Source organism: Dendrobates tinctorius, unplaced genomic scaffold, assembly GCF_039654945.1.
Source record: "Dendrobates tinctorius isolate UK_male_01 unplaced genomic scaffold, ASM3965494v1 ptg000019l, whole genome shotgun sequence".
Classification (NCBI taxonomy): domain Eukaryota; kingdom Metazoa; phylum Chordata; class Amphibia; order Anura; family Dendrobatidae; genus Dendrobates; species Dendrobates tinctorius.
In genome coordinates, this window is record NW_027361687.1 from 92,879,032 (window position 1) to 94,032,464 (window position 1,153,433).

Below are 1,153,433 nucleotides of genomic sequence, written 5' to 3' on the forward strand. Positions count from 1 at the left end.
TTGAGTGTGAGTGAGTGTATGAGTGTGTGAGTCTGAATGTGTGAGTGTGAGTGTGTGAATGTGAGAGTGAGTGTGTGGTGCGTACGGCGTATATAGTGTGTGTGTGTGTGTGTGTGGTGTGAAGGTGTTCCACTAGTGGTACCGCGCAATAGGTTGGTACCAGCAGCAGTTTCCATATTGAGACACCCATTACTTGGATGTGCCAATATGGCGGTTTGTGAACTTCATCCGCTTGGAATTCTGGGATACGGTGACATCTGGACAAAACAGGAAAAGAAAACATTACAAGGCAATTATATAAATAGTTTGTTTGAATTTATGACTTATTTTTGGCTGTGTTGTTAGATTTTCCTCTCAGGTCCAATGCAAACAGTAATTTGATAAAGTCACCATCGATGATTTTTAGATTTAATTTCCTTATATAAATAATGTATTATTAAATATTTTTAAAGCACCAATAATTCCATGGTGCTCTACATGTTGAGGTAGTTCGGCTTACTCGGCTGCAGCTAGGTAGTCACAGAAACACTGCACCTTTAACCCATTCCTGACATGTGACGTACTATCCAGTCCACGGGACCCGGGCCCCTATGCCCATGGACAGGATAGTACGTCATAGCGATCAGCGGCGCTCACGGGGGGAGCGCCGCTGATCGCGGCCGGGTGTCAGCTGATTATCACAGCGGACACCTGGCACTATGTGTCAGGGGCGGTCATGGACCGCCCCGAGCATGTTAACCCCTGGCACACTGCGATTAAACATGATCGCAGTGTACCAGGGGGATTAGGGAAGCATCGGAAAGGAGGAGGCTCCCTACGTGCTTCCCTGAGACCCCCAGCGCAGCGCAATGTGCTGTGCTGCTCTGGGGGCCTCCTTCTCTGCAGGTCCCCGGATCCAATATGGCCGCGGGGGCCTTCGGGGGTCTGCAGGGAGGAGGCTTCATCAGTGCGTGCAGAGCGCAGGCATGAGGAAGCCTGCTGCAGTGCCTGTGTCAGATCGCTAATCTGTCACAGAGCTGTGTGATGTGTCAGATCAGCGAACTGACACATGACAGTGATGTTCCCCCCGGGACAATGTAATAAAGTAAAAAAAAGTGTAAAAATAATTTATAAATATCGCTAAATAAATTAAAAAAATATTCCCTAATAAATTCATTTTTTGTAAATAAAAAAAATAAATAAAAGTATACATATTTAGTATCGCCGCGTCCGTAACGACCCGCCTTATAAAACTGTCCCATTAGTTAACCCCGTTAGCGAGCCCCTTAAAAAATAAAAATAAAAATAAAGCAAAAAACAATGCTTTATTATCATACCACCAAACAAAAAGTGCAATAACGCATGATCAAAAAGACAAATATAAATAACCATGATACCGCTGAAAATATCATCTTGCCCCGCAAAAAATGAGCTTGGGATACAGCATCATCAGTGAAAAAATAAAAAAAGTTATAGCTCGCAGAATAAAGCGATGCAAAAATAATTATTTTTTATATAAAATTGCTTTCGCTGCATAAAAGCGCCAAAACATAAAAAAAAAATAAATAAGGTATCGCTCTAACCGTACTGACCTGAAGAATAAAACCGCTTTATCAATTTTACCACACGTGGAATGGTGTAAAAGCACCTCCCCAAAAGAAATTCATGAAATGCTGGTTTTTGTTCATTCTGCGTCCCAAAAATCGGAATAAAAAGAGATAAAAAAAGTCACATGCCCGATAATGGTTCCAATAAAAACGTCAACTCATCCCGCAAATAAGACCTCACTTGACTCGGTGGGTCAAAATATGGAAAAATTATAGCTCTCAAAATGTGGTGATGTAAAAACTATTTTTACAATAAAAAGCGTCTTTTAGCGTATGACAACTGCCAAACATAAAAACCCGCTATAAATAGTAAATCAAACCCCCCCTTTACCACCCCCTTAGTTAGGGAAAAATAATAAAATTAAAAAAAAAATTATTTATTTCCATTTTCCCATTAGGGCTAGGGTTAGGGCTGAGATTAGGGTTAGGGGTGTGTTGGGATTAGGGTTGGAGTTAGAATTGGGGGGTTTCCACTGTTTAGGCACATAAGGGGCTCTCCAAACGCAACATGGCGTCTGATCTCAATTCCAGCCAATTCTGTGTTGAAAAAGTCAAATGGTGCTCCTTCACTTCCAAGCTCTGCCATGCGCCCAAGCAGTGGTTTATCCCTACATATGGGATTTCAACCTATTCAGGACAATTTGCAAAACAACTTTTGGGGTCCAATTTCTCCTGTTACCATTAGGAAAATAAAAAATTGGGGGCAAAAATATCATGTTTGTGGAAAAAAAATATGATTTTTTTATTTTCACGCCCGGGTGTTATAAACTTCTGTGAAGCACATGGGGGTTCAAAGTGCTCATCACACATCTAGATAAATTCCTTAGGGGGTTTAGTTTCCAAAATGGGGTCACTTGTGGGGGGTTTCCACTGTTTAGGTACATCAGGGGCTCTCCAACGGCAACATGACACCCGCAGACCATTCCATCAAAGTCTGCATTCCAAAACGTCACTACTTCCCTTCTGAACCCCGACATGGGCCCATACAGTAGTTTTCTCCCACATATGGGGTATCAGCGTACTCAGGACAAATTGGACAACAACGTTTGGGGTCCATTTTCTCCTGGTACCCTTGGGAAAATAAAAAAATGGGGACTAAATGATCATGTTTGTGGAAAAAATATGATTTTGTTCTTTTCACGCCAGGGCGTTATAAACTTCTGTGAAGCACTGGGGGGTTCAAAGTGCTAACCACTAGAGTTGAGCGAAAGGGGTCGGTCAAATTCATAAGTCACTGACTTTCGCTGAAGTCGGGTTTCATGAAACAAAACCCGACCATAGCGTGAGGTCGGCCATGAGGTCGGCGACCAGAGCACCAAAGTCGCGTTTCAAATGATGTTTCCAGCGCCCTTTTTCAGCCAATGATGGAGGACGCACACTGTGGGCATCGCGATGACATGGGCAGCGGTCACCACCATCTTTGAGAAGGGCATGCAAGTGATTGACTTGCTTTGTGTGGCGTCACAGGGGCTATAAAAGGGCGTGCACGCCGACCTCCATCTTACTTCTGCCGATCTTAGCATAGGGAGGGAGAGGTTGCTGCTGCTGATTCTGAATAAGGGAGAGGGTTAGGCAGGGAAGAAGAACAAAAAACTGCTTCCGCTGGTAGCGATTTTCACTGTACAACACAACAGTTTGTGTGCAGTGACAGGGGAGGCTATATTTTTGTACATCAGCTCTGTTGGTTATTAGGCTGCCGTATAAGGCTCCCTGATAGCGGCATTGCTGTTTGCACACTGCTGTGCAAACTGCTTTTTAAAAGCAAAAATAATTTTCTTCCTCTTTTCTGCACAGTTACCAAGCGTTCATTTTTCCACACTTTTGTGTGCAGCAGTCCTGCTTATTAGGCTGCCTGCTGCCATACTTGGACTGAGAGCATCATTGTTCAGCCTCCTAAAATCTCTAGGGAGATTCAAATTCTCCCCAATACTATATACACCTTGTACCTTGTCATACACCTGCCTATTTCAGCCTGTTAAATTGAGGTGTAATCTATAGTGGGCCTCCTAAAATCTCTAGAGAGATTCAAATTCTCCCCAATACTATTGTCACGTGGACCCATCCTGTGTGACGCGGCCAGCAGGCAGGTAACTAAAACAACAGGACGTTGCATGTGATACTGTCCTGTGTGACAAGGCTCGCAGACAGGTACTAAAACGACAAGAAACAGTTACAACGGTGGGCCCTGCGATAGGGAAAGGGGGCGTGGAGACCTCCTGCACTCCCCTGAGTCAATGTCTCTAACGCACCTAACGTTCCCTATGCCGGTTCTGCACCGGGCGCCGCTCAGGATACCTGTCGCCCTAGCACACCCTACACCTATCCCTTGCTAGGGAGCTGGGTGGCGCAGGCACTGGCCCCTCCACTGTACTAATACACACGAAGGAAAAACAAACAGGGAAACACCACTTAGCTTTACTCTGTTGCACTTACTCCTGGCAACAGAGTCCACCACCAGAATGCAGCTCTCCTCCTGAATCGCTACACCAAGCTCTGTCAGAGCTACAAGGAAATCCCCTGACTCCTTCCACACCAGGGCTAAGACAGTGCTGCAAGGAAAGCTCTCCAGCTCCTTCCTCCACCAAGGATGGTTGAAATGAACACTATCACCAACGCTGATTGCAACACCTGTTTCTCTTTTATAGCAGAGCCAGCAATCACACCTGCATTATAAACATGTGCACATAACTAAAGAAACAGAGTGCAATGATGCTTACCACCACCGGGGCAAACTTAAAACAAACGACACCACAGTGCAATAATCCTAATGGCCACTGGGGGCAAAAACCACACTTAAGCACAGAAAAAAAAGGTTACCTGTGCTTTTTATCAGTCATGATCCAGCATGGATCATGAAGGTACCCTCCCCTTAATGAGGGGCATCTGGACCCTCAAAAACCGCTCCCCATCAGGGAACCACCTACAGCAGGAACGCCCAGACCCAGAGTTCACCCCAGCAACTACCTGCATGTCAGGTTGATGACAAACGAGCCTGCTGGTATTGGCAACGTATGTTCTGGAGGCAACACACATCTCCGAAGCGCTGACCTGGGGAACGGGTTGTGTATGTGTATGTTTGGTATGGGCTGGTAACACTCCACAACACACTTCCACTGGATGTTTTTTGGTGGCCACCCATACACGCTCGTTCACACACAGGTCCGGACCTGAGCATTTATTGCCACTCGTTCATTTGTCACCATTTGGAGAACTCTTTCTGGGATTGACAACAGAGGCGTCCCCCTGTGTCACCACACTCACACCCCTGCATTTCACCAAGGGGTACAACAACCTCCAACCCCTTCCACCACGAGGTCTGTGCCTCCCAGGGTTGGCCAATGGCGAGGGTTGAGACTTGCCTCTACTCTCCTGCAGCACATCTGCTGCCCTCACCGGAGAGGAAGGGGTCCGTTACAGAGAGACGGAAGAGACAGTAGTTCCTAGGCAGCAGCCTTCACACGAGTGCCCCCAGCTGACCACTTCCTTCGCCCGCCAATCTATTACTGGGTTGTGTCTCTTCAGCCAAGGGAGGCCCAAAACAATAGGCACTGGCATTCCCTCTAAGACGTAGCATGACAAGGACTCCTCATGATGTCCTATACGCAGATGGATATTCTCTACGACCTTGGTCAAGCTCCCTTGGCTCAGTGGAACAGAGTTTATAGCCTGGACGCTTATAGGCTGGACTAGTGTCCTACACCTTAGACCATGAGTCTGGACAAAGCGAGCATCCACCAGACTGACTCCTGCTCCACTGTCCACAAACACCGGTATCACCTCCAGTACCCCGCCAGCCAAGACCTCTGCTGACATGGTACTTTGGGAGGGCAAAATGGAGGAAATGTATACTCCCTGGTCGCCTCCCTCCAAGCGACCAGGGGAATGCGGCTTCTCAGATGGCACAATTTGGCGTGCAATGGGCAAGCCTTCAGGACATGACCAGTCTGCCTGCCCACAGTACAAACATGCTGATACCACTCCCCAAACCGTAGGCAGCTCCGAATACAAACTAGCTACTCCTACTTCCATAGGTTCGACAGGAGACTTGGCATGAACTGGGCAGGCTCTCATAAAATGGCCAGGCTTCCCACAGGAAAAGCCTACCCCCACTACGACGAGCCGCAGACACCCCCTTTTTTGAATCAACAACACCGGGCTTTCTGGGTTCCTCCGTCCGCACTGGTGGGTCCTCCTCCCTAGTGAGGACATCAGGGGGCACTTTTTGTATATGTATTTCCCTAAGGCGTCTATCCACCCAGATGGCAAGGGACATGACGGCCTCCAGAGACCTAGGGGCGGCGTACTGCACCAGAGTATCCTGCAACTTTGGAGACAAACCCTGCACAAATTGACTCCTAAGTGCAGGGTCATTCCACTGAGTATTAGTGGCCCATCTCCTAAACTCTGAGCAGTAGGACACAGCGACCTGGACTCCCTGTTTACACCTACGGATTCGGGATTCCGCCAGGGCGACGCCATCAGGATCCCCATACAGAAGCGCCATAGCCGCAAAGAACTCGTCCACGGACTCTAAAGATGGAGAATCATCCGTAAGGGAGAAGGCCCAGGATTGGGGATTCCCTTTAAGAAGGGACATAATGATTCCCACCCGTTGCTCTTCACTCCCTGAGGAACGAGGGCGCAGCCTGAAATATAATTTGCAGGCTTGTTGAAACACCAAGAATTGATCTCTCCCTCCAGAAAATCTGTCAGGGAGGGATATCTTGGGTTCTGGCTGAGCCTGCTCCTGAATCAAGCCCCCAGAGCCCACCAACAGCCGCAGCTGCCGCACCAACCCTCCGCGCAGCCCCCTAATCTCAAAAGTAAGGGTCTGCAGCATTTGGGCAAAGGTCTGAACTGGGTGCATGGCTCAGCAGGAAAAAAAAGTTGCAGTTGGTGATAATGTTATGTGGACCCGTCCTGTGTGACACGACCCGCAGGCCGGTAACTAAAACGACAGGACGCGGCACGTGATACTGTCCTGTGTGACACGGTTCGCAGACCGGTACTAAAATGACAAGACAAGGGGTAGGGAAACAGTTACAATGGTGGGCCCTGCGATAGGGAAAGGGGGCGTGGAGACCTTCTGCACTCCCCTGAGTCAATGTCCCTAACGCTCCTAACGTTCCCTATGCCGGTTCTGCACCGGGCGCCGCTCAGGATACCTGTCGCCCTAGCACACCCTATACCTATCCCTTGCCAGGGAGCTGGGTGGCGCAGGCACTGGCCCCACTGCTGTACTAATACACACGAAGAAAAAACACAAACAGGGAAACACCACTTAGCTTTACTATGTAGCACATTCTCCTGGCAACAGAGTCCACCACCAGAATGCAGCTCTCCTCCTGAATCGCTGCACCAAGCTCTGTCAGAGCTACAAGGAAATCCCCTATGACTCCTTCCACACCAGGGCTAAAACAGTGCTGCAAGGAAAGCTCTCCAGCTCCTTCCTCGTCCAAGGATGGTTGAAATGAACACTATCACCAACGCTGATTGCAACACCTGTGACTCTTTTATAGCAGAGCCAGCAATCACACCTGCATTATAAACATGTGCACATAACTAAAGAAACCGAGTACAATGACGCTTACCACCACCGGGGCAAACTTAGAACAAACAACACCACAGTGCAATAATCCTAATGGCCACCGGGGGCAAAAACCACACTTAAGCACAAAATCAAAAGGTTACCTGTGCTTTTTATCAGTCATGATCCAGCATGGATCATGACAACTATATACACTTTGTACCTTGTCATACACCTGCCTATTTTAGCCTGTTAGATTGAGGTGTAATCTATAGTGGGCCTGAGATAATTGTTCAGCCTCCTAAAATCTCTAGGGAGATTCAAATTCTCCCCCAATACTATATACATCTTGTACCTTGTCATACACCTGCCTATTTCAGCCTGTTAAATTGAGGTGTAATCTATAGTGGGAATGAGATAATTGTTCAGCCTCCGAAAATCTCTAGGGAGATTCAAATTCTCCCCAATACTATATAAACCTTGTACCTTGTTTTACAGTACTATATAGCTGGTGGTATTTTGGGTACATTTTCCCAAAAATGAGGAAGTATGGTGGAAGAGGCCGTGGAAATGGGCGGGGGTTGCCAGCTGGTACTGATGGTGGTGGTGGTGCATCTGCTGGTAGTGGCAAAAGCACAATAGCACCTAAGGCAGGAGGTGTGGAGCCTGCATTATCATCTTGCTCCACAAGGCCTCGAAGGTCCCTTTTCTGGGAGTAGGTAAACCGCTTTTAAAGCCGGAGCTTCAGGAACAAGTTTTGGCTTACATTGCTGACACAGCCTCCAGCTCTATCGCCTCCTCTTCTGAAGTTTAAAAAAATAAAAACACCTTTCCTTGTGTCCTTCACCCCTAAAGTGAAGGATGCGGCAGGCCACACTACAGATTACTTCATGGAGCTCTTTTCACATACCATGCCTGAGTTATCAAGTTAAATCGTGAATTCCCCAGTCCAAGATGAATATGACATGGAGTGCACTGATGCACAGCCACTGATAGATGATTCTGCTGGTACATTCACTCAGAGCACTACATTGTCCTCGCAGTGTACTGAGCCCGAATCTGACCCTGATGAAACTCAGCTGCCCCTTCCCGCATACGATATCACCTTAAACGGTGACACAGAGGAAGGTGCACATGAAATTGAAGAGGAGGTGATGGCTGACCCAGTTGTTGACCCAGATTGGCATCCATTGGGGGAAGAGGGTGCCGCTGCCAATAGCTCAGAAGATGAGGAGGAGGATCCGCAGCAGGCATCGATATCGCAACAGCTGTTATCTGCCAGGCCCGTAGCAGTCCAAAAACAGGTTACAAAAACCAAAAGAGTTGCAGGACAGCTTGGCAAGACGGTCAAATTAGCACAGCGTGCAAGGCCTCAAAATGTCTTCCATTGTAGGAAGAGTGCAGTGTGGCACTTTTTTGAACAAAATCCTAATGATCAGGGAAAGGTTATCTGTAAGAAGTGTGCAAAGACCTTTAGCCGAGGGAAAAATCTGAGAAATTTGAATACCAGTTGCATGCTTAGACATTTAACCACCATGCAGTTGCAAGTGTGGACGGACTACCAAACCTCACGTACCACATGTGCACCTGCTCATGAAGAATGAAGGTAGTCAGCAACGCTACATCGTTTCCCCCACTGTAAGCCCACCGGTTAGCACACCACCAGCAACAAATGTTGAGGTGTCGTTGCAAGGCCAAAGCAGTCAGGGAATCACAATGTTATTGCTACGAAAGACTGAATCTAGGCCATCAGCAAGACCACCAACACGATCACCATCACCATCACCAACCCTCTCTCAGTCCGCCATGCCACCGCTAGTTCCACCATATGCAGCTCTCAAGTCCAGCTCACCCTACCAGAGACTCTGAGTTGGACAAGAAAGTACTCATCCTCTCATCCGCGTACACTGTGTTTGAACGCCCACATTGCCAAACTAATCTCGCTAGAGATGATGCCCTACCGATTGGATGAAAACGAAGCTTTCCACTAGCTCATGGCCTACACAGTACCATGCTATGACCTACCCAGTCGGCACTTCTTTTCTCGAAAAGCCTTCCCAGCTCTCCACCTGCATGTGAATGACCGCATTGTCCATGCACTCAAGCAATCAGTGAGTGGAAAGGTGCACCTCACAACAAATGCATGGTCCAGTAGGCATGGCCAGGGCCATTACGTGTCCATGACTGCGCACTGGGTTAATGTGGTGGATGCAAGGTCCACAGGTATAGGAAACAGTTGGCTGTAGGCGTTCGGCCCTCCTCCTCTTCCTCCTCCAGAAGCGAAAGCTTGTCCACAGAGCGTAGTCGCATGAGCACTCCATCCGCAGCCGCCAGTGATGCACATGAGGTGTCCCACTATCGAACAGCTAGTGGTAAGCTTCAGCAGGCTGTGTTGAAGATGATGAGTTTGGGTGACAACAGACACACTGTGGAGTTACTGGCTGACTACTTGCAGCGACAAACTGAGTCATGGCTGGGCAGTCTACATCTTGAGACAGGCAAGGTAGTTAGTGATAACGGCTGGAATTTTGTGGCAGCCATAGCCCCTTCAAAACTCAGACACATACCTTGCCTGGCTCACACCTTGAACCTGGCGGTGCAGTGCTTCCTCAATAATTATCCAGAGTTAACAGCACTGCTCGCACATCCGCCGGTCGCCCGTACACTCCAGTCGTATGCAGAAGCTGCAGCGATTGCTCCACCTTCCCAAGCACCGCCTAATTATCGACGTGCAACAAGGTGGAACTCCACCCTGCACATGGTTGAGAGGCTGTGTGAACAGAGGCAGGCTGTAATGCATTTGTGGGAGGATACACGGGCAGGTAGTTTGAGGGCAGACATGGAGTTGTCTGGTGTGCAGTGGTCGAAGGTGAAAGACCTCTGTAAAGTCCTTCAGTGTTTTGAGGAATGCACATGGTTGGTAAGCGCAGACGACACCATCATAAGCATGAGCATCCCACTTATGCTTCTGCTCATGCAAACTTTGATGCACATTAAGGAGCAGGCGTCTGCAGCCAAGGAGGAAGAGGAAGAGGAGGATGGAAGTCATTCCCCTTTGACTATTGGGCCTGTAAACTGGACACCTGGCCTGAATTGGCACAATATGCCTTACTGGAGTTCGCTTGCCCTGCTGCTAGTGTGCTATCCGAAAGAGTCTTCAGTGCTGCTGGATCAATCCTGACAGAACAAAAGGACCCGTCTGTCGACCCAAAATGTTGATGATCTAACCTTCATTAAAATGAACCATGCATGGGTTTCAAAGGATTTTGTCCCACCTTCCCCTGCTGACACATAGGTTGCCATAAAAATGGCTCGCTTTTGTCCTCCTCTGCCTCGGACTTCTCCAATTCCTCCATTTGCAGCTGCTGAATGTCCAACATCAACATATGACATTTTTTCAACCTCCCTAACTGGGCTGCCTCCCACCCCAGGGCCGGGGTCACCACCTGGCGCACGCACCCGTGCAAGTGCCTTGCCCTGGACAGGTGGGTGGGCCTACTCTTGGGCGACGGCACTGGCACAGGGTTCCTCATAGTATAATCAAGTGTCTCTGACGGCGGGGGTGCACACCCACCGTCAGACACACCGGCGTACTATGAGGGGCCCTGTGCCAGTACCGCTGCCCACGAGTGGGCCCCCCTGCTTGCTCAGGGCCCCAGCACTTGCAATACTTACCTCTCCCTGCTCCACCGCTGTGTAGTCTGGGCTGTTAAATCCTTCACTGGGACTGCCCCTACAAATTTGGTGAACTGATAGATGATGTTTAAGAAGTAGCTATGCCCTGTCCTGCTGGGCTCTATCTTTAGATGATCAATGGCTTCCATTTGTATGGACGTCGACTCACAGTGAGATGCAGTGGTGGATTATCATCAGCTTTCACGGTTTTCCTACTCACAGACGTGTGACATTCCTGCCCACATTTTTAAATGTGTCCTCTCATGCTAATCCGATAGAATCGCCTGCGGCCTGTGACTTCTGTCTTTTGCACTCCAAAGTTACCTGACAGATCATGATAGGCAGTGAGGACCATGTCTACATCTCTCCCTGTGATCACAATTTGATGGAGATGAGTAACGGTGATGGGATCCACGGTACTGCAATACAGTAACCCTTTCTTCACAAAGAACTGTTTTCGCTGTCTCCACAGACAAAGTAATTGAGGGTCAGCATCGCCTCTGAGAATTCTCCCGGGAGTTTTTCCCATGATTAGTAATTCCAAAATTTCTGCAATCACTTAACTTTCCGTCTGTACTTGTATCCATCTCGCTTCCTCTTGCAGAGAGTCTGGACTGTCTTACTGAGACAGAAATATATATGAAGATTTAAAAATACCCCAACAGTGTATACTGGTGTACGCTTCGAATACATTACCCTTTTTCTACTTTTTAGATTCTTGTCTAATCCATACTGAGGCTGTGAGTTTCTTTGTCGGACTCCGGAAATATACACGGAGATTTTTAATGTTTAAACTATGCTATATATACCTGTTGTAAAGGGTTAAAACTAAAATCAGAGCTGAAGTTTCACTTCTCCATTTCTCTGAAGGTTTCGTTTCTTCATTTTTGTTGCTGTAAGATACATTTTTGTAATTGGCATGTGCTGTCATGAAACCAGACTGTTCTCATCAAGTGCAAAGATAAGGGGCTGGGGGGGTGTATTGCTCTGAATATGCCATTATACTACATTCTACGCTATCTAGGTACGGACATATATGTAGTTTCCGGTTTTCTTGCAATATTATTGGCTTATAAAGTGAAATGATTTTATTGGTAGTTGAGAACCTTGCATAATTAAGCAAAATATTATAAAAGAAGTGACTACAATAAACGGTTACGGATCTTTTTGGATCGTCCCATACAGAGACACATCTCCGTTTGGTCATTTGAGTTGCTAGCAACACTCTGCGGAATAATTTGGACATCACTGACTCAACCGTGAAGGGTTAATTTAACTCTCTCCCTATCACTGTTATCCAGTGATACTGTACCCTTTCTCAACTTTCTACAATCTTGTCAAATCCATATTGGGCCTGAGACCGTCTGAGCCTGCCTCCTGATATATAGACATAGATTTTTAAAGTGTAAACTATGCTATATATACCTGTTATCTGGTGATACTGTACCCTTTCTCAACTTTCTACAATCTTGTCGAATCCATACTGGGCCTGAGACCATCTGAGTCTGCCTCCTGATATATAGACATAGATTTTTAATGTGCAAACTATGCTATATATACCTGTTATCCGGTGATACTGTACCCTTTCTCAACTTTTTTTCACAAATAAACGCAAATTATATCAATGAAATTTTAATTTTACCACTAACATGAAGTACAATATGTCTCGAGAAAACAGTGTCAGAATCACCAGGATCCATGGAAGCGTTTCAGAGTTATTACCTCATAAAGGGACAGTGGTCAGAATTGTATAAATTGATCCGGTCATGAATGTACAAACCACCCTTGGGGGTAAACGAGTTAAGGGTGCACTTGACTTATTAGCACAGCATAAACCAAGTTTTAAGCACAAAACTAAATACAGCACTCTGAGCAAAACAGAAAAACAAAAGAAAAAGGTAGCACTTCCTGCTGTCCTTGCACTAGTGGGGCTCAGCCCACTCAGGGTTAACAATGTCCTTGAGAAAGCACCATGTGCACAGACACTTTCCTGTAATTTTCCTCTCCTGGCCCTCAGTAGCCCAGACTCTCCCTGGAGTTCAGCTTTTTAAGTCCAGACCATGTGACACCTAACCCATGTGACTGATCGCATGACTGTGACATCACCAAAGTCCAGTCAGCACATGGAGGTGTCAGATCAGTGGGTGAAGATATGGGGGACATTCTCCCAATTGCTCTATGAATGTCCCCCTAAAAAACAGGCCATAACATACGTTAACTTAACCCTCGCAACACTTACTGTGCTGGAGGAAATAAAACTTTGAATTTTATATCACTAACCCCACTAGGCATTGTGAAACATATCTCCCCTCCCTCACTTCAACAGTGAATTTCTCACAATATGAAGAGGGTTTACATGGCACCATAATAACACCCCGGCAGCAGGCACGCTGTCTGAGTGTTATGTTTGACACCAATCTCTCCTTCACCTCTCATATACAATCTCTTGCCAGCTCTTTCCCCTTACACCTAAAGAAGATCTCTTGAATCTGCCCTTTTCTTACCATGGAAACAAAAACCCTCACTGTCGCCCTGATCCACACCCAACTGTACTACTGCAATGCTCTATTAATTGGCCTCCCCCTCACTTGACTTTCCCCTCTCCAGTTCATATTTAATGCTGCAACCAGGGTCATCCATTTGGCTAAACTCAGATGCATCCGCTCTTTGCCAGTCGTTACACTGGCTGCTAGAGTTGAGCGACTTTGGTCGGATCAGGTTTCATGAAACGAAATTTGTTTCAGATGAAACTGGTCTGACTAGGTCAAAAAAAGTCAGTGTTTCGTCCGAAACCCGACCCCAATGCAAGTCAATGGGGAATAAAAGTCGGCATTGAGTGGATGAATGTCATCCGCTCAATGCCAACTTTTAGTTCAGATTGACTTGCATTGGGGTCGGGTTTCGGATGAAACTCTGACTTTTTTTGCCAAGCATGGAGAAAAGAAAGAAGACCAAAGAACTGTCTGAGGACTTGAGAAACCAAATTGTGAGGAAGCATGAGCAATCTCAAGGCTACAAGTCCATCTCCAAAGACCAGAATATTCCTGTGTCTACCGTGCGCAGTGTCATCAAGAAGTTTAAAGCCCATGGCACTGTGGCTAACCTCCCTAGATGTGGACGGAAAAGAAAAATTGACAAGAGATTTCAACACAAGATTGTGCAGATGTTGGATAAAGAACCTCGACGAACATCCAAACAAGTTCAAGCTGCCCTGCAGTCCGAGGGTACAACAGTGTCAACCCGCACTATCCATCAGCATCTGACTGAAAAGGGACTGTATGGTAGGAGACCCATGAAGACCCCACTTCTTACCCCGAGACATAAAAAAGCCAGGCTGGAGTTTGCTAAAACCTACCTGAAAAAGCCTAAAACGTTTTGGAAGAATGAGACAAAAGTAGAGCTTTTTGGGCAAAGGCATCAACAAAGAGTTTACAGGAGAAAAAAAGAGGCATTCAAAGAAAAAAACACGGTCCCTACAGTCAAACATGGCGGAGGCTCCCTGATGTTTTGCAGTTGCTTTGCTGCCTCTGGCACTGGACTGCTTTACCGTGTGCATGGCATTATGAAGTCTGAAGACTACCAACAAATTTTGCAGCATAATGTAGGGCCCAGTGTGAGAAAGCTGGGTCTCCCTCAGAGGTCATGTGTCTTCCAGCAGGAAAATGACCCAAAACACACTTCAAAAAGCACTAGAAAATGGTTTGAGAGAAAGCACGGGAGACTTCTAAGGTGGCCAGCAATGAGTCCAGACCTGAGTCCCATAGAACACCTGTGGAGAGATCTAAAAATGGCAGTTTGGAGAAGGCACCCTTCTAATATCAGGGACCTGGAGCAGTTTGCCAAAGAAGAATGGTCTAAAATTCCAGCAGAGCATTGTAAGAAACTCATTGATGGTTACCGGAAGGGGTTGGTCGCAGTTATTTTGGCTAAAGGTTGTGCAACCAAGTATTAGGCTGAGGGTGCCAATACTTTTGTCTGGCCCATTTTTGTAGTTTTGTGTGAAATGATCAATGTTTTGCTTTTTGCTTCATTCTCTTTTGTGTTTTTTCATTTAAGACAAAATAAATGAAGATAATAATACCAAAGAATTTGTGATTGCAATCATTTTCAGGAAGAAACTGAGTATTATCTGACAAAATTGCAGGGGTGTCAATACTTTTGGCCACAACTGTAAGTGTGTGTAGCCCATTCACTATCTCTATCTATCCCCCACTCCCTCAAGATAGCTGGTCCATCATTGTAAATACATCATTGTAAATACACACTCGTACTTTGTATCTCCCCCACCTCATTGTAGATTCTAAGCTCTCATGAGAAAGGTTGCTTTATTTTGCTTTAATCATTATATTATTGTTAGCGTTGTTACTTATGACTTGTGTTTGAAACTGTTTAACTATAAAGTGCTGCAGAATATGTTGGCGCTATATAAATAAAGATTATTATTATTACATGCAAATGATACATATATAACAAAGTAAACTAGCAGTGACAGACTGGTTCAGAGGGCGAAATGACATAGTCTTTTAGTTTACAGGGTAGAGGGAAAGGGTACAGTAGGTTGGGGGGTTGGAAAGCTCAGGTGGTAGTGAGGTGGCAGTGGGGTTATTGCAGACTGTTGACTTTCCTGAAATGATTAGTTGTCAAGTTGTGCCTCAATTGTGGTAGACAATTGGATGTGTTTAGGCACTGATTTTCAGAGGATGGGCAATGATCTGGAAAAGTTTTGGAGATGGTTGGTCAAGGAACGTATAAGGGCAGAGGAGAGAAGAAGATTTTGTGGAGACCAGAGAGCATGTGTTGGAATGTGTCAGGAGATTGATTTGACAGTTGTTTCTAACATTGAGGGTAATGTGGAGAAAGTTTTGGTTCTTCTCGAGGAGACTATCTGAATATGAATCATTTTTGCCATTGTCAATCCTTTTGGCAATTACAGAACAATAGAAGCTAACTTGCAAACATCTCCTAAGCAAAGATACATTTACTTTTATGTTGCTTTTACACATCATTTATTTTATTGATGCAATATAATTTACTGATGACAGTTCTCAACGCATTGTCCAAGTCCCGATTTCCTTTGATTAAACTCCAGCAGCCCGCAGCTTTAGTTAAGCTAAAGAAAGGATGTATAATGTACATCCATACTGTTGTAGTTGATATTAAAGTTGAAGATATTATAATGAGTAAAACTAAAGTAATCGTATAAGTTATGAGAAAAATTATTACTGTCTTCATGGCTTGAACGTGGGCTTTCATGTCGGGACCTCTAAAACCATCAAAGTTTTTTTGGACCTGATTCATATGATTGAAAAGAGAGAAGATGATGGCTAAGGATGAGATGGAGAATATCAACAGTGCAGTTAGAGAGAAAATCATAAAGTAGAAAATATCATTGAACTTTAAAGGTAAAAATATTATTCTTTGCTGTATATTTGCATCAGACGTGTTGATTCTTGAAAGTGATGATATTTCTTCTGAAACTTTACTAAGCAATGGAGCACTTACAATTACTGACCCCACTATAACTGAAATAAAAAGCCACGGCAAAAGCTTATGGAAGTTCTTCCGCAGTGAGATGTATAAAGTGAGTTTCACATTCACAATCTTCAGACAGAAGTAGACACAGAGCAAGGCAGACAACCAGAAATTGCAAGAATCGACAATATGAAACAAAGCAATATTGATCTTTGCCATTAATAAACTTTTATAAATTATATTAAGAAATCTTAATGACTTGATCATCTCGTGCACAAGGTTGCATACGCTTATGCTGGTAATAATATGGTCACCCTGTGGAGCATTTTTGTGTTTTGCCCAGTTCAGAATATTAACAATGAAGATAAACATGTTCATTGGTACCAAAAATAAAAAAGTGATAAAATCAAAAATATAAAAATAGTTTTCTAATAGAATTTTCATCTTTAGCGTAGACTAAAATAACCTTAACCAACCACAACCTGTGCTGTTCTAATTGCTTTTTTTCCACCCATCTTTCAATTTAACCATAACATGATGCAAATATAACTAACATTTGCTTGTAACTGATAGCGATAGACAAAAATATATTCCATTTTTTAAATACAGAACTGAAGTCATTTGCCTTTGATATTTTAAATGGCACAAGACAAGTTTGCCCTCAACCCTATTTACATTAGCATCTGTTTTTAAAAAAAAAAAACTTTTATTTTACTTAATATAACATTTATGGAATACATCTAGTTATAAAAAAAATGCCCTTCCTTTATGTAGCCAGCTAAAAGTGCCAATAGGGTGGCAATAAATGACATACAAATAGAGATGGCCGAACTCAAACAGTAAAATTCCGGGTCCTTATTGAACACCGAGTTTTCTGAAGCGGACCCCGAACACGGACTTCGCCACTAACTCCGAGTTACTGTTTGTATTCGACACCTTGACATTAATTATTTTCCACACTATCCTCTGCATGATAGTGCAAGAAACACTGGCATCTCTGATGTACAGTAAGATCATTACTACCAGTCAGAGAGCTGCGGTTCCCATGTTGTCAGATGACTGCATGAGCCAGCAGCTGGGACCACTGGTAAAAAGGTTACCTGTGGTCTCACGTGTTGGCTGATGAGAGAGTACTACTCCCATCAGCCTACACCTGATGTCTCTAAAAACTGCAAGAGTAGGTGCCGCTGATGGTAGTATTCATCACCTGGCACCTGGCTATAAATACATTTAAAAAATATGCAGTATATACGGGTCTCTTCTGTTTTTGATAGCCAGCACAGACAAAACTGACAGGCTGGGAACTAAAACAGACAGCTGGGACTGGTATTCTCAGGCTGGTAAAAGGCCGTGAATATTTTCCTCCCCAGCCTAAAAATAGCAGCCACCAGCAGCACCAGAAAAGGCACATCTATTAGATGGACAAATTCTGGTTCTTTGCCTGGCTCTTCCCACTTGTGCTGGTGTGGTGGTGTCAAGTGGGTTAATAGTTGTGGGGTTGAGGTCAGCTGTTTTATGGTGACATCAAGCCCACAGCTTATAAAAAAAATTAAATGAAAACAACAGCGTGGGGTCCCCCATCATTTTCATATACAGCAAAGGGACAGTCGACGACTGAGGGCTGATCTTAATATTCTTGAAAGGAGGGCAATATCCATAAAGAGTCCCAGGCTATTAATATCAGCTCGCAGCCGTTTGGTTAGCCTTTACTGGTTATTTTATGGGGGAAACCACAGGAAAAAAAGACGCAGGGTCCCCCCCATAATTTCAAACCAGCAAAGGCTTAACTGACAACTGTGGACTAAAATCAATAGCAAGGGAAGGAGCCAGGGAAATTGGCTTTCCTCCCAGGCTAAGAACATCAGCCCTCAGCTGACAAAAAAAGATGCATGAATAATATGCACAAAATCTGACGTTTGGCAGTGGCAAGTGCAGAAATATTTGAGGGGTTGATGTCACCTTTATATTGTAGGTTGACATCAAGCCCAAGGGTTATTAATGGGGGGCATCTATAATAATAGTCCCATCAGCGATGCCTGCTCTCACAGTTTTCAGCGACAGCAGGTGTAGGTTGATGGGAGTAATACTCTCTCATCAGCAGATGAGTGTGACCTGAGGTAATAGTTTTAACGCCAGTCACAGCTGCTGGCTCACTTTGTCAAATGACCATGTGGGAATGGCTGCTTTCAGACCAGAGGTATTGATCTTATCACAAATCAGAGCCCGTGTTTGCTGCACTGTCATACAGATGTTCAGGCCCCTCATTTATCTGAATGGGTTCCGGGTTCAGGATTGGGTTTGTGTACTTATCTGGTACCTGAACCAACCTTTTTTTAACGTTTGTACGACCTAATATCCATGGTTTCGCCCATCACTACATATCAATGTCAGTGATTGTGTGACTAAGTGATATTGGTTGTGAAAAGACGTAGTGATCTACCCCCTAAAAACTTCACCATAATCAAAATCAATATGATCAAAATCAATATGGACCAAATACAATGGGACACTCACACTGAAAAGTATCATTCACTCGACTGCAAGAGAAAAAACTTACATGGAGGCCCAACTGTTGATGTTTTCTGTCTTGAAATTTTCTAACTAAACTCCAAAGAATAATACACCTTTGGAAAATGGAAAATAAGAGGGACGAGCATTTGAAATTTGGACACTACAAAGGGTTAAATGTAAATAACAATTTTGAGAGTCAGTGAACTACAGTGCTTTGGATCTAGGACAATTGCTTAGACAATTGCGCAATTTATTTATTTTGAAATGAGACAGAAATAGAAAAGGGAGTTTGCATTTTGGCCAATAAAAGGATCACAAGGTGCATATAGAGCCACCAGTATCTTATTGATAAGGTTATGTCCATCTCATCAATGTCAAATCTCTGAGTACGATCATCATAACATCATAAAAGCCAATACATCAGGGCAGGATATTGAGGTCTTCTACACACAGGTCCAAAACACACTCAACAGAATTCCGAGAAAGGACATTATCTACATTATGGGCAACTTCAAGGGCAAAAAATTGAAAAGGAATGGATGTGGGATTGGTGAACAGCTATAATCATCAAAAAAATTTTGGCACTCAACTCGTTGCAAAGATGAAGAATTTTTATTTGCAGCAGTCACAAATATAGACATTTCGGCTGTATTAACTAGCCTTCATCAGTAAACAAGACTGCTCCTATCTCTATAATTTTCTGGACATTATATTGTATGACCAATAGTAAATTAGGTGCTATTGGAGGTGATACCATCCACCATGTAAGAACTGGTATATAAACTATTAGATCTGTGACTTTGAAAAGCTCCAAAGGTTGCACCAACCAGAAGTTGGCATAAACATCCTATGGCTCTGTCATTGGTGGGTGGCAGCAGGACCTGTGTGAACACGGCATCCACCGCTGGTGTGGCAGGTGCCGTGTTCACACAGGTCCTGCTGCCACCCACCAATGACAGACATTTGAAACTACAGCCAGCTGCTGTTCTTACAGCGCAAAATTGGGATTTTCTATGAGTCACAGGATTTAACAATCCCACAAGTAATCCCCTTTGGGACAATACCCATCAGGCATAGCCATAGGATGTTTATGCCAACTTCTGGTTGGTGCAACCTTTGGAGCTTTTCAAAGTCACAGATCTAATAGTTTATATACCAGTTCTTACATGGTGGATGGTATCACCTCCAATAGCACCTAATTTACTATTGGTCATACAATATAATGTCCAGAAAATTATAGAGATAGGAGCAGTCTTGTTTACTGATGAAGGCTAGTTGATACAGCCGAAACGTCTATATTTGTGACTGCAAATAAAAATTCTTCATCTTTGCGACGAGTTGAGTGCCAAAAATTTTTTGATTATTCTATACTGGTGTGGGAACCTTCTTTTGTGCACCGACACAGCTGTGCCACGTTATACTATTGGTGAACAGATATGACCTAGGGTAGAGAAATTAAGTTGGGAACCACCTTGTGCAGTTCTGAGATGAGAACAACCTTAGAGTCACCAAAACCTTCTTCACCCAACTGAAGTGGCACCTCTTCACTTGGACATCCGAAAATGGACAGTCTCAGCCAAATTGACTACATCTGCTGTAAGGAAAAATGAAAAGATTAATGTCCTTTGCAAAAACACTACCAGGCACAGACTGTGACTTTTATTACTAACTCCACTTATCCAAAGTCAGGTTCAGAGTATTTAACCCCTTAACCCCCAAGGGTGGTTTGCACATTCATGACCGGGCCAATTTTTACAATTCTGACCACTGTCCCTTTATGAGGTAATAACTCTGGAATGCTTCCATGGATCTCGGTGATTCTGACAATGTTTTCTCGAGACATATTGTGCTACATGTTAGTGGTAAAATTTCATTCAAATAACTTGCGTTTAATTGTGAAAAAAATGGAAATTTGGCAAAAATTTTGAAAATTTCGCAATTTTCCAACTTTGAATTTTTATGCCCTTAAATAACAGAGATACGGCACACAAAAAACTTAATAAGTAACATTTCACATATATTTCCTTTACATCAGCACAATTTTGGAACCAAAATTTTTTTTTGTCAGGAAGTTATATGGGTTAAAAGTTGACCAGCGATTTCTCATTTTTGCAACATCATTTTATTTTTAACGGACCACATCACATTTGAAGCCACTTTGAGGGATCTATATGATAGGAAATACCCAAAAGTGACACCATTCTAAAAACTGCACCCCTTAAGGTGCTCAAAACCACATTCAAGAAGTTTATTAACCCTTCAGGTGCTTCACAGGAATTTTTTGAATATTTAAAAAAAAATGAACATTTAACTTTTTTTCACAAAAAAAAAACTTCTGGTCCAATTTTTTCTATTTTACCATGGGTAAAAGGAGAAATTGAACTGCAAAAGTTATTGTGCAATTTGTCCAGAGTACACTGATACCTGATATGTGGGGGGGAACCACTGTGTCATGCCGCTCCTCACACCTCCGCGGCCGCCGCCGGCTTCACCGCCGCTCCCCGCTCTCTGGCACACTTACTTGTCCTCGGCATCCCTGCGTGCTTCCCGCTCTGCCTCCTGCCTCTGCTCCCCGATGGGCGCACGCTCTCGTCCTGCTTTCTGCTCCCCGATGGGCGTGCGCCCGCACTGTGTTTAGGAGCGCACGCGCACTCCGTCCTTCCTGAGGGCGGCCGCTCCTGTCACTCTGCCTTGTGAGGACCCTTACCTGGAAGTCCTCAGCACATTCTCCATATCAGGCCGCCTCTTCCTCCTGGCGGTGCCTGATTGTCATTTGTGCCTAACAAGTGATTCTGGCCCCACGTCCCGCTGCGTGTGTCCCTGCCTGCCACTTCTGCTTCCCGTGCCTGTATCTTATCCTCTTTCTCCGTTCTCTCTCCTAGTGCCTGCCTGCCCGTGGTTCCGTCCTGTCCTGTTCCGGTGCCTCAGCCATGTCCTCCAGTCCATGCCTCTACCCTGCCCGCCATCCGTGTTCCTGTCCTGTTGGTCCTCCACCAGCCTCTCCGGTCTCCCGCTGTGACTCCTGAGTCCTTCCCCTGGGTACCATCTGCCGTGGTGATAGTCTCCCTTGGGTCTGCCCCTAACGCTCCCTGTATAGGGGGTGGTCCACCTGGTCAGCTCGCCCGTGGGAGGTTCGTTGCCATGGTCCAGCGGGTCCACTCCAGGAGTACCTCCAAAAATCTCACATACTGTTTTGGCGCAAGGCAGAGCTCAGAAGGGAAGGAGCGCCGTTTGACTTTTTCAATGCAAAATTGGCAGGAATTCAGATTGGACGCCAAGTCACGTTTGGAGAGCCCCTGATGTAAACAGTGGAAACCCCCCACAAATGATCCCATTTTGGAAACTAGACCCCACAAGGAACTTATCTAGACATGTGGTGAGAACTTTGAACCCACAAGGGCTTCACAGAAGTTTATAACGTACAGCCATACAATTAAAAAATCATATCTTTTCCACAAAAATGATCTTTTCACCCCCAATTTTTATTTTCCTAAGGGTAACAGGACCTTAAAAGTTATTGTGCAATTTGTCCTGAGTACGCTGATATGTGGGTGTAAAACGACTATTTGGGCGCATGGCAGAGCTCGGAAGTGAAGCAGCGCCATTTGACTTTTTTGGCTGAAATTGAGATCGGACACCATGTCGCGTTTGGAAAGCCCCTGATGTACCAAAACAGTGTAAACCCCGCACAAATGACACCATTTTGGAAACTAGACCCCCCAAGGAACTTATCACAGAAGTTTATAATGCCCAGGTGTGAAAATAAAAACATCGTATTTTTTCCACAAACATGGTCTTTTAGTCCCCAATTTTTTTATTTTCCCAAGGGTACCAGGAGAAATTGGACCCCAAAAGTTGTTGTCCAATTTGTCCTGAGTACACTGATACCCCATATGTGGGAGAATACTACTGTATGGGCACACGTCAGGGCTCGGAAGGGAAGTAGTGACGTTTTGGAATGCAGACTTTGATGGAATGGTCTGCGAGTCTCATGTTGCCTTTGGAGAGTCCCTGATGTACCTAAAGAGTGGAAAACCCCCACAATTAACCGCATTTTGGAAACTAGACCCCCTAAGGAACTTATCTAGATGTGTGGTGAGCACTTTGAACCCCCCAGTGCTTCACAGAAGTTTATAACGCCCGGGCGTGAAAATAAAAAAAATCATATTTTTTCCACAAACATGACCATTTAGTCCCAATTTTTTATTTTCCCAAGGGTACCAGGAGAAATTGGACCCCAAAAGTTGTTGTCCAATTTGTCCAGAGTACGCTGATACCCCATATGTGGGAGAAAACTACTGTATGGGCACATGTCAGGGCTCGGAAGGGAAATAGTGACGTCTTCGAATAAAGACTTTGATGGAATGATCTGCTGGTGTCATGTCGCATTTGGAGAGCCTCTGATGTGCCTAAACTATGGATACTCCCCACAAGTGACCCCATTTTGGAAACTAGACCCCCCACGGAACTTATCTAGATGTGTGATGAGTAGTGTTGAGCAACTTTTGTTTTTTTAGGGTCGAGTTTCGTTTCATGAAACCCGACTTTTCCAAAAGTCGGGTCGAGCAAAATCGGCCGACTATAGGGAAAAGTCGGGGTCGCCCCGAAACACGAAACCCAATGTAAGTCAATGGAGAATTAAAGTCGGCAGTGAGAGGAGGACAGGAAACACACCAACAGTGCCCATTTGAATGCAAAAAGCATAAATTCTTGTTACTGAAGCTTGTCAACCTTAATTAACTTCATAATACTAGTTACGCACTGAAAAATGGGGGTTATTTGGCTACAGTTGTGGGGAGGGAGGGCTGGCTCCAGGTTTTCGTGGGCCCAGGGACAAAGAGCGCCCCTTTAACACATACCACAACTCATGATGCTCCGATACGGCAGAGAAATAGCAGTATAGTACAATGAAAAATACTTCACTTCTTACATCTCATGACCGATATCCATTTTAAATTCTCCAAAACCTCCAAAAACGGACAGTATATAACTCCATACAGTATTATGACCAGCACTTAGTGCGCTATACTGAGTAATGAGGCCCATATATTTCTCCATACGGAATCATTATTCCCATATAATGTTTCAAACCATACTGTATATGATGAGCTCCACATAATGCTACAGTATATGTTGGTCCCAATGGATGAAGCTCCACTGTCTTATGGGCCCAAATAATGCTCCATATATAATGGGCCCCATTTCTACTGCTCTAGTGTCTGATGTCCAACTTTGGAATGCTCCAGTGTATGGTGGGCCCCATATATCATTCACCAGATTATAGTGCTCCCCAAAAATTGCTGTCCCAACATTGAAAACAATTACATAAGTCTCCTTGCTAGGGAATCCCTGCACTACTCTGAACTCCTTGTCGTCCCCATCTTCCATCTCACTGCACTTGGCTGTTTAGGCCCTCCCACCGGCAGAGACACTTTTGCGTACTATGCGGTGCCCTGTGCCAGTGCCATCGCCCATGAGTATGCCCCCCACCTGCTCAAGGAACCTGCACTTTCATCTGCACCTTCCTCTTTGTCACCGTGTAAGGTGGTATTGTATGCGGGAAGGGGAACCTGAGTTTCCTCTGGGTCAGATTCTGGCTGTGTAGAGTGCGAGGGGAATGTAGTGGACTGGGTCAATGTACCAGCAGCATCATCCAGCAGTGGCTGGGCCTCAGTGCACTTGTGGCGTCCCCAAGAGTACGGTCACCACTGTGGCATTGCCTTCCTCCAAGGGAGTGTGTTGTCAAGCTTGGGAGCAACGAAGGATCTCTCTAGCAGTGAAACCAACACACAACACATTTCCCACTCCAGGCCAGCAGGGAGACCTCTGAACCTGACTGCTGAGGAGCTGCTCTCTGTGGTCGGGAGGAGATAAGTTAGGGCACTCTGTGCATGGAAGGGGAAATATGTGGACGTGAGAAAGGGAGCTGGAGGATGAGCAGAGTTAAGGCTCACTCCTATCTGGAGCGCATGGTCCAGATTCCGGTCTCCGAGTTTGTAGGGACACTGACGTTCCTGCAGCAGAAACCGGGGGAAGTAGCAGCTATAAATGCTCTGTACCCAACTAAGGCTCGGAGGCCCCAGCATCCACGTGTGCGAGGCAGAAGGAAAAGGCTACAGCTGTCTGCTATACAAGTAAAGTCTGAGGAACATCTGTTAGACAGGAGGCGTTTCAGTGAACCACGGTCCTGTGAGTGCTTCCCCCACAAGCGCTAGAAAGGAGACGTTCAGGAAGGTACATGTTGGTGGAGTGTTGGAAGGGAGCGTTCCATTCTGGTCCCGGAGGTTGGCAGAGGTCCTGACCCGGAGGACACAGCACGGTGGCAGGCATCTGTGTAACCTGCAGACTGTGAGTAAAGCTTTGGAACTGCACGCTCTGGTGTCCTACAGTTATTCCAGCACCGCTACATCTGGGTACCAGCACCTACACCGCCTGTGCCTTTCCCCCATCACTACATCTACACTTCCCTGGGACTCCAGCTCCACCTGTGGGGAGCTTCACCATCTTTGCTGCACAACACCATCAGTCCCAGAGGATCTGCATGCAGCGTCGGCCTAACATCTATGTTGCCGAACACCACAGGTGGCATCAAACTATCTATATAAACTCTTTACCATTATACCACGCCATTTACATGGGCACCCAGGGCCACCGTCCGGGTCACCGCTGCTGTGACACATCCCACTGACACTGGCCCAGTACCGAGTACCCCACAGCCCTGGGAGGGCGACCCATATGCCGACTGCTGATCGGGCGGCGTTATTCCCATGAACCTCCAAACAGCGTCCCTGAAGGCAAAGTTTTTGGTTTCCAGGGGCAGTATGATTGCAAAGCTGAACCTTGAAGGAATGTCCAAAAGGGCACCACCAGGAGTGGAGCCTGTGGCTTAATTGGACTGCACCCGGGAAACCACTACCATACAAGCTACAGAAAAGATGGACAGATTGCAAGCTTTGTCGATTCTGTGTGTGATGTGGTATGTCCGTTTGTAGTTGTGCTAGCGATTTCTCAGCTTTATTCCGTTAACGACCGAGACTACGGCATGGCCCCGTGGTACGCGTCAAGCTTACTAGAGGGATGCGCGAGGCTGTGGCACGTGAGATCGAGCAATAACAGGTCTAGCATTCCAGTACATGTCCGGGGCTGCATGCACGCTACACTGAAAGGACCAGCTTTTGTCGCTTACAGGTGCAGATAACCTGCTGAACTCCGTTACTGATGGGGATCTGTGATTCAGATTATTCCCCGCGAACGATGATTTTCCAGTAAGTTCAGGTCAACCGCAATTCCGGAGTTTGGCCTAACCGTCATTCCTGAAAATATTACGTCTCCAAACCACAAGTGCTGTAGCTTGCTTAACAGCTCGGCAGCCGTTCTCAGGCCCAGTATGGATTCAACAACATTGTAGAAAGTTAATAAAGGGTACAGTTTCACTGGATAACACGTATATATGTAGCCTAGTTTACACATTAAAAATATATGTCTATAGATCAGGAGGCAGACTCAGATGTTCTCAGGCCCAGTATGGATTTGACCAGATTGTACAAAGTTGATAAAGGGTACTTTATCACTGGATAGCAGGTATATATAGCATAGTTTAAACATGTAAAATCTCCGTGTTCTCAGTATGGATTACACAGCAATTTAAAAAGTGGAAAAAAGGAAATGCATTTGAGGCGTACACAACTATATACTTTTGGTGTTATTTTTAAATCTTCATATATATTTCTGTCTCAGTAATACAGTCCAGCCTCTCCGCAATAGGAAATGAGATGCATACAATTAGTGACATAAAGGCTATTGATTGCAGAAATCTAGGAATTATTATTCACGGGAAAAACTTCCGTCACAATTCTCATAGGCAATGCTGACCCTCAATTAATTTGTGTGTTGAGACAGTGAAAACATTTTTTTGTGAATAAAGTCTTGCTGTATCGCACTTCCGTGGATTCCATCACTGTTACTCATCTCAATCCAATTTTTATCACAGGGAGCGATGTAAACATGGTGCTCACTGGCTATCATGATCTGTCACGTAACTTTGGAGTGCAAAAGACAGAAGCCACAGGCCGTAGGCGATTCTATTTGATTGGCATGAGAGGGCAAGCTGAGGGCAAGCTGATGATAAACCACCACTGCATGTAATTGTGAGTCGACGTCCATAAGAAATGGAAGCCACTGATCATCTGGAGCTAGAGCCCGGCCAGCAGGACAGGGCATAGCTACATCTTAACCATCATCTTTCAGTTCAATCAATTTGTAGTGGCAGTCCCAGTGAAGGATTTGACAGCCCAGACTACACAGCGGAGGAGCAGGGAGAGGTAAACATTGCAAATGCTGGGGCCCTGCCCAAGCAAGGGGGGCACACTCGTGGGCGTCGGTACTGGCACTGGGCCCCTCATAGTACGGCGGTGTGTCTGACGGTGGGTTTGCACCACCACTGTCAGAGACACTTGATTGCACTATGAGGGACCCTATGCCAGTGCCCGCCCCCAAGAGTCAGCCTACCCAGCTGTCCAGGGCAACGGCACTCGCACGGCTTTGTGCGCTAGGTGGTGATCCCGGCCATGGGGGGGGCCGCCCACTTAGGGAGGTTTACAAAGTGGCATATGTAGATGTGGGTCATTCAGCTGCTGCAAAAGGCGAAATAGGTCAAGGTCGCGGAATAGGAGGACCAAAGCAAGCCATTTTTCTGGCAACCTATGTGTCCTCAAGGGAAGGTGGGACAAAATCCTTGGAAACCCATGCATGGTTCATTTTAATGAAGGTTAGATCATCCACATTTTGAGTTGACAGACGGGTCCTTTTTTCTGTCAGGATTGATCCAGCTGCACTGAAGACTCTTTCCGATAGCACACTTGCAGCTGGGCAAGCGAGCTCCTGTAAGGCATATTGTGCCAATTCAGGCCAGGTGTCCAGCCTAGCAGCCCAATAGTCAAAGGGGAATGACCTGTGCGGGAGAGCATCGATATGGGAGGAAAAGTAGTTGTTAACCGTAGTTGACAACTGCTGTTTCCTGTCACTTTCCATCGATGCAGTATTACCAGTTGTGTGAGCGGTCCGTGAAAAATCAGTCCACAACATTGTCATGAAACCCCTGTCTCCAACGCCACTTCTGCTGTGTACACCACGAACACCTCTGCCAAGCTGCCCCCGGCCCGTACGGCTCGTGTGAGAACCATCAACGCTGCTGTGTGCTGGGAATGCCTCAACCAACCGGTTAACCAGAGTTGCTTGTTTAGTAGCCAATATTAGGTCAAGGTTCTCCTGTGGCATGATGTTTTGTAATTTGCCTTTATAGCGTGGATCCAGGATGCTAGCCAACCAGTAGTCGTCATCGTTCATCATTTGGGCAATGCGTGGGTCCCTTTTTAGGATCTGCAAGGCATAATCTGACATGTGGGACAATGTTCCCGGTGTCAATGATGCACTGTGAGTGCTGGGTGGAGGAGCACTTTCTGGCAAATCCACATCCCTCCAGTCACGCACAAACCCTGTACCAGACCTTGCCACGCCAACATTTTCACTTGCCCCACGAGATGCATCCTCCTCCCCTAAGTAATCATCCCCATCATCATCCTCCTCCTCCTCTTCTTCCTCCACCTCGTCCAGGAGAGGTCCCTGAGCAGACAATGGCTGAATGTCATCAAGGATTGCCTCCACCTCTTCCTCCTCGTCAACATTGGCTGCAGACGCCTGCTCCTTAAGGTGCGTCAAAGTTTGCATGAGCAGACGCATAAGTGGGATGCTCATGCTTAGGATGGCGTCGTCTGCGCTTACCAGCCGTGTGCATTCCTCGAAACACTGAAGGACTTTACAGAGGTCTTTCAGCTTCGACCACTGCATACCTGTCAACTCCATGCCTGCTCTCAAAGTGCTTGGCCGTGTATCCTCCCACAAATGCATTATGGCCTGCCTCTGCACCCACAGCCGCTCAACCATGTGCAGGGTGGAGTTCTACCTTGTTGCAATGTCGATAATGAGGCGGTGGTTGGGAAGGTGGAGCAATCGCTGCAGCTTCTGCATACGAATGGAGTGTACAGGCGACCGGCGGATGTGCGCGCACAGTCTTCGCACCTTCTGGAGCAGGGCTGTTAACTCCGGATAATTATTGAGGAAGCACTGCACCACCAGGTTCAAGGTGTGAGCCAAGCAAGGTATGTGGCTGAGTTTTGAAAGGGCTATGGCTGCCACAAAATTATGGCCGTTATCACTAACTACCTTGCCTGCCTCAAGATGTACACTGCCCAGCCATGACTCAGTTTGTCGCTGAAAGTACTCGGCCAGCACCTCGGCGGTGTGTCTGTCACCCAAACACATCATCTGCAACACAGCCTGCTGACGCTTTCCACTAGCTGCTCGATAGGGGGACACCTTGTGTGCAACAGTGGCAGCTGCAGATGGAGTGCTCATACGACTGCGCTCTGTGGACGAGCTTTCGCTTCTGGAGGAGGAGGTGGAGGAGGGTCGAACGCCTACAGCCAACTGTTTCCTATACCGTGGGCTAGGCAGCACTGTCCCACCACCACTGTCCCCTGTGGACCCTGCATCCACCACATTAACCCAGTGCGCAGTGATGGACACGTAAAGGCCCTGGCCATGCCGTCTGGACCATGCATCAGTTGTGAGGTGCACCTTTCCACTCACTGACTGCTTGAGTGCATGGACAATGCGGTCTTTTACATGATGGTGGAGGGCTGGGATGGCTTTGCGAGAGAAGTGGTGACTGGGTAGGTCATAGCGTGGTACTGCATAGGCCATGAGTTCGCGGAAAGCTGCGCTTTCCACCAACCGATAGGGCATCATCTCTAACGAGATTAGTTTGGCAATGTTGGCGTTCAAACCCAGTGTACGCGGATGAGAGACTGAGTACTTTCTTGACCTACTCATAGTGTCTGGGAGGGTGAGCTGGACTTGAGAGCTGCATATGGTGGAAGTAGCTGTGAACAGGGCGGACTGAGAGAGGGTTGATGATGGTGATGGAGTTGGTGTTCTTTCTGATGGCCTAGATTCAGTCTTTCATTGATATAACAGTGGGATTCCCTGACTGCTGTGGCCTTGCAACGACACCTCAATATTTGCTGCTGTGCTAACCGGTGGGCTTACAGTGGGGGAAACAATGTAGCGTTGCTGACTACCTTCTTTGTGATCAGTTGCACATGTGGTACTTGAGGTTTGGTGTTGTGTCCACGCTTGCAAGTGTATGCTGGTTAAATGTCTAAGAATGCAACTGGTATTCAAATTTTTCAGATTTTTCCCTCGGCTAAAGGTCTTTGCGCACTTCTTACAGATAACCTTGGCCTGATCATGAGGATTTTGTTCAAAAAAGTGCCACACTGCACTCTTCCTACTTTGGCAGACATTTTGCGGCCTAGCACGCTGTGATATTTTGACCCTCTGGACAAGCTGTCCAGCAACTCTTTTGATTTTTGGAACCTGTCTTTGGAGTGCTCCGGGCCTGCCAGATAACAGCTGTTGCGATGTCGATGTCTGCTGTGGATGCTCCTCCTCATCTGAGCTATTGGAAGCAGCACCCTCTTCCCCCAATGGATGCCAATCTGGGTCAACAACTGGGTCATCCATCACCTCCTCTTCAATGTCATGTGCACCTTCCTCTTTGTCACCGTGTATGGTGGTATAGTGTGCGGGAAGGGGCACCTGAGTCTCATCAGGGTCAGATTCTGGCTCAGTACACTGCGAGGGCAATGTAGTGCTCTGGGTCAATGTACCAGCAGAATCATCTAGCAGTGGCTGTGCATCAGGTTTTTTCTGGAAACCAAAAGGTGTTCAGGGTCTTCATGGAGAGGTACAAACTTTTTTTTAATTTGAGACCACGTTCCTCTGGGGACGAAAGTCAGAAGGTCGGGGTTGTTATGTCTCTATTAAGAGGGTCCCGACAAGCTTGGGCTTTCTCCCTTCCTCCCACTGCCCCTGAGAGAGTGTCTGTGAATGCATTTTTTGAGGCCCTCGGGCACATTTATGATGAGCCTGACCGAGTGCGATTGGCAGAGGACATGGTGATGAGTGTCTGGCAGGGGAAACAATCAGCTGAGTGGTTTTGTACTGAGTTACGCCGCTGGGCCGCAGAGGTCTCGTGGAACGACGCCGCACTCCGAGGATTCTTTCACAGAGGCTTGTCCGAGCGGCTGCAGGATGCCTTGGCGTTACATCCCCCACCTAACTCTCTCGAGGACGCCATGACCCAGGCCGTCCGGATGGACCGCAGGCTGCGGGCCAGAGGGGTGATGCAGGTGGAAACTCCATTGTTCCCCAGTGGAAAAGAGACTGCCCCTGAGCTCATGGATGTAGGTGCCCTCTCCCTGAAGGATACGGAGAGGATACGCCGGAAGGACAAGCAGTTATGCTTTTACTGCGGTAAAACGGGACATTGGAAAAGGGAGTGTCCTGATTGCCCGTCTTCAAACCCGGTCGGCGGGAAACGACTAGGTCTGGGTAGTCAACGGGGAGACTGCTCAGACCCTCAGGTACCCTTTTCTTCGTTTTCTAAAGTGTTACTGCCTGTGGAACTGTTTGTGGACGGTAGTTCTTTTTCCTCTACAGCCTTTGTGGACTGCGGGTCATCGATTAATCTCATTGACTCCCAATTGGTCACACACTGCAAGATAGGGACAGTTAGGCTCAAGGTTCCGATTAAGGTGATGGCCATTGACTCCTCTCCCCTCACTAAGGAGGGAATTCGCTTTATGTCTGACTTGTTTTCGCTCAGAGTGGGCGCTTCTCATGTGGAAAACCTAAGTTGTTTTGTGCTGGACAATCTACCTGCAGGGTTGGTGTTGGGCATGCCCTGGTTACAACGCCATAACCCAGTTATTAACTGGAAAACGGGGGAGATTGTTCAATGGGGGTTTAATGATTTTGAGTTATGTGATAAATCCGCACTGCTGGTTGAACCTGTTAAATCTGTGTCTGTATCATCTGGGGGTCTAGGGCATCGTAGGAACCCCCCACGGCTACTGTTAGTTGTTGTGGATAGGATCAGGGGTCTGCAATCCGATAGCTACCAACCTCTCCGGTTTTCTGGACTTAGCTTGCATTTTTGTTTTTTCCTCCTTCGGTGACTCATTCATAACAGAATCACCAGCCATACCGCAGATTCTAGGGTACTCAATAGAAGGAAAGAATTGTAAAAAAAAAAAAAAAAAAAAGTGTCAGAATTTTTTTTTTTGTGTATATTTTTTCCTCTATTTCTCTGAGGCCGTAGGAGGAGTTTTTTCTCAGTGGAGATTAAGCAATTGTCTGATCATGTGGAGCAGCTCACTGCTGAAGTGCGGGGAATTTCCGCCTATCTTGCTCATTCACATGCTGCTGAACCAAAGATCCCTACTCCTGATGTGTTTTTTGGGGAACGGTCTAAATTTTTGAATTTTAAGAATAATTGTAAATTATTTTTTGCCTTGAAGCCTAACTCATCGGGGAGCTCTGCGCAGCAGGTTAAAATTGTCATCTCTTTGCTGCGCGGCGATCCCCAGGATTGGGCGTTTTCTTTGAAACCTGATGATCCTATTCTGACTGATGTGAATGCATTTTTTCAGGCCTTGGGGTTGTTGTATGATGAACCTAATGCTATTGATCAGGCTGAAAAGGCCCTGTTGGCATTGAGCCAGGGTCGGGATTCTGCAGAGTTGTACTGTCAAAAATTCCGAAAGTGGGCGGTCCTTACTACCTGGAATGATGGTGCCTTGGCAGCTCTCTTTCGGAAGGGTTTGTCAGAAACCGTAAAAGATACTATGGTGGGATTTCCTGTTCCCTCTGGTCTTGACGATTCTATGTCATTAGCCATTCAGGTTGATCGGCGTTTGCGTGAACGCAAAACCGCACAAGAGGTGTTGCCACCTGTTGAACAAATGTCTGAACCTATGCAATGTGATAGTTTTGTCTAGGGCGCAACGTCAGGAGTTCAGAAGGCGTAATAAGCTGTGTTTCTTCTGTGGTGATGCCTCGCATATTATTTCTGTCTGCCCTAAACGAGGGAAACGTTTTGCACACACATTTGCTGTGGGTGGTGTTCAACCTAAGTTTCTTCTGGCAATTACTCTGATCTGCTTCCTGTCCACATTTTCCGCTAAGGCTTTTGTGGATTCAGGAGCAGCTCTGAACCTGATGGACTTGGATTTTGCTAAACGTTGTGGGTTTCCTATGACACCTCTGCGGACGCCTATCCCTTTGAGGGGTATTGATGCTACTCCTTTGGCGAAGAATAAACCTCAGTTTTGGACCCAGGTGGTAATGCGGGTCGCCCCAGACCATCAAGAGAATTGCAGATTTTTGATGTTGCATAATTTGCATGATACCATCGTTCTGGGGTTTCCCTGGTTGCAAATCCATTATCCAGTTTTGGATTGGAAATCTGTGTTTGTGGTGAGTTGGGGTTGTCGGTGTGCCCTTAGTGATGCTCCTGTTTTCTCCACCTCTCCCCAGTCGCATGATGTTCCTGACTATTTGGCTGATTATTATGATGTATTTAGTGAGAATGAGTCTGCGTCTTTGCCTCCTCATAGGAGTTATGACTGTGCAATTGAGCTGAGCCCTGGGTGTAAATTTCCCAAGGGTCGACTTTTCAATTTATCTGTACCCGAACACGAGGCTATGCGATCCTATATTAAGGAGTCATTGGAGAAGGGTCATATCAGACCATCCTCTTCACCCTTAGGTGCTGGGTTTTTTTTCGTGGCTAAGAAAGATGGGTCATTAAGGCCTTGTATTGACTATCCTTCCCTCAACAAAATTACTGTTAAATATCAGTATCCGTTACCCCTGATTTCGGATCTATTCTCCAGAGTTAAAGGTGCTTGCTGGTTTACAAAGCTTGACCTCAGGGGGGCGTATAATCTTATTCGCATTAAGCATGGGGATGAATGGAAGACGGCGTTTAATACTTCGGAGGGACATTTTGAGTACCTGGTGATGCCTTTTGGGCTCACTAATGCCCCTTCTGTCTTCCAGTGCTTCATTAATGATATTTTCCGAGACTTGGTGGATAAATTTTTGATCATCTATCTGGATGATATTTTGATCTTTTCCAAGGATTGGAACTCTCATGTGGAACATGTATGGACTGTGTTCCGGATTTTGAGGGAGAATTCCCTGTATGTCAAGGGATCGAAATGCCTTTTTGGTGTACAGAGGATTTCATTTTTGGGATTTATTTTGTCTCCGTCAACTATTGAAATGGACCCGGCCAAGGTACAGGCCATTTATGATTGGGTTCAGCCCACTTCTTTGAAGGCCCTCCAGAAATTTTTGGGTTTTGCTAATTTTTATCGTAAATTTATAGCTATTTTTTCTGGTATTGCCAAACCACTGACTGATTTGACTAAGAAGGGTGCTGATGTGATGAATTGGTCTCCGGAGGCTGCTTCTTCCTTTCAGGAGCTGAAGCGAAGATTCACTTCTGCTCCGGTTTTGCGGCAACCTGATGTCTCACTCCCGTTTCAGGTAGAGGTGGACACTTCTGAGATTGGTGCAGGAGCTGTTTTGTCCCAAAAAGATCCTGTAACATCTAAAATGAATCCCTGTGCTTTCTTTTCCCGAAAGTTCTCCCCATCCGAACGTAGCTATGATGTGGGGAATCGGGAACTGTTAGCCATGAAATGGGCATTTGAGGAGTGGAGACATTGGTTGGAGGGAGCTAAACATCAAGTCGTGGTCCTTACTGACCACAAGAATTTGATTTACCTAGAGTCGGCCAAACCCTTGAATCTTAAGACAGGCTAGGTGGGCCTTGTTTTTCACACGTTTTGATTTTGTGGTCTCTTTTCTTCCGGGCACTAAGAATGTCAAGGCAGACGCCCTCTCTAGGAGTTTCTTTGCTGATTCTCCTGTTGTGACCAAGCCTGCTACCATCTTAGCTGAGGGGGTAGTTCTTTCTGCCATCTCGCCCGATTTGAGACGTGCTCTGGAAGAGTTTCAGGAGGGCAAACCTGAGCGTTGTCCCATTGGAAAATTGTATGTTCCTGACCAGTGGAGGAAGAGAGTGATGTCTGAAGTTCATTGCTCTGCATTGGCTGGTCATCCAGGTATTTTTGGTACTAGAGATTTGGTGAGTCGGTCCTTTTGGTGGCCCGCCTTGTCTCGTGATCTCAGGAATTTTGTGCAGTCCTGTGGAACTTGCTCTCGGTCTAAACCTTGTTCTCGCTCTAGTGGGTTGTTGATGCCTTTGCCGGTGCCCAGGAGGCCATGGACCCATATTTCAATGGATTTTATCTCTGATATGCCTGTCTCTCAGAGAATGACTGTTATTTGGGTGATTTGTGATAGATTCTCTAAGATGGTCCATCTTGTACCACTCCCTAAGTTGCCATCTTCCTCAGAGTTGGTGCCCTTGTTTTTGCAACAGGTGGTTCGCTTGCACGGGATTGCTGAGAACATTGTATCTGACAGAGGAGTTCAGTTTGTGTCTCGATTTTGGAGGACTTTCTCTTCCAAGCTGGGAATTCAGTTTTCCTTCTCCTCTGCGTTTCACCCTCAGACCAATGGGCAGATGGAGAGAACAAACCAGACTTTGGAGTCGTATTTGAGATATTTTATTTCTGCTGATCAGGATGATTGGGTTTCATTTTTGCCCTTGGCCGAATTTGCTTTAAATAATAGAGCTAGTTCTGCCACTTTGATGTCACCTTTTTTTTGTAACTTTGGGTTTCATCCTCGATTCTCTTCAGGGCAGGTGGAGCCTTCTGCCTGCCCAGGTGTTGACACTGTGGTGGAGAGAATGCACCAGATCTGGGACCAAGTGGTGGATAAGTTGTCTCTCTCCCAGGAAGAGGCCCAGAGGTTTTCCAACCGGCATAGGACCATTGGTCCCCAGTTTAAGGTGGGTGATATGGTTTGGTTGTCATCATAGAATATCGCTATGAAGGTGGCTTCTCCAAAGTTTAAACCTAGATTTATTGGACCTTACAAGATTTTGGAGATTCTTAATCCAGTCTCTTTTCGATTGGCTCTTCCTGTTACATTTAAGATTCATAACGTGTTTTATAAGTCTCTGTTAAAGAGGTTTGTTGAGCCAGTATTTCCTGTATTGGTTGAAGGTAATGTGGAATATGAGGTTGAGAAGATACTGGATTCTCGCCTGGCTAGACGGAGACTCTAGTATTTGGTTAAATGGAAGGGTTATGGCCAGGAGGATAATTCTTGGGTCCCTGCATCCGATATTCATGCTGAAAGATTGATTCATGCCTTTCATCGGGCCCATCCTGATCGCCCTGGTGGCGTGGATGAGGGTTCGGTGACCCCTCCTCAAGGGGGAGGTACTGTTGTGAGTTCATTTTCCCCTTCACCGTCGATGTCTGATGAACTCCCTCTTCTGGTGAAGGAAGGTAGTGAGGCTGATTACCAAACACCTGATCTGGTAGATGATGACTGGGTATCAGGAAATTCTGACTGGATATAAGGCAGCCGACGCCCTTCTGAGTCGCTGGTGATTTCTCTGCTGGATTCTTGGAGACCAGTCTGATTCCTGCTTCCCAAAGATAAGTTTTTGCTCTGCTATTGAACTTATTAGTTTTGTTTTGTTTACCTTGTTTTTTGGAGTTCAGCCATCCCCAGTCGGGGGTGTGCTGAGTTCCATTTTTGTCTCTGATCAGTTTGTCTCTTTGCTCTGTCTTCAGAATTTACCTGAGTGCTGATATAGTCTTTTTGAAGTCCTAGCGACTTCAGGGCCTGTTTTTCCTATCAGACGGTTGGGACATTTTTTGGTAGGGTTTGTTACGAATTGCAGACAGCAGCTTTCCTGTCCTGTCCTTTTTAGTTAACTTGGGCCCCATCGTTTGCTCAACCTATCTTTCTATCTGTGTTAGTGTTTTCATCTTGCTTCACCGTCATTATATGTTGGGGGCTGCCTATTGCTTTGGGGTCTGCTCAGTTTAAATTTCCCCTTTCTTTCTTTAGGCCTATTTAGTTCTCCGACTGTGATCGAGGGATCTAGGGCATCGTAGGAACCCCCCACGGCTACTGTTAGTTGTTGTGGATAGGATCAGGGGTCTGCAATCCGACAGCTACCAACCTCTCCGGTTTTCTGGACTTAGATTGTATTTTTGTTTTTTCCTCCTTCGGTGACTCATTTATAACAGTTAACTTTGTAACAAGCAACATATGTTGAACTTTGAACAGTGATAGACAACTTTGACAAGTTGACCAGAGGCAAACAGAGCCTGGGTTATAATCAGTAGCAAAACATTGTGCTATTGTTAAGAGACATGCTAATGGCAAACGAATCTCTGGTTGGTGCAAACAAACTAAGATTGTAGTAGTCTATAACAAACAGACCTTGAAGTCTTGTGCTGTTATCAAGACAACAACGTACTGTGCAGATTCAAGATTCTGATGCAGACTAAACATACTGCACAGTTGTAATGTGGGAGTGTTGTGTATAAAAAGGTGGACCCTATGTCAGTGAGGAGAGGGGACATTTCCAGGAAGGGACATTTCCAGAAGCTATCATGGGTGCACAGTTTCTGTGATGACAAGACCAGAGTATTTTCCTTCTCACTGACACTGTGGGGTCCCTCCAGTAGAGAAGTGATTCTACAATGCTTGGTAATGTATAGTATGGATACTTATTTCTCTATGCACTATAATTCATAATAATTGTATGATTCACATGAAATTAATTAACAAGACAGGGTAATATTATATCTGCCATTCCATTAATTTGTTGTATTATAATCATTGTATAATAAATTTGTGTTATATCCAAGTAGTAGCCTTCTTTAAAGCCGTATCCGAACCTTATTGCTGAGCAGTTGGCAATACAATGACCCTTGGCTTTGTCTGACCTTCCGTCTATTTATCCCTCCTGTACCTCGCTTGCCTGTATTGTGCCTGACCTCTGCTTTGCCCGACTCTGTGTTTTCTTCCTCCTCTGAAAGCAGGACACTAAGCCCCGCCCCCTTGCAGTCACATGACCGTTCACATGACTGTTGGTCCTGTGCCTGCTTTCTAAACTTATACATTCAGGTCCCGTGTATCTTTATTGTCCGGCTGTTCCTGTCCCAAGGGATCCCTACGGTGCGGGTGAGTCCCTGCTTAGCGGAGGCTGTACGCCGGCGCTGTCAGGACCCTGACAGGAAGGTCCCGGAAGGCCATGTGTGAGAGCAGCATCTGTGACAGACTGCGTTTGGGGAGCCACTGTTTGGCTGTGGTTCTGGAACCGTGAGGCGGCCTAGTGAATAAGGCACTGTCCGGAACGGTGAGCCCAGTGCGGCCACTCCCCTGAGAGAAAGGGCTAACAGAGAGTTGGCATCTGGAGCGGGAGCTCCAATACACTCAGTGAGCGCTACCTTACACCAAATACTTATTTTCCACCATAATTTGCAAAATAAATCTTGCCAAATCAGACAAGGTGATTTTCTGGATTTGTTTTCTCATTTTGACTCTCATAGTTGTGATCTACCTATGATGTCAATTACAGGCCTCTCATCCTTTTAAGTGGGAGAACTTGCACAATTGGTGACTGACTAAATTATTTTTTCCTCACTGTACAACCACCTGTTTAAGTAGCTGAAATGAGGATACAGCAGGCTTTTTCACATTTAGCTTGTGAAAAAAATATTATTTAGAATGCTACACTTGTGCATGGAGCACTATAGAAGCAGTGCTCAACACACTTGTACGACATGGCTAGTGTTGCTGCTGAAAGTGAACTTGTCAGTTAGCTAAATAGGATCCTGTCCTGTGTGAAATCGATTTTCCAGCATCGAAGTAGATTGTGCAAATACTGTGTGGCAGTCTCTGGTAGCCTCATTTACTGCTCCAAATCATTTGTGATAAAACTTTGTTTCTCTGGCAAATCAGAAGGCCAGATTTCCACTTAAAAATCATTAGACCTACTATAGAGGTGCAGCCACAAGGCCCAATTAGCTATTTCAAATCATTTGTGTTTCAACAGTGTTTCAGTGGCAAATCAGAAGGACATATTTGAAAATGTAACTTTTTGTGCTAATACCGTTGTCCTGAAACAATGCCACATTTTGGCAGAATAATATGTTGTGATAGGAATATTTTGGCCTAGGCAGGAGTCCACATTTGAACCTAAAAATTGTTAGTGCTAATAGGATGTTCCTGAAACAATGCCACATTTAAGTATTAAGTTGAACAAAATGGGTCGGTCAAATTCAAAGATAGCCGACTTTTGATAAAGTCGGGTTTCACCGATCGAAACCCGACCATAGGCTGAAGTCGGCCATGAGGTCACCGAGCTGAGCGCCAAAGGTGCATTTCAAAAATGCTTCCAGCGCCTTTTCTCAGCCAATGATGGAGGACACACACTGTGGGCAACGCGATGACATGCACAGCGGCCACCACCATCTTAGAGAAGGGCATTGAAGTGATTGGCTAGCTTTGTGTGGCGTCACAGTGGGTATAAAAGGCCATCTTACTTCTGCCGATCTTAGAATAGGGAGAGATGTTGCTGCTGATGATGATGACGATGATTCTGAATAGGGAGAGCGTTAGGTAGGGAAGAAGAAAAAAAAATTTTGCTGTGTGCAGCAGCGCTGGTGGTGATTAGGCTACCTGATAGCTGCATTGGTGTGTGCACACTGCTGTTCAAACTGTTTTTTTCAAAGCACTCCAACTTTTATTATTTTGTTCTGGTGAGTTAATGAGCATTCATTTTTTCACACACCGTATAGCGGTGTACGCTCCTCACACACTACCGTGTACCGGCTGTTATCACGGACAAATAGAAGCTATCTGGGTGTGACTCTGGAAAAACAAGCCGAGGAGATTTTCCATTTTTCCAGACGTACACCTTATATAGCTGTCCACTTTTCAAACAGTGAAGCTATCTGTGGGTGTGACTCTGGAAAAACAAACCGAGGAGATTTTCCATTTTTCCAGACCTACACAGTATAGAGTGGTCCGCTTTTCAAACAATGAAGCTATCTGTGTGTGACTCTGGAAAAACAAGCCGAGGAGATTTTCCATTTTTCCAGACCTACATCTTATAGAGCTGTCCGCTTTTCAAAGAGTTTCGTATATCTGCTGTTTGATAACGGTCAAAACTAGACAGAGACAGCGTGTGTCAATCCGTATAAAAAAAGAGAGAGATTGACAATTTTCCATACACACACCGTATAGCAGTGTACGCTCCTCACACACTACCGTGTACCGGCTGGTATCACAGACAAATAGAAGATATCTGGGTGTGACTCTGGAAAAACAAGCCGAGGAGATTTTCCATTTTTCCAGACTTACACCTTATAGAGCTGTCTGCTTTTCAAACAGTTTCCTATATCTGCTGTTTGATAATGGTCAAAACTAGACAGAGACAGCATGTGTCAGTCCATATAAAAATAGACGGAGATTGACAATTTTCCATACACACACCATATAGCGGTATACGCTCCTCACACAATACCGTGTACTGGCTGATATCACGGACAAATAGAAGCTATCTGTGTGTGACTCTGGAAAAGCAAGCTGAGGAGATTTTCTATTTTTCCAGACCAACACCTTAGAGAGCTGTCCGCTTTTCAAACAGTTTCCTATATCTGCTGTTTGATTCCTTTTCAAACTAGACAGAGACAGCATGTGTCAGTCCGTATAAAAAAAGAAGGAGATTGACAATTTTCCATACACACACCGTATAGCGGTGTATGCTCCTCACACACTACCGTGTACTGACTGATATCACGGACAAATAGAAGCTGTCTGGGTGTGACTCTGGAAAAACAAGCCGAGGAGATTTTCCATTTTTCCAGACCTACACCTTAGACAGCTGTCCACTTTTCAAACAGTTTCCAATATCTGCAGTTTGATAACGGTCAAAACTAGACAGAGACAGCATGTGTCAGTCCGTATAAAAATATACGGAGATTGACAATTTTCCATACACACAACCTATAGATCTGTCTGATTCTCAAACAGTATTGTATATCTGGCATTCGCATTGCAGTCACATCTATACAGAGTCAGCGTGTGTGTGTGACACTCAGTAAATACATATACGGAGATTGTTAGTTACTCAAAAAACGTATACAGCTCTACACTTCTGATACAGTTCCATGTATCTGCTTGTTGCATTACTGTCAAATACATACTGTGAGAGCGTCTGTTACTATCAAAATATATCCATAGATTTAATTTTTTGAATACACCTTACACAGGTGGACATTCCTCATACAGTACCATCTTTCTGCTGGTATTTTGGTACATTTTCCCAAACATGAGGAAGTATGGTGGAAGAGGCCGTGGACGTGGGCGGGGGGGAGCAGCTGGTACTGATGGTGGTGGTGCATCTGCTGGTTCTGGCATAAGCACAATAGCAGCTAAGGCAGGAGGTATTGAGCCTGCGTCATCATCTGGCCCAAGAAGGCCTGTAAGGTTCCCTTTTCTTGGAGTAGGAAAACCACTTTTAAAGCCAGAGTATCAGGAACAGGTTTTGGCATACATTGCCAAAACAGCCACCAGCTCTATTGACGCCTCTTCTGAACGTTCGAAACCTACAAGCACAGAGTCGTCAGTGCAGGGTTCTGGTCAGGAAAAACACCTTTCCTTGTGTCCTTCACCTCCACCAAAAGTTAAGGATGCGGCAGCCCACACTTCAGATTACTCTATGGAGCTCTTTTCACATACCATGCCTGGGTTATCCAGTCAAATCCTGAATTCCCCAGTCCAAGATGAATCTGACATGGAGTGCACTGATGCACAGCCACTGCTAGATGATTCTGCTGGTACATTGACCCAGAGCACTACATTGACCTCACAGTCTATTGAGCCAGAATCTGACCCTGATGAAACTCAGGTGCCCCTTCCCGCATACTATACTACCTTACACGGTGACACAGAGGAAGGTAAAGAGGAAGGTGCAGATGACTTTGAAGAGCAGGTGATGGATGTTCCAGTTCTTGACCCAGATTGGCATCCTTTGGGGGAGGAGGGTGATGCTGGCAATAGTTCAGATAAGGAGAAGGATCCGCAGCAGGCATTGACATTGTGGCAGCGGTTATCTGGCAGGCCGGTAGCTGTCCAAAAACGTGGAGCAAAAACTAAAAGAGTTGCAGGACAGCTTGGCCAGATGGTCAACTTAGCACAGCGTGCAAGGCCAGAAAATGTATACCATAGTAGAAAGAGTGCAGTGTGGCACTTCTTTGTCCAAGATCCTACTGATGAGGGAAAGGTTACCTGTAAGAAGTGCGGAAGGACCTTTAGCCGAGGTAAACAACTCAGAAATTTGAAAACCAGTTGCATGCTTAGACATTTAATCAACATGCACTTGCAAGCGTGGACGGACTACAAAACCTCAGGTAGCACATGTGCACATGCTCCGACTGAAGGTAGCCAGCAACACTCCATCGCTTCCTCCACTGTAAGACCACAGCCGCCATTAAGCACACCACCAGCACTAAATATGGAGGTGTCGTCGCAAGGCCAAAGCACTCAGTGAATCTCAATGGTTTTGCAACACAGCACTGAATCTAGGCCATCACCACCAATACCATCACCAACCCCCCCTCACTCCATCCGGTCCACCACTACTTCCCCCATATGCAGCTCTCCAGTCCAGCTCACCCTACCAGACACTCTGAGTAGGACAAGAAAGTACTCATCCTCTCATCCATGTACACTGTGTTTGAATGCCTACATTGCCAAACTAATCTCATTAGAGATGATGCCCTACCGTTTGGTTGAAAGCAAAGCTTTCCGGGAGCTCATGACCTACGCTGTCCCACGCTATGACATACCCAGTCAGCACTTCTTTTCTCGAAAAGCCATCCCTGCCCTCCACCGGCATGTGAAAGACCGCATTGTCCATGCACTAAAACAGTCAGTGAGTGGAAAGATGCACCTCACAACAGATGCATGGACCAGTAGGCATGGCCAGGGCCGTTACGTGTCCATCACTGCACACTGGGTTAATGTGGTGGATGCAGGCTCCACAGGGGATAGCGGCGGTGGAACAGTGCTGCCTAGCCCACGGTATAGGAAACAGTTGGCTGTAGGTTTTCGACCCTCATCCTCCTCCTCCATCAGTGAAAGCTCGTCCACAGACCGCAGTCGCACGAGCACTTCATCCGCAGCTGGCAGTGTTGTACACGAGGAGTCCCACTATCGAACAGCTAGTGGTAAGCGTCAGCAGGCTGTGTTAAAGATGATGTCTTTGGGCGACAACAGACACACCGCGGAGGCACTGGCCGACTACTTGCAGCGATAAACTGAGTCATGGCTGGGCAGTCTACATCTTGAGGCAGGCAAGGTAGTCAGTGATAATGGCCGTAATATTGAGGCAGCCATAGCCCATGCAAAACTCACACACATACCTTGCCTGGCTCACATTTTGAACCTGGTGGTGCAGTGCTTCGTTAATAATTATCCGGAGTTAACATCCCTGCTACATAAGGTGCGAAGACTGTGCTCACACATCCGTCGCTCAAACATCCACTCCACTCATATGCAGAAGCTGCAGCGATTGCTCCACCTCCCCAAGCACCGCCTAATCATAGATGTTGCAACAAGGTGGAACTCCACCCTGCACATGGTTGAGCGGCTGTGCGAACAGAGGCAGGGTGTAAAGCATTTGTGGGAGGATACATGGGCAGGCAGTTTGAGGGAAGACATGGAATTGTCGGGTGTGCAGTGGTCAAAGCTGAAAGACCTCTGTAAAGTCCTTCGGTGTGTTGAGGAATGCACACGGCTGGTAAGTACAGATGATGCCATCATAAGCATGAGCATCCCACTTATGCGTCTGCTCATGCAAAGTTTGAAGCACATTAAGGATCAGGCATCTGCAGCGGAGGAGGAGGAGGAGGGAAGCCTTGATGACAGTCAGCCATTGTCTGGTCAGGGAACTGTCCTGGACGAGGTGGAGGAAGAAGAGGAGGAGGAGGAGGATGAGGGGGATGATTATTTTGGGCAGGAGGATGCTTCTCAGGGGGCAAGAGAAAATGTTGGCGTTTCAAGGTCAGGTACAGTGTTTGCACGTGACTTTAGGGATGTGGATTTGCCAGATAGTGCTCCTCCACCCTGCAGTGGCAGTGCAGCATTGACACCTGGAACATTGGCCCACATGTGCGATTATGCCTTGCGGGTCCTAAAAAGGAACCCCCGCATAGCCAAAATGATGAGGGATGATGACTACTGGCTGGCCAGCATCCTCGATCCACGCTACAAAGGCAAATTACACAACATCATGCCACAGGAGAGCCTAGAGATAATATTGGCTAAGAAACAAGCAACTCTGGTAAACCGTTTGTTTGAGGCTTTCCCAGCACACAGCAGTGGTGCTGGTTCTCCCACGAGCCGTAGTGGCCACAATGGAAGAGGTGTTCGTGGTGCACACAGCCAAAGTGGCATTGGAGACTGGGGTTTAATGACCATGTTGTGGAATGATTTCTCAAGTACCGCTCACACGACTGTTAATACTGCATCGATTAAAAGTGACAGGAGACAGCAGTTGTCAACTATGGTTACAAACTACTTCTCCTCCCATATCGATGTTCTCCCTCACAGGTCATTCCCCTTTGACTATTTGGCCTCTAAACTGGACACCTGGCCTGAATTGGCACAATATGCCTTACAGGAGCTCGCTTGCCCTGCTGCTAGTGTGCTATCTGAAAGAGTCTTCAGTGCTGCTGGATCAATCCTGACCGAAAAAAGGACACATCTGTTAACCCAAAATGTTGATGATCTAACCTTCATTAAAATGAACCATGCATGGGTTTCAAAGGATTTTGTCCCACCTTCCCCTGATGACACATAGGTTGCCAGAAAACTGCCTCGCTTTTGTCCTCCTCTTCCTCGACCTTGCCTCAGCCTACTACCTGATTTTCCCTGGGCTCCGACACCGCCAGTTGGTGCTCAGAAGTGCTGTATGCACAGACAAAACACTCGCTCATGTGTAAGTGGGGTTCAGTAACATCAGCTGATCCCCTGCTGTGTGTATGGCAAAGTGTCCTGCTCCCTCCAAACTCAAAGTACCTCAGATTTACACCTGGCTCCAAGTAGGCCTCGGCCTACTACCTGATTTTTCCTGGGCTCCGACGCCAGTTGGTGCTCAGAAGTGCTGTACGCACAGACAAAACACTCGCTCATGTGTAAGTGGGGTTCGGTAACATCAGCTGATCCCCTGCTGTGTGTATGGCAAAGTGTCCTGCTCCCTCCAAACTCAAAGTACCTCAGATTTACACCTGGCTCCAAGTAGGCCTCGGCCTACTACCTGATTTTCCCTGGACTCCGACGCCAGTTGGTGCTCAGAAGTGCTGTACGCACAGACAAAACACTCGCTCATGTGTAAGTGGGGTTCGGTAACGTAAGCTGATCCCCTGCTGTGTGTATGGCAAACTCTCCTGCTGCCTCCAAATTCAAATAACGTCTTATCTTAAACTGCCTCCAAGTAGGCCTCAGCCTACAAAATGACTATCCCTGGGCTCCAACATCGTCAGTTATTGCTCGGAAGTGCTGTCCACACAGAAAAAAACACTCGTTCATGTGAAAGTGGGGGTCAGTAACGTCAGCTGATCCCCTGCTGTGTGGAGGGCAAACTGCTGCTGCCTCCAAATTGTAACTACTTCAGATTTAAACATTCTCTGATTTGGCCTCTGTCTCCACTCTGTCTCTAGTATTTCCCCTGACCTCCAACACCGCCAGTTCCTGCTCACAGTTGCCGTCCACGCATTCCACACTTGTTCCTGTGTTCCTGGTGTTCTGTTTCGTGAGCTGATCCCCCAATGTGTGTCCGGCACTGTCTCCTGCGCTGTCCACCTTCCCACTGCAAGTGGTGGGAATGTGGACAGAGCAGGAGACATTGGCAAACACACATCAGGGGATCTGCTGACATTACAGAACCCCAGTAACACAGGAACACGTGTGGATTGGGCAGATGGCTACTGTACGCATAAACTGGCGGTGTTGGTGGTCACGTGAAATCCTGGAAACAGAGTGGAGACAGATGCCTAATTGGAGCACGTTGACAGTCTGTTGTAGCCTACAAACAATCTAAAACTGCCACCAAGAAGGCCTCGGCCTACACCATGATAGTCCCTGGGCTCCAACAACGCCAGTTGGTGCTCGAAAGTGCTGTCCACACAGAAAAAAAAACTCGTTCATGTGAAAGTGGGGGTCGGTAACGTCAGCTGATCCCCTGCTGTGTGGAGGGCAAACTGCTGCTGCCTCCAAATTGTAACTACTTCAGATTTAAACATTCTCTGATTTGGCCTCTGTCTCCACTCTGTCTCTAGTATTTCCCCTGGGCAAATCAGAGAACATATTAAATCAGAGGTAGTCAGAAGTTGTAGGCAGCAGGAGAGTTTGCCGTACACACAGCAGGGGATCAGCTGACGTTACCGAACCCCATGGCAAAACACCGTATTCTGCAATGTTTCTTTTGGCCAGGTCTAGTGGGAGACGTGACCCAGTACTGTCGGTCTTGTCCTACGTGTCAGTTGACCGCACCTATGCCACATTTTAGAAACCCCTTAGTGCCCTTGCCAATAATAGAGGTGCCCTTCGAGAGGATAGCAATGGATATAGTCGGTCCATTAGTTAAATCTGCCAGGGGTCATCAGTACATTTTGGTAGTACAAGATTATGCCACTCACTATCCTGAAGCAGTACCCTTGCGGAATGCCAATGTGATTTCAATTTCAAAGGAGCAGGTTAATATGTTTTCTCGCACCGGCTTTCCGAAAGAGATACTTACGGATCAAGGGACCACCTTTATGTCTCGTATGCTTAAGGACTTATGTAAACTACTAAATATCTCCCACTTGCGTACCTCAGTATATCACCCTCAGACTGATGGATTGGTGGAGCGCTTTAATAAAACCCTAAAGGGAATGTTGAAAAGGGTGGTGGATAAGGACGGGAGAGATTGGGATGTGTCATGATCACGTGTGTCAGGACGCAGATGTTTCCGCAAGGCGGACCCATAACACACGTGACCCTGGATACACCGCCTCCAGTGGGGCGCATTTAAATAATAAAACGTGCAGGTGGATACGCCGCCTCCACCTGGCGAATTTAGGTATTACACGTTATACAATAAATCAAATGATAAAGGGGGAACCTGGGAAACTTTAACAATGGTGGGCCTTGCGATAGGGAATGGGGACATGGAGACCTCCTAAGCTCCCCTGAGCCAGTGTCCCTGCACTCCTTACATTCCCTAAACAGGCTCCGCACCTGTCGCCGCACGCGTACCTTAACGCCCTTGCTCACCCTGACCCTAAACCCTCACTAGGGAATGGGTCGGTGCGGAGACTAATCCCACCACTGCACTAATAACACACATGAGGAAAGAGACAATACAGGGGAAAACACCACTTAGCTTTGCTCTGTTGCGTGCGCTCCTAGCAACAGAGCCCTCCACCTGAGTGCATCTTCTCCTCCACCTGGATCCATCACCATAACAGGATCCTTCACCTTAGTGCAGCCTTGGAGCAGAGTCCAACACCAGTTGCAGCTGCTTAGTACCAGAGTCCCAAGGAAGTGTTCAGCTTCTGCCACGAAGTCAAGCATGCTTGAGTCCAGCTCAGCGGCCAAGTCCCACATGGTGAGTGCCACTCTCCATAGTAGCCACTCCACCAGACCATGCAGACACTTCCCGCTGACTCCATCACTGCGACCCCACCACGCCATGCCAGCCCTTCGTCCAGACATCATAGCTGCAACACGTCCCCCCTGGCTAAGCTGCGCAGGACTCCTCACCAGCTCCATCCTTCCTCCAGGCTCTCCACTTCAAAGTGAAAGCAATCTCACAATATCACAGGCAGTGAGTGAACACCCTGAGCACACCTTTATAGGGTGACACACCTGATCCAAATTAAGTGCACAAAAACCTAAAGTGCAATACCACAACCACCACCGGGGACAGTCAAAACACCTTTGAACTTAACCAAAGTAAAAAAAGTTCACTTTGTGCTTTTAATACCACCAGATCCATCACTGGATCATGACAGTACCCCCTCCTTAATGAGGGGCCTCTGGACCCTCAAGACCACCCCTCATTAGGGAAACACCTACAGCGGGGACGCCCAGATCCTGAGTTCACCCCACCATTACCTGACACTTCAGGTTCATGACAAACACCGCTGGTATTGGAAATACATGTTCATTTTGGAGGCACCGCTCATCTCCACAGCGCCGACCTGGGGAACGAGATTATGTATGTGTATGTATGCTAAGAGCTGATCAGACTCCACAACACATTTCCAAGATGTTTTTTGGTGGCACCCATACATGCTCGTTCACACACAGGTCCGGACCCGAACGTTTATTGCACACATACATTTGTCATAACTTGGTGAACTCACTCTGGACTTGACAACAGAGGCGTCCCCCTGTGTCACCACACTCACACCCCCACTATTCACCAAGGGACACCACCCTCCAACCCTTTCACCATGAGGACTGCGCCTCCTAGGGTTGATTAATGGTGAGGGTAGAGATTTGTCCCTACTCCCCCGCAGCACACCTGCTGCACACACCAGGAGGAGAAGGGGACCGGGAAATGGAGGAAATATACTCTCGCTGGTCGCCTCCACACGACCAGGAGGGCGGATTCTTCGATGGTATGAAGATTCGGCGTAAAACCCCGCGGACTATCACACCAGTCAGCTCACCACAGGGGCGTACCCCTTCACCTCGGGGAATACCAGGCAGCTACGTGGGGCACCATTCCTCCCACCTGCCTGGGTGCGCCCGCCTGCATGAACCAGTCCTGCTCTACCAGCAGCGACTCTAGGAGGTTTTAGTACCATAGCCGCAGGAATATGGAGGAAAATATATACACTCGCTGGTCGCCTCCACACGACCAGGAGGAGCGGCATCGAAGATTTGGCATGAGCCCCGCGGACTATACACCAATCTGCTCCCTACAGGGACGTACCCCTTCACCTCGGGGAATACCAGGCAGCTCCGTGGGGCACCATTCCTCCCACCTGCCTGGGTGCGTCCCCTGTATGAGCAAGTCCAGCTCCCCAGCAGCGACTATACACCTAGTCTGCTCACCACAGGGATGTACCCCTTCACCTCGGGGAATACCAGGCAGCTCCGTGGGGCACCATTCCTCCCACCTGCCTGGGTACCTCCCTGGTCATGAGCAAGTCCCGCTCCCCAGCAGCGACTCTAGGGGCTTTTGCCAGACCGCAGCCGCCAATTTTGATTTCCTGGTTACCTGAGCAGAGGCCCCAGACCGTGATAACTGCTGCTGCAGCGGCTCTAAACACCTTGCCGCTCCCCACTCACATCAGTGAGGCCCGGCAGCAATTACTCAGCGGTCTCCACATGGCCAAAGCTCACCAGAAAAAAAAACTGTATGGCCTGTGATAATGTCATGATCACGTGTGTCAGGACGCAGATGTTTCCGCAAGGCGGACCCATAACACACGTGACCCTGGATACACCGCCTCCAGTGGGGCGCATTTAAATAATAAAACGTGCAAGTGGATACGCCGCCTCCACCTGGCGAATTTAGGTATTACACGTTATACAATAAATCAAATGATAAAGGGGGAACCTGGGAAACTTTAGCAATGGTGGGCCCTGCGATAGGGAATGGGGACATGGAGACCTCCTAAGCTCCCCTGAGCCAGTGTCCCTGCACTCCTTACATTCCCTAAACAGGCTCCGCACCTGTCGCCGCACGCGTACCTTAACGCCCTTGCTCACCCTGACCCTAAACCCTCACTAGGGAATGGGTCGGTGCGGAGACTAATCCCACCACTGCACTAATAACACACATGAGGAAAGAGACAATACAGGGGAAAACACCACTTAGCTTTGCTCTGTTGCGTGCGCTCCTAGCAACAGAGCCCTCCACCTGAGTGCATCTTCTCCTCCACCTGGATCCATCACCATAACAGGATCCTTCACCTTAGTGCAGCCTTGGAGCAGAGTCCAACACCAGTTGCAGCTGCTTAGTACCAGAGTCCCAAGGAAGTGTTCAGCTTCTGCCACGAAGTCAAGCATGCTTGAGTCCAGCTCAGCGGCCAAGTCCCACATGGTGAGTGCCACTCTCCATAGTAGCCACTCCACCAGACCATGCAGACACTTCCCGCTGACTCCATCACTGCGACCCCACCACGCCATGCCAGCCCTTCGTCCAGACATCATAGCTGCAACATGTCCCCCCTGGCTAAGCTGCGCAGGACTCCTCACCAGCTCCATCCTTCCTCCAGGCTCTCCACTTCAAAGTGAAAGCAATCTCACAATATCACAGGCAGTGAGTGAACACCCTGAGCACACCTTTATAGGGTGACACACCTGATCCAAATTAAGTGCACAAAAACCTAAAGTGCAATACCACAACCACCACCGGGGACAGTCAAAACACCTTTGAACTTAACCAAAGTAAAAAAAGTTCACTTTGTGCTTTTAATACCGCCAGATCCATCACTGGATCATGACAGGATGCCCTCCTACCATATCTCCTGTTTGCTATACGTGAAGTACCCCAATCCTCCACAGGCTTTTCGCCTTTTGAGTTGGTTTATGGGCGGTGTCCCAGAGGCCTGTTAGATATTACCAATGAGACTTGGGAACAGGAGGTGAATCCTTATTGCAGTGTAATTGAACACATAACACTTATGCAGGACAGAATTGAGGTAATTATGCCAATAGTTAAAGAATGTTTAGAGCACGCACAACATGCCCAAAGCACGGTATACAACCGAGCAGCTAAAACTCGAGTCTTTCAACCCGGAGACAGGGTGTTAGTATTGGTACTTACCGTAGAAAATAAATTTCTTGCGAAATGGCAGGGCCCATACGAAGTGCTGGACAGAATAGGTGAAGTAAATTATAAGATACATCAACCAGACAAGAGAAAACCCGAACAAATATACCACATAAACTTACTTAAGGCCTGTCGGGACAGGGAGAGTCTGGTGGCAGGAGCTGCCCTTGAGGATGGGCCCCGAGGGGCACCACCATCTAAAGTAAATGACCCCCAGGTAGCTCCACAAGAGACCAGGGAGTTCATACAGAGGAACGCAGATGTTTTCTCAGAACTTCCTGGCCGTACTCACCTAATTAAACATGACACAGGCGTTTTTAACTAAAAGAGCCACCGAGATACCGCCCCGCAGTGTGAATAAATCAGAAGAGACTGCGGGGTGGGATCTCGGGCCGTGCGTCCACGCAGGCGCGATAAGGAAGACATCATGTGATGTCAGTGGACGGGCAGCGTTAACTGCACATGCCCAAGAAGAAAAAATAACAGCGCAGGTGCCAGGAAAATAAATGAATGCTGCGGGGCCAGCGCCAAGAGGAAATGACTGATGGATGTGAGGAATCTGTGTCTGGGGGGAAAGACTTGTCCCCCCGGACAAACTTCAGGTATGAGTGACAAATTTTAAAAATGCTTCTTTCTGCGATGGAAGGGACGCCATATAAAAGAGCCACCTTGACAGAATGCAGCATTAGTGCTGCACAAGGTGGCACTTTTAGTTAAAAATGCCTGGAAGAGGTGACAGGTTCTCTTTAACGTGTTCTGTGCTGCTACAGCCAGTCCAATTTTTGGCAAGGGTGTCTATGATGCCCATAAAATATTTTTAACAATTTTACTCCCCCAGGGGGAAATGTTTGTCAGCCCATGCACTTGGTGTATGGGCATTATGAGTCTAGTAGACCCACTCCTTTAAATTGGGCCTAGTTTTTAATGAGGCCTTCCTGAACATCTCATCATTCACTGCCACTATATCACCAGGGTTAACGTGTTCCATGCTGCTACAGTCACTCCAATTTTTGGAAAGGGTGTCTATGATCCCCATAAAATATTTTTTTAAATTGTACCCCCATGGGGAAATGTTTGTCAGCCCATACACTTAGTGTATGGGCATTACGAGTCTAGGAGACCCACTCCTTTGTGATGGGACTTTTTTTTAGGAGGCCTTCCTCCATGTTTCTTCCAAGGGGGGATTAGGGTGTGTGCAAATTTGGGTCAAGGCGGCCCTTGCATTCAATGCATAAGGAAACTGTATGACACGACCAACTGAAGACTGTGAAGTGGGTTTTCATGTGGCCTTCCAGTATCTGGGTTCAAAGGCATATTGGGGTGCATATGACTTGAGAGGAGGGCAGGCCTTGCAATCAGTGCAACATTTTTTCAGGAGGTCCTCCTGTACCTCTCGACATAGGGGTATTGGGGTTCATTGTAATTCTTGGCAGCCCAAGCATTCACTGCATAGGCAATAACAGCATAGGAGACCCACTGTTTAATAATGGATCTTTAAGAATATTAATGCCGCCTGATGCCCCTGTAAAAATAGGCTTTGTGACTTTAAGAGTCCCTCCTTCAGAAATGAAACAAGGTGTGTCTCCTTATGTGTCACACACCACATGGCCAGCTAGGGTTGTTAAATGTTACAATGACACTTACCAGTGAACACATTAATATTGGTTGAAAGCAATGTTAAAGTTGAAAAACGCATCAAAAAGCTGCGTGTGAACAAAGCAAAAGTGGTGGAGGATCATTCGGTCTAGGGTTAATTATTTTGCCTTATATACAAGTCATTAACCTGGAAAGGATGTATTTTAACATATTTCCCAGCAAAATCTGTTTTGGTTTCGTTTTGGTATGTTTTTTGGTGCACTGGTAAAAATGGCATGAAACTCTGACAACATTGTTTAAAGCTGTGAGCTAGGAGTCAGGAATGCTTCCAGGGCCAATTCCCATGATGTTCCTTTGTCATTTGAGCAGTGTTTCCATAATTTTCTGACTGACGTTTTTAGACCTTAAAAGGACCCCCAGGGGGATCGCGTTAAAAATGCTCAGGCTCGTTGTTCTGTCCGAGTACCCGAGTATTCCAAATTGCTCGACCAGAGCAACGAGCACCCGAGCATTTTAGTGCACGCTCATCACTAATAACTCATTGGCACATCTGGAGAATGCCAAGCTAGGGGCCTTGGAACAAAGCTGGGTGGCCCGGATGGCAAAGCTCCGAATCGCCTATAGGAGGGGCAGAGAACATGTACGTTGACTCCCTGTCAAGAGCAAGACATGTACCACTGGGAAAAAGTAGGGATGAATTGCTAGAGGGAGAAGAGGATCCTCAATTCCGAAGGACCGCTGGGACGATGGGGGCCATGCTGGACCAAATACAGACCTCCCGTCATGAAGGAGTATTCGGAATATCTCGGGATGAGTGGGTTCAGATGCAGCAGGAAGATCGCAAACTTGCTCTGTTCAGACACTGGGTAACATTGGAGAAGCTGCCTAACCCAGAACAGCAGAATGCTCTGACTCCAGAAGCATTGAAGATGAGAAATGGACTGCTATACCGGAAGGTTCAACTTCAGGGAGAACTGGGGGCTTCCTGGCAGGTGGTGATACTGGAGACAGTGCTGTCTACTCTAAACAACAAAGAGCAGCTGACAGCACAACGGAGGAGTAGATGCAGTTTCAAAGGTTCATGGACCCAAATGAACAATAGTCCAAATAAGGAAGAGGAACAGCATCCGGTCTAGGTGAAAAATTGTATCAAAAATTTATTCTGCCAGTACAAAATACAACGTTTCGGCCATATTCGGCCAAATGTCACCTGGCTTGACATTTGTGTACCTTGCCACTGTTGGTACATGAACCGAAACTCCAAGATGTGTGGTTGCCTAGCCTGATAATGCTGTGAATGCTCCCTGTTGCTCCTCCTCTTCCACCTGTGCTACCATCTCATTCATCATCGCCTTAAGCTTTGTTTTTACAGGAGACATAAAAGAGGGATAATAATGCTAAAGATGATGGCATCATGTGCACTGGCCATGTTGGTGGAGTAGTCCATGCAGCACAAAATGGCACACATGTCCTGCATTGAAGGACACTCATTGGTCATGAAATGGTGTTGCTCCACAGAGTGACTCACCCTTGCGTGCTGCGTCTCAAACTCCAGTATCACCTGCTGCTGCATGCACAGTCTTTCCAGAATGTGCAAGGTGGAGTATCACCTTATTGGTAAGTGACATATGATGGGAAGGCAGAAGTGCCACACCCCATATTTGATACTCTGCTCATTGTTTTCAACTTAAAAAAGTGCTGGTCATTACATGGCCTGTATGCACACAGTGGCCAGCAGGTTATTACACTGCCTGTTTTCAGAGTGTAAGCAGGTTGCAGGATGCAGTGACAGACAGAAGGCAGAGCAAGGGTTAACAAAATGTAATAATTTAATGGAACAATGTGTTCACTCCTCACAGGGAGGTTAATGGTTAAAGGGGGATTAATAGAGAAAACAAATGTAAGCAATAACAGTGCAATGGAGGAACTTATTGTGTCCTGTATGTTATGTGCACGCTGCTTGGTTCAGATAGGGGCGGAACAGGTCTTATGAATTCTTTTGAACTCTGAGGGAACCATTACTCAGTCAGGGTGACCATGTACTACAGCTTCCTCAGCCTGCCGCTCACTGAATGTTCACACCAAAACACCTGTGGCTGTGCGTGCTTTGCTCTTTAAGCTGCCCATTCCTACCCAGTTCATGAGGTCTGTCCGCCTACTCATTCCTTCCCCCAGGCGACAAGGGAGGCCGCCTCAACAATTCTGGATCCGGCTCGGTACAGATACCCACGGCCCGGTCTTTCTCCTTACACTCTCCCTCTCCTTTAGCTCGCCATTCCATGGGCGAGAGTTCTTGCAGCAGGCATTGACACTCTTCTATCTCTCAAATGATCCCCTGGCAAATAAATTGGTCTTGTTCATAACAGTTGGGAGGTATTCCAGCTGTCGTTCGTTCTGTGTGGTGTAAGTCAGGTTGGGTAGTCGAGTCAGGTTGGGCAGTTGAGGACAGTGATGCATCCGGGTTTGGTGGAGCAGCCATATTGGGAGTTTAGGGTCTCAAACTTCCCCTGTGCCAGTGGGTAATGGACAGTCCAGATCAGAGGGTAAGGCAAGTTCTTCTTCATCAAAATCGTAGGTTGCTAAAGTGGACACTTCGGGAACACTTGGTGCTCTTTCTTCTCTTACTGGATCTTGTGACAGGCAAGGAAGTAGAATGCTTCAGTTTACAACTCGGGTAGGGGCCCCTTCTTCTCCTTCAGGCTGGACTTCATAGATGAGTCCATCAGTTCCAACTTGGCATTTCACCAGGTAAAAAGTTTTTTCCATCGATGCTCTAACTTGTCTCAAGGCTGCTTGTCTCGGACTAATATTCGGTCCCCAGCCTTGACAGCTGTCAATCGCAGAGGCGTCGTCTCATGGTGTTCAAGTTCCCAAAACCTGGTCTGTACTAGTCGATGCAGAATCTGCAAGCGATGTCGATGTTCACGGACCCAGGTGGACACCCCAGTCCATGGGAAGTCCTCCTCTGGGTCCAACTCCAGCTCGGTAATCTCTCACCCTTTTCGTCAGCAGGGTGTATGGCGTGTATCTGGTTGTACTGTGCACTTGTTTGTTGTACACCCAGACCAACTAAGCTATATACTCGGGCCAATGGACTTTTCTGTCTTACTCCAACCTTCTCAACATCTGAATCAATGTCCGGTTGAAACGCTCACAGACTCCATTCCCCTGCAAGTGGTAAGGGGTCATCCTGGACGTTTCAATCCGATACAGGCGGTGAAGCTCCTCCAGCACTCAACCCTGAAAGCAGGTGCCTTGATCAGAATGGATCCTTTTTGGTCATCCATACACCCGGATAAAATCTCAACAGATGGCCTGTGCAGCTGACTCAGCCGTCTGATCCCGGGTTAAAGTCACCACAGCGAACTTAGTGAAATGATTGGTCATCACAAGACAATGTTCGAGATGGGCAGGACCCATGGTTAAGTAGTTCATCATTAGCAGTTCCAAGGGAGCAGAGGTCACAATGGTCTGCATAGGAGCTCTCTGTTCTAGGGGTTTAGCCAATTCACTGCTTCGACATTGTCGACAGGCCTCTTCCCCTGCAGTCTTCAACCGGGGATGATAGACCAGCTTCTGCAACCACTGAAATGCCTTTATCGGACCAAAGTGAGCCCCTCTTACATTAGCTTCCATGGCCACCTCATTGATCACTTTTTCTGGGAGCACCACTTGCCAAGTGACGCCCAATTCTCAGACCAACTGCACCTTCCTATACAGCAAACTGTCTTCCAGTTGAAGCCTCTCCCATTGTTGGAGGATCTGCAGCCTCCCTGAGGACAGGGCATCTCTCTCACTCTGGCTAGGTAGTTGTTTTAGGACCACCTATTGTTTTATCTGAGCTAGTTCCCTGTCTTCCTGCTGAAGCCGCACCCAGTCATCTCAAGGTTGTTCCAACAGGTGTTTTCCCGATGCCTCCTCGACCTTTTCCCGCGTCGTTGCCAACGTCCTGGCGAGGTTCTGCAACCCAGGGATCTGTTCTGCATCCAACTCTTCATCTCGGTCCCGACCAGGTCGCTCGTGAGTCACTCTGGACAGGGCTTTAGCATATGTTTTCTCAGCTCCTTTTCTGCATGTGATATTGTATTGGTATTTTGTCATACAGGCCACCTGTCTTTGTGCCAAGGCCCCCAGTTTTGCATTTTCTAGGTGGGCTAAAGGATTGTTGTTAGTGCATACCAAGACTTTAGATCCTGAAAGGTACTCGGCAAGCTTCTCGGTCATCACCCAGACTAATGCCAGTAACTCTTGCTTAAAGGAACTATATTTGTTTGGGCTTCATTCTGAGTCATGGAGAGATCAGCTTGCATAGGCAATTACTCATTCCTTTCCGTCCTGTACCTGGCACAATACAGCCCATAATCCCTGGAGACTTCCATCGGTATGAAGGATGAAAGGTTGAGAGAAGTCTGCATAAGCCAGTATAGATGTTTTAGTCAGGGCTATCTTCAGGGCTTGAAAGGCTTCTTCCTGGCTATTCCCCCACTGGATGGTCTGCTTTTCTCCACCAGACTGCACTCCTTTCAGTAACTCCAGCAGTGGATTGATGATGCGAATGAAGTATTTCACAAACCGTCGATAGTACACCGTAAGCCCCAGAAAATTCCGCACGTCCTTCACTGTTTTCGGAGTGGGCCAATCCTGTACTGTTGCTATCTTTTCACACGCAGGTCTAACTCCCTCTGAAAATACAACATGTCCAAGGTATTGAATTTGCTGACGGAAAAGATGGCACTTCTGAGGCTTCACTTTCAGGCTGTGCTTCTGTAGCAGACTCAACACCTGCTCCAGCCACCAAATATGTTCCTCAAAAGTGGCTGTATAGACAATGATGACAGCCAGGTAAATGAGGGTAGCTTCAAAGTTCAGGTCTCCCAAACACCATTACATCAGCTGCTGAAAGGTTCCAGGCGTGTTGGTAAGACCGAAGGGCATCCGGTTGAATTTGAATAACCCCAAGGGCAGTATGAAAGCTGTTTTCGGCCTGTCTTGCTTAGCCATGGGCACTTGCCAATATCCAATGGCCAGTTCTAATGACGAGTACTTAGCTTTTCCCAGGGCAGACAACAACTCCTCGATTCTCGGTAGGGGATAAGAGTCCAGAATTCTACAGGCCTTTACTCACCAGTAGTCGACACAAAAATGCAGGGTTTCATCCTTTTTCCAAACTAGAGCAATAGGGGCTGCCCACGGGCTCTGACTCTCCCGTATGACCCCTGTTAGGCATCGGGTTCCTGCCTCTGCACGGGAGGAAGCCCGAGCCTTGCCTTCTGTGGTCTCCCATTCTATTCCAGCCACAGAGGAGGCTGCTCAGCAAACGCATCGATCCCAGCATCTTGCTCAGGCAAGTGCCGTCAGGTTGGTTGCTGCTGCCACCTCTGGTTCAGCTTTAGCAATCCACGCTAGCTAGCCGCGAGCAGCTCCGGAGACAAAGTCCTTTTTGCAGATTACTGTGCATTCCCGTGGGACGACCTCTCATTGGAGGTCCGAGGTCACATGCTCAGGTCCTCAAGGAGCTCGGATTGGACCATCAGGAAGGTCCCAGAAGAACGCTGTTTTAAAAGGTTCGCATGGCCGCTCGGCCATGCACTAGTATAGACTCTATTTGCTATTTGTGTGTGTCATGATGGATGCTTGAGACTGGTGACTGACTCATTATGACTCCCTTCGTCTGGTTGTGCTTGTTCGTAGGGTTTAGGGTTTAGAGTCAGTGCCCACTAGTGGCATGGTATTGCGCCACTGAAACTACCTAGTCACAGTACCTCAGGTAGCACCATATGGTGCCGTTCTGTTCAAGGCACCTCTGTACCGAGTTAAGTAACTGCATCTGCCAGTGCAGCACCGTGCGCAAGTCTAGCTCTTTCCTCCCTAGTCCGGGTGGTTAGTGGCGTCTGCTGTGTGCGCGTAGTGCGCTTTATCTATTTATTAGTCTCTTTCGGGCACCGCAGTTGTGGTGCAGAGCACTAGTGTGTCTAGAGGGACTCTAACCCAGTGTCTCAGGGGCAGAGTCCTGTGACTTTACACTAGCGCTCACATTGCCAAGCTCTGTGAGCATAAACAGGCTATGGCATTTATATTTGGTGGTCATGCGGCTCTGTGAGGTAATAGAGTCCGCCTCTGTAGACACTGGGTGAAGTTAACCCCGTGTGTTCCTCTATTATACCGCCATATAACGTCCACCATTACAGAGCAGCAGTTTACATCTCTGCACGGTGGACCCCAGGCTGCAAACGCACCTAAATACCTTCTTTATTATTTGGTGCGTTCCACCAGCCCCATAACAACCCCACTCTGCAGCATGTGTGCCAACATTTCTTTCACCTCCTGTACATTTGTGGCAGGATCTGTCGATAGCGCTCCCGAACCGATGCGGCATTTCCTGTGGGGATCTCATGGGTTATGGCTGTGGTGCACCCGAAATCATAGTCTTGAAGGGAAAAGACATCTTGGTACCGCCCCAGCATAGCTTCCATTTTTTTCACATGTTGTGAAGAGAGTCCCATCATTTCAGACCGCATCTGTTCCAGGATCCGGCGTCCTCTCATGATACTGATGAAGGCTCTGAGGACATGGTGAGGGCTACAGTCCAGGGATCTCCTTGTTTCGCAGCTAACTGAATGGCCTCTGGTGGTGTCAGTTCCTCCAGCATATCCAGTACTTGGGCCATTTCACTCTTGGGTGAGAGCATGAGATCATCCTCCCCTAAGTTAATACATCGCACCACTATATTACCGTCATGGACAGTGGTTAATGTCTGAGCAATGAGGAGTCCTGAAGGCAGCTGATCTAGTAGTGTGGGCTCTATCTGAACTTCCATTCCTTCGCAAGGTCAGCGCAGTCTGGCCAGGTGGTAAAACGAGCTTGGCAGTGGCCAGAACAACCACCTTCCCCAGGAATTTTCCTTCTCTCAATGTTTCTTGAGCCTGGGCTACCCGTATCAGTTGCTGTAACATCTTTTTTGGGGGCTGCGGGGGCTCCATTGATTGAGAAAAGCATCTGGTCACTCATTGACTAGGATGGTCCCGAGTTCCTTCAGCACATTCATCCCTAGCGTCACTGTAGTGCCATTGCCAGGGTCTCCGGCGGACAACACTACTCCTTTTCGGCCCACATCTTTGCCACACACAGTAATTTGCATCCAGACCACCCCTGCGACCGGGATGGGTAATTGGTTGGCCAACTTGATCACTGAGCCCCATTCAGGCTGCATTGCTTCAGAAATGTGACGTCTGAAATAAATTTCTGGCATGGTAGTCACTTGGGAACTGGTATCACCTAAGCAACGGATGGCTCGGCCATCCATTTCAGCCCATACAAGGGGGCTGTTAGCGTTCCGCTAGATGAGGCAGGACTCCAGGAGTGGACCCTCTGGACTGTGGCACCGAGGGGTCCCCGCGTGCGTAACCAAGTGGAGCCGACCCCTATACAGGGACCATTAGGAGCAGGCCCAGGGGTTCAAATGCCACGGCAGCCGGTACCAAGAGGTGCAGCTCGGAATGGACTGGAGTAGAACAGAGTACCTGGTACCACAAGCACAAAGACAGCATAGGGCTTGGGTGGCGAGACTGGAGTTGGACAGCAGGAGATAGAGAGGGACAGCGGGACAGAGCCAGGGCACAGGGTCAGAGTAGGGTGACAGGAATCAGACAAGGGCAGCAGAGTGGAGCAAGGGCAGAGGACTAAAGTAGAAGACCAGGAATCAGACACGAGCAGGCAGGCTGGAGTAGGACAACAGGAATCAGCACGGGCAGGCAGGTCAGAGCAAGGGCTCAGGACCGGAGTATGACAGCAGGAATCAGGCACGGGCAGGCAGGACAGAGCAAGGCTGTAGGAAGAAGCACAGGGAGAAGTGAGAACCGGGCACAGGGCAAGGGCACAGGGGCCTAGCGTGTGGGTGTGAACACGACGATCAGGTGCCTCCATTACAGGAGGGCGGCCCCATTGGTCCATCAGTGCTTCCGGGTCAGGGCACCGCCGGAGCACAAGAAGCAGAGGGAAGACATGGCCTACGGGGCATGTGCAAAGCATGCAGTGACATCGCGGGCCGGTCACAGGAGGACGCCGCGGCTGACGGGGAGAGGCAGGTTGCGGAGCGAAAGCGGGCAGGTAAGTACAGCGGGGCATGACGAAAGCCGTGACAGGGGCACAGGGAAACTAAACTTGCGGGACTTCCTTCTCTCCTTCTTGGCTACTCAGGCTCCGGGCGGCATCCCCCAGCCATGGAGCCCACTGTCGGAGAAGGGATTTCTATGTCTCCTAGGGTATAGCTCAGGAGGAGCTTTTGCCTAGGTACCTAGGATTGGCAGAAATAAAACGAGAGACACAGATTGCTTGTCTATCAAGTAAATCTCCTTTATTGGGAGGGTCAGGGTAGATCTTTTATAGCTCATCAGAAAAGCAAATGAACAAATATGGACAATTCCGTAATATTGTGTAGCAATTAACAAAATGGCGTAGAGCTGACACAATAATTGGCAAGAACGATAGTTATATAACAGAAATGTCAAAGTATATCATGTGTTATAATATATATTTAATTGAGTGTGAAGGGAGTACGTGGGATTTATGGCATTTCCCTTATGTCAATTTAACAATTCGTGGAACCATATCCGTTAGTACTTTTTGGCCAGATAAATATTTGGCCTTGACATTCTGAGAATGAGAGGGGAATTTAGAACTGACCACTGGCAGAATTATCTAACCACGTAGACAGATGATAACAATTAAAATAGTGTCATGGGTAGTGTTGAGCGATACCATCCGATACCCTAAAATATCGGATCGGATGGTATCGGCCCGATACGAAAAAAGTATCGGGTATCGCCGATTCCGATACCGGAATTCCCATTCAAGTCTAAGGGACTTCCGGTATCGGAATAAGAAAAACCTTTTTCTGTCCTTGTACAGCCTCTCGGGGGTGTGTACGGACTGCCGGGGGCTGTACCGGCCTGCCGGGGGTCTGAGCGGACTGCCGGGGGTCTGTACCGGCCTGCCGGTGGTCTGTGCCGACTGTCTGGGGGTCTGTGCAGGCTGTGGGGGTCTGTGCCAACTGCCCGGGGGTCTGTGCAGGCTGCGGGGGTCTGTGCTGACTGCCCGGGGGTCTGTGCGGACTGCCCGGGGGTCTGTACCGGCCTGCCGGGGGGCTGTGCCGGCCTGCCGGTGGTCTGTACCGACTGTCCGGGGGTCTGTGCAGGCTGCGGGGGTCTGTGCAGGCATCGTCCGATGGGACTACAAGTCCCATCGGGCGATGCCTGCTACCATGACGGTGATTGACACATTAGCCAATGATGGGACAGTAGTAGTCCCATCATCCGGTCTATGTGTTGAATGTACAAAAAAAAAAACATACTACATACATACTACATACATGCTACATACATACTACATACATACTACATGCTACATACATACTACATACATGCTACATACATGCAACATACATACTACATACATGCTACATGCTACATACATGCTACATACATGCAACATACATACTACATACATGCTACATACATACTACATACATGGTACATACTACATACATGCAACATACATACTACATACATGCTACATACATGCAACATACATACTACATGCATGCAACATGCATACTACATATATACCACATATATACTACATGCATACTACATATATACCCCATGCATGCAACATACATATATACTACATATATACTACATGCAACATACATACTACATATATACCACATATATACTACATGCATACTACATATATACCACATGCATGCAACATACATATATACTACATGCATGCAACATGCAAACTACATATATACCACATATATACTACATGCATGCAACATACATATATACTACATGTATACTACATGCAACATACATACTACTTATATACTACATATATACTACATGCATACTACATATATTCTACATGCATGCAACATACATACATACTACACATATACTACACATATACTACATGCATGCAACATGCATACTACATATATACTACATATATACTACATGCATGCAACATACATATATACAACATATATACTACATGCATGCAACATGCATACTACATATATACCACATATATATACTACATGCATGCAACATACATATATACTACATATATACTACATGCATGCAACATGCATACTACAAATATACTACATATATACCACATGCATGCAACATACATATATACTACACATATACTACATGCAACATGCATACTACATATATACCACATACACTCACTGGCCACTTTATTAGGTACACCATGCTAGTAACGGGTTGGACCCCCTTTTGCCTTCAGAACTGCCTCAATTCTTCGTGGCAGAGATTCAACAAGGTGCTGGAAGCATTCCTCAGAGATTTTGGACCATATTGACATGATGGCATCACACAGTTGGCGCAGATTTGTCGGCTGCACATCCCTGATGCGAATCTCCCGTTCCACCACATCCCAAAGATGCTCTATTGGATTGAGATCTGGTGACTGAGGAGGCCATTTGAGTACAGTGAACTCATTGTCATGTTCAAGAAACCAATCTGAGATGATTCGAGCTTTATGACATGGCGCATTATCCTGCTGAAAGTAGCCATCAGATGCCTGTTCTTAGCTGAGAGGAGTGGTACCCAGTGTGGTCTTCTGCTGCTGTAGCCCATCTGCCTCAAAGTTCGACGCACTGTGCGTTCAGAGATGCTCTTCTGCCTACCTTGGTTGTAACGGGTGGCAATTTGAGTCACTGTTGCCTTTCTATCAGCTCGAACCAGTCTGCCCATTCTCCTCTGACCTCTGGCATCAACAAGGCATTTCCGGCCACAGAACTGCCGCTCACTGGATTTTTTTTCTTTTTCGGACCATTCTCTGTAAACCCTAGAGATGGTTGTGCGTGAAAATCCCAGTAGATCAGCAGTTTCTGAAATACTCAGACCAGCCCTTCTGGCACCAACAATCATGCCACGTTCAAAGGCACTCAAATCACCTTTCTTCCCCATACTGATGCTCGGTTTGAACTGCAGGAGATTGTCTTGACCATGTCTACATGCCTAAATGCACTGAGTTGCCGCCATGTGATTGGCTGATTAGAAATTAAGTCTTAACACACAGTTGGACAGGTGTACCTAATAAAGTGGCCAGTGAGTGTATATACTACATGCATGCAACATACATATATACAACATATATATTACATGCATGCAACATGCATACTACATATATACCACATATATACTACATGCATGCAACATACATATATACAACATATATACTACATGCATGCAACATATATACCACATGCATGCAACATACATACATACTACATATATACCACATGCATGCCACATGCATACTACATATATACTACATGCATGCAACATACATACTACATATATACCACATATATACTACATGCATACTACATATATACCACATGCATGCAACATACATACATACTACATATATACCACATGCATGCCACATGCATACTACATATATACTACATGCATGCAACATACATATATACTACATACAATACATTCATACAATACATACATAAAGACATACAGTACATATAACATAGAGTACATACTCACCATCACTTGTCACTTTGTTCCCCGAAGCCATTGTCATCTATGGAATAAATATTAAAATAACAAACCACCAATATGCTTACCCCTGATCCACAGAAGTCCACGAGTGTCCCACGACAATCTTGCATGGAGAACAGCAGCATCAGCTGATGCTACCGTTCTCTACGGGCTCCAGGAATCCAATGACGGGAGGTAGATATCCTTCCGCACTGTATTCCTCTGCCACTGTAAAAAAAAGTCCCTAGTCTCACTTTATGGCATTGCTGTGTGAGAAATTTCCCATGCAGCTTTTTTCGTGGACTTCTGCGGATCAGTGGTAAGTATATTGGTGGTTTGTTATTTTAATATTTATTCCATAGATGACAATGGCTTCGGGGAACAAAGTGACAAGTGATGGTGAGTATGTACTCTATGTTATATGTACTGTATGTCTATATATATGTATGTATTGTATGAATGTATTGTATGTAGTATATATGTATGTTGCATGCATGTAGTATATATGTAGTATGCATGTGGCATGCATGTGGTATATATGTAGTATGCATGCTGCATGCATGTGGTATATATGTAGTATGTATGTAGTATGTATGTTGCATGTAGCATATATGTAATATATACGTATGTTGCATGCATGTAGTATATATGTGGTATATATGTAGTATGCATGTTGCATGTAGTATATATGTAGTATATATGTATGTTGCATGCATGTAGTATATATGTAGTATGCATGCTGCATGCATGTGGTATATATGTAGTATGTATGTAGTATGTATGTTGCATGTAGTATATATGTAGTATATATGTATGTTGCATGCATGTGGTATATATGTAGTATGCATGTAGTATATATGTGGTATATATGTAGTATGCATGTTGCATGCATGTAGTATATATGTAGTATGTATGTTGCATGTAGTATATATGTAGTATATAAGTATGTTGCATGCATGTGGTATATATGTAGTATGCATGTAGTATATATGTGGTATATATGTAGTATGCATGTAGTATATATGTAGTATATATGTAGTATGTATGTTGCATGTAGTATATATGTAGTATATATGTATGTTGCATGCATGTAGTATATATGTGGTATATATGTAATATGCATGTTGAATGCATGTAGTATATATTTGTATATATGTATGTTGCATGCATGTGGTATATATGTAGTATGCATGTAGTATATATGTAGTATGTATGTAGTATGCATGTATGTTGCATGCATGTAGTATATATGTAGTATGTATGTTGCATGTAGTATATATGTATGTTGTATGTATGTAGTATATATGCAGTATATATGTAGTATGTATGTTGCATGTAGTATATATGTTGTATATATGTATGTTGCATGCATGTAGTATATATGTTGTATATATGTATGTTGCATGCATGTGGTATATATCTAGCATACATGTAGTATATATGTGGTATATATGTAGTATGCATGTTGCATGCATGTGGTATATATGAAGTATGTATGTATGTTGCATGCATGTAGTATATATGTGGAATATATGTAGTATGCATGTAGCATATATGTTGTATGTATGTTGCATGCATGTAGTATATATGTTTTATATATGTAGTATGCATGTTGCATGCATGTGGTATATATGTAGCATGCATGATGCATGTATGTAGCATGTATGTAGTATGTATGTAGCATGTATGTTGCATGTATGTAGTATATATGTAGTATGTATGTTGCATGTAGTATATATGTATGTTGCATGCATGTAGTATATGTGTAGTATGTATGTTGCATGTAGTATATATGTAATATATATGTATGTTGCATGCATGTAGTATATATGTGGTATATATGTAGTATGCATGTTGCATGTAGTATATATGTATTATATATGTATGTTGCATGCATGTAGTATATATGTAGTATGCATGCTGCATGCATGTGGTATATATGTAGTATGTATGTAGTATGTATGTTGCATGTAGTATATATGTAGTATATATGTATGTTGCATGCATGTGGTATATATGTGGTATATATGTAGTATGCATGTTGCATGCATGTAGTATATATGTAGTATATATGTAGTATGTATGTTGCATGTAGTATATATGTAGTATATAAGTATGTTGCATGCATGTGGTATATATGTAGTATGCATGTAGTATATATGTGGTATATATGTAGTATGCATGTAGTATATATGTAGTATATATGTAGTATGTATGTTGCATGTAGTATATATGTAGTATATATGTATGTTGCATGCATGTAGTATATATGTGGTATATATGTAATATGCATGTTGAATGCATGTAGTATATATTTGTATATATGTATGTTGCATGCATGTGGTATATATGTAGTATGCATGTAGTATATATGTAGTATGTATGTAGTATGCATGTATGTTGCATGCATGTAGTATATATGTAGTATGTATGTTGCATGTAGTATATATGTATGTTGTATGTATGTAGTATATATGCAATATATATGTAGTATGTATGTTGCATGTAGTATATATGTTGTATATATGTATGTTGCATGCATGTAGTATATATGTTGTATATATGTATTTTGCATGCATGTGGTATATATCTAGCATGCATGTAGTATATATGTGGTATATATGTAGTATGCATGTTGCATGCATGTGGTATATATGTAGCATGCATGATGCATGTATGTAGCATGTATGTAGTATGTATGTAGCATGTATGTAGTATATATGTAGTATGTATGTTGCATGTAGTATATATGTATGTTGCATGCATGTAGTATATGTGTAGTATGTATGTTGCATGTAGTATATATGTAATATATATGTATGTTGCATGCATGTAGTATATATGTGGTATATATGTAGTATGCATGTTGCATGTAGTATATATGTATGTTGCATGCATGTAGTATATATGTAGTATGCATGCTGCATGCATGTGGTATATATGTAGTATGTATGTAGAATGTATGTTGCATGTAGTATATATGTAGTATATATGTATGTTGCATGCATGTGGTATATATGTAGTATGCATGTAGTATATATGTGGTATATATGTAGTATGCATGTTGCATGCATGTAGTATATATGTAGTATATATGTAGTATGTATGTTGCATGTAGTATATATGTAGTATATAAGTATGTTGCATGCATGTGGTATATATGTAGTATGCATGTAGTATATATGTGGTATATATGTAGTATGCATGTAGTATATATGTAGTATATATGTAGTATGTATGTTGCATGTAGTATATATGTAGTATATATGTATGTTGCATGCATGTAGTATATATGTGGTATATATGTAATATGCATGTTGAATGCATGTAGTATATATTTGTATATATGTATGTTGCATGCATGTGGTATATATGTAGTATGCATGTAGTATATATGTAGTATGTATGTAGTATGCATGTATGTTGCATGCATGTAGTATATATGTAGTATGTATGTTGCATGTAGTATATATGTATGTTGTATGTACAGTCATGGCCAAATGTATTGACACCCCTGCAATTCTGTCAGATAATACTCAGTTTCTTCCTGAAAATGATTGCAAACACAAATTCTTTGGTATTATTATCTTCATTTAATTTGTCTTAAATGAAAAAACACAAAAAGAATTGTCCTAAAGCCAAATTGGATATAATTCCACACCAAACATAACAAAGAGGGTGGACAAAAGTATTGGCACTGTTCAAAAAATCATGTGATGCTTCTCTAATTTGTGTAATTAACAGCACCTATAACTTATCTGTGGAACTTAACAGATGTTGGCAATAACTAAATCACACTTGCAGCCAGTTGACATGGATTAAAGTTGACTCAACCTCTGTCCCGTGTCCTTGTGTGTACCACATTGAGCATGGAGAAAAGAAAGAAGACCAAAGAACTGTCTGAGGACTTGAGAAACCAAATTGTGAGGAAGCATGAGCAATCTCAAGGCTACAAGTCCATCTCCAAAGACCAGAATGTTCCTGTGTCTACCGTGCGCAGTGTCATCAAGAAGTTTAAAGCCCATGGCACTGTGGCTAACCTCCCTAGATGTGGACGGAAAAGAAAAATTGACAAGAGATTTCAACGCAAGATTGTGCGGATGTTGGATAAAGAACCTCCACTAACATCCAAACAAGTTCAAGCTGCCCTGCAGTCCGAGAGTACAACGGTGTCAACCCGTACTATCTGTCGGCATCTGAATGAAAAGGGACTGTATGGTAGGAGACCCAGGAAGACTTCACTTCTTACCCCGAGACATAAAAAAGCCAGGCTGGAGTTTGCCAAAACTTACCTGAAAAAGCCTAAAACATTTTGGAAGAATTTTCTCTGGTCAGATGAGACAAAAGTAGAGCTTTTAGGGCAAAAGCATCAACATAGAGTTTACAGGAGAAAAAAGAGGCATTCAAAGAAAAGTACACGGTCCCTACAGTCAAACATGGCGGAGGTTCCCTGATGTTTTGGGGTTGCTTTGCTGCCTCTGGCACTGGACTGCTTGACCGTGTGCATGGCATTATGAAGTCAGAAGACTACCAACAAATTTTGCAGCATAATTTAGGGCCCAGTGTGAGAAAGCTGGGTCTACCTCAGAGGTCATGGGTCTTCCAGCAGGACAATAACCCAAAACACACTTCAAAAAGCACTAGAAAATGGTTTGAGAGAAAGCACTGGAGACTTCTAAGGTGGCCAGCAATGAGTCCAGACCTGAATCCCATAGAACACCTGTGGAGAGATCTAAAAATGGCAGTTTGGAGAAGGCACCCTTCAATTATCAGGGATCTGGAGCAGTTTGCCAAAGAAGAATGGTCTAAAATTCCAGCAGAGCATTGTAAGAAACTCATTGATGGTTACCGGAAGCGGTTGGTCGCAGTTATTTTGGCTAAAGGTTGTGCAACCAAGTATTAGGCTGAGGGTGCCAATACTTTTGTCCGGCCCATTTTTTGAGTTTTGTGTGAAATGATCAATGTTTTGCTTTTTGCTTCATTCTCTTTTGTGTTTTTTCATTTAAGACAAATTAATTGAAGATAATAATACCAAAGAATTTGTGTTTGCAATCATTTTCAGGAAGAAACTGAATATTATTTGACAGAATTGCAGGGGTGTCAATACTTTTGGCCATGACTGTATGTAGTATATACGCAGTATATATGTAGTATGTATGTTGCATGTAGTATATATGTTGTATATATGTATGTTGCATGCATGTAGTATATATGTTGTATATATGTATGTTGCATGCATGTGGTATATATCTAGCATGCATGTAGTATATATGTGGTATATATGTAGTATGCATGTTGCATGCATGTGGTATATATGTAGTATGTATGTATGTTGCATGCATGTAGTATATATGTGGAATATATGTAGTATGCATGTAGCATATATGTTGTATGTATGTTGCATGCATGTAGTATATATGTGGTATATATGTAGTATGCATGTTGCATGCATGTGGTATATATGTAGCATGCATGATGCATGTATGTAGCATGTATGTAGTATGTATGTAGCATGTATGTTGCATGTATGTAGTATATATGTAGTATGTATGTTGCATGTAGTATATATGTATGTTGCATGCATGTAGTATATGTGTAGTATGCATGTTGTATGTGCATGTACAAGGCTACAAGTCCATCTCCAAAGACCTGAATGTTCCTGTGTCTACCGTGCGCAGTGTCATCAAGAAGTTTAAAGCCCATGGCACTGTGGCTAACCTCTCTAGATGTGGCCGGAAAAGAAAAATTGACAAGAGATTTCAATGCAAGATTGTGCGGATGTTGGATAAAGAACCTCCACTAACATCCAAACAAATTCAAGCTGCCCTGCAGTCCGAGGGTACAACGGTGTCAACCCGTACTATCCATCGGCATCTGAATGAAAAGGGACTGTATGGTAGGAGACCCAGGAAGACTCCACTTCTTACCCCGAGACATAAAAAAGCCAGGCTGGAGTTTGCCAAAACTTACCTGAAAAAGCCTAAAACATTTTGGAAGAATGTTCTCTGGTCAGATGAGACAAAAGTAGAGCTTTTAGGGCAAAAGCATCAACATAGAGTTTACAGGAGAAAAAAGAGGCATTCAAAGAAAAGTACACGGTCCCTACAGTCAAACATGGCGGAGGTTCCCTGATGTTTTGGGGTTGCTTTGCTGCCTCTGGCACTGGACTGCTTGACCGTGTGCTTGGCTTATGAAGTCAGAAGACTACCAACAAATTTTGCAGCATAATATAGGGCCCAGTGTGAGAAAGCTGGGTCTACCTCAGAGTCATGGGTCTTCCAGCAGGACAATAACCCAAAACACACTTCAAAAAGCACTAGAAAATGGTTTGAGAGAAAGCACTGGAGACTTCTAAGGTGGCCAGCAATGAGTCCAGACCTGAATCCCATAGAACACCTGTGGAGAAATCTAAAAATGGCAGTTTGGAGAAGGCACCCTTCAAATATCAGGGACCTGGAGCAGTTTGACAAAGAAGAATGGTCTAAAATTCCAGCAGAGCATTGTAAGAAACTCATTGATGGTTACCGGAAGCAGTTGGTCGCAGTTATTTTGGCTAAAGGTTGTGCAACCAAGTATTAGGCTGAGGGTGCCAATACTTTTGTCCGGCCCATTTTTGGAGTTTTGTGTGAAATGATCAATGTTTTGCTTTTTGCTTCATTCTCTTTTGTGTTTTTTCATTTAAGACAAATTAAATGAAGATAATAATACCAAAGAATTTGTGTTTGCAATCATTTTCAGGAAGAAACTGAATATTATCTGACAGAATTGCAGGGGTGTCAATACTTTTGGCCATGACTGTATGTTGCATGCATGTGGTATATATGTAGTGTGCATGTAGTATATATGTGGTATATATGTAGTATGCATGTTGCATGCATGTGGTATATATGTAGTATGTATGTTGCATGCATGTAGTATATATGTAGTATGCATGTTGCATGTAGTATATGTAGTATATATGTATGTTGCATGCATGTAGTATATATGTGGTATATATGTAGTATGCATGTTGCATGCATGTGGTATATATGTAGTATGCATGTTGCATGTATGTATCATGTATGTAGTGTGTATGTTGCATGTATGTAGCATGTATGCAGTATGTATGTAGCATGTATGTAGTATGTATGTAGCATGTAGCATGTATGTAGTATGTTTTTTTTGTTTTTTTTACATTCAACACATTAGCCGGATGATGGGACTACTACTGTCCCATCATTGGCTAATGTGTCAATCACTGTCATTGTAGTAGGCATCGCCCGATGGGACTTGTAGTCCCATCGGACGATGCCTGCACAGACCCCCGCAGCCTGCACAGACCCCTGAAAGTCGGCACAGACCACCGGCAGGCTGGCACAGCCCCCCGGCAGGCCGGTACAGACCCCGGCAGTCCGCATAGACCCCCGGGCAGTCGGCACAGACCCCCGGGCAGTCGGCACAGACCCCGGCAGGCCGGCACAGACCCCCGGGTAGTCGGCACAGACCCCCGGGCAGTTGGCACAGACCCCCGGCAGGCCAGTACAGACCCCCGGGCAGGCCGGTACAGACCCCTGGGCAGTCGGCACAGACCCCCCGGAAGGCGCGAAATGATGGCGCATCATGATGCGCACAGACCGCACATCATAATGAAGTCATTTCGGCAGCCAATCAGAGCCACAACAGTGGCTCATTGCATTATGGGAACTTCCGATTCCGATATCCGATATTGAAAAAATATCGGTACTCGGTATCGGAATTCCGATACAGCGAATATCGGCCGATACCCGATATTTGCAGTATCGGAATGCTCAACACTAGTCATGGGTTATAAGTTGTTTTTCAGTTATTTTCTGAATTTTAGAGAACTAAGATTAACCATTTCTTTGACACCCACTAGTTTAATGGCCGATGGGCAAGTGTTCTCCCTCGCCGTGTGCATTCTCGAGCAATATGTCCAGCATCTCCACATCTAAAACAAATTGGCTGTCTCTCTGCAAGAGATTGTCCCATTTCCTGACTGAGCTCAGGGTCGGTTCTGCCTCCAGAAGAGCTCGTGATCACTAGGGCTTTTTTTCTTAAATCGGACGACATTCTTCCCACATGTCTTGAATATCATTCTGGATTTCTCTCACCCAACCTGGTTCAGCAGTGGGTGGAGCGGATCCCCACTCCGGACTTTCCCTGCCAAGGCTGCCATCCCCTGCTCTTGCTCACGTGCATGCGCTTCCACCCCAACTTCTAGAAAAGACATAAACTAATTAACTTGCAAGCGCTCCCGCAGGGCTTGTTTGAGCAGCGCATGACTGAGATCTGCCACTAGTTGGTCCCTCAACATTACATCAGGGGGCCCCACACCCACACCATCCTGCTTAGCGCTTGTGGCGCGGATCTCCTGCAGTGTGTTCATGAATTGAGTCATAGACTCAATTCATAGACCCCCTCCCTTTGGATGCGGCCAAAAAGCGCATCCACAATTCACCGATATTCGTAGGGTCTCCATGCATCTCCTCCAAGATCTGTAACACTTTGGTGAAAGTTTTCCACTCATGTGGGGACCGGAACATGACAGAACATCTGGCTTTCCTGTCTAGGGTCATCACAGCAATCTCCTCCTGCATAGTGGGGGTCATGGGATGCATTCTTAGCATGCCTTTAACCTGCTTGGACCAGTCCTGTAACAGTGAATTGCTCCCTGTAAACTTTGGGAGATTGCTGAGCATGGCCCCCAGTGGTAAGCTGGCCCTTGGTACCCCAACATCTGCTTGGTATGCCAGCTCTGTTCTTGTGGCCTGCATGCTGCCGACTACGCCAAGTGTAAGCAGGTTGCAGGATGCAGTGACAGACAGAAGGCAGAGCAAGGGTTAACAAAATGTAACAATTTAATGGAACAAGGTGTTCACTCCTCACAGGGAGGTTAATGGTTAAAGGGGGGTTTAATAGGGATAACAGATGTAAGCAATAACAGTCCAAAGGAAGAATTCTGCAGGTTAATCAATACAGAAGAGGACAATTTTATATTACAGGAGGATTTATGAAAACTAGAAGCTTGGGCTGATAAATGGCAAATGAGCTTTAATGGGGATAAATGTAAGGTCATGCAATTGGGTAGAACGAACAAGATGTATAATTATGTGCTTAATTGTAAAACACTGGGCAAAACTGTCACTGAAAAAGACCTGGGTGTATGGGTGGGCGACAAACTCACATTTAGTGGCCAGTGTCAGGCAGCTGCTGCAAAGGCAAATAAAATAATGGGATGCATTAAAAGAGGCATAGATGCTCATGAGGAGAACATAATTTTACCTCTATAAGTCACTAGTGCGACCACACTTAGAATACTGTGTACAGTTCTGGTCTCCGGTGTATAAGAAAGATATAGCTGAACTGGAGCGGGTGTAGAGAAGAGCGACCAAGGTTATTAGGGAACTAGGGGGTCTGCAATACCAAGACAGGTTACAACTAGTGTTGAGCTTTCTGATACCGCAAGTATCAGGTATCGGCCGATGTTAGCTGTATCGGAATTCCGATACTGACTTCCGATACTTTTTTCATATTGGATACCAGAATCAGAAGTTCCCATCATGCTATCAGCCCGCTCGCTTTGATTCAGCCAATGGGAATCCTCAGAAGTGTGGGCACATCCTGTTAGGCATGTAGGCATGTTAACTACTGGCATGGCTGTGATTGGCTGCTGAAATGATGTCATGATGCGCTATAAAAGCCACTGCCGCTGCCATTTCTGGTCACTCTGCTGTGAATTCAGTTAGGGACAGGCTGCTGTTGAAGACTGTGAGGGACAGTTAGAAATAGCGATTCTCAAAACAATATTGTGCTTTACCCAGGCTACATAAACCACCAGTGTAGCTTTCTTTTCCCTAGCAGCAGTGTTCACAGCTGTCTGCAAGGGCTGTGTGAGTGCAGCTCATGCTGTGGAGTGGGTCCTGCATCCACGTCTGGTTGTAGGCCGCCCAGCGTGCCTCACTGCTGCCTCATACATATTTTTCTTTTTGAGCTCCTTATTTTTAAAAAATTCTATCTAGTGTGCTTCCATCCGTATCCATATACGTTGGTTGCAAACACTAGTAGTAGACAGCGGAGCCTTTCTGCAGCCTTTCAGTGCTAGTGCCCACTTAGCTGCACTGTTCACGGCTGTCTGAGAGGTCTCTGACTGTGTGTGAGTGGAGCTCATGCTGAGTAGTGTGTCCTGCAGCTACGTCTGGTTGTAGGCCGCTCAGCGTGTCACTGCCTCACACATTTTTCTTTTATTGCAGCTCATTTTTTCTCCTATTAGTGTGCATCCATCCGTATCCGTATACAGTGGTTGCAAACACTAGTAGTACACAGCGGAGCCTTTCTGCAGCCTGTCAGTGCTAGTGCCCACTTAGCTGCACTTTTCACGGCTGTCTGAGAGGTCTCTGACTGTGTGTGAGTGCAGCTCATGCTGAGTAGAGTATCCTGCAGCTACGTCTGGTTGTAGGCCGCTCAGCGTGCGTCACTGCCTCACACATATTTTTCTTTAATTGCAGCTCATTTTTTCTTCTCCTATTAGTGTGCATCCATCCATATCCATCTACTTTGGTTAGGTTGCAAACACTATATAGGAGTAGATAGAAGAGCCTTTTTTCTGGCTTGTGCCCTTCAGCTGCAGCCAGATTAGTATTACCCAATTTTTTTGGAGCCTCATCTTTTGCATTGTATGTTACCAGCCTGCATTGTAATAGCTCCAGAAAGTTGGTGATACTCTCACTTTCAAATCTTTGGTCACATCATTTTAGTTTTTTTTCCCAAAAAAAAAACAACAAAGTTCACCAAACACTACATTTGATAGTTGTGTAGGCCACATTAGCTCCCATTAAAGTGTAGTCGACACACACACTTCATAAAATTAGTGTTTCTTATACCTGTAACCAGCTGTTCAGGAATAAGCACACTAAGGCCCCCCTTTGTACTTTTCTGCCTATCTTTCTCAGTCTAGCAAGATGAAGAAGGCAGGGAGTAAGGCACGTGGGCGTGGGCGTGGAGTTTCAGCAAGGAGAGGACGTGGGGATTCTGCAGGGAGAGGACGTGGGGATTCTGCAGGGAGAGGACGTGGGGATTCTGTGCCTGCTGTTGGCACCAGTAAGCCAGCATCCCCCAGTTTTAGCAGGCAATAGTCCTTTATGTGCAGCTTTGTAGGATCTCACCGTACCCTACTGCTGCGGGAGGAACAAATTGAAGCCGTTGTGGGATGGATGGCAGCTAATGCATCGACTTCAATTACTTCTCCTCTCAGGGCCAGAGCACAGAAGAGCAACCATCTGTCTCTTCACCACCTGCCAAAGTGCCCAGGCAGTCAGAGAGCACAGGACAGGAGCCATCACAGTCTCTACTTCTGTTCTCTGAATCTGTTGGTTTGGAAAGAGGGGGCCAGCCAAGCAGCATTCCAGAATGTGAAGAAGAGGAAGTATGCAGTGAAGCGCAACTTCTTTGTCCCTCTGAATCTGGAGAGGCGGGTGGGCTAGTGCCTATGGTCAGCACACCTCAGTACGCATCAGATGATGACGAGAAACAGTTGCCACTTTCTGTTGCGTATGGTGCTGGCGAGACAACCCAGGAGAAGCAGGTGTTTGAAGAGGGGAGTGTAGATGATGAGGTCCTTGACCCATCATTGCGTGAGGAACAGGAAGGTGGTGGGAGCAGCTCTGAGGATTCCCCGAATGGTCAAAACCGGAGGGAGAGGGAGGGGGCAGACTTGGTTGCCTGTAGCCTCCACTTGGCACCCGTTAGGAGCATTCCACTTTCAAAAGGCAAAACGGGCGCTCCCAAGACTTGCAGTGCGTGGTCCTTTTTTGACACAGTTGCAGATGACATTTGCTTTGTCAAATGCAAGCTGTGTCATCAAAGAGTCAAAAGAGGGAAAAATGTCAGCAACCACAATACCATTAATATGTGGAAACATGTGCGGACCAAGCACGAGGTGGAGTTGCACAGACACACTGAAGACGTAGGCCAACGTACAGCACCACCTACCACCTCTTCAGCTCGTGTTGGGGCCTCTTCCTCCAGCTCACACACAGCTGGTTAGGCTTTCTCACAGGATCGCCAAGGAAGAACCTCTGGCACTGTTGCCTGGAGACCCTGTGACATTCCACCCACAGCACCACGTTCCAAGTCATCCTCACACTCCCAGGCCACTCGACAGCCATCGGTAGCACAGGCATGGGAGAAAAGGCGGCCATACTCATCAAACCATCCCCGAGCACAGGCTCTGAATGCTGGCATTGCCAAACTACTGGCACTTGAAATGCTGTCATTCAGGCTGGTGGAGACTGACACCTTCCGGGACTTCATGGCATTGGCAGTCCCACAATACACAGTTCCCAGACGCTTTTATTTCAGCAGGCGAGCCATCCCTGCCCTGCAGAAACATGTGGAGGCAAACATTAAACATGCGCTACTAAACGCCGTCAGTAGCAAGGTCCACCTGACCACCGATGCGTGGACCAGTAACCATGGACAGGGACGATACCTTTCCCTCACTGCCCATTGGGTCAATGTTGTGGAGCCGGGTACAGATCTGGAGAGTGGCGCTCTACGTGTTCTGCCAACTCCACAGATTGCAGGAATCCAGTCTGTACACATTGACTCCTCCTCCTACTCAAGTTCCTCTGAAACAGCGCAGCAGGAGCCTGTTATGACCGATATGAGCACAGCCGTGGTCAAACGTCAACAGGCCGCACTGAAATTAATTTCTTTGGGGAATCGAAGCCACACAGCGCAGGAGCTCTGGAATGCCATCATGCAGGAGAGCGACGTGTGGTTTCTGCCAGCGAATCTCCAGCCGGGCTTGGTAGTGTGTGACAATGGCTGAAATCTGGTGCCAGCTCTTGGCCTTGGCAACCTCACTCACATCCCATGTCTGGCACATGTGCTCAACTTGGTTGTGCAGAGCTTTCTGAGGGACTATCCGGATCTTGATGCACTGCTGCACAAGGTCCGCATAGAGTGCGCTCACTTGCGGAGTTCCAGCACGGCAAGGTCGCGCCATGCTGCTCTGCAGCACCGATTACGCCTTCTGGAACATCGCATCATATGTGACCTACCCACCAGGTGGAATTCTACGTTACATATGTTGGAGCGGTTGTGTGAGCAGCAGGCAGCAGTCATGGAGTACCAGCTGCATCAGGCGCAAACAAGTCGCACTGTGCGCCGATCAAACTTCAGCACCACTAAGTGGGCCTCTATGAAGGACATCTGCCTCGTTTTGCATGCCTTCGATGATTCCATGCAGATGGCGAGTGCAGATGATGCACTAGTCAGCATGACTGTCCCCCTTATCTGCCTGCTTCAAAAACCACTGCAAGCACTAAGGGATGAGGTTTTGGAAGAGGTGGAGGATGAGGAGTCCCAAATGCCACCTGTTTCTGGACAGTCTGCGCTACGTGCTTCCTCACAAAGGCCTAGTCAGGGGACACTTTGTGAGGAGGATGAGGAGGAGTCGATGGAGGAGGAAGACATCTCTCCAGAGGAGGGAGGTACACAAAGCTCTAGTCAGTATGTACAGCGAGGGTGGGGTGATGCAGAGCAGGGAGAGATGACGACTCAAGCAGGGGACAGCGGTTCTTTGGCAGTTGGGAGTCTGCAGCACATGGTTGACTTCATGCTGCAGTGCCTGAGAAATGACCGCCGCATCGCCCACATTCTCTATACGGCTGATTATTGGGTGTACACCCTCCTAGAACCTCGCTACCGGGACAACTTGCAAACCCTCATACCAACGTTGAACCGGGAGCGTAAACTGCGGGAGTACCAAGACACACTGGTGCAGTCCATCATGTTTTCCATTCCACCCGACAGCAGTGGTGCTAGTGCTTTACAAAGCACCTCTGTGCGTCGAGCCAGTGGAGGAAACGCGGCACAAAGAGGGAGCAGAGGCAACGCCTCAGCACAAGGCAAGACCACTATGGCCCAAATGTGGCAAAGTTTTGTGTGTCCGCCACAGTTGTCTACACCATCACTGACGGCTCCAGTCAGCAGGAGGCAACGTTTCCGTCAGATGGTGACAGACTACATGTCTTGCCCTGTGACTGTACTCCCAGATGGCTCTTCCCCCTTCAAGTTTTGGGTCTCTAAGTTGGATACATGGCCAGAGCTTAGCCAGTATGCATTGGAGGTGCTGACTCGCCCTGCTGCCAGTGTATTATCGGAACGCGTCTGTAGTGCCGCAGGTGGTGTAGTAACAGACCGTCGCACGCGACTTTCTTCCGATAACGTTGACCGGCTTACTTTTCTGAAAATGAACAAGGCCTGGATCTATCCAGAATTTGCCAGTCCTCTTCCCGACTAAATAATTGGTTGGCAACTGTATCCAGGTCTCCTGTTGTGTTCATGTTTCTACCACCTGAACTATAATCCCTGGGCTTCAACACAGCCAGTTGTCACTCAGATGTGTCGTCTGCACAGAGAAAAACACTATCTCCTGTGTTATTGGAGTTCAGTAATGCCAGCTGCTCCCCTGCTGTGTGGACTGCAAAGTCTCCTGCTCCATCCACATTCAAACTACTACTGATTTTTAACCGTGCTCCACTTAGACCTCTGGCTCCACTGTCTCTAGTATTTCCCCTGGCCTCCAACCCCGCCAGTTGCTGCTCTGAAGTGGCGTCTGCACAATCCACACTTGTTCCTGAGTTACTGGGGCTCAGTCACGTCAGTTGATCCCCTGATGTGTCCGGCAAGGTCTCCTGGTCTGTCCACATTCCCATTACTAGTAGTGTGAATGAGGACAGAGCAGGAGACCTTGCCGGACACACATCAGGGGATCAACTGACAGGACTGAGCCCAAGTAACACAGGAACTAGTGTGGATTGTGCTGACGCCACTTCAGAGCTGTCACTGGCGGGGTTGGAGGCCAGGGGAAATACTAGAGACAGTGGAGCCTGAGGCCATAGTGGAGCACGGTTACAATCAGTAGTAGTCTACAACCTCTATAAAACGTGCTGCAAGTTGGCCTCAGCCTGCTCCATGCTTCATCCTGGGCTCCAACAATGCCAGTTGGTGTTGAGAAGTGCCGTCTTCGCAGAGACAAACACACACTAGCTCCTGTGTTAGTGGGGTTCAGTAATGCCAGCTGTTCCCCTGCTGTGTAGACAACAAGGTCTCCTGCTCCATCCACATGCCAACAACATCAGACCTCAGCCTGCTCCATGCCTCAACCTGGGCTCCAACAACGCCAGTTTGTGTTGAGAAATTCCGCCTTCGCAGAGACAAACACACACTAGCTCCTGTGTTAGTGGGGTTCAGTAATGCCAGCTGTTCCCCTGCTGTGTAGACGGCAAAGTCTCCTGCTTCATTCACATGCCAACAACATCAGACCTCAGCCTGCTCCATGCCTCAACCTGGGCTCCAACAACGCTAGTTGGTGTTCAGAAGTGCCGTCTTCGCAGAGAAAAACACACACTAGCTCCTGTGTTAGTGGGGTACAGTAATGCCAGCTGTTCCCCTGCTGTGTAGATGGCAAAGTCTCCTGCTCCATCCACATGCCAACAACATCAGACCTCAGCCTGCTCCATGCCTCAACCTGGGCTCCAACAACGCCAGTTGGTGTTCAGAAGTGCCGTCTTCACAGAGCAAAACACACTAGCTCCTGTGTTAGTGGGGTTCAGTAATGCCAGCAGTTCCCCTGCTGTGTAGACGGCAAAGTCTAGTGCTGCCTCCACATGCCAACAACATCAGGCCTGAGCCTGCTCCATGCCTCATCCTGGGCTCCAACAACGCCAGTTGGTGTTCAGAAGTGCCGTCTTCACAGAGCCAAACACATTAGCTCCTGTGTTAGTGGGGTTCAGTAATGCCAGCTGTTCCCCTGCTGTGTAGATGGCAAAGTCTCCTGCTCATCCACATGCCAACAACATCAGACCTCAGCCTGCTCCATGCCTCAACCTGGGTTCCCACAACGCCAGTTGGTGTTCAGAAGTGCCATCTTCGCAGAGACAAACACACACTAGCTCCTGTGTTAGTGGGGTACAGTAATGCCAGCTGTTCCCCTGCTGTGTAGACGGCAATGTCTCCTGCTGCCTCCACATGCCAAAACAATCAGGCCTCAGCCTGCTCCATGCTTCATCCTGGGCTCCAACATCGCCAGTTGGTGTTCAGAAGTGCCATCTTCGCAGAGACAAACACACACTAGCTCCTGTGTTAGTGGGGTTCAGTAATGCCAGCTGTTCCCCTGCTGCGTAGACGGCAAAGTCTAGTGCTGCCTCCACATGCCAACAACATCAGGCCTGAGCCTGCTCCATGCTTCATCCTGGGCTCCAACAACGCCAGTTGGTGTTCAGAAGTGTCGTCTTTGCAGAGACAAACACACACAAGCTCCTGTGTTAGTGGGGTTCAGTAATGCCAGCAGTTCCCCTGCTGTGTAGATGGCAAAGTCTAGTGCTGCCTCCACATGCCAACAACATCAGGCCTGAGCCTGCTCCATGCCTCATCCTGGGCTCCAACAACGCCAGTTGGTGTTCAGAAGTGCCGTCTTCACAGAGCCAAACACATTAGCTCCTGTGTTAGTGGGGTTCAGTAATGCCAGCTGTTCCCCTGCTGTGTAGATGGCAAAGTCTCCTGCTCATCCACATGCCAACAACATCAGACCTCAGCCTGCTCCATGCCTCAATCTGGGCTCCAACAACGCCAGTTGGTGTTCAGAAGTGCCGTCTTCACAGAGCAAAACACACTAGCTCCTGTGTTAGTGGGGTTCAGTAATGCCAGCTGTTCCCCTGCTGTGTAGATGGCAAAGTCTAGTGCTGCCTCCACATGCCAACAACATCAGGCCTGAGCCTGCTCCATGCCTCATCCTGGGCTCCAACAACGCCAGTTGGTGTTCAGAAGTGCCGTCTTCACAGAGCAAAACACACTAGCTCCTGTGTTAGTGGGGCTCAGTAATGCCAGCTGTTCCCCTGCTGTGTAGACGGCAATGTCTCCTGCTGCCTCCACATGCAAACTACTACTGATTTTTAACTGTGCTCCACTTAGGCCTCCGGCTCGACTGTCTCTAGTTTCTCCCCTGGCCTCCAACCCCACCAGTTGCTCTGTAGTGGTGCCTACACAATCCACACTTGTTCCTGAGTTACTGTGGCTCAGTCACGTCAGTTGATCCCCTGATGTGTGTCTGGCAAGGTCTCCTGCTCTGTCCACATTCCCATTACTAGTAGTGTGAATGAGGCAGAGCAGGAGACCTTGCCAGACACAAATCAGGGGATCAACTGACGTGACTGAGCCACAGTTACACAGGAACAAGTGTGGATTGTGCAGACGCCACTTCAGAGCAGCAACTGGCGGGGTTGGAGGCCGGGGAAATACTAGAGACAGTGGAGCCGGAGGCCATAGAGGAGCACGGTTACAATCAGTAGTAGTCTACAACCTCTATAAACCCAGCTGCAAGTTGGCCTCCGCCTGCTGCATGCTTCATCCTGGGCAACAACACAGCCAGTTGTAGCCTGGAAGTGCCGTCCGCACAGATTGAAACACTCGCTCTGGTGTCTGTGGGGTTCAGTAACGCCAGCTGTTCCCCAGCTGTGTGGATGGCAAAGTCTCCTGCTGCCTCCAAACTCACACTACATCGTATTTTCTCCTCGCTCCAAGTAGGCCTCAGCCTGCTCGGAGCATTGATCCTGGGCTACAACACAGCCAGTTGTAGCCTGGAAGTGCCGTCCGCACAGATTGAAACACTCGCTCCGGTGTCTGTGGGGTTCAGTAACGCCAGCTGTTCCCCTGCTGTGTGGATGGCAAAGCCTCCTGCTGCCTCCAAACTCACACTACATCGTATTTTCTCCTCGCTCCAAGTAGGCCTCAGCCTGCTCGGAGCATTGATCCTGGGCTACAACACAGCCAGTTGTAGCCTGGAAGTGCCGTCCGCACAGATTGAAACACTTGCTCCGGTGTCTGTGGGGTTCAGTAACGCCAGCTGTTCCCCTGCTGTGTGGATGGCAAAGTCTACTGCTGCCTCCAAACTCATACTACTACTGATTTTTAACCGTGCTCCACTTAGGCCTCTGGCTCCACTGTCTCTAGTTTTTCCCCTGGCCTCCAACACCGCCAATCACTGCTCTGAAGTGGCGTCTGCACAATCCACACTTGTTCCTGAGTTACTGTGGCTCAGTCACGTCTGTTGATTCCCTGATGTGTGTCCGGCAAGGTCTCCCGCTCTGTCCCCATTCCCATTACTAGTAGTGGGAATGTGGACAGAGCAGGAGACCTTGCCGGACACACATCAGTGGATCAACTGACGTAAATGAGCCCCAGTCACACAGGAACAAGTGTGGATTGTGCACACGCCACTTCAGAGCCCAGCTTGGTTCCAGCACACCTGCTGTTTCCGGGTAGTGTCAACGTCACTTTGCCACCGATACGTTGTCCTGTCGTGTTGCGGTTGGGTTAGCCGAGTCTATGGTGCCTGAAGTTTCGGTGCTTCCTATGTGGCCTGCGGGTTCTGGTAATAAAGGCTGGTTCCGTAGTGCCAATAGGACAAGCACCCCCTGTAGGACTGTGGGTTTCGGTAACTGTGGCCGGCTCACGGCCTTGCAACTTTGTTTTTTTCCAGGGTACCTTCTGCTACCCATCCGGGTTCCAGCACCGTCAGCTGGTTCTCGGCAGAGCCTTTGGCCTAGGTGCCTCCTTCTTGGTATCCGAGTTCCAGCAACGTCTGCTGGTCCTTGGTAGTGCTTTTTAGCACAGGTACCTCCTGCTTAGAAACTTTGTTACAGCACCGTCAGCTGGTCCACGGTTCTCCCATTGGCTCTTGTTCCTCCTGCTGCCCCACCGGGTTCCAGCACCGTCAGCTGTTCCTCGCTAGTGTCATTTGCCCTTGCAGCTTCTGCTACCCATCCGGGTTCCAGCACCGTCAGCTGGTTCTCGGCAGTGCCTTTGGCCTAGGTGCCTCCTTCTTGGTATCCGAGTTCCAGCAACGTCTGCTGGTCCTTGGTAGTGCTTTGGAGCACAGGTACCTCCTGCTTAGTAACCGTGTTCCAGCAACGTCAGCTGGTCCACGGTTGTGCCATTGGCTCTTGTTCCTTCTGCTGCCACTCTGGGTTCCAGCACCGTCAGCTGGTTCTCGGTAGTTCCATTGACTCTTGTAGCTAATTCTACCCATCCGGGTTCCAGCACCGTCAGCTGGTTCTCGGAAGTGTCTTTGGCACGGGCACTCCCTCCTGCCCAGCCTGGTTCCAGCACGCCTGCTGTTTCCGGGTAGTGTCAACATCACTTTGCCACCGATACTTTGTCCTGTCGTGTTGCGGTCAGGTTAGCCGAGTCTATGGTGCCTGCAGTTTCGGTGCTTCCTATGTGGGCTGCGGGTTCTGGTAATAAAGGCTGGTTCCGTAGTGCCAATAAGACAAGCACCCCCTGTAGGACTGTGGGTTTCGGTAACTGCGGCCTTGCAACTTTGTTTTTTTCCAGGGTACCTTCTGCTACCAATCCTGGCATACATGGTCCCCTCACCCCCCTATCCTGGTATACATGGTCCTCTCACCCCCATTCATGGTATGCATGGTCCCCTCACCCCCCTTACCTGGTGATATAGAAGGGTTAATGATTTGCCTTTAAATGCCTAACTGCCTTTAATTCTTCATTTGCCTGTTGCCTTTCATTTATTCTTATGACACTGCAGTTTTGGCTATCTCCTCTTCAGGGGAACTATGCTTCTTATCATATATGTTCTCAATAGTCAGCCACAACGTGTTCTGGGTACATTGTAAACAAGGTATGACCCTGAAGTGATAATGGGGGCCACATGAGCTCCATAGAATTACATATTGTTGTAAATGGTATAAAAGATTGCCTTGTGTTTCATTACGTCAGATAAAGTGATTTGCCCATGTGGGCAGCCTCTTTTGTCTCCAAGAGCTTGTAAATTAAGGGTGTAAAACTCCTAATTCGGCCTCATTGGTGATCTGGCATATCTGACTTTGGTCAGAACGAAAACAGCTACAACACTGGTATGCATGGTCTCCTCACCCCCTATCCTGGTATGCATGGCCCTCTCACCCCCCTATCCTGATATGCATGGTCCCCTCACCCCCCTTTCCTAGTATGCGTGGTCCCCTCACCCCTCTTTCCTGGTATGCGTGGTCCCCTCACCCCCCTTTCCTGGTATGCGTGATCCCCTCACCCCCCTATCCTGTTATGCATCATCCCCTCACCCCCCTTTCCTGGTATGCGTCGTCCCCTCACCCCCCTTTCTGGTATGCGTGATCCCCTCACCCCCCTTTCCTCGTATGCATGGTCCTCTCACCCCCCTTTCCTGGTATGCGTGGTCCCCTCACCCCCTATCCTGGTATGCATCGTCCCCTCGCCCCCCTTATCCTGATATGTATGGTCCCTCTCACCCCTATTAAACTACACACATACAAAAAAAAACATTTATACTCACCCTTCTTTCCTGTGTTCCAGCGCTGTCACGTTCTGCTGGAGGTCGGGGGAGGAGTCTGGCGCCGGAGTATGTGCATGCCCATAGCGCTGTCCGGCGCTATTTTGCTGAAGACACACAGTGCCCCGGTCTATGGCCGAAGAGAAGCATCGCGGCAACTCTCCTCCCGGTCAGGTAAGTAAGTATGGCGCCGGAGATAGCGGTATGCAGTGTGTACGTGTCCCGCCATTTCCGGCACCATACACACTCCTCACCACTGAATGCCTCATTCAGTCTGGAGCCAGACTGCGCAGGCGCTTGCTCAGTCTATAAAGGCTTCGGACAGAGTGACGCTTAGCGCGTTATATTATAGATTCTTTTAAGTTTGTTCCCTTACTAAAAGAAAACAACTAAACCCACTAAAACTCCTTCCCTTCCTCTTCCACCTAAACCACCAAGTCCAACTCCTCTACCTTCTCCACTTGGACATCTGCCTCCTGGTTCAAGATTATTATTTTTTCTTTTTTATACTCTGTCTTCTTTTAAATCATTTTCCTATCCACATTATCCACATTTGTTTGCAGGGCAGTTGTCCTGCTCTTACCCACAATTAGCTTCCAATTGTAGCCCCCCTAGTCCTGACTATGATCATTTTGAAGCCATTTTAAAGCAATAAAAATTGGGGTGCTGATTAACTTCTATTGAGCTGAAGTTCGGGTCTGTTAAATATTAATCGGTTGTTAATTTATATTTCTTATTACACTCAGTTCTGTACTGAACGCATTGCCTTCTGCTGACACTACATATGTTATTTCTGTAAGTTTAGCTCATGGTAAATGTCAACCCCATATATATAGACCACGTGCTCTGAGAGACGTATATATATGGTGGGGGCTTACTCTAGAGGGCGCTCTCTTCTTCATCACCATGAGACACACTCGAGAGGACATCTCTGTTCGGCCACTATGTTAAATGAACAGCTGGTATGTAACTTAATCACCATGTGTTGCTTCAAGAGAAGTCTATGACAGAGACAGAATTAACAGTTCCTTGCAGAATTCCAGGAAAGAAGGATACAAGCTTTGCTATGAACAAATGGACAATCTCTTTATAATCATTTCACCTATTTTTATGTTTTTCTGTAATAATCTTTTTTGATGGTAGAATCCAAATAAACCACTACATTTTTTTTATGAGGAGCTTTGTGAAATTTCCTTTAGAGAATCACATCTGGTAATAAGTCCTGAATAGATAAATATACAAGAATATGTATATTTAACAGGGTCCAAACCAAACTTTTTACTGTATGTTTGTCAAACCCAGCAAACCCAAACATAGGGTTCGCTCATTTCTATTCTGTTTCTATTTGTAACCCCTAAGGTTTTTGAAAAGATATCAGTGGTGTTATCTTATTACCATGTTAACAGCAAGTTCTCTCAGTGTTAAAGAGCTGAGTTTTTATGTGCATGTAAAGACATGTCTGGTCATGCAACATACATGGTAGTGGCAAGATAAAATATGCAGCACAGTGCGGCTCTACAAAGAAAGTAAGGGATTTAGAGCTTTGCTCCATTATTATATTCTTTACAATGGAAGAAAAAAAGTCAAAGAAATCCATGAAAGGATGATTTCTTCATATTGTGATGATGCACCTCCTACTACCAAGTAAAGTTTTGGATTAAGCAGTTTAAATGGGGTTGGAAACAATTGAAGACTAACCCTGTTTGGGGTATCCTGTTGACTCGTAAAAGCCAACCGGCATTGCAATGCAAAATAGACTAAGGAAAATAACACTTATTTAAATGGCAATAATCTCTATATATAAAACTGAATGTATGTATGTATGTGTGTATCACCACCCAATATATAAAGTGCTCTCAGTGAGAGAAACAAAATAGGAATCTTGTGGGTATGATACCTTTTAATGGCTAACAAATAATAGTGAATGTTGTTACAAAGCAAGCTTTTGGGACTGCTTACGTCCCTTCATCAGGCTGATGTGACCAAATATTTGAAGAAACCTTATTTATATACAGTTTTAAAGCACAACATTTCAATAAACAAACAATGAGCTTGGAGAGAGAATCCTTAATTAGGTAAGATTAGATAGGTAGTGTGAAAAGTTCTGTGAGATCAAAGGGCTACTTGGAGGAGATAGCTCAGATATGGTAAAAAAACCTTCAGACAAATTGAGTCCTTTGTGAATAGAATCAATGATTGTAATGAATTTGTGTTCCCACACTCTCCAATGTTTCTGTGATTTAAAATTGCCTTTTAAAATGACAACTTTCATATTGCCTATGCTGTGCCTGGATCACAGAAATGTTTAGCCACAGGTAAATGGGTTTTTTGTCTGTAATTGTATGATGATGAGACCTCATCCTTGCTCTCAGTCTCTGACCTGTTTCTCCAACATAGAGGCTACCCACAGGACATATATTGCATAGAATTAAATACACCACATTGAAAGAGGAACATGTGAATGTCCCTGGGATCTTATAGTCCTGCTGTGTGTTGGGAATTTGGATTTTGTCTTTGGTCTCTATATGAATGCAGGTTTTGCATCTTAATAATAATAATAATAATAATTTTTATTTATATAGCGCCAACTTATTCCGCAGCACTTTACAATTAAGCGGGGACATGTACAGACAATAAATTCAATACAAGTTAAGACAATTCAAACAGTGACATTAGGAGTGAGGTCCCTGCTCGCAAGCTTACAATCTACAAGGAAATGGGGGGACACAGTAGGTGAGAAATGCTTGTTAATTCAGGTCTGGCAATTATAATAGGGATTTCATATAAAGCTGCATGATCCGGTCATCAGCCCGTGTGTTTAAGTGCAATAGACAAGTATCAAGTGCAGTTATCATGTGCATGAAGGGTGTGGAGACAGATAAATAGTAGGGTGCAGATTCAGAATAATATTTGGAAGGAGGGAACAGGGCAAAGTTAGCTTGCTGAGTAGTTGATGTGGTAGGCTTGTTTGAAGAGATGGGTTTTCAAAGCGCGCTTGAATAGGTCAGGGCTAGGTATTAGTCTGATCGTCTGGGGAAGTGCATTCCAGAGAGCTGGAGCAGCACGAGAGAAGTCTTGGAGACGGAGGTGCGAGGTTCGGATTACGGGGGATGTTAGTCTTAGGTCATTTGTAGAACGGAGGGCACGTGTAGGGTGATAGACAGAGATGAGAGAGGAGATATAAGGCGGTGCAGAACAGTGGAGAGCTTTGTGGGTGAGAGAGATGAGTTTATACTGGACCCTGTAGCGAATAGGTAGCCAGTGTAATGACTGGCACAAGATGGAGGCATCGGTGAAGCGGCTGGACAGAAATATGACCCTGGCTGCTGCATTCAAGATGGATTGGAGAGGAGAAAGTTTGGTAAGAGGGAGACCGATCAGAAGAGAGTTGCAGTAGTCCAGACGAGAATGAATAAGAGCGACAGTAAGAGTCTTAGCAGTTTCAAAGGTGAGAAAAGGTCAGATTCTGGAGATGTTTTTAAGATGCAGGTGACAAGAGCGACTGAGTGATCGGATGTACGGAGTAAAGGAAAGTTCAGTGTCGAATATGACCCCAAGACAGCGGGCATGCTGCTTGGGAGTTATGGTTGAACCCTCCAGGGTTATTTCGATGTTAGGTAGAGTGAGGTTAGTAGAGGGGAGAAACACAAGAAGTTCAGTTTTAGAGAGATTTAGTTTCAGATAGAGGGAGGACATGATGCTAGAGACAGCAGAAAGACAATCCTTGGTATTTTGAATTAGGGTAGGGGTGATGTCAGGGGAAGAAGTGTATAATTGGGTGTCATCAGCATAGAGATGATACTGAAACCCAAATCTGCTGATTGTTTGTCCAATAGGGGCAGTGTATAAAGAGAAGAGGAGGGGGCCTAGGACTGAGCCCTGCGGGACCCCGATAGTAAGGGGACGAGAAGAGGAAGAGGAGCCGGAAAAAGATACAGTGAAGGAGCGGTCAGAGAGGTAGGAGGAGAACCAGGAGAGGACTGTGTCCTTGAGGCCTATAGAGCGGAGCATAGTGAGGAGGAGCTGGTGATCCACAGTGTCAAATGCGGCAGAGAGATCCAGGAGAATCAGCAGCGAGCAATGACCTTTCAATTTAGCTGTTATTAAATCATTAGAGACTTTAGTGAGGGCAGTTTCAGTAGAGTGTAAAGAGCGGAAACCAGATTGTAAGGGGTCGAGAAGAGAGTTATCCGAGAGATAGCGGATTAGACGGGAGTGGACCAGGCGTTCCAGGAGTTTAGAGATGAAGGGAAGGTTAGAGACAGGTCTGTAGTTAGCAGTGCAGTTCTGGTCCAGGGATGGCTTTTTAAGTAAAGGGGTTATGATGGCATGTTTAAATGAGGAGGGAAATATACCTGAAGAAAGAGAGAGGTTAAATATTTTAGTCAGGTGAGTGGTGACCACTGGTGAGAGAGACTGCAGGAGCTGTGAAGGAATAGGGTCACTGTTGCAGGTTGTAGGCCGAGCAGAAGCGAGGAGCTTGGAAACTTCTTCTTCTGAAACAGGCTCAAAGATGTCTAGTGAGCTTGAGGTGCGGCAGGGAAGGGGATCCAGGCACTGAGGAGATAGGGCTGAGATATCCTGATGGATGTGGTTGATTTTTTTCTAGGAAATAAGTGGCCAGATCCTCACCGCTGAGGTTGGTGATGGGGGCCTGTACTTTAGGTTTCAGGAGGGAGTTTAAGGTTTCAAAAAGTCGTCTTGGGTTGTTGGATAGTGAGGTGATGAGGGTGGTGAAGTAGGATTGTTTGGCCAGATGAAGGGCAGAGTTATAGGTTTTGAGCATGAACTTATAGTGGATGAAGTCTTCTGCTAAGAGAGATTTTCTCCACTGCCGCTCTGCACACCTTGAGCAGCGCTGAAGAAAGCGTGTTTGCATTGTGTGCCAGGGCTGCCGTTGTCTGTGTCGGGTCTTTCTGCGTATAGAAGGTGCTGCTTCATCTAGGGCATTCTTCAGTGTATTATTGAAGTGTGACAATGCTATGTCTGGACAGGAGAGGGTGGAGATGGGGGCTAAAGATGTGTGGAGATTGTCCCTAAGCTGTTGGGTATTAATGGTACGTGTATTCCGATAAGTGTGGTAAGTGGGGGTGTCCCGGGTGAGGAGACAATTCTTGACAGAGAAGGAAAGAAGGTTGTGGTCCGAGAGCGGGAGAGGTGAATTAGTAAAGTCGTGCAGCGAGCCGGGACGGGAGAAAACCAGGTCCAGAGTATTCCCGTCCTCATGTGTAGGAGAATTAGTAAACTGTGAGAGGCCGAATGAAGAAGTTAGAGAAAGAAGATGAGAGGCAGACTGGGAGAGCGGATCATTGATGGGGATGCTAAAGTCTCCCATGATGAGGGTGGGGATGTCACAGGATAGAAAGTGAGTAAGCCAGGTGGTGAAGTGGTCTAGAAACTGGCGGGAGGAGCCTGGAGGGCGATAAACGACCGCCACTCGTAAGGAGAATGGCTTAAAGAGTCTGACGGCGTGGACTTCAAAGGAAGGAAATGTAAGTGAGGGAACCGGGGGGATGACCTGGAAAGCACATTGTGATGAAAGGAGCAAACCAACACCTCCACCCTGTCTGTTCTCAGGTCTGGGGGTATGTGAAAATTTCAGCCCACCAAACGAGAGAGCGGCAGCAGCGGTGGTGTCTGAATGCTGGATCCAGGTTTCTGTAATAGCCAGAAGGTTAAGGGTCATCTTCTCCCATTGCAAGGATATGTTCCTCTTGGTGAATCTGAGGGCATTGAACTTCGGATAATGATGTTTCTTAGATTGGGAGGTTGTCTGTAACATAGCAAGGGGGTCTTTGAATAGTGTTTTTAACCGGTCATCCTTGTGTAGGATATGGTGAAGTTTCTTAGCCATTTTTCTGAGTATTTGAAGCTGTGGGCTGTAGGTCACTACCAGAGGTACACGATGATTTTCCTCTTTTTTTTCTGTATTGAAGTACTTGACTTCTAGGGATTTTTGTGGCCCTAACGATCTGATCATCAATGGAGGTGGGATGGTAACCTTGATTTAAAAATGACATTTTAAGCTGGGTTAGGTGTTCGTCCCTGTCCTTGGGACTGGAACAGATATGGTTATATCTGAGGGCCTGGCTGTAGACAATGGTCTGTCCCATTTGAGGTATGTGGAATGGTCAATTGGTTTCCGATATACTGATGTTTGGAATGAACCATTTTGGATTTTGATGGTGGTGTCTAGGAAGTTGATTTTTGCTTTTGAATGGCCTAATGTCAAGTTTATGGTTGGATGAAATTTGTTGAATTTGTCATGGAAATTTAGAAGTTCTTGTTCAGGCTCAGTCCAGATTATTAATATGTCATCCATCGAAGACATAACGGAAATAGGCAAAGGGTTTGATGGAGCAGGATGTTAAAAAGTCATTTTCTAGTTTAGCCATGAAGAGGTTAGCGTACTGGGGTGCCATTTTACTTCCCATAGCGGTGCCGGTGTGTTGTAGGTATAGCTCCTCACTGAAAGAGAAAAAGTTGTGTGAGGATGAATCTGGTAAGTGCTATTACAGACTCGGAGGGGATCCCATTGGCCTCAAGAAACATTCGGCAGGCGGCTAGTCCATCTTCGTGTGGGATGTTGGAATATAAGGATTCGACGTCCATGGTGGCTAAGATGGTGGCTCTATATGTGCAAACAGTGCAAAAAGTGCTTTGTGCTCAATACAATCTTTATACTTTGCCTTAATCTTCATCTTATTAGTATTTTTGTGATTGCACATTTAGTCATACAGTATTACAGTGTCTCATAATCCCTTTGGTTTACATACCACCACATGGAGGACGCCATGAACATTGAAAACACTATATCTGGCATTCCTGTAGCTCAACTGAGCATGTGCTATGAGTCATCAGCTCTGTCATGTGCAGCCAGCCAATAGAAAGCATGTGTGGCATTTCCTCTCTCTGCATCACCTCAAAGACGCCATATTGTGTGTGGCAGAAGGTCATATAACACTATGCACATATAGAGCCTATTGACTATAATGAAAGAAATTGTATGCACTGAATTGCAATTTCTTGTATTGTAAAATGATTGACAATTGAGAGATTGTTATATGGTCTATAAAAAGACACTTTTTTGTAACACCCACTGCTTGAGAAAGGCTCAGTTGAGCTGAAACGTTGCCCTGATATGTGGGCTGAATAAAACTCACCTACCACTTGAAAAAAGTTACTATGGAGTGCTGCCTTTATTTGGAATGAATATATATATATATATATATATATATATATATAATCATTATAGTTTTTTATAATTAACTGTAGTTAGTTACTATGCCTGGGCAGCGCCGGGCTCTTCAGCTAGTACATAAAATATTGATGGTTTCTCAACCTTTTCCATGGTGCAGTAAAACAAATTTGTAAACCTAACAGAGTTCCAATAATCTAGTTCAATGGCTGCAGGTCTTTTATTTGACCATTGATGGAAGAAAAGAAACATAAGTGGCACTTGAGTATTATTTTGTGCTATTTTATTTCAAGGGCATATGAGAATACAGAGTGAAGACTCTAATATTGGGCTTCAGCTGTTTCACAACTAATTACGCTTCATCTGACATTCTTTTATAAAAAGCAATGCAGACTCCAGTGGTGTATACTTGTGGCAGTGCAAGTCTGCTGGTCTTTTGAAATGAACGACTCACCATAATATATTTAAAGCTATAGTGTTTTCATAGTTTAGTATGCCTTGGTTTCCTTTATAAATTGAGTTCCCAGAGATACTTTTACATTCTTTGTTCTGTATCATTACATTTATTGGTGCATTGTAATTCAGCAAGAAGCTTATTCAAAGCCTTATTCAGGTTCCGGTTTCCTTTTATTAAATTCCAGCAACTCACGGCCTTACTTATATTAAATGAAGGGTATATCACATAAATCCACATGTTATCAGATGGCAATAAACTTACTGTAGCCATAAACAAAAAAGTAATAATATAAGTAAAGAGAAAAGATATCACAGTCCTTGAGGCTCGGATGTGGGCTTTCATGTTGGGACCTCGAAAGCCACCAAAAGTTTCTTGGACCTCATTCATATGTTTGAAAAGAGAGATGAAGATGGTCAAGGCAGAGATTGAGAAGATCAACATTGCAGCCAGGGAGAGAATCATAAAAAATAAGATATCATTGACCTTAAAACTAATTAATACGGGACTATCTTGCATATTTAAGGCAGAGGCATTGAATCTTGAACTTGTTCAGGTTTCTCCTGTGATTTGAAGAAACAATGGGATGCTAACTACTATAAACCCCAAAATATTTGAAAGATAAAGCCATGGAAAAACTTTATGGAAGTTCTTTTGCAAATAAAAGTATAAAGTGTGCTTCACATTTGCAATCTTCAGACAGAAGTAGACACAGAGCAAGGTGGAAAACCAAATATTGCAAGAAGTGATCATAAAACATAAGGCAATGTGGATCTTTGCTATAAATATATTTTCATAAAATATAATACAAAATCTTATAGTCTTGATCATCTCTTCTACAAGGTTACATGCGCTTATGATGGTTATGAGCTGGTCACCTTTTGGAACATTCTTGTCTTTAGCCCAGCACAGAATATTGGAGACAAAAATAAACATGTTCATTGGTATCAGAAATAAGAAACTCATACAATCAAAAATGTAAAAATATAATTCTACAAACATCTTCATAATTAGACCAAAAAATACAGCTCAACCGACTACAACTTGGGCTGTTCTAATTATTTTCTTCCATTCAGCCCTCAGTTTCGCCAGAACGTGATCCAAATGCAAATAGCATTTGCTTGTAATTGATAGCCTCAGATGTCACGGGTATATTTCTTTTTCAAATGCAGAATTAAATAATGAAAATGATGCAAAAAAAGCATGTCATTAAACATATAGAATCATCTGATTGCTAGCGCTTAATGTTTTCTTTTTTTTTGTATTGCCTATTAGGTGATCATAGAGCAACTCCAGTCGTCAAGAGCCACCAAGAGATCAATAATTTTTATTACCTGGACAATACTAAGGAAATCCTGAAAACATGACCTGTTGGTGCCTTTTGTGGACTGGAGTTGGGAAACATTGTCATAAAAGCAGTAGTTTTTGGCACAACTGGTGAAATATTTGCAGTCCAGCTGAGAAGCAAAAAGTCAGCACTAAAGGTAATTAATCTGTCCTCTCATAATCTTAAGGTACTGTCACACTAAGCGATATCGCTAGCAATATCGCTATAACTTGTGACGTTATAGCGATATTGCTAGCGACATTGCTGTGTCTGATACTTACCTACGACCCGCTCCCCCGCTGGTTATCGCTGATCGCGTGAGAACGTCCAGGACTGTTTCTCGTCGTCAGCTTCCTGCGGCGCTTCCTGTGAAGAGACAAGCGACGAGCATGGACGCGGGCGGGAGGACGCAGGATCGCCTAGTGTGACAGGTAAGAAGCGACCCCCGTTCCTAGCGATGTCGCTGGTGAGATGTGCCTGTGTGGCAGCTCACTAGCGACCACTTAGCAATGTACCAGCGATCCTGACCGCTTCATATTGCTGGTCGGGATCGCTGGTACATCGCTAAGTGTGACAGTACCTTTAGTCCCTTGGGAGTCATGATTTTCTCATTTTATTACACTATCTCTTCAAAGACTACAATGGCACAAAACTTGCCTCGGAAAAGTGGATGGATAAGAGCAATGAGCCCTGTAGGGGGGAAACATACACTGATTTATATTACGAATAAGAAAAAAACGAATACACGTACATTAATTTAATAGTAAAATTGTGTGGGCCCTTACTTTTTTTTTTCATTTTTTTAAGTATATATTGGGGTGTGTGGCCCCTTTCAGGGCTTAGAACCCTTATCTACAGATTGTTCCCACACAAGGTTTTAATTATAAGCAATACCTGGTTTCTAGTGATGAGCGAGCTTAGGTGCTCGTTGCTCAGGTCAAGCAAATTGGGATACTCGGGTACTTGGACAGAACAACGAGTCTAATGTAAGTCTATGAGAGACTGGAGCATTTTTACCGCGATCCCCCCCGGGGGTCCTTTTAAGGTCTAAAAACATCAGAAAATGATGAAAACACTGCTCAAATGACACGGGGACATCATGGGGATCGCCGCTGGAAGCATTCCTGACTCCTAGTTCACAGCTTTAAACAATGTTGTCAATTTCATGCCATTTTACCAAAAAACATACCAAAACGAAACCAAAACAGATTTTGCTGGGAAATATGCTAGGATTGAAAGAACGCTTTTAAGATAGTATCAGAATCAACTTCAGCTGGAGGATTTTAAGCAACACTGGAGGAGGAGGAGTTTGTGCTTTTTTGACATTAATCTTCTTTGATGGGGTGTCACTTAAACTTAGAAGAATGGGATGGTCTGATGCTATAACACTACCATTCAAAGGAAGATTGCATTTCATTGGTTGTCCATCTAGCTATCTGTTGTTGTATTTTTTGTAGGCACCAAATGCATCTTCCTTTCTTACAAACACAATCTCTGCAACTCTGGAACTCAACAAGCAGGTGTGCTTCAAGGCACCACATACACAGAAATGCTCCACGATATCTTACTCTGTGACTCTTGGATGCAAATTAATAATGGTCATTTTTGTGCCTTCTAAAGAGCTAAAGACACTCTTTATGAGTGGGCCCTACTAATGAAGTGGCCTTTAGTGATGGTCGAGCACTAAAATGTTTGGGTGCTCGTTGCTAGGGTTGAGCAAATTGGAATGCTTGGGTATTCGGACAGAACAACAAGCCCAATGTTAGTCTATGGGAGACTTGAGCATTTTTACTGAGATTCCCCGGGGGTACTTTAAAAGGGAATCTGTCACCTATTTTTTCGACTATCAGCTGCCGGCACTGCCATCAGGGGCTTATCTACAGCATTTTGTAATACTGTAGATAAGCCCCCGATGTAACCAGAAAGAGAAGAAAAACAAGTTAGATTATACTCACCAGGGGCGGTCTGGGTCCGGTTTTGGTCCGATGGGTGTCACGGTCCGGTCCAGCGCCTCCCATCGCAGGTGCCAGGAAAGGTCAGAGAGGTCCAGTGCCTGCACAGGAGCCACGACGGGAAGCAAAGAAGAGGACGTCATCGTTAGAAGATGGGAGGCGCCGGACCAGACAATGACACCCATCGGATCAAACCCGGACCTGGACCGCCGCTGGGTGAGTATAATCTAACTCGTTTTTCTTCTCTTTCTAGTTACAGAATGCTGTAGATAAGCCCCTGATGGCTTTGCCGGCAGCTGATTGTCAAAAAAATAGGTGACAGATTCCCTTTAAGGTCTAAAAATGTCTGAAAATGATGGAAAACACTGCTCAAATGACACAGGGACATCATGGGGATCACCCCTGGAAGCATTCCGTACTCCTAGTTCACAGCTTTAAACAATGTTGTCAGAGTTTCATGCCATTTTTGCCGATGTACCAAAAAACATACCAAAACAAAACCAAAATGGATTTTGCTTGGAAATATATTATGGTACATCTGTTAGGGACGGCGGAACGCACTAAATATAAATAATAAGAAGTGCGTTCGCCGCCCGGGGTCCACCGTGCAGTAGGTGTAACAACCGCTGCTGAGTAATGGCAGACTTGCTATATGGCGGTATACTGCGATCGGGTTAAACGTCACCCGAGGTACACAGAGCGGACTCTGTTAAACACACAGAGGCGCTTTAGTACAAATATAGCATAAACGCTGAGCCTGTTAGCTTCACAGGTCTCAGCTGGCGTGCACACACGGTATATGGTCACAGGACACGGCCCAAGGCAGAGGTCGGTGTCCGTCTTGACCTACCGTGCGTGCGGCATCGTTACTGTGGACACCAGTAAGTGCTGCTAACTGCAGCACGGCGGTAACTACTGCCGCTGTACGACAGTGCCGTGAGGCATCACACTATCGGACGCTAGTGTTGCGGTGCGTTATGCACTGTGGCGTATGGCTTGCCATTGACTGGCGCTGACTCTAATTCCCTATCCACATGCGTAATATCAGAGGGAAGGGGTTTCATAATGAGTCAGTCACCAGAATCATGCATCCATCACCATTCACACATAGCAAATATAGTCTATACTAGCGCATGGGCGAGCGGCCATTCAGGCCTTTTATAGCCATGCGCTTCCGGGACGTTCCAGACCTCTGGGATGGGCCAATCAGATCAGGACAAGGACCTGAGCATGTGACCCCCGATCTCCACTGGGAGATCATCTCGTAGGCATGCCCAGTAGCGCTTCGAGAGGACTTAGCCTCTGGAGTGGTTTCCTGCAAAGCAGGTTGCGCTACCATTGCTGGTCCAGAGGTGGCAGCAACATCCAGAACCAGAGAGCTGGTCTGAGCAGGGCACCTGGATCACCGAGATTGCTGTGCAGGTCCCAGAGCAGTTGGAAAGGAATGGGAGACTGCTGGATGTATGGCTCTTGATTCCTGCAACATCCTTTCCAGGTTAATGACTTGTATATGAGGCAAAATAATTAACCCCAGACCAAAATGTTCCTCCACCACTTGGGTTATGTTCAGACGCAGCGTTTTTCAACTTTAGCATTGCTTTCAACCAATACAAATGCATTCCCTGGGAAACATCATTGTAACATTTAAAGGGAACTTGTCACCCCCCCGCAGGCGTTTTTAAGTAAATGAGCCACCTTGTGCAGCACTAATGCTGCATTCTGTCAAGGTGGCTCTTTTATTTAACGTCCCTTCGACCGCCGAAATAATCGTTTTTAAAATAGGTCAGATATACCTGATATTTGTCAGGGGGGCAGGGCTTTCCCCCTGGACACATAGCCTCACAAATGTCAGTCATGTCCATCTTTTGAATTTGGCGCTGCCTCCTCAGCGTTCATTTCTTCTAGTGCCTGCTGCACCGCTGCCCTGCTTAGCTCCGCCCCTACTGGTCACATGGTGCTGACGTCATCACAGGTCCTGCTTGCACCCACTGCTCTTCTGAGCTCTGCCCCTACTGGTCACATGGTGCTGACGTCATCACAGGCCCTGCTGGCGCCACTGCTTGCTGAGCTCTGCCCCTACTGGTCACATGGTGCTGACATCATCACAGGTCCTGCTGCACCACTGAATATTACAGCGCAGGTGCGAGAAAAAGAAATGAACGCTGAGGAGGTGGCGCCAAATTCAAAAGCTGGACATGACTCATGTATATGAGGCTATGTGTCCAGGGGGGAAAGCCCTGCCCCCCTGACAAATATCAGGTATGTCTGACAAATTTTAAAAACGATTATTTTGGCGGTGGAAGGGACGCTAAATAAAAGAGCCACCTTGACAGAATGCAGCATTAGTGCTGCACAAGGTGGCTCTTTTACTTAAAAATACCTGCAGGGGGTGACAGGTTCCCTTTAACAACCCTAGCTGGCCATGTGATGTGTGACACATAAGCAGACACATCTTGTTTCATTTATGAAGGAGGGACTCTTAAAGTCACAGACCTATTTTTACTTGGGCATCAGTCGCCATTAATCTTCTTAAAGGGCCATTATTAACTCCTTAACCCCCAAGGGTGGTTTGCATGTAAAGGCCCCTTTACATTTAGCGATGCACCAGCGATCCCGACCACGATATGACCCAGTCAGGATCGCTGGGGCATCGCTAAATGGTCACTAGTGAGCTGTCAAACAGACAGATCTCACCAGCGACGTAGCGACGCAGCAGCGGTCGCTACTTACCTTTTAGACGCGGCGATGATGACATCCACGCGTCGCTTGTTGCCACGGCAGGAAGCCCAGCAGGAAGCGACCAATGAGAAATGGACCCGGCCGATCTTACGCGATCACCGATAACCAGCGGGGGAGCCGGTCGGAGGTAAGTATCACACAACTAACAGAACTAACGGCTTAAGAATCTGGTTAGCCCATCTGTTTTTATGCGAAAATGTATTTAACATAAAAACCAAGCCTTGGTTGTTAGAACGAAATAATATACGCTTATTGCAAAGGCTAGATCCCCACAAAAGAATGGCTACATATATGGCGAAAAGGTCTAAAATTGCTCCCTTCTTAATAATATTACTGTAAGACCAAGAACTAGGCCATCTGTTTGACGACCAGTGCGATTTAAAAGATAAACCAAAACCTTCTGATTCGTCCGTAAAAATATACAAATCTAAATCTTCGGCAAATACAAACTGGGTCTGCCACATTGTCTTGCCATTAAATTTAGATAGGAAATGACAACCAAGTTTTGAAATCCTCCTTAAGCTCACTACCTAATCTCAGGTGTGAATTAGGCGCAAGGTTATCTGCTGTGGCATCGTATAGCCTTCTCGAAAAAACCCTACCCATAGGTATGATTTTTAAGACAGAGCTCAAGGAACCTAATAACGACTGCAAATTTTTTCAATAAAACTTTTTCCTTCGACAAAAACAGATTAATCATATAACAAATTTTGTCAATCTTTTCAGCAGGGAGAGAGCATGTCAAAGATTCAGAATCTATCAGAATACCCAAAAATTCCAAAGAAGTACAAGGACACACAGTTTCTTTTATTTTTTTTTTTTTGCCATAGGTATTCCAAAATGCTCGCAAACTTTAACAAACTTATCCATCAAAGCAAAACAAATGTCAGAATCTCTGGGACCAATAAACAAGAAATCATTAAGATAATGCACTACTCCGCCGCCTTTTGATTTTGGACTCAAATACCCATTGAAGAAAAGTTGAAAACGTCTCAAAATAATAACAAGATAATGAAAAAACCCCATAGGGAGATGTTATGAATGAGTCACCAAGGAGAAAAACAAAAACAAGCTAAGCCACAGAAAACCAGAGAGGTTGGTAACTAAGCGGATTGCAGACCCCTGATCCTAACCACACAACTAGCAGTAGCCGTGGAGCGTACCTACGATGATCCTAGACGCCTCGTCACAGCCGGAAAACTAAATAAGCCTAAAGCAAGAAAAAGGGAAATCTAAACTGCCCCCAGAGCAGACCCCAAAGCAATAGACAGCCCCCAAACATGTATTGTCGGTGAGACAAGATGAAAACACAAACACAGATAGAAAACTAGGCTGAGCAAACGATGGGGCCCACACTAACTAGAAAGGACAGGAAAGGAAAGATGCTGAGTGCAATCATGCACAAAACCCTGCCAAAAAATGTCCAACACTTTCTGATAACAGAAACCCTGAAATCGCTAGACTTCAATTCCCTATATCAGCACTCTGGTATATTCTGAAGACAGAGCAAAAAGAGACCAATCTGATCAGGGACAAAAAGCAAACTGGCATAAACAGAGACATAAGAATGGAAATTCAGCACAGCCCCAGTAGGGGCTGGCTGACCACAAAAACTGAGTTAACCAGACCAAATCTCATGTGAAAAAATAGCAGAGCACACTTAGCTTGAGAAGGCAGGAACAGAACTGGAAACCAGAACCTCAGGGCAGGAAAAAATCACCAGCACAAAATTAGGGAGTCGGCTGTCTTAAATCCAGTCAGAGACTCCCTGATGTCCACTCACAGTCCTCCTCCTCAGGTGGCAGGTCTCTGCCATTTAGATCAGCTTCATTACCTACTGTCACCGCTAGAGGGAGCCCGGATGGAGAACTCACGACTCCTCTGTCAACACAGCCAGCTCCACCACCCTCACCAGAAGCCAGAGGTAAACCAGAAAATGAGTTCACAACAGGGAGACATTTATCAAAAAAAAAATTATCTTTAAAACAAAAACCAAGGGAATTGAAACCTCTCGGATCAACTGGTAACAACCTGAACGCAGCTTTTATGTCAGATTTTGCTAGCAATAACTTGTGACCAAAACTTTGCAGAAACTCCACTGCAACATCAAGCAATGTGTACTTCAATGAACAAATTTCCGCATCCACTTCATCATTTAGGGAACTTCCTATGGGATACGATAAGTGATGAATCAATCTAAACGAACACACCTCTTTTTTAGGAACTAAACCCAAGGGAGAGACCCTGAAATTATCAAACGGAGGAGAGTCAAATGGGCCCTCTACCTGCTTCAATCTCTTTTAATATTTTTTCCTCGACTATCATTGGATAATCTAACGCTGATCGCAAATTGTTCCATTGCTTACAACCAGTACCTGAAAATATTGGAACAAAAAATCCGTTACAGAAACCATTTTTTTGAATGTAACTACTCTCCGTGTCTGGGTACATTTCTAACCATGGGACCATATTTTGTAACTTCACTGGAGTCAGCGCTCTTTGAAAGTGCATCTTTATTGGGTCCTTGTTGACCATTTTGTGACTGACGTTTGAAGCATCTAAAAACATTGCATGTGTACCCCCGCAAAACAAGCATTCATGGTGAAAACGACAGTTTGCAGCCCACTTACAGCTTGATTCGTTGAATGCAAAACACACCCCCTTTTTTTACTAGGTGTAGACATATTCTGCTTATATGATGGGAACTTCTGGGGCAACATCAAAATTAGCCATAATCCCAGGTCTTTTTTAGTCCATGATAGGTTAGGGTGCATGGCTAATTTTTGACAAAATGCTTTGTCATATTGTAACCATGACATGCCCCCAAAGTTCCGATATGCATCCAAAATTGAATCTAAATGTTGAAACAGCCCTGAACATAATGAAGGGTGTTTTTCACCTAGTACAGCAGCATAGATAGCAAAAGCTTGAAGCCAATTATTAAATGACCTCTGAATAACCACCCGTTTCTTTTCTTCCGGTTCATCTTTTCTTTCATATCTATGATATTGTTCTTTAATTGACTGCAAAAGGGAGAAAATACCAATGTATTCCCCTTGCCAAATTTGTTCTTTTACTGACATATTAATATGGAAACCAAGTGGGGACATCTCACATGACCAAGATTCTTTTAACAGGACTTCTAGCAGCCCTGTTTTTACAACTACTCTGCTGCTGGCTGCAACCTCATGAGGGCGTAACACTGGGGCTCTTCCTGCAGACATACATTCACTTAACACTTTTTTTACCAAACACTTCAAATTAGCATACAATGGGGTAGATAAAGGGACATTAAAAATCTCACCCCTCTGATCCTGTATGTCGACCAGGTCCAAGGAAGCTTCAGCACTCAAGCCTGTCACGGCAGGCGAATGCTGCTGAGGAGATGATTCCTGGCATACTTAGGTATCCATTGCCGTCGAGACTGCTCTCCATGATAAATCAGCAGCCACAGCCTCGCTGTCTTCATTTGCACAGACCGCTGCTGAACGCTGCCTGGCTTGAACTGGGGTTCCCTGGGCCGCTGCAGCTCTTTACCGGTAAGTTCAAATTCACCGCTGTTTCCCCGGGTGCTCCTCCCCGTCGCCTCACTGATGTGCCGGCGTCTGTGTCTGATGACGTGGACCGGCTTCACTGGAGTTCTTGCGTTGCCTCATAAGTAAAGGGCCTGTCACACTAAGCGATATCGCTAGCAATATCGCTATAACTTGTGACGTTATAGCGATATTGCTAGCGATATCGCTTTGTCTGATACTTACCTCCGACCACTCCCCCGCTGGTTATCGCTGATCGCGCGAGAACGTCCAGGACTGTTTCTTGTCATCAGCTTACGCGGACGGGAGGACGCAGGATCGCCTGGTGTGACAGGTAAGTAGCGACCCCCGTCCCCAGCGATGTCGCTGGTGAGATCTGCCTGTGTGGCAGCTCACTAGTGACCACTTAGCGATGTACCAGCGATCCTGACAGCGTCATATCGCTGGTCGGGATAGCTGGTACATCGCTAAGTGTGACAGTACATTAACTGCTGAAGTAGTGAATCCATCTCCATCCTGCTTATCTTGAAATCTTCTTGACGTAAACTGAGGTAACTGTCACAAACAGCTGATTATATACCACAAATTCTTCCCGCTCTTACTCTGTCAGCCAATCAAACAGGTTCAAAAAAGAGCAGGAAGCCAATCTGCCTAACAACAGGGAACCTGCTCGTGAAATATCACAGCTTACTGAAACATTAACTCTTTATAAACCAGAGCTTAAAAAAACAACTGAACACCATCAAATTACTAGTTATGGGAGCCGCGTTATCATGCGACCCCCCTTGTATTCACTAAGGGAAGGGCGTTCATGAGAATTGGTTACTAAATTGAAAGACCAATGTTACAGGGTTAACAAGGTTCTGAATTATATTGTGTCATTTTTTAAAACGAGGTTTTTTAGCCACAATTTTTTCAGCCCTATCTAAGCTCCATTGATTGTAGCCTCTTCTACTTAAACGCTGTTTTATGCTACAAACTTCTTTTTTATAATCCTCATGCCGGCTACAGTTTCTTTTCGCACGTGTCATTTCACCCACAGGTATACTTTTAATTGTATGCTTCGGGTGATGGCTTTTAGCATGGAGTATCGTGTTTCCAGCTGTTTCTTTTCTATAAGTGCGTGTTACAACAGATTCATTAGGTGTACCTGTTAAATTTAAATCTAAAAAATCGATGTTAGAATTTTCATGTCGCACCAGGAATTTTAGGTTCAAAGGATTACAATTTAGATACAAATTAAATTCATACAGTAGGTACATCAGATTTCCAAATTATGACAATATCGTCTGTATATCTCCCATAAAATTGAATACAGTTGATGAAAGGATTGTCAGCATTATAGATGTACAACTCCTCCCACCAGCTCATGACTAAATTTGCCAATGAGGGGGAGTATTTAGCCCCCATAGAAACACCATTTGTTTGCATATAATATTTTTCATTAAATAAAAAATAATTGTTCGAAATTAACAAACGTGTAACATCCAATATGTAGTTTTGAAAATCAGGAAGAAAATTGCTGTATTTTTGCAAGTGAAACTGTAGCGCATAAATTGCTACTTTATGGGGTATTGATGTATACAGAGAAATGACATCTGTGGTTATCCAAGAAAAATTAGTGTACCATATTACACCATCCATCATATTCAATGCCTCAGTACTATCTCTAATAAATCCAGGGACCCTTTGGGCTAGGTTGTAAGAGAAGATCCAACCATTCACCTAATCTTTCCCCCACCGATCACATTCCTGACACAATTGGTCTCATAGGAGGGGAGAAAGTTTTTTTGTGGGTTTTCGGTTGTGCATAGAGTGTGGGTGTAACTGGATTGAGAACCTTCAAATAGTCCTTTTCTTTCATGCTCAAAAAACCCATACTAAATCCTTCATCTATAATTTAAAAAATTCAATCTTTAATTTTCAAAGAAGGATTTTCATGTAACCGTTTATAAATCATGGGATCATCTAACATTTTCTCAACCCAGTTAATATAAACCCATTTATTCATTAGAACGATCAATCCACCTTTATCTGAATTTTTAATTCCAAGATTGTCATTTTCCTTTAATTCACGCAGTGCTTTTCTTAGGGGTGGTTTCAGATTGCTGTTGACTGCATCTATACTGTGCGTTTTTTCAGATGCATTTCTCAGTTCATTTTCAACAACATTCTGAAATCTATGCATTACTATCAGTAATGGATAGATTTCAGAATGTTGTTGAAAATGAATCAGAAACCACCCCTAAGAAAAGCACAGCGTGAAATTAAAGGAAAATGACAATCTTGTAATTAAAAATTCAGATAAAGGTGGATCGATCATTCTAATGAATAAAGGGGATTATATTAACTGGGTTGACAAAATGTCAGATGATCCCATGATTTATAAACGGTTATCTGAAAATCCTTCTTTGAAAAAGCGTAATTTTGAGTCAGTATGATGAAAAAGCAACATTTTTGGTATGTTCTTATATATTTTTTTACGGCGTTCTCCAAAGGGAATAAATAACATACTGGTTTTATGGAGTGGGTCATTCCAGATGCGGCGATATCAATTATGTGCACTTTTTTGTTTATTTTTGTTTTATCAAACGCTGCATTTTTAGTGACAATATGGATTTTAGTGATTTATGCGCACTTTTTTTGCGCTTTTTTACTTTTTTTACATGTTTTATTTGACTTTTTTTCACTTTTTTACTTAATCCCACTGTGGGACATGTATAATGTTTGTTTTGATCACTTGTCTCATACACTGCAATACTCATGTACAGCACTGTATGAGATCGTCATTATTTCACTGACTGTGTCTGTGAGACTCAGCTTATTGTTGGATCTCACAGGCCACCCTACACATGACATCTGGGTACCATGGTAACCACTGAGACCTGCAAATCTCATCTTGTGACCCTGTTGGAATATGTTTGGTGCAACAACTCCTTTCTTGTCTGAGTGTTTAGTTGCTAGATTTGTATGCTGTTTATAAAGTTAGAACAAAAAACCTTCCAGAGGTTCACTCAGGGAGAGCATGTGACTGTATTTCCTGTTTTTCCTGTGTCTGTGTATGAGAGAAGCAGCCTGCTGTAGATGCTGCAAAGATAGAGACACACAAATGATTTATTCCTGATCTATTAAGCTTATCATATATTGTTCCTGATTGTTCCTGAATAAAGAAGCTCTGTTGTCACATGCTTGGAAAGTATCCTGAATAATCCGCTGCTAACAGACCCCCTTGCATAAACTTAAATACTGCTTTTGCAATTGACAGTACCCCAATCAGTCGCAAAACCGTCCGGGTCTGAAACTGCAGGGTGTCAGCTGTCATGTACCATCACCTCACTGACTGGCAGCTTCCTGTGTACACTATGATTTGTCAGCAATTTGTCAATCAGTGAAGGGGGTGGATTTACACAGATTAGCTGGACAGGCTGGCATGAGAGGTGTAGTCCTGTAGTGTTAATATCCTGCTGAAAAAATACTAATTGTATTGAAACTACAGCACACAGTCTAATAAGTGACACATCCCTGGAATAATAATAATAATCTTTATTTATATAGCACCAACATATTCCTCAGTGCTTTACAGTTTAAATCAGGATCTTGTGCCCTATATTATGCTGCTCTTAAGATAAATATCAAAAACCTGCTGACATATTCTCTTTATGGCACACCTTGATGAGGTTTGATGACTTTTATACTTTTTGATGGAAAAAATGTTCAATTAACCCTTTAACCCCCAGAGCTTCTTTCGGTTTTGCGTTTTCGTTTTTCGCTCCCCTTCTTCTCAGAGCCATAACTTTTTCTATTTTTCTGTCAATATGGCCATGTGAGGGCTTGTTTTTTGTGGGACGAGTTGTACTTTTGAACAACACCATTGGTTTTACCATGTCATGTATTAGAAAACAGGAAAAAAAAACTTCAAGTGCGGTGAAATTGCTTTTTGTTTGAATTTTTCACTAGGTTCACTAAGTGCTAAAACTGACTGGCCACTATGATTCTCCAGGTCATTACAAGTTCATAGACACCAAACATGCCTAAGTTCAATTTTATCTAAGTGTTGAAAAAAATTCCAAACTTTGTTTAAAAAAAAAAAAAAAATTGAGCCATTTTCCGATACCTGTAGCATCTCCATTTTTTGTGATCTTGGGTTGGGTGAGGGCTTATTTTTTGCGTGCCAAGATGACATTTTTAATGATACCATTTTGGTGCAGATATAATCTTTTGATTGCCGTTAATGCAATATCACGGCGACCAAAAATCATGTAATTCTGGCATTTTTACTTTTTTTCTCACTACACTGTTTAGCGATCAGGTTAATCCTTTTTTTATTGATAGATCGGGCGATTCTGAACCCGGCGATATCAAATATGTATATGTTTGATTTTTTTTATTGTTTTATTTTGAATGGGGCTAAAGGGGGGTGATTTGAACTTTTATAATTTTTTTTTTTTTATATTTTCAAAACCTTTTTTTTTACTTTTGGCATGCTTCAATAGTCTCCATAGGAGACTAGAATCTGCAACAACCCGATCATCTCTGCTACATAGAGGCAATCACAGCAAGCCGGCACTGACAACCATAGAGGTCTCCAGGAGACCTCCGGTTGTCATACCAACACACTGGTGACCCGCAGTCATGTGACAGGAGTCACTGGTGGGTGTATTTCCGGTGTTATTGTTGGAAATGCTTGTTAAATGCTGCTGTGGATCGCGATTCCACCCGTGGCTATTGCGGGCACATGTCAGCTGTTCAAAACAGCTGACATGTCTCGGGAAAGAGGTGGGCTTTCCGCCGGAGCCCATATTAAAAGGAGGGTACTCCGACATCGTCGTAAATGTACGCCCGATGTCAGAAAGGGGTTAAGTACTTAAGATTTTTGCTCTTTACAGCAGTAGTTGAGTTCACGTAATGTTTCTTTGCAGTGTGCTGATGCATTGTGTATGTATATATTTGTATAATAGCCACAGAACATATTTAGACACTTTTTTTTACATTTTTATAAAAAAATTCACATTCACAATACTAACAGTATTAAATTCATCAACAATACTGACACTACTGACTACAATAACAATAATAATAATGACAGTAAGGACTATTGCAACAATTATAACAGTACTGAATATACCAACTATACTGAAAACACTGACTTTACCAATTATACCAATAATTGCCTATGTGCCTGATTTAATCTTGTTACAGGAAACAAAAAAGCCAGCAACCTTCTAAGTGCCCTCTATTAGAGTTTTCTGGTGGCTTTGAAAATTAACATAATAACATGGAATGTGAATAGAAAATAACCATTACTCACCTATGAAATCCCCCGCTACACCAGCACCGATACTCTTGGTTTTCACATGGTACAAAACAACTGATGCTAATAATTATCAAAGGTGGTAATTGTCAACATAAGGGTGCAGTTTGACCGCCATACAACATGGACAATGAATGCATCGCAATTCTCTGACTGGCAGGTGCTCTCCTGACCAGAGTATGTTAGCATGTGTTTCTATGCATCTGTGATGCTTCTGACCAGAAGAGCCGCTGGCCAGTCAGAGCATTGTAAAGCAGTCCTCGTACTGTTATACGGTTGTCTAACTGCACCCTTAGTACGATATAATGTGGAAATAATCTCAGACTAAATGCTTGTAATATGCTATACCTATTGCCGCACCCCAACCTAGACAATTTGCAGATAAGTGCAGTATTATTGTAGAATATAGAAGGGATTTGAACTGGCCCTGAAAATATATTTTCTGGTACATGGCAGCAACAAACTCTAGAGGAATGCAAGAACCACTGCCAGCTTTGATGAATTTCTGAGTATAGATCACCATAAAAACATGACTCTGTTAATGACTGAGTGGAAAAAACCTTCCGCAAGGATTATAATTTATAAGGCAATAATCCCCGACTAGATGCCTGTATTACGCTATCCCTACTGCCACATCTCATCCTAAATTTATTGCAGATAAGAGTGATATTATTATAGAATATAGAAGGGATTTGAACCAGCCCAGAAAATATAGTTTCTTGTACGTGGCAGCAACAAACTCTGGAGCAATGGAAGCAACATTGCCAGCTTTGATGAATTTGAGTGCATGGAAAAAACCTGCAATAATCCCTGACTAGATTCCTGTAATACACTATCTCTACTGCACACCTCACCATAGACAAAGTGCAGATAAGAACGTTATTATTAGAGAACATAATCTATTAGAATTAGCCATCAAAAAAAGCTATTAGTTTGATGTAGCAATATCAAGGACTGTTATTTCATCAATCCTGCTGGGGAATATAGTGGAGTGCTTCACATCTACTCGGCTGGATATGGAGGAGACCAGGATTTTGTGTACCTACTATACAAACTCTCCAGTCTCGGCTGTGAAATCCTGTATGCAGTGTGAAAACTGACCACCAGACAGCCCACAACAAGATACTGGATCATATACTAATAGAACCCACTGACTCTTTTGGTTTCTAAAAATGTTCCCTCAACAGGAAAGTGGAGCCTCAGAAAAGCATTTTTTCCCATTACTAAGGAGTGGGTCTCCTGCACTAGTGAAGTGTATGCACTAAGTGCAAAGGATGCCAAAAATTAGAAGGAGACAATATAATACCCCTTTGAAGAGATGTCATGGAGGGACTCAGATATCATTTTTTTTCCCATTATTAAGGAGTGGGTATCCTAGACTGGTAATGCACATGCATTAAGTGCATGGGTTGAAAAACATTTTCTCATGGGAGTATACATACAGTGCCTTGCGAAAGTATTCGGTCCCCTGGAACTTTTCAAACTTTTCCCACACATCATGCTTCAAATATAAAGATACCAAATGTAAATTTTTGGGACACAATTGTGAAGTCGAACAAAATTTATTGGTTATTTTAAATTTTTGTGGAAATTCAAAAACTGAAAAGTGGGGTGTGCAATATTATTCGGCCCCTTTAACTCAATACTTTGTTGTGCCACCTTTTGCTGCGATTACAGCTGCAAGTCACTTGGGGTATGTCTCTATCAGTTTTGTACATCGAGAGACTGAAATTCTTGTCCATTCTTCCTTGGCAAAAAGCTTGAGCTCAGTGAGGTTTGATGGAGATCGTTTGTGAACAGCAGTTTTCAGCTCTTTCCACAGATTCTCGATTGGATTCAGGTCGGTACTTTGACTTGTCCATTCTAACACCTGGATACGTTTGTGAATCATTCCATTGTAGATTTTGCTTTATGTTTGGGATTATTGCCTTGTTGGAAGACAAATCTCCATCCAGTCTCAGGCCTTTTGCAGACTCCAACAGGTTTTCTTCAAGAATGGTCCTGTATTTGGCTCCATCCATCTTCCCATCAATTTTAACCACCTTCCCTGTCCCTGCTGAAGAAAAGCAGGCCCAAACCATGATACTGCCACCACCATGTTTGACAGTGGGGATGGTGTATTCAGGGTGATGAGCTGTGTTGCCTTTACGCCAATCATATCGTTTGGCATTGTTGCCAAAAAGTTCAATTTTCATTTCATCTGACCAGAGCACCTTCTTCCACATGTTTGGTGTGTCTCCTCTGTCGAGCAGCTTGGTCTCTGTCTAGTAGTAGGGGTTCCCTTATTTTGCATTGGGTAGAAGGGACCACTAGTGGCGGTAGGACTTATCAGGGCCCCTAGGGACAGCCATTGTTGAGCGGGGGCGCCATAACGTTCCCCCCTAGGGTGCCAACCTCCGCGGCCAGGCAGGATACAGCTCAGTTACATATGAGGGATTCCAAGGTGTCACCTTAGTATGGGCTTTGCTTGAACACTTTATTTTATTACTTTTTTCTCATCTTTAGTCACGTTTTCTCTGGTGTATACCACATTTGTGGTTTTTAAACAATAAAGTACCATTTTTAAGGGATATATATATATATGATTTATCCTAGGTGGCTTGTTGCAAACTTTAAACCACACTTTTAATGGATATCTTTGAGAAATGGCTTTCTTCTTGCCATTCTTCCATAAAGAGTACTTGGGGGTTCAGAGTGCTCACAACACAATTAGATAAGCTTCCTTGAAGGGTCTAGTTTCCAAAATGGGGTCACTTGTGAGGGGTTTCTACTGTTTGGGCACAACAGGGGCCCTGCAAATGCAACATGACGCCCACAGAACATTCTATCAAAGTCTGTATAACAAAATGGCGCTCCTTCCCTTCCAAGCTCTCCCATGTGCCCAAACAGTGGTTCCCCCCAAATATGGGGTATCAGCGTACTCAGGACAAATTGCACAACAACTTTTGTGGTCCAATTTCTCCTGTTACCCTTGGGGAAATAAAACAAGTGGGGGCTTCCACTTTTGTGGAAAAAAAAATGATTTTTATTTTCACGGCTCTGCATTATAAACTTCTGTGAAGCACTTGGGGGTTCAAAGTGCTCACCACACATCTAGATAAGCTCCCTCGGGGGCATGGTTTCCAAAATGGGTTCACTTGTGGGGGGTTTCTACTGTTTAGGCACATCAGGGGCGCTGCAAATGCAACATGATGCCCGCAGAACATTCCATCAAAGTCCTCACATCGGAGGAGAGAAAAAGTAATAGGAAAATTGCAGATTTTTTTGCTGTCGCCGTTAAACCGTTAATAACGGCGATCAAAAAAGCGGGGTTTGTAAAAACCGGCCCGAATCATGTTCTCTGGGGTCTCGGCTACCCCCAGCAGCTGAGACCCCGGAGAAGATTCGACTCTGGGGGGAGCTATACACTTTCTCCACAATGCCGTTAATTAAAGGGAGAAGATACAGATTAGATATTGGAAAAAAAAATTTGACAGTGAGGGTGATTAATGAGTGGGGCAGGCTGCCACGAGAGGTGGTGAGTTCTCCTTCAATAGAAGTCTTCAAACAGAGGCTGGACAGACATCTGTCTGAGATGGTTTAGTGACTCCCGCATTGAGCAGGGGGTTGGACACGATAACCCCGGAGGTTCCTTCCAACTCTCACATTCTAGGATTCTATGATGATGTCTGTTAAGTGACGTGGAACTAATAGTGCTATATAAGCAAAGCATAAGAAATAAATAAATCATTAAATTAGCAGCACGTTACAAGAGTGCACAAGAAGAAAGTTCTAGCAAGCCAGAACACGGCATGGAGGTTTACACTTGGGTTCTACATGTTGCGGCTCACTGGAATGGAGATGTGCACACCAGGATCAATATTTAAGCTTTTACCATTTGGGTTTCATTGTTCGGTCTACATAGAATAATCATGGTGAGTAGGACCACCACCACGTCAAAAAGGCACCTCATTGTACGCTCTAAGTTCAGTAATGGAGATTTTCTGCTTTGAGAATAAACATGAGGACATGTAATGAGTTTATGTTTCTTTAATGTGGCTTAATACAGAAAAAAATATGGAACACAATATGAAATGACAAATGATCACGTGATACACCAGAGTGATACAAAGACACAGATGCAACATATTAATATAGATTGTATATCATTTATAACCTGCTCACATTATCAGTCCTAGGTGTGCAGGAACAGGGAAGTCATGACACCACACACATAAATGAGGGAGAAAAACGGAGGAAAATTGCTGCTCCTAAAATTCCAAAATTTGTTTCCAAAATGTAAAACTTGAATCCACATAGGCGATTGAGGCAACGCATTTCAAACGCTCTAAGACCAGGTGTTCTTTGTAGGAGCTGGAATGTTCCTCCTTTTCTCCCTCAGGATACATGCCCCACCAGCTGTCCCCCTTTCTATGTCCCTACTGCGCTAGCGGTATTAGTTCCAACAGCAGAGGGAACATTATGAAAACAGACCATGATTTCTAGTTTAGGGGATTTTCTAACTATAAGAAATGAGGAAAGATCTGAACAAGGGATCTGATATATGAGACAGTCACAAATGCACAGAGTTAAGCAAATTTAACACTAGAGCTGATCCTTTAAAAATTCACCAGGTTTGGCCAAGCTATAGAATAAAAAAAATCGATATTTGGTAATTTTATTCGAGCACTTGGCCACACTCATCGTCATTAGAGCACTCTGTGACTCTTTAGCAGTGTCTGAAATTACCACTCATTGTTTTTGGGGCATTTATCTGTGCTTATCCAGGATCTGCGAATCCTGGGAAATTTAACTCAAATTTTATTTGCTTTGGATCAATCATTCCTATGCCACACTCACTTTGGGTTCAAATGCAGAAGAAATGTCAAAGATACCTCTATTTCTTCATCTCTGTACCTGGCAGTGTCTCCGATGTCAGTATGTCTCCAATCAGTAAGTTTTTTTTCACATCCTACTAATAAATCATAACATTTTTGGGTGAAAATACTCGTGAATCTATAATATTCAAGAGGTGTTGCTTATCTTCTGTATTCAAGAGTACACCACTGCCTCCTGGCTTCCTGCCTGTGGGAGGCAGCATGCTTCTAAAGATCAACAGTTTGGTCTGGCAGCATGATTTATCTGCCAGTCTGAACTGTTCACTCTCTGTTACTGCGAGCAGAGTCAGCTTTGCCATTGCAGCAAAGAGACACTAAATTTGGCTGGAGACTGTGATCTGGCCAACTTCAGAGCAGTGTTTGCAGGCTCTTTAGGAAGAACCTTGTAGGCACCTGCTCCTTTCCTCCACCTCTGATGATGCAGGGATGGCCAGTATCCTTGACATCGAGTTGTACACCATAGAATTACAAATTCCGTTATCCATAAGAATAGAAAGTGTTTTTTTAATCAAGTAAATTACAAAGTGCTTTGATTTTACACACACCTTTCAATTCTATTCTTTTAAGAAAATGAACCAAAGAAATCAACAGGAGCATATGTTGGTATTTGTGAAATGTATAGGAGCATGTTCACACTGTGGCCATTACTTAATATAGAAACAAAATGTGTGTGTATATACTGTATATATATATATATATATATATATATATATATATATATATATGTATACAGTCATGGCCAAAAGTATTGACACCCCTGCAATTCTGTCAGATAATACTCAGTTTCTTCCTGAAAATGATTGCAAACACAAATTCTTTGGTATTATTATCTTCATTTAATTTGTCTTAAATGAAAAAAACACAAAAAGAATTGTCCTAAAGCCAAATTGGATATAATTCCACACCAAACATAACAAAGAGGGTGGACAAAAGTATTGGCACTGTTCGAAAAATCATGTGATGCTTCTCTAATTTGTGTAATTAACAGCACCTATAACTTACCTGTGGCACCTAACAGGTGTTGGCAATAACTAAATCACACTTGCAGCCAGTTGACATGGATTAAAGTTGACTCAACCTCTGTCCTGTGTCCTTGTGTGTACCACATTGAGCATGGAGAAAAGAAAGAAGACCAAAGAACTGTCTGAGGACTTGAGAAACCAAATTGTGAGGAAGCATGAGCAATATCAAGGCTACAAGTCCATCTCCAAAGACCTGAATGTTCCTGTGTCTACCGTGCACAGTGTCATCAAGAAGTTTAAAGCCCATGGCACTGTGGCTAACCTCTCTAGATGTGGCCGGAAAAGAAAAATTGACAAGAGATTTCAATGCAAGATTGTGCGGATGTTGGATAAAGAACCTCCACTAACATCCAAACAAGTTCAAGCTGCCCTGCAGTCCGAGGGTACAACGGTGTCAACCCGTACTATCCGTCGGCATCTGAATGAAAAGGGACTGTATGGTAGGAGACCCAGGAAGACTCCACTTCTTACCCCGAGACATAAAAAAGCCAGGCTGGAGTTTGCCAAAACTTACCTGAAAAAGCCTAAAACATTTTGGAAGAATGTTCTCTGGTCAGATGAGACAAAAGTAGAGCTTTTAGGGCAAAAGCATCAACATAGAGTTTACAGGAGAAAAAAGAGGCATTCAAAGAAGAGTACACGGTCCCTACAATCAAACATGGCGGAGGTTCCCTGATGTTTTGGGGTTGCTTTGCTGCCTCTGGCACTGGACTGCTTGACCGTGTGCTTGGCATTATGAAGTCAGAAGACTACCAACAAATTTTGCAGCATAATATAGGGCCCAGTGTGAGAAAGCTGGGTCTACCTCAGAGGTCATGGGTCTTCCAGCAGGACAATAACCCAAAACACACTTCAAAAAGCACTAGAAAATAGTTTGAGAGAAAGCACTGGAGACTTCTAAGGTGGCCAGCAATGAGTCCAGACCTGAATCCCATAGAAAACCTGTGGAGAGATCTAAAAATGGCAGTTTGGAGAAGGCACCCTTCAAATATCAGGGACCTGGAGCGGTTTGCCAAAGAAGAATGGTCTAAAATTCCAGCAGAGCATTGTAAGAAACTCATTGATGGTTACCGGAAGCAGTTGGTCGCAGTTATTTTGGCTAAAGGTTGTGCAACCAAGTATTAGGCTGAGGGTGCCAATACTTTTGTCCGGCCCATTTTTGGAGTTTTGTGTGAAATGATCAATGTTTTGCTTTTTGCTTCATTCTCTTTTGTGTTTTTTCATTTAAGACAAATTAAATGAAGATAATAATACCAAAGAATTTGTGTTTGCAATCATTTTCAGGAAGAAACTGAATATTATCTGACAGAATTGCAGGGGTGTCAATACTTTTGGCCATGACTGTATATATATATATGTCAGTAAGTACATAGTCACAGCTTTTGATCAAATAAGTTATAACTGTCATGCTTTTTGGATCAAAAACAGTGTTTACTAAATACCCTACCTTTATTTGTACTACTGCTATTTACTTACACACATGTGTGTATGTATATATATATTATATATAGAGAGACAGAGACACAGAGAGAGAGAGTACAGACCAAAAGTTTGGACACACCTTCTCATTCAAAGAGTTTTCTTTATTTTCATAACTATGAAAATTGTAGATTCACTCTGAAGGCATCAAAACTATGAATTAACATATGTGGAATTATATAATTAAGAAAAAGTGTGAAACAACTGAAAATATGTCATATATTCTAGGTTCTTCAAAGTAGCCACCTTTCGCTTTGATTACTGCTTTGCACACTCTTGGCATTCTCTTGATGAGCTTCAAGAGGTAGCCACCGGAAATGGTTTTCACTTCACAGGTGTGCCCTGTCAGGTTTAATAAGTGGGATTTCTTGCCTTATAAATGGGGTTGGGACCATCAGTTGTGTTGTGCAGAAGTCTGGTGGATACACAGCTGATAGTCCTACTGAATAGAATGTCAGAATTTGTATTATGGCAAGAAAAAATCAGCCAAGTAAAGAAAAATGAGTGGCCATCAAGAAGTGAAGGTCAGTCAGTCCGTAAAATTGGGAAAACTTTGAAAGTGTCCCCAAGTGCAGTGGCAAAAACCATCAAGCGCTACAAAGAAACTGACTCACATGAGGAACGCCCCAGGAAAGGAAGACCAAGAGTCACCTCTGCTGCGGAGGATAAGTTCATCCGGGTCACAAGCCTCAGAAATCGCAGGTTAACAGCAGCTTAGATTAGAGACCAGGTCAATGCCACACAGAGTTCTAGCATCAGACAAAACTCTACAACAACTTTGTGCAGCAGGCCTCCATGGTAAAATAGCTGCTAGGAAACCATTGCCAAAGACAGGTAACAAGCAGAAGAGACTTGTTTGAGCTAAAGAACACAAGGAATCGACACTAGACCAGTGGAAATCTGTGCTTTGGTCTGATGAGTCCAAATTTGAGATCTTTGGTTCCAACCATTGTGTCTTTGTGCGACGCAGAAAAGGTGAACGGATGGACTCTACATGCCTGGTTCCCACCATGAAGCATGGAGGAGGTGTGATGGTGTGGGGGTGTTTTTCTGGTGACACTCTTGGGAATTTATTCAAAATTGAAGGCATACTGAACCAGCATGGCTACCACAGCATCTTGCAGCGGCATGCTATTCCATCCGGTTTGCGTTTAGTTGGACCATCATTTATTTTTAAACAGGACAATGACTCCAAACACACCTTCAGGCTGTGTAAGGGCTTTTTGACTAAGAAGGAGAGTGATGGGGTGCTACACCAGATGACATGGCCTCCACAGTCACCAGACCTGAACCCAATCGAGATGGTTTGGGGTGAGCTGGACCGCAGAGTGAAGGCAAAAGGGCCAACAAGTGCTAAGCATCTCTGGGAACTCCTTGAAGACTGTTGGAAGACCATTTCTGGTGACTACCTCTTGAAGCTCATCAAGAGAATGCCCAGAGTGTGCAATGCAGTAATCAAAGCAAAAGGTGGCTACTTTGAAGAACCTAGAATATAAGACATATTTTCAGTTGTTTCACACTATTGTGTTAATTATATAATTCCACATGTGTTAATTCATAGTTTTGATGCCTTCAGAGTGAATCTACAATTTTCATAGTCATGAAAATAAAGAAAACTCTTTGAATGAGAAAGTGAGTCCAAACTTTTGGTCTGTACTGAATATAATTATCTATCTATCTATCTATCTATCTATCTATCTCTCTATCTATCTATCTATCTATCTATCTATCTATCTATATAGTCCTCAAGATGAAAGAAGCACACCAAAAGAATTCCAGTCAAAGTGCTATTTATTAGCCCATCTGGCTAGTTGCCCATACAGCGACGTTTCGGTCCTGGGAGTTGTGGACCTTTCTCAAGCTTGAGAAAGGTCCACAACTCCCAGGACCAAAATGTTGCTGTATGGGCAACTAGCCAGATGGGCTAATAAATAGCACTTTGACTAGAATTCTTTTGGTGTGCTGATTTCATCTTGAGGACTATTTTTGAGGTTTGGTATATGCCTGGAAGGCTTGCACCCGCATTGTCTGTTTATGTTTTGTGCTGCTTTTTCTCTTTTTCACACATATATATATATATATATTCATTTTGTTTCTATCTTAAATTATGTCTTTTAAATGCCCACAGTGATACCATTCTTTTACACGTTGCATGAATACCAACTTATGCTGCAGCTCATTTCTTTTGCTTTGCTGTACTTTCTTTTACTTTGTACGAACATGGGTGAGGCTCCCCCTTTTTTGAGCTAGGCGTTTCACTTATATAGCTTTCTATGGGCTGATATCTGAAAGAGTCTACACTGAGATCGTCTGACACACGGTAAGGTTTCAATATTGTAGGATAGGACCACCCTGATTAGGTACACCTTGTCGTGGTGGGATGGCTTTTTCATTTTTTTGGTCAAAAACAGTGTTTACTAAGTACCTATGTTATTTCCATGTACTGTCACTATTTACTCGCTTATTGTATACTCATTTTGTTTCTATCTTAGGTTCTGTCCATTTATCAAGTTGAGAAAACCTCTTTTAAGTGAATGCCCTTCTATGTTTTTGGCAATAGTTAAGTATATCACTTAGTACTTTGTTAAATTTGCGGTTTCCTTTTATCAACCACCAGTAGAAAAAAATTCCCAATAGATTATTGAAAGCAAATATAATTTGTGATAATATGGAATCGCTTATTTTTAGAAATGACAAGATACAATTGATGACGAATGTGAAACTAATTAAGAAAAGAGCGATTACCAATTTGGATGCATGGGTGTGAGCTTCCGCACCAGAACTTCTGAAACTCTCGGAATTGTTTTGAACAGTTTGAACATGTCTACAAAGAGTATAGACAATGGTGAAAGATGAGCCGGCACTTATGACAACTGCAATTGAAGATAGTATAATACTTAGGATTTGGCTAGTTTTCATAGACAAGAACATGTTTTGTGATGAAGTAGAACTGTTAGTCGGAGAAGTCAGTGGTATCTCATCCAATGTATCAAACACAAAGAGAAGACTCACAAGCACAGACACAGTAGCAGTTGTTATTAGGATAAATATTATATTCTTATGAAAAATCCTCTGAAGATGGATATAAAATCTTTGGTTGACTTTCACAATCTTCAGACAGAAATGAACACAGAGCCAGGTAGAGAACCAAACATTGCACAAAGTCACTGTAATATTAACTGATGCAAAGACGAAGTACATTTCAAAACCACCTTCTGAATTTTTCACGAACCATCTAATTTTACACATCCCTTTAATGAAGTTGCACACACTGATGCCAATTATAATCATCTCGCTTTCCTGGAGCGCTCCGTTCTTCTTCCACTCTAGAATACAAACTGTAAGGATAAAACTGGTGTTTGGAAGTAAGAAAAAACAATCTAGAATGACAAAAATAATGAAAAATATAGTAGAAAGCAACATCTTTCCTCTGTTAGATTGGCACCAAAATTACAAACTCAACGTCAATCTTTTTATGTTATCTAGAGCTACATGCAAATAACATTTGTATGAAATTACATAGTGCTAACATCACTCAAAACCAAGGAGAAAAATAGCCAAAGTAGTAGAGGAAGAAAGAGATTATTGTAAGGAACAAATGCAGAACTTGAATAAAGATTTTTGTTATAAAAAAGAGCAATATTTTGGGGGGGTTGTAGAGCTGCATGAGGGCTTACTTTTGTGGCCTAAGCTGTAATTTTTATTAGTACCATTTTCTGATCCATTTTATTACATTTATTTATGAGATGATGTGGCCAAAAACAGCAATTCTGCCATTTTGATTTTATTTTTCTATTTTTGTATTTGGGAAAAATAGCTTATTAGTTCTAGAAATTATGAACTAATCAGTACTAAATATGTTCATTTATTTGTTTTTTTAATTTCATTATTTATGTTTTGGAAAAAGTGAGGAATTAAAATTTAAATATGATGGCTGTTATGATTATAATGTTCTAACTCTTAATAATTATCAATAATCAAATAGCATAGGTGTGCTATAGATATACACTATTGAAATAGCCAAATCAAGAAGTTGGTGACTATTACATTTGTTAGGCACCAGAATAGAGAGAATAACATTAAATGGGGTGTACTGTTGGAAATGAGGAGCTATGGAGCTTCAAATATGGTCTTTATTTGTACCAACGCATTTCAGCGCCAGGGCAGCAGAAATAGATATTTAAACTTAAATAGATGCGATGCATTCACACACCACCAGGTGAGCGGAGCAACCCCCTCAATGGTTCAATGGTGTTCTTTTTACATGATACAGCTCTATTGTGTGCACTTTGAGTTCTTCAAACTGTTAGGTACCAGCACACATGGGGACATAGACATGAAAGAGAATATACCGTATTTTGTGGTTTATGAGATGCACCACATATTTTGGGGAGAAACATAGGAAAAAAACTTTTTTCTTAAATGGCAGTGCAGTTAAACACCGTGTGTCTTATTGCTTACCGGGGATGGCAGCTGCGGGCTCCCGAGATCTTGACGCTGAGATCTCCATCTGCTCATTCGCTGCCCCCTGTGGTCATTTTTAGTGATGAGCGAGCAGTAAAATGCTCGTGTGCTCGTTGCTCGGGTCGAGCAAATTGGAGTGCTCGGGTACTCGACTTGAGCAACGAGCCCAATGTAAGTCTATGGTAAATCTGAGCATTTTTACCACGACCCCCCCGGGAGTCCTTTTAGGGTCTAAAAACATCTGAAATCAATGGGAACAGTGTTCAAATGACATGGGAACATCATAGGGAAGTCTGCTGGAAGCATTTCTGACTCCCAGGTCACAGATGTGAACAATGTTGTCAGTCTCATGCCACTGTGATAGCCGCACAATAAAACATCCAAAAACGAAACAAAAATGGATTTTCCCGGGAAATATGTTAAGGAACATCCTTTCCAGGGTAATGATTTGTATGTAAGGCAAAATAAATAACCCAAAACAAAAATATTCCTCCACCACTTGGGCTATGTTCACACGTAGCTTTTTTGATGCATTTTTCAACTTTAGCATTGCTTTCAATCAAGAGAAATGCATTCACTGGGAAATGTCATGTGAACATTTTACAACTTTATCTGGTCACTAGCTGAAGAGCCCGGCGCTGCCCCGGTATAGTAACTAACTGTGGTTAGTTATAGCAAATTATAATTATCCTCCATCCCATAGTCCCATCCCCATATACCCATCATACATATCCACCATCCCATAGGCCCGTGCCCATATACCCATCATACATATCCTCCATCCCATAGTCGAGTGCCCATATACCCATCACACATCCTCCATCCCATAGTCCCATGCCCATATACCCATCACACATCCACCATCCCATAGTCCCATGCCCATATACCCATTATACATATTCGCCATCCCATAGTCGAGTGCCTATATACCCATCACACATCCTTCATCTCATAGTCCCATGCCCATATAAGGACCATATACCCATCATACATATCCTCCATCCCATAGTCCCATGCCCATATACCCATCATACATATCTGCCATCCCATAGTCCCGTGCCCATATACCAGTCATACATATCCTCCATCCCATAGTCCATTGCCCATATACCCGTCATACATATCCTCCATCCCATAGTCCAGTGCCCATATACCCATCACACATCCTCCATCCCGTAGTCAACCATTATGACATCATAATGAGGGGCGGGGCTTGATACGCACACTTTTTCCCCATTATGTAGATAGGGGCAAAATTGTTTGGTGAATTGGAACGTGCGGGGTTAAAATTTCGCCTCACAACATAGCCTAGGACACTCTCGGGGTCCAGACGTGTGACTGTGCCAAATTTTGTGGCTGTAGCTGCGACTGTGCGGATGCCAATCCTGGACATACACTCATACATACATACATACATACATACATACACACACTTGAGCTTTATATATTAGCCTACAGCCTGCAATGACCCCGCTACCTCCTTCTCTCTCACCACTACCGGTGATATCACCTCAACCAACACCGGAACTGCTGCAACCCACCAACCTACTGTCTCCTTCCCCGCCATCCTGTAGCATGTAAGCCCGAAAGGGCAGGGTCCTCTCTCCCCTCTGTATCAGGCTGTCATTGTTAGTTTGTTTACTGTAAGTGATATCTAATTTGTATGTAACCCCTTCTCATGTACAGCACCATGGAATCAATGGTGCTATATAAATAATAATAATATTAATAATAATAAAATTAAATGTGGTGTGTGACACATCAACAGACACAACCTGTTTCATTTATGAAAGAGGGACTCTGCAGTTATAAAGCCTATTTTTATAGGGCCAACGGTCAGCCCTCAGTATTCTTAGAGAGCCATCAGCTGGCTATGCTTTGTTGTTCCCATTATTAAACATTGGGTCTCTTATACTGTTATTGTGTATGTAGTGAGTGGCAGGGCTGCCCAAAATTTGGACGCACCCCAATATCCCATTGAACAGATATCCTGGATGGCCACATGAAACCAAATTGCCATTATTAGTCATTTTTTTACTCCCATAATGTTTGCTCATGAAGTGAATGCAAAGTCTGCTCCAAATTTGGACACACTCCAATAACCCAATGAACAGATATCCTCGATGGCCACATGAAAACAAAGTTCCCATTAGTCATTTGGTACTCCCATACTGCTTGCCTATGCATTGAATGCAAGGTCTGCCTGCACAAAAGTTACACGTACCCTAATAAGCCTTTGAACCGACATCCTGGATGTTCACATGAAACCAAAGTTACCATTATTCATTTGGTACTCCCATACTGTTTGTCTATGCATTGAATGCAAGGCCTGCCCTAGCTAAAGTTACACACCCCCAATAGCCCTTTGAAACGGCATCCTGGATGTCGACATTAAAACAAAGTTCCCATTATTCCTTTCACGCTCACACACTGTTTGTGTCAGGAACACCGCACTGCACTTGCTCACTGAGCCAGTGCACGAGTCCTGAGTAAACAAACTGTGCCCAAAGATACCTGTGCAGCAGCGGTGTAGATGCGTGCTTCAGACAAACAGGACCTGAAGCACGTGGCTGCTGGGGGCATGGCTTAATCTCCAGAGAGCTAGGAGATGAAGGAAAACTCCTAGAAGGGTAACTACGGGACAAAGTTACCAAGGGGCATAGACAGGGGCAAAAACTAGATCAGGCCGGGGTCAAAGCACGAGATAGCATGACAGTACCAAAGGATTAGACAGAACAGATAGTCAGGACGTAGCCAATGGGTCATTCACAGAGAGGGCAGTGCAGTACAAGAGAAGCAGGCAGAGTGTAGTTAGGACATAGCCAGGGGGTCTACACAGAGAGGGCAGCACAGTACAAAAGGGGCATGCAAAACTCGTAACAGGGACACAACCAAATCAGATCCAGACAGACAGGGTCAAACATACTCGGCCAAGGGTCAGAGTATAAACGACAGGGAATGACCTCATAATGAGGCTATAAGAAGCCTGCCAGAATCCCAGAGTGAGGCCATAATGGTGCTGTATCAGAATAATAGAGTAATAGGAACACAGAAATTCTTTATGCAATAACCCAACTGCCCCACAATGAAGGTGAACTGCACTACAATTACACGAACAGGATTGATTGTCCAATGTCTGATGCCAGACTCCTTCAAACATCAACTACCTGGTGGTGATCAGCGCTAAACAAAACCCAAGAATCAAAATGAAGGATTTTGTTTTAAGGTGTCTCTGGGCCCATATGTGAATTGGGAATCTCTCTTATTACAGTCTCCAATTTGTGGTGGTCTCATCAGAGCTTAATCTTAGATGCAGGTGGTTGGATGACTGCTGTTGACCCTGAGGATTTAAAGAGTGCTTTTAAGATAGTATCAGGATCAACTTCAACCTGAGGATTTTAAGCAACACTGGAGGAGGATAAGTTTGTTTCTTTGACATTATCCTTCCTTGTTTGATGGGTTGTCACTTAATCTTGGAAGTATGGGCTGGTCTGATGTTATCACACTACCATTCAAAGGAAGATTGCATTTCATTGGTTGTCCATTTATGTATCTGTTGTTGTATTTTTGTAGGCACCAACTGCATCTTCCTTTCTTACAAGCACAACCTCTTTAACTCTGGAACTCAACAAGCAGGTGCGCTTCAATGCACCGCATACACAGAAAAGCTACACGATATCTTCCTCTGTGACTCTTGGAACAAATTATTAACAGTCATTTTTGTGCCTCCTAAAGGGCTAAAGACAGACTCTTTAGGAGTCGACCCAACTGAAGAACTGTCCTCCTTTGTGACAAGTATCCATGACACGTTGGTTTGAGCCTTTGTGTGCAATAAAGGTGGCAAATTCTCATGCTGAGTAGACATGGGAGCTGTGTATGCATCATTCTGTACCATTTTAGTAAGAGGTAAACTTTGTTTTATATGAGCATCCATCAGTTTGACTGGTTTTCCTCCAACACTGATATGCTGCTTTCTAGAATTCAGCATCTCACTAGCATCCTGCACTTTACCCTTTATACGGAAATGTGCATCTTTGGCCGGCAATTTCTCATGGGCATCTTTTATGCCTAGCTTCAGACGCGCATCTGTTACATCTATCTTCTGATGGGCATCAAACGCATTATGGCAATTGGTGGTGGGTAAACGACTAATCATTGTAGGCTGGATCCTGGATCTCAGACCTCCCATAGCCCCCCTGTTATTAATCTGGAAAATCGCCATCACCTTTTCCAGATCACTTCATCCAACAACACATCCGCCATATTTCTGCTACAAAGCTGCACCTTCCCAACAGCAACTGTGTAGGAAACCATGTTATTGTTTTCAAGGGTGTTTATGATGCCCATAAAAAAAAAAATGTTTACACAGTATGTTGATGTGTACCCCCGGGGAAATGTTCGTCGGCCCATACACTTACTGCATGGGCATTACAAGTATAGGAGACTGGCTCCTTTACACTGGGAAAACATTTTTTGTAGGCCATCATCCACATTTATTCCAAGGGGGATTGGGGTATGTGCAAATTTGGTGCAGGCCTTGCATTCACATTAGCAAACTTTATGGGAGTATCAAATGACTAATTTGACTATTTGGGAACTTGGTTTTCATGTGGCCATTCAAGACGTAGGTTCAAAGGGTTATTGGGATACATGTAACTTTGGTGCAAGGTAGGCCTTGCATTTAATGCATAAGCAAACAGTATAGGAGTACCAAATGAATAATGTAAAATTTGTGTTCATGTGGCCATCCAGAACCTCAGATCAAAGGCTTATTGGGATGCATGTAACTTTTGTGCAGGCAGGCCTTGCATTCAATGCATAAGCAAACAGTATAGGAGTACCAAATGAATAATGGGAATTTTTGTTTCATGTGGCTATCCAGTACCTCAGTTCAAAGGCTTATTGGGGTGCATGTAACTTTTGTGCAGGTCAGGCCTTCAATTCAATGCATAGGCAAATTGTCATGGTCTGCTGAGCTTCTGGGATTAGGTGGATTTAGGGTTAACATGAATGGTTTGACTGTTATGTCAAGGGAGGCTAAATGTTGAATAACTTGTTTAAATTTCTTCAATAATCTGTTTCTACTTAAAAGATAATCTTTGTTGTTTTGTAGTTTTAACATCTGGATTCCTACTAATGGATATGAAGACCTGCATATTCCAGTAAATGGGGAGGGGAATTACTAAGTGTCCACCGACTATGATGTAGGCCAATAAAGTTTTTATGCCTAATTAATGTTTCACACTGTGAAAATGTCATCCATAACTCTATAATCATAGGCAATATTTATTGCCCTGTGGCTGAAGCATGTTGTGCAATCTGTGATCGGAATAAAGAGTAATGCTGAAGGAAAAAAGATCATGCTAATAGTGATCTAAATACTGAGATGTGTAGAGAGGAATGCTCGGAGAACACAGATTGTGGTTTTCTATCAACTTCATCTGCATTTAAAAATTTGTATTTAATATTGGTTATAAAAAAAAATTACTCGAGTGTAGGCAGGGCACAGTGCCATACCATGACTATCTATTTTCTCTTCCTGTACAACCCTATAATTTTTTTTAATTGATATTCATTTGGACTCCTCATTGGGAGGGAGGGTCCACAAGAAATGATAGGTTAACTCTGCTGACACTAAAAACACCCCTTTGAAAACAATTATGTGGCTGAGAGATGTGGATGATGGCGTACTAAAAATCTTTTCCCAATTTAAAGGAGCGGGTCTCCTATGGTTGTAATGCCCATATACTAAGTGTATGTGCTGCCAAACATTTCCCCCTGAGGGGTACATCTCAATGTACTGTGTAAATATTTTTTGTACGGGCATCATAAACACCCTTGAAAAAATAACTTGGCTGTTGCATCACGAAATACGTTCACCCAGGTGATCTAGTGGTGGTGTCGGAAGATACGAGGAGGATGGCCTCCTAAAAATGTTTTCCCAGTTGCCCGGGCATAGTAACTAACTACGGTTAGTTATAACAAATTATGATTTTATATATATATATCCAACAATGTAGACCAGCTCACTCCTGTGAACCACCTGGAACCTCAGCTGACCTGGTTAACTCCGTTGTGCCCGGATCTGGATGTAGGAGTCCATCCATACAAATGTGAACAACGACAAAGCAAAGTCCAGCAATAACGTGAGCAATCCAGCATGCTGTTAAAAATTTTTTTCTTTTTATTCATAAATCCATTAAAATGCAATGGTCCAAGCAGTTCAAAACAGCAATAACGCAGGAAAGTCGTGCAGATAGGACTACGCGTTTCAGTGGTAGAACCCGCCTTCTTCACGGTCCAAAATCCAGAAATCCAGAAATTCTGGACCGTGAAGAAGGCGGGTTCTACCGCTGAAACGCGTAGTCCTATCTGCACGACTTTCCTGCGTTATTGCTGTTTTATATATATATAAAAAGCTGAGTGTGGAGCCCCGCCCACTCCGCATAGCCACATTCACTATAATATCCCACACCATCCCATCAGCCAGAGCTACCGGACTACTACCCCTAAAATCCCACATCATCCCGTCAAAGCCACCTGACTACTACCCTTAATATCCCACTTCATCCCGTCAGCCAGAGCCACCAGACAACTATCACTAATATCCCACATCATACCATCACAGCCACCGGACTACTACCCCTAATATCCCACATCATCCAGTCAGAGCCACCGGACTACTACCCTTAATATCGCACATCATCCCATCAGCCAGAACCACCGGACTACTACCCCTAATATCCCGCATCATCCCGTCAGCCAGAGCCACTGGACTACTCCCTCTAATATCCTGCATCATCCCGTCAGCCAGAGCCAACGGACTACTACCCCTAATATCCCACATCATCCCGTCAGCCTGGGGTCAGAACCAGAGCACTGAGTGGAACGGTCCTAACTTCCATACTGGGGATCCCTTTAAGAGAGGCATGGCGGCAGAACCAGAGTGCTGAGTGGATTTGCCCTGACTCCATACAATGAGCCCTTTTATAGAAGTCTGGGGTGAGAATCAGAGCAGTGAGGGATTTACCCTAACTTCCATACCAGAGATCCCTTTAAGAAAGCCTGGGATCAGAACAAGAGTGCTGGATGGACTTGCCCTGACTTGCATACCAATGATCCCTTTAATAGAACCCTGGGGTCAGAATCAGAGCACTGAGGGATTTGCCCTAACTTCCATACAGGAGATCCCTTTAAGAGAGCCTGGGGTCAGTACAAGAACATTTGAAGGCAATTGCCCTGCCTTCCATACCGGAGATCCCTTTAATAAAGGCCTGGGGTCAGTACCAAAACGCTGTGGATTTGCCCTAACTTGAATACCAATGATCCCTTTAAGAGATCCTGGGGTCAGAACCACAGAGCTGAGTGGAACGGTCCTAACTTCCATACCGGGATCCCTTTAAGAGAGGCCTGGGGTCAAAACTAAAGCTCTGGATAAATTTGCTCTGACTTCCATACCGGAGATCACTTTAAGAGGGAAGATGTGCCTATGGGATGGAGGATGTGTGATGTGTATATGGGTATGGGAGGGGGGTTCATTTCTGTCTGCTCTGCTCCTTTCTGGGGGGCAGACAATGGCTGGGAGCTTATGTTCCCGGGGATGCTAGATTTCACCCACCATGTCAGTGTCTGCTGAGGTGGTGTCAAGTGGGAAAACTTGCTCATAGCAGCCAATCACAGCTCAGCATCTTTTGAACAGTTCTGGTGAAATGAAAGATGCTTCGTGATTGGTTGTGATACACACACATACATACATACATTCAGTTTTATATATATATATATATACACACATGTCAGTGACAAATACAATTAGTATAGTTTTTATGCAAAATTATGGACATGTATTTAATTAATAAATGATTATTTCAAGGAAACAAGGAAAAAAATAACGTGGGGTCCCCCTATAATTTATAGCCAGCAATAGCTATGCAGACAGCTGAGAGCTGATATTTATAGCCTAGGAAGGGGCCATGGATAGTGGCCTCCCATGGCTACAAACACCAGCTCTCAGCCTTCCCAGAAAAGGCGCATCTTTAAGATGCGCCAATTCTGGCATGCAGCCTTGCTCATCCCACTGCCATGTAGAGGTAGCACATGGTGTAATAGTTGGGGTGTTGATGTCACCTTTGTGACATCAAGCCCGAAGGTTAGTAATGAAGTTGCGTCAATTTGATGCGCCCATTACTAAACCCATATAGTCAAATAGTAAATAAAATGCAGACACTCATTAAAAAATCCTTTATATGAAATAAACACAGACTCCTTAAATGTTCTAAATTAAACCTTATTTACTACCTCTGCTAATTCCCCAAAGCCCTTGTTCTCATGTAAAAAACAAAAAATATTAAACCAACAATGTACCATACCTGTTCGTTGTTCTGTCCCACATCGTAATCCGTATCTGGGGGATATACACTTTGCAACCAGGACGGTGCTAAGATGCGACCGTTCTGGCTGCAAACTACTGAGGAATGAATGAAATCCTGCCAGTGCAGACTCAGTGACTAGCGGTGACGTCACTGAGTCACCGTTCCCTCACTGCCTGAAATGAGATGAACTCTTGAGCGTAGGAAAATGCCACTTGATTTTCCCACGCTCAAGAGTTCAGCGCGAGTCAGGCTGTAAGGGTGCGCAGCATCAGTGACATCACCTCTATTCACTGAAGCTTTTCTCGCAGCTGCCCTGAACTGCTGTAATCTCAGGACCGTGGGAAAATGTGGAGTGTTTTAAATGTTTTAAAATATAAATAAGTTAGCCCATCTGGTCCCGGAGATTTGCCATTAGGAAGTAATTTAAGTACTTAATCTAATTGTTCCTGGGTAATTGCTTTATTAAGAAAAGCTATGGCCTCAGTGGAAAGTTTAGGGAGATTACATTCCTGCTGGAAGACCTAGACAACCATCTTCCTCTTTTCTGGGCTTGGAGGAAGAATATCCTAAAGAGAGTATAATTTGGATAAATAATCATGGAAAATCTTAGCAATTTGAACAGGATCATAAACAATTGTACCTTTGTTATTCCTAAGTGCAGAGATAGACGACTTCTCCCTATCCCACCTAAGTTGATTTGCTAGTAGAGTATGGGACTTGTTCCCTTTATCATAATATCTGTCTGCAATAAAGAAATAGTTTCTCTATTTTGTAAAAAGTACAGTAATATCTTTTAATTTCCAGCTAAATAAAACTATACCTCTAAGTATTCCCTTGGAAGAGGCTATAGCTAGTTTAGCCTCAAGAGTCTTTAGTTGGTCCGTCAGAAGGTCTATCTGGTGCAATCTATCTTTTTTCATGCGGGCGCCTAATGCTTTGCAGTTTCCCCTAAATACGGCCTTATGGGATTCCCAGATAGTAAAATAATTAGAGACCGAGCCCATGTTAACCTCAAAATAGTCAACAATTGCTTTTTCCAACTCATCCCTGTATGTTGCCTTTTAAGTAGGGATTCATTAATTAATCCTCCAATGGCATACAACAGTCTGAGTTGAACCTTGTTTAACCCCTTAAGGACCAATGCACTTTGTAGGTTAATGACCAGTGTTATGAATGGGTCACCGAGGAGAAAAAAACAAAACAAGCTAAGTCACAGAAAACCAGAGAGGTTGGTAACTATGCAGATTGCAGATCCCTGATCCTAACCACACAACTAGCAGCAGCCGTGGAGCGTACCTACGATGGTCCTAGACGCTTCGTCACAGCCGGAGGACTAAATAAGCCTGGTGCAAGAAAAGGGGAAAACTAACTGCCGCAGAGCAGAACCCAAAGGAAAGACAGCCCCCACACATGTATTGATGGTGAAACAAGATGAAAGCACAAACACAGGCAGGAAAATAGGCTGAGCAAACGACGGGGCCCAAACTAACTAGAAAGGATAGGAAAGGAAAGACACTGTCTGCAATCTGCAAAAAACCCTACAAAAATAAAGTCCAACACTTCTGATAGTAAAATTAACCCTGAAGTCACTAGACTTCTCCCACTATATCAGCACTCTGAAATATTCTGAGACAGAGCAAAAAGAGGCCAATCTAATAAGGGACAAAAAGCAAATTGGCAAATACAGATAAATAAGAGTGGAAATTTAGCGCAGCCCCAGCCGGGGCTGGCTGACCACACAGAAAACTGAATAGACCAACAAAATCAAGTGTGAACTTTAGTAGAAAAATTTAGCTTTAGATGACTGGAACAGAGCTGAAAACAAAGACCTGACAAGCCAGAAGGAATCACCAGCTCCAGACTAGGGCGTCGGCTGTCTTAAATCCAGTCTGAGATTCCTGAGGCCCAATCGTCATCCTCATTATCAGGTGGCAGATTTCTACTGATTAAATCAGCCTCACTACCTCCAGTTACCACCAGAGGGAGCCTGGAAGGAGAACTCACAACTGGTGGACCGAAAAATGAACTCACAACAGACCAGGCATTAATGTTGAAATCTGACCACTGTCACTTCATGTGGTTATAACTCTGGAACGCTTAAGTATCCCACTGATTCTGAGAATGTTTTTTGTAACATATTGTACTTTATGATAGTAGTAAAATTTCTTCAAAATCTCTTTGTTTATTTGTGAAAAAATTTACATTTGGCAAAAATTTTGAAAATGTCACAATTTTCAAACTTAATTTTTATGCCCCTAAATCAGAGTGCTATGTCACACAAAATAGTTAATAAATAACATTTCCCACATGTCTACTTTACATCAGCACAATTTTTGAAACATAATTTTTTTGGTTAGGAAGTTATAAGGCCGGAGTCACGTTAACCGACGCGAAATACGGTCAGTATTTTACATGCGTAATACGGATGAATGGCCCCTAAACAGTGCTCCGTATGTCATCCGTAATCAAGGTGTGGTCGCGTATTTTGTGCATGTAAGCATCCGTATGTAATCCGTATGGCATCCGTAAGGCGAGATTTTCTCGCAGGCTTGCAAAATGGACATATAATGGAGCCCTATGACAGGGTTTATAACACAAACCAAAGAATAGATATAGACACATAGAATGCATATATATATATATATATATTCTATGTGTATATATCCTTTCGTTTCTTTATTAAACCTGTCAGTGTGAGCTTACTGTATAGCGCACTAAATTGCCGGCTTTGCTAATAGACACCGGGTGCGTATTTCTCGCAAGTCACATGTGTGGTCCGTGTGTAATCCGTATTTTTTGCGCACCCATAGACTTGCACTGGCATACTACGGCCGTAGTACGCTGACAATCGCAGCATGCTGCGATTGGCACGGAGCGTAGAATATGGATGAGAAATATACGGCTGGTGCGAGGGACCCCATAGAGAATCATTTGTCCGTGTCTAATGCGTGCTTTTAGCGCCTCTCACTCGGCCGTATTCCTAGCCAGTGTGACCCTGGCCTAAGGGTTAAAATTTGACCAGCGATTTCTCATTTTTGTCAACAAAATTTATAAAACCATTTTTTTTAGGGACCACCTCACATTTGAAGTCACTTTGAGGAGTCAATATGACAGAAAATATCCAAAAGTGACACCATTCTCAAAACCACATTTAAAAAGTTTATTTACCTTTCAGGTGCTTTGCAAGAATTGAAGCAATGTGGAAAGAAAAAATGAACATTTAACTTTTTCACAAAAATGTTACTTCGGATACAATATTTTTTTTGTCAAGGGTATCAGGAGAAAATGAACCACAATATTTGTTGTGCAATTTCTCCTGAGTATACCGATACCCTATGTGTGGAGGAAGACAACTCTTTAGGCGCACGTCAGGGCTCGGATGAGAAGGAGCACCATTTGAGGCTTTGAATGTAAAGTTGGATGGAAACGAGAGCGTTTGGAGAGCCCCTGATATACCTAAACAGTGGAAACACCCCAAAAGTGACACCATTTTGGAAACTAGACCTCCTAAGGAACTTATCTAGATGTGAGGTGAGCACCTTTGAACCCTCAAGTGCTTCACAGAAGTTAATAACGTAGAGCTGTGAAAATAAAAAATCATATTTTTTACACAAGAAAGATCTTTTTGCCCCCAATTTTTTTTTTTTAGAAAAGACGCTTTTTTGTAAGAATGAACAGCAATTCAGGAATTGTCTTTTTTTTGTTTCTCCGTTCCGCTTTTGGTAAAATTAGTAAGGTAGATTAATTCTTCGGGTCACTATGATTACAGCAATACAAAATTTATATTGTTATTTTTTGTTTTGCCGTTTTTACACAATAACAACTTTTATAGAAAAAAATATTATTTTAGCATTGTTTTATTCTGAGAGAGATAACTTTTTTATTTTTCCGTTGATGGAGCTGTATTGCAGCTTGTTTTTTGCGGGACAAGATGGCGTTTTCAGTTATACTATTTTTATTTACATTAGTCTTTTTGATCGCATTTTATTCCATGTTTTCCAATTGGTATGATGATAAAGCTTAATTTTCTACTTTTTTGTGTTTTTTCTTCACTTAACGGGTTAACTAGTGTGACACTTTTATAGATCAGACCTTTTGCGGATGTGGCGATACAAAACATGTGTACTTTTTTGTTTATTTAATTTTTTTTACAAACAAATGAGTATTTATTAGTGGATTGTTGTTATTATTATTATTTAAAATTTTTTTACATATTTTTTAAAAAATGTTTTCTTTTTTACCTAGTCCCTTTATGGGACTTTCACTTTTTTTTACTTTGATTGCAGGTATAATACATTGCAATGCTCCAGCATTGAAAGCTTCTGACACCATGCTGTGAGCTTGGTCTCAGATGCTTTCCATAGCTTGATGACCCTGGGTCATCATGGCAATGGTCGAGCCCCTCGATGACGTAGCGGGGACGCCAATCTGAAGGCAGAGGGAGCTCCCGTCCCTCTACCTCCCTCCTGAACACTGCGATCACACTCAGTCACAGCAATTAGGGGGTTAACAGCCAGGGGCAGCGCGGATGCCGCTCCTGGCTGTTAGTGCAGAAGCTCGGCCACTGGCAGCGCTGAGCTCCTGCACTGACTGGGCGGGAGGTGCTGTTATTTCAGCATCTCCTACGCAGTCATGCTGTGATCAGTCAGAAAGATTGAGTGATCGATCACAGCGTTTGGGTGCGGGGACCAACAGCATGAGTTCCTGCACCTCTTCCCATGCTGTCAGTGACAGCTGTCGGCACTGAACTACCACTGCGTGTTTACACGCAGCGGTAGTTTAAATGCTTGACGAACACTGTCCGTCATGTTGCGGGAGCTTACACCTGGCAGGCCCTGATTGGCAATGCAACCTACCGGGCATTTTCCCACTGGGCCGCGATGTTTTTCATCGTAGTGGGCCACGGGCCGGTGATGCCCGCTGATCCGACTACAGGCCCGTTTTTCTGTCCGCCGGACCTTTAAATCTGCCGGCACGAGGGTTGCAACTAGAATGGAGTGGATTGTATGAGGTAATGATGTCACCGGAAGGGGCGGGACTAGCATCGTCTAAATTGGAGTTGATTGATCCTCATCATTTTAGCCACTCCGATCTAGACAGCGCTATTCCCACCCCTTCCAGTGACATCATTACCTCATACAGTCAACTCCATTCTAGTTGCTACTGTCCCGGAACTAGAGGAGCTGCTGCTGCCTGAGAGATCTCTGTGCCGGCAGCTCTGTGACTGTCTGCTGGTGATCTGTGCCCCTCAGCTAAGTGCCTCCCTGTGATATATATGTCCCCCTGTGATCTCTGTGGCCCCCAACTATGTGCCTCCCAGCTATGTGCCCCCCGTGACCTCTATGGCCCCAGCTATGTGACCCCCCTTTAATCTCTATGGCCCCAGCTATGAGCCCCCCCTGTAATCTGTGCTTCATAGCTATATGTCCCCCCATGATCTCTGCTCCCCCTGTGATTTCTGTGCCCTCCAGTTATGTGCCCCCCATGTGATCTCTCTGGCACCAGCTATGTGACCCCCTGTGATCTCTGTGACCCCAGCTATGTGACCCCTGTGATCTCTGGCTCCAGCTAAGTGCCCCCCGTGACCTCTATGGCCCAAGCTATGCACCCCCTGTGACCTCTATGGCCCCAGCTATGTGCCACCTATGATTTATGTGACCCCAGCTATGTTACCCCCTGTGATCTCTGTGACCCTAGCTATGTGACCCCCTGTGATCTCTGTGGCTCCAGCTATGTTCCCCCTGTGACCTCTATGGCCCAAGCTATGTGCCCCCCTGTGATCTCTCTGGCCCCAGCTATGTGCCCCCCATGATCTGTGTGGTTCCAGCCATGTGCCCACAACCCCTGTGATCTCTCTGGCCCCAGCTACATGCCCCCCCGTGATCTCTCTGGCTCCAGCTATGTGCCTCCCGTGATCTCTATGGCTCCAGCTATGTGCCCCCCGTGATCTCTCTGGCCTCAGCTGTTGTGAACTCATTTTCTGGTTTACCTCTGGCTTCGGGTGAGGGTGGTGGAGCTGGATGTGTTGACAGAGGAGTCGTGAGTTCTCCATCCGGGCTCCTTCTAGTGGTAACAGTAGGTAATGAAGCAGATCTAAATGGCATAGACCTGCCACCTGAGGAGGAGGACTGTGATTGGACATCAGGAGTCTCTGACTGGATTTAAGACTGCCGACTCCCTAATTTTGTGCTGGTGATTTTCCTGCCCTGAGGTTCTGGCTTCCAGTTCTGTTCCTGCCTTCTCAAGCTAAGTGTGCTCTGCTGTGTTTTCACTTGAGATTTGGTCTGATTTAATCAGTTTTTGTGGTCACCCAGCCCCTGCTGGGGCTGTGCTGAATTTCCATTCTTATGTCTCTGTTTATGCCAGTTTGCTTTTTGTCCCTGATCAGATTGGTCTCTTTTTGCTCTGTCTTCAGAATATACCAGAGTGCTGATATAGGGAATTGAAATCTAGTGATTTCAGGGTTTTTTGTTATCAGAAAGTGTTGGGCATTTTTTGGCAGGGTTTTGTGCATGATTGCAGACAGCATCTTTCCTTTCCTGTCTTTTCTAGGTAGTGTGGGCCCCATCATTTGCTCAGCCTATTTTTCTATCTGTGTTTGTGTTTTCATCTTGTCTCACCGACAATACATGTTTGGGGGCTGTCTATTGCTTTGGGGTCTGCTCTGGGGGCAGTTTAGATTTCCCCTTTTCTTGCTTTAGGTTTATTTAGTTCTCCGGCTGTGACGAGGTGTCTAGAATCATCGTAGGTACGCTCCACGGCTACTGCTAGTTGTGTGGATAGGATCAGGGGTCTTCAATCCGCTTAGTTACCAACCTCTCTGGTTTTCTGTGGCTTAGCTTGTTTTTGTTTTTCCTCCTTTGTGACTCATTCATAACAGAATTACCAGCCACACCGCAGATACTAGGGTACTCAAAAGCAGGGGAAAAAAAAGTGTCAGATTTTTTTTTTTATATGCATTTTTTCCTTTTTTTCTCTGAGGCCGTTGGAGGATTTTTTCCATAATGGCGATTAAGCAATTGTCTGATCGTTTGGAGCAGCTTGCTGCTGAAGTGCGGGGAATTTTGACCTATCTCGCTCAATCACATGCTATTGAACCCAAAATCCCTACTCCTGATGTGTTTTCTGGGGATCGGTCTAAATTTTTGAATTTTAAGAATAATTGTAAATTATTTCTTGCTTTGAAGCCTAACTCAACGGGGAGCTCTGCGCAGCAGGTTAAAATTGTCATCTCCTTGCTGCGCTGTGATCCCCAAGATTGGGCGCTTTCTTTGACACCTGAAATTCCTATTCTGACAAATGTGGATGCATTTTTTCAGGCCTTGGGGTGGTTGTATGATGAACCTAATGCTATTGATCAAGCTGAGAAAGCCCTATTGGCATTGAACTAGGGTCAGGATTCTGCAGAGTTATACTGTCAAAAATTCCGAAAGTGGGCAGTCCTTACTACATGGAATGATGGTGCCTTGGCAGCTCTCTTTCGCAAGGGTTTATCCGAAACCGTAAAAGATATTATGGTGGGATTTCCTGTTCCCTCTGGTCTTGATGATTCTATGTCATTAGCCATTCAAGTTGATCAGCGTTTATGTGGACGTAAAACTACACGAGAGGTGTTGCCACCTTTTGAACAAATGTCTGAACCTATGAAGTGTGATAGAGTTTTGTCTAGGGTGCAACGTCAGGAGTATAGATTGCGTAATAAGCTGTGTTTTTTCTGTGACGATGCCTCTCATATTATTTCTGTCTGCCCTCAACGAGAGAAACATTTTGCACACACATTTGCTATGGGTGGCGTACAACCTAAGTTTCTTTTGGCAATTAATCTGATCTGCTCCTTATCCACATTTTCCGCCAAGGCTTTTGTGGATTCAGGAGCTTCTTTGAATCTGATGGATTTGGATTTTGCTAAACATTGTGGTTTTCCCATGATACCTCTGTGGACGCCTATTCCTTTGAGGGGTATTGATGCTACTCCTTTGGCGGAGAATAAACCTCAGTTTTGGACCCAGGTGATAATGCGGGTCGCCCCTGACCACCAAGAAAATTGTAGATTTTTGGTACTGCATAATTTGCATGATACTATTGTTCTGGGTTTTCCTTGGTTGCAAATCCATAATCCAGTTTTGGATTGGAAATCTTTGTCTGTGGTGAGTTGGGGCTGTCGGTGTGCTCTTGGTGACACTCCAGTTTTCTCCACCTCTCCCCAGTCTCATGATGTTCCTGACTATTTGGCTGATTTTTCTGATGTATTTAGTGAGAGTAAGTCTGCGTCCCTGCCTCCTCATAGGAGTTATGACTGTGCAATTGAGTTGAGGCCTGGGTGTAAATTTCCTAAGGGTCGGCTTTTCAACTTATCTGTACCTGAACACGAGGCTATGCGATCTTATATTAAGGAGTCATTGGAGAAGGGTCATATTAGACCATCCTCTTCGCCCTTAGGTGCTGGGTTTTTTTTCTTGGCGAAGAAAGATGGTTCATTAAGGCCTTGTATTGACTATCGTTCCCTTAACAATATTACGGTTAAATATCAGTATCCGTTACCCCTGATTTCGGATTTATTCTCCAGAGTTAAAGGTGCTTGCTGGTTTACTAAGCTTGACCTCAGGGGGGCGTATAATCTTATTCGCATCAAGCATGGGGATGAATGGAAGACGGCGTTTAATACTCCGGAGGGACATTTTGAGTACCTGGTGATGCCTTTTGGGCTCACTAATACCTCTTCTGTCTTCCAATCCATCATGAACGATATTTTCCGGGACTTTGTGGATAAGTTTTTGATCATCTATTTGGATGATATTCTGATCTTTTCTAGTGATTGGGATTCTCATGTGGAACATGTTCGGACTGTGTTCCGGATTTTGAGGGAGAATTCCCTGTATGTTAAGGGATCGAAATGCCTTTTTGGTGTACAGATGATTTCATTTTTGGGATTTATTTTGTCTCCGTCAGCTATTGAAATGGACCCGGCCAAGGTACAGGCCATTTATGATTGGGTTCAGCCCACTTCTTTGAATGCTCTCCAGAAGTTTTTGGGTTTTGCTAATTTTTATCGTAAATTTATAGCTAATTTTTCCGGTATTGCCAAACCTCTGACTGATCTGACCAAGAAGGGCGCTGATGTGCTGAATTGATCTCCAGAGGCTGTTTTGGCATTTCAGGAGCTGAAGCGGAGGTTCACTTCTGCTCCGGTTTTACGGCAACCTGATGTCTCACTTCCATTTCAGGTAGAGGTAGATGCTTCGGAGATTGGTGCAGGAACTGTTTTGTCCCAAAAAGATCCTGTGACTTCTAAAATGAATCCCTGTGCCTTATTTTCCTGAAAGTTCTCCCCATCTGAATGCAACTATGATGTGGGGAATCGGGAATTGTTGGCCATGAAGTGGGAATTCGAGGAGTGGAGACATTGGTTGGAGGGAGCTAGACATCAAGTTGTGGTCCTTACTGACCACAAGAATTTGATTTACCTGGAGTCGGCCAAACGCCTGAATCCTAGACAGGCTAGGTGTGCCTTTTTTTCACGCATTTTGATTTTGTGGTCTCCTTTCTTCCGGGCACTAAGAATGTTAAGGCAGACGCCTTTTCTAGGAGTTTCTTTGCTGATTCTCCTATTGTGACCGAACCTACTACCATCCTAGGTGAGGGGGTAGTTCTTTCTGCCATCTCGCCTGATTTGAGATGTGCCCTGGAAGAATTTCAGGAGGACAAACCTGAGCGTTGTCCTATGGGAAAATTGTATGTTCCTGACAAGTGGAGGAAGAGAGTGATGTCTGAAGTTCATTTCCCCACGTTGGCTGGTCATCCAGGTATTTTTGGTACCAGAGATTTACTCCGCCGCTTTACTCGGTATGGTGTTTTTTTCCATCGATAGTCAAGTTTATCTCGAGGGTGCTTCTCTCTTAACCACACCCGGTCTCTGGCCTGCAGAGCTGTCCCTCGTAGAGGAGTTTTCTCAGAATGCTCCAACTCTTAAAACCAGGTCTGTACCAGGCGATGTAGTGTTTGCAGGCGATGGCGATGTTCTTGTACCCAGCTGGACACCCCCGTCCGTGGGTAGTCCTCCTCTGGGTACAGTTCCAGCTATGTGATCTCTTTGCCTTGTGTGCCGAAGAGCAGGGTGTAAGGGGTGTACCCTGTGGTGCGATGTACTCGGTTGTTGTATACCCACACCAATTCTGCTATGAATTCAGGCCAGCGTATCTTACGATCTTCCTCCAGCGTTCTCAACATCTGAATGAGGGTCCAGTTGAATCGTTCACATGCTCCATTACCCTGTGGATGATAGGGCGTCATTCGAGACTTCCCAATTTGATACATACGATGTAGTTCCTCCATCAATCGCCCTAGAAAACAGGACCTCTGGTCTGAGTGTATTCTCTTCGGACAGCTGTACACCGGGAAAAAGTTTTAACAGATGGCATAGGCCGCAGACTCCACAGTTTGGTCTTGGGTAGGAGTCACAATGGCAAATTTGGTGAAATGATCCACCATTACCAAGCAGTGATAATACCCTTGATGGGCTGGCCCAATTGTCAAATAGTTGATCATCAAGACCTCCAATGGTGGCGAGGTCACAATAGTTTGGGGGCCCTCTGTGTTAGGCTGGCGGAATGCACCACATAATAAAAGGATAATGAGGCGCATTCGCAGCCTGGGGTCCACCGTGCAGACATGGAATACTGCTGCTAAGTAATGGCAGAGACTGTACAGCAAATAATAAATGAACACACGTGGGTTAGCGTCACACGGTGTGTACAGGAGTGAGTTCTGTTAATTCACAGAACCACGGTGCCGCACAATGTAGATGCCGAAGCCTGTTAAATTCACAGAGCTCGGCCGGATGAGCTCTAGTATACAGACTCAGGACTCCGCCCCAAGGACATGAGTTAGAGTCCCTCTAGTCCACTAGCGCTCTGCGACACTGCTGCGGAACCAGCAAGAGACCAAGCGAGAGATAACGCACCAGTGTGCACTGCACCTCTCTGGCAGACACCACTAACCACCCAGAGTGGGGAGGAAAGCACTAAAGTTGCACACAGCGCCGTACTAGCGGCTACTGCTACCTGGTGCGGTACGACAGTGCCCTGAGTGGGGAGGCACAGTCAGACGCTAGCAAGTGCAGAGGACTGAGATGCACTGTGGCATATAGCCTAGCCACTGACAGGCGCTGACTCTAACCACTAGACCCTAACAACATACACAACCAAGGGTAGGGGTTTCATAATGAGTCATTAGTGGTAACAAGCATCCGTCATCATACACACCATAAGCCACAAGAGTCTATACTAGCGCATGGCCGAGCGACCATGTGACTCTTTCATAGCGGCGTCCTTCTGGGACCTTCCCTGTAGTGGACCAATCAGAGCAGGAACGGGACCTGCGCATGTGACCTCCGACCTCCAATGAGACGTTGTCCCACGGGCATGCTGAGTAGGCAAAATACAGGACTTAGTCCCTGGAGTGTTTGCTTGCTGCTGACTCAAGCATGGTGTTACAGCAGAGCCTGAAGTAGCAACCAGACACCTAGCATTAGCCTGGGCAAGACGCCTGGACCGACGTCTCTGCTGAGCACGAATCTCTGTGGCTGCAGAGGAATGGGAGAGGACATGGCTTGAGATTCCCCCTGTGCAGTAGGGGAAACTCGATGCCTAGCATTACCCCCCCAGGCCCCCCTGCCCCCTGAGCCCAAAGGCCGCAATGAGTAGTGGAGTGCGGATGTTCTCCACTGGCTCCCAGGTCCGATTCTCTGGGCCATGACCCCTCCAATCCACCAGATAATACTTTTTTCCATAAACTACCTTGCAGCCCACAATGGCGTTCACCTCAAACTCATCCGAAGACGATCTTGATGTCCCGGCATATGACTCAGAGAACCGGGACATGTGAACTAACTTAAGGAGAGAAACGTGGAAGATATCAGTGATACCAGGCGGTAGGGCCAGCCGGTAGACTACAAGGTTTACCTATTCGAGGACCTTGAAAGGACCAATGTAGCGGGGTGCGAACTTACTGGACTTGTCCCGCAGCCTGATATTATGAGCAGAGAGCCACACTAAGTCGCCAGGGGAGAAGGTCGGAGCGGGGTTACGGTGTGCGTTGGCAGAGACCCTCATTCTCTCCTTAGAGGCCCGGATGGCATCCTGAGTGCAGTCTCAAACGTCACGTGCCTCCACCGCCCAGTCTGCTACCCTAGAATCGGTGGAAGACATGGGCATGGGAACAGGGACGCGAGGATGCTGGCCGTAATTGAGGAGGAATGGGGTCTGACCGGTGGAATCAGCCAAAGCGTTTTTCAACGCAAACTCCGCCCATGGTAGCAGTCATTCTGCCTTGCCGAGACAAAGTGTCGTAGATATGTGACCAGGGTCTGGTTGGCCCTCTCTACCAACCCGTTCGTCTCAGAATGATTGGCCGAGGATAGATTCAGCTCAATGCTGAGGAGACTACAGAGTTCTCTCCAGAACCGAGACGCAAACTGGGAGCCCCGGTCACTGACTACCTTATCTGGCATACCATGAAGGCGAAAGACAAGTTTAATAAACAGCGCTGCCAGACCCCGTGCAGAAGGTAACCACGCAAGAGGCACCAGATGCACCATTTTGGAGAAATGGTCGGTGACAACCCAGATAACCGTGCTGCCACTGGACTTGGGCAGACCCACCACAATGTCCATGTCGACCATCTCCCAGGGCCTGTCCACCACCGGAAGGGGGTGAAGTAGCCCAGTGGTCTGTTGCCAAGGGGACGTATTCTGGGCGCAGGAGACACAGGCCTGGATATAGTCCCTGACGTGCGGCCACCAGTACGTCCTCGCCAGAAGCTCAGAGGTCCGTTTTGTCCAGAAATGTCCACCCACCCTGGACTAGTGAGCCTAAGAGAGGACCTCCAATCGCAGATGGGCAGGGACAAATGTCTTGCCTGGAGGTATAGACTCAAGAGCAACTGGAGCCACGGTCCTCAGGCTTTCGGAAGGGACAAGCAGCCGAGGCTCTTCCTCCTCCGATGACACCACGGAGCGGGAGAGAGCATTGGCTCGGACGTTCTTCTCCCTGGAGAGAAAATGTAGGGTAAAGTGGAACCGGGAGAAGAACAGGGACCATCTGGCCTGGCGAGAGTTCAGCCGCTGGGCTGCCTGCAAATATACCAAGTTCTTATGGTCAGTGAACACCTGGAAAGGGTGGCAAGCCCCCTCCAGGAGGTGTCTCCACTCTGAAAAGGCCAACTTCATCACTAGCAACTCCCTGTCCCAGATGGAATAATTCCTCTCCGCCGGTGTGAAGGTCTTGGAGAAAAAGAAGCATGGGTGCTTCCGAGCTTGTGTGTCCTTCTGGAACAGGACCGCTCCAGCACTGACGGAAGAGGCATCCACCTCCTGAATGAAGGGTTTATCTACATCGGGGTGATGTAGAATGGGACTTAATGGAGGAGAAGGCCTTGGAGACAGGTTCTGACCATAACTTGGGATTTTCTCCCATCTTGGTGAGGACCACCAAGGGAGCTACCAAAGTCGAGAAGTGAGGGATAAGTTGTCGATAATAATTTATGAACCCCATAAAGCGCTGCACCGCTTTAAGAGTGTGGGGCTCCTGCCAATCCATCAATGCCTGTAGTTTGGCAGGATCCATGACCAATCCTTGGCCGGAGATGATATAGCCCAGGAAAGGCAAGGACTCCTGCTTAAACACACACTTCTATAACTTTACGTAGAGGGAATTTGCACGCAGGAAGTCGAAAACTTTGCAAACATCTCTCGGGTGGGAGTCAATATCTGGAGAGTAGATGAGTATATTGTGACGAGCCTCAGCTTACGCTGAGTCATTTTCCTTTTTAGAGTGGACCCTCTGGGCGGTGGCACCCACCCACCTAGGGCGAGCTGACCTAGTGAGAACCCACCCCTTGTACAGGGAGTGTCAGGGACAAGACCAAGGGGGTGAGCCACCACGGCAGCTGGACCAGACGGCCGGCTCAGGGAGACACTATTGAGTGTCTGGCAACAGGACGGACAGGATACGAAACATAAAGCGAAGTCACAGGGTTTCTTCAGCAAACGTGGTTACACACTTGACGTTGGTATTGTCAAGTGTTTACCTCGTGGGGAGATCAAGCGTCTTGACTTTCCCCCGATACCCCTGCGTGACCATGAAAAAAAAAACCCCACCACCTCCCCGGCGCCAACTAATATACAGACACCGGTATTTTCTTTGGAATTTTTATGGCCACAGCAGCCTTTTATTATATCAACAAAACAAACAGTAAACACTGTATCATAAATAACATAAGTACAATGACTTTAACACTGGAAGGAGAAGTCCTTGAAGCCACAAGATCATGGTGAAGTAGTCCAAAATATTGTGAACAAACCCGTCCATTTGCTCCCAGCCGTTACCCCACAGGCTCGGGAGCACCAGCACACCAATAGATATTGTCCACAAACTACTTGGAGATCCGCCCTCTTCCGACGGAAAACTCTGCATCCACCTTTCACCAGATCACGACCAGCATACCTTTTAACGACGGAAACCCTACACACCGAGTCTCCAAAATCAATTTCCACCGACTTCAAGGACTCCCCCCTCCCTCAAAACTGCCACAATGAGGGGGCCTTGAACACCTCAATGACCCGAGACCCCCACAACCTGCCATGTGACGGCCTTCTCTATACCCTCCTGAAAGGCGAGGGCCCAAATATCGGAACCCACTGCATTTAAATGGATCCCGTCCGCCAACCAAAAATCGCCCTCGCCCTTTTCCAAATCGAAATGCCGCACGGCCACACCCCCATTTCTAACTATAAACGCAGACACCGCTCTGTTAACCTTAATCCTGGCCCAATTGACCTTCTCCAATGATCTCATAGACCGCCAACGCCTGCGCGACCCAATCTCAGACCACACAATCGTGATCCCCCGATACATCAACCACAACCGTATGCAATCTTGCTTAATGTCCTTGATCAACTCCCGAAAGGGCCGGACAGCCAGATCGTTACCCCTAGCATGAATAACGAGAATATCTGGTGCCCGGTCCAACCGGACGCACTCGTGGATAACCGGCAACACCCGACGCCACACCAGGCCCCTAAAACCGAGCCACCGCACCACCGCCACAGTCCTGGGAATCCCCAACTGTCTGCCTTCGTTCCTGATATTGGCTCGCAATGCTCCCCAATAAATGAAGGAGTGACCAAAAATCCAGACCAGCAGCGGTTCCGCACCTGAAACACAAAACGACACTAACAAGAAAAACATACTTACAGCATAAATTTAACGCCAACCCCCTCAAACATTTATTCGACCCCATGTACACCACCAACCAAACCCCCCCTCTCAACTTAAGGCCGAACATAACTGTGATACCGATTAGACCTCCACCCGCCAATGAGCTGTATGAAAGAGGGACCCAAACCACGCTCTGCCGCCTCGGTCGCCACTCCTATCCTAAATGAATGAGAGGCAAATCGGGAATCATCTATCCCCAAACACCGAATGGATTGTTTAAAAACCGCACCAAACTGATACCGAGACAAACTACCCCCATCTGCGTGGCACAAGGATCCGCTCAAACTGGGACGAAGCTCCCAAAAATTACGCAAACACTGAACCGGGCACATTCCAGAACCAGACATGCCATCCAACACAACTCGACGGCCTTTACCAGACTGGTCCGTTTTAGACTGACGTAGCCAGAATTCGACCCCCTGGGAGGTCAATACCACATCCCTGGCTAACAAGCCAACCATCGACTATTTATTGGGAGACACAAGCTCCCCAATCCGCAAAGCCCCAAAAAATGCAAACGAAAAGGCCAGGCGAAACAACTCAACCTCATATCGATCCGCACAGATCGATCCCAGAACCAGCCCCAATTGCTCCAGCATATTAAACGACACAGGCCATCTTAAATCATCCCCCTCGGAAACGGTGGAAACCTTTTACCGCCTGTCTTACCAGAAATGTTTTCGTCAAATCCCTGCACCCACGCAACCGAAAACCAAAAGACAAACCTGCCAACAAGCGTGTCACCTTCGCACCGGACCAACCTTTGCTCGCACCCCGCCCCAACCAAGACAACAACATTCCCTCTTGCTCGAGCACAACCCCACTGGTGGGGCTGGCCGTAAGGACCTCTTCCCACATGTGCCACACAGCCCGGTAGGCCTCCCATGTTCTCGGTGCCAATGATGATTCGATCAGTGATTCTGCGGCTCGTAAGCCACCCTCCACAGCTCCTCCGGACAAATTAGACCCTCGAACTCTGCTTCCGGAGCCAAGGAACGAAAACGATCCCACTGCGAACGAGAGAGAGAGTCAGCTATCTCATTCTTCATGCCGGGTACGTGCGTCGCGGTCACATGTGCATTCAAAGACAAACACAATAGCACCAACTGCTGCAAAATCCGAACAACTGAAGGGGACGATGCAGTAAGACCATTAATCGCGCTCACAACACCAATGTTGTCACAATTAAAACGAACACGCCGATTCCGAAAATCCTGCCCCCACAAATGTACCACCACCAGAATCGGAAAAATCTCCAACAACAAGATTTTACGCACCAAGCCGGCCGAAACCCACGCGTCGGGCCATTGAGCTGCGCACCATTGCCCTCTGAAATAGGCACCAAAACTGAATCCGCCAGCTGCGTCTGTAAACAAATCCAATGCATCGTTACCAACCACATCTGCCACTACCAACGAGCGACCATTGTACTCCTCCAAAAAGGACTCCCAGACCGCCAAATCAGCCCTGAGCTCCGCCGACAACCTAACAAAATGATGGGGAGCCCAAATCCCCGAAGTAGCGCTAGCCAGCCTACGTGAAAAAACTCGACCCATCGGCATCACCCGACAAGCGAAGTTAAGCTTCCCCAACAGCGACTGAAGATCCCACAACAATATTTTCCGCAACCGACACGCTCGGACCACTTCAGACCTCAAATCTTCTAGCTTGTCCTCAGGCAACCTAAATTCCCATTCAACTGTATCGATGACGATCCCCAAAAAAGGCAAACACATGCTGGGGCCCTCAGTTTTTTCGGGCGCCAACGGGACCCCGAACCGATCCGCCACCCACTCAATGGCTTTCAAAATCCTGAAACAACGTGGAGAATCCGCCGGGCCAACACACAAGAAGTCGTCTAAATAATGAATAACCGAGACAAAACCAGAAACGTCGCACACGACCCACTCAAGAAAGGAACTAAACGCCTCGAAATACGCACAGGACAACGAACAACCCATAGGTAAACACCTATCCACAAAAAACCTGCCTTCCCAAAAACAGCCCAGCAGCTTCACGCTTTCAGGGTGAACCGGAAGTAGACGAAAAGCAGATTCAACATCAGTCTTAGCCATAAGGGCACCACGACCACATTTTCGCACCCAATGCGCCGCCTCGTCAAATGAAGAGTATACCACCTGTGAGTATCATGTGGGAATAGTGGATGAGGGCAGGTATATCTCGCCCAGATACCTTTCCTATGTGGCCTAGTCTGGTCAGTATCGCACCTGGTGACTAATGAATAATGGGAGGCGGATATAAAAGGATGCCAGGTGGTTGTGTGAGTGTCTCAGCCTGAGAACACAGAGAGCCTGTCTGTGTGAGAGACACACGCGAGTGAAAGCAGTGCCCACTGCAACTGTGGTTTGGCTGTACGGGAGAAGCCCGCCAGTTGGTAGTTAGGTTGTACCTTGTTTAGTTAGTGCCAGACAGGCAAGTATTTGTTTTATGTTTTTTTTTCTTTATGCATTGCTTTCGCCTTTAATAAACCTGACCCAGTGTCAGTTATACCCGGACCCCCGCTGTGCGCCTGAGTTTCATGCTGAACGCACGTGACCTTTGACCCCAGCAAAGGCGATCCCGGAGTGTTTTATCACACACCGAACAAATCTCTGGATCAACACTGTCATTAACCGACCTCCCCCGTGGGTAAGACAAATGTTGAATGAGCCGAAACTTATTCGGCTCCTTCTTCGGAGCCACCCCCAACGGGTAAACCACCAAATCTGGAAAAGGAGGGGACACGAAAGGGCCCGCCAAGCGACCCAACGAAACTTCTTTCCTGAATTTCTCCGAAACAACTGAAGAATGCTCCAAGGCTGAGTGCAAATTTTTCAAAACAAACGGGATTTCAAACGGAGGACTCGGAATGCGAAAACCCTCCTTAAAACCTGAATACAACAGCCCCGCTCTTTCCCTATCCGGGTACGTATTTAGATAGGGAACCATCCTTTCCAGATTCACCGGAGTCTCCCCCTTGTGAATTACCGCCCCCAGCTCTGGACTTTCCTTTCTTGAAACACTTTGACGCCCCGTGTGAGGCGCCATTGCAATTTGAGCAGAGGTGTTTAAATTTACAGTTGGCCCCGAATTTACACTGGCTGTCATTAAACTGCCAGCACACCCCCGCCTTGTGCGTTTCTGACTGCCCTTGACCCCGCCACCCGTAGAGCTGGAGGTGCCGCTACTCTGGCTGGTGCTTCCAGCCCCCCATGAAAGGAACTCCCAAACTTATTTTGCGCTATCACACCCATCCACAGACCAATATCTTTTTGGTCCCAGCGAATAGCCGGACGCACAGCTTTCCTCTTACGAAATTGCTCGTCATACCTCAGCCACGCCTGACCACCATATACTCTGTAAGCCTCCCCAATAGCGTCCAAATAACAAAACAGCGCGGCGCAATTGTCAGGGGCCTTTTCCCCAATAACACTTGCTAAAATGGCAAAAGCTTGCTGCCAATTTACAAATATCTGAGGAATCAATCGCCACCTCCGCTTTTCTTCCTCTTCCTTTTTGCTATCCTCTTTCTTACTTTTATCCAAATTAAACTTTTCAAGAGGCAATAACGAAAATATTTCCACACATTCATCCTTCCAAATCCGCTCTTTCACCTCCTTTTTTAAATGAGCCCCCAACGAACCTTCGAAGCACACGTACACCTCGCCATGCGCCCGATCGTCCAGATTCACACGACACTCCTTTTCTCTGTTGGTTTGCACCGACACCGACACCGACACTGGCTCGTCAGCGCGAGGGCCCGGCACTGCCACGCACTGACCTGACAACCCTCCACCCTGTGGCCTGACCCACGCTGCTACCGGTGACGACCCAACAAAACCCCGCTCCAAGCGCGACAGCAAGCTACGCACATCCGCCAGCATATCACACACGCCCCCGGCCGACCCTGAACTGCTCAACCAAGCCTCAAACCCGACGCCACTGGATTCTGCTGAGGGCCCCCCTACCACCACTGACAAAGATAAAAGTGGGTGACAAACAGGGGACATAGATACATACTCACCGGGCTGCGAGGGGGCTGTGTGCCCTCCAGCCGGAAAGCCTGGATCCCCCGAGGCCTCGTGGACCTCGCGACTCCCGGTGGCGGACTCGCTGCAGCGTTGTTGTACCCCGAACAGCCCCGCAGCAAGGGCTGGGATGGGAGGCCTGAACCCCTGGACTGAACCAGGTGGCGGTACCCCCAAGTCGAAAGCTTCCTGGCACCCCCCGCCAAGAGTTCCTGCCTATGTGCCATCACGTTGCACCTGGGTGTCTAGGACCCCCCACGACAGCTGGGAGCCCGAAACCGTCCTCCTTCGCCCAAATCTTCCTGCAGCCGGTGCCGACCCCACCAGGCTGCCCGCCGGTCCCGCTGCAGCCACAGGGCTAAAAGGCGTTGTCCCCTCATCTGAAGCAGGCGCAGCTGCGGGGCCAGTGCAGCGGCGCCCCCGCCGTGGCCGGTTCCCCCACACTGCTGAGGGGCGAAGAAGAACCCGGCCCTGCCACCCGGCAGGCCGCCACTCTGCCGGCGGCCGAAATACATGAGGCTGATGAGGCAGGCCACGCGGCACGTCCATAACCGCCGCGGCCCCCCAAAGGAGCTGGTGCTGCTTGAAGCTGGGCGCGCACTGACTCCGCCCCCCTCCTGGCCCATGACGAAGGTCCGGACACCGCAGCAGGGCCTCGCCGCACATGAGGATTCCTCCCAGGCCGCGACGCCCTGGACGGGGGGTGAGCGTCGGGCGGCCTGGAGGGTCCCGGGAGGGGCTCCGGCGGCGACACGAGGCCCGGGGAACGGTATAGCGATATACCGTATTTTTCGCTTTATAAGACGCACTTTTGTTCCCCCAAATTTTGGGGGAAAGTGGGGGGTGCATCTTATAAAGCGAATCTGTGTGCTGCTGTGCTATAGAGTGGGGGGGGCGGCTCTCGCCCGCCTGGATCTCCGCTCTCTCACCTTGGCCTGCGCTGGTGCCCCGTGAAGCAGGCCAGCTACTTGAGCCTCCAACCATCCCGGAGGCTGCCCCGCCGCTGCCGCCCGCAGTCTGTCCAGGGCCTGATCCACTCCAGACATCCCGGTAAACGTGTGGGACTGTTCTGGAGCTGGGAAAGCGGAAATAGATGGCGGGAACCCCCCAGCCCCTGGCTTAAATACCCCCTAGCTCCCCCTCCCCATTAACCCTTCCCTCCACTAAACCTTCCAACCCCCCCGTCATGATGGCCTCCGCCCACACCTCCTACAGGGGGCCGGGAGGCTCTCTCCGGCCATTTCTTTATTCAGGTACAAGGCATAAACAGGGAATCAGGTGCAGGGCACAAACGGTGAAACATGGCAAGGTGCGTGCAATGGCACGCCAAATGTTTGAGACATAACACGTGCAGAAAACATACCAGGGTCCAGGGCAGGGTACGTGTTAGGGGTCACACCAGAGTTCCTAGGAAGGATGCGTGCTAGGACACGCTGGAGTCCAAGACAAGGTGCGTGCTGGGAGACACACCAGAGTCCAAGGCAGAGTGCGTGCAAGGAGACACGCCAAGGTCCAAGGCAGGGTGCGATGGCATCAGACTCCGGACATCTGGCAATGACCGACAGAATCCAGGCATCAGGCTGCACACGATCGGCAAGCTTCGAGAATCCGGCAGGCAAACCAGGATACAAGGCAGGGTGCGTGCTAGGAGACATGCCAGGGTCAGATTCAAGGACGGGGGCTTGCGCGTGTAGAGGGCACGCCAGGGACAGGTACAAGGATGGAGGCCTGTGCGTGTAGAGAGACACGCCAGGGACAAGGTTCAAGACAGAGTCCTGCGCGTGCAGAGAGACATGCCAGGGACAAGGTTCAAGACAGAGTCCTGCGCATGCAGAGAGGCACGCCAGGGTCAGGTGAGGCAGAGTCCTGCACGTGCAGAGAGGCACACCAGGGTCAGGCAAGGCAGAGTCCTGCGCATGCAGAGAGGCATGCCAGGGTCAGGCGAGGCAGAGCCTGCGCGTGCAGAGAGGCACGCCAGGATCAGGGTTCAAGGACAGGGTTAGGACCTGTGCGTGCAAGAGGGCACGACAGGGTACATGGTAAGACCTGCGCGTACTTTTACAGAAGCACGGGGAGGTATGCCAAGGAGCAGGCGAGGGCCTGCGCGTGCTTTAGAGAGCACGTAGAGCACAGTGCAGAAACAGCATGAGGTGCAAGGGAGCACAGAGAGCACGGCTGGGGCACTGGCTAGCTGATCGGGCTGCAGCACTGACAGACGGGCAAGACTCCAGCGAACCCGGCTGAGGCATGGCAGGCGACAAAGCTGTCACTGACCGACGAGCACGGCTGAGGCACAAACAGGAGGCTAGGAAGGCCAGGCGCATGCAAAGAGCACACAAAGCAACAAGGCAAGATGAGAAACAAGACAGAGCTTAGCCAGAGTACGGAACCAGAAACGGAAGCATAGGCAGAAACACGGAATCAGGTTAGAGCAGGAACAGAGCTAGCAGCGGAGCGTAGGCCGAAGCCCAGAGCCGGGCCAAGGCAGAGCCTTGGGACTAGCCTAGAAACATGCAAGAGAGCACAATAGGAAAGAGTCTAGCAGCGGAGCGTAGGCCGAAGCCCAGAGCCGGGCCAAGGCAGAGCCTTGGGACTAGACATGGAAAAGAGCACCAAAAGTAAGAGAAGAGGAATGGTGTGTGTGCCAGGGAGCACTACAGCGCACCATAGGAGAGAGCGAGGCAGAGCAAGCAAAGACAGAGACCATAGGGAGGAACAAGGCAGAGCAAGGCAAGGTACGGAACAAGGAACGGAAGCTAGACTGAAGCACAGAATGGAATCAGAGCAAGGAAGGACTACATGGCAAAGCAGAGCAGAGACAAAACATGGCGCGAAGGACAAACACTAGACAAGGCACGGGACAAGAGATGGAATATGAGCAGGGAGCGTGTGCAGAGACGCACGACAGGGCAGAGTGCAAGGGCACAGAATAGAGGGAGCGACCCAGCAGACCAAGCAGCTATGCAGGGAAGCAACACAATACTCAGGCCCTGAGCATAGGGAGGGGCGGTCTGATATAGGGCATTAGCACCTCCACTTCCGGGTCAGGACCAGGGGAGAACTTCCAGTTCAGCCTCCAGGATCACAGAGAGCAGTCACATGACCAGGGATTCCAGACATGCAGAGATGATTGCCGAACCAGACAATGCTGGAACCTAGGAAATGTCACATGATCAGGGGTTTCAGACATGCAGAGATGATTGCAGAACCAGACAATGCTGGAACCCAGGAAAGGTCACATGATCAGGGGTTTCAGACATGCAGAGACAATCACAGAAGGCAGAGCAGAAACGCAGGCATCTTGCAGCCCAACAGTCATGAGGTGAGTGTGCACACTGCTCTAGGGAACATGCAGGATAGCAGACATGAGATGCGCGTGCACACCGCTCCAGGGGTCATGAGGAAAAACAGACATGGCGGACATAACAGACATGGTGAGCATGACATATATCATCCAGATAGACTACTACCGAGGTGATAAGCATATCCCGGAAGATATCGTTCACAAAGTCTTGGAAGACGGCCGGGGCATTACAGAGCCTGAAGGGCATCACCAGATATTCATAGTGCCCATCCTTGGTGTTAAATGCAGTCTTCCATTCGTCCCCATCATGGATGCGTATCAGGTTATAGGCCCCCGAAGATCTAATTTGGTGAAAACTTTCGCTCCCCGTAATCTATCGAACAGTTCCAATATCAGGGGCAGAGGATATTTGTTCTTAACGGTGATGGCGTTAAGACTAGAGTTGAGCGACTTTTGTTTTTTTAGGGTCGAGTTTCGTTTCATGAAACCCGACTTTTCCAAAAGTCGGGTCGAGCAAAATCGGCCGACTATAGGGAAAAGTCGGGAGTCCAACCGAAACACGAAACCCAATGTAAGTCAATGGGTAATTAAAGTCGGCAGTGAGAGGAGGACAGGAAACACACCTACAGTGCCCATTTGAATGCCAAAAGCATCAATTCTTATTACTTAAGCTTGTCAACCTTAATTTACTTCATAATACTAGTTACGCACTGAAAAATGGGGGTTATTTGGCTACAGTTGTTGGGGGGTAGGGCTGGCTCCAGGTTTTCTTGGGCCCAGGGCCAAAGAGCGCCCCTTTAACACATACCACAACTCATGATGCTCTGATACGTCAGAGAAATAGCAGTAAAGTACAATGAAAAATACTTCATTTCTTACATCTCATGACTGATATCCATTTTAAATTCTCCAATACCTCCAAAAACGGACAGTATATAACTCCATACAGTATTATGGCCAGCGCTTAGTGCGCTATACAGAGTAATGAGGCCCATATATTTCTCCATATGGAATCATTGATCCCATATAATGTTTCAAACCGTATATGATGAGCTCCACATAATGCTATAGTATATGTTGGTCCCAATGGATGAAGCTCCACTGTCTTATGGGCCCAAATAATGCTCCATATATAATGGGCCCCTTTCTACTGCTCTAGTGTATAATGGGCCCTGTAAATGCTGCTCCAGTGTCTGATGTCCACCTTTGGAATGCTCCAGTGTATGGTGGGCCCCATATATCATTCACCAGAGTATAGTGCTCCCCAAAAATTGCTGTCCCAACATTGAAAACAATTACATAAGTCTCCTTGCTAGGCAATCCCTGCACTACTCTGAACTCCTTGTCGTCCCCATCTTCCATCTCACTGCACTTGGCTGTTTAGGCCCTCCCACCGGCAGAGACACTTTTGCGTACTATGCGGTGCCATGTGCCAGTGCCATCGCCCATGAGTATGCCCCCCCACCTGCTCAAGGAACCTGCACTTTCATCTGCTCCTTCCTCTTTGTCACCGTGTAAGGTGGTATAGTATGTGGGAAGGGGAACCTGAGTTTCCTCTGGGTCAGATTCCGGCAGTGTAGAGTGCGAGGGGAATGTAGTGGTCTGGGTCAATGTACCAGCAGCATCATCCAGCAGTGGCTGGGCCTCAGTGCACTTGTGGCATCCCCAAGAGTACGGTCGCCACTGTGGCATTACCTTCCTCCTAGGGAGTGTGTTGTCAAGCTTGGGAGCAACGAAGGATCTCTCTAGCAGTGAAACCAACACACAACACATTTCCCACTCCAGGCTAGCAGGGAGACCTCTGAACCTGACTGCTGAGGAGTTGCTCTCTGTGGTCGGGAGGAGGTAAGTTAGGGCACTCTGTGCATGGAAGGGGAAGTGTGTGGACGTGAGAAGGGGAGCTGGAGGATGAGCAGAGTTAAGGCTCACTCCTAGCTGGAGCGCATGGTCCCGATTCCGGTCTCCGAGTTTGTAGGGACACTGACGTTCCTGCAGCAGAAACCGGAGGAAGTAGCAGCTATAAATGCTCTGTACCCAACTAAGGCTCGGAGGCCCCAGCATCGACGTGTGGGAGCCAGAAGGAAAAGGCTACAGCTGTCTGCCATACAAGTAAAGTCTGAGGAACATCTGTTAGACAGGAGGCGCTTCAGTGAACCACGGTCCTGTGAGTGCTTCCCCCACAAGCGCTAGAAAGGAGACGTTCAGGAAGGTACATGTTGGCGGAGTGTTGGAAGGGAGCTTTCCATTTTAGTCCCAGAGGTTGGCTGAGGTCCTGACCCGGAGGACACAGCACGGAGGCAGGCATCTGTGTAACCTGCAGACTGTGAGTAAAGCTTTGGAACTGCACGCTCTGGTGTCCTACAGTTATTCCAGCACCGCTACATCTGGGTACCAGCACCTACACCGCCTGTGTCTTTCCCCCATCACTACATCTACACTTCCCTGGGACTCCAGCTCCACCTGTGGGGAGCTTCAACATCTTTGCTGCACAACACCATCAGTCCCAGAGGATCTGCATGCAGCGTCGGCCTAACATCTATGTTGCCGAACACCACAGGTGGCGTCAAACTATCTATATAAACTCTTTACCATTATACCACACCATTTACATGGGTGCCCAGGGCCACCCTCCGGGTCACCGCTGCTGTGACACATCCCACTGACACCGGCCCGGTACCGAGTACCCCACAGCCCTGGGAGGGCGACCCATATGCCGACTGCTGATCAGGCGGCGTTATTCCCACGAACCTCCAAACAGCGTCCATGAAGGCAAAGTTTTTGGTTTCCGGGGGCAGTATGATTGCAAAGCTGAACCTTAAAGGAATGTCCAAAAAGGCACCACCAGGAGTGGAGCCTGTGGCTTAAGTGGACTCCACCCGGGAAACCACAACCATGCCACCTAAAGAAAAGATGCACACTTTGAAAGCTTTGTCGATTCTGTGTGTGGTGTGGTAGGTGTGTTTGTAGTTGTGCTAGCGATTTCTCAGCTTTATTCCGTTAACAACCGAGACTCCGGCATGCCCCCGCAGTACGCGTCAAGCTTACTTGAGGGATAAGCAAGGCTCTGGCACGTGAGATCGAGCAATAACAGGTCTAGCATTCCCGTACATGTCCAGGGCTGCATGCATGCTACACTGAAAAGACCAGCTTTTGTCGCTTACAGGTGCAGATAACGTGCTGAACTCCGTTAGTGATGGGGATCTGGGATTCAGATTATTCCCCGCGAACGATGATTTCCCAGTAAGTTCAGGTCAACCGCAATTCCGGAGTTAGGCCTAACCGTCATTCCTGAAAAAATTACGTGTCCAAACCACAGGTGCTGTAGCTTGCTTAACAGCTCGGCAGCCGTTCTCAGGCCCAGTATGGATTCAACAACATTGTGGAAAGTTGATAAAGGGTACAGTTTCACCGGATAACACGTATATATGTAGCCTAGTTTACACATATATATGTCTATAGATCAGGAGGCAGACTCAGATGTTCTCAGGCCCAGTATGGATTTGACCAGATTGTACAAAGTTGAGAAAGGGTACTTTATCACTGGATAGCAGGTATATATAGCATAGTTTAAACATGTAAAATCTCCCGTGTTCTCAGTATGGATTACACAGCAGTCTAAAAAGTGGAAAAAAGGAAATGCATTTGAGGCGTACACAACTATATACATTTGGTGTTATTTTTAAATCTTCATATATATTTCTGTCTCAGTAACACCGTCCAGCCTCTCCGCAATAGGAAATGAGATGCATACAATTACTGACATAAAGGCTAGTGATTGCAGAAATCTAGGAATTACTATTCACGGGAAAAACTTCCATCACAATTCTCATAGGCGATGCTGACCCTCAATTAATTTGTGTGTTGAGACAGTGAAAACATTTTTTTGTGAATAAAGTCTTGCTGTATCGCACTTCCGTTGATTCCATCACTCTTACTCATCTCAATCAAATTTTTATCACAGGGAGCGATGTAAACATGGTGCTCACTGGCTATCATGATCTGTCACGTAACTTTGGAGTGCAAAAGACAGAAGCCACAGGCCGTAGGCGATTCTATTTGATTGGCATGAGAGGGCACATTTTAAAATGTGCGCCGGAATGTCACACGTTTGTGAGTAGGAAAACTGTGAAAGCTGATGATAAACCACCACTGCATGTCATTGTGAGTCGACGTCCATAAGAAATGGAAGCCATTGATCATCTGGAGCTAGAGCCCGGCCAGCAGGACAGGGCATAGCTACATCTTAACCATCATCTTTCAGTTCAATCAATTTGTAGTGGCACTCCCAGTGAAGGATTTGACAGCCCAGACTACACAGCGGAGGAGCAGGGAGAGGTAAACATTGCAAATGCTGGGGCCCTGCCCAAGCAAGGGGGGCACACTCGTGGGCGTCGGTACTGGCACTGGGCCCCTCATAGTACGGCGGTGTGTCTGACGGTGGGTGTACACCACCACCGTCAGAGACACTTGATTGCACTATGAGGGACCCTGTGCCAGTGCCCGCGCCCAAGAGTCGGCCTATGCAACGGCACTCGCACGGTTTCGTGCGCTAGGTGGTGACCCCGGCCATGGGGGGGCAGCCCAGTTAGGGTGGTTTACAAAGTGGCATATGTTGATATGGGACATTCAGCTGCTGCAAAAGGCGAAATAGGTCAAGTTCCCGGAATAGGAGGAGGACCAAAGCAAGCCATTTTTCTGGCAACCTATGTGTCATCAAGGGAAGGTGGGACAAAATCCTTGGAAACCCATGCATGGTTGATTTTAATGAAGGTTAGATCATCCCCATTTTGGGTTGACAGACGGGTCCTTTTTTCTGTCAGGATTGATCCAGCTGCACTGAAGACTCTTTCCGATAGCACATTTGCAGCTGGGCAAGCGAGCTCCTGTAAGGCATATTGTGCCAATTCAGGCCAGGTGTCCAGTTTAGCGGCCCAATAGTCAAAGGGGAATGACCTGTGCGGGAGAACATCGATATGGGAGGAAAAGTAGTTTGTAACCATAGTTGACAACTGCTGTCTCCTGTCACTTTCCATCAATGCAGTATTACCAGTTGTGTGAGCGGTACTTGAAAAATCAGTCCACAACATTGTCATGAAACCCCTGTCTCCAATGCCACTTCTGCTGTGTGCACCACGAACACGTCGGCCAAGCTGCCCCCGGCCTGTATGGCTCGTGTGAGAACCATCACCGCTGCTGTGTGCTGGGAATGCCTCAACCAACCGGTTTACCAGAGTTAATAATAAATAATAATAATAATAATCTTTATTTATATAGCGCTGACATATTCCGCAGCGCTTTACAGTTTAACAGTTTATAAACACAAGTCATAACAGAGTTGCTTGTTTATTAGCCAATATTAGGTCAAGGTTCTCCTGTGGCATGATGTTTTGTAATTTGCCTTTATAGCGTGGATCCAGGATGCTGGCCAACCAGTAGTCGTCATCGTTCATCATTTTGGCAATGCGGGGGTCCCTTTTTAGGATCTGCAAGGCATAATCTGACATGTGGGCCAATGTTCGCGGTGTCAATGATGCACTGCGAGTGCTGGTTGGAGGAGCACTTTCTGGCAAATCCACATCCCTCCAGTCACGCACAAACCCTGTACCAGACCTTGCCACGCCAACATTTTCACTTGCCCCACGAGATGCATCCTCCTCCCCTAAGTAATCATCCCCATCATCATCCTCCTCCTCCTCTTCTTCCTCCACCTCGCCCAGGAGAGGTCCCTGAGCAGACAATGGCTGAATGTCATCAAGGATTCCCTCCTCCTCTTCCTCCTTGTCAACATTGGCTGCAGACGCCTGCTCCTTAAGGTGCGTCAAAGTTTACATGAGCAGACGTATAAGTGGGATGCTCATGCTTAGGATGGCGTCGTCTACGCTTACCAGCCGTGTGCATTCCTCAAAACACTGAAGGACTTTACAGAGGTCTTTCAGCTTCGACCACTGCACACCTGTCAACTCCATGTCTGCTCTCAAAGTGCCTGGCCGTGTATCCTCCCACAAATGCCTTATGGCCTGCCTCTGTTCGCACAGCCGCTCAACCATGTGCAGGGTGGAGTTCCACCTTTTTGCAATGTCGATAATGAGGCGGTGGTTGGGAAGGTGGAGCAATCGCTGCAGCTTCTGAATACGAATGGAGTGTACAGGCGACCGGCGGATGTGCGAGCACAGTCTTCGCACCTTCTGGAGCAGGGCTGTTAACTACGGATAATTGTTGAGGAAGCACTGCACCACCAGGTTCAAGGTGTGAGCCAAGCAAGGTATGTGGCTGAGTTTTGAAAGGGCTATGGCTGCCACAAAATTACGGCCGTTATCACTAACTACCTTGCCTGCCTCAAGATGTATACTGCCCAGCCATGACTCAGTTTGTCGCTGAAAGTACTCGGCCAGCACCTCCGCGGTGTGTCTGTCGCCCAAACACATCATCTGCCACACAGCCTGCTGACGCTTTCCATTAGCTGTTCAATAGGGGGACACCTCGTGTGCAACAGTGGCAGCTGCAGATGGAGTGCTCGTACGACTGCGCTCTGTGGACGAGCTTTCGCTTCTGGAGGAGGAGGAGGGTCGAACGCCTACAGCCAACTGTTTCCTATACCGTGGGCTAGGCAGCACTGTCCCACCAACGCTGTCCCCTGTGGACCCTGCATCCACCACATTAACCCAGTGCGCAGTGATGGACACGTAACGGCCCTGGCCATGCCGACTGGACCATGCATCTGTTGTGAGGTGCACCTTTCCACTCACTGACTGCTTGAGTGCACGGACAATGCAGTCTTTCACATGATGGTGGGATGACTTTGCGAGAGAAGAAGTGGCGACTGGGTAGGTCATAGCGTGGTACTGCATAGGCCATGAGTTCGCGGAAAGCTGCGCTTTCCACCAACCGATAGGGCATCATCTCAAACGAGATTAGTTTGGCAATGTGGGTGTTCAAACCCAGTGTAGGCGGATGAGAGACTGAGTACTTTCTTGACCTACTCATAGTCTCTGGGAGGGTGAGCTGGACTTGAGAGCTGCATATGGTGGAACTAGCGGTGGACAGGGCAGACTGAGAGAGGGTTGATGATGGTGATGGAGTTGGTGTTCTTTCTGATGGCCTATATTCAGTCTTTCGTTGATATAACAGTGGGATTCCCTGACTGCTTTGGCCTTGCAACGACACCTCAACATTTGCTGCTGTGCTAACAGGTGGGCTTACAGTGGGGGAAACAATGTAGCGTTGCTGACTACCTTCTTTGTGATCAGTTGCACATGTGGTACTTGAGGTTTGGTGTTGTGTCCACGCTTGCAAGTGCATGCTGGTTAAATGTCTAAGCATGCAACTGGTATTCAAATTTTTCAGATTTTTCCTTCGGCTAAAGGTCTTTGCGCACTTCTTACAGATAACCTTGGCCTGATCATGAGGATTTTGTTCAAAAAAGTGCCACACTGCACTCTTCCTACTTTGGAAGACATTTTGCGGCCTAGCACGCTGTGCTATTTTGACCGTCTGGACAAGCTGTCCGGCAACTCTTTTGATTTTTGGAACCTGTCTTTGGAGTGCTCCGGGCCTGCCAGATAACAGCTGTTGCGATGTCGATGTCTGCTGTGGATGCTCCTCCTCCTCATCTGAGCTATTGGAAGCAGCACCCTCTTCCCCCAATGGATGCCAATCTGGGTCAACAACTGGGTCATCCATCACCTCCTCTTCAATGTCATGTGCACCTTCCTCTGTGTCACCGTGTATGGTGGTATAGTATGCGGGAAGGGGCACCTGAGTCTCATCAGGGTCAGAATCTGGCTCATTACACTGCGAGGACAATGTAGTGCTCTGAGTGAATGTACCAGCAGAATCATCTATCAGTGGCTGTGCATCAGTGCACTCCATGTCAGGTGTGGTTCATGAACATGAGCCTCCAATGACGACTCACTGCTTTTATTTTTTACAACTTCAGAAGAGGAGGCGTTAGAGCTGGAGGCTGAGTCAGCAATGTAAGCCAAAACTTTTTCCTGAAGCTCTGGCTTTAAAAGCGGTTTGCCAACTCCTAGAAAACTAAGCCTTCGAGGCCTTGTGGAGCCAGGCGATGATGCAGACTCAACACCTCCTGCATTCGGTCCTATTTTGCTTTTGCCACTACCATCAGATCCACCACCAACACCATCATTACCAGCTGGCAACCCCCGCCCAATTCCATGCCCTCTTCCACCAGCCTTCCTCATTTTTGGTAAAAATGTACACAAAATCCCACAAACTATATAGTAATGTAAAACAAGGTACAAGGTGTATATAGGACAGGGGAGATGTAGAATTTCTGAACACACTTGTGGACACTGTTGGATTGTGTGAGGCCCAGTGAATATCACACCGCTATGTCACAGGCTCAATGTCGCAGGTGTGAAAAATGTCACTATAGGACAGGGGAGATGTAGAATTTCTGAACACACTTGTGGACACTGTTGGATTGTGTGAGGCCCAGTGAATATCACACCGCTATGTCACAGGCTCAATGTCGCAGGTGTGAAAAATGTCACTATAGGACAGGGGAGATGTAGAATTTCTGAACACACTTGTGGACACTGTTGGATTGTGTGAGGCTCAGTGAATATCACACGGCTATGTCTCAGGCTCAATGTCGCAGGTGTAAAAAATGTCACTATAGGACAGGGGAGATGTAGAATTTCTGAACACACTTGTGGACACTGTTGGATTGTGTGAGGCCCAGTTAATATCACACCGCTATGTCACAGGCTCAATGTCGCAGGTGTGAAAAATGTCACTATAGGACAGGGGAGATGTAGAGTTTCTGAACACGCTTGTGGACACTGTTGGATTGTGTGAGGCCCAGTGCATATCACACCGCTATGTCACAGGCTCAATGTCGCAGGTGTGAAAAATGTCACTATATGACAGGGGAGATGTAGAATTTCTGAACACACTTGTGGACACTGTTGGATTGTGTGAGGCCCAGTGAATATCACACCGCTATGTCACAGGCTCAATGTTGTAGGTGTGAAAAATGTCACTATAGGACAGGGGAGATGTAGAATTTCTGAACACACTTGTGGACACTGTTGGATTGTGTGAGGCCCAGTGAATATCACACCGCTATGTCACAGGCAGAAATTGGCTAGTGTATGACAAACTACAAGGTGTTTATAGAATTGGGCAGAATAGGAATCTCCCTAGAGTGTAGGTCTGTAAGAACGGAACAAGCCCTCGACTTATCCTTACAGAGTCACACACAGATAGCTTCACTGTGGACGTGATAACAGCCGTTACACGGTACTGAAAGAGGAGCGTGCACGTACACCGCTGTCCGGTGTCCGTAAAATTGTCAAGCTCCGTGTTTTTTAAGTATACGGACTGACACACGCTGTCTCTCTATACAGTTGTGGCCAAAAGTATTGACACCCCTGCAATTCTGTCAGATAATACTCAGTTTCTTCCTGAAAATGATTGCAAACACAAATTCTTTGGTATTATTATCTTCATTTAATTTGTCTTAAATGAAAAAACACAAAAGAGAATGAAGCACAAAGCAAAACATTGATCATTTCACACAAAACTCCAAAAATGGGCTGGACAAAAGTATTGGCACCCTCAGCCTAATACTTGGTTGCACAACCTTTAGCCAAAATAACTGCGACCAACCGCTTCCGGTAACCATCAATGAGTTTCTTACAATGCTCTGCTGGAATTTTAGACCATTCTTCTTTGGCAAACCGCTCCAGGTCCCTGATATTTGAAGGGTGCCTTCTCCAAACTGCCATTTTTAGATCTCTCCACAGGTGTTCTATGGGATTCAGGTCTGGACTCATTGCTGGCCACCTTAGAAGTCTCCAGTGCTTTCTCTCAAACCATTTTCTAGTGCTTTTTGAAGTGTGTTTTGGGTCATTGTCCTGCTGGAAGACCCATGACCTCTGAGGGAGACCCAGCTTTCTCACACTGGGCCCTACATTATGCTGCAAAATTTGTTGGTAGTCTTCTGACTTCAAAATGCCATGCACACAGTCAAGCAGTCCAGTGCCAGAGGCAGCAAAGCAACTCCAAAACATCAGGGTACCTCCGCCATGTTTGACTGTAGGGACCGTGTTCTTTTCTTTGAATGCCTCTTTTTTTCTCCTGTAAACTCTATGTTGATGCCTTTGCCCAAAAAGCTCTACTTTTGTCTCATCTGACCAGAGAACATTCTTCTAAAATGTTTTAGGTTTTTTCAGGTAAGTTTTGGCAAACTCCAGCCTGGCTTTTTTATGTCTCGGGGTAAGAAGTGGGGTCTTCCGGGGTCTCCTACCATACAGTCCCTTTTCATTCAGATGCCGACGGATAGTACAGGTTGACACTGTTGTACCCTTGGACTGCAGGGCAGCTTGAACTTGCTTGGATGTTAGTCGAGGTTCTTTATCCAACATCTGCACAATCTTGCGTTGAAATCTCTTGTCAATTTTTCTTTTCCGTCCACATCTAGGGAGGTTAGCCACAGTGCCATGGGCTTTAAACTTCTTGATGACACTGCACACGGTAGACACAGGAACATTCAGGTCTTTGGAGATGGACTTGTAGCCTTGAGATTGCTCATGCTTCCTCACAATTTGGTTTTTCAAGTCCTCAGACAGTTCTTTGGTCTTCTTTCTTTTCTCCATGCTCAATGTTGTACACACAAGGACACAGGACAGAGGTTGAGTCAACTTTAATCCATGTCAACTGGCTGCAAGTGTGATTTAGTTATTGCCAACACCTGTTAGGTGCCACAGGTAAGTTGCAGGTGCTGTTAATTACACAAATTAGAGAAGCATCACATGATTTTTCAAACAGTGCCAATACTTTTGTCCACCCTCTTTTTTATGTTTGGTGTGGAATTATATCCAATTTGGCTTTAGGACAATTCTTTTTGTGTTTTTTCATTTAAGACAAATTAAATGAAGATAATAATACCAAAGAATTTGTGTTTGCAATCATTTTCAGGAAGAAACTGAGTATTATCTGACAGAATTGCAGGGGTGTCAATACTTTTGGCCACAACTGTAGTTTTGAATGTGATCAAACAGCAAATATACTTAACTGTTTGAAAACCAGACAAAACTAGAAGGTGGAGGTCTGTAAGAACGGAACAGGTCCTTGACTTATCCTTACAGAGTCACACACAGATAGCTTCACTGTGGCCGTGATAACAGCCGTTACACGGTACTGTGTGAGGAGCGTACACCGCTGTATGGTGTGAAAAAATGCACGCTCAGTACCTCACCAGGACAAAGAAAAAAAATTTGGATTGCTTTTAAAAAAGCAGTTTGCAGCGCAGTGGGAAAACAGCAATGCAGCTATTAGGAAGCCGTATAAGGCAGCCTAACAACCAACACAGCTGATCTAGCAAAATATAGCCTCCACTTGCACAGCACACACAGTGACTAGTGTGTTGTACAGGCAAAATCGCTAGCAGCAGAAGCAGTTTTTGGTGTCTTCTTCCCTGCCTAACGCTCTCCCTACAGAATCAGCAGCAGGAGCAGCTCTCCCTATTCTGAGATCAGCATGAGTAACATGGCGGTCGGCGTGCACGCCCTTTTATGCCCCCTGTGACGCCCCCCAAAGCAAGCCAATCACTTGCATGCCCTTCTCAAAGATGGTGGTGACCCCTGCCTATGTCATCACGTTGCCCACAGTGTCCGTGGATCCTGATTGGCTGAAAAAGGGTGAAAAACAAACTTTTGAAATGCGATTTTGGTGCTAAAGTCACTGAGCTCGTGGCCGACCTCACCCTAGGGTCGGATTTCGTTTCATGAAACCCGACTTTACCAAAAGTCGGCGACTTTTGAAATTTTTCAACCCGTTTCGCTCAACTCTATTTAAGACCCCTGTTATCGATGCCGGGACGCAGTTCTACATTCTTCTTCTGGACGAAGAAGAATCCCGCCCCCGCTGGTGATACTGACTTCCTAATGAATCCTCTTGCCAGATTCTCCCTGATGTATTGAGACATGGCCTCTGTCTCTGGGAGAGCCAAGGGGTAGACTCGACACCGGGGAGGCTCAGCACCCGGCAAGAGATCAATAGGACAGTCATAGGGGCGATGCGGTGGAAGGGTCTCCACCGCCTTTTTGGAGAACACGTCTGCATACTGACGATAGTGTGTGGGGAGCAAGGAGAGATCTGCAGGGACCTCGGTGGAGGCAACCTGAACTCACTCCCTCATACATCTACCCTCACGTTATTTACTCCACCCAAATATCCTCCCCGAGGACCACTCTATATGGGGAGAGTGATACCGCAACCGGGGGACCCCTAGAAGAACCTGGTCGATACCCTCGGGCATAACGAGGAGGGATATCATCTCCTGATGAGATGGAGACATCGAGAGTAACAAGGGGGCAGTCTGGTGGGTAATCTGTGAGGGTAGAGTTGCGCCGTTCACCACTCTGACGGTGACTGGTTTAGATATCATAACCAGGGGTATTGCGTGCCGTTGAGCGAAGGCAGACGACATAAAATTGCCCTCCGCTCTGGAATCCACGCAAACCTCCACCGCCAGAGTGGAAGAACCAAATTCAAGTGTCCCCTTAAAGGACAGTTTGGAGGAAAATGCCACTGATTCTAGTGAGCCGCCTCCTACGGCCACTAGGCACGATCGTTTTTCCAGCCAGTGTGGGCACCGGTTGGCAATGTGACCGGACTACCGGCAAACATGACAGATCACAGGAGCTCGAGCGGACCGGGGCCTATTACCCTCACGGGAAGCCCCTTGATGCTCGGATGCCAGATCGGGAGATTCCAGAGGTTTAGCAAAACTGGATGCCAACCTAAACCTCTGCCTACACTGGGACCGCTCCAACCTTCGCCCGGCAAAGCGAAGATCAATACGGGTGGAGACGGTGATAAGCTCCTCCAGTGTGGCGGGAATCTCCCTGGTGGCCAGGGCGTCCTTCACATGGTCAGCCAAACCTCTCCAGAATGCCGGAATGAGGACCTTATCTGGCCACTCCAACTCAGAGGTTAGCGTCCGGAACAGGATTGCAAAGTGGCTGACCATGGACGAACCCTTTGACAATGCCAGCAGCCGGAGCGCGGTGTCATGGGTGACTCGCGGTCCCAGGAAGACCTGCTTCAGAGTGCCCAAGAACTGCGAGGCACTCTGTTCCACATGATCACCACGCTCCCACAGCGGTGTGGCCAACTCCAAAGCCCTGACCAACAAGAGGGAAATAATAAATCCCACCTTAGCCCGCTCGGAGGGGAATCGTGCAGCCAGCAGCTCCAGCTGTATAGTGCACTGGCTCACGAAACCCCTACAAGAGGCACTATCGCCCAAGAACTTCTCGGGCCGTGGGAGGCGGGATAAAGTCGGGGCAGGAATGGCAGTGGGCACATGGGAGACAGCCTCCGTGGCTGCATGAACGGCGACTGCGTTAAGATCCACAGCTGAGGTTGTGCGCTCAAGAGTTGCCAACCTGCCCTCCAGCTGCTGGATGTACCTGTGGAGTTGTTGTTCGTCCACCATTACTAGCCAGACCCTGGCGCTAGTATACTGTTAAGCTGGCGGAACGCACCAAATAATAAAAGGATAATGAGGCGTGTTCGCAGCCTGGGATCCACCGTGCAGTGATGGAATACTGCTGCTAAGTAATGGCGGAGACTGTACAGCAAATAATAAACGAACACACGTGGGTTAGCGTCACACGGTGTGTACAGGAGCGAGCTCTGTTAATTCACAGAACCACGGTGCCGCACAATGTAGATGCTGAAGCCTGTTAAATTCACAGAGCTCAGCCGGATAAGCGATAGTATACAGACACAGGACTCCGCCGCAAGGACACGGGGTTAGAGTCCCTCTAGTCCACTAGTGTTCGGCGCCGCTGCAGCGGTGCCAGCAAGAGACCAAATGAGAGATAATGCACCAGAGTGCACGGCACCGCTCTGGCAGACGCCACTAACCACCCAGAGTGGGGGGGAAAGCGCTAGAGTTGCGCACGACGCAGCAATGGTGGCTACTGCTACCTGGCACGGTGCGACAGTGCCCTGAGCGGGGAGGCACGGTCGGACGCTAGCAAGTGCAGAGGACTGAGATGCACTGTGGTATATAGCCTAGCCACTGACAGGCACTGACTCTAACCACTAGACCCTAACAACATACACAACCAAGGGTAGGGGTTTCATAATGAGTCATTAGCGGTAACAAGCATCCGTCTTCATACACACCATAAGCCCCAAGAGTCTATACTAGCGCATTGCCGGAGCGGCCATGTGACTCTTTTATAGCAGCGTCCTTCCGGGACCTTTCCAGTAGTGGACCAATCAGAGCAGGAACGGGCCCTGCGCATGTGACCTCCGACCTCCAAGGAGAGGTCATCCCACGGGCATGCTCAGTAAGCAAAATACATGACTTAGTCCCTGGAGCATCTGCTTGCTGCTGACTCAAGCATGGTGTTACAGCAGAGCCTGAAAGAGCAACCAGATGCCTATCATTAGCCTGGGCAAGATGCCTGGACTGATGTCTCTGCTGAGCAGGAATCTCTGCAGCCACAGAGGAATGGGAGACCGCAGAGGTCATGGCTTGAGATTTCTCCTGTGCAGTGGGGGAAACGACGCCTAACACTCTGTTCTGGGGGTTTAGACAATTCACAGTTTCTATAATGTCGACACACTTCTTCTACCTTCGTCCTCAGTAAGGGATGAAAAACTAATTTCTGTAGCCATTAACACGTCTCCTCTTGGCTGAAATGTGCTCCTTTTTCGTGTTCCTCCACAGCCACTATGTGCAACAGGGCCTCGGGAACCACCACTTGCGAAGTGATGGATAGGGCTCGCTGTAGTTGAATTTTCCTGTGCATTAGTTCATTCTTTAGGTGTAATCTCTCCCATTGTCAACGAAATTGTAGAGTCCCAGGAGACAGGGCCTCCCTCTCATTCTTGCTAGGCAGATGTTTGCAGGCCACCCACTGCCATATTTGTGCACGCTCTCCATCTTCCTGTTGAATCTGCACCCACTAATCCCGAGGCTGTCCCAATACATTTTCCTGGGGCTCTGCTTGTACCTGTTCCTGCATGGCTGCCAACGTCCTGGCAGGACTCCGGAACCCAGGAACCTCTTCAGCTTCAAGTTCTTTGTCTTGGCTAGGACCAGGTTTCTCATGTGTCACTCTGGACAACGCATCCGCCTGAGTGTTTTCAGCCCCCCTTCTGTAGGCGTTCTTATACCGGTATTTAGCCATTCTTGCCACTCACCATTTTTCCAGGGCCCCTAGCTTGGCATTCTCCAGGTGGGCCATGGGTTTTTGTCGGCGCGCACCAGAACTTCAGACCCCGACAGTTATTCCACAAACTTCTCCATCTTAGCTCACACTAACGCCAGCAGCAAAAACTTGAATGAACTGTAGTTGTCCGGTTTCTGTTCGGATTCATGAAGAGAAGCACTCGCGTAAGCAATCACTCGCTCCCTCCCGTCCTGAACCTGCAACAACACAGCTCCTAGTCCATGCAAGCTTCCATCAATAAGTAGAATGAAGGGCCGAGAGAAGTCAGTGTAGGCCTAGACGGGTGCTTCTGTTAAAGCCACTTTGAAGGCTTGAAATGCTTTCTCCTGCCATTCTCCCCACTGGATTTGCCTGTTTTTGGCTGCAGACGAAAATCCTCTCAGCAGATCTAATAACGGATTCATGATGTGAGAGAAGTCTTTCATGAAACGGCGATAGCACCTGGGTATTCCCAGAAAAGCTCGGACATCCTTGACAGTCTTCCGGGTGGGCCAATCTTGCACTGCTGCAATCTTTCCATGGGACGGAAAGAGGCCACATGTCCTAGGTATTCGATCTGGATGCGGAACAAATGGCACTTGGACGGTTTTACTTTCATTCCATGTCTCTGGAGTGGCTCAGTACTTTCTCCAAACACTGCAGGTTTTCTTCGAACGTGGCGGCATAGACAATTGTATCATCTAGATAGATCAAAGTGGCTTTGAAATTCAGTCACCCAAGCACCTCTCAACCAGTTGCTGAAAAGTTCCAAGAGCATTGGCCAGCCCGAACGACATTCTATTAAACTCAAACAGACCCATAAGTAGTATGAAGGCCGTCTTCGCTCAATCGTGTTTGGACATCGGCACTTGCCAATAACCACTGGCCAGATCTAGGGTAGAGAAATATCTACACAAAATCTCAGAGTGCCGTCTTTTTTTTGTACTAGAACTATAGAAGCAGCCCATGGGCTTTGACTTTCTTGGATGACACTGTTGTGTAACATCTGTGAGAGCGTTCCTTTCACCTCCTGGTATAGCTGTGGAGGATTTTGATGGTAGCGTTCTCTTATGGGCACAGCATTACCCGTTGGGATCTCATGAGCAATTGTAGTGGTACAGACAAAATCGTCCTCATGACGAGCAAATATGTCTTGATATGCTGCAGTATCTGTTGCGGTGTGAGCTCTGTTAGTTCAGCCCGCATTTGTTCTAAGATTCTTTGTCCTTTTCTATGCCGTGGGGGTTCCAACATTGAATGAGTTTCTACTGCTACAGTCCAAGAGTCTCCTTTTTTTGCCGTCATCTGTACGATCTGTGATGGTATCAGCTCCTCTGACATGCCGACTATTTGAGCTATTTCATGCCTGGGGAAACGTGTCAGTGTGTCCTCTCTCAAATTTACACATCTCACGGGCACCTTCCTATCTCGGACGGTAACCAATGTTTGGGAAATTAGGAGTCCGGGTGGTAGGTTCTCTATAGCAGCTGATTCTAGTTGTACTTCCACTCCTTCCAGAGGGGTGCATGCCCGAATGGAGATGGAGAGCATGGTCTGCCCCGGAGGTATTTCAAGATTGTTCACAGCTGGAATGACCACTCTGCCCAGCACTTTTCCATTGCAGGAGACTTCTTGTGCCTGAGCTGTCAGAATCAACTATTGAAATAATTTCCTTTGAGGCGTTTGGGGGCTCCATTGTCTCAGAAACAGATCTGGGGACTCATTGATAAGCCAACTTCCGAACTCCTTAAGCACATTCATCCCCAGGGTAACAGTATATCCATGCTCGGTGTAACCCGTAGTCAGTACCACACCTCTGCAGCCCAAGTCTTTGCCGCAGACTTTAATTTGCATCCATGCCACCTCTGTGACCGGGATGAAGAGCTGATTGGCGGCCGTCAACGTTATCACTTGTCCTTACTCAGGCCTCATCGCTTCAGGGAAACATTTTCTGAAATACTTCTCAGGCATCGTGGTTACTTGGGAGCTGGTATCTACCAGACAGCGTATGGCCCGTCCATCTATTTTTGCCCAGATGAACAGACACATTGAAACTAAATTGATGGGATTTCTGGTTCCTCTTACTGGCTGTTCTGGCTCCTGGTGACGTCCCCCAGCCTCGGAGCCTCCTATTTTAACAGATGACCCTGGAGAGGCCGCCCCCATTGTGGGTACATCCGGGCCATGTGCCCCAGCTCTCCACAGAGGAAGCAGGTTGGAAGTTCCTCCCATATAGACACTCTTCTGCCCTTCATGGTTCTGAGAAAGCTCTGCTACCAGATGAGCTCAGCGAGGTCACCTTCTTTTTAGATTCTGTCCATCTTCCCTCATCTCTTGGAATTCTCTCCACAAATCTTCCACCCAACTGGGCGCAGCCACTGCATTCATGGCCATCTCTCCGCTTCGGACCTTTGCCACTGGAACTGTCACCCCCTGTTCTTGCTCACTCGCACACGCCTCCCTTCCAACTTCTGCAAAAGTCATGTGCGGGTTCACACGAAAGAGCTCCCGCTTTCCCTGTTTCAGCAGAGCATCTCTCAACCCGGTCACTAGCTGATCAAGCAGCATCACGCCAATCGACTCTACCCACACCGTCTATATGGCAGTGTGTATTTCCTGCAATACGTTCATAAACTGTGTCACCGTCTCCCCCTTTTTTTGAATCCGGGTAAACAGTCACATGCGCAGGTCTCCTACATCATGTGTTTCTTCCAGTATACATAACACTTTGTCACGCTTATCCCGCTGTCTGGGGGGCCGTAGTATCAATGAATCCCTCGCCTCCCCTTCCAGGACTATCATGGCGACCTCCACCTGTAGGTCGGGTATCATAGAGTGCATTCTCATCATCCCTTTAATACGTTCAGTCCGGCTCCACAACATGGTGTTATTCCCATTAAATTTAGGTAGGTTGTTTAACATTGTATAACCTGTCTCCTCCATATGTCTCTCAACTAATTTCCCGATACCTTCCCTCACGTAATCTCCGGTCATCCCAAGACCTCCTTCTCTCCTCCACACTTATTCGTTCCTCACCCAACCGCCTCCAAGACTTCTCCCGAATAGCCCCCATCCTCTGGAATTCTTTACCCCAACATGTCCGACTATCAACCACATTTAGATCCTTCAGATGGAACCTGAAAACCCACCTCTTCAAGAAAGCCTACAGCCTGCAATGACCCCGCTGCCTCCTCACCACTACCGGAGATTTCACCTCAACCAACACCGGAAGTGCTGCAACCCATCAACCTACTGTCTCCTTCCTCACCATCCTGTAGCATGTAAGCCTGAAAGGGCAGGGTCCTCTCCCCTCTGTTTCAGTCTGTCATTGTAAGTTTGTTTACTGTAAGTGATATCTGTAATTTGTATGTAACCCCTTCTTATGTACAGCATCATGGAATCAATGGTGCTATACAAATAAATAATAATAATAATAACATTGAGCCCAGAAAAATGCTGTACCTAAGGCCCTCCCCAGACACTTGATCTGCCCCTTCATGCCAGTAGACTGCATCCTGCTGACTACACCAAGTGTGAGCAGGTTGCAAGATGCAATAATGGGTCGGAGGCAGAACAAGGGTTAATGTGGGGTTTAATTTAACAGGTATACTCCAACAGGGAAAACAGTATAAAGTAACACAGGGTACGTAACTTAGGGGAAACGAGTGCGAAGAATAGGTTAGGAAGTTCAAGAATAGAAAACCTATCAGTCTGATGACGCCAGAATGTGGTTTGTTCAGGATTTGGACATTGTTGCCAAAGCTGTGAAGCGTAAGGGATCCGATATGGTCCTGGAAAAGATGGTGTCCTGGATCCTGGCAGCTGTGATTCCTCGTGGTCTGGTGGAGTCCTGGAAAAGATGACATCTTGGCTCCTGAAGGCGACAGTGATTCCTCGTGGTCCAGTCGGTGTACCGTGTGTCAGGAAACGACGAGCCGGACAGAGTCCAGTCTTTCCCCCTGTCAGCGTACAGGGACAATGAGTGACTCAATTAAGGTACAAAGGGAAACCTCTCCACAACAGGTGTCCAAATTCTCCCGTCGGTGCGTGCGCGTGCTTATGTCCTAACTGGACGTCCTGTCATTCACAGTCAGCGATGTCAGCGTGGACCAGATACATCGTTGTCGGCAATCTCTGATAGCAGCTTTTAGCTTCTGCTGTTTTACGCCTGCTCTGGCAGTTGGCTTTTTTGCAGGATCCCTAAGACTGCTATCCTGCGCGCTGCACGTTCCCATGGCCACTAACTGATATCGCACGCGCTGTGGCCTTTTTATCTTAGCCACGCCACCTACTCCTATGTGCAGAGGTCGGTCTGGGGCCTTAAGCTCTCCTCCGTGAAACCTGGGTGGCACTCCCAACAGTTCTGGATCCATAACGTAGTAAGTAGGCCTGATCTGGGTCTTCTCCTTACATCTCTGCCATTCTTCCTTGCAGATCATCTCCAGTTCCATCAGGTTGGATGGTGAATGTTGGTGGACAGTAATTTTCAGGTCTCTCCAGAGATGTTCAATTGGGTTTAGGTCAGGGCTCTGGCTGGGCCACTCAAAAATTGTCACAGAGTTATTTTGAAGCCACTCCTTTGTTATTTTATCTGTGTGCTTAGGCTCATTGTCTTGTTGGAAGGTGAACCTTTCGTCCAAGTCTGAGGTCCAGAGCACTCTGGAGGATGTTTTCATCCGGGATATCTCTGTACTTGGCGGCATTCATGTTTCCTTTACTGGCAACCAGTCTTCCTGTCCCTGCAGCTGGAAAACACCCCCATAGCATGATCCTGCCACCACCATGTTTCACTGTTGGGATTGTATTGGGCAGGTAATGAGCAGTGCCTGGTTTTCTCCACACATATCGCTTAGCATTACACCAAAAGGTCTATCTTCGTCTCATCAGACCAGAGAATATTATTTCTCATAGTCTGTGAGTCCTTCATGTGTTTTTTAGCAAACTCTATGCAGGCTTTCATGTGTCTTGCACTGAGGAGAGGCTTCCGTCGGACCACTCTGCCATAAAAGCCCAACTGGTGGAGGGCTGCAGTGATAGTTGACTTTGTGGAACTTTCTCCCATCTCCCTACTGCATCAGCCACAGTAATCTTGGGGTTATTCTTTACCTCTCTCACCAAGGCTCTTCTTTTACGATTGCTCAGTTTGGCTGGACGGCCAGGTCTAGGAAGACTTCTGGTGGTCCCAAACTTCTTCCATTTAAGGATTATGGAGGCCACTGTGTTAAGGCTTGCGGAATGCACCTAATAATATAAAGTAGAGGCTAGGTGCGTTCGCAGCCCGGGTTCCACCGTGCAGAGATGGTAAACTGCTGCTTAGTAATGGCGGAATACAAAACACACATCGGCGGGTTAACCGCTGACCCAGTGTGCTCAGGAGCGAACTCTGTTACCTCACAGAGCCACTAAAACAAACGCTGGAGCCTGTGGAACTCACAGAGCTCATCTGGGTGAGTGCTAATTAAAGGCCACAGAACTCTGTCCCAGAGGCACAGGGCAAGAGTTCCTCTAGACAATCAGCGCTCTGCGCCGCGGCTGCGGTGCCAGCAAAAGAAAAAGTAAATATAATCGCGCCAAGTGCACACTGTACCGCTTCGGTGGATGCCACTAACCACTCAGAGTGGGGAGGAAAGCGCTAGAGATGAGCACGGCGCCGCACTTGCGGCTACTGCTACCTGGCGCAGTACGACAGTGTCCTGATCAGAGAGGCATAATCAGACGCTAGCAAGTGCAGAGGACTGAAATGCACTGTGGCATGTAGCCTAGCCACTGACAGTTGCTGACTCTAATGACTAGACCCTAACAACAGACACAATCAAGGGTAGGAGTTTTATAATGAGTCAGTCACCAGATACATGCATCCATCATCATACACACCATATGCATTTGAGTCTATACTAGTGCATGGCTGAGCGGCCATGCGACTCTTTTATAGCGGCGTCCTTCCGGGACCTTCCCAGTGGACCAATCTGAGCAGGAACGGTACTTGCACATGTGACCTCCGACTTCCAATGAGAGGTCGTCCCATGGGCATTCTCAGTAATCAAAAGACAGGACTTAGTCCCAAGAGCATCTGCTTGCTGCTGACTCAAGCATGGTGTTATAGAACAGCCAGACGGAGCAACCAGACGCCTAGCATCAGCCTAGGCAAGACACCGGGACCGATGTTTCTGCCGAGCAGGAATCTCTGCGGCTGCAGAGAAATGGGAGACTGCAGAGGACGTGGCTTGATATTCCCCCTGTGCAGTGGGGGAAGCTCGACGCCTAACATTAACCCCCTAGGGTCCCCTCCCCCTGAGCCTCACTACGCTCAAAGGCCGCAACAAGTAGCGGAGCGTGGATGTTCTCCACAGGCTCCCAAGTCTGATCCTCTGGGCCATGACCCTTCCAATCCACAAGATAATTCTTTGTTCCACATATCATCCTGCACCCCACAATGGCATTCACCTCAAGGTCCTCGAACCACAGGGCTAACTTGTTCGAGGACCTTGAAAGGACCTATGTAGCGAGGAGCGAACTTAGTGGATTCAACCCGCAGCCTGATGTTACGAGCGGAGAGTCAGATTAAGTCGCCAGGGGCGAAGGTTGGGGCAGGGCGCCGGTGTGCATACATGGAGACCTTCATTCACTCCTTGGAGGCCCAGATGGCATCCTCGGTCACGTGCCTCCAACACCCAGTCTGTGGATAACACGGGGCATGGGCACCGGAATGTGCGGATGCTGGCCGTAATTAAGGAGGAATGGGGTCTGGCCAGTGGAATCGGCCACAGTGTTGATCAAGGCAAATTCCGCCCTCGGTAGCAAGGATGCCCAGTCATCCTGCCTGGCCGAGACAAAATGTCGTAGGTATGTGACCAAGGTCTGGTTGGCCCTCTACTACCAACCCATTCATCTCAGGATGATAAGCCGAGGAGAGATTTAGCTCAATGCTGAGCAAATGACAGAGCTCTCTCCAGAACCGAGATGGAAACTGGGGACCCCGGTCACTAATAGAGTTGAGCGACTTTTGGTTTTTTAGGGTCGCGTTTCGTTTCGTGAAACCCGACTTTTCCAAAAGTCGGGTCGAGCAAGATCGTCCGATTATAGGGAAAAGTCGGGGTCGTCCCGAAACACGAAACCCAATGTAAGTCAATGGGGAATAAAAGTCGGCAGTGAGAGGACAGGAAACACACCTACAGTGCCCATTTGAATGCCAAAAGCATCAATTCTTCTTTCTTAAGCTTGTCAACCTTAATTAACTTTATATTACAAGTTACGCACTGAAAAATGGGGGTTATTTGGCTACAAACTGTGGGGGGGGAGGGCTGGCTCCAGGTTTTCATGTGCCCTGGGCGAAAGAGCGCCCCTTTAACACATACCACAACTCATCATGCTCCGATACGGCAGAGAAATAGCGGTATAGTCCAATGAAAAATACCTCACTTTTTACATCTCATGACGAGGCCCATCTATTTCTCCATACAGAATCATTGGTCCCATATAATGTTTGAAACAGTATATGATGAGCTCCACATAATGCTACAGTATATGTTGGTCCCCATGGATGAAGCTCCACTGTCTTATGGGCCCAAATAATGCTCCAAACATAATGGGCCCCATTTCTAATGCTCTAGTGTATAATGGGCCCTGTAAATGCTGCTCCAGTGTCTGATGTCCACCTTTGGAATGTTCCAGTGTATGGTGGGCCCCATCTATCATTCTCCAGAGTATAGTGCTCCCCAAAAATTGCTGTCCCAACATTGAAAACAATCAAATAAGTCTCCTCGCTAGGGAATCCCTGTACTTGTCTGGACAGGTGCTGTAGCTTGCTTAACAGCTCGCCAGCCGTTCTCACGCCCAGTATGGATTGCACGTGATTGCACAAAGGTTAGAAAGGGTACCGTATCCCTGGATAACATGTATGGATAGCGTACACATTCAAAATATATGTCTCAGGAGGCAGGCTCAGACGGTGTCAGGCCCAGTATGGATTGCACGTGATTGCACAAAGGTTAGAAAGGGTACCGAATCCCTGGATAACATGTATGGATAGCGTACACATTCAAAATATATGTCTCAGGAGGCAGGCTCAGACGGTGTCAGGCACAGTATGGATTGCACGTGATTGCACAAAGGTTAGAAAGGGTACCGTATCCCCGGATAACATGTATGGATAGCGTACACATTCAAAATATATGTCTATACAGCATGAGGCAGGCTCAGACGGTGTTAGGCCCAGTATGGATTGCACGTCATTGCACAAAGGTTAGAAAGGGTACCATTATCCCCGGATAACATGTATGGATAGCGTACACATTCAAAATATATGTCTATACAGCATGAGGCAGGCTCAGACGGTGTTAGGCCCAGTATGGATTGCACGTCATTGCACAAAGGTTAGAAAGGGTACCGTATCCCCGGATAACATGTATGGATAGCGTACACATTCAAAATATATGTCTATACAGCATGAGGCAGGCTCAGACGGTGTTAGGCCCAGTATGGATTGCACGTCATTGCACAAAGGTTAGAAAGGGTACCGTATCCCCGGATAACATGTATGGATAGCGTACACATTCAAAATATATGTCTATACAGCATGAGGCAGGCTCAGACGGTGTTAGGCCCAGTATGGATTGCACGTCATTGCACAAAGGTTAGAAAGGGTACCGTATCCCCGGATAACATGTATGGATAGCGTACACATTCAAAATATATGTCTATACAGCATGAGGCAGGCTCAGACGGTGTTAGGCCCAGTATGGATTGCACATCATTGCACAAAGTTTAGAAAGGGTACCGTATCCCCGGATAACATGTATGGATAGCGTACACATTCAAAATATATGTCTCAGGAGGCAGGCTCAGACGGTGTCAGGCACAGTATGGATTTGACGGCCCAGATTACACAGAGGAGGAGCAGGGAGAGGTAAAGATTGCAAATGCTGGGGCCCTGCCCAAGCAAGGGGGGCCCACTCGTGGGCGTCGGTACTGGCACTGGGCCCTTCATAGTACAGCGGTGAGTCTGACGGCGGGTGTGCACCACCGCCGTCAGAGACACTTGATTGCACTATGAGGGACCCTGTGCCAGTGCCCGCGCCCAAGAGTCGGCCTACCCACCTGTCCAGGGCAACGGCACTCGCACGGTGTCGTGCGGTAGGTGGTGACCCCGGCCATGGGGGGGGGGGAGGCAGCACAGTTAGGGAGTTTTAGTAAGTGGCATATGTTGATGTTGGACATTCAGCTGATGCAAAAGGCGAAATAGGTGAAGTACCAGGAAGAGGTGGACCAAAGCAAGCCATTTTTCTGTCACCCTATGTGTCATCAGGGGAAGGTGGGACAAAATCCTTGGAAACCCATGCGTGGTTCATTTTAATGAAGGTTAGATCATCCACATTTTGGGTTGACAGACGGGTCCTTTTTTCTGTCAGGATTGATCCAGCTGCACTGAAGACTCTTTCCGATAGCACACTTGCAGCTGGGCAAGCGAGCTCCTGTAAGGCATATTGGGCCAATTCAGGCCAGGTGTCCAGTTTAGCGGCCCAATAGTCAAAGGGGAATGACCTGTGTGGGAGAACATCGATATGGGAGGAAAAGTAGTTTGTAACCATAGTTGACAACTGCTGTCTCCTGTCACTTTCCATCGATGCAGTATTACCAGTTGTGTGAGCGGTATTTGAAAAATCAGTCCACAACATTGTCATGAAACCCCTGTCTCCAACGCCACTTCTGCTGTGTGCACCACGAACACCTCTGCCAAGCTGCCCCCGGCCCGTACGGCTCGTGTGAGAACCATCACCGCTGCTGTTTGCTGGGAATGCCTCAAGCAACCGATTTACCAGAGTTGCTTGTTTATTAGCCAATATTAGGTCAAGGTTCTCCTGTGGCATGATGTTTTGTAATTTGCCTTTATAGCGTGGATCCAGGATGCTGGCCAACCAGTAGTCGTCATCGTTCATCATTTTGGCAATGCGGGGGTCCCTTTTTAGGATCCGCAAGGCATAATCTGACATGTGGGCCAATGTTCCCGGTGTCAATGATGCACTGCGAGTGCTGGGTGGAGGAGCACTTTCTGGCAAATCCACATCCCTCCAGTCACGCACAAACCCTGTACCAGACCTTGCCACGCCAACATTTTCACTTGCCCCACGAGATGCATCCTCCTCCCCTAAGTAATCATCCCCATCATCCTCCTCCTCCTCTTCTTCCTCCACTTCGTCCAGGAGAGGTCCCTGAGCAGACAATTGCTGAATGTCATCAAGGATTCCCTCCTCCTCTTCCTCCTCATCAACATTGGCTGCAGACGCCTGCTCCTTAAGGTGCGTCAAAGTTTGCATGAGCAGACGCATAAGTGGGATGCTCATGCTTAGGATGGCGTCGTCTGCGCTTACCAGCCGTGTGCATTCCTCAAAACACTGAAGGACTTTACAAAGGTCTTTCAGCTTCGACCACTGCACGCCTGTCAACTCCATGTCTGCTCTCAAAGTGCCTGGCCGTGTATCCTCCCACAAATGCATTATGGCCTGCCTCTGCTCGCACAGCCGCTCCACCATGTGCAGGGTGGAGTTCCACCTTGTTGCAATGTCGATAATGAGGCGGTGGTTGGGAAGGTGGAGCAATCGCTGCAGCTTCTGCATACGAACGGAGTGTACAGGCGACCGGCGGATGTGCGCGCACAGTCTTCGCACCTTCTGGAGCAGGGCTGTTAACTCCGGATAATTTTTGAGGAAGCACTGCACCACCAGGTTCAATGTGTGAGCCAAGCAAGGTATGTGGCTGAGTTTTGAAAGGGCTATGGCTGCCACACAATTACGGCCGTTATCACTAACTACCTTGCCTGCCTCAAGATGTACACTGCCCAGCCATGACTCAGTTTGTCGCTTCAAGTACTCGGCCAGCACCTCGGCGGTGTGTCTGTCGCCCAAACACATCATCTGCAACACAGCCTGCTGACGCTTTCCACTAGCTGCTCGATAGGGGGACACCTCGTGTGCAACAGTGGCAGCTACAGATGGAGTGCTCGTACGACTGCGCTCTGTGGATGAGCTTTCGCTTCTGGAGGAGGAGGAGGAGGAGGGTCGAACGCCTACAGCCAACTGTTTCCTATACCGTGGGCTAGGCAGCACTGTCCCACCACCGCTGTCCCCTGTGGACCCTGCATCCACCACATTAACCCAGTGCGCAGTGATGGACACGTAACGGCCCTGGCCATGCTGACTGGACCATGCATCAGTTGTGAGGTGCACCTTTCCGCTCACTGACTGCTTGAGTGCATGGACAATGCGGTCTTTCACATGATGGTGGAGGGCTGGGATGGCTTTGCGAGAGAAGTGGTGACTGGGTAGGTCATAGCGTGGTACTGCATAGGCCATGAGTTCGCGGAAAGCTGTGCTTTCCACCAACCGAAAGGGCATCATCTCAAACGAGATTAGTTTGGCAATGTGGGCGTTCAAACCCAGTGTACGCGGATGAGAGACTGAGTACTTTCTTGACCTACTCATAGTGTCTGGGAGGGTGAGCTGGACTTGAGAGCTGCATATGGTGGAAGTAGCGGTGGACAGGGCGGACTGAGAGAGGGTTGATGATGGTGATGGAGTTGGTGTTCTTTCTGATGGCCTAGAATCAGTCTTTCGTTGATATAACAGTGGGATTCCCTGACTGCTGTGGCCTTGCAACGACACCTCAACATTTGCTGCTGTGCTAACCGGTGGGCTTACAGTGGGGGAAACAATGTAGCGTTGCTGACTACCTTCGTTGTGATCAGTTGCACATGTGGCACTTGAGGTTTGGTGTTGTGTCCACGCTTGCAAGTGCATGCTGGTTAAATGTCTAAGCATGCAACTGGTATTCAAATTTTTCAGATTTTTCCCTCGGCTAAAGGTCTTTGCGCACTTCTTACAGATAACCTTGGCCTGATCATGAGGATTTTGTTCAAAAAAGTGCCACACTGCACTCTTCCTACTTTGGCAGACATTTTGCGGCCTAGCACGCTGTGATCTTTTGACCCTCTGGACAAGCTGTCCAGCAACTCTTTTGATGTTTGGAACCTGTCTTTGGAGTGCTCCGGGCCTGCCAGATAACAGCTGTTGCGATGTCGATGTCTGCTGTGGATGCTCCTCATCTGAGCTATTGGAAGCAGCACCCTCTTCCCCCAATGGATGCCAATCTGGGTCAACAACTGGGTCATCCATCACCTCCTCTTCTATGTCATGTGCACCTTCCTCTGTGTCACCGTGTATGGTGGTATAGTGTGCGGGAAGGGGCACCTGAGTCTCATCAGGGTCAAAATCTGGCTCTGTACACTGCGAGGACAATGTAGTGCTCTGAGTGAATGTACCAGCAGAATCATCCATCAGCGGCTGTGCATCAGTGCACTCCATGTCAGATTCATCTTGGCCTGGGTAATTCACCATTTGACTTGATAATCCAGGCATGGTATGTGAAAACAGCTCCATGGAGTAATCAGTAGGATGGCCTGCGTCATCCTTCAATCTTGGTTGGGGTGAAGGACACAAGGAAAGGTGTGGTTCATGAACATGAGCCTCCAATGACGACTCAGTGCTTTTACTTTTTACAACTGAAGAAGAGGAGGCGATAGAGCTGGAGGCTGAGTCAGCAATGTAAGACAAAACTTTTTCCTGATGCTCTGCCTTTAAAAGCGGTTTGCCAACTCCTAGAAAACTAAGCGTTCGAGGCCTTATGTAGCCAGACGATGACGCAGGGTCAGCACCTCCTGCATTCGGTCCTATTTTGCTCTTGCCACTACCATCAGATCCACCACCAACACCATCATTACCAGCTGCCAACCCCCGCCCAATTCCACGGCCTCTTCCACCAGCCTTCCTCATTTTTGGTAGAAATGTAGACAAAATCCAACAAACTATATAGTAATGTAAAACAAGGTAAAAGGTGTCTATAGGACAGGGGAGATTTAGAATTTCTGCACACACTTGTGGACAGTGGACACTTTTGGATTGTGTGAGGCCCACTGATATCTGAGCGCTATGTGACACGCTCGATGGCACAGCTGCCTGTGACCAAAGTGACGAGAGGATAATGGAGATTTTGAATCTCTGCGTACACTTTTGGACACTGGACACTTGTAGATTGTGTGAGGCCTACTGATATCTGAGCGCTATGTGACACGCTCGATGGCACAGCTGCCTGTGACCAAAGTGACGAGAGGATAATGGAGATTTTGATTCTCTGCGTACACTTTTGGACACTGGACACTTGTAGATTGTGTGAGGCCTACTGATATCTGAGCGCTATGTGACACGCTCGATGGCACAGCTGCCTGTGACCAAAGTGACGAGAGGATAATGGAGATTTTGATTCTCTGCGTACACTTTTGGACACTGGACACTTGTAGATTGTGTGAGGCCCACTGATATCTGAGCGCTATGTGACACGCTCGATGGCACAGCTGCCTGTGACCAAAGTGACGAGAGGATAATGGAGATTTTGATTCTCTGCGTACACTTTTGGACACTGGACACTTGTAGATTGTGTGAGGCCCACTGATATCTGAGCGCTATGTGACACGCTCGATGGCACAGCTGCCTGTGACCAAAGTGACGAGAGGATAATGGAGATTTTGAATCTCTGCGTACACTTTTGGACACTGGACACTTGTAGATTGTGTGAGGCCCACTGATATCTGAGCGCTATGTGACACGCTCGATGGCACAGCTGCCTGTGACCAAAGTGACGAGAGGATAATGGAGATTTTGAATCTCTGCGTACACTTTTGGACACTGGACACTTGTAGATTGTGTGAGGCCTACTGATATCTGAGCGCTATGTGACACGCTCGATGACACAGCTGCCTGTGACCAAAGTGACGAGAGGATAATGGAGATTTTGAATCTCTGCGTACACTTTTGGACACTGGACACTTGTAGATTGTGTGAGGCCCACTGATATCTGAGCGCTATGTGACACGCTCGATGGCACAGCTGCCTGTGACCAAAGTGACGAGAGGATAATGGAGATTTTGAATCTCTGCGTACACTTTTGGACACTGGACACTTGTAGATTGTGTGAGGCCCACTGATATCTGAGCGCTATGTGACACGCTCGATGGCACAGCTGTGACAAAAGTGACTAGAGGATAAGGGAGATTGGATTGCTTTTAAAAAAGCAGTTTGCGGAGCAGTGGGTAAACAGCAATGCCAGCGTGTCAGGAAGCCTTAGAAGGCAGCCCAACAACCAACACCACTGATACACCACAATATAGCCTCCCCTTGCACTGCACACACAGTGACTTGTGTGTTGTGCAGGCCAAATCGCTAGCAGCAGAAGCAGTTCTTTTGTCTTCTTCCCTGCCTAACGCTCTCCCTACAGAATCAGCAGCAACCTCTCCCTATACTAAGATCGGCAGAAGTAAGATGGCGGTCGGCGTGCACGCCCTTTTATACCCCCTGTGACGCCCACCAAAGCAAGCCAATCACTTGCATGCCCTTCTGAAAGATGGTTGTGACCCGTGCCTATGTCATCACGTTGCCCACAGTGTCCGTGGATCCTGATTGGCTGAAAAAGAGCGCAAAACAAACTTTTGAAACGCGACTTTGGCGCGTAAGTCGCCGACCTCGTGGCCGACCTCATCCTAGGGTCGGGTTTCGTTTCATGAAACCCGACTTTGCCAAAAGTCGGCGACTTTTGAATTTTTTCGACCCGTTTCGCTCAACTCTAGTCACTAACAATCTTGTCCGGCATGCCATGTACACGAAAGACATGTTTGATGAACAACACTGCCAGGCCCCATGCGGAAGGTAGCCGAGAAAGGGGCACCAGGTGCACCATCTTAGAGAAATGGTCGGTGACAACCCAAATCACCGTGCTGCCACTGGACTTGGGCAGGCCCACCACGAAGTCCATGCCAACCATTTCCCAGGGCCTGTCTGCCACCGGAAGGGGGTAAAGTAGCCCAGCGGGCCGTTGTCGGGGAGACCTATCCTGGACCCGTAGAAGCGAGTAATCGCGAAACGGCCGTTGTCCGGCACCACCCTCCCCTAGCATTCCTCTAATGTCCTGCATGTCCACACATCTATTGTTGGAATTTGTGTGAAATAAAGACGCACAGTTTTTCAGCTATATCGGTGAGTGCTGCATATTTCTTCTTTTTTCGCTTCACATTGACACTTAAGGATAGTCTATAGCTGGAGTCACACATAGCGACTTACCAGCAATCCCGACAACGATATCAACCTGTCAGGATCGCTGGTAAGTCGCTATTTGATCGCTGGTGAGCTGTTACACAGACAGCTTCACCAGCGATTAGCACGGCGATGCCACGCGCGCGGCATCGCTGTGTTCGTTAGCGCTGATGCCATCCCTGTAAAAAATAGAATTAAAATAAAAAATATTGTTATTCTCACCTTCCGACATCCCGCGCATCCATCCCGCCTCTCTCCACGCTCCCGGTCCCAGTGATCCTTTGCGAGAATGACCGCAAGAATGTCACGGTCTTGCGGGAGCGCGACGTCTCGCGGTCATTCGTGCAAAGGATCACTGGACCGGGAGCGTGGAGAGAGGCGGGATGGCTGCGCGGGACGTCGGAAGGTGAGAATAACAATATTTTTAATTTTTTTATTATTTTTTACAGCTGATCGCTGGTCTCCCGCCTGTCACACGCAGCGATGCGTGCTGGCCAGCAGGAGACCAGCGACAAAAAAAAAGTCCAGAGGTTTCTTGCAGCAATCAGTGATACCGGCAGAGGGGGCGGTCGCTGATCGCTGTCACACACAGCGATCTCGCTGGTGACATCACTGTTGTGTCACAAAAGTTGTGACTCAGCAGCGATCTTGCTAGTGAGATTGCTATGTGTGACTCCAGCATATCCCATTACTGAACAAGGTCAACATTTCACCAAAACGTTTACTTTCGTACTACAATAGATTGACTTCTGCTTACACTTAAGTTGAGTTCTAGGTTTATATCTATTATCTATACGGCCTGGGAACCTAACCTTAGCACCACCCTTAGTTGTGCACACAGTGTTTTGCTTTAGTCCCTGGAGCGTCTGCTTGATGCTCACTCAAGCATGGTGTTATAGCAAAGCCAGAAGGAGCAACCAGATGCCTAGCCTCAGCCTGGGCAAGATGCTGGGACTTACATCTCTGCTAGGCAGGAATCTCTGTGGCTGCAGAGAAATGGGAGACTGCAGAGGAACATGGCTTGAGATTCCCCCTGTGCAGTGGGGGGAAACTGGATGCCTAACACACTGTGTTCTTAGGAACCTTGAGTACTGCAGAAAATCTTTTGTAACCTTGGCCAGATGTGTGCCTTGCCACAATTCTGTATCTGAGCTTCTTGGCCAGTTCCTTTGACTTCATGATTTTCAGTTTGCCTGACATGCACTGTGAGATGTGAGGTCTTACAGTGGGGAAAAAAAGTATTTAGTCAGTCAGCAATAGTGCAAGTTCCACCACTTAAAAAGATGAGAGGCGTCTGTAATTTACATCATAGGTAGACCTCAACTATGGGAGACAAACTGAGAAAAAAAACTCCAGAAAATCACATTGTCTGTTTTTTTTTCATTTTATTTGCATATTATGGTGGAAAATAAGTATTTGGTCAGAAACAAGCAATCAAGATTTCTGGCTCTCACAGACCTGTAACTTCTTCTTTAAGAGTCTCCTCTTTCCTCCACTCATTACCTGTAGTAATGGCACCTGTTTAAACTTGTTATCAGTATAAAAAGACACCTGTGCACACCCTCAAACAGTCTGACTCCAAACTCCACTATGGTGAAGACCAAAGAGCTGTCAAAGGACACCAGAAACAAAATTGTAGCCCTGCACCAGGCTGGGAAGACTGAATCTGCAATAGCCAACCAGCTTGGAGTGAAGAAATCAACTGTGGGAGCAATAATTAGAAAATGGAAGACATACAAGACCACTGATAATCTCCCTCGATCTGGTGCTCCACGCAAAATCCCACCCCGTGGGGTCAGAATGATCACAAGAACGGTGAGCAAAAATCCCAGAACCACGCGGGGGGACCTAGTGAATGAACTGCAGAGAGCTGGGACCAATGTAACAAGGCCTACCATAAGTAACACACTACGCCACCATGGACTCAGATCCTGCAGTGCCAGACGTGTCCCACTGCTTAAGCCTGTACATGTCCGGGCCCGTCTGAAGTTTGCTAGAGAGCATTTGGATGATCCAGAGGAGTTTTGGGAGAATGTCCTATGGTCTGATGAAACCAAACTGGAACTGTTTGGTAGAAACACAACTTGTCGTGTTTGGAGGAAAAAGAATACTGAGTTGCATCCATCAAACACCATACCTACTGTAAAGCATGGTGGTGGAAACATCATGCTTTGGGGCTGTTTCTCTGCAAAGGGGCCAGGACGACTGATCCGGGTACATGAAAGAATGAATGGGGCCATGTATCGTGAGATTTTGAGTGCAAACCTCCTTCCATCAGCAAGGGCATTGAAGATGAAACGTGGCTGGGTCTTTCAACATGACAATGATCCAAAGCACACCACCAGGGCAACGAAAGAGTGGCTTCGTAAGAAGCATTTCAAGGTCCTGGAGTGGCCTAGCCAATCTCCAGATCTCAACCCTATAGAAAACCTTTGGAGGGAGTTGAAAGTCCGTGTTGTCAAGCGAAAAGCCAAAACATCACTGCTCTAGAGGAGATCTGCATGGAGGAATGGGCCAACATACCAACAACAGTGTGTGGCAACCTTGTGAAGACTTACAGAAAACGTTTGACCTCTGTCATTGCCAACAAAGGATATATCACAAAGTATTGAGATGAAATTTTGTTTCTGACCAAATACTTATTTTCCACCATAATATGCAAATAAAATGAAAAAAAAAAACAGACAATGTGATTTTCTGGATTTTTTTTTCTCAGTTTGTCTCCCATAGTTGAGGTCTACCTATGATTGTAAATTACAGATGCCTCTCATCTTTTTAAGTGGTGGAACTTACACTATTGCTGACTGACTAAATACTTTTTTTCCCCACTGTATATAGACAGGTGTGTGCCTTTCCAAATCAAGTCCTCTCAGTTTAATTAAACACAGCTGGACTCCAATTAAGGAGTAGAACCATCTCAAGGAGGATCACAAGGAAATGCACAGCATGTGACTTAAATATGAGTGTCTGAGCAAAGGGTCTGAATACTTATGACCATGTGATATTTCCGTTTTTCTTTTTTAATAAATTTGTAAAAATTTCTACATTTCTGTTTTTTCAGTCAAGATGGGGTGCAGAGTGTACATTAATGAGAAAAAATAACTTTTTTGAATTTACCAAATAGCTGCAATGAAACAAAGAGTGAAAAAATAAAGGGGTCAGAATACGTTATACACGTTATACCATTGTCTCGAGTGTAGTAGTGTGAAGTATATGAAGTTTTACCTAGATATTGAACTTTGAGCCACAGATTATTCGGGTCCTCTTTTGGATTCAGGAGATAGTAGAACAGTGACAGCTGATAATTTTTTAACCTACTGATTAACACACAAGAGGGATTGGGGGAGACAAAGACCCAACAAAAATTCAAAAAAGAATAAGTACATATCAATGATGTTACTATTATAGATGAAGAGAAGAGCAGAACTTAGTCAGCTCTCAAACTCCTCCTCCTCTGTTAGGTGTTAAATCAAAGTTTTAGAAAATCAATGGTGTAGAGATAGTAGATCTCCCTAACCTCCCCTGAGGCACTTACAAGGGAGGAACCAGGGAAAGACAAACCCTTGTGAGGGTGTAGTTGCACTAGGCATCTTGCAACAGCACTTAACAGAGCACTAAAGAAAAGTCGGGTGAGCTATTCCCAGCTCACTGTCCAGATATATAACAAGCAAATACAATGATAAATAAGAGAAAATAGGCAAACATTAACATTAAACATCCTATAAAAAATATCAAGTTAAAGGCATCTTCCATGGCATAGAGGTAAAATAATCTCTCAGGTTGGATTCCATTGTGGTGTTTCTCTGGATGGAGGTCTGCTTCTCCTGGGCCTCTTGCTCTGCCAAATTGGTAATGGACAAGTAGTTGTAAGTTCCAGATCTCAAACCGCCAGGTTAAGTAGTGGGATCTCCAAGTCAGAGCGGAAGGCTGAAAGGTCTTTGAGGGATCGTAAAAAAGTAGAGTGTCTATCTTTCATCACTATAAGTGCAAATGGAAAACCCCAATGGTACTTAAGATCTTTGTTTTTCAAGGACAGAAGGAAAGGTTTTAAGTGTTTTTTTCTTTGAAGGGTAATCCAGGAGAGATCAGGATATCATTGACTGGGAGTCCCTTCGAAGTCAATTCTGCGATGAGTGTGGGCTTTAAACACTACACTGTGTTCCAAATTATTATGCAAAAAGTATTTCCTCGTATTTTCTCTAAATTACCTATATGAATTGCAGTCATTGTTATTTTCCAGTCATCTAATATTCTACTATAATTGCAATGTTTTTGAACAAACTGCCTATGAAAACAGTATATTTTTAAAAATAATAAACACTCAAAATGCATGTTCCAAATTATTATGCAGAGCAGAGTTTTCAACCTTTTTATTTTTATTTTGAACAAAAAAATGGTCAATTGTGAAATTATAAGCATTATCAGCTTATTGCAAAATGAACAGTTTTCAAGTAAAAACTTTATTCTAGGTGATGTTACATTTGTACATAGGACCCCTTGTTCGAAAGAAGCTTCTGAACTCTCTCATCCATTGAATTTGTCAGTTTTTGGATGGTTTGTGCTTCAATTGTTTTGCATGTGGACAGAATACCCTCCCAGAGCTGTTGCTTAGATGTGAACTGCCTCCTGCCATCATAGACACTCCTTTTGATGATGCTCCAGAGGTTCTCAATGGGGTTTGGGTCAGGGGAAGATGGTGGCCACACCATAAGTTTGTCCTCCCATAGCAGCCAGAGATGCAGATGTGTTATTTGCAGCATGAGACGGTGCATTATCATGCATGAAAATGATCTTGCTGCGGAAAGCACGGTTCTTCCTCTTGAACCATGGCAGGAAGTGCTGTTTTAGAAACTCCACATAGATTATGGAGTTCATCTTTACCCCTTCAGGGATCCTAAAGGGGCCGACAATCTCTCTCCCCATGATTCCAGCCCAAAACATTACTCCACCTCCTCCTTGTTGGCGCCTTAGCCGTGTTTTCATGGGGTGTCCATCAAACAGCCATCCTCCACTCCATCCATCTGGACCATCGAGCGTTGCACGGCACTCATCGGTGAACAAAACAGTTTGGAAGTCAGTCTTCATGTATCGTTTGGCCCACAGGAGCCGTTTCTGCTTGTGTGCAGTGGATAGAGGTAGTCGACAGGATGGCTAACGCACAGCTGTAAACCTCTGAAGGACCCTGCATCTTGTTGTTCGGGGGGCGTTGGAGGCACCAGCAGCTTCTCAAACTTGTCTGCTGCTATGACAAGGCATTTTTGCAGCTGTTCTTTTAACCTGACGCAATTGCCTGTTGGAAAGAGTCCTCGATTTTTCCTTATCAGCACGCACACGTGTGTGCTGGGAATCAGCTACATACTTCTTGATTGTGCGATGATCACGATGAAGTGTCTTGGCAATGTTGATTGTAGTCATACCTTGACCTAAATACTCCACAATTTGTTGCTTCTCAGCAGCTGATGCATCCTTTTTCTTTCCCACTTTGTCAAAACATGTAGGCTGCTTAACCCCTTCACGACCTGAGGAAAAAACAAAAAACAAGCTAAGCCCAGAAAACCGGAGAGGTTGGTAACTAGCGGATTGCAGACCCCTGATCCTATCCACAACAACTAGCAGGAGCCGTGGAGCGTGCCAATGGCGGTCCTAGATGCCTCGTCATGGCCGGAGAACTAAATAAGCCTAAAGAAAGAAAGGGAAAATCTAAGCTGCCCCAGAGCAAACCCCAAAGCAATAGATAGCCCTCAACATGTATTGTCGGTGAAACAAGATGAAAACACAAACACAGATAGAAAGATAGGCTGAGCAAACGATGGGGCCCTCATTAACTAGAAAGGACAGGAAAGAAAAGCTGCTGTCTGCAATCACGCAAAAAACCCTACCAAAAAATGTCCAACACGTCTGATAGAAAAAGGCCCTGAAGTCGCTAGACTTCAATTCCCTATATCAGCACTCAGGTATATTCTGAAGACAGCACAAAAGAGATCAACTGATCAGAGACAAAATGGGGATTCAGCCCAGTCCCAGCCAGGGCTGGCTGAACATAAAAACTAAGTAAACCAGACGAAAACTCATATGAACAATAGCAGAGAAAACTTAGCTTTAAGAAGGTAGGAACCAAACTGGAAACCAGAAGCCACAGTCAGGAGAAACCACCAGCAAGAAACTAGGGAGTCGGCTGACTTAAATCCAATCGGAAATTCCTTATGTCCAATCACAGTCCTCTTCCTCAGGTGGCCGGTCTCTGCCATTTAGATCAGCTTCATTACCTCCCTTCACCAACAGAGGGAGTCCAGATAGAGAACTCACTACTCCTCTGTCAGCACAGTCAGCTCCATAACCCTCACCAGAAGCCAGAGGCAAACCCGAAAATGAGCTCACAACAGTGTGCATCATGAAAGTCGGTGCCAATCCGACCCATGACGCATACCCTGTGTCATGACTTCAAAGCCCCCCTGCGGGTCGGGTGACCGGGGTCAATGAAAGGTCACCTGACCTGCAGATACAGGGGGCTTTGCAATTCACCACAGGGGGCGTGGCTTCAACCCCACGTGGCTACGATCGCTCTGATTGGCTGTTAAAAGTGAAACAGCCAATCAGAGCGATAGTAATATTTCATCAATGAAAATTGAAGAAATATTACAATCCAGCCATGGCCGATGCTGCAGTAGCATCGGACATGGCTGCTGACACCGATCCGACCCGCCTCACCGGCGATTGCCCCCCCGCCACTGAATGACAGCGGCGATCTGCCGCCGCTGTCATCATCTGCCCCCCCTCCCCTTCCCTCCGCTCACAGCCAGCTTCCGATCCCCCCCTCAGCCCCCCCGGTACCTTCTGAGTCCCCCTGTCGCTCCCGGTGTCCCATGGGTCCGGATCATGGGCACCGCCATCTTGGAAAATGGCGGGTGCATGCGCAGTGCGCCCACGCGAATCTGCCGGCTGCAGATTCCATTCTTTCATTTTGATCACTCTCATAGTGATCAAAATAAAATAAAAAGTAAATAAACCCCCCCGATTATCACCCTCATAGGTAGGCACAACTAATAAAATAAAGAAAATATTTTTATTTTTCCATGAGGGTTAGGGTTGGAACTAGGGTTAGGGTTGGAACTAGGGTTAAGGTTGGAATTAGGGTTAGGGTTGGAATTAGGGTTAGGGTTAGGGTTGAATTAGGGTTAGGGTTGCAATTAGGGTTAGGGTGGAATTAGGGTTAGGATTGCAATTAGGGTTAGGGTGAAATTAGGGTTAGGGTTAGAATTAGGGTTAGGGTTAGAATTTGGGTTAAGATTAGGGTTAGAGGTGTGTTAGGGTTGGTATTAGGGTTAGGCTTGTGGTTAGGGTTGGAATTAGGGTTAGGGGTGTGTTGGGGTTAGGGTTATGGCTAGGGTTGGGATTAGAGTTAGAGATGTGTTGGGGTTAGGGTTGTGGTTAAGGGTGTGTTTGTGTTAGGGTTGGAGATAGAATTGAGGGGTTTCCACTGTTTAGGCACATCAGGGGGTCTCCAAACGCGACATGGTGCCACCATTGATTCCAGCCAATTTTGCGTTCAAAAAGTCAAATGGTGCTCCCTCCCTTCCAAGCCCCAACATGTGCCCAAACAGTGGTTTACCCCAACATATGGGGTATCAGCGTACTCAGGAAAAATTGCACAACAACTTTTGGGGACTAATTTCTCCTGTTACCCTTGGGAAAATAAAAAATTGGGGGCTAAAAATTATTTTTGAGAAAAAAAATGATCTTTTAATTTTCACGTCTCTGCATTATAAACTTCTGTCAAGCACTTGGGGGTTCAAAGTGCTCATAACACATCTAGATAAGTTCCTTGGAAGGTCTTGTTTCCAAAATGGGGTCACTTGTGGGGGGTTTCCACTGTTTAGGCACATCAGGGGCTCTGCAAACGTAACGATGACCGCAGACTATTCCATCAAAGTCTGCATTTCAAAACGTCACTACTTCCATTCCGAGCCCTGACGTGTGCCCAAACAATGGTTCCCCCCCACATATGGGGTACCAGCGTACTCAGGACAAACTGTACAACAACTTTTGGGGTCCAACTTCTCCTGTTACCCTTGTGAAAAAAAATTGAGGGCTAAAAATCATTTTTTTTGAGGAAAAAAAATGATTTTTCATTTTCACAGCTCTGCGTTACAAACTTCTGTGAAGTACTTGGGGGTTCAAGGTGCTCATCACACATCTAGATATGTTCCTTGGGGGGCCTAGTTTCCAAAATGAGGTCACATGTGGGGGGGTTTCTACTGTTTAGGCACACAGGGGCTCTGCAAATGTAACATGACGCCCGCAGAACATGCCATCAAAGTCAGCATTTCAAAATGTCACTACTTCCCTTCCGAGCCCCGACGTGTGCCCAAACAGTGGTTCCCCCCACATATGGGGTACCAGCGTACTCAGGACAAACTGTACAACAACTTTTGGGGTTCAATTTCTCCTGTTACCCTTGTGAAAATAAAAAATTGCGGACTAAAAATTATTTTTTTTGGAAAAAAAATTTTTTTATTTTCACGGCTCTGTGTTATAAACTTCTGTGAAGCACCTGGGGGTTCAAAGTGCTCACTATGTATCTAGATAAGTTCCATAAGGGGGTCTAGTTTCCAAAATGGGGTCATTTGTGGGGGAGCGCCAAAGTTTAGGCACACAGGGGCTCTCCAAACACGACATGGTGTCCGCTAACGATTGGAGCTAATTTTTATTTCAAAAAGTCAAATGGCACTCCTTCCCTTCTGAGCCCTGCCGTGCGCCCAAACAGTGGTTCCCCCCCACATATGGGGTACCGGCGTACTCAGGAGAAATTGGACCACAAAAGTTGTTGTCCAGTTTGTCCTGTTAGCCATGTGAAAATAAAAAATAGCGTGCTAAAAAATCAATTTTGAGGAAAAAAATGATTTTTTATTTTCACTGGTCTACATTATAAACTTTTGTGACGCACTTGGGGATTCAAAGTGCTCACTACACATCTAGATAAGTTCCATAAGGGGTATAGTTTCCAAAATGGTTTCACTTGTAGGGGGTTTTCACTGTTTATGCACACAGGGGCTCTCCAAACGTGACATGGTGTCCGATAACGATTGGAGCTAATTTTTCATTCAAAAAGTTAAAGGGCGCTCCTTCCCTTCCGGGCCCTGCCGTGCGCCCAAACAGTGGTTTATGACCACATATGAGGTATCGGTGTACTCAGGAGAAATTGCCAACAAATTTTAGGATCCATTTTATCCTGTTGCCCATGTGAAAATGAAAAAAATGATGCTAAAAGAAAATTTGTGTTGGAAAAATTAAAATGTCCATTTTTTCCTTCCACGTTGCTTTAGTTCCTGTGAAGCACCTGAAGGGTTAATAATCTTCTAGAATGTAGTTTTGAGTAGCTTGAGGGGTGCAGTTTTTAGAATGGTGTCACTTTTAGGTATTTTCTGCCATATAGACCCCTCAAAGTGACTTCAAATGTGAGGTGGTCCCTAAAAAAAATGGTTTTGTAAATTTTGTTGTAAAAATGAGAAATCGCTGGTCATCTTTTAACCCTTATAACTTCCTACCAAAAAAAAATTGTTTCCAAAATTGTGCTGATGTAAAGTAGACATGTGGTAAATGTTATTTAGTAAATATTTTGTGTCACATAACTCTCTGGTTTAACAGAATAAAAATTCAAAATTTGAAAATTGCAAAGTTATTACCTCATCTTTATGAGGACACTGGTCAGAATTGCAAAAAATGGCCAGGTCATTAAGGTCAAAATAGGCTGGGTCATGAAGGGGTTAATAATGTGGAACAGCCTTCTTAAGTAGTCTTGCCTTTATTTGGACACACCTGCCAAACTAATTTGCACAGGTATCTGCAATTGCTTTCAGTGATATAAAGAGCCCTGACACACATCACATCAATGAGTTTAAATGACAAACAAAAAAATTCTAACCTTATCACTCCTAAACTCTTTTTGCATAATAATTTGGAACACAGTTTATGTCTTCCTCTAACTGAAAGTCATGTGTAATGCTGCTGCAGCGCAGTATCGCGCCATCTTCACCAGGGGGTGCTGGTGAGGGAAGAAAGGTTGCACTCACAGCGTAACACCACCATGCGGCAGCACAGTTGCCACTAGGTGGTGTGAGAGAGGTCAAACAAGCTGGGCCAGGAACGGACAGGAAATGCAGTACCAGAGGAAACAGCAATAAACGTGGTCAGATACAAGCCAGAGAAGTCGAAGCCAGTCGGGAGCAGAGATGCCAGAGACATGAGACAGTAAAACAGGTCAGAGGGCAAGCCAAGTTAGATACCAAGGTTACAACACGGGTAGATAACAACAAAACAATCGGAGTAGAAGGAATGGGAAGACACAGGAACTGAGTAAACAGGCAGAGGACAAATCAGGGCGTAACGGGGTCAGTAACTCAAGCCAGGTGCAGGAACTATAGCTGACGCTGCCTGCATGCAACTGCAGGCAGAAATAGCCACACAGATCCCAAAAGGAGGCAGAAGAAATTAACCCCCGCATGACCAACCCGGGGAGAGAATAGCAAGAAACAATCCCCGGCCTGGATCATGACATCATGTATACAGCAGATCACATCACCCGGTTGAGCTTTAGAGCCTTTAGGGCAGAGTGGTCTGTGTGCTCTGAGTGCGTTTTATTTTATGGGATGCAGGTTGGCCCAGGACAGAGTTGAACACCGATTCAAGGGTTATATGAAGATCTTCTGGTCCTGCAGCCTCAGAAATGCCTCTCACCCCTATGTTTTTCAGCCAACACCTATTGTCAAAGTCTTCAAGATGTTTGTTTTTTCATCCAAAGCTTTAGTGTATGTGGTGACTCAGCTCTGCATTTTAGAAAGATATCCCCAGGTAATATCATGTTCAGTTTCCATAGAGTCCATTCTGTCCACGAGAAGCTCAACATCTTGGTGTATAGAGTTTATCTGTACTCCTCAGGCATACTTAACTTCTGAGACAAGGGATTTGAAGTCTTCTTTGATGGGGAGATGACTGATATACTTTTCCAGAAATTTATGTCTGTGGTGAAATTCATATCTACTGATTGAGCATCTGATGGTGGGTCCTGGGAGCATCCTTCAGCATCCTGGGGAAACTAAGGCAGAGAGTGATGGTGTTGCTTCTAAGTCCATATTAGAAGGGTCTGACCAAGTGTAATTTTTACCGATCCTTCATTGTGAATTGGTTGTCTTTGCGACTTTGGTGGCATAACGACTTCATGACTCCTCTTTCATTTTGACAAACATGCTTAACTAGAGTGTCAGACCATTCTTTCTCTGTGGATAGTGAGGTCTGGAACATCACTTTTATGTATCCATCAGGAATTTTTTTTCCTTTTCTTGACCTCTGTCTAAACAAGATAAATAGTGATGAGCAAGCACTAAAATGCTTGGGTGCTCTTTGTTCGTGTCAAGCAAATTGGAGTACTCGGGTATTCGGACAGAACAAAGAGCCCAATGTAAGTCTATGGGAGACTCGAGCATTTTTGCCACGATCCCCCCCAGGGGTCCTTTTAAGGTCTAAAAATGTCTGAAAATGATGGAAACATTGCTCAAATGACACAGGGACATCATGAGGATCGCCCCTGGAAGTATTCCTGACTCCTTGTTCACAGCTTTAAACAATGCTGTCAGAGTTTCATGCCATTTTTACCGGTGCACCAAAAAACATACCAAGGCGAAACCAAAACAGATTTTGCTGGGAAATATGTTAAGGTACATCCTTTCCAGGATAATGACTTGTATATAAGGCAAAATACTTAACCCCAGACCAAAATGTTCTTCCACCACTTGGGCTATGTTCAGACGCAGCGTTTTTGAAGCGTTTTTCAACTTTTACATAGGCTTTCAACCAAACAAATGAATTCACTGGGAAATGTCATTGTAACATTTACCAACCCTAGCTGGCCATGTGGTGTGTGACACATAAGCAGACATATCTTGTTTCATTTATGAAGGAGGGACTCTTAAAGTCACAGAGCCTATTTGTACAGGGGTATCAGGCAGCATTAATCTGCTTAAAGGGCCATTATTAAACAGTGGGTCTCCAAAACTGTTATAGCCTATGCAGTAAGTGGATGGGCTGCCAAGAATTACGACGCACCCCAATACCCCTTTCACGAGATGTCCAGGGTGGCTTCCATAAAAAATATTGCATTGAATGCAAGGCCTGCCATGCTACCAAGTCATGTGCACCGCAATAAGTCTTTGAACCCACATACTAGATGGGGCCAGGAAAATCCACTTCACATTTTTCATTTTTTACTCCCATTCCATTTTTTTATGCATTGACTGCAAGGCCTGCCCTGCTACCAAATCATATGCACCCCAATAAGCCTTTGAACCCACATACTGGATGGGGCCAGGAAAATCCAGTTCACATTATTAATTTTGTACTCCCATTCTGTTTTCTTATGCATTGACTGCAAGGCCTGCCTTGCTACCAAATCATATGCACCCCACTAAGCCTTTGAACCCACATACTGGATGGGCCCAGGAAAATCCAGTTCGCATTAATTTTGTACTCCCATTCTGTTTTCTTATGCATTGACTGCAAGGCCTGCCCTGCTACCAAATCATGTGCACCCCAATAAGACTTTGAACCCACATACTGGATGGGCCCAGGAAAGTCCAGTTCACATTATTCATTTTTTACTCCCATTCTGTTTTCTTATGCATTGACTGCAAGGCCTGCCCTGCTACCGAGTCATATGCACCCCGATAAGCCTTTGAACCCACATACTGGATGAGCACAGGAGAATCCACTTCACATTATTCATTTTTTACTCCCATTCTGTTTTCTTATGTATTGACTGCAAGGCCTGCCCTGCTACCAAGTCATATGCACCCCGATAAGCCTTTGAACCCACATACTGGATGGACCCATGAAAATCCAGTTCACATTATTCATTTTGTACTCCTATTCTGTTTTCTTATGCATTGACTGCAAGGCCTGCCCTGCTACCAAGTCATATGCACCCCAGTAGCCCCAATCCCCCTTGGAAGAAACATGGAGGAGGGCCTCTTAACAAAAAATGTCTCATTAAAAAGGAGCATGTCTCCTAGACTTGTAATGCCCATACACTAATTGTGTTGACTGGCAAACATGTTCCCCTGTAGGGTACAACTCAACTTTTTCCATAACAAGTATTTTACGCCCAGCAAAACCACCCACCCTTGTACATGTGACAACTCCTGGAGTGGACCCTCTGGGCCATGATAATAACCCACCCCGGGCGAGCTGACCTAGAGAGGACCACCCCCTATACAAGGAGCGTCAGGGGCACGCCCAGGGGAATAAAGTACCACGACTGCTGGAACCAGGTGGCTGGCTCGAAGGAGGCACGAGAGACCTGTTTAGCAGGGTGAAGACGGGGGCACACAGGGTACAATAATATGCAAAGTGTGTACTCGCCGCACGCTCGGTAAAGAAGTGCATACAGCGTGTACACGGGGGCACGCAGGGTACAGGATGTGCAGGACGTGTACTAGTAAGCACGCCTGGGTACAAGACAGAGCAGAGTGCGTGTTGGGAAGCACGCCAGAGTACAAGGTAGTGGACCTGAGTACAGAGAGCCGCCATGCAGGCACCAAGAAGACCTAGCAAGGAAGCAAAAGTGATTAGCAGGTGCCACCTACAGAAGAGGCATCCTGATATAGGGAATGCGCGCCGGGACTTCCGGATCAGGTCCTCCAGGACCATAGAGACTTCAGAGTCAGTGCAGGCACAGTCAGAGCTGCGAGTAAATAGAGGGTGGCACGTGCGCGCACCCTTTGGGCATCAGCGCCGGACGTGAGACCGGAAGTGAAGAAGTCGGGCGGTGTGCACCAGCTGCCGAGGTACATGGAGAGAGATGCGTAACAGTTCAGAATTTGACACTGGCTGTAGCAGCACGGAACACGTTAACACTGTTGATCTAGTGGAGGTGAATGATGAGACGTGGAGGAAGGCCTGATTTAAAAACTATGCCCAATTTAAAGGAGCCGGTCTCCTAGACTTGGAATGCCCATACACTAAGTGTATGGGCTGGCAAACATTTCCCCCTGGGGGGTACATATCAACATAGTGTGGCCTTTTTTTGTGGGGGCATCATAAACACCTTGCAAAACTGTAACGTGGTTTCATACACAGTTGCTGCTGGGAAGGTGCTGGTCTTTAGTAAAAATATGGCAGACGAATAGTTGGATGAAGTGATCTGGAAAAGGGGCATGGTGATGACAGGAATGTGAAAGTACATGATTAATAACAGCACTGACTATGGGAGGAATGACATCCAGGATACAGCCAACAATGATTTGTCGTTTAGCCACCATCAATTACCAGAATCGGTTTCATGCCCGTCAGAAGATCAGTGTACCAGATGCGCACGTGAGACTTTCCCTAAGAAATGCCCATCCAAAATATGTTGCCAAACACACACATGTCTGTATAAAGGAAAACCAAACAAACTGATGGATGCTCGTAAAAAACTAAGTTTAAAGAGGAGTGCACGATCCCTAACTATAAACACACCTGTGGCACAAGCTTCTTCATCTTTACCCACATATGTTACCAATAATATACAAATGTCACAGTCTAAAATTAATTGTCTGAGTGTAACCAACATTGTTAAAGGAATGCCGCAAAACCTACATAACCCCGACCCTTTGAAAAACCTGATTTCCTCTTTACAACATATGGACGATGATGGTATTGATGACGACATAGAAAATTTACACATCCACACCAAGAAGATGAAGATCACAGCTGCAAAACATTTTCAAAAAAGGCAGTGAATGTCTGGAAAATCATTTTCTCTAGGGCAAAGTTTACCTCTTACTAAATTGGTACCGAAAGAGGCATACACAACTCTCAGGTGTACTCAGCGTGAGATGCTTGAAAGATGATGTATTCTGATTTGTCCATGTCCACTTTTTGAAAGCGAGCAGAGAAGAAGGATGATTAGGTGGGAAGATGTGTGATTTTGGTCAGTAAGGAAGGGATGCCAGGTACAGATAGGTAGATCTGCGTGTCATCGGCGTAGTGATGATATTGCAAACCGTTCCATTGCATCATCTGACCGAGGCCGAAGGTGTAGGCGGAGAAGAGTAGGGGTCCTAGAACAGAGCCTTGGGGACCAACGAAAGACAGGTGTCGAGTTGAGGAGGTGGTGTGGTAGAGGAAGACAATGAATGTTTCCTTACCAGTCTTCTTGTTTTTTAAAGACTGCCAATAGCCCCAAAAAGGACATTTGCACCAGCAGCCATGGCCGATTCAGCATCCTTACCACCACCAGCATGATCAGGCATATGGCAGCAAAGCAACAGACTTTGTTGGTTGAACACCAGGCTCCATGAACAGTGTCTGCGGGTGATACCACTGCTTCTTCCGCTGTTGTGCGTGCAAGCCAATCCCATGTCCACAGTGCATGAGAAGATGCCTCCTTCCCTGCATCTGCCGCTGACCACAGTGAAATAGCACCATCATCAAGCACGTCCACGTCCTTGTCCCAGCACAGCCTTCAGCGGTACATAACCTAGTCATTGGACCGTAAGCGGAAAGATGCAGCCAACGCCCCACAGGCCACGGTACGAAATTCACAAATTTCTCATCTGCTTGCACTCGAAATGTGGCATTTTAGGCTCATGGGAAACGGACGCTTTCCGCAACCTGATGGTGGTGACCGTAAAAAGGTACTCTGTCCCCACCCGACACTATTTCTCCTGGTCTGTCGTCACAACATTAGACAAGCAAGCACGTGTCCCACAACATTACCCGGGCCATCAACAATGTTGGCACAGGGAGAGTGCACCTAACCATGGACCCATGGACAAGTGCTTGTGGGTACGGACGGTACATCTTGCTGACGGCACACTGGGATTGCGTACACGAAGTCATGAGCCAGTCAAACATTGGATGACCATGTCACAGATGTATGGAGGAGATAAATTGTGGAAGACTTTGTATGTCATATTTAGGGTTTTGAACTGTAGCATATGGGCAATAGAAAGGCAGTGAAGGGCATGGCAGAGAGGATAGGCTGGAGAATAATGGAGGGACAGTTGGATTACTCTGGCAGCAGAGTTTTTAGATTTTGTTATACTGTTATGCCAGCGGCTGCGAGTACCAAGAGTGCACCCACTGTACCATGATACCGAAACTCCCCCAAGCGAGCACACCAGATTGGACCAACCCCTATACAGGAATCTTTAGGGGGCAGGCTCAGGGACCTCTAGTACCAGGACCAGGGGTCAGCTCAGGGAAAAATACAAAAACGGAAACGAGACAGGGGTGGTAGGGAGGGAACAATAGACTGAGCAGGGAAGGTACAGGAGAGGCACGGAGATTGGAAACCACGAGGTGGAGAGGTTATGAACGCTGGGAAGAACAGAGTTGGAGATGGGAAGAAACAGCAGGATGACAGAGGACTGAAGCAGACTCTGGAAGAGATGGAAGGAGAGAAATAGGATTAGGTCAAAAGCTTAGCACAGCAATAGCTAGCGGCAGCAAGACAGGGCCTAAGTATAGAAATAGAACTCAATAATCAGGCACCTCTACTATGGGAGAGTGGCCTGAAATACCCAGTGCCTGCTGTCCATTGGCCAGACAGTGCTGTCGGCTCAGGTCATGCAGGGGGATAAAGGCGACAGCAGAGAAGCGCGCCGGAGAGTTGGTGCAGGCGCATGCCGGGGAGCCGGAAGAAGGGAAGCCTGTAGCAGCGTGGGAGCGGGGGTGGACATGGAACCAGGAGCCGTGAGTATGGCGCTGGAGGGAGCAGATCTGGGCCCGATGGCGGTGAGAACAGTGCTAGTGGTAACGGTGCTAACAGATTTGAGTGGGGCAAGAGTGCTGGAGGGGAGGCTAGAGAGTATAAGGTTGCAATAGTCGAGGAGGGAGATCATGAGGGCGTGGACAAACATTTTTGAATTTTCTTGGAATGTACAGATCCAGGCAATGTTTCTGAGTTGTAATGGGCAGGAGGAGGCAAGGGCTTGGGTCTTAGCTTGAAAGAGAGGGCAGAGTCGAGTATCACCCCGAGGGCACGAACATGCGGGAATATTTGTCCCGGCATTACACAGGCACGTGTCCCACAACATTACCTGTGCCCTCCACAATGCTATTGCTGAAGCTAATATGCTTCTGTAACCAACCCCAAAATGCTGAAGAGTTTTGGACAGCTCTGAAAGAGCAGGCAGATCAGTGGCTGATAAGGCAGAATCCACAGCCAAGCATGGATTTTGGAACCTGGTGGCTGCTCTGTGGTGAGGCAAGCTCACAAACGTGCAATGCCTGGCTCATGTGACTCGCCCCCAGAGGCTGTGGGGTACTCAGTGCCGGGCCCGTTGATTTCAATGGGAGATGTCACAGTAGCAGTGACCCGGTCCGTGGCCTAAGGCGGTCAATGTAAAAGGGGGGTAGAGTGATGGGGATAAAGTTATTGTGATGATTCGTGATGCCACCTGTGGTTTCTGGTCAGTTTGACCAGCGCTGCAGGGTTGCTTCTCTGAGACAGATGGTGTGGTGCAGTAATGATGTGGTAGCCCTCCACAGGTAGGGCTGTAGTCCCAGGGCAGAGTAGATGAGGTTGGTAAATGTGGAGATAGTGTGAAGAAGTAGATGTAGCAGAGCCATGTGCAAGGCGCAGGAATAAGTGGAGGACACAAGGGCATGTAGTTCCAAGGCTTTACTCACAGTCTGGTGCACACAGGTGCCTGCTTCGGTGCCGTGTCCTCCAGGTCAGGGGCTCAGCCAACTCCCAAGCAAGATAAAGTACACCGTTCCAACACTCCGCCAACATGTGCCTTCACTGAACGTCTCCTCACTAGCGCTTAAACTGAAGTACTTGTAGTTGTGTATTAAACTCAAGTTCCTCCTTCTAGATGTTACTTGGAACTCCACTCGTACGGCAGACAGCTGTAACCCGCTTCAGGGACCTCTTACTATCAGGTCCCGGCTCACACACGTTGCTATTGTGCCCCTGAGTCTTAAGTGGGAATAAAGTGGTGACAACTTCTATTTCTCCGGTTTCTGCTGCAGGAATATCAGTATCCATACAACCTGGGAGACCGGACTCCGGACCATGCGCTGTAACTTAAGGAAGGGCTCTGCTCTCACCCTTGTCCTCAGTTCTCTTCTCCCCACGTTCTGTACTAAACTATCTTCATTCTGAAGAATTAGGCTTTCTTGTTCCTTCTGCTGCAGCACTTACTTTCACTCCATCCCTCTCTGGGGATCTTCTCTCTCCAACTGCTCCTTTCCTAACATTCCATTGTAAAGAGAAAGAAAAAATAGGATGGCATTCACCGTTCATGTGAATCAAATCACTTTATTTGACATACGCAAGGCATCGGCATAGGCACGGGAGCAATGTGCTGGAAGACGGACAACAGCCGTTTCGCGCTCAATACGCTTCAACAGGTCCTATCAGGCAGGGGAACAATGGCAAAGTTCTGGGACAGTTTTTCCAGACCCTCCCATCGTGCCGGCACAGAGGCAAGGGGCTCTCTACACCTTGGAGATCCTAGCCTGCCCTGCTGCTAGCGTTCTGTCAGAGTGGGTTTTTAGTGCCGCCGCTGGTGGAATTATAACAGATAAGCGCATTTGCCTGTCAACTGACAATGCTGACAGACTGACTCTTATAAAAATGAACAAGGGCTGGATTGGGCAAGACTTCTGTACACCAATGAATGAAAACAGCGAAACATAACCTCAAATACATTGTCTTTTTTGTGGAGGTGTATTCTCATGCACCTCTTCACAACCACACATGGGTTTCCGCTTCCTGATTTGGTCTGTTTGATGTTAACCTCCTCCTTATCCTCATCCTCATCATCCACAACCAGTAGAACTTCAGGGTGTTCCGTGATGCAAAAGTCACTCAATTTTTGTGCTGGTGTGTTTTTATGATACCAGTTACTAATTTGAAACCAAAGCAAATGTTACTCCCCCAGGGGGAACTGTCATAAAGATGAGATGTACGTATATTCTTCCCATTTATTGCTATATTTTCCAGTTTTACTATCTCTGGATCATTCTCTTAGGATGTATACCTCTACAATAGAAAAATATTGAAATACTATTATATTATATTTTAATTTATATCCCTGTCTCTGAGCTGTTCCTAGGGACAAACATATCTCGTAGGACACATTCTGGCTTCATATCTATGAACCTGTGTTCACCCCTCCCTTTTGTTATTTTCTTTCATAGGTGGATTCACATTTTTTATTTATTTGTTTGATTTCAGTATGATTATCTTCCACTAAATCACCAGGGTTAACGTGTTTTGTGTTGCTACAGGCAGTCCAATTTTTGGCAAGGGTGTCTATAATGCCCATAGTATATTTTTAAAAAAATGTACCCCCCCATGGGGAAATGTTTGTCAGCCCAGGCACTGCGTGTATATAGCGAGAGTGACAGACTGCCCAAAAAAGGGAATTTAGGCCTAAAGTGCCTCAATTTATGGCACATGGATGTATGAGGTGTGTCAGAGATAGACCCCATGTTAGGAGTCAGGTTCCTGCCTCTACACGGGAGGCATCTACACTGTGTTCCAAATTATTATGCAAAAAATATTTCCTCATATTTTCTCTAAATTACCTATATGAATTGCAGTCATTGTTATTTTCCAGTCATCTAATATTCTACTATAATTGCAATGTTTTTGAACAAACTGTCTATGAAAACAGTATATTTTTAAAAATAAGAAACACTCAAAATGCATGTTCCAAATTATTATGCACAGCAGAGTTTTTAACCTTTTTATTTTTATTTTGAACAAAAAAAATGGTCAATTGTTAAATTATAAGCATTATCAGCTTATTACAAAATGAAATCAAACAGTTTTCAAGTAAAAACTTTATTCTAGGTGATGTTACATTTGCACATAGGACCCCTTGTTCGAAAGAAGCTTCTGAACTCTCTCGTCCATTGAATTTGTCAGTTTTTGGATGGTTTGTGCTTCAATTGTTTTGCATGTGGACAGAATACCCTCCCAGAGCTGTTGCTTAGATGTGAACTGCCTCCCGCCATCATAGACACTCATTTTGATGATGCTCCAGAGGTTCTCAATGGGGTTGAGGTCAGGGGAAGATGGTGGTCACACCATAAGTTTGTCCTCTTTTATGCCCATAGCAGCAAGAGAGGCAGATGTGTTATTTGCAGCATGAGACGGTGCATTATCATGCATGAAAATGATCTTGCTGCGGAAAGCACGGTTCTTCCTCTTGAACCATGGCAGGAAGTGCTGTTTTAGAAACTCCACATAGATTATGGAGTTCATCTTTACCTCTTCAGGGATCCTAAAGGGGTCGACAATCTCTCTCCCCATGATTCCAGCCCAAAACATTACTCCATCTCCTCCTTGTTGGCGCCTTAGCCGTGTTTTCATGGGGTGTCCATCAAACAGCCATCCTCCACTCCATCCATCTGGACCATCGAGCGTTGCATGGCACTCATCGGTGAACAAAACAGTTTGGAAGACAGTCTTCATGCATCGTTTGGCCCACTGGAGCCGTTTCTGCTTGTGTGCAGTGGATAGAGGTGGTCAACAGGATGGCTTACACACAGCTGTAAACCTCTGAAGGACCCTGCATCTTGTTGTTCGGGGGACATTGGAGGCACCAGCAGCTTCAAAAACTTGTCTGCTGCTATGACAAGGCATTTTTGCAGCTGCTCTTTTAACCTGACGCAATTGCCTGTTGGAAAGAGTCCTCAATTTTTCCTTATCAGCACGCACACGTGTGTGCTGGGAATCAGCTACATACTTCTTGATTGTGCGATGATCACGATGAAGTGTCTTGGCAATGTTGATTGTAGTCATGCCTTGACCTAAATACTCCACAATTTGTTGCTTCTCAGCAGTCGACAAATCCTTTTTCTTTCCCATTTTGGCAAAAAATGTTGGCTGCTTAATAATGTGGAACAGCCTTCTTAAGTAGTCTTGCCTTTATTTGGACACACCTGCCAAACTAATTTGCACAGGTATCTGCAATTGCTTTCAGTGATATAAAGAGCCCTGACACACATCACCATCAATGAGTTTAAATGACAAACAAAAAAATTCTAACCTTATCACTCGTAAACTCTTTTTGCATAATAATTTGGAACACAGTGTAGAGCCTTGCCCTCTGCGGTCTCCCATTCCTCTCAAGCCGCAGAGGAGCCTGCTCAGCCAAGACATCATTCCCGGTGTCTTGCTCAGTCTACTGCTGTTGACTTGGTTACTGCTACCAATCGGGGTTCAGCTATAGGAATCTGCAATAGCCGGCAGCAAGCAGCTCTTGGGACTAAGTCCTTCTTTCGGCCCAATGAGCATGCCTGTGGGAAGTCCTCTCATTGGAGGTCTGAGGTCACATGCTCAGGTCCTATTGCTGCTCCCATTGGACCACTAGGAAGGTCCCGGAAGGATGCTGCTATTAAAGAGTCATAGACTCTTATTGTATGAGTGATGATGGATGCATGTATCTGGTGACTGACTCATTAGAACTACCCTCCCTTGGTGACGTACGTTATAGGGCTATAGAATTAGAGTCAGCACCTACTAGTGGCTTGGTCTGCGCCACAGTGCTTCCACTTCTCAGCACCTCACTCAGTGCCATATGGTGCCATCCAGAGCTGGGCACCTTCAGTACCGCATCAAGTCGGCTGCATTCGCCAGTGCGACGCCGTGCCCAAGTCTAGTGCTTTCCACCCTTGTCCGGGAGGTTAGTGGCATCTGCCAGAGCGGTGCAGTTCGAATGTAGTGTGCTTTAGTTATTTAATTTGTTTCTTCCTAGCACTACTGTTGCAGTGCTGAGCACTAGTGTGACTAGAGGGACACCCAGTGTCTCAGGGGTAGAGTCCTGTGTCTATACACCAGTGCTCACATTGCCGAGCTCTGTGAGCATAAACAGGCGCGGCATTTGTGTTTAGCGGTCAGGCGGCTCTGTGAGGTAGCAGAGTCCGCCTCTGTACACACTAGGTGGAGTTAACCCCGTATGTTCCTCTATTGTACCGCCATATAACGTCCGCCATTACCGAGCAGCAGTTACCATCTCTGCACGGTGGACCCCAAGCTGCGAACACACTAATTATCTTCCTTATTATTTGGGGTGTTCCACCAGCCCGTAACATTATACTAACGCCAGGGTCGGGCTTGTAATGGCGGTCGAACAGCGACTGCAGAGGTACATCCAGCAGCTGGAGGGCAGGTTGGGGGCTCTCGAGTGCTCAGCCTCAGCTGTGGATGTTACCACGGTCACTGTTAAGGCAGCCATGGAGGCTGTCTCCCGTGTGTCCCCTACCATCCCTGCCCCGACTTTGTCCCGCCTCCCATTGCCCGAGAAGTTCTTGGGCGATAGTGCTTCTTGTAGGGGTTTCGTGAGCCAGTGTTCCATTCACCTGGAGCTGCTGGCTGCACAATTCCCCTCTGAGTGGGCTAAAGTGGGATTTGTTATTTCCCTCTTGTCGGGCTGGGCTCTGGAGTGGGCCACACTGCTGTGGGAGCGTGGTGTGGTATGAGCTCATTTTCTGCTCCACCAGTTGAGAGTTCTCCTTCCGTTCTCCCTCTGGTGGTGACAGGAGGTAGTGAGGTTGGTTTAATTGGTAGTGATCTGCCACCTGAGGAGGAGGATAACGATTGGATCTCTGGAGTATCAGACTGGATATAAGACAGCCGACACCCTATCCTGGTGCTGGTGATTCAGTCTGCTTCTCAGGTCTTGGACTCAGCTCTGTTCCAGTCTTCTCAAGTTAAGTTTGTTTTTCCTAATGTTCACACTTGCTCTTGTTGGTCAATTCAGTTTTTTGTGTGGTCAGCCGGTTGGGCTGTGCTGAATTTCCACTCTTATTTATCTGTATTTGCCAATTTGCTCTTTTTTGTCCCTTATTAGATTGGCCTCTTTTTGCTCTGTCTCAGAATATTTCAGAGTGCTGATATAGTGGGAGAAGTCTAGTGACTTCAGGGTTAATTTTGCTATCAGATGTGTTGGACATTATTTTTGGTAGGGTTTTTGGCAGATTGCAGACAGTGTCTTTCCTTTCCTGTCCTTTCTAGTTAGTTTTGCCCCATCATTTGCTAAGCCTATTTTCCTGCCTTTGTATGTGATTTCATCTTGTTTCACATGTGGGAGGCTGTCTTTCCTTTGGGGTCTGCTCTGGAGCAGTTAGTTTTCCTCTTTTCCTGCTTTAGGCTTATTTAGCTCTCCGGTTGTGACGAGGCATCTAGGACCAACGTAGGAACGCTCCACGACTGCTGCTAGTTGCGTGGTTAGAATCAGGGATCTGCAGTCTGCATAGTTACCAACCTCTCTGGTTTTCTGAGATTTAGCTTGTGTTGTTTTTTTTCCTCGGCGACCCATTCATAACAGTGGTGATCATGTGGTGCAGAGTGCCTCGCAGTTCTTGGGCACTCTGAAGCAGGTCTTTCTGGGACCGCGAGTCACCCATGACAGAGAGAGTATTTACCAAACTCGATCTGCGGGGGGCTTACAACTTGATTCGCATCCGTATGGGGGACGAATGGAAGACAGCATTTAACACCAGGGGTGGGCATTATGAATACCTGATGATGCCCTTGGGCTCTGTAATGCCCCGGCCATCTTCCAAGACTTTGTGAATGATATCTTCTGGGATATGCTTACCACCTCGGTAGTAGTCTATCTGGAAGATATTCTCATCTACTATCCAGATATTGCCTCCCACCGTAGAGATGTTTGCAAAGTCTTCGACCTCCTGCGGGCAAACTCCCTGTATGCCCAGTTGGAGAAGTGTGTGTTTGAGCAGGAGTCCTTACCTTTCCTGGGCTATATAATCTCCGCCCAGGGACTGGCCAAGGATCCTACGAAACTACAGGCAGTGATGGATTGGCAGGAGCCCCATTCTCTCAAAGCCATTCAGCGCTTTATGGGGTTCATAAACTACTACTGCCAATTCATCCCCCACTTCTCAACTTTGGTAGCCCCCTTGGTGCAAAGGGTGCAAATCTCAAGTTGTGGTCGGAACCTGTCTCCAAGGCCTTCTCCTCCATTAAGTCCCATTTCGCTAGCGCTCCCATTCTACATCGCCCTGATGTAGATAAACCCTTCATTCTGGAGGTGGATGCTTCGTCCATCGGTGCTGGAGTGGTCTGTTCCAGAAGGACACGCAAGGTCGGAAGCACCCATGCTTCGTTTTCTCTAAGACCTTTGTAAAAGCGGGCAGGAATGGCAATATGTCACCACGGAACAGACGGACCACCAGTTAAAGGGGAGGTTTATTTACAGGGGTTAATACTCGTAAAATAAACAGTATCAGAAAGAATATGATATGAACAGGTTAAACCAGCAGCAGAAAAGCATAAACGGAATTCAAACAGTATAAAAGTTATTTTCCTATTTGGGATTTTATCAGTCCTCGGGGATCTTGCTTGAAGGGATGACTTGTCCAACGATGGCACCGAGGCACCAGCAGCGCTTGCTGTCCTCTGTCTCATGGGCCCTGGACGTTGTCCAGCTGGGGTATGAGGGGTTAACGCGGGAGCCAGGGGTTATGAGACTAACGATATTCCCCTTAGCTCCAAGTTTTTCTCTCTCGCTCCGCTGCGGGGGCTCTACGTAAGCACACAGGTCACCGCAACCAGGTACGGGGCTCAGTCTCTCTGTAGCGGTCACAGCCCCGTTACTGAATGCCACTTCGCTACAGGGGAGCATCTCATCACATAACACGGTCACAGTCTCTCTGTGGGGCAGCGTCTTATCGCAGAGGGGAGTCAGCAACTTTCCTGACAGTGCAGTAGCAGGCTTCATGTACTCACTGTCCGCAGTCCCTGTCCGCGGTCTCTCTGGCGTCTGTGCCCTAGTTCTCTCCCCTCTAGAGTCAGCGTCCTCCCCTGCCAGCACTCTGCGCTGCTCTGCAGAAAGCAGGCGCAGTTTTCCCGCTCTGAGTCTTCCCCTCTTCCTATTCCTGGAAGAACAGGCTCCTAAAGTGTCCCCCAGGGAACCTAACGAACTGCACAATGGTTCCGGGCACGGAGCTGGGAAGGCAACCCCCCCCTCGGCTCCTTCGGTGCTTCACCCCCTTACATTCCCCCTCTCTGTGAGCTCGCCATTCCACGGGTGAGAGTTTCTGGAGCTCCTGTTGACAATCTTCCAGACCTTGTACAATTTTCTGCCAGATGAATTCGTCCTTGTTGTAGCGTCTGGGGGGTACACCTGCCGTTGACCATTTAGAACATCTCAGGTCAGTAGAGGTTGCGGAATCAGCCACTGGGAAAATGGGAGTTGAGGTTTCCTCGGTTACTTCCGAGGTTTCAGGCACCAGCCCTGTCTCCGGGTTACCTTGAAGGGGTCTTCCTCATCTTCATCCTCAGCGGTCACTGGGGCAGGCAGCACAACTGGAGGGTCTCGAGGCAAGCAGGGACGCAGCATATTCCGATGTAGTGTGCGGCTGGGGAGTTCTTCACCAATTTCAGGTTGAACTTCATAGACTGGTCCCCGTCCACCGAGCCGTCACTTCACCCCATACGGGCTCTTCTCCCACCGAAATTCCAACTTGTTGTGAGGGTGCTTCTCCCTCACTAAGACTCTATCCCCTGGTCGTAGGGCTGTTCCCTTCTGGGGAGTGACCTGAGGGTGTTCCAATCCATGGAGTCGGTTGCGTTTGGCGCTGGTCGGCGCACCGTGAAAAGGACGCATGCGCCGCCAAACGCAAACTGCGCACGGCCTGCGCCCCTAGTAATAAAGATAGGGGACGCAGGACGCATGCAGTGTCATGCACCAGTAGGCGGAGCTACCGGCAGAGGCGCGGCAGGGGGCAGGGCTTAGCGGTAGCCGTGCGCAGTCCGTCGCTGCGCTCAAAAGCGCAAATGTGAAACTAGCCTTAGCTGTTTCAAGGTGAGCCAACAGATTGTTATCCGTACGCACGTGGACTTCCGAGCCGGCCAAATATTCTGCAAACTTCTCAGTCATTGCCCACACCAGCGCCAACAACTCTAACTTGAAAGAGCTGTAATTATCCAGATTTCTTTCCGAGTCATGCGATGACACACTCCTTTCCATCCTGCATCTGCGAGAGTGCTGCCCAGAGTCCTTGGAGACTTCCATCAGGATGCAAGATAAACGGCTGCGTGAAGTCGGCATAGGCCAACACAGGGGCCTCGGTCATGGCTTTCTTCAGGGCCTGAAATGCTTTTTCCTGTTGCTCTCCCCAGTGTATGTTCATGTTCTTCGCGCATGAGGGTATTCCTTTCAACAATTCCAGGAGGAGGTTGGCGATGCGAGTAAAATCTTTCACAAAGCGCCAGAAGTATCCCGTGAGTCCCAGGAATGCCAGCACATCTTTCACGGTTTTTGGGGTCGGCCACTCCTGCATCGCAGCGATTTTCTCCTGCGAGAGCATCACTCCCTCGGCTGAGACAACATGCCCTAGATAATCGATTCACTTTCAACCCGTACTTTTGTAGCCGACTCAGAACTTGCTCCAGTTTTTCGGAGATGTTCTTCAACGGTGGGAGCAAAGATGATGATATCGTCTAGGTAGATCAGAGTGGCTTCGAAGTTCAAGTCTCCCAGGCATCTCTCCATGAGACGCTGAAGTGTTCCCGGGGCATTGGCTAGCCTAAAAGGCATGCAGTCGAATTCGTATAATCCCATCAGAAAAATGAAGGCTGTCTTGGCCCAATCTTGTTCAGGCATGGGTACTTGCCAATACCCGCTGGCCAGGTCCAGTGTAGAAAAATACCAGCATTTCCCAATGCCGACAGGGACTCCTCTATCCGTGGCAGTGGATATGAATCTCACACCGTACAAGCGTTGAGCCGGCGGTAATCCACACAGAAGCGTAAAGTTCCATCCTTCTTCCACACCAAGACAATGGGGGCAGCCCACGGGCTCTGGCTCCCACGGATCACTCCCTTCTTTAGCATCTGCGACAGCATTCCTTTTACTTGTTGATATATTTGTGGGGGTATTTGGCGATATCTCTCCCGTATCGGTGCCGCATCCCCCGTGGGTATCTGGTCGGTGATGGCCGTCGTGCGCCCAAAATCGTCTTCATCTTTTGTGAACACCTCCTGGTACTTTCCTAACAAGGCCTCCACCTGGGAAACCTGCTGAGAAGGCAGTTCTGAGAATTCTGCCCACATTTGTTCTAGAATTCGTCGGCCTTCTTGTAGCAGCCTGGGATCTGGGATGGCCTCTGCCTTTACAGTCACCAACCATGGGTCTTCTAGCTTTGCAGTCAACTGAACTGTTTTGGAGGGCACCAGCTCATCTGGTACACCTAGGATGTGGGCCACTTCTCCTCTGGGGGCAAAGGTCATGTCAGTCTCTCCCAAATTCACACAGCGCATGAGTACGGTGCCATTCTGCACAGTGGCCAAGGTCCGTGCGACCAGTATCCCGGACGACAATTGATCAGCTGGGCTGGGCTCCACTTGTAACTCCACTCCTTCTGAGGGACACCCGCTCGCACAGGTAGAGGAAGCATGGTCTGCCCCGGGGGCAGCACTCGATTCAAAGAAGCGGGCACAATGATCTTCCCTAGTTCTTTTCCGCTACTGCATATTTCCCAGACCTGGGCTGTCCGAATCAGCTGTTGAAAGACCCTCTTCTGTGGGGTCTGGTCACTCCACTGTAGTAGGAATTGGTCTGAGGTCTCATTGAGAAGTATACTTCCGAGGTCCTTAAGCACGTTCATGCCCAGGGTTACGGTATGATCCCTAGCGGCTTCTCCATCTGCCAACACTACTCCTTTTCTCCCCATATCTTTTCCACAGACTTCTATGTTCAGCCATACCACCCCTGCGACCGGGATTGGTAGGTGATTGGCCACCGTAAGCCTAATGACTGGGCCCCATTCAGGCCGCAGCACCTCCGTGAAGTGTCTGGGAAAAAATTTTTCGGGCATGTTGGTCACTTGAGAACCGGTGTCTACCAGGCACCACACAGCTCTCCCGTTGATTTCGGCCCAGACCAGGGGGCACATGGAAACAAGGCTGGTGGGACTCTTTTCACTCCTCCTCTGCTCTTCACGCTCCGGGTGGTGTCCCTCGTGCTTGGAGCCACCTAGTTTTAATGGGAGCCACGGGGATGGTCAGCTCCATTGGGGACACCACCGGGCAATATGGCCGGGCTCTCCACAAGTATAGCAAGTGAGGAGACGTCTTCTCTGGGTAGCTGCAACTTCTGTTTGGGGAATAGCTCCTCTTCCTTGCCACAGTGAACCGGGCTTCTCTGTCTGGGTCCTCCTGGAAGTTGCCATTTCTTCGCAGAACTGACTGATCTCCTATCTCAGGTCTTCTACCCATCGGGGGACTCTTTCTTCAGTGGTAGTTGCCTCCCCGCTCCGCACCTTTCCCACTGACCCTGTCACATCCTGTTCTTGCTCGTGCGTGCGCGCCTCACTACCCACTACCTACTTCAGAGAAGGTCATATCTGGCTTTACCCGCAGGCGCTCTCGCATAGCCTGCTTCATTATTCCGTCACGTAGCCCAGTCACCATCTGATCTCTGAGCACCACATCTACTGAACCTACGCCTACCCCGTCCTTCCATTTAATAGCAGTGTGGAGCTCTTGTAGGGCATTCATAAACCCCCTCTCTTTGCACCCGAAGGAACAGACGCATGCGGAGTTCCCCTACGTCAGTGGGGTCCCCATGTGTCTCCTCTAGAATACGCAGCACCGGGGGGTCTATGCATGACAGAGTCCCGTGCCTCCCCCTCTAAGGCCATCAATGCTATCTCTACCTCCAGTGCTGGTGCCAAGGGGTGCATCCGCAGTAACACCTGAATTCGCTCAGTCTAGTTCCACAACATCACATTGTTCCCCATAAACCTCGGCAGATTATTCAACATGGCTCCCAGGGAAATGCTAGTCTGACTGACTGCTTGGTCCGCTCCGTCCGCGTATTCTTGTGACATCCTGCCGACTACGCCAAATGTAAAAGCGTGCAGGAATGGCAATATGTCACCACGCAACAGATGGACCAACAGTTAAAGGGGAGTTTTATTTACAAGGGATAATACTGGTAATATAAACAGTATCTGAAAGAATATGATATGAACAGGTTAAACCAGCGGCAGAAAAGCATAAACGAATTCAAACAGTATAAAAGTTATTTTCCTATGGGGGCACTTATCAGTCCTCAGGGATCTTGCTTGAAGGGATCACTCTTGTCCAATGATGGCACCAAGGTACCAGCGGCGCTTGCTGTCCTCTGTCTCGTGGGCCCTTGATGTCGTCCAGCCAGGGTATGAGGGGTTAACGCAGGAGCTAGGGGGGTATGAAACTAACGACATTCCCTTTAGCTCCAAGTCTTTCTCTCTCGCTCCGCTGCGGTGTACTTCCACCGGAATCAGGGGCTCTACGTAAGCACACAGGTCACCGCAACCAGGGCTCAGTCTCTCTGTAGCGGTCACAACCCCGTTACTGAATGCCACTTTGCTACAGGGGAGCGTCTCATCACATAACAAGGTCACAGTCTCTCTGTGGGGCAGCGCAGCGCAGCATCTTATCGCAGAGGGGAGTCAGCAACTTTCCTGACAGTGCAAGTAGCAGGCTTCACGTACTCACTGTCCACAGTCCCTGTCCGTGGTCTCTCTGGCTCTGGCATCTGTGTCCGAGTTCTCTTCCCTCTAGAGTCAGCATCCTCCCCTGTCAGCACTCTGCGCTGCTCTGCAGATAGCGCACGCAGTTTTCCCGCTCGGAGTCTTTCCCTCTTCCTGTTCCTGGCTGCAGAACAGGCTCCTAAAGTGTCCCCCGGGGAACCTAACGCCCTGCACAATGGTTCCGGGCATGGAGCTGGGAAGGTAACCCCCCATTGGCTCCTTCGGTGCTTCATCCCCTTTCACCTTCACACCGGCGGAGAGGAATTATTTCATCGGGGACAGGGAATTGCTAGCTATGAAGTTGGCCTTCTCGAAGTGGAGACACCTTCTGGAGGGGGCTCGCCACCCTTTCCAGGTGTTCACCGACCACAAGTACTTGGTGTATTTGCAGACAGCCCAGCAGCTAAATTCTCGCCAGGCCAGGTGGTCCTTGTTCTTCTCCCGGTTCCACTTCACCCTCCATTTTCTCTACAGTGAGAAGAACGTCCGGCCCGATGCTCTCTCCCGCTCCGTGGTGTCATCGGAGGAGGAGGAGCCTCGGCTGATCACCCCATCCGAGAGCCTGAGGACCATGGCTCCGGTCGCCCTTGAGTCAGTACCTCCGGGCAAGACATTTGTCCCTGCTCGTCTGCAACCGGAGGTCCTCTCTTGGGCTCACTCATCCAGGGTGGGTGGACATTTCAAGACAAAACGGACCTCTGAGCTTCTGGCGAGGACGTACTGGTGGCCGCATATGGCCCGTGACGTCGGAGACTATATTCGGGTGTGCGTCTCCTGCGCCAAGAATAGGTCTCCTCGGCAATGGCCTGCTGGGCTGCTTTACCCCCTGCCGGTGGCGGACAGGCTCTGGGAGATGGTTGGTATGGATTTCGTGGTGGCCTACCCAAGTCCAGTGGCAGCACCGTTATCTGGGTCATCACCGACCATTTCTATAAAATGGTGCACCTGGTGCCGGACAAGATCATCAGTGACGGGGGCCCCCAGTTTGCATATCGGTTTAAAGGTACTGTCACACTTAGCGATGTACCAGCGATCCCGATCAGCGATATGACGCGGTCAGGATCGCTGGTACATCGCTAAGTGGTCACTAGTGAGCTGCCACATAGGCAGATCTCACTAGCGACAGCGCTGGGGACGGGGATCGCTACTTACCTGTCACACCAGGCGATCCTGCGTCCTCCCGCCCGGCTCCACGCGTCGCTCGTCCTCACAGCAGGAAGCGCCACAGGAAGCTGACGACGAGAAACAGTCCTGAACGTTCTCGCGCGATCAGCGGTCACCAGCGGGGGAGCCGGTCGGAGGTAAGTATCAGACACAGAGATATCGCTAGCAATATCGCTATAACGTCACTAGTTATAGCGATATTGCTAGCGATATCTCTTAGTGTGACAGGCCCTTTAGAGAGAACTCTGTCACTTGCTCAGCATTGAGCTGAATCTCTCCTCGGCCTATGGGTCAGTAGAGAGGGCAAACCAGACCCTTGTCACATACTTACAACATTTTGTCTTGGCCAGGCAGGATGACTGGGCATCCTTGCTGCCGTGGGCGAAGTTTGCCTTGAACAACGCTGTGGCCGATTCCACCAGTCAGACCCCATTCCTCCAGCATCCGTACCTGTGCCCTTGCCCGTGTCATCCACAGACTCTAGGGTGGCAGACAGGGCGGTGGAGGCACATGATATTTGGGACCGCACCAAGGATGCCAGCCAGGCCTCCAAGGAAAGAATGAGAGTCTCTGCCGGCGCACACCGGCCCCCTGCCCTGACCTTCGCCCCGGCGACTTAGTGTGGCTCTCCGCCCGTAATATCAGGCTGTGGGTCGAGTCCACTAAGTTTGCACCCTGCTACATTGGTCCTTTCAAGGTCCTCGAACAGGTTAACCCTGTGGTCTACCATCTGGCTCTTCCTCCACACCTGGGTATCACTGACACCTTCCACGTGTCCCTCCTTAAGCCCGTTCACATGTTCCAGTTTTCGGAGTCACCTACCGGGACATCAAGCTTGTCCTCGGACGTGTACGAGGTGAATGCCATCGTGGGGTGTAAGGTGGTACAGAGCAATAAATATTATCTAGCGGACTGGAAGGGTCATGGCCCAGAAGATAGGACCTGGGAACCTGTGGAGAATATTCATGCTCCCTTGCTCATTACAGCCTTTGATCAGTGAGGCAAAGGGAGGAAGGGGCCCTAGGAGGGTGGGTAATGTTAGGCGTCGGGTTCCTGCCTCTGCACAAGAGGAATCCGAAGCCTTGCCCTCTGCAGTCTCCCATTCCTCTCCGGCCACAGAGGAGACTGCTCAGCAAAGACGTCGTTCCCAGCGTCTTGCTCAGTCTACTGCTGTTGGCTTGGTTACTGCTGCCAATCGGGGTTCAGCTATAGGAACCTGCAATAGAGAGCAGCAAGCAGCTCTTGGGACTGTCCTTCTTTCGGCCCACTGAGCATACCCATGGGAAGTCCTCTCATTGGACGTCTGAGGTCACATGCTCAGGTCCTATTGCTGCTCCCATTGGACCACTAGGAAGGTCCCGGAAGGACGCTGCTGTAGACTCTTATAATATATTGTGTGAGTGATGATGGATGCATGTATCTGGTGACTGACTCATTATAACTCCCCTCCCTTGGATACGTACGTTATAGGGCTATAGAGTTACAGTCACCGCCTACTAGTGGCTTGTTCTGCGCCACTCTGCTTCCACATCTCAGCACCTCACTCAGCGCCATATGGTGCCGTCCAGAGCTGTGCACCTTCAGTACCGCATTAAGCAGCTGCATCCGCCAGTGCGTCACCATGCGCAAGTCTAGCGCTTTCCTCCCTTGTCCAGGTGGTTAGTGGCATCTGCCAGAGCGGTGCAGTTCACATGTAGTGCGCTTTAGCTATTTAATTTGTTTCTTCCTGGCACTACTGTTGCGGTGCCGAGCACTAGTGTGACTAGAGGGACTCTAACCCAGTGTCTCAGGGGTAGAGTCCTGCGTATACATGGGTCGCCCTCCCCAGGCTGCGGGGTATTCGGTACCGGGCCGGTGTCAGGGGGATGTGTCACAGCAGCGGTGGTGGTGACCCGGTCCGTGGCCCTGGGCGCCCAATATCAATGTTGTTGGTTTTTGGTGGTTAATGGGATAATAGTTTGTGACGCCACCTGTGGTGTTTAGCAAGTAGGATGTTAAGCTAACGCTGCTTACAGATCCGCTGGGACTGATGGTGTGATGCAGCAAAGATGGTGTAGCTCCCCACAGGGGGAGCTGTAGTCCCAGGGCAGTGTAGGTGCAAAGGATCTGGAGAAGTGCAGGATGGTGTGGATGCTGATACCCAGATGTAGGAGTGCTGAAGGTGTTAGCGACGAATGAATGGAGGACACCAGGGCTTGCAGTTTCAAAGCTTTACTCACAGTTCGTGGTACCCACTGGTGCCTGCCTCCATGCCGTGTCCTCCGGGGTAGAGACTCAATCAACCTCCCGGGCAAGTCAGGGCTCTCCTCTCCAACACTCCGCCAACATGTACTTTCCTGAACGACTCCGCCAATGCGCCTTGTGGTGTGAAGCACTCCAGTACTTAGTTACCCTGGAATATCTTCTGTCTAGATGTTCCTAGAATGCTACTTGTATGACAGACAGCTGTAGCCTGCTCAGGGATACTCCTGGATCCCGGCTCTTTATCCGTGTTGCTGTTGTGTCCCAAGTCTTGGATGGGAGTAGTGCATTTACAGCCAACTACTCCAGCGGTGTCTGCTGCAGAACCATAAGTGTCCATACAACCTCGGGGACCGGGCCCCGGCCTTGCGCTGAGAACCTATAGGCAGGGTTCCTATCCAACCCACTCCTCCTCTCTGTTCTCTTTACTCCTTCATTCCGTACTTGTCTCTCCTTCTGATGGATGCTTAGGTTACTGGTCTACGTCTATCTCCTTCTCCTCAGACCCGTCCTCAGTCTCTCCTGACTGACTGTCCTCCCCTCCTCTGGGACTCACCCCAGACTGCCCCTCTCAGGGACTGACCTGTAATTCTAAACCTTCCCAACCTTTTATATGGATTTAAACTCCACCCACCTCCCAGTACATCTCGTGTTATGAAGCAAGGACCCACGAAAGGTGCTCTGCTACCCCCTAAGCATGGAGCTGCAATCTGGTCCTTTACTGAACTATCCTGTGTGCGGGTGTAGGTGTTGGAGTGTGGAAAGGAGTTCGCAACTTACCAGGATGGTGGGGCACCACACCTTAGGAGAAGGTGCAGTACCTCTGTGGCGACTGAACCTCAGGGGTGCCACATATACACGAGTGCTCACATTGCCGAGCTCTGTGAGCATAAACAGGCTGCGGCATTTGTGTTTAGCGGTCGGGCGGCTCTTTGAGGTAACAGAGTCTGTACACACTAGGTGGAGTTAACCCCGTGTGTTCCTCCATTCTACCGCCATATAACGTCCGCCATTACCGAGCAGCAGTTACCATCTCTGCACGGTGGACCCCGGGCTGCGAACGCACCTAATTACCATCCTTATTATTTTGTGCGTTCCGCCAGCCTGTAACAACCCACTGTAAAATGTGGCCTGTTTTTTTAAAAAAAAATCCAACATAGTGCTGTATATAACTTGAGTATCAGACAGGAAAACAATGGAGTACCGGCCTAAAATCCTCAAATTTTTATCACACGGACATATGAGGCATGTCATAGATATACCACACTGTAAAATATGCTTCTTTGTTTTTTGGTGGATGCAAAAGACTGCTGGATATAACGAGAGTGACAAACTACCCAAAAATGGAAATTTAGGCCTAAAATGTCTCCATTTTTGGTACACAGATGTATTAGGCGTGTCAGAGATAGACCTCAATGTAAAATGTGGCATGTTTTTTTAAAAATAATGCAACATACAGTAGTGTTGTATATAACTTGAGTAACACACAGGAAAACAATGGAGTACCAGCCTAAAATCCACAAATTTGTATCACACAGACAAATGAGACGTGTCACAGATATACCACACTGTAAAATATGTTTCTGTTTTGGTGGATTCAAAAGACTGATGGATATAACGAGAGAGACAGACTGCCCAAAAAACAGAATTAAGGCCTAAAATGCCTCAATTTTTGACACACGGAAGTATGAAGTGTGTCAGAGATAGACCCCACTGTACATCGTGACCTGTTTTTTAAAAAAAATGCAACATAGTGCTGTATACAAGTACAGTTTCACCCAGGACAAAAAAAAGAAAACTGCCATAAACTGGCAAAATTTTGAGCACACACAGATATGAGCTGCACGGAGATACCAGTACGACAAATGTGTCACCTGTTTTTAAATTTTTGGTCTAACTAGTGCTGTATTTAACCAAAAGTGACAGCCATACAAAAAAAGAAAACAGCCATAAACTGGCCAAACTTTGAGCACACACAGATATGAGCTGACACAGAGATACTACACCAAAAAATGTGTGGCCTGTATTCCAATTACACCTGCGGCTAGCTATATATGGCTCATATATCCCACAGGTAGCAGTGGCACCAGAACACAGGAAGGGAATGGACCCTCTTGATGTATGCAATGATCTATATACACACATACAGTGCCTGTAGGCCTTGCACTGATGTGTATAGAGCGACGTACACTACCCTGCCTACCTAACACTGGAACCTATATACTCCGGAATTAGTCCTTATAAGGACTGTTGATTTAGCTGGATTTGATTATTTAGGATGGTAGACCCTACACTAACTAAGAAATGCCCAATTCTGACCCTATCAAGGCAGCCACTCTCCCTACACTCTCTCAATCCGGAGCTGAATGCACTGAGCAGGGCGGCTTCTGGTCTCTTATACCCCTGAGGATGCTTGTGCGGCCATCCAATCATTGCATGACCACTACAAAGATGGCTGAAGGCATTTCGTAGCCTGGCAGACAATCCCTGCATTGTGATTGGGTCTCTAAAGTCCGCCAAAATTGCTGGGTGGAGACACGAGTTCCTGCCGAGTAATCCCGGAAATGCTCGGATTTCACCGAGTACAGCGAGTACAGACAGTTATACTCAGGCGAGTAACGAGTAGTGGCGAGCAGGGTCACTCACCACTAAAGATAAACTTTATGTGAGTACTTCAAGAGGGGTCCAAGTTTTGGTAAAATGAGAGAGGAGAGTCCTTTGGACTGAAATTTTAGAGTCAATAGTGTAAATATTAAATATGCCACTTGATGGCAGCAGGGTGCAGCAAATAGTAGGTTTTATTATGTATCTGATACTGTTATTAATGAAGTCTTATGTACTTCTCTCAACTGCCACTAGATGTCAGGAACGGATTATGAATTCAGTGGCTAGTTATACGACCTGTGCAACTCTCCTTTTCACTTTTCAGCCCTTATAGTGGTTCTTTAGAGGTGCTTGGTCTGGCAGTCTATGTGATAGGTGCTCTCAAGATTTGAATAGATGAGGCACAGGTGCCTTCTCACGGGGATCACCCCACCAGACTTTAACCCCTTAATGTCCAATGACGGACACAATTCGTCATCAGACATCTCCCCTGCTTTGATGAGGGCTCCGGCGCTGAGCCCGCATCAAAGCCGGGACATGTCAGCTGTTATGAACAGCTGATGTGCCCGCAATAGGCTCGAGCGGAATCGCCGTCCGCCCGCGCCTAATAACTAGTTAAATCCCGCTGTCAAAGCTGACAGCGGGCATTTAAATAGCATTTCCGGCCGCCGGGCCGGATATGACCTCATCGCCGACCCCGTCACGTGATCGGGGGTCAGCATCATGTTGCCTGGACCACCAGAGGTCTCTCTGAGACCTCTATGGTTGTTCCAGGCATATAGCTTTCAGCGCCACCCGGGGGTCGGCGCTGAAAGCACACCAGTAAATCTGCTACATATGGGCGATCTGCTCATTGCCCATATGTAGCAGAGCTGATCAGGTTGTGCATGCTTCTAACCTCCTATGGAGGCTATTGAAGCATGCCAAAAGTAAAAAAAAAAAGTTTAAAAATAAAAAAATTAAAAAAACCTAAAAGTTCAAATCGCCCCAATCAAGATAAAACAGTAAAAAAAAAAATCCCACATACACATATTAGGTATTGCCGTGTTCAGAATCGCCCGATCTATCAATAAAAAAAAGCATTAACCCGATCACTAAACGGCGTAGCGAGAAAAAAATTCAAAACGCCAGAATTACATTTTTTTGGTTGCCAAGACAATGCATTAAAATGCAATAACGGGCGATCAAAAGAACATATCTGCACAAGAGTGGTATCATTAAAAATGTCAGCCCAGCACGGAAAAAATAAGCCCTCACCCGACCCCAAATCTTGAAAAATGGAGACGCTACGGGTCTCGGAAAATTTTTTTTTTTTAGCAAACTTTGGAATTTTTTTTCACCACTTAGATAAAAGAGGACATAGACATGTTTGGTATCTATGAACTCATAATGACCTGGAGAATCATAATGGTGGTCAGATTTAGCATCTAGTGAACCTAGCAAAAAAGCCAAGCAAAAAACAAGTGTGGGATTGCACTTTTTTTTGCAATTTCACCGCACTTGGAATTTTTTTCCCATTTCGAGTACATGACATGGTAAAACCAATGGTGTCATTTAAAAGTACAACTCGTCCCACAAAAAATAAGCCCTCAAATGGCCATATTAATGGAAAAATAAAAAAGTTATGGCTCTGGAAAGAAGAGGAGGGAAAAATGAAAATGCAAAACCAAAAATACCCCTGGTCGTTAAGGGGTTATGCCTGCTGTATTAAACTGTCTGAGAGGGACTAGTACATCACCTGTGTGTTCCATGTGTTGCTGAGTCCACTGACCTCCAAGATGGCCAATTTGGCGCCAAAAGCAGTGCACAAGTACTTGCTTCAGGGCTCTAAATCACAGTGAGCAGGCTTAAGGATTTCAAAGTAGTGGCTCTTATTTTTGGGAGTCCTGGATAGTTCTCCCCCTGTCTCAGCTTGTGCTGATTACTGTGTCTCCTCACCTCCTTAGGCTGCTGTATGTTAACTCTTCAGAAGGTAAGTCCCTGTTCAGTGCTTCAGCTGGAGGGGGGAGAACACCTAGGCTCTTTCTTTCTGTGAAACTCGCTCATCAAGAGCAGGAATATATATATCTTTGTACCGTGTTAGCCAGTAGATAGAAAAATATTTAGAATTGAGAGTCCTCAGTGGTTGATACCTTTTATTGACTCTCTGAAAAGATGGTAACAAATTGCAAGCTTTTGAGACTACTCAGGTCTCTTCTTCAGGCTAAACTAATACAACATCTGAAGAATCACATATTTATGCACAACACAGCACAGAAAAAATGCAATAGATAAGACAAGTGACGTGAAGCAGAATTATCACTACGGGAGAGGGAGAAACAGTTGTGGCCGTAAATATTGGAACAGTTCATAGATAAGGAAGATGAAACTGTCATTGTCCGGTGATTGAGGTCTTGTCCATGGTCCTGATGCCTCCACAAGGTCAGAGGAGAAAATTCCTTAACTAATGTAAAAAGACATAAACCCATGCGACACATTCATTCCTACTCTGAGTGTGTCAAAGGTTGTCATAAGTTTATACTCCCAGATTCTTCTGTCTCTCTGAGCCTTGAAGTTACCTTTCAATACAAGTAATTTCATGTCCATGATGCTGTGATCTGGGATACAAAAATATTTGGCCACAGGTAGATCTACTCTTTTTTCTCTTATTGTGTGGCGGTGAGAATTCATCCTTGTTCTAAGCTTTTGCCCTGTCTCCCCTAACTACATACAGACCCCCAGTTGGACATTTAATACAAATGATTAAGTACACCACATTAGATGTGATGCAGCTGAAAGTACCTGGGATCTTGTAGTCCTGATGTGAGTTGGGGATCTTTATCTTGTCCGTGGTCATTATAGATGGACAGGTTTTAAATTTTTTCTGGATGCAAGGAAAGGTTCCTCCAGCTATTGGAGAGGACAGGGAGCTTCTGATGACAATGATGCTTCTTAGATTTGGGGGCTGCCTAAAGCACAGTAGTGGGGGGTCTGAAAATATGGATTGTAATCGGGCATCTTTTTGAAGTAAAGGTTGTAATTTCCATGCAGCTCCCCTTAGCACTTCCAGATTTGGGTTGTAGGTGACCACTAGAGGCACCCGGTTATTGTCATCTTTAGCTTTGTAATGTAGCAGGTGATTCCTTGATATTCTGGTGGCTCTTGTAATTTGGTTTTGATTGTTCTTGGATGGTAGCCCTGATTTAAAAAGGTCTTTCTGAGGTGACCAAGGTGTTTGTCTCTATCCATGGGGTTGGAACATATACGATTGTATCTGATGGCTTAGCTGCAGACAATAGAAAAATGTTTTGGATGGAAACTGTCCCATTTAAGGTATATTGGACCGTCGATTGGCTTCTGATACAGAGATGTCTCTATTTCATTGTTCTGTAGCTTAATGATGGTGTCCAAAAAGTTAATTTGAGTGCTGGAGTTGTTGAGTGTTAAGTTGATGGTGGGATGAAAGTGATTAAACTGTTCATGGTGTTGGCAGATATGCAACAGATACAGACTTATGTGCAGGAGGAGTTTACACTTTTCTGTCAGTAGATGGTGATGTTGTTACTGTTATGAGCTTAGTTGAATATAATGCATACAGCTCTGGCAAAAATTAAGAGACCACCACAAATTTTTCAGCTTGTGTGACTTTTGTCTTTATAGGTATATTTTTGAGCAAAATGTAAATTGCTCTTTTATTCTATGAACTACTGACAACATGTCTTCAAATGTATTTTCAGAAAATGAGAAATGGTGAATATAACAAAAAAAAAATGCTGTGCTTTCAGACCTCAAATAATGCTAAGAAAGCTCATAACCATTTGGAAACAACAATACTAATGTTTTAACTCAGGAAGAGTTCAGAAATCAATAATAACCATGATTTTAAATCACAGCGTTCATGCGTCTTGACATGCTTTCCACTAGTCTTTCACACTGTTTTTGGGTGACGTTATGCCACTCCTGGTACAAACATTTAAGCAGTTCTTCTTTGTTTGATGGCTTGTGACTATTAGTGATGGGCGAGCACTAAAATGCTCGGGTGCTCATTTTTCGGGTCGAGCACACTGGAATACTCGGGAACTCGGACAGAACAACGAGCCCAATGTAAGTCAATGGGAGACCCGAGCATTTTTGCCGCGATCCCCCCAGGTGGCCATTTAAGGTCTAAAAACGTCTGAAAATGATGAAAACACTGCTCAAATGACACAGGGACATCATGGGGATCACCCCTGGAAGCATTCCTGACTCCTAGTTCACAGCTTTAAACAATTTTTTTCCGAGATTCATGCCATTTTTACCGGTGCACCAAAAAACACACCAAAACGAAACCGAAACAGATTTTGCTGGGAAATATGTTAAGGTACATCCTTTGCAGGTTTCTGACTTGCCTGTAAGGCAAAATAATTAACCCCAGACCGAAATGTTCCTCCCCCTTGGGCTTAGGTCAGATGCAGCGTTTTTTAAGCGTTTTTCAAATTTAACATTGTCACAGAGCCTAGTTTTACTGGTGCATCAGGCCGCATTAATCTTCTTAAATGGCCAGTTGGTCTCTTAAACTGTTGTAGCCTATGCTTCGAGTGAATGGGCTGCCAAGAATTATGATGCACCCCAATACCCCTTTCATAAGATGTCCAGGAGGGCGTCCATAAAAAAGGTAGCATTGATTGAAAGTCCTGCAATGCTACCAATTCATATGCACACCAATAAGCCTTTGAACCCACATGCTGGATGGGCCCAGGAAAATCCACTTCACCATATTCATTTGGTACTCCCACACTCTTTTGTTTTACACATTGGCAGCAAGGCCAGCCTTGCTGCATAGTCATATGCACTCCATTACACCTTAGTACCCACATACAGTGTAGGTACCAGCAGGTTCTCAGGATGCAGTGACGAGACTGAGTGTTGTTTTGAAAAGCAACGTTTATGAACTGGAGCCGCTAGGGCTAATGCTGAGCAACAAAAAAGGTATAACACCAATTGTCCACGCAGGGACTCAACAACAATAAAACACTTTTCTTTTCGAGAATGCAACTAACCTGGCAAGGCCGGCTATGATGGGCCACGTAACGGCCAACTATGGGTCCTTATTTCCTAAAGTCAACTTATCCTTCCAGGCGTCCTTCGGTGTCGCTGGTGTGTCTGCTTCGAGGTCGCTGATGCGGCTGTTTTGGCGTCGCAACCGCTGGGCACAGCTGCTGAAGACCGGTCGTGACCTTTGGGCGTCTCAGCACCCGGGAGAAGCTGGGGCACAACAGGCCCTGAAGGATCTTTGCCGTTGGGGCGCAACAGGCCCTGGAGTATTCCTGAAGCTGGGGGCACAACAGACCCTGGAGTAATCCTGAAGCTGGGTGCTCAACAGGCCCTGAAGGATCTTTCCCGTTGAGACGCAACAGGCCCTGGGGCAATCCTCTGTGGAGATGACCCCCTGCAAACACAGCGGGGTTTGGCCTTCCCGAAAGTATTATCAAACTCCCGTCTCAAAGTGGAGTAGTGTCGCAGTCCTTTAGAGTGACGGTTGGCAGGCTCGTGAGCGGATTGGACCTATGCTCAGGGTTTCCCTGTAGGCGGGGAGTAGGCCTCAACTGCCGACTGTCGCAAGATGGTGTCCACTGTGGCCGGTGATGAAGAGGCCGCAGCCAGGGGCTGAGGCGGGGAGGCAATGTCCAGGCCGCCACAGCGGGCTGGAGTGAAGTGACAGCGGCGGCTAGGGGTAGCGGACCAGCCGCAACAGAGCGAGGGACAGCGGTACTAGCTGCGGCCCTCCGTGGGAGGCGAGCAGCCCCGGATTGGAATAAAGAGCAAGTTTCTTGTCGGGGAATGCATCGCTTACCCTTCACAGACCCCTCAAGGCCTCCCCGCTGATTAACGTCTGATAAGCTGGCTCTCTCTTCCACAGTCTCTTGTGTGATGTCTGCCTTTCTGCCAACTGAACTCTCTGCGCGTTCCCTGCTCCTTTTATCCTCACCCCGCCCCCTGCTGCACTGTCACCTTCATTCGTCCACTCTCCTTCATTGCCCCCGGTATCGTTCCTTCAGGAACCCAGATGGCGGTCCCCTTGGTTCCGGCTCAGACACTCTATGGGAGTCCTCCTCCCTACACTCCCCCATCCTGTAAGCTCTCCAGGCGAGGGTCTCAGTCTATTGGGATTAGTCTGTGGGGGTATCAATTTTTGCTGCCATATGATCTGGTCTTGTTCATATCGTTCGGGGGGTTTGCTGGCTGTTGACCGCTCGGAGCGTCTTAGTTCGACTGGGGTGAGGTCTTCTGGGGTGGTGGACGGTGGTGGGTTAAATGGTCCGGGCAGGCTAATTGTGTCAGTTGGCTCATTATTGAGTGGAGGGCCTCGGGATATTGGAGGAAAATCTTCATCGTCGCCCGGGTCCCAATACACGGACGACGAAGGGTCGAAGGGGCAGGTTCCGGTTGCTTCGGGTCAGTGGAAATACACAGGCGTAACATATTACGATGCACAATGCGGGTAGGCAGCGTTTCATCTTCCTCAGGTCGTATTTTGTACTTCAGGGTCCTTCAGGGTTGATACTGCGTAGGACCCGATAGGGATTCTCTTCCCAGCGCGGCTCCAGTTTGCTCTGGGGGCATTGATCTAGTACAAGTACACCGTCCCCGCTTTGGAGGTGGGGAGGTGGAGTTATATTCTTTCCTGGGTGTTCCAAGTCTCTGAGTTTGGTATGTACGATCCGATGAAGAGTTTGCAGCCGATGACGGTGATTTCGGACCCAGGACGACACTCCAGTCCAGGGCTGAGGCTCTTCGGGGTCTAACTCCACCTCTGTGATCCCTTTACCCTCTCGTCCGAACAATAGAGTGTAGGGGGTATAGCCGGTAACTCGGTGCACCCGGTTGTTATAGACCCATACTAATTCAGGAACATAAAATAAATACCAGGAGAAAACACAGAGCATGCAATAAAAATTGTAAAATTGCGGTCTAAACATGGGGAAATGAAGTCCCAGGGGCACTTACCGGGAGTGGAGGCAAAGAGGAACCAGGCTATACCAATTTTACACTGCGGTTTATTTTCTCACACTTATGCCCTTGAGTGATGTTCACTTTATTGTAATTACATTTAGGCCACTGTGCCTGGGTACTATGTATTAACATTGCTTGTGGGGTTGAAGTATTCCCCGGGGACATAGTCCGGGATTATTTTCCATCAACATGGAGGTGTGGGGTTTTTTGTCCATAAATGCATACTATTATATACATGTCTTTTGTAGTACTTGAATAAAATTTGTTACAATTTTTATTGCATGCTCTGTGTTTTCTCCTGATATTTATTGAATTGTTTGAGTTTATGCTTTTTTTGGCGTTGGAGGATAGACTTGCTGTTCCTTCATACGCCATATGATGATTAAAGGGTTTTTGATTTCATTAATTCAGGAACATATTCGGGCCAACGGGCCTTCTTGTCAATCTCCAGAGTACGCAACATTTGAATCAATGTCCGATTAAATCGTTCACAGGCCCCATTTCCTTGTGGGTGATATGGTGTGGTCCGGGATTTGTCAATCCCATAGAGATGGTGTAATTCCTCCATAACTTCTCCCAAAAAAACATGCTCCCTGATCAGAATGTATTCGTTGGGGGCAGCCGTATACTTGTATGAAGTTTCTGCAAATTGCGGAGGCGGCCGACTCCGCGGTCTGGTCTCGGGTGGGGGTGACCACAGCGAACTTAGTGAAATGATCCACCATGACGGAGGCACTGTTCATATCCCTGGAATGCGGGACCAATGGTCAGGTAATCTATCGTCAGGAGCTCGAGGGGTGCTGAGGTCACAATTGTCTGTATTGAGGCTCTCTGAGCGGGCGGTTTGGCTAATTCGCATAAGCGGCAGGCCCGGCAAATTTCGTCCACGACAGCTGGTAAGCGTGGGTGGTAAGCCTTCTGTTGCAACCATTGCAAGGTCTTTTTAGCTCCAAAGTGAGCCCCTTTTTCGTGAGCCTCACGAGCCAGTTCATGGAGTTGGGCTCCGGGCGTAACCACCTGCCAAACCGTCATTAAGGTTGTCTGCGATGTTATTTTACAGTACAATAGTCCCTTTCGGATAACCAGTCTCTCCCATTGGGAATCAGTGGGTAATTGGCCAGCGGCGACCCACGTCCGGAGAATCCAACTTCTTCATTTTCTTGTTGTTGTTGTTGTATCCACTTATCCCAAGATTGTTCCAGTATGCCCCTTGGGGTATCTGGGGAATATACTTTTTAATTTGCAGCTGTGAGCACGGCAGCGGTTAGGGCGAACAGTATCTCCTCCCCTTCTAATTCTTCGTCTCGATTCCTTCCTGGAGTTGTATGTCGAATCCTGGAGAGGGCGTCAGTATGGACATTCCTCGGCCCCTCTTTGGTAGATGATTTTATAGTTGAACTTTGCCATCCGGGCCACCCATCGTTGTTCCAGAGCGCCCAATTTGGCATTTTCCAAATGAGTCAGCGGGTTGTTGTCGGTCCGCACCACTACCTCGGAGCCCGCTAGGTACTCTGCGAACCTCTCCGTCATAGCCCACACCACCGCAAGGAGCTCGAGCTTGAAGGAGCTGTAACTGTCAGGGTTGCTGTTGGAATAATGCATATTGATCTGTATGTATTGCAACAACTACTACTGTACTGTTTTATATATTGTGAGATTGTTAACAAAGTTCAGTGAAAAAAAAAAACAGACAAGATGCCCCCTCCTTCTCTTCCCTTCTTGCTGTTGTAATGCTCCCATGCTGCAAGCCACAGCAGATACCAGACTGATCACATTTCATGCTGTAAGCTGTTCAACCTGGATATGAATAAATCTACATTCTGTGTTGCTGACTCTGGATGTTACGCTGATTAATCCGCTGCTAACAGGTTATGGGCCCAGAGTCCTAGAGTCCCAGATCCCCAGAGCACAGAGAAAAGAAAAGAAAGGAAGACAGCAAAGATGGCCACCAGCAGCAGCAACTCCATGAAGTTTACAGTACCAAGTCTCACTAACCAGAATTATCAATCCTGGAAATTCAAAGTGAAAATGCTGCTGATAAGAGAAGGTACGTGGAAATACACACAGGAGCCTAAACCTGACCCAGTATCACAGGAGTGGATAGAGATGGATCAGAAAGCACAAAGTACCATATCACTCAGTGTAAATGATGATCAGATTGTGCATGTGTGTAAAAGTGAAACTGCAAGAGAAATGTGGGAGCAGCTGCAAAAGGAGCATGAGAGGATAAATTTAAGCAATAAACTTTATCTCATGAGAAAATTGTACCAGTCTAAACTACAGAATGGCCAGGATATGCAGGACTACATAACAAGCATTCTAGAGATTGTAGAACGCCTGAGAGGCATTGGGAAAGATTTGAAGGACTTTCATGTAGCCGCATTACTGCTTAGTGGTCTTCCAGAAAACTATGACATGCTTGTAACCGCACTAGATGCGCGCCCAGATGATGAGCTTACATTGGAGTATGTCAGAGGGAAGCTCATAGATGAATATAAGCGGAAAGCAGAAGGTGTAAACATAGAATCATAGAATCATAGAATCATAGAATCGTAGAGTTGGAAGGGACCTCCTGGGCCATCTGGTCCAACCCCCTGCTCAAAGCAGGATTCGCTAAATCATCCCAGTCAGATGTCTGTCCAGCCTCTGTTTGAAGACATCCATTGAAGGAGAACTCACCACTACTCGTGGCAGCTTGTTCCACTCATTGATCACTCTAACTGTCAAAAAGTTTTTTCTAATATCTAATCTGTGTCTCCTCCCATTCAGTTTCATCCCATTGCTTCTAGTCTTTCCTTGTGCAAATGAGAATAAAGATGATCCTTCTACAATGTGACAGCCCTTGAGATATTTGTAGACAGCTATTAAGTCTCCTCTCAGTCTTCTCTTTTGCAAACTAAACAATCCCAAATCCTGCAACCTTTCCTCATAAGACAGGGTTTGCAGACCGGTCACCATTCTGGTTGCTCTTTTCTGAACTTGCTCCAGTTTGTTGATGTCTTTTTTAAAATGTGGTGCCCAAAACTGGACACAATATTCCAGATGAGGTCTGACCAAAGAGGAGTAGAGGGAAATAATGACTTCACGTGATCTAGACTGTATGCTTCTGTTAATACATCCTAGAATTGCATTTGCTTTTTTTGCTGCTGCATCACACTGTTGACTCATATTCAGTTTGTGATCTATTAGTATACCCAAGTCTTTTTCACATGTGCTGTTGCTTAGGCCTATTCCTCCCATTCTATATATGCTTTTTTCATTTTTATTGCCCAGATGTAATACTTTGGATTTTTCCCTGTTAAAAACCATTCTGTTAGTTGCTGCCCACTTCTCCAGTTTATTTATATCTTTTTGAATCCTCTCTCTCTCTTCTCTAGTATTAGCTATCCCTCCTAGCTTTGTGTCATCAGCAAATTTAATCAGTTTACCCTCAATTCCTTCATCTAAATCGTTGATAAAGATGTTGAACAATACAGGGCCCAGGACAGAGCCCTGTGGTACCCCACTTGAGACATTCTTCCAACTGGATGTGCAGCCATTTACGACCACTCTTTGGGTCCGATCACTAAGCCAATTATGAATCCACCTAACAGTTGCCTTGTCCATTCCATACTTAGTCATTTTTTCAATAAGGATTGTATGAGATACTTTGTCAAATGCCTTGCTGAAGTCAAGATATACTATATCTACAGCATTTCCTTGATCCACCCAATCAGTGATTCCGTCATAGAAGGAAATTAAGTTAGTCTGACATGACTTATTAGTTACAAACCCATGCTGACTCTGTTTAATCACTTCATTCTTATCCAGGTACTGACATACATGTTGTTTAATAATTTGTTCAAAGATCTTTCCTGGTATAGAAGTCAGACTCACCGGCCTATAGTTGCCTGGGTCCACCTTCTTCCCCTTTTTGAAGATAGGAACAACATTTGCTCTTCTCCAGTCTTCTGGGACTTCTCCTGTTCTCCAAGAATTTTCAAATATTATGGAGAGGGGTTCAAAAATTTCTTCTGCTATCTCCTTCAGTACTCTGGGGTGTAATTCATCTGGACCTGGAGACTTGAATTCATTTAGGTTAGCTAAGTGTTTCCTCACTATCTTTCTGTTTATAGATATCAGTAGGACATGCGATGCAGAATCTGCTTTACAGACACAAAATCTAAATGATAACAGAAAGCACCTAAAAGAAACACCTGAATGTTTTGTTTGCAAGAAATCAGGACATTTGAAAGCCAACTGCAGAGTCTGGAAAGCTAGAAGGAATCAGCTGAAAAAGCAATGCAGTCTTCAAAGGGTTAAAAGTGCTGTGTCTGCAGAAAATGATTCTGTGAATACTGAAACTGCATTTACTGTCAGTGTAAATACATCAAAGCATGCATGGTGTATAGACTCCGGAGCAACTAGTCACATGACTAATAACAGGGACTTCTTTTCTAAGCTTAACCAAAGTAAGTCAGAGAAAGTGATTATGGCTAATGGTCAGTACATGACTTCACAAGGTATAGGAGATGGTTATATTGATTGTCAAATCTCACCAACACAAAGCAAGAAGATCCCAGTAAAAGATGTGCTCTATGTGCCTAGTCTTGAGAGTAATTTACTATCTGTGAAGAAACTCACAAAACAAGGAAATGAAGTTACATTTAAGCATGATAGCTGCATCATCTCAAAAGAGGGCCACACACTAGCAGAAGGAAAAATCACAAATGAACTTTACCAGCTTAAATGCAAAGAGTGTGTGTATACTGCTCAGGAAGAAAGGCACAATAACTGCATTCATGTATGGCATAGGCGCCTAGCACACAGAGACCCAGAAGCAATAAGGAAGATAGTTCAAAAGCAACTAGCTGAGGACATTACAATTGATCTATGTAACCAGATAATGAAATGTACTAGCTGCATCAAAGGGAAAATGTCTAGAAAAGCTTTTCCTAAGAGAAGTACTACAAGAACAGAACAGACACTAGATTTAATACATACAGATGTCTGTGGTCCAATGAGCACTCAGACTCCTGGGAAGAAGAGATATTTTCTCACATTTATTGATGATCATTCAAGATATACAGTTGTCCATCTGCTTCACAGCAAGAAAGAAGTTCAAGAGAAACTTGAAGTATATCTAGCTGAGGTATATAATAAATTTGGCAGAATGCCAAAGATTCTACGTGCAGATAATGGGACTGAATACATAAGTAATGAGACACAGAGCATTTTAAAGAAAAATGGAATCCTATTTCAGACCACTGTACCGTACAATCCTGAGCAAAATGGTGTTACGGAAAGAAGGAACCGAACACTCTGTGAAAGTGGAAGAAGTGTGTTGTTTGATGCAAATCTGCCCACAGCATATTGGGGTGAAGCAATCATGACAGCTTGCTGTCTTCAGAACAGACTACCAGGTAAAGCTACAGAGAAAACTCCGTTTGAGCAATGGAACAGCAGAAAGCCAAAACTACATCATATAGGAATATTCGGAAGTAAAGCGCTTGTACATGTTCCCAAAGAAAGGCGAACTAAGTGGGAATCTCACGCTAAGGAAGGGATCCTGGTAGGCTACAGTGAAACCCAGAAAGGTTATAGGATTCTACACCCAGAAACAAACAAGGTCACGATAAGTAGAGATGTAGTGATTGATGAGAACTTTGTGTCCCCCAAGTTTTGTGACATCATGCCAGTAGTCCAGCTGAAGTCACAATTACAAGACAATAACAAGGAGGATGTAGAGGTCTGACTGGATTCTTCAACCACTGAAGGAACAACAGAAAAATCAGGTGAATCTGAAATCAAGAGATCTTCAAGATTAAACAGAGGTGTACCAGCTAAACATCTATCCTACATAAAGTTGAGCGACTTTTGGTTTTTTAGAGTCGCGTTTCGTTTCGTGAAACCCGACTTTTCCAAAAGTCGGGTCGAGCAAGATCGTCCGATTATAGGGAAAAGTCGGGGTCGTCCCGAAACACGAAACCCAATGTAAGTCAATGGGGAATAAAAGTCGGCAGTGAGAGGAGGACAGGAAACACACCTACAGTGCCCATTTGAATGCCAAAAGCATCAATTCTTCTTACTTAAGCTTGTCAACCTTAATTAACTTCATAATACAAGTTACGCACTGAAAAATGGGGGTTATTTGGCTAAATTTATGGGGGGGAGGGCTGGCTGCAGGTTTTCATGTGCCCTGGACGAAAGAGCGCCCCTTTAACACATACCACAACTCATCATGGTCCGATACGGCAGAGAAATAGCGGTATAGTACAATGAAAAATACCTCACTTTTTACATCTCATGACGAGGCCCATCTATTTCTCCATACAAAATCATTGGTCCCATATAATGTTTGAAACAGTATATGATGAGCTCCACATAATGCTACAGTATATGTTGGTCCCCATGGATGAAGCTCCACTGTCTTATGGGCCCAAATAATGCTCCAAACATAATGGGCCCCATTTCTAATGCTCTAGTGTATAATGGGCCCTGTAAATGCTGCTCCAGTGTCTGATGTCCACCTTTGGAATGTTCCAGTGTATGGTGGGCCCCATCTATCATTCTCCAGAGTATAGTGCTCCCCAAAAATTGCTGTCCCAACATTGAAAACAATCAAATAAGTCTCCTCGCTAGGGAATCCCTGTACTTGTCTGGACAGGTGCTGTAGCTTGCTTAACAGCTCGCCAGCCATTCTCACGCCCAGTATGGATTGCACGTGATTGCACAAAGGTTAGAAAGGGTACCGTATCCCTGGATAACATGTATGGATAGCGTACACATTCAAAATATATGTCTATACAGCATGAGGCAGGCTCAGACGGTGTTAGGCCCAGTATGGATTGCACGTCATTGCACAAAGGTTAGAAAGGGTACCGTATCCCCGGATAACATGTATGGATAGCGTACACATTCAAAATATATGTCTATACAGCATGAGGCAGGCTCAGACGGTGTTAGGCCCAGTATGGATTGCACGTCATTGCACAAAGGTTAGAAAGGGTACCGTATCCCCGGATAACATGTATGGATAGCGTACACATTCAAAATATATGTCTATACAGCATGAGGCAGGCTCAGACGGTGTTAGGCCCAGTATGGATTGCACGTCATTGCACAAAGGTTAGAAAGGGTACCGTATCCCCGGATAACATGTATGGATAGCGTACACATTCAAAATATATGTCTATACAGCATGAGGCAGGCTCAGACGGTGTTAGGCCCAGTATGGATTGCACGTCATTGCACAAAGGTTAGAAAGGGTACCGTATCCCCGGATAACATGTATGGATAGCGTACACATTCAAAATATATGTCTATACAGCATGAGGCAGGCTCAGACGGTGTTAGGCCCAGTATGGATTGCATGTCATTGCACAAAGGTTAGAAAGGGTACCGTATCCCCGGATAACATGTATGGATAGCGTACACATTCAAAATATATGTCTATACAGCATGAGGCAGGCTCAGACGGTTTTAGGCCCAGTATGGATTGCACGTCATTGCACAAAGGTTAGAAAGGGTACCGTATCCCCGGATAACATGTATGGATAGCGTACACATTCAAAATATATGTCTATACAGCATGAGGCAGGCTCAGACGGTGTTAGGCCCAGTATGGATTGCACGTCATTGCACAAAGGTTAGAAAGGGTACCGTATCCCCGGATAACATGTATGGATAGCGTACACATTCAAAATATATGTCTATACAGCATGAGGCAGGCTCAGACGGTGTTAGGCCCAGTATGGATTGCACGTCATTGCACAAAGGTTAGAAGGGGTACCGTATCCCCGGATAACATGTATGGATAGCGTACACATTCAAAATATATGTCTATACAGCATGAGGCAGGCTCAGACGGTGTTAGGCCCAGTATGGATTGCACGTCATTACACAAAGGTTAGAAAGGGTACCGTATCCCTGGATAACATGTATGGATAGCGTACACATTCAAAATATATGTCTCAGGAGGCAGGCTCAGACGGTGTCAGGCACAGTATGGATTTGACGGCCCAGATTACACAGCGGAGGAGCAGGGAGAGGTAAAGATTGCAAATGCTGGGGCCCTGGCCAAGCAAGGGGGGCCCACTCATGGGCGTCGGTACTGGCACTGGGCCCCTCATAGTACAGCGGTGTGTCTGACGGCGGGTGTGCACCACCACCGTCAGAGACACTTGATTGCACTATGAGGGACCCTGTGCCAGTGCCCGCGCCCAAGAGTCGGCCTACCCACCTGTCCAGGGCAACGGCACTCGCACGGTGTCGTGCGGTAGGTGGTGACCCCGGCCATGGGGGGGGGAGGCAGCACAGTTATGGAGTTTTAGAAAGTGGCATATGTTGATGTTGGACATTCAGCTGATGCAAAAGGCGAAATAGGTGAAGTACCAGGAAGAGGTGGACCAAAGCAAGCCATTTTTCTGTCACCCTATGTGTCATCAGGGGAAGGTGGGACAAAATCCTTGGAAACCCATGCGTGGTTCATTTTAATGAAGGTTAGATCATCCACATTTTGGGTTGACAGACGGGTCCTTTTTTCTGTCAGGATTGATCCAGCTGCACTGAAGACTCTTTCCGATAGCACACTTGCAGCTGGGCAAGCGAGCTCCTGTAAGGCATATTGGGCCAATTCAGGCCAGGTATCCAGTTTAGCGGCCCAATAGTCAAAGGGGAATGACCTGTGTGGGAGAACATCGATATGGGAGGAAAAGTAGTTTGTAACCATAGTTGACAACTGCTGTCTCCTGTCACTTTCCATCGATGCAGTATTACCAGTTGTGTGAGCGGTATTTGAAAAATCAGTCCACAACATTGTCATGAAACCCCTGTCTCCAACGCCACTTCTGCTGTGTGCACCACGAACACCTCTGCCAAGCTGCCCCCGGCCCGTACGGCTCTTGTGAGAACCATCACCGCTGCTGTGTGCTGGGAATGCCTCAAGCAACCGATTTACCAGAGTTGCTTGTTTATTAGCCAATATTAGGTCAAGGTTCTCCTGTGGCATGATGTTTTGTAATTTGCCTTTATAGCGTGGATCCAGGATGCTGGCCAACCAGTAGTCGTCATCGTTCATCATTTTGGCAATGCGTGGGTCCCTTTTTAGGATCTGCAAGGCATAATCTGACATGTGGGCCAATGTTCCCGGTGTCAATGATGCACTGCGAGTGCTGGTTGGAGGAGCACTTTCTGGCAAATCCACATCCCTCCAGTCACGCACAAACCCTGTACCAGACCTTGCCACGCCAACATTTTCACTTGCCCCACGAGATGCATCCTCCTCCCCTAAGTAATCATCCCCATCATCCTCCTCCTCCTCCTCTTCTTCCTCCACCTCGTCCAGGAGAGGTCCCTGAGCAGACAATGGCTGAATGTCATCAAGGATTCCCTCCTCCTCTTCCTCCTCATCAACATTGGCTGCAGACGCCTGCTCCTTAAGGTGCGTCAAAGTTTGCATGAGCAGACGCATAAGTGGGATGCTCATGCTTAGGATGGCGTCATCTGCGCTTACCAGCCGTGTGCATTCCTCAAAACACTGAAGGACTTTACAAAGGTCTTTCAGCTTCGACCACTGCACGCCTGTCAACTCCATGTCTGCTCTCAAAGTGCCTGGCCGTGTATCCTCCCACAAATGCATTATGGCCTGCCTCTGCTCGCACAGCCGCTCCACCATGTGCAGGGTGGAGTTCCACCTTGTTGCAATGTCGATAATGAGGCAGTGGTTGGGAAGGTGGAGCAATCGCTGCAGCTTCTGCATACGAACGGAGTGTACAGGCGACCGGCGGATGTGCGCGCACAGTCTTCGCACCTTCTGGAGCAGGGCTGTTAACTCCGGTTCATTTTTGAGGAAGCACTGCACCACCAGGTTCAAGGTGTGAGCCAAGCAAGGTATGTGGCTGAGTTTTGAAAGGGCTATGGCTGCCACAAAATTACGGCCGTTATCACTAACTACCTTGCCTGCCTCAAGATGTACACTGCCCAGCCATGACTCAGTTTGTCGCTTCAAGTACTCGGCCAGCACCTCGGCGGTGTGTCTGTCGCCCAAACACATCATCTGCAACACAGCCTGCTGACGCTTTCCACTAGCTGCTTGATAGGGGGACACATCGTGTGCAACAGTGGCAGCTGCAGATGGAGTGCTCGTACGACTGCGCTCTGTGGACGAGCTTTCGCTTCTGGAGGAGGAGGAGGGTCGAACGCCTACAGCCAACTGTTTCCTATACCGTGGGCTAGGCAGCACTGTCCCACCACCGATGTCCCCTGTGGACCCTGCATCCACCACATTAACCCAGTGCGCAGTGATGGACACGTAATGGCCCTGGCCATGCCGACTGGACCATGCATCAGTTGTGAGGTGCACCTTTCCGCTCACTGACTGCTTGAGTGCATGGACAATGCGGTCTTTCACATGATGGTGGAGGGCTGGGATGGCTTTGCGAGAGAAGAAGTGGCGACTGGGTAGGTCATAGCGTGGTACTGCATAGGCCATGAGTTCGCGGAAAGCTGTGCTTTCCACCAACCGTAAGGGCATCATCTCAAACGAGATTAGTTTGGCAATGTGGGCGTTCAAACCCAGTGTACGCGGATGAGAGACTGAGTACTTTCTTGACCTACTCATAGTGTCTGGGAGGGTGAGCTGGACTTGAGAGCTGCATATGGTGGAAGTAGCGGTGGACAGGGCGGACTGAGAGAGGGTTGATGATGGTGATGGAGTTGGTGTTCTTTCTGATGGCCTAGAATCAGTCTTTCGTTGATATAACAGTGGGATTCCCTGACTGCTGTGGCCTTGCAACGACACCTCAACATTTGCTGCTGTGCTAACCGGTGGGCTTACAGTGGGGGAAACAATGTAGCGTTGCTGACTACCTTCGTTGTGATCAGTTGCACATGTGGCACTTGAGGTTTGGTGTTGTGTCCATGCTTGCAAGTGCATGCTGGTTAAATGTCTAAGCATGCAACTGGTATTCAAATTTTTCAGATTTTTCCCTCGGCTAAAGGTCTTTGCGCACTTCTTACAGATAACCTTGGCCTGATCATGAGGATTTTGTTCAAAAAAGTGCCACACTGCACTCTTCCTACTTTGGCAGACATTTTGCGGCCTAGCACGCTGTGATCTTTTGACCCTCTGGACAAGCTGTCCAGCAACTCTTTTGATGTTTGGAACCTGTCTTTGGAGTGCTCCGGGCCTGCCAGATAACAGCTGTTGCGATGTCGATGTCTGCTGTGGATGCTCCTCATCTGAGCTATTGGAAGCAGCACCCTCTTCCCCCAATGGATGCCAATCTGGGTCAACAACTGGGTCATCCATCACCTCCTCTTCTATGTCATGTGCACCTTCCTCTGGGTCACTGTGTATGGTGGTATAGTGTGCGGGAAGGGGCACCTGAGTCTCATCAGGGTCAGAATCTGGCTCTGTACACTGCGAGGACAATGTAGTGCTCTGAGTGAATGTACCAGCAGAATCATCCATCAGCGGCTGTGCATCAGTGCACTCCATGTCAGATTCATCTTGGCCTGGGTAATTCACCATTTCACTTGATAATCCAGGCATGGTATGTGAAAACAGCTCCATGGAGTAATCAGTAGTATGGCCTGCGTCATCCTTCAATCTTGGTTGGGGTGAAGGACACAAGGAAAGGTGTGGTTCATGAACATGAGCCTCCAATGACGACTCAGTGCTTTTACTTTTTACAACTGAAGAAGAGGAGGCGATAGAGCTGGAGGCTGAGTCAGCAATGTAAGACAAAACTTTTTCCTGATGCTCTGCCTTTAAAAGCGGTTTGCCAACTCCTAGAAAACTAAGCGTTCGAGGCCTTATGTAGCCAGACGATGACGCAGGGTCAGCACCTCCTGCATTCGGTCCTATTTTGCTCTTGCCACTACCATCAGATCCACCACCAACACCATCATTACCAGCTGCCAACCCCCGCCCAATTCCACGGCCTCTTCCACCAGCCTTCCTCATTTTTGGTAGAAATGTAGACAAAATCCAACAAACTATATAGTAATGTAAAACAAGGTACAAGGTGTCTATAGGACAGGGGAGTTTTAGAATTTCTGCACACACTTGTGGACAGTGGACACTTGTGGATTGTGTGAGGCCCACTGATATCTGAGCGCTATGTGACACGCTCGATGGCACAGCTGCCTGTGACCAAAGTGACGAGAGGATAATGGAGATTTTGAATCTCTGCGTACACTTTTGGACACTGGACACTTGTGGATTGTGTGAGGCCCACTGATATCTGAGCGCTATGTGACACGCTCGATGGCACAGCTGCCTGTGACCAAAGTGACGAGAGGATAATGGAGATTTTGAATCTCTGCGTACACTTTTGGACACTGGACACTTGTGGATTGTGTGAGGCCCACTGATATCTGAGCGCTATGTGACACGCTCGATGGCACAGCTGCCTGTGACCAAAGTGACGAGAGGATAATGGAGATTTTTAATCTCTGCGTACACTTTTGGACACTGGACACTTGTGGATGGTGTGAGGCCCACTGATATCTGAGCGCTATGTGACACGCTCGATGGCACAGCTGCCTGTGACCAAAGTGACGAGAGGATAATGGAGATTTTGAATCTCTGCGTACACTTTTGGACACTGGACACTTGTGGATGGTGTGAGGCCCACTGATATCTGAGCGCTATGTGACACGCTCGATGGCACAGCTGCCTGTGACCAAAGTGACGAGAGGATAATGGAGATTTTGAATCTCTGCGTACACTTTTGGACACTGGACACTTGTGGATGGTGTGAGGCCCACTGATATCTGAGCGCTATGTGACACGCTCGATGGCACAGCTGCCTGTGACCAAAGTGACGAGAGGATAATGGAGATTTTGAATCTCTGCGTACACTTTTGGACACTGGACACTTGTGGATGGTGTGAGGCCCACTGATATCTGAGCGCTATGTGACACGCTCGATGGCACAGCTGCCTGTGACCAAAGTGACGAGAGGATAATGGAGATTTTGAATCTCTGCGTACACTTTTGGACACTGGACACTTGTGGATGGTGTGAGGCCCACTGATATCTGAGCGCTATGTGACACGCTCGATGGCACAGCTGCCTGTGACCAAAGTGACGAGAGGATAATGGAGATTTTGAATCTCTGCGTACACTTTTGGACACTGGACACTTGTGGATGGTGTGAGGCCCACTGATATCTGAGCGCTATGTGACACGCTCGATGGCACAGCTGCCTGTGACCAAAGTGACGAGAGGATAATGGAGATTTTGAATCTCTGCGTACACTTTTGGACACTGGACACTTGTGGATGGTGTGAGGCCCACTGATATCTGAGCGCTATGTGACACGCTCGATGGCACAGCTGCCTGTGACCAAAGTGACGAGAGGATAAGGGAGATTGGATTGCTTTTAAAAAAGCAGTTTGCGGAGCAGTGGGTAAACAGCAATGCCAGCGTGTCAGGAAGCCTTAAAAGGCAGCCCAACAACCAACACCACTGATACACCACAATATAGCCTCCCCTTGCACTGCACACACAGTGACTTGTGTGTTGTGCAGGCCAAATCGCTAGCAGCAGAAGCAGTTTTTTTGTCTTCTTCCCTGCCTAACGCTCTCCCTACAGAATCAGCAGCAACCTTTCCCTATACTAAGATCGGCAGAAGTAAGATGGCGGTCGGCGTGCACGCCCTTTTATACCCCCTGTGATGCCCACCAAAGCAAGCCAATCACTTGCATGCCCTTCTGAAAGATGGTGGTGACCCGTGCCTATGTCATCACGTTGCCCACAGTGTCCGTGGATCCTGATTGGCTGAAAAAGAGCGCAAAACAAACTTTTGAAACGCGACTTTGGCGCGTAAGTCGCCGACCTCGTGGCCGACCTCATCCTAGGGTCGGGTTTCGTTTCATGAAACCCGACTTTGCCAAAAGTCGGCGACTTTTGAATTTTTTCGACCCGTTTCGCTCAACTCTAATCCTACATAGTCAAGACACTACCTGAATCAGAGCCGCAGTCATGGGATGAAATGCAAGAACTACCTGTCCATGAAAGAACAAAGTGGATCAATGCTGCTAATGAGGAAATCAAATCGCTTCATCAACTTTAAACTTGGAAACTCACCAAGCTGCCACAGGGCAAAAAGGCAATCAACTGTAAGTGGGTCTTCAAAACCAAATATGACTCTGAAGGTAAAGTCCACAGATTTAAAGCAAGGTTGGTGGCAAAAGGATATTCTCAAAAGTATAGCGAAGATTACGATGCTACGTTTGCTCCAGTCGCTAAACAGACCACGTTCAGAGCTTTGTTAGCTGTAGCTGCTGTACAAAGATGAATGTCAGACATTTGGATATAAAAACTGCCTTTTTAAATGGTGACATTGAGGAGGACTTATACATGACTCAACCTGAAGGTTATGTAAAAGGGGGTGAAGAGAATCTTGTTTGCAAACTACAGAAATCCCTTTATGGTCTTAAGCAATCAGCAAGAGCATGGAATACCAAGATGAAAAAGGTCTTGTTGGAGAAGATCCACTTGACCTCTTTTAAAACAAAAGAGGTCAAGCGGATCCATGCTTATACACAAAATATACAGATGGAAAGTGGATGTATATTCTCTTATATGTGGACGATGTGATTGTAGTTCATCAGGAAGACGCAGTAATTGGAAAAATGGCTGAAATTCTGAACCAGCATTTTGAAACGAAAGACCTTGGAAATGTGACATATTATCTAGGAATCCAAATCCAGAGAGAGGGAGATGGAAGTTTTCTTCTAAACCAAAGTGTAAAAATTAATTCGATTCTGAATCAGTTTGGAATGTCAGAAGCCAAAGGTATATCAACCCCAATGGAACCATCCTACCTGAAGCTGGAAGGAGAAGATGACCTGTTGCCAAACAATGAGAAATATTGTCAGGCAGTGGGGGCACTTCTATACATATCAACCATGACTCAACCGGATATCACAACAACAGTTGGAATTCTTTGCAGATATGTGGAAAAACCACGCCAAAGAGACTGGAATGCTGTTAAGAGACTTCTCCGATATTTAAAAGAAACGCAAGATGTAAATTTAAAGCTGTCTGCAACGGGAGATCTAGAACTCACCGGCTATGTAGATGCAGATTGGGCTGGTGATTCGCATGATCGTAAATCCACAAGTGGATACTTGTTTAAAGTTGGAGAAAGTTTAATCTCCTGGTCTAGTAGGAAACCAGTGTCTGTTGCCTTGTCATCTACAGAAGCGGAGTATGTGTCCGCAGTCTATGCAAGCCAGGAGGTCATTTGGCTAAGACAATTGATGGATGATCTTGGCACACCGTCAACTCAGCCGACAGTGATTTTTGAGGACAACCAAGGATGTATTAAACTTACATGCAGTGAAAAGATCAGTGCTAGAATCAAGCACATTGATGTCAGACATCATCATTTACGTGATTTGATAGATCGTGGCATAATTCAGTTCGTCTATTGTGAAACTGATAAGATGGCAGCTGACATTATGACAAAGCCATTGCCACGAGCCAGGTTCCAAGAATTGAGGCCCACAGTGGGACTAAGAGGAGAAGTAGTTGTTGAGTGGGGGTGTTGGAATAATGCATATTGATCTGTATGTATTGCAACAACCACTACTGTACTGTTTTATATATTGTGCATATTGTGAGATTGTTAACAAAGTTCAGTGAAAAAAAAAACAGACAGGATGCCCCCTCCTTCTCTTCCCTTCTTGCTGTTGTAATGCTCCCATGCTGCAAGCCACAGCAGATACCAGACTGATCGCATTTCATGCTGTAAGCTGATCAACCTGCATATGAATAAATCTACATTCTGTGTTGCTGACTCTGGATGTTACGCTGATTAATCCGCTGCTAAGGCTAGTTTCACACTTGCTTTTTTTTGCAGCGCGTTTTTCCCGCAAAAAAACGCATTAAAAAAACGCATACAAATGCATACAAACGCTGCGTTTTTTTCCAGCATTTTAATGCGCATGCAGGAAAAAAACGCAGCGTTTTTGCGCGTTTGTATGCGTTTTTTGTGCGTTTGCGTTTTTTTACAGATTTTTGAAAAACCCCACAAAAAAGAAAAAACAACCATTCAACAACACACAAGACCAATGGGACTTCATTGTGGGTGTGGTATGTTAATATATATAGACCCTGTCTACAGTATTCTTCACATTTGCTTGATTCTTCTCGTGACCATGGATCTGCGCTGGAAGAGTTTTCACTTCAACTTGGATTTGGACATCGCGATGGCTCAGGCGTATGCAGTTGCTTGCCATGAACAAAGGAAGAGAGAGAGGCAGCGAAGACGGCGGCGTATGTGGATACATCCGATTGTTGAACTCCGGGAGAGCCGTGGGGCATACCATACCCTCTACAGCGAGCTCCAGTCAAACCCGGAGAAATTTACAGATTATATCCGGATGTCCCACGAAAGTTTCATGGATTTGCTTGCTCGTGTCCAACAATCCATCCGGAGACAGGACACACAGCTCCGTCGTGCGATTCCTCCTGAGGAACGGCTACTGGTGACATTACGGTATGTTTTAAAAACAAAGGGGTGTGGTCTGATGTTTTTTTTTGTAAATTTAGTATTCAAAACCTTGGGTAATTAGTTTTCGTGAATGTACTAATATTTTTTTTATAGTTTTTAAAAATAATATACATAAATATTAATTTTACTTCTTTGTCTGTTCACAGATTCCTGGCGACTGGAGAAACCCTATCCTCACTACACTTCCAGTACCGTATTGGAATCTCTACCTTGTCTGGAATTGTTGCTGACACCTGCCGGGCTCTCTGGAATGTTCTTTGCCCAGAATTTATGCCCCTGCCCACCGCTGAAAAGTGGATGGAAATTGCTGACAAATTCTGGACAGTATGCAATTTTCCCAACTGTTTGGGAGCTGTTGATGGGAAACACATACGGATCATCAAACCCCAAAGAACGGGATCTGAGTACTATAATTACAAAAAGTACTTTTCAATAGTACTCATTGCAATTGCGGATGCCGGATGTATGTTTGTAGCAGTGGACATTGGAGCATTTGGCCGTGGTAATGACTCGCAGGCTTTTAAAAACTCAGACATGGGCCGGAGGTTGTATGGCAACCAATTTAATTTCCCTATGCCACGGCCTCTTCCTCACACCGAAGCTCCGCCACTGCCCTTTGTAATGGTTGGCGATGAGGCTTTTCAAATGTGCGGAAACTTACTGAAACCCTACTCCAGCCGGGACTTGGACCACACCAAAAAAATTTTTAATTACAGGCTGACCAGGGCCAGAAGAACTGTCGAGTGTGCTTTTGGGATTCTTGTTTCCAGATGGCGAATTCTGGGCACGGCCATTAATCTTAAACTTGAAACAGTCGATGAGGTGGTGAAGGCCTGTGTGGTTCTACATAACTTTGTGATGGCTAAAGAGCACCCGACCTTTGAACTGGACGATGATGCTCCTAACCCATTGCCTGAATTCACTCAGCACACTCTCAGGTCATCCGTTGAAGTTGGCCAAATGAGGGACAAATTTGCGGCCTACTTTATTTCTGATGTAGGACGGGTGCACTGGCAAGATGAAATGGTGTAATGTTGTTGTTTATGGTAATAAAAATCCTTATTTGATACCATTACTGAGTGCACTATATTTTTTAAACTCCGATTAATTAAAAAACTTCCCATGTATAACTGAATTTTGTTATGTTCACACACCTGGGCAGGTAAATACACATACGAGTTAAAATGCAGCATTGCTAGTCTGCGTGAAATATATTGGAATGAGCAAAGCTGCAGGCCATGAATCAGGAAACCATTTTTTTTCAAGATAAAATTGTGCAAATAGTTTAAAACAAAGTATGTGATTTTCTCAAAACACAACACTCAAAACCCAACCCCAATGAAAGTCCATGGGGAATACAAGTCAGCATTGAGTGGATGAATGTAATCTGCTCCATTAAAAGTTATTACACTAGGCCTTTGAATGACTATACTAGGCCGTGGTATTTCAAATATGAGTATACTAGGCCTTGGGGCTAGTAGTATAGTAATATGTGAAATACCACGGCCTAGTATAGTCATACCAAGGCCTACTGTAATAACTCGATTTTTAACAACTAGCATCTTGTTTCAACAAAAACAAACTGGTGAAACTAGAAAGAAACTTATTTTTTAGACAAGTTTCAACAGTTTGTTTTTCATGAAACCAGATTCTATTTGGTAAAACTAGAGTTATTACACTAGGCCTTGGAATGACTATACTAGGCCGTGGTATTTCAAATATGAGTATACTAGGCCTTGGGGCTAGTAGTATATGTGAAATACCACGGCCTAGTATAGTCATACCAAGGCCTACTGTAATAACTCGATTTTTAACAACTAGCATCTTGTTTCAACAAAAACAAACTGGTGAAACTAGAAAGAAACTTATTTTTTAGACAAGTTTCAACAGTTTGTTTTTCATGAAACCAGATTCTATTTGGTAAAACTAGAGTTATTACACTAGGCCTTGGAATGACTATACTAGGCCGTGGTATTTCAAATATGAGTATAGTAGGCCTTGGGGCTAGTAGTATAGTAATATGTGAAATACCACGGCCTAGTATAGTCATACCAAGGCCTACTGTAATAACTCGATTTTTAACAACTAGCATCTTGTTTCAACAAAAACAAACTGGTGAAACTAGAAAGAAACTTATTTTTTAGACAAGTTTCAACAGTTTGTTTTTCATGAAACCAGATTCTATTTGGTAAAACTAGAGTTATTACACTAGGCCTTTGAATGACTATACTAGTCCATGTTATTTCACATATGACTATACTAGCCCTTGGGTTGGTTTTTAACATGTATTTACCCATCAGTGTGTGTGAGCGGCGCAAACAACATTAATGAAACTTATTAATGGTGAACCACAAATGTAAATTTATTTTTTATCACAAAAAAAAAATTTAAAAATTATTTTTTACGGCGTTTGGGGGCAGATGGTTTCAATTTGGGGGTGTGCAGGGAATATGCAACACTTGCAGTTGAAGACGGTGTTTGAGGGGAAGGGGCAACAAAACTTGTGGGGGAAGGTAGTCCAGTTAAGGGAATTAAACTTGGAACACTTGTAGGAGAGGAAATCTGTTCAGTTACATTAGTTGTAATGGCATGTCGCCGTAGGCTTGTGTGCCTGGACCGACTTTGGCCCAATGCCCGCCTTGATTGATTTCGCCTTGAAGTAGGGGCAAATATGGAATGTAGGTCCCCCGTCTGCTGGTATGGCTGCTGCTGCTGAGGTGGCGGCTGCTGCTGCAGAGGTTGCGGCTGCTGCTGAGGTGGCGGCTGCTGCTGAGGTGGCGGCTGCTGCTGAGGTGGCAGCTGCTGCTGAGGTGGTTGCTGCTGCTGCTGAGGTGGCGGCTGCTGCTGAGGTGGTTGCTGCTGCTGCTGAGGTGGCGGCTGCTGCTGAGGTGGCTGCTGCTGCTGAGGTGGCGTCTGCTGAGTTGGCTGCTGCTGCTGAGGTGGCTGATGCTGCTCTTCTTGTTCAGTGCTCGTCCTTGCAGGAGGACTGGTGGCGGCAGTGATGGCCCAGGTTTGCAGAGTGGTGGTGGCAGGGCTACTACATGTTGTTGTAGCGGCAGGGCTGTTCCATGTTTGCCTAGTGGTGGCTGAGCTCCACGCATGCATGGGATTGGCGGTGGTGCTCCAGACAGGAGCAGCGCTTGCCATGGTGGTGTCGGTGAAGTGACCAGCTGCACTCAGACTTGTGGTGGTGTAACGGTGGGTGTCCAGCCTTTGAAGAGAGGTGTCCGTGCAGTGGTATGCAGCACAAGTCGGTAGTGAGGTGAAGCGAGTCAATGGTGGCACAGGTGGAAAGGACACCACTGACTGCTGACCGTACCGATTATGCTGCATAGCCTGCAAGAAAGCATTGTTGCAGGCCTGCAGCACATTCAGCTGTTGATCAGGACTAAGGTGTTCCGCCATGCCCTTTTCAATCTTACTAAAAAAATGGTGTGCTGGTCTGTTGAGGTCGGCCTCCAGACGGTCAAGGCGCTGTTCTACAGAATTGAAGCGGTGTTCAAAGTGGTTAAAACCACGTTCCATCAGTGCAAAACCGCTTTCAACTCTGTCGGACAGTGACTTGAGGCTGGAATTAAATGTCTCGCTCAAATGCATAAACTCGGGCAAGACATTCCTGTCCAAGGCCCTCTGCCGCTGGCGGGTAGTGCCCGCATAACCAGTGGCAGAGACCTGGGACAGGGGAACACCTGATGGCCCAGCTTCCTGGTCACCAGCTGTGTGTGTGTGGGACCTGCAAGGTGCTTCCTGGCTGTCGGATGGCTGGGACGGGTCAGAGGACGTCCGACGAAGGACCGCTCCAGGGCCAGGTTGCAGGGTGCTGCTCCAGGTGCTGTGGAAGAAAGGAAAATCATTACTACCATGCCTTTACAAGAAGCATCAGCTGTGGATTAGAAAAACACAGATTAATAAAAATAAAAACCCAAAATGTATAATACTTACGATCTTGTGGCAAGGACCGGTCGTAGGAACTGCAACGCGTGATAGTGACGGTATCTAGTTCTGGTCCTTGACGCAGATCCACTGCGAACCTGGCCCTCAGCACGAACATCACTGTTGAAGCGGTCCTTGATCGAACGCCAACGTGTTCGGACTTTGTCCACTGTTGATAAAAAAAAACAGTGCCGTCAAGTACAACAGTCACTGCTTCACAATTTAGCAATACAATACTCAAAGCAGTCACTGTACACCCCGATGACACTGTTGGGTTTCCTGCTAGAATACACCTAGCACGAAACCCAACAGTGCCGTCAAGGACAACAGTCACTGCGGCACAATGTAGCAATACAATACTCAAAGCAGTCACTGTAGACCACGATGACACTGTTGGGTTTCCTGCTAGAATACGCCTAGCACGAAACCCAACAGTGCCGTCAAGGACAACAGTCACTGCGGCACAATGTAGCAATACAATACTCAAAGCAGTCACTGTAGACCACGATGACACTGTTGGGTTTCCTGCTAGAATACGCCTAGCACGAAACCCAACAGTGCCGTCAAGGACAACAGTCACTGCGGCACAATGTAGCAATACAATACTCAAAGCAGTCACTGTAGACCCCGATGACACTGTTGGGTTTCCTGCTAGAATACGCCTAGCACGAAACCCAACAGTGCCGTCAAGGACAACAGTCACTGCGGCACAATGTAGCAATACAATACTCAAAGCAGTCACTGTAGACCACGATGACACTGTTGGGTTTCCTGCTAGAATACGCCTAGCACGAAACCCAACAGTGCCGTCAAGGACAACAGTCACTGCGGCACAATGTAGCAATACAATACTCAAAGCAGTCACTGTAGACCACGATGACACTGTTGGGTTTCCTGCTAGAATACGCCTAGCACGAAACCCAACAGTGCCGTCAAGGACAACAGTCACTGCGGCACAATACAGAGCAGGGAAATACTCACTAAACGCCTTTTTGGCGGATGCTGTGGCGCTGTCCCAGCCATCCATCAACGCTGCGGCCACCTCATTCCATAGCCGCCGTGTCACCACATTGTCCTTGTACAGCCGGTCACGGCTGTCCCACAACGGCGAACGCTCCTGGACCAGGCTGATGAGCTGCTCATTATCCAGGTAGACGTCTTCATCCCGTTGTGGAACCTAGACAAAACACATTCATTAGAATAATCAAATTTAAATTGACTAAAAAGTTACAAAAAAAGAAAAAAAAAAAAGAGTAAAAATAGAAGATAAAAAAAAAAAAAAAACATTACAAATCATTTGATACTTACATTACGTATCACCACCGGGACTTGGCTTCGCTGCTCCTGCTGTTCGCCCTCACTATTCCCGTCCGCAGATGATGATGACGATGTCTGAAAGTTGAAAAAAACGTAAGAGATTTGGAGAAGCAGCAGATATACTTACCAGATGCACGAAAATAATCACCTCACGGTCTGCTTGCGCCAATTCCTGCCGCGATGGGGAATACTCCGATTCTGAAGACATACTGCATGTAAAAATAATAAAAATCATTAGTACATACATAATTTAAAAGGACAGGCATATAATGTAATATACTCACATTCTTCGCTGATATAATGTGTTCTTGGTTGAATGTCTGCTCTTCAATCTGTCTAGTGTAGTAGTGGCAGAGTTTTGGCAGGCACCTCCTTTATATAGCCTTTTTTTTTTGGACTTTAGAAGATTCTAACTAGGATAAAAAGTGGACACCACCCAAAAAACGCTGCGCTAAAAAAGCGCATACCTGCGCATGCCAGTGCGCACGTATGCGCATCCATAGGCTATAATGGCCATTTTTAGCGCAAAACGTGCGCATACGTGCGCATGCGATTTTTTCAAGGGCCAAAAAATGCAACATGCAGCGTCTGGAAAATACCATCGCACACCCCAAAAAAACGCAGCGCATGAAAATCGCATACATGCGCTTACAAGTGCGCAGGTATGCGCACCCATGTTAAATATAGGGGAAAAATCGCATGCGCACGTATGCGTTTTTTTCCAGCGCTAAAAAACGCAAATGTGAAACCAGCCTAACAGTTGCGCTCGGAGTCATGGCGTGAGCGGCTTCCATATGCGATCACTCTCTCCTGGCCGTCTTGAACTTGTGACAACACAGCCCCCAGCCCGTGAAGACTCCCGTCAGTGTGTAAGATGAACGGTTGTGAGAAATCCGCATAGGCCAACACCGGGGCATCCGAGAGCGCAGCCTTGATGTCTTGGAAGGCCTCATCCTGAGGTTGTTGTCACTGGATGTTTCGTCCATTTGCCCCAGCGGGAGCCCCCTTCAGCAGGTCATGCAGGGCTCGAGCCCGACGTGCAAAATTCTTTACAAAACAATGGTAATATCCGGCCAACCCCAGAAAAGACAGCACGTCTTTTACCGTCTCAGGGGTAGGCCATCCCTGAAAAACAGCAACCTTCTCCCGGGATGGCCTCACACCCTCTGCCGAAACAACATGACCCAGATATTCAATCTGGGAGCGAAATAGGTGGCATTTCTGAGGTTTTACCTTCAACCCGTACTTTTGCAACCGGCCGAGCACCTGCCCCAACCGCTTTAGGTGGTCCTTGAATGTGGCAGCATAGACGATGATATCGTCCAGGTAGATCAACGTGGCCTCAAAATTGAGATCTCCAAGACACCGCTCCATCAACCGCTGAAAGGTCCCTGGGGCGTTGGCCAGTCCAAACGGCATTCGATTGAACTCAAATAGTCCCATAGGTATCATGAAGGCCGTCTTGGCCCTATCTTCTTCTGACATGGGCACCTGCCAGTATCCACTGGCCAAGTCCAGAGTCGAAAAATACGTCGCCTTTCCCAAGGCGGACAAGGATTCTTTTATGCGGGGCAGTGGGTATGAGTCTTTAATAGTGCAAGCATTCAGCTTCCGATAGTCCACATAGAATCGTAATGTACCATCTTTCTTCGGACCAACGCGATAGGGGCTGCCCAGGGGCTTTGGCTTTCCCGTATCACCCCTTTTCGCAACATCAGGGCCAACAAAGTTTTCACCTCTTGGTAGAGTTGTGGAGGAATCTGTCAATATCGTTCCCGGATGGGGGCCGCTCCTGCCGTGGGAATTTCATGGGTGATAGCGGTGGTACACCCAAAATCTTCCTCATGACTAGCAAATACTTCATGGTACTGTCCGAGCAATGTTTTTATCTGTGAGAGCTGAGCTGAAGTTATCCCGGAGAGCTCGTCCCGCATCTGCTCCAGGATATTTCGACCCTTCTCCTGAGACGAGACTTCGGTGGCCTGTAGAGTTCGAATCGTTACTTCCCAGGGATCCTCAGATTGTACTATCAATTGAACCACAGGAGCTGGCAGCACTTCCTCTAAAGGCCTTACTAGCTTGGCCAGTTCGGTCCGTGCTTTCAGAACAATGTCTCGGTCTTCGAGGTTGATGCAGTGCACCAGGACGGTCTCTTTTTGCACGGTAGCCAGGGAGCGGGCCACCAATATGCCAGGGGGTAAGCGCTCCGAGTGGCACCGCTCCACCTGCATCTCCACGCCCTCCAAGGGTATCGAAGCTCGAATTGGCAGGGTCATCACAGTCTGCCCAGGAGGTAGTACAAGCGGAGGAGCCGCTGGCGCGATGACCTTGCCCAGAGCCTCGCTTTCCTGACAGTCCTGATGTACCCGCGCTTCCCGCACCAACTGCTGGAATAACTGTCTCTGAGCCATGCGAGAACCCCACTGCTTCAGCATCTTATGCGTAGGATCATTGAGAAGTAAGTTGCCGAATTCCCGTAGTATGTTCATGCCTAGGGTGACTGGATGCTGCTTATCAGTTCCTCCTTGAGTCAGTACCACCCCTCTGACACCAAGGGATTAACTGCACAACGTCACCTGCACCCACACCACCCTGGCAACCGGGACCGGTAGTTGGTGGCGGCTATTAGTCTGATCATGGACCCCCACTGAGATCTTGCTGCCTCCGGGAAATGTTGTCGAAAATAAGTTGCAGGCATAGTGGTTACTTGTGACCCTGTGTCCACCAGGCACCGGACGGCCCGGCCCTCCACTTCTGCCCAAACCACCGGACATTTTGCGACCAAATCTTCGGGACTTCCACCACCCCTAGTTGTGGTTTTCGGGTCCGAGCGGCATTCCCCCAGCCCGGAGCCCTCTAGTTTAATGGCCGCCGGGGTGTGGATGTAACCGCGGTCGCTGTTCAGGCAGCTACGGAGGCTGCCTCCCGTGTGACCACTGCCATCCCTGCCCTGACTATGTCCCGTCTTCCACTCAAAAAAGTTCTCGGGTGATGGTGTTTCTTGTAGGTGTTTCATCAGCCAGTGTGCTATTCAGCTTGAGCTGCTGACTGCTCGATTCCCCTCTGAGCGGGCTAAGGTGGGACTTGTAGTTTCCCTCTTGTCGGGTAAGGATTTGGAGTGGGCCACACCGCTGTGGGAGCGTGGTGATCATGTGATGCAGAGTGCCTCGCAGTTCTTGGCTTCTCTGAAGCAGGTCTTCCTGGGACCGCGAGTCACCTATGACACGCTCCAGCTGCTGGCACTGTCACAGGGCTCGTCCTTGGTCAGCCACTATGCCATCCAGTTCCGAACCCTGGTCACTGAGCTGGAGTGGCCAGACAAGGTCCTCATCCCAGTTTTCTGGAGTGGTCTGGCTGACCTCGTGAAGGACGCCCTGTCCACCAGGGAGATTCCCACCACACTGGAGGAGCTTATTACCATCTCTACCTGTATAGACCTTCAAATCATCGAGCGAGGGTTGGAGCGGGCCCAGTGTAGGCAGAGGTTTAGTTTGGCACCTAGTTTTACTAAACCTCTGGAATCTCCCGATCGGGCGTCCGAGCCTCAGGTCCCGGTCCGCTCGAGCACCTGTGGTCTGTCAAGTTTGCTGGCAGTCTGGTCACCTTGCCAACTGGTGCCCACAGTGGTAGGGGAAACGCTCGCTTCTAGTGGTCATAGGAGGGGGCTCACTAGAATCAGCGGCAGTTTCCTCCAAGCTGACCTTTAAGGGAACGCTTGAGGTTGTTTCATCCACTCTGGCAGTGGAGGTTTGCATGGAGTCCGGAGCTGAGGGCAATTTCATATCTTCTGCCTTCACTCAATGGCATGCAATACCCCTGATTATGATGGCCAAGTCAGTCACCGTCAGGGTGGTGAATGGTGCAACTCTACCCTCACAAATTACCCACCAGACCACCCCGTTGGTACTCGCCGTGTCTCCGTCTCATCAGGAGATGATATCCCTCCTCGTCATGCCCGAGGGTATCGACCAGGTCCTTTTAGGGGTTCTCTGGTTACAGCTCAACTCTCCCCATATAGAGTGGTCCTCGGGGAGGATTCATAGAATCATAGAATCGTAGAGTTGGAAGGGACCTCCTGGGCCATCTGGTCCAACCCCCTGCTGAAAGCAGGATTCGCTAAATCAATCCAGTCAGATGTCTGTCCAGCCTCTGTTTAAAGACTTCCATTGAAGGAGAACTCACCACTTCTCGTGGCAGGCTGTTCCACTCATTGATCACTCTAACTGTCAAAAAGTTTTTTCTAATATCTAATCTGTGTCTCCTCCCATTCAGTTTCATCCCATTGCTTCTAGTCTTTCCTTGTGCAAATGAGAATAAAGATGATCCTTCTACAATGTGACAGCCCTTTAGATATTTGTAGACAGCTATTAAGTCTCCTCTCAGTCTTCTCTTTTGCAAACTAAACATTCCCAAATCCTGCAACCTTTCCTCATAAGACAGGGTTTGCAGACCGGTCACCATTCCGGTCGCTCTTTTCTGAACTTGCTCCAGTTTGTTGATGTCTTTTTTAAAATGTGGTGCCCAAAACTGGACACAATATTCCAGATGAGGTCTGACCAAAGAGGAGTAGAGGGAAATAATGACTTCACGTGATCTAGACTGTATGCTTCTGTTAATACATCCTAGAATTGCATTTGCCTTTTTTGCTGCTGCATCACACTGTTGACTCATATTCAGTCTGTGATCTATTAGTATACCCAAGTCTTTTTCACATGTGCTGTTGCTTAGCCCTATTCCTCCCATTCTGTATATGCTTTTTTCATTTTTATTGCCCAGATGTAGTACTTTGCATTTTTCCCTGTTAAAAACCATTTGTTAGTTGCTGCCCACTGCTCCAGTTTATTTATATCTTTTTGAATCCTCTCTCTCTCTTCTCTAGTATTAGCTATCCCTCCTAGCTTTGTGTCATCAGCAAATTTAATCAGTTTTCCCTCAATTCCTTCATCTAAATCGTTGATAAAGATGTTGAACAATACAGGGCCCAGGACAGAGCCCTGTGGTACCCTGTTATGAATGAGTCACCGTAGGATGCAAAAACAGAAATACTAGCTAAGTCCAGAAAACCAGAGAAGTTGGCAGCTATCGGATTACAGACCCCTGAACCTATCAACAACAACTAGCAGTAGCCGTGGGGGGTTCCTACGGTGCCCTAGACCCCTCGATCACAGCCAGAGAACTACATAGCCTAAAGACAGAAAGGGAAATCTAAACTGCCCCAGAGCAGACCCCAAAGCAATAGGCAGCCCCCAACATATAATGACGGTGAAGCAAGATGAAAAAACACTCACACAGATAAAGATAGGCTGAGCAAAAGATGGGGCCCAAGCTAACTACATAGGACAGGATAGAAAAGCTGTTATCTGTAATCCACCAAAACCCTATCAAAACAAGAGCCAAAAGCTGACAGGGAAAAAAGCCCTGAAGATGCTAGGCTTCAAAAAGACCATATCAGCACTCAGGTATCTTCTGAAGACAGAGCAAAAAGGAATTCAGCACACTCCAGCAGGGAATGGCAGAAATCCAGAAAAACAAGGAAAAACAAAACCAAAACACAAATGCAAAAGGCAGAGCAGAAAACTTAGCTTTTGAGGAGCAGGAATCAGACTGGTCTCCTAGAATCCCTCAGAGAGATCACCAGCAAGGCAGAAGGGCGTTGGCTGCCTTATATCCAGTCAGCAATTCCTGTCACCCAGTCCTCATCATCCTGCCCAGATGCTTGGTAATCAGCCTCACTACCTTCCTTCACCAGAAGAGGGAGTTCATCAGACCTCAATGGTGAAGGGGAAAATGAACTCACAACAGTACCTCCCCCTTGAGGAGGGGTCACCGAACCCTCATCCACGCCACCAGGGCGATCAGGGTGAGCCCGATGAAAGGCACGCACCAATCTTTTGGCATGAATATCAGAAGCAGAGACCCAGGAATTATCCTCCTGACCATAACTCTTCCACTTAACCAAATACTGGAGTCTCCGTCTAGCTAGACTGGAATCCAGTATCTTCTCTACCTCATATTCCATGTTACCTTCAACCAATACAGGGTCCGGAGGTGCCACCCCAGGAACTACTGGTTCAACAAACCTCTTCAACAAGGACTTATGAAACACATTATGGATTTTAAATGTGACAGGAAGAGCCAAACGAAAAGAGACCGGATTAATAATCTCCAAAATCTTGTAAGGTCCAATAAATCTAGGCTTAAACTTAGGAGAAGCCACCTTCATAGCGATATTTTTTGATGATAACCAAACCATATCACCAACCTGGGGACCAATGGTCCTATGTCGGTTGGAAAACCGCTGGGCCTTTTCCTGGGAGAGAGATAACTTATCCACCACTTGGTCCCAGATCTGGTGCATTCTCTCCACCACAGTGTCAACACCTGGGCAGGCAGAAGGCTCCACCTGCCCTGAAGAAAATCGAGGATGAAACCCAAAGTTACAAAAAAAAGGTGATATCAAAGTGGCAGAACTAGCTCTATTATTTAAAGCAAATTCGGCCAAGGGCAAAAATGAAAACCAATCATCCTGATCAGCGGAAATAAAACATCTCAAATACGACTCCAAAGTCTGGTTTGTTCTCTCCGTCTGCCCATTGGTCTGAGGGTAAAAAGCAGAGGAGAAGGACAACTGAATTCCCAGCTTGGAACAGAAAGTCCTCCAAAATCTAGACACAAACTGAACTCTTCTGTCAGATACAATGTTCTCAGGAATCCCGTGCAAGCGAACCACCTGTTGCAAAAACAGGGGCACCAACTCAGAGGAAGATGGCAACTTAGGGAGTGGTACAAGATGAGCCATCTTAGAGAACCTATCACAAATCACCCAAATAACAGTCATTCTCTGAGAGACAGGCATATCAGAGATGAAATCCATTGAAATATGGGTCCATGGTCTCCTGGGGACCGGCAAAGGCATGAACAACCCACTAGAGCGAGAACAAGGTTTAGACCGGGAGCAAGTCCCACAGGACTGCACAAAATTCCTGACATCACGAGACAAGGTGGGCCACCAAAAAGACTGACTCACCAGATCTCTAGTACCAAAAATACCTGGATGACCAGCCAATGCAGAGCAATGAACTTCAGACATCACTCTCTTCTTCCACTGGTCAGGAACATACAACTTTCCACTGGGACAACGCTCAGGTTTGTCCTCCTGGAACTCTTCCAGAGCACGTCTCAAATCGGGCGAGATGGCAGAAAGAACTACCCCTTCACCTAAGATGGTAGCAGGCTTGGTCACCACAGGAGAATCAGCAAAGAAGCTCCTAGAGAGAGCGTCAGCCTTGACATTCTTAGTGCTAGGAAGAAAAGAGACCACAAAATCAAAACGTGTAAAAAACAAGGCCCACCTAGCCTGTCTAGGGTTCAAGCGTTTGGCTGACTCCAGGTAAATCAAATTCTTGTGGTCAGTGAGGACCATGACTTGATGTTTAGCTCCCTCCAACCAATGTCTCCACTCCTCAAATGACCATTTCATGGCTAACAGTTCCCGATTCCCCACATCATAGTTACGTTCAGATGGAGAGAACTTTCTGGAAAAGAAAGCACAGGGATTCATTTTAGATGTTACAGGATCCTTTTGGGACAAAACAGCTCCTGCACCAATCTCAGAAGCGTCCACCTCTACCTGGAACGGGAGTGAGACATCAGGTTGCCGCAAAACCGGGGCAGAAGTGAATCTTCGCTTCAGCTCCTGAAAGGAAGAAACAGCCTCCGGAGACCAATTCAACACATCAGCACCCTTCATAGTCAGATCAGTCAATGGCTTGGCAATACTAGAAAATTTTGCTATAAATTTCCGATAAAAATTAGCAAAACCCAAAAACTTCTGGAGGGCCTTCAAAGAAGTGGGCTGAACCCAATCATAAATGGCCTGTACCTTGGCCGGGTCCATTTCAATAGTTGACGGAGACAAAATAAATCCCAAAAACGAAATCCTCTGTACCCCAAAAAGGCATTTCGATCCTTTGACATACAGGGAATTCTCCCTCAAGATCCGGAACACAGTCCGAACATGTTCCACATGAGAATCCCAATCCTTGGAGAAGATCAAAATATCATCCAGATAAATAATCAAAAATTTATCCACAAAGTCTCGGAAAATGTCGCTCTTGAAGCACTGACAGAAGGGGCATTAGTGAGCCCAAAAGGCATCAAAGGTACTCAAAATGTCCCTCCGGAGTATTAAACGCCATCTTCCATTCATCCCCATGCTTAATGCGGATAAGATTATATGCCCCCCTGAGGTCAAGCTTGGTAAACCAGCAAGCACCTTTAACTCTGGAGAATAGATCCGAAATCAGGGGTAACGGATACTGATATTTAATAGTAATTTTGTTGAGGGCACGATAATCAATACAAGGCCTTAATGAGCCATCCTTTTTGGCCACGAAAAAAAACGCCTCCTTAATATAGGATCGCATAGCCTCATGCTCGGGTACAGATAAATTGAAGAGCCGACCCTTGGGAAATTTACACCCCGGGCTCAGTTCAATTGCACAGTCATAACTCCTATGAGGAGGCAAAGACGCAGACTCATTCTCACTAAATACATCATAAAAATCCACCAAATAGTCAGGAACATCATGCGACTGAGGTGAGGTGGAAAAAACCGGAGCCTCACTAAGGGCATACCGACAACCCCAACTCACCACAGACACAGATTTCCAATCCAAAACTGGATTATGAATTTGCAACCAGGGAAACCCCAGCAAGGCAGAAGGGCGTTGGCTGCCTTATATCCAGTCAGCAATTCCCGTCACCCAGTCCTCATCATCCTGCCCAGATGCTTGGTAATCAGCCTCACTACCTTCCTTCACCAGAAGAGGGAGTTCATCAGACCTCAATGGTGAAGGGGAAAATGGACTCACAACAGTACCCCACTTGAGACATTCTTCCAACTGGATGTGCAGCCATTTACGACCACTCTTTGGGTCCGATCACTAAGCCAGTTATGAATCCACCTAACAGTTGCCTTGACCATGCCATACTTAGTCATTTTTTCAATAAGGATTGTATGAGATACTTTGTCAAATGCTTTGCTGAAGTCAAGATATACTATATCTACAGCATTTCTTTGATCCACCCAATCAGTGACTCCGTCATAGAAGGAAATTAAGTTAGTCTGACATGACTTATTAGTTACAAACCCATGCTGACTCTGTTTAATCACTTCATTCTTATCCAGGTACTGACATATATGTTGTTTAATAATTTGTTCAAAGATCTTTCCTGGTATAGAAGTCAGACTCAAGCCTGGGTCCACCTTCTTCCCCTTTTTGAAGATAGGAACAACATTTGCTCTTCTCCAGTCTTCTGGGACTTCTCCTGTTCTCCAAGAATTTTCAAAAATTATGGAGAGGGGTTCAAAAATTTCTTCTGCTATCTCCTTCAGTACTCTGGGGTGTAATTCATCTGGACCTGGAGACTTGAATTCATTTAGGTTAACTAAGTGTTTCCTCACTATCTTTCTGTTTATATATATCCTGGATTCTTCTATTCCCTTAATAGGACAGTGAAGAACAGTTGATGTTACATTTCCTTTCTGAGAGAAAACAGATGCAAAATAGGAATTTAAAAGTTCGGCCTTCTCAACATCCTGTCTCACCATTTCATCATTTTCATCCTGTAAAAATCCTATAGCATCTTTGACTTTTCTTTTACTTTTGACATATCCCCAAAATCCTTTATTATTGCTTTTGACATCTCTTGCAAGCCTCAATTCATTTTCAGCTTTAGTTAATCTGATTTGTGCCCTGCAGGTTCTGCAGACAGCATTATATTCTTCTTTAGATATGCCTCCCTCTTTCCATTTTATAAACATTTTTTTCTGTGCTTAAGTTCTGTGTTCATCCATCCTGGTTTCCTTAAATGCTTCCTATTCTTCCCTCTTTTCGGAATTGTTAACAATTGTGCTTTGAGAATTTCATTTTTCAAGATTTCCCATCCTTCCTGGACATTTTTGTCTTTAAGGATATCCAGCCATTGGATCCCTCCAATTCTCTTTCTTCGCCTTCGCCTTAAAATCTGCATTTTCTGAAATCTAACCTTGACGTCTGAGTCTTCACAGGTCTTCCTCCTCTAGTTATCCAAAATTCTAAAATAGCATGGTCGCTACCTCCTAGGGTCCCAGCCACTTTTACCTCCTCAACCATTTCCTCCCTGTTTATAAGGATTAGATCCAAGGTAGCAGTTCCCCTTGTTTTCTCCCCTACCTTTTGGAAGATAAAGTTGTCAGCAAGATAAGAATTTCCTTGACCTGTTAGTTTTGCCTGAGAAAGATTCCCAACAAATGTCTGGATAGTTGAAATCTCCCATGACAACTATGTCATATTTTTTGGAGAACTTGGCCATTTGATGCATAAAGAGTTCATCTATATCTTCAGCTTGCACAGGTGGCCTGTAGTAAATGCATACAATGGTGTCCTTTCCATTGTTCTGTCCTTGTATTCTTACCCAAACAGTTTCCACAGAACTCTCGGTTGGGTTAAAGCCTTTGAGGGTAGATGCCAGAGGGAGTGCGGTCAGGTTGCTTCCACCGAAGTCCTCGCAGATCTTTCCTCTCTCCCCACACACTATCAACAGTATGCACATGTGTTCTCCAAGCGGGCGTCAGAGACTCTTCCACCTCATTGCTCCTACGGCTGTCCTATTGACCTCTTTCCTACTGCTGAGCCTCCTCGGGGTCGAGTATATCCCCTTTCTCTGCCGGAGATAGAGGCCATGTCTCAGCATATCAGGGAGAATCTGGCAAGGGGATTCATTAGGAAGTTGGTGTCACCAGCAGGGGTGGGATTCTTCTTTGTCCAGAAGAAGAACGGAGAACTGCATCTCTGCATCGATTACAGGGGTCTTAACGCCATCACCATTAAGAATAACTACCCTCTGCCCCTGATATCGGAGCTGTTTGACAGACTACGGGGAGCGAGAGTGTTTACCAAACTCGATCTGCGGGGAGCTTACAACCTGATTCGCATCCGTATGGGGGACGAATGGAAGATGGCACTTAACACCAGGGATGGGCACTATGAATACCTGGTGATGCCCTTTGGGCACTATAATGCCCCAACCGTCTTCCAAGACTTTGTGAATGATATCTTCCGGGATATGCTTACCACCTCGGTAGTAGCCTATCTAGATAATATTCTCATCTACTCTCCAGATATTGACTCCCACTGGAGAGATATTTGCAAAGTTTTCGACCTACTGCAGGCAAACTCCCTCTATGCCAAGTTGGAGAAGTGTGTGTTTGAGCAGGAGTCCTTGCCTTTCCTGGGCTATATCTCTGCCCAGGGATTGGCCATGGATCCTGCCAAACTACAGGCGGTGATGGATTGGCAGAAGCCCCATTCTCTCAAAGCTGTGCAGCCCTTTATGGGGTTCATAAATTACTATCGCCAATTCATCCCACACTTCTCGACTTTGGTAGCCCCTTTGGTGGCCCTCACCAAGAAGGCTGCAAATCCCAAGTTGTGGTCGGAATCTGTCTCCAAGGCCTTCTCCTCCATTAAGTCCCATTTTGCTAATGATCACATTCTACATCGCCCTGATGTGGATACACCCTTCATTCTGGAGGTGGATGCCTCGTTCGTCGGTGCTGGAGCGGTCCTGTTCCAGAAGGACGTGCAAAGTCGGAAGCACCCATGCTTCATTTTCCCTAAGACCTTCACACCAGCAGAGAGGATTTATTTCATCGGGGACAGGGAGTTGCTAGCGATGAAGTTGGCCTTCTCGGAGTGGAGACACCTCCTGGAGTGGGCTCGCCACCCTTTCCAGGTGTTCACCGACCACAAGAACTTGGTGTATTTGCAGACAGCACAGCGTTTAAACTCTCGCCAGGCCAGATGGTCCTTGTTCTTCTCCCGGTTCCACTTCACCCTCCATTTTCTCTCCGGTGAGAAGAACATCTGGGCAGATGCTCTCTCCAGCTCCGTGGTGTCATCAGAGGAGGAGCCTCTGCTGATCATCCCGTCCAAGAGCCTGAGGACCGTGGCTCCGGTCGCCGTTGAGTCAGTACCTCCGGGCAAGGCATTTGTCCCTGCCCTTCTGTGACCAGAGGTCCTCTCTTGGGCTCAATCGTCCAGGGTGGGTTTACATTTCGGGACAAAACAGACCTCTGAGCTTCTGGCGAGGACGTACTGGTGGCCGCATATGGCTCATGACGTCAGGGGCTATATTTGGATGTGCGTCTCTTGCGCCCAGAATAGGTCCTCTCGGCAGCGGCCAGCTTGGCTACTTTACCCCCTGCCGGTAGCGGACAGACCCTGGAAGATGGTCAGTATGAACTTCATGGTGGGACTGCCCAAGTCCAGTGGCAGCACGGTCATTTGGGTTGTCACTGACCATTTCTCCAAGATGGTGCACCTGGTATCTCTCTCCCAGTGACCTTCTGCACGGGGCCTGGCAGCGTTGTTCATTAAACATGTTTTCTGGCTGCACGGCATGCCGGACAAGATTGTCAGTGACCAGGGTCCCCAGCTTGCATCTCGGTTCTGGAGAGAGCTCTGTAGTCTGCTCAGCATTGAGCTAAATCTCTCCTCGGCCTATCATCCCGAGACGAACGGGTTGGTGGAGAGTGCCAACCAGGCCCTGGTCACATATCTACGACATTTTGTCTCAGCCAGGCAGGATGACTGGGCATCCTTGCTGCCGTGGGCAGAGTTCACTTTGAACAACGCTGTGGCCGACTCCACCGGTCAGATCCCATTCCTCCTTAATTACGGCCAGCATCCACGCATTCTTGTGGCCGTGCCCATGTCATCCACCGATTCTAGGGTGGCAGACTGGGCGGTGGAGGCACGTGACATTTGGGACCGCACTCAGGATGCCATCCAGGCCTCCAAGGAGAGAATGAGGTCCTCCGCTGATGCACACCGGTGCCCTTCTCCCACCTTAGCTCCCGGCAACTTGGTGTGGCTCTCCGCTCGTAAATCAGGCTGAGGGTTGAGTCCACTAAGTTTGCGCCTCACTTTGACTCCCTTCAAGGTCCTTGAGTAAGTTAACCCTGTGGTCTACCCTCCGGCTCTTACTCCACACCTGGGTATCACTGACACCTTCCACGTGTCCCTCCTTATGCCCGTTCACATGTCCCGGTTTTCAGAGTCACCTACCGGGACATCAAGCTTGTTCTTGGATGAGTACAAGGTGAACGCCATCGTGGGGTGTAAGGTGGTACAGGGCAAAAAATATTATCTAGTGGACTGGAAGGGTCATGACCCAGAGTATAGGACTTGGGAACCTGTGGAGAATATGCGTGCTCCCTTGCTCATTGCGGCCTTTGAGCATAGCGAGGCACAGGGGGCCCTAGGAGAGGGGGTTATTTTAGGCATCGGGTTCCAGCCTCTGCACAGGAGGAATCCCGACCCTTGCCTTCTGCGGTCTCCCATACCTTTCCGGCTGCAGAGGAGCCTGCTCAGCAAAGACGTCGTTCCCGGTGTCTTGCTCAGTCTACTACTGTTGGCTTGGTTACTGCTGCCAATCAGGGTTCAGCTATAGTAATAAATTTATAATAATAAATTTTATTTTTATAGCGCCGACATATTCCGCAGCACTTTACATTTCAGAGGGGATTTGTACAGACAATAGACATTACAGCATAACAATAATCACATACAGTAGATTATAACAAATACCAAGAGGAGTGAGGGCGTAATGGTGACCATTCTCTGCTCATTCTTCTCGACCTTTCTGCAGCTTTCGACACTGTTGACCATCCTCTCCTACTCTCTAGGCTCCAGTCACTAGGCATTAAGGACACTGCTCTTTCCTGGTTCTCCTCCTATCTTTCCGACCGCTCCTTCAGTGTTCTGTTTTCTGGCTCCACTTCATCTCCTCTTCCTCTCACTGTTGGGGTACCTCAGGGCTCAGTCCTTGGCCCCCTTCTCTTCTCTCTCTATACAGCACCAATTGGACAGACCATCAGCAGATTTGGCTTTCAGTACCATCTTTATGCTGATGACACACAACTGTACACATCATCCCCTGACCTTACCTCCGCTGTACTACAGAACGCCACTGACTGTCTGTCTGCAGTCTCCAACATCATGTCTGCTCTCTATCTGAAACTCAACCTCTCCAAAACTGAACTTCTTCTGCTCCCACGATCTACTAACCTCCCTAAATCTGACATTTCCCTCTCTGTGGGTGGCACCATAATAACACCCCGACAGCAGGTGCGCTGTCTGGGTGTTATGTTCGACTCCGATCTCTCCTTCACCTCCCATATACAATCTCTTGCCCGCTCATGCCGCTTACACCTAAAGAACATCTCTAGAATCCGCCCTTTTCTCACCATGGAAACAACAAAAACTCTCACTGTCGCCCTGATCCACTCCCGCCTAGACTACTGTAATGCTCTATTAATTGGCCTCCCTCTCACTCGACTCTCCCCTCTCCAGTCTATCCTTAATGCAGCAGCCAGGGTTGTCCATCTGGCTAATCGTTTCTCAGACGCGTCCGCTCTTCGCCAGTCGTTACACTGGCTGCCAATTCATTACAGGGTACAATTCAAAGTACTTGTTCTCACCCACAAAGCTCTCCACAGTGCGGCACCCCCTTACATCTCCTCCCTCATTTCTGTCTATCGGCCTAACCGACCACTGCGCTCTGCAAATGACTTTCGACTAACCTCTGCCCTAATCCGTACCTCCCACTCCCGACTCCAAGACTTCTCCCGTGCTGCGCCAATCCTCTGGAATGCTCTACCCCAAAATATTAGGACCATCCACAATTTGCATAGTTTTAGGCGCTCGCTCAAAACACATTTGTTCAGAGCGGCCTATCACATTCAGTAATCAAAGTCATGTTTGTGTGTGTGTAGCCCATTCACTATCTCCATCTAACCCCCACCCCCTGAAGATGGCTGGACCGTCATTGTAAATACATCATTGTAAATACAAACCTGTGCTTTGTATCCCCCCCACCTCATTGTAGATTGTAAGCTCCACGAGCAGGGTCGTCTTATTTCGCTTTAATTATTGTATTGTTAACGTTGTTACTTATGACTGTTGTGTTTGAAACTGTTCAACTGTAAAGCGCTGCGGAATATGTTGGCGCTATATAAATAAAGATTATTATTATTATTATTTGATGGTTTTTTACTCCTATCAACAGCCCAAACAAGTTTCTAAAAGGATGAGTTTGCAACTACTTTACTTTTGGAGAATATTCAAAACATTCATTATTCAATAGGGCCCAAACTATCCAAAACCAGCGGTTTCAATGAACACACATTTCTTGGTAGAATCATGCAGGACTGAAATTTTTGATGTTTTTCTACTCCTCTCATGAGCCCAAACAAGTCTCTAAAAGGATGAGTTTGCAACTACTTTACTTTTGGAGAAAATTCAAAACATTCATTATTCAATAGAGCCCAATAGCAAAAATCAGGTTTTGAATGAAGAATCACATTTCTTGGTAGAATCATGCAGGATTGAAATTTTTGATGGTTTTTTATTCCTCTCAACAGCCCAAACAAGTTTCTAAAAGGATGAGTTTGCAACTACTTTACTTTTGGAGAAAATTCAAAACATTCATTATTCAATAGGGCCCAAAATATCAAAAACCAGCGGTTTGAATGAACACACATTTCTTGGTAGAATCGTGCAGGACTGAAATTTTTGATGTTTTTCTACTCCTCTCATGAGCCCAAACAAGTCTCTAAAAGGATGAGTTTGCAACTACTTTACTTTTGGAGAAAATTCAAAACAGTCATTATTCAATAGAGCCCAATAGCAAAAACCAGCGTTTTGAATGAAGAATCACATTTCTTGGTAGTATCATGCAGGATTGAAATTTTTGATGGTTTTTTACTCCTCTCAACAGCCCAAACAAGTTTCTAAAAGGATGAGTTTGCAACTACTTTACTTTTGGAGAAAATTCAAAACATTCATTATTCAATAGGGCCCAAAATATCAAAAACCAGCGGTTTGAATGAACACACATTTCTTGGTAGAATCGTGCAGGACTGAAATTTTTGATGTTTTTCTACTCCTCTCATGAGCCCAAACAAGTCTCTAAAAGGATGAGTTTGCAACTACTTTACTTTTGGAGAAAATTCAAAACATTCATTATTCAATAGAGCCCAATAGCAAAAACCAGCGTTTTGAATGAAGAATCACATTTCTTGGTAGAATCATGCGGGATTGAAATTTTTGATGGTTTTTTACTCCTCTCAACAGCCCAAACAAGTTTCTAAAAGGATGAGTTTGCAACTACTTTACTTTTGGAGAAAATTCAAAACATTCATTATTCAATAGGGCCCAAACTATCAAAAACCAGCGGTTTCAATGAACACACATTTCTTGGTAGAATCATGCAGGACTGAAATTTTTGATGTTTTTCTACTCCTCTCATGAGCCCAAACAAGTCTCTAAAAGCATGAGTTTGCAACTACTTTACTTTTGGAGAAAATTCAAAACATTCATTATTCAATAGAGCCCAATAGCAAAAATCAGGTTTTGAATGAAGAATCACATTTCTTGGTAGAATCATGCAGGATTGAAATTTTTGATGGTTTTTTACTCCTCTCAACAGCCCAAACAAGTTTCTAAAAGGATGAGTTTGCAACTACTTTACTTTTGGAGAAAATTCAAAACATTCAATATTCAATAGGGCCCAAAATATCAAAAACCAGCGGTATGAATGAACACACATTTCTTGGTAGAATCGTGCTGGACTGAAATTTTTGATGTTTTTCTACTCCTCTCATGAGCCCAAACAAGTCTCTAAAAGGATGAGTTTGCAACTACTTTACTTTTGGAGAAAATTCAAAACATTCATTATTCAATAGAGCCCAATAGCAAAAACCAGCGTTTTGAATGAAGAATCACATTTCTTGGTAGAATCATGCAGGATTGAAATTTTTGATGGTTTTTTACTCCTCTCAACAGCCCAAACAAGTTTCTAAAAGGATGAGTTTGCAACTACTTTACTTTTGGAGAAAATTCAAAACATTCATTATTCAATAGGGCCCAAAATATCAAAAACCAGCGGTTTGAATGAACACACATTTCTTGATAGAATCGTGCAGGACTGAAATTTTTGATGTTTTTCTACTCCTCTCATGAGCCCAAACAAGTCTCTAAAAGGATGAGTTTGCAACTACTTTACTTTTGGAGAAAATTCAAAACATTCATTATTCAATAGAGCCCAATAGCAAAAACCAGCGTTTTGAATGAAGAATCACATTTCTTGGTAGAATCATGCAGGATTGAAATTTTTGATGGTTTTTTACTCCTCTCAACAGCCCAAACAAGTTTCTAAAAGGATGAGTTTGCAACTACTTTACTTTTGGAGAAAATTCAAAACATTCATTATTCAATAGGGCCCAAACTATAAAAAAACAGCAGTTTCAATGAACACACATTTCTTGGTAGAATCATGAAGGACTGAAATTTTTGATGTTTTTCTACTCCTCTCATGAGCCCAAACAAGTCTCTAAAAGCATGAGTTTGCAACTACTTTACTTTTGGAGAAAATTCAAAACATTCATTATTCGATAGAGCCCAATAGCAAAAATCAGGTTTTGAATGAAGAATCACATTTCTTGGTAGAATCATGAAGGATTGAAATTTTTGATGGTTTTTTACTCCTCTCAACAGCCCAAACAAGTTTCTAAAAGGATGAGTTTGCAACTACTTTACTTTTGGAGAAAATTCAAAACATTCATTATTCAATAGGGCCCAAACTATCAAAAACCAGCGGTTTCAATGAACACACATTTCTTGGTAGAATCATGCAGGACTGAAATTTTTGATGTTTTTCTACTCCTCTCATGAGCCCAAACAAGTCTCTAAAAGCATGAGTTTGCAACTACTTTACTTTTGGAGAAAATTCAAAACATTCATTATTCAATAGAGCCAAATCAGGTAGCAAAAATAAGGTTTTGAATGAAGAATCACATTTCATGGTAGAATCATGCAGGATTGAAATTTTTGATGGTTTTTTACTCCTCTCATGAGCCCAAACAAGTCTCTGAAAGGATGAGTTTGCAACTACTTTACTTTTGGAGAAAATTCAAAACATTCATTATTCAATAGAGCCCAATAGCAAAAATCAGGTTTTGAATGAAGAATCACATTTCTTGGTAGAATCATGCAGGATTGAAATTTTTGATGGTTTTTTACTCCTCTCAACAGCCCAAACAAGTTTCTAAAAGGATGAGTTTGCAACTACTTTACTTTTGGAGAAAATTCAAAACATTCAATATTCAATAGGGCCCAAAATATCAAAAACCAGTGGTATGAATGAACACACATTTCTTGGTAGAATCGTGCTGGACTGAAATTTTTGATGTTTTTCTACTCCTCTCATGAGCCCAAACAAGTCTCTAAAAGGATGAGTTTGCAACTACTTTACTTTTGGAGAAAATTCAAAACATTCATTATTCAATAGAGCCCAATAGCAAAAACCAGCGTTTTGAATGAAGAATCACATTTCTTGGTAGAATCATGCAGGATTGAAATTTTTGATGGTTTTTTACTCCTCTCAACAGCCCAAACAAGTTTCTAAAAGGATGAGTTTGCAACTACTTTACTTTTGGAGAAAATTCAAAACATTCATTATTCAATAGAGCCCAATAGCAAAAACCAGCGTTTTGAATGAAGAATCACATTTCTTGGTAGAATCATGCGGGATTGAAATTTTTGATGGTTTTTTACTCCTCTCAACAGCCCAAACACGTTTCTAAAAGGATGAGTTTGCAACTACTTTACTTTTGGAGAAAATTCAAAACATTCATTATTCAATAGGGCCCAAACTATCAAAAACCAGCGGTTTCAATGAACACACATTTCTTGGTAGAATCATGCAGGACTGAAATTTTTGATGTTTTTCTACTCCTCTCATGAGCCCAAACAAGTCTCTAAAAGCATGAGTTTGCAACTACTTTACTTTTGGAGAAAATTCAAAACATTCATTATTCGATAGAGCCCAATAGCAAAAATCAGGTTTTGAATGAAGAATCACATTTCTTGGTAGAATCATGAAGGATTGAAATTTTTGATGGTTTTTTACTCCTCTCAACAGCCCAAACAAGTTTCTAAAAGGATGAGTTTGCAACTACTTTACTTTTGGAGAAAATTCAAAACATTCATTATTCAATAGGGCCCAAACTATCAAAAACCAGCGGTTTCAATGAACACACATTTCTTGGTAGAATCATGCAGGACTGAAATTTTTGATGTTTTTCTACTCCTCTCATGAGCCCAAACAAGTCTCTAAAAGCATGAGTTTGCAACTACTTTACTTTTGGAGAAAATTCAAAACATTCATTATTCAATAGAGCCAAATCAGGTAGCAAAAATAAGGTTTTGAATGAAGAATCACATTTCATGGTAGAATCATGCAGGATTGAAATTTTTGATGGTTTTTTACTCCTCTCATGAGCCCAAACAAGTCTCTAAAAGGATGAGTTTGCAACTACTTTACGAGAAAATTCAAAACATTCATTATTCAATAGAGCCCAATAGCAAAAACCAGCGTTTTGAATGAAGAATCACATTTCTTGGTAGAATCATGCAGGATTGAAATTTTTGATGGTTTTTTACTCGTCTCAACAGCCCAAACAAGTTTCTAAAAGGATGAGTTTGCAACTACTTTACTTTTGGAGAAAATTCAAAACATTCATTATTCAATAGGGCCCAAACTATCAAAAAACAGCAGTTTCAATGAACACACATTTCTTGGTAGAATCATGAAGGACTGAAATTTTTGATGTTTTTCTACTCCTCTCATGAGCCCAAACAAGTCTCTAAAAGCATGAGTTTGCAACTACTTTACTTTTGGAGAAAATTCAAAACATTCATTATTCGATAGAGCCCAATAGCAAAAATCAGGTTTTGAATGAAGAATCACATTTCTTGGTAGAATCATGAAGGATTGAAATTTTTGATGGTTTTTTACTCCTCTCAACAGCCCAAACAAGTTTCTAAAAGGATGAGTTTGCAACTACTTTACTTTTGGAGAAAATTCAAAACATTCATTATTCAATAGGGCCCAAACTATCAAAAACCAGAGGTTTCAATGAACACACATTTCTTGGTAGAATCATGCAGGACTGAAATTTTTGATGTTTTTCTACTCCTCTCATGAGCCCAAACAAGTCTCTAAAAGCATGAGTTTGCAACTACTTTACTTTTGGAGAAAATTCAAAACATTCATTATTCAATAGAGCCAAATCAGGTAGCAAAAATAAGGTTTTGAATGAAGAATCACATTTCATGGTAGAATCATGCAGGATTGAAATTTTTGATGGTTTTTTACTCCTCTCATGAGCCCAAACAAGTCTCTAAAAGGATGAGTTTGCAACTACTTTACTTTTGGAGAAAATTCAAAACATTCATTATTCAATAGAGCCCAATAGCAAAAATCAGGTTTTGAATGAAGAATCACATTTCTTGGTAGAATCATGCAGGATTGAAATTTTTGATGGTTTTTTACTCCTCTCAACAGCCCAAACAAGTTTCTAAAAGGATGAGTTTGCAACTACTTTACTTTTGGAGAAAATTCAAAACATTCATTATTCAATAGGGCCCAAAATATCAAAAACCAACGGTTTGAATGAACACACATTTCTTGGTAGAATCGTGCAGGACTGAAATTTTTGATGTTTTTCTCCTCCTCTCATGAGCCCAAACAAGTCTCTAAAAGGATGAGTTTGCAACTACTTTACTTTTGGAGAAAATTCAAAACATTCATTATTCAATAGAGCCCAATAGCAAAAACCAGCGTTTTGAATGAAGAATCACATTTCTTGGTAGAAGCATGCAGGATTGAAATTTTTGATGGTTTTTTACTCCTCTCAACAGCCCAAACAAGTTTCTAAAAGGATGAGTTTGCAACTACTTTACTTTTGGAGAAAATTCAAAACATTCATTATTCAATAGGGCCCAAACTATCAAAAACCAGCGGTTTCAATGAACACACATTTCTTGGTAGAATCATGCAGGACTGAAATTTTTGATGTTTTTCTACTCCTCTCATGAGCCCAAACAAGTCTCTAAAAGCATGAGTTTGCAACTACTTTACTTTTGGAGAAAATTCAAAACATTCATTATTCAATAGAGCCCAATAGCAAAAATCAGGTTTTGAATGAAGAATCACATTTCTTGGTAGAATCATGCAGGATTGAAATTTTTGATGGTTTTTTACTCCTCTCAACAGCCCAAACAAGTTTCTAAAAGGATGAGTTTGCAACTACTTTACTTTTGGAGAAAATTCAAAACATTCATTATTCAATAGGGCCCAAACTATCAAAAACCAGCGGTTTCAATGAACACACATTTCTTGGTAGAATCATGCAGGACTGAAATTTTTGATGTTTTTCTACTCCTCTCATGAGCCCAAACAAGTCTCTAAAAGCATGAGTTTGCAACTTCTTTACTTTTGGAGAAAATTCAAAACATTCATTATTCAATAGAGCCCAATAGCAAAAATCAGGTTTTGAATGAAGAATCACATTTCTTGGTAGAATCATGCAGGATTGAAATTTTTGATAGTTTTTTACTCCTGTCAACAGCCCAAACAAGTTTCTAAAAGGATGAGTTTGCAACTACTTTACTTTTGGAGAAAATTCAAAACATTCAATATTCAATAGGGCCCAAAATATCAAAAACCAGCGGTTTGAATGAACACACATTTCTTGGTAGAATCGTGCAGGACTGAAATTTTTGATGTTTTTCTACTCCTCTCATGAGCCCAAACAAGTCTCTAAAAGGATGAGTTTGCAACTACTTTACTTTTGGAGAAAATTCAAAACATTCATTATTCAATAGAGCCCAATAGCAAAAACCAGCGTTTTGAATGAAGAATCACATTTCTTGGTAGAATCATGCAGGATTGAAATTTTTGATGGTTTTTTACTCCTCTCAACAGCCCAAACAAGTTTCTAAAAGGATGAGTTTGAAACTACTTTACTTTTGGAGAAAATTCAAAACATTCATTATTCAATAGGGCCCAAACTATCAAAAACCAGCGGTTTCAATGAACACACATTTCTTGGTAGAATCATGCAGGACTGAAATTTTTGATGTTTTTCTACTCCTCTCATGAGCCCAAACAAGTCTCTAAAAGCATGAGTTTGCAACTACTTTACTTTTGGAGAAAATTCAAAACATTCATTATTCAATAGAGCCCAATAGCAAAAATCAGGTTTTGAATGAAGAATCACATTTCTTGGTAGAATCATGCAGGATTGAAATTTTTGATGGTTTTTTACTCCTCTCAACAGCCCAAACAAGTTTCTAAAAGGATGAGTTTGCAACTACTTTACTTTTGGAGAAAATTCAAAACATTCATTATTCAATAGGGCCCAAACTATCAAAAACCAGTGGTTTCAATGAACACACATTTCTTGGTAGAATCATGCAGGACTGACATTTTTGATGTTTTTCTACTCCTCTCATGAGCCCAAACAAGTCTCTAAAAGCATGAGTTTGCAACTACTTTACTTTTGGAGAAAATTCAAAACATTCATTATTCAATAGAGCCAAATCAGGTAGCAAAAATAAGGTTTTGAATGAAGAATCACATTTCATGGTAGAATCATGCATGATTTAAATTTTTGATGGTTTTTTACTCCTCTCAACAGCCCAAACAAGTTTCTAAAAGGATGAGTTTGCAACTACTTTAATTTTGGAGAAAATTCAAAACATTCATTATTCAATAGAGCCCAATAGCAAAAATCAGGTTTTGAATGAAGAATCACATTTCTTGGTAGAATCATGCAGGATTGAAATTTTTGATGGTTTTTTACTCCTCTCAACAGCCCAAACAAGTTTCTAAAAGGATGAGTTTGCAACTACTTTACTTTTGGAGAAAATTCAAAACATTCAATATTCAATAGGGCCCAAAATATCAAAAACCAGCGGTTTGAATGAACACACATTTCTTGGTAGAATCGTGCAGGACTGAAATTTTTGATGTTTTTCTACTCCTCTCATGAGCCCAAACAAGTCTCTAAAAGGATGAGTTTGCAACTACTTTACTTTTGGAGAAAATTCAAAACATTCATTATTCAATAGAGCCCAATAGCAAAAACCAGCGTTTTGAATGAAGAATCACATTTCTTGGTAGAATCATGCAGGATTGAAATTTTTGATGTTTTTTTACTCCTCTCAACAGCCCAAACAAGTTTCTAAAAGGATGAGTTTGCAACTACTTTACTTTTGGAGAAAATTCAAAACATTCATTATTCAATAGGGCCCAAACTATCAAAAACCAGCGGTTTGAATGAACACACATTTCTTGGTAGAATCATGCAGGACTGAAATTTTTGATGTTTTTCTACTCCTCTCATGAGCCCAAACAAGTCTCTAAAAGCATGAGTTTGCAACTACTTTACTTTTGGAGAAAATTCAAAACATTCAGTATTCAATAGAGCCCAATAGCAAAAATCAGGTTTTGAATGAACACACATTTCTTGGTAGAATCATGCAGGACTGAAATTTTTGATGTTTTTCTACTCCTCTCATGAGCCCAAACAAGTCTCTAAAAGCATGAGTTTGCAACTACTTTACTTTTGGAGAAAATTTAAAACATTCTTTATTCAATAGAGCCCAATAGCAAAAATCAGGTTTTGAATGAAGAATCACATTTCTTGGTAGAATCATGCAGGATTGAAATTTTTGATGGTTTTTTACTCCTCTCAACAGCCCAAACAAGTTTCTAAAAGGATGAGTTTGCAACTACTTTACTTTTGGAGAAAATTCAAAACATTCATTATTCAATAGGGCCCAAAATATCAAAAACCAGCGGTTTGAATGAACACACATTTCTTGATAGAATCGTGCAGGACTGAAATTTTTGATGTTTTTCTACTCCTCTCATGAGCCCAAACAAGTCTCTAAAAGGATGAGTTTGCAACTACTTTACTTTTGGAGAAAATTCAAAACATTCATTATTCAATAGAGCCCAATAGCAAAAACCAGCGTTTTGAATGAAGAATCACATTTCTTGGTAGAATCATGCAGGATTGAAATTTTTGATGGTTTTTTACTCCTCTCAACAGCCCAAACAAGTTTCTAAAAGGATGAGTTTGCAACTACTTTACTTTTGGAGAAAATTCAAAACATTCATTATTCAATAGGGCCCAAACTATCAAAAACCAGCGGTTTCAATGAACACACATTTCTTGGTAGAATCGTGCAGGACTGAAATTTTTGATGTTTTTCTACTCCTCTCATGAGCCCAAACAAGTCTCTAAAAGCATGAGTTTGCAACTACTTTACTTTTGGAGAAAATTCAAAACATTCATTATTCAATAGAGCCCAATAGCAAAAATCAGGTTTTGAATGAAGAATCACATTTCTTGGTAGAATCATGCAGGATTGAAATTTTTGATGGTTTTTTACTCCTCTCAACAGCCCAAACAAGTTTCTAAAAGGATGAGTTTGCAACTACTTTACTTTTGGAGAAAATTCAAAACATTCATTATTCAATAGGGCCCAAACTATCAAAAACCAGCGGTTTCAATGAACACACATTTCTTGGTAGAATCATGCAGGACTGAAATTTTTGATGTTTTTCTACTCCTCTCATGAGCCCAAACAAGTCTCTAAAAGCATGAGTTTGCAACTACTTTACTTTTGGAGAAAATTCAAAACATTCATTATTCAATAGAGCCCAATAGCAAAAATCAGGTTTTGAATGAAGAATCACATTTCTTGGTAGAATCATGCAGGATTGAAATTTTTGATGGTTTTTTACTCCTCTCAACAGCCCAAACAAGTTTCTAAAAGGATGAGTTTGCAACTACTTTACTTTTGGAGAAAATTCAAAACATTCAATATTCAATAGGGCCCAAAATATCAAAAACCAGCGGTTTGAATGAACACACATTTCTTGATAGAATCGTGCAGGACTGAAATTTTTGATGTTTTTCTACTCCTCTCATGAGCCCAAACAAGTCTCTAAAAGGATGAGTTTGCAACTACTTTACTTTTGGAGAAAAATCAAAACATTCATTATTCAATAGAGCCCAATAGCAAAAACCAGCGTTTTGAATGAAGAATCACATTTCTTGGTAGAATCATGCAGGATTGAAATTTTTGATGGTTTTTTACTCCTCTCAACAGCCCAAACAAGTTTCTAAAAGGATGAGTTTGCAACTACTTTACTTTTGGAGAAAATTCAAAACATTCATTATTCAATAGGGCCCAAACTATCAAAAACCAGCGGTTTCAATGAACACACATTTCTTGGTAGAATCATGCAGGACTGAAATTTTTGATGTTTTTCTACTCCTCTCATGAGCCCAAACAAGTCTCTAAAAGCATGAGTTTGCAACTACTTTACTTTTGGAGAAAATTCAAAACATTCATTATTCAATAGAGCCCAATAGCAAAAATCAGGTTTTGAATGAAGAATCACATTTCTTGGTAGAATCATGCAGGATTGAAATTTTTGATGGTTTTTTACTCCTCTCAACAGCCCAAACAAGTTTCTAAAAGGATGAGTTTGCAACTACTTTACTTTTGGAGAAAATTCAAAACATTCATTATTCAATAGAGCCCAATAGCAAAAACCAGCGTTTTGAATGAAGAATCACATTTCTTGGTAGAATCATGCGGGATTGAAATTTTTGATGGTTTTTTACTCCTCTCAACAGCCCAAACACGTTTCTAAAAGGATGAGTTTGCAACTACTTTACTTTTGGAGAAAATTCAAAACATTCATTATTCAATAGGGCCCAAACTATCAAAAACCAGCGGTTTCAATGAACACACATTTCTTGGTAGAATCATGCAGGACTGAAATTTTTGATGTTTTTCTACTCCTCTCATGAGCCCAAACAAGTCTCTAAAAGCATGAGTTTGCAACTACTTTACTTTTGGAGAAAATTCAAAACATTCATTATTCGATAGAGCCCAATAGCAAAAATCAGGTTTTGAATGAAGAATCACATTTCTTGGTAGAATCATGAAGGATTGAAATTTTTGATGGTTTTTTACTCCTCTCAACAGCCCAAACAAGTTTCTAAAAGGATGAGTTTGCAACTACTTTACTTTTGGAGAAAATTCAAAACATTCATTATTCAATAGGGCCCAAACTATCAAAAACCAGCGGTTTCAATGAACACACATTTCTTGGTAGAATCATGCAGGACTGAAATTTTTGATGTTTTTCTACTCCTCTCATGAGCCCAAACAAGTCTCTAAAAGCATGAGTTTGCAACTACTTTACTTTTGGAGAAAATTCAAAACATTCATTATTCAATAGAGCCAAATCAGGTAGCAAAAATAAGGTTTTGAATGAAGAATCACATTTCATGGTAGAATCATGCAGGATTGAAATTTTTGATGGTTTTTTACTCCTCTCATGAGCCCAAACAAGTCTCTAAAAGGATGAGTTTGCAACTACTTTACGAGAAAATTCAAAACATTCATTATTCAATAGAGCCCAATAGCAAAAACCAGCGTTTTGAATGAAGAATCACATTTCTTGGTAGAATCATGCAGGATTGAAATTTTTGATGGTTTTTTACTCGTCTCAACAGCCCAAACAAGTTTCTAAAAGGATGAGTTTGCAACTACTTTACTTTTGGAGAAAATTCAAAACATTCATTATTCAATAGGGCCCAAACTATCAAAAAACAGCAGTTTCAATGAACACACATTTCTTGGTAGAATCATGAAGGACTGAAATTTTTGATGTTTTTCTACTCCTCTCATGAGCCCAAACAAGTCTCTAAAAGCATGAGTTTGCAACTACTTTACTTTTGGAGAAAATTCAAAACATTCATTATTCGATAGAGCCCAATAGCAAAAATCAGGTTTTGAATGAAGAATCACATTTCTTGGTAGAATCATGAAGGATTGAAATTTTTGATGGTTTTTTACTCCTCTCAACAGCCCAAACAAGTTTCTAAAAGGATGAGTTTGCAACTACTTTACTTTTGGAGAAAATTCAAAACATTCATTATTCAATAGGGCCCAAACTATCAAAAACCAGAGGTTTCAATGAACACACATTTCTTGGTAGAATCATGCAGGACTGAAATTTTTGATGTTTTTCTACTCCTCTCATGAGCCCAAACAAGTCTCTAAAAGCATGAGTTTGCAACTACTTTACTTTTGGAGAAAATTCAAAACATTCATTATTCAATAGAGCCAAATCAGGTAGCAAAAATAAGGTTTTGAATGAAGAATCACATTTCATGGTAGAATCATGCAGGATTGAAATTTTTGATGGTTTTTTACTCCTCTCATGAGCCCAAACAAGTCTCTAAAAGGATGAGTTTGCAACTACTTTACTTTTGGAGAAAATTCAAAACATTCATTATTCAATAGAGCCCAATAGCAAAAATCAGGTTTTGAATGAAGAATCACATTTCTTGGTAGAATCATGCAGGATTGAAATTTTTGATGGTTTTTTACTCCTCTCAACAGCCCAAACAAGTTTCTAAAAGGATGAGTTTGCAACTACTTTACTTTTGGAGAAAATTCAAAACATTCATTATTCAATAGGGCCCAAAATATCAAAAACCAACGGTTTGAATGAACACACATTTCTTGGTAGAATCGTGCAGGACTGAAATTTTTGATGTTTTTCTCCTCCTCTCATGAGCCCAAACAAGTCTCTAAAAGGATGAGTTTGCAACTACTTTACTTTTGGAGAAAATTCAAAACATTCATTATTCAATAGAGCCCAATAGCAAAAACCAGCGTTTTGAATGAAGAATCACATTTCTTGGTAGAAGCATGCAGGATTGAAATTTTTGATGGTTTTTTACTCCTCTCAACAGCCCAAACAAGTTTCTAAAAGGATGAGTTTGCAACTACTTTACTTTTGGAGAAAATTCAAAACATTCATTATTCAATAGGGCCCAAACTATCAAAAACCAGCGGTTTCAATGAACACACATTTCTTGGTAGAATCATGCAGGACTGAAATTTTTGATGTTTTTCTACTCCTCTCATGAGCCCAAACAAGTCTCTAAAAGCATGAGTTTGCAACTACTTTACTTTTGGAGAAAATTCAAAACATTCATTATTCAATAGAGCCCAATAGCAAAAATCAGGTTTTGAATGAAGAATCACATTTCTTGGTAGAATCATGCAGGATTGAAATTTTTGATGGTTTTTTACTCCTCTCAACAGCCCAAACAAGTTTCTAAAAGGATGAGTTTGCAACTACTTTACTTTTGGAGAAAATTCAAAACATTCATTATTCAATAGGGCCCAAACTATCAAAAACCAGCGGTTTCAATGAACACACATTTCTTGGTAGAATCATGCAGGACTGAAATTTTTGATGTTTTTCTACTCCTCTCATGAGCCCAAACAAGTCTCTAAAAGCATGAGTTTGCAACTTCTTTACTTTTGGAGAAAATTCAAAACATTCATTATTCAATAGAGCCCAATAGCAAAAATCAGGTTTTGAATGAAGAATCACATTTCTTGGTAGAATCATGCAGGATTGAAATTTTTGATAGTTTTTTACTCCTGTCAACAGCCCAAACAAGTTTCTAAAAGGATGAGTTTGCAACTACTTTACTTTTGGAGAAAATTCAAAACATTCAATATTCAATAGGGCCCAAAATATCAAAAACCAGCGGTTTGAATGAACACACATTTCTTGGTAGAATCGTGCAGGACTGAAATTTTTGATGTTTTTCTACTCCTCTCATGAGCCCAAACAAGTCTCTAAAAGGATGAGTTTGCAACTACTTTACTTTTGGAGAAAATTCAAAACATTCATTATTCAATAGAGCCCAATAGCAAAAACCAGCGTTTTGAATGAAGAATCACATTTCTTGGTAGAATCATGCAGGATTGAAATTTTTGATGGTTTTTTACTCCTCTCAACAGCCCAAACAAGTTTCTAAAAGGATGAGTTTGAAACTACTTTACTTTTGGAGAAAATTCAAAACATTCATTATTCAATAGGGCCCAAACTATCAAAAACCAGCGGTTTCAATGAACACACATTTCTTGGTAGAATCATGCAGGACTGAAATTTTTGATGTTTTTCTACTCCTCTCATGAGCCCAAACAAGTCTCTAAAAGCATGAGTTTGCAACTACTTTACTTTTGGAGAAAATTCAAAACATTCATTATTCAATAGAGCCCAATAGCAAAAATCAGGTTTTGAATGAAGAATCACATTTCTTGGTAGAATCATGCAGGATTGAAATTTTTGATGGTTTTTTACTCCTCTCAACAGCCCAAACAAGTTTCTAAAAGGATGAGTTTGCAACTACTTTACTTTTGGAGAAAATTCAAAACATTCATTATTCAATAGGGCCCAAACTATCAAAAACCAGTGGTTTCAATGAACACACATTTCTTGGTAGAATCATGCAGGACTGACATTTTTGATGTTTTTCTACTCCTCTCATGAGCCCAAACAAGTCTCTAAAAGCATGAGTTTGCAACTACTTTACTTTTGGAGAAAATTCAAAACATTCATTATTCAATAGAGCCAAATCAGGTAGCAAAAATAAGGTTTTGAATGAAGAATCACATTTCATGGTAGAATCATGCATGATTTAAATTTTTGATGGTTTTTTACTCCTCTCAACAGCCCAAACAAGTTTCTAAAAGGATGAGTTTGCAACTACTTTAATTTTGGAGAAAATTCAAAACATTCATTATTCAATAGAGCCCAATAGCAAAAATCAGGTTTTGAATGAAGAATCACATTTCTTGGTAGAATCATGCAGGATTGAAATTTTTGATGGTTTTTTACTCCTCTCAACAGCCCAAACAAGTTTCTAAAAGGATGAGTTTGCAACTACTTTACTTTTGGAGAAAATTCAAAACATTCAATATTCAATAGGGCCCAAAATATCAAAAACCAGCGGTTTGAATGAACACACATTTCTTGGTAGAATCGTGCAGGACTGAAATTTTTGATGTTTTTCTACTCCTCTCATGAGCCCAAACAAGTCTCTAAAAGGATGAGTTTGCAACTACTTTACTTTTGGAGAAAATTCAAAACATTCATTATTCAATAGAGCCCAATAGCAAAAACCAGCGTTTTGAATGAAGAATCACATTTCTTGGTAGAATCATGCAGGATTGAAATTTTTGATGTTTTTTTACTCCTCTCAACAGCCCAAACAAGTTTCTAAAAGGATGAGTTTGCAACTACTTTACTTTTGGAGAAAATTCAAAACATTCATTATTCAATAGGGCCCAAACTATCAAAAACCAGCGGTTTGAATGAACACACATTTCTTGGTAGAATCATGCAGGACTGAAATTTTTGATGTTTTTCTACTCCTCTCATGAGCCCAAACAAGTCTCTAAAAGCATGAGTTTGCAACTACTTTACTTTTGGAGAAAATTCAAAACATTCAGTATTCAATAGAGCCCAATAGCAAAAATCAGGTTTTGAATGAACACACATTTCTTGGTAGAATCATGCAGGACTGAAATTTTTGATGTTTTTCTACTCCTCTCATGAGCCCAAACAAGTCTCTAAAAGCATGAGTTTGCAACTACTTTACTTTTGGAGAAAATTTAAAACATTCTTTATTCAATAGAGCCCAATAGCAAAAATCAGGTTTTGAATGAAGAATCACATTTCTTGGTAGAATCATGCAGGATTGAAATTTTTGATGGTTTTTTACTCCTCTCAACAGCCCAAACAAGTTTCTAAAAGGATGAGTTTGCAACTACTTTACTTTTGGAGAAAATTCAAAACATTCATTATTCAATAGGGCCCAAAATATCAAAAACCAGCGGTTTGAATGAACACACATTTCTTGATAGAATCGTGCAGGACTGAAATTTTTGATGTTTTTCTACTCCTCTCATGAGCCCAAACAAGTCTCTAAAAGGATGAGTTTGCAACTACTTTACTTTTGGAGAAAATTCAAAACATTCATTATTCAATAGAGCCCAATAGCAAAAACCAGCGTTTTGAATGAAGAATCACATTTCTTGGTAGAATCATGCAGGATTGAAATTTTTGATGGTTTTTTACTCCTCTCAACAGCCCAAACAAGTTTCTAAAAGGATGAGTTTGCAACTACTTTACTTTTGGAGAAAATTCAAAACATTCATTATTCAATAGGGCCCAAACTATCAAAAACCAGCGGTTTCAATGAACACACATTTCTTGGTAGAATCGTGCAGGACTGAAATTTTTGATGTTTTTCTACTCCTCTCATGAGCCCAAACAAGTCTCTAAAAGCATGAGTTTGCAACTACTTTACTTTTGGAGAAAATTCAAAACATTCATTATTCAATAGAGCCCAATAGCAAAAATCAGGTTTTGAATGAAGAATCACATTTCTTGGTAGAATCATGCAGGATTGAAATTTTTGATGGTTTTTTACTCCTCTCAACAGCCCAAACAAGTTTCTAAAAGGATGAGTTTGCAACTACTTTACTTTTGGAGAAAATTCAAAACATTCATTATTCAATAGGGCCCAAACTATCAAAAACCAGCGGTTTCAATGAACACACATTTCTTGGTAGAATCATGCAGGACTGAAATTTTTGATGTTTTTCTACTCCTCTCATGAGCCCAAACAAGTCTCTAAAAGCATGAGTTTGCAACTACTTTACTTTTGGAGAAAATTCAAAACATTCATTATTCAATAGAGCCCAATAGCAAAAATCAGGTTTTGAATGAAGAATCACATTTCTTGGTAGAATCATGCAGGATTGAAATTTTTGATGGTTTTTTACTCCTCTCAACAGCCCAAACAAGTTTCTAAAAGGATGAGTTTGCAACTACTTTACTTTTGGAGAAAATTCAAAACATTCAATATTCAATAGGGCCCAAAATATCAAAAACCAGCGGTTTGAATGAACACACATTTCTTGATAGAATCGTGCAGGACTGAAATTTTTGATGTTTTTCTACTCCTCTCATGAGCCCAAACAAGTCTCTAAAAGGATGAGTTTGCAACTACTTTACTTTTGGAGAAAAATCAAAACATTCATTATTCAATAGAGCCCAATAGCAAAAACCAGCGTTTTGAATGAAGAATCACATTTCTTGGTAGAATCATGCAGGATTGAAATTTTTGATGGTTTTTTACTCCTCTCAACAGCCCAAACAAGTTTCTAAAAGGATGAGTTTGCAACTACTTTACTTTTGGAGAAAATTCAAAACATTCATTATTCAATAGGGCCCAAACTATCAAAAACCAGCGGTTTCAATGAACACACATTTCTTGGTAGAATCATGCAGGACTGAAATTTTTGATGTTTTTCTACTCCTCTCATGAGCCCAAACAAGTCTCTAAAAGCATGAGTTTGCAACTACTTTACTTTTGGAGAAAATTCAAAACATTCATTATTCAATAGAGCCCAATAGCAAAAATCAGGTTTTGAATGAAGAATCACATTTCTTGGTAGAATCATGCAGGATTGAAATTTTTGATGGTTTTTTACTCCTCTCAACAGCCCAAACAAGTTTCTAAAAGGATGAGTTTGCAACTACTTTACTTTTGGAGAAAATTCAAAACATTCATTATTCAATAGAGCCCAATAGCAAAAACCAGCGTTTTGAATGAAGAATCACATTTCTTGGTAAAATCATGCAGGATTGAAATTTTTGAAGGTTTTTTACTCCTCTCAACAGCCCAAACAAGTTTCTAAAAGGATGAGTTTGCAACTACTTTACTTTTGGAGAAAATTCAAAACATTCAATATTCAATAGGGCCCAAAATATCAAAAACCAGCGGTTTGAATGAACACACATTTCTTGGTAGAATCATGCAGGACTGAAATTTTTGATGTTTTTCTACTCCTCTCATGAGCCCAAACAAGTCTCTAAAAGCATGAGTTTGCAACTACTTTACTTTTGGAGAAAATTCAAAACATTCATTATTCAATAGAGCCCAATAGCAAAAACCAGCGTTTTGAATGAAGAATCACATTTCTTGGTAGAATCATGCAGGACTGAAATTTTTGATGTATTTCTACTCCTCTCATGAGCCCAAACAAGTCTCTAAAAGCATGAGTTTGCAACTACTTTACTTTTGGAGAAAATTCAAAACATTCATTATTCAATAGAGCCCAATAGCAAAAATCAGGTTTTGAATGAACACACATTTCTTGGTAGAATCATGCAGGACTGAAATTTTTGATGTTTTTCTACTCCTCTCATGAGCCCAAGCAAGTCTCTAAAAGCATGAGTTTGCAACTACTTTACTTTTGGAGAAAATTTAAAACATTCTTTATTCAATAGAGCCCAATAGCAAAAATCAGGTTTTGAATGAAGAATCACATTTCTTGGTAGAATCATGCAGTATTGAAATTTTTGATGGTTTTTTACTCCTCTCAACAGCCCAAACAAGTTTCTAAAAGGATGAGTTTGCAACTACTTTACTTTTGGAGAAAATTCAAAACATTCATTATTCAATAGGGCCCAAAATATCAAAAACCAGCGGTTTGAATGAACACACATTTCTTGATAGAATCGTGCAGGACTGAAATTTTTGATGTTTTTCTACTCCTCTCATGAGCCCAAACAAGTCTCTAAAAGCATGAGTTTGCAACTACTTTACTTTTGGAGAAAATTCAAAACATTCATTATTCAATAGAGCCCAATAGCAAAAATCAGGTTTTGAATGAAGAATCACATTTCTTGGTAGAATCATGCAGGATTGAAATTTTTGATGGTTTTTTACTCCTGTCAACAGCCCAAACAAGTTTCTAAAAGGATGAGTTTGCAACTACTTTACTTTTGGAGAAAATTCAAAACATTCATTATTCAATAGGGCCCAAAATATCAAAAACCAGCGGTTTCAATGAACACACATTTCTTGGTAGAATCATGCATGACTAAAATTTTTGATGTTTTTCTACTCCTCTCATGAGCCCAAACAAGTCTCTAAAAGCATGAGTTTGCAACTACTTTACTTTTGGAGAAAATTCAAAACATTCATTATTCAATAGAGCCCAATAGCAAAAATCAGGTTTTGAATGAAGAATCACATTTCTTGGTAGAATCATGCAGGATTGAAATTTTTGATGGTTTTTTACTCCTCTCAACAGCCCAAACAAGTTTCTAAAAGGATGAGTTTGCAACTACTTTACTTTTGGAGAAAATTCAAAACATTCATTATTCAATAGGGCCCAAACTATCAAAAACCAGCGGTTTCAATGAACACACATTTCTTGGTAGAATCATGCAGGACTGAAATTTTTGATGTTTTTCTACTCCTCTCATGAGCCCAAACAAGTCTCTAAAAGCATGAGTTTGCAACTACTTTACTTTTGGAGAAAATTCAAAACATTCATTATTCAATAGAGCCCAATAGCAAAAATCAGGTTTTGAATGAAGAATCACATTTCTTGGTAGAATCATGCAGGATTGAAATTTTTGATGGTTTTTTACTCCTCTCAACAGCCCAAACAAGTTTCTAAAAGGATGAGTTTGCAACTACTTTACTTTTGGAGAAAATTCAAAACATTCATTATTCAATAGGGCCCAAAATATCAAAAACCAGCGGTTTGAATGAACACACATTTCTTGATAGAATCGTGCAGGACTGAAATTTTTGATGTTTTTCTACTCCTCTCATGAGCCCAAACAAGTCTCTAAAAGGATGAGTTTGCAACTACTTTACTTTTGGAGAAAAATCAAAACATTCATTATTCAATAGAGCCCAATAGCAAAAACCAGCGTTTTGAATGAAGAATCACATTTCTTGGTAGAATCATGCAGGATTGAAATTTTTGATGGTTTTTTACTCCTCTCAACAGCCCAAACAAGTTTCTAAAAGGATGAGTTTGCAACTACTTTACTTTTGGAGAAAATTCAAAACATTCATTATTCAATAGGGCCCAAACTATCAAAAACCAGCGGTTTCAATGAACACACATTTCTTGGTAGAATCATGCAGGACTGAAATTTTTGATGTTTTTCTACTCCTCTCATGAGCCCAAACAAGTCTCTAAAAGCATGAGTTTGCAACTACTTTACTTTTGGAGAAAATTCAAAACATTCATTATTCAATAGAGCCCAATAGCAAAAATCAGGTTTTGAATGAAGAATCACATTTCTTGGTAGAATCATGCAGGATTGAAATTTTTGATGGTTTTTTACTCCTCTCAACAGCCCAAACAAGTTTCTAAAAGGATGAGTTTGCAACTACTTTACTTTTGGAGAAAATTCAAAACATTCATTATTCAATAGAGCCCAATAGCAAAAATCAGGTTTTGAATGAAGAATCACATTTCTTGGTAGAATCATGCAGGATTGAAATTTTTGATGGTTTTTTACTCCTCTCAACAGCCCAAACAAGTTTCTAAAAGGATGAGTTTGCAACTACTTTACTTCTGGAGAAAATTCAAAACATTCATTATTCAATAGGGCCCAAACTATCAAAAACCAGCGGTTTCAATGAACACACATTTCTTGGTAGAATCATGCAGGACTGAAATTTTTGATGTTTTTCTACTCCTCTCATGAGCCCAAACAAGTCTCTAAAAGCATGAGTTTGCAACTACTTTACTTTTGGAGAAAATTCAAAACATTCATTATTCAATAGAGCCCAATAGCAAAAACCAGCGTTTTGAATGAAGAATCACATTTCTTGGTAAAATCATGCAGGATTGAAATTTTTGAAGGTTTTTTACTCCTCTCAACAGCCCAAACAAGTTTCTAAAAGGATGAGTTTGCAACTACTTTACTTTTGGAGAAAATTCAAAACATTCAATATTCAATAGGGCCCAAAATATCAAAAACCAGCGGTTTGAATGAACACACATTTCTTGGTAGAATCATGCAGGACTGAAATTTTTGATGTATTTCTACTCCTCTCATGAGCCCAAACAAGTCTCTAAAAGCATGAGTTTGCAACTACTTTACTTTTGGAGAAAATTCAAAACATTCATTATTCAATAGAGCCCAATAGCAAAAATCAGGTTTTGAATGAACACACATTTCTTGGTAGAATCATGCAGGACTGAAATTTTTGATGTTTTTCTACTCCTCTCATGAGCCCAAGCAAGTCTCTAAAAGCATGAGTTTGCAACTACTTTACTTTTGGAGAAAATTTAAAACATTCTTTATTCAATAGAGCCCAATAGCAAAAATCAGGTTTTGAATGAAGAATCACATTTCTTGGTAGAATCATGCAGTATTGAAATTTTTGATGGTTTTTTACTCCTCTCAACAGCCCAAACAAGTTTCTAAAAGGATGAGTTTGCAACTACTTTACTTTTGGAGAAAATTCAAAACATTCATTATTCAATAGGGCCCAAAATATCAAAAACCAGCTGTTTGAATGAACACACATTTCTTGATAGAATCGTGCAGGACTGAAATTTTTGATGTTTTTCTACTCCTCTCATGAGCCGAAACAAGTCTCTAAAAGCATGAGTTTGCAACTACTTTACTTTTGGAGAAAATTCAAAACATTCATTATTCAATAGAGCCCAATAGCAAAAATCAGGTTTTGAATGAAGAATCACATTTCTTGGTAGAATCATGCAGGATTGAAATTTTTGATGGTTTTTTACTCCTCTCAACAGCCCAAACAAGTTTCTAAAAGGATGAGTTTGCAACTACTTTACTTTTGGAGAAAATTCAAAACATTCATTATTCAATAGGGCTCAAACTATCAAAAACCAGCGGTTTCAATGAACACACATTTCTTGGTAGAATCATGCATGACTAAAATTTTTGATGTTTTTCTACTCCACTCATGAGCCCAAACAAGTCTCTAAAAGCATGAGTTTGCAACTACTTTACTTTTGGAGAAAATTCAAAACATTCATTATTCAATAGATCCCAATAGCAAACATCAGGTTTTGAATGAAGAATCACATTTCTTGGTAGAATCATGCAGGATTGAAATTTTTGATGGTTTTTTACTCCTCTCAACAGCCCAAACAAGTTTCTAAAAGGATGAGTTTGCAACTACTTTACTTTTGGAGAAAATTCAAAACATTCATTATTCAATAGGGCCCAAACTATCAAAAACCAGCGGTTTCAATGAACACACATTTCTTGGTAGAATCATGCAGGACTGAAATTTTTGATGTTTTTCTACTCCTCTCATGAGCCCAAACAAGTCTCTAAAAGCATGAGTTTGCAACTACTTTACTTTTGGAGAAAATTCAAAACATTCATTATTCAATAGAGCCCAATAGCAAAAATCAGGTTTTGAATGAAGAATCACATTTCTTGGTAGAATCATGCAGGATTGAAATTTTTGATGGTTTTTTACTCCTCTCAACAGCCCAAACAAGTTTCTAAAAGGATGAGTTTGCAACTACTTTACTTTTGGAGAAAATTCAAAACATTCATTATTCAATAGGGCCCAAAATATCAAAAACCAGCGGTTTGAATGAACACACATTTCTTGATAGAATCGTGCAGGACTGAAATTTTTGATGTTTTTCTACTCCTCTCATGAGCCCAAACAAGTCTCTAAAAGGATGAGTTTGCAACTACTTTACTTTTGGAGAAAAATCAAAACATTCATTATTCAATAGAGCCCAATAGCAAAAACCAGCGTTTTGAATGAAGAATCACATTTCTTGGTAGAATCATGCAGGATTGAAATTTTTGATGGTTTTTTACTCCTCTCAACAGCCCAAACAAGTTTCTAAAAGGATGAGTTTGCAACTACTTTACTTTTGGAGAAAATTCAAAACATTCATTATTCAATAGGGCCCAAACTATCAAAAAACAGCGGTTTCAATGAACACACATTTCTTGGTAGAATCATGCAGGACTGAAATTTTTGATGTTTTTCTACTCCTCTCATGAGCCCAAACAAGTCTCTAAAAGCATGAGTTTGCAACTACTTTACTTTTGGAGAAAATTCAAAACATTCATTATTCAATAGAGCCCAATAGCAAAAATCAGGTTTTGAATGAAGAATCACATTTCTTGGTAGAATCATGCAGGATTGAAATTTTTGATGGTTTTTTACTCCTCTCAACAGCCCAAACAAGTTCCTAAAAGGATGAGTTTGCAACTACTTTACTTTTGGAGAAAATTCAAAACATTCATTATTCAATAGAGCCCAATAGCAAAAATCAGGTTTTGAATGAAGAATCACATTTCTTGGTAGAATCATGCAGGATTGAAATTTTTGATGGTTTTTTACTCCTCTCAACAGCCCAAACAAGTTTCTAAAAGGATGAGTTTGCAACTACTTTACTTTTGGAGAAAATTCAAAACATTCATTATTCAATAGGGCCCAAACTATCAAAAACCAGCGGTTTCAATGAACACACATTTCTTGGTAGAATCATGCAGGACTGAAATTTTTGATGTTTTTCTACTCCTCTCATGAGCCCAAACAAGTCTCTAAAAGCATGAGTTTGCAACTACTTTACTTTTGGAGAAAATTCAAAACATTCATTATTCAATAGAGCCCAATAGCAAAAACCAGCGTTTTGAATGAAGAATCACATTTCTTGGTAAAATCATGCAGGATTGAAATTTTTGAAGGATTTTTACTCCTCTCAACAGCCCAAACAAGTTTCTAAAAGGATGAGTTTGCAACTACTTTACTTTTGGAGAAAATTCAAAACATTCAATATTCAATAGGGCCCAAAATTTCAAAAACCAGCGGTTTGAATGAACACACATTTCTTGGTAGAATCATGCAGGACTGAAATTTTTGATGTATTTCTACTCCTCTCATGAGCCCAAACAAGTCTCTAAAAGCATGAGTTTGCAACTACTTTACTTTTGGAGAAAATTCAAAACATTCATTATTCAATAGAGCCCAATAGCAAAAATCAGGTTTTGAATGAACACACATTTCTTGGTAGAATCATGCAGGACTGAAATTTTTGATGTTTTTCTACTCCTCTCATGAGCCCAAGCAAGTCTCTAAAAGCATGAGTTTGCAACTACTTTACTTTTGGAGAAAATTTAAAACATTCTTTATTCAATAGAGCCCAATAGCAAAAATCAGGTTTTGAATGAAGAATCACATTTCTTGGTAGAATCATGCAGTATTGAAATTTTTGATGGTTTTTTACTCCTCTCAACAGCCCAAACAAGTTTCTAAAAGGATGAGTTTGCAACTACTTTACTTTTGGAGAAAATTCAAAACATTCATTATTCAATAGGGCCCAAAATATCAAAAACCAGCGGTTTGAATGAACACACATTTCTTGATAGAATCGTGCAGGACTGAAATTTTTGATGTTTTTCTACTCCTCTCATGAGCCCAAACAAGTCTCTAAAAGCATGAGTTTGCAACTACTTTACTTTTGGAGAAAATTCAAAACATTCATTATTCAATAGAGCCCAATAGCAAAAATCAGGTTTTGAATGAAGAATCACATTTCTTGGTAGAATCATGCAGGATTGAAATTTTTGATGGTTTTTTACTCCTCTCAACAGCCCAAACAAGTTTCTAAAAGGATGAGTTTGCAACTACTTTACTTTTGGAGAAAATTCAAAACATTCATTATTCAATAGGGCTCAAACTATCAAAAACCAGCGGTTTCAATGAACACACATTTCTTGGTAGAATCATGCAGGACTAAAATTTTTGATGTTTTTCTACTCCTCTCATGAGCCCAAACAAGTCTCTAAAAGCATGAGTTTGCAACTACTTTACTTTTGGAGAAAATTCAAAACATTCATTATTCAATAGAGCCCAATAGCAAAAATCAGGTTTTGAATGAAGAATCACATTTCTTGGTAGAATCATGCAGGATTGAAATTTTTGATGGTTTTTTACTCCTCTCAACAGCCCAAACAAGTTTCTAAAAGGATGAGTTTGCAACTACTTTACTTTTGGAGAAAATTCAAAACATTCATTATTCAATAGGGCCCAAAATATCAAAAACCAGCGGTTTGAATGAACACACATTTCTTGATAGAATCGTGCAGGACTGAAATTTTTGATGTTTTCTACTCCTCTCATGAGCCCAAACAAGTCTCTAAAAGGATGAGTTTGCAACTACTTTACTTTTGGAGAAAAATCAAAACATTCATTATTCAATAGAGCCCAATAGCAAAAACCAGCGTTTTGAATGAAGAATCACATTTCTTGGTAGAATCATGCAGGATTGAAATTTTTGATGGTTTTTTACTCCTCTCAACAGCCCAAACAAGTTTCTAAAAGGATGAGTTTGCAACTACTTTACTTTTGGAGAAAATTCAAAACATTCATTATTCAATAGGGCCCAAACTATCAAAAACCAGCGGTTTCAATGAACACACATTTCTTGGTAGAATCATGCAGGACTGAAATTTTTGATGTTTTTCTACTCCTCTCATGAGCCCAAACAAGTCTCTAAAAGCATGAGTTTGCAACTACTTTACTTTTGGAGAAAATTCAAAACATTCATTATTCAATAGAGCCCAATAGCAAAAATCAGGTTTTGACTGAAGAATCACATTTCTTGGTAGAATCATGCAGGATTGAAATTTTTGATGGTTTTTTACTCCTCTCAACAGCCCAAACAAGTTTCTAAAAGGATGAGTTTTCAACTACTTTACTTTTGGAGAAAATTCAAAACATTCATTATTCAATAGAGCCCAATAGCAAAAATCAGGTTTTGAATGAAGAATGACATTTCTTGGTAGAATCATGCAGGATTGAAATTTTTGATGGTTTTTTACTCCTCTCAACAGCCCAAACAAGTTTCCAAAAGGATGAGTTTGCAACTACTTTACTTTTGGAGAAAATTCAAAACATTCATTATTCAATAGGGCCCAAAATATCAAAAACCAGCAGTTTGAATGAACACACATTTCTTGGTTGAATCGTGCAGGACTGAAATTTTTGATGTTTTTCTACTCCTCTCATGAGCCCAAACAAGTCTCTAAAAGGATGAGTTTGCAACTACTTTACTTTTGGAGAAAATTCAAAACATTCATTATTCAATAGAGCCCAATAGCAAAAATCAGGTTTTGAATGAAGAATCACATTTCTTGGTAGAATCATGCAGGATTGAAATTTTTGATGGTTTTTTACTCCTCTCAACAGCCCAAACAAGTTTCTAAAAGGATGAGTTTGCAACTACTTTACTTTTGGAGAAAATTCAAAACATTCATTATTCAATAGGGCCCAAAATATCAAAAACCAGCGGTTTGAATGAACACACATTTCTTGGTAGAATCGTGCAGGACTGAAATTTTTGATGTTTTTCTACTCCTCTCATGAGCCCAAACAAGTCTCTAAAAGGATGAGTTTGCAACTACTTTACTTTTGGAGAAAATTCAAAACATTCATTATTCAATAGAGCCCAATAGCAAAAACCAGCGTTTTGAATGAAGAATCACATTTCTTGGTAGAAGCATGCAGGATTGAAATTTTTGATGGTTTTTTACTCCTCTCAACAGCCCAAACAAGTTTCTAAAAGGATGAGTTTGCAACTACTTTACTTTTGGAGAAAATTCAAAACATTCATTATTCAATAGGGCCCAAACTATCAAAAACCAGCGGTTTCAATGAACACACATTTCTTGGTAGAATCATGCAGGACTGAAATTTTTGATGTTTTTCTACTCCTCTCATGAGCCCAAACAAGTCTCTAAAAGCATGAGTTTGCAACTACTTTACTTTTGGAGAAAATTCAAAACATTCATTATTCAATAGAGCCCAATAGCAAAAACCAGCGTTTTGAATGAAGAATCACATTTCTTGGTAGAATCATGCAGGATTGAAATTTTTGATGGTTTTTTACTCCTCTCAACAGCCCAAACAAGTTTCTAAAAGGATGAGTTTGCAACTACTTTACTTTTGGAGAAAATTCAAAACATTCATTATTCAATAGGGCCCAAACTATCAAAAACCAGCGGTTTCAATGAACACACATTTCTTGGTAGAATCATGCAGGACTGAAATTTTTGATGTTTTTCTACTCCTCTCATGAGCCCAAACAAGTCTCTAAAAGCATGAGTTTGCAACTACTTTACTTTTGGAGAAAATTCAAAACATTCATTATTCAATAGAGCCCAATAGCAAAAATCAGGTTTTGAATGAAGAATCACATTTCTTGGTAGAATCATGCAGGATTGAAATTTTTGATGGTTTTTTACTCCTCTCAACAGCCCAAACAAGTTTCTAAAAGGATGAGTTTGCAACTACTTTACTTTTGGAGAAAATTCAAAACATTCAATATTCAATAGGGCCCAAAATATCAAAAACCAGCGGTTTGAATGAACACACATTTCTTGGTAGAATCATGCATGACTAAAATTTTTGATGTTTTTCTACTCCACTCATGAGCCCAAACAAGTCTCTAAAAGCATGAGTTTGCAACTACTTTACTTTTGGAGAAAATTCAAAACATTCATTATTCAATAGAGCCCAATAGCAAACATCAGGTTTTGAATGAAGAATCACATTTCTTGGTAGAATCATGCAGGATTGAAATTTTTGATGGTTTTTTACTCCTCTCAACAGCCCAAACAAGTTTCTAAAAGGATGAGTTTGCAACTACTTTACTTTTGGAGAAAATTCAAAACATTCATTATTCAATAGGGCCCAAACTATCAAAAACCAGCGGTTTCAATGAACACACATTTCTTGGTAGAATCATGCAGGACTGAAATTTTTGATGTTTTTCTACTCCTCTCATGAGCCCAAACAAGTCTCTAAAAGCATGAGTTTGCAACTACTTTACTTTTGGAGAAAATTCAAAACATTCATTATTCAATAGAGCCCAATAGCAAAAATCAGGTTTTGAATGAAGAATCACATTTCTTGGTAGAATCATGCAGGATTGAAATTTTTGATGGTTTTTTACTCCTCTCAACAGCCCAAACAAGTTTCTAAAAGGATGAGTTTGCAACTACTTTACTTTTGGAGAAAATTCAAAACATTCATTATTCAATAGGGCCCAAAATATCAAAAACCAGCGGTTTGAATGAACACACATTTCTTGATAGAATCGTGCAGGACTGAAATTTTTGATGTTTTTCTACTCCTCTCATGAGCCCAAACAAGTCTCTAAAAGGATGAGTTTGCAACTACTTTACTTTTGGAGAAAAATCAAAACATTCATTATTCAATAGAGCCCAATAGCAAAAACCAGCGTTTTGAATGAAGAATCACATTTCTTGGTAGAATCATGCAGGATTGAAATTTTTGATGGTTTTTTACTCCTCTCAACAGCCCAAACAAGTTTCTAAAAGGATGAGTTTGCAACTACTTTACTTTTGGAGAAAATTCAAAACATTCATTATTCAATAGGGCCCAAACTATCAAAAAACAGCGGTTTCAATGAACACACATTTCTTGGTAGAATCATGCAGGACTGAAATTTTTGATGTTTTTCTACTCCTCTCATGAGCCCAAACAAGTCTCTAAAAGCATGAGTTTGCAACTACTTTACTTTTGGAGAAAATTCAAAACATTCATTATTCAATAGAGCCCAATAGCAAAAATCAGGTTTTGAATGAAGAATCACATTTCTTGGTAGAATCATGCAGGATTGAAATTTTTGATGGTTTTTTACTCCTCTCAACAGCCCAAACAAGTTCCTAAAAGGATGAGTTTGCAACTACTTTACTTTTGGAGAAAATTCAAAACATTCATTATTCAATAGAGCCCAATAGCAAAAATCAGGTTTTGAATGAAGAATCACATTTCTTGGTAGAATCATGCAGGATTGAAATTTTTGATGGTTTTTTACTCCTCTCAACAGCCCAAACAAGTTTCTAAAAGGATGAGTTTGCAACTACTTTACTTTTGGAGAAAATTCAAAACATTCATTATTCAATAGGGCCCAAACTATCAAAAACCAGCGGTTTCAATGAACACACATTTCTTGGTAGAATCATGCAGGACTGAAATTTTTGATGTTTTTCTACTCCTCTCATGAGCCCAAACAAGTCTCTAAAAGCATGAGTTTGCAACTACTTTACTTTTGGAGAAAATTCAAAACATTCATTATTCAATAGAGCCCAATAGCAAAAACCAGCGTTTTGAATGAAGAATCACATTTCTTGGTAAAATCATGCAGGATTGAAATTTTTGAAGGATTTTTACTCCTCTCAACAGCCCAAACAAGTTTCTAAAAGGATGAGTTTGCAACTACTTTACTTTTGGAGAAAATTCAAAACATTCAATATTCAATAGGGCCCAAAATTTCAAAAACCAGCGGTTTGAATGAACACACATTTCTTGGTAGAATCATGCAGGACTGAAATTTTTGATGTATTTCTACTCCTCTCATGAGCCCAAACAAGTCTCTAAAAGCATGAGTTTGCAACTACTTTACTTTTGGAGAAAATTCAAAACATTCATTATTCAATAGAGCCCAATAGCAAAAATCAGGTTTTGAATGAACACACATTTCTTGGTAGAATCATGCAGGACTGAAATTTTTGATGTTTTTCTACTCCTCTCATGAGCCCAAGCAAGTCTCTAAAAGCATGAGTTTGCAACTACTTTACTTTTGGAGAAAATTTAAAACATTCTTTATTCAATAGAGCCCAATAGCAAAAATCAGGTTTTGAATGAAGAATCACATTTCTTGGTAGAATCATGCAGTATTGAAATTTTTGATGGTTTTTTACTCCTCTCAACAGCCCAAACAAGTTTCTAAAAGGATGAGTTTGCAACTACTTTACTTTTGGAGAAAATTCAAAACATTCATTATTCAATAGGGCCCAAAATATCAAAAACCAGCGGTTTGAATGAACACACATTTCTTGATAGAATCGTGCAGGACTGAAATTTTTGATGTTTTTCTACTCCTCTCATGAGCCCAAACAAGTCTCTAAAAGCATGAGTTTGCAACTACTTTACTTTTGGAGAAAATTCAAAACATTCATTATTCAATAGAGCCCAATAGCAAAAATCAGGTTTTGAATGAAGAATCACATTTCTTGGTAGAATCATGCAGGATTGAAATTTTTGATGGTTTTTTACTCCTCTCAACAGCCCAAACAAGTTTCTAAAAGGATGAGTTTGCAACTACTTTACTTTTGGAGAAAATTCAAAACATTCATTATTCAATAGGGCTCAAACTATCAAAAACCAGCGGTTTCAATGAACACACATTTCTTGGTAGAATCATGCAGGACTAAAATTTTTGATGTTTTTCTACTCCTCTCATGAGCCCAAACAAGTCTCTAAAAGCATGAGTTTGCAACTACTTTACTTTTGGAGAAAATTCAAAACATTCATTATTCAATAGAGCCCAATAGCAAAAATCAGGTTTTGAATGAAGAATCACATTTCTTGGTAGAATCATGCAGGATTGAAATTTTTGATGGTTTTTTACTCCTCTCAACAGCCCAAACAAGTTTCTAAAAGGATGAGTTTGCAACTACTTTACTTTTGGAGAAAATTCAAAACATTCATTATTCAATAGGGCCCAAAATATCAAAAACCAGCGGTTTGAATGAACACACATTTCTTGATAGAATCGTGCAGGACTGAAATTTTTGATGTTTTCTACTCCTCTCATGAGCCCAAACAAGTCTCTAAAAGGATGAGTTTGCAACTACTTTACTTTTGGAGAAAAATCAAAACATTCATTATTCAATAGAGCCCAATAGCAAAAACCAGCGTTTTGAATGAAGAATCACATTTCTTGGTAGAATCATGCAGGATTGAAATTTTTGATGGTTTTTTACTCCTCTCAACAGCCCAAACAAGTTTCTAAAAGGATGAGTTTGCAACTACTTTACTTTTGGAGAAAATTCAAAACATTCATTATTCAATAGGGCCCAAACTATCAAAAACCAGCGGTTTCAATGAACACACATTTCTTGGTAGAATCATGCAGGACTGAAATTTTTGATGTTTTTCTACTCCTCTCATGAGCCCAAACAAGTCTCTAAAAGCATGAGTTTGCAACTACTTTACTTTTGGAGAAAATTCAAAACATTCATTATTCAATAGAGCCCAATAGCAAAAATCAGGTTTTGACTGAAGAATCACATTTCTTGGTAGAATCATGCAGGATTGAAATTTTTGATGGTTTTTTACTCCTCTCAACAGCCCAAACAAGTTTCTAAAAGGATGAGTTTTCAACTACTTTACTTTTGGAGAAAATTCAAAACATTCATTATTCAATAGAGCCCAATAGCAAAAATCAGGTTTTGAATGAAGAATGACATTTCTTGGTAGAATCATGCAGGATTGAAATTTTTGATGGTTTTTTACTCCTCTCAACAGCCCAAACAAGTTTCCAAAAGGATGAGTTTGCAACTACTTTACTTTTGGAGAAAATTCAAAACATTCATTATTCAATAGGGCCCAAAATATCAAAAACCAGCAGTTTGAATGAACACACATTTCTTGGTTGAATCGTGCAGGACTGAAATTTTTGATGTTTTTCTACTCCTCTCATGAGCCCAAACAAGTCTCTAAAAGGATGAGTTTGCAACTACTTTACTTTTGGAGAAAATTCAAAACATTCATTATTCAATAGAGCCCAATAGCAAAAATCAGGTTTTGAATGAAGAATCACATTTCTTGGTAGAATCATGCAGGATTGAAATTTTTGATGGTTTTTTACTCCTCTCAACAGCCCAAACAAGTTTCTAAAAGGATGAGTTTGCAACTACTTTACTTTTGGAGAAAATTCAAAACATTCATTATTCAATAGGGCCCAAAATATCAAAAACCAGCGGTTTGAATGAACACACATTTCTTGGTAGAATCGTGCAGGACTGAAATTTTTGATGTTTTTCTACTCCTCTCATGAGCCCAAACAAGTCTCTAAAAGGATGAGTTTGCAACTACTTTACTTTTGGAGAAAATTCAAAACATTCATTATTCAATAGAGCCCAATAGCAAAAACCAGCGTTTTGAATGAAGAATCACATTTCTTGGTAGAAGCATGCAGGATTGAAATTTTTGATGGTTTTTTACTCCTCTCAACAGCCCAAACAAGTTTCTAAAAGGATGAGTTTGCAACTACTTTACTTTTGGAGAAAATTCAAAACATTCATTATTCAATAGGGCCCAAACTATCAAAAACCAGCGGTTTCAATGAACACACATTTCTTGGTAGAATCATGCAGGACTGAAATTTTTGATGTTTTTCTACTCCTCTCATGAGCCCAAACAAGTCTCTAAAAGCATGAGTTTGCAACTACTTTACTTTTGGAGAAAATTCAAAACATTCATTATTCAATAGAGCCCAATAGCAAAAATCAGGTTTTGAATGAAGAATCACATTTCTTGGTAGAATCATGCAGGATTGAAATTTTTGATGGTTTTTTACTCCTCTCAACAGCCCAAACAAGTTTCTAAAAGGATGAGTTTGCAACTACTTTACTTTTGGAGAAAATTCAAAACATTCAATATTCAATAGGGCCCAAAATATCAAAAACCAGCGGTTTGAATGAACACACATTTCTTGGTAGAATCGTGCAGGACTGAAATTTTTGATGTTTTTCTACTCCTCTCATGAGCCCAAACAAGTCTCTAAAAGGATGAGTTTGCAACTACTTTACTTTTGGAGAAAATTCAAAACATTCATTATTCAATAGAGCCCAATAGCAAAAACCAGCGTTTTGAATGAAGAATTACATTTCTTGGTAGAATCATGCAGGATTGAAATTTTTGATGTTTTTTTACTCCTCTCAACAGCCCAAACAAGTTTCTAAAAGGATGAGTTTGCAACTACTTTACTTTTGGAGAAAATTCAAAACATTCATTATTCAATAGGGCCCAAACTATCAAAAACCAGTGGTTTCAATGAACACACATTTCTTGGTAGAATCATGCAGGACTGACATTTTTGATGTTTTTCTACTCCTCTCATGAGCCCAAACAAGTCTCTAAAATCATGAGTTTGCAACTACTTTACTTTTGGAGAAAATTCAAAACATTCATTATTCAATAGAGCCAAATCAGGTAGCAAAAATAAGGTTTTGAATGAAGAATGACATTTCATGGTAGAATCATGCAGGATTGAAATTTTTGATGGTTTTTTACTCCTCTCAACAGCCCAAACAAGTTTCTAAAAGGATGAGTTTGCAACTACTTTACTTTTGGAGAAAATTCAAAACATTCATTATTCAATAGGGCTCAAACTATCAAAAACCAGCGGTTTCAATGAACACACATTTCTTGGTAGAATCATGCAGGACTAAAATTTTTGATGTTTTTCTACTCCTCTCATGAGCCCAAACAAGTCTCTAAAAGCATGAGTTTGCAACTACTTTACTTTTGGAGAAAATTCAAAACATTCATTATTCAATAGAGCCCAATAGCAAAAATCAGGTTTTGAATGAAGAATCACATTTCTTGGTAGAATCATGCAGGATTGAAATTTTTGATGGTTTTTTACTCCTCTCAACAGCCCAAACAAGTTTCTAAAAGGATGAGTTTGCAACTACTTTACTTTTGGAGAAAATTCAAAACGTTCATTATTCAATAGGGCCCAAAATATCAAAAACCAGCGGTTTGAATGAACACACATTTCTTGATAGAATCGTGCAGGACTGAAATTTTTGATGTTTTCTACTCCTCTCATGAGCCCAAACAAGTCTCTAAAAGGATGAGTTTGCAACTACTTTACTTTTGGAGAAAAATCAAAACATTCATTATTCAATAGAGCCCAATAGCAAAAACCAGCGTTTTGAATGAAGAATCACATTTCTTGGTAGAATCATGCAGGATTGAAATTTTTGATGGTTTTTTACTCCTCTCAACAGCCCAAACAAGTTTCTAAAAGGATGAGTTTGCAACTACTTTACTTTTGGAGAAAATTCAAAACATTCATTATTCAATAGGGCCCAAACTATCAAAAACCAGCGGTTTCAATGAACACACATTTCTTGGTAGAATCATGCAGGACTGAAATTTTTGATGTTTTTCTACTCCTCTCATGAGCCCAAACAAGTCTCTAAAAGCATGAGTTTGCAACTACTTTACTTTTGGAGAAAATTCAAAACATTCATTATTCAATAGAGCCCAATAGCAAAAATCAGGTTTTGACTGAAGAATCACATTTCTTGGTAGAATCATGCAGGATTGAATTTTTTGATGGTTTTTTACTCCTCTCAACAGCCCAAACAAGTTTCTAAAAGGATGAGTTTTCAACTACTTTACTTTTGGAGAAAATTCAAAACATTCATTATTCAATAGAGCCCAATAGCAAAAATCAGGTTTTGAATGAAGAATGACATTTCTTGGTAGAATCATGCAGGATTGAAATTTTTGATGGTTTTTTACTCCTCTCAACAGCCCAAACAAGTTTCCAAAAGGATGAGTTTGCAACTACTTTACTTTTGGAGAAAATTCAAAACATTCATTATTCAATAGGGCCCAAAATATCAAAAACCAGCAGTTTGAATGAACACACATTTCTTGGTTGAATCGTGCAGGACTGAAATTTTTGATGTTTTTCTACTCCTCTCATGAGCCCAAACAAGTCTCTAAAAGGATGAGTTTGCAACTACTTTACTTTTGGAGAAAATTCAAAACATTCATTATTCAATAGAGCCCAATAGCAAAAATCAGGTTTTGAATGAAGAATCACATTTCTTGGTAGAATCATGCAGGATTGAAATTTTTGATGGTTTTTTACTCCTCTCAACAGCCCAAACAAGTTTCTAAAAGGATGAGTTTGCAACTACTTTACTTTTGGAGAAAATTCAAAACATTCATTATTCAATAGGGCCCAAAATATCAAAAACCAGCGGTTTGAATGAACACACATTTCTTGGTAGAATCGTGCAGGACTGAAATTTTTGATGTTTTTCTACTCCTCTCATGAGCCCAAACAAGTCTCTAAAAGGATGAGTTTGCAACTACTTTACTTTTGGAGAAAATTCAAAACATTCATTATTCAATAGAGCCCAATAGCAAAAACCAGCGTTTTGAATGAAGAATCACATTTCTTGGTAGAAGCATGCAGGATTGAAATTTTTGATGGTTTTTTACTCCTCTCAACAGCCCAAACAAGTTTCTAAAAGGATGAGTTTGCAACTACTTTACTTTTGGAGAAAATTCAAAACATTCATTATTCAATAGGGCCCAAACTATCAAAAACCAGCGGTTTCAATGAACACACATTTCTTGGTAGAATCATGCAGGACTGAAATTTTTGATGTTTTTCTACTCCTCTCATGAGCCCAAACAAGTCTCTAAAAGCATGAGTTTGCAACTACTTTACTTTTGGAGAAAATTCAAAACATTCATTATTCAATAGAGCCCAATAGCAAAAACCAGCGTTTTGAATGAAGAATCACATTTCTTGGTAGAATCATGCAGGATTGAAATTTTTGATGGTTTTTTACTCCTCTCAACAGCCCAAACAAGTTTCTAAAAGGATGAGTTTGCAACTACTTTACTTTTGGAGAAAATTCAAAACATTCATTATTCAATAGGGCCCAAACTATCAAAAACCAGCGGTTTCAATGAACACACATTTCTTGGTAGAATCATGCAGGACTGAAATTTTTGATGTTTTTCTACTCCTCTCATGAGCCCAAACAAGTCTCTAAAAGCATGAGTTTGCAACTACTTTACTTTTGGAGAAAATTCAAAACATTCATTATTCAATAGAGCCCAATAGCAAAAATCAGGTTTTGAATGAAGAATCACATTTCTTGGTAGAATCATGCAGGATTGAAATTTTTGATGGTTTTTTACTCCTCTCAACAGCCCAAACAAGTTTCTAAAAGGATGAGTTTGCAACTACTTTACTTTTGGAGAAAATTCAAAACATTCAATATTCAATAGGGCCCAAAATATCAAAAACCAGCGGTTTGAATGAACACACATTTCTTGGTAGAATCGTGCAGGACTGAAATTTTTGATGTTTTTCTACTCCTCTCATGAGCCCAAACAAGTCTCTAAAAGGATGAGTTTGCAACTACTTTACTTTTGGAGAAAATTCAAAACATTCATTATTCAATAGAGCCCAATAGCAAAAACCAGCGTTTTGAATGAAGAATTACATTTCTTGGTAGAATCATGCAGGATTGAAATTTTTGATGGTTTTTTACTCCTCTCAACAGCCCAAACAAGTTTCTAAAAGGATGAGTTTGCAACTACTTTACTTTTGGAGAAAATTCAAAACATTCATTATTCAATAGGGCCCAAACTATCAAAAACCAGTGGTTTCAATGAACACACATTTCTTGGTAGAATCATGCAGGACTGACATTTTTGATGTTTTTCTACTCCTCTCATGAGCCCAAACAAGTCTCTAAAATCATGAGTTTGCAACTACTTTACTTTTGGAGAAAATTCAAAACATTCATTATTCAATAGAGCCAAATCAGGTAGCAAAAATAAGGTTTTGAATGAAGAATGACATTTCATGGTAGAATCATGCAGGATTGAAATTTTTGATGGTTTTTTACTCCTCTCAACAGCCCAAACAAGTTTCTAAAAGGATGAGTTTGCAACTACTTTACTTTTGGAGAAAATTCAAAACATTCATTATTCAATAGAGCCCAATAGCAAAAATCAGGTTTTGAATGAAGAATCACATTTCTTGGTAGAATCATGCAGGATTGAAATTTTTGATGGTTTTTTACTCCTCTCAACAGCCCAAACAAGTTTCTAAAAGGATGAGTTTGCAACTACTTTACTTTTGGAGAAAATTCAAAACATTCATTATTCAATAGAGCCCAATAGCAAAAATCAGGTTTTGAATGAAGAATCACATTTCTTGGTAGAATCATGCAGGATTGAAATTTTTGATGGTTTTTTACTCCTCTCAACAGCCCAAACAAGTTTCTAAAAGGATGAGTTTGCAACTACTTTACTTTTGGAGAAAATTCAAAACATTCATTATTCAATAGAGCCCAATAGCAAAAATCAGGTTTTGAATGAAGAATCACATTTCTTGGTAGAATCGTGCAGGACTGAAATTTTTGATGTTTTTCTACTCCTCTCATGAGCCCAAACAAGTCTCTAAAAGGATGAGTTTGCAACTACTTTACTTTTGGAGAAAATTCAAAACATTCATTATTCAATAGAGCCCAATAGCAAAAACCAGCGTTTTGAATGAAGAATCACATTTCTTGGTAGAATCATGCAGGATTGAAATTTTTGATGGTTTTTTACTCCTCTCAACAGCCCAAACAAGTTTCTAAAAGGATGAGTTTGCAACTACTTTACTTTTGGAGAAAATTCAAAACATTCATTATTCAATAGGGCCCAAACTATCAAAAACCAGCGGTTTGAATGAACACACATTTCTTGGTAGAATCATGCAGGACTGAAATTTTTGATGTTTTTCTACTCCTCTCATGAGCCCAAACAAGTCTCTAAAAGCATGAGTTTGCAACTACTTTACTTTTGGAGAAAATTCAAAACATTCATTATTCAATAGAGCCCAATAGCAAAAATCAGGTTTTGAATGAAGAATCACATTTCTTGGTAGAATCATGCAGGATTGAAATTTTTGATGGTTTTTTACTCCTCTCAACAGCCCAAACAAGTTTCTAAAAGGATGAGTTTGCAACTACTTTACTTTTGGAGAAAATTCAAAACATTCATTATTCAATAGGGCCCAAAATATCAAAAACCAGCGGTTTGAATGAACACACATTTCTTGGTAGAATCGTGCAGGACTGAAATTTTTGATGTTTTTCTACTCCTCTCATGAGCCCAAACAAGTCTCTAAAAGGATGAGTTTGCAACTACTTTACTTTTGGAGAAAATTCAAAACATTCATTATTCATTAGAGCCCAATAGCAAAAACCAGCGTTTTGAATGAAGAATCACATTTCTTGGTAGAAGCATGCAGGATTGAAATTTTTGATGGTTTTTTACTCCTCTCAACAGCCCAAACAAGTTTCTAAAAGGATGAGTTTGCAACTACTTTACTTTTGGAGAAAATTCAAAACATTCATTATTCAATAGGGCCCAAACTATCAAAAACCAGCGGTTTCAATGAACACACATTTCTTGGTAGAATCATGCAGGACTGAAATTTTTGATGTTTTTCTACTCCTCTCATGAGCCCAAACAAGTCTCTAAAAGCATGAGTTTGCAACTACTTTACTTTTGGAGAAAATTCAAAACATTCATTATTCAATAGAGCCCAATAGCAAAAATCAGGTTTTGAATGAAGAATCACATTTCTTGGTAGAATCATGCAGGATTGAAATTTTTGATGGTTTTTTACTCCTCTCAACAGCCCAAACAAGTTTCTAAAACGATGAGTTTGCAACTACTTTACTTTTGGAGAAAATTCAAAACATTCATTATTCAATAGGGCCGAAAATATCAAAAACCAGCGGTTTGAATGAACACACATTTCTTGGTAGAATCGTGCAGGACTGAAATTTTTTATGTTCTTCTACTCCTCTCATGAGCCCAAACAAGTCTCTAAAAGGATGAGTTTGCAACTACTTTACTTTTGGAGAAAATTCAAAACATTCATTATTCAATAGAGCCCAATAGCAAAAATCAGGTTTTGAATGAAGAATCACATTTCTTGGTAGAATCATGCAGGATTGAAATTTTTGATGGTTTTTTACTCTTCTCAACAGCCCAAACAAGTTTCTAAAAGGATGAGTTTGCAACTACTTTACTTTTGGAGAAAATTCAAAACATTCAATATTCAATAGGGCCCAAAATATCAAAAACCAGCGGTTTGAATGAACACACATTTCTTGGTAGAATCGTGCAGGACTGAAATTTTTGATGTTTTTCTACTCCTCTCATGAGCCCAAACAAGTCTCTAAAAGGATGAGTTTGCAACTACTTTACTTTTGGAGAAAATTCAAAACATTCATTATTCAATAGAGCCCAATAGCAAAAATCAGGTTTTGAATGAAGAATTACATTTCTTGGTAGAATCATGCAGGATTGAAATTTTTGATGGTTTTTTACTCCTCTCAACAGCCCAAACAAGTTTCTAAAAGGATGAGTTTGCAACTACTTTACTTTTGGAGAAAATTCAAAACATTCATTATTCAATAGGGCCCAAACTATCAAAAACCAGTGGTTTCAATGAACACACATTTCTTGGTAGAATCATGCAGGACTGACATTTTTGATGTTTTTCTACTCCTCTCATGAGCCCAAACAAGTCTCTAAAATCATGAGTTTGCAACTACTTTACTTTTGGAGAAAATTAAAAACATTCATTATTCAATAGAGCCAAATCAGGTAGCAAAAATAAGGTTTTGAATGAAGAATGACATTTCATGGTAGAATCATGCAGGATTGAAATTTTTGATGGTTTTTTACTCCTCTCAACAGCCCAAACAAGTTTCTAAAAGGATGAGTTTGCAACTACTTTACTTTTGGAGAAAATTCAAAACATTCATTATTCAATAGAGCCCAATAGCAAAAATCAGGTTTTGAATGAAGAATCACATTTCTTGGTAGAATCATGCAGGATTGAAATTTTTGATGGTTTTTTACTCCTCTCAACAGCCCAAACAAGTTTCTAAAAGGATGAGTTTGCAACTACTTTACTTTTGGAGAAAATTCAAAACATTCATTATTCAATAGAGCCCAATAGCAAAAATCAGGTTTTGAATGAAGAATCACATTTCTTGGTAGAATCATGCAGGATTGAAATTTGTGATGGTTTTTTACTCCTCTCAACAGCCCAAACAAGTTTCTAAAAGGATGAGTTTGCAACTACTTTACTTTTGGAGAAAATTCAAAACATTCATTATTCAATAGGGCCCAAACTATCAAAAACCAGCGGTTTCAATGAACACACATTTCTTGGTAGAATCATGCAGGACTGAAATTTTTGATGTTTTTCTACTCCTCTCATGAGCCCAAACAAGTCTCTAAAAGCATGAGTTTGCAACTACTTTACTTTTGGAGAAAATTCAAAACATTCATTATTCAATAGAGCCCAATAGCAAAAATCAGGTTTTGAATGAAGAATCACATTTCTTGGTAGAATCATGCAGGATTGAAATTTTTGATGGTTTTTTACTCCTCTCAACAGCCCAAACAAGTTTCTAAAAGGATGAGTTTGCAACTACTTTACTTTTGGAGAAAATTCAAAACATTCAATATTCAATAGGGCCCAAAATATCAAAAACCAGCGGTTTGAATGAACACACATTTCTTGGTAGAATCGTGCAGGACTGAAATTTTTGATGTTTTTCTACTCCTCTCATGAGCCCAAACAAGTCTCTAAAAGGATGAGTTTGCAACTACTTTACTTTTGGAGAAAATTCAAAACATTCATTATTCAATAGAGCCCAATAGCAAAAATCAGGTTTAGAATGAAGAATTACATTTCTTGGTAGAATCATGCAGGATTGAAATTTTTGATGGTTTTTTACTCCTCTCAACAGCCCAAACAAGTTTCTAAAAGGATGAGTTTGCAACTACTTTACTTTTGGAGAAAATTCAAAACATTCATTATTCAATAGGGCCCAAAATATCAAAAACCAGCGGTTTGAATGAACACACATTTCTTGGTAGAATCGTGCAGGACTGAAATTTTTGATGTTTTTCTACTCCTCTCATGAGCCCAAACAAGTCTCTAAAAGGATGAGTTTGCAACTACTTTACTTTTGGAGAAAATTCAAAACATTCATTATTCAATAGAGCCCAATAGCAAAAACCAGCGTTTTGAATGAAGAATCACATTTCTTGGTAGAATCATGCAGGATTGAAATTTTTGATGCTTTTTTACTCCTCTCAACAGCCCAAACAAGTTTCTAAAAGGATGAGTTTGCAACTACTTTACTTTTGGAGAAAATTCAAAACATTCATTATTCAATAGGGCCCAAACTATCAAAAACCAGCGGTTTCAATGAACACACATTTCTTGGTAGAATCATGCAGGACTGACATTTTTGATGTTTTTCTACTCCTCTCATGAGCCCAAACAAGTCTCTAAAAGCATGAGTTTGCAACTACTTTACTTTTGGAGAAAATTCAAAACATTCATTATTCAATAGAGCCAAATCAGGTAGCAAAAATAAGGTTTTGAATGAAGAATCACATTTCATGGTAGAATCATGCAGGATTGAAATTTTTGATGGTTTTTTACTCCTCTCAACAGCCCAAACAAGTTTCTAAAAGGATGAGTTTGCAACTACTTTACTTTTGGAGAAAATTCAAAACATTCATTATTCAATAGAGCCCAATAGCAAAAATCAGGTTTTGAATGAAGAATCACATTTCTTGGTAGAATCATGCAGGATTGAAATTTTTGATGGTTTTTTACTCCTCTCAACAGCCCAAACAAGTTTCTAAAAGGATGAGTTTGCAACTACTTTACTTTTGGAGAAAATTCAAAACATTCATTATTCAATAGGGCCCAAAATATCAAAAACCAGCGGTTTGAATGAACACACATTTCTTGGTTGAATCGTGCAGGACTGAAATTTTTGATGTTTTTCTACTCCTCTCATGAGCCCAAACAAGTCTCTAAAAGGATGAGTTTGCAACTACTTTACTTTTGGAGAAAATTCAAAACATTCATTATTCAATAGAGCCCAATAGCAAAAATCAGGTTTTGAATGAAGAATCACATTTCTTGGTAGAATCATGCAGGATTGAAATTTTTGATGGTTTTTTACTCCTCTCAACAGCCCAAACAAGTTTCTAAAAGGATGAGTTTGCAACTACTTTACTTTTGGAGAAAATTCAAAACATTCATTATTCAATAGGGCCCAAAATATCAAAAACCATCGGTTTGAATGAACACACATTTCTTGGTAGAATCGTGCAGGACTGAAATTTTTGATGTTTTTCTACTCCTCTCATGAGCCCAAACAAGTCTCTAAAAGGATGAGTTTGCAACTACTTTACTTTTGGAGAAAATTCAAAACATTCATTATTCAATAGAGCCCAATAGCAAAAACCAGCGTTTTGAATGAAGAATCACATTTCTAGGTAGAAGCATGCAGGATTGAAATTTTTGATGGTTTTTTACTCCTCTCAACAGCCCAAACAAGTTTCTAAAAGGATGAGTTTGCAACTACTTTACTTTTTGAGAAAATTCAAAACATTCATTATTCAATAGGGCCCAAACTGTCAAAAACCAGCGGTTTCAATGAACACACATTTCTTGGTAGAATCATGCAGGACTGAAATTTTTGATGTTTTTCTACTCCTCTCATGAGCCCAAACAAGTCTCTAAAAGCATGAGTTTGCAACTACTTTACTTTTGGAGAAAATTCAAAACATTCATTATTCAATAGAGCCAAATCAGGTAGCAAAAATAAGGTTTTGAATGAAGAATCACATTTCATGGTAGAATCATGCAGGATTGAAATTTTTGATGGTTTTTTACTCCTCTCAACAGCCCAAACAAGGTTCTAAAAGGATGAGTTTGCAACTACTTTACTTTTGGAGAAAATTCAAAACATTCATTATTCAATAGGGCCCAAAATATCAAAAACCAGCGGTTTGAATGGACACACATTTCTTGGTAGAATCGTGCAGGACTGAAATTTTTGATGTTTTTCTACTCCTCTCATGAGCCCAAACAAGTCTCTAAAAGGATGAGTTTGCAACTACTTTACTTTTGGAGAAAATTCAAAACATTCATTATTCAATAGAGCCCAATAGCAAAAACCAGCGTTTTGAATGAAGAATCACATTTCTTGGTAAAATCATGCAGGATTGAAATTTTTGATGGTTTTTTACTCCTCTCAACAGCCCAAACAAGTTTCTAAAAGGATGAGTTTGCAACTACTTTACTTTTGGAGAAAATTCAAAACATTCAATATTCAATAGGGCCCAAAATATCAAAAACCAGCGGTTTGAATGAACACACATTTCTTGGTAGAATCATGCAGGACTGAAATTTTTGATGTATTTCTACTCCTCTCATGAGCCCAAACAAGTCTCTAAAAGCATGAGTTTGCAACTACTTTACTTTTGGAGAAAATTCAAAACATTCATTATTCAATAGAGCCCAATAGCAAAAATCAGGTTTTGAATGAACACACATTTCTTGGTAGAATCATGCAGGACTGAAATTTTTGATGTTTTTCTACTCCTCTCATGAGCCCAAGCAAGTCTCTAAAAGCATGAGTTTGCAACTACTTTACTTTTGGAGAAAATTCAAAACATTCATTATTCAATAGAGCCAAATCAGGTAGCAAAAATAAGGTTTTGAATGAAGAATCACATTTCATGGTAGAATCATGCAGGATTGAAATTTTTGATGGTTTTTTACTCCTCTCAACAGCCCAAACAAGTTTCTAAAAGGATGAGTTTGCAACTACTTTACTTTTGGAGAAAATTCAAAACATTCATTATTCAATAGAGCCCAATAGCAAAAATCAGGTTTTGAATGAAGAATCACATTTCTTGGTAGAATCATGCAGGATTGAAATTTTTGATGGTTTTTTACTCCTCTCAACAGCCCAAACAAGTTTCTAAAAGGATGAGTTTGCAACTACTTTACTTTTGGAGAAAATTCAAAACATTCATTATTCAATAGAGCCCAATAGCAAAAATCAGGTTTTGAATGAAGAATCACATTTCTTGGTAGAATCATGCAGGATTGAAATTTTTGATGGTTTTTTACTCCTCTCAACAGCCCAAACAAATTTCTAAAAGGATGAGTTTGCAACTACTTTACTTTTGGAGAAAATTCAAAACATTCATTATTCAATAGGGCCCAAAATATCAAAAACCAGCGGTTTGAATGAACACACATTTCTTGGTTGAATCGTGCAGGACTGAAATTTTTGATGTTTTTCTACTCCTCTCATGAGCCCAAACAAGTCTCTAAAAGGATGAGTTTGCAACTACTTTACTTTTGGAGAAAATTCAAAACATTCATTATTCAATAGAGCCCAATAGCAAAAATCAGGTTTTGAATGAAGAATCACATTTCTTGGTAGAATCATGCAGGATTGAAATTTTTGATTGTTTTTTACTCCTCTCAACAGCCCAAACAAGTTTCTAAAAGGATGAGTTTGCAACTACTTTACTTTTGGAGAAAATTCAAAACATTCATTATTCAATAGGGCCCAAAATATCAAAAACCATCGGTTTGAATGAACACACATTTCTTGGTAGAATCGTGCAGGACTGAAATTTTTGATGTTTTTCTACTCCTCTCATGAGCCCAAACAAGTCTCTAAAAGGATGAGTTTGCAACTACTTTACTTTTGGAGAAAATTCAAAACATTCATTATTCAATAGAGCCCAATAGCAAAAACCAGCGTTTTGAATGAAGAATCACATTTCTAGGTAGAAGCATGCAGGATTGAAATTTTTGATGGTTTTTTACTCCTCTCAACAGCCCAAACAAGTTTCTAAAAGGATGAGTTTGCAACTACTTTACTTTTTGAGAAAATTCAAAACATTCATTATTCAATAGGGCCCAAACTGTCAAAAACCAGCGGTTTCAATGAACACACATTTCTTGGTAGAATCATGCAGGACTGAAATTTTTGATGTTTTTCTACTCCTCTCATGAGCCCAAACAAGTCTCTAAAAGCATGAGTTTGCAACTACTTTACTTTTGGAGAAAATTCAAAACATTCATTATTCAATAGAGCCAAATCAGGTAGCAAAAATAAGGTTTTGAATGAAGAATCACATTTCATGGTAGAATCATGCAGGATTGAAATTTTTGATGGTTTTTTACTCCTCTCAACAGCCCAAACAAGGTTCTAAAAGGATGAGTTTGCAACTACTTTACTTTTGGAGAAAATTCAAAACATTCATTATTCAATAGGGCCCAAAATATCAAAAAACAGCGGTTTGAATGGACACACATTTCTTGGTAGAATCGTGCAGGACTGAAATTTTTGATGTTTTTCTACTCCTCTCATGAGCCCAAACAAGTCTCTAAAAGGATGAGTTTGCAACTACTTTACTTTTGGAGAAAATTCAAAACATTCATTATTCAATAGAGCCCAATAGCAAAAACCAGCGTTTTGAATGAAGAATCACATTTCTTGGTAAAATCATGCAGGATTGACATTTTTGATGGTTTTTTACTCCTCTCAACAGCCCAAACAAGTTTCTAAAAGGATGAGTTTGCAACTACTTTACTTTTGGAGAAAATTCAAAACATTCAATATTCAATAGGGCCCAAAATATCAAAAACCAGCGGTTTGAATGAACACACATTTCTTGGTAGAATCATGCAGGACTGAAATTTTTGATGTATTTCTACTCCTCTCATGAGCCCAAACAAGTCTCTAAAAGCATGAGTTTGCAACTACTTTACTTTTGGAGAAAATTCAAAACATTCATTATTCAATAGAGCCCAATAGCAAAAATCAGGTTTTGAATGAACACACATTTCTTGGTAGAATCATGCAGGACTGAAATTTTTGATGTTTTTCTACTCCTCTCATGAGCCCAAGCAAGTCTCTAAAAGCATGAGTTTGCAACTACTTTACTTTTGGAGAAAATTCAAAACATTCATTATTCAATAGAGCCAAATCAGGTAGCAAAAATAAGGTTTTGAATGAAGAATCACATTTCATGGTAGAATCATGCAGGATTGAAATTTTTGATGGTTTTTTACTCCTCTCAACAGCCCAAACAAGTTTCTAAAAGGATGAGTTTGCAACTACTTTACTTTTGGAGAAAATTCAAAACATTCATTATTCAATAGAGCCCAATAGCAAAAATCAGGTTTTGAATGAAGAATCACATTTCTTGGTAGAATCATGCAGGATTGAAATTTTTGATGGTTTTTTACTCCTCTCAACAGCCCAAACAAGTTTCTAAAAGGATGAGTTTGCAACTACTTTACTTTTGGAGAAAATTCAAAACATTCATTATTCAATAGAGCCCAATAGCAAAAATCAGGTTTTGAATGAAGAATCACATTTCTTGGTAGAATCATGCAGGATTGAAATTTTTGATGGTTTTTTACTCCTCTCAACAGCCCAAACAAGTTTCTAAAAGGATGAGTTTGCAACTACTTTACTTTTGAAGAAAATTCAAAACATTCATTATTCAATAGGGCCCAAAATATCAAAAACCAGCGGTTTGAATGAACACACATTTCTTGGTTGAATCGTGCAGGACTGAAATTTTTGATGTTTTTCTACTCCTCTCATGAGCCCAAACAAGTCTCTAAAAGGATGAGTTTGCAACTACTTTACTTTTGGAGAAAATTCAAAACATTCATTATTCAATAGAGCCCAATAGCAAAAATCAGGTTTTGAATGAAGAATCACATTTCTTGGTAGAATCATGCAGGATTGAAATTTTTGATGGTTTTTTACTCCTCTCAACAGCCCAAACAAGTTTCTAAAAGGATGAGTTTGCAACTACTTTACTTTTGGAGAAAATTCAAAACATTCATTATTCAATAGGGCCCAAAATATCAAAAACCATCGGTTTGAATGAACACACATTTCTTGGTAGAATCGTGCAGGACTGAAATTTTTGATGTTTTTCTACTCCTCTCATGAGCCCAAACAAGTCTCTAAAAGGATGAGTTTGCAACTACTTTACTTTTGGAGAAAATTCAAAACATTCATTATTCAATAGAGCCCAATAGCAAAAACCAGCATTTTGAATGAAGAATCACATTTCTAGGTAGAAGCATGCAGGATTGAAATTTTTGATGGTTTTTTACTCCTCTCAACAGCCCAAACAAGTTTCTAAAAGGATGAGTTTGCAACTACTTTACTTTTGGAGAAAATTCAAAACATTCATTATTCAATAGAGCCCAATAGCAAAAACCAGCGTTTTGAATGAAGAATCACATTTCTTGGTAGAATCATGCAGGATTGAAATTTTTGATGGTTTTTTACTCCTCTCAACAGCCCAAACAAGTTTCTAAAAGGATGAGTTTGCAACTACTTTACTTTTGGAGAAAATTCAAAACATTCATTATTCAATAGGGCCCAAACTATCAAAAACCAGCGGTTTCAATGAACACACATTTCTTGGTAGAATCATGCAGGACTGAAATTTTTGATGTTTTTCTACTCCTCTCATGAGCCCAAACAAGTCTCTAAAAGCATGAGTTTGCAACTACTTTACTTTTGGAGAAAATTCAAAACATTCATTATTCAATAGAGCCCAATAGCAAAAATCAGGTTTTGAATGAAGAATCACATTTCTTGGTAGAATCATGCAGGATTGAAATTTTTGATGGTTTTTTACTCCTCTCAACAGCCCAAACAAGTTTCTAAAAGGATGAGTTTGCAACTACTTTACTTTTGGAGAAAATTCAAAACATTCAATATTCAATAGGGCCCAAAATATCAAAAACCAGCGGTTTGAATGAACACACATTTCTTGGTAGAATCGTGCAGGACTGAAATTTTTGATGTTTTTCTACTCCTCTCATGAGCCCAAACAAGTCTCTAAAAGGATGAGTTTGCAACTACTTTACTTTTGGAGAAAATTCAAAACATTCATTATTCAATAGAGCCCAATAGCAAAAATCAGGTTTAGAATGAAGAATTACATTTCTTGGTAGAATCATGCAGGATTGAAATTTTTGATGGTTTTTTACTCCTCTCAACAGCCCAAACAAGTTTCTAAAAGGATGAGTTTGCAACTACTTTACTTTTGGAGAAAATTCAAAACATTCATTATTCAATAGGGCCCAAAATATCAAAAACCAGCGGTTTGAATGAACACACATTTCTTGGTAGAATCGTGCAGGACTGAAATTTTTGATGTTTTTCTACTCCTCTCATGAGCCCAAACAAGTCTCTAAAAGGATGAGTTTGCAACTACTTTACTTTTGGAGAAAATTCAAAACATTCATTATTCAATAGAGCCCAATAGCAAAAACCAGCGTTTTGAATGAAGAATCACATTTCTTGGTAGAATCATGCAGGATTGAAATTTTTGATGCTTTTTTACTCCTCTCAACAGCCCAAACAAGTTTCTAAAAGGATGAGTTTGCAACTACTTTACTTTTGGAGAAAATTCAAAACATTCATTATTCAATAGGGCCCAAACTATCAAAAACCAGCGGTTTCAATGAACACACATTTCTTGGTAGAATCATGCAGGACTGAAATTTTTGATGTTTTTCTACTCCTCTCATGAGCCCAAACAAGTCTCTAAAAGCATGAGTTTGCAACTACTTTACTTTTGGAGAAAATTCAAAACATTCATTATTCAATAGAGCCCAATAGCAAAAATCAGGTTTTGAATGAAGAATCACATTTCTTGGTAGAATCATGCAGGATTGAAATTTTTGATGGTTTTTTACTCCTCTCAACAGCCCAAACAAGTTTCTAAAAGGATGAGTTTGCAACTACTTTACTTTTGGAGAAAATTCAAAACATTCAATATTCAATAGGGCCCAAAATATCAAAAACCAGCGGTTTGAATGAACACACATTTCTTGGTAGAATCGTGCAGGACAGAAATTTTTGATGTTTTTCTACTCCTCTCATGAGCTCAAACAAGTCTCTAAAAGGATGAGTTTGCAACTACTTTACTTTTGGAGAAAATTCAAAACATTCATTATTCAATAGAGCCCAATAGCAAAAATCAGGTTTTGAATGAAGAATTACATTTCTTGGTAGAATCATGCAGGATTGAAATTTTTGATGGTTTTTTACTCCTCTCAACAGCCCAAACAAGTTTCTAAAACGATGAGTTTGCAACTACTTTACTTTTGGAGAAAATTCAAAACATTCATTATTCAATAGGGCCCAAACTATCAAAAACCAGTGGTTTCAATGAACACACATTTCTTGGTAGAATCATGCAGGACTGACATTTTTGATGTTTTTCTACTCCTCTCATGAGCCCAAACAAGTCTCTAAAAGCATGAGTTTGCAACTACTTTACATTTGGAGAAAATTCAAAACATTCATTATTCAATAGAGCCAAATCAGGTAGCAAAAATAAGGTTTTGAATGAAGAATCACATTTCATGGTAGAATCATGCAGGATTGAAATTTTTGATGGTTTTTTACTCCTCTCAACAGCCCAAACAAGTTTCTAAAAGGATGAGTTTGCAACTACTTTACTTTTGGAGAAAATTCAAAACATTCATTATTCAATAGAGCCCAATAGCAAAAATCAGGTTTTGAATGAAGAATCACATTTCTTGGTAGAATCATGCAGGATTGAAATTTTTGATGGTTTTTTACTCCTCTCAACAGCCCAAACAAGTTTCTAAAAGGATGAGTTTGCAACTACTTTACTTTTGGAGAAAATTCAAAACATTCATTATTCAATAGAGCCCAATAGCAAAAATCAGGTTTTGAATGAAGAATCACATTTCTTGGTAGAATCATGCAGGATTGAAATTTTTGATGGTTTTTTACTCCTCTCAACAGCCCAAACAAGTTTCTAAAAGGATGAGTTTGCAACTACTTTACTTTTGGAGAAAATTCAAAACATTCATTATTCAATATGGCCCAAAATATCAAAAACCAGCGGTTTGAATGAACACACATTTCTTGGTTGAATCGTGCAGGACTGAAATTTTTGATGTTTTTCTACTCCTCTCATGAGCCCAAACAAGTCTCTAAAAGGATGAGTTTGCAACTACTTTACTTTTGGAGAAAATTCAAAACATTCATTATTCAATAGAGCCCAATAGCAAAAATCAGGTTTTGAATGAAGAATCACATTTCTTGGTAGAATCATGCAGGATTGAAATTTTTGATGGTTTTTTACTCCTCTCAACAGCCCAAACAAGTTTCTAAAAGGATGAGTTTGCAACTACTTTACTTTTGGAGAAAATTCAAAACATTCATTATTCAATAGGGCCCAAACTATCAAAAACCAGCGGTTTGAATGAACACACATTTCTTGGTAGAATCATGCAGGACTGAAATTTTTGATGTTTTTCTACTCCTCTCATGAGCCCAAACAAGTCTCTAAAAGCATGAGTTTGCAAATACTTTACTTTTGGAGAAAATTCAAAACATTCATTATTCAATAGAGCCCAATAGCAAAAATCAGGTTTTGAATGAAGAATCACATTTCTTGGTAGAATCATGCAGGATTGAAATTTTTGATGCTTTTTTACTCCTCTCAACAGCCCAAACAAGTTTCTAAAAGGATGAGTTTGCAACTACTTTACTTTTGGAGAAAATTCAAAACATTCATTATTCAATAGGGCCCAAACTATCAAAAACCAGCGGTTTCAATGAACACACATTTCTTGGTAGAATCATGCAGGACTGAAATTTTTGATGTTTTTCTACTCCTCTCATGAGCCCAAACAAGTCTCTAAAAGCATGAGTTTGCAACTACTTTACTTTTGGAGAAAATTCAAAACATTCATTATTCAATAGAGCCCAATAGCAAAAATCAGGTTTTGAATGAAGAATCACATTTCTTGGTAGAATCATGCAGGATTGAAATTTTTGATGGTTTTTTACTCCTCTCAACAGCCCAAACAAGTTTCTAAAAGGATGAGTTTGCAACTACTTTACTTTTGGAGAAAATTCAAAACATTCAATATTCAATAGGGCCCAAAATATCAAAAACCAGCGGTTTGAATGAACACACATTTCTTGGTAGAATCGTGCAGGACAGAAATTTTTGATGTTTTTCTACTCCTCTCATGAGCTCAAACAAGTCTCTAAAAGGATGAGTTTGCAACTACTTTACTTTTGGAGAAAATTCAAAACATTCATTATTCAATAGAGCCCAATAGCAAAAATCAGGTTTTGAATGAAGAATTACATTTCTTGGTAGAATCAAGCAGGATTGAAATTTTTGATGGTTTTTTACTCCTCTCAACAGCCCAAACAAGTTTCTAAAAGGATGAGTTTGCAACTACTTTACTTTTGGAGAAAATTCAAAACATTCATTATTCAATAGGGCCCAAACTATCAAAAACCAGTGGTTTCAATGAACACACATTTCTTGGTAGAATCATGCAGGACTGACATTTTTGATGTTTTTCTACTCCTCTCATGAGCCCAAACAAGTCTCTAAAAGCATGAGTTTGCAACTACTTTACTTTTGGAGAAAATTCAAAACATTCATTATTCAATAGAGCCAAATCAGGTAGCAAAAATAAGGTTTTGAATGAAGAATCACATTTCATGGTAGAATCATGCAGGATTGAAATTTTTGATGGTTTTTTACTCCTCTCAACAGCCCAAACAAGTTTCTAAAAGGATGAGTTTGCAACTACTTTACTTTTGGAGAAAATTCAAAACATTCATTATTCAATAGAGCCCAATAGCAAAAATCAGGTTTTGAATGAAGAATCACATTTCTTGGTAGAATCATGCAGGATTGAAATTTTTGATGGTTTTTTACTCCTCTCAACAGCCCAAACAAGTTTCTAAAAGGATGAGTTTGCAACTACTTTACTTTTGGAGAAAATTCAAAACATTCATTATTCAATAGAGCCCAATAGCAAAAATCAGGTTTTGAATGAAGAATCACATTTCTTGGTAGAATCATGCAGGATTGAAATTTTTGATGGTTTTTTACTCCTCTCAACAGCCCAAACAAGTTTCTAAAAGGATGAGTTTGCAACTACTTTACTTTTGGAGAAAATTCAAAACATTCATTATTCAATATGGCCCAAAATATCAAAAACCAGCGGTTTGAATGAACACACATTTCTTGGTTGAATCGTGCAGGACTGAAATTTTTGATGTTTTTCTACTCCTCTCATGAGCCCAAACAAGTCTCTAAAAGGATGAGTTTGCAACTACTTTACTTTTGGAGAAAATTCAAAACATTCATTATTCAATAGAGCCCAATAGCAAAAATCAGGTTTTGAATGAAGAATCACATTTCTTGGTAGAATCATGCAGGATTGAAATTTTTGATGGTTTTTTACTCCTCTCAACAGCCCAAACAAGTTTCTAAAAGGATGAGTTTGCAACTACTTTACTTTTGGAGAAAATTCAAAACATTCATTATTCAATAGGGCCCAAAATATCAAAAACCATCGGTTTGAATGAACACACATTTCTTGGTAGAATCGTGCAGGACTGAAATTTTTGATGTTTTTCTACTCCTCTCATGAGCCCAAACAAGTCTCTAAAAGGATGAGTTTGCAACTACTTTACTTTTGGAGAAAATTCAAAACATTCATTATTCAATAGAGCCCAATAGCAAAAACCAGCGTTTTGAATGAAGAATCACATTTCTAGGTAGAAGCATGCAGGATTGAAATTTTTGATGGTTTTTTACTCCTCTCAACAGCCCAAACAAGTTTCTAAAAGGATGAGTTTGCAACTACTTTACTTTTTGAGAAAATTCAAAACATTCATTATTCAATAGGGCCCAAACTGTCAAAAACCAGCGGTTTCAATGAACACACATTTCTTGGTAGAATCATGCAGGACTGAAATTTTTGATGTTTTTCTACTCCTCTCATGAGCCCAAACAAGTCTCTAAAAGCATGAGTTTGCAACTACTTTACTTTTGGAGAAAATTCAAAACATTCATTATTCAATAGAGCCAAATCAGGTAGCAAAAATAAGGTTTTGAATGAAGAATCACATTTCATGGTAGAATCATGCAGGATTGAAATTTTTGATGGTTTTTTACTCCTCTCAACAGCCCAAACAAGGTTCTAAAAGGATGAGTTTGCAACTACTTTACTTTTGGAGAAAATTCAAAACATTCATTATTCAATAGGGCCCAAAATATCAAAAACCAGCGGTTTGAATGGACACACATTTCTTGGTAGAATCGTGCAGGACTGAAATTTTTGATGTTTTTCTACTCCTCTCATGAGCCCAAAAAAGTCTCTAAAAGGATGAGTTTGCAACTACTTTACTTTTGGAGAAAATTCAAAACATTCATTATTCAATAGAGCCCAATAGCAAAAACCAGCGTTTTGAATGAAGAATCACATTTCTTGGTAAAATCATGCAGGATTGAAATTTTTGATGGTTTTTTACTCCTCTCAACAGCCCAAACAAGTTTCTAAAAGGATGAGTTTGCAACTACTTTACTTTTGGAGAAAATTCAAAACATTCAATATTCAATAGGGCGCAAAATATCAAAAACCAGCGGTTTGAATGAACACACATTTCTTGGTAGAATCATGCAGGACTGAAATTTTTGATGTATTTCTACTCCTCTCATGAGCCCAAACAAGTCTCTAAAAGCATGAGTTTGCAACTACTTTACTTTTGGAGAAAATTCAAAACATTCATTATTCAATAGAGCCCAATAGCAAAAATCAGGTTTTGAATGAACACACATTTCTTGGTAGAATCATGCAGGACTGAAATTTTTGATGTTTTTCTACTCCTCTCATGAGCCCAAGCAAGTCTCTAAAAGCATGAGTTTGCAACTACTTTACTTTTGGAGAAAATTCAAAACATTCATTATTCAATAGAGCCAAATCAGGTAGCAAAAATAAGGTTTTGAATGAAGAATCACATTTCATGGTAGAATCATGCAGGATTGAAATTTTTGATGGTTTTTTACTCCTCTCAACAGCCCAAACAAGTTTCTAAAAGGATGAGTTTGCAACTACTTTACTTTTGGAGAAAATTCAAAACATTCATTATTCAATAGAGCCCAATAGCAAAAATCAGGTTTTGAATGAAGAATCACATTTCTTGGTAGAATCATGCAGGATTGAAATTTTTGATGGTTTTTTACTCCTCTCAACAGCCCAAACAAGTTTCTAAAAGGATGAGTTTGCAACTACTTTACTTTTGGAGAAAATTCAAAACATTCATTATTCAATAGGGCCCAAAATATCAAAAACCAGCGGTTTGAATGAACACACATTTCTTGGTTGAATCGTGCAGGACTGAAATTTTTGATGTTTTTCTACTCCTCTCATGAGCCCAAACAAGTATCTAAAAGGATGAGTTTGCAACTACTTTACTTTTGGAGAAAATTCAAAACATTCATTATTCAATAGAGCCCAATAGCAAAAATCAGGTTTTGAATGAAGAATCACATTTCTTGGTAGAATCATGCAGGATTGAAATTTTTGATGGTTTTTTACTCCTCTCAACAGCCCAAACAAGTTTCTAAAAGGATGAGTTTGCAACTACTTTACTTTTGGAGAAAATTCAAAACATTCATTATTCAATAGGGCCCAAAATATCAAAAACCATCGGTTTGAATGAACACACATTTCTTGGTAGAATCGTGCAGGACTGAAATTTTTGATGTTTTTCTACTCCTCTCATGAGCCCAAACAAGTCTCTAAAAGGATGAGTTTGCAACTACTTTACTTTTGGAGAAAATTCAAAACATTCATTATTCAATAGAGCCCAATAGCAAAAACCAGCATTTTGAATGAAGAATCACATTTCTAGGTAGAAGCATGCAGGATTGAAATTTTTGATGGTTTTTTACTCCTCTCAACAGCCCAAACAAGTTTCTAAAAGGATGAGTTTGCAACTACTTTACTTTTTGAGAAAATTCAAAACATTCATTATTCAATAGGGCCCAAACTATCAAAAACCAGCGGTTTCAATGAACACACATTTCTTGGTAGAATCATGCAGGACTGAAATTTTTGATGTTTTTCTACTCCTCTCATGAGCCCAAACAAGTCTCTAAAAGCATGAGTTTGCAACTACTTTACTTTTGGAGAAAATTCAAAACATTCATTATTCAATAGAGCCAAATCAGGTAGCAAAAATAAGGTTTTGAATGAAGAATCACATTTCATGGTAGAATCATGCAGGATTGAAATTTTTGATGGTTTTTTACTCCTCTCAACAGCCCAAACAAGGTTCTAAAAGGATGAGTTTGCAACTACTTTACTTTTGGAGAAAATTCAAAACATTCATTATTCAATAGGGCCCAAAATATCAAAAACCAGCGGTTTGAATGGACACACATTTCTTGGTAGAATCGTGCAGGACTGAAATTTTTGATGTTTTTCTACTCCTCTCATGAGCCCAAACAAGTCTCTAAAAGGATGAGTTTGCAACTACTTTACTTTTGGAGAAAATTCAAAACATTCATTATTCAATAGAGCCCAATAGCAAAAATCAGGTTTTGAATGAAGAATCACATTTCTTGGTAGAATCATGCAGGATTGAAATTTTTGATTGTTTTTTACTCCTCTCAACAGCCCAAACAAGTTTCTAAAAGGATGAGTTTGCAACTACTTTACTTTTGGAGAAAATTCAAAACATTCAATATTCAATAGGGCCCAAAATATCAAAAACCAGCGGTTTGAATGAACACACATTTCTTGGTAGAATCATGCAGGACTGAAATTTTTGATGTATTTCTACTCCTCTCATGAGCCCAAACAAGTCTCTAAAAGCATGAGTTTGCAACTACTTTACTTTTGGAGAAAATTCAAAACATTCATTATTCAATAGAGCCCAATAGCAAAAACCAGCGTTTTGAATGAAGAATCACATTTCTTGGTAGAATCATGCAGGATTGAAATTTTTGATGGTTTTTTACTCCTCTCAACAGCCCAAACAAGTTTCTAAAAGGATGAGTTTGCAACTACTTTACTTTTGGAGAAAATTCAAAACATTCATTATTCAATAGGGCCCAAACTATCAAAAACCAGCGGTTTCAATGAACACACATTTCTTGGTAGAATCGTGCAGGACTGAAATTTTTGATGTTTTTCTACTCCTCTCATGAGCCCAAACAAGTCTCTAAAAGCATGAGTTTGCAACTACTTTACTTTTGGAGAAAATTCAAAACATTCATTATTCAATAGAGCCCAATAGCAAAAATCAGGTTTTGAATGAAGAATCACATTTCTTGGTAGAATCATGCAGGATTGAAATTTTTGATGGTTTTTTACTCCTCTCAACAGCCCAAACAAGTTTCTAAAAGGATGAGTTTGCAACTACTTTACTTTTGGAGAAAATTCAAAACATTCATTATTCAATAGGGCCCAAACTATCAAAAACCAGTGGTTTCAATGAACACACATTTCTTGGTAGAATCATGCAGGACTGACATTTTTGATGTTTTTCTACTCCTCTCATGAGCCCAAACAAGTCTCTAAAAGCATGAGTTTGCAACTACTTTACTTTTGGAGAAAATTCAAAACATTCATTATTCAATAGAGCCAAATCAGGTAGCAAAAATAAGGTTTTGAATGAAGAATCACATTTCATGGTAGAATCATGCAAGATTGAAATTTTTGATGGTTTTTTACTCCTCTCAACAGCCCAAACAAGTTTCTAAAAGGATGAGTTTGCAACTACTTTACTTTTGGAGAAAATTCAAAACATTCATTATTCAATAGAGCCCAATAGCAAAAATCAGGTTTTGAATGAAGAATCACATTTCTTGGTAGAATCATGCAGGATTGAAATTTTTGATGGTTTTTTACTCCTCTCAACAGCCCAAACAAGTTTCTAAAAGGATGAGTTTGCAACTACTTTACTTTTGGAGAAAATTCAAAACATTCATTAATCAATAGAGCCCAATAGCAAAAATCAGGTTTGGAATGAAGAATCACATTTCTTGGTAGAATCATGCAGGATTGAAATTTTTGATGGTTTTTTACTCCTCTCAACAGCCCAAACAAGTTTCTAAAAGGATGAGTTTGCAACTACTTTACTTTTGGAGAAAATTCAAAACATTCATTATTCAATAGGGCCCAAAATATCAAAAACCAGCGGTTTGAATGAACACACATTTCTTGGTTGAATCGTGCAGGACTGAAATTTTTGATGTTTTTCTACTCCTCTCATGAGCCCAAACAAGTCTCTAAAAGGATGAGTTTGCAACTACTTTACTTTTGGAGAAAATTCAAAACATTCATTATTCAATAGAGCCCAATAGCAAAAATCAGGTTTTGAATGAAGAATCACATTTCTTGGTAGAATCATGCAGGATTGAAATTTTTGATGGTTTTTTACTCCTCTCAACAGCCCAAACAAGTTTCTAAAAGGATGAGTTTGCAACTACTTTACTTTTGGAGAAAATTCAAAACATTCATTATTCAATAGGGCCCAAAATATCAAAAACCATCGGTTTGAATGAACACACATTTCTTGGTAGAATCGTGCAGGACTGAAATTTTTGATGTTTTTCTACTCCTCTCATGAGCCCAAACAAGTCTCTAAAAGGATGAGTTTGCAACTACTTTACTTTTGGAGAAAATTCAAAACATTCATTATTCAATAGAGCCCAATAGCAAAAACCAGCGTTTTGAATGAAGAATCACATTTCTAGGTAGAAGCATGCAGGATTGAAATTTTTGATGGTTTTTTACTCCTCTCAACAGCCCAAACAAGTTTCTAAAAGGATGAGTTTGCAACTACTTTACTTTTGGAGAAAATTCAAAACATTCATTATTCAATAGGGCCCAAACTATCAAAAACCAGCGGTTTCAATGAACACACATTTCTTGGTAGAATCATGCAGGACTGAAATTTTTGATGTTTTTCTACTCCTCTCATGAGCCCAAACAAGTCTCTAAAAGCATGAGTTTGCAACTACTTTACCTTTGGAGAAAATTCAAAACATTCATTATTCAATAGAGCCCAATAGCAAAAACCAGCGTTTTGAATGAAGAATCACATTTCTTGATAAAATCATGCAGGATTGAAATTTTTGATGGTTTTTTACTCCTCTCAACAGCCCAAACAAGTTTCTAAAAGGATGAGTTTGCAACTACTTTACTTTTGGAGAAAATTCAAAACATTCAATATTCAATAGGGCCCAAAATATCAAAAATCAGCGGTTTGAATGAACACACATTTCTTGGTAGAATCATGCAGGACTGAAATTTTTGATGTATTTCTACTCCTCTCATGAGCCCAAACAAGTCTCTAAAAGCATGAGTTTGCAACTACTTTACTTTTGGAGAAAATTCAAAACATTCATTATTCAATAGAGCCCAATAGCAAAAATCAGGTTTTGAATGAACACACATTTCTTGGTAGAATCATGCAGGACTGAAATTTTTGATGTTTTTCTACTCCTCTCATGAGCCCAAGCAAGTCTCTAAAAGCATGAGTTTGCAACTACTTTACTTTTGGAGAAAATTTAAAACATTCTTTATTCAATAGAGCCCAATAGCAAAAATCAGGTTTTGAATGAAGAATCACATTTCTTGGTAGAATCATGCAGTATTGAAATTTTTGATGGCTTTTTACTCCTCTCAACAGCCCAAACAAGTTTCTAAAAGGATGAGTTTGCAACTACTTTACTTTTGGAGAAAATTCAAAACATTCATTATTCAATAGGGCCCAAAATATCAAAAACCAGCGGTTTGAATGAACACACATTTCTTGATAGAATCGTGCAGGACTGAAATTTTTGATGTTTTTCTACTCCTCTCATGAGCCCAAACAAGTCTCTAAAAGGATGAGTTTGCAACTACTTTACTTTTGGAGAAAATTCAAAACATTCATTATTCAATAGAGCCAAATCAGGTAGCAAAAATAAGGTTTTGAATGAAGAATCACATTTCATGGTAGAATCATGCAAGATTGAAATTTTTGATGGTTTTTTACTCCTCTCAACAGCCCAAACAAGTTTCTAAAAGGATGAGTTTGCAACTACTTTACTTTTGGAGAAAATTCAAAACATTCATTATTCAATAGAGCCCAATAGCAAAAATCAGGTTTTGAATGAAGAATCACATTTCTTGGTAGAATCATGCAGGATTGAAATTTTTGATGGTTTTTTACTCCTCTCAACAGCCCAAACAAGTTTCTAAAAGGATGAGTTTGCAACTACTTTACTTTTGGAGAAAATTCAAAACATTCATTAATCAATAGAGCCCAATAGCAAAAATCAGGTTTGGAATGAAGAATCACATTTCTTGGTAGAATCATGCAGGATTGAAATTTTTGATGGTTTTTTACTCCTCTCAACAGCCCAAACAAGTTTCTAAAAGGATGAGTTTGCAACTACTTTACTTTTGGAGAAAATTCAAAACATTCATTATTCAATAGGGCCCAAAATATCAAAAACCAGCGGTTTGAATGAACACACATTTCTTGGTTGAATCGTGCAGGACTGAAATTTTTGATGTTTTTCTACTCCTCTCATGAGCCCAAACAAGTCTCTAAAAGGATGAGTTTGCAACTACTTTACTTTTGGAGAAAATTCAAAACATTCATTATTCAATAGAGCCCAATAGCAAAAATCAGGTTTTGAATGAAGAATCACATTTCTTGGTAGAATCATGCAGGATTGAAATTTTTGATGGTTTTTTACTCCTCTCAACAGCCCAAACAAGTTTCTAAAAGGATGAGTTTGCAACTACTTTACTTTTGGAGAAAATTCAAAACATTCATTATTCAATAGGGCCCAAAATATCAAAAACCATCGGTTTGAATGAACACACATTTCTTGGTAGAATCGTGCAGGACTGAAATTTTTGATGTTTTTCTACTCCTCTCATGAGCCCAAACAAGTCTCTAAAAGGATGAGTTTGCAACTACTTTACTTTTGGAGAAAATTCAAAACATTCATTATTCAATAGAGCCCAATAGCAAAAACCAGCGTTTTGAATGAAGAATCACATTTCTAGGTAGAAGCATGCAGGATTGAAATTTTTGATGGTTTTTTACTCCTCTCAACAGCCCAAACAAGTTTCTAAAAGGATGAGTTTGCAACTACTTTACTTTTGGAGAAAATTCAAAACATTCATTATTCAATAGGGCCCAAACTATCAAAAACCAGCGGTTTCAATGAACACACATTTCTTGGTAGAATCATGCAGGACTGAAATTTTTGATGTTTTTCTACTCCTCTCATGAGCCCAAACAAGTCTCTAAAAGCATGAGTTTGCAACTACTTTACCTTTGGAGAAAATTCAAAACATTCATTATTCAATAGAGCCCAATAGCAAAAACCAGCGTTTTGAATGAAGAATCACATTTCTTGGTAAAATCATGCAGGATTGAAATTTTTGATGGTTTTTTACTCCTCTCAACAGCCCAAACAAGTTTCTAAAAGGATGAGTTTGCAACTACTTTACTTTTGGAGAAAATTCAAAACATTCAATATTCAATAGGGCCCAAAATATCAAAAATCAGCGGTTTGAATGAACACACATTTCTTGGTAGAATCATGCAGGACTGAAATTTTTGATGTATTTCTACTCCTCTCATGAGCCCAAACAAGTCTCTAAAAGCATGAGTTTGCAACTACTTTACTTTTGGAGAAAATTCAAAACATTCATTATTCAATAGAGCCCAATAGCAAAAATCAGGTTTTGAATGAACACACATTTCTTGGTAGAATCATGCAGGACTGAAATTTTTGATGTTTTTCTACTCCTCTCATGAGCCCAAGCAAGTCTCTAAAAGCATGAGTTTGCAACTACTTTACTTTTGGAGAAAATTTAAAACATTCTTTATTCAATAGAGCCCAATAGCAAAAATCAGGTTTTGAATGAAGAATCACATTTCTTGGTAGAATCATGCAGTATTGAAATTTTTGATGGCTTTTTACTCCTCTCAACAGCCCAAACAAGTTTCTAAAAGGATGAGTTTGCAACTACTTTACTTTTGGAGAAAATTCAAAACATTCATTATTCAATAGGGCCCAAAATATCAAAAACCAGCGGTTTGAATGAACACACATTTCTTGATAGAATCGTGCAGGACTGAAATTTTTGATGTTTTTCTACTCCTCTCATGAGCCCAAACAAGTCTCTAAAAGGATGAGTTTGCAACTACTTTACTTTTGGAGAAAATTCAAAACATTCATTATTCAATAGAGCCCAATAGCAAAAACCAGCGTTTTGAATGAAGAATCACATTTCTTGGTAGAATCATGCAGGATTGAAATTTTTGATGGTTTTTTACTCCTCTCAACAGCCCAAACAAGTTTCTAAAAGGATGAGTTTGCAACTACTTTACTTTTGGAGAAAATTCAAAACATTCATTATTCAATAGGGCCCAAACTATCAAAAACCAGCGGTTTCAATGAACACACATTTCTTGGTAGAATCATGCAGGACTGAAATTTTTGATGTTTTTCTACTCCTCTCATGAGCCCAAACAAGTCTCTAAAAGCATGAGTTTGCAACTACTTTACTTTTGGAGAAAATTCAAAACATTCATTATTCAATAGAGCCCAATAGCAAAAATCAGGTTTTGAATGAAGAATCACATTTCTTGGTAGAATCATGCAGGATTGAAATTTTTGATGGTTTTTTACTCCTCTCAACAGCCCAAACAAGTTTCTAAAAGGATGAGTTTGCAACTACTTTACTTTTGGAGAAAATTCAAAACATTCATTATTCAATAGGGCCCAAACTATCAAAAACCAGCGGTTTCAATGAACACACATTTCTTGGTAGAATCATGCAGGACTGAAATTTTTGATGTTTTTCTACTCCTCTCATGAGCCCAAACAAGTCTCTAAAAGGATGAGTTTGCAACTACTTTACTTTTGGAGAAAATTCAAAACATTCATTATTCAATAGAGCCCAATAGCAAAAATCAGGTTTTGAATGAAGAATCACATTTCTTGGTAGAATCATGCAGGATTGAAATTTTTGATGGTTTTTTACTCCTCTCAACAGCCCAAACAAGTTTCTAAAAGGATGAGTTTGCAACTACTTTACTTTTGGAGAAAATTCAAAACATTCATTATTCAATAGGGCCCAAAATATCAAAAACCAGCGGTTTGAATGAACACACATTTCTTGATAGAATCGTGCAGGACTGAAATTTTTGATGTTTTTCTACTCCTCTCATGAGCCCAAACAAGTCTCTAAAAGGATGAGTTTGCAACTACTTTACTTTTGGAGAAAAATCAAAACATTCATTATTCAATAGAGCCCAATAGCAAAAACCAGCGTTTTGAATGAAGAATCACATTTCTTGGTAGAATCATGCAGGATTGAAATTTTTGATGGTTTTTTACTCCTCTCAACAGCCCAAACAAGTTTCTAAAAGGATGAGTTTGCAACTACTTTACTTTTGGAGAAAATTCAAAACATTCATTATTCAATAGGGCCCAAACTATCAAAAACCAGCGGTTTCAATGAACACACATTTCTTGGTAGACTCATGCAGGACTGAAATTTTTGATGTTTTTCTACTCCTCTCATGAGCCCAAACAAGTCTCTAAAAGCATGAGTTTGCAACTACTTTACTTTTGGAGAAAATTCAAAACATTCATTATTCAATAGAGCCAAATCAGGTAGCAAAAATAAGGTTTTGAATGAAGAATCACATTTCATGGTAGAATCATGCAGGATTGAAATTTTTGATGGTTTTTTACTCCTCTCAACAGCCCAAACAAGTTTCTAAAAGGATGAGTTTGCAACTACTTTACTTTTGGAGAAAATTCAAAACATTCATTATTCAATAGGGCCCAAACTATCAAAAACCAGCGGTTTCAATGAACACACATTTCTTGGTAGACTCATGCAGGACTGAAATTTTTGATGTTTTTCTACTCCTCTCATGAGCCCAAACAAGTCTCTAAAAGCATGAGTTTGCAACTACTTTACTTTTGGAGAAAATTCAAAACATTCATTATTCAATAGAGCCAAATCAGGTAGCAAAAATAAGGTTTTGAATGAAGAATCACATTTCATGGTAGAATCATGCAGGATTTAAATTTTTGATGGTTTTTTACTCCTCTCAACAGCCCAAACAAGTTTCTAAAAGGATGAGTTTTCAACTACTTTACTTTTGGAGAAAATTCAAAACATTCATTATTCAATAGAGCCCAATAGCAAAAATCAGGTTTTGAATGAAGAATGACATTTCTTGGTAGAATCATGCAGGATTGAAATTTTTGATGGTTTTTTACTCCTCTCAACAGCCCAAACAAGTTTCCAAAAGGATGAGTTTGCAACTACTTTACTTTTGGAGAAAATTCAAAACATTCATTATTCAATAGGGCCCAAAATATCAAAAACCAGCAGTTTGAATGAACACACATTTCTTGGTTGAATCGTGCAGGACTGAAATTTTTGATGTTTTTCTACTCCTCTCATGAGCCCAAACAAGTCTCTAAAAGGATGAGTTTGCAACTACTTTACTTTTGGAGAAAATTCAAAACATTCATTATTCAATAGAGCCCAATAGCAAAAATCAGGTTTTGAATGAAGAATCACATTTCTTGGTAGAATCATGCAGGATTGAAATTTTTGATGGTTTTTTACTCCTCTCAACAGCCCAAACAAGTTTCCAAAAGGATGAGTTTGCAACTACTTTACTTTTGGAGAAAATTCAAAACATTCATTATTCAATAGGGCCCAAAATATCAAAAACCAGCGGTTTGAATGAACACACATTTCTTGGTAGAATCGTGCAGGACTGAAATTTTTGATGTTTTTCTACTCCTCTCATGAGCCCAAACAAGTCTCTAAAAGGATGAGTTTGCAACTACTTTACTTTTGGAGAAAATTCAAAACATTCATTATTCAATAGAGCCCAATAGCAAAAACCAGCGTTTTGAATGAAGAATCACATTTCTTGGTAAAAGCATGCAGGATTGAAATTTTTGATGGTTTTTTACTCCTCTCAACAGCCCAAACAAGTTTCTAAAAGGATGAGTTTGCAACTACTTTACTTTTGGAGAAAATTCAAAACATTCATTATTCAATAGGGCCCAAACTATCAAAAACCAGCGGTTTCAATGAACACACATTTCTTGGTAGAATCATGCAGGACTGAAATTTTTGATGTTTTTCTACTCCTCTCATGAGCCCAAACAAGTCTCTAAAAGCATGAGTTTGCAACTACTTTACTTTTGGAGAAAATTCAAAACATTCATTATTCAATAGAGCCCAATAGCAAAAATCAGGTTTTGAATGAAGAATCACATTTCTTGGTAGAATCATGCAGGATTGAAATTTTTGATGGTTTTTTACTCCTCTCAACAGCCCAAACAAGTTTCTAAAAGGATGAGTTTGCAACTACTTTACTTTTGGAGAAAATTCAAAACATTCATTATTCAATAGGGCCCAAAATATCAAAAACCAGCGGTTTGAATGAACACACATTTCTTGGTAGAATCGTGCAGGACTGAAATTTTTGATGTTTTTCTACTCCTCTCATGAGCCCAAACAAGTCTCTAAAAGGATGAGTTTGCAACTACTTTACTTTTGGAGAAAATTCAAAACATTCATTATTCAATAGAGCCCAATAGCAAAAACCAGCGTTTTGAATGAAGAATCACATTTCTTGGTAGAATCATGCAGGATTGAAATTTTTGATGGTTTTTTACTCCTCTCAACAGCCCAAACAAGTTTCTAAAAGGATGAGTTTGCAACTACTTTACTTTTGGAGAAAATTCAAAACATTCATTATTCAATAGGGCCCAAACTATCAAAAACCAGCGGTTTCAATGAACACACATTTCTTGGTAGAATCATGCAGGACTGAAATTTTTGATGTTTTTCTACTCCTCTCATGAGCCCAAACAAGTCTCTAAAAGCATGAGTTTGCAACTACTTTACTTTTGGAGAAAATTCAAAACATTCATTATTCAATAGAGCCCAATAGCAAAAATCAGGTTTTGAATGAAGAATCACATTTCTTGGTAGAATCATGCAGGATTGAAATTTTTGATGGTTTTTTACTCCTCTCAACAGCCCAAACAAGTTTCTAAAAGGATGAGTTTGCAACTACTTTACTTTTGGAGAAAATTCAAAACATTCAATATTCAATAGGGCCCAAAATATCAAAAACCAGCGGTTTGAATGAACACACATTTCTTGGTAGAATCGTGCAGGACTGAAATTTTTGATGTTTTTCTACTCCTCTCATGAGCCCAAACAAGTCTCTAAAAGGATGAGTTTGCAACTACTTTACTTTTGGAGAAAATTCAAAACATTCATTATTCAATAGAGCCCAATAGCAAAAATCAGGTTTTGAATGAAGAATTACATTTCTTGGTAGAATCATGCAGGATTGAAATTTTTGATGGTTTTTTACTCCTCTCAACAGCCCAAACAAGTTTCTAAAAGGATGAGTTTGCAACTACTTTACTTTTGGAGAAAATTCAAAACATTCATTATTCAATAGGGCCCAAACTATCAAAAACCAGTGGTTTCAATGAACACACATTTCTTGGTAGAATCATGCAGGACTGACATTTTTGATGTTTTTCTACTCCTCTCATGAGCCCAAACAAGTCTCTAAAATCATGAGTTTGCAACTACTTTACTTTTGGAGAAAATTCAAAACATTCATTATTCAATAGAGCCAAATCAGGTAGCAAAAATAAGGTTTTGAATGAAGAATGACATTTCATGGTAGAATCATGCAGGATTGAAATTTTTGATGGTTTTTTACTCCTCTCAACAGCCCAAACAAGTTTCTAAAAGGATGAGTTTGCAACTACTTTACTTTTGGAGAAAATTCAAAACATTCATTATTCAATAGAGCCCAATAGCAAAAATCAGGTTTTGAATGAAGAATCACATTTCTTGGTAGAATCATGCAGGATTGAAATTTTTGATGGTTTTTTACTCCTCTCAACAGCCCAAACAAGTTTCTAAAAGGATGAGTTTGCAACTACTTTACTTTTGGAGAAAATTCAAAACATTCATTATTCAATAGAGCCCAATAGCAAAAATCAGGTTTTGAATGAAGAATCACATTTCTTGGTAGAATCATGCAGGATTGAAATTTTTGATGGTTTTTTACTCCTCTCAACAGCCCAAACAAGTTTCTAAAAGGATGAGTTTGCAACTACTTTACTTTTGGAGAAAATTCAAAACATTCATTATTCAATAGGGCCCAAAATATCAAAAACCAGCGGTTTGAATGAACACACATTTCTTGGTAGAATCGTGCAGGACTGAAATTTTTGATGTTTTTCTACTCCTCTCATGAGCCCAAACAAGTCTCTAAAAGGATGAGTTTGCAACTACTTTACTTTTGGAGAAAATCCAAAACATTCATTATTCAATAGAGCCCAATAGCAAAAACCAGCGTTTTGAATGAAGAATCACATTTCTAGGTAGAAGCATGCAGGATTGAAATTTTTGATGGTTTTTTACTCCTCTCAACAGCCCAAACAAGTTTCTAAAAGGATGAGTTTGCAACTACTTTACTTTTTGAGAAAATTCAAAACATTCATTATTCAATAGGGCCCAAACTATCAAAAACCAGCGGTTTCAATGAACACACATTTCTTGGTAGAATCATGCAGGACTGAAATTTTTGATGTTTTTCTACTCCTCTCATGAGCCCAAACAAGTCTCTAAAAGCATGAGTTTGCAACTACTTTACTTTTGGAGAAAATTCAAAACATTCATTATTCAATAGAGCCAAATCAGGTAGCAAAAATAAGGTTTTGAATGAAGAATCACATTTCATGGTAGAATCATGCAGGATTGAAATTTTTGATGGTTTTTTACTCCTCTCAACAGCCCAAACAAGGTTCTAAAAGGATGAGTTTGCAACTACTTTACTTTTGGAGAAAATTCAAAACATTCATTATTCAATAGGGCCCAAAATATCAAAAACCAGCGGTTTGAATGGACACACATTTCTTGGTAGAATCGTGCAGGACTGAAATTTTTGATGTTTTTCTACTCCTCTCATGAGCCCAAACAAGTCTCTAAAAGGATGAGTTTGCAACTACTTTACTTTTGGAGAAAATTCAAAACATTCATTATTCAATAGAGCCCAATAGCAAAAATCAGGTTTTGAATGAAGAATCACATTTCTTGGTAGAATCATGCAGGATTGAAATTTTTGATTGTTTTTTACTCCTCTCAACAGCCCAAACAAGTTTCTAAAAGGATGAGTTTGCAACTACTTTACTTTTGGAGAAAATTCAAAACATTCATTATTCAATAGGGCCCAAAATATCAAAAACCATCGGTTTGAATGAACACACATTTCTTGGTAGAATCGTGCAGGACTGAAATTTTTGATGTTTTTCTACTCCTCTCATGAGCCCAAACAAGTCTCTAAAAGGATGAGTTTGCAACTACTTTACTTTTGGAGAAAATTCAAAACATTCATTATTCAATAGAGCCCAATAGCAAAAACCAGCGTTTTGAATGAAGAATCACATTTCTTGGTAAAATCATGCAGGATTGAAATTTTTGATGGTTTTTTACTCCTCTCAACAGCCCAAACAAGTTTCTAAAAGGATGAGTTTGCAACTACTTTACTTTTGGAGAAAATTCAAAACATTCAATATTCAATAGGGCCCAAAATATCAAAAACCAGCGGTTTGAATGAACACACATTTCTTGGTAGAATCATGCAGGACTGAAATTTTTGATGTATTTCTACTCCTCTCATGAGCCCAAACAAGTCTCTAAAAGCATGAGTTTGCAACTACTTTACTTTTGGAGAAAATTCAAAACATTCATTATTCAATAGAGCCCAATAGCAAAAATCAGGTTTTGAATGAACACACATTTCTTGGTAGAATCATGCAGGACTGAAATTTTTGATGTTTTTCTACTCCTCTCATGAGCCCAAGCAAGTCTCTAAAAGCATGAGTTTGCAACTACTTTACTTTTGGAGAAAATTTAAAACATTCTTTATTCAATAGAGCCCAATAGCAAAAATCAGGTTTTGAATGAAGAATCACATTTCTTGGTAGAATCATGCAGGATTGAAATTTTTGATGGTTTTTTACTCCTCTCAACAGCCCAAACAAGTTTCTAAAAGGATGAGTTTGCAACTACTTTACTTTTGGAGAAAATTCAAAACATTCATTATTCAATAGGGCCCAAAATATCAAAAACCAGCGGTTTGAATGAACACACATTTCTTGATAGAATCGTGCAGGACTGAAATTTTTGATGTTTTTCTACTCCTCTCATGAGCCCAAACAAGTCTCTAAAAGGATGAGTTTGCAACTACTTTACTTTTGGAGAAAAATCAAAACATTCATTATTCAATAGAGCCCAATAGCAAAAACCAGCGTTTTGAATGAAGAATCACATTTCTTGGTAGAATCATGCAGGATTGAAATTTTTGATGGTTTTTTACTCCTCTCAACAGCCCAAACAAGTTTCTAAAAGGATGAGTTTGCAACTACTTTACTTTTGGAGAAAATTCAAAACATTCATTATTCAATAGGGCCCAAACTATCAAAAACCAGCGGTTTCAATGAACACACATTTCTTGGTAGACTCATGCAGGACTGAAATTTTTGATGTTTTTCTACTCCTCTCATGAGCCCAAACAAGTCTCTAAAAGCATGAGTTTGCAACTACTTTACTTTTGGAGAAAATTCAAAACATTCATTATTCAATAGAGCCAAATCAGGTAGCAAAAATAAGGTTTTGAATGAAGAATCACATTTCATGGTAGAATCATGCAGGATTTAAATTTTTGATGGTTTTTTACTCCTCTCAACAGCCCAAACAAGTTTCTAAAAGGATGAGTTTTCAACTACTTTACTTTTGGAGAAAATTCAAAACATTCATTATTCAATAGAGCCCAATAGCAAAAATCAGGTTTTGAATGAAGAATGACATTTCTTGGTAGAATCATGCAGGATTGAAATTTTTGATGGTTTTTTACTCCTCTCAACAGCCCAAACAAGTTTCCAAAAGGATGAGTTTGCAACTACTTTACTTTTGGAGAAAATTCAAAACATTCATTATTCAATAGGGCCCAAAATATCAAAAACCAGCAGTTTGAATGAACACACATTTCTTGGTTGAATCGAGCAGGACTGAAATTTTTGATGTTTTTCTACTCCTCTCATGAGCCCAAACAAGTCTCTAAAAGGATGAGTTTGCAACTACTTTACTTTTGGAGAAAATTCAAAACATTCATTATTCAATAGAGCCCAATAGCAAAAATCAGGTTTTGAATGAAGAATCACATTTCTTGGTAGAATCATGCAGGATTGAAATTTTTGATGGTTTTTTACTCCTCTCAACAGCCCAAACAAGTTTCCAAAAGGATGAGTTTGCAACTACTTTACTTTTGGAGAAAATTCAAAACATTCATTATTCAATAGGGCCCAAAATATCAAAAACCAGCGGTTTGAATGAACACACATTTCTTGGTAGAATCGTGCAGGACTGAAATTTTTGATGTTTTTCTACTCCTCTCATGAGCCCAAACAAGTCTCTAAAAGGATGAGTTTGCAACTACTTTACTTTTGGAGAAAATTCAAAACATTCATTATTCAATAGAGCCCAATAGCAAAAACCAGCGTTTTGAATGAAGAATCACATTTCTTGGTAAAAGCATGCAGGATTGAAATTTTTGATGGTTTTTTACTCCTCTCAACAGCCCAAACAAGTTTCTAAAAGGATGAGTTTGCAACTACTTTACTTTTGGAGAAAATTCAAAACATTCATTATTCAATAGGGCCCAAACTATCAAAAACCAGCGGTTTCAATGAACACACATTTCTTGGTAGAATCATGCAGGACTGAAATTTTTGATGTTTTTCTACTCCTCTCATGAGCCCAAACAAGTCTCTAAAAGCATGAGTTTGCAACTACTTTACTTTTGGAGAAAATTCAAAACATTCATTATTCAATAGAGCCCAATAGCAAAAATCAGGTTTTGAATGAAGAATCACATTTCTTGGTAGAATCATGCAGGATTGAAATTTTTGATGGTTTTTTACTCCTCTCAACAGCCCAAACAAGTTTCTAAAAGGATGAGTTTGCAACTACTTTACTTTTGGAGAAAATTCAAAACATTCATTATTCAATAGGGCCCAAAATATCAAAAACCAGCGGTTTGAATGAACACACATTTCTTGGTAGAATCGTGCAGGACTGAAATTTTTGATGTTTTTCTACTCCTCTCATGAGCCCAAACAAGTCTCTAAAAGGATGAGTTTGCAACTACTTTACTTTTGGAGAAAATTCAAAACATTCATTATTCAATAGAGCCCAATAGCAAAAACCAGCGTTTTGAATGAAGAATCACATTTCTTGGTAGAATCATGCAGGATTGAAATTTTTGATGGTTTTTTACTCCTCTCAACAGCCCAAACAAGTTTCTAAAAGGATGAGTTTGCAACTACTTTACTTTTGGAGAAAATTCAAAACATTCATTATTCAATAGGGCCCAAACTATCAAAAACCAGCGGTTTCAATGAACACACATTTCTTGGTAGAATCATGCAGGACTGAAATTTTTGATGTTTTTCTACTCCTCTCATGAGCCCAAACAAGTCTCTAAAAGCATGAGTTTGCAACTACTTTACTTTTGGAGAAAATTCAAAACATTCATTATTCAATAGAGCCCAATAGCAAAAATCAGGTTTTGAATGAAGAATCACATTTCTTGGTAGAATCATGCAGGATTGAAATTTTTGATGGTTTTTTACTCCTCTCAACAGCCCAAACAAGTTTCTAAAAGGATGAGTTTGCAACTACTTTACTTTTGGAGAAAATTCAAAACATTCAATATTCAATAGGGCCCAAAATATCAAAAACCAGCGGTTTGAATGAACACACATTTCTTGGTAGAATCGTGCAGGACTGAAATTTTTGATGTTTTTCTACTCCTCTCATGAGCCCAAACAAGTCTCTAAAAGGATGAGTTTGCAACTACTTTACTTTTGGAGAAAATCCAAAACATTCATTATTCAATAGAGCCCAATAGCAAAAACCAGCGTTTTGAATGAAGAATCACATTTCTAGGTAGAAGCATGCAGGATTGAAATTTTTGATGGTTTTTTACTCCTCTCAACAGCCCAAACAAGTTTCTAAAAGGATGAGTTTGCAACTACTTTACTTTTTGAGAAAATTCAAAACATTCATTATTCAATAGGGCCCAAACTATCAAAAACCAGCGGTTTCAATGAACACACATTTCTTGGTAGAATCATGCAGGACTGAAATTTTTGATGTTTTTCTACTCCTCTCATGAGCCCAAACAAGTCTCTAAAAGCATGAGTTTGCAACTACTTTACTTTTGGAGAAAATTCAAAACATTCATTATTCAATAGAGCCAAATCAGGTAGCAAAAATAAGGTTTTGAATGAAGAATCACATTTCATGGTAGAATCATGCAGGATTGAAATTTTTGATGGTTTTTTACTCCTCTCAACAGCCCAAACAAGGTTCTAAAAGGATGAGTTTGCAACTACTTTACTTTTGGAGAAAATTCAAAACATTCATTATTCAATAGGGCCCAAAATATCAAAAACCAGCGGTTTGAATGGACACACATTTCTTGGTAGAATCGTGCAGGACTGAAATTTTTGATGTTTTTCTACTCCTCTCATGAGCCCAAACAAGTCTCTAAAAGGATGAGTTTGCAACTACTTTACTTTTGGAGAAAATTCAAAACATTCATTATTCAATAGAGCCCAATAGCAAAAATCAGGTTTTGAATGAAGAATCACATTTCTTGGTAGAATCATGCAGGATTGAAATTTTTGATTGTTTTTTACTCCTCTCAACAGCCCAAACAAGTTTCTAAAAGGATGAGTTTGCAACTACTTTACTTTTGGAGAAAATTCAAAACATTCATTATTCAATAGGGCCCAAAATATCAAAAACCATCGGTTTGAATGAACACACATTTCTTGGTAGAATCGTGCAGGACTGAAATTTTTGATGTTTTTCTACTCCTCTCATGAGCCCAAACAAGTCTCTAAAAGGATGAGTTTGCAACTACTTTACTTTTGGAGAAAATTCAAAACATTCATTATTCAATAGAGCCCAATAGCAAAAACCAGCGTTTTGAATGAAGAATCACATTTCTTGGTAAAATCATGCAGGATTGAAATTTTTGATGGTTTTTTACTCCTCTCAACAGCCCAAACAAGTTTCTAAAAGGATGAGTTTGCAACTACTTTACTTTTGGAGAAAATTCAAAACATTCAATATTCAATAGGGCCCAAAATATCAAAAACCAGCGGTTTGAATGAACACACATTTCTTGGTAGAATCATGCAGGACTGAAATTTTTGATGTATTTCTACTCCTCTCATGAGCCCAAACAAGTCTCTAAAAGCATGAGTTTGCAACTACTTTACTTTTGTAGAAAATTCAAAACATTCATTATTCAATAGAGCCCAATAGCAAAAATCAGGTTTTGAATGAACACACATTTCTTGGTAGAATCATGCAGGACTGAAATTTTTGATGTTTTTCTACTCCTCTCATGAGCCCAAGCAAGTCTCTAAAAGCATGAGTTTGCAACTACTTTACTTTTGGAGAAAATTTAAAACATTCTTTATTCAATAGAGCCCAATAGCAAAAATCAGGTTTTGAATGAAGAATCACATTTCTTGGTAGAATCATGCAGTATTGAAATTTTTGATGGTTTTTTACTCCTCTCAACAGCCCAAACAAGTTTCTAAAAGGATGAGTTTGCAACTACTTTACTTTTGGAGAAAATTCAAAACATTCATTATTCAATAGGGCCCAAAATATCAAAAACCAGCGGTTTGAATGAACACACATTTCTTGATAGAATCGTGCAGGACTGAAATTTTTGATGTTTTTCTACTCCTCTCATGAGCCCAAACAAGTCTCTAAAAGGATGAGTTTGCAACTACTTTACTTTTGGAGAAAATTCAAAACATTCATTATTCAATAGAGCCCAATAGCAAAAACCAGCGTTTTGAATGAAGAATCACATTTCTTGGTAGAATCATGCAGGATTGAAATTTTTGATGGTTTTTTACTCCTCTCAACAGCCCAAACAAGTTTCTAAAAGGATGAGTTTGCAACTACTTTACTTTTGGAGAAAATTCAAAACATTCATTATTCAATAGGGCCCAAACTATCAAAAACCAGCGGTTTCAATGAACACACATTTCTTGGTAGAATCGTGCAGGACTGAAATTTTTGATGTTTTTCTACTCCTCTCATGAGCCCAAACAAGTCTCTAAAAGCATGAGTTTGCAACTACTTTACTTTTGGAGAAAATTCAAAACATTCATTATTCAATAGAGCCCAATAGCAAAAATCAGGTTTTGAATGAAGAATCACATTTCTAGGTAGAAGCATGCAGGATTGAAATTTTTGATGGTTTTTTACTCCTCTCAACAGCCCAAACAAGTTTCTAAAAGGATGAGTTTGCAACTACTTTACTTTTGGAGAAAATTCAAAACATTCATTATTCAATAGGGCCCAAAATATCAAAAACCAGCGGTTTGAATGAACACACATTTCTTGGTAGAATCGTGCAGGACTGAAATTTTTGATGTTTTTCTACTCCTCTCATGAGCCCAAACAAGTCTCTAAAAGGATGAGTTTGCAACTACTTTACTTTTGGAGAAAATCCAAAACATTCATTATTCAATAGAGCCCTATAGCAAAAACCAGCGTTTTGAATGAAGAATCACATTTCTAGGTAGAAGCATGCAGGATTGAAATTTTTGATGGTTTTTTACTCCTCTCAACAGCCCAAACAAGTTTCTAAAAGGATGAGTTTGCAACTACTTTACTTTTTGAGAAAATTCAAAACATTCATTATTCAATAGGGCCCAAACTATCAAAAACCAGCGGTTTCAATGAACACACATTTCTTGGTAGAATCATGCAGGACTGAAATTTTTGATGTTTTTCTACTCCTCTCATGAGCCCAAACAAGTCTCTAAAAGCATGAGTTTGCAACTACTTTACTTTTGGAGAAAATTCAAAACATTCATTATTCAATAGAGCCAAATCAGGTAGCAAAAATAAGGTTTTGAATGAAGAATCACATTTCATGGTAGAATCATGCAGGATTGAAATTTTTGATGGTTTTTTACTCCTCTCAACAGCCCAAACAAGGTTCTAAAAGGATGAGTTTGCAACTACTTTACTTTTGGAGAAAATTCAAAACATTCATTATTCAATAGGGCCCAAAATATCAAAAACCAGCGGTTTGAATGGACACACATTTCTTGGTAGAATCGTGCAGGACTGAAATTTTTGATGTTTTTCTACTCCTCTCATGAGCCCAAACAAGTCTCTAAAAGGATGAGTTTGCAACTACTTTACTTTTGGAGAAAATTCAAAACATTCATTATTCAATAGAGCCCAATAGCAAAAATCAGGTTTTGAATGAAGAATCACATTTCTTGGTAGAATCATGCAGGATTGAAATTTTTGATTGTTTTTTACTCCTCTCAACAGCCCAAACAAGTTTCTAAAAGGATGAGTTTGCAACTACTTTACTTTTGGAGAAAATTCAAAACATTCATTATTCAATAGGGCCCAAAATATCAAAAACCATCGGTTTGAATGAACACACATTTCTTGGTAGAATCGTGCAGGACTGAAATTTTTGATGTTTTTCTACTCCTCTCATGAGCCCAAACAAGTCTCTAAAAGGATGAGTTTGCAACTACTTTACTTTTGGAGAAAATTCAAAACATTCATTATTCAATAGAGCCCAATAGCAAAAACCAGCGTTTTGAATGAAGAATCACATTTCTTGGTAAAATCATGCAGGATTGAAATTTTTGATGGTTTTTTACTCCTCTCAACAGCCCAAACAAGTTTCTAAAAGGATGAGTTTGCAACTACTTTACTTTTGGAGAAAATTCAAAACATTCAATATTCAATAGGGCCCAAAATATCAAAAACCAGCGGTTTGAATGAACACACATTTCTTGGTAGAATCATGCAGGGCTGAAATTTTTGATGTATTTCTACTCCTCTCATGAGCCCAAACAAGTCTCTAAAAGCATGAGTTTGCAACTACTTTACTTTTGGAGAAAATTCAAAACATTCATTATTCAATAGAGCCCATTAGCAAAAATCAGGTTTTGAATGAACACACATTTCTTGGTAGAATCATGCAGGACTGAAATTTTTGATGTTTTTCTACTCCTCTCATGAGCCCAAGCAAGTCTCTAAAAGCATGAGTTTGCAACTACTTTACTTTTGGAGAAAATTCAAAACATTCATTATTCAATAGAGTCCAATAGCAAAAATCAGGTTTTGAATGAAGAATCACATTTCTAGGTAGAAGCATGCAGGATTGAAATTTTTGATGGTTTTTTACTCCTCTCAACAGCCCAAACAAGTTTCTAAAAGGATGAGTTTGCAACTACTTTACTTTTGGAGAAAATTCAAAACATTCATTATTCAATAGGGCCCAAAATATCAAAAACCAGCGGTTTGAATGAACACACATTTCTTGGTAGAATCGTGCAGGACTGAAATTTTTGATGTTTTTCTACTCCTCTCATGAGCCCAAACAAGTCTCTAAAAGGATGAGTTTGCAACTACTTTACTTTTGGGGAAAATCCAAAACATTCATTATTCAATAGAGCCCTATAGCAAAAACCAGCGTTTTGAATGAAGAATCACATTTCTAGGTAGAAGCATGCAGGATTGAAATTTTTGATGGTTTTTTACTCCTCTCAACAGCCCAAACAAGTTTCTAAAAGGATGAGTTTGCAACTACTTTACTTTTTGAGAAAATTCAAAACATTCATTATTCAATAGGGCCCAAACTATTAAAAACCAGCGGTTTCAATGAACACACATTTCTTGGTAGAATCATGCAGGACTGAAATTTTTGATGTTTTTCTACTCCTCTCATGAGCCCAAACAAGTCTCTAAAAGCATGAGTTTGCAACTACTTTACTTTTGGAGAAAATTCAAAACATTCATTATTCAATAGAGCCAAATCAGGTAGCAAAAATAAGGTTTTGAATGAAGAATCACATTTCATGGTAGAATCATGCAGGATTGAAATTTTTGATGGTTTTTTACTCCTCTCAACAGCCCAAACAAGGTTCTAAAAGGATGAGTTTGCAACTACTTTACTTTTGGAGAAAATTCAAAACATTCATTATTCAATAGGGCCCAAAATATCAAAAACCAGCGGTTTGAATGGACACACATTTCTTGGTAGAATCGTGCAGGACTGAAATTTTTGATGTTTTTCTACTCCTCTCATGAGCCCAAACAAGTCTCTAAAAGGATGAGTTTGCAACTACTTTACTTTTGGAGAAAATTCAAAACATTCATTATTCAATAGAGCCCAATAGCAAAAATCAGGTTTTGAATGAAGAATCACATTTCTTGGTAGAATCATGCAGGATTGAAATTTTTGATTGTTTTTTACTCCTCTCAACAGCCCAAACAAGTTTCTAAAAGGATGAGTTTGCAACTACTTTACTTTTGGAGAAAATTCAAAACATTCATTATTCAATAGGGCCCAAAATATCAAAAACGATCGGTTTGAATGAACACACATTTCTTGGTAGAATCGTGCAGGACTGAAATTTTTGATGTTTTTCTACTCCTCTCATGAGCCCAAACAAGTCTCTAAAAGGATGAGTTTGCAACTACTTTACTTTTGGAGAAAATTCAAAACATTCATTATTCAATAGAGCCCAATAGCAAAAACCAGCGTTTTGAATGAAGAATCACATTTCTTGGTAAAATCATGCAGGATTGAAATTTTTGATGGTTTTTTACTCCTCTCAACAGCCCAAACAAGTTTCTAAAAGGATGAGTTTGCAACTACTTTACTTTTGGAGAAAATTCAAAACATTCAATATTCAATAGGGCCCAAAATATCAAAAACCAGCGGTTTGAATGAACACACATTTCTTGGTAGAATCATGCAGGACTGAAATTTTTGATGTATTTCTACTCCTCTCATGAGCCCAAACAAGTCTCTAAAAGCATGAGTTTGCAACTACTTTACTTTTGGAGAAAATTCAAAACATTCATTATTCAATAGAGCCCAATAGCAAAAATCAGGTTTTGAATGAACACACATTTCTTGGTAGAATCATGCAGGACTGAAATTTTTGATGTTTTTCTACTCCTCTCATGAGCCCAAGCAAGTCTCTAAAAGCATGAGTTTGCAACTACTTTACTTTTGGAGAAAATTTAAAACATTCTTTATTCAATAGAGCCCAATAGCAAAAATCAGGTTTTGAATGAAGAATCACATTTCTTGGTAGAATCATGCAGTATTGAAATTTTTGATGGTTTGTTACTCCTCTCAACAGCCCAAACAAGTTTCTAAAAGGATGAGTTTGCAACTACTTTACTTTTGGAGAAAATTCAAAACATTCATTATTCAATAGGGCCCAAAATATCAAAAACCAGCGGTTTGAATGAACACACATTTCTTGATAGAATCGTGCAGGACTGAAATTTTTGATGTTTTTCTACTCCTCTCATGAGCCCAAACAAGTCTCTAAAAGGATGAGTTTGCAACTACTTTACTTTTGGAGAAAATTCAAAACATTCATTATTCAATAGAGCCCAATAGCAAAAACCAGCGTTTTGAATGAAGAATCACATTTCTTGGTAGAATCATGCAGGATTGAAATTTTTGATGGTTTGTTACTCCTCTCAACAGCCCAAACAAGTTTCTAAAAGGATGAGTTTGCAACTACTTTACTTTTGGAGAAAATTCAAAACATTCATTATTCAATAGGGCCCAAACTATCAAAAACCAGCGGTTTCAATGAACACACATTTCTTGGTAGAATCGTGCAGGACTGAAATTTTTGATGTTTTTCTACTCCTCTCATGAGCCCAAACAAGTCTCTAAAAGCATGAGTTTGCAACTACTTTACTTTTGGAGAAAATTCAAAACATTCATTATTCAATAGAGCCCAATAGCAAAAATCAGGTTTTGAATGAAGAATCACATTTCTTGGTAGAATCATGCAGGATTGAAATTTTTGATGGTTTTTTACTCCTCTCAACAGCCCAAACAAGTTTCTAAAAGGATGAGTTTGCAACTACTTTACTTTTGGAGAAAATTCAAAACATTCATTATTCAATAGGGCCCAAACTATCAAAAACCAGCGGTTTCAATGAACACACATTTCTTGGTAGAATCATGCAGGACTGAAATTTTTGATGTTTTTCTACTCCTCTCATGAGCCCAAACAAGTCTCTAAAAGCATGAGTTTGCAATTACTTTACTTTTGGAGAAAATTCAAAACATTCATTATTCAATAGAGCCCAATAGCAAAAACCAGCGTTTTGAATGAAGAATCACATTTCTTGGTAGAATCATGCAGGATTGAAATTTTTGATGGTTTTTTACTCCTCTCAACAGCCCAAACAAGTTTCTAAAAGGATGAGTTTGCAACTACTTTACTTTTGGAGAAAATTCAAAACATTCATTATTCAATAGGGCCCAAACTATCAAAAACCAGCGGTTTCAATGAACACACATTTCTTGGTAGACTCATGCAGGACTGAAATTTTTGATGTTTTTCTACTCCTCTCATGAGCCCAAACAAGTCTCTAAAAGCATGAGTTTGCAACTACTTTACTTTTGGAGAAAATTCAAAACATTCATTATTCAATAGAGCCAAATCAGGTAGCAAAAATAAGGTTTTGAATGAAGAATCACATTTCATGGTAGAATCAAGCAGGATTGAAATTTTTGATGGTTTTTTACTCCTCTCAACAGCCCAAACAAGTTTCTAAAAGGATGAGTTTTCAACTACTTTACTTTTGGAGAAAATTCAAAACATTCATTATTCAATAGAGCCCAATAGCAAAAATCAGGTTTTGAATGAAGAATGACATTTCTTGGTAGAATCATGCAGGATTGAAATTTTTGATGGTTTTTTACTCCTCTCAACAGCCCAAACAAGTTTCCAAAAGGATGAGTTTGCAACTACTTTACTTTTGGAGAAAATTCAAAACATTCATTATTCAATAGGGCCCAAAATATCAAAAACCAGCAGTTTGAATGAACACACATTTCTTGGTTGAATCGTGCAGGACTGAAATTTTTGATGTTTTTCTACTCCTCTCATGAGCCCAAACAAGACTCTAAAAGGATGAGTTTGCAACTACTTTACTTTTGGAGAAAATTCAAAACATTCATTATTCAATAGAGCCCAATAGCAAAAATCAGGTTTTGAATGAATAATCACATTTCTTGGTAGAATCATGCAGGATTGAAATTTTTGATGGTTTTTTACTCCTCTCAACAGCCCAAACAAGTTTCTAAAAGGATGAGTTTGCAACTACTTTACTTTTGGAGAAAATTCAAAACATTCATTATTCAATAGGGCCCAAAATATCAAAAACCAGCGGTTTGAATGAACACACATTTCTTGGTAGAATCGTGCAGGACTGAAATTTTTGATGTTTTTCTACTCCTCTCATGAGCCCAAACAAGTCTCTAAAAGGATGAGTTTGCAACTACTTTACTTTTGGAGAAAATTCAAAACATTCATTATTCAATAGAGCCCAATAGCAAAAACCAGCGTTTTGAATGAAGAATCACATTTCTTGGTAGAAGCATGCAGGATTGAAATTTTTGATGGTTTTTTACTCCTCTCAACAGCCCAAACAAGTTTCTAAAAGGATGAGTTTGCAACTACTTTACTTTTGGAGAAAATTCAAAACATTCATTATTCAATAGGGCCCAAACTATCAAAAACCAGCGGTTTCAATGAACACACATTTCTTGGTAGAATCGTGCAGGACTGAAATTTTTGATGTTTTTCTACTCCTCTCATGAGCCCAAACAAGTCTCTAAAAGCATGAGTTTGCAACTACTTTACTTTTGGAGAAAATTCAAAACATTCATTATTCAATAGAGCCCAATAGCAAAAATCAGGTTTTGAATGAAGAATCACATTTCTTGGTAGAATCATGCAGGATTGAAATTTTTGATGGTTTTTTACTCCTCTCAACAGCCCAAACAAGTTTCTAAAAGGATGAGTTTGCAACTACTTTACTTTTGGAGAAAATTCAAAACATTCATTATTCAATAGGGCCCAAAATATCAAAAACCAGCGGTTTGAATGAACACACATTTCTTGGTAGAATCGTGCAGGACTGAAATTTTTGATGTTTTTCTACTCCTCTCATGAACCCAAACAAGTCTCTAACAGGATGAGTTTGCAACTACTTTACTTTTGGAGAAAATTCAAAACATTCATTATTCAATAGAGCCCAATAGCAAAAACCAGCGCTTTGAATGAAGAATCACATTTCTTGGTAGAATCATGCAGGATTGAAATTTTTGATGGTTTTTTACTCCTCTCAACAGCCCAAACAAGTTTCTAAAAGGATGAGTTTGCAACTACTTTACTTTTGGAGAAAATTCAAAACATTCATTATTCAATAGGGCCCAAACTATCAAAAACCAGCGGTTTCAATGAACACACATTTCTTGGTAGAATCATGCAGGACTGAAATTTTTGATGTTTTTCTACTCCTCTCATGAGCCCAAACAAGTCTCTAAAAGCATGAGTTTGCAACTACTTTACTTTTGGAGAAAATTCAAAACATTCATTATTCAATAGAGCCCAATAGCAAAAATCAGGTTTTGAATGAAGAATCACATTTCTTGGTAGAATCATGCAGGATTGAAATTTTTGATGGTTTTTTACTCCTCTCAACAGCCCAAACAAGTTTCTAAAAGGATGAGTTTGCAACTACTTTACTTTTGGAGAAAATTCAAAACATTCAGTATTCAATAGGGCCCAAAATATCAAAAACCAGCGGTTTGAATGAACACACATTTCTTGGTAGAATCGTGCAGGACTGAAATTTTTGATGTTTTTCTACTCCTCTCATGAGCCCAAACAAGTCTCTAAAAGGATGAGTTTGCAACTACTTTACTTTTGGAGAAAATTCAAAACATTCATTATTCAATAGAGCCCAATAGCAAAAATCAGGTTTTGAATGAAGAATTACATTTCTTGGTAGAATCATGCAGGATTGAAATTTTTGATGGTTTTTTACTCCTCTCAACAGCCCAAACAAGTTTCTAAAAGGATGAGTTTGCAACTACTTTACTTTTGGAGAAAATTCAAAACATTCATTATTCAATAGGGCCCAAAATATCAAAAACCAGCGGTTTGAATGAACACACATTTCTTGGTAGAATCGTGCAGGACTGAAATTTTTGATGTTTTTCTACTCCTCTCATGAGCCCAAACAAGTCTCTAAAAGGATGAGTTTGCAACTACTTTACTTTTGGAGAAAATTCAAAACATTCATTATTCAATAGAGCCCAATAGCAAAAACCAGCGTTTTGAATGAAGAATCAAATTTCTTGGTAGAATCATGCAGGATTGAAATTTTTGATGTTTTTTAACTCCTCTCAACAGCCCAAACAAGTTTCTAAAAGGATGAGTTTGCAACTACTTTACTTTTGGAGAAAATTCAAAACATTCATTATTCAATAGGGCCCAAACTATCAAAAACCAGCGGTTTCAATGAACACACATTTCTTGGTAGAATCATGCAGGACTGAAATTTTTGATGTTTTTCTACTCCTCTCATGAGCCCAAACAAGTCTCTAAAAGCATGAGTTTGCAACTACTTTACTTTTGGAGAAAATTCAAAACATTCATTATTCAATAGAGCCCAATAGCAAAAATCAGGTTTTGAATGAAGAATCACATTTCTTGGTAGAATCATGCAGGATTGAAATTTTTGATGGTTTTTTACTCCTCTCAACAGCCCAAACAAGTTTCTAAAAGGATGAGTTTGCAACTACTTTACTTTTGGAGAAAATTCAAAACATTCATTATTCAATAGGGCCCAAAATATCAAAAACCAGCGGTTTGAATGAACACACATTTCTTGGTAGAATCGTGCAGGACTGAAATTTTTGATGTTTTTCTACTCCTCTCATGAGCCCAAACAAGTCTCTAAAAGGATGAGTTTGCAACTACTTTACTTTTGGAGAAAATTCAAAACATTCATTATTCAATAGAGCCCAATAGCAAAAACCAGCGTTTTGAATGAAGAATCAAATTTCTTGGTAGAATCATGCAGGATTGAAATTTTTGATGTTTTTTTACTCCTCTCAACAGCCCAAACAAGTTTCTAAAAGGATGAGTTTGCAACTACTTTACTTTTGGAGAAAATTCAAAACATTCATTATTCAATAGGGCCCAAACTATCAAAAACCAGCGGTTTCAATGAACACACATTTCTTGGTAGAATCATGCAGGACTGAAATTTTTGATGTTTTTCTACTCCTCTCATGAGCCCAAACAAGTCTCTAAAAGCATGAGTTTGCAACTACTTTACTTTTGGAGAAAATTCAAAACATTCATTATTCAATAGAGCCCAATAGCAAAAATCAGGTTTTGAATGAAGAATCACATTTCTTGGTAGAATCATGCAGGATTGAAATTTTTGATGGTTTTTTACTCCTCTCAACAGCCCAAACAAGTTTCTAAAAGGATGAGTTTGCAACTACTTTACTTTTGGAGAAAATTCAAAACATTCAATATTCAATAGGGCCCAAAATATCAAAAACCAGCGGTTTGAATGAACACACATTTCTTGGTAGAATCGTGCAGGACTGAAATTTTTGATGTTTTTCTACTCCTCTCATGAGCCCAAACAAGTCTCTAAAAGGATGAGTTTGCAACTACTTTACTTTTGGAGAAAATTCAAAACATTCATTATTCAATAGAGCCCAATAGCAAAAATCAGGTTTTGAATGAAGAATTACATTTCTTGGTAGAATCATGCAGGATTGAAATTTTTGATGGTTTTTTACTCCTCTCAACAGCCCAAACAAGTTTCTAAAAGGATGAGTTTGCAACTACTTTACTTTTGGAGAAAATTCAAAACATTCATTATTCAATAGGGCCCAAAATATCAAAAACCAGCGGTTTGAATGAACACACATTTCTTGGTAGAATCGTGCAGGACTGAAATTTTTGATGTTTTTCTACTCCTCTCATGAGCCCAAACAAGTCTCTAAAAGGATGAGTTTGCAACTACTTTACTTTTGGAGAAAATTCAAAACATTCATTATTCAATAGAGCCCAATAGCAAAAACCAGCGTTTTGAATGAAGAATCACATTTCTTGGTAGAATCATGCAGGATTGAAATTTTTGATGGTTTTTTACTCCTCTCAACAGCCCAAACAAGTTTCTAAAAAGATGAGTTTGCAACTACTTTACTTTTGGAGAAAATTCAAAACATTCATTATTCAATAGGGCCCAAACTATCAAAAACCAGCGGTTTCAATGAACACACATTTCTTGGTAGAATCATGCAGGACTGAAATTTTTGATGTTTTTCTACTCCTCTCATGAGCCCAAACAAGTCTCTAAAAGGATGAGTTTGCAACTACTTTACTTTTGGAGAAAATTCAAAACATTCATTATTCAATAGAGCCCAATAGCAAAAACCAGCGTTTTGAATGAAGAATCACATTTCTTGGTAGAAGCATGCAGGATTGAAATTTTTGATGGTTTTTTACTCCTCTCAACAGCCCAAACAAGTTTCTAAAAGGATGAGTTTGCAACTACTTTACTTTTGGAGAAAATTCAAAACATTCATTATTCAATAGGGCCCAAACTATCAAAAACCAGCGGTTTCAATGAACACACATTTCTTGGTAGAATCATGCAGGACTGAAATTTTTGATGTTTTTCTACTCCTCTCATGAGCCCAAACAAGTCTCTAAAAGCATGAGTTTGCAACTACTTTACTTTTGGAGAAAATTCAAAACATTCATTATTCAATAGAGCCCAATAGCAAAAATCAGGTTTTGAATGAAGAATCACATTTCTTGGTAGAATCATGCAGGATTGAAATTTTTGATGGTTTTTTACTCCTCTCAACAGCCCAAACAAGTTTCTAAAAGGATGAGTTTGCAACTACTTTACTTTTGGAGAAAATTCAAAACATTCATTATTCAATAGGGCCCAAAATATCAAAAACCAGCGGTTTGAATGAACACACATTTCTTGGTAGAATCGTGCAGGACTGAAATTTTTGATGTTTTTCTACTCCTCTCATGAGCCCAAACAAGTCTCTAAAAGGATGAGTTTGCAACTACTTTACTTTTGGAGAAAATTCAAAACATTCATTATTCAATAGAGCCCAATAGCAAAAACCAGCGTTTTGAATGAAGAATCACATTTCTTGGTAGAATCATGCAGGATTGAAATTTTTGATGGTTTTTTACTCCTCTCAACAGCCCAAACAAGTTTCTAAAAGGATGAGTTTGCAACTACTTTACTTTTGGAGAAAATTCAAAACATTCATTATTCAATAGGGCCCAAACTATCAAAAACCAGCGGTTTGAATGAACACACATTTCTTGGTAGAATCGTGCAGGACTGAAATTTTTGATGTTTTTCTACTCCTCTCATGAGCCCAAACAAGTCTCTAAAAGGATGAGTTTGCAACTACTTTACTTTTGGAGAAAATTCAAAACATTCATTATTCAATAGAGCCCAATAGCAAAAACCAGCGTTTTGAATGAAGAATCACATTTCTTGGTAGAAGCATGCAGGATTGAAATTTTTGATGGTTTTTTACTCCTCTCAACAGCCCAAACAAGTTTCTAAAAGGATGAGTTTGCAACTACTTTACTTTTGGAGAAAATTCAAAACATTCATTATTCAATAGGGCCCAAACTATCAAAAACCAGCGGTTTCAATGAACACACATTTCTTGGTAGAATCATGCAGGACTGAAATTTTTGATGTTTTCCTACTCCTCTCATGAGCCCAAACAAGTCTCTAAAAGCATGAGTTTGCAACTACTTTACTTTTGGAGAAAATTCAAAACATTCATTATTCAATAGAGCCCAATAGCAAAAATCAGGTTTTGAATGAAGAATCACATTTCTTGGTAGAATCATGCAGGATTGAAATTTTTGATGGTTTTTTACTCCTCTCAACAGCCCAAACAAGTTTCTAAAAGGATGAGTTTGCAACTACTTTACTTTTGGAGAAAATTCAAAACATTCATTATTCAATAGGGCCCAAACTATCAAAAACCAGTGGTTTCAATGAACACACATTTCTTGGTAGAATCATGCAGGACTGACATTTTTGATGTTTTTCTACTCCTCTCATGAGCCCAAACAAGTCTCTAAAATCATGAGTTTGCAACTACTTTACTTTTGGAGAAAATTCAAAACATTCATTATTCAATAGAGCCAAATCAGGTAGCAAAAATAAGGTTTTGAATGAAGAATGACATTTCATGGTAGAATCATGCAGGATTGAAATTTTTGATGGTTTTTTACTCCTCTCAACAGCCCAAACAAGTTTCTAAAAGGATGAGTTTGCAACTACTTTACTTTTGGAGAAAATTCAAAACATTCATTATTCAATAGAGCCCAATAGCAAAAATCAGGTTTTGAATGAAGAATCACATTTCTTGGTAGAATCATGCAGGATTGAAATTTTTGATGGTTTTTTACTCCTCTCAACAGCCCAAACAAGTTTCTAAAAGGATGAGTTTGCAACTACTTTACTTTTGGAGAAAATTCAAAACATTCATTATTCAATAGAGCCCAATAGCAAAAATCAGGTTTTGAATGAAGAATCACATTTCTTGGTAGAATCATGCAGGATTGAAATTTTTGATGGTTTTTTACTCCTCTCAACAGCCCAAACAAGTTTCTAAAAGGATGAGTTTGCAACTACTTTACTTTTGGAGAAAATTCAAAACATTCATTATTCAATAGGGCCCAAAATATCAAAAACCAGCGGTTTGAATGAACACACATTTCTTGGTATAATCGTGCAGGACTGAAATTTTTGATGTTTTTCTACTCCTCTCATGAGCCCAAACAAGTCTCTAAAAGGATGAGTTTGCAACTACTTTACTTTTGGAGAAAATTCAAAACATTCATTATTCAATAGAGCCCAATAGCAAAAACCAGCGTTTTGAATGAAGAATCAAATTTCTTGGTAGAATCATGCAGGATTGAAATTTTTGATGTTTTTTTACTCCTCTCAACAGCCCAAACAAGTTTCTAAAAGGATGAGTTTGCAACTACTTTACTTTTGGAGAAAATTCAAAACATTCATTATTCAATAGGGCCCAAACTATCAAAAACCAGCGGTTTCAATGAACACACATTTCTTGGTAGAATCATGCAGGACTGAAATTTTTGATGTTTTTCTACTCCTCTCATGAGCCCAAACAAGTCTCTAAAAGCATGAGTTTGCAACTACTTTACTTTTGGAGAAAATTCAAAACATTCATTATTCAATAGAGCCCAATAGCAAAAATCAGGTTTTGAATGAAGAATCACATTTCTTGGTAGAATCATGCAGGATTGAAATTTTTGATGGTTTTTTACTCCTCTCAACAGCCCAAACAAGTTTCTAAAAGTATGAGTTTGCAACTACTTTACTTTTGGAGAAAATTCAAAACATTCAATATTCAATAGGGCCCAAAATATCAAAAACCAGCGGTTTGAATGAACACACATTTCTTGGTAGAATCGTGCAGGACTGAAATTTTTGATGTTTTTCTACTCCTCTCATGAGCCCAAACAAGTCTCTAAAAGGATGAGTTTGCAACTACTTTACTTTTGGAGAAAATTCAAAACATTCATTATTCAATAGAGCCCAATAGCAAAAATCAGGTTTTGAATGAAGAATTACATTTCTTGGTAGAATCATGCAGGATTGAAATTTTTGATGGTTTTTTACTCCTCTCAACAGCCCAAACAAGTTTCTAAAAGGATGAGTTTGCAACTACTTTACTTTTGGAGAAAATTCAAAACATTCATTATTCAATAGGGCCCAAAATATCAAAAACCAGCGGTTTGAATGAACACACATTTCTTGGTAGAATCGTGCAGGACTGAAATTTTTGATGTTTTTCTACTCCTCTCATGAGCCCAAACAAGTCTCTAAAAGGATGAGTTTGCAACTACTTTACTTTTGGAGAAAATTCAAAACATTCATTATTCAATAGAGCCCAATAGCAAAAACCAGCGTTTTGAATGAAGAATCACATTTCTTGGTAGAATCATGCAGGATTGAAATTTTTGATGGTTTTTTACTCCTCTCAACAGCCCAAACAAGTTTCTAAAAAGATGAGTTTGCAACTACTTTACTTTTGGAGAAAATTCAAAACATTCATTATTCAATAGGGCCCAAACTATCAAAAACCAGCGGTTTCAATGAACACACATTTCTTGGTAGAATCATGCAGGACTGAAATTTTTGATGTTTTTCTACTCCTCTCATGAGCCCAAACAAGTCTCTAAAAGGATGAGTTTGCAACTACTTTACTTTTGGAGAAAATTCAAAACATTCATTATTCAATAGAGCCCAATAGCAAAAACCAGCGTTTTGAATGAAGAATCACATTTCTTGGTAGAAGCATGCAGGATTGAAATTTTTGATGGTTTTTTACTCCTCTCAACAGCCCAAACAAGTTTCTAAAAGGATGAGTTTGCAACTACTTTACTTTTGGAGAAAATTCAAAACATTCATTATTCAATAGGGCCCAAACTATCAAAAACCAGCGGTTTCAATGAACACACATTTCTTGGTAGAATCATGCAGGACTGAAATTTTTGATGTTTTTCTACTCCTCTCATGAGCCCAAACAAGTCTCTAAAAGCATGAGTTTGCAACTACTTTACTTTTGGAGAAAATTCAAAACATTCATTATTCAATAGAGCCCAATAGCAAAAATCAGGTTTTGAATGAAGAATCACATTTCTTGGTAGAATCATGCAGGATTGAAATTTTTGATGGTTTTTTACTCCTCTCAACAGCCCAAACAAGTTTCTAAAAGGATGAGTTTGCAACTACTTTACTTTTGGAGAAAATTCAAAACATTCATTATTCAATAGGGCCCAAAATATCAAAAACCAGCGGTTTGAATGAACACACATTTCTTGGTAGAATCGTGCAGGACTGAAATTTTTGATGTTTTTCTACTCCTCTCATGAGCCCAAACAAGTCTCTAAAAGGATGAGTTTGCAACTACTTTACTTTTGGAGAAAATTCAAAACATTCATTATTCAATAGAGCCCAATAGCAAAAACCAGCGTTTTGAATGAAGAATCACATTTCTTGGTAGAATCATGCAGGATTGAAATTTTTGATGGTTTTTTACTCCTCTCAACAGCCCAAACAAGTTTCTAAAAGGATGAGTTTGCAACTACTTTACTTTTGGAGAAAATTCAAAACATTCATTATTCAATAGGGCCCAAACTATCAAAAACCAGCGGTTTCAATGAACACACATTTCTTGGTAGAATCATGCAGGACTGAAATTTTTGATGTTTTTCTACTCCTCTCATGAGCCCAAACAAGTCTCTAAAAGCATGAGTTTGCAACTACTTTACTTTTGGAGAAAATTCAAAACATTCATTATTCAATAGAGCCCAATAGCAAAAATCAGGTTTTGAATGAAGAATCACATTTCTTGGTAGAATCATGCAGGATTGAAATTTTTGATGGTTTTTTACTCCTCTCAACAGCCCAAACAAGTTTCTAAAAGGATGAGTTTGCAACTACTTTACTTTTGGAGAAAATTCAAAACATTCAATATTCAATAGGGCCCAAAATATCAAAAACCAGCGGTTTGAATGAACACACATTTCTTGGTAGAATCGTGCAGGACTGAAATTTTTGATGTTTTTCTACTCCTCTCATGAGCCCAAACAAGTCTCTAAAAGGATGAGTTTGCAACTACTTTACTTTTGGAGAAAATTCAAAACATTCATTATTCAATAGAGCCCAATAGCAAAAATCAGGTTTTGAATGAAGAATTACATTTCTTGGTAGAATCATGCAGGATTGAAATTTTTGATGGTTTTTTACTCCTCTCAACAGCCCAAACAAGTTTCTAAAAGGATGAGTTTGCAACTACTTTACTTTTGGAGAAAATTCAAAACATTCATTATTCAATAGGGCCCAAACTATCAAAAACCAGTGGTTTCAATGAACACACATTTCTTGGTAGAATCATGCAGGACTGACATTTTTGATGTTTTTCTACTCCTCTCATGAGCCCAAACAAGTCTCTAAAATCATGAGTTTGCAACTACTTTACTTTTGGAGAAAATTCAAAACATTCATTATTCAATAGAGCCAAATCAGGTAGCAAAAATAAGGTTTTGAATGAAGAATGACATTTCATGGTAGAATCATGCAGGATTGAAATTTTTGATGGTTTTTTACTCCTCTCAACAGCCCAAACAAGTTTCTAAAAGGATGAGTTTGCAACTACTTTACTTTTGGAGAAAATTCAAAACATTCATTATTCAATAGAGCCCAATAGCAAAAATCAGGTTTTGAATGAAGAATCACATTTCTTGGTAGAATCATGCAGGATTGAAATTTTTGATGGTTTTTTACTCCTCTCAACAGCCCAAACAAGTTTCTAAAAGGATGAGTTTGCAACTACTTTACTTTTGGAGAAAATTCAAAACATTCATTATTCAATAGAGCCCAATAGCAAAAATCAGGTTTTGAATGAAGAATCACATTTCTTGGTAGAATCATGCAGGATTGAAATTTTTGATGGTTTTTTACTCCTCTCAACAGCCCAAACAAGTTTCTAAAAGGATGAGTTTGCAACTGCTTTACTTTTGAAGAAAATTCAAAACATTCATTATCAATAGGGCCCAAAATATCAAAAACCAGCGGTTTGAATGAACACACATTTCTTGGTAGAATCGTGCAGGACTGAAATTTTTGATGTTTTTCTACTCCTCTCATGAGCCCAAACAAGTCTCTAAAAGGATGAGTTTGCAACTACTTTACTTTTGGAGAAAATTCAAAACATTCATTATTCAATAGAGCCCAATAGCAAAAACCAGCGTTTTGAATGAAGAATCACATTTCTTGGTAGAATCATGCAGGATTGAAATTTTTGATGGTTTTTTACTCCTCTCAACAGCCCAAACAAGTTTCTAAAAGGATGAGTTTGCAACTACTTTATTTTTGGAGAAAATTCAAAACATTCATTATTCAATAGGGCCCAAACTATCAAAAACCAGCGGTTTCAATGGACACACATTTCTTGGTAGAATCATGCAGGACTGAAATTTTTGATGTTTTTCTACTCCTCTCATGAGCCCAAACAAATCTCTAAAAGCATGAGTTTGCAACTACTTTACTTTTGGAGAAAATTCAAAACATTCATTATTCAATAGAGCCCAATAGCAAAAATCAGGTTTTGAATGAAGAATCACATTTCTTGGTAGAATCATGCAGGATTGAAATTTTTGATGGTTTTTTACTCCTCTCAACAGCCCAAACAAGTTTCTAAAAGGATGAGTTTGCAACTACTTTACTTTTGGAGAAAATTCAAAACATTCAATATTCAATAGGGCCCAAAATATCAAAAACCAGCGGTTTGAATGAACACACATTTCTTGGTAGAATCGTGCAGGACTGAAATTTTTGATGTTTTTCTACTCCTCTCATGAGCCCAAACAAGTCTCTAAAAGGATGAGCATGCAACTACTTTACTTTTGGAGAAAATTCAAAACATTCATTATTCAATAGAGCCCAATAGCAAAAATCAGGTTTTGAATGAAGAATTACATTTCTTGGTAGAATCATGCAGGATTGAAATTTTTGATGGTTTTTTACTCCTCTCAACAGCCCAAACAAGTTTCTAAAAGGATGAGTTTGCAACTACTTTACTTTTGGAGAAAATTCAAAACATTCATTATTCAATAGGGCCCAAAATATCAAAAACCAGCGGTTTGAATGAACACACATTTCTTGGTAGAATCGTGCAGGACTGAAATTTTTGATGTTTTTCTACTCCTCTCATGAGCCCAAACAAGTCTCTAAAAGGATGAGTTTGCAACTACTTTACTTTTGGAGAAAATTCAAAACATTCATTATTCAATAGAGCCCAATAGCAAAAACCAGCGTTTTGAATGAAGAATCACATTTCTTGGTAGAATCATGCAGGATTGAAATTTTTGATGGTTTTTTACTCCTCTCAACAGCCCAAACAAGTTTCTAAAAGGATGAGTTTGCAACTACTTTACTTTTGGAGAAAATTCAAAACATTCATTATTCAATAGGGCCCAAACTATCAAAAACCAGCGGTTTCAATGAACACACATTTCTTGGTAGAATCATGCAGGACTGAAATTTTTGATGTTTTTCTACTCCTCTCATGAGCCCAAACAAGTCTCTAAAAGCATGAGTTTGCAACTACTTTACTTTTGGAGAAAATTCAAAACATTCATTATTCAATAGAGCCCAATAGCAAAAATCAGGTTTTGAATGAAGAATCACATTTCTTGGTAGAATCATGCAGGATTGAAATTTTTGATGGTTTTTTACTCCTCTCAACAGCCCAAACAAGTTTCTAAAAGGATGAGTTTGCAACTACTTTACTTTTGGAGAAAATTCAAAACATTCAATATTCAATAGGGCCCAAAATATCAAAAACCAGCGGTTTGAATGAACACACATTTCTTGGTAGAATCGTGCAGGACTGAAATTTTTGATGTTTTTCTACTCCTCTCATGAGCCCAAACAAGTCTCTAAAAGGATGAGTTTGCAACTACTTTACTTTTGGAGAAAATTCAAAACATTCATTATTCAATAGAGCCCAATAGCAAAAATCAGGTTTTGAATGAAGAATTACATTTCTTGGTAGAATCATGCAGGATTGAAATTTTTGATGGTTTTTTACTCCTCTCAACAGCCCAAACAAGTTTCTAAAAGGATGAGTTTGCAACTACTTTACTTTTGGAGAAAATTCAAAACATTCATTATTCAATAGGGCCCAAACTATCAAAAACCAGTGGTTTCAATGAACACACATTTCTTGGTAGAATCATGCAGGACTGACATTTTTGATGTTTTTCTACTCCTCTCATGAGCCCAAACAAGTCTCTAAAAGCATGAGTTTGCAACTACTTTACTTTTGGAGAAAATTCAAAACATTCCTTATTCAATACAGCCAAATCAGGTAGCAAAAATAAGGTTTTGAATGAAGAATCACATTTCATGGTAGAATCATGCAGGATTGAAATTTTTGATGGTTTTTTACTCCTCTCAACAGCCCAAACAAGTTTCTAAAAGGATGAGTTTGCAACTACTTTACTTTTGGAGAAAATTCAAAACATTCATTATTCAATAGAGCCCAATAGCAAAAATCAGGTTTTGAATGAAGAATCACATTTCTTGGTAGAATCATGCAGGATTGAAATTTTTGATGGTTTTTTACTCCTCTCAACAGCCCAAACAAGTTTCTAAAAGGATGAGTTTGCAACTACTTTACTTTTGGAGAAAATTCAAAACATTCATTATTCAATAGAGCCCAATAGCAAAAATCAGGTTTTGAATGAAGAATCACATTTCTTGGTAGAATCATGCAGGATTGAAATTTTTGATGGTTTTTTACTCCTCTCAACAGCCCAAACAAGTTTCTAAAAGGATGAGTTTGCAACTACTTTACTTTTGGAGAAAATTCAAAACATTCATTATTCAATAGGGCCCAAAATATCAAAAACCAGCGGTTTGAATGAACACACATTTCTTGGTTGAATCGTGCAGGACTGAAATTTTTGATGTTTTTCTACTCCTCTCATGAGCCCAAACAAGTCTCTAAAAGGATGAGTTTGCAACTACTTTACTTTTGGAGAAAATTCAAAACATTCATTATTCAATAGAGCCCAATAGCAAAAATCAGGTTTTGAATGAAGAATCACATTTCTTGGTAGAATCATGCAGGATTGAAATTTTTGATGGTTTTTTACTCCTCTCAACAGCCCAAACAAGTTTCTAAAAGGATGAGTTTGCAACTACTTTACTTTTGGAGAAAATTCAAAACATTCATTATTCAATAGGGCCCAAAATATCAAAAACCATCGGTTTGAATGAACACACATTTCTTGGTAGAATCGTGCAGGACTGAAATTTTTGATGTTTTTCTACTCCTCTCATGAGCCCAAACAAGTCTCTAAAAGGATGAGTTTGCAACTACTTTACTTTTGGAGAAAATTCAAAACATTCATTATTCAATAGAGCCCAATAGCAAAAACCAGCGTTTTGAATGAAGAATCACATTTCTAGGTAGAAGCATGCAGGATTGAAATTTTTGATGGTTTTTTACTCCTCTCAACAGCCCAAACAAGTTTCTAAAAGGATGAGTTTGCAACTACTTTACTTTTTGAGAAAATTCAAAACATTCATTATTCAATAGGGCCCAAACTATCAAAAACCAGCGGTTTCAATGAACACACATTTCTTGGTAGAATCATGCAGGACTGAAATTTTTGATGTTTTTCTACTCCTCTCATGAGCCCAAACAAGTCTCTAAAAGCATGAGTTTGCAACTACTTTACTTTTGGAGAAAATTCAAAACATTCATTATTCAATAGAGCCAAATCAGGTAGCAAAAATAAGGTTTTGAATGAAGAATCACATTTCATGGTAGAATCATGCAGGATTGAAATTTTTGATGGTTTTTTACTCCTCTCAACAGCCCAAACAAGGTTCTAAAAGGATGAGTTTGCAACTACTTTACTTTTGGAGAAAATTCAAAACATTCATTATTCAATAGGGCCCAAAATATCAAAAACCAGCGGTTTGAATGGACACACATTTCTTGGTAGAATCGTGCAGGACTGAAATTTTTGATGTTTTTCTACTCCTCTCATGAGCCCAAACAAGTCTCTAAAAGGATGAGTTTGCAACTACTTTACTTTTGGAGAAAATTCAAAACATTCATTATTCAATAGAGCCCAATAGCAAAAATCAGGTTTTGAATGAAGAATCACATTTCTTGGTAGAATCATGCAGGATTGAAATTTTTGATTGTTTTTTACTCCTCTCAACAGCCCAAACAAGTTTCTAAAAGGATGAGTTTGCAACTACTTTACTTTTGGAGAAAATTCAAAACATTCATTATTCAATAGGGCCCAAAATATCAAAAACCATCGGTTTGAATGAACACACATTTCTTGGTAGAATCGTGCAGGACTGAAATTTTTGATGTTTTTCTACTCCTCTCATGAGCCCAAACAAGTCTCTAAAAGGATGAGTTTGCAACTACTTTACTTTTGGAGAAAATTCAAAACATTCATTATTCAATAGAGCCCAATAGCAAAAACCAGCGTTTTGAATGAAGAATCACATTTCTAGGTAGAAGCATGCAGGATTGAAATTTTTGATGGTTTTTTACTCCTCTCAACAGCCCAAACAAGTTTCTAAAAGGATGAGTTTGCAACTACTTTACTTTTTGAGAAAATTCAAAACATTCATTATTCAATAGGGCCCAAACTATCAAAAACCAGCGGTTTCAATGAACACACATTTCTTGGTAGAATCATGCAGGACTGAAATTTTTGATGTTTTTCTACTCCTCTCATGAGCCCAAACAAGTCTCTAAAAGCATGAGTTTGCAACTACTTTACTTTTGGAGAAAATTCAAAACATTCATTATTCAATAGAGCCCAATAGCAAAAATCAGGTTTTGAATGAAGAATCACATTTCTTGGTAGAATCATGCAGGATTGAAATTTTTGATGGTTTTTTACTCCTCTCAACAGCCCAAACAAGTTTCTAAAAGGATGAGTTTGCAACTACTTTACTTTTGGAGAAAATTCAAAACATTCATTATTCAATAGGGCCCAAAATATCAAAAACCAGCGGTTTGAATGAACACACATTTCTTGGTAGAATCGTGCAGGACTGAAATTTTTGATGTTTTTCTACTCCTCTCATGAGCCCAAACAAGTCTCTAAAAGGATGAGTTTGCAACTACTTTACTTTTGGAGAAAATTCAAAACATTCATTATTCAATAGAGCCCAATAGCAAAAACCAGCGTTTTGAATGAAGAATCACATTTCTTGGTAGAATCATGCAGGATTGAAATTTTTGATGGTTTTTTACTCCTCTCAACAGCCCAAACAAGTTTCTAAAAGGATGAGTTTGCAACTACTTTACTTTTGGAGAAAATTCAAAACATTCATTATTCAATAGGGCCCAAACTATCAAAAACCAGCGGTTTCAATGAACACACATTTCTTGGTAGAATCATGCAGGACTGAAATTTTTGATGTTTTTCTACTCCTCTCATGAGCCCAAACAAGTCTCTAAAAGCATGAGTTTGCAAATACTTTACTTTTGGAGAAAATTCAAAACATTCATTATTCAATAGAGCCCAATAGCAAAAATCAGGTTTTGAATGAAGAATCACATTTCTTGGTAGAATCATGCAGGATTGAAATTTTTGATGGTTTTTTACTCCTCTCAACAGCCCAAACAAGTTTCTAAAAGGATGAGTTTGCAACTACTTTACTTTTGGAGAAAATTCAAAACATTCAATATTCAATAGGGCCCAAAATATCAAAAACCAGCGGTTTGAATGAACACACATTTCTTGGTAGAATCGTGCAGGACTGAAATTTTTGATGTTTTTCTACTCCTCTCATGAGCCCAAACAAGTCTCTAAAAGGATGAGTTTGCAACTACTTTACTTTTGGAGAAAATTCAAAACATTCATTATTCAATAGAGCCCAATAGCAAAAACCAGCGTTTTGAATGAAGAATCACATTTCTTGGTAGAAGCATGCAGGATTGAAATTTTTGATGGTTTTTTAACTCCTCTCAACAGCCCAAACAAGTTTCTAAAAGGATGAGTTTGCAACTACTTTACTTTTGGAGAAAATTCAAAACATTCATTATTCAATAGAGCCCAATAGCAAAAATCAGGTTTTGAATGAAGAATCACATTTCTTGGTAGAATCATGCAGGATTGAAATTTTTGATGGTTTTTTACTCCTCTCAACAGCCCAAACAAGTTTCTAAAAGGATGAGTTTGCAACTACTTTACTTTTGGAGAAAATTCAAAACATTCATTATTCAATAGGGCCCAAAATATCAAAAACCAGCGGTTTGAAAGAACACACATTTCTTGGTAGAATCGTGCAGGACTGAAATTTTTGATGTTTTTCTACTCCTCTCATGAGCCCAAACAAGTCTCTAAAAGCATGAGTTTGCAACTACTTTACTTTTGGAGAAAATTCAAAACATTCATTATTCAATAGAGCCCAATAGCAAAAATCAGGTTTTGAATGAAGAATCACATTTCTTGGTAGAATCGTGCAGGATTGAAATTTTTGATGGTTTTTTACTCCTCTCAACAGCCCAAACAAGTTTCTAAAAGGATGAGTTTGCAACTACTTTACTTTTGGAGAAAATTCAAAACATTCATTATTCAATAGGGCCCAAAATATCAAAAACCAGCGGTTTGAATGAACACACATTTCTTGGTAGAATCGTGCAGGACTGAAATTTTTGATGTTTTTCTACTCCTCTCATGAGCCCAAACAAGTCTCTAAAAGGATGAGTTTGCAACTACTTTACTTTTGGAGAAAATTCAAAACATTCATTATTCAATAGAGCCCAATAGCAAAAACCAGCGTTTTGAATGAAGAATCACATTTCTTGGTAGAAGCATGCAGGATTGAAATTTTTGATGGTTTTTTACTCCTCTCAACAGCCCAAACAAGTTTCTAAAAGGATGAGTTTGCAACTACTTTACTTTTGGAGAAAATTCAAAACATTCATTATTCAATAGGGCCCAAACTATCAAAAACCAGTGGTTTCAATGAACACACATTTCTTGGTAGAATCATGCAGGACTGAAATTTTTGATGTTTTTCTACTCCTCTCATGAGCCCAAACAAGTCTCTAAAAGCATGAGTTTGCAACTACTTTACTTTTGGAGAAAATTCAAAACATTCATTATTCAATAGAGCCCAATAGCAAAAATCAGGTTTTGAATGAAGAATCACATTTCTTGGTAGAATCATGCAGGATTGAAATTTTTGATGGTTTTTTACTCCTCTCAACAGCCCAAACAAGTTTCTAAAAGGATGAGTTTGCAACTACTTTACTTTTGGAGAAAATTCAAAACATTCATTATTCAATAGGGCCCAAAATATCAAAAACCAGCGGTTTGAATGAACACACATTTCTTGGTAGAATCGTGCAGGACTGAAATTTTTGATGTTTTTCTACTCCTCTCATGAGCCCAAACAAGTCTCTAAAAGGATGAGTTTGCAACTACTTTACTTTTGGAGAAAATTCAAAACATTCATTATTCAATAGAGCCCAATAGCAAAAACCAGCGTTTTGAATGAAGAATCACATTTCTTGGTAGAATCATGCAGGATTGAAATTTTTGATGGTTTTTTACTCCTCTCAACAGCCCAAACAAGTTTCTAAAAGGATGAGTTTGCAACTACTTTACTTTTGGAGAAAATTCAAAACATTCATTATTCAATAGGGCCCAAACTATCAAAAACCAGCGGTTTCAATGAACACACATTTCTTGGTAGAATCATGCAGGACTGAAATTTTTGATGTTTTTCTACTCCTCTCATGAGCCCAAACAAGTCTCTAAAAGCATGAGTTTGCAACTACTTTACTTTTGGAGAAAATTCAAAACATTCATTATTCAATAGAGCCCAATAGCAAAAATCAGGTTTTGAATGAAGAATCACATTTCTTGGTAGAATCATGCAGGATTGAAATTTTTGATGGTTTTTTACTCCTCTCAACAGCCCAAACAAGTTTCTAAAAGGATGAGTTTGCAACTACTTTACTTTTGGAGAAAATTCAAAACATTCAATATTCAATAGGGCCCAAAATATCAAAAACCAGCGGTTTGAATGAACACACATTTCTTGGTAGAATCGTGCAGGACTGAAATTTTTGATGTTTTTCTACTCCTCTCATGAGCCCAAACAAGTCTCTAAAAGGATGAGTTTGCAACTACTTTACTTTTGGAGAAAATTCAAAACATTCATTATTCAATAGAGCCCAATAGCAAAAATCAGGTTTTGAATGAAGAATTACATTTCTTGGTAGAATCATGCAGGATTGAAATTTTTGATGGTTTTTTACTCCTCTCAACAGCCCAAACAAGTTTCTAAAAGGATGAGTTTGCAACTACTTTACTTTTGGAGAAAATTCAAAACATTCATTATTCAATAGGGCCCAAACTATCAAAAACCAGTGGTTTCAATGAACACACATTTCTTGGTAGAATCATGCAGGACTGACATTTTTGATGTTTTTCTACTCCTCTCATGAGCCCAAACAAGTCTCTAAAATCATGAGTTTGCAACTACTTTACTTTTGGAGAAAATTCAAAACATTCATTATTCAATAGAGCCAAATCAGGTAGCAAAAATAAGGTTTTGAATGAAGAATGACATTTCATGGTAGAATCATGCAGGATTGAAATTTTTGATGGTTTTTTACTCCTCTCAACAGCCCAAACAAGTTTCTAAAAGGATGAGTTTGCAACTACTTTACTTTTGGAGAAAATTCAAAACATTCATTATTCAATGGAGCCCAATAGCAAAAATCAGGTTTTGAATGAAGAATCACATTTCTTGGTAGAATCATGCAGGATTGAAATTTTTGATGGTTTTTTACTCCTCTCAACAGCCCAAACAAGTTTCTAAAAGGATGAGTTTGCAACTACTTTACTTTTGGAGAAAATTCAAAACATTCATTATTCAATAGAGCCCAATAGCAAAAATCAGGTTTTGAATGAAGAATCACATTTCTTGGTAGAATCATGCAGGATTGAAATTTTTGATGGTTTTTTACTCCTCTCAACAGCCCAAACAAGTTTCTAAAAGGATGAGTTTGCAACTGCTTTACTTTTGGAGAAAATTCAAAACATTCATTATCAATAGGGCCCAAAATATCAAAAACCAGCGGTTTGAATGAACACACATTTCTTGGTAGAATCGTGCAGGACTGAAATTTTTGATGTTTTTCTACTCCTCTCATGAGCCCAAACAAGTCTCTAAAAGGATGAGTTTGCAACTACTTTACTTTTGGAGAAAATTCAAAACATTCATTATTCAATAGAGCCCAATAGCAAAAACCAGCGTTTTGAATGAAGAATCACATTTCTTGGTAGAATCATGCAGGATTGAAATTTTTGATGGTTTTTTACTCCTCTCAACAGCCCAAACAAGTTTCTAAAAGGATGAGTTTGCAACTACTTTACTTTTGGAGAAAATTCAAAACATTCATTATTCAATAGGGCCCAAACTATCAAAAACCAGCGGTTTCAATGGACACACATTTCTTGGTAGAATCATGCAGGACTGAAATTTTTGATGTTTTTCTACTCCTCTCATGAGCCCAAACAAATCTCTAAAAGCATGAGTTTGCAACTACTTTACTTTTGGAGAAAATTCAAAACATTCATTATTCAATAGAGCCCAATAGCAAAAATCAGGTTTTGAATGAAGAATCACATTTCTTGGTAGAATCATGCAGGATTGAAATTTTTGATGGTTTTTTACTCCTCTCAACAGCCCAAACAAGTTTCTAAAAGGATGAGTTTGCAACTACTTTACTTTTGGAGAAAATTCAAAACATTCAATATTCAATAGGGCCCAAAATATCAAAAACCAGCGGTTTGAATGAACACACATTTCTTGGTAGAATCGTGCAGGACTGAAATTTTTGATGTTTTTCTACTCCTCTCATGAGCCCAAACAAGTCTCTAAAAGGATGAGTTTGCAACTACTTTACTTTTGGAGAAAATTCAAAACATTCATTATTCAATAGAGCCCAATAGCAAAAATCAGGTTTTGAATGAAGAATTACATTTCTTGGTAGAATCATGCAGGATTGAAATTTTTGATGGTTTTTTACTCCTCTCAACAGCCCAAACAAGTTTCTAAAAGGATGAGTTTGCAACTACTTTACTTTTGGAGAAAATTCAAAACATTCATTATTCAATAGGGCCCAAAATATCAAAAACCAGCGGTTTGAATGAACACACATTTCTTGGTAGAATCGTGCAGGACTGAAATTTTTGATGTTTTTCTACTCCTCTCATGAGCCCAAACAAGTCTCTAAAAGGATGAGTTTGCAACTACTTTACTTTTGGAGAAAATTCAAAACATTCATTATTCAATAGAGCCCAATAGCAAAAACCAGCGTTTTGAATGAAGAATCACATTTCTTGGTAGAATCATGCAGGATTGAAATTTTTGATGGTTTTTTACTCCTCTCAACAGCCCAAACAAGTTTCTAAAAGGATGAGTTTGCAACTACTTTACTTTTGGAGAAAATTCAAAACATTCATTATTCAATAGGGCCCAAACTATCAAAAACCAGCGGTTTCAATGAACACACATTTCTTGGTAGAATCATGCAGGACTGAAATTTTTGATGTTTTTCTACTCCTCTCATGAGCCCAAACAAGTCTCTAAAAGCATGAGTTTGCAACTACTTTACTTTTGGAGAAAATTCAAAACATTCATTATTCAATAGAGCCCAATAGCAAAAATCAGGTTTTGAATGAAGAATCACATTTCTTGGTAGAATCATGCAGGATTGAAATTTTTGATGGTTTTTTACTCCTCTCAACAGCCCAAACAAGTTTCTAAAAGGATGAGTTTGCAACTACTTTACTTTTGGAGAAAATTCAAAACATTCAATATTCAATAGGGCCCAAAATATCAAAAACCAGCGGTTTGAATGAACACACATTTCTTGGTAGAATCGTGCAGGACTGAAATTTTTGATGTTTTTCTACTCCTCTCATGAGCCCAAACAAGTCTCTAAAAGGATGAGTTTGCAACTACTTTACTTTTGGAGAAAATTCAAAACATTCATTATTCAATAGAGCCCAATAGCAAAAATCAGGTTTTGAATGAAGAATTACATTTCTTGGTAGAATCATGCAGGATTGAAATTTTTGATGGTTTTTTACTCCTCTCAACAGCCCAAACAAGTTTCTAAAAGGATGAGTTTGCAACTACTTTACTTTTGGAGAAAATTCAAAACATTCATTATTCAATAGGGCCCAAACTATCAAAAACCAGTGGTTTCAATGAACACACATTTCTTGGTAGAATCATGCAGGACTGACATTTTTGATGTTTTTCTACTCCTCTCATGAGCCCAAACAAGTCTCTAAAAGCATGAGTTTGCAACTACTTTACTTTTGGAGAAAATTCAAAACATTCCTTATTCAATACAGCCAAATCAGGTAGCAAAAATAAGGTTTTGAATGAAGAATCACATTTCATGGTAGAATCATGCAGGATTGAAATTTTTGATGGTTTTTTACTCCTCTCAACAGCCCAAACAAGTTTCTAAAAGGATGAGTTTGCAACTACTTTACTTTTGGAGAAAATTCAAAACATTCATTATTCAATAGAGCCCAATAGCAAAAATCAGGTTTTGAATGAAGAATCACATTTCTTGGTAGAATCATGCAGGATTGAAATTTTTGATGGTTTTTTACTCCTCTCAACAGCCCAAACAAGTTTCTAAAAGGATGAGTTTGCAACTACTTTACTTTTGGAGAAAATTCAAAACATTCATTATTCAATAGAGCCCAATAGCAAAAATCAGGTTTTGAATGAAGAATCACATTTCTTGGTAGAATCATGCAGGATTGAAATTTTTGATGGTTTTTTACTCCTCTCAACAGCCCAAACAAGTTTCTAAAAGGATGAGTTTGCAACTACTTTACTTTTGGAGAAAATTCAAAACATTCATTATTCAATAGGGCCCAAAATATCAAAACCCAGCGGTTTGAATGAACACACATTTCTTGGTTGAATCGTGCAGGACTGAAATTTTTGATGTTTTTCTACTCCTCTCATGAGCCCAAACAAGTCTCTAAAAGGATGAGTTTGCAACTACTTTACTTTTGGAGAAAATTCAAAACATTCATTATTCAATAGAGCCCAATAGCAAAAATCAGGTTTTGAATGAAGAATCACATTTCTTGGTAGAATCATGCAGGATTGAAATTTTTGATGGTTTTTTACTCCTCTCAACAGCCCAAACAAGTTTCTAAAAGGATGAGTTTGCAACTACTTTACTTTTGGAGAAAATTCAAAACATTCATTATTCAATAGGGCCCAAAATATCAAAAACCATCGGTTTGAATGAACACACATTTCTTGGTAGAATCGTGCAGGACTGAAATTTTTGATGTTTTTCTACTCCTCTCATGAGCCCAAACAAGTCTCTAAAAGGATGAGTTTGCAACTACTTTACTTTTGGAGAAAATTCAAAACATTCATTATTCAATAGAGCCCAATAGCAAAAACCAGCGTTTTGAATGAAGAATCACATTTCTAGGTAGAAGCATGCAGGATTGAAATTTTTGATGGTTTTTTACTCCTCTCAACAGCCCAAACAAGTTTCTAAAAGGATGAGTTTGCAACTACTTTACTTTTTGAGAAAATTCAAAACATTCATTATTCAATAGGGCCCAAACTATCAAAAACCAGCGGTTTCAATGAACACACATTTCTTGGTAGAATCATGCAGGACTGAAATTTTTGATGTTTTTCTACTCCTCTCATGAGCCCAAACAAGTCTCTAAAAGCATGAGTTTGCAACTACTTTACTTTTGGAGAAAATTCAAAACATTCATTATTCAATAGAGCCAAATCAGGTAGCAAAAATAAGGTTTTGAATGAAGAATCACATTTCATGGTAGAATCATGCAGGATTGAAATTTTTGATGGTTTTTTACTCCTCTCAACAGCCCAAACAAGGTTCTAAAAGGATGAGTTTGCAACTACTTTACTTTTGGAGAAAATTCAAAACATTCATTATTCAATAGGGCCCAAAATATCAAAAACCAGCGGTTTGAATGGACACACATTTCTTGGTAGAATCGTGCAGGACTGAAATTTTTGATGTTTTTCTACTCCTCTCATGAGCCCAAACAAGTCTCTAAAAGGATGAGTTTGCAACTACTTTACTTTTGGAGAAAATTCAAAACATTCATTATTCAATAGAGCCCAATAGCAAAAATCAGGTTTTGAATGAAGAATCACATTTCTTGGTAGAATCATGCAGGATTGAAATTTTTGATTGTTTTTTACTCCTCTCAACAGCCCAAACAAGTTTCTAAAAGGATGAGTTTGCAACTACTTTACTTTTGGAGAAAATTCAAAACATTCATTATTCAATAGGGCCCAAAATATCAAAAACCATCGGTTTGAATGAACACACATTTCTTGGTAGCATCGTGCAGGACTGAAATTTTTGATGTTTTTCTACTCCTCTCATGAGCCCAAACAAGTCTCTAAAAGGATGAGTTTGCAACTACTTTACTTTTGGAGAAAATTCAAAACATTCATTATTCAATAGAGCCCAATAGCAAAAACCAGCGTTTTGAATGAAGAATCACATTTCTAGGTAGAAGCATGCAGGATTGAAATTTTTGATGGTTTTTTACTCCTCTCAACAGCCCAAACAAGTTTCTAAAAGGATGAGTTTGCAACTACTTTACTTTTTGAGAAAATTCAAAACATTCATTATTCAATAGGGCCCAAACTATCAAAAACCAGCGGTTTCAATGAACACACATTTCTTGGTAGAATCATGCAGGACTGAAATTTTTGATGTTTTTCTACTCCTCTCATGAGCCCAAACAAGTCTCTAAAAGCATGAGTTTGCAACTACTTTACTTTTGGAGAAAATTCAAAACATTCATTATTCAATAGAGCCAAATCAGGTAGCAAAAATAAGGTTTTGAATGAAGAATCACATTTCATGGTAGAATCATGCAGGATTGAAATTTTTGATGGTTTTTTACTCCTCTCAACAGCCCAAACAAGATTCTAAAAGGATGAGTTTGCAACTACTTTACTTTTGGAGAAAATTCAAAACATTCATTATTCAATAGGGCCCAAAATATCAAAAACCAGCGGTTTGAATGAACACACATTTCTTGGTAGAATCGTGCAGGACTGAAATTTTTGATGTTTTTCTACTCCTCTCATGAGCCCAAACAAGTCTCTAAAAGGATGAGTTTGCAACTACTTTACTTTTGGAGAAAATTCAAAACATTCATTATTCAATAGAGCCCAATAGCAAAAACCAGCGTTTTGAATGAAGAATCACATTTCTTGGTAGAAGCATGCAGGACTGAAATTTTTGATTGTTTTTTACTCCTCTCAACAGCCCAAACAAGTTTCTAAAAGGATGAGTTTGCAACTACTTTACTTTTGGAGAAAATTCAAAACATTCATTATTCAATAGGGCCCAAAATATCAAAAACCAGCGGTTTGAATGAACACACATTTCTTGGTAGAATCGTGCAGGACTGAAATTTTTGATGTTTTTCTACTCCTCTCATGAGCCCAAACAAGTCTCTAAAAGGATGAGTTTGCAACTACTTTACTTTTGGAGAAAATTCAAAACATTCATTATTCAATAGAGCCCAATAGCAAAAACCAGCGTTTTGAATGAAGAATCACATTTCTTGGTAGAAGCATGCAGGATTGAAATTTTTGATGGTTTTTTACTCCTCTCAACAGCCCAAACAAGTTTCTAAAAGGATGAGTTTGCAACTACTTTACTTTTGGAGAAAATTCAAAACATTCATTATTCAATAGGGCCCAAACTATCAAAAACCAGCGGTTTCAATGAACACACATTTCTTGGTAGAATCATGCAGGACTGAAATTTTTGATGTTTTTCTACTCCTCTCATGAGCCCAAACAAGTCTCTAAAAGCATGAGTTTGCAACTACTTTACTTTTGGAGAAAATTCAAAACATTCATTATTCAATAGAGCCCAATAGCAAAAATCAGGTTTTGAATGAAGAATCACATTTCTTGGTAGAATCATGCAGGATTGAAATTTTTGATGGTTTTTTACTCCTCTCAACAGCCCAAACAAGTTTCTAAAAGGATGAGTTTGCAACTACTTTACTTTTGGAGAAAATTCAAAACATTCATTATTCAATAGGGCCCAAACTATCAAAAACCAGCGGTTTCAATGAACACACATTTCTTGGTAGAATCATGCAGGACTGAAATTTTTGATGTTTTTCTACTCCTCTCATGAGCCCAAACAAGTCTCTAAAAGCATGAGTTTGCAAATACTTTACTTTTGGAGAAAATTCAAAACATTCATTATTCAATAGAGCCCAATAGCAAAAATCAGGTTTTGAATGAAGAATCACATTTCTTGGTAGAATCATGCAGGATTGAAATTTTTGATGGTTTTTTACTCCTCTCAACAGCCCAAACAAGTTTCTAAAAGGATGAGTTTGCAACTACTTTACTTTTGGAGAAAATTCAAAACATTCAATATTCAATAGGGCCCAAAATATCAAAAACCAGCGGTTTGAATGAACACACATTTCTTGGTAGAATCGTGCAGGACTGAAATTTTTGATGTTTTTCTACTCCTCTCATGAGCCCAAACAAGTCTCTAAAAGGATGAGTTTGCAACTACTTTACTTTTGGAGAAAATTCAAAACATTCATTATTCAATAGAGCCCAATAGCAAAAACCAGCGTTTTGAATGAAGAATCACATTTCTTGGTAGAAGCATGCAGGATTGAAATTTTTGATGGTTTTTTAACTCCTCTCAACAGCCCAAACAAGTTTCTAAAAGGATGAGTGTGCAACTACTTTACTTTTGGAGAAAATTCAAAACATTCATTATTCAATAGAGCCCAATAGCAAAAATCAGGTTTTGAATGAAGAATCACATTTCTTGGTAGAATCATGCAGGATTGAAATTTTTGATGGTTTTTTACTCCTCTCAACAGCCCAAACAAGTTTCTAAAAGGATGAGTTTGCAACTACTTTACTTTTGGAGAAAATTCAAAACATTCATTATTCAATAGGGCCCAAAATATCAAAAACCAGCGGTTTGAAAGAACACACATTTCTTGGTAGAATCGTGCAGGACTGAAATTTTTGATGTTTTTCTACTCCTCTCATGAGCCCAAACAAGTCTCTAAAAGCATGAGTTTGCAACTACTTTACTTTTGGAGAAAATTCAAAACATTCATTATTCAATAGAGCCCAATAGCAAAAATCAAGTTTTGAATGAAGAATCACATTTCTTGGTAGAATTGTGCAGGATTGAAATTTTTGATGGTTTTTTACTCCTCTCAACAGCCCAAACAAGTTTCTAAAAGGATGAGTTTGCAACTACTTTACTTTTGGAGAAAATTCAAAACATTCATTATTCAATAGGGCCCAAAATATCAAAAACCAGCGGTTTGAATGAACACACATTTCTTGGTAGAATCGTGCAGGACTGAAATTTTTGATGTTTTTCTACTCCTCTCATGAGCCCAAACAAGTCTCTAAAAGGATGAGTTTGCAACTACTTTACTTTTGGAGAAAATTCAAAACATTCATTATTCAATAGAGCCCAATAGCAAAAACCAGCGTTTTGAATGAAGAATCACATTTCTTGGTAGAAGCATGCAGGATTGAAATTTTTGATGGTTTTTTACTCCTCTCAACAGCCCAAACAAGTTTCTAAAAGGATGAGTTTGCAACTACTTTACTTTTGGAGAAAATTCAAAACATTCATTATTCAATAGGGCCCAAACTATCAAAAACCAGTGGTTTCAATGAACACACATTTCTTGGTAGAATCATGCAGGACTGAAATTTTTGATGTTTTTCTACTCCTCTCATGAGCCCAAACAAGTCTCTAAAAGCATGAGTTTGCAACTACTTTACTTTTGGAGAAAATTCAAAACATTCATTATTCAATAGAGCCCAATAGCAAAAATCAGGTTTTGAATGAAGAATCACATTTCTTGGTAGAATCATGCAGGATTGAAATTTTTGATGGTTTTTTACTCCTCTCAACAGCCCAAACAAGTTTCTAAATGGATGAGTTTGCAACTACTTTACTTTTGGAGAAAATTCAAAACATTCATTATTCAATAGGGCCCAAAATATCAAAAACCAGCGGTTTGAATGAACACACATTTCATGATAGAATCGTGCAGGACTGAAATTTTTGATGTTTTTCTACTCCTCTCATGAGCCCAAACAAGTCTCTAAAAGGATGAGTTTGCAACTACTTTACTTTTGGAGAAAATTCAAAACATTCATTATTCAATAGAGCCCAATAGCAAAAACCAGCGTTTTGAATGAAGAATCACATTTCTAGGTAGAAGCATGCAGGATTGAAATTTTTGATGGTTTTTTACTCCTCTCAACAGCCCAAACAAGTTTCTAAAAGGATGAGTTTGCAACTACTTTACTTTTTGAGAAAATTCAAAACATTCATTATTCAATAGGGCCCAAACTATCAAAAACCAGCGGTTTCAATGAACACACATTTCTTGGTAGAATCATGCAGGACTGAAATTTTTGATGTTTTTCTACTCCTCTCATGAGCCCAAACAAGTCTCTAAAAGCATGAGTTTGCAACTACTTTACTTTTGGAGAAAATTCAAAACATTCATTATTCAATAGAGCCAAATCAGGTAGCAAAAATAAGGTTTTGAATGAAGAATCACATTTCATGGTAGAATCATGCAGGATTGAAATTTTTGATGGTTTTTTACTCCTCTCAACAGCCCAAACAAGGTTCTAAAAGGATGAGTTTGCAACTACTTTACTTTTGGAGAAAATTCAAAACATTCATTATTCAATAGGGCCCAAAATATCAAAAACCAGCGGTTTGAATGGACACACATTTCTTGGTAGAATCGTGCAGGACTGAAATTTTTGATGTTTTTCTACTCCTCTCATGAGCCCAAACAAGTCTCTAAAAGGATGAGTTTGCAACTACTTTACTTTTGGAGAAAATTCAAAACATTCATTATTCAATAGAGCCCAATAGCAAAAATCAGGTTTTGAATGAAGAATCACATTTCTTGGTAGAATCATGCAGGATTGAAATTTTTGATTGTTTTTTACTCCTCTCAACAGCCCAAACAAGTTTCTAAAAGGATGAGTTTGCAACTACTTTACTTTTGGAGAAAATTCAAAACATTCATTATTCAATAGGGCCCAAAATATCAAAAACCATCGGTTTGAATGAACACACATTTCTTGGTAGCATCGTGCAGGACTGAAATTTTTGATGTTTTTCTACTCCTCTCATGAGCCCAAACAAGTCTCTAAAAGGATGAGTTTGCAACTACTTTACTTTTGGAGAAAATTCAAAACATTCATTATTCAATAGAGCCCAATAGCAAAAACCAGCGTTTTGAATGAAGAATCACATTTCTAGGTAGAAGCATGCAGGATTGAAATTTTTGATGGTTTTTTACTCCTCTCAACAGCCCAAACAAGTTTCTAAAAGGATGAGTTTGCAACTACTTTACTTTTTGAGAAAATTCAAAACATTCATTATTCAATAGGGCCCAAACTATCAAAAACCAGCGGTTTCAATGAACACACATTTCTTGGTAGAATCATGCAGGACTGAAATTTTTGATGTTTTTCTACTCCTCTCATGAGCCCAAACAAGTCTCTAAAAGCATGAGTTTGCAACTACTTTACTTTTGGAGAAAATTCAAAACATTCATTATTCAATAGAGCCAAATCAGGTAGCAAAAATAAGGTTTTGAATGAAGAATCACATTTCATGGTAGAATCATGCAGGATTGAAATTTTTGATGGTTTTTTACTCCTCTCAACAGCCCAAACAAGATTCTAAAAGGATGAGTTTGCAACTACTTTACTTTTGGAGAAAATTCAAAACATTCATTATTCAATAGGGCCCAAAATATCAAAAACCAGCGGTTTGAATGAACACACATTTCTTGGTAGAATCGTGCAGGACTGAAATTTTTGATGTTTTTCTACTCCTCTCATGAGCCCAAACAAGTCTCTAAAAGGATGAGTTTGCAACTACTTTACTTTTGGAGAAAATTCAAAACATTCATTATTCAATAGAGCCCAATAGCAAAAACCAGCGTTTTGAATGAAGAATCACATTTCTTGGTAGAAGCATGCAGGACTGAAATTTTTGATTGTTTTTTACTCCTCTCAACAGCCCAAACAAGTTTCTAAAAGGATGAGTTTGCAACTACTTTACTTTTGGAGAAAATTCAAAACATTCATTATTCAATAGGGCCCAAAATATCAAAAACCAGCGGTTTGAATGAACACACATTTCTTGGTAGAATCGTGCAGGACTGAAATTTTTGATGTTTTTCTACTCCTCTCATGAGCCCAAACAAGTCTCTAAAAGGATGAGTTTGCAACTACTTTACTTTTGGAGAAAATTCAAAACATTCATTATTCAATAGAGCCCAATAGCAAAAACCAGCGTTTTGAATGAAGAATCACATTTCTTGGTAGAAGCATGCAGGATTGAAATTTTTGATGGTTTTTTACTCCTCTCAACAGCCCAAACAAGTTTCTAAAAGGATGAGTTTGCAACTACTTTACTTTTGGAGAAAATTCAAAACATTCATTATTCAATAGGGCCCAAACTATCAAAAACCAGCGGTTTCAATGAACACACATTTCTTGGTAGAATCATGCAGGACTGAAATTTTTGATGTTTTTCTACTCCTCTCATGAGCCCAAACAAGTCTCTAAAAGCATGAGTTTGCAACTACTTTACTTTTGGAGAAAATTCAAAACATTCATTATTCAATAGAGCCCAATAGCAAAAATCAGGTTTTGAATGAAGAATCACATTTCTTGGTAGAATCATGCAGGATTGAAATTTTTGATGGTTTTTTACTCCTCTCAACAGCCCAAACAAGTTTCTAAAAGGATGAGTTTGCAACTACTTTACTTTTGGAGAAAATTCAAAACATTCATTATTCAATAGGGCCCAAACTATCAAAAACCAGCGGTTTCAATGAACACACATTTCTTGGTAGAATCATGCAGGACTGAAATTTTTGATGTTTTTCTACTCCTCTCATGAGCCCAAACAAGTCTCTAAAAGCATGAGTTTGCAAATACTTTACTTTTGGAGAAAATTCAAAACATTCATTATTCAATAGAGCCCAATAGCAAAAATCAGGTTTTGAATGAAGAATCACATTTCTTGGTAGAATCATGCAGGATTGAAATTTTTGATGGTTTTTTACTCCTCTCAACAGCCCAAACAAGTTTCTAAAAGGATGAGTTTGCAACTACTTTACTTTTGGAGAAAATTCAAAACATTCAATATTCAATAGGGCCCAAAATATCAAAAACCAGCGGTTTGAATGAACACACATTTCTTGGTAGAATCGTGCAGGACTGAAATTTTTGATGTTTTTCTACTCCTCTCATGAGCCCAAACAAGTCTCTAAAAGGATGAGTTTGCAACTACTTTACTTTTGGAGAAAATTCAAAACATTCATTATTCAATAGAGCCCAATAGCAAAAACCAGCGTTTTGAATGAAGAATCACATTTCTTGGTAGAAGCATGCAGGATTGAAATTTTTGATGGTTTTTTAACTCCTCTCAACAGCCCAAACAAGTTTCTAAAAGGATGAGTGTGCAACTACTTTACTTTTGGAGAAAATTCAAAACATTCATTATTCAATAGAGCCCAATAGCAAAAATCAGGTTTTGAATGAAGAATCACATTTCTTGGTAGAATCATGCAGGATTGAAATTTTTGATGGTTTTTTACTCCTCTCAACAGCCCAAACAAGTTTCTAAAAGGATGAGTTTGCAACTACTTTACTTTTGGAGAAAATTCAAAACATTCAGTATTCAATAGGGCCCAAAATATCAAAAACCAGCGGTTTGAAAGAACACACATTTCTTGGTAGAATCGTGCAGGACTGAAATTTTTGATGTTTTTCTACTCCTCTCATGAGCCCAAACAAGTCTCTAAAAGCATGAGTTTGCAACTACTTTACTTTTGGAGAAAATTCAAAACATTCATTATTCAATAGAGCCCAATAGCAAAAATCAGGTTTTGAATGAAGAATCACATTTCTTGGTAGAATTGTGCAGGATTGAAATTTTTGATGGTTTTTTACTCCTCTCAACAGCCCAAACAAGTTTCTAAAAGGATGAGTTTGCAACTACTTTACTTTTGGAGAAAATTCAAAACATTCATTATTCAATAGGGCCCAAAATATCAAAAACCAGCGGTTTGAATGAACACACATTTCTTGGTAGAATCGTGCAGGACTGAAATTTTTGATGTTTTTCTACTCCTCTCATGAGCCCAAACAAGTCTCTAAAAGGATGAGTTTGCAACTACTTTACTTTTGGAGAAAATTCAAAACATTCATTATTCAATAGAGCCCAATAGCAAAAACCAGCGTTTTGAATGAAGAATCACATTTCTTGGTAGAAGCATGCAGGATTGAAATTTTTGATGGTTTTTTACTCCTCTCAACAGCCCAAACAAGTTTCTAAAAGGATGAGTTTGCAACTACTTTACTTTTGGAGAAAATTCAAAACATTCATTATTCAATAGGGCCCAAACTATCAAAAACCAGTGGTTTCAATGAACACACATTTCTTGGTAGAATCATGCAGGACTGAAATTTTTGATGTTTTTCTACTCCTCTCATGAGCCCAAACAAGTCTCTAAAAGCATGAGTTTGCAACTACTTTACTTTTGGAGAAAATTCAAAACATTCATTATTCAATAGAGCCCAATAGCAAAAATCAGGTTTTGAATGAAGAATCACATTTCTTGGTAGAATCATGCAGGATTGAAATTTTTGATGGTTTTTTACTCCTCTCAACAGCCCAAACAAGTTTCTAAATGGATGAGTTTGCAACTACTTTACTTTTGGAGAAAATTCAAAACATTCATTATTCAATAGGGCCCAAAATATCAAAAACCAGCGGTTTGAATGAACACACATTTCATGATAGAATCGTGCAGGACTGAAATTTTTGATGTTTTTCTACTCCTCTCATGAGCCCAAACAAGTCTCTAAAAGGATGAGTTTGCAACTACTTTACTTTTGGAGAAAATTCAAAACATTCATTATTCAATAGAGCCCAAAAGCAAAAACCAGCGTTTTGAATGAAGAATCACATTTCTTGGTAGAATCATGCAGGATTGAAATTTTTGATGGTTTTTTACTCCTCTCAACAGCCCAAACAAGTTTCTAAAAGGATGAGTTTGCAACTACTTTACTTTTGGAGAAAATTCAAAACATTCATTATTCAATAGGGCCCAAACTATCAAAAACCAGCGGTTTCAATGAACACACATTTCTTGGTAGAATCATGCAGGACTGAAATTTTTGATGTTTTTCTACTCCTCTCATGAGCCCAAACAAGTCTCTAAAAGCATGAGTTTGCAACTACTTTACTTTTGGAGAAAATTCAAAACATTCATTATTCAATAGAGCCCAATAGCAAAAATCAGGTTTTGAATGAAGAATCACATTTCTTGGTAGAATCATGCAGGATTGAAATTTTTGATGGTTTTTTACTCCTCTCAACAGCCCAAACAAGTTTCTAAAAGGATGAGTTTGCAACTACTTTACTTTTGGAGAAAATTCAAAACATTCATTATTCAATAGGGCCCAAAATATCAAAAACCAGCGGTTTGCATGAACACACATTTCTTGGTAGAATCGTGCAGGACTGAAATTTTTGATGTTTTTCTACTCCTCTCATGAGCCCAAACAAGTCTCTAAAAGGATGAGTTTGCAACTACTTTACTTTTGGAGAAAATTCAAAACATTCATTATTCAATAGAGCCCAATAGCAAAAATCAGGTTTTGAATGAAGAATCACATTTCTTGGTAGAATCATGCAGGATTGAAATTTTTGATGGTTTTTTACTCCTCTCAACAGCCCAAACAAGTTTCTAAAAGGATGAGTTTGCAACTACTTTACTTTTGGAGAAAATTCAAAACATTCATTATTCAATAGGGCCCAAAATATCAAAAACCAGCGGTTTGAATGAACACACATTTCTTGGTAGAATCGTGCAGGACTGAAATTTTTGATGTTTTTCTACTCCTCTCATGAGCCCAAACAAGTCTCTAAAAGGATGAGTTTGCAACTACTTTACTTTTGGAGAAAATTCAAAACATTCATTATTCAATAGATCCCAATAGCAAAAACCAGCGTTTTGAATGAAGAATCACATTTCTTGGTAGAAGCATGCAGGATTGAAATTTTTGATGGTTTTTTACTCCTCTCAACAGCCCAAACAAGTTTCTAAAAGGATGAGTTTGCAACTACTTTACTTTTGGAGAAAATTCAAAACATTCATTATTCAATAGGGCCCAAACTATCAAAAACCAGTGGTTTCAATGAACACACATTTCTTGGTAGAATCATGCAGGACTGAAATTTTTGATGTTTTTCTACTCCTCTCATGAGCCCAAACAAGTCTCTAAAAGCATGAGTTTGCAACTACTTTACTTTTGGAGAAAATTCAAAACATTCATTATTCAATAGAGCCCAATAGCAAAAATCAGGTTTTGAATGAAGAATCACATTTCTTGGTAGAATCATGCAGTATTGAAATTTTTGATGGTTTTTTACTCCTCTCAACAGCCCAAACAAGTTTCTAAAAGGATGAGTTTGCAACTACTTTACTTTTGGAGAAAATTCAAAACATTCATTATTCAATAGGGCCCAAACTATCAAAAACCAGCGGTTTCAATGAACACACATTTCTTGGTAGAATCATGCAGGACTGAAATTTTTGATGTTTTTCTACTCCTCTCATGAGCCCAAACAAGTCTCTAAAAGCATGAGTTTGCAACTACTTTACTTTTGGAGAAAATTCAAAACATTCATTATTCAATAGAGCCCAATAGCAAAAATCAGGTTTTGAATGAAGAATCACATTTCTTGGTAGAATCATGCAGGATTGAAATTTTTGATGGTTTTTTACTCCTCTCAACAGCCCAAACAAGTTTCTAAAAGGATGAGTTTGCAACTACTTTACTTTTGGAGAAAATTCAAAACATTCAATATTCAATAGGGCCCAAAATATCAAAAACCATCGGTTTGAATGAACACACATTTCTTGGTAGAATCGTGCAGGACTGAAATTTTTGATGTTTTTCTACTCCTCTCATGAGCCCAAACAAGTCTCTAAAAGGATGAATTTGCAACTACTTTACTTTTGGAGAAAATTCAAAACATTCATTATTCAATAGAGCCCAATAGCAAAAATCAGGTTTTGAATGAAGAATCACATTTCTTGGTAGAATCGTGCAGGATTGAAATTTTTGATGGTTTTTTACTCCTCTCAACAGCCCAAACAAGTTTCTAAAAGGATGAGTTTGCAACTACTTTACTTTTGGAGAAAATTCAAAACATTCATTATTCAATAGGGCCCAAAATATCAAAAACCAGCGGTTTGAATGAACACACATTTCTTGGTAGAATCGTGCAGGACTGAAATTTTTGATGTTTTTCTACTCCTCTCATGAGCCCAAACAAGTCTCTAAAAGGATGAGTTTGCAACTACTTTACTTTTGGAGAAAATTCAAAACATTCATTATTCAATAGAGCCCAATAGCAAAAACCAGCGTTTTGAATGAAGAATCACATTTCTTGGTAGAAGCATGCAGGATTGAAATTTTTGATGGTTTTTTACTCCTCTCAACAGCCCAAACAAGTTTCTAAAAGGATGAGTTTGCAACTACTTTACTTTTGGAGAAAATTCAAAACATTCATTATTCAATAGGGCCCAAACTATCAAAAACCAGTGGTTTCAATGAACACACATTTCTTGGTAGAATCATGCAGGACTGAAATTTTTGATGTTTTTCTACTCCTCTCATGAGCCCAAACAAGTCTCTAAAAGCATGAGTTTGCAACTACTTTACTTTTGGAGAAAATTCAAAACATTCATTATTCAATAGAGCCCAATAGCAAAAATCAGGTTTTGAATGAAGAATCACATTTCTTGGTAGAATCATGCAGGATTGAAATTTTTGATGGTTTTTTACTCCTCTCAACAGCCCAAACAAGTTTCTAAATGGATGAGTTTGCAACTACTTTACTTTTGGAGAAAATTCAAAACATTCATTATTCAATAGGGCCCAAAATATCAAAAACCAGCGGTTTGAATGAACACACATTTCATGATAGAATCGTGCAGGACTGAAATTTTTGATGTTTTTCTACTCCTCTCATGAGCCCAAACAAGTCTCTAAAAGGATGAGTTTGCAACTACTTTACTTTTGGAGAAAATTCAAAACATTCATTATTCAATAGAGCCCAATAGCAAAAACCAGCGTTTTGAATGAAGAATCACATTTCTTGGTAGAATCATGCAGGATTGAAATTTTTGATGGTTTTTTACTCCTCTCAACAGCCCAAACAAGTTTCTAAAAGGATGAGTTTGCAACTACTTTACTTTTGGAGAAAATTCAAAACATTCATTATTCAATAGGGCCCAAACTATCAAAAACCAGCGGTTTCAATGAACACACATTTCTTGGTAGAATCATGCAGGACTGAAATTTTTGATGTTTTTCTACTCCTCTCATGAGCCCAAACAAGTCTCTAAAAGCATGAGTTTGCAACTACTTTACTTTTGGAGAAAATTCAAAACATTCATTATTCAATAGAGCCCAATAGCAAAAATCAGGTTTTGAATGAAGAATCACATTTCTTGGTAGAATCATGCAGGATTGAAATTTTTGATGGTTTTTTACTCCTCTCAACAGCCCAAACAAGTTTCTAAAAGGATGAGTTTGCAACTACTTTACTTTTGGAGAAAATTCAAAACATTCATTATTCAATAGGGCCCAAAATATCAAAAACCAGCGGTTTGCATGAACACACATTTCTTGGTAGAATCGTGCAGGACTGAAATTTTTGATGTTTTTCTACTCCTCTCATGAGCCCAAACAAGTCTCTAAAAGGATGAGTTTGCAACTACTTTACTTTTGGAGAAAATTCAAAACATTCATTATTCAATAGAGCCCAATAGCAAAAATCAGGTTTTGAATGAAGAATCACATTTCTTGGTAGAATCATGCAGGATTGAAATTTTTGATGGTTTTTTACTCCTCTCAACAGCCCAAACAAGTTTCTAAAAGGATGAGTTTGCAACTACTTTACTTTTGGAGAAAATTCAAAACATTCATTATTCAATAGGGCCCAAAATATCAAAAACCAGCGGTTTGAATGAACACACATTTCTTGGTAGAATCGTGCAGGACTGAAATTTTTGATGTTTTTCTACTCCTCTCATGAGCCCAAACAAGTCTCTAAAAGGATGAGTTTGCAACTACTTTACTTTTGGAGAAAATTCAAAACATTCATTATTCAATAGATCCCAATAGCAAAAACCAGCGTTTTGAATGAAGAATCACATTTCTTGGTAGAAGCATGCAGGATTGAAATTTTTGATGGTTTTTTACTCCTCTCAACAGCCCAAACAAGTTTCTAAAAGGATGAGTTTGCAACTACTTTACTTTTGGAGAAAATTCAAAACATTCATTATTCAATAGGGCCCAAACTATCAAAAACCAGTGGTTTCAATGAACACACATTTCTTGGTAGAATCATGCAGGACTGAAATTTTTGATGTTTTTCTACTCCTCTCATGAGCCCAAACAAGTCTCTAAAAGCATGAGTTTGCAACTACTTTACTTTTGGAGAAAATTCAAAACATTCATTATTCAATAGAGCCCAATAGCAAAAATCAGGTTTTGAATGAAGAATCACATTTCTTGGTAGAATCATGCAGGATTGAAATTTTTGATGGTTTTTTACTCCTCTCAACAGCCCAAACAAGTTTCTAAAAGGATGAGTTTGCAACTACTTTACTTTTGGAGAAAATTCAAAACATTCATTATTCAATAGGGCCCAAACTATCAAAAACCAGCGGTTTCAATGAACACACATTTCTTGGTAGAATCATGCAGGACTGAAATTTTTGATGTTTTTCTACTCCTCTCATGAACCCAAACAAGTCTCTAAAAGCATGAGTTTGCAACTACTTTACTTTTGGAGAAAATTCAAAACATTCATTATTCAATAGAGCCCAATAGCAAAAATCAGGTTTTGAATGAAGAATCACATTTCTTGGTAGAATCATGCAGGATTGAAATTTTTGATGGTTTTTTACTCCTCTCAACAGCCCAAACAAGTTTCTAAAAGGATGAGTTTGCAACTACTTTACTTTTGGAGAAAATTCAAAACATTCAATATTCAATAGGGCCCAAAATATCAAAAACCAGCGGTTTGAATGAACACACATTTCTTGGTAGAATCGTGCAGGACTGAAATTTTTGATGTTTTTCTACTCCTCTCATGAGCCCAAACAAGTCTCTAAAAGGATGAATTTGCAACTACTTTACTTTTGGAGAAAATTCAAAACATTCATTATTCAATAGAGCCCAATAGCAAAAATCAGGTTTTGAATGAAGAATTACATTTCTTGGTAGAATCATGCAGGATTGAAATTTTTGATGGTTTTTTACTCCTCTCAACAGCCCAAACAAGTTTCTAAAAGGATGAGTTTGCAACTACTTTACTTTTGGAGAAAATTCAAAACATTCATTATTCAATAGGGCCCAAACTATCAAAAACCAGTGGTTTCAATGAACACACATTTCTTGGTAGAATCATGCAGGACTGACATTTTTGATGTTTTTCTACTCCTCTCATGAGCCCAAACAAGTCTCTAAAATCATGAGTTTGCAACTACTTTACTTTTGGAGAAAATTCAAAACATTCATTATTCAATAGAGCCAAATCAGGTAGCAAAAATAAGGTTTTGAATGAAGAATGACATTTCATGGTAAAATCATGCAGGATTGAAATTTTTGATGGTTTTTTACTCCTCTCAACAGCCCAAACAAGTTTCTAAAAGGATGAGTTTGCAACTACTTTACTTTTGGAGAAAATTCAAAACATTCATTATTCAATAGAGCCCAATAGCAAAAATCAGGTTTTGAATGAAGAATCACATTTCTTGGTAGAATCATGCAGGATTGAAATTTTTGATGGTTTTTTACTCCTCTCAACAGCCCAAACAAGTTTCTAAAAGGATGAGTTTGCAACTACTTTACTTTTGGAGAAAATTCAAAACATTCATTATTCAATAGAGCCCAATAGCAAAAATCAGGTTTTGAATGAAGAATCACATTTCTTGGTAGAATCATGCAGGATTGAAATTTTTGATGGTTTTTTACTCCTCTCAACAGCCCAAACAAGTTTCTAAAAGGATGAGTTTGCAACTACTTTACTTTTGGAGAAAATTCAAAACATTCATTATTCAATAGAGCCCAATAGCAAAAACCAGCGTTTTGAATGAAGAATCACATTTCTTGGTAGAATCATGCAGGATTGAAATTTTTGATGGTTTTTTACTCCTCTCAACAGCCCAAACAAGTTTCTAAAAGGATGAGTTTGCAACTACTTTACTTTTGGAGAAAATTCAAAACATTCATTATTCAATAGGGCCCAAACTATCAAAAACCAGCGGTTTCAATGAACACACATTTCTTGGTAGAATCATGCAGGACTGAAATTTTTGATGTTTTTCTACTCCTCTCATGAGCCCAAACAAGTCTCTAAAAGCATGAGTTTGCAACTACTTTACTTTTGGAGAAAATTCAAAACATTCATTATTCAATAGAGCCCAATAGCAAAAATCAGGTTTTGAATGAAGAATCACATTTCTTGGTAGAATCATGCAGGATTGAAATTTTTGATGGTTTGTTACTCCTCTCAACAGCCAAACAAGTTTCTAAAAGGATGAGTTTGCAACTACTTTACTTTTGGAGAAAATTCAAAACATTCAATATTCAATAGGGCCCAAAATATCAAAAACCAGCGGTTTGAATGAACACACATTTCTTGGTAGAATCGTGCAGGACTGAAATTTTTGATGTTTTTCTACTCCTCTCATGAGCCCAAACAAGTCTCTAAAAGGATGAGTTTGCAACTACTTTACTTTTGGAGAAAATTCAAAACATTCATTATTCAATAGAGCCCAATAGCAAAAATCAGGTTTTGAATGAAGAATTACATTTCTTGGTAGAATCATGCAGGATTGAAATTTTTGATGGTTTTTTACTCCTCTCAACAGCCCAAACAAGTTTCTAAAAGGATGAGTTTGCAACTACTTTACTTTTGGAGAAAATTCAAAACATTCATTATTCAATAGGGCCCAAACTATCAAAAACCAGTGGTTTCAATGAACACACATTTCTTGGTAGAATCATGCAGGACTGACATTTTTGATGTTTTTCTACTCCTCTCATGAGCCCAAACAAGTCTCTAAAAGCATGAGTTTGCAACTACTTTACTTTTGGAGAAAATTCAAAACATTCATTATTCAATACAGCCAAATCAGGTAGCAAAAATAAGGTTTTGAATGAAGAATCACATTTCATGGTAGAATCATGCAGGATTGAAATTTTTGATGGTTTTTTACTCCTCTCAACAGCCCAAACAAGTTTCTAAAAGGATGAGTTTGCAACTACTTTACTTTTGGAGAAAATTCAAAACATTCATTATTCAATAGAGCCCAATAGCAAAAATCAGGTTTTGAATGAAGAATCACATTTCTTGGTAGAATCATGCAGGATTGAAATTTTTGATGGTTTTTTACTCCTCTCAACAGCCCAAACAAGTTTCTAAAAGGATGAGTTTGCAACTACTTTACTTTTGGAGAAAATTGAAAACATTCATTATTCAATAGAGCCCAATAGCAAAAATCAGGTTTTGAATGAAGAATCACATTTCTTGGTAGAATCATGCAGGATTGAAATTTTTGATGGTTTTTTACTCCTCTCAACAGCCCAAACAAGTTTCTAAAAGGATGAGTTTGCAACTACTTTACTTTTGGAGAAAATTCAAAACATTCATTATTCAATAGGGCCCAAAATATCAAAAACCAGCGGTTTGAATGAACACACATTTCTTGGTTGAATCGTGCAGGACTGAAATTTTTGATGTTTTTCTACTCCTCTCATGAGCCCAAACAAGTCTCTAAAAGGATGAGTTTGCAACTACTTTACTTTTGGAGAAAATTCAAAACATTCATTATTCAATAGAGCCCAATAGCAAAAATCAGGTTTTGAATGAAGAATCACATTTCTTGGTAGAATCATGCAGGATTGAAATTTTTGATGGTTTTTTACTCCTCTCAACAGCCCAAACAAGTTTCTAAAAGGATGAGTTTGCAACTACTTTACTTTTGGAGAAAATTCAAAACATTCATTATTCAATAGGGCCCAAAATATCAAAAACCATCGGTTTGAATGAACACACATTTCTTGGTAGAATCGTGCAGGACTGAAATTTTTGATGTTTTTCTACTCCTCTCATGAGCCAAAACAAGTCTCTAAAAGGATGAGTTTGCAACTACTTTACTTTTGGAGAAAATTCAAAACATTCATTATTCAATAGAGCCCAATAGCAAAAACCAGCGTTTTGAATGAAGAATCACATTTCTAGGTAGAAGCATGCAGGATTGAAATTTTTGATGGTTTTTTACTACTCTCAACAGCCCAAACAAGTTTCTAAAAGGATGAGTTTGCAACTACTTTACTTTTTGAGAAAATTCAAAACATTCATTATTCAATAGGGCCCAAACTATCAAAAACCAGCGGTTTCAATGAACACACATTTCTTGGTAGAATCATGCAGGACTGAAATTTTTGATGTTTTTCTACTCCTCTCATGAGCCCAAACAAGTCTCTAAAAGCATGAGTTTGCAACTACTTTACTTTTGGAGAAAATTCAAAACATTCATTATTCAATAGAGCCAAATCAGGTAGCAAAAATAAGGTTTTGTATGAAGAATCACATTTCATGGTAGAATCATGCAGGATTGAAATTTTTGATGGTTTTTTACTCCTCTCAACAGCCCAAACAAGGTTCTAAAAGGATGAGTTTGCAACTACTTTACTTTTGGAGAAAATTCAAAACATTCATTATTCAATAGGGCCCAAAATATCAAAAACCAGCGGTTTGAATGGACACACATTTCTTGGTAGAATCGTGCAGGACTGAAATTTTTGATGTTTTTCTACTCCTCTCATGAGCCCAAACAAGTCTCTAAAAGGATGAGTTTGCAACTACTTTACTTTTGGAGAAAATTCAAAACATTCATTATTCAATAGAGCCCAATAGCAAAAATCAGGTTTTGAATGAAGAATCACATTTCTTGGTAGAATCATGCAGGATTGAAATTTTTGATTGTTTTTTACTCCTCTCAACAGCCCAAACAAGTTTCTAAAAGGATGAGTTTGCAACTACTTTACTTTTGGAGAAAATTCAAAACATTCATTATTCAATAGGGCCCAAAATATCAAAAACCATCGGTTTGAATGAACACACATTTCTTGGTAGAATCGTGCAGGACTGAAATTTTTGATGTTTTTCTACTCCTCTCATGAGCCCAAACAAGTCTCTAAAAGGATGAGTTTGCAACTACTTTACTTTTGGAGAAAATTCAAAACATTCATTATTCAATAGAGCCCAATAGCAAAAACCAGCGTTTTGAATGAAGAATCACATTTCTAGGTAGAAGCATGCAGGATTGAAATTTTTGATGGTTTTTTATTCCTCTCAACAGCCCAAACAAGTTTCTAAAAGGATGAGTTTGCAACTACTTTACTTTTGGAGAAAATTCAAAACATTCATTATTCAATAGGGCCCAAACTATCAAAAACCAGCGGTTTCAATGAACACACATTTCTTGGTAGTATCATGCAGGACTGAAATTTTTGATGTTTTTCTACTCCTCTCATGAGCCCAAACAAGTCCCTAAAAGCATGAGTTTGCAACTACTTTACTTTTGGAGAAAATTCAAAACATTCATTATTCAATAGAGCCAAATCAGGTAGCAAAAATAAGGTTTTGAATGAAGAATCACATTTCATGGTAGAATCATGCAGGATTGAAATTTTTGATGGTTTTTTACTCCTCTCAACAGCCCAAACAAGGTTCTAAAAGGATGAGTTTGCAACTACTTTACTTTTGGAGAAAATTCAAAACATTCATTATTCAATAGGGCCCAAAATATCAAAAAACAGCGGTTTGAATGGACACACATTTCTTGGTAGAATCGTGCAGGACTGAAATTTTTGATGTTTTTCTACTCCTCTCATGAGCCCAAACAAGTCTCTAAAAGGATGAGTTTGCAACTACTTTACTTTTGGAGAAAATTCAAAACATTCATTATTCAATAGAGCCCAATAGCAAAAATCAGGTTTTGAATGAAGAATCACATTTCTTGGTAGAATCATGCAGGATTGAAATTTTTGATTGTTTTTTACTCCTCTCAACAGCCCAAACAAGTTTCTAAAAGGATGAGTTTGCAACTACTTTACTTTTGGAGAAAATTCAAAACATTCATTATTCAATAGGGCCCAAAATATCAAAAACCAGCGGTTTGAATGAACACACATTTCTTGGTAGAATCGTGCAGGACTGAAATTTTTGATGTTTTTCTACTCCTCTCATGAGCCCAAACAAGTCTCTAAAAGGATGAGTTTGCAACTACTTTACTTTTGGAGAAAATTCAAAACATTCATTATTCAATAGAGCCCAATAGCAAAAACCAGCGTTTTGAATGAAGAATCACATTTCTTGGTAGAAGCATGCAGGATTGAAATTTTTGATGGTTTTTTACTCCTCTCAACAGCCCAAACAAGTTTCTAAAAGGATGAGTTTGCAACTACTTTTCTTTTGGAGAAAATTCAAAACATTCAATATTCAATAGGGCCCAAAATATCAAAAACCAGCGGTTTGAATGAACACACATTTCTTGGTAGAATCGTGCAGGACTGAAATTTTTGATGTTTTTCTACTCCTCTCATGAGCCCAAACAAGTCTCTAAAAGGATGAGTTTGCAACTACTTTACTTTTGGAGAAAATTCAAAACATTCATTATTCAATAGAGCCCAATAGCAAAAACCAGCGTTTTGAATGAAGAATCACATTTCTTGGTAGAAGCATGCAGGATTGAAATTTTTGATGGTTTTTTACTCCTCTCAACAGCCCAAACAAGTTTCTAAAAGGATGAGTTTGCAACTACTTTACTTTTGGAGAAAATTCAAAACATTAATTATTCAATAAAGCCCAATAGCAAAAATCAGGTTTTGAATGAAGAATCACATTTCTTGGTAGAATCATGCAGGATTGAAATTTTTGATGGTTTTTTACTCCTCTCAACAGCCCAAACAAGTTTCTAAAAGGATGAGTTTGCAACTACTTTACTTTTGGAGAAAATTCAAAACATTCATTATTCAATAGGGCCCAAAATATCAAAAACCAGCGGTTTGAATGAACACACATTTCTTGGTAGAATCGTGCAGGACTGAAATTTTTGATGTTTTTCTACTCCTCTCATGAGCCCAAACAAGTCTCTAAAAGCATGAGTTTGCAACTACTTTACTTTTGGAGAAAATTCAAAACATTCATTATTCAATAGAGCCCAATAGCAAAAATCAGGTTTTGAAGGAAGAATCACATTTCTTGGTAGAATCGTGCAGGATTGAAATTTTTGATGGTTTTTTACTCCTCTCAACAGCCCAAACAAGTTTCTAAAAGGATGAGTTTGCAACTACTTTACTTTTGGAGAAAATTCAAAACATTCATTATTCAATAGGGCCCAAAATATCAAAAACCAGCGGTTTGAATGAACACACATTTCTTGGTAGAATCGTGCAGGACTGAAATTTTTGATGTTTTTCTACTCCTCTCATGAGCCCAAACAAGTCTCTAAAAGGATGAGTTTGCAACTACTTTACTTTTGGAGAAAATTCAAAACATTCATTATTCATTAGAGCCCAATAGCAAAAACCAGCGTTTTGAATGAAGAATCACATTTCTTGGTAGAAGCATGCAGGATTGAAATTTTTGATGGTTTTTTACTCCTCTCAACAGCCCAAACAAGTTTCTAAAAGGATGAGTTTGCAACTACTTTACTTTTGGAGAAAATTCAAAACATTCATTATTCAATAGGGCCCAAACTATCAAAAACCAGTGGTTTCAATGAACACACATTTCTTGGTAGAATCATGCAGGACTGAAATTTTTGATGTTTTTCTACTCCTCTCATGAGCCCAAACAAGTCTCTAAAAGCATGAGTTTGCAACTACTTTACTTTTGGAGAAAATTCAAAACATTCATTATTCAATAGAGCCCAATAGCAAAAATCAGGTTTTGAATGAAGAATCACATTTCTTGGTAGAATCATGCAGGATTGAAATTTTTGATGGTTTTTTACTCCTCTCAACAGCCCAAACAAGTTTCTAAATGGATGAGTTTGCAACTACTTTACTTTTGGAGAAAATTCAAAACATTCATTATTCAATAGGGCCCAAAATATCAAAAACCAGCGGTTTGAATGAACACACATTTCATGATAGAATCGTGCAGGACTGAAATTTTTGATGTTTTTCTACTCCTCTCATGAGCCCAAACAAGTCTCTAAAAGGATGAGTTTGCAACTACTTTACTTTTGGAGAAAATTCAAAACATTCATTATTCAATAGAGCCCAATAGCAAAAACCAGCGTTTTGAATGAAGAATCACATTTCTTGGTAGAATCATGCAGGATTGAAATTTTTGATGGTTTTTTACTCCTCTCAACAGCCCAAACAAGTTTCTAAAAGGATGAGTTTGCAACTACTTTACTTTTGGAGAAAATTCAAAACATTCATTATTCAATAGGGCCCAAACTATCAAAAACCAGCGGTTTCAATGAACACACATTTCTTGGTAGAATCATGCAGGACTGAAATTTTTGATGTTTTTCTACTCCTCTCATGAGCCCAAACAAGTCTCTAAAAGCATGAGTTTGCAACTACTTTACTTTTGGAGAAAATTCAAAACATTCATTATTCAATAGAGCCCAATAGCAAAAATCAGGTTTTGAATGAAGAATCACATTTCTTGGTAGAATCATGCAGGATTGAAATTTTTGATGGTTTTTTACTCCTCTCAACAGCCCAAACAAGTTTCTAAAAGGATGAGTTTGCAACTACTTTACTTTTGGAGAAAATTCAAAACATTCATTATTCAATAGGGCCCAAAATATCAAAAACCAGCGGTTTGAATGAACACACATTTCTTGGTAGAATCGTGCAGGACTGAAATTTTTGATGTTTTTCTACTCCTCTCATGAGCCCAAACAAGTCTCTAAAAGGATGAGTTTGCAACTACTTTACTTTTGGAGAAAATTCAAAACATTCATTATTCAATAGAGCCCAATAGCAAAAATCAGGTTTTGAATGAAGAATCACATTTCTTGGTAGAATCATGCAGGATTGAAATTTTTGATGGTTTTTTACTCCTCTCAACAGCCCAAACAAGTTTCTAAAAGGATGAGTTTGCAACTACTTTACTTTTGGAGAAAATTCAAAACATTCATTATTCAATAGGGCCCAAAATATCAAAAACCAGCGGTTTGAATGAACACACATTTCTTGGTAGAATCGTGCAGGACTGAAATTTTTGATGTTTTTCTACTCCTCTCATGAGCCCAAACAAGTCTCTAAAAGGATGAGTTTGCAACTACTTTACTTTTGGAGAAAATTCAAAACATTCATTATTCAATAGAGCCCAATAGCAAAAACCAGCGTTTTGAATGAAGAATCACATTTCTTGGTAGAAGCATGCAGGATTGAAATTTTTGATGGTTTTTTACTCCTCTCAACAGCCCAAACAAGTTTCTAAAAGGATGAGTTTGCAACTACTTTACTTTTGGAGAAAATTCAAAACATTCATTATTCAATAGGGCCCAAACTATCAAAAACCAGTGGTTTCAATGTACACACATTTCTTGGTAGAATCATGCAGGACTGAAATTTTTGATGTTTTTCTACTCCTCTCATGAGCCCAAACAAGTCTCTAAAAGCATGAGTTTGCAACTACTTTACTTTTGGAGAAAATTCAAAACATTCATTATTCAATAGAGCCCAATAGCAAAAATCAGGTTTTGAATGAAGAATCACATTTCTTGGTAGAATCATGCAGGATTGAAATTTTTGATGGTTTTTTACTCCTCTCAACAGCCCAAACAAGTTTCTAAAAGGATGAGTTTGCAACTACTTTACTTTTGGAGAAAATTCAAAACATTCATTATTCAATAGGGCCCAAAATATCAAAAACCAGCGGTTTGAATGAACACACATTTCTTGGTAGAATCGTGCAGGACTGAAATTTTTGATGTTTTTCTACTCCTCTCATGAGCCCAAACAAGTCTCTAAAAGGATGAGTTTGCAACTACTTTACTTTTGGAGAAAATTCAAAACATTCATTATTCAATAGAGCCCAATAGCAAAAACCAGCGTTTTGAATGAAGAATCACATTTCTTGGTAGAATCATGCAGGATTGAAATTTTTGATGGTTTTTTACTCCTCTCAACAGCCCAAACAAGTTTCTAAAAGGATGAGTTTGCAACTACTTTACTTTTGGAGAAAATTCAAAACATTCATTATTCAATAGGGCCCAAACTATCAAAAACCAGCGGTTTCAATGAACACACATTTCTTGGTAGAATCATGCAGGACTGAAATTTTTGATGTTTTTCTCCTCCTCTCATGAGCCCAAACAAGTCTCTAAAAGCATGAGTTTGCAACTACTTTACTTTTGGAGAAAATTCAAAACATTCATTATTCAATAGCGCCCAATAGCAAAAACCAGCGTTTTGAATGAAGAATCACATTTCTTGGTAGAAGCATGCAGGATTGAAATTTTTGATGGTTTTTTACTCCTCTCAACAGCCCAAACAAGTTTCTAAAAGGATGAGTTTGCAACTACTTTACTTTTGGAGAAAATTCAAAACATTCATTATTCAATAGGGCCCAAACTATCAAAAACCAGCGGTTTCAATGAACACACATTTCTTGGTACAATCATGCAGGACTGAAATTTTTGATGTTTTCCTACTCCGCTCATGAGCCCAAACAAGTCTCTAAAAGCATGAGTTTGCAACTACTTTACTTTTGGAGAAAATTCAAAACATTCATTATTCAATAGAGCCCAATAGCAAAAATCAGTTTTTGAATGAAGAATCACATTTCTTGGTAGAATCATGCAGGATTGAAATTTTTGATGGTTTTTTACTCCTCTCAATAGCCCAAATAAGTTTCTAAAAGGATGAGTTTGCAACTACTTTACTTTTGGAGAAAATTCAAAACATTCATTATTCAATAGGGCCCAAACTATCAAAAACCAGCGGTTTCAATGAACACACATTTCTTGGTAGAATCATGCAGGACTGAAATTTTTGATGTTTTTCTACTCCTCTCATGAGCCCAAACAAGTCTCTAAAAGCATGAGTTTGCAACTACTTTACTTTTGGAGAAAATTCAAAACATTCATTATTCAATAGAGCCCAATAGCAAAAATCAGGTTTTGAATGAAGAATCACATTTCTTGGTAGAATCATGCAGGATTGAAATTTTTGATGGTTTTTTACTCCTCTCAACAGCCCAAACAAGTTTCTAAAAGGATGAGTTTGCAACTACTTTACTTTTGGAGAAAATTCAAAACATTCAATATTCAATAGGGCCCAAAATATCAAAAACCAGCGGTTTGAATGAACACACATTTCTTGGTAGAATCGTGCAGGACTGAAATTTTTGATGTTTTCCTACTCCGCTCATGAGCCCAAACAAGTCTCTAAAAGCATGAGTTTGCAACTACTTTACTTTTGGAGAAAATTCAAAACATTCATTATTCAATAGAGCCCAATAGCAAAAATCAGTTTTTGAATGAAGAATCACATTTCTTGGTAGAATCATGCAGGATTGAAATTTTTGATGGTTTTTTACTCCTCTCAATAGCCCAAATAAGTTTCTAAAAGGATGAGTTTGCAACTACTTTACTTTTGGAGAAAATTCAAAACATTCATTATTCAATAGGGCCCAAACTATCAAAAACCAGCGGTTTCAATGAACACACATTTCTTGGTAGAATCATGCAGGACTGAAATTTTTGATGTTTTTCTACTCCTCTCATGAGCCCAAACAAGTCTCTAAAAGCATGAGTTTGCAACTACTTTACTTTTGGAGAAAATTCAAAACATTCATTATTCAATAGAGCCCAATAGCAAAAATCAGGTTTTGAATGAAGAATCACATTTCTTGGTAGAATCATGCAGGATTGAAATTTTTGATGGTTTTTTACTCCTCTCAACAGCCCAAACAAGTTTCTAAAAGGATGAGTTTGCAACTACTTTACTTTTGGAGAAAATTCAAAACATTCAATATTCAATAGGGCCCAAAATATCAAAAACCAGCGGTTTGAATGAACACACATTTCTTGGTAGAATCGTGCAGGACTGAAATTTTTGATGTTTTTCTACTCCTCTCATGAGCCCAAACAAGTCTCTAAAAGGATGAGTTTGCAACTACTTTACTTTTGGAGAAAATTCAAAACATTCATTATTCAATAGAGCCCAATAGCAAAAACCAGCGTTTTGAATGAAGAATCACATTTCTTGGTAGAAGCATGCAGGATTGAAATTTTTGATGGTTTTTTACTCCTCTCCACAGCCCAAACAAGTTTCTAAAAGGATGAGTTTGCAACTACTTTACTTTTGGAGAAAATTCAAAACATTCATTATTCAATAGGGCCCAAACTATCAAAAACCAGCGGTTTCAATGAACACACATTTCTTGGTAGAATCATGCAGGACTGAAATTTTTGATGTTTTTCTACTCCTCTCATGAGCCCAAACAAGTCTCTAAAAGCATGAGTTTGCAACTACTTTACTTTTGGAGAAAATTCAAAACATTCATTATTCAATAGAGCCCAATAGCAAAAATCAGGTTTTGAATGAAGAATCACATTTCTTGGTAGAATCATGCAGGATTGAAATTTTTGATTGGTTTTTACTCCTCTCAACAGCCCAAACAAGTTTCTAAAAGGATGAGTTTGCAACTACTTTACTTTTGGAGAAAATTCAAAACATTCATTATTCAATATTGCCCAAAATATCAAAAACCAGCGGTTTGAATGAACACACATTTCTTGGTAGAATCGTGCAGGACTGAAATTTTTGATGTTTTTCTACTCCTCTCATGAGCCCAAACAAGTCTCTAAAAGGATGAGTTTGCAACTACTTTACTTTTGGAGAAAATTCAAAACATTCATTATTCAATAGAGCCCAATAGCAAAAACCAGCGTTTTGAATGAAGAATCACATTTCTTGGTAGAAGCATGCAGGATTGAAATTTTTGATGGTTTTTTACTCCTCTCAACAGCCCAAACAAGTTTCTAAAAGGATGAGTTTGCAACTACTTTACTTTTGGAGAAAATTCAAAACATTCATTATTCAATAGGGCCCAAACTATCAAAAACCAGCGGTTTCAATGAACACACATTTCTTGGTAGAATCATGCAGGACTGAAATTTTTGATGTTTTTCTACTCCTCTCATGAGCCCAAACAAGTCTCTAAAAGGATGAGTTTGCAACTACTTTACTTTTGGAGAAAATTCAAAACATTCATTATTCAATAGAGCCCAATAGCAAAAATCAGGTTTTGAATGAAGAATCACATTTCTTGGTAGAATCATGCAGGATTGAAATTTTTGATGGTTTTTTACTCCTCTCAACAGCCCAAACAAGTTTCTAAAAGGATGAGTTTGCAACTACTTTACTTTTGGAGAAAATTCAAAACATTCATTATTCAATAGGGCCCAAAATATCAAAAACCAGCGGTTTGAATGAACACACATTTCTTGGTAGAATCGTGCAGGACTGAAATTTTTGATGTTTTTCTACTCCTCTCATGAGCCCAAACAAGTCTCTAAAAGGATGAGTTTGCAACTACTTTACTTTTGGAGAAAATTCAAAACATTCATTATTCAATAGAGCCCAATAGCAAAAACCAGCGTTTTGAATGAAGAATCACATTTCTTGGAAGAAGCATGCAGGATTGAAATTTTTGATGGTTTTTTACTCCTCTCAACAGCCCAAACAAGTTTCTAAAAGGATGAGTTTGCAACTACTTTACTTTTGGAGAAAATTCAAAACATTCATTATTCAATAGGGCCCAAACTATCAAAAACCAGCGGTTTCAATGAACACACATTTCTTGGTAGAATCATGCAGGACTGAAATTTTTGATGTTTTTCTACTCCTCTCATGAGCCCAAACAAGTCTCTAAAAGCATGAGTTTGCAACTACTTTACTTTTGGAGAAAATTCAAAACATTCATTATTCAATAGAGCCCAATAGCAAAAATCAGGTTTTGAATGAAGAATCACATTTCTTGGTAGAATCATGCAGGATTGAAATTTTTGATGGTTTTTTACTCCTCTCAACAGCCCAAACAAGTTTCTAAAAGGATGAGTTTGCAACTACTTTACTTTTGGAGAAAATTCAAAACATTCATTATTCAATAGAGCCCAATAGCAAAAATCAGGTTTTGAATGAAGAATCACATTTCTTGGTAGAATCATGCAGGATTGAAATTTTTGATGGTTTTTTACTCCGCTCAACAGCCCAAACAAGTTTCTAAAAGGATGAGTTTGCAACTACTTTACTTTTGGAGAAAATTCAAAACATTCATTATTCAATAGGGCCCAAAATATCAAAAACCAGCGGTTTGAATGAACACACATTTCTTGGTAGAATCGTGCAGGACTGAAATTTTTGATGTTTTTCTACTCCTCTCATGAGCCCAAACAAGTCTCTAAAAGGATGAGTTTGCAACTACTTTACTTTTGGAGAAAATTCAAAACATTCATTATTCAATAGAGCCCAATAGCAAAAATCAGGTTTTGAATGAAGAATCACATTTCTTGGTAGAATCATGCAGGATTGAAATTTTTGATGGTTTTTTACTCCTCTCAACAGCCCAAACAAGTTTCTAAAAGGATGAGTTTGCAACTACTTTACTTTTGGAGAAAATTCAAAACATTCATTATTCAATAGGGCCCAAAATATCAAAAACCAGCGGTTTGAATGAACACACATTTCTTGGTAGAATCGTGCAGGACTGAAATTTTTGATGTTTTTCTACTCCTCTCATGAGCCCAAACAAGTCTCTAAAAGGATGAGTTTGCAACTACTTTACTTTTGGAGAAAATTCAAAACATTCATTATTCAATAGAGCCCAATAGCAAAAACCAGCGTTTTGAATGAAGAATCACATTTCTTGGTAGAAGCATGCAGGATTGAAATTTTTGATGGTTTTTTACTCCTCTCAACAGCCCAAACAAGTTTCTAAAAGGATGAGTTTGCCACTACTTTACTTTTGGAGAAAATTCAAAACATTCATTATTCAATAGGGCCCAAACTATCAAAAACCAGCGGTTTCAATGAACACACATTTCTTGGTAGAATCATGCAGGACTGAAATTTTTGATGTTTTTCTACTCCTCTCATGAGCCCAAACAAGTCTCTAAAAGCATGAGTTTGCAACTACTTTACTTTTGTAGAAAATTCAAAACATTCATTATTCAATAGAGCCCAATAGCAAAAATCAGGTTTTGAATGAAGAATCACATTTCTTGGTAGAATCATGCAGGATTGAAATTTTTGATGTTTTTCTACTCCTCTCATGAGCCCAAACAAGTCTCTAAAAGCATGAGTTTGCAACTACTTTACTTTTGGAGAAAATTCAAAACATTCATTATTCAATAGAGCCCAATAGCAAAAATCAGGTTTTGAATGAAGAATCACATTTCTTGGTAGAATCATGCAGGATTGAAATTTTTGATGGTTTTTTACTCCTCTCAACAGCCCAAACAAGTTTCTAAAAGGATGAGTTTGCAACTACTTTACTTTTGGAGAAAATTCAAAACATTCATTATTCAATAGGGCCCAAACTATCAAAAACCAGCGGTTTCAATGAACACACATTTCTTGGTAGAATCATGCAGGACTGAAATTTTTGATGTTTTTCTACTCCTCTCATGAGCCCAAACAAGTCTCTAAAAGCATGAGTTTGCAACTACTTTACTTTTGGAGAAAATTCAAAACATTCATTATTCAATAGAGCCCAATAGCAAAAATCAGGTTTTGAATGAAGAATCACATTTCTTGGTAGAATCATGCAGGATTGAAATTTTTGATGGTTTTTTACTCCTCTCAACAGCCCAAACAAGTTTCTAAAAGGATGAGTTTGCAACTACTTTACTTTTGGAGAAAATTCAAAACATTCATTATTCAATAGAGCCCAATAGCAAAAATCAGGTTTTGAATGAAGAATCACATTTCTTGGTAGAATCATGCAGGATTGAAATTTTTGATGGTTTTTTACTCCGCTCAACAGCCCAAACAAGTTTCTAAAAGGATGAGTTTGCAACTACTTTACTTTTGGAGAAAATTCAAAACATTCATTATTCAATAGGGCCCAAAATATCAAAAACCAGCGGTTTGAATGAACACACATTTCTTGGTAGAATCGTGCAGGACTGAAATTTTTGATGTTTTTCTACTCCTCTCATGAGCCCAAACAAGTCTCTAAAAGGATGAGTTTGCAACTACTTTACTTTTGGAGAAAATTCAAAACATTCATTATTCAATAGAGCCCAATAGCAAAAATCAGGTTTTGAATGAAGAATCACATTTCTTGGTAGAATCATGCAGGATTGAAATTTTTGATGGTTTTTTACTCCTCTCAACAGCCCAAACAAGTTTCTAAAAGGATGAGTTTGCAACTACTTTACTTTTGGAGAAAATTCAAAACATTCATTATTCAATAGGGCCCAAAATATCAAAAACCAGCGGTTTGAATGAACACACATTTCTTGGTAGAATCGTGCAGGACTGAAATTTTTGATGTTTTTCTACTCCTCTCATGAGCCCAAACAAGTCTCTAAAAGGATGAGTTTGCAACTACTTTACTTTTGGAGAAAATTCAAAACATTCATTATTCAATAGAGCCCAATAGCAAAAACCAGCGTTTTGAATGAAGAATCACATTTCTTGGTAGAAGCATGCAGGATTGAAATTTTTGATGGTTTTTTACTCCTCTCAACAGCCCAAACAAGTTTCTAAAAGGATGAGTTTGCCACTACTTTACTTTTGGAGAAAATTCAAAACATTCATTATTCAATAGGGCCCAAACTATCAAAAACCAGCGGTTTCAATGAACACACATTTCTTGGTAGAATCATGCAGGACTGAAATTTTTGATGTTTTTCTACTCCTCTCATGAGCCCAAACAAGTCTCTAAAAGCATGAGTTTGCAACTACTTTACTTTTGGAGAAAATTCAAAACATTCATTATTCAATAGAGCCCAATAGCAAAAATCAGGTTTTGAATGAAGAATCACATTTCTTGGTAGAATCATGCAGGATTGAAATTTTTGATGTTTTTCTACTCCTCTCATGAGCCCAAACAAGTCTCTAAAAGCATGAGTTTGCAACTACTTTACTTTTGGAGAAAATTCAAAACATTCATTATTCAATAGAGCCCAATAGCAAAAATCAGGTTTTGAATGAAGAATCACATTTCTTGGTAGAATCATGCAGGATTGAAATTTTTGATGGTTTTTTACTCCTCTCAACAGCCCAAACAAGTTTCTAAAAGGATGAGTTTGCAACTACTTTACTTTTGGAGAAAATTCAAAACATTCATTATTCAATAGGGCCCAAAATATCAAAAACCAGCGGTTTGAATGAACACACATTTCTTGGTAGAATCGTGCAGGACTGAAATTTTTGATGTTTTTCTACTCCTCTCATGAGCCCAAACAAGTCTCTAAAAGGATGAGTTTGCAACTACTTTACTTTTGGAGAAAATTCAAAACATTCATTATTCAATAGAGCCCAATAGCAAAAATCAGGTTTTGAATGAAGAATCACATTTCTTGGTAGAATCATGCAGGATTGAAATTTTTGATGGTTTTTTACTCCTCTCAACAGCCCAAACAAGTTTCTAAAAGGATGAGTTTGCAACTACTTTACTTTTGGAGAAAATTCAAAACATTCATTATTCAATAGGGCCCAAAATATCAAAAACCAGCGGTTTGAATGAACACACATTTCTTGGTAGAATCGTGCAGGACTGAAATTTTTGATGTTTTTCTACTCCTCTCATGAGCCCAAACAAGTCTCTAAAAGGATGAGTTTGCAACTACTTTACTTTTGGAGAAAATTCAAAACATTCATTATTCAATAGAGCCCAATAGCAAAAACCAGCGTTTTGAATGAAGAATCACATTTCTTGGTAGAAGCATGCAGGATTGAAATTTTTGATGGTTTTTTACTCCTCTCAACAGCCCAAACAAGTTTCTAAAAGGATGAGTTTGCAACTACTTTACTTTTGGAGAAAATTCAAAACATTCATTATTCAATAGGGCCCAAACTATCAAAAACCAGCGGTTTCAATGAACACACATTTCTTGGTAGAATCATGCAGGACTGAAATTTTTGATGTTTTTCTACTCCTCTCATGAGCCCAAACAAGTCTCTAAAAGCATGAGTTTGCAACTACTTTACTTTTGGAGAAAATTCAAAACATTCATTATTCAATAGAGCCCAATAGCAAAAATCAGGTTTTGAATGAAGAATCACATTTCTTGGTAGAATCATGCAGGATTGAAATTTTTGATGGTTTTTTACTGCTCTCAACAGCCCAAACAAGTTTCTAAAAGGATGAGTTTGCAACTACTTTACTTTTGGAGAAAATTCAAAACATTCATTATTCAATAGAGCCCAATAGCAAAAATCAGGTTTTGAATGAAGAATCACATTTCTTGGTAGAATCATGCAGGATTGAAATTTTTGATGGTTTTTTACTCCTCTCAACAGCCCAAACAAGTTTCTAAAAGGATGAGTTTGCAACTACTTTACTTTTGGAGAAAATTCAAAACATTCATTATTCAATAGGGCCCAAAATATCAAAAACCAGCGGTTTGAATGAACACACATTTCTTGGTAGAATCGTGCAGGACTGAAATTTTTGATGTTTTTCTACTCCTCTCATGAGCCCAAACAAGTCTCTAAAAGGATGAGTTTGCAACTACTTTACTTTTGGAGAAAATTCAAAACATTCATTATTCAATAGAGCCCAATAGCAAAAATCAGGTTTTGAATGAAGAATCACATTTCTTGGTAGAATCATGCAGGATTGAAATTTTTGATGGTTTTTTACTCCTCTCAACAGCCTAAACAAGTTTCTAAAAGGATGAGTTTGCAACTACTTTACTTTTGGAGAAAATTCAAAACATTCATTATTCAATAGGGCCCAAAATATAAAAAAACAGCGGTTTGAATGAACACACATTTCTTGGTAGAATCGTGCCGGACTGAAATTTTTGATGTTTTTCTACTCCTCTCATGAGCCCAAACAAGTCTCTAAAAGGATGAGTTTGCAACTACTTTACTTTTGGAGAAAATTCAAAACATTCATTATTCAATAGAGCCCAATAGCAAAAACCAGCGTTTTGAATGAAGAATCACATTTCTTGGTAGAAGCATGCAGGATTGAAATTTTTGATGGTTTTTTACTCCTCTCAACAGCCCAAACAAGTTTCTAAAAGGATGAGTTTGCAACTACTTTACTTTTGGAGAAAATTCAAAACATTCATTATTCAATAGAGCCCAATAGCAAAAATCAGGTTTTGAATGAAGAATCACATTTCTTGGTAGAATCATGCAGGATTGAAATTTTTGATGGTTTTTTACTCCTCTCAACAGCCCAAACAAGTTTCTAAAAGTATGAGTTTGCAACTACTTTACTTTTGGAGAAAATTCAAAACATTCATTATTCAATAGGGCCCAAAATATCAAAAACCAGCGGTTTGAATGAACACACATTTCTTGGTAGAATCGTGCAGGACTGAAATTTTTGATGTTTTTCTACTCCTCTCATGAGCCCAAACAAGTCTCTAAAAGGATGAGTTTGCAACTACTTTACTTTTGGAGAAAATTCAAAACATTCATTATTCAATAGAGCCCAATAGCAAAAACCAGCGTTTTGAATGAAGAATCACATTTCTTGGTAGAAGCATGCAGGATTGAAATTTTTGATGGTTTTTTACTCCTCTCAACAGCCCAAACAAGTTTCTAAAAGGATGAGTTTGCAACTACTTTACTTTTGGAGAAAATTCAAAACATTCATTATTCAATAGAGCCCAATAGCAAAAATCAGGTTTTGAATGAAGAATCACATTTCTTGGCAGAATCATGCAGGATTGAAATTTTTGATGGTTTTTTACTCCTCTCAACAGCCCAAACAATTTTCTAAAAGGATGAGTTTGCAACTACTTTACTTTTGGAGAAAATTCAAAACATTCATTATTCAATAGGGCCCAAAATATCAAAAACCAGCGGTTTGAATGAACACACATTTCTTGGTAGAATCATGCAGGACTGAAATTTTTGATGTTTTTCTACTCCTCTCATGAGCCCAAAAAAGTCTCTAAAAGGATGAGTTTGCAAATACTTTACTTTTGGAGAAAATTCAAAACATTCATTATTCAATAGAGCCAAATAGCAAAAATCAGGTTTTGAATGAAGAATCACATTTCTTGGTAGAATCATGCAGGATTGAAATTTTTGATGGTTTTTTACTCCTCTCAACAGCCCAAACAAGTTTCTGAAAGGATGAGTTTGCAACTACTTTACTTTTGGAGAAAATTCAAAACATTCATTATTCAATAGGGCCCAAAATATCAAAAACCAGCGGTTTGAATGAACACACATTTCTTGGTAGAATCGTGCAGGACTGAAATTTTTGATGTTTTTCTACTCCTCTCATGAGCCCAAACAAGTCTCTAAAAGGATGAGTTTGCAACTACTTTACTTTTGGAGAAAATTCAAAACATTCATTATTCAATAGAGCCCAATAGCAAAAACCAGCGTTTTGAATGAAGAATCACATTTCTTGGTAGAAGCATGCAGGATTGAAATTTTTGATGGTTTTTTACTCCTCTCAACAGCCCAAACAAGTTTCTAAAAGGATGAGTTTGCAACTACTTTACTTTTGGAGAAAATTCAAAACATTCATTATTCAATAGGGCCGAAACTATCAAAAACCAGCGGTTTCAATGAACACACATTTGTTGGTAGAATCATGCAGGACTGAAATTTTTGATGTTTTTCTACTCCTCTCATGAGCCCAAACAAGTCTCTAAAAGCATGAGTTTGCAACTACTTTACTTTTGGAGAAAATTCAAAACATTCATTATTCAATAGAGCCCAATCGCAAAAATCAGGTTTTGAATGAAGAATCACATTTCTTGGTAGAATCATGCAGGATTGAAATTTTTGATGGTTTTTTACTCCTCTCAACAGCCCAAACAAGTTTCTAAAAGGATGAGTTTGCAACTACTTTACTTTTGGAGAAAATTCAAAACATTCATTATTCAATAGGGCCCAAAATATCAAAAACCAGCGGTTTGAATGAACACACATTTCATGATAGAATCGTGCAGGACTGAAATTTTTGATGTTTTTCTACTCCTCTCATGAGCCCAAACAAGTCTCTAAAAGGATGAGTTTGCAACTACTTTACTTTTGGAGAAAATTCAAAACATTCATTATTCAATAGAGCCCAATAGCAAAAACCAGCGTTTTGAATGAAGAATCACATTTCTTGGTAGAATCATGCAGGATTGAAATTTTTGATGGTTTTTTACTCCTCTCAACAGCCCAAACAAGTTTCTAAAAGGATGAGTTTGCAACTACTTTACTTTTGGAGAAAATTCAAAACATTCATTATTCAATAGGGCCCAAACTATCAAAAACCAGCGGTTTCAATGAACACACATTTCTTGGTAGAATCATGCAGGACTGAAATTTTTGATGATTTTCTACTCCTCTCATGAGCCCAAACAAGTCTCTAAAAGCATGAGTTTGCAACTACTTTACTTTTGGAGAAAATTCAAAACATTCATTATTCAATAGAGCCCAATAGCAAAAATCAGGTTTTGAATGAAGAATCACATTTCTTGGTAGAATCATGCAGGATTGAAATTTTTGATGGTTTTTTACTCCTCTCAACAGCCCAAACAAGTTTCTAAAAGGATGAGTTTGCAACTACTTTACTTTTGGAGAAAATTCAAAACATTCATTATTCAATAGGGCCCAAACTATCAAAAACCAGCGGTTTCAATGAACACACATTTCTTGGTAGAATCATGCAGGACTGAAATTTTTGATGTTTTTCTACTCCTCTCATGAGCCCAAACAAGTCTCTAAAAGCATGAGTTTGCAACTACTTTACTTTTGGAGAAAATTCAAAACATTCATTATTCAATAGAGCCAAATCAGGTAGCAAAAATAAGGTTTTGAATGAAGAATCACATTTCATGGTAGAATCATGCAGGACTGAAATTTTTGATGGTTTTTTACTCCTCTCAACAGCCCAAACAAGTTTCTAAAAGGATGAGTTTGCAACTACTTTACTTTTGGAGAAAATTCAAAACATTCATTATTCAATAGAGCCCAATAGCAAAAATCAGGTTTTGAATGAAGAATGACATTTCTTGGTAGAATCATGCAGGATTGAAATTTTTGATGGTTATTTACTCCTCTCAACAGCCCAAACAAGTTTCTAAAAGCATGAGTTTGCAACTACTTTACTTTTGGAGAAAATTCAAAACATTCATTATTCAATAGGGCCCAAAATATCAAAAACCAGCGGTTTGAATGAACACACATTTCTTGGTAGAATCGTGCAGGACTGAAATTTTTGATGTTTTTCTACTCCTCTCATGAGCCCAAACAAGTCTCTAAAAGGATGAGTTTGCAACTACTTTACTTTTGGAGAAAATTCAAAACATTCATTATTCAATAGAGCCCAATAGCAAAAATCAGGTTTTGAATGAAGAATCACATTTCTTGGTAGAATCATGCAGGATTGAAATTTTTGATGGTTTTTTATTCCTCTCAACAGCCCAAACAAGTTTCTAAAAGGATGAGTTTGCAACTACTTTACTTTTGGAGAAAATTCAAAACATTCATTATTCAATAGGGCCCAAAATATCAAAAACCAGCGGTTTGAATGAACACACATTTCTTGGTAGAATCGTGCAGGACTGAAATTTTTGATGTTTTTCTACTCCTCTCATGAGCCCAAACAAGTCTCTAAAAGGATGAGTTTGCAACTACTTTACTTTTGGAGAAAATTCAAAACATTCATTATTCAATAGAGCCCAATAGCAAAAACCAGCGTTTTGAATGAAGAATCACATTTCTTGGTAGAAGCATGCAGGATTGAAATTTTTGATGGTTTTTTACTCCTCTCAACAGCCCAAACAAGTTTCTAAAAGGATGAGTTTGCAACTACTTTACTTTTGGAGAAAATTCAAAACATTCATTATTCAATAGGGCCCAAACTATCAAAAACCAGCGGTTTCAATGAACACACATTTCTTGGTAGAATCATGCAGGACTGAAATTTTTGATGTTTTTCTACTCCTCTCATGAGCCCAAACAAGTCTCTAAAAGCATGAGTTTGCAACTACTTTACTTTTGGAGAAAACTCAAAACATTCATTATTCAATAGAGCCCAATAGCAAAAATCAGGTTTTGAATGAAGAATCACATTTCTTGGTAGAATCATGCAGGATTGAAATTTTTGATGGTTTTTTACTCCTCTCAACAGCCCAAACAAGTTTCTAAAAGGATGAGTTTGCAACTACTTTACTTTTGGAGAAAATTCAAAACATTCATTATTCAATAGGGCCCAAAATATCAAAAACCAGCGGTTTGAATGAACACACATTTCTTGGTAGAATCGTGCAGGACTGAAATTTTTGATGTTTTTCTACTCCTCTCATGAGCCCAAACAAGTCTCTAAAACGATGAGTTTGCAACTACTTTACTTTTGGAGAAAATTCAAAACATTCATTATTCAATAGAGCCCAATAGCAAAAACCAGCGTTTTGAATGAAGAATCACATTTCTTGGTAGAATCATGCAGGATTGAAATTTTTGATGGATTTTTACTCCTCTCAACAGCCCAAACAAGTTTCTAAAAGGATGAGTTTGCAACTACTTTACTTTTGGAGAAAATTCAAAACATTCATTATTCAATAGGGCCCAAACTATCAAAAACCAGCGGTTTCAATGAACACACATTTCTTGGTAGAATCATGCAGGACTGAAATTTTTGATGTTTTTCTACTCCTCTCATGAGCCCAAACAAGTCTCTAAAAGCATGAGTTTGCAACTACTTTACTTTTGGAGAAAATTCAAAACATTCATTATTCAATAGAGCCCAATAGCAAAAATCAGGTTTTGAATGAAGAATCACATTTCTTGGTAGAATCATGCAGGATTGAAATTTTTGATGGTTTTTTACTCCTCTCAACAGCCCAAACAAGTTTCTAAAAGGATGAGTTTGCAACTACTTTACTTTTGGAGAAAATTCAAAACATTCATTATTCAATAGGGCCCAAACTATCAAAAACCAGCGGTTTCAATGAACACACATTTCTTGGTAGAATCATGCAGGACTGAAATTTTTGATGTTTTTCTACTCCTCTCATGAGCCCAAACAAGTCTCTAAAAGCATGAGTTTGCAACTACTTTACTTTTGGAGAAAATTCAAAACATTCATTATTCAATAGAGCCAAATCAGGTAGCAAAAATAAGGTTTTGAATGAAGAATCACATTTCATGGTAGAATCATGCAGGATTGAAATTTTTGATGGTTTTTTACTCCTCTCAACAGCCCAAACCAGTTTCTATAAGGATGAGTTTGCAACTACTTTACTTTTGGAGAAAATTCAAAACATTCATTATTCAATAGAGCCCAATAGCAAAAATCAGGTTTTGAATGAAGAATCACATTTCTTGGTAGAGTCATGCAGGATTGAAATTTTTGATGGTTTTTTACTCCTCTCAACAGCCCAAACAAGTTTCTAAAAGGATGAGTTTGCAACTACTTTACTTTTGGAGAAAATTCAAAACATTCATTATTCAATAGGGCCCAAAATATCAAAAACCAGCGGTTTGAATGAACACACATTTCTTGGTAGAATCGTGCAGGACTGAAATTTTTGATGTTTTTCTACTCCTCTCATGAGCCCAAACAAGTCTCTAAAAGGATGAGTTTGCAACTACTTTACTTTTGGAGAAAATTCAAAACATTCATTATTCAATAGAGCCCAATAGCAAAAATCAGGTTTTGAATGAAGAATCACATTTCTTGGTAGAATCATGCAGGATTGAAATTTTTGATGGTTTTTTACTCCTCTCAACAGCCCAAACAAGTTTCTAAAAGGATGAGTTTGCAACTACTTTACTTTTGGAGAAAATTCAAAACATTCATTATTCAATAGGGCCCAAAATATCAAAAACCAGCGGTTTGAATGAACACACATTTCTTGGTAGAATCGTGCAGGACTGAAATTTTTGATGTTTTTCTACTCCTCTCATGAGCCCAAACAAGTCTCTAAAAGGATGAGTTTGCAACTACTTTACTTTTGGAGAAAATTCAAAACATTCATTATTCAATAGAGCCCAATAGCAAAAACCAGCGTTTTGAATGAAGAATCACATTTCTTGGTAGAAGCATGCAGGATTGAAATTTTTGATGGTTTTTTACTCCTCTCAACAGCCCAAACAAGTTTCTAAAAGGATGAGTTTGCAACTACTTTACTTTTGGAGAAAATTCAAAACATTCATTATTCAATAGGGCCCAAACTATCAAAAACCAGCGGTTTCAATGAACACACATTTCTTGGTAGAATCATGCAGGACTGAAATTTTTGATGTTTTTCTACTCCTCTCATGAGCCCAAACAAGTCTCTAAAAGCATGAGTTTGCAACTACTTTACTTTTGGAGAAAATTCAAAACATTCATTATTCAATAGAGCCCAATAGCAAAAATCAGGTTTTGAATGAAGAATCACATTTCTTGGTAGAATCATGCAGGATTGAAATTTTTGATGGTTTTTTACTCCTCTCAACAGCCCAAACAAGTTTCTAAAAGGATGAGTTTGCAACTACTTTACTTTTGGAGAAAATTCAAAACATTCATTATTCAATAGGGCCCAAAATATCAAAAACCAGCGGTTTGAATGAACACACATTTCTTGGTAGAATCGTGCAGGACTGAAATTTTTGATGTTTTTCTACTCCTCTCATGAGCCCAAACAAGTCTCTAAAAGGATGAGTTTGCAACTACTTTACTTTTGGAGAAAATTCAAAACATTCATTATTCAATAGAGCCCAATAGCAAAAACCAGCGTTTTGAATGAAGAATCACATTTCTTGGTAGAAGCATGCAGGATTGAAATTTTTGATGGTTTTTTACTCCTCTCAACAGCCGAAACAAGTTTCTAAAAGGATGAGTTTGCAACTACTTTACTTTTGGAGAAAATTCAAAACATTCATTATTCAATAGAGCCCAATAGCAAAAATCAGGTTTTGAATGAAGAATCACATTTCTTGGTAGAATCATGCAGGATTGAAATTTTTGATGGTTTTTTACTCCTCTCAACAGCCCAAACAAGTTTCTAAAAGGATGAGTTTGCAACTACTTTACTTTTGGAGAAAATTCAAAACATTCATTATTCAATAGGGCCCAAAATATCAAAAACCAGCGGTTTGAATGAACACACATTTCTTGGTAGAATCGTGCAGGACTGAAATTTTTGATGTTTTTCTACTCCTCTCATGAGCCCAAACAAGTCTCTAAAAGGATGAGTTTGCAACTTCTTTACTTTTGGAGAAAATTCAAAACATTCATTATTCAATAGAGCCAAATAGCAAAAATCAGGTTTTGAATGAAGAATCACATTTCTTGGTAGAATCATGCAGGATTGAAATTTTTGATGGTTTTTTACTCCTCTCAACAGCCCAAACAAGTTTCTGAAAGGATGAGTTTGCAACTACTTTACTTTTGGAGAAAATTCAAAACATTCATTATTCAATAGGGCCCAAAATATCAAAAACCAGCGGTTTGAATTAACACACATTTCTTGGTAGAATCGTGCAGGACTGAAATTTTTGATGTTTTTCTACTCCTCTCATGAGCCCAAACAAGTCTCTAAAAGGATGAGTTTGCAACTACTTTACTTTTGGAGAAAATTCAAAACATTCATTATTCAATAGAGCCCAATAGCAAAAACCAGCGTTTTGAATGAAGAATCACATTTCTTGGTAGAAGCATGCAGGATTGAAATTTTTGATGGTTTTTTACTCCTCTCAACAGCCCAAACAAGTTTCTAAAAGGATGAGTTTGCAACTACTTTACTTTTGGAGAAAATTCAAAACATTCATTATTCAATAGGGCCCAAACTATCAAAAACCAGCGGTTTCAATGAACACACATTTCTTGGTAGAATCATGCAGGACTGAAATTTTTGATGTTTTTCTACTCCTCTCATGAGCCCAAACAAGTCTCTAAAAGCATGAGTTTGCAACTACTTTACTTTTGGAGAAAATTCAAAACATTCATTATTCAATAGAGCACAATAGCAAAAATCAGGTTTTGAATGAAGAATCACATTTCTTGGTAGAATCATGCAGGATTGAAATTTTTGATGGTTTTTTACTCCTCTCAACAGCCCAAACAAGTTTCTAAAAGGATGAGTTTGCAACTACTTTACTTTTGGAGAAAATTCAAAACATTCATTATTCAATAGGGCCCAAAATATCAAAAACCAGTGGTTTGAATGAACACACATTTCTTGGTAGAATTGTGCAGGACTGAAATTTTTGATGTTTTTCTACTCCTCTCATGAGCCCAAACAAGTCTCTAAAAGGATGAGTTTGCAACTACTTTACTTTTGGAGAAAATTCAAAACATTCATTATTCAATAGAGCCCAATAGCAAAAACCAGCGTTTTGAATGAAGAATCACATTTCTTGGTAGAAGCATGCAGGATTGAAATTTTTGATGGTTTTTTACTTCTCTCAACAGCCCAAACAAGTTTCTAAAAGGATGAGTTTGCAACTACTTTACTTTTGGAGAAAATTCAAAACATTCATTATTCAATAGGGCCCAAACTATCAAAAACCAGCGGTTTCAATGAACACACATTTCTTGGTAGAATCATGCAGGACTGAAATTTTTGATGTTTTTCTACTCCTCTCATGAGCCCAAACAAGTCTCTAAAAGCATGAGTTTGCAACTACTTTACTTTTGGAGAAAATTCAAAACATTCATTATTCAATAGAGCCCAATAGCAAAAATCAGGTTTTGAATGAAGAATCACATTTCTTGGTAGAATCATGCAGGATTGAAATTTTTGATGGTTTTTTACTCCTCTCAACAGCCCAAACAAGTTTCTAAAAGGATGAGTTTGCAACTACTTTACTTTTGGAGAAAATTCAAAACATTCATTATTCAATAGGGCCCAAAATATCAAAAACCAGCGGTTTGAATGAACACACATTTCATGATAGAATCGTGCAGGACTGAAATTTTTGATGTTTTTCTACTCCTCTCATGAGCCCAAACAAGTCTCTAAAAGGATGAGTTTGCAACTACTTTACTTTTGGAGAAAATTCAAAACATTCATTATTCAATAGAGCCCAATAGCAAAAACCAGCGTTTTGAATGAAGAATCACATTTCTTGGTAGAAGCATGCAGGATTGAAATTTTTGATGGTTTTTTACTCCTCTCAACAGCCCAAACAAGTTTCTAAAAGGATGAGTTTGCAACTACTTTACTTTTGGAGAAAATTCAAAACATTCATTATTCAATAGGGCCCAAACTATCAAAAACCAGCGGTTTCAATGAACACACATTTCTTGGTAGAATCATGCAGGACTGAAATTTTTGATGTTTTTCTACTCCTCTCATGAGCCCAAACAAGTCTCTAAAAGCATGAGTTTGCAACTACTTTACTTTTGGAGAAAATTCAAAACATTCATTATTCAATAGAGCCCAATAGCAAAAATCAGGTTTTGAATGAAGAATCACATTTCTTGGTAGAATCATGCAGGATTGAAATTTTTGATGGTTTTTTACTCCTCTCAACAGCCCAAACAAGTTTCTAAAAGGATGAGTTTGCAACTACTTTACTTTTGGAGAAAATTCAAAACATTCATTATTCAATAGGGCCCAAACTATCAAAAACCAGCGGTTTCAATGAACACACATTTCTTGGTAGAATCATGCAGGACTGAAATTTTTGATGTTTTTCTACTCCTCTCATGAGCCCAAACAAGTCTCTAAAAGCATGAGTTTGCAACTACTTTACTTTTGGAGAAAATTCAAAACATTCATTATTCAATAGAGCCCAATAGCAAAAATCAGGTTTTGAATGAAGAATCACATTTCTTGGTAGAATCATGCAGGATTGAAATTTTTGATGGTTTTTTACTCCTCTCAACAGCCCAAACAAGTTTCTAAAAGGATGAGTTTGCAACTACTTTACTTTTGGAGAAAATTCAAAACATTCATTATTCAATAGGGCCCAAAATATCAAAAACCAGCGGTTTGAATGAACACACATTTCTTGGTAGAATTGTGCAGGACTGAAATTTTTGATGTTTTTCTACTCCTCTCATGAGCCCAAACAAGTCTCTAAAAGGATGAGTTTGCAACTACTTTACTTTTGGAGAAAATTCAAAACATTCATTATTCAATAGAGCCCAATAGCAAAAACCAGCGTTTTGAATGAAGAATCACATTTCTTGGTAGAAGCATGCAGGATTGAAATTTTTGATGGTTTTTTACTCCTCTCAACAGCCCAAACAAGTTTCTAAAAGGATGAGTTTGCAACTACTTTACTTTTGGAGAAAATTCAAAACATTCATTATTCAATAGAGCCCAAACTATCAAAAACCAGCGGTTTCAATGAACACACATTTCTTGGTAGAATCATGCAGGACTGAAATTTTTGATGTTTTTCTACTCCTCTCATGAGCCCAAACAAGTCTCTAAAAGCATGAGTTTGCAACTACTTTACTTTTGGAGAAAATTCAAAACATTCATTATTCAATAGAGCCCAATAGCAAAAATCAGGTTTTGAATGAAGAATCACATTTCTTGGTAGAATCATGCAGGATTGAAATTTTTGATGGTTTTTTACTCCTCTCAACAGCCCAAACAAGTTTCTAAAAGGATGAGTTTGCAACTACTTTACTTTTGGAGAAAATTCAAAACATTCATTATTCAATAGGGCCCAAAATATCAAAAACCAGCGGTTTGAATGAACACACATTTCATGATAGAATCGTGCAGGACTGAAATTTTTGATGTTTTTCTACTCCTCTCATGAGCCCAAACAAGTCTCTAAAAGGATGAGTTTGCAACTACTTTACTTTTGGAGAAAATTCAAAACATTCATTATTCAATAGAGCCCAATAGCAAAAACCAGCGTTTTGAATGAAGAATCACATTTCTTGGTAGAATCATGCAGGATTGAAATTTTTGATGGTTTTTTACTCCTCTCAACAGCCCAAACAAGTTTCTAAAAGGATGAGTTTGCAACTACTTTACTTTTGGAGAAAATTCAAAACATTCATTATTCAATAGGGCCCAAACTATCAAAAACCAGTGGTTTCAATGAACACACATTTCTTGGTAGAATCATGCAGGACTGAAATTTTTGATGTTTTTCTACTCCTCTCATGAGCCCAAACAAGTCTCTAAAAGCATGAGTTTGCAACTACTTTACTTTTGGAGAAAATTCAAAACATTCATTATTCAATAGAGCCCAATAGCAAAAATCAGGTTTTGAATGAAGAATCACATTTCTTGGTAGAATCATGCAGGATTGAAATTTTTGATGGTTTTTTACTCTTCTCAACAGCCCAAACAAGTTTCTAAAAGGATGAGTTTGCAACTACTTTACTTTTGGAGAAAATTCAAAACATTCATTATTCAATAGGGCCCAAACTATCAAAAACCAGCGGTTTCAATGAACACACATTTCTTGGTAGAATCATGCAGGACTGAAATTTTTGATGTTTTTCTACTCCTCTCATGAGCCCAAACAAGTCTCTAAAAGCATGAGTTTGCAACTAATTTACTTTTGGAGAAAATTCAAAACATTCATTATTCAATAGAGCCAAATCAGGTAGCAAAAATAAGGTTTTGAATGAAGAATCACATTTCATGGTAGAATCATGCAGGACTGAAATTTTTGATGGTTTTTTACTCCTCTCAACAGCCCAAACAAGTTTCTAAAAGGATGAGTTTGCAAATACTTTACTTTTGGAGAAAATTCAAAACATTCATTATTCAATAGAGCCCAATAGCAAAAATCAGGTTTTGAATGAAGAATGACATTTCTTGGTAGAATCATGCAGGATTGAAATTTTTGATGGTTTTTTACTCCTCTCAACAGCCCAAACAAGTTTCTAAAAGGATGAGTTTGCAACTACTTTACTTTTGGAGAAAATTCAAAACATTCATTATTCAATAGGGCCCAAAATATCAAAAACCAGCGGTTTGAATGAACACACATTTCTTGGTAGAATCATGCAGGACTGAAATTTTTGATGTTTTTCTACTCCTCTCATGAGCCCAAACAAGTCTCTAAAAGGATGAGTTTGCAACTACTTTACTTTTGGAGAAAATTCAAAACATTCATTATTCAATAGAGCCCAATAGCAAAAATCAGGTTTTGAATGAAGAATCACATTTCTTGGTAGAATCATGCAGGATTGAAATTTTTGATGGTTTTTTACTCCTCTCAACAGCCCAAACAAGTTTCTAAAAGGATGAGTTTGCAACTACTTTACTTTTGGAGAAAATTCAAAACATTCATTATTCAATAGGGCCCAAAATATCAAAAACCAGCGGTTTGAATGAACACACATTTCTTGGTAGAATCGTGCAGGACTGAAATTTTTGATGTTTTTCTACTCCTCTCATGAGCCCAAACAAGTCTCTAAAAGGATGAGTTTGCAACTACTTTACTTTTGGAGAAAATTCAAAACATTCATTATTCAATAGAGCCCAATAGCAAAAACCAGCGTTTTGAATGAAGAATCACATTTCTTGGTAGAAGCATGCAGGATTGAAATTTTTGATGGTTTTTTACTCCTCTCAACAGCCCAAACAAGTTTCTAAAAGGATGAGTTTGCAACTACTTTACTTTTGGAGAAAATTCAAAACATTCATTATTCAATAGGGCCCAAACTATCAAAAACCAGCGGTTTCAATGAACACACATTTCTTGGTAGAATCATGCAGGACTGAAATTTTTGATGTTTTTCTACTCCTCTCATGAGCCCAAACAAGTCTCTAAAAGCATGAGTTTGCAACTACTTTACTTTTGGAGAAAATTCAAAACATTCATTATTCAATAGAGCCCAATAGCAAAAATCAGGTTTTGAATGAAGAATCACATTTCTTGGTAGAATCATGCAGGATTGAAATTTTTGATGGTTTTTTACTCCTCTCAACAGCCCAAACAAGTTTCTAAAAGGATGAGTTTGCAACTACTTTACTTTTGGAGAAAATTCAAAACATTCATTATTCAATAGGGCCCAAACTATCAAAAACCAGCGGTTTCAATGAACACACATTTCTTGGTAGAATCATGCAGGACTGAAATTTTTGATGTTTTTCTACTCCTCTCATGAGCCCAAACAAGTCTCTAAAAGCATGAGTTTGCAACTACTTTACTTTTGGAGAAAATTCAAAACATTCATTATTCAATAGAGCCAAATCAGGTAGCAAAAATAAGGTTTTGAATGAAGAATCACATTTCATGGTAGAATCATGCAGGATTGAAATTTTTGATGGTTTTTTACTCCTCTCAACAGCCCAAACAAGTTTCTAAAAGGATGAGTTTGCAACTACTTTACTTTTGGAGAAAATTCAAAACATTCATTATTCAATAGGGCCCAAAATATCAAAAACCAGCGGTTTGAATGAACACACATTTCTTGGTAGAATCATGCAGGACTGAAATTTTTGATGTTTTTCTACTCCTCTCATGAGCCCAAACAAGTCTCTAAAAGGATGAGTTTGCAACTACTTTACTTTTGGAGAAAATTCAAAACATTCATTATTCAATAGAGCCAAATAGCAAAAATCAGGTTTTGAATGAAGAATCACATTTCTTGGTAGAATCATGCAGGATTGAAATTTTTGATGGTTTTTTACTCCTCTCAACAGCCCAAACAAGTTTCTGAAAGGATGAGTTTGCAACTACTTTACTTTTGGAGAAAATTCAAAACATTCATTATTCAATAGGGCCCAAAATATCAAAAACCAGCGGTTTGAATGAACACACATTTCTTGGTAGAATCGTGCAGGACTGAAATTTTTGATGTTTTTCTACTCCTCTCATGAGCCCAAACAAGTCTCTAAAAGGATGAGTTTGCAACTACTTTACTTTTGGAGAAAATTCAAAACATTCATTATTCAATAGAGCCCAATAGCAAAAACCAGCGTTTTGAATGAAGAATCACATTTCTTGGTAGAAGCATGCAGGATTGAAATTTTTGATGGTTTTTTACTCCTCTCAACAGCCCAAACAAGTTTCTAAAAGGATGAGTTTGCAACTACTTTACTTTTGGAGAAAATTCAAAACATTCATTATTCAATAGGGCCGAAACTATCAAAAACCAGCGGTTTCAATGAACACACATTTGTTGGTAGAATCATGCAGGACTGAAATTTTTGATGTTTTTCTACTCCTCTCATGAGCCCAAACAAGTCTCTAAAAGCATGAGTTTGCAACTACTTTACTTTTGGAGAAAATTCAAAACATTCATTATTCAATAGAGCCCAATCGCAAAAATCAGGTTTTGAATGAAGAATCACATTTCTTGGTAGAATCATGCAGGATTGAAATTTTTGATGGTTTTTTACTCCTCTCAACAGCCCAAACAAGTTTCTAAAAGGATGAGTTTGCAACTACTTTACTTTTGGAGAAAATTCAAAACATTCATTATTCAATAGGGCCCAAAATATCAAAAACCAGCGGTTTGAATGAACACACATTTCATGATAGAATCGTGCAGGACTGAAATTTTTGATGTTTTTCTACTCCTCTCATGAGCCCAAACAAGTCTCTAAAAGGATGAGTTTGCAACTACTTTACTTTTGGAGAAAATTCAAAACATTCATTATTCAATAGAGCCCAATAGCAAAAACCAGCGTTTTGAATGAAGAATCACATTTCTTGGTAGAATCATGCAGGATTGAAATTTTTGATGGTTTTTTACTCCTCTCAACAGCCCAAACAAGTTTCTAAAAGGATGAGTTTGCAACTACTTTACTTTTGGAGAAAATTCAAAACATTCATTATTCAATAGGGCCCAAACTATCAAAAAACCAGCGGTTTCAATGAACACACATTTCTTGGTAGAATCATGCAGGACTGAAATTTTTGATGATTTTCTACTCCTCTCATGAGCCCAAACAAGTCTCTAAAAGCATGAGTTTGCAACTACTTTACTTTTGGAGAAAATTCAAAACATTCATTATTCAATAGAGCCCAATAGCAAAAATCAGGTTTTGAATGAAGAATCACATTTCTTGGTAGAATCATGCAGGATTGAAATTTTTGATGGTTTTTTACTCCTCTCAACAGCCCAAACAAGTTTCTAAAAGGATGAGTTTGCAACTACTTTACTTTTGGAGAAAATTCAAAACATTCATTATTCAATAGGGCCCAAACTATCAAAAACCAGCGGTTTCAATGAACACACATTTCTTGGTAGAATCATGCAGGACTGAAATTTTTGATGTTTTTCTACTCCTCTCATGAGCCCAAACAAGTCTCTAAAAGCATGAGTTTGCAACTACTTTACTTTTGGAGAAAATTCAAAACATTCATTATTCAATAGAGCCAAATCAGGTAGCAAAAATAAGGTTTTGAATGAAGAATCACATTTCATGGTAGAATCATGCAGGACTGAAATTTTTGATGGTTTTTTACTCCTCTCAACAGCCCAAACAAGTTTCTAAAAGGATGAGTTTGCAACTACTTTACTTTTGGAGAAAATTCAAAACATTCATTATTCAATAGAGCCCAATAGCAAAAATCAGGTTTTGAATGAAGAATGACATTTCTTGGTAGAATCATGCAGGATTGAAATTTTTGATGGTTTTTTACTCCTCTCAACAGCCCAAACAAGTTTCTAAAAGCATGAGTTTGCAACTACTTTACTTTTGGAGAAAATTCAAAACATTCATTATTCAATAGGGCCCAAAATATCAAAAACCAGCGGTTTGAATGAACACACATTTCTTGGTAGAATCGTGCAGGACTGAAATTTTTGATGTTTTTCTACTCCTCTCATGAGCCCAAACAAGTCTCTAAAAGGATGAGTTTGCAACTACTTTACTTTTGGAGAAAATTCAAAACATTCATTATTCAATAGAGCCCAATAGCAAAAATCAGGTTTTGAATGAAGAATCACATTTCTTGGTAGAATCATGCAGGATTGAAATTTTTGATGGTTTTTTACTCCTCTCAACAGCCCAAACAAGTTTCTAAAAGCATGAGTTTGCAACTACTTTACTTTTGGAGAAAATTCAAAACATTCATTATTCAATAGGGCCCAAAATATCAAAAACCAGCGGTTTGAATGAACACACATTTCTTGGTAGAATCGTGCAGGACTGAAATTTTTGATGTTTTTCTACTCCTCTCATGAGCCCAAACAAGTCTCTAAAAGGATGAGTTTGCAACTACTTTACTTTTGGAGAAAATTCAAAACATTCATTATTCAATAGAGCCCAATAGCAAAAATCAGGTTTTGAATGAAGAATCACATTTCTTGGTAGAATCATGCAGGATTGAAATTTTTGATGGTTTTTTATTCCTCTCAACAGCCCAAACAAGTTTCTAAAAGGATGAGTTTGCAACTACTTTACTTTTGGAGAAAATTCAAAACATTCATTATTCAATAGGGCCCAAAATATCAAAAACCAGCGGTTTGAATGAACACACATTTCTTGGTAGAATCTTGCAGGACTGAAATTTTTGATGTTTTTCTACTCCTCTCATGAGCCCAAACAAGTCTCTAAAAGGATGAGTTTGCAACTACTTTACTTTTGGAGAAAATTCAAAACATTCATTATTCAATAGAGCCCAATAGCAAAAACCAGCGTTTTGAATGAAGAATCACATTTCTTGGTAGAAGCATGCAGGATTGAAATTTTTGATGGTTTTTTACTCCTCTCAACAGCCCAAACAAGTTTCTAAAAGGATGAGTTTGCAACTACTTTACTTTTGGAGAAAATTCAAAACATTCATTATTCAATAGGGCCCAAACTATCAAAAACCAGCGGTTTCAATGAACACACATTTCTTGGTAGAATCATGCAGGACTGAAATTTTTGATGTTTTTCTACTCCTCTCATGAGCCCAAACAAGTCTCTAAAAGCATGAGTTTGCAACTACTTTACTTTTGGAGAAAACTCAAAACATTCATTATTCAATAGAGCCCAATAGCAAAAATCAGGTTTTGAATGAAGAATCACATTTCTTGGTAGAATCATGCAGGATTGAAATTTTTGATGGTTTTTTACTCCTCTCAACAGCCCAAACAAGTTTCTAAAAGGATGAGTTTGCAACTACTTTACTTTTGGAGAAAATTCAAAACATTCATTATTCAATAGGGCCCAAAATATCAAAAACCAGCGGTTTGAATGAACACACATTTCTTGGCAGAATCGTGCAGGACTGAAATTTTTGATGTTTTTCTACTCCTCTCATGAGCCCAAACAAGTCTCTAAAACGATGAGTTTGCAACTACTTTACTTTTGGAGAAAATTCAAAACATTCATTATTCAATAGAGCCCAATAGCAAAAACCAGCGTTTTGAATGAAGAATCACATTTCTTGGTAGAATCATGCAGGATTGAAATTTTTGATGGATTTTTACTCCTCTCAACAGCCCAAACAAGTTTCTAAAAGGATGAGTTTGCAACTACTTTACTTTTGGAGAAAATTCAAAACATTCATTATTCAATAGGGCCCAAACTATCAAAAACCAGCGGTTTCAATGAACACACATTTCTTGGTAGAATCATGCAGGACTGAAATTTTTGATGTTTTTCTACTCCTCTCATGAGCCCAAACAAGTCTCTAAAAGCATGAGTTTGCAACTACTTTACTTTTGGAGAAAATTCAAAACATTCATTATTCAATAGAGCCCAATAGCAAAAATCAGGTTTTGAATGAAGAATCACATTTCTTGGTAGAATCATGCAGGATTGAAATTTTTGATGGTTTTTTACTCCTCTCAACAGCCCAAACAAGTTTCTAAAAGGATGAGTTTGCAACTACTTTACTTTTGGAGAAAATTCAAAACATTCATTATTCAATAGGGCCCAAACTATCAAAAACCAGCGGTTTCAATGAACACACATTTCTTGGTAGAATCATGCAGGACTGAAATTTTTGATGTTTTTCTACTCCTCTCATGAGCCCAAACAAGTCTCTAAAAGCATGAGTTTGCAACTACTTTACTTTTGGAGAAAATTCAAAACATTCATTATTCAATAGAGCCAAATCAGGTAGCAAAAATAAGGTTTTGAATGAAGAATCACATTTCATGGTAGAATCATGCAGGATTGAAATTTTTGATGGTTTTTTACTCCTCTCAACAGCCCAAACAAGTTTCTATAAGGATGAGTTTGCAACTACTTTACTTTTGGAGAAAATTCAAAACATTCATTATTCAATAGAGCCCAATAGCAAAAATCAGGTTTTGAATGAAGAATCACATTTCTTGGTAGAGTCATGCAGGATTGAAATTTTTGATGGTTTTTTACTCCTCTCAACAGCCCAAACAAGTTTCTAAAAGGATGAGTTTGCAACTACTTTACTTTTGGAGAAAATTCAAAACATTCATTATTCAATAGGGCCCAAAATATCAAAAACCAGCGGTTTGAATGAACACACATTTCTTGGTAGAATCGTGCAGGACTGAAATTTTTGATGTTTTTCTACTCCTCTCATGAGCCCAAACAAGTCTCTAAAAGGATGAGTTTGCAACTACTTTACTTTTGGAGAAAATTCAAAACATTCATTATTCAATAGAGCCCAATAGCAAAAATCAGGTTTTGAATGAAGAATCACATTTCTTGGTAGAATCATGCAGGATTGAAATTTTTGATGGTTTTTTACTCCTCTCAACAGCCCAAACAAGTTTCTAAAAGGATGAGTTTGCAACTACTTTACTTTTGGAGAAAATTCAAAACATTCATTATTCAATAGGGCCCAAAATATCAAAAACCAGCGGTTTGAATGAACACACATTTCTTGGTAGAATCGTGCAGGACTGAAATTTTTGATGTTTTTCTACTCCTCTCATGAGCCCAAACAAGTCTCTAAAAGGATGAGTTTGCAACTACTTTACTTTTGGAGAAAATTCAAAACATTCATTATTCAATAGAGCCCAATAGCAAAAACCAGCGTTTTGAATGAAGAATCACATTTCTTGGTAGAAGCATGCAGGATTGAAATTTTTGATGGTTTTTTACTCCTCTCAACAGCCGAAACAAGTTTCTAAAAGGATGAGTTTGCAACTACTTTACTTTTGGAGAAAATTCAAAACATTCATTATTCAATAGAGCCCAATAGCAAAAATCAGGTTTTGAATGAAGAATCACATTTCTTGGTAGAATCATGCAGGATTGAAATTTTTGATGGTTTTTTACTCCTCTCAACAGCCCAAACAAGTTTCTAAAAGGATGAGTTTGCAACTACTTTACTTTTGGAGAAAATTCAAAACATTCATTATTCAATAGGGCCCAAAATATCAAAAACCAGCGGTTTGAATGAACACACATTTCTTGGTAGAATCGTGCAGGACTGAAATTTTTGAGGTTTTTCTACTCCTCTCATGAGCCCAAACAAGTCTCTAAAAGGATGAGTTTGCAACTTCTTTACTTTTGGAGAAAATTCAAAACATTCATTATTCAATAGAGCCAAATAGCAAAAATCAGGTTTTGAATGAAGAATCACATTTCTTGGTAGAATCATGCAGGATTGAAATTTTTGATGGTTTTTTACTCCTCTCAACAGCCCAAACAAGTTTCTGAAAGGATGAGTTTGCAACTACTTTACTTTTGGAGAAAATTCAAAACATTCATTATTCAATAGGGCCCAAAATATCAAAAACCAGCGGTTTGAATGAACACACATTTCTTGGTAGAATCGTGCAGGACTGAAATTTTTGATGTTTTTCTACTCCTCTCATGAGCCCAAACAAGTCTCTAAAAGGATGAGTTTGCAACTACTTTACTTTTGGAGAAAATTCAAAACATTCATTATTCAATAGAGCCCAATAGCAAAAACCAGCGTTTTGAATGAAGAATCACATTTCTTGGTAGAAGCATGCAGGATTGAAATTTTTGATGGTTTTTTACTCCTCTCAACAGCCCAAACAAGTTTCTAAAAGGATGAGTTTGCAACTACTTTACTTTTGGAGAAAATTCAAAACATTCATTATTCAATAGGGCCCAAACTATCAAAAACCAGCGGTTTCAATGAACACACATTTCTTGGTAGAATCATGCAGGACTGAAATTTTTGATGTTTTTCTACTCCTCTCATGAGCCCAAACAAGTCTCTAAAAGCATGAGTTTGCAACTACTTTACTTTTGGAGAAAATTCAAAACATTCATTATTCAATAGAGCCCAATAGCAAAAATCAGGTTTTGAATGAAGAATCACATTTCTTGGTAGAATCATGCAGGATTGAAATTTTTGATGGTTTTTTACTCCTCTCAACAGCCCAAACAAGTTTCTAAAAGGATGAGTTTGCAACTACTTTACTTTTGGAGAAAATTCAAAACATTCATTATTCAATAGGGCCCAAAATATCAAAAACCAGCGGTTTGAATGAACACAAATTTCATGATAGAATCGTGCAGGACTGAAATTTTTGATGTTTTTCTACTCCTCTCATGAGCCCAAACAAGTCTCTAAAAGGATGAGTTTGCAACTACTTTACTTTTGGAGAAAATTCAAAACATTCATTATTCAATAGAGCCCAATAGCAAAAACCAGCGTTTTGAATGAAGAATCACATTTCTTGGTAGAAGCATGCAGGATTGAAATTTTTGATGGTTTTTTACTCCTCTCAACAGCCCAAACAAGTTTCTAAAAGGATGAGTTTGCAACTACTTTACTTTTGGAGAAAATTCAAAACATTCATTATTCAATAGGGCCCAAACTATCAAAAACCAGCGGTTTCAATGAACACACATTTCTTGGTAGAATCATGCAGGACTGAAATTTTTGATGTTTTTCTACTCCTCTCATGAGCCCAAACAAGTCTCTAAAAGCATGAGTTTGCAACTACTTTACTTTTGGAGAAAATTCAAAACATTCATTATTCAATAGAGCCCAATAGCAAAAATCAGGTTTTGAATGAAGAATCACATTTCTTGGTAGAATCATGCAGGATTGAAATTTTTGATGGTTTTTTACTCCTCTCAACAGCCCAAACAAGTTTCTAAAAGGATGAGTTTGCAACTACTTTACTTTTGGAGAAAATTCAAAACATTCATTATTCAATAGGGCCCAAACTATCAAAAACCAGCGGTTTCAATGAACACACATTTCTTGGTAGAATCATGCAGGACTGAAATTTTTGATGTTTTTCTACTCCTCTCATGAGCCCAAACAAGTCTCTAAAAGCATGAGTTTGCAACTACTTTACTTTTGGAGAAAATTCAAAACATTCATTATTCAATAGAGCCCAATAGCAAAAATCAGGTTTTGAATGAAGAATCACATTTCTTGGTAGAATCATGCAGGATTGAAATTTTTGATGGTTTTTTACTCCTCTCAACAGCCCAAACAAGTTTCTAAAAGGATGAGTTTGCAACTACTTTACTTTTGGAGAAAATTCAAAACATTCATTATTCAATAGGGCCCAAAATATCAAAAACCAGCGGTTTGAATGAACACACATTTCTTGGTAGAATTGTGCAGGACTGAAATTTTTGATGTTTTTCTACTCCTCTCATGAGCCCAAACAAGTCTCTAAAAGGATGAGTTTGCAACTACTTTACTTTTGGAGAAAATTCAAAACATTCATTATTCAATAGAGCCCAATAGCAAAAACCAGCGTTTTGAATGAAGAATCACATTTCTTGGTAGAAGCATGCAGGATTGAAATTTTTGATGGTTTTTTACTCCTCTCAACAGCCCAAACAAGTTTCTAAAAGGATGAGTTTGCAACTACTTTACTTTTGGAGAAAATTCAAAACATTCATTATTCAATAGAGCCCAAACTATCAAAAACCAGCGGTTTCAATGAACACACATTTCTTGGTAGAATCATGCAGGACTGAAATTTTTGATGTTTTTCTACTCCTCTCATGAGCCCAAACAAGTCTCTAAAAGCATGAGTTTGCAACTACTTTACTTTTGGAGAAAATTCAAAACATTCATTATTCAATAGAGCCCAATAGCAAAAATCAGGTTTTGAATGAAGAATCACATTTCTTGGTAGAATCATGCAGGATTGAAATTTTTGATGGTTTTTTACTCCTCTCAACAGCCCAAACAAGTTTCTAAAAGGATGAGTTTGCAACTACTTTACTTTTGGAGAAAATTCAAAACATTCATTATTCAATAGGGCCCAAAATATCAAAAACCAGCGGTTTGAATGAACACACATTTCATGATAGAATCGTGCAGGACTGAAATTTTTGATGTTTTTCTACTCCTCTCATGAGCCCAAACAAGTCTCTAAAAGGATGAGTTTGCAACTACTTTACTTTTGGAGAAAATTCAAAACATTCATTATTCAATAGGGCCCAAAATATCAAAAACCAGCGGTTTGAATGAACACACATTTCTTGGTAGAATCGTGCAGGACTGAAATTTTTGATGTTTTTCTACTCCTCTCATGAGCCCAAACAAGTCTCTAAAAGGATGAGTTTGCAACTACTTTACTTTTGGAGAAAATTCAAAACATTCATTATTCAATAGAGCCCAATAGCAAAAACCAGCGTTTTGAATGAAGAATCACATTTCTTGGTAGAAGCATGCAGGATTGAAATTTTTGATGGTTTTTTACTCCTCTCAACAGCCCAAACAAGTTTCTAAAAGGATGAGTTTGCAACTACTTTACTTTTGGAGAAAATTCAAAACATTCATTATTCAATAGGGCCCAAACTATCAAAAACCAGCGGTTTCAATGAACACACATTTCTTGGTAGAATCATGCAGGACTGAAATTTTTGATGTTTTTCTACTCCTCTCATGAGCCCAAACAAGTCTCTAAAAGCATGAGTTTGCAACTACTTTACTTTTGGAGAAAATTCAAAACATTCATTATTCAATAGAGCCCAATAGCAAAAATCAGGTTTTGAATGAAGAATCACATTTCTTGGTAGAATCATGCAGGATTGAAATTTTTGATGGTTTTTTACTCCTCTCAACAGCCCAAACAAGTTTCTAAAAGGATGAGTTTGCAACTACTTTACTTTTGGAGAAAATTCAAAACATTCATTATTCAATAGGGCCCAAAATATCAAAAACCAGTGGTTTGAATGAACACACATTTCTTGGTAGAATTGTGCAGGACTGAAATTTTTGATGTTTTTCTACTCCTCTCATGAGCCCAAACAAGTCTCTAAAAGGATGAGTTTGCAACTACTTTACTTTTGGAGAAAATTCAAAACATTCATTATTCAATAGAGCCCAATAGCAAAAACCAGCGTTTTGAATGAAGAATCACATTTCTTGGTAGAAGCATGCAGGATTGAAATTTTTGATGGTTTTTTACTCCTCTCAACAGCCCAAACAAGTTTCTAAAAGGATGAGTTTGCAACTACTTTACTTTTGGAGAAAATTCAAAACATTCATTATTCAATAGGGCCCAAACTATCAAAAACCAGCGGTTTCAATGAACACACATTTCTTGGTAGAATCATTCAGGACTGAAATTTTTGATGTTTTTCTACTCCTCTCATGAGCCCAAACAAGTCTCTAAAAGCATGAGTTTGCAACTACTTTACTTTTGGAGAAAATTCAAAACATTCATTATTCAATAGAGCCCAATAGCAAAAATCAGGTTTTGAATGAAGAATCACATTTCTTGGTAGAATCATGCAGGATTGAAATTTTTGATGGTTTTTTACTCCTCTCAACAGCCCAAACAAGTTTCTAAAAGGATGAGTTTGCAACTACTTTACTTTTGGAGAAAATTCAAAACATTCATTATTCAATAGGGCCCAAAATATCAAAAACCAGCGGTTTGAATGAACACACATTTCATGATAGAATCGTGCAGGACTGAAATTTTTGATGTTTTTCTACTCCTCTCATGAGCCCAAACAAGTCTCTAAAAGGATGAGTTTGCAACTACTTTACTTTTGGAGAAAATTCAAAACATTCATTATTCAATAGAGCCCAATAGCAAAAACCAGCGTTTTGAATGAAGAATCACATTTCTTGGTAGAATCATGCAGGATTGAAATTTTTGATGGTTTTTTACTCCTCTCAACAGCCCAAACAAGTTTCTAAAAGGATGAGTTTGCAACTACTTTACTTTTGGAGAAAATTCAAAACATTCATTATTCAATAGGGCCCAAACTATCAAAAACCAGCGGTTTCAATGAACACACATTTCTTGGTAGAATCATGCAGGACTGAAATTTTTGATGTTTTTCTACTCCTCTCATGAGCCCAAACAAGTCTCTAAAAGCATGAGTTTGCAACTACTTTACTTTTGGAGAAAATTCAAAACATTCATTATTCAATAGAGCCCAATAGCAAAAATCAGGTTTTGAATGAAGAATCACATTTCTTGGTAGAATCATGCAGGATTGAAATTTTTGATGGTTTTTTACTCCTCTCAACAGCCCAAACAAGTTTCTAAAAGGATGAGTTTGCAACTACTTTACTTTTGGAGAAAATTCAAAACATTCATTATTCAATAGGGCCCAAACTATCAAAAACCAGCGGTTTCAATGAACACACATTTCTTGGTAGAATCATGCAGGACTGAAATTTTTGATGTTTTTCTACTCCTCTCATGAGCCCAAACAAGTCTCTAAAAGCATGAGTTTGCAACTACTTTACTTTTGGAGAAAATTCAAAACATTCATTATTCAATAGAGCCCAATAGCAAAAATCAGGTTTTGAATGAAGAATCACATTTCTTGGTAGAATCATGCAGGATTGAAATTTTTGATGGTTTTTTACTCCTCTCAACAGCCCAAACAAGTTTCTAAAAGGATGAGTTTGCAACTACTTTACTTTTGGAGAAAATTCAAAACATTCATTATTCAATAGGGCCCAAAATATCAAAAACCAGCGGTTTGAATGAACACACATTTCTTGGTAGAATTGTGCAGGACTGAAATTTTTGATGTTTTTCTACTCCTCTCATGAGCCCAAACAAGTCTCTAAAAGGATGAGTTTGCAACTACTTTACTTTTGGAGAAAATTCAAAACATTCATTATTCAATAGAGCCCAATAGCAAAAACCAGCGTTTTGAATGAAGAATCACATTTCTTGGTAGAAGCATGCAGGATTGAAATTTTTGATGGTTTTTTACTCCTCTCAACAGCCCAAACAAGTTTCTAAAAGGATGAGTTTGCAACTACTTTACTTTTGGAGAAAATTCAAAACATTCATTATTCAATAGAGCCCAAACTATCAAAAACCAGCGGTTTCAATGAACACACATTTCTTGGTAGAATCATGCAGGACTGAAATTTTTGATGTTTTTCTACTCCTCTCATGAGCCCAAACAAGTCTCTAAAAGCATGAGTTTGCAACTACTTTACTTTTGGAGAAAATTCAAAACATTCATTATTCAATAGAGCCCAATAGCAAAAATCAGGTTTTGAATGAAGAATCACATTTCTTGGTAGAATCATGCAGGATTGAAATTTTTGATGGTTTTTTACTCCTCTCAACAGCCCAAACAAGTTTCTAAAAGGATGAGTTTGCAACTACTTTACTTTTGGAGAAAATTCAAAACATTCATTATTCAATAGGGCCCAAAATATCAAAAACCAGCGGTTTGAATGAACACACATTTCATGATAGAATCGTGCAGGACTGAAATTTTTGATGTTTTTCTACTCCTCTCATGAGCCCAAACAAGTCTCTAAAAGGATGAGTTTGCAACTACTTTACTTTTGGAGAAAATTCAAAACATTCATTATTCAATAGAGCCCAATAGCAAAAACCAGCGTTTTGAATGAAGAATCACATTTCTTGGTAGAATCATGCAGGATTGAAATTTTTGATGGTTTTTTACTCCTCTCAACAGCCCAAACAAGTTTCTAAAAGGATGAGTTTGCAACTACTTTACTTTTGGAGAAAATTCAAAACATTCATTATTCAATAGGGCCCAAACTATCAAAAACCAGCGGTTTCAATGAACACACATTTCTTGGTAGAATCATGCAGGACTGAAATTTTTGATGTTTTTCTACTCCTCTCATGAGCCCAAACAAGTCTCTAAAAGCATGAGTTTGCAACTACTTTACTTTTGGAGAAAATTCAAAACATTCATTATTCAATAGAGCCCAATAGCAAAAATCAGGTTTTGAATGAAGAATCACATTTCTTGGTAGAATCATGCAGGATTGAAATTTTTGATGGTTTTTTACTCCTCTCAACAGCCCAAACAAGTTTCTAAAAGGATGAGTTTGCAACTACTTTACTTTTGGAGAAAATTCAAAACATTCATTATTCAATAGGGCCCAAACTATCAAAAACCAGCGGTTTCAATGAACACACATTTCTTGGTAGAATCATGCAGGACTGAAATTTTTGATGTTTTTCTACTCCTCTCATGAGCCCAAACAAGTCTCTAAAAGCATGAGTTTGCAACTACTTTACTTTTGGAGAAAATTCAAAACATTCATTATTCAATAGAGCCCAATAGCAAAAATCAGGTTTTGAATGAAGAATCACATTTCTTGGTAGAATCATGCAGGATTGAAATTTTTGATGGTTTTTTACTCCTCTCAACAGCCCAAACAAGTTTCTAAAAGGATGAGTTTGCAACTACTTTACTTTTGGAGAAAATTCAAAACATTCATTATTCAATAGGGCCCAAAATATCAAAAACCAGCGGTTTGAATGAACACACATTTCTTGGTAGAATTGTGCAGGACTGAAATTTTTGATGTTTTTCTACTCCTCTCATGAGCCCAAACAAGTCTCTAAAAGGATGAGTTTGCAACTACTTTACTTTTGGAGAAAATTCAAAACATTCATTATTCAATAGAGCCCAATAGCAAAAACCAGCGTTTTGAATGAAGAATCACATTTCTTGGTAGAAGCATGCAGGATTGAAATTTTTGATGGTTTTTTACTCCTCTCAACAGCCCAAACAAGTTTCTAAAAGGATGAGTTTGCAACTACTTTACTTTTGGAGAAAATTCAAAACATTCATTATTCAATAGAGCCCAAACTATCAAAAACCAGCGGTTTCAATGAACACACATTTCTTGGTAGAATCATGCAGGACTGAAATTTTTGATGTTTTTCTACTCCTCTCATGAGCCCAAACAAGTCTCTAAAAGCATGAGTTTGCAACTACTTTACTTTTGGAGAAAATTCAAAACATTCATTATTCAATAGAGCCCAATAGCAAAAATCAGGTTTTGAATGAAGAATCACATTTCTTGGTAGAATCATGCAGGATTGAAATTTTTGATGGTTTTTTACTCCTCTCAACAGCCCAAACAAGTTTCTAAAAGGATGAGTTTGCAACTACTTTACTTTTGGAGAAAATTCAAAACATTCATTATTCAATAGGGCCCAAAATATCAAAAACCAGCGGTTTGAATGAACACACATTTCATGATAGAATCGTGCAGGACTGAAATTTTTGATGTTTTTCTACTCCTCTCATGAGCCCAAACAAGTCTCTAAAAGGATGAGTTTGCAACTACTTTACTTTTGGAGAAAATTCAAAACATTCATTATTCAATAGAGCCCAATAGCAAAAACCAGCGTTTTGAATGAAGAATCACATTTCTTGGTGGAATCATGCAGGATTGAAATTTTTGATGGTTTTTTACTCCTCTCAACAGCCCAAACAAGTTTCTAAAAGGATGAGTTTGCAACTACTTTACTTTTGGAGAAAATTCAAAACATTCATTATTCAATAGGGCCCAAACTATCAAAAACCAGTGGTTTCAATGAACACACATTTCTTGGTAGAATCATGCAGGACTGAAATTTTTGATGTTTTTCTACTCCTCTCATGAGCCCAAACAAGTCTCTAAAAGCATGAGTTTGCAACTACTTTACTTTTGGAGAAAATTCAAAACATTCATTATTCAATAGAGCCCAATAGCAAAAATCAGGTTTTGAATGAAGAATCACATTTCTTGGTAGAATCATGCAGGATTGAAATTTTTGATGGTTTTTTACTCTTCTCAACAGCCCAAACAAGTTTCTAAAAGGATGAGTTTGCAACTACTTTACTTTTGGAGAAAATTCAAAACATTCATTATTCAATAGGGCCCAAACTATCAAAAACCAGCGGTTTCAATGAACACACATTTCTTGGTAGAATCATGCAGGACTGAAATTTTTGATGTTTTTCTACTCCTCTCATGAGCCCAAACAAGTCTCTAAAAGCATGAGTTTGCAACTAATTTACTTTTGGAGAAAATTCAAAACATTCATTATTCAATAGAGCCAAATCAGGTAGCAAAAATAAGGTTTTGAATGAAGAATCACATTTCATGGTAGAATCATGCAGGACTGAAATTTTTGATGGTTTTTTACTCCTCTCAACAGCCCAAACAAGTTTCTAAAAGGATGAGTTTGCAAATACTTTACTTTTGGAGAAAATTCAAAACATTCATTATTCAATAGAGCCCAATAGCAAAAATCAGGTTTTGAATGAAGAATGACATTTCTTGGTAGAATCATGCAGGATTGAAATTTTTGATGGTTTTTTACTCCTCTCAACAGCCCAAACAAGTTTCTAAAAGGATGAGTTTGCAACTACTTTACTTTTGGAGAAAATTCAAAACATTCATTATTCAATAGGGCCCAAAATATCAAAAACCAGCGGTTTGAATGAACACACATTTCTTGGTAGAATCATGCAGGACTGAAATTTTTGATGTTTTTCTACTCCTCTCATGAGCCCAAACAAGTCTCTAAAAGGATGAGTTTGCAACTACTTTACTTTTGGAGAAAATTCAAAACATTCATTATTCAATAGAGCCCAATAGCAAAAATCAGGTTTTGAATGAAGAATCACATTTCTTGGTAGAATCATGCAGGATTGAAATTTTTGATGGTTTTTTACTCCTCTCAACAGCCCAAACAAGTTTCTAAAAGGATGAGTTTGCAACTACTTTACTTTTGGAGAAAATTCAAAACATTCATTATTCAATAGGGCCCAAAATATCAAAAACCAGCGGTTTGAATGAACACACATTTCTTGGTAGAATCGTGCAGGACTGAAATTTTTGATGTTTTTCTACTCCTCTCATGAGCCCAAACAAGTCTCTAAAAGGATGAGTTTGCAACTACTTTACTTTTGGAGAAAATTCAAAACATTCATTATTCAATAGAGCCCAATAGCAAAAACCAGCGTTTTGAATGAAGAATCACATTTCTTGGTAGAAGCATGCAGGATTGAAATTTTTGATGGTTTTTTACTCCTCTCAACAGCCCAAACAAGTTTCTAAAAGGATGAGTTTGCAACTACTTTACTTTTGGAGAAAATTCAAAACATTCATTATTCAATAGGGCCCAAACTATCAAAAACCAGCGGTTTCAATGAACACACATTTCTTGGTAGAATCATGCAGGACTGAAATTTTTGATGTTTTTCTACTCCTCTCATGAGCCCAAACAAGTCTCTAAAAGCATGAGTTTGCAACTACTTTACTTTTGGAGAAAATTCAAAACATTCATTATTCAATAGAGCCCAATAGCAAAAATCAGGTTTTGAATGAAGAATCACATTTCTTGGTAGAATCATGCAGGATTGAAATTTTTGATGGTTTTTTACTCCTCTCAACAGCCCAAACAAGTTTCTAAAAGGATGAGTTTGCAACTACTTTACTTTTGGAGAAAATTCAAAACATTCATTATTCAATAGGGCCCAAACTATCAAAAACCAGCGGTTTCAATGAACACACATTTCTTGGTAGAATCATGCAGGACTGAAATTTTTGATGTTTTTCTACTCCTCTCATGAGCCCAAACAAGTCTCTAAAAGCATGAGTTTGCAACTACTTTACTTTTGGAGAAAATTCAAAACATTCATTATTCAATAGAGCCAAATCAGGTAGCAAAAATAAGGTTTTGAATGAAGAATCACATTTCATGGTAGAATCATGCAGGATTGAAATTTTTGATGGTTTTTTACTCCTCTCAACAGCCCAAACAAGTTTCTAAAAGGATGAGTTTGCAACTACTTTACTTTTGGAGAAAATTCAAAACATTCATTATTCAATAGGGCCCAAAATATCAAAAACCAGCGGTTTGAATGAACACACATTTCTTGGTAGAATCGTGCAGGACTGAAATTTTTGATGTTTTTCTACTCCTCTCATGAGCCCAAACAAGTCTCTAAAAGGATGAGTTTGCAACTACTTTACTTTTGGAGAAAATTCAAAACATTCATTATTCAATAGAGCCAAATAGCAAAAATCAGGTTTTGAATGAAGAATCACATTTCTTGGTAGAATCATGCAGGATTGAAATTTTTGATGGTTTTTTACTCCTCTCAACAGCCCAAACAAGTTTCTGAAAGGATGAGTTTGCAACTACTTTACTTTTGGAGAAAATTCAAAACATTCATTATTCAATATTGCCCAAAATATCAAAAACCAGCGGTTTGAATGAACACACATTTCTTGGTAGAATCGTGCAGGACTGAAATTTTTGATGTTTTTCTACTCCTCTCATGAGCCCAAACAAGTCTCTAAAAGGATGAGTTTGCAACTACTTTACTTTTGGAGAAAATTCAAAACATTCATTATTCAATAGAGCCCAATAGCAAAAACCAGCGTTTTGAATGAAGAATCACATTTCTTGGTAGAAGCATGCAGGATTGAAATTTTTGATGGTTTTTTACTCCTCTCAACAGCCCAAACAAGTTTCTAGAAGGATGAGTTTGCAACTACTTTACTTTTGGAGAAAATTCAAAACATTCATTATTCAATAGGGCCCAAACTATCAAAAACCAGCGGTTTCAATGAACACACATTTCTTGGTAGAATCATGCAGGACTGAAATTTTTGATGTTTTCCTACTCCTCTCATGAGCCCAAACAAGTCTCTAAAAGGATGAGTTTGCAACTACTTTACTTTTGGAGAAAATTCAAAACATTCATTATTCAATAGAGCCCAATAGCAAAAATCAGGTTTTGAATGAAGAATCACATTTCTTGGTAGAATCATGCAGGATTGAAATTTTTGATGGTTTTTTACTTCTCTCAACAGCCCAAACAAGTTTCTAAAAGGATGAGTTTGCAACTACTTTACTTTTGGAGAAAATTCAAAACATTCATTATTCAATAGGGCCCAAAATATCAAAAACCAGCGGTTTGAATGAACACACATTTCTTGGTAGAATCGTGCAGGACTGAAATTTTTGATGTTTTTCTACTCCTCTCATGAGCCCAAACAAGTCTCTAAAAGGATGAGTTTGCAACTACTTTACTTTTGGAGAAAATTCAAAACATTCATTATTCAATAGAGCCCAATAGCAAAAATCAGGTTTTGAATGAAGAATCACATTTCTTGGTAGAATCATGCAGGATTGAAATTTTTGATGGTTTTTTACTCCTCTCAACAGCCCAAACAAGTTTCTAAAAGGATGAGTTTGCAACTACTTTACTTTTGGAGAAAATTCAAAACATTCATTATTCAATAGGGCCCAAAATATCAAAAACCAGCGGTTTGAATGAACACACATTTCTTGGTAGAATCGTGCAGGACTGAAATTTTTGATGTTTTTCTACTCCTCTCATGAGCCCAAACAAGTCTCTAAAAGGATGAGTTTGCAACTACTTTACTTTTGGAGAAAATTCAAAACATTCATTATTCAATAGAGCCCAATAGCAAAAATCAGGTTTTGAATGAAGAATCACATTTCTTGGTAGAATCATGCAGGATTGAAATTTTTGATGGTTTTTTACTCCTCTCAACAGCCCAAACAAGTTTCTAAAAGGATGAGTTTGCAACTACTTTACTTTTGGAGAAAATTCAAAACATTCATTATTCAATAGGGCCCAAAATATCAAAAACCAGCGGTTTGAATGAACACACATTTCTTGGTAGAATCGTGCAGGACTGAAATTTTTGATGTTTTTCTACTCCTCTCATGAGCCCAAACAAGTCTCTAAAAGGATGAGTTTGCAACTACTTTACTTTTGGAGAAAATTCAAAACATTCATTATTCAATAGAGCCCAATAGCAAAAACCAGCGTTTTGAATGAAGAATCACATTTCTTGGTAGAAGCATGCAGGATTGAAATTTTTGATGGTTTTTTACTCCTCTCAACAGCCCAAACAAGTTTCTAAAAGGATGAGTTTGCAACTACTTTACTTTTGGAGAAAATTCAAAACATTCATTATTCAATAGGGCCCAAACTATCAAAAACCAGCGGTTTCAATGAACACACATTTCTTGGTAGAATCATGCAGGACTGAAATTTTTGATGTTTTTCTACTCCTCTCATGAGCCCAAACAAGTCTCTAAAAGCATGAGTTTGCAACTACTTTACTTTTGGAGAAAATTCAAAACATTCATTATTCAATAGAGCCCAATAGCAAAAATCAGGTTTTGAATGAAGAATCACATTTCTTGGTAGAATCATGCAGGATTGAAATTTTTGATGGTTTTTTACTCCTCTCAACAGCCCAAACAAGTTTCTAAAAGGATGAGTTTGCAACTACTTTACTTTTGGAGAAAATTCAAAACATTCATTATTCAATAGGGCCCAAACTATCAAAAACCAGCGGTTTCAATGAACACACATTTCTTGGTAGAATCATGCAGGGCTGAAATTTTTGATGTTTTTCTACTCCTCTCATGAGCCCAAACAAGTCTCTAAAAGCATGAGTTTGCAACTACTTTACTTTTGGAGAAAATTCAAAACATTCATTATTCAATAGAGCCAAATCAGGTAGCAAAAATAAGGTTTTGAATGAAGAATCACATTTCATGGTAGAATCATGCAGGATTGAAATTTTTGATGGTTTTTTACTCCTCTCAACAGCCCAAACAAGTTTCTAAAAGGATGAGTTTGCAACTACTTTACTTTTGGAGAAAATTCAAAACATTCATTATTCAATAGGGCCCAAAATTTCAAAAACCAGCGGTTTGAATGAACACACATTTCTTGGTAGAATCGTGCAGGACTGAAATTTTTGATGTTTTTCTACTCCTCTCATGAGCCCAAACAAGTCTCTAAAAGGATGAGTTTGCAACTACTTTACTTTTGGAGAAAATTCAAAACATTCATTATTCAATAGAGCCAAATAGCAAAAATCAGGTTTTGAATGAAGAATCACATTTCTTGGTAGAATCATGCAGGATTGAAATTTTTGATGGTTTTTTACTCCTCTCAACAGCCCAAACAAGTTTCTGAAAGGATGAGTTTGCAACTACTTTACTTTTGGAGAAAATTCAAAACATTCATTATTCAATATTGCCCAAAATATCAAAAACCAGCGGTTTGAATGAACACACATTTCTTGGTAGAATCGTGCAGGACTGAAATTTTTGATGTTTTTCTACTCCTCTCATGAGCCCAAACAAGTCTCTAAAAGGATGAGTTTGCAACTACTTTACTTTTGGAGAAAATTCAAAACATTCATTATTCAATAGAGCCCAATAGCAAAAACCAGCGTTTTGAATGAAGAATCACATTTCTTGGTAGAAGCATGCAGGATTGAAATTTTTGATGGTTTTTTACTCCTCTCAACAGCCCAAACAAGTTTCTAAAAGGATGAGTTTGCAACTACTTTACTTTTGGAGAAAATTCAAAACATTCATTATTCAATAGGGCCCAAACTATCAAAAACCAGCGGTTTCAATGAACACACATTTCTTGGTAGAATCATGCAGGACTGAAATTTTTGATGTTTTCCTACTCCTCTCATGAGCCCAAACAAGTCTCTAAAAGCATGAGTTTGCAACTACTTTACTTTTGGAGAAAATTCAAAACATTCATTATTCAATAGAGCCCAATAGCAAAAATCAGGTTTTGAATGAAGAATCACATTTCTTGGTAGAATCATGCAGGATTGAAATTTTTGATGGTTTTTTACTCCTCTCAACAGCCCAAACAAGTTTCTAAAAGGATGAGTTTGCAACTACTTTACTTTTGGAGAAAATTCAAAACATTCATTATTCAATAGGGCCCAAAATATCAAAAACCAGCGGTTTGAATGAACACACATTTCTTGGTAGAATCGTGCAGGACTGAAATTTTTGATGTTTTTCTACTCCTCTCATGAGCCCAAACAAGTCTCTAAAAGGATGAGTTTGCAACTACTTTACTTTTGGAGAAAATTCAAAACATTCATTATTCAATAGAGCCCAATAGCAAAAACCAGCGTTTTGAATGAAGAATCACATTTCTTGGTAGAAGCATGCAGGATTGAAATTTTTGATGGTTTTTTACTCCTCTCAACAGCCCAAACAAGTTTCTAAAAGGATGAGTTTGCAACTACTTTACTTTTGGAGAAAATTCAAAACATTCATTATTCAATAGGGCCCAAACTATCAAAAACCAGCGGTTTCAATGAACACACATTTCTTGGTAGAATCATGCAGGACTGAAATTTTTGATGTTTTTCTACTCCTCTCATGAGCCCAAACAAGTCTCTAAAAGCATGAGTTTGCAACTACTTTACTTTTGGAGAAAATTCAAAACATTCATTATTCAATAGAGCCCAATAGCAAAAATCAGGTTTTGAATGAAGAATCACATTTCTTGGTAGAATCATGCAGGATTGAAATTTTTGATGGTTTTTTACTCCTCTCAACAGCCCAAACAAGTTTCTAAAAGGATGAGTTTGCAACTACTTTACTTTTGGAGAAAATTCAAAACATTCATTATTCAATAGGGCCCAAACTATCAAAAACCAGCGGTTTCAATGAACACACATTTCTTGGTAGAATCATGCAGGGCTGAAATTTTTGATGTTTTTCTACTCCTCTCATGAGCCCAAACAAGTCTCTAAAAGCATGAGTTTGCAACTACTTTACTTTTGGAGAAAATTCAAAACATTCATTATTCAATAGAGCCAAATCAGGTAGCAAAAATAAGGTTTTGAATGAAGAATCACATTTCATGGTAGAATCATGCAGGATTGAAATTTTTGATGGTTTTTTACTCCTCTCAACAGCCCAAACAAGTTTCTAAAAGGATGAGTTTGCAACTACTTTACTTTTGGAGAAAATTCAAAACATTCATTATTCAATAGGGCCCAAAATTTCAAAAACCAGCGGTTTGAATGAACACACATTTCTTGGTAGAATCGTGCAGGACTGAAATTTTTGATGTTTTTCTACTCCTCTCATGAGCCCAAACAAGTCTCTAAAAGGATGAGTTTGCAACTACTTTACTTTTGGAGAAAATTCAAAACATTCATTATTCAATAGAGCCAAATAGCAAAAATCAGGTTTTGAATGAAGAATCACATTTCTTGGTAGAATCATGCAGGATTGAAATTTTTGATGGTTTTTTACTCCTCTCAACAGTCCAAACAAGTTTCTGAAAGGATGAGTTTGCAACTACTTTACTTTTGGAGAAAATTCAAAACATTCATTATTCAATATTGCCCAAAATATCAAAAACCAGCGGTTTGAATGAACACACATTTCTTGGTAGAATCGTGCAGGACTGAAATTTTTGATGTTTTTCTACTCCTCTCATGAGCCCAAACAAGTCTCTAAAAGGATGAGTTTGCAACTACTTTACTTTTGGAGAAAATTCAAAACATTCATTATTCAATAGAGCCCAATAGCAAAAACCAGCGTTTTGAATGAAGAATCACATTTCTTGGTAGAAGCATGCAGGATTGAAATTTTTGATGGTTTTTTACTCCTCTCAACAGCCCAAACAAGTTTCTAAAAGGATGAGTTTGCAACTACTTTACTTTTGGAGAAAATTCAAAACATTCATTATTCAATAGGGCCCAAACTATCAAAAACCAGCGGTTTCAATGAACACACATTTCTTGGTAGAATCATGCAGGACTGAAATTTTTGATGTTTTCCTACTCCTCTCATGAGCCCAAACAAGTCTCTAAAAGCATGAGTTTGCAACTACTTTACTTTTGGAGAAAATTCAAAACATTCATTATTCAATAGAGCCCAATAGCAAAAATCAGGTTTTGAATGAAGAATCACATTTCTTGGTAGAATCATGCAGGATTGAAATTTTTGATGGTTTTTTACTCCTCTCAACAGCCCAAACAAGTTTCTAAAAGGATGAGTTTGCAACTACTTTACTTTTGGAGAAAATTCAAAACATTCATTATTCAATAGGGCCCAAAATATCAAAAACCAGCGGTTTGAATGAACACCCATTTCTTGGTAGAATCGTGCAGGACTGAAATTTTTGATGTTTTTCTACTCCTCTCATGAGCCCAAACAAGTCTCTAAAAGGATGAGTTTGCAACTACTTTACTTTTGGAGAAAATTCAAAACATTCATTATTCAATAGAGCCCAATAGCAAAAACCAGCGTTTTGAATGAAGAATCACATTTCTTGGAAGAAGCATGCAGGATTGAAATTTTTGATGGTTTTTTACTCCTCTCAACAGCCCAAACAAGTTTCTAAAAGGATGAGTTTGCAACTACTTTACTTTTGGAGAAAATTCAAAACATTCATTATTCAATAGGGCCCAAACTATCAAAAACCAGCGGTTTCAATGAACACACATTTCTTGGTAGAATCATGCAGGACTGAAATTTTTGATGTTTTTCTACTCCTCTCATGAGCCCAAACAAGTCTCTAAAAGCATGAGTTTGCAACTACTTTACTTTTGGAGAAAATTCAAAACATTCATTATTCAATAGAGCCCAATAGCAAAAATCAGGTTTTGAATGAAGAATCACATTTCTTGGTAGAATCATGCAGGATTGAAATTTTTGATGGTTTTTTACTCCTCTCAACAGCCCAAACAAGTTTCTAAAAGGATGAGTTTGCAACTACTTTACTTTTGGAGAAAATTCAAAACATTCATTATTCAATAGAGCCCAATAGCAAAAATCAGGTTTTGAATGAAGAATCACATTTCTTGGTAGAATCATGCAGGATTGAAATTTTTGATGGTTTTTTACTCCGCTCAACAGCCCAAACAAGTTTCTAAAAGGATGAGTTTGCAACTACTTTACTTTTGGAGAAAATTCAAAACATTCATTATTCAATAGGGCCCAAAATATCAAAAACCAGCGGTTTGAATGAACACACATTTCTTGGTAGAATCGTGCAGGACTGAAATTTTTGATGTTTTTCTACTCCTCTCATGAGCCCAAACAAGTCTGTAAAAGGATGAGTTTGCAACTACTTTTACTTTTGGAGAAAATTCAAAACATTCATTATTCAATAGAGCCCAATAGCAAAAATCAGGTTTTGAATGAAGAATCACATTTCTTGGTAGAATCATGCAGGATTGAAATTTTTGATGGTTTTTTACTCCTCTCAACAGCCCAAACAAGTTTCTAAAAGGATGAGTTTGCAACTACTTTACTTTTGGAGAAAATTCAAAACATTCATTATTCAATAGGGCCCAAACTATCAAAAACCAGCGGTTTCAATGAACACACATTTCTTGGTAGAATCATGCAGGACTGAAATTTTTGATGTTTTTCTACTCCTCTCATGAGCCCAAACAAGTCTCTAAAAGCATGAGTTTGCAACTACTTTACTTTTGGAGAAAATTCAAAACATTCATTATTCAATAGAGCCAAATCAGGTAGCAAAAATAAGGTTTTGAATGAAGAATCACATTTCATGGTAGAATCATGCAGGATTGAAATTTTTGATGGTTTTTTACTCCTCTCAACAGCCCAAACAAGTTTCTAAAAGGATGAGTTTGCAACTACTTTACTTTTGGAGAAAATTCAAAACATTCATTATTCAATAGGGCCCAAAATATCAAAAACCAGCGGTTTGAATGAACACACATTTCTTGGTAGAATCGTGCAGGACTGAAATTTTTGATGTTTTTCTACTCCTCTCATGAGCCCAAACAAGTCTCTAAAAGGATGAGTTTGCAACTACTTTACTTTTGGAGAAAATTCAAAACATTCATTATTCAATAGAGCCCAATAGCAAAAACCAGCGTTTTGAATGAAGAATCACATTTCTTGGTAGAAGCATGCAGGATTGAAATTTTTGATGGTTTTTTACTCCTCTCAACAGCCCAAACAAGTTTCTAGAAGGATGAGTTTGCAACTACTTTACTTTTGGAGAAAATTCAAAACATTCATTATTCAATAGGGCCCAAACTATCAAAAACCAGCGGTTTCAATGAACACACATTTCTTGGTAGAATCATGCAGGACTGAAATTTTTGATGTTTTCCTACTCCTCTCATGAGCCCAAACAAGTCTCTAAAAGGATGAGTTTGCAACTACTTTACTTTTGGAGAAAATTCAAAACATTCATTATTCAATAGAGCCCAATAGCAAAAATCAGGTTTTGAATGAAGAATCACATTTCTTGGTAGAATCATGCAGGATTGAAATTTTTGATGGTTTTTTACTCCTCTCAACAGCCCAAACAAGTTTCTAAAAGGATGAGTTTGCAACTACTTTACTTTTGGAGAAAATTCAAAACATTCATTATTCAATAGGGCCCAAAATATCAAAAACCAGCGGTTTGAATGAACACACATTTCTTGGTAGAATCGTGCAGGACTGAAATTTTTGATGTTTTTCTACTCCTCTCATGAGCCCAAACAAGTCTCTAAAAGGATGAGTTTGCAACTACTTTACTTTTGGAGAAAATTCAAAACATTCATTATTCAATAGAGCCCAATAGCAAAAATCAGGTTTTGAATGAAGAATCACATTTCTTGGTAGAATCATGCAGGATTGAAATTTTTGATGGTTTTTTACTCCTCTCAACAGCCCAAACAAGTTTCTAAAAGGATGAGTTTGCAACTACTTTACTTTTGGAGAAAATTCAAAACATTCATTATTCAATAGGGCCCAAAATATCAAAAACCAGCGGTTTGAATGAACACACATTTCTTGGTAGAATCGTGCAGGACTGAAATTTTTGATGTTTTTCTACTCCTCTCATGAGCCCAAACAAGTCTCTAAAAGGATGAGTTTGCAACTACTTTACTTTTGGAGAAAATTCAAAACATTCATTATTCAATAGAGCCCAATAGCAAAAATCAGGTTTTGAATGAAGAATCACATTTCTTGGTAGAATCATGCAGGATTGAAATTTTTGATGGTTTTTTACTCCTCTCAACAGCCCAAACAAGTTTCTAAAAGGATGAGTTTGCAACTACTTTACTTTTGGAGAAAATTCAAAACATTCATTATTCAATAGGGCCCAAAATATCAAAAACCAGCGGTTTGAATGAACACACATTTCTTGGTAGAATCGTGCAGGACTGAAATTTTTGATGTTTTTCTACTCCTCTCATGAGCCCAAACAAGTCTCTAAAAGGATGAGTTTGCAACTACTTTACTTTTGGAGAAAATTCAAAACATTCATTATTCAATAGAGCCCAATAGCAAAAACCAGCGTTTTGAATGAAGAATCACATTTCTTGGTAGAAGCATGCAGGATTGAAATTTTTGATGGTTTTTTACTCCTCTCAACAGCCCAAACAAGTTTCTAAAAGGATGAGTTTGCAACTACTTTACTTTTGGAGAAAATTCAAAACATTCATTATTCAATAGGGCCCAAACTATCAAAAACCAGCGGTTTCAATGAACACACATTTCTTGGTAGAATCATGCAGGACTGAAATTTTTGATGTTTTTCTACTCCTCTCATGAGCCCAAACAAGTCTCTAAAAGCATGAGTTTGCAACTACTTTACTTTTGGAGAAAATTCAAAACATTCATTATTCAATAGAGCCCAATAGCAAAAATCAGGTTTTGAATGAAGAATCACATTTCTTGGTAGAATCATGCAGGATTGAAATTTTTGATGGTTTTTTACTCCTCTCAACAGCCCAAACAAGTTTCTAAAAGGATGAGTTTGCAACTACTTTACTTTTGGAGAAAATTCAAAACATTCATTATTCAATAGGGCCCAAACTATCAAAAACCAGCGGTTTCAATGAACACACATTTCTTGGTAGAATCATGCAGGGCTGAAATTTTTGATGTTTTTCTACTCCTCTCATGAGCCCAAACAAGTCTCTAAAAGCATGAGTTTGCAACTACTTTACTTTTGGAGAAAATTCAAAACATTCATTATTCAATAGAGCCAAATCAGGTAGCAAAAATAAGGTTTTGAATGAAGAATCACATTTCATGGTAGAATCATGCAGGATTGAAATTTTTGATGGTTTTTTACTCCTCTCAACAGCCCAAACAAGTTTCTAAAAGGATGAGTTTGCAACTACTTTACTTTTGGAGAAAATTCAAAACATTCATTATTCAATAGGGCCCAAAATTTCAAAAACCAGCGGTTTGAATGAACACACATTTCTTGGTAGAATCGTGCAGGACTGAAATTTTTGATGTTTTTCTACTCCTCTCATGAGCCCAAACAAGTCTCTAAAAGGATGAGTTTGCAACTACTTTACTTTTGGAGAAAATTCAAAACATTCATTATTCAATAGAGCCAAATAGCAAAAATCAGGTTTTGAATGAAGAATCACATTTCTTGGTAGAATCATGCAGGATTGAAATTTTTGATGGTTTTTTACTCCTCTCAACAGCCCAAACAAGTTTCTGAAAGGATGAGTTTGCAACTACTTTACTTTTGGAGAAAATTCAAAACATTCATTATTCAATATTGCCCAAAATATCAAAAACCAGCGGTTTGAATGAACACACATTTCTTGGTAGAATCGTGCAGGACTGAAATTTTTGATGTTTTTCTACTCCTCTCATGAGCCCAAACAAGTCTCTAAAAGGATGAGTTTGCAACTACTTTACTTTTGGAGAAAATTCAAAACATTCATTATTCAATAGAGCCCAATAGCAAAAACCGGCGTTTTGAATGAAGAATCACATTTCTTGGTAGAAGCATGCAGGATTGAAATTTTTGATGGTTTTTTACTCCTCTCAACAGCCCAAACAAGTTTCTAAAAGGATGAGTTTGCAACTACTTTACTTTTGGAGAAAATTCAAAACATTCATTATTCAATAGGGCCCAAACTATCAAAAACCAGCGGTTTCAATGAACACACATTTCTTGGTAGAATCATGCAGGACTGAAATTTTTGATGTTTTCCTACTCCTCTCATGAGCCCAAACAAGTCTCTAAAAGCATGAGTTTGCAACTACTTTACTTTTGGAGAAAATTCAAAACATTCATTATTCAATAGAGCCCAATAGCAAAAATCAGGTTTTGAATGAAGAATCACATTTCTTGGTAGAATCATGCAGGATTGAAATTTTTGATGGTTTTTTACTCCTCTCAACAGCCCAAACAAGTTTCTAAAAGGATGAGTTTGCAACTACTTTACTTTTGGAGAAAATTCAAAACATTCATTATTCAATAGGGCCCAAAATATCAAAAACCAGCGGTTTGAATGAACACCCATTTCTTGGTAGAATCGTGCAGGACTGAAATTTTTGATGTTTTTCTACGCCTCTCATGAGCCCAAACAAGTCTCTAAAAGGATGAGTTTGCAACTACTTTACTTTTGGAGAAAATTCAAAACATTCATTATTCAATAGAGCCCAATAGCAAAAACCAGCGTTTTGAATGAAGAATCACATTTCTTGGAAGAAGCATGCAGGATTGAAATTTTTGATGGTTTTTTACTCCTCTCAACAGCCCAAACAAGTTTCTAAAAGGATGAGTTTGCAACTACTTTACTTTTGGAGAAAATTCAAAACATTCATTATTCAATAGGGCCCAAACTATCAAAAACCAGCGGTTTCAATGAACACACATTTCTTGGTAGAATCATGCAGGACTGAAATTTTTGATGTTTTTCTACTCCTCTCATGAGCCCAAACAAGTCTCTAAAAGCATGAGTTTGCAACTACTTTACTTTTGGAGAAAATTCAAAACATTCATTATTCAATAGAGCCCAATAGCAAAAATCAGGTTTTGAATGAAGAATCACATTTCTTGGTAGAATCATGCAGGATTGAAATTTTTGATGGTTTTTTACTCCTCTCAACAGCCCAAACAAGTTTCTAAAAGGATGAGTTTGCAACTACTTTACTTTTGGAGAAAATTCAAAACATTCATTATTCAATAGAGCCCAATAGCAAAAATCAGGTTTTGAATGAAGAATCACATTTCTTGGTAGAATCATGCAGGATTGAAATTTTTGATGGTTTTTTACTCCGCTCAACAGCCCAAACAAGTTTCTAAAAGGATGAGTTTGCAACTACTTTACTTTTGGAGAAAATTCAAAACATTCATTATTCAATAGGGCCCAAAATATCAAAAACCAGCGGTTTGAATGAACACACATTTCTTGGTAGAATCGTGCAGGACTGAAATTTTTGATGTTTTTCTACTCCTCTCATGAGCCCAAACAAGTCTGTAAAAGGATGAGTTTGCAACTACTTTACTTTTGGAGAAAATTCAAAACATTCATTATTCAATAGAGCCCAATAGCAAAAATCAGGTTTTGAATGAAGAATCACATTTCTTGGTAGAATCATGCAGGATTGAAATTTTTGATGGTTTTTTACTCCTCTCAACAGCCCAAACAAGTTTCTAAAAGGATGAGTTTGCAACTACTTTACTTTTGGAGAAAATTCAAAACATTCATTATTCAATAGGGCCCAAACTATCAAAAACCAGCGGTTTCAATGAACACACATTTCTTGGTAGAATCATGCAGGACTGAAATTTTTGATGTTTTTCTACTCCTCTCATGAGCCCAAACAAGTCTCTAAAAGCATGAGTTTGCAACTACTTTACTTTTGGAGAAAATTCAAAACATTCATTATTCAATAGAGCCAAATCAGGTAGCAAAAATAAGGTTTTGAATGAAGAATCACATTTCATGGTAGAATCATGCAGGATTGAAATTTTTGATGGTTTTTTACTCCTCTCAACAGCCCAAACAAGTTTCTAAAAGGATGAGTTTGCAACTACTTTACTTTTGGAGAAAATTCAAAACATTCATTATTCAATAGGGCCCAAAATATCAAAAACCAGCGGTTTGAATGAACACACATTTCTTGGTAGAATCGTGCAGGACTGAAATTTTTGATGTTTTTCTACTCCTCTCATGAGCCCAAACAAGTCTCTAAAAGGATGAGTTTGCAACTACTTTACTTTTGGAGAAAATTCAAAACATTCATTATTCAATAGAGCCCAATAGCAAAAACCAGCGTTTTGAATGAAGAATCACATTTCTTGGTAGAAGCATGCAGGATTGAAATTTTTGATGGTTTTTTACTCCTCTCAACAGCCCAAACAAGTTTCTAGAAGGATGAGTTTGCAACTACTTTACTTTTGGAGAAAATTCAAAACATTCATTATTCAATAGGGCCCAAACTATCAAAAACCAGCGGTTTCAATGAACACACATTTCTTGGTAGAATCATGCAGGACTGAAATTTTTGATGTTTTCCTACTCCTCTCATGAGCCCAAACAAGTCTCTAAAAGGATGAGTTTGCAACTACTTTACTTTTGGAGAAAATTCAAAACATTCATTATTCAATAGAGCCCAATAGCAAAAATCAGGTTTTGAATGAAGAATCACATTTCTTGGTAGAATCATGCAGGATTGAAATTTTTGATGGTTTTTTACTCCTCTCAACAGCCCAAACAAGTTTCTAAAAGGATGAGTTTGCAACTACTTTACTTTTGGAGAAAATTCAAAACATTCATTATTCAATAGGGCCCAAAATATCAAAAACCAGCGGTTTGAATGAACACACATTTCTTGGTAGAATCGTGCAGGACTGAAATTTTTGATGTTTTTCTACTCCTCTCATGAGCCCAAACAAGTCTCTAAAAGGATGAGTTTGCAACTACTTTACTTTTGGAGAAAATTCAAAACATTCATTATTCAATAGAGCCCAATAGCAAAAATCAGGTTTTGAATGAAGAATCACATTTCTTGGTAGAATCATGCAGGATTGAAATTTTTGATGGTTTTTTACTCCTCTCAACAGCCCAAACAAGTTTCTAAAAGGATGAGTTTGCAACTACTTTACTTTTGGAGAAAATTCAAAACATTCATTATTCAATAGGGCCCAAAATATCAAAAACCAGCGGTTTGAATGAACACACATTTCTTGGTAGAATCGTGCAGGACTGAAATTTTTGATGTTTTTCTACTCCTCTCATGAGCCCAAACAAGTCTCTAAAAGGATGAGTTTGCAACTACTTTACTTTTGGAGAAAATTCAAAACATTCATTATTCAATAGAGCCCAATAGCAAAAATCAGGTTTTGAATGAAGAATCACATTTCTTGGTAGAATCATGCAGGATTGAAATTTTTGATGGTTTTTTACTCCTCTCAACAGCCCAAACAAGTTTCTAAAAGGATGAGTTTGCAACTACTTTACTTTTGGAGAAAATTCAAAACATTCATTATTCAATAGGGCCCAAAATATCAAAAACCAGCGGTTTGAATGAACACACATTTCTTGGTAGAATCGTGCAGGACTGAAATTTTTGATGTTTTTCTACTCCTCTCATGAGCCCAAACAAGTCTCTAAAAGGATGAGTTTGCAACTACTTTACTTTTGGAGAAAATTCAAAACATTCATTATTCAATAGAGCCCAATAGCAAAAACCAGCGTTTTGAATGAAGAATCACATTTCTTGGTAGAAGCATGCAGGATTGAAATTTTTGATGGTTTTTTACTCCTCTCAACAGCCCAAACAAGTTTCTAGAAGGATGAGTTTGCAACTACTTTACTTTTGGAGAAAATTCAAAACATTCATTATTCAATAGGGCCCAAACTATCAAAAACCAGCGGTTTCAATGAACACACATTTCTTGGTAGAATCATGCAGGACTGAAATTTTTGATGTTTTCCTACTCCTCTCATGAGCCCAAACAAGTCTCTAAAAGGATGAGTTTGCAACTACTTTACTTTTGGAGAAAATTCAAAACATTCATTATTCAATAGAGCCCAATAGCAAAAATCAGGTTTTGAATGAAGAATCACATTTCTTGGTAGAATCATGCAGGATTGAAATTTTTGATGGTTTTTTACTCCTCTCAACAGCCCAAACAAGTTTCTAAAAGGATGAGTTTGCAACTACTTTACTTTTGGAGAAAATTCAAAACATTCATTATTCAATAGGGCCCAAAATATCAAAAACCAGCGGTTTGAATGAACACACATTTCTTGGTAGAATCGTGCAGGACTGAAATTTTTGATGTTTTTCTACTCCTCTCATGAGCCCAAACAAGTCTCTAAAAGGATGAGTTTGCAACTACTTTACTTTTGGAGAAAATTCAAAACATTCATTATTCAATAGAGCCCAATAGCAAAAATCAGGTTTTGAATGAAGAATCACATTTCTTGGTAGAATCATGCAGGATTGAAATTTTTGATGGTTTTTTACTCCTCTCAACAGCCCAAACAAGTTTCTAAAAGGATGAGTTTGCAACTACTTTACTTTTGGAGAAAATTCAAAACATTCATTATTCAATAGGGCCCAAAATATCAAAAACCAGCGGTTTGAATGAACACACATTTCTTGGTAGAATCGTGCAGGACTGAAATTTTTGATGTTTTTCTACTCCTCTCATGAGCCCAAACAAGTCTCTAAAAGGATGAGTTTGCAACTACTTTACTTTTGGAGAAAATTCAAAACATTCATTATTCAATAGAGCCCAATAGCAAAAATCAGGTTTTGAATGAAGAATCACATTTCTTGGTAGAATCATGCAGGATTGAAATTTTTGATGGTTTTTTACTCCTCTCAACAGCCCAAACAAGTTTCTAAAAGGATGAGTTTGCAACTACTTTACTTTTGGAGAAAATTCAAAACATTCATTATTCAATAGGGCCCAAAATATCAAAAACCAGCGGTTTGAATGAACACACATTTCTTGGTAGAATCGTGCAGGACTGAAATTTTTGATGTTTTTCTACTCCTCTCATGAGCCCAAACAAGTCTCTAAAAGGATGAGTTTGCAACTACTTTACTTTTGGAGAAAATTCAAAACATTCATTATTCAATAGAGCCCAATAGCAAAAACCAGCGTTTTGAATGAAGAATCACATTTCTTGGTAGAAGCATGCAGGATTGAAATTTTTGATGGTTTTTTACTCCTCTCAACAGCCCAAACAAGTTTCTAAAAGGATGAGTTTGCAACTACTTTACTTTTGGAGAAAATTCAAAACATTCATTATTCAATAGGGCCCAAACTATCAAAAACCAGCGGTTTCAATGAACACACATTTCTTGGTAGAATCATGCAGGACTGAAATTTTTGATGTTTTTCTACTCCTCTCATGAGCCCAAACAAGTCTCTAAAAGCATGAGTTTGCAACTACTTTACTTTTGGAGAAAATTCAAAACATTCATTATTCAATAGAGCCCAATAGCAAAAATCAGGTTTTGAATGAAGAATCACATTTCTTGGTAGAATCATGCAGGATTGAAATTTTTGATGGTTTTTTACTCCTCTCAACAGCCCAAACAAGTTTCTAAAAGGATGAGTTTGCAACTACTTTACTTTTGGAGAAAATTCAAAACATTCATTATTCAATAGGGCCCAAACTATCAAAAACCAGCGGTTTCAATGAACACACATTTCTTGGTAGAATCATGCAGGGCTGAAATTTTTGATGTTTTTCTACTCCTCTCATGAGCCCAAACAAGTCTCTAAAAGCATGAGTTTGCAACTACTTTACTTTTGGAGAAAATTCAAAACATTCATTATTCAATAGAGCCAAATCAGGTAGCAAAAATAAGGTTTTGAATGAAGAATCACATTTCATGGTAGAATCATGCAGGATTGAAATTTTTGATGGTTTTTTACTCCTCTCAACAGCCCAAACAAGTTTCTAAAAGGATGAGTTTGCAACTACTTTACTTTTGGAGAAAATTCAAAACATTCATTATTCAATAGGGCCCAAAATTTCAAAAACCAGCGGTTTGAATGAACACACATTTCTTGGTAGAATCGTGCAGGACTGAAATTTTTGATGTTTTTCTACTCCTCTCATGAGCCCAAACAAGTCTCTAAAAGGATGAGTTTGCAACTACTTTACTTTTGGAGAAAATTCAAAACATTCATTATTCAATAGAGCCAAATAGCAAAAATCAGGTTTTGAATGAAGAATCACATTTCTTGGTAGAATCATGCAGGATTGAAATTTTTGATGGTTTTTTACTCCTCTCAACAGCCCAAACAAGTTTCTGAAAGGATGAGTTTGCAACTACTTTACTTTTGGAGAAAATTCAAAACATTCATTATTCAATATTGCCCAAAATATCAAAAACCAGCGGTTTGAATGAACACACATTTCTTGGTAGAATCGTGCAGGACTGAAATTTTTGATGTTTTTCTACTCCTCTCATGAGCCCAAACAAGTCTCTAAAAGGATGAGTTTGCAACTACTTTACTTTTGGAGAAAATTCAAAACATTCATTATTCAATAGAGCCCAATAGCAAAAACCAGCGTTTTGAATGAAGAATCACATTTCTTGGTAGAAGCATGCAGGATTGAAATTTTTGATGGTTTTTTACTCCTCTCAACAGCCCAAACAAGTTTCTAAAAGGATGAGTTTGCAACTACTTTACTTTTGGAGAAAATTCAAAACATTCATTATTCAATAGGGCCCAAACTATCAAAAACCAGCGGTTTCAATGAACACACATTTCTTGGTAGAATCATGCAGGACTGAAATTTTTGATGTTTTCCTACTCCTCTCATGAGCCCAAACAAGTCTCTAAAAGCATGAGTTTGCAACTACTTTACTTTTGGAGAAAATTCAAAACATTCATTATTCAATAGAGCCCAATAGCAAAAATCAGGTTTTGAATGAAGAATCACATTTCTTGGTAGAATCATGCAGGATTGAAATTTTTGATGGTTTTTTACTCCTCTCAACAGCCCAAACAAGTTTCTAAAAGGATGAGTTTGCAACTACTTTACTTTTGGAGAAAATTCAAAACATTCATTATTCAATAGGGCCCAAAATATCAAAAACCAGCGGTTTGAATGAACACCCATTTCTTGGTAGAATCGTGCAGGACTGAAATTTTTGATGTTTTTCTACGCCTCTCATGAGCCCAAACAAGTCTCTAAAAGGATGAGTTTGCAACTACTTTACTTTTGGAGAAAATTCAAAACATTCATTATTCAATAGAGCCCAATAGCAAAAACCAGCGTTTTGAATGAAGAATCACATTTCTTGGAAGAAGCATGCAGGATTGAAATTTTTGATGGTTTTTTACTCCTCTCAACAGCCCAAACAAGTTTCTAAAAGGATGAGTTTGCAACTACTTTACTTTTGGAGAAAATTCAAAACATTCATTATTCAATAGGGCCCAAACTATCAAAAACCAGCGGTTTCAATGAACACACATTTCTTGGTAGAATCATGCAGGACTGAAATTTTTGATGTTTTTCTACTCCTCTCATGAGCCCAAACAAGTCTCTAAAAGCATGAGTTTGCAACTACTTTACTTTTGGAGAAAATTCAAAACATTCATTATTCAATAGAGCCCAATAGCAAAAATCAGGTTTTGAATGAAGAATCACATTTCTTGGTAGAATCATGCAGGATTGAAATTTTTGATGGTTTTTTACTCCTCTCAACAGCCCAAACAAGTTTCTAAAAGGATGAGTTTGCAACTACTTTACTTTTGGAGAAAATTCAAAACATTCATTATTCAATAGAGCCCAATAGCAAAAATCAGGTTTTGAATGAAGAATCACATTTCTTGGTAGAATCATGCAGGATTGAAATTTTTGATGGTTTTTTACTCCGCTCAACAGCCCAAACAAGTTTCTAAAAGGATGAGTTTGCAACTACTTTACTTTTGGAGAAAATTCAAAACATTCATTATTCAATAGGGCCCAAAATATCAAAAACCAGCGGTTTGAATGAACACACATTTCTTGGTAGAATCGTGCAGGACTGAAATTTTTGATGTTTTTCTACTCCTCTCATGAGCCCAAACAAGTCTGTAAAAGGATGAGTTTGCAACTACTTTACTTTTGGAGAAAATTCAAAACATTCATTATTCAATAGAGCCCAATAGCAAAAATCAGGTTTTGAATGAAGAATCACATTTCTTGGTAGAATCATGCAGGATTGAAATTTTTGATGGTTTTTTACTCCTCTCAACAGCCCAAACAAGTTTCTAAAAGGATGAGTTTGCAACTACTTTACTTTTGGAGAAAATTCAAAACATTCATTATTCAATAGGGCCCAAACTATCAAAAACCAGCGGTTTCAATGAACACACATTTCTTGGTAGAATCATGCAGGACTGAAATTTTTGATGTTTTTCTACTCCTCTCATGAGCCCAAACAAGTCTCTAAAAGCATGAGTTTGCAACTACTTTACTTTTGGAGAAAATTCAAAACATTCATTATTCAATAGAGCCAAATCAGGTAGCAAAAATAAGGTTTTGAATGAAGAATCACATTTCATGGTAGAATCATGCAGGATTGAAATTTTTGATGGTTTTTTACTCCTCTCAACAGCCCAAACAAGTTTCTAAAAGGATGAGTTTGCAACTACTTTACTTTTGGAGAAAATTCAAAACATTCATTATTCAATAGGGCCCAAAATATCAAAAACCAGCGGTTTGAATGAACACACATTTCTTGGTAGAATCGTGCAGGACTGAAATTTTTGATGTTTTTCTACTCCTCTCATGAGCCCAAACAAGTCTCTAAAAGGATGAGTTTGCAACTACTTTACTTTTGGAGAAAATTCAAAACATTCATTATTCAATAGAGCCCAATAGCAAAAACCAGCGTTTTGAATGAAGAATCACATTTCTTGGTAGAAGCATGCAGGATTGAAATTTTTGATGGTTTTTTACTCCTCTCAACAGCCCAAACAAGTTTCTAAAAGGATGAGTTTGCAACTACTTTACTTTTGGAGAAAATTCAAAACATTCATTATTCAATAGGGCCCAAAATATCAAAAACCAGCGGTTTGAATGAACACACATTTCTTGGTAGAATCGTGCAGGACTGAAATTTTTGATGTTTTTCTACTCCTCTCATGAGCCCAAACAAGTCTCTAAAAGGATGAGTTTGCAACTACTTTACTTTTGGAGAAAATTCAAAACATTCATTATTCAATAGAGCCCAATAGCAAAAATCAGGTTTTGAATGAAGAATCACATTTCTTGGTAGAATCATGCAGGATTGAAATTTTTGATGGTTTTTTACTCCTCTCAACAGCCCAAACAAGTTTCTAAAAGGATGAGTTTGCAACTACTTTACTTTTGGAGAAAATTCAAAACATTCATTATTCAATAGGGCCCAAAATATCAAAAACCAGCGGTTTGAATGAACACACATTTCTTGGTAGAATCGTGCAGGACTGAAATTTTTGATGTTTTTCTACTCCTCTCATGAGCCCAAACAAGTCTCTAAAAGGATGAGTTTGCAACTACTTTACTTTTGGAGAAAATTCAAAACATTCATTATTCAATAGAGCCCAATAGCAAAAACCAGCGTTTTGAATGAAGAATCACATTTCTTGGTAGAAGCATGCAGGATTGAAATTTTTGATGGTTTTTTACTCCTCTCAACAGCCCAAACAAGTTTCTAAAAGGATGAGTTTGCAACTACTTTACTTTTGGAGAAAATTCAAAACATTCATTATTCAATAGGGCCCAAACTATCAAAAACCAGCGGTTTCAATGAACACACATTTCTTGGTAGAATCATGCAGGACTGAAATTTTTGATGTTTTTCTACTCCTCTCATGAGCCCAAACAAGTCTCTAAAAGCATGAGTTTGCAACTACTTTACTTTTGGAGAAAATTCAAAACATTCATTATTCAATAGAGCCCAATAGCAAAAATCAGGTTTTGAATGAAGAATCACATTTCTTGGTAGAATCATGCAGGATTGAAATTTTTGATGGTTTTTTACTCCTCTCAACAGCCCAAACAAGTTTCTAAAAGGATGAGTTTGCAACTACTTTACTTTTGGAGAAAATTCAAAACATTCATTATTCAATAGGGCCCAAACTATCAAAAACCAGCGGTTTCAATGAACACACATTTCTTGGTAGAATCATGCAGGACTGAAATTTTTGATGTTTTTCTACTCCTCTCATGAGCCCAAACAAGTCTCTAAAAGCATGAGTTTGCAACTACTTTACTTTTGGAGAAAATTCAAAACATTCATTATTCAATAGAGCCAAATCAGGTAGCAAAAATAAGGTTTTGAATGAAGAATCACATTTCATGGTAGAATCATGCAGGATTGAAATTTTTGATGGTTTTTTACTCCTCTCAACAGCCCAAACAAGTTTCTAAAAGGATGAGTTTGCAACTACTTTACTTTTGGAGAAAATTCAAAACATTCATTATTCAATAGGGCCCAAAATTTCAAAAACCAGCGGTTTGAATGAACACACATTTCTTGGTAGAATCGTGCAGGACTGAAATTTTTGATGTTTTTCTACTCCTCTCATGAGCCCAAACAAGTCTCTAAAAGGATGAGTTTGCAACTACTTTACTTTTGGAGAAAATTCAAAACATTCATTATTCAATAGAGCCAAATAGCAAAAATCAGGTTTTGAATGAAGAATCACATTTCTTGGTAGAATCATGCAGGATTGAAATTTTTGATGGTTTTTTACTCCTCTCAACAGCCCAAACAAGTTTCTGAAAGGATGAGTTTGCAACTACTTTACTTTTGGAGAAATTCAAAACATTCATTATTCAATATTGCCCAAAATATCAAAAACCAGCGGTTTGAATGAACACACATTTCTTGGTAGAATCGTGCAGGACTGAAATTTTTGATGTTTTTCTACTCCTCTCATGAGCCCAAACAAGTCTCTAAAAGGATGAGTTTGCAACTACTTTACTTTTGGAGAAAATTCAAAACATTCATTATTCAATAGAGCCCAATAGCAAAAACCAGCGTTTTGAATGAAGAATCACATTTCTTGGTAGAAGCATGCAGGATTGAAATTTTTGATGGTTTTTTACTCCTCTCAACAGCCCAAACAAGTTTCTAAAAGGATGAGTTTGCAACTACTTTACTTTTGGAGAAAATTCAAAACATTCATTATTCAATAGGGCCCAAACTATCAAAAACCAGCGGTTTCAATGAACACACATTTCTTGGTAGAATCATGCAGGACTGAAATTTTTGATGTTTTCCTACTCCTCTCATGAGCCCAAACAAGTCTCTAAAAGCATGAGTTTGCAACTACTTTACTTTTGGAGAAAATTCAAAACATTCATTATTCAATAGAGCCCAATAGCAAAAATCAGGTTTTGAATGAAGAATCACATTTCTTGGTAGAATCATGCAGGATTGAAATTTTTGATGGTTTTTTACTCCTCTCAACAGCCCAAACAAGTTTCTAAAAGGATGAGTTTGCAACTACTTTACTTTTGGAGAAAATTCAAAACATTCATTATTCAATAGGGCCCAAAATATCAAAAACCAGCGGTTTGAATGAACACACATTTCTTGGTAGAATCGTGCAGGACTGAAATTTTTGATGTTTTTCTACTCCTCTCATGAGCCCAAACAAGTCTCTAAAAGGATGAGTTTGCAACTACTTTACTTTTGGAGAAAATTCAAAACATTCATTATTCAATAGAGCCCAATAGCAAAAACCAGCGTTTTGAATGAAGAATCACATTTCTTGGAAGAAGCATGCAGGATTGAAATTTTTGATGGTTTTTTACTCCTCTCAACAGCCCAAACAAGTTTCTAAAAGGATGAGTTTGCAACTACTTTACTTTTGGAGAAAATTCAAAACATTCATTTTTCAATAGGGCCCAAACTATCAAAAACCAGCGGTTTCAATGAACACACATTTCTTGGTAGAATCATGCAGGACTGAAATTTTTGATGTTTTTCTACTCCTCTCATGAGCCCAAACAAGTCTCTAAAAGCATGAGTTTGCAACTACTTTACTTTTGGAGAAAATTCAAAACATTCATTATTCAATAGAGCCCAATAGCAAAAATCAGGTTTTGAATGAAGAATCACATTTCTTGGTAGAATCATGCAGGATTGAAATTTTTGATGGTTTTTTACTCCTCTCAACAGCCCAAACAAGTTTCTAAAAGGATGAGTTTGCAACTACTTTACTTTTGGAGAAAATTCAAAACATTCATTATTCAATAGAGCCCAATAGCAAAAATCAGGTTTTGAATGAAGAATCACATTTCTTGGTAGAATCATGCAGGATTGAAATTTTTGATGGTTTTTTACTCCGCTCAACAGCCCAAACAAGTTTCTAAAAGGATGAGTTTGCAACTACTTTACTTTTGGAGAAAATTCAAAACATTCATTATTCAATAGGGCCCAAAATATCAAAAACCAGCGGTTTGAATGAACACACATTTCTTGGTAGAATCGTGCAGGACTGAAATTTTTGATGTTTTTCTACTCCTCTCATGAGCCCAAACAAGTCTGTAAAAGGATGAGTTTGCAACTACTTTACTTTTGGAGAAAATTCAAAACATTCATTATTCAATAGAGCCCAATAGCAAAAATCAGGTTTTGAATGAAGAATCACATTTCTTGGTAGAATCATGCAGGATTGAAATTTTTGATGGTTTTTTACTCCTCTCAACAGCCCAAACAAGTTTCTAAAAGGATGAGTTTGCAACTACTTTACTTTTGGAGAAAATTCAAAACATTCATTATTCAATAGGGCCCAAAATATCAAAAACCAGCGGTTTGAATGAACACACATTTCTTGGTAGAATCGTGCAGGACTGAAATTTTTGATGTTTTTCTACTCCTCTCATGAGCCCAAACAAGTCTCTAAAAGGATGAGTTTGCAACTACTTTACTTTTGGAGAAAATTCAAAACATTCATTATTCAATAGAGCCCAATAGCAAAAACCAGCGTTTTGAATGAAGAATCACATTTCTTGGTAGAAGCATGCAGGATTGAAATTTTTGATGGTTTTTTACTCCTCTCAACAGCCCAAACAAGTTTCTAAAAGGATGAGTTTGCAACTACTTTACTTTTGGAGAAAATTCAAAACATTCATTATTCAATAGGGCCCAAACTATCAAAAACCAGCGGTTTCAATGAACACACATTTCTTGGTAGAATCATGCAGGACTGAAATTTTTGATGTTTTTCTACTCCTCTCATGAGCCCAAACAAGTCTCTAAAAGCATGAGTTTGCAACTACTTTACTTTTGGAGAAAATTCAAAACATTCATTATTCAATAGAGCCCAATAGCAAAAATCAGGTTTTGAATGAAGAATCACATTTCTTGGTAGAATCATGCAGGATTGAAATTTTTGATGGTTTTTTACTCCTCTCAACAGCCCAAACAAGTTTCTAAAAGGATGAGTTTGCAACTACTTTACTTTTGGAGAAAATTCAAAACATTCATTATTCAATAGAGCCCAATAGCAAAAATCAGGTTTTGAATGAAGAATCACATTTCTTGGTAGAATCATGCAGGATTGAAATTTTTGATGGTTTTTTACTCCTCTCAACAGCCCAAACAAGTTTCTAAAAGGATGAGTTTGCAACTACTTTACTTTTGGAGAAAATTCAAAACATTCATTATTCAATAGGGCCCAAAATATCAAAAACCAGCGGTTTGAATGAACACACATTTCTTGGTAGAATCGTGCAGGACTGAAATTTTTGATGTTTTTCTACTCCTCTCATGAGCCCAAACAAGTCTCTAAAAGGATGAGTTTGCAACTACTTTACTTTTGGAGAAAATTCAAAACATTCATTATTCAATAGAGCCCAATAGCAAAAATCAGGTTTTGAATGAAGAATCACATTTCTTGGTAGAATCATGCAGGATTGAAATTTTTGATGGTTTTTTACTCCTCTCAACAGCCCAAACAAGTTTCTAAAAGGATGAGTTTGCAACTACTTTACTTTTGGAGAAAATTCAAAACATTCATTATTCAATAGGGCCCAAAATATAAAAAAACAGCGGTTTGAATGAACACACATTTCTTGGTAGAATCGTGCCGGACTGAAATTTTTGATGTTTTTCTACTCCTCTCATGAGCCCAAACAAGTCTCTAAAAGGATGAGTTTGCAACTACTTTACTTTTGGAGAAAATTCAAAACATTCATTATTCAATAGAGCCCAATAGCAAAAATCAGGTTTTGAATGAAGAATCACATTTCTTGGTAGAATCATGCAGGATTGAAATTTTTGATGGTTTTTTACTCCTCTCAACAGCCCAAACAAGTTTCTAAAAGGATGAGTTTGCAACTACTTTACTTTTGGAGAAAATTCAAAACATTCATTATTCAATAGGGCCCAAAATATCAAAAACCAGCGGTTTGAATGAACACACATTTCTTGGTAGAATCGTGCAGGACTGAAATTTTTGATGTTTTTCTACTCCTCTCATGAGCCCAAACAAGTCTCTAAAAGGATGAGTTTGCAACTACTTTACTTTTGGAGAAAATTCAAAACATTCATTATTCAATAGAGCCCAATAGCAAAAACCAGCGTTTTGAATGAAGAATCACATTTCTTGGTAGAAGCATGCAGGATTGAAATTTTTGATGGTTTTTTACTCCTCTCAACAGCCCAAACAAGTTTCTAAAAGGATGAGTTTGCAACTACTTTACTTTTGGAGAAAATTCAAAACATTCATTATTCAATAGGGCCCAAACTATCAAAAACCAGCGGTTTCAATGAACACACATTTCTTGGTAGAATCATGCAGGACTGAAATTTTTGATGTTTTTCTACTCCTCTCATGAGCCCAAACAAGTCTCTAAAAGCATGAGTTTGCAACTACTTTACTTTTGGAGAAAATTCAAAACATTCATTATTCAATAGAGCCCAATAGCAAAAATCAGGTTTTGAATGAAGAATCACATTTCTTGGTAGAATCATGCAGGATTGAAATTTTTGATGGTTTTTTACTCCTCTCAACAGCCCAAACAAGTTTCTAAAAGGATGAGTTTGCAACTACTTTACTTTTGGAGAAAATTCAAAACATTCATTATTCAATAGGGCCCAAACTATCAAAAACCAGCGGTTTCAATGAACACACATTTCTTGGTAGAATCATGCAGGACTGAAATTTTTGATGTTTTTCTACTCCTCTCATGAGCCCAAACAAGTCTCTAAAAGCATGAGTTTGCAACTACTTTACTTTTGGAGAAAATTCAAAACATTCATTATTCAATAGAGCCAAATCAGGTAGCAAAAATAAGGTTTTGAATGAAGAATCACATTTCATGGTAGAATCATGCAGGATTGAAATTTTTGATGGTTTTTTACTCCTCTCAACAGCCCAAACAAGTTTCTAAAAGGATGAGTTTGCAACTACTTTACTTTTGGAGAAAATTCAAAACATTCATTATTCAATAGGGCCCAAAATTTCAAAAACCAGCGGTTTGAATGAACACACATTTCTTGGTAGAATCGTGCAGGACTGAAATTTTTGATGTTTTTCTACTCCTCTCATGAGCCCAAACAAGTCTCTAAAAGGATGAGTTTGCAACTACTTTACTTTTGGAGAAAATTCAAAACATTCATTATTCAATAGAGCCAAATAGCAAAAATCAGGTTTTGAATGAAGAATCACATTTCTTGGTAGAATCATGCAGGATTGAAATTTTTGATGGTTTTTTACTCCTCTCAACAGCCCAAACAAGTTTCTGAAAGGATGAGTTTGCAACTACTTTACTTTTGGAGAAATTCAAAACATTCATTATTCAATATTGCCCAAAATATCAAAAACCAGCGGTTTGAATGAACACACATTTCTTGGTAGAATCGTGCAGGACTGAAATTTTTGATGTTTTTCTACTCCTCTCATGAGCCCAAACAAGTCTCTAAAAGGATGAGTTTGCAACTACTTTTGGAGAAAATTCAAAACATTCATTATTCAATAGAGCCCAATAGCAAAAACCAGCGTTTTGAATGAAGAATCACATTTCTTGGTAGAAGCATGCAGGATTGAAATTTTTGATGGTTTTTTACTCCTCTCAACAGCCCAAACAAGTTTCTAAAAGGATGAGTTTGCAACTACTTTACTTTTGGAGAAAATTCAAAACATTCATTATTCAATAGGGCCCAAACTATCAAAAACCAGCGGTTTCAATGAACACACATTTCTTGGTAGAATCATGCAGGACTGAAATTTTTGATGTTTTCCTACTCCTCTCATGAGCCCAAACAAGTCTCTAAAAGCATGAGTTTGCAACTACTTTACTTTTGGAGAAAATTCAAAACATTCATTATTCAATAGAGCCCAATAGCAAAAATCAGGTTTTGAATGAAGAATCACATTTCTTGGTAGAATCATGCAGGATTGAAATTTTTGATGGTTTTTTACTCCTCTCAACAGCCCAAACAAGTTTCTAAAAGGATGAGTTTGCAACTACTTTACTTTTGGAGAAAATTCAAAACATTCATTATTCAATAGGGCCCAAAATATCAAAAACCAGCGGTTTGAATGAACACACATTTCTTGGTAGAATCGTGCAGGACTGAAATTTTTGATGTTTTTCTACTCCTCTCATGAGCCCAAACAAGTCTCTAAAAGGATGAGTTTGCAACTACTTTACTTTTGGAGAAAATTCAAAACATTCATTATTCAATAGAGCCCAATAGCAAAAACCAGCGTTTTGAATGAAGAATCACATTTCTTGGAAGAAGCATGCAGGATTGAAATTTTTGATGGTTTTTTACTCCTCTCAACAGCCCAAACAAGTTTCTAAAAGGATGAGTTTGCAACTACTTTACTTTTGGAGAAAATTCAAAACATTCATTATTCAATAGGGCCCAAACTATCAAAAACCAGCGGTTTCAATGAACACACATTTCTTGGTAGAATCATGCAGGACTGAAATTTTTGATGTTTTTCTACTCCTCTCATGAGCCCAAACAAGTCTCTAAAAGCATGAGTTTGCAACTACTTTACTTTTGGAGAAAATTCAAAACATTCATTATTCAATAGAGCCCAATAGCAAAAATCAGGTTTTGAATGAAGAATCACATTTCTTGGTAGAATCATGCAGGATTGAAATTTTTGATGGTTTTTTACTCCTCTCAACAGCCCAAACAAGTTTCTAAAAGGATGAGTTTGCAACTACTTTACTTTTGGAGAAAATTCAAAACATTCATTATTCAATAGAGCCCAATAGCAAAAATCAGGTTTTGAATGAAGAATCACATTTCTTGGTAGAATCATGCAGGATTGAAATTTTTGATGGTTTTTTACTCCGCTCAACAGCCCAAACAAGTTTCTAAAAGGATGAGTTTGCAACTACTTTACTTTTGGAGAAAATTCAAAACATTCATTATTCAATAGGGCCCAAAATATCAAAAACCAGCGGTTTGAATGAACACACATTTCTTGGTAGAATCGTGCAGGACTGAAATTTTTGATGTTTTTCTACTCCTCTCATGAGCCCAAACAAGTCTGTAAAAGGATGAGTTTGCAACTACTTTACTTTTGGAGAAAATTCAAAACATTCATTATTCAATAGAGCCCAATAGCAAAAATCAGGTTTTGAATGAAGAATCACATTTCTTGGTAGAATCATGCAGGATTGAAATTTTTGATGGTTTTTTACTCCTCTCAACAGCCCAAACAAGTTTCTAAAAGGATGAGTTTGCAACTACTTTACTTTTGGAGAAAATTCAAAACATTCATTATTCAATAGGGCCCAAAATATCAAAAACCAGCGGTTTGAATGAACACACATTTCTTGGTAGAATCGTGCAGGACTGAAATTTTTGATGTTTTTCTACTCCTCTCATGAGCCCAAACAAGTCTCTAAAAGGATGAGTTTGCAACTACTTTACTTTTGGAGAAAATTCAAAACATTCATTATTCAATAGAGCCCAATAGCAAAAACCAGCGTTTTGAATGAAGAATCACATTTCTTGGTAGAAGCATGCAGGATTGAAATTTTTGATGGTTTTTTACTCCTCTCAACAGCCCAAACAAGTTTCTAAAAGGATGAGTTTGCAACTACTTTACTTTTGGAGAAAATTCAAAACATTCATTATTCAATAGGGCCCAAACTATCAAAAACCAGCGGTTTCAATGAACACACATTTCTTGGTAGAATCATGCAGGACTGAAATTTTTGATGTTTTTCTACTCCTCTCATGAGCCCAAACAAGTCTCTAAAAGCATGAGTTTGCAACTACTTTACTTTTGGAGAAAATTCAAAACATTCATTATTCAATAGAGCCCAATAGCAAAAATCAGGTTTTGAATGAAGAATCACATTTCTTGGTAGAATCATGCAGGATTGAAATTTTTGATGGTTTTTTACTCCTCTCAACAGCCCAAACAAGTTTCTAAAAGGATGAGTTTGCAACTACTTTACTTTTGGAGAAAATTCAAAACATTCATTATTCAATAGAGCCCAATAGCAAAAATCAGGTTTTGAATGAAGAATCACATTTCTTGGTAGAATCATGCAGGATTGAAATTTTTGATGGTTTTTTACTCCTCTCAACAGCCCAAACAAGTTTCTAAAAGGATGAGTTTGCAACTACTTTACTTTTGGAGAAAATTCAAAACATTCATTATTCAATAGGGCCCAAAATATCAAAAACCAGCGGTTTGAATGAACACACATTTCTTGGTAGAATCGTGCAGGACTGAAATTTTTGATGTTTTTCTACTCCTCTCATGAGCCCAAACAAGTCTCTAAAAGGATGAGTTTGCAACTACTTTACTTTTGGAGAAAATTCAAAACATTCATTATTCAATAGAGCCCAATAGCAAAAATCAGGTTTTGAATGAAGAATCACATTTCTTGGTAGAATCATGCAGGATTGAAATTTTTGATGGTTTTTTACTCCTCTCAACAGCCCAAACAAGTTTCTAAAAGGATGAGTTTGCAACTACTTTACTTTTGGAGAAAATTCAAAACATTCATTATTCAATAGGGCCCAAAATATCAAAAACCAGCGGTTTGAATGAACACACATTTCTTGGTAGAATCGTGCAGGACTGAAATTTTTGATGTTTTTCTACTCCTCTCATGAGCCCAAACAAGTCTCTAAAAGGATGAGTTTGCAACTACTTTACTTTTGGAGAAAATTCAAAACATTCATTATTCAATAGAGCCCAATAGCAAAAACCAGCGTTTTGAATGAAGAATCACATTTCTTGGTAGAAGCATGCAGGATTGAAATTTTTGATGGTTTTTTACTCCTCTCAACAGCCCAAACAAGTTTCTAAAAGGATGAGTTTGCAACTACTTTACTTTTGGAGAAAATTCAAAACATTCATTATTCAATAGGGCCCAAACTATCAAAAACCAGCGGTTTCAATGAACACACATTTCTTGGTAGAATCATGCAGGACTGAAATTTTTGATGTTTTTCTACTCCTCTCATGAGCCCAAACAAGTCTCTAAAAGCATGAGTTTGCAACTACTTTACTTTTGGAGAAAATTCAAAACATTCATTATTCAATAGAGCCCAATAGCAAAAATCAGGTTTTGAATGAAGAATCACATTTCTTGGTAGAATCATGCAGGATTGAAATTTTTGATGGTTTTTTACTCCTCTCAACAGCCCAAACAAGTTTCTAAAAGGATGAGTTTGCAACTACTTTACTTTTGGAGAAAATTCAAAACATTCATTATTCAATAGGGCCCAAACTATCAAAAACCAGCGGTTTCAATGAACACACATTTCTTGGTAGAATCATGCAGGACTGAAATTTTTGATGTTTTTCTACTCCTCTCATGAGCCCAAACAAGTCTCTAAAAGCATGAGTTTGCAACTACTTTACTTTTGGAGAAAATTCAAAACATTCATTATTCAATAGAGCCAAATCAGGTAGCAAAAATAAGGTTTTGAATGAAGAATCACATTTCATGGTAGAATCATGCAGGATTGAAATTTTTGATGGTTTTTTACTCCTCTCAACAGCCCAAACAAGTTTCTAAAAGGATGAGTTTGCAACTACTTTACTTTTGGAGAAAATTCAAAACATTCATTATTCAATAGGGCCCAAAATTTCAAAAACCAGCGGTTTGAATGAACACACATTTCTTGGTAGAATCGTGCAGGACTGAAATTTTTGATGTTTTTCTACTCCTCTCATGAGCCCAAACAAGTCTCTAAAAGGATGAGTTTGCAACTACTTTACTTTTGGAGAAAATTCAAAACATTCATTATTCAATAGAGCCAAATAGCAAAAATCAGGTTTTGAATGAAGAATCACATTTCTTGGTAGAATCATGCAGGATTGAAATTTTTGATGGTTTTTTACTCCTCTCAACAGCCCAAACAAGTTTCTGAAAGGATGAGTTTGCAACTACTTTACTTTTGGAGAAATTCAAAACATTCATTATTCAATATTGCCCAAAATATCAAAAACCAGCGGTTTGAATGAACACACATTTCTTGGTAGAATCGTGCAGGACTGAAATTTTTGATGTTTTTCTACTCCTCTCATGAGCCCAAACAAGTCTCTAAAAGGATGAGTTTGCAACTACTTTTGGAGAAAATTCAAAACATTCATTATTCAATAGAGCCCAATAGCAAAAACCAGCGTTTTGAATGAAGAATCACATTTCTTGGTAGAAGCATGCAGGATTGAAATTTTTGATGGTTTTTTACTCCTCTCAACAGCCCAAACAAGTTTCTAAAAGGATGAGTTTGCAACTACTTTACTTTTGGAGAAAATTCAAAACATTCATTATTCAATAGGGCCCAAACTATCAAAAACCAGCGGTTTCAATGAACACACATTTCTTGGTAGAATCATGCAGGACTGAAATTTTTGATGTTTTCCTACTCCTCTCATGAGCCCAAACAAGTCTCTAAAAGCATGAGTTTGCAACTACTTTACTTTTGGAGAAAATTCAAAACATTCATTATTCAATAGAGCCCAATAGCAAAAATCAGGTTTTGAATGAAGAATCACATTTCTTGGTAGAATCATGCAGGATTGAAATTTTTGATGGTTTTTTACTCCTCTCAACAGCCCAAACAAGTTTCTAAAAGGATGAGTTTGCAACTACTTTACTTTTGGAGAAAATTCAAAACATTCATTATTCAATAGGGCCCAAAATATCAAAAACCAGCGGTTTGAATGAACACACATTTCTTGGTAGAATCGTGCAGGACTGAAATTTTTGATGTTTTTCTACTCCTCTCATGAGCCCAAACAAGTCTCTAAAAGGATGAGTTTGCAACTACTTTACTTTTGGAGAAAATTCAAAACATTCATTATTCAATAGAGCCCAATAGCAAAAACCAGCGTTTTGAATGAAGAATCACATTTCTTGGAAGAAGCATGCAGGATTGAAATTTTTGATGGTTTTTTACTCCTCTCAACAGCCCAAACAAGTTTCTAAAAGGATGAGTTTGCAACTACTTTACTTTTGGAGAAAATTCAAAACATTCATTATTCAATAGGGCCCAAACTATCAAAAACCAGCGGTTTCAATGAACACACATTTCTTGGTAGAATCATGCAGGACTGAAATTTTTGATGTTTTTCTACTCCTCTCATGAGCCCAAACAAGTCTCTAAAAGCATGAGTTTGCAACTACTTTACTTTTGGAGAAAATTCAAAACATTCATTATTCAATAGAGCCCAATAGCAAAAATCAGGTTTTGAATGAAGAATCACATTTCTTGGTAGAATCATGCAGGATTGAAATTTTTGATGGTTTTTTACTCCTCTCAACAGCCCAAACAAGTTTCTAAAAGGATGAGTTTGCAACTACTTTACTTTTGGAGAAAATTCAAAACATTCATTATTCAATAGAGCCCAATAGCAAAAATCAGGTTTTGAATGAAGAATCACATTTCTTGGTAGAATCATGCAGGATTGAAATTTTTGATGGTTTTTTACTCCGCTCAACAGCCCAAACAAGTTTCTAAAAGGATGAGTTTGCAACTACTTTACTTTTGGAGAAAATTCAAAACATTCATTATTCAATAGGGCCCAAAATATCAAAAACCAGCGGTTTGAATGAACACACATTTCTTGGTAGAATCGTGCAGGACTGAAATTTTTGATGTTTTTCTACTCCTCTCATGAGCCCAAACAAGTCTGTAAAAGGATGAGTTTGCAACTACTTTACTTTTGGAGAAAATTCAAAACATTCATTATTCAATAGAGCCCAATAGCAAAAATCAGGTTTTGAATGAAGAATCACATTTCTTGGTAGAATCATGCAGGATTGAAATTTTTGATGGTTTTTTACTCCTCTCAACAGCCCAAACAAGTTTCTAAAAGGATGAGTTTGCAACTACTTTACTTTTGGAGAAAATTCAAAACATTCATTATTCAATAGGGCCCAAAATATCAAAAACCAGCGGTTTGAATGAACACACATTTCTTGGTAGAATCGTGCAGGACTGAAATTTTTGATGTTTTTCTACTCCTCTCATGAGCCCAAACAAGTCTCTAAAAGGATGAGTTTGCAACTACTTTACTTTTGGAGAAAATTCAAAACATTCATTATTCAATAGAGCCCAATAGCAAAAACCAGCGTTTTGAATGAAGAATCACATTTCTTGGTAGAAGCATGCAGGATTGAAATTTTTGATGGTTTTTTACTCCTCTCAACAGCCCAAACAAGTTTCTAAAAGGATGAGTTTGCAACTACTTTACTTTTGGAGAAAATTCAAAACATTCATTATTCAATAGGGCCCAAACTATCAAAAACCAGCGGTTTCAATGAACACACATTTCTTGGTAGAATCATGCAGGACTGAAATTTTTGATGTTTTTCTACTCCTCTCATGAGCCCAAACAAGTCTCTAAAAGCATGAGTTTGCAACTACTTTACTTTTGGAGAAAATTCAAAACATTCATTATTCAATAGAGCCCAATAGCAAAAATCAGGTTTTGAATGAAGAATCACATTTCTTGGTAGAATCATGCAGGATTGAAATTTTTGATGGTTTTTTACTCCTCTCAACAGCCCAAACAAGTTTCTAAAAGGATGAGTTTGCAACTACTTTACTTTTGGAGAAAATTCAAAACATTCATTATTCAATAGAGCCCAATAGCAAAAATCAGGTTTTGAATGAAGAATCACATTTCTTGGTAGAATCATGCAGGATTGAAATTTTTGATGGTTTTTTACTCCTCTCAACAGCCCAAACAAGTTTCTAAAAGGATGAGTTTGCAACTACTTTACTTTTGGAGAAAATTCAAAACATTCATTATTCAATAGGGCCCAAAATATCAAAAACCAGCGGTTTGAATGAACACACATTTCTTGGTAGAATCGTGCAGGACTGAAATTTTTGATGTTTTTCTACTCCTCTCATGAGCCCAAACAAGTCTCTAAAAGGATGAGTTTGCAACTACTTTACTTTTGGAGAAAATTCAAAACATTCATTATTCAATAGAGCCCAATAGCAAAAATCAGGTTTTGAATGAAGAATCACATTTCTTGGTAGAATCATGCAGGATTGAAATTTTTGATGGTTTTTTACTCCTCTCAACAGCCCAAACAAGTTTCTAAAAGGATGAGTTTGCAACTACTTTACTTTTGGAGAAAATTCAAAACATTCATTATTCAATAGGGCCCAAAATATCAAAAACCAGCGGTTTGAATGAACACACATTTCTTGGTAGAATCGTGCAGGACTGAAATTTTTGATGTTTTTCTACTCCTCTCATGAGCCCAAACAAGTCTCTAAAAGGATGAGTTTGCAACTACTTTACTTTTGGAGAAAATTCAAAACATTCATTATTCAATAGAGCCCAATAGCAAAAACCAGCGTTTTGAATGAAGAATCACATTTCTTGGTAGAAGCATGCAGGATTGAAATTTTTGATGGTTTTTTACTCCTCTCAACAGCCCAAACAAGTTTCTAAAAGGATGAGTTTGCAACTACTTTACTTTTGGAGAAAATTCAAAACATTCATTATTCAATAGAGCCCAATAGCAAAAATCAGGTTTTGAATGAAGAATCACATTTCTTGGTAGAATCATGCAGGATTGAAATTTTTGATGGTTTTTTACTCCTCTCAACAGCCCAAACAATTTTCTAAAAGGATGAGTTTGCAACTACTTTACTTTTGGAGAAAATTCAAAACATTCATTATTCAATAGGGCCCAAAATATCAAAAACCAGCGGTTTGAATGAACACACATTTCTTGGTAGAATCATGCAGGACTGAAATTTTTGATGTTTTTCTACTCCTCTCATGAGCCCAAAAAAGTCTCTAAAAGGATGAGTTTACAACTACTTTACTTTTGGAGAAAATTCAAAACATTCATTATTCAATAGAGCCAAATAGCAAAAATCAGGTTTTGAATGAAGAATCACATTTCTTGGTAGAATCATGCAGGATTGAAATTTTTGATGGTTTTTTACTCCTCTCAACAGCCCAAACAAGTTTCTGAAAGGATGAGTTTGCAACTACTTTACTTTTGGAGAAAATTCAAAACATTCATTATTCAATAGGGCCCAAAATATCAAAAACCAGCGGTTTGAATGAACACACATTTCTTGGTAGAATCGTGCAGGACTGAAATTTTTGATGTTTTTCTACTCCTCTCATGAGCCCAAACAAGTCTCTAAAAGGATGAGTTTGCAACTACTTTACTTTTGGAGAAAATTCAAAACATTCATTATTCAATAGAGCCCAATAGCAAAAACCAGCGTTTTGAATGAAGAATCACATTTCTTGGTAGAAGCATGCAGGATTGAAATTTTTGATGGTTTTTTACTCCTCTCAACAGCCCAAACAAGTTTCTAAAAGGATGAGTTTGCAACTACTTTACTTTTGGAGAAAATTCAAAACATTCATTATTCAATAGAGCCCAATAGCAAAAATCAGGTTTTGAATGAAGAATCACATTTCTTGGTAGAATCATGCAGGATTGAAATTTTTGATGGTTTTTTACTCCTCTCAACAGCCCAAACAAGTTTCTAAAAGGATGAGTTTGCAACTACTTTACTTTTGGAGAAAATTCAAAACATTCATTATTCAATAGGGCCCAAAATATCAAAAACCAGCGGTTTGAATGAACACACATTTCTTGGTAGAATCGTGCAGGACTGAAATTTTTGATGTTTTTCTACTCCTCTCATGAGCCCAAACAAGTCTCTAAAAGGATGAGTTTGCAACTACTTTACTTTTGGAGAAAATTCAAAACATTCATTATTCAATAGAGCCCAATAGCAAAAACCAGCGTTTTGAATGAAGAATCACATTTCTTGGTAGAAGCATGCAGGATTGAAATTTTTGATGGTTTTTTACTCCTCTCAACAGCCCAAACAAGTTTCTAAAAGGATGAGTTTGCAACTACTTTACTTTTGGAGAAAATTCAAAACATTCATTATTCAATAGAGCCCAATAGCAAAAATCAGGTTTTGAATGAAGAATCACATTTCTTGGTAGAATCATGCAGGATTGAAATTTTTGATGGTTTTTTACTCCTCTCAACAGCCCAAACAATTTTCTAAAAGGATGAGTTTGCAACTACTTTACTTTTGGAGAAAATTCAAAACATTCATTATTCAATAGGGCCCAAAATATCAAAAACCAGCGGTTTGAATGAACACACATTTCTTGGTAGAATCATGCAGGACTGAAATTTTTGATGTTTTTCTACTCCTCTCATGAGCCCAAAAAAGTCTCTAAAAGGATGAGTTTGCAACTACTTTACTTTTGGAGAAAATTCAAAACATTCATTATTCAATAGAGCCAAATAGCAAAAATCAGGTTTTGAATGAAGAATCACATTTCTTGGTAGAATCATGCAGGATTGAAATTTTTGATGGTTTTTTACTCCTCTCAACAGCCCAAACAAGTTTCTGAAAGGATGAGTTTGCAACTACTTTACTTTTGGAGAAAATTCAAAACATTCATTATTCAATAGGGCCCAAAATATCAAAAACCAGCGGTTTGAATGAACACACATTTCTTGGTAGAATCGTGCAGGACTGAAATTTTTGATGTTTTTCTACTCCTCTCATGAGCCCAAACAAGTCTCTAAAAGGATGAGTTTGCAACTACTTTACTTTTGGAGAAAATTCAAAACATTCATTATTCAATAGAGCCCAATAGCAAAAACCAGCGTTTTGAATGAAGAAACACATTTCTTGGTAGAAGCATGCAGGATTGAAATTTTTGATGGTTTTTTACTCCTCTCAACAGCCCAAACAAGTTTCTAAAAGGATGAGTTTGCAACTACTTTACTTTTGGAGAAAATTCAAAACATTCATTATTCAATAGGGCCCAAACTATCAAAAACCAGCGGTTTCAATGAACACACATTTGTTGGTAGAATCATGCAGGACTGAAATTTTTGATGTTTTTCTACTCCTCTCATGAGCCCAAACAAGTCTCTAAAAGCATGAGTTTGCAACTACTTTACTTTTGGAGAAAATTCAAAACATTCATTATTCAATAGAGCCCAATCGCAAAAATCAGGTTTTGAATGAAGAATCACATTTCTTGGTAGAATCATGCAGGATTGAAATTTTTGAAGGTTTTTTACTCCTCTCAACAGCCCAAACAAGTTTCTAAAAGGATGAGTTTGCAACTACTTTACTTTTGGAGAAAATTCAAAACATTCATTATTCAATAGGGCCCAAAATATCAAAAACCAGCGGTTTGAATGAACACACATTTCATGATAGAATCGTGCAGGACTGAAATTTTTGATGTTTTTCTACTCCTCTCATGAGCCCAAACAAGTCTCTAAAAGGATGAGTTTGCAACTACTTTAGTTTTGGAGAAAATTCAAAACATTCATTATTCAATAGAGCCCAATAGCAAAAACCAGCGTTTTGAATGAAGAATCACATTTCTTGGTAGAAGCATGCAGGATTGAAATTTTTGATGGTTTTTTACTCCTCTCAACAGCCCAAACAAGTTTCTAAAAGGATGAGTTTGCAACTACTTTACTTTTGGAGAAAATTCAAAACATTCATTATTCAATAGGGCCCAAACTATCAAAAACCAGCGGTTTCAATGAACACACATTTCTTGGTAGAATCATGCAGGACTGAAATTTTTGATGTTTTTCTACTCCTCTCATGAGCCCAAACAAGTCTCTAAAAGCATGAGTTTGCAACTACTTTACTTTTGGAGAAAATTCAAAACATTCATTATTCAATAGAGCCCAATAGCAAAAATCAGGTTTTGAATGAAGAATCACATTTCTTGGTAGAATCATGCAGGATTGAAATTTTTGATGGTTTTTTACTCCTCTCAACAGCCCAAACAAGTTTCTAAAAGGATGAGTTTGCAACTACTTTACTTTTGGAGAAAATTCAAAACATTCATTATTCAATAGGGCCCAAAATATCAAAAACCAGCGGTTTGAATGAACACACATTTCTTGGTAGAATCGTGCAGGACTGAAATTTTTGATGTTTTTCTACTCCTCTCATGAGCCCAAACAAGTCTCTAAAACGATGAGTTTGCAACTACTTTACTTTTGGAGAAAATTCAAAACATTCATTATTCAATAGAGCCCAATAGCAAAAACCAGCGTTTTGAATGAAGAATCACATTTCTTGGTAGAATCATGCAGGATTGAAATTTTTGATGGATTTTTACTCCTCTCAACAGCCCAAACAAGTTTCTAAAAGGATGAGTTTGCAACTACTTTACTTTTGGAGAAAATTCAAAACATTCATTATTCAATAGGGCCCAAACTATCAAAAACCAGCGGTTTCAATGAACACACATTTCTTGGTAGAATCATGCAGGACTGAAATTTTTGATGTTTTTCTACTCCTCTCATGAGCCCAAACAAGTCTCTAAAAGCATGAGTTTGCAACTACTTTACTTTTGGAGAAAATTCAAAACATTCATTATTCAATAGAGCCCAATAGCAAAAATCAGGTTTTGAATGAAGAATCACATTTCTTGGTAGAATCATGCAGGATTGAAATTTTTGATGGTTTTTTACTCCTCTCAACAGCCCAAACAAGTTTCTAAAAGGATGAGTTTGCAACTACTTTACTTTTGGAGAAAATTCAAAACATTCATTATTCAATAGGGCCCAAAATATCAAAAACCAGCGGTTTGAATGAACACACATTTCTTGGTAGAATTGTGCAGGACTGAAATTTTTGATGTTTTTCTACTCCTCTCATGAGCCCAAACAAGTCTCTAAAACGATGAGTTTGCAACTACTTTACTTTTGGAGAAATTTCAAAACATTCATTATTCAATAGAGCCCAATAGCAAAAACCAGCGTTTTGAATGAAGAATCACATTTCTTGGTAGAATCATGCAGGATTGAAATTTTTGATGGATTTTTACTCCTCTCAACAGCCCAAACAAGTTTCTAAAAGGATGAGTTTACAACTACTTTACTTTTGGAGAAAATTCAAAACATTCATTATTCAATAGGGCCCAAACTATCAAAAACCAGCGGTTTCAATGAACACACATTTCTTGGTAGAATCATGCAGGACTGAAATTTTTGATGTTTTTCTACTCCTCTCATGAGCCCAAACAAGTCTCTAAAAGCATGAGTTTGCAACTACTTTACTTTTGGAGAAAATTCAAAACATTCATTATTCAATAGAGCCAAATCAGGTAGCAAAAATAAGGTTTTGAATGAAGAATCACATTTCATGGTAGAATCATGCAGGATTGAAATTTTTGATGGTTTTTTACTCCTCTCAACAGCCCAAACAAGTTTCTATAAGGATGAGTTTGCAACTACTTTACTTTTGGAGAAAATTCAAAACATTCATTATTCAATAGAGCCCAATAGCAAAAATCAGGTTTTGAATGAAGAATCACATTTCTTGGTAGAATCATGCAGGATTGAAATTTTTGATGGTTTTTTACTCCTCTCAACAGCCCAAACAAGTTTCTAAAAGGATGAGTTTGCAACTACTTTACTTTTGGAGAAAATTCAAAACATTCATTATTCAATAGGGCCCAAAATATCAAAAACCAGCGGTTTGAATGAACACACATTTCTTGGTAGAATCGTGCAGGACTGAAATTTTTGATGTTTTTCTACTCCTCTCATGAGCCCAAACAAGTCTCTAAAAGGATGAGTTTGCAACTACTTTACTTTTGGAGAAAATTCAAAACATTCATTATTCAATAGAGCCCAATAGCAAAAATCAGGTTTTGAATGAAGAATCACATTTCTTGGTAGAATCATGCAGGATTGAAATTTTTGATGGTTTTTTACTCCTCTCAACAGCCCAAACAAGTTTCTAAAAGGATGAGTTTGCAACTACTTTACTTTTGGAGAAAATTCAAAACATTCATTATTCAATAGGGCCCAAAATATCAAAAACCAGCGGTTTGAATGAACACACATTTCTTGGTAGAATCGTGCAGGACTGAAATTTTTGATGTTTTTCTACTCCTCTCATGAGCCCAAACAAGTCTCTAAAAGGATGAGTTTGCAACTACTTTACTTTTGGAGAAAATTCAAAACATTCATTATTCAATAGAGCCCAATAGCAAAAACCAGCGTTTTGAATGAAGAATCACATTTCTTGGTAGAAGCATGCAGGATTGAAATTTTTGATGGTTTTTTACTCCTCTCACCAGCCGAAACAAGTTTCTAAAAGGATGAGTTTGCAACTACTTTACTTTTGGAGAAAATTCAAAACATTCATTATTCAATAGAGCCCAATAGCAAAAATCAGGTTTTGAATGAAGAATCACATTTCTTGGTAGAATCATGCAGGATTGAAATTTTTGATGGTTTTTTACTCCTCTCAACAGCCCAAACAAGTTTCTAAAAGGATGAGTTTGCAACTACTTTACTTTTGGAGAAAATTCAAAACATTCATTATTCAATAGGGCCCAAAATATCAAAAACCAGCGGTTTGAATGAACACACATTTCTTGGTAGAATCGTGCAGGACTGAAATTTTTGATGTTTTTCTACTCCTCTCATGAGCCCAAACAAGTCTCTAAAAGGATGAGTTTGCAACTTCTTTACTTTTGGAGAAAATTCAAAACATTCATTATTCAATAGAGCCAAATAGCAAAAATCAGGTTTTGAATGAAGAATCACATTTCTTGGTAGAATCATGCAGGATTGAAATTTTTGATGGTTTTTTACTCCTCTCAACAGCCCAAACAAGTTTCTGAAAGGATGAGTTTGCAACTACTTTACTTTTGGAGAAAATTCAAAACATTCATTATTCAATAGGGCCCAAAATATCAAAAACCAGCGGTTTGAATGAACACACATTTCTTGGTAGAATCGTGCAGGACTGAAATTTTTGATGTTTTTCTACTCCTCTCATGAGCCCAAACAAGTCTCTAAAAGGATGAGTTTGCAACTACTTTACTTTTGGAGAAAATTCAAAACATTCATTATTCAATAGAGCCCAATAGCAAAAACCAGCGTTTTGAATGAAGAATCACATTTCTTGGTAGAAGCATGCAGGATTGAAATTTTTGATGGTTTTTTACTCCTCTCAACAGCCCAAACAAGTTTCTAAAAGGATGAGTTTGCAACTACTTTACTTTTGGAGAAAATTCAAAACATTCATTATTCAATAGGGCCCAAACTATCAAAAACCAGCGGTTTCAATGAACACACATTTCTTGGTAGAATCATGCAGGACTGAAATTTTTGATGTTTTTCTACTCCTCTCATGAGCCCAAACAAGTCTCTAAAAGCATGAGTTTGCAACTACTTTACTTTTGGAGAAAATTCAAAACATTCATTATTCAATAGAGCCCAATAGCAAAAGTCAGGTTTTGAATGAAGAATCACATTTCTTGGTAGAATCATGCAGGATTGAAATTTTTGATGGTTTTTTACTCCTCTCAACAGCCCAAACAAGTTTCTAAAAGGATGAGTTTGCAACTACTTTACTTTTGGAGAAAATTCAAAACATTCATTATTCAATAGGGCCCAAAATATCAAAAACCAGTGGTTTGAATGAACACACATTTCTTGGTAGAATTGTGCAGGACTGAAATTTTTGATGTTTTTCTACTCCTCTCATGAGCCCAAACAAGTCTCTAAAAGGATGAGTTTGCAACTACTTTACTTTTGGAGAAAATTCAAAACATTCATTATTCAATAGAGCCCAATAGCAAAAACCAGCGTTTTGAATGAAGAATCACATTTCTTGGTAGAAGCATGCAGGATTGAAATTTTTGATGGTTTTTTACTCCTCTCAACAGCCCAAACAAGTTTCTAAAAGGATGAGTTTGCAACTACTTTACTTTTGGAGAAAATTCAAAACATTCATTATTCAATAGGGCCCAAACTATCAAAAACCAGCGGTTTCAATGAACACACATTTCTTGGTAGAATCATGCAGGACTGAAATTTTTGATGTTTTTCTACTCCTCTCATGAGCCCAAACAAGTCTCTAAAAGCATGAGTTTGCAACTACTTTACTTTTGGAGAAAATTCAAAACATTCATTATTCAATAGAGCCCAATAGCAAAAATCAGGTTTTGAATGAAGAATCACATTTCTTGGTAGAATCATGCAGGATTGAAATTTTTGATGGTTTTTTACTCCTCTCAACAGCCCAAACAAGTTTCTAAAAGGATGAGTTTGCAACTACTTTACTTTTGGAGAAAATTCAAAACATTCATTATTCAATAGGGCCCAAAATATCAAAAACCAGCGGTTTGAATGAACACACATTTCATGATAGAATCGTGCAGGACTGAAATTTTTGATGTTTTTCTACTCCTCTCATGAGCCCAAACAAGTCTCTAAAAGGATGAGTTTGCAACTACTTTACTTTTGGAGAAAATTCAAAACATTCATTATTCAATAGAGCCCAATAGCAAAAACCAGCGTTTTGAATGAAGAATCACATTTCTTGGTAGAATCATGCAGGATTGAAATTTTTGATGGTTTTTTACTCCTCTCAACAGCCCAAACAAGTTTCTAAAAGGATGAGTTTGCAACTACTTTACTTTTGGAGAAAATTCAAAACATTCATTATTCAATAGGGCCCAAAATATCAAAAACCAGCGGTTTCAATGAACACACATTTCTTGGTAGAATCATGCAGGACTGAAATTTTTGATGTTTTTCTACTCCTCTCATGAGCCCAAACAAGTCTCTAAAAGCATGAGTTTGCAACTACTTTACTTTTGGAGAAAATTCAAAACATTCATTATTCAATAGAGCCCAATAGCAAAAATCAGGTTTTGAATGAAGAATCACATTTCTTGGTAGAATCATGCAGGATTGAAATTTTTGATGGTTTTTTACTCCTCTCAACAGCCCAAACAAGTTTCTAAAAGGATGAGTTTGCAACTACTTTACTTTTGGAGAAAATTCAAAACATTCATTATTCAATAGGGCCCAAACTATCAAAAACCAGCGGTTTCAATGAACACACATTTCTTGGTAGAATCATGCAGGACTGAAATTTTTGATGTTTTTCTACTCCTCTCATGAGCCCAAACAAGTCTCTAAAAGCATGAGTTTGCAACTACTTTACTTTTGGAGAAAATTCAAAACATTCATTATTCAATAGAGCCCAATAGCAAAAATCAGGTTTTGAATGAAGAATCACATTTCTTGGTAGAATCATGCAGGATTGAAATTTTTGATGGTTTTTTACTCCTCTCAACAGCCCAAACAAGTTTCTAAAAGGATGAGTTTGCAACTACTTTACTTTTGGAGAAAATTCAAAACATTCATTATTCAATAGGGCCCAAAATATCAAAAACCAGCGGTTTGAATGAACACACATTTCTTGGTAGAATTGTGCAGGACTGAAATTTTTGATGTTTTTCTACTCCTCTCATGAGCCCAAACAAGTCTCTAAAAGGATGAGTTTGCAACTACTTTACTTTTGGAGAAAATTCAAAACATTCATTATTCAATAGAGCCCAATAGCAAAAACCAGCGTTTTGAATGAAGAATCACATTTCTTGGTAGAAGCATGCAGGATTGAAATTTTTGATGGTTTTTTACTCCTCTCAACAGCCCAAACAAGTTTCTAAAAGGATGAGTTTGCAACTACTTTACTTTTGGAGAAAATTCAAAACATTCATTATTCAATAGAGCCCAAACTATCAAAAACCAGCGGTTTCAATGAACACACATTTCTTGGTAGAATCATGCAGGACTGAAATTTTTGATGTTTTTCTACTCCTCTCATGAGCCCAAACAAGTCTCTAAAAGCATGAGTTTGCAACTACTTTACTTTTGGAGAAAATTCAAAACATTCATTATTCAATAGAGCCCAATAGCAAAAATCAGGTTTTGAATGAAGAATCACATTTCTTGGTAGAATCATGCAGGATTGAAATTTTTGATGGTTTTTTACTCCTCTCAACAGCCCAAACAAGTTTCTAAAAGGATGAGTTTGCAACTACTTTACTTTTGGAGAAAATTCAAAACATTCATTATTCAATAGGGCCCAAAATATCAAAAACCAGCGGTTTGAATGAACACACATTTCATGATAGAATCGTGCAGGACTGAAATTTTTGATGTTTTTCTACTCCTCTCATGAGCCCAAACAAGTCTCTAAAAGCATGAGTTTGCAACTACTTTACTTTTGGAGAAAATTCAAAACATTCATTATTCAATAGAGCCCAATAGCAAAAATCAGGTTTTGAATGAAGAATCACATTTCTTGGTAGAATCATGCAGGATTGAAATTTTTGATGGTTTTTTACTCTTCTCAACAGCCCAAACAAGTTTCTAAAAGGATGAGTTTGCAACTACTTTACTTTTGGAGAAAATTCAAAACATTCATTATTCAATAGGGCCCAAACTATCAAAAACCAGCGGTTTCAATGAACACACATTTCTTGGTAGAATCATGCAGGACTGAAATTTTTGATGTTTTTCTACTCCTCTCATGAGCCCAAACAAGTCTCTAAAAGCATGAGTTTGCAACTACTTTACTTTTGGAGAAAATTCAAAACATTCATTATTCAATAGAGCCAAATCAGGTAGCAAAAATAAGGTTTTGAATGAAGAATCACATTTCATGGTAGAATCATGCAGGACTGAAATTTTTGATGGTTTTTTACTCCTCTCAACAGCCCAAACAAGTTTCTAAAAGGATGAGTTTGCAAATACTTTACTTTTGGAGAAAATTCAAAACATTCATTATTCAATAGAGCCCAATAGCAAAAATCAGGTTTTGAATGAAGAATGACATTTCTTGGTAGAATCATGCAGGATTGAAATTTTTGATGGTTTTTTACTCCTCTCAACAGCCCAAACAAGTTTCTAAAAGGATGAGTTTGCAACTACTTTACTTTTGGAGAAAATTCAAAACATTCATTATTCAATAGGGCCCAAAATATCAAAAACCAGCGGTTTGAATGAACACACATTTCTTGGTAGAATCGTGCAGGACTGAAATTTTTGATGTTTTTCTACTCCTCTCATGAGCCCAAACAAGTCTCTAAAAGGATGAGTTTGCAACTACTTTACTTTTGGAGAAAATTCAAAACATTCATTATTCAATAGAGCCCAATAGCAAAAATCAAGTTTTGAATGAAGAATCACATTTCTTGGTAGAATCATGCAGGATTGAAATTTTTGATGGTTTTTTACTCCTCTCAACAGCCCAAACAAGTTTCTAAAAGGATGAGTTTGCAACTACTTTACTTTTGGAGAAAATTCAAAACATTCATTATTCAATAGGGCCCAAAATATCAAAAACCAGCGGTTTGAATGAACACACATTTCTTGGTAGAATCGTGCAGGACTGAAATTTTTGATGTTTTTCTACTCCTCTCATGAGCCCAAACAAGTCTCTAAAAGGATGAGTTTGCAACTACTTTACTTTTGGAGAAAATTCAAAACATTCATTATTCAATAGAGCCCAATAGCAAAAACCAGCGTTTTGAATGAAGAATCACATTTCTTGGTAGAAGCATGCAGGATTGAAATTTTTGATGGTTTTTTACTCCTCTCAACAGCCCAAACAAGTTTCTAAAAGGATGAGTTTGCAACTACTTTACTTTTGGAGAAAATTCAAAACATTCATTATTCAATAGGGCCCAAACTATCAAAAACCAGCGGTTTCAATGAACACACATTTCTTGGTAGAATCATGCAGGACTGAAATTTTTGATGTTTTTCTACTCCTCTCATGAGCCCAAACAAGTCTCTAAAAGCATGAGTTTGCAACTACTTTACTTTTGGAGAAAATTCAAAACATTCATTATTCAATAGAGCCCAATAGCAAAAATCAGGTTTTGAATGAAGAATCACATTTCTTGGTAGAATCATGCAGGATTGAAATTTTTGATGGTTTTTTACTCCTCTCAACAGCCCAAACAAGTTTCTAAAAGGATGAGTTTGCAACTACTTTACTTTTGGAGAAAATTCAAAACATTCATTATTCAATAGGGCCCAAAATATCAAAAACCAGCGGTTTGAATGAACACACATTTCATGATAGAATCGTGCAGGACTGAAATTTTTGATGTTTTTCTACTCCTCTCATGAGCCCAAACAAGTCTCTAAAAGGATGAGTTTGCAACTACTTTACTTTTGGAGAAAATTCAAAACATTCATTATTCAATAGAGCCCAATAGCAAAAACCAGCGTTTTGAATGAAGAATCACATTTCTTGGTAGAATCATGCAGGATTGAAATTTTTGATGGTTTTTTACTCCTCTCAACAGCCCAAACAAGTTTCTAAAAGGATGAGTTTGCAACTACTTTACTTTTGGAGAAAATTCAAAACATTCATTATTCAATAGGGCCCAAACTATCAAAAACCAGCGGTTTCAATGAACACACATTTCTTGGTAGAATCATGCAGGACTGAAATTTTTGATGTTTTTCTACTCCTCTCATGAGCCCAAACAAGTCTCTAAAAGGATGAGTTTGCAACTACTTTACTTTTGGAGAAAATTCAAAACATTCATTATTCAATAGAGCCCAATAGCAAAAATCAGGTTTTGAATGAAGAATCACATTTCTTGGTAGAATCATGCAGGATTGAAATTTTTGATGGTTTTTTACTCCTCTCAACAGCCCAAACAAGTTTCTAAAAGGATGAGTTTGCAACTACTTTACTTTTGGAGAAAATTCAAAACATTCATTATTCAATAGGGCCCAAACTATCAAAAACCAGCGGTTTCAATGAACACACATTTCTTGGTAGAATCATGCAGGACTGAAATTTTTGATGTTTTTCTACTCCTCTCATGAGCCCAAACAAGTCTCTAAAAGCATGAGTTTGCAACTACTTTACTTTTGGAGAAAATTCAAAACATTCATTATTCAATAGAGCCCAATAGCAAAAATCAGGTTTTGAATGAAGAATCACATTTCTTGGTAGAATCATGCAGGATTGAAATTTTTGATGGTTTTTTACTCCTCTCAACAGCCCAAACAAGTTTCTAAAAGGATGAGTTTGCAACTACTTTACTTTTGGAGAAAATTCAAAACATTCATTATTCAATAGGGCCCAAAATATCAAAAACCAGCGGTTTGAATGAACACACATTTCTTGGTAGAATTGTGCAGGACTGAAATTTTTGATGTTTTTCTACTCCTCTCATGAGCCCAAACAAGTCTCTAAAAGGATGAGTTTGCAACTACTTTACTTTTGGAGAAAATTCAAAACATTCATTATTCAATAGAGCCCAATAGCAAAAACCAGCGTTTTGAATGAAGAATCACATTTCTTGGTAGAAGCATGCAGGATTGAAATTTTTGATGGTTTTTTACTCCTCTCAACAGCCCAAACAAGTTTCTAAAAGGATGAGTTTGCAACTACTTTACTTTTGGAGAAAATTCAAAACATTCATTATTCAATAGAGCCCAAACTATCAAAAACCAGCGGTTTCAATGAACACACATTTCTTGGTAGAATCATGCAGGACTGAAATTTTTGATGTTTTTCTACTCCTCTCATGAGCCCAAACAAGTCTCTAAAAGCATGAGTTTGCAACTACTTTACTTTTGGAGAAAATTCAAAACATTCATTATTCAATAGAGCCAAATCAGGTAGCAAAAATAAGGTTTTGAATGAAGAATCACATTTCATGGTAGAATCATGCAGGACTGAAATTTTTGATGGTTTTTTACTCCTCTCAACAGCCCAAACAAGTTTCTAAAAGGATGAGTTTGCAAATACTTTACTTTTGGAGAAAATTCAAAACATTCATTATTCAATAGAGCCCAATAGCAAAAATCAGGTTTTGAATGAAGAATGACATTTCTTGGTAGAATCATGCAGGATTGAAATTTTTGATGGTTTTTTACTCCTCTCAACAGCCCAAACAAGTTTCTAAAAGGATGAGTTTGCAACTACTTTACTTTTGGAGAAAATTCAAAACATTCATTATTCAATAGGGCCCAAAATATCAAAAACCAGCGGTTTGAATGAACACACATTTCTTGGTAGAATCGTGCAGGACTGAAATTTTTGATGTTTTTCTACTCCTCTCATGAGCCCAAACAAGTCTCTAAAAGGATGAGTTTGCAACTACTTTACTTTTGGAGAAAATTCAAAACATTCATTATTCAATAGAGCCCAATAGCAAAAATCAGGTTTTGAATGAAGAATCACATTTCTTGGTAGAATCATGCAGGATTGAAATTTTTGATGGTTTTTTACTCCTCTCAACAGCCCAAACAAGTTTCTAAAAGGATGAGTTTGCAACTACTTTACTTTTGGAGAAAATTCAAAACATTCATTATTCAATAGGGCCCAAAATATCAAAAACCAGCGGTTTGAATGAACACACATTTCTTGGTAGAATCGTGCAGGACTGAAATTTTTGATGTTTTTCTACTCCTCTCATGAGCCCAAACAAGTCTCTAAAAGGATGAGTTTGCAACTACTTTACTTTTGGAGAAAATTCAAAACATTCATTATTCAATAGAGCCCAATAGCAAAAACCAGCGTTTTGAATGAAGAATCACATTTCTTGGTAGAAGCATGCAGGATTGAAATTTTTGATGGTTTTTTACTCCTCTCAACAGCCCAAACAAGTTTCTAAAAGGATGAGTTTGCAACTACTTTACTTTTGGAGAAAATTCAAAACATTCATTATTCAATAGGGCCCAAACTATCAAAAACCAGCGGTTTCAATGAACACACATTTCTTGGTAGAATCATGCAGGACTGAAATTTTTGATGTTTTTCTACTCCTCTCATGAGCCCAAACAAGTCTCTAAAAGCATGAGTTTGCAACTACTTTACTTTTGGAGAAAATTCAAAACATTCATTATTCAATAGACCCCAATAGCAAAAATCAGGTTTTGAATGAAGAATCACATTTCTTGGTAGAATCATGCAGGATTGAAATTTTTGATGGTTTTTTACTCCTCTCAACAGCCCAAACAAGTTTCTAAAAGGATGAGTTTGCAACTACTTTACTTTTGGAGAAAATTCAAAACATTCATTATTCAATAGGGCCCAAACTATCAAAAACCAGCGGTTTCAATGAACACACATTTCTTGGTAGAATCATGCAGGACTGAAATTTTTGATGTTTTTCTACTCCTCTCATGAGCCCAAACAAGTCTCTAAAAGCATGAGTTTGCAACTACTTCACTTTTGGAGAAAATTCAAAACATTCATTATTCAATAGAGCCAAATCAGGTAGCAAAAATAAGGTTTTGAATGAAGAATCACATTTCATGGTAGAATCATGCAGGATTGAAATTTTTGATGGTTTTTTACTCCTCTCAACAGCCCAAACAAGTTTCTAAAAGGATGAGTTTGCAACTACTTTACTTTTGGAGAAAATTCAAAACATTCATTATTCAATAGGTCCCAAAATATCAAAAACCAGCGGTTTGAATGAACACACATTTCTTGGTAGAATCGTGCAGGACTGAAATTTTTGATGTTTTTCTACTCCTCTCATGAGCCCAAACAAGTCTCTAAAAGGATGAGTTTGCAACTACTTTACTTTTGGAGAAAATTCAAAACATTCATTATTCAATAGAGCCCAATAGCAAAAACCAGCGTTTTGAATGAAGAATCACATTTCTTGGTAGAATCATGCAGGATTGAAATTTTTGATGGTTTTTTACTCCTCTCAACAGCCCAAACAAGTTTCTGAAAGGATGAGTTTGCAACTACTTTACTTTTGGAGAAAATTCAAAACATTCATTATTCAATATTGCCCAAAATATCAAAAACCAGCGGTTTGAATGAACACACATTTCTTGGTAGAATCGTGCAGGACTGAAATTTTTGATGTTTTTCTACTCCTCTCATGAGCCCAAACAAGTCTCTAAAAGGATGAGTTTGCAACTACTTTACTTTTGGAGAAAATTCAAAACATTCATTATTCAATAGAGCCCAATAGCAAAAACCAGCGTTTTGAATGAAGAATCACATTTCTTGGTAGAAGCATGCAGGATTGAAATTTTTGATGGTTTTTTACTCCTCTCAACAGCCCAAACAAGTTTCTAAAAGGATGAGTTTGCAACTACTTTACTTTTGGAGAAAATTCAAAACATTCATTATTCAATAGGGCCCAAACTATCAAAAACCAGCGGTTTCAATGAACACACATTTCTTGGTAGAATCATGCAGGACTGAAATTTTTGATGTTTTCCTACTCCTCTCATGAGCCCAAACAAGTCTCTAAAAGGATGAGTTTGCAACTACTTTACTTTTGGAGAAAATTCAAAACATTCATTATTCAATAGAGCCCAATAGCAAAAATCAGGTTTTGAATGAAGAATCACATTTCTTGGTAGAATCATGCAGGATTGAAATTTTTGATGGTTTTTTACTCCTCTCAACAGCCCAAACAAGTTTCTAAAAGGATGAGTTTGCAACTACTTTACTTTTGGAGAAAATTCAAAACATTCATTATTCAATAGGGCCCAAAATATCAAAAACCAGCGGTTTGAATGAACACACATTTCTTGGTAGAATCGTGCAGGACTGAAATTTTTGATGTTTTTCTACTCCTCTCATGAGCCCAAACAAGTCTCTAAAAGGATGAGTTTGCAACTACTTTACTTTTGGAGAAAATTCAAAACATTCATTATTCAATAGAGCCCAATAGCAAAAATCAGGTTTTGAATGAAGAATCACATTTCTTGGTAGAATCATGCAGGATTGAAATTTTTGATGGTTTTTTACTCCTCTCAACAGCCCAAACAAGTTTCTAAAAGGATGAGTTTGCAACTACTTTACTTTTGGAGAAAATTCAAAACATTCATTATTCAATAGGGCCCAAAATATCAAAAACCAGCGGTTTGAATGAACACACATTTCTTGGTAGAATCGTGCAGGACTGAAATTTTTGATGTTTTTCTACTCCTCTCATGAGCCCAAACAAGTCTCTAAAAGGATGAGTTTGCAACTACTTTACTTTTGGAGAAAATTCAAAACATTCATTATTCAATAGAGCCCAATAGCAAAAATCAGGTTTTGAATGAAGAATCACATTTCTTGGTAGAATCATGCAGGATTGAAATTTTTGATGGTTTTTTACTCCTCTCAACAGCCCAAACAAGTTTCTAAAAGGATGAGTTTGCAACTACTTTACTTTTGGAGAAAATTCAAAACATTCATTATTCAATAGGGCCCAAAATATCAAAAACCAGCGGTTTGAATGAACACACATTTCTTGGTAGAATCGTGCAGGACTGAAATTTTTGATGTTTTTCTACTCCTCTCATGAGCCCAAACAAGTCTCTAAAAGGATGAGTTTGCAACTACTTTACTTTTGGAGAAAATTCAAAACATTCATTATTCAATAGAGCCCAATAGCAAAAACCAGCGTTTTGAATGAAGAATCACATTTCTTGGTAGAAGCATGCAGGATTGAAATTTTTGATGGTTTTTTACTCCTCTCAACAGCCCAAACAAGTTTCTAAAAGGATGAGTTTGCAACTACTTTACTTTTGGAGAAAATTCAAAACATTCATTATTCAATAGGGCCCAAACTATCAAAAACCAGCGGTTTCAATGAACACACATTTCTTGGTAGAATCATGCAGGACTGAAAATTTTGATGTTTTTCTACTCCTCTCATGAGCCCAAACAAGTCTCTAAAAGCATGAGTTTGCAACTACTTTACTTTTGGAGAAAATTCAAAACATTCATTATTCAATAGAGCCCAATAGCAAAAATCAGGTTTTGAATGAAGAATCACATTTCTTGGTAGAATCATGCAGGATTGAAATTTTTGATGTTTTTTTACTCCTCTCAACAGCCCAAACAAGTTTCTAAAAGGATGAGTTTGCAACTACTTTACTTTTGGAGAAAATTCAAAACATTCATTATTCAATAGGGCCCAAACTATCAAAAACCAGCGGTTTCAATGAACACACATTTCTTGGTAGAATCATGCAGGACTGAAATTTTTGATGTTTTTCTACTCCTCTCATGAGCCCAAACAAGTCTCTAAAAGCATGAGTTTGCAACTACTTTACTTTTGGAGAAAATTCAAAACATTCATTATTCAATTGAGCCAAATCAGGTAGCAAAAATAAGGTTTTGAATGAAGAATCACATTTCATGGTAGAATCATGCAGGATTGAAATTTTTGATGGTTTTTTACTCCTCTCAACAGCCCAAACAAGTTTCTAAAAGGATGAGTTTGCAACTACTTTACTTTTGGAGAAAATTCAAAACATTCATTATTCAATAGGGCCCAAAATTTCAAAAACCAGCGGTTTGAATGAACACACATTTCTTGGTAGAATCGTGCAGGACTGAAATTTTTGATGTTTTTCTACTCCTCTCATGAGCCCAAACAAGTCTCTAAAAGGATGAGTTTGCAACTACTTTACTTTTGGAGAAAATTCAAAACATTCATTATTCAATAGAGCCAAATAGCAAAAATCAGGTTTTGAATGAAGAATCACATTTCTTGGTAGAATCATGCAGGATTGAAATTTTTGATGGTTTTTTACTCCTCTCAACAGCCCAAACAAGTTTCTGAAAGGATGAGTTTGCAACTACTTTACTTTTGGAGAAAATTCAAAACATTCATTATTCAATATTGCCCAAAATATCAAAAACCAGCGGTTTGAATGAACACACATTTCTTGGTAGAATCGTGCAGGACTGAAATTTTTGATGTTTTTCTACTCCTCTCATGAGCCCAAACAAGTCTCAAAAAGGATGAGTTTGCAACTACTTTACTTTTGGAGAAAATTCAAAACATTCATTATTCAATAGAGCCCAATAGCAAAAACCAGCGTTTTGAATGAAGAATCACATTTCTTGGTAGAAGCATGCAGGATTGAAATTTTTAATGGTTTTTTACTCCTCTCAACAGCCCAAACAAGTTTCTAAAAGGATGAGTTTGCAACTACTTTACTTTTGGAGAAAATTCAAAACATTCATTATTCAATAGGGCCCAAACTATCAAAAACCAGCGGTTTCAATGAACACACATTTCTTGGTAGAATCATGCAGGACTGAAATTTTTGATGTTTTCCTACTCCTCTCATGAGCCCAAACAAGTCTCTAAAAGGATGAGTTTGCAACTACTTTACTTTTGGAGAAAATTCAAAACATTCATTATTCAATAGAGCCCAATAGCAAAAATCAGGTTTTGAATGAAGAATCACATTTCTTGGTAGAATCATGCAGGATTGAAATTTTTGATGGTTTTTTACTCCTCTCAACAGCCCAAACAAGTTTCTAAAAGGATGAGTTTGCAACTACTTTACTTTTGGAGAAAATTCAAAACATTCATTATTCAATAGGGCCCAAAATATCAAAAACCAGCGGTTTGAATGAACACACATTTCTTGGTAGAATCGTGCAGGACTGAAATTTTTGATGTTTTTCTACTCCTCTCATGAGCCCAAACAAGTCTCTAAAAGGATGAGTTTGCAACTACTTTACTTTTGGAGAAAATTCAAAACATTCATTATTCAAAAGAGCCCAATAGCAAAAATCAGGTTTTGAATGAAGAATCACATTTCTTGGTAGAATCATGCAGGATTGAAATTTTTGATGGTTTTTTACTCCTCTCAACAGCCCAAACAAGTTTCTAAAAGGATGAGTTTGCAACTACTTTACTTTTGGAGAAAATTCAAAACATTCATTATTCAATAGGGCCCAAAATATCAAAAACCAGCGGTTTGAATGAACACACATTTCTTGGTAGAATCGTGCAGGACTGAAATTTTTGATGTTTTTCTACTCCTCTCATGAGCCCAAACAAGTCTCTAAAAGGATGAGTTTGCAACTACTTTACTTTTGGAGAAAATTCAAAACATTCATTATTCAATAGAGCCCAATAGCAAAAACCAGCGTTTTGAATGAAGAATCACATTTCTTGGTAGAAGCATGCAAGATTGAAATTTTTGATGGTTTTTTACTCCTCTCAACAGCCCAAACAAGTTTCTAAAAGGATGAGTTTGCAACTACTTTACTTTTGGAGAAAATTCAAAACATTCATTATTCAATAGGGCCCAAACTATCAAAAACCAGCGGTTTCAATGAACACACATTTCTTGGTAGAATCATGCAGGACTGAAATTTTTGATGTTTTTCTACTCCTCTCATGAGCCCAAACAAGTCTCTAAAAGCATGAGTTTGCAACTACTTTACTTTTGGAGAAAATTCAAAACATTCATTATTCAATAGAGCCCAATAGCAAAAATCAGGTTTTGAATGAAGAATCACATTTCTTGGTAGAATCATGCAGGATTGAAATTTTTGATGGTTTTTTACTCCTCTCAACAGCCCAAACAAGTTTCTAAAAGGATGAGTTTGCAACTACTTTACTTTTGGAGAAAATTCAAAACATTCATTATTCAATAGGGCCCAAACTATCAAAAACCAGCGGTTTCAATGAACACACATTTCTTGGTAGAATCATGCAGGACTGAAATTTTTGATGTTTTTCTACTCCTCTCATGAGCCCAAACAAGTCTCAAAGCATGAGTTTGCAACTACTTTACTTTTGGAGAAAATTCAAAACATTCATTATTCAATAGAGCCAAATCAGGTAGCAAAAATAAGGTTTTGAATGAAGAATCACATTTCATGGTAGAATCATGCAGGATTGAAATTTTTGATGGTTTTTTACTCCTCTCAACAGCCCAAACAAGTTTCTAAAAGGATGAGTTTGCAACTACTTTACTTTTGGAGAAAATTCAAAACATTCATTATTCAATAGGGCCCAAAATATCAAAAACCAGCGGTTTGAATGAACACACATTTCTTGGTAGAATCGTGCAGGACTGAAATTTTTGATGTTTTTCTACTCCTCTCATGAGCCCAAACAAGTCTCTAAAAGGATGAGTTTGCAACTACTTTACTTTTGGAGAAAATTCAAAACATTCATTATTCAATAGAGCCAAATAGCAAAAATCAGGTTTTGAATGAAGAATCACATTTCTTGGTAGAATCATGCAGGATTGAAATTTTTGATGGTTTTTTACTCCTCTCAACAGCCCAAACAAGTTTCTGAAAGGATGAGTTTGCAACTACTTTACTTTTGGAGAAAATTCAAAACATTCATTATTCAATATTGCCCAAAATATCAAAAACCAGCGGTTTGAATGAACACACATTTCTTGGTAGAATCGTGCAGGACTGAAATTTTTGATGTTTTTCTACTCCTCTCATGAGCCCAAACAAGTCTCTAAAAGGATGAGTTTGCAACTACTTTACTTTTGAAGAAAATTCAAAACATTCATTATTCAATAGAGCCCAATAGCAAAAACCAGCGTTTTGAATGAAGAATCACATTTCTTGGTAGAAGCATGCAGGATTGAAATTTTTGATGGTTTTTTACTCCTCTCAACAGCCCAAACAAGTTTCTAAAAGGATGAGTTTGCAACTACTTTACTTTTGGAGAAAATTCAAAACATTCATTATTCAATAGGGCCCAAACTATCAAAAACCAGCGGTTTCAATGAACACACATTTCTTGGTAGAATCATGCAGGACTGAAATTTTTGATGTTTTCCTACTCCTCTCATGAGCCCAAACAAGTCTCTAAAAGCATGAGTTTGCAACTACTTTACTTTTGGAGAAAATTCAAAACATTCATTATTCAATAGAGCCCAATAGCAAAAATCAGGTTTTGAATGAAGAATCACATTTCTTGGTAGAATCATGCAGGATTGAATTTTTTGATGGTTTTTTACTCCTCTCAACAGCCCAAACAAGTTGCTAAAAGGATGAGTTTGCAACTACTTTACTTTTGGAGAAAATTCAAAACATTCATTATTCAATAGGGCCCAAAATATCAAAAACCAGCGGTTTGAATGAACACACATTTCTTGGTAGAATCGTGCAGGACTGAAATTTTTGATGTTTTTCTACTCCTCTCATGAGCCCAAACAAGTCTCTAAAAGGATGAGTTTGCAACTACTTTACTTTTGGAGAAAATTCAAAACATTCATTATTCAATAGAGCCCAATAGCAAAAACCAGCGTTTTGAATGAAGAATCACATTTCTTGGAAGAAGCATGCAGGATTGAAATTTTTGATGGTTTTTTACTCCTCTCAACAGCCCAAACAAGTTTCTAAAAGGATGAGTTTGCAACTACTTTACTTTTGGAGAAAATTCAAAACATTCATTATTCAATAGGGCCCAAACTATCAAAAACCAGCGGTTTCAATGAACACACATTTCTTGGTAGAATCATGCAGGACTGAAATTTTTGATGTTTTTCTACTCCTCTCATGAGCCCAAACAAGTCTCTAAAAGCATGAGTTTGCAACTACTTTACTTTTGGAGAAAATTCAAAACATTCATTATTCAATAGAGCCCAATAGCAAAAATCAGGTTTTGAATGAAGAATCACATTTCTTGGTAGAATCATGCAGGATTGAAATTTTTGATGGTTTTTTACTCCTCTCAACAGCCCAAACAAGTTTCTAAAAGGATGAGTTTGCAACTACTTTACTTTTGGAGAAAATTCAAAACATTCATTATTCAATAGAGCCCAATAGCAAAAATCAGGTTTTGAATGAAGAATAACATTTCTTGGTAGAATCATGCAGGATTGAAATTTTTGATGGTTTTTTACTACTCTCAACAGCCCAAACAAGTTTCTAAAAGGATGAGTTTGCAACTACTTTACTTTTGGAGAAAATTCAAAACATTCATTATTCAATAGGGCGCAAAATATCAAAAACCAGCGGTTTGAATGAACACACATTTCTTGGTAGAATCGTGCAGGACTGAAATTTTTGATGTTTTTCTACTCCTCTCATGAGCCCAAACAAGTCTCTAAAAGGATGAGTTTGCAACTACTTTACTTTTGGAGAAAATTCAAAACATTCATTATTCAATAGAGCCCAATAGCAAAAATCAGGTTTTGAATGAAGAATCACATTTCTTGGTAGAATCATGCAGGATTGAAATTTTTGATGGTTTTTTACTCCTCTCAACAGCCCAAACAAGTTTCTAAAAGGATGAGTTTGCAACTACTTTACTTTTGGAGAAAATTCAAAACATTCATTATTCAATAGGGCCCAAAATATCAAAAACCAGCGGTTTGAATGAACACACATTTCTTGGTAGAATCGTGCAGGACTGAAATTTTTGATGTTTTTCTACTCCTCTCATGAGCCCAAACAAGTCTCTAAAAGGATGAGTTTGCAACTACTTTACTTTTGGAGAAAATTCAAAACATTCATTATTCAATAGAGCCCAATAGCAAAAACCAGCGTTTTGAATGAAGAATCACATTTCTTGGTAGAAGCATGCAGGATTGAAATTTTTGATGGTTTTTTACTCCTCTCAACAGCCCAAACAAGTTTCTAAAAGGATGAGTTTGCAACTACTTTACTTTTGGAGAAAATTCAAAACATTCATTATTCAATAGGGCCCAAACTATCAAAAACCAGCGGTTTCAATGAACACACATTTCTTGGTAGAATCATGCAGGACTGAAATTTTTGATGTTTTTCTACTCCTCTCATGAGCCCAAACAAGTCTCTAAAAGCATGAGTTTGCAACTACTTTACTTTTGGAGAAAATTCAAAACATTCATTATTCAATAGAGCCCAATAGCAAAAATCAGGTTTTGAATGAAGAATCACATTTCTTGGTAGAATCATGCAGGATTGAAATTTTTGATGGTTTTTTACTCCTCTCAACAGCCCAAACAAGTTTCTAAAAGGATGAGTTTGCAACTACTTTACTTTTGGAGAAAATTCAAAACATTCATTATTCAATAGAGCCCAATAGCAAAAATCAGGTTTTGAATGAAGAATCACATTTCTTGGTACAATCATGCAGGATTGAAATTTTTGATGGTTTTTTACTCCTCTCAACAGCCCAAACAAGTTTCTAAAAGGATGAGTTTGCAACTACTTTACTTTTGGAGAAAATTCAAAACATTCATTATTCAATAGGGCCCAAAATATCAAAAACCAGCGGTTTGAATGAACACACATTTCTTGGTAGAATCGTGCAGGACTGAAATTTTTGATGTTTTTCTACTCCTCTCATGAGCCCAAACAAGTCTCTAAAAGGATGAGTTTGCAACTACTTTACTTTTGGAGAAAATTCAAAACATTCATTATTCAATAGAGCCCAATAGCAAAAATCAGGTTTTGAATGAAGAATCACATTTCTTGGTAGAATCATGCAGGATTGAAATTTTTGATGGTTTTTTACTCCTCTCAACAGCCCAAACAAGTTTCTAAAAGGATGAGTTTGCAACTACTTTACTTTTGGAGAAAATTCAAAACATTCATTATTCAATAAGGCCCAAACTATCAAAAACCAGCAGTTTCAATGAACACACATTTCTTGGTAGAATCATGCAGGACTGAAATTTTTGATGTTTTTCTACTCCTCTCATGAGCCCAAACAAGTCTCTAAAAGCATGAGTTTGCAACTACTTTACTTTTGGAGAAAATTCAAAACATTCATTATTCAATAGAGCCCAATAGCAAAAATCAGGTTTTGAATGAAGAATCACATTTCTTGGTAGAATCATGCAGGATTGAAATTTTTGATGGTTTTTTACTCCTCTCAACAGCCCAAACAAGTTTCTAAAAGGATGAGTTTGCAACTACTTTACTTTTGGAGAAAATTCAAAACATTCATTATTCAATAGAGCCCAATAGCAAAAATCAGGTTTTGAATGAAGAATCACATTTCTTGGTAGAATCATGCAGCATTGAAATTTTTGATGGTTTTTTACTCCTCTCAACAGCCCAAACAAGTTTCTAAAAGGATGAGTTTGCAACTACTTTACTTTTGGAGAAAATTCAAAACATTCATTATTTAATAGGGCCCAAAATATCAAAAACCAGTGGTTTGAATGAACACACATTTCTTGGTAGAATCGTGCAGGACTGAAATTTTTGATGTTTTTCTACTCCTCTCATGAGCCCAAACAAGTCTCTAAAAGGATGAGTTTGCAACTACTTTACTTTTGGAGAAAATTCAAAACATTCATTATTCAATAGAGCCCAATAGCAAAAACCAGCGTTTTGAATGAAGAATCACATTTCTTGGTAGAAGCATGCAGGATTGAAATTTTTGATGGTTTTTTACTCCTCTCAACAGCCCAAACAAGTTTCTAAAAGGATGAGTTTGCAACTACTTTACTTTTGGAGAAAATTCAAAACATTCATTATTCAATAGGGCCCAAACTATCAAAAACCAGCGGTTTCAATGAACACACATTTCTTGGTAGAATCATGCAGGACTGAAATTTTTGATGTTTTTCTACTCCTCTCATGAGCCCAAACAAGTCTCTAAAAGCATGAGTTTGCAACTACTTTACTTTTGGAGAAAATTCAAAACATTCATTATTCAATAGAGCCCAATAGAAAAAATCAGGTTTTGAATGAAGAATCACATTTCTTGGTAGAATCATGCAGGATTGAAATTTTTGATGGTTTTTTACTCCTCTCAACAGCCCAAACAAGTTTCTAAAAGGATGAGTTTGCAACTACTTTACTTTTGGAGAAAATTCAAAACATTCATTATTCAATAGGGCCCAAAATATCAAAAACCAGCGGTTTGAATGAACACACATTTCTTGGTAGAATCGTGCAGGACTGAAATTTTTGATGTTTTTCTACTCCTCTCATGAGCCCAAACAAGTCTCTAAAAGGATGAGTTTGCAACTACTTTACTTTTGGAGAAAATTCAAAACATTCATTATTCAATAGAGCCAAATAGCAAAAATCAGGTTTTGAATGAAGAATCACATTTCTTGGTAGAATCATGCAGGATTGAAATTTTTGATGGTTTTTTACTCCTCTCAACAGCCCAAACAAGTTTCTGAAAGGATGAGTTTGCAACTACTTTACTTTTGGAGAAAATTCAAAACATTCATTATTCAATAGGGCCCAAAATATCAAAAACCAGCGGTTTGAATGAACACACATTTCTTGGTAGAATCGTGCAGGACTGAAATTTTTGATGTTTTTCTACTCCTCTCATGAGCCCAAACAAGTCTCTAAAAGGATGAGTTTGCAACTACTTTACTTTTGGAGAAAATTCAAAACATTCATTATTCAATAGAGCCCAATAGCAAAAACCAGTGTTTTGAATGAAGAATCACATTTCTTGGTAGAAGCATGCAGGATTGAAATTTTTGATGGTTTTTTACTCCTCTCAACAGCCCAAACAAGTTTCTAAAAGGATGAGTTTGCAACTACTTTACTTTTGGAGAAAATTCAAAACATTCATTATTCAATAGGGCCCAAACTATCAAAAACCAGCGGTTTCAATGAACACACATTTGTTGGTAGAATCATGCAGGACTGAAATTTTTGATGTTTTTCTACTCCTCTCATGAGCCCAAACAAGTCTCTAAAAGCATGAGTTTGCAACTACTTTACTTTTGGAGAAAATTCAAAACATTCATTATTCAATAGAGCCCAATAGCAAAAATCAGGTTTTGAATGAAGAATCACATTTCTTGGTAGAATCATGCAGGATTGAAATTTTTGATGGTTTTTTACTCCTCTCAACAGCCCAAACAAGTTTCTAAAAGGATGAGTTTGCAACTACTTTACTTTTGGAGAAAATTCAAAACATTCATTATTCAATAGGGCCCAAAATATCAAAAACCAGCGGTTTGAATGAACACACATTTCATGATAGAATCGTGCAGGACTGAAATTTTTGATGTTTTTCTACTCCTCTCATGAGCCCAAACAAGTCTCTAAAAGGATGAGTTTGCAACTACTTTACTTTTGGAGAAAATTCAAAACATTCATTATTCAATAGAGCCCAATAGCAAAAACCAGCGTTTTGAATGAAGAATCACATTTCTTGGTAGAATCATGCAGGATTGAAATTTTTGATGGTTTTTTACTCCTCTCAACAGCCCAAACAAGTTTCTAAAAGGATGAGTTTGCAACTACTTTACTTTTGGAGAAAATTCAAAACATTCATTATTCAATAGGGCCCAAACTATCAAAAACCAGCGGTTTCAATGAACACACATTTCTTGGTAGAATCATGCAGGACTGAAATTTTTGATGTTTTTCTACTCCTCTCATGAGCCCAAACAAGTCTCTAAAAGCATGAGTTTGCAACTACTTTACTTTTGGAGAAAATTCAAAACATTCATTATTCAATAGAGCCCAATAGCAAAAATCAGGTTTTGAATGAAGAATCACATTTCTTGGTAGAATCATGCAGGATTGAAATTTTTGATGGTTTTTTACTCCTCTCAACAGCCCAAACAAGTTTCTAAAAGGATGCGTTTGCAACTACTTTACTTTTGGAGAAAATTCAAAACATTCATTATTCAATAGGGCCCAAACTATCAAAAACCAGCGGTTTCAATGAACACACATTTCTTGGTAGAATCATGCAGGACTGAAATTTTTGATGTTTTTCTACTCCTCTCATGAGCCCAAACAAGTCTCTAAAAGCATGAGTTTGCAACTACTTTACTTTTGGAGAAAATTCAAAACATTCATTATTCAATAGAGCCAAATCAGGTAGCAAAAATAAGGTTTTGAATGAAGAATCACATTTCATGGTAGAATCATGCAGGACTGAAATTTTTGATGGCTTTTTACTCCTCTCAACAGCCCAAACAAGTTTCTAAAAGGATGAGTTTGCAACTACTTTACTTTTGGAGAAAATTCAAAACATTCATTATTCAATAGAGCCCAATAGCAAAAATCAGGTTTTGAATGAAGAATGACATTTCTTGGTAGAATCATGCAGGATTGAAATTTTTGATGGTTTTTTACTCCTCTCAACAGCCCAAACAAGTTTCTAAAAGCATGAGTTTGCAACTACTTTACTTTTGGAGAAAATTCAAAACATTCATTATTCAATAGGGCCCAAAATATCAAAAACCAGCGGTTTGAATGAACACACATTTCTTGGTAGAATCGTGCAGGACTGAAATTTTTGATGTTTTTCTACTCCTCTCATGAGCCCAAACAAGTCTCTAAAACGATGAGTTTGCAACTACTTTACTTTTGGAGAAAATTCAAAACATTCATTATTCAATAGAGCCCAATAGCAAAAATCAGGTTTTGAATGAAGAATCACATTTCTTGGTAGAATCATGCAGGATTGAAATTTTTGATGGTTTTTTACTCCTCTCAACAGCCCAAACAAGTTTCTAAAAGGATGAGTTTGCAACTACTTTACTTTTGGAGAAAATTCAAAACATTCATTATTCAATAGGGCCCAAAATATCAAAAACCAGCGGTTTGAATGAACACACATTTCTTGGTAGAATCGTGCAGGACTGAAATTTTTGATGTTTTTCTACTCCTCTCATGAGCCCAAACAAGTCTCTAAAAGGATGAGTTTGCAACTACTTTACTTTTGGAGAAAATTCAAAACATTCATTATTCAATAGAGCCCAATAGCAAAAACCAGCGTTTTGAATGAAGAATCACATTTCTTGGTAGAATCATGCAGGATTGAAATTTTTGATGGTTTTTTACTCCTCTCAACAGCCCAAACAAGTTTCTAAAAGGATGAGTTTGCAACTACTTTACTTTTGGAGAAAATTCAAAACATTCATTATTCAATAGGGCCCAAAATATCAAAAACCAGCGGTTTGAATGAACACACATTTCTTGGTAGAATCGTGCAGGACTGAAATTTTTGATGTTTTTCTACTCCTCTCATGAGCCCAAACAAGTCTCTAAAAGGATGAGTTTGCAACTACTTTACTTTTGGAGAAAATTCAAAACATTCATTATTCAATAGAGCCCAATAGCAAAAACCAGCGTTTTGAATGAAGAATCACATTTCTTGGTAGAAGCATGCAGGATTGAAATTTTTGATGGTTTTTTACTCCTCTCAACAGCCCAAACAAGTTTCTAAAAGGATGAGTTTGCAACTACTTTACTTTTGGAGAAAATTCAAAACATTCATTATTCAATAGGGCCCAAACTATCAAAAACCAGCGGTTTCAATGAACACACATTTCTTGGTAGAATCATGCAGGACTGAAATTTTTGATGTTTTTCTACTCCTCTCATGAGCCCAAACAAGTCTCTAAAAGCATGAGTTTGCAACTACTTTACTTTTGGAGAAAATTCAAAACATTCATTATTCAATAGAGCCCAATAGCAAAAATCAGGTTTTGAATGAAGAATCACATTTCTTGGTAGAATCATGCAGGATTGAAATTTTTGATGGTTTTTTACTCCTCTCAACAGCCCAAACAAGTTTCTAAAAGGATGAGTTTGCAACTACTTTACTTTTGGAGAAAATTCAAAACATTCATTATTCAATAGGGCCCAAAATATCAAAAACCAGCGGTTTGAATGAACACACATTTCTTGGTAGAATCGTGCAGGACTGAAATTTTTGATGTTTTTCTACTCCTCTCATGAGCCCAAACAAGTCTCTAAAAGGATGAGTTTGCAACTACTTTACTTTTGGAGAAAATTCAAAACATTCATTATTCAATAGAGCCCAATAGCAAAAACCAGCGTTTTGAATGAAGAATCACATTTCTTGGTAGAATCATGCAGGATTGAAATTTTTGATGGTTTTTTACTCCTCTCAACAGCCCAAACAAGTTTCTAAAAGGATGAGTTTGCAACTACTTTACTTTTGGAGAAAATTCAAAACATTCATTATTCAATAGGGCCCAAAATATCAAAAACCAGCGGTTTGAATGAACACACATTTCTTGGTAGAATCGTGCAGGACTGAAATTTTTGATGTTTTTCTACTCCTCTCATGAGCCCAAACAAGTCTCTAAAAGGATGAGTTTGCAACTACTTTACTTTTGGAGAAAATTCAAAACATTCATTATTCAATAGAGCCCAATAGCAAAAATCAGGTTTTGAATGAAGAATCACATTTCTTGGTAGAATCATGCAGGATTGAAATTTTTGATGGTTTTTTACTCCTCTCAACAGCCCAAACAAGTTTCTAAAAGGATGAGTTTGCAACTACTTTACTTTTGGAGAAAATTCAAAACATTCATTATTCAATAGGGCCCAAACTATCAAAAACCAGCGGTTTCAATGAACACACATTTCTTGGTAGAATCATGCAGGACTGAAATTTTTGATGTTTTTCTACTCCTCTCATGAGCCCAAACAAGTCTCTAAAAGCATGAGTTTGCAACTACTTTACTTTTGGAGAAAATTCAAAACATTCATTATTCAATAGAGCCCAATAGCAAAAATCAGGTTTTGAATGAAGAATCACATTTCTTGGTAGAATCATGCAGGATTGAAATTTTTGATGGTTTTTTACTCCTCTCAACAGCCCAAACAAGTTTCTAAAAGGATGCGTTTGCAACTACTTTACTTTTGGAGAAAATTCAAAACATTCATTATTCAATAGGGCCCAAACTATCAAAAACCAGCGGTTTCAATGAACACACATTTCTTGGTAGAATCATGCAGGACTGAAATTTTTGATGTTTTTCTACTCCTCTCATGAGCCCAAACAAGTCTCTAAAAGCATGAGTTTGCAACTACTTTACTTTTGGAGAAAATTCAAAACATTCATTATTCAATAGAGCCAAATCAGGTAGCAAAAATAAGGTTTTGAATGAAGAATCACATTTCATGGTAGAATCATGCAGGACTGAAATTTTTGATGGCTTTTTACTCCTCTCAACAGCCCAAACAAGTTTCTAAAAGGATGAGTTTGCAACTACTTTACTTTTGGAGAAAATTCAAAACATTCATTATTCAATAGAGCCCAATAGCAAAAATCAGGTTTTGAATGAAGAATGACATTTCTTGGTAGAATCATGCAGGATTGAAATTTTTGATGGTTTTTTACTCCTCTCAACAGCCCAAACAAGTTTCTAAAAGCATGAGTTTGCAACTACTTTACTTTTGGAGAAAATTCAAAACATTCATTATTCAATAGGGCCCAAAATATCAAAAACCAGCGGTTTGAATGAACACACATTTCTTGGTAGAATCGTGCAGGACTGAAATTTTTGATGTTTTTCTACTCCTCTCATGAGCCCAAACAAGTCTCTAAAACGATGAGTTTGCAACTACTTTACTTTTGGAGAAAATTCAAAACATTCATTATTCAATAGAGCCCAATAGCAAAAATCAGGTTTTGAATGAAGAATCACATTTCTTGGTAGAATCATGCAGGATTGAAATTTTTGATGGTTTTTTACTCCTCTCAACAGCCCAAACAAGTTTCTAAAAGGATGAGTTTGCAACTACTTTACTTTTGGAGAAAATTCAAAACATTCATTATTCAATAGGGCCCAAAATATCAAAAACCAGCGGTTTGAATGAACACACATTTCTTGGTAGAATCGTGCAGGACTGAAATTTTTGATGTTTTTCTACTCCTCTCATGAGCCCAAACAAGTCTCTAAAAGGATGAGTTTGCAACTACTTCACTTTTGGAGAAAATTCAAAACATTCATTATTCAATAGAGCCCAATAGCAAAAACCAGCGTTTTGAATGAAGAATCACATTTCTTGGTAGAATCATGCAGGATTGAAATTTTTGATGGTTTTTTACTCCTCTCAACAGCCCAAACAAGTTTCTAAAAGGATGAGTTTGCAACTACTTTACTTTTGGAGAAAATTCAAAACATTCATTATTCAATAGGGCCCAAAATATCAAAAACCAGCGGTTTGAATGAACACACATTTCTTGGTAGAATCGTGCAGGACTGAAATTTTTGATGTTTTTCTACTCCTCTCATGAGCCCAAACAAGTCTCTAAAAGGATGAGTTTGCAACTACTTTACTTTTGGAGAAAATTCAAAACATTCATTATTCAATAGAGCCCAATAGCAAAAACCAGCGTTTTGAATGAAGAATCACATTTCTTGGTAGAAGCATGCAGGATTGAAATTTTTGATGGTTTTTTACTCCTCTCAACAGCCCAAACAAGTTTCTAAAAGGATGAGTTTGCAACTACTTTACTTTTGGAGAAAATTCAAAACATTCATTATTCAATAGGGCCCAAACTATCAAAAACCAGCGGTTTCAATGAACACACATTTCTTGGTAGAATCATGCAGGACTGAAATTTTTGATGTTTTTCTACTCCTCTCATGAGCCCAAACAAGTCTCTAAAAGCATGAGTTTGCAACTACTTTACTTTTGGAGAAAATTCAAAACATTCATTATTCAATAGAGCCCAATAGCAAAAATCAGGTTTTGAATGAAGAATCACATTTCTTGGTAGAATCATGCAGGATTGAAATTTTTGATGGTTTTTTACTCCTCTCAACAGCCCAAACAAGTTTCTAAAAGGATGAGTTTGCAACTACTTTACTTTTGGAGAAAATTCAAAACATTCATTATTCAATAGGGCCCAAAATATCAAAAACCAGCGGTTTGAATGAACACACATTTCTTGGTAGAATCGTGCAGGACTGAAATTTTTGATGTTTTTCTACTCCTCTCATGAGCCCAAACAAGTCTCTAAAAGGATGAGTTTGCAACTACTTTACTTTTGGAGAAAATTCAAAACATTCATTATTCAATAGAGCCCAATAGCAAAAACCAGCGTTTTGAATGAAGAATCACATTTCTTGGTAGAATCATGCAGGATTGAAATTTTTGATGGTTTTTTACTCCTCTCAACAGCCCAAACAAGTTTCTAAAAGGATGAGTTTGCAACTACTTTACTTTTGGAGAAAATTCAAAACATTCATTATTCAATAGGGCCCAAAATATCAAAAACCAGCGGTTTGAATGAACACACATTTCTTGGTAGAATCGTGCAGGACTGAAATTTTTGATGTTTTTCTACTCCTCTCATGAGCCCAAACAAGTCTCTAAAAGGATGAGTTTGCAACTACTTTACTTTTGGAGAAAATTCAAAACATTCATTATTCAATAGAGCCCAATAGCAAAAATCAGGTTTTGAATGAAGAATCACATTTCTTGGTAGAATCATGCAGGATTGAAATTTTTGATGGTTTTTTACTCCTCTCAACAGCCCAAACAAGTTTCTAAAAGGATGAGTTTGCAACTACTTTACTTTTGGAGAAAATTCAAAACATTCATTATTCAATAGGGCCCAAAATATCAAAAACCAGCGGTTTGAATGAACACACATTTCTTGGTAGAATCGTGCAGGACTGAAATTTTTGATGTTTTTCTACTCCTCTCATGAGCCCAAACAAGTCTCTAAAACGATGAGTTTGCAACTACTTTACTTTTGGAGAAAATTCAAAACATTCATTATTCAATAGAGACCAATAGCAAAAACCAGCGTTTTGAATGAAGAATCACATTTCTTGGTAGAATCATGCAGGATTGAAATTTTTGATGGATTTTTACTCCTCTCAACAGCCCAAACAAGTTTCTAAAAGGATGAGTTTGCAACTACTTTACTTTTGGAGAAAATTCAAAACATTCATTATTCAATAGGGCCCAAACTATCAAAAACCAGCGGTTTCAATGAACACACATTTCTTGGTAGAATCATGCAGGACTGAAATTTTTGATGTTTTTCTACTCCTCTCATGAGCCCAAACAAGTCTCTAAAAGCATGAGTTTGCAACTACTTTACTTTTGGAGAAAATTCAAAACATTCATTATTCAATAGAGCCCAATAGCAAAAATCAGGTTTTGAATGAAGAATTACATTTCTTGGTAGAATCATGCAGGATTGAAATTTTTGATGGTTTTTTACTCCTCTCAACAGCCCAAACAAGTTTCTAAAAGGATGAGTTTGCAACTACTTTACTTTTGGAGAAAATTCAAAACATTCATTATTCAATAGGGCCCAAACTATCAAAAACCAGCGGTTTCAATGAACACACATTTCTTGGTAGAATCATGCAGGACTGAAATTTTTGATGTTTTTCTACTCCTCTCATGAGCCCAAACAAGTCTCTAAAAGCATGAGTTTGCAACTACTTTACTTTTGGAGAAAATTCAAAACATTCATTATTCAATAGAGCCAAATCAGGTAGCAAAAATAAGGTTTTGAATGAAGAATCACATTTCATGGTAGAATCATGCAGGATTGAAATTTTTGATGGTTTTTTACTCCTCTCAACAGCCCAAACAAGTTTCTATAAGGATGAGTTTGCAACTACTTTACTTTTGGAGAAAATTCAAAACATTCATTATTCAATAGAGCCCAATAGCAAAAATCAGGTTTTGAATGAAGAATCACATTTCTTGGTAGAATCATGCAGGATTGAAATTTTTGATGGTTTTTTACTCCTCTCAACAGCCCAAACAAGTTTCTAAAAGGATGAGTTTGCAACTACTTTACTTTTGGAGAAAATTCAAAACATTCATTATTCAATAGGGCCCAAAATATCAAAAACCAGCGGTTTGAATGAACACACATTTCTTGGTAGAATCGTGCAGGACTGAAATTTTTGATGTTTTTCTACTCCTCTCATGAGCCCAAACAAGTCTCTAAAAGGATGAGTTTGCAACTACTTTACTTTTGGAGAAAATTCAAAACATTCATTATTCAATAGAGCCCAATAGCAAAAATCAGGTTTTGAATGAAGAATCACATTTCTTGGTAGAATCATGCAGGATTGAAATTTTTGATGGTTTTTTACTCCTCTCAACAGCCCAAACAAGTTTCTAAAAGGATGAGTTTGCAACTACTTTACTTTTGGAGAAAATTCAAAACATTCATTATTCAATAGGGCCCAAACTATCAAAAACCAGCGGTTTCAATGAACACACATTTCTTGGTAGAATCATGCAGGACTGAAATTTTTGATGTTTTTCTACTCCTCTCATGAGCCCAAACAAGTCTCTAAAAGCATGAGTTTGCAACTACTTTACTTTTGGAGAAAATTCAAAACATTCATTATTCAATAGAGCCCAATAGCAAAAATCAGGTTTTGAATGAAGAATCACATTTCTTGGTAGAATCATGCAGGATTGAAATTTTTGATGGTTTTTTACTCCTCTCAACAGCCCAAACAAGTCTCTAAAAGGATGAGTTTGCAACTACTTTACTTTTGGAGAAAATTCAAAACATTCATTATTCAATAGGGCCCAAAATATCAAAAACCAGCGGTTTGAATGAACACACATTTCTTGGTAGAATCGTGCAGGACTGAAATTTTTGATGTTTTTCTACTCCTCTCATGAGCCCAAACAAGTCTCTAAAACGATGAGTTTGCAACTACTTTACTTTTGGAGAAAATTCAAAACATTCATTATTCAATAGAGCCCAATAGCAAAAACCAGCGTTTTGAATGAAGAATCACATTTCTTGGTAGAATCATGCAGGATTGAAATTTTTGATGGATTTTTACTCCTCTCAACAGCCCAAACAAGTTTCTAAAAGGATGAGTTTGCAACTACTTTACTTTTGGAGAAAATTCAAAACATTCATTATTCAATAGGGCCCAAACTATCAAAAACCAGCGGTTTGAATGAACACACATTTCTTGGTAGAATCATGCAGGACTGAAATTTTTGATGTTTTTCTACTCCTCTCATGAGCCCAAACAAGTCTCTAAAAGCATGAGTTTGCAACTACTTTACTTTTGGAGAAAATTCAAAACATTCATTATTCAATAGAGCCCAATAGCAAAAATCAGGTTTTGAATGAAGAATCACATTTCTTGGTAGAATCATGCAGGATTGAAATTTTTGATGGTTTTTTACTCCTCTCAACAGCCCAAACAAGTTTCTAAAAGGATGAGTTTGCAACTACTTTACTTTTGGAGAAAATTCAAAACATTCATTATTCAATAGGGCCCAAACTATCAAAAACCAGCGGTTTCAATGAACACACATTTCTTGGTAGAATCATGCAGGACTGAAATTTTTGATGTTTTTCTACTCCTCTCATGAGCCCAAACAAGTCTCTAAAAGCATGAGTTTGCAACTACTTTACTTTTGGAGAAAATTCAAAACATTCATTATTCAATAGAGCCAAATCAGGTAGCAAAAATAAGGTTTTGAATGAAGAATCACATTTCATGGTAGAATCATGCAGGATTGAAATTTTTGATGGTTTTTTACTCCTCTCAACAGCCCAAACAAGTTTCTATAAGGATGAGTTTGCAACTACTTTACTTTTGGAGAAAATTCAAAACATTCATTATTCAATAGAGCCCAATAGCAAAAATCAGGTTTTGAATGAAGAATCACATTTCTTGGTAGAAGCATGCAGGATTGAAATTTTTGATGGTTTTTTACTCCTCTCAACAGCCCAAACAAGTTTCTAAAAGGATGAGTTTGCAACTACTTTACTTTTGGAGAAAATTCAAAACATTCATTATTCAATAGGGCCCAAACTATCAAAAACCAGCGGTTTCAATGAACACACATTTCTTGATAGAATCATGCAGGACTGAAATTTTTGATGTTTTTCTACTCCTCTCATGAGCCCAAACAAGTCTCTAAAAGCATGAGTTTGCAACTACTTTACTTTTGGAGAAAATTCAAAACATTCATTATTCAATAGAGCCCAATAGCAAAAATCAGGTTTTGAATGAAGAATCACATTTCTTGGTAGAATCATGCAGGATTGAAATTTTTGATGGTTTTTTACTCCTCTCAACAGCCCAAACAAGTTTCTAAAAGGATGAGTTTGCAACTACTTTACTTTTGGAGAAAATTCAAAACATTCATTATTCAATAGGGCCCAAAATATCAAAAACCAGCGGTTTGAATGAACACACATTTCTTGGTAGAATTGTGCAGGACTGAAATTTTTGATGTTTTTCTACTCCTCTCATGAGCCCAAACAAGTCTCTAAAAGGATGAGTTTGCAACTACTTTACTTTTGGAGAAAATTCAAAACATTCATTATTCAATAGAGCCCAATAGCAAAAACCAGCGTTTTGAATGAAGAATCACATTTCTTGGTAGAAGCATGCAGGATTGAAATTTTTGATGGTTTTTTACTCCTCTCAACAGCCCATACAAGTTTCTAAAAGGATGAGTTTGCAACTACTTTACTTTTGGAGAAAATTCAAAACATTCATTATTCAATAGGGCCCAAACTATCAAAAACCAGCGGTTTCAATGAACACACATTTCTTGGTAGAATCATGCAGGACTGAAATTTTTGATGTTTTTCTACTCCTCTCATGAGCCCAAACAAGTCTCTAAAAGCATGAGTTTGCAACTACTTTACTTTTGGAGAAAATTCAAAACATTCATTATTCAATAGAGCCCAATAGCAAAAATCAGGTTTTGAATGAAGAATCACATTTCTTGGTAGAATCATGCAGGATTGAAATTTTTGATGGTTTTTTACTCCTCTCAACAGCCCAAACAAGTTTCTAAAAGGATGAGTTTGCAACTACTTTACTTTTGGAGAAAATTCAAAACATTCATTATTCAATAGGGCCCAAACTATCAAAAACCAGCGGTTTGAATGAACACACATTTCATGATAGAATCGTGCAGGACTGAAATTTTTGATGTTTTTCTACTCCTCTCATGAGCCCAAACAAGTCTCTAAAAGGATGAGTTTGCAACTACTTTACTTTTGGAGAAAATTCAAAACATTCATTATTCAATAGAGCCCAATAGCAAAAACCAGCGTTTTGAATGAAGAATCACATTTCTTGGTAGAATCATGCAGGATTGAAATTTTTGATGGTTTTTTACTCCTCTCAACAGCCCAAACAAGTTTCTAAAAGGATGAGTTTGCAACTACTTTACTTTTGGAGAAAATTCAAAACATTCATTATTCAATAGGGCCCAAACTATCAAAAACCAGCGGTTTCAATGAACACACATTTCTTGGTAGAATCATGCAGGACTGAAATTTTTGATGTTTTTCTACTCCTCTCATGAGCCCAAACAAGTCTCTAAAAGCATGAGTTTGCAACTACTTTACTTTTGGAGAAAATTCAAAACATTCATTATTCAATAGAGCCCAATAGCAAAAATCAGGTTTTGAATGAAGAATCACATTTCTTGGTAGAATCATGCAGGATTGAAATTTTTGATGGTTTTTTACTCCTCTCAACAGCCCAAACAAGTTTCTAAAAGGATGAGTTTGCAACTACTTTACTTTTGGAGAAAATTCAAAACATTCATTATTCAATAGGGCCCAAACTATCAAAAACCAGCGGTTTCAATGAACACACATTTCTTGGTAGAATCATGCAGGACTGAAATTTTTGATGTTTTTCTACTCCTCTCATGAGCCCAAACAAGTCTCTAAAAGCATGAGTTTGCAACTACTTTACTTTTGGAGAAAATTCAAAACATTCATTATTCAATAGAGCCCAATAGCAAAAATCAGGTTTTGAATGAAGAATCACATTTCTTGGTAGAATCATGCAGTATTGAAATTTTTGATGGTTTTTTACTCCTCTCAACAGCCCAAACAAGTTTCTAAAAGGATGAGTTTGCAACTACTTTACTTTTGGAGAAAATTCAAAACATTCATTATTCAATAGGGCCCAAAATATCAAAAACCAGCGGTTTGAATGAACACACATTTCTTGGTAGAATTGTGCAGGACTGAAATTTTTGATGTTTTTCTACTCCTCTCATGAGCCCAAACAAGTCTCTAAAAGGATGAGTTTGCAACTACTTTACTTTTGGAGAAAATTCAAAACATTCATTATTCAATAGAGCCCAATAGCAAAAACCAGCGTTTTGAATGAAGAATCACATTTCTTGGTAGAAGCATGCAGAATTGAAATTTTTGATGGTTTTTTACTCCTCTCAACAGCCCAAACAAATTTCTAAAAGGATGAGTTTGCAACTACTTTACTTTTGGAGAAAATTCAAAACATTCATTATTCAATAGAGCCAAATCAGGTAGCAAAAATAAGGTTTTGAATGAAGAATCACATTTCATGGTAGAATCATGCAGGATTGAAATTTTTGATGGTTTTTTACTCCTCTCAACAGCCCAAACAAGTTTCTATAAGGATGAGTTTGCAACTACTTTACTTTTGGAGAAAATTCAAAACATTCATTATTCAATAGAGCCCAATAGCAAAAATCAGGTTTTGAATGAAGAATCACATTTCTTGGTAGAATCATGCAGGATTGAAATTTTTGATGGTTTTTTACTCCTCTCAACAGCCCAAACAAGTTTCTAAAAGGATGAGTTTGCAACTACTTTACTTTTGGAGAAAATTCAAAACATTCATTATTCAATAGGGCCCAAAATATCAAAAACCAGCGGTTTGAATGAACACACATTTCTTGGTAGAATCGTGCAGGACTGAAATTTTTGATGTTTTTCTACTCCTCTCATGAGCCCAAACAAGTCTCTAAAAGGATGAGTTTGCAACTACTTTACTTTTGGAGAAAATTCAAAACATTCATTATTCAATAGAGCCCAATAGCAAAAACCAGCGTTTTGAATGAAGAATCACATTTCTTGGTAGAAGCATGCAGGATTGAAATTTTTGATGGTTTTTTACTCCTCTCAACAGCCCAAACAAGTTTCTAAAAGGATGAGTTTGCAACTACTTTACTTTTGGAGAAAATTCAAAACATTCATTATTCAATAGGGCCCAAACTATCAAAAACCAGCGGTTTCAATGAACACACATTTCTTGGTAGAATCATGCAGGATTGAAATTTTTGATGTTTTTCTACTCCTCTCATGAGCCCAAACAAGTCTCTAAAAGCATGAGTTTGCAACTACTTTACGTTTGGAGAAAATTCAAAACATTCATTATTCAATAGAGCCCAATAGCAAAAATCAGGTTTTGAATGAAGAATCACATTTCTTGGTAGAATCATGCAGGATTGAAATTTTTGATGGTTTTTTACTCCTCTCAACAGCCCAAACAAGTTTCTAAAAGGATGAGTTTGCAACTACTTTACTTTTGGAGAAAATTCAAAACATTCATTATTCAATAGGGCCCAAAATATCAAAAACCAGCGGTTTGAATGAACACACATTTCTTGGTAGAATCGTGCAGGACTGAAATTTTTGATGTTTTTCTACTCCTCTCATGAGCCCAAACAAGTCTCTAAAAGGATGAGTTTGCAACTACTTTACTTTTGGAGAAAATTCAAAACATTCATTATTCAATAGAGCCCAATAGCAAAAACCAGCGTTTTGAATGAAGAATCACATTTCTTGGTAGAAGCATGCAGGATTGAAATTTTTGATGGTTTTTTACTCCTCTCAACAGCCCAAACAAGTTTCTAAAAGGATGAGTTTGCAACTACTTTACTTTTGGAGAAAATTCAAAACATTCATTATTCAATAGGGCCCAAACTATCAAAAACCAGCGGTTTCAATGAACACACATTTCTTGGTAGAATCATGCAGGATTGAAATTTTTGATGTTTTTCTACTCCTCTCATGAGCCCAAACAAGTCTCTAAAAGCATGAGTTTGCAACTACTTTACGTTTGGAGAAAATTCAAAACATTCATTATTCAATAGAGCCCAATAGCAAAAATCAGGTTTTGAATGAAGAATCACATTTCTTGGTAGAATCATGCAGGATTGAAATTTTTGATGGTTTTTTACTCCTCTCAACAGCCCAAACAAGTTTCTAAAAGGATGAGTTTGCAACTACTTTACTTTTGGAGAAAATTCAAAACATTCATTATTCAATAGGGCCCAAACTATCAAAAACCAGCGGTTTCAATGAACACACATTTCATGATAGAATCGTGCAGGACTGAAATTTTTGATGTTTTTCTACTCCTCTCATGAGCCCAAACAAGTCTCTAAAAGGATGAGTTTGCAACTACTTTACTTTTGGAGAAAATTCAAAACATTCATTATTCAATAGAGCCCAATAGCAAAAACCAGCGTTTTGAATGAAGAATCACATTTCTTGGTAGAATCATGCAGGATTGAAATTTTTGATGGTTTTTTACTCCTCTCAACAGCCCAAACAAGTTTCTAAAAGGATGAGTTTGCAACTACTTTACTTTTGGAGAAAATTCAAAACATTCATTATTCAATAGGGCCCAAACTATCAAAAACCAGCGGTTTCAATGAACACACATTTCTTGGTAGAATCATGCAGGACTGAAATTTTTGATGTTTTTCTACTCCTCTCATGAGCCCAAACAAGTCTCTAAAAGCATGAGTTTGCAACTACTTTACTTTTGGAGAAAATTCAAAACATTCATTATTCAATAGAGCCCAATAGCAAAAATCAGGTTTTGAATGAAGAATCACATTTCTTGGTAGAATCATGCAGGATTGAAATTTTTGATGGTTTTTTACTCCTCTCAACAGCCCAAACAAGTTTCTAAAAGGATGAGTTTGCAACTACTTTACTTTTGGAGAAAATTCAAAACATTCATTATTCAATAGGGCCCAAACTATCAAAAACCAGCGGTTTCAATGAACACACATTTCTTGGTAGAATCATGCAGGACTGAAATTTTTGATGTTTTTCTACTCCTCTCATGAGCCCAAACAAGTCTCTAAAAGCATGAGTTTGCAACTACTTTACTTTTGGAGAAAATTCAAAACATTCATTATTCAATAGAGCCCAATAGCAAAAATCAGGTTTTGAATGAAGAATCACATTTCTTGGTAGAATCATGCAGGATTGAAATTTTTGATGGTTTTTTACTCCTCTCAACAGCCCAAACAAGTTTCTAAAAGGATGAGTTTGCAACTACTTTACTTTTGGAGAAAATTCAAAACATTCATTATTCAATAGGGCCCAAAATATCAAAAACCAGCGGTTTGAATGAACACACATTTCTTGGTAGAATTGTGCAGGACTGAAATTTTTGATGTTTTTCTACTCCTCTCATGAGCCCAAACAAGTCTCTAAAAGGATGAGTTTGCAACTACTTTACTTTTGGAGAAAATTCAAAACATTCATTATTCAATAGAGCCCAATAGCAAAAACCAGCGTTTTGAATGAAGAATCACATTTCTTGGTAGAAGCATGCAGAATTGAAATTTTTGATGGTTTTTTACTCCTCTCAACAGCCCAAACAAGTTTCTAAAAGGATGAGTTTGCAACTACTTTACTTTTGGAGAAAATTCAAAACATTCATTATTCAATAGAGCCAAATCAGGTAGCAAAAATAAGGTTTTGAATGAAGAATCACATTTCATGGTAGAATCATGCAGGATTGAAATTTTTGATGGTTTTTTACTCCTCTCAACAGCCCAAACAAGTTTCTATAAGGATGAGTTTGCAACTACTTTACTTTTGGAGAAAATTCAAAACATTCATTATTCAATAGAGCCCAATAGCAAAAATCAGGTTTTGAATGAAGAATCACATTTCTTGGTAGAATCATGCAGGATTGAAATTTTTGATGGTTTTTTACTCCTCTCAACAGCCCAAACAAGTTTCTAAAAGGATGAGTTTGCAACTACTTTACTTTTGGAGAAAATTCAAAACATTCATTATTCAATAGGGCCCAAAATATCAAAAACCAGCGGTTTGAATGAACACACATTTCTTGGTAGAATCGTGCAGGACTGAAATTTTTGATGTTTTTCTACTCCTCTCATGAGCCCAAACAAGTCTCTAAAAGGATGAGTTTGCAACTACTTTACTTTTGGAGAAAATTCAAAACATTCATTATTCAATAGAGCCCAATAGCAAAAACCAGCGTTTTGAATGAAGAATCACATTTCTTGGTAGAAGCATGCAGGATTGAAATTTTTGATGGTTTTTTACTCCTCTCAACAGCCCAAACAAGTTTCTAAAAGGATGAGTTTGCAACTACTTTACTTTTGGAGAAAATTCAAAACATTCATTATTCAATAGGGCCCAAACTATCAAAAACCAGCGGTTTCAATGAACACACATTTCTTGGTAGAATCATGCAGGATTGAAATTTTTGATGTTTTTCTACTCCTCTCATGAGCCCAAACAAGTCTCTAAAAGCATGAGTTTGCAACTACTTTACGTTTGGAGAAAATTCAAAACATTCATTATTCAATAGAGCCCAATAGCAAAAATCAGGTTTTGAATGAAGAATCACATTTCTTGGTAGAATCATGCAGGATTGAAATTTTTGATGGTTTTTTACTCCTCTCAACAGCCCAAACAAGTTTCTAAAAGGATGAGTTTGCAACTACTTTACTTTTGGAGAAAATTCAAAACATTCATTATTCAATAGGGCCCAAAATATCAAAAACCAGCGGTTTGAATGAACACACATTTCTTGGTAGAATCATGCAGGACTGAAATTTTTGATGTTTTTCTAGTCTCATGAGCCCAAACAAGTCTCTAAAAGGATGAGTTTGCAACTACTTTACTTTTGGAGAAAATTCAAAACATTCATTATTCAATAGAGCCCAATAGCAAAAACCAGCGTTTTGAATGAAGAATCACATTTCTTGGTAGAAGCATGCAGGATTGAAATTTTTGATGGTTTTTTACTCCTCTCAACAGCCGAAACAAGTTTCTAAAAGGATGAGTTTGCAACTACTTTACTTTTGGAGAAAATTCAAAACATTCATTATTCAATAGAGCCCAATAGCAAAAATCAGGTTTTGAATGAAGAATCACATTTCTTGGTAGAATCATGCAGGATTGAAATTTTTGATGGTTTTTTACTCCTCTCAACAGCCCAAACAAGTTTCTAAAAGGATGAGTTTGCAACTACTTTACTTTTGGAGAAAATTCAAAACATTCATTATTCAATAGGGCCCAAAATATCAAAAACCAGCGGTTTGAATGAACACACATTTCTTGGTAGAATCGTGCAGGACTGAAATTTTTGATGTTTTTCTACTCCTCTCATGAGCCCAAACAAGTCTCTAAAAGGATGAGTTTGCAACTTCTTTACTTTTGGAGAAAATTCAAAACATTCATTATTCAATAGAGCCAAATAGCAAAAATCAGGTTTTGAATGAAGAATCACATTTCTTGGTAGAATCATGCAGGATTGAAATTTTTGATGGTTTTTTACTCCTCTCAACAGCCCAAACAAGTTTCTGAAAGGATGAGTTTGCAACTACTTTACTTTTGGAGAAAATTCAAAACATTCATTATTCAATAGGGCCCAAAATATCAAAAACCAGCGGTTTGAATGAACACACATTTCTTGGTAGAATCGTGCAGGACTGAAATTTTTGATGTTTTTCTACTCCTCTCATGAGCCCAAACAAGTCTCTAAAAGCATGAGTTTGCAACTACTTTACTTTTGGAGAAAATTCAAAACATTCATTATTCAATAGAGCCCAATAGCAAAAATCAGGTTTTGAATGAAGAATCACATTTCTTGGTAGAATCATGCAGGATTGAAATTTTTGATGGTTTTTTACTCCTCTCAACAGCCCAAACAAGTTTCTAAAAGGATGAGTTTGCAACTACTTTACTTTTGGAGAAAATTCAAAACATTCATTATTCAATAGGGCCCAAAATATCAAAAACCAGCGGTTTGAATGAACACACATTTCTTGGTAGAATTGTGCAGGACTGAAATTTTTGATGTTTTTCTACTCCTCTCATGAGCCCAAACAAGTCTCTAAAAGGATGAGTTTGCAACTACTTTACTTTTGGAGAAAATTCAAAACATTCATTATTCAATAGAGCCCAATAGCAAAAACCAGCGTTTTGAATGAAGAATCACATTTCTTGGTAGAAGCATGCAGGATTGAAATTTTTGATGGTTTTTTACTCCTCTCAACAGCCCATACAAGTTTCTAAAAGGATGAGTTTGCAACTACTTTACTTTTGGAGAAAATTCAAAACATTCATTATTCAATAGGGCCCAAACTATCAAAAACCAGCGGTTTCAATGAACACACATTTCTTGGTAGAATCATGCAGGACTGAAATTTTTGATGTTTTTCTACTCCTCTCATGAGCCCAAACAAGTCTCTAAAAGCATGAGTTTGCAACTACTTTACTTTTGGAGAAAATTCAAAACATTCATTATTCAATAGAGCCCAATAGCAAAAATCAGGTTTTGAATGAAGAATCACATTTCTTGGTAGAATCATGCAGGATTGAAATTTTTGATGGTTTTTTACTCCTCTCAACAGCCCAAACAAGTTTCTAAAAGGATGAGTTTGCAACTACTTTACTTTTGGAGAAAATTCAAAACATTAATTATTCAATAGGGCCCAAACTATCAAAAACCAGCGGTTTGAATGAACACACATTTCATGATAGAATCGTGCAGGACTGAAATTTTTGATGTTTTTCTACTCCTCTCATGAGCCCAAACAAGTCTCTAAAAGGATGAGTTTGCAACTACTTTACTTTTGGAGAAAATTCAAAACATTCATTATTCAATAGAGCCCAATAGCAAAAACCAGCGTTTTGAATGAAGAATCACATTTCTTGGTAGAATCATGCAGGATTGAAATTTTTGATGGTTTTTTACTCCTCTCAACAGCCCAAACAAGTTTCTAAAAGGATGAGTTTGCAACTACTTTACTTTTGGAGAAAATTCAAAACATTCATTATTCAATAGGGCCCAAACTATCAAAAACCAGCGGTTTCAATGAACACACATTTCTTGGTAGAATCATGCAGGACTGAAATTTTTGATGTTTTTCTACTCCTCTCATGAGCCCAAACAAGTCTCTAAAAGCATGAGTTTGCAACTACTTTACTTTTGGAGAAAATTCAAAACATTCATTATTCAATAGAGCCCAATAGCAAAAATCAGGTTTTGAATGAAGAATCACATTTCTTGGTAGAATCATGCAGGATTGAAATTTTTGATGGTTTTTTACTCCTCTCAACAGCCCAAACAAGTTTCTAAAAGGATGAGTTTGCAACTACTTTACTTTTGGAGAAAATTCAAAACATTCATTATTCAATAGGGCCCAAACTATCAAAAACCAGCGGTTTCAATGAACACACATTTCTTGGTAGAATCATGCAGGACTGAAATTTTTGATGTTTTTCTACTCCTCTCATGAGCCCAAACAAGTCTCTAAAAGCATGAGTTTGCAACTACTTTACTTTTGGAGAAAATTCAAAACATTCATTATTCAATAGAGCCCAATAGCAAAAATCAGGTTTTGAATGAAGAATCACATTTCTTGGTAGAATCATGCAGGATTGAAATTTTTGATGGTTTTTTACTCCTCTCAACAGCCCAAACAAGTTTCTAAAAGGATGAGTTTGCAACTACTTTACTTTTGGAGAAAATTCAAAACATTCATTATTCAATAGGGCCCAAAATATCAAAAACCAGCGGTTTGAATGAACACACATTTCTTGGTAGAATTGTGCAGGACTGAAATTTTTGATGTTTTTCTACTCCTCTCATGAGCCCAAACAAGTCTCTAAAAGGATGAGTTTGCAACTACTTTACTTTTGGAGAAAATTCAAAACATTCATTATTCAATAGAGCCCAATAGCAAAAACCAGCGTTTTGAATGAAGAATCACATTTCTTGGTAGAAGCATGCAGAATTGAAATTTTTGATGGTTTTTTACTCCTCTCAACAGCCCAAACAAGTTTCTAAAAGGATGAGTTTGCAACTACTTTACTTTTGGAGAAAATTCAAAACATTCATTATTCAATAGGGCCCAAACTATCAAAAACCAGCGGTTTCAATGAACACACATTTCTTGGTAGAATCATGCAGGACTGAAATTTTTGATGTTTTTCTACTCCTCTCATGAGCCCAAACAAGTCTCTAAAAGCATGAGTTTGCAACTACTTTACTTTTGGAGAAAATTCAAAACATTCATTATTCAATAGAACCCAATAGCAAAAATCAGGTTTTGAATGAAGAATCACATTTCTTGGTAGAATCATGCAGGATTGAAATTTTTGATGGTTTTTTACTCCTCTCAACAGCCCAAACAAGTTTCTAAAAGGATGAGTTTGCAACTACTTTACTTTTGGAGAAAATTCAAAACATTCATTATTCAATAGGGCCCAAAATATCAAAAACCAGCGGTTTGAATGAACACACATTTCATGATAGAATCGTGCAGGACTGAAATTTTTGATGTTTTTCTACTCCTCTCATGAGCCCAAACAAGTCTCTAAAAGGATGAGTTTGCAACTACTTTACTTTTGGAGAAAATTCAAAACATTCATTATTCAATAGAGCCCAATAGCAAAAACCAGCGTTTTGAATGAAGAATCACATTTCTTGGTAGAATCATGCAGGATTGAAATTTTTGATGGTTTTTTACTCCTCTCAACAGCCCAAACAAGTTTCTAAAAGGTTGAGTTTGCAACTACTTTACTTTTGGAGAAAATTCAAAACATTCATTATTCAATAGGGCCCAAACTATCAAAAACCAGCGGTTTCAATGAACACACATTTCTTGGTAGAATCATGCAGGACTGAAATTTTTGATGTTTTTCTACTCCTCTCATGAGCCCAAACAAGTCTCTAAAAGCATGAGTTTGCAACTACTTTACTTTTGGAGAAAATTCAAAACATTCATTATTCAATAGAGCCCAATAGCAAAAATCAGGTTTTGAATGAAGAATCACATTTCTTGGTAGAATCATGCAGGATTGAAATTTTTGATGGTTTTTTACTCCTCTCAACAGCCCAAACAAGTTTCTAAAAGGATGAGTTTGCAACTACTTTACTTTTGGAGAAAATTCAAAACATTCATTATTCAATAGGGCCCAAACTATCAAAAACCAGCGGTTTCAATGAACACACATTTCTTGGTAGAATCATGCAGGACTGAAATTTTTGATGTTTTTCTACTCCTCTCATGAGCCCAAACAAGTCTCTAAAAGCATGAGTTTGCAACTACTTTACTTTTGGAGAAAATTCAAAACATTCATTATTCAATAGAGCCAAATCAGGTAGCAAAAATAAGGTTTTGAATGAAGAATCACATTTCATGGTAGAATCATGCAGGACTGAAATTTTTGATGGTTTTTTACTCCTCTCAACAGCCCAAACAAGTTTCTAAAAGGATGAGTTTGCAAATACTTTACTTTTGGAGAAAATTCAAAACATTCATTATTCAATAGAGCCCAATAGCAAAAATCAGGTTTTGAATGAAGAATGACATTTCTTGGTAGAATCATGCAGGATTGAAATTTTTGATGGTTTTTTACTCCTCTCAACAGCCCAAACAAGTTTCTAAAAGGATGAGTTTGCAACTACTTTACTTTTGGAGAAAATTCAAAACATTCATTATTCAATAGGGCCCAAAATATCAAAAACCAGCGATTTGAATGAACACACATTTCTTGGTAGAATCGTGCAGGACTGAAATTTTTGATGTTTTTCTACTCCTCTCATGAGCCCAAACAAGTCTCTAAAAGGATGAGTTTGCAACTACTTTACTTTTGGAGAAAATTCAAAACATTCATTATTCAATAGAGCCCAATAGCAAAAATCAGGTTTTGAATGAAGAATCACATTTCTTGGTAGAATCATGCAGGATTGAAATTTTTGATGGTTTTTTACTCCTCTCAACAGCCCAAACAAGTTTCTAAAAGGATGAGTTTGCAACTACTTTACTTTTGGAGAAAATTCAAAACATTCATTATTCAATAGGGCCCAAAATATCAAAAACCAGCGGTTTGAATGAACACACATTTCTTGGTAGAATCGTGCAGGACTGAAATTTTTGATGTTTTTCTACTCCTCTCATGAGCCCAAACAAGTCTCTAAAAGGATGAGTTTGCAACTACTTTACTTTTGGAGAAAATTCAAAACATTCATTATTCAATAGAGCCCAATAGCAAAAACCAGCGTTTTGAATGAAGAATCACATTTCTTGGTAGAAGCATGCAGGATTGAAATTTTTGATGGTTTTTTACTCCTCTCAACAGCCCAAACAAGTTTCTAAAAGGATGAGTTTGCAACTACTTTACTTTTGGAGAAAATTCAAAACATTCATTATTCAATAGGGCCCAAACTATCAAAAACCAGCGGTTTCAATGAACACACATTTCTTGGTAGAATCATGCAGGACTGAAATTTTTGATGTTTTTCTACTCCTCTCATGAGCCCAAACAAGTCTCTAAAAGCATGAGTTTGCAACTACTTTACTTTTGGAGAAAATTCAAAACATTCATTATTCAATAGGGCCCAAAATATCAAAAACCAGCGGTTTGAATGAACACACATTTCTTGGTAGAATCGTGCAGGACTGAAATTTTTGATGTTTTTCTACTCCTCTCATGAGCCCAAACAAGTCTCTAAAAGGATGAGTTTGCAACTACTTTACTTTTGGAGAAAATTCAAAACATTCATTATTCAATAGAGCCCAATAGCAAAAACCAGCGTTTTGAATGAAGAATCACATTTCTTGGTAGAATCATGCAGGATTGAAATTTTTGATGGATTTTTACTCCTCTCAACAGCCCAAACAAGTTTCTAAAAGGATGAGTTTGCAACTACTTTACTTTTGGAGAAAATTCAAAACATTCATTATTCAATAGGGCCCAAACTATCAAAAACCAGCGGTTTCAATGAACACACATTTCTTGGTAGAATCATGCAGGACTGAAATTTTTGATGCTTTTCTACTCCTCTCATGAGCCCAAACAAGTCTCTAAAAGCATGAGTTTGCAACTACTTTTCTTTGGGAGAAAATTCAAAACATTCATTATTCAATAGAGCCCAATAGCAAAAATCAGGTTTTGAATGAAGAATCACATTTCTTGGTAGAATCATGCAGGATTGAAATTTTTGATGGTTTTTTACTCCTCTCAACAGCCCAAACAAGTTTCTAAAAGGATGAGTTTGCAACTACTTTACTTTTGGAGAAAATTCAAAACATTCATTATTCAATAGGGCCCAAAATATCAAAAACCAGCGGTTTGAATGAACACACATTTCTTGGTAGAATTGTGCAGGACTGAAATTTTTGATGTTTTTCTACTCCTCTCATGAGCCCAAACAAGTCTCTAAAAGGATGAGTTTGCAACTACTTTACTTTTGGAGAAAATTCAAAACATTCATTATTCAATAGGGCCCAAAATATCAAAAACCAGCGGTTTGAATGAACACACATTTCTTGGTAGAATCGTGCAGGACTGAAATTTTTGATGTTTTTCTACTCCTCTCATGAGCCCAAACAAGTCTCTAAAAGGATGAGTTTGCAACTACTTTACTTTTGGAGAAAATTCAAAACATTCATTATTCAATAGAGCCCAATAGCAAAAACCAGCGTTTTGAATGAAGAATCACATTTCTTGGTAGAATCATGCAGGATTGAAATTTTTGATGGATTTTTACTCCTCTCAACAGCCCAAACAAGTTTCTAAAAGGATGAGTTTGCAACTACTTTACTTTTGGAGAAAATTCAAAACATTCATTATTCAATAGGGCCCAAACTATCAAAAACCAGCGGTTTCAATGAACACACATTTCTTGGTAGAATCATGCAGGACTGAAATTTTTGATGCTTTTCTACTCCTCTCATGAGCCCAAACAAGTCTCTAAAAGCATGAGTTTGCAACTACTTTTCTTTGGGAGAAAATTCAAAACATTCATTATTCAATAGAGCCCAATAGCAAAAATCAGGTTTTGAATGAAGAATCACATTTCTTGGTAGAATCATGCAGGATTGAAATTTTTGATGGTTTTTTACTCCTCTCAACAGCCCAAACAAGTTTCTAAAAGGATGAGTTTGCAACTACTTTACTTTTGGAGAAAATTCAAAACATTCATTATTCAATAGGGCCCAAAATATCAAAAACCAGCGGTTTGAATGAACACACATTTCTTGGTAGAATTGTGCAGGACTGAAATTTTTGATGTTTTTCTACTCCTCTCATGAGCCCAAACAAGTCTCTAAAAGGATGAGTTTGCAACTACTTTACTTTTGGAGAAAATTCAAAACATTCATTATTCAATAGAGCCCAATAGCAAAAACCAGCGTTTTGAATGAAGAATCACATTTCTTGGTAGAAGCATGCAGGATTGAAATTTTTGATGGTTTTTTACTCCTCTCAACAGCCCATACAAGTTTCTAAAAGGATGAGTTTGCAACTACTTTACTTTTGGAGAAAATTCAAAACATTCATTATTCAATAGGGCCCAAACTATCAAAAACCAGCGGTTTCAATGAACACACATTTCTTGGTAGAATCATGCAGGACTGAAATTTTTGATGTTTTTCTACTCCTCTCATGAGCCCAAACAAGTCTCTAAAAGCATGAGTTTGCAACTACTTTACTTTTGGAGAAAATTCAAAACATTCATTATTCAATAGAGCCCAATAGCAAAAATCAGGTTTTGAATGAAGAATCACATTTCTTGGTAGAATCATGCAGGATTGAAATTTTTGATGGTTTTTTACTCCTCTCAACAGCCCAAACAAGTTTCTAAAAGGATGAGTTTGCAACTACTTTACTTTTGGAGAAAATTCAAAACATTCATTATTCAATAGGGCCCAAAATATCAAAAACCAGCGGTTTGAATGAACACACATTTCATGATAGAATCGTGCAGGACTGAAATTTTTGATGTTTTTCTACTCCTCTCATGAGCCCAAACAAGTCTCTAAAAGGATGAGTTTGCAACTACTTTACTTTTGGAGAAAATTCAAAACATTCATTATTCAATAGAGCCCAATAGCAAAAACCAGCGTTTTGAATGAAGAATCACATTTCTTGGTAGAATCATGCAGGATTGAAATTTTTGATGGTTTTTTACTCCTCTCAACAGCCCAAACAAGTTTCTAAAAGGATGAGTTTGCAACTACTTTACTTTTGGAGAAAATTCAAAACATTCATTATTCAATAGGGCCCAAACTATCAAAAACCAGCGGTTTCAATGAACACACATTTCTTGGTAGAATCATGCAGGACTGAAATTTTTGATGTTTTTCTACTCCTCTCATGAGCCCAAACAAGTCTCTAAAAGCATGAGTTTGCAACTACTTTACTTTTGGAGAAAATTCAAAACATTCATTATTCAATAGAGCCCAATAGCAAAAATCAGGTTTTGAATGAAGAATCACATTTCTTGGTAGAATCATGCAGGATTGAAATTTTTGATGGTTTTTTACTCCTCTCAACAGCCCAAACAAGTTTCTAAAAGGATGAGTTTGCAACTACTTTACTTTTGGAGAAAATTCAAAACATTCATTATTCAATAGGGCCCAAACTATCAAAAACCAGCGGTTTCAATGAACACACATTTCTTGGTAGAATCATGCAGGACTGAAATTTTTGATGTTTTTCTACTCCTCTCATGAGCCCAAACAAGTCTCTAAAAGCATGAGTTTGCAACTACTTTACTTTTGGAGAAAATTCAAAACATTCATTATTCAATAGAGCCCAATAGCAAAAATCAGGTTTTGAATGAAGAATCACATTTCTTGGTAGAATCATGCAGGATTGAAATTTTTGATGGTTTTTTACTCCTCTCAACAGCCCAAACAAGTTTCTAAAAGGATGAGTTTGCAACTACTTTACTTTTGGAGAAAATTCAAAACATTCATTATTCAATAGGGCCCAAAATATCAAAAACCAGCGGTTTGAATGAACACACATTTCTTGGTAGAATTGTGCAGGACTGAAATTTTTGATGTTTTTCTACTCCTCTCATGAGCCCAAACAAGTCTCTAAAAGGATGAGTTTGCAACTACTTTACTTTTGGAGAAAATTCAAAACATTCATTATTCAATAGAGCCCAATAGCAAAAACCAGCGTTTTGAATGAAGAATCACATTTCTTGGTAGAAGCATGCAGGATTGAAATTTTTGATGGTTTTTTACTCCTCTCAACAGCCCAAACAAGTTTCTAAAAGGATGAGTTTGCAACTACTTTACTTTTGGAGAAAATTCAAAACATTCATTATTCAATAGGGCCCAAACTATCAAAAACCAGCGGTTTCAATGAACACACATTTCTTGGTAGAATCATGCAGGACTGAAATTTTTGATGTTTTTCTACTCCTCTCATGAGCCCAAACAAGTCTCTAAAAGCATGAGTTTGCAACTACTTTACTTTTGGAGAAAATTCAAAACATTCATTATTCAATAGGGCCCAAAATATCAAAAACCAGCGGTTTGAATGAACACACATTTCTTGGTAGAATCGTGCAGGACTGAAATTTTTGATGTTTTTCTACTCCTCTCATGAGCCCAAACAAGTCTCTAAAAGGATGAGTTTGCAACTACTTTACTTTTGGAGAAAATTCAAAACATTCATTATTCAATAGAGCCCAATAGCAAAAACCAGCGTTTTGAATGAAGAATCACATTTCTTGGTAGAATCATGCAGGATTGAAATTTTTGATGGATTTTTACTCCTCTCAACAGCCCAAACAAGTTTCTAAAAGGATGAGTTTGCAACTACTTTACTTTTGGAGAAAATTCAAAACATTCATTATTCAATAGGGCCCAAACTATCAAAAACCAGCGGTTTCAATGAACACACATTTCTTGGTAGAATCATGCAGGACTGAAATTTTTGATGCTTTTCTACTCCTCTCATGAGCCCAAACAAGTCTCTAAAAGCATGAGTTTGCAACTACTTTTCTTTGGGAGAAAATTCAAAACATTCATTATTCAATAGAGCCCAATAGCAAAAATCAGGTTTTGAATGAAGAATCACATTTCTTGGTAGAATCATGCAGGATTGAAATTTTTGATGGTTTTTTACTCCTCTCAACAGCCCAAACAAGTTTCTAAAAGGATGAGTTTGCAACTACTTTACTTTTGGAGAAAATTCAAAACATTCATTATTCAATAGGGCCCAAAATATCAAAAACCAGCGGTTTGAATGAACACACATTTCTTGGTAGAATTGTGCAGGACTGAAATTTTTGATGTTTTTCTACTCCTCTCATGAGCCCAAACAAGTCTCTAAAAGGATGAGTTTGCAACTACTTTACTTTTGGAGAAAATTCAAAACATTCATTATTCAATAGAGCCCAATAGCAAAAACCAGCGTTTTGAATGAAGAATCACATTTCTTGGTAGAAGCATGCAGGATTGAAATTTTTGATGGTTTTTTACTCCTCTCAACAGCCCATACAAGTTTCTAAAAGGATGAGTTTGCAACTACTTTACTTTTGGAGAAAATTCAAAACATTCATTATTCAATAGGGCCCAAACTATCAAAAACCAGCGGTTTCAATGAACACACATTTCTTGGTAGAATCATGCAGGACTGAAATTTTTGATGTTTTTCTACTCCTCTCATGAGCCCAAACAAGTCTCTAAAAGCATGAGTTTGCAACTACTTTACTTTTGGAGAAAATTCAAAACATTCATTATTCAATAGAGCCCAATAGCAAAAATCAGGTTTTGAATGAAGAATCACATTTCTTGGTAGAATCATGCAGGATTGAAATTTTTGATGGTTTTTTACTCCTCTCAACAGCCCAAACAAGTTTCTAAAAGGATGAGTTTGCAACTACTTTACTTTTGGAGAAAATTCAAAACATTCATTATTCAATAGGGCCCAAAATATCAAAAACCAGCGGTTTGAATGAACACACATTTCATGATAGAATCGTGCAGGACTGAAATTTTTGATGTTTTTCTACTCCTCTCATGAGCCCAAACAAGTCTCTAAAAGAATGAGTTTGCAACTACTTTACTTTTGGAGAAAATTCAAAACATTCATTATTCAATAGAGCCCAATAGCAAAAACCAGCGTTTTGAATGAAGAATCACATTTCTTGGTAGAATCATGCAGGATTGAAATTTTTGATGGTTTTTTACTCCTCTCAACAGCCCAAACAAGTTTCTAAAAGGATGAGTTTGCAACTACTTTACTTTTGGAGAAAATTCAAAACATTCATTATTCAATAGGGCCCAAACTATCAAAAACCAGCGGTTTCAATGAACACACATTTCTTGGTAGAATCATGCAGGACTGAAATTTTTGATGTTTTTCTACTCCTCTCATGAGCCCAAACAAGTCTCTAAAAGCATGAGTTTGCAACTACTTTACTTTTGGAGAAAATTCAAAACATTCATTATTCAATAGAGCCCAATAGCAAAAATCAGGTTTTGAATGAAGAATCACATTTCTTGGTAGAATCATGCAGGATTGAAATTTTTGATGGTTTTTTACTCCTCTCAACAGCCCAAACAAGTTTCTAAAAGGATGAGTTTGCAACTACTTTACTTTTGGAGAAAATTCAAAACATTCATTATTCAATAGGGCCCAAACTATCAAAAACCAGCGGTTTCAATGAACACACATTTCTTGGTAGAATCATGCAGGACTGAAATTTTTGATGTTTTTCTACTCCTCTCATGAGCCCAAACAAGTCTCTAAAAGCATGAGTTTGCAACTACTTTACTTTTGGAGAAAATTCAAAACATTCATTATTCAATAGAGCCCAATAGCAAAAATCAGGTTTTGAATGAAGAATCACATTTCTTGGTAGAATCATGCAGGATTGAAATTTTTGATGGTTTTTTACTCCTCTCAACAGCCCAAACAAGTTTCTAAAAGGATGAGTTTGCAACTACTTTACTTTTGGAGAAAATTCAAAACATTCATTATTCAATAGGGCCCAAAATATCAAAAACCAGCGGTTTGAATGAACACACATTTCTTGGTAGAATTGTGCAGGACTGAAATTTTTGATGTTTTTCTACTCCTCTCATGAGCCCAAACAAGTCTCTAAAAGGATGAGTTTGCAACTACTTTACTTTTGGAGAAAATTCAAAACATTCATTATTCAATAGAGCCCAATAGCAAAAACCAGCGTTTTGAATGAAGAATCACATTTCTTGGTAGAAGCATGCAGGATTGAAATTTTTGATGGTTTTTTACTCCTCTCAACAGCCCAAACAAGTTTCTAAAAGGATGAGTTTGCAACTACTTTACTTTTGGAGAAAATTCAAAACATTCATTATTCAATAGGGCCCAAACTATCAAAAACCAGCGGTTTCAATGAACACACATTTCTTGGTAGAATCATGCAGGACTGAAATTTTTGATGTTTTTCTACTCCTCTCATGAGCCCAAACAAGTCTCTAAAAGCATGAGTTTGCAACTACTTTACTTTTGGAGAAAATTCAAAACATTCATTATTCAATAGAGCCCAATAGCAAAAATCAGGTTTTGAATGAAGAATCACATTTCTTGGTAGAATCATGCAGGATTGAAATTTTTGATGGTTTTTTACTCCTCTCAACAGCCCAAACAAGTTTCTAAAAGGATGAGTTTGCAACTACTTTACTTTTGGAGAAAATTCAAAACATTCATTATTCAATAGGGCCCAAAATATCAAAAACCAGCGGTTTGAATGAACACACATTTCATGATAGAATCGTGCAGGACTGAAATTTTTGATGTTTTTCTACTCCTCTCATGAGCCCAAACAAGTCTCTAAAAGGTTGAGTTTGCAACTACTTTACTTTTGGAGAAAATTCAAAACATTCATTATTCAATAGAGCCCAATAGCAAAAACCAGCGTTTTGAATGAAGAATCACATTTCTTGGTAGAATCATGCAGGATTGAAATTTTTGATGGTTTTTTACTCCTCTCAACAGCCCAAACAAGTTTCTAAAAGGTTGAGTTTGCAACTACTTTACTTTTGGAGAAAATTCAAAACATTCATTATTCAATAGAGCCCAAACTATCAAAAACCAGCGGTTTCAATGAACACACATTTCTTGGTAGAATCATGCAGGACTGAAATTTTTGATGTTTTTCTACTCCTCTCATGAGCCCAAACAAGTCTCTAAAAGCATGAGTTTGCAACTACTTTACTTTTGGAGAAAATTCAAAACATTCATTATTCAATAGAGCCCAATAGCAAAAATCAGGTTTTGAATGAAGAATCACATTTCTTGGTAGAATCATGCAGGATTGAAATTTTTGATGGTTTTTTACTCCTCTCAACAGCCCAAACAAGTTTCTAAAAGGATGAGTTTGCAACTACTTTACTTTTGGAGAAAATTCAAAACATTCATTATTCAATAGAGCCCAATAGCAAAAATCAGGTTTTGAATGAAGAATGACATTTCTTGGTAGAATCATGCAGGATTGAAATTTTTGATGGTTTTTTACTCCTCTCAACAGCCCAAACAAGTTTCTAAAAGGATGAGTTTGCAACTACTTTACTATTGGAGAAAATTCAAAACATTCATTATTCAATAGGGCCCAAAATATCAAAAACCAGCGGTTTGAATGAACACACATTTCTTGGTAGAATCGTGCAGGACTGAAATTTTTGATGTTTTTCTACTCCTCTCATGAGCCCAAACAAGTCTCTAAAAGGATGAGTTTGCAACTACTTTACTTTTGGAGAAAATTCAAAACATTCATTATTCAATAGAGCCCAATAGCAAAAATCAGGTTTTGAATGAAGAATCACATTTCTTGGTAGAATCATGCAGGATTGAAATTTTTGATGGTTTTTTACTCCTCTCAACAGCCCAAACAAGTTTCTAAAAGGATGAGTTTGCAACTACTTTACTTTTGGAGAAAATTCAAAACATTCATTATTCAATAGGGCCCAAAATATCAAAAACCAGCGGTTTGAATGAACACACATTTCTTGGTAGAATCGTGCAGGACTGAAATTTTTGATGTTTTTCTACTCCTCTCATGAGCCCAAACAAGTCTCTAAAAGGATGAGTTTGCAACTACTTTACTTTTGGAGAAAATTCAAAACATTCATTATTCAATAGAGCCCAATAGCAAAAACCAGCGTTTTGAATGAAGAATCACATTTCTTGGTAGAAGCATGCAGGATTGAAATTTTTGATGGTTTTTTACTCCTCTCAACAGCCCAAACAAGTTTCTAAAAGGATGAGTTTGCAACTACTTTACTTTTGGAGAAAATTCAAAACATTCATTATTCAATAGGGCCCAAACTATCAAAAACCAGCGGTTTCAATGAACACACATTTCTTGGTAGAATCATGCAGGACTGAAATTTTTGATGTTTTTCTACTCCTCTCATGAGCCCAAACAAGTCTCTAAAAGCATGAGTTTGCAACTACTTTACTTTTGGAGAAAATTCAAAACATTCATTATTCAATAGGGCCCAAAATATCAAAAACCAGCGGTTTGAATGAACACACATTTCTTGGTAGAATCGTGCAGGACTGAAATTTTTGATGTTTTTCTACTCCTCTCATGAGCCCAAACAAGTCTCTAAAAGGATGAGTTTGCAACTACTTTACTTTTGGAGAAAATTCAAAACATTCATTATTCAATAGAGCCCAATAGCAAAAACCAGCGTTTTGAATGAAGAATCACATTTCTTGGTAGAATCATGCAGGATTGAAATTTTTGATGGATTTTTACTCCTCTCAACAGCCCAAACAAGTTTCTAAAAGGATGAGTTTGCAACTACTTTACTTTTGGAGAAAATCCAAAACATTCATTATTCAATAGGGCCCAAACTATCAAAAACCAGCGGTTTCAATGAACACACATTTCTTGGTAGAATCATGCAGGACTGAAATTTTTGATGCTTTTCTACTCCTCTCATGAGCCCAAACAAGTCTCTAAAAGCATGAGTTTGCAACTACTTTACTTTGGGAGAAAATTCAAAACATTCATTATTCAATAGAGCCCAATAGCAAAAACAAGCGTTTTGAATGAAGAATCACATTTCTTGGTAGAATCATGCAGGATTGAAATTTTTGATGGTTTTTTACTCCTCTCAACAGCCCAAACAAGTTTCTAAAAGGATGAGTTTGCAACTACTTTACTTTTGGAGAAAATTCAAAACATTCATTATTCAATAGGGCCCAAAATATCAAAAACCAGCGGTTTGAATGAACACACATTTCTTGGTAGAATCGTGCAGGACTGAAATTTTTGATGTTTTTCTACTCCTCTCATGAGCCCAAACAATTCTCTAAAAGGATGAGTTTGCAACTACTTTACTTTTGGAGAAAATTCAAAACATTCATTATTCAATAGAGCCCAATAGCAAAAACCAGCGTTTTGAATGAAGAATCACATTTCTTGGTAGAATCATGCAGGATTGAAATTTTTGATGGTTTTTTACTCCTCTCAACAGCCCAAACAAGTTTCTAAAAGGATGAGTTTGCAACTACTTTACTTTTGGAGAAAATTCAAAACATTCATTATTCAATAGGGCCCAAACTATCAAAAACCAGCGGTTTCAATGAACACACATTTCTTGGTAGAATCATGCAGGACTGAAATTTTTGATGTTTTTCTACTCCTCTCATGAGCCCAAACAAGTCTCTAAAAGCATGAGTTTGCAACTACTTTACTTTTGGAGAAAATTCAAAACATTCATTATTCAATAGAGCCCAATAGCAAAAATCAGGTTTTGAATGAAGAATCACATTTCTTGGTAGAATCATGCAGGATTGAAATTTTTGATGGTTTTTTACTCCTCTCAACAGCCCAAACAAGTTTCTAAAAGGATGAGTTTGCAACTACTTTACTTTTGGAGAAAATTCAAAACATTCATTATTCAATAGGGCCCAAACTATCAAAAACCAGCGGTTTCAATGAACACACATTTCTTGGTAGAATCATGCAGGACTGAAATTTTTGATGTTTTTCTACTCCTCTCATGAGCCCAAACAAGTCTCTAAAAGCATGAGTTTGCAACTACTTTACTTTTGGAGAAAATTCAAAACATTCATTATTCAATAGAGCCAAATCAGGTAGCAAAAATAAGGTTTTGAATGAAGAATCACATTTCATGGTAGAATCATGCAGGACTGAAATTTTTGATGGTTTTTTACTCCTCTCAACAGCCCAAACAAGTTTCTAAAAGGATGAGTTTGCAACTACTTTACTTTTGGAGAAAATTCAAAACATTCATTATTCAATAGAGCCCAATAGCAAAAATCAGGTTTTGAATGAAGAATGACATTTCTTGGTAGAATCATGCAGGATTGAAATTTTTGATGGTTTTTTACTCCTCTCAACAGCCCAAACAAGTTTCTAAAAGGATGAGTTTGCAACTACTTTACTTTTGGAGAAAATTCAAAACATTCATTATTCAATAGGGCCCAAAATATCAAAAACCAGCGGTTTGAATGAACACACATTTCTTGGTAGAATCGTGCAGGACTGAAATTTTTGATGTTTTTCTACTCCTCTCATGAGCCCAAACAAGTCTCTAAAAGGATGAGTTTGCAACTACTTTACTTTTGGAGAAAATTCAAAACATTCATTATTCAATAGAGCCCAATAGCAAAAATCAGGTTTTGAATGAAGAATCACATTTCTTGGTAGAATCATGCAGGATTGAAATTTTTGATGGTTTTTTACTCCTCTCAACAGCCCAAACAAGTTTCTAAAAGGATGAGTTTGCAACTACTTTACTTTTGGAGAAAATTCAAAACATTCATTATTCAATAGGGCCCAAAATATCAAAAACCAGCGGTTTGAATGAACACACATTTCTTGGTAGAATCGTGCAGGACTGAAATTTTTGGTGTTTTTCTACTCCTCTCATGAGCCCAAACAAGTCTCTAAAAGGATGAGTTTGCAACTACTTTACTTTTGGAGAAAATTCAAAACATTCATTATTCAATAGAGCCCAATAGCAAAAACCAGCGTTTTGAATGAAGAATCACATTTCTTGGTAGAAGCATGCAGGATTGAAATGTTTGATGGTTTTTTACTCCTCTCAACAGCCCAAACAAGTTTCTAAAAGGATGAGTTTGCAACTACTTTACTTTTGGAGAAAATTCAAAACATTCATTATTCAATAGGGCCCAAAATATCAAAAACCAGCGGTTTGAATGAACACACATTTCTTGGTAGAATCGTGCAGGACTGAAATTTTTGATGTGTTTCTACTCCTCTCATGAGCCCAAACAAGTCTCTAAAAGGATGAGTTTGCAACTACTTTACTTTTGGAGAAAATTCAAAACATTCATTATTCAATAGAGCCCAATAGCAAAAACCAGCGTTTTGAATGAAGAATCACATTTCTTGGTAGAATCATGCAGGATTGAAATTTTTGATGGATTGTTACTCTTCTCAACAGCCCAAACAAGTTTCTAAAAGGATGAGTTTGCAACTACTTTACTTTTGGAGAAAATTCAAAACATTCATTATTCAATAGGGCCCAAACTATCAAAAACCAGCGGTTTCAATGAACACACATTTCTTGGTAGAATCATGCAGGACTGAAATTTTTGATGTTTTTCTACTCCTCTCATGAGCCCAAACAAGTCTCTAAAAGCATGAGTTTGCAACTACTTTACTTTTGGAGAAAATTCAAAACATTCATTATTCAATAGAGCCCAATAGCAAAAATCAGGTTTTGAATGAAGAATCACATTTCTTGGTAGAATCATGCAGGATTGAAATTTTTCATGGTTTTTTACTCCTCTCAACAGCCCAAACAAGTTTCTAAAAGGATGAGTTTGCAACTACTTTACTTTTGGAGAAAATTCAAAACATTCATTATTCAATAGGGCCCAAACTATCAAAAACCAGCGGTTTCAATGAACACACATTTCTTGGTAGAGTCATGCAGGACTGAAATTTTTGATGTTTTTCTACTCCTCTCATGAGCCCAAACAAGTCTCTAAAAGCATGAGTTTGCAACTACTTTACTTTTGGAGAAAATTCAAAACATTCATTATTCAATAGAGCCAAATCAGGTAGCAAAAATAAGGTTTTGAATGAAGAATCACATTTCATGGTAGAATCATGCAGGATTGAAATTTTTGATGGTTTTTTACTCCTCTCAAAAGCCCAAACAAGTTTCTATAAGGATGAGTTTGCAACTACTTTACTTTTGGAGAAAATTCAAAACATTCATTATTCAATAGAGCCCAATAGCAAAAATCAGGTTTTGAATGAAGAATCACATTTCTTGGTAGAATCATGCGGGATTGAAATTTTTGATGGTTTTTTACTCCTCTCAACAGCCCAAACAAGTTTCTAAAAGGATGAGTTTGCAACTACTTTACTTTTGGAGAAAATTCAAAACATTCATTATTCAATAGGGCCCAAAATATCAAAAACCAGCGGTTTCAATGAACACACATTTCTTGGTAGAATCATGCAGGACTGAAATTTTTGATGTTTTTCTACTCCTCTCATGAGCCCAAACAAGTCTCTAAAAGCATGAGTTTGCAACTACTTTACTTTTGGAGAAAATTCAAAACATTCATTATTCAATAGAGCCAAATCAGGTAGCAAAAATAAGGTTTTGAATGAAGAATCACATTTCATGGTAGAATCATGCAGGATTGAAATTTTTGATGGTTTTTTACTCCTCTCAACAGCCCAAACAAGTTTCTAAAAGGATGAGTTTGCAACTACTTTACTTTTGGAGAAAATTCAAAACATTCATTATTCAATAGAGCCCAATAGCAAAAATCAGGTTTTGAATGAAGAATGACATTTCTTGGTAGAATCATGCAGGATTGAAATTTTTGATGGTTTTTTACTCCTCTCAACAGCCCAAACAAGTTTCTAAAAGGATGAGTTTGCAACTACTTTACTTTTGGAGAAAATTCAAAACATTCATTATTCAATAGGGCCCAAAATATCAAAAACCAGCGGTTTGAATGAACACACATTTCTTGGTAGAATCGTGCAGGACTGAAATTTTTGATGTTTTTCTACTCCTCTCATGAGCCCAAACAAGTCTCTAAAAGGATGAGTTTGCAACTACTTTACTTTTGGAGAAAATTCAAAACATTCATTATTCAATAGAGCCCAATAGCAAAAATCAGGTTTTGAATGAAGAATCACATTTCTTGGTAGAATCATGCAGGATTGAAATTTTTGATGGTTTTTTACTCCTCTCAACAGCCCAAACAAGTTTCTAAAAGGATGAGTTTGCAACTACTTTACTTTTGGAGAAAATTCAAAACATTCATTATTCAATAGGGCCCAAAATATCAAAAACCAGCGGTTTGAATGAACACACATTTCTTGGTAGAATCGTGCAGGACTGAAATTTTTGATGTTTTTCTACTCCTCTCATGAGCCCAAACAAGTCTCTAAAAGGATGAGTTTGCAACTACTTTACTTTTGGAGAAAATTCAAAACATTCATTATTCAATAGAGCCCAATAGCAAAAACCAGCGTTTTGAATGAAGAATCACATTTCTTGGTAGAAGCATGCAGGATTGAAATGTTTGATGGTTTTTTACTCCTCTCAACAGCCCAAACAAGTTTCTAAAAGGATGAGTTTGCAACTACTTTACTTTTGGAGAAAATTCAAAACATTCATTATTCAATAGGGCCCAAAATATCAAAAACCAGCGGTTTGAATGAACACACATTTCTTGGTAGAATCGTGCAGGACTGAAATTTTTGATGTTTTTCTACTCCTCTCATGAGCCCAAACAAGTCTCTAAAAGGATGAGTTTGCAACTACTTTACTTTTGGAGAAAATTCAAAACATTCATTATTCAATAGAGCCCAATAGCAAAAACCAGCGTTTTGAATGAAGAATCACATTTCTTGGAAGAATCATGCAGGATTGAAATTTTTGATGGATTGTTACTCTTCTCAACAGCCCAAACAAGTTTCTAAAAGGATGAGTTTGCAACTACTTTACTTTTGGAGAAAATTCAAAACATTCATTATTCAATAGGGCCCAAACTATCAAAAACCAGCGGTTTCAATGAACACACATTTCTTGGTAGAATCATGCAGGACTGAAATTTTTGATGTTTTTCTACTCCTCTCATGAGCCCAAACAAGTCTCTAAAAGCATGAGTTTGCAACTACTTTACTTTTGGAGAAAATTCAAAACATTCATTATTCAATAGAGCCCAATAGCAAAAATCAGGTTTTGAATGAAGAATCACATTTCTTGGTAGAATCATGCAGGATTGAAATTTTTGATGGTTTTTTACTCCTCTCAACAGCCCAAACAAGTTTCTAAAAGGATGAGTTTGCAACTACTTTACTTTTGGAGAAAATTCAAAACATTCATTATTCAATAGGGCCCAAACTATCAAAAACCAGCGGTTTCAATGAACACACATTTCTTGGTAGAATCATGCAGGACTGAAATTTTTGATGTTTTTCTACTCCTCTCATGAGCCCAAACAAGTCTCTAAAAGCATGAGTTTGCAACTACTTTACTTTTGGAGAAAATTCAAAACATTCATTATTCAATAGAGCCAAATCAGGTAGCAAAAATAAGGTTTTGAATGAAGAATCACATTTCATGGTAGAATCATGCAGGATTGAAATTTTTGATGGTTTTTTACTCCTCTCAAAAGCCCAAACAAGTTTCTATAAGGATGAGTTTGCAACTACTTTACTTTTGGAGAAAATTCAAAACATTCATTATTCAATAGAGCCCAATAGCAAAAATCAGGTTTTGAATGAAGAATCACATTTCTTGGTAGAATCATGCGGGATTGAAATTTTTGATGGTTTTTTACTCCTCTCAACAGCCCAAACAAGTTTCTAAAAGGATGAGTTTGCAACTACTTTACTTTTGGAGAAAATTCAAAACATTCATTATTCAATAGGGCCCAAAATATCAAAAACCAGCGGTTTGAATGAACACACATTTCTTGGTAGAATTGTGCAGGACTGAAATTTTTGATGTTTTTCTACTCCTCTCATGAGCCCAAACAAGTCTCTAAAAGGATGAGTTTGCAACTACTTTACTTTTGGAGAAAATTCAAAACATTCATTATTCAATAGAGCCCAATAGCAAAAACCAGCGTTTTGAATGAAGAATCACATTTCTTGGTAGAAGCATGCAGGATTGAAATTTTTGATGGTTTTTTACTCCTCTCAACAGCCCAAACAAGTTTCTAAAAGGATGAGTTTGCAACTACTTTACTTTTGGAGAAAATTCAAAACATTCATTATTCAATAGGGCCCAAACTATCAAAAACCAGCGGTTTCAATGAACACACATTTCTTGGTAGAATCATGCAGGACTGAAATTTTTGATGTTTTTCTACTCCTCTCATGAGCCCAAACAAGTCTCTAAAAGCATGAGTTTGCAACTACTTTACTTTTGGAGAAAATTCAAAACATTCATTATTCAATAGAGCCCAATAGCAAAAATCAGGTTTTGAATGAAGAATCGCATTTCTTGGTAGAATCATGCAGGATTGAAATTTTTGATGGTTTTTTACTCCTCTCAACAGCCCAAACAAGTTTCTAAAAGGATGAGTTAGCAACTACTTTACTTTTGGAGAAAATTCAAAACATTCATTATTCAATAGGGCCCAAAATATCAAAAAACAGCGGTTTGAATGAACACACATTTCTTGGTAGAATCGTGCAGGACTGAAATTTTTGATGTTTTTCTACTCCTCTCATGAGCCCAAACAAGTCTCTAAAAGGATGAGTTTGCAACTACTTTACTTTTGGAGAAAATTCAAAACATTCATTATTCAATAGAGCCCAATAGCAAAAACCAGCGTTTTGAATGAAGAATCACATTTCTTGGTAGAAGCATGCAGGATTGAAATTTTTGATGGTTTTTTACTCCACTCAACAGCCCAAACAAGTTTCTAAAAGGATGAGTTTGCAACTACTTTACTTTTGGAGAAAATTCAAAACATTCATTATTCAATAGAGCCCAATAGCAAAAATCAGGTTTTGAATGAAGAATCACATTTCTTGGTAGAATCATGCAGGATTGAAATTTTTGATGGTTTTTTACTCCTCTCAACAGCCCAAACAAGTTTCTAAAAGGATGAGTTTGCAACTACTTTACTTTTGGAGAAAATTCAAAACATTCATTATTCAATAGGGCCCAAAATATCAAAAACCAGCGGTTTGAATGAACACACATTTCTTGGTAGAATCGTGCAGGACTGAAATTTTTGATGTTTTTCTACTCCTCTCATGAGCCCAAACAAGTCTCTAAAAGGATGAGTTTGCAACTACTTTACTTTTGGAGAAAATTCAAAACATTCATTATTCAATAGAGCCAAATAGCAAAAATCAGGTTTTGAATGAAGAATCACATTTCTTGGTAGAATCATGCAGGATTGATATTTTTGATGGTTTTTTACTCCTCTCAACAGCCCAAACAAGTTTCTGAAAGGATGAGTTTGCAACTACTTTACTTTTGGAGAAAATTCAAAACATTCATTATTCAATAGGGCCCAAAATATCAAAAACCAGCGGTTTGAATGAACACACATTTCTTGGTAGAATCGTGCAGGACTGAAATTTTTGATGTTTTTCTACTCCTCTCATGAGCCCAAACAAGTCTCTAAAAGGATGAGTTTGCAACTACTTTACTTTTGGAGAAAATTCAAAACATTCATTATTCAATAGAGCCCAATAGCAAAAACCAGCGTTTTGAATGAAGAATCACATTTCTTGGTAGAAGCATGCAGGATTGAAATTTTTGATGGTTTTTTACTCCTCTCAACAGCCCAAACAAGTTTCTAAAAGGATGAGTTTGCAACTACTTTACTTTTGGAGAAAATTCAAAACATTCATTATTCAATAGGGCCCAAACTATCAAAAACCAGCGGTTTCAATGAACACACATTTCTTGGTAGAATCATGCAGGACTGAAATTTTTGATGTATTTCTACTCCTCTCATGAGCCCAAACAAGTCTCTAAAAGCATGAGTTTGCAACTACTTTACTTTTGGAGAAAATTCAAAACATTCATTATTCAATAGAGCCCAATAGCAAAAATCAGGTTTTGAATGAAGAATCACATTTCTTGGTAGAATCATGCAGGATTGAAATTTTTGATGGTTTTTTACTCCTCTCAACAGCCCAAACAAGTTTCTAAAAGGATGAGTTTGCAACTACTTTACTTTTGGAGAAAATTCAAAACATTCATTATTCAATAGGGCCCAAAATATAAAAAACCAGCGGTTTGAATGAACACACATTTCTTGGTAGAATCGTGCAGGACTGAAATTTTTGATGTTTTTCTACTCCTCTCATGAGCCCAAACAAGTCTCTAAAAGGATGAGTTTGCAACTACTTTACTTTTGGAGAAAATTCAAAACATTCATTATTCAATAGAGCCCAATAGCAAAAACCAGAGTTTTGAATGAAGAATCACATTTCTTGGTAGAAGCATGCAGGATTGAAATTTTTGATGGTTTTTTACTCCTCTCAACAGCCCAAACAAGTTTCTAAAAGGATGAGTTTGCAACTACTTTACTTTTGGAGAAAATTCAAAACATTCATTATTCAATAGGGCCCAAACTATCAAAAACCAGCGGTTTCAATGAACACACATTTCTTGGTAGAATCATGCAGGACTGAAATTTTTGATGTTTTTCTACTCCTCTCATGAGCCCAAACAAGTCTCTAAAAGCATGAGTTTGCAACTACTTTACTTTTGGAGAAAATTCAAAACATTCATTATTCAATAGAGCCCAATAGCAAAAATCAGGTTTTGAATGAAGAATCACATTTCTTGGTAGAATCATGCAGGATTGAAATTTTTGATGGTTTTTTACTCCTCTCAACAGCCCAAACAAGTTTCTAAAAGGATGAGTTTGCAACTACTTTACTTTTGGAGAAAATTCAAAACATTCATTATTCAATAGGGCCCAAAATATCAAAAAACAGCGGTTTGAATGAACACACATTTCATGATAGAATCGTGCAGGACTGAAATTTTTGATGTTTTTCTACTCCTCTCATGAGCCCAAACAAGTCTCTAAAAGGATGAGTTTGCAACTACTTTACTTTTGGAGAAAATTCAAAACATTCATTATTCAATAGAGCCCAATAGCAAAAACCAGCGTTTTGAATGAAGAATCACATTTCTTGGTAGAATCATGCAGGATTGAAATTTTTGATGGTTTTTTACTCCTCTCAACAGCCCAAACAAGTTCCTAAAAGGATGAGTTTGCAACTACTTTACTTTTGGAGAAAATTCAAAACATTCATTATTCAATAGGGCCCAAACTATCAAAAACCAGCGGTTTCAATGAACACACATTTCTTGGTAGAATCATGCAGGACTGAAATTTTTGATGTTTTTCTACTCCTCTCATGAGCCCAAACAAGTCTCTAAAAGCATGAGTTTGCAACTACTTTACTTTTGGAGAAAATTCAAAACATTCATTATTCAATAGAGCCCAATAGCAAAAATCAGGTTTTGAATGAAGAATCACATTTCTTGGTAGAATCATGCAGGATTGAAATTTTTGATGGTTTTTTACTCCTCTCAACAGCCCAAACAAGTTTCTAAAAGGTTGAGTTTGCAACTACTTTACTTTTGGAGAAAATTCAAAACATTCATTATTCAATAGGGCCCAAACTATCAAAAACCAGCGGTTTCAATGAACACACATTTCTTGGTAGAATCATGCAGGACTGAAATTTTTGATGTTTTTCTACTCCTCTCATGAGCCCAAACAAGTCTCTAAAAGCATGAGTTTGCAACTACTTTACTTTTGGAGAAAATTCAAAACATTCATTATTCAATAGAGCCCAATAGCAAAAACCAGCGTTTTGAATGAAGAATCACATTTCTTGGTAGAATCATGCAGGATTGAAATTTTTGATGGTTTTTTACTCCTCTCAACAGCCCAAACAAGTTTCTAAAAGGTTGAGTTTGCAACTACTTTACTTTTGGAGAAAATTCAAAACATTCATTATTCAATAGGGCCCAAACTATCAAAAACCAGCGGTTTCAATGAACACACATTTCTTGGTAGAATCATGCAGGACTGAAATTTTTGATGTTTTTCTACTCCTCTCATGAGCCCAAACAAGTCTCTAAAAGCATGAGTTTGCAACTACTTTACTTTTGGAGAAAATTCAAAACATTCATTATTCAATAGAGCCCAATAGCAAAAATCAGGTTTTGAATGAAGAATCACATTTCTTGGTAGAATCATGCAGGATTGAAATTTTTGATGGTTTTTTACTCCTCTCAACAGCCCAAACAAGTTTCTAAAAGGATGAGTTTGCAACTACTTTACTTTTGGAGAAAATTCAAAACATTCATTATTCAATAGGGCCCAAACTATCAAAAACCAGCGGTTTCAATGAACACACATTTCTTGGTAGAATCATGCAGGACTGAAATTTTTGATGTTTTTCTACTCCTCTCATGAGCCCAAACAAGTCTCTAAAAGCATGAGTTTGCAACTACTTTACTTTTGGAGAAAATTCAAAACATTCATTATTCAATAGAGCCAAATCAGGTAGCAAAAATAAGGTTTTGAATGAAGAATCACATTTCATGGTAGAATCATGCAGGATTGAAATTTTTGATGGTTTTTTACTCCTCTCAAAAGCCCAAACAAGTTTCTATAAGGATGAGTTTGCAACTACTTTACTTTTGGAGAAAATTCAAAACATTCATTATTCAATAGAGCCCAATAGCAAAAATCAGGTTTTGAATGAAGAATCACATTTCTTGGTAGAATCATGCGGGATTGAAATTTTTGATGGTTTTTTACTCCTCTCAACAGCCCAAACAAGTTTCTAAAAGGATGAGTTTGCAACTACTTTACTTTTGGAGAAAATTCAAAACATTCATTATTCAATAGGGCCCAAAATATCAAAAACCAGCGGTTTGAATGAACACACATTTCTTGGTAGAATCGTGCAGGACTGAAATTTTTGATGTTTTTCTACTCCTCTCATGAGCCCAAACAAGTCTCTAAAAGGATGAGTTTGCAACTACTTTACTTTTGGAGAAAATTCAAAACATTCATTATTCAATAGAGCCCAATAGCAAAAACCAGCGTTTTGAATGAAGAATCACATTTCTTGGAAGAATCATGCAGGATTGAAATTTTTGATGGATTGTTACTCTTCTCAACAGCCCAAACAAGTTTCTAAAAGGATGAGTTTGCAACTACTTTACTTTTGGAGAAAATTCAAAACATTCATTATTCAATAGGGCCCAAACTATCAAAAACCAGCGGTTTCAATGAACACACATTTCTTGGTAGAATCATGCAGGACTGAAATTTTTGATGTTTTTCTACTCCTCTCATGAGCCCAAACAAGTCTCTAAAAGCATGAGTTTGCAACTACTTTACTTTTGGAGAAAATTCAAAACATTCATTATTCAATAGAGCCCAATAGCAAAAATCAGGTTTTGAATGAAGAATCACATTTCTTGGTAGAATCATGCAGGATTGAAATTTTTGATGGTTTTTTACTCCTCTCAACAGCCCAAACAAGTTTCTAAAAGGATGAGTTTGCAACTACTTTACTTTTGGAGAAAATTCAAAACATTCATTATTCAATAGGGCCCAAACTATCAAAAACCAGCGGTTTCAATGAACACACATTTCTTGGTAGAATCATGCAGGACTGAAATTTTTGATGTTTTTCTACTCCTCTCATGAGCCCAAACAAGTCTCTAAAAGCATGAGTTTGCAACTACTTTACTTTTGGAGAAAATTCAAAACATTCATTATTCAATAGAGCCAAATCAGGTAGCAAAAATAAGGTTTTGAATGAAGAATCACATTTCATGGTAGAATCATGCAGGATTGAAATTTTTGATGGTTTTTTACTCCTCTCAAAAGCCCAAACAAGTTTCTATAAGGATGAGTTTGCAACTACTTTACTTTTGGAGAAAATTCAAAACATTCATTATTCAATAGAGCCCAATAGCAAAAATCAGGTTTTGAATGAAGAATCACATTTCTTGGTAGAATCATGCGGGATTGAAATTTTTGATGGTTTTTTACTCCTCTCAACAGCCCAAACAAGTTTCTAAAAGGATGAGTTTGCAACTACTTTACTTTTGGAGAAAATTCAAAACATTCATTATTCAATAGGGCCCAAAATATCAAAAACCAGCGGTTTGAATGAACACACATTTCTTGGTAGAATTGTGCAGGACTGAAATTTTTGATGTTTTTCTACTCCTCTCATGAGCCCAAACAAGTCTCTAAAAGGATGAGTTTGCAACTACTTTACTTTTGGAGAAAATTCAAAACATTCATTATTCAATAGAGCCCAATAGCAAAAACCAGCGTTTTGAATGAAGAATCACATTTCTTGGTAGAAGCATGCAGGATTGAAATTTTTGATGGTTTTTTACTCCTCTCAACAGCCCAAACAAGTTTCTAAAAGGATGAGTTTGCAACTACTTTACTTTTGGAGAAAATTCAAAACATTCATTATTCAATAGGGCCCAAACTATCAAAAACCAGCGGTTTCAATGAACACACATTTCTTGGTAGAATCATGCAGGACTGAAATTTTTGATGTTTTTCTACTCCTCTCATGAGCCCAAACAAGTCTCTAAAAGCATGAGTTTGCAACTACTTTACTTTTGGAGAAAATTCAAAACATTCATTATTCAATAGAGCCCAATAGCAAAAATCAGGTTTTGAATGAAGAATCGCATTTCTTGGTAGAATCATGCAGGATTGAAATTTTTGATGGTTTTTTACTCCTCTCAACAGCCCAAACAAGTTTCTAAAAGGATGAGTTAGCAACTACTTTACTTTTGGAGAAAATTCAAAACATTCATTATTCAATAGGGCCCAAAATATCAAAAAACAGCGGTTTGAATGAACACACATTTCTTGGTAGAATCGTGCAGGACTGAAATTTTTGATGTTTTTCTACTCCTCTCATGAGCCCAAACAAGTCTCTAAAAGGATGAGTTTGCAACTACTTTACTTTTGGAGAAAATTCAAAACATTCATTATTCAATAGAGCCCAATAGCAAAAACCAGCGTTTTGAATGAAGAATCACATTTCTTGGTAGAAGCATGCAGGATTGAAATTTTTGATGGTTTTTTACTCCACTCAACAGCCCAAACAAGTTTCTAAAAGGATGAGTTTGCAACTACTTTACTTTTGGAGAAAATTCAAAACATTCATTATTCAATAGAGCCCAATAGCAAAAATCAGGTTTTGAATGAAGAATCACATTTCTTGGTAGAATCATGCAGGATTGAAATTTTTGATGGTTTTTTACTCCTCTCAACAGCCCAAACAAGTTTCTAAAAGGATGAGTTTGCAACTACTTTACTTTTGGAGAAAATTCAAAACATTCATTATTCAATAGGGCCCAAAATATCAAAAACCAGCGGTTTGAATGAACACACATTTCTTGGTAGAATCGTGCAGGACTGAAATTTTTGATGTTTTTCTACTCCTCTCATGAGCCCAAACAAGTCTCTAAAAGGATGAGTTTGCAACTACTTTACTTTTGGAGAAAATTCAAAACATTCATTATTCAATAGAGCCAAATAGCAAAAATCAGGTTTTGAATGAAGAATCACATTTCTTGGTAGAATCATGCAGGATTGATATTTTTGATGGTTTTTTACTCCTCTCAACAGCCCAAACAAGTTTCTGAAAGGATGAGTTTGCAACTACTTTACTTTTGGAGAAAATTCAAAACATTCATTATTCAATAGGGCCCAAAATATCAAAAACCAGCGGTTTGAATGAACACACATTTCTTGGTAGAATCGTGCAGGACTGAAATTTTTGATGTTTTTCTACTCCTCTCATGAGCCCAAACAAGTCTCTAAAAGGATGAGTTTGCAACTACTTTACTTTTGGAGAAAATTCAAAACATTCATTATTCAATAGAGCCCAATAGCAAAAACCAGCGTTTTGAATGAAGAATCACATTTCTTGGTAGAAGCATGCAGGATTGAAATTTTTGATGGTTTTTTACTCCTCTCAACAGCCCAAACAAGTTTCTAAAAGGATGAGTTTGCAACTACTTTACTTTTGGAGAAAATTCAAAACATTCATTATTCAATAGGGCCCAAACTATCAAAAACCAGCGGTTTCAATGAACACACATTTCTTGGTAGAATCATGCAGGACTGAAATTTTTGATGTATTTCTACTCCTCTCATGAGCCCAAACAAGTCTCTAAAAGCATGAGTTTGCAACTACTTTACTTTTGGAGAAAATTCAAAACATTCATTATTCAATAGAGCCCAATAGCAAAAATCAGGTTTTGAATGAAGAATCACATTTCTTGGTAGAATCATGCAGGATTGAAATTTTTGATGGTTTTTTACTCCTCTCAACAGCCCAAACAAGTTTCTAAAAGGATGAGTTTGCAACTACTTTACTTTTGGAGAAAATTCAAAACATTCATTATTCAATAGGGCCCAAAATATAAAAAACCAGCGGTTTGAATGAACACACATTTCTTGGTAGAATCGTGCAGGACTGAAATTTTTGATGTTTTTCTACTCCTCTCATGAGCCCAAACAAGTCTCTAAAAGGATGAGTTTGCAACTACTTTACTTTTGGAGAAAATTCAAAACATTCATTATTCAATAGAGCCCAATAGCAAAAACCAGAGTTTTGAATGAAGAATCACATTTCTTGGTAGAAGCATGCAGGATTGAAATTTTTGATGGTTTTTTACTCCTCTCAACAGCCCAAACAAGTTTCTAAAAGGATGAGTTTGCAACTACTTTACTTTTGGAGAAAATTCAAAACATTCATTATTCAATAGGGCCCAAACTATCAAAAACCAGCGGTTTCAATGAACACACATTTCTTGGTAGAATCATGCAGGACTGAAATTTTTGATGTTTTTCTACTCCTCTCATGAGCCCAAACAAGTCTCTAAAAGCATGAGTTTGCAACTACTTTACTTTTGGAGAAAATTCAAAACATTCATTATTCAATAGAGCCCAATAGCAAAAATCAGGTTTTGAATGAAGAATCACATTTCTTGGTAGAATCATGCAGGATTGAAATTTTTGATGGTTTTTTACTCCTCTCAACAGCCCAAACAAGTTTCTAAAAGGATGAGTTTGCAACTACTTTACTTTTGGAGAAAATTCAAAACATTCATTATTCAATAGGGCCCAAAATATCAAAAAACAGCGGTTTGAATGAACACACATTTCATGATAGAATCGTGCAGGACTGAAATTTTTGATGTTTTTCTACTCCTCTCATGAGCCCAAACAAGTCTCTAAAAGGATGAGTTTGCAACTACTTTACTTTTGGAGAAAATTCAAAACATTCATTATTCAATAGAGCCCAATAGCAAAAACCAGCGTTTTGAATGAAGAATCACATTTCTTGGTAGAATCATGCAGGATTGAAATTTTTGATGGTTTTTTACTCCTCTCAACAGCCCAAACAAGTTCCTAAAAGGATGAGTTTGCAACTACTTTACTTTTGGAGAAAATTCAAAACATTCATTATTCAATAGGGCCCAAACTATCAAAAACCAGCGGTTTCAATGAACACACATTTCTTGGTAGAATCATGCAGGACTGAAATTTTTGATGTTTTTCTACTCCTCTCATGAGCCCAAACAAGTCTCTAAAAGCATGAGTTTGCAACTACTTTACTTTTGGAGAAAATTCAAAACATTCATTATTCAATAGAGCCCAATAGCAAAAATCAGGTTTTGAATGAAGAATCACATTTCTTGGTAGAATCATGCAGGATTGAAATTTTTGATGGTTTTTTACTCCTCTCAACAGCCCAAACAAGTTTCTAAAAGGTTGAGTTTGCAACTACTTTACTTTTGGAGAAAATTCAAAACATTCATTATTCAATAGGGCCCAAACTATCAAAAACCAGCGGTTTCAATGAACACACATTTCTTGGTAGAATCATGCAGGACTGAAATTTTTGATGTTTTTCTACTCCTCTCATGAGCCCAAACAAGTCTCTAAAAGCATGAGTTTGCAACTACTTTACTTTTGGAGAAAATTCAAAACATTCATTATTCAATAGAGCCCAATAGCAAAAACCAGCGTTTTGAATGAAGAATCACATTTCTTGGTAGAATCATGCAGGATTGAAATTTTTGATGGTTTTTTACTCCTCTCAACAGCCCAAACAAGTTTCTAAAAGGTTGAGTTTGCAACTACTTTACTTTTGGAGAAAATTCAAAACATTCATTATTCAATAGGGCCCAAACTATCAAAAACCAGCGGTTTCAATGAACACACATTTCTTGGTAGAATCATGCAGGACTGAAATTTTTGATGTTTTTCTACTCCTCTCATGAGCCCAAACAAGTCTCTAAAAGCATGAGTTTGCAACTACTTTACTTTTGGAGAAAATTCAAAACATTCATTATTCAATAGAGCCCAATAGCAAAAATCAGGTTTTGAATGAAGAATCACATTTCTTGGTAGAATCATGCAGGATTGAAATTTTTGATGGTTTTTTACTCCTCTCAACAGCCCAAACAAGTTTCTAAAAGGATGAGTTTGCAACTACTTTACTTTTGGAGAAAATTCAAAACATTCATTATTCAATAGGGCCCAAACTATCAAAAACCAGCGGTTTCAATGAACACACATTTCTTGGTAGAATCATGCAGGACTGAAATTTTTGATGTTTTTCTACTCCTCTCATGAGCCCAAACAAGTCTCTAAAAGCATGAGTTTGCAACTACTTTACTTTTGGAGAAAATTCAAAACATTCATTATTCAATAGAGCCAAATCAGGTAGCAAAAATAAGGTTTTGAATGAAGAATCACATTTCATGGTAGAATCATGCAGGATTGAAATTTTTGATGGTTTTTTACTCCTCTCAAAAGCCCAAACAAGTTTCTATAAGGATGAGTTTGCAACTACTTTACTTTTGGAGAAAATTCAAAACATTCATTATTCAATAGAGCCCAATAGCAAAAATCAGGTTTTGAATGAAGAATCACATTTCTTGGTAGAATCATGCGGGATTGAAATTTTTGATGGTTTTTTACTCCTCTCAACAGCCCAAACAAGTTTCTAAAAGGATGAGTTTGCAACTACTTTACTTTTGGAGAAAATTCAAAACATTCATTATTCAATAGGGCCCAAAATATCAAAAACCAGCGGTTTGAATGAACACACATTTCTTGGTAGAATCGTGCAGGACTGAAATTTTTGATGTTTTTCTACTCCTCTCATGAGCCCAAACAAGTCTCTAAAAGGATGAGTTTGCAACTACTTTACTTTTGGAGAAAATTCAAAACATTCATTATTCAATAGAGCCCAATAGCAAAAACCAGCGTTTTGAATGAAGAATCACATTTCTTGGTAGAAGCATGCAGGATTGAAATTTTTGATGGTTTTTTACTCCTCTCAACAGCCCAAACAAGTTTCTAAAAGGATGAGTTTGCAACTACTTTACTTTTGGAGAAAATTCAAAACATTCATTATTCAATAGGGCCCAAACTATCAAAAACCAGCGGTTTCAATGAACACACATTTCTTGGTAGAATCATGCAGGACTGAAATTTTTGATGTTTTTCTACTCCTCTCATGAGCCCAAACAAGTCTCTAAAAGCATGAGTTTGCAACTACTTTACTTTTGGAGAAAATTCAAAACATTCATTATTCAATAGAGCCCAATAGCAAAAATCAGGTTTTGAATGAAGAATCACATTTCTTGGTAGAATCATGCAGGATTGAAATTTTTGATGGTTTTTTACTCCTCTCAACAGCCCAAACAAGTTTCTAAAAGGATGAGTTAGCAACTACTTTACTTTTGGAGAAAATTCAAAACATTCATTATTCAATAGGGCCCAAAATATCAAAAAACAGCGGTTTGAATGAACACACATTTCTTGGTAGAATCGTGCAGGACTGAAATTTTTGATGTTTTTCTACTCCTCTCATGAGCCCAAACAAGTCTCTAAAAGGATGAGTTTGCAACTACTTTACTTTTGGAGAAAATTCAAAACATTCATTATTCAATAGAGCCCAATAGCAAAAACCAGCGTTTTGAATGAAGAATCACATTTCTTGGTAGAAGCATGCAGGATTGAAATTTTTGATGGTTTTTTACTCCTCTCAACAGCCCAAACAAGTTTCTAAAAGGATGAGTTTGCAACTACTTTACTTTTGGAGAAAATTCAAAACATTCATTATTCAATAGAGCCCAATAGCAAAAATCAGGTTTTGAATGAAGAATCACATTTCTTGGTAGAATCATGCAGGATTGAAATTTTTGATGGTTTTTTACTCCTCTCAACAGCCCAAACAAGTTTCTAAAAGGATGAGTTTGCAACTACTTTACTTTTGGAGAAAATTCAAAACATTCATTATTCAATAGGGCCCAAAATATCAAAAACCCGCGGTTTGAATGAACACACATTTCTTGGTAGAATCGTGCAGGACTGAAATTTTTGATGTTTTTCTACTCCTCTCATGAGCCCAAACAAGTCTCTAAAAGGATGAGTTTGCAACTACTTTACTTTTGGAGAAAATTCAAAACATTCATTATTCAATAGAGCCAAATAGCAAAAATCAGGTTTTGAATGAAGAATCACATTTCTTGGTAGAATCATGCAGGATTGATATTTTTGATGGTTTTTTACTCCTCTCAACAGCCCAAACAAGTTTCTGAAAGGATGAGTTTGCAACTACTTTACTTTTGGAGAAAATTCAAAACATTCATTATTCAATAGGGCCCAAAATATCAAAAACCAGCGGTTTGAATGAACACACATTTCTTGGTAGAATCGTGCAGGACTGAAATTTTTGATGTTTTTCTACTCCTCTCATGAGCCCAAACAAGTCTCTAAAAGGATGAGTTTGCAACTACTTTACTTTTGGAGAAAATTCAAAACATTCATTATTCAATAGTGCCCAATAGCAAAAACCAGCGTTTTGAATGAAGAATCACATTTCTTGGTAGAAGCATGCAGGATTGAAATTTTTGATGGTTTTTTACTCCTCTCAACAGCCCAAACAAGTTTCTAAAAGGATGAGTTTGCAACTACTTTACTTTTGGAGAAAATTCAAAACATTCATTATTCAATAGGGCCCAAACTATCAAAAACCAGCGGTTTCAATGAACACACATTTCTTGGTAGAATCATGCAGGACTGAAATTTTTGATGTATTTCTACTCCTCTCATGAGCCCAAACAAGTCTCTAAAAGCATGAGTTTGCAACTACTTTACTTTTGGAGAAAATTCAAAACATTCATTATTCAATAGAGCCCAATAGCAAAAATCAGGTTTTGAATGAAGAATCACATTTCTTGGTAGAATCATGCAGGATTGAAATTTTTGATGGTTTTTTACTCCTCTCAACAGCCCAAACAAGTTTCTAAAAGGATGAGTTTGCAACTACTTTACTTTTGGAGAAAATTCAAAACATTCATTATTCAATAGGGCCCAAAATATAAAAAACCAGCGGTTTGAATGAACACACATTTCTTGGTAGAATCGTGCAGGACTGAAATTTTTGATGTTTTTCTACTCCTCTCATGAGCCCAAACAAGTCTCTAAAAGGATGAGTTTGCAACTACTTTACTTTTGGAGAAAATTCAAAACATTCATTATTCAATAGAGCCCAATAGCAAAAACCAGAGTTTTGAATGAAGAATCACATTTCTTGGTAGAAGCATGCAGGATTGAAATTTTTGATGGTTTTTTACTCCTCTCAACAGCCCAAACAAGTTTCTAAAAAGATGAGTTTGCAACTACTTTACTTTTGGAGAAAATTCAAAACATTCATTATTCAATAGGGCCCAAACTATCAAAAACCAGCGGTTTCAATGAACACACATTTCTTGGTAGAATCATGCAGGACTGAAATTTTTGATGTTTTTCTACTCCTCTCATGAGCCCAAACAAGTCTCTAAAAGCATGAGTTTGCAACTACTTTACTTTTGGAGAAAATTCAAAACATTCATTATTCAATAGAGCCCAATAGCAAAAATCAGGTTTTGAATGAAGAATCACATTTCTTGGTAGAATCATGCAGGATTGAAATTTTTGATGGTTTTTTACTCCTCTCAACAGCCCAAACAAGTTTCTAAAAGGTTGAGTTTGCAACTACTTTACTTTTGGAGAAAATTCAAAACATTCATTATTCAATAGGGCCCAAAATATCAAAAAACAGCGGTTTGAATGAACACACATTTCATGATAGAATCGTGCAGGACTGAAATTTTTGATGTTTTTCTACTCCTCTCATGAGCCCAAACAAGTCTCTAAAAGGATGAGTTTGCAACTACTTTACTTTTGGAGAAAATTCAAAACATTCATTATTCAATAGAGCCCAATAGCAAAAACCAGCGTTTTGAATGAAGAATCACATTTCTTGGTAGAATCATGCAGGATTGAAATTTTTGATGGTTTTTTACTCCTCTCAACAGCCCAAACAAGTTCCTAAAAGGATGAGTTTGCAACTACTTTACTTTTGGAGAAAATTCAAAACATTCATTATTCAATAGGGCCCAAACTATCAAAAACCAGCGGTTTCAATGAACACACATTTCTTGGTAGAATCATGCAGGACTGAAATTTTTGATGTTTTTCTACTCCTCTCATGAGCCCAAACAAGTCTCTAAAAGCATGAGTTTGCAACTACTTTACTTTTGGAGAAAATTCAAAACATTCATTATTCAATAGAGCCCAATAGCAAAAATCAGGTTTTGAATGAAGAATCACATTTCTTGGTAGAATCATGCAGGATTGAAATTTTTGATGGTTTTTTACTCCTCTCAACAGCCCAAACAAGTTTCTAAAAGGTTGAGTTTGCAACTACTTTACTTTTGGAGAAAATTCAAAACATTCATTATTCAATAGGGCCCAAACTATCAAAAACCAGCGGTTTCAATGAACACACATTTCTTGGTAGAATCATGCAGGACTGAAATTTTTGATGTTTTTCTACTCCTCTCATGAGCCCAAACAAGTCTCTAAAAGCATGAGTTTGCAACTACTTTACTTTTGGAGAAAATTCAAAACATTCATTATTCAATAGAGCCCAATAGCAAAAACCAGCGTTTTGAATGAAGAATCACATTTCTTGGTAGAATCATGCAGGATTGAAATTTTTGATGGTTTTTTACTCCTCTCAACAGCCCAAACAAGTTTCTAAAAGGTTGAGTTTGCAACTACTTTACTTTTGGAGAAAATTCAAAACATTCATTATTCAATAGGGCCCAAACTATCAAAAACCAGCGGTTTCAATGAACACACATTTCTTGGTAGAATCATGCAGGACTGAAATTTTTGATGTTTTTCTACTCCTCTCATGAGCCCAAACAAGTCTCTAAAAGCATGAGTTTGCAACTACTTTACTTTTGGAGAAAATTCAAAACATTCATTATTCAATAGAGCCCAATAGCAAAAATCAGGTTTTGAATGAAGAATCACATTTCTTGGTAGAATCATGCAGGATTGAAATTTTTGATGGTTTTTTACTCCTCTCAACAGCCCAAACAAGTTTCTAAAAGGATGAGTTTGCAACTACTTTACTTTTGGAGAAAATTCAAAACATTCATTATTCAATAGGGCCCAAACTATCAAAAACCAGCGGTTTCAATGAACACACATTTCTTGGTAGAATCATGCAGGACTGAAATTTTTGATGTTTTTCTACTCCTCTCATGAGCCCATTAAGTCTCTAAAAGCATGAGTTTGCAACTACTTTACTTTTGGAGAAAATTCAAAACATTCATTATTCAATAGAGCCAAATCAGGTAGCAAAAATAAGGTTTTGAATGAAGAATCACATTTCATGGTAGAATCATGCAGGACTGAAATTTTTGATGGTTTTTTACTCCTCTCAACAGCCCAAACAAGTTTCTAAAAGGATGAGTTTGCAAATACTTTACTTTTGGAGAAAATTCAAAACATTCATTATTCAATAGAGCCCAATAGCAAAAATCAGGTTTTGAATGAAGAATGACATTTCTTGGTAGAATCATGCAGGATTGAAATTTTTGATGGTTTTTTACTCCTCTCAACAGCCCAAACAAGTTTCTAAAAGGATGAGTTTGCAACTACTTTACTTTTGGAGAAAATTCAAAACATTCATTATTCAATAGGGCCCAAAATATCAAAAACCAGCGGTTTGAATGAACACACATTTCTTGGTAGAATCGTGCAGGACTGAAATTTTTGATGTTTTTCTACTCCTCTCATGAGCCCAAACAAGTCTCTAAAAGGATGAGTTTGCAACTACTTTACTTTTGGAGAAAATTCAAAACATTCATTATTCAATAGAGCCCAATAGCAAAAATCAGGTTTTGAATGAAGAATCACATTTCTTGGTAGAATCATGCAGGATTGAAATTTTTGATGGTTTTTTACTCCTCTCAACAGCCCAAACAAGTTTCTAAAAGGATGAGTTTGCAACTACTTTACTTTTGGCGAAAATTCAAAACATTCATTATTCAATAGGGCCCAAAATATCAAAAACCAGCGGTTTGAATGAACACACATTTCTTGGTAGAATCGTGCAGGACTGAAATTTTTGATGTTTTTCTACTCCTCTCATGAGCCCAAACAAGTCTCTAAAAGGATGAGTTTGCAACTACTTTACTTTTGGAGAAAATTCAAAACATTCATTATTCAATAGGGCCCAAACTATCAAAAACCAGCGGTTTCAATGAACACACATTTCTTGGTAGAATCATGCAGGACTGAAATTTTTGATGTTTTTCTACTCCTCTCATGAGCCCAAACAAGTCTCTAAAAGCATGAGTTTGCAACTACTTTACTTTTGGAGAAAATTCAAAACATTCATTATTCAATAGAGCCCAATAGCAAAAATCAGGTTTTGAATGAAGAATCACATTTCTTGGTAGAATCATGCAGGATTGAAATTTTTGATGGTTTTTTACTCCTCTCAACAGCCCAAACAAGTTTCTAAAAGGTTGAGTTTGCAACTACTTTACTTTTGGAGAAAATTCAAAACATTCATTATTCAATAGGGCCCAAACTATCAAAAACCAGCGGTTTCAATGAACACACATTTCTTGGTAGAATCATGCAGGACTGAAATTTTTGATGTTTTTCTACTCCTCTCATGAGCCCAAACAAGTCTCTAAAAGCATGAGTTTGCAACTACTTTACTTTTGGAGAAAATTCAAAACATTCATTATTCAATAGAGCCCAATAGCAAAAACCAGCGTTTTGAATGAAGAATCACATTTCTTGGTAGAATCATGCAGGATTGAAATTTTTGATGGTTTTTTACTCCTCTCAACAGCCCAAACAAGTTTCTAAAAGGTTGAGTTTGCAACTACTTTACTTTTGGAGAAAATTCAAAACATTCATTATTCAATAGGGCCCAAACTATCAAAAACCAGCGGTTTCAATGAACACACATTTCTTGGTAGAATCATGCAGGACTGAAATTTTTGATGTTTTTCTACTCCTCTCATGAGCCCAAACAAGTCTCTAAAAGCATGAGTTTGCAACTACTTTACTTTTGGAGAAAATTCAAAACATTCATTATTCAATAGAGCCCAATAGCAAAAATCAGGTTTTGAATGAAGAATCACATTTCTTGGTAGAATCATGCAGGATTGAAATTTTTGATGGTTTTTTACTCCTCTCAACAGCCCAAACAAGTTTCTAAAAGGATGAGTTTGCAACTACTTTACTTTTGGAGAAAATTCAAAACATTCATTATTCAATAGAGCCCAATAGCAAAAATCAGGTTTTGAATGAAGAATCACATTTCTTGGTAGAATCATGCAGGATTGAAATTTTTGATGGTTTTTTACTCCTCTCAACAGCCCAAACAAGTTTCTAAAAGGATGAGTTTGCAACTACTTTACGTTTGGAGAAAATTCAAAACATTCATTATTCAATAGGGCCCAAAATATCAAAAAACAGCGGTTTGAATGAACACACATTTCATGATAGAATCGTGCAGGACTGAAATTTTTGATGTTTTTCTACTCCTCTCATGAGCCCAAACAAGTCTCTAAAAGGATGAGTTTGCAACTACTTTACTTTTGGAGAAAATTCAAAACATTCATTATTCAATAGAGCCCAATAGCAAAAACCAGCGTTTTGAATGAAGAATCACATTTCTTGGTAGAATCATGCAGGATTGAAATTTTTGATGGTTTTTTACTCCTCTCAACAGCCCAAACAAGTTCCTAAAAGGATGAGTTTGCAACTACTTTACTTTTGGAGAAAATTCAAAACATTCATTATTCAATAGGGCCCAAACTATCAAAAACCAGCGGTTTCAATGAACACACATTTCTTGGTAGAATCATGCAGGACTGAAATTTTTGATGTTTTTCTACTCCTCTCATGAGCCCAAACAAGTCTCTAAAAGCATGAGTTTGCAACTACTTTACTTTTGGAGAAAATTCAAAACATTCATTATTCAATAGAGCCCAATAGCAAAAATCAGGTTTTGAATGAAGAATCACATTTCTTGGTAGAATCATGCAGGATTGAAATTTTTGATGGTTTTTTACTCCTCTCAACAGCCCAAACAAGTTTCTAAAAGGTTGAGTTTGCAACTACTTTACTTTTGGAGAAAATTCAAAACATTCATTATTCAATAGGGCCCAAACTATCAAAAACCAGCGGTTTCAATGAACACACATTTCTTGGTAGAATCATGCAGGACTGAAATTTTTGATGTTTTTCTACTCCTCTCATGAGCCCAAACAAGTCTCTAAAAGCATGAGTTTGCAACTACTTTACTTTTGGAGAAAATTCAAAACATTCATTATTCAATAGAGCCCAATAGCAAAAACCAGCGTTTTGAATGAAGAATCACATTTCTTGGTAGAATCATGCAGGATTGAAATTTTTGATGGTTTTTTACTCCTCTCAACAGCCCAAACAAGTTTCTAAAAGGATGAGTTTGCAACTACTTTACTTTTGGAGAAAATTCAAAACATTCATTATTCAATAGGGCCCAAAATATCAAAAACCAGCGGTTTGAATGAACACACATTTCTTGGTAGAATCGTGCAGGACTGAAATTTTTGATGTTTTTCTACTCCTCTCATGAGCCCAAACAAGTCTCTAAAAGGATGAGTTTGCAACTACTTTACTTTTGGAGAAAATTCAAAACATTCATTATTCAATAGAGCCCAATAGCAAAAATCAGGTTTTGAATGAAGAATCACATTTCTTGGTAGAATCATGCAGGATTGAAATTTTTGATGGTTTTTTACTCCTCTCAACAGCCCAAACAAGTTTCTAAAAGGATGAGTTTGCAACTACTTTACTTTTGGAGAAAATTCAAAACATTCATTATTCAATAGGGCCCAAAATATCAAAAACCAGCGGTTTGAATGAACACACATTTCTTGGTAGAATCGTGCAGGACTGAAATTTTTGATGTTTTTCTACTCCTCTCATGAGCCCAAACAAGTCTCTAAAAGGATGAGTTTGCAACTACTTTACTTTTGGAGAAAATTCAAAACATTCATTATTCAATAGGGCCCAAACTATCAAAAACCAGCGGTTTCAATGAACACACATTTCTTGGTAGAATCATGCAGGACTGAAATTTTTGATGTTTTTCTACTCCTCTCATGAGCCCAAACAAGTCTCTAAAAGCATGAGTTTGCAACTACTTTACTTTTGGAGAAAATTCAAAACATTCATTATTCAATAGAGCCCAATAGCAAAAATCAGGTTTTGAATGAAGAATCACATTTCTTGGTAGAATCATGCAGGATTGAAATTTTTGATGGTTTTTTACTCCTCTCAACAGCCCAAACAAGTTTCTAAAAGGTTGAGTTTGCAACTACTTTACTTTTGGAGAAAATTCAAAACATTCATTATTCAATAGGGCCCAAACTATCAAAAACCAGCGGTTTCAATGAACACACATTTCTTGGTAGAATCATGCAGGACTGAAATTTTTGATGTTTTTCTACTCCTCTCATGAGCCCAAACAAGTCTCTAAAAGCATGAGTTTGCAACTACTTTACTTTTGGAGAAAATTCAAAACATTCATTATTCAATAGAGCCCAATAGCAAAAACCAGCGTTTTGAATGAAGAATCACATTTCTTGGTAGAATCATGCAGGATTGAAATTTTTGATGGTTTTTTACTCCTCTCAACAGCCCAAACAAGTTTCTAAAAGGTTGAGTTTGCAACTACTTTACTTTTGGAGAAAATTCAAAACATTCATTATTCAATAGGGCCCAAACTATCAAAAACCAGCGGTTTCAATGAACACACATTTCTTGGTAGAATCATGCAGGACTGAAATTTTTGATGTTTTTCTACTCCTCTCATGAGCCCAAACAAGTCTCTAAAAGCATGAGTTTGCAACTACTTTACTTTTGGAGAAAATTCAAAACATTCATTATTCAATAGAGCCCAATAGCAAAAATCAGGTTTTGAATGAAGAATCACATTTCTTGGTAGAATCATGCAGGATTGAAATTTTTGATGGTTTTTTACTCCTCTCAACAGCCCAAACAAGTTTCTAAAAGGTTGAGTTTGCAACTACTTTACTTTTGGAGAAAATTCAAAACATTCATTATTCAATAGGGCCCAAACTATCAAAAACCAGCGGTTTCAATGAACACACATTTCTTGGTAGAATCATGCAGGACTGAAATTTTTGATGTTTTTCTACTCCTCTCATGAGCCCAAACAAGTCTCTAAAAGCATGAGTTTGCAACTACTTTACTTTTGGAGAAAATTCAAAACATTCATTATTCAATAGAGCCCAATAGCAAAAATCAGGTTTTGAATGAAGAATCACATTTCTTGGTAGAATCATGCAGGATTGAAATTTTTGATGGTTTTTTACTCCTCTCAACAGCCCAAACAAGTTTCTAAAAGGATGAGTTTGCAACTACTTTACTTTTGGAGAAAATTCAAAACATTCATTATTCAATAGGGCCCAAACTATCAAAAACCAGCGGTTTCAATGAACACACATTTCTTGGTAGAATCATGCAGGACTGAAATTTTTGATGTTTTTCTACTCCTCTCATGAGCCCAAACAAGTCTCTAAAAGCATGAGTTTGCAACTACTTTACTTTTGGAGAAAATTCAAAACATTCATTATTCAATAGAGCCAAATCAGGTAGCAAAAATAAGGTTTTGAATAAAGAATCACATTTCATGGTAGAATCATGCAGGACTGAAATTTTTGATGGTTTTTTACTCCTCTCAACAGCCCAAACAAGTTTCTAAAAGGATGAGTTTGCAAATACTTTACTTTTGGAGAAAATTCAAAACATTCATTATTCAATAGAGCCCAATAGCAAAAATCAGGTTTTGAATGAAGAATGACATTTCTTGGTAGAATCATGCAGGATTGAAATTTTTGATGGTTTTTTACTCCTCTCAACAGCCCAAACAAGTTTCTAAAAGGATGAGTTTGCAACTACTTTACTTTTGGAGAAAATTCAAAACATTCATTATTCAATAGGGCCCAAAATATCAAAAACCAGCGGTTTGAATGAACACACATTTCTTGGTAGAATCGTGCAGGACTGAAATTTTTGATGTTTTTCTACTCCTCTCATGAGCCCAAACAAGTCTCTAAAAGGATGAGTTTGCAACTACTTTACTTTTGGAGAAAATTCAAAACATTCATTATTCAATAGAGCCCAATAGCAAAAATCAGGTTTTGAATGAAGAATCACATTTCTTGGTAGAATCATGCAGGATTGAAATTTTTGATGGTTTTTTACTCCTCTCAACAGCCCAAACAAGTTTCTTAAAGAATGAGTTTGCAACTACTTTACTTTTGGAGAAAATTCAAAACATTCATTATTCAATAGGGCCCAAAATATCAAAAAACAGCGGTTTGAATGAACACACATTTCTTGGTAGAATCGTGCAGGACTGAAATTTTTGATGTTTTTCTACTCCTCTCATGAGCCCAAACAAGTTTCTAAAAGGATGAGTTTGCAACTACTTTACTTTTGGAGAAAATTCAAAACATTCATTATTCAATAGGGCCCAAACTATCAAAAACCAGCGGTTTCAATGAACACACATTTCTTGGTAGAATCATGCAGGACTGAAATTTTTGATGTTTTTCTACTCCTCTCATGAGCCCAAACAAGTCTCTAAAAGCATGAGTTTGCAACTACTTTACTTTTGGAGAAAATTCAAAACATTCATTATTCAATAGAGCCCAATAGCAAAAATCAGGTTTTGAATGAAGAATCACATTTCTTGGTAGAATCATGCAGGATTGAAATTTTTGATGGTTTTTTACTCCTCTCAACAGCCCAAACAAGTTTCTAAAAGGTTGAGTTTGCAACTACTTTACTTTTGGAGAAAATTCAAAACATTCATTATTCAATAGGGCCCAAACTATCAAAAACCAGCGGTTTCAATGAACACACATTTCTTGGTAGAATCATGCAGGACTGAAATTTTTGATGTTTTTCTACTCCTCTCATGAGCCCAAACAAGTCTCTAAAAGCATGAGTTTGCAACTACTTTACTTTTGGAGAAAATTCAAAACATTCATTATTCAATAGAGCCCAATAGCAAAAATCAGGTTTTGAATGAAGAATCACATTTCTTGGTAGAATCATGCAGGATTGAAATTTTTGATGGTTTTTTACTCCTCTCAACAGCCCAAACAAGTTTCTAAAAGGATGAGTTTGCAACTACTTTACTTTTGGAGAAAATTCAAAACATTCATTATTCAATAGGGCCCAAACTATCAAAAACCAGCGGTTTCAATGAACACACATTTCTTGGTAGAATCATGCAGGACTGAAATTTTTGATGTTTTTCTACTCCTCTCATGAGCCCAAACAAGTCTCTAAAAGCATGAGTTTGCAACTACTTTACTTTTGGAGAAAATTCAAAACATTCATTATTCAATAGAGCCAAATCAGGTAGCAAAAATAAGGTTTTGAATAAAGAATCACATTTCATGGTAGAATCATGCAGGACTGAAATTTTTGATGGTTTTTTACTCCTCTCAACAGCCCAAACAAGTTTCTAAAAGGATGAGTTTGCAAATACTTTACTTTTGGAGAAAATTCAAAACATTCATTATTCAATAGAGCCCAATAGCAAAAATCAGGTTTTGAATGAAGAATGACATTTCTTGGTAGAATCATGCAGGATTGAAATTTTTGATGGTTTTTTACTCCTCTCAACAGCCCAAACAAGTTTCTAAAAGGATGAGTTTGCAACTACTTTACTTTTGGAGAAAATTCAAAACATTCATTATTCAATAGGGCCCAAAATATCAAAAACCAGCGGTTTGAATGAACACACATTTCTTGGTAGAATCGTGCAGGACTGAAATTTTTGATGTTTTTCTACTCCTCTCATGAGCCCAAACAAGTCTCTAAAAGGATGAGTTTGCAACTACTTTACTTTTGGAGAAAATTCAAAACATTCATTATTCAATAGAGCCCAATAGCAAAAATCAGGTTTTGAATGAAGAATCACATTTCTTGGTAGAATCATGCAGGATTGAAATTTTTGATGGTTTTTTACTCCTCTCAACAGCCCAAACAAGTTTCTAAAAGGATGAGTTTGCAACTACTTTACTTTTGGAGAAAATTCAAAACATTCATTATTCAATAGGGCCCAAAATATCAAAAAACAGCGGTTTGAATGAACACACATTTCTTGGTAGAATCGTGCAGGACTGAAATTTTTGATGTTTTTCTACTCCTCTCATGAGCCCAAACAAGTCTCTAAAAGGATGAGTTTGCAACTACTTTACTTTTGGAGAAAATTCAAAACATTCATTATTCAATAGGGCCCAAACTATCAAAAACCAGCGGTTTCAATGAACACACATTTCTTGGTAGAATCATGCAGGACTGAAATTTTTGATGTTTTTCTACTCCTCTCATGAGCCCAAACAAGTCTCTAAAAGCATGAGTTTGCAACTACTTTACTTTTGGAGAAAATTCAAAACATTCATTATTCAATAGAGCCCAATAGCAAAAATCAGGTTTTGAATGAAGAATCACATTTCTTGGTAGAATCATGCAGGATTGAAATTTTTGATGGTTTTTTACTCCTCTCAACAGCCCAAACAAGTTTCTAAAAGGTTGAGTTTGCAACTACTTTACTTTTGGAGAAAATTCAAAACATTCATTATTCAATAGGGCCCAAACTATCAAAAACCAGCGGTTTCAATGAACACACATTTCTTGGTAGAATCATGCAGGACTGAAATTTTTGATGTTTTTCTACTCCTCTCATGAGCCCAAACAAGTCTCTAAAAGCATGAGTTTGCAACTACTTTACTTTTGGAGAAAATTCAAAACATTCATTATTCAATAGAGCCCAATAGCAAAAACCAGCGTTTTGAATGAAGAATCACATTTCTTGGTAGAATCATGCAGGATTGAAATTTTTGATGGTTTTTTACTCCTCTCAACAGCCCAAACAAGTTTCTAAAAGGTTGAGTTTGCAACTACTTTACTTTTGGAGAAAATTCAAAACATTCATTATTCAATAGGGCCCAAACTATCAAAAACCAGCGGTTTCAATGAACACACATTTCTTGGTAGAATCATGCAGGACTGAAATTTTTGATGTTTTTCTACTCCTCTCATGAGCCCAAACAAGTCTCTAAAAGCATGAGTTTGCAACTACTTTACTTTTGGAGAAAATTCAAAACATTCATTATTCAATAGAGCCCAATAGCAAAAATCAGGTTTTGAATGAAGAATCACATTTCTTGGTAGAATCATGCAGGATTGAAATTTTTGATGGTTTTTTACTCCTCTCAACAGCCCAAACAAGTTTCTAAAAGGATGAGTTTGCAACTACTTTACTTTTGGAGAAAATTCAAAACATTCATTATTCAATAGGGCCCAAACTATCAAAAACCAGCGGTTTCAATGAACACACATTTCTTGGTAGAATCATGCAGGACTGAAATTTTTGATGTTTTTCTACTCCTCTCATGAGCCCAAACAAGTCTCTAAAAGCATGAGTTTGCAACTACTTTACTTTTGGAGAAAATTCAAAACATTCATTATTCAATAGAGCCAAATCAGGTAGCAAAAATAAGGTTTTGAATGAAGAATCACATTTCATGGTAGAATCATGCAGGACTGAAATTTTTGATGGTTTTTTACTCCTCTCAACAGCCCAAACAAGTTTCTAAAAGGATGAGTTTGCAAATACTTTACTTTTGGAGAAAATTCAAAACATTCATTATTCAATAGAGCCCAATAGCAAAAATCAGGTTTTGAATGAAGAATGACATTTCTTGGTAGAATCATGCAGGATTGAAATTTTTGATGGTTTTTTACTCCTCTCAACAGCCCAAACAAGTTTCTAAAAGGATGAGTTTGCAACTACTTTACTTTTGGAGAAAATTCAAAACATTCATTATTCAATAGGGCCCAAAATATCAAAAACCAGCGGTTTGAATGAACACACATTTCTTGGTAGAATCGTGCAGGACTGAAATTTTTGATGTTTTTCTACTCCTCTCATGAGCCCAAACAAGTCTCTAAAAGGATGAGTTTGCAACTACTTTACTTTTGGAGAAAATTCAAAACATTCATTATTCAATAGAGCCCAATAGCAAAAATCAGGTTTTGAATGAAGAATCACATTTCTTGGTAGAATCATGCAGGATTGAAATTTTTGATGGTTTTTTACTCCTCTCAACAGCCCAAACAAGTTTCTAAAAGGATGAGTTTGCAACTACTTTACTTTTGGAGAAAATTCAAAACATTCATTATTCAATAGGGCCCAAAATATCAAAAACCAGCGGTTTGAATGAACACACATTTCTTGGTAGAATCGTGCAGGACTGAAATTTTTGATGTTTTTCTACTCCTCTCATGAGCCCAAACAAGTCTCTAAAAGGATGAGTTTGCAACTACTTTACTTTTGGAGAAAATTCAAAACATTCATTATTCAATAGAGCCCAATAGCAAAAACCAGCGTTTTGAATGAAGAATCACATTTCTTGGTAGAAGCATGCAGGATTGAAATTTTTGATGGTTTTTTACTCCTCTCAACAGCCCAAACAAGTTTCTAAAAGGATGAGTTTGCAACTACTTTACTTTTGGAGAAAATTCAAAACATTCATTATTCAATAGGGCCCAAACTATCAAAAACCAGCGGTTTCAATGAACACACATTTCTTGGTAGAATCATGCAGGACTGAAATTTTTGATGTTTTTCTACTCCTCTCATGAGCCCAAACAAGTCTCTAAAAGCATGAGTTTGCAACTACTTTACTTTTGGAGAAAATTCAAAACATTCATTATTCAATAGGGCCCAAAATATCAAAAACCAGCGGTTTGAATGAACACACATTTCTTGGTAGAATCGTGCAGGACTGAAATTTTTGATGTTTTTCTACTCCTCTCATGAGCCCAAACAAGTCTCTAAAAGGATGAGTTTGCAACTACTTTACTTTTGGAGAAAATTCAAAACATTCATTATTCAATAGAGCCCAATAGCAAAAACCAGCGTTTTGAATGAAGAATCACATTTCTTGGTAGAATCATGCAGGATTGAAATTTTTGATGGATTTTTACTCCTCTCAACAGCCCAAACAAGTTTCTAAAAGGATGAGTTTGCAACTACTTTACTTTTGGAGAAAATTCAAAACATTCATTATTCAATAGGGCCCAAACTATCAAAAACCAGCGGTTTCAATGAACACACATTTCTTGGTAGAATCATGCAGGACTGAAATTTTTGATGCTTTTCTACTCCTCTCATGAGCCCAAACAAGTCTCTAAAAGCATGAGTTTGCAACTACTTTACTTAGGGAGAAAATTCAAAACATTCATTATTCAATAGAGCCCAATAGCAAAAATCAGGTTTTGAATAAAGAATCACATTTCTTGGTAGAATCATGCAGGATTGAAATTTTTGATGGTTTTTTACTCCTCTCAACAGCCCAAACAAGTTTCTAAAAGGATGAGTTTGCAACTACTTTACTTTTGGAGAAAATTCAAAACATTCATTATTCAATAGGGCCCAAAATATCAAAAACCAGCCGTTTGAATGAACACACATTTCATGATAGAATCGTGCAGGACTGAAATTTTTGATGTTTTTCTACTCCTCTCATGAGCCCAAACAAGTCTCTAAAAGGATGAGTTTGCAACTACTTTACTTTTGGAGAAAATTCAAAACATTCATTATTCAATAGAGCCCAATAGCAAAAACCAGCATTTTGAATGAAGAATCACATTTCTTGGTAGAATCATGCAGGATTGAAATTTTTGATGGTTTTTTACTCCTCTCAACAGCCCAAACAAGTTTCTAAAAGGATGAGTTTGCAACTCCTTTACTTTTGGAGAAAATTCAAAACATTCATTATTCAATAGGGCCCAAACTATCAAAAACCAGCGGTTTCAATGAACACACATTTCTTGGTAGAATCATGCAGGACTGAAATTTTTGATGTTTTTCTACTCCTCTCATGAGCCCAAACAAGTCTCTAAAAGCATGAGTTTGCAACTACTTTACTTTTGGAGAAAATTCAAAACATTCATTATTCAATAGAGCCCAATAGCAAAAATCAGGTTTTGAATGAAGAATCACATTTCTTGGTAGAATCATGCAGGATTGAAATTTTTGATGGTTTTTTACTCCTCTCAACAGCCCAAACAAGTTTCTAAAAGGATGAGTTTGCAACTACTTTACTTTTGGAGAAAATTCAAAACATTCATTATTCAATAGGGCCCAAACTATCAAAAACCAGCGGTTTCAATGAACACACATTTCTTGGTAGAATCATGCAGGACTGAAATTTTTGATGTTTTTCTACTCCTCTCATGAGCCCAAACAAGTCTCTAAAAGCATGAGTTTGCAACTACTTTACTTTTGGAGAAAATTCAAAACATTCATTATTCAATAGAGCCAAATCAGGTAGCAAAAATAAGGTTTTGAATGAAGAATCACATTTCATGGTAGAATCATGCAGGACTGAAATTTTTGATGGTTTTTTACTCCTCTCAACAGCCCAAACAAGTTTCTAAAAGGATGAGTTTGCAACTACTTTACTTTTGGAGAAAATTCAAAACATTCATTATTCAATAGAGCCCAATAGCAAAAATCAGGTTTTGAATGAAGAATGACATTTCTTGGTAGAATCATGCAGGATTGAAATTTTTGATGGTTTTTTACTCCTCTCAACAGCCCAAACAAGTTTCTAAAAGGATGAGTTTGCAACTACTTTACTTTTGGAGAAAATTCAAAACATTCATTATTCAATAGGGCCCAAAATATCAAAAACCAGCGGTTTGAATGAACACACATTTCTTGGTAGAATCGTGCAGGACTGAAATTTTTGATGTTTTTCTACTCCTCTCATGAGCCCAAACAAGTCTCTAAAAGGATGAGTTTGCAACTACTTTACTTTTGGAGAAAATTCAAAACATTCATTATTCAATAGAGCCCAATAGCAAAAATCAGGTTTTGAATGAAGAATCACATTTCTTGGTAGAATCATGCAGGATTGAAATTTTTGATGGTTTTTTACTCCTCTCAACAGCCCAAACAAGTTTCTAAAAGGATGAGTTTGCAACTACTTTACTTTTGGAGAAAATTCAAAACATTCATTATTCAATAGGGCCCAAAATATCAAAAACCAGCGGTTTGAATGAACACACATTTCTTGGTAGAATCGTGCAGGACTGAAATTTTTGATGTTTTTCTACTCCTCTCATGAGCCCAAACAAGTCTCTAAAAGGATGAGTTTGCAACTACTTTACTTTTGGAGAAAATTCAAAACATTCATTATTCAATAGAGCCCAATAGCAAAAACCAGCGTTTTGAATGAAGAATCACATTTCTTGGTAGAAGCATGCAGGATTGAAATTTTTGATGGTTTTTTACTCCTCTCAACAGCCCAAACAAGTTTCTAAAAGGATGAGTTTGCAACTACTTTACTTTTGGAGAAAATTCAAAACATTCATTATTCAATAGGGCCCAAAATATCAAAAACCAGCGGTTTGAATGAACACACATTTCTTGGTAGAATCGTGCAGGACTGAAATTTTTGATGTGTTTCTACTCCTCTCATGAGCCCAAACAAGTCTCTAAAAGGATGAGTTTGCAACTACTTTACTTTTGGAGAAAATTCAAAACATTCATTATTCAATAGAGCCCAATAGCAAAAACCAGCGTTTTGAATGAAGAATCACATTTCTTGGTAGAATCATGCAGGATTGAAATTTTTGATGGATTGTTACTCTTCTCAACAGCCCAAACAAGTTTCTAAAAGGATGAGTTTGCAACTACTTTACTTTTGGAGAAAATTCAAAACATTCATTATTCAATAGGGCCCAAACTATCAAAAACCAGCGGTTTCAATGAACACACATTTCTTGGTAGAATCATGCAGGACTGAAATTTTTGATGTTTTTCTACTCCTCTCATGAGCCCAAACAAGTCTCTAAAAGCATGAGTTTGCAACTACTTTACTTTTGGAGAAAATTCAAAACATTCATTATTCAATAGAGCCCAATAGCAAAAATCAGGTTTTGAATGAAGAATCACATTTCTTGGTAGAATCATGCAGGATTGAAATTTTTGATGGTTTTTTACTCCTCTCAACAGCCCAAACAAGTTTCTAAAAGGATGAGTTTGCAACTACTTTACTTTTGGAGAAAATTCAAAACATTCATTATTCAATAGGGCCCAAAATATCAAAAACCAGCGGTTTGAATGAACACACATTTCATGATAGAATCGTGCAGGACTGAAATTTTTGATGTTTTTCTACTCCTCTCATGAGCCCAAACAAGTCTCTAAAAGGATGAGTTTGCAACTACTTTACTTTTGGAGAAAATTCAAAACATTCATTATTCAATAGAGCCCAAACTATCAAAAACCAGCGGTTTCAATGAACACACATTTCTTGGTAGAATCATGCAGGACTGAAATTTTTGATGTTTTTCTACTCCTCTCATGAGCCCAAACAAGTCTCTAAAAGCATGAGTTTGCAACTACTTTACTTTTGGAGAAAATTCAAAACATTCATTATTCAATAGAGCCCAATAGCAAAAATCAGGTTTTGAATGAAGAATCACATTTCTTGGTAGAATCATGCAGGATTGAAATTTTTGATGGTTTTTTACTCCTCTCAACAGCCCAAACAAGTTTCTAAAAGGATGAGTTTGCAACTACTTTACTTTTGGAGAAAATTCAAAACATTCATTATTCAATAGGGCCCAAACTATCAAAAACCAGCGGTTTCAATGAACACACATTTCTTGGTAGAATCATGCAGGACTGAAATTTTTGATGTTTTTCTACTCCTCTCATGAGCCCAAACAAGTCTCTAAAAGCATGAGTTTGCAACTACTTTACTTTTGGAGAAAATTCAAAACATTCATTATTCAATAGAGCCAAATCAGGTAGCAAAAATAAGGTTTTGAATGAAGAATCACATTTCATGGTAGAATCATGCAGGACTGAAATTTTTGATGGTTTTTTACTCCTCTCAACAGCCCAAACAAGTTTCTAAAAGGATGAGTTTGCAACTACTTTACTTTTGGAGAAAATTCAAAACATTCATTATTCAATAGAGCCCAATAGCAAAAATCAGGTTTTGAATGAAGAATGACATTTCTTGGTAGAATCATGCAGGATTGAAATTTTTGATGGTTTTTTACTCCTCTCAACAGCCCAAACAAGTTTCTAAAAGGATGAGTTTGCAACTACTTTACTTTTGGAGAAAATTCAAAACATTCATTATTCAATAGGGCCCAAAATATCAAAAACCAGCGGTTTGAATGAACACACATTTCTTGGTAGAATCGTGCAGGACTGAAATTTTTGATGTTTTTCTACTCCTCTCATGAGCCCAAACAAGTCTCTAAAAGGATGAGTTTGCAACTACTTTACTTTTGGAGAAAATTCAAAACATTCATTATTCAATAGAGCCCAATAGCAAAAATCAGGTTTTGAATGAAGAATCACATTTCTTGGTAGAATCATGCAGGATTGAAATTTTTGATGGTTTTTTACTCCTCTCAACAGCCCAAACAAGTTTCTAAAAGGATGAGTTTGCAACTACTTTACTTTTGGAGAAAATTCAAAACATTCATTATTCAATAGGGCCCAAAATATCAAAAACCAGCGGTTTGAATGAACACACATTTCTTGGTAGAATCGTGCAGGACTGAAATTTTTGATGTTTTTCTACTCCTCTCATGAGCCCAAACAAGTCTCTAAAAGGATGAGTTTGCAACTACTTTACTTTTGGAGAAAATTCAAAACATTCATTATTCAATAGAGCCCAATAGCAAAAACCAGCGTTTTGAATGAAGAATCACATTTCTTGGTAGAAGCATGCAGGATTGAAATTTTTGATGGTTTTTTACTCCTCTCAACAGCCCAAACAAGTTTCTAAAAGGATGAGTTTGCAACTACTTTACTTTTGGAGAAAATTCAAAACATTCATTATTCAATAGGGCCCAAAATATCAAAAACCAGCGGTTTGAATGAACACACATTTCTTGGTAGAATCGTGCAGGACTGAAATTTTTGATGTGTTTCTACTCCTCTCATGAGCCCAAACAAGTCTCTAAAAGGATGAGTTTGCAACTACTTTACTTTTGGAGAAAATTCAAAACATTCATTATTCAATAGAGCCCAATAGCAAAAACCAGCGTTTTGAATGAAGAATCACATTTCTTGGTAGAATCATGCAGGATTGAAATTTTTGATGGATTGTTACTCTTCTCAACAGCCCAAACAAGTTTCTAAAAGGATGAGTTTGCAACTACTTTACTTTTGGAGAAAATTCAAAACATTCATTATTCAATAGGGCCCAAACTATCAAAAACCAGCGGTTTCAATGAACACACATTTCTTGGTAGAATCATGCAGGACTGAAATTTTTGATGTTTTTCTACTCCTCTCATGAGCCCAAACAAGTCTCTAAAAGCATGAGTTTGCAACTACTTTACTTTTGGAGAAAATTCAAAACATTCATTATTCAATAGAGCCCAATAGCAAAAATCAGGTTTTGAATGAAGAATCACATTTCTTGGTAGAATCATGCAGGATTGAAATTTTTGATGGTTTTTTACTCCTCTCAACAGCCCAAACAAGTTTCTAAAAGGATGAGTTTGCAACTACTTTACTTTTGGAGAAAATTCAAAACATTCATTATTCAATAGGGCCCAAACTATCAAAAACCAGCGGTTTCAATGAACACACATTTCTTGGTAGAATCATGCAGGACTGAAATTTTTGATGTTTTTCTACTCCTCTCATGAGCCCAAACAAGTCTCTAAAAGCATGAGTTTGCAACTACTTTACTTTTGGAGAAAATTCAAAACATTCATTATTCAATAGAGCCAAATCAGGTAGCAAAAATAAGGTTTTGAATGAAGAATCACATTTCATGGTAGAATCATGCAGGACTGAAATTTTTGATGGTTTTTTACTCCTCTCAACAGCCCAAACAAGTTTCTAAAAGGATGAGTTTGCAACTACTTTACTTTTGGAGAAAATTCAAAACATTCATTATTCAATAGAGCCCAATAGCAAAAATCAGGTTTTGAATGAAGAATGACATTTCTTGGTAGAATCATGCAGGATTGAAATTTTTGATGGTTTTTTACTCCTCTCAACAGCCCAAACAAGTTTCTAAAAGGATGAGTTTGCAACTACTTTACTTTTGGAGAAAATTCAAAACATTCATTATTCAATAGGGCCCAAAATATCAAAAACCAGCGGTTTGAATGAACACACATTTCTTGGTAGAATCGTGCAGGACTGAAATTTTTGATGTTTTTCTACTCCTCTCATGAGCCCAAACAAGTCTCTAAAAGGATGAGTTTGCAACTACTTTACTTTTGGAGAAAATTCAAAACATTCATTATTCAATAGAGCCCAATAGCAAAAATCAGGTTTTGAATGAAGAATCACATTTCTTGGTAGAATCATGCAGGATTGAAATTTTTGATGGTTTTTTACTCCTCTCAACAGCCCAAACAAGTTTCTAAAAGGATGAGTTTGCAACTACTTTACTTTTGGAGAAAATTCAAAACATTCATTATTCAATAGGGCCCAAAATATCAAAAACCAGCGGTTTGAATGAACACACATTTCTTGGTAGAATCGTGCAGGACTGAAATTTTTGATGTTTTTCTACTCCTCTCATGAGCCCAAACAAGTCTCTAAAAGGATGAGTTTGCAACTACTTTACTTTTGGAGAAAATTCAAAACATTCATTATTCAATAGAGCCCAATAGCAAAAACCAGCGTTTTGAATGAAGAATCACATTTCTTGGTAGAAGCATGCAGGATTGAAATTTTTGATGGTTTTTTACTCCTCTCAACAGCCCAAACAAGTTTCTAAAAGGATGAGTTTGCAACTACTTTACTTTTGGAGAAAATTCAAAACATTCATTATTCAATAGGGCCCAAAATATCAAAAACCAGCGGTTTGAATGAACACACATTTCTTGGTAGAATCGTGCAGGACTGAAATTTTTGATGTGTTTCTACTCCTCTCATGAGCCCAAACAAGTCTCTAAAAGGATGAGTTTGCAACTACTTTACTTTTGGAGAAAATTCAAAACATTCATTATTCAATAGAGCCCAATAGCAAAAACCAGCGTTTTGAATGAAGAATCACATTTCTTGGTAGAATCATGCAGGATTGAAATTTTTGATGGATTGTTACTCTTCTCAACAGCCCAAACAAGTTTCTAAAAGGATGAGTTTGCAACTACTTTACTTTTGGAGAAAATTCAAAACATTCATTATTCAATAGGGCCCAAACTATCAAAAACCAGCGGTTTCAATGAACACACATTTCTTGGTAGAATCATGCAGGACTGAAATTTTTGATGTTTTTCTACTCCTCTCATGAGCCCAAACAAGTCTCTAAAAGCATGAGTTTGCAACTACTTTACTTTTGGAGAAAATTCAAAACATTCATTATTCAATAGAGCCCAATAGCAAAAATCAGGTTTTGAATGAAGAATCACATTTCTTGGTAGAATCATGCAGGATTGAAATTTTTGATGGTTTTTTACTCCTCTCAACAGCCCAAACAAGTTTCTAAAAGGATGAGTTTGCAACTACTTTACTTTTGGAGAAAATTCAAAACATTCATTATTCAATAGGGCCCAAACTATCAAAAACCAGCGGTTTCAATGAACACACATTTCTTGGTAGAGTCATGCAGGACTGAAATTTTTGATGTTTTTCTACTCCTCTCATGAGCCCAAACAAGTCTCTAAAAGCATGAGTTTGCAACTACTTTACTTTTGGAGAAAATTCAAAACATTCATTATTCAATAGAGCCAAATCAGGTAGCAAAAATAAGGTTTTGAATGAAGAATCACATTTCATGGTAGAATCATGCAGGATTGAAATTTTTGATGGTTTTTTACTCCTCTCAAAAGCCCAAACAAGTTTCTATAAGGATGAGTTTGCAACTACTTTACTTTTGGAGAAAATTCAAAACATTCATTATTCAATAGAGCCCAATAGCAAAAATCAGGTTTTGAATGAAGAATCACATTTCTTGGTAGAATCATGCGGGATTGAAATTTTTGATGGTTTTTTACTCCTCTCAACAGCCCAAACAAGTTTCTAAAAGGATGAGTTTGCAACTACTTTACTTTTGGAGAAAATTCAAAACATTCATTATTCAATAGGGCCCAAAATATCAAAAACCAGCGGTTTGAATGAACACACATTTCTTGGTAGAATCGTGCAGGACTGAAATTTTTGATGTTTTTCTACTCCTCTCATGAGCCCAAACAAGTCTCTAAAAGGATGAGTTTGCAACTACTTTACTTTTGGAGAAAATTCAAAACATTCATTATTCAATAGAGCCCAATAGCAAAAACCAGCGTTTTGAATGAAGAATCACATTTCTTGGTAGAAGCATGCAGGATTGAAATTTTTGATGGTTTTTTACTCCTCTCAACAGCCCAAACAAGTTTCTAAAAGGATGAGTTTGCAACTACTTTACTTTTGGAGAAAATTCAAAACATTCATTATTCAATAGGGCCCAAACTATCAAAAACCAGCGGTTTCAATGAACACACATTTCTTGGTAGAATCATGCAGGACTGAAATTTTTGATGTTTTTCTACTCCTCTCATGAGCCCAAACAAGTCTCTAAAAGCATGAGTTTGCAACTACTTTACTTTTGGAGAAAATTCAAAACATTCATTATTCAATAGAGCCAAATCAGGTAGCAAAAATAAGGTTTTGAATGAAGAATCACATTTCATGGTAGAATCATGCAGGACTGAAATTTTTGATGGTTTTTTACTCCTCTCAACAGCCCAAACAAGTTTCTAAAAGGATGAGTTTGCAACTACTTTACTTTTGGAGAAAATTCAAAACATTCATTATTCAATAGAGCCCAATAGCAAAAATCAGGTTTTGAATGAAGAATGACATTTCTTGGTAGAATCATGCAGGATTGAAATTTTTGATGGTTTTTTACTCCTCTCAACAGCCCAAACAAGTTTCTAAAAGGATGAGTTTGCAACTACTTTACTTTTGGAGAAAATTCAAAACATTCATTATTCAATAGGGCCCAAAATATCAAAAACCAGCGGTTTGAATGAACACACATTTCTTGGTAGAATCGTGCAGGACTGAAATTTTTGATGTTTTTCTACTCCTCTCATGAGCCCAAACAAGTCTCTAAAAGGATGAGTTTGCAACTACTTTACTTTTGGAGAAAATTCAAAACATTCATTATTCAATAGAGCCCAATAGCAAAAATCAGGTTTTGAATGAAGAATCACATTTCTTGGTAGAATCATGCAGGATTGAAATTTTTGATGGTTTTTTACTCCTCTCAACAGCCCAAACAAGTTTCTAAAAGGATGAGTTTGCAACTACTTTACTTTTGGAGAAAATTCAAAACATTCATTATTCAATAGGGCCCAAAATATCAAAAACCAGCGGTTTGAATGAACACACATTTCTTGGTAGAATCGTGCAGGACTGAAATTTTTGATGTTTTTCTACTCCTCTCATGAGCCCAAACAAGTCTCTAAAAGGATGAGTTTGCAACTACTTTACTTTTGGAGAAAATTCAAAACATTCATTATTCAATAGAGCCCAATAGCAAAAACCAGCGTTTTGAATGAAGAATCACATTTCTTGGTAGAAGCATGCAGGATTGAAATGTTTGATGGTTTTTTACTCCTCTCAACAGCCCAAACAAGTTTCTAAAAGGATGAGTTTGCAACTACTTTACTTTTGGAGAAAATTCAAAACATTCATTATTCAATAGGGCCCAAAATATCAAAAACCAGCGGTTTGAATGAACACACATTTCTTGGTAGAATCGTGCAGGACTGAAATTTTTGATGTTTTTCTACTCCTCTCATGAGCCCAAACAAGTCTCTAAAAGGATGAGTTTGCAACTACTTTACTTTTGGAGAAAATTCAAAACATTCATTATTCAATAGAGCCCAATAGCAAAAACCAGCGTTTTGAATGAAGAATCACATTTCTTGGAAGAATCATGCAGGATTGAAATTTTTGATGGATTGTTACTCTTCTCAACAGCCCAAACAAGTTTCTAAAAGGATGAGTTTGCAACTACTTTACTTTTGGAGAAAATTCAAAACATTCATTATTCAATAGGGCCCAAACTATCAAAAACCAGCGGTTTCAATGAACACACATTTCTTGGTAGAATCATGCAGGACTGAAATTTTTGATGTTTTTCTACTCCTCTCATGAGCCCAAACAAGTCTCTAAAAGCATGAGTTTGCAACTACTTTACTTTTGGAGAAAATTCAAAACATTCATTATTCAATAGAGCCCAATAGCAAAAATCAGGTTTTGAATGAAGAATCACATTTCTTGGTAGAATCATGCAGGATTGAAATTTTTGATGGTTTTTTACTCCTCTCAACAGCCCAAACAAGTTTCTAAAAGGATGAGTTTGCAACTACTTTACTTTTGGAGAAAATTCAAAACATTCATTATTCAATAGGGCCCAAACTATCAAAAACCAGCGGTTTCAATGAACACACATTTCTTGGTAGAATCATGCAGGACTGAAATTTTTGATGTTTTTCTACTCCTCTCATGAGCCCAAACAAGTCTCTAAAAGCATGAGTTTGCAACTACTTTACTTTTGGAGAAAATTCAAAACATTCATTATTCAATAGAGCCAAATCAGGTAGCAAAAATAAGGTTTTGAATGAAGAATCACATTTCATGGTAGAATCATGCAGGATTGAAATTTTTGATGGTTTTTTACTCCTCTCAAAAGCCCAAACAAGTTTCTATAAGGATGAGTTTGCAACTACTTTACTTTTGGAGAAAATTCAAAACATTCATTATTCAATAGAGCCCAATAGCAAAAATCAGGTTTTGAATGAAGAATCACATTTCTTGGTAGAATCATGCGGGATTGAAATTTTTGATGGTTTTTTACTCCTCTCAACAGCCCAAACAAGTTTCTAAAAGGATGAGTTTGCAACTACTTTACTTTTGGAGAAAATTCAAAACATTCATTATTCAATAGGGCCCAAAATATCAAAAACCAGCGGTTTGAATGAACACACATTTCTTGGTAGAATCGTGCAGGACTGAAATTTTTGATGTTTTTCTACTCCTCTCATGAGCCCAAACAAGTCTCTAAAAGGATGAGTTTGCAACTACTTTACTTTTGGAGAAAATTCAAAACATTCATTATTCAATAGAGCCCAATAGCAAAAACCAGCGTTTTGAATGAAGAATCACATTTCTTGGTAGAAGCATGCAGGATTGAAATTTTTGATGGTTTTTTACTCCTCTCAACAGCCCAAACAAGTTTCTAAAAGGATGAGTTTGCAACTACTTTACTTTTGGAGAAAATTCAAAACATTCATTATTCAATAGGGCCCAAACTATCAAAAACCAGCGGTTTCAATGAACACACATTTCTTGGTAGAATCATGCAGGACTGAAATTTTTGATGTTTTTCTACTCCTCTCATGAGCCCAAACAAGTCTCTAAAAGCATGAGTTTGCAACTACTTTACTTTTGGAGAAAATTCAAAACATTCATTATTCAATAGAGCCCAATAGCAAAAATCAGGTTTTGAATGAAGAATCACATTTCTTGGTAGAATCATGCAGGATTGAAATTTTTGATGGTTTTTTACTCCTCTCAACAGCCCAAACAAGTTTCTAAAAGGATGAGTTTGCAACTACTTTACTTTTGGAGAAAATTCAAAACATTCATTATTCAATAGGGCCCAAAATATCAAAAAACAGCGGTTTGAATGAACACACATTTCTTGGTAGAATCGTGCAGGACTGAAATTTTTGATGTTTTTCTACTCCTCTCATGAGCCCAAACAAGTCTCTAAAAGGATGAGTTTGCAACTACTTTACTTTTGGAGAAAATTCAAAACATTCATTATTCAATAGAGCCCAATAGCAAAAACCAGCGTTTTGAATGAAGAATCACATTTCTTGGTAGAAGCATGCAGGATTGAAATTTTTGATGGTTTTTTACTCCTCTCAACAGCCCAAACAAGTTTCTAAAAGGATGAGTTTGCAACTACTTTACTTTTGGAGAAAATTCAAAACATTCATTATTCAATAGAGCCCAATAGCAAAAATCAGGTTTTGAATGAAGAATCACATTTCTTGGTAGAATCATGCAGGATTGAAATTTTTGATGGTTTTTTACTCCTCTCAACAGCCCAAACAAGTTTCTAAAAGGATGAGTTTGCAACTACTTTACTTTTGGAGAAAATTCAAAACATTCATTATTCAATAGGGCCCAAAATATCAAAAACCAGCGGTTTGAATGAACACACATTTCTTGGTAGAATCGTGCAGGACTGAAATTTTTGATGTTTTTCTACTCCTCTCATGAGCCCAAACAAGTCTCTAAAAGGATGAGTTTGCAACTACTTTACTTTTGGAGAAAATTCAAAACATTCATTATTCAATAGAGCCAAATAGCAAAAATCAGGTTTTGAATGAAGAATCACATTTCTTGGTAGAATCATGCAGGATTGATATTTTTGATGGTTTTTTACTCCTCTCAACAGCCCAAACAAGTTTCTGAAAGGATGAGTTTGCAACTACTTTACTTTTGGAGAAAATTCAAAACATTCATTATTCAATAGGGCCCAAAATATCAAAAACCAGCGGTTTGAATGAACACACATTTCTTGGTAGAATCGTGCAGGACTGAAATTTTTGATGTTTTTCTACTCCTCTCATGAGCCCAAACAAGTCTCTAAAAGGATGAGTTTGCAACTACTTTACTTTTGGAGAAAATTCAAAACATTCATTATTCAATAGAGCCCAATAGCAAAAACCAGCGTTTTGAATGAAGAATCACATTTCTTGGTAGAAGCATGCAGGATTGAAATTTTTGATGGTTTTTTACTCCTCTCAACAGCCCAAACAAGTTTCTAAAAGGATGAGTTTGCAACTACTTTACTTTTGGAGAAAATTCAAAACATTCATTATTCAATAGGGCCCAAACTATCAAAAACCAGCGGTTTCAATGAACACACATTTCTTGGTAGAATCATGCAGGACTGAAATTTTTGATGTATTTCTACTCCTCTCATGAGCCCAAACAAGTCTCTAAAAGCATGAGTTTGCAACTACTTTACTTTTGGAGAAAATTCAAAACATTCATTATTCAATAGAGCCCAATAGCAAAAATCAGGTTTTGAATGAAGAATCACATTTCTTGGTAGAATCATGCAGGATTGAAATTTTTGATGGTTTTTTACTCCTCTCAACAGCCCAAACAAGTTTCTAAAAGGATGAGTTTGCAACTACTTTACTTTTGGAGAAAATTCAAAACATTCATTATTCAATAGGGCCCAAAATATAAAAAAACAGCGGTTTGAATGAACACACATTTCTTGGTAGAATCGTGCAGGACTGAAATTTTTGATGTTTTTCTACTCCTCTCATGAGCCCAAACAAGTCTCTAAAAGGATGAGTTTGCAACTACTTTACTTTTGGAGAAAATTCAAAACATTCATTATTCAATAGAGCCCAATAGCAAAAACCAGAGTTTTGAATGAAGAATCACATTTCTTGGTAGAAGCATGCAGGATTGAAATTTTTGATGGTTTTTTACTCCTCTCAACAGCCCAAACAAGTTTCTAAAAGGATGAGTTTGCAACTACTTTACTTTTGGAGAAAATTCAAAACATTCATTATTCAATAGGGCCCAAACTATCAAAAACCAGCGGTTTCAATGAACACACATTTCTTGGTAGAATCATGCAGGACTGAAATTTTTGATGTTTTTCTACTCCTCTCATGAGCCCAAACAAGTCTCTAAAAGCATGAGTTTGCAACTACTTTACTTTTGTAGAAAATTCAAAACATTCATTATTCAATAGAGCCCAATAGCAAAAATCAGGTTTTGAATGAAGAATCACATTTCTTGGTAGAATCATGCAGGATTGAAATTTTTGATGGTTTTTTACTCCTCTCAACAGCCCAAACAAGTTTCTAAAAGGATGAGTTTGCAACTACTTTACTTTTGGAGAAAATTCAAAACATTCATTATTCAATAGGGCCCAAAATATCAAAAACCAGCGGTTTGAATGAACACACATTTCATGATAGAATCGTGCAGGACTGAAATTTTTGATGTTTTTCTACTCCTCTCATGAGCCCAAACAAGTCTCTAAAAGGATGAGTTTGCAACTACTTTACTTTTGGAGAAAATTCAAAACATTCATTATTCAATAGAGCCCAATAGCAAAAACCAGCGTTTTGAATGAAGAATCACATTTCTTGGTAGAAGCATGCAGGATTGAAATTTTTGATGGTTTTTTACTCCTCTCAACAGCCCAAACAAGTTCCTAAAAGGATGAGTTTGCAACTACTTTACTTTTGGAGAAAATTCAAAACATTCATTATTCAATAGGGCCCAAACTATCAAAAACCAGCGGTTTCAATGAACACACATTTCTTGGTAGAATCATGCAGGACTGAAATTTTTGATGTTTTTCTACTCCTCTCATGAGCCCAAACAAGTCTCTAAAAGCATGAGTTTGCAACTACTTTACTTTTGGAGAAAATTCAAAACATTCATTATTCAATAGAGCCCAATAGCAAAAATCAGGTTTTGAATGAAGAATCACATTTCTTGGTAGAATCATGCAGGATTGAAATTTTTGATGGTTTTTTACTCCTCTCAACAGCCCAAACAAGTTTCTAAAAGGATGAGTTTGCAACTACTTTACTTTTGGAGAAAATTCAAAACATTCATTATTCAATAGGGCCCAAACTATCAAAAACCAGCGGTTTCAATGAACACACATTTCTTGGTAGAATCATGCAGGACTGAAATTTTTGATGTTTTTCTACTCCTCTCATGAGCCCAAACAAGTCTCTAAAAGCATGAGTTTGCAACTACTTTACTTTTGGAGAAAATTCAAAACATTCATTATTCAATAGAGCCAAATCAGGTAGCAAAAATAAGGTTTTGAATGAAGAATCACATTTCATGGTAGAATCATGCAGGACTGAAATTTTTGATGGTTTTTTACTCCTCTCAACAGCCCAAACAAGTTTCTAAAAGGATGAGTTTGCAACTACTTTACTTTTGGAGAAAATTCAAAACATTCATTATTCAATAGAGCCCAATAGCAAAAATCAGGTTTTGAATGAAGAATGACATTTCTTGGTAGAATCATGCAGGATTGAAATTTTTGATGGTTTTTTACTCCTCTCAACAGCCCAAACAAGTTTCTAAAAGGATGAGTTTGCAACTACTTTACTTTTGGAGAAAATTCAAAACATTCATTATTCAATAGGGCCCAAAATATCAAAAACCAGCGGTTTGAATGAACACACATTTCTTGGTAGAATCGTGCAGGACTGAAATTTTTGATGTTTTTCTACTCCTCTCATGAGCCCAAACAAGTCTCTAAAAGGATGAGTTTGCAACTACTTTACTTTTGGAGAAAATTCAAAACATTCATTATTCAATAGAGCCCAATAGCAAAAACCAGCGTTTTGAATGAAGAATCACATTTCTTGGTAGAAGCATGCAGGATTGAAATTTTTGATGGTTTTTTACTCCTCTCAACAGCCCAAACAAGTTTCTAAAAGGATGAGTTTGCAACTACTTTACTTTTGGAGAAAATTCAAAACATTCATTATTCAATAGGGCCCAAACTATCAAAAACCAGCGGTTTCAATGAACACACATTTCTTGGTAGAATCATGCAGGACTGAAATTTTTGATGTTTTTCTACTCCTCTCATGAGCCCAAACAAGTCTCTAAAAGCATGAGTTTGCAACTACTTTACTTTTGGAGAAAATTCAAAACATTCATTATTCAATAGAGCCCAATAGCAAAAATCAGGTTTTGAATGAAGAATCACATTTCTTGGTAGAATCATGCAGGATTGAAATTTTTGATGGTTTTTTACTCCTCTCAACAGCCCAAACAAGTTTCTAAAAGGATGAGTTTGCAACTACTTTATTTTTGGAGAAAATTCAAAACATTCATTATTCAATAGGGCCCAAAATATCAAAAACCAGCGGTTTGAATGAACACACATTTCTTGGTAGAATCGTGCAGGACTGAAATTTTTGATGTTTTTCTACTCCTCTCATGAGCCCAAACAAGTCTCTAAAAGGATGAGTTTGCAACTACTTTACTTTTGGAGAAAATTCAAAGCATTCATTATTCAATAGAGCCCAATAGCAAAAACCAGCGTTTTGAATGAAGAATCACATTTCTTGGTAGAATCATGCAGGATTGAAATTTTTGATGGATTTTTACTCCTCTCAACAGCCCAAACAAGTTTCTAAAAGCATGAGTTTGCAACTACTTTACTTTTGGAGAAAATTCAAAACATTCATTATTCAATAGGGCCCAAACTATCAAAAACCAGCGGTTTCAATGAACACACATTTCTTGGTAGAATCATGCAGGACTGAAATTTTTGATGTTTTTCTACTCCTCTCATGAGCCCAAACAAGTCTCTAAAAGCATGAGTTTGCAACTACTTTACTTTTGGAGAAAATTCAAAACATTCATTATTCAATAGAGCCAAATCAGGTAGCAAAAATAAGGTTTTGAATGAAGAATCACATTTCATGGTAGAATCATGCAGGATTGAAATTTTTGATGGTTTTTTACTCCTCTCAACAGCCCAAACAAGTTTCTAAAAGGATGAGTTTGCAACTACTTTACTTTTGGAGAAAATTCAAAACATTCATTATTCAATAGAGCACAATAGCAAAAATCAGGTTTTGAATGAAGAATGACATTTCTTGGTAGAATCATGCAGGATTGAAATTTTTGATGGTTTTTTACTCCTCTCAACAGCCCAAACAAGTTTCTAAAAGGATGAGTTTGCAACTACTTTACTTTTGGAGAAAATTCAAAACATTCATTATTCAATAGGGCCCAAAATATCAAAAACCAGTGGTTTGAATGAACACACATTTCTTGGTAGAATCGTGCAGGACTGAAATTTTTGATGTTTTTCTACTCCTCTCATGAGCCCAAACAAGTCTCTAAAAGGATGAGTTTGCAACTACTTTACTTTTGGAGAAAATTCAAAACATTCATTATTCAATAGAGCCCAATAGCAAAAACCAGCGTTTTGAATGAAGAATCACATTTCTTGGTAGAATCATGCAGGATTGAAATTTTTGATGGTTTTTTACTCCTCTCAACAGCCCAAACAAGTTTCTAAAAGGATGAGTTTGCAACTACTTTACTTTTGGAGAAAATTCAAAACATTCATTATTCAATAGGGCCCAAAATATCAAAAACCAGCGGTTTGAATGAACACACATTTCTTGGTAGAATCGTGCAGGACTGAAATTTTTGATGTTTTTCTACTCCTCTCATGAGCCCAAACAAGTCTCTAAAAGGATGAGTTTGCAACTACTTTACTTTTGGAGAAAATTCAAAACATTCATTATTCAATAGAGCCCAATAGCAAAAACCAGGTTTTGAATGAAGAATCACATTTCTTGGTAGAATCATGCAGGATTGAAATTTTTGATGGTTTTTTACTCCTCTCAACAGCCCAAACAAGTTTCTAAAAGGATGAGTTTGCAACTACTTTACTTTTGGAGAAAATTCAAAACATTCATTATTCAATAGAGCCCAATAGCAAAAATCAGGTTTTGAATGAAGAATCACATTTCTTGGTAGAATCATGCAGGATTGAAATTTTTGATGGTTTTTTACTCCTCTCAACAGCCCAAACAAGGTTCTAAAAGGATGAGTTTGCAACTACTTTACTTTTGGAGAAAATTCAAAACATTCATTATTCAATAGGGCCCAAAATATCAAAAAACAGCGGTTTGAATGAACACACATTTCTTGGTAGAATCGTGCAGGACTGAAATTTTTGATGTTTTTCTACTCCTCTCATGAGCCCAAACAAGTCTCTAAAAGGATGAGTTTGCAACTACTTTACTTTTGGAGAAAATTCAAAACATTCATTATTCAATAGAGCCCAATAGCAAAAACCAGCGTTTTGAATGAAGAATCACATTTCTTGGTAGAATCATGCAGGATTGAAATTTTTGATGGATTTTTACTCCTCTCAACAGCCCAAACAAGTTTCTAAAAGGATGAGTTTGCAACTACTTTACTTTTGGAGAAAATTCAAAACATTCATTATTCAATAGGGCCCAAACTATCAAAAACCAGCGGTTTCAATGAACACACATTTCTTGGTACAATCATGCAGGACTGAAATTTTTGATGTTTTTCTACTCCTCTCATGAGCCCAAACAAGTCTCTAAAAGCATGAGTTTGCAACTACTTTACTTTTGGAGAAAATTCAAAACATTCATTATTCAATAGAGCCCAATAGCAAAAATCAGGTTTTGAATGAAGAATCACATTTCTTGGTAGAATCATGCAGGATTGAAATTTTTGATGGTTTTTTACTCCTCTCAACAGCCCAAACAAGTTTCTAAAAGGATGAGTTTGCAACTACTTTATTTTTGGAGAAAATTCAAAACATTCATTATTCAATAGGGCCCAAAATATCAAAAACCAGCGGTTTGAATGAACACACATTTCTTGGTAGAATCGTGCAGGACTGAAATTTTTGATGTTTTTCTACTCCTCTCATGAGCCCAAACAAGTCTCTAAAAGGATGAGTTTGCAACTACTTTACTTTTGGAGAAAATTCAAAGCATTCATTATTCAATAGAGCCCAATAGCAAAAACCAGCGTTTTGAATGAAGAATCACATTTCTTGGTAGAATCATGCAGGATTGAAATTTTTGATGGATTTTTACTCCTCTCAACAGCCCAAACAAGTTTCTAAAAGCATGAGTTTGCAACTACTTTACTTTTGGAGAAAATTCAAAACATTCATTATTCAATAGGGCCCAAACTATCAAAAACCAGCGGTTTCAATGAACACACATTTCTTGGTAGAATCATGCAGGACTGAAATTTTTGATGTTTTTCTACTCCTCTCATGAGCCCAAACAAGTCTCTAAAAGCATGAGTTTGCAACTACTTTACTTTTGGAGAAAATTCAAAACATTCATTATTCAATAGAGCCAAATCAGGTAGCAAAAATAAGGTTTTGAATGAAGAATCACATTTCATGGTAGAATCATGCAGGATTGAAATTTTTGATGGTTTTTTACTCCTCTCAACAGCCCAAACAAGTTTCTAAAAGGATGAGTTTGCAACTACTTTACTTTTGGAGAAAATTCAAAACATTCATTATTCAATAGAGCACAATAGCAAAAATCAGGTTTTGAATGAAGAATGACATTTCTTGGTAGAATCATGCAGGATTGAAATTTTTGATGGTTTTTTACTCCTCTCAACAGCCCAAACAAGTTTCTAAAAGGATGAGTTTGCAACTACTTTACTTTTGGAGAAAATTCAAAACATTCATTATTCAATAGGGCCCAAAATATCAAAAACCAGTGGTTTGAATGAACACACATTTCTTGGTAGAATCGTGCAGGACTGAAATTTTTGATGTTTTTCTACTCCTCTCATGAGCCCAAACAAGTCTCTAAAAGGATGAGTTTGCAACTACTTTACTTTTGGAGAAAATTCAAAACATTCATTATTCAATAGAGCCCAATAGCAAAAACCAGCGTTTTGAATGAAGAATCACATTTCTTGGTAGAATCATGCAGGATTGAAATTTTTGATGGTTTTTTACTCCTCTCAACAGCCCAAACAAGTTTCTAAAAGGATGAGTTTGCAACTACTTTACTTTTGGAGAAAATTCAAAACATTCATTATTCAATAGGGCCCAAAATATCAAAAACCAGCGGTTTGAATGAACACACATTTCTTGGTAGAATCGTGCAGGACTGAAATTTTTGATGTTTTTCTACTCCTCTCATGAGCCCAAACAAGTCTCTAAAAGGATGAGTTTGCAACTACTTTACTTTTGGAGAAAATTCAAAACATTCATTATTCAATAGAGCCCAATAGCAAAAACCAGGTTTTGAATGAAGAATCACATTTCTTGGTAGAATCATGCAGGATTGAAATTTTTGATGGTTTTTTACTCCTCTCAACAGCCCAAACAAGTTTCTAAAAGGATGAGTTTGCAACTACTTTACTTTTGGAGAAAATTCAAAACATTCATTATTCAATAGAGCCCAATAGCAAAAATCAGGTTTTGAATGAAGAATCACATTTCTTGGTAGAATCATGCAGGATTGAAATTTTTGATGGTTTTTTACTCCTCTCAACAGCCCAAACAAGGTTCTAAAAGGATGAGTTTGCAACTACTTTACTTTTGGAGAAAATTCAAAACATTCATTATTCAATAGGGCCCAAAATATCAAAAAACAGCGGTTTGAATGAACACACATTTCTTGGTAGAATCGTGCAGGACTGAAATTTTTGATGTTTTTCTACTCCTCTCATGAGCCCAAACAAGTCTCTAAAAGGATGAGTTTGCAACTACTTTACTTTTGGAGAAAATTCAAAACATTCATTATTCAATAGAGCCCAATAGCAAAAACCAGCGTTTTGAATGAAGAATCACATTTCTTGGTAGAATCATGCAGGATTGAAATTTTTGATGGATTTTTACTCCTCTCAACAGCCCAAACAAGTTTCTAAAAGGATGAGTTTGCAACTACTTTACTTTTGGAGAAAATTCAAAACATTCATTATTCAATAGGGCCCAAACTATCAAAAACCAGCGGTTTCAATGAACACACATTTCTTGGTACAATCATGCAGGACTGAAATTTTTGATGTTTTTCTACTCCTCTCATGAGCCCAAACAAGTCTCTAAAAGCATGAGTTTGCAACTACTTTACTTTTGGAGAAAATTCAAAACATTCATTATTCAATAGAGCCCAATAGCAAAAATCAGGTTTTGAATGAAGAATCACATTTCTTGGTAGAATCATGCAGGATTGAAATTTTTGATGGTTTTTTACTCCTCTCAACAGCCCAAACAAGTTTCTAAAAGGATGAGTTTGCAACTACTTTACTTTTGGAGAAAATTCAAAACATTCATTATTCAATAGGGCCCAAACTATCAAAAACCAGCGGTTTCAATGAACACACATTTCTTGGTAGAATCATGCAGGACTCAAATTTTTGATGTTTTTCTACTCCTCAAATGAGCCCAAACAAGTCTCTAAAAGCATGAGTTTGCAACTACTTTACTTTTGGAGAAAATTCAAAACATTCATTATTCAATAGAGCCAAATCAGGTAGCAAAAATAAGGTTTTGAATGAAGAATCACATTTCATGGTAGAATCATGCAGGATTGAAATTTTTGATGGTTTTTTACTCCTCTCAACAGCCCAAACAAGTTTCTATAAGGATGAGTTTGCAACTACTTTACTTTTGGAGAAAATTCAAAACATTCATTATTCAATAGAGCCCAATAGCAAAAATCAGGTTTTGAATGAAGAATCACATTTCTTGGTAGAATCATGCAGGATTGAAATTTTTGATGGTTTTTTACTCCTCTCAACAGCCCAAACAAGTTTCTAAAAGGATGAGTTTGCAACTACTTTACTTTTGGAGAAAATTCAAAACATTCATTATTCAATAGGGCCCAAAATATCAAAAACCAGCGGTTTGAATGAACACACATTTCTTGGTAGAATCGTGCAGGACTGAAATTTTTGATGTTTTTCTACTCCTCTCATGAGCCCAAACAAGTCTCTAAAAGGATGAGTTTGCAACTACTTTACTTTTGGAGAAAATTCAAAACATTCATTATTCAATAGAGCCCAATAGCAAAAATCAGGTTTTGAATGAAGAATCACATTTCTTGGTAGAAGCATGCAGGATTGAAATTTTTGATGGTTTTTTTACTCCTCTCAACAGCCCAAACAAGTTTCTAAAAGGATGAGTTTGCAACTACTTTACTTTTGGAGAAAATTCAAAACATTCATTATTCAATAGGGCCCAAAATATCAAAAACCAGCGGTTTGAATGAACACACATTTCTTGGTAGAATCGTGCAGGACTGAAATTTTTGATGTTTTTCTACTCCTCTCATGAGCCCAAACAAGTCTCTAAAAGGATGAGTTTGCAACTACTTTACTTTTGGAGAAAATTCAAAACATTCATTATTCAATAGAGCCCAATAGCAAAAACCAGCGTTTTGAATGAAGAATCACATTTCTTGGTAGAAGCATGCAGGATTGAAATTTTTGATGGTTTTTTTACTCCTCTCAACAGCCCAAACAAGTTTCTAAAAGGATGAGTTTGCAACTACTTTACTTTTGGAGAAAATTCAAAACATTCATTATTCAATAGGGCCCAAACTATCAAAAACCAGCGGTTTCAATGAACACACATTTCTTGGTAGAATCATGCAGGACTGAAATTTTTGATGTTTTTCTACTCCTCTCATGAGCCCAAACAAGTCTCTAAAAGCATGAGTTTGCAACTACTTTACTTTGGGAGAAAATTCAAAACATTCATTATTCAATAGAGCCCAATAGCAAAAACCAGCGTTTTGAATGAAGAATCACATTTCTTGGTAGAATCATGCAGGATTGAAATTTTTGATGGTTTTTTACTCCTCTCAACAGCCCAAACAAGTTTCTAAAAGGATGAGTTTGCAACTACTTTACTTTTGGAGAAAATTCAAAACATTCATTATTCAATAGGGCCCAAAATATCAAAAACCAGCGGTTTGAATGAACACACATTTCTTGGTAGAATCGTGCAGGACTGAAATTTTTGATGTTTTTCTACTCCTCTCATGAGCCCAAACAAGTCTCTAAAAGGATGAGTTTGCAACTACTTTACTTTTGGAGAAAATTCAAAACATTCATTATTCAATAGAGCACAATAGCAAAAATCAGGTTTTGAATGAAGAATGACATTTCTTGGTAGAATCATGCAGGATTGAAATTTTTGATGGTTTTTTACTCCTCTCAACAGCCCAAACAAGTTTCTAAAAGGATGAGTTTGCAACTACTTTACTTTTGGAGAAAATTCAAAACATTCATTATTCAATAGGGCCCAAAATATCAAAAACCAGCGGTTTGAATGAACACACATTTCTTGGTAGAATCGTGCAGGACTGAAATTTTTGATGTTTTTCTACTCCTCTCATGAGCCCAAACAAGTTTCTAAAAGGATGAGTTTGCAACTACTTTACTTTTGGAGAAAATTCAAAACATTCATTATTCAATAGAGCACAATAGCAAAAATCAGGTTTTGAATGAAGAATGACATTTCTTGGTAGAATCATGCAGGATTGAAATTTTTGATGGTTTTTTACTCCTCTCAACAGCCCAAACAAGTTTCTAAAAGGATGAGTTTGCAACTACTTTACTTTTGGAGAAAATTCAAAACATTCATTATTCAATAGGGCCCAAACTATCAAAAACCAGCGGTTTCAATGAACACACATTTCTTGGTAGAATCATGCAGGACTGAAATTTTTGATGTTTTTCTACTCCTCTCATGAGCCCAAACAAGTCTCTAAAAGCATGAGTTTGCAACTACTTTACTTTTGGAGAAAATTCAAAACATTCATTATTCAATAGAGCACAATAGCAAAAATCAGGTTTTGAATGAAGAATCACATTTCTTGGTAGAATCATGCAGGATTGAAATTTTTGATGGTTTTTTACTCCTCTCAACAGCCCAAACAAGTTTCTAAAAGGATGAGTTTGCAACTACTTTACTTTTGGAGAAAATTCAAAACATTCATTATTCAATAGGGCCCAAACTATCAAAAACCAGCGGTTTCAATGAACACACATTTCTTGGTAGAATCATGCAGGACTGAAATTTTTGATGTTTTTCTACTCCTCTCATGAGCCCAAACAAGTCTCTAAAAGCATGAGTTTGCAACTACTTTACTTTTGGAGAAAATTCAAAACATTCATTATTCAATAGAGCCAAATCAGGTAGCAAAAATAAGGTTTTGAATGAAGAATCACATTTCATGGTAGAATCATGCAGGACTGAAATTTTTGATGGTTTTTTACTCCTCTCAACAGCCCAAACAAGTATCTAAAAGGATGAGTTTGCAACTACTTTACTTTTGGAGAAAATTCAAAACATTCATTATTCAATAGGGCCCAAACTATCAAAAACCAGCGGTTTCAATGAACACACATTTCTTGGTAGAATCATGCAGGACTGAAATTTTTGATGTTTTTCTACTCCTCTCATGAGCCCAAACAAGTCTCTAAAAGCATGAGTTTGCAACTACTTTACTTTTGGAGAAAATTCAAAACATTCATTATTCAATAGAGCCAAATCAGGTAGCAAAAATAAGGTTTTGAATGAAGAATCACATTTCATGGTAGAATCATGCAGGACTGAAATTTTTGATGGTTTTTTACTCCTCTCATGAGCCCAAACAAGTCTCTAAAAGGATGAGTTTGCAACTACTTTACTTTTGGAGAAAATTCAAAACATTCATTATTCAATAGAGCACAATAGCAAAAATCAGGTTTTGAATGAAGAATCACATTTCTTGGTAGAATCATGCAGGATTGAAATTTTTGATGGTTTTTTACTCCTCTCAACAGCCCAAACAAGTTTCTAAAAGGATGAGTTTGCAACTACTTTACTTTTGGAGAAAAATCAAAACATTCATTATTCAATAGGGCCCAAAATATCAAAAAACAGCGGTTTGAATGAACACACATTTCTTGGTAGAATCGTGCAGGACTGAAATTTTTGATGTTTTTCTACTCCTCTCATGAGCCCAAACAAGTCTCTAAAAGGATGAGTTTGCAACTACTTTACTTTTGGAGAAAATTCAAAACATTCATTATTCAATAGAGCCCAATAGCAAAAACCAGCGTTTTGAATGAAGAATCACATTTCTTGGTAGAATCATGCAGGATTGAAATTTTTGATGGATTTTTTCTCCTCTCAACAGCCCAAACAAGTTTCTAAAAGGATGAGTTTGCAACTACTTTACTTTTGGAGAAAATTCAAAACATTCATTATTCAATAGGGCACAAACTATCAAAAACCAGCGGTTTCAATGAACACACATTTCTTGGTAGAATCATGCAGGACTGAAATTTTTGATGTTTTTCTACTCCTCTCATGAGCCCAAACAAGTCTCTAAAAGCATGAGTTTGCAACTACTTTACTTTTGGAGAAAATTCAAAACATTCATTATTCAATAGAGCCCAATAGCAAAAATCAGGTTTTGAATGAAGAATCACATTTCTTGGTAGAATCATGCAGGATTGAAATTTTTGATGGTTTTTTACTCCTCTCAACAGCCCAAACAAGTTTCTAAAAGGATGAGTTTGCAACTACTTTACTTTTGGAGAAAATTCAAAACATTCATTATTCAATAGGGCCCAAAATATCAAAAACCAGCAGTTTGAATGAACACACATTTCTTGGTAGAATCGTGCAGGACTGAAATTTTTGATGTTTTTCTACTCCTCTCATGAGCCCAAACAAGTCTCTAAAAGGATGAGTTTGCAACTACTTTACTTTTGGAGAAAATTCATAACATTCATTATTCAATAGAGCCCAATAGCAAAAACCAGCGTTTTGAATGAAGAATCACATTTCTTGGTAGAATCATGCAGGATTGAAATTTTTGATGGTTTTTTACTCCTCTCAACAGCCCAAACAAGTTTCTAAAAGGATGAGTTTGCAACTACTTTACTTTTGGAGAAAATTCAAAACATTCATTATTCAATAGGGCCCAAACTATCAAAAACCAGCGGTTTCAATGAACACACATTTCTTGGTAGAATCATGCAGGACTGAAATTTTTGATGTTTTTCTACTCCTCTCATGAGCCCAAACAAGTCTCTAAAAGCATGAGTTTGCAACTACTTTACTTTTGGAGAAAATTCAAAACATTCATTATTCAATAGAGCCCAATAGCAAAAATCAGGTTTTGAATGAAGAATCACATTTCTTGGTAGAATCATGCAGGATTGAAATTTTGGATGGTTTTTTACTCCTCTCAACAGCCCAAACAAGTTTCTAAAAGGATGAGTTTGCAACTACTATACTTTTGGAGAAAATTCAAAACATTCATTATTCAATAGGGCCCAAACTATCAAAAACCAGCGGTTTGAATGAACACACATTTCATGATAGAATCGTGCAGGACTGAAATTTTTGATGTTTTTCTACTCCTCTCATGAGCCCAAACAAGTCTCTAAAAGGATGAGTTTGCAACTACTTTACTTTTGGAGAAAATTCAAAACATTCATTATTCAATAGAGCCCAATAGCAAAAACCAGCGTTTTGAATGAAGAATCACATTTCTTGGTAGAATCATGCAGGATTGAAATTTTTGATGGTTTTTTACTCCTCTCAACAGCCCAAACAAGTTTCTAAAAGGATGAGTTTGCAACTACTTTACTTTTGGAGAAAATTCAAAACATTCATTATTCAATAGGGCCCAAACTATCAAAAACCAGCGGTTTCAATGAACACACATTTCTTGGTAGAATCATGCAGGACTGAAATTTTTGATGTTTTTCTACTCCTCTCATGAGCCCAAACAAGTCTCTAAAAGCATGAGTTTGCAACTACTTTACTTTTGGAGAAAATTCAAAACATTCATTATTCAATAGAGCCCAATAGCAAAAATCAGGTTTTGAATGAAGAATCACATTTCTTGGTAGAATCATGCAGGATTGAAATTTTTGATGGTTTTTTACTCCTCTCAACAGCCCAAACAAGTTTCTAAAAGGATGAGTTTGCAACTACTTTACTTTTGGAGAAAATTCAAAACATTCATTATTCAATAGGGCCCAAACTATCAAAAACCAGCGGTTTGAATGAACACACATTTCATGATAGAATCGTGCAGGACTGAAATTTTTGATGTTTTTCTACTCCTCTCATGAGCCCAAACAAGTCTCTAAAAGGATGAGTTTGCAACTACTTTACTTTTGGAGAAAATTCAAAACATTCATTATTCAATAGAGCCCAATAGCAAAAACCAGCGTTTTGAATGAAGAATCACATTTCTTGGTAGAATCATGCAGGATTGAAATTTTTGATGGTTTTTTACTCCTCTCAACAGCCCAAACAAGTTTCTAAAAGGATGAGTTTGCAACTACTTTACTTTTGGAGAAAATTCAAAACATTCATTATTCAATAGGGCCCAAACTATCAAAAACCAGCGGTTTCAATGAACACACATTTCTTGGTAGAATCATGCAGGACTGAAATTTTTGATGTTTTTCTACTCCTCTCATGAGCCCAAACAAGTCTCTAAAAGCATGAGTTTGCAACTACTTTACTTTTGGAGAAAATTCAAAACATTCATTATTCAATAGAGCACAATAGCAAAAATCAGGTTTTGAATGAAGAATCACATTTCTTGGTAGAATCATGCAGGATTGAAATTTTTGATGGTTTTTTACTCCTCTCAACAGCCCAAACAAGTTTCTAAAAGGATGAGTTTGCAACTACTTTACTTTTGGAGAAAATTCAAAACATTCATTATTCAATAGGGCCCAAACTATCAAAAACCAGCGGTTTCAATGAACACACATTTCTTGGTAGAATCATGCAGGACTGAAATTTTTGATGTTTTTCTACTCCTCTCATGAGCCCAAACAAGTCTCTAAAAGCATGAGTTTGCAACTACTTTACTTTTGGAGAAAATTCAAAACATTCATTATTCAATAGAGCCAAATCAGGTAGCAAAAATAAGGTTTTGAATGAAGAATCACATTTCATGGTAGAATCATGCAGGACTGAAATTTTTGATGGTTTTTTACTCCTCTCAACAGCCCAAACAAGTATCTAAAAGGATGAGTTTGCAACTACTTTACTTTTGGAGAAAATTCAAAACATTCATTATTCAATAGGGCCCAAAATATCAAAAACCAGCGGTTTGAATGAACACACATTTCTTGGTAGAATCGTGCAGGACTGAAATTTTTGATGTTTTTCTACTCCTCTCATGAGCCCAAACAAGTCTCTAAAAGGATGAGTTTGCAACTACTTTACTTTTGGAGAAAATTCAAAACATTCATTATTCAATAGAGCCCAATAGCAAAAATCAGGTTTTGAATGAAGAATCACATTTCTTGGTAGAAGCATGCAGGATTGAAATTTTTGATGGTTTTTTTACTCCTCTCAACAGCCCAAACAAGTTTCTAAAAGGATGAGTTTGCAACTACTTTACTTTTGGAGAAAATTCAAAACATTCATTATTCAATAGGGCCCAAAATATCAAAAACCAGCGGTTTGAATGAACACACATTTCTTGGTAGAATCGTGCAGGACTGAAATTTTTGATGTTTTTCTACTCCTCTCATGAGCCCAAACAAGTCTCTAAAAGGATGAGTTTGCAACTACTTTACTTTTGGAGAAAATTCAAAACATTCATTATTCAATAGAGCCCAATAGCAAAAACCAGCGTTTTGAATGAAGAATCACATTTCTTGGTAGAAGCATGCAGGATTGAAATTTTTGATGGTTTTTTTACTCCTCTCAACAGCCCAAACAAGTTTCTAAAAGGATGAGTTTGCAACTACTTTACTTTTGGAGAAAATTCAAAACATTCATTATTCAATAGGGCCCAAACTATCAAAAACCAGCGGTTTCAATGAACACACATTTCTTGGTAGAATCATGCAGGACTGAAATTTTTGATGTTTTTCTACTCCTCTCATGAGCCCAAACAAGTCTCTAAAAGCATGAGTTTGCAACTACTTTACTTTGGGAGAAAATTCAAAACATTCATTATTCAATAGAGCCCAATAGCAAAAACCAGCGTTTTGAATGAAGAATCACATTTCTTGGTAGAATCATGCAGGATTGAAATTTTTGATGGTTTTTTACTCCTCTCAACAGCCCAAACAAGTTTCTAAAAGGATGAGTTTGCAACTACTTTACTTTTGGAGAAAATTCAAAACATTCATTATTCAATAGGGCCCAAAATATCAAAAACCAGCGGTTTGAATGAACACACATTTCTTGGTAGAATCGTGCAGGACTGAAATTTTTGATGTTTTTCTACTCCTCTCATGAGCCCAAACAAGTCTCTAAAAGGATGAGTTTGCAACTACTTTACTTTTGGAGAAAATTCAAAACATTCATTATTCAATAGAGCACAATAGCAAAAATCAGGTTTTGAATGAAGAATGACATTTCTTGGTAGAATCATGCAGGATTGAAATTTTTGATGGTTTTTTACTCCTCTCAACAGCCCAAACAAGTTTCTAAAAGGATGAGTTTGCAACTACTTTACTTTTGGAGAAAATTCAAAACATTCATTATTCAATAGGGCCCAAAATATCAAAAACCAGCGGTTTGAATGAACACACATTTCTTGGTAGAATCGTGCAGGACTGAAATTTTTGATGTTTTTCTACTCCTCTCATGAGCCCAAACAAGTTTCTAAAAGGATGAGTTTGCAACTACTTTACTTTTGGAGAAAATTCAAAACATTCATTATTCAATAGAGCACAATAGCAAAAATCAGGTTTTGAATGAAGAATGACATTTCTTGGTAGAATCATGCAGGATTGAAATTTTTGATGGTTTTTTACTCCTCTCAACAGCCCAAACAAGTTTCTAAAAGGATGAGTTTGCAACTACTTTACTTTTGGAGAAAATTCAAAACATTCATTATTCAATAGGGCCCAAACTATCAAAAACCAGCGGTTTCAATGAACACACATTTCTTGGTAGAATCATGCAGGACTGAAATTTTTGATGTTTTTCTACTCCTCTCATGAGCCCAAACAAGTCTCTAAAAGCATGAGTTTGCAACTACTTTACTTTTGGAGAAAATTCAAAACATTCATTATTCAATAGAGCACAATAGCAAAAATCAGGTTTTGAATGAAGAATCACATTTCTTGGTAGAATCATGCAGGATTGAAATTTTTGATGGTTTTTTACTCCTCTCAACAGCCCAAACAAGTTTCTAAAAGGATGAGTTTGCAACTACTTTACTTTTGGAGAAAATTCAAAACATTCATTATTCAATAGGGCCCAAACTATCAAAAACCAGCGGTTTCAATGAACACACATTTCTTGGTAGAATCATGCAGGACTGAAATTTTTGATGTTTTTCTACTCCTCTCATGAGCCCAAACAAGTCTCTAAAAGCATGAGTTTGCAACTACTTTACTTTTGGAGAAAATTCAAAACATTCATTATTCAATAGAGCCAAATCAGGTAGCAAAAATAAGGTTTTGAATGAAGAATCACATTTCATGGTAGAATCATGCAGGACTGAAATTTTTGATGGTTTTTTACTCCTCTCAACAGCCCAAACAAGTATCTAAAAGGATGAGTTTGCAACTACTTTACTTTTGGAGAAAATTCAAAACATTCATTATTCAATAGGGCCCAAACTATCAAAAACCAGCGGTTTCAATGAACACACATTTCTTGGTAGAATCATGCAGGACTGAAATTTTTGATGTTTTTCTACTCCTCTCATGAGCCCAAACAAGTCTCTAAAAGCATGAGTTTGCAACTACTTTACTTTTGGAGAAAATTCAAAACATTCATTATTCAATAGAGCCAAATCAGGTAGCAAAAATAAGGTTTTGAATGAAGAATCACATTTCATGGTAGAATCATGCAGGACTGAAATTTTTGATGGTTTTTTACTCCTCTCATGAGCCCAAACAAGTCTCTAAAAGGATGAGTTTGCAACTACTTTACTTTTGGAGAAAATTCAAAACATTCATTATTCAATAGAGCACAATAGCAAAAATCAGGTTTTGAATGAAGAATCACATTTCTTGGTAGAATCATGCAGGATTGAAATTTTTGATGGTTTTTTACTCCTCTCAACAGCCCAAACAAGTTTCTAAAAGGATGAGTTTGCAACTACTTTACTTTTGGAGAAAAATCAAAACATTCATTATTCAATAGGGCCCAAAATATCAAAAAACAGCGGTTTGAATGAACACACATTTCTTGGTAGAATCGTGCAGGACTGAAATTTTTGATGTTTTTCTACTCCTCTCATGAGCCCAAACAAGTCTCTAAAAGGATGAGTTTGCAACTACTTTACTTTTGGAGAAAATTCAAAACATTCATTATTCAATAGAGCCCAATAGCAAAAACCAGCGTTTTGAATGAAGAATCACATTTCTTGGTAGAATCATGCAGGATTGAAATTTTTGATGGATTTTTTCTCCTCTCAACAGCCCAAACAAGTTTCTAAAAGGATGAGTTTGCAACTACTTTACTTTTGGAGAAAATTCAAAACATTCATTATTCAATAGGGCACAAACTATCAAAAACCAGCGGTTTCAATGAACACACATTTCTTGGTAGAATCATGCAGGACTGAAATTTTTGATGTTTTTCTACTCCTCTCATGAGCCCAAACAAGTCTCTAAAAGCATGAGTTTGCAACTACTTTACTTTTGGAGAAAATTCAAAACATTCATTATTCAATAGAGCCCAATAGCAAAAATCAGGTTTTGAATGAAGAATCACATTTCTTGGTAGAATCATGCAGGATTGAAATTTTTGATGGTTTTTTACTCCTCTCAACAGCCCAAACAAGTTTCTAAAAGGATGAGTTTGCAACTACTTTACTTTTGGAGAAAATTCAAAACATTCATTATTCAATAGGGCCCAAAATATCAAAAACCAGCAGTTTGAATGAACACACATTTCTTGGTAGAATCGTGCAGGACTGAAATTTTTGATGTTTTTCTACTCCTCTCATGAGCCCAAACAAGTCTCTAAAAGGATGAGTTTGCAACTACTTTACTTTTGGAGAAAATTCATAACATTCATTATTCAATAGAGCCCAATAGCAAAAACCAGCGTTTTGAATGAAGAATCACATTTCTTGGTAGAATCATGCAGGATTGAAATTTTTGATGGTTTTTTACTCCTCTCAACAGCCCAAACAAGTTTCTAAAAGGATGAGTTTGCAACTACTTTACTTTTGGAGAAAATTCAAAACATTCATTATTCAATAGGGCCCAAACTATCAAAAACCAGCGGTTTCAATGAACACACATTTCTTGGTAGAATCATGCAGGACTGAAATTTTTGATGTTTTTCTACTCCTCTCATGAGCCCAAACAAGTCTCTAAAAGCATGAGTTTGCAACTACTTTACTTTTGGAGAAAATTCAAAACATTCATTATTCAATAGAGCCCAATAGCAAAAATCAGGTTTTGAATGAAGAATCACATTTCTTGGTAGAATCATGCAGGATTGAAATTTTGGATGGTTTTTTACTCCTCTCAACAGCCCAAACAAGTTTCTAAAAGGATGAGTTTGCAACTACTATACTTTTGGAGAAAATTCAAAACATTCATTATTCAATAGGGCCCAAACTATCAAAAACCAGCGGTTTGAATGAACACACATTTCATGATAGAATCGTGCAGGACTGAAATTTTTGATGTTTTTCTACTCCTCTCATGAGCCCAAACAAGTCTCTAAAAGGATGAGTTTGCAACTACTTTACTTTTGGAGAAAATTCAAAACATTCATTATTCAATAGAGCCCAATAGCAAAAACCAGCGTTTTGAATGAAGAATCACATTTCTTGGTAGAATCATGCAGGATTGAAATTTTTGATGGTTTTTTACTCCTCTCAACAGCCCAAACAAGTTTCTAAAAGGATGAGTTTGCAACTACTTTACTTTTGGAGAAAATTCAAAACATTCATTATTCAATAGGGCCCAAACTATCAAAAACCAGCGGTTTCAATGAACACACATTTCTTGGTAGAATCATGCAGGACTGAAATTTTTGATGTTTTTCTACTCCTCTCATGAGCCCAAACAAGTCTCTAAAAGCATGAGTTTGCAACTACTTTACTTTTGGAGAAAATTCAAAACATTCATTATTCAATAGAGCCCAATAGCAAAAATCAGGTTTTGAATGAAGAATCACATTTCTTGGTAGAATCATGCAGGATTGAAATTTTTGATGGTTTTTTACTCCTCTCAACAGCCCAAACAAGTTTCTAAAAGGATGAGTTTGCAACTACTTTACTTTTGGAGAAAATTCAAAACATTCATTATTCAATAGGGCCCAAACTATCAAAAACCAGCGGTTTGAATGAACACACATTTCATGATAGAATCGTGCAGGACTGAAATTTTTGATGTTTTTCTACTCCTCTCATGAGCCCAAACAAGTCTCTAAAAGGATGAGTTTGCAACTACTTTACTTTTGGAGAAAATTCAAAACATTCATTATTCAATAGAGCCCAATAGCAAAAACCAGCGTTTTGAATGAAGAATCACATTTCTTGGTAGAATCATGCAGGATTGAAATTTTTGATGGTTTTTTACTCCTCTCAACAGCCCAAACAAGTTTCTAAAAGGATGAGTTTGCAACTACTTTACTTTTGGAGAAAATTCAAAACATTCATTATTCAATAGGGCCCAAACTATCAAAAACCAGCGGTTTCAATGAACACACATTTCTTGGTAGAATCATGCAGGACTGAAATTTTTGATGTTTTTCTACTCCTCTCATGAGCCCAAACAAGTCTCTAAAAGCATGAGTTTGCAACTACTTTACTTTTGGAGAAAATTCAAAACATTCATTATTCAATAGAGCACAATAGCAAAAATCAGGTTTTGAATGAAGAATCACATTTCTTGGTAGAATCATGCAGGATTGAAATTTTTGATGGTTTTTTACTCCTCTCAACAGCCCAAACAAGTTTCTAAAAGGATGAGTTTGCAACTACTTTACTTTTGGAGAAAATTCAAAACATTCATTATTCAATAGGGCCCAAACTATCAAAAACCAGCGGTTTCAATGAACACACATTTCTTGGTAGAATCATGCAGGACTGAAATTTTTGATGTTTTTCTACTCCTCTCATGAGCCCAAACAAGTCTCTAAAAGCATGAGTTTGCAACTACTTTACTTTTGGAGAAAATTCAAAACATTCATTATTCAATAGAGCCAAATCAGGTAGCAAAAATAAGGTTTTGAATGAAGAATCACATTTCATGGTAGAATCATGCAGGACTGAAATTTTTGATGGTTTTTTACTCCTCTCAACAGCCCAAACAAGTATCTAAAAGGATGAGTTTGCAACTACTTTACTTTTGGAGAAAATTCAAAACATTCATTATTCAATAGAGCCCAATAGCAAAAATCAGGTTTTGAATGAAGAATGACATTTCTTGGTAGAGTCATGCAGGATTGAAATTTTTGATGGTTTTTTACTCCTCTCAACAGCCCAAACAAGTTTCTAAAAGGATGAGTTTGCAACTACTTTACTTTTGGAGAAAATTCAAAACATTCATTATTCAATAGGGCCCAAAATATCAAAAACCAGCGGTTTGAATGAACACACATTTCTTGGTAGAATCGTGCAGGACTGAAATTTTTGATGTTTTTCTACTCCTCTCATGAGCCCAAACAAGTCTCTAAAAGGATGAGTTTGCAACTACTTTACTTTTGGAGAAAATTCAAAACATTCATTATTCAATAGAGCCCAATAGCAAAAACCAGCGTTTTGAATGAAGAATCACATTTCTTGGTAGAATCATGCGGGATTGAAATTTTTGATGGTTTTTTACTCCTCTCAACAGCCCAAACAAGTTTCTAAAAGGATGAGTTTGCAACTACTTTACTTTTGGAGAAAATTCAAACATTCATTATTCAATAGGGCCCAAAATATCAAAAACCAGCGGTTTGAATGAACACACATTTCTTGGTAGAATCGTGCAGGACTGAAATTTTTGATGTTTTTCTACTCCTCTCATGAGCCCAAACAAGTCTCTAAAAGGATGAGTTTGCAACTACTTTACTTTTGGAGAAAATTCAAAACATTCATTATTCAATAGAGCCCAATAGCAAAAACCAGCGTTTTGAATGAAGAATCACATTTCTTGGTAGAAGCATGCAGGATTGAAATTTTTGATGGTTTTTTACTCCTCTCAACAGCCCAAACAAGTTTCTAAAAGGATGAGTTTGCAACTACTTTACTTTTGGAGAAAATTCAAAACATTCATTATTCAATAGGGCCCAAACTATCAAAAACCAGCGGTTTCAATGAACACACATTTCTTGGTAGAATCATGCAGGACTGAAATTTTTGATGTTTTTCTACTCCTCTCATGAGCCCAAACAAGTATCTAAAAGCATGAGTTTGCAACTACTTTACTTTTGGAGAAAATTCAAAACATTCATTATTCAATAGAGCCCAATAGCAAAAATCAGGTTTTGAATGAAGAATCACATTTCTTGGTAGAATCATGCAGGATTGAAATTTTTGATGGTTTTTTACTCCTCTCAACAGCCCAAACAAGTTTTTAAAAGGATGAGTTTGCAACTACTTTACTTTTGGAGAAAATTCAAAACATTCATTATTCAATAGGGCCCAAAATATCAAAAACCAGCGGTTTGAATGAACACACATTTCTTGGTAGAATCGTGCAGGACTGAAATTTTTGATGTTTTTCTACTCCTCTCATGAGCCCAAACAAGTCTCTAAAAGGATGAGTTTGCAACTACTTTACTTTTGGAGAAAATTCAAAACATTCATTATTCAATAGAGCCCAATAGCAAAAACCAGCGTTTTGAATGAAGAATCACATTTCTTGGTAGAAGCATGCAGGATTGAAATTTTTGATGGTTTTTTTACTCCTCTCAACAGCCCAAACAAGTTTCTAAAAGGATGAGTTTGCAACTACTTTACTTTTGGAGAAAATTCAAAACATTCATTATTCAATAGGGCCCAAACTATCAAAAACCAGCGGTTTCAATGAACACACATTTCTTGGTAGAATCATGCAGGACTGAAATTTTTGATGTTTTTCTACTCCTCTCATGAGCCCAAACAAGTCTCTAAAAGCATGAGTTTGCAACTACTTTACTTTGGGAGAAAATTCAAAACATTCATTATTCAATAGAGCCCAATAGCAAAAACCAGCGTTTTGAATGAAGAATCACATTTCTTGGTAGAATCATGCAGGATTGAAATTTTTGATGGTTTTTTACTCCTCTCAACAGCCCAAACAAGTTTCTAAAAGGATGAGTTTGCAACTACTTTACTTTTGGAGAAAATTCAAAACATTCATTATTCAATAGAGCCCAAAATATCAAAAACCAGCGGTTTGAATGAACACACATTTCTTGGTAGAATCGTGCAGGACTGAAATTTTTGATGTTTTTCTACTCCTCTCATGAGCCCAAACAAGTCTCTAAAAGGATGAGTTTGCAACTACTTTACATTTGGAGAAAATTCAAAACATTCATTATTCAATAGAGCCCAATAGCAAAAACCAGCGTTTTGAATGAAGAATCACATTTCTTGGTAGAAGCATGCAGGATTGAAATTTTTGATGGTTTTTTACTCCTCTCAACAGCCCAAACAAGTTTCTAAAAGGATGAGTTTGCAACTACTTTACTTTTGGAGAAAATTCAAAACATTCACTATTCAATAGGGCCCAAACTATCAAAAACCAGCGGTTTCAATGAACACACATTTCTTGGTAGAATCATGCAGGACTGAAATTTTTGATGTTTTTCTACTCCTCTCATGAGCCCAAACAAGTCTCTAAAAGCATGAGTTTGCAACTACTTTACTTTTGGAGAAAATTCAAAACATTCATTATTCAATAGAGCCCAATAGCAAAAATCAGGTTTTGAATGAAGAATCACATTTCTTGGTAGAATCATGCAGGATTGAAATTTTTGATGGTTTTTTACTCCTCTCAACAGCCCAAACAAGTTTCTAAAAGGATGAGTTTGCAACTACTTTACTTTTGGAGAAAATTCAAAACATTCATTATTCAATAGGGCCCAAAATATCAAAAAACAGCGGTTTGAATGAACACACATTTCTTGGTAGAATCGTGCAGGACTGAAATTTTTGATGTTTTTCTACTCCTCTCATGAGCCCAAACAAGTCTCTAAAAGGATGAGTTTGCAACTACTTTACTTTTGGAGAAAATTCAAAACATTCATTATTCAATAGGGCCCAAACTATCAAAAACCAGCGGTTTCAATGAACACACATTTCTTGGTAGAATCATGCAGGACTGAAATTTTTGATGTTTTTCTACTCCTCTCATGAGCCCAAACAAGTCTCTAAAAGCATGAGTTTGCAACTACTTTACTTTTGGAGAAAATTCAAAACATTCATTATTCAATAGAGCCAAATCAGGTAGCAAAAATAAGGTTTTGAATGAAGAATCACATTTCATGGTAGAATCATGCAGGACTGAAATTTTTGATGGTTTTTTACTCCTCTCAACAGCCCAAACAAGTATCTAAAAGGATGAGTTTGCAACTACTTTACTTTTGGAGAAAATTCAAAACATTCATTATTCAATAGAGCCCAATAGCAAAAATCAGGTTTTGAATGAAGAATGACATTTCTTGGTAGAGTCATGCAGGATTGAAATTTTTGATGGTTTTTTACTCCTCTCAACAGCCCAAACAAGTTTCTAAAAGGATGAGTTTGCAACTACTTTACTTTTGGAGAAAATTCAAAACATTCATTATTCAATAGGGCCCAAAATATCAAAAACCAGCGGTTTGAATGAACACACATTTCTTGGTAGAATCGTGCAGGACTGAAATTTTTGATGTTTTTCTACTCCTCTCATGAGCCCAAACAAGTCTCTAAAAGGATGAGTTTGCAACTACTTTACTTTTGGAGAAAATTCAAAACATTCATTATTCAATAGAGCCCAATAGCAAAAACCAGCGTTTTGAATGAAGAATCACATTTCTTGGTAGAAGCATGCAGGATTGAAATTTTTGATGGTTTTTTTACTCCCCTCAACAGCCCAAACAAGTTTCTAAAAGGATGAGTTTGCAACTACTTTAATTTTGGAGAAAATTCAAAACATTCATTATTCAATAGGGCCCAAACTATCAAAAACCAGCGGTTTCAATGAACACACATTTCTTGGTAGAATCATGCAGGACTGAAATTTTTGATGTTTTTCTACTCCTCTCATGAGCCCAAACAAGTCTCTAAAAGCATGAGTTTGCAACTACTTTACTTTGGGAGAAAATTCAAAACATTCATTATTCAATAGAGCCCAATAGCAAAAACCAGCGTTTTGAATGAAGAATCACATTTCTTGGTAGAATCATGCAGGATTGAAATTTTTGATGGATTTTTACTCCTCTCAACAGCCCAAACAAGTTTCTAAAAGGATGAGTTTGCAACTACTTTACTTTTGGAGAAAATTCAAAACATTCATTATTCAATAGGGCCCAAAATATCAAAAACCAGCGGTTTGAATGAACACACATTTCTTGGTAGAATCGTGCAGGACTGAAATTTTTGATGTTTTTCTACTCCTCTCATGAGCCCAAACAAGTCTCTAAAAGGATGAGTTTGCAACTACTTTACTTTTGGAGAAAATTCAAAACATTCATTATTCAATAGAGCCCAATAGCAAAAACCAGCGTTTTGAATGAAGAATCACATTTCTTGGTAGAAGCATGCAGGATTGAAATTTTTGATGGTTTTTTACTCCTCTCAACAGCCCAAACAAGTTTCTAAAAGGATGAGTTTGCAACTACTTTACTTTTGGAGAAAATTCAAAACATTCATTATTCAATAGGGCCCAAACTATCAAAAACTAGCGGTTTCAATGAACACACATTTCTTGGTAGAATCATGCAGGACTGAAATTTTTGATGTTTTTCTACTCCTCTCATGAGCCCAAACAAGTCTCTAAAAGCATGAGTTTGCAACTACTTTACTTTTGGAGAAAATTCAAAACATTCATTATTCAATAGAGCCCAATAGCAAAAATCAGGTTTTGAATGAAGAATCACATTTCTTGGTAGAATCATGCAGGATTGAAATTTTTGATGGTTTTTTACTCCTCTCAACAGCCCAAACAAGTTTCTAAAAGGATGAGTTTGCAACTACTTTACTTTTGGAGAAAATTCAAAACATTCATTATTCAATAGGGCCCAAACTATCAAAAACCAGCGGTTTCAATGAACACACATTTCTTGGTAGAATCATGCAGGACTGAAATTTTTGATGTTTTTCTACTCCTCTCATGAGCCCAAACAAGTCTCTAAAAGCATGAGTTTGCAACTACTTTACTTTTGGAGAAAATTCAAAACATTCATTATTCAATAGAGCCAAATCAGGTAGCAAAAATAAGGTTTTGAATGAAGAATCACATTTCATGGTAGAATCATGCAGGACTGAAATTTTTGATGGTTTTTTACTCCTCTCAACAGCCCAAACAAGTATCTAAAAGGATGAGTTTGCAACCACTTTACTTTTGGAGAAAATTCAAAACATTCATTATTCAATAGAGCCCAATAGCAAAAATCAGGTTTTGAATGAAGAATGACATTTCTTGGTAGAGTCATGCAGGATTGAAATTTTTGATGGTTTTTTACTCCTCTCAACAGCCCAAACAAGTTTCTAAAAGGATGAGTTTGCAGCTACTTTACTTTTGGAGAAAATTCAAAACATTCTTTATTCAATAGGGCCCAAAATATCAAAAACCAGCGGTTTGAATGAACACACATTTCTTGGTAGAATCGTGCAGGACTGAAATTTTTGATGTTTTTCTACTCCTCTCATGAGCCCAAACAAGTCTCTAAAAGGATGAGTTTGCAACTACTTTACTTTTGGAGAAAATTCAAAACATTCATTATTCAATAGAGCCCAATAGCAAAAATCAGGTTTTGAATGAAGAATCACATTTCTTGGTAGAATCATGCAGGATTGAAATTTTTGATGGTTTTTTACTCCTCTCAACAGCCCAAACAAGTTTTTAAAAGGATGAGTTTGCAACTACTTTACTTTTGGAGAAAATTCAAAACATTCATTATTCAATAGGGCCCAAAATATCAAAAACCAGCGGTTTGAATGAACACACATTTCTTGGTAGAATCGTGCAGGTCTGAAATTTTTGATGTTTTTCTACTCCTCTCATGAGCCCAAACAAGTCTCTAAAAGGATGAGTTTGCAACTACTTTACTTTTGGAGAAAATTCAAAACATTCATTATTCAATAGAGCCCAATAGCAAAAATCAGGTTTTGAATGAAGAATCACATTTCTTGGTAGAATCATGCAGGATTGAAATTTTTGATGGTTTTTTACTCCTCTCAACAGCCCAAACAAGTTTCTAAAAGGATGAGTTTGCAACTACTTTACTTTTGGAGAAAATTCAAAACATTCATTATTCAATAGGGCCCAAACTATCCAAAACCAGCGGTTTCAATGAACACACATTTCTTGGTAGAATCGTGCAGGACTGAAATTTTTGATGTTTTTCTACTCCTCTCATGAGCCCAAACAAGTCTCTAAAAGGATGAGTTTGCAACTACTTTACTTTTGGAGAAAATTCAAAACATTCATTATTCAATAGAGCCCAATAGCAAAAATCAGGTTTTGAATGAAGAATCACATTTCATGGTAGAATCATGCAGGACTGAAATTTTTGATGGTTTTTTACTCCTCTCAACAGCCAAAACAAGTCTCTAAAAGGATGAGTTTGCAACTACTTTACTTTTGGAGAAAATTCAAAACATTCATTATTCAATAGAGCCCAATAGCAAAAATCAGGTTTTGAATGAAGAATCACATTTCTTGGTAGAATCATGCAGGATTGAAATTTTTGATGGTTTTTTACTCCTCTCAACAGCCCAAACAAGTTTTTAAAAGGATGAGTTTGCAACTACTTTACTTTTGGAGAAAATTCAAAACATTCATTATTCAATAGGGCCCAAAATATCAAAAACCAGCGGTTTGAATGAACACACATTTCTTGGTAGAATCGTGCAGGTCTGAAATTTTTGATGTTTTTCTACTCCTCTCATGAGCCCAAACAAGTCTCTAAAAGGATGAGTTTGCAACTACTTTACTTTTGGAGAAAATTCAAAACATTCATTATTCAATAGAGCCCAATAGCAAAAATCAGGTTTTGAATGAAGAATCACATTTCTTGGTAGAATCATGCAGGATTGAAATTTTTGATGGTTTTTTACTCCTCTCAACAGCCCAAACAAGTTTCTAAAAGGATGAGTTTGCAACTACTTTACTTTTGGAGAAAATTCAAAACATTCATTATTCAATAGGGCCCAAACTATCAAAAACCAGCGGTTTCAATGAACACACATTTCTTGGTAGAATCGTGCAGGACTGAAATTTTTGATGTTTTTCTACTCCTCTCATGAGCCCAAACAAGTCTCTAAAAGGATGAGTTTGCAACTACTTTACTTTTGGAGAAAATTCAAAACATTCATTATTCAATAGAGCCCAATAGCAAAAATCAGGTTTTGAATGAAGAATCACATTTCATGGTAGAATCATGCAGGACTGAAATTTTTGATGGTTTTTTACTCCTCTCAACAGCCAAAACAAGTCTCTAAAAGGATGAGTTTGCAACTACTTTACTTTTGGAGAAAATTCAAAACATTCATTATTCAATAGAGCCCAATAGCAAAAATCAGGTTTTGAATGAAGAATCACATTTCTTGGTAGAATCATGCAGGATTGAAATTTTTGATGGTTTTTTACTCCTCTCAACAGCCCAAACAAGTTTTTAAAAGGATGAGTTTGCAACTACTTTACTTTTGGAGAAAATTCAAAACATTCATTATTCAATAGGGCCCAAAATATCAAAAACCAGCGGTTTGAATGAACACACATTTCTTGGTAGAATCGTGCAGGTCTGAAATTTTTGATGTTTTTCTACTCCTCTCATGAGCCCAAACAAGTCTCTAAAAGGATGAGTTTGCAACTACTTTACTTTTGGAGAAAATTCAAAACATTCATTATTCAATAGAGCCCAATAGCAAAAATCAGGTTTTGAATGAAGAATCACATTTCTTGGTAGAATCATGCAGGATTGAAATTTTTGATGGTTTTTTACTCCTCTCAACAGCCCAAACAAGTTTCTAAAAGGATGAGTTTGCAACTACTTTACTTTTGGAGAAAATTCAAAACATTCATTATTCAATAGGGCCCAAACTATCAAAAACCAGCGGTTTCAATGAACACACATTTCTTGGTAGAATCGTGCAGGACTGAAATTTTTGATGTTTTTCTACTCCTCTCATGAGCCCAAACAAGTCTCTAAAAGGATGAGTTTGCAACTACTTTACTTTTGGAGAAAATTCAAAACATTCATTATTCAATAGAGCCCAATAGCAAAAATCAGGTTTTGAATGAAGAATCACATTTCATGGTAGAATCATGCAGGACTGAAATTTTTGATGGTTTTTTACTCCTCTCAACAGCCAAAACAAGTCTCTAAAAGGATGAGTTTGCAACTACTTTACTTTTGGAGAAAATTCAAAACATTTATTATTCAATAGAGCCCAATAGCAAAAATCAGGTTTTGAATGAAGAATCACATTTCTTGGTAGAATCATGCAGGATTGAAATTTTTGATGGTTTTTTACTCCTCTCAACAGCCCAAACAAGTTTTTAAAAGGATGAGTTTGCAACTACTTTACTTTTGGAGAAAATTCAAAACATTCATTATTCAATAGGGCCCAAAATATCAAAAAACAGCGGTTTGAATGAACACACATTTCTTGGTAGAATCGTGCAGGACTGAAATTTTTGATGTTTTTCTACTCCACTCATGAGCCCAAACAAGTCTCTAAAAGGATGAGTTTGCAACTACTTTACTTTTGGAGAAAATTCAAAACATTCATTATTCAATAGAGCCCAATAGCAAAAACCAGTGTTTTGAATGAAGAATCACATTTCTTGGTAGAAGCATGCAGGATTGAAATTTTTGATGGTTTTTTACTCCTCTCAACAGCCCAAACAAGTTTCTAAAAGGATGAGTTTGCAACTACTTTACTTTTGGAGAAAATTCAAAACATTCATTATTCAATAGGGCCCAAAATATCAAAAACCAGCGGTTTGAATGAACACACATTTCTTGGTAGAATCGTGCAGGACAGAAATTTTTGATGTTTTTCTACTCCTCTCATGAGCCCAAACAAGTCTCTAAAAGGATGAGTTTGCAACTACTTTACTTTTGGAGAAAATTCAAAACATTCATTATTCAATAGAGCCCAATAGCAAAAACCAGCGTTTTGAATGAAGAATCACATTTCTTGGTAGAAGCATGCAGGATTGAAATTTTTGATGGTTTTTTTACTCCTCTCAACAGCCCAAACAAGTTTCTAAAAGGATGAGTTTGCAACTACTTTACTTTTGGAGAAAATTCAAAACATTCATTATTCAATAGGGCCCAAACTATCAAAAACCAGCGGTTTCAATGAACACACATTTCTTGGTAGAATCATGCAGTACTGAAATTTTTGATGTTTTTCTACTCCTCTCATGAGCCCAAACAAGTCTCTAAAAGCATGAGTTTGCAACTACTTTACTTTGGGAGAAAATTCAAAACATTCATTATTCAATAGAGCCAAATCAGGTAGCAAAAATAAGGTTTTGAATGAAGAATCACATTTCATGGTAGAATCATGCAGGACTGAAATTTTTGATGGTTTTTTACTCCTCTCAACAGCCCAAACAAGTATCTAAAAGGATGAGTTTGCAACTACTTTACTTTTGGAGAAAATTCAAAACATTCATTATTCAATAGAGACCAATAGCAAAAATCAGGTTTTGAATGAAGAATGACATTTCTTGGTAGAGTCATGCAGGATTGAAATTTTTGATGGTTTTTTACTCCTCTCAACAGCCCAAACAAGTTTCTAAAAGGATGAGTTTGCAACTACTTTACTTTTGGAGAAAATTCAAAACATTCATTATTCAATAGGGCCCAAAATATCAAAAACCAGCGGTTTGAATGAACACACATTTCTTGGTAGAATCGTGCAGGACTGAAATTTTTGATGTTTTTCTACTCCTCTCATGAGCCCAAACAAGTCTCTAAAAGGATGAGTTTGCAACTACTTTACTTTTGGAGAAAATTCAAAACATTCATTATTCAATAGAGCCCAATAGCAAAAATCAGGTTTTGAATGAAGAATCACATTTCTTGGTAGAATCATGCAGGATTGAAATTTTTGATGGTTTTTTACTCCTCTCAACAGCCCAAACAAGTTTCTAAAAGGATGAGTTTGCAACTACTTTACTTTTGGAGAAAATTCAAACATTCATTATTCAATAGGGCCCAAAATATCAAAAACCAGCGGTTTGAATGAACACACATTTCTTGGTAGAATCGTGCAGGACTGAAATTTTTGATGTTTTTCTACTCCTCTCATGAGCCCAAACAAGTCTCTAAAAGGATGAGTTTGCAACTACTTTACTTTTGGAGAAAATTCAAAACATTCATTATTCAATTGAGCCCAATAGCAAAAACCAGCGTTTTGAATGAAGAATCACATTTCTTGGTAGAAGCATGCAGGATTGAAATTTTTGATGGTTTTTTACTCCTCTCAACAGCCCAAACAAGTTTCTAAAAGGATGAGTTTGCAACTACTTTACTTTTGGAGAAAATTCAAAACATTCATTATTCAATAGGGCCCAAACTATCAAAAACCAGCGGTTTCAATGAACACACATTTCTTGGTAGAATCATGTAGGACTGAAATTTTTGATGTTTTTCTACTCCTCTCATGAGCCCAAACAAGTCTCTAAAAGCATGAGTTTGCAACTACTTTACTTTTGGAGAAAATTCAAAACATTCATTATTCAATAGAGCCCAATAGCAAAAATCAGGTTTTGAATGAAGAATCACATTTCTTGGTAGAATCATGCAGGATTGAAATTTTTGATGGTTTTTTACTCCTCTCAACAGCCCAAACAAGTTTTTAAAAGGATGAGTTTGCAACTACTTTACTTTTGGAGAAAATTCAAAACATTCATTATTCAATAGGGCCCAAAATATCAAAAACCAGCGGTTTGAATGAACACACATTTCTTGGTAGAATCGTGCAGGACTGAAATTTTTGATGTTTTTCTACTCCTCTCATGAGCCCAAACAAGTCTCTAAAAGGATGAGTTTGCAACTACTTTACTTTTGGAGAAAATTCAAAACATTCATTATTCAATAGAGCCCAATAGCAAAAACCAGCGTTTTGAATGAAGAATCACATTTCTTGGTAGAATCATGCAGGATTGAAATTTTTGATGGATTTTTACTCCTCTCAACAGCCCAAACAAGTTTCTAAAAGGATGAGTTTGCAACTACTTTACTTTTGGAGAAAATTCAAAACATTCATTATTCAATAGGGCCCAAACTATCAAAAACCAGCGGTTTCAATGAACACACATTTCTTGGTAGAATCATGCAGGACTGAAATTTTTGATGTTTTTCTACTCCTCTCATGAGCCCAAACAAGTCTCTAAAAGCATGAGTTTGCAACTACTTTACTTTTGGAGAAAATTCAAAACATTCATTATTCAATAGAGCCAAATCAGGTAGCAAAAATAAGGTTTTGAATGAAGAATCACATTTCATGGTAGAATCATGCAGGATTGAAATTTTTGATGGTTTTTTACTCCTCTCAACAGCCCAAACAAGTTTCTAAAAGGATGAGTTTGCAACTACTTTACTTTTGGAGAAAATTCAAAACATTCATTATTCAATAGAGCACAATAGCAAAAATCAGGTTTTGAATGAAGAATGACATTTCTTGGTAGAATCATGCAGGATTGAAATTTTTGATGGTTTTTTACTCCTCTCAACAGCCCAAACAAGTTTCTAAAAGGATGAGTTTGCAACTACTTTACTTTTGGAGAAAATTCAAAACATTCATTATTCAATAGGGCCCAAACTATCAAAAACCAGCGGTTTCAATGAACACACATTTCTTGGCAGAATCATGCAGGACTGAAATTTTTGATGTTTTTCTACTCCTCTCATGAGCCCAAACAAGTCTCTAAAAGCATGAGTTTGCAACTACTTTACTTTTGGAGAAAATTCAAAACATTCATTATTCAATAGAGCCCAATAGCAAAAATCAGGTTTTGAATGAAGAATCACATTTCTTGGTAGAATCATGCAGGATTGAAATTTTTGATGGTTTTTTACTCCTCTCAACAGCCCAAACAAGTTTCTAAAAGTATGAGTTTGCAACTACTTTACTTTTGGAGAAAATTCAAAACATTCATTATTCAATAGAGCACAATAGCAAAAATCAGGTTTTGAATGAAGAATGACATTTCTTGGTAGAATCATGCAGGATTGAAATTTTTGATGGTTTTTTACTCCTCTCAACAGCCCAAACAAGTTTCTAAAAGGATGAGTTTGCAACTACTTTACTTTTGGAGAAAATTCAAAACATTCATTATTCAATTGAGCCCAATAGCAAAAACCAGCGTTTTGAATGAAGAATCACATTTCTTGGTAGAAGCATGCAGGATTGAAATTTTTGATGGTTTTTTACTCCTCTCAACAGCCCAAACAAGTTTCTAAAAGGATGAGTTTGCAACTACTTTACTTTTGGAGAAAATTCAAAACATTCATTATTCAATAGGGCCCAAACTATCAAAAACCAGCGGTTTCAATGAACACACATTTCTTGGTAGAATCATGCAGGACTGAAATTTTTGATGTTTTTCTACTCCTCTCATGAGCCCAAACAAGTCTCTAAAAGCATGAGTTTGCAACTACTTTACTTTTGGAGAAAATTCAAAACATTCATTATTCAATAGAGCCCAATAGCAAAAATCAGGTTTTGAATGAAGAATCACATTTCTTGGTAGAATCATGCAGGATTGAAATTTTTGATGGTTTTTTACTCCTCTCAACAGCCCAAACAAGTTTTTAAAAGGATGAGTTTGCAACTACTTTACTTTTGGAGAAAATTCAAAACATTCATTATTCAATAGGGCCCAAAATATCAAAAACCAGCGGTTTGAATGAACACACATTTCTTGGTAGAATCGTGCAGGACTGAAATTTTTGATGTTTTTCTACTCCTCTCATGAGCCCAAACAAGTCTCTAAAAGGATGAGTTTGCAACTACTTTACTTTTGGAGAAAATTCAAAACATTCATTATTCAATAGAGCCCAATAGCAAAAACCAGCGTTTTGAATGAAGAATCACATTTCTTGGTAGAATCATGCAGGATTGAAATTTTTGATGGATTTTTACTCCTCTCAACAGCCCAAACAAGTTTCTAAAAGGATGAGTTTGGAACTACTTTACTTTTGGAGAAAATTCAAAACATTCATTATTCAATAGGGCCCAAACTATCAAAAACCAGCGGTTTCAATGAACACACATTTCTTGGTAGAATCATGCAGGACTGAAATTTTTGATGTTTTTCTACTCCTCTCATGAGCCCAAACAAGTCTCTAAAAGCATGAGTTTGCAACTACTTTACTTTTGGAGAAAATTCAAAACATTCATTATTCAATAGAGCCAAATCAGGTAGCAAAAATAAGGTTTTGAATGAAGAATCACATTTCATGGTAGAATCATGCAGGATTGAAATTTTTGATGGTTTTTTACTCCTCTCAACAGCCCAAACAAGTTTCTAAAAGGATGAGTTTGCAACTACTTTACTTTTGGAGAAAATTCAAAACATTCATTATTCAATAGAGCACAATAGCAAAAATCAGGTTTTGAATGAAGAATGACATTTCTTGGTAGAATCATGCAGGATTGAAATTTTTGATGGTTTTTTACTCCTCTCAACAGCCCAAACAAGTTTCTAAAAGGATGAGTTTGCAACTACTTTACTTTTGGAGAAAATTCAAAACATTCATTATTCAATAGGGCCCAAACTATCAAAAACCAGCGGTTTCAATGAACACACATTTCTTGGTAGAATCATGCAGGACTGAAATTTTTGATGTTTTTCTACTCCTCTCATGAGCCCAAACAAGTCTCTAAAAGCATGAGTTTGCAACTACTTTACTTTTGGAGAAAATTCAAAACATTCATTATTCAATAGAGCCCAATAGCAAAAATCAGGTTTTGAATGAAGAATCACATTTCTTGGTAGAATCATGCAGGATTGAAATTTTTGATGGTTTTTTACTCCTCTCAACAGCCCAAACAAGTTTCTAAAAGTATGAGTTTGCAACTACTTTACTTTTGGAGAAAATTCAAAACATTCATTATTCAATAGAGCACAATAGCAAAAATCAGGTTTTGAATGAAGAATGACATTTCTTGGTAGAATCATGCAGGATTGAAATTTTTGATGGTTTTTTACTCCTCTCAACAGCCCAAACAAGTTTCTAAAAGGATGAGTTTGCAACTACTTTACTTTTGGAGAAAATTCAAAACATTCATTATTCAATTGAGCCCAATAGCAAAAACCAGCGTTTTGAATGAAGAATCACATTTCTTGGTAGAAGCATGCAGGATTGAAATTTTTGATGTTTTTTTACTCCTCTCAACAGCCCAAACAAGTTTCTAAAAGGATGAGTTTGCAACTACTTTACTTTTGGAGAAAATTCAAAACATTCATTATTCAATAGGGCCCAAACTATCAAAAACCAGCGGTTTCAATGAACACACATTTCTTGGTAGAATCATGCAGGACTGAAATTTTTGATGTTTTTCTACTCCTCTCATGAGCCCAAACAAGTCTCTAAAAGCATGAGTTTGCAACTACTTTACTTTTGGAGAAAATTCAAAACATTCATTATTCATTAGAGCCCAATAGCAAAAATCAGGTTTTGAATGAAGAATCACATTTCTTGGTAGAATCATGCAGGATTGAAATTTTTGATGGTTTTTTACTCCTCTCAACAGCCCAAACAAGTTTTTAAAAGGATGAGTTTGCAACTACTTTACTTTTGGAGAAAATTCAAAACATTCATTATTCAATAGGGCCCAAAATATCAAAAACCAGCGGTTTGAATGAACACACATTTCTTGGTAGAATCGTGCAGGACTGAAATTTTTGATGTTTTTCTACTCCTCTCATGAGCCCAAACAAGTCTCTAAAAGGATGAGTTTGCAACTACTTTACTTTTGGAGAAAATTCAAAACATTCATTATTCAATAGAGCCCAATAGCAAAAACCAGCGTTTTGAATGAAGAATCACATTTCTTGGTAGAATCATGCAGGATTGAAATTTTTGATGGATTTTTACTCCTCTCAACAGCCCAAACAAGTTTCTAAAAGGATGAGTTTGCAACTACTTTACTTTTGGAGAAAATTCAAAACATTCATTATTCAATAGGGCCCAAACTATCAAAAACCAGCGGTTTCAATGAACACACATTTCTTGGTAGAATCATGCAGGACTGAAATTTTTGATGTTTTTCTACTCCTCTCATGAGCCCAAACAAGTCTCTAAAAGCATGAGTTTGCAACTACTTTACTTTTGGAGAAAATTCAAAACATTCATTATTCAATAGAGCCAAATCAGGTAGCAAAAATAAGGTTTTGAATGAAGAATCACATTTCATGGTAGAATCATGCAGGATTGAAATTTTTGATGGTTTTTTACTCCTCTCAACAGCCCAAACAAGTTTCTAAAAGTATGAGTTTGCAACTACTTTACTTTTGGAGAAAATTCAAAACATTCATTATTCAATAGAGCACAATAGCAAAAATCAGGTTTTGAATGAAGAATGACATTTCTTGGTAGAATCATGCAGGATTGAAATTTTTGATGGTTTTTTACTCCTCTCAACAGCCCAAACAAGTTTCTAAAAGGATGAGTTTGCAACTACTTTACTTTTGGAGAAAATTCAAAACATTCATTATTCAATAGGGCCCAAACTATCAAAAACCAGCGGTTTCAATGAACACACATTTCTTGGTAGAATCATGCAGGACTGAAATTTTTGATGTTTTTCTACTCCTCTCATGAGCCCAAACAAGTCTCTAAAAGCATGAGTTTGCAACTACTTTACTTTTGGAGAAAATTCAAAACATTCATTATTCAATAGAGCCCAATAGCAAAAATCAGGTTTTGAATGAAGAATCACATTTCTTGGTAGAATCATGCAGGATTGAAATTTTTGATGGTTTTTTACTCCTCTCAACAGCCCAAACAAGTTTCTAAAAGTATGAGTTTGCAACTACTTTACTTTTGGAGAAAATTCAAAACATTCATTATTCAATAGGGCCCAAAATATCAAAAACCAGCGGTTTGAATGAACACACATTTCTTGGTAGAATCGTGCAGGACTGAAATTTTTGATGTTTTTCTACTCCTCTCATGAGCCCAAACAAGTCTCTAAAAGGATGAATTTGCAACTACTTTACTTTTGGAGAAAATTCAAAACATTCATTATTCAATAGAGCCCAAGAGCAAATCCAGCGTTTTGAATGAAGAATCACATTTCTTGGCAGAAGCATGCAGGATTGAAATTTTTGATGGTTTTTTACTCCTCTCAACAGCCCAAACAAGTTTCTAAAAGGATGAGTTTGCAACTACTTTACTTTTGGAGAAAATTCAAAACATTCATTATTCAATAGGGCCCAAACTATCAAAAACCAGCGGTTTCAATGAACACACATTTCTTGGTAGAATCATGCAGGACTGAAATTTTTGATGTTTTTCTACTCCTCTCATGAGCCCAAACAAGTCTCTAAAAGCATGAGTTTGCAACTACTTTACTTTTGGAGAAAATTCAAAACATTCATTATTCAATAGAGCCCAATAGCAAAAATCAGGTTTTGAATGAAGAATCACATTTCTTGGTAGAATCATGCAGGATTGAAATTTTTGATGGTTTTTTACTCCTCTCAACAGCCCAAACAAGTTTCTAAAAGGATGAGTTTGCAACTACTTTACTTTTGGAGAAAATTCAAAACATTCATTATTCAATAGGGCCCAAACTATCAAAAACCAGCGGTTTCAATGAACACACATTTCTTGGTAGAATCATGCAGGACTGAAATTTTTGATGTTTTTCTACTCCTCTCATGAGCCCAAACAAGTCTCTAAAAGCATGAGTTTGCAACTACTTTACTTTTGGAGAAAATTCAAAACATTCATTATTCAATAGAGCCAAATCAGGTAGCAAAAATAAGGTTTTGAATGAAGAATCACATTTCATGGTAGAATCATGCAGGACTGAAATTTTTGATGGTTTTTTACTCCTCTCAACAGCCCAAACAAGTATCTAAAAGGATGAGTTTGCAACTACTTTACTTTTGGAGAAAATTCAAAACATTCATTATTCAATAGAGCCCAATAGCAAAAATCAGGTTTTGAATGAATAATGACATTTCTTGGTAGAGTCATGCAGGATTGAAATTTTTGATGGTTTTTTACTCCTCTCAACAGCCCAAACAAGTTTCTAAAAGGATGAGTTTGCAACTACTTTACTTTTGGAGAAAATTCAAAACATTCATTATTCAATAGGGCCCAAAATATCAAAAACCAGCGGTTTGAATGAACACACATTTCTTGGTAGAATCGTGCAGGACTGAAATTTTTGATGTTTTTCTACTCCTCTCATGAGCCCAAACAAGTCTCTAAAAGGATGAGTTTGCAACTACTTTACTATTGGAGAAAATTCAAAACATTCATTATTCAATAGAGCCCAATAGCAAAAATCAGGTTTTGAATGAAGAATCACATTTCTTGGTAGAATCATGCAGGATTGAAATTTTTGATGGTTTTTTACTCCTCTCAACAGCCCAAACAAGTTTCTAAAAGGATGAGTTTGCAACTACTTTACTTTTGGAGAAAATTCAAACATTCATTATTCAATAGGGCCCAAAATATCAAAAACCAGCGGTTTGAATGAACACACATTTCTTGGTAGAATCGTGCAGGACTGAAATTTTTGATGTTTTTCTACTCCTCTCATGAGCCCAAACAAGTCTCTAAAAGGATGAGTTTGCAACTACTTTACTTTTGGAGAAAATTCAAAACATTCATTATTCAATAGAGCCCAATAGCAAAAACCAGCGTTTTGAATGAAGAATCACATTTCTTGGTAGAAGCATGCAGGATTGAAATTTTTGATGGTTTTTTACTCCTCTCAACAGCCCAAACAAGTTTTTAAAAGGATGAGTTTGCAACTACTTTACTTGTGGAGAAAATTCAAAACATTCATTATTCAATAGGGCCCAAAATATCAAAAAACAGCGGTTTGAATGAACAAACATTTCTTGGTAGAATCGTGCAGGACTGAAATTTTTGATGTTTTTCTACTCCACTCATGAGCCCAAACAAGTCTCTAAAAGGATGAGTTTGCAACTACTTTACTTTTGGAGAAAATTCAAAACATTCATTATTCAATAGAGCCCAATAGCAAAAACCAGCGTTTTGAATGAAGAATCACATTTCTTGGTAGAAGCATGCAGGATTGAAATTTTTGATGGTTTTTTACTCCTCTCAACAGCCCAAACAAGTTTCTAAAAGGATGAGTTTGCAACTACTTTACTTTTGGAGAAAATTCAAAACATTCATTATTCAATAGGGCCCAAAATATCAAAAACCAGCGGTTTGAATGAACACACATTTCTTGGTAGAATCGTGCAGGACTGAAATTTTTGATGTTTTTCTACTCCTCTCATGAGCCCAAACAAGTCTCTAAAAGGATGAGTTTGCAACTACTTTACTTTTGGAGAAAATTCAAAACATTCATTATTCAATAGAGCCCAATAGCAAAAACCAGCGTTTTGAATGAAGAATCACATTTCTTGGTAGAAGCATGCAGGATTGAAATTTTTGATGGTTTTTTTACTCCTCTCAACAGCCCAAACAAGTTTCTAAAAGGATGAGTTTGCAACTACTTTACTTTTGGAGAAAATTCAAAACATTCATTATTCAATAGGGCCCAAACTATCAAAAACCAGCGGTTTCAATGAACACACATTTCTTGGTAGAATCATGCAGTACTGAAATTTTTGATGTTTTTCTACTCCTCTCATGAGCCCAAACAAGTCTCTAAAAGCATGAGTTTGCAACTACTTTACTTTGGGAGAAAATTCAAAACATTCATTATTCAATAGAGCCCAATAGCAAAAACCAGCGTTTTGAATGAAGAATCACATTTCTTGGTAGAATCATGCAGGATTGAAATTTTTGATGGTTTTTTACTCCTCTCAACAGCCCAAACAAATTTCTAAAAGGATGAGTTTGCAACTACTTTACTTTTGGAGAAAATTCAAAACATTCATTATTCAATAGGGCCCAAAATATCAAAAACCAGCGGTTTGAATGAACACACATTTCTTGGTAGAATCGTGCAGGACTGAAATTTTTGATGTTTTTCTACTCCTCTCATGAGCCCAAACAAGTCTCTAAAAGGATGAGTTTGCAACTACTTTACTTTTGGAGAAAATTCAAAACATTCATTATTCAACAGAGCCCAATAGCAAAAACCAGCGTTTTGAATGAAGAATCACATTTCTTGGTAGAAGCATGCAGGATTGAAATTTTTGATGGTTTTTTACTCCTCTCAACAGCCCAAACAAGTTTCTAAAAGGATGAGTTTGCAACTACTTTACTTTTGGAGAAAATTCAAAACATTCATTATTCAATAGGGCCCAAACTATCAAAAACCAGCGGTTTCAATGAACACACATTTCTTGGTAGAATCATGCAGGACTGAAATTTTTGATGTTTTTCTACTCCTCTCATGAGCCCAAACAAGTCTCTAAAAGCATGAGTTTGCAACTACTTTACTTTTGGAGAAAATTCAAAACATTCATTATTCAATAGAGCCCAATAGCAAAAATCAGGTTTTGAATGAAGAATCACATTTCTTGGTAGAATCATGCAGGATTGAAATTTTTGATGGTTTTTTACTCCTCTCAACAGCCCAAACAAGTTTCTAAAAGGATGAGTTTGCAACTACTTTACTTTTGGAGAAAATTCAAAACATTCATTATTCAATAGGGCCCAAAATATCAAAAACCAGCGGTTTGAATGAACACACATTTCTTGGTAGAATCGTGCAGGACTGAAATTTTTGATGTTTTTCTACTCCTCTCATGAGCCCAAACAAGTCTCTAAAAGCATGAGTTTGCAACTTCTTTACTTTTGGAGAAAATTCAAAACATTCATTATTCAATAGAGCCAAATCAGGTAGCAAAAATAAGGTTTTGAATGAAGAATCACATTTCATGGTAGAATCATGCAGGACTGAAATTTTTGATGGTTTTTTACTCCTCTCAACAGCCCAAACAAGTATCTAAAAGGATGAGTTTGCAACTACTTTACTTTTGGAGAAAATTCAAAACATTCATTATTCAATAGAGCCCAATAGCAAAAATCAGGTTTTGAATGAAGAATGACATTTCTTGGTAGAGTCATGCAGGATTGAAATTTTTGATGGTTTTTTACTCCTCTCAACAGCCCAAACAAGTTTCTAAAAGGATGAGTTTGCAACTACTTTACTTTTGGAGAAAATTCAAAACATTCATTATTCAATAGGGCCCAAAATATCAAAAACCAGCGGTTTGAATGAACACACATTTCTTGGTAGAATCGTGCAGGACTGAAATTTTTGATGTTTTTCTACTCCTCTCATGAGCCCAAACAAGTCTCTAAAAGGATGAGTTTGCAACTACTTTACTTTTGGAGAAAATTCAAAACATTCATTATTCAATAGAGCCCAATAGCAAAAATCAGGTTTTGAATGAAGAATCACATTTCTTGGTAGAATCATGCAGGATTGAAATTTTTGATGGTTTTTTACTCCTCTCAACAGCCCAAACAAGTTTCTAAAAGGATGAGTTTGCAACTACTTTACTTTTGGAGAAAATTCAAACATTCATTATTCAATAGGGCCCAAAATATCAAAAACCAGCGGTTTGAATGAACACACATTTCTTGGTAGAATCGTGCAGGACTGAAATTTTTGATGTTTTTCTACTCCTCTCATGAGCCCAAACAAGTCTCTAAAAGGATGAGTTTGCAACTACTTTACTTTTGGAGAAAATTCAAAACATTCATTATTCAATAGAGCCCAATAGCAAAAACCAGCGTTTTGAATGAAGAATCACATTTCTTGGTAGAAGCATGCAGGATTGAAATTTTTGATGGTTTTTTACTCCTCTCAACAGCCCAAACAAGTTTCTAAAAGGATGAGTTTGCAACTACTTTACTTTTGGAGAAAATTCAAAACATTCATTATTCAATAGGGCCCAAACTATCAAAAACCAGCGGTTTCAATGAACACACATTTCTTGGTAGAATCATGCAGGACTGAAATTTTTGATGTTTTTCTACTCCTCTCATGAGCCCAAACAAGTCTCTAAAAGCATGAGTTTGCAACTACTTTACTTTTGGAGAAAATTCAAAACATTCATTATTCAATAGAGCCCAATAGCAAAAATCAGGTTTTGAATGAAGAATCACATTTCTTGGTAGAATCATGCAGGATTGAAATTTTTGATGGTTTTTTACTCCTCTCAACAGCCCAAACAAGTTTTTAAAAGGATGAGTTTGCAACTACTTTACTTTTGGAGAAAATTCAAAACATTCATTATTCAATAGGGCCCAAAATATCAAAAACCAGCGGTTTCAATGAACACACATTTCTTGGTAGAATCGTGCAGGACTGAAATTTTTGATGTTTTTCTACTCCTCTCATGAGCCCAAACAAGTCTCTAAAAGCATGAGTTTGCAACTACTTTACTTTTGGAGAAAATTCAAAACATTCATTATTCAATAGAGCCAAATCAGGTAGCAAAAATAAGGTTTTGAATGAAGAATCACATTTCATGGTAGAATCATGCAGGATTGAAATTTTTGATGGTTTTTTACTCCTCTCAACAGCCCAAACAAGTTTCTAAAAGGATGAGTTTGCAACTACTTTACTTTTGGAGAAAATTCAAAACATTCATTATTCAATAGAGCACAATAGCAAAAATCAGGTTTTGAATGAAGAATGACATTTCTTGGTAGAATCATGCAGGATTGAAATTTTTGATGGTTTTTTACTCCTCTCAACAGCCCAAACAAGTTTCTAAAAGGATGAGTTTGCAACTACTTTACTTTTGGAGAAAATTCAAAACATTCATTATTCAATAGGGCCCAAACTATCAAAAACCAGCGGTTTGAATGAACACACATTTCTTGGTAGAATCATGCAGGACTGAAATTTTTGATGTTTTTCTACTCCTCTCATGAGCCCAAACAAGTCTCTAAAAGCATGAGTTTGCAACTACTTTACTTTTGGAGAAAATTCAAAACATTCATTATTCAATAGAGCCCAATAGCAAAAATCAGGTTTTGAATGAAGAATCACATTTCTTGGTAGAATCATGCAGGATTGAAATTTTTGATGGTTTTTTACTCCTCTCAACAGCCCAAACAAGTTTCTAAAAGGATGAGTTTGCAACTACTTTACTTTTGGAGAAAATTCAAAACATTCATTATTCAATAGGGCCCAAACTATCAAAAACCAGCGGTTTCAATGAACACACATTTCTTGGTAGAATCATGCAGGACTGAAATTTTTGATGTTTTTCTACTCCTCTCATGAGCCCAAACAAGTCTCTAAAAGCATGAGTTTGCAACTACTTTACTTTTGGAGAAAATTCAAAACATTCATTATTCAATAGAGCCCAATAGCAAAAACCAGCGTTTTGAATGAAGAATCACATTTCTTGGTAGAAGCATGCAGGATTGAAATTTTTGATGGTTTTTTACTCCTCTCAACAGCCCAAACAAGTTTTTAAAAGGATGAGTTTGCAACTACTTTACTTTTGGAGAAAATTCAAAACATTCATTATTCAATAGGGCCCAAAATATCAAAAAACAGCGGTTTGAATGAACAAACATTTCTTGGTAGAATCGTGCAGGACTGAAATTTTTGATGTTTTTCTACTCCACTCATGAGCCCAAACAAGTCTCTAAAAGGATGAGTTTGCAACTACTTTACTTTTGGAGAAAATTCAAAACATTCATTATTCAATAGAGCCCAATAGCAAAAACCAGCGTTTTGAATGAAGAATCACATTTCTTGGTAGAAGCATGCAGGATTGAAATTTTTGATGGTTTTTTACTCCTCTCAACAGCCCAAACAAGTTTCTAAAAGGATGAGTTTGCAACTACTTTACTTTTGGAGAAAATTCAAAACATTCATTATTCAATAGGGCCCAAAATATCAAAAACCAGCGGTTTGAATGAACACACATTTCTTGGTAGAATCGTGCAGGACTGAAATTTTTGATGTTTTTCTACTCCTCTCATGAGCCCAAACAAGTCTCTAAAAGGATGAGTTTGCAACTACTTTACTTTTGGAGAAAATTCAAAACATTCATTATTCAATAGAGCCCAATAGCAAAAACCAGCGTTTTGAATGAAGAATCACATTTCTTGGTAGAAGCATGCAGGATTGAAATTTTTGATGGTTTTTTTACTCCTCTCAACAGCCCAAACAAGTTTCTAAAAGGATGAGTTTGCAACTACTTTACTTTTGGAGAAAATTCAAAACATTCATTATTCAATAGGGCCCAAACTATCAAAAACCAGCGGTTTCAGTGAACACACATTTCTTGGTAGAATCATGCAGTACTGAAATTTTTGATGTTTTTCTACTCCTCTCATGAGCCCAAACAAGTCTCTAAAAGCATGAGTTTGCAACTACTTTACTTTGGGAGAAAATTCAAAACATTCATTATTCAATAGAGCCCAATAGCAAAAACCAGCGTTTTGAATGAAGAATCACATTTCTTGGTAGAATCATGCAGGATTGAAATTTTTGATGGTTTTTTACTCCTCTCAACAGCCCAAACAAATTTCTAAAAGGATGAGTTTGCAACTACTTTACTTTTGGAGAAAATTCAAAACATTCATTATTCAATAGGGCCCAAAATATCAAAAACCAGCGGTTTGAATGAACACACATTTCTTGGTAGAATCGTGCAGGACTGAAATTTTTGATGTTTTTCTACTCCTCTCATGAGCCCAAACAAGTCTCTAAAAGGATGAGTTTGCAACTACTTTACTTTTGGAGAAAATTCAAAACATTCATTATTCAACAGAGCCCAATAGCAAAAACCAGCGTTTTGAATGAAGAATCACATTTCTTGGTAGAAGCATGCAGGATTGAAATTTTTGATGGTTTTTTACTCCTCTCAACAGCCCAAACAAGTTTCTAAAAGGATGAGTTTGCAACTACTTTACTTTTGGAGAAAATTCAAAACATTCATTATTCAATAGGGCCCAAACTATCAAAAACCAGCGGTTTCAATGAACACACATTTCTTGGTAGAATCATGCAGGACTGAAATTTTTGATGTTTTTCTACTCCTCTCATGAGCCCAAACAAGTCTCTAAAAGCATGAGTTTGCAACTACTTTACTTTTGGAGAAAATTCAAAACATTCATTATTCAATAGAGCCCAATAGCAAAAATCAGGTTTTGAATGAAGAATCACATTTCTTGGTAGAATCATGCAGGATTGAAATTTTTGATGGTTTTTTACTCCTCTCAACAGCCCAAACAAGTTTCTAAAAGGATGAGTTTGCAACTACTTTACTTTTGGAGAAAATTCAAAACATTCATTATTCAATAGGGCCCAAAATATCAAAAACCAGCGGTTTGAATGAACACACATTTCTTGGTAGAATCGTGCAGGACTGAAATTTTTGATGTTTTTCTACTCCTCTCATGAGCCCAAACAAGTCTCTAAAAGCATGAGTTTGCAACTACTTTACTTTTGGAGAAAATTCAAAACATTCATTATTCAATAGAGCCAAATCAGGTAGCAAAAATAAGGTTTTGAATGAAGAATCACATTTCATGGTAGAATCATGCAGGACTGAAATTTTTGATGGTTTTTTACTCCTCTCAACAGCCCAAACAAGTATCTAAAAGGATGAGTTTGCAACTACTTTACTTTTGGAGAAAATTCAAAACATTCATTATTCAATAGAGCCCAATAGCAAAAATCAGGTTTTGAATGAAGAATGACATTTCTTGGTAGAGTCATGCAGGATTGAAATTTTTGATGGTTTTTTACTCCTCTCAACAGCCCAAACAAGTTTCTAAAAGGATGAGTTTGCAACTACTTTACTTTTGGAGAAAATTCAAAACATTCATTATTCAATAGGGCCCAAAATATCAAAAACCAGCGGTTTGAATGAACACACATTTCTTGGTAGAATCGTGCAGGACTGAAATTTTTGATGTTTTTCTACTCCTCTCATGAGCCCAAACAAGTCTCTAAAAGGATGAGTTTGCAACTACTTTACTTTTGGAGAAAATTCAAAACATTCATTATTCAATAGAGCCCAATAGCAAAAATCAGGTTTTGAATGAAGAATCACATTTCTTGGTAGAATCATGCAGGATTGAAATTTTTGATGGTTTTTTACTCCTCTCAACAGCCCAAACAAGTTTCTAAAAGGATGAGTTTGCAACTACTTTACTTTTGGAGAAAATTCAAACATTCATTATTCAATAGGGCCCAAAATATCAAAAACCAGCGGTTTGAATGAACACACATTTCTTGGTAGAATCGTGCAGGACTGAAATTTTTGATGTTTTTCTACTCCTCTCATGAGCCCAAACAAGTCGCTAAAAGGATGAGTTTGCAACTACTTTACTTTTGGAGAAAATTCAAAACATTCATTATTCAATAGAGCCCAATAGCAAAAACCAGCGTTTTGAATGAAGAATCACATTTCTTGGTAGAAGCATGCAGGATTGAAATTTTTGATGGTTTTTTACTCCTCTCAACAGCCCAAACAAGTTTCTAAAAGGATGAGTTTGCAACTACTTTACTTTTGGAGAAAATTCAAAACATTCATTATTCAATAGGGCCCAAACTATCAAAAACCAGCGGTTTCAATGAACACACATTTCTTGGTAGAATCATGCAGGACTGAAATTTTTGATGTTTTTCTACTCCTCTCATGAGCCCAAACAAGTCTCTAAAAGCATGAGTTTGCAACTACTTTACTTTTGGAGAAAATTCAAAACATTCATTATTCAATAGAGCCCAATAGCAAAAATCAGGTTTTGAATGAAGAATCACATTTCTTGGTAGAATCATGCAGGATTGAAATTTTTGATGGTTTTTTACTCCTCTCAACAGCCCAAACAAGTTTTTAAAAGGATGAGTTTGCAACTACTTTACTTTTGGAGAAAATTCAAAACATTCATTATTCAATAGGGCCCAAAATATCAAAAACCAGCGGTTTGAATGAACACACATTTCTTGGTAGAATCGTGCAGGACTGAAATTTTTGATGTTTTTCTACTCCTCTCATGAGCCCAAACAAGTCTCTAAAAGGATGAGTTTGCAACTACTTTACTTTTGGAGAAAATTCAAAACATTCATTATTCAATAGAGCCCAATAGCAAAAACCAGCGTTTTGAATGAAGAATCACATTTCTTGGTAGAATCATGCAGGATTGAAATTTTTGATGGATTTTTACTCCTCTCAGCAGCCCAAACAAGTTTCTAAAAGGATGAGTTTGCAACTACTTTACTTTTGGAGAAAATTCAAAACATTCATTATTCAATAGGGCCCAAACTATCAAAAACCAGCGGTTTCAATGAACACACATTTCTTGGTAGAATCATGCAGGACTGAAATTTTTGATGTTTTTCTACTCCTCTCATGAGCCCAAACAAGTCTCTAAAAGCATGAGTTTGCAACTACTTTACTTTTGGAGAAAATTCAAAACATTCATTATTCAATAGAGCCAAATCAGGTAGCAAAAATAAGGTTTTGAATGAAGAATCACATTTCATGGTAGAATCATGCAGGATTGAAATTTTTGATGGTTTTTTACTCCTCTCAACAGCCCAAACAAGTTTCTAAAAGGATGAGTTTGCAACTACTTTACTTTTGGAGAAAATTCAAAACATTCATTATTCAATAGAGCACAATAGCAAAAATCAGGTTTTGAATGAAGAATGACATTTCTTGGTAGAATCATGCAGGATTGAAATTTTTGATGGTTTTTTACTCCTCTCAACAGCCCAAACAAGTTTCTAAAAGGATGAGTTTGCAACTACTTTACTTTTGGAGAAAATTCAAAACATTCATTATTCAATAGGGCCAAAACTATCAAAAACCAGCGGTTTCAATGAACACACATTTCTTGGTAGAATCATGCAGGACTGAAATTTTTGATGTTTTTCTACTCCTCTCATGAGCCCAAACAAGTCTCTAAAAGCATGAGTTTGCAACTACTTTACTTTTGGAGAAAATTCAAAACATTCATTATTCAATAGAGCCCAATAGCAAAAATCAGGTTTTGAATGAAGAATCACATTTCTTGGTAGAATCATGCAGGATTGAAATTTTTGATGGTTTTTTACTCCTCTCAACAGCCCAAACAAGTTTCTAAAAGTATGAGTTTGCAACTACTTTACTTTTGGAGAAAATTCAAAACATTCATTATTCAATAGAGCACAATAGCAAAAATCAGGTTTTGAATGAAGAATGACATTTCTTGGTAGAATCATGCAGGATTGAAATTTTTGATGGTTTTTTACTCCTCTCAACAGCCCAAACAAGTTTCTAAAATGATGAGTTTGCAACTACTTTACTTTTGGAGAAAATTCAAAACATTCAATATTCAATAGGGCCCAAACTATCAAAAACCAGCGGTTTCAATGAACACACATTTCTTGGTAGAATCATGCAGGACTGAAATTTTTGATGTTTTTCTACTCCTCTCATGAGCCCAAACAAGTCTCTAAAAGCATGAGTTTGCAACTACTTTACTTTTGGAGAAAATTCAAAACATTCATTATTCAATAGAGCCCAATAGCAAAAATCAGGTTTTGAATGAAGAATCACATTTCTTGGTAGAATCATGCAGGATTGAAATTTTTGATGGTTTTTTACTCCTCTCAACAGCCCAAACAAGTTTCTAAAAGGATGAGTTTGCAACTACTTTACTTTTGGAGAAAATTCAAAACATTCATTATTCAATAGGGCCCAAAATATCAAAAACCAGCGGTTTGAATGAACACACATTTCTTGGTAGAATCGTGCAGGACTGAAATTTTTGATGTTTTTCTACTCCTCTCATGAGCCCAAACAAGTCTCTAAAAGGATGAGTTTGCAACTACTTTACTTTTGGAGAAAATTCAAAACATTCATTATTCAATAGAGCCCAAGAGCAAAAACCAGCGTTTTGAATGAAGAATCACATTTCTTGGCAGAAGCATGCAGGATTGAAATTTTTGATGGTTTTTTACTCCTCTCAACAGCCCAAACAAGTTTCTAAAAGGATGAGTTTGCAACTACTTTACTTTTGGAGAAAATTCAAAACATTCATTATTCAATAGGGCCCAAACTATCAAAAACCAGCGGTTTCAATGAACACACATTTCTTGGTAGAATCATGCAGGACTGAAATTTTTGATGTTTTTCTACTCCTCTCATGAGCCCAAACAAGTCTCTAAAAGCATGAGTTTGCAACTACTTTACTTTTGGAGAAAATTCAAAACATTCATTATTCAATAGAGCCCAATAGCAAAAATCAGGTTTTGAATGAAGAATCACATTTCTTGGTAGAATCATGCAGGATTGAAATTTTTGATGGTTTTTTACTCCTCTCAACAGCCCAAACAAGTTTCTAAAAGGATGAGTTTGCAACTACTTTACTTTTGGAGAAAATTCAAAACATTCATTATTCAATAGGGCCCAAACTATCAAAAACCAGCGGTTTCAATGAACACACATTTCTTGGTAGAATCATGCAGGACTGAAATTTTTGATGTTTTTCTACTCCTCTCATGAGCCCAAACAAGTCTCTAAAAGCATGAGTTTGCAACTACTTTACTTTTGGAGAAAATTCAAAACATTCATTATTCAATAGAGCCAAATCAGGTAGCAAAAATAAGGTTTTGAATGAAGAATCACATTTCATGGTAGAATCATGCAGGACTGAAATTTTTGATGGTTTTTTACTCCTCTCAACAGCCCAAACAAGTATCTAAAAGGATGAGTTTGCAACTACTTTACTTTTGGAGAAAATTCAAAACATTCATTATTCAATAGAGCCCAATAGCAAAAATCAGGTTTTGAATGAATAATGACATTTCTTGGTAGAGTCATGCAGGATTGAAATTTTTGATGGTTTTTTACTCCTCTCAACAGCCCAAACAAGTTTCTAAAAGGATGAGTTTGCAACTACTTTACTTTTGGAGAAAATTCAAAACATTCATTATTCAATAGGGCCCAAAATATCAAAAACCAGCGGTTTGAATGAACACACATTTCTTGGTAGAATCGTGCAGGACTGAAATTTTTGATGTTTTTCTACTCCTCTCATGAGCCCAAACAAGTCTCTAAAAGGATGAGTTTGCAACTACTTTACTTTTGGAGAAAATTCAAAACATTCATTATTCAATAGAGCCCAATAGCAAAAATCAGGTTTTGAATGAAGAATCACATTTCTTGGTAGAATCATGCAGGATTGAAATTTTTGATGGTTTTTTACTCCTCTCAACAGCCCAAACAAGTTTCTAAAAGGATGAGTTTGCAACTACTTTACTTTTGGAGAAAATTCAAACATTCATTATTCAATAGGGCCCAAAATATCAAAAACCAGCGGTTTGAATGAACACACATTTCTTGGTAGAATCGTGCAGGACTGAAATTTTTGATGTTTTTCTACTCCTCTCATGAGCCCAAACAAGTCTCTAAAAGGATGAGTTTGCAACTACTTTACTTTTGGAGAAAATTCAAAACATTCATTATTCAATAGAGCCCAATAGCAAAAACCAGCGTTTTGAATGAAGAATCACATTTCTTGGTAGAAGCTTGCAGGATTGAAATTTTTGATGGTTTTTTACTCCTCTCAACAGCCCAAACAAGTTTTTAAAAGGATGAGTTTGCAACTACTTTACTTTTGGAGAAAATTCAAAACATTCATTATTCAATAGGGCCCAAAATATCAAAAAACAGCGGTTTGAATGAACACACATTTCTTGGTAGAATCGTGCAGGACTGAAATTTTTGATGTTTTTCTACTCCACTCATGAGCCCAAACAAGTCTCTAAAAGGATGAGTTTGCAACTACTTTACTTTTGGAGAAAATTCAAAACATTCATTATTCAATAGAGCCCAATAGCAAAAACCAGCGTTTTGAATGAAGAATCACATTTCTTGGTAGAAGCATGCAGGATTGAAATTTTTGATGGTTTTTTACTCCTCTCAACAGCCCAAACAAGTTTCTAAAAGGATGAGTTTGCAACTACTTTACTTTTGGAGAAAATTCAAAACATTCATTATTCAATAGGGCCCAAAATATCAAAAACCAGCGGTTTGAATGAACACACATTTCTTGGTAGAATCGTGCAGGACTGAAATTTTTGATGTTTTTCTACTCCTCTCATGAGCCCAAACAAGTCTCTAAAAGGATGAGTTTGCAACTACTTTACTTTTGGAGAAAATTCAAAACATTCATTATTCAATAGAGCCCAATAGCAAAAACCAGCGTTTTGAATGAAGAATCACATTTCTTGGTAGAAGCATGCAGGATTGAAATTTTTGATGGTTTTTTTACTCCTCTCAACAGCCCAAACAAGTTTCTAAAAGGATGAGTTTGCAACTACTTTACTTTTGGAGAAAATTCAAAACATTCATTATTCAATAGGGCCCAAACTATCAAAAACCAGCGGTTTCAATGAACACACATTTCTTGGTAGAATCATGCAGTACTGAAATTTTTGATGTTTTTCTACTCCTCTCATGAGCCCAAACAAGTCTCTAAAAGCATGAGTTTGCAACTACTTTACTTTGGGAGAAAATTCAAAACATTCATTATTCAATAGAGCCCAATAGCAAAAACCAGCGTTTTGAATGAAGAATCACATTTCTTGGTAGAATCATGCAGGATTGAAATTTTTGATGGTTTTTTACTCCTCTCAACAGCCCAAACAAGTTTCTAAAAGGATGAGTTTGCAACTACTTTACTTTTGGAGAAAATTCAAAACATTCATTATTCAATAGGGCCCAAAATATCAAAAACCAGCGGTTTGAATGAACACACATTTCTTGGTAGAATCGTGCAGGACTGAAATTTTTGATGTTTTTCTACTCCTCTCATGAGCCCAAACAAGTCTCTAAAAGGATGAGTTTGCAACTACTTTACTTTTGGAGAAAATTCAAAACATTCATTATTCAACAGAGCCCAATAGCAAAAACCAGCGTTTTGAATGAAGAATCACATTTCTTGGTAGAAGCATGCAGGATTGAAATTTTTGATGGTTTTTTACTCCTCTCAACAGCCCAAACAAGTTTCTAAAAGGATGAGTTTGCAACTACTTTACTTTTGGAGAAAATTCAAAACATTCATTATTCAATAGGGCCCAAACTATCAAAAACCAGCGGTTTCAATGAACACACATTTCTTGGTAGAATCATGCAGGACTGAAATTTTTGATGTTTTTCTACTCCTCTCATGAGCCCAAACAAGTCTCTAAAAGCATGAGTTTGCAACTACTTTACTTTTGGAGAAAATTCAAAACATTCATTATTCAATAGAGCCCAATAGCAAAAATCAGGTTTTGAATGAAGAATCACATTTCTTGGTAGAATCATGCAGGATTGAAATTTTTGATGGTTTTTTACTCCTCTCAACAGCCCAAACAAGTTTCTAAAAGGATGAGTTTGCAACTACTTTACTTTTGGAGAAAATTCAAAACATTCATTATTCAATAGGGCCCAAAATATCAAAAACCAGCGGTTTGAATGAACACACATTTCTTGGTAGAATCGTGCAGGACTGAAATTTTTGATGTTTTTCTACTCCTCTCATGAGCCCAAACAAGTCTCTAAAAGCATGAGTTTGCAACTACTTTACTTTTGGAGAAAATTCAAAACATTCATTATTCAATAGAGCCAAATCAGGTAGCAAAAATAAGGTTTTGAATGAAGAATCACATTTCATGGTAGAATCATGCAGGACTGAAATTTTTGATGGTTTTTTACTCCTCTCAACAGCCCAAACAAGTATCTAAAAGGATGAGTTTGCAACTACTTTACTTTTGGAGAAAATTCAAAACATTCATTATTCAATAGAGCCCAATAGCAAAAATCAGGTTTTGAATGAAGAATGACATTTCTTGGTAGAGTCATGCAGGATTGAAATTTTTGATGGTTTTTTACTCCTCTCAACAGCCCAAACAAGTTTCTAAAAGGATGAGTTTGCAACTACTTTACTTTTGGAGAAAATTCAAAACATTCATTATTCAATAGGGCCCAAAATATCAAAAACCAGCGGTTTGAATGAACACACATTTCTTGGTAGAATCGTGCAGGACTGAAATTTTTGATGTTTTTCTACTCCTCTCATGAGCCCAAACAAGTCTCTAAAAGGATGAGTTTGCAACTACTTTACTTTTGGAGAAAATTCAAAACATTCATTATTCAATAGAGCCCAATAGCAAAAATCAGGTTTTGAATGAAGAATCACATTTCTTGGTAGAATCATGCAGGATTGAAATTTTTGATGGTTTTTTACTCCTCTCAACAGCCCAAACAAGTTTCTGAAAGGATGAGTTTGCAACTACTTTACTTTTGGAGAAAATTCAAACATTCATTATTCAATAGGGCCCAAAATATCAAAAACCAGCGGTTTGAATGAACACACATTTCTTGGTAGAATCGTGCAGGACTGAAATTTTTGATGTTTTTCTACTCCTCTCATGAGCCCAAACAAGTCTCTAAAAGGATGAGTTTGCAACTACTTTACTTTTGGAGAAAATTCAAAACATTCATTATTCAATAGAGCCCAATAGCAAAAACCAGCGTTTTGAATGAAGAATCACATTTCTTGGTAGAAGCATGCAGGATTGAAATTTTTGATGGTTTTTTACTCCTCTCAACAGCCCAAACAAGTTTCTAAAAGGATGAGTTTGCAACTACTTTACTTTTGGAGAAAATTCAAAACATTCATTATTCAATAGGGCCCAAACTATCAAAAACCAGCGGTTTCAATGAACACACATTTCTTGGTAGAATCATGCAGGACTGAAATTTTTGATGTTTTTCTACTCCTCTCATGAGCCCAAACAAGTCTCTAAAAGCATGAGTTTGCAACTACTTTACTTTTGGAGAAAATTCAAAACATTCATTATTCAATAGAGCCCAATAGCAAAAATCAGGTTTTGAATGAAGAATCACATTTCTTGGTAGAATCATGCAGGATTGAAATTTTTGATGGTTTTTTACTCCTCTCAACAGCCCAAACAAGTTTTTAAAAGGATGAGTTTGCAACTACTTTACTTTTGGAGAAAATTCAAAACATTCATTATTCAATAGGGCCCAAAATATCAAAAACCAGCGGTTTGAATGAACACACATTTCTTGGTAGAATCGTGCAGGACTGAAATTTTTGATGTTTTTCTACTCCTCTCATGAGCCCAAACAAGTCTCTAAAAGGATGAGTTTGCAACTACTTTACTTTTGGAGAAAATTCAAAACATTCATTATTCAATAGAGCCCAATAGCAAAAACCAGCGTTTTGAATGAAGAATCACATTTCTTGGTAGAATCATGCAGGATTGAAATTTTTGATGGATTTTTACTCCTCTCAACAGCCCAAACAAGTTTCTAAAAGGATGAGTTTGCAACTACTTTACTTTTGGAGAAAATTCAAAACATTCATTATTCAATAGGGCCCAAACTATCAAAAACCAGCGGTTTCAATGAACACACATTTCTTGGTAGAATCATGCAGGACTGAAATTTTTGATGTTTTTCTACTCCTCTCATGAGCCCAAACAAGTCTCTAAAAGGATGAGTTTGCAACTACTTTACTTTTGGAGAAAATTCAAAACATTCATTATTCAATAGAGCCAAATCAGGTAGCAAAAATAAGGTTTTGAATGAAGAATCACATTTCATGGTAGAATCATGCAGGATTGAAATTTTTGATGGTTTTTTACTCCTCTCAACAGCCCAAACAAGTTTCTAAAAGGATGAGTTTGCAACTACTTTACTTTTGGAGAAAATTCAAAACATTCATTATTCAATAGGGCCCAAAATATCAAAAACCAGCGGTTTGAATGAACACACATTTCTTGGTAGAATCGTGCAGGACTGAAATTTTTGATGTTTTTCTACTCCTCTCATGAGCCCAAACAAGTCTCTAAAAGGATGAGTTTGCAACTACTTTACTTTTGGAGAAAATTCAAAACATTCATTATTCAATAGAGCCCAATAGCAAAAATCAGGTTTTGAATGAAGAATCACATTTCTTGGTAGAATCATGCAGGATTGAAATTTTTGATGGTTTTTTACTCCTCTCAACAGCCCAAACAAGTTTCTAAAAGGATGAGTTTGCAACTACTTTACTTTTGGAGAAAATTCAAACATTCATTATTCAATAGGGCCCAAAATATCAAAAACCAGCGGTTTGAATGAACACACATTTCTTGGTAGAATCGTGCAGGACTGAAATTTTTGATGTTTTTCTACTCCTCTCATGAGCCCAAACAAGTCTCTAAAAGGATGAGTTTGCAACTACTTTACTTTTGGAGAAAATTCAAAACATTCATTATTCAATAGAGCCCAATAGCAAAAACCAGCGTTTTGAATGAAGAATCACATTTCTTGGTAGAAGCATGCAGGATTGAAATTTTTGATGGTTTTTTACTCCTCTCAACAGCCCAAACAAGTTTTTAAAAGGATGAGTTTGCAACTACTTTACTTTTGGAGAAAATTCAAAACATTCATTATTCAATAGGGCCCAAAATATCAAAAAACAGCGGTTTGAATGAACACACATTTCTTGGTAGAATCGTGCAGGACTGAAATTTTTGATGTTTTTCTACTCCACCCATGAGCCCAAACAAGTCTCTAAAAGGATGAGTTTGCAACTACTTTACTTTTGGAGAAAATTCAAAACATTCATTATTCAATAGAGCCCAATAGCAAAAACCAGCGTTTTGAATGAAGAATCACATTTCTTGGTAGAAGCATGCAGGATTGAAATTTTTGATGGTTTTTTACTCCTCTCAACAGCCCAAACAAGTTTCTAAAAGGATGAGTTTGCAACTACTTTACTTTTGGAGAAAATTCAAAACATTCATTATTCAATAGGGCCCAAAATATCAAAAACCAGCGGTTTGAATGAACACACATTTCTTGGTAGAATCGTGCAGGACTGAAATTTTTGATGTTTTTCTACTCCTCTCATGAGCCCAAACAAGTCTCTAAAAGGATGAGTTTGCAACTACTTTACTTTTGGAGAAAATTCAAAACATTCATTATTCAATAGAGCCCAATAGCAAAAATCAGGTTTTGAATGAAGAATCACATTTCTTGGTAGAAGCATGCAGGATTGAAATTTTTGATGGTTTTTTTACTCCTCTCAACAGCCCAAACAAGTTTCTAAAAGGATGAGTTTGCAACTACTTTACTTTTGGAGAAAATTCAAAACATTCATTATTCAATAGGGCCCAAACTATCAAAAACCAGCGGTTTCAATGAACACACATTTCTTGGTAGAATCATGCAGTACTGAAATTTTTGATGTTTTTCTACTCCTCTCATGAGCCCAAACAAGTCTCTAAAAGCATGAGTTTGCAACTACTTTACTTTGGGAGAAAATTCAAAACATTCATTATTCAATAGAGCCCAATAGCAAAAACCAGCGTTTTGAATGAAGAATCACATTTCTTGGTAGAATCATGCAGGATTGAAATTTTTGATGGTTTTTTACTCCTCTCAACAGCCCAAACAAGTTTCTAAAAGGATGAGTTTGCAACTACTTTACTTTTGGAGAAAATTCAAAACATTCATTATTCAATAGGGCCCAAAATATCAAAAACCAGCGGTTTGAATGAACACACATTTCTTGGTAGAATCGTGCAGGACTGAAATTTTTGATGTTTTTCTACTCCTCTCATGAGCCCAAACAAGTCTCTAAAAGGATGAGTTTGCAACTACTTTACTTTTGGAGAAAATTCAAAACATTCATTATTCAACAGAGCCCAATAGCAAAAACCAGCGTTTTGAATGAAGAATCACATTTCTTGGTAGAAGCATGCAGGATTGAAATTTTTGATGGTTTTTTACTCCTCTCAACAGCCCAAACAAGTTTCTAAAAGGATGAGTTTGCAACTACTTTACTTTTGGAGAAAATTCAAAACATTCATTATTCAATAGGGCCCAAACTATCAAAAACCAGCGGTTTCAATGAACACACATTTCTTGGTAGAATCATGCAGGACTGAAATTTTTGATGTTTTTCTACTCCTCTCATGAGCCCAAACAAGTCTCTAAAAGCATGAGTTTGCAACTACTTTACTTTTGGAGAAAATTCAAAACATTCATTATTCAATAGAGCCCAATAGCAAAAATCAGGTTTTGAATGAAGAATCACATTTCTTGGTAGAATCATGCAGGATTGAAATTTTTGATGGTTTTTTACTCCTCTCAACAGCCCAAACAAGTTTCTAAAAGGATGAGTTTGCAACTACTTTACTTTTGGAGAAAATTCAAAACATTCATTATTCAATAGGGCCCAAAATATCAAAAACCAGCGGTTTGAATGAACACACATTTCTTGGTAGAATCGTGCAGGACTGAAATTTTTGATGTTTTTCTACTCCTCTCATGAGCCCAAACAAGTCTCTAAAAGCATAAGTTTGCAACTACTTTACTTTTGGAGAAAATTCAAAACATTCATTATTCAATAGAGCCAAATCAGGTAGCAAAAATAAGGTTTTGAATGAAGAATCACATTTCATGGTAGAATCATGCAGGACTGAAATTTTTGATGGTTTTTTACTCCTCTCAACAGCCCAAACAAGTATCTAAAAGGATGAGTTTGCAACTACTTTACTTTTGGAGAAAATTCAAAACATTCATTATTCAATAGAGCCCAATAGCAAAAATCAGGTTTTGAATGAAGAATGACATTTCTTGGTAGAGTCATGCAGGATTGAAATTTTTGATGGTTTTTTACTCCTCTCAACAGCCCAAACAAGTTTCTAAAAGGATGAGTTTGCAACTACTTTACTTTTGGAGAAAATTCAAAACATTCATTATTCAATAGGGCCCAAAATATCAAAAACCAGCGGTTTGAATGAACACACATTTCTTGGTAGAATCGTGCAGGACTGAAATTTTTGATGTTTTTCTACTCCTCTCATGAGCCCAAACAAGTCTCTAAAAGGATGAGTTTGCAACTACTTTACTTTTGGAGAAAATTCAAAACATTCATTATTCAATAGAGCCCAATAGCAAAAATCAGGTTTTGAATGAAGAATCACATTTCTTGGTAGAATCATGCAGGATTGAAATTTTTGATGGTTTTTTACTCCTCTCAACAGCCCAAACAAGTTTCTGAAAGGATGAGTTTGCAACTACTTTACTTTTGGAGAAAATTCAAACATTCATTATTCAATAGGGCCCAAAATATCAAAAACCAGCGGTTTGAATGAACACACATTTCTTGGTAGAATCGTGCAGGACTGAAATTTTTGATGTTTTTCTACTCCTCTCATGAGCCCAAACAAGTCTCTAAAAGGATGAGTTTGCAACTACTTTACTTTTGGAGAAAATTCAAAACATTCATTATTCAATAGAGCCCAATAGCAAAAACCAGCGTTTTGAATGAAGAATCACATTTCTTGGTAGAAGCATGCAGGATTGAAATTTTTGATGGTTTTTTACTCCTCTCAACAGCCCAAACAAGTTTCTAAAAGGATGAGTTTGCAACTACTTTACTTTTGGAGAAAATTCAAAACATTCATTATTCAATAGGGCCCAAACTATCAAAAACCAGCGGTTTCAATGAACACACATTTCTTGGTAGAATCATGCAGGACTGAAATTTTTGATGTTTTTCTACTCCTCTCATGAGCCCAAACAAGTCTCTAAAAGCATGAGTTTGCAACTACTTTACTTTTGGAGAAAATTCAAAACATTCATTATTCAATAGAGCCCAATAGCAAAAATCAGGTTTTGAATGAAGAATCACATTTCTTGGTAGAATCATGCAGGATTGAAATTTTTGATGGTTTTTTACTCCTCTCAACAGCCCAAACAAGTTTTTAAAAGGATGAGTTTGCAACTACTTTACTTTTGGAGAAAATTCAAAACATTCATTATTCAATAGGGCCCAAAATATCAAAAACCAGCGGTTTGAATGAACACACATTTCTTGGTAGAATCGTGCAGGACTGAAATTTTTGATGTTTTTCTACTCCTCTCATGAGCCCAAACAAGTCTCTAAAAGGATGAGTTTGCAACTACTTTACTTTTGGAGAAAATTCAAAACATTCATTATTCAATAGAGCCCAATAGCAAAAACCAGCGTTTTGAATGAAGAATCACATTTCTTGGTAGAATCATGCAGGATTGAAATTTTTGATGGATTTTTACTCCTCTCAACAGCCCAAACAAGTTTCTAAAAGGATGAGTTTGCAACTACTTAACTTTTGGAGAAAATTCAAAACATTCATTATTCAATAGGGCCCAAACTATCAAAAACCAGCGGTTTCAATGAACACACATTTCTTGGTAGAATCATGCAGGACTGAAATTTTTGATGTTTTTCTACTCCTCTCATGAGCCCAAACAAGTCTCTAAAAGCATGAGTTTGCAACTACTTTACTTTTGGAGAAAATTCAAAACATTCATTATTCAATAGAGCCAAATCAGGTAGCAAAAATAAGGTTTTGAATGAAGAATCACATTTCATGGTAGAATCATGCAGGATTGAAATTTTTGATGGTTTTTTACTCCTCTCAACAGCCCAAACAAGTTTCTAAAAGGATGAGTTTGCAACTACTTTACTTTTGGAGAAAATTCAAAACATTCATTATTCAATAGAGCACAATAGCAAAAATCAGGTTTTGAATGAAGAATGACATTTCTTGGTAGAATCATGCAGGATTGAAATTTTTGATGGTTTTTTACTCCTCTCAACAGCCCAAACAAGTTTCTAAAAGGATGAGTTTGCAACTACTTTACTTTTGGAGAAAATTCAAAACATTCATTATTCAATAGGGCCCAAACTATCAAAAACCAGCGGTTTCAATGAACACACATTTCTTGGTAGAATCGTGCAGGACTGAAATTTTTGATGTTTTTCTACTCCTCTCATGAGCCCAAACAAGTCTCTAAAAGCATGAGTTTGCAACTACTTTACTTTTGGAGAAAATTCAAAACATTCATTATTCAATAGAGCCCAATAGCAAAAATCAGGTTTTGAATGAAGAATCACATTTCTTGGTAGAATCATGCAGGATTGAAATTTTTGATGGTTTTTTACTCCTCTCAACAGCCCAAACAAGTTTCTAAAAGTATGAGTTTGCAACTACTTTACTTTTGGAGAAAATTCAAAACATTCATTATTCAATAGAGCACAATAGCAAAAATCAGGTTTTGAATGAAGAATGACATTTCTTGGTAGAATCATGCAGGATTGAAATTTTTGATGGTTTTTTACTCCTCTCAACAGCCCAAACAAGTTTCTAAAAGGATGAGTTTGCAACTACTTTACTTTTGGAGAAAATTCAAAACATTCATTATTCAATAGGGCCCAAACTATCAAAAACCATCGGTTTCAATGAACACACATTTCTTGGTAGAATCATGCAGGACTGAAATTTTTGATGTTTTTCTACTCCTCTCATGAGCCCAAACAAGTCTCTAAAAGCATGAGTTTGCAACTACTTTACTTTTGGAGAAAATTCAAAACATTCATTATTCAATAGAGCCCAATAGCAAAAATCAGGTTTTGAATGAAGAATCACATTTCTTGGTAGAATCATGCAGGATTGAAATTTTTGATGGTTTTTTACTCCTCTCAACAGCCCAAACAAGTTTCTAAAAGTATGAGTTTGCAACTACTTTACTTTTGGAGAAAATTCAAAACATTCATTATTCAATAGGGCCCAAAATATCAAAAACCAGCGGTTTGAATGAACACACATTTCTTGGTAGAATCGTGCAGGACTGAAATTTTTGATGTTTTTCTACTCCTCTCATGAGCCCAAACAAGTCTCTAAAAGGATGAGTTTGCAACTACTTTACTTTTGGAGAAAATTCAAAACATTCATTATTCAATAGAGCCCAAGAGCAAAAACCAGCGTTTTGAATGAAGAATCACATTTCTTGGCAGAAGCATGCAGGATTGAAATTTTTGATGGTTTTTTACTCCTCTCAACAGCCCAAACAAGTTTCTAAAAGGATGAGTTTGCAACTACTTTACTTTTGGAGAAAATTCAAAACATTCATTATTCAATAGGGCCCAAACTATCAAAAACCAGCGGTTTCAATGAACACACATTTCTTGGTAGAATCATGCAGGACTGAAATTTTTGATGTTTTTCTACTCCTCTCATGAGCCCATACAAGTCTCTTAAAGCATGAGTTTGCAACTACTTTACTTTTGGAGAAAATTCAAAACATTCATTATTCAATAGAGCCCAATAGCAAAAATCAGGTTTTGAATGAAGAATCACATTTCTTGGTAGAATCATGCAGGATTGAAATTTTTGATGGTTTTTTACTCCTCTCAACAGCCCAAACAAGTTTCTAAAAGGATGAGTTTGCAACTACTTTACTTTTGGAGAAAATTCAAAACATTCATTATTCAATAGGGCCCAAACTATCAAAAACCAGCGGTTTCAATGAACACACATTTCTTGGTAGAATAATGCAGGACTGAAATTTTTGATGTTTTTCTACTCCTCTCATGAGCCCAAACAAGTCTCTAAAAGCATGAGTTTGCAACTACTTTACTTTTGGAGAAAATTCAAAACATTCATTATTCAATAGAGCCAAATCAGGTAGCAAAAATAAGGTTTTGAATGAAGAATCACATTTCATGGTAGAATCATGCAGGACTGAAATTTTTGATGGTTTTTTACTCCTCTCAACAGCCCAAACAAGTATCTAAAAGGATGAGTTTGAAACTACTTTACTTTTGGAGAAAATTCAAAACATTCATTATTCAATAGAGCCCAATAGCAAAAATCAGGTTTTGAATGAATAATGACATTTCTTGGTAGAGTCATGCAGGATTGAAATTTTTGATGGTTTTTTACTCCTCTCAACAGCCCAAACAAGTTTCTAAAAGGATGAGTTTGCAACTACTTTACTTTTGGAGAAAATTCAAAACATTCATTATTCAATAGGGCCCAAACTATCAAAAACCAGCGGTTTCAATGAACACACATTTCTTGGTAGAATCATGCAGGACTGAAATTTTTGATGTTTTTCTACTCCTCTCATGAGCCCAAACAAGTCTCTAAAAGCATGAGTTTGCAACTACTTTACTTTTGGAGAAAATTCAAAACATTCATTATTCAATAGAGCCCAATAGCAAAAATCAGGTTTTGAATGAAGAATCACATTTCTTGGTAGAATCATGCAGGATTGAAATTTTTGATGGTTTTTTACTCCTCTCAACAGCCCAAACAAGTTTCTAAAAGTATGAGTTTGCAACTACTTTACTTTTGGAGAAAATTCAAAACATTCATTATTCAATAGGGCCCAAAATATCAAAAACCAGCGGTTTGAATGAACACACATTTCTTGGTAGAATCGTGCAGGACTGAAATTTTTGATGTTTTTCTACTCCTCTCATGAGCCCAAACAAGTCTCTAAAAGGATGAGTTTGCAACTACTTTACTTTTGGAGAAAATTCAAAACATTCATTATTCAATAGAGCCCAAGAGCAAAAACCAGCGTTTTGAATGAAGAATCACATTTCTTGGCAGAAGCATGCAGGATTGAAATTTTTGATGGTTTTTTACTCCTCTCAACAGCCCAAACAAGTTTCTAAAAGGATGAGTTTGCAACTACTTTACTTTTGGAGAAAATTCAAAACATTCATTATTCAATAGGGCCCAAACTATCAAAAACCAGCGGTTTCAATGAACACACATTTCTTGGTAGAATCGTGCAGGACTGAAATTTTTGATGTTTTTCTACTCCTCTCATGAGCCCAAACAAGTCTCTAAAAGCATGAGTTTGCAACTACTTTACTTTTGGAGAAAATTCAAAACATTCATTATTCAATAGAGCCCAATAGCAAAAATCAGGTTTTGAATGAAGAATCACATTTCTTGGTAGAATCATGCAGGATTGAAATTTTTGATGGTTTTTTACTCCTCTCAACAGCCCAAACAAGTTTCTAAAAGTATGAGTTTGCAACTACTTTACTTTTGAAGAAAATTCAAAACATTCATTATTCAATAGAGCACAATAGCAAAAATCAGGTTTTGAATGAAGAATGACATTTCTTGGTAGAATCATGCAGGATTGAAATTTTTGATGGTTTTTTACTCCTCTCAACAGCCCAAACAAGTTTCTAAAAGGATGAGTTTGCAACTACTTTACTTTTGGAGAAAATTCAAAACATTCATTATTCAATAGGGCCCAAACTATCAAAAACCATCGGTTTCAATGAACACACATTTCTTGGTAGAATCATGCAGGACTGAAATTTTTGATGTTTTTCTACTCCTCTCATGAGCCCAAACAAGTCTCTAAAAGCATGAGTTTGCAACTACTTTACTTTTGGAGAAAATTCAAAACATTCATTATTCAATAGAGCCCAATAGCAAAAATCAGGTTTTGAATGAAGAATCACATTTCTTGGTAGAATCATGCAGGATTGAAATTTTTGATGGTTTTTTACTCCTCTCAACAGCCCAAACAAGTTTCTAAAAGTATGAGTTTGCAACTACTTTACTTTTGGAGAAAATTCAAAACATTCATTATTCAATAGGGCCCAAAATATCAAAAACCAGCGGTTTGAATGAACACACATTTCTTGGTAGAATCGTGCAGGACTGAAATTTTTGATGTTTTTCTACTCCTCTCATGAGCCCAAACAAGTCTCTAAAAGGATGAGTTTGCAACTACTTTACTTTTGGAGAAAATTCAAAACATTCATTATTCAATAGAGCCCAAGAGCAAAAACCAGCGTTTTGAATGAAGAATCACATTTCTTGGCAGAAGCATGCAGGATTGAAATTTTTGATGGTTTTTTACTCCTCTCAACAGCCCAAACAAGTTTCTAAAAGGATGAGTTTGCAACTACTTTACTTTTGGAGAAAATTCAAAACATTCATTATTCAATAGGGCCCAAACTATCAAAAACCAGCGGTTTCAATGAACACACATTTCTTGGTAGAATCATGCAGGACTGAAATTTTTGATGTTTTTCTACTCCTCTCATGAGCCCATACAAGTCTCTTAAAGCATGAGTTTGCAACTACTTTACTTTTGGAGAAAATTCAAAACATTCATTATTCAATAGAGCCCAATAGCAAAAATCAGGTTTTGAATGAAGAATCACATTTCTTGGTAGAATCATGCAGGATTGAAATTTTTGATGGTTTTTTACTCCTCTCAACAGCCCAAACAAGTTTCTAAAAGGATGAGTTTGCAACTACTTTACTTTTGGAGAAAATTCAAAACATTCATTATTCAATAGGGCCCAAACTATCAAAAACCAGCGGTTTCAATGAACACACATTTCTTGGTAGAATAATGCAGGACTGAAATTTTTGATGTTTTTCTACTCCTCTCATGAGCCCAAACAAGTCTCTAAAAGCATGAGTTTGCAACTACTTTACTTTTGGAGAAAATTCAAAACATTCATTATTCAATAGAGCCAAATCAGGTAGCAAAAATAAGGTTTTGAATGAAGAATCACATTTCATGGTAGAATCATGCAGGACTGAAATTTTTGATGGTTTTTTACTCCTCTCAACAGCCCAAACAAGTATCTAAAAGGATGAGTTTGAAACTACTTTACTTTTGGAGAAAATTCAAAACATTCATTATTCAATAGAGCCCAATAGCAAAAATCAGGTTTTGAATGAATAATGACATTTCTTGGTAGAGTCATGCAGGATTGAAATTTTTGATGGTTTTTTACTCCTCTCAACAGCCCAAACAAGTTTCTAAAAGGATGAGTTTGCAACTACTTTACTTTTGGAGAAAATTCAAAACATTCATTATTCAATAGGGCCCAAACTATCAAAAACCAGCGGTTTCAATGAACACACATTTCTTGGTAGAATCATGCAGGACTGAAATTTTTGATGTTTTTCTACTCCTCTCATGAGCCCAAACAAGTCTCTAAAAGCATGAGTTTGCAACTACTTTACTTTTGGAGAAAATTCAAAACATTCATTATTCAATAGAGCCCAATAGCAAAAATCAGGTTTTGAATGAAGAATCACATTTCTTGGTAGAATCATGCAGGATTGAAATTTTTGATGGTTTTTTACTCCTCTCAACAGCCCAAACAAGTTTCTAAAAGTATGAGTTTGCAACTACTTTACTTTTGGAGAAAATTCAAAACATTCATTATTCAATAGGGCCCAAAATATCAAAAACCAGCGGTTTGAATGAACACACATTTCTTGGTAGAATCGTGCAGGACTGAAATTTTTGATGTTTTTCTACTCCTCTCATGAGCCCAAACAAGTCTCTAAAAGGATGAGTTTGCAACTACTTTACTTTTGGAGAAAATTCAAAACATTCATTATTCAATAGAGCCCAAGAGCAAAAACCAGCGTTTTGAATGAAGAATCACATTTCTTGGCAGAAGCATGCAGGATTGAAATTTTTGATGGTTTTTTACTCCTCTCAACAGCCCAAACAAGTTTCTAAAAGGATGAGTTTGCAACTACTTTACTTTTGGAGAAAATTCAAAACATTCATTATTCAATAGGGCCCAAACTATCAAAAACCAGCGGTTTCAATGAACACACATTTCTTGGTAGAATCATGCAGGACTGAAATTTTTGATGTTTTTCTACTCCTCTCATGAGCCCATACAAGTCTCTAAAAGCATGAGTTTGCAACTACTTTACTTTTGGAGAAAATTCAAAACATTCATTATTCAATAGAGCCCAATAGCAAAAATCAGGTTTTGAATGAAGAATCACATTTCTTGGTAGAATCATGCAGGATTGAAATTTTTGATGGTTTTTTACTCCTCTCAACAGCCCAAACAAGTTTCTAAAAGGATGAGTTTGCAACTACTTTACTTTTGGAGAAAATTCAAAACATTCATTATTCAATAGGGCCCAAACTATCAAAAACCAGCGGTTTCAATGAACACACATTTCTTGGTAGAATAATGCAGGACTGAAATTTTTGATGTTTTTCTACTCCTCTCATGAGCCCAAACAAGTCTCTAAAAGCATGAGTTTGCAACTACTTTACTTTTGGAGAAAATTCAAAACATTCATTATTCAATAGAGCCAAATCAGGTAGCAAAAATAAGGTTTTGAATGAAGAATCACATTTCATGGTAGAATCATGCAGGACTGAAATTTTTGATGGTTTTTTACTCCTCTCAACAGCCCAAACAAGTATCTAAAAGGATGAGTTTGAAACTACTTTACTTTTGGAGAAAATTCAAAACATTCATTATTCAATAGAGCCCAATAGCAAAAATCAGGTTTTGAATGAATAATGACATTTCTTGGTAGAGTCATGCAGGAATGAAATTTTTGATGGTTTTTTACTCCTCTCAACAGCCCAAACAAGTATCTAAAAGGATGAGTTTGAAACTACTTTACTTTTGGAGAAAATTCAAAACATTCATTATTCAATAGAGCCCAATAGCAAAAATCAGGTTTTGAATGAATAATGACATTTCTTGGTAGAGTCATGCAGGAATGAAATTTTTGATGGTTTTTTACTCCTCTCAACAGCCCAAACAAGTTTCTAAAAGGATGAGTTTGCAACTACTTTACTTTTGGAGAAAATTCAAACATTCATTATTCAATAGGGTCCAAAATATCAAAAACCAGCGGTTTGAATGAACACACATTTCTTGGTAGAATCGTGCAGGACTGAAATTTTTGATGTTTTTCTACTCCTCTCATGAGCCCAAACAAGTCTCTAAAAGGATGAGTTTGCAACTACCTTACTTTTGGAGAAAATTCAAAACATTCATTATTCAATAGAGCCCAATAGCAAAAACCAGCGTTTTGAATGAAGAATCACATTTCTTGGTAGAAGCATGCAGGATTGAAATTTTTGATGGTTTTTTACTCCTCTCAACAGCCCAAACAAGGTTCTAAAACGATGAGTTTGCAACTACTTTACTTTTGGAGAAAATTCAAAACATTCATTATTCAATAGGGCCCAAACTATCAAAAACCAGCGGTTTCAATGAACACACATTTCTTGGTAGAATCATGCAGGACTGAAATTTTTGATGTTTTTCTACTCCTCTCATGAGCCCAAACAAGTATCTAAAAGCATGAGTTTGCAACTACTTTACTTTTGGAGAAAATTCAAAACATTCATTATTCAATAGAGCCCAATAGCAAAAATCAGGTTTTGAATGAAGAATCACATTTCTTGGTAGAATCATGCAGGATTGAAATTTTTGATGGTTTTTTACTCCTCTCAACAGCCCAAACAAGTTTTTAAAAGGATGAGTTTGCAACTACTCTACTTTTGGAGAAAATTCAAAACATTCATTATTCAATAGGGCCCAAAATATCAAAAACCAGCGGTTTGAATGAACACACATTTCTTGGTAGAATCGTGCAGGACTGAAATTTTTGATGTTTTTCTACTCCTCTCATGAGCCCAAACAAGTCTCTAAAAGGATGAGTTTGCAACTACTTTACTTTTGGAGAAAATTCAAAACATTCATTATTCAATAGAGCCCAATAGCAAAAACCAGCGTTTTGAATGAAGAATCACATTTCTTGGTAGAATCATGCAGGATTGAAATTTTTGATGGATTTTTACTCCTCTCAACAGCCCAAACAAGTTTCTAAAAGGATGAGTTTGCAACTACTTTACTTTTGGAGAAAATTCAAAACATTCATTATTCAATAGGGCCCAAACTATCAAAAACCAGTGGTTTCAATGAACACACATTTCTTGGTAGAATCATGCAGGACTGAAATTTTTGATGTTTTTCTACTCCTCTCATGAGCCCAAACAAGTCTCTAAAAGCATGAGTTTGCAACTACTTTACTTTTGGAGAAAATTCAAAACATTCATTATTCAATAGAGCCAAATCAGGTAGCAAAAATAAGGTTTTGAATGAAGAATCACATTTCATGGTAGAATCATGCAGGATTGAAATTTTTGATGGTTTTTTACTCCTCTCAACAGCCCAAACAAGTTTCTAAAAGGATGAGTTTGCAACTACTTTACTTTTGGAGAAAATTCAAAACATTCATTATTCAATAGAGCACAATAGCAAAAATCAGGTTTTGAATGAAGAATGACATTTCTTGGTAGAATCATGCAGGATTGAAATTTTTGATGGTTTTTTACTCCTCTCAACAGCCCAAACAAGTTTCTAAAAGGATGAGTTTGCAACTACTTTACTTTTGGAGAAAATTCAAAACATTCATTATTCAATAGGGCCCAAAATATCAAAAACCAGCGGTTTGAGTGAACACACATTTCTTGGTAGAATCGTGCAGGACTGAAATTTTTGATGTTTTTCTACTCCTCTCATGAGCCCAAACAAGTCTCTAAAAGGATGAGTTTGCAACTACTTTATTTTTGGAGAAAATTCAAAACATTCATTATTCAATAGAGCCCAATAGCAAAAACCAGCGTTTTGAATGAAGAATCACATTTCTTGGTAGAAGCATGCAGGATTGAAATTTTTGATGGTTTTTTACTCCTCTCAACAGCCCAAACAAGTTTCTAAAAGGATGAGTTTGCAACTACTTTACTTTTGGAGAAAATTCAAAACATTCATTATTCAATAGGGCCCAAACTATCAAAAACCAGCGGTTTCAATGAACACACATTTCTTGGTAGAATCATGCAGGACTGAAATTTTTGATGTTTTTCTACTCCTCTCATGAGCCCAAACAAGTCTCTAAAAGCATGAGTTTGCAACTACTTTACTTTTGGAGAAAATTCAAAACATTCATTATTCAATAGAGCCCAATAGCAAAAATCAGGTTTTGAATGAAGAATCACATTTCTTGGTAGAATCATGCAGGATTGAAATTTTTGATGGTTTTTTACTCCTCTCAACAGCCCAAACAAGTTTCTAAAAGGATGAGTTTGCAACTACTTTACTTTTGGAGAAAATTCAAAACATTCATTATTCAATAGGGCCCAAAATATCAAAAACCAGCGGTTTGAATGAACACACATTTCTTGGTAGAATCGTGCAGGACTGAAATTTTTGATGTTTTTCTACTCCTCTCATGAGCCCAAACAAGTCTCAAAAAGGATGAGTTTGCAACTACTTTACTTTTGGAGAAAATTCAAAACATTCATTATTCAATAGAGCCCAAGAGCAAAAACCAGCGTTTTGAATGAAGAATCACATTTCTTGGTAGAAGCATGCAGGATTGAAATTTTTGATGGTTTTTTACTCCTCTCAACAGCCCAAACAAGTTTCTAAAAGGATGAGTTTGCAACTACTTTACTTTTGGAGAAAATTCAAAACATTCATTATTCAATAGGGCCCAAACTATCAAAAACCAGCGGTTTCAATGAACACACATTTCTTGGTAGAATCATGCAGGACTGAAATTTTTGATGTTTTTCTACTCCTCTCATGAGCCCAAACAAGTCTCTAAAAGCATGAGTTTGCAACTACTTTACTTTTGGAGAAAATTCAAAACATTCATTATTCAATAGAGCCCAATAGCAAAAATCAGGTTTTGAATGAAGAATCACATTTCTTGGTAGAATCATGCAGGATTGAAATTTTTGATGGTTTTTTACTCCTCTCAACAGCCCAAACAAGTTTCTAAAAGGATGAGTTTGCAACTACTTTACTTTTGGAGAAAATTCAAAACATTCATTATTCAATAGGGCCCAAACTATCAAAAACCAGCGGTTTGAATGAACACACATTTCATGATAGAATCGTGCAGGACTGAAATTTTTGATGTTTTTCTACTCCTCTCATGAGCCCAAACAAGTCTCTAAAAGGATGAGTTTCCAACTACTTTACTTTTGGAGAAAATTCAAAACATTCATTATTCAATAGAGCCCAATAGCAAAAACCAGCGTTTTGAATGAAGAATCACATTTCTTGGTAGAATCATGCAGGATTGAAATTTTTGATGGTTTTTTACTCCTCTCAACAGCCCAAACAAGTTTCTAAAAGGATGAGTTTGCAACTACTTTACTTTTGGAGAAAATTCAAAACATTCATTATTCAATAGGGCCCAAACTATCAAAAACCAGCGGTTTCAATGAACACACATTTCTTGGTAGAATCATGCAGGACTGAAATTTTTGATGTTTTTCTACTCCTCTCATGAGCCCAAACAAGTCTCTAAAAGCATGAGTTTGCAACTACTTTACTTTTGGAGAAAATTCAAAACATTCATTATTCAATAGAGCCAAATCAGGTAGCAAAAATAAGGTTTTGAATGAAGAATCACATTTCATGGTAGAATCATGCAGGACTGAAATTTTTGATGATTTTTTACTCCTCTCAACAGCCCAAACAAGTATCTAAAAGGATGAGTTTGCAACTACTTTACTTTTGGAGAAAATTCAAAACATTCATTATTCAATAGAGCCCAATAGCAAAAATCAGGTTTTGAATGAAGAATGACATTTCTTGGTAGAGTCATGCAGGATTGAAATTTTTGATGGTTTTTTACTCCTCTCAACAGCCCAAACAAGTTTCTAAAAGGATGAGTTTGCAACTACTTTACTTTTGGAGAAAATTCAAAACATTCATTATTCAATAGGGCCCAAAATATCAAAAACCAGCAGTTTGAATGAACACACATTTCTTGGTAGAATCGTGCAGGACTGAAATTTTTGATGTTTTTCTACTCCTCTCATGAGCCCAAACAAGTCTCTTAAAGGATGAGTTTGCAACTACTTTACTTTTGGAGAAAATTCAAAACATTCATTATTCAATAGAGCCCAATAGCAAAAATCAGGTTTTGAATGAAGAATCACATTTCTTGGTAGAATCATGCAGGATTGAAATTTTTGATGGTTTTTTACTCCTCTCAACAGCCCAAACAAGTTTCTAAAAGGATGAGTTTGCAACTACTTTACTTTTGGAGAAAATTCAAACATTCATTATTCAATAGGGCCCAAAATATCAAAAACCAGCGGTTTGAATGAACACACATTTCTTGGTAGAATCGTGCAGGACTGAAATTTTTGATGTTTTTCTACTCCTCTCATGAGCCCAAACAAGTCTCTAAAAGGATGAGTTTGCAACTACTTTACTTTTGGAGAAAATTCAAAACATTCATTATTCAATAGAGCCCAATAGCAAAAACCAGCGTTTTGAATGAAGAATCACATTTCTTGGTAGAATCATGCAGGATTGAAATTTTTGATGGATTTTTACTCCTCTCAACAGCTCAAACAAGTTTCTGAAAGGATGAGTTTGCAACTACTTTACTTTTGGAGAAAATTCAAAACATTCATTATTCAATAGGGCCCAAACTATCAAAAACCAGCGGTTTCAATGAACACACATTTCTTGGTAGAATCGTGCAGGACTGAAATTTTTGATGTTTTTCTACTCCTCTCATGAGCCCAAACAAGTCTCTAAAAGGATGAGTTTGCAACTACTTTACTTTTGGAGAAAATTCAAAACATTCATTATTCAATAGAGCCCAATAGCAAAAACCAGCGTTTTGAATGAAGAATCACATTTCTTGGTAGAATCATGCAGGATTGAAATTTTTGATGGATTTTTACTCCTCTCAACAGCTCAAACAAGTTTCTGAAAGGATGAGTTTGCAACTACTTTACTTTTGGAGAAAATTCAAAACATTCATTATTCAATAGGGCCCAAACTATCAAAAACCAGCGGTTTCAATGAACACACATTTCTTGGTAGAATCGTGCAGGACTGAAATTTTTGATGTTTTTCTACTCCTCTCATGAGCCCAAACAAGTCTCTAAAAGGATGAGTTTGCAACTACTTTACTTTTGGAGAAAATTCAAAACATTCATTATTCAATAGAGCCCAATAGCAAAAACCAGCGTTTTGAATGAAGAATCACATTTCTTGGTAGAAGCATGCAGGATTGAAATTTTTGATGGTTTTTTACTCCTCTCAACAGCGCAAACAAGTTTCTAAAAGGATGAGTTTGCAACTACTTTACTTTTGGAGAAAATTCAAAACATTCATTATTCAATAGGGCCCAAACTATCAAAAACCAGCGGTTTCAATGAACACACATTTCTTGGTAGAATCATGCAGGACTGAAATTTTTGATGTTTTTCTACTCCTCTCATGAGCCCAAACAAGTATCTAAAAGCATGAGTTTGCAACTACTTTACTTTTGGAGAAAATTCAAAAAATTCATTATTCAATAGAGCCCAATAGCAAAAATCAGGTTTTGAATGAAGAATCACATTTCTTGGTAGAATCATGCAGGATTGAAATTTTTGATGGTTTTTTACTCCTCTCAACAGCCCAAACAAGTTTTTAAAAGGATGAGTTTGCAACTACTTTACTTTTGGAGAAAATTCAAAACATTCATTATTCAATAGGGCCCAAAATATCAAAAACCAGCGGTTTGAATGAACACACATTTCTTGGTAGAATTGTGCAGGACTGAAATTTTTGATGTTTTTCTACTCCTCTCATGAGCCCAAACAAGTCTCTAAAAGGATGAGTTTGCAACTACTTTACTTTTGGAGAAAATTCAAAACATTCATTATTCAATAGAGCCCAATAGCAAAAACCAGCGTTTTGAATGAAGAATCACATTTCTTGGTAGAAGCATGCAGGATTGAAATTTTTGATGGTTTTTTACTCCTCTCAACAGCCCAAACAAGTTTCTAAAAGGATGAGTTTGCAACTACTTTACTTTTGGAGAAAATTCAAAACATTCATTATTCAATAGGGCCCAAAATATCAAAAACCAGCGGTTTGAATGAACACACATTTCTTGGTAGAATCGTGCAGGACTGAAATTTTTGATGTTTTTCTACTCCTCTCATGAGCCCAAACAAGTCTCTAAAAGGATGAGTTTGCAACTACTTTACTTTTGGAGAAAATTCAAAACATTCATTATTCAATAGAGCCCAATAGCAAAAACCAGCGTTTTGAATGAAGAATCACATTTCTTGGTAGAAGCATGCAGGATTGAAATTTTTGATGGTTTTTTTACTCCTCTCAACAGCCCAAACAAGTTTCTAAAAGGATGAGTTTGCAACTACTTTACTTTTGGAGAAAATTCAAAACATTCATTATTCAATAGGGCCCAAACTATCAAAAACCAGCGGTTTCAATGAACACACATTTCTTGGTAGAATCATGCAGGACTGAAATTTTTGATGTTTTTCTACTCCTCTCATGAGCCCAAACAAGTCTCTAAAAGCATGAGTTTGCAACTACTTTACTTTGGGAGAAAATTCAAAACATTCATTATTCAATAGAGCCCAATAGCAAAAACCAGCGTTTTGAATGAAGAATCACATTTCTTGGTAGAATCATGCAGGATTGAAATTTTTGATGGTTTTTTACTCCTCTCAACAGCCCAAACAAGTTTCTAAAAGGATGAGTTTGCAACTACTTTACTTTTGGAGAAAATTCAAAACATTCATTATTCAATAGGGCCCAAACTATCAAAAACCAGCGGTTTCAATGAACACACATTTCTTGGTAGAATCATGCAGGACTGAAATTTTTGATGTTTTTCTACTCCTCTCATGAGCCCAAACAAGTCTCTAAAAGCATGAGTTTGCAACTACTTTACTTTTGGAGAAAATTCAAAACATTCATTATTCAATAGAGCCAAATCAGGTAGCAAAAATAAGGTTTTGAATGAAGAATCACATTTCATGGTAGAATCATGCAGGACTGAAATTTTTGATGGTTTTTTACTCCTCTCAACAGCCCAAACAAGTATCTAAAAGGATGAGTTTGCAACTACTTTACTTTTGGAGAAAATTCAAAACATTCATTATTCAATAGAGCTCAATAGCAAAAATCAGGTTTTGAATGAAGAATGACATTTCTTGGTAGAGTCATGCAGGATTGAAATTTTTGATGGTTTTTTACTCCTCTCAACAGCCCAAACAAGTTTCTAAAAGGATGAGTTTGCAACTACTTTACTTTTGGAGAAAATTCAAAACATTCATTATTCAATAGGGCCCAAAATATCAAAAACCAGCGGTTTGAATGAACACACATTTCTTGGTAGAATCGTGCAGGACTGAAATTTTTGATGTTTTTCTACTCCTCTCATGAGCCCAAACAAGTCTCTAAAAGGATGAGTTTGCAACTACTTTACTTTTGGAGAAAATTCAAAACATTCATTATTCAATAGAGCCCAATAGCAAAAATCAGGTTTTGAATGAAGAATCACATTTCTTGGTAGAATCATGCAGGATTGAAATTTTTGATGGTTTTTTACTCCTCTCAACAGCCCAAACAAGTTTCTAAAAGGATGAGTTTGCAACTACTTTACTTTTGGAGAAAATTCAAACATTCATTATTCAATAGGGCCCAAAATATCAAAAACCAGCGGTTTGAATGAACACACATTTCTTGGTAGAATCGTGCAGGACTGAAATTTTTGATGTTTTTCTACTCCTCTCATGAGCCCAAACAAGTCTCTAAAAGGATGAGTTTGCAACTACTTTACTTTTGGAGAAAATTCAAAACATTCATTATTCAATAGAGCCCAATAGCAAAAACCAGCGTTTTGAATGAAGAATCACATTTCTTGGTAGAAGCATGCAGGATTGAAATTTTTGATGGTTTTTTACTCCTCTCAACAGCCCAAACAAGTTTCTAAAAGGATGAGTTTGCAACTACTTTACTTTTGGAGAAAATTCAAAACATTCATTATTCAATAGGGCCCAAACTATCAAAAACCAGCGGTTTCAATGAACACACATTTCTTGGTAGAATCATGCAGGACTGAAATTTTTGATGTTTTTCTACTCCTCTCATGAGCCCAAACAAGTCTCTAACAGCATGAGTTTGCAACTACTTTACTTTTGGAGAAAATTCAAAACTTTCATTATTCAATAGAGCCCAATAGCAAAAATCAGGTTTTGAATGAAGAATCACATTTCTTGGTAGAATCATGCAGGATTGAAATTTTTGATGGTTTTTTACTCCTCTCAACAGCCCAAACAAGTTTTTAAAAGGATGAGTTTGCAACTACTTTACTTTTGGAGAAAATTCAAAACATTCACTATTCAATAGGGCCCAAAATATCAAAAACCAGCGGTTTGAATGAACACACATTTCTTGGTAGAATCGTGCAGGACTGAAATTTTTGATGTTTTTCTACTCCTCTCATGAGCCCAAACAAGTCTCTAAAAGCATGAGTTTGCAACTACTTTACTTTTGGAGAAAATTCAAAACATTCATTATTCAATAGAGCCCAATAGCAAAAACCAGCGTTTTGAATGAAGAATCACATTTCTTGGTAGAATCATGCAGGATTGAAATTTTTGATGGATTTTTACTCCTCTCAACAGCCCAAACAAGTTTCTAAAAGGATGAGTTTGCAACTACTTTACTTTTGGAGAAAATTCAAAACATTCATTATTCAATAGGGCCCAAACTATCAAAAACCAGCGGTTTCAATGAACACACATTTCTTGGTAGAATCATGCAGGACTGAAATTTTTGATGTTTTTCTACTCCACTCATGAGCCCAAACAAGTCTCTAAAAGCATGAGTTTGCAACTACTTTACTTTTGGAGAAAATTCAAAACATTCATTATTCAATAGAGCCAAATCAGGTAGCAAAAATAAGGTTTTGAATGAAGAATCACATTTCATTGTAGAATCATGCAGGATTGAAATTTTTGATGGTTTTTTACTCCTCTCAACAGCCCAAACAAGTTTCTAAAAGGATGAGTTTGCAACTACTTTACTTTTGGAGAAAATTCAAAACATTCATTATTCAATAGAGCACAATAGCAAAAATCAGGTTTTGAATGAAGAATGACATTTCTTGGTAGAATCATGCAGGATTGAAATTTTTGATGGTTTTTTACTCCTCTCAACAGCCCAAACAAGTTTCTAAAAGGATGAGTTTGCAACTACTTTACTTTTGGAGAAAATTCAAAACATTCATTATTCAATAGGGCCCAAAATATCAAAAACCAGCGGTTTGAGTGAACACACATTTCTTGGTAGAATCGTGCAGGACTGAAATTTTTGATGTTTTTCTACTCCTCTCATGAGCCCAAACAAGTCTCTAAAAGGATGAGTTTGCAACTACTTTACTTTTGGAGAAAATTCAAAACATTCATTATTCAATAGAGCCCAATAGCAAAAACCAGCGTTTTGAATGAAGAATCACATTTCTTGGTAGAAGCATGCAGGATTGAAATTTTTGATGGTTTTTTACTCCTCTCAACAGCCCAAACAAGTTTCTAAAAGGATGAGTTTGCAACTACTTTACTTTTGGAGAAAATTCAAAACATTCATTATTCAATAGGGCCCAAACTATCAAAAACCAGCGGTTTCAATGAACACACATTTCTTGGTAGAATCATGCAGGACTGAAATTTTTGATGTTTTTCTACTCCTCTCATGAGCCCAAACAAGTCTCTAAAAGCATGAGTTTGCAACTACTTTACTTTTGGAGAAAATTCAAAACATTCATTATTCAATAGAGCCCAATAGCAAAAATCAGGTTTTGAATGAAGAATCACATTTCTTGGTAGAATCATGCAGGATTGAAATTTTTGATGGTTTTTTACTCCTCTCAACAGCCCAAACAAGTTTCTAAAAGTATGAGTTTGCAACTACTTTACTTTTGGAGAAAATTCAAAACATTCATTATTCAATAGGGCCCAAAATATCAAAAACCAGCGGTTTGAATGAACAAACATTTCTTGGTAGAATCGTGCAGGACTGAAATTTTTGATGTTTTTCTACTCCTCTCATGAGCCCAAACAAGTCTCTAAAAGGATGAGTTTGCAACTACTTTACTTTTGGAGAAAATTCAAAACATTCATTATTCAATAGAGCCCAAGAGCAAAAACCAGCGTTTTGAATGAAGAATCACATTTCTTGGTAGAAGCATGCAGGATTGAAATTTTTGATGGTTTTTTACTCCTCTCAACAGCCCAAACAAGTTTCTAAAAGGATGAGTTTGCAACTACTTTACTTTTGGAGAAAATTCAAAACATTCATTATTCAATAGGGCCCAAACTATCAAAAACCAGCGGTTTCAATGAACACACATTTCTTGGTAGAATCATGCAGGACTGAAATTTTTGATGTTTTTCTACTCCTCTCATGAGCCCAAACAAGTCTCTAAAAGCATGAGTTTGCAACTACTTTACTTTTGGAGAAAATTCAAAACATTCATTATTCAATAGAGCCCAATAGCAAAAATCAGGTTTTGAATGAAGAATCACATTTCTTGGTAGAATCATGCAGGATTGAAATTTTTGATGGTTTTTTACTCCTCTCAACAGCCCAAACAAGTTTCTAAAAGGATGAGTTTGCAACTACTTTACTTTTGGAGAAAATTCAAAACATTCATTATTCAATAGGGCCCAAACTATCAAAAACCAGCGGTTTCAATGAACACACATTTCTTGGTAGAATCATGCAGGACTGAAATTTTTGATGTTTTTCTACTCCTCTCATGAGCCCAAACAAGTCTCTAAAAGGATGAGTTTGCAACTACTTTACTTTTGGAGAAAATTCAAAACATTCATTATTCAATAGAGCCCAATAGCAAAAATCAGGTTTTGAATGAAGAATCACATTTCTTGGTAGAATCATGCAGGATTGAAATTTTTGATGGTTTTTTACTCCTCTCAACAGCCCAAACAAGTTTCTAAAAGGATGAGTTTGCAACTACTTTACTTTTGGAGAAAATTCAAACATTCATTATTCAATAGGGCCCAAAATATCAAAAACCAGCGGTTTGAATGAACACACATTTCTTGGTAGAATCGTGCAGGACTGAAATTTTTGATGTTTTTCTACTCCTCTCATGAGCCCAAACAAGTCTCTAAAAGGATGAGCTTGCAACTACTTTACTTTTGGAGAAAATTCAAAACATTCATTATTCAATAGAGCCCAATAGCAAAAACCAGCGTTTTGAATGAAGAATCACATTTCTTGGTAGAAGCATGCAGGATTGAAATTTTTGATGGTTTTTTACTCCTCTCAACAGCCCAAACAAGTTTCTAAAAGGATGAGTTTGCAACTACTTTACTTTTGGAGAAAATTCAAAACATTCATTATTCAATAGGGCCCAAACTATCAAAAACCAGCGGTTTCAATGAACACACATTTCTTGGTAGAATCATGCAGGACTGAAATTTTTGATGTTTTTCTACTCCTCTCATGAGCCCAAACAAGTCTCTAACAGCATGAGTTTGCAACTACTTTACTTTTGGAGAAAATTCAAAACTTTCATTATTCAATAGAGCCCAATAGCAAAAATCAGGTTTTGAATGAAGAATCACATTTCTTGGTAGAATCATGCAGGATTGAAATTTTTGATGGTTTTTTACTCCTCTCAACAGCCCAAACAAGTTTTTAAAAGGATGAGTTTGCAACTACTTTACTTTTGGAGAAAATTCAAAACATTCACTATTCAATAGGGCCCAAAATATCAAAAACCAGCGGTTTGAATGAACACACATTTCTTGGTAGAATCGTGCAGGACTGAAATTTTTGATGTTTTTCTACTCCTCTCATGAGCCCAAACAAGTCTCTAAAAGGATGAGTTTGCAACTACTTTACTTTTGGAGAAAATTCAAAACATTCATTATTCAATAGAGCCCAATAGCAAAAACCAGCGTTTTGAATGAAGAATCACATTTCTTGGTAGAATCATGCAGGATTGAAATTTTTGATGGATTTTTACTCCTCTCAACAGCCCAAACAAGTTTCTAAAAGGATGAGTTTGCAACTACTTTACTTTTGGAGAAAATTCAAAACATTCATTATTCAATAGGGCCCAAACTATCAAAAACCAGCGGTTTCAATGAACACACATTTCTTGGTAGAATCATGCAGGACTGAAATTTTTGATGTTTTTCTACTCCACTCATGAGCCCAAACAAGTCTCTAAAAGCATGAGTTTGCAACTACTTTACTTTTGGAGAAAATTCAAAACATTCATTATTCAATAGAGCCAAATCAGGTAGCAAAAATAAGGTTTTGAATGAAGAATCACATTTCATTGTAGAATCATGCAGGATTGAAATTTTTGATGGTTTTTTACTCCTCTCAACAGCCCAAACAAGTTTCTAAAAGGATGAGTTTGCAACTACTTTACTTTTGGAGAAAATTCAAAACATTCATTATTCAATAGAGCACAATAGCAAAAATCAGGTTTTGAATGAAGAATGACATTTCTTGGTAGAATCATGCAGGATTGAAATTTTTGATGGTTTTTTACTCCTCTCAACAGCCCAAACAAGTTTCTAAAAGGATGAGTTTGCAACTACTTTACTTTTGGAGAAAATTCAAAACATTCATTATTCAATAGGGCCCAAAATATCAAAAACCAGCGGTTTGAGTGAACACACATTTCTTGGTAGAATCGTGCAGGACTGAAATTTTTGATGTTTTTCTACTCCTCTCATGAGCCCAAACAAGTCTCTAAAAGGATGAGTTTGCAACTACTTTACTTTTGGAGAAAATTCAAAACATTCATTATTCAATAGAGCCCAATAGCAAAAACCAGCGTTTTGAATGAAGAATCACATTTCTTGGTAGAAGCATGCAGGATTGAAATTTTTGATGGTTTTTTACTCCTCTCAACAGCCCAAACAAGTTTCTAAAAGGATGAGTTTGCAACTACTTTACTTTTGGAGAAAATTCAAAACATTCATTATTCAATAGGGCCCAAACTATCAAAAACCAGCGGTTTCAATGAACACACATTTCTTGGTAGAATCATGCAGGACTGAAATTTTTGATGTTTTTCTACTCCTCTCATGAGCCCAAACAAGTCTCTAAAAGCATGAGTTTGCAACTACTTTACTTTTGGAGAAAATTCAAAACATTCATTATTCAATAGAGCCCAATAGCAAAAATCAGGTTTTGAATGAAGAATCACATTTCTTGGTAGAATCATGCAGGATTGAAATTTTTGATGGTTTTTTACTCCTCTCAACAGCCCAAACAAGTTTCTAAAAGTATGAGTTTGCAACTACTTTACTTTTGGAGAAAATTCAAAACATTCATTATTCAATAGGGCCCAAAATATCAAAAACCAGCGGTTTGAATGAACACACATTTCTTGGTAGAATCGTGCAGGACTGAAATTTTTGATGTTTTTCTACTCCTCTCATGAGCCCAAACAAGTCTCTAAAAGGATGAGTTTGCAACTACTTTACTTTTGGAGAAAATTCAAAACATTCATTATTCAATAGAGCCCAAGAGCAAAAACCAGCGTTTTGAATGAAGAATCACATTTCTTGGTAGAAGCATGCAGGATTGAAATTTTTGATGGTTTTTTACTCCTCTCAACAGCCCAAACAAGTTTCTAAAAGGATGAGTTTGCAACTACTTTACTTTTGGAGAAAATTCAAAACATTCATTATTCAATAGGGCCCAAACTATCAAAAACCAGCGGTTTCAATGAACACACATTTCTTGGTAGAATCATGCAGGACTGAAATTTTTGATGTTTTTCTACTCCTCTCATGAGCCCAAACAAGTCTCTAAAAGCATGAGTTTGCAACTACTTTACTTTTGGAGAAAATTCAAAACATTCATTATTCAATAGAGCCCAATAGCAAAAATCAGGTTTTGAATGAAGAATCACATTTCTTGGTAGAATCATGCAGGATTGAAATTTTTGATGGTTTTTTACTCCTCTCAACAGCCCAAACAAGTTTCTAAAAGGATGAGTTTGCAACTACTTTACTTTTGGAGAAAATTCAAAACATTCATTATTCAATAGGGCCCAAACTATCAAAAACCAGCGGTTTCAATGAACACACATTTCTTGGTAGAATCATGCAGGACTGAAATTTTTGATGTTTTTCTACTCCTCTCATGAGCCCAAACAAGTCTCTAAAAGCATGAGTTTGCAACTACTTTACTTTTGGAGAAAATTCAAAACATTCATTATTCAATAGAGCCAAATCAGGTAGCAAAAATAAGGTTTTGAATGAAGAATCACATTTCATGGTAGAATCATGCAGGACTGAAATTTTTGATGGTTTTTTACTCCTCTCAACAGCCCAAACAAGTATCTAAAAGGATGAGTTTGCAACTACTTTACTTTTGGAGAAAATTCAAAACATTCATTATTCAATAGAGCCCAATAGCAAAAATCAGGTTTTGAATGAAGAATGACATTTCTTGGTAGAGTCATGCAGGATTGAAATTTTTGATGGTTTTTTACTCCTCTCAACAGCACAAACAAGTTTCTAAAAGGATGAGTTTGCAACTACTTTACTTTTGGAGAAAATTCAAAACATTCATTATTCAATAGGGCCCAAAATATCAAAAACCAGCGGTTTGAATGAACACACATTTCTTGGTAGAATCGTGCAGGACTGAAATTTTTGATGTTTTTCTACTCCTCTCATGAGCCCAAACAAGTCTCTAAAAGGATGAGTTTGCAACTACTTTACTTTTGGAGAAAATTCAAAACATTCATTATTCAATAGAGCCCAATAGCAAAAATCAGGTTTTGAATGAAGAATCACATTTCTTGGTAGAATCATGCAGGATTGAAATTTTTGATGGTTTTTTACTCCTCTCAACAGCCCAAACAAGTTTCTAAAAGGATGAGTTTGCAACTACTTTACTTTTGGAGAAAATTCAAACATTCATTATTCAATAGGGCCCAAAATATCAAAAACCAGCGGTTTGAATGAACACACATTTCTTGGTAGAATCGTGCAGGACTGAAATTTTTGATGTTTTTCTACTCCACTCATGAGCCCAAACAAGTCTCTAAAAGGATGAGTTTGCAACTACTTTACTTTTGGAGAAAATTCAAAACATTCATTATTCAATAGAGCCCAATAGCAAAAACCAGCGTTTTGAATGAAGAATCACATTTCTTGGTAGAAGCATGCAGGATTGAAATTTTTGATGGTTTTTTACTCCTCTCAACAGCCCAAACAAGTTTCTAAAAGGATGAGTTTGCAACTACTTTACTTTTGGAGAAAATTCAAAACATTCATTATTCAATAGGGCCCAAACTATCAAAAACCAGCGGTTTCAATGAACACACATTTCTTGGTAGAATCATGCAGGACTGAAATTTTTGATGTATTTCTACTCCTCTCATGAGCCCAAACAAGTATCTAAAAGCATGAGTTTGCAACTACTTTACTTTTGGAGAAAATTCAAAACATTCATTATTCAATAGAGCCCAATAGCAAAAATCAGGTTTTGAATGAAGAATCACATTTCTTGGTAGAATCATGCAGGATTGAAATTTTTGATGGTTTTTTACTCCTCTCAACAGCCCAAACAAGTTTTTAAAAGGATGAGTTTGCAACTACTTTACTTTTGGAGAAAATTCAAAACATTCATTATTCAATAGGGCCCAAAATATCAAAAACCAGCGGTTTGAATGAACACACATTTCTTGGTAGAATCGTGCAGGACTGAAATTTTTGATGTTTTTCTACTCCTCTCATGAGCCCAAACAAGTCTCTAAAAGGATGAGTTTGCAACTACTTTACTTTTGGAGAAAATTCAAAACATTCATTATTCAATAGAGCCCAATAGCAAAAACCAGCGTTTTGAATGAAGAATCACATTTCTTGGTAGAATCATGCAGGATTGAAATTTTTGATGGATTTTTACTCCTCTCAACAGCCCAAACAAGTTTCTAAAAGGATGAGTTTGCAACTACTTTACTTTTGGAGAAAATTCAAAACATTCATTATTCAATAGGGCCCAAACTATCAAAAACCAGCGGTTTCAATGAACACACATTTCTTGGTAGAATCATGCAGGACTGAAATTTTTGATGTTTTTCTACTCCTCTCATGAGCCCAAACAAGTCTCTAAAAGCATGAGTTTGCAACTACTTTACTTTTGGAGAAAATTCAAAACATTCATTATTCAATAGAGCCAAATCAGGTAGCAAAAATAAGGTTTTGAATGAAGAATCACATTTCATGGTAGAATCATGCAGGATTGAAATTTTTGATGGTTTTTTACTCCTCTCAACAGCCCAAACAAGTTTCTAAAAGGATGAGTTTGCAACTACTTTACTTTTGGAGAAAATTCAAAACATTCATTATTCAATAGAGCACAATAGCAAAAATCAGGTTTTGAATGAAGAATGACATTTCTTGGTAGAATCATGCAGGATTGAAATTTTTGATGGTTTTTTACTCCTCTCAACAGCCCAAACAAGTTTCTAAAAGGATGAGTTTGCAACTACTTTACTTTTGGAGAAAATTCAAAACATTCATTATTCAATAGGGCCCAAAATATCAAAAACCAGCGGTTTGAGTGAACACATTTCTTGGTAGAATCGTGCAGGACTGAAATTTTTGATGTTTTTCTACTCCTCTCATGAGCCCAAACAAGTCTCTAAAAGGATGAGTTTGCAACTACTTTACTTTTGGAGAAAATTCAAAACATTCATTATTCAATAGAGCCCAATAGCAAAAAACAGCGTTTTGAATGAAGAATCACATTTCTTGGTAGAAGCATGCAGGATTGAAATTTTTGATGGTTTTTTACTCCTCTCAACAGCCCAAACAAGTTTCTAAAAGGATGAGTTTGCAACTACTTTACTTTTGGAGAAAATTCAAAACATTCATTATTCAATAGGGCCCAAACTATCAAAAACCAGCGGTTTCAATGAACACACATTTCTTGGTAGAATCATGCAGGACTGAAATTTTTGATGTTTTTCTACTCCTCTCATGAGCCCAAACAAGTCTCTAAAAGCATGAGTTTGCAACTACTTTACTTTTGGAGAAAATTCAAAACATTCATTATTCAATAGAGCCCAATAGCAAAAATCAGGTTTTGAATGAAGAATCACATTTCTTGGTAGAATCATGCAGGATTGAAATTTTTGATGGTTTTTTACTCCTCTCAACAGCCCAAACAAGTTTCTAAAAGTATGAGTTTGCAACTACTTTACTTTTGGAGAAAATTCAAAACATTCATTATTCAATAGGGCCCAAAATATCAAAAACCAGCGGTTTGAATGAACACACATTTCTTGGTAGAATCGTGCAGGACTGAAATTTTTGATGTTTTTCTACTCCTCTCATGAGCCCAAACAAGTCTCTAAAAGGATGAGTTTGCAACTACTTTACTTTTGGAGAAAATTCAAAACATTCATTATTCAATAGAGCCCAAGAGCAAAAACCAGCGTTTTGAATGAAGAATCACATTTCTTGGTAGAAGCATGCAGGATTGAAATTTTTGATGGTTTTTTACTCCTCTCAACAGCCCAAACAAGTTTCTAAAAGGATGAGTTTGCAACTACTTTACTTTTGGAGAAAATTCAAAACATTCATTATTCAATAGGGCCCAAACTATCAAAAACCAGCGGTTTCAATGAACACACATTTCTTGGTAGAATCATGCAGGACTGAAATTTTTGATGTTTTTCTACTCCTCTCATGAGCCCAAACAAGTCTCTAAAAGCATGAGTTTGCAACTACTTTACTTTTGGAGAAAATTCAAAACATTCATTATTCAATAGAGCCCAATAGCAAAAATCAGGTTTTGAATGAAGAATCACATTTCTTGGTAGAATCATGCAGGATTGAAATTTTTGATGGTTTTTTACTCCTCTCAACAGCCCAAACAAGTTTCTAAAAGGATGAGTTTGCAACTACTTTACTTTTGGAGAAAATTCAAAACATTCATTATTCAATAGGGCCCAAACTATCAAAAACCAGCGGTTTGAATGAACACACATTTCATGATAGAATCGTGCAGGACTGAAATTTTTGATGTTTTTCTACTCCTCTCATGAGCCCAAACAAGTCTCTAAAAGGATGAGTTTGCAACTACTTTACTTTTGGAGAAAATTCAAAACATTCATTATTCAATAGAGCCCAATAGCAAAAACCAGCGTTTTGAATGAAGAATCACATTTCTTGGTAGAATCATGCAGGATTGAAATTTTTGATGGTTTTTTACTCCTCTCAGCAGCCCAAACAAGTTTCTAAAAGTATGAGTTTGCAACTACTTTACTTTTGGAGAAAATTCAAAACATTCATTATTCAATAGGGCCCAAACTATCAAAAACCAGCGGTTTCAATGAACACACATTTCTTGGTAGAATCATGCAGGACTGAAATTTTTGATGTTTTTCTACTCCTCTCATGAGCCCAAACAAGTCTCTAAAAGCATGAGTTTGCAACTACTTTACTTTTGGAGAAAATTCAAAACATTCATTATTCAATAGAGCCAAATCAGGTAGCAAAAATAAGGTTTTGAATGAAGAATCACATTTCATGGTAGAATCATGCAGGACTGAAATTTTTGATGATTTTTTACTCCTCTCAACAGCCCAAACAAGTATCTAAAAGGATGAGTTTGCAACTACTTTACTTTTGGAGAAAATTCAAAACATTCATTATTCAATAGAGCCCAATAGCAAAAATCAGGTTTTGAATGAAGAATGACATTTCTTGGTAGAGTCATGCAGGATTGAAATTTTTGATGGTTTTTTACTCCTCTCAACAGCCCAAACAAGTTTCTAAAAGGATGAGTTTGCAACTACTTTACTTTTGGAGAAAATTCAAAACATTCATTATTCAATAGGGCCCAAAATATCAAAAACCAGCGGTTTGAATGAACACACATTTCTTGGTAGAATCGTGCAGGACTGAAATTTTTGATGTTTTTCTACTCCTCTCATGAGCCCAAACAAGTCTCTAAAAGGATGAGTTTGCAACTACTTTACTTTTGGAGAAAATTCAAAACATTCATTATTCAATAGAGCCCAATAGCAAAAATCAGGTTTTGAATGAAGAATCACATTTCTTGGTAGAATCATGCAGGATTGAAATTTTTGATGGTTTTTTACTCCTCTCAACAGCCCAAACAAGTTTCTTAAAGGATGAGTTTGCAACTACTTTACTTTTGGAGAAAATTCAAACATTCATTATTCAATAGGGCCCAAAATATCAAAAACCAGCGGTTTGAATGAACACACATTTCTTGGTAGAATCGTGCAGGACTGAAATTTTTGATGTTTTTCTACTCCTCTCATGAGCCCAAACAAGTCTCTAAAAGGATGAGTTTGCAACTACTTTACTTTTGGAGAAAATTCAAAACATTCATTATTCAATAGAGCCCAATAGCAAAAACCAGCGTTTTGAATGAAGAATCACATTTCTTGGTAGAAGCATGCAGGATTGAAATTTTTGATGGTTTTTTACTCCTCTCAACAGCCCAAACAAGTTTCTAAAAGGATGAGTTTGCAACTACTTTACTTTTGGAGAAAATTCAAAACATTCATTATTCAATAGGGCCCAAACTATCAAAAACCAGCGGTTTCAATGAACACACATTTCTTGGTAGAATCATGCAGGACTGAAATTTTTGATGTTTTTCTACTCCTCTCATGAGCCCAAACAAGTCTCTAAAAGCATGAGTTTGCAACTACTTTACTTTTGGAGAAAATTCAAAACATTCATTATTCAATAGAGCCCAATAGCAAAAATCAGGTTTTGAATGAAGAATCACATTTCTTGGTAGAATCATGCAGGATTGAAATTTTTGATGGTTTCTTACTCCTCTCAACAGCCCAAACAAGTTTTTAAAAGGATGAGTTTGCAACTACTTTACTTTTGGAGAAAATTCAAAACATTCATTATTCAATAGGGCCCAAAATATCAAAAACCAGCGGTTTGAATGGACACACATTTCTTGGTAGAATCGTGCAGGACTGAAATTTTTGATGTTTTTCTACTCCTCTCATGAGCCCAAACAAGTCTCTAAAAGGATGAGTTTGCAACTACTTTACTTTTGGAGAAAATTCAAAACATTCATTATTCAATAGAGCCCAATAGCAAAAACCAGCGTTTTGAATGAAGAATCACATTTCTTGGTAGAATCATGCAGGATTGAAATTTTTGATGGATTTTTACTCCTCTCAACAGCCCAAACAAGTTTCTAAAAGGATGAGTTTGCAACTACTTTACTTTTGGAGAAAATTCAAAACATTCATTATTCAATAGGGCCCAAACTATCAAAAACCAGCGGTTTCAATGAACACACATTTCTTGGTAGAATCATGCAGGACTGAAATTTTTGATGTTTTTCTACTCCTCTCATGAGCCCAAACAAGTCTCTAAAAGCATGAGTTTGCAACTACTTTACTTTTGGAGAAAATTCAAAACATTCATTATTCAAGAGCCAAATCAGGTAGCAAAAATAAGGTTTTGAATGAAGAATCACATTTCATGGTAGAATCATGCAGGATTGAAATTTTTGATGGTTTTTTACTCCTCTCAACAGCCCAAACAAGTTTCTAAAAGGATGAGTTTGCAACTACTTTACTTTTGGAGAAAATTCAAAACATTCATTATTCAATAGAGCACAATAGCAAAAATCAGGTTTTGAATGAAGAATGACATTTCTTGGTAGAATCATGCAGGATTGAAATTTTTGATGGTTTTTTACTCCTCTCAACAGCCCAAACAAGTTTCTAAAAGGATGAGTTTGCAACTACTTTACTTTTGGAGAAAATTCAAAACATTCATTATTCAATAGGGCCCAAAATATCAAAAACCAGCGGTTTGAGTGAACACACATTTCTTGGTAGAATCGTGCAGGACTGAAATTTTTGATGTTTTTCTACTCCTCTCATGAGCCCAAACAAGTCTCTAAAAGGATGAGTTTGCAACTACTTTACTTTTGGAGAAAATTCAAAACATTCATTATTCAATAGAGCCCAATAGCAAAAACCAGCGTTTTGAATGAAGAATCACATTTCTTGGTAGAAGCATGCAGGATTGAAATTTTTGATGGTTTTTTACTCCTCTCAACAGCCCAAACAAGTTTCTAAAAGGATGAGTTTGCAACTACTTTACTTTTGGAGAAAATTCAAAACATTCATTATTCAATAGGGCCCAAACTATCAAAAACCAGCGGTTTCAATGAACACACATTTCTTGGTAGAATCATGCAGGACTGAAATTTTTGATGTTTTTCTACTCCTCTCATGAGCCCAAACAAGTCTCTAAAAGCATGAGTTTGCAACTACTTTACTTTTGGAGAAAATTCAAAACATTCATTATTCAATAGAGCCCAATAGCAAAAATCAGGTTTTGAATGAAGAATCACATTTCTTGGTAGAATCATGCAGGATTGAAATTTTTGATGGTTTTTTACTCCTCTCAACAGCCCAAACAAGTTTCTAAAAGGATGAGTTTGCAACTACTTTACTTTTGGAGAAAATTCAAAACATTCATTATTCAATAGGGCCCAAACTATCAAAAACCAGCGGTTTGAATGAACACACATTTCATGATAGAATCGTGCAGGACTGAAATTTTTGATGTTTTTCTACTCCTCTCATGAGCTCAAACAAGTCTCTAAAAGGATGAGTTTGCAACTACTTTACTTTTGGAGAAAATTCAAAACATTCATTATTCAATAGAGCCCAATAGCAAAAACCAGCGTTTTGAATGAAGAATCACATTTCTTGGTAGAATCATGCAGGATTGAAATTTTTGATGGTTTTTTACTCCTCTCAACAGCCCAAACAAGTTTCTAAAAGGATGAGTTTGCAACTACTTTACTTTTGGAGAAAATTCAAAACATTCATTATTCAATAGGGCCCAAAATATCAAAAACCAGCAGTTTGAATGAACACACATTTCTTGGTAGAATCGTGCAGGACTGAAATTTTTGATGTTTTTCTACTCCTCTCATGAGCCCAAACAAGTCTCTAAAAGGATGAGTTTGCAACTACTTTACTTTTGGAGAAAATTCAAAACATTCATTATTCAATAGAGCCCAATAGCAAAAACCAGCGTTTTGAATGAAGAATCACATTTCTTGGTAGAATCATGCAGGATTGAAATTTTTGATGGTTTTTTACTCCTCTCAACAGCCCAAACAAGTTTCTAAAAGGATGAGTTTGCAACTACTTTACTTTTGGAGAAAATTCAAAACATTCATTATTCAATAGAGCCCAATAGCAAAAATCAGGTTTTGAATGAAGAATCACATTTCTTGGTAGAATCATGCAGGATTGAAATTTTTGATGGTTTTTTACTCCTCTCAACAGCCCAAACAAGTTTCTAAAAGGATGAGTTTGCAACTACTTTTCTTTTGGAGAAAATTCAAAACATTCATTATTCAATAGGGCCCAAAATATCAAAAACCAGCGGTTTGAATGAACACACATTTCTTGGTAGAATCGTGCAGGACTGAAATTTTTGATGTTTTTCTACTCCTCTCATGAGCCCAAACAAGTCTCTAAAAGGATGAGTTTGCAACTACTTTACTTTTGGAGAAAATTCAAAACATTCATTATTCAATAAAGCCAAATAGCAAAAATCAGGTTTTGAATGAAGAATCACATTTCTTGGTAGAATCATGCAGGATTGAAATTTTTGATGGTTTTTTACTCCTCTCAACAGCCCAAACAAGTTTCTGAAAGGATGAGTTTGCAACTACTTTACTTTTGGAGAAAATTCAAAACATTCATTATTCAATAGGGCCCAAAATATCAAAAACCAGCGGTTTGAATGAACACACATTTCTTGGTAGAATCGTGCAGGACTGAAATTTTTGATGTTTTTCTACTCCTCTCATGAGCCCAAACAAGTCTCTAAAAGGATGAGTTTGCAACTACTTTACTTTTGGAGAAAATTCAAAACATTCATTATTCAATAGAGCCCAATAGCAAAAACCAGCGTTTTGAATGAAGAATCACATTTCTTGGTAGAAGCATGCAGGATTGAAATTTTTGATGGTTTTTTACTCCTCTCAACAGCCCAAACAAGTTTCTAAAAGGATGAGTTTGCAACTACTTTACTTTTGGAGAAAATTCAAAACATTCATTATTCAATAGGGCCCAAACTATCAAAAACCAGCGGTTTCAATGAACACACATTTCTTGGTAGAATCATGCAGGACTGAAATTTTTGATGTTTTTCTACTCCTCTCATGAGCCCAAACAAGTCTCTAAAAGCATGAGTTTGCAACTACTTTACTTTTGGAGAAAATTCAAAACATTCATTATTCAATAGAGCCCAATAGCAAAAATCAGGTTTTGAATGAAGAATCACATTTCTTGGTAGAATCATGCAGGATTGAAATTTTTGATGGTTTTTTACTCCTCTCAACAGCCCAAACAAGTTTCTAAAAGGATGAGTTTGCAACTACTTTACTTTTGGAGAAAATTCAAAACATTCATTATTCAATAGGGCCCAAAATATCAAAAACCAGCGGTTTGAATGAACACACATTTCTTGGTAGAATCGTGCAGGACTGAAATTTTTGATGTTTTTCTACTCCTCTCATGAGCCCAAACAAGTCTCTAAAAGGATGAGTTTGCAACTACTTTACTTTTGGAGAAAATTCAAAACATTCATTATTCAATAGAGCCCAAGAGCAAAAACCAGCGTTTTGAATGAAGAATCACATTTCTTGGTAGAAGCATGCAGGATTGAAATTTTTGATGGTTTTTTACTCCTCTCAACAGCCCAAACAAGTTTCTAAAAGGATGAGTTTGCAACTACTTTACTTTTGGAGAAAATTCAAAACATTCATTATTCAATAGGGCCCAAACTATCAAAAACCAGCGGTTTCAATGAACACACATTTCTTGGTAGAATCATGCAGGACTGAAATTTTTGATGTTTTTCTACTCCTCTCATGAGCCCAAACAAGTCTCTAAAAGCATGAGTTTGCAACTACTTTACTTTTGGAGAAAATTCAAAACATTCATTATTCAATAGAGCCCAATAGCAAAAATCAAATTTTGAATGAAGAATCACATTTCTTGGTAGAATCATGCAGGATTGAAATTTTTGATGGTTTTTTACTCCTCTCAACATCCCAAACAAGTTTCTAAAAGGATGAGTTTGCAACTACTTTACTTTTGGAGAAAATTCAAAACATTCATTATTCAATAGGGCCCAAACTATCAAAAACCAGCGGTTTGAATGAACACACATTTCATGATAGAATCGTGCAGGACTGAAATTTTTGATGTTTTTCTACTCCTCTCATGAGCCCAAACAAGTCTCTAAAAGGATGAGTTTGCAACTACTTTACTTTTGGAGAAAATTCAAAACATTCATTATTCAATAGAGCCCAATAGCAAAAACCAGCGTTTTGAATGAAGAATCACATTTCTTGGTAGAATCATGCAGGATTGAAATTTTTGATGGTTTTTTACTCCTCTCAACAGCCCAAACAAGTTTCTAAAAGGATGAGTTTGCAACTACTTTACTTTTGGAGAAAATTCAAAACATTCATTATTCAATAGGGCCCAAACTATCAAAAACCAGCGGTTTCAATGAACACACATTTCTTGGTAGAATCATGCAGGACTGAAATTTTTGATGTTTTTCTACTCCTCTCATGAGCCCAAACAAGTCTCTAAAAGCATGAGTTTGCAACTACTTTACTTTTGGAGAAAATTCAAAACATTCATTATTCAATAGAGCACAATAGCAAAAATCAGGTTTTGAATGAAGAATCACATTTCTTGGTAGAATCATGCAGGATTGAAATTTTTGATGGTTTTTTACTCCTCTCAACAGCCCAAACAAGTTTCTAAAAGGATGAGTTTGCAACTACTTTACTTTTGGAGAAAATTCAAAACATTCATTATTCAATAGGGCCCAAAATATCAAAAACCAGCGGTTTGAATGGACACACATTTCTTGGTAGAATCGTGCAGGACTGAAATTTTTGATGTTTTTCTACTCCTCTCATGAGCCCAAACAAGTCTCTAAAAGGATGAGTTTGCAACTACTTTACTTTTGGAGAAAATTCAAAACATTCATTATTCAATAGAGCCCAATAGCAAAAACCAGCGTTTTGAATGAAGAATCACATTTCTTGGTAGAATCATGCAGGATTGAAATTTTTGATGGATTTTTACTCCTCTCAACAGCCCAAACAAGTTTCTAAAAGGATGAGTTTGCAACTACTTTACTTTTGGAGAAAATTCAAAACATTCATTATTCAATAGGGCCCAAACTATCAAAAACCAGCGGTTTCAATGAACACACATTTCTTGGTAGAATCATGCAGGACTGAAATTTTTGATGTTTTTCTACTCCTCTCATGAGCCCAAACAAGTCTCTAAAAGCATGAGTTTGCAACTACTTTACTTTTGGAGAAAATTCAAAACATTCATTATTCAATAGAGCCCAATAGCAAAAATCAAATTTTGAATGAAGAATCACATTTCTTGGTAGAATCATGCAGGATTGAAATTTTTGATGGTTTTTTACTCCTCTCAACATCCCAAACAAGTTTCTAAAAGGATGAGTTTGCAACTACTTTACTTTTGGAGAAAATTCAAAACATTCATTATTCAATAGGGCCCAAACTATCAAAAACCAGCGGTTTGAATGAACACACATTTCATGATAGAATCGTGCAGGACTGAAATTTTTGATGTTTTTCTACTCCTCTCATGAGCCCAAACAAGTCTCTAAAAGGATGAGTTTGCAACTACTTTACTTTTGGAGAAAATTCAAAACATTCATTATTCAATAGAGCCCAATAGCAAAAACCAGCGTTTTGAATGAAGAATCACATTTCTTGGTAGAATCATGCAGGATTGAAATTTTTGATGGTTTTTTACTCCTCTCAACAGCCCAAACAAGTTTCTAAAAGGATGAGTTTGCAACTACTTTACTTTTGGAGAAAATTCAAAACATTCATTATTCAATAGGGCCCAAACTATCAAAAACCAGCGGTTTCAATGAACACACATTTCTTGGTAGAATCATGCAGGACTGAAATTTTTGATGTTTTTCTACTCCTCTCATGAGCCCAAACAAGTCTCTAAAAGCATGAGTTTGCAACTACTTTACTTTTGGAGAAAATTCAAAACATTCATTATTCAATAGAGCACAATAGCAAAAATCAGGTTTTGAATGAAGAATCACATTTCTTGGTAGAATCATGCAGGATTGAAATTTTTGATGGTTTTTTACTCCTCTCAACAGCCCAAACAAGTTTCTAAAAGGATGAGTTTGCAACTACTTTACTTTTGGAGAAAATTCAAAACATTCATTATTCAATAGGGCCCAAAATATCAAAAACCAGCGGTTTGAATGGACACACATTTCTTGGTAGAATCGTGCAGGACTGAAATTTTTGATGTTTTTCTACTCCTCTCATGAGCCCAAACAAGTCTCTAAAAGGATGAGTTTGCAACTACTTTACTTTTGGAGAAAATTCAAAACATTCATTATTCAATAGAGCCCAATAGCAAAAACCAGCGTTTTGAATGAAGAATCACATTTCTTGGTAGAATCATGCAGGATTGAAATTTTTGATGGATTTTTACTCCTCTCAACAGCCCAAACAAGTTTCTAAAAGGATGAGTTTGCAACTACTTTACTTTTGGAGAAAATTCAAAACATTCATTATTCAATAGGGCCCAAACTATCAAAAACCAGCGGTTTCAATGAACACACATTTCTTGGTAGAATCATGCAGGACTGAAATTTTTGATGTTTTTCTACTCCTCTCATGAGCCCAAACAAGTCTCTAAAAGCATGAGTTTGCAACTACTTTACTTTTGGAGAAAATTCAAAACATTCATTATTCAATAGAGCCAAATCAGGTAGCAAAAATAAGGTTTTGAATGAAGAATCACATTTCATGGTAGAATCATGCAGGATTGAAATTTTTGATGGTTTTTTACTCCTCTCAACAGCCCAAACAAGTTTCTAAAAGGATGAGTTTGCAACTACTTTACTTTTGGAGAAAATTCAAAACATTCATTATTCATTAGAGCACAATAGCAAAAATCAGGTTTTGAATGAAGAATGACATTTCTTGGTAGAATCATGCAGGATTGAAATTTTTGATGGTTTTTTACTCCTCTCAACAGCCCAAACAAGTTTCTAAAAGGATGAGTTTGCAACTACTTTACTTTTGGAGAAAATTCAAAACATTCATTATTCAATAGGGCCCAAAATATCAAAAACCAGCGGTTTGAGTGAACACACATTTCTTGGTAGAATCGTGCAGGACTGAAATTTTTGATGTTTTTCTACTCCTCTCATGAGCCCAAACAAGTCTCTAAAAGGATGAGTTTGCAACTACTTTACTTTTGGAGAAAATTCAAAACATTCATTATTCAATAGAGCCCAATAGCAAAAATCAGCGTTTTGAATGAAGAATCACATTTCTTGGTAGAAGCATGCAGGATTGAAATTTTTGATGGTTTTTTACTCCTCTCAACAGCCCAAACAAGTTTCTAAAAGGATGAGTTTGCAACTACTTTACTTTTGGAGAAAATTCAAAACATTCATTATTCAATAGGGCCCAAACTATCAAAAACCAGCGGTTTCAATGAACACACATTTCTTGGTAGAATCATGCAGGACTGAAATTTTTGATGTTTTTCTACTCCTCTCATGAGCCCAAACAAGTCTCTAAAAGCATGAGTTTGCAACTACTTTACTTTTGGAGAAAATTCAAAACATTCATTATTCAATAGAGCCCAATAGCAAAAATCAGGTTTTGAATGAAGAATCACATTTCTTGGTAGAATCATGCAGGATTGAAATTTTTGATGGTTTTTTACTCCTCTCAACAGCCCAAACAAGTTTCTAAAAGGATGAGTTTGCAACTACTTTACTTTTGGAGAAAATTCAAAACATTCATTATTCAATAGGGCCCAAACTATCAAAAACCAGCGGTTTGAATGAACACACATTTCATGATAGAATCGTGCAGGACTGAAATTTTTGATGTTTTTCTACTCCTCTCATGAGCTCAAACAAGTCTCTAAAAGGATGAGTTTGCAACTACTTTACTTTTGGAGAAAATTCAAAACATTCATTATTCAATAGAGCCCAATAGCAAAAACCAGCGTTTTGAATGAAGAATCACATTTCTTGGTAGAATCATGCAGGATTGAAATTTTTGATGGTTTTTTACTCCTCTCAACAGCCCAAACAAGTTTCTAAAAGGATGAGTTTGCAACTACTTTACTTTTGGAGAAAATTCAAAACATTCATTATTCAATAGGGCCCAAAATATCAAAAACCAGCAGTTTGAATGAACACACATTTCTTGGTAGAATCGTGCAGGACTGAAATTTTTGATGTTTTTCTACTCCTCTCATGAGCCCAAACAAGTCTCTAAAAGGATGAGTTTGCAACTACTTTACTTTTGGAGAAAATTCAAAACATTCATTATTCAATAGAGCCCAATAGCAAAAACCAGCGTTTTGAATGAAGAATCACATTTCTTGGTAGAATCATGCAGGATTGAAATTTTTGATGGTTTTTTACTCCTCTCAACAGCCCAAACAAGTTTCTAAAAGGATGAGTTTGCAACTACTTTACTTTTGGAGAAAATTCAAAACATTCATTATTCAATAGAGCCCAATAGCAAAAATCAGGTTTTGAATGAAGAATCACATTTCTTGGTAGAATCATGCAGGATTGAAATTTTTGATGGTTTTTTACTCCTCTCAACAGCCCAAACAAGTTTCTAAAAGGATGAGTTTGCAACTACTTTACTTTTGGAGAAAATTCAAAACATTCATTATTCAATAGGGCCCAAAATATCAAAAACCAGCGGTTTGAATGAACACACATTTCTTGGTAGAATCGTGCAGGACTGAAATTTTTGATGTTTTTCTACTCCTCTCATGAGCTCAAACAAGTCTCTAAAAGGATGAGTTTGCAACTACTTTACTTTTGGAGAAAATTCAAAACATTCATTATTCAATAAAGCCAAATAGCAAAAATCAGGTTTTGAATGAAGAATCACATTTCTTGGTAGAATCATGCAGGATTGAAATTTTTGATGGTTTTTTACTCCTCTCAACAGCCCAAACAAGTTTCTGAAAGGATGAGTTTGCAACTACTTTACTTTTGGAGAAAATTCAAAACATTCATTATTCAATAGGGCCCAAAATATCAAAAACCAGCGGTTTGAATGAACACACATTTCTTGGTAGAATCGTGCAGGACTGAAATTTTTGATGTTTTTCTACTCCTCTCATGAGCCCAAACAAGTCTCTAAAAGGATGAGTTTGCAACTACTTTACTTTTGGAGAAAATTCAAAACATTCATTATTCAATAGAGCCCAATAGCAAAAACCAGCGTTTTGAATGAAGAATCACATTTCTTGGTAGAAGCATGCAGGATTGAAATTTTTGATGGTTTTTTACTCCTCTCAACAGCCCAAACAAGTTTCTAAAAGGATGAGTTTGCAACTACTTTACTTTTGGAGAAAATTCAAAACATTCATTATTCAATAGGGCCCAAACTATCAAAAACCAGCGGTTACAATAAACACACATTTCTTGGTAGAATCATGCAGGACTGAAATTTTTGATGTTTTTCTACTCCTCTCATGAGCCCAAACAAGTCTCTAAAAGCATGAGTTTGCAACTACTTTACTTTTGGAGAAAATTCAAAACATTCATTATTCAATAGAGCCCAAGAGCAAAAACCAGCGTTTTGAATGAAGAATCACATTTCTTGGTAGAAGCATGCAGGATTGAAATTTTTGATGGTTTTTTACTCCTCTCAACAGCCCAAACAAGTTTCTAAAAGGATGAGTTTGCAACTACTTTACTTTTGGAGAAAATTCAAAACATTCATTATTCAATAGGGCCCAAACTATCAAAAACCAGCGGTTTCAATGAACACACATTTCTTGGTAGAATCATGCAGGACTGAAATTTTTGATGTTTTTCTACTCCTCTCATGAGCCCAAACAAGTCTCTAAAAGCATGAGTTTGCAACTACTTTACTTTTGGAGAAAATTCAAAACATTCATTATTCAATAGAGCCCAATAGCAAAAATCAAATTTTGAATGAAGAATCACATTTCTTGGTAGAATCATGCAGGATTGAAATTTTTGATGGTTTTTTACTCCTCTCAACATCCCAAACAAGTTTCTAAAAGGATGAGTTTGCAACTACTTTACTTTTGGAGAAAATTCAAAACATTCATTATTCAATAGGGCCCAAACTATCAAAAACCAGCGGTTTGAATGAACACACATTTCATGATAGAATCGTGCAGGACTGAAATTTTTGATGTTTTTCTACTCCTCTCATGAGCCCAAACAAGTCTCTAAAAGGATGAGTTTGCAACTACTTTACTTTTGGAGAAAATTCAAAACATTCATTATTCAATAGAGCCCAAGAGCAAAAACCAGCGTTTTGAATGAAGAATCACATTTCTTGGTAGAAGCATGCAGGATTGAAATTTTTGATGGTTTTTTACTCCTCTCAACAGCCCAAACAAGTTTCTAAAAGGATGAGTTTGCAACTACTTTACTTTTGGAGAAAATTCAAAACATTCATTATTCAATAGGGCCCAAACTATCAAAAACCAGCGGTTTCAATGAACACACATTTCTTGGTAGAATCATGCAGGACTGAAATTTTTGATGTTTTTCTACTCCTCTCATGAGCCCAAACAAGTCTCTAAAAGCATGAGTTTGCAACTACTTTACTTTTGGAGAAAATTCAAAACATTCATTATTCAATAGAGCACAATAGCAAAAATCAGGTTTTGAATGAAGAATCACATTTCTTGGTAGAATCATGCAGGATTGAAATTTTTGATGGTTTTTTACTCCTCTCAACAGCCCAAACAAGTTTCTAAAAGGATGAGTTTGCAACTACTTTACTTTTGGAGAAAATTCAAAACATTCATTATTCAATAGGGCCCAAACTATCAAAAACCAGCGGTTTCAATGAACACACATTTCTTGGTAGAATCATGCAAGACTGAAATTTTTGATGTTTTTCTACTCCTCTCATGAGCCCAAACAAGTCTCTAAAAGCATGAGTTTGCAACTACTTTACTTTTGGAGAAAATTCAAAACATTCATTATTCAATAGAGCCAAATCAGGTAGCAAAAATAAGGTTTTGAATGAAGAATCACATTTCATGGTAGAATCATGCAGGACTGAAATTTTTGATGGTTTTTTACTCCTCTCAACAGCCCAAACAAGTATCTAAAAGGATGAGTTTGCAACTACTTTACTTTTGGAGAAAATTCAAAACATTCATTATTCAATAGAGCCCAATAGCAAAAATCAGGTTTTGAATGAAGAATGACATTTCTTGGTAGAGTCATGCAGGATTGAAATTTTTGATGGTTTTTTACTCCTCTCAACAGCCCAAACAAGTTTCTAAAAGGATGAGTTTGCAACTACTTTACTTTTGGAGAAAATTCAAAACATTCATTATTCAATAGGGCCCAAAATATCAAAAACCAGCGGTTTGAATGAACACACATTTCTTGGTAGAATCGTGCAGGACTGAAATTTTTGATGTTTTTCTACTCCTCTCATGAGCCCAAACAAGTCTCTAAAAGGATGAGTTTGCAACTACTTTACTTTTGGAGAAAATTCAAAACATTCATTATTCAATAGAGCCCAATAGCAAAAATCAGGTTTTGAATGAAGAATCACATTTCTTGGTAGAATCATGCAGGATTGAAATTTTTGATGGTTTTTTACTCCTCTCAACAGCCCAAACAAGTTTCTAAAAGGATGAGTTTGCAACTACTTTACTTTTGGAGAAAATTCAAACATTCATTATTCAATAGGGCCCAAAATATCAAAAACCAGCGGTTTGAATGAACACACATTTCTTGGTAGAATCGTGCAGGACTGAAATTTTTGATGTTTTTCTACTCCTCTCATGAGCCCAAACAAGTCTCTAAAAGGATGAGTTTGCAACTACTTTACTTTTGGAGAAAATTCAAAACATTCATTATTCAATAGAGCCCAATAGCAAAAACCAGCGTTTTGAATGAAGGATCACATTTCTTGGTAGAAGCATGCAGGATTGAAATTTTTGATGGTTTTTTACTCCTCTCAACAGCCCAAACAAGTTTCTAAAAGGATGAGTTTGCAACTACTTTACTTTTGGAGAAAATTCAAAACATTCATTATTCAATAGGGCCCAAACTATCAAAAACCAGCGGTTTCAATGAACACACATTTCTTGGTAGAATCATGCAGGACTGAAATTTTTGATGTTTTTCTACTCCTCTCATGAGCCCAAACAAGTATCTAAAAGCATGAGTTTGCAACTACTTTACTTTTGGAGAAAATTCAAAACATTCATTATTCAATAGAGCCCAATAGCAAAAATCAGGTTTTGAATGAAGAATCACATTTCTTGGTAGAATCATGCAGGATTGAAATTTTTGATGGTTTTTTACTCCTCTCAACAGCCCAAACAAGTTTTTAAAAGGATGAGTTTGCAACTACTTTACTTTTGGAGAAAATTCAAAACATTCATTATTCAATAGGGCCCAAAATATCAAAAACCAGCGGTTTGAATGAACACACATTTCTTGGTAGAATCGTGCAGGACTGAAATTTTTGATGTTTTTCTACTCCTCTCATGAGCCCAAACAAGTCTCTAAAAGGATGAGTTTGCAACTACTTTACTTTTGGAGAAAATTCAAAACATTCATTATTCAATAGAGCCCAATAGCAAAAACCAGCGTTTTGAATGAAGAAACACATTTCTTGGTAGAATCATGCAGGATTTAAATTTTTGATGGATTTTTACTCCTCTCAACAGCCCAAACAAGTTTCTAAAAGGATGAGTTTGCAACTACTTTACTTTTGGAGAAAATTCAAAACATTCATTATTCAATAGGGCCCAAACTATCAAAAAGCAGCGGTTTCAATGAACACACATTTCTTGGTAGAATCATGCAGGACTGAAATTTTTGATGTTTTTCTACTCCTCTCATGAGCCCAAACAAGTCTCTAAAAGCATGAGTTTGCAACTACTTTACTTTTGGAGAAAATTCAAAACATTCATTATTCAATAGAGCCAAATCAGGTAGCAAAAATAAGGTTTTGAATGAAGAATCACATTTCATGGTAGAATCATGCAGGATTGAAATTTTTGATGGTTTTTTACTCCTCTCAACAGCCCAAACAAGTTTCTAAAAGGATGAGTTTGCAACTACTTTACTTTTGGAGAAAATTCAAAACATTCATTATTCAATAGAGCACAATAGCAAAAATCAGGTTTTGAATGAAGAATGACATTTCTTGGTAGAATCATGCAGGATTGAAATTTTTGATGGTTTTTTACTCCTCTCAACAGCCCAAACAAGTTTCTAAAAGGATGAGTTTGCAACTACTTTACTTTTGGAGAAAATTCAAAACATTCATTATTCAATAGGGCCCAAAATATCAAAAAACAGCGGTTTGAGTGAACACACATTTCTTGGTAGAATCGTGCAGGACTGAAATTTTTGATGTTTTTCTACTCCTCTCATGAGCCCAAACAAGTCTCTAAAAGGATGAGTTTGCAACTACTTTACTTTTGGAGAAAATTCAAAACATTCATTATTCAATAGAGCCCAATAGCAAAAACCAGCGTTTTGAATGAAGAATCACATTTCTTGGTAGAAGCATGCAGGATTGAAATTTTTGATGGTTTTTTACTCCTCTCAACAGCCCAAACAAGTTTCTAAAAGGATGAGTTTGCAACTACTTTACTTTTGGAGAAAATTCAAAACATTCATTATTCAATAGGGCCCAAACTATCAAAAACCAGCGGTTTCAATGAACACACATTTCTTGGTAGAATCATGCAGGACTGAAATTTTTGATGTTTTTCTACTCCTCTCATGAGCCCAAAGAAGTCTCTAAAAGCATGAGTTTGTAACTACTTTACTTTTGGAGAAAATTCAAAACATTCATTATTCAATAGAGCCCAATAGCAAAAATCAGGTTTTGAATGAAGAATCACATTTCTTGGTAGAATCATGCAGGATTGAAATTTTTGATGGTTTTTTACTCCTCTCAACAGCCCAAACAAGTTTCTAAAAGTATGAGTTTGCAACTACTTTACTTTTGGAGAAATTTCAAAACATTCATTATTCAATAGGGCCCAAAATATCAAAAACCAGCGGTTTGAATGAACACACATTTCTTGGTAGAATCGTGCAGGACTGAAATTTTTGATGTTTTTCTACTCCTCTCATGAGCCCAAACAAGTCTCTAAAAGGATGAGTTTGCAACTACTTTACTTTTGGAGAAAATTCAAAACATTCATTATTCAATAGAGCCCAAGAGCAAAAACCAGCGTTTTGAATGAAGAATCACATTTCTTGGTAGAAGCATGCAGGATTGAAATTTTTGATGGTTTTTTACTCCTCTCAACAGCCCAAACAAGTTTCTAAAAGGATGAGTTTGCAACTACTTTACTTTTGGAGAAAATTCAAAACATTCATTATTCAATAGGTCCCAAACTATCAAAAACCAGCGGTTTCAATGAACACACATTTCTTGGTAGAATCATGCAGGACTGAAATTTTTGATGTTTTTCTACTCCTCTCATGAGCCCAAACAAGTCTCTAAAAGCATGAGTTTGCAACTACTTTACTTTTGGAGAAAATTCAAAACATTCATTATTCAATAGAGCCCAATAGCAAAAATCAGGTTTTGAATGAAGAATCACATTTCTTGGTAGAATCATGCAGGATTGAAATTTTTGATGGTTTTTTACTCCTCTCAACAGCCCAAACAAGTTTCTAAAAGGATGAGTTTGCAACTACTTTACTTTTGGAGAAAATTCAAAACATTCATTATTCAATAGGGCCCAAACTATCAAAAACCAGCGGTTTGAATGAACACACATTTCATGATAGAATCGTGCAGGACTGAAATTTTTGATGTTTTTCTACTCCTCTCATGAGCCCAAACAAGTCTCTAAAAGGATGAGTTTGCAACTACTTTACTTTTGGAGAAAATTCAAAACATTCATTATTCAATAGAGCCCAATAGCAAAAACCAGCGTTTTGAATGAAGAATCACATTTCTTGGTAGAATCATGCAGGATTGAAATTTTTGATGGTTTTTTACTCCTCTCAACAGCCCAAACAAGTTTCTAAAAGGATGAGTTTGCAACTACTTTACTTTTGGAGAAAATTCAAAACATTCATTATTCAATAGGGCCCAAACTATCAAAAACCAGCGGTTTCAATGAACACACATTTCTTGGTAGCATCATGCAGGACTGAAATTTTTGATGTTTTTCTACTCCTCTCATGAGCCCAAACAAGTCTCTAAAAGCATGAGTTTGCAACTACTTTACTTTTGGAGAAAATTCAAAACATTCATTATTCAATAGAGCCAAATCAGGTAGCAAAAATAAGGTTTTGAATGAAGAATCACATTTCATGGTAGAATCATGCAGGACTGAAATTTTTGATGATTTTTTACTCCTCTCAACAGCCCAAACAAGTATCTAAAAGGATGAGTTTGCAACTACTTTACTTTTGGAGAAAATTCAAAACATTCATTATTCAATAGAGCCCAATAGCAAAAATCAGGTTTTGAATGAAGAATGACATTTCTTGGTAGAGTCATGCAGGATTGAAATTTTTGATGGTTTTTTACTCCTCTCAACAGCCCAAACAAGTTTCTAAAAGGATGAGTTTGCAACTACTTTACTTTTGGAGAAAATTCAAAACATTCATTATTCAATAGGGCCCAAAATATTAAAAACCAGCGGTTTGAATGAACACACATTTCTTGGTAGAATCGTGCAGGACTGAAATTTTTGATGTTTTTCTACTCCTCTCATGAGCCCAAACAAGTCTCTAAAAGGATGAGTTTGCAACTACTTTACTTTTGGAGAAAATTCAAAACATTCATTATTCAATAGAGCCCAATAGCAAAAATCAGGTTTTGAATGAAGAATCACATTTCTTGGTAGAATCATGCAGGATTGAAATTTTTGATGGTTTTTTACTCCTCTCAACAGCCCAAACAAGTTTCTAAAAGGATGAGTTTGCAACTACTTTACTTTTGGAGAAAATTCAAACATTCATTATTCAATAGGGCCCAAAATATCAAAAACCAGCGGTTTGAATGAACACACATTTCTTGGTAGAATCGTGCAGGACTGAAATTTTTGATGTTTTTCTACTCCTCTCATGAGCCCAAACAAGTCTCTAAAAGGATGAGTTTGCATCTACTTTACTTTTGGAGAAAATTCAAAACATTCATTATTCAATAGAGCCCAATAGCAAAAACCAGCGTTTTGAATGAAGAATCACATTTCTTGGTAGAAGCATGCAGGATTGAAATTTTTGATGGTTTTTTACTCCTCTCAACAGCCCAAACAAGTTTCTAAAAGGATGAGTTTGCAACTACTTTACTTTTGGAGAAAATTCAAAACATTCATTATTCAATAGGGCCCAAACTATCAAAAACCAGCGGTTTCAATGAACACACATTTCTTGGTAGAATCATGCAGGACTGAAATTTTTGATGTTTTTCTACTCCTCTCATGAGCCCAAACAAGTCTCTAAAAGCATGAGTTTGCAACTACTTTACTTTTGGAGAAAATTCAAAACATTCATTATTCAATAGAGCCAAATCAGGTAGCAAAAATAAGGTTTTGAATGAAGAATCACATTTCATGGTAGAATCATGCAGGATTGAAATTTTTGATGGTTTTTTACTCCTCTCAACAGCCCAAACAAGTTTCTAAAAGGATGAGTTTGCAACTACTTTACTTTTGGAGAAAATTCAAAACATTCATTATTCAATAGAGCACAATAGCAAAAATCAGGTTTTGAATGAAGAATGACATTTCTTGGTAGAATCATGCAGGATTGAAATTTTTGATGGTTTTTTACTCCTCTCAACAGCCCAAACAAGTTTCTAAAAGGATGAGTTTGCAACTACTTTACTTTTGGAGAAAATTCAAAACATTCATTATTCAATAGGGCCCAAAATATCAAAAACCAGCGGTTTGAGTGAACACACATTTCTTGGTAGAATCGTGCAGGACTGACATTTTTGATGTTTTTCTACTCCTCTCATGAGCCCAAACAAGTCTCTAAAAGGATGAGTTTGCAACTACTTTACTTTTGGAGAAAATTCAAAACATTCATTATTCAATAGAGCCCAATAGCAAAAACCAGCGTTTTGAATGAAGAATCACATTTCTTGGTAGAAGCATGCAGGATTGAAAATTTTGATGGTTTTTTACTCCTCTCAACAGCCCAAACAAGTTTCTAAAAGGATGAGTTTGCAACTACTTTACTTTTGGAGAAAATTCAAAACATTCATTATTCAATAGGGCCCAAACTATCAAAAACCAGCTGTTTCAATGAACACACATTTCTTGGTAGAATCATGCAGGACTGAAATTTTTGATGTTTTTCTACTCCTCTCATGAGCCCAAACAAGTCTCTAAAAGCATTAGTTTGCAACTACTTTACTTTTGGAGAAAATTCAAAACATTCATTATTCAATAGAGCCCAATAGCAAAAATCAGGTTTTGAATGAAGAATCACATTTCTTGGTAGAATCATGCAGGATTGAAATTTTTGATGGTTTTTTACTCCTCTCAACAGCCCAAACAAGTTTTTAAAAGGATGAGTTTGCAACTACTTTACTTTTGGAGAAAATTCAAAACATTCATTATTCAATAGGGCCCAAAATATCAAAAACCAGCGGTTTGAATGAACCCACATTTCTTGGTAGAATCGTGCAGGACTGAAATTTTTGATGTTTTTCTACTCCTCTCATGAGCCCAAACAAGTCTCTAAAAGGATGAGTTTGCAACTACTTTACTTTTGGAGAAAATTCAAAACATTCATTATTCAATAGAGCCCAATAGCAAAAACCAGCGTTTTGAATGAAGAATCACATTTCTTGGTAGAATCATGCAGGATTGAAATTTTTGATGGATTTTTACTCCTCTCAACAGCCCAAACAAGTTTCTAAAAGGATGAGTTTGCAACTACTTTACTTTTGGAGAAAATTCAAAACATTCATTATTCAATAGGGCCCAAACTATCAAAAACCAGCGGTTTCAATGAACACACATTTCTTGGTAGAATCATGCAGGACTGAAATTTTTGATGTTTTTCTACTCCTCTCATGAGCCCAAACAAGTCTCTAAAAGCATGAGTTTGCAACTACTTTACTTTTGGAGAAAATTCAAAACATTCATTATTCAATAGAGCCAAATCAGGTAGCAAAAATAAGGTTTTGAATGAAGAAATACATTTCATGGTAGAATCATGCAGGATTGAAATTTTTGATGGTTTTTTACTCCTCTCAACAGCCCAAACAAGTTTCTAAAAGGATGAGTTTGCAACTACTTTACTTTTGGAGAAAATTCAAAACATTCATTATTCAATAGGGCCCAAACTATCAAAAACCAGCGGTTTCAATGAACACACATTTCTTGGTAGAATCATGCAGGACTGAAATTTTTGATGTTTTTCTACTCCTCTCATGAGCCCAAACAAGTCTCTAAAAGCATGAGTTTGCAACTACTTTACTTTTGGAGAAAATTCAAAACATTCATTATTCAATAGAGCCAAATCAGGTAGCAAAAATAAGGTTTTGAATGAAGAATCACATTTCATGGTAGAATCATGCAGGACTGAAATTTTTGATGATTTTTTACTCCTCTCAACAGCCCAAACAAGTATCTAAAAGGATGAGTTTGCAACTACTTTACTTTTGGAGAAAATTCAAAACATTCATTATTCAATAGAGCCCAATAGCAAAAATCAGGTTTTGAATGAAGAATGACATTTCTTGGTAGAGTCATGCAGGATTGAAATTTTTGATGGTTTTTTACTCCTCTCAACAGCCCAAACAAGTTTCTAAAAGGATGAGTTTGCAACTACTTTACTTTTGGAGAAAATTCAAAACATTCATTATTCAATAGGGCCCAAAATATCAAAAACCAGCGGTTTGAATGAACACACATTTCTTGGTAGAATCGTGCAGGACTGAAATTTTTGATGTTTTTCTACTCCTCTCATGAGCCCAAACAAGTCTCTAAAAGGATGAGTTTGCAACTACTTTACTTTTGGAGAAAATTCAAAACATTCATTATTCAATAGAGCCCAATAGCAAAAATCAGGTTTTGAATGAAGAATCACATTTCTTGGTAGAATCATGCAGGATTGAAATTTTTGATGGTTTTTTACTCCTCTCAACAGCCCAAACAAGTTTCTAAAAGGATGAGTTTGCAACTACTTTACTTTTGGAGAAAATTCAAACATTCATTATTCAATAGGGCCCAAAATATCAAAAACCAGCGGTTTGAATGAACACACATTTCTTGGTAGAATCGTGCAGGACTGAAATTTTTGATGTTTTTCTACTCCTCTCATGAGCCCAAACAAGTCTCTAAAAGGATGAGTTTGCAACTACTTTACTTTTGGAGAAAATTCAAAACATTCATTATTCAATAGAGCCCAATAGCAAAAACCAGCGTTTTGAATGAAGAATCACATTTCTTGGTAGAAGCATGCAGGATTGAAATTTTTGATGGTTTTTTACTCCTCTCAACAGCCCAAACAAGTTTCTAAAAGGATGAGTTTGCAACTACTTTACTTTTGGAGAAAATTCAAAACATTCATTATTCAATAGGGCCCAAACTATCAAAAACCAGCGGTTTCAATGAACACACATTTCTTGGTAGAATCATGCAGGACTGAAATTTTTGATGTTTTTCTACTCCTCTCATGAGCCCAAACAAGTCTCTAAAAGCATGAGTTTGCAACTACTTTACTTTTGGAGAAAATTCAAAACATTCATTATTCAATAGAGCCCAATAGCAAAAATCAGGTTTTGAATGAAGAATCACATTTCTTGGTAGAATCATGCAGGATTGAAATTTTTGATGGTTTTTTACTCCTCTCAACAGCCCAAACAAGTTTTTAAAAGGATGAGTTTGCAACTACTTTACTTTTGGAGAAAATTCAAAACATTCATTATTCAATAGGGCCCAAAATATCAAAAACCAGCGGTTTGAATGAACACACATTTCTTGGTAGAATCGTGCAGGACTGAAATTTTTGATGTTTTTCTACTCCTCTCATGAGCCCAAACAAGTCTCTAAAAGGATGAGTTTGCAACTACTTTACTTTTGGAGAAAATTCAAAACATTCATTATCCAATAGAGCCCAATAGCAAAAACCAGCGTTTTGAATGAAGAATCACTTTTCTTGGTAGAATCATGCAGGATTGAAATTTTTGATGGATTTTTACTCCTCTCAACAGCCCAAACAAGTTTCTAAAAGGATGAGTTTGCAACTACTTTACTTTTGGAGAAAATTCAAAACATTCATTATTCAATAGGGCCCAAACTATCAAAAACCAGCGGTTTCAATGAACACACATTTCTTGGTAGAGTCATGCAGGACTGAAATTTTTGATGTTTTTCTACTCCTCTCATGAGCCCAAACAAGTCTCTAAAAGCATGAGTTTGCAACTACTTTACTTTTGGAGAAAATTCAAAACATTCATTATTCAATAGAGCCAAATCAGGTAGCAAAAATAAGGTTTTGAATGAAGAATCACATTTCATGGTAGAATCATGCAGGATTGAAATTTTTGATGGTTTTTTACTCCTCTCAACAGCCCAAACAAGTTTCTAAAAGGATGAGTTTGCAACTACTTTACTTTTGGAGAAAATTCAAAACATTCATTATTCAACAGAGCACAATAGCAAAAATCAGGTTTTGAATGAAGAATGACATTTCTTGGTAGAATCATGCAGGATTGAAATTTTTGATGGTTTTTTACTCCTCTCAACAGCCCAAACAAGTTTCTAAAAGGATGAGTTTGCAACTACTTTACTTTTGGAGAAAATTCAAAACATTCATTATTCAATAGGGCCCAAAATATCAAAAACCAGCGGTTTGAGTGAACACACATTTCTTGGTAGAATCGTGCAGGACTGAAATTTTTGATGTTTTTCTACTCCTCTCATGAGCCCAAACAAGTCTCTAAAAGGATGAGTTTGCAACTACTTTACTTTTGTAGAAAATTCAAAACATTCATTATTCAATAGAGCCCAATAGCAAAAACCAGCGTTTTGAATGAAGAATCACATTTCTTGGTAGAAGCATGCAGGATTGAAATTTTTGATGGTTTTTTACTCCTCTCAACAGCCCAAACAAGTTTCTAAAAGGATGAGTTTGCAACTACTTTACTTTTGGAGAAAATTCAAAACATTCATTATTCAATAGAGCCCAATAGCAAAAACCAGCGTTTTGAATGAAGAATCACATTTCTTGGTAGAAGCATGCAGGATTGAAATTTTTGATGGTTTTTTACTCCTCTCAACAGCCCAAACAAGTTTCTAAAAGGATGAGTTTGCAACTACTTTACTTTTGGAGAAAATTCAAAACATTCATTATTCAATAGGGCCCAAACTATCAAAAACCAGCGGTTTCAATGAACACACATTTCTTGGTAGAATCATGCAGGACTGAAATTTTTGATGTTTTTCTACTCCTCTCATGAGCCCAAACAAGTCTCTAAAAGCATGAGTTTGCAACTACTTTACTTTTGGAGAAAATTCAAAACATTCATTATTCAATAGAGCCCAATAGCAAAAATCAGGTTTTGAATGAAGAATCACATTTCTTGGTAGAATCATGCAGGATTGAAATTTTTGATGGTTTTTTACTCCTCTCAACAGCCCAAACAAGTTTTTAAAAGGATGAGTTTGCAACTACTTTACTTTTGGAGAAAATTCAAAACATTCATTATTCAATAGGGCCCAAAATATCAAAAACCAGCGGTTTGAATGAACACACATTTCTTGGTAGAATCGTGCAGGACTGAAATTTTTGATGTTTTTCTACTCCTCTCATGAGCCCAAACAAGTCTCTAAAAGGATGAGTTTGCAACTACTTTACTTTTGGAGAAAATTCAAAACATTCATTATCCAATAGAGCCCAATAGCAAAAACCAGCGTTTTGAATGAAGAATCACTTTTCTTGGTAGAATCATGCAGGATTGAAATTTTTGATGGATTTTTACTCCTCTCAACAGCCCAAACAAGTTTCTAAAAGGATGAGTTTGCAACTACTTTACTTTTGGAGAAAATTCAAAACATTCATTATTCAATAGGGCCCAAACTATCAAAAACCAGCGGTTTCAATGAACACACATTTCTTGGTAGAGTCATGCAGGACTGAAATTTTTGATGTTTTTCTACTCCTCTCATGAGCCCAAACAAGTCTCTAAAAGCATGAGTTTGCAACTACTTTACTTTTGGAGAAAATTCAAAACATTCATTATTCAATAGAGCCAAATCAGGTAGCAAAAATAAGGTTTTGAATGAAGAATCACATTTCATGGTAGAATCATGCAGGATTGAAATTTTTGATGGTTTTTTACTCCTCTCAACAGCCCAAACAAGTTTCTAAAAGGATGAGTTTGCAACTACTTTACTTTTGGAGAAAATTCAAAACATTCATTATTCAACAGAGCACAATAGCAAAAATCAGGTTTTGAATGAAGAATGACATTTCTTGGTAGAATCATGCAGGATTGAAATTTTTGATGGTTTTTTACTCCTCTCAACAGCCCAAACAAGTTTCTAAAAGGATGAGTTTGCAACTACTTTACTTTTGGAGAAAATTCAAAACATTCATTATTCAATAGGGCCCAAAATATCAAAAACCAGCGGTTTGAGTGAACACACATTTCTTGGTAGAATCGTGCAGGACTGAAATTTTTGATGTTTTTCTACTCCTCTCATGAGCCCAAACAAGTCTCTAAAAGGATGAGTTTGCAACTACTTTACTTTTGGAGAAAATTCAAAACATTCATTATTCAATAGAGCCCAATAGCAAAAACCAGCGTTTTGAATGAAGAATCACATTTCTTGGTAGAAGCATGCAGGATTGAAAATTTTGATGGTTTTTTACTCCTCTCAACAGCCCAAACAAGTTTCTAAAAGGATGAGTTTGCAACTACTTTACTTTTGGAGAAAATTCAAAACATTCATTATTCAATAGGGCCCAAACTATCAAAAACCAGCTGTTTCAATGAACACACATTTCTTGGTAGAATCATGCAGGACTGAAATTTTTGATGTTTTTCTACTCCTCTCATGAGCCCAAACAAGTCTCTAAAAGCATTAGTTTGCAACTACTTTACTTTTGGAGAAAATTCAAAACATTCATTATTCAATAGAGCCCAATAGCAAAAATCAGGTTTTGAATGAAGAATCACATTTCTTGGTAGAATCATGCAGGATTGAAATTTTTGATGGTTTTTTACTCCTCTCAACAGCCCAAACAAGTTTTTAAAAGGATGAGTTTGCAACTACTTTACTTTTGGAGAAAATTCAAAACATTCATTATTCAATAGGGCCCAAAATATCAAAAACCAGCGGTTTGAATGAACCCACATTTCTTGGTAGAATCGTGCAGGACTGAAATTTTTGATGTTTTTCTACTCCTCTCATGAGCCCAAACAAGTCTCTAAAAGGATGAGTTTGCAACTACTTTACTTTTGGAGAAAATTCAAAACATTCATTATTCAATAGAGCCCAATAGCAAAAACCAGCGTTTTGAATGAAGAATCACATTTCTTGGTAGAATCATGCAGGATTGAAATTTTTGATGGATTTTTACTCCTCTCAACAGCCCAAACAAGTTTCTAAAAGGATGAGTTTGCAACTACTTTACTTTTGGAGAAAATTCAAAACATTCATTATTCAATAGGGCCCAAACTATCAAAAACCAGCGGTTTCAATGAACACACATTTCTTGGTAGAATCATGCAGGACTGAAATTTTTGATGTTTTTCTACTCCTCTCATGAGCCCAAACAAGTCTCTAAAAGCATGAGTTTGCAACTACTTTACTTTTGGAGAAAATTCAAAACATTCATTATTCAATAGAGCCAAATCAGGTAGCAAAAATAAGGTTTTGAATGAAGAAATACATTTCATGGTAGAATCATGCAGGATTGAAATTTTTGATGGTTTTTTACTCCTCTCAACAGCCCAAACAAGTTTCTAAAAGGATGAGTTTGCAACTACTTTACTTTTGGAGAAAATTCAAAACATTCATTATTCAATAGAGCACAATAGCAAAAATCAGGTTTTGAATGAAGAATTACATTTCTTGGTAGAATCATGCAGGATTGAAATTTTTGATGGTTTTTTACTCCTCTCAACAGCCCAAACAAGTTTCTAAAAGGATGAGTTTGCAACTACTTTACTTTTGGAGAAAATTCAAAACATTCATTATTCAATAGGGCCCAAAATATCAAAAACCAGCGGTTTGAGTGAACACACATTTCTTGGTAGAATCGTGCAGGACTGAAATTTTTGATGTTTTTCTACTCCTCTCATGAGCCCAAACAAGTCTCTAAAAGGATGAGTTTGCAACTACTTTACTTTTGGAGAAAATTCAAAACATTCATTATTCAATAGAGCCCAATAGCAAAAACCAGCGTTTTGAATGAAGAATCACATTTCTTGGTAGAAGCATGCAGGATTGAAATTTTTGATGGTTTTTTACTCCTCTCAACAGCCCAAACAAGTTTCTAAAAGGATGAGTTTGCAACTACTTTACTTTTGGAGAAAATTCAAAACATTCATTATTCAATAGGGCCCAAACTATCAAAAACCAGCTGTTTCAATGAACACACATTTCTTGGTAGAATCATGCAGGACTGAAATTTTTGATGTTTTTCTACTCCTCTCATGAGCCCAAACAAGTCTCTAAAAGCATGAGTTTGCAACTACTTTACTTTTGGAGAAAATTCAAAACATTCATTATTCAATAGAGCCCAATAGCAAAAATCAGGTTTTGAATGAAGAATCACATTTCTTGGTAGAATCATGCAGGATTGAAATTTTTGATGGTTTTTTACTCCTCTCAACAGCCCAAACAAGTTTCTAAAAGGATGAGTTTGCAACTACTTTACTTTTGGAGAAAATTCAAAACATTCATTATTCAATAGGGCTCAAAATATCAAAAACCAGCGGTTTGAATGAACACACATTTCTTGGTAGAATCGTGCAGGACTGAAATTTTTGATGTTTTTCTACTCCTCTCATGAGCCCAAACAAGTCTCTAAAAGGATGAGTTTGCAACTACTTTACTTTTGGAGAAAATTCAAAACATTCATTATTCAATAGAGCCCAAGAGCAAAAACCAGCGTTTTGAATGAAGAATCACATTTCTTGGTAGAAGCATGCAGGATTGAAATTTTTGATGGTTTTTTACTCCTCTCAACAGCCCAAACAAGTTTCTAAAAGGATGAGTTTGCAACTACTTTACTTTTGGAGAAAATTCAAAACATTCATTATTCAATAGGGCCCAAACTATCAAAAACCAGCGGTTTCAATGAACACACATTTCTTGGTAGAATCATGCAGGACTGAAATTTTTGATGTTTTTCTACTCCTCTCATGAGCCCAAACAAGTCTCTAAAAGCATGAGTTTGCAACTACTTTACTTTTGGAGAAAATTCAAAACATTCATTATTCAATAGAGCCCAATAGCAAAAATCAGGTTTTGAATGAAGAATCACATTTCTTGGTAGAATCATGCAGGATTGAAATTTTTGATGGTTTTTTACTCCTCTCAACAGCCCAAACAAGTTTCTAAAAGGATGAGTTTGCAACTACTTTACTTTTGGAGAAAATTCAAAACATTCATTATTCAATAGGGCCCAAACTATCAAAAACCAGCGGTTTGAATGAACACACATTTCATGATAGAATCGTGCAGGACTGAAATTTTTGATGTTTTTCTACTCCTCTCATGAGCCCAAACAAGTCTCTAAAAGGATGAGTTTGCAACTACTTTACTTTTGGAGAAAATTCAAAACATTCATTATTCAATAGAGCCCAATAGCAAAAACCAGCGTTTTGAATGAAGAATCACATTTCTTGGTAGAATCATGCAGGATTGAAATTTTTGATGGTTTTTTACTCCTCTCAACAGCCCAAACAAGTTTCTAAAAGGATGAGTTTGCAACTACTTTACTTTTGGAGAAAATTCAAAACATTCATTATTCAATAGGGCCCAAACTATCAAAAACCAGCGGTTTCAATGAACACACATTTCTTGGTAGAATCATGCAGGACTGAAATTTTTGATGTTTTTCTACTCCTCTCATGAGCCCAAACAAGTCTCTAAAAGCATGAGTTTGCAACTACTTTACTTTTGGAGAAAATTCAAAACATTCATTATTCAATAGAGCCAAATCAGGTAGCAAAAATAAGGTTTTGAATGAAGAATCACATTTCATGGTAGAATCATGCAGGACAGAAATTTTTGATGGTTTTTTACTCCTCTCAACAGCCCAAACAAGTATCTAAAAGGATGAGTTTGCAACTACTTTACTTTTGGAGAAAATTCAAAACATTCATTATTCAATAGAGCCCAATAGCAAAAATCAGGTTTTGAATGAAGAATGACATTTCTTGGTAGAGTCATGCAGGATTGAAATTTTTGATGGTTTTTTACTCCTCTCAACAGCCCAAACAAGTTTCTAAAAGGATGAGTTTGCAACTACTTTACTTTTGGAGAAAATTCAAAACATTCATTATTCAATAGGGCCCAAAATATCAAAAACCAGCGGTTTGAATGAACACACATTTCTTGGTAGAATCGTGCAGGACTGAAATTTTTGATGTTTTTCTACTCCTCTCATGAGCCCAAACAAGTCTCTAAAAGGATGAGTTTGCAACTACTTTACTTTTGGAGAAAATTCAAAACATTCATTATTCAATAGAGCCCAATAGCAAAAATCAGGTTTTGAATGAAGAATCACATTTCTTGGTAGAATCATGCAGGATTGAAATTTTTGATGGTTTTTTACTCCTCTCAACAGCCCAAACAAGTTTCTAAAAGGATGAGTTTGCAACTACTTTACTTTTGGAGAAAATTCAAACATTCATTATTCAATAGGGCCCAAAATATCAAAAACCAGCGGTTTGAATGAACACACATTTCTTGGTAGAATCGTGCAGGACTGAAATTTTTGATGTTTTTCTACTCCTCTCATGAGCCCAAACAAGTCTCTAAAAGGATGAGTTTGCAACTACTTTACTTTTGGAGAAAATTCAAAACATTCATTATTCAATAGAGCCCAATAGCAAAAACCAGCGTTTTGAATGAAGAATCACATTTCTTGGTAGAAGCATGCAGGATTGAAATTTTTGATGGTTTTTTACTCCTCTCAACAGCCCAAACAAGTTTCTAAAAGGATGAGTTTGCAACTACTTTACTTTTGGAGAAAATTCAAAACATTCATTATTCAATAGGGCCCAAACTATCAAAAACCAGCGGTTTCAATGAACACACATTTCTTGGTAGAATCATGCAGGACTGAAATTTTTGATGTTTTTCTACTCCTCTCATGAGCCCAAACAAGTATCTAAAAGCATGAGTTTGCAACTACTTTACTTTTGGAGAAAATTCAAAACATTCATTATTCAATAGAGCCCAATAGCAAAAATCAGGTTTTGAATGAAGAATCACATTTCTTGGTAGAATCATGCAGGATTGAAATTTTTGATGGTTTTTTACTCCTCTCAACAGCCCAAACAAGTTTTTAAAAGGATGAGTTTGCAACTACTTTACTTTTGGAGAAAATTCAAAACATTCATTATTCAATAGGGCCCAAAATATCAAAAACCAGCGGTTTGAATGAACACACATTTCTTGGTAGAATCGTGCAGGACTGAAATTTTTGATGTTTTTCTACTCCTCTCATGAGCCCAAACAAGTCTCTAAAAGGATGAGTTTGCAACTACTTTACTTTTGGAGAAAATTCAAAACATTCATTATTCAATAGAGCCCAATAGCAAAAACCAGCGTTTTGAATGAAGAATCACATTTCTTGGTAGAAGCATGCAGGATTGAAATTTTTGATGGTTTTTTACTCCTCTCAACAGCCCAAACAAGTTTCTAAAAGGATGAGTTTGCAACTACTTTACTTTTGGAGAAAATTCAAAACATTCATTATTCAATAGGGCCCAAACTATCAAAAACCAGCGGTTTCAATGAACACACATTTCTTGGTAGAATCATGCAGGACTGAAATTTTTGATGTTTTTCTACTCCTCTCATGAGCCCAAACAAGTCTCTAAAAGCATGAGTTTGCAACTACTTTACTTTTGGAGAAAATTCAAAACATTCATTATTCAATAGAGCCCAATAGCAAAAATCAGGTTTTGAATGAAGAATCACATTTCTTGGTAGAATCATGCAGGTTTGAAATTTTTGATGGTTTTTTACTCCTCTCAACAGCCCAAACAAGTTTCTAAAAGGATGAGTTTGCAACTACTTTACTTTTGGAGAAAATTCAAAACATTCATTATTCAATAGGGCCCAAACTATCAAAAACCAGCGGTTTGAATGAACACACATTTCATGATAGAATCGTGCAGGACTGAAATTTTTGATGTTTTTCTACTCCTCTCATGAGCCCAAACAAGTCTCTAAAAGGATGAGTTTGCAACTACTTTACTTTTGGAGAAAATTCAAAACATTCATTATTCAATAGAGCCCAATAGCAAAAACCAGCGTTTTGAATGAAGAATCACATTTCTTGGTAGAATCATGCAGGATTGAAATTTTTGGTGGTTTTTTACTCCTCTCAACAGCCCAAACAAGTTTCTAAAAGGATGAGTTTGCAACTACTTTACTTTTGGAGAAAATTCAAAACATTCATTATTCAATAGGTCCCAAACTATCAAAAACCAGCGGTTTCAATGAACACACATTTCTTGGTAGAATCATGCAGGACTGAAATTTTTGATGTTTTTCTACTCCTCTCATGAGCCCAAACAAGTCTCTAAAAGGATGAGTTTGCAACTACTTTACTTTTGGAGAAAATTCAAAACATTCATTATTCAATAGAGCCCAATAGCAAAAACCAGCGTTTTGAATGAAGAATCACATTTCTTGGTAGAATCATGCAGGATTGAAATTTTTGATGGTTTTTTACTCCTCTCAACAGCCCAAACAAGTTTCTAAAAGGATGAGTTTGCAACTACTTTACTTTTGGAGAAAATTCAAAACATTCATTATTCAATAGGTCCCAAACTATCAAAAACCAGCGGTTTCAATGAACACACATTTCTTGGTAGAATCATGCAGGACTGAAATTTTTGATGTTTTTCTACTCCTCTCATGAGCCCAAACAAGTCTCTAAAAGCATGAGTTTGCAACTACTTTACTTTTGGAGAAAATTCAAAACATTCATTATTCAATAGAGCCAAATCAGGTAGCAAAAATAAGGTTTTGAATGAAGAATCACATTTCATGGTAGAATCATGCAGGATTGAAATTTTTGATGGTTTTTTACTCCTCTCAACAGCCCAAACAAGTTTCTAAAAGGATGAGTTTGCAACTACTTTACTTTTGGAGAAAATTCAAAACATTCATTATTCAATAGAGCACAATAGCAAAAATCAGGTTTTGAATGAAGAATGACATTTCTTGGTAGAATCATGCAGGATTGAAATTTTTGATGGTTTTTTACTCCTCTCAACAGCCCAAACAAGTTTCTAAAAGGATGAGTTTGCAACTACTTTACTTTTGGATAAAATTCAAAACATTCATTATTCAATAGGGCCCAAAATATCAAAAACCAGCGGTTTGAATGAACACACATTTCTTGGTAGAATCGTGCAGGACTGAAATTTTTGATGTTTTTCTACTCCTCTCATGAGCCCAAACAAGTCTCTAAAAGGATGAGTTTGCAACTACTTTACTTTTGGAGAAAATTCAAAACATTCATTATTCAATAGAGCCCAATAGCAAAAACCAGCGTTTTGAATGAAGAATCACATTTCTTGGTAGAATCATGCAGGATTGAAATTTTTGATGGATTTTTACTCCTCTCAACAGCCCAAACAAGTTTCTAAAAGGATGAGTTTGCAACTACTTTACTTTTGGAGAAAATTCAAAACATTCATTATTCAATAGGGCCCAAACTATCAAAAACCAGCGGTTTCAATGAACACACATTTCTTGGTAGAATCATGCAGGACTGAAATTTTTGATGTTTTTCTACTCCTCTCATGAGCCCAAACAAGTCTCTAAAAGCATGAGTTTGCAACTACTTTACTTTTGGAGAAAATTCAAAACATTCATTATTCAATAGAGCCAAATCAGGTAGCAAAAATAAGGTTTTGAATGAAGAATCACATTTCATGGTAGAATCATGCAGGATTGAAATTTTTGATGGTTTTTTACTCCTCTCAACAGCCCAAACAAGTTTCTAAAAGGATGAGTTTGCAACTACTTTACTTTTGGAGAAAATTCAAAACATTCATTATTCAATAGAGCACAATAGCAAAAATCAGGTTTTGAATGAAGAATGACATTTCTTGGTAGAATCATGCAGGATTGAAATTTTTGATGGTTTTTTACTCCTCTCAACAGCCCAAACAAGTTTCTAAAAGGATGAGTTTGCAACTACTTTACTTTTGGAGAAAATTCAAAACATTCATTATTCAATAGGGCCCAAAATATCAAAAACCAGCGGTTTGAGTGAACACACATTTCTTGGTAGAATCGTGCAGGACTGAAATTTTTGATGTTTTTCGACTCCTCTCATGAGCCCAAACAAGTCTCTAAAAGGATGAGTTTGCAACTACTTTACTTTTGGAGAAAATTCAAAACATTCATTATTCAATAGAGCCCAATAGCAAAAACCAGCGTTTTGAATGAAGAATCACATTTCTTGGTAGAAGCATGCAGGATTGAAATTTTTGATGGTTTTTTACTCCTCTCAACAGCCCAAACAAGTTTCTAAAAGGATGAGTTTGCAACTACTTTACTTTTGGAGAAAATTCAAAACATTCATTATTCAATAGGGCCCAAACTATCAAAAACCAGCGGTTTCAATGAACACACATTTCTTGGTAGAATCATGCAGGACTGAAATTTTTGATGTTTTTCTACTCCTCTCATGAGCCCAAACAAGTCTCTAAAAGCATGAGTTTGCAACTACTTTACTTTTGGAGAAAATTCAAAACATTCATTATTCAATAGAGCCCAATAGCAAAAATCAGGTTTTGAATGAAGAATCACATTTCTTGGTAGAATCATGCAGGATTGAAATTTTTGATGGTTTTTTACTCCTCTCAACAGCCCAAACAAGTTTCTAAAAGGATGAGTTTGCAACTACTTTACTTTTGGAGAAAATTCAAAACATTCATTATTCAATAGAGCCCAATAGCAAAAATCAGGTTTTGAATGAAGAATCACATTTCTTGGTAGAATCATGCAGGATTGAAATTTTTGATGGTTTTTTACTCCTCTCAACAGCCCAAACAAGTTTCTAAAAGGATGAGTTTGCAACTACTTTACTTTTGGAGAAAATTCAAAACATTCATTATTCAATAGGGCCCAAAATATCAAAAACCAGCGGTTTGAATGAACACACATTTCTTGGTAGAATCGTGCAGGACTGAAATTTTTGATGTTTTTCTACTCCTCTCATGAGCCCAAACAAGTCTCTAAAAGGATGAGTTTGCAACTACTTTACTTTTGGAGAAAATTCAAAACATTCATTATTCAATAGAGCCTAAGAGCAAAAACCAGCGTTTTGAATGAAGAATCACATTTCTTGGTAGAAGCATGCAGGATTGAAATTTTTGATGGTTTTTTACTCCTCTCAACAGCCCAAACAAGTTTCTAAAAGGATGAGTTTGCAACTACTTTACTTTTGGAGAAAATTCAAAACATTCATTATTCAATAGGGCCCAAACTATCAAAAACCAGCGGTTTCAATGAACACACATTTCTTGGTAGAATCATGCAGGACTGAAATTTTTGATGTTTTTCTACTCCTCTCATGAGCCCAAACAAGTCTCTAAAAGCATGAGTTTGCAACTACTTTACTTTTGGAGAAAATTCAAAACATTCATTATTCAATAGAGCCCAATAGCAAAAATCAGGTTTTGAATGAAGAATCACATTTCTTGGTAGAATCATGCAGGATTGAAATTTTTGATGGTTTTTTACTCCTCTCAACAGCCCAAACAAGTTTCTAAAAGGATGAGTTTGCAACTACTTTACTTTTGGAGAAAATTCAAAACATTCATTATTCAATAGGGCCCAAACTATCAAAAACCAGCGGTTTGAATGAACACACATTTCATGATAGAATCGTGAAGGACTGAAATTTTTGATGTTTTTCTACTCCTCTCATGAGCCCAAACAAGTCTCTAAAAGGATGAGTTTGCAACTACTTTACTTTTGGAGAAAATTCAAAACATTCATTATTCAATAGAGCCCAATAGCAAAAACCAGCGTTTTGAATGAAGAATCACATTTCTTGGTAGAATCATGCAGGATTGAAATTTTTGATGGTTTTTTACTCCTCTCAACAGCCCAAACAATTTTCTAAAAGGATGAGTTTGCAACTACTTTACTTTTGGAGAAAATTCAAAACATTCATTATTCAATAGGGCCCAAACTATCAAAAACCAGCGGTTTCAATGAACACACATTTCTTGGTAGAATCATGCAGGACTGAAATTTTTGATGTTTTTCTACTCCTTTCATGAGCCCAAACAAGTCTCTAAAAGCATGAGTTTGCAACTACTTTACTTTTGGAGAAAATTCAAAACATTCATTATTCAATAGAGCACAATAGCAAAAATCAGGTTTTGAATGAAGAATCACATTTCTTGGTAGAATCATGCAGGATTGAAATTTTTGATGGTTTTTTACTCCTCTCAACAGCCCAAACAATTTTCTAAAAGGATGAGTTTGCAACTACTTTACTTTTGGAGAAAATTCAAAACATTCATTATTCAATAGGGCCCAAACTATCAAAAACCAGCGGTTTCAATGAACACACATTTCTTGGTAGAATCATGCAGGACTGAAATTTTTGATGTTTTTCTACTCCTTTCATGAGCCCAAACAAGTCTCTAAAAGCATGAGTTTGCAACTACTTTACTTTTGGAGAAAATTCAAAACATTCATTATTCAATAGAGCACAATAGCAAAAATCAGGTTTTGAATGAAGAATCACATTTCTTGGTAGAATCATGCAGGATTGAAATTTTTGATGGTTTTTTACTCCTCTCAACAGCCCAAACAAGTTTCTAAAAGGATGAGTTTGCAACTACTTTACTTTTGGAGAAAATTCAAAACATTCATTATTCAATAGGGCCCAAACTATCAAAAACCAGCGGTTTCAATGAACACACATTTCTTGGTAGAATCATGCAGGACTGAAATTTTTGATGTTTTTCTACTCCGCTCATGAGCCCAAACAAGTCTCTAAAAGCATGAGTTTGCAACTACTTTACTTTTGGAGAAAATTCAAAACATTCATTATTCAATAGAGCCAAATCAGGTAGCAAAAATAAGGTTTTGAATGAAGAATCACATTTCATGGTAGAATCATGCAGGACTGAAATTTTTGATGGTTTTTTACTCCTCTCAACAGCCCAAACAAGTATCTAAAAGGATGAGTTTGCAACTACTTTACTTTTGGAGAAAATTCAAAACATTCATTATTCAATAGAGCCCAATAGCAAAAATCAGGTTTTGAATGAAGAATGACATTTCTTGGTAGAGTCATGCAGGATTGAAATTTTTGATGGTTTTTTACTCCTCTCAACAGCCCAAACAAGTTTCTAAAAGGATGAGTTTGCAACTACTTTACTTTTGGAGAAAATTCAAAACATTCATTATTCAATAGGGCCCAAAATATCAAAAACCAGCGGTTTGAATGAACACACATTTCTTGGTAGAATCGTGCAGGACTGAAATTTTTGATGTTTTTCTACTCCTCTCATGAGCCCAAACAAGTCTCTAAAAGGATGAGTTTGCAACTACTTTACTTTTGGAGAAAATTCAAAACATTCATTATTCAATAGAGCACAATAGCAAAAATCAGGTTTTGAATGAAGAATCACATTTCTTGGTAGAATCATGCAGGATTGAAATTTTTGATGGTTTTTTACTCCTCTCAACAGCCCAAACAAGTTTCTAAAAGGATGAGTTTGCAACTACTTTACTTTTGGAGAAAATTCAAAACATTCATTATTCAATAGGGCCCAAAATATCAAAAACCAGCGGTTTGAATGAACACACATTTCTTGGTAGAATCGTGCAGGACTGAAATTTTTGATGTTTTTCTACTCCTCTCATGAGCCCAAACAAGTCTCTAAAAGGATGAGTTTGCAACTACTTTACTTTTGGAGAAAATTCAAAACATTCATTATTCAATAGAGCCCAATAGCAAAAACCAGCGTTCTGAATGAAGAATCACATTTCTTGGTAGAAGCATGCAGGATTGAAATTTTTGATGGTTTTTTACTCCTCTCAACAGCCCAAACAAGTTTCTAAAAGGATGAGTTTGCAACTACTTTACTTTTGGAGAAAATTCAAAACATTCATTATTCAATAGGGCCCAAACTATCAAAAACCAGCGGTTTCAATGAACACACATTTCTTGGTAGAATCATGCAGGACTGAAATTTTTGATGTTTTTCTACTCCTCTCATGAGCCCAAACAAGTCTCTAAAAGCATGAGTTTGCAACTACTTTACTTTTGGAGAAAATTCAAAACATTCATTATTCAATAGAGCCCAATAGCAAAAATCAGGTTTTGAATGAAGAATCACATTTCTTGGTAGAATCATGCAGGATTGAAATTTTTGATGGTTTTTTACTCCTCTCAACAGCCCAAACAAGTTTCTAAAAGGATGAGTTTGCAACTACTTTACTTTTGGAGAAAATTCAAAACATTCATTATTCAATAGGGCTCAAAATATCAAAAACCAGCGGTTTGAATGAACACACATTTCTTGGTAGAATCGTGCAGGACTGAAATTTTTGATGTTTTTCTACTCCTCTCATGAGCCCAAACAAGTCTCTAAAAGGATGAGTTTGCAACTACTTTACTTTTGGAGAAAATTCAAAACATTCATGATTCAATAGAGCCCAAGAGCAAAAACCAGCGTTTTGAATGAAGAATCACATTTCTTGGTAGAAGCATGCAGGATTGAAATTTTTGATGGTTTTTTACTCCTCTCAACAGCCCAAACAAGTTTCTAAAAGGATGAGTTTGCAACTACTTTACTTTTGGAGAAAATTCAAAACATTCATTATTCAATAGGGCCCAAACTATCAAAAACCAGCGGTTTCAATGAACACACATTTCTTGGTAGAATCATGCAGGACTGAAATTTTTGATGTTTTTCTACTCCTCTCATGAGCCCAAACAAGTCTCTAAAAGCATGAGTTTGCAACTACTTTACTTTTGGAGAAAATTCAAAACATTCATTATTCAATAGAGCCCAATAGCAAAAATCAGGTTTTGAATGAAGAATCACATTTCTTGGTAGAATCATGCAGGATTGAAATTTTTGATGGTTTTTTACTCCTCTCAACAGCCCAAACAAGTTTCTAAAAGGATGAGTTTGCAACTACTTTACTTTTGGAGAAAATTCAAAACATTCATTATTCAATAGGGCCCAAAATATCAAAAACCAGCGGTTTGAATGAACACACATTTCTTGGTAGAATCGTGCAGGACTGAAATTTTTGATGTTTTTCTACTCCTCTCATGAGCCCAAACAAGTCTCTAAAAGGATGAGTTTGCAACTACTTTACTTTTGGAGAAAATTCAAAACATTCATTATTCAATAGAGCCCAATAGCAAAAACCAGCGTTCTGAATGAAGAATCACATTTCTTGGTAGAAGCATGCAGGATTGAAATTTTTGATGGTTTTTTACTCCTCTCAACAGCCCAAACAAGTTTCTAAAAGGATGAGTTTGCAACTACTTTACTTTTGGAGAAAATTCAAAACATTCATTATTCAATAGGGCCCAAACTATCAAAAACCAGCGGTTTCAATGAACACACATTTCTTGGTAGAATCATGCAGGACTGAAATTTTTGATGTTTTTCTACTCCTCTCATGAGCCCAAACAAGTCTCTAAAAGCATGAGTTTGCAACTACTTTACTTTTGGAGAAAATTCAAAACATTCATTATTCAATAGAGCCCAATAGCAAAAATCAGGTTTTGAATGAAGAATCACATTTCTTGGTAGAATCATGCAGGATTGAAATTTTTGATGGTTTTTTACTCCTCTCAACAGCCCAAACAAGTTTCTAAAAGGATGAGTTTGCAACTACTTTACTTTTGGAGAAAATTCAAAACATTCATTATTCAATAGGGCTCAAAATATCAAAAACCAGCGGTTTGAATGAACACACATTTCTTGGTAGAATCGTGCAGGGCTGAAATTTTTGATGTTTTTCTACTCCTCTCATGAGCCCAAACAAGTCTCTAAAAGGATGAGTTTGCAACTACTTTACTTTTGGAGAAAATTCAAAACATTCATTATTCAATAGAGCCCAAGAGCAAAAACCAGCGTTTTGAATGAAGAATCACATTTCTTGGTAGAAGCATGCAGGATTGAAATTTTTGATGGTTTTTTACTCCTCTCAACAGCCCAAACAAGTTTCTAAAAGGATGAGTTTGCAACTACTTTACTTTTGGAGAAAATTCAAAACATTCATTATTCAATAGGGCCCAAACTATCAAAAACCAGCGGTTTCAATGAACACACATTTCTTGGTAGAATCATGCAGGACTGAAATTTTTGATGTTTTTCTACTCCTCTCATGAGCCCAAACAAGTCTCTAAAAGCATGAGTTTGCAACTACTTTACTTTTGGAGAAAATTCAAAACATTCATTATTCAATAGAGCCCAATAGCAAAAATCAGGTTTTGAATGAAGAATCACATTTCTTGGTAGAATCATGCAGGATTGAAATTTTTGATGGTTTTTTACTCCTCTCAACAGCCCAAACAAGTTTCTAAAAGGATGAGTTTGCAACTACTTTACTTTTGGAGAAAATTCAAAACATTCATTATTCAATAGGGCCCAAACTATCAAAAACCAGCGGTTTGAATGAACACACATTTCATGATAGAATCGTGCAGGACTGAAATTTTTGATGTTTTTCTACTCCTCTCATGAGCCCAAACAAGTCTCTAAAAGGATGAGTTTGCAACTACTTTACTTTTGGAGAAAATTCAAAACATTCATTATTCAATAGAGCCCAATAGCAAAAACCAGCGTTTTGAATGAAGAATCACATTTCTTGGTAGAATCATGCAGGATTGAAATTTTTGATGGTTTTTTACTCCTCTCAACAGCCCAAACAAGTTTCTAAAAGGATGAGTTTGCAACTACTTTACTTTTGGAGAAAATTCAAAACATTCATTATTCAATAGGGCCCAAACTATCAAAAACCAGCGGTTTCAATGAACACACATTTCTTGGTAGAATCATGCAGGACTGAAATTTTTGATGTTTTTCTACTCCTCTCATGAGCCCAAACAAGTCTCTAAAAGCATGAGTTTGCAACTACTTTACTTTTGGAGAAAATTCAAAACATTCATTATTCAAAAGAGCACAATAGCAAAAATCAGGTTTTGAATGAAGAATCACATTTCTTGGTAGAATCATGCAGGATTGAAATTTTTGATGGTTTTTTACTCCTCTCAACAGCCCAAACAAGTTTCTAAAAGGATGAGTTTGCAACTACTTTACTTTTGGAGAAAATTCAAAACATTCATTATTCAATAGGGCCCAAACTATCAAAAACCAGCGGTTTCAATGAACACACATTTCTTGGTAGAATCATGCAGGACTGAAATTTTTGATGTTTTTCTACTCCTCTCATGAGCCCAAACAAGTCTCTAAAAGCATGAGTTTGCAACTACTTTACTTTTGGAGAAAATTCAAAACATTCATTACTCAATAGAGCCAAATCAGGTAGCAAAAATAAGGTTTTGAATGAAGAATCACATTTCATGGTAGAATCATGCAGGACTGAAATTTTTGATGGTTTTTTACTCCTCTCAACAGCCCAAACAAGTATCTAAAAGGATGAGTTTGCAACTACTTTACTTTTGGAGAAAATTCAAAACATTCATTATTCAATAGAGCCCAATAGCAAAAATCAGGTTTTGAATGAAGAATGACATTTCTTGGTAGAGTCATGCAGGATTGAAATTTTTGATGGTTTTTTACTCCTCTCAACAGCCCAAACAAGTTTCTAAAAGGATGAGTTTGCAACTACTTTACTTTTGGAGAAAATTCAAAACATTCATTATTCAATAGGGCCCAAAATATCAAAAACCAGCGGTTTGAATGAACACACATTTCTTGGTAGAATCGTGCAGGACTGAAATTTTTGATGTTTTTCTACTCCTCTCATGAGCCCAAACAAGTCTCTAAAAGGATGAGTTTGCAACTACTTTACTTTTGGAGAAAATTCAAAACATTCATTATTCAATAGAGCCCAATAGCAAAAATCAGGTTTTGAATGAAGAATCACATTTCTTGGTAGAATCATGCAGGATTGAAATTTTTGATGGTTTTTTACTCCTCTCAACAGCCCAAACAAGTTTCTAAAAGGATGAGTTTGCAACTACTTTACTTTTGGAGAAAATTCAAACATTCATTATTCAATAGGGCCCAAAATATCAAAAACCAGCGGTTTGAATGAACACACATTTCTTGGTAGAATCGTGCAGGACTGAAATTTTTGATGTTTTTCTACTCCTCTCATGAGCCCAAACAAGTCTCTAAAAGGATGAGTTTGCAACTACTTTACTTTTGGAGAAAATTCAAAACATTCATTATTCAATAGAGCCCAATAGCAAAAACCAGCGTTTTGAATGAAGAATCACATTTCTTGGTAGAAGCATGCAGGATTGAAATTTTTGATGGTTTTTTACTCCTCTCAACAGCCCAAACAAGTTTCTAAAAGGATGAGTTTGCAACTACTTTACTTTTGGAGAAAATTCAAAACATTCATTATTCAATAGGGCCCAAACTATCAAAAACCAGCGGTTTCAATGAACACACATTTCTTGGTAGAATCATGCAGGACTGAAATTTTTGATGTTTTTCTACTCCTCTCATGAGCCCAAACAAGTCTCTAAAAGCATGAGTTTGCAACTACTTTACTTTTGGAGAAAATTCAAAACATTCATTATTCAATAGAGCCCAATAGCAAAAATCAGGTTTTGAATGAAGAATCACATTTCTTGGTAGAATCATGCAGGATTGAAATTTTTGATGTTTTTTTACTCCTCTCAACAGCCCAAACAAGTTTTTAAAAGGATGAGTTTGCAACTACTTTACTTTTGGAGAAAATTCAAAACATTCATTATTCAATAGGGCCCAAAATATCAAAAACCAGCGGTTTGAATGAACACACATTTCTTGGTAGAATCGTGCAGGACTGAAATTTTTGATGTTTTTCTACTCCTCTCATGAGCCCAAACAAGTCTCTAAAAGGATGAGTTTGCAACTACTTTACTTTTGGAGAAAATTCAAAACATTCATTATTCAATAGAGCCCAATAGCAAAAACCAGCGTTTTGAATGAAGAATCACATTTCTTGGTAGAAGCATGCAGGATTGAAATTTTTGATGGTTTTTTACTCCTCTCAACAGCCCAAACAAGTTTCTAAAAGGATGAGTTTGCAACTACTTTACTTTTGGAGAAAATTCAAAACATTCATTATTCAATAGGGCCCAAACTATCAAAAACCAGCGGTTTCAATGAACACACATTTCTTGGTAGAATCATGCAGGACTGAAATTTTTGATGTTTTTCTACTCCTCTCATGAGCCCAAACAAGTCTCTAAAAGCATGAGTTTGCAACTACTTTACTTTTGGAGAAAATTCAAAACATTCATTATTCAATAGAGCCCAATAGCAAAAATCAGGTTTTGAATGAAGAATCACATTTCTTGGTAGAATCATGCAGGATTGAAATTTTTGATGGTTTTTTACTCCTCTCAACAGCCCAAACAAGTTTCTAAAAGGATGAGTTTGCAACTACTTTACTTTTGGAGAAAATTCAAAACATTCATTATTCAATAGGGCCCAAACTATCAAAAACCAGCGGTTTGAATGAACACACATTTCATGATAGAATCGTGCAGGACTGAAATTTTTGATGTTTTTCTACTCCTCTCATGAGCCCAAACAAGTCTCTAAAAGGATGAGTTTGCAACTACTTTACTTTTGGAGAAAATTCAAAACATTCATTATTCAATAGAGCCCAATAGCAAAAACCAGCGTTTTGAATGAAGAATCACATTTCTTGGTAGAATCATGCAGGATTGAAATTTTTGATGGTTTTTTACTCCTCTCAACAGCCCAAACAAGTTTCTAAAAGGATGAGATTGCAACTACTTTACTTTTGGAGAAAATTCAAAACATTCATTATTCAATAGGTCCCAAACTATCAAAAACCAGCGGTTTCAATGAACACACATTTCTTGGTAGAATCATGCAGGACTGAAATTTTTGATGTTTTTCTACTCCTCTCATGAGCCCAAACAAGTCTCTAAAAGCATGAGCTTGCAACTACTTTACTTTTGGAGAAAATTCAAAACATTCATTATTCAATAGAGCCAAATCAGGTAGCAAAAATAAGGTTTTGAATGAAGAATCACATTTCATGGTAGAATCATGCAGGATTGAAATTTTTGATGGTTTTTTACTCCTCTCAACAGCCCAAACAAGTTTCTAAAAGGATGAGTTTGCAACTACTTTACTTTTGGAGAAAATTCAAAACATTCATTATTCAATAGAGCACAATAGCAAAAATCAGGTTTTGAATGAAGAATGACATTTCTTGGTAGAATCATGCAGGATTGAAATTTTTGATGGTTTTTTACTCCTCTCAACAGCCCAAACAAGTTTCTAAAAGGATGAGTTTGCAACTACTTTACTTTTGGAGAAAATTCAAAACATTCATTATTCAATAGGGCCCAAAATATCAAAAACCAGCGGTTTGAGTGAACACACATTTCTTGGTAGAATCGTGCAGGACTGAAATTTTTGATGTTTTTCGACTCCTCTCATGAGCCCAAACAAGTCTCTAAAAGGATGAGTTTGCAACTACTTTACTTTTGGAGAAAATTCAAAACATTCATTATTCAATAGAGCCCAATAGCAAAAATCAGGTTTTGAATGAAGAATCACATTTCTTGGTAGAATCATGCAGGATTGAAATTTTTGATGGTTTTTTACTCCTCTCAACAGCCCAAACAAGTTTCTAAAAGGATGAGTTTGCAACTACTTTACTTTTGGAGAAAATTCAAAACATTCATTATTCAATAGGGCTCAAAATATCAAAAACCAGCGGTTTGAATGAACACACATTTCTTGGTAGAATCGTGCAGGACTGAAATTTTTGATGTTTTTCTACTCCTCTCATGAGCCCAAACAAGTCTCTAAAAGGATGAGTTTGCAACTACTTTACTTTTGGAGAAAATTCAAAACATTCATGATTCAATAGAGCCCAAGAGCAAAAACCAGCGTTTTGAATGAAGAATCACATTTCTTGGTAGAAGCATGCAGGATTGAAATTTTTGATGGTTTTTTACTCCTCTCAACAGCCCAAACAAGTTTCTAAAAGGATGAGTTTGCAACTACTTTACTTTTGGAGAAAATTCAAAACATTCATTATTCAATAGGGCCCAAACTATCAAAAACCAGCGGTTTCAATGAACACATTTCTTGGTAGAATCATGCAGGACTGAAATTTTTGATGTTTTTCTACTCCTCTCATGAGCCCAAACAAGTCTCTAAAAGCATGAGTTTGCAACTACTTTACTTTTGGAGAAAATTCAAAACATTCATTATTCAATAGAGCCCAATAGCAAAAATCAGGTTTTGAATGAAGAATCACATTTCTTGGTAGAATCATGCAGGATTGAAATTTTTGATGGTTTTTTACTCCTCTCAACAGCCCAAACAAGTTTCTAAAAGGATGAGTTTGCAACTACTTTACTTTTGGAGAAAATTCAAAACATTCATTATTCAATAGGGCCCAAAATATCAAAAACCAGCGGTTTGAATGAACACACATTTCTTGGTAGAATCGTGCAGGACTGAAATTTTTGATGTTTTTCTACTCCTCTCATGAGCCCAAACAAGTCTCTAAAAGGATGAGTTTGCAACTACTTTACTTTTGGAGAAAATTCAAAACATTCATTATTCAATAGAGCCCAATAGCAAAAACCAGCGTTCTGAATGAAGAATCACATTTCTTGGTAGAAGCATGCAGGATTGAAATTTTTGATGGTTTTTTACTCCTCTCAACAGCCCAAACAAGTTTCTAAAAGGATGAGTTTGCAACTACTTTACTTTTGGAGAAAATTCAAAACATTCATTATTCAATAGGGCCCAAACTATCAAAAACCAGCGGTTTCAATGAACACACATTTCTTGGTAGAATCATGCAGGACTGAAATTTTTGATGTTTTTCTACTCCTCTCATGAGCCCAAACAAGTCTCTAAAAGCATGAGTTTGCAACTACTTTACTTTTGGAGAAAATTCAAAACATTCATTATTCAATAGAGCCCAATAGCAAAAATCAGGTTTTGAATGAAGAATCACATTTCTTGGTAGAATCATGCAGGATTGAAATTTTTGATGGTTTTTTACTCCTCTCAACAGCCCAAACAAGTTTCTAAAAGGATGAGTTTGCAACTACTTTACTTTTGGAGAAAATTCAAAACATTCATTATTCAATAGGGCTCAAAATATCAAAAACCAGCGGTTTGAATGAACACACATTTCTTGGTAGAATCGTGCAGGGCTGAAATTTTTGATGTTTTTCTACTCCTCTCATGAGCCCAAACAAGTCTCTAAAAGGATGAGTTTGCAACTACTTTACTTTTGGAGAAAATTCAAAACATTCATTATTCAATAGAGCCCAAGAGCAAAAACCAGCGTTTTGAATGAAGAATCACATTTCTTGGTAGAAGCATGCAGGATTGAAATTTTTGATGGTTTTTTACTCCTCTCAACAGCCCAAACAAGTTACTAAAAGGATGAGTTTGCAACTACTTTACTTTTGGAGAAAATTCAAAACATTCATTATTCAATAGGGCCCAAACTATCAAAAACCAGCGGTTTCAATGAACACACATTTCTTGGTAGAATCATGCAGGACTGAAATTTTTGATGTTTTTCTACTCCTCTCATGAGCCCAAACAAGTCTCTAAAAGCATGAGTTTGCAACTACTTTACTTTTGGAGAAAATTCAAAACATTCATTATTCAATAGAGCCCAATAGCAAAAATCAGGTTTTGAATGAAGAATCACATTTCTTGGTAGAATCATGCAGGATTGAAATTTTTGATGGTTTTTTACTCCTCTCAACAGCCCAAACAAGTTTCTAAAAGGATGAGTTTGCAACTACTTTACTTTTGGAGAAAATTCAAAACATTCATTATTCAATAGGGCCCAAACTATCAAAAACCAGCGGTTTGAATGAACACACATTTCATGATAGAATCGTGCAGGACTGAAATTTTTGATGTTTTTCTACTCCTCTCATGAGCCCAAACAAGTCTCTAAAAGGATGAGTTTGCAACTACTTTACTTTTGGAGAAAATTCAAAACATTCATTATTCAATAGAGCCCAATAGCAAAAACCAGCGTTTTGAATGAAGAATCACATTTCTTGGTAGAATCATGCAGGATTGAAATTTTTGATGGTTTTTTACTCCTCTCAACAGCCCAAACAAGTTTCTAAAAGGATGAGTTTGCAACTACTTTACTTTTGGAGAAAATTCAAAACATTCATTATTCAATAGGGCCCAAACTATCAAAAACCAGCGGTTTCAATGAACACACATTTCTTGGTAGAATCATGCAGGACTGAAATTTTTGATGTTTTTCTACTCCTCTCATGAGCCCAAACAAGTCTCTAAAAGCATGAGTTTGCAACTACTTTACTTTTGGAGAAAATTCAAAACATTCATTATTCAATAGAGCACAATAGCAAAAATCAGGTTTTGAATGAAGAATCACATTTCTTGGTAGAATCATGCAGGATTGAAATTTTTGATGGTTTTTTACTCCTCTCAACAGCCCAAACAAGTTTCTAAAAGGATGAGTTTGCAACTACTTTACTTTTGGAGAAAATTCAAAACATTCATTATTCAATAGGGCCCAAACTATCAAAAACCAGCGGTTTCAATGAACACACATTTCTTGGTAGAATCATGCAGGACTGAAATTTTTGATGTTTTTCTACTCCTCTCATGAGCCCAAACAAGTCTCTAAAAGCATGAGTTTGCAACTACTTTACTTTTGGAGAAAATTCAAAACATTCATTACTCAATAGAGCCAAATCAGGTAGCAAAAATAAGGTTTTGAATGAAGAATCACATTTCATGGTAGAATCATGCAGGACTGAAATTTTTGATGGTTTTTTACTCCTCTCAACAGCCCAAACAAGTATCTAAAAGGATGAGTTTGCAACTACTTTACTTTTGGAGAAAATTCAAAACATTCATTATTCAATAGAGCCCAATAGCAAAAATCAGGTTTTGAATGAAGAATGACATTTCTTGGTAGAGTCATGCAGGATTGAAATTTTTGATGGTTTTTTACTCCTCTCAACAGCCCAAACAAGTTTCTAAAAGGATGAGTTTGCAACTACTTTACTTTTGGAGAAAATTCAAAACATTCATTATTCAATAGGGCCCAAAATATCAAAAACCAGCGGTTTGAATGAACACACATTTCTTGGTAGAATCGTGCAGGACTGAAATTTTTGATGTTTTTCTACTCCTCTCATGAGCCCAAACAAGTCTCTAAAAGGATGAGTTTGCAACTACTTTACTTTTGGAGAAAATTCAAAACATTCATTATTCAATAGAGCCCAATAGCAAAAATCAGGTTTTGAATGAAGAATCACATTTCTTGGTAGAATCATGCAGGATTGAAATTTTTGATGGTTTTTTACTCCTCTCAACAGCCCAAACAAGTTTCTAAAAGGATGAGTTTGCAACTACTTTACTTTTGGAGAAAATTCAAACATTCATTATTCAATAGGGCCCAAAATATCAAAAACCAGCGGTTTGAATGAACACACATTTCTTGGTAGAATCGTGCAGGACTGAAATTTTTGATGTTTTTCTACTCCTCTCATGAGCCCAAACAAGTCTCTAAAAGGATGAGTTTGCAACTACTTTACTTTTGGAGAAAATTCAAAACATTCATTATTCAATAGAGCCCAATAGCAAAAACCAGCGTTTTGAATGAAGAATCACATTTCTTGGTAGAAGCATGCAGGATTGAAATTTTTGATGGTTTTTTACTCCTCTCAACAGCCCAAACAAGTTTCTAAAAGGATGAGTTTGCAACTACTTTACTTTTGGAGAAAATTCAAAACATTCATTATTCAATAGGGCCCAAACTATCAAAAACCAGCGGTTTCAATGAACACACATTTCTTGGTAGAATCATGCAGGACTGAAATTTTTGATGTTTTTCTACTCCTCTCATGAGCCCAAACAAGTCTCTAAAAGCATGAGTTTGCAACTACTTTACTTTTGGAGAAAATTCAAAACATTCATTATTCAATAGAGCCCAATAGCAAAAATCAGGTTTTGAATGAAGAATCACATTTCTTGGTAGAATCATGCAGGATTGAAATTTTTGATGTTTTTTTACTCCTCTCAACAGCCCAAACAAGTTTTTAAAAGGATGAGTTTGCAACTACTTTACTTTTGGAGAAAATTCAAAACATTCATTATTCAATAGGGCCCAAAATATCAAAAACCAGCGGTTTGAATGAACACACATTTCTTGGTAGAATCGTGCAGGACTGAAATTTTTGATGTTTTTCTACTCCTCTCATGAGCCCAAACAAGTCTCTAAAAGGATGAGTTTGCAACTACTTTACTTTTGGAGAAAATTCAAAACATTCATTATTCAATAGAGCCCAATAGCAAAAACCAGCGTTTTGAATGAAGAATCACATTTCTTGGTAGAAGCATGCAGGATTGAAATTTTTGATGGTTTTTTACTCCTCTCAACAGCCCAAACAAGTTTCTAAAAGGATGAGTTTGCAACTACTTTACTTTTGGAGAAAATTCAAAACATTCATTATTCAATAGGGCCCAAACTATCAAAAACCAGCGGTTTCAATGAACACACATTTCTTGGTAGAATCATGCAGGACTGAAATTTTTGATGTTTTTCTACTCCTCTCATGAGCCCAAACAAGTCTCTAAAAGCATGAGTTTGCAACTACTTTACTTTTGGAGAAAATTCAAAACATTCATTATTCAATAGAGCCCAATAGCAAAAATCAGGTTTTGAATGAAGAATCACATTTCTTGGTAGAATCATGCAGGATTGAAATTTTTGATGGTTTTTTACTCCTCTCAACAGCCCAAACAAGTTTCTAAAAGGATGAGTTTGCAACTACTTTACTTTTGGAGAAAATTCAAAACATTCATTATTCAATAGGGCCCAAACTATCAAAAACCAGCGGTTTGAATGAACACACATTTCATGATAGAATCGTGCAGGACTGAAATTTTTGATGTTTTTCTACTCCTCTCATGAGCCCAAACAAGTCTCTAAAAGGATGAGTTTGCAACTACTTTACTTTTGGAGAAAATTCAAAACATTCATTATTCAATAGAGCCCAATAGCAAAAACCAGCGTTTTGAATGAAGAATCACATTTCTTGGTAGAATCATGCAGGATTGAAATTTTTGATGGTTTTTTACTCCTCTCAACAGCCCAAACAAGTTTCTAAAAGGATGAGATTGCAACTACTTTACTTTTGGAGAAAATTCAAAACATTCATTATTCAATAGGTCCCAAACTATCAAAAACCAGCGGTTTCAATGAACACACATTTCTTGGTAGAATCATGCAGGACTGAAATTTTTGATGTTTTTCTACTCCTCTCATGAGCCCAAACAAGTCTCTAAAAGCATGAGTTTGCAACTACTTTACTTTTGGAGAAAATTCAAAACATTCATTATTCAATAGAGCCAAATCAGGTAGCAAAAATAAGGTTTTGAATGAAGAATCACATTTCATGGTAGAATCATGCAGGATTGAAATTTTTGATGGTTTTTTACTCCTCTCAACAGCCCAAACAAGTTTCTAAAAGGATGAGTTTGCAACTACTTTACTTTTGGAGAAAATTCAAAACATTCATTATTCAATAGAGCACAATAGCAAAAATCAGGTTTTGAATGAAGAATGACATTTCTTGGTAGAATCATGCAGGATTGAAATTTTTGATGGTTTTTTACTCCTCTCAACAGCCCAAACAAGTTTCTAAAAGGATGAGTTTGCAACTACTTTACTTTTGGAGAAAATTCAAAACATTCATTATTCAATAGGGCCCAAAATATCAAAAACCAGCGGTTTGAGTGAACACACATTTCTTGGTAGAATCGTGCAGGACTGAAATTTTTGATGTTTTTCGACTCCTCTCATGAGCCCAAACAAGTCTCTAAAAGGATGAGTTTGCAACTACTTTACTTTTGGAGAAAATTCAAAACATTCATTATTCAATAGAGCCCAATAGCAAAAATCAGGTTTTGAATGAAGAATCACATTTCTTGGTAGAATCATGCAGGATTGAAATTTTTGATGGTTTTTTACTCCTCTCAACAGCCCAAACAAGTTTCTAAAAGGATGAGTTTGCAACTACTTTACTTTTGGAGAAAATTCAAAACATTCATTATTCAATAGGGCTCAAAATATCAAAAACCAGCGGTTTGAATGAACACACATTTCTTGGTAGAATCGTGCAGGACTGAAATTTTTGATGTTTTTCTACTCCTCTCATGAGCCCAAACAAGTCTCTAAAAGGATGAGTTTGCAACTACTTTACTTTTGGAGAAAATTCAAAACATTCATGATTCAATAGAGCCCAAGAGCAAAAACCAGCGTTTTGAATGAAGAATCACATTTCTTGGTAGAAGCATGCAGGATTGAAATTTTTGATGGTTTTTTACTCCTCTCAACAGCCCAAACAAGTTTCTAAAAGGATGAGTTTGCAACTACTTTACTTTTGGAGAAAATTCAAAACATTCATTATTCAATAGGGCCCAAACTATCAAAAACCAGCGGTTTCAATGAACACATTTCTTGGTAGAATCATGCAGGACTGAAATTTTTGATGTTTTTCTACTCCTCTCATGAGCCCAAACAAGTCTCTAAAAGCATGAGTTTGCAACTACTTTACTTTTGGAGAAAATTCAAAACATTCATTATTCAATAGAGCCCAATAGCAAAAATCAGGTTTTGAATGAAGAATCACATTTCTTGGTAGAATCATGCAGGATTGAAATTTTTGATGGTTTTTTACTCCTCTCAACAGCCCAAACAAGTTTCTAAAAGGATGAGTTTGCAACTACTTTACTTTTGGAGAAAATTCAAAACATTCATTATTCAATAGGGCCCAAAATATCAAAAACCAGCGGTTTGAATGAACACACATTTCTTGGTAGAATCGTGCAGGACTGAAATTTTTGATGTTTTTCTACTCCTCTCATGAGCCCAAACAAGTCTCTAAAAGGATGAGTTTGCAACTACTTTACTTTTGGAGAAAATTCAAAACATTCATTATTCAATAGAGCCCAATAGCAAAAACCAGCGTTCTGAATGAAGAATCACATTTCTTGGTAGAAGCATGCAGGATTGAAATTTTTGATGGTTTTTTACTCCTCTCAACAGCCCAAACAAGTTTCTAAAAGGATGAGTTTGCAACTACTTTACTTTTGGAGAAAATTCAAAACATTCATTATTCAATAGGGCCCAAACTATCAAAAACCAGCGGTTTCAATGAACACACATTTCTTGGTAGAATCATGCAGGACTGAAATTTTTGATGTTTTTCTACTCCTCTCATGAGCCCAAACAAGTCTCTAAAAGCATGAGTTTGCAACTACTTTACTTTTGGAGAAAATTCAAAACATTCATTATTCAATAGAGCCCAATAGCAAAAATCAGGTTTTGAATGAAGAATCACATTTCTTGGTAGAATCATGCAGGATTGAAATTTTTGATGGTTTTTTACTCCTCTCAACAGCCCAAACAAGTTTCTAAAAGGATGAGTTTGCAACTACTTTACTTTTGGAGAAAATTCAAAACATTCATTATTCAATAGGGCTCAAAATATCAAAAACCAGCGGTTTGAATGAACACACATTTCTTGGTAGAATCGTGCAGGGCTGAAATTTTTGATGTTTTTCTACTCCTCTCATGAGCCCAAACAAGTCTCTAAAAGGATGAGTTTGCAACTACTTTACTTTTGGAGAAAATTCAAAACATTCATTATTCAATAGAGCCCAAGAGCAAAAACCAGCGTTTTGAATGAAGAATCACATTTCTTGGTAGAAGCATGCAGGATTGAAATTTTTGATGGTTTTTTACTCCTCTCAACAGCCCAAACAAGTTACTAAAAGGATGAGTTTGCAACTACTTTACTTTTGGAGAAAATTCAAAACATTCATTATTCAATAGGGCCCAAACTATCAAAAACCAGCGGTTTCAATGAACACACATTTCTTGGTAGAATCATGCAGGACTGAAATTTTTGATGTTTTTCTACTCCTCTCATGAGCCCAAACAAGTCTCTAAAAGCATGAGTTTGCAACTACTTTACTTTTGGAGAAAATTCAAAACATTCATTATTCAATAGAGCCCAATAGCAAAAATCAGGTTTTGAATGAAGAATCACATTTCTTGGTAGAATCATGCAGGATTGAAATTTTTGATGGTTTTTTACTCCTCTCAACAGCCCAAACAAGTTTCTAAAAGGATGAGTTTGCAACTACTTTACTTTTGGAGAAAATTCAAAACATTCATTATTCAATAGGGCCCAAACTATCAAAAACCAGCGGTTTGAATGAACACACATTTCATGATAGAATCGTGCAGGACTGAAATTTTTGATGTTTTTCTACTCCTCTCATGAGCCCAAACAAGTCTCTAAAAGGATGAGTTTGCAACTACTTTACTTTTGGAGAAAATTCAAAACATTCATTATTCAATAGAGCCCAATAGCAAAAACCAGCGTTTTGAATGAAGAATCACATTTCTTGGTAGAATCATGCAGGATTGAAATTTTTGATGGTTTTTTACTCCTCTCAACAGCCCAAACAAGTTTCTAAAAGGATGAGTTTGCAACTACTTTACTTTTGGAGAAAATTCAAAACATTCATTATTCAATAGGGCCCAAACTATCAAAAACCAGCGGTTTCAATGAACACACATTTCTTGGTAGAATCATGCAGGACTGAAATTTTTGATGTTTTTCTACTCCTCTCATGAGCCCAAACAAGTCTCTAAAAGCATGAGTTTGCAACTACTTTTCTTTTGGAGAAAATTCAAAACATTCATTATTCAATAGAGCACAATAGCAAAAATCAGGTTTTGAATGAAGAATCACATTTCTTGGTAGAATCATGCAGGATTGAAATTTTTGATGGTTTTTTACTCCTCTCAACAGCCCAAACAAGTTTCTAAAAGGATGAGTTTGCAACTACTTTACTTTTGGAGAAAATTCAAAACATTCATTATTCAATAGGGCCCAAACTATCAAAAACCAGCGGTTTCAATGAACACACATTTCTTGGTAGAATCATGCAGGACTGAAATTTTTGATGTTTTTCTACTCCTCTCATGAGCCCAAACAAGTCTCTAAAAGCATGAGTTTGCAACTACTTTACTTTTGGAGAAAATTCAAAACATTCATTACTCAATAGAGCCAAATCAGGTAGCAAAAATAAGGTTTTGAATGAAGAATCACATTTCATGGTAGAATCATGCAGGACTGAAATTTTTGATGGTTTTTTACTCCTCTCAACAGCCCAAACAAGTATCTAAAAGGATGAGTTTGCAACTACTTTACTTTTGGAGAAAATTCAAAACATTCATTATTCAATAGAGCCCAATAGCAAAAATCAGGTTTTGAATGAAGAATGACATTTCTTGGTAGAGTCATGCAGGATTGAAATTTTTGATGGTTTTTTACTCCTCTCAACAGCCCAAACAAGTTTCTAAAAGGATGAGTTTGCAACTACTTTACTTTTGGAGAAAATTCAAAACATTCATTATTCAATAGGGCCCAAAATATCAAAAACCAGCGGTTTGAATGAACACACATTTCTTGGTAGAATCGTGCAGGACTGAAATTTTTGATGTTTTTCTACTCCTCTCATGAGCCCAAACAAGTCTCTAAAAGGATGAGTTTGCAACTACTTTACTTTTGGAGAAAATTCAAAACATTCATTATTCAATAGAGCCCAATAGCAAAAATCAGGTTTTGAATGAAGAATCACATTTCTTGGTAGAATCATGCAGGATTGAAATTTTTGATGGTTTTTTACTCCTCTCAACAGCCCAAACAAGTTTCTAAAAGGATGAGTTTGCAACTACTTTACTTTTGGAGAAAATTCAAACATTCATTATTCAATAGGGCCCAAAATATCAAAAACCAGCGGTTTGAATGAACACACATTTCTTGGTAGAATCGTGCAGGACTGAAATTTTTGATGTTTTTCTACTCCTCTCATGAGCCCAAACAAGTCTCTAAAAGGATGAGTTTGCAACTACTTTACTTTTGGAGAAAATTCAAAACATTCATTATTCAATAGAGCCCAATAGCAAAAACCAGCGTTTTGAATGAAGAATCACATTTCTTGGTAGAAGCATGCAGGATTGAAATTTTTGATGGTTTTTTACTCCTCTCAACAGCCCAAACAAGTTTCTAAAAGGATGAGTTTGCAACTACTTTACTTTTGGAGAAAATTCAAAACATTCATTATTCAATAGGGCCCAAACTATCAAAAACCAGCGGTTTCAATGAACACACATTTCTTGGTAGAATCATGCAGGACTGAAATTTTTGATGTTTTTCTACTCCTCTCATGAGCCCAAACAAGTCTCTAAAAGCATGAGTTTGCAACTACTTTACTTTTGGAGAAAATTCAAAACATTCATTATTCAATAGAGCCCAATAGCAAAAATCAGGTTTTGAATGAAGAATCACATTTCTTGGTAGAATCATGCAGGATTGAAATTTTTGATGTTTTTTTACTCCTCTCAACAGCCCAAACAAGTTTTTAAAAGGATGAGTTTGCAACTACTTTACTTTTGGAGAAAATTCAAAACATTCATTATTCAATAGGGCCCAAAATATCAAAAACCAGCGGTTTGAATGAACACACATTTCTTGGTAGAATCGTGCAGGACTGAAATTTTTGATGTTTTTCTACTCCTCTCATGAGCCCAAACAAGTCTCTAAAAGGATGAGTTTGCAACTACTTTACTTTTGGAGAAAATTCAAAACATTCATTATTCAATAGAGCCCAATAGCAAAAACCAGCGTTTTGAATGAAGAATCACATTTCTTGGTAGAAGCATGCAGGATTGAAATTTTTGATGGTTTTTTACTCCTCTCAACAGCCCAAACAAGTTTCTAAAAGGATGAGTTTGCAACTACTTTACTTTTGGAGAAAATTCAAAACATTCATTATTCAATAGGGCCCAAACTATCAAAAACCAGCGGTTTCAATGAACACACATTTCTTGGTAGAATCATGCAGGACTGAAATTTTTGATGTTTTTCTACTCCTCTCATGAGCCCAAACAAGTCTCTAAAAGCATGAGTTTGCAACTACTTTACTTTTGGAGAAAATTCAAAACATTCATTATTCAATAGAGCCCAATAGCAAAAATCAGGTTTTGAATGAAGAATCACATTTCTTGGTAGAATCATGCAGGATTGAAATTTTTGATGGTTTTTTACTCCTCTCAACAGCCCAAACAAGTTTCTAAAAGGATGAGTTTGCAACTACTTTACTTTTGGAGAAAATTCAAAACATTCATTATTCAATAGGGCCCAAACTATCAAAAACCAGCGGTTTGAATGAACACACATTTCATGATAGAATCGTGCAGGACTGAAATTTTTGATGTTTTTCTACTCCTCTCATGAGCCCAAACAAGTCTCTAAAAGGATGAGTTTGCAACTACTTTACTTTTGGAGAAAATTCAAAACATTCATTATTCAATAGAGCCCAATAGCAAAAACCAGCGTTTTGAATGAAGAATCACATTTCTTGGTAGAATCATGCAGGATTGAAATTTTTGATGGTTTTTTACTCCTCTCAACAGCCCAAACAAGTTTCTAAAAGGATGAGATTGCAACTACTTTACTTTTGGAGAAAATTCAAAACATTCATTATTCAATAGGTCCCAAACTATCAAAAACCAGCGGTTTCAATGAACACACATTTCTTGGTAGAATCATGCAGGACTGAAATTTTTGATGTTTTTCTACTCCTCTCATGAGCCCAAACAAGTCTCTAAAAGCATGAGTTTGCAACTACTTTACTTTTGGAGAAAATTCAAAACATTCATTATTCAATAGAGCCAAATCAGGTAGCAAAAATAAGGTTTTGAATGAAGAATCACATTTCATGGTAGAATCATGCAGGATTGAAATTTTTGATGGTTTTTTACTCCTCTCAACAGCCCAAACAAGTTTCTAAAAGGATGAGTTTGCAACTACTTTACTTTTGGAGAAAATTCAAAACATTCATTATTCAATAGAGCACAATAGCAAAAATCAGGTTTTGAATGAAGAATGACATTTCTTGGTAGAATCATGCAGGATTGAAATTTTTGATGGTTTTTTACTCCTCTCAACAGCCCAAACAAGTTTCTAAAAGGATGAGTTTGCAACTACTTTACTTTTGGAGAAAATTCAAAACATTCATTATTCAATAGGGCCCAAAATATCAAAAACCAGCGGTTTGAGTGAACACACATTTCTTGGTAGAATCGTGCAGGACTGAAATTTTTGATGTTTTTCGACTCCTCTCATGAGCCCAAACAAGTCTCTAAAAGGATGAGTTTGCAACTACTTTACTTTTGGAGAAAATTCAAAACATTCATTATTCAATAGAGCCCAAGAGCAAAAACCAGCGTTTTGAATGAAGAATCACATTTCTTGGTAGAAGCATGCAGGATTGAAATTTTTGATGGTTTTTTACTCCTCTCAACAGCCCAAACAAGTTTCTAAAAGGATGAGTTTGCAACTACTTTACTTTTGGAGAAAATTCAAAACATTCATTATTCAATAGGGCCCAAACTATCAAAAACCAGCGGTTTCAATGAACACACATTTCTTGGTAGAATCATGCAGGACTGAAATTTTTGATGTTTTTCTACTCCTCTCATGAGCCCAAACAAGTCTCTAAAAGCATGAGTTTGCAACTACTTTACTTTTGGAGAAAATTCAAAACATTCATTATTCAATAGAGCCCAATAGCAAAAATCAGGTTTTGAATGAAGAATCACATTTCTTGGTAGAATCATGCAGGATTGAAATTTTTGATGGTTTTTTACTCCTCTCAACAGCCCAAACAAGTTTCTAAAAGGATGAGTTTGCAACTACTTTACTTTTGGAGAAAATTCAAAACATTCATTATTCAATAGAGCCCAATAGCAAAAATCAGGTTTTGAATGAAGAATCACATTTCTTGGTAGAATCATGCAGGATTGAAATTTTTGATGGTTTTTTACTCCTCTCAACAGCCCAAACAAGTTTCTAAAAGGATGAGTTTGCAACTACTTTACTTTTGGAGAAAATTCAAAACATTCATTATTCAATAGGGCCCAAAATATCAAAAACCAGCGGTTTGAATGAACACACATTTCTTGGTAGAATCGTGCAGGACTGAAATTTTTGATGTTTTTCTACTCCTCTCATGAGCCCAAACAAGTCTCTAAAAGGATGAGTTTGCAACTACTTTACTTTTGGAGAAAATTCAAAACATTCATTATTCAATAGAGCCCAAGAGCAAAAACCAGCGTTTTGAATGAAGAATCACATTTCTTGGTAGAAGCATGCAGGATTGAAATTTTTGATGGTTTTTTACTCCTCTCAACAGCCCAAACAAGTTTCTAAAAGGATGAGTTTGCAACTACTTTACTTTTGGAGAAAATTCAAAACATTCATTATTCAATAGGGCCCAAACTATCAAAAACCAGCGGTTTCAATGAACACACATTTCTTGGTAGAATCATGCAGGACTGAAATTTTTGATGTTTTTCTACTCCTCTCATGAGCCCAAACAAGTCTCTAAAAGCATGAGTTTGCAACTACTTTACTTTTGGAGAAAATTCAAAACATTCATTATTCAATAGAGCCCAATAGCAAAAAATCAGGTTTTGAATGAAGAATCACATTTCTTGGTAGAATCATGCAGGATTGAAATTTTTGATGGTTTTTTACTCCTCTCAACAGCCCAAACAAGTTTCTAAAAGGATGAGTTTGCAACTACTTTACTTTTGGAGAAAATTCAAAACATTCATTATTCAATAGGGCCCAAACTATCAAAAACCAGCGGTTTGAATGAACACACATTTCATGATAGAATCGTGCAGGACTGAAATTTTTGATGTTTTTCTTCTCCTCTCATGAGCCCAAACAAGTCTCTAAAAGGATGAGTTTGCAACTACTTTACTTTTGGAGAAAATTCAAAACATTCATTATTCAATAGAGCCCAATAGCAAAAACCAGCGTTTTGAATGAAGAATCACATTTCTTGGTAGAATCATGCAGGATTGAAATTTTTGATGGTTTTTTACTCCTCTCAACAGCCCAAACAATTTTCTAAAACGATGAGTTTGCAACTACTTTATTTTTGGAGAAAATTCAAAACATTCATTATTCAATAGGGCCCAAACTATCAAAAACCAGCGGTTTCAATGAACACACATTTCTTGGTAGAATCATGCAGGACTGAAATTTTTGATGTTTTTCTACTCCTTTCATGAGCCCAAACAAGTCTCTAAAAGCATGAGTTTGCAACTACTTTACTTTTGGAGAAAATTCAAAACATTCATTATTCAATAGAGCACAATAGCAAAAATCAGGTTTTGAATGAAGAATCACATTTCTTGGTAGAATCATGCAGGATTGAAATTTTTGATGGTTTTTTACTCCTCTCAACAGCCCAAACAAGTTTCTAAAAGGATGAGTTTGCAACTACTTTACTTTTGGAGAAAATTCAAAACATTCATTATTCAATAGGGCCCAAACTATCAAAAACCAGCGGTTTCAATGAACACACATTTCTTGGTAGAATCATGCAGGACTGAAATTTTTGATGTTTTTCTACTCCTCTCATGAGCCCAAACAAGTCTCTAAAAGCATGAGTTTGCAACTACTTTACTTTTGGAGAAAATTCAAAACATTCATTATTCAATAGAGCCAAATCAGGTAGCAAAAATAAGGTTTTGAATGAAGAATCACATTTCATGGTAGAATCATGCAGGACTGAAATTTTTGATGGTTTTTTACTCCTCTCAACAGCCCAAACAAGTATCTAAAAGGATGAGTTTGCAACTACTTTACTTTTGGAGAAAATTCAAAACATTCATTATTCAATAGAGCCCAATAGCAAAAATCAGGTTTTGAATGAAGAATGACATTTCTTGGTAGAGTCATGCAGGATTGAAATTTTTGATGGTTTTTTACTCCTCTCAACAGCCCAAACAAGTTTCTAAAAGGATGAGTTTGCAACTACTTTACTTTTGGAGAAAATTCAAAACATTCATTATTCAATAGGGCCCAAAATATCAAAAACCAGCGGTTTGAATGAACACACATTTCTTGGTAGAATCGTGCAGGACTGAAATTTTTGATGTTTTTCTACTCCTCTCATGAGCCCAAACAAGTCTCTAAAAGGATGAGTTTGCAACTACTTTACTTTTGGAGAAAATTCAAAACATTCATTATTCAATAGAGCCCAATAGCAAAAATCAGGTTTTGAATGAAGAATCACATTTCTTGGTAGAATCATGCAGGATTGAAATTTTTGATGGTTTTTTACTCCTCTCAACAGCCCAAACAAGTTTCTAAAAGGATGAGTTTGCAACTACTTTACTTTTGGAGAAAATTCAAAACATTCATTATTCAATAGGGCCCAAAATATCAAAAACCAGCGGTTTGAATGAACACACATTTCTTGGTAGAATCGTGCAGGACTGAAATTTTTGATGTTTTTCTACTCCTCTCATGAGCCCAAACAAGTCTCTAAAAGGATGAGTTTGCAACTACTTTACTTTTGGAGAAAATTCAAAACATTCATTATTCAATAGAGCCCAATAGCAAAAACCAGCGTTCTGAATGAAGAATCACATTTCTTGGTAGAAGCATGCAGGATTGAAATTTTTGATGGTTTTTTACTCCTCTCAACAGCCCAAACAAGTTTCTAAAAGGATGAGTTTGCAACTACTTTACTTTTGGAGAAAATTCAAAACATTCATTATTCAATAGGGCCCAAACTATCAAAAACCAGCGGTTTCAATGAACACACATTTCTTGGTAGAATCGTGCAGGACTGAAATTTTTGATGTTTTTCTACTCCTCTCATGAGCCCAAACAAGTCTCTAAAAGGATGAGTTTGCAACTACTTTACTTTTGGAGAAAATTCAAAACATTCATTATTCAATAGAGCCCAATAGCAAAAATCAGGTTTTGAATGAAGAATCACATTTCTTGGTAGAATCATGCAGGATTGAAATTTTTGATGGTTTTTTACTCCTCTCAACAGCCCAAACAAGTTTCTAAAAGGATGAGTTTGCAACTACTTTACTTTTGGAGAAAATTCAAAACATTCATTATTCAATAGGGCCCAAAATATCAAAAACCAGCGGTTTGAATGAACACACATTTCTTGGTAGAATCGTGCAGGACTGAAATTTTTGATGTTTTTCTACTCCTCTCATGAGCCCAAACAAGTCTCTAAAAGGATGAGTTTGCAACTACTTTACTTTTGGAGAAAATTCAAAACATTCATTATTCAATAGAGCCCAATAGCAAAAACCAGCGTTCTGAATGAAGAATCACATTTCTTGGTAGAAGCATGCAGGATTGAAATTTTTGATGGTTTTTTACTCCTCTCAACAGCCCAAACAAGTTTCTAAAAGGATGAGTTTGCAACTACTTTACTTTTGGAGAAAATTCAAAACATTCATTATTCAATAGGGCCCAAACTATCAAAAACCAGCGGTTTCAATGAACACACATTTCTTGGTAGAATCATGCAGGACTGAAATTTTTGATGTTTTTCTACTCCTCTCATGAGCCCAAACAAGTCTCTAAAAGCATGAGTTTGCAACTACTTTACTTTTGGAGAAAATTCAAAACATTCATTATTCAATAGAGCCCAATAGCAAAAATCAGGTTTTGAATGAAGAATCACATTTCTTGGTAGAATCATGCAGGATTGAAATTTTTGATGGATTTTTACTCCTCTCAACAGCCCAAACAAGTTTCTAAAAGGATGAGTTTGCAACTACTTTACTTTTGGAGAAAATTCAAAACATTCATTATTCAATAGGGCCCAAACTATCAAAAACCAGCGGTTTCAATGAACACACATTTCTTGGTAGAATCATGCAGGACTGAAATTTTTGATGTTTTTCTACTCCTCTCATGAGCCCAAACAAGTCACTAAAAGCATGAGTTTGCAACTACTTTACTTTTGGAGAAAATTCAAAACATTCATTATTCAATAGAGCCAAATCAGGTAGCAAAAATAAGGTTTTGAATGAAGAATCACATTTCATGGTAGAATCATGCAGGATTGAAATTTTTGATGGTTTTTTACTCCTCTCAACAGCCCAAACAAGTTTCTAAAAGGATGAGTTTGCAACTACTTTACTTTTGGAGAAAATTCAAAACATTCATTATTCAATAGAGCACAATAGCAAAAATCAGGTTTTGAATGAAGAATGACATTTCTTGGTAGAATCATGCAGGATTGAAATTTTTGATGGTTTTTTACTCCTCTCAACAGCCCAAACAAGTTTCTAAAAGGATGAGTTTGCAACTACTTTACTTTTGGAAATAATTCAAAACATTCATTATTCAATAGGGCCCAAAATATCAAAAACCAGCGGTTTGAGTGAACACACATTTCTTGGTAGAATCGTGCAGGACTGAAATTTTTGATGTTTTTCTACTCCTCTCATGAGCCCAAACAAGTCTCTAAAAGGATGAGTTTGCAACTACTTTACTTTTGGAGAAAATTCAAAACATTCATTATTCAATAGAGCCCAATAGCAAAAACCAGCGTTTTGAATGAAGAATCACATTTCTTGGTAGAATCATGCAGGATTGAAATTTTTGATGGTTTTTTACTCCTCTCAACAGCCCAAACAAGTTTCTAAAAGGATGAGTTTGCAACTACTTTACTTTTGGAGAAAATTCAAAACATTCATTATTCAATAGGGCCCAAACTATCAAAAACCAGCGGTTTCAATGAACACACATTTCTTGGTAGAATCATGCAGGACTGAAATTTTTGATGTTTTTCTACTCCTTTCATGAGCCCAAACAAGTCTCTAAAAGCATGAGTTTGCAACTACTTTACTTTTGGAGAAAATTCAAAACATTCATTATTCAATAGAGCACAATAGCAAAAATCAGGTTTTGAATGAAGAATCACATTTCTTGGTAGAATCATGCAGGATTGAAATTTTTGATGGTTTTTTACTCCTCTCAACAGCCCAAACAAGTTTCTAAAAGGATGAGTTTGCAACTACTTTACTTTTGGAGAAAATTCAAAACATTCATTATTCAATAGGGCCCAAACTATCAAAAACCAGCGGTTTCAATGAACACACATTTCTTGGTAGAATCATGCAGGACTGAAATTTTTGATGTTTTTCTACTCCTCTCATGAGCCCAAACAAGTCTCTAAAAGCATGAGTTTGCAACTACTTTACTTTTGGAGAAAATTCAAAACATTCATTATTCAATAGAGCCAAATCAGGTAGCAAAAATAAGGTTTTGAATGAAGAATCACATTTCATGGTAGAATCATGCAGGACTGAAATTTTTGATGGTTTTTTACTCCTCTCAACAGCCCAAACAAGTATCTAAAAGGATGAGTTTGCAACTACTTTACTTTTGGAGAAAATTCAAAACATTCATTATTCAATAGAGCCCAATAGCAAAAATCAGGTTTTGAATGAAGAATGACATTTCTTGGTAGAGTCATGCAGGATTGAAATTTTTGATGGTTTTTTACTCCTCTCAACAGCCCAAACAAGTTTCTAAAAGGATGAGTTTGCAACTACTTTACTTTTGGAGAAAATTCAAAACATTCATTATTCAATAGGGCCCAAAATATCAAAAACCAGCGGTTTGAATGAACACACATTTCTTGGTAGAATCGTGCAGGACTGAAATTTTTGATGTTTTTCTACTCCTCTCATGAGCCCAAACAAGTTTCTAAAAGGATGAGTTTGCAACTACTTTACTTTTGGAGAAAATTCAAAACATTCATTATTCAATAGAGCCCAATAGCAAAAATCAGGTTTTGAATGAAGAATCACATTTCTTGGTAGAATCATGCAGGATTGAAATTTTTGATGGTTTTTTACTCCTCTCAACAGCCCAAACAAGTTTCTAAAAGGATGAGTTTGCAACTACTTTACTTTTGGAGAAAATTCAAAACATTCATTATTCAATAGGGCCCAAAATATCAAAAACCAGCGGTTTGAATGAACACACATTTCTTAGTAGAATCGTGCAGGACTGAAATTTTTGATGTTTTTCTACTCCTCTCATGAGCCCAAACAAGACTCTAAAAGGATGAGTTTGCAACTACTTTACTTTTGGAGAAAATTCAAAACATTCATTATTCAATAGAGCCCAATAGCAAAAACCAGCGTTCTGAATGAAGAATCACATTTCTTGGTAGAAGCATGCAGGATTGAAATTTTTGATGGTTTTTTACTCCTCTCAACAGCCCAAACAAGTTTCTAAAAGGATGAGTTTGCAACTACTTTACTTTTGGAGAAAATTCAAAACATTCATTATTCAATAGGGCCCAAACTATCAAAAACCAGCGGTTTCAATGAACACACATTTCTTGGTAGAATCATGCAGGACTGAAATTTTTGATGTTTTTCTACTCCTCTCATGAGCCCAAACAAGTCTCTAAAAGCATGAGTTTGCAACTACTTTACTTTTGGAGAAAATTCAAAACATTCATTATTCAATAGAGCCCAATAGCAAAAATCAGGTTTTGAATGAAGAATCACATTTCTTGGTAGAATCATGCAGGATTGAAATTTTTGATGGATTTTTACTCCTCTCAACAGCCCAAACAAGTTTCTAAAAGGATGAGTTTGCAACTACTTTACTTTTGGAGAAAATTCAAAACATTCATTATTCAATAGGGCCCAAACTATCAAAAACCAGCGGTTTCAATGAACACACATTTCTTGGTAGAATCATGCAGGACTGAAATTTTTGATGTTTTTCTACTCCTCTCATGAGCCCAAACAAGTCACTAAAAGCATGAGTTTGCAACTACTTTACTTTTGGAGAAAATTCAAAACATTCATTATTCAATAGAGCCAAATCAGGTAGCAAAAATAAGGTTTTGAATGAAGAATCACATTTCATGGTAGAATCATGCAGGATTGAAATTTTTGATGGTTTTTTACTCCTCTCAACAGCCCAAACAAGTTTCTAAAAGGATGAGTTTGCAACTACTTTACTTTTGGAGAAAATTCAAAACATTCATTATTCAATAGAGCACAATAGCAAAAATCAGGTTTTGAATGAAGAATGACATTTCTTGGTAGAATCATGCAGGATTGAAATTTTTGATGGTTTTTTACTCCTCTCAACAGCCCAAACAAGTTTCTAAAAGGATGAGTTTGCAACTACTTTACTTTTGGAAATAATTCAAAACATTCATTATTCAATAGGGCCCAAAATATCAAAAACCAGCGGTTTGAGTGAACACACATTTCTTGGTAGAATCGTGCAGGACTGAAATTTTTGATGTTTTTCTACTCCTCTCATGAGCCCAAACAAGTCTCTAAAAGGATGAGTTTGCAACTACTTTACTTTTGGAGAAAATTCAAAACATTCATTATTCAATAGAGCCCAATAGCAAAAACCAGCGTTTTGAATGAAGAATCACATTTCTTGGTAGAAGCATGCAGGATTTAAATTTTTGATGGTTTTTTACTCCTCTCAACAGCCCAAACAAGTTTCTAAAAGGATGAGTTTGCAACTACTTTACTTTTGGAGAAAATTCAAAACATTCATTATTCAATAGGGCCCAAACTATCAAAAACCAGCTGTTTCAATGAACACACATTTCTTGGTAGAATCATGCAGGACTGAAATTTTTGATGTTTTTCTACTCCTCTCATGAGCCTAAACAAGTCTCTAAAAGCATGAGTTTGCAACTACTTTACTTTTGGAGAAAATTCAAAACATTCATTATTCAATAGAGCCAAATCAGGTAGCAAAAATAAGGTTTTGAATGAAGAATCACATTTCATGGTAGAATCATGCAGGATTGAAATTTTTGATGGTTTTTTACTCCTCTCAACAGCCCAAACAAGTTTCTAAAAGGATGAGTTTGCAACTACTTTACTTTTGGAGAAAATTCAAAACATTCATTATTCAATAGAGCCCAATAGCAAAAATCAGGTTTTGAATGAAGAATGACATTTCTTGGTAGAGTCATGCAGGATTGAAATTTTTGATGGTTTTTTACTCCTCTCAACAGCCCAAACAAGTTTCTAAAAGGATGAGTTTGCAACTACTTTACTTTTGGAGAAAATTCAAAACATTCATTATTCAATAGGGCCCAAACTATCAAAAACCAGCGGTTTCAATGAACACACATTTCTTGGTAGAATCATGCAGGACTGAAATTTTTGATGTTTTTCTACTCCTCTCATGAGCCCAAACAAGTCTCTAAAAGCATGAGTTTGCAACTACTTTACTTTTGGCGAAAATTCAAAACATTCATTATTCAATAGAGCACAATAGCAAAAATCAGGTTTTGAATGAAGAATCACATTTCTTGGTAGAATCATGCAGGATTGAAATTTTTGATGGTTTTTTACTCCTCTCAACAGCCCAAACAAGTTTCTAAAAGGATGAGTTTGCAACTACTTTACTTTTGGAGAAAGTTCAAAACATTCATTATTCAATAGGGCCCAAACTATCAAAAACCAGCGGTTTGAATGAACACACATTTCATGATAGAATCGTGCAGGACTGAAATTTTTGATGTTTTTCTACTCCTCTCATGAGCCCAAACAAGTCTCTAAAAGGATGAGTTTGCAACTACTTTACTTTTGGAGAAAATTCAAAACATTCATTATTCAATAGAGCCCAATAGCAAAAACCAGCGTTTTGAATGAAGAATCACATTTCTTGGTAGAATCATGCAGGATTGAAATTTTTGATGGTTTTTTACTCCTCTCAACAGCCCAAACAAGTTTCTAAAAGGATGAGTTTGCAACTACTTTACTTTTGGAGAAAATTCAAAACATTCATTATTCAATAGGTCCCAAACTATCAAAAACCAGCGGTTTCAATGAACACACATTTCTTGGTAGAATCATGCAGGACTGAAATTTTTGAAGTTTTTCTACTCCTCTCATGAGCCCAAACAAGTCTCTAAAAGCATGAGTTTGCAACTACTTTACTTTTGGAGAAAATTCAAAACATTCATTATTCAATAGAGCCAAATCAGGTAGCAAAAATAAGGTTTTGAATGAAGAATCACATTTCATGGTAGAATCATGCAGGACTGAAATTTTTGATGATTTTTTACTCCTCTCAACAGCCCAAACAAGTATCTAAAAGGATGAGTTTGCAACTACTTTACTTTTGGAGAAAATTCAAAACATTCATTATTCAATAGAGCCCAATAGCAAAAATCAGGTTTTGAATGAAGAATGACATTTCTTGGTAGAGTCATGCAGGATTGAAATTTTTGATGGTTTTTTACTCCTCTCAACAGCCCAAACAAGTTTCTAAAAGGATGAGTTTGCAACTACTTTACTTTTGGAGAAAATTCAAAACATTCATTATTCAATAGGGCCCAAAATATCAAAAACCAGCGGTTTGAATGAACACACATTTCTTGGTAGAATCGTGCAGGACTGAAATTTTTGATGTTTTTCTACTCCTCTCATGAGCCCAAACAAGTCTCTAAAAGGATGAGTTTGCAACTACTTTACTTTTGGAGAAAATTCAAAACATTCATTATTCAATAGAGCCCAATAGCAAAAACCAGCGTTTTGAATGAAGAATCACATTTCTTGGTAGAAGCATGCAGGATTGAAATTTTTGATGGTTTTTTACTCCTCTCAACAGCCCAAACAAGTTTCTAAAAGGATGAGTTTGCAACTACTTTACTTTTGGAGAAAATTCAAAACATTCATTATTCAATAGGGCCCAAACTATCAAAAACCAGCGGTTTCAATGAACACACATTTCTTGGTAGAATCATGCAGGACTGAAATTTTTGATGTTTTTCTACTCCTCTCATGAGCCCAAACAAGTCTCTAAAAGCATGAGTTTGCAACTACTTTACTTTTGGAGAAAATTCAAAACATTCATTATTCAATAGAGCCCAATAGCAAAAATCAGGTTTTGAATGAAGAATCACATTTCTTGGTAGAATCATGCAGGATTGAAATTTTTGATGGTTTTTTACTCCTCTCAACAGCCCAAACAAGTTTCTAAAAGGATGAGTTTGCAACTACTTTACTTTTGTAGAAAATTCAAAACATTCATTATTCAATAGGGCCCAAAATATCAAAAACCAGCGGTTTGAATGAACACACATTTCTTGGTAGAATCGTGCAGGACTGAAATTTTTGATGTTTTTCTACTCCTCTCATGAGCCCAAACAAGTCTCTAAAAGGATGAGTTTGCAACTACTTTACTTTTGGAGAAAATTCAAAACATTCATTATTCAATAGAGCCCAATAGCAAAAACCAGCGTTTTGAATGAAGAATCACATTTCTTGGTAGAATCATGCAGGATTGAAATTTTTGATGGTTTTTTACTCCTCTCAACAGCCCAAACAAGTTTCTAAAAGGATGAGTTTGCAACTACTTTACTTTTGGAGAAAATTCAAAACATTCATTATTCAATAGGGCCCAAACTATCAAAAACCAGCGGTTTCAATGAACACACATTTCTTGGTAGAATCATGCAGGACTGAAATTTTTGATGTTTTTCTACTCCTCTCATGAGCCCAAACAAGTCTCTAAAAGCATGAGTTTGCAACTACTTTACTTTTGGAGAAAATTCAAAACATTCATTATTCAATAGAGCACAATAGCAAAAATCAGGTTTTGAATGAAGAATCACATTTCTTGGTAGAATCATGCAGGATTGAAATTTTTGATGGTTTTTTACTCCTCTCAACAGCCCAAACAAGTTTCTAAAAGGATGAGTTTGCAACTACTTTACTTTTGGAGAAAATTCAAAACATTCATTATTCAATAGGGCCCAAACTATCAAAAACCAGCGGTTTCAATGAACACACATTTCTTGGTAGAATCATGCAGGACTGAAATTTTTGATGTTTTTCTACTCCTCTCATGAGCCCAAACAAGTCTCTAAAAGCATGAGTTTGCAACTACTTTACTTTTGGAGAAAATTCAAAACATTCATTATTCAATAGAGCCAAATCAGGTAGCAAAAATAAGGTTTTGAATGAAGAATCACATTTCATGGTAGAATCATGCAGGACTGAAATTTTTGATGGTTTTTTACTCCTCTCAACAGCCCAAACAAGTATCTAAAAGGATGAGTTTGCAACTACTTTACTTTTGGAGAAAATTCAAAACATTCATTATTCAATAGAGCCCAATAGCAAAAATCAGGTTTTGAATGAAGAATGACATTTCTTGGTAGAGTCATGCAGGATTGAAATTTTTGATGGTTTTTTACTCCTCTCAACAGCCCAAACAAGTTTCTAAAAGGATGAGTTTGCAACTACTTTACTTTTGGAGAAAATTCAAAACATTCATTATTCAATAGGGCCCAAAATATCAAAAACCAGCGGTTTGAATGAACACACATTTCTTGGTAGAATCGTGCAGGACTGAAATTTTTGATGTTTTTCTACTCCTCTCATGAGCCCAAACAAGTCTCTAAAAGGATGAGTTTGCAACTACTTTACTTTTGGAGAAAATTCAAAACATTCATTATTCAATAGAGCCCAATAGCAAAAATCAGGTTTTGAATGAAGAATCACATTTCTTGGTAGAATCATGCAGGATTGAAATTTTTGATGGTTTTTTACTCCTCTCAACAGCCCAAACAAGTTTCTAAAAGGATGAGTTTGCAACTACTTTACTTTTGGAGAAAATTCAAAACATTCATTATTCAATAGGGCCCAAAATATCAAAAACCAGCGGTTTGAATGAACACACATTTCTTGGTAGAATCGTGCAGGACTGAAATTTTTGATGTTTTTCTACTCCTCTCATGAGCCCAAACAAGTCTCTAAAAGGATGAGTTTGCAACTACTTTACTTTTGGAGAAAATTCAAAACATTCATTATTCAATAGAGCCCAATAGCAAAAACCAGCGTTTTGAATGAAGAATCACATTTCTTGGTAGAAGCATGCAGGATTGAAATTTTTGATGGTTTTTACTCCTCTCAACAGCCCAAACAAGTTTCTAAAAGGATGAGTTTGCAACTACTTTACTTTTGGAGAAAATTCAAAACATTCATTATTCAATAGGGCCCAAACTATCAAAAACCAGCGGTTTCAATGAACACACATTTCTTGGTAGAATCATGCAGGACTGAAATTTTTGATGTTTTTCTACTCCTCTCATGAGCCCAAACAAGTCTCTAAAAGCATGAGTTTGCAACTACTTTACTTTTGGAGAAAATTCAAAACATTCATTATTCAATAGAGCCCAATAGCAAAAATCAGGTTTTGAATGAAGAATCACATTTCTTGGTAGAATCATGCAGGATTGAAATTTTTGATGGTTTTTTACTCCTCTCAACAGCCCAAACAAGTTTTTAAAAGGATGAGTTTGCAACTACTTTACTTTTGGAGAAAATTCAAAACATTCATTATTCAATAGGGCCCAAAATATCAAAAACCAGCGGTTTGAATGAACACACATTTCTTGGTAGAATCGTGCAGGACTGAAATTTTTGATGTTTTTCTACTCCTCTCATGAGCCCAAACAAGTCTCTAAAAGGATGAGTTTGCAACTACTTTACTTTTGGAGAAAATTCAAAACATTCATTATTCAATAGAGCCCAATAGCAAAAACCAGCGTTTTGAATGAAGAATCACATTTCTTGGTAGAATCATGCAGGATTGAAATTTTTGATGGATTTTTACTCCTCTCAACAGCCCAAACAAGTTTCTAAAAGGATGAGTTTGCAACTACTTTACTTTTGGAGAAAATTCAAAACATTCATTATTCAATAGGGCCCAAACTATCAAAAACCAGCGGTTTCAATGAACACACATTTCTTGGTAGAATCATGCAGGACTGAAATTTTTGATGTTTTTCTACTCCTCTCATGAGCCCAAACAAGTCTCTAAAAGCATGAGTTTGCAACTACTTTACTTTTGGAGAAAATTCAAAACATTCATTATTCAATAGAGCCAAATCAGGTAGCAAAAATAAGGTTTTGAATGAAGAATCACATTTCATGGTAGAATCATGCAGGATTGAAATTTTTGATGGTTTTTTATTCCTCTCAACAGCCCAAACAAGTTTCTAAAAGGATGAGTTTGCAACTACTTTACTTTTGGAGAAAATTCAAAACATTCATTATTCAATAGAGCACAATAGCAAAAATCAGGTTTTGAATGAAGAATGACATTTCTTGGTAGAATCATGCAGGATTGAAATTTTTGATGGTTTTTTACTCCTCTCAACAGCCCAAACAAGTTTCTAAAAGGATGAGTTTGCAACTACTTTACTTTTGGAGAAAATTCAAAACATTCATTATTCAATAGGGACAAAATATCAAAAACCAGCGGTTTGAGTGAACACACATTTCTTGGTAGAATCGTGCAGGACTGAAATTTTTGATGTTTTTCTACTCCTCTCATGAGCCCAAACAAGTCTCTAAAAGGATGAGTTTGCAACTACTTTACTTTTGGAGAAAATTCAAAACATTCATTATTCAATAGAGCCCAATAGCAAAAACCAGCGTTTTGAATGAAGAATCACATTTCTTGGTAGAAGCATGCAGGATTGAAATTTTTGATGGTTTTTTACTCCTCTCAACAGCCCAAACAAGTTTCTAAAAGGATGAGTTTGCAACTACTTTACTTTTGGAGAAAATTCAAAACATTCATTATTCAATAGGGCCCAAAATATCAAAAACCAGCGGTTTGAATGAACACACATTTCTTGGTAGAATCGTGCAGGACTGAAATTTTTGATGTTTTTCTACTCCTCTCATGAGCCCAAACAAGTCTCTAAAAGGATGAGTTTGCAACTACTTTACTTTTGGAGAAAATTCAAAACATTCATTATTCAATAGAGCCCAATAGCAAAAACCAGCGTTTTGAATGAAGAATCACATTTCTTGGTAGAAGCATGCAGGATTGAAATTTTTGATGGTTTTTTACTCCTCTCAACAGCCCAAACAAGTTTCTAAAAGGATGAGTTTGCAACTACTTTACTTTTGGAGAAAATTCAAAACATTCATTATTCAATAGGGCCCAAACTATCAAAAACCAGCGGTTTCAATGAACACACATTTCTTGGTAGAATCATGCAGGACTGAAATTTTTGATGTTTTTCTACTCCTCTCATGAGCCCAAACAAGTCTCTAAAAGCATGAGTTTGCAACTACTTTACTTTTGGAGAAAATTCAAAACATTCATTATTCAATAAAGCCCAATAGCAAAAATCAGGTTTTGAATGAAGAATCACATTTATTGGTAGAATCATGCAGGATTGAAATTTTTGATGGTTTTTTACTCCACTCAACAGCCCAAACAAGTTTCTAAAAGGATGAGTTTGCAACTACTTTACTTTTGGAGAAAATTCAAAACATTCATTATTCAATAGGGCTCAAAATATCAAAAAACAGCGGTTTGAATGAACACACATTTCTTGGTAGAATCGTGCAGGACTGAAATTTTTGATGTTTTTCTACTCCTCTCATGAGCCCAAACAAGTCTCTAAAAGGATGAGTTTGCAACTACTTTACTTTTGGAGAAAATTCAAAACATTCATTATTCAATAGAGCCCAATAGCAAAAACCAGCGTTTTGAATGAAGAATCACATTTCTTGGTAGAATCATGCAGGATTGAAATTTTTGATGGATTTTTACTCCTCTCAACAGCCCAAACAAGTTTCTAAAAGGATGAGTTTGCAACTACTTTACTTTTGGAGAAAATTCAAAACATTCATTATTCAATAGGGCCCAAACTATCAAAAACCAGCGGTTTCAATGAACACACATTTCTTGGTAGAATCATGCAGGACTGAAATTTTTGATGTTTTTCTACTCCTCTCATGAGCCCAAACAAGTCTCTAAAAGCATGAGTTTGCAACTACTTTACTTTTGGAGAAAATTCAAAACATTCATTATTCAATAGAGCCCAATAGCAAAAATCAGGTTTTGAATGAAGAATCACATTTCTTGGTAGAATCATGCAGGATTGAAATTTTTGATGGTTTTTTACTCCTCTCAACAGCCCAAACAAGTTTCTAAAAGGATGAGTTTGCAACTACTTTACTTTTGGAGAAAATTCAAAACATTCATTATTCAATAGGGCCCAAAATATCAAAAACCAGCGGTTTGAATGAACACACAATTCTTGGTAGAATCGTGCAGGACTGAAATTTTTGATGTTTTTCTACTCCTCTCATGAGCCCAAACAAGTCTCTAAAAGGATGAGTTTGCAACTACTTTACTTTTGGAGAAAATTCAAAACATTCATTATTCAATAGAGCCCAATAGCAAAAACCAGCGTTTTGAATGAAGAATCACATTTCTTGGTAGAATCATGCAGGATTGAAATTTTTGATGGTTTTTTACTCCTCTCAACAGCCCAAACAAGTTTCTAAAAGGATGAGTTTGCAACTACTTTACTTTTGGAGAAAATTCAAAACATTCATTATTCAATAGAGCCCAATAGCAAAAATCAGGTTTTGAATGAAGAATCACATTTCTTGGTAGAATCATGCAGGATTGAAATTTTTGATGGTTTTTTACTCCTCTCAACAGCCCAAACAAGTTTCTAAAAGGATGAGTTTGCAACTACTTTACTTTTGGAGAAAATTCAAAACATTCATTATTCAATAGGGCCCAAAATATCAAAAACCAGCGGTTTGAATGAACACACATTTCTTGGTAGAATCGTGCAGGACTGAAATTTTTGATGTTTTTCTACTCCTCTCATGAGCCCAAACAAGTCTCTAAAAGGATGAGTTTGCAACTACTTTACTTTTGGAGAAAATTCAAAACATTCATTATTCAATAAAGCCAAATAGCAAAAATCAGGTTTTGAATGAAGAATCACATTTCTTGGTAGAATCTTGCAGGATTGAAATTTTTGATGGTTTTTTACTCCTCTCAACAGCCCAAACAAGTTTCTGAAAGGATGAGTTTGCAACTACTTTACTTTTGGAGAAAATTCAAAACATTCATTATTCAATAGGGCCCAAAATATCAAAAACCAGCGGTTTGAATGAACACACATTTCTTGGTAGAATCGTGCAGGACTGAAATTTTTGATGTTTTTCTACTCCTCTCATGAGCGCAAACAAGTCTCTAAAAGGATGAGTTTGCAACTACTTTACTTTTGGAGAAAATTCAAAACATTCATTATTCAATAGAGCCCAATAGCAAAAACCAGCGTTTTGAATGAAGAATCACATTTCTTGGTAGAAGCATGCAGGATTGAAATTTTTGATGGTTTTTTACTCCTCTCAATAGCCCAAACAAGTTTCTAAAAGGATGAGTTTGCAACTACTTTACTTTTGGAGAAAATTCAAAACATTCATTATTCAATAGGGCCCAAACTATCAAAAACCAGCGGTTTCAATGAACACACATTTCTTGGTAGAATCATGCAGGACTGAAATTTTTGATGTTTTTCTAGTCCTCTCATGAGCCCAAACAAGTCTCTAAAAGCATGAGTTTGCAACTACTTTACTTTTGGAGAAAATTCAAAACATTCATTATTCAATAGAGCCAATAGCAAAAATCAGGTTTTGAATGAAGAATCACATTTCTTGGTAGAATCATGCAGGATTGAAATTTTTGATGGTTTTTTACTCCTCTCAACAGCCCAAACAAGTTTCTAAAAGGATGAGTTTGCAACTACTTTACTTTTGGAGAAAATTCAAAACATTCATTATTCAATAGGGCCCAAAATATCAAAAACCAGCGGTTTGAATGAACACACATTTCTTGGTAGAATCGTGCAGGACTGAAATTTTTGATGTTTTTCTACTCCTCTCATGAGCCCAAACAAGTCTCTAAAAGGATGAGTTTGCAACTACTTTACTTTTGGAGAAAATTCAAAACATTCATTATTCAATAGAGCCAAATAGCAAAAATCAGGTTTTGAATGAAGAATCACATTTCTTGGTAGAATCATGCAGGATTGAAATTTTTGATGGTTTTTTACTCCTCTCAACAGCCCAAACAAGTTTCTGAAAGGATGAGTTTGCAACTACTTTACTTTTGGAGAAAATTCAAAACATTCATTATTCAATAGGGCCCAAAATATCAAAAACCAGCGGTTTGAATGAACACACATTTCTTGGTAGAATCGTGCAGGACTGAAATTTTTGATGTTTTTCTACTCCTCTCATGAGCTCAAACAAGTCTCTAAAAGGATTAGTTTGCAACTACTTTACTTTTGGAGAAAATTCAAAACATTGATTATTCAATAGAGCCCAATAGCAAAAATCAGGTTTTGAATGAAGAATCACATTTCTTGGTAGAATCATGCAGCATTGAAATTTTTGATGGTTTTTTACTCCTCTCAACAGCCCAAACAAGTTTCTAAAAGGATGAGTTTGCAACTACTTTACTTTTGGAGAAAATTCAAAACATTCATTATTCAATAGGGCCCAAACTATCAAAAACCAGCGGTTTCAATGAACACACATTTCTTGGTAGAATCATGCAGGACTTAAATTTTTGATGTTTTTCTACTCCTCTCATAAGCCCAAACAAGTCCCTAAAAGCATGAGTTTGCAACTACTTTACTTTTGGAGAAAATTCAAAACATTCATTATTCAATAGAGCCAAATCAGGTAGCAAAAATAAGGTTTTGAATGAAGAATCACATTTCATGGTAGAATCATGCAGGATTGAAATTTTTGATGGTTTTTTACTCCTCTCAACATCCCAAACAAGTTTCTAAAAGGATGAGTTTGCAACTACTTTACTTTTGGAGAAAATTCAAAACATTCATTATTCAATAGAGCACAATAGCAAAAATCAGGTTTTGAATGAAGAATGACATTTCTTGGTAGAATCATGCAGGATTGAAATTTTTGATGGTTTTTTACTCCTCTCAACAGCCCAAACAAGTTTCTAAAAGGATGAGTTTGCAACTACTTTACTTTTGGAGAAAATTCAAAACATTCATTATTCAATAGGGCCCAAACTATCAAAAACCAGCGGTTTCAATGAACACACATTTCTTGGTAGAATCATGCAGGACTGAAATTTTTGATGTTTTTCTACTCCTCTCATGAGCCCAAACAAGTCTCTAAAAGCATGAGTTTGCAACTACTTTACTTTTGGAGAAAATTCAAAACATTCATTATTCAATAGAGCCCAATAGCAAAAATCAGGTTTTGAATGAAGAATCACATTTCTTGGTAGAATCATGCAGGATTGAAATTTTTGATAGTTTTTTACTCCTCTCAACAGCCCAAACAAGTTTCTAAAAGGATGAGTTTGCAACTACTTTACTTTTGGAGAAAATTCAAAACATTCATTATTCAATAGGGCCCAAACTATCAAAAACCAGCGGTTTCAATGAACACACATTTCTTGGTAGAATCATGCAGGACTGAAATTTTTGATGTTTTTCTACTCCTCTCATGAGCCCAAACAAGTCTCTAAAAGCATGAGTTTGCAACTACTTTACTTTTGGAGAAAATTCAAAACATTCATTATTCAATAGAGCCAAATCAGGTAGCAAAAATAAGGTTTTGAATGAAGAATCACATTTCATGGTAGAATCATGCAGGACTGAAATTTTTGATGGTTTTTTACTCCTCTCAACAGCCCAAACAAGTTTCTAAAAGGATGAGTTTGCAACTACTTTACTTTTGGAGAAAATTCAAAACATTCATTATTCAATAGGGCCCAAAATATCAAAAACCAGCGGTTTGAATGAACACACATTTCTTGGTAGAATCGTGCAGGACTGAAATTTTTGATGTTTTTCTACTCCTCTCATGAGCCCAAACAAGTCTCTAAAAGGATGAGTTTGCAACTACTTTACTTTTGGAGAAAATTCAAAACATTCATTATTCAATAGAGCCCAATAGCAAAAATCAGGTTTTGAATGAAGAATCACATTTCTTGGTAGAATCATGCAGGATTGAAATTTTTGATGGTTTTTTACTCCTCTCAACAGCCCAAACAAGTTTCTAAAAGGATGAGTTTGCAACTACTTTACTTTTGGAGAAAATTCAAAACATTCATTATTCAATAGGGCCCAAAATATCAAAAACCAGCGGTTTGAATGAACACACATTTCTTGGTAGAATCGTGCAGGACTGAAATTTTTGATGTTTTTCTACTCCTCTCATGAGCCCAAACAAGTCTCTAAAAGGATGAGTTTGCAACTACTTTACTTTTGGAGAAAATTCAAAACATTCATTATTCAATAGAGCCCAATAGCAAAAACCAGCGTTTTGAATGAAGAATCACATTTCTTGGTAGAAGCATGCAGGATTGAAATTTTTGATGGTTTTTTACTCCTCTCAACAGCCCAAACAAGTTTCTAAAAGGATGAGTTTGCAACTACTTTACTTTTGGAGAAAATTCAAAACATTCATTATTCAATAGGGCCCAAACTATCAAAAACCAGCGGTTTCAATGAACACACATTTCTTGGTAGAATCATGCAGGACTGAAATTTTTGATGTTTTTCTACTCCTCTCATGAGCCCAAACAAGTCTCTAAAAGCATGAGTTTGCAACTACTTTACTTTTGGAGAAAATTCAAAACATTCATTATTCAATAGAGCCCAATAGCAAAAATCAGGTTTTGAATGAAGAATCACATTTCTTGGTAGAATCATGCAGGATTGAAATTTTTGATGGTTTTTTACTCCTCTCAATAGCCCAAACAAGTTTCTAAAAGGATGAGTTTGCAACTACTTTACTTTTGGAGAAAATTCAAAACATTCATTATTCAATAGGGCCCAAAATATCAAAAACCAGCGGTTTGAATGAACACACATTTCTTGGTAGAATCGTGCAGGACTGAAATTTTTGATGCTTTTCTACTCCTCTCATGAGCCCAAACAAGTCTCTAAAAGGATGAGTTTGCAACTACTTTACTTTTGGAGAAAATTCAAAACATTCATTATTCAATAGAGCCCAATAGCAAAAACCAGCGTTTTGAATGAAGAATCACATTTCTTGGTAGAAGCATGCAGGATTGAAATTTTTGATGGTTTTTTACTCCTCTCAACAGCCCAAACAAGTTTCTAAAAGGATGAGTTTGCAACTACTTTACTTTTGGAGAAAATTCAAAACATTCATTATTCAATAGGGCCCAAACTATCAAAAACCAGCGGTTTCAATGAACACACATTTCTTGGTAGAATCATGCAGGACTGAAATTTTTGATGTTTTTCTACTCCTCTCATGAGCCCAAACAAGTCTCTAAAAGCATGAGTTTGCAACTACTTTACTTTTGGAGAAAATTCAAAACATTCATTATTCAATAGAGCCCAATAGCAAAAATCAGGTTTTGAATGAAGAATCACATTTCTTGGTAGAATCATGCAGGATTGAAATTTTTGATGGTTTTTTACTCCTCTCAACAGCCCAAACAAGTTTCTAAAAGGATGAGTTTGCAACTACTTTACTTTTGGAGAAAATTCAAAACATTCATTATTCAATAGGGCCCAAAATATCAAAAACCAGCGGTTTGAATGAACACACATTTCATGATAGAATCGTGCAGGACTCAAATTTTTGATGTTTTTCTACTCCTCTCAAGAGCCCAAACAAGTCTCTAAAAGGATGAGTTTGCAACTACTTTACTTTTGGAGAAAATTCAAAACATTCATTATTCAATAGAGCCCAATAGCAAAAACCAGCGTTTTGAATGAAGAATCACATTTCTTGGTAGAATCATGCAGGATTGAAATTTTTGATGGTTTTTTACTCCTCTCAACAGCCCAAACAAGTTTCTAAAAGGATGAGTTTGCAACTACTTTACTTTTGGAGAAAATTCAAAACATTCATTATTCAATAGGGCCCAAACTATCAAAAACCAGCGGTTTCAATGAACACACATTTCTTGGTAGAATCATGCAGGACTGAAATTTTTGATGTTTTTCTACTCCTCTCATGAGCCCAAACAAGTCTCTAAAAGCATGAGTTTGCAACTACTTTACTTTTGGAGAAAATTCAAAACATTCATTATTCAATAGAGCCCAATAGCAAAAATCAGGTTTTGAATGAAGAATCACATTTCTTGGTAGAATCATGCAGGATTGAAATTTTTGATGGTTTTTTACTCCTCTCAACAGCCCAAACAAGTTTCTAAAAGGATGAGTTTGCAACTACTTTACTTTTGGAGAAAATTCAAAACATTCATTATTCAATAGGGCCCAAACTATCAAAAACCAGCGGTTTCAATGAACACACATTTCTTGGTAGAATCATGCAGGACTGAAATTTTTGATGTTTTTCTACTCCTCTCATGAGCCCAAACAAGTCTCTAAAAGCATGAGTTTGCAACTACTTTACTTTTGGAGAAAATTCAAAACATTCATTATTCAATAGAGCCAAATCAGGTAGCAAAAATAAGGTTTTGAATGAAGAATCACATTTCATGGTAGAATCATGCAGGACTGAAATTTTTGATGGTTTTTTACTCCTCTCAACAGCCCAAACAAGTTTCTAAAAGGATGAGTTTGCAACTACTTTACTTTTGGAGAAAATTCAAAACATTCATTATTCAATAGAGCCCAATAGCAAAAATCAGGTTTTGAATGAAGAATGACATTTCTTGGTAGAGTCATGCAGGATTGAAATTTTTGATGGTTTTTTACTCCTGTCAACAGCCCAAACAAGTTTCTAAAAGGATGAGTTTGCAACTACTTTACTTTTGGAGAAAATTCAAAACATTCATTATTCAATAGGGCCCAAAATATCAAAAACCAGCGGTTTGAATGAACACACATTTCTTGGTAGAATCGTGCAGGACTGAAATTTTTGATGTTTTTCTACTCCTCTCATGAGCCCAAACAAGTCTCTAAAAGGATGAGTTTGCAACTACTTTACTTTTGGAGAAAATTCAAAACATTCATTATTCAATAGAGCCCAATAGCAAAAACCAGCGTTTTGAATGAAGAATCACATTTCTTGGTAGAAGCATGCAGGATTGAAATTTTTGATGGTTTTTTACTCCTCTCAACAGCCCAAACAAGTTTCTAAAAGGATGAGTTTGCAACTACTTTACTTTTGGAGAAAATTCAAAACATTCATTATTCAATAGGGCCCAAACTATCAAAAACCAGCGGTTTCAATGAACACACATTTCTTGGTAGAATCATGCAGGACTGAAATTTTTGATGTTTTTCTACTCCTCTCATGAGCCCAAACAAGTCTCTAAAAGCATGAGTTTGCAACTACTTTACTTTTGGAGAAAATTCAAAACATTCATTATTCAATAGAGCCAAATCAGGTAGCAAAAATAAGGTTTTGAATGAAGAATCACATTTCATGGTAGAATCATGCAGGATTGAAATTTTTGATGGTTTTTTACTCCTCTCAACAGCCCAAACAAGTTTCTAAAAGGATGAGTTTGCAACTACTTTACTTTTGGAGAAAATTCAAAACATTCATTATTCAATAGAGCACAATAGCAAAAATCAGGTTTTGAATGAAGAATGACATTTCTTGGTAGAATCATGCAGGATTGAAATTTTTGATGGTTTTTTACTCCTCTCAACAGCCCAAACAAGTTTCTAAAAGGATGAGTTTGCAACTACTTTACTTTTGGAGAAAATTCAAAACATTCATTATTCAATAGGGCCCAAAATATCAAAAACCAGCGGTTTGAGTGAACACACATTTCTTGGTAGAATCGTGCAGGACTGAAATTTTTGATGTTTTTCTACTCCTCTCATGAGCCCAAACAAGTCTCTAAAAGGATGAGTTTGCAACTACTTTACTTTTGGAGAAAATTCAAAACATTCATTATTCAATAGAGCCCAATAGCAAAAACCAGCGTTTTGAATGAAGAATCACATTTCTTGGTAGAAGCATGCAGGATTGAAATTTTTGATGGTTTTTTACTCCTCTCAACAGCCCAAACAAGTTTCTAAAAGGATGAGTTTGCAACTACTTTACTTTTGGAGAAAATTCAAAACATTCATTATTCAATAGGGCCCAAAATATCAAAAACCAGCGGTTTGAATGAACACACATTTCTTGGTAGAATCGTGCAGGACTGAAATTTTTGATGTTTTTCTACTCCTCTCATGAGCCCAAACAAGTCTCTAAAAGGATGAGTTTGCAACTACTTTACTTTTGGAGAAAATTCAAAACATTCATTATTCAATAGAGCCCAATAGCAAAAACCAGCGTTTTGAATGAAGAATCACATTTCTTGGTAGAAGCATGCAGGATTGAAATTTTTGATGGTTTTTTACTCCTCTCAACAGCCCAAACAAGTTTCTAAAAGGATGAGTTTGCAACTACTTTACTTTTGGAGAAAATTCAAAACATTCATTATTCAATAGGGCCCAAACTATCAAAAACCAGCGGTTTCAATGAACACACATTTCTTGGTAGAATCATGCAGGACTGAAATTTTTGATGTTTTTCTACTCCTCTCATGAGCCCAAACAAGTCTCTAAAAGCATGAGTTTGCAACTACTTTACTTTTGGAGAAAATTCAAAACATTCATTATTCAATAGAGCCCAATAGCAAAAATCAGGTTTTGAATGAAGAATCACATTTATTGGTAGAATCATGCAGGATTGAAATTTTTGATGGTTTTTTACTCTACTCAACAGCCCAAACAAGTTTCTAAAAGGATGAGTTTGCAACTACTTTACTTTTGGAGAAAATTCAAAACATTCATTATTCAATAGGGCCCAAAATATCAAAAAACAGCGGTTTGAATGAACACACATTTCTTGGTAGAATCGTGCAGGACTGAAATTTTTGATGTTTTTCTACTCCTCTCATGAGCCCAAACAAGTCTCTAAAAGGATGAGTTTGCAACTACTTTACTTTTGGAGAAAATTCAAAACATTCATTATTCAATAGAGCCCAATAGCAAAAACCAGCGTTTTGAATGAAGAATCACATTTCTTGGTAGAATCATGCAGGATTGAAATTTTTGATGGATTTTTACTCCTCTCAACAGCCCAAACAAGTTTCTAAAAGGATGAGTTTGCAACTACTTTACTTTTGGAGAAAATTCAAAACATTCATTATTCAATAGGGCCCAAACTATCAAAAACCAGCGGTTTCAATGAACACACATTTCTTGGTAGAATCATGCAGGACTGAAATTTTTGATGTTTTTCTACTCCTCTCATGAGCCCAAACAAGTCTCTAAAAGCATGAGTTTGCAACTACTTTACTTTTGGAGAAAATTCAAAACATTCATTATTCAATAGAGCCCAATAGCAAAAATCAGGTTTTGAATGAAGAATCACATTTCTTGGTAGAATCATGCAGGATTGAAATTTTTGATGGTTTTTTACTCCTCTCAACAGCCCAAACAAGTTTCTAAAAGGATGAGTTTGCAACTACTTTACTTTTGGAGAAAATTCAAAACATTCATTATTCAATAGGGCCCAAAATATCAAAAACCAGCGGTTTGAATGAACACACATTTCTTGGTAGAATCGTGCAGGACTGAAATTTTTGATGTTTTTCTACTCCTCTCATGAGCCCAAACAAGTCTCTAAAAGGATGAGTTTGCAACTACTTTACTTTTGGAGAAAATTCAAAACATTCATTATTCAATAGAGCCCAATAGCAAAAACCAGCGTTTTGAATGAAGAATCACATTTCTTGGTAGAATCATGCAGGATTGAAATTTTTGATGGTTTTTTACTCCTCTCAACAGCCAAAACAAGTTTCTAAAAGGATGAGTTTGCAACTACTTTACTTTTGGAGAAAATTCAAAACATTCATTATTCAATAGAGCCCAATAGCAAAAATCAGGTTTTGAATGAAGAATCACATTTCTTGGTAGAATCATGCAGGATTGAAATTTTTGATGGTTTTTTACTCCTCTCAACAGCCCAAACAAGTTTCTAAAAGGATGAGTTTGCAACTACTTTACTTTTGGAGAAAATTCAAAACATTCATTATTCAATAGGGCCCAAAATATCAAAAACCAGCGGTTTGAATGAACACACATTTCTTGGTAGAATCGTGCAGGACTGAAATTTTTGATGTTTTTCTACTCCTCTCATGAGCCCAAACAAGTCTCTAAAAGGATGAGTTTGCAACTACTTTACTTTTGGAGAAAATTCAAAACATTCATTATTCAATAGAGCCCAATAGCAAAAACCAGCGTTTTGAATGAAGAATCACATTTCTTGGTAGAAGCATGCAGGATTGAAATTTTTGATGGTTTTTTACTCCTCTCAACAGCCCAAACAAGTTTCTAAAAGGATGAGTTTGCAACTACTTTACTTTTGGAGAAAATTCAAAACATTCATTATTCAATAGGGCCCAAACTATCAAAAACCAGCGGTTTCAATGAACACACATTTCTTGGTAGAATCATGCAGGACTGAAATTTTTGATGTTTTTCTACTCCTATCATGAGCCCAAACAAGTCTCTAAAAGCATGAGTTTGCAACTACTTTACTTTTGGAGAAAATTCAAAACATTCATTATTCAATAGAGCCCAATAGCAAAAATCAGGTTTTGAATGAAGAATCACATTTCTTGGTAGAATCATGCAGGATTGAAATTTTTGATGGTTTTTTACTCCTCTCAACAGCCCAAACAAGTTTCTAAAAGGATGAGTTTGCAACTACTTTACTTTTGGAGAAAATTCAAAACATTCATTATTCAATAGGGCCCAAAATATCAAAAACCAGCGGTTTGAGTGAACACACATTTCTTGGTAGAATCGTGCAGGACTGAAATTTTTGATGTTTTTCTACTCCTCTCATGAGCCCAAACAAGTCTCTAAAAGGATGAGTTTGCAACTACTTTACTTTTGGAGAAAATTCAAAACATTCATTATTCAATAGAGCCCAATAGCAAAAACCAGCGTTTTGAATGAAGAATCACATTTCTTGGTAGAAGCATGCAGGATTGAAATTTTTGATGGTTTTTTACTCCTCTCAACAGCCCAAACAAGTTTCTAAAAGGATGAGTTTGCAACTACTTTACTTTTGGAGAAAATTCAAAACATTCATTATTCAATAGGGCCCAAAATATCAAAAACCAGCGGTTTGAATGAACACACATTTCTTGGTAGAATCGTGCAGGACTGAAATTTTTGATGTTTTTCTACTCCTCTCATGAGCCCAAACAAGTCTCTAAAAGGATGAGTTTGCAACTACTTTACTTTTGGAGAAAATTCAAAACATTCATTATTCAATAGAGCCCAATAGCAAAAACCAGCGTTTTGAATGAAGAATCACATTTCTTGGTAGAAGCATGCAGGATTGAAATTTTTGATGGTTTTTTACTCCTCTCAACAGCCCAAACAAGTTTCTAAAAGGATGAGTTTGCAACTACTTTACTTTTGGAGAAAATTCAAAACATTCATTATTCAATAGGGCCCAAACTATCAAAAACCAGCGGTTTCAATGAACACACATTTCTTGGTAGAATCATGCAGGACTGAAATTTTTGATGTTTTTCTACTCCTCTCATGAGCCCAAACAAGTCTCTAAAAGCATGAGTTTGCAACTACTTTACTTTTGGAGAAAATTCAAAACATTCATTATTCAATAGAGCCCAATAGCAAAAATCAGGTTTTGAATGAAGAATCACATTTATTGGTAGAATCATGCAGGATTGAAATTTTTGATGGTTTTTTACTCTACTCAACAGCCCAAACAAGTTTCTAAAAGGATGAGTTTGCAACTACTTTACTTTTGGAGAAAATTCAAAACATTCATTATTCAATAGGGCCCAAAATATCAAAAAACAGCGGTTTGAATGAACACACATTTCTTGGTAGAATCGTGCAGGACTGAAATTTTTGATGTTTTTCTACTCCTCTCATGAGCCCAAACAAGTCTCTAAAAGGATGAGTTTGCAACTACTTTACTTTTGGAGAAAATTCAAAACATTCATTATTCAATAGAGCCCAATAGCAAAAACCAGCGTTTTGAATGAAGAATCACATTTCTTGGTAGAATCATGCAGGATTGAAATTTTTGATGGATTTTTACTCCTCTCAACAGCCCAAACAAGTTTCTAAAAGGATGAGTTTGCAACTACTTTACTTTTGGAGAAAATTCAAAACATTCATTATTCAATAGGGCCCAAACTATCAAAAACCAGCGGTTTCAATGAACACACATTTCTTGGTAGAATCATGCAGGACTGAAATTTTTGATGTTTTTCTACTCCTCTCATGAGCCCAAACAAGTCTCTAAAAGCATGAGTTTGCAACTACTTTACTTTTGGAGAAAATTCAAAACATTCATTATTCAATAGAGCCCAATAGCAAAAATCAGGTTTTGAATGAAGAATCACATTTCTTGGTAGAATCATGCAGGATTGAAATTTTTGATGGTTTTTTACTCCTCTCAACAGCCCAAACAAGTTTCTAAAAGGATGAGTTTGCAACTACTTTACTTTTGGAGAAAATTCAAAACATTCATTATTCAATAGGGCCCAAAATATCAAAAACCAGCGGTTTGAATGAACACACATTTCTTGGTAGAATCGTGCAGGACTGAAATTTTTGATGTTTTTCTACTCCTCTCATGAGCCCAAACAAGTCTCTAAAAGGATGAGTTTGCAACTACTTTACTTTTGGAGAAAATTCAAAACATTCATTATTCAATAGAGCCCAATAGCAAAAACCAGCGTTTTGAATGAAGAATCACATTTCTTGGTAGAATCATGCAGGATTGAAATTTTTGATGGTTTTTTACTCCTCTCAACAGCCAAAACAAGTTTCTAAAAGGATGAGTTTGCAACTACTTTACTTTTGGAGAAAATTCAAAACATTCATTATTCAATAGAGCCCAATAGCAAAAATCAGGTTTTGAATGAAGAATCACATTTCTTGGTAGAATCATGCAGGATTGAAATTTTTGATGGTTTTTTACTCCTCTCAACAGCCCAAACAAGTTTCTAAAAGGATGAGTTTGCAACTACTTTACTTTTGGAGAAAATTCAAAACATTCATTATTCAATAGGGCCCAAAATATCAAAAACCAGCGGTTTGAATGAACACACATTTCTTGGTAGAATCGTGCAGGACTGAAATTTTTGATGTTTTTCTACTCCTCTCATGAGCCCAAACAAGTCTCTAAAAGGATGAGTTTGCAACTACTTTACTTTTGGAGAAAATTCAAAACATTCATTATTCAATAGAGCCAAATAGCAAAAATCAGGTTTTGAATGAAGAATCACATTTCTTGGTAGAATCATGCAGGATTGAAATTTTTGATGGTTTTTTACTCCTCTCAACAGCCCAAACAAGTTTCTGAAAGGATGAGTTTGCAACTACTTTACTTTTGGAGAAAATTCAAAACATTCATTATTCAATAGGGCCCAAAATATCAAAAACCAGCGGTTTGAATGAACACACATTTCTTGGTAGAATCGTGCAGGACTGAAATTTTTGATGTTTTTCTACTCCTCTCATGAGCCCAAACAAGTCTCTAAAAGGATTAGTTTGCAACTACTTTACTTTTGGAGAAAATTCAAAACATTGATTATTCAATAGAGCCCAATAGCAAAAATCAGGTTTTGAATGAAGAATCACATTTCTTGGTAGAATCATGCAGCATTGAAATTTTTGATGGTTTTTTACTCCTCTCAACAGCCCAAACAAGTTTCTAAAAGGATGAGTTTGCAACTACTTTACTTTTGGAGAAAATTCAAAACATTCATTATTCAATAGGGCCCAAAATATCAAAAACCAGCGGTTTGAATGAACACACATTTCTTGGTAGAATCGTGCAGGACTGAAATTTTTGATGTTTTTCTACTCCTCTCATGAGCCCAAACAAGTCTCTAAAAGGATGAGTTTGCAACTACTTTACTTTTGGAGAAAATTCAAAACATTCATTATTCAATAGAGCCCAATAGCAAAAACCAGCGTTTTGAATGAAGAATCACATTTCTTGGTAGAATCATGCAGGATTGAAATTTTTGATGGATTTTTACTCCTCTCAACAGCCCAAACAAGTTTCTAAAAGGATGAGTTTGCAACTACTTTACTTTTGGAGAAAATTCAAAACATTCATTATTCAATAGGGCCCAAACTATCAAAAACCAGCGGTTTCAATGAACACACATTTCTTGGTAGAATCATGCAGGACTGAAATTTTTGATGTTTTTCTACTCCTCTCATAAGCCCAAACAAGTCTCTAAAAGCATGAGTTTGCAACTACTTTACTTTTGGAGAAAATTCAAAACATTCATTATTCAATAGAGCCAAATCAGGTAGCAAAAATAAGGTTTTGAATGAAGAATCACATTTCATGGTAGAATCATGCAGGATTGAAATTTTTGATGGTTTTTTACTCCTCTCAACAGCCCAAACAAGTTTCTAAAAGGATGAGTTTGCAACTACTTTACTTTTGGAGAAAATTCAAAACATTCATTATTCAATAGAGCCCAATAGCAAAAATCAGGTTTTGAATGAAGAATGACATTTCTTGGTAGAGTCATGCAGGATTGAAATTTTTGATGGTTTTTTTACTCCTCTCAACAGCCCAAACAAGTTTCTAAAAGGATGAGTTTGCAACTACTTTACTTTTGGAGAAAATTCAAAACATTCATTATTCAATAGGGCCCAAAATATCAAAAACCAGCGGTTTGAATGAACACACATTTCTTGGTAGAATCGTGCAGGACTGAAATTTTTGATGTTTTTCTACTCCTCTCATGAGCCCAAACAAGTCTCTAAAAGGATGAGTTTGCAACTACTTTACTTTTGGAGAAAATTCAAAACATTCATTATTCAATAGAGCCCAATAGCAAAAATCAGGTTTTGAATGAAGAATCACATTTCTTGGTAGAATCATGCAGGATTGAAATTTTTGATGGTTTTTTACTCCTCTCAACAGCCCAAACAAGTTTCTAAAAGGATGAGTTTGCAACTACTTTACTTTTGGAGAAAATTCAAAACATTCATTATTCAATAGGGCCCAAAATATCAAAAACCAGCGGTTTGAATGAACACACATTTCTTGGTAGAATCGTGCAGGACTGAAATTTTTGATGTTTTTCTACTCCTCTCATGAGCCCAAACAAGTCTCTAAAAGGATGAGTTTGCAACTACTTTACTTTTGGAGAAAATTCAAAACATTCATTATTCAATAGAGCCCAATAGCAAAAACCAGCGTTTTGAATGAAGAATCACATTTCTTGGTAGAAGCATGCAGGATTGAAATTTTTGATGGTTTTTTACTCCTCTCAACAGCCCAAACAAGTTTCTAAAAGGATGAGTTTGCAACTACTTTACTTTTGGAGAAAATTCAAAACATTCATAATTCAATAGGGCCCAAACTATCAAAAACCAGCGGTTTCAATGAACACACATTTCTTGGTAGAATCATGCAGGACTGAAATTTTTGATGTTTTTCTACTCCTCTCATGAGCCCAAACAAGTCTCTAAAAGCATGAGTTTGCAACTACTTTACTTTTGGAGAAAATTCAAAACATTCATTATTCAATAGAGCCAAATCAGGTAGCAAAAATAAGGTTTTGAATGAAGAATCACATTTCATGGTAGAATCATGCAGGATTGAAATTTTTGATGGTTTTTTACTCCTCTCAACAGCCCAAACAAGTTTCTAAAAGGATGAGTTTGCAACTACTTTACTTTTGGAGAAAATTCAAAACATTCATTATTCAATAGAGCACAATAGCAAAAATCAGGTTTTGAATGAAGAATGAGATTTCTTGGTAGAATCATGCAGGATTGAAATTTTTGATGGTTTTTTACTCCTCTCAACAGCCCAAACAAGTTTCTAAAAGGATGAGTTTGCAACTACTTTACTTTTGGAGAAAATTCAAAACATTCATTATTCAATAGGGCCCAAAATATCAAAAAACAGCGGTTTGAGTGAACACACATTTCTTGGTAGAATCATGCAGGACTGAAATTTTTGATGTTTTTCTACTCCTCTCATGAGCCCAAACAAGTCTCTAAAAGGATGAGTTTGCAACTACTTTACTTTTGGAGAAAATTCAAAACATTCATTATTCAATAGAGCCCAATAGCAAAAACCAGCGTTTTGAATGAAGAATCACATTTCTTGGTAGAAGCATGCAGGATTGAAATTTTTGATGGTTTTTAACTCCTCTCAACAGCCCAAACAAGTTTCTAAAAGGATGAGTTTGCAACTACTTTACTTTTGGAGAAAATTCAAAACATTCATTATTCAATAGGGCCCAAAATATCAAAAACCAGCGGTTTGAATGAACACACATTTCTTGGTAGAATCGTGCAGGACTGAAATTTTTGATGTTTTTCTACTCCTCTCATGAGCCCAAACAAGTCTCTAAAAGGATGAGTTTGCAACTACTTTACTTTTGGAGAAAATTCAAAACATTCACTATTCAATAGAGCCCAATAGCAAAAACCAGCGTTTTGAATGAAGAATCACATTTCTTGGTAGAAGCATGCAGGATTGAAATTTTTGATGGTTTTTTACTCCTCTCAACAGCCCAAACAAGTTTCTAAAAGGATGAGTTTGCAACTACTTTACTTTTGGAGAAAATTCAAAACATTCATTATTCAATAGGGCCCAAACTATCAAAAACCAGCGGTTTCAATGAACACACATTTCTTGGTAGAATCATGCAGGACTGAAATTTTTGATGTTTTTCTACTCCTCTCATGAGCCCAAACAAGTCTCTAAAAGCATGAGTTTGCAACTACTTTACTTTGGGAGAAAATTCAAAACATTCATTATTCAATAGAGCCCAATAGCAAAAACCAGCGTTTTGAATGAAGAATCACATTTCTTGGTAGAATCATGCAGGATTGAAAGTTTTGATGGTTTTTTACTCCTCTCAACAGCCCAAACAAGTTTCTAAAAGGATGAGTTTGCAACTACTTTACTTTTGGAGAAAATTCAAAACATTCATTATTCAATAGGGCCCAAAATATCAAAAACCAGCGGTTTGAATGAACACACATTTCTTGGTAGAATCGTGCAGGACTGAAATTTTTGATGTTTTTCTACTCCTCTCATGAGCCCAAACAAGTCTCTAAAAGGATGAGTTTGCAACTACTTTACTTTTGGAGAAAATTCAAAACATTCTTTATTCAATAGAGCCCAATAGCAAAAACCAGCGTTTTGAATGAAGAATCACATTTCTTGGTAGAAGCATGCAGGATTGAAATTTTTGATGGTTTTTTACTCCTCTCAACAGCCCAAACAAGTTTCTAAAAGGATGAGTTTGCAACTACTTTACTTTTGGAGAAAATTCAAAACATTCATTATTCAATAGGGCCCAAACTATCAAAAACCAGCTGTTTCAATGAACACACATTTCTTGGTAGAATCATGCAGGACTGAAATTTTTGATGTTTTTCTACTCCTCTCATGAGCCCAAACAAGTCTCTAAAAGCATGAGTTTGCAACTACTTTACTTTTGGAGAAAATTCAAAACATTCATTATTCAATAGAGCCCAATAGCAAAAATCAGGTTTTGAATGAAGAATCACATTTATTGGTAGAATCATGCAGGATTGAAATTTTTGATGGTTATTTACTCCTCTCAACAGCCCAAACAAGTTTCTAAAAGGATGAGTTTGCAACTACTTTACTTTTGGAGAAAATTCAAAACATTCATTATTCAATAGGGCCCAAAATATCAAAAAACAGCGGTTTGAATGAACACACATTTCTTGGTAGAATCATGCAGGACTGAAATTTTTGATGTTTTTCTACTCCTCTCATGAGCCCAAACAAGTCTCTAAAAGCATGAGTTTGCAACTACTTTACTTTTGGAGAAAATTCAAAACATTCATTATTCAATAGGGCCCAAACTGTCAAAAACCAGCGGTTTCAATGAACACACATTTCTTGGTAGAATCATGCAGGACTGAAATTTTTGATGTTTTTCTACTCCTCTCATGAGCCCAAACAAGTCTCTAAAAGCATGAGTTTGCAACTACTTTACTTTTGGAGAAAATTCAAAACATTCATTATTCAATAGAGCCCAATAGCAAAAATCAGGTTTTGAATGAAGAATCACATTTCTTGGTAGAATCATGCAGGATTGAAATTTTTGATGGTTTTTTACTCCTCTCAACAGCCCAAACAAGTTTCTAAAAGGATGAGTTTGCAACTACTTTACTTTTGGAGAAAATTCAAAACATTCATTATTCAATAGGGCCCAAAATATCAAAAACCAGCGGTTTGAATGAACACACATTTCTTGGTAGAATCGTGCAGGACTGAAATTTTTGATGTTTTTCTACTCCTCTCATGAGCCCAAACAAGTCTCTAAAAGGATGAGTTTGCAACTACTTTACTTTTGGAGAAAATTCAAAACATTCATTATTCAATAAAGCCAAATAGCAAAAATCAGGTTTTGAATGAAGAATCACATTTCTTGGTAGAATCATGCAGGATTGAAATTTTTGATGGTTTTTTACTCCTCTCAACAGCCCAAACAAGTTTCTGAAAGGATGAGTTTGCAACTACTTTACTTTTGGAGAAAATTCAAAACATTCATTATTCAATAGGGCCCAAAATATCAAAAACCAGCGGTTTGAATGAACACACATTTCTTGGTAGAATCGTGCAGGACTGAAATTTTTGATGTTTTTCTACTCCTCTCATGAGCGCAAACAAGTCTCTAAAAGGATGAGTTTGCAACTACTTTACTTTTGGAGAAAATTCAAAACATTCATTATTCAAAAGAGCCCAATAGCAAAAACCAGCGTTTTGAATGAAGAATCACATTTCTTGGTAGAAGCATGCAGGATTGAAATTTTTGATGGTTTTTTACTCCTCTCAACAGCCCAAACAAGTTTCTAAAAGGATGAGTTTGCAACTACTTTACTTTTGGAGAAAATTCAAAACATTCATTATTCAATAGGGCCCAAACTATCAAAAACCAGCAGTTTCAATGAACACACATTTCTTGGTAGAATCATGCAGGACTGAAATTTTTGATGTTTTTCTACTCCTCTCATGAGCCCAAACAAGTCTCTAAAAGCATGAGTTTGCAACTACTTTACTTTTGGAGAAAATTCAAAACATTCATTATTCAATAGAGCCCAATAGCAAAAATCAGGTTTTGAATGAAGAATCACATTTCTTGGTAGAATCATGCAGGATTGAAATTTTTGATGGTTTTTTACTCCTCTCAACAGCCCAAACAAGTTTCTAAAAGGATGAGTTTGCAACTACTTTACTTTTGGAGAAAATTCAAAACATTCATTATTCAATAGGGCCCAAAATATCAAAAACCAGCGGTTTGAATGAACACACATTTCTTGGTAGAATCGTGCAGGACTGAAATTTTTGATGTTTTTCTACTCCTCTCATGAGCCCAAACAAGTCTCTAAAAGGATGAGTTTGCAACTACTTTACTTTTGGAGAAAATTCAAAACATTCATTATTCAATAGAGCCAAATAGCAAAAATCAGGTTTTGAATGAAGAATCACATTTCTTGGTAGAATCATGCAGGATTGAAATTTTTGATGGTTTTTTACTCCTCTCAACAGCCCAAACAAGTTTCTGAAAGGATGAGTTTGCAACTACTTTACTTTTGGAGAAAATTCAAAACATTCATTATTCAATAGGGCCCAAAATATCAAAAACCAGCGGTTTGAATGAACACACATTTCTTGGTAGAATCGTGCAGGACTGAAATTTTTGATGTTTTTCTACTCCTCTCATGAGCCCAAACAAGTCTCTAAAAGGATGAGTTTGCAACTACTTTACTTTTGGAGAAAATTCAAAACATTCATTATTCAATAGAGCCCAATAGCAAAAACCAGCGTTTTGAATGAAGAATCACATTTCTTGGCAGAAGCATGCAGGATTGAAATTTTTGATGGTTTTTTACTCCTCTCAACAGCCCAAACAAGTTTCTAAAAGGATGAGTTTGCAACTACTTTACTTTTGGAGAAAATTCAAAACATTCATTATTCAATAGGGCCCAAACTATCAAAAACCAGCGGTTTCAATGAACACACATTTCTTGGTAGAATCATGCAGGACTGAAATTTTTGATGTTTTTCTACTCCTCTCATGAGCCCAAACAAGTCTCTAAAAGCATGAGTTTGCAACTACTTTACTTTTGGAGAAAATTCAAAACATTCATTATTCAATAGAGCCCAATAGCAAAAATCAGGTTTTGAATGAAGAATCACATTTCTTGGTAGAATCATGCAGGATTGAAATTTTTGATGGTTTTTTACTCCTCTCAATAGCCCAAACAAGTTTCTAAAAGGATGAGTTTGCAACTACTTTACTTTTGGAGAAAATTCAAAACATTCATTATTCAATAGGGCCCAAAATATCAAAAACCAGCGGTTTGAATGAACACACATTTCTTGGTAGAATCGTGCAGGACTGAAATTTTTGATGCTTTTCTACTCCTCTCATGAGCCCAAACAAGTCTCTAAAAGGATGAGTTTGCAACTACTTTACTTTTGGAGAAAATTCAAAACATTCATTATTCAATAGAGCCCAATAGCAAAAACCAGCGTTTTGAATGAAGAATCACATTTCTTGGTAGAAGCATGCAGGATTGAAATTTTTGATGGTTTTTTACTCCTCTCAACAGCCCAAACAAGTTTCTAAAAGGATGAGTTTGCAACTACTTTACTTTTGGAGAAAATTCAAAACATTCATTATTCAATAGGGCCCAAACTATCAAAAACCAGCGGTTTCAATGAACACACATTTCTTGGTAGAATCATGCAGGACTGAAATTTTTGATGTTTTTCTACTCCTCTCATGAGCCCAAACAAGTCTCTAAAAGCATGAGTTTGCAACTACTTTACTTTTGGAGAAAATTCAAAACATTCATTATTCAATAGAGCCCAATAGCAAAAATCAGGTTTTGAATGAAGAATCACATTTCTTGGTAGAATCATGCAGGATTGAAATTTTTGATGGTTTTTTACTCCTCTCAACAGCCCAAACAAGTTTCTAAAAGGATGAGTTTGCAACTACTTTACTTTTGGAGAAAATTCAAAACATTCATTATTCAATAGGGCCCAAAATATCAAAAACCAGCGGTTTGAATGAACACACATTTCATGATAGAATCGTGCAGGACTCAAATTTTTGATGTTTTTCTACTCCTCTCAAGAGCCCAAACAAGTCTCTAAAAGGATGAGTTTGCAACTACTTTACTTTTGGAGAAAATTCAAAACATTCATTATTCAATAGAGCCCAATAGCAAAAACCAGCGTTTTGAATGAAGAATCACATTTCTTGGTAGAATCATGCAGGATTGAAATTTTTGATGGTTTTTTACTCCTCTCAACAGCCCAAACAAGTTTCTAAAAGGATGAGTTTGCAACTACTTTACTTTTGGAGAAAATTCAAAACATTCATTATTCAATAGGGCCCAAACTATCAAAAACCAGCGGTTTCAATGAACACACATTTCTTGGTAGAATCATGCAGGACTGAAATTTTTGATGTTTTTCTACTCCTCTCATGAGCCCAAACAAGTCTCTAAAAGCATGAGTTTGCAACTACTTTACTTTTGGAGAAAATTCAAAACATTCATTATTCAATAGAGCCCAATAGCAAAAATCAGGTTTTGAATGAAGAATCACATTTCTTGGTAGAATCATGCAGGATTGAAATTTTTGATGGTTTTTTACTCCTCTCAACAGCCCAAACAAGTTTCTAAAAGGATGAGTTTGCAACTACTTTACTTTTGGAGAAAATTCAAAACATTCATTATTCAATAGGGCCCAAACTATCAAAAACCAGCGGTTTCAATGAACACACATTTCTTGGTAGAATCATGCAGGACTGAAATTTTTGATGTTTTTCTACTCCTCTCATGAGCCCAAACAAGTCTCTAAAAGCATGAGTTTGCAACTACTTTACTTTTGGAGAAAATTCAAAACATTCATTATTCAATAGAGCCAAATCAGGTAGCAAAAATAAGGTTTTGAATGAAGAATCACATTTCATGGTAGAATCATGCAGGACTGAAATTTTTGATGGTTTTTTACTCCTCTCAACAGCCCAAACAAGTTTCTAAAAGGATGAGTTTGCAACTACTTTACTTTTGGAGAAAATTCAAAACATTCATTATTCAATAGAGCCCAATAGCAAAAATCAGGTTTTGAATGAAGAATGACATTTCTTGGTAGAGTCATGCAGGATTGAAATTTTTGATGGTTTTTTACTCCTGTCAACAGCCCAAACAAGTTTCTAAAAGGATGAGTTTGCAACTACTTTACTTTTGGAGAAAATTCAAAACATTCATTATTCAATAGGGCCCAAAATATCAAAAACCAGCGGTTTGAATGAACACACATTTCTTGGTAGAATCGTGCAGGACTGAAATTTTTGATGTTTTTCTACTCCTCTCATGAGCCCAAACAAGTCTCTAAAAGGATGAGTTTGCAACTACTTTACTTTTGGAGAAAATTCAAAACATTCATTACTCAATAGAGCCCAATAGCAAAAACCAGCGTTTTGAATGAAGAATCACATTTCTTGGTAGAAGCATGCAGGATTGAAATTTTTGATGGTTTTTTACTCCTCTCAACAGCCCAAACAAGTTTCTAAAAGGATGAGTTTGCAACTACTTTACTTTTGGAGAAAATTCAAAACATTCATTATTCAATAGGGCCCAAACTATCAAAAACCAGCGGTTTCAATGAACACACATTTCTTGGTAGAATCATGCAGGACTGAAATTTTTGATGTTTTTCTACTCCTCTCATGAGCCCAAACAAGTCTCTAAAAGCATGAGTTTGCAACTACTTTACTTTTGGAGAAAATTCAAAACATTCATTATTCAATAGAGCCAAATCAGGTAGCAAAAATAAGGTTTTGAATGAAGAATCACATTTCATGGTAGAATCATGCAGGATTGAAATTTTTGATGGTTTTTTACTCCTCTCAACAGCCCAAACAAGTTTCTAAAAGGATGAGTTTGCAACTACTTTACTTTTGGAGAAAATTCAAAACATTCATTATTCAATAGAGCACAATAGCAAAAATCAGGTTTTGAATGAAGAATGACATTTCTTGGTAGAATCATGCAGGATTGAAATTTTTGATGGTTTTTTACTCCTCTCAACAGCCCAAACAAGTTTCTAAAAGGATGAGTTTGCAACTACTTTACTTTTGGAGAAAATTCAAAACATTCATTATTCAATAGGGCCCAAAATATCAAAAACCAGCGGTTTGAGTGAACACACATTTCTTGGTAGAATCGTGCAGGACTGAAATTTTTGATGTTTTTCTACTCCTCTCATGAGCCCAAACAAGTCTCTAAAAGGATGAGTTTGCAACTACTTTACTTTTGGAGAAAATTCAAAACATTCATTATTCAATAGAGCCCAATAGCAAAAACCAGCGTTTTGAATGAAGAATCACATTTCTTGGTAGAAGCATGCAGGATTGAAATTTTTGATGGTTTTTTACTCCTCTCAACAGCCCAAACAAGTTTCTAAAAGGATGAGTTTGCAACTACTTTACTTTTGGAGAAAATTCAAAACATTCATTATTCAATAGGGCCCAAAATATCAAAAACCAGCGGTTTGAATGAACACACATTTCTTGGTAGAATCGTGCAGGACTGAAATTTTTGATGTTTTTCTACTCCTCTCATGAGCCCAAACAAGTCTCTAAAAGGATGAGTTTGCAACTACTTTACTTTTGGAGAAAATTCAAAACATTCATTATTCAATAGAGCCCAATAGCAAAAACCAGCGTTTTGAATGAAGAATCACATTTCTTGGTAGAAGCATGCAGGATTGAAATTTTTGATGGTTTTTTACTCCTCTCAACAGCCCAAACAAGTTTCTAAAAGGATGAGTTTGCAACTACTTTACTTTTGGAGAAAATTCAAAACATTCATTATTCAATAGGGCCCAAACTATCAAAAACCAGCGGTTTCAATGAACACACATTTCTTGGTAGAATCATGCAGGACTGAAATTTTTGATGTTTTTCTACTCCTCTCATGAGCCCAAACAAGTCTCTAAAAGCATGAGTTTGCAACTACTTTACTTTTGGAGAAAATTCAAAACATTCATTATTCAATAGAGCCCAATAGCAAAAATCAGGTTTTGAATGAAGAATCACATTTATTGGCAGAATCATGCAGGATTGAAATTTTTGATGGTTTTTTACTCTACTCAACAGCCCAAACAAGTTTCTAAAAGGATGAGTTTGCAACTACTTTACTTTTGGAGAAAATTCAAAACATTCATTATTCAATAGGGCCCAAAATATCAAAAAACAGCGGTTTGAATGAACACACATTTCTTGGTAGAATCGTGCAGGACTGAAATTTTTGATGTTTTTCTACTCCTCTCATGAGCCCAAACAAGTCTCTAAAAGGATGAGTTTGCAACTACTTTACTTTTGGAGAAAATTCAAAACATTCATTATTCAATAGAGCCCAATAGCAAAAACCAGCGTTTTGAATGAAGAATCACATTTCTTGGTAGAATCATGCAGGATTGAAATTTTTGATGGATTTTTACTCCTCTCAACAGCCCAAACAAGTTTCTAAAAGGATGAGTTTGCAACTACTTTACTTTTGGAGAAAATTCAAAACATTCATTATTCAATAGGGCCCAAACTATCAAAAACCAGCGGTTTCAATGAACACACATTTCTTGGTAGAATCATGCAGGACTGAAATTTTTGATGTTTTTCTACTCCTCTCATGAGCCCAAACAAGTCTCTAAAAGCATGAGTTTGCAACTACTTTACTTTTGGAGAAAATTCAAAACATTCATTATTCAATAGAGCCCAATAGCAAAAATCAGGTTTTGAATGAAGAATCACATTTCTTGGTAGAATCATGCAGGATTGAAATTTTTGATGGTTTTTTACTCCTCTCAACAGCCCAAACAAGTTTCTAAAAGGATGAGTTTGCAACTACTTTACTTTTGGAGAAAATTCAAAACATTCATTATTCAATAGGGCCCAAAATATCAAAAACCAGCGGTTTGAATGAACACACATTTCTTGGTAGAATCGTGCAGGACTGAAATTTTTGATGTTTTTCTACTCCTCTCATGAGCCCAAACAAGTCTCTAAAAGGATGAGTTTGCAACTACTTTACTTTTGGAGAAAATTCAAAACATTCATTATTCAATAGAGCCCAATAGCAAAAACCAGCGTTTTGAATGAAGAATCACATTTCTTGGTAGAATCATGCAGGATTGAAATTTTTGATGGTTTTTTACTCCTCTCAACAGCCAAAACAAGTTTCTAAAAGGATGAGTTTGCAACTACTTTACTTTTGGAGAAAATTCAAAACATTCATTATTCAATAGAGCCCAATAGCAAAAATCAGGTTTTGAATGAAGAATCACATTTCTTGGTAGAATCATGCAGGATTGAAATTTTTGATGGTTTTTTACTCCTCTCAACAGCCCAAACAAGTTTCTAAAAGGATGAGTTTGCAACTACTTTACTTTTGGAGAAAATTCAAAACATTCATTATTCAATAGGGCCCAAAATATCAAAAACCAGCGGTTTGAATGAACACACATTTCTTGGTAGAATCGTGCAGGACTGAAATTTTTGATGTTTTTCTACTCCTCTCATGAGCCCAAACAAGTCTCTAAAAGGATGAGTTTGCAACTACTTTACTTTTGGAGAAAATTCAAAACATTCATTATTCAATAGAGCCCAATAGCAAAAACCAGCGTTTTGAATGAAGAATCACATTTCTTGGTAGAAGCATGCAGGATTGAAATTTTTGATGGTTTTTTACTCCTCTCAACAGCCCAAACAAGTTTCTAAAAGGATGAGTTTGCAACTACTTTACTTTTGGAGAAAATTCAAAACATTCATTATTCAATAGGGCCCAAACTATCAAAAACCAGCGGTTTCAATGAACACACATTTCTTGGTAGAATCATACAGGACTGAAATTTTTGATGTTTTTCTACTCCTATCATGAGCCCAAACAAGTCTCTAAAAGCATGAGTTTGCAACTACTTTACTTTTGGAGAAAATTCAAAACATTCATTATTCAATAGAGCCCAATAGCAAAAATCAGGTTTTGAATGAAGAATCACATTTCTTGGTAGAATCATGTAGGATTGAAATTTTTGATGGTTTTTTACTCCTCTCAACAGCCCAAACAAGTTTCTAAAAGGATGAGTTTGCAACTACTTTACTTTTGGAGAAAATTCAAAACATTCATTATTCAATAGGGCCCAAAATATCAAAAACCAGCGGTTTGAATGAACACACATTTCTTGGTAGAATCGTGCAGGACTGAAATTTTTGATGTTTTTCTACTCCTCTCATGAGCCCAAACAAGTCTCTAAAAGGATGAGTTTGCAACTACTTTACTTTTGGAGAAAATTCAAAACATTCATTATTCAATAGAGCCAAATAGCAAAAATCAGGTTTTGAATGAAGAATCACATTTCTTGGTAGAATCATGCAGGATTGAAATTTTTGATGGTTTTTTACTCCTCTCAACAGCCCAAACAAGTTTCTGAAAGGATGAGTTTGCAACTACTTTACTTTTGGAGAAAATTCAAAACATTCATTATTCAATAGGGCCCAAAATATCAAAAACCAGCGGTTTGAATGAACACACATTTCTTGGTAGAATCGTGCAGGACTGAAATTTTTGATGTTTTTCTACTCCTCTCATGAGCCCAAACAAGTCTCTAAAAGGATTAGTTTGCAACTACTTTACTTTTGGAGAAAATTCAAAACATTGATTATTCAATAGAGCCCAATAGCAAAAATCAGGTTTTGAATGAAGAATCACATTTCTTGGTAGAATCATGCAGCATTGAAATTTTTGATGGTTTTTTACTCCTCTCAACAGCCCAAACAAGTTTCTAAAAGGATGAGTTTGCAACTACTTTACTTTTGGAGAAAATTCAAAACATTCATTATTCAATAGGGCCCAAAATATCAAAAACCAGCGGTTTGAATGAACACACATTTCTTGGTAGAATCGTGCAGGACTGAAATTTTTGATGTTTTTCTACTCCTCTCATGAGCCCAAACAAGTCTCTAAAAGGATGAGTTTGCAACTACTTTACTTTTGGAGAAAATTCAAAACATTCATTATTCAATAGAGCCCAATAGCAAAAACCAGCGTTTTGAATGAAGAATCACATTTCTTGGTAGAATCATGCAGGATTGAAATTTTTGATGGATTTTTACTCCTCTCAACAGCCCAAACAAGTTTCTAAAAGGATGAGTTTGCAACTACTTTACTTTTGGAGAAAATTCAAAACATTCATTATTCAATAGGGCCCAAACTATCAAAAACCAGCGGTTTCAATGAACACACATTTCTTGGTAGAATCATGCAGGACTGAAATTTTTGATGTTTTTCTACTCCTCTCATAAGCCCAAACAAGTCTCTAAAAGCATGAGTTTGCAACTACTTTACTTTTGGAGAAAATTCAAAACATTCATTATTCAATAGAGCCAAATCAGGTAGCAAAAATAAGGTTTTGAATGAAGAATCACATTTCATGGTAGAATCATGCAGGATTGAAATTTTTGATGGTTTTTTACTCCTCTCAACAGCCCAAACAAGTTTCTAAAAGGATGAGTTTGCAACTACTTTACTTTTGGAGAAAATTCAAAACATTCATTATTCAATAGAGCACAATAGCAAAAATCAGGTTTTGAATGAAGAATGACATTTCTTGGTAGAATCATGCAGGATTGAAATTTTTGATGGTTTTTTACTCCTCTCAACAGCCCAAACAAGTTTCTAAAAGGATGAGTTTGCAACTACTTTACTTTTGGAGAAAATTCTAAACATTCATTATTCAATAGGGCCCAAACTATCAAAAACCAGCGGTTTCAATGAACACACATTTCTTGGTAGAATCATGCAGGACTGAAATTTTTGATGTTTTTCTACTCCTCTCATGAGCCCAAACAAGTCTCTAAAAGCATGAGTTTGCAACTACTTTACTTTTGGAGAAAATTCAAAACATTCATTATTCAATAGAGCCAAATCAGGTAGCAAAAATAAGGTTTTGAATGAAGAATCACATTTCATGGTAGAATCATGCAGGACTGAAATTTTTGATGGTTTTTTACTCCTCTCAACAGCCCAAACAAGTTTCTAAAAGGATGAGTTTGCAACTACTTTACTTTTGGAGAAAATTCAAAACATTCATTATTCAATAGAGCCCAATAGCAAAAATCAGGTTTTGAATGAAGAATGACATTTCTTGGTAGAGTCATGCAGGATTGAAATTTTTGATGGTTTTTTTACTCCTCTCAACAGCCCAAACAAGTTTCTAAAAGGATGAGTTTGCAACTACTTTACTTTTGGAGAAAATTCAAAACATTCATTATTCAATAGGGCCCAAAATATCAAAAACCAGCGGTTTGAATGAACACACATTTCTTGGTAGAATCGTGCAGGACTGAAATTTTTGATGTTTTTCTACTCCTCTCATGAGCCCAAACAAGTCTCTAAAAGGATGAGTTTGCAACTACTTTACTTTTGGAGAAAATTCAAAACATTCATTATTCAATAGAGCCCAATAGCAAAAATCAGGTTTTGAATGAAGAATCACATTTCTTGGTAGAATCATGCAGGATTGAAATTTTTGATGGTTTTTTACTCCTCTCAACAGCCCAAACAAGTTTCTAAAAGGATGAGTTTGCAACTACTTTACTTTTGGAGAAAATTCAAAACATTCATTATTCAATAGGGCCCAAAATATCAAAAAACAGCGGTTTGAGTGAACACACATTTCTTGGTAGAATCATGCAGGACTGAAATTTTTGATGTTTTTCTACTCCTCTCATGAGCCCAAACAAGTCTCTAAAAGGATGAGTTTGCAACTACTTTACTTTTGGAGAAAATTCAAAACATTCATTATTCAATAGAGCCCAATAGCAAAAACCAGCGTTTTGAATGAAGAATCACATTTCTTGGTAGAAGCATGCAGGATTGAAATTTTTGATGGTTTTTAACTCCTCTCAACAGCCCAAACAAGTTTCTAAAAGGATGAGTTTGCAACTACTTTACTTTTGGAGAAAATTCAAAACATTCATTATTCAATAGGGCCCAAAATATCAAAAACCAGCGGTTTGAATGAACACACATTTCTTGGTAGAATCGTGCAGGACTGAAATTTTTGATGTTTTTCTACTCCTCTCATGAGCCCAAACAAGTCTCTAAAAGGATGAGTTTGCAACTACTTTACTTTTGGAGAAAATTCAAAACATTCACTATTCAATAGAGCCCAATAGCAAAAACCAGCGTTTTGAATGAAGAATCACATTTCTTGGTAGAAGCATGCAGGATTGAAATTTTTGATGGTTTTTTACTCCTCTCAACAGCCCAAACAAGTTTCTAAAAGGATGAGTTTGCAACTACTTTACTTTTGGAGAAAATTCAAAACATTCATTATTCAATAGGGCCCAAACTATCAAAAACCAGCGGTTTCAATGAACACACATTTCTTGGTAGAATCATGCAGGACTGAAATTTTTGATGTTTTTCTACTCCTCTCATGAGCCCAAACAAGTCTCTAAAAGCATGAGTTTGCAACTACTTTACTTTGGGAGAAAATTCAAAACATTCATTATTCAATAGAGCCCAATAGCAAAAACCAGCGTTTTGAATGAAGAATCACATTTCTTGGTAGAATCATGCAGGATTGAAAGTTTTGATGGTTTTTTACTCCTCTCAACAGCCCAAACAAGTTTCTAAAAGGATGAGTTTGCAACTACTTTACTTTTGGAGAAAATTCAAAACATTCATTATTCAATAGGGCCCAAAATATCAAAAACCAGCGGTTTGAATGAACACACATTTCTTGGTAGAATCGTGCAGGACTGAAATTTTTGATGTTTTTCTACTCCTCTCATGAGCCCAAACAAGTCTCTAAAAGGATGAGTTTGCAACTACTTTACTTTTGGAGAAAATTCAAAACATTCATTATTCAATAGAGCCAAATAGCAAAAATCAGGTTTTGAATGAAGAATCACATTTCTTGGTAGAATCATGCAGGATTGAAATTTTTGATGGTTTTTTACTCCTCTCAACAGCCCAAACAAGTTTCTGAAAGGATGAGTTTGCAACTACTTTACTTTTGGAGAAAATTCAAAACATTCATTATTCAATAGGGCCCAAAATATCAAAAACCAGCGGTTTGAATGAACACACATTTCTTGGTAGAATCGTGCAGGACTGAAATTTTTGATGTTTTTCTACTCCTCTCATGAGCCCAAACAAGTCTCTAAAAGGATTAGTTTGCAACTACTTTACTTTTGGAGAAAATTCAAAACATTGATTATTCAATAGAGCCCAATAGCAAAAATCAGGTTTTGAATGAAGAATCACATTTCTTGGTAGAATCATGCAGCATTGAAATTTTTGATGGTTTTTTACTCCTCTCAACAGCCCAAACAAGTTTCTAAAAGGATGAGTTTGCAACTACTTTACTTTTGGAGAAAATTCAAAACATTCATTATTCAATAGGGCCCAAAATATCAAAAACCAGCGGTTTGAATGAACACACATTTCTTGGTAGAATCGTGCAGGACTGAAATTTTTGATGTTTTTCTACTCCTCTCATGAGCCCAAACAAGTCTCTAAAAGGATGAGTTTGCAACTACTTTACTTTTGGAGAAAATTCAAAACATTCATTATTCAATAGAGCCCAATAGCAAAAACCAGCGTTTTGAATGAAGAATCACATTTCTTGGTAGAATCATGCAGGATTGAAATTTTTGATGGATTTTTACTCCTCTCAACAGCCCAAACAAGTTTCTAAAAGGATGAGTTTGCAACTACTTTACTTTTGGAGAAAATTCAAAACATTCATTATTCAATAGGGCCCAAACTATCAAAAACCAGCGGTTTCAATGAACACACATTTCTTGGTAGAATCATGCAGGACTGAAATTTTTGATGTTTTTCTACTCCTCTCATAAGCCCAAACAAGTCTCTAAAAGCATGAGTTTGCAACTACTTTACTTTTGGAGAAAATTCAAAACATTCATTATTCAATAGAGCCAAATCAGGTAGCAAAAATAAGGTTTTGAATGAAGAATCACATTTCATGGTAGAATCATGCAGGATTGAAATTTTTGATGGTTTTTTACTCCTCTCAACAGCCCAAACAAGTTTCTAAAAGGATGAGTTTGCAACTACTTTACTTTTGGAGAAAATTCAAAACATTCATTATTCAATAGAGCACAATAGCAAAAATCAGGTTTTGAATGAAGAATGACATTTCTTGGTAGAATCATGCAGGATTGAAATTTTTGATGGTTTTTTACTCCTCTCAACAGCCCAAACAAGTTTCTAAAAGGATGAGTTTGCAACTACTTTACTTTTGGAGAAAATTCTAAACATTCATTATTCAATAGGGCCCAAACTATCAAAAACCAGCGGTTTCAATGAACACACATTTCTTGGTAGAATCATGCAGGACTGAAATTTTTGATGTTTTTCTACTCCTCTCATGAGCCCAAACAAGTCTCTAAAAGCATGAGTTTGCAACTACTTTACTTTTGGAGAAAATTCAAAACATTCATTATTCAATAGAGCCAAATCAGGTAGCAAAAATAAGGTTTTGAATGAAGAATCACATTTCATGGTAGAATCATGCAGGACTGAAATTTTTGATGGTTTTTTACTCCTCTCAACAGCCCAAACAAGTTTCTAAAAGGATGAGTTTGCAACTACTTTACTTTTGGAGAAAATTCAAAACATTCATTATTCAATAGAGCCCAATAGCAAAAATCAGGTTTTGAATGAAGAATGACATTTCTTGGTAGAGTCATGCAGGATTGAAATTTTTGATGGTTTTTTTACTCCTCTCAACAGCCCAAACAAGTTTCTAAAAGGATGAGTTTGCAACTACTTTACTTTTGGAGAAAATTCAAAACATTCATTATTCAATAGGGCCCAAAATATCAAAAACCAGCGGTTTGAATGAACACACATTTCTTGGTAGAATCGTGCAGGACTGAAATTTTTGATGTTTTTCTACTCCTCTCATGAGCCCAAACAAGTCTCTAAAAGGATGAGTTTGCAACTACTTTACTTTTGGAGAAAATTCAAAACATTCATTATTCAATAGAGCCCAATAGCAAAAATCAGGTTTTGAATGAAGAATCACATTTCTTGGTAGAATCATGCAGGATTGAAATTTTTGATGGTTTTTTACTCCTCTCAACAGCCCAAACAAGTTTCTAAAAGGATGAGTTTGCAACTACTTTACTTTTGGAGAAAATTCAAAACATTCATTATTCAATAGGGCCCAAAATATCAAAAAACAGCGGTTTGAGTGAACACACATTTCTTGGTAGAATCATGCAGGACTGAAATTTTTGATGTTTTTCTACTCCTCTCATGAGCCCAAACAAGTCTCTAAAAGGATGAGTTTGCAACTACTTTACTTTTGGAGAAAATTCAAAACATTCATTATTCAATAGAGCCCAATAGCAAAAACCAGCGTTTTGAATGAAGAATCACATTTCTTGGTAGAAGCATGCAGGATTGAAATTTTTGATGGTTTTTAACTCCTCTCAACAGCCCAAACAAGTTTCTAAAAGGATGAGTTTGCAACTACTTTACTTTTGGAGAAAATTCAAAACATTCATTATTCAATAGGGCCCAAAATATCAAAAACCAGCGGTTTGAATGAACACACATTTCTTGGTAGAATCGTGCAGGACTGAAATTTTTGATGTTTTTCTACTCCTCTCATGAGCCCAAACAAGTCTCTAAAAGGATGAGTTTGCAACTACTTTACTTTTGGAGAAAATTCAAAACATTCACTATTCAATAGAGCCCAATAGCAAAAACCAGCGTTTTGAATGAAGAATCACATTTCTTGGTAGAAGCATGCAGGATTGAAATTTTTGATGGTTTTTTACTCCTCTCAACAGCCCAAACAAGTTTCTAAAAGGATGAGTTTGCAACTACTTTACTTTTGGAGAAAATTCAAAACATTCATTATTCAATAGGGCCCAAACTATCAAAAACCAGCGGTTTCAATGAACACACATTTCTTGGTAGAATCATGCAGGACTGAAATTTTTGATGTTTTTCTACTCCTCTCATGAGCCCAAACAAGTCTCTAAAAGCATGAGTTTGCAACTACTTTACTTTGGGAGAAAATTCAAAACATTCATTATTCAATAGAGCCCAATAGCAAAAACCAGCGTTTTGAATGAAGAATCACATTTCTTGGTAGAATCATGCAGGATTGAAAGTTTTGATGGTTTTTTACTCCTCTCAACAGCCCAAACAAGTTTCTAAAAGGATGAGTTTGCAACTACTTTACTTTTGGAGAAAATTCAAAACATTCATTATTCAATAGGGCCCAAAATATCAAAAACCAGCGGTTTGAATGAACACACATTTCTTGGTAGAATCGTGCAGGACTGAAATTTTTGATGTTTTTCTACTCCTCTCATGAGCCCAAACAAGTCTCTAAAAGGATGAGTTTGCAACTACTTTACTTTTGGAGAAAATTCAAAACATTCTTTATTCAATAGAGCCCAATAGCAAAAACCAGCGTTTTGAATGAAGAATCACATTTCTTGGTAGAAGCATGCAGGATTGAAATTTTTGATGGTTTTTTACTCCTCTCAACAGCCCAAACAAGTTTCTAAAAGGATGAGTTTGCAACTACTTTACTTTTGGAGAAAATTCAAAACATTCATTATTCAATAGGGCCCAAACTATCAAAAACCAGCGGTTTCAATGAACACACATTTCTTGGTAGAATCATGCAGGACTGAAATTTTTGATGTTTTTCTACTCCTCTCATGAGCCCAAACAAGTCTCTAAAAGCATGAGTTTGCAACTACTTTACTTTTGGAGAAAATTCAAAACATTCATTATTCAATAGAGCCCAATAGCAAAAATCAGGTTTTGAATGAAGAATCACATTTATTGGTAGAATCATGCAGGATTGAAATTTTTGATGGTTATTTACTCCTCTCAACAGCCCAAACAAGTTTCTAAAAGGATGAGTTTGCAACTACTTTACTTTTGGAGAAAATTCAAAACATTCATTATTCAATAGGGCCCAAAATATCAAAAAACAGCGGTTTGAATGAACACACATTTCTTGGTAGAATCATGCAGGACTGAAATTTTTGATGTTTTTCTACTCCTCTCATGAGCCCAAACAAGTCTCTAAAAGCATGAGTTTGCAACTACTTTACTTTTGGAGAAAATTCAAAACATTCATTATTCAATAGGGCCCAAACTGTCAAAAACCAGCGGTTTCAATGAACACACATTTCTTGGTAGAATCATGCAGGACTGAAATTTTTGATGTTTTTCTACTCCTCTCATGAGCCCAAACAAGTCTCTAAAAGCATGAGTTTGCAACTACTTTACTTTTGGAGAAAATTCAAAACATTCATTATTCAATAGAGCCCAATAGCAAAAATCAGGTTTTGAATGAAGAATCACATTTCTTGGTAGAATCATGCAGGATTGAAATTTTTGATGGTTTTTTACTCCTCTCAACAGCCCAAACAAGTTTCTAAAAGGATGAGTTTGCAACTACTTTACTTTTGGAGAAAATTCAAAACATTCATTATTCAATAGGGCCCAAAATATCAAAAAACAGCGGTTTGAATGAACACACATTTCTTGGTAGAATCGTGCAGGACTGAAATTTTTGATGTTTTTCTACTCCTCTCATGAGCCCAAACAAGTCTCTAAAAGGATGAGTTTGCAACTACTTTACTTTTGGAGAAAATTCAAAACATTCATTATTCAATAAAGCCAAATAGCAAAAATCAGGTTTTGAATGAAGAATCACATTTCTTGGTAGAATCATGCAGGATTGAAATTTTTGATGGTTTTTTACTCCTCTCAACAGCCCAAACAAGTTTCTGAAAGGATGAGTTTGCAACTACTTTACTTTTGGAGAAAATTCAAAACATTCATTATTCAATAGGGCCCAAAATATCAAAAACCAGCGGTTTGAATGAACACACATTTCTTGGTAGAATCGTGCAGGACTGAAATTTTTGATGTTTTTCTACTCCTCTCATGAGCGCAAACAAGTCTCTAAAAGGATGAGTTTGCAACTACTTTACTTTTGGAGAAAATTCAAAACATTCATTATTCAATAGAGCCCAATAGCAAAAACCAGCGTTTTGAATGAAGAATCACATTTCTTGGTAGAAGCATGCAGGATTGAAATTTTTGATGGTTTTTTACTCCTCTCAACAGCCCAAACAAGTTTCTAAAAGGATGAGTTTGCAACTACTTTACTTTTGGAGAAAATTCAAAACATTCATTATTCAATAGGGCCCAAACTATCAAAAACCAGCAGTTTCAATGAACACACATTTCTTGGTAGAATCATGCAGGACTGAAATTTTTGATGTTTTTCTACTCCTCTCATGAGCCCAAACAAGTCTCTAAAAGCATGAGTTTGCAACTACTTTACTTTTGGAGAAAATTCAAAACATTCATTATTCAATAGAGCCCAATAGCAAAAATCAGGTTTTGAATGAAGAATCACATTTCTTGGTAGAATCATGCAGGATTGAAATTTTTGATGGTTTTTTACTCCTCTCAACAGCCCAAACAAGTTTCTAAAAGGATGAGTTTGCAACTACTTTACTTTTGGAGAAAATTCAAAACATTCATTATTCAATAGGGCCCAAAATATCAAAAACCAGCGGTTTGAATGAACACACATTTCTTGGTAGAATCGTGCAGGACTGAAATTTTTGATGTTTTTCTACTCCTCTCATGAGCCCAAACAAGTCTCTAAAAGGATGAGTTTGCAACTACTTTACTTTTGGAGAAAATTCAAAACATTCATTATTCAATAGAGCCAAATAGCAAAAATCAGGTTTTGAATGAAGAATCACATTTCTTGGTAGAATCATGCAGGATTGAAATTTTTGATGGTTTTTTACTCCTCTCAACAGCCCAAACAAGTTTCTGAAAGGATGAGTTTGCAACTACTTTACTTTTGGAGAAAATTCAAAACATTCATTATTCAATAGGGCCCAAAATATCAAAAACCAGCGGTTTGAATGAACACACATTTCTTGGTAGAATCGTGCAGGACTGAAATTTTTGATGTTTTTCTACTCCTCTCATGAGCCCAAACAAGTCTCTAAAAGGATTAGTTTGCAACTACTTTACTTTTGGAGAAAATTCAAAACATTGATTATTCAATAGAGCCCAATAGCAAAAATCAGGTTTTGAATGAAGAATCACATTTCTTGGTAGAATCATGCAGCATTGAAATTTTTGATGGTTTTTTACTCCTCTCAACAGCCCAAACAAGTTTCTAAAAGGATGAGTTTGCAACTACTTTACTTTTGGAGAAAATTCAAAACATTCATTATTCAATAGGGCCCAAAATATCAAAAACCAGCGGTTTGAATGAACACACATTTCTTGGTAGAATCGTGCAGGACTGAAATTTTTGATGTTTTTCTACTCCTCTCATGAGCCCAAACAAGTCTCTAAAAGGATGAGTTTGCAACTACTTTACTTTTGGAGAAAATTCAAAACATTCATTATTCAATAGAGCCCAATAGCAAAAACCAGCGTTTTGAATGAAGAATCACATTTCTTGGTAGAATCATGCAGGATTGAAATTTTTGATGAATTTTTACTCCTCTCAACAGCCCAAACAAGTTTCTAAAAGGATGAGTTTGCAACTACTTTACTTTTGGAGAAAATTCAAAACATTCATTATTCAATAGGGCCCAAACTATCAAAAACCAGCGGTTTCAATGAACACACATTTCTTGGTAGAATCATGCAGGACTGAAATTTTTGATGTTTTTCTACTCCTCTCATAAGCCCAAACAAGTCTCTAAAAGCATGAGTTTGCAACTACTTTACTTTTGGAGAAAATTCAAAACATTCATTATTCAATAGAGCCAAATCAGGTAGCAAAAATAAGGTTTTGAATGAAGAATCACATTTCATGGTAGAATCATGCAGGATTGAAATTTTTGATGGTTTTTTACTCCTCTCAACAGCCCAAACAAGTTTCTAAAAGGATGAGTTTGCAACTACTTTACTTTTGGAGAAAATTCAAAACATTCATTATTTAATAGAGCACAATAGCAAAAATCAGGTTTTGAATGAAGAATGACATTTCTTGGTAGAATCATGCAGGATTGAAATTTTTGATGGTTTTTTAATCCTCTCAACAGCCCAAACAAGTTTCTAAAAGGATGAGTTTGCAACTACTTTACTTTTGGAGAAAATTCAAAACATTCATTATTCAATAGGGCCCAAAATATCAAAAACCAGCGTTTGAATGAACACACATTTCTTGGTAGAATCGTGCAGGACTGAAATTTTTGATGTTTTTCTACTCCTCTCATGAGCCCAAACAAGTCTCTAAAAGGATGAGTTTGCAACTACTTTACTTTTGGAGAAAATTCAAAACATTCATTATTCAATAGAGCCCAATAGCAAAAACCAGCGTTTTGAATGAAGAATCACATTTCTTGGTAGAAGCATGCAGGATTGAAATTTTTGATGGTTTTTTACTCCTCTCAACAGCCCAAACAAGTTTCTAAAAGGATGAGTTTGCAACTACTTTACTTTTGGAGAAAATTCAAAACATTCATTATTCAATAGGGCCCAAAATATCAAAAACCAGCGGTTTGAATGAACACACATTTCTTGGTAGAATCGTGCAGGACTGAAATTTTTGATGTTTTTCTACTCCTCTCATAAGCCCAAACAAGTCTCTAAAAGGATGAGTTTGCAACTACTTTACTTTTGGAGAAAATTCAAAACATTCATTATTCAATAGAGCCCAATAGCAAAAACCAGCGTTTTGAATGAAGAATCACATTTCTTGGTAGAAGCATGCAGGATTGAAATTTTTGATGGTTTTTTACTCCTCTCAACAGCCCAAACAAGTTTCTAAAAGGATGAGTTTGCAACTACTTTACTTTTGGAGAAAATTCAAAACATTCATTATTCAATAGGGCCCAAACTATCAAAAACCAGCGGTTTCAATGAACACACATTTCTTGGTAGAATCATGCAGGACTGAAATTTTTGATGTTTTTCTACTCCTCTCATAAGCCCAAACAAGTCTCTAAAAGCATGAGTTTGCAACTACTTTACTTTTGGAGAAAATTCAAAACATTCATTATTCAATAGAGCCAAATCAGGTAGCAAAAATAAGGTTTTGAATGAAGAATCACATTTCATGGTAGAATCATGCAGGATTGAAATTTTTGATGGTTTTTTACTCCTCTCAACAGCCCAAACAAGTTTCTAAAAGGATGAGTTTGCAACTACTTTACTTTTGGAGAAAATTCAAAACATTCATTATTCAATAGAGCACAATAGCAAAAATCAGGTTTTGAATGAAGAATGACATTTCTTGGTAGAATCATGCAGGATTGAAATTTTTGATGGTTTTTTACTCCTCTCAACAGCCCAAACAAGTTTCTAAAAGGATGAGTTTGCAACTACTTTACTTTTGGAGAAAATTCAAAACATTCATTATTCAATAGGGCCCAAAATATCAAAAACCAGCGGTTTGAATGAACACACATTTCTTGGTAGAATCGTGCAGGACTGAAATTTTTGATGTTTTTCTACTCCTCTCATGAGCCCAAACAAGTCTCTAAAAGGATGAGTTTGCAACTACTTTACTTTTGGAGAAAATTCAAAACATTCATTATTCAATAAAGCCAAATAGCAAAAATCAGGTTTTGAATGAAGAATCACATTTCTTGGTAGAATCATGCAGGATTGAAATTTTTGATGGTTTTTTACTCCTCTCAACAGCCCAAACAAGTTTCTGAAAGGATGAGTTTGCAACTACTTTACTTTTGGAGAAAATTCAAAACATTCATTATTCAATAGGGCCCAAAATATCAAAAACCAGCGGTTTGAATGAACACACATTTCTTGGTAGAATCGTGCAGGACTGAAATTTTTGATGTTTTTCTACTCCTCTCATGAGCGCAAACAAGTCTCTAAAAGGATGAGTTTGCAACTACTTTACTTTTGGAGAAAATTCAAAACATTCATTATTCAATAGAGCCCAATAGCAAAAACCAGCGTTTTGAATGAAGAATCACATTTCTTGGTAGAAGCATGCAGGATTGAAATTTTTGATGGTTTTTTACTCCTCTCAACAGCCCAAACAAGTTTCTAAAAGGATGAGTTTGCAACTACTTTACTTTAGGAGAAAATTCAAAACATTCATTATTCAATAGGGCCCAAACTATCAAAAACCAGCAGTTTCAATGAACACACATTTCTTGGTAGAATCATGCAGGACTGAAATTTTTGATGTTTTTCTACTCCTCTCATGAGCCCAAACAAGTCTCTAAAAGCATGAGTTTGCAACTACTTTACTTTTGGAGAAAATTCAAAACATTCATTATTCAATAGAGCCCAATAGCAAAAATCAGGTTTTGAATGAAGAATCACATTTCTTGGTAGAATCATGCAGGATTGAAATTTTTGATGGTTTTTTACTCCTCTCAACAGCCCAAACAAGTTTCTAAAAGGATGAGTTTGCAACTACTTTACTTTTGGAGAAAATTCAAAACATTCATTATTCAATAGGGCCCAAAATATCAAAAACCAGCGGTTTGAATGAACACACATTTCTTGGTAGAATCGTGCAGGACTGAAATTTTTGATGTTTTTCTACTCCTCTCATGAGCCCAAACAAGTCTCTAAAAGGATGAGTTTGCAACTACTTTACTTTTGGAGAAAATTCAAAACATTCATTATTCAATAGAGCCAAATAGCAAAAATCAGGTTTTGAATGAAGAATCACATTTCTTGGTAGAATCATGCAGGATTGAAATTTTTGATGGTTTTTTACTCCTCTCAACAGCCCAAACAAGTTTCTGAAAGGATGAGTTTGCAACTACTTTACTTTTGGAGAAAATTCAAAACATTCATTATTCAATAGGGCCCAAAATATCAAAAACCAGCGGTTTGAATGAACACACATTTCTTGGTAGAATCGTGCAGGACTGAAATTTTTGATGTTTTTCTACTCCTCTCATGAGCCCAAACAAGTCTCTAAAAGGATTAGTTTGCAACTACTTTACTTTTGGAGAAAATTCAAAACATTGATTATTCAATAGAGCCCAATAGCAAAAATCAGGTTTTGAATGAAGAATCACATTTCTTGGTAGAATCATGCAGCATTGAAATTTTTGATGGTTTTTTACTCCTCTCAACAGCCCAAACAAGTTTCTAAAAGGATGAGTTTGCAACTACTTTACTTTTGGAGAAAATTCAAAACATTCATTATTCAATAGGGCCCAAAATATCAAAAACCAGCGGTTTGAATGAACACACATTTCTTGGTAGAATCGTGCAGGACTGAAATTTTTGATGTTTTTCTACTCCTCTCATGAGCCCAAACAAGTCTCTAAAAGGATGAGTTTGCAACTACTTTACTTTTGGAGAAAATTCAAAACATTCATTATTCAATAGAGCCCAATAGCAAAAACCAGCGTTTTGAATGAAGAATCACATTTCTTGGTAGAATCATGCAGGATTGAAATTTTTGATGGTTTTTTACTCCTCTCAACAGCCCAAACAAGTTTCTAAAAGTATGAGTTTGCAACTACTTTACTTTTGGAGAAAATTCAAAACATTCATTATTTAATAGAGCACAATAGCAAAAATCAGGTTTTGAATGAAGAATGACATTTCTTGGTAGAATCATGCAGGATTGAAATTTTTGATGGTTTTTTACTCCTCTCAACAGCCCAAACAAGTTTCTAAAAGGATGAGTTTGCAACTACTTTACTTTTGGAGAAAATTCAAAACATTCATTATTCAATAGAGCCCAATAGCAAAAACCAGCGTTTTGAATGAAGAATCACATTTCTTGGTAGAAGCATGCAGGATTGAAATTTTTGATGGTTTTTTACTCCTCTCAACAGCCCAAACAAGTTTCTAAAAGGATGAGTTTGCAACTACTTTACTTTTGGAGAAAATTCAAAACATTCATTATTCAATAGGGCCCAAAATATCAAAAACCAGCGGTTTGAATGAACACACATTTCTTGGTAGAATCGTGCAGGACTGAAATTTTTGATGTTTTTCTACTCCTCTCATAAGCCCAAACAAGTCTCTAAAAGGATGAGTTTGCAACTACTTTACTTTTGGAGAAAATTCAAAACATTCATTATTCAATAGAGCCCAATAGCAAAAACCAGCGTTTTGAATGAAGAATCACATTTCTTGGTAGAAGCATGCAGGATTGAAATTTTTGATGGTTTTTTACTCCTCTCAACAGCCCAAACAAGTTTCTAAAAGGATGAGTTTGCAACTACTTTACTTTTGGAGAAAATTCAAAACATTCATTATTCAATAGGGCCCAAACTATCAAAAACCAGCGGTTTCAATGAACACACATTTCTTGGTAGAATCATGCAGGACTGAAATTTTTGATGTTTTTCTACTCCTCTCATAAGCCCAAACAAGTCTCTAAAAGCATGAGTTTGCAACTACTTTACTTTTGGAGAAAATTCAAAACATTCATTATTCAATAGAGCCAAATCAGGTAGCAAAAATAAGGTTTTGAATGAAGAATCACATTTCATGGTAGAATCATGCAGGATTGAAATTTTTGATGGTTTTTTACTCCTCTCAACAGCCCAAACAAGTTTCTAAAAGGATGAGTTTGCAACTACTTTACTTTTGGAGAAAATTCAAAACATTCATTATTCAATAGAGCACAATAGCAAAAATCAGGTTTTGAATGAAGAATGACATTTCTTGGTAGAATCATGCAGGATTGAAATTTTTGATGGTTTTTTACTCCTCTCAACAGCCCAAACAAGTTTCTAAAAGGATGAGTTTGCAACTACTTTACTTTTGGAGAAAATTCAAAACATTCATTATTCAATAGGGCCCAAAATATCAAAAACCAGCGGTTTGAATGAACACACATTTCTTGGTAGAATCGTGCAGGACTGAAATTTTTGATGTTTTTCTACTCCTCTCATGAGCCCAAACAAGTCTCTAAAAGGATGAGTTTGCAACTACTTTACTTTTGGAGAAAATTCAAAACATTCATTATTCAATAGAGCCCAATAGCAAAAACCAGCGTTTTGAACGAAGAATCACATTTCTTGGTAGAAGCATGCAGGATTGAAATTTTTGATGGTTTTTTACTCCTCTCAACAGCCCAAACAAGTTTCTAAAAGGATGAGTTTGCAACTACTTTACTTTTGGAGAAAATTCAAAACATTCATTATTCAATAGGGCCCAAAATATCAAAAACCAGCGGTTTGAATGAACACACATTTCTTGGTAGAATCGTGCAGTACTGAAATTTTTGATGTTTTTCTACTCCTCTCATAAGCCCAAACAAGTCTCTAAAAGGATGAGTTTGCAACTACTTTACTTTTGGAGAAAATTCAAAACATTCATTATTCAATAGAGCCCAATAGCAAAAACCAGCGTTTTGAATGAAGAATCACATTTCTTGGTAGAAGCATGCAGGATTGAAATTTTTGATGGTTTTTTACTCCTCTCAACAGCCCAAACAAGTTTCTAAAAGGATGAGTTTGCAACTACTTTACTTTTGGAGAAAATTCAAAACATTCATTATTCAATAGGGCCCAAACTATCAAAAACCAGCGGTTTCAATGAACACACATTTCTTGGTAGAATCATGCAGGACTGAAATTTTTGATGTTTTTCTACTCCTCTCATGAGCCCAAACAAGTCTCTAAAAGCATGAGTTTGCAACTACTTTACTTTGGGAGAAAATTCAAAACATTCATTATTCAATAGAGCCCAATAGCAAAAACCATCGTTTTGAATGAAGAATCACATTTCTTGGTAGAATCATGCAGTATTGAAATTTTTGATGGTTTTTTACTCCTCTCAACAGCCCAAACAAGTTTCTAAAAGGATGAGTTTGCAACTACTTTACTTTTGGAGAAAATTCAAAACATTCATTATTCAATAGGGCCCAAAATATCAAAAACCAGCGGTTTGAATGAACACACATTTCTTGGTAGAATCGTGCAGGACTGAAATTTTTGATGTTTTTCTACTCCTCTCATGAGCCCAAACAAGTCTCTAAAAGGATGAGTTTGCAACTAGTGTTGAGCATTCCGATACCGCAAGTATCGGGTATCGGCCGATACTTGCTGTATCGGAATTCCGATACCGACTTCCAATATTTTTTCAATATCGGAATTCGGCATCGGAATCGGAAGTTCAGTTTATTGACGGCCTGACGTCATCATGATGCGCGGTGTGTGCGCATCATGATGCGCCGTCATTTCGGGCCTTCCGGGGGTCTCTGCCGGCCTGCCGGGGGGCTGTGCCGGCCTGCCGGGGGGCTGTGTGGACTGCCCGGGGTCTGTACCGGCCTGCCGGGGGGCTGTGCCGGCCTGCCGGTGGTCTGTGCACCCTGTGGGGGTCTGTACCGGCCTGCCGAGGGGCTGTGCCGGCCTGCCGGGGGGCTGTGCTGATGTCCGGGGGTCTGTGCAAGCATCGTCCGATGGGACTACAAGTCCCATCGGGCGATGCCTGCTACCATGACAGTGATTGACACATTAGCCAATGATGGGACAGTAGTAGTCCCATCATCCGGCTAATGTGTTAAATGTTAAAAAAAAAAAAAAAAATACTATATACATACTACATGCATGCTACATACATACTACATGCTACATACATACTACATATATACTACATACATACTACATACATGCTACATACATACTACATGCATGCTACATACATACTACATGCTACATACATACTACATGCATGCTACATACATACTACATATATACTACATACATGCTACATACATACTGCATGCTACATACATACTACATACATACTACATACATACTACATGCATGCTACATACATACTACATATATACTACATGCATGCTACATACATACTACATGCTACATACATACTACATATATACTACATACATACTACATACATGCTACATACATACTACATGCATGCTACATACATACTACATGCTACATACATACTACATGCATGCTACATACATACTACATGCATGCTACATACATACTACATGCATGCTACATGCATGCTACATACATACTACATGCTACATACATACCACATACATACTACATACATACTACATACTACATATATACTACATGCATGCTACATACATACTACATGCTACATACATACCACATACATACTACATACATACTACATACATACTACATGCTACATACATACTACATATATACTACATGCATGCTACATACATACTACATGCTACATACATACCACATACATACTACATACATACTACATACATACTACATGCTACATACATACTACATATATACTACATACATGCTACATACATACTACATGCTACATACATACCACATACATGCTACATATATACTACATGCATGCTACATACATACTACATATATACTACATGCATGCTACATACATACTACATGCTACATGCATGCTACATACATACTACATACATACTACATGCTACATACATACCACATATATACTACATACATACAATACATTCATACAATACATACATAGACATACAGTACATATAACATAGAGTAACATACTTACCAATACTTGTCACATTGTTCCCCGAAGCCATTGTCTTTTCCGGAATAAATATTAACATAACAAACCACAAAAATACTCACCCACGATCCGAAGCAGTCCACGAGTGTGTCCCACGACGATCTTGGGTAGAGAACTGCAGCATCAGATGATGCTGCCGTTCTCTACGGGCTGCAGGAATCCAATGACGAAAGGTAGGTATCCTTCCGCACTGTATTCCTCCGCCACTTAAAAAAAAAAAAGTCCCTAGTCTCACTTTATGCCATTGCTGCGTGGGAAATTCCCACACAGCAATGGCATAAAGTGAGACTAGGGACTTTTTTTTTTAAGTGGCGGAGGAATACAGTGCGGAAGGATACCTACCTTCCATCATTGGATTCCTGCAGCCCATAGAGAACGGCAGCATCAGCTGATGCTGCAGTTCTCTACCCAAGATCGTCGTGGGACACACTCGTGGACTGCTTCGGATCGTGGGTGAGTATTTTTGTGGTTTGTTATGTTAATATTTATTCCGGAAAAGACAATGGCTTCGGGGAACAATGTGACAAGTATTGGTAAGTATGTTACTCTATGTTATATGTACTGTATGTCTATGTATGTATTGTATGAATGTATTGTATGTATGTAGTATATATGTGGTATGTATGTAGCATGTAGTATGTATGTAGTATGTATGTAGCATGCATGTAGCATGTAGTATGTATGTAGCATGCATGTAGTATATATGTAGTATGTATGTAGCATGCATGTAGTATATATGTAGCATGTATGTAGTATGTATGTGGTATGTATGTAGCATGTAGTATGTATGTAGCATGTATGTAGTATATATGTAGTATGTATGTAGCATGTAGTATGTATGTAGTATGCATGTAGTATGTATGTGGTATGTATGTAGCATGTAGTATGTATGTAGCATGCATGTAGTATATATGTAGTATGTATGTAGCATGTAGTATGTATGTAGTATGTATGTAGTATGTATGTGGTATGTATGTAGCATGTAGTATGTATGTAGCATGCATGTAGTATATATGTAGCATGTAGTATGTATGTAGTATGTATGTGGTATGTATGTAGCATGTAGTATGTATGTAGCATGCATGTAGCATGCATGTAGTATGTATGTAGCATGCATGTAGTATGTATGTAGTATGTATGTAGTATGTATGTAGCATGTAGTATGTATGTAGCATGCATGTAGTATATATGTAGTATGTATGTAGCATGCATGTAGTATGTGTGTAGTATGTATGTAGTATGTATGTAGCATGCAGTATGTATGTAGCATGTATGTAGTATATATGTAGTATGTATGTAGCATGTAGTATGTATGTAGCATGCATGTAGTATGTATGTAGTATTTTTTTTTTTTTTTAACATTTAACACATTAGCCGGATGATGGGACTACTACTGTCCCATCATTGGCTAATGTGTCAATCACTGTCATGGTAGCAGGCATCGCCCGATGGGACTTGTAGTCCCATCGGACGATGCCTGCACAGACCCCCGGAGCCTGCACAGCCCCCCGGCAGGCCGGCACAGCCCCCCGGCAGGCCGGCACAGCCCCCCGACAGGCCGGCACAGCCCCCCGGAGCCTGCACAGCCCCCCGGCAGGCCGGCACAGCCCCCCGGCAGGCCGGCACAGCCCCCGGAGCCTGCACAGACCACCGGCAGGCCGGCACAGACCACCGCAGCCTGCACAGACCCCCTGGCAGGCCGGCACAGCCCCCCGAAAGGCCCGTACAGACCCCAGAGAGGCTGTACAAGGGCAGGAAAGGGTTTTTCTTATTCCGATACCGGAAGTCCCATAGACTTGAATGGGACTTCCGGTATCGGAATCGGCGATACCGATACTTTTTTTAAAGATCGGCTGATACCATCCGATATGATACTTTGAAGTATCGGACGGTATCACTCAACTCTATTTGCAACTACTTTACTTTTGGAGAAAATTCAAAACATTCATTATTCAATAGAGCCCAATAGCAAAAACCAGCGTTTTGAATGAAGAATCACATTTCTTGGTAGAAGCATGCAGGATTGAAATTTTTGATGGTTTTTTACTCCTCTCAACAGCCCAAACAAGTTTCTAAAAGGATGAGTTTGCAACTACTTTACTTTTGGAGAAAATTCAAAACATTCATTATTCAATAGGGCCCAAACTATCAAAAACCAGCGGTTTCAATGAACACACATTTCTTGGTAGAATCATGCAGGACTGAAATTTTTGATGTTTTTCTACTCCTCTCATGAGCCCAAACAAGTCTCTAAAAGCATGAGTTTGCAACTACTTTACTTTTGGAGAAAATTCAAAACATTAATTATTCAATAGAGCCCAATAGCAAAAAACAGCGTTTTGAATGAAGAATCACATTTCTTGGTAGAATCATGCAGGATTGAAATTTTTGATGGTTTTTTACTCCTCTCAACAGCCCAAACAAGTTTCTAAAAGGATGAGTTTGCAACTACTTTACTTTTGGAGAAAATTCAAAACATTCATTATTCAATAGGGCCCAAACTATCAAAAACCAGCGGTTTCAATGAACACACATTTCTTGGTAGAATCGTGCAGGACTGAAATTTTTGATGTTTTTCTACTCCTCTCATGAGCCCAAACAAGTCTCTAAAAGGATGAGTTTGCAACTACTTTACTTTTGGAGAAAATTCAAAACATTCATTATTCAATAGGGCCCAAACTATCAAAAACCAGCGGTTTCAATGAACACACATTTCTTGGTAGAATCATGCAGGACTGAAATTTTTGATGTTTTTCTACTCCTCTCATAAGCCCAAACAAGTCTCTAAAAGCATGAGTTTGCAACTACTTTACTTTTGGAGAAAATTCAAAACATTCATTATTCAATAGAGCCAAATCAGGTAGCAAAAATAAGGTTTTGAATGAAGAATCACATTTCATGGTAGAATCATGCAGGATTGAAATTTTTGATGGTTTTTTAGTCCTCTCAACAGCCCAAACAAGTTTCTAAAAGGATGAGTTTGCAACTACTTTACTTTTGGAGAAAATTCAAAACATTCATTATTCAATAGAGCACAATAGTAAAAACCAGCGTTTTGAATGAAGAATCACATTTCTTGGTAGAAGCATGCAGGATTGAAATTTTTGATGGTTTTTTACTCCTCTCAACAGCCCAAACAAGTTTCTAAAAGGATGAGTTTGCAACTACTTTACTTTTGGAGAAAATTCAAAACATTCATTATTCAATAGGGCCCAAAATATCAAAAACCAGCGGTTTGAATGAACACACATTTCTTGGTAGAATCGTGCAGGACTGAAATTTTTGATGTTTTTCTACTCCTCTCATGAGCCCAAACAAGTCTCTAAAAGGATGAGTTTGCAACTACTTTACTTTTGGAGAAAATTCAAAACATTCATTATTCAATAGAGCCCAATAGCAAAAACCAGCGTTTTGAATGAAGAATCACATTTCTTGGTAGAAGCATGCAGGATTGAAATTTTTGATGGTTTTTTACTCCTCTCAACAGCCCAAACAAGTTTCTAAAAGGATGAGTTTGCAACTACTTTACTTTTGGAGAAAATTCAAAACATTCATTATTCAATAGGGCCCAAACTATCAAAAACCAGCGGTTTCATTGAACACACATTTCTTGGTAGAATCATGCAGGACTGAAATTTTTGATGTTTTTCTACTCCTCTCATGAGCCCAAACAAGTCTCTAAAAGCATGAGTTTGCAACTACTTTACTTTGGGAGAAAATTCAAAACATTCATTATTCAATAGAGCCCAATAGCAAAAACCAGCGTTTTGAATGAAGAATCACATTTCTTGGTAGAATCATGCAGGATTGAAATTTTTGATGGTTTTTTACTCCTCTCAACAGCCCAAACAAGTTTCTAAAAGGATGAGATTGCAACTACTTTACTTTTGGAGAAAATTCAAAACATTCATTATTCAATAGGGCCCAAAATATCAAAAACCAGCGGTTTGAATGAACACACATTTCTTGGTAGAATCGTGCAGGACTGAAATTTTTGATGTTTTTCTACTCCTCTCATGAGCCCAAACAAGTCTCTAAAAGGATGAGTTTGCAACTACTTTACTTTTGGAGAAAATTCAAAACATTCATTATTCAATAGAGCCCAATAGCAAAAACCAGCGTTTTGAATGAAGAATCACATTTCTTGGTAGAAGCATGCAGGATTGAAATTTTTGATGGTTTTTTACTCCTCTCAACAGCCCAAACAAGTTTCTAAAAGGATGAGTTTGCAACTACTTTACTTTTGGAGAAAATTCAAAACATTCATTATTCAATAGGGCCCAAACTATCAAAAACCAGCGGTTTCAATGAACACACATTTCTTGGTAGAATCATGCAGGACTGAAATTTTTGATGTTTTTCTACTCCTCTCATGAGCCCAAACAAGTCTCTAAAAGCATGAGTTTGCAACTACTTTACTTTTGGAGAAAATTCAAAACATTCATTATTCAATAGAGCCCAATAGCAAAAATCAGGTTTTGAATGAAGAATCACATTTCTTGGTAGAATCATGCAGGATTGAAATTTTTGATGGTTTTTTACTCCTATCAACAGCCCAAATAAGTTTCTAAAAGGATGAGTTTGCAACTACTTTACTTTTGGAGAAAATTCAAAACATTCATTATTCAATAGGGCCCAAAATATCAAAAACCAGCGGTTTGAATGAACACACATTTCTTGGTAGAATCGTGCAGGACTGAAATTTTTGATGTTTTTCTACTCCTCTCATGAGCCCAAACAAGTCTCTAAAAGGATGAGTTTGCAACTACTTTACTTTTGGAGAAAATTCAAAACATTGATTATTCAATAGAGCCCAATAGCAAAAACCAGCGTTTTGAATGAAGAATCACATTTCTTGGTAGAATCATGCAGGATTGAAATTTTTGATGGATTTTTACTCCTCTCAACAGCCCAAACAAGTTTCTAAAAGGATGAGTTTGCAACTACTTTACTTTTGGAGAAAATTCAAAACATTCATTATTCAATAGGGCCCAAACTATCAAAAACCAGCGGTTTCAATGAACACACATTTCTTGGTAGAATCATGCAGGACTGAAATTTTTGATGTTTTTCTACTCCTCTCATGAGCCCAAACAAGTCTCTAAAAGCATGAGTTTGCAACTACTTTACTTTTGGAGAAAATTCAAAACATTCATTATTCAATAGAGCCCAATAGCAAAAATCAGGTTTTGAATGAAGAATCACATTTCTTGGTAGAATCATGCAGGATTGAAATTTTTGATGGTTTTTTACTCCTCTCAACAGCCCAAACAAGTTTCTAAAAGGATGAGTTTGCAACTACTTTACTTTTGGAGAAAATTCAAAACATTCATTATTCAATAGGGCCCAAACTATCAAAAACCAGCGGTTTCAATGAACACACATTTCTTGGTAGAATCATGCAGGACTGAAATTTTTGATGTTTTTCTACTCCTCTCATGAGCCCAAACAAGTCTCTAAAAGCATCAGTTTGCAACTACTTTACTTTTGGAGAAAATTCAAAACATTCATTATTCAATAGAGCCAAATCAGGTAGCAAAAATAAGGTTTTGAATGAAGAATCACATTTCATGGTAGAATCATGCAGGATTGAAATTTTTGATGGTTTTTTACTCCTCTCAACAGCCCAAACAAGTTTCTATAAGGATGAGTTTGCAACTACTTTACTTTTGGAGAAAATTCAAAACATTCATTATTCAATAGAGCCCAATAGCAAAAATCAGGTTTTGAATGAAGAATCACATTTCTTGGTAGAATCATGCAGGATTGAAATTTTTGATGGTTTTTTACTCCTCTCAACAGCCCAAACAAGTTTCTAAAAGGATGAGTTTGCAACTACTTTACTTTTGGAGAAAATTCAAAACATTCATTATTCAATAGGGCCCAAAATATCAAAAACCAGCGGTTTGAATGAACACACATTTCTTGGTAGAATCGTGCAGGACTGAAATTTTTGATGTTTTTCTACTCCTCTCATGAGCCCAAACAAGTCTCTAAAAGGATGAGTTTGCAACTACTTTACTTTTGGAGAAAATTCAAAACATTCATTATTCAATAGAGCCCAATAGCAAAAATCAGGTTTTGAATGAAGAATCACATTTCTTGGTAGAATCATGCAGGATTGAAATTTTTGATGGTTTTTTACTCCTCTCAACAGCCCAAACAAGTTTCAAAAAGGATGAGTTTGCAACTACTTTACTTTTGGAGAAAATTCAAAACATTCATTATTCAATAGGGCCCAAAATATCAAAAACCAGCGGTTTGAATGAACACACATTTCTTGGTAGAATCGTGCAGGACTGAAATATTTGATGTTTTTCTACTCCTCTCATGAGCCCAAACAAGTCTCTAAAAGGATGAGTTTGCAACTACTTTACTTTTGGAGAAAATTCAAAACATTCATTATTCAATAGAGCCAAATAGCAAAAATCAGGTTTTGAATGAAGAATCACATTTCTTGGTAGAATCATGCAGGATTGAAATTTTTGATGGTTTTTTACTCCTCTCAACAGCCCAAACAAGTTTCTGAAAGGATGAGTTTGCAACTACTTTACTTTTGGAGAAAATTCAAAACATTCATTATTCAATAGGGCCCAAAATATCAAAAACCAGCGGTTTGAATGAACACACATTTCTTGGTAGAATCGTGCAGGACTGAAATATTTGATGTTTTTCTACTCCTCTCATGAGCCCAAACAAGTCTCTAAAAGGATGAGTTTGCAACTACTTTACTTTTGGAGAAAATTCAAAACATTGATTATTCAATAGAGCCCAATAGCAAAAACCAGCGTTTTGAATGAAGAATCACATTTCTTGGTAGAAGCATGCAGGATTGAAATTTTTGATGGTTTTCTACTCCTCTCAACAGCCCAAACAAGTTTCTAAAAGGATGAGTTTGCAACTACTTTACTTTTGGAGAAAATTCAAAACATTCATTATTCAATAGGGCCCAAACTATCAAAAACCAGCGGTTTCAATGAACACACATTTCTTGGTAGAATCATGCAGGACTGAAATTTTTGATGTTTTTCTACTCCTCTCATGAGCCCAAACAAGTCTCTAAAAGCATGAGTTTGCAACTACTTTACTTTTGGAGAAAATTCAAAACATTCATTATTCAATAGAGCCCAATAGCAAAAATCAGGTTTTGAATGAAGAATCACATTTCTTGGTAGAATCATGCAGGATTGAAATTTTTGATGGTTTTTTACTCCTCTCAACAGCCCAAACAAGTTTCTAAAAGGATGAGTTTGCAACTACTTTACTTTTGGAGAAAATTCAAAACATTCATTATTCAATAGGGCCCAAAATATCAAAAACCAGCGGTTTGAATGAACACACATTTCATGATAGAATCGTGCAGGACTGAAATTTTTGATGTTTTTCTACTCCTCTCATGAGCCCAAACAAGTCTCTAAAAGGATGAGTTTGCAACTACTTTACTTTTGGAGAAAATTCAAAACATTCATTATTCAATAGAGCCCAATAGCAAAAACCAGCGTTTTGAATGAAGAATCACATTTCTTGGTAGAATCATGCAGGATTGAAATTTTTGATGGTTTTTTACTCCTCTCAACAGCCCAAACAAGTTTCTAAAAGGATGAGTTTGCAACTACTTTACTTTTGGAGAAAATTCAAAACATTCATTATTCAATAGGGCCCAAACTATCAAAAACCAGCGGTTTCAATGAACACACATTTCTTGGTAGAATCATGCAGGACTGAAATTTTTGATGTTTTTCTACTCCTCTCATGAGCCCAAACAAGTCTCTAAAAGCATGAGTTTGCAACTACTTTACTTTTGGAGAAAATTCAAAACATTCATTATTCAATAGAGCCCAATAGCAAAAATCAGGTTTTGAATGAAGAATCACATTTCTTGGTAGAATCATGCAGGATTGAAATTTTTGATGGTTTTTAACTCCTCTCAACAGCCCAAACAAGTTTCTAAAAGGATGAGTTTGCAACTACTTTACTTTTGGAGAAAATTCAAAACATTCATTATTCAATAGGGCCCAAACTATCAAAAACCAGCGGTTTCAATGAACACACATTTCTTGGTAGAATCATGCAGGACTGAAATTTTTGATGTTTTTCTACTCCTCTCATGAGCCCAAACAAGTCTCTAAAAGCATGAGTTTGCAACTACTTTACTTTTGGAGAAAATTCAAAACATTCATTATTCAATAGAGCCAAATCAGGTAGCAAAAATAAGGTTTTGAATGAAGAATCACATTTCATGGTAGAATCATGCAGGACTGAAATTTTTGATGGTTTTTTACTCCTCTCAACAGCCCAAACAAGTTTCTAAAAGGATGAGTTTGCAACTACTTTACTTTTGGAGAAAATTCAAAACATTCATTATTCAATAGAGCCCAATAGCAAAAATCAGGTTTTGAATGAAGAATGACATTTCTTGGTAGAATCATGCAGGATTGAAATTTTTGATGGTTTTTTACTCCTCTCAACAGCCCAAACAAGTTTCTAAAAGGATGAGTTTGCAACTACTTTACTTTTGGAGAAAATTCAAAACATTCATTATTCAATAGGGCCCAAAATATCAAAAACCAGCGGTTTGAATGAACACACATTTCTTGGTAGAATCGTGCAGGACTGAAATTTTTGATGTTTTTCTACTCCTCTCATGAGCCCAAACAAGTCTCTAAAAGGATGAGTTTGCAACTACTTTACTTTTGGAGAAAATTCAAGACATTCATTATTCAATAGAGCCCAATAGCAAAAACCAGCGTTTTGAATGAAGAATCACATTTCTTGGTAGAATCATGCAGGATTGAAATTTTTGATGGTTTTTTACTCCTCTCAACAGCCCAAACAAGTTTCTAAAAGGATGAGTTTGCAACTACTTTACTTTTGGAGAAAATTCAAAACATTCATTATTCAATAGGGCCCAAACTATCAAAAACCAGCGGTTTCAATGAACACACATTTCTTGGTAGAATCATGCAGGACTGAAATTTTTGATGTTTTTCTACTCCTCTCATGAGCCCAAACAAGTCTCTAAAAGCATGAGTTTGCAACTACTTTACTTTTGGAGAAAATTCAAAACATTCATTATTCAATAGAGCCCAATAGCAAAAATCAGGTTTTGAATGAAGAATCACATTTCTTGGTAGAATCATGCAGGATTGAAATTTTTGATGGTTTTTTACTCCTCTCAACAGCCCAAACAAGTTTCTAAAAGGATGAGTTTGCAACTACTTTACTTTTGGAGAAAATTCAAAACATTCATTATTCAATAGGGCCCAAAATATCAAAAACCAGCGGTTTGAATGAACACACATTTCTTGGTAGAATTGTGCAGGACTGAAATTTTTGATGTTTTTCTACTCCTCTCATGAGCCCAAACAAGTCTCTAAAAGGATGAGTTTGCAACTACTTTACTTTTGGAGAAAATTCAAAACATTCATTATTCAATAGAGCCCAATAGCAAAAACCAGCGTTTTGAATGAAGAATCACATTTCTTGGTAGAAGCATGCAGGATTGAAATTTTTGATGGTTTTTTACTCCTCTCAACAGCCCAAACAAGTTTCTAAAAGGATGAGTTTGCAACTACTTTACTTTTGGAGAAAATTCAAAACATTCATTATTCAATGGGGCCCAAACTATCAAAAACCAGCGGTTTCAATGAACACACATTTCTTGGTAGAATCATGCAGGACTGAAATTTTTGATGTTTTTCTACTCCTCTCATGAGCCCAAACAAGTCTCTAAAAGCATGAGTTTGCAACTACTTTACTTTTGGAGAAAATTCAAAACATTCATTATTCAATAGAGCCCAATAGCAAAAATCAGGTTTTGAATGAAGAATCACATTTCTTGGTAGAATCATGCAGGATTGAAATTTTTGATGGTTTTTTACTCCTCTCAACAGCCCAAACAAGTTTCTAAAAGGATGAGTTTGCAACTACTTTACTTTTGGAGAAAATTCAAAACATTCATTATTCAATAGGGCCCAAAATATCAAAAACCAGCGGTTTGAATGAACACACATTTCTTGGTAGAATCGTGCAGGACTGAAATTTTTGATGTTTTTCTACTCCTCTCATGAGCCCAAACAAGTCTCTAAAAGGATGAGTTTGCAACTACTTTACTTTTGGAGAAAATTCAAAACATTCATTATTCAATAGAGCCCAATAGCAAAAACCAGCGTTTTGAATGAAGAATCACATTTCTTGGTAGAAGCATGCAGGATTGAAATTTTTGATGGTTTTTTACTCCTCTCAACAGCCCAAACAAGTTTCTAAAAGGATGAGTTTGCAACTACTTTACTTTTGGAGAAAATTCAAAACATTCATTATTCAATAGAGCCCAATAGCAAAAATCAGGTTTTGAATGAAGAATCACATTTCTTGGTAGAATCATGCAGGATTGAAATTTTTGATGGTTTTTTACTCCTCTCAACAGCCCAAACAAGTTTCTAAAAGGATGAGTTTGCAACTACTTTACTTTTGGAGAAAATTCAAAACATTCATTATTCAATAGGGCCCAAAATATCAAAAACCAGCGGTTTGAATGAACACACATTTCTTGGTAGAATCGTGCAGGACTGAAATTTTTGATGTTTTTCTACTCCTCTCATGAGCCCAAACAAGTCTCTAAAAGGATGAGTTTGCAACTACTTTACTTTTGGAGAAAATTCAAAACATTCATTATTCAATAGAGCCAAATAGCAAAAATCAGGTTTTGAATGAAGAATCACATTTCTTGGTAGAATCATGCAGGATTGAAATTTTTGATGGTTTTTTACTCCTCTCAACAGCCCAAACAAGTTTCTGAAAGGATGAGTTTGCAACTACTTTACTTTTGGAGAAAATTCAAAACATTCATTATTCAATAGGGCCCAAAATATCAAAAACCAGCGGTTTGAATGAACACACATTTCTTGGTAGAATCGTGCAGGACTGAAATTTTTGATGTTTTTCTACTCCTCTCATGAGCCCAAACAAGTCTCTAAAAGGATGAGTTTGCAACTACTTTACTTTTGGAGAAAATTCAAAACATTGATTATTCAATAGAGCCCAATAGCAAAAACCAGCGTTTTGAATGAAGAATCACATTTCTTGGTAGAAGCATGCAGGATTGAAATTTTTGATGGTTTTTTACTCCTCTCAACAGCCCAAACAAGTTTCTAAAAGGATGAGTTTGCAACTACTTTACTTTTGGAGAAAATTCAAAACATTCATTATTCAATAGGGCCCAAACTATCAAAAACCAGCGGTTTCAATGAACACACATTTCTTGGTAGAATCATGCAGGACTGAAATTTTTGATGTTTTTCTACTCCTCTCATGAGCCCAAACAAGTCTCTAAAAGCATGAGTTTGCAACTACTTTACTTTTGGAGAAAATTCAAAACATTCATTATTCAATAGAGCCCAATAGCAAAAATCAGGTTTTGAATGAAGAATCACATTTCTTGGTAGAATCATGCAGGATTGAAATTTTTGATGGTTTTTTACTCCTCTCAACAGCCCAAACAAGTTTCTAAAAGGATGAGTTTGCAACTACTTTACTTTTGGAGAAAATTCAAAACATTCATTATTCAATAGGGCCCAAAATATCAAAAACCAGCGGTTTGAATGAACACACATTTCTTGGTAGAATCGTGCAGGACTGAAATTTTTGATGTTTTTCTACTCCTCTCATGAGCCCAAACAAGTCTCTAAAAGGATGAGTTTGCAACTACTTTACTTTTGGAGAAAATTCAAAACATTCATTATTCAATAGAGCCCAATAGCAAAAACCAGCGTTTTGAATGAAGAATCACATTTCTTGGTAGAATCATGCAGGATTGAAATTTTTGATGGTTTTTTACTCCTCTCAACAGCCCAAACAAGTTTCTAAAAGGATGAGTTTGCAACTACTTTACTTTTGGAGAAAATTCAAAACATTCATTATTCAATAGGGCCCAAACTATCAAAAACCAGCGGTTTCAATGAACACACATTTCTTGGTAGAATCATGCAGGACTGAAATTTTTGATGTTTTTCTACTCCTCTCATGAGCCCAAACAAGTCTCTAAAAGCATGAGTTTGCAACTACTTTACTTTTGGAGAAAATTCAAAACATTCATTATTCAATAGAGCCAAATCAGGTAGCAAAAATAAGGTTTTGAATGAAGAATCACATTTCATGGTAGAATCATGCAGGACTGAAATTTTTGATGGTTTTTTACTCCTCTCAACAGCCCAAACAAGTTTCTAAAAGGATGAGTTTGCAACTACTTTACTTTTGGAGAAAATTCAAAACATTCATTATTCAATAGAGCCCAATAGCAAAAATCAGGTTTTGAATGAAGAATGACATTTCTTGGTAGAATCATGCAGGATTGAAATTTTTGATGGTTTTTTACTCCTCTCAACAGCCCAAACAAGTTTCTAAAAGGATGAGTTTGCAACTACTTTACTTTTGGAGAAAATTCAAAACATTCATTATTCAATAGGGCCCAAAATATCAAAAACCAGCGGTTTGAATGAACACACATTTCTTGGTAGAATCGTGCAGGACTGAAATTTTTGATGTTTTTCTACTCCTCTCATGAGCCCAAACAAGTCTCTAAAAGGATGAGTTTGCAACTACTTTACTTTTGGAGAAAATTCAAAACATTCATTATTCAATAGAGCCCAATAGCAAAAACCAGCGTTTTGAATGAAGAATCACATTTCTTGGTAGAATCATGCAGGATTGAAATTTTTGATGGTTTTTTACTCCTCTCAACAGCCCAAACAAGTTTCTAAAAGGATGAGTTTGCAACTACTTTACTTTTGGAGAAAATTCAAAACATTCATTATTCAATAGGGCCCAAACTATCAAAAACCAGCGGTTTCAATGAACACACATTTCTTGGTAGAATCATGCAGGACTGAAATTTTTGATGTTTTTCTACTCCTCTCATGAGCCCAAACAAGTCTCTAAAAGCATGAGTTTGCAGCTACTTTACTTTTGGAGAAAATTCAAAACATTCATTATTCAATAGAGCCCAATAGCAAAAATCAGGTTTTGAATGAAGAATCACATTTCTTGGTAGAATCATGCAGGATTGAAATTTTTGATGGTTTTTTACTCCTCTCAACAGCCCAAACAAGTTTCTAAAAGGATGAGTTTGCAACTACTTTACTTTTGGAGAAAATTCAAAACATTCATTATTCAATAGGGCCCAAAATATCAAAAACCAGCGGTTTGAATGAACACACATTTCTTGGTAGAATCGTGCAGGACTGAAATTTTTGATGTTTTTCTACTCCTCTCATGAGCCCAAACAAGTCTCTAAAAGGATGAGCTTGCAACTACTTTACTCTTGGAGAAAATTCAAAACATTCATTATTCAATAGAGCCCAATAGCAAAAACCAGCGTTTTGAATGAAGAATCACATTTCTTGGTAGAAGCATGCAGGATTGAAATTTTTGATGGTTTTTTACTCCTCTCAACAGCCCAAACAAGTTTCTAAAAGGATGAGTTTGCAACTACTTTACTTTTGGAGAAAATTCAAAACATTCATTATTCAATAGGGCCCAAACTATCAAAAACCAGCGGTTTCAATGAACACACATTTCTTGGTAGAATCATGCAGGACTGAAATTTTTGATGTTTTTCTACTCCTCTCATGAGCCCAAACAAGTCTCTAAAAGCATGAGTTTGCAACTACTTTACTTTTGGAGAAAATTCAAAACATTCATTATTCAATAGAGCCCAATAGCAAAAATCAGGTTTTGAATGAAGAATCACATTTCTTGGTAGAATCATGCAGGATTGAAATTTTTGATGGTTTTTTACTCCTCTCAACAGCCCAAACAAGTTTCTAAAAGGATGAGTTTGCAACTACTTTACTTTTGGAGAAAATTCAAAACATTCATTATTCAATAGGGCCCAAAATATCAAAAACCAGCGGTTTGAATGAACACACATTTCTTGGTAGAATCGTGCAGGACTGAAATTTTTGATGTTTTTCTACTCCTCTCATGAGCCCAAACAAGTCTCTAAAAGGATGAGTTTGCAACTACTTTACTTTTGGAGAAAATTCAAAACATTCATTATTCAATAGAGCCCAATAGCAAAAACCAGCGTTTTGAATGAAGAATCACATTTCTTGGTAGAAGCATGCAGGATTGAAATTTTTGATGGTTTTTTACTCCTCTCAACAGCCCAAACAAGTTTCTAAAAGGATGAGTTTGCAACTACTTTACTTTTGGAGAAAATTCAAAACATTCATTATTCAATAGGGCCCAAACTATCAAAAACCAGCGGTTTCAATGAACACACATTTCTTGGTAGAATCATGCAGGACTGAAATTTTTGATGTTTTTCTACTCCTCTCATGAGCCCAAACAAGTCTCTAAAAGCATGAGTTTGCAACTACTTTACTTTTGGAGAAAATTCAAAACATTCATTATTCAATAGAGCCCAATAGCAAAAATCAGGTTTTGAATGAAGAATCACATTTCTTGGTAGAATCATGCAGGATTGAAATTTTTGATGGTTTTTTACTCCTCTCAACAGCCCAAACAAGTTTCTAAAAGGATGAGTTTGCAACTACTTTACTTTTGGAGAAAATTCAAAACATTCATTATTCAATAGGGCCCAAACTATCAAAAACCAGCGGTTTCAATGAACACACATTTCTTGGTAGAATCATGCAGGACTGAAATTTTTGATGTTTTTCTACTCCTCTCATGAGCCCAAACAAGTCTCTAAAAGCATCAGTTTGCAACTACTTTACTTTTGGAGAAAATTCAAAACATTCATTATTCAATAGAGCCAAATCAGGTAGCAAAAATAAGGTTTTGAATGAAGAATCACATTTCATGGTAGAATCATGCAGGATTGAAATTTTTGATGGTTTTTTACTCCTCTCAACAGCCCAAACAAGTTTCTATAAGGATGAGTTTGCAACTACTTTACTTTTGGAGAAAATTCAAAACATTCATTATTCAATAGAGCCCAATAGCAAAAATCAGGTTTTGAATGAAGAATCACATTTCTTGGTAGAATCATGCAGGATTGAAATTTTTGATGGTTTTTTACTCCTCTCAACAGCCCAAACAAGTTTCTAAAAGGATGAGTTTGCAACTACTTTACTTTTGGAGAAAATTCAAAACATTCATTATTCAATAGGGCCCAAAATATCAAAAACCAGCGGTTTGAATGAACACACATTTCTTGGTAGAATCGTGCAGGACTGAAATTTTTGATGTTTTTCTACTCCTCTCATGAGCCCAAACAAGTCTCTAAAAGCATCAGTTTGCAACTACTTTACTTTTGGAGAAAATTCAAAACATTCATTATTCAATAGAGCCAAATCAGGTAGCAAAAATAAGGTTTTGAATGAAGAATCACATTTCATGGTAGAATCATGCAGGATTGAAATTTTTGATGGTTTTTTACTCCTCTCAACATCCCAAACAAGTTTCTATAAGGATGAGTTTGCAACTACTTTACTTTTGGAGAAAATTCAAAACATTCATTATTCAATAGAGCCCAATAGCAAAAATCAGGTTTTGAATGAAGAATCACATTTCTTGGTAGAATCATGCAGGATTGAAATTTTTGATGGTTTTTTACTCCTCTCAACAGCCCAAACAAGTTTCTAAAAGGATGAGTTTGCAACTACTTTACTTTTGGAGAAAATTCAAAACATTCATTATTCAATAGGGCCCAAAATATCAAAAACCAGCGGTTTGAATGAACACACATTTCTTGGTAGAATCGTGCAGGACTGAAATTTTTGATGTTTTTCTACTCCTCTCATGAGCCCAAACAAGTCTCTAAAAGGATGAGTTTGCAACTACTTTACTTTTGGAGAAAATTCAAAACATTCATTATTCAATAGAGCCCAATAGCAAAAATCAGGTTTTGAATGAAGAATCACATTTCTTGGTAGAATCATGCAGGATTGAAATTTTTGATGGTTTTTTACTCCTCTCAACAGCCCAAACAAGTTTCTAAAAGGATGAGTTTGCAACTACTTTACTTTTGGAGAAAATTCAAAACATTCATTATTCAATAGGGCCCAAAATATCAAAAACCAGCGGTTTGAATGAACACACATTTCTTGGTAGAATCGTGCAGGACTGAAATTTTTGATGTTTTTCTACTCCTCTCATGAGCCCAAACAAGTCTCTAAAAGGATGAGTTTGCAACTACTTTACTTTTGGAGAAAATTCAAAACATTCATTATTCAATAGAGCCAAATAGCAAAAATCAGGTTTTGAATGAAGAATCACATTTCTTGGTAGAATCATGCAGGATTGAAATTTTTGATGGTTTTTTACTCCTCTCAACAGCCCAAACAAGTTTCTGAAAGGATGAGTTTGCAACTACTTTACTTTTGGAGAAAATTCAAAACATTCATTATTCAATAGGGCCCAAAATATCAAAAACCAGCGGTTTGAATGAACACACATTTCTTGGTAGAATCGTGCAGGACTGAAATATTTGATGTTTTTCTACTCCTCTCATGAGCCCAAACAAGTCTCTAAAAGGATGAGTTTGCAACTACTTTACTTTTGGAGAAAATTCAAAACATTGATTATTCAATAGAGCCCAATAGCAAAAACCAGCGTTTTGAATGAAGAATCACATTTCTTGGTAGAAGCATGCAGGATTGAAATTTTTGATGGTTTTCTACTCCTCTCAACAGCCCAAACAAGTTTCTAAAAGGATGAGTTTGCAACTACTTTACTTTTGGAGAAAATTCAAAACATTCATTATTCAATAGGGCCCAAAATATCAAAAACCAGCGGTTTGAATGAACACACATTTCATGATAGAATCGTGCAGGACTGAAATTTTTGATGTTTTTCTACTCCTCTCATGAGCCCAAACAAGTCTCTAAAAGGATGAGTTTGCAACTACTTTACTTTTGGAGAAAATTCAAAACATTCATTATTCAATAGAGCCCAATAGCAAAAACCAGCGTTTTGAATGAAGAATCACATTTCTTGGTAGAATCATGCAGGATTGAAATTTTTGATGGTTTTTTACTCCTCTCAACAGCCCAAACAAGTTTCTAAAAGGATGAGTTTGCAACTACTTTACTTTTGGAGAAAATTCAAAACATTCATTATTCAATAGGGCCCAAACTATCAAAAACCAGCGGTTTCAATGAACACACATTTCTTGGTAGAATCATGCAGGACTGAAATTTTTGATGTTTTTCTACTCCTCTCATGAGCCCAAACAAGTCTCTAAAAGCATGAGTTTGCAACTACTTTACTTTTGGAGAAAATTCAAAACATTCATTATTCAATAGAGCCCAATAGCAAAAATCAGGTTTTGAATGAAGAATCACATTTCTTGGTAGAATCATGCAGGATTGAAATTTTTGATGGTTTTTTACTCCTCTCAACAGCCCAAACAAGTTTCTAAAAGGATGAGTTTGCAACTACTTTACTTTTGGAGAAAATTCAAAACATTCATTATTCAATAGGGCCCAAAATATCAAAAACCAGCGGTTTGAATGAACACACATTTCATGATAGAATCGTGCAGGACTGAAATTTTTGATGTTTTTCTACTCCTCTCATGAGCCCAAACAAGTCTCTAAAAGGATGAGTTTGCAACTACTTTACTTTTGGAGAAAATTCAAAACATTCATTATTCAATAGAGCCCAATAGCAAAAACCAGCGTTTTGAATGAAGAATCACATTTCTTGGTAGAATCATGCAGGATTGAAATTTTTGATGGTTTTTTACTCCTCTCAACAGCCCAAACAAGTTTCTAAAAGGATGAGTTTGCAACTACTTTACTTTTGGAGAAAATTCAAAACATTCATTATTCAATAGGGCCCAAACTATCAAAAACCAGCGGTTTCAATGAACACACATTTCTTGGTAGAATCATGCAGGACTGAAATTTTTGATGTTTTTCTACTCCTCTCATGAGCCCAAACAAGTCTCTAAAAGCATGAGTTTGCAACTACTTTACTTTTGGAGAAAATTCAAAACATTCGTTATTCAATAGAGCCCAATAGCAAAAATCAGGTTTTGAATGAAGAATCACATTTCTTGGTAGAATCATGCAGGATTGAAATTTTTGATGGTTTTTTACTCCTCTCAACAGCCCAAACAAGTTTCTAAAAGGATGAGTTTGCAACTACTTTACTTTTGGAGAAAATTCAAAACATTCATTATTCAATAGGGCCCAAACTATCAAAAACCAGCGGTTTCAATGAACACACATTTCTTGGTAGAATCATGCAGGACTGAAATTTTTGATGTTTTTCTACTCCTCTCATGAGCCCAAACAAGTCTCTAAAAGCATGAGTTTGCAACTACTTTACTTTTGGAGAAAATTCAAAACATTCATTATTCAATAGAGCCAAATCAGGTAGCAAAAATAAGGTTTTGAATGAAGAATCACATTTCATGGTAGAATCATGCAGGACTGAAATTTTTGATGGTTTTTTACTCCTCTCAACAGCCCAAACAAGTTTCTAAAAGGATGAGTTTGCAACTACTTTACTTTTGGAGAAAATTCAAAACATTCATTATTCAATAGAGCCCAATAGCAAAAATCAGGTTTTGAATGAAGAATGACATTTCTTGGTAGAATCATGCAGGATTGAAATTTTTGATGGTTTTTTACTCCTCTCAACAGCCCAAACAAGTTTCTAAAAGGATGAGTTTGCAACTACTTTACTTTTGGAGAAAATTCAAAACATTCATTATTCAATAGGGCCCAAAATATCAAAAACCAGCGGTTTGAATGAACACACATTTCTTGGTAGAATCGTGCAGGACTGAAATTTTTGATGTTTTTCTACTCCTCTCATGAGCCCAAACAAGTCTCTAAAAGGATGAGTTTGCAACTTCTTTACTTTTGGAGAAAATTCAAAACATTCATTATTCAATAGAGCCCAATAGCAAAAACCAGCGTTTTGAATGAAGAATCACATTTCTTGGTAGAATCATGCAGGATTGAAATTTTTGATGGTTTTTTACTCCTCTCAACAGCCCAAACAAGTTTCTAAAAGGATGAGTTTGCAACTACTTTACTTTTGGAGAAAATTCAAAACATTCATTATTCAATAGAGCCAAATCAGGTAGCAAAAATAAGGTTTTGAATGAAGAATCACATTTCATGGTAGAATCATGCAGGACTGAAATTTTTGATGGTTTTTTACTCCTCTCAACAGCCCAAACAAGTTTCTAAAAGGATGAGTTTGCAACTACTTTACTTTTGGAGAAAATTCAAAACATTCATTATTCAATAGAGCCCAATAGCAAAAATCAGGTTTTGAATGAAGAATGACATTTCTTGGTAGAATCATGCAGGATTGAAATTTTTGATGGTTTTTTACTCCTCTCAACAGCCCAAACAAGTTTCTAAAAGGATGAGTTTGCAACTACTTTACTTTTGGAGAAAATTCAAAACATTCATTATTCAATAGGGCCCAAAATATCAAAAACCAGCGGTTTGAATGAACACACATTTCTTGGTAGAATCGTGCAGGACTGAAATTTTTGATGTTTTTCTACTCCTCTCATGAGCCCAAACAAGTCTCTAAAAGGATGAGTTTGCAACTTCTTTACTTTTGGAGAAAATTCAAAACATTCATTATTCAATAGAGCCCAATAGCAAAAACCAGCGTTTTGAATGAAGAATCACATTTCTTGGTAGAATCATGCAGGATTGAAATTTTTGATGGTTTTTTACTCCTCTCAACAGCCCAAACAAGTTTCTAAAAGGATGAGTTTGCAACTACTTTACTTTTGGAGAAAATTCAAAACATTCATTATTCAATAGGGCCCAAACTATCAAAAACCAGCGGTTTCAATGAACACACATTTCTTGGTAGAATCATGCAGGACTGAAATTTTTGATGTTTTTCTACTCCTCTCATGAGCCCAAACAAGTCTCTAAAAGCATGAGTTTGCAACTACTTTACTTTTGGAGAAAATTCAAAACATTCATTATTCAATAGAGCCCAATAGCAAAAATCAGGTTTTGAATGAAGAATCACATTTCTTGGTAGAATCATGCAGGATTGAAATTTTTGATGGTTTTTTACTCCTCTCAACAGCCCAAACAAGTTTCTAAAAGGATGAGTTTGCAACTACTTTACTTTTGGAGAAAATTCAAAACATTCATTATTCAATAGGGCCCAAAATATCAAAAACCAGCGGTTTGAATGAACACACATTTCTTGGTAGAATTGTGCAGGACTGAAATTTTTGATGTTTTTCTACTCCTCTCATGAGCCCAAACAAGTCTCTAAAAGGATGAGTTTGCAACTACTTTACTTTTGGAGAAAATTCAAAACATTCATTATTCAATAGAGCCCAATAGCAAAAACCAGCGTTTTGAATGAAGAATCACATTTCTTGGTAGAAGCATGCAGGATTGAAATTTTTGATGGTTTTTTACTCCTCTCAACAGCCCAAACAAGTTTCTAAAAGGATGAGTTTGCAACTACTTTACTTTTGGAGAAAATTCAAAACATTCATTATTCAATGGGGCCCAAACTATCAAAAACCAGCGGTTTCAATGAACACACATTTCTTGGTAGAATCATGCAGGACTGAAATTTTTGATGTTTTTCTACTCCTCTCATGAGCCCAAACAAGTCTCTAAAAGCATGAGTTTGCAACTACTTTACTTTTGGAGAAAATTCAAAACATTCATTATTCAATAGAGCCCAATAGCAAAAATCAGGTTTTGAATGAAGAATCACATTTCTTGGTAGAATCATGCAGGATTGAAATTTTTGATGGTTTTTTACTCCTCTCAACAGCCCAAACAAGTTTCTAAAAGGATGAGTTTGCAACTACTTTACTTTTGGAGAAAATTCAAAACATTCATTATTCAATAGGGCCCAAAATATCAAAAACCAGCGGTTTGAATGAACACACATTTCTTGGTAGAATCGTGCAGGACTGAAATTTTTGATGTTTTTCTACTCCTCTCATGAGCCCAAACAAGTCTCTAAAAGGATGAGTTTGCAACTACTTTACTTTTGGAGAAAATTCAAAACATTCATTATTCAATAGAGCCCAATAGCAAAAACCAGCGTTTTGAATGAAGAATCACATTTCTTGGTAGAAGCATGCAGGATTGAAATTTTTGATGGTTTTTTACTCCTCTCAACAGCCCAAACAAGTTTCTAAAAGGATGAGTTTGCAACTACTTTACTTTTGGAGAAAATTCAAAACATTCATTATTCAATAGAGCCCAATAGCAAAAATCAGGTTTTGAATGAAGAATCACATTTCTTGGTAGAATCATGCAGGATTGAAATTTTTGATGGTTTTTTACTCCTCTCAACAGCCCAAACAAGTTTCTAAAAGGATGAGTTTGCAACTACTTTACTTTTGGAGAAAATTCAAAACATTCATTATTCAATAGGGCCCAAAATATCAAAAACCAGCGGTTTGAATGAACACACATTTCTTGGTAGAATCGTGCAGGACTGAAATTTTTGATGTTTTTCTACTCCTCTCATGAGCCCAAACAAGTCTCTAAAAGGATGAGTTTGCAACTACTTTACTTTTGGAGAAAATTCAAAACATTCATTATTCAATAGAGCCAAATAGCAAAAATCAGGTTTTGAATGAAGAATCACATTTCTTGGTAGAATCATGCAGGATTGAAATTTTTGATGGTTTTTTACTCCTCTCAACAGCCCAAACAAGTTTCTGAAAGGATGAGTTTGCAACTACTTTACTTTTGGAGAAAATTCAAAACATTCATTATTCAATAGGGCCCAAAATATCAAAAACCAGCGGTTTGAATGAACACACATTTCTTGGTAGAATCGTGCAGGACTGAAATTTTTGATGTTTTTCTACTCCTCTCATGAGCCCAAACAAGTCTCTAAAAGGATGAGTTTGCAACTACTTTACTTTTGGAGAAAATTCAAAACATTGATTATTCAATAGAGCCCAATAGCAAAAACCAGCGTTTTGAATGAAGAATCACATTTCTTGGTAGAAGCATGCAGGATTGAAATTTTTGATGGTTTTTTACTCCTCTCAACAGCCCAAACAAGTTTCTAAAAGGATGAGTTTGCAACTACTTTACTTTTGGAGAAAATTCAAAACATTCATTATTCAATAGGGCCCAAACTATCAAAAACCAGCGGTTTCAATGAACACACATTTCTTGGTAGAATCATGCAGGACTGAAATTTTTGATGTTTTTCTACTCCTCTCATGAGCCCAAACAAGTCTCTAAAAGCATGAGTTTGCAACTACTTTACTTTTGGAGAAAATTCAAAACATTCATTATTCAATAGAGCCCAATAGCAAAAATCAGGTTTTGAATGAAGAATCACATTTCTTGGTAGAATCATGCAGGATTGAAATTTTTGATGGTTTTTTACTCCTCTCAACAGCCCAAACAAGTTTCTAAAAGGATGAGTTTGCAACTACTTTACTTTTGGAGAAAATTCAAAACATTCATTATTCAATAGGGCCCAAACTATCAAAAACCAGCGGTTTGAATGAACACACATTTCTTGGTAGAATCGTGCAGGACTGAAATTTTTGATGTTTTTCTACTCCTCTCATGAGCCCAAACAAGTCTCTAAAAGGATGAGTTTGCAACTACTTTACTTTTGGAGAAAATTCAAAACATTCATTATTCAATAGAGCCCAATAGCAAAAACCAGCGTTTTGAATGAAGAATCACATTTCTTGGTAGAAGCATGCAGGATTGAAATTTTTGATGGTTTTTTACTCCTCTCAACAGCCCAAACAATTTTCTAAAAGGATGAGTTTGCAACTACTTTACTTTTGGAGAAAATTCAAAACATTCATTATTCAATAGGGCCCAAACTATCAAAAACCAGCGGTTTCAATGAACACACATTTCTTGGTAGAATCATGCAGGACTGAAATTTTTGATGTTTTTCTACTCCTCTCATGAGCCCAAACAAGTCTCTAAAAGCATGAGTTTGCAACTACTTTACTTTTGGAGAAAATTCAAAACATTCATTATTCAATAGAGCCCAATAGCAAAAATCAGGTTTTGAATGAAGAATCACATTTCTTGGTAGAATCATGCAGGATTGAAATTTTTGATGGTTTTTTACTCCTCTCAACAGCCCAAACAAGTTTCTAAAAGGATGAGTTTGCAACTACTTTACTTTTGGAGAAAATTCAAAACATTCATTATTCAATAGGGCCCAAAATATCAAAAACCAGCGGTTTGAATGAACACACATTTCATGATAGAATCGTGCAGGACTGAAATTTTTGATGTTTTTCTACTCCTCTCATGAGCCCAAACAAGTCTCTAAAAGGATGAGTTTGCAACTACTTTACTTTTGGAGAAAATTCAAAACATTCATTATTCAATAGAGCCCAATAGCAAAAACCAGCGTTTTGAATGAAGAATCACATTTCTTGGTAGAATCATGCAGGATTGAAATTTTTGATGGTTTTTTACTCCTCTCAACAGCCCAAACAAGTTTCTAAAAGGATGAGTTTGCAACTACTTTACTTTTGGAGAAAATTCAAAACATTCATTATTCAATAGGGCCCAAACTATCAAAAACCAGCGGTTTCAATGAACACACATTTCTTGGTAGAATCATGCAGGACTGAAATTTTTGATGTTTTTCTACTCCTCTCATGAGCCCAAACAAGTCTCTAAAAGCATGAGTTTGCAACTACTTTACTTTTGGAGAAAATTCAAAACATTCATTATTCAATAGAGCCAAATCAGGTAGCAAAAATAAGGTTTTGAATGAAGAATCACATTTCATGGTAGAATCATGCAGGACTGAAATTTTTGATGGTTTTTTACTCCTCTCAACAGCCCAAACAAGTTTCTAAAAGGATGAGTTTGCAACTACTTTACTTTTGGAGAAAATTCAAAACATCCATTATTCAATAGAGCCCAATAGCAAAAATCAGGTTTTGAATGAAGAATGACATTTCTTGGTAGAATCATGCAGGATTGAAATTTTTGATGGTTTTTTACTCCTCTCAACAGCCCAAACAAGTTTCTAAAAGGATGAGTTTGCAACTACTTTACTTTTGGAGAAAATTCAAAACATTCATTATTCAATAGGGCCCAAAATATCAAAAACCAGCGGTGTGAATGAACACACATTTCTTGGTAGAATCGTGCAGGACTGAAATTTTTGATGTTTTTCTACTCCTCTCATGAGCCCAAACAAGTCTCTAAAAGGATGAGTTTGCAACTACTTTACTTTTGGAGAAAATTCAAAACATTCATTATTCAATAGAGCCCAATAGCAAAAACCTGCATTTTGAATGAAGAATCACATTTCTTGGTAGAAGCATGCAGGATTGAAATTTTTGATGGTTTTTTACTCCTCTCAACAGCCCAAACAAGTTTCTAAAAGGATGAGTTTGCAACTACTTTACTTTTGGAGAAAATTCAAAACATTCATTATTCAATAGAGCCCAATAGCAAAAATCAGGTTTTGAATGAAGAATCACATTTCTTGGTAGAATCATGCAGGATTGAAATTTTTGATGGTTTTTTACTCCTCTCAACAGCCCAAACAAGTTTCTAAAAGGATGAGTTTGCAACTACTTTACTTTTGGAGAAAATTCAAAACATTCATTATTCAATAGGGCCCAAACTATCAAAAACCAGCGGTTTCAATGAACACACATTTCTTGGTAGAATCATGCAGGACTGAAATTTTTGATGTTTTTCTACTCCTCTCATGAGCCCAAACAAGTCTCTAAAAGCATGAGTTTGCAACTACTTTACTTTTGGAGAAAATTCAAAACATTCATTATTCAATAGAGCCCAATAGCAAAAATCAGGTTTTGAATGAAGAATCACATTTCTTGGTAGAATCATGCAGGATTGAAATTTTTGATGGTTTTTTACTCCTCTCAACAGCCCAAACAAGTTTCTAAAAGGATGAGTTTGCAACTACTTTACTTTTGGAGAAAATTCAAAACATTCATTATTCAATAGGGCCCAAAATATCAAAAACCAGCGGTTTGAATGAACACACATTTCATGATAGAATCGTGCAGGACTGAAATTTTTGATGTTTTTCTACTCCTCTCATGAGCCCAAACAAGTCTCTAAAAGGATGAGTTTGCAACTACTTTACTTTTGGAGAAAATTCAAAACATTCATTATTCAATAGAGCCCAATAGCAAAAACCAGCGTTTTGAATGAAGAATCACATTTCTTGGTAGAATCATGCAGGATTGAAATTTTTGATGGTTTTTTACTCCTCTCAACAGCCCAAACAAGTTTCTAAAAGGATGAGTTTGCAACTACTTTACTTTTGGAGAAAATTCAAAACATTCATTATTCAATAGGGCCCAAACTATCAAAAACCAGCGGTTTCAATGAACACACATTTCTTGGTAGAATCATGCAGGACTGAAATTTTTGATGTTTTTCTACTCCTCTCATGAGCCCAAACAAGTCTCTAAAAGCATGAGTTTGCAACTACTTTACTTTTGGAGAAAATTCAAAACATTCATTATTCAATAGAGCCAAATCAGGTAGCAAAAATAAGGTTTTGAATGAAGAATCACATTTCATGGTAGAATCATGCAGGACTGAAATTTTTGATGGTTTTTTACTCCTCTCAACAGCCCAAACAAGTTTCTAAAAGGATGAGTTTGCAACTACTTTACTTTTGGAGAAAATTCAAAACATCCATTATTCAATAGAGCCCAATAGCAAAAATCAGGTTTTGAATGAAGAATGACATTTCTTGGTAGAATCATGCAGGATTGAAATTTTTGATGGTTTTTTACTCCTCTCAACAGCCCAAACAAGTTTCTAAAAGGATGAGTTTGCAACTACTTTACTTTTGGAGAAAATTCAAAACATTCATTATTCAATAGGGCCCAAAATATCAAAAACCAGAGGTTTGAATGAACACACATTTCTTGGTAGAATCGTGCAGGACTGAAATTTTTGATGTTTTTCTACTCCTCTCATGAGCCCAAACAAGTCTCTAAAAGGATGAGTTTGCAACTACTTTACTTTTGGAGAAAATTCAAAACATTCATTATTCAATAGAGCCCAATAGCAAAAACCAGCGTTTTGAATGAAGAATCACATTTCTTGGTAGAATCATGCAGGATTGAAATTTTTGATGGTTTTTTACTCCTCTCAACAGCCCAAACAAGTTTCTAAAAGGATGAGTTTGCAACTACTTTACTTTTGGAGAAAATTCAAAACATTCATTATTCAATAGGGCCCAAACTATCAAAAACCAGCGGTTTCAATGAACACACATTTCTTGGTAGAATCATGCAGGACTGAAATTTTTGATGTTTTTCTACTCCTCTCATGAGCCCAAACAAGTCTCTAAAAGCATGAGTTTGCAACTACTTTACTTTTGGAGAAAATTCAAAACATTCATTATTCAATAGAGCCCAATAGCAAAAATCAGGTTTTGAATGAAGAATCACATTTCTTGGTAGAATCATGCAGGATTGAAATTTTTGATGGTTTTTTACTCCTCTCAACAGCCCAAACAAGTTTCTAAAAGGATGAGTTTGCAACTACTTTACTTTTGGAGAAAATTCAAAACATTCATTATTCAATAGGGCCCAAAATATCAAAAACCAGCGGTTTGAATGAACACACATTTCTTGGTAGAATCGTGCAGGACTGAAATTTTTGATGTTTTTCTACTCCTCTCATGAGCCCAAACAAGTCTCTAAAAGGATGAGCTTGCAACTACTTTACTTTTGGAGAAAATTCAAAACATTCATTATTCAATAGAGCCCAATAGCAAAAAACAGCGTTTTGAATGAAGAATCACATTTCTTGGTAGAAGCATGCAGGATTGAAATTTTTGATGGTTTTTTACTCCTCTCAACAGCCCAAACAAGTTTCTAAAAGGATGAGTTTGCAACTACTTTACTTTTGGAGAAAATTCAAAACATTCATTATTCAATAGGGCCCAAAATATCAAAAACCAGCGGTTTGAATGAACACACATTTCTTGGTAGAATCGTGCAGGACTGAAATTTTTGATGTTTTTCTACTCCTCTCATGAGCCCAAACAAGTCTCTAAAAGGATGAGTTTGCAACTACTTTACTTTTGGAGAAAATTCAAAACATTCATTATTCAATAGAGCCCAATAGCAAAAACCTGCGTTTTGAATGAAGAATCACATTTCTTGGTAGAAGCATGCAGGATTGAAATTTTTGATGGTTTTTTACTCCTCTCAACAGCCCAAACAAGTTTCTAAAAGGATGAGTTTGCAACTACTTTACTTTTGGAGAAAATTCAAAACATTCATTATTCAATAGAGCCCAATAGCAAAAATCAGGTTTTGAATGAAGAATCACATTTCTTGGTAGAATCATGCAGGATTGAAATTTTTGATGGTTTTTTACTCCTCTCAACAGCCCAAACAAGTTTCTAAGAGGATGAGTTTGCAACTACTTTACTTTTGGAGAAAATTCAAAACATTCATTATTCAATAGGGCCCAAAATATCAAAAACCAGCGGTTTGAATGAACACACATTTCTTGGTAGAATCGTGCAGGACTGAAATTTTTGATGTTTTTCTACTCCTCTCATGAGCCCAAACAAGTCTCTAAAAGGATGAGTTTGCAACTACTTTACTTTTGGAGAAAATTCAAAACATTCATTATTCAATAGAGCCAAATAGCAAAAATCAGGTTTTGAATGAAGAATCACATTTCTTGGTAGAATCATGCAGGATTGAAATTTTTGATGGTTTTTTACTCCTCTCAACAGCCCAAACAAGTTTCTAAAAGGATGAGTTTGCAACTACTTTACTTTTGGAGAAAATTCAAAACATTCATTATTCAATAGGGCCCAAACTATCAAAAACCAGCGGTTTGAATGAACGCACATTTCTTGGTAGAATCATGCAGGACTGAAATTTTTGATGTTTTTCTATTCCTCTCATGAGCCCAAACAAGTCTCTAAAAGCATGAGTTTGCAACTACTTTACTTTTGGAGAAAATTCAAAACATTCATTATTCAATAGAGCCCAATAGCAAAAATCAGGTTTTGAATGAAGAATCACATTTCTTGGTAGAATCATGCAGGATTGAAATTTTTGATGGTTTTTTACTCCTCTCAACAGCCCAAACAAGTTTCTAAAAGGATGAGTTTGCAACTACTTTACTTTTGGAGAAAATTCAAAACATTCATTATTCAATAGGGCCCAAAATATCAAAAACCAGCGGTTTGAATGAACACACATTTCTTGGTAGAATCGTGCAGGACTGAAATTTTTGATGTTTTTCTACTCCTCTCATGAGCCCAAACAAGTCTCTAAAAGGATGAGCTTGCAACTACTTTACTTTTGGAGAAAATTCAAAACATTCATTATTCAATAGAGCCCAATAGCAAAAACCAGCGTTTTGAATGAAGAATCACATTTCTTGGTAGAAGCATGCAGGATTGAAATTTTTGATGGTTTTTTACTCCTCTCAACAGCCCAAACAAGTTTCTAAAAGGATGAGTTTGCAACTACTTTACTTTTGGAGAAAATTCAAAACATTCATTATTCAATAGGGCCCAAAATATCAAAAACCAGCGGTTTGAATGAACACACATTTCTTGGTAGAATCGTGCAGGACTGAAATTTTTGATGTTTTTCTACTCCTCTCATGAGCCCAAACAAGTCTCTAAAAGGATGAGTTTGCAACTACTTTACTTTTGGAGAAAATTCAAAACATTCATTATTCAATAGAGCCCAATAGCAAAAATCAGGTTTTGAATGAAGAATCACATTTCTTGGTAGAATCATGCAGGATTGAAATTTTTGATGGTTTTTTACTCCTCTCAACAGCCCAAACAAGTTTCTAAAAGGATGAGTTTGCAACTACTTTACTTTTGGAGAAAATTCAAAACATTCATTATTCAATAGGGCCCAAAATATCAAAAACCAGCGGTTTGAATGAACACACATTTCTTGGTAGAATCGTGCAGGACTGAAATTTTTGATGTTTTTCTACTCCTCTCATGAGCCCAAACAAGTCTCTAAAAGGATGAGTTTGCAACTACTTTACTTTTGGAGAAAATTCAAAACATTCATTATTCAATAGAGCCAAATAGCAAAAATCAGGTTTTGAATGAAGAATCACATTTCTTGGTAGAATCATGCAGGATTGAAATTTTTGATGGTTTTTTACTCCTCTCAACAGCCCAAACAAGTTTCTAAAAGGATGAGTTTGCAACTACTTTACTTTTGGAGAAAATTCAAAACATTCATTATTCAATAGGGCCCAAACTATCAAAAACCAGCGGTTTCAATGAACACACATTTCTTGGTAGAATCATGCAGGACTGAAATTTTTGATGTTTTTCTACTCCTCTCATGAGCCCAAACAAGTCTCTAAAAGCATGAGTTTGCAACTACTTTACTTTTGGAGAAAATTCAAAACATTCATTATTCAATAGAGCCCAATAGCAAAAATCAGGTTTTGAATGAAGAATCACATTTCTTGGTAGAATCATGCAGGATTGAAATTTTTGATGGTTTTTTACTCCTCTCAACAGCCCAAACAAGTTTCTAAAAGGATGAGTTTGCAACTACTTTACTTTTGGAGAAAATTCAAAACATTCATTATTCAATAGGGCCCAAAATATCAAAAACCAGCGGTTTGAATGAACACACATTTCATGATAGAATCGTGCAGGACTGAAATTTTTGATGTTTTTCTACTCCTCTCATGAGCCCAAACAAGTCTCTAAAAGGATGAGTTTGCAACTACTTTACTTTTGGAGAAAATTCAAAACATTCATTATTCAATAGAGCCCAATAGCAAAAACCAGCGTTTTGAATGAAGAATCACATTTCTTGGTAGAATCATGCAGGATTGAAATTTTTGATGGTTTTTTACTCCTCTCAACAGCCCAAACAAGTTTCTAAAAGGATGAGTTTGCAACTACTTTACTTTTGGAGAAAATTCAAAACATTCATTATTCAATAGGGCCCAAACTATCAAAAACCAGCGGTTTCAATGAACACACATTTCTTGGTAGAATCATGCAGGACTGAAATTTTTGATGTTTTTCTACTCCTCTCATGAGCCCAAACAAGTCTCTAAAAGCATGAGTTTGCAACTACTTTACTTTTGGAGAAAATTCAAAACATTCATTATTCAATAGAGCCCAATAGCAAAAATCAGGTTTTGAATGAAGAATCACATTTCTTGGTAGAATCATGCAGGATTGAAATTTTTGATGGTTTTTTACTCCTCTCAACAGCCCAAACAAGTTTCTAAAAGGATGAGTTTGCAACTACTTTACTTTTGGAGAAAATTCAAAACATTCATTATTCAATAGGGCCCAAAATATCAAAAAACAGCGGTTTGAATGAACACACATTTCTTGGTAGAATCGTGCAGGACTGAAATTTTTGATGTTTTTCTACTCCTCTCATGAGCCCAAACAAGTCTCTAAAAGGATGAGTTTGCAACTACTTTACTTTTGGAGAAAATTCAAAACATTGATTATTCAATAGAGCCCAATAGCAAAAACCAGCGTTTTGAATGAAGAATCACATTTCTTGGTAGAATCATGCAGGATTGAAATTTTTGATGGATTTTTACTCCTCTCAACAGCCCAAACAAGTTTCTAAAAGGATGAGTTTGCAACTACTTTACTTTTGGAGAAAATTCAAAACATTCATTATTCAATAGGGCCCAAACTATCAAAAACCAGCGGTTTCAATGAACACACATTTCTTGGTAGAATCATGCAGGACTGAAATTTTTGATGTTTTTCTACTCCTCTCATGAGCCCAAACAAGTCTCTAAAAGCATGAGTTTGCAACTACTTTACTTTTGGAGAAAATTCAAAACATTCATTATTCAATAGAGCCCAATAGCAAAAATCAGGTTTTGAATGAAGAATCACATTTCTTGGTAGAATCATGCAGGATTGAAATTTTTGATGGTTTTTTACTCCTCTCAACAGCCCAAACAAGTTTCTAAAAGGATGAGTTTGCAACTACTTTACTTTTGGAGAAAATTCAAAACATTCATTATTCAATAGGGCCCAAACTATCAAAAACCAGCGGTTTCAATGAACACACATTTCTTGGTAGAATCATGCAGGACTGAAATTTTTGATGTTTTTCTACTCCTCTCATGAGCCCAAACAAGTCTCTAAAAGCATCAGTTTGCAACTACTTTACTTTTGGAGAAAATTCAAAACATTCATTATTCAATAGAGCCAAATCAGGTAGCAAAAATAAGGTTTTGAATGAAGAATCACATTTCATGGTAGAATCATGCAGGATTGAAATTTTTGATGGTTTTTTACTCCTCTCAACAGCCCAAACAAGTTTCTATAAGGATGAGTTTGCAACTACTTTACTTTTGGAGAAAATTCAAAACATTCATTATTCAATAGAGCCCAATAGCAAAAATCAGGTTTTGAATGAAGAATCACATTTCTTGGTAGAATCATGCAGGATTGAAATTTTTGATGGTTTTTTACTCCTCTCAACAGCCCAAACAAGTTTCTAAAAGGATGAGTTTGCAACTACTTTACTTTTGGAGAAAATTCAAAACATTCATTATTCAATAGGGCCCAAAATATCAAAAACCAGCGGTTTGAATGAACACACATTTCTTGGTAGAATCGTGCAGGACTGAAATTTTTGATGTTTTTCTACTCCTCTCATGAGCCCAAACAAGTCTCTAAAAGGATGAGTTTGCAACTACTTTACTTTTGGAGAAAATTCAAAACATTCATTATTCAATAGAGCCCAATAGCAAAAATCAGGTTTTGAATGAAGAATCACATTTCTTGGTAGAATCATGCAGGATTGAAATTTTTGATGGTTTTTTACTCCTCTCAACAGCCCAAACAAGTTTCTAAAAGGATGAGTTTGCAACTACTTTACTTTTGGAGAAAATTCAAAACATTCATTATTCAATAGGGCCCAAAATATCAAAAACCAGCGGTTTGAATGAACACACATTTCTTGGTAGAATCGTGCAGGACTGAAATTTTTGATGTTTTTCTACTCCTCTCATGAGCCCAAACAAGTCTCTAAAAGGATGAGTTTGCAACTACTTTACTTTTGGAGAAAATTCAAAACATTCATTATTCAATAGAGCCAAATAGCAAAAATCAGGTTTTGAATGAAGAATCACATTTCTTGGTAGAATCATGCAGGATTGAAATTTTTGATGGTTTTTTACTCCTCTCAACAGCCCAAACAAGTTTCTAAAAGGATGAGTTTGCAACTACTTTACTTTTGGAGAAAATTCAAAACATTCATTATTCAATAGGGCCCAAACTATCAAAAACCAGCGGTTTCAATGAACACACATTTCTTGGTAGAATCATGCAGGACTGAAATTTTTGATGTTTTTCTACTCCTCTCATGAGCCCAAACAAGTCTCTAAAAGCATGAGTTTGCAACTACTTTACTTTTGGAGAAAATTCAAAACATTCATTATTCAATAGAGCCCAATAGCAAAAATCAGGTTTTGAATGAAGAATCACATTTCTTGGTAGAATCATGCAGGATTGAAATTTTTGATGGTTTTTTACTCCTCTCAACAGCCCAAACAAGTTTCTAAAAGGATGAGTTTGCAACTACTTTACTTTTGGAGAAAATTCAAAACATTCATTATTCAATAGGGCCCAAAATATCAAAAACCAGCGGTTTGAATGAACACACATTTCATGATAGAATCGTGCAGGACTGAAATTTGTGATGTTTTTCTACTCCTCTCATGAGCCCAAACAAGTCTCTAAAAGGATGAGTTTGCAACTACTTTACTTTTGGAGAAAATTCAAAACATTCATTATTCAATAGAGCCCAATAGCAAAAACCAGCGTTTTGAATGAGGAATCACATTTCTTGGTAGAATCATGCAGGATTGAAATTTTTGATGGTTTTTTACTCCTCTCAACAGCCCAAACAAGTTTCTAAAAGGATGAGTTTGCAACTACTTTACTTTTGGAGAAAATTCAAAACATTCATTATTCAATAGGGCCCAAACTATCAAAAACCAGCGGTTTCAATGAACACACATTTCTTGGTAGAATCATGCAGGACTGAAATTTTTGATGTTTTTCTACTCCTCTCATGAGCCCAAACAAGTCTCTAAAAGCATGAGTTTGCAACTACTTTACTTTTGGAGAAAATTCAAAACATTCATTATTCAATAGAGCCAAATCAGGTAGCAAAAATAAGGTTTTGAATGAAGAATCACATTTCATGGTAGAATCATGCAGGACTGAAATTTTTGATGGTTTTTTACTCCTCTCAACAGCCCAAACAAGTTTCTAAAAGGATGAGTTTGCAACTACTTTACTTTTGGAGAAAATTCAAAACATTCATTATTCAATAGGGCCCAAAATATCAAAAACCAGAGGTTTGAATGAACACACATTTCTTGGTAGAATCGTGCAGGACTGAAATTTTTGATGTTTTTCTACTCCTCTCATGAGCCCAAACAAGTCTCTAAAAGGATGAGTTTGCAACTACTTTACTTTTGGAGAAAATTCAAAACATTCATTATTCAATAGAGCCCAATAGCAAAAACCAGCGTTTTGAATGAAGAATCACATTTCTTGGTAGAATCATGCAGGATTGAAATTTTTGATGGTTTTTTACTCCTCTCAACAGCCCAAACAAGTTTCTAAAAGGATGAGTTTGCAACTACTTTACTTTTGGAGAAAATTCAAAACATTCATTATTCAATAGGGCCCAAACTATCAAAAACCAGCGGTTTCAATGAACACACATTTCTTGGTAGAATCATGCAGGACTGAAATTTTTGATGTTTTTCTACTCCTCTCATGAGCCCAAACAAGTCTCTAAAAGCATGAGTTTGCAACTACTTTACTTTTGGAGAAAATTCAAAACATTCATTATTCAATAGAGCCCAATAGCAAAAATCAGGTTTTGAATGAAGAATCACATTTCTTGGTAGAATCATGCAGGATTGAAATTTTTGATGTTTTTCTACTCCTCTCATGAGCCCAAACAAGTCTCTAAAAGCATGAGTTTGCAACTACTTTACTTTTGGAGAAAATTCAAAACATTCATTATTCAATAGAGCCCAATAGCAAAAACCTGCATTTTGAATGAAGAATCACATTTCTTGGTAGAAGCATGCAGGATTGAAATTTTTGATGGTTTTTTACTCCTCTCAACAGCCCAAACAAGTTTCTAAAAGGATGAGTTTGCAACTACTTTACTTTTGGAGAAAATTCAAAACATTCATTATTCAATAGAGCCCAATAGCAAAAATCAGGTTTTGAATGAAGAATCACATTTCTTGGTAGAATCATGCAGGATTGAAATTTTTGATGGTTTTTTACTCCTCTCAACAGCCCAAACAAGTTTCTAAAAGGATGAGTTTGCAACTACTTTACTTTTGGAGAAAATTCAAAACATTCATTATTCAATAGGGCCCAAACTATCAAAAACCAGCGGTTTCAATGAACACACATTTCTTGGTAGAATCATGCAGGACTGAAATTTTTGATGTTTTTCTACTCCTCTCATGAGCCCAAACAAGTCTCTAAAAGCATGAGTTTGCAACTACTTTACTTTTGGAGAAAATTCAAAACATTCATTATTCAATAGAGCCCAATAGCAAAAATCAGGTTTTGAATGAAGAATCACATTTCTTGGTAGAATCATGCAGGATTGAAATTTTTGATGGTTTTTTACTCCTCTCAACAGCCCAAACAAGTTTCTAAAAGGATGAGTTTGCAACTACTTTACTTTTGGAGAAAATTCAAAACATTCATTATTCAATAGGGCCCAAAATATCAAAAACCAGCGGTTTGAATGAACACACATTTCATGATAGAATCGTGCAGGACTGAAATTTTTGATGTTTTTCTACTCCTCTCATGAGCCCAAACAAGTCTCTAAAAGGATGAGTTTGCAACTACTTTACTTTTGGAGAAAATTCAAAACATTCATTATTCAATAGAGCCCAATAGCAAAAACCAGCGTTTTGAATGAAGAATCACATTTCTTGGTAGAATCATGCAGGATTGAAATTTTTGATGGTTTTTTACTCCTCTCAACAGCCCAAACAAGTTTCTAAAAGGATGAGTTTGCAACTACTTTACTTTTGGAGAAAATTCAAAACATTCATTATTCAATAGGGCCCAAACTATCAAAAACCAGCGGTTTCAATGAACACACATTTCTTGGTAGAATCATGCAGGACTGAAATTTTTGATGTTTTTCTACTCCTCTCATGAGCCCAAACAAGTCTCTAAAAGCATGAGTTTGCAACTACTTTACTTTTGGAGAAAATTCAAAACATTCATTATTCAATAGAGCCAAATCAGGTAGCAAAAATAAGGTTTTGAATGAAGAATCACATTTCATGGTAGAATCATGCAGGACTGAAATTTTTGATGGTTTTTTACTCCTCTCAACAGCCCAAACAAGTTTCTAAAAGGATGAGTTTGCAACTACTTTACTTTTGGAGAAAATTCAAAACATCCATTATTCAATAGAGCCCAATAGCAAAAATCAGGTTTTGAATGAAGAATGACATTTCTTGGTAGAATCATGCAGGATTGAAATTTTTGATGGTTTTTTACTCCTCTCAACAGCCCAAACAAGTTTCTAAAAGGATGAGTTTGCAACTACTTTACTTTTGGAGAAAATTCAAAACATTCATTATTCAATAGGGCCCAAAATATCAAAAACCAGAGGTTTGAATGAACACACATTTCTTGGTAGAATCGTGCAGGACTGAAATTTTTGATGTTTTTCTACTCCTCTCATGAGCCCAAACAAGTCTCTAAAAGGATGAGTTTGCAACTACTTTACTTTTGGAGAAAATTCAAAACATTCATTATTCAATAGAGCCCAATAGCAAAAACCAGCGTTTTGAATGAAGAATCACATTTCTTGGTAGAATCATGCAGGATTGAAATTTTTGATGGTTTTTTACTCCTCTCAACAGCCCAAACAAGTTTCTAAAAGGATGAGTTTGCAACTACTTTACTTTTGGAGAAAATTCAAAACATTCATTATTCAATAGGGCCCAAACTATCAAAAACCAGCGGTTTCAATGAACACACATTTCTTGGTAGAATCATGCAGGACTGAAATTTTTGATGTTTTTCTACTCCTCTCATGAGCCCAAACAAGTCTCTAAAAGCATGAGTTTGCAACTACTTTACTTTTGGAGAAAATTCAAAACATTCATTATTCAATAGAGCCCAATAGCAAAAATCAGGTTTTGAATGAAGAATCACATTTCTTGGTAGAATCATGCAGGATTGAAATTTTTGATGGTTTTTTACTCCTCTCAACAGCCCAAACAAGTTTCTAAAAGGATGAGTTTGCAACTACTTTACTTTTGGAGAAAATTCAAAACATTCATTATTCAATAGGGCCCAAAATATCAAAAACCAGCGGTTTGAATGAACACACATTTCTTGGTAGAATCGTGCAGGACTGAAATTTTTGATGTTTTTCTACTCCTCTCATGAGCCCAAACAAGTCTCTAAAAGGATGAGCTTGCAACTACTTTACTTTTGGAGAAAATTCAAAACATTCATTATTCAATAGAGCCCAATAGCAAAAAACAGCGTTTTGAATGAAGAATCACATTTCTTGGTAGAAGCATGCAGGATTGAAATTTTTGATGGTTTTTTACTCCTCTCAACAGCCCAAACAAGTTTCTAAAAGGATGAGTTTGCAACTACTTTACTTTTGGAGAAAATTCAAAACATTCATTATTCAATAGGGCCCAAAATATCAAAAACCAGCGGTTTGAATGAACACACATTTCTTGGTAGAATCGTGCAGGACTGAAATTTTTGATGTTTTTCTACTCCTCTCATGAGCCCAAACAAGTCTCTAAAAGGATGAGTTTGCAACTACTTTACTTTTGGAGAAAATTCAAAACATTCATTATTCAATAGAGCCCAATAGCAAAAACCTGCGTTTTGAATGAAGAATCACATTTCTTGGTAGAAGCATGCAGGATTGAAATTTTTGATGGTTTTTTACTCCTCTCAACAGCCCAAACAAGTTTCTAAAAGGATGAGTTTGCAACTACTTTACTTTTGGAGAAAATTCAAAACATTCATTATTCAATAGAGCCCAATAGCAAAAATCAGGTTTTGAATGAAGAATCACATTTCTTGGTAGAATCATGCAGGATTGAAATTTTTGATGGTTTTTTACTCCTCTCAACAGCCCAAACAAGTTTCTAAGAGGATGAGTTTGCAACTACTTTACTTTTGGAGAAAATTCAAAACATTCATTATTCAATAGGGCCCAAAATATCAAAAACCAGCGGTTTGAATGAACACACATTTCTTGGTAGAATCGTGCAGGACTGAAATTTTTGATGTTTTTCTACTCCTCTCATGAGCCCAAACAAGTCTCTAAAAGGATGAGTTTGCAACTACTTTACTTTTGGAGAAAATTCAAAACATTCATTATTCAATAGAGCCAAATAGCAAAAATCAGGTTTTGAATGAAGAATCACATTTCTTGGTAGAATCATGCAGGATTGAAATTTTTGATGGTTTTTTACTCCTCTCAACAGCCCAAACAAGTTTCTAAAAGGATGAGTTTGCAACTACTTTACTTTTGGAGAAAATTCAAAACATTCATTATTCAATAGGGCCCAAACTATCAAAAACCAGCGGTTTGAATGAACGCACATTTCTTGGTAGAATCATGCAGGACTGAAATTTTTGATGTTTTTCTACTCCTCTCATGAGCCCAAACAAGTCTCTAAAAGCATGAGTTTGCAACTACTTTACTTTTGGAGAAAATTCAAAACATTCATTATTCAATAGAGCCCAATAGCAAAAATCAGGTTTTGAATGAAGAATCACATTTCTTGGTAGAATCATGCAGGATTGAAATTTTTGATGGTTTTTTACTCCTCTCAACAGCCCAAACAAGTTTCTAAAAGGATGAGTTTGCAACTACTTTACTTTTGGAGAAAATTCAAAACATTCATTATTCAATAGGGCCCAAAATATCAAAAACCAGCGGTTTGAATGAACACACATTTCTTGGTAGAATCGTGCAGGACTGAAATTTTTGATGTTTTTCTACTCCTCTCATGAGCCCAAACAAGTCTCTAAAAGGATGAGCTTGCAACTACTTTACTTTTGGAGAAAATTCAAAACATTCATTATTCAATAGAGCCCAATAGCAAAAACCAGCGTTTTGAATGAAGAATCACATTTCTTGGTAGAAGCATGCAGGATTGAAATTTTTGATGGTTTTTTACTCCTCTCAACAGCCCAAACAAGTTTCTAAAAGGATGAGTTTGCAACTACTTTACTTTTGGAGAAAATTCAAAACATTCATTATTCAATAGGGCCCAAAATATCAAAAACCAGCGGTTTGAATGAACACACATTTCTTGGTAGAATCGTGCAGGACTGAAATTTTTGATGTTTTTCTACTCCTCTCATGAGCCCAAACAAGTCTCTAAAAGGATGAGTTTGCAACTACTTTACTTTTGGAGAAAATTCAAAACATTCATTATTCAATAGAGCCCAATAGCAAAAATCAGGTTTTGAATGAAGAATCACATTTCTTGGTAGAATCATGCAGGATTGAAATTTTTGATGGTTTTTTACTCCTCTCAACAGCCCAAACAAGTTTCTAAAAGGATGAGTTTGCAACTACTTTACTTTTGGAGAAAATTCAAAACATTCATTATTCAATAGGGCCCAAAATATCAAAAACCAGCGGTTTGAATGAACACACATTTCTTGGTAGAATCGTGCAGGACTGAAATTTTTGATGTTTTTCTACTCCTCTCATGAGCCCAAACAAGTCTCTAAAAGGATGAGTTTGCAACTACTTTACTTTTGGAGAAAATTCAAAACATTCATTATTCAATAGAGCCAAATAGCAAAAATCAGGTTTTGAATGAAGAATCACATTTCTTGGTAGAATCATGCAGGATTGAAATTTTTGATGGTTTTTTACTCCTCTCAACAGCCCAAACAAGTTTCTAAAAGGATGAGTTTGCAACTACTTTACTTTTGGAGAAAATTCAAAACATTCATTATTCAATAGGGCCCAAACTATCAAAAACCAGCGGTTTCAATGAACACACATTTCTTGGTAGAATCATGCAGGACTGAAATTTTTGATGTTTTTCTACTCCTCTCATGAGCCCAAACAAGTCTCTAAAAGCATGAGTTTGCAACTACTTTACTTTTGGAGAAAATTCAAAACATTCATTATTCAATAGAGCCCAATAGCAAAAATCAGGTTTTGAATGAAGAATCACATTTCTTGGTAGAATCATGCAGGATTGAAATTTTTGATGGTTTTTTACTCCTCTCAACAGCCCAAACAAGTTTCTAAAAGGATGAGTTTGCAACTACTTTACTTTTGGAGAAAATTCAAAACATTCATTATTCAATAGGGCCCAAAATATCAAAAACCAGCGGTTTGAATGAACACACATTTCATGATAGAATCGTGCAGGACTGAAATTTTTGATGTTTTTCTACTCCTCTCATGAGCCCAAACAAGTCTCTAAAAGGATGAGTTTGCAACTACTTTACTTTTGGAGAAAATTCAAAACATTCATTATTCAATAGAGCCCAATAGCAAAAACCAGCGTTTTGAATGAAGAATCACATTTCTTGGTAGAATCATGCAGGATTGAAATTTTTGATGGTTTTTTACTCCTCTCAACAGCCCAAACAAGTTTCTAAAAGGATGAGTTTGCAACTACTTTACTTTTGGAGAAAATTCAAAACATTCATTATTCAATAGGGCCCAAACTATCAAAAACCAGCGGTTTCAATGAACACACATTTCTTGGTAGAATCATGCAGGACTGAAATTTTTGATGTTTTTCTACTCCTCTCATGAGCCCAAACAAGTCTCTAAAAGCATGAGTTTGCAACTACTTTACTTTTGGAGAAAATTCAAAACATTCATTATTCAATAGAGCCCAATAGCAAAAATCAGGTTTTGAATGAAGAATCACATTTCTTGGTAGAATCATGCAGGATTGAAATTTTTGATGGTTTTTTACTCCTCTCAACAGCCCAAACAAGTTTCTAAAAGGATGAGTTTGCAACTACTTTACTTTTGGAGAAAATTCAAAACATTCATTATTCAATAGGGCCCAAAATATCAAAAAACAGCGGTTTGAATGAACACACATTTCTTGGTAGAATCGTGCAGGACTGAAATTTTTGATGTTTTTCTACTCCTCTCATGAGCCCAAACAAGTCTCTAAAAGGATGAGTTTGCAACTACTTTACTTTTGGAGAAAATTCAAAACATTGATTATTCAATAGAGCCCAATAGCAAAAACCAGCGTTTTGAATGAAGAATCACATTTCTTGGTAGAATCATGCAGGATTGAAATTTTTGATGGATTTTTACTCCTCTCAACAGCCCAAACAAGTTTCTAAAAGGATGAGTTTGCAACTACTTTACTTTTGGAGAAAATTCAAAACATTCATTATTCAATAGGGCCCAAACTATCAAAAACCAGCGGTTTCAATGAACACACATTTCTTGGTAGAATCATGCAGGACTGAAATTTTTGATGTTTTTCTACTCCTCTCATGAGCCCAAACAAGTCTCTAAAAGCATGAGTTTGCAACTACTTTACTTTTGGAGAAAATTCAAAACATTCATTATTCAATAGAGCCCAATAGCAAAAATCAGGTTTTGAATGAAGAATCACATTTCTTGGTAGAATCATGCAGGATTGAAATTTTTGATGGTTTTTTACTCCTCTCAACAGCCCAAACAAGTTTCTAAAAGGATGAGTTTGCAACTACTTTACTTTTGGAGAAAATTCAAAACATTCATTATTCAATAGGGCCCAAACTATCAAAAACCAGCGGTTTCAATGAACACACATTTCTTGGTAGAATCATGCAGGACTGAAATTTTTGATGTTTTTCTACTCCTCTCATGAGCCCAAACAAGTCTCTAAAAGCATCAGTTTGCAACTACTTTACTTTTGGAGAAAATTCAAAACATTCATTATTCAATAGAGCCAAATCAGGTAGCAAAAATAAGGTTTTGAATGAAGAATCACATTTCATGGTAGAATCATGCAGGATTGAAATTTTTGATGGTTTTTTACTCCTCTCAACAGCCCAAACAAGTTTCTATAAGGATGAGTTTGCAACTACTTTACTTTTGGAGAAAATTCAAAACATTCATTATTCAATAGAGCCCAATAGCAAAAATCAGGTTTTGAATGAAGAATCACATTTCTTGGTAGAATCATGCAGGATTGAAATTTTTGATGGTTTTTTACTCCTCTCAACAGCCCAAACAAGTTTCTAAAAGGATGAGTTTGCAACTACTTTACTTTTGGAGAAAATTCAAAACATTCATTATTCAATAGGGCCCAAAATATCAAAAACCAGCGGTTTGAATGAACACACATTTCTTGGTAGAATCGTGCAGGACTGAAATTTTTGATGTTTTTCTACTCCTCTCATGAGCCCAAACAAGTCTCTAAAAGGATGAGTTTGCAACTACTTTACTTTTGGAGAAAATTCAAAACATTCATTATTCAATAGAGCCCAATAGCAAAAATCAGGTTTTGAATGAAGAATCACATTTCTTGGTAGAATCATGCAGGATTGAAATTTTTGATGGTTTTTTACTCCTCTCAACAGCCCAAACAAGTTTCTAAAAGGATGAGTTTGCAACTACTTTACTTTTGGAGAAAATTCAAAACATTCATTATTCAATAGGGCCCAAAATATCAAAAACCAGCGGTTTGAATGAACACACATTTCTTGGTAGAATCGTGCAGGACTGAAATTTTTGATGTTTTTCTACTCCTCTCATGAGCCCAAACAAGTCTCTAAAAGGATGAGTTTGCAACTACTTTACTTTTGGAGAAAATTCAAAACATTCATTATTCAATAGAGCCAAATAGCAAAAATCAGGTTTTGAATGAAGAATCACATTTCTTGGTAGAATCATGCAGGATTGAAATTTTTGATGGTTTTTTACTCCTCTCAACAGCCCAAACAAGTTTCTAAAAGGATGAGTTTGCAACTACTTTACTTTTGGAGAAAATTCAAAACATTCATTATTCAATAGGGCCCAAACTATCAAAAACCAGCGGTTTCAATGAACACACATTTCTTGGTAGAATCATGCAGGACTGAAATTTTTGATGTTTTTCTACTCCTCTCATGAGCCCAAACAAGTCTCTAAAAGCATGAGTTTGCAACTACTTTACTTTTGGAGAAAATTCAAAACATTCATTATTCAATAGAGCCCAATAGCAAAAATCAGGTTTTGAATGAAGAATCACATTTCTTGGTAGAATCATGCAGGATTGAAATTTTTGATGGTTTTTTACTCCTCTCAACAGCCCAAACAAGTTTCTAAAAGGATGAGTTTGCAACTACTTTACTTTTGGAGAAAATTCAAAACATTCATTATTCAATAGGGCCCAAAATATCAAAAACCAGCGGTTTGAATGAACACACATTTCATGATAGAATCGTGCAGGACTGAAATTTTTGATGTTTTTCTACTCCTCTCATGAGCCCAAACAAGTCTCTAAAAGGATGAGTTTGCAACTACTTTACTTTTGGAGAAAATTCAAAACATTCATTATTCAATAGAGCCCAATAGCAAAAACCAGCGTTTTGAATGAAGAATCACATTTCTTGGTAGAATCATGCAGGATTGAAATTTTTGATGGTTTTTTACTCCTCTCAACAGCCCAAACAAGTTTCTAAAAGGATGAGTTTGCAACTACTTTACTTTTGGAGAAAATTCAAAACATTCATTATTCAATAGGGCCCAAACTATCAAAAACCAGCGGTTTCAATGAACACACATTTCTTGGTAGAATCATGCAGGACTGAAATTTTTGATGTTTTTCTACTCCTCTCATGAGCCCAAACAAGTCTCTAAAAGCATGAGTTTGCAACTACTTTACTTTTGGAGAAAATTCAAAACATTCATTATTCAATAGAGCCAAATCAGGTAGCAAAAATAAGGTTTTGAATGAAGAATCACATTTCATGGTAGAATCATGCAGGACTGAAATTTTTGATGGTTTTTTACTCCTCTCAACAGCCCAAACAAGTTTCTAAAAGGATGAGTTTGCAACTACTTTACTTTTGGAGAAAATTCAAAACATCCATTATTCAATAGAGCCCAATAGCAAAAATCAGGTTTTGAATGAAGAATGACATTTCTTGGTAGAATCATGCAGGATTGAAATTTTTGATGGTTTTTTACTCCTCTCAACAGCCCAAACAAGTTTCTAAAAGGATGAGTTTGCAACTACTTTACTTTTGGAGAAAATTCAAAACATTCATTATTCAATAGGGCCCAAAATATCAAAAACCAGAGGTTTGAATGAACACACATTTCTTGGTAGAATCGTGCAGGACTGAAATTTTTGATGTTTTTCTACTCCTCTCATGAGCCCAAACAAGTCTCTAAAAGGATGAGTTTGCAACTACTTTACTTTTGGAGAAAATTCAAAACATTCATTATTCAATAGAGCCCAATAGCAAAAACCAGCGTTTTGAATGAAGAATCACATTTCTTGGTAGAATCATGCAGGATTGAAATTTTTGATGGTTTTTTACTCCTCTCAACAGCCCAAACAAGTTTCTAAAAGGATGAGTTTGCAACTACTTTACTTTTGGAGAAAATTCAAAACATTCATTATTCAATAGGGCCCAAACTATCAAAAACCAGCGGTTTCAATGAACACACATTTCTTGGTAGAATCATGCAGGACTGAAATTTTTGATGTTTTTCTACTCCTCTCATGAGCCCAAACAAGTCTCTAAAAGCATGAGTTTGCAACTACTTTACTTTTGGAGAAAATTCAAAACATTCATTATTCAATAGAGCCCAATAGCAAAAATCAGGTTTTGAATGAAGAATCACATTTCTTGGTAGAATCATGCAGGATTGAAATTTTTGATGGTTTTTTACTCCTCTCAACAGCCCAAACAAGTTTCTAAAAGGATGAGTTTGCAACTACTTTACTTTTGGAGAAAATTCAAAACATTCATTATTCAATAGGGCCCAAAATATCAAAAATCAGCGGTTTGAATGAACACACATTTCTTGGTAGAATCGTGCAGGACTGAAATTTTTGATGTTTTTCTACTCCTCTCATGAGCCCAAACAAGTCTCTAAAAGGATGAGCTTGCAACTACTTTACTTTTGGAGAAAATTCAAAACATTCATTATTCAATAGAGCCCAATAGCAAAAAACAGCGTTTTGAATGAAGAATCACATTTCTTGGTAGAAGCATGCAGGATTGAAATTTTTGATGGTTTTTTACTCCTCTCAACAGCCCAAACAAGTTTCTAAAAGGATGAGTTTGCAACTACTTTACTTTTGGAGAAAATTCAAAACATTCATTATTCAATAGGGCCCAAAATATCAAAAACCAGCGGTTTGAATGAACACACATTTCTTGGTAGAATCGTGCAGGACTGAAATTTTTGATGTTTTTCTACTCCTCTCATGAGCCCAAACAAGTCTCTAAAAGGATGAGTTTGCAACTACTTTACTTTTGGAGAAAATTCAAAACATTCATTATTCAATAGAGCCCAATAGCAAAAACCAGCGTTTTGAATGAAGAATCACATTTCTTGGTAGAAGCATGCAGGATTGAAATTTTTGATGGTTTTTTACTCCTCTCAACAGCCCAAACAAGTTTCTAAAAGGATGAGTTTGCAACTACTTTACTTTTGGAGAAAATTCAAAACATTCATTATTCAATAGAGCCCAATAGCAAAAATCAGGTTTTGAATGAAGAATCACATTTCTTGGTAGAATCATGCAGGATTGAAATTTTTGATGGTTTTTTACTCCTCTCAACAGCCCAAACAAGTTTCTAAGAGGATGAGTTTGCAACTACTTTACTTTTGGAGAAAATTCAAAACATTCATTATTCAATAGGGCCCAAAATATCAAAAACCAGCGGTTTGAATGAACACACATTTCTTGGTAGAATCGTGCAGGACTGAAATTTTTGATGTTTTTCTACTCCTCTCATGAGCCCAAACAAGTCTCTAAAAGGATGAGTTTGCAACTACTTTACTTTTGGAGAAAATTCAAAACATTCATTATTCAATAGAGCCAAATAGCAAAAATCAGGTTTTGAATGAAGAATCACATTTCTTGGTAGAATCATGCAGGATTGAAATTTTTGATGGTTTTTTACTCCTCTCAACAGCCCAAACAAGTTTCTAAAAGGATGAGTTTGCAACTACTTTACTTTTGGAGAAAATTCAAAACATTCATTATTCAATAGGGCCCAAACTATCAAAAACCAGCGGTTTGAATGAACGCACATTTCTTGGTAGAATCATGCAGGACTGAAATTTTTGATGTTTTTCTACTCCTCTCATGAGCCCAAACAAGTCTCTAAAAGGATGAGTTTGCAACTACTTTACTTTTGGAGAAAATTCAAAACATTCATTATTCAATAGAGCCCAATAGCAAAAATCAGGTTTTGAATGAAGAATCACATTTCTTGGTAGAATCATGCAGGATTGAAATTTTTGATGGTTTTTTACTCCTCTCAACAGCCCAAACAAGTTTCTAAAAGGATGAGTTTGCAACTACTTTACTTTTGGAGAAAATTCAAAACATTCATTATTCAATAGGGCCCAAAATATCAAAAACCAGCGGTTTGAATGAACACACATTTCTTGGTAGAATCGTGCAGGACTGAAATTTTTGATGTTTTTCTACTCCTCTCATGAGCCCAAACAAGTCTCTAAAAGGATGAGTTTGCAACTACTTTACTTTTGGAGAAAATTCAAAACATTCATTATTCAATAGGGCCCAAAATATCAAAAACCAGCGGTTTGAATGAACACACATTTCATGATAGAATCGTGCAGGACTGAAATTTTTGATGTTTTTCTACTCCTCTCATGAGCCCAAACAAGTCTCTAAAAGGATGAGTTTGCAACTACTTTACTTTTGGAGAAAATTCAAAACATTCATTATTCAATAGAGCCCAATAGCAAAAACCAGCGTTTTGAATGAAGAATCACATTTCTTGGTAGAATCATGCAGGATTGAAATTTTTGATGGTTTTTTACTCCTCTCAACAGCCCAAACAAGTTTCTAAAAGGATGAGTTTGCAACTACTTTACTTTTGGAGAAAATTCAAAACATTCATTATTCAATAGGGCCCAAACTATCAAAAACCAGCGGTTTCAATGAACACACATTTCTTGGTAGAATCATGCAGGACTGAAATTTTTGATGTTTTTCTACTCCTCTCATGAGCCCAAACAAGTCTCTAAAAGCATGAGTTTGCAACTACTTTACTTTTGGAGAAAATTCAAAACATTCATTATTCAATAGAGCCCAATAGCAAAAATCAGGTTTTGAATGAAGAATCACATTTCTTGGTAGAATCATGCAGGATTGAAATTTTTGATGGTTTTTTACTCCTCTCAACAGCCCAAACAAGTTTCTAAAAGGATGAGTTTGCAACTACTTTACTTTTGGAGAAAATTCAAAACATTCATTATTCAATAGGGCCCAAAATATCAAAAAACAGCGGTTTGAATGAACACACATTTCTTGGTAGAATCGTGCAGGACTGAAATTTTTGATGTTTTTCTACTCCTCTCATGAGCCCAAACAAGTCTCTAAAAGGATGAGTTTGCAACTACTTTACTTTTGGAGAAAATTCAAAACATTGATTATTCAATAGAGCCCAATAGCAAAAACCAGCGTTTTGAATGAAGAATCACATTTCTTGGTAGAATCATGCAGGATTGAAATTTTTGATGGATTTTTACTCCTCTCAACAGCCCAAACAAGTTTCTAAAAGGATGAGTTTGCAACTACTTTACTTTTGGAGAAAATTCAAAACATTCATTATTCAATAGGGCCCAAACTATCAAAAACCAGCGGTTTCAATGAACACACATTTCTTGGTAGAATCATGCAGGACTGAAATTTTTGATGTTTTTCTACTCCTCTCATGAGCCCAAACAAGTCTCTAAAAGCATGAGTTTGCAACTACTTTACTTTTGGAGAAAATTCAAAACATTCATTATTCAATAGAGCCCAATAGCAAAAATCAGGTTTTGAATGAAGAATCACATTTCTTGGTAGAATCATGCAGGATTGAAATTTTTGATGGTTTTTTACTCCTCTCAACAGCCCAAACAAGTTTCTAAAAGGATGAGTTTGCAACTACTTTACTTTTGGAGAAAATTCAAAACATTCATTATTCAATAGGGCCCAAACTATCAAAAACCAGCGGTTTCAATGAACACACATTTCTTGGTAGAATCATGCAGGACTGAAATTTTTGATGTTTTTCTACTCCTCTCATGAGCCCAAACAAGTCTCTAAAAGCATCAGTTTGCAACTACTTTACTTTTGGAGAAAATTCAAAACATTCATTATTCAATAGAGCCAAATCAGGTAGCAAAAATAAGGTTTTGAATGAAGAATCACATTTCATGGTAGAATCATGCAGGATTGAAATTTTTGATGGTTTTTTACTCCTCTCAACAGCCCAAACAAGTTTCTATAAGGATGAGTTTGCAACTACTTTACTTTTGGAGAAAATTCAAAACATTCATTATTCAATAGAGCCCAATAGCAAAAATCAGGTTTTGAATGAAGAATCACATTTCTTGGTAGAATCATGCAGGATTGAAATTTTTGATGGTTTTTTACTCCTCTCAACAGCCCAAACAAGTTTCTAAAAGGATGAGTTTGCAACTACTTTACTTTTGGAGAAAATTCAAAACATTCATTATTCAATAGGGCCCAAAATATCAAAAACCAGCGGTTTGAATGAACACACATTTCTTGGTAGAATCGTGCAGGACTGAAATTTTTGATGTTTTTCTACTCCTCTCATGAGCCCAAACAAGTCTCTAAAAGGATGAGTTTGCAACTACTTTACTTTTGGAGAAAATTCAAAACATTCATTATTCAATAGAGCCCAATAGCAAAAATCAGGTTTTGAATGAAGAATCACATTTCTTGGTAGAATCATGCAGGATTGAAATTTTTGATGGTTTTTTACTCCTCTCAACAGCCCAAACAAGTTTCTAAAAGGATGAGTTTGCAACTACTTTACTTTTGGAGAAAATTCAAAACATTCATTATTCAATAGGGCCCAAAATATCAAAAACCAGCGGTTTGAATGAACACACATTTCTTGGTAGAATCGTGCAGGACTGAAATTTTTGATGTTTTTCTACTCCTCTCATGAGCCCAAACAAGTCTCTAAAAGGATGAGTTTGCAACTACTTTACTTTTGGAGAAAATTCAAAACATTCATTATTCAATAGAGCCAAATAGCAAAAATCAGGTTTTGAATGAAGAATCACATTTCTTGGTAGAATCATGCAGGATTGAAATTTTTGATGGTTTTTTACTCCTCTCAACAGCCCAAACAAGTTTCTAAAAGGATGAGTTTGCAACTACTTTACTTTTGGAGAAAATTCAAAACATTCATTATTCAATAGGGCCCAAACTATCAAAAACCAGCGGTTTCAATGAACACACATTTCTTGGTAGAATCATGCAGGACTGAAATTTTTGATGTTTTTCTACTCCTCTCATGAGCCCAAACAAGTCTCTAAAAGCATGAGTTTGCAACTACTTTACTTTTGGAGAAAATTCAAAACATTCATTATTCAATAGAGCCCAATAGCAAAAATCAGGTTTTGAATGAAGAATCACATTTCTTGGTAGAATCATGCAGGATTGAAATTTTTGATGGTTTTTTACTCCTCTCAACAGCCCAAACAAGTTTCTAAAAGGATGAGTTTGCAACTACTTTACTTTTGGAGAAAATTCAAAACATTCATTATTCAATAGGGCCCAAAATATCAAAAACCAGCGGTTTGAATGAACACACATTTCATGATAGAATCGTGCAGGACTGAAATTTTTGATGTTTTTCTACTCCTCTCATGAGCCCAAACAAGTCTCTAAAAGGATGAGTTTGCAACTACTTTACTTTTGGAGAAAATTCAAAACATTCATTATTCAATAGAGCCCAATAGCAAAAACCAGCGTTTTGAATGAAGAATCACATTTCTTGGTAGAATCATGCAGGATTGAAATTTTTGATGGTTTTTTACTCCTCTCAACAGCCCAAACAAGTTTCTAAAAGGATGAGTTTGCAACTACTTTACTTTTGGAGAAAATTCAAAACATTCATTATTCAATAGGGCCCAAACTATCAAAAACCAGCGGTTTCAATGAACACACATTTCTTGGTAGAATCATGCAGGACTGAAATTTTTGATGTTTTTCTACTCCTCTCATGAGCCCAAACAAGTCTCTAAAAGCATGAGTTTGCAACTACTTTACTTTTGGAGAAAATTCAAAACATTCATTATTCAATAGAGCCAAATCAGGTAGCAAAAATAAGGTTTTGAATGAAGAATCACATTTCATGGTAGAATCATGCAGGACTGAAATTTTTGATGGTTTTTTACTCCTCTCAACAGCCCAAACAAGTTTCTAAAAGGATGAGTTTGCAACTACTTTACTTTTGGAGAAAATTCAAAACATCCATTATTCAATAGAGCCCAATAGCAAAAATCAGGTTTTGAATGAAGAATGACATTTCTTGGTAGAATCATGCAGGATTGAAATTTTTGATGGTTTTTTACTCCTCTCAACAGCCCAAACAAGTTTCTAAAAGGATGAGTTTGCAACTACTTTACTTTTGGAGAAAATTCAAAACATTCATTATTCAATAGGGCCCAAAATATCAAAAACCAGAGGTTTGAATGAACACACATTTCTTGGTAGAATCGTGCAGGACTGAAATTTTTGATGTTTTTCTACTCCTCTCATGAGCCCAAACAAGTCTCTAAAAGGATGAGTTTGCAACTACTTTACTTTTGGAGAAAATTCAAAACATTCATTATTCAATAGAGCCCAATAGCAAAAACCAGCGTTTTGAATGAAGAATCACATTTCTTGGTAGAATCATGCAGGATTGAAATTTTTGATGGTTTTTTACTCCTCTCAACAGCCCAAACAAGTTTCTAAAAGGATGAGTTTGCAACTACTTTACTTTTGGAGAAAATTCAAAACATTCATTATTCAATAGGGCCCAAACTATCAAAAACCAGCGGTTTCAATGAACACACATTTCTTGGTAGAATCATGCAGGACTGAAATTTTTGATGTTTTTCTACTCCTCTCATGAGCCCAAACAAGTCTCTAAAAGCATGAGTTTGCAACTACTTTACTTTTGGAGAAAATTCAAAACATTCATTATTCAATAGAGCCCAATAGCAAAAATCAGGTTTTGAATGAAGAATCACATTTCTTGGTAGAATCATGCAGGATTGAAATTTTTGATGGTTTTTTACTCCTCTCAACAGCCCAAACAAGTTTCTAAAAGGATGAGTTTGCAACTACTTTACTTTTGGAGAAAATTCAAAACATTCATTATTCAATAGGGCCCAAAATATCAAAAACCAGCGGTTTGAATGAACACACATTTCTTGGTAGAATCGTGCAGGACTGAAATTTTTGATGTTTTTCTACTCCTCTCATGAGCCCAAACAAGTCTCTAAAAGGATGAGCTTGCAACTACTTTACTTTTGGAGAAAATTCAAAACATTCATTATTCAATAGAGCCCAATAGCAAAAAACAGCGTTTTGAATGAAGAATCACATTTCTTGGTAGAAGCATGCAGGATTGAAATTTTTGATGGTTTTTTACTCCTCTCAACAGCCCAAACAAGTTTCTAAAAGGATGAGTTTGCAACTACTTTACTTTTGGAGAAAATTCAAAACATTCATTATTCAATAGGGCCCAAAATATCAAAAACCAGCGGTTTGAATGAACACACATTTCTTGGTAGAATCGTGCAGGACTGAAATTTTTGATGTTTTTCTACTCCTCTCATGAGCCCAAACAAGTCTCTAAAAGGATGAGTTTGCAACTACTTTACTTTTGGAGAAAATTCAAAACATTCATTATTCAATAGAGCCCAATAGCAAAAACCAGCGTTTTGAATGAAGAATCACATTTCTTGGTAGAAGCATGCAGGATTGAAATTTTTGATGGTTTTTTACTCCTCTCAACAGCCCAAACAAGTTTCTAAAAGGATGAGTTTGCAACTACTTTACTTTTGGAGAAAATTCAAAACATTCATTATTCAATAGAGCCCAATAGCAAAAATCAGGTTTTGAATGAAGAATCACATTTCTTGGTAGAATCATGCAGGATTGAAATTTTTGATGGTTTTTTACTCCTCTCAACAGCCCAAACAAGTTTCTAAGAGGATGAGTTTGCAACTACTTTACTTTTGGAGAAAATTCAAAACATTCATTATTCAATAGGGCCCAAAATATCAAAAACCAGCGGTTTGAATGAACACACATTTCTTGGTAGAATCGTGCAGGACTGAAATTTTTGATGTTTTTCTACTCCTCTCATGAGCCCAAACAAGTCTCTAAAAGGATGAGTTTGCAACTACTTTACTTTTGGAGAAAATTCAAAACATTCATTATTCAATAGAGCCAAATAGCAAAAATCAGGTTTTGAATGAAGAATCACATTTCTTGGTAGAATCATGCAGGATTGAAATTTTTGATGGTTTTTTACTCCTCTCAACAGCCCAAACAAGTTTCTAAAAGGATGAGTTTGCAACTACTTTACTTTTGCAGAAAATTCAAAACATTCATTATTCAATAGGGCCCAAACTATCAAAAACCAGCGGTTTGAATGAACGCACATTTCTTGGTAGAATCATGCAGGACTGAAATTTTTGATGTTTTTCTACTCCTCTCATGAGCCCAAACAAGTCTCTAAAAGGATGAGTTTGCAACTACTTTACTTTTGGAGAAAATTCAAAACATTCATTATTCAATAGAGCCCAATAGCAAAAATCAGGTTTTGAATGAAGAATCACATTTCTTGGTAGAATCATGCAGGATTGAAATTTTTGATGGTTTTTTACTCCTCTCAACAGCCCAAACAAGTTTCTAAAAGGATGAGTTTGCAACTACTTTACTTTTGGAGAAAATTCAAAACATTCATTATTCAATAGGGCCCAAAATATCAAAAACCAGCGGTTTGAATGAACACACATTTCTTGGTAGAATCGTGCAGGACTGAAATTTTTGATGTTTTTCTACTCCTCTCATGAGCCCAAACAAGTCTCTAAAAGGATGAGCTTGCAACTACTTTACTTTTGGAGAAAATTCAAAACATTCATTATTCAATAGAGCCCAATAGCAAAAACCAGCGTTTTGAATGAAGAATCACATTTCTTGGTAGAAGCATGCAGGATTGAAATTTTTGATGGTTTTTTACTCCTCTCAACAGCCCAAACAAGTTTCTAAAAGGATGAGTTTGCAACTACTTTACTTTTGGAGAAAATTCAAAACATTCATTATTCAATAGGGCCTAAAATATCAAAAACCAGCGGTTTGAATGAACACACATTTCTTGGTAGAATCGTGCAGGACTGAAATTTTTGATGTTTTTCTACTCCTCTCATGAGCCCAAACAAGTCTCTAAAAGGATGAGTTTGCAACTACTTTACTTTTGGAGAAAATTCAAAACATTCATTATTCAATAGAGCCCAATAGCAAAAATCAGGTTTTGAATGAAGAATCACATTTCTTGGTAGAATCATGCAGGATTGAAATTTTTGATGGTTTTTTACTCCTCTCAACAGCCCAAACAAGTTTCTAAAAGGATGAGTTTGCAACTACTTTACTTTTGGAGAAAATTCAAAACATTCATTATTCAATAGGGCCCAAAATATCAAAAACCAGCGGTTTGAATGAACACACATTTCTTGGTAGAATCGTGCAGGACTGAAATTTTTGATGTTTTTCTACTCCTCTCATGAGCCCAAACAAGTCTCTAAAAGGATGAGTTTGCAACTACTTTACTTTTGGAGAAAATTCAAAACATTCATTATTCAATAGAGCCAAATAGCAAAAATCAGGTTTTGAATGAAGAATCACATTTCTTGGTAGAATCATGCAGGATTGAAATTTTTGATGGTTTTTTACTCCTCTCAACAGCCCAAACAAGTTTCTAAAAGGATGAGTTTGCAACTACTTTACTTTTGGAGAAAATTCAAAACATTCATTATTCAATAGGGCCCAAACTATCAAAAACCAGCGGTTTCAATGAACACACATTTCTTGGTAGAATCATGCAGGACTGAAATTTTTGATGTTTTTCTTCTCCTCTCATGAGCCCAAACAAGTCTCTAAAAGCATGAGTTTGCAACTACTTTACTTTTGGAGAAAATTCAAAACATTCATTATTCAATAGAGCCCAATAGCAAAAATCAGGTTTTGAATGAAGAATCACATTTCTTGGTAGAATCATGCAGGATTGAAATTTTTGATGGTTTTTTACTCCTCTCAACAGCCCAAACAAGTTTCTAAAAGGATGAGTTTGCAACTACTTTACTTTTGGAGAAAATTCAAAACATTCATTATTCAATAGGGCCCAAAATATCAAAAACCAGCGGTTTGAATGAACACACATTTCATGATAGAATCGTGCAGGACTGAAATTTTTGATGTTTTTCTACTCCTCTCATGAGCCCAAACAAGTCTCTAAAAGGATGAGTTTGCAACTACTTTACTTTTGGAGAAAATTCAAAACATTCATTATTCAATAGAGCCCAATAGCAAAAACCAGCGTTTTGAATGAAGAATCACATTTCTTGGTAGAATCATGCAGGATTGAAATTTTTGATGGTTTTTTACTCCTCTCAACAGCCCAAACAAGTTTCTAAAAGGATGAGTTTGCAACTACTTTACTTTTGGAGAAAATTCAAAACATTCATTATTCAATAGGGCCCAAACTATCAAAAACCAGCGGTTTCAATGAACACACATTTCTTGGTAGAATCATGCAGGACTGAAATTTTTGATGTTTTTCTACTCCTCTCATGAGCCCAAACAAGTCTCTAAAAGCATGAGTTTGCAACTACTTTACTTTTGGAGAAAATTCAAAACATTCATTATTCAATAGAGCCCAATAGCAAAAATCAGGTTTTGAATGAAGAATCACATTTCTTGGTAGAATCATGCAGGATTGAAATTTTTGATGGTTTTTTACTCCTCTCAACAGCCCAAACAAGTTTCTAAAAGGATGAGTTTGCAACTACTTTACTTTTGGAGAAAATTCAAAACATTCATTATTCAATAGGGCCCAAAATATCAAAAAACAGCGGTTTGAATGAACACACATTTCTTGGTAGAATCGTGCAGGACTGAAATTTTTGATGTTTTTCTACTCCTCTCATGAGCCCAAACAAGTCTCTAAAAGGATGAGTTTGCAACTACTTTACTTTTGGAGAAAATTCAAAACATTGATTATTCAATAGAGCCCAATAGCAAAAACCAGCGTTTTGAATGAAGAATCACATTTCTTGGTAGAATCATGCAGGATTGAAATTTTTGATGGATTTTTACTCCTCTCAACAGCCCAAACAAGTTTCTAAAAGGATGAGTTTGCAACTACTTTACTTTTGGAGAAAATTCAAAACATTCATTATTCAATAGGGCCCAAACTATCAAAAACCAGCGGTTTCAATGAACACACATTTCTTGGTAGAATCATGCAGGACTGAAATTTTTGATGTTTTTCTACTCCTCTCATGAGCCCAAACAAGTCTCTAAAAGCATGAGTTTGCAACTACTTTACTTTTGGAGAAAATTCAAAACATTCATTATTCAATAGAGCCCAATAGCAAAAATCAGGTTTTGAATGAAGAATCACATTTCTTGGTAGAATCATGCAGGATTGAAATTTTTGATGGTTTTTTACTCCTCTCAACAGCCCAAACAAGTTTCTAAAAGGATGAGTTTGCAACTACTTTACTTTTGGAGAAAATTCAAAACATTCATTATTCAATAGGGCCCAAACTATCAAAAACCAGCGGTTTCAATGAACACACATTTCTTGGTAGAATCATGCAGGACTGAAATTTTTGATGTTTTTCTACTCCTCTCATGAGCCCAAACAAGTCTCTAAAAGCATCAGTTTGCAACTACTTTACTTTTGGAGAAAATTCAAAACATTCATTATTCAATAGAGCCAAATCAGGTAGCAAAAATAAGGTTTTGAATGAAGAATCACATTTCATGGTAGAATCATGCAGGATTGAAATTTTTGATGGTTTTTTACTCCTCTCAACAGCCCAAACAAGTTTCTATAAGGATGAGTTTGCAACTAGTTTACTTTTGGAGAAAATTCAAAACATTCATTATTCAATAGAGCCCAATAGCAAAAATCAGGTTTTGAATGAAGAATCACATTTCTTGGTAGAATCATGCAGGATTGAAATTTTTGATGGTTTTTTACTCCTCTCAACAGCCCAAACAAGTTTCTAAGAGGATGAGTTTGCAACTACTTTACTTTTGGAGAAAATTCAAAACATTCATTATTCAATAGGGCCCAAAATATCAAAAACCAGCGGTTTGAATGAACACACATTTCTTGGTAGAATCGTGCAGGACTGAAATTTTTGATGTTTTTCTACTCCTCTCATGAGCCCAAACAAGTCTCTAAAAGGATGAGTTTGCAACTACTTTACTTTTGGAGAAAATTCAAAACATTCATTATTCAATAGAGCCAAATAGCAAAAATCAGGTTTTGAATGAAGAATCACATTTCTTGGTAGAATCATGCAGGATTGAAATTTTTGATGGTTTTTTACTCCTCTCAACAGCCCAAACAAGTTTCTAAAAGGATGAGTTTGCAACTACTTTACTTTTGGAGAAAATTCAAAACATTCATTATTCAATAGGGCCCAAACTATCAAAAACCAGCGGTTTGAATGAACGCACATTTCTTGGTAGAATCATGCAGGACTGAAATTTTTGATGTTTTTCTACTCCTCTCATGAGCCCAAACAAGTCTCTAAAAGGATGAGTTTGCAACTACTTTACTTTTGGAGAAAATTCAAAACATTCATTATTCAATAGAGCCCAATAGCAAAAATCAGGTTTTGAATGAAGAATCACATTTCTTGGTAGAATCATGCAGGATTGAAATTTTTGATGGTTTTTTACTCCTCTCAACAGCCCAAACAAGTTTCTAAAAGGATGAGTTTGCAACTACTTTACTTTTGGAGAAAATTCAAAACATTCATTATTCAATAGGGCCCAAAATATCAAAAACCAGCGGTTTGAATGAACACACATTTCTTGGTAGAATCGTGCAGGACTGAAATTTTTGATGTTTTTCTACTCCTCTCATGAGCCCAAACAAGTCTCTAAAAGGATGAGCTTGCAACTACTTTACTTTTGGAGAAAATTCAAAACATTCATTATTCAATAGAGCCCAATAGCAAAAACCAGCGTTTTGAATGAAGAATCACATTTCTTGGTAGAAGCATGCAGGATTGAAATTTTTGATGGTTTTTTACTCCTCTCAACAGCCCAAACAAGTTTCTAAAAGGATGAGTTTGCAACTACTTTACTTTTGGAGAAAATTCAAAACATTCATTATTCAATAGGGCCTAAAATATCAAAAACCAGCGGTTTGAATGAACACACATTTCTTGGTAGAATCGTGCAGGACTGAAATTTTTGATGTTTTTCTACTCCTCTCATGAGCCCAAACAAGTCTCTAAAAGGATGAGTTTGCAACTACTTTACTTTTGGAGAAAATTCAAAACATTCATTATTCAATAGAGCCCAATAGCAAAAATCAGGTTTTGAATGAAGAATCACATTTCTTGGTAGAATCATGCAGGATTGAAATTTTTGATGGTTTTTTACTCCTCTCAACAGCCCAAACAAGTTTCTAAAAGGATGAGTTTGCAACTACTTTACTTTTGGAGAAAATTCAAAACATTCATTATTCAATAGGGCCCAAAATATCAAAAACCAGCGGTTTGAATGAACACACATTTCTTGGTAGAATCGTGCAGGACTGAAATTTTTGATGTTTTTCTACTCCTCTCATGAGCCCAAACAAGTCTCTAAAAGGATGAGTTTGCAACTACTTTACTTTTGGAGAAAATTCAAAACATTCATTATTCAATAGAGCCAAATAGCAAAAATCAGGTTTTGAATGAAGAATCACATTTCTTGGTAGAATCATGCAGGATTGAAATTTTTGATGGTTTTTTACTCCTCTCAACAGCCCAAACAAGTTTCTAAAAGGATGAGTTTGCAACTACTTTACTTTTGGAGAAAATTCAAAACATTCATTATTCAATAGGGCCCAAACTATCAAAAACCAGCGGTTTCAATGAACACACATTTCTTGGTAGAATCATGCAGGACTGAAATTTTTGATGTTTTTCTTCTCCTCTCATGAGCCCAAACAAGTCTCTAAAAGCATGAGTTTGCAACTACTTTACTTTTGGAGAAAATTCAAAACATTCATTATTCAATAGAGCCCAATAGCAAAAATCAGGTTTTGAATGAAGAATCACATTTCTTGGTAGAATCATGCAGGATTGAAATTTTTGATGGTTTTTTACTCCTCTCAACAGCCCAAACAAGTTTCTAAAAGGATGAGTTTGCAACTACTTTACTTTTGGAGAAAATTCAAAACATTCATTATTCAATAGGGCCCAAAATATCAAAAACCAGCGGTTTGAATGAACACACATTTCATGATAGAATCGTGCAGGACTGAAATTTTTGATGTTTTTCTACTCCTCTCATGAGCCCAAACAAGTCTCTAAAAGGATGAGTTTGCAACTACTTTACTTTTGGAGAAAATTCAAAACATTCATTATTCAATAGAGCCCAATAGCAAAAACCAGCGTTTTGAATGAAGAATCACATTTCTTGGTAGAATCATGCAGGATTGAAATTTTTGATGGTTTTTTACTCCTCTCAACAGCCCAAACAAGTTTCTAAAAGGATGAGTTTGCAACTACTTTACTTTTGGAGAAAATTCAAAACATTCATTATTCAATAGGGCCCAAACTATCAAAAACCAGCGGTTTCAATGAACACACATTTCTTGGTAGAATCATGCAGGACTGAAATTTTTGATGTTTTTCTACTCCTCTCATGAGCCCAAACAAGTCTCTAAAAGCATGAGTTTGCAACTACTTTACTTTTGGAGAAAATTCAAAACATTCATTATTCAATAGAGCCCAATAGCAAAAATCAGGTTTTGAATGAAGAATCACATTTCTTGGTAGAATCATGCAGGATTGAAATTTTTGATGGTTTTTTACTCCTCTCAACAGCCCAAACAAGTTTCTAAAAGGATGAGTTTGCAACTACTTTACTTTTGGAGAAAATTCAAAACATTCATTATTCAATAGGGCCCAAAATATCAAAAAACAGCGGTTTGAATGAACACACATTTCTTGGTAGAATCGTGCAGGACTGAAATTTTTGATGTTTTTCTACTCCTCTCATGAGCCCAAACAAGTCTCTAAAAGGATGAGTTTGCAACTACTTTACTTTTGGAGAAAATTCAAAACATTGATTATTCAATAGAGCCCAATAGCAAAAACCAGCGTTTTGAATGAAGAATCACATTTCTTGGTAGAATCATGCAGGATTGAAATTTTTGATGGATTTTTACTCCTCTCAACAGCCCAAACAAGTTTCTAAAAGGATGAGTTTGCAACTACTTTACTTTTGGAGAAAATTCAAAACATTCATTATTCAATAGGGCCCAAACTATCAAAAACCAGCGGTTTCAATGAACACACATTTCTTGGTAGAATCATGCAGGACTGAAATTTTTGATGTTTTTCTACTCCTCTCATGAGCCCAAACAAGTCTCTAAAAGCATGAGTTTGCAACTACTTTACTTTTGGAGAAAATTCAAAACATTCATTATTCAATAGAGCCCAATAGCAAAAATCAGGTTTTGAATGAAGAATCACATTTCTTGGTAGAATCATGCAGGATTGAAATTTTTGATGGTTTTTTACTCCTCTCAACAGCCCAAACAAGTTTCTAAAAGGATGAGTTTGCAACTACTTTACTTTTGGAGAAAATTCAAAACATTCATTATTCAATAGGGCCCAAACTATCAAAAACCAGCGGTTTCAATGAACACACATTTCTTGGTAGAATCATGCAGGACTGAAATTTTTGATGTTTTTCTACTCCTCTCATGAGCCCAAACAAGTCTCTAAAAGCATCAGTTTGCAACTACTTTACTTTTGGAGAAAATTCAAAACATTCATTATTCAATAGAGCCAAATCAGGTAGCAAAAATAAGGTTTTGAATGAAGAATCACATTTCATGGTAGAATCATGCAGGATTGAAATTTTTGATGGTTTTTTACTCCTCTCAACAGCCCAAACAAGTTTCTATAAGGATGAGTTTGCAACTAGTTTACTTTTGGAGAAAATTCAAAACATTCATTATTCAATAGAGCCCAATAGCAAAAATCAGGTTTTGAATGAAGAATCACATTTCTTGGTAGAATCATGCAGGATTGAAATTTTTGATGGTTTTTTACTCCTCTCAACAGCCCAAACAAGTTTCTAAAAGGATGAGTTTGCAACTACTTTACTTTTGGAGAAAATTCAAAACATTCATTATTCAATAGGGCCCAAAATATCAAAAACCAGCGGTTTGAATGAACACACATTTCTTGGTAGAATCGTGCAGGACTGAAATTTTTGATGTTTTTCTACTCCTCTCATGAGCCCAAACAAGTCTCTAAAAGGATGAGTTTGCAACTACTTTACTTTTGGAGAAAATTCAAAACATTCATTATTCAATAGAGCCCAATAGCAAAAATCAGGTTTTGAATGAAGAATCACATTTCTTGGTAGAATCATGCAGGATTGAAATTTTTGATGGTTTTTTACTCCTCTCAACAGCCCAAACAAGTTTCTAAAAGGATGAGTTTGCAACTACTTTACTTTTGGAGAAAATTCAAAACATTCATTATTCAATAGGGCCCAAAATATCAAAAACCAGCGGTTTGAATGAACACACATTTCTTGGTAGAATCGTGCAGGACTGAAATTTTTGATGTTTTTCTACTCCTCTCATGAGCCCAAACAAGTCTCTAAAAGGATGAGTTTGCAACTACTTTACTTTTGGAGAAAATTCAAAACATTCATTATTCAATAGAGCCAAATTGCAAAAATCAGGTTTTGAATGAAGAATCACATTTCTTGGTAGAATCATGCAGGATTGAAATTTTTGATGGTTTTTTACTCCTCTCAACAGCCCAAACAAGTTTCTAAAAGGATGAGTTTGCAACTACTTTACTTTTGGAGAAAATTCAAAACATTCATTATTCAATAGGGCCCAAACTATCAAAAACCAGCGGTTTCAATGAACACACATTTCTTGGTAGAATCATGCAGGACTGAAATTTTTGATGTTTTTCTACTCCTCTCATGAGCCCAAACAAGTCTCTAAAAGCATGAGTTTGCAACTACTTTACTTTTGGAGAAAATTCAAAACATTCATTATTCAATAGAGCCCAATAGCAAAAATCAGGTTTTGAATGAAGAATCACATTTCTTGGTAGAATCATGCAGGATTGAAATTTTTGATGGTTTTTTACTCCTCTCAACAGCCCAAACAAGTTTCTAAAAGGATGAGTTTGCAACTACTTTACTTTTGGAGAAAATTCAAAACATTCATTATTCAATAGGGCCCAAAATATCAAAAACCAGCGGTTTGAATGAACACACATTTCATGATAGAATCGTGCAGGACTGAAATTTTTGATGTTTTTCTACTCCTCTCATGAGCCCAAACAAGTCTCTAAAAGCATGAGTTTGCAACTACTTTACTTTTGGAGAAAATTCAAAACATTCATTATTCAATAGAGCCCAATAGCAAAAACCAGCGTTTTGAATGAAGAATCACATTTCTTGGTAGAATCATGCAGGATTGAAATTTTTGATGGTTTTTTACTCCTCTCAACAGCCCAAACAAGTTTCTAAAAGGATGAGTTTGCAACTACTTTACTTTTGGAGAAAATTCAAAACATTCATTATTCAATAGGGCCCAAACTATCAAAAACCAGCGGTTTCAATGAACACACATTTCTTGGTAGAATCATGCAGGACTGAAATTTTTGATGTTTTTCTACTCCTCTCATGAGCCCAAACAAGTCTCTAAAAGCATGAGTTTGCAACTACTTTACTTTTGGAGAAAATTCAAAACATTCATTATTCAATAGATCCCAATAGCAAAAATCAGGTTTTGAATGAAGAATCACATTTCTTGGTAGAATCATGCAGGATTGAAATTTTTGATGGTTTTTTACTCCTCTCAACAGCCCAAACAAGTTTCTAAAAGGATGAGTTTGCAACTACTTTACTTTTGGAGAAAATTCAAAACATTCATTATTCAATAGGGCCCAAACTATCAAAAACCAGCGGTTTCAATGAACACACATTTCTTGGTAGAATCATGCAGGACTGAAATTTTTGATGTTTTTCTACTCCTCTCATGAGCCCAAACAAGTCTCTAAAAGCATGAGTTTGCAACTACTTTACTTTTGGAGAAAATTCAAAACATTCATTATTCAATAGAGCCAAATCAGGTAGCAAAAATAAGGTTTTGAATGAAGAATCACATTTCATGGTAGAATCATGCAGGACTGAAATTTTTGATGGTTTTTTACTCCTCTCAACAGCCCAAACAAGTTTCTAAAAGGATGAGTTTGCAACTACTTTACTTTTGGAGAAAATTCAAAACATTCATTATTCAATAGGGCCCAAAATATCAAAAACCAGCGGTTTGAATGAACACACATTTCTTGGTAGAATTGTGCAGGACTGAAATTTTTGATGTTTTTCTACTCCTCTCATGAGCCCAAACAAGTCTCTAAAAGGATGAGTTTGCAACTACTTTACTTTTGGAGAAAATTCAAAACATTCATTATTCAATAGAGCCCAATAGCAAAAACCAGCGTTTTGAATGAAGAATCACATTTCTTGGTAGAAGCATGCAGGATTGAAATTTTTGATGGTTTTTTACTCCTCTCAACAGCCCAAACAAGTTTCTAAAAGGATGAGTTTGCAACTACTTTACTTTTGGAGAAAATTCAAAACATTCATTATTCAATAGAGCCCAATAGCAAAAATCAGGTTTTGAATGAAGAATCACATTTCTTGGTAGAATCATGCAGGATTGAAATTTTTGATGGTTTTTTACTCCTCTCAACAGCCCAAACAAGTTTCTAAAAGGATGAGTTTGCAACTACTTTACTTTTGGAGAAAATTCAAAACATTCATTATTCAATAGGGCCCAAAATATCAAAAACCAGCGGTGTGAATGAACACACATTTCTTGGTAGAATCGTGCAGGACTGAAATTTTTGATGTTTTTCTACTCCTCTCATGAGCCCAAACAAGTCTCTAAAAGGATGAGTTTGCAACTACTTTACTTTTGGAGAAAATTCAAAACATTCATTATTCAATAGAGCCCAATAGCAAAAACCTGCGTTTTGAATGAAGAATCACATTTCTTGGTAGAAGCATGCAGGATTGAAATTTTTGATGGTTTTTTACTCCTCTCAACAGCCCAAACAAGTTTCTAAAAGGATGAGTTTGCAACTACTTTACTTTTGGAGAAAATTCAAAACATTCATTATTCAATAGAGCCCAATAGCAAAAATCAGGTTTTGAATGAAGAATCACATTTCTTGGTAGAATCATGCAGGATTGAAATTTTTGATGGTTTTTTACTCCTCTCAACAGCCCAAACAAGTTTCTAAAAGGATGAGTTTGCAACTACTTTACTTTTGGAGAAAATTCAAAACATTCATTATTCAATAGGGCCCAAAATATCAAAAACCAGCGGTTTGAATGAACACACATTTCTTGGTAGAATCGTGCAGGACTGAAATTTTTGATGTTTTTCTACTCCTCTCATGAGCCCAAACAAGTCTCTAAAAGGATGAGTTTGCAACTACTTTACTTTTGGAGAAAATTCAAAACATTCATTATTCAATAGAGCCCAATAGCAAAAACCAGCGTTTTGAATGAAGAATCACATTTCTTGGTAGAAGCATGCAGGATTGAAATTTTTGATGGTTTTTTACTCCTCTCAACAGCCCAAACAAGTTTCTAAAAGGATGAGTTTGCAACTACTTTACTTTTGGAGAAAATTCAAAACATTCATTATTCAATAGGGCCCAAACTATCAAAAACCAGCGGTTTCAATGAACACACATTTCTTGGTAGAATCATGCAGGACTGAAATTTTTGATATTTTTCTACTCCTCTCATGAGCCCAAACAAGCCTCTAAAAGCATGAGTTTGCAACTACTTTACTTTTGGAGAAAATTCAAAACATTCATTATTCAATAGAGCCCAATAGCAAAAATCAGGTTTTGAATGAAGAATCACATTTCTTGGTAAAATCATGCAGGATTGAAATTTTTGATGGTTTTTTACTCCTCTCAACAGCCCAAACAAGTTTCTAAAAGGATGAGTTTGCAACTACTTTACTTTTGGAGAAAATTCAAAACATTCATTATTCAATAGGGCCCAAAATATCAAAAACCAGCGGTTTGAATGAACACACATTTCATGATAGAATCGTGCAGGACTGAAATTTTTGATGTTTTTCTACTCCTCTCATGAGCCCAAACAAGTCTCTAAAAGGATGAGTTTGCAACTACTTTACTTTTGGAGAAAATTCAAAACATTCATTATTCAATAGAGCCCAATAGCAAAAACCAGCGTTTTGAATGAAGAATCACATTTCTTGGTAGAATCATGCAGGATTGAAATTTTTGATGGTTTTTTACTCCTCTCAACAGCCCAAACAAGTTTCTAAAAGGATGAGTTTGCAACTACTTTACTTTTGGAGAAAATTCAAAACATTCATTATTCAATAGGGCCCAAACTATCAAAAAACAGCGGTTTCAATGAACACACATTTCTTGGTAGAATCATGCAGGACTGAAATTTTTGATGTTTTTCTACTCCTCTCATGAGCCCAAACAAGTCTCTAAAAGCATGAGTTTGCAACTACTTTACTTTTGGAGAAAATTCAAAACATTCATTATTCAATAGAGCCAAATCAGGTAGCAAAAATAAGGTTTTGAATGAAGAATCACATTTCATGGTAGAATCATGCAGGACTGAAATTTTTGATGGTTTTTTACTCCTCTCAACAGCCCAAACAAGTTTCTAAAAGGATGAGTTTGCAACTACTTTACTTTTGGAGAAAATTCAAAACATTCATTATTCAATAGAGCCCAATAGCAAAAATCAGGTTTTGAATGAAGAATGACATTTCTTGGTAGAATCATGCAGGATTGAAATTTTTGATGGTTTTTTACTCCTCTCAACAGCCCAAACAAGTTTCTAAAAGGATGAGTTTGCAACTACTTTACTTTTGGAGAAAATTCAAAACATTCATTATTCAATAGGGCCCAAAATATCAAAAACCAGCGGTTTGAATGAACACACATTTCTTGGTAGAATCGTGCAGGACTGAAATTTTTGATGTTTTTCTACTCCTCTCATGAGCCCAAACAAGTCTCTAAAAGGATGAGTTTGCAACTACTTTACTTTTGGAGAAAATTCAAAACATTCATTATTCAATAGAGCCCAATAGCAAAATCCAGCGTTTTGAATGAAGAATCACATTTCTTGGTAGAATCATGCAGGATTGAAATTTTTGATGGTTTTTTACTCCTCTCAACAGCCCAAACAAGTTTCTAAAAGGATGAGTTTGCAACTACTTTACTTTTGGAGAAAATTCAAAACATTCATTATTCAATAGGGCCCAAACTATCAAAAACCAGCGGTTTCAATGAACACACATTTCTTGGTAGAATCATGCAGGACTGAAATTTTTGATGTTTTTCTACTCCTCTCATGAGCCCAAACAAGTCTCTAAAAGCATGAGTTTGCAACTACTTTACTTTTGGAGAAAATTCAAAACATTCATTATTCAATAGAGCCCAATAGCAAAAATCAGGTTTTGAATGAAGAATCACATTTCTTGGTAGAATCATGCAGGATTGAAATTTTTGATGGTTTTTTACTCCTCTCAACAGCCCAAACAAGTTTCTAAAAGGATGAGTTTGCAACTACTTTACTTTTGGAGAAAATTCAAAACATTCATTATTCAATAGGGCCCAAAATATCAAAAACCAGCGGTTTGAATGAACACACATTTCTTGGTAGAATCGTGCAGGACTGAAATTTTTGATGTTTTTCTACTCCTCTCATGAGCCCAAACAAGTCTCTAAAAGGATGAGCTTGCAACTTCTTTACTTTTGGAGAAAATTCAAAACATTCATTATTCAATAGAGCCCAATAGCAAAAACCAGCGTTTTGAATGAAGAATCACATTTCTTGGTAGAAGCATGCAGGATTGAAATTTTTGATGGTTTTTTACTCCTCTCAACAGCCCAAACAAGTTTCTAAAAGGATGAGTTTGCAACTACTTTACTTTTGGAGAAAATTCAAAACATTCATTATTCAATAGGGCCCAAACTATCAAAAACCAGCGGTTTCAATGAACACACATTTCTTGGTAGAATCATGCAGGACTGAAATTTTTGATGTTTTTCTACTCCTCTCATGAGCCCAAACAAGTCTCTAAAAGCATGAGTTTGCAACTACTTTACTTTTGGAGAAAATTCAAAACATTCATTATTCAACAGAGCCCAATAGCAAAAATCAGGTTTTGAATGAAGAATCACATTTCTTGGTAGAATCATGCAGGATTGAAATTTTTGATGGTTTTTTACTCCTCTCAACAGCCCAAACAAGTTTCTAAAAGGATGAGTTTGCAACTACTTTACTTTTGGAGAAAATTCAAAACATTCATTATTCAATAGGGCCCAAAATATCAAAAACCAGCGGTTTGAATGAACACACATTTCTTGGTAGAATCGTGCAGGACTGAAATTTTTGATGTTTTTCTACTCCTCTCATGAGCCCAAACAAGTCTCTAAAAGGATGAGTTTGCAACTACTTTACTTTTGGAGAAAATTCAAAACATTCATTATTCAATAGAGCCCAATAGCAAAAACCAGCGTTTTGAATGAAGAATCATATTTCTTGGTAGAAGCATGCAGGATTGAAATTTTTGATGGTTTTTTACTCCTCTCAACAGCCCAAACAAGTTTCTAAAAGGATGAGTTTGCAACTACTTTACTTTTGGAGAAAATTCAAAACATTCATTATTCAATAGAGCCCAATAGCAAAAATCAGGTTTTGAATGAAGAATCACATTTCTTGGTAGAATCATGCAGGATTGAAATTTTTGATGGTTTTTTACTCCTCTCAACAGCCCAAACAAGTTTCTAAGAGGATGAGTTTGCAACTACTTTACTTTTGGAGAAAATTCAAAACATTCATTATTCAATAGGGCCCAAAATATCAAAAACCAGCGGTTTGAATGAACACACATTTCTTGGTAGAATCGTGCAGGACTGAAATTTTTGATGTTTTTCTACTCCTCTCATGAGCCCAAACAAGTCTCTAAAAGGATGAGTTTGCAACTACTTTACTTTTGGAGAAAATTCAAAACATTCATTATTCAATAGAGCCAAATAGCAAAAATCAGGTTTTGAATGAAGAATCACATTTCTTGGTAGAATCATGCAGGATTGAAATTTTTGATGGTTTTTTACTCCTCTCAACAGCCCAAACAAGTTTCTAAAAGGATGAGTTTGCAACTACTTTACTTTTGGAGAAAATTCAAAACATTCATTATTCAATAGGGCCCAAACTATCAAAAACCAGCGGTTTGAATGAACGCACATTTCTTGGTAGAATCATGCAGGACTGAAATTTTTGATGTTTTTCTACTCCTCTCATGAGCCCAAACAAGTCTCTAAAAGCATGAGTTTGCAACTACTTTACTTTTGGAGAAAATTCAAAACATTCATTATTCAATAGAGCCCAATAGCAAAAATCAGGTTTTGAATGAAGAATCACATTTCTTGGTAGAATCATGCAGGATTGAAATTTTTGATGGTTTTTTACTCCTCTCAACAGCCCAAACAAGTTTCTAAAAGGATGAGTTTGCAACTACTTTACTTTTGGAGAAAATTCAAAACATTCATTATTCAATAGGGCCCAAAATATCAAAAACCAGCGGTTTGAATGAACACACATTTCTTGGTAGAATCGTGCAGGACTGAAATTTTTGATGTTTTTCTACTCCTCTCATGAGCCCAAACAAGTCTCTAAAAGGATGAGTTTGCAACTACTTTACTTTTGGAGAAAATTCAAAACATTCATTATTCAATAGAGCCCAATAGCAAAAACCAGCGTTTTGAATGAAGAATCACATTTCTTGGTAGAATCATGCAGGATTGAAATTTTTGATGGTTTTTTACTCCTCTCAACAGCCCAAACAAGTTTCTAAAAGGATGAGTTTGCAACTACTTTACTTTTGGAGAAAATTCAAAACATTCATTATTCAATAGGGCCCAAACTATCAAAAACCAGCGGTTTCAATGAACACACATTTCTTGGTAGAATCGTGCAGGACTGAAATTTTTGATGTTTTTCTACTCCTCTCATGAGCCCAAACAAGTCTCTAAAAGGATGAGTTTGCAACTACTTTACTTTTGGAGAAAATTCAAAACATTCATTATTCAATAGAGCCCAATAGCAAAAACCAGCGTTTTGAATGAAGAATCACATTTCTTGGTAGAAGCATGCAGGATTGAAATTTTTGATGGTTTTTTACTCCTCTCAACAGCCCAAACAAGTTTCTAAAAGGATGAGTTTGCAACTACTTTACTTTTGGAGAAAATTCAAAACATTCATTATTCAATAGGGCCCAAACTATCAAAAACCAGCGGTTTCAATGAACACACATTTCTTGGTAGAATCATGCAGGACTGAAATTTTTGATGTTTTTCTACTCCTCTCATGAGCCCAAACAAGTCTCTAAAAGCATGAGTTTGCAACTACTTTACTTTTGGAGAAAATTCAAAACATTCATTATTCAATAGAGCCCAATAGCAAAAATCAGGTTTTGAATGAAGAATCACATTTCTTGGTAGAATCATGCAGGATTGAAATTTTTGATGATTTTTTACTCCTCTCAACAGCCCAAACAAGTTTCTAAAAGGATGAGTTTGCAACTACTTTACTTTTGGAGAAAATTCAAAACATTCATTATTCAATAGGGCCCAAAATATCAAAAACCAGCGGTTTGAATGAACACACATTTCATGATAGAATCGTGCAGGACTGAAATTTTTGATGTTTTTCTACTCCTCTCATGAGCCCAAACAAGTCTCTAAAAGGATGAGTTTGCAACTACTTTACTTTTGAAGAAAATTCAAAACATTCATTATTCAATAGAGCCCAATAGCAAAAACCAGCGTTTTGAATGAAGAATCACATTTCTTGGTAGAATCATGCAGGATTGAAATTTTTGATGGTTTTTTACTCCTCTCAACAGCCCAAACAAGTTTCTAAAAGGATGAGTTTGCAACTACTTTACTTTTGGAGAAAATTCAAAACATTCATTATTCAATAGGGCCCAAACTATCAAAAACCAGCGGTTTCAATGAACACACATTTCTTGGTAGAATCATGCAGGACTGAAATTTTTGATGTTTTTCTACTCCTCTCATGAGCCCAAACAAGTCTCTAAAAGCATGAGTTTGCAACTACTTTACTTTTGGAGAAAATTCAAAACATTCATTATTCAATAGAGCCCAATAGCAAAAATCAGGTTTTGAATGAAGAATCACATTTCTTGGTAGAATCATGCAGGATTGAAATTTTTGATGGTTTTTTACTCCTCTCAACAGCCCAAACAAGTTTCTAAAAGGATGAGTTTGCAACTACTTTACTTTTGGAGAAAATTCAAAACATTCATTATTCAATAGGGCCCAAAATATCAAAAACCAGCGGTTTGAATGAACACACATTTCATGATAGAATCGTGCAGGACTGAAATTTTTGATGTTTTTCTACTCCTCTCATGAGCCCAAACAAGTCTCTAAAAGGATGAGTTTGCAACTACTTTACTTTTGGAGAAAATTCAAAACATTCATTATTCAATAGAGCCCAATAGCAAAAACCAGCGTTTTGAATGAAGAATCACATTTCTTGGTAGAATCATGCAGGATTGAAATTTTTGATGGTTTTTTACTCCTCTCAACAGCCCAAACAAGTTTCTAAAAGGATGAGTTTGCAACTACTTTACTTTTGGAGAAAATTCAAAACATTCATTATTCAATAGGGCCCAAACTATCAAAAACCAGCGGTTTCAATGAACACACATTTCTTGGTAGAATCATGCAGGACTGAAATTTTTGATGTTTTTCTACTCCTCTCATGAGCCCAAACAAGTCTCTAAAAGCATGAGTTTGCAACTACTTTACTTTTGGAGAAAATTCAAAACATTCATTATTCAATAGAGCCCAATAGCAAAAATCAGGTTTTGAATGAAGAATCACATTTCTTGGTAGAATCATGCAGGATTGAAATTTTTGATGGTTTTTTACTCCTCTCAACAGCCCAAACAAGTTTCTAAAAGGATGAGTTTGCAACTACTTTACTTTTGGAGAAAATTCAAAACATTCATTATTCAATAGGGCCCAAAATATCAAAAACCAGCGGTTTGAATGAACACACATTTCATGATAGAATCGTGCAGGACTGAAATTTTTGATGTTTTTCTACTCCTCTCATGAGCCCAAACAAGTCTCTAAAAGCATGAGTTTGCAACTACTTTACTTTTGGAGAAAATTCAAAACATTCATTATTCAATAGAGCCCAATAGCAAAAACCAGCGTTTTGAATGAAGAATCACATTTCTTGGTAGAATCATGCAGGATTGAAATTTTTGATGGTTTTTTACTCCTCTCAACAGCCCAAACAAGTTTCTAAAAGGATGAGTTTGCAACTACTTTACTTTTGGAGAAAATTCAAAACATTCATTATTCAATAGGGCCCAAACTATCAAAAACCAGCGGTTTCAATGAACACACATTTCTTGGTAGAATCATGCAGGACTGAAATTTTTGATGTTTTTCTACTCCTCTCATGAGCCCAAACAAGTCTCTAAAAGCATGAGTTTGCAACTACTTTACTTTTGGAGAAAATTCAAAACATTCATTATTCAATAGAGCCCAATAGCAAAAATCAGGTTTTGAATGAAGAATCACATTTCTTGGTAGAATCATGCAGGATTGAAATTTTTGATGGTTTTTTACTCCTTTCAACATCCCAAACAAGTTTCTAAAAGGATGAGTTTGCAACTACTTTACTTTTGGAGAAAATTCAAAACATTCATTATTCAATAGGGCCCAAAATATCAAAAACCAGCGGTTTCAATGAACACACATTTCTTGGTAGAATCATGCAGGACTGAAATTTTTGATGTTTTTCTACTCCTCTCATGAGCCCAAACAAGTCTCTAAAAGGATGAGTTTGCAACTACTTTACTTTTGGAGAAAATTCAAAACATTCATTATTCAATAGAGCCCAATAGCAAAAACCAGCGTTTTGAATGAAGAATCACATTTCTTGGTAGAAGCATGCAGGATTGAAATTTTTGATGGTTTTTTACTCCTCTCAACAGCCCAAACAAGTTTCTAAAAGGATGAGTTTGCAACTACTTTACTTTTGGAGAAAATTCAAAACATTCATTATTCAATAGAGCCCAATAGCAAAAATTAGGTTTTGAATGAAGAATCACATTTCTTGGTAGAATCATGCAGGATTGAAATTTTTGATGGTTTTTTACTCCTCTCAACAGCCCAAACAAGTTTCTAAAAGGATGAGTTTGCAACTACTTTACTTTTGGAGAAAATTCAAAACATTCATTATTCAATAGGGCCCAAAATATCAAAAACCAGCGGTTTGAATGAACACACATTTCTTGGTAGAATCGTGCAGGACTGAAATTTTTGATGTTTTTCTACTCCTCTCATGAGCCCAAACAAGTCTCTAAAAGGATGAGTTTGCAACTACTTTACTTTTGGAGAAAATTCAAAACATTCATTATTCAATAGAGCCAAATAGCAAAAATCAGGTTTTGAATGAAGAATCACATTTCTTGGTAGAATCATGCAGGATTGAAATTTTTGATGGTTTTTTACTCCTCTCAACAGCCCAAACAAGTTTCTGAAAGGATGAGTTTGCAACTACTTTACTTTTGGAGAAAATTCAAAACATTCATTATTCAATAGGGCCCAAAATATAAAAAAACAGCGGTTTGAATGAACACACATTTCTTGGTAGAATCGTGCAGGACTGAAATTTTTGATGTTTTTCTACTCCTCTCATGAGCCCAAACAAGTCTCTAAAAGGATGAGTTTGCAACTACTTTACTTTTGGAGAAAATTCAAAACATTGATTATTCAATAGAGCCCAATAGCAAAAACCAGCGTTTTGAATGAAGAATCACATTTCTTGGTAGAAGCATGCAGGATTGAAATTTTTGATGGTTTTTTACTCCTCTCAACAGCCCAAACAAGTTTCTAAAAGGATGAGTTTGCAACTACTTTACTTTTGGAGAAAATTCAAAACATTCATTATTCAATAGGGCCCAAACTATCAAAAACCAGCGGTTTCAATGAACACACATTTCTTGGTAGAATCATGCAGGACTGAAATTTTTGATGTTTTTCTACTCCTCTCATGAGCCCAAACAAGTCTCTAAAAGCATGAGTTTGCAACTACTTTACTTTTGGAGAAAATTCAAAACATTCATTATTCAATAGAGCCCAATAGCAAAAATCAGGTTTTGAATGAAGAATCACATTTCTTGGTAGAATCATGCAGGATTGAAATTTTTGATGGTTTTTTACTCCTCTCAACAGCCCAAACAAGTTTCTAAAAGGATGAGTTTGCAACTACTTTACTTTTGGAGAAAATTCAAAACATTCATTATTCAATAGGGCCCAAAATATCAAAAACCAGCGGTTTGAATGATCACACATTTCTTGATAGAATCGTGCAGGACTGAAATTTTTGATGTTTTTCTACTCCTCTCATGAGCCCAAACAAGTCTCTAAAAGGATGAGTTTGCAACTACTTTACTTTTGGAGAAAATTCAAAACATTCATTATTCAATAGAGCCCAATAGCAAAAACCAGCGTTTTGAATGAAGAATCACATTTCTTGGTAGAAGCATGCAGGATTGAAATTTTTGATGGTTTTTTACTCCTCTCAACAGCCCAAACAAGTTTCTAAAAGGATGAGTTTGCAACTACTTTACTTTTGGAGAAAATTCAAAACATTCATTATTCAATAGGGCCCAAACTATCAAAAACCAGCGGTTTCAATGAACACACATTTCTTGGTAGAATCATGCAGGACTGAAATTTTTGATGTTTTTCTACTCCTCTCATGAGCCCAAACAAGTCTCTAAAAGCATGAGTTTGCAACTACTTTACTTTTGGAGAAAATTCAAAACATTCATTATTCAATAGAGCCAAATCAGGTAGCAAAAATAAGGTTTTGAATGAAGAATCACATTTCATGGTAGAATCATGCAGGACTGAAATTTTTGATGGTTTTTTACTCCTCTCAACAGCCCAAACAAGTTTCTAAAAGGTTGAGTTTGCAACTACTTTACTTTTGGAGAAAATTCAAAACATTGGGGGCGTGGCCAGCTTCTGAGCTGCATGGAAGCCTGAGCTCTGAGCTCCTCCACAGGGCAGCCTACCAAGCGCTATTAACAAGCGAATTACAAGCCAGGACTGGCTGAAAACTTGTGGGAACCTCCATAGACACCAGCGGTGCCCCACACTATGGATCTGCACAGTAAAAAAGCAGAAAAAGGAAAGAAAACAGAGCGCTCTCCCCTCATGCTGAGGAGCCAAGATGGCGCCCGCCTCACAGCAGCAGCCACAGCCTGCAGCCCCAGCCTGAGCGGTACACAGCGGCAAAGGATGCCACAGCGGCTGAAGCATGCAGCATTCAAGTCGGGGGGTAAGTCTACCCCTGCCCCAGCTAAAACCGCCGCTCTGCAGGCTAATAGAAGTGCTAATTTATACATTAAAAGTAGCGCTGAGGGGAAAGGAGCGAGATCTCACGAGAGTGACCGGGGGACAAGCGAGACTACGCAGCAGATACGCAATTTGCGTAACCTAAGCAAAAATACAGCGCAGCTTGTGAATTATGGTGCAGCAGCACCGCTGACTGCTGCTATGGAGGAGACAACTGTAATAAGGGGTTCCTCATCCTGTCCTGACATCTCCAATGTGTCAGATACTCCTCTAACGCCATTACAGAGGGAAATGTCTCCTTTCTCAGTGACTAGCCGCAGATTTAGCAGCAGCTCAGCTGAGCTGCAACAGGAATTACAAATTGAGGACTCCTGTCCTTCTGATAACCCCATACCGGAGAACATTTTACACGTTTTAACAGAGGTGGAGGCTACCAGTAATACAGCCTCAGAAATATTTATTAAGAACATGCTATGCCTTCTAGCAAAGACATTTCAGAAACAACTGGAGGGCTATAATACAAATCTCCAAAATAACATAGATGGTCTGGGCCAGAGAGTGGACCATCTTGAATCCAAAATGGAAGAATTGGTTAAATCCCATAATAATTTGATAGATGAACACTATGCCCTAGAAAAAGAGGTTGTCTTCTTAAAATCAAGGTTGACAGAGCAGGAAGACAGAAGTAGAAGGAACAACCTTAAATTCAGGGGAATACCTGAAAATGTCAAAGACAGAGACCTTAATGCATATGTGCAAAAGATGCTTCATACAATACTTCCAGGAGCCTCTAAAAAGGACCTATTGATGGAACGTATACACAGACTCCCCAAGTCCAAATATGCCCCAGACAGAGCCCCAAGAGATGTCATTGCATATTTTCATTATTTCCTGACAAAGGAGGACATTCTGAGGAAAAGCAAGCAATCACCTATATTACCAAGGCCATACGAGGATATCAAGATTTTTGCAGACTTCTCAAAAGCTACCTTGCAGAAAAGGAGAGACTTCTTTCCAATCACTGCACATCTGAGGAAACACAAGATTTTATACAGATGGGGTTTCCCTACAAAAATTCTAGTCATGAAAGAGAATACCACTTTTGCCTTGTCTAATATTGATAACTGTAACAGTTTTTTCCAAGATTTAGGTATCCCTCCACTGGAGACTCCACCATCATCATCATTCTACAATCAAGAAAGGAATTTCCCCTTGCAGCAGCAAAGATGCCTTTCCCAGTCCTGGAATACGCAAAAGAAAAGAAAATAGACTTGGTGGGTACTGACCCTGGCTTTAGGCCTGAACTTTCTCTTTTTCACTCCCCACGTGATAACTGAGAGACATTCTCTCGGTACCATTTCTTTTGAGAAATCTAAATTTGTCTAGTTCATAAGTTTTGTTCTGTTCTAGGTTGTAACATGTTTTTGTTTACAGGCACACCAGGCACTAACAAAAAATCACTAAGGAAACCCACTATCTTTTGGATGTATGTTCAGGTGAAATGTTCTGTCTCAGTGAATCATCTAATGCTTTTTTTCCTTCCTGACACATTATGGAATTGAGGGTACTGTCATTTAATGTAAATGGGCTCAATAGCCCATTCAAGAGATTTGCTTTGTGGAAGGAGATTAAAAAATTGAAGGCCAACATAGCAATGATACAAGAAACACACCTTCTAGAAATTGATAACACAAGACTCAAAAATAAAGACTTCCCTCAGATTTTCTTTTCTAACACTGAGGGAAGGAAAAAGGCTGGGGTGGCCATCGCCTTCCACAAAGATTTGCCAATAGTAGTCTGAGACATATATAGGGACAGCAAAGGTAGACAACTGGCTATTAATTTTACTTTGGAGGGTGTGGAATATACAGTGGTAAACGTATACACCCCTAATGTCCGACAAATAAGTTTTCTAAATAAGGTCAAGAAGAAATTGTCCAATTTTAGTAGAGGTCACATTATCTGGGGAGGGGATTTTAATTGTATAGTTGACCCAAATACTGATTGCTCATCTGATGCCCCATATTATAAAAGCGTGAATCTGGGAAAGTGGTTGGGAGATTCCAATTTGCACGACAGCTGTAAGATATTGAACTCTACCTCAAGAGAGTACACAAGATTTTGTCCACACAATAAGTCTTACACTAGGATTGATCATGTGTTCACTAGCTTCTCGCTACTAGACTCATACATAGATTTCCAGACTGGTCCTATTACATGGTCAGACCATGCCCCAATCCTACTGACCTTACATACTTCCTCCATGATCCCAAAACAATACAATTGGAGATATAGTAAATTCACTGTTGACTCCCCAGAAAACATATCATTAGCAAAGAATGTCTTAATGAACTACTTCAAAGAGAACTGTTCCCAAGAAATTACACCTGAAACATTGTGGCTACAACACAAATGTGTCATTAGGGGTCATCTGATCCAAGTGGCCTCGAGACAAAAAAGAGCAAGAGAGAGCCAACAAAGGATGTTGTTAGAACAGATCCAAAAATTAGAATCCCAAGCTAAAGCAGACAAAAATTTTGCTAAATATAATGAATTGTACTCCCTCAGACTGGAACTTAGGAATCTCCTCATCAACTTATATGAGAAAAAGACTTTATTTAATAGGGCAGGGTTTTATGTTAATAATAATAATGAATGTTTTGAATTTTCTCCAAAAGTAAAGTAGTTGCAAACTCATCCTTTTAGAAACTTGTTTGGGCTGTTGAGAGGAGTAAAAAACCATCAAAAATTTCAATCCTGCATGATTCTACCAAGAAATGTGATTCTTCATTCAAAACGCTGGTTTTTGCTATTGGGCTCTAATGAATAATGAATGTTTTGAATTTTCTCCAAAAGTAAAGTAGTTGCAAACTCATGCTTTTAGAGACTTGTTTGGGCTCATGAGAGGAGTAGAAAAACATCAAAAATTTCAGTCCTGCATGATTCTACCAAGAAATGTGTGTTCATTGAAACCGCTGGTTTTTGATAGTTTGGGCCCTATTGAATAATGAATGTTTTGAATTTTCTCCAAAAGTAAAGTAGTTGCAAACTCATCCTTTTAGAAACTTGTTTGGGCTGTTGAGAGGAGTAAAAAACCATCAAAAATTTCAATCCTGCATGATTCTACCAAGAAATGTGATTCTTCATTCAAAACGCTGGTTTTTGCTATTGGGCTCTATTGAATAATGAATGTTTTGAATTTTCTCCAAAAGTAAAGTAGTTGCAAACTCATGCTTTTAGAGACTTGTTTGGGCTCATGAGATGAGTAGAAAAGCATCAAAAATTTCAATCCTTCATGATTCTACCAAGACATGTGTGTTCATTGAAACGACTGGTTTTTGATAGTTTGGGCCCTATTGAATAATGAATGTTTTGAATTTTCTCCAAAAGTAAAGTAGTTGCAAACTCATCCTTTTAGAAACTTGTTTGGGCTGTTGAGAGGAGTAAAAAACCATGAAAAATTTCAATCCTGCATGATTCTACCAAGAAATGTGATTCTTCATTCAAAACGCTGGTTTTTGCTATTGGGCTCTATTGAATAATGAATGTTTTGAATTTTCTCCAAAAGTAAAGTAGTTGCAAACTCATGCTTTTAGAGACTTGTTTGGGCTCATGAGAGGAGTAGAAAAACATCAAAAATTTCAGTCCTGCATGATTCTACCAAGAAATGTGTGTTCATTCAAACCGCTGGTTTTTGATAGTTTGGGCCCTATTGAATAATGAATGTTTTGAATTTTCTCCAAAAGTAAAGTAGTTGCAAACTCATGCTTTTAGAGACTTGTTTGGGCTCATGAGAGGAGTAGAAAAACATCAAAAATTTCAGTCCTGCATGATTCTACCAAGAAATGTGTGTTCATTGAAACCGCTGGTTTTTGATAGTTTGGGCCTTATTGAATAATGAATGTTTTGAATTTTCTCCAAAAGTAAAGTAGTTGCAAACTCATCCTTTTAGAAACTTGTTTGGGCTGTTGAGAGGAGTAAAAAACCATCAAAAATTTCAATCCTGCATGATTCTACCAAGTAATGTGATTCTTCATTCAAAACGCTGGTTTTTGCTATTGGGCTCTATTGAATAATGAATGTTTTGAATTTTCTCCAAAAGTAAAGTAGTTGCAAACTCATGCTTTTAGAGACTTGTTTGGGCTCATGAGAGGAGTAGAAAAACATCAAAAATTTCAGTCCTGCATGATTCTACCAAGAAATGTGTGTTCATTGAAACCGCTGGTTTTTGATAGTTTGGGCCCTATTGAATAATGAATGTTTTGAATTTTCTCCAAAAGTAAAGTAGTTGCAAACTCATCCTTTTAGAAACTTGTTTGGGCTGTTGAGAGGAGTAAAAAACCATCAAAAATTTCAATCCTGCATGATTCTACCAAGAAATGTGATTCTTCATTCAAAACGCTGGTTTTTGCTATTGGGCTCTATTGAATAATGAATGTTTTGAATTTTCTCCAAAAGTAAAGTAGTTGCAAACTCATGCTTTTAGAGACTTGTTTGGGCTCATGAGAGGAGTAGAAAAACATCAAAAATTTCAGTCCTGCATGATTCTACCAAGAAATGTGTGTTCATTGAAACCGCTGGTTTTTGATAGTTTGGGCCCTATTGAATAATGAATGTTTTGAATTTTCTCCAAAAGTAAAGTAGTTGCAAACTCATCCTTTTAGAAACTTGTTTGGGCTGTTGAGAGGAGTAAAAAACCATCAAAAATTTCAATCCTGCATGATTCTACCAAGAAATGTGATTCTTCATTCAAAACGCTGGTTTTTGCTATTGGGCTCTATTGAATAATGAATGTTTTGAATTTTCTCCAAAAGTAAAGTAGTTGCAAACTCATGCTTTTAGAGACTTGTTTGGGCTCATGAGATGAGTAGAAAAGCATCAAAAATTTCAGTCCTGCATAATTCTACCAAGACATGTGTGTTCATTGAAACGACTGGTTTTTGATAGTTTGGGCCCTATTGAATAATGAATGTTTTGAATTTTCTCCAAAAGTAAAGTAGTTGCAAACTCATCCTTTTAGAAACTTGTTTGGGCTGTTGAGAGGATTAAAAAACCATCAAAAATTTCAATCCTGCATGATTCTACCAAGAAATGTGATTCTTCATTCAAAACGCTGGTTTTTGCTATTGGGCTCTATTGAATAATGAATGTTTTGAATTTTCTCCAAAAGTAAAGTAGTTGCAAACTCATGCTTTTAGAGACTTGTTTGGGCTCATGAGAGGAGTAGAAAAACATCAAAAATTTCAGTCCTGCATGATTCTACCAAGAAATGTGTGTTCATTCAAACCGCTGGTTTTTGATAGTTTGGGCCCTATTGAATAATGAATGTTTTGAATTTTCTCCAAAAGTAAAGTAGTTGCAAACTCATGCTTTTAGAGACTTGTTTGGGCTCTTGAGAGGAGTAGAAAAACATCAAAAATTTCAGTCCTGCATGATTCTACCAAGAAATGTGTGTTCATTGAAACCGCTGGTTTTTGATAGTTTGGGCCTTATTGAATAATGAATGTTTTGAATTTTCTCCAAAAGTAAAGTAGTTGCAAACTCATCCTTTTAGAAACTTGTTTGGGCTGTTGAGAGGAGTAAAAAACCATCAAAAATTTCAATCCTGCATGATTCTACCAAGTAATGTGATTCTTCATTCAAAACGCTGGTTTTTGCTATTGGGCTCTATTGAATAATGAATGTTTTGAATTTTCTCCAAAAGTAAAGTAGTTGCAAACTCATGCTTTTAGAGACTTGTTTGGGCTCATGAGAGGAGTAGAAAAACATCAAAAATTTCAGTCCTGCATGATTCTACCAAGAAATGTGTGTTCATTGAAACCGCTGGTTTTTGTTAGTTTGGGCCCTATTGAATAATGAATGTTTTGAATTTTCTCCAAAAGTAAAGTAGTTGCAAACTCATCCTTTTAGAAACTTGTTTGGGCTGTTGAGAGGAATAAAAAACCATCAAAAATTTCAATCCTGCATGATTCTACCAAGAAATGTGATTCTTCATTCAAAACGCTGGTTTTTGCTATTGGGCTCTATTGAATAATGAATGTTTTGAATTTTCTCCAAAAGTAAAGTAGTTGCAAACTCATGCTTTTAGAGACTTGTTTGGGCTCATGAGAGGAGTAGAAAAACATCAAAAATTTCAGTCCTGCATGATTCTACCAAGAAATGTGTGTTCATTGAAACCGCTGGTTTTTGATAGTTTGGGCCCTATTGAATAATGAATGTTTTGAATTTTCTCCAAAAGTAAAGTAGTTGCAAACTCATCCTTTTAGAAACTTGTTTGGGCTGTTGAGAGGAGTAAAAAACCATCAAAAATTTCAATCCTGCATGATTCTACCAAGAAATGTGATTCTTCATTCAAAACGCTGGTTTTTGCTATTGGGCTCTATTGAATAATGAATGTTTTGAATTTTCTCCAAAAGTAAAGTAGTTGCAAACTCATGCTTTTAGAGACTTGTTTGGGCTCATGAGATGAGTAGAAAAGCATCAAAAATTTCAGTCCTGCATGATTCTACCAAGACATGTGTGTTCATTGAAACGACTGGTTTTTGATAGTTTGGGCCCTATTGAATAATGAATGTTTTGAATTTTCTCCAAAAGTAAAGTAGTTGCAAACTCATCCTTTTAGAAACTTGTTTGGGCTGTTGAGAGGAGTAAAAAACCATGAAAAATTTCAATCCTGCATGATTCTACCAAGAAATGTGATTCTTCATTCAAAACGCTGGTTTTTGCTATTGGGCTCTATTGAATAATGAATGTTTTGAATTTTCTCCAAAAGTAAAGTAGTTGCAAACTCATGCTTTTAGAGACTTGTTTGGGCTCATGAGAGTAGAAAAACATCAAAAATTTCAGTCCTGCATGATTCTACCAAGAAATGTGTGTTCATTCAAACCGCTGGTTTTTGATAGTTTGGGCCCTATTGAATAATGAATGTTTTGAATTTTCTCCAAAAGTAAAGTAGTTGCAAACTCATGCTTTTAGAGACTTGTTTGGGCTCATGAGAGGAGTAGAAAAACATCAAAAATTTCAGTCCTGCATGATTCTACCAAGAAATGTGTGTTCATTGAAACCGCTGGTTTTTGATAGTTTGGGCCTTATTGAATAATGAATGTTTTGAATTTTCTCCAAAAGTAAAGTAGTTGCAAACTCATCCTTTTAGAAACTTGTTTGGGCTGTTGAGAGGAGTAAAAAAACCATCAAAAATTTCAATCCTGCATGATTCTACCAAGTAATGTGATTCTTCATTCAAAACGCTGGTTTTTGCTATTGGGCTCTATTGAATAATGAATGTTTTGAATTTTCTCCAAAAGTAAAGTAGTTGCAAACTCATGCTTTTAGAGACTTGTTTGGGCTCATGAGAGGAGTAGAAAAACATCAAAAATTTCAGTCCTGCATGATTCTACCAAGAAATGTGTGTTCATTGAAACCGCTGGTTTTTGAAAGTTTGGGCCCTATTGAATAATGAATGTTTTGAATTTTCTCCAAAAGTAAAGTAGTTGCAAACTCACCCTTTTAGAAACTTGTTTGGGCTGTTGAGAGGAGTAAAAAACCATCAAAAATTTCAATCCTGCATGATTCTACCAAGAAATGTGATTCTTCATTCAAAACGCTGGTTTTTGCTATTGGGCTCTATTGAATAATGAATGTTTTGAATTTTCTCCAAAAGTAAAGTAGTTGCAAACTCATGCTTTTAGAGACTTGTTTGGGCTCATGAGAGGAGTAGAAAAACATCAAAAATTTCAGTCCTCCATGATTCTACCAAGAAATGTGTGTTCATTGAAACCGCTGGTTTTTGATAGTTTGGGCCCTATTGAATAATGAATGTTTTGAATTTTCTCCAAAAGTAAAGTAGTTGCAAACTCATCCTTTTAGAAACTTGTTTGGGCTGTTGAGAGGAGTAAAAAACCATCAAAAATTTCAATCCTGCATAATTCTACCAAGAAATGTGATTCTTCATTCAAAACGCTGGTTTTTGCTATTGGGCTCTATTGAATAATGAATGTTTTGAATTTTCTCCAAAAGTAAAGTAGTTGCAAACTCATGCTTTTAGAGACTTGTTTGGGCTCATGAGAGGAGTAGAAAAACATCAAAAATTTCAGTCCTGCATGATTCTACCAAGAAATGTGTGTTCATTCAAACCGCTGGTTTTTGATAGTTTGGGCCCTATTGAATAATGAATGTTTTGAATTTTCTCCAAAAGTAAAGTAGTTGCAAACTCATGCTTTTAGAGACTTGTTTGGGCTCATGAGAGGAGTAGAAAAACATCAAAAATTTCAGTCCTGCATGATTCTACCAAGAAATGTGTGTTCATTGAAATCCGCTGGTTTTTGATAGTTTGGGCCCTATTGAATAATGAATGTTTTGAATTTTCTCCAAAAGTAAAGTAGTTGCAAACTCATCCTTTTAGAAACTTGTTTGGGCTGTTGAGAGGAGTAAAAAACCATCAAAAATTTCAATCCTGCATGATTCTACCAAGAAATGTGATTCTTCATTCAAAACGCTGGTTTTTGCTATTGGGCTCTATTGAATAATGAATGTTTTGAATTTTCTCCAAAAGTAAAGTAGTTGCAAACTCATGCTTTTAGAGACTTGTTTGGGCTCATGAGAGGAGTAGAAAAACATCAAAAATTTCAGTCCTGCATGATTCTACCAAGAAATGTGTGTTCATTGAAACCGCTGGTTTTTGATAGTTTGGGCCCTATTGAATAATGAATGTTTTGAATTTTCTCCAAAAGTAAAGTAGTTGCAAACTCATCCTTTTAGAAACTTGTTTGGGCTGTTGAGAGGAGTAAAAAACCATCAAAAATTTCAATCCTGCATGATTCTACCAAGAAATGTGATTCTTCATTCAAAACGCTGGTTTTTGCTATTGGGCTCTAATGAATAATGAATGTTTTGAATTTTCTCCAAAAGTAAAGTAGTTGCAAACTCATGCTTTTAGAGACTTGTTTGGGCTCATGAGAGGAGTAGAAAAACATCAAAAATTTCAGTCCTGCATGATTCTACCAAGAAATGTGTGTTCATTGAAACCGCTGGTTTTTGATAGTTTGGGCCCTTTTGAATAATGAATGTTTTGAATTTTCTCCAAAAGTAAAGTAGTTGCAAACTCATCCTTTTAGAAACTTGTTTGGGCTGTTGAGAGGAGTAAAAAACCATCAAAAATTTCAATCCTGCATGATTCTACCAAGAAATGTGATTCTTCATTCAAAACGCTGGTTTTTGCTATTGGGCTCTATTGAATAATGAATGTTTTGAATTTTCTCCAAAAGTAAAGTAGTTGCAAACTCATGCTTTTAGAGACTTGTTTGGGCTCATGAGAGGAGTAGAAAAACATCAAAAATTTCAGTCCTGCATGATTCTACCAAGAAATGTGTGTTCATTCAAACCGATGGTTTTTGATAGTTTGGGCCCTATTGAATAATGAATGTTTTGAATTTTCTCCAAAAGTAAAGTAGTTGCAAACTCATGCTTTTAGAGACTTGTTTGGGCTCATGAGAGGAGTAGAAAAACATCAAAAATTTCAGTCCTGCATGATTCTACCAAGAAATGTGTGTTCATTGAAACCGCTGGTTTTTGATAGTTTGGGCCTTATTGAATAATGAATGTTTTGAATTTTCTCCAAAAGCAAAGTAGTTGCAAACTCATCCTTTTAGAAACTTGTTTGGGCTGTTGAGAGGAGTAAAAAGCCATCAAAAATTTCAATCCTGCATGATTCTACCAAGTAATGTGATTCTTCATTCAAAACGCTGGTTTTTGCTATTGGGCTCTATTGAATAATGAATGTTTTGAATTTTCTCCAAAAGTAAAGTAGTTGCAAACTCATGCTTTTAGAGACTTGTTTGGGCTCATGAGAGGAGTAGAAAAACATCAAAAATTTCAGTCCTGCATGATTCTACCAAGAAATGTGTGTTCATTGAAACCGCTGGTTTTTGATAGTTTGGGCCCTATTGAATAATGAATGTTTTGAATTTTCTCCAAAAGTAAAGTAGTTGCAAACTCATCCTTTTAGAAACTTGTTTGGGCTGTTGAGAGGAGTAAAAAACCATCAAAAATTTCAATCCTGCATGATTCTACCAAGAAATGTGATTCTTCATTCAAAACGCTGGTTTTTGCTATTGGGCTCTATTGAATAATGAATGTTTTGAATTTTCTCCAAAAGTAAAGTAGTTGCAAACTCATGCTTTTAGAGACTTGTTTGGGCTCATGAGAGGAGTAGAAAAACATCAAAAATTTCAGTCCTGCATGATTCTACCAAGAAATGTGTGTTCATTGAAACCGCTGGTTTTTGATAGTTTGGACCCTATTGAATAATGAATGTTTTGAATTTTCTCCAAAAGTAAAGTAGTTGCAAACTCATCCTTTTAGAAACTTGTTTGGGCTGTTGAGAGGAGTAAAAAACCATCAAAAATTTCAATCCTGCATGATTCTACCAAGAAATGTGATTCTTCATTCAAAACGCTGGTTTTTGCTATTGGGCTCTATTGAATAATGAATGTTTTGAATTTTCTCCAAAAGTAAAGTAGTTGCAAACTCATGCTTTTAGAGACTTGTTTGGGCTCATGAGATGAGTAGAAAAGCATCAAAAATTTCAGTCCTGCATGATTCTACCAAGACATGTGTGTTCATTGAAACGACTGGTTTTTGATAGTTTGGGCCCTATTGAATAATGAATGTTTTGAATTTTCTCCAAAAGTAAAGTAGTTGCAAACTCATCCTTTTAGAAACTTGTTTGGGCTGTTGAGAGGAGTAAAAAACCATGAAAAATTTCAATCCTGCATGATTCTACCAAGAAATGTGATTCTTCATTCAAAACGCTGGTTTTTGCTATTGGGCTCTATTGAATAATGAATGTTTTGAATTTTCTCCAAAAGTAAAGTAGTTGCAAACTCATGCTTTTAGAGACTTGTTTGGGCTCATGAGAGTAGAAAAACATCAAAAATTTCAGTCCTGCATGATTCTACCAAGAAATGTGTGTTCATTCAAACCGCTGGTTTTTGATAGTTTGGGCCCTATTGAATAATGAATGTTTTGAATTTTCTCCAAAAGTAAAGTAGTTGCAAACTCATGCTTTTAGAGACTTGTTTGGGCTCATGAGAGGAGTAGAAAAACATCAAAAATTTCAGTCCTGCATGATTCTACCAAGAAATGTGTGTTCATTGAAACCGCTGGTTTTTGATAGTTTGGGCCTTATTGAATAATGAATGTTTTGAATTTTCTCCAAAAGTAAAGTAGTTGCAAACTCATCCTTTTAGAAACTTGTTTGGGCTGTTGAGAGGAGTAAAAAAACCATCAAAAATTTCAATCCTGCATGATTCTACCAAGTAATGTGATTCTTCATTCAAAACGCTGGTTTTTGCTATTGGGCTCTATTGAATAATGAATGTTTTGAATTTTCTCCAAAAGTAAAGTAGTTGCAAACTCATGCTTTTAGAGACTTGTTTGGGCTCATGAGAGGAGTAGAAAAACATCAAAAATTTCAGTCCTGCATGATTCTACCAAGAAATGTGTGTTCATTGAAACCGCTGGTTTTTGAAAGTTTGGGCCCTATTGAATAATGAATGTTTTGAATTTTCTCCAAAAGTAAAGTAGTTGCAAACTCATCCTTTTAGAAACTTGTTTGGGCTGTTGAGAGGAGTAAAAAACCATCAAAAATTTCAATCCTGCATGATTCTACCAAGAAATGTGATTCTTCATTCAAAACGCTGGTTTTTGCTATTGGGCTCTATTGAATAATGAATGTTTTGAATTTTCTCCAAAAGTAAAGTAGTTGCAAACTCATGCTTTTAGAGACTTGTTTGGGCTCATGAGAGGAGTAGAAAAACATCAAAAATTTCAGTCCTCCATGATTCTACCAAGAAATGTGTGTTCATTGAAACCGCTGGTTTTTGATAGTTTGGGCCCTATTGAATAATGAATGTTTTGAATTTTCTCCAAAAGTAAAGTAGTTGCAAACTCATCCTTTTAGAAACTTGTTTGGGCTGTTGAGAGGAGTAAAAAACCATCAAAAATTTCAATCCTGCATAATTCTACCAAGAAATGTGATTCTTCATTCAAAACGCTGGTTTTTGCTATTGGGCTCTATTGAATAATGAATGTTTTGAATTTTCTCCAAAAGTAAAGTAGTTGCAAACTCATGCTTTTAGAGACTTGTTTGGGCTCATGAGAGGAGTAGAAAAACATCAAAAATTTCAGTCCTGCATGATTCTACCAAGAAATGTGTGTTCATTCAAACCGCTGGTTTTTGATAGTTTGGGCCCTATTGAATAATGAATGTTTTGAATTTTCTCCAAAAGTAAAGTAGTTGCAAACTCATGCTTTTAGAGACTTGTTTGGGCTCATGAGAGGAGTAGAAAAACATCAAAAATTTCAGTCCTGCATGATTCTACCAAGAAATGTGTGTTCATTGAAATCCGCTGGTTTTTGATAGTTTGGGCCCTATTGAATAATGAATGTTTTGAATTTTCTCCAAAAGTAAAGTAGTTGCAAACTCATCCTTTTAGAAACTTGTTTGGGCTGTTGAGAGGAGTAAAAAACCATCAAAAATTTCAATCCTGCATGATTCTACCAAGAAATGTGATTCTTCATTCAAAACGCTGGTTTTTGCTATTGGGCTCTATTGAATAATGAATGTTTTGAATTTTCTCCAAAAGTAAAGTAGTTGCAAACTCATGCTTTTAGAGACTTGTTTGGGCTCATGAGAGGAGTAGAAAAACATCAAAAATTTCAGTCCTGCATGATTCTACCAAGAAATGTGTGTTCATTGAAACCGCTGGTTTTTGATAGTTTGGGCCCTATTGAATAATGAATGTTTTGAATTTTCTCCAAAAGTAAAGTAGTTGCAAACTCATCCTTTTAGAAACTTGTTTGGGCTGTTGAGAGGAGTAAAAAACCATCAAAAATTTCAATCCTGCATGATTCTACCAAGAAATGTGATTCTTCATTCAAAACGCTGGTTTTTGCTATTGGGCTCTAATGAATAATGAATGTTTTGAATTTTCTCCAAAAGTAAAGTAGTTGCAAACTCATGCTTTTAGAGACTTGTTTGGGCTCATGAGAGGAGTAGAAAAACATCAAAAATTTCAGTCCTGCATGATTCTACCAAGAAATGTGTGTTCATTGAAACCGCTGGTTTTTGATAGTTTGGGCCCTTTTGAATAATGAATGTTTTGAATTTTCTCCAAAAGTAAAGTAGTTGCAAACTCATCCTTTTAGAAACTTGTTTGGGCTGTTGAGAGGAGTAAAAAACCATCAAAAATTTCAATCCTGCATGATTCTACCAAGAAATGTGATTCTTCATTCAAAACGCTGGTTTTTGCTATTGGGCTCTATTGAATAATGAATGTTTTGAATTTTCTCCAAAAGTAAAGTAGTTGCAAACTCATGCTTTTAGAGACTTGTTTGGGCTCATGAGAGGAGTAGAAAAACATCAAAAATTTCAGTCCTGCATGATTCTACCAAGAAATGTGTGTTCATTCAAACCGATGGTTTTTGATAGTTTGGGCCCTATTGAATAATGAATGTTTTGAATTTTCTCCAAAAGTAAAGTAGTTGCAAACTCATGCTTTTAGAGACTTGTTTGGGCTCATGAGAGGAGTAGAAAAACATCAAAAATTTCAGTCCTGCATGATTCTACCAAGAAATGTGTGTTCATTGAAACCGCTGGTTTTTGATAGTTTGGGCCTTATTGAATAATGAATGTTTTGAATTTTCTCCAAAAGCAAAGTAGTTGCAAACTCATCCTTTTAGAAACTTGTTTGGGCTGTTGAGAGGAGTAAAAAGCCATCAAAAATTTCAATCCTGCATGATTCTACCAAGTAATGTGATTCTTCATTCAAAACGCTGGTTTTTGCTATTGGGCTCTATTGAATAATGAATGTTTTGAATTTTCTCCAAAAGTAAAGTAGTTGCAAACTCATGCTTTTAGAGACTTGTTTGGGCTCATGAGAGGAGTAGAAAAACATCAAAAATTTCAGTCCTGCATGATTCTACCAAGAAATGTGTGTTCATTGAAACCGCTGGTTTTTGATAGTTTGGGCCCTATTGAATAATGAATGTTTTGAATTTTCTCCAAAAGTAAAGTAGTTGCAAACTCATCCTTTTAGAAACTTGTTTGGGCTGTTGAGAGGAGTAAAAAACCATCAAAAATTTCAATCCTGCATGATTCTACCAAGAAATGTGATTCTTCTTTCAAAACGCTGGTTTTTGCTATTGGGCTCTATTGAATAATGAATGTTTTGAATTTTCTCCAAAAGTAAAGTAGTTGCAAACTCATGCTTTTAGAGACTTGTTTGGGCTCATGAGAGGAGTAGAAAAACATCAAAAATTTCAGTCCTGCATGATTCTACCAAGAAATGTGTGTTCATTGAAACCGCTGGTTTTTGATAGTTTGGACCCTATTGAATAATGAATGTTTTGAATTTTCTCCAAAAGTAAAGTAGTTGCAAACTCATCCTTTTAGAAACTTGTTTGGGCTGTTGAGAGGAGTAAAAAACCATCAAAAATTTCAATCCTGCATGATTCTACCAAGAAATGTGATTCTTCATTCAAAACGCTGGTTTTTGCTATTGGGCTCTATTGAATAATGAATGTTTTGAATTTTCTCCAAAAGTAAAGTAGTTGCAAACTCATGCTTTTAGAGACTTGTTTGGGCTCATGAGATGAGTAGAAAAGCATCAAAAATTTCAGTCCTGCATGATTCTACCAAGACATGTGTGTTCATTGAAACGACTGGTTTTTGATAGTTTGGGCCCTATTGAATAATGAATGTTTTGAATTTTCTCCAAAAGTAAAGTAGTTGCAAACTCATCCTTTTAGAAACTTGTTTGGGCTGTTGAGAGGAGTAAAAAACCATGAAAAATTTCAATCCTGCATGATTCTACCAAGAAATGTGATTCTTCATTCAAAACGCTGGTTTTTGCTATTGGGCTCTATTGAATAATGAATGTTTTGAATTTTCTCCAAAAGTAAAGTAGTTGCAAACTCATGCTTTTAGAGACTTGTTGGGGCTCATGAGAGGAGTAGAAAAACATCAAAAATTTCAGTCCTGCATGATTCTACCAAGAAATGTGTGTTCATTCAAACCGCTGGTTTTTGATAGTTTGGGCCCTTTTGAATAATGAATGTTTTGAATTTTCTCCAAAAGTAAAGTAGTTGCAAACTCATGCTTTTAGAGACTTGTTTGGGCTCATGAGAGGAGTAGAAAAACATCAAAAATTTCAGTCCTGCATGATTCTACCAAGAAATGTGTGTTCATTGAAACCGCTAGTTTTTGATAGTTTGGGCCTTATTGAATAATGAATGTTTTGAATTTTCTCCAAAAGTAAAGTAGTTGCAAACTCATCCTTTTAAAAACTTGTTTGGGCTGTTGAGAGGAGTAAAAAACCATCAAAAATTTCAATCCTGCATGATTCTACCAAGTAATGTGATTCTTCATTCAAAACGCTGGTTTTTGCTATTGGGCTCTATTGAATAATGAATGTTTTGAATTTTCTCCAAAAGTAAAGTAGTTGCAAACTCATGCTTTTAGAGACTTGTTTGGGCTCATGAGAGGAGTAGAAAAACATCAAAAATTTCAGTCCTGCATGATTCTACCAAGAAATGTGTGTTCATTGAAACCGCTGGTTTTTGATAGTTTGGGCCCTATTGAATAATGAATGTTTTGAATTTTCTCCAAAAGTAAAGTAGTTGCAAACTCATCCTTTTAGAAACTTGTTTGGGCTGTTGAGAGGAGTAAAAAACCATCAAAAATTTCAATCCTGCATGATTCTACCAAGAAATGTGATTCTTCATTCAAAACGCTGGTTTTTGCTATTGGGCTCTATTGAATAATGAATGTTTTGAATTTTCTCCAAAAGTAAAGTAGTTGCAAACTCATGCTTTTAGAGACTTGTTTGGGCTCATGAGAGGAGTAGAAAAACATCAAAAATTTCAGTCCTGCATGATTCTACCAAGAAATGTGTGTTCATTGAAACCGCTGGTTTTTGATAGTTTGGGCCCTATTGAATAATGAATGTTTTGAATTTTCTCCAAAAGTAAAGTAGTTGCAAACTCATCCTTTTAGAAACTTGTTTGGGCTGTTGAGAGGAGTAAAAAACCATCAAAAATTTCAATCCTGCATGATTTTACCAAGAAATGTGATTCTTCATTCAAAACCTGATTTTTGCTATTGGGCTCTATTGAATAGTGAATGTTTTGAATTTTCTCCAAAAGTAAAGTAGTTGCAAACTCATGCTTTTAGAGACTTGTTTGGGCTCATGAGAGGAGTAGAAAAACATCAAAAATTTCAGTCCTGCATGATTCTACCAAGAAATGTGTTCATTCAAACCGCTGGTTTTTGATAGTTTGGGCCCTATTGAATAATGAATGTTTTGAATTTTCTCCAAAAGTAAAGTAGTTGCAAACTCATCCTTTTAGAAACTTGTTTGGGCTGTTGAGAGGAGTAAAAAACCATCAAAAATTTCAATCCTGCATGATTCTACCAAGAAATGTGATTCTTCATTCAAAACGCTGGTTTTTGCTATTGGGCTCTATTGAATAATGAATGTTTTGAATTTTCTCCAAAAGTAAAGTAGTTGCAAACTCATGCTTTTAGAGACTTGTTTGGGCTCATGAGAGGAGTAGAAAAACATCAAAAATTTCAGTCCTGCATGATTCTACCAAGAAATGTGTGTTCATTGAAACCGCTGGTTTTTGATAGTTTGGGCCCTATTGAATAATGAATGTTTTGAATTTTCTCCAAAAGTAAAGTAGTTGCAAACTCATCCTTTTAGAAACTTGTTTGGGCTGTTGAGAGGAGTAAAAAATCATCAAAAATTTCAATCCTGCATGATTCTACCAAGAAATGTGATTCTTCATTCAAAACGCTGGTTTTTGCTATTGGGCTCTATTGAATAATGAATGTTTTGAATTTTCTCCAAAAGTAAAGTAGTTGCAAACTCATGCTTTTAGAGACTTGTTTGGGCTCATGAGATGAGTAGAAAAACATCAAAAATTTCAGTCCTGCATGATTCTACCAAGACATGTGTGTTCATTGAAACGGCTGGTTTTTGATAGTTTGGGCCCTATTGAATAATGAATGTTTTGAATTTTCTCCAAAAGTAAAGTAGTTGCAAACTCATCCTTTTAGAAACTTGTTTGGGCTGTTGAGAGGAGTAAAAAACCATCAAAAATTTCAATCCTGCATGATTCTACCAAGAAATGTGATTCTTCATTCAAAACGCTGGTTTTTGCTATTGGGCTCTATTGAATAATGAATGTTTTGAATTTTCTCCAAAAGTAAAGTAGTTGCAAACTCATGCTTTTAGAGACTTGTTTGGGCTCATGAGAGGAGTAGAAAAACATCAAAAATTTCAGTCCTGCATGATTCTACCAAGAAATGTGTGTTCATTCAAACCGCTGGTTTTTGATAGTTTGGGCCCTATTGAATAATGAATGTTTTGAATTTTCTCCAAAAGTAAAGTAGTTGCAAACTCATGCTTTTAGAGACTTGTTTGGGCTCATGAGAGGAGTAGAAAAACATCAAAAATTTCAGTCCTGCATGATTCTACCAAGAAATGTGTGTTCATTGAAACGGCTGGTTTTTGATAGTTTGGGCCCTATTGAATAATGAATGTTTTGAATTTTCTCCAAAAGTAAAGTAGTTGCAAACTCATCCTTTTAGAAACTTGTTTGGGCTGTTGAGAGGAGTAAAAAACCATCAAAAATTTCAATCCTGCATAATTCTACCAAGAAATGTGATTCTTCATTCAAAACGCTGGTTTTTGCTATTGGGCTCTATTGAATAATGAATGTTTTGAATTTTCTCCAAAAGTAAAGTAGTTGCAAACTCATGCTTTTAGAGACTTGTTTGGGCTCATGAGAGGAGTAGAAAAACATCAAAAATTTCAGTCCTGCATGATTCTACCAAGAAATGTGTGTTCATTCAAACCGCTGGTTTTTGATAGTTTGGGCCCTATTGAATAATGAATGTTTTGAATTTTCTCCAAAAGTAAAGTAGTTGCAAACTCATGCTTTTAGAGACTTGTTTGGGCTCATGAGAGGAGTAGAAAAACATCAAAAATTTCAGTCCTGCATGATTCTACCAAGAAATGTGTGTTCATTGAAATCCGCTGGTTTTTGATAGTTTGGGCCCTATTGAATAATGAATGTTTTGAATTTTCTCCAAAAGTAAAGTAGTTGCAAACTCATCCTTTTAGAAACTTGTTTGGGCTGTTGAGAGGAGTAAAAAACCATCAAAAATTTCAATCCTGCATGATTCTACCAAGAAATGTGATTCTTCATTCAAAACGCTGGCTTTTGCTATTGGGCTCTATTGAATAATGAATGTTTTGAATTTTCTCCAAAAGTAAAGTAGTTGCAAACTCATGCTTTTAGAGACTTGTTTGGGCTCATGAGAGGAGTAGAAAAACATCAAAAATTTCAGTCCTGCATGATTCTACCAAGAAATGTGTGTTCATTGAAACCGCTGGTTTTTGATAGTTTGGGCCCTATTGAATAATGAATGTTTTGAATTTTCTCCAAAAGTAAAGTAGTTGCAAACTCATCCTTTTAGAAACTTGTTTGGGCTGTTGAGAGGAGTAAAAAACCATCAAAAATTTCAATCCTGCATGATTCTACCAAGAAATGTGATTCTTCATTCAAAACGCTGGTTTTTGCTATTGGGCTCTATTGAATAATGAATGTTTTGAATTTTCTCCAAAAGTAAAGTAGTTGCAAACTCATGCTTTTAGAGACTTGTTTGGGCTCATGAGAGGAGTAGAAAAACATCAAAAATTTCAGTCCTGCATGATTCTACCAAGAAATGTGTGTTCATTGAAACCGCTGGTTTTTGATAGTTTGGGCCCTATTGAATAATGAATGTTTTGAATTTTCTCCAAAAGTAAAGTAGTTGCAAACTCATCCTTTTAGAAACTTGTTTGGGCTGTTGAGAGGAGTAAAAAACCATCAAAAATTTCAATCCTGCATGATTTTACCAAGAAATGTGATTCTTCATTCAAAACGCTGGTTTTTGCTATTGGGCTCTATTGAATAATGAATGTTTTGAATTTTCTCCAAAAGTAAAGTAGTTGCAAACTCATGCTTTTAGAGACTTGTTTGGGCTCATGAGAGGAGTAGAAAAACATCAAAAATTTCAGTCCTGCATGATTCTACCAAGAAATGTGTGTTCATTCAAACCGCTGGTTTTTGATAGTTTGGGCCCTATTGAATAATGAATGTTTTGAATTTTCTCCAAAAGTAAAGTAGTTGCAAACTCATGCTTTTAGAGACTTGTTTGGGCTCATGAGAGGAGTAGAAAAACATCAAAAATTTCAGTCCTGCATGATTCTACCAAGAAATGTGTGTTCATTGAAACCGCTGGTTTTTGATAGTTTGGGCCCTATTGAATAATGAATGTTTTGAATTTTCTCCAAAAGTAAAGTAGTTGCAAACTCATCCTTTTAGAAACTTGTTTGGGCTGTTGAGAGGAGTAAAAAACCATCAAAAATTTCAATCCTGCATGATTCTACCAAGAAATGTGATTCTTCATTCAAAACGCTGGTTTTTGCTATTGGGCTCTATTGAATAATGAATGTTTTGAATTTTCTCCAAAAGTAAAGTAGTTGCAAACTCATGCTTTTAGAGACTTGTTTGAGCTCATGAGAGGAGTAGAAAAACATCAAAAATTTCAGTCCTGCATGATTCTACCAAGAAATGTGTGTTCATTGAAACCGCTGGTTTTTGATAGTTTGGGCCCTATTGAATAATGAATGTTTTGAATTTTCTCCAAAAGTAAAGTAGTTGCAAACTCATCCTTTTAGAAACTTGTTTGGGCTGTTGAGAGGAGTAAAAAACCATCAAAAATTTCAATCCTGCATGATTTTACCAAGAAATGTGATTCTTCATTCAAAACCTGATTTTTGCTATTGGGCTCTATTGAATAGTGAATGTTTTGAATTTTCTCCAAAAGTAAAGTAGTTGCAAACTCATGCTTTTAGAGACTTGTTTGGGCTCATGAGAGGAGTAGAAAAACATCAAAAATTTCAGTCCTGCATGATTCTACCAAGAAATGTGTACATTCAAACCGCTGGTTTTTGATAGTTTGGGCCCTATTGAATAATGAATGTTTTGAATTTTCTCCAAAAGTAAAGTAGTTGCAAACTCATCCTTTTAGAAACTTGTTTGGGCTGTTGAGAGGAGTAAAAAACCATCAAAAATTTCAATCCTGCATGATTCTACCAAGAAATGTGATTCTTCATTCAAAACGCTGGTTTTTGCTATTGGGCTCTATTGAATAATGAATGTTTTGAATTTTCTCCAAAAGTAAAGTAGTTGCAAACTCATGCTTTTAGAGACTTGTTTGGGCTCATGAGAGGAGTAGAAAAACATCAAAAATTTCAGTCCTGCATGATTCTACCAAGAAATGTGTGTTCATTGAAACCGCTGGTTTTTGATAGTTTGGGCCCTATTGAATAATGAATGTTTTGAATTTTCTCCAAAAGTAAAGTAGTTGCAAACTCATCCTTTTAGAAACTTGTTTGGGCTGTTGAGAGGAGTAAAAAATCATCAAAAATTTCAATCCTGCATGATTCTACCAAGAAATGTGATTCTTCATTCAAAACGCTGGTTTTTGCTATTGGGCTCTATTGAATAATGAATGTTTTGAATTTTCTCCAAAAGTAAAGTAGTTGCAAACTCATGCTTTTAGAGACTTGTTTGGGCTCATGAGATGAGTAGAAAAACATCAAAAATTTCAGTCCTGCATGATTCTACCAAGACATGTGTGTTCATTGAAACGGCTGGTTTTTGATAGTTTGGGCCCTATTGAATAATGAATGTTTTGAATTTTCTCCAAAAGTAAAGTAGTTGCAAACTCATCCTTTTAGAAACTTGTTTGGGCTGTTGAGAGGAGTAAAAAACCATCAAAAATTTCAATCCTGCATGATTCTACCAAGAAATGTGATTCTTCATTCAAAACGCTGGTTTTTGCTATTGGGCTCTATTGAATAATGAATGTTTTGAATTTTCTCCAAAAGTAAAGTAGTTGCAAACTCATGCTTTTAGAGACTTGTTTGGGCTCATGAGAGGAGTAGAAAAACATCAAAAATTTCAGTCCTGCATGATTCTACCAAGAAATGTGTGTTCATTCAAACCGCTGGTTTTTGATAGTTTGGGCCCTATTGAATAATGAATGTTTTGAATTTTCTCCAAAAGTAAAGTAGTTGCAAACTCATGCTTTTAGAGACTTGTTTGGGCTCATGAGAGGAGTAGAAAAACATCAAAAATTTCAGTCCTGCATGATTTTACCAAGAAATGTGTGTTCATTGAAATCCGCTGGTTTTTGATAGTTTGGGCCCTATTGAATAATGAATGTTTTGAATTTTCTCCAAAAGTAAAGTAGTTGCAAACTCATCCTTTTAGAAACTTGTTTGGGCTGTTGAGAGGAGTAAAAAACCATCAAAAATTTCAATCCTGCATGATTCTACCAAGAAATGTGATTCTTCATTCAAAACGCTGGTTTTTGCTATTGGGCTCTATTGAATAATGAATGTTTTGAATTTTCTCCAAAAGTAAAGTAGTTGCAAACTCATGCTTTTAGAGACTTGTTTGGGCTCATGAGAGGAGTAGAAAAACATCAAAAATTTCAGTCCTGCATGATTCTACCAAGAAATGTGTGTTCATTGAAACCGCTGGTTTTTGATAGTTTGGGCCCTATTGAATAATGAATGTTTTGAATTTTCTCCAAAAGTAAAGTAGTTGCAAACTCATCCTTTTAGAAACTTGTTTGGGCTGTTGAGAGGAGTAAAAAACCATCAAAAATTTCAATCCTGCATGATTCTACCAAGAAATGTGATTCTTCATTCAAAACGCTGGTTTTTGCTATTGGGCTCTATTGAATAATGAATGTTTTGAATTTTCTCCAAAAGTAAAGTAGTTGCAAACTCATGCTTTTAGAGACTTGTTTGGGCTCATGAGAGGAGTAGAAAAACATCAAAAATTTCAGTCCTGCATGATTCTACCAAGAAATGTGTGTTCATTGAAACCGCTGGTTTTTGATAGTTTGGGCCCTATTGAATAATGAATGTTTTGAATTTTCTCCAAAAGTAAAGTAGTTGCAAACTCATCCTTTTAGAAACTTGTTTGGGCTGTTGAGAGGAGTAAAAAACCATCAAAAATTTCAATCCTGCATGATTTTACCAAGAAATGTGATTCTTCATTCAAAACGCTGGTTTTTGCTATTGGGCTCTATTGAATAACGAATGTTTTGAATTTTCTCCAAAAGTAAAGTAGTTGCAAACTCATGCTTTTAGAGACTTGTTTGGGCTCATGAGAGGAGTAGAAAAACATCAAAAATTTCAGTCCTGCACGATTCTACCAAGAAATGTGTGTTCATTCAAACCGCTGGTTTTTGATAGTTTGGGCCCTATTGAATAATGAATGTTTTGAATTTTCTCCAAAAGTAAAGTAGTTGCAAACTCATCCTTTTAGAAACTTGTTTGGGCTGTTGAGAGGAGTAAAATACCATCAAAAATTTCAATCCTGCATGATTCTACCAAGAAATGTGATTCTTCATTCAAAACGCTGGTTTTTGCTATTGGGCTCTATTGAATAATGAATGTTTTGAATTTTCTCCAAAAGTAAAGTATTTGCAAACTCATGCTTTTAGAGACTTGTTTGGGCTCATGAGAGGAGTAGAAAAACATCAAAAATTTCAGTCCTGCATGATTCTACCAAGAAATGTGTGTTCATTGAAACCGCTGGTTTTTGATAGTTTGGGCCCTATTGAATAATGAATGTTTTGAATTTTCTCCAAAAGTAAAGTAGTTGCAAACCCATCCTTTTAGAAACTTGTTTGGGCTGTTGAGAGGAGTAAAAAACCATCAAAAATTTCAATCCTGCATGATTCTACCAAGAAATGTGATTCTTCATTCAAAACGCTGGTTTTTGCTATTGGGCTCTATTGAATAATTAATGTTTTGAATTTTCTCCAAAAGTAAAGTAGTTGCAAACTCATGCTTTTAGAGACTTGTTTGGGCTCATGAGAGGAGTAGAAAAACATCAAAAATTTCAGTCCTGCATGATTCTACCAAGAAATGTGTGTTCATTGAAACCGCTGGTTTTTGATAGTTTGGGCCCTATTGAATAATGAATGTTTTGAATTTTCTCCAAAAGTAAAGTAGTTGCAAACTCATCCTTTTAGAAACTTGTTTGGGCTGTTGAGAGGAGTAAAAAACCATCAAAAATTTCAATCCTGCATGATTCTACCAAGAAATGTGATTCTTCATTCAAAACGCTGGTTTTTGCTATTGGGCTCTATTGAATAATGAATGTTTTGAATTTTCTCCAAAAGTAAAGTAGTTGCAAACTCATGCTTTTAGAGACTTGTTTGGGCTCATGAGAGGAGTAGAAAAACATCAAAAGTTTCAGTCCTGCATGATTCTACCAAGAAATGTGTGTTCATTGAAACCGCTGGTTTTTGATAGTTTGGGCCCTATTGAATAATGAATGTTTTGAATTTTCTCCAAAAGTAAAGTAGTTGCAAACTCATCCTTTTAGAAACTTGTTTGGGCTGTTGAGAGGAGTAAAAAACCATCAAAAATTTCAATCCTGCATGATTCTACCAAGAAATGTGATTCTTCATTCAAAACGCTAGTTTTTGCTATTGGGCTCTATTGAATAATGAATGTTTTGAATTTTCTCCAAAAGTAAAGTAGTTGCAAACTCATGCTTTTAGAGACTTGTTTGGGCTCATGAGAGGAGTAGAAAAACATCAAAAATTTCAGTCCTGCATGATTCTACCAAGAAATGTGTGTTCATTGAAACCGCTGGTTTTTGATAGTTTGGGCCCTATTGAATAATGAATGTTTTGAATTTTCTCCAAAAGTAAAGTAGTTGCAAACTCATCCTTTTAGAAAATTGTTTGGGCTGTTGAGAGGAGTAAAAAACCATCAAAAATTTCAATCCTGCATGATTTTACCAAGAAATGTGATTCTTCATTCAAAACCTGATTTTTGCTATTGGGCTCTATTGAATAGTGAATGTTTTGAATTTTCTCCAAAAGTAAAGTAGTTGCAAACTCATGCTTTTAGAGACTTGTTTGGGCTCATGAGAGGAGTAGAAAAACATCAAAAATTTCAGTCCTGCATGATTCTACCAAGAAATGTGTTCATTCAAACCGCTGGTTTTTGATAGTTTGGGCCCTATTGAATAATGAATGTTTTGAATTTTCTCCAAAAGTAAAGTAGTTGCAAACTCATCCTTTTAGAAACTTGTTTGGGCTGTTGAGAGGAGTAAAAAACCATCAAAAATTTCAATCCTGCATGATTCTACCAAGAAATGTGATTCTTCATTCAAAACGCTGGTTTTTGCTATTGGGCTCTATTGAATAATGAATGTTTTGAATTTTCTCCAAAAGTAAAGTAGTTGCAAACTCATGCTTTTAGAGACTTGTTTGGGCTCATGAGAGGAGTAGAAAAACATCAAAAATTTCAGTCCTGCATGATTCTACCAAGAAATGTGTGTTCATTGAAACCGCTGGTTTTTGATAGTTTGGGCCCTATTGAATAATGAATGTTTTGAATTTTCTCCAAAAGTAAAGTAGTTGCAAACTCATCCTTTTAGAAACTTGTTTGGGCTGTTGAGAGGAGTAAAAAACCATCAAAAATTTCAATCCTGCATGATTCTACCAAGAAATGTGATTCTTCATTCAAAACGCTGGTTTTTGCTATTGGGCTCTATTGAATAATGAATGTTTTGAATTTTCTCCAAAAGTAAAGTAGTTGCAAACTCATGCTTTTAGAGACTTGTTTGGGCTCATGAGAGGAGTAGAAAAACATCAAAAATTTCAGTCCTGCATGATTCTACCAAGAAATGTGTGTTCATTGAAACCGCTGGTTTTTGATAGTTTGGGCCCTATTGAATAATGAATGTTTTGAATTTTCTCCAAAAGTAAAGTAGTTGCAAACTCATCCTTTTAGAAACTTGTTTGGGCTGTTGAGAGGAGTAAAAAACCATCAAAAATTTCAATCCTGCATGATTCTACCAAGAAATGTGATTCTTCATTCAAAACGCTGGTTTTTGCTATTGGGCTCTATTGAATAATGAATGTTTTGAATTTTCTCCAAAAGTAAAATAGTTGCAAACTCATGCTTTTAGAGACTTGTTTGGGTTCATGAGATGAGTAGAAAAACATCAAAAATGTCAGTCCTGCATGATTCTACCAAGACATGTGTGTTCATTGAAACGGCTGGTTTTTGATAGTTTGGGCCCAATTGAATAATGAATGTTTTGAATTTTCTCCAAAAGTAAAGTAGTTGCAAACTCATCCTTTTAGAAACTTGTTTGGGCTGTTGAGAGGAGTAAAAAACCATCAAAAATTTCAATCCTGCATGATTCTACCAAGAAATGTGATTCTTCATTCAAAACGCTGGTTTTTGCTATTGGGCTCTATTGAATAATGAATGTTTTGAATTTTCTACAAAAGTAAAGTAGTTGCAAACTCATGCTTTTAGAGACTTGTTTGGGCTCATGAGAGGAGTAGAAAAACATCAAAAATTTCAGTCCTGCATGATTCTACCAAGAAATGTGTGTTCATTGAAACCGCTGGTTTTTGATAGTTTGGGCCCTATTGAATAATGAATGTTTTGAATTTTCTCCAAAAGTAAAGTAGTTGCAAACCCATCCTTTTAGAAACTTGTTTGGGCTGTTGAGAGGAGTAAAAAACCATCAAAAATTTCAATCCTGCATGATTCTACCAAGAAATGTGATTCTTCATTCAAAACGCTGGTTTTTGCTATTGGGCTCTATTGAATAATTAATGTTTTGAATTTTCTCCAAAAGTAAAGTAGTTGCAAACTCATGCTTTTAGAGACTTGTTTGGGCTCATGAGAGGAGTAGAAAAACATCAAAAATTTCAGTCCTGCATGATTCTACCAAGAAATGTGTGTTCATTGAAACCGCTGGTTTTTGATAGTTTGGGCCCTATTGAATAATGAATGTTTTGAATTTTCTCCAAAAGTAAAGTAGTTGCAAACTCATCCTTTTAGAAACTTGTTTGGGCTGTTGAGAGGAGTAAAAAACCATCAAAAATTTCAATCCTGCATGATTCTACCAAGAAATGTGATTCTTCATTCAAAACGCTGGTTTTTGCTATTGGGCTCTATTGAATAATGAATGTTTTGAATTTTCTCCAAAAGTAAAGTAGTTGCAAACTCATGCTTTTAGAGACTTGTTTGGGCTCATGAGAGGAGTAGAAAAACATCAAAAGTTTCAGTCCTGCATGATTCTACCAAGAAATGTGTGTTCATTGAAACCGCTGGTTTTTGATAGTTTGGGCCCTATTGAATAATGAATGTTTTGAATTTTCTCCAAAAGTAAAGTAGTTGCAAACTCATCCTTTTAGAAACTTGTTTGGGCTGTTGAGAGGAGTAAAAAACCATCAAAAATTTCAATCCTGCATGATTCTACCAAGAAATGTGATTCTTCATTCAAAACGCTAGTTTTTGCTATTGGGCTCTATTGAATAATGAATGTTTTGAATTTTCTCCAAAAGTAAAGTAGTTGCAAACTCATGCTTTTAGAGACTTGTTTGGGCTCATGAGAGGAGTAGAAAAACATCAAAAATTTCAGTCCTGCATGATTCTACCAAGAAATGTGTGTTCATTGAAACCGCTGGTTTTTGATAGTTTGGGCCCTATTGAATAATGAATGTTTTGAATTTTCTCCAAAAGTAAAGTAGTTGCAAACTCATCCTTTTAGAAAATTGTTTGGGCTGTTGAGAGGAGTAAAAAACCATCAAAAATTTCAATCCTGCATGATTTTACCAAGAAATGTGATTCTTCATTCAAAACCTGATTTTTGCTATTGGGCTCTATTGAATAGTGAATGTTTTGAATTTTCTCCAAAAGTAAAGTAGTTGCAAACTCATGCTTTTAGAGACTTGTTTGGGCTCATGAGAGGAGTAGAAAAACATCAAAAATTTCAGTCCTGCATGATTCTACCAAGAAATGTGTTCATTCAAACCGCTGGTTTTTGATAGTTTGGGCCCTATTGAATAATGAATGTTTTGAATTTTCTCCAAAAGTAAAGTAGTTGCAAACTCATCCTTTTAGAAACTTGTTTGGGCTGTTGAGAGGAGTAAAAAACCATCAAAAATTTCAATCCTGCATGATTCTACCAAGAAATGTGATTCTTCATTCAAAACGCTGGTTTTTGCTATTGGGCTCTATTGAATAATGAATGTTTTGAATTTTCTCCAAAAGTAAAGTAGTTGCAAACTCATGCTTTTAGAGACTTGTTTGGGCTCATGAGAGGAGTAGAAAAACATCAAAAATTTCAGTCCTGCATGATTCTACCAAGAAATGTGTGTTCATTGAAACCGCTGGTTTTTGATAGTTTGGGCCCTATTGAATAATGAATGTTTTGAATTTTCTCCAAAAGTAAAGTAGTTGCAAACTCATCCTTTTAGAAACTTGTTTGGGCTGTTGAGAGGAGTAAAAAACCATCAAAAATTTCAATCCTGCATGATTCTACCAAGAAATGTGATTCTTCATTCAAAACGCTGGTTTTTGCTATTGGGCTCTATTGAATAATGAATGTTTTGAATTTTCTCCAAAAGTAAAGTAGTTGCAAACTCATGCTTTTAGAGACTTGTTTGGGCTCATGAGAGGAGTAGAAAAACATCAAAAATTTCAGTCCTGCATGATTCTACCAAGAAATGTGTGTTCATTGAAACCGCTGGTTTTTGATAGTTTGGGCCCTATTGAATAATGAATGTTTTGAATTTTCTCCAAAAGTAAAGTAGTTGCAAACTCATCCTTTTAGAAACTTGTTTGGGCTGTTGAGAGGAGTAAAAAACCATCAAAAATTTCAATCCTGCATGATTCTACCAAGAAATGTGATTCTTCATTCAAAACGCTGGTTTTTGCTATTGGGCTCTATTGAATAATGAATGTTTTGAATTTTCTCCAAAAGTAAAATAGTTGCAAACTCATGCTTTTAGAGACTTGTTTGGGTTCATGAGATGAGTAGAAAAACATCAAAAATGTCAGTCCTGCATGATTCTACCAAGACATGTGTGTTCATTGAAACGGCTGGTTTTTGATAGTTTGGGCCCAATTGAATAATGAATGTTTTGAATTTTCTCCAAAAGTAAAGTAGTTGCAAACTCATCCTTTTAGAAACTTGTTTGGGCTGTTGAGAGGAGTAAAAAACCATCAAAAATTTCAATCCTGCATGATTCTACCAAGAAATGTGATTCTTCATTCAAAACGCTGGTTTTTGCTATTGGGCTCTATTGAATAATGAATGTTTTGAATTTTCTACAAAAGTAAAGTAGTTGCAAACTCATGCTTTTAGAGACTTGTTTGGGCTCATGAGAGGAGTAGAAAAACATCAAAAATTTCAGTCCTGCATGATTCTACCAAGAAATGTGTGTTCATTGAAACCGCTGGTTTTTGATAGTTTGGGCCCTATTGAATAATGAATGTTTTGAATTTTCTCCAAAAGTAAAGTAGTTGCAAACTCATCCTTTTAGAAACTTGTTTGGGCTGTTGAGAGGAGTAAAAAACCATCAAAAATTTCAATCCTGCATGATTCTACCAAGAAATGTGATTCTTCATTCAAAACGCTGGTTTTTGCTATTGGGCTCTATTGAATAATGAATGTTTTGAATTTTCTCCAAAAGTAAAGTAGTTGCAAACTCATGCTTTTAGAGACTTGTTTGGGCTCATGAGAGGAGTAGAAAAACATCAAAAATTTCAGTCCTGCATGATTCTACCAAGAAATGTGTGTTCATTGAAACCGCTGGTTTTTGATAGTTTGGGCCCTATTGAATAATGAATGTTTTGAATTTTCTCCAAAAGTAAAGTAGTTGCAAACTCATCCTTTTAGAAACTTGTTTGGGCTGTTGAGAGGAGTAAAAAACCATCAAAAATTTCAATCCTGCATGATTTTACCAAGAAATGTGATTCTTCATTCAAAACGCTGGTTTTTGCTATTGGGCTCTATTGAATAATGAATGTTTTGAATTTTCTCCAAAAGTAAAGTAGTTGCAAACTCATGCTTTTAGAGACTTGTTTGGGCTCATGAGAGGAGTAGAAAAACATCAAAAATTTCAGTCCTGCATGATTCTACCAAGAAATGTGTGTTCATTCAAACCGCTGGTTTTTGATAGTTTGGGCCCTATTGAATAATGAATGTTTTGAATTTTCTCCAAAAGTAAAGTAGTTGCAAGCCCATCCTTTTAGAAACTTGTTTGGGCTGTTGAGAGGAGTAAAAAACCATCAAAAATTTCAATCCTGCATGATTCTACCAAGAAATGTGATTCTTCATTCAAAACGCTGGTTTTTGATATTGGGCTCTATTGAATAATGAATGTTTTGAATTTTCTCCAAAAGTAAAGTAGTTGCAAACTCATGCTTTTAGAGACTTGTTTGGGCTCATGAGAGGAGTAGAAAAACATCAAAAATTTCAGTCCTGCATGATTCTACCAAGAAATGTGTGTTCATTGAAACGGCTGGTTTTTGATAGTTTGGGCCCTATTGAATAATGAATGTTTTGAATTTTCTCCAAAAGTAAAGTAGTTGCAAACTCATCCTTTTAGAAACTTGTTTGGGCTGTTGAGAGGAGTAAAAAACCATCAAAAATTTCAATCCTGCATGATTCTACCAAGAAATGTGATTCTTCATTCAAAACGCTGGTTTTTGCTATTGGGCTCTATTGAATAATGAATGTTTTGAATTTTCTCCAAAAGTAAAGTAGTTGCAAACTCATGCTTTTAGAGACTTGTTTGGGCTCATGAGAGGAGTAGAAAAACATCAAAAGTTTCAGTCCTGCATGATTCTACCAAGAAATGTGTGTTCATTGAAACCGCTGGTTTTTGATAGTTTGGGCCCTATTGAATAATGAATGTTTTGAATTTTCTCCAAAAGTAAAGTAGTTGCAAACTCATCCTTTTAGAAACTTGTTTGGGCTGTTGAGAGGAGTAAAAAACCATCAAAAATTTCAATCCTGCATGATTCTACCAAGAAATGTGATTCTTCATTCAAAACGCTAGTTTTTGCTATTGGGCTCTATTGAATAATGAATGTTTTGAATTTTCTCCAAAAGTAAAGTAGTTGCAAACTCATGCTTTTAGAGACTTGTTTGGGCTCATGAGAGGAGTAGAAAAACATCAAAAATTTCAGTCCTGCATGATTCTACCAAGAAATGTGTGTTCATTGAAACCGCTGGTTTTTGATAGTTTGGGCCCTATTGAATAATGAATGTTTTGAATTTTCTCCAAAAGTAAAGTAGTTGCAAACTCATCCTTTTAGAAAATTGTTTGGGCTGTTGAGAGGAGTAAAAAACCATCAAAAATTTCAATCCTGCATGATTTTACCAAGAAATGTGATTATTCATTCAAAACCTGATTTTTGCTATTGGGCTCTATTGAATAGTGAATGTTTTGAATTTTCTCCAAAAGTAAAGTAGTTGCAAACTCATGCTTTTAGAGACTTGTTTGGGCTCATGAGAGGAGTAGAAAAACATCAAAAATTTCAGTCCTGCATGATTCTACCAAGAAATGTGTTCATTCAAACCGCTGGTTTTTGATAGTTTGGGCCCTATTGAATAATGAATGTTTTGAATTTTCTCCAAAAGTAAAGTAGTTGCAAACTCATCCTTTTAGAAACTTGTTTGGGCTGTTGAGAGGAGTAAAAAACCATCAAAAATTTCAATCCTGCATGATTCTACCAAGAAATGTGATTCTTCATTCAAAACGCTGGTTTTTGCTATTGGGCTCTATTGAATAATGAATGTTTTGAATTTTCTCCAAAAGTAAAGTAGTTGCAAACTCATGCTTTTAGAGACTTGTTTGGGCTCATGAGAGGAGTAGAAAAACATCAAAAATTTCAGTCCTGCATGATTCTACCAAGAAATGTGTGTTCATTGAAACCGCTGGTTTTTGATAGTTTGGGCCCTATTGAATAATGAATGTTTTGAATTTTCTCCAAAAGTAAAGTAGTTGCAAACTCATCCTTTTAGAAACTTGTTTGGGCTGTTGAGAGGAGTAAAAAACCATCAAAAATTTCAATCCTGCATGATTCTACCAAGAAATGTGATTCTTCATTCAAAACGCTGGTTTTTGCTATTGGGCTCTATTGAATAATGAATGTTTTGAATTTTCTCCAAAAGTAAAGTAGTTGCAAACTCATGCTTTTAGAGACTTGTTTGGGCTCATGAGAGGAGTAGAAAAACATCAAAAATTTACAGTCCTGCATGATTCTACCAAGAAATGTGTGTTCATTGAAACCGCTGGTTTTTGATAGTTTGGGCCCTATTGAATAATGAATGTTTTGAATTTTCTCCAAAAGTAAAGTAGTTGCAAACTCATCCTTTTAGAAACTTGTTTGGGCTGTTGAGAGGAGTAAAAAACCATCAAAAATTTCAATCCTGCATGATTCTACCAAGAAATGTGATTCTTCATTCAAAACGCTGGTTTTTGCTATTGGGCTCTATTGAATAATGAATGTTTTGAATTTTCTCCAAAAGTAAAGTAGTTGCAAACTCATGCTTTTAGAGACTTGTTTGGGCTCATGAGAGGAGTAGAAAAACATCAAAAATTTCAGTCCTGCATGATTCTACCAAGAAATGTGTGTTCATTGAAACCGCTGGTTTTTGATAGTTTGGGCCCTATTGAATAATGAATGTTTTGAATTTTCTCCAAAAGTAAAGTAGTTGCAAACTCATCCTTTTAGAAACTTGTTTGGGCTGTTGAGAGGAGTAAAAAACCATCAAAAATTTCAATCCTGCATGATTTTACCAAGAAATGTGATTCTTCATTCAAAACGCTGGTTTTTGCTATTGGGCTCTATTGAATAACGAATGTTTTGAATTTTCTCCAAAAGTAAAGTAGTTGCAAACTCATGCTTTTAGAGACTTGTTTGGGCTCATGAGAGGAGTAGAAAAACATCAAAAATTTCAGTCCTGCACGATTCTACCAAGAAATGTGTGTTCATTCAAACCGCTGGTTTTTGATAGTTTGGGCCCTATTGAATAATGAATGTTTTGAATTTTCTCCAAAAGTAAAGTAGTTGCAAACTCATCCTTTTAGAAACTTGTTTGGGCTGTTGAGAGGAGTAAAATACCATCAAAAATTTCAATCCTGCATGATTCTACCAAGAAATGTGATTCTTCATTCAAAACGCTGGTTTTTGCTATTGGGCTCTATTGAATAATGAATGTTTTGAATTTTCTCCAAAAGTAAAGTAGTTGCAAACTCATGCTTTTAGAGACTTGTTTGGGCTCATGAGAGGAGTAGAAAAACATCAAAAATTTCAGTCCTGCATGATTCTACCAAGAAATGTGTGTTCATTGAAACCGCTGGTTTTTGATAGTTTGGGCCCTATTGAATAATGAATGTTTTGAATTTTCTCCAAAAGTAAAGTAGTTGCAAACCCATCCTTTTAGAAACTTGTTTGGGCTGTTGAGAGGAGTAAAAAACCATCAAAAATTTCAATCCTGCATGATTCTACCAAGAAATGTGATTCTTCATTCAAAACGCTGGTTTTTGCTATTGGGCTCTATTGAATAATGAATGTTTTGAATTTTCTCCAAAAGTAAAGTAGTTGCAAACTCATGCTTTTAGAGACTTGTTTGGGCTCATGAGAGGAGTAGAAAAACATCAAAAATTTCAGTCCTGCATGATTCTACCAAGAAATGTGTGTTCATTGAAACCGCTGGTTTTTGATAGTTTGGGCCCTATTGAATAATGAATGTTTTGAATTTTCTCCAAAAGTAAAGTAGTTGCAAACTCATCCTTTTAGAAACTTGTTTGGGCTGTTGAGAGGAGTAAAAAACCATCAAAAATTTCAATCCTGCATGATTCTACCAAGAAATGTGATTCTTCATTCAAAACGCTGGTTTTTGCTATTGGGCTCTATTGAATAATGAATGTTTTGAATTTTCTCCAAAAGTAAAGTAGTTGCAAACTCATGCTTTTAGAGACTTGTTTGGGCTCATGAGAGGAGTAGAAAAACATCAAAAGTTTCAGTCCTGCATGATTCTACCAAGAAATGTGTGTTCATTGAAACCGCTGGTTTTTGATAGTTTGGGCCCTATTGAATAATGAATGTTTTGAATTTTCTCCAAAAGTAAAGTAGTTGCAAACTCATCCTTTTAGAAACTTGTTTGGGCTGTTGAGAGGAGTAAAAAACCATCAAAAATTTCAATCCTGCATGATTCTACCAAGAAATGTGATTCTTCATTCAAAACGCTAGTTTTTGCTATTGGGCTCTATTGAATAATGAATGTTTTGAATTTTCTCCAAAAGTAAAGTAGTTGCAAACTCATGCTTTTAGAGACTTGTTTGGGCTCATGAGAGGAGTAGAAAAACATCAAAAATTTCAGTCCTGCATGATTCTACCAAGAAATGTGTGTTCATTGAAACCGCTGGTTTTTGATAGTTTGGGCCCTATTGAATAATGAATGTTTTGAATTTTCTCCAAAAGTAAAGTAGTTGCAAACTCATCCTTTTAGAAAATTGTTTGGGCTGTTGAGAGGAGTAAAAAACCATCAAAAATTTCAATCCTGCATGATTTTACCAAGAAATGTGATTCTTCATTCAAAACCTGATTTTTGCTATTGGGCTCTATTGAATAGTGAATGTTTTGAATTTTCTCCAAAAGTAAAGTAGTTGCAAACTCATGCTTTTAGAGACTTGTTTGGGCTCATGAGAGGAGTAGAAAAACATCAAAAATTTCAGTCCTGCATGATTCTACCAAGAAATGTGTTCATTCAAACCGCTGGTTTTTGATAGTTTGGGCCCTATTGAATAATGAATGTTTTGAATTTTCTCCAAAAGTAAAGTAGTTGCAAACTCATCCTTTTAGAAACTTGTTTGGGCTGTTGAGAGGAGTAAAAAACCATCAAAAATTTCAATCCTGCATGATTCTACCAAGAAATGTGATTCTTCATTCAAAACGCTGGTTTTTGCTATTGGGCTCTATTGAATAATGAATGTTTTGAATTTTCTCCAAAAGTAAAGTAGTTGCAAACTCATGCTTTTAGAGACTTGTTTGGGCTCATGAGAGGAGTAGAAAAACATCAAAAATTTCAGTCCTGCATGATTCTACCAAGAAATGTGTGTTCATTGAAACCGCTGGTTTTTGATAGTTTGGGCCCTATTGAATAATGAATGTTTTGAATTTTCTCCAAAAGTAAAGTAGTTGCAAACTCATCCTTTTAGAAACTTGTTTGGGCTGTTGAGAGGAGTAAAAAACCATCAAAAATTTCAATCCTGCATGATTCTACCAAGAAATGTGATTCTTCATTCAAAACGCTGGTTTTTGCTATTGGGCTCTATTGAATAATGAATGTTTTGAATTTTCTCCAAAAGTAAAGTAGTTGCAAACTCATGCTTTTAGAGACTTGTTTGGGCTCATGAGAGGAGTAGAAAAACATCAAAAATTTCAGTCCTGCATGATTCTACCAAGAAATGTGTGTTCATTGAAACCGCTGGTTTTTGATAGTTTGGGCCCTATTGAATAATGAATGTTTTGAATTTTCTCCAAAAGTAAAGTAGTTGCAAACTCATCCTTTTAGAAACTTGTTTGGGCTGTTGAGAGGAGTAAAAAACCATCAAAAATTTCAATCCTGCATGATTCTACCAAGAAATGTGATTCTTCATTCAAAACGCTGGTTTTTGCTATTGGGCTCTATTGAATAATGAATGTTTTGAATTTTCTCCAAAAGTAAAATAGTTGCAAACTCATGCTTTTAGAGACTTGTTTGGGTTCATGAGATGAGTAGAAAAACATCAAAAATTTCAGTCCTGCATGATTCTACCAAGACATGTGTGTTCATTGAAACGGCTGGTTTTTGATAGTTTGGGCCCTATTGAATAATGAATGTTTTGAATTTTCTCCAAAAGTAAAGTAGTTGCAAACTCATCCTTTTAGAAACTTGTTTGGGCTGTTGAGAGGAGTAAAAAACCATCAAAAATTTCAATCCTGCATGATTCTACCAAGAAATGTGATTCTTCATTCAAAACGCTGGTTTTTGCTATTGGGCTCTATTGAATAATGAATGTTTTGAATTTTCTCCAAAAGTAAAGTAGTTGCAAACTCATGCTTTTAGAGACTTGTTTGGGCTCATGAGAGGAGTAGAAAAACATCAAAAATTTCAGTCCTGCATGATTCTACCAAGAAATGTGTGTTCATTGAAACCGCTGGTTTTTGATAGTTTGGGCCCTATTGAATAATGAATGTTTTGAATTTTCTCCAAAAGTAAAGTAGTTGCAAACTCATCCTTTTAGAAACTTGTTTGGGCTGTTGAGAGGAGTAAAAAACCATCAAAAATTTCAATCCTGCATGATTCTACCAAGAAATGTGATTCTTCATTCAAAACGCTGGTTTTTGCTATTGGGCTCTATTGAATAATGAATGTTTTGAATTTTCTCCAAAAGTAAAGTAGTTGCAAACTCATGCTTTTAGAGACTTGTTTGGGCTCATGAGAGGAGTAGAAAAACATCAAAAATTTCAGTCCTGCATGATTCTACCAAGAAATGTGTGTTCATTGAAACCGCTGGTTTTTGATAGTTTGGGCCCTATTGAATAATGAATGTTTTGAATTTTCTCCAAAAGTAAAGTAGTTGCAAACTCATCCTTTTAGAAACTTGTTTGGGCTGTTGAGAGGAGTAAAAAACCATCAAAAATTTCAATCCTGCATGATTTTACCAAGAAATGTGATTCTTCATTCAAAACGCTGGTTTTTGCTATTGGGCTCTATTGAATAATGAATGTTTTGAATTTTCTCCAAAAGTAAAGTAGTTGCAAACTCATGCTTTTAGAGACTTGTTTGGGCTCATGAGAGGAGTAGAAAAACATCAAAAATTTCAGTCCTGCATGATTCTACCAAGAAATGTGTGTTCATTCAAACCGCTGGTTTTTGATAGTTTGGGCCCTATTGAATAATGAATGTTTTGAATTTTCTCCAAAAGTAAAGTAGTTGCAAGCCCATCCTTTTAGAAACTTGTTTGGGCTGTTGAGAGGAGTAAAAAACCATCAAAAATTTCAATCCTGCATGATTCTACCAAGAAATGTGATTCTTCATTCAAAACGCTGGTTTTTGCTATTGGGCTCTATTGAATAATGAATGTTTTGAATTTTCTCCAAAAGTAAAGTAGTTGCAAACTCATGCTTTTAGAGACTTGTTTGGGCTCATGAGAGGAGTAGAAAAACATCAAAAGTTTCAGTCCTGCATGATTCTACCAAGAAATGTGTGTTCATTGAAACCGCTGGTTTTTTATAGTTTGGGCCCTATTGAATAATGAATGTTTTGAATTTTCTCCAAAAGTAAAGTAGTTGCAAACTCATCCTTTTAGAAACTTGTTTGGGCTGTTGAGAGGAGTAAAAAACCATCAAAAATTTCAATCCTGCATGATTCTACCAAGAAATGTGATTCTTCATTCAAAACGCTAGTTTTTGCTATTGGGCTCTATTGAATAATGAATGTTTTGAATTTTCTCCAAAAGTAAAGTAGTTGCAAACTCATGCTTTTAGAGACTTGTTTGGGCTCATGAGAGGAGTAGAAAAACATCAAAAATTTCAGTCCTGCATGATTCTACCAAGAAATGTGTGTTCATTGAAACCGCTGGTTTTTGATAGTTTGGGCCCTATTGAATAATGAATGTTTTGAATTTTCTCCAAAAGTAAAGTAGTTGCAAACTCATCCTTTTAGAAAATTGTTTGGGCTGTTGAGAGGAGTAAAAAACCATCAAAAATTTCAATCCTGCATGATTTTACCAAGAAATGTGATTATTCATTCAAAACCTGATTTTTGCTATTGGGCTCTATTGAATAGTGAATGTTTTGAATTTTCTCCAAAAGTAAAGTAGTTGCAAACTCATGCTTTTAGAGACTTGTTTGGGCTCATGAGAGGAGTAGAAAAACATCAAAAATTTCAGTCCTGCATGATTCTACCAAGAAATGTGTTCATTCAAACCGCTGGTTTTTGATAGTTTGGGCCCTATTGAATAATGAATGTTTTGAATTTTCTCCAAAAGTAAAGTAGTTGCAAACTCATCCTTTTAGAAACTTGTTTGGGCTGTTGAGAGGAGTAAAAAACCATCAAAAATTTCAATCCTGCATGATTCTACCAAGAAATGTGATTCTTCATTCAAAACGCTGGTTTTTGCTATTGGGCTCTATTGAATAATGAATGTTTTGAATTTTCTCCAAAAGTAAAGTAGTTGCAAACTCATGCTTTTAGAGACTTGTTTGGGCTCATGAGAGGAGTAGAAAAACATCAAAAATTTCAGTCCTGCATGATTCTACCAAGAAATGTGTGTTCATTGAAACCGCTGGTTTTTGATAGTTTGGGCCCTATTGAATAATGAATGTTTTGAATTTTCTCCAAAAGTAAAGTAGTTGCAAACTCATCCTTTTAGAAACTTGTTTGGGCTGTTGAGAGGAGTAAAAAACCATCAAAAATTTCAATCCTGCATGATTCTACCAAGAAATGTGATTCTTCATTCAAAACGCTGGTTTTTGCTATTGGGCTCTATTGAATAATGAATGTTTTGAATTTTCTCCAAAAGTAAAGTAGTTGCAAACTCATGCTTTTAGAGACTTGTTTGGGCTCATGAGAGGAGTAGAAAAACATCAAAAATTTACAGTCCTGCATGATTCTACCAAGAAATGTGTGTTCATTGAAACCGCTGGTTTTTGATAGTTTGGGCCCTATTGAATAATGAATGTTTTGAATTTTCTCCAAAAGTAAAGTAGTTGCAAACTCATCCTTTTAGAAACTTGTTTGGGCTGTTGAGAGGAGTAAAAAACCATCAAAAATTTCAATCCTGCATGATTCTACCAAGAAATGTGATTCTTCATTCAAAACGCTGGTTTTTGCTATTGGGCTCTATTGAATAATGAATGTTTTGAATTTTCTCCAAAAGTAAAGTAGTTGCAAACTCATGCTTTTAGAGACTTGTTTGGGCTCATGAGAGGAGTAGAAAAACATCAAAAATTTCAGTCCTGCATGATTCTACCAAGAAATGTGTGTTCATTGAAACCGCTGGTTTTTGATAGTTTGGGCCCTATTGAATAATGAATGTTTTGAATTTTCTCCAAAAGTAAAGTAGTTGCAAACTCATCCTTTTAGAAACTTGTTTGGGCTGTTGAGAGGAGTAAAAAACCATCAAAAATTTCAATCCTGCATGATTTTACCAAGAAATGTGATTCTTCATTCAAAACGCTGGTTTTTGCTATTGGGCTCTATTGAATAATGAATGTTTTGAATTTTCTCCAAAAGTAAAGTAGTTGCAAACTCATGCTTTTAGAGACTTGTTTGGGCTCATGAGAGGAGTAGAAAAACATCAAAAATTTCAGTCCTGCATGATTCTACCAAGAAATGTGTGTTCATTCAAACCGCTGGTTTTTGATAGTTTGGGCCCTATTGAATAATGAATGTTTTGAATTTTCTCCAAAAGTAAAGTAGTTGCAAACTCATCCTTTTAGAAACTTGTTTGGGCTGTTGAGAGGAGTAAAATACCATCAAAAATTTCAATCCTGCATGATTCTACCAAGAAATGTGATTCTTCATTCAAAACGCTGGTTTTTGCTATTGGGCTCTATTGAATAATGAATGTTTTGAATTTTCTCCAAAAGTAAAGTAGTTGCAAACTCATGCTTTTAGAGACTTGTTTGGGCTCATGAGAGGAGTAGAAAAACATCAAAAATTTCAGTCCTGCATGATTCTACCAAGAAATGTGTGTTCATTGAAACCGCTGGTTTTTGATAGTTTGGGCCCTATTGAATAATGAATGTTTTGAATTTTCTCCAAAAGTAAAGTAGTTGCAAACCCATCCTTTTAGAAACTTGTTTGGGCTGTTGAGAGGAGTAAAAAACCATCAAAAATTTCAATCCTGCATGATTCTACCAAGAAATGTGATTCTTCATTCAAAACGCTGGTTTTTGCTATTGGGCTCTATTGAATAATGAATGTTTTGAATTTTCTCCAAAAGTAAAGTAGTTGCAAACTCATGCTTTTAGAGACTTGTTTGGGCTCATGAGAGGAGTAGAAAAACATCAAAAATTTCAGTCCTGCATGATTCTACCAAGAAATGTGTGTTCATTGAAACCGCTGGTTTTTGATAGTTTGGGCCCTATTGAATAATGAATGTTTTGAATTTTCTCCAAAAGTAAAGTAGTTGCAAACTCATCCTTTTAGAAACTTGTTTGGGCTGTTGAGAGGAGTAAAAAACCATCAAAAATTTCAATCCTGCATGATTCTACCAAGAAATGTGATTCTTCATTCAAAACGCTGGTTTTTGCTATTGGGCTCTATTGAATAATGAATGTTTTGAATTTTCTCCAAAAGTAAAGTAGTTGCAAACTCATGCTTTTAGAGACTTGTTTGGGCTCATGAGAGGAGTAGAAAAACATCAAAAGTTTCAGTCCTGCATGATTCTACCAAGAAATGTGTGTTCATTGAAACCGCTGGTTTTTGATAGTTTGGGCCCTATTGAATAATGAATGTTTTGAATTTTCTCCAAAAGTAAAGTAGTTGCAAACTCATCCTTTTAGAAACTTGTTTGGGCTGTTGAGAGGAGTAAAAAACCATCAAAAATTTCAATCCTGCATGATTCTACCAAGAAATGTGATTCTTCATTCAAAACGCTAGTTTTTGCTATTGGGCTCTATTGAATAATGAATGTTTTGAATTTTCTCCAAAAGTAAAGTAGTTGCAAACTCATGCTTTTAGAGACTTGTTTGGGCTCATGAGAGGAGTAGAAAAACATCAAAAATTTCAGTCCTGCATGATTCTACCAAGAAATGTGTGTTCATTGAAACCGCTGGTTTTTGATAGTTTGGGCCCTATTGAATAATGAATGTTTTGAATTTTCTCCAAAAGTAAAGTAGTTGCAAACTCATCCTTTTAGAAAATTGTTTGGGCTGTTGAGAGGAGTAAAAAACCATCAAAAATTTCAATCCTGCATGATTTTACCAAGAAATGTGATTCTTCATTCAAAACCTGATTTTTGCTATTGGGCTCTATTGAATAGTGAATGTTTTGAATTTTCTCCAAAAGTAAAGTAGTTGCAAACTCATGCTTTTAGAGACTTGTTTGGGCTCATGAGAGGAGTAGAAAAACATCAAAAATTTCAGTCCTGCATGATTCTACCAAGAAATGTGTTCATTCAAACCGCTGGTTTTTGATAGTTTGGGCCCTATTGAATAATGAATGTTTTGAATTTTCTCCAAAAGTAAAGTAGTTGCAAACTCATCCTTTTAGAAACTTGTTTGGGCTGTTGAGAGGAGTAAAAAACCATCAAAAATTTCAATCCTGCATGATTCTACCAAGAAATGTGATTCTTCATTCAAAACGCTGGTTTTTGCTATTGGGCTCTATTGAATAATGAATGTTTTGAATTTTCTCCAAAAGTAAAGTAGTTGCAAACTCATGCTTTTAGAGACTTGTTTGGGCTCATGAGAGGAGTAGAAAAACATCAAAAATTTCAGTCCTGCATGATTCTACCAAGAAATGTGTGTTCATTGAAACCGCTGGTTTTTGATAGTTTGGGCCCTATTGAATAATGAATGTTTTGAATTTTCTCCAAAAGTAAAGTAGTTGCAAACTCATCCTTTTAGAAACTTGTTTGGGCTGTTGAGAGGAGTAAAAAACCATCAAAAATTTCAATCCTGCATGATTCTACCAAGAAATGTGATTCTTCATTCAAAACGCTGGTTTTTGCTATTGGGCTCTATTGAATAATGAATGTTTTGAATTTTCTCCAAAAGTAAAGTAGTTGCAAACTCATGCTTTTAGAGACTTGTTTGGGCTCATGAGAGGAGTAGAAAAACATCAAAAATTTCAGTCCTGCATGATTCTACCAAGAAATGTGTGTTCATTGAAACCGCTGGTTTTTGATAGTTTGGGCCCTATTGAATAATGAATGTTTTGAATTTTCTCCAAAAGTAAAGTAGTTGCAAACTCATCCTTTTAGAAACTTGTTTGGGCTGTTGAGAGGAGTAAAAAACCATCAAAAATTTCAATCCTGCATGATTCTACCAAGAAATGTGATTCTTCATTCAAAACGCTGGTTTTTGCTATTGGGCTCTATTGAATAATGAATGTTTTGAATTTTCTCCAAAAGTAAAATAGTTGCAAACTCATGCTTTTAGAGACTTGTTTGGGTTCATGAGATGAGTAGAAAAACATCAAAAATTTCAGTCCTGCATGATTCTACCAAGACATGTGTGTTCATTGAAACGGCTGGTTTTTGATAGTTTGGGCCCTATTGAATAATGAATGTTTTGAATTTTCTCCAAAAGTAAAGTAGTTGCAAACCCATCCTTTTAGAAACTTGTTTGGGCTGTTGAGAGGAGTAAAAAACCATCAAAAATTTCAATCCTGCATGATTCTACCAAGAAATGTGATTCTTCATTCAAAACGCTGGTTTTTGCTATTGGGCTCTATTGAATAATGAATGTTTTGAATTTTCTCCAAAAGTAAAGTAGTTGCAAACTCATGCTTTTAGAGACTTGTTTGGGCTCATGAGAGGAGTAGAAAAACATCAAAAATTTCAGTCCTGCATGATTCTACCAAGAAATGTGTGTTCATTGAAACCGCTGGTTTTTGATAGTTTGGGCCCTATTGAATAATGAATGTTTTGAATTTTCTCCAAAAGTAAAGTAGTTGCAAACTCATCCTTTTAGAAACTTGTTTGGGCTGTTGAGAGGAGTAAAAAACCATCAAAAATTTCAATCCTGCATGATTCTACCAAGAAATGTGATTCTTCATTCAAAACGCTGGTTTTTGCTATTGGGCTCTATTGAATAATGAATGTTTTGAATTTTCTCCAAAAGTAAAGTAGTTGCAAACTCATGCTTTTAGAGACTTGTTTGGGCTCATGAGAGGAGTAGAAAAACATCAAAAGTTTCAGTCCTGCATGATTCTACCAAGAAATGTGTGTTCATTGAAACCGCTGGTTTTTGATAGTTTGGGCCCTATTGAATAATGAATGTTTTGAATTTTCTCCAAAAGTAAAGTAGTTGCAAACTCATCCTTTTAGAAACTTGTTTGGGCTGTTGAGAGGAGTAAAAAACCATCAAAAATTTCAATCCTGCATGATTCTACCAAGAAATGTGATTCTTCATTCAAAACGCTAGTTTTTGCTATTGGGCTCTATTGAATAATGAATGTTTTGAATTTTCTCCAAAAGTAAAGTAGTTGCAAACTCATGCTTTTAGAGACTTGTTTGGGCTCATGAGAGGAGTAGAAAAACATCAAAAATTTCAGTCCTGCATGATTCTACCAAGAAATGTGTGTTCATTGAAACCGCTGGTTTTTGATAGTTTGGGCCCTATTGAATAATGAATGTTTTGAATTTTCTCCAAAAGTAAAGTAGTTGCAAACTCATCCTTTTAGAAAATTGTTTGGGCTGTTGAGAGGAGTAAAAAACCATCAAAAATTTCAATCCTGCATGATTTTACCAAGAAATGTCATTCTTCATTCAAAACCTGATTTTTGCTATTGGGCTCTATTGAATAGTGAATGTTTTGAATTTTCTCCAAAAGTAAAGTAGTTGCAAACTCATGCTTTTAGAGACTTGTTTGGGCTCATGAGAGGAGTAGAAAAACATCAAAAATTTCAGTCCTGCATGATTCTACCAAGAAATGTGTTCATTCAAACCGCTGGTTTTTGATAGTTTGGGCCCTATTGAATAATGAATGTTTTGAATTTTCTCCAAAAGTAAAGTAGTTGCAAACTCATCCTTTTAGAAACTTGTTTGGGCTGTTGAGAGGAGTAAAAAACCATCAAAAATTTCAATCCTGCATGATTCTACCAAGAAATGTGATTCTTCATTCAAAACGCTGGTTTTTGCTATTGGGCTCTATTGAATAATGAATGTTTTGAATTTTCTCCAAAAGTAAAGTAGTTGCAAACTCATGCTTTTAGAGACTTGTTTGGGCTCATGAGAGGAGTAGAAAAACATCAAAAATTTCAGTCCTGCATGATTCTACCAAGAAATGTGTGTTCATTGAAACCGCTGGTTTTTGATAGTTTGGGCCCTATTGAATAATGAATGTTTTGAATTTTCTCCAAAAGTAAAGTAGTTGCAAACTCATCCTTTTAGAAACTTGTTTGGGCTGTTGAGAGGAGTAAAAAACCATCAAAAATTTCAATCCTGCATGATTCTACCAAGAAATGTGATTCTTCATTCAAAACGCTGGTTTTTGCTATTGGGCTCTATTGAATAATGAATGTTTTGAATTTTCTCCAAAAGTAAAGTAGTTGCAAACTCATGCTTTTAGAGACTTGTTTGGGCTCATGAGAGGAGTAGAAAAACATCAAAAGTTTCAGTCCTGCATGATTCTACCAAGAAATGTGTGTTCATTGAAACCGCTGGTTTTTGATAGTTTGGGCCCTATTGAATAATGAATGTTTTGAATTTTCTCCAAAAGTAAAGTAGTTGCAAACTCATCCTTTTAGAAACTTGTTTGGGCTGTTGAGAGGAGTAAAAAACCATCAAAAATTTCAATCCTGCATGATTCTACCAAGAAATGTGATTCTTCATTCAAAACGCTAGTTTTTGCTATTGGGCTCTATTGAATAATGAATGTTTTGAATTTTCTCCAAAAGTAAAGTAGTTGCAAACTCATGCTTTTAGAGACTTGTTTGGGCTCATGAGAGGAGTAGAAAAACATCAAAAATTTCAGTCCTGCATGATTCTACCAAGAAATGTGTGTTCATTGAAACCGCTGGTTTTTGATAGTTTGGGCCCTATTGAATAATGAATGTTTTGAATTTTCTCCAAAAGTAAAGTAGTTGCAAACTCATCCTTTTAGAAAATTGTTTGGGCTGTTGAGAGGAGTAAAAAACCATCAAAAATTTCAATCCTGCATGATTTTACCAAGAAATGTCATTCTTCATTCAAAACCTGATTTTTGCTATTGGGCTCTATTGAATAGTGAATGTTTTGAATTTTCTCCAAAAGTAAAGTAGTTGCAAACTCATGCTTTTAGAGACTTGTTTGGGCTCATGAGAGGAGTAGAAAAACATCAAAAATTTCAGTCCTGCATGATTCTACCAAGAAATGTGTTCATTCAAACCGCTGGTTTTTGATAGTTTGGGCCCTATTGAATAATGAATGTTTTGAATTTTCTCCAAAAGTAAAGTAGTTGCAAACTCATCCTTTTAGAAACTTGTTTGGGCTGTTGAGAGGAGTAAAAAACCATCAAAAATTTCAATCCTGCATGATTCTACCAAGAAATGTGATTCTTCATTCAAAACGCTGGTTTTTGCTATTGGGCTCTATTGAATAATGAATGTTTTGAATTTTCTCCAAAAGTAAAGTAGTTGCAAACTCATGCTTTTAGAGACTTGTTTGGGCTCATGAGAGGAGTAGAAAAACATCAAAAATTTCAGTCCTGCATGATTCTACCAAGAAATGTGTGTTCATTGAAACCGCTGGTTTTTGATAGTTTGGGCCCTATTGAATAATGAATGTTTTGAATTTTCTCCAAAAGTAAAGTAGTTGCAAACTCATCCTTTTAGAAACTTGTTTGGGCTGTTGAGAGGAGTAAAAAACCATCAAAAATTTCAATCCTGCATGATTCTACCAAGAAATGTGATTCTTCATTCAAAACGCTGGTTTTTGCTATTGGGCTCTATTGAATAATGAATGTTTTGAATTTTCTCCAAAAGTAAAGTAGTTGCAAACTCATGCTTTTAGAGACTTGTTTGGGCTCATGAGAGGAGTAGAAAAACATCAAAAATTTCAGTCCTGCATGATTCTACTAAGAAATGTGTGTTCATTGAAACCGCTGGTTTTTGATAGTTTGGGCCCTATTGAATAATGAATGTTTTGAATTTTCTCCAAAAGTAAAGTAGTTGCAAACTCATCCTTTTAGAAACTTGTTTGGGCTGTTGAGAGGAGTAAAAAACCATCAAAAATTTCAATCCTGCATGATTCTACCAAGAAATGTGATTCTTCATTCAAAACGCTGGTTTTTGCTATTGGGCTCTATTGAATAATGAATGTTTTGAATTTTCTCCAAAAGTAAAATAGTTGCAAACTCATGCTTTTAGAGACTTGTTTGGGTTCATGAGATGAGTAGAAAAACATCAAAAATTTCAGTCCTGCATGATTCTACCAAGACATGTGTGTTCATTGAAACGGCTGGTTTTTGATAGTTTGGGCCCTATTGAATAATGAATGTTTTGAATTTTCTCCAAAAGTAAAGTAGTTGCAAACTCATCCTTTTAGAAACTTGTTTGGGCTGTTGAGAGGAGTAAAAAACCATCAAAAATTTCAATCCTGCATGATTCTACCAAGAAATGTGATTCTTCATTCAAAACGCTGGTTTTTGCTATTGGGCTCTATTGAATAATGAATGTTTTGAATTTTCTCCAAAAGTTGCAAACTCATGCTTTTAGAGACTTGTTTGGGCTCATGAGAGGAGTAGAAAAACATCAAAAATTTCAGTCCTGCATGATTCTACCAAGAAATGTGTGTTCATTCAAACCGCTGGTTTTTGATAGTTTGGGCCCTATTGAATAATGAATGTTTTGAATTTTCTCCAAAAGTAAAGTAGTTGCAAACTCATGCTTTTAGAGACTTGTTTGGGCTCATGAGAGGAGTAGAAAAACATCAAAAATTTCAGTCCTGCATGATTCTACCAAGAAATGTGTGTTCATTGAAACCGCTGGTTTTTGATAGTTTGGGCCCTATTGAATAATGAATGTTTTGAATTTTCTCCAAAAGTAAAGTAGTTGCAAACTCATCCTTTTAGAAACTTGTTTGGGCTGTTGAGAGGAGTAAAAAACCATCAAAAATTTCAATCCTGCATGATTCTACCAAGAAATGTGATTCTTCATTCAAAACGCTGGTTTTTGCTATTGGGCTCTATTGAATAATGAATGTTTTGAATTTTCTCCAAAAGTAAAGTAGTTGCAAACTCATGCTTTTAGAGACTTGTTTGGGCTCATGAGAGGAGTAGAAAAACATCAAAAATTTCAGTCCTGCATGATTCTACCAAGAAATGTGTGTTCATTGAAACCGCTGGTTTTTGATAGTTTGGGCCCTATTGAATAATGAATGTTTTGAATTTTCTCCAAAAGTAAAGTAGTTGCAAACTCATCCTTTTAGAAACTTGTTTGGGCTGTTGAGAGGAGTAAAAAACCATCAAAAATTTCAATCCTGCATGATTCTACCAAGAAATGTGATTCTTCATTCAAAACGCTGGTTTTTGCTATTGGGCTCTATTGAATAATGAATGTTTTGAATTTTCTCCAAAAGTAAAGTAGTTGCAAACTCATGCTTTTAGAGACTTGTTTGGGCTCATGAGAGGAGTAGAAAAACATCAAAAATTTCAGTCCTGCACGATTCTACCAAGAAATGTGTGTTCATTGAAACCGCTGGTTTTTGATAGTTTGGGCCCTATTGAATAATGAATGTTTTGAATTTTCTCCAAAAGTAAAGTAGTTGCAAACTCATCCTTTTAGAAACTTGTTTGGGCTGTTGAGAGGAGTAAAAAACCATCAAAAATTTCAATCCTGCATGATTCTACCAAGAAATGTGATTCTTCATTCAAAACGCTGGTTTTTGCTATTGGGCTCTATTGAATAATGAATGTTTTGAATTTTCTCCAAAAGTAAAGTAGTTGCAAACTCATGCTTTTAGAGACTTGTTTGGGTTCATGAGATGAGTAGAAAAACATCAAAAATTTCAGTCCTGCATGATTCTACCAAGACATGTGTGTTCATTGAAACGGCTGGTTTTTGATAGTTTGGGCCCTATTGAATAATGAATGTTTTGAATTTTCTCCAAAAGTAAAGTAGTTGCAAACTCATCCTTTTAGAAACTTGTTTGGGCTGTTGAGAGGAGTAAAAAACCATCAAAAATTTCAATCCTGCATGATTCTACCAAGAAATGTGATTCTTCATTCAAAACGCTGGTTTTTGCTATTGGGCTCTATTGAATAATGAATGTTTTGAATTTTCTCCAAAAGTTGCAAACTCATGCTTTTAGAGACTTGTTTGGGCTCATGAGAGGAGTAGAAAAACATCAAAAATTTCAGTCCTGCATGATTCTACCAAGAAATGTGTGTTCATTCAAACCGCTGGTTTTTGATAGTTTGGGCCCTATTGAATAATGAATGTTTTGAATTTTCTCCAAAAGTAAAGTAGTTGCAAACTCATGCTTTTAGAGACTTGTTTGGGCTCATGAGAGGAGTAGAAAAACATCAAAAATTTCAGTCCTGCATGATTCTACCAAGAAATGTGTGTTCATTGAAACGGCTGGTTTTTGATAGTTTGGGCCCTATTGAATAATGAATGTTTTGAATTTTCTCCAAAAGTAAAGTAGTTGCAAACTCATCCTTTTAGAAACTTGTTTGGGCTGTTGAGAGGAGTAAAAAACCATCAAAAATTTCAATCCTGCATGATTCTACCAAGAAATGTGATTCTTCATTCAAAACGCTGGTTTTTGCTATTGGGCTCTATTGAATAATGAATGTTTTGAATTTTCTCCAAAAGTAAAGTAGTTGCAAACTCATGCTTTTAGAGACTTGTTTGGGCTCATGAGAGGAGTAGAAAAACATCAAAAATTTCAGTCCTGCATGATTCTACCAAGAAATGTGTGTTCATTCAAACCGCTGGTTTTTGATAGTTTGGGCCCTATTGAATAATGAATGTTTTGAATTTTCTCCAAAAGTAAAGTAGTTGCAAACTCATGCTTTTAGAGACTTGTTTGGGCTCATGAGAGGAGTAGAAAAACATCAAAAATTTCAGTCCTGCATGATTCTACCAAGAAATGTGTGTTCATTGAAACCGCTGGTTTTTGATAGTTTGGGCCCTATTGAATAATGAATGCTTTGAATTTTCTCCAAAAGTAAAGTAGTTGCAAACTCATCCTTTTAGAAACTTGTTTGGGCTGTTGAGAGGAGTAAAAAACCATCAAAAATTTCAATCCTGCATGATTCTACCAAGAAATGTGATTCTTCATTCAAAACGCTGGTTTTTGCTATTGGGCTCTATTGAATAATGAATGTTTTGAATTTTCTCCAAAAGTAAAGTAGTTGCAAACTCATGCTTTTAGAGACTTGTTTGGGCTCATGAGAGGAGTAGAAAAACATCAAAAATTTCAGTCCTGCATGATTCTACCAAGAAATGTGTGTTCATTGAAACCGCTGGTTTTTGATAGTTTGGGCCCTATTGAATAATGAATGTTTTGAATTTTCTCCAAAAGTAAAGTAGTTGCAAACTCATCCTTTTAGAAACTTGTTTGGGCTGTTGAGAGGAGTAAAAAACCATCAAAAAATTCAATCCTGCATGATTCTACCAAGAAATGTGATTCTTCATTCAAAACGCTGGTTTTTGCTATTGGGCTCTATTGAATAATGAATGTTTTGAATTTTCTCCAAAAGTAAAGTAGTTGCAAACTCATGCTTTTAGAGACTTGTTTGGGCTCATGAGAGGAGTAGAAAAACATCAAAAATTTCAGTCCTGCATGATTCTACCAAGAAATGTGTGTTCATTGAAACCGCTGGTTTTTGATAGTTTGGGCCCTATCGAATAATGAATGTTTTGAATTTTCTCCAAAAGTAAAGTAGTTGCAAACTCATCCTTTTAGAAACTTGTTTGGGCTGTTGAGAGGAGTAAAAAACCATCAAAAATTTCAATCCTGCATGATTCTACCAAGAAATGTGATTCTTCATTCAAAACGCTGGTTTTTGCTATTGGGCTCTATTGAATAATGAATGTTTTGAATTTTCTCCAAAAGTAAAGTAGTTGCAAACTCATGCTTTTAAAGACTTGTTTGGGCTCATGAGAGGAGTAGAAAAACATCAAAAATTTCAGTCCTGCATGATTCTACCAAGAAATGTGTGTTCATTGAAACCGCTGGTTTTTGATAGTTTGGGCCCTATTGAATAACGAATGTTTTGAATTTTCTCCAAAAGTAAAGTAGTTGCAAGCTCATCCTTTTAGAAACTTGTTTGGGCTGTTGAGAGGAGTAAAAAACCATCAAAAATTTCAATCCTGCATGATTTTACCAAGAAATGTGATTCTTCATTCAAAACCTGATTTTTGCTATTGGGCTCTATTGAATAGTGAATGTTTTGAATTTTCTCCAAAAGTAAAGTAGTTGCAAACTCATGCTTTTTTGTTTAAATATTTTTATTAAAGTTTCAGAAGTATAAGAAGGGAAAGGGTAAATGGACAAATTAAAAAGTAGAGAACTCTACTCTACGTGTTACATCACACATTAAATAAATTGTTTAATACAAATAGAGTATATAAGAAACAAGTATTATATCGCTTAAAGCAATCCTCTCAAAAAGGAACAAACAGTGTCATATTAAGTTTACAATAGGAATATTAGATGACATAAGTTAAGAAAATTTCAAATTCCAAACATCCCACTTAGTATGATATTTATGGGGAGTACCATTAATAAAAGCAAATCTTTTCTCCATTGAGTTGTGAATCCGTAGTTTGCCTAAAATATCAGCAAAGGAAGGTACATCAGTTTTAAGCCACCAAAAAGCTATAGTATTTTTGGTCACCAAGAAAATGTGTATCATTACACATCTTATGACAGGATTGATTTCCTCGGTGCTCAAAGAAAGTAGCACCATTTGTGGGGTGACCTTCACAGTGTTATCAGAAAAGGTATCTATATGATTCATGACTTCTTTCCACAAGCTCTTCAATTTAGAACAGCTCCAGAAAATGTGGTACAAGTTACCTGGTAAACCACAATTCCTCCAGCATAGAGGGGAATATTTATTATCTATATGAGCTAACCTAATCGGGGTGTAGTGCCATCTAGTTAATGTTTTAAAGAAAGACTCCTGTAAAATCGCAGAAACAGTAGATGCATTCGAAAACCTTATGGCCTTCTCCCATTGGTCTTCGTCAAATCTAATGTTAAAATCCCTTTCCCATCTTTGAATATATACATTTTTAATGAGTTCAGTGTCGTCATTAAGATAGGAATATATAGTCTTAAGACTCCAAGTCGACTTAAGAGTAACATTAGCAAACATGGAGGCCACAATGTCCGAATTCAAAGCTCTACTACCTAAAAATTTCTGCAGAAGATCTTTCAAAACTAGGTAAGAGGTAAAGTGTATGGACGGGACATGAAATTTGTTTTTAATCTCATTAAAGGGTAAAAAATCTTGTCCATCCCATAAATCCCCTACCGTATTAATTTTAAAGCTGTACCACTCCTCCGGAACTGGACATTTATATATTTTTGATAATAATTTTAGTGGAAATTTTTTCAAAATGTTTTTCCTGTCCTCGCCCTTCTTTAATTTTGTGAAATTCCTCCACATAGTCAGTATAGAATTAATGACAGGATGGTGATGAGTAATACTGGAAGGAGAAAGCAAATATTTAAAAAAAACCTCTGATATTGAGCTAGTCCCGTATTGTTCTAATTCAAGGTCCAACCAAGCAGGAGAAGTTTTCACAGAAAACCACTGTTGACTCTGGAGAATCAGAGAAGCTTGAGAATAGGTTTGAATATTGGGAAGTGCAAGGCCTCCATTACTCTTTTTCTTGTATAAAATCTTAGTAGCGACTCTAGGTTTCTTCCCTTTCCAGATAAAGAGGTTAATTGCTTTTTGAAGTTTAAATAAAAAAGAAGTGGGAATGACAAGAGGTAAATTTCTAAATACAAAAAGAATTTTAGGTAAAATATATGTTTTTATAACCAGAGTTCTTCCCATCAGGGATAGGTCACAATTATTATAACCAGAAAGGTCTTTTAAAATTTTCTTGCTAAGATGTTCCATGTTTTTAGAAACAATGAGTTTCAAATCTTTGGGGAAAATTATCCCCAAATATTCTAATTCAATATCTTCCCAATAAAATTCAGATAATTTTTTAAAAGCTTCGATTTCAAAGGGACTTAAATTAAAGTGTATTATTTTAGATTTTTGGGGGTTTATTTTAAAATAAGAGACCTTAGAGAAATCATCTAGAATAGTAAGAAGGGCATTAAGTGAATTAGCCGGATCAGTGACTGATAACATAAGGTCATCAGCAAATAAAGTTAATTTATGATGATTATTTTTTGTTTTAAAACCCGAAATGGCAGTACATTGTCTGATCATTTCCGCCAAAGGCTCAACCGCCAAGGCAAATAAAAGGGGCGAAAGGGGACATCCCTGTCTTGTTCCATTAGTGATGTTAAAGTTCCTAGAAAGGTGATTGTTAGTATAAGTTTTAGCATTAGTGTTGGAATATAATGCAAATATAGATTTAATAAAGCAATTATCAAAACCAAACTTTAGTAGAGTAGCTTTAAGATAGTCCCAATTCACCCTGTCGAAGGCTTTTTGGGCATCTAACGAGATAAATAACGAAGGGAGATTATTAGAACTAGCTATGTTAATCAAATTCAAGATTCTTCTGGTACCGTCTGTTACTTGTCTGCCAGAAACAAACCCTACTTGATCATTTTTAACAAGACCAGGTAAAAGATTCTTTAATCGATCCGCTAATATTTTCGAATAAACTTTAATATCTGTGTTGATTAAAGAAATCGGACGATAATTTTTAACATCTTCAGGATTTTTACTGTCTTTGGGGATCAAAACGATAGTCGCCTCTGTCATTTCTTTGGGGAATGATCCAATACTGGAAGCGTGATCAAAAAGAGATTTTAGGTGCGGGGATAGAGAATTGGAGAAAAACTTGAAATATTCGTTTGTGAATCCATCTGGGCCAGGGGATTTGTTAAGTTTAAGTTTGTCAATTGCTTTAGCAATTTCATCTACAGTAAATGGTTGATTTAAAAGAGTCAGGTCCAAATTATCTAGTTGGGGAAGGGTCAATTTAGAAAAAAAAAGGTTGATCTCTTTTTGATTAGGAGATTGAACTAAGGGATCATTTTTAAGGTTATAGAGGCTTTCGAAATAATCCGCAAATATTTCGGAGATGTCAGAGGGATGTTGTTTCGTTTCTCCTGAAGGGGATTTGACTTTAACAATCCTTCTACTTACACGAGCTTGTTTGAGTTTACTTGTCATATATTTGGTGGGTTTGTTAATTGAAGCATAAAGATTATATTTTGATGCTCTAACAATGGAATCGTACTCAGAGATAATTTCAGATCTTAGATCCTGTTTCAGAATATCGAGATGGATATTTTGGGATGGAACAGACAGGGAATTTTTTTGTTTTTCTTTTAAAGCAATTTGGTTTTGGAGGTCAGCAATTTTTTGTCTTTTTTCTTTTTTGTATCTCGTGGAGAGTTGAATGAGACAACCTCTCAAGACTGCCTTGTGGGCGTTCCATAATGTGAAGGGATCAATACTATCTGAAGAGTTTTCTTTAAAATAATTATCAATAGTTTCAGTAATTATATTTCTATACTTTGGGGTACGTAACAGGGTAGGGTTAACCCTCCAAAGAAAAGTGTTTACTACTGGAGGGCCTGATTCAAATACTGCCAGCACAGGGGCATGGTCGGAAAAAGACTTCTCAAGAATTTCAATTTTCTTAAATTTTGTAATAGAAAAAACATTAGTTAGAAATAAGTCTATTCTGGAGGATGTTTTGTATATATCTGAGTAATATGTGAACTCCCTAGAGGTGGTATTTAGACATCTGAAAATGTCATACATCTCATTTTGTTTTATCCAATTTTTCAGAGATCGGCCTGATTTGGAAGTAGCAGAAGACGATGAATCAATTTCTCTATCAGGAACTAAATTAAAATCCCCTATTAGCATGAGGTCGCCTTTTTTAACTTCGTCAATCTTCTGCATTAATTTATTAAAAAAGGAGATTTGACCATTATTGGGAGCATATATATTTACGATTGTACAAAGGTTAAAATTTAACTTACATATGAGGATGTGAAATCTTCCCTGGGTGTCAGGATGTTCCTCAATTAATTGGAAGGGAATGTTCTTGTTTATAATGGTTATAACTCCCGCACTCTTTTTATTATTATTAAGAGCTTTAAAAATGTGTGGAAAATCTTTATGCTGAAAGGTTGGATGAATATCCTTTATTAGTTTGACCTCTTGTAAACAAGAGACATCTGCTTGGAGCCGTTTTATTTCTCTCCAAGTTATATAGCGCTTATGGGGACTGTTCAGTCCTTTAACATTGTGTGAAAGGATTTTAATTCTCATAATATTTTCTTTCCTTTTTTATTAGAGTAAGTTATCTTATATATTTTTAGGATTGCTTAATCTATTGAACTGAATTCAAATAGAATATATATATCTAAGGAAGCAAATAAAAAAAACAAAGAATATAGAAAAAACTATAAGTAGACTTTAACAAACAAATAAACAAAACTTGAAGAGTCCTCCTGGAGGTTAATCACCGAACGTGATAATCTCCTTTTTTGGGGACTTAAAAAAAAAAAAGCCAAAGTGGCAAGAACCCATGAAGCCATTTAAATACTTTGTTAGCTGTAAGTAACACAAAGACCAATGAGAGATATATCCCCATTCAACCAGTATCCTTGTTAAAAGGATCCTCATCTAGACAGCGTATAAAATCTAAAGCCTCCTTTGGAGTAAAGAAGGGAACAATTTTACCCCTATGTGACACAAGTAACTTTGTTGGGAAACCCCATTTATATGGAATCCCCATTTCCCTGAGGGCATTGGTAGCTTGATTAAACGATTTTCTAGCTTCCATAGTCGACTTTGAAAAGTCAGAGAAAAATTTTAAATGGTCATTAGGGGGAGGGAGAGAGCCTTTCTCTCTAATATATCTTAGTATCATTTCTTTAGTTTCAAAAAAGTGAAAGTGAAGTATCGTATCCCTCGGTTTATCCATTGATACATTCTTTGGGCGGGGCAGGCGGTGAATCCTGTCAATTATCAGTTGTAAATCAGTTAAAGACGGCAAAGCCTTTTTAAGTGTAGCTTTAGTTTAATCTGAAAGGTCTTTCTGTATCACGCTTTCAGGTATCCCTCTAATCTTAACATTGTTCCGTCTACTCCGGTCCTCTAAGTCCGTTAACTTAGACCTCACGGATAAAAGTTCAGCTTTTAAATCTGAGTTTTGCTTTACTAGGTCATCTGTTCTATTTTCAACCTTTGACAATCTTTTCTCATTTAATTCAAATCTTTGAGAGAATTTGTCACTGATCTCCTGCATATCCCTCTTGTGAGAGTCAAATCCCACTTTAATCGATGCATTGATTGCATTGATAGACTTATGCATGAGTTGATTAGATTGATTAGTGGATTCTTGAAAAGATATGAGGAAGCCAGCAAGCGAACCCTCAGTGACTCGCCTATCAGAATTCAACAGGGTTTTAAAATCAAAGTCATGAGGATTCGGAGAGTCAGTGGAAGACGGCTCCGGACAGCCTTTTTTAGAGAGTTGTTTAACTGGGGTGCTATTTGGAGAATAATCATCAGATGAAGTATTAGAGTCTAAATCTACTGCCTCTGTTCTCACAGTTTCACTTTCTGGAATTCTTCTCTTATGAGATTTGGACATGTCCATTTTACTTTCCTCATCCTGAAAAGAAAGTTTTGAGGTTCCTTTATTATCAAAAACTTGGGAGGAAGTGAAAGATAGAGTACGGGGGTCAGAAGATACAGTCTTTTGACCCGAGTCCTCCTGAATAGCCTTATTAGAAGAACTGTGAGACATATTTCTGGATGAAATAGTTTCCTCCCTTTTTAGAGGGGATCTAGATTTAATTGGACTTAATAGATTAACAGATTCAGTATAAATTCTCTGACTTGAAGCATTCGTAGATTTCTGATTTTTACTAGTAGGCAATTTAGATTTCAAATTAGATGCCATAGTAAAAGAATACCGGAACAAAGGTAGAGGAAATGTGTTAAACCCCTATATGCTCTTATATTACCACCTCTGATTTATTATTATTGTAATTAAGTTGAATTTTATTACCGTTTTAGTAGGGTTTGGATCGCAAGCTAAGATAAGAATAGAAATTTAAATAGAGTAGTAATGTAACCACTTCAATTGTGATAATAGTTCAATATAGCAATAGAGACGTCATGTCCTCCGTGACATAAACCTATAAAGAACAATAGCACATCATACACTCCTGTCCAAACACTACCTATATAGCCTCAAATGCATTAAGTGTTATAGACAGAGAAGAAAAGAGCACACAATCAGTAATATTAAAAAAAAATAGTATAAGCTCTATGTTTTCCCATCTAGGAATGTATAGGTTAGCTATTTCCTTAAATATCCTCCTCCAATGCTTTAGTATATTGTCAAAACAAGACACATGAATTAGCTTCTATGTAATCCACCTCTAATCCAAGGGTGCACTTCAATAATACACAAGCACAGACTTATTGATATACCACTATTCAGATATTTTCCCCCTATATTACTATCGATCTTTCTTATTTACAAATAATTAGGATTTCACCATCCCCCAAGAGATTAACAACGAGTTCAGAAAGCAACAAACTTCTTCTCACCCAACGATTATAATATTCTCCAAGTAGTAGGGGTCAACGGTACTCCTTCCCTCAGGTCACCGTTAGGCTGTGATCAAATGTCCGCCAAAAACAAAGTCAAATTACACTAATTCTCCTCTGCTTCTTCTTGTATGAATGTAGCCGTCTCTTAACCCTTAGCGTATTAAAGGGTCGATCTCCAGAGTCAAAACAAACAATAAAGGGTGGCAAATTCCTTCTTTATAATCAGCTTTAATCTCCAGCTGTACCCGGCTAAAACCGGGGTCTAGGACCGCTGTAACTTCTTCTTATTATAAAAAGATTATCAAATCTTCAGCTTAATTAGCCAACCGCGTTCCTTGGATCTCCCAAAATCTCTGATCAGAGAACGGCAATGATCTCCAATCAGCACCGGAAAAAACTGTAGGCAATTCCAATTTTCCTCTATTAAGAATGCCTCCAGCAACAGCTTCTCCTCTCAGACCGCCAATGACCAGAAACCCTCCCGCCAAGCAGATTTAAAATCAGGCGCGGCGCTCCCCCTCTTCTCCGCACTCACCGATGCGCCGAACAGTAAATGTATGCCTCAGCCGAGGCAGCAAGAAGGACCAGATCCACGTCCACTTTCCCTGATGACAGCCTCTTCCATGCGGCTCCGTGCCCACCAGTTCCCGCCACGTCGCTCTCCGGCGCCGTCAGCTCCTTTACTCTTCTGCAGCTGAGCGGCAGCAAGTTGCGCAGATCCAGGTCTCCAGCAGCCTGACAGCGGACCCTCTAATGATTCAGGAACACCAAGGCTTCTTCAGTGTCAGATCAGGGACCAGCAGCTGCCTCACAGGATCTCCTGCAGTTCTCACCTCAGATGTAAACAATGGCGGTTCACACCTCGGATCTAAACAATGGCGGTTCCTGGGGCCAAGCACAGGGAAAATCTGCTGAGTCACTGGCGGCTTTCTCCTCACCTCTCACTTCCAAAGGCTGTATTATCTTAAGTATACAGTGGATTCCTTCCAGGGAGGTGTCAAAATGTTCACAATAAAGATAAGAATCCAATTCCAAAGGTCTTCTGATGAATAAGAGTCTTCTTAAGCAATTATGTCGCTTTGTAGATAGGATTCATGGGAGCTCTGAGCTCAAGCGTCCTCCTCCATCGAGCTCCAGGCCACGCCCCCGCAAACACATGCTTTTAGAGACTTGTTTGGGCTCATGAGAGGAGTAGAAAAACATCAAAAATTTCAGTCCTGCATGATTCTACCAAGAAATGTGTGTTCATTGAAACCGCTGGTTTTTGATAGTTTGGGCCCTATTGAATAATGAATGTTTTGAATTTTCTCCAAAAGTAAAGTAGTTGCAAACTCATCCTTTTAGAAACTTGTTTGGGCTGTTGAGAGGAGTAAAAAACCATCAAAAATTTCAATCCTGCATGATTCTACCAAGAAATGTGATTCTTCATTCAAAACGCTGGTTTTTGCTATTGGGCTCTATTGAATAATGAATGTTTTGAATTTTCTCCAAAAGTAAAGTAGTTGCAAACTCATGCTTTTAGAGACTTGTTTGGGCTCATGAGAGGAGTAGAAAAACATCAAAAATTTCAGTCCTGCATGATTCTACCAAGACATGTGTGTTCATTGAAACCGCTGGTTTTTGATAGTTTGGGCCCTATTGAATAATGAATGTTTTGAATTTTCTCCAAAAGTAAAGTAGTTGCAAACTCATGCTTTTAGAGACTTGTTTGGGCTCATGAGATGAGTAGAAAAACATCAAAAATTTCAGTCCTGCATGATTCTACCAAAACATGTGTGTTCATTGAAACGGCTGGTTTTTGATAGTTTGGGCCCTATTGAATAATGAATGTTTTGAATTTTCTCCAAAAGTAAAGTAGTTGCAAACTCATCCTTTTAGAAACTTGTTTGGGCTGTTGAGAGGAGTAAAAAACCATCAAAAATTTCAATCCTGCATGATTCTACCAAGAAATGTGATTCTTCATTCAAAACGCTGGTTTTTGCTATTGGGCTCTATTGAATAATGAATGTTTTGAATTTTCTCCAAAAGTAAAGTAGTTGCAAACTCATGCTTTTAGAGACTTGTTTGGGCTCATGAGAGGAGTAGAAAAACATCAAAAATTTCAGTCCTGCATGATTCTACCAAGAAATGTGTGTTCATTCAAACCGCTGGTTTTTGATAGTTTGGGCCCTATTGAATAATGAATGTTTTGAATTTTCTCCAAAAGTAAAGTAGTTGCAAACTCATGCTTTTAGAGACTTGTTTGGGCTCATGAGAGGAGTAGAAAAACATCAAAAATTTCAGTCCTGCATGATTCTACCAAGAAATGTGTGTTCATTGAAACCGCTGGTTTTTGATAGTTTGGGCCCTATTGAATAATGAATGTTTTGAATTTTCTCCAAAAGTAAAGTAGTTGCAAACTCATCCTTTTAGAAACTTGTTTGGGCTGTTGAGAGGAGTAAAAAACCATCAAAAATTTCAATCCTGCATGATTCTACCAAGAAATGTGATTCTTCATTCAAAACGCTGGTTTTTGCTATTGGGCTCTATTGAATAATGAATGTTTTGAATTTTCTCCAAAAGTAAAGTAGTTGCAAACTCATGCTTTTAGAGACTTGTTTGGGCTCATGAGAGGAGTAGAAAAACATCAAAAATTTCAGTCCTGCATGATTCTACCAAGAAATGTGTGTTCATTCAAACCGCTGGTTTTTGATAGTTTGGGCCCTATTGAATAATGAATGTTTTGAATTTTCTCCAAAAGTAAAGTAGTTGCAAACTCATGCTTTTAGAGACTTGTTTGGGCTCATGAGAGGAGTAGAAGAACATCAAAAATTTCAGTCCTGCATGATTCTACCAAGAAATGTGTGTTCATTGAAACCGCTGGTTTTTGATAGTTTGGGCCCTATTGAATAATGAATGTTTTGAATTTTCTCCAAAAGTAAAGTAGTTGCAAACTCATCCTTTTAGAAACTTGTTTGGGCTGTTGAGAGGAGTAAAAAACCATCAAAAATTTCAATCCTGCATGATTCTACCAAGAAATGTGATTCTTCATTCAAAACGCTGGTTTTTGCTATTGGGCTCTATTGAATAATGAATGTTTTGAATTTTCTCCAAAAGTAAAGTAGTTGCAAACTCATGCTTTTAGAGACTTGTTTGGGCTCATGAGAGGAGTAGAAAGACATCAAAAATTTCAGTCCTGCATGATTCTACCAAGACATGTGTGTTCATTGAAACCGCTGGTTTTTGATAGTTTGGGCCCTATTGAATAATGAATGTTTTGAATTTTCTCCAAAAGTAAAGTAGTTGCAAACTCATGCTTTTAGAGACTTGTTTGGGCTCATGAGATGAGTAGAAAAACATCAAAAATTTCAGTCCTGCATGATTCTACCAAAACATGTGTGTTCATTGAAACGGCTGGTTTTTGATAGTTTGGGCCCTATTGAATAATGAATGTTTTGAATTTTCTCCAAAAGTAAAGTAGTTGCAAACTCATCCTTTTAGAAACTTGTTTGGGCTGTTGAGAGGAGTAAAAAACCATCAAAAATTTCAATCCTGCATGATTCTACCAAGAAATGTGATTCTTCATTCAAAACGCTGGTTTTTGCTATTGGGCTCTATTGAATAATGAATGTTTTGAATTTTCTCCAAAAGTAAAGTAGTTGCAAACTCATGCTTTTAGAGACTTGTTTGGGCTCATGAGAGGAGTAGAAAAACATCAAAAATTTCAGTCCTGCAAGATTCTACCAAGAAATGTGTGTTCATTCAAACCGCTGGTTTTTGATAGTTTGGGCCCTATTGATTAATGAATGTTTTGAATTTTCTCCAAAAGTAAAGTAGTTGCAAACTCATGCTTTTAGAGACTTGTTTGGGCTCATGAGAGGAGTAGAAAAACATCAAAAATTTCAGTCCTGCATGATTCTACCAAGAAATGTGTGTTCATTGAAACCGCTGGTTTTTGATAGTTTGGGCCCTATTGAATAATGAATGTTTTGAATTTTCTCCAAAAGTAAAGTAGTTGCAAACTCATCCTTTTAGAAACTTGTTTGGGCTGTTGAGAGGAGTAAAAAACCATCAAAAATTTCAATCCTGCATGATTCTAAAAAGAATTGTGATTCTTCATTCAAAACGCTGGTTTTTGCTATTGGGCTCTATTGAATAATGAATGTTTTGAATTTTCTCCAAAAGTAAAGTAGTTGCAAACTCATGCTTTTAGAGACTTGTTTGGGCTCATGAGAGGAGTAGAAAAACATCAAAAATTTCAGTCCTGCATGATTCTACCAAGACATGTGTGTTCATTGAAACCGCTGGTTTTTGATAGTTTGGGCCCTATTGAATAATGAATGTTTTGAATTTTCTCCAAAAGTAAAGTAGTTGCAAACTCATGCTTTTAGAGACTTGTTTGGGCTCATGAGATGAGTAGAAAAACATCAAAAATTTCAGTCCTGCATGATTCTACCAAAACATGTGTGTTCATTGAAACGGCTGGTTTTTGATAGTTTGGGCCCTATTGAATAATGAATGTTTTGAATTTTCTCCAAAAGTAAAGTAGTTGCAAACTCATCCTTTTAGAAACTTGTTTGGGCTGTTGAGAGGAGTAAAAAACCATCAAAAATTTCAATCCTGCATGATTCTACCAAGAAATGTGATTCTTCATTCAAAACGCTGGTTTTTGCTATTGGGCTCTATTGAATAATGAATGTTTTGAATTTTCTCCAAAAGTAAAGTAGTTGCAAACTCATGCTTTTAGAGACTTGTTTGGGCTCATGAGATGAGTAGAAAAACATCAAAAATTTCAGTCCTGCATGATTCTACCAAGACATGTGTGTTCATTGAAACGGCTGGTTTTTGATAGTTTGGGCCCTATTGAATAATGAATGTTTTGAATTTTCTCCAAAAGTAAAGTAGTTGCAAACTCATCCTTTTAGAAACTTGTTTGGGCTGTTGAGAGGAGTAAAAAAACATCAAAAATTTCAATCCTGCATGATTCTACCAAGAAATGTGATTCTTCATTCAAAACGCTGGTTTTTGCTATTGGGCTCTATTGAATAATGAATGTTTTGAATTTTCTCCAAAAGTAAAGTAGTTGCAAACTCATGCTTTTAGATACTTGTTTGGGCTCATGAGAGGAGTAGAAAAACATCAAAAATTTCAGTCCTGCATGATTCTACCAAGAAATGTGTGTTCATTCAAACCGCTGGTTTTTGATAGTTTGGGCCCTATTGAATAATGAATGTTTTGAATTTTCTCCAAAAGTAAAGTAGTTGCAAACTCATCCTTTTAGAAACTTGTTTGGGCTGTTGAGAGGAGTAAAAAACCATCAAAAATTTCAATCCTGCATGATTCTACCAAGAAATGTGATTCTTCATTCAAAACGCTGGTTTTTGCTATTGGGCTCTATTGAATAATAAATGTTTTGAATTTTCTCCAAAAGTAAAGTAGTTGCAAACTCATGCTTTTAGAGACTTGTTTGGGCTCATGAGAGGAGTAGAAAAACATCAAAAATTTCAGTCCTGCATGATTCTACCAAGAAATGTGTGTTCATTGAAACCGCTGGTTTTTGATAGTTTGGGCCCTATTGAATAATGAATGTTTTGAATTTTCTCCAAAAGTAAAGTAGTTGCAAACTCATCCTTTTAGAAACTTGTTTGGGCTGTTGAGAGGAGTAAAAAATCATCAAAAATTTCAATCCTGCATGATTCTACCAAGAAATGTGATTCTTCATTCAAAACGCTGGTTTTTGCTATTGGGCTCTATTGAATAATGAATGTTTTGAATTTTCTCCAAAAGTAAAGTAGTTGCAAACTCATGCTTTTAGAGACTTGTTTGGGCTCATGAGATGAGTAGAAAAACATCAAAAATTTCAGTCCTGCATGATTCTACCAAGACATGTGTGTTCATTGAAACGGCTGGTTTTTGATAGTTTGGGCCCTATTGAATAATGAATGTTTTGAATTTTCTCCAAAAGTAAAGTAGTTGCAAACTCATCCTTTTAGAAACTTGTTTGGGCTGTTGAGAGGAGTAAAAAACCATCAAAAATTTCAATCCTGCATGATTCTACCAAGAAATGTGATTCTTCATTCAAAACGCTGGTTTTTGCTATTGGGCTCTATTGAATAATGAATGTTTTGAATTTTCTCCAAAAGTAAAGTAGTTGCAAACTCATGCTTTTAGAGACTTGTTTGGGCTCATGAGAGGAGTAGAAAAACATCAAAAATTTCAGTCCTGCATGATTCTACCAAGAAATGTGTGTTCATTCAAACCGCTGGTTTTTGATAGTTTGGGCCCTATTGAATAATGAATGTTTTGAATTTTCTCCAAAAGTAAAGTAGTTGCAAACTCATGCTTTTAGAGACTTGTTTGGGCTCATGAGAGGAGTAGAAAAACATCAAAAATTTCAGTCCTGCATGATTCTACCAAGAAATGTGTGTTCATTGAAACGGCTGGTTTTTGATAGTTTGGGTCCTATTGAATAATGAGTGTTTTGAATTTTCTCCAAAAGTAAAGTAGTTGCAAACTCATCCTTTTAGAAACTTGTTTGGGCTGTTGAGAGGAGTAAAAAACCATCAAAAATTTCAATCCTGCATGATTTTACCAAGAAATGTGATTCTTTATTCAAAACCTGATTTTTGCTATTGGGCTCTATTGAATAGTGAATGTTTTGAATTTTCTCCAAAAGTAAAGTAGTTGCAAACTCATGCTTTTAGAGACTTGTTTGGGCTCATGAGAGGAGTAGAAAAACATCAAAAATTTCAGTCCTGCATGATTCTACCAAGAAATGTGTTCATTCAAACCGCTGGTTTTTGATAGTTTGGGCCCTATTGAATAATGAATGTTTTGAATTTTCTCCAAAAGTAAAGTAGTTGCAAACTCATCCTTTTAGAAACTTGTTTGGGCTGTTGAGAGGAGTAAAAAACCATCAAAAATTTCAATCCTGCATGATTCTACCAAGAAATGTGATTCTTCATTCAAAACGCTGGTTTTTGCTATTGGGCTCTATTGAATAATGAATGTTTTGAATTTTCTCCAAAAGTAAAGTAGTTGCAAACTCATGCTTTTAGAGACTTGTTTGGGCTCATGAGAGGAGTAGAAAAGCATCAAAAATTTCAGTCCTGCATGATTCTACCAAGAAATGTGTGTTCATTGAAACCGCTGGTTTTTGATAGTTTGGGCCCTATTGAATAATGAATGTTTTGAATTTTCTCCAAAAGTAAAGTAGTTGCAAACTCATCCTTTTAGAAACTTGTTTGGGCTGTTGAGAGGAGTAAAAAATCATCAAAAATTTCAATCCTGCATGATTCTACCAAGAAATGTGATTCTTCATTCAAAACGCTGGTTTTTGCTATTGGGCTCTATTGAATAATGAATGTTTTGAATTTTCTCCAAAAGTAAAGTAGTTGCAAACTCATGCTTTTAGAGACTTGTTTGGGCTCATGAGATGAGTAGAAAAACATCAAAAATTTCAGTCCTGCATGATTCTACCAAGACATGTGTGTTCATTGAAACGGCTGGTTTTTGATAGTTTGGGCCCTATTGAATAATGAATGTTTTGAATTTTCTCCAAAAGTAAAGTAGTTGCAAACTCATCCTTTTAGAAACTTGTTTGGGCTGTTGAGAGGAGTAAAAAACCATCAAAAATTTCAATCCTGCATGATTCTACCAAGAAATGTGATTCTTCATTCAAAACGCTGGTTTTTGCTATTGGGCTCTATTGAATAATGAATGTTTTGAATTTTCTCCAAAAGTAAAGTAGTTGCAAACTCATGCTTTTAGAGACTTGTTTGGGCTCATGAGAGGAGTAGAAAAACATCAAAAATTTCAGTCCTGCATGATTCTACCAAGAAATGTGTGTTCATTCAAACCGCTGGTTTTTGATAGTTTGGGCCCTATTGAATAATGAATGTTTTGAATTTTCTCCAAAAGTAAAGCAGTTGCAAACTCATGCTTTTAGAGACTTGTTTGGGCTCATGAGAGGAGTAGAAAAACATCAAAAATTTCAGTCCTGCATGATTCTACCAAGAAATGTGTGTTCATTGAAACGGCTGGTTTTTGATAGTTTGGGCCCTATTGAATAATGAATGTTTTGAATTTTCTCCAAAAGTAAAGTAGTTGCAAACTCATCCTTTTAGAAACTTGTTTGGGCTGTTGAGAGGAGTAAAAAACCATCAAAAATTTCAATCCTGCATGATTCTACCAAGAAATGTGATTCTTCATTCAAAACGCTGGTTTTTGCTATTGGGCTCTATTGAATAATGAATGTTTTGAATTTTCTCCAAAAGTAAAGTAGTTGCAAACTCATGCTTTTAGAGACTTGTTTGGGCTCATGAGAGGAGTAGAAAAACATCAAAAATTTCAGTCCTGCATGATTCTACCAAGAAATGTGTGTTCATTCAAACCGCTGGTTTTTGATAGTTTGGGCCCTATTGAATAATGAATGTTTTGAATTTTCTCCAAAAGTAAAGTAGTTGCAAACTCATCCTTTTAGAAACTTGTTTGGGCTGTTGAGAGGAGTAAAAAACCATCAAAAATTTCAATCCTGCATGATTTTACCAAGAAATGTGATTCTTCATTCAAAACCTGATTTTTGCTATTGGGCTCTATTGAATAGTGAATGTTTTGAATTTTCTCCAAAAGTAAAGTAGTTGCAAACTCATGCTTTTAGAGACTTGTTTGGGCTCATGAGAGGAGTAGAAAAACATCAAAAATTTCAGTCCTGCATGATTCTACCAAGAAATGTGTTCATTCAAACCGCTGATTTTTGATAGTTTGGGCCCTATTGAATAATGAATGTTTTGAATTTTCTCCAAAAGTAAAGTAGTTGCAAACTCATCCTTTTAGAAACTTGTTTGGGCTGTTGAGAGGAGTAAAAAACCATCAAAAATTTCAATCCTGCATGATTCTACCAAGAAATGTGATTCTTCATTCAAAACGCTGGTTTTTGCTATTGGGCTCTATTGAATAATGAATGTTTTGAATTTTCGCCAAAAGTAAAGTAGTTGCAAACTCATGCTTTTAGAGACTTGTTTGGGCTCATGAGATGAGTAGAAAAACATCAAAAATTTCAGTCCTGCATGATTCTACCAAGACATGTGTGTTCATTGAAACGGCTGGTTTTTGATAGTTTGGGCCCTATTGAATAATGAATGTTTTGAATTTTCTCCAAAAGTAAAGTAGTTGCAAACTCTTCCTTTTAGAAACTTGTTTGGGCTGTTGAGAGGAGTAAAAAACCATCAAAAATTTCAATCCTGCATGATTCTACCAAGAAATGTGATTCTTCATTCAAAACGCTGGTTTTTGCTATTGGGCTCTATTGAATAATGAATGTTTTGAATTTTCTCCAAAAGTAAAGTAGTTGCAAACTCATGCTTTTAGAGATTTGTTTGGGCTCATGAGAGGAGTAGAAAAACATCAAAAATTTCAGTCCTGCATGATTCTACCAAGAAATGTGTGTTCATTCAAACCGCTGGTTTTTGATAGTTTGGGCCCTATTGAATAATGAATGTTTTGAATTTTCTCCAAAAGTAAAGTAGTTGCAAACTCATGCTTTTAGAGACTTGTTTGGGCTCATGAGAGGAGTAGAAAAACATCAAAAATTTCAGTCCTGCATGATTCTACCAAGAAATGTGTGTTCATTGAAACCGCTGGTTTTTGATAGTTTGGGCCCTATTGAATAATGAATGTTTTGAATTTTCTCCAAAAGTAAAGTAGTTGCAAACTCATCCTTTTAGAAACTTGTTTGGGCTGTTGAGAGGAGTAAAAAACCATCAAAAATTTCAATCCTGCATGATTCTACCAAGAAATGTGATTCTTCATTCAAAACGCTGGTTTTTGCTATTGGGCTCTATTGAATAATGAATGTTTTGAATTTTCTCCAAAAGTAAAGTAGTTGCAAACTCATGCTTTTAGAGACTTGTTTGGGCTCATGAGAGGAGTAGAAAAACATCAAAAATTTCAGTCCTGCATGATTCTACCAAGAAATGTGTGTTCATTGAAACCGCTGGTTTTTGATAGTTTGGGCCCTATTGAATAATGAATGTTTTGAATTTTCTCCAAAAGTAAAGTAGTTGCAAACTCATCCTTTTAGAAACTTGTTTGGGCTGTTGAGAGGAGTAAAAAATCATCAAAAATTTCAATCCTGCATGATTCTACCAAGAAATGTGATTCTTCATTCAAAACGCTGGTTTTTGCTATTGGGCTCTATTGAATAATGAATGTTTTGAATTTTCTCCAAAAGTAAAGTAGTTGCAAACTCATGCTTTTAGAGACTTGTTTGGGCTCATGAGATGAGTAGAAAAACATCAAAAATTTCAGTCCTGCATGATTCTACCAAGACATGTGTGTTCATTGAAACGGCTGGTTTTTGATAGTTTGGGCCCTATTGAATAATGAGTGTTTTGAATTTTCTCCAAAAGTAAAGTAGTTGCAAACTCATCCTTTTAGAAACTTGTTTGGGCTGTTGAGAGGAGTAAAAAACCATCAAAAATTTCAATCCTGCATGATTCTACCAAGAAATGTGATTCTTCATTCAAAACGCTGGTTTTTGCTATTGGGCTCTATTGAATAATGAATGTTTTGAATTTTCTCCAAAAGTAAAGTAGTTGCAAACTCATGCTTTTAGAGACTTGTTTGGGCTCATGAGAGGAGTAGAAAAACATCAAAAATTTCAGTCCTGCATGATTCTACCAAGAAATGTGTGTTCATTCAAACCGCTGGTTTTTGATAGTTTGGGCCCTATTGAATAATGAATGTTTTGAATTTTCTCCAAAAGTAAAGTAGTTGCAAACTCATCCTTTTAGAAACTTGTTTGGGCTGTTGAGAGGAGTAAAAAACCATCAAAAATTTCAATCCTGCATGATTTTACCAAGAAATGTGATTCTTTATTCAAAACCTGATTTTTGCTATTGGGCTCTATTGAATAGTGAATGTTTTGAATTTTCTCCAAAAGTAAAGTAGTTGCAAACTCATGCTTTTAGAGACTTGTTTGGGCTCATGAGAGGAGTAGAAAAACATCAAAAATTTCAGTCCTGCATGATTCTACCAAGAAATGTGTTCATTCAAACCGCTGGTTTTTGATAGTTTGGGCCCTATTGAATAATGAATGTTTTGAATTTTCTCCAAAAGTAAAGTAGTTGCAAACTCATCCTTTTAGAAACTTGTTTGGGCTGTTGAGAGGAGTAAAAAACCATCAAAAATTTCAATCCTGCATGATTCTACCAAGAAATGTGATTCTTCATTCAAAACGCTGGTTTTTGCTATTGGGCTTTATTGAATAATGAATGTTTTGAATTTTCTCCAAAAGTAAAGTAGTTGCAAACTCATGCTTTTAGAGACTTGTTTGGGCTCATGAGAGGAGTAGAAAAGCATCAAAAATTTCAGTCCTGCATGATTCTACCAAGAAATGTGTGTTCATTGAAACCGCTGGTTTTTGATAGTTTGGGCCCTATTGAATAATGAATGTTTTGAATTTTCTCCAAAAGTAAAGTAGTTGCAAACTCATCCTTTTAGAAACTTGTTTGGGCTGTTGAGAGGAGTAAAAAATCATCAAAAATTTCAATCCTGCATGATTCTACCAAGAAATGTGATTCTTCATTCAAAACGCTGGTTTTTGCTATTGGGCTCTATTGAATAATGAATGTTTTGAATTTTCTCCAAAAGTAAAGTAGTTGCAAACTCATGCTTTTAGAGACTTCTTTGGGCTCATGAGATGAGTAGAAAAACATCAAAAATTTCAGTCCTGCATGATTCTACCAAGACATGTGTGTTCATTGAAACGGCTGGTTTTTGATAGTTTGGGCCCTATTGAATAATGAATGTTTTGAATTTTCTCCAAAAGTAAAGTAGTTGCAAACTCATCCTTTTAGAAACTTGTTTGGGCTGTTGAGAGGAGTAAAAAACCTTCAAAAATTTCAATCCTGCATGATTCTACCAAGAAATGTGATTCTTCATTCAAAACGCTGGTTTTTGCTATTGGGCTCTATTGAATAATGAATGTTTTGAATTTTCTCCAAAAGTAAAGTAGTTGCAAACTCATGCTTTTAGAGACTTGTTTGGGCTCATGAGAGGAGTAGAAAAACATCAAAAATTTCAGTCCTGCATGATTCTACCAAGAAATGTGTGTTCATTCAAACCGCTGGTTTTTGATAGTTTGGGCCCTATTGAATAATGAATGTTTTGAATTTTCTCCAAAAGTAAAGTAGTTGCAAACTCATGCTTTTAGAGACTTGTTTGGGCTCATGAGAGGAGTAGAAAAACATCAAAAATTTCAGTCCTGCATGATTCTACCAAGAAATGTGTGTTCATTGAAACGGCTGGTTTTTGATAGTTTGGGCCCTATTGAATAATGAATGTTTTGAATTTTCTCCAAAAGTAAAGTAGTTGCAAACTCATCCTTTTAGAAACTTGTTTGGGCTGTTGAGAGGAGTAAAAAACCATCAAAAATTTCAATCCTGCATGATTCTACCAAGAAATGTGATTCTTCAATCAAAACGCTGGTTTTTGCTATTGGGCTCTATTGAATAATGAATGTTTTGAATTTTCTCCAAAAGTAAAGTAGTTGCAAACTCATGCTTTTAGAGACTTGTTTGGGCTCATGAGAGGAGTAGAAAAACATCAAAAATTTCAGTCCTGCATGATTCTACCAAGAAATGTGTGTTCATTCAAACCGCTGGTTTTTGATAGTTTGGGCCCTATTGAATAATGAATGTTTTGAATTTTCTCCAAAAGTAAAGTAGTTGCAAACTCATCCTTTTTGAAACTTGTTTGGGCTGTTGAGAGGAGTAAAAAACCATCAAAAATTTCAATCCTGCATGATTTTACCAAGAAATGTGATTCTTCATTCAAAACCTGATTTTTGCTATTGGGCTCTATTGAATAGTGAATGTTTTGAATTTTCTCCAAAAGTAAAGTAGTTGCAAACTCATGCTTTTAGAGACTTGTTTGGGCTCATGAGAGGAGTAGAAAAACATCAAAAATTTCAGTCCTGCATGATTCTACCAAGAAATGTGTTCATTCAAACCGCTGATTTTTGATAGTTTGGGCCCTATTGAATAATGAATGTTTTGAATTTTCTCCAAAAGTAAAGTAGTTGCAAACTCATCCTTTTAGAAACTTGTTTGGGCTGTTGAGAGGAGTAAAAAACCATCAAAAATTTCAATCCTGCATGATTTTACCAAGCAATGTGATTCTTCATTCAAAACCTGATTTTTGCTATTGGGCTCTATTGAATAGTGAATGTTTTGAATTTTCTCCAAAAGTAAAGTAGTTGCAAACTCATGCTTTTAGAGACTTGTTTGGGCTCATGAGAGGAGTAGAAAAACATCAAAAATTTCAGTCCTGCATGATTCTACCAAGAAATGTGTTCATTCAAACCGCTGATTTTTGATAGTTTGGGCCCTATTGAATAATGAATGTTTTGAATTTTCTCCAAAAGTAAAGTAGTTGCAAACTCATCCTTTTAGAAACTTGTTTGGGCTGTTGAGAGGAGTAAAAAACCATCAAAAATTTCAATCCTGCATGATTCTACCAAGAAATGTGATTCTTCATTCAAAACGCTGGTTTTTGCTATTGGGCTCTATTGAATAATGAATGTTTTGAATTTTCGCCAAAAGTAAAGTAGTTGCAAACTCATGCTTTTAGAGACTTGTTTGGGCTCATGAGATGAGTAGAAAAACATCAAAAATTTCAGTCCTGCATGATTCTACCAAGACATGTGTGTTCATTGAAACGGCTGGTTTTTGATAGTTTGGGCCCTATTGAATAATGAATGTTTTGAGTTTTCTCCAAAAGTAAAGTAGTTGCAAACTCTTCCTTTTAGAAACTTGTTTGGGCTGTTGAGAGGAGTAAAAAACCATCAAAAATTTCAATCCTGCATGATTCTACCAAGAAATGTGATTCTTCATTCAAAACGCTGGTTTTTGCTATTGGGCTCTATTGAATAATGAATGTTTTGAATTTTCTCCAAAAGTAAAGTAGTTGCAAACTCATGCTTTTAGAGATTTGTTTGGGCTCATGAGATGAGTAGAAAAACATCAAAAATTTCAGTCCTGCATGATTCTACCAAGAAATGTGTGTTCATTCAAACCGCTGGTTTTTGATAGTTTGGGCCCTATTGAATAATGAATGTTTTGAATTTTCTCCAAAAGTAAAGTAGTTGCAAACTCATGCTTTTAGAGACTTGTTTGGGCTCATGAGAGGAGTAGAAAAACATCAAAAATTTCAGTCCTGCATGATTCTACCAAGAAATGTGTGTTCATTGAAACCGCTGGTTTTTGATAGTTTGGGCCCTATTGAATAGTGAATGTTTTGAATTTTCTCCAAAAGTAAAGTAGTTGCAAACTCATCCTTTTAGAAACTTGTTTGGGCTGTTGAGAGGAGTAAAAAACCATCAAAAATTTCAATCCTGCATGATTCTACCAAGAAATGTGATTCTTCATTCAAAACGCTGGTTTTTGCTATTGGGTTCTATTGAATAATGAATGTTTTGAATTTTCTCCAAAAGTAAAGTAGTTGCAAACTCATGCTTTTAGAGACTTGTTTGGGCTCATGAGAGGAGTAGAAAAACATCAAAAATTTCAGTCCTGCATGATTCTACCAAGAAATGTGTGTTCATTGAAACCGCTGGTTTTTGATAGTTTGGGCCCTATTGAATAATGAATGTTTTGAATTTTCTCCAAAAGTAAAGTAGTTGCAAACTCATCCTTTTAGAAACTTGTTTGGGCTGTTGAGAGGAGTAAAAAATCATCAAAAATTTCAATCCTGCATGATTCTACCAAGAAATGTGATTCTTCATTCAAAACGCTGGTTTTTGCTATTGGGCTCTATTGAATAATGAATGTTTTGAATTTTCTCCAAAAGTAAAGTAGTTGCAAACTCATGCTTTTAGAGACTTGTTTGGGCTCATGAGATGAGTAGAAAAACATCAAAAATTTCAGTCCTGCATGATTCTACCAAGACATGTGTGTTCATTGAAACGGCTGGTTTTTGATAGTTTGGGCCCTATTGAATAATGAATGTTTTGAATTTTCTCCAAAAGTAAAGTAGTTGCAAACTCATCCTTTTAGAAACTTGTTTAGGCTGTTGAGAAGAGTAAAAAACCATCAAAAATTTCAATCCTGCATGATTCTACCAAGAAATGTGATTCTTCATTCAAAACGCTGGTTTTTGCTATTGGGCTCTATTGAATAATGAATGTTTTGAATTTTCTCCAAAAGTAAAGTAGTTGCAAACTCATGCTTTTAGAGACTTGTTTGGGCTCATGAGAGGAGTAGAAAAACATCAAAAATTTCAGTCCTGCATGATTCTACCAAGAAATGTGTGTTCATTCAAACCGCCGGTTTTTGATAGTTTGGGCCCTATTGAATAATGAATGTTTTGAATTTTCTCCAAAAGTAAAGTAGTTGCAAACTAATGCTTTTAGAGACTTGTTTGGGCTCATGAGAGGAGTAGAAAAACATCAAAAATTTCAGTCCTGCATGATTCTACCAAGAAATGTGTGTTCATTGAAACCGCTGGTTTTTGATAGTTTGGGCCCTATTGAATAATGAATGTTTTGAATTTTCTCCAAAAGTAAAGTAGTTGCAAACTCATCCTTTTAGAAACTTGTTTGGGCTGTTGAGAGGAGTAAAAAACCATCAAAAATTTCAATCCTGCATGATTCTACCAAGAAATGTGATTCTTCATTCAAAACGCTGGTTTTTGCTATTGGGCTCTATTGAATAATGAATGTTTTGAATTTTCTCCAAAAGTAAAGTAGTTGCAAACTCATGCTTTTAGAGACTTGTTTGGGCTCATGAGAGGAGTAGAAAAACATCAAAAATTTCAGTCCTGCATGATTCTACCAAGAAATGTGTGTTCATTCAAACCGCTGGTTTTTGATAGTTTGGGCCCTATTGAATAAGGAATGTTTTGAATTTTCTCCAAAAGTAAAGTAGTTGCAAACTCATCCTTTTAGAAACTTGTTTGGGCTGTTGAGAGGAGTAAAAAACCATCAAAAATTTCAATCCTGCATGATTTTACCAAGAAATGTGATTCTTCATTCAAAACCTGATTTTTGCTATTGGGCTCTATTGAATAGTGAATGTTTTGAATTTTCTCCAAAAGTAAAGTAGTTGCAAACTCATGCTTTTAGAGACTTGTTTGGGCTCATGAGAGGAGTAGAAAAACATCAAAAATTTCAGTCCTGCATGATTCTACCAAGAAATGTGTGTTCATTGAAACCGCTGGTTTTTGATAGTTTGGACCCTATTGAATAATGAATGTTTTGAATTTTCTCCAAAAGTAAAGTAGTTGCAAACTCATCCTTTTAGAAACTTGTTTGGGCTGTTGAGAGGAGTAAAAAACCATCAAAAATTTCAATCCTGCATGATTCTACCAAGAAATGTGATTCTTCATTCAAAACCTGATTTTTGCTATTGGGCTCTATTGAATAGTGAATGTTTTGAATTTTCTCCAAAAGTAAAGTAGTTGCAAACTCATGCTTTTAGAGACTTGTTTGGGCTCATGAGAGGAGTAGAAAAACATCAAAAATTTCAGTCCTGCATGATTCTACCAAGAAATGTGTGTTCATTGAAACCGCTGGTTTTTGATAGTTTGGGCCCTATTGAATAATGAATGTTTTGAATTTTCTCCAAAAGTAAAGTAGTTGCAAACTCATCCTTTTAGAAACTTGTTTGGGCTGTTGAGAGGAGTAAAAAACCATCAAAAATTTCAATCCTGCATGATTCTACCAAGAAATGTGATTCTTCATTCAAAACGCTGGTTTTTGCTATTGGGCTCTATTGAATAATGAATGTTTTGAATTTTCTCCAAAAGTAAAGTAGTTGCAAACTCATGCTTTTAGAGTCTTGTTTGGGCTCATGAGAGGAGTAGAAAAACATCAAAAATTTCAGTCCTGCATGATTCTACCAAGAAATGTGTGTTCATTCAAACCGCTGGTTTTTGATAGTTTGGGCCCTATTGAATAATGAATGTTTTGAATTTTCTCCAAAAGTAAAGTAGTTGCAAACTCATCCTTTTAGAAACTTGTTTGGGCTGTTGAGAGGAGTAAAAAACCATCAAAAATTTCAATCCTGCATGATTTTACCAAGAAATGTGATTCTTTATTCAAAACCTGATTTTTGCTATTGGGCTCTATTGAATAGTGAATGTTTTGAATTTTCTCCAAAAGTAAAGTAGTTGCAAACTCATGCTTTTAGAGACTTGTTTGGGCTCATGAGAGGAGTAGAAAAACATCAAAAATTTCAGTCCTGCATGATTCTACCAAGAAATGTGTTCATTCAAACCGCTGGTTTTTGATAGTTTGGGCCCTATTGAATAATGAATGTTTTGAATTTTCTCCAAAAGTAAAGTAGTTGCAAACTCATCCTTTTAGAAACTTGTTTGGGCTGTTGAGAGGAGTAAAAAACCATCAAAAATTTCAATCCTGCATGATTCTACCAAGAAATGTGATTCTTCATTCAAAACGCTGGTTTTTGCTATTGGGCTCTATTGAATAATGAATGTTTTGAATTTTCTCCAAAAGTAAAGTAGTTGCAAACTCATGCTTTTAGAGACTTGTTTGGGCTCATGAGAGGAGTAGAAAAACATCAAAAATTTCAGTCCTGCATGATTCTACCAAGAAATGTGTGTTCATTGAAACCGCTGGTTTTTGATAGTTTGGGCCCTATTGAATAATGAATGTTTTGAATTTTCTCCAAAAGTAAAGTAGTTGCAAACTCATCCTTTTAGAAACTTGTTTGGGCTGTTGAGAGGAGTAAAAAATCATCAAAAATTTCAATCCTGCATGATTCTACCAAGAAATGTGATTCTTCATTCAAAACGCTGGTTTTTGCTATTGGGCTTTATTGAATAATGAATGTTTTGAATTTTCTCCAAAAGTAAAGTAGTTGCAAACTCATGCTTTTAGAGACTTGTTTGGGCTCATGAGATGAGTAGAAAAACATCAAAAATTTCAGTCCTGCATGATTCTACCAAGACATGTGTGTTCATTGAAACGGCTGGTTTTTGATAGTTTGGGCCCTATTGAATAATGAATGTTTTGAATTTTCTCCAAAAGTAAAGTAGTTGCAAACTCATCCTTTTAGAAACTTGTTTGGGCTGTTGAGAGGAGTAAAAAACCATCAAAAATTTCAATCCTGCATGATTCTACCAAGAAATGTGATTCTTCATTCAAAACGCTGGTTTTTGCTATTGGGCTCTATTGAATAATGAATGTTTTGAATTTTCTCCAAAAGTAAAGTAGTTGCAAACTCATGCTTTTAGAGACTTGTTTGGGCTCATGAGAGGAGTAGAAAAACATCAAAAATTTCAGTCCTGCATGATTCTACCAAGAAATGTGTGTTCATTCAAACCGCTGGTTTTTGATAGTTTGGGCCCTATTGAATAATGAATGTTTTGAATTTTCTCCAAAAGTAAAGTAGTTGCAAACTCATGCTTTTAGAGACTTGTTTGGGCTCATGAGAGGAGTAGAAAAACATCAAAAATTTCAGTCCTGCATGATTCTACCAAGAAATGTGTGTTCATTGAAACGGCTGGTTTTTGATAGTTTGGGCCCTATTGAATAATGAATGTTTTGAATTTTCTCCAAAAGTAAAGTAGTTGCAAACTCATCCTTTTAGAAACTTGTTTGGGCTGTTGAGAGGAGTAAAAAACCATCAAAAATTTCAATCCTGCATGATTCTACCAAGAAATGTGATTCTTCATTCAAAACGCTGGTTTTTGCTATTGGGCTCTATTGAATAATGAATGTTTTGAATTTTCTCCAAAAGTAAATTAGTTGCAAACTCATGCTTTTAGAGACTTGTTTGGGCTCATGAGAGGAGTAGAAAAACATCAAAAATTTCAGTCCTGCATGATTCTACCAAGAAATGTGTGTTCATTCAAACCGCTGGTTTTTGATAGTTTGGGCCCTATTGAATAATGAATGTTTTGAATTTTCTCCAAAAGTAAAGTAGTTGCAAACTCATCCTTTTAGAAACTTGTTTGGGCTGTTGAGAGGAGTAAAAAACCATCAAAAATTTCAATCCTGCATGATTTTACCAAGAAATGTGATTCTTCATTCAAAACCTGATTTTTGCTATTGGGCTCTATTGAATAGTGAATGTTTTGAATTTTCTCCAAAAGTAAAGTAGTTGCAAACTCATGCTTTTAGAGACTTGTTTGGGCTCATGAGAGGAGTAGAAAAACATCAAAAATTTCAGTCCTGCATGATTCTACCAAGAAATGTGTTCATTCAAACCGCTGATTTTTGATAGTTTGGGCCCTATTGAATAATGAATGTTTTGAATTTTCTCCAAAAGTAAAGTAGTTGCAAACTCATCCTTTTAGAAACTTGTTTGGGCTGTTGAGAGGAGTAAAAAACCATCAAAAATTTCAATCCTGCATGATTTTACCAAGAAATGTGATTCTTCATTCAAAACCTGATTTTTGCTATTGGGCTCTATTGAATAGTGAATGTTTTGAATTTTCTCCAAAAGTAAAGTAGTTGCAAACTCATGCTTTTAGAGACTTGTTTGGGCTCATGAGAGGAGTAGAAAAACATCAAAAATTTCAGTCCTGCATGATTCTACCAAGAAATGTGTTCATTCAAACCGCTGATTTTTGATAGTTTGGGCCCTATTGAATAATGAATGTTTTGAATTTTCTCCAAAAGTAAAGTAGTTGCAAACTCATCCTTTTAGAAACTTGTTTGGGCTGTTGAGAGGAGTAAAAAACCATCAAAAATTTCAATCCTGCATGATTCTACCAAGAAATGTGATTCTTCATTCAAAACGCTGGTTTTTGCTATTGGGCTCTATTGAATAATGAATGTTTTGAATTTTCGCCAAAAGTAAAGTAGTTGCAAACTCATGCTTTTAGAGACTTGTTTGGGCTCATGAGATGAGTAGAAAAACATCAAAAATTTCAGTCCTGCATGATTCTACCAAGACATGTGTGTTCATTGAAACGGCTGGTTTTTGATAGTTTGGGCCCTATTGAATAATGAATGTTTTGAGTTTTCTCCAAAAGTAAAGTAGTTGCAAACTCTTCCTTTTAGAAACTTGTTTGGGCTGTTGAGAGGAGTAAAAAACCATCAAAAATTTCAATCCTGCATGATTCTACCAAGAAATGTGATTCTTCATTCAAAACGCTGGTTTTTGCTATTGGGCTCTATTGAATAATGAATGTTTTGAATTTTCTCCAAAAGTAAAGTAGTTGCAAACTCATGCTTTTAGAGATTTGTTTGGGCTCATGAGATGAGTAGAAAAACATCAAAAATTTCAGTCCTGCATGATTCTACCAAGAAATGTGTGTTCATTCAAACCGCTGGTTTTTGATAGTTTGGGCCCTATTGAATAATGAATGTTTTGAATTTTCTCCAAAAGTAAAGTAGTTGCAAACTCATGCTTTTAGAGACTTGTTTGGGCTCATGAGAGGAGTAGAAAAACATCAAAAATTTCAGTCCTGCATGATTCTACCAAGAAATGTGTGTTCATTGAAACCGCTGGTTTTTGATAGTTTGGGCCCTATTGAATAATGAATGTTTTGAATTTTCTCCAAAAGTAAAGTAGTTGCAAACTCATCCTTTTAGAAACTTGTTTGGGCTGTTGAGAGGAGTAAAAAACCATCAAAAATTTCAATCCTGCATGATTCTACCAAGAAATGTGATTCTTCATTCAAAACGCTGGTTTTTGCTATTGGGCTCTATTGAATAATGAATGTTTTGAATTTTCTCCAAAAGTAAAGTAGTTGCAAACTCATGCTTTTATAGACTTGTTTGGGCTCATGAGAGGAGTAGAAAAACATCAAAAATTTCAGTCCTGCATGATTCTACCAAGAAATGTGTGTTCATTGAAACCGCTGGTTTTTGATAGTTTGGGCCCTATTGAATAATGAATGTTTTGAATTTTCTCCAAAAGTAAAGTAGTTGCAAACTCATCCTTTTAGAAACTTGTTTGGGCTGTTGAGAGGAGTAAAAAATCATCAAAAATTTCAATCCTGCATGATTCTACCAAGAAATGTGATTCTTCATTCAAAACGCTGGTTTTTGCTATTGGGCTCTATTGAATAATGAATGTTTTGAATTTTCTCCAAAAGTAAAGTAGTTGCAAACTCATGCTTTTAGAGACTTGTTTGGGCTCATGAGATGAGTAGAAAAACATCAAAAATTTCAGTCCTGCATGATTCTACCAAGACATGTGTGTTCATTGAAACGGCTGGTTTTTGATAGTTTGGGCCCTATTGAATAATGAATGTTTTGAATTTTCTCCAAAAGTAAAGTAGTTGCAAACTCATCCTTTTAGAAACTTGTTTAGGCTGTTGAGAAGAGTAAAAAACCATCAAAAATTTCAATCCTGCATGATTCTACCAAGAAATGTGATTCTTCATTCAAAACGCTGGTTTTTGCTATTGGGCTCTATTGAATAATGAATGTTTTGAATTTTCTCCAAAAGTAAAGTAGTTGCAAACTCATGCTTTTAGAGACTTGTTTGGGCTCATGAGAGGAGTAGAAAAACATCAAAAATTTCAGTCCTGCATGATTCTACCAAGAAATGTGTGTTCATTCAAACCGCCGGTTTTTGATAGTTTGGGCCCTATTGAATAATGAATGTTTTGAATTTTCTCCAAAAGTAAAGTAGTTGCAAACTCATGCTTTTAGAGACTTGTTTGGGCTCATGAGAGGAGTAGAAAAACATCAAAAATTTCAGTCCTGCATGATTCTACCAAGAAATGTGTGTTCATTGAAACCGCTGGTTTTTGATAGTTTGGGCCCTATTGAATAATGAATGTTTTGAATTTTCTCCAAAAGTAAAGTAGTTGCAAACTCATCCTTTTAGAAACTTGTTTGGGCTGTTGAGAGGAGTAAAAAACCATCAAAAATTTCAATCCTGCATGATTCTACCAAGAAATGTGATTCTTCATTCAAAACGCTGGTTTTTGCAATTGGGCTCTATTGAATAATGAATGTTTTGAATTTTCTCCAAAAGTAAAGTAGTTGCAAACTCATGCTTTTAGAGACTTGTTTGGGCTCATGAGAGGAGTAGAAAAACATCAAAAATTTCAGTCCTGCATGATTCTACCAAGAAATGTGTGTTCATTCAAACCGCTGGTTTTTGATAGTTTGGGCCCTATTGAATAAGGAATGTTTTGAATTTTCTCCAAAAGTAAAGTAGTTGCAAACTCATCCTTTTAGAAACTTGTTTGGGCTGTTGAGAGGAGTAAAAAACCATCAAAAATTTCAATCCTGCATGATTTTACCAAGAAATGTGATTCTTCATTCAAAACCTGATTTTTGCTATTGGGCTCTATTGAATAGTGAATGTTTTGAATTTTCTCCAAAAGTAAAGTAGTTGCAAACTCATGCTTTTAGAGACTTGTTTGGGCTCATGAGAGGAGTAGAAAAACATCAAAAATTTCAGTCCTGCATGATTCTACCAAGAAATGTGTGTTCATTGAAACCGCTGGTTTTTGATAGTTTGGACCCTATTGAATAATGAATGTTTTGAATTTTCTCCAAAAGTAAAGTAGTTGCAAACTCATCCTTTTAGAAACTTGTTTGGGCTGTTGAGAGGAGTAAAAAACCATCAAAAATTTCAATCCTGCATGATTCTACCAAGAAATGTGATTCTTCATTCAAAACCTGATTTTTGCTATTGGGCTCTATTGAATAGTGAATGTTTTGAATTTTCTCCAAAAGTAAAGTAGTTGCAAACTCATGCTTTTAGAGACTTGTTTGGGCTCATGAGAGGAGTAGAAAAACATCAAAAATTTCAGTCCTGCATGATTCTACCAAGAAATGTGTGTTCATTGAAACCGCTGGTTTTTGATAGTTTGGGCCCTATTGAATAATGAATGTTTTGAATTTTCTCCAAAAGTAAAGTAGTTGCAAACTCATCCTTTTAGAAACTTGTTTGGGCTGTTGAGAGGAGTAAAAAACCATCAAAAATTTCAATCCTGCATGATTCTACCAAGAAATGTGATTCTTCATTCAAAACGCTGGTTTTTGCTATTGGGCTCTATTGAATAATGAATGTTTTGAATTTTCTCCAAAAGTAAAGTAGTTGCAAACTCATGCTTTTAGAGTCTTGTTTGGGCTCATGAGAGGAGTAGAAAAACATCAAAAATTTCAGTCCTGCATGATTCTACCAAGAAATGTGTGTTCATTCAAACCGCTGGTTTTTGATAGTTTGGGCCCTATTGAATAATGAATGTTTTGAATTTTCTCCAAAAGTAAAGTAGTTGCAAACTCATCCTTTTAGAAACTTGTTTGGGCTGTTGAGAGGAGTAAAAAACCATCAAAAATTTCAATCCTGCATGATTTTACCAAGAAATGTGATTCTTTATTCAAAACCTGATTTTTGCTATTGGGCTCTATTGAATAGTGAATGTTTTGAATTTTCTCCAAAAGTAAAGTAGTTGCAAACTCATGCTTTTAGAGACTTGTTTGGGCTCATGAGAGGAGTAGAAAAACATCAAAAATTTCAGTCCTGCATGATTCTACCAAGAAATGTGTTCATTCAAACCGCTGGTTTTTGATAGTTTGGGCCCTATTGAATAATGAATGTTTTGAATTTTCTCCAAAAGTAAAGTAGTTGCAAACTCATCCTTTTAGAAACTTGTTTGGGCTGTTGAGAGGAGTAAAAAACCATCAAAAATTTCAATCCTGCATGATTCTACCAAGAAATGTGATTCTTCATTCAAAACGCTGGTTTTTGCTATTGGGCTCTATTGAATAATGAATGTTTTGAATTTTCTCCAAAAGTAAAGTAGTTGCAAACTCATGCTTTTAGAGACTTGTTTGGGCTCAAGAGAGGAGTAGAAAAACATCAAAAATTTCAGTCCTGCATGATTCTACCAAGAAATGTGTGTTCATTGAAACCGCTGGTTTTTGATAGTTTGGGCCCTATTGAATAATGAATGTTTTGAATTTTCTCCAAAAGTAAAGTAGTTGCAAACTCATCCTTTTAGAAACTTGTTTGGGCTGTTGAGAGGAGTAAAAAATCATCAAAAATTTCAATCCTGCATGATTCTACCAAGAAATGTGATTCTTCATTCAAAACGCTGGTTTTTGCTATTGGGCTTTATTGAATAATGAATGTTTTGAATTTTCTCCAAAAGTAAAGTAGTTGCAAACTCATGCTTTTAGAGACTTGTTTGGGCTCATGAGATGAGTAGAAAAACATCAAAAATTTCAGTCCTGCATGATTCTACCAAGACATGTGTGTTCATTGAAACGGCTGGTTTTTGATAGTTTGGGCCCTATTGAATAATGAATGTTTTGAATTTTCTCCAAAAGTAAAGTAGTTGCAAACTCATCCTTTTAGAAACTTGTTTGGGCTGTTGAGAGGAGTAAAAAACCATCAAAAATTTCAATCCTGCATGATTCTACCAAGAAATGTGATTCTTCATTCAAAACGCTGGTTTTTGCTATTGGGCTCTATTGAATAATGAATGTTTTGAATTTTCTCCAAAAGTAAAGTAGTTGCAAACTCATGCTTTTAGAGACTTGTTTGGGCTCATGAGAGGAGTAGAAAAACATCAAAAATTTCAGTCCTGCATGATTCTACCAAGAAATGTGTGTTCATTCAAACCGCTGGTTTTTGATAGTTTGGGCCCTATTGAATAATGAATGTTTTGAATTTTCTCCAAAAGTAAAGTAGTTGCAAACTCATGCTTTTAGAGACTTGTTTGGGCTCATGAGAGGAGTAGAAAAACATCAAAAATTTCAGTCCTGCATGATTCTACCAAGAAATGTGTGTTCATTGAAACGGCTGGTTTTTGATAGTTTGGGCCCTATTGAATAATGAATGTTTTGAATTTTCTCCAAAAGTAAAGTAGTTGCAAACTCATCCTTTTAGAAACTTGTTTGGGCTGTTGAGAGGAGTAAAAAACCATCAAAAATTTCAATCCTGCATGATTCTACCAAGAAATGTGATTCTTCATTCAAAACGCTGGTTTTTGCTATTGGGCTCTATTGAATAATGAATGTTTTGAATTTTCTCCAAAAGTAAATTAGTTGCAAACTCATGCTTTTAGAGACTTGTTTGGGCTCATGAGAGGAGTAGAAAAACATCAAAAATTTCAGTCCTGCATGATTCTACCAAGAAATGTGTGTTCATTCAAACCGCTGGTTTTTGATAGTTTGGGCCCTATTGAATAATGAATGTTTTGAATTTTCTCCAAAAGTAAAGTAGTTGCAAACTCATCCTTTTAGAAACTTGTTTGGGCTGTTGAGAGGAGTAAAAAACCATCAAAAATTTCAATCCTGCATGATTTTACCAAGAAATGTGATTCTTCATTCAAAACCTGATTTTTGCTATTGGGCTCTATTGAATAGTGAATGTTTTGAATTTTCTCCAAAAGTAAAGTAGTTGCAAACTCATGCTTTTAGAGACTTGTTTGGGCTCATGAGAGGAGTAGAAAAACATCAAAAATTTCAGTCCTGCATGATTCTACCAAGAAATGTGTTCATTCAAACCGCTGATTTTTGATAGTTTGGGCCCTATTGAATAATGAATGTTTTGAATTTTCTCCAAAAGTAAAGTAGTTGCAAACTCATCCTTTTAGAAACTTGTTTGGGCTGTTGAGAGGAGTAAAAAACCATCAAAAATTTCAATCCTGCATGATTCTACCAAGAAATGTGATTCTTCATTCAAAACGCTGGTTTTTGCTATTGGGCTCTATTGAATAATGAATGTTTTGAATTTTCGCCAAAAGTAAAGTAGTTGCAAACTCATGCTTTTAGAGACTTGTTTGGGCTCATGAGATGAGTAGAAAAACATCAAAAATTTCAGTCCTGCATGATTCTACCAAGACATGTGTGTTCATTGAAATGGCTGGTTTTTGATAGTTTGGGCCCTATTGAATAATGAATGTTTTGAATTTTCTCCAAAAGTAAAGTAATTGCAAACTCTTCCTTTTAGAAACTTGTTTGGGCTGTTGAGAGGAGTAAAAAACCATCAAAAATTTCAATCCTGCATGATTCTACCAAGAAATGTGATTCTTCATTCAAAACCTGATTTTTGCTATTGGGCTCTATTGAATAGTGAATGTTTTGAATTTTCTCCAAAAGTAAAGTAGTTGCAAACTCATGCTTTTACAGACTTGTTTGGGCTCATGAGAGGAGTAGAAAAACATCAAAAATTTCAGTCCTGCATGATTCTACCAAGAAATGTGTGTTCATTGAAACCGCTGGTTTTTGATAGTTTGGGCCCTATTGAATAATGAATGTTTTGAATTTTCTCCAAAAGTAAAGTAGTTGCAAACTCATCCTTTTAGAAACTTGTTTGGGCTGTTGAGAGGAGTAAAAAACCATCAAAAATTTCAATCCTGCATGATTCTACCAAGAAATGTGATTCTTCATTCAAAACGCTGGTTTTTGCTATTGGGCTCTATTGAATAATGAATGTTTTGAATTTTCTCCAAAAGTAAAGTAGTTGCAAACTCATGCTTTTAGAGTCTTGTTTGGGCTCATGAGAGGAGTAGAAAAACATCAAAAATTTCAGTCCTGCATGATTCTACCAAGAAATGTGTGTTCATTCAAACCGCTGGTTTTTGATAGTTTGGGCCCTATTGAATAATGAATGTTTTGAATTTTCTCCAAAAGTAAAGTAGTTGCAAACTCATCCTTTTAGAAACTTGTTTGGGCTGTTGAGAGGAGTAAAAAACCATCAAAAATTTCAATCCTGCATGATTTTACCAAGAAATGTGATTCTTTATTCAAAACCTGATTTTTGCTATTGGGCTCTATTGAATAGTGAATGTTTTGAATTTTCTCCAAAAGTAAAGTAGTTGCAAACTCATGCTTTTAGAGACTTGTTTGGGCTCATGAGAGGAGTAGAAAAACATCAAAAATTTTAGTCCTGCATGATTCTACCAAGAAATGTGTTCATTCAAACCGCTGGTTTTTGATAGTTTGGGCCCTATTGAATAATGAATGTTTTGAATTTTCTCCAAAAGTAAAGTAGTTGCAAACTCATCCTTTTAGAAACTTGTTTGGGCTGTTGAGAGGAGTAAAAAACCATCAAAAATTTCAATCCTGCATGATTCTACCAAGAAATGTGATTCTTCATTCAAAACGCTGGTTTTTGCTATTGGGCTCTATTGAATAATGAATGTTTTGAATTTTCTCCAAAAGTAAAGTAGTTGCAAACTCATGCTTTTAGAGACTTGTTTGGGCTCAAGAGAGGAGTAGAAAAACATCAAAAATTTCAGTCCTGCATGATTCTACCAAGAAATGTGTGTTCATTGAAACCGCTGGTTTTTGATAGTTTGGGCCCTATTGAATAATGAATGTTTTGAATTTTCTCCAAAAGTAAAGTAGTTGCAAACTCATCCTTTTAGAAACTTGTTTGGGCTGTTGAGAGGAGTAAAAAATCATCAAAAATTTCAATCCTGCATGATTCTACCAAGAAATGTGATTCTTCATTCAAAACGCTGGTTTTTGCTATTGGGCTTTATTGAATAATGAATGTTTTGAATTTTCTCCAAAAGTAAAGTAGTTGCAAACTCATGCTTTTAGAGACTTGTTTGGGCTCATGAGATGAGTAGAAAAACATCAAAAATTTCAGTCCTGCATGATTCTACCAAGACATGTGTGTTCATTGAAACGGCTGGTTTTTGATAGTTTGGGCCCTATTGAATAATGAATGTTTTGAATTTTCTCCAAAAGTAAAGTAGTTGCAAACTCATCCTTTTAGAAACTTGTTTGGGCTGTTGAGAGGAGTAAAAAACCATCAAAAATTTCAATCCTGCATGATTCTACCAAGAAATGTGATTCTTCATTCAAAACGCTGGTTTTTGCTATTGGGCTCTATTGAATAATGAATGTTTTGAATTTTCTCCAAAAGTAAAGTAGTTGCAAACTCATGCTTTTAGAGACTTGTTTGGGCTCATGAGAGGAGTAGAAAAACATCAAAAATTTCAGTCCTGCATGATTCTACCAAGAAATGTGTGTTCATTCAAACCGCTGGTTTTTGATAGTTTGGGCCCTATTGAATAATGAATGTTTTGAATTTTCTCCAAAAGTAAAGTAGTTGCAAACTCATGCTTTTAGAGACTTGTTTGGGCTCATGAGAGGAGTAGAAAAACATCAAAAATTTCAGTCCTGCATGATTCTACCAAGAAATGTGTGTTCATTGAAACGGCTGGTTTTTGATAGTTTGGGCCCTATTGAATAATGAATGTTTTGAATTTTCTCCAAAAGTAAAGTAGTTGCAAACTCATCCTTTTAGAAACTTGTTTGGGCTGTTGAGAGGAGTAAAAAACCATCAAAAATTTCAATCCTGCATGATTCTACCAAGAAATGTGATTCTTCATTCAAAACGCTGGTTTTTGCTATTGGGCTCTATTGAATAATGAATGTTTTGAATTTTCTCCAAAAGTAAATTAGTTGCAAACTCATGCTTTTAGAGACTTGTTTGGGCTCATGAGAGGAGTAGAAAAACATCAAAAATTTCAGTCCTGCATGATTCTACCAAGAAATGTGTGTTCATTCAAACCGCTGGTTTTTGATAGTTTGGGCCCTATTGAATAATGAATGTTTTGAATTTTCTCCAAAAGTAAAGTAGTTGCAAACTCATCCTTTTAGAAACTTGTTTGGGCTGTTGAGAGGAGTAAAAAACCATCAAAAATTTCAATCCTGCATGATTTTACCAAGAAATGTGATTCTTCATTCAAAACCTGATTTTTGCTATTGGGCTCTATTGAATAGTGAATGTTTTGAATTTTCTCCAAAAGTAAAGTAGTTGCAAACTCATGCTTTTAGAGACTTGTTTGGGCTCATGAGAGGAGTAGAAAAACATCAAAAATTTCAGTCCTGCATGATTCTACCAAGAAATGTGTTCATTCAAACCGCTGATTTTTGATAGTTTGGGCCCTATTGAATAATGAATGTTTTGAATTTTCTCCAAAAGTAAAGTAGTTGCAAACTCATCCTTTTAGAAACTTGTTTGGGCTGTTGAGAGGAGTAAAAAACCATCAAAAATTTCAATCCTGCATGATTCTACCAAGAAATGTGATTCTTCATTCAAAACGCTGGTTTTTGCTATTGGGCTCTATTGAATAATGAATGTTTTGAATTTTCGCCAAAAGTAAAGTAGTTGCAAACTCATGCTTTTAGAGACTTGTTTGGGCTCATGAGATGAGTAGAAAAACATCAAAAATTTCAGTCCTGCATGATTCTACCAAGACATGTGTGTTCATTGAAATGGCTGGTTTTTGATAGTTTGGGCCCTATTGAATAATGAATGTTTTGAATTTTCTCCAAAAGTAAAGTAATTGCAAACTCTTCCTTTTAGAAACTTGTTTGGGCTGTTGAGAGGAGTAAAAAACCATCAAAAATTTCAATCCTGCATGATTCTACCAAGAAATGTGATTCTTCATTCAAAACGCTGGTTTTTGCTATTGGGCTCTATTGAATAATGAATGTTTTGAATTTTCTCCAAAAGTAAAGTAGTTGCAAACTCATGCTTTTAGAGATTTGTTTGGGCTCATGAGAGGAGTAGAAAAACATCAAAAATTTCAGTCCTGCATGATTCTACCAAGAAATGTGTGTTCATTCAAACCGCTGGTTTTTGATAGTTTGGGCCCTATTGAATAATGAATGTTTTGAATTTTCTCCAAAAGTAAAGTAGTTGCAAACTCATGCTTTTAGAGACTTGTTTGGGCTCATGAGAGGAGTAGAAAAACATCAAAAATTTCATTCCTGCATGATTCTACCAAGAAATGTGTGTTCATTGAAACCGCTGGTTTTTGATAGTTTGGGCCCTATTGAATAATGAATGTTTTGAATTTTCTCCAAAAGTAAAGTAGTTGCAAACTCATCCTTTTAGAAACTTGTTTGGGCTGTTGAGAGGAGTAAAAAACCATCAAAAATTTCAATCCTGCATGATTCTACCAAGAAATGTGATTCTTCATTCAAAACGCTGGTTTTTGCTATTGGGCTCTATTGAATAATGAATGTTTTGAATTTTCTCCAAAAGTAAAGTAGTTGCAAACTCATGCTTTTAGAGACTTGTTTGGGCTCATGAGAGGAGTAGAAAAACATCAAAAATTTCAGTCCTGCATGACTCTACCAAGAAATGTGTGTTCATTGAAACCGCTGGTTTTTGATAGTTTGGGCCCTATTGAATAATGAATGTTTTGAATTTTCTCCAAAAGTAAAGTAGTTGCAAACTCATCCTTTTAGAAACTTGTTTGGGCTGTTGAGAGGAGTAAAAAATCATCAAAAATTTCAATCCTGCATGATTCTACCATGAAATGTGATTCTTCATTCAAAACGCTGGTTTTTGCTATTGGGCTCTATTGAATAATGAATGTTTTGAATTTTCTCCAAAAGTAAAGTAGTTGCAAACTCATGCTTTTAGAGACTTGTTTGGGCTCATGAGAGGAGTAGAAAAACATCAAAAATTTCAGTCCTGCATGATTCTACCAAGAAATGTGTGTTCATTCAAACCGCTGGTTTTTGATAGTTTGGGCCCTATTGAATAAGGAATGTTTTGAATTTTCTCCAAAAGTAAAGTAGTTGCAAACTCATCCTTTTAGAAACTTGTTTGGGCTGTTGAGAGGAGTAAAAAACCATCAAAAATTTCAATCCTGCATGATTTTACCAAGAAATGTGATTCTTCATTCAAAACCTGATTTTTGCTATTGGGCTCTATTGAATAGTGAATGTTTTGAATTTTCTCCAAAAGTAAAGTAGTTGCAAACTCATGCTTTTAGAGACTTGTTTGGGCTCATGAGAGGAGTAGAAAAACATCAAAAATTTCAGTCCTGCATGATTCTACCAAGAAATGTGTGTTCATTGAAACCGCTGGTTTTTGATAGTTTGGACCCTATTGAATAATGAATGTTTTGAATTTTCTCCAAAAGTAAAGTAGTTGCAAACTCATCCTTTTAGAAACTTGTTTGGGCTGTTGAGAGGAGTAAAAAACCATCAAAAATTTCAATCCTGCATGATTCTACCAAGAAATGTGATTCTTCATTCAAAACCTGATTTTTGCTATTGGGCTCTATTGAATAGTGAATGTTTTGAATTTTCTCCAAAAGTAAAGTAGTTGCAAACTCATGCTTTTAGAGACTTGTTTGGGCTCATGAGAGGAGTAGAAAAACATCAAAAATTTCAGTCCTGCATGATTCTACCAAGAAATGTGTGTTCATTGAAACCGCTGGTTTTTGATAGTTTGGGCCCTATTGAATAATGAATGTTTTGAATTTTCTCCAAAAGTAAAGTAGTTGCAAACTCATCCTTTTAGAAACTTGTTTGGGCTGTTGAGAGGAGTAAAAAACCATCAAAAATTTCAATCCTGCATGATTCTACCAAGAAATGTGATTCTTCATTCAAAACGCTGGTTTTTGCTATTGGGCTCTATTGAATAATGAATGTTTTGAATTTTCTCCAAAAGTAAAGTAGTTGCAAACTCATGCTTTTAGAGTCTTGTTTGGGCTTATGAGAGGAGTAGAAAAACATCAAAAATTTCAGTCCTGCATGATTCTACCAAGAAATGTGTGTTCATTCAAACCGCTGGTTTTTGATAGTTTGGGCCCTATTGAATAATGAATGTTTTGAATTTTCTCCAAAAGTAAAGTAGTTGCAAACTCATCCTTTTAGAAACTTGTTTGGGCTGTTGAGAGGAGTAAAAAACCATCAAAAATTTCAATCCTGCATGATTTTACCAAGAAATGTGATTCTTTATTCAAAACCTGATTTTTGCTATTGGGCTCTATTGAATAGTGAATGTTTTGAATTTTCTCCAAAAGTAAAGTAGTTGCAAACTCATGCTTTTAGAGACTTGTTTGGGCTCATGAGAGGAGTAGAAAAACATCAAAAATTTCAGTCCTGCATGATTCTACCAAGAAATGTGTTCATTCAAACCGCTGGTTTTTGATAGTTTGGGCCCTATTGAATAATGAATGTTTTGAATTTTCTCCAAAAGTAAAGTAGTTGCAAACTCATCCTTTTAGAAACTTGTTTGGGCTGTTGAGAGGAGTAAAAAACCATCAAAAATTTCAATCCTGCATGATTCTACCAAGAAATGTGATTCTTCATTCAAAACGCTGGTTTTTGCTATTGGGCTCTATTGAATAATGAATGTTTTGAATTTTCTCCAAAAGTAAAGTAGTTGCAAACTCATGCTTTTAGAGACTTGTTTGGGCTCATGAGAGGAGTAGAAAAACATCAAAAATTTCAGTCCTGCATGATTCTACCAAGAAATGTGTGTTCATTGAAACCGCTGGTTTTTGATAGTTTGGGCCCTATTGAATAATGAATGTTTTGAATTTTCTCCAAAAGTAAAGTAGTTGCAAACTCATCCTTTTAGAAACTTGTTTGGGCTGTTGAGAGGAGTAAAAAATCATCAAAAATTTCAATCCTGCATGATTCTACCAAGAAATGTGATTCTTCATTCAAAACGCTGGTTTTTGCTATTGGGCTTTATTGAATAATGAATGTTTTGAATTTTCTCCAAAAGTAAAGTAGTTGCAAACTCATGCTTTTAGAGACTTGTTTGGGCTCATGAGATGAGTAGAAAAACATCAAAAATTTCAGTCCTGCATGATTCTACCAAGACATGTGTGTTCATTGAAACGGCTGGTTTTTGATAGTTTGGGCCCTATTGAATAATGAATGTTTTGAATTTTCTCCAAAAGTAAAGTAGTTGCAAACTCATCCTTTTAGAAACTTGTTTGGGCTGTTGAGAGGAGTAAAAAACCATCAAAAATTTCAATCCTGCATGATTCTACCAAGAAATGTGATTCTTCATTCAAAACGCTGGTTTTTGCTATTGGGCTCTATTGAATAATGAATGTTTTGAATTTTCTCCAAAAGTAAAGTAGTTGCAAACTCATGCTTTTAGAGACTTGTTTGGGCTCATGAGAGGAGTAGAAAAACATCAAAAATTTCAGTCCTGCATGATTCTACCAAGAAATGTGTGTTCATTCAAACCGCTGGTTTTTGATAGTTTGGGCCCTATTGAATAATGAATGTTTTGAATTTTCTCCAAAAGTAAAGTAGTTGCAAACTCATGCTTTTAGAGACTTGTTTGGGCTCATGAGAGGAGTAGAAAAACATCAAAAATTTCAGTCCTGCATGATTCTACCAAGAAATGTGTGTTCATTGAAACGGCTGGTTTTTGATAGTTTGGGCCCTATTGAATAATGAATGTTTTGAATTTTCTCCAAAAGTAAAGTAGTTGCAAACTCATCCTTTTAGAAACTTGTTTGGGCTGTTGAGAGGAGTAAAAAACCATCAAAAATTTCAATCCTGCATGATTCTACCAAGAAATGTGATTCTTCATTCAAAACGCTGGTTTTTGCTATTGGGCTCTATTGAATAATGAATGTTTTGAATTTTCTCCAAAAGTAAATTAGTTGCAAACTCATGCTTTTAGAGACTTGTTTGGGCTCATGAGAGGAGTAGAAAAACATCAAAAATTTCAGTCCTGCATGATTCTACCAAGAAATGTGTGTTCATTCAAACCGCTGGTTTTTGATAGTTTGGGCCCTATTGAATAATGAATGTTTTGAATTTTCTCCAAAAGTAAAGTAGTTGCAAACTCATCCTTTTAGAAACTTGTTTGGGCTGTTGAGAGGAGTAAAAAACCATCAAAAATTTCAATCCTGCATGATTTTACCAAGAAATGTGATTCTTCATTCAAAACCTGATTTTTGCTATTGGGCTCTATTGAATAGTGAATGTTTTGAATTTTCTCCAAAAGTAAAGTAGTTGCAAACTCATGCTTTTAGAGACTTGTTTGGGCTCATGAGAGGAGTAGAAAAACATCAAAAATTTCAGTCCTGCATGATTCTACCAAGAAATGTGTTCATTCAAACCGCTGATTTTTGATAGTTTGGGCCCTATTGAATAATGAATGTTTTGAATTTTCTCCAAAAGTAAAGTAGTTGCAAACTCATCCTTTTAGAAACTTGTTTGGGCTGTTGAGAGGAGTAAAAAACCATCAAAAATTTCAATCCTGCATGATTCTACCAAGAAATGTGATTCTTCATTCAAAACGCTGGTTTTTGCTATTGGGCTCTATTGAATAATGAATGTTTTGAATTTTCTCCAAAAGTAAAGTAGTTGCAAACTCATGCTTTTAGAGACTTGTTTGGGCTCATGAGATGAGTAGAAAAACATCAAAAATTTCAGTCCTGCATGATTCTACCAAGACATGTGTGTTCATTGAAATGGCTGGTTTTTGATAGTTTGGGCCCTATTGAATAATGAATGTTTTGAATTTTCTCCAAAAGTAAAGTAGTTGCAAACTCTTCCTTTTAGAAACTTGTTTGGGCTGTTGAGAGGAGTAAAAAACCATCAAAAATTTCAATCCTGCATGATTCTACCAAGAAATGTGATTCTTCATTCAAAACGCTGGTTTTTGCTATTGGGCTCTATTGAATAATGAATGTTTTGAATTTTCTCCAAAAGTAAAGTAGTTGCAAACTCATGCTTTTAGAGATTTGTTTGGGCTCATGAGAGGAGTAGAAAAACATCAAAAATTTCAGTCCTGCATGATTCTACCAAGAAATGTGTGTTCATTCAAACCGCTGGTTTTTGATAGTTTGGGCCCTATTGAATAATGAATGTTTTGAATTTTCTCCAAAAGTAAAGTAGTTGCAAACTCATGCTTTTAGAGACTTGTTTGGGCTCATGAGAGGAGTAGAAAAACATCAAAAATTTCATTCCTGCATGATTCTACCAAGAAATGTGTGTTCATTGAAACCGCTGGTTTTTGATAGTTTGGGCCCTATTGAATAATGAATGTTTTGAATTTTCTCCAAAAGTAAAGTAGTTGCAAACTCATCCTTTTAGAAACTTGTTTGGGCTGTTGAGAGGAGTAAAAAACCATCAAAAATTTCAATCCTGCATGATTCTACCAAGAAATGTGATTCTTCATTCAAAACGCTGGTTTTTGCTATTGGGCTCTATTGAATAATGAATGTTTTGAATTTTCTCCAAAAGTAAAGTAGTTGCAAACTCATGCTTTTAGAGACTTGTTTGGGCTCATGAGAGGAGTAGAAAAACATCAAAAATTTCAGTCCTGCATGACTCTACCAAGAAATGTGTGTTCATTGAAACCGCTGGTTTTTGATAGTTTGGGCCCTATTGAATAATGAATGTTTTGAATTTTCTCCAAAAGTAAAGTAGTTGCAAACTCATCCTTTTAGAAACTTGTTTGGGCTGTTGAGAGGAGTAAAAAATCATCAAAAATTTCAATCCTGCATGATTCTACCATGAAATGTGATTCTTCATTCAAAACGCTGGTTTTTGCTATTGGGCTCTATTGAATAATGAATGTTTTGAATTTTCTCCAAAAGTAAAGTAGTTGCAAACTCATGCTTTTAGAGACTTGTTTGGGCTCATGAGATGAGTAGAAAAACATCAAAAATTTCAGTCCTGCATGATTCTACCAAGACATGTGTGTTCATTGAAACGGCTGGTTTTTGATAGTTTGGGACCTATTGAATAATGAATGTTTTGAATTTTCTCCAAAAGTAAAGTAGTTGCAAACTCATCCTTTTAGAAACTTGTTTGGGCTGTTGAGAGGAGTAAAAAACCATCAAAAATTTCAATCCTGCATGATTCTACCAAGAAATGTGATTCTTCATTCAAAACGCTGGTTTTTGCTATTGGGCTCTATTGAATAATGAATGTTTTGAATTTTCTCCAAAAGTAAAGTAGTTGCAAACTCATGCTTTTAGAGACTTGTTTGGGCTCATGAGATGAGTAGAAAAACATCAAAAATTTCAGTCCTGCATGATTCTACCAAGACATGTGTGTTCATTGAAACGGCTGGTTTTTGATAGTTTGGGCCCTATTGAATAATGAATGTTTTGAATTTTCTCCAAAAGTAAAGTAGTTGCAAACTCATCCTTTTAGAAACTTGTTTAGGCTGTTGAGAGGAGTAAAAAACCATCAAAAATTTCAATCCTGCATGATTCTACCAAGAAATGTGATTCTTCATTCAAAACGCTGGTTTTTGCTATTGGGCTCTATTGAATAATGAATGTTTTGAATTTTCTCCAAAAGTAAAGTAGTTGCAAACTCATGCTTTTAGAGACTTGTTTGGGCTCATGAGAGGAGTAGAAAAACATCAAAAATTTCAGTCCTGCATGATTCTACCAAGAAATGTGTGTTCATTCAAACCGCTGGTTTTTGATAGTTTGGGCCCTATTGAATAATGAATGTTTTGAATTTTCTCCAAAAGTAAAGTAGTTGCAAACTCATGCTTTTAGAGACTTGTTTGGGCTCATGAGAGGAGTAGAAAAACATCAAAAATTTCAGTCCTGCATGATTCTACCAAGAAATGTGTGTTCATTGAAACCGCTGGTTTTTGATAGTTTGGGCCCTATTGAATAATGAATGTTTTGAATTTTCTCCAAAAGTAAAGTAGTTGCAAACTCATCCTTTTAGAAACTTGTTTGGGCTGTTGAGAGGAGTAAAAAACCATCAAAAATTTCAATCCTGCATGATTCTACCAAGAAATGTGATTCTTCATTCAAAACGCTGGTTTTTGCTATTGGGCTCTATTGAATAATGAATGTTTTGAATTTTCTCCAAAAGTAAAGTAGTTGCAAACTCATGCTTTTAGAGACTTGTTTGGGCTCATGAGAGGAGTAGAAAAACATCAAAAATTTCAGTCCTGCATGATTCTACCAAGAAATGTGTGTTCATTGAAACTGCTGGTTTTTGATAGTTTGGGCCCTATTGAATAATGAATGTTTTGAATTTTCTCCAAAAGTAAAGTAGTTGCAAACTCATCCTTTTAGAAACTTGTTTGGGCTGTTGAGAGGAGTAAAAAACCATCAAAAATTTCAATCCTGCATGATTCTACCAAGAAATGTGATTCTTCATTCAAAACGCTGGTTTTTGCTATTGGGCTCTATTGAATAATGAATGTTTTGAATTTTCTCCAAAAGTAAAGTAGTTGCAAACTCATGCTTTTAGAGACTTGTTTGGGCTCATGAGAGGAGTAGAAAAACATCAAAAATTTCAGTCCTGCATGATTCTACCAAGAAATGTGTGTTCATTGAAACCGCTGGTTTTTGACAGTTTGGGCAATATTGAATAATGAATGTTTTGAATTTCCTCCAAAAGTAAAGTAGTTGCAAACTCATCCTTTTAGAAACTTGTTTGGGCTGTTGAGAGGAGTAAAAAACCATCAAAAATTTCAATCCTGCATGATTCTACCAAGAAATGTGATTCTTCATTCAAAACGCTGGTTTTTGCTATTGGGCTCTATTGAATAATGAATGTTTTGAATTTTCTCCAAAAGTAAAGTAGTTGCAAACTCATGCTTTTAGAGACTTGTTTGGGCTCATGAGAGGAGTAGAAAAACATCAAAAATTTCAGTCCTGCATGATTCTACCAAGAAATGTGTGTTCATTGAAACCGCTGGTTTTTGATAGTTTGGGCCCTATTGAATAATGAATGTTTTGAATTTTCTCCAAAAGTAAAGTAGTTGCAAACTCATCCTTTTAGAAACTTGTTTGGGCTGTTGAGAGGAGTAAAAAACCATCAAAAATTTCAATCCTGCATGATTCTACCAAGAAATGTGATTCTTCATTCAAAACGCTGGTTTTTGCTATTGGGCTCTATTGAATAATGAATGTTTTGAATTTTCTCCAAAAGTAAAGTAGTTGCAAACTCATGCTTTTAGAGACTTGTTTGGGCTCATGAGATGAGTAGAAAAACATCAAAAATTTCAGTCCTGCATGATTCTACCAAGACATGTGTGTTCATTGAAACGGCTGGTTTTTGATAGTTTGGGCCCTATTGAATAATGAATGTTTTGAATTTTCTCCAAAAGTAAAGTAGTTGCAAACTCATCCTTTTAGAAACTTGTTTAGGCTGTTGAGAGGAGTAAAAAACCATCAAAAATTTCAATCCTGCATGATTCTACCAAGAAATGTGATTCTTCATTCAAAACGCTGGTTTTTGCTATTGGGCTCTATTGAATAATGAATGTTTTGAATTTTCTCCAAAAGTAAAGTAGTTGCAAACTCATGCTTTTAGAGACTTGTTTGGGCTCATGAGAGGAGTAGAAAAACATCAAAAATTTCAGTCCTGCATGATTCTACCAAGAAATGTGTGTTCATTCAAACCGCTGGTTTTTGATAGTTTGGGCCCTATTGAATAATGAATGTTTTGAATTTTCTCCAAAAGTAAAGTAGTTGCAAACTCATGCTTTTAGAGACTTGTTTGGGCTCATGAGAGGAGTAGAAAAACATCAAAAATTTCAGTCCTGCATGATTCTACCAAGAAATGTGTGTTCATTGAAACCGCTGGTTTTTGATAGTTTGGGCCCTATTGAATAATGAATGTTTTGAATTTTCTCCAAAAGTAAAGTAGTTGCAAACTCATCCTTTTAGAAACTTGTTTGGGCTGTTGAGAGGAGTAAAAAACCATCAAAAATTTCAATCCTGCATGATTCTACCAAGAAATGTGATTCTTCATTCAAAACGCTGGTTTTTGCTATTGGGCTCTATTGAATAATGAATGTTTTGAATTTTCTCCAAAAGTAAAGTAGTTGCAAACTCATGCTTTTAGAGACTTGTTTGGGCTCATGAGAGGAGTAGAAAAACATCAAAAATTTCAGTCCTGCATGATTCTACCAAGAAATGTGTGTTCATTGAAACTGCTGGTTTTTGATAGTTTGGGCCCTATTGAATAATGAATGTTTTGAATTTTCTCCAAAAGTAAAGTAGTTGCAAACTCATCCTTTTAGAAACTTGTTTGGGCTGTTGAGAGGAGTAAAAAACCATCAAAAATTTCAATCCTGCATGATTCTACCAAGAAATGTGATTCTTCATTCAAAACGCTGGTTTTTGCTATTGGGCTCTATTGAATAATGAATGTTTTGAATTTTCTCCAAAAGTAAAGTAGTTGCAAACTCATGCTTTTAGAGACTTGTTTGGGCTCATGAGAGGAGTAGAAAAACATCAAAAATTTCAGTCCTGCATGATTCTACCAAGAAATGTGTGTTCATTGAAACCGCTGGTTTTTGACAGTTTGGGCAATATTGAATAATGAATGTTTTGAATTTTCTCCAAAAGTAAAGTAGTTGCAAACTCATCCTTTTAGAAACTTGTTTGGGCTGTTGAGAGGAGTAAAAAACCATCAAAAATTTCAATCCTGCATGATTCTACCAAGAAATGTGATTCTTCATTCAAAACGCTGGTTTTTGCTATTGGGCTCTATTGAATAATGAATGTTTTGAATTTTCTCCAAAAGTAAAGTAGTTGCAAACTCATGCTTTTAGAGACTTGTTTGGGCTCATGAGAGGAGTAGAAAAACATCAAAAATTTCAGTCCTGCATGATTCTACCAAGAAATGTGTGTTCATTGAAACCGCTGGTTTTTGATAGTTTGGGCCCTATTGAATAATGAATGTTTTGAATTTTCTCCAAAAGTAAAGTAGTTGCAAACTCATCCTTTTAGAAACTTGTTTGGGCTGTTGAGAGGAGTAAAAAATCATCAAAAATTTCAATCCTGCATGATTCTACCAAGAAATGTGATTCTTCATTCAAAACGCTGGTTTTTGCTATTGGGCTCTATTGAATAATGAATGTTTTGAATTTTCTCCAAAAGTAAAGTAGTTGCAAACTCATGCTTTTAGAGACTTGTTTGGGCTCATGAGATGAGTAGAAAAACATCAAAAATTTCAGTCCTGCATGATTCTACCAAGACATGTGTGTTCATTGAAATGGCTGGTTTTTGATAGTTTGGGCCCTATTGAATAATGAATGTTTTGAATTTTCTCCAAAAGTAAAGTAGTTGCAAACTCATCCTTTTAGAAACTTGTTTGGGCTGTTGAGAGGAGTAAAAAACCATCAAAAATTTCAATCCTGCATGATTCTACCAAGAAATGTGATTCTTCATTCAAAACGCTGGTTTTTGCTATTGGGCTCTATTGAATAATGAATGTTTTGAATTTTCTCCAAAAGTAAAGTAGTTGCAAACTCATGCTTTTAGAGATTTGTTTGGGCTCATGAGAGGAGTAGAAAAACATCAAAAATTTCAGTCCTGCATGATTCTACCAAGAAATGTGTGTTCATTCAAACCGCTGGTTTTTGATAGTTTGGGCCCTATTGAATAATGAATGTTTTGAATTTTCTCCAAAAGTAAAGTAGTTGCAAACTCATGCTTTTAGAGACTTGTTTGGGCTCATGAGAGGAGTAGAAAAACATCAAAAATTTCAGTCCTGCATGATTCTACCAAGAAATGTGTGTTCATTGAAACCGCTGGTTTTTGATAGTTTGGGCCCTATTTAATAATGAATGTTTTGAATTTTCTCCAAAAGTAAAGTAGTTGCAAACTCATCCTTTTAGAAACTTGTTTGGGCTGTTGAGAGGAGTAAAAAACCATCAAAAATTTCAATCCTGCATGATTCTACCAAGAAATGTGATTCTTCATTCAAAACGCTGGTTTTTGCTATTGGGCTCTATTGAATAATGAATGTTTTGAATTTTCTCCAAAAGTAAAGTAGTTGCAAACTCATGCTTTTAGAGACTTGTTTGGGCTCATGAGATGAGTAGAAAAACATCAAAAATTTCAGTCCTGCATGATTCTACCAAGACATGTGTGTTCATTGAAACGGCTGGTTTTTGATAGTTTGGGCCCTATTGAATAATGAATGTTTTGAATTTTCTCCAAAAGTAAAGTAGTTGCAAACTCATCCTTTTAGAAACTTGTTTAGGCTGTTGAGAGGAGTAAAAAACCATCAAAAATTTCAATCCTGCATGATTCTACCAAGAAATGTGATTCTTCATTCAAAACGCTGGTTTTTGCTATTGGGCTCTATTGAATAATGAATGTTTTGAATTTTCTCCAAAAGTAAAGTAGTTGCAAACTCATGCTTTTAGAGACTTGTTTGGGCTCATGAGAGGAGTAGAAAAACATCAAAAATTTCAGTCCTGCATGATTCTACCAAGAAATGTGTGTTCATTCAAACCGCTGGTTTTTGATAGTTTGGGCCCTATTGAATAATGAATGTTTTGAATTTTCTCCAAAAGTAAAGTAGTTGCAAACTCATGCTTTTAGAGACTTGTTTGGGCTCATGAGAGGAGTAGAAAAACATCAAAAATTTCAGTCCTGCATGATTCTACCAAGAAATGTGTGTTCATTGAAACCGCTGGTTTTTGATAGTTTGGGCCCTATTGAATAATGAATGTTTTGAATTTTCTCCAAAAGTAAAGTAGTTGCAAACTCATCCTTTTAGAAACTTGTTTGGGCTGCTGAGAGGAGTAAAAAACCATCAAAAATTTCAATCCTGCATGATTCTACCAAGAAATGTGATTCTTCATTCAAAACGCTGGTTTTTGCTATTGGGCTCTATTGAATAATGAATGTTTTGAATTTTCTCCAAAAGTAAAGTAGTTGCAAACTCATGCTTTTAGAGACTTGTTTGGGCTCATGAGAGGAGTAGAAAAACATCAAAAATTTCAGTCCTGCATGATTCTACCAAGAAATGTGTGTTCATTGAAACTGCTGGTTTTTGATAGTTTGGGCCCTATTGAATAATGAATGTTTTGAATTTTCTCCAAAAGTAAAGTAGTTGCAAACTCATCCTTTTAGAAACTTGTTTGGGCTGTTGAGAGGAGTAAAAAACCATCAAAAATTTCAATCCTGCATGATTCTACCAAGAAATGTGATTCTTCATTCAAAACGCTGGTTTTTGCTATTGGGCTCTATTGAATAATGAATGTTTTGAATTTTCTCCAAAAGTAAAGTAGTTGCAAACTCATGCTTTTAGAGACTTGTTTGGGCTCATGAGAGGAGTAGAAAAACATCAAAAATTTCAGTCCTGCATGATTCTACCAAGAAATGTGTGTTCATTCAAACCGCTGGTTTTTGATAGTTTGGGCCCTATTGAATAATGAATGTTTTGAATTTTCTCCAAAAGTAAAGTAGTTGCAAACTCATGCTTTTAGAGACTTGTTTGGGCTCATGAGAGGAGTAGAAAAACATCAAAAATTTCAGTCCTGCATGATTCTACCAAGAAATGTGTGTTCATTCAAACCGCTGGTTTTTGATAGTTTGGGCCCTATTGAATAATGAATGTTTTGAATTTTCTCCAAAAGTAAAGTAGTTGCAAACTCATGCTTTTAGAGACTTGTTTGGGCTCATGAGAGGAGTAGAAAAACATCAAAAATTTCAGTCCTGCATGATTCTACCAAGAAATGTGTGTTCATTGAAACCGCTGGTTTTTGATAGTTTGGGCCCTATTGAATAATGAATGTTTTGAATTTTCTCCAAAAGTAAAGTAGTTGCAAACTCATCCTTTTAGAAACTTGTTTGGGCTGCTGAGAGGAGTAAAAAACCATCAAAAATTTCAATCCTGCATGATTCTACCAAGAAATGTGATTCTTCATTCAAAACGCTGGTTTTTGCTATTGGGCTCTATTGAATAATGAATGTTTTGAATTTTCTCCAAAAGTAAAGTAGTTGCAAACTCATGCTTTTAGAGACTTGTTTGGGCTCATGAGAGGAGTAGAAAAACATCAAAAATTTCAGTCCTGCATGATTCTACCAAGAAATGTGTGTTCATTGAAACTGCTGGTTTTTGATAGTTTGGGCCCTATTGAATAATGAATGTTTTGAATTTTCTCCAAAAGTAAAGTAGTTGCAAACTCATCCTTTTAGAAACTTGTTTGGGCTGTTGAGAGGAGTAAAAAACCATCAAAAATTTCAATCCTGCATGATTCTACCAAGAAATGTGATTCTTCATTCAAAACGCTGGTTTTTGCTATTGGGCTCTATTGAATAATGAATGTTTTGAATTTTCTCCAAAAGTAAAGTAGTTGCAAACTCATGCTTTTAGAGACTTGTTTGGGCTCATGAGAGGAGTAGAAAAACATCAAAAATTTCAGTCCTGCATGATTCTACCAAGAAATGTGTGTTCATTCAAACCGCTGGTTTTTGATAGTTTGGGCCCTATTGAATAATGAATGTTTTGAATTTTCTCCAAAAGTAAAGTAGTTGCAAACTCATGCTTTTAGAGACTTGTTTGGGCTCATGAGAGGAGTAGAAAAACATCAAAAATTTCAGTCCTGCATGATTCTACCAAGAAATGTGTGTTCATTGAAACCGCTGGTTTTTGATAGTTTGGGCCCTATTGAATAATGAATGTTTTGAATTTTCTCCAAAAGTAAAGTAGTTGCAAACTCATCCTTTTAGAAACTTGTTTGGGCTGCTGAGAGGAGTAAAAAACCATCAAAAATTTCAATCCTGCATGATTCTACCAAGAAATGTGATTCTTCATTCAAAACGCTGGTTTTTGCTATTGGGCTCTATTGAATAATGAATGTTTTGAATTTTCTCCAAAAGTAAAGTAGTTGCAAACTCATGCTTTTAGAGACTTGTTTGGGCTCATGAGAGGAGTAGAAAAACATCAAAAATTTCAGTCCTGCATGATTCTACCAAGAAATGTGTGTTCATTGAAACTGCTGGTTTTTGATAGTTTGGGCCCTATTGAATAATGAATGTTTTGAATTTTCTCCAAAAGTAAAGTAGTTGCAAACTCATCCTTTTAGAAACTTGTTTGGGCTGTTGAGAGGAGTAAAAAACCATCAAAAATTTCAATCCTGCATGATTCTACCAAGAAATGTGATTCTTCATTCAAAACGCTGGTTTTTGCTATTGGGCTCTATTGAATAATGAATGTTTTGAATTTTCTCCAAAAGTAAAGTAGTTGCAAACTCATGCTTTTAGAGACTTGTTTGGGCTCATGAGAGGAGTAGAAAAACATCAAAAATTTCAGTCCTGCATGATTCTACCAAGAAATGTGTGTTCATTGAAACCGCTGGTTTTTGATAGTTTGGGCAATATTGAATAATGAATGTTTTGAATTTTCTCCAAAAGTAAAGTAGTTGCAAACTCATCCTTTTAGAAACTTGTTTGGGCTGTTGAGAGGAGTAAAAAACCATCAAAAATTTCAATCCTGCATGATTCTACCAAGAAATGTGATTCTTCATTCAAAACGCTGGTTTTTGCTATTGGGCTCTATTGAATAATGAATGTTTTGAATTTTCTCCAAAAGTAAAGTAGTTGCAAACTCATGCTTTTAGAGACTTGTTTGGGCTCATGAGAGGAGTAGAAAAACATCAAAAATTTCAGTCCTGCATGATTCTACCAAGAAATGTGTGTTCATTGAAACCGCTGGTTTTTGATAGTTTGGGCCCTATTGAATAATGAATGTTTTGAATTTTCTCCAAAAGTAAAGTAGTTGCAAACTCATCCTTTTAGAAACTTGTTTGGGCTGTTGAGAGGAGTAAAAAATCATCAAAAATTTCAATCCTGCATGATTCTACCAAGAAATGTGATTCTTCATTCAAAACGCTGGTTTTTGCTATTGGGCTCTATTGAATAATGAATGTTTTGAATTTTCTCCAAAAGTAAAGTAGTTGCAAACTCATGCTTTTAGAGACTTGTTTGGGCTCATGAGATGAGTAGAAAAACATCAAAAATTTCAGTCCTGCATGATTCTACCAAGACATGTGTGTTCATTGAAACGGCTGGTTTTTGATAGTTTGGGCCCTATTGAATAATGAATGTTTTGAATTTTCTCCAAAAGTAAAGTAGTTGCAAACTCATCCTTTTAGAAACTTGTTTGGGCTGTTGAGAGGAGTAAAAAACCATCAAAAATTTCAATCCTGCATGATTCTACCAAGAAATGTGATTCTTCATTCAAAACGCTGGTTTTTGCTATTGGGCTCTATTGAATAATGAATGTTTTGAATTTTCTCCAAAAGTAAAGTAGTTGCAAACTCATGCTTTTAGAGATTTGTTTGGGCTCATGAGAGGAGTAGAAAAACATCAAAAATTTCAGTCCTGCATGATTCTACCAAGAAATGTGTGTTCATTCATACCGCTGGTTTTTGATAGTTTGGGCCCTATTGAATAATGAATGTTTTGAATTTTCTCCAAAAGTAAAGTAGTTGCAAACTCATGCTTTTAGAGACTTGTTTGGGCTCATGAGAGGAGTAGAAAAACATCAAAAATTTCAGTCCTGCATGATTCTACCAAGAAATGTGTGTTCATTGAAACCGCTGGTTTTTGATAGTTTGGGCCCTATTTAATAATGAATGTTTTGAATTTTCTCCAAAAGTAAAGTAGTTGCAAACTCATCCTTTTAGAAACTTGTTTGGGCTGTTGAGAGGAGTAAAAAACCATCAAAAATTTCAATCCTGCATGATTCTACCAAGAAATGTGATTCTTCATTCAAAACGCTGGTTTTTGCTATTGGGCTCTATTGAATAATGAATGTTTTGAATTTTCTCCAAAAGTAAAGTAGTTGCAAACTCATGCTTTTAGAGACTTGTTTGGGCTCATGAGATGAGTAGAAAAACATCAAAAATTTCAGTCCTGCATGATTCTACCAAGACATGTGTGTTCATTGAAACGGCTGGTTTTTGATAGTTTGGGCCCTATTGAATAATGAATGTTTTGAATTTTCTCCAAAAGTAAAGTAGTTGCAAACTCATCCTTTGAGAAACTTGTTTAGGCTGTTGAGAGGAGTAAAAAACCATCAAAAATTTCAATCCTGCATGATTCTACAAAGAAATGTGATTCTTCATTCAAAACGCTGGTTTTTGCTATTGGGCTCTATTGAATAATGAATGTTTTGAATTTTCTCCAAAAGTAAAGTAGTTGCAAACTCATGCTTTTAGAGACTTGTTTGGGCTCATGAGAGGAGTAGAAAAACATCAAAAATTTCAGTCCTGCATGATTCTACCAAGAAATGTGTGTTCATTCAAACCGCTGGTTTTTGATAGTTTGGGCCCTATTGAATAATGAATGTTTTGAATTTTCTCCAAAAGTAAAGTAGTTGCAAACTCATGCTTTTAGAGACTTGTTTGGGCTCATGAGAGGAGTAGAAAAACATCAAAAATTTCAGTCCTGCATGATTCTACCAAGAAATGTGTGTTCATTGAAACCGCTGGTTTTTGATAGTTTGGGCCCTATTGAATAATGAATGTTTTGAATTTTCTCCAAAAGTAAAGTAGTTGCAAACTCATCCTTTTAGAAACTTGTTTGGGCTGCTGAGAGGAGTAAAAAACCATCAAAAATTTCAATCCTGCATGATTCTACCAAGAAATGTGATTCTTCATTCAAAACGCTGGTTTTTGCTATTGGGCTCTATTGAATAATGAATGTTTTGAATTTTCTCCAAAAGTAAAGTAGTTGCAAACTCATGCTTTTAGAGACTTGTTTGGGCTCATGAGAGGAGTAGAAAAACATCAAAAATTTCAGTCCTGCATGATTCTACCAAGAAATGTGTGTTCATTGAAACTGCTGGTTTTTGATAGTTTGGGCCCTATTGAATAATGAATGTTTTGAATTTTCTCCAAAAGTAAAGTAGTTGCAAACTCATCCTTTTAGAAACTTGTTTGGGCTGTTGAGAGGAGTAAAAAACCATCAAAAATTTCAATCCTGCATGATTCTACCAAGAAATGTGATTCTTCATTCAAAACGCTGGTTTTTGCTATTGGGCTCTATTGAATAATGAATGTTTTGAATTTTCTCCAAAAGTAAAGTAGTTGCAAACTCATGCTTTTAGAGACTTGTTTGGGCTCATGAGAGGAGTAGAAAAACATCAAAAATTTCAGTCCTGCATGATTCTACCAAGAAATGTGTGTTCATTCAAACCGCTGGTTTTTGATAGTTTGGGCCCTATTGAATAATGAATGTTTTGAATTTTCTCCAAAAGTAAAGTAGTTGCAAACTCATGCTTTTAGAGACTTGTTTGGGCTCATGAGAGGAGTAGAAAAACATCAAAAATTTCAGTCCTGCATGATTCTACCAAGAAATGTGTGTTCATTGAAACCGCTGGTTTTTGATAGTTTGGGCCCTATTGAATAATGAATGTTTTGAATTTTCTCCAAAAGTAAAGTAGTTGCAAACTCATCCTTTTAGAAACTTGTTTGGGCTGCTGAGAGGAGTAAAAAACCATCAAAAATTTCAATCCTGCATGATTCTACCAAGAAATGTGATTCTTCATTCAAAACGCTGGTTTTTGCTATTGGGCTCTATTGAATAATGAATGTTTTGAATTTTCTCCAAAAGTAAAGTAGTTGCAAACTCATGCTTTTAGAGACTTGTTTGGGCTCATGAGAGGAGTAGAAAAACATCAAAAATTTCAGTCCTGCATGATTCTACCAAGAAATGTGTGTTCATTGAAACTGCTGGTTTTTGATAGTTTGGGCCCTATTGAATAATGAATGTTTTGAATTTTCTCCAAAAGTAAAGTAGTTGCAAACTCATCCTTTTAGAAACTTGTTTGGGCTGTTGAGAGGAGTAAAAAACCATCAAAAATTTCAATCCTGCATGATTCTACCAAGAAATGTGATTCTTCATTCAAAACGCTGGTTTTTGCTATTGGGCTCTATTGAATAATGAATGTTTTGAATTTTCTCCAAAAGTAAAGTAGTTGCAAACTCATGCTTTTAGAGACTTGTTTGGGCTCATGAGAGGAGTAGAAAAACATCAAAAATTTCAGTCCTGCATGATTCTACCAAGAAATGTGTGTTCATTGAAACCGCTGGTTTTTGATAGTTTGGGCCCTATTGAATAATGAATGTTTTGAATTTTCTCCAAAAGTAAAGTAGTTGCAAACTCATCCTTTTAGAAAATTGTTTGGGATGTTGAGAGGAGTAAAAAGCCATCAAAAATTTCAATCATGCATGATTCTACCAAGAAATGTGATTCTTCATTCAAAACGCTGGTTTTTGCTATTGGGCTCTATTGAATAATGAATGTTTTGAATTTTCTCCAAAAGTAAAGTAGTTGCAAACTCATGCTTTTAGAGACTTGTTTGGGCTCATGAGAGGAGTAGAAAAACATCAAAAATTTCAGTCCTGCATGATTCTACCAAGAAATGTGTGTTCATTGAAACCGCTGGTTTTTGATAGTTTGGGCCCTATTTAATAATGAATGTTTTGAATTTTCTCCAAAAGTAAAGTAGTTGCAAACTCATCCTTTTAGAAACTTGTTTGGGCTGTTGAGAGGAGTAAAAAACCATCAAAAATTTCAATCCTGCATGATTCTACCAAGAAATGTGATTCTTCATTCAAAACGCTGGTTTTTGCTATTGGGCTCTATTGAATAATGAATGTTTTGAATTTTCTCCAAAAGTAAAGTAGTTGCAAACTCATGCTTTTAGAGACTTGTTTGGGCTCATGAGATGAGTAGAAAAACATCAAAAATTTCAGTCCTGCATGATTCTACCAAGACATGTGTGTTCATTGAAACGGCTGGTTTTTGATAGTTTGGGCCCTATTGAATAATGAATGTTTTGAATTTTCTCCAAAAGTAAAGTAGTTGCAAACTCATCCTTTTAGAAACTTGTTTAGGCTGTTGAGAGGAGTAAAAAACCATCAAAAATTTCAATCCTGCATGATTCTACCAAGAAATGTGATTCTTCATTCAAAACGCTGGTTTTTGCTATTGGGCTCTATTGAATAATGAATGTTTTGAATTTTCTCCAAAAGTAAAGTAGTTGCAAACTCATGCTTTTAGAGACTTGTTTGGGCTCATGAGAGGAGTAGAAAAACATCAAAAATTTCAGTCCTGCATGATTCTACCAAGAAATGTGTGTTCATTCAAACCGCTGGTTTTTGATAGTTTGGGCCCTATTGAATAATGAATGTTTTGAATTTTCTCCAAAAGTAAAGTAGTTGCAAACTCATGCTTTTAGAGACTTGTTTGGGCTCATGAGAGGAGTAGAGAAACATCAAAAATTTCAGTCCTGCATGATTCTACCAAGAAATGTGTGTTCATTGAAACCGCTGGTTTTTGATAGTTTGGGCCCTATTGAATAATGAATGTTTTGAATTTTCTCCAAAAGTAAAGTAGTTGCAAACTCATCCTTTTAGAAACTTGTTTGGGCTGCTGAGAGGAGTAAAAAACCATCAAAAATTTCAATCCTGCATGATTCTACCAAGAAATGTGATTCTTCATTCAAAACGCTGGTTTTTGCTATTGGGCTCTATTGAATAATGAATGTTTTGAATTTTCTCCAAAAGTAAAGTAGTTGCAAACTCATGCTTTTAGAGACTTGTTTGGGCTCATGAGAGGAGTAGAAAAACATCAAAAATTTCAGTCCTGCATGATTCTACCAAGAAATGTGTGTTCATTGAAACTGCTGGTTTTTGATAGTTTGGGCCCTATTGAATAATGAATGTTTTGAATTTTCTCCAAAAGTAAAGTAGTTGCAAACTCATCCTTTTAGAAACTTGTTTGGGCTGTTGAGAGGAGTAAAAAACCATCAAAAATTTCAATCCTGCATGATTCTACCAAGAAATGTGATTCTTCATTCAAAACGCTGGTTTTTGCTATTGGGCTCTATTGAATAATGAATGTTTTGAATTTTCTCCAAAAGTAAAGTAGTTGCAAACTCATGCTTTTAGAGACTTGTTTGGGCTCATGAGAGGAGTAGAAAAACATCAAAAATTTCAGTCCTGCATGATTCTACCAAGAAATGTGTGTTCATTCAAACCGCTGGTTTTTGATAGTTTGGGCCCTATTGAATAATGAATGTTTTGAATTTTCTCCAAAAGTAAAGTAGTTGCAAACTCATGCTTTTAGAGACTTGTTTGGGCTCATGAGAGGAGTAGAAAAACATCAAAAATTTCAGTCCTGCATGATTCTACCAAGAAATGTGTGTTCATTGAAACCGCTGGTTTTTGATAGTTTGGGCCCTATTGAATAATGAATGTTTTGAATTTTCTCCAAAAGTAAAGTAGTTGCAAACTCATCCTTTTAGAAACTTGTTTGGGCTGCTGAGAGGAGTAAAAAACCATCAAAAATTTCAATCCTGCATGATTCTACCAAGAAATGTGATTCTTCATTCAAAACGCTGGTTTTTGCTATTGGGCTCTATTGAATAATGAATGTTTTGAATTTTCTCCAAAAGTAAAGTAGTTGCAAACTCATGCTTTTAGAGACTTGTTTGGGCTCATGAGAGGAGTAGAAAAACATCAAAAATTTCAGTCCTGCATGATTCTACCAAGAAATGTGTGTTCATTGAAACTGCTGGTTTTTGATAGTTTGGGCCCTATTGAATAATGAATGTTTTGAATTTTCTCCAAAAGTAAAGTAGTTGCAAACTCATCCTTTTAGAAACTTGTTTGGGCTGTTGAGAGGAGTAAAAAACCATCAAAAATTTCAATCCTGCATGATTCTACCAAGAAATGTGATTCTTCATTCAAAACGCTGGTTTTTGCTATTGGGCTCTATTGAATAATGAATGTTTTGAATTTTCTCCAAAAGTAAAGTAGTTGCAAACTCATGCTTTTAGAGACTTGTTTGGGCTCATGAGAGGAGTAGAAAAACATCAAAAATTTCAGTCCTGCATGATTCTACCAAGAAATGTGTGTTCATTCAAACCGCTGGTTTTTGATAGTTTGGGCCCTATTGAATAATGAATGTTTTGAATTTTCTCCAAAAGTAAAGTAGTTGCAAACTCATGCTTTTAGAGACTTGTTTGGGCTCATGAGAGGAGTAGAAAAACATCAAAAATTTCAGTCCTGCATGATTCTACCAAGAAATGTGTGTTCATTGAAACCGCTGGTTTTTGATAGTTTGGGCCCTATTGAATAATGAATGTTTTGAATTTTCTCCAAAAGTAAAGTAGTTGCAAACTCATCCTTTTAGAAACTTGTTTGGGCTGCTGAGAGGAGTAAAAAACCATCAAAAATTTCAATCCTGCATGATTCTACCAAGAAATGTGATTCTTCATTCAAAACGCTGGTTTTTGCTATTGGGCTCTATTGAATAATGAATGTTTTGAATTTTCTCCAAAAGTAAAGTAGTTGCAAACTCATGCTTTTAGAGACTTGTTTGGGCTCATGAGAGGAGTAGAAAAACATCAAAAATTTCAGTCCTGCATGATTCTACCAAGAAATGTGTGTTCATTGAAACTGCTGGTTTTTGATAGTTTGGGCCCTATTGAATAATGAATGTTTTGAATTTTCTCCAAAAGTAAAGTAGTTGCAAACTCATCCTTTTAGAAACTTGTTTGGGCTGTTGAGAGGAGTAAAAAACCATCAAAAATTTCAATCCTGCATGATTCTACCAAGAAATGTGATTCTTCATTCAAAACGCTGGTTTTTGCTATTGGGCTCTATTGAATAATGAATGTTTTGAATTTTCTCCAAAAGTAAAGTAGTTGCAAACTCATGCTTTTAGAGACTTGTTTGGGCTCATGAGAGGAGTAGAAAAACATCAAAAATTTCAGTCCTGCATGATTCTACCAAGAAATGTGTGTTCATTGAAACCGCTGGTTTTTGATAGTTTGGGCCCTATTGAATAATGAATGTTTTGAATTTTCTCCAAAAGTAAAGTAGTTGCAAACTCATCCTTTTAGAAACTTGTTTGGGCTGTTGAGAGGAGTAAAAAGCCATCAAAAATTTCAATCCTGCATGATTCTACCAAGAAATGTGATTCTTCATTCAAAACGCTGGTTTTTGCTATTGGGCTCTATTGAATAATGAATGTTTTGAATTTTCTCCAAAAGTAAAGTAGTTGCAAACTCATGCTTTTAGAGACTTGTTTGGGCTCATGAGAGGAGTAGAAAAACATCAAAAATTTCAGTCCTGCATGATTCTACCAAGAAATGTGTGTTCATTGAAACCGCTGGTTTTTGATAGTTTGGGCCCTATTGAATAATGAATGTTTTGAATTTTCTCCAAAAGTAAAGTAGTTGCAAACTCATGCTTTTAGAGACTTGTTTGGGCTCATGAGAGGAGTAGAAAAACATCAAAAATTTCAGTCCTGCATGATTCTACCAAGAAATGTGTGTTCATTGAAACCGCTGGTTTTTGATAGTTTGGGCCCTATTGAATAATGAATGTTTTGAATTTTCTCCAAAAGTAAAGTAGTTGCAAACTCATCCTTTTAGAAACTTGTTTGGGCTGTTGAGAGGAGTAAAAAACCATCAAAAATTTCAATCCTGCATGATTCTACCAAGAAATGTGATTCTTCATTCAAAACGCTGGTTTTTGCTATTGTGCTCTATTGAATAATGAATGTTTTGAATTTTCTCCAAAAGTAAAGTAGTTGCAAACTCATGCTTTTAGAGACTTGTTTGGGCTCATGAGAGGAGTAGAAAAACATCAAAAATTTCAGTCCTGCATGATTCTACCAAGAAATGTGTGTTCATTGAAACCGCTGGTTTTTGATAGTTTGGGCCCTATTGAATAATGAATGTTTTGAATTTTCTCCAAAAGTAAAGTAGTTGCAAACTCATCCTTTTAGAAACTTGTTTGGGCTGTTGAGAGGAGTAAAAAAACATCAAAAATTTCAATCCTGCATGATTCTACCAAGAAATGTGATTCTTCATTCAAAACGCTGGTTTTTGCTATTGGGCTCTATTGAATAATGAATGTTTTGAATTTTCTCCAAAAGTAAAGTAGTTGCAAACTCATGCTTTTAGAGACTTGTTTGGGCTCATGAGAGGAGAAGAAAAACATCAAAAATTTCAGTCCTGCATGATTCTACCAAGAAATGTGTGTTCATTGAAACCGCTGGTTTTTGATAGTTTGGGCCCTATTGAATAATGAATGTTTTGAATTTTCTCCAAAAGTAAAGTAGTTGCAAACTCATCCTTTTAGAAACTTGTTTGGGCTGTTGAGAGGAGTAAAAAGCCATCAAAAATTTCAATCCTGCATGATTCTACCAAGAAATGTGATTCTTCATTCAAAACGCTGGTTTTTGCTATTGGGCTCTATTGAATAATGAATGTTTTGAATTTTCTCCAAAAGTAAAGTAGTTGCAAACTCATGCTTTTAGAGACTTGTTTGGGCTCATGAGAGGAGTAGAAAAACATCAAAAATTTCAGTCCTGCATGATTCTACCAAGAAATGTGTGTTCATTGAAACCGCTGGTTTTTGATAGTTTGGGCCCTATTGAATAATGAATGTTTTGAATTTTCTCCAAAAGTAAAGTAGTTGCAAACATCCTTTTAGAAACTTGTTTGGGCTGTTGAGAGGAGTAAAAAACCATCAAAAATTTCAATCCTGCATGATTCTACCAAGAAATGTGATTCTTCATTCAAAACGCTGGTTTTTGCTATTGGGCTCTATTGAATAATGAACGTTTTGAATTTTCTCCAAAAGTAAAGTAGTTGCAAACTCATGCTTTTAGAGACTTGTTTGGGCTCATGAGAGGAGTAGAAAAACATCAAAAATTTCAGTCCTGCATGATTCTACCAAGAAATGTGTGTTCATTGAAACCGCTGGTTTTTGATAGTTTGGGCCCTATTGAATAATGAATGTTTTGAATTTTCTCCAAAAGTAAAGTAGTTGCAAACTCATCCTTTTAGAAACTTGTTTGGGCTGTTGAGAGGAGTAAAAAACCATCAAAAATTTCAATCCTGCATGATTTTACCAAGAAATGTGATTCTTCATTCAAAACCTGATTTTTGCTATTGGGCTCTATTGAATAGTGAATGTTTTGAATTTTCTCCAAAAGTAAAGTAGTTGCAAACTCATGCTTTTAGAGACTTGTTTGGGCTCATGAGAGGAGTAGAAAAACATCAAAAATTTCAGTCCTGCATGATTCTACCAAGAAATGTGTGTTCATTCAAACCGCTGGTTTTTGATAGTTTGGGCCCTATTGAATAATGAATGTTTTGAATTTTCTCCAAAAGTAAAGTAGTTGCAAACTCATGCTTTTAGAGACTTGTTTGGGCTCATGAGAGGAGTAGAAAAACATCAAAAATTTCAGTCCTGCATGATTCTACCAAGAAATGTGTGTTCATTGAAACCGCTGGTTTTTGATAGTTTGGGCCCTATTGAATAATGAATGTTTTGAATTTTCTCCAAAAGTAAAGTAGTTGCAAACTCATCCTTTTAGAAACTTGTTTGGGCTGTTGAGAGGAGTAAAAAACCATCAAAAATTTCAATCCTGCATGATTCTACCAAGAAATGTGATTCTTCATTCAAAACGCTGGTTTTTGCTATTGGGCTCTATTGAATAATGAATGTTTTGAATTTTCTCCAAAAGTAAAGTAGTTGCAAACTCATGCTTTTAGAGACTTGTTTGGGCTCATGAGAGAAGTAGAAAAACATCAAAAATTTCAGTCCTGCATGATTCTACCAAGAAATGTGTGTTCATTGAAACCGCTGGTTTTTGATAGTTTGGGCCCTATTGAATAATGAATGTTTTGAATTTTCTCCAAAAGTAAAGTAGTTGCAAACTCATCCTTTTAGAAACTTGTTTGGGCTGTTGAGAGGAGTAAAAAACCATCAAAAATTTCAATCCTGCATGATTCTACCAAGAAATGTGATTCTTCTTTCAAAATGCTGGTTTTTGCTATTGGGCTCTATTGAATAATGAATGTTTTGAATTTTCTCCAAAAGTAAAGTAGTTGCAAACTCATGCTTTTAGAGACTTGTTTGGGCTCATGAGAGGAGTAGAAAAACATCAAAAATTTCAGTCCTGCATGATTCTACCAAGAAATGTGTGTTCATTGAAACCGCTGGTTTTTGATAGTTTGGGCCCTATTGAATAATGAATGTTTTGAATTTTCTCCAAAAGTAAAGTAGTTGCAAACTCATCCTTTTAGAAACTTGTTTGGGCTGTTGTGAGGAGTAAAAAAACATCAAAAATTTCAATCCTGCATGATTCTACCAAGAAATGTGATTCTTCATTCAAAACGCTGGTTTTTGCTATTGGGCTCTATTGAATAATGAATGTTTTGAATTTTCTCCAAAAGTAAAGTAGTTGCAAACTCATGCTTTTAGAGACTTGTTTGGGCTCATGAGAGGAGTAGAAAAACATCAAAAATTTCAGTCCTGCATGATTCTACCAAGAAATGTGTGTTCATTGAAACCGCTGGTTTTTGATAGTTTGGGCCCTATTGAATAATGAATGTTTTGAATTTTCTCCAAAAGTAAAGTAGTTGCAAACTCATCCTTTTAGAAACTTGTTTGGGCTGTTGAGAGGAGTAAAAAGCCATCAAAAATTTCAATCCTGCATGATTCTACCAAGAAATGTGATTCTTCATTCAAAACGCTGGTTTTTGCTATTGGGCTCTATTGAATAATGAATGTTTTGAATTTTCTCCAAAAGTAAAGTAGTTGCAAACTCATGCTTTTAGAGACTTGTTTGGGCTCATGAGAGGAGTAGAAAAACATCAAAAATTTCAGTCCTGCATGATTCTACCAAGAAATGTGTGTTCATTGAAACCGCTGGTTTTTGATAGTTTGGGCCCTATTGAATAATGAATGTTTTGAATTTTCTCCAAAAGTAAAGTAGTTGCAAACTCATCCTTTTAGAAACTTGTTTGGGCTGTTGAGAGGAGTAAAAAACCATCAAAAATTTCAATCCTGCATGATTTTACCAAGAAATGTGATTCTTCATTCAAAACGCTGGTTTTTGCTATTGGGCTCTATTGAATAATGAATGTTTTGAATTTTCTCCAAAAGTAAAGTAGTTGCAAACTCATGCTTTTAGAGACTTGTTTGGGCTCATGAGAGGAGTAGAAAAACATCAAAAATTTCAGTCCTGCATGATTCTACCAAGAAATGTGTGTTCATTCAAACCGCTGGTTTTTGATAGTTTGGGCCCTATTGAATAATGAATGTTTTGAATTTTCTCCAAAAGTAAAGTAGTTGCAAACTCATCCTTTTAGAAACTTGTTTGGGCTGTTGAGAGGAGTAAAAAACCATCAAAAATTTCAATCCTGCATGATTCTACCAAGAAATGTGATTCTTCATTCAAAACGCTGGTTTTTGCTATTGGGCTCTATTGAATAATGAATGTTTTGAATTTTCTCCAAAAGTAAAGTAGTTGCAAACTCATGCTTTTAGAGACTTGTTTGGGCTCATGAGAGGAGTAGAAAAACATCAAAAATTTCAGTCCTGCATGATTCTACCAAGAAATGTGTGTTCATTGAAACCGCTGGTTTTTGATAGTTTGGGCCCTATTGAATAATGAATGTTTTGAATTTTCTCCAAAAGTAAAGTAGTTGCAAACTCATCCTTTTAGAAACTTGTTTGGGCTGTTGAGAGGAGTAAAAAACCATCAAAAATTTCAATCCTGCATGATTCTACCAAGAAATGTGATTCTTCTTTCAAAACGCTGGTTTTTGCTATTGGGCTCTATTGAATAATGAATGTTTTGAATTTTCTCCAAAAGTAAAGTAGTTGCAAACTCATGCTTTTAGAGACTTGTTTGGGCTCATGAGAGGAGTAGAAAAACATCAAAAATTTCAGTCCTGCATGATTCTACCAAGAAATGTGTGTTCATTGAAACCGCTGGCTTTTGATAGTTTGGGCCCTATTGAATAATGAATGTTTTGAATTTTCTCCAAAAGTAAAGTAGTTGCAAACTCATCCTTTTAGAAACTTGTTTGGGCTGTTGAGAGGAGTAAAAAACCATCAAAAATTTCAATCCTGCATGATTCTACCAAGAAATGTGATTCTTCATTCAAAACGCTGGTTTTTGCTATTGGGCTCTATTGAATAATGAATGTTTTGAATTTTCTCCAAAAGTAAAGTAGTTGCAAACTCATGCTTTTAGAGACTTGTTTGGGCTCATGAGAGGAGTAGAAAAACATCAAAAATTTCAGTCCTGCATGATTCTACCAAGACATGTGTGTTCATTGAAACCGCTGGTTTTTGATAGTTTGGGCCCTATTGAATAATGAATGTTTTGAATTTTCTCCAAAAGTAAAGTAGTTGCAAACTCATCCTTTTAGAAACTTGTTTGGGCTGTTGAGAGGAGTAAAAAACCATCAAAAATTTCAATCCTGCATGATTTTACCAAGAAATGTGATTGTTCATTCAAAACGCTGGTTTTTGCTATTGGGCTCTATTGAATAATGAATGTTTTGAATTTTCTCCAAAAGTAAAGTAGTTGCAAACTCATGCTTTTAGAGACTTGTTTGGGCTCATGAGAGGAGTAGAAAAGCATCAAAAATTTCAGTCCTGCATGATTCTACCAAGAAATGTGTGTTCATTCAAACCGCTGGTTTTTGATAGTTTGGGCCCTATTGAATAATGAATGTTTTGAATTTTCTCCAAAAGTAAAGTAGTTGCAAACTCATGCTTTTAGAGACTTGTTTGGGCTCATGAGAGGAGTAGAAAAACATCAAAAATTTCAGTCCTGCATGATTCTACCAAGAAATGTGTGTTCATGGAAACCGCTGGTTTTTGATAGTTTGGGCCCTATTGAATAATGAATGTTTTGAATTTTCTCCAAAAGTAAAGTAGTTGCAAACTCATCCTTTTAGAAACTTGTTTGGGCTGTTGAGAGGAGTAAAAAACCATCAAAAATTTCAATCCTGCATGATTCTACCAAGAAATGTGATTCTTCATTCAAAACGCTGGTTTTTGCTATTGTGCTCTATTGAATAATGAATGTTTTGAATTTTCTCCAAAAGTAAAGTAGTTGCAAACTCATGCTTTTAGAGACTTGTTTGGGCTCATGAGAGGAGTAGAAAAACATCAAAAATTTCAGTCCTGCATGATTCTACCAAGAAATGTGTGTTCATTGAAACCGCTGGTTTTTGATAGTTTGGGCCCTATTGAATAATGAATGTTTTGAATTTTCTCCAAAAGTAAAGTAGTTGCAAACTCATCCTTTTAGAAACTTGTTTGGGCTGTTGAGAGGAGTAAAAAAACATCAAAAATTTCAATCCTGCATGATTCTACCAAGAAATGTGATTCTTCATTCAAAACGCTGGTTTTTGCTATTGGGCTCTATTGAATAATGAATGTTTTGAATTTTCTCCAAAAGTAAAGTAGTTGCAAACTCATGCTTTTAGAGACTTGTTTGGGCTCATGAGAGGAGAAGAAAAACATCAAAAATTTCAGTCCTGCATGATTCTACCAAGAAATGTGTGTTCATTGAAACCGCTGGTTTTTGATAGTTTGGGCCCTATTGAATAATGAATGTTTTGAATTTTCTCCAAAAGTAAAGTAGTTGCAAACTCATCCTTTTAGAAACTTGTTTGGGCTGTTGAGAGGAGTAAAAAGCCATCAAAAATTTCAATCCTGCATGATTCTACCAAGAAATGTGATTCTTCATTCAAAACGCTGGTTTTTGCTATTGGGCTCTATTGAATAATGAATGTTTTGAATTTTCTCCAAAAGTAAAGTAGTTGCAAACTCATGCTTTTAGAGACTTGTTTGGGCTCATGAGAGGAGTAGAAAAACATCAAAAATTTCAGTCCTGCATGATTCTACCAAGAAATGTGTGTTCATTGAAACCGCTGGTTTTTGATAGTTTGGGCCCTATTGAATAATGAATGTTTTGAATTTTCTCCAAAAGTAAAGTAGTTGCAAACATCCTTTTAGAAACTTGTTTGGGCTGTTGAGAGGAGTAAAAAACCATCAAAAATTTCAATCCTGCATGATTCTACCAAGAAATGTGATTCTTCATTCAAAACGCTGGTTTTTGCTATTGGGCTCTATTGAATAATGAACGTTTTGAATTTTCTCCAAAAGTAAAGTAGTTGCAAACTCATGCTTTTAGAGACTTGTTTGGGCTCATGAGAGGAGTAGAAAAACATCAAAAATTTCAGTCCTGCATGATTCTACCAAGAAATGTGTGTTCATTGAAACCGCTGGTTTTTGATAGTTTGGGCCCTATTGAATAATGAATGTTTTGAATTTTCTCCAAAAGTAAAGTAGTTGCAAACTCATCCTTTTAGAAACTTGTTTGGGCTGTTGAGAGGAGTAAAAAACCATCAAAAATTTCAATCCTGCATGATTCTACCAAGAAATGTGATTCTTCTTTCAAAACGCTGGTTTTTGCTATTGGGCTCTATTGAATAATGAATGTTTTGAATTTTCTCCAAAAGTAAAGTAGTTGCAAACTCATGCTTTTAGAGACTTGTTTGGGCTCATGAGAGGAGTAGAAAAACATCAAAAATTTCAGTCCTGCATGATTCTACCAAGAAATGTGTGTTCATTGAAACCGCTGGTTTTTGATAGTTTGGGCCCTATTGAATAATTAATGTTTTGAATTTTCTCCAAAAGTAAAGTAGTTGCAAACTCATCCTTTTAGAAACTTGTTTGGGCTGTTGAGAGGAGTAAAAAACCATCAAAAATTTCAATCCTGCATGATTTTACCAAGAAATGTGATTCTTCATTCAAAACCTGATTTTTGCTATTGGGCTCTATTGAATAGTGAATGTTTTGAATTTTCTCCAAAAGTAAAGTAGTTGCAAACTCATGCTTTTAGAGACTTGTTTGGGCTCATGAGAGGAGTAGAAAAACATCAAAAATTTCAGTCCTGCATGATTCTACCAAGAAATGTGTGTTCATTCAAACCGCTGGTTTTTGATAGTTTGGGCCCTATTGAATAATGAATGTTTTGAATTTTCTCCAAAAGTAAAGTAGTTGCAAACTCATGCTTTTAGAGACTTGTTTGGGCTCATGAGAGGAGTAGAAAAACATCAAAAATTTCAGTCCTGCATGATTCTACCAAGAAATGTGTGTTCATTGAAACCGCTGGTTTTTGATAGTTTGGGCCCTATTGAATAATGAATGTTTTGAATTTTCTCCAAAAGTAAAGTAGTTGCAAACTCATCCTTTTAGAAACTTGTTTGGGCTGTTGAGAGGAGTAAAAAACCATCAAAAATTTCAATCCTGCATGATTCTACCAAGAAATGTGATTCTTCATTCAAAACGCTGGTTTTTGCTATTGGGCTCTATTGAATAATGAATGTTTTGAATTTTCTCCAAAAGTAAAGTAGTTGCAAACTCATGCTTTTAGAGACTTGTTTGGGCTCATGAGAGAAGTAGAAAAACATCAAAAATTTCAGTCCTGCATGATTCTACCAAGAAATGTGTGTTCATTGAAACCGCTGGTTTTTGATAGTTTGGGCCCTATTGAATAATGAATGTTTTGAATTTTCTCCAAAAGTAAAGTAGTTGCAAACTCATCCTTTTAGAAACTTGTTTGGGCTGTTGAGAGGAGTAAAAAACCATCAAAAATTTCAATCCTGCATGATTCTACCAAGAAATGTGATTCTTCTTTCAAAATGCTGGTTTTTGCTATTGGGCTCTATTGAATAATGAATGTTTTGAATTTTCTCCAAAAGTAAAGTAGTTGCAAACTCATGCTTTTAGAGACTTGTTTGGGCTCATGAGAGGAGTAGAAAAACATCAAAAATTTCAGTCCTGCATGATTCTACCAAGAAATGTGTGTTCATTGAAACCGCTGGTTTTTGATAGTTTGGGCCCTATTGAATAATGAATGTTTTGAATTTTCTCCAAAAGTAAAGTAGTTGCAAACTCATCCTTTTAGAAACTTGTTTGGGCTGTTGTGAGGAGTAAAAAAACATCAAAAATTTCAATCCTGCATGATTCTACCAAGAAATGTGATTCTTCATTCAAAACGCTGGTTTTTGCTATTGGGCTCTATTGAATAATGAATGTTTTGAATTTTCTCCAAAAGTAAAGTAGTTGCAAACTCATGCTTTTAGAGACTTGTTTGGGCTCATGAGAGGAGTAGAAAAACATCAAAAATTTCAGTCCTGCATGATTCTACCAAGAAATGTGTGTTCATTGAAACCGCTGGTTTTTGATAGTTTGGGCCCTATTGAATAATGAATGTTTTGAATTTTCTCCAAAAGTAAAGTAGTTGCAAACTCATCCTTTTAGAAACTTGTTTGGGCTGTTGAGAGGAGTAAAAAGCCATCAAAAATTTCAATCCTGCATGATTCTACCAAGAAATGTGATTCTTCATTCAAAACGCTGGTTTTTGCTATTGGGCTCTATTGAATAATGAATGTTTTGAATTTTCTCCAAAAGTAAAGTAGTTGCAAACTCATGCTTTTAGAGACTTGTTTGGGCTCATGAGAGGAGTAGAAAAACATCAAAAATTTCAGTCCTGCATGATTCTACCAAGAAATGTGTGTTCATTGAAACCGCTGGTTTTTGATAGTTTGGGCCCTATTGAATAATGAATGTTTTGAATTTTCTCCAAAAGTAAAGTAGTTGCAAACTCATCCTTTTAGAAACTTGTTTGGGCTGTTGAGAGGAGTAAAAAACCATCAAAAATTTCAATCCTGCATGATTTTACCAAGAAATGTGATTCTTCATTCAAAACGCTGGTTTTTGCTATTGGGCTCTATTGAATAATGAATGTTTTGAATTTTCTCCAAAAGTAAAGTAGTTGCAAACTCATGCTTTTAGAGACTTGTTTGGGCTCATGAGAGGAGTAGAAAAACATCAAAAATTTCAGTCCTGCATGATTCTACCAAGAAATGTGTGTTCATTCAAACCGCTGGTTTTTGATAGTTTGGGCCCTATTGAATAATGAATGTTTTGAATTTTCTCCAAAAGTAAAGTAGTTGCAAACTCATCCTTTTAGAAACTTGTTTGGGCTGTTGAGAGGAGTAAAAAACCATCAAAAATTTCAATCCTGCATGATTCTACCAAGAAATGTGATTCTTCATTCAAAACGCTGGTTTTTGCTATTGGGCTCTATTGAATAATGAATGTTTTGAATTTTCTCCAAAAGTAAAGTAGTTGCAAACTCATGCTTTTAGAGACTTGTTTGGGCTCATGAGAGGAGTAGAAAAACATCAAAAATTTCAGTCCTGCATGATTCTACCAAGAAATGTGTGTTCATTGAAACCGCTGGTTTTTGATAGTTTGGGCCCTATTGAATAATGAATGTTTTGAATTTTCTCCAAAAGTAAAGTAGTTGCAAACTCATCCTTTTAGAAACTTGTTTGGGCTGTTGAGAGGAGTAAAAAACCATCAAAAATTTCAATCCTGCATGATTCTACCAAGAAATGTGATTCTTCTTTCAAAACGCTGGTTTTTGCTATTGGGCTCTATTGAATAATGAATGTTTTGAATTTTCTCCAAAAGTAAAGTAGTTGCAAACTCATGCTTTTAGAGACTTGTTTGGGCTCATGAGAGGAGTAGAAAAACATCAAAAATTTCAGTCCTGCATGATTCTACCAAGAAATGTGTGTTCATTGAAACCGCTGGCTTTTGATAGTTTGGGCCCTATTGAATAATGAATGTTTTGAATTTTCTCCAAAAGTAAAGTAGTTGCAAACTCATCCTTTTAGAAACTTGTTTGGGCTGTTGAGAGGAGTAAAAAACCATCAAAAATTTCAATCCTGCATGATTCTACCAAGAAATGTGATTCTTCATTCAAAACGCTGGTTTTTGCTATTGGGCTCTATTGAATAATGAATGTTTTGAATTTTCTCCAAAAGTAAAGTAGTTGCAAACTCATGCTTTTAGAGACTTGTTTGGGCTCATGAGAGGAGTAGAAAAACATCAAAAATTTCAGTCCTGCATGATTCTACCAAGACATGTGTGTTCATTGAAACCGCTGGTTTTTGATAGTTTGGGCCCTATTGAATAATGAATGTTTTGAATTTTCTCCAAAAGTAAAGTAGTTGCAAACTCATCCTTTTAGAAACTTGTTTGGGCTGTTGAGAGGAGTAAAAAACCATCAAAAATTTCAATCCTGCATGATTTTACCAAGAAATGTGATTGTTCATTCAAAACGCTGGTTTTTGCTATTGGGCTCTATTGAATAATGAATGTTTTGAATTTTCTCCAAAAGTAAAGTAGTTGCAAACTCATGCTTTTAGAGACTTGTTTGGGCTCATGAGAGGAGTAGAAAAGCATCAAAAATTTCAGTCCTGCATGATTCTACCAAGAAATGTGTGTTCATTCAAACCGCTGGTTTTTGATAGTTTGGGCCCTATTGAATAATGAATGTTTTGAATTTTCTCCAAAAGTAAAGTAGTTGCAAACTCATGCTTTTAGAGACTTGTTTGGGCTCATGAGAGGAGTAGAAAAACATCAAAAATTTCAGTCCTGCATGATTCTACCAAGAAATGTGTGTTCATGGAAACCGCTGGTTTTTGATAGTTTGGGCCCTATTGAATAATGAATGTTTTGAATTTTCTCCAAAAGTAAAGTAGTTGCAAACTCATCCTTTTAGAAACTTGTTTGGGCTGTTGAGAGGAGTAAAAAACCATCAAAAATTTCAATCCTGCATGATTCTACCAAGAAATGTGATTCTTCATTCAAAATGCTGGTTTTTGCTCTTGGGCTCTTTTGAATAATGAATGTTTTGAATTTTCTCCAAAAGTAAAGTAGTTGCAAACTCATGCTTTTAGAGACTTGTTTGGGCTCATGAGATGAGTAGAAAAACATCAAAAATTTCAGTCCTGCATGATTCTACCAAGACATGTGTGTTCATTGAAACGGCTGGTTTTTGATAGTTTGGGCCCTATTGAATAATGAATGTTTTGAATTTTCTCCAAAAGTAAAGTAGTTGCAAACTCATCCTTTTAGAAACTTGTTTGGGCTGTTGAGAGGAGTAAAAAACCATCAAAAATTTCAATCCTGCATGATTCTACCAAGAAATGTGATTCTTCATTCAAAACGCTGGTTTTTGCTATTGGGCTCTATTGAATAATGAATGTTTTGAATTTTCTCCAAAAGTAAAGTAGTTGCAAACTCATGCTTTTAGAGACTTGTTTGGGCTCATGAGATGAGTAGAAAAACATCAAAAATTTCAGTCCTGCATGATTCTACCAAGACATGTGTGTTCATTGAAACGGCAGGTTTTTGATAGTTTGGGCCCTATTGAATAATGAATGTTTTGAATTTTCTCCAAAAGTAAAGTAGTTGCAAACTCATCCTTTTAGAAACTTGTTTGGGCTGTTGAGAGGAGTAAAAAAACATCAAAAATTTCAATCCTGCATGATTCTACCAAGAAATGTGATTCTTCATTCAAAACGCTGGTTTTTGCTATTGGGCTCTATTGAATAATGAATGTTTTGAATTTTCTCCAAAAGTAAAGTAGTTGCAAACTCATGCTTTTAGAGACTTGTTTGGGCTCATGAGAGGAGTAGAAAAACATCAAAAATTTCAGTCCTGCATGATTCTACCAAGAAATGTGTGTTCATTCAAATCGCTGGTTTTTGATAGTTTGGGCCCTATTGAATAATGAATGTTTTGAATTTTCTCCAAAAGTAAAGTAGTTGCAAACTCATGCTTTTAGAGACTTGTTTGGGCTCATGAGAGGAGTAGAAAAACATCAAAAATTTCAGTCCTGCATGATTCTACCAAGAAATGTGTGTTCATTGAAACCGCTGGTTTTTGATAGTTTGGGCCCTATTGAATAATTAATGTTTTGAATTTTCTCCAAAAGTAAAGTAGTTGCAAACTCATCCTTTTAGAAACTTGTTTGGGCTGTTGAGAGGAGTAAAAAGCCATCAAAAATTTCAATCCTGCATGATTCTACCAAGAAATGTGATTCTTCATTCAAAACGCTGGTTTTTGCTATTGGGCTCTATTGAATAATGAATGTTTTGAATTTTCTCCAAAAGTAAAGTAGTTGCAAACTCATGCTTTTAGAGACTTGTTTGGGCTCATGAGAGGAGTAGAAAAACATCAAAAATTTCAGTCCTGCATGATTCTACCAAGAAATGTGTGTTCATTGAAACCGCTGGTTTTTGATAGTTTGGGCCCTATTGAATAATGAATGTTTTGAATTTTCTCCAAAAGTAAAGTAGTTGCAAACTCATCCTTTTAGAAACTTGTTTGGGCTGTTGAGAGGAGTAAAAAACCATCAAAAATTTCAATCCTGCATGATTTTACCAAGAAATGTGATTCTTCATTCAAAACGCTGGTTTTTGCTATTGGGCTCTATTGAATAATGAATGTTTTGAATTTTCTCCAAAAGTAAAGTAGTTGCAAACTCATGCTTTTAGAGACTTGTTTGGGCTCATGAGAGGAGTAGAAAAACATCAAAAATTTCAGTCCTGCATGATTCTACCAAGAAATGTGTGTTCATTGAAACCGCTGGTTTTTGATAGTTTGGGCCCTATTGAATAATGAATGTTTTGAATTTTCTCCAAAAGTAAAGTAGTTGCAAACATCCTTTTAGAAACTTGTTTGGGCTGTTGAGAGGAGTAAAAAACCATCAAAAATTTCAATCCTGCATGATTCTACCAAGAAATGTGATTCTTCATTCAAAACGCTGGTTTTTGCTATTGGGCTCTATTGAATAATGAACGTTTTGAATTTTCTCCAAAAGTAAAGTAGTTGCAAACTCATGCTTTTAGAGACTTGTTTGGGCTCATGAGAGGAGTAGAAAAACATCAAAAATTTCAGTCCTGCATGATTCTACCAAGAAATGTGTGTTCATTGAAACCGCTGGTTTTTGATAGTTTGGGCCCTATTGAATAATGAATGTTTTGAATTTTCTCCAAAAGTAAAGTAGTTGCAAACTCATCCTTTTAGAAACTTGTTTGGGCTGTTGAGAGGAGTAAAAAACCATCAAAAATTTCAATCCTGCATGATTCTACCAAGAAATGTGATTCTTCTTTCAAAACGCTGGTTTTTGCTATTGGGCTCTATTGAATAATGAATGTTTTGAATTTTCTCCAAAAGTAAAGTAGTTGCAAACTCATGCTTTTAGAGACTTGTTTGGGCTCATGAGAGGAGTAGAAAAACATCAAAAATTTCAGTCCTGCATGATTCTACCAAGAAATGTGTGTTCATTGAAACCGCTGGTTTTTGATAGTTTGGGCCCTATTGAATAATGAATGTTTTGAATTTTCTCCAAAAGTAAAGTAGTTGCAAACTCATCCTTTTAGAAACTTGTTTGGGCTGTTGAGAGGAGTAAAAAACCATCAAAAATTTCAATCCTGCATGATTCTACCAAGAAATGTGATTCTTCATTCAAAACGCTGGTTTTTGCTATTGGGCTCTATTGAATAATGAATGTTTTGAATTTTCTCCAAAAGTAAAGTAGTTGCAAACTCATGCTTTTAGAGACTTGTTTGGGCTCATGAGAGGAGTAGAAAAACATCAAAAATTTCAGTCCTGCATGATTCTACCAAGAAATGTGTGTTCATTGAAACCGCTGGTTTTTGATAGTTTGGGCCCTATTGAATAATGAATGTTTTGAATTTTCTCCAAAAGTAAAGTAGTTGCAAACTCATTCTTTTTAGAAACTTTTTTCGTCTGTTGAGAGGAGTAAAAAACCATCAAAAATTTCAATCCTGCATGATTCTACCAAGAAATGTGATTCTTCATTCAAAACGCTGGTTTTTGCTATTGGGCTCTATTGAATAATGAATGTTTTGAATTTTCTCCAAAAGTAAAGTAGTTGCAAACTCATGCTTTTAGAGACTTGTTTGGGCTCATGAGAGGAGTAGAAAAACATCAAAAATTTCAGTCCTGCATGATTCTACCAAGAAATGTGTGTTCATTGAAACCGCTGGTTTTTGATAGTTTGGGCCCTATTGAATAATTAATGTTTTGAATTTTCTCCAAAAGTAAAGTAGTTGCAAACTCATCCTTTTAGAAACTTGTTTGGGCTGTTGAGAGGAGTAAAAAACCATCAAAAATTTCAATCCTGCATGATTTTACCAAGAAATGTGATTCTTCATTCAAAACCTGATTTTTGCTATTGGGCTCTATTGAATAGTGAATGTTTTGAATTTTCTCCAAAAGTAAAGTAGTTGCAAACTCATGCTTTTAGAGACTTGTTTGGGCTCATGAGAGGAGTAGAAAAACATCAAAAATTTCAGTCCTGCATGATTCTACCAAGAAATGTGTGTTCATTCAAACCGCTGGTTTTTGATAGTTTGGGCCCTATTGAATAATGAATGTTTTGAATTTTCTCCAAAAGTAAAGTAGTTGCAAACTCATGCTTTTAGAGACTTGTTTGGGCTCATGAGAGGAGTAGAAAAACATCAAAAATTTCAGTCCTGCATGATTCTACCAAGAAATGTGTGTTCATTGAAACCGCTGGTTTTTGATAGTTTGGGCCCTATTGAATAATGAATGTTTTGAATTTTCTCCAAAAGTAAAGTAGTTGCAAACTCATCCTTTTAGAAACTTGTTTGGGCTGTTGAGAGGAGTAAAAAACCATCAAAAATTTCAATCCTGCATGATTCTACCAAGAAATGTGATTCTTCATTCAAAACGCTGGTTTTTGCTATTGGGCTCTATTGAATAATGAATGTTTTGAATTTTCTCCAAAAGTAAAGTAGTTGCAAACTCATGCTTTTAGAGACTTGTTTGGGCTCATGAGAGGAGTAGAAAAACATCAAAAATTTCAGTCCTGCATGATTCTACCAAGAAATGTGTGTTCATTGAAACCGCTGGTTTTTGATAGTTTGGGCCCTATTGAATAATGAATGTTTTGAATTTTCTCCAAAAGTAAAGTAGTTGCAAACTCATCCTTTTAGAAACTTGTTTGGGCTGTTGAGTGGAGTAAAAAGCCATCAAAAATTTCAATCCTGCATGATTCTACCAAGAAATGTGATTCTTCATTCAAAACGCTGGTTTTTGCTATTGGGCTCTATTGAATAATGAATGTTTTGAATTTTCTCCAAAAGTAAAGTAGTTGCAAACTCATGCTTTTAGAGACTTGTTTGGGCTCATGAGAGGAGTAGAAAAACATCAAAAATTTCAGTCCTGCATGATTCTACCAAGAAATGTGTGTTCATTGAAACCGCTGGTTTTTGATAGTTTGGGCCCTATTGAATAATGAATGTTTTGAATTTTCTCCAAAAGTAAAGTAGTTGCAAACTCATCCTTTTAGAAACTTGTTTGGGCTGTTGAGAGGAGTAAAAAACCATCAAAAATTTCAATCCTGCATGATTTTACCAAGAAATGTGATTCTTCATTCAAAACGCTGGTTTTTGCTATTGGGCTCTATTGAATAATGAATGTTTTGAATTTTCTCCAAAAGTAAAGTAGTTGCAAACTCATGCTTTTAGAGACTTGTTTGGGCTCATGAGAGGAGTATAAAAACATCAAAAATTTCAGTCCTGCATGATTCTACCAAGAAATGTGTGTTCATTCAAACCGCTGGTTTTTGATAGTTTGGGCCCTATTGAATAATGAATGTTTTGAATTTTCTCCAAAAGTAAAGTAGTTGCAAACTCATCCTTTTAGAAACTTGTTTGGGCTGTTGAGAGGAGTAAAAAACCATCAAAAATTTCAATCCTGCATGATTCTACCAAGAAATGTGATTCTTCATTCAAAACGCTGGTTTTTGCTATTGGGCTCTATTGAATAATGAATGTTTTGAATTTTCTCCAAAAGTAAAGTAGTTGCAAACTCATGCTTTTAGAGACTTGTTTGGGCTCATGAGAGAAGTAGAAAAACATCAAAAATTTCAGTCCTGCATGATTCTACCAAGAAATGTGTGTTCATTGAAACCGCTGGTTTTTGATAGTTTGGGCCCTATTGAATAATGAATGTTTTGAATTTTCTCCAAAAGTAAAGTAGTTGCAAACTCATCCTTTTAGAAACTTGTTTGGGCTGTTGAGAGGAGTAAAAAACCATCAAAAATTTCAATCCTGCATGATTCTACCAAGAAATGTGATTCTTCTTTCAAAATGCTGGTTTTTGCTATTGGGCTCTATTGAATAATGAATGTTTTGAATTTTCTCCAAAAGTAAAGTAGTTGCAAACTCATGCTTTTAGAGACTTGTTTGGGCTCATGAGAGGAGTAGAAAAACATCAAAAATTTCAGTCCTGCATGATTCTACCAAGAAATGTGTGTTCATTGAAACCGCTGGTTTTTGATAGTTTGGGCCCTATTGAATAATGAATGTTTTGAATTTTCTCCAAAAGTAAAGTAGTTGCAAACTCATCCTTTTAGAAACTTGTTTGGGCTGTTGTGAGGAGTAAAAAAACATCAAAAATTTCAATCCTGCATGATTCTACCAAGAAATGTGATTCTTCATTCAAAACGCTGGTTTTTGCTATTGGGCTCTATTGAATAATGAATGTTTTGAATTTTCTCCAAAAGTAAAGTAGTTGCAAACTCATGCTTTTAGAGACTTGTTTGGGCTCATGAGAGGAGTAGAAAAACATCAAAAATTTCAGTCCTGCATGATTCTACCAAGAAATGTGTGTTCATTGAAACCGCTGGTTTTTGATAGTTTGGGCCCTATTGAATAATGAATGTTTTGAATTTTCTCCAAAAGTAAAGTAGTTGCAAACTCATCCTTTTAGAAACTTGTTTGGGCTGTTGAGAGGAGTAAAAAGCCATCAAAAATTTCAATCCTGCATGATTCTACCAAGAAATGTGATTCTTCATTCAAAACGCTGGTTTTTGCTATTGGGCTCTATTGAATAATGAATGTTTTGAATTTTCTCCAAAAGTAAAGTAGTTGCAAACTCATGCTTTTAGAGACTTGTTTGGGCTCATGAGAGGAGTAGAAAAACATCAAAAATTTCAGTCCTGCATGATTCTACCAAGAAATGTGTGTTCATTGAAACCGCTGGTTTTTGATAGTTTGGGCCCTATTGAATAATGAATGTTTTGAATTTTCTCCAAAAGTAAAGTAGTTGCAAACTCATCCTTTTAGAAACTTGTTTGGGCTGTTGAGAGGAGTAAAAAACCATCAAAAATTTCAATCCTGCATGATTTTACCAAGAAATGTGATTCTTCATTCAAAACGCTGGTTTTTGCTATTGGGCTCTATTGAATAATGAATGTTTTGAATTTTCTCCAAAAGTAAAGTAGTTGCAAACTCATGCTTTTAGAGACTTGTTTGGGCTCATGAGAGGAGTAGAAAAACATCAAAAATTTCAGTCCTGCATGATTCTACCAAGAAATGTGTGTTCATTCAAACCGCTGGTTTTTGATAGTTTGGGCCCTATTGAATAATGAATGTTTTGAATTTTCTCCAAAAGTAAAGTAGTTGCAAACTCATCCTTTTAGAAACTTGTTTGGGCTGTTGAGAGGAGTAAAAAACCATCAAAAATTTCAATCCTGCATGATTCTACCAAGAAATGTGATTCTTCATTCAAAACGCTGGTTTTTGCTATTGGGCTCTATTGAATAATGAATGTTTTGAATTTTCTCCAAAAGTAAAGTAGTTGCAAACTCATGCTTTTAGAGACTTGTTTGGGCTCATGAGAGGAGTAGAAAAACATCAAAAATTTCAGTCCTGCATGATTCTACCAAGAAATGTGTGTTCATTGAAACCGCTGGTTTTTGATAGTTTGGGCCCTATTGAATAATGAATGTTTTGAATTTTCTCCAAAAGTAAAGTAGTTGCAAACTCATCCTTTTAGAAACTTGTTTGGGCTGTTGAGAGGAGTAAAAAACCATCAAAAATTTCAATCCTGCATGATTCTACCAAGAAATGTGATTCTTCTTTCAAAACGCTGGTTTTTGCTATTGGGCTCTATTGAATAATGAATGTTTTGAATTTTCTCCAAAAGTAAAGTAGTTGCAAACTCATGCTTTTAGAGACTTGTTTGGGCTCATGAGAGGAGTAGAAAAACATCAAAAATTTCAGTCCTGCATGATTCTACCAAGAAATGTGTGTTCATTGAAACCGCTGGCTTTTGATAGTTTGGGCCCTATTGAATAATGAATGTTTTGAATTTTCTCCAAAAGTAAAGTAGTTGCAAACTCATCCTTTTAGAAACTTGTTTGGGCTGTTGAGAGGAGTAAAAAACCATCAAAAATTTCAATCCTGCATGATTCTACCAAGAAATGTGATTCTTCATTCAAAACGCTGGTTTTTGCTATTGGGCTCTATTGAATAATGAATGTTTTGAATTTTCTCCAAAAGTAAAGTAGTTGCAAACTCATGCTTTTAGAGACTTGTTTGGGCTCATGAGAGGAGTAGAAAAACATCAAAAATTTCAGTCCTGCATGATTCTACCAAGACATGTGTGTTCATTGAAACCGCTGGTTTTTGATAGTTTGGGCCCTATTGAATAATGAATGTTTTGAATTTTCTCCAAAAGTAAAGTAGTTGCAAACTCATCCTTTTAGAAACTTGTTTGGGCTGTTGAGAGGAGTAAAAAACCATCAAAAATTTCAATCCTGCATGATTTTACCAAGAAATGTGATTGTTCATTCAAAACGCTGGTTTTTGCTATTGGGCTCTATTGAATAATGAATGTTTTGAATTTTCTCCAAAAGTAAAGTAGTTGCAAACTCATGCTTTTAGAGACTTGTTTGGGCTCATGAGAGGAGTAGAAAAGCATCAAAAATTTCAGTCCTGCATGATTCTACCAAGAAATGTGTGTTCATTCAAACCGCTGGTTTTTGATAGTTTGGGCCCTATTGAATAATGAATGTTTTGAATTTTCTCCAAAAGTAAAGTAGTTGCAAACTCATGCTTTTAGAGACTTGTTTGGGCTCATGAGAGGAGTAGAAAAACATCAAAAATTTCAGTCCTGCATGATTCTACCAAGAAATGTGTGTTCATGGAAACCGCTGGTTTTTGATAGTTTGGGCCCTATTGAATAATGAATGTTTTGAATTTTCTCCAAAAGTAAAGTAGTTGCAAACTCATCCTTTTAGAAACTTGTTTGGGCTGTTGAGAGGAGTAAAAAACCATCAAAAATTTCAATCCTGCATGATTCTACCAAGAAATGTGATTCTTCATTCAAAATGCTGGTTTTTGCTCTTGGGCTCTTTTGAATAATGAATGTTTTGAATTTTCTCCAAAAGTAAAGTAGTTGCAAACTCATGCTTTTAGAGACTTGTTTGGGCTCATGAGATGAGTAGAAAAACATCAAAAATTTCAGTCCTGCATGATTCTACCAAGACATGTGTGTTCATTGAAACGGCTGGTTTTTGATAGTTTGGGCCCTATTGAATAATGAATGTTTTGAATTTTCTCCAAAAGTAAAGTAGTTGCAAACTCATCCTTTTAGAAACTTGTTTGGGCTGTTGAGAGGAGTAAAATACCATCAAAAATTTCAATCCTGCATGATTCTACCAAGAAATGTGATTCTTCATTCAAAACGCTGGTTTTTGCTATTGGGCTCTATTGAATAATGAATGTTTTGAATTTTCTCCAAAAGTAAAGTAGTTGCAAACTCATGCTTTTAGAGACTTGTTTGGGCTCATGAGATGAGTAGAAAAACATCAAAAATTTCAGTCCTGCATGATTCTACCAAGACATGTGTGTTCATTGAAACGGCAGGTTTTTGATAGTTTGGGCCCTATTGAATAATGAATGTTTTGAATTTTCTCCAAAAGTAAAGTAGTTGCAAACTCATCCTTTTAGAAACTTGTTTGGGCTGTTGAGAGGAGTAAAAAAACATCAAAAATTTCAATCCTGCATGATTCTACCAAGAAATGTGATTCTTCATTCAAAACGCTGGTTTTTGCTATTGGGCTCTATTGAATAATGAATGTTTTGAATTTTCTCCAAAAGTAAAGTAGTTGCAAACTCATGCTTTTAGAGACTTGTTTGGGCTCATGAGAGGAGTAGAAAAACATCAAAAATTTCAGTCCTGCATGATTCTACCAAGAAATGTGTGTTCATTGAAACCGCTGGTTTTTGATAGTTTGGGCCCTATTGAATAATGAATGTTTTGAATTTTCTCCAAAAGTAAAGTAGTTGCAAACTCATCCTTTTAGAAACTTGTTTGGGCTGTTGAGAGGAGTAAAAAACCATCAAAAATTTCAATCCTGCATGATTCTACCAAGAAATGTGATTCTTCTTTCAAAACGCTGGTTTTTGCTATTGGGCTCTATTGAATAATGAATGTTTTGAATTTTCTCCAAAAGTAAAGTAGTTGCAAACTCATGCTTTTAGAGACTTGTTTGGGCTCATGAGAGGAGTAGAAAAACATCAAAAATTTCAGTCCTGCATGATTCTACCAAGAAATGTGTGTTCATTGAAACCGCTGGTTTTTGATAGTTTGGGCCCTATTGAATAATGAATGTTTTGAATTTTCTCCAAAAGTAAAGTAGTTGCAGACTCATCCTTTTAGAAACTTGTTTGGGCTGTTGAGAGGAGTAAAAAACCATCAAAAATTTCAATCCTGCATGATTTTACCAAGAAATGTGATTCTTCATTCAAAACCTGATTTTTGCTATTGGGCTCTATTGAATAGTGAATGTTTTGAATTTTCTCCAAAAGTAAAGTAGTTGCAAACTCATGCTTTTAGAGACTTGTTTGGGCTCATGAGAGGAGTAGAAAAACATCAAAAATTTCAGTCCTGCATGATTCTACCAAGAAATGTGTGTTCATTCAAACCGCTGGTTTTTGATAGTTTGGGCCCTATTGAATAATGAATGTTTTGAATTTTCTCCAAAAGTAAAGTAGTTGCAAACTCATGCTTTTAGAGACTTGTTTGGGCTCATGAGAGGAGTAGAAAAACATCAAAAATTTCAGTCCTGCATGATTCTACCAAGAAATGTGTGTTCATTGAAACCGCTGGTTTTTGATAGTTTGGGCCCTATTGAATAATGAATGTTTTGAATTTTCTCCAAAAGTAAAGTAGTTGCAAACTCATCCTTTTAGAAACTTGTTTGGGCTGTTGAGAGGAGTAAAAAACCATCAAAAATTTCAATCCTGCATGATTCTACCAAGAAATGTGATTCTTCATTCAAAACGCTGGTTTTTGCTATTGGGCTCTATTGAATAATGAATGTTTTGAATTTTCTCCAAAAGTAAAGTAGTTGCAAACTCATGCTTTTAGAGACTTGTTTGGGCTCATGAGAGGAGTAGAAAAACATCAAAAATTTCAGTCCTGCATGATTCTACCAAGAAATGTGTGTTCATTGAAACCGCTGGTTTTTGATAGTTTGGGCCCTATTGAATAATGAATGTTTTGAATTTTCTCCAAAAGTAAAGTAGTTGCAAACTCATCCTTTTAGAAACTTGTTTGGGCTGTTGAGAGGAGTAAAAAACCATCAAAAATTTCAATCCTGCATGATTCTACCAAGAAATGTGATTCTTCATTCAAAACGCTGGTTTTTGCTATTGGGCTCTATTGAATAATGAATGTTTTGAATTTTCTCCAAAAGTAAAGTAGTTGCAAACTCATGCTTTTAGAGACTTGTTTGGGCTCATGAGAGGAGTAGAAAAACATCAAAAATTTCAGTCCTGCATGATTCTACCAAGAAATGTGTGTTCATTGAAACCGCTGGTTTTTGATAGTTTGGGCCCTATTGAATAATGAATGTTTTGAATTTTCTCCAAAAGTAAATTAGTTGCAAACTCATCCTTTTAGAAACTTGTTTGGGCTGTTGAGAGGAGTAAAAAGCCATCAAAAATTTCAATCCTGCATGATTCTACCAAGAAATGTGATTCTTCATTCAAAACGCTGGTTTTTGCTATTGGGCTCTATTGAATAATGAATGTTTTGAATTTTCTCCAAAAGTAAAGTAGTTGCAAACTCATGCTTTCAGAGACTTGTTTGGGCTCATGAGAGGAGTAGAAAAACATCAAAAATTTCAGTCCTGCATGATTCTACCAAGAAATGTGTGTTCATTGAAACCGCTGGTTTTTGATAGTTTGGGCCCTATTGAATAATGAATGTTTTGAATTTTCTCCAAAAGTAAAGTAGTTGCAAACTCATCCTTTTAGAAACTTGTTTGGGCTGTTGAGAGGAGTAAAAAACCATCAAAAATTTCAATCCTGCATGATTTTACCAAGAAATGTGATTCTTCATTCAAAACGCTGGTTTTTGCTATTGGGCTCTATTGAATAATGAATGTTTTGAATTTTCTCCAAAAGTAAAGTAGTTGCAAACTCATGCTTTTAGAGACTTGTTTGGGCTCATGAGAGGAGTAGAAAAACATCAAAAATTTCAGTCCTGCATGATTCTACCAAGAAATGTGTGTTCATTGAAACCGCTGGTTTTTGATAGTTTGGGCCCCATTGAATAATGAATGTTTTGAATTTTCTCCAAAAGTAAAGTAGTTGCAAACTCATCCTTTTAGAAACTTGTTTGGGCTGTTGAGAGGAGTAAAAAACCATCAAAAATTTCAATCCTGCATGATTCTACCAAGAAATGTGATTCTTCTTTCAAAACGCTGGTTTTTGCTATTGGGCTCTATTGAATAATGAATGTTTTGAATTTTCTCCAAAAGTAAAGTAGTTGCAAACTCATGCTTTTAGAGACTTGTTTGGGCTCATGAGAGGAGTAGAAAAACATCAAAAATTTCAGTCCTGCATGATTCTACCAAGAAATGTGTGTTCATTGAAACCGCTGGTTTTTGATAGTTTGGGCCCTATTGAATAATGAATGTTTTGAATTTTCTCCAAAAGTAAAGTAGTTGCAAACTCATCCTTTTAGAAACTTGTTTGGGCTGTTGAGAGGAGTAAAAAACCATCAAAAATTTCAATCCTGCATGATTCTACCAAGAAATGTGATTCTTCATTCAAAACGCTGGTTTTTGCTATTGGGCTCTATTGAATAATGAATGTTTTGAATTTTCTCCAAAAGTAAAGTAGTTGCAAACTCATGCTTTTAGAGACTTGTTTGGGCTCATGAGAGGAGTAGAAAAACATCAAAAATTTCAGTCCTGCATGATTCTACCAAGAAATGTGTGTTCATTGAAACCGCTGGTTTTTGATAGTTTGGGCCCTATTGAATAATGAATGTTTTGAATTTTCTCCAAAAGTAAAGTAGTTGCAAACTCATCCTTTTAGAAACTTGTTTAGGCTGTTGAGAGGAGTAAAAAACCATCAAAAATTTCAATCCTGCATGATTCTACCAAGAAATGTGATTCTTCTTTCAAAACGCTGGTTTTTGCTATTGGGCTCTATTGAATAATGAATGTTTTGAATTTTCTCCAAAAGTAAAGTAGTTGCAAACTCATGCTTTTAGAGACTTGTTTGGGCTCATGAGAGGAGTAGAAAAACATCAAAAATTTCAGTCCTGCATGATTCTACCAAGAAATGTGTGTTCATTGAAACCGCTGGTTTTTGATAGTTTGGGCCCTATTGAATAATGAATGTTTTGAATTTTCTCCAAAAGTAAAGTAGTTGCAAACTCATCCTTTTAGAAACTTGTTTGGGCTGTTGAGAGGAGTAAAAAACCATCAAAAATTTCAATCCTGCATGATTCTACCAAGAAATGTGATTCTTCATTCAAAACGCTGGTTTTTGCTATTGGGCTCTATTGAATAATGAATGTTTTGAATTTTCTCCAAAAGTAAAGTAGTTGCAAACTCATGCTTTTAGAGACTTGTTTGGGCTCATGAGAGGAGTAGAAAAACATCAAAAATTTCAGTCCTGCATGATTCTACCAAGAAATGTGTGTTCATTCAAACCGCTGGTTTTTGATAGTTTGGGCCCTATTGAATAATGAATGTTTTGAATTTTCTCCAAAAGTAAAGTAGTTGCAAACTCATCCTTTTAGAAACTTGTTTGGGCTGTTGAGAGGAGTAAAAAACCATCAAAAATTTCAATCCTGCATGATTCTACCAAGAAATGTGATTCTTCATTCAAAACGCTGGTTTTTGCTATTGGGCTCTATTGAATAATGAATGTTTTGAATTTTCTCCAAAAGTAAAGTAGTTGCAAACTCATCCTTTTAGAGACTTGTTTGGGCTCATGAGAGGAGTAGAAAAACATCAAAAATTTCAGTCCTGCATGATTCTACCAAGAAATGTGTGTTCATTGAAACCGCTGGTTTTTGATAGTTTGGGCCCTATTGAATAATGAATGTTTTGAATTTTCTCCAAAAGTAAAGTAGTTGCAAACTCATCCTTTTAGAAACTTGTTTGGGCTGTTGAGAGGAGTAAAAAACCATCAAAAATTTCAATCCTGCATGATTTTACCAAGAAATGTGATTCTTCATTCAAAACGCTGGTTTTTGCTATTGGGCTCTATTGAATAATGAATGTTTTGAATTTTCTCCAAAAGTAAAGTAGTTGCAAACTCATGCTTTTAGAGACTTGTTTGGGCTCATGAGAGGAGTAGAAAAACATCAAAAATTTCAGTCCTGCATGATTCTACCAAGAAATGTGTGTTCATTCAAACCGCTGGTTTTTGATAGTTTGGGCCCTATTGAATAATGAATGTTTTGAATTTTCTCCAAAAGTAAAGTAGTTGCAAACTCATCCTTTTAGAAACTTGTTTGGGCTGTTGAGAGGAGTAAAATACCATCAAAAATTTCAATCCTGCATGATTCTACCAAGAAATGTGATTCTTCATTCAAAACGCTGGTTTTTGCTATTGGGCTCTATTGAATAATGAATGTTTTGAATTTTCTCCAAAAGTAAAGTAGTTGCAAACTCATGCTTTTAGAGACTTGTTTGGGCTCATGAGAGGAGTAGGAAAACATCAAAAATTTCAGTCCTGCATGATTCTACCAAGAAATGTGTGTTCATTGAAACGTCTGGTTTTTGATAGTTTGGGCCCTATTGAATAATGAATGTTTTGAATTTTCTCCAAAAGTAAAGTAGTTGCAAACTCATCCTTTTAGAAACTTGTTTGGGCTGTTGAGAGGAGTAAAAAACCATCAAAAATTTCAATCCTGCATGATTCTACCAAGAAATGTGATTCTTCTTTCAAAACGCTGGTTTTTGCTATTGGGCTCTATTGAATAATGAATGTTTTGAATTTTCTCCAAAAGTAAAGTAGTTGCAAACTCATGCTTTTAGAGACTTGTTTGGGCTCATGAGAGGAGTAGAAAAACATCAAAAATTTCAGTCCTGCATGATTCTACCAAGAAATGTGTGTTTATTGAAACCGCTGGTTTTTGATAGTTTGGGCCCTATTGAATAATGAATGTTTGGAATTTTCTCCAAAAGTAAAGTAGTTGCAAACTCATCCTTTTAGAAACTTGTTTGGGCTGTTGACAGGAGTAAAAAACCATCAAAAATTTCAATCCTGCATGATTCTACCAAGAAATGTGATTCTTCATTCAAAACGCTGGTTTTTGCTATTGGGCTCTATTGAATAATGAATGTTTTGAATTTTCTCCAAAAGTAAAGTAGTTGCAAACTCATGCTTTTAGAGACTTGTTTGGGCTCATGAGAGGAGTAGAAAAACATCAAAAATTTCAGTCCTGCATGATTCTACCAAGAAATGTGTGTTCATTGAAACCGCTGGTTTTTGATAGTTTGGGCCCTATTGAATAATGAATGTTTTGAATTTTCTCCAAAAGTAAAGTAGTTGCAAACTCATTCTTTTTAGAAACTTTTTTCGTCTGTTGAGAGGAGTAAAAAACCATCAAAAATTTCAATCCTGCATGATTCTACCAAGAAATGTGATTCTTCATTCAAAACGCTGGTTTTTGCTATTGGGCTCTATTGAATAATGAATGTTTTGAATTTTCTCCAAAAGTAAAGTAGTTGCAAACTCATGCTTTTAGAGACTTGTTTGGGCTCATGAGAGGAGTAGAAAAACATCAAAAATTTCAGTCCTGCATGATTCTACCAAGAAATGTGTGTTCATTGAAACCGCTGGTTTTTGATAGTTTGGGCCCTATTGAATAATGAATGTTTTGAATTTTCTCCAAAAGTAAAGTAGTTGCAAACTCATCCTTTTAGAAACTTGTTTGGGCTGTTGAGAGGAGTAAAAAACCATCAAAAATTTCAATCCTGCATGATTTTACCAAGAAATGTGATTCTTCATTCAAAACCTGATTTTTGCTATTGGGCTCTATTGAATAGTGAATGTTTTGAATTTTCTCCAAAAGTAAAGTAGTTGCAAACTCATGCTTTTAGAGACTTGTTTGGGCTCACGAGAGGAGTAGAAAAACATCAAAAATTTCAGTCCTGCATGATTCTACCAAGAAATGTGTTCATTCAAACCGCTGGTTTTTGATAGCTTGGGCCCTATTGAATAATGAATGTTTTGAATTTTCTCCAAAAGTAAAGTAGTTGCAAACTCATCCTTTTAGAAACTTGTTTGGGCTGTTGAGAGGAGTAAAAAACCATCAAAAATTTCAATCCTGCATGATTCTACCAAGAAATGTGATTCTTCATTCAAAACGCTGGTTTTTGCTATTGGGCTCTATTGAATAATGAATGTTTTGAATTTTCTCCAAAAGTAAAGTAGTTGCAAACTCATGCTTTTAGAGACTTGTTTGGGCTCATGAGATGAGTAGAAAAACATCAAAAATTTCAGTCCTGCATGATTCTACCAAGACATGTGTGTTCATTGAAACGGCTGGTTTTTGATAGTTTGGGCCCTATTGAATAATGAATGTTTTGAATTTTCTCCAAAAGTAAAGTAGTTGCAAACTCATCCTTTTAGAAACTTGTTTGGGCTGTTGAGAGGAGTAAAAAACCATCAAAAATTTCAATCCTGCATGATTCTACCAAGAAATGTGATTGTTCATTCAAAACGCTGGTTTTTGCTATTGGGCTCTATTGAATAATGAATGTTTTGAATTTTCTCCAAAAGTAAAGTAGTTGCAAACTCATGCTTTTAGAGACTTGTTTGGGCTCATGAGAGGAGTAGAAAAACATCAAAAATTTCAGTCCTGCATGATTCTACCAAGAAATGTGTGTTCATTCAAACCACTGGTTTTTGATAGTTTGGGCCCTATTGAATAATGAATGTTTTGAATTTTCTCCAAAAGTAAAGTAGTTGCAAACTCATGCTTTTAGAGACTTGTTTGGGCTCATGAGAGGAGTAGAAAAACATCAAAAATTTCAGTCCTGCATGATTCTACCAAGAAATGTGTGTTCATGGAAACCGCTGGTTTTTGATAGTTTGGGCCCTATTGAATAATGAATGTTTTGAATTTTCTCCAAAAGTAAAGTAGTTGCAAACTCATCCTTTTAGAAACTTGTTTGGGCTGTTGAGAGGAGTAAAAAACCATCAAAAATTTCAATCCTGCATGATTCTACCAAGAAATGTGATTCTTCATTCAAAACGCTGGTTTTTGCTATTGGGCTCTATTGAATAATGAATGTTTTGAATTTTCTCCAAAAGTAAAGTAGTTGCAAACTCATGCTTTTAGAGACTTGTTTGGGCTCATGAGATGAGTAGAAAAACATCAAAAATTTCAGTCCTGCATGATTCTACCAAGACATGTGTGTTCATTGAAACGGCTGGTTTTTGATAGTTTGGGCCCTATTGAATAATGAATGTTTTGAATTTTCTCCAAAAGTAAAGTAGTTGCAAACTCATCCTTTTAGAAACTTGTTTGGGCTGTTGAGAGGAGTAAAAAACCATCAAAAATTTCAATCCTGCATGATTCTACCAAGAAATGTGATTGTTCATTCAAAACGCTGGTTTTTGCCATTGGGCTCTATTGAATAATGAATGTTTTGAATTTTCTCCAAAAGTAAAGTAGTTGCAAACTCATGCTTTTAGAGACTTGTTTGGGCTCATGAGAGGAGTAGAAAAACATCAAAAATTTCAGTCCTGCATGATTCTACCAAGAAATGTGTGTTCATTCAAACCGCTGGTTTTTGATAGTTTGGGCCCTATTGAATAATGAATGTTTTGAATTTTCTCCAAAAGTAAAGTAGTTGCAAACTCATGCTTTTAGAGACTTGTTTGGGCTCATGAGAGGAGTAGAAAAACATCAAAAATTTCAGTCCTGCATGATTCTACCAAGAAATGTGTGTTCATGGAAACCGCTGGTTTTTGATAGTTTGGGCCCTATTGAATAATGAATGTTTTGAATTTTCTCCAAAAGTAAAGTAGTTGCAAACTCATCCTTTTAGAAACTTGTTTGGGCTGTTGAGAGGAGTAAAAAACCATCAAAAATTTCAATCCTGCATGATTCTACCAAGAAATGTGATTCTTCATTCAAAACGCTGGTTTTTGCTATTGGGCTCTATTGAATAATGAATGTTTTGAATTTTCTCCAAAAGTAAAGTAGTTGCAAACTCATGCTTTTAGAGACTTGTTTGGGCTCATGAGATGAGTAGAAAAACATCAAAAATTTCAGTCCTGCATGATTCTACCAAGACATGTGTGTTCATTGAAACGGCTGGTTTTTGATAGTTTGGGCCCTATTGAATAATGAATGTTTTGAATTTTCTCCAAAAGTAAAGTAGTTGCAAACTCATCCTTTTAGAAACTTGTTTGGGCTGTTGAGAGGAGTAAAAAACCATCAAAAATTTCAATCCTGCATGATTCTACCAAGAAATGTGATTCTTCATTCAAAACGCTGGTTTTTGCTATTGGGCTCTATTGAATAATGAATGTTTTGAATTTTCTCCAAAAGTAAAGTAGTTGCAAACTCATGCTTTTAGAGACTTGTTTGGGCTCATGAGATGAGTAGAAAAACATCAAAAATTTCAGTCCTGCATGATTCTACCAAGACATGTGTGTTCATTGAAACGGCAGGTTTTTGATAGTATGGGCCCTATTGAATAATGAATGTTTTGAATTTTCTCCAAAAGTAAAGTAGTTGCAAACTCATCCTTTTAGAAACTTGTTTGGGCTGTTGAGAGGAGTAAAAAAACATCAAAAATTTCAATCCTGCATGATTCTACCAAGAAATGTGATTCTTCATTCAAAACGCTGGTTTTTGCTATTGGGCTCTATTGAATAATGAATGTTTTGAATTTTCTCCAAAAGTAAAGTAGTTGCAAACTCATGCTTTTAGAGACTTGTTTGGGCTCATGAGAGGAGTAGAAAAACATCAAAAATTTCAGTCCTGCATGATTCTACCAAGAAATGTGTGTTCATTCAAATCGCTGGTTTTTGATAGTTTGGGCCCTATTGAATAATGAATGTTTTGAATTTTCTCCAAAAGTAAAGTAGTTGCAAACTCATGCTTTTAGAGACTTGTTTGGGCTCATGAGAGGAGTAGAAAAACATCAAAAATTTCAGTCCTGCATGATTCTACCAAGAAATGTGTGTTCATTGAAACCGCTGGTTTTTGATAGTTTGGGCCCTATTGAATAATGAATGTTTTGAATTTTCTCCAAAAGTAAAGTAGTTGCAAACTCATCCTTTTAGAAACTTGTTTGGGCTGTTGAGAGGAGTAAAAAACCATCAAAAATTTCAATCCTGCATGATTCTACCAAGAAATGTGATTCTTCATTCAAAACGCTGGTTTTTGCTATTGGGCTCTATTGAATAATGAATGTTTTGAATTTTCTCCAAAAGTAAAGTAGTTGCAAACTCATGCTTTTAGAGACTTGTTTGGGCTCATGAGAGGAGTAGAAAAACATCAAAAATTTCAGTCCTGCATGATTCTACCAAGAAATGTGTGTTCATTGAAACCGCTGGTTTTTGATAGTTTGGGCCCTATTGAATAATGAATGTTTTGAATTTTCTCCAAAAGTAAAGTAGTTGCAAACTCATCCTTTTAGAAACTTGTTTGGGCTGTTGAGAGGAGTAAAAAATCATCAAAAATTTCAATCCTGCATGATTCTACCAAGAAATGTGATTCTTCATTCAAAACGCTGGTTTTTGCTATTGGGCTCTATTGAATAATGAATGTTTTGAATTTTCTCCAAAAGTAAAGTAGTTGCAAACTCATGCTTTTAGAGACTTGTTTGGGCTCATGAGAGGAGTAGAAAAACATAAAAATTTCAGTCCTGCATGATTCTACCAAGAAATGTGTGTTCATTCAAACCGCTGGTTTTTGATAGTTTGGGCCCTATTGAATAATGAATGTTTTGAATTTTCTCCAAAAGTAAAGTAGTTGCAAACTCATGCTTTTAGAGACTTGTTTGGGCTCATGAGAGGAGTAGAAAAACATCAAAAATTTCAGTCCTGCATGATTCTACCAAGACATGTGTGTTCATGGAAACCGCTGGTTTTTGATAGTTTGGGCCCTATTGAATAATGAATGTTTTGAATTTTCTCCAAAAGTAAAGTAGTTGCAAACTCATCCTTTTAGAAACTTGTTTGGGCTGTTGAGAGGAGTAAAAAACCATCAAAAATTTCAATCCTGCATGATTCTACCAAGAAATGTGATTCTTCATTCAAAACGCTGGTTTTTGCTATTGGGCTCTATTGAATAATGAATGTTTTGAATTTTCTCCAAAAGTAAAGTAGTTGCAAACTCATGCTTTTAGAGACTTGTTTGGGCTCATGAGATGAGTAGAAAAACATCAAAAATTTCAGTCCTGCATGATTCTACCAAGACATGTGTGTTCATTGAAACGGCTGGTTTTTGATAGTTTGGGCCCTATTGAATAATGAATGTTTTGAATTTTCTCCAAAAGTAAAGTAGTTGCAAACTCATCCTTTTAGAAACTTGTTTGGGCTGTTGAGAGGAGTAAAAAACCATCAAAAATTTCAATCCTGCATGATTCTACCAAGAAATGTGATTCTTCATTCAAAACGCTGGTTTTTGCTATTGGGCTCTATTGAATAATGAATGTTTTGAATTTTCTCCAAAAGTAAAGTAGTTGCAAACTCATGCTTTTAGAGACTTGTTTGGGCTCATGAGAGGAGTAGAAAAACATCAAAAATTTCAGTCCTGCATGATTCTACCAAGAAATGTGTGTTCATTCAAACCGCTGGTTTTTGATAGTTTGGGCCCTATTGAATAATGAATGTTTTGAATTTTCTCCAAAAGTAAAGTAGTTGCAAACTCATGCTTTTAGAGACTTGTTTGGGCTCATGAGAGGAGTAGAAAAACATCAAAAATTTCAGTCCTGCATGATTCTACCAAGACATGTGTGTTCATGGAAACCGCTGGTTTTTGATAGTTTGGGCCCTATTGAATAATGAATGTTTTTAATTTTCTCCAAAAGTAAAGTAGTTGCAAACTCATCCTTTTAGAAACTTGTTTGGGCTGTTGAGAGGAGTAAAAAACCATCAAAAATTTCAATCCTGCATGATTCTACCAAGAAATGTGATTCTTCATTCAAAACGCTGGTTTTTGCTATTGGGCTCTATTGAATAATGAATGTTTTGAATTTTCTCCAAAAGTAAAGTAGTTGCAAACTCATGCTTTTAGAGACTTGTTTGGGCTCATGAGATGAGTAGAAAAACATCAAAAATTTCAGTCCTGCATGATTCTACCAAGACATGTGTGTTCATTGAAACGGCTGGTTTTTGATAGTTTGGGCCCTATTGAATAATGAATGTTTTGAATTTTCTCCAAAAGTAAAGTAGTTGCAAACTCATCCTTTTAGAAACTTGTTTGGGCTGTTGAGAGGAGTAAAAAACCATCAAAAATTTCAATCCTGCATGATTCTACCAAGAAATGTGATTCTTCATTCAAAACGCTGGTTTTTGCTATTGGGCTCTATTGAATAATGAATGTTTTGAATTTTCTCCAAAAGTAAAGTAGTTGCAAACTCATGCTTTTAGAGACTTGTTTGGGCTCATGAGAGGAGTAGAAAAACATCAAAAATTTCAGTCCTGCATGATTCTACCAAGAAATGTGTGTTCATTCAAACCGCTGGTTTTTGATAGTTTGGGCCCTATTGAATAATGAATGTTTTGAATTTTCTCCAAAAGTAAAGTAGTTGCAAACTCATGCTTTTAGAGACTTGTTTGGGCTCATGAGAGGAGTAGAAAAACATCAAAAATTTCAGTCCTGCATGATTCTACCAAGAAATGTGTGTTCATTGAAACGGCTGGTTTTTGATAGTTTGGGTCCTATTGAATAATGAATGTTTTGAATTTTCTCCAAAAGTAAAGTAGTTGCAAACTCATCCTTTTAGAAACTTGTTTGGGCTGTTGAGAGGAGTAAAAAATCATCAAAAATTTCAATCCTGCATGATTCTACCAAGAAATGTGATTCTTCATTCAAAACGCTGGTTTTTGCTATTGGGCTCTATTGAATAATGAATGTTTTGAATTTTCTCCAAAAGTAAAGTAGTTGCAAACTCATGCTTTTAGAGACTTGTTTGGGCTCATGAGAGGAGTAGAAAAACATCAAAAATTTCAGTCCTGCATGATTCTACCAAGAAATGTGTGTTCATTCAAACCGCTGGTTTTTGATAGTTTGGGCCCTATTGAATAATGAATGTTTTGAATTTTCTCCAAAAGTAAAGTAGTTGCAAACTCATCCTTTTAGAAACTTGTTTGGGCTGTTGAGAGGAGTAAAAAACCATCAAAAATTTCAATCCTGCATGATTTTACCAAGAAATGTGATTCTTTATTCAAAACCTGATTTTTGCTATTGGGCTCTATTGAATAGTGAATGTTTTGAATTTTCTCCAAAAGTAAAGTAGTTGCAAACTCATGCTTTTAGAGACTTGTTTGGGCTCATGAGAGGAGTAGAAAAACATCAAAAATTTCAGTCCTGCATGATTCTATTAAGAAATGTGTTCATTCAAACCGCTGGTTTTTGATAGTTTGGGCCCTATTGAATAATGAATGTTTTGAATTTTCTCCAAAAGTAAAGTAGTTGCAAACTCATCCTTTTAGAAACTTGTTTGGGCTGTTGAGAGGAGTAAAAATCCATCAAAAATTTCAATCCTGCATGATTCTACCAAGAAATGTGATTCTTCATTCAAAACGCTGGTTTTTGCTATTGGGCTCTATTGAATAATGAATGTTTTGAATTTTCTCCAAAAGTAAAGTAGTTGCAAACTCATGCTTTTAGAGACTTGTTTGGGCTCATGAGAGGAGTAGAAAAACATCAAAAATTTCAGTCCTGCATGATTCTACCAAGAAATGTGTGTTCATTCAAACCGCTGGTTTTTGATAGTTTGGGCCCTATTGAATAATGAATGTTTTGAATTTTCTCCAAAAGTAAAGTAGTTGCAAACTCATGCTTTTAGAGACTTGTTTGGGCTCATGAGAGGAGTAGAAAAACATCAAAAATTTCAGTCCTGCATGATTCTACCAAGACATGTGTGTTCATGGAAACCGCTGGTTTTTGATAGTTTGGGCCCTATTGAATAATGAATGTTTTTAATTTTCTCCAAAAGTAAAGTAGTTGCAAACTCATCCTTTTAGAAACTTGTTTGGGCTGTTGAGAGGAGTAAAAAACCATCAAAAATTTCAATCCTGCATGATTCTACCAAGAAATGTGATTCTTCATTCAAAACGCTGGTTTTTGCTATTGGGCTCTATTGAATAATGAATGTTTTGAATTTTCTCCAAAAGTAAAGTAGTTGCAAACTCATGCTTTTAGAGACTTGTTTGGGCTCATGAGATGAGTAGAAAAACATCAAAAATTTCAGTCCTGCATGATTCTACCAAGACATGTGTGTTCATTGAAACGGCTGGTTTTTGATAGTTTGGGCCCTATTGAATAATGAATGTTTTGAATTTTCTCCAAAAGTAAAGTAGTTGCAAACTCATCCTTTTAGAAACTTGTTTGGGCTGTTGAGAGGAGTAAAAAACCATCAAAAATTTCAATCCTGCATGATTCTACCAAGAAATGTGATTCTTCATTCAAAACGCTGGTTTTTGCTATTGGGCTCTATTGAATAATGAATGTTTTGAATTTTCTCCAAAAGTAAAGTAGTTGCAAACTCATGCTTTTAGAGACTTGTTTGGGCTCATGAGAGGAGTAGAAAAACATCAAAAATTTCAGTCCTGCATGATTCTACCAAGAAATGTGTGTTCATTCAAACCGCTGGTTTTTGATAGTTTGGGCCCTATTGAATAATGAATGTTTTGAATTTTCTCCAAAAGTAAAGTAGTTGCAAACTCATGCTTTTAGAGACTTGTTTGGGCTCATGAGAGGAGTAGAAAAACATCAAAAATTTCAGTCCTGCATGATTCTACCAAGAAATGTGTGTTCATTGAAACGGCTGGTTTTTGATAGTTTGGGTCCTATTGAATAATGAGTGTTTTGAATTTTCTCCAAAAGTAAAGTAGTTGCAAACTCATCCTTTTAGAAACTTGTTTGGGCTGTTGAGAGGAGTAAAAAACCATCAAAAATTTCAATCCTGCATGATTCTACCAAGAAATGTGATTCTTCATTCAAAACGCTGGTTTTTGCTATTGGGCTCTATTGAATAATGAATGTTTTGAATTTTCTCCAAAAGTAAAGTAGTTGCAAACTCATGCTTTTAGAGACTTGTTTGGGCTCATGAGAGGAGTAGAAAAACATCAAAAATTTCAGTCCTGCATGATTCTACCAAGAAATGTGTGTTCATTCAAACCGCTGGTTTTTGATAGTTTGGGCCCTATTGAATAATGAATGTTTTGAATTTTCTCCAAAAGTAAAGTAGTTGCAAACTCATCCTTTTAGAAACTTGTTTGGGCTGTTGAGAGGAGTAAAAAACCATCAAAAATTTCAATCCTGCATGATTTTACCAAGAAATGTGATTCTTTATTCAAAACCTGATTTTTGCTATTGGGCTCTATTGAATAGTGAATGTTTTGAATTTTCTCCAAAAGTAAAGTAGTTGCAAACTCATGCTTTTAGAGACTTGTTTGGGCTCATGAGAGGAGTAGAAAAACATCAAAAATTTCAGTCCTGCATGATTCTATTAAGAAATGTGTTCATTCAAACCGCTGGTTTTTGATAGTTTGGGCCCTATTGAATAATGAATGTTTTGAATTTTCTCCAAAAGTAAAGTAGTTGCAAACTCATCCTTTTAGAAACTTGTTTGGGCTGTTGAGAGGAGTAAAAATCCATCAAAAATTTCAATCCTGCATGATTCTACCAAGAAATGTGATTCTTCATTCAAAACGCTGGTTTTTGCTATTGGGCTCTATTGAATAATGAATGTTTTGAATTTTCTCCAAAAGTAAAGTAGTTGCAAACTCATGCTTTTAGAGACTTGTTTGGGCTCATGAGAGGAGTAGAAAAACATCAAAAATTTCAGTCCTGCATGATTCTACCAAGAAATGTGTGTTCATTCAAACCGCTGGTTTTTGATAGTTTGGGCCCTATTGAATAATGAATGTTTTGAATTTTCTCCAAAAGTAAAGTAGTTGCAAACTCATGCTTTTAGAGACTTGTTTGGGCTCATGAGAGGAGTAGAAAAACATCAAAAATTTCAGTCCTGCATGATTCTACCAAGAAATGTGTGTTCATTGAAACCGCTGGTTTTTGATAGTTTGGGCCCTATTGAATAATGAATGTTTTGAATTTTCTCCAAAAGTAAAGTAGTTGCAAACTCATCCTTTTAGAAACTTGTTTGGGCTGTTGAGAGGAGTAAAAAACCATCAAAAATTTCAATCCTGCATGATTCTACCAAGAAATGTGATTCTTCATTCAAAACGCTGGTTTTTGCTATTGGGCTCTATTGAATAATGAATGTTTTGAATTTTCTCCAAAAGTAAAGTAGTTGCAAACTCATGCTTTTAGAGACTTGTTTGGGCTCATGAGAGGAGTAGAAAAACATCAAAAATTTCAGTCCTGCATGATTCTACCAAGAAATGTGTGTTCATTGAAACCGCTGGTTTTTGATAGTTTGGGCCCTATTGAATAATGAATGTTTTGAATTTTCTCCAAAAGTAAAGTAGTTGCAAACTCATCCTTTTAGAAACTTGTTTGGGCTCTTGAGAGGAGTAAAAAATCATCAAAAATTTCAATCCTGCATGATTCTACCAAGAAATGTGATTCTTCATTCAAAACGCTGGTTTTTGCTATTGGGCTCTATTGAATAATGAATGTTTTGAATTTTCTCCAAAAGTAAAGTAGTTGCAAACTCATGCTTTTAGAGACTTGTTTGGGCTCATGAGATGAGTAGAAAAACATCAAAAATTTCAGTCCTGCATGATTCTACCAAGACATGTGTGTTCATTGAAACGGCTGGTTTTTGATAGTTTGGGCCCTATTGAATAATGAATGTTTTGAATTTTCTCCAAAAGTAAAGTAGTTGCAAACTCATCCTTTTAGAAACTTGTTTGGGCTGTTGAGAGGAGTAAAAAACCATCAAAAATTTCAATCCTGCATGATTCTACCAAGAAATGTGATTCTTCATTCAAAACGCTGGTTTTTGCTATTGGGCTCTATTGAATAATGAATGTTTTGAATTTTCTCCAAAAGTAAAGTAGTTGCAAACTCATGCTTTTAGAGACTTGTTTGGGCTCATGAGAGGAGTAGAAAAACATCAAAAATTTCAGTCCTGCATGATTCTACCAAGAAATGTGTGTTCATTCAAACCGCTGGTTTTTGATAGTTTGGGCCCTATTGAATAATGAATGTTTTGAATTTTCTCCAAAAGTAAAGTAGTTGCAAACTCATGCTTTTAGAGACTTGTTTGGGCTCATGAGAGGAGTAGAAAAACATCAAAAATTTCAGTCCTGCATGATTCTACCAAGAAATGTGTGTTCATTGAAACGGCTGGTTTTTGATAGTTTGGGCCCTATTGAATAATGAATGTTTTGAATTTTCTCCAAAAGTAAAGTAGTTGCAAACTCATCCTTTTAGAAACTTGTTTGGGCTGTTGAGAGGAGTAAAAAACCATCAAAAATTTCAATCCTGCATGATTCTACCAAGAAATGTGATTCTTCATTCAAAACGCTGGTTTCTGCTATTGGGCTCTATTGAATAATGAATGTTTTGAATTTTCTCCAAAAGTAAAGTAGTTGCAAACTCATGCTTTTAGAGACTTGTTTGGGCTCATGAGAGGAGTAGAAAAACATCAACAATTTCAGTCCTGCATGATTCTACCAAGAAATGTGTGTTCATTGAAACTGCTGGTTTTTGATAGTTTGGGCCCTATTGAATAATGAATGTTTTGAATTTTCTCCAAAAGTAAAGTAGTTGCAAACTCATCCTTTTAGAAACTTGTTTGGGCTGTTGAGAGGAGTAAAAAACCATCAAAAATTTCAATCCTGCATGATTCTACCAAGAAATGTGATTCTTCATTCAAAACGCTGGTTTTTGCTATTGGGCTCTATTGAATAATGAATGTTTTGAATTTTCTCCAAAAGTAAAGTAGTTGCAAACTCATGCTTTTAGAGACTTGTTTGGGCTCATGAGAGGAGTAGAAAAACATCAAAAATTTCAGTCCTGCATGATTCTACCAAGAAATGTGTGTTCATTGAAACCGCTGGTTTTTGATAGTTTGGGCCCTATTGAATAATGAATGTTTTGAATTTTCTCCAAAAGTAAAGTAGTTGCAAACTCATCCTTTTAGAAACTTGTTTGGGCTGTTGAGAGGAGTAAAAAGCCATCAAAAATTTCAATCCTGCATGATTCTACCAAGAAATGTGATTCTTCATTCAAAACGCTGGTTTTTGCTATTGGGCTCTATTGAATAATGAATGTTTTGAATTTTCTCCAAAAGTAAAGTAGTTGCAAACTCATGCTTTTAGAGACTTGTTTGGGCTCATGAGAGGAGTAGAAAAACATCAAAAATTTCAGTCCTGCATGATTCTACCAAGAAATGTGTGTTCATTGAAACCGCTGGTTTTTGATAGTTTGGGCCCTATTGAATAATGAATGTTTTGAATTTTCTCCAAAAGTAAAGTAGTTGCAAACTCATCCTTTTAGAAACTTGTTTGGGCTGTTGAGAGGAGTAAAAAACAATCAAAAATTTCAATCCTGCATGATTTTACCAAGAAATGTGATTCTTCATTCAAAACGCTGGTTTTTGCTATTGGGCTCTATTGAATAATGAATGTTTTGAATTTTCTCCAAAAGTAAAGTAGTTGCAAACTCATGCTTTTAGAGACTTGTTTGGGCTCATGAGAGGAGTAGAAAAACATCAAAAATTTCAGTCCTGCATGATTCTACCAAGAAATGTGTGTTCATTGAAACCGCTGGTTTTTGATAGTTTGGGCCCTATTGAATAATGAATGTTTTGAATTTTCTCCAAAAGTAAAGTAGTTGCAAACTCATCCTTTTAGAAACTTGTTTGGGCTGTTGAGAGGAGTAAAAAACCATCAAAAATTTCAATCCTGCATGATTCTACCAAGAAATGTGATTCTTCATTCAAAACGCTGGTTTTTGCTATTGGGCTCTATTGAATAATGAATGTTTTGAATTTTCTCCAAAAGTAAAGTAGTTGCAAACTCATGCTTTTAGAGACTTGTTTGGGCTCATGAGTGGAGTAGAAAAACATCAAAAATTTCAGTCCTGCATGATTCTACCAAGAAATGTGTGTTCATTCAAACCGCTGGTTTTTGATAGTTTGGGCCCTATTGAATAATGAATGTTTTGAATTTTCTCCAAAAGTAAAGTAGTTGCAAACTCATGCTTTTAGAGACTTGTTTGGGCTCATGAGAGGAGTAGAAAAACATCAAAAATTTCAGTCCTGCATGATTCTACCAAGAAATGTGTGTTCATTGAAACCGCTGGTTTTTGATAGTTTGGGCCCTATTGAATAATGAATGTTTTGAATTTTCTCCAAAAGTAAAGTAGTTGCAAACTCATCCTTTTAGAAACTTGTTTGGGCTGTTGAGAGGAGTAAAAAACCATCAAAAATTTCAATCCTGCATGATTCTACCAAGAAATGTGATTCTTCATTCAAAACGCTGGTTTTTGCTATTGGGCTCTATTGAATAATGAATGTTTTGAATTTTCTCCAAAAGTAAAGTAGTTGCAAACTCATGCTTTTAGAGACTTGTTTGGGCTCATGAGAGGAGTAGAAAAACATCAAAAATTTCAGTCCTGCATGATTCTACCAAGAAATGTGTGTTCATTGAAACTGCTGGTTTTTGATAGTTTGGGCCCTATTGAATAATGAATGTTTTGAATTTTCTCCAAAAGTAAAGTAGTTGCAAACTCATCCTTTTAGAAACTTGTTTGGGCTGTTGAGAGGAGTAAAAAACCATCAAAAATTTCAATCCTGCATGATTCTACCAAGAAATGTGATTCTTCATTCAAAACGCTGGTTTTTGCTATTGGGCTCTATTGAATAATGAATGTTTTGAATTTTCTCCAAAAGTAAAGTAGTTGCAAACTCATGCTTTTAGAGACTTGTTTGGGCTCATGAGAGGAGTAGAAAAACATCAAAAATTTCAGTCCTGCATGATTCTACCAAGAAATGTGTGTTCATTGAAACCGCTGGTTTTTGATAGTTTGGGCCCTATTGAATAATGAATGTTTTGAATTTTCTCCAAAAGTAAAGTAGTTGCAAACTCATCCTTTTAGAAACTTGTTTGGGCTGTTGAGAGGAGTAAAAAGCCATCAAAAATTTCAATCCTGCATGATTCTACCAAGAAATGTGATTCTTCATTCAAAACGCTGGTTTTTGCTATTGGGCTCTATTGAATAATGAATGTTTTGAATTTTCTCCAAAAGTAAAGTAGTTGCAAACTCATGCTTTTAGAGACTTGTTTGGGCTCATGAGAGGAGTAGAAAAACATCAAAAATTTCAGTCCTGCATGATTCTACCAAGAAATGTGTGTTCATTGAAACCGCTGGTTTTTGATAGTTTGGGCCCTATTGAATAATGAATGTTTTGAATTTTCTCCAAAAGTAAAGTAGTTGCAAACTCATCCTTTTAGAAACTTGTTTGGGCTGTTGAGAGTAGTAAAAAACCATCAAAAATTTCAATCCTGCATGATTCTACCAAGAAATGTGATTCTTCATTCAAAACGCTGGTTTTTGCTATTGGGCTCTATTGAATAATGAATGTTTTGAATTTTCTCCAAAAGTAAAGTAGTTGCAAACTCATGCTTTTAGAGCCTTGTTTGGGCTCATGAGAGGAGTAGAAAAACATCAAAAATTTCAGTCCTGCATGATTCTACCAAGAAATGTGTGTTCATTCAAACCGCTGGTTTTTGATAGTTTGGGCCCTATTGAATAATGAATGTTTTGAATTTTCTCCAAAAGTAAAGTAGTTGCAAACTCATGCTTTTAGAGACTTGTTTGGGCTCATGAGAGGAGTAGAAAAACATCAAAAATTTCAGTCCTGCATGATTCTACCAAGAAATGTGTGTTCATTGAAACGGCTGGTTTTTGATAGTTTGGGCCCTATTGAATAATGAATGTTTTGAATTTTCTCCAAAAGTAAACTAGTTGCAAACTCATGCTTTTAGAAACTTGTTTGGGCTGTTGAGAGGAGTAAAAAACCATCAAAAATTTCAATCCTGCATGATTCTACCAAGAAATGTGATTCTTCATTCAAAACGCTGGTTTTTGCTATTGGGCTCTATTGAATAATGAATGTTTTGAATTTTCTCCAAAAGTAAAGTAGTTGCAAACTCATGCTTTTAGAGACTTGTTTGGGCTCATGAGAGGAGTAGAAAAACATCAACAATTTCAGTCCTGCATGATTCTACCAAGAAATGTGTGTTCATTGAAACTGCTGGTTTTTGATAGTTTGGGCCCTATTGAATAATGAATGTTTTGAATTTTCTCCAAAAGTAAAGTAGTTGCAAACTCATCCTTTTAGAAACTTGTTTGGGCTGTTGAGAGGAGTAAAAAACCATCAAAAATTTCAATCCTGCATGATTCTACCAAGAAATGTGATTCTTCATTCAAAACGCTGGTTTTTGCTATTGGGCTCTATTGAATAATGAATGTTTTGAATTTTCTCCAAAAGTAAAGTAGTTGCAAACTCATGCTTTTAGAGACTTGTTTGGGCTCATGAGAGGAGTAGAAAAACATCAAAAATTTCAGTCCTGCATGATTCTACCAAGAAATGTGTGTTCATTGAAACCGCTGGTTTTTGATAGTTTGGGCCCTATTGAATAATGAATGTTTTGAATTTTCTCCAAAAGTAAAGTAGTTGCAAACTCATCCTTTTAGAAACTTGTTTGGGCTGTTGAGAGGAGTAAAAAGCCATCAAAAATTTCAATCCTGCATGATTCTACCAAGAAATGTGATTCTTCATTCAAAACGCTGGTTTTTGCTATTGGGCTCTATTGAATAATGAATGTTTTGAATTTTCTCCAAAAGTAAAGTAGTTGCAAACTCATGCTTTTAGAGACTTGTTTGGGCTCATGAGAGGAGTAGAAAAACATCAAAAATTTCAGTCCTGCATGATTCTACCAAGAAATGTGTGTTCATTGAAACCGCTGGTTTTTGATAGTTTGGGCCCTATTGAATAATGAATGTTTTGAATTTTCTCCAAAAGTAAAGTAGTTGCAAACTCATCCTTTTAGAAACTTGTTTGGGCTGTTGAGAGGAGTAAAAAACCATCAAAAATTTCAATCCTGCATGATTTTACCAAGAAATGTGATTCTTCATTCAAAACGCTGGTTTTTGCTATTGGGCTCTATTGAATAATGAATGTTTTGAATTTTCTCCAAAAGTAAAGTAGTTGCAAACTCATGCTTTTAGAGACTTGTTTGGGCTCATGAGAGGAGTAGAAAAACATCAAAAATTTCAGTCCTGCATGATTCTACCAAGAAATGTGTGTTCATTGAAACCGCTGGTTTTTGATAGTTTGGGCCCTATTGAATAATGAATGTTTTGAATTTTCTCCAAAAGTAAAGTAGTTGCAAACTCATCCTTTTAGAAACTTGTTTGGGCTGTTGAGAGGAGTAAAAAACCATCAAAAATTTCAATCCTGCATGATTCTACCAAGAAATGTGATTCTTCATTCAAAACGCTGGTTTTTGCTATTGGGCTCTATTGAATAATGAATGTTTTGAATTTTCTCCAAAAGTAAAGTAGTTGCAAACTCATGCTTTTAGAGACTTGTTTGGGCTCATGAGAGGAGTAGAAAAACATCAAAAATTACAGTCCTGCATGATTCTACCAAGAAATGTGTGTTCATTGAAACTGCTGGTTTTTGATAGTTTGGGCCCTATTGAATAATGAATGTTTTGAATTTTCTCCAAAAGTAAAGTAGTTGCAAACTCATCCTTTTAGAAACTTGTTTGGGCTGTTGAGAGGAGTAAAAAACCATCAAAAATTTCAATCCTGCATGATTCTACCAAGAAATGTGATTCTTCATTCAAAACGCTGGTTTTTGCTATTGGGCTCTATTGAATAATGAATGTTTTGAATTTTCTCCAAAAGTAAAGTAGTTGCAAACTCATGCTTTTAGAGACTTGTTTGGGCTCATGAGAGGAGTAGAAAAACATCAAAAATTTCAGTCCTGCATGATTCTACCAAGAAATGTGTGTTCATTGAAACCGCTGGTTTTTGATAGTTTGGGCCCTATTGAATAATGAATGTTTTGAATTTTCTCCAAAAGTAAAGTAGTTGCAAACTCATCCTTTTAGAAACTTGTTTGGGCTGTTGAGAGGAGTAAAAAGCCATCAAAAATTTCAATCCTGCATGATTCTACCAAGAAATGTGATTCTTCATTCAAAACGCTGGTTTTTGCTATTGGGCTCTATTGAATAATGAATGTTTTGAATTTTCTCCAAAAGTAAAGTAGTTGCAAACTCATGCTTTTAGAGACTTGTTTGGGCTCATGAGAGGAGTAGAAAAACATCAAAAATTTCAGTCCTGCATGATTCTACCAAGAAATGTGTGTTCATTGAAACCGCTGGTTTTTGATAGTTTGGGCCCTATTGAATAATGAATGTTTTGAATTTTCTCCAAAAGTAAAGTAGTTGCAAACTCATCCTTTTAGAAACTTGTTTGGGCTGTTGAGAGGAGTAAAAAACCATCAAAAATTTCAATCCTGCATGATTTTACCAAGAAATGTGATTCTTCATTCAAAACGCTGGTTTTTGCTATTGGGCTCTATTGAATAATGAATGTTTTGAATTTTCTCCAAAAGTAAAGTAGTTGCAAACTCATGCTTTTAGAGACTTGTTTGGGCTCATGAGAGGAGTAGAAAAACATCAAAAATTTCAGTCCTGCATGATTCTACCAAGAAATGTGTGTTCATTCAAACCGCTGGTTTTTGATAGTTTGGGCCCTATTGAATAATGAATGTTTTGAATTTTCTCCAAAAGTAAAGTAGTTGCAAACTCATGCTTTTAGAGACTTGTTTGGGCTCATGAGAGGAGTAGAAAAACATCAAAAATTTCAGTCCTGCATGATTCTACCAAGAAATGTGTGTTCATTGAAACGGCTGGTTTTTGATAGTTTGGGCCCTATTGAATAATGAATGTTTTGAATTTTCTCCAAAAGTAAACTAGTTGCAAACTCATGCTTTTAGAAACTTGTTTGGGCTGTTGAGAGGAGTAAAAAACCATCAAAAATTTCAATCCTGCATGATTCTACCAAGAAATGTGATTCTTCATTCAAAACGCTGGTTTTTGCTATTGGGCTCTATTGAATAATGAATGTTTTGAATTTTCTCCAAAAGTAAAGTAGTTGCAAACTCATGCTTTTAGAGACTTGTTTGGGCTCATGAGAGGAGTAGAAAAACATCAACAATTTCAGTCCTGCATGATTCTACCAAGAAATGTGCGTTCATTGAAACTGCTGGTTTTTGATAGTTTGGGCCCTATTGAATAATGAATGTTTTGAATTTTCTCCAAAAGTAAAGTAGTTGCAAACTCATCCTTTTAGAAACTTGTTTGGGCTGTTGAGAGGAGTAAAAAACCATCAAAAATTTCAATCCTGCATGATTCTACCAAGAAATGTGATTCTTCATTCAAAACGCTGGTTTTTGCTATTGGGCTCTATTGAATAATGAATGTTTTGAATTTTCTCCAAAAGTAAAGTAGTTGCAAACTCATGCTTTTAGAGACTTGTTTGGGCTCATGAGAGGAGTAGAAAAACATCAAAAATTTCAGTCCTGCATGATTCTACCAAGAAATGTGTGTTCATTGAAACCGCTGGTTTTTGATAGTTTGGGCCCTATTGAATAATGAATGTTTTGAATTTTCTCCAAAAGTAAAGTAGTTGCAAACTCATCCTTTTAGAAACTTGTTTGGGCTGTTGAGAGGAGTAAAAAACCATCAAAAATTTCAATCCTGCATGATTTTACCAAGAAATGTGATTCTTCATTCAAAACGCTGGTTTTTGCTATTGGGCTCTATTGAATAATGAATGTTTTGAATTTTCTCCAAAAGTAAAGTAGTTGCAAACTCATGCTTTTAGAGACTTGTTTGGGCTCATGAGAGTAGAAAAACATCAAAAATTTCAGTCCTGCATGATTCTACCAAGAAATGTGTGTTCATTGAAACCGCTGGTTTTTGATAGTTTGGGCCCTATTGAATAATGAATGTTTTGAATTTTCTCCAAAAGTAAAGTAGTTGCAAACTCATCCTTTTAGAAACTTGTTTGGGCTCTTGAGAGGAGTAAAAAATCATCAAAAATTTCAATCCTGCATGATTCTACCAAGAAATGTGATTCTTCATTCAAAACGCTGGTTTTTGCTATTGGGCTCTATTGAATAATGAATGTTTTGAATTTTCTCCAAAAGTAAAGTAGTTGCAAACTCATGCTTTTAGAGACTTGTTTGGGCTCATGAGATGAGTAGAAAAACATCAAAAATTTCAGTCCTGCATGATTCTACCAAGACATGTGTGTTCATTGAAACGGCTGGTTTTTGATAGTTTGGGCCCTATTGAATAATGAATGTTTTGAATTTTCTCCAAAAGTAAAGTAGTTGCAAACTCATCCTTTTAGAAACTTGTTTGGGCTGTTGAGAGGAGTAAAAAACCATCAAAAATTTCAATCCTGCATGATTCTACCAAGAAATGTGATTCTTCATTCAAAACGCTGGTTTTTGCTATTGGGCTCTATTGAATAATGAATGTTTTGAATTTTCTCCAAAAGTAAAGTAGTTGCAAACTCATGCTTTTAGAGACTTGTTTGGGCTCATGAGTGGAGTAGAAAAACATCAAAAATTTCAGTCCTGCATGATTCTACCAAGAAATGTGTGTTCATTCAAACCGCTGGTTTTTGATAGTTTGGGCCCTATTGAATAATGAATGTTTTGAATTTTCTCCAAAAGTAAAGTAGTTGCAAACTCATGCTTTTAGAGACTTGTTTGGGCTCATGAGAGGAGTAGAAAAACATCAAAAATTTCAGTCCTGCATGATTCTACCAAGAAATGTGTGTTCATTGAAACCGCTGGTTTTTGATAGTTTGGGCCCTATTGAATAATGAATGTTTTGAATTTTCTCCAAAAGTAAAGTAGTTGCAAACTCATCCTTTTAGAAACTTGTTTGGGCTGTTGAGAGGAGTAAAAAACCATCAAAAATTTCAATCCTGCATGATTCTACCAAGAAATGTGATTCTTCATTCAAAACGCTGGTTTTTGCTATTGGGCTCTATTGAATAATGAATGTTTTGAATTTTCTCCAAAAGTAAAGTAGTTGCAAACTCATGCTTTTAGAGACTTGTTTGGGCTCATGAGAGGAGTAGAAAAACATCAAAAATTTCAGTCCTGCATGATTCTACCAAGAAATGTGTGTTCATTGAAACTGCTGGTTTTTGATAGTTTGGGCCCTATTGAATAATGAATGTTTTGAATTTTCTCCAAAAGTAAAGTAGTTGCAAACTCATCCTTTTAGAAACTTGTTTGGGCTGTTGAGAGGAGTAAAAAACCATCAAAAATTTCAATCCTGCATGATTCTACCAAGAAATGTGATTCTTCATTCAAAACGCTGGTTTTTGCTATTGGGCTCTATTGAATAATGAATGTTTTGAATTTTCTCCAAAAGTAAAGTAGTTGCAAACTCATGCTTTTAGAGACTTGTTTGGGCTCATGAGAGGAGTAGAAAAACATCAAAAATTTCAGTCCTGCATGATTCTACCAAGAAATGTGTGTTCATTGAAACCGCTGGTTTTTGATAGTTTGGGCCCTATTGAATAATGAATGTTTTGAATTTTCTCCAAAAGTAAAGTAGTTGCAAACTCATCCTTTTAGAAACTTGTTTGGGCTGTTGAGAGGAGTAAAAAGCCATCAAAAATTTCAATCCTGCATTATTCTACCAAGAAATGTGATTCTTCATTCAAAACGCTGGTTTTTGCTATTGGGCTCTATTGAATAATGAATGTTTTGAATTTTCTCCAAAAGTAAAGTAGTTGCAAACTCATGCTTTTAGAGACTTGTTTGGGCTCATGAGAGGAGTAGAAAAACATCAAAAATTTCAGTCCTGCATGATTCTACCAAGAAATGTGTGTTCATTGAAACTGCTGGTTTTTGATAGTTTGGGCCCTATTGAATAATGAATGTTTTGAATTTTCTCCAAAAGTAAAGTAGTTGCAAACTCATCCTTTTAGAAACTTGTTTGGGCTGTTGAGAGGAGTAAAAAACCATCAAAAATTTCAATCCTGCATGATTCTACCAAGAAATGTGATTCTTCATTCAAAACGCTGGTTTTTGCTATTGGGCTCTATTGAATAATGAATGTTTTGAATTTTCTCCAAAAGTAAAGTAGTTGCAAACTCATGCTTTTAGAGACTTGTTTGGGCTCATGAGAGGAGTAGAAAAACATCAAAAATTTCAGTCCTGCATGATTCTACCAAGAAATGTGTGTTCATTGAAACCGCTGGTTTTTGATAGTTTGGGCCCTATTGAATAATGAATGTTTTGAATTTTCTCCAAAAGTAAAGTAGTTGCAAACTCATCCTTTTAGAAACTTGTTTGGGCTGTTGAGAGGAGTAAAAAGCCATCAAAAATTTCAATCCTGCATTATTCTACCAAGAAATGTGATTCTTCATTCAAAACGCTGGTTTTTGCTATTGGGCTCTATTGAATAATGAATGTTTTGAATTTTCTCCAAAAGTAAAGTAGTTGCAAACTCATGCTTTTAGAGACTTGTTTGGGCTCATGAGAGGAGTAGAAAAACATCAAAAATTTCAGTCCTGCATGATTCTACCAAGAAATGTGTGTTCATTGAAACCGCTGGTTTTTGATAGTTTGGGCCCTATTGAATAATGAATGTTTTGAATTTTCTCCAAAAGTAAAGTAGTTGCAAACTCATCCTTTTAGAAACTTGTTTGGGCTGTTGAGAGGAGTAAAAAACCATCAAAAATTTCAATCCTGCATGATTTTACCAAGAAATTTGATTCTTCATTCAAAACGCTGGTTTTTGCTATTGGGCTCTATTGAATAATGAATGTTTTGAATTTTCTCCAAAAGTAAAGTAGTTGCAAACTCATGCTTTTAGAGACTTGTTTGGGCTCATGAGAGGAGTAGAAAAACATCAAAAATTTCAGTCCTGCATGATTCTACCAAGAAATGTGTGTTCATTCAAACCGCTGGTTTTTGATAGTTTGGGCCCTATTGAATAATGAATGTTTTGAATTTTCTCCAAAAGTAAAGTAGTTGCAAACTCATGCTTTTAGAGACTTGTTTGGGCTCATGAGAGGAGTAGAAAAACATCAAAAATTTCAGTCCTGCATGATTCTACCAAGAAATGTGTGTTCATTGAAACGGCTGGTTTTTGATAGTTTGGGCCCTATTGAATAATGAATGTTTTGAATTTTCTCCAAAAGTAAACTAGTTGCAAACTCATGCTTTTAGAAACTTGTTTGGGCTGTTGAGAGGAGTAAAAAACCATCAAAAATTTCAATCCTGCATGATTCTACCAAGAAATGTGATTCTTCATTCAAAACGTTGGTTTTTGCTATTGGGCTCTATTGAATAATGAATGTTTTGAATTTTCTCCAAAAGTAAAGTAGTTGCAAACTCATGCTTTTAGAGACTTGTTTGGGCTCATGAGAGGAGTAGAAAAACATCAAAAATTTCAGTCCTGCATGATTATACCAAGAAATGTGTGTTCATTGAAACTGCTGGTTTTTGATAGTTTGGGCCCTATTGAATAATGAATGTTTTGAATTTTCTCCAAAAGTAAAGTAGTTGCAAACTCATGCTTTTAGAGACTTGTTTGGGCTCATGAGAGGAGTAGAAAAACATCAAAAATTTCAGTCCTGCATGATTCTACCAAGAAATGTGTGTTCATTCAAACCGCTGGTTTTTGATAGTTTGGGCCCTATTGAATAATTAATGTTTTGAATTTTCTCCAAAAGTAAAGTAGTTGCAAACTCATGCTTTTAGAGACTTGTTTGGGCTCATGAGAGGAGTAGAAAAACATCAAAAATTTCAGTCCTGCATGATTCTACCAAGAAATGTGTGTTCATTGAAACCGCTGGTTTTTGATAGTTTGGGCCCTATTGAATAATGAATGTTTTGAATTTTCTCCAAAAGTAAAGTAGTTGCAAACTCATCCTTTTAGAAACTTGTTTGGGCTGTTGAGAGGAGTAAAAAACCATCAAAAATTTCAATCCTGCATGATTCTACCAAGAAATGTGATTCTTCATTCAAAACGCTGGTTTTTGCTATTGGGCTCTATTGAATAATGAATGTTTTGAATTTTCTCCAAAAGTAAAGTAGTTGCAAACTCATGCTTTTAGAGACTTGTTTGGGCTCATGAGAGGAGTAGAAAAACATCAAAAATTTCAGTCCTGCATGATTCTACCAAGAAATGTGTGTTCATTGAAACCGCTGGTTTTTGATAGTTTGGGCCCTATTGAATAATGAATGTTTTGAATTTTCTCCAAAAGTAAAGTAGTTGCAAACTCATCCTTTTAGAAACTTGTTTGGGCTGTTGAGAGGAGTAAAAAACCATCAAAAATTTCAATCCTGCATGATTCTACCAAGAAATGTGATTCTTCATTCAAAACGCTGGTTTTTGCTATTGGGCTCTATTGAATAATGAATGTTTTGAATTTTCTCCAAAAGTAAAGTAGTTGCAAACTCAAGCTTTTAGAGACTTGTTTGGGCTCATGAGAGGAGTAGAAAAACATCAAAAATTTCAGTCCTGCATGATTCTACCAAGAAATGTGTGTTCATTGAAACTGCTGGTTTTTGATAGTTTGGGCCCTATTGAATAATGAATGTTTTGAATTTTCTCCAAAAGTAAAGTAGTTGCAAACTCATGCTTTTAGAGACTTGTTTGGGCTCATGAGAGGAGTAGAAAAACATCAAAAATTTCAGTCCTGCATGATTCTACCAAGAAATGTGTGTTCATTCAAACCGCTGGTTTTTGATAGTTTGGGCCCTATTGAATAATGAATGTTTTGAATTTTCTCCAAAAGTAAAGTAGTTGCAAACTCATGCTTTTAGAGACTTGTTTGGGCTCATGAGAGGAGTAGAAAAACATCAAAAATTTCAGTCCTGCATGATTCTACCAAGAAATGTGTGTTCATTGAAACCGCTGGTTTTTGATAGTTTGGGCCCTATTGAATAATGAATGTTTTGAATTTTCTCCAAAAGTAAAGTAGTTGCAAACTCATCCTTTTAGAAACTTGTTTGGGCTGTTGAGAGGAGTAAAAAACCATCAAAAATTTCAATCCTGCATGATTCTACCAAGAAATGTGATTCTTCATTCAAAACGCTGGTTTTTGCTATTGGGCTCTATTGAATAATGAATGTTTTGAATTTTCTCCAAAAGTAAAGTAGTTGCAAACTCATGCTTTTAGAGACTTGTTTGGGCTCATGAGAGGAGTAGAAAAACATCAAAAATTTCAGTCCTGCATGATTCTACCAAGAAATGTGTGTTCATTCAAACCGCTGGTTTTTGATAGTTTGGGCCCTATTGAATAATGAATGTTTTGAATTTTCTCCAAAAGTAAAGTAGTTGCAAACTCATCCTTTTAGAAACTTGTTTGGGCTGTTGAGAGGAGTAAAAAACCATCAAAAATTTCAATCCTGCATGATTTTACCAAGAAATGTGATTCTTCATTCAAAACGCTGGTTTTTGCTATTGGGCTCTATTGAATAATGAATGTTTTGAATTTTCTCCAAAAGTAAAGTAGTTGCAAACTCATGCTTTTAGAGACTTGTTTGAGCTCATGAGAGGAGTAGAAAAACATCAAAAATTTCAGTCCTGCATGATTCTACCAAGAAATGTGTGTTCATTCAAACCGCTGGTTTTTGATAGTTTGGGCCCTATTGAATAATGAATGTTTTGAATTTTCTCCAAAAGTAAAGTAGTTGCAAACTCATCCTTTTAGAAACTTGTTTGGGCTGTTGAGAGGAGTAAAAAACCATCAAAAATTTCAATCCTGCATGATTCTACCAAGAAATGTGATTCTTCATTCAAAACGCTGGTTTTTGCTATTGGGCTCTATTGAATAATGAATGTTTTGAATTTTCTCCAAAAGTAAAGTAGTTGCAAACTCATGCTTTTAGAGACTTGTTTGGGCTCATGAGAGGAGTAGAAAAACATCAAAAATTTCAGTCCTGCATGATTCTACCAAGAAATGTGTGTTCATTGAAACCGCTGGTTTTTGATAGTTTGGGCCCTATTGAGTAATGAATGTTTTGAATTTTCTCCAAAAGTAAAGTAGTTGCAAACTCATCCTTTTAGAAACTTGTTTGGGCTGTTGAGAGGAGTAAAAAACCATCAAAAATTTCAATCCTGCATGATTCTACCAAGAAATGTGATTCTTCATTCAAAACGCTGGTTTTTGCTATTGGGCTCTATTGAATAATGAATGTTTTGAATTTTCTCCAAAAGTAAAGTAGTTGCAAACTCATGCTTTTAGAGACTTGTTTGGGCTCATGAGAGGAGTAGAAAAACATCAAAAATTTCAGTCCTGCATGATTCTACCAAGAAATGTGTGTTCATTGAAACCGCTGGTTTTTGATAGTTTGGGCCCTATTGAATAATGAATGTTTTGAATTTTCTCCAAAAGTAAAGTAGTTGCAAACTCATCCTTTTAGAAACTTGTTTGGGCTGTTGAGAGGAGTAAAAAGCCATCAAAAATTTCAATCCTGCATGATTCTACCAAGAAATGTGATTCTTCATTCAAAACGCTGGTTTTTGCTATTGGGCTCTATTGAATAATGAATGTTTTGAATTTTCTCCAAAAGTAAAGTAGTTGCAAACTCATGCTTTTAGAGACTTGTTTGGGCTCATGAGAGGAGTACAAAAACATCAAAAATTTCAGTCCTGCATGATTCTACCAAGAAATGTGTGTTCATTGAAACCGCTGGTTTTTGATAGTTTGGGCCCTATTGAATAATGAATGTTTTGAATTTTCTCCAAAAGTAAAGTAGTTGCAAACTCATCCTTTTAGAAACTTGTTTGGGCTGTTGAGAGGAGTAAAAAACCATCAAAAATTTCAATCCTGCATGATTTTACCAAGAAATGTGATTCTTCATTCAAAACGCTGGTTTTTGCTATTGGGCTCTATTGAATAATGAATGTTTTGAATTTTCTCCAAAAGTAAAGTAGTTGCAAACTCATGCTTTTAGAGACTTGTTTGGGCTCATGAGAGGAGTAGAAAAACATAAAAAATTTCAGTCCTGCATGATTCTACCAAGAAATGTGTGTTCATTCAAACCGCTGGTTTTTGATAGTTTGGGCCCTATTGAATAATGAATGTTTTGAATTTTCTCCAAAAGTAAAGTAGTTGCAAACTCATCCTTTTAGAAACTTGTTTGGGCTGTTGAGAGGAGTAAAAAACCATCAAAAATTTCAATCCTGCATGATTCTGCCAAGAAATGTGATTCTTCATTCAAAACGCTGGTTTTTGCTATTGGGCTCTATTGAATAATGAATGTTTTGAATTTTCTCCAAAAGTAAAGTAGTTGCAAACTCATGCTTTTAGAGACTTGTTTGGGCTCATGAGAGGAGTAGAAAAACATCAAAAATTTCAGTCCTGCATGATTCTACCAAGAAATGTGTGTTCATTGAAACCGCTGGTTTTTGATAGTTTGGGCCCTATTGAATAATGAATGTTTTGAATTTTCTCCAAAAGTAAAGTAGTTGCAAACTCATCCTTTTAGAAACTTGTTTGGGCTGTTGAGAGGAGTAAAAAACCATCAAAAATTTCAATCCTGCATGATTCTACCAAGAAATGTGATTCTTCTTTCAAAACGCTGGTTTTTGCTATTGGGCTCTATTGAATAATGAATGTTTTGAATTTTCTCCAAAAGTAAAGTAGTTGCAAACTCATGCTTTTAGAGACTTGTTTGGGCTCATGAGAGGAGTAGAAAAACATCAAAAATTTCAGTCCTGCATGATTCTACCAAGAAATGTGTGTTCATTGAAACCGCTGGTTTTTGATAGTTTGGGCCCTATTGAATAATGAATGTTTTGAATTTTCTCCAAAAGTAAAGTAGTTGCAAACTCATCCTTTTAGAAACTTGTTTGGGCTGTTGAGAGGAGTAAAAAACCATCAAAAATTTCAATCCTGCATGATTCTACCAAGAAATGTGATTCTTCATTCAAAACGCTGGTTTTTGCTATTGGGCTCTATTGAATAATGAATGTTTTGAATTTTCTCCAAAAGTAAAGTAGTTGCAAACTCATGCTTTTAGAGACTTGTTTGGGCTCATGAGAGGAGTAGAAAAACATCAAAAATTTCAGTCCTGCATGATTCTACCAAGAAATGTGTGTTCATTGAAACCGCTGGTTTTTGATAGTTTGGGCCCTATTGAATAATGAATGTTTTGAATTTTCCCCAAAAGTAAAGTAGTTGCAAACTCATCCTTTTAGAAACTTGTTTGGGCTGTTGAGAGGAGTAAAAAACCATCAAAAATTTCAATCCTGCATGATTCTACCAAGAAATGTGATTCTTCATTCAAAACGCTGGTTTTTGCTATTGGGCTCTATAGAATAATGAATGTTTTGAATTTTCTCCAAAAGTAAAGTAGTTGCAAACTCATGCTTTTAGAGACTTGTTTGGGCTCATGAGAGGAGTAGAAAAACATCAAAAATTTCAGTCCTGCATGATTCTACCAAGAAATGTGTGTTCATTGAAACCGCTGGTTTTTGATAGTTTGGGCCCTATTGAATAATGAATGTTTTGAATTTTCTCCAAAAGTAAAGTAGTTGCAAACTCATCCTTTTAGAAACTTGTTTGGGCTGTTGAGAGGAGTAAAAAGCCATCAAAAATTTCAATCCTGCATGATTCTACCAAGAAATGTCATTCTTCATTCAAAACGCTGGTTTTTGCTATTGGGCTCTATTGAATAATGAATGTTTTGAATTTTCTCCAAAAGTAAAGTAGTTGCAAACTCATGCTTTTAGAGACTTGTTTGGGCTCATGAGAGGAGTAGAAAAACATCAAAAATTTCAGTCCTGCATGATTCTACCAAGAAATGTGTGTTCATTGAAACCGCTGGTTTTTGATAGTTTGGGCCCTATTGAATAATGAATGTTTTGAATTTTCTCCAAAAGTAAAGTAGTTGCAAACTCATCCTTTTAGAAACTTGTTTGGGCTGTTGAGAGGAGTAAAAAACCATCAAAAATTTCAATCCTGCATGATTTTACCAAGAAATGTGATTCTTCATTCAAAACGCTGGTTTTTGCTATTGGGCTCTATTGAATAGTGAATGTTTTGAATTTTCTCCAAAAGTAAAGTAGTTGCAAACTCATGCTTTTAGAGACTTGTTTGGGCTCATGAGAGGAGTAGAAAAACATCAAAAATTTCAGTCCTGCATGATTCTACCAAGAAATGTGTGTTCATTCAAACCGCTGGTTTTTGATAGTTTGGGCCCTATTGAATAATGAATGTTTTGAATTTTCTCCAAAAGTAAAGTAGTTGCAAACTCATCCTTTTAGAAACTTGTTTGGGCTGTTGAGAGGAGTAAAAAACCATCAAAAATTTCAATCCTGCATGATTCTACCAAGAAATGTGATTCTTCATTCAAAACGCTGGTTTTTGCTATTGGGCTCTATTGAATAATGAATGTTTTGAATTTTCTCCAAAAGTAAAGTAGTTGCAAACTCATGCTTTTAGAGACTTGTTTGGGCTCATGAGAGGAGTAGAAAAACATCAAAAATTTCAGTCCTGCATGATTCTACCAAGAAATGTGTGTTCATTGAAACCGCTGGTTTTTGATAGTTTGGGCCCTATTGAATAATGAATGTTTTGAATTTTCTCCAAAAGTAAAGTAGTTGCAAACTCATCCTTTTAGAAACTTGTTTGGGCTGTTGAGAGGAGTAAAAAACCATCAAAAATTTCAATCCTGCATGATTCTACCAAGAAATGTGATTCTTCTTTCAAAACGCTGGTTTTTGCTATTGGGCTCTATTGAATAATGAATGTTTTGAATTTTCTCCTAAAGTAAAGTAGTTGCAAACTCATGCTTTTACAGACTTGTTTGGGCTCATGAGATAAGTAGAAAAACATCAAAAATTTCAGTCCTGCATGATTCTACCAAGAAATGTGTGTTCATTGAAACCGCTGGTTTTTGATAGTTTGGTCCCTATTGAATAATGAATGTTTTGAATTTTCTCCAAAAGTAAAGTAGTTGCAAACTCATCCTTTTAGAAACTTGTTTGGGCTGTTGAGAGGAGTAAAAAACCATCAAAAATTTCAATCCTGCATGATTCTACCAAGAAATGTGATTCTTCATTCAAAACGCTGGTTTTTGCTATTGGGCTCTATTGAATAATGAATGTTTTGAATTTTCTCCAAAAGTAAAGTAGTTGCAAACTCATGCTTTTAGAGACTTGTTTGGGCTCATGAGAGGAGTAGAAAAACATCAAAAATTTCAGTCCTGCATGATTCTACCAAGAAATGTGTGTTCATTGAAACCGCTGGTTTTTGATAGTTTGGGCCCTATTGAATAATGAATGTTTTGAATTTTCTCCAAAAGTAAAGTAGTTGCAAACTCATTCTTTTTAGAAACTTTTTTCGTCTGTTGAGAGGAGTAAAAAACCATCAAAAATTTCAATCCTGCATGATTCTACCAAGAAATGTGATTCTTCATTCAAAACGCTGGTTTTTGCTATTGGGCTCTATTGAATAATGAATGTTTTGAATTTTCTCCAAAAGTAAAGTAGTTGCAAACTCATGCTTTTAGAGACTTGTTTGGGCTCATGAGAGGAGTAGAAAAACATCAAAAATTTCAGTCCTGCATGATTCTACCAAGAAATGTGTGTTCATTGAAACCGCTGGTTTTTGATAGTTTGGGCCCTATTGAATAATGAATGTTTTGAATTTTCTCCAAAAGTAAAGTAGTTGCAAACTCATCCTTTTAGAAACTTGTTTGGGCTGTTGATAGGAGTAAAAAACCATCAAAAATTTCAATCCTGCATGATTTTACCAAGAAATGTGATTCTTCATTCAAAACCTGATTTTTGCTATTGGGCTCTATTGAATAGTGAATGTTTTGAATTTTCTCCAAAAGTAAAGTAGTTGCAAACTCATGCTTTTAGAGACTTGTTTGGGCTCATGAGAGGAGTAGAAAAACATCAAAAATTTCAGTCCTGCATGATTCTACCAAGAAATGTGTTCATTCAAACCGCTGGTTTTTGATAGTTTGGGCCCTATTGAATAATGAATGTTTTGAATTTTCTCCAAAAGTAAAGTAGTTGCAAACTCATCCTTTTAGAAACTTGTTTGGGCTGTTGAGAGGAGTAAAAAACCATCAAAAATTTCAATCCTGCATGATTCTACCAAGAAATGTGATTCTTCATTCAAAACGCTGGTTTTTGCTATTGGGCTCTATTGAATAATGAATGTTTTGAATTTTCTCCAAAAGTAAAGTAGTTGCAAACTCATGCTTTTAGAGACTTGTTTGGGCTCATGAGATGAGTAGAAAAACATCAAAAATTTCAGTCCTGCATGATTCTACCAAGACATGTGTGTTCATTGAAACGGCTGGTTTTTGATAGTTTGGGCCCTATTGAATAATGAATGTTTTGAATTTTCTCCAAAAGTAAAGTAGTTGCAAACTCATCCTTTTAGAAACTTGTTTGGGCTGTTGAGAGGAGTAAAAAACCATCAAAAATTTCAATCCTGCATGATTCTACCAAGAAATGTGATTGTTCATTCAAAACGCAGGTTTTTGCTATTGGGCTCTATTGAATAATGAATGTTTTGAATTTTCTCCAAAAGTAAAGTAGTTGCAAACTCATGCTTTTAGAGACTTGTTTGGGCTCATGAGAGGAGTAGAAAAACATCAAAAATTTCAGTCCTGCATGATTCTACCAAGAAATGTGATTCTTCATTCAAAACGCTGGTTTTTGCTATTGGGCTCTATTGAATAATGAATGTTTTGAATTTTCTCCAAAAGTAAAGTAGTTGCAAACTCATGCTTTTAGAGACTTGTTTGGGCTCATGAGAGGAGTAGAAAAACATCAAAAATTTCAGTCCTGCATGATTCTACCAAGAAATGTGTGTTCATTGAAACCGCTGGTTTTTGATAGTTTGGGCCCTATTGAATAATGAATGTTTTGAATTTTCTCCAAAAGTAAAGTAGTTGCAAACTCATTCTTTTTAGAAACTTTTTTCGTCTGTTGAGAGGAGTAAAAAACCATCAAAAATTTCAATCCTGCATGATTCTACCAAGAAATGTGATTGTTCATTCAAAACGCTGGTTTTTGCTATTGGGCTCTATTGAATAATGAATGTTTTGAATTTTCTCCAAAAGTAAAGTAGTTGCAAACTCATGCTTTTAGAGACTTGTTTGGGCTCATGAGAGGAGTAGAAAAACATCAAAAATTTCAGTCCTGCATGATTCTACCAAGAAATGTGTGTTCATTCAAATCGCTGGTTTTTGATAGTTTGGGCCCTATTGAATAATGAATGTTTTGAATTTTCTCCAAAAGTAAAGTAGTTGCAAACTCATGCTTTTAGAGACTTGTTTGGGCTCATGAGAGGAGTAGAAAAACATCAAAAATTTCAGTCCTGCATGATTCTGCCAAGAAATGTGTGTTCATTGAAACCGCTGGTTTTTGATAGTTTGGGCCCTATTGAATAATGAATGTTTTGAATTTTCTCCAAAAGTAAAGTAGTTGCAAACTCATCCTTTTAGAAACTTGTTTGGGCTGTTGAGAGGAGTAAAAAACCATCAAAAATTTCAATCCTGCATGATTCTACCAAGAAATGTGATTCTTCATTCAAAACGCTGGTTTTTGCTATTGGGCTCTATTGAATAATGAATGTTTTGAATTTTCTCCAAAAGTAAAGTAGTTGCAAACTCATGCTTTTAGAGACTTGTTTGGGCTCATGAGAGGAGTAGAAAAACATCAAAAATTTCAGTCCTGCATGATTCTACCAAGAAATGTGTGTTCATTGAAACCGCTGGTTTTTGATAGTTTGGGCCCTATTGAATAATGAATGTTTTGAATTTTCTCCAAAAGTAAAGTAGTTGCAAACTCATCTTTTTAGAAACTTGTTTGGGCTGTTGAGAGGAGTAAAAAATCATCAAAAATTTCAATCCTGCATGATTCTACCAAGAAATGTGATTCTTCATTCAAAACGCTGGTTTTTGCTATTGGGCTCTATTGAATAATGAATGTTTTGAATTTTCTCCAAAAGTAAAGTAGTTGCAAACTCATGCTTTTAGAGACTTGTTTGGGCTCATGAGAGGAGTAGAAAAACATCAAAAATTTCAGTCCTGCATGATTCTACCAAGAAATGTGTGTTCATTCAAACCGCTGGTTTTTGATAGTTTGGGCCCTATTGAATAATGAATGTTTTGAATTTTCTCCAAAAGTAAAGTAGTTGCAAACTCATGCTTTTAGAGACTTGTTTGGGCTCATGAGAGGAGTAGAAAAACATCAAAAATTTCAGTCCTGCATGATTCTACCAAGAAATGTGTGTTCATGGAAACCGCTGGTTTTTGATAGTTTGGGCCCTATTGAATAATGAATGTTTTGAATTTTCTCCAAAAGTAAAGTAGTTGCAAACTCATCCTTTTAGAAACTTGTTTGGGCTGTTGAGAGGAGTAAAAAACCATCAAAAATTTCAATCCTGCATGATTCTACCAAGAAATGTGATTCTTCATTCAAAACGCTGGTTTTTGCTATTGGGCTCTATTGAATAATGAATGTTTTGAATTTTCTCCAAAAGTAAAGTAGTTGCAAACTCATGCTTTTAGAGACTTGTTTGGGCTCATGAGATGAGTAGAAAAACATCAAAAATTTCAGTCCTGCATGATTCTACCAAGACATGTGTGTTCATTGAAACGGCTGGTTTTTGATAGTTTGGGCCCTATTGAATAATGAATGTTTTGAATTTTCTCCAAAAGTAAAGTAGTTGCAAACTCTTCCTTTTAGAAACTTGTTTGGGCTGTTGAGAGGAGTAAAAAACCATCAAAAATTTCAATCCTGCATGATTCTACCAAGAAATGTGATTCTTCATTCAAAACGCTGGTTTTTGCTATTGGGCTCTATTGAATAATGAATGTTTTGAATTTTCTCCAAAAGTAAAGTAGTTGCAAACTCATGCTTTTAGAGACTTGTTTGGGCTCATGAGATGAGTAGAAAAACATCAAAAATTTCAGTCCTGCATGATTCTACCAAGACATGTGTGTTCATTGAAACGGCTGGTTTTTGATAGTTTGGGCCCTATTGAATAATGAATGTTTTGAATTTTCTCCAAAAGTAAAGTAGTTGCAAACTCATCCTTTTAGAAACTTGTTTGGGCTGTTGAGAGGAGTAAAAAAACATCAAAAATTTCAATCCTGCATGATTCTACCAAGAAATGTGATTCTTCATTCAAAACGCTGGTTTTTGCTATTGGGCTCTATTGAATAATGAATGTTTTGAATTTTCTCCAAAAGTAAAGTAGTTGCAAACTCATGCTTTTAGAGACTTGTTTGGGCTCATGAGAGGAGTAGAAAAACATCAAAAATTTCAGTCCTGCATGATTCTACCAAGAAATGTGTGTTCATTCAAACCGCTGGTTTTTGATAGTTTGGGCCCTATTGAATAATGAATGTTTTGAATTTTCTCCAAAAGTAAAGTAGTTGCAAACTCATGCTTTTAGAGACTTGTTTGGGCTCATGAGAGGAGTAGAAAAACATCAAAAATTTCAGTCCTGCATGATTCTACCAAGAAATGTGTGTTCATTGAAACCGCTGGTTTTTGATAGTTTGGGCCCTATTGAATAATGAATGTTTTGAATTTTCTCCAAAAGTAAAGTAGTTGCAAACTCATCCTTTTAGAAACTTGTTTGGGCTGTTGAGAGGAGTAAAAAACCATCAAAAATTTCTATCCTGCATGATTCTACCAAGAAATGTGATTCTTCATTCAAAACGCTGGTTTTTGCTATTGGGCTCTATTGAATAATGAATGTTTTGAATATTCTCCAAAAGTAAAGTAGTTGCAAACTCATGCTTTTAGAGACTTGTTTGGGCTCATGAGAGGAGTAGAAAAACATCAAAAATTTCAGTCCTGCATGATTCTACCAAGAAATGTGTGTTCATTGAAACCGCTGGTTTTTGATAGTTTGGGCCCTATTGAATAATGAATGTTTTGAATTTTCTCCAAAAGTAAAGTAGTTGCAAACTCATCCTTTTAGAAACTTGTTTGGCCTGTTGAGAGGAGTAAAAAACCATCAAAAATTTCAATCCTGCATGATTCTACCAAGAAATGTGATTCTTCTTTCAAAACGCTGGTTTTTGCTATTGGGCTCTATTGAATAATGAATGTTTTGAATTTTCTCCTAAAGTAAAGTAGTTGCAAACTCATGCTTTTAGAGACTTGTTTGGGCTCATGAGAGGAGTAGAAAAACATCAAAAATTTCAGTCCTGCATGATTCTACCAAGAAATGTGTGTTCATTGAAACCGCTGGTTTTTGATAGTTTGGGCCCTATTGAATAATGAATGTTTTGAATTTTCTCCAAAAGTAAAGTAGTTGCAAACTCATCCTTTTAGAAACTTGTTTGGGCTGTTGAGAGGAGTAAAAAACCATCAAAAATTTCAATCCTGCATGATTCTACCAAGAAATGTGATTCTTCATTCAAAACGCTGGTTTTTGCTATTGGGCTCTATTGAATAATGAATGTTTTGAATTTTCTCCAAAAGTAAAGTAGTTGCAAACTCATGCTTTTAGAGACTTGTTTGGGCTCATGAGAGGAGTAGAAAAACATCAAAAATTTCAGTCCTGCATGATTCTACCAAGAAATGTGTGTTCATTGAAACCGCTGGTTTTTGATAGTTTGGGCCCTATTGAATAATGAATGTTTTGAATTTTCTCCAAAAGTAAAGTAGTTGCAAACTCATTCTTTTAAGAAACTTTTTTCGTCTGTTGAGAGGAGTAAAAAACCATCAAAAATTTCAATCCTGCATGATTCTACCAAGAAATGTGATTCTTCATTCAAAACGCTGGTTTTTGCTATTGGGCTCTATTGAATAATGAATGTTTTGAATTTTCTCCAAAAGTAAAGTAGTTGCAAACTCATGCTTTTAGAGACTTGTTTGGGCTCATGAGAGGAGTAGAAAAACATCAAAAATTTCAGTCCTGCATGATTCTACCAAGAAATGTGTGTTCATTGAAACCGCTGGTTTTTGATAGTTTGGGCCCTATTGAATAATGAATGTTTTGAATTTTCTCCAAAAGTAAAGTAGTTGCAAACTCATCCTTTTAGAAACTTGTTTGGGCTGTTGAGAGGAGTAAAAAACCATCAAAAATTTCAATCCTGCATGATTTTACCAAGAAATGTGATTCTTCATTCAAAACCTGATTTTTGCTATTGGGCTCTATTGAATAGTGAATGTTTTGAATTTTCTCCAAAAGTAAAGTAGTTGCAAACTCATGCTTTTAGAGACTTGTTTGGGCTCATGAGAGGAGTAGAAAAACATCAAAAATTTCAGTCCTGCATGATTCTACCAAGAAATGTGTTCATTCAAACCGCTGGTTTTTGATAGTTTGGGCCCTATTGAATAATGAATGTTTTGAATTTTCTCCAAAAGTAAAGTAGTTGCAAACTCATCCTTTTAGAAACTTGTTTGGGCTGTTGAGAGGAGTAAAAAACCATCAAAAATTTCAATCCTGCATGATTCTACCAAGAAATGTGATTCTTCATTCAAAACGCTGGTTTTTGCTATTGGGCTCTATTGAATAATGAATGTTTTGAATTTTCTCCAAAAGTAAAGTAGTTGCAAACTCATGCTTTTAGAGACTTGTTTGGGCTCATGAGATGAGTAGAAAAACATCAAAAATTTCAGTCCTGCATGATTCTACCAAGACATGTGTGTTCATTGAAACGGCTGGTTTTTGATAGTTTGGGCCCTATTGAATAATGAATGTTTTGAATTTTCTCCAAAAGTAAAGTAGTTGCAAACTCATCCTTTTAGAAACTTGTTTGGGCTGTTGAGAGGAGTAAAAAACCATCAAAAATTTCAATCCTGCATGATTCTACCAAGAAATGTGATTGTTCATTCAAAACGCTGGTTTTTGCTATTGGGCTCTATTGAATAATGAATGTTTTGAATTTTCTCCAAAAGTAAAGTAGTTGCAAACTCATGCTTTTAGAGACTTGTTTGGGCTCATGAGAGGAGTAGAAAAACATCAAAAATTTCAGTCCTGCATGATTCTACCAAGAAATGTGTGTTCATTCAAATCGCTGGTTTTTGATAGTTTGGGCCCTATTGAATAATGAATGTTTTGAATTTTCTCCAAAAGTAAAGTAGTTGCAAACTCATGCTTTTAGAGACTTGTTTGGGCTCATGAGAGGAGTAGAAAAACATCAAAAATTTCAGTCCTGCATGATTCTACCAAGAAATGTGTGTTCATTGAAACCGCTGGTTTTTGATAGTTTGGGCCCTATTGAATAATGAATGTTTTGAATTTTCTCCAAAAGTAAAGTAGTTGCAAACTCATCCTTTTAGAAACTTGTTTGGGCTGTTGAGAGGAGTAAAAAACCATCAAAAATTTCAATCCTGCATGATTCTACCAAGAAATGTGATTCTTCATTCAAAACGCTGGTTTTTGCTATTGGGCTCTATTGAATAATGAATGTTTTGAATTTTCTCCAAAAGTAAAGTAGTTGCAAACTCATGCTTTTAGAGACTTGTTTGGGCTCATGAGAGGAGTAGAAAAACATCAAAAATTTCAGTCCTGCATGATTCTACCAAGAAATGTGTGTTCATTGAAACCGCTGGTTTTTGATAGTTTGGGCCCTATTGAATAATGAATGTTTTGAATTTTCTCCAAAAGTAAAGTAGTTGCAAACTCATCTTTTTAGAAACTTGTTTGGGCTGTTGAGAGGAGTAAAAAATCATCAAAAATTTCAATCCTGCATGATTCTACCAAGAAATGTGATTCTTCATTCAAAACGCTGGTTTTTGCTATTGGGCTCTATTGAATAATGAATGTTTTGAATTTTCTCCAAAAGTAAAGTAGTTGCAAACTCATGCTTTTAGAGACTTGTTTGGGCTCATGAGAGGAGTAGAAAAACATCAAAAATTTCAGTCCTGCATGATTCTACCAAGAAATGTGTGTTCATTCAAACCGCTGGTTTTTGATAGTTTGGGCCCTATTGAATAATGAATGTTTTGAATTTTCTCCAAAAGTAAAGTAGTTGCAAACTCATGCTTTTAGAGACTTGTTTGGGCTCATGAGAGGAGTAGAAAAACATCAAAAATTTCAGTCCTGCATGATTCTACCAAGAAATGTGTGTTCATGGAAACCGCTGGTTTTTGATAGTTTGGGCCCTATTGAATAATGAATGTTTTGAATTTTCTCCAAAAGTAAAGTAGTTGCAAACTCATCCTTTTAGAAACTTGTTTGGGCTGTTGAGAGGAGTAAAAAACCATCAAAAATTTCAATCCTGCATGATTCTACCAAGAAATGTGATTCTTCATTCAAAACGCTGGTTTTTGCTATTGGGCTCTATTGAATAATGAATGTTTTGAATTTTCTCCAAAAGTAAAGTAGTTGCAAACTCATGCTTTTAGAGACTTGTTTGGGCTCATGAGATGAGTAGAAAAACATCAAAAATTTCAGTCCTGCATGATTCTACCAAGACATGTGTGTTCATTGAAACGGCTGGTTTTTGATAGTTTGGGCCCTATTGAATAATGAATGTTTTGAATTTTCTCCAAAAGTAAAGTAGTTGCAAACTCATCCTTTTAGAAACTTGTTTGGGCTGTTGAGAGGAGTAAAAAACCATCAAAAATTTCAATCCTGCATGATTCTACCAAGAAATGTGATTGTTCATTCAAAACGCTGGTTTTTGCTATTGGGCTCTATTGAATAATGAATGTTTTGAATTTTCTCCAAAAGTAAAGTAGTTGCAAACTCATGCTTTTAGAGACTTGTTTGGGCTCATGAGAGGAGTAGAAAAACATCAAAAATTTCAGTCCTGCATGATTCTACCAAGAAATGTGTGTTCATTCAAATCGCTGGTTTTTGATAGTTTGGGCCCTATTGAATAATGAATGTTTTGAATTTTCTCCAAAAGTAAAGTAGTTGCAAACTCATGCTTTTAGAGACTTGTTTGGGCTCATGAGAGGAGTAGAAAAACATCAAAAATTTCAGTCCTGCATGATTCTACCAAGAAATGTGTGTTCATTGAAACCGCTGGTTTTTGATAGTTTGGGCCCTATTGAATAATGAATGTTTTGAATTTTCTCCAAAAGTAAAGTAGTTGCAAACTCATCCTTTTAGAAACTTGTTTGGGCTGTTGAGAGGAGTAAAAAACCATCAAAAATTTCAATCCTGCATGATTCTACCAAGCAATGTGATTCTTCATTCAAAACGCTGGTTTTTGCTATTGGGCTCTATTGAATAATGAATGTTTTGAATTTTCTCCAAAAGTAAAGTAGTTGCAAACTCATGCTTTTAGAGACTTGTTTGGGCTCATGAGAGGAGTAGAAAAACATCAAAAATTTCAGTCCTGCATGATTCTACCAAGAAATGTGTGTTCATTGAAACCGCTGGTTTTTGATAGTTTGGGCCCTATTGAATAATGAATGTTTTGAATTTTCTCCAAAAGTAAAGTAGTTGCAAACTCATCTTTTTAGAAACTTGTTTGGGCTGTTGAGAGGAGTAAAAAATCATCAAAAATTTCAATCCTGCATGATTCTACCAAGAAATGTGATTCTTCATTCAAAACGCTGGTTTTTGCTATTGGGCTCTATTGAATAATGAATGTTTTGAATTTTCTCCAAAAGTAAAGTAGTTGCAAACTCATGCTTTTAGAGACTTGTTTGGGCTCATGAGAGGAGTAGAAAAACATCAAAAATTTCAGTCCTGCATGATTCTACCAAGAAATGTGTGTTCATTCAAACCGCTGGTTTTTGATAGTTTGGGCCCTATTGAATAATGAATGTTTTGAATTTTCTCCAAAAGTAAAGTAGTTGCAAACTCATGCTTTTAGAGACTTGTTTGGGCTCATGAGAGGAGTAGAAAAACATCAAAAATTTCAGTCCTGCATGATTCTACCAAGAAATGTGTGTTCATGGAAACCGCTGGTTTTTGATAGTTTGGGCCCTATTGAATAATGAATGTTTTGAATTTTCTCCAAAAGTAAAGTAGTTGCAAACTCATCCTTTTAGAAACTTGTTTGGGCTGTTGAGAGGAGTAAAAAACCATCAAAAATTTCAATCCTGCATGATTCTACCAAGAAATGTGATTCTTCATTCAAAACGCTGGTTTTTGCTATTGGGCTCTATTGAATAATGAATGTTTTGAATTTTCTCCAAAAGTAAAGTAGTTGCAAACTCATGCTTTTAGAGACTTGTTTGGGCTCATGAGATGAGTAGAAAAACATCAAAAATTTCAGTCCTGCATGATTCTACCAAGACATGTGTGTTCATTGAAACGGCTGGTTTTTGATAGTTTGGGCCCTATTGAATAATGAATGTTTTGAATTTTCTCCAAAAGTAAAGTAGTTGCAAACTCATCCTTTTAGAAACTTGTTTGGGCTGTTGAGAGGAGTAAAAAACCATCAAAAATTTCAATCCTGCATGATTCTACCAAGAAATGTGATTCTTCATTCAAAACGCTGGTTTTTGCTATTGGGCTCTATTGAATAATGAATGTTTTGAATTTTCTCCAAAAGTAAAGTAGTTGCAAACTCATGCTTTTAGAGACTTGTTTGGGCTCATGAGATGAGTAGAAAAACATCAAAAATTTCAGTCCTGCATGATTCTACCAAGACATGTGTGTTCATTGAAACGGCTGGTTTTTGATAGTTTGGGCCCTATTGAATAATGAATGTTTTGAATTTTCTCCAAAAGTAAAGTAGTTGCAAACTCATCCTTTTAGAGACTTGTTTGGGCTCATGAGAGGAGTAAAAAAACATCAAAAATTTCAATCCTGCATGATTCTACCAAGAAATGTGTGTTCATTGAAACCGCTGGTTTTTGATAGTTTGGGCCCTATTGAATAATGAATGTTTTGAATTTTCTCCAAAAGTAAAGTAGTTGCAAACTCATCCTTTTAGAAACTTGTTTGGGCTGTTGAGAGGAGTAAAAAACCATCAAAAATTTCAATCCTGCATGATTCTACCAAGAAATGTGATTCTTCATTCAAAACGCTGGTTTTTGCTATTGGGCTCTATTGAATAATGAATGTTTTGAATTTTCTCCAAAAGTAAAGTAGTTGCAAACTCATGCTTTTAGAGACTTGTTTGGGCTCATGAGAGGAGTAGAAAAACATCAAAAATTTCAGTCCTGCATGATTCTACCAAGAAATGTGTGTTCATTGAAACCGCTGGTTTTTGATAGTTTGGGCCCTATTGAATAATGAATGTTTTGAATTTTCTCCAAAAGTAAAGTAGTTGCAAACTCATCCTTTTAGAAACTTGTTTGGGCTGTTGAGAGGAGTAAAAAATCATCAAAAATTTCAATCCTGCATGATTCTACCAAGAAATGTGATTCTTCATTCAAAACGCTGGTTTTTGCTATTGGGCTCTATTGAATAATGAATGTTTTGAATTTTCTCCAAAAGTAAAGTAGTTGCAAACTCATGCTTTTAGAGACTTGTTTGGGCTCATGAGATGAGTAGAAAAACATCAAAAATTTCAGTCCTGCATGATTCTACCAAGACATGTGTGTTCATTGAAACGGCTGGTTTTTGATAGTTTGGGCCCTATTGAATAATGAATGTTTTGAATTTTCTCCAAAAGTAAAGTAGTTGCAAACTCATCCTTTTAGAAACTTGTTTGGGCTGTTGAGAGGAGTAAAAAACCATCAAAAATTTCAATCCTGCATGATTTTACCAAGAAATGTGATTCTTTATTCAAAACCTGATTTTTGCTATTGGGCTCTATTGAATAGTGAATGTTTTGAATTTTCTCCAAAAGTAAAGTAGTTGCAAACTCATGCTTTTAGAGACTTGTTTGGGCTCATGAGAGGAGTAGAAAAACATCAAAAATTTCAGTCCTGCATGATTCTATTAAGAAATGTGTTCATTCAAACCGCTGGTTTTTGATAGTTTGGGCCCTATTGAATAATGAATGTTTTGAATTTTCTCCAAAAGTAAAGTAGTTGCAAACTCATCCTTTTAGAAACTTGTTTGGGCTGTTGAGAGGAGTAAAAAACCATCAAAAATTTCAATCCTGCATGATTCTACCAAGAAATGTGATTCTTCATTCAAAACGCTGGTTTTTGCTATTGGGCTCTATTGAATAATGAATGTTTTGAATTTTCTCCAAAAGTAAAGTAGTTGCAAACTCATGCTTTTAGAGACTTGTTTGGGCTCATGAGATGAGTAGAAAAACATCAAAAATTTCAGTCCTGCATGATTCTACCAAGACATGTGTGTTCATTGAAACGGCTGGTTTTTGATTGTTTGGGCCCTATTGAATAATGAATGTTTTGAATTTTCTCCAAAAGTAAAGTAGTTGCAAACTCATCCTTTTAGAAACTTGTTTGGGCTGTTGAGAGGAGTAAAAAACCATCAAAAATTTCAATCCTGCATGATTCTACCAAGAAATGTGATTCTTCATTCAAAACGCTGGTTTTTGCTATTGGGCTCTATTGAATAATGAATGTTTTGAATTTTCTCCAAAAGTAAAGTAGTTGCAAGCTCATGCTTTTAGAGACTTGTTTGGGCTCATGAGAGGAGTAGAAAAACATCAAAAATTTCAGTCCTGCATGATTCTACCAAGAAATGTGTGTTCATGGAGACCGCTGGTTTTTGATAGTTTGGGCCCTATTGAATAATGAATGTTTTGAATTTTCTCCAAAAGTAAAGTAGTTGCAAACTCATCCTTTTAGAAACTTGTTTGGGCTGTTGAGAGGAGTAAAAAACCATCAAAAATTTCAATCCTGCATGATTCTACCAAGAAATGTGATTCTTCATTCAAAACGCTGGTTTTTGCTATTGGGCTCTATTGAATAATGAATGTTTTGAATTTTCTCCAAAAGTAAAGTAGTTGCAAACTCATGCTTTTAGAGACTTGTTTGGGCTCATGAGATGAGTAGAAAAACATCAAAAATTTCAGTCCTGCATGATTCTACCAAGACATGTGTGTTCATTGAAACGGCTGTTTTTTGATAGTTTGGGCCCTATTGAATAATGAATGTTTTGAATTTTCTCCAAAAGTAATGTAGTTGCAAACTCATCCTTTTAGAAACTTGTTTGGGCTGTTGAGAGGAGTAAAAAACCATCAAAAATTTCAATCCTGCATGATTCTACCAAGAAATGTGATTCTTCATTCAAAACGCTGGTTTTTGCTATTGGGCTCTATTGAATAATGAATGTTTTGAATTTTCTCCAAAAGTAAAGTAGTTGCAAACTCATGCTTTTAGAGACTTGTTTGGGCTCATGAGAGGAGTAGAAAAACATCAAAAATTTCAGTCCTGCATGATTCTACCAAGACATGTGTGTTCATTGAAACGGCAGGTTTTTGATAGTATGGGCCCTATTGAATAATGAATGTTTTGAATTTTCTCCAAAAGTAAAGTAGTTGCAAACTCATCCTTTTTGAAACTTGTTTGGGCTGTTGAGAGGAGTAAAAAAACATCAAAAATTTCAATCCTGCATGATTCTACCAAGAAATGTGATTCTTCATTCAAAACGCTGGTTTTTGCTATTGGGCTCTATTGAATAATGAATGTTTTGAATTTTCTCCAAAAGTAAAGTAGTTGCAAACTCATGCTTTTAGAGACTTGTTTGGGCTCTTGAGAGGAGTAGAAAAACATCAAAAATTTCAGTCCTGCATGATTCTACCAAGAAATGTGTGTTCATTCAAATCGCTGGTTTTTGATAGTTTGGGCCCTATTGAATAATGAATGTTTTGAATTTTCTCCAAAAGTAAAGTAGTTGCAAACTCATGCTTTTAGAGACTTGTTTGGGCTCATGAGAGGAGTAGAAAAACATCAAAAATTTCAGTCCTGCATGATTCTACCAAGAAATGTGTGTTCATTGAAACCGCTGGTTTTTGATAGTTTGGGCCCTATTGAATAATGAATGTTTTGAATTTTCTCCAAAAGTAAAGTAGTTGCAAACTCATCCTTTTAGAAACTTGTTTGGGCTGTTGAGAGGAGTAAAAAAACCATCAAAAATTTCAATCCTGCATGATTCTACCAAGAAATGTGATTCTTCATTCAAAACGCTGGTTTTTGCTATTGGGCTCTATTGAATAATGAATGTTTTGAATTTTCTCCAAAAGTAAAGTAGTTGCAAACTCATGCTTTTAGAGACTTGTTTGGGCTCATGAGAGGAGTAGAAAAACATCAAAAATTTCAGTCCTGCATGATTCTACCAAGAAATGTGTGTTCACTGAAACCGCTGGTTTTTGATAGTTTGGGCCCTATTGAATAATGAATGTTTTGAATTTTCTCCAAAAGTAAAGTAGTTGCAAACTCATCCTTTTAGAAACTTGTTTGGGCTGTTGAGAGGAGTAAAAAATCATCAAAAATTTCAATCCTGCATGATTCTACCAAGAAATGTGATTCTTCATTCAAAACGCTGGTTTTTGCTATTGGGCTCTATTGAATAATGAATGTTTTGAATTTTCTCCAAAAGTAAAGTAGTTGCAAACTCATGCTTTTAGAGACTTGTTTGGGCTCATGAGAGGAGTAGAAAAACATCAAAAATTTCAGTCCTGCATGATTCTACCAAGAAATGTGTGTTCATTCAAACCGCTGGTTTTTGATAGCTTGGGCCCTATTGAATAATGAATGTTTTGAATTTTCTCCAAAAGTAAAGTAGTTGCAAACTCATGCTTTTAGAGACTTGTTTGGGCTCATGAGAGGAGTAGAAAAACATCAAAAATTTCAGTCCTGCATGATTCTACCAAGACATGTGTGTTCATGGAAACCGCTGGTTTTTGATAGTTTGGGCCCTATTGAATAATGAATGTTTTGAATTTTCTCCAAAAGTAAAGTAGTTGCAAACTCATCCTTTTAGAAACTTGTTTGGGCTGTTGAGAGGAGTAAAAAACCATCAAAAATTTCAATCCTGCATGATTCTACCAAGAAATGTGATTCTTCATTCAAAACGCTGGTTTTTGCTATTGGGCTCTATTGAATAATGAATGTTTTGAATTTTCTCCAAAAGTAAAGTAGTTGCAAACTCATGCTTTTAGAGACTTGTTTGGGCTCATGAGAGGAGTAGAAAAACATCAAAAATTTCAGTCCTGCATGATTCTACCAAGAAATGTGTGTTCATTCAAACCGCTGTTTTTTGATAGTTTGGGCCCTATTGAATAATGAATGTTTTGAATTTTCTCCAAAAGTAAAGTAGTTGCAAACTCATGCTTTTAGAGACTTGTTTGGGCTCATGAGAGGAGTAGAAAAACGTAAAAAATTTCAGTCCTGCATGATTCTACCAAGAAATGTGTGTTCATTGAAACCGCTGGTTTTTGATAGTTTGGGCCCTATTGAATAATGAATGCTTTGAATTTTCTCCAAAAGTAAAGTAGTTGCAAACTCATCCTTTTAGAAACTTGTTTGGGCTGTTGAGAGGAGTAAAAAACCATCAAAAATTTCAATCCTGCATGATTCTACCAAGAAATGTGATTCTTCATTCAAAACGCTGGTTTTTGCTATTGGGCTCTATTGAATAATGAATGTTTTGAATTTTCTCCAAAAGTAAAGTAGTTGCAAACTCATGCTTTTAGAGACTTGTTTGGGCTCATGAGAGGAGTAGAAAAACATCAAAAATTTCAGTCCTGCATGATTCTACCAAGAAATGTGTGTTCATTGAAACCGCTGGTTTTTGATAGTTTGGGCCCTATTGAATAATGAATGTTTTGAATTTTCTCCAAAAGTAAAGTAGTTGCAAACTCATCCTTTTAGAAACTTGTTTGGGCTGTTGAGAGGAGTAAAAAATCATCAAAAATTTCAATCCTGCATGATTCTACCAAGAAATGTGATTCTTCATTCAAAACGCTGGTTTTTGCTATTGGGCTCTATTGAATAATGAATGTTTTGAATTTTCTCCAAAAGTAAAGTAGTTGCAAACTCATGCTTTTAGAGACTTGTTTGGGCTCATGAGATGAGTAGAAAAACATCAAAAATTTCAGTCCTGCATGATTCTACCAAGACATGTGTGTTCATTGAAACGGCTGGTTTTTGATAGTTTGGGCCCTATTGAATAATGAATGTTTTGAATTTTCTCCAAAAGTAAAGTAGTTGCAAACTCATCCTTTTAGAAACTTGTTTGGGCTGTTGAGAGGAGTAAAAAACCATCAAAAATTTCAATCCTGCATGATTCTACCAAGAAATGTGATTCTTCATTCAAAACGCTGGTTTTTGCTATTGGGCTCTATTGAATAATGAATGTTTTGAATTTTCTCCAAAAGTAAAGTAGTTGCAAACTCATGCTTTTAGAGACTTGTTTGGGCTCATGAGAGGAGTAGAAAAACATCAAAAATTTCAGTCCTGCATGATTCTACCAAGAAATGTGTGTTCATTCAAACCGCTGGTTTTTGATAGTTTGGGCCCTAATGAATAATGAATGTTTTGAATTTTCTCCAAAAGTAAAGTAGTTGCAAACTCATGCTTTTAGAGACTTGTTTGGGCTCATGAGAGGAGTAGAAAAACATCAAAAATTTCAGTCCTGCATGATTCTACCAAGAAATGTGTGTTCATTGAAACGGCTGGTTTTTGATAGTTTGGGTCCTATTGAATAATGAGTGTTTTGAATTTTCTCCAAAAGTAAAGTAGTTGCAAACTCATCCTTTTAGAAACTTGTTTGGGCTGTTGAGAGGAGTAAAAAACCATCAAAAATTTCAATCCTGCATGATTCTACCAAGAAATGTGATTCTTCATTCAAAACGCTGGTTTTTGCTATTGGGCGCTATTGAATAATGAATGTTTTGAATTTTCTCCAAAAGTAAAGTAGTTGCAAACTCATGCTTTTAGAGACTTGTTTGGGCTCATGAGAGGAGTAGAAAAACATCAAAAATTTCAGTCCTGCATGATTCTACCAAGAAATGTGTGTTCATTCAAACCGCTGGTTTTTGATAGTTTGGGCCCTATTGAATAATGAATGTTTTGAATTTTCTCCAAAAGTAAAGTAGTTGCAAACTCATCCTTTTAGAAACTTGTTTGGGCTGTTGAGAGGAGTAAAAAACCATCAAAAATTTCAATCCTGCATGATTTTACCAAGAAATGTGATTCTTTATTCAAAACCTGATTTTTGCTATTGGGCTCTATTGAATAGTGAATGTTTTGAATTTTCTCCAAAAGTAAAGTAGTTGCAAACTCATGCTTTTAGAGACTTGTTTGGGCTCATGAGAGGAGTAGAAAAACATCAAAAATTTCAGTCCTGCATGATTCTATTAAGAAATGTGTTCATTCAAACCGCTGGTTTTTGATAGTTTGGGCCCTATTGAATAATGAATGTTTTGAATTTTCTCCAAAAGTAAAGTAGTTGCAAACTCATCCTTTTAGAAACTTGTTTGGGCTGTTGAGAGGAGTAAAAAACCATCAAAAATTTCAATCCTGCATGATTCTACCAAGAAATGTGATTCTTCATTCAAAACGCTGGTTTTTGCTATTGGGCTCTATTGAATAATGAATGTTTTGAATTTTCTCCAAAAGTAAAGTAGTTGCAAACTCATGCTTTTAGAGACTTGTTTGGGCTCATGAGATGAGTAGAAAAACATCAAAAATTTCAGTCCTGCATGATTCTACCAAGACATGTGTGTTCATTGAAACGTCTGGTTTTTGATAGTTTGGGCCCTATTGAATAATGAATGTTTTGAATTTTCTCCAAAAGTAAAGTAGTTGCAAACTCATCCTTTTAGAAACTTGTTTAGGCTGTTGAGAGGAGTAAAAAACCATCAAAAATTTCAATCCTGCATGATTCTACCAAGAAATGTGATTCTTCATTCAAAACGCTGGTTTTTGCTATTGGGCTCTATTGAATAATGAATGTTTTGAATTTTCTCCAAAAGTAAAGTAGTTGCAAACTCATGCTTTTAGAGACTTGTTTGGGCTCATGAGAGGAGTAGAAAAACATCAAAAATTTCAGTCCTGCATGATTCTACCAAGAAATGTGTGTTCATTGAAACCGCTGGTTTTTGATAGTATGGGCCCTATTGAATAATGAATGTTTTGAATTTTCTCCAAAAGTAAAGTAGTTGCAAACTCATCCTTTTAGAAACTTGTTTGGGCTCTTGAGAGGAGTAAAAAATCATCAAAAATTTCAATCCTGCATGATTCTACCAAGAAATGTGATTCTTCATTCAAAACGCTGGTTTTTGATATTGGGCTCTATTGAATAATGAATGTTTTGAATTTTCTCCAAAAGTAAAGTAGTTGCAAACTCATGCTTTTAGAGACTTGTTTGGGCTCATGAGATGAGTAGAAAAACATCAAAAATTTCAGTCCTGCATGATTCTACCAAGACATGTGTGTTCATTGAAACGGCTGGTTTTTGATAGTTTGGGCCCTATTGAATAATGAATGTTTTGAATTTTCTCCAAAAGTAATGTAGTTGCAAACTCATCCTTTTAGAAACTTGTTTGGGCTGTTGAGAGGAGTAAAAAACCATCAAAAATTTCAATCCTGCATGATTCTACCAAGAAATGTGATTCTTCATTCAAAACGCTGGTTTTTGCTATTGGGCTCTATTGAATAATGAATGTTTTGAATTTTCTCCAAAAGTAAAGTAGTTGCAAACTCATGCTTTTAGAGACTTGTTTGGGCTCATGAGATGAGTAGAAAAACATCAAAAATTTCAGTCCTGCATGATTCTACCAAGACATGTGTGTTCATTGAAACGGCAGGTTTTTGATAGTATGGGCCCTATTGAATAATGAATGTTTTGAATTTTCTCCAAAAGTAAAGTAGTTGCAAACTCATCCTTTTTGAAACTTGTTTGGGCTGTTGAGAGGAGTAAAAAAACATCAAAAATTTCAATCCTGCATGATTCTACCAAGAAATGTGATTCTTCATTCAAAACGCTGGTTTTTGCTATTGGGCTCTATTGAATAATGAATGTTTTGAATTTTCTCCAAAAGTAAAGTAGTTGCAAACTCATGCTTTTAGAGACTTGTTTGGGCTCTTGAGAGGAATAGAAAAACATCAAAAATTTCAGTCCTGCATGATTCTACCAAGAAATGTGTGTTCATTCAAATCGCTGGTTTTTGATAGTTTGGGCCCTATTGAATAATGAATGTTTTGAATTTTCTCCAAAAGTAAAGTAGTTGCAAACTCATGCTTTTAGAGACTTGTTTGGGCTCATGAGAGGAGTAGAAAAACATCAAAAATTTCAGTCCTGCATGATTCTACCAAGAAATGTGTGTTCATTGAAACCGCTGGTTTTTGATAGTTTGGGCCCTATTGAATAATGAATGTTTTGAATTTTCTCCAAAAGTAAAGTAGTTGCAAACTCATCCTTTTAGAAACTTGTTTGGGCTGTTGAGAGGAGTAAAAAACCATCAAAAATTTCAATCCTGCATGATTCTACCAAGAAATGTGATTCTTCATTCAAAACGCTGGTTTTTGATATTGGGCTCTATTGAATAATGAATGTTTTGAATTTTCTCCAAAAGTAAAGTAGTTGCAAACTCATGCTTTTAGAGACTTGTTTGGGCTCATGAGATGAGTAGAAAAACATCAAAAATTTCAGTCCTGCATGATTCTACCAAGACATGTGTGTTCATTGAAACGGCTGGTTTTTGATAGTTTGGGCCCTATTGAATAATGAATGTTTTGAATTTTCTCCAAAAGTAATGTAGTTGCAAACTCATCCTTTTAGAAACTTGTTTGGGCTGTTGAGAGGAGTAAAAAACCATCAAAAATTTCAATCCTGCATGATTCTACCAAGAAATGTGATTCTTCATTCAAAACGCTGGTTTTTGCTATTGGGCTCTATTGAATAATGAATGTTTTGAATTTTCTCCAAAAGTAAAGTAGTTGCAAACTCATGCTTTTAGAGACTTGTTTGGGCTCATGAGATGAGTAGAAAAACATCAAAAATTTCAGTCCTGCATGATTCTACCAAGACATGTGTGTTCATTGAAACGGCAGGTTTTTGATAGTATGGGCCCTATTGAATAATGAATGTTTTGAATTTTCTCCAAAAGTAAAGTAGTTGCAAACTCATCCTTTTTGAAACTTGTTTGGGCTGTTGAGAGGAGTAAAAAAACATCAAAAATTTCAATCCTGCATGATTCTACCAAGAAATGTGATTCTTCATTCAAAACGCTGGTTTTTGCTATTGGGCTCTATTGAATAATGAATGTTTTGAATTTTCTCCAAAAGTAAAGTAGTTGCAAACTCATGCTTTTAGAGACTTGTTTGGGCTCTTGAGAGGAATAGAAAAACATCAAAAATTTCAGTCCTGCATGATTCTACCAAGAAATGTGTGTTCATTCAAATCGCTGGTTTTTGATAGTTTGGGCCCTATTGAATAATGAATGTTTTGAATTTTCTCCAAAAGTAAAGTAGTTGCAAACTCATGCTTTTAGAGACTTGTTTGGGCTCATGAGAGGAGTAGAAAAACATCAAAAATTTCAGTCCTGCATGATTCTACCAAGAAATGTGTGTTCATTGAAACCGCTGGTTTTTGATAGTTTGGGCCCTATTGAATAATGAATGTTTTGAATTTTCTCCAAAAGTAAAGTAGTTGCAAACTCATCCTTTTAGAAACTTGTTTGGGCTGTTGAGAGGAGTAAAAAACCATCAAAAATTTCAATCCTGCATGATTCTACCAAGAAATGTGATTCTTCATTCAAAACGCTGGTTTTTGCTATTGGGCTCTATTGAATAATGAATGTTTTGAATTTTCTCCAAAAGTAAAGTAGTTGCAAACTCATGCTTTTAGAGACTTGTTTGGGCTCATGAGAGGAGTAGAAAAACATCAAAAATTTCAGTCCTGCATGATTCTACCAAGAAATGTGTGTTCATTGAAACCGCTGGTTTTTGATAGTTTGGGCCCTATTGAATAATGAATGTTTTGAATTTTCTCCAAAAGTAAAGTAGTTGCAAACTCATCCTTTTAGAAACTTGTTTGGGCTGTTGAGAGGAGTAAAAAATCATCAAAAATTTCAATCCTGCATGATTCTACCAAGAAATGTGATTCTTCATTCAAAACGCTGGTTTTTGCTATTGGGCTCTATTGAATAATGAATGTTTTGAATTTTCTCCAAAAGTAAAGTAGTTGCAAACTCATGCTTTTAGAGACTTGTTTGGGCTCATGAGAGGAGTAGAAAAACATCAAAAATTTCAGTCCTGCATGATTCTACCAAGAAATGTGTGTTCATTCAAACCGCTGGTTTTTGATAGCTTGGGCCCTATTGAATAATGAATGTTTTGAATTTTCTCCAAAAGTAAAGTAGTTGCAAACTCATGCTTTTAGAGACTTGTTTGGGCTCATGAGAGGAGTAGAAAAACATCAAAAATTTCAGTCCTGCATGATTCTACCAAGACATGTGTGTTCATGGAAACCGCTGGTTTTTGATAGTTTGGGCCCTATTGAATAATGAATGTTTTGAATTTTCTCCAAAAGTAAAGTAGTTGCAAACTCATCCTTTTAGAAACTTGTTTGGGCTGTTGAGAGGAGTAAAAAACCATCAAAAATTTCAATCCTGCATGATTCTACCAAGAAATGTGATTCTTCATTCAAAACGCTGGTTTTTGCTATTGGGCTCTATTGAATAATGAATGTTTTGAATTTTCTCCAAAAGTAAAGTAGTTGCAAACTCATGCTTTTAGAGACTTGTTTGGGCTCATGAGAGGAGTAGAAAAACATCAAAAATTTCAGTCCTGCATGATTCTACCAAGAAATGTGTGTTCATTGAAACCGCTGGTTTTTGATAGTTTGGGCCCTATTGAATAATGAATGTTTTGAATTTTCTCCAAAAGTAAAGTAGTTGCAAACTCATCCTTTTAGAAACTTGTTTGGGCTGTTGAGAGGAGTAAAAAATCATCAAAAATTTCAATCCTGCATGATTCTACCAAGAAATGTGATTCTTCATTCAAAACGCTGGTTTTTGCTATTGGGCTCTATTGAATAATGAATGTTTTGAATTTTCTCCAAAAGTAAAGTAGTTGCAAACTCATGCTTTTAGAGACTTGTTTGGGCTCATGAGATGAGTAGAAAAACATCAAAAATTTCAGTCCTGCATGATTCTACCAAGACATGTGTGTTCATTGAAACGGCTGGTTTTTGATAGTTTGGGCCCTATTGAATAATGAATGTTTTGAATTTTCTCCAAAAGTAAAGTAGTTGCAAACTCATCCTTTTAGAAACTTGTTTGGGCTGTTGAGAGGAGTAAAAAACCATCAAAAATTTCAATCCTGCATGATTCTACCAAGAAATGTGATTCTTCATTCAAAACGCTGGTTTTTGCTATTGGGCTCTATTGAATAATGAATGTTTTGAATTTTCTCCAAAAGTAAAGTAGTTGCAAACTCATGCTTTTAGAGACTTGTTTGGGCTCATGAGAGGAGTAGAAAAACATCAAAAATTTCAGTCCTGCATGATTCTACCAAGAAATGTGTGTTCATTCAAACCGCTGGTTTTTGATAGTTTGGGCCCTATTGAATAATGAATGTTTTGAATTTTCTCCAAAAGTAAAGTAGTTGCAAACTCATGCTTTTAGAGACTTGTTTGGGATCATGAGAGGAGTAGAAAAACATCAAAAATTTCAGTCCTGCATGATTCTACCAAGAAATGTGTGTTCATTGAAACGGCTGGTTTTTGATAGTTTGGGTCCTATTGAATAATGAGTGTTTTGAATTTTCTCCAAAAGTAAAGTAGTTGCAAACTCATCCTTTTAGAAACTTGTTTGGGCTGTTGAGAGGAGTAAAAAACCATCAAAAATTTCAATCCTGCATGATTCTACCAAGAAATGTGATTCTTCATTCAAAACGCTGGTTTTTGCTATTGGGCGCTATTGAATAATGAATGTTTTGAATTTTCTCCAAAAGTAAAGTAGTTGCAAACTCATGCTTTTAGAGACTTGTTTGGGCTCATGAGAGGAGTAGAAAAACATCAAAAATTTCAGTCCTGCATGATTCTACCAAGAAATGTGTGTTCATTCAAACCGCTGGTTTTTGATAGTTTGGGCCCTATTGAATAATGAATGTTTTGAATTTTCTCCAAAAGTAAAGTAGTTGCAAACTCATCCTTTTAGAAACTTGTTTGGGCTGTTGAGAGGAGTAAAAAACCATCAAAAATTTCAATCCTGCATGATTTTACCAAGAAATGTGATTCTTTATTCAAAACCTGATTTTTGCTATTGGGCTCTATTGAATAGTGAATGTTTTGAATTTTCTCCAAAAGTAAAGTAGTTGCAAACTCATGCTTTTAGAGACTTGTTTGGGCTCATGAGAGGAGTAGAAAAACATCAAAAATTTCAGTCCTGCATGATTCTATTAAGAAATGTGTTCATTCAAACCGCTGGTTTTTGATAGTTTGGGCCCTATTGAATAATGAATGTTTTGAATTTTCTCCAAAAGTAAAGTAGTTGCAAACTCATCCTTTTAGAAACTTGTTTGGGCTGTTGAGAGGAGTAAAAAACCATCAAAAATTTCAATCCTGCATAATTCTACCAAGAAATGTGATTCTTCATTCAAAACGCTGGTTTTTGCTATTGGGCTCTATTGAATAATGAATGTTTTGAATTTTCTCCAAAAGTAAAGTAGTTGCAAACTCATGCTTTTAGAGACTTGTTTGGGCTCATGAGATGAGTAGAAAAACATCAAAAATTTCAGTCCTGCATGATTCTACCAAGACATGTGTGTTCATTGAAACGTCTGGTTTTTGATAGTTTGGGCCCTATTGAATAATGAATGTTTTGAATTTTCTCCAAAAGTAAAGTAGTTGCAAACTCATCCTTTTAGAAACTTGTTTAGGCTGTTGAGAGGAGTAAAAAACCATCAAAAATTTCAATCCTGCATGATTCTACCAAGAAATGTGATTCTTCATTCAAAACGCTGGTTTTTGCTATTGGGCTCTATTGAATAATGAATGTTTTGAATTTTCTCCAAAAGTAAAGTAGTTGCAAACTCATGCTTTTAGAGACTTGTTTGGGCTCATGAGAGGAGTAGAAAAACATCAAAAATTTCAGTCCTGCATGATTCTACCAAGAAATGTGTGTTCATTGAAACCGCTGGTTTTTGATAGTTTGGGCCCTATTGAATAATGAATGTTTTGAATTTTCTCCAAAAGTAAAGTAGTTGCAAACTCATCCTTTTAGAAACTTGTTTGGGCTCTTGAGAGGAGTAAAAAATCATCAAAAATTTCAATCCTGCATGATTCTACCAAGAAATGTGATTCTTCATTCAAAACGCTGGTTTTTGATATTGGGCTCTATTGAATAATGAATGTTTTGAATTTTCTCCAAAAGTAAAGTAGTTGCAAACTCATGCTTTTAGAGACTTGTTTGGGCTCATGAGATGAGTAGAAAAACATCAAAAATTTCAGTCCTGCATGATTCTACCAAGACATGTGTGTTCATTGAAACGGCTGGTTTTTGATAGTTTGGGCCCTATTGAATAATGAATGTTTTGAATTTTCTCCAAAAGTAATGTAGTTGCAAACTCATCCTTTTAGAAACTTGTTTGGGCTGTTGAGAGGAGTAAAAAACCATCAAAAATTTCAATCCTGCATGATTCTACCAAGAAATGTGATTCTTCATTCAAAACGCTGGTTTTTGCTATTGGGCTCTATTGAATAATGAATGTTTTGAATTTTCTCCAAAAGTAAAGTAGTTGCAAACTCATGCTTTTAGAGACTTGTTTGGGCTCATGAGATGAGTAGAAAAACATCAAAAATTTCAGTCCTGCATGATTCTACCAAGACATGTGTGTTCATTGAAACGGCAGGTTTTTGATAGTATGGGCCCTATTGAATAATGAATGTTTTGAATTTTCTCCAAAAGTAAAGTAGTTGCAAACTCATCCTTTTTGAAACTTGTTTGGGCTGTTGAGAGGAGTAAAAAAACATCAAAAATTTCAATCCTGCATGATTCTACCAAGAAATGTGATTCTTCATTCAAAACGCTGGTTTTTGCTATTGGGCTCTATTGAATAATGAATGTTTTGAATTTTCTCCAAAAGTAAAGTAGTTGCAAACTCATGCTTTTAGAGACTTGTTTGGGCTCTTGAGAGGAATAGAAAAACATCAAAAATTTCAGTCCTGCATGATTCTACCAAGAAATGTGTGTTCATTCAAATCGCTGGTTTTTGATAGTTTGGGCCCTATTGAATAATGAATGTTTTGAATTTTCTCCAAAAGTAAAGTAGTTGCAAACTCATGCTTTTAGAGACTTGTTTGGGCTCATGAGAGGAGTAGAAAAACATCAAAAATTTCAGTCCTGCATGATTCTACCAAGAAATGTGTGTTCATTGAAACCGCTGGTTTTTGATAGTTTGGGCCCTATTGAATAATGAATGTTTTGAATTTTCTCCAAAAGTAAAGTAGTTGCAAACTCATCCTTTTAGAAACTTGTTTGGGCTGTTGAGAGGAGTAAAAAACCATCAAAAATTTCAATCCTGCATGATTCTACCAAGAAATGTGATTCTTCATTCAAAACGCTGGTTTTTGCTATTGGGCTCTATTGAATAATGAATGTTTTGAATTTTCTCCAAAAGTAAAGTAGTTGCAAACTCATGCTTTTAGAGACTTGTTTGGGCTCATGAGAGGAGTAGAAAAACATCAAAAATTTCAGTCCTGCATGATTCTACCAAGAAATGTGTGTTCATTGAAACCGCTGGTTTTTGATAGTTTGGGCCCTATTGAATAATGAATGTTTTGAATTTTCTCCAAAAGTAAAGCAGTTGCAAACTCATCCTTTTAGAAACTTGTTTGGGCTGTTGAGAGGAGTAAAAAATCATCAAAAATTTCAATCCTGCATGATTCTACCAAGAAATGTGATTCTTCATTCAAAACGCTGGTTTTTGCTATTGGGCTCTATTGAATAATGAATGTTTTGAATTTTCTCCAAAAGTAAAGTAGTTGCAAACTCATGCTTTTAGAGACTTGTTTGGGCTCATGAGAGGAGTAGAAAAACATCAAAAATTTCAGTCCTGCATGATTCTACCAAGAAATGTGTGTTCATTCAAACCGCTGGTTTTTGATAGCTTGGGCCCTATTGAATAATGAATGTTTTGAATTTTCTCCAAAAGTAAAGTAGTTGCAAACTCATGCTTTTAGAGACTTGTTTGGGCTCATGAGAGGAGTAGAAAAACATCAAAAATTTCAGTCCTGCATGATTCTACCAAGACATGTGTGTTCATGGAAACCGCTGGTTTTTGATAGTTTGGGCCCTATTGAATAATGAATGTTTTGAATTTTCTCCAAAAGTAAAGTAGTTGCAAACTCATCCTTTTAGAAACTTGTTTGGGCTGTTGAGAGGAGTAAAAAACCATCAAAAATTTCAATCCTGCATGATTCTACCAAGAAATGTGATTCTTCATTCAAAACGCTGGTTTTTGCTATTGGGCTCTATTGAATAATGAATGTTTTGAATTTTCTCCAAAAGTAAAGTAGTTGCAAACTCATGCTTTTAGAGACTTGTTTGGGCTCATGAGAGGAGTAGAAAAACATCAAAAATTTCAGTCCTGCATGATTCTACCAAGAAATGTGTGTTCATTGAAACCGCTGGTTTTTGATAGTTTGGGCCCTATTGAATAATGAATGTTTTGAATTTTCTCCAAAAGTAAAGTAGTTGCAAACTCATCCTTTTAGAAACTTGTTTGGGCTGTTGAGAGGAGTAAAAAATCATCAAAAATTTCAATCCTGCATGATTCTACCAAGAAATGTGATTCTTCATTCAAAACGCTGGTTTTTGCTATTGGGCTCTATTGAATAATGAATGTTTTGAATTTTCTCCAAAAGTAAAGTAGTTGCAAACTCATGCTTTTAGAGACTTGTTTGGGCTCATGAGATGAGTAGAAAAACATCAAAAATTTCAGTCCTGCATGATTCTACCAAGACATGCGTGTTCATTGAAACGGCTGGTTTTTGATAGTTTGGGCCCTTTTGAATAATGAATGTTTTGAATTTTCTCCAAAAGTAAAGTAGTTGCAAACTCATCCTTTTAGAAACTTGTTTGGGCTGTTGAGAGGAGTAAAAAACCATCAAAAATTTCAATCCTGCATGATTCTACCAAGAAATGTGATTCTTCATTCAAAACGCTGGTTTTTGCTATTGGGCTCTATTGAATAATGAATGTTTTGAATTTTCTCCAAAAGTAAAGTAGTTGCAAACTCATGCTTTTAGAGACTTGTTTGGGCTCATGATAGGAGTAGAAAAACATCAAAAATTTCAGTCCTGCATGATTCTACCAAGAAATGTGTGTTCATTCAAACCGCTGGTTTTTGATAGTTTGGGCCCTATTGAATAATGAATGTTTTGAATTTTCTCCAAAAGTAAAGTAGTTGCAAACTCATGCTTTTAGAGACTTGTTTGGGCTCATGAGAGGAGTAGAAAAACATCAAAAATTTCAGTCCTGCATGATTCTACCAAGAAATGTGTGTTCATTGAAACGGCTGGTTTTTGATAGTTTGGGTCCTATTGAATAATGAGTGTTTTGAATTTTCTCCAAAAGTAAAGTAGTTGCAAACTCATCCTTTTAGAAACTTGTTTGGGCTGTTGAGAGGAGTAAAAAACCATCAAAAATTTCAATCCTGCATGATTCTACCAAGAAATGTGATTCTTCATTCAAAACGCTGGTTTTTGCTATTGGGCTCTATTGAATAATGAATGTTTTGAATTTTCTCCAAAAGTAAAGTAGTTGCAAACTCATGCTTTTAGAGACTTGTTTGGGCTCATGAGAGGAGTAGAAAAACATCAAAAATTTCAGTCCTGCATGATTCTACCAAGAAATGTGTGTTCATTCAAACCGCTGGTTTTTGATAGTTTGGGCCCTATTGAATAATGAATGTTTTGAATTTTCTCCAAAAGTAAAGTAGTTGCAAACTCATCCTTTTAGAAACTTGTTTGGGCTGTTGAGAGGAGTAAAAACCCATCAAAAATTTCAATCCTGCATGATTTTACCAAGAAATGTGATTCTTTATTCAAAACCTGATTTTTGCTATTGGGCTCTATTGAATAGTGAATGTTTTGAATTTTCTCCAAAAGTAAAGTAGTTGCAAACTCATGCTTTTAGAGACTTGTTTGGGCTCATGAGAGGAGTAGAAAAACATCAAAAATTTCAGTCCTGCATGATTCTATTAAGAAATGTGTTCATTCAAACCGCTGGTTTTTGATAGTTTGGGCCCTATTGAATAATGAATGTTTTGAATTTTCTCCAAAAGTAAAGTAGTTGCAAACTCATCCTTTTAGAAACTTGTTTGGGCTGTTGAGAGGAGTAAAAAACCATCAAAAATTTCAATCCTGCATGATTCTACCAAGAAATGTGATTCTTCATTCAAAACGCTGGTTTTTGCTATTGGGCTCTATTGAATAATGAATGTTTTGAATTTTCTCCAAAAGTAAAGTAGTTGCAAACTCATGCTTTTAGAGACTTGTTTGGGCTCATGAGATGAGTAGAAAAACATCAAAAATTTCAGTCCTGCATGATTCTACCAAGACATGTGTGTTCATTGAAACGGCTGGTTTTTGATAGTTTGGGCCCTATTGAATAATGAATGTTTTGAATTTTCTCCAAAAGTAAAGTAGTTGCAAACTCATCCTTTTAGAAACTTGTTTAGGCTGTTGAGAGGAGTAAAAAACCATCAAAAATTTCAATCCTGCATGATTCTACCAAGAAATGTGATTCTTCATTCAAAACGCTGGTTTTTGCTATTGGGCTCTATTGAATAATGAATGTTTTGAATTTTCTCCAAAAGTAAAGTAGTTGCAAACTCATGCTTTTAGAGACTTGTTTGGGCTCATGAGAGGAGTAGAAAAACATCAAAAATTTCAGTCCTGCATGATTCTACCAAGAAATGTGTGTTCATTGAAACCGCTGGTTTTTGATAGTTTGGGCCCTATTGAATAATGAATGTTTTGAATTTTCTCCAAAAGTAAAGTAGTTGCAAACTCATCCTTTTAGAAACTTGTTTGGGCTCTTGAGAGGAGTACAAAAACATCAAAAATTTCAGTCCTGCATGATTCTACCAAGAAATGTGTGTTCATTGAAACCGCTGGTTTTTGATAGTTTGGGCCCTATTGAATAATGAATGTTTTGAATTTTCTCCAAAAGTAAAGTAGTTGCAAACTCATCCTTTTAGAAACTTGTTTGGGCTGTTGAGAGGAGTAAAAAACCATCAAAAATTTCAATCCTGCATGATTCTACCAAGAAATGTGATTCTTCATTCAAAACGCTGGTTTTTGCTATTGGGCTCTATTGAATAATGAATGTTTTGAATTTTCTCCAAAAGTAAAGTAGTTGCAAACTCATGCTTTTAGAGACTTGTTTGGGCTCATGAGAGTAGTAGAAAAACATCAAAAATTTCAGTCCTGCATGATTCTACCAAGAAATGTGTGTTCATTGAAACCGCTGGTTTTTGATAGTTTGGGCCCTATTGAATAATGAATGTTTTGAATTTTCTCCAAAAGTAAAGTAGTTGCAAACTCATCCTTTCAGAAACTTGTTTGGGCTGTTGAGAGGAGTAAAAAACCATCAAAAATTTCAATCCTGCATGATTCTACCAAGAAATGTGATTCTTCATTCAAAACGCTGGTTTTTGCTATTGGGCTCTATTGAATAATGAATGTTTTGAATTTTCTCCAAAAGTAAAGTAGTTGCAAACTCATGCTTTTAGAGACTTGTTTGGGCTCATGAGAGGAGTAGAAAAACATCAAAAATTTCAGTCCTGCATGATTCTACCAAGAAATGTGTGTTCATTGAAACCGCTGGTTTTTGATAGTTTGGGCCCTATTGAATAATGAATGTTTTGAATTTTCTCCAAAAGTAAAGTAGTTGCAAACTCATCCTTTTAGAAACTTGTTTGAGCTGTTGAGAGGAGTAAAAAACCATCAAAAATTTCAATCCTGCATGATTTTACCAAGAAATGTGATTCTTCATTCAAAACCTGATTTTTGCTATTGGGCTCTATTGAATAGTGAATGTTTTGAATTTTCTCCAAAAGTAAAGTAGTTGCAAACTCATGCTTTTAGAGACTTGTTTGGGCTCATGAGAGGAGTAGAAAAACATCAAAAATTTCAGTCCTGCATGATTCTACCAAGAAATGTGTGTTCATTCAAACCGCTGGTTTTTGATAGTTTGGGCCCTATTGAATAATGAATGTTTTGAATTTTCTCCAAAAGTAAAGTAGTTGCAAACTCATGCTTTTAGAGACTTGTTTGGGCTCATGAGAGGAGTAGAAAAACATCAAAAATTTCAGTCCTGCATGATTCTACCAAGAAATGTGTGTTCATTCAAACCGCTGGTTTTTGATAGCTTGGGCCCTATTGAATAATGAATGTTTTGAATTTTCTCCAAAAGTAAAGTAGTTGCAAACTCATGCTTTTAGAGACTTGTTTGGGCTCATGAGAGGAGTAGAAAAACATCAAAAATTTCAGTCCTGCATGATTCTACCAAGACATGTGTGTTCATGGAAACCGCTGGTTTTTGATAGTTTGGGCCCTATTGAATAATGAATGTTTTGAATTTTCTCCAAAAGTAAAGTAGTTGCAAACTCATCCTTTTAGAAACTTGTTTGGGCTGTTGAGAGGAGTAAAAAACCATCAAAAATTTCAATCCTGCATGATTCTACCAAGAAATGTGATTCTTCATTCAAAACGCTGGTTTTTGCTATTGGGCTCTATTGAATAATGAATGTTTTGAATTTTCTCCAAAAGTAAAGTAGTTGCAAACTCATGCTTTTAGAGACTTGTTTGGGCTCATGAGAGGAGTAGAAAAACATCAAAAATTTCAGTCCTGCATGATTCTACCAAGAAATGTGTGTTCATTCAAACCGCTGTTTTTTGATAGTTTGGGCCCTATTGAATAATGAATGTTTTGAATTTTCTCCAAAAGTAAAGTAGTTGCAAACTCATGCTTTTAGAGACTTGTTTGGGCTCATGAGAGGAGTAGAAAAACGTAAAAAATTTCAGTCCTGCATGATTCTACCAAGAAATGTGTGTTCATTGAAACCGCTGGTTTTTGATAGTTTGGGCCCTATTGAATAATGAATGCTTTGAATTTTCTCCAAAAGTAAAGTAGTTGCAAACTCATCCTTTTAGAAACTTGTTTGGGCTGTTGAGAGGAGTAAAAAACCATCAAAAATTTCAATCCTGCATGATTCTACCAAGAAATGTGATTCTTCATTCAAAACGCTGGTTTTTGCTATTGGGCTCTATTGAATAATGAATGTTTTGAATTTTCTCCAAAAGTAAAGTAGTTGCAAACTCATGCTTTTAGAGACTTGTTTGGGCTCATGAGAGGAGTAGAAAAACATCAAAAATTTCAGTCCTGCATGATTCTACCAAGAAATGTGTGTTCATTGAAACCGCTGGTTTTTGATAGTTTGGGCCCTATTGAATAATGAATGTTTTGAATTTTCTCCAAAAGTAAAGTAGTTGCAAACTCATCCTTTTAGAAACTTGTTTGGGCTGTTGAGAGGAGTAAAAAATCATCAAAAATTTCAATCCTGCATGATTCTACCAAGAAATGTGATTCTTCATTCAAAACGCTGGTTTTTGCTATTGGGCTCTATTGAATAATGAATGTTTTGAATTTTCTCCAAAAGTAAAGTAGTTGCAAACTCATGCTTTTAGAGACTTGTTTGGGCTCATGAGATGAGTAGAAAAACATCAAAAATTTCAGTCCTGCATGATTCTACCAAGACATGTGTGTTCATTGAAACGGCTGGTTTTTGATAGTTTGGGCCCTATTGAATAATGAATGTTTTGAATTTTCTCCAAAAGTAAAGTAGTTGCAAACTCATCCTTTTAGAAACTTGTTTGGGCTGTTGAGAGGAGTAAAAAACCATCAAAAATTTCAATCCTGCATGATTCTACCAAGAAATGTGATTCTTCATTCAAAACGCTGGTTTTTGCTATTGGGCTCTATTGAATAATGAATGTTTTGAATTTTCTCCAAAAGTAAAGTAGTTGCAAACTCATGCTTTTAGAGACTTGTTTGGGCTCATGAGAGGAGTAGAAAAACATCAAAAATTTCAGTCCTGCATGATTCTACCAAGAAATGTGTGTTCATTCAAACCGCTGGTTTTTGATAGTTTGGGCCCTAATGAATAATGAATGTTTTGAATTTTCTCCAAAAGTAAAGTAGTTGCAAACTCATGCTTTTAGAGACTTGTTTGGGCTCATGAGAGGAGTAGAAAAACATCAAAAATTTCAGTCCTGCATGATTCTACCAAGAAATGTGTGTTCATTGAAACGGCTGGTTTTTGATAGTTTGGGTCCTATTGAATAATGAGTGTTTTGAATTTTCTCCAAAAGTAAAGTAGTTGCAAACTCATCCTTTTAGAAACTTGTTTGGGCTGTTGAGAGGAGTAAAAAACCATCAAAAATTTCAATCCTGCATGATTCTACCAAGAAATGTGATTCTTCATTCAAAACGCTGGTTTTTGCTATTGGGCGCTATTGAATAATGAATGTTTTGAATTTTCTCCAAAAGTAAAGTAGTTGCAAACTCATGCTTTTAGAGACTTGTTTGGGCTCATGAGAGGAGTAGAAAAACATCAAAAATTTCAGTCCTGCATGATTCTACCAAGAAATGTGTGTTCATTCAAACCGCTGGTTTTTGATAGTTTGGGCCCTATTGAATAATGAATGTTTTGAATTTTCTCCAAAAGTAAAGTAGTTGCAAACTCATCCTTTTAGAAACTTGTTTGGGCTGTTGAGAGGAGTAAAAAACCATCAAAAATTTCAATCCTGCATGATTTTACCAAGAAATGTGATTCTTTATTCAAAACCTGATTTTTGCTATTGGGCTCTATTGAATAGTGAATGTTTTGAATTTTCTCCAAAAGTAAAGTAGTTGCAAACTCATGCTTTTAGAGACTTGTTTGGGCTCATGAGAGGAGTAGAAAAACATCAAAAATTTCAGTCCTGCATGATTCTATTAAGAAATGTGTTCATTCAAACCGCTGGTTTTTGATAGTTTGGGCCCTATTGAATAATGAATGTTTTGAATTTTCTCCAAAAGTAAAGTAGTTGCAAACTCATCCTTTTAGAAACTTGTTTGGGCTGTTGAGAGGAGTAAAAAACCATCAAAAATTTCAATCCTGCATGATTCTACCAAGAAATGTGATTCTTCATTCAAAACGCTGGTTTTTGCTATTGGGCTCTATTGAATAATGAATGTTTTGAATTTTCTCCAAAAGTAAAGTAGTTGCAAACTCATGCTTTTAGAGACTTGTTTGGGCTCATGAGATGAGTAGAAAAACATCAAAAATTTCAGTCCTGCATGATTCTACCAAGACATGTGTGTTCATTGAAACGTCTGGTTTTTGATAGTTTGGGCCCTATTGAATAATGAATGTTTTGAATTTTCTCCAAAAGTAAAGTAGTTGCAAACTCATCCTTTTAGAAACTTGTTTAGGCTGTTGAGAGGAGTAAAAAACCATCAAAAATTTCAATCCTGCATGATTCTACCAAGAAATGTGATTCTTCATTCAAAACGCTGGTTTTTGCTATTGGGCTCTATTGAATAATGAATGTTTTGAATTTTCTCCAAAAGTAAAGTAGTTGCAAACTCATGCTTTTAGAGACTTGTTTGGGCTCATGAGAGGAGTAGAAAAACATCAAAAATTTCAGTCCTGCATGATTCTACCAAGAAATGTGTGTTCATTGAAACCGCTGGTTTTTGATAGTATGGGCCCTATTGAATAATGAATGTTTTGAATTTTCTCCAAAAGTAAAGTAGTTGCAAACTCATCCTTTTAGAAACTTGTTTGGGCTCTTGAGAGGAGTAAAAAATCATCAAAAATTTCAATCCTGCATGATTCTACCAAGAAATGTGATTCTTCATTCAAAACGCTGGTTTTTGATATTGGGCTCTATTGAATAATGAATGTTTTGAATTTTCTCCAAAAGTAAAGTAGTTGCAAACTCATACTTTTAGAGACTTGTTTGGGCTCATGAGATGAGTAGAAAAACATCAAAAATTTCAGTCCTGCATGATTCTACCAAGACATGTGTGTTCATTGAAACGGCTGGTTTTTGATAGTTTGGGCCCTATTGAATAATGAATGTTTTGAATTTTCTCCAAAAGTAATGTAGTTGCAAACTCATCCTTTTAGAAACTTGTTTGGGCTGTTGAGAGGAGTAAAAAACCATCAAAAATTTCAATCCTGCATGATTCTACCAAGAAATGTGATTCTTCATTCAAAACGCTGGTTTTTGCTATTGGGCTCTATTGAATAATGAATGTTTTGAATTTTCTCCAAAAGTAAAGTAGTTGCAAACTCATGCTTTTAGAGACTTGTTTGGGCTCATGAGATGAGTAGAAAAACATCAAAAATTTCAGTCCTGCATGATTCTACCAAGACATGTGTGTTCATTGAAACGGCAGGTTTTTGATAGTATGGGCCCTATTGAATAATGAATGTTTTGAATTTTCTCCAAAAGTAAAGTAGTTGCAAACTCATCCTTTTTGAAACTTGTTTGGGCTGTTGAGAGGAGTAAAAAAACATCAAAAATTTCAATCCTGCATGATTCTACCAAGAAATGTGATTCTTCATTCAAAACGCTGGTTTTTGCTATTGGGCTCTATTGAATAATGAATGTTTTGAATTTTCTCCAAAAGTAAAGTAGTTGCAAACTCATGCTTTTAGAGACTTGTTTGGGCTCTTGAGAGGAATAGAAAAACATCAAAAATTTCAGTCCTGCATGATTCTACCAAGAAATGTGTGTTCATTCAAATCGCTGGTTTTTGATAGTTTGGGCCCTATTGAATAATGAATGTTTTGAATTTTCTCCAAAAGTAAAGTAGTTGCAAACTCATGCTTTTAGAGACTTGTTTGGGCTCATGAGAGGAGTAGAAAAACATCAAAAATTTCAGTCCTGCATGATTCTACCAAGAAATGTGTGTTCATTGAAACCGCTGGTTTTTGATAGTTTGGGCCCTATTGAATAATGAATGTTTTGAATTTTCTCCAAAAGTAAAGTAGTTGCAAACTCATCCTTTTAGAAACTTGTTTGGGCTGTTGAGAGGAGTAAAAAACCATCAAAAATTTCAATCCTGCATGATTCTACCAAGAAATGTGATTCTTCATTCAAAACGCTGGTTTTTGCTATTGGGCTCTATTGAATAATGAATGTTTTGAATTTTCTCCAAAAGTAAAGTAGTTGCAAACTCATGCTTTTAGAGACTTGTTTGGGCTCATGAGAGGAGTAGAAAAACATCAAAAATTTCAGTCCTGCATGATTCTACCAAGAAATGTGTGTTCATTGAAACCGCTGGTTTTTGATAGTTTGGGCCCTATTGAATAATGAATGTTTTGAATTTTCTCCAAAAGTAAAGTAGTTGCAAACTCATCCTTTTAGAAACTTGTTTGGGCTGTTGAGAGGAGTAAAAAATCATCAAAAATTTCAATCCTGCATGATTCTACCAAGAAATGTGATTCTTCATTCAAAACGCTGGTTTTTGCTATTGGGCTCTATTGAATAATGAATGTTTTGAATTTTCTCCAAAAGTAAAGTAGTTGCAAACTCATGCTTTTAGAGACTTGTTTGGGCTCATGAGAGGAGTAGAAAAACATCAAAAATTTCAGTCCTGCATGATTCTACCAAGAAATGTGTGTTCATTCAAACCGCTGGTTTTTGATAGCTTGGGCCCTATTGAATAATGAATGTTTTGAATTTTCTCCAAAAGTAAAGTAGTTGCAAACTCATGCTTTTAGAGACTTGTTTGGGCTCATGAGAGGAGTAGAAAAACATCAAAAATTTCAGTCCTGCATGATTCTACCAAGACATGTGTGTTCATGGAAACCGCTGGTTTTTGATAGTTTGGGCCCTATTGAATAATGAATGTTTTGAATTTTCTCCAAAAGTAAAGTAGTTGCAAACTCATCCTTTTAGAAACTTGTTTGGGCTGTTGAGAGGAGTAAAAAACCATCAAAAATTTCAATCCTGCATGATTCTACCAAGAAATGTGATTCTTCATTCAAAACGCTGGTTTTTGCTATTGGGCTCTATTGAATAATGAATGTTTTGAATTTTCTCCAAAAGTAAAGTAGTTGCAAACTCATGCTTTTAGAGACTTGTTTGGGCTCATGAGAGGAGTAGAAAAACATCAAAAATTTCAGTCCTGCATGATTCTACCAAGAAATGTGTGTTCATTGAAACCGCTGGTTTTTGATAGTTTGGGCCCTATTGAATAATGAATGTTTTGAATTTTCTCCAAAAGTAAAGTAGTTGCAAACTCATCCTTTTAGAAACTTGTTTGGGCTGTTGAGAGGAGTAAAAAATCATCAAAAATTTCAATCCTGCATGATTCTACCAAGAAATGTGATTCTTCATTCAAAACGCTGGTTTTTGCTATTGGGCTCTATTGAATAATGAATGTTTTGAATTTTCTCCAAAAGTAAAGTAGTTGCAAACTCATGCTTTTAGAGACTTGTTTGGGCTCATGAGATGAGTAGAAAAACATCAAAAATTTCAGTCCTGCATGATTCTACCAAGACATGTGTGTTCATTGAAACGGCTGGTTTTTGATAGTTTGGGCCCTATTGAATAATGAATGTTTTGAATTTTCTCCAAAAGTAAAGTAGTTGCAAACTCATCCTTTTAGAAACTTGTTTGGGCTGTTGAGAGGAGTAAAAAACCATCAAAAATTTCAATCCTGCATGATTCTACCAAGAAATGTGATTCTTCATTCAAAACGCTGGTTTTTGCTATTGGGCTCTATTGAATAATGAATGTTTTGAATTTTCTCCAAAAGTAAAGTAGTTGCAAACTCATGCTTTTAGAGACTTGTTTGGGCTCATGAGAGGAGTAGAAAAACATCAAAAATTTCAGTCCTGCATGATTCTACCAAGAAATGTGTGTTCATTCAAACCGCTGGTTTTTGATAGTTTGGGCCCTATTGAATAATGAATGTTTTGAATTTTCTCCAAAAGTAAAGTAGTTGCAAACTCATGCTTTTAGAGACTTGTTTGGGCTCATGAGAGGAGTAGAAAAACATCAAAAATTTCAGTCCTGCATGATTCTACCAAGAAATGTGTGTTCATTGAAACGGCTGGTTTTTGATAGTTTGGGTCCTATTGAATAATGAGTGTTTTGAATTTTCTCCAAAAGTAAAGTAGTTGCAAACTCATCCTTTTAGAAACTTGTTTGGGCTGTTGAGAGGAGTAAAAAACCATCAAAAATTTCAATCCTGCATGATTCTACCAAGAAATGTGATTCTTCATTCAAAACGCTGGTTTTTGCTATTGGGCGCTATTGAATAATGAATGTTTTGAATTTTCTCCAAAAGTAAAGTAGTTGCAAACTCATGCTTTTAGAGACTTGTTTGGGCTCATGAGAGGAGTAGAAAAACATCAAAAATTTCAGTCCTGCATGATTCTACCAAGAAATGTGTGTTCATTCAAACCGCTGGTTTTTGATAGTTTGGGCCCTATTGAATAATGAATGTTTTGAATTTTCTCCAAAAGTAAAGTAGTTGCAAACTCATCCTTTTAGAAACTTGTTTGGGCTGTTGAGAGGAGTAAAAAACCATCAAAAATTTCAATCCTGCATGATTTTACCAAGAAATGTGATTCTTTATTCAAAACCTGATTTTTGCTATTGGGCTCTATTGAATAGTGAATGTTTTGAATTTTCTCCAAAAGTAAAGTAGTTGCAAACTCATGCTTTTAGAGACTTGTTTGGGCTCATGAGAGGAGTAGAAAAACATCAAAAATTTCAGTCCTGCATGATTCTATTAAGAAATGTGTTCATTCAAACCGCTGGTTTTTGATAGTTTGGGCCCTATTGAATAATGAATGTTTTGAATTTTCTCCAAAAGTAAAGTAGTTGCAAACTCATCCTTTTAGAAACTTGTTTGGGCTGTTGAGAGGAGTAAAAAACCATCAAAAATTTCAATCCTGCATAATTCTACCAAGAAATGTGATTCTTCATTCAAAACGCTGGTTTTTGCTATTGGGCTCTATTGAATAATGAATGTTTTGAATTTTCTCCAAAAGTAAAGTAGTTGCAAACTCATGCTTTTAGAGACTTGTTTGGGCTCATGAGATGAGTAGAAAAACATCAAAAATTTCAGTCCTGCATGATTCTACCAAGACATGTGTGTTCATTGAAACGTCTGGTTTTTGATAGTTTGGGCCCTATTGAATAATGAATGTTTTGAATTTTCTCCAAAAGTAAAGTAGTTGCAAACTCATCCTTTTAGAAACTTGTTTAGGCTGTTGAGAGGAGTAAAAAACCATCAAAAATTTCAATCCTGCATGATTCTACCAAGAAATGTGATTCTTCATTCAAAACGCTGGTTTTTGCTATTGGGCTCTATTGAATAATGAATGTTTTGAATTTTCTCCAAAAGTAAAGTAGTTGCAAACTCATGCTTTTAGAGACTTGTTTGGGCTCATGAGAGGAGTAGAAAAACATCAAAAATTTCAGTCCTGCATGATTCTACCAAGAAATGTGTGTTCATTGAAACCGCTGGTTTTTGATAGTTTGGGCCCTATTGAATAATGAATGTTTTGAATTTTCTCCAAAAGTAAAGTAGTTGCAAACTCATCCTTTTAGAAACTTGTTTGGGCTCTTGAGAGGAGTAAAAAATCATCAAAAATTTCAATCCTGCATGATTCTACCAAGAAATGTGATTCTTCATTCAAAACGCTGGTTTTTGATATTGGGCTCTATTGAATAATGAATGTTTTGAATTTTCTCCAAAAGTAAAGTAGTTGCAAACTCATGCTTTTAGAGACTTGTTTGGGCTCATGAGATGAGTAGAAAAACATCAAAAATTTCAGTCCTGCATGATTCTACCAAGACATGTGTGTTCATTGAAACGGCTGGTTTTTGATAGTTTGGGCCCTATTGAATAATGAATGTTTTGAATTTTCTCCAAAAGTAATGTAGTTGCAAACTCATCCTTTTAGAAACTTGTTTGGGCTGTTGAGAGGAGTAAAAAACCATCAAAAATTTCAATCCTGCATGATTCTACCAAGAAATGTGATTCTTCATTCAAAACGCTGGTTTTTGCTATTGGGCTCTATTGAATAATGAATGTTTTGAATTTTCTCCAAAAGTAAAGTAGTTGCAAACTCATGCTTTTAGAGACTTGTTTGGGCTCATGAGATGAGTAGAAAAACATCAAAAATTTCAGTCCTGCATGATTCTGCCAAGACATGTGTGTTCATTGAAACGGCAGGTTTTTGATAGTATGGGCCCTATTGAATAATGAATGTTTTGAATTTTCTCCAAAAGTAAAGTAGTTGCAAACTCATCCTTTTTGAAACTTGTTTGGGCTGTTGAGAGGAGTAAAAAAACATCAAAAATTTCAATCCTGCATGATTCTACCAAGAAATGTGATTCTTCATTCAAAACGCTGGTTTTTGCTATTGGGCTCTATTGAATAATGAATGTTTTGAATTTTCTCCAAAAGTAAAGTAGTTGCAAACTCATGCTTTTAGAGACTTGTTTGGGCTCTTGAGAGGAATAGAAAAACATCAAAAATTTCAGTCCTGCATGATTCTACCAAGAAATGTGTGTTCATTCAAATCGCTGGTTTTTGATAGTTTGGGCCCTATTGAATAATGAATGTTTTGAATTTTCTCCAAAAGTAAAGTAGTTGCAAACTCATGCTTTTAGAGACTTGTTTGGGCTCATGAGAGGAGTAGAAAAACATCAAAAATTTCAGTCCTGCATGATTCTACCAAGAAATGTGTGTTCATTGAAACCGCTGGTTTTTGATAGTTTGGGCCCTATTGAATAATGAATGTTTTGAATTTTCTCCAAAAGTAAAGTAGTTGCAAACTCATCCTTTTAGAAACTTGTTTGGGCTGTTGAGAGGAGTAAAAAACCATCAAAAATTTCAATCCTGCATGATTCTACCAAGAAATGTGATTCTTCATTCAAAACGCTGGTTTTTGCTATTGGGCTCTATTGAATAATGAATGTTTTGAATTTTCTCCAAAAGTAAAGTAGTTGCAAACTCATGCTTTTAGAGACTTGTTTGGGCTCATGAGAGGAGTAGAAAAACATCAAAAATTTCAGTTCTGCATGATTCTACCAAGAAATGTGTGTTCATTGAAACCGCTGGTTTTTGATAGTTTGGGCCCTATTGAATAATGAATGTTTTGAATTTTCTCCAAAAGTAAAGCAGTTGCAAACTCATCCTTTTAGAAACTTGTTTGGGCTGTTGAGAGGAGTAAAAAATCATCAAAAATTTCAATCCTGCATGATTCTACCAAGAAATGTGATTCTTCATTCAAAACGCTGGTTTTTGCTATTGGGCTCTATTGAATAATGAATGTTTTGAATTTTCTCCAAAAGTAAAGTAGTTGCAAACTCATGCTTTTAGAGACTTGTTTGGGCTCATGAGAGGAGTAGAAAAACATCAAAAATTTCAGTCCTGCATGATTCTACCAAGAAATGTGTGTTCATTCAAACCGCTGGTTTTTGATAGCTTGGGCCCTATTGAATAATGAATGTTTTGAATTTTCTCCAAAAGTAAAGTAGTTGCAAACTCATGCTTTTAGAGACTTGTTTGGGCTCATGAGAGGAGTAGAAAAACATCAAAAATTTCAGTCCTGCATGATTCTACCAAGACATGTGTGTTCATGGAAACCGCTGGTTTTTGATAGTTTGGGCCCTATTGAATAATGAATGTTTTGAATTTTCTCCAAAAGTAAAGTAGTTGCAAACTCATCCTTTTAGAAACTTGTTTGGGCTGTTGAGAGGAGTAAAAAACCATCAAAAATTTCAATCCTGCATGATTCTACCAAGAAATGTGATTCTTCATTCAAAACGCTGGTTTTTGCTATTGGGCTCTATTGAATAATGAATGTTTTGAATTTTCTCCAAAAGTAAAGTAGTTGCAAACTCATGCTTTTAGAGACTTGTTTGGGCTCATGAGAGGAGTAGAAAAACATCAAAAATTTCAGTCCTGCATGATTCTACCAAGAAATGTGTGTTCATTGAAACCGCTGGTTTTTGATAGTTTGGGCCCTATTGAATAATGAATGTTTTGAATTTTCTCCAAAAGTAAAGTAGTTGCAAACTCATCCTTTTAGAAACTTGTTTGGGCTGTTGAGAGGAGTAAAAAATCATCAAAAATTTCAATCCTGCATGATTCTACCAAGAAATGTGATTCTTCATTCAAAACGCTGGTTTTTGCTATTGGGCTCTATTGAATAATGAATGTTTTGAATTTTCTCCAAAAGTAAAGTAGTTGCAAACTCATGCTTTTAGAGACTTGTTTGGGCTCATGAGATGAGTAGAAAAACATCAAAAATTTCAGTCCTGCATGATTCTACCAAGACATGCGTGTTCATTGAAACGGCTGGTTTTTGATAGTTTGGGCCCTTTTGAATAATGAATGTTTTGAATTTTCTCCAAAAGTAAAGTAGTTGCAAACTCATCCTTTTAGAAACTTGTTTGGGCTGTTGAGAGGAGTAAAAAACCATCAAAAATTTCAATCCTGCATGATTCTACCAAGAAATGTGATTCTTCATTCAAAACGCTGGTTTTTGCTATTGGGCTCTATTGAATAATGAATGTTTTGAATTTTCTCCAAAAGTAAAGTAGTTGCAAACTCATGCTTTTAGAGACTTGTTTGGGCTCATGATAGGAGTAGAAAAACATCAAAAATTTCAGTCCTGCATGATTCTACCAAGAAATGTGTGTTCATTCAAACCGCTGGTTTTTGATAGTTTGGGCCCTATTGAATAATGAATGTTTTGAATTTTCTCCAAAAGTAAAGTAGTTGCAAACTCATGCTTTTAGAGACTTGTTTGGGCTCATGAGAGGAGTAGAAAAACATCAAAAATTTCAGTCCTGCATGATTCTACCAAGAAATGTGTGTTCATTGAAACGGCTGGTTTTTGATAGTTTGGGTCCTATTGAATAATGAGTGTTTTGAATTTTCTCCAAAAGTAAAGTAGTTGCAAACTCATCCTTTTAGAAACTTGTTTGGGCTGTTGAGAGGAGTAAAAAACCATCAAAAATTTCAATCCTGCATGATTCTACCAAGAAATGTGATTCTTCATTCAAAACGCTGGTTTTTGCTATTGGGCTCTATTGAATAATGAATGTTTTGAATTTTCTCCAAAAGTAAAGTAGTTGCAAACTCATGCTTTTAGAGACTTGTTTGGGCTCATGAGAGGAGTAGAAAAACATCAAAAATTTCAGTCCTGCATGATTCTACCAAGAAATGTGTGTTCATTCAAACCGCTGGTTTTTGATAGTTTGGGCCCTATTGAATAATGAATGTTTTGAATTTTCTCCAAAAGTAAAGTAGTTGCAAACTCATCCTTTTAGAAACTTGTTTGGGCTGTTGAGAGGAGTAAAAACCCATCAAAAATTTCAATCCTGCATGATTTTACCAAGAAATGTGATTCTTTATTCAAAACCTGATTTTTGCTATTGGGCTCTATTGAATAGTGAATGTTTTGAATTTTCTCCAAAAGTAAAGTAGTTGCAAACTCATGCTTTTAGAGACTTGTTTGGGCTCATGAGAGGAGTAGAAAAACATCAAAAATTTCAGTCCTGCATGATTCTATTAAGAAATGTGTTCATTCAAACCGCTGGTTTTTGATAGTTTGGGCCCTATTGAATAATGAATGTTTTGAATTTTCTCCAAAAGTAAAGTAGTTGCAAACTCATCCTTTTAGAAACTTGTTTGGGCTGTTGAGAGGAGTAAAAAACCATCAAAAATTTCAATCCTGCATGATTCTACCAAGAAATGTGATTCTTCATTCAAAACGCTGGTTTTTGCTATTGGGCTCTATTGAATAATGAATGTTTTGAATTTTCTCCAAAAGTAAAGTAGTTGCAAACTCATGCTTTTAGAGACTTGTTTGGGCTCATGAGATGAGTAGAAAAACATCAAAAATTTCAGTCCTGCATGATTCTACCAAGACATGTGTGTTCATTGAAACGGCTGGTTTTTGATAGTTTGGGCCCTATTGAATAATGAATGTTTTGAATTTTCTCCAAAAGTAAAGTAGTTGCAAACTCATCCTTTTAGAAACTTGTTTAGGCTGTTGAGAGGAGTAAAAAACCATCAAAAATTTCAATCCTGCATGATTCTACCAAGAAATGTGATTCTTCATTCAAAACGCTGGTTTTTGCTATTGGGCTCTATTGAATAATGAATGTTTTGAATTTTCTCCAAAAGTAAAGTAGTTGCAAACTCATGCTTTTAGAGACTTGTTTGGGCTCATGAGAGGAGTAGAAAAACATCAAAAATTTCAGTCCTGCATGATTCTACCAAGAAATGTGTGTTCATTGAAACCGCTGGTTTTTGATAGTTTGGGCCCTATTGAATAATGAATGTTTTGAATTTTCTCCAAAAGTAAAGTAGTTGCAAACTCATCCTTTTAGAAACTTGTTTGGGCTCTTGAGAGGAGTACAAAAACATCAAAAATTTCAGTCCTGCATGATTCTACCAAGAAATGTGTGTTCATTGAAACCGCTGGTTTTTGATAGTTTGGGCCCTATTGAATAATGAATGTTTTGAATTTTCTCCAAAAGTAAAGTAGTTGCAAACTCATCCTTTTAGAAACTTGTTTGGGCTGTTGAGAGGAGTAAAAAACCATCAAAAATTTCAATCCTGCATGATTCTACCAAGAAATGTGATTCTTCATTCAAAACGCTGGTTTTTGCTATTGGGCTCTATTGAATAATGAATGTTTTGAATTTTCTCCAAAAGTAAAGTAGTTGCAAACTCATGCTTTTAGAGACTTGTTTGGGCTCATGAGAGTAGTAGAAAAACATCAAAAATTTCAGTCCTGCATGATTCTACCAAGAAATGTGTGTTCATTGAAACCGCTGGTTTTTGATAGTTTGGGCCCTATTGAATAATGAATGTTTTGAATTTTCTCCAAAAGTAAAGTAGTTGCAAACTCATCCTTTCAGAAACTTGTTTGGGCTGTTGAGAGGAGTAAAAAACCATCAAAAATTTCAATCCTGCATGATTCTACCAAGAAATGTGATTCTTCATTCAAAACGCTGGTTTTTGCTATTGGGCTCTATTGAATAATGAATGTTTTGAATTTTCTCCAAAAGTAAAGTAGTTGCAAACTCATGCTTTTAGAGACTTGTTTGGGCTCATGAGAGGAGTAGAAAAACATCAAAAATTTCAGTCCTGCATGATTCTACCAAGAAATGTGTGTTCATTGAAACCGCTGGTTTTTGATAGTTTGGGCCCTATTGAATAATGAATGTTTTGAATTTTCTCCAAAAGTAAAGTAGTTGCAAACTCATCCTTTTAGAAACTTGTTTGAGCTGTTGAGAGGAGTAAAAAACCATCAAAAATTTCAATCCTGCATGATTTTACCAAGAAATGTGATTCTTCATTCAAAACCTGATTTTTGCTATTGGGCTCTATTGAATAGTGAATGTTTTGAATTTTCTCCAAAAGTAAAGTAGTTGCAAACTCATGCTTTTAGAGACTTGTTTGGGCTCATGAGAGGAGTAGAAAAACATCAAAAATTTCAGTCCTGCATGATTCTACCAAGAAATGTGTGTTCATTCAAACCGCTGGTTTTTGATAGTTTGGGCCCTATTGAATAATGAATGTTTTGAATTTTCTCCAAAAGTAAAGTAGTTGCAAACTCATGCTTTTAGAGACTTGTTTGGGCTCATGAGAGGAGTAGAAAAACATCAAAAATTTCAGTCCTGCATGATTCTACCAAGAAATGTGTGTTCATTGAAACCGCTGGTTTTTGATAGTTTGGGCCCTATTGAATAATGAATGTTTTGAATTTTCTCCAAAAGTAAAGTAGTTGCAAACTCATCCTTTTAGAAACTTGTTTGGGCTGTTGAGAGGAGTAAAAAACCATCAAAAATTTCAATCCTGCATGATTCTACCAAGAAATGTGATTCTTCATTCAAAACGCTGGTTTTTGCTATTGGGCTCTATTGAATAATGAATGTTTTGAATTTTCTCCAAAAGTAAAGTAGTTGCAAACTCATGCTTTTAGAGACTTGTTTGGGCTCATGAGATGAGTAGAAAAACATCAAAAATTTCAGTCCTGCATGATTCTACCAAGACATGTGTGTTCATTGAAACGGCTGGTTTTTGATAGTTTGGGCCCTATTGAATAATGAATGTTTTGAATTTTCTCCAAAAGTAAAGTAGTTGCAAACTCATCCTTTTAGAAACTTGTTTGGGCTGTTGAGAGGAGTAAAAAACCATCAAAAATTTCAATCCTGCATGATTCTACCAAGAAATGTGATTCTTCATTCAAAACGCTGGTTTTTGCTATTGGGCTCTATTGAATAATGAATGTTTTGAATTTTCTCCAAAAGTAAAGTAGTTGCAAACTCATGCTTTTAGAGACTTGTTTGGGCTCATGAGAGGAGTAGAAAAACATCAAAAATTTCAGTCCTGCATGATTCTACCAAGAAATGTGTGTTCATTCAAACCGCTGGTTTTTGATAGTTTGGGCCCTATTGAATAATGAATGTTTTGAATTTTCTCCAAAAGTAAAGTAGTTGCAAACTCATGCTTTTAGAGACTTGTTTGGGCTCATGAGAGTAGTAGAAAAACATCAAAAATTTCAGTCCTGCATGATTCTACCAAGAAATGTGTGTTCATTGAAACCGCTGGTTTTTGATAGTTTGGGCCCTATTGAATAATGAATGTTTTGAATTTTCTCCAAAAGTAAAGTAGTTGCAAACTCATCCTTTCAGAAACTTGTTTGGGCTGTTGAGAGGAGTAAAAAACCATCAAAAATTTCAATCCTGCATGATTCTACCAAGAAATGTGATTCTTCATTCAAAACGCTGGTTTTTGCTATTGGGCTCTATTGAATAATGAATGTTTTGAATTTTCTCCAAAAGTAAAGTAGTTGCAAACTCATGCTTTTAGAGACTTGTTTGGGCTCATGAGAGGAGTAGAAAAACATCAAAAATTTCAGTCCTGCATGATTCTACCAAGAAATGTGTGTTCATTGAAACCGCTGGTTTTTGATAGTTTGGGCCCTATTGAATAATGAATGTTTTGAATTTTCTCCAAAAGTAAAGTAGTTGCAAACTCATCCTTTTAGAAACTTGTTTGAGCTGTTGAGAGGAGTAAAAAACCATCAAAAATTTCAATCCTGCATGATTTTACCAAGAAATGTGATTCTTCATTCAAAACCTGATTTTTGCTATTGGGCTCTATTGAATAGTGAATGTTTTGAATTTTCTCCAAAAGTAAAGTAGTTGCAAACTCATGCTTTTAGAGACTTGTTTGGGCTCATGAGAGGAGTAGAAAAACATCAAAAATTTCAGTCCTGCATGATTCTACCAAGAAATGTGTGTTCATTCAAACCGCTGGTTTTTGATAGTTTGGGCCCTATTGAATAATGAATGTTTTGAATTTTCTCCAAAAGTAAAGTAGTTGCAAACTCATGCTTTTAGAGACTTGTTTGGGCTCATGAGAGGAGTAGAAAAACATCAAAAATTTCAGTCCTGCATGATTCTACCAAGAAATGTGTGTTCATTGAAACCGCTGGTTTTTGATAGTTTGGGCCCTATTGAATAATGAATGTTTTGAATTTTCTCCAAAAGTAAAGTAGTTGCAAACTCATCCTTTTAGAAACTTGTTTGGGCTGTTGAGAGGAGTAAAAAACCATCAAAAATTTCAATCCTGCATGATTCTACCAAGAAATGTGATTCTTCATTCAAAACGCTGGTTTTTGCTATTGGGCTCTATTGAATAATGAATGTTTTGAATTTTCTCCAAAAGTAAAGTAGTTGCAAACTCATGCTTTTAGAGACTTGTTTGGGCTCATGAGATGAGTAGAAAAACATCAAAAATTTCAGTCCTGCATGATTCTACCAAGACATGTGTGTTCATTGAAACGGCTGGTTTTTGATAGTTTGGGCCCTATTGAATAATGAATGTTTTGAATTTTCTCCAAAAGTAAAGTAGTTGCAAACTCATCCTTTTAGAAACTTGTTTGGGCTGTTGAGAGGAGTAAAAAACCATCAAAAATTTCAATCCTGCATGATTCTACCAAGAAATGTGATTCTTCATTCAAAACGCTGGTTTTTGCTATTGGGCTCTATTGAATAATGAATGTTTTGAATTTTCTCCAAAAGTAAAGTAGTTGCAAACTCATGCTTTTAGAGACTTGTTTGGGCTCATGAGAGGAGTAGAAAAACATCAAAAATTTCAGTCCTGCATGATTCTACCAAGAAATGTGTGTTCATTCAAACCGCTGGTTTTTGATAGTTTGGGCCCTATTGAATAATGAATGTTTTGAATTTTCTCCAAAAGTAAAGTAGTTGCAAACTCATGCTTTTAGAGACTTGTTTGGGCTCATGAGAGGAGTACAAAAACATCAAAAATTTCAGTCCTGCATGATTCTACCAAGAAATGTGTGTTCATTGAAACCGCTGGTTTTTGATAGTTTGGGCCCTATTGAATAATGAATGTTTTGAATTTTCTCCAAAAGTAAAGTAGTTGCAAACTCATCCTTTTAGAAACTTGTTTGGGCTGTTGAGAGGAGTAAAAAACCATCAAAAATTTCAATCCTGCATGATTCTACCAAGAAATGTGATTCTTCATTCAAAACGCTGGTTTTTGCTATTGGGCTCTATTGAATAATGAATGTTTTGAATTTTCTCCAAAAGTAAAGTAGTTGCAAACTCATGCTTTTAGAGACTTGTTTGGGCTCATGAGAGGAGTAGAAAAACATCAAAAATTTCAGTCCTGCATGATTCTACCAAGAAATGTGTGTTCATTGAAACTGCTGGTTTTTGATAGTTTGGGCCCTATTGAATAATGAATGTTTTGAATTTTCTCCAAAAGTAAAGTAGTTGCAAACTCATCCTTTTAGAAACTTGTTTGGGCTGTTGAGAGGAGTAAAAAACCATCAAAAATTTCAATCCTGCATGATTCTACCAAGAAATGTGATTCTTCATTCAAAACGCTGGTTTTTGCTATTGGGCTCTATTGAATAATGAATGTTTTGAATTTTCTCCAAAAGTAAAGTAGTTGCAAACTCATGCTTTTAGAGACTTGTTTGTGCTCATGAGAGGAGTAGAAAAACATCAAAAATTTCAGTCCTGCATGATTCTACCAAGAAATGTGTGTTCATTGAAACCGCTGGTTTTTGATAGTTTGGGCCCTATTGAATAATGAATGTTTTGAATTTTCTCCAAAAGTAAAGTAGTTGCAAACTCATCCTTTTAGAAACTTGTTTGGGCTGTTGAGAGGAGTAAAAAGCCATCAAAAATTTCAATCCTGCATGATTCTACCAAGAAATGTGATTCTTCATTCAAAACGCTGGTTTTTGCTATTGGGCTCTATTGAATAATGAATGTTTTGAATTTTCTCCAAAAGTAAAGTAGTTGCAAACTCATGCTTTTAGAGACTTGTTTGGGCTCATGAGAGGAGTAGAAAAACATCAAAAATTTCAGTCCTGCATGATTCTACCAAGAAATGTGTGTTCATTGAAACCGCTGGTTTTTGATAGTTTGGGCCCTATTGAATAATGAATGTTTTGAATTTTCTCCAAAAGTAAAGTAGTTGCAAACTCATCCTTTTAGAAACTTGTTTGGGCTGTTGAGAGGAGTAAAAAACCATCAAAAATTTCAATCCTGCATGATTTTACCAAGAAATGTGATTCTTCATTCAAAACGCTGGTTTTTGCTATTGGGCTCTATTGAATAATGAATGTTTTGAATTTTCTCCAAAAGTAAAGTAGTTGCAAACTCATGCTTTTAGAGACTTGTTTGGGCTCATGAGAGGAGTAGAAAAACATCAAAAATTTCAGTCCTGCATGATTCTACCAAGAAATGTGTGTTCATTCAAACCGCTGGTTTTTGATAGTTTGGGCCCTATTGAATAATGAATGTTTTGAATTTTCTCCAAAAGTAAAGTAGTTGCAAACTCATGCTTTTAGAGACTTGTTTGGGCTCATGAGAGGAGTAGAAAAACATCAAAAATTTCAGTCCTGCATGATTCTACCAAGAAATGTGTGTTCATTGAAACCGCTGGTTTTTGATAGTTTGGGCCCTATTGAATAATGAATGTTTTGAATTTTCTCCAAAAGTAAAGTAGTTGCAAACTCATCCTTTTAGAAACTTGTTTGGGCTGTAGAGAGGAGTAAAAAACCATCAAAAATTTCAATCCTGCATGATTCTACCAAGAAATGTGATTCTTCATTCAAAACGCTGGTTTTTGCTATTGGGCTCTATTGAATAATGAATGTTTTGAATTTTCTCCAAAAGTAAAGTAGTTGCAAACTCATGCTTTTAGAGACTTGTTTGGGCTCATGAGAGGAGTAGAAAAACATCAAAAATTTCAGTCCTGCATGATTCTACCAAGAAATGTGTGTTCATTGAAACCGCTGGTTTTTGATAGTTTGGGCCCTATTGAATAATGAATGTTTTGAATTTTCTCCAAAAGTAAAGTAGTTGCAAACTCATCCTTTTAGAAACTTGTTTGGGCTGTTGAGAGGAGTAAAAAACCATCAAAAATTTCAATCCTGCATGATTCTACCAAGAAATGTGATTCTTCATTCAAAACGCTGGTTTTTGCTATTGGGCTCTATTGAATAATGAATGTTTTGAATTTTCTCCAAAAGTAAAGTAGTTGCAAACTCATGCTTTTAGAGACTTGTTTGGGCTCATGAGAGGAGTAGAAAAACATCAAAAATTTCAGTCCTGCATGATTCTACCAAGAAATGTGTGTTCATTGAAACCGCTGGTTTTTGATAGTTTGGGCCCTATTGAATAATGAATGTTTTGAATTTTCTCCAAAAGTAAAGTAGTTGCAAACTCATCCTTTTAGAAACTTGTTTGGGCTGTTGAGAGGAGTAAAAAGCCATCAAAAATTTCAATCCTGCATGATTCTACCAAGAAATGTGATTCTTCATTCAAAACGCTGGTTTTTGCTATTGGGCTCTATTGAATAATGAATGTTTTGAATTTTCTCCAAAAGTAAAGTAGTTGCAAACTCATCCTTTTAGAAACTTGTTTGGGCTGTTGAGAGGAGTAAAAAACCATCAAAAATTTCAATCCTGCATGATTTTACCAAGAAATGTGATTCTTCATTCAAAACGCTGGTTTTTGCTATTGGGCTCTATTGAATAATGAATGTTTTGAATTTTCTCCAAAAGTAAAGTAGTTGCAAACTCATGCTTTTAGAGTCTTGTTTGGGCTCATGAGAGGAGTAGAAAAACATCAAAAATTTCAGTCCTGCATGATTCTACCAAGAAATGTGTGTTCATTGAAACCGCTGGTTTTTGATAGTTTGGGCCCTATTGAATAATGAATGTTTTGAATTTTCTCCAAAAGTAAAGTAGTTGCAAACTCATCCTTTTAGAAACTTGTTTGGGCTGTTGAGAGGAGTAAAAAACCATCAAAAATTTCAATCCTGCATGATTTTACCAAGAAATGTGATTCTTCATTCAAAACCTGATTTTTGCTATTGGGCTCTATTGAATAGTGAATGTTTTGAATTTTCTCCAAAAGTAAAGTAGTTGCAAACTCATGCTTTTAGAGACTTGTTTGGGCTCATGAGAGGAGTAGAAAAACATCAAAAATTTCAGTCCTGCATGATTCTACCAAGAAATGTGTGTTCATTCAAACCGCTGGTTTTTGATAGTTTGGGCCCTATTGAATAATGAATGTTTTGAATTTTCTCCAAAAGTAAAGTAGTTGCAAACTCATGCTTTTAGAGACTTGTTTGGGCTCATGAGAGGAGTAGAAAAACATCAAAAATTTCAGTCCTGCATGATTCTACCAAGAAATGTGTGTTCATTGAAACCGCTGGTTTTTGATAGTTTGGGCCCTATTGAATAATGAATGTTTTGAATTTTCTCCAAAAGTAAAGTAGTTGCAAACTCATCCTTTTAGAAACTTGTTTGGGCTGTTGAGAGGAGTAAAAAACCATCAAAAATTTCAATCCTGCATGATTCTACCAAGAAATGTGATTCTTCATTCAAAACGCTGGTTTTTGCTATTGGGCTCTATTGAATAATGAATGTTTTGAATTTTCTCCAAAAGTAAAGTAGTTGCAAACTCATGCTTTTAGAGACTTGTTTGGGCTCATGAGAGGAGTAGAAAAACATCAAAAATTTCAGTCCTGCATGATTCTACCAAGAAATGTGTGTTCATTGAAACCGCTGGTTTTTGATAGTTTGGGCCCTATTGAATAATGAATGTTTTGAATTTTCTCCAAAAGTAAAGTAGTTGCAAACTCATCCTTTTAGAAACTTGTTTGGGCTGTTGAGAGGAGTAAAAAACCATCAAAAATTTCAATCCTGCATGATTTTACCAAGAAATGTGATTCTTCATTCAAAACGCTGGTTTTTGCTATTGGGCTCTATTGAATAATGAATGTTTTGAATTTTCTCCAAAAGTAAAGTAGTTGCAAACTCATGCTTTTAGAGACTTGTTTGGGCTCATGAGAGGAGTAGAAAAACATCAAAAATTTCAGTCCTGCATGATTCTACCAAGAAATGTGTGTTCATTCAAACCGCTGGTTTTTGATAGTTTGGGCCCTATTGAATAATGAATGTTTTGAATTTTCTCCAAAAGTAAAGTAGTTGCAAACTCATCCTTTTAGAAACTTGTTTGGGCTGTTGAGAGGAGTAAAAAACCATCAAAAATTTCAATCCTGCATGATTCTACCAAGAAATGTGATTCTTCATTCAAAATGCTGGTTTTTGCTATTGGGCTCTATTGAATAATGAATGTTTTGAATTTTCTCCAAAAGTAAAGTAGTTGCAAACTCATGCTTTTAGAGACTTGTTTGGGCTCATGAGAGGAGTAGAAAAACATCAAAAATTTCAGTCCTGCATGATTCTACCAAGAAATGTGTGTTCATTGAAACCGCTGGTTTTTGATAGTTTGGGCCCTATTGAATAATGAATGTTTTGAATTTTCTCCAAAAGTAAAGTAGTTGCAAACTCATCCTTTTAGAAACTTGTTTGGGCTGTTGAGAGGAGTAAAAAGCCATCAAAAATTTCAATCCTGCATGATTCTACCAAGAAATGTGATTCTTCATTCAAAACGCTGGTTTTTGCTATTGGGCTCTATTGAATAATGAATGTTTTGAATTTTCTCCAAAAGTAAAGTAGTTGCAAACTCATGCTTTTAGAGACTTGTTTGGGCTCATGAGAGGAGTAGAAAAACATCAAAAATTTCAGTCCTGCATGATTCTACCAAGAAATGTGTGTTCATTGAAACCGCTGGTTTTTGATAGTTTGGGCCCTATTGAATAATGAATGTTTTGAATTTTCTCCAAAAGTAAAGTAGTTGCAAACTCATCCTTTTAGAAACTTGTTTGAGCTGTTGAGAGGAGTAAAAAACCATCAAAAATTTCAATCCTGCATGATTTTACCAAGAAATGTGATTCTTCATTCAAAACCTGATTTTTGCTATTGGGCTCTATTGAATAGTGAATGTTTTGAATTTTCTCCAAAAGTAAAGTAGTTGCAAACTCATGCTTTTAGAGACTTGTTTGGGCTCATGAGAGGAGTAGAAAAACATCAAAAATTTCAGTCCTGCATGATTCTACCAAGAAATGTGTGTTCATTCAAACCGCTGGTTTTTGATAGTTTGGGCCCTATTGAATAATGAATGTTTTGAATTTTCTCCAAAAGTAAAGTAGTTGCAAACTCATGCTTTTAGAGACTTGTTTGGGCTCATGAGAGGAGTAGAAAAACATCAAAAATTTCAGTCCTGCATGATTCTACCAAGAAATGTGTGTTCATTGAAACCGCTGGTTTTTGATAGTTTGGGCCCTATTGAATAATGAATGTTTTGAATTTTCTCCAAAAGTAAAGTAGTTGCAAACTCATCCTTTTAGAAACTTGTTTGGGCTGTTGAGAGGAGTAAAAAACCATCAAAAATTTCAATCCTGCATGATTCTACCAAGAAATGTGATTCTTCATTCAAAACGCTGGTTTTTGCTATTGGGCTCTATTGAATAATGAATGTTTTGAATTTTCTCCAAAAGTAAAGTAGTTGCAAACTCATGCTTTTAGAGACTTGTTTGGGCTCATGAGATGAGTAGAAAAACATCAAAAATTTCAGTCCTGCATGATTCTACCAAGACATGTGTGTTCATTGAAACGGCTGGTTTTTGATAGTTTGGGCCCTATTGAATAATGAATGTTTTGAATTTTCTCCAAAAGTAAAGTAGTTGCAAACTCATCCTTTTAGAAACTTGTTTGGGCTGTTGAGAGGAGTAAAAAACCATCAAAAATTTCAATCCTGCATGATTCTACCAAGAAATGTGATTCTTCATTCAAAACGCTGGTTTTTGCTATTGGGCTCTATTGAATAATGAATGTTTTGAATTTTCTCCAAAAGTAAAGTAGTTGCAAACTCATGCTTTTAGAGACTTGTTTGGGCTCATGAGAGGAGTAGAAAAACATCAAAAATTTCAGTCCTGCATGATTCTACCAAGAAATGTGTGTTCATTCAAACCGCTGGTTTTTGATAGTTTGGGCCCTATTGAATAATGAATGTTTTGAATTTTCTCCAAAAGTAAAGTAGTTGCAAACTCATGCTTTTAGAGACTTGTTTGGGCTCATGAGAGGAGTACAAAAACATCAAAAATTTCAGTCCTGCATGATTCTACCAAGAAATGTGTGTTCATTGAAACCGCTGGTTTTTGATAGTTTGGGCCCTATTGAATAATGAATGTTTTGAATTTTCTCCAAAAGTAAAGTAGTTGCAAACTCATCCTTTTAGAAACTTGTTTGGGCTGTTGAGAGGAGTAAAAAACCATCAAAAATTTCAATCCTGCATGATTCTACCAAGAAATGTGATTCTTCATTCAAAACGCTGGTTTTTGCTATTGGGCTCTATTGAATAATGAATGTTTTGAATTTTCTCCAAAAGTAAAGTAGTTGCAAACTCATGCTTTTAGAGACTTGTTTGGGCTCATGAGAGGAGTAGAAAAACATCAAAAATTTCAGTCCTGCATGATTCTACCAAGAAATGTGTGTTCATTGAAACTGCTGGTTTTTGATAGTTTGGGCCCTATTGAATAATGAATGTTTTGAATTTTCTCCAAAAGTAAAGTAGTTGCAAACTCATCCTTTTAGAAACTTGTTTGGGCTGTTGAGAGGAGTAAAAAACCATCAAAAATTTCAATCCTGCATGATTCTACCAAGAAATGTGATTCTTCATTCAAAACGCTGGTTTTTGCTATTGGGCTCTATTGAATAATGAATGTTTTGAATTTTCTCCAAAAGTAAAGTAGTTGCAAACTCATGCTTTTAGAGACTTGTTTGTGCTCATGAGAGGAGTAGAAAAACATCAAAAATTTCAGTCCTGCATGATTCTACCAAGAAATGTGTGTTCATTGAAACCGCTGGTTTTTGATAGTTTGGGCCCTATTGAATAATGAATGTTTTGAATTTTCTCCAAAAGTAAAGTAGTTGCAAACTCATCCTTTTAGAAACTTGTTTGGGCTGTTGAGAGGAGTAAAAAGCCATCAAAAATTTCAATCCTGCATGATTCTACCAAGAAATGTGATTCTTCATTCAAAACGCTGGTTTTTGCTATTGGGCTCTATTGAATAATGAATGTTTTGAATTTTCTCCAAAAGTAAAGTAGTTGCAAACTCATGCTTTTAGAGACTTGTTTGGGCTCATGAGAGGAGTAGAAAAACATCAAAAATTTCAGTCCTGCATGATTCTACCAAGAAATGTGTGTTCATTGAAACCGCTGGTTTTTGATAGTTTGGGCCCTATTGAATAATGAATGTTTTGAATTTTCTCCAAAAGTAAAGTAGTTGCAAACTCATCCTTTTAGAAACTTGTTTGGGCTGTTGAGAGGAGTAAAAAACCATCAAAAATTTCAATCCTGCATGATTTTACCAAGAAATGTGATTCTTCATTCAAAACGCTGGTTTTTGCTATTGGGCTCTATTGAATAATGAATGTTTTGAATTTTCTCCAAAAGTAAAGTAGTTGCAAACTCATGCTTTTAGAGACTTGTTTGGGCTCATGAGAGGAGTAGAAAAACATCAAAAATTTCAGTCCTGCATGATTCTACCAAGAAATGTGTGTTCATTCAAACCGCTGGTTTTTGATAGTTTGGGCCCTATTGAATAATGAATGTTTTGAATTTTCTCCAAAAGTAAAGTAGTTGCAAACTCATGCTTTTAGAGACTTGTTTGGGCTCATGAGAGGAGTAGAAAAACATCAAAAATTTCAGTCCTGCATGATTCTACCAAGAAATGTGTGTTCATTGAAACCGCTGGTTTTTGATAGTTTGGGCCCTATTGAATAATGAATGTTTTGAATTTTCTCCAAAAGTAAAGTAGTTGCAAACTCATCCTTTTAGAAACTTGTTTGGGCTGTAGAGAGGAGTAAAAAACCATCAAAAATTTCAATCCTGCATGATTCTACCAAGAAATGTGATTCTTCATTCAAAACGCTGGTTTTTGCTATTGGGCTCTATTGAATAATGAATGTTTTGAATTTTCTCCAAAAGTAAAGTAGTTGCAAACTCATGCTTTTAGAGACTTGTTTGGGCTCATGAGAGGAGTAGAAAAACATCAAAAATTTCAGTCCTGCATGATTCTACCAAGAAATGTGTGTTCATTGAAACCGCTGGTTTTTGATAGTTTGGGCCCTATTGAATAATGAATGTTTTGAATTTTCTCCAAAAGTAAAGTAGTTGCAAACTCATCCTTTTAGAAACTTGTTTGGGCTGTTGAGAGGAGTAAAAAACCATCAAAAATTTCAATCCTGCATGATTCTACCAAGAAATGTGATTCTTCATTCAAAACGCTGGTTTTTGCTATTGGGCTCTATTGAATAATGAATGTTTTGAATTTTCTCCAAAAGTAAAGTAGTTGCAAACTCATGCTTTTAGAGACTTGTTTGGGCTCATGAGAGGAGTAGAAAAACATCAAAAATTTCAGTCCTGCATGATTCTACCAAGAAATGTGTGTTCATTGAAACCGCTGGTTTTTGATAGTTTGGGCCCTATTGAATAATGAATGTTTTGAATTTTCTCCAAAAGTAAAGTAGTTGCAAACTCATCCTTTTAGAAACTTGTTTGGGCTGTTGAGAGGAGTAAAAAGCCATCAAAAATTTCAATCCTGCATGATTCTACCAAGAAATGTGATTCTTCATTCAAAACGCTGGTTTTTGCTATTGGGCTCTATTGAATAATGAATGTTTTGAATTTTCTCCAAAAGTAAAGTAGTTGCAAACTCATCCTTTTAGAAACTTGTTTGGGCTGTTGAGAGGAGTAAAAAACCATCAAAAATTTCAATCCTGCATGATTTTACCAAGAAATGTGATTCTTCATTCAAAACGCTGGTTTTTGCTATTGGGCTCTATTGAATAATGAATGTTTTGAATTTTCTCCAAAAGTAAAGTAGTTGCAAACTCATGCTTTTAGAGTCTTGTTTGGGCTCATGAGAGGAGTAGAAAAACATCAAAAATTTCAGTCCTGCATGATTCTACCAAGAAATGTGTGTTCATTGAAACCGCTGGTTTTTGATAGTTTGGGCCCTATTGAATAATGAATGTTTTGAATTTTCTCCAAAAGTAAAGTAGTTGCAAACTCATCCTTTTAGAAACTTGTTTGGGCTGTTGAGAGGAGTAAAAAACCATCAAAAATTTCAATCCTGCATGATTTTACCAAGAAATGTGATTCTTCATTCAAAACCTGATTTTTGCTATTGGGCTCTATTGAATAGTGAATGTTTTGAATTTTCTCCAAAAGTAAAGTAGTTGCAAACTCATGCTTTTAGAGACTTGTTTGGGCTCATGAGAGGAGTAGAAAAACATCAAAAATTTCAGTCCTGCATGATTCTACCAAGAAATGTGTGTTCATTCAAACCGCTGGTTTTTGATAGTTTGGGCCCTATTGAATAATGAATGTTTTGAATTTTCTCCAAAAGTAAAGTAGTTGCAAACTCATGCTTTTAGAGACTTGTTTGGGCTCATGAGAGGAGTAGAAAAACATCAAAAATTTCAGTCCTGCATGATTCTACCAAGAAATGTGTGTTCATTGAAACCGCTGGTTTTTGATAGTTTGGGCCCTATTGAATAATGAATGTTTTGAATTTTCTCCAAAAGTAAAGTAGTTGCAAACTCATCCTTTTAGAAACTTGTTTGGGCTGTTGAGAGGAGTAAAAAACCATCAAAAATTTCAATCCTGCATGATTCTACCAAGAAATGTGATTCTTCATTCAAAACGCTGGTTTTTGCTATTGGGCTCTATTGAATAATGAATGTTTTGAATTTTCTCCAAAAGTAAAGTAGTTGCAAACTCATGCTTTTAGAGACTTGTTTGGGCTCATGAGAGGAGTAGAAAAACATCAAAAATTTCAGTCCTGCATGATTCTACCAAGAAATGTGTGTTCATTGAAACCGCTGGTTTTTGATAGTTTGGGCCCTATTGAATAATGAATGTTTTGAATTTTCTCCAAAAGTAAAGTAGTTGCAAACTCATCCTTTTAGAAACTTGTTTGGGCTGTTGAGAGGAGTAAAAAACCATCAAAAATTTCAATCCTGCATGATTTTACCAAGAAATGTGATTCTTCATTCAAAACGCTGGTTTTTGCTATTGGGCTCTATTGAATAATGAATGTTTTGAATTTTCTCCAAAAGTAAAGTAGTTGCAAACTCATGCTTTTAGAGACTTGTTTGGGCTCATGAGAGGAGTAGAAAAACATCAAAAATTTCAGTCCTGCATGATTCTACCAAGAAATGTGTGTTCATTCAAACCGCTGGTTTTTGATAGTTTGGGCCCTATTGAATAATGAATGTTTTGAATTTTCTCCAAAAGTAAAGTAGTTGCAAACTCATCCTTTTAGAAACTTGTTTGGGCTGTTGAGAGGAGTAAAAAACCATCAAAAATTTCAATCCTGCATGATTCTACCAAGAAATGTGATTCTTCATTCAAAATGCTGGTTTTTGCTATTGGGCTCTATTGAATAATGAATGTTTTGAATTTTCTCCAAAAGTAAAGTAGTTGCAAACTCATGCTTTTAGAGACTTGTTTGGGCTCATGAGAGGAGTAGAAAAACATCAAAAATTTCAGTCCTGCATGATTCTACCAAGAAATGTGTGTTCATTGAAACCGCTGGTTTTTGATAGTTTGGGCCCTATTGAATAATGAATGTTTTGAATTTTCTCCAAAAGTAAAGTAGTTGCAAACTCATCCTTTTAGAAACTTGTTTGGGCTGTTGAGAGGAGTAAAAAGCCATCAAAAATTTCAATCCTGCATGATTCTACCAAGAAATGTGATTCTTCATTCAAAACGCTGGTTTTTGCTATTGGGCTCTATTGAATAATGAATGTTTTGAATTTTCTCCAAAAGTAAAGTAGTTGCAAACTCATGCTTTTAGAGACTTGTTTGGGCTCATGAGAGGAGTAGAAAAACATCAAAAATTTCAGTCCTGCATGATTCTACCAAGAAATGTGTGTTCATTGAAACCGCTGGTTTTTGATAGTTTGGGCCCTATTGAATAATGAATGTTTTGAATTTTCTCCAAAAGTAAAGTAGTTGCAAACTCATCCTTTTAGAAACTTGTTTGGGCTGTTGAGAGGAGTAAAAAACCATCAAAAATTTCAATCCTGCATGATTTTACCAAGAAATGTGATTCTTCATTCAAAACGCTGGTTTTTGCTATTGGGCTCTATTGAATAATGAATGTTTTGAATTTTCTCCAAAAGTAAAGTAGTTGCAAACTCATGCTTTTAGAGACTTGTTTGGGCTCATGAGAGGAGTAGAAAAACATCAAAAATTTCAGTCCTGCATGATTCTACCAAGAAATGTGTGTTCATTCAAACCGCTGGTTTTTGCTATTGGGCTCTATTGAATAATGAATGTTTTGAATTTTCTCCAAAAGTAAAGTAGTTGCAAACTCATGCTTTTAGAGACTTGTTTGGGCTCATGAGAGGAGTAGAAAAACATCAAAAATTTCAGTCCTGCATGATTCTACCAAGAAAGGTGTGTTCATTGAAACCGCTGGTTTTTGATAGTTTGGGCCCTATTGAATAATGAATGTTTTGAATTTTCTCCAAAAGTAAAGTAGTTGCAAACTCATCCTTTTAGAAACTTGTTTGGGCTGTTGAGAGGAGTAAAAAGCCATCAAAAATTTCAATCCTGCATGATTCTACCAAGAAATGTGATTCTTCATTCAAAACGCTGGTTTTTGCTATTGGGCTCTATTGAATAATGAATGTTTTGAATTTTCTCCAAAAGTAAAGTAGTTGCAAACTCATGCTTTTAGAGACTTGTTTGGGCTCATGAGAGGAGTAGAAAAACATCAAAAATTTCAGTCCTGCATGATTCTACCAAGAAATGTGTGTTCATTGAAACCGCTGGTTTTTGATAGTTTGGGCCCTATTGAATAATGAATGTTTTGAATTTTCTCCAAAAGTAAAGTAGTTGCAAACTCATCCTTTTAGAAACTTGTTTGGGCTGTTGAGAGGAGTAAAAAACCATCAAAAATTTCAATCCTGCATGATTTTACCAAGAAATGTGATTCTTCATTCAAAACGCTGGTTTTTGCTATTGGGCTCTATTGAATAATGAATGTTTTGAATTTTCTCCAAAAGTAAAGTAGTTGCAAACTCATGCTTTTAGAGACTTGTTTGGGCTCATGAGAGGAGTAGAAAAACATCAAAAATTTCAGTCCTGCATGATTCTACCAAGAAATATGTGTTCATTCAAACCGCTGGTTTTTGATAGTTTGGGCCCTATTGAATAATGAATGTTTTGAATTTTCTCCAAAAGTAAAGTAGTTGCAAACTCATCCTTTTAGAAACTTGTTTGGGCTGTTGAGAGGAGTAAAAAACCATCAAAAATTTCAATCCTGCATGATTCTACCAAGAAATGTGATTCTTCATTCAAAACGCTGGTTTTTGCTATTGGGCTCTATTGAATAATGAATGTTTTGAATTTTCTCCAAAAGTAAAGTAGTTGCAAACTCATGCTTTTAGAGACTTGTTTGGGCTCATGAGAGGAGTAGAAAAACATCAAAAATTTCAGTCCTGCATGATTCTACCAAGAAATGTGTGTTCATTGAAACCGCTGGTTTTTGATAGTTTGGGCCCTATTGAATAATGAATGTTTTGAATTTTCTCCAAAAGTAAAGTAGTTGCAAACTCATCCTTTTAGAAACTTGTTTGGGCTGTTGAGAGGAGTAAAAAACCATCAAAAATTTCAATCCTGCATGATTTTACCAAGAAATGTGATTCTTCATTCAAAACGCTGGTTTTTGCTATTGGGCTCTATTGAATAATGAATGTTTTGAATTTTCTCCAAAAGTAAAGTAGTTGCAAACTCATGCTTTTAGAGACTTGTTTGGGCTCATGAGAGGAGTAGAAAAACATCAAAAATTTCAGTCCTGCATGATTCTACCAAGAAATATGTGTTCATTCAAACCGCTGGTTTTTGATAGTTTGGGCCCTATTGAATAATGAATGTTTTGAATTTTCTCCAAAAGTAAAGTAGTTGCAAACTCATCCTTTTAGAAACTTGTTTGGGCTGTTGAGAGGAGTAAAAAACCATCAAAAATTTCAATCCTGCATGATTCTACCAAGAAATGTGATTCTTCATTCAAAACGCTGGTTTTTGCTATTGGGCTCTATTGAATAATGAATGTTTTGAATTTTCTCCAAAAGTAAAGTAGTTGCAAACTCATGCTTTTAGAGACTTGTTTGGGCTCATGAGAGGAGTAGAAAAACATCAAAAATTTCAGTCCTGCATGATTCTACCAAGAAATGTGTGTTCATTGAAACCGCTGGTTTTTGATAGTTTGGGCCCTATTGAATAATGAATGTTTTGAATTTTCTCCAAAAGTAAAGTAGTTGCAAACTCATCCTTTTAGAAACTTGTTTGGGCTGTTGAGAGGAGTAAAAAACCATCAAAAATTTCAATCCTGCATGATTCTACCAAGAAATGTGATTCTTCTTTCAAAACGCTGGTTTTTGCTATTGGGCTCTATTGAATAATGAATGTTTTGAATTTTCTCCAAAAGTAAAGTAGTTGCAAACTCATGCTTTTAGAGACTTGTTTGGGCTCATGAGAGGAGTAGAAAAACATCAAAAATTTCAGTCCTGCATGATTCTACCAAGAAATGTGTGTTCATTGAAACCGCTGGTTTTTGATAGTTTGGGCCCTATTGAATAATGAATGTTTTGAATTTTCTCCAAAAGTAAAGTAGTTGCAAACTCATCCTTTTAGAAACTTGTTTGGGCTGTTGAGAGGAGTAAAAAACCATCAAAAATTTCAATCCTGCATGATTCTACCAAGAAATGTGATTCTTCATTCAAAACGCTGGTTTTTGCTATTGGGCTCTATTGAATAATGAATGTTTTGAATTTTCTCCAAAAGTAAAGTAGTTGCAAACTCATGCTTTTAGAGACTTGTTTGGGCTCATGAGAGGAGTAGAAAAACATCAAAAATTTCAGTCCTGCATGATTCTACCAAGAAATGTGTGTTCATTGAAACCGCTGGTTTTTGATAGTTTGGGCCCTATTGAATAATGAATGTTTTGAATTTTCTCCAAAAGTAAAGTAGTTGCAAACTCATTCTTTTTAGAAACTTTTTTCGTCTGTTGAGAGGAGTAAAAAACCATCAAAAATTTCAATCCTGCATGATTCTACCAAGAAATGTGATTCTTCATTCAAAACGCTGGTTTTTGCTATTGGGCTCTATTGAATAATGAATGTTTTGAATTTTCTCCAAAAGTAAAGTAGTTGCAAACTCATGCTTTTAGAGACTTGTTTGGGCTCATGAGAGTAGAAAAACATCAAAAATTTCAGTCCTGCATGATTCTACCAAGAAATGTGTGTTCATTGAAACCGCTGGTTTTTGATAGTTTGGGCCCTATTGAATAATGAATGTTTTGAATTTTCTCCAAAAGTAAAGTAGTTGCAAACTCATCCTTTTAGAAACTTGTTTGGGCTGTTGAGAGGAGTAAAAAACCATCAAAAATTTCAATCCTGCATGATTTTACCAAGAAATGTGATTCTTCATTCAAAACCTGATTTTTGCTATTGGGCTCTATTGAATAGTGAATGTTTTGAATTTTCTCCAAAAGTAAAGTAGTTGCAAACTCATGCTTTTAGAGACTTGTTTGGGCTCATGAGAGGAGTAGAAAAACATCAAAAATTTCAGTCCTGCATGATTCTACCAAGAAATGTGTTCATTCAAACCGCTGGTTTTTGATAGTTTGGGCCCTATTGAATAATGAATGTTTTGAATTTTCTCCAAAAGTAAAGTAGTTGCAAACTCATCCTTTTAGAAACTTGTTTGGGCTGTTGAGAGGAGTAAAAAACCATCAAAAATTTCAATCCTGCATGATTCTACCAAGAAATGTGATTCTTCATTCAAAACGCTGGTTTTTGCTATTGGGCTCTATTGAATAATGAATGTTTTGAATTTTCTCCAAAAGTAAAGTAGTTGCAAACTCATGCTTTTAGAGACTTGTTTGGGCTCATGAGATGAGTAGAAAAACATCAAAAATTTCAGTCCTGCATGATTCTACCAAGACATGTGTGTTCATTGAAACGGCTGGTTTTTGATAGTTTGGGCCCTATTGAATAATGAATGTTTTGAATTTTCTCCAAAAGTAAAGTAGTTGCAAACTCATCCTTTTAGAAACTTGTTTGGGCTGTTGAGAGGAGTAAAAAACCATCAAAAATTTCAATCCTGCATGATTCTACCAAGAAATGTGATTGTTCATTCAAAACGCTGGTTTTTGCTATTGGGCTCTATTGAATAATGAATGTTTTGAATTTTCTCCAAAAGTAAAGTAGTTGCAAACTCATGCTTTTAGAGACTTGTTTGGGCTCATGAGAGGAGTAGAAAAACATCAAAAATTTCAGTCCTGCATGATTCTACCAAGAAATGTGTGTTCATTCAAACCGCTGGTTTTTGATAGTTTGGGCCCTATTGAATAATGAATGTTTTGAATTTTCTCCAAAAGTAAAGTAGTTGCAAACTCATGCTTTTAGAGACTTGTTTGGGCTCATGAGAGGAGTAGAAAAACATCAAAAATTTCAGTCCTGCACGATTCTACCAAGAAATGTGTGTTCATGGAACCCGCTGGTTTTTGATAGTTTGGGCCCTATTGAATAATGAATGTTTTGAATTTTCTCCAAAAGTAAAGTAGTTGCAAACTCATCCTTTTAGAAACTTGTTTGGGCTGTTGAGAGGAGTAAAAAACCATCAAAAATTTCAATCCTGCATGATTCTACCAAGAAATGTGATTCTTCATTCAAAACGCTGGTTTTTGCTATTGGGCTCTATTGAATAATGAATGTTTTGAATTTTCTCCAAAAGTAAAGTAGTTGCAAACTCATGCTTTTAGAGACTTGTTTGGGCTCATGAGATGAGTAGAAAAACATCAAAAATTTCAGTCCTGCATGATTCTACCAAGACATGTGTGTTCATTGAAAAGGCTGGTTTTTGATAGTTTGGGCCCTATTGAATAATGAATGTTTTGAATTTTCTCCAAAAGTAAAGTAGTTGCAAACTCATCCTTTTAGAAACTTGTTTGGGCTGTTGAGAGGAGTAAAAAACCATCAAAAATTTCAATCCTGCATGATTCTACCAAGAAATGTGATTCTTCATTCAAAACGCTGGTTTTTGCTATTGGGCTCTATTGAATAATGAATGTTTTGAATTTTCTCCAAAAGTAAAGTAGTTGCAAACTCATGCTTTTAGAGACTTGTTTGGGCTCATGAGATGAGTAGAAAAACATCAAAAATTTCAGTCCTGCATCATTCTACCAAGACATGTGTGTTCATTGAAACGGCTGGTTTTTGATAGTTTGGGCCCTATTGAATAATGAATGTTTTGAATTTTCTCCAAAAGTAAAGTAGTTGCAAACTCATCCTTTTAGAAACTTGTTTGGGCTGTTGAGAGGAGTAAAAAAACATCAAAAATTTAAATCCTGCATGATTCTACCAAGAAATGTGATTCTTCATTCAAAACGCTGGTTTTTGCTATTGGGCTCTATTGAATAATGAATGTTTTGAATTTTCTCCAAAAGTAAAGTAGTTGCAAACTCATGCTTTTAGAGACTTGTTTGGGCTCATGAGAGGAGTAGAAAAACATCAAAAATTTCAGTCCTGCATGATTCTACCAAGAAATGTGTGTTCATTCAAATCGCTGGTTTTTGATAGTTTGGGCCCTATTGAATAATGAATGTTTTGAATTTTCTCCAAAAGTAAAGTAGTTGCAAACTCATGCTTTTAGAGACTTGTTTGGGCTCATGAGAGGAGTAGAAAAACATCAAAAATTTCAGTCCTGCATGATTCTACCAAGAAATGTGTGTTCATTGAAACCGCTGGTTTTTGATAGTTTGGGCCCTATTGAATAATGAATGTTTTGAATTTTCTCCAAAAGTAAAGTAGTTGCAAACTCATCCTTTTAGAAACTTGTTTGGGCTGTTGAGAGGAGTAAAAAACCATCAAAAATTTCAATCCTGCATGATTCTACCAAGAAATGTGATTCTTCATTCAAAACGCTGGTTTTTGCTATTGGGCTCTATTGAATAATGAATGTTTTGAATTTTCTCCAAAAGTAAAGTAGTTGCAAACTCATGCTTTTAGAGACTTGTTTGGGCTCATGAGAGGAGTAGAAAAACATCAAAAATTTCAGTCCTGCATGATTCTACCAAGAAATGTGTGTTCATTGAAACCGCTGGTTTTTGATAGTTTGGGCCCTATTGAATAATGAATGTTTTGAATTTTCTCCAAAAGTAAAGTAGTTGCAAACTCATCCTTTTAGAAACTTGTTTGGGCTGTTGAGAGGAGTAAAAAATCATCAAAAATTTCAATCCTGCATGATTCTACCAAGAAATGTGATTCTTCATTCAAAACGCTGGTTTTTGCTATTGGGCTCTATTGAATAATGAATGTTTTGAATTTTCTCCAAAAGTAAAGTAGTTGCAAACTCATGCTTTTAGAGACTTGTTTGGGCTCATGAGAGGAGTAGAAAAACATCAAAAATTTCAGTCCTGCATGATTCTACCAAGAAATGTGTGTTCATTCAAACCGCTGGTTTTTGATAGTTTGGGCCCTATTGAATAATGAATGTTTTGAATTTTCTCCAAAAGTAAAGTAGTTGCAAACTCATGCTTTTAGAGACTTGTTTGGGCTCATGAGAGGAGTAGAAAAACATCAAAAATTTCAGTCCTGCATGATTCTACCAAGAAATGTGTGTTCATGGAAACCGCTGGTTTTTGATAGTTTGGGCCCTATTGAATAATGAATGTTTTGAATTTTCTCCAAAAGTAAAGTAGTTGCAAACTCATCCTTTTAGAAACTTGTTTGGGCTGTTGAGAGGAGTAAAAAACCATCAAAAATTTCAATCCTGCATGATTCTACCAAGAAATGTGATTCTTCATTCAAAACGCTGGTTTTTGCTATTGGGCTCTATTGAATAATGAATGTTTTGAATTTTCTCCAAAAGTAAAGTAGTTGCAAACTCATGCTTTTAGAAACTTGTTTGGGCTCATGAGATGAGTAGAAAAACATCAAAAATTTCAGTCCTGCATGATTCTACCAAGACATGTGTGTTCATTGAAACGGCTGGTTTTTGATAGTTTGGGCCCTATTGAATAATGAATGTTTTGAATTTTCTCCAAAAGTAAAGTAGTTGCAAACTCATCCTTTTAGAAACTTGTTTGGGCTGTTGAGAGGAGTAAAAAAACATCAAAAATTTAAATCCTGCATGATTCTACCAAGAAATGTGATTCTTCATTCAAAACGCTGGTTTTTGCTATTGGGCTCTATTGAATAATGAATGTTTTGAATTTTCTCCAAAAGTAAAGTAGTTGCAAACTCATGCTTTTAGAGACTTGTTTGGGCTCATGAGAGGAGTAGAAAAACATCAAAAATTTCAGTCCTGCATGATTCTACCAAGAAATGTGTGTTCATTCAAATCGCTGGTTTTTGATAGTTTGGGCCCTATTGAATAATGAATGTTTTGAATTTTCTCCAAAAGTAAAGTAGTTGCAAACTCATGCTTTTAGAGACTTGTTTGGGCTCATGAGAGGAGTAGAAAAACATCAAAAATTTCAGTCCTGCATGATTCTACCAAGAAATGTGTGTTCATTGAAACCGCTGGTTTTTGATAGTTTGGGCCCTATTGAATAATGAATGTTTTGAATTTTCTCCAAAAGTAAAGTAGTTGCAAACTCATCCTTTTAGAAACTTGTTTGGGCTGTTGAGAGAAGTAAAAAACCATCAAAAATTTCAATCCTGCATGATTCTACCAAGAAATGTGATTCTTCATTCAAAACGCTGGTTTTTGCTATTGGGCTCTATTGAATAATGAATGTTTTGAATTTTCTCCAAAAGTAAAGTAGTTGCAAACTCATGCTTTTAGAGACTTGTTTGGGCTCATGAGAGGAGTAGAAAAACATCAAAAATTTCAGTCCTGCATGATTCTACCAAGAAATGTGTGTTCATTGAAACCGCTGGTTTTTGATAGTTTGGGCCCTATTGAATAATGAATGTTTTGAATTTTCTCCAAAAGTAAAGTAGTTGCAAACTCATCCTTTTAGAAACTTGTTTGGGCTGTTGAGAGGAGTAAAAAATCATCAAAAATTTCAATCCTGCATGATTCTACCAAGAAATGTGATTCTTCATTCAAAACGCTGGTTTTTGCTATTGGGCTCTATTGAATAATGAATGTTTTGAATTTTCTCCAAAAGTAAAGTAGTTGCAAACTCATGCTTTTAGAGACTTGTTTGGGCTCATGAGAGGAGTAGAAAAACATCAAAAATTTCAGTCCTGCATGATTCTACCAAGAAATGTGTGTTCATTCAAACCGCTGGTTTTTGATAGTTTGGGCCCTATTGAATAATGAATGTTTTGAATTTTCTCCAAAAGTAAAGTAGTTGCAAACTCATGCTTTTAGAGACTTGTTTGGGCTCATGAGAGGAGTAGAAAAACATCAAAAATTTCAGTCCTGCATGATTCTACCAAGAAATGTGTGTTCATGGAAACCGCTGGTTTTTGATAGTTTGGGCCCTATTGAATAATGAATGTTTTGAATTTTCTCCAAAAGTAAAGTAGTTGCAAACTCATCCTTTTAGAAACTTGTTTGGGCTGTTGAGAGGAGTAAAAAACCATCAAAAATTTCAATCCTGCATGATTCTACCAAGAAATGTGATTCTTCATTCAAAACGCTGGTTTTTGCCATTGGGCTCTATTGAATAATGAATGTTTTGAATTTTCTCCAAAAGTAAAGTAGTTGCAAACTCATGCTTTTAGAGACTTGTTTGGGCTCATGAGATGAGTAGAAAAACATCAAAAATTTCAGTCCTGCATGATTCTACCAAGACATGTGTGTTCATTGAAACGGCTGGTTTTTGATAGTTTGGGCCCTATTGAATAATGAATGTTTTGAATTTTCTCCAAAAGTAAAGTAGTTGCAAACTCATCCTTTTAGAAACTTGTTTGGGCTGTTGAGAGGAGTAAAAAACCATCAAAAATTTCAATCCTGCATGATTCTACCAAGAAATGTGATTCTTCATTCAAAACGCTGGTTTTTGCTATTGGGCTCTATTGAATAATGAATGTTTTGAATTTTCTCCAAAAGTAAAGTAGTTGCAAACTCATGCTTTTAGAGACTTGTTTGGGCTCATGAGAGGAGTAGAAAAACATCAAAAATTTCAGTCCTGCATGATTCTACCAAGACATGTGTGTTCATTGAAACGGCTGGTTTTTGATAGTTTGGGCCCTATTGAATAATGAATGTTTTGAATTTTCTCCAAAAGTAAAGTAGTTGCAAACTCATCCTTTTAGAAACTTGTTTGGGCTGTTGAGAGGAGTAAAAAAACATCAAAAATTTCAATCCTGCATGATTCTACCAAGAAATGTGATTCTTCATTCAAAACGCTGGTTTTTGCTATTGGGCTCTATTGAATAATGAATGTTTTGAATTTTCTCCAAAAGTAAAGTAGTTGCAAACTCATGCTTTTAGAGACTTGTTTGGGCTCATGAGAGGAGTAGAAAAACATCAAAAATTTCAGTCCTGCATGATTCTACCAAGAAATGTGTGCTCATTCAAACCGCTGGTTTTTGATAGTTTGGGCCCTATTGAATAATGAATGTTTTGAATTGTCTCCAAAAGTAAATTAGTTGCAAACTCATGCTTTTAGAGACTTGTTTGGGCTCATGAGAGGAGTAGAAAAACATCAAAAATTTCAGTCCTGCATGATTCTACCAAGAAATGTGTGTTCATTGAAACCGCTGGTTTTTGATAGTTTGGGCCCTATTGAATAATGAATGTTTTGAATTTTCTCCAAAAGTAAAGTAGTTGCAAACTCATCCTTTTAGAAACTTGTTTGGGCTGTTGAGAGGAGTAAAAAACCATCAAAAATTTCAATCCTGCATGATTTTACCAAGAAATGTGATTCTTCATTCAAAACGCTGGTTTTTGCTATTAGGCTCTATTGAATAATGAATGTTATGAATTTTCTCCAAAAGTAAAGTAGTTGCAAACTCATGCTTTTAGAGACTTGTTTGGGCTCATGAGAGGAGTAGAAAAACATCAAAAATTTCAGTCCTGCATGATTCTACCAAGAAATGTGTGTTCATGGAAACCGCTGGTTTTTGATAGTTTGGGCCCTATTGAATAATGAATGTTTTGAATTTTCTCCAAAAGTAAAGTAGTTGCAAACTCATCCTTTTAGAAACTTGTTTGGGCTGTTGAGAGGAGTAAAAAACCATCAAAAATTTCAATCCTGCATGATTCTACCAAGAAATGTGATTCTTCATTCAAAACGCTGGTTTTTGCTATTGGGCTCTATTGAATAATGAATGTTTTGAATTTTCTCCAAAAGTAAAGTAGTTGCAAACTCATGCTTTTAGAAACTTGTTTGGGCTCATGAGATGAGTAGAAAAACATCAAAAATTTCAGTCCTGCATGATTCTACCAAGACATGTGTGTTCATTGAAACGGCTGGTTTTTGATAGTTTGGGCCCTATTGAATAATGAATGTTTTGAATTTTCTCCAAAAGTAAAGTAGTTGCAAACTCATCCTTTTAGAAACTTGTTTGGGCTGTTGAGAGGAGTAAAAAAACATCAAAAATTTAAATCCTGCATGATTCTACCAAGAAATGTGATTCTTCATTCAAAACGCTGGTTTTTGCTATTGGGCTCTATTGAATAATGAATGTTTTGAATTTTCTCCAAAAGTAAAGTAGTTGCAAACTCATGCTTTTAGAGACTTGTTTGGGCTCATGAGAGGAGTAGAAAAACATCAAAAATTTCAGTCCTGCATGATTCTACCAAGAAATGTGTGTTCATTCAAATCGCTGGTTTTTGATAGTTTGGGCCCTATTGAATAATGAATGTTTTGAATTTTCTCCAAAAGTAAAGTAGTTGCAAACTCATGCTTTTAGAGACTTGTTTGGGCTCATGAGAGGAGTAGAAAAACATCAAAAATTTCAGTCCTGCATGATTCTACCAAGAAATGTGTGTTCATTGAAACCGCTGGTTTTTGATAGTTTGGGCCCTATTGAATAATGAATGTTTTGAATTTTCTCCAAAAGTAAAGTAGTTGCAAACTCATCCTTTTAGAAACTTGTTTGGGCTGTTGAGAGAAGTAAAAAACCATCAAAAATTTCAATCCTGCATGATTCTACCAAGAAATGTGATTCTTCATTCAAAACGCTGGTTTTTGCTATTGGGCTCTATTGAATAATGAATGTTTTGAATTTTCTCCAAAAGTAAAGTAGTTGCAAACTCATGCTTTTAGAGACTTGTTTGGGCTCATGAGAGGAGTAGAAAAACATCAAAAATTTCAGTCCTGCATGATTCTACCAAGAAATGTGTGTTCATTGAAACCGCTGGTTTTTGATAGTTTGGGCCCTATTGAATAATGAATGTTTTGAATTTTCTCCAAAAGTAAAGTAGTTGCAAACTCATCCTTTTAGAAACTTGTTTGGGCTGTTGAGAGGAGTAAAAAATCATCAAAAATTTCAATCCTGCATGATTCTACCAAGAAATGTGATTCTTCATTCAAAACGCTGGTTTTTGCTATTGGGCTCTATTGAATAATGAATGTTTTGAATTTTCTCCAAAAGTAAAGTAGTTGCAAACTCATGCTTTTAGAGACTTGTTTGGGCTCATGAGAGGAGTAGAAAAACATCAAAAATTTCAGTCCTGCATGATTCTACCAAGAAATGTGTGTTCATTCAAACCGCTGGTTTTTGATAGTTTGGGCCCTATTGAATAATGAATGTTTTGAATTTTCTCCAAAAGTAAAGTAGTTGCAAACTCATGCTTTTAGAGACTTGTTTGGGCTCATGAGAGGAGTAGAAAAACATCAAAAATTTCAGTCCTGCATGATTCTACCAAGAAATGTGTGTTCATGGAAACCGCTGGTTTTTGATAGTTTGGGCCCTATTGAATAATGAATGTTTTGAATTTTCTCCAAAAGTAAAGTAGTTGCAAACTCATCCTTTTAGAAACTTGTTTGGGCTGTTGAGAGGAGTAAAAAACCATCAAAAATTTCAATCCTGCATGATTCTACCAAGAAATGTGATTCTTCATTCAAAACGCTGGTTTTTGCCATTGGGCTCTATTGAATAATGAATGTTTTGAATTTTCTCCAAAAGTAAAGTAGTTGCAAACTCATGCTTTTAGAGACTTGTTTGGGCTCATGAGATGAGTAGAAAAACATCAAAAATTTCAGTCCTGCATGATTCTACCAAGACATGTGTGTTCATTGAAACGGCTGGTTTTTGATAGTTTGGGCCCTATTGAATAATGAATGTTTTGAATTTTCTCCAAAAGTAAAGTAGTTGCAAACTCATCCTTTTAGAAACTTGTTTGGGCTGTTGAGAGGAGTAAAAAACCATCAAAAATTTCAATCCTGCATGATTCTACCAAGAAATGTGATTCTTCATTCAAAACGCTGGTTTTTGCTATTGGGCTCTATTGAATAATGAATGTTTTGAATTTTCTCCAAAAGTAAAGTAGTTGCAAACTCATGCTTTTAGAGACTTGTTTGGGCTCATGAGAGGAGTAGAAAAACATCAAAAATTTCAGTCCTGCATGATTCTACCAAGACATGTGTGTTCATTGAAACGGCTGGTTTTTGATAGTTTGGGCCCTATTGAATAATGAATGTTTTGAATTTTCTCCAAAAGTAAAGTAGTTGCAAACTCATCCTTTTAGAAACTTGTTTGGGCTGTTGAGAGGAGTAAAAAAACATCAAAAATTTCAATCCTGCATGATTCTACCAAGAAATGTGATTCTTCATTCAAAACGCTGGTTTTTGCTATTGGGCTCTATTGAATAATGAATGTTTTGAATTTTCTCCAAAAGTAAAGTAGTTGCAAACTCATGCTTTTAGAGACTTGTTTGGGCTCATGAGAGGAGTAGAAAAACATCAAAAATTTCAGTCCTGCATGATTCTACCAAGAAATGTGTGCTCATTCAAACCGCTGGTTTTTGATAGTTTGGGCCCTATTGAATAATGAATGTTTTGAATTGTCTCCAAAAGTAAATTAGTTGCAAACTCATGCTTTTAGAGACTTGTTTGGGCTCATGAGAGGAGTAGAAAAACATCAAAAATTTCAGTCCTGCATGATTCTACCAAGAAATGTGTGTTCATTGAAACCGCTGGTTTTTGATAGTTTGGGCCCTATTGAATAATGAATGTTTTGAATTTTCTCCAAAAGTAAAGTAGTTGCAAACTCATCCTTTTAGAAACTTGTTTGGGCTGTTGAGAGGAGTAAAAAACCATCAAAAATTTCAATCCTGCATGATTTTACCAAGAAATGTGATTCTTCATTCAAAACGCTGGTTTTTGCTATTAGGCTCTATTGAATAATGAATGTTATGAATTTTCTCCAAAAGTAAAGTAGTTGCAAACTCATGCTTTTAGAGACTTGTTTGGGCTCATGAGAGGAGTAGAAAAACATCAAAAATTTCAGTCCTGCATGATTCTACCAAGAAATGTGTGTTCATTCAAACCGCTGGTTTTTGATAGTTTGGGCCCTATTGAATAATGAATGTTTTGAATTTTCTCCAAAAGTAAAGTAGTTGCAAACTCATCCTTTTAGAAACTTGTTTGGGCTGTTGAGAGGAGTAAAAAACCATCAAAAATTTCAATCCTGCATGATTCTACCAAGAAATGTGATTCTTCATTCAAAACGCTGGTTTTTGCTATTGGGCTCTATTGAATAATGAATGTTTTGAATTTTCTCCAAAAGTAAAGTAGTTGCAAACTCATGCTTTTAGAGACTTGTTTGGGCTCATGAGAGGAGTAGAAAAACATCAAAAATTTCAGTCCTGCATGATTCTACCAAGAAATGTGTGTTCATTGAAACCGCTGGTTTTTGATAGTTTGGGCCCTATTGAATAATGAATGTTTTGAATTTTCTCCAAAAGTAAAGTAGTTGCAAACTCATCCTTTTAGAAACTTGTTTGGGCTGTTGAGAGGAGTAAAAAACCATCAAAAATTTCAATCCTGCATGATTCTACCAAGAAATGTGATTCTTCATTCAAAACGCTGGTTTTTGCTATTGGGCTCTATTGAATAATGAATGTTTTGAATTTTCTCCAAAAGTAAAGTAGTTGCAAACTCATGCTTTTAGAGACTTGTTTGGGCTCATGAGAGGAGTAGAAAAACATCAAAAATTTCAGTCCTGCATGATTCTACCAAGAAATGTGTGTTCATTGAAACCGCTGGTTTTTGATAGTTTGGGCCCTATTGAATAATGAATGTTTTGAATTTTCTCCAAAAGTAAAGTAGTTGCAAACTCATCCTTTTAGAAACTTGTTTGGGCTGTTGAGAGGAGTAAAAAATCATCAAAAATTTCAATCCTGCATGATTCTACCAAGAAATGTGATTCTTCATTCAAAACGCTGGTTTTTGCTATTGGGCTCTATTGAATAATGAATGTTTTGAATTTTCTCCAAAAGTAAAGTAGTTGCAAACTCATGCTTTTAGAGACTTGTTTGGGCTCATGAGAGGAGTAGAAAAACATCAAAAATTTCAGTCCTGCATGATTCTACCAAGAAATGTGTGTTCATTCAAACCGCTGGTTTTTGATAGTTTGGGCCCTATTGAATAATGAATGTTTTGAATTTTCTCCAAAAGTAAAGTAGTTGCAAACTCATGCTTTTAGAGACTTGTTTGGGCTCATGAGAGGAGTAGAAAAACATCAAAAATTTCAGTCCTGCATGATTCTACCAAGAAATGTGTGTTCATGGAAACCGCTGGTTTTTGATAGTTTGGGCCCTATTGAATAATGAATGTTTTGAATTTTCTCCAAAAGTAAAGTAGTTGCAAACTCATCCTTTTAGAAACTTGTTTGGGCTGTTGAGAGGAGTAAAAAACCATCAAAAATTTCAATCCTGCATGATTCTACCAAGAAATGTGATTCTTCATTCAAAACGCTGGTTTTTGCTATTGGGCTCTATTGAATAATGAATGTTTTGAATTTTCTCCAAAAGTAAAGTAGTTGCAAACTCATGCTTTTAGAGACTTGTTTGGGCTCATGAGATGAGTAGAAAAACATCAAAAATTTCAGTCCTGCATGATTCTACCAAGACATGTGTGTTCATTGAAACGGCTGGTTTTTGATAGTTTGGGCCCTATTGAATAATGAATGTTTTGAATTTTCTCCAAAAGTAAAGTAGTTGCAAACTCATCCTTTTAGAAACTTGTTTGGGCTGTTGAGAGGAGTAAAAAAACATCAAAAATTTAAATCCTGCATGATTCTACCAAGAAATGTGATTCTTCATTCAAAACGCTGGTTTTTGCTATTGGGCTCCATTGAATAATGAATGTTTTGAATTTTCTCCAAAAGTAAAGTAGTTGCAAACTCATGCTTTTAGAGACTTGTTTGGGCTCATGAGAGGAGTAGAAAAACATCAAAAATTTCAGTCCTGCATGATTCTACCAAGAAATGTGTGTTCATTCAAATCGCTGGTTTTTGATAGTTTGGGCCCTATTGAATAATGAATGTTTTGAATTTTCTCCAAAAGTAAAGTAGTTGCAAACTCATGCTTTTAGAGACTTGTTTGGGCTCATGAGAGGAGTAGAAAAACATCAAAAATTTCAGTCCTGCATGATTCTACCAAGAAATGTGTGTTCATTGAAACCGCTGGTTTTTGATAGTTTGGGCCCTATTGAATAATGAATGTTTTGAATTTTCTCCAAAAGTAAAGTAGTTGCAAACTCATCCTTTTAGAAACTTGTTTGGGCTGTTGAGAGGAGTAAAAAACCATCAAAAATTTCAATCCTGCATGATTCTACCAAGAAATGTGATTCTTCATTCAAAACGCTGGTTTTTGCTATTGGGCTCTATTGAATAATGAATGTTTTGAATTTTCTCCAAAAGTAAAGTAGTTGCAAACTCATGCTTTTAGAGACTTGTTTGGGCTCATGAGAGGAGTAGAAAAACATCAAAAATTTCAGTCCTGCATGATTCTACCAAGAAATGTGTGTTCATTGAAACCGCTGGTTTTTGATAGTTTGGGCCCTATTGAATAATGAATGTTTTGAATTTTCTCCAAAAGTAAAGTAGTTGCAAACTCATCCTTTTAGAAACTTGTTTGGGCTGTTGAGAGGAGTAAAAAATCATCAAAAATTTCAATCCTGCATGATTCTACCAAGAAATGTGATTCTTCATTCAAAACGCTGGTTTTTGCTATTGGGCTCTATTGAATAATGAATGTTTTGAATTTTCTCCAAAAGTAAAGTAGTTGCAAACTCATGCTTTTAGAGACTTGTTTGGGCTCATGAGAGGAGTAGAAAAACATCAAAAATTTCAGTCCTGCATGATTCTACCAAGAAATGTGTGTTCATTCAAACCGCTGGTTTTTGATAGTTTGGGCCCTATTGAATAATGAATGTTTTGAATTTTCTCCAAAAGTAAAGTAGTTGCAAACTCATGCTTTTAGAGACTTGTTTGGGCTCATGAGAGGAGTAGAAAAACATCAAAAATTTCAGTCCTGCATGATTCTACCAAGAAATGTGTGTTCATGGAAACCGCTGGTTTTTGATAGTTTGGGCCCTATTGAATAATGAATGTTTTGAATTTTCTCCAAAAGTAAAGTAGTTGCAAACTCATCCTTTTAGAAACTTGTTTGGGCTGTTGAGAGGAGTAAAAAACCATCAAAAATTTCAATCCTGCATGATTCTACCAAGAAATGTGATTCTTCATTCAAAACGCTGGTTTTTGCTATTGGGCTCTATTGAATAATGAATGTTTTGAATTTTCTCCAAAAGTAAAGTAGTTGCAAACTCATGCTTTTAGAGACTTGTTTGGGCTCATGAGATGAGTAGAAAAACATCAAAAATTTCAGTCCTGCATGATTCTACCAAGACATGTGTGTTCATTGAAACGGCTGGTTTTTGATAGTTTGGGCCCTATTGAATAATGAATGTTTTGAATTTTCTCCAAAAGTAAAGTAGTTGCAAACTCATCCTTTTAGAAACTTGTTTGGGCTGTTGAGAGGAGTAAAAAACCATCAAAAATTTCAATCCTGCATGATTCTACCAAGAAATGTGATTCTTCATTCAAAACGCTGGTTTTTGCTATTGGGCTCTATTGAATAATGAATGTTTTGAATTTTCTCCAAAAGTAAAGTAGTTGCAAACTCATGCTTTTAGAGACTTGTTTGGGCTCATGAGAGGAGTAGAAAAACATCAAAAATTTCAGTCCTGCATGATTCTACCAAGACATGTGTGTTCATTGAAACGGCTGGTTTTTGATAGTTTGGGCCCTATTGAATAATGAATGTTTTGAATTTTCTCCAAAAGTAAAGTAGTTGCAAACTCATCCTTTTAGAAACTTGTTTGGGCTGTTGAGAGGAGTAAAAAAACATCAAAAATTTCAATCCTGCATGATTCTACCAAGAAATGTGATTCTTCATTCAAAACGCTGGTTTTTGCTATTGGGCTCTATTGAATAATGAATGTTTTGAATTTTCTCCAAAAGTAAAGTAGTTGCAAACTCATGCTTTTAGAGACTTGTTTGGGCTCATGAGAGGAGTAGAAAAACATCAAAAATTTCAGTCCTGCATGATTCTACCAAGAAATGTGTGCTCATTCAAACCGCTGGTTTTTGATAGTTTGGGCCCTATTGAATAATGAATGTTTTGAATTGTCTCCAAAAGTAAATTAGTTGCAAACTCATGCTTTTAGAGACTTGTTTGGGCTCATGAGAGGAGTAGAAAAACATCAAAAATTTCAGTCCTGCATGATTCTACCAAGAAATGTGTGTTCATTGAAACCGCTGGTTTTTGATAGTTTGGGCCCTATTGAATAATGAATGTTTTGAATTTTCTCCAAAAGTAAAGTAGTTGCAAACTCATCCTTTTAGAAACTTGTTTGGGCTGTTGAGAGGAGTAAAAAACCATCAAAAATTTCAATCCTGCATGATTTTACCAAGAAATGTGATTCTTCATTCAAAACGCTGGTTTTTGCTATTAGGCTCTATTGAATAATGAATGTTATGAATTTTCTCCAAAAGTAAAGTAGTTGCAAACTCATGCTTTTAGAGACTTGTTTGGGCTCATGAGAGGAGTAGAAAAACATCAAAAATTTCAGTCCTGCATGATTCTACCAAGAAATGTGTGTTCATTCAAACCGCTGGTTTTTGATAGTTTGGGCCCTATTGAATAATGAATGTTTTGAATTTTCTCCAAAAGTAAAGTAGTTGCAAACTCATCCTTTTAGAAACTTGTTTGGGCTGTTGAGAGGAGTAAAAAACCATCAAAAATTTCAATCCTGCATGATTCTACCAAGAAATGTGATTCTTCATTCAAAACGCTGGTTTTTGCTATTGGGCTCTATTGAATAATGAATGTTTTGAATTTTCTCCAAAAGTAAAGTAGTTGCAAACTCATGCTTTTAGAGACTTGTTTGGGCTCATGAGAGGAGTAGAAAAACATCAAAAATTTCAGTCCTGCATGATTCTACCAAGAAATGTGTGTTCATTCAAACCGCTGGTTTTTGATAGTTTGGGCCCTATTGAATAATGAATGTTTTGAATTTTCTCCAAAAGTAAAGTAGTTGCAAACTCATGCTTTTAGAGACTTGTTTGGGCTCATGAGAGGAGTAGAAAAACATCAAAAATTTCAGTCCTGCATGATTCTACCAAGAAATGTGTGTTCATTGAAACGGCTGGTTTTTGATAGTTTGGGCCCTATTGAATAATGAATGTTTTGAATTTTCTCCAAAAGTAAAGTAGTTGCAAACTCATCCTTTTAGAAACTTGTTTGGGCTGTTGAGAGGAGTAAAAAACCATCAAAAATTTCAATCCTGCATGATTCTACCAAGAAATGTGATTCTTCATTCAAAACGCTGGTTTTTGCTATTGGGCTCTATTGAATAATGAATGTTTTGAATTTTCTCCAAAAGTAAAGTAGTTGCAAACTCATGCTTTTAGAGACTTGTTTGGGCTCATGAGAGGAGTAGAAAAACATCAAAAATTTCAGTCCTGCATGATTCTACCAAGAAATGTGTGTTCATTGAAACCGCTGGTTTTTGATAGTTTGGGCCCTATTGAATAATGAATGTTTTGAATTTTCTCCAAAAGTAAAGTAGTTGCAAACTCATCCTTTTAGAAACTTGTTTGGGCTGTTGAGAGGAGTAAAAAACCATCAAAAATTTCAATCCTGCATGATTTTACCAAGAAATGTGATTCTTCATTCAAAACCTGATTTTTGCTATTGGGCTCTATTGAATAGTGAATGTTTTGAATTTTCTCCAAAAGTAAAGTAGTTGCAAACTCATGCTTTTAGAGACTTGTTTGGGCTCATGAGAGGAGTAGAAAAACATCAAAAATTTCAGTCCTGCATGATTCTACCAAGAAATGTGTTCATTCAAACCGCTGGTTTTTGATAGTTTGGGCCCTATTGAATAATGAATGTTTTGAATTTTCTCCAAAAGTAAAGTAGTTGCAAACTCATCCTTTTAGAAACTTGTTTGGGCTGTTGAGAGGAGTAAAAAACCATCAAAAATTTCAATCCTGCATGATTCTACCAAGAAATGTGATTCTTCATTCAAAACGCTGGTTTTTGCTATTGGGCTCTATTGAATAATGAATGTTTTGAATTTTCTCCAAAAGTAAAGTAGTTGCAAACTCATGCTTTTAGAGACTTGTTTGGGCTCATGAGATGAGTAGAAAAACATCAAAAATTTCAGTCCTGCATGATTCTACCAAGACATGTGTGTTCATTGAAACGGCTGGTTTTTGATAGTTTGGGCCCTATTGAATAATGAATGTTTTGAATTTTCTCCAAAAGTAAAGTAGTTGCAAACTCATCCTTTTAGAAACTTGTTTGGGCTGTTGAGAGGAGTAAAAAAACATCAAAAATTTCAATCCTGCATGATTCTACCAAGAAATGTGATTCTTCATTCAAAACGCTGGTTTTTGCTATTGGGCTCTATTGAATAATGAATGTTTTGAATTTTCTCCAAAAGTAAAGTAGTTGCAAACTCATGCTTTTAGAGATTTGTTTGGGCTCATGAGAGGAGTAGAAAAACATCAAAAATTTCAGTCCTGCATGATTCTATCAAGAAATGTGTGTTCATTCAAACCGCTGGTTTTTGATAGTTTGGGCCCTATTGAATAATGAATGTTTTGAATTTTCTCCAAAAGTAAAGTAGTTGCAAACTCATGCTTTTAGAGACTTGTTTGGGCTCATGAGAGGAGTAGAAAAACATGAAAAATTTCAGTCCTGCATGATTCTACCAAGAAATGTGTGTTCATTGAAACCGCTGGTTTTTGATAGTTTGGGCCCTATTGAATAATGAATGTTTTGAATTTTCTCCAAAAGTAAAGTAGTTGCAAACTCATCCTTTTAGAAACTTGTTTGGGCTGTTGAGAGGAGTAAAAAAACATCAAAAATTTCAATCCTGCATGATTCTACCAAGAAATGTGATTCTTCATTCAAAACGCTGGTTTTTGCTATTGGGCTCTATTGAATAATGAATGTTTTGAATTTTCTCCAAAAGTAAAGTAGTTGCAAACTCATGCTTTTAGAGACTTGTTTGGGCTCATGAGAGGAGTAGAAAAACATCAAAAATTTCAGTCCTGCATGATTCTACCAAGAAATGTGTGTTCATTGAAACCGCTGGTTTTTGATAGTTTGGGCCCTATTGAATAATGAATGTTTTGAATTTTCTCCAAAAGTAAAGTAGTTGCAAACTCATCCTTTTAGAAACTTGTTTGGGCTGTTGAGAGGAGTAAAAAATCATCAAAAATTTCAATCCTGCATGATTCTACCAAGAAATGTGATTCTTCATTCAAAACGCTGGTTTTTGCTATTGGGCTCTATTGAATAATGAATGTTTTGAATTTTCTCCAAAAGTAAAGTAGTTGCAAACTCATGCTTTTAGAGACTTGTTTGGGCTCATGAGATGAGTAGAAAAACATCAAAAATGTCAGTCCTGCATGATTCTACCAAGACATGTGTGTTCATTGAAACGGCTGGTTTTTGATAGTTTGGGCCCTATTGAATAATGAATGTTTTGAATTTTCTCCAAAAGTAAAGTAGTTGCAAACTCATCCTTTTAGAAACTTGTTTGGGCTGTTGAGAGGAGTAAAAAACCATCAAAAATTTCAATCCTGCATGATTCTACCAAGAAATGTGATTCTTCATTCAAAACGCTGGTTTTTGCTATTGGGCTCTATTGAATAATGAATGTTTTGAATTTTCTCCAAAAGTAAAGTAGTTGCAAACTCATGCTTTTAGAGACTTGTTTGGGCTCATGAGAGGAGTAGAAAAACATCAAAAATTTCAGTCCTGCATGATTCTACCAAGAAATGTGTGTTCATTCAAACCGCTGGTTTTTGATAGTTTGGGCCCTATTGAATAATGAATGTTTTGAATTTTCTCCAAAAGTAAAGTAGTTGCAAACTCATGGTTTTAGAGACTTGTTTGGGCTCATGAGAGGAGTAGAAAAACATCAAAAATTTCAGTCCTGCATGATTCTACCAAGAAATGTGTGTTCATTGAAACCGCTGGTTTTTGATAGTTTGGGCCCTATTGAATAATGAATGTTTTGAATTTTCTCCAAAAGTAAAGTAGTTGCAAACTCATCCTTTTAGAAACTTGTTTGGGCTGTTGAGAGGAGTAAAAAACCATCAAAAATTTCAATCCTGCATGATTCTACCAAGAAATGTGATTCTTCATTCAAAACGCTGGTTTTTGCTATTGGGCTCTATTGAATAATGAATGTTTTGAATTTTCTCCAAAAGTAAAGTAGTTGCAAACTCATGCTTTTCGAGACTTGTTTGGGCTCATGAGATGAGTAGAAAAACATCAAAAATTTCAGTCCTGCATGATTCTACCAAGACATGTGTGTTCATTGAAACGGCTGGTTTTTGATAGTTTGGGCCCTATTGAATAATGAATGTTTTGAATTTTCTCCAAAAGTAAAGTAGTTGCAAACTCATCCTTTTAGAAACTTGTTTGGGCTGTTGAGAGGAGTAAAAAAACATCAAAAATTTCAATCCTGCATGATTCTACCAAGAAATGTGATTCTTCATTCAAAACGCTGGTTTTTGCTATTGGGCTCTATTGAATAATGAATGTTTTGAATTTTCTCCAAAAGTAAAGTAGTTGCAAACTCATGCTTTTAGAGACTTGTTTGGGCTCATGAGAGGAGTAGAAAAACATCAAAAATTTCAGTCCTGCATGATTCTACCAAGAAATGTGTGTTCATTCAAACCGCTGGTTTTTGATAGTTTGGGCCCTATTGAATAATGAATGTTTTGAATTTTCTCCAAAAGTAAAGTAGTTGCAAACTCATGCTTTTAGAGACTTGTTTGGGCTCATGAGAGGAGTAGAAAAACATCAAAAATTTCAGTCCTGCATGATTCTACCAAGAAATGTGTGTTCATTGAAACCGCTGGTTTTTGATAGTTTGGGCCCTATTGAATAATGAATGTTTTGAATTTTCTCCAAAAGTAAAGTAGTTGCAAACTCATCCTTTTAGAAACTTGTTTGGGCTGTTGAGAGGAGTAAAAAACCATCAAAAATTTCAATCCTGCATGATTCTACCAAGAAATGTGATTCTTCATTCAAAACGCTGGTTTTTGCTATTGGGCTCTATTGAATAATGAATGTTTTGAATTTTCTCCAAAAGTAAAGTAGTTGCAAACTCATGCTTTTAGAGACTTGTTTGGGCTCATGAGAGGAGTAGAAAAACATCAAAAATTTCAGTCCTGCATGATTCTACCAAGAAATGTGTGTTCATTGAAACCGCTGATTTGATAGTTTGGGCCCTATTGAATAATGAATGTTTTGAATTTTCTCCAAAAGTAAAGTATTTGCAAACTCATCCTTTTAGAAACTTGTTTGGGCTGTTGAGAGGAGTAAAAAACCATCAAAAATTTCAATCCTGCATGATTCTACCAAGAAATGTGATTCTTCATTCAAAACGCTGGTTTTTGCTATTGGGCTCTATTGAATAATGAATGTTTTGAATTTTCTCCAAAAGTAAAGTAGTTGCAAACTCATGCTTTTAGAGACTTGTTTGGGCTCATGAGAGGAGTAGAAAAACATCAAAAATTTCAGTCCTGCATGATTCTACCAAGAAATGTGTGTTCATTCAAACCGCTGGTTTTTGATAGTTTGGGCCCTATTGAATAATGAATGTTTTGAATTTTCTCCAAAAGTAAAGTAGTTGCAAACTCATCCTTTTAGAAACTTGTTTGGGCTGTTGAGAGGAGTAAAAAACCATCAAAAATTTCAATCCTGCATGATTCTACCAAGAAATGTGATTCTTCATTCAAAACGCTGGTTTTTGCTATTGGGCTCTATTGAATAATGAATGTTTTGAATTTTCTCCAAAAGTAAAGTAGTTGCAAACTCATGCTTTTAGAGACTTGTTTGGGCTCATGAGAGGAGTAGAAAAACATCAAAAATTTCAGTCCTGCATGATTCTACCAAGAAATGTGTGTTCATTCAAACCGCTGGTTTTTGATAGTTTGGGCCCTATTGAATAATGAATGTTTTGAATTTTCTCCAAAAGTAAAGTAGTTGCAAACTCATCCTTTTAGAAACTTGTTTGGGCTGTTGAGAGGAGTAAAAAACCATCAAAAATTTCAATCCTGCATGATTTTACCAAGAAATGTGATTCTTCATTCAAAACCTGATTTTTGCTATTGGGCTCTATTGAATAGTGAATGTTTTGAATTTTCTCCAAAAGTAAAGTAGTTGCAAACTCATGCTTTTAGAGACTTGTTTGGGCTCATGAGAGGAGTAGAAAAACATCAAAAATTTCAGTCCTGCATGATTCTACCAAGAAATGTGTTCATTCAAACCGCTGGTTTTTGATAGTTTGGGCCCTATTGAATAATGAATGTTTTGAATTTTCTCCAAAAGTAAAGTAGTTGCAAACTCATCCTTTTAGAAACTTGTTTGGGCTGTTGAGAGGAGTAAAAAACCATCAAAAATTTCAATCCTGCATGATTCTACCAAGAAATGTGATTCTTCATTCAAAACGCTGGTTTTTGCTATTGGGCTCTATTGAATAATGAATGTTTTGAATTTTCTCCAAAAGTAAAGTAGTTGCAAACTCATGCTTTTAGAGACTTGTTTGGGCTCATGAGATGAGTAGAAAAACATCAAAAATTTCAGTCCTGCATGATTCTACCAAGACATGTGTGTTCATTGAAACGGCTGGTTTTTGATAGTTTGGGCCCTATTGAATAATGAATGTTTTGAATTTTCTCCAAAAGTAAAGTAGTTGCAAACTCATCCTTTTAGAAACTTGTTTGGGCTGTTGAGAGGAGTAAAAAAACATCAAAAATTTCAATCCTGCATGATTCTACCAAGAAATGTGATTCTTCATTCAAAACGCTGGTTTTTGCTATTGGGCTCTATTGAATAATGAATGTTTTGAATTTTCTCCAAAAGTAAAGTAGTTGCAAACTCATGCTTTTAGAGATTTGTTTGGGCTCATGAGAGGAGTAGAAAAACATCAAAAATTTCAGTCCTGCATGATTCTATCAATGGTAAAACAAGCCACTGTGTATGGACAATTCAATAAAACAATAGGACACAATGTATCTAAAATTCTAGATAATCTTTAATGAATCAGATTTGGGCAATTATAAACTTGTGCAAACAAGTGCCAAGGACATACAAAACATTGATCTAAAATCATAACATATATATGAAACAATAATAATAAAAAAGAGAGGCCTGTCAAAAGATTATTAATCTATCACAGCATCGCACACATATTGATGTAACAAATGTGCATAACTGTAAACAGTGATATATTTAAACAAAAATTATATGTAACACAAAAGTGATTATACCCACAATTGGGTTGTAAAACTAATATAATTCCAATATAATTCCACATCAATAATATGCCATTGTGGTAAAATCATATCCCAAAGTGATAACCCATGACATAACACTCAATAATGTGTGAGCCGATTAAAGATATTACATACCCGTGATATAATGACAGCCTCTAAAGTAATGCCCGGCACTCCCCGACGCGCGTTTCGGAACTGGCGTCCTTCGTCAGGGGGAATTATTATGTATTATTATGTATTATTATATGTAGATTGGTGCAATTTTATACATTGGTGCAAATTTATACAATTTTATACATTTTTTCATTTTATTGTTTCTTTCTGCTGTGGTCATTTGTTTGATGATTCTATCAAGAAATGTGTGTTCATTCAAACCGCTGGTTTTTGATAGTTTGGGCCCTATTGAATAATGAATGTTTTGAATTTTCTCCAAAAGTAAAGTAGTTGCAAACTCATGCTTTTAGAGACTTGTTTGGGCTCATGAGAGGAGTAGAAAAACATCAAAAATTTCAGTCCTGCATGATTCTACCAAGAAATGTGTGTTCATTGAAACCGCTGGTTTTTGATAGTTTGGGCCCTATTGAATAATGAATGTTTTGAATTTTCTCCAAAAGTAAAGTAGTTGCAAACTCATCCTTTTAGAAACTTGTTTGGGCTGTTGAGAGGAGTAAAAAACCATCAAAAATTTCAATCCTGCATGATTCTACCAAGAAATGTGATTCTTCATTCAAAACGCTGGTTTTTGCTATTGGGCTCTATTGAATAATGAATGTTTTGAATTTTCTCCAAAAGTAAAGTAGTTGCAAACTCATGCTTTTAGAGACTTGTTTGGGCTCATGAGAGGAGTAGAAAAACATCAAAAATTTCAGTCCTGCATGATTCTACCAAGAAATGTGTGTTCATTGAAACCGCTGGTTTTTGATAGTTTGGGCCCTATTGAATAATGAATGTTTTGAATTTTCTCCAAAAGTAAAGTAGTTGCAAACTCATCCTTTTAGAAACTTGTTTGGGCTGTTGAGAGGAGTAAAAAATCATCAAAAATTTCAATCCTGCATGATTCTACCAAGAAATGTGATTCTTCATTCAAAACGCTGGTTTTTGCTATTGGGCTCTATTGAATAATGAATGTTTTGAATTTTCTCCAAAAGTAAAGTAGTTGCAAACTCATGCTTTTAGAGACTTGTTTGGGCTCATGAGATGAGTAGAAAAACATCAAAAATGTCAGTCCTGCATGATTCTACCAAGACATGTGTGTTCATTGAAACGGCTGGTTTTTGATAGTTTGGGCCCTATTGAATAATGAATGTTTTGAATTTTCTACAAAAGTAAAGTAGTTGCAAACTCATCCTTTTAGAAACTTGTTTGGGCTGTTGAGAGGAGTAAAAAACCATCAAAAATTTCAATCCTGCATGATTCTACCAAGAAATGTGATTCTTCATTCAAAACGCTGGTTTTTGCTATTGGGCTCTATTGAATAATGAATGTTTTGAATTTTCTCCAAAAGTAAAGTAGTTGCAAACTCATGCTTTCAGAGACTTGTTTGGGCTCATGAGAGGAGTAGAAAAACATCAAAAATTTCAGTCCTGCATGATTCTACCAAGAAATGTGTGTTCATTCAAACCGCTGGTTTTTGATAGTTTGGGCCCTATTGAATAATGAATGTTTTGAATTTTCTCCAAAAGTAAAGTAGTTGCAAACTCATGCTTTTAGAGACTTGTTTGGGCTCATGAGAGGAGTAGAAAAACATCAAAAATTTCAGTCCTGCATGATTCTACCAAGAAATGTGTGTTCATGGAAACCGCTGGTTTTTGATAGTTTGGGCCCTATTGAATAATGAATGTTTTGAATTTTCTCCAAAAGTAAAGTAGTTGCAAACTCATCCTTTTAGAAACTTGTTTGGGCTGTTGAGAGGAGTAAAAAACCATCAAAAATTTCAATCCTGCATGATTCTACCAAGAAATGTGATTCTTCATTCAAAACGCTGGTTTTTGCTATTGGGCTCTATTGAATAATGAATGTTTTGAATTTTCTCCAAAAGTAAAGTAGTTGCAAACTCATGCTTTTCGAGACTTGTTTGGGCTCATGAGATGAGTAGAAAAACATCAAAAATTTCAGTCCAGCATGATTCTACCAAGACATGTGTGTTCATTGAAACGGCTGGTTTTTGATAGTTTGGGCCCTATTGAATAATGAATGTTTTGAATTTTCTCCAAAAGTAAAGTAGTTGCAAACTCATCCTTTTAGAAACTTGTTTGGGCTGTTGAGAGGAGTAAAAAAACATCAAAAATTTCAATCCTGCATGATTCTACCAAGAAATGTGATTCTTCATTCAAAACGCTGGTTTTTGCTATTGGGCTCTATTGAATAATGAATGTTTTGAATTTTCTCCAAAAGTAAAGTAGTTGCAAACTCATGCTTTTAGAGACTTGTTTGGGCTCATGAGAGGAGTAGAAAAACATCAAAAATTTCAGTCCTGCATGATTCTACCAAGAAATGTGTGTTCATTCAAACCGCTGGTTTTTGATAGTTTGGGCCCTATTGAATAATGAATGTTTTGAATTTTCTCCAAAAGTAAAGTAGTTGCAAACTCATGCTTTTAGAGACTTGTTTGGGCTCATGAGAGGAGTAGAAAAACATCAAAAATTTCAGTCCTGCATGATTCTACCAAGAAATGTGTGTTCATTGAAACCGCTGGTTTTTGATAGTTTGGGCCCTATTGAATAATGAATGTTTTGAATTTTCTCCAAAAGTAAAGTAGTTGCAAACTCATCCTTTTAGAAACTTGTTTGGGCTGTTGAGAGGAGTAAAAAACCATCAAAAATTTCAATCCTGCATGATTCTACCAAGAAATGTGATTCTTCATTCAAAACGCTGGTTTTTGCTATTGGGCTCTATTGAATAATGAATGTTTTGAATTTTCTCCAAAAGTAAAGTAGTTGCAAACTCATGCTTTTAGAGACTTGTTTGGGCTCATGAGAGGAGTAGAAAAACATCAAAAATTTCAGTCCTGCATGATTCTACCAAGAAATGTGTGTTCATTCAAACCGCTGGTTTTTGATAGTTTGAGCCCTATTGAATAATGAATGTTTTGAATTTTCTCCAAAAGTAAAGTAGTTGCAAACTCATGCTTTTAGAGACTTGTTTGGGCTCATGAGAGGAGTAGAAAAACATCAAAAATTTCAGTCCTGCATGATTCTACCAAGAAATGTGTGTTCATTGAAACCGCTGGTTTTTGATAGTTTGGGCCCTATTGAATAATGAATGTTTTGAATTTTCTCCAAAAGTAAAGTAGTTGCAAACTCATCCTTTTAGAAACTTGTTTGGGCTGTTGAGAGGAGTAAAAAACCATCAAAAATTTCAATCCTGCATGATTCTACCAAGAAATGTGATTCTTCATTCAAAACGCTGGTTTTTGCTATTGGGCTCTATTGAATAATGAATGTTTTGAATTTTCTCCAAAAGTAAAGTAGTTGCAAACTCATGCTTTTAGAGACTTGTTTGGGCTCATGAGAGGAGTAGAAAAACATCAAAAATTTCAGTCCTGCATGATTCTACCAAGAAATGTGTGTTCATTGAAACCGCTGGTTTTTGATAGTTTGGGCCCTATTGAATAATGAATGTTTTGAATTTTCTCCAAAAGTAAAGTAGTTGCAAACTCATCCTTTTAGAAACTTGTTTGGGCTGTTGAGAGGAGTAAAAAACCATCAAAAATTTCAATCCTGCATGATTTTACCAAGAAATGTGATTCTTCATTCAAAACGCTGGTTTTTGCTATTAGGCTCTATTGAATAATGAATGTTTTGAATTTTCTCCAAAAGTAAAGTAGTTGCAAACTCATGCTTTTAGAGACTTGTTTGGGCTCATGAGAGGAGTAGAAAAACATCAAAAATTTCAGTCCTGCATGATTCTACCAAGAAATGTGTGTTCATTCAAACCGCTGGTTTTTGATAGTTTGGGCCCTATTGAATAATGAATGTTTTGAATTTTCTCCAAAAGTAAAGTAGTTGCAAACTCATCCTTTTAGAAACTTGTTTGGGCTGTTGAGAGGAGTAAAAAACCATCAAAAATTTCAATCCTGCATGATTCTACCAAGAAATGTGATTCTTCATTCAAAACGCTGGTTTTTGCTATTGGGCTCTATTGAATAATGAATGTTTTGAATTTTCTCCAAAAGTAAAGTAGTTGCAAACTCATGCTTTTAGAGACTTGTTTGGGCTCATGAGAGGAGTAGAAAAACATCAAAAATTTCAGTCCTGCATGATTCTACCAAGAAATGTGTGTTCATTGAAACCGCTGGTTTTTGATAGTTTGGGCCCTATTGAATAATGAATGTTTTGAATTTTCTCCAAAAGTAAAGTAGTTGCAAACTCATCCTTTTAGAAACTTGTTTGGGCTGTTGAGAGGAGTAAAAAACCATCAAAAATTTCAATCCTGCATGATTCTACCAAGAAATGTGATTCTTCTTTCAAAACGCTGGTTTTTGCTATTGGGCTCTATTGAATAATGAATGTTTTGAATTTTCTCCAAAAGTAAAGTAGTTGCAAACTCATGCTGTTAGAGACTTGTTTGGGCTCATGAGAGGAGTAGAAAAACATCAAAAATTTCAGTCCTGCATGATTCTACCAAGAAATGTGTGTTCATTGAAACCGCTGGTTTTTGATAGTTTGGGCCCTATTGAATAATAAATGTTTTGAATTTTCTCCAAAAGTAAAGTAGTTGCAAACTCATCCTTTTAGAAACTTGTTTGGGCTGTTGAGAGGAGTAAAAAACCATCAAAAATTTCAATCCTGCATGATTCTACCAAGAAATGTGATTCTTCATTCAAAACGCTGGTTTTTGCTATTGGGCTCTATTGAATAATGAATGTTTTGAATTTTCTCCAAAAGTAAAGTAGTTGCAAACTCATGCTTTTAGAGACTTGTTTGGGCTCATGAGAGGAGTAGAAAAACATCAAAAATTTCAGTCCTGCATGATTCTACCAAGAAATGTGTGTTCATTGAAACCGCTGGTTTTTGATAGTTTGGGCCCTATTGAATAATGAATGTTTTGAATTTTCTCCAAAAGTAAAGTAGTTGCAAACTCATCCTTTTAGAAACTTGTTTGGGCTGTTGAGAGGAGTAAAAAACCATCAAAAATTTCAATCCTGCATGATTTTACCAAGAAATGTGATTCTTCATTCAAAACCTGATTTTTGCTATTGGGCTCTATTGAATAGTGAATGTTTTGAATTTTCTCCAAAAGTAAAGTAGTTGCAAACTCATGCTTTTAGAGACTTGTTTGGGCTCATGAGAGGAGTAGAAAAACATCAAAAATTTCAGTCCTGCATGATTCTACCAAGAAATGTGTGTTCATTCAAACCGCTGGTTTTTGATAGTTTGGGCCCTATTGAATAATGAATGTTTTGAATTTTCTCCAAAAGTAAAGTAGTTGCAAACTCATGCTTTTAGAGACTTGTTTGGGCTCATGAGAGGAGTAGAAAAACATCAAAAATTTCAGTCCTGCATGATTCTACCAAGAAATGTGTGTTCATTGAAACCGCTGGTTTTTGATAGTTTGGGCCCTATTGAATAATGAATGTTTTGAATTTTCTCCAAAAGTAAAGTAGTTGCAAACTCATCCTTTTAGAAACTTGTTTGGGCTGTTGAGAGGAGTAAAAAACCATCAAAAATTTCAATCCTGCATGATTCTACCAAGAAATGTGATTCTTCATTCAAAACGCTGGTTTTTGCTATTGGGCTCTATTGAATAATGAATGTTTTGAATTTTCTCCAAAAGTAAAGTAGTTGCAAACTCATGCTTTTAGAGACTTGTTTGGGCTCATGAGAGGAGTAGAAAAACATCAAAAATTTCAGTCCTGCATGATTCTACCAAGAAATGTGTGTTCATTGAAACCGCTGGTTTTTGATAGTTTGGGCCCTATTGAATAATGAATGTTTTGAATTTTCTCCAAAAGTAAAGTAGTTGCAAACTCATCCTTTTAGAAACTTGTTTGGGCTGTTGAGAGGAGTAAAAAGCCATCAAAAATTTCAATCCTGCATGATTCTACCAAGAAATGTGATTCTTCATTCAAAACGCTGGTTTTTGCTATTGGGCTCTATTGAATAATGAATGTTTTGAATTTTCTCCAAAAGTAAAGTAGTTGCAAACTCATGCTTTTAGAGACTTGTTTGGGCTCATGAGAGGAGTAGAAAAACATCAAAAATTTCAGTCCTGCATGATTCTACCAAGAAATGTGTGTTCATTCAAACCGCTGGTTTTTGATAGTTTGGGCCCTATTGAATAATGAATGTTTTGAATTTTCTCCAAAAGTAAAGTAGTTGCAAACTCATGCTTTTAGAGACTTGTTTGGGCTCATGAGAGGAGTAGAAAAACATCAAAAATTTCAGTCCTGCATGATTCTACCAAGAAATGTGTGTTCATTGAAACGGCTGGTTTTTGATAGTTTGGGTCCTATTGAATAATGAGTGTTTTGAATTTTCTCCAAAAGTAAAGTAGTTGCAAACTCATCCTTTTAGAAACTTGTTTGGGCTGTTGAGAGGAGTAAAAAACCATCAAAAATTTCAATCCTGCATGATTTTACCAAGAAATGTGATTCTTTATTCAAAACCTGATTTTTGCTATTGGGCTCTATTGAATAGTGAATGTTTTGAATTTTCTCCAAAAGTAAAGTAGTTGCAAACTCATGCTTTTAGAGACTTGTTTGGGCTCATGAGAGGAGTAGAAAAACATCAAAAATTTCAGTCCTGCATGATTCTATTAAGAAATGTGTTCATTCAAACCGCTGGTTTTTGATAGTTTGGGCCCTATTGAATAATGAATGTTTTGAATTTTCTCCAAAAGTAAAGTAGTTGCAAACTCATCCTTTTAGAAACTTGTTTGGGCTGTTGAGAGGAGTAAAAAACCATCAAAAATTTCAATCCTGCATGATTCTACCAAGAAATGTGATTCTTCATTCAAAACGCTGGTTTTTGCTATTGGGCTCTATTGAATAATGAATGTTTTGAATTTTCTCCAAAAGTAAAGTAGTTGCAAACTCATGCTTTTAGAGACTTGTTTGGGCTCATGAGATGAGTAGAAAAACATCAAAAATTTCAGTCCTGCATGATTCTACCAAGACATGTGTGTTCATTGAAACGGCTGGTTTTTGATAGTTTGGGCCCTATTGAATAATGAATGTTTTGAATTTTCTCCAAAAGTAAAGTAGTTGCAAACTCATCCTTTTAGAAACTTGTTTAGGCTGTTGAGAGGAGTAAAAAACCATCAAAAATTTCAATCCTGCATGATTCTACCAAGAAATGTGATTCTTCATTCAAAACGCTGGTTTTTGCTATTGGGCTCTATTGAATAATGAATGTTTTGAATTTTCTCCAAAAGTAAAGTAGTTGCAAACTCATGCTTTTAGAGACTTGTTTGGGCTCATGAGAGGAGTAGAAAAACATCAAAAATTTCAGTCCTGCATGATTCTACCAAGAAATGTGTGTTCATTCAAACCGCTGGTTTTTGATAGTTTGGGCCCTATTGAATAATGAATGTTTTGAATTTTCTCCAAAAGTAAAGTAGTTGCAAACTCATGGTTTTAGAGACTTGTTTGGGCTCATGAGAGGAGTAGAAAAACATCAAAAATTTCAATCCTGCATGATTCTACCAAGAAATGTGTGTTCATTGAAACCGCTGGTTTTTGATAGTTTGGGCCCTATTGAATAATGAATGTTTTGAATTTTCTCCAAAAGTAAAGTAGTTGCAAACTCATCCTTTTAGAAACTTGTTTGGGCTGTTGAGAGGAGTAAAAAACCATCAAAAATTTCAATCCTGCATGATTCTACCAAGAAATGTGATTCTTCATTCAAAACGCTGGTTTTTGCTATTGGGCTCTATTGAATAATGAATGTTTTGAATTTTCTCCAAAAGTAAAGTAGTTGCAAACTCATGCTTTTAGAGACTTGTTTGGGCTCATGAGATGAGTAGAAAAACATCAAAAATTTCAGTCCTGCATGATTCTACCAAGACATGTGTGTTCATTGAAACGGCTGGTTTTTGATAGTTTGGGCCCTATTGAATAATGAATGTTTTGAATTTTCTCCAAAAGTAAAGTAGTTGCAAACTCATCCTTTTAGAAACTTGTTTGGGCTGTTGAGAGGAGTAAAAAACCATCAAAAATTTCAATCCTGCATGATTCTACCAAGAAATGTGATTCTTCATTCAAAACGCTGGTTTTTGCTATTGGGCTCTATTGAATAATGAATGTTTTGAATTTTCTCCAAAAGTAAAGTAGTTGCAAACTCATGCTTTTAGAGACTTGTTTGGGCTCATGAGAGGAGTAGAAAAACATCAAAAATTTCAGTCCTGCATGATTCTACCAAGAAATGTGTGTTCATTCAAACCGCTGGTTTTTGATAGTTTGGGCCCTATTGAATAATGAATGTTTTGAATTTTCTCCAAAAGTAAAGTAGTTGCAAACTCATGCTTTTAGAGACTTGTTTGGGCTCATGAGAGGAGTACAAAAACATCAAAAATTTCAGTCCTGCATGATTCTACCAAGAAATGTGTGTTCATTGAAACCGCTGGTTTTTGATAGTTTGGGCCCTATTGAATAATGAATGTTTTGAATTTTCTCCAAAAGTAAAGTAGTTGCAAACTCATCCTTTTAGAAACTTGTTTGGGCTGTTGAGAGGAGTAAAAAACCATCAAAAATTTCAATCCTGCATGATTCTACCAAGAAATGTGATTCTTCATTCAAAACGCTGGTTTTTGCTATTGGGCTCTATTGAATAATGAATGTTTTGAATTTTCTCCAAAAGTAAAGTAGTTGCAAACTCATGCTTTTAGAGACTTGTTTGGGCTCATGAGAGGAGTAGAAAAACATCAAAAATTTCAGTCCTGCATGATTCTACCAAGAAATGTGTGTTCATTGAAACTGCTGGTTTTTGATAGTTTGGGCCCTATTGAATAATGAATGTTTTGAATTTTCTCCAAAAGTAAAGTAGTTGCAAACTCATCCTTTTAGAAACTTGTTTGGGCTGTTGAGAGGAGTAAAAAACCATCAAAAATTTCAATCCTGCATGATTCTACCAAGAAATGTGATTCTTCATTCAAAACGCTGGTTTTTGCTATTGGGCTCTATTGAATAATGAATGTTTTGAATTTTCTCCAAAAGTAAAGTAGTTGCAAACTCATGCTTTTAGAGACTTGTTTGGGCTCATGAGAGGAGTAGAAAAACATCAAAAATTTCAGTCCTGCATGATTCTACCAAGAAATGTGTGTTCATTGAAACCGCTGGTTTTTGATAGTTTGGGCCCTATTGAATAATGAATGTTTTGAATTTTCTCCAAAAGTAAAGTAGTTGCAAACTCATCCTTTTAGAAACTTGTTTGGGCTGTTGAGAGGAGTAAAAAGCCATCAAAAATTTCAATCCTGCATGATTCTACCAAGAAATGTGATTCTTCATTCAAAACGCTGGTTTTTGCTATTGGGCTCTATTGAATAATGAATGTTTTGAATTTTCTCCAAAAGTAAAGTAGTTGCAAACTCATGCTTTTAGAGACTTGTTTGGGCTCATGAGAGGAGTAGAAAAACATCAAAAATTTCAGTCCTGCATGATTCTACCAAGAAATGTGTGTTCATTGAAACCGCTGGTTTTTGATAGTTTGGGCCCTATTGAATAATGAATGTTTTGAATTTTCTCCAAAAGTAAAGTAGTTGCAAACTCATCCTTTTAGAAACTTGTTTGGGCTGTTGAGAGGAGTAAAAAACCATCAAAAATTTCAATCCTGCATGATTTTACCAAGAAATGTGATTCTTCATTCAAAACGCTGGTTTTTGCTATTGGGCTCTATTGAATAATGAATGTTTTGAATTTTCTCCAAAAGTAAAGTAGTTGCAAACTCATGCTTTTAGAGACTTGTTTGGGCTCATGAGAGGAGTAGAAAAACATCAAAAATTTCAGTCCTGCATGATTCTACCAAGAAATGTGTGTTCATTCAAACCGCTGGTTTTTGATAGTTTGGGCCCTATTGAATAATGAATGTTTTGAATTTTCTCCAAAAGTAAAGTAGTTGCAAACTCATGCTTTTAGAGACTTGTTTGGGCTCATGAGAGGAGTAGAAAAACATCAAAAATTTCAGTCCTGCATGATTCTACCAAGAAATGTGTGTTCATTGAAACCGCTGGTTTTTGATAGTTTGGGCCCTATTGAATAATGAATGTTTTGAATTTTCTCCAAAAGTAAAGTAGTTGCAAACTCATCCTTTTAGAAACTTGTTTGGGCTGTTGAGAGGAGTAAAAAACCATCAAAAATTTCAATCCTGCATGATTCTACCAAGAAATGTGATTCTTCATTCAAAACGCTGGTTTTTGCTATTGGGCTCTATTGAATAATGAATGTTTTGAATTTTCTCCAAAAGTAAAGTAGTTGCAAACTCATGCTTTTAGAGACTTGTTTGGGCTCATGAGAGGAGTAGAAAAACATCAAAAATTTCAGTCCTGCATGATTCTACCAAGAAATGTGTGTTCATTGAAACCGCTGGTTTTTGATAGTTTGGGCCCTATTGAATAATGAATGTTTTGAATTTTCTCCAAAAGTAAAGTAGTTGCAAACTCATCCTTTTAGAAACTTGTTTGGGCTGTTGAGAGGAGTAAAAAACCATCAAAAATTTCAATCCTGCATGATTCTACCAAGAAATGTGATTCTTCATTCAAAACGCTGGTTTTTGCTATTGGGCTCTATTGAATAATGAATGTTTTGAATTTTCTCCAAAAGTAAAGTAGTTGCAAACTCATGCTTTTAGAGACTTGTTTGGGCTCATGAGAGGAGTAGAAAAACATCAAAAATTTCAGTCCTGCATGATTCTACCAAGAAATGTGTGTTCATTGAAACCGCTGGTTTTTGATAGTTTGGGCCCTATTGAATAATGAATGTTTTGAATTTTCTCCAAAAGTAAAGTAGTTGCAAACTCATCCTTTTAGAAACTTGTTTGGGCTGTTGAGAGGAGTAAAAAGCCATCAAAAATTTCAATCCTGCATGATTCTACCAAGAAATGTGATTCTTCATTCAAAACGCTGGTTTTTGCTATTGGGCTCTATTGAATAATGAATGTTTTGAATTTTCTCCAAAAGTAAAGTAGTTGCAAACTCATGCTTTTAGAGACTTGTTTGGGCTCATGAGAGGAGTAGAAAAACATCAAAAATTTCAGTCCTGCATGATTCTACCAAGAAATGTGTGTTCATTCAAACCGCTGGTTTTTGATAGTTTGGGCCCTATTGAATAATGAATGTTTTGAATTTTCTCCAAAAGTAAAGTAGTTGCAAACTCATCCTTTTAGAAACTTGTTTGGGCTGTTGAGAGGAGTAAAAAACCATCAAAAATTTCAATCCTGCATGATTTTACCAAGAAATGTGATTCTTCATTCAAAACGCTGGTTTTTGCTATTGGGCTCTATTGAATAATGAATGTTTTGAATTTTCTCCAAAAGTAAAGTAGTTGCAAACTCATGCTTTTAGAGTCTTGTTTGGGCTCATGAGAGGAGTAGAAAAACATCAAAAATTTCAGTCCTGCATGATTCTACCAAGAAATGTGTGTTCATTGAAACCGCTGGTTTTTGATAGTTTGGGCCCTATTGAATAATGAATGTTTTGAATTTTCTCCAAAAGTAAAGTAGTTGCAAACTCATCCTTTCAGAAACTTGTTTGGGCTGTTGAGAGGAGTAAAAAACCATCAAAAATTTCAATCCTGCATGATTCTACCAAGAAATGTGATTCTTCATTCAAAACGCTGGTTTTTGCTATTGGGCTCTATTGAATAATGAATGTTTTGAATTTTCTCCAAAAGTAAAGTAGTTGCAAACTCATGCTTTTAGAGACTTGTTTGGGCTCATGAGAGGAGTAGAAAAACATCAAAAATTTCAGTCCTGCATGATTCTACCAAGAAATGTGTGTTCATTGAAACCGCTGGTTTTTGATAGTTTGGGCCCTATTGAATAATGAATGTTTTGAATTTTCTCCAAAAGTAAAGTAGTTGCAAACTCATCCTTTTAGAAACTTGTTTGGGCTGTTGAGAGGAGTAAAAAACCATCAAAAATTTCAATCCTGCATGATTTTACCAAGAAATGTGATTCTTCATTCAAAACGCTGGTTTTTGCTATTAGGCTCTATTGAATAATGAATGTTTTGAATTTTCTCCAAAAGTAAAGTAGTTGCAAACTCATGCTTTTAGAGACTTGTTTGGGCTCATGAGAGGAGTAGAAAAACATCAAAAATTTCAGTCCTGCATGATTCTACCAAGAAATGTGTGTTCATTCAAACCGCTGGTTTTTGATAGTTTGGGCCCTATTGAATAATGAATGTTTTGAATTTTCTCCAAAAGTAAAGTAGTTGCAAACTCATCCTTTTAGAAACTTGTTTGGGCTGTTGAGAGGAGTAAAAAACCATCAAAAATTTCAATCCTGCATGATTCTACCAAGAAATGTGATTCTTCATTCAAAACGCTGGTTTTTGCTATTGGGCTCTATTGAATAATGAATGTTTTGAATTTTCTCCAAAAGTAAAGTAGTTGCAAACTCATGCTTTTAGAGACTTGTTTGGGCTCATGAGAGGAGTAGAAAAACATCAAAAATTTCAGTCCTGCATGATTCTACCAAGAAATGTGTGTTCATTGAAACCGCTGGTTTTTGATAGTTTGGGCCCTATTGAATAATGAATGTTTTGAATTTTCTCCAAAAGTAAAGTAGTTGCAAACTCATCCTTTTAGAAACTTGTTTGGGCTGTTGAGAGGAGTAAAAAACCATCAAAAATTTCAATCCTGCATGATTCTACCAAGAAATGTGATTCTTCTTTCAAAACGCTGGTTTTTGCTATTGGGCTCTATTGAATAATGAATGTTTTGAATTTTCTCCAAAAGTAAAGTAGTTGCAAACTCATGCTGTTAGAGACTTGTTTGGGCTCATGAGAGGAGTAGAAAAACATCAAAAATTTCAGTCCTGCATGATTCTACCAAGAAATGTGTGTTCATTGAAACCGCTGGTTTTTGATAGTTTGGGCCCTATTGAATAATAAATGTTTTGAATTTTCTCCAAAAGTAAAGTAGTTGCAAACTCATCCTTTTAGAAACTTGTTTGGGCTGTTGAGAGGAGTAAAAAACCATCAAAAATTTCAATCCTGCATGATTCTACCAAGAAATGTGATTCTTCATTCAAAACGCTGGTTTTTGCTATTGGGCTCTATTGAATAATGAATGTTTTGAATTTTCTCCAAAAGTAAAGTAGTTGCAAACTCATGCTTTTAGAGACTTGTTTGGGCTCATGAGAGGAGTAGAAAAACATCAAAAATTTCAGTCCTGCATGATTCTACCAAGAAATGTGTGTTCATTGAAACCGCTGGTTTTTGATAGTTTGGGCCCTATTGAATAATGAATGTTTTGAATTTTCTCCAAAAGTAAAGTAGTTGCAAACTCATCCTTTTAGAAACTTGTTTGGGCTGTTGAGAGGAGTAAAAAACCATCAAAAATTTCAATCCTGCATGATTTTACCAAGAAATGTGATTCTTCATTCAAAACCTGATTTTTGCTATTGGGCTCTATTGAATAGTGAATGTTTTGAATTTTCTCCAAAAGTAAAGTAGTTGCAAACTCATGCTTTTAGAGACTTGTTTGGGCTCATGAGAGGAGTAGAAAAACATCAAAAATTTCAGTCCTGCATGATTCTACCAAGAAATGTGTGTTCATTCAAACCGCTGGTTTTTGATAGTTTGGGCCCTATTGAATAATGAATGTTTTGAATTTTCTCCAAAAGTAAAGTAGTTGCAAACTCATGCTTTTAGAGACTTGTTTGGGCTCATGAGAGGAGTAGAAAAACATCAAAAATTTCAGTCCTGCATGATTCTACCAAGAAATGTGTGTTCATTGAAACCGCTGGTTTTTGATAGTTTGGGCCCTATTGAATAATGAATGTTTTGAATTTTCTCCAAAAGTAAAGTAGTTGCAAACTCATCCTTTTAGAAACTTGTTTGGGCTGTTGAGAGGAGTAAAAAACCATCAAAAATTTCAATCCTGCATGATTCTACCAAGAAATGTGATTCTTCATTCAAAACGCTGGTTTTTGCTATTGGGCTCTATTGAATAATGAATGTTTTGAATTTTCTCCAAAAGTAAAGTAGTTGCAAACTCATGCTTTTAGAGACTTGTTTGGGCTCATGAGAGGAGTAGAAAAACATCAAAAATTTCAGTCCTGCATGATTCTACCAAGAAATGTGTGTTCATTGAAACCGCTGGTTTTTGATAGTTTGGGCCCTATTGAATAATGAATGTTTTGAATTTTCTCCAAAAGTAAAGTAGTTGCAAACTCATCCTTTTAGAAACTTGTTTGGGCAGTTGAGAGGAGTAAAAAGCCATCAAAAATTTCAATCCTGCATGATTCTACCAAGAAATGTGATTCTTCATTCAAAACGCTGGTTTTTGCTATTGGGCTCTATTGAATAATGAATGTTTTGAATTTTCTCCAAAAGTAAAGTAGTTGCAAACTCATGCTTTTAGAGACTTGTTTGGGCTCATGAGAGGAGTAGAAAAACATCAAAAATTTCAGTCCTGCATGATTCTACCAAGAAATGTGTGTTCATTCAAACCGCTGGTTTTTGATAGTTTGGGCCCTATTGAATAATGAATGTTTTGAATTTTCTCCAAAAGTAAAGTAGTTGCAAACTCATGCTTTTAGAGACTTGTTTGGGCTCATGAGAGGAGTAGAAAAACATCAAAAATTTCAGTCCTGCATGATTCTACCAAGAAATGTGTGTTCATTGAAACGGCTGGTTTTTGATAGTTTGGGTCCTATTGAATAATGAGTGTTTTGAATTTTCTCCAAAAGTAAAGTAGTTGCAAACTCATCCTTTTAGAAACTTGTTTGGGCTGTTGAGAGGAGTAAAAAACCATCAAAAATTTCAATCCTGCATGATTTTACCAAGAAATGTGATTCTTTATTCAAAACCTGATTTTTGCTATTGGGCTCTATTGAATAGTGAATGTTTTGAATTTTCTCCAAAAGTAAAGTAGTTGCAAACTCATGCTTTTAGAGACTTGTTTGGGCTCATGAGAGGAGTAGAAAAACATCAAAAATTTCAGTCCTGCATGATTCTATTAAGAAATGTGTTCATTCAAACCGCTGGTTTTTGATAGTTTGGGCCCTATTGAATAATGAATGTTTTGAATTTTCTCCAAAAGTAAAGTAGTTGCAAACTCATCCTTTTAGAAACTTGTTTGGGCTGTTGAGAGGAGTAAAAAACCATCAAAAATTTCAATCCTGCATGATTCTACCAAGAAATGTGATTCTTCATTCAAAACGCTGGTTTTTGCTATTGGGCTCTATTGAATAATGAATGTTTTGAATTTTCTCCAAAAGTAAAGTAGTTGCAAACTCATGCTTTTAGAGACTTGTTTGGGCTCATGAGATGAGTAGAAAAACATCAAAAATTTCAGTCCTGCATGATTCTACCAAGACATGTGTGTTCATTGAAACGGCTGGTTTTTGATAGTTTGGGCCCTATTGAATAATGAATGTTTTGAATTTTCTCCAAAAGTAAAGTAGTTGCAAACTCATCCTTTTAGAAACTTGTTTAGGCTGTTGAGAGGAGTAAAAAACCATCAAAAATTTCAATCCTGCATGATTCTACCAAGAAATGTGATTCTTCATTCAAAACGCTGGTTTTTGCTATTGGGCTCTATTGAATAATGAATGTTTTGAATTTTCTCCAAAAGTAAAGTAGTTGCAAACTCATGCTTTTAGAGACTTGTTTGGGCTCATGAGAGGAGTAGAAAAACATCAAAAATTTCAGTCCTGCATGATTCTACCAAGAAATGTGTGTTCATTCAAACCGCTGGTTTTTGATAGTTTGGGCCCTATTGAATAATGAATGTTTTGAATTTTCTCCAAAAGTAAAGTAGTTGCAAACTCATGGTTTTAGAGACTTGTTTGGGCTCATGAGAGGAGTAGAAAAACATCAAAAATTTCAGTCCTGCATGATTCTACCAAGAAATGTGTGTTCATTGAAACCGCTGGTTTTTGATAGTTTGGGCCCTATTGAATAATGAATGTTTTGAATTTTCTCCAAAAGTAAAGTAGTTGCAAACTCATCCTTTTAGAAACTTGTTTGGGCTGTTGAGAGGAGTAAAAAACCATCAAAAATTTCAATCCTGCATGATTCTACCAAGAAATGTGATTCTTCATTCAAAACGCTGGTTTTTGCTATTGGGCTCTATTGAATAATGAATGTTTTGAATTTTCTCCAAAAGTAAAGTAGTTGCAAACTCATGCTTTTAGAGACTTGTTTGGGCTCATGAGATGAGTAGAAAAACATCAAAAATTTCAGTCCTGCATGATTCTACCAAGACATGTGTGTTCATTGAAACGGCTGGTTTTTGATAGTTTGGGCCCTATTGAATAATGAATGTTTTGAATTTTCTCCAAAAGTAAAGTAGTTGCAAACTCATCCTTTTAGAAACTTGTTTGGGCTGTTGAGAGGAGTAAAAAACCATCAAAAATTTCAATCCTGCATGATTCTACCAAGAAATGTGATTCTTCATTCAAAACGCTGGTTTTTGCTATTGGGCTCTATTGAATAATGAATGTTTTGAATTTTCTCCAAAAGTAAAGTAGTTGCAAACTCATGCTTTTAGAGACTTGTTTGGGCTCATGAGAGGAGTAGAAAAACATCAAAAATTTCAGTCCTGCATGATTCTACCAAGAAATGTGTGTTCATTCAAACCGCTGGTTTTTGATAGTTTGGGCCCTATTGAATAATGAATGTTTTGAATTTTCTCCAAAAGTAAAGTAGTTGCAAACTCATGCTTTTAGAGACTTGTTTGGGCTCATGAGAGGAGTACAAAAACATCAAAAATTTCAGTCCTGCATGATTCTACCAAGAAATGTGTGTTCATTGAAACCGCTGGTTTTTGATAGTTTGGGCCCTATTGAATAATGAATGTTTTGAATTTTCTCCAAAAGTAAAGTAGTTGCAAACTCATCCTTTTAGAAACTTGTTTGGGCTGTTGAGAGGAGTAAAAAACCATCAAAAATTTCAATCCTGCATGATTCTACCAAGAAATGTGATTCTTCATTCAAAACGCTGGTTTTTGCTATTGGGCTCTATTGAATAATGAATGTTTTGAATTTTCTCCAAAAGTAAAGTAGTTGCAAACTCATGCTTTTAGAGACTTGTTTGGGCTCATGAGAGGAGTAGAAAAACATCAAAAATTTCAGTCCTGCATGATTCTACCAAGAAATGTGTGTTCATTGAAACTGCTGGTTTTTGATAGTTTGGGCCCTATTGAATAATGAATGTTTTGAATTTTCTCCAAAAGTAAAGTAGTTGCAAACTCATCCTTTTAGAAACTTGTTTGGGCTGTTGAGAGGAGTAAAAAACCATCAAAAATTTCAATCCTGCATGATTCTACCAAGAAATGTGATTCTTCATTCAAAACGCTGGTTTTTGCTATTGGGCTCTATTGAATAATGAATGTTTTGAATTTTCTCCAAAAGTAAAGTAGTTGCAAACTCATGCTTTTAGAGACTTGTTTGGGCTCATGAGAGGAGTAGAAAAACATCAAAAATTTCAGTCCTGCATGATTCTACCAAGAAAAGTGTGTTCATTGAAACCGCTGGTTTTTGATAGTTTGGGCCCTATTGAATAATGAATGTTTTGAATTTTCTCCAAAAGTAAAGTAGTTGCAAACTCATCCTTTTAGAAACTTGTTTGGGCTGTTGAGAGGAGTAAAAAGCCATCAAAAATTTCAATCCTGCATGATTCTACCAAGAAATGTGATTCTTCATTCAAAACGCTGGTTTTTGCTATTGGGCTCTATTGAATAATGAATGTTTTGAATTTTCTCCAAAAGTAAAGTAGTTGCAAACTCATGCTTTTAGAGACTTGTTTGGGCTCATGAGAGGAGTAGAAAAACATCAAAAATTTCAGTCCTGCATGATTCTACCAAGAAATGTGTGTTCATTGAAACCGCTGGTTTTTGATAGTTTGGGCCCTATTGAATAATGAATGTTTTGAATTTTCTCCAAAAGTAAAGTAGTTGCAAACTCATCCTTTTAGAAACTTGTTTGGGCTGTTGAGAGGAGTAAAAAACCATCAAAAATTTCAATCCTGCATGATTTTACCAAGAAATGTGATTCTTCATTCAAAACGCTGGTTTTTGCTATTGGGCTCTATTGAATAATGAATGTTTTGAATTTTCTCCAAAAGTAAAGTAGTTGCAAACTCATGCTTTTAGAGACTTGTTTGGGCTCATGAGAGGAGTAGAAAAACATCAAAAATTTCAGTCCTGCATGATTCTACCAAGAAATGTGTGTTCATTCAAACCGCTGGTTTTTGATAGTTTGGGCCCTATTGAATAATGAATGTTTTGAATTTTCTCCAAAAGTAAAGTAGTTGCAAACTCATGCTTTTAGAGACTTGTTTGGGCTCATGAGAGGAGTAGAAAAACATCAAAAATTTCAGTCCTGCATGATTCTACCAAGAAATGTGTGTTCATTGAAACCGCTGGTTTTTGATAGTTTGGGCCCTATTGAATAATGAATGTTTTGAATTTTCTCCAAAAGTAAAGTAGTTGCAAACTCATCCTTTTAGAAACTTGTTTGGGCTGTTGAGAGGAGTAAAAAACCATCAAAAATTTCAATCCTGCATGATTCTACCAAGAAATGTGATTCTTCATTCAAAACGCTGGTTTTTGCTATTGGGCTCTATTGAATAATGAATGTTTTGAATTTTCTCCAAAAGTAAAGTAGTTGCAAACTCATGCTTTTAGAGACTTGTTTGGGCTCATGAGAGGAGTAGAAAAACATCAAAAATTTCAGTCCTGCATGATTCTACCAAGAAATGTGTGTTCATTGAAACCGCTGGTTTTTGATAGTTTGGGCCCTATTGAATAATGAATGTTTTGAATTTTCTCCAAAAGTAAAGTAGTTGCAAACTCATCCTTTTAGAAACTTGTTTGGGCTGTTGAGAGGAGTAAAAAACCATCAAAAATTTCAATCCTGCATGATTCTACCAAGAAATGTGATTCTTCATTCAAAACGCTGGTTTTTGCTATTGGGCTCTATTGAATAATGAATGTTTTGAATTTTCTCCAAAAGTAAAGTAGTTGCAAACTCATGCTTTTAGAGACTTGTTTGGGCTCATGAGAGGAGTAGAAAAACATCAAAAATTTCAGTCCTGCATGATTCTACCAAGAAATGTGTGTTCATTGAAACCGCTGGTTTTTGATAGTTTGGGCCCTATTGAATAATGAATGTTTTGAATTTTCTCCAAAAGTAAAGTAGTTGCAAACTCATCCTTTTAGAAACTTGTTTGGGCTGTTGAGAGGAGTAAAAAGCCATCAAAAATTTCAATCCTGCATGATTCTACCAAGAAATGTGATTCTTCATTCAAAACGCTGGTTTTTGCTATTGGGCTCTATTGAATAATGAATGTTTTGAATTTTCTCCAAAAGTAAAGTAGTTGCAAACTCATGCTTTTAGAGACTTGTTTGGGCTCATGAGAGGAGTAGAAAAACATCAAAAATTTCAGTCCTGCATGATTCTACCAAGAAATGTGTGTTCATTCAAACCGCTGGTTTTTGATAGTTTGGGCCCTATTGAATAATGAATGTTTTGAATTTTCTCCAAAAGTAAAGTAGTTGCAAACTCATCCTTTTAGAAACTTGTTTGGGCTGTTGAGAGGAGTAAAAAACCATCAAAAATTTCAATCCTGCATGATTTTACCAAGAAATGTGATTCTTCATTCAAAACGCTGGTTTTTGCTATTGGGCTCTATTGAATAATGAATGTTTTGAATTTTCTCCAAAAGTAAAGTAGTTGCAAACTCATGCTTTTAGAGTCTTGTTTGGGCTCATGAGAGGAGTAGAAAAACATCAAAAATTTCAGTCCTGCATGATTCTACCAAGAAATGTGTGTTCATTGAAACCGCTGGTTTTTGATAGTTTGGGCCCTATTGAATAATGAATGTTTTGAATTTTCTCCAAAAGTAAAGTAGTTGCAAACTCATCCTTTCAGAAACTTGTTTGGGCTGTTGAGAGGAGTAAAAAACCATCAAAAATTTCAATCCTGCATGATTCTACCAAGAAATGTGATTCTTCATTCAAAACGCTGGTTTTTGCTATTGGGCTCTATTGAATAATGAATGTTTTGAATTTTCTCCAAAAGTAAAGTAGTTGCAAACTCATGCTTTTAGAGACTTGTTTGGGCTCATGAGAGGAGTAGAAAAACATCAAAAATTTCAGTCCTGCATGATTCTACCAAGAAATGTGTGTTCATTGAAACCGCTGGTTTTTGATATTTTGGGCCCTATTGAATAATGAATGTTTTGAATTTTCTCCAAAAGTAAAGTAGTTGCAAACTCATCCTTTTAGAAACTTGTTTGGGCTGTTGAGAGGAGTAAAAAACCATCAAAAATTTCAATCCTGCATGATTCTACCAAGAAATGTGATTCTTCATTCAAAACGCTGGTTTTTGCTATTGGGCTCTATTGAATAATGAATGTTTTGAATTTTCTCCAAAAGTAAAGTAGTTGCAAACTCATGCTTTTAGAGACTTGTTTGGGCTCATGAGAGGAGTAGAAAAACATCAAAAATTTCAGTCCTGCATGATTCTACCAAGAAATGTGTGTTCATTGAAACCGCTGGTTTTTGATAGTTTGGGCCCTATTGAATAATGAATGTTTTGAATTTTCTCCAAAAGTAAAGTAGTTGCAAACTCATCCTTTTAGAAACTTGTTTGGGCTGTTGAGAGGAGTAAAAAGCCATCAAAAATTTCAATCCTGCATGATTCTACCAAGAAATGTGATTCTTCATTCAAAACGCTGGTTTTTGCTATTGGGCTCTATTGAATAATGAATGTTTTGAATTTTCTCCAAAAGTAAAGTAGTTGCAAACTCATGCTTTTAGAGACTTGTTTGGGCTCATGAGAGGAGTAGAAAAACATCAAAAATTTCAGTCCTGCATGATTCTACCAAGAAATGTGTGTTCATTCAAACCGCTGGTTTTTGATAGTTTGGGCCCTATTGAATAATGAATGTTTTGAATTTTCTCCAAAAGTAAAGTAGTTGCAAACTCATCCTTTTAGAAACTTGTTTGGGCTGTTGAGAGGAGTAAAAAACCATCAAAAATTTCAATCCTGCATGATTTTACCAAGAAATGTGATTCTTCATTCAAAACGCTGGTTTTTGCTATTGGGCTCTATTGAATAATGAATGTTTTGAATTTTCTCCAAAAGTAAAGTAGTTGCAAACTCATGCTTTTAGAGTCTTGTTTGGGCTCATGAGAGGAGTAGAAAAACATCAAAAATTTCAGTCCTGCATGATTCTACCAAGAAATGTGTGTTCATTGAAACCGCTGGTTTTTGATAGTTTGGGCCCTATTGAATAATGAATGTTTTGAATTTTCTCCAAAAGTAAAGTAGTTGCAAACTCATCCTTTCAGAAACTTGTTTGGGCTGTTGAGAGGAGTAAAAAACCATCAAAAATTTCAATCCTGCATGATTCTACCAAGAAATGTGATTCTTCATTCAAAACGCTGGTTTTTGCTATTGGGCTCTATTGAATAATGAATGTTTTGAATTTTCTCCAAAAGTAAAGTAGTTGCAAACTCATGCTTTTAGAGACTTGTTTGGGCTCATGAGAGGAGTAGAAAAACATCAAAAATTTCAGTCCTGCATGATTCTACCAAGAAATGTGTGTTCATTGAAACCGCTGGTTTTTGATAGTTTGGGCCCTATTGAATAATGAATGTTTTGAATTTTCTCCAAAAGTAAAGTAGTTGCAAACTCATCCTTTTAGAAACTTGTTTGGGCTGTTGAGAGGAGTAAAAAACCATCAAAAATTTCAATCCTGCATGATTTTACCAAGAAATGTGATTCTTCATTCAAAACGCTGGTTTTTGCTATTGGGCTCTATTGAATAATGAATGTTTTGAATTTTCTCCAAAAGTAAAGTAGTTGCAAACTCATGCTTTTAGAGACTTGTTTGGGCTCATGAGAGGAGTAGAAAAACATCAAAAATTTCAGTCCTGCATGATTCTACCAAGAAATGTGTGTTCATTGAAACCGCTGGTTTTTGATAGTTTGGGCCCTATTGAATAATGAATGTTTTGAATTTTCTCCAAAAGTAAAGTAATTGCAAACTCATCCTTTTAGAAACTTGTTTGGGCTGTTGAGAGGAGTAAAAAACCATCAAAAATTTCAATCCTGCATGATTCTACCAAGAAATGTGATTCTTCATTCAAAACGCTGGTTTTTGCTATTGGGCTCTATTGAATAATGAATGTTTTGAATTTTCTCCAAAAGTAAAGTAGTTGCAAACTCATGCTTTTAGAGACTTGTTTGGGCTCATGAGAGGAGTAGAAAAACATCAAAAATTTCAGTCCTGCATGATTCTACCAAGAAATGTGTGTTCATTGAAACCGCTGGTTTTTGATAGTTTGGGCCCTATTGAATAATGAATGTTTTGAATTTTCTCCAAAAGTAAAGTAGTTGCAAACTCATCCTTTTAGAAACTTGTTTGGGCTGTTGAGAGGAGTAAAAAGCCATCAAAAATTTCAATCCTGCATGATTCTACCAAGAAATGTGATTCTTCATTCAAAACGCTGGTTTTTGCTATTGGGCTCTATTGAATAATGAATGTTTTGAATTTTCTCCAAAAGTAAAGTAGTTGCAAACTCATGCTTTTAGAGACTTGTTTGGGCTCATGAGAGGAGTAGAAAAACATCAAAAATTTCAGTCCTGCATGATTCTACCAAGAAATGTGTGTTCATTGAAACCGCTGGTTTTTGATAGTTTGGGCCCTATTGAATAATGAATGTTTTGAATTTTCTCCAAAAGTAAAGTAGTTGCAAACTCACCCTTTTAGAAACTTGTTTGGGCTGTTGAGAGGAGTAAAAAACCATCAAAAATTTCAATCCTGCATGATTTTACCAAGAAATGTGATTCTTCATTCAAAACGCTGGTTTTTGCTATTGGGCTCTATTGAATAATGAATGTTTTGAATTTTCTCCAAAAGTAAAGTAGTTGCAAACTCATGCTTTTAGAGACTTGTTTGGGCTCATGAGAGGAGTAGAAAAACATCAAAAATTTCAGTCCTGCATGATTCTACCAAGAAATGTGTGTTCATTCAAACCGCTGGTTTTTGCTATTGGGCTCTATTGAATAATGAATGTTTTGAATTTTCTCCAAAAGTAAAGTAGTTGCAAACTCATGCTTTTAGAGACTTGTTTGGGCTCATGAGAGGAGTAGAAAAACATCAAAAATTTCAGTCCTGCATGATTCTACCAAGAAATGTGTGTTCATTGAAACCGCTGGTTTTTGATAGTTTGGGCCCTATTGAATAATGAATGTTTTGAATTTTCTCCAAAAGTAAAGTAGTTGCAAACTCATCCTTTTAGAAACTTGTTTGGGCTGTTGAGAGGAGTAAAAAGCCATCAAAAATTTCAATCCTGCATGATTCTACCAAGAAATGTGATTCTTCATTCAAAACGCTGGTTTTTGCTATTGGGCTCTATTGAATAATGAATGTTTTGAATTTTCTCCAAAAGTAAAGTAGTTGCAAACTCATGCTTTTAGAGACTTGTTTGGGCTCATGAGAGGAGTAGAAAAACATCAAAAATTTCAGTCCTGCATGATTCTACCAAGAAATGTGTGTTCATTGAAACCGCTGGTTTTTGATAGTTTGGGCCCTATTGAATAATGAATGTTTTGAATTTTCTCCAAAAGTAAAGTAGTTGCAAACTCATCCTTTTAGAAACTTGTTTGGGCTGTTGAGAGGAGTAAAAAACCATCAAAAATTTCAATCCTGCATGATTTTACCAAGAAATGTGATTCTTCATTCAAAACGCTGGTTTTTGCTATTGGGCTCTATTGAATAATGAATGTTTTGAATTTTCTCCAAAAGTAAAGTAGTTGCAAACTCATGCTTTTAGAGACTTGTTTGGGCTCATGAGAGGAGTAGAAAAACATCAAAAATTTCAGTCCTGCATGATTCTACCAAGAAATGTGTGTTCATTCAAACCGCTGGTTTTTGATAGTTTGGGCCCTATTGAATAATGAATGTTTTGAATTTTCTCCAAAAGTAAAGTAGTTGCAAACTCATCCTTTTAGAAACTTGTTTGGGCTGTTGAGAGGAGTAAAAAACCATCAAAAATTTCAATCCTGCATGATTCTACCAAGAAATGTGATTCTTCATTCAAAACGCTGGTTTTTGCTATTGGGCTCTATTGAATAATGAATGTTTTGAATTTTCTCCAAAAGTAAAGTAGTTGCAAACTCATGCTTTTAGAGACTTGTTTGGGCTCATGAGAGGAGTAGAAAAACATCAAAAATTTCAGTCCTGCATGATTCTACCAAGAAATGTGTGTTCATTGAAACCGCTGGTTTTTGATAGTTTGGGCCCTATCGAATAATGAATGTTTTGAATTTTCTCCAAAAGTAAAGTAGTTGCAAACTCATCCTTTTAGAAACTTGTTTGGGCTGTTGAGAGGAGTAAAAAACCATCAAAAATTTCAATCCTGCATGATTCTACCAAGAAATGTGATTCTTCTTTCAAAACGCTGGTTTTTGCTATTGGGCTCTATTGAATAATGAATGTTTTGAATTTTCTCCAAAAGTAAAGTAGTTGCAAACTCATGCTTTTAGAGACTTGTTTGGGCTCATGAGAGGAGTAGAAAAACATCAAAAATTTCAGTCCTGCATGATTCTACCAAGAAATGTGTGTTCATTGAAACCGCTGGTTTTTGATAGTTTGGGCCCTATTGAATAATGAATGTTTTGAATTTTCTCCAAAAGTAAAGTAGTTGCAAACTCATCCTTTTAGAAACTTGTTTGGGCTGTTGAGAGGAGTAAAAAACCATCAAAAACTTCAATCCTGCATGATTCTACCAAGAAATGTGATTCTTCATTCAAAACGCTGGTTTTTGCTATTGGGCTCTATTGAATAATGAATGTTTTGAATTTTCTCCAAAAGTAAAGTAGTTGCAAACTCATGCTTTTAGAGACTTGTTTGGGCTCATGAGAGGAGTAGAAAAACATCAAAAATTTCAGTCCTGCATGATTCTACCAAGAAATGTGTGTTCATTGAAACCGCTGGTTTTTGATAGTTTGGGCCCTATTGAATAATTAATGTTTTGAATTTTCTCCAAAAGTAAAGTAGTTGCAAACTCATCCTTTTAGAAACTTGTTTGGGCTGTTGAGAGGAGTAAAAAACCATCAAAAATTTCAATCCTGCATGATTCTACCAAGAAATGTGATTCTTCATTCAAAACGCTGGTTTTTGCTATTGGGCTCTATTGAATAATGAATGTTTTGAATTTTCTCCAAAAGTAAAGTAGTTGCAAACTCATGCTTTTAGAGACTTGTTTGGGCTCATGAGAGGAGTAGAAAAACATCAAAAATTTCAGTCCTGCATGATTCTACCAAGAAATGTGTGTTCATTGAAACCGCTGGTTTTTGATAGTTTGGGCCCTATTGAATAATGAATGTTTTGAATTTTCTCCAAAAGTAAAGTAGTTGCAAACTCATCCTTTTAGAAACTTGTTTGGGCTGTTGAGAGGAGTAAAAAACCATCAAAAATTTCAATCCTGCATGATTCTACCAAGAAATGTGATTCTTCATTCAAAACGCTGGTTTTTGCTATTGGGCTCTATTGAATAATGAATGTTTTGAATTTTCTCCAAAAGTAAAGTAGTTGCAAACTCATGCTTTTAGAGACTTGTTTGGGCTCATGAGAGGAGTAGAAAAACATCAAAAATTTCAGTCCTGCATGATTCTACCAAGAAATGTGTGTTCATTGAAACCGCTGGTTTTTGATAGTTTGGGCCCTATTGAATAATGAATGTTTTGAATTTTCTCCAAAAGTAAAGTAGTTGCAAACTCATCCTTTTAGAAACTTGTTTGGGCTGTTGAGAGGAGTAAAAAGCCATCAAAAATTTCAATCCTGCATGATTCTACCAAGAAATGTGATTCTTCATTCAAAACGCTGGTTTTTGCTATTGGGCTCTATTGAATAATGAATGTTTTGAATTTTCTCCAAAAGTAAAGTAGTTGCAAACTCATGCTTTTAGAGACTTGTTTGGGCTCATGAGAGGAGTAGAAAAACATCAAAAATTTCAGTCCTGCATGATTCTACCAAGAAATGTGTGTTCATTCAAACCGCTGGTTTTTGATAGTTTGGGCCCTATTGAATAATGAATGTTTTGAATTTTCTCCAAAAGTAAAGTAGTTGCAAACTCATCCTTTTAGAAACTTGTTTGGGCTGTTGAGAGGAGTAAAAAACCATCAAAAATTTCAATCCTGCATGATTTTACCAAGAAATGTGATTCTTCATTCAAAACGCTGGTTTTTGCTATTGGGCTCTATTGAATAATGAATGTTTTGAATTTTCTCCAAAAGTAAAGTAGTTGCAAACTCATGCTTTTAGAGTCTTGTTTGGGCTCATGAGAGGAGTAGAAAAACATCAAAAATTTCAGTCCAGCATGATTCTACCAAGAAATGTGTGTTCATTGAAACCGCTGGTTTTTGATAGTTTGGGCCCTATTGAATAATGAATGTTTTGAATTTTCTCCAAAAGTAAAGTAGTTGCAAACTCATCCTTTCAGAAACTTGTTTGGGCTGTTGAGAGGAGTAAAAAACCATCAAAAATTTCAATCCTGCATGATTCTACCAAGAAATGTGATTCTTCATTCAAAACGCTGGTTTTTGCTATTGGGCTCTATTGAATAATGAATGTTTTGAATTTTCTCCAAAAGTAAAGTAGTTGCAAACTCATGCTTTTAGAGACTTGTTTGGGCTCATGAGAGGAGTAGAAAAACATCAAAAATTTCAGTCCTGCATGATTCTATTAAGAAATGTGTGTTCATTGAAACCGCTGGTTTTTGATAGTTTGGGCCCTATTGAATAATGAATGTTTTGAATTTTCTCCAAAAGTAAAGTAGTTGCAAACTCATCCTTTTAGAAACTTGTTTGGGCTGTTGAGAGGAGTAAAAAACCATCAAAAATTTCAATCCTGCATGATTCTACCAAGAAATGTGATTCTTCATTCAAAACGCTGGTTTTTGCTATTGGGCTCTATTGAATAATGAATGTTTTGAATTTTCTCCAAAAGTAAAGTAGTTGCAAACTCATGCTTTTAGAGACTTGTTTGGGCTCATGAGAGGAGTAGAAAAACATCAAAAATTTCAGTCCTGCATGATTCTACCAAGAAATGTGTGTTCATTGAAACCGCTGGTTTTTGATAGTTTGGGCCCTATTGAATAATGAATGTTTTGAATTTTCTCCAAAAGTAAAGTAGTTGCAAACTCATCCTTTTAGAAACTTGTTTGGGCTGTTGAGAGGAGTAAAAAGCCATCAAAAATTTCAATCCTGCATGATTCTACCAAGAAATGTGATTCTTCATTCAAAACGCTGGTTTTTGCTATTGGGCTCTATTGAATAATGAATGTTTTGAATTTTCTCCAAAAGTAAAGTAGTTGCAAACTCATGCTTTTAGAGACTTGTTTGGGCTCATGAGAGGAGTAGAAAAACATCAAAAATTTCAGTCCTGCATGATTCTACCAAGAAATGTGTGTTCATTCAAACCGCTGGTTTTTGATAGTTTGGGCCCTATTGAATAATGAATGTTTTGAATTTTCTCCAAAAGTAAAGTAGTTGCAAACTCATCCTTTTAGAAACTTGTTTGGGCTGTTGAGAGGAGTAAAAAACCATCAAAAATTTCAATCCTGCATGATTTTACCAAGAAATGTGATTCTTCATTCAAAACGCTGGTTTTTGCTATTGGGCTCTATTGAATAATGAATGTTTTGAATTTTCTCCAAAAGTAAAGTAGTTGCAAACTCATGCTTTTAGAGTCTTGTTTGGGCTCATGAGAGGAGTAGAAAAACATCAAAAATTTCAGTCCTGCATGATTCTACCAAGAAATGTGTGTTCATTGAAACCGCTGGTTTTTGATAGTTTGGGCCCTATTGAATAATGAATGTTTTGAATTTTCTCCAAAAGTAAAGTAGTTGCAAACTCATCCTTTCAGAAACTTGTTTGGGCTGTTGAGAGGAGTAAAAAACCATCAAAAATTTCAATCCTGCATGATTCTACCAAGAAATGTGATTCTTCATTCAAAACGCTGGTTTTTGCTATTGGGCTCTATTGAATAATGAATGTTTTGAATTTTCTCCAAAAGTAAAGTAGTTGCAAACTCATGCTTTTAGAGACTTGTTTGGGCTCATGAGAGGAGTAGAAAAACATCAAAAATTTCAGTCCTGCATGATTCTACCAAGAAATGTGTGTTCATTGAAACCGCTGGTTTTTGATAGTTTGGGCCCTATTGAATAATGAATGTTTTGAATTTTCTCCAAAAGTAAAGTAGTTGCAAACTCATCCTTTTAGAAACTTGTTTGGGCTGTTGAGAGGAGTAAAAAACCATCAAAAATTTCAATCCTGCATGATTTTACCAAGAAATGTGATTCTTCATTCAAAACGCTGGTTTTTGCTATTGGGCTCTATTGAATAATGAATGTTTTGAATTTTCTCCAAAAGTAAAGTAGTTGCAAACTCATGCTTTTAGAGACTTGTTTGGGCTCATGAGAGGAGTAGAAAAACATCAAAAATTTCAGTCCTGCATGATTCTACCAAGAAATGTGTGTTCATTCAAACCGCTGGTTTTTGATAGTTTGGGCCCTATTGAATAATGAATGCTTTGAATTTTCTCCAAAAGTAAAGTAGTTGCAAACTCATCCTTTTAGAAACTTGTTTGGGCTGTTGAGAGGAGTAAAAAACCATCAAAAATTTCAATCCTGCATGATTCTACCAAGAAATGTGATTCTTCATTCAAAACGCTGGTTTTTGCTATTGGGCTCTATTGAATAATGAATGTTTTGAATTTTCTCCAAAAGTAAAGTAGTTGCAAACTCATGCTTTTAGAGACTTGTTTGGGCTCATGAGAGGAGTAGAAAAACATCAAAAATTTCAGTCCTGCATGATTCTACCAAGAAATGTGTGTTCATTGAAACCGCTGGTTTTTGATAGTTTGGGCCCTATTGAATAATGAATGTTTTGAATTTTCTCCAAAAGTAAAGTAGTTGCAAACTCATCCTTTTAGAAACTTGTTTGGGCTGTTGAGAGGAGTAAAAAGCCATCAAAAATTTCAATCCTGCATGATTCTACCAAGAAATGTGATTCTTCATTCAAAACGCTGGTTTTTGCTATTGGGCTCTATTGAATAATGAATGTTTTGAATTTTCTCCAAAAGTAAAGTAGTTGCAAACTCATGCTTTTAGAGACTTGTTTGGGCTCATGAGAGGAGTAGAAAAACATCAAAAATTTCAGTCCTGCATGATTCTACCAAGAAATGTGTGTTCATTCAAACCGCTGGTTTTTGATAGTTTGGGCCCTATTGAATAATGAATGTTTTGAATTTTCTCCAAAAGTAAAGTAGTTGCAAACTCATCCTTTTAGAAACTTGTTTGGGCTGTTGAGAGGAGTAAAAAACCATCAAAAATTTCAATCCTGCATGATTTTACCAAGAAATGTGATTCTTCATTCAAAACGCTGGTTTTTGCTATTGGGCTCTATTGAATAATGAATGTTTTGAATTTTCTCCAAAAGTAAAGTAGTTGCAAACTCATGCTTTTAGAGTCTTGTTTGGGCTCATGAGAGGAGTAGAAAAACATCAAAAATTTCAGTCCTGCATGATTCTACCAAGAAATGTGTGTTCATTGAAACCGCTGGTTTTTGATAGTTTGGGCCCTATTGAATAATGAATGTTTTGAATTTTCTCCAAAAGTAAAGTAGTTGCAAACTCATCCTTTCAGAAACTTGTTTGGGCTGTTGAGAGGAGTAAAAAACCATCAAAAATTTCAATCCTGCATGATTCTACCAAGAAATGTGATTCTTCATTCAAAACGCTGGTTTTTGCTATTGGGCTCTATTGAATAATGAATGTTTTGAATTTTCTCCAAAAGTAAAGTAGTTGCAAACTCATGCTTTTAGAGACTTGTTTGGGCTCATGAGAGGAGTAGAAAAACATCAAAAATTTCAGTCCTGCATGATTCTACCAAGAAATGTGTGTTCATTGAAACCGCTGGTTTTTGATAGTTTGGGCCCTATTGAATAATGAATGTTTTGAATTTTCTCCAAAAGTAAAGTAGTTGCAAACTCATCCTTTTAGAAACTTGTTTGGGCTGTTGAGAGGAGTAAAAAACCATCAAAAATTTCAATCCTGCATGATTTTACCAAGAAATGTGATTCTTCATTCAAAACGCTGGTTTTTGCTATTGGGCTCTATTGAATAATGAATGTTTTGAATTTTCTCCAAAAGTAAAGTAGTTGCAAACTCATGCTTTTAGAGACTTGTTTGGGCTCATGAGAGGAGTAGAAAAACATCAAAAATTTCAGTCCTGCATGATTCTACCAAGAAATGTGTGTTCATTCAAACCGCTGGTTTTTGATAGTTTGGGCCCTATTGAATAATGAATGCTTTGAATTTTCTCCAAAAGTAAAGTAGTTGCAAACTCATCCTTTTAGAAACTTGTTTGGGCTGTTGAGAGGAGTAAAAAACCATCAAAAATTTCAATCCTGCATGATTCTACCAAGAAATGTGATTCTTCATTCAAAACGCTGGTTTTTGCTATTGGGCTCTATTGAATAATGAATGTTTTGAATTTTCTCCAAAAGTAAAGTAGTTGCAAACTCATGCTTTTAGAGACTTGTTTGGGCTCATGAGAGGAGTAGAAAAACATCAAAAATTTCAGTCCTGCATGATTCTACCAAGAAATGTGTGTTCATTGAAACCCCTGGTTTTTGATAGTTTGGGCCCTATTGAATAATGAATGTTTTGAATTTTCTCCAAAAGTAAAGTAATTGCAAACTCATCCTTTTAGAAACTTGTTTGGGCTGTTGAGAGGAGTAAAAAACCATCAAAAATTTCAATCCTGCATGATTCTACCAAGAAATGTGATTCTTCATTCAAAACGCTGGTTTTTGCTATTGGGCTCTATTGAATAATGAATGTTTTGAATTTTCTCCAAAAGTAAAGTAGTTGCAAACTCATGCTTTTAGAGACTTGTTTGGGCTCATGAGAGGAGTAGAAAAACATCAAAAATTTCAGTCCTGCATGATTCTACCAAGAAATGTGTGTTCATTCAAACCGCTGGTTTTTGATAGTTTGGGCCCTATTGAATAATGAATGTTTTGAATTTTCTCCAAAAGTAAAGTAGTTGCAAACTCATCCTTTTAGAAACTTGTTTGGGCTGTTGAGAGGAGTAAAAAGCCATCAAAAATTTCAATCCTGCATGATTCTACCAAGAAATGTGATTCTTCATTCAAAACGCTGGTTTTTGCTATTGGGCTCTATTGAATAATGAATGTTTTGAATTTTCTCCAAAAGTAAAGTAGTTGCAAACTCATGCTTTTAGAGACTTGTTTGGGCTCATGAGAGGAGTAGAAAAACATCAAAAATTTCAGTCCTGCATGATTCTACCAAGAAATGTGTGTTCATTGAAACCGCTGGTTTTTGATAGTTTGGGCCCTATTGAATAATGAATGTTTTGAATTTTCTCCAAAAGTAAAGTAGTTGCAAACTCATCCTTTTAGAAACTTGTTTGGGCTGTTGAGAGGAGTAAAAAACCATCAAAAATTTCAATCCTGCATGATTTTACCAAGAAATGTGATTCTTCATTCAAAATGCTGGTTTTTGCTATTGGGCTCTATTGAATAATGAATGTTTTGAATTTTCTCCAAAAGTAAAGTAGTTGCAAACTCATGCTTTTAGAGACTTGTTTGGGCTCATGAGAGGAGTAGAAAAACATCAAAAATTTCAGTCCTGCATGATTCTACCAAGAAATGTGTGTTCATTCAAACCGCTGGTTTTTGCTATTGGGCTCTATTGAATAATGAATGTTTTGAATTTTCTCCAAAAGTAAAGTAGTTGCAAACTCATGCTTTTAGAGACTTGTTTGGGCTCATGAGAGGAGTAGAAAAACATCAAAAATTTCAGTCCTGCATGATTCTACCAAGAAATGTGTGTTCATTGAAACCGCTGGTTTTTGATAGTTTGGGCCCTATTGAATAATGAATGTTTTGAATTTTCTCCAAAAGTAAAGTAGTTGCAAACTCATCCTTTTAGAAACTTGTTTGGGCTGTTGAGAGGAGTAAAAAACCATCAAAAATTTCAATCCTGCATGATTCTACCAAGAAATGTGATTCTTCATTCAAAACGCTGGTTTTTGCTATTGGGCTCTATTGAATAATGAATGTTTTGAATTTTCTCCAAAAGTAAAGTAGTTGCAAACTCATGCTTTTAGAGACTTGTTTGGGCTCATGAGAGGAGTAGAAAAACATCAAAAATTTCAGTCCTGCATGATTCTACCAAGAAATGTGTGTTCATTGAAACCGCTGGTTTTTGATAGTTTGGGCCCTATTGAATAATGAATGTTTTGAATTTTCTCCAAAAGTAAAGTAGTTGCAAACTCATCCTTTTAGAAACTTGTTTGGGCTGTTGAGAGGAGTAAAAAACCATCAAAAATTTCAATCCTGCATGATTTTACCAAGAAATGTGATTCTTCATTCAAAACGCTGGTTTTTGCTATTGGGCTCTATTGAATAATGAATGTTTTGAATTTTCTCCAAAAGTAAAGTAGTTGCAAACTCATGCTTTTAGAGACTTGTTTGGGCTCATGAGAGGAGTAGAAAAACATCAAAAATTTCAGTCCTGCATGATTCTACCAAGAAATGTGTGTTCATTCAAACCGCTGGTTTTTGATAGTTTGGGCCCTATTGAATAATGAATGTTTTGAATTTTCTCCAAAAGTAAAGTAGTTGCAAACTCATCCTTTTAGAAACTTGTTTGGGCTGTTGAGAGGAGTAAAAAACCATCAAAAATTTCAATCCTGCATGATTCTACCAAGAAATGTGATTCTTCATTCAAAACGCTGGTTTTTGCTATTGGGCTCTATTGAATAATGAATGTTTTGAATTTTCTCCAAAAGTAAAGTAGTTGCAAACTCATGCTTTTAGAGACTTGTTTGGGCTCATGAGAGGAGTAGAAAAACATCAAAAATTTCAGTCCTGCATGATTCTACCAAGAAATGTGTGTTCATTGAAACCGCTGGTTTTTGATAGTTTGGGCCCTATTGAATAATGAATGTTTTGAATTTTCTCCAAAAGTAAAGTAGTTGCAAACTCATCCTTTTAGAAACTTGTTTGGGCTGTTGAGAGGAGTAAAAAACCATCAAAAATTTCAATCCTGCATGATTCTACCAAGAAATGTGATTCTTCTTTCAAAACGCTGGTTTTTGCTATTGGGCTCTATTGAATAATGAATGTTTTGAATTTTCTCCAAAAGTAAAGTAGTTGCAAACTCATGCTTTTAGAGACTTGTTTGGGCTCATGAGAGGAGTAGAAAAACATCAAAAATTTCAGTCCTGCATGATTCTACCAAGAAATGTGTGTTCATTGAAACCGCTGGTTTTTGATAGTTTGGGCCCTATTGAATAATGAATGTTTTGAATTTTCTCCAAAAGTAAAGTAGTTGCAAACTCATCCTTTTAGAAACTTGTTTGGGCTGTTGAGAGGAGTAAAAAACCATCAAAAATTTCAATCCTGCATGATTCTACCAAGAAATGTGATTCTTCATTCAAAACGCTGGTTTTTGCTATTGGGCTCTATTGAATAATGAATGTTTTGAATTTTCTCCAAAAGTAAAGTAGTTGCAAACTCATGCTTTTAGAGACTTGTTTGGGCTCATGAGAGGAGTAGAAAAACATCAAAAATTTCAGTCCTGCATGATTCTACCAAGAAATGTGTGTTCATTGAAACCGCTGGTTTTTGATAGTTTGGGCCCTATTGAATAATGAATGTTTTGAATTTTCTCCAAAAGTAAAGTAGTTGCAAACTCATTCTTTTTAGAAACTTTTTTCGTCTGTTGAGAGGAGTAAAAAACCATCAAAAATTTCAATCCTGCATGATTCTACCAAGAAATGTGATTCTTCATTCAAAACGCTGGTTTTTGCTATTGGGCTCTATTGAATAATGAATGTTTTGAATTTTCTCCAAAAGTAAAGTAGTTGCAAACTCATGCTTTTAGAGACTTGTTTGGGCTCATGAGAGGAGTAGAAAAACATCAAAAATTTCAGTCCTGCATGATTCTACCAAGAAATGTGTGTTCATTGAAACCGCTGGTTTTTGATAGTTTGGGCCCTATTGAATAATGAATGTTTTGAATTTTCTCCAAAAGTAAAGTAGTTGCAAACTCATCCTTTTAGAAACTTGTTTGGGCTGTTGAGAGGAGTAAAAAACCATCAAAAATTTCAATCCTGCATGATTTTACCAAGAAATGTGATTCTTCATTCAAAACCTGATTTTTGCTATTGGGCTCTATTGAATAGTGAATGTTTTGAATTTTCTCCAAAAGTAAAGTAGTTGCAAACTCATGCTTTTAGAGACTTGTTTGGGCTCATGAGAGGAGTAGAAAAACATCAAAAATTTCAGTCCTGCATGATTCTACCAAGAAATGTGTTCATTCAAACCGCTGGTTTTTGATAGTTTGGGCCCTATTGAATAATGAATGTTTTGAATTTTCTCCAAAAGTAAAGTAGTTGCAAACTCATCCTTTTAGAAACTTGTTTGGGCTGTTGAGAGGAGTAAAAAACCATCAAAAATTTCAATCCTGCATGATTCTACCAAGAAATGTGATTCTTCATTCAAAACGCTGGTTTTTGCTATTGGGCTCTATTGAATAATGAATGTTTTGAATTTTCTCCAAAAGTAAAGTAGTTGCAAACTCATGCTTTTAGAGACTTGTTTGGGCTCATGAGATGAGTAGAAAAACATCAAAAATTTCAGTCCTGCATGATTCTACCAAGACATGTGTGTTCATTGAAACGGCTGGTTTTTGATAGTTTGGGCCCTATTGAATAATGAATGTTTTGAATTTTCTCCAAAAGTAAAGTAGTTGCAAACTCATCCTTTTAGAAACTTGTTTGGGCTGTTGAGAGGAGTAAAAAACCATCAAAAATTTCAATCCTGCATGATTCTACCAAGAAATGTGATTGTTCATTCAAAACGCTGGTTTTTGCTATTGGGCTCTATTGAATAATGAATGTTTTGAATTTTCTCCAAAAGTAAAGTAGTTGCAAACTCATGCTTTTAGAGACTTGTTTGGGCTCATGAGAGGAGTAGAAAAACATCAAAAATTTCAGTCCTGCATGATTCTACCAAGAAATGTGTGTTCATTCAAACCGCTGGTTTTTGATAGTTTGGGCCCTATTGAATAATGAATGTTTTGAATTTTCTCCAAAAGTAAAGTAGTTGCAAACTCATGCTTTTAGAGACTTGTTTGGGCTCATGAGAGGAGTAGAAAAACAACAAAAATTTCAGTCCTGCACGATTCTACCAAGAAATGTGTGTTCATGGAACCCGCTGGTTTTTGATAGTTTGGGCCCTATTGAATAATGAATGTTTTGAATTTTCTCCAAAAGTAAAGTAGTTGCAAACTCATCCTTTTAGAAACTTGTTTGGGCTGTTGAGAGGAGTAAAAAACCATCAAAAATTTCAATCCTGCATGATTCTACCAAGAAATGTGATTCTTCATTCAAAACGCTGGTTTTTGCTATTGGGCTCTATTGAATAATGAATGTTTTGAATTTTCTCCAAAAGTAAAGTAGTTGCAAACTCATGCTTTTAGAGACTTGTTTGGGCTCATGAGATGAGTAGAAAAACATCAAAAATTTCAGTCCTGCATGATTCTACCAAGACATGTGTGTTCATTGAAACGGCTGGTTTTTGATAGTTTGGGCCCTATTGAATAATGAATGTTTTGAATTTTCTCCAAAAGTAAAGTAGTTGCAAACTCATCCTTTTAGAAACTTGTTTGGGCTGTTGAGAGGAGTAAAAAACCATCAAAAATTTCAATCCTGCATGATTCTACCAAGAAATGTGATTCTTCATTCAAAACGCTGGTTTTTGCTATTGGGCTCTATTGAATAATGAATGTTTTGAATTTTCTCCAAAAGTAAAGTAGTTGCAAACTCATGCTTTTAGAGACTTGTTTGGGCTCATGAGATGAGTAGAAAAACATCAAAAATTTCAGTCCTGCATGATTCTACCAAGACATGTGTGTTCATTGAAACGGCTGGTTTTTGATAGTTTGGGCCCTATTGAATAATGAATGTTTTGAATTTTCTCCAAAAGTAAAGTAGTTGCAAACTCATCCTTTTAGAAACTTGTTTGGGCTGTTGAGAGGAGTAAAAAAACATCAAAAATTTCAATCCTGCATGATTCTACCAAGAAATGTGATTCTTCATTCAAAACGCTGGTTTTTGCTATTGGGCTCTATTGAATAATGAATGTTTTGAATTTTCTCCAAAAGTAAAGTAGTTGCAAACTCATGCTTTTAGAGACTTGTTTGGGCTCATGAGAGGAGTAGAAAAACATCAAAAATTTCAGTCCTGCATGATTCTACCAAGAAATGTGTGTTCATTCAAATCGCTGGTTTTTGATAGTTTGGGCCCTATTGAATAATGAATGTTTTGAATTTTCTCCAAAAGTAAAGTAGTTGCAAACTCATCCTTTTAGAGACTTGTTTGGGCTCATGAGAGGAGTAGAAAAACATAAAAAATTTCAGTCCTGCATGATTCTACCAAGAAATGTGTGTTCATTGAAACCGCTGGTTTTTGATAGTTTGGGCCCTATTGAATAATGAATGTTTTGAATTTTCTCCAAAAGTAAAGTAGTTGCAAACTCATCCTTTTAGAAACTTGTTTGGGCTGTTGAGAGGAGTAAAAAACCATCAAAAATTTCAATCCTGCATGATTCTACCAAGAAATGTGATTCTTCATTCAAAACGCTGGTTTTTGCTATTGGGCTCTATTGAATAATGAATGTTTTGAATTTTCTCCAAAAGTAAAGTAGTTGCAAACTCATGCTTTTAGAGACTTGTTTGGGCTCATGAGATGAGTAGAAAAACATCAAAAATTTCAGTCCTGCATGATTCTACCAAGACATGTGTGTTCATTGAAACGGCTGGTTTTTGATAGTTTGGGCCCTATTGAATAATGAATGTTTTGAATTTTCTCCAAAAGTAAAGTAGTTGCAAACTCATCCTTTTAGAAACTTGTTTGGGCTGTTGAGAGGAGTAAAAAACCATCAAAAATTTCAATCCTGCATGATTCTACCAAGAAATGTGATTGTTCATTCAAAACGCTGGTTTTTGCTATTGGGCTCTATTGAATAATGAATGTTTTGAATTTTCTCCAAAAGTAAAGTAGTTGCAAACTCATGCTTTTAGAGACTTGTTTGGGCTCATGAGAGGAGTAGAAAAACATCAAAAATTTCAGTCCTGCATGATTCTACCAAGAAATGTGTGTTCATTCAAACCGCTGGTTTTTGATAGTTTGGGCCCTATTGAATAATGAATGTTTTGAATTTTCTCCAAAAGTAAAGTAGTTGCAAACTCATGCTTTTAGAGACTTGTTTGGGCTCATGAGAGGAGTAGAAAAACAACAAAAATTTCAGTCCTGCACGATTCTACCAAGAAATGTGTGTTCATGGAACCCGCTGGTTTTTGATAGTTTGGGCCCTATTGAATAATGAATGTTTTGAATTTTCTCCAAAAGTAAAGTAGTTGCAAACTCATCCTTTTAGAAACTTGTTTGGGCTGTTGAGAGGAGTAAAAAACCATCAAAAATTTCAATCCTGCATGATTCTACCAAGAAATGTGATTCTTCATTCAAAACGCTGGTTTTTGCTATTGGGCTCTATTGAATAATGAATGTTTTGAATTTTCTCCAAAAGTAAAGTAGTTGCAAACTCATGCTTTTAGAGACTTGTTTGGGCTCATGAGATGAGTAGAAAAACATCAAAAATTTCAGTCCTGCATGATTCTACCAAGACATGTGTGTTCATTGAAACGGCTGGTTTTTGATAGTTTGGGCCCTATTGAATAATGAATGTTTTGAATTTTCTCCAAAAGTAAAGTAGTTGCAAACTCATCCTTTTAGAAACTTGTTTGGGCTGTTGAGAGGAGTAAAAAACCATCAAAAATTTCAATCCTGCATGATTCTACCAAGAAATGTGATTCTTCATTCAAAACGCTGGTTTTTGCTATTGGGCTCTATTGAATAATGAATGTTTTGAATTTTCTCCAAAAGTAAAGTAGTTGCAAACTCATGCTTTTAGAGACTTGTTTGGGCTCATGAGATGAGTAGAAAAACATCAAAAATTTCAGTCCTGCATGATTCTACCAAGACATGTGTGTTCATTGAAACGGCTGGTTTTTGATAGTTTGGGCCCTATTGAATAATGAATGTTTTGAATTTTCTCCAAAAGTAAAGTAGTTGCAAACTCATCCTTTTAGAAACTTGTTTGGGCTGTTGAGAGGAGTAAAAAAACATCAAAAATTTCAATCCTGCATGATTCTACCAAGAAATGTGATTCTTCATTCAAAACGCTGGTTTTTGCTATTGGGCTCTATTGAATAATGAATGTTTTGAATTTTCTCCAAAAGTAAAGTAGTTGCAAACTCATGCTTTTAGAGACTTGTTTGGGCTCATGAGAGGAGTAGAAAAACAACAAAAATTTCAGTCCTGCATGATTCTACCAAGAAATGTGTGTTCATTCAAATCGCTGGTTTTTGATAGTTTGGGCCCTATTGAATAATGAATGTTTTGAATTTTCTCCAAAAGTAAAGTAGTTGCAAACTCATCCTTTTAGAGACTTGTTTGGGCTCATGAGAGGAGTAGAAAAACATAAAAAATTTCAGTCCTGCATGATTCTACCAAGAAATGTGTGTTCATTGAAACCGCTGGTTTTTGATAGTTTGGGCCCTATTGAATAATGAATGTTTTGAATTTTCTCCAAAAGTAAAGTAGTTGCAAGCTCATCCTTTTAGAAACTTGTTTGGGCTGTTGAGAGGAGTAAAAAACCATCAAAAATTTCAATCCTGCATGATTCTACCAAGAAATGTGATTCTTCATTCAAAACGCTGGTTTTTGCTATTGGGCTCTATTGAATAATGAATGTTTTGAATTTTCTCCAAAAGTAAAGTAGTTGCAAACTCATGCTTTTAGAGACTTGTTTGGGCTCATGAGAGGAGTAGAAAAACATCAAAAATTTCAGTCCTGCATGATTCTACCAAGAAATGTGTGTTCATTGAAACCGCTGGTTTTTGATAGTTTGGGCCCTATTGAATAATGAATGTTTTGAATTTTCTCCAAAAGTAAAGTAGTTGCAAACTCATCCTTTTAGAAACTTGTTTGGGCTGTTGAGAGGAGTAAAAAATCATCAAAAATTTCAATCCTGCATGATTCTACCAAGAAATGTGATTCTTCATTCAAAACGCTGGTTTTTGCTATTGGGCTCTATTGAATAATGAATGTTTTGAATTTTCTCCAAAAGTAAAGTAGTTGCAAACTCATGCTTTTAGAGACTTGTTTGGGCTCATGAGAGGAGTAGAAAAACATCAAAAATTTCAGTCCTGCATGATTCTACCAAGAAATGTGTGTTCATTCAAACCGCTGGTTTTTGATAGTTTGGGCCCTATTGAATAATGAATGTTTTGAATTTTCTCCAAAAGTAAAGTAGTTGCAAACTCATGCTTTTAGAGACTTGTTTGGGCTCATGAGAGGAGTAGAAAAACATCAAAAATTTCAGTCCTGCATGATTCTACCAAGAAATGTGTGTTCATGGAAACCGCTGGTTTTTGATAGTTTGGGCCCTATTGAATAATGAATGTTTTGAATTTTCTCCAAAAGTAAAGTAGTTGCAAACTCATCCTTTTAGAAACTTGTTTGGGCTGTTGAGAGGAGTAAAAAACCATCAAAAATTTCAATCCTGCATGATTCTACCAAGAAATGTGATTCTTCATTCAAAACGCTGGTTTTTGCTATTGGGCTCTATTGAATAATGAATGTTTTGAATTTTCTCCAAAAGTAAAGTAGTTGCAAACTCATGCTTTTAGAGACTTGTTTGGGCTCATGAGATGAGTAGAAAAACATCAAAAATTTCAGTCCTGCATGATTCTACCAAGACATGTGTGTTCATTGAAACGGCTGGTTTTTGATAGTTTGGGCCCTATTGAATAATGAATGTTTTGAATTTTCTCCAAAAGTAAAGTAGTTGCAAACTCATCCTTTTAGAAACTTGTTTGGGCTTTTGAGAGGAGTAAAAAACCATCAAAAATTTCAATCCTGCATGATTCTACCAAGAAATGTGATTCTTCATTCAAAACGCTGGTTTTTGCTATTGGGCTCTATTGAATAATGAATGTTTTGAATTTTCTCCAAAAGTAAAGTAGTTGCAAACTCATGCTTTTAGAGACTTGTTTGGGCTCATGAGAGGAGTAGAAAAACATCAAAAATTTCAGTCCTGCATGATTCTACCAAGACATGTGTGTTCATTGAAACGGCTGGTTTTTGATAGTTTGGGCCCTATTGAATAATGAATGTTTTGAATTTTCTCCAAAAGTAAAGTAGTTGCAAACTCATCCTTTTAGAAACTTGTTTGGGCTGTTGAGAGGAGTAAAAAAACATCAAAAATTTCAATCCTGCATGATTCTACCAAGAAATGTGATTCTTCATTCAAAACGCTGGTTTTTGCTATTGGGCTCTATTGAATAATGAATGTTTTGAATTTTCTCCAAAAGTAAAGTAGTTGCAAACTCATGCTTTTAGAGACTTGTTTGGGCTCATGAGAGGAGTAGAAAAACATCAAAAATTTCAGTCCTGCATGATTCTACCAAGAAATGTGTGTTCATTCAAACCGCTGGTTTTTGATAGTTTGGGCCCTATTGAATAATGAATGTTTTGAATTTTCTCCAAAAGTAAATTAGTTGCAAACTCATGCTTTTAGAGACTTGTTTGGGCTCATGAGAGGAGTAGAAAAACATCAAAAATTTCAGTCCTGCATGATTCTACCAAGAAATGTGTGTTCATTGAAACCGCTGGTTTTTGATAGTTTGGGCCCTATTGAATAATGAATGTTTTGAATTTTCTCCAAAAGTAAAGTAGTTGCAAACTCATCCTTTTAGAAACTTGTTTGGGCTGTTGAGAGGAGTAAAAAACCATCAAAAATTTCAATCCTGCATGATTTTACCAAGAAATGTGATTCTTCATTCAAAACGCTGGTTTTTGCTATTAGGCTCTATTGAATAATGAATGTTATGAATTTTCTCCAAAAGTAAAGTAGTTGCAAACTCATGCTTTTAGAGACTTGTTTGGGCTCATGAGAGGAGTAGAAAAACATCAAAAATTTCAGTCCTGCATGATTCTACCAAGAAATGTGTGTTCATTCAAACCGCTGGTTTTTGATAGTTTGGGCCCTATTGAATAATGAATGTTTTGAATTTTCTCCAAAAGTAAAGTAGTTGCAAACTCATCCTTTTAGAAACTTGTTTGGGCTGTTGAGAGGAGTAAAAAACCATCAAAAATTTCAATCCTGCATGATTCTACCAAGAAATGTGATTCTTCATTCAAAACGCTGGTTTTTGCTATTGGGCTCTATTGAATAATGAATGTTTTGAATTTTCTCCAAAAGTAAAGTAGTTGCAAACTCATGCTTTTAGAGACTTGTTTGGGCTCATGAGAGGAGTAGAAAAACATCAAAAATTTCAGTCCTGCATGATTCTACCAAGAAATGTGTGTTCATTCAAACCGCTGGTTTTTGATAGTTTGGGCCCTATTGAATAATGAATGTTTTGAATTTTCTCCAAAAGTAAAGTAGTTGCAAACTCATGCTTTTAGAGACTTGTTTGGGCTCATGAGAGGAGTAGAAAAACATCAAAAATTTCAGTCCTGCATGATTCTACCAAGAAATGTGTGTTCATTGAAACGGCTGGTTTTTGATAGTTTGGGCCCTATTGAATAATGAATGTTTTGAATTTTCTCCAAAAGTAAAGTAGTTGCAAACTCATCCTTTTAGAAACTTGTTTGGGCTGTTGAGAGGAGTAAAAAACCATCAAAAATTTCAATCCTGCATGATTCTACCAAGAAATGTGATTCTTCATTCAAAACGCTGGTTTTTGCTATTGGGCTCTATTGAATAATGAATGTTTTGAATTTTCTCCAAAAGTAAAGTAGTTGCAAACTCATGCTTTTAGAGACTTGTTTGGGCTCATGAGAGTAGTAGAAAAACATCAAAAATTTCAGTCCTGCATGATTCTACCAAGAAATGTGTGTTCATTCAAACCGCTGGTTTTTGATAGTTTGGGCCCTATTGAATAATGAATGTTTTGAATTTTCTCCAAAAGTAAAGTAGTTGCAAACTCATCCTTTTAGAAACTTGTTTGGGCTGTTGAGAGGAGTAAAAAACCATCAAAAATTTCAATCCTGCATGATTTTACCAAGAAATGTGATTCTTCATTCAAAACCTGATTTTTGCTATTGGGCTCTATTGAATAGTGAATGTTTTGAATTTTCTCCAAAAGTAAAGTAGTTGCAAACTCATGCTTTTAGAGACTTGTTTGGGCTCATGAGAGGAGTAGAAAAACATCAAAAATTTCAGTCCTGCATGATTCTACCAAGAAATGTGTTCATTCAAACCGCTGGTTTTTGATAGTTTGGGCCCTATTGAATAATGAATGTTTTGAATTTTCTCCAAAAGTAAAGTAGTTGCAAACTCATCCTTTTAGAAACTTGTTTGGGCTGTTGAGAGGAGTAAAAAACCATCAAAAATTTCAATCCTGCATGATTCTACCAAGAAATGTGATTCTTCATTCAAAACGCTGGTTTTTGCTATTGGGCTCTATTGAATAATGAATGTTTTGAATTTTCTCCAAAAGTAAAGTTTTTGCAAACTCATGCTTTTAGAGACTTGTTTGGGCTCATGAGATGAGTAGAAAAACATCAAAAATTTCAGTCCTGCATGATTCTACCAAGACATGTGTGTTCATTGAAACGGCTGGTTTTTGATAGTTTGGGCCCTATTGAATAATGAATGTTTTGAATTTTCTCCAAAAGTAAAGTAGTTGCAAACTCATCCTTTTAGAAACTTGTTTGGGCTGTTGAGAGGAGTAAAAAAACATCAAAAATTTCAATCCTGCATGATTCTACCAAGAAATGTGATTCTTCATTCAAAACGCTGGTTTTTGCTATTGGGCTCTATTGAATAATGAATGTTTTGAATTTTCTCCAAAAGTAAAGTAGTTGCAAACTCATGCTTTTAGAGAATTGTTTGGGCTCATGAGAGGAGTAGAAAAACATCAAAAATTTCAGTCCTGCATGATTCTATCAAGAAATGTGTGTTCATTCAAACCGCTGGTTTTTGATAGTTTGGGCCCTATTGAATAATGAATGTTTTGAATTTTCTCCAAAAGTAAAGTAGTTGCAAACTCATGCTTTTAGAGACTTGTTTGGGCTCATGAGAGGAGTAGAAAAACATCAAAAATTTCAGTCCTGCATGATTCTACCAAGAAATGTGTGTTCATTGAAACCGCTGGTTTTTGATAGTTTGGGCCCTATTGAATAATGAATGTTTTGAATTTTCTCCAAAAGTAAAGTAGTTGCAAACTCATCCTTTTAGAAACTTGTTTGGGCTGTTGAGAGGAGTAAAAAACCATCAAAAATTTCAATCCTGCATGATTCTACCAAGAAATGTGATTCTTCATTCAAAACGCTGGTTTTTGCTATTGGGCTCTATTGAATAATGAATGTTTTGAATTTTCTCCAAAAGTAAAGTAGTTGCAAACTCATGCTTTTAGAGACTTGTTTGGGCTCATGAGAGGAGTAGAAAAACATCAAAAATTTCAGTCCTGCATGATTCTACCAAGAAATGTGTGTTTATTGAAACCGCTGGTTTTTGATAGTTTGGGCCCTATTGAATAATGAATGTTTTGAATTTTCTCCAAAAGTAAAGTAGTTGCAAACTCATCCTTTTAGAAACTTGTTTGGGCTGTTGAGAGGAGTAAAAAATCATCAAAAATTTCAATCCTGCATGATTCTACCAAGAAATGTGATTCTTCATTCAAAACGCTGGTCTTTGCTATTGGGCTCTATTGAATAATGAATGTTTTGAATTTTCTCCAAAAGTAAAGTAGTTGCAAACTCATGCTTTTAGAGACTTGTTTGGGCTCATGAGATGAGTAGAAAAACATCAAAAATGTCAGTCCTGCATGATTCTACCAAGACATGTGTGTTCATTGAAACGGCTGGTTTTTGATAGTTTGGGCCCTATTGAATAATGAATGTTTTGAATTTTCTCCAAAAGTAAAGTAGTTGCAAACTCATCCTTTTAGAAACTTGTTTGGGCTGTTGAGAGGAGTAAAAAACCATCAAAAATTTCAATCCTGCATGATTCTACCAAGAAATGTGATTCTTCATTCAAAACGCTGGTTTTTGCTATTGGGCTCTATTGAATAATGAATGTTTTGAATTTTCTCCAAAAGTAAAGTAGTTGCAAACTCATGCTTTTAGAGACTTGTTTGGGCTCATGAGAGGAGTAGAAAAACATCAAAAATTTCAGTCCTGCATGATTCTACCAAGAAATGTGTGTTCATTCAAACCGCTGGTTTTTGATAGTTTGGGCCCTATTGAATAATGAATGTTTTGAATTTTCTCCAAAAGTAAAGTAGTTGCAAACTCATGCTTTTAGAGACTTGTTTGGGCTCATGAGAGGAGTAGAAAAACATAAAAAATTTCAGTCCTGCATGATTCTACCAAGAAATGTGTGTTCATGGAAACCGCTGGTTTTTGATAGTTTGGGCCCTATTGAATAATGAATGTTTTGAATTTTCTCCAAAAGTAAAGTAGTTGCAAACTCATCCTTTTAGAAACTTGTTTGGGCTGTTGAGAGGAGTAAAAAACCATCAAAAATTTCAATCCTGCATGATTCTACCAAGAAATGTGATTCTTCATTCAAAACGCTGGTTTTTGCTATTGGGCTCTATTGAATAATGAATGTTTTGAATTTTCTCCAAAAGTAAAGTAGTTGCAAACTCATGCTTTTCGAGACTTGTTTGGGCTCATGAGATGAGTAGAAAAACATCAAAAATTTCAGTCCTGCATGATTCTACCAAGACATGTGTGTTCATTGAAACGGCTGGTTTTTGATAGTTTGGGCCCTATTGAATAATGAATGTTTTGAATTTTCTCCAAAAGTAAAGTAGTTGCAAACTCATCCTTTTAGAAACTTGTTTGGGCTGTTGAGAGGAGTAAAAAAACATCAAAAATTTCAATCCTGCATGATTCTACCAAGAAATGTGATTCTTCATTCAAAACGCTGGTTTTTGCTATTGGGCTCTATTGAATAATGAATGTTTTGAATTTTCTCCAAAAGTAAAGTAGTTGCAAACTCATGCTTTTAGAGACTTGTTTGGGCTCATGAGAGGAGTAGAAAAACATCAAAAATTTCAGTCCTGCATGATTCTACCAAGAAATGTGTGTTCATTCAAACCGCTGGTTTTTGATAGTTTGGGCCCTATTGAATAATGAATGTTTTGAATTTTCTCCAAAAGTAAAGTAGTTGCAAACTCATGCTTTTAGAGACTTGTTTGGGCTCATGAGAGGAGTAGAAAAACATCAAAAATTTCAGTCCTGCATGATTCTACCAAGAAATGTGTGTTCATTGAAACCGCTGGTTTTTGATAGTTTGGGCCCTATTGAATAATGAATGTTTTGAATTTTCTCCAAAAGTAAAGTAGTTGCAAACTCATCCTTTTAGAAACTTGTTTGGGCTGTTGAGAGGAGTAAAAAACCATCAAAAATTTCAATCCTGCATGATTCTACCAAGAAATGTGATTCTTCATTCAAAACGCTGGTTTTTGCTATTGGGCTCTATTGAATAATGAATGTTTTGAATTTTCTCCAAAAGTAAAGTAGTTGCAAACTCATGCTTTTAGAGACTTGTTTGGGCTCATGAGAGGAATAGAAAAACATCAAAAATTTCAGTCCTGCATGATTCTACCAAGAAATGTGTGTTCATTGAAACCGCTGGTTTTTGATAGTTTGGGCCCTATTGAATAATGAATGTTTTGAATTTTCTCCAAAAGTAAAGTATTTGCAAACTCATCCTTTTAGAAACTTGTTTGGGCTGTTGAGAGGAGTAAAAAACCATCAAAAATTTCAATCCTGCATGATTCTACCAAGAAATGTGATTCTTCATTCAAAACGCTGGTTTTTGCTATTGGGCTCTATTGAATAATGAATGTTTTGAATTTTCTCCAAAAGTAAAGTAGTTGCAAACTCATGCTTTTAGAGACTTGTTTGGGCTCATGAGAGGAGTAGAAAAACATCAAAAATTTCAGTCCTGCATGATTCTACCAAGAAATGTGTGTTCATTCAAACCGCTGGTTTTTGATAGTTTGGGCCCTATTGAATAATGAATGTTTTGAATTTTCTCCAAAAGTAAAGTAGTTGCAAACTCATGCTTTTAGAGACTTGTTTGGGCTCATGAGAGGAGTAGAAAAACATCAAAAATTTCAGTCCTGCATGATTCTACCAAGAAATGTGTGTTCATTGAAACCGCTGGTTTTTGATAGTTTGGGTCCTATTGAATAATGAGTGTTTTGAATTTTCTCCAAAAGTAAAGTAGTTGCAAACTCATCCTTTTAGAAACTTGTTTGGGCTGTTGAGTGGAGTAAAAAACCATCAAAAATTTCAATCCTGCATGATTTTACCAAGAAATGTGATTCTTTATTCAAAACCTGATTTTTGCTATTGGGCTCTATTGAATAGTGAATGTTTTGAATTTTCTCCAAAAGTAAAGTAGTTGCATACTCATGCTTTTAGAGACTTGTTTGGGCTCATGAGAGGAGTAGAAAAACATCAAAAATTTCAGTCCTGCATGATTCTATTAAGAAATGTGTTCATTCAAACCGCTGGTTTTTGATAGTTTGGGCCCTATTGAATAATGAATGTTTTGAATTTTCTCCAAAAGTAAAGTAGTTGCAAACTCATCCTTTTAGAAACTTGTTTGGGCTGTTGAGAGGAGTAAAAAACCATCAAAAATTTCAATCCTGCATGATTCTACCAAGAAATGTGATTCTTCATTCAAAACGCTGGTTTTTGCTATTGGGCTCTATTGAATAATGAATGTTTTGAATTTTCTCCAAAAGTAAAGTAGTTGCAAACTCATGCTTTTAGAGACTTGTTTGGGCTCATGAGATGAGTAGAAAAACATCAAAAATTTCAGTCCTGCATGATTCTACCAAGACATGTGTGTTCATTGAAACGGCTGGTTTTTGATAGTTTGGGCCCTATTGAATAATGAATGTTTTGAATTTTCTCCAAAAGTAAAGTAGTTGCAAACTCATCCTTTTAGAAACTTGTTTAGGCTGTTGAGAGGAGTAAAAAACCATCAAAAATTTCAATCCTGCATGATTCTACCAAGAAATGTGATTCTTCATTCAAAACGCTGGTTTTTGCTATTGGGCTCTATTGAATAATGAATGTTTTGAATTTTCTCCAAAAGTAAAGTAGTTGCAAACTCATGCTTTTAGAGACTTGTTTGGGCTCATGAGAGGAGTAGAAAAACATCAAAAATTTCAGTCCTGCATGATTCTACCAAGAAATGTGTGTTCATTCAAACCGCTGGTTTTTGATAGTTTGGGCCCTATTGAATAATGAATGTTTTGAATTTTCTCCAAAAGTAAAGTAGTTGCAAACTCATGGTTTTAGAGACTTGTTTGGGCTCATGAGAGGAGTAGAAAAACATCAAAAATTTCAGTCCTGCATGATTCTACCAAGAAATGTGTGTTCATTGAAACCGCTGGTTTTTGATAGTTTGGGCCCTATTGAATAATGAATGTTTTGAATTTTCTCCAAAAGTAAAGTAGTTGCAAACTCATCCTTTTAGAAACTTGTTTGGGCTGTTGAGAGGAGTAAAAAACCATCAAAAATTTCAATCCTGCATGATTCTACCAAGAAATGTGATTCTTCATTCAAAACGCTGGTTTTTGCTATTGGGCTCTATTGAATAATGAATGTTTTGAATTTTCTCCAAAAGTAAAGTAGTTGCAAACTCATGCTTTTAGAGACTTGTTTGGGCTCATGAGAGGAGTAGAAAAACATCAAAAATTTCAGTCCTGCATGATTCTACCAAGAAATGTGTGTTCATTCAAACCGCTGGTTTTTGATAGTTTGGGCCCTATTGAATAATGAATGTTTTGAATTTTCTCCAAAAGTAAAGTAGTTGCAAACTCATGCTTTTAGAGACTTGTTTGGGCTCATGAGAGGAGTAGAAAAACATCAAAAATTTCAGTCCTGCATGATTCTACCAAGAAATGTGTGTTCATTGAAACCGCTGGTTTTTGATAGTTTGGGCCCTATTGAATAATGAATGTTTTGAATTTTCTCCAAAAGTAAAGTAGTTGCAAACTCATCCTTTTAGAAACTTGTTTGGGCTGTTGAGAGGAGTAAAAAACCATCAAAAATTTCAATCCTGCATGATTCTACCAAGAAATGTGATTCTTCATTCAAAACGCTGGTTTTTGCTATTGGGCTCTATTGAATAATGAATGTTTTGAATTTTCTCCAAAAGTAAAGTAGTTGCAAACTCATGCTTTTAGAGACTTGTTTGGGCTCATGAGAGGAGTAGAAAAACATCAAAAATTTCAGTCCTGCATGATTCTACCAAGAAATGTGTGTTCATTGAAACCGCTGGTTTTTGATAGTTTGGGCCCTATTGAATAATGAATGTTTTGAATTTTCTCCAAAAGTAAAGTAGTTGCAAACTCATCCTTTTAGAAACTTGTTTGGGCTGTTGAGAGGAGTAAAAAACCATCAAAAATTTCAATCCTGCATGATTTTACCAAGAAATGTGATTCTTCATTCAAAACGCTGGTTTTTGCTATTAGGCTCTATTGAATAATGAATGTTTTGAATTTTCTCCAAAAGTAAAGTAGTTGCAAACTCATGCTTTTAGAGACTTGTTTGGGCTCATGAGAGGAGTAGAAAAACATCAAAAATGTCAGTCCTGCATGATTCTACCAAGAAATGTGTGTTCATTCAAACCGCTGGTTTTTGATAGTTTGGGCCCTATTGAATAATGAATGTTTTGAATTTTCTCCAAAAGTAAAGTAGTTGCAAACTCATCCTTTTAGAAACTTGTTTGGGCTGTTGAGAGGAGTAAAAAACCATCAAAAATTTCAATCCTGCATGATTCTACCAAGAAATGTGATTCTTCATTCAAAACGCTGGTTTTTGCTATTGGGCTCTATTGAATAATGAATGTTTTGAATTTTCTCCAAAAGTAAAGTAGTTGCAAACTCATGCTTTTAGAGACTTGTTTGGGCTCATGAGAGGAGTAGAAAAACATCAAAAATTTCAGTCCTGCATGATTCTACCAAGAAATGTGTGTTCATTGAAACCGCTGGTTTTTGATAGTTTGGGCCCTATTGAATAATGAATGTTTTGAATTTTCTCCAAAAGTAAAGTAGTTGCAAACTCATCCTTTTAGAAACTTGTTTGGGCTGTTGAGAGGAGTAAAAAACCATCAAAAATTTCAATCCTGCATGATTCTACCAAGAAATGTGATTCTTCATTCAAAACGCTGGTTTTTGCTATTGGGCTCTATTGAATAATGAATGTTTTGAATTTTCTCCAAAAGTAAAGTAGTTGCAAACTCATGCTTTTAGAGACTTGTTTGGGCTCATGAGAGGAGTAGAAAAACATCAAAAATTTCAGTCCTGCATGATTCTACCAAGAAATGTGTGTTCATTGAAACCGCTGGTTTTTGATAGTTTGGGCCCTATTGAATAATGAATGTTTTGAATTTTCTCCAAAAGTAAAGTAGTTGCAAACTCATCCTTTTAGAAACTTGTTTGGGCTGTTGAGAGGAGTAAAAAATCATCAAAAATTTCAATCCTGCATGATTCTACCAAGAAATGTGATTCTTCATTCAAAACGCTGGTTTTTGCTATTGGGCTCTATTGAATAATGAATGTTTTGAATTTTCTCCAAAAGTAAAGTAGTTGCAAACTCATGCTTTTAGAGACTTGTTTGGGCTCATGAGAGGAGTAGAAAAACATCAAAAATTTCAGTCCTGCATGATTCTACCAAGAAATGTGTGTTCATTCAAACCGCTGGTTTTTGATAGTTTGGGCCCTATTGAATAATGAATGTTTTGAATTTTCTCCAAAAGTAAAGTAGTTGCAAACTCATGCTTTTAGAGACTTGTTTGGGCTCATGAGAGGAGTAGAAAAACATCAAAAATTTCAGTCCTGCATGATTCTACCAAGAAATGTGTGTTCATGGAAACCGCTGGTTTTTGATAGTTTGGGCCCTATTGAATAATGAATGTTTTGAATTTTCTCCAAAAGTAAAGTAGTTGCAAACTCATCCTTTTAGAAACTTGTTTGGGCTGTTGAGAGGAGTAAAAAACCATCAAAAATTTCAATCCTGCATGATTCTACCAAGAAATGTGATTCTTCATTCAAAACGCTGGTTTTTGCTATTGGGCTCTATTGAATAATGAATGTTTTGAATTTTCTCCAAAAGTAAAGTAGTTGCAAACTCATGCTTTTAGAGACTTGTTTGGGCTCATGAGATGAGTAGAAAAACATCAAAAATTTCAGTCCTGCATGATTCTACCAAGACATGTGTGTTCATTGAAACGGCTGGTTTTTGATAGTTTGGGCCCTATTGAATAATGAATGTTTTGAATTTTCTCCAAAAGTAAAGTAGTTGCAAACTCATCCTTTTAGAAACTTGTTTGGGCTGTTGAGAGGAGTAAAAAACCATCAAAAATTTCAATCCTGCATGATTCTACCAAGAAATGTGATTCTTCATTCAAAACGCTGGTTTTTGCTATTGGGCTCTATTGAATAATGAATGTTTTGAATTTTCTCCAAAAGTAAAGTAGTTGCAAACTCATGCTTTTAGAGACTTGTTTGGGCTCATGAGAGGAGTAGAAAAACATCAAAAATTTCAGTCCTGCATGATTCTACCAAGACATGTGTGTTCATTGAAACGGCTGGTTTTTGATAGTTTGGGCCCTATTGAATAATGAATGTTTTGAATTTTCTCCAAAAGTAAAGTAGTTGCAAACTCATCCTTTTAGAAACTTGTTTGGGCTGTTGAGAGGAGTAAAAAAACATCAAAAATTTCAATCCTGCATGATTCTACCAAGAAATGTGATTCTTCATTCAAAACGCTGGTTTTTGCTATTGGGCTCTATTGAATAATGAATGTTTTGAATTTTCTCCAAAAGTAAAGTAGTTGCAAACTCATGCTTTTAGAGACTTGTTTGGGCTCATGAGAGGAGTAGAAAAACATCAAAAATTTCAGTCCTGCATGATTCTACCAAGAAATGTGTGTTCATTCAAACCGCTGGTTTTTGATAGTTTGGGCCCTATTGAATAATGAATGTTTTGAATTTTCTCCAAAAGTAAATTAGTTGCAAACTCATGCTTTTAGAGACTTGTTTGGGCTCATGAGAGGAGTAGAAAAACATCAAAAATTTCAGTCCTGCATGATTCTACCAAGAAATGTGTGTTCATTGAAACCGCTGGTTTTTGATAGTTTGGGCCCTATTGAATAATGAATGTTTTGAATTTTCTCCAAAAGTAAAGCAGTTGCAAACTCATCCTTTTAGAAACTTGTTTGGGCTGTTGAGAGGAGTAAAAAACCATCAAAAATTTCAATCCTGCATGATTTTACCAAGAAATGTGATTCTTCATTCAAAACGCTGGTTTTTGCTATTAGGCTCTATTGAATAATGAATGTTATGAATTTTCTCCAAAAGTAAAGTAGTTGCAAACTCATGCTTTTAGAGACTTGTTTGGGCTCATGAGAGGAGTAGAAAAACATCAAAAATTTCAGTCCTGCATGATTCTACCAAGAAATGTGTGTTCATTCAAACCGCTGGTTTTTGATAGTTTGGGCCCTATTGAATAATGAATGTTTTGAATTTTCTCCAAAAGTAAAGTAGTTGCAAACTCATCCTTTTAGAAACTTGTTTGGGCTGTTGAGAGGAGTAAAAAACCATCAAAAATTTCAATCCTGCATGATTCTACCAAGAAATGTGATTCTTCATTCAAAACGCTGGTTTTTGCTATTGGGCTCTATTGAATAATGAATGTTTTGAATTTTCTCCAAAAGTAAAGTAGTTGCAAACTCATGCTTTTAGAGACTTGTTTGGGCTCATGAGAGGAGTAGAAAAACATCAAAAATTTCAGTCCTGCATGATTCTACCAAGAAATGTGTGTTCATTCAAACCGCTGGTTTTTGATAGTTTGGGCCCTATTGAATAATGAATGTTTTGAATTTTCTCCAAAAGTAAAGTAGTTGCAAACTCATGCTTTTAGAGACTTGTTTGGGCTCATGAGAGGAGTAGAAAAACATCAAAAATTTCAGTCCTGCATGATTCTACCAAGAAATGTGTGTTCATTGAAACGGCTGGTTTTTGATAGTTTGGGCCCTATTGAATAATGAATGTTTTGAATTTTCTCCAAAAGTAAAGTAGTTGCAAACTCATCCTTTTAGAAACTTGTTTGGGCTGTTGAGAGGAGTAAAAAACCATCAAAAATTTCAATCCTGCATGATTCTACCAAGAAATGTGATTCTTCATTCAAAACGCTGGTTTTTGCTATTGGGCTCTATTGAATAATGAATGTTTTGAATTTTCTCCAAAAGTAAAGTAGTTGCAAACTCATGCTTTTAGAGACTTGTTTGGGCTCATGAGAGTAGTAGAAAAACATCAAAAATTTCAGTCCTGCATGATTCTACCAAGAAATGTGTGTTCATTCAAACCGCTGGTTTTTGATAGTTTGGGCCCTATTGAATAATGAATGTTTTGAATTTTCTCCAAAAGTAAATTAGTTGCAAACTCATGCTTTTAGAGACTTGTTTGGGCTCATGAGAGGAGTAGAAAAACATCAAAAATTTCAGTCCTGCATGATTCTACCAAGAAATGTGTGTTCATTGAAACCGCTGGTTTTTGATAGTTTGGGCCCTATTGAATAATGAATGTTTTGAATTTTCTCCAAAAGTAAAGCAGTTGCAAACTCATCCTTTTAGAAACTTGTTTGGGCTGTTGAGAGGAGTAAAAAACCATCAAAAATTTCAATCCTGCATGATTTTACCAAGAAATGTGATTCTTCATTCAAAACGCTGGTTTTTGCTATTAGGCTCTATTGAATAATGAATGTTATGTATTTTCTCCAAAAGTAAAGTAGTTGCAAACTCATGCTTTTAGAGACTTGTTTGGGCTCATGAGAGGAGTAGAAAAACATCAAAAATTTCAGTCCTGCATGATTCTACCAAGAAATGTGTGTTCATTCAAACCGCTGGTTTTTGATAGTTTGGGCCCTATTGAATAATGAATGTTTTGAATTTTCTCCAAAAGTAAAGTAGTTGCAAACTCATCCTTTTAGAAACTTGTTTGGGCTGTTGAGAGGAGTAAAAAACCATCAAAAATTTCAATCCTGCATGATTCTACCAAGAAATGTGATTCTTCATTCAAAACGCTGGTTTTTGCTATTGGGCTCTATTGAATAATGAATGTTTTGAATTTTCTCCAAAAGTAAAGTAGTTGCAAACTCATGCTTTTAGAGACTTGTTTGGGCTCATGAGAGGAGTAGAAAAACATCAAAAATTTCAGTCCTGCATGATTCTACCAAGAAATGTGTGTTCATTCAAACCGCTGGTTTTTGATAGTTTGGGCCCTATTGAATAATGAATGTTTTGAATTTTCTCCAAAAGTAAAGTAGTTGCAAACTCATGCTTTTAGAGACTTGTTTGGGCTCATGAGAGGAGTAGAAAAACATCAAAAATTTCAGTCCTGCATGATTCTACCAAGAAATGTGTGTTCATTGAAACGGCTGGTTTTTGATAGTTTGGGCCCTATTGAATAATGAATGTTTTGAATTTTCTCCAAAAGTAAAGTAGTTGCAAACTCATCCTTTTAGAAACTTGTTTGGGCTGTTGAGAGGAGTAAAAAACCATCAAAAATTTCAATCCTGCATGATTCTACCAAGAAATGTGATTCTTCATTCAAAACGCTGGTTTTTGCTATTGGGCTCTATTGAATAATGAATGTTTTGAATTTTCTCCAAAAGTAAAGTAGTTGCAAACTCATGCTTTTAGAGACTTGTTTGGGCTCATGAGAGTAGTAGAAAAACATCAAAAATTTCAGTCCTGCATGATTCTACCAAGAAATGTGTGTTCATTCAAACCGCTGGTTTTTGATAGTTTGGGCCCTATTGAATAATGAATGTTTTGAATTTTCTCCAAAAGTAAAGTAGTTGCAAACTCATCCTTTTAGAAACTTGTTTGGGCTGTTGAGAGGAGTAAAAAACCATCAAAAATTTCAATCCTGCATGATTTTACCAAGAAATGTGATTCTTCATTCAAAACCTGATTTTTGCTATTGGGCTCTATTGAATAGTGAATGTTTTGAATTTTCTCCAAAAGTAAAGTAGTTGCAAACTCATGCTTTTAGAGACTTGTTTGGGCTCATGAGAGGAGTAGAAAAACATCAAAAATTTCAGTCCTGCATGATTCTACCAAGAAATGTGTTCATTCAAACCGCTGGTTTTTGATAGTTTGGGCCCTATTGAATAATGAATGTTTTGAATTTTCTCCAAAAGTAAAGTAGTTGCAAACTCATCCTTTTAGAAACTTGTTTGGGCTGTTGAGAGGAGTAAAAAACCATCAAAAATTTCAATCCTGCATGATTCTACCAAGAAATGTGATTCTTCATTCAAAACGCTGGTTTTTGCTATTGGGCTCTATTGAATAATGAATGTTTTGAATTTTCTCCAAAAGTAAAGTAGTTGCAAACTCATGCTTTTAGAGACTTGTTTGGGCTCATGAGATGAGTAGAAAAACATCAAAAATTTCAGTCCTGCATGATTCTACCAAGACATGTGTGTTCATTGAAACGGCTGGTTTTTGATAGTTTGGGCCCTATTGAATAATGAATGTTTTGAATTTTCTCCAAAAGTAAAGTAGTTGCAAACTCATCCTTTTAGAAACTTGTTTGGGCTGTTGAGAGGAGTAAAAAAACATCAAAAATTTCAATCCTGCATGATTCTACCAAGAAATGTGATTCTTCATTCAAAACGCTGGTTTTTGCTATTGGGCTCTATTGAATAATGAATGTTTTGAATTTTCTCCAAAAGTAAAGTAGTTGCAAACTCATGCTTTTAGAGATTTGTTTGGGCTCATGAGAGGAGTAGAAAAACATCAAAAATTTCAGTCCTGCATGATTCTATCAAGAAATGTGTGTTCATTCAAACCGCTGGTTTTTGATAGTTTGGGCCCTATTGAATAATGAATGTTTTGAATTTTCTCCAAAAGTAAAGTAGTTGCAAACTCATGCTTTTAGAGACTTGTTTGGGCTCATGAGAGGAGTAGAAAAACATCAAAAATTTCAGTCCTGCATGATTCTACCAAGAAATGTGTGTTCATTGAAACCGCTGGTTTTTGATAGTTTGGGCCCTATTGAATAATGAATGTTTTGAATTTTCTCCAAAAGTAAAGTAGTTGCAAACTCATCCTTTTAGAAACTTGTTTGGGCTGTTGAGAGGAGTAAAAAACCATCAAAAATTTCAATCCTGCATGATTCTACCAAGAAATGTGATTCTTCATTCAAAACGCTGGTTTTTGCTATTGGGCTCTATTGAATAATGAATGTTTTGAATTTTCTCCAAAAGTAAAGTAGTTGCAAACTCATGCTTTTAGAGACTTGTTTGGGCTCATGAGAGGAGTAGAAAAACATCAAAAATTTCAGTCCTGCATGATTCTACCAAGAAATGTGTGTTTATTGAAACCGCTGGTTTTTGATAGTTTGGGCCCTATTGAATAATGAATGTTTTGAATTTTCTCCAAAAGTAAAGTAGTTGCAAACTCATCCTTTTAGAAACTTGTTTGGGCTGTTGAGAGGAGTAAAAAATCATCAAAAATTTCAATCCTGCATGATTCTACCAAGAAATGTGATTCTTCATTCAAAACGCTGGTTTTTGCTATTGGGCTCTATTGAATAATGAATGTTTTGAATTTTCTCCAAAAGTAAAGTAGTTGCAAACTCATGCTTTTAGAGACTTGTTTGGGCTCATGAGATGAGTAGAAAAACATCAAAAATGTCAGTCCTGCATGATTCTACCAAGACATGTGTGTTCATTGAAACGGCTGGTTTTTGATAGTTTGGGCCCTATTGAATAATGAATGTTTTGAATTTTCTCCAAAAGTAAAGTAGTTGCAAACTCATCCTTTTAGAAACTTGTTTGGGCTGTTGAGAGGAGTAAAAAACCATCAAAAATTTCAATCCTGCATGATTCTACCAAGAAATGTGATTCTTCATTCAAAACGCTGGTTTTTGCTATTGGGCTCTATTGAATAATGAATGTTTTGAATTTTCTCCAAAAGTAAAGTAGTTGCAAACTCATGCTTTTAGAGACTTGTTTGGGCTCATGAGAGGAGTAGAAAAACATCAAAAATTTCAGTCCTGCATGATTCTACCAAGAAATGTGTGTTCATTCAAACCGCTGGTTTTTGATAGTTTGGGCCCTATTGAATAATGAATGTTTTGAATTTTCTCCAAAAGTAAAGTAGTTGCAAACTCATGCTTTTAGAGACTTGTTTGGGCTCATGAGAGGAGTAGAAAAACATAAAAAATTTCAGTCCTGCATGATTCTACCAAGAAATGTGTGTTCATGGAAACCGCTGGTTTTTGATAGTTTGGGCCCTATTGAATAATGAATGTTTTGAATTTTCTCCAAAAGTAAAGTAGTTGCAAACTCATCCTTTTAGAAACTTGTTTGGGCTGTTGAGAGGAGTAAAAAACCATCAAAAATTTCAATCCTGCATGATTCTACCAAGAAATGTGATTCTTCATTCAAAACGCTGGTTTTTGCTATTGGGCTCTATTGAATAATGAATGTTTTGAATTTTCTCCAAAAGTAAAGTAGTTGCAAACTCATGCTTTTCGAGACTTGTTTGGGCTCATGAGATGAGTAGAAAAACATCAAAAATTTCAGTCCTGCATGATTCTACCAAGACATGTGTGTTCATTGAAACGGCTGGTTTTTGATAGTTTGGGCCCTATTGAATAATGAATGTTTTGAATTTTCTCCAAAAGTAAAGTAGTTGCAAACTCATCCTTTTAGAAACTTGTTTGGGCTGTTGAGAGGAGTAAAAAAACATCAAAAATTTCAATCCTGCATGATTCTACCAAGAAATGTGATTCTTCATTCAAAACGCTGGTTTTTGCTATTGGGCTCTATTGAATAATGAATGTTTTGAATTTTCTCCAAAAGTAAAGTAGTTGCAAACTCATGCTTTTAGAGACTTGTTTGGGCTCATGAGAGGAGTAGAAAAACATCAAAAATTTCAGTCCTGCATGATTCTACCAAGAAATGTGTGTTCATTCAAACCGCTGGTTTTTGATAGTTTGGGCCCTATTGAATAATGAATGTTTTGAATTTTCTCCAAAAGTAAAGTAGTTGCAAACTCATGCTTTTAGAGACTTGTTTGGGCTCATGAGAGGAGTAGAAAAACATCAAAAATTTCAGTCCTGCATGATTCTACCAAGAAATGTGTGTTCATTGAAACCGCTGGTTTTTGATAGTTTGGGCCCTATTGAATAATGAATGTTTTGAATTTTCTCCAAAAGTAAAGTAGTTGCAAACTCATCCTTTTAGAAACTTGTTTGGGCTGTTGAGAGGAGTAAAAAACCATCAAAAATTTCAATCCTGCATGATTCTACCAAGAAATGTGATTCTTCATTCAAAACGCTGGTTTTTGCTATTGGGCTCTATTGAATAATGAATGTTTTGAATTTTCTCCAAAAGTAAAGTAGTTGCAAACTCATGCTTTTAGAGACTTGTTTGGGCTCATGAGAGGAGTAGAAAAACATCAAAAATTTCAGTCCTGCATGATTCTACCAAGAAATGTGTGTTCATTGAAACCGCTGGTTTTTGATAGTTTGGGCCCTATTGAATAATGAATGTTTTGAATTTTCTCCAAAAGTAAAGTATTTGCAAACTCATCCTTTTAGAAACTTGTTTGGGCTGTTGAGAGGAGTAAAAAACCATCAAAAATTTCAATCCTGCATGATTCTACCAAGAAATGTGATTCTTCATTCTAAACGCTGGTTTTTGCTATTGGGCTCTATTGAATAATGAATGTTTTGAATTTTCTCCAAAAGTAAAGTAGTTGCAAACTCATGCTTTTAGAGACTTGTTTGGGCTCATGAGAGGAGTAGAAAAACATCAAAAATTTCAGTCCTGCATGATTCTACCAAGAAATGTGTGTTCATTCAAACCGCTGGTTTTTGATAGTTTGGGCCCTATTGAATAATGAATGTTTTGAATTTTCTCCAAAAGTAAAGTAGTTGCAAACTCATGCTTTTAGAGACTTGTTTGGGCTCATGAGAGGAGTAGAAAAACATCAAAAATTTCAGTCCTGCATGATTCTACCAAGAAATGTGTGTTCATTGAAACCGCTGGTTTTTGATAGTTTGGGTCCTATTGAATAATGAGTGTTTTGAATTTTCTCCAAAAGTAAAGTAGTTGCAAACTCATCCTTTTAGAAACTTGTTTGGGCTGTTGAGTGGAGTAAAAAACCATCAAAAATTTCAATCCTGCATGATTTTACCAAGAAATGTGATTCTTTATTCAAAACCTGATTTTTGCTATTGGGCTCTATTGAATAGTGAATGTTTTGAATTTTCTCCAAAAGTAAAGTAGTTGCATACTCATGCTTTTAGAGACTTGTTTGGGCTCATGAGAGGAGTAGAAAAACATCAAAAATTTCAGTCCTGCATGATTCTATTAAGAAATGTGTTCATTCAAACCGCTGGTTTTTGATAGTTTGGGCCCTATTGAATAATGAATGTTTTGAATTTTCTCCAAAAGTAAAGTAGTTGCAAACTCATCCTTTTAGAAACTTGTTTGGGCTGTTGAGAGGAGTAAAAAACCATCAAAAATTTCAATCCTGCATGATTCTACCAAGAAATGTGATTCTTCATTCAAAACGCTGGTTTTTGCTATTGGGCTCTATTGAATAATGAATGTTTTGAATTTTCTCCAAAAGTAAAGTAGTTGCAAACTCATGCTTTTCGAGACTTGTTTGGGCTCATGAGATGAGTAGAAAAACATCAAAAATTTCAGTCCTGCATGATTCTACCAAGACATGTGTGTTCATTGAAACGGCTGGTTTTTGATAGTTTGGGCCCTATTGAATAATGAATGTTTTGAATTTTCTCCAAAAGTAAAGTAGTTGCAAACTCATCCTTTTAGAAACTTGTTTGGGCTGTTGAGAGGAGTAAAAAAACATCAAAAATTTCAATCCTGCATGATTCTACCAAGAAATGTGATTCTTCATTCAAAACGCTGGTTTTTGCTATTGGGCTCTATTGAATAATGAATGTTTTGAATTTTCTCCAAAAGTAAAGTAGTTGCAAACTCATGCTTTTAGAGACTTGTTTGGGCTCATGAGAGGAGTAGAAAAACATCAAAAATTTCAATCCTGCATGATTCTACCAAGAAATGTGTGTTCATTCAAACCGCTGGTTTTTGATAGTTTGGGCCCTATTGAATAATGAATGTTTTGAATTTTCTCCAAAAGTAAAGTAGTTGCAAACTCATGCTTTTAGAGACTTGTTTGGGCTCATGAGAGGAGTAGAAAAACATCAAAAATTTCAGTCCTGCATGATTCTACCAAGAAATGTGTGTTCATTGAAACCGCTGGTTTTTGATAGTTTGGGCCCTATTGAATAATGAATGTTTTGAATTTTCTCCAAAAGTAAAGTAGTTGCAAACTCATCCTTTTAGAAACTTGTTTGGGCTGTTGAGAGGAGTAAAAAACCATCAAAAATTTCAATCCTGCATGATTCTACCAAGAAATGTGATTCTTCATTCAAAACGCTGGTTTTTGCTATTGGGCTCTATTGAATAATGAATGTTTTGAATTTTCTCCAAAAGTAAAGTAGTTGCAAACTCATGCTTTTAGAGACTTGTTTGGGCTCATGAGAGGAGTAGAAAAACATCAAAAATTTCAGTCCTGCATGATTCTACCAAGAAATGTGTGTTCATTGAAACCGCTGGTTTTTGATAGTTTGGGCCCTATTGAATAATGAATGTTTTGAATTTTCTCCAAAAGTAAAGTATTTGCAAACTCATCCTTTTAGAAACTTGTTTGGGCTGTTGAGAGGAGTAAAAAACCATCAAAAATTTCAATCCTGCATGATTCTACCAAGAAATGTGATTCTTCATTCAAAACGCTGGTTTTTGCTATTGGGCTCTATTGAATAATGAATGTTTTGAATTTTCTCCAAAAGTAAAGTAGTTGCAAACTCATGCTTTTAGAGACTTGTTTGGGCTCATGAGAGGAGTAGAAAAACATCAAAAATTTCAGTCCTGCATGATTCTACCAAGAAATGTGTGTTCATTCAAACCGCTGGTTTTTGATAGTTTGGGCCCTATTGAATAATGAATGTTTTGAATTTTCTCCAAAAGTAAAGTAGTTGCAAACTCATGCTTTTAGAGACTTGTTTGGGCTCATGAGAGGAGTAGAAAAACATCAAAAATTTCAGTCCTGCATGATTCTACCAAGAAATGTGTGTTCATTGAAACCGCTGGTTTTTGATAGTTTGGGTCCTATTGAATAATGAGTGTTTTGAATTTTCTCCAAAAGTAAAGTAGTTGCAAACTCATCCTTTTAGAAACTTGTTTGGGCTGTTGAGTGGAGTAAAAAACCATCAAAAATTTCAATCCTGCATGATTTTACCAAGAAATGTGATTCTTTATTCAAAACCTGATTTTTGCTATTGGGCTCTATTGAATAGTGAATGTTTTGAATTTTCTCCAAAAGTAAAGTAGTTGCATACTCATGCTTTTAGAGACTTGTTTGGGCTCATGAGAGGAGTAGAAAAACATCAAAAATTTCAGTCCTGCATGATTCTATTAAGAAATGTGTTCATTCAAACCGCTGGTTTTTGATAGTTTGGGCCCTATTGAATAATGAATGTTTTGAATTTTCTCCAAAAGTAAAGTAGTTGCAAACTCATCCTTTTAGAAACTTGTTTGGGCTGTTGAGAGGAGTAAAAAACCATCAAAAATTTCAATCCTGCATGATTCTACCAAGAAATGTGATTCTTCATTCAAAACGCTGGTTTTTGCTATTGGGCTCTATTGAATAATGAATGTTTTGAATTTTCTCCAAAAGTAAAGTAGTTGCAAACTCATGCTTTTAGAGACTTGTTTGGGCTCATGAGATGAGTAGAAAAACATCAAAAATTTCAGTCCTGCATGATTCTACCAAGACATGTGTGTTCATTGAAACGGCTGGTTTTTGATAGTTTGGGCCCTATTGAATAATGAATGTTTTGAATTTTCTCCAAAAGTAAAGTAGTTGCAAACTCATCCTTTTAGAAACTTGTTTAGGCTGTTGAGAGGAGTAAAAAACCATCAAAAATTTCAATCCTGCATGATTCTACCAAGAAATGTGATTCTTCATTCAAAACGCTGGTTTTTGCTATTGGGCTCTATTGAATAATGAATGTTTTGAATTTTCTCCAAAAGTAAAGTAGTTGCAAACTCATGCTTTTAGAGACTTGTTTGGGCTCATGAGAGGAGTAGAAAAACATCAAAAATTTCAGTCCTGCATGATTCTACCAAGAAATGTGTGTTCATTCAAACCGCTGGTTTTTGATAGTTTGGGCCCTATTGAATAATGAATGTTTTGAATTTTCTCCAAAAGTAAAGTAGTTGCAAACTCATGGTTTTAGAGACTTGTTTGGGCTCATGAGAGGAGTAGAAAAACATCAAAAATTTCAGTCCTGCATGATTCTACCAAGAAATGTGTGTTCATTGAAACCGCTGGTTTTTGATAGTTTGGGCCCTATTGAATAATGAATGTTTTGAATTTTCTCCAAAAGTAAAGTAGTTGCAAACTCATCCTTTTAGAAACTTGTTTGGGCTGTTGAGAGGAGTAAAAAACCATCAAAAATTTCAATCCTGCATGATTCTACCAAGAAATGTGATTCTTCATTCAAAACGCTGGTTTTTGCTATTGGGCTCTATTGAATAATGAATGTTTTGAATTTTCTCCAAAAGTAAAGTAGTTGCAAACTCATGCTTTTAGAGACTTGTTTGGGCTCATGAGAGGAGTAGAAAAACATCAAAAATTTCAGTCCTGCATGATTCTACCAAGAAATGTGTGTTCATTCAAACCGCTGGTTTTTGATAGTTTGGGCCCTATTGAATAATGAATGTTTTGAATTTTCTCCAAAAGTAAAGTAGTTGCAAACTCATGCTTTTAGAGACTTGTTTGGGCTCATGAGAGGAGTAGAAAAACATCAAAAATTTCAGTCCTGCATGATTCTACCAAGAAATGTGTGTTCATTGAAACCGCTGGTTTTTGATAGTTTGGGCCCTATTGAATAATGAATGTTTTGAATTTTCTCCAAAAGTAAAGTAGTTGCAAACTCATCCTTTTAGAAACTTGTTTGGGCTGTTGAGAGGAGTAAAAAACCATCAAAAATTTCAATCCTGCATGATTCTACCAAGAAATGTGATTCTTCATTCAAAACGCTGGTTTTTGCTATTGGGCTCTATTGAATAATGAATGTTTTGAATTTTCTCCAAAAGTAAAGTAGTTGCAAACTCATGCTTTTAGAGACTTGTTTGGGCTCATGAGAGGAGTAGAAAAACATCAAAAATTTCAGTCCTGCATGATTCTACCAAGAAATGTGTGTTCATTGAAACCGCTGGTTTTTGATAGTTTGGGCCCTATTGAATAATGAATGTTTTGAATTTTCTCCAAAAGTAAAGTAGTTGCAAACTCATCCTTTTAGAAACTTGTTTGGGCTGTTGAGAGGAGTAAAAAACCATCAAAAATTTCAATCCTGCATGATTTTACCAAGAAATGTGATTCTTCATTCAAAACGCTGGTTTTTGCTATTAGGCTCTATTGAATAATGAATGTTTTGAATTTTCTCCAAAAGTAAAGTAGTTGCAAACTCATGCTTTTAGAGACTTGTTTGGGCTCATGAGAGGAGTAGAAAAACATCAAAAATTTCAGTCCTGCATGATTCTACCAAGAAATGTGTGTTCATTCAAACCGCTGGTTTTTGATAGTTTGGGCCCTATTGAATAATGAATGTTTTGAATTTTCTCCAAAAGTAAAGTAGTTGCAAACTCATCCTTTTAGAAACTTGTTTGGGCTGTTGAGAGGAGTAAAAAACCATCAAAAATTTCAATCCTGCATGATTCTACCAAGAAATGTGATTCTTCATTCAAAACGCTGGTTTTTGCTATTGGGCTCTATTGAATAATGAATGTTTTGAATTTTCTCCAAAAGTAAAGTAGTTGCAAACTCATGCTTTTAGAGACTTGTTTGGGCTCATGAGAGGAGTAGAAAAACATCAAAAATTTCAGTCCTGCATGATTCTACCAAGAAATGTGTGTTCATTGAAACCGCTGGTTTTTGATAGTTTGGGCCCTATTGAATAATGAATGTTTTGAATTTTCTCCAAAAGTAAAGTAGTTGCAAACTCATCCTTTTAGAAAATTGTTTGGGCTGTTGAGAGGAGTAAAAAACCATCAAAAATTTCAATCCTGCATGATTCTACCAAGAAATGTGATTCTTCTTTCAAAACGCTGGTTTTTGCTATTGGGCTCTATTGAATAATGAATGTTTTGAATTTTCTCCAAAAGTAAAGTAGTTGCAAACTCATGCTGTTAGAGACTTGTTTGGGCTCATGAGAGGAGTAGAAAAACATCAAAAATTTCAGTCCTGCATGATTCTACCAAGAAATGTGTGTTCATTGAAACCGCTGGTTTTTGATAGTTTGGGCCCTATTGAATAATAAATGTTTTGAATTTTCTCCAAAAGTAAAGTAGTTGCAAACTCATCCTTTTAGAAACTTGTTTGGGCTGTTGAGAGGAGTAAAAACCATCAAAAATTTCAATCCTGCATGATTCTACCAAGAAATGTGATTCTTCATTCAAAACGCTGGTTTTTGCTATTGGGCTCTATTGAATAATGAATGTTTTGAATTTTCTCCAAAAGTAAAGTAGTTGCAAACTCATGCTTTTAGAGACTTGTTTGGGCTCATGAGAGGAGTAGAAAAACATCAAAAATTTCAGTCCTGCATGATTCTACCAAGAAATGTGTGTTCATTGAAACCGCTGGTTTTTGATAGTTTGGGCCCTATTGAATAATGAATGTTTTGAATTTTCTCCAAAAGTAAAGTAGTTGCAAACTCATCCTTTTAGAAACTTGTTTGGGCTGTTGAGAGGAGTAAAAAACCATCAAAAATTTCAATCCTGCATGATTTTACCAAGAAATGTGATTCTTCATTCAAAACCTGATTTTTGCTATTGGGCTCTATTGAATAGTGAATGTTTTGAATTTTCTCCAAAAGTAAAGTAGTTGCAAACTCATGCTTTTAGAGACTTGTTTGGGCTCATGAGAGGAGTAGAAAAACATCAAAAATTTCAGTCCTGCATGATTCTACCAAGAAATGTGTGTTCATTCAAACCGCTGGTTTTTGATAGTTTGGGCCCTATTGAATAATGAATGTTTTGAATTTTCTCCAAAAGTAAAGTAGTTGCAGACTCATGCTTTTAGAGACTTGTTTGGGCTCATGAGAGGAGTAGAAAAACATCAAAAATTTCAGTCCTGCATGATTCTACCAAGAAATGTGTGTTCATTGAAACCGCTGGTTTTTGATAGTTTGGGCCCTATTGAATAATGAATGTTTTGAATTTTCTCCAAAAGTAAAGTAGTTGCAAACTCATCCTTTTAGAAACTTGTTTGGGCTGTTGAGAGGAGTAAAAAACCATCAAAAATTTCAATCCTGCATGATTCTACCAAGAAATGTGATTCTTCATTCAAAACGCTGGTTTTTGCTATTGGGCTCTATTGAATAATGAATGTTTTGAATTTTCTCCAAAAGTAAAGTAGTTGCAAACTCATGCTTTTAGAGACTTGTTTGGGCTCATGAGAGGAGTAGAAAAACATCAAAAATTTCAGTCCTGCATGATTCTACCAAGAAATGTGTGTTCATTGAAACCGCTGGTTTTTGATAGTTTGGGCCCTATTGAATAATGAATGTTTTGAATTTTCTCCAAAAGTAAAGTAGTTGCAAACTCATCCTTTTAGAAACTTGTTTGGGCTGTTGAGAGGAGTAAAAAACCATCAAAAATTTCAATCCTGCATGATTTTACCAAGAAATGTGATTCTTCATTCAAAACGCTGGTTTTTGCTATTAGGCTCTATTGAATAATGAATGTTTTGAATTTTCTCCAAAAGTAAAGTAGTTGCAAACTCATGCTTTTAGAGACTTGTTTGGGCTCATGAGAGGAGTAGAAAAACATCAAAAATTTCAGTCCTGCATGATTCTACCAAGAAATGTGTGTTCATTCAAACCGCTGGTTTTTGATAGTTTGGGCCCTATTGAATAATGAATGTTTTGAATTTTCTCCAAAAGTAAAGTAGTTGCAAACTCATCCTTTTAGAAACTTGTTTGGGCTGTTGAGAGGAGTAAAAAACCATCAAAAATTTCAATCCTGCATGATTCTACCAAGAAATGTGATTCTTCATTCAAAACGCTGGTTTTTGCTATTGGGCTCTATTGAATAATGAATGTTTTGAATTTTCTCCAAAAGTAAAGTAGTTGCAAACTCATGCTTTTAGAGACTTGTTTGGGCTCATGAGAGGAGTAGAAAAACATCAAAAATTTCAGTCCTGCATGATTCTACCAAGAAATGTGTGTTCATTGAAACCGCTGGTTTTTGATAGTTTGGGCCCTATTGAATAATGAATGTTTTGAATTTTCTCCAAAAGTAAAGTAGTTGCAAACTCATCCTTTTAGAAAATTGTTTGGGCTGTTGAGAGGAGTAAAAAACCATCAAAAATTTCAATCCTGCATGATTCTACCAAGAAATGTGATTCTTCTTTCAAAACGCTGGTTTTTGCTATTGGGCTCTATTGAATAATGAATGTTTTGAATTTTCTCCAAAAGTAAAGTAGTTGCAAACTCATGCTGTTAGAGACTTGTTTGGGCTCATGAGAGGAGTAGAAAAACATCAAAAATTTCAGTCCTGCATGATTCTACCAAGAAATGTGTGTTCATTGAAACCGCTGGTTTTTGATAGTTTGGGCCCTATTGAATAATAAATGTTTTGAATTTTCTCCAAAAGTAAAGTAGTTGCAAACTCATCCTTTTAGAAACTTGTTTGGGCTGTTGAGAGGAGTAAAAAACCATCAAAAATTTCAATCCTGCATGATTCTACCAAGAAATGTGATTCTTCATTCAAAACGCTGGTTTTTGCTATTGGGCTCTATTGAATAATGAATGTTTTGAATTTTCTCCAAAAGTAAAGTAGTTGCAAACTCATGCTTTTAGAGACTTGTTTGGGCTCATGAGAGGAGTAGAAAAACATCAAAAATTTCAGTCCTGCATGATTCTACCAAGAAATGTGTGTTCATTGAAACCGCTGGTTTTTGATAGTTTGGGCCCTATTGAATAATGAATGTTTTGAATTTTCTCCAAAAGTAAAGTAGTTGCAAACTCATCCTTTTAGAAACTTGTTTGGGCTGTTGAGAGGAGTAAAAAACCATCAAAAATTTCAATCCTGCATGATTTTACCAAGAAATGTGATTCTTCATTCAAAACCTGATTTTTGCTATTGGGCTCTATTGAATAGTGAATGTTTTGAATTTTCTCCAAAAGTAAAGTAGTTGCAAACTCATGCTTTTAGAGACTTGTTTGGGCTCATGAGAGGAGTAGAAAAACATCAAAAATTTCAGTCCTGCATGATTCTACCAAGAAATGTGTGTTCATTCAAACCGCTGGTTTTTGATAGTTTGGGCCCTATTGAATAATGAATGTTTTGAATTTTCTCCAAAAGTAAAGTAGTTGCAAACTCATGCTTTTAGAGACTTGTTTGGGCTCATGAGAGGAGTAGAAAAACATCAAAAATTTCAGTCCTGCATGATTCTACCAAGAAATGTGTGTTCATTGAAACCGCTGGTTTTTGATAGTTTGGGCCCTATTGAATAATGAATGTTTTGAATTTTCTCCAAAAGTAAAGTAGTTGCAAACTCATCCTTTTAGAAACTTGTTTGGGCTGTTGAGAGGAGTAAAAAACCATCAAAAATTTCAATCCTGCATGATTCTACCAAGAAATGTGATTCTTCATTCAAAACGCTGGTTTTTGCTATTGGGCTCTATTGAATAATGAATGTTTTGAATTTTCTCCAAAAGTAAAGTAGTTGCAAACTCATGCTTTTAGAGACTTGTTTGGGCTCATGAGAGGAGTAGAAAAACATCAAAAATTTCAGTCCTGCATGATTCTACCAAGAAATGTGTGTTCATTGAAACCGCTGGTTTTTGATAGTTTGGGCCCTATTGAGTAATGAATGTTTTGAATTTTCTCCAAAAGTAAAGTAGTTGCAAACTCATCCTTTTAGAAACTTGTTTGGGCTGTTGAGAGGAGTAAAAAACCATCAAAAATTTCAATCCTGCATGATTCTACCAAGAAATGTGATTCTTCATTCAAAACGCTGGTTTTTGCTATTGGGCTCTATTGAATAATGAATGTTTTGAATTTTCTCCAAAAGTAAAGTAGTTGCAAACTCATGCTTTTAGAGACTTGTTTGGGCTCATGAGAGGAGTAGAAAAACATCAAAAATTTCAGTCCTGCATGATTCTACCAAGAAATGTGTGTTCATTGAAACCGCTGGTTTTTGATAGTTTGGGCCCTATTGAATAATGAATGTTTTGAATTTTCTCCAAAAGTAAAGTAGTTGCAAACTCATCCTTTTAGAAACTTGTTTGGGCTGTTGAGAGGAGTAAAAAGCCATCAAAAATTTCAATCCTGCATGATTCTACCAAGAAATGTGATTCTTCATTCAAAACGCTGGTTTTTGCTATTGGGCTCTATTGAATAATAAATGTTTTGAATTTTCTCCAAAAGTAAAGTAGTTGCAAACTCATCCTTTTAGAAACTTGTTTGGGCTGTTGAGAGGAGTAAAAAACCATCAAAAATTTCAATCCTGCATGATTCTACCAAGAAATGTGATTCTTCATTCAAAACGCTGGTTTTTGCTATTGGGCTCTATTGAATAATGAATGTTTTGAATTTTCTCCAAAAGTAAAGTAGTTGCAAACTCATGCTTTTAGAGACTTGTTTGGGCTCATGAGAGGAGTAGAAAAACATCAAAAATTTCAGTCCTGCATGATTCTACCAAGAAATGTGTGTTCATTGAAACCGCTGGTTTTTGATAGTTTGGGCCCTATTGAATAATGAATGTTTTGAATTTTCTCCAAAAGTAAAGTAGTTGCAAACTCATCCTTTTAGAAACTTGTTTGGGCTGTTGAGAGGAGTAAAAAACCATCAAAAATTTCAATCCTGCATGATTTTACCAAGAAATGTGATTCTTCATTCAAAACCTGATTTTTGCTATTGGGCTCTATTGAATAGTGAATGTTTTGAATTTTCTCCAAAAGTAAAGTAGTTGCAAACTCATGCTTTTAGAGACTTGTTTGGGCTCATGAGAGGAGTAGAAAAACATCAAAAATTTCAGTCCTGCATGATTCTACCAAGAAATGTGTGTTCATTCAAACCGCTGGTTTTTGATAGTTTGGGCCCTATTGAATAATGAATGTTTTGAATTTTCTCCAAAAGTAAAGTAGTTGCAGACTCATGCTTTTAGAGACTTGTTTGGGCTCATGAGAGGAGTAGAAAAACATCAAAAATTTCAGTCCTGCATGATTCTACCAAGAAATGTGTGTTCATTGAAACCGCTGGTTTTTGATAGTTTGGGCCCTATTGAATAATGAATGTTTTGAATTTTCTCCAAAAGTAAAGTAGTTGCAAACTCATCCTTTTAGAAACTTGTTTGGGCTGTTGAGAGGAGTAAAAAACCATCAAAAATTTCAATCCTGCATGATTCTACCAAGAAATGTGATTCTTCATTCAAAACGCTGGTTTTTGCTATTGGGCTCTATTGAATAATGAATGTTTTGAATTTTCTCCAAAAGTAAAGTAGTTGCAAACTCATGCTTTTAGAGACTTGTTTGGGCTCATGAGAGGAGTAGAAAAACATCAAAAATTTCAGTCCTGCATGATTCTACCAAGAAATGTGTGTTCATTGAAACCGCTGGTTTTTGATAGTTTGGGCCCTATTGAATAATGAATGTTTTGAATTTTCTCCAAAAGTAAAGTAGTTGCAAACTCATCCTTTTAGAAACTTGTTTGGGCTGTTGAGAGGAGTAAAAAACCATCAAAAATTTCAATCCTGCATGATTTTACCAAGAAATGTGATTCTTCATTCAAAACGCTGGTTTTTGCTATTAGGCTCTATTGAATAATGAATGTTTTGAATTTTCTCCAAAAGTAAAGTAGTTGCAAACTCATGCTTTTAGAGACTTGTTTGGGCTCATGAGAGGAGTAGAAAAACATCAAAAATTTCAGTCCTGCATGATTCTACCAAGAAATGTGTGTTCATTCAAACCGCTGGTTTTTGATAGTTTGGGCCCTATTGAATAATGAATGTTTTGAATTTTCTCCAAAAGTAAAGTAGTTGCAAACTCATCCTTTTAGAAACTTGTTTGGGCTGTTGAGAGGAGTAAAAAACCATCAAAAATTTCAATCCTGCATGATTCTACCAAGAAATGTGATTCTTCATTCAAAACGCTGGTTTTTGCTATTGGGCTCTATTGAATAATGAATGTTTTGAATTTTCTCCAAAAGTAAAGTAGTTGCAAACTCATGCTTTTAGAGACTTGTTTGGGCTCATGAGAGGAGTAGAAAAACATCAAAAATTTCAGTCCTGCATGATTCTACCAAGAAATGTGTGTTCATTGAAACCGCTGGTTTTTGATAGTTTGGGCCCTATTGAATAATGAATGTTTTGAATTTTCTCCAAAAGTAAAGTAGTTGCAAACTCATCCTTTTAGAAAATTGTTTGGGCTGTTGAGAGGAGTAAAAAACCATCAAAAATTTCAATCCTGCATGATTCTACCAAGAAATGTGATTCTTCTTTCAAAACGCTGGTTTTTGCTATTGGGCTCTATTGAATAATGAATGTTTTGAATTTTCTCCAAAAGTAAAGTAGTTGCAAACTCATGCTGTTAGAGACTTGTTTGGGCTCATGAGAGGAGTAGAAAAACATCAAAAATTTCAGTCCTGCATGATTCTACCAAGAAATGTGTGTTCATTGAAACCGCTGGTTTTTGATAGTTTGGGCCCTATTGAATAATAAATGTTTTGAATTTTCTCCAAAAGTAAAGTAGTTGCAAACTCATCCTTTTAGAAACTTGTTTGGGCTGTTGAGAGGAGTAAAAAACCATCAAAAATTTCAATCCTGCATGATTCTACCAAGAAATGTGATTCTTCATTCAAAACGCTGGTTTTTGCTATTGGGCTCTATTGAATAATGAATGTTTTGAATTTTCTCCAAAAGTAAAGTAGTTGCAAACTCATGCTTTTAGAGACTTGTTTGGGCTCATGAGAGGAGTAGAAAAACATCAAAAATTTCAGTCCTGCATGATTCTACCAAGAAATGTGTGTTCATTGAAACCGCTGGTTTTTGATAGTTTGGGCCCTATTGAATAATGAATGTTTTGAATTTTCTCCAAAAGTAAAGTAGTTGCAAACTCATCCTTTTAGAAACTTGTTTGGGCTGTTGAGAGGAGTAAAAAACCATCAAAAATTTCAATCCTGCATGATTTTACCAAGAAATGTGATTCTTCATTCAAAACCTGATTTTTGCTATTGGGCTCTATTGAATAGTGAATGTTTTGAATTTTCTCCAAAAGTAAAGTAGTTGCAAACTCATGCTTTTAGAGACTTGTTTGGGCTCATGAGAGGAGTAGAAAAACATCAAAAATTTCAGTCCTGCATGATTCTACCAAGAAATGTGTGTTCATTCAAACCGCTGGTTTTTGATAGTTTGGGCCCTATTGAATAATGAATGTTTTGAATTTTCTCCAAAAGTAAAGTAGTTGCAAACTCATGCTTTTAGAGACTTGTTTGGGCTCATGAGAGGAGTAGAAAAACATCAAAAATTTCAGTCCTGCATGATTCTACCAAGAAATGTGTGTTCATTGAAACCGCTGGTTTTTGATAGTTTGGGCCCTATTGAATAATGAATGTTTTGAATTTTCTCCAAAAGTAAAGTAGTTGCAAACTCATCCTTTTAGAAACTTGTTTGGGCTGTTGAGAGGAGTAAAAAACCATCAAAAATTTCAATCCTGCATGATTCTACCAAGAAATGTGATTCTTCATTCAAAACGCTGGTTTTTGCTATTGGGCTCTATTGAATAATGAATGTTTTGAATTTTCTCCAAAAGTAAAGTAGTTGCATACTCATGCTTTTAGAGACTTGTTTGGGCTCATGAGAGGAGTAGAAAAACATCAAAAATTTCAGTCCTGCATGATTCTACCAAGAAATGTGTGTTCATTGAAACCGCTGGTTTTTGATAGTTTGGGCCCTATTGAGTAATGAATGTTTTGAATTTTCTCCAAAAGTAAAGTAGTTGCAAACTCATCCTTTTAGAAACTTGTTTGGGCTGTTGAGAGGAGTAAAAAACCATCAAAAATTTCAATCCTGCATGATTCTACCAAGAAATGTGATTCTTCATTCAAAACGCTGGTTTTTGCTATTGGGCTCTATTGAATAATGAATGTTTTGAATTTTCTCCAAAAGTAAAGTAGTTGCAAACTCATGCTTTTAGAGACTTGTTTGGGCTCATGAGAGGAGTAGAAAAACATCAAAAATTTCAGTCCTGCATGATTCTACCAAGAAATGTGTGTTCATTGAAACCGCTGGTTTTTGATAGTTTGGGCCCTATTGAATAATGAATGTTTTGAATTTTCTCCAAAAGTAAAGTAGTTGCAAACTCATCCTTTTAGAAACTTGTTTGGGCTGTTGAGAGGAGTAAAAAGCCATCAAAAATTTCAATCCTGCATGATTCTACCAAGAAATGTGATTCTTCATTCAAAACGCTGGTTTTTGCTATTGGGCTCTATTGAATAATGAATGTTTTGAATTTTCTCCAAAAGTAAAGTAGTTGCAAACTCATCCTTTTAGAAAATTGTTTGGGCTGTTGAGAGGAGTAAAAAACCATCAAAAATTTCAATCCTGCATGATTCTACCAAGAAATGTGATTCTTCTTTCAAAACGCTGGTTTTTGCTATTGGGCTCTATTGAATAATGAATGTTTTGAATTTTCTCCAAAAGTAAAGTAGTTGCAAACTCATGCTGTTAGAGACTTGTTTGGGCTCATGAGAGGAGTAGAAAAACATCAAAAATTTCAGTCCTGCATGATTCTACCAAGAAATGTGTGTTCATTGAAACGGCTGGTTTTTGATAGTTTGGGCCCTATTGAATAATAAATGTTTTGAATTTTCTCCAAAAGTAAAGTAGTTGCAAACTCATCCTTTTAGAAACTTGTTTGGGCTGTTGAGAGGAGTAAAAAACCATCAAAAATTTCAATCCTGCATGATTCTACCAAGAAATGTGATTCTTCATTCAAAACGCTGGTTTTTGCTATTGGGCTCTATTGAATAATGAATGTTTTGAATTTTCTCCAAAAGTAAAGTAGTTGCAAACTCATGCTTTTAGAGACTTGTTTGGGCTCATGAGAGGAGTAGAAAAACATCAAAAATTTCAGTCCTGCATGATTCTACCAAGAAATGTGTGTTCATTGAAACCGCTGGTTTTTGATAGTTTGGGCCCTATTGAATAATGAATGTTTTGAATTTTCTCCAAAAGTAAAGTAGTTGCAAACTCATCCTTTTAGAAACTTGTTTGGGCTGTTGAGAGGAGTAAAAAACCATCAAAAATTTCAATCCTGCATGATTTTACCAAGAAATGTGATTCTTCATTCAAAACCTGATTTTTGCTATTGGGCTCTATTGAATAGTGAATGTTTTGAATTTTCTCCAAAAGTAAAGTAGTTGCAAACTCATGCTTTTAGAGACTTGTTTGGGCTCATGAGAGGAGTAGAAAAACATCAAAAATTTCAGTCCTGCATGATTCTACCAAGAAATGTGTGTTCATTCAAACCGCTGGTTTTTGATAGTTTGGGCCCTATTGAATAATGAATGTTTTGAATTTTCTCCAAAAGTAAAGTAGTTGCAAACTCATGCTTTTAGAGACTTGTTTGGGCTCATGAGAGGAGTAGAAAAACATCAAAAATTTCAGTCCTGCATGATTCTACCAAGAAATGTGTGTTCATTGAAACCGCTGGTTTTTGATAGTTTGGGCCCTATTGAATAATGAATGTTTTGAATTTTCTCCAAAAGTAAAGTAGTTGCAAACTCATCCTTTTAGAAACTTGTTTGGGCTGTTGAGAGGAGTAAAAAACCATCAAAAATTTCAATCCTGCATGATTCTACCAAGAAATGTGATTCTTCATTCAAAACGCTGGTTTTTGCTATTGGGCTCTATTGAATAATGAATGTTTTGAATTTTCTCCAAAAGTAAAGTAGTTGCAAACTCATGCTTTTAGAGACTTGTTTGGGCTCATGAGAGGAGTAGAAAAACATCAAAAATTTCAGTCCTGCATGATTCTACCAAGAAATGTGTGTTCATTGAAACCGCTGGTTTTTGATAGTTTGGGCCCTATTGAATAATGAATGTTTTGAATTTTCTCCAAAAGTAAAGTAGTTGCAAACTCATCCTTTTAGAAACTTGTTTGGGCTGTTGAGAGGAGTAAAAAACCATCAAAAATTTCAATCCTGCATGATTTTACCAAGAAATGTGATTCTTCATTCAAAACGCTGGTTTTTGCTATTAGGCTCTATTGAATAATGAATGTTTTGAATTTTCTCCAAAAGTAAAGTAGTTGCAAACTCATGCTTTTAGAGACTTGTTTGGGCTCATGAGAGGAGTAGAAAAACATCAAAAATTTCAGTCCTGCATGATTCTACCAAGAAATGTGTGTTCATTCAAACCGCTGGTTTTTGATAGTTTGGGCCCTATTGAATAATGAATGTTTTGAATTTTCTCCAAAAGTAAAGTAGTTGCAAACTCATCCTTTTAGAAACTTGTTTGGGCTGTTGAGAGGAGTAAAAAACCATCAAAAATTTCAATCCTGCATGATTCTACCAAGAAATGTGATTCTTCATTCAAAACGCTGGTTTTTGCTATTGGGCTCTATTGAATAATGAATGTTTTGAATTTTCTCCAAAAGTAAAGTAGTTGCAAACTCATGCTTTTAGAGACTTGTTTGGGCTCATGAGAGGAGTAGAAAAACATCAAAAATTTCAGTCCTGCATGATTCTACCAAGAAATGTGTGTTCATTGAAACCGCTGGTTTTTGATAGTTTGGGCCCTATTGAATAATGAATGTTTTGAATTTTCTCCAAAAGTAAAGTAGTTGCAAACTCATCCTTTTAGAAAATTGTTTGGGCTGTTGAGAGGAGTAAAAAACCATCAAAAATTTCAATCCTGCATGATTCTACCAAGAAATGTGATTCTTCTTTCAAAACGCTGGTTTTTGCTATTGGGCTCTATTGAATAATGAATGTTTTGAATTTTCTCCAAAAGTAAAGTAGTTGCAAACTCATGCTGTTAGAGACTTGTTTGGGCTCATGAGAGGAGTAGAAAAACATCAAAAATTTCAGTCCTGCATGATTCTACCAAGAAATGTGTGTTCATTGAAACCGCTGGTTTTTGATAGTTTGGGCCCTATTGAATAATAAATGTTTTGAATTTTCTCCAAAAGTAAAGTAGTTGCAAACTCATCCTTTTAGAAACTTGTTTGGGCTGTTGAGAGGAGTAAAAAACCATCAAAAAT